The sequence below is a fragment of the Xenopus laevis genome, chromosome 6L (assembly GCF_017654675.1).
Source record: "Xenopus laevis strain J_2021 chromosome 6L, Xenopus_laevis_v10.1, whole genome shotgun sequence".
Lineage (NCBI taxonomy): Eukaryota > Metazoa > Chordata > Amphibia > Anura > Pipidae > Xenopus > Xenopus laevis.
In genome coordinates, this window is record NC_054381.1 from 138,098,958 (window position 1) to 139,132,080 (window position 1,033,123).

General features: G+C 39.0%; 10 protein-coding genes and 1 pseudogene across 21 annotated transcripts; 4 read left to right on the forward strand and 7 right to left on the reverse strand.

Annotated features, from left to right (window-relative positions):
• Positions 1 to 32,866: 32,866 nt before the first annotated feature.
• fbxo43.L (F-box protein 43 L homeolog) lies at positions 32,867 to 45,845 on the reverse strand. 3 transcript variants are annotated; one of them, XM_018266139.1, is made up of 5 exons: positions 45,816 to 45,845; positions 37,385 to 38,835; positions 36,318 to 36,420; positions 35,018 to 35,194; positions 32,867 to 33,550 (listed from the first exon to the last, which is right to left on the reverse strand). In XM_018266139.1, the coding sequence occupies exons 2-5, from the start codon at positions 38,809 to 38,811 to the stop codon at positions 33,302 to 33,304; spliced, it is 1,956 nt and encodes a 651-aa protein (XP_018121628.1). In that variant the 5' UTR covers positions 38,812 to 38,835; positions 45,816 to 45,845; the 3' UTR covers positions 32,867 to 33,301.
• A 4,123-nt stretch (positions 45,846 to 49,968) lies between these two features.
• On the forward strand, positions 49,969 to 52,602 carry polr2k.L (polymerase (RNA) II subunit K L homeolog). The gene is made up of 3 exons (NM_001091976.1): positions 49,969 to 50,183; positions 51,362 to 51,454; positions 52,419 to 52,602. Exons 1-3 carry the CDS (start codon positions 50,123 to 50,125, stop codon positions 52,439 to 52,441), a joined length of 177 nt encoding a protein of 58 aa, NP_001085445.1. The 5' UTR covers positions 49,969 to 50,122; the 3' UTR covers positions 52,442 to 52,602.
• A 6,399-nt stretch (positions 52,603 to 59,001) lies between these two features.
• Positions 59,002 to 111,299, forward strand: LOC108718593 (annotated as a pseudogene). Its single transcript, XR_005961730.1, has 19 exons — positions 59,002 to 59,023; positions 59,174 to 59,315; positions 64,916 to 65,075; positions 66,456 to 66,565; positions 67,223 to 67,287; positions 69,173 to 69,275; positions 71,313 to 71,418; positions 73,887 to 74,017; positions 76,374 to 76,480; positions 77,934 to 78,065; positions 86,888 to 87,265; positions 88,152 to 88,251; positions 93,793 to 93,945; positions 97,111 to 97,262; positions 97,763 to 97,904; positions 106,171 to 106,297; positions 106,686 to 106,870; positions 108,565 to 108,805; positions 110,394 to 111,299. The product of XR_005961730.1 is annotated as a sperm-associated antigen 1-like (transcript).
• An 8,524-nt stretch (positions 111,300 to 119,823) lies between these two features.
• rnf19a.L (ring finger protein 19A, RBR E3 ubiquitin protein ligase L homeolog) lies at positions 119,824 to 180,911 on the reverse strand. Its single transcript, XM_018268136.2, has 10 exons — positions 180,677 to 180,911; positions 137,740 to 138,517; positions 131,378 to 131,586; positions 129,308 to 129,452; positions 127,796 to 127,958; positions 126,836 to 126,950; positions 125,905 to 126,066; positions 123,812 to 124,025; positions 121,932 to 122,075; positions 119,824 to 121,678 (listed from the first exon to the last, which is right to left on the reverse strand). Exons 2-10 carry the CDS (start codon positions 138,324 to 138,326, stop codon positions 121,054 to 121,056), a joined length of 2,364 nt encoding a protein of 787 aa, XP_018123625.1. The 5' UTR covers positions 138,327 to 138,517; positions 180,677 to 180,911; the 3' UTR covers positions 119,824 to 121,053.
• Positions 180,912 to 233,352: 52,441 nt separating this feature from the next.
• ankrd46.L (ankyrin repeat domain 46 L homeolog) lies at positions 233,353 to 256,400 on the reverse strand. Its single transcript, XM_018268137.2, has 5 exons — positions 256,262 to 256,400; positions 251,640 to 251,707; positions 250,132 to 250,466; positions 246,250 to 246,483; positions 233,353 to 234,203 (listed from the first exon to the last, which is right to left on the reverse strand). The coding sequence occupies exons 3-5, from the start codon at positions 250,440 to 250,442 to the stop codon at positions 233,987 to 233,989; spliced, it is 762 nt and encodes a 253-aa protein (XP_018123626.1). The 5' UTR covers positions 250,443 to 250,466; positions 251,640 to 251,707; positions 256,262 to 256,400; the 3' UTR covers positions 233,353 to 233,986.
• A 5,674-nt stretch (positions 256,401 to 262,074) lies between these two features.
• On the reverse strand, positions 262,075 to 268,700 carry LOC108705775 (traf2 and NCK-interacting protein kinase-like). Its single transcript, XM_041566555.1, has 12 exons — positions 268,526 to 268,700; positions 267,286 to 267,321; positions 267,101 to 267,166; positions 266,757 to 266,813; positions 265,785 to 265,907; positions 265,423 to 265,533; positions 265,208 to 265,298; positions 264,706 to 264,821; positions 264,338 to 264,392; positions 263,766 to 263,844; positions 262,883 to 263,034; positions 262,075 to 262,358 (listed from the first exon to the last, which is right to left on the reverse strand). The coding sequence occupies exons 1-12, from the start codon at positions 268,583 to 268,585 to the stop codon at positions 262,345 to 262,347; spliced, it is 960 nt and encodes a 319-aa protein (XP_041422489.1). The 5' UTR covers positions 268,586 to 268,700; the 3' UTR covers positions 262,075 to 262,344.
• A 12,018-nt stretch (positions 268,701 to 280,718) lies between these two features.
• snx31.L (sorting nexin 31 L homeolog) lies at positions 280,719 to 306,902 on the reverse strand. 2 transcript variants are annotated; one of them, XM_018268138.2, is made up of 14 exons: positions 306,667 to 306,902; positions 303,452 to 303,526; positions 295,989 to 296,103; positions 294,362 to 294,426; positions 293,444 to 293,554; positions 290,052 to 290,142; positions 289,029 to 289,116; positions 288,551 to 288,620; positions 288,117 to 288,209; positions 287,294 to 287,497; positions 285,070 to 285,168; positions 283,759 to 283,836; positions 283,197 to 283,247; positions 280,719 to 281,250 (listed from the first exon to the last, which is right to left on the reverse strand). In XM_018268138.2, the coding sequence occupies exons 1-14, from the start codon at positions 306,724 to 306,726 to the stop codon at positions 281,164 to 281,166; spliced, it is 1,287 nt and encodes a 428-aa protein (XP_018123627.1). In that variant the 5' UTR covers positions 306,727 to 306,902; the 3' UTR covers positions 280,719 to 281,163. The 2 variants fall into 2 exon arrangements, with proteins under 2 accessions (XP_018123627.1, XP_018123628.1); XM_018268139.2 differs by having other exon boundaries at positions 285,070 to 285,171; positions 306,667 to 306,898.
• Positions 306,903 to 312,111: 5,209 nt separating this feature from the next.
• rgs22.L (regulator of G-protein signaling 22 L homeolog) lies at positions 312,112 to 366,487 on the forward strand. Of its 2 annotated transcripts, XM_018268140.2 has the most exons (27): positions 312,121 to 312,805; positions 314,005 to 314,033; positions 315,676 to 315,738; positions 317,252 to 317,464; positions 318,278 to 318,363; positions 321,780 to 321,945; positions 324,100 to 324,238; positions 324,649 to 325,285; positions 327,264 to 327,425; positions 327,909 to 328,089; positions 328,582 to 328,742; positions 330,388 to 330,493; positions 333,116 to 333,241; positions 334,443 to 334,544; positions 338,253 to 338,447; positions 340,284 to 340,376; positions 341,406 to 341,572; positions 345,605 to 345,767; positions 348,417 to 348,575; positions 350,524 to 350,592; positions 351,716 to 351,877; positions 352,432 to 352,611; positions 353,933 to 354,091; positions 357,498 to 357,659; positions 360,103 to 360,208; positions 360,306 to 360,444; positions 365,697 to 366,487. In XM_018268140.2, the coding sequence occupies exons 1-26, from the start codon at positions 312,781 to 312,783 to the stop codon at positions 360,407 to 360,409; spliced, it is 3,915 nt and encodes a 1,304-aa protein (XP_018123629.1). In that variant the 5' UTR covers positions 312,121 to 312,780; the 3' UTR covers positions 360,410 to 360,444; positions 365,697 to 366,487. The 2 variants fall into 2 exon arrangements, with proteins under 2 accessions (XP_018123630.1, XP_018123629.1); XM_018268141.2 differs by lacking the exons at positions 357,498 to 357,659; positions 360,103 to 360,208; positions 360,306 to 360,444; positions 365,697 to 366,487 and having other exon boundaries at positions 312,112 to 312,805; positions 352,523 to 352,611; positions 353,933 to 354,069.
• Positions 366,488 to 372,681: 6,194 nt separating this feature from the next.
• LOC108719345 lies at positions 372,682 to 378,680 on the forward strand. Its single transcript, XM_018268142.2, has 4 exons — positions 372,682 to 372,904; positions 376,202 to 376,332; positions 377,673 to 377,816; positions 378,561 to 378,680. The coding sequence occupies exons 1-3, from the start codon at positions 372,697 to 372,699 to the stop codon at positions 377,796 to 377,798; spliced, it is 465 nt and encodes a 154-aa protein (XP_018123631.1). The 5' UTR covers positions 372,682 to 372,696; the 3' UTR covers positions 377,799 to 377,816; positions 378,561 to 378,680.
• A 1,166-nt stretch (positions 378,681 to 379,846) lies between these two features.
• On the reverse strand, positions 379,847 to 970,913 carry vps13b.L (vacuolar protein sorting 13 homolog B L homeolog). Of its 6 annotated transcripts, none has more exons than XM_018268144.1 (62): positions 970,040 to 970,913; positions 968,703 to 968,885; positions 960,610 to 960,753; positions 921,148 to 921,268; positions 913,535 to 913,702; positions 910,936 to 911,117; positions 909,785 to 909,959; positions 902,779 to 903,044; positions 896,698 to 896,793; positions 895,265 to 895,387; positions 894,722 to 894,859; positions 892,925 to 893,012; positions 890,122 to 890,313; positions 889,384 to 889,553; positions 886,544 to 886,738; positions 884,618 to 884,742; positions 860,279 to 860,463; positions 818,144 to 818,278; positions 811,562 to 811,735; positions 733,669 to 733,778; positions 731,288 to 731,432; positions 713,228 to 713,355; positions 690,685 to 690,919; positions 667,597 to 667,817; positions 656,218 to 656,421; positions 635,450 to 635,621; positions 634,060 to 634,174; positions 628,211 to 628,352; positions 622,681 to 623,095; positions 620,119 to 620,230; positions 588,220 to 588,423; positions 574,698 to 574,824; positions 572,416 to 572,559; positions 539,184 to 539,871; positions 517,323 to 517,460; positions 502,989 to 503,390; positions 479,020 to 479,222; positions 478,336 to 478,546; positions 475,758 to 475,942; positions 457,804 to 458,000; positions 448,986 to 449,167; positions 446,982 to 447,331; positions 440,901 to 441,062; positions 429,889 to 430,044; positions 427,683 to 427,946; positions 425,451 to 425,534; positions 425,142 to 425,317; positions 422,463 to 422,633; positions 421,670 to 421,871; positions 419,170 to 419,358; positions 417,309 to 417,455; positions 415,450 to 415,739; positions 414,507 to 414,634; positions 412,390 to 412,589; positions 410,222 to 410,340; positions 405,779 to 406,605; positions 397,983 to 398,159; positions 394,584 to 394,754; positions 389,244 to 389,420; positions 383,846 to 383,948; positions 382,002 to 382,251; positions 379,847 to 380,866 (listed from the first exon to the last, which is right to left on the reverse strand). In XM_018268144.1, the coding sequence occupies exons 2-62, from the start codon at positions 968,847 to 968,849 to the stop codon at positions 380,618 to 380,620; spliced, it is 12,096 nt and encodes a 4,031-aa protein (XP_018123633.1). In that variant the 5' UTR covers positions 968,850 to 968,885; positions 970,040 to 970,913; the 3' UTR covers positions 379,847 to 380,617. The 6 variants fall into 6 exon arrangements, with proteins under 6 accessions (XP_018123633.1, XP_018123634.1, XP_018123635.1 ...); XM_018268145.1 differs by lacking the exon at positions 628,211 to 628,352 and adding an exon at positions 629,603 to 629,669; XM_018268146.2 differs by lacking the exons at positions 379,847 to 380,866; positions 382,002 to 382,251; positions 383,846 to 383,948; ... (24 more) ...; positions 517,323 to 517,460; positions 539,184 to 539,871 and adding an exon at positions 571,786 to 572,084.
• Positions 970,914 to 1,021,728: 50,815 nt separating this feature from the next.
• On the reverse strand, positions 1,021,729 to 1,031,393 carry osr2.L (odd-skipped related transciption factor 2 L homeolog). Of its 2 annotated transcripts, none has more exons than XM_018266740.2 (4): positions 1,031,087 to 1,031,393; positions 1,026,290 to 1,027,040; positions 1,024,393 to 1,024,492; positions 1,021,729 to 1,022,276 (listed from the first exon to the last, which is right to left on the reverse strand). In XM_018266740.2, the coding sequence occupies exons 2-4, from the start codon at positions 1,026,943 to 1,026,945 to the stop codon at positions 1,022,094 to 1,022,096; spliced, it is 939 nt and encodes a 312-aa protein (XP_018122229.1). In that variant the 5' UTR covers positions 1,026,946 to 1,027,040; positions 1,031,087 to 1,031,393; the 3' UTR covers positions 1,021,729 to 1,022,093.
• Positions 1,031,394 to 1,033,123: the final 1,730 nt, after the last annotated feature.

A 1,033,123-nucleotide genomic window follows, 5' to 3' on the forward strand; every position in this document is an offset into this window, starting at 1 on the left:
AAAATGTAAAAACAAATTGCTCATTGCCTAAGCTAAAGCTCATGTTGCTCCTGCATCAGAGTATTTTGTAACAATATTTACTGGTATTATTTCCAAGCCTTTGCAGAATCTAAGATATTTGCTGTGCTGCTTCTTATTGGCCAATATAATTAGGCGTTCCTGCTTACAGACTGTGCTTGTTTGTAGTGACCATTTACAGCAATGAAATGATTTGACCCCTGACAGAAGTGCAAGGGCACTGAGGGGTGCAAAAGTCTGGGCTTTTGTGAGACCGGACACCGGGCGGGTGGTGATGTCAGGGGGGCGGGGCAGGTGACATCAGGGGCGGAGTTGGTGACGACAGGGGCAGGAGCGGTGACAACCAGAGGCAAAATTATGACGAGGTGATCAATCTGAGTTCTCAGTTTTGACCCAGACAACGCCCCCGAAAACCAGACTGTCCAGGTCAATTGGGTAGGTTGCAAACCTAGTCCTATTGCACTCCTGATAGTTCCACCACTGGCACTCTATTTTGGAGACACTTCCACAGAAGGACATACCACTTCTTTGCTGTGCAATAATTCCTTTATTGAGCCAAATTTGCCACACAAAATGCATATCAATTTTTCAGGGGGTCTACACATCCTTTAGTCTATTTTGGAGCAGCGAGACCTGCAGAAATTTTATTACATGCCGGCAGTGATATAACTAGATGTTAATGGGCCCGACGTCAAATTCATTTTAGAACCCCCAACATATCCAGAGGTTGTCATGTTTTACCAATATGTTGAAATTTCTCATAGGATCTCATGGGGCCCCCTATGTCTCTTGTGCCCCCTGCAGCCGCAGGGTCTACTTCCTCTGCAGTTATGCCCCTGCATGCAGGGCAGGGTAAAAGTACAAAAAAAGCATCTGCAGCACACTGCCATTCGGGTCGCCACCTGTTTGCTTTTGACCCAAACAGTTTTGTTTTTCTTAGGGGTGTTTGGGTCACAACTTCCTTTTCGAGTTCCAGTCATGTGAAACCCCAACAATAATTTGGTCAATAACCACCTCTGATGTCAAAAACACATCCCCAAATGTAATAATCCCAGCCCCATATCTTACTTTTCAGCCCAATACCATCATCCTGCCCCCATATTCGGTTTTTGCTGAAGTCCAGGGTGGCAACCATACCTGCCCTGCACATGACCTCTAGCATTTCCATGATGCTGGGTAAGTGGTTAAAATTCTGTGCTGCTAACGTGCATATATATTTATATACTTTATATATACAGTCATTTAAAATCCTTTAACATTTTGGTGTTTAAGAACTGTTCTGCTTTAAGAAAACATTTGGTGCTGAAGGATGTTGATAATTTTGTTTTTGAAAAAAGCATTACATATGCCCAACAATGTTTTCATGGAAATGTATCCCCTGCCCCAGTGATTTATTAGCAACAACATGTAATCTCAGGCTCTTGGCAGATCGTCTTTTTCAAACAGCAGGTGACTAACATCAATCTTTAACTCAGTCTGGAGTTACACTTTGGCTTTTCTATACTCCAGTTCTGTGAGGATCTCAGTGTTACTAATGCATGACAGAGCAAAGAAATTCCAGTTTATGTGTACAGTGGTATCCTAAAAACAACCACGTTATTCTCTCAACAGGTCACGAAAGATCTTATGGATATTGCAGAAACAAAGAGTATAGTACAGTTATCCAGAATCCTCAAGACCTGGGGTTTTCCAGTTAAAGGAGTTTTTCATAATTTGGATCACCATACTTTGTCTACTAAAAATCATTCAAATATTAAATATACCCAATAGAATTGTTTTGCCTCCAATAACGATTAATTCGATCTTTGTTGGCATCAAGTACTGTTTTATTAATACAGAGAAAAAGAAAATAATTTTAAAATTAAATATTTGATTAAAATAGAGTCTATGGGAGATAGCCTGTTCTGGATAGTGGGTTTCCAGATAACAGATCCTAGTTATAGTCAGTCAGTGGTAGCACATATTAAAGAGGACCTGTCACCCAGACATAAAAAGCTATATAATAAAAGCCCTTTTCAAATTAAACATGAAATTCTTTTTTTTATTAAAGCTTTCATAGCTGTTGTAAACTCATTTAAAAATCTCAGCTGTCAATCAAATATTGTCTGCCCCTCCTCTATGCCTTAGGCAATTACTTTCACTTTCCATTCAGCACTTCCTAGATGTCACTGCTCTCCCCACATTCCCCCGTTCTTTTCACCATTTAATTCTGTAGCCATTCTGGTGCATGATTCTGAGGTGATGCAAAGCTTGTCTTAATAACAGTGTCCACAAAATGGCTCCTGCCTGTTTGTTATAATTATGAATTACTGATAGAAAAAAGATTCAAATATTTTAAACAGTGTAATTAAAGTTCATTTTGCTTGACTAACATGATAAATTAGGATTTGGAATAATTTTTTTGGGTGACGGGTCCCCTTTAATGTGTCAACCTAGCGTTAAAGGCCCTTACAGTGGTGCTCCAGGGGAATTTTCTCTATCCTGAGCCAACCTACTTGAGTCCTTATGGGGCAAATTCACTAATAGGCTCATTTTCTCCACACTCTGCAGCACTTCACCAGGCGCAAATTAGCTACCAGTACGCTAATTGGCTAAAATGCAAAGTTGCGTCTCAGCAGCCGAATTCTGGCGAAGTTTCACTAGTGTTAATTCGTCAGCATGAGCATTTCATAGCGAACTTTCTCTAACGTTTGTTTCTGCCTAGCAAAACGTTGTTAGTTTACTTACGCTTCGGTCAATTTGAATAGGGCGGGTTCATATTGCTCTTATATATGTCTTTATTAGAGATGTTGGTGCAAATGTGTGAAGTGGCCACTTACTTTTAAAAATGTTCAAAGAAGCAAAATAAAGGCAAAATAGATCTTCTAATGTCCTAGACATGAGCCCACGCTAAAACAAATGTGGCATGTCCCTCAAATGGTAAAAAAAAAAAAATTGTATTAATACTATTAATATTAAAATAAAATAAAAATGTTTAATAAATACAAAATTTAATTGTTATGCCTTTTCGGCATAAAGGATATGGTGTCACTGACATAAGATTGAGGAGGATGTAGCTTCATCTTGTCAGTTTGCCAGGTCTAAACTGGTGAAGGAAATTCTTGCGAAAGAGGTAGCATTCTGTAAAATTGTGAATTTGGGGAGTAACATATCAGGAGGTAGTCCTTATTCTTCCTGACTCTTGTTGAAGCATTCCTCTTAATTTAGGGCCCTCTCCTCTATTAAAGGAGACATTTTTTGTGAAAAACAGGAATGTGCCATATATATAGAAGGAATGTGCTTTAAAAAGTAATGCTTCAGGTTGATGTATTGCAACAGAAATTACCTTTACTAGATTATCTCCCTAAAATAGTATTTTCAAAGTACAGTCAGAACCATTCTGAGAACTGAATCCTGCCAAAATATAACTGATTCTTGGGACGACTCTCTCTCTAGACGGTAATTTTCCAAGTAGGATATAAACTGTACCTTTTATAGTCCATGATTAATAGATTAGATGAAAAGCATAGACACATGATCATCTAGTTGTCTCACTTGTAAGAGTGAGTTAAAATCTCCGAACTGATGGAAGACCATAAATCTAATTTGAAAGATACTTCTGAGAATACAGTGGCTAAAAACAGCCTTCAGCCGAACATGGGTCTTAAGTCTTCAGGCAAGTAAAGCAAATAACACATGCAATGGCCAGCAGGAGAACTAAGCCAAGAAATACTTTATATTTTATGCAGAACAGAATATGAGTCAGGGTCAATTAAAATTAATTTCTGTTAAAAAGTCTACCCCTCCTCTTACTGTGAGCCATTTTTAGTATATTTCAGTTTGGCACAGTGCTGGAGTCCCCAGCCCTCATTGGCTAACATGGGTACAATCGGGCTATGGTGCCCTGATCCATAGTAACCATTCAGAAATCAGCTGTGATTAATTTAAAGCAGTTAGAGAAATGAAAGCAAACTTCTGAATGAGAGCTATGGTTCGCTGCAGTGTTACAAATTTGCTTCTACTATGTCATTAGGTAACTGCACACATGCAAGCATTACTGTGCTTGCTCGAATATCTTAATAACTGTAGGGTGCATGTTTTAATTATAACTCATATGTGCACCTCAGGGCCTTGCTGCTATGAGGTGAATTAAGAAACTTGCCTTAGACGGCAGCAGCCTGTAAGTTACCAGGGACATCAAAAAAAGCAACTCGTAACTTCAAGGGCCAAAATTCCAACTTGAATTTTAGCTCTCCTAGTGCAGAGACTCTGCACTAAAAATGTAGCCCCTCTCCCCTTTTTAATACTTGGAAAGGTAAACTCCAAGTGCAAGGGTGGCAGCATTCGAAAGGCCACCTCAGGGAGCTGGAGATCCCAGAAATGCCCCTGGTGTCCCTTCATAAGATTAGTGATTGGCAGCACTTCAGGTTGCTATCTACTACAGTTTTCTCCAACTCATAAAACTGATCACACTATGGGGCCGATTCACTAACTTCGAGTGAAGGATTCGAAGTAAAAAAACTTCGAATTTCGAAGTGTTTTTTGGGCTACTTCGACCATCGAATGGGCTACTTCGACCTTCGACTTCGACTACGACTTCGAATCGAAGGATTCGAACTAAAAATCGTTTGACTATTCGACCATTCGATAGTCGAAGTACTGTCTCTTTAAGAAAAAACTTCGACCCCCTAGTTCGCCATCTAAAACCTACCGAACTCAATGTTAGCCTATGGGGAAGGTCCCCATAGGCTTGCCTAAATTTTTTTGGTCGAAGGATAATCCTTCGATTGTTGGATTAAAATCTTTCTAATCGTTCGTTTCGAAGTCAAAGGATTTTAATTCCCAGTCGAATATCGAGGGTTAATTAACCCTCGATATTCGACCCTTGGTGAATCGGCCCCTAAAAGTATGAGACTGGGACATTAGATTAAAAGATCCCATAAAGGAGAAGGAAAGGCTAAAACTAAGAAAGCTTTATCAGAAAGGTCTATATAAATATACCAGTAAATCCTCAAAGTAATGCTGCTCTGAGTCCTCTGTCAAAAGAAACACAGCATTTCTTTCCTTCTATTGTGTACACATGGGCTTCTGTATCAGACTTTCTGTTTTCAGCTTAAAGCTCCAGGGCTAGGGCTTGAGCATGCTCAGTTTGCTCCTCTCTCCCTTTCCCCCTCCCTTTTCCCCCTCCCTGCTGTAATCTGAGCCCATTGCTACGAGTGAGCAGGGAGAGACTCAGGCAGGAAGTGATGTCACACCAAGCAAATATGACAGCTGCTATCCTAAACAAACAGAGAGAGCTTCTACAGCTGTTTACACAGATTTGGTAAAGCATTCTGCAGAATAAATATAGTTTTATAGCTTGTACTATTGTGGTTAATCTATTGGCAATAATCTGCCTCGGTAGCTTTCCTTCTACTTTAAGGTAGGGACTGTAAAATTCTATAAATAAAAGATTATAAGACAAATAAAATAAATATATGGAGCTCTTGAGCAGACTGAGGACCATAACAATGGAGCCAAATCCATCCTATGGGCCTCCAGTTGGATAGATCTAACTTATAATATTGTTGCCCAACTCCCTTCACGATATTTTCATTGCTGACCAATGCTTTCTGGGGCTTTAGGCTGCATCTAAGTTGTGCTGTACGTAAAACTCTAACGCTAATATTCTTAGTTATAGTTTTTTGTACAACACTCCAAATAAATATTAATTTAAAATTTTATGTATGCTTCGGTGTGCTAGTCATTTATTGTAATACGTATGCAGTTCAATTCAGTCTACAGATCTGTTTACAAAAGAAGGTGTACTTCATTTCTTTTTCTCAAAAAGTTGTGTTTTTGACAGATGTTCTGAACAAAGAAGTAGGTATAAGTGTGCAACCGAGGGAGTGCCACTTTGGCAGGCATAAAATATGGGATAGAGGTCACGGTGGATATGTTGAAATTCAAGCCGGCAAGTAGAATGCTTTATGTGAATGCTCTAAGCATGACATCATCCCAAATACAACTTGCAAAATGTTCTGCATGGAACCGTCTAGAAAACAGAGGTTCATTAACAGTGAATCCAAGTTTAGTAAATTATATTTGTATCAGCAGTAGATTTTATATGGGGCTTTATTTGAATCCTCCATAAGTTTCATATACGATTATCCAACCTGCAGCATTTCCCGTGTTGAACTGTGGCACCTCAGGGATTGATAATGGGTTGCTATGGGTTATTACTATGAAAGAAAATTAGCACCTGTTTTGTAAATTCCCCTATGACTAATAAGGAAGCGCTTTAATGTTTACTGTCATTTTATTGAATGGATTACAGCATCACTGGCTACATGGCAGCTTGGATTGAGTAATGGTTGCTGTAGCAAACTAGGTCCAAATGGTACTGGCACATTCCTATATTGTACCACTAGTAAAGGAGGGGCAGCCAGTGTTATACTGTATGTGTTATAGTTTAGAAGACTTCAACATGGCTGAAAAGGAGGGTCTAGTTTTGTGAGGCACACTTGGTGCCTGGTGGTGGGATCCTCCTATAGGCAGGAGTCAGAATACAGCACAGGTACGGGATCTGTTATCCAGAAACCCATTATCCAGTCTGAATAACAGAAAGGCTATCTCCCATAGACTGTATTTTTTCCAAATAATCCACATTTAAATAAATAAAAAAATAAAAAAAATTTCCTTTTTCTCTGTAATAATAAAACTATAGCATGCGCTTGACCCCAACTAAGATATAATTAACCCTTATTGGAAGCAAAAGCAGCCTATTGGGTTTATTTAATGTTTACATAACTTTCTAGTAGACTTAAGGTATGAAGATCCAAATTATTGAAAGATCTGTTATCGAAAACCCCCAGGTCCTGAGCATTCTGGATAACAGGTCCCATACCTGTACTCCATCCTACTGAAGGATCTAACTGGGTAAGTAAGTGGGGGAATTAAAAATAAAACAGTATGGTTTTATTTATTAAAGATACTGTAGTGATTCCATCATTAATCAAGTATCCATGATCACATATTCACGCTAAAGGTGCCCATGTGTGGGGGCTCCTGACGGGTCGTCCCGATCTATATCAGGCCAAAAATTGGCCAGATATCGATCGGTCAAGTTTGATTTTTTTTTGTACGGTCCAAGATCGCATTGGCTAGTTGATGCAGTCAGGAAGTAGGCATATCGAGTTAAGATCTGCTCGTTTGGTGACCTTGCCAAACGAGTGGATCTTATAGTGTATGGCCATCTTAAGCCAGGGGTTCCCAAATTGATGCTGAGTTTAGGGGGCTATGGGTCCTATGGGTCATCAGCTCAGTATTTACTGGTAGATTACAATCTACCATTCTGGGCAACCCTGCCCTAAGCAAAGTTAAAATATAACAAAATATTATCTGTATTATAAAATATTTAGATTACAAATATATAAATTATTTATTAGGATAAATAACCCCTCTTGTTCCAGGTGTTATATTATATTTGTCAAAGAGTGAACAAGCAGCTCATTACAATTCATCTCACAGTTCGCTTTTAAAGGAGAAGGAAAGTCAATTTACACTTGGGGGTGCCAAATGTTAGGCAACCCCAAGTGATTGTATTGACTTAACTGAAACCCCTGGCCGGTGCTCCTATCAGCAGAAAACTCCGCTGGCCCAGGGTTATTCCAGTGAGCACCACGGAACGATCCTCTTCCAGCTTCTTCACTTCACTATACAGTAGTGTGTACAGTATGGCAAGTGGCTTTTTGTTGGATATCCAGAGATGAAGTTCAGCAACTGCTGGATGGCTTTAAAGGGATACTGTCATGGGAAGAAAAAAAAAATTCCAAAATGAATCAGTTAATTGTGCTGCTCCAGCAGAATTCTGCACTGAAATCCATTTCTCAAAAGAGCAAACAGATTTTTTCATATTCAATTTTGAAATCTGACATGGGGCTAGACATATTGTCAATTTCCCAGCTGCCCCAAGTCATGTGACTTGTGCTCTGATGAACTTCAATCACTCTTTACTGCTGTACTGCAAGTTGGAGTGATATAAACCCCTCCCTTCCCCCCCCCAGCAGCCAAACAAAAGAACAATGGGAAGGTAACCAGATAGCAGCTCCCTAACACAAGATAACAGCTGCCTGGTAGATCTAAGAACACCACTCAATAGTAAAAACCCATGTCCCACTGAGACACATTCAGTTACATTGAGAAGGAAAAACAGCAGCCCGCCAGAAAGCATTTCTCTCCTAAAGTGCAGGCACAAGTCACATGACCAGGGGCAGCTGGGAAATTGACAAAATGTCTAGCCCCTTTTGAGAAATGTATTTCAGTGCAGAATTCTGCTGGAGTAGCACTGTTAACTTGAAAAAAATATGACAGGATCCCTTTAAGTTTGGCAACATTAGGGCCAGACTGGGATTCATAATAGGCCCTTACAATTAAGTTCAGGGAGGCCCAAACAGCCTCCTACAAGCCCAATAAATATTTTTTTGACAGCGCCGAAGCCGTGCCGCCTCTCCTGAAGTCCCGAAAAGCCAAAGTGCTGAACAGCCGAAGTCCCAAATCAGCGAAAAAAAGCTGAGCTGAAGGAAGTCCCGAAGCGGCTAAAAGAGCCGAAGTCACGAAGCAAGCCAGAAATTGAAGTCCTGAAGCCACGAGTTCAGTTCTGAACACCAATGGGTTTTTTTGGCCTCTGGCCACCAATGTATTATTTTTAAAACTCTTTAGGCTCCTGCCACCAATGTTTTTTTTAAAAAATTCTCTGGGGCCCCAATTTTTTTTTAACTTGTAAGGGGGGGCCCTGGCAACAATGTTTTTTTAAAAAAACTTTTATGAGGGGCCCTGGTGCCACAGTTTTTTTAACTTATAAGGGGGCCCTCATCATCAATAGCTTTTTATAACTTGCGTGTTTGGGTGGGTTACCATTTTTAGCACTGATGTCTGTGTCGTCTTTTAACTGTGGTGTGGGCGGGATCTGGGGTGGGGCTTGGGGTCAGGGACAAAAATTTTGTTGTACGAGTCCTCATGATTTCTAATGGCAGCCCTGGTGATGGCATCTTACAGCAGCCGCTCTGCCATTTGCTCGAATCTATGGTTTGTCAGTCCATGCCTGGACGACGTAATGTATATAGTGAAAATAAGTGTGTTGGGACTATTTACTGTTACTATTACTATTACTATTTACTTGTTTAATCATTACTAAGCCATGCCCTGAGCTATAAACAAGGTGTGCATACCAGACTAAACATACACGTACGGCTGGTTCCAGGAAAGTCCAGTGTCAAACATAAGAACTCATTGAAAACAAAAGCATAGTACAACCTTATTACCATTCTACTGGACAAACAAGACAAGCCGGCTGATTGTTAAGGTGAACTGAGTTTAATTGCTCAGCTTTGGTTTTTAACGGTCCCTTGTGTGGATAGTGTTCTAGATGAACTACATCCCTGTGGCCATAGAGGAAGGATAAAACAGCAGCTCCATATGCACTGTGCTTTGTGACATTTAGAGTTTCATAATCCTGAGCCATTGTTTGCTTCCTTTCCAATGACTTTTGTGCCCCTTAGTATAAAAAAGTGCTGTGCAACAGAAAGTGCTGCTAGTTACACACTTCTTTAACAAATATCCAGCCCTTTTGATTCTTAACTCCCAATATCATTGCACTGGGGCAAACGTTTGTGAATGCTAGCCCTGTTTTTTAACCTTGGGTCCCCAGATGACGCTAGGCTATTTATCAACGTATAATCAATTGCAAAATTAAGTCCAAGGTCAGCGATAGAGCTTTAGAGCTGCTGTTAACCCCGTAAGAGCCAGCTGTAGTGACTGCAACTGGACATCACCCATGGCCAGGCAACACATACTTTGTATACATTTTTTTTATAGCTTTAACCCAGAAAAAGTCTGTCAATCCTGTAGATCCTGCAATCTATAGCAATTAAAGGGTTACACTGTATTTTTGTGTCCTATTTGGAGGGTGCACTCACAGCAGTGCAATAAACAGACTGTGTAACCGTCATGAACTCAGTGTCAAAAGACAAATCACATGAACACACATCGAGTCATTGCTGTGGCAGTTTACACACACACAAACACACAGTCATGCCATGTATTTGCACAGGTTATTGACATAGTACCACCATGTTTTGTTACCATAACAGAAAAATAGCTTTGCCCTGAATTCGACTTTTGCTCTCATGTTGTTTTCAATGGGGTTCTCTGTGTCCTGGCATGGTTCCTGTGTGGAACTCAGCCAACTGGTTAGAAAAGGATAACAACAGCTTAGTCATTTTCCCTTATTTCAACTGCACACAACAATCACTATGTGTGAAAACAGCAATAAACAATGAGGAAGGTAATAAGACCCCCGCAGCTTCCTCCATCACATCCTTCCTTCACAAGGAAAAAAACATACCCAGTCGGTCATAATATTGTCAGAAATGAGTCACAAATAAACTTGACAACGAGTAATAACTTATTTACAGAAAGTGACCTCTATTATTAAACAAATACCCTTGCTCAGATATATGGAGATACTGCAAATGGCAGTAGATCACAAAACAGGCTATGCAGGATTTCAGGCTCATAGACTTCCAGGCCACTACAGAGGAAGCAGACATGCAACAAGCCCTGGATGTATAGGGGCCCATGAGGCCCAAATAATGATCAATTTCAACATATATTGGTAAAATCTATGTTGGGGGCCTAAAAATTTGCTAGTTGTGCCACTGTTCCAGGCCTGCCAATAAACCCTTTTATGCATCATACTGACCCAACTTTCAGCTGATTTTTCCCTCTTTAAAATCAACAATAAAAATATTATTGTCTTGGCTGGCTTTAGAAATATAACTAAAGCTGGCCATAGACGTGCAGATAAATCCAGTAGCGTTCCTAGAGGGGGGCGGGCCCTGGTGCGTGATGCGCAGCCGGGCCCCGTCCCCCTCCGTACTGCCGGGGGGCCCTGAGGGGGCACCCCCTGCTCCCCCGGTAGTTCCGCCACTGGATAAATCCTTATGTCCGACAATCGATTGGCTTTACAATCTCCCAGCCTACTACTAACCATTCAGATTAAATAAAGTAGTAAAAAGAACAAATCAGACAATGTTCTGGCCATTAAAATCACAGACAGCTAGGGTTGCCACCTGGCTGGTATTTTACCGGCATGCAGGGCAGCCATCAGGGGGTGACAGGATGGAGAGTTGTAGGGTAAGGGGGGTCTGGCCACGCCACACTTACTTGATTAGTCAGGCCCCCCATCTTTCTGAAAGCTGCTAACTTCGGGAAGGCATGGACGTTTAAGGGGCCCTGGCCACCAATTTTCTCATAATGTGGGAGGGGGGGCCCTGGCCACCAATTTTGGCCGCCAGTTTTTTTCTCTGGTGTGGGGTCCTAGCCATCAATATTTTTTAATGGGGGGGCCCTGGCCACAAATGTTTTTTTATGGGGGGCCCTGACCACCAATATCTTTTTATTAACATGTGGGAACCATAGCCACCAATATTTTTTTTGTTTTTTTACTGTGTGGTGGGGGGCGGACCTGTGGGGTGGGGAGGGCGGACTTGTAGGTGGGGCTTGAGGTGGGTGCAGCCCAGGGGGCCCAGGAAATTTTGTCGTATGGGGCCCTGCAATTTCTGATGGCGGTCCTGCCGGCATGGCCGGTAAAAATGATGCTTGATGCCAATGTTATAAATAGGAAAAAATGGCAAGAATATAGGAAGGCCGGTATTTTTTTCCAGAAAAGGTGACAACTCTACAGACAGCAATTGTACAAAAGTTATGTCCGGCAAATAGTAGTGACAACCCCCCCTTTGATATCATCAGATAGGCAATACATGCAGAGATCTTATCGGTAGCCAATATAAATCTTTTAACCTGTTCAATCGACTGAGCGATTTACGATTTGGGTTTACACAGCTTGTTCTCACTTATGAATGGTCAAATAACTTTTATCTGATTTTTTTGGTTCATTGGCTAATCTGTTAGGTTTATGTGTGTGTGGAGGTGAAGGTCCGTGTAGTTCTGGTTCAGCCAGTGGTCCCATATACACAACAATAATGACATTGTCCTTCTACCATGGCCAAATGACTGGCAGAGTGAGCCAGCAATCACTCACTGACTTGTGGTTGCTCGCTGAACCCTGCCTTGGTTTCTTCACTCATTAAAAAACAATTGCTTCACGGTGCATATAGTTTAGCCTCTATTCAAAGCTATAGGCCATAGAAAAGTTGGATTTCCTGATGAACATTAGAGTCTAAGTCATAAAAATGAAAAATGAGTGGTAATAAAATTACGTTTCTTAGCTTCCATAGTTGCTAAACATGCCTTACCCCTAGGGTCAGAACCAGTGTCTGTCCCTGGAAATATCACAGGACTTTAAAATTGAATGCAGAGCAGTATTTTAAGGGTCATGTGAACAAACATCAGCTTCCACTGTGTCCCATATTTAATGGAAAACTGCAGTGTGTTTTAAGAACATATATTGGTATGGGATCCATTATCCAGAACCCTCCGAATTATGGGATAGGCATCTCTCATAGACTCCATTATAATAAAATAATAAACATTTTTAAACATAATTACCCTTTTCTCTGTAATAATAAAACAGTACTTTGTATCTTATCCCAACTAAGATATAATTAAACCTTATTGGAGGCAGAATAATCATTTTTGGTTTAATTAATGTTTAAATGATTTTTTATGTGGTAGGTTTGGTCCTTTACCATGAAGAACAAGTCTGCGGGTAGCTGTAGTTGGAAGAGATAACTGGAAATCATTCTTCTTGCTGACCTGCTTCAAATGTGTACATTATTTGTTATTTAGTATCCTCTTATGTATTTATGAGGGTGGAATCTACACCTAGGGCCTTATTTATCAAAATTCGGATTTGTGTAGTTTTAGAGGTAACTTTGATCTTGACTAAACTCACATTTAAAAAAAGCACAATTAAAAAAAAAGCACAAGTGCCCCCTTATTTATTAAAAAATCTGAATATAAAAAGTGTGAACAAATAAAAACAGAATGAATATGACAACGAAAACCTTGAAATTCTTGTCTTCTGAAGAATCTTTGTGAGATTACAAGCACAAAAAATTCTGTGAATTGAAAAAATTTGAATGTTACTAAATCAGCTCATAATGTTTCCCATGGCAGCCCAACAATAATGTAAGGGAAGGATTAGGGTAGTTAGCGAAGGGGTTAGTTTGCGGCTGGGCTAGTTTTATTAGGGCAGTGACACAATGTCAGATTCGGAGAGCAACAAATTTCCTCTTCTTCAGGGCGGCTAATCTCCCCGAACTGCCTTCCACTGCCATTTCCGCCGGCAAGAATGTAAATCGCTGGCGAGATGGCACTTGGAGCGCTTGTTTTCCAAAGTCGCCCAAAGTTTCCTTGTGAGGCAACTTCGGGCGATTCTCGGAAAATGAACCGATCCACGTGCCATCCCGGCAGCGATTTACATTCTAGCCAGTAGGAAGGAAGTTTGGGGAGATTAGTCGCCTCGAAGAGGTCAGTGGACCTGTAACACTAATGACTTTAACTCTAAGCAGTCACCTGGGCTGAATAATATACAAGGAACCTTTTCTGATCCTGAGCTACTTAATGACTTGTACTGCATAAGTCTGTGCTAGTCCCAGTGTTTCTCAGAAGCTCACTTTCATGAAGAGGAAAACACAACTCTACACAGTGTTCTCAATTATTAATTTATTAAACAATAACCTCACCTTCCAATCTGCTCATTATCATCTGCACAAAACAAATGACCGTGTTTCTATTTTATTCATTTGTGACTAGCAATTTCTTGGCTTCCTGTCGATAAGCATTTTATTCTTCTGAGAAGTGACGACAGTATGTTTGTCCCTGTTGGGCGAAATCCAAAATCTGCAAGCGGATCCGAGAGGTGTCACAGGTGCCAGCAGAAATATTCTAAGTACAAGTATTGCTAAAGGTGATTGACTAAATGGCATTGTTTAAAGGGATACTGTCATGGGAAAAAATAAATTCAAAATAAATCATTTAATAGTGCTGCTCCAGCAGAATTCTGCACTGAAATCCATTTCTCAAAAGAGCAAACAGATTTTTTTATATTCAATTTTGAAATCTGACATGGGGCTAGACATATTGTCAATTTCCCAGCTGCCCCAAGTCATGTGACTTGTGCTCTGATAAACTTCAATCACTGCTGTACTGCAAGTTGGAGTGATATCACCCGCCTCCCTTTTCCCCGCCAGCAGCCAAACAAAAGAACAATGGGAAGGTGACCAGATAACAGCTCCCTAACACAAGATAACAGCTGCCTGGTAGATCTAAGAACAACATTCAATAGTAAAAACCCATGTCCTACTGAGACAAATTCAGTTACATTGAGAAGGAAAAACAGCAGCCTGCCAGAAAGCATTTCTCTCCTAAAGTGCAGGCACAAATCACATGACCAGGGGCAGCTGGGAAATTGACAAAATGTCTAGCCCCATGTCAGATTTCAAAATTGAATATAAAAAAATCTGTTTGCTCTTTTGAGAAATGGATTTCAGTGCAGAATTCTACTGGAGCAGCACTATTAACTGATTCATTTTGAAAAAAATTTTTTTTCCCATGACCGTATCCCCTTAAGCAAGGCACTCCCTGACCCAGATTATTGCTGCATTAGGAATGCTGGAGAGTCAGAGTGTGGATTCCATTCATATAGGCTAACTGAAAACGAAACTTTCCTCTTTCTGGCTAAATCACAAATACAGAATGAGGATTCCAATAAGAAGGATTGCATTACTATTATTATTATAAAAACAGATATAATGTATATAATCTCAAGGCATGGTGTTACATTATGTTCCTGCTCCAAAAGCTGCATTTTATTCTCATCTGTTCACCAGTCAAGTGGTTAAAGGGAAAATATACCTACCTTTTTAACATAAGCTCATTCAGTTAGGCTTATGCAAAAAGTATACATTATAGGGATAATTTATGAAGATTGTGGTAAGCGCAAGAGCATCCCATAGTGCTCATTCAGGAATCACTTCTTCCCACAATCTGCCTGTGGTCTGCACCCTGCATCAGATTAAAAAAATCTGACATGAAGTGCAGCCTGCAGTGTCTGAGGCACAGCCGTGTCCTAGCAGTCTGCTATAGGGTCCATTTGCAGCCTTTGGCTCTGCTTCCTAACTGGTGCATTCTTTATAACAGGTTCCATTCCTGTATATTGTAAGTAATTTCATATTTATGGGCTAGGAAGCATAGACAATACCACTAATGATTTAGAGATGTCACAATGTCTTTACATTTCAAGGTAATTAACTACACAACAGCTATTTAAGATCTCTGTATTGGAATGTGTTTTTATGCAAAATAGTTCTTCAAAGAAGAATATCTGTTACATTCTGACATATCTGAGTCAAGTCTTTAGCATTCATTCTGAGTGATATTTAGTTAATGATATATCCACAGAATCCATATTTGCACTGAAACTAATACATGTGTCAGTCAGTGTGTAATACTGGAAAGAAACAATTTGCCCATAAACAAAAACATGAATACAATTTGGAATTCAATATGACCTGTAGCAACATTTCAGGGACACGGCTCTTGTATATTTCCCCCCAGCTCTGTGATTAAATGTTATATACATAAATACATGTACTTCCAAGGGGGTGTTTTCAGATTTATAGGCTGCCTTTGAAACCTTAGGGTTTGAATTGTGCTTTAACTCATCATGGTTTTTGGACTGAGCCATAAATATGTATAGATAAAATAAGAGAAAAGGGGGTGGCAGGGATTACAGGGGCTGTGAAATTTTGCATTTATATGTTTGCGCTGAGGAAGGAGTACTATATAGCTACAAATGTTAGTACAGGTATAGGATCCGTTAGAAACCTGTTATCCAGAAAGCTCCAAACCACGGAAAGGCCGGTTTCCACAGAGTCAATTTTATCCAAATAATCCAGACTTTTAAAAATGATTTCCTTTTTATCTGTATTAATAGAATGGTACCTTGCACTTTATCCAAACTAAGATATAATTAATCCTTATTGGAAGCAAAACCAGCCTATTGGGTTTATTTAATGTTTACATTATTTTCTACTGAATTTAATGTATGCAGATCCAAGTTACAGAAAGATCTGTTATCCAGAAAACCCCAGGTCCTGAACATTCTGGATAGGCCCATACCTGTATTTTAGTAAATGTGTTTTGATCCCCTGGATATTTGATGGAATATATGGATATATATGGATATGCATTGGGAGCTAACTTTCCCATGGTGTATGCTGTTGTCTCATGTTTGATGCCTGCTCCGACCTCAGGGCTGATTATTACCTGAACCTTAGTACTGACCTTGCCATTGCCTTCCTTGACCTCTGACCTTGATTGTTTGCTGCATGGTTTGACCTCTGGAATTAAAACCAATTCTTAATGTTTGCTGCCTGCTGTGACTTGATTGAATGCTGACCTGATTTATTTGCTTTCTGCCCTGATCATTGACTTGAATTCTGACACTGAGGATTTGCAGTTGAATCCTGCCCTCCTTAGCCTTAAAGCCTGAATACCAACCTTCCTTGTTTGCTCCCTGCTAGAATTTCCTTTCTAAAGCAACAATTTTAACATCCTGTGAACAGAGCTGCTCTAAAGTAGCTCTGGGTTACTTTAAATATATGCCTTAGTTAAAGGTACATGTAGGAAAGCCCACTCCCTGTAGTGGCCTCCAGTCTTTAAACTGACCTTACCTGCATGCAGTGGCTCCTCTCTTTACATACTGACCATAGCTATTTGCTGTCTGCCCTAACCATTATACTGCTCTTGTAAACTGCCTGCTTCGACCTTTCCTCTCAATATAGGCATTGCTTATTTGCTACCTGTTCTGACATTCATCCCCTATTCTAGCATTGTTTTTACTGGCTTTCTTGATAAATTCAGCAATCTTGTTGCTAGGGTCCAAATTACCCTATCCTAGACTGGAATATGAACAATAGAGACCCTGAATACAAAAGTGAGCCTTACAGAGCATTTGTTTTTAGATGACTAAACCCCCCATTTGAAAGCTCAAACAAGTCATAATAAGAAGAAGGCAAATAATTCAAATTAAAAAAAATTATAAATAAAGAAAAAATCAAGGCCAGTTGAAAAGTTGCTTAAAATTAGCCATTCTATAACATGTTAAAAGTTAACTTAAAGGTGACCCATCCCTTTAATGGTGTAAATTCCTGATCATTCGTCACATCAGTCCCTTTTCCTGGGGAATCTACTGTATATTATACGTTACCTACAGGCTAGTTTATCATTGGCTATATTAGGAGTATGGGTAGAATCCCGTATAGACACACAGACAAACATACACACAAACACACACACACAGTCAGAACTAGGGATGTCGCGGACTGTTGGCCCGCGAACTAATTCGCGCGAACATCGACCTTCGCGTCCGCCGAATGTTCGCGAACGTCGCGCGACGTTCGCCAATTTGGGTTCGCCTTAGCTGGTGCTTATTTTTGCCCTCTCACCCCAGACCAGCAGATAAATGGCAGCCAATCAGGAAGCTCTCCCTCCTGGACCACCCCCACACCCCCTGGACCACTCCCCTTCCATATATAAACTGAAGCCCTGCAGCGTTTTTTCATTCTGCCTGTGTGTGCTTGGAAGAGCTAGTGTAGGGAGAGAGCTGGTTAGTGATTTGAGGGACAGTTGATAGTAACTTTGCTGGCTAGTAATCTACTTGATACTGCTCTGTATTGTAGGGACAGAACTCTGCAGGGATTTGAGGGACAGTGAGTTTAGGTTAGTTAGCTGCTGTGGGCACTGCTTCTGATCTCATCTGCTGACTGCTGTAATAACCCAATAGTCCTTGTAAGGACTGCTTTTATTTTCTTTTTTGTTTTTTTACTTTGCTACTATAAGAGCCCAGTGCTATTAGTCTAGCTGTGTTGGGGAGTGGGACTGGTGTGCTGCTCCTCCTAGTAGTTCACCACTACCAGCACCAACCAGAGTCAAAATTGTTACAAAGTATCTTATTTGCACCTGTTAGCTGTTCTGAGCTCTCTGCCAAAAACTAATTAAGTTAGAAACTGTTTTTTTTCTGGCTGTTCAGTTCAGAGAAAAGAGGGACTGGTGTGCTGCTCCTCCTAGTAGTTCACCACTACCAGCACCAACCAGAGTCAAAATTGTTACAAAGTATCTTATTTGCACCTGTTAGCTGTTCTGAGCTCTCTGCCAAAAGCTAATTAAGTTAGAAACTGTTTTTTTTCTGGCTGTTCAGTTCAGAGAAAAGAGGGACTGGTGTGCTGCTCCTCCTAGTAGTTCACCACTACCAGCACCAACCAGAGTCAAAATTGTTACAAAGTATCTTATTTGCACCTGTTTGCTGTTCTGAGCTCTCTGCCAAAAGCCAATTAAGTTAGAAACTGTTTTTTTTCTGGCTGTTCAGTGCAGAGAAAAGAGGGACTTTCCAGTACAAAAGAGGGACAGGGGGTTGAGTGGTCAAAAGAGGGACAGTTGGGAGGTATGCAAGTGCCACCTAGCTGTGTGAGCTTTTTCACATTCTGTCTAAATAACAATAATAATTCCGTGTCCGTAAACATCACCTGAGTGATGTTTTTACAGCAGCAATAATATATTCCGTATCCACTACTGTATACGTTGCCCTTGCAGGCATTGTTTGCCCAGTCTTTAACCAAGTGCCACCTAGCTGTGTGAGCTTTTTCACATTCCGTGTCCAGAAACATCACCTGAGTGACGTAGTGTGATTTCTGCCCTTTACAGCACAAAACGCAGCGCTGTGTCAACAATGTATTTTTCAGATACATTTTTGCCCTTGATCCCCCTCTGGCATGCCACTGTCCAGGTCGTTGCACCCTTTAAACAACTTTAAAATCATTTTTCTGGCCAGAAATGTCTTTTCTAGCTTTTAAAATTCGCCTTCCCATTGAAGTCTATGGGGTTCGCGACGTTCGCGAACCGTTCGCATTTTTGGACGCATGTTCGCGAATATGTTCGCGAACATTTTTTCCGCCGTTCGCTACATCCCTAGTCAGAACATGCAAACTCCTTACAAAGCCCTTGTCAGACTTATATCTAGAGAATATTAATTGTGGCTGAGCATTTATGGGGTGCATTATTACTCAGAAGTGCCCAAATCTTGCAAAGACCTGGAAAGAAGCAACAGGAACAAGAATCTAGGTTTGCTTTTAGTCTTTACAGGGTGGTATCAGAAATACCTAGCATGTGTATTTCTCTGTGAGGTTTAGTGCTGCAAGAACATTTTTTGTTTTATCCCTTTAAACAGGAGCTTATATTTTTATAATATTTTCAAAGGTCTCTTTGGAACTGTGTGAATTATTCTACCCAGAAGCAAGGATATTTAATAAAGTGTGTCATACCCTTTGGTGTTCATGCAGGCTCAAGTTCTTTTTTACTGCTCGATGCAAACTTGTCAACAGGACTGCAGCCAACATTCCCACCCTGTTCCCGCTTCTGTTCTTTCACAGCTTCGATATTACTGGACTCACCCAAGTTTCAATAAAGGGCTCTAAAGCGGGTATCTTGCCAGTGGGTTGCCTGGACAAAAATGACTTTTAGAATTGTTGAATATTTGTAAATGTAGTTACCCTTCAATAAGCCTATAAATGAAGACTTGACCAGATAAATGCTATCAGGATTCTACAGTGGGAAGAGATCAATTAGTGGAGTTTTTGAATTGAGAAATAATACCAAAAAGTGTTCTGCATACTTCATGGAAACAAAGAACGTAAAAAGGGAGCAGAAAACAGAGTTGTTGCCTAGAAGCATGGGATTCACATTAATTTAAATATGTTGCTATCAGGGAATGGGATAATATCCCCCAAATAATCCCTAGGTTCCAAAGTCAGTAGCTGAAGAAACATACAGTTTGGTTTTCTGTTGACATCATAACAGGCCCACGGCAGCCATCAGGGGGGTACAGAGGGGGGGACTGTTGTCAGGGGCCTGCTCAGATTTTGACCCAAAGTAGTGGCCTGGCAGAGTAGCGCAAACTTGCGTAACATATGTGATTTGCGTAGAAACTTGTGTATTAAGGAATGACTGCAGAACAGTGTGACAAGGGCAGGCATGTGAGTAGGGTTTAAACTTGGGGCAAACATCACAGACCCCCAATGAATTGACTGGCTAATTAGCACATTAATTAATTCAGCTATTTACATGAACTACTTATTACAGAGTATTATGAAGTACAACCTTTTGTCCCAGCAAAACTTAATTCTTAGCTGATTTTTTTGTGTAGTGCAAGCAAAGGAATTGACCAAAAATATTTGTACACTGCACTTCTGTTTATGCTGTGAAAGAGCTTAACTTACACTTAGTAAAGCCCTAATTTAGGGGGACCCTGTCCCTGACTTGCACTATAGTGTTTGACCTACCCTAAGGTTCATGTTTCTCCTTACTGAGGACTGCTTCGTTAGGCCCTTCAGCACACTAACCTCCTGCTTTGAGTGAAGTCCAAAGATGAAGAACTAAGAAATTCCTTCTCTTTTATAGACTTGGGGTTACCCATAACACCGCTAGGCCAATAGGAACACAAACACATGCCTCCCAAAGGGCATTGGTTTAATTCGACACATTAGAGGAGATTAACTCTTTACACCCCCTAAACTTCTTTGCCTATATTTTTCCAGTCCAAAATCAAATAATTATCCCGTAAATCTATATTAAGTTAAAAATATTCCTTTATTAGAAAACCATTAAAAAAGATAGGCATACAGACCACATGGTATGATTTTGTAATAAAGGAATATTTTTAACTTAATATAGATTTACTGAACAATGATTTGATTTTGGACTTGTGTACCCTTTGAACTGGGGTTTTATCCCAGTAAATATTGGCCCTTTGGACAGGTCCTTAAAATGTTTGCATCCCATTGTAATTGATTTTTTTAATATTTTTCCAGTGTTCAGATATTATTGTTATTATTATATATTGCTATGCTATACCCTTTTGTTAGGCTTAAACTCACCTGGTTAGTTGTAAGACTAAATAGCAAAATTGATGCAAATTGCCAATAGCAGCACCACTTTAAATTAGTATCTTATAACAGGGGTGCCTAAACATATAGCAACAGCCAAAAATTGAGAGTTTTTCTCCAAAAAGTAATGACCAAAATATAATTAAAAGTTCAAACCATTTATTAGGACATACAGGTGAAGGCCTGAAGTGTTTCGTGCCTGTTGGGATACTTACTCATAGGCTGTGAGTAAGTACTCCGACAGCCACAAAACGTGTCAGGTCTTCGCCTGTATGTCCTAATAAATAGTTGTAAGACTGTTATAGGAGGACTTTGGGGATTTGAGATAAGGGGAATCATGGGAAATAAGAGCAGTAGTGATATGAGAAACAATTGTAACTTGCCAGTTAACAGAATCTAGGCAAGAATATCATGATACTTTAATCTCTCAATGAAATAAAAAAACAAAATGTCTCTATCCACCATAATGTCATGAAAGTGATATTAGCCCTGAATTATTAAAAAATTTTCTGAACTGCAAATTAACAGACGTCTGGGGCTCACTGAATCCTCCTTAGCAAGATTGCATATATAACTTCCCATCTGGTACATTTCTTAATTGCTGTTGTTTATCTGTGTAATTATAAAAATCAGAATAAACTAATTAATTTCCTGCTCCTTCCCAAATCCCTGGGTGTGTCTGTGCCTGCTTTCTGGGACCTGGGTGCTTTCTGTGATATCATTAGGCTTGAGAACAAGGTGAGGAAATGTTTGTTTACTGAGCCAGGCTGTTACTGGATCTTGGGTAACACATTTATTTTATTAAAGGGATTCTGCCATTATTTTTATGGTATAGTTTTAATTACTAAATTACACTGTGTACATTGCAAATAATGCAGTCTAACATTTAAAATTGTATTCTTGAACCAATACATTTATTTTCTAGTTGTAATATTGGTGTGAAGGTAGCCATCTCAGGTCATTTTTCCTGGTAATGTTCTTTTAGAAAGAGGCAGCACTTCACAATGAAACGGCTTTCAGATAAGCTATTGTTTCTCCTACTCAATGTAACTGGAGTTGCAACTTTGGTTAGCCAGACTTGGATTTTTACTATTGAGTGCTGTTCTCATAGATATATGCTGATTGGTGGGGCATGGGAGCATTTTTAGCAATACATGTGTCAAGCAGCTATTATCTGGTTACCTTCCCATTGTTCTTCTGGGGGTGGGATGAAGAGGTGGTGATATCACTCCAATTAGTAGCACAGGAGTAAAGAGTGGCTGAAGTTTATCAGAGTACAAATCACATGGCTGAGGACATCAGGGAAACTAACAACATTTCTAGCCCCATTTCAGATTTCAAAATTATATATTAAAAAAATCTGTTTGCTCTTTTGAAAAATGGATTTCAATGCAGGATTCTGCTGGAGAAAAGATATTAACTGATACTTTTTTGTAAAAAGCATGTTTTCCCATGACAGAATTCCTTGAACATCTGAAGGGAATTTGGGGATATGGTACTTTCTAGATCTTTGAAGGTATGCATAGTATTGCTTGACATTGGATCAGCACAACTTCTACCTCCCAGAAGCTGCATGTAGCTCCTCACATCCAGCAGCATCTTGTAATGGATCAGGACAACCAGCACCATTTTGCGCTACATTTGGCGACTTCTCTCAGCATATTGGCAATGTACCCAATCTGATTTAAGGGGTAATTTACCCCTGGGCAGAAGTGCAAGAGAGCTGAGGGGTGCAAAAGCACTTACTGTGTGATCATGTAGTCTCTAATTTTTCTGGGATACTAGGATCCAAATATAAGCCTACATTAGGGCCCTTTGTGGTCTTATTCCTCCACTATGTGTGATGTAGGGCTGCCTTAGACTAAGACACATGGGCTTTATTATTATTTTATTAACATGTATTTATATAGCTTTATGTGGCCCTCCAAGATAATATTGTGGTCCCTAGCATTCCTATGATCTCACTCATGTTAACGGCTGAGGTTGACAGCACAGCACTGATATATTATTATAGATCTACCCTATATATGAATATTGAATATATGAATGGGCATGCCTAGGCAATGGGTCTACCTATGGCGGATCCTTAGATTGGGCTATGACATCTCAGTTTTGCAGCGAGGAATGTAGGATTGCAGGAGCCCATTGAGTATGTGCAAAAATCTGAGCATGTGTATGTTGTTACCGACGTATAGTGAAAGTAGACCGGGATCATAATTACTTCTGCTACTGCTTCTGTTTTCTTTTAAATTTGTCTCATGTTGGTTGGTCTGGGACCCTTATTCTCTGTATCTAACCCTGCAGGGGAATATTGCAAATAATAAATTTAAAAGGGTTGTTCACCTTTAACTGAACTTTAAGTATGACGTCGAGAGTGATATTCTGAAACAATTTGCAATTGGTTTCCATTTTTTATTATTTGTGTTTTTTGAGTTATTTAGCTTTTTATCCAGCTGCTCTCCAGTTTGCAGTTTCAGCGATCTGGTTGCTAAGGTCCAAATGACTCTAGCAACCATGCATTGATTTGAACAAGAGACTGGAATATGAATTGAAGAGGGCCTGAATAGAAAGATGAGTAATAAAAAGTAGCAATAAAAATGTGAAAAAATAATAAATTAAAAATACATGTGTAGCCTAAAGCTGGCCATTGGCGCAAAGATTTGATCGTACGAATATTCGATTCGTACGTTTTTTTGGACCGTGTGTGGAGTGTCCCAACATTTTAGAAAATTTCTGTCGGCTAACGATTATATCCCTGCATGTATTGCTGATCTGACATTATCAGTGGGAAACTGTTACCAGCTTTTGTCGGACATAACTTTCATATGATTGCAGGGGGCAGAACAGTTTGATCTGTTCTTTTACTATTTATTTGATCTGAATGGTTAGTGGCAGGTTGGAAGATGGCACCGAACGATCGTTCGTCCGATGTAAAGGTAAATCTGCACGTCTATGGCCACCTTTAGAGAGCATTTGGTACTTTCTAGATCTTTGAAGGTATGCATAGTATTGCCTGACTTTGGATCAGCACAACTTCTACGCATAGAAATAGAAATAATTCATAAACTATCAAAAAAAAAGGAAGACCAGTTGAAAAGTTGCTTAGAATTAGCCATTCTATAACATACTAAATGTTAACTTAAAGGTCAACCACCCCTTTAATTCATGTGATAACAGTTGGAGCTAAAAGATGCGGTAATAAGAAAATAAATCAGTGCAAGAAGAGGTCACTATCTAATTATCATCCAAACTGGAACAAAATGAGATTCTGTTTCTTTGCACATAAGTAGGTTTAAAGGGGAAGGAAACCTAGTCGGCGCAATCCCCCCACCCCCCCTCCCGTTTGTTGCCCACCCTCCCTCCTCCCCCCTGGCCTACCCGTCCCGCTGGGCAAATGCCCCTAACTTGTTACTTACCCTTCTGCGCAGGTCCAGTCCAGGGAGTTCACAGACGACATCTTCTTCCACGCGATCTTCTTCCTGCTTTGAACAGCGCATGCGCAGTAGGATCATTTTGCCGGTACGGATCTACTGCACATGCGCGTGACTTTTGGTGCATGCGCAGTAGATCCGTACCGGCGAAATTATCCTACTGTGCAACAAAAGGGAGGGGGGGTGGGGGGTTTGTGCCGACTAGGTTTCCTTCCCCTTTAAGACTGAAAGGGAATGTTATGAGCGTGTCCCTTCATTTTGCCTGAGTAGTTAAAATCTTGCAGCAATGCTGGCACAGGCCCAAGAGTGACAGAAAAAGTCCCATTAAAGCAAGTGAAAGAGGAGGATCTGCCCGGAAGAGCTGATGATTTACTGCTCCATCCAGTGAGCAGGACAAGATTTGCATAGTGGCCGCACGTGTATTATGAACTCGTGTTTTGAGCGGTAACAGGACCCCTGTGCCTGGGGAACTCAGAGCCCTCTAAACGCCTACTAATAAGCAAGACTATACCCTGCTACGTAACAGTACTATACATAGGTTTTTCTATATATCTTCATTTAACTATGTGTGGAAGCTTCATTACTGCCTACTTTACCTATGTAAAATCTGCTTTGACCAAATTATCATGAATATGTAAGCTTGGCTTTACAGAAGGACAGAAGGGCAAGTATAATGTATTTACAAGTTCAGAGTGCAAGGCTTGCTAGACAGCACAGACCTGACATTATCTATGATAAAAAAAAATGTTTATCATGGATAATGGACATGTCTAAGGGCTCGTACTCATGGGCATTTCCTGTGCTCTAATGAGGTTAGATTTCCTGCGTTACTTCCACCGCAGGGGAGTGTAGAACAAAACACAGGCAGTTCTTCCTTGTGGGTCTGTACTCATACAAGAGCATCCAAGCGCCAAACTCAGGGGAAAACGCCTGTGAATATGAGCCCTAAGTCTAAGGCCACACAGGTGCTGAGATCAGCCTTTCGAAATATGAAGGCCGAAAATCAGCCTACTGTCCTGCCTGCACCCTAGGGTTGCCACTTGCCTGGTTTTTGACTGGACAGCCTGGTTTTTTGAAGGGCCGCCCGGGTCAAAACTGCCTGCCCTGTTTTCCAAATTAGGAAAACCGGGCAGGATTGTGGTGACTGGACTATCGGTGGTCGCATGTCATAGCCCAACCCGTGATGTCATGGCCCCACCCCATAGTGTCACCATCCTGCCCCTGTCGATCACGGCCCAGCCCCCTGCCCGGATTCCACAGGGCAAAGAGGTGACAACCCTACTGCACCCAGAAGTGTTGTGTTGGCTCATGTGCAGGCATACTCGCCTGATTTCAGTGCAAGAATGAAAACTCTTGCGTTTCTTAGCCAACATCCAGGGGCGATCCACCAATGAGGCGAGCTGAGGCCTCAGACAGCAGGTTTCCAGGGGTGGCAAAAAGCCGCTCCTGGTGCCTTTAAGAGCCGAATTTACGTTTTTTTAAATCGGAAATTCGTCTTTACTAGGGCGAGAGAGCGCAATTGCGCTCTCTGCACTAGCATTGCTGCTTCCCCACCTGGAAATGTAATCGGGCTGGGGGAGGGGCGGCATTACTGGAGCCACCTCAGACTACAATTACCACAGGATCGGCGCTGCCAACATCAGCTGTGTGCCAAAACCTGAGCTGACACAACACTTCTGGTACGGCAGGAGAGGAGGCTAATACCTGCGTACAGTGTCGGACTAACCCATCTAGATACCAGGAAAACTCCCGGTGGGCCCAGGTGTTAGTGGACCATCATGCTGCTAAATATTTGGCCAATTTCATGGCATTCCCTGTTTCTAATAGAACAAAGAGGCTAAATAGATGGAATGATAGATTATAGTATGTAAAGAAAAGAGACTAGGAGAAAAGAGGTTGAGTATAGTACTGAGAGTGGGTCCCTGGTTTAAGGTTTTTTGGTGGGCCTCTGGTGTCGCAGTGACACCCCTCCCCCCCCATCTGAAAGCCAGAAAAGCAAAAGAATGCAATTAATTTTAAAAAATTATACAAAATAAAAATGAAGACCGATTGAAAAGTTGCTTAGAATAAGCCATTTTATAACATACTAAAAGTTAGTCGATTCAGTGGCTCCCTGCACAGAAGAGTGCGGATTCCAGAGTAGGGACTGATTCTCTACCTACATTTATCCATGGGCTGAGAATCAGCTCATTGTGGCCGCAGCCTAAAATCCAATAAACTGTGCAATATAAAAGTGAAAGGGAATCAACTGGAGCAAGAGTGTGCAACGTGTGTGACTGATTATCTGCAGCAGCGAGTTCCCAGAACTGACCCTTGGGTGTTGAATGCAGGTCTGAAAACAACTGAGGAATGTTTTTCCCTACAGGAGGGAAACAAGATGTTCCAGGTGATAGGGTGCAGGTAGCGATCAAACAACCCTTCTCTGATCTCAGTGCACGTGCTAGCTCAGGACTTCATACAAAAGCAGTGTATTTGGGACAAATGTGTTTTTTTTAAGTAGCATAAGCATATCATCTCTGCTACAGTTAGTGCTGAACACATGCATGCACATTTCTTAGATACTTTTGCAGAAGGTTAAATTAAATACTCTACCGTATAACTTTAAAGGGATACTGTCATGGGAAAAATATTTTTTTCAGTTAATAGTGCTGCTCCAGCAGAATTCTGCACTGAAATCCATTTCTCAAAAGAGCTAACATATTTTTTTATATTTAATTTTGAAATCTGACATGGGGCTAGACATACTGTCAGTTTCCCAGCTGCCCCCGGTCATGTGACGTTCAGCGCCAGCATGCGAGCACTGAAGCACTGGGGAGCACAGGCGGCTGGGCGGCATGCCGCCCCCAAAAATGTGTCGCCCTAGACCTGGGCCTATGTGGCCTCGCCACAATCCGGGCCTGGTGACGTGCTCTGATAAACTTCAGTCACTCTTTACTGCTGTACTGCAAGTTGGAGTGATATCACCCCCTCCCTTTCCCCCCAGCAGCCTAACAATAGAACAATGGGAAGGTAACCAGATAGCAGCTCCCTAACACAACATAACAGCTGCCTGGTAGATATAAGAACAACACTCAATAGTAAAATCCAGTCCCACTGCGACCCATTCAGTTACATTGAGTAGGAGAAACAACAGCCTGTCAGAAAGCAGTTCCATCCTAAAGTGCTGGCTCTTTCTGAAAGCACATGACCAGGCAAAATGGCAACAATATTACAACTAAAAAAAATATAGTTGCTGGTTTAGGAATTACATTTTCTATTGTAGAGTGAATTATTTGCTGTGTAAATAGTGTAATTTAGAAATAAAAAGGACATCATAAAAATCATAATAAAATAACTTTAATGCCCCAAGCTGGATGATGGGCAGATCAGAAGTCGTAACCAACCCACTAATGAGAAGAGTAACTTGTTCTTCTTTCCTCCATATTACTGACAATTGTCTTATAAAGGCTTCTGATGAAAATGACCCTACCGTGTGTTAATGTGACTGGGATCTTAGATTGTAAGCTGATTTGAATGATGTATAATGTGTGTAAAGCACTGAGGAATTTGTCAGTGCTGTATAAACACAATATTTCCATAGATAGATATTAAAACTATTAATATTGTTACTTAGCTGAACTGAAAACAAAAAGGTTTGGTTTTGTTTCAACCGGTAAATTTTATTATACTTGTTTTTCCGGTTTTATAACCCACCTTCAAGAGAAGCTGTTTAAATACTACTCTGGTGACATCTACTGGTAACATTGTGCCCAGCAAGTGACTAGTGCAAGCAGTATTCCTCATCAAAAGTTTCAAACTCATTAGTAGTGTTAAAAAACGACTTATTTTAAAGGGGTGGTTCAACTTTAAGTTAACATTTAGTATGTTATGAAATGGCTAATTCTAAGTAACTGTTCAATTGGCCTTAATTTTTTATGGTTTTGAATTATTTGCCTTCTTCTTCCAACTCTTTCCAGCTTTCAAATGGGGGTCAGTGACCCCGTCAAGACAAAAATGCTCCATAAGGCTACAAATTTATTGTTATTGCATCTTTTTATTACTCATCTTTCTATTCAAGCCTTCTCCTATTTATCTAAAAACCCAAATGCTCTGTGAGGCTATAAATCTACTGTTATTGCTGCTTTTTATTACTCATGTTTTACTCAGGTCCTCCCCTATTCACATTCCAGTCTCTTAGGGCTCTTACACATGGGTGGTTTTACCTGCATTCCTCTGCGTTGCGCTTTCTTCCGTTCAGCCGCAGGGGAGCGCAAGCAGTGTTGGACTAGGTTGCCAGGGGCCCACCAGAAAACCTTAGGCTGAGGGTCCACTTTCCAAACTATTATACCTCCTCTCCTCACTCAACCTCTTTATTCTCCTAGTCTTTTATATTTACTTAGTATATAATTTTACTAAGTACTGGCAAGTAGTGATGCCATACTTCTTTAGTTCACTGTACTGGCACATCAGTACATCTATTGACACTTCCAGCCCTAAAGAAGTATGTGAGAGCGTCACTACATGCCAGTACGTGTCTATTGCTAACACCTTTAGCACACAGGCAACAGTATAGACCAAGTGGCAGATCATTTCACTAATGTGCCTTAATATTACTGCTATGGGATTCCTGATCACAATGTGCTGGGGGGCCTCATTATTATTAATTTCATGATGGAGGCTGAGGGCCGGTGTAAATTTGAAAAAGGGCCGCAATTGGCCCCCGGGCCACACTTTGGACATGCCTGATTTAGAGACTCCCTCACTAACCGCTGATGTTCAAAGCCAGATAGCAGACTGCTTAGTAGCTATCTCTTCCTGGATGAACCAACGCCACCTGAAGCTCAACTTGGCCAAGACTGAGCTCATGGTCTTTCAACCCAAACCGAGCCCTTCTCTTCCTTTCACCTTTAGTATTGATGGCATGACCATTGACCCAAATAACTCAGCACGCTGCTTGGGGGTTATCTTTGACCAGTCCCTCTCCTTCTCTAAACTTATTAATAATACTGCTAAAACCTGTTGTTTCTTTCTCTGTAATATGGCCAAGATACTCTCCTTTCTTTCACAAACAACAGCCAAAACACTAATCCATGCCCTTATCTTATCCTGTTTAGACTATTGCAATCTCCTCCTAAGCGGTCTTCCTGACTCCCATCTCTCTCCCCTCCAATCAATCTTAAACGCCGCTATCAGGATCCTTCTGCTCTCTCCTAAAAGGGAATCTGCTCAACCCCAACTAAAATCCTTAGCGTGGCTGCCTGTTAAGCAAAGAATAGCATATAAAACCCTTCTATTAACATTCAAAGCCCTTCACTCTTCTGCTCCTCACTACATTTCTTCTCTTGTCTCGCTATACGTTCCCGGTTGTCTTCTCCGCTCTTCTCAGAGCCACCTTCTCTTCACACCATCCACCTCTCGTCTCAAACCCTTCTATCTTGCTGCTCCTTCCCTCTGGAATTCCATACCTGAATTCCTCCTTAAGGAATCCTCTCTCAATATCTTCAAGAAAAAACGAAGAGTCTACCTTTTTGAGCATTAGCCTAGTCCTGTGCCTACTGACTATGCCTTACCTACATACATACATTTCTCACATTCCATTTGCGACATTTCTCTTTTTAGCCTGCTCTTTCCAGGTCAGCGGAAACCTAGTGAAAACCATTATAAAAAGGAGTCACAGTGTATGCAGACTCTATAATAGGGAGAGTATGCTGCTGTAGAATTGACTATCATTTATATATTCCACAAAGTGAAGACGTTTTCAATATATTCTGAAACTGGAAAGAAATTCTACAGGTTTCAGTTAAAATACTTTTAAAGGGATTGTTCACCACACTTTTTTCAATTCAGTTGTTTTCAGATTGTTTACCATAAATAAAGACCTTTTCCAATTGCTTTTTATTTTTTTTCCAGAATTGAAGTTTAAAGTTTAATGATCCTGTCTCTGATGTTTGAATCTTTCAGCTCAGTAATCCAGGTGCAGTCTGAACAGTTACAATTTGCTCCATTAGTTGATACATTTCTCAGCAGCATCTGTTGAACATTAGCAACTATTGTATCAAGGTGGTTCTTAAAGTTAACTTTTAGGGGCACATTTACTAAGGGTCGAATATCGAGGGTTAATTAACCCTCGATATTCGACCAGGAACTAAAATCGTCCGACTTCGAATATCGAAGTCGAACGATTTAGCGCTAATACTTCGATCGAACGATTATTCGTTCGATCGAACGATTAAATCCTTCGAATCGAACGATTCGAAGGATTTTAATTCATCGATCGAACGAATATCCTTCGATCCAAAAAACATAGGCAAGCCTATGGGGACCTTCCCCATAGGCTAACATTGAGTTCGGTAGCTTTTAGCTGCCGAACTAGGGGGTCGAAGTTTTCTTAAAGAGACAGTACTTCGATTATCGAATGATCGAATAGTCGAACGATTTTTAGTTCGAATCGTTCGATTCGAAGTCGAAGTCGTAGTCGAAGGTCGAACTAGCCCATTCGATGGTCGAAGTAGCCAAAAAAACACTTCGAAATTCGAAGTTTTTTTTATTCGAATCCTTCACTCGAGCTTTGTAAATGTGCCCCTTAGTATGTTATAGAATGGCCAATTCTAAGCAACTTTTCAACTGGTATTAATTTTTTCTTTTTTTTTTTAGTTTTTGAAATATTTGGTTTCTTCTGACTTTCCAGCTTTCACAAGGGGGTCACTGACCCCATCAAAAAAAAACCCCAAATGCTCTGTAAGGCTACAAATTATTGTTACTTATCTTTCTATTCACACCCTCTCCTACTCATATTCCAGTCTCTTATTCATATCAATGAATGGTTGCTAGGGTAATTTGGACCCTAGCAACCAGATTGCAGAAATTGCAAACTGGAGAGCTGTTCAATAAAAGGCTAAATAACTCAAAAACCACAGATTAAATTATCACTCTCTACATCATACTAAAAGTTAACTCAAAGGTGAACAACCCCTAAAAATAGCTTAAGATGTAATATGGTGAAGACTTTTCCTTTCAATAATAGTAGTTAAAATTATTTTGTAAATAGTAAGGGAAGTCAGTGTGGGGATTGGCTAGCTGGTGTGATGGGACAAGTAACTGTTAAAGGGGTGGTTCATCTTTAAGTTACCTATTCATATGTTATAGAATTGCCAGTTCTAAAGTAGCTTTTCAATTCATTATTTTTTTTTTTTTTTATAGTTTTTGAAATATTTCCCTTCTTCTGACTCTTTCAAATGGGGGTCACTGACCCCATCTAAAAAACAAATGTTCTGTAAGGCTACAAATGTATTGTTACTGCCAATCTTTTTTATTACTCACTATTCAGACCCTCTCATACTCCTATTCTAGTCTCTTATTCAAATCAATGCATGGTTGTTATGTTAATTTGGACCCTAGCAACCAGATTGCTGAAACCGTAGAGATGTTGAATAAAAACCTAAATAACTCAAAAACCACAAATGAAAACCAATTGCAAATTGTCTCAAAATATCACTATCTACATCATACTATAAGTTAACTAAAAGGTGAACAATCCCTTTAAAGACATACCAACCCACAACCCACGTAAAAAGCACATAGGACTGAGGACTGAGAGTAGTAATAGAGAAAAATGCATTGACCCCCACTAGTCTATTCCCACCTTTGCAGCACAGGCTTACCTAGATTTTTTAATGCAGGTGGTGTGGGGGTAGTGGATGAGGTGTTTACAATTAAAAACTGAAGGAAAAAATTTCCCCTTATTGGGTCATGTACAAAGTATTTTTACACAGGAGTTAACTCAAAAGTGAACAACTCCTTTAAAAGGGGTTGCTCACCTATAAATTAACCTTTTGGGGGATACGCTGGGTTTTTTATGGTCAAAACTCTCAAATTAGAGTGTGAATTATCCAGACTCGTTTCGAATTTTAATTCGACTCAGGGCACACAGGCAGATTCAGGGAGATTAGTCGCCCGGTGACAAATCTCCTCTTCTTTGAGGCGATTAATCTCCCTGAACTGTCTCCCTGAAATTAAATCACCGTTGGGGTGGCACTCAGTGATTTGTTTTCCAAAGTCGCCCGAAGTTTCCTCGGGAGGCAACTTCGGGCGAATTAGAAAAACTAATCAATCAGAGTGCCATCCTGCCGGCAATTCACATTTTAGCTGGCGGGTGGGCAGTTTGGGGCGATTAGTCACCCCTAAGAAGAGGAGATTTATCGCTGGGGCGACTAATCTCCCCAAATCTGCCTGTGTGCCCTGACCCTTAGGAACTCAAATTAGACTATTCGCAACCTAAAACCTGACGAATTCATGTACAAGTCTATACATAAGTATAAGCCTGACATTTGAGGGTTTTTTTCGGAGAAAAAACTTGAATCAAGTTTAGTCTAATTAGATTCGGGTTTTCGAGTTTGTAAAATTTGTGCGAGTTTTAGATATTTGATTAAATAACCCCCCCAATCAAATTTCGAGTATATTCGAATTTAAAGGAGTTTAAAAATAACTCAAAAAAAAAAACTCAAACACAAAAGATTTATTCTAAAATATTTTATTAAAAATGCAGCTAAATAGGTAGACGACATACTTCATCATGTTATAAAAGAAAAATCTAAAACAAGCAAGAGACATGGCAACATTGAACAAATGAATGTATATACACATAAAATCTGTGGGACATTTCAAACATCACAGCTCAGTCACAAATACACAAACATCAGGTGCAAGATACTGGCATTAAGTGCTATGGTTGCAAAGTGTACATTGCATTCCAAATTTTATTTTCACCCTAAATTGCACCAAAGTGTTTAAATATGCGAGTGTACTGCAATCTTTAAACAAACCACAGAATCTACATTTATAAAGCTTCGGATCATACACACCCCCAAAGCCCCACCCATAAACCCCTAAAAAATAAATATATATATATATATATATAAATAAAATGGGTATCTGGCAGGAAGACTAGCTTCAAAGTCTCTTCAAATTCCTTTTGCTTTGGGCACTTCCAGGAAGCGCCTCTTTTTTAGGGATCCTCTTTGCTGATCCAGTGCCGCATTCCTTTGAGCCATGGAAAGTGCACAGACAGAGGCTGCAGAAATCAAAGCCACAGTCTTTTCTGCTGCAAGTCCCTCTTTTCTTTAGTGCTTGATATTTTGCAGGGTACTGGCACCGTGGACATGGTTTTAAAGCTTCATCCGTAAACAGAGTTTTGGCAACCTGCAAGACACAGAAAGCAACATGTGTTTTAACAGTCAAAATGCAATTACAGATGTGTTTAGTATCAAGAGTTAAAATTGCAAAAACAAACAAAATTTGCAAGATTTAAAGGAAAAGTAACATTTTTATCCTTTGCCTATGTTTTTCACAGTTCCTCCATTGGATCATCAAATCAAGAGACAATTGTAGATCAGCGCCACAGGCTAAGGAAAAAAAACAAATAACAGAACCTAGTGCAATATTGTTGATATTTAGTGCAGTCGCCAAAGTGTAACAGCACTAATGCGTGTGTGTCTTGAACCATAGAAAGTCTATGCACAGATTTTGTGTGTGTGTTCTAAAGTGCTATGGTGATTTCTACAAAGTGCTATCTCCAAAATAATAAAAATATTAATTATAATTACGTGCAAGTAGTGCTTGCTTCAAAAGGTAAAGTTAATTAAAATAAGGTGCAATGGTGTTTTCTTCAATCAGTAAAACTCAGCATGTGACTTCTCCACTCTCTTGTGGGATTGGCAAATTACAAGATTCCGGATTTCAAAACAGCATATAAATATGAACTCCAGGGTATTCTGCACTAAATATTAACAATATTGCACTAGGTTCTGATATTTGTTTTTTTCCATAGCCTGCGGCGCTGATCTACAATTGTATCTTAATCTGTTAAATATCATCTACTCCAAAAGCTCTTTTCCTTCAGGTTTCAACGGAGAAGCTTCAGAAAGGTTTTTTTTTGCCTTCCTCCAGATGAGATTGGGCAGGTTATATATAGACACAAAAGATTGAATTTCAGCCTAATTTACTATGTTTCAATCTGGCATTTAAAACTTGTTCAAAGATTGTTAGGGAAAATATCCCCAATACTATAGGGCTAATTTACAGATTCTCAGGGCACAAGTGCTAAGGGGTGTAGTGCTCATTTAAAACACTTGTGCCCTGGGAAATGCTGCACTCTATATGGTGTTGCCAGTTAAAGGAAAACTACCCCCCGAACAATGTAGGTCTCTATTAAAAGATATTGCATAAAACAGCTCATAAAACCCTGCTTCATGTAAATAAACCATTTTCAGAATGATATATTTTTTTAGTAGTATGTGCCACTGGGTAATCCTAAATAGAAAATTGCCATTTTAAAAAATAAGGGCTGCCCCCTGGGATTGTAGGATTCACGGTGCACACAAACAAACCGTACATGTCAGGTCACATGAGCCAATTCTGTCTTTTGCTTCCACACTTCTTCTTCTTGAACCTTCACGCATTTCATATTTAAGTTAATAGGAGGCGGAAGGGTATGAATTTAGGTTCTTTTCAGGCAGCCGAGCATTATATATATGTTATTAGCCTTAGGGCAATGCCACATGGGCTCACTCCCAGAGTTTAGCTACCAGTGCAATTTCTAGCTTGGTCAGACCACCTGCTTCCACTCACTTCCTAAACATAAACCCAGAGTTGTAGTTTGCAACGAACCTTAAGATATTCTTGGTGTTTGCTTGCTGAATGGATGGATTTGTTATCTCCTGGAGTCAAGGAGGAGGTCGGTGTCCGAAATGCACTCCTAGCTTGAATCTGGACAGATCTTAGAGCTGATCGACTTAAAATATTTAGTCTGGTTGCAGAGTCTTCAAAGGATAGCTGCCGTCCTTGCTGAATACAAAAAAAACCAACAGTTTTATTTTTTGTTTTTTTACACTTTTAACAAAATAAAAAATGAAATGTCAGCAGCTGATTTCTATGGACCAATGTACCCTAGTAACCAAGCAGTGGTTTGATTGAGACAGTAATATAAATAGAAGAGGGCCTGAAAGAGTAAGATACTCTTAAATATAGAAGAAATGTTCCTAACAGATGCGTTTCGGTTGATCTATTGAAAATTTCTGCAAAAACCCTACTAGTCCTGCCCATCTGCTCCACTTCCTGCTGCCTCCTTTCCCAGGCTGTGCAGGGGAGCCAGTGGCAATCAGTACAATACACTGTAGGACAGGAACCAATCAGCAGGTAGGCTGAAGCCGGTCTTTTCTTTGAGCCACTGCAGGACTACTGTGCTTCTTGCCCACCTCTCATTTAAAACACGAACAGCGACTGTAGCAGATCTATAGGGAGCTCCAATCAATGAAGGAACAGCTTTCCGGACACTTTTTTTCAGAGAAAAAAACTTGAATCAAGTTTTTTACATTTCGATTCCAGTTTTCGGGTCGATTCTAATTATCAGCGTTTAAAAAAGTCTAGTTTTTTTTTTATTTCAAATTTATGGGAGTTTAGGAGAGTTTTTTTTGACCTTTGATAAATGTGTCTCTAAGGGTTGAATAGTAAATTTTAAATTTATTTTGGTTGCCAAATTTCACACATTCTAATTTTAATCCCTCCATTTGAATGTTAATATGTGAAATTTATCACACCTTGACCATGGAAACAGTTCTAATTCAAATATTCGCCACCTAAAACCCGCCGAATTTATGAACAAGTCAATGGCAGAGGTCCATTGACCAATTTGAATATGTTAAAAGCCTTCCTAACTGAGTATTTTTCAGAGGAAAAATAGTTTTGAGTTTAGTTCGCATTAGATTCGAATACGGAACTAATTTTCAGATTGTTCCCATTCAATCGAATTTTAGACGTTCAAATTTTTTCATAAATAACCTACCATTTAAGCTGTACATTTTAATTTATTAGAGTAAAAAAAAAAATTTCACATCAATTCGAAATTCAAATTGAAAGAAACAGAAAAATGAAAGGATGCACAGCCAAAACAGGTTATACATTTACTCACCTCAGCTTCAGTTTTCAGTTTTTTTATGTATGCTTTCCTTCTCTGATGTGCACTCTTATCTTGGAGAACAACATCACGCCAATCTCTGCTAACTCTACACATACTATAAAAGAGACAGTAGCAAATGGACTGGGTTAATAAAATAACTATTTCTGCTATAAAACACCCCCAAGTGTATGTGGTTGCTTCTGAAAATCTAATTCTTTCAAACCAAAATTCTATGCTGTATATTTTTGAAATTGGCAACTTGGGATAAGGAATTACTTTTTTTTTTTTTTTTTTTTTAAACTTTGAAAACAATGGAAGTACATCAATTTCCAAGGCTCTGTAAACTGACCCCTATGACATCAAGACAAATGGTGGGGATATATAGTTTTACAGATCAATGCATCATTTATACTACTACCACACATATTCAAAGCACAGGCATTGGATCTATTATGCGGAATGCCCGGCGTCTGGTGTTTTCCAGATAAAGGGATCTTTCCTTAATTTGGATCACAGACCTTAAGTCTGCTTAAAAAACAAACATTAAATAAACCCAATAGGATTGTTTTGCCACCAATGTGGATTTACGCAGTTTAGCTGCCATCAAATACAACGTACAGATATGGGACCTGTTATCCAAAATGCTCGGGATCTGGGGTTTTCCAGATTCCAATTTGGATCTTCATACCTTAAGTCTACTATAAAACCATGTAAACATTAAATAAACCCAATAGGCAGGTTTTGCTTCCAATAAGGATTAATTACAGTATATCAGTTGGGATCAAGTACAAAGGTACGGTTTTAGAATTACAGAGAAAAGGGAAATCATTTTTAAAAATTTGGATTATTTGGATAAAATGGGAGACGGGCATTCCGTAATTCGGAACTTTCTGGATAACTGGTTTGCGCATAACAGATGCCATACCTGTACTGTAATTCTTTGCTTAAAATAGGGTCTATGAGAGATGGCCTTCATGTAATTTTGTGTAAAAATCACTGCATGCCAAGGAGATCAGCATACCGGACTAGAAGATAAAAGACTTGCATTTCTTTGGATCCAAATCCATTTCTGTTCTTACCTGCAAATACTTGCAGCGTTCACGAGGTCCAAAATTGATGCAAGTATATGCTTTAAATTTCTGTTTTTCAGCTCAGCTAAAATATCAAATGTCTCCAAACCCATTTTCCTACCAATAAGTCTTGAAAGAGAATCCTCTGGTAATTCAAAACAACCCGAACTACCCAGGAGATCCTGCACGGTGGCCTGTTGGGGCCTTTTCCGTGTGCTTCTTAACAGCATTTCATGGAGAACACGGAGAGCAGGTTTTCCTGTTAAGTCATCGCTGCTTAAGAGAGAATGGACTCTGCTTTCATCTGAGCTGAATTCATTTTCTTCATCGACCGACGCTCTTGCAACCTTTAACTTATAAGCAGAACTTAGCACAGGAACCTCATTTCCTTCTTCCTCTACTTCGGACTGAGATCCACGCTCTCGAAGGGTGGATAGTCTCCTACACCGATCTAATTTGCGGAGGCGACTTTTATTGTTAACGGCTTTGGAGGTTTCTCTGGGTTTTTGAATTAGTTCTTGAAAAGAACCCTCGTGATCAGTGATGGAATCTTGTGACTTATCCAGGCTAAGAGAGTGAAATGCGCTGTCCTCAGTTACAGAGATATCAAAGTCACTGACATGGCCAACATCGGGAGTGCATAAATTAAATCTAAAATTTGCTGCAAGGTTACTAATAGGAGTCTGGAACTCTTCTTTGACAATAAAATTACAAGTTGGGGTTGTTGGTGCTCCGAATATCGTCTCTTCATACAGTATACTGTCATCAGTTGAACTAGCCAATGAATGCTGAACCGGAGATATATTTTCCACTTCTGGTAAAGGAATACTGTCACTTTTAGAATCATCCAAGGTGGAACTCCTCTGCTGAGCAAAAGATAGTCTCCATTTTTTGCAAGATGTTCCAGATTCAGACTCTGTCTTTAAAGTGCTGGTGGCTATTGGCTCATAGCTGCCGTCTCTTGGGGAATCTGCAAAGCTATTGGAAAGGCTTCCCTCATGACTTGGTATACGCCGAAGGGACTTTTCCCGGCCACAACTTTCTGCTGAACACACAGACACATCAAAATCTAAATTTCCTCCCGAGGTAGCTTTAGAAATGAGCAGCCTTCTGCGAAGTGAGAATTCCTTCTTCCCAACTCGAGGGGTTTCATAAAGTGGAGCAAGCTGCTTGGATTCCCTTGTGTCTGCTCCCCAAGAGAGTTCATATTTTATTGGAGACAGTATCAAGGTGGGATCTATATTTTCTGAATTTTCATACCCTTCTGTCACGGTTTCCAAGAAATTACCACTTTTATGAGAGTCTGGGCTGAATCCCTTTAGAGAGTCACTGTAGCCACTGTCCTGCGACACTGAAGTATCTTGGTGGTCAGCCTTCTTCTTTGCCCCAGCCGTCATTGAGTGATGGGCAGCAAAATTCTCTAAGAGATTTGCCATCTCTTGTTTCTTTCTTCTGTATGCCTATTAAAAGATACAGGATTTTACTATGTGGAGATGTTTTGTAATGGCAAATGGCAACATAAAGATAAGTATCATATGGCAAATTCTGAATACTGCAAATATAGCTACTTGGGATGCACCGAATCCAAGCTACAGTTCGGGATTAGGCTGAATCTTTGTGCCTGGCCAAACCAAATCTGAACCATAATTTGCATATGTAAATTAGTGTCGGGAAGGAAATCACATGACTTTTTGCATATGCAAATTAAGGTTTGGATTCGGTTCGGAATTTTGCCGAATCCCAAAAAGTTGGTTAGTATCTCTTAAAAGGAATTGTTCAGTATAAAAATTAAAACTGGTTAAATAGACTCTGCAAAATAAAAAATGTTTCTAATATAGTTAGTCAAAAATGTTATGTATAAAGGTTGGAGTGACTGGATGTCTAACATAATAGCCAGAACACTGCTTCCTGCTTTGCAGCTCTCGGTTTTCACCGATTGGTTACCAGGCAGTAACCAATCAGTGACTTGAGGGGGGCCATAACTGTTGCTTTTGAATCTGAGCTGAATGCTGAGGATCAATTGCAAATTCACTGAAAAATCGCTGACTAACTCAAGAGTTAGAGAGCTGCAAAGCAGTAAGTAGTGTTCTGGCTATTATGTTAGACATCCAGTCACTCCAGCCTTTCTACATTACATTTTTGGCTAACAAACTATATTAGAAACATTTTTTATTTTGCACAGCCCATTTACCCAGTTTTTCATTTTACACTGAACTGTTCCTTTAAAGCGGCTTTGAAAAGTTAAAGGAACAGTTCAGTATAAAAATAAAACCGGGTAAATAGATAGGCAAAATGATTTAATATAGTTATTCAGCCGAAAATGTAATGTATAAAGGTTGGAATGAATGACAAAATATACTTTTGTCTAACAGAACAGAACTTCCTGCTTTTCAGCTCTCGAACTCTGAGTTAGTCAACAACTTGAAGGGGGGCCACATGGGACATAACTGTTCAGTGATTCAGCATTCAGCTCTGATTCAAAAGCAACAGTTATGACCCATGTCTCTCCCCCCCCCTCAAGTCACTGATTGGTAACTATATTAGAATCATTTTTATTTTGCACAGCCTATTTACCCAGTTTTTATGTTTACACTGAACAGTTCCTTTAAAGGGGAAGGAAACCTAGTCTGCGCAAACCCCCCACCCCCCTCCCATTTGTTGCCCACCCTCCCTCCTCCCCCCTGGCCTACCCGTCCCGCTGGGCAAATGCCCCTAACTTGTTACTTACCCTTCTGCGCAGGTCCAGTCCAGGGAGTTCACCGACGACATCTTCTTCCACGCGATCTTCTTCCTGCTGTGAACGGCGCATGCGCAGTAGGATCATTTCGCCGGTACGATCTACTGCGCATGCGCGTGACTTTTGGCGCATGCGCAGTAGATCCGTACCGGCGAAATGATCCTACTGCGCATGCGCCAAAACGCCGTTCAAAGCAGGAAGAAGATCGCGTCGGTGAACTCCCTGGGAGGAGGGAGGGTGGGCAACAAACGGGAGGGGGGTGGGGGGTTTGCGCTGACTAGGTTTCCTTCCCCTTTAAGACATTTGGCTGAAAATGAAAACGACAAACAGTAGATACTATCATTCTCAAGCAGCCAGTAAATTATTTTTAGCCAAAGGATACTTCAATATAGTGAGGGTATGAAAGTAAAAACCCTCTCAAATCATGAGCTTTATTAGCAATAGAACAATTGATTTTAGAACACAATGCTTTATGGATTGGTACATGTATAAATGCATACATAAGCACAGCAAGGTTTGCCAAACAAGTGAATCTTTCACTTGTTTGGCAAACCTTGCTGTGCTTATGTATGCATTTATACATGTACCAATCCATAAAGCATTGTGTTCTAAAATCAATTGCATGATTTGGCCTGCCTGGTTGGAAAATTTGGCCTGCCAGGTTGGAAAATTGTCATAGACCTCCATTATGCTCGGACTGTCGGCTCCATGGCCAGATTAGTGGGTCTCCAACCATTTTTACCCGTGAGCCACATTGAAATGTAAAAAGTTGGGAAACAACACGAGTATGAAAATAGTTCCATGGGTTGCCAAATAAGGGCTGTGGTTGGCTATTTGGTAGCCCCATATGTGGACTGGCAGCCTACAGGAGACTGTTTGTCAGTACACCTGTTTTTTCTGCAACCAAAACTTGCCTACAAGTCAAGAATTAAACAATAAGCACCTGCTTTAAGGCCACTGGAAGCAACATGTTAATCATGTCACTGCTCTATAGCCATCTACTAGCAAACTTTTGGGACCCCCTGGTAATCTATTTAGCAGATTAGAATTCTTTGCGCACTGGGCACCTCAGTAGATTTTTTGCAGGGTGGCCCGAAGCCATCTCGTTACGCCCCTGACGAACACAAATACTCCGTATCTTCGGATACGAAACGCGTCAGGACGTTTGCTTTTACTCTTGGAATAAAAATCTATTTCTTACATACTTGGTGGTCGCAGGAGAGCGTCAATTTCCACACATCCACTTATATACAAGCCCTGACCACGTTGCCTCCTTCTTTCTAATCTAATAATATTGGCATCAAGCATCATTTTTACTGCCCAAGTAGTAACCCTAGCTCTACAGTATATATTGTGAATAAAGTACCCCCTATTGTAAAATATAAGTTACCGAGGAGTTCCATGACCATATAAAAAGCACGAGGCTAAAGGCCGAGTGTTTTTTTTTTATTTTTTTTTTTTTTTACAGGTCATGGAACTCAGAGGTAGCTTCTAATATCCTCATATTTTTCAACAGGGGTACTTTATTTATAATACACAAAAGCTATGAATATCTTGTAAATTATATCCTTATAAACCGTGAGTTCTGAAGTCATTTGACTCACTGAAATTTGTGTATTATAATAAAGTACCCCCAGTTGCAAAATACAAGGATATGTTTTCGGCCTCGTGTTTTTATATGGTCATGAAACTCCTCGGTAACTTATAATATCCTTATATTTTACAAGAGGGGGTAATGTATTCACTAAGCTCCAATTATAACCAATGACATCACTAAGCACTGTTTATAAGGATATAATTTACAGGATATTCATGGCTCTTGTGTATTAGATAGTGAATAAAGTACCCCCTCTTGTAAAATATAAGGATATTATAAGTTACCGAGGAGTTTCATGACCATATAAAAACACGAGGCCGAAGGCCGAGTGTTTTTATACAGGTCATGGAACTCCGAGGTAACTTATAATATCCTCATATTTTACAACTGGGGGTACTTTATTAATTATAATACACAAATTTTAGTGAGTCATGTGACAGAAATGACATCACTACTCACCGTTTATAACTGATGACATCACTACTCACCGTTTATAAGGATATAATTTACAAGATATTCATGGCTTTTGTGTATTATAATGCTATAACTTCTATTAAATAGACATCCTGCAAGGCTAGTAAGCACACATGTATATTGCAGACTACATTAGTTTCTGAACGGCCAAGCAGTATATATTTACAGTTCTAACAGTTTGAAACTTATTAAAGCCATGAAGCACTTGATAATTACATAAATGCAAATTAGGATTTCATGTGGTGGTGGGATACCATGAAAGCACTTTCCCTATAAAGACAGTCTCTGGATACTGTCAGCTACTAACTACATACAACTAAAATAAACATTATTATGGTGGAAATAAATGCCCCCAACCCAATTCCATTATCACCTTTAGTCCAAGGAAGAAGCCCCAGCAGCCCTGGTCAGTTGTGGAATCCATAGAAATGAAGCCAGTGAGAAAGGGTCATATATGAGTGTGTGAGGAGAATGTACCAAGTGTCAGTGGTGCCCGGGCACAGTCATGTCACAGCAAAACACCACACGTCATTAACATTTTATTAGTCAGGCAAGGGGAACAAGTGTGCCTTTCTATGGCAACTCCAATCTCAGGCCGGTCAGCTTCGCCATGGGAACTGTTGGCCCAAGGTACGCGTACCTCAAGCCAGCAATTCCCTCTCTAGAATTCAAATCGCCCGCCTTTGCCCAACCGTCACAGGAAAGCAAAGCGCGCTCACGAGGCAGACTAACACCAATGAGCGTGATAGGGATTGGAGGATGACACGCATGGTGGGCGGAATTAAGAAAACCTGTCGCCTCCGCACTCCTTGCGGAGACGTATTGGCCGTGCTCTCCTGGGCACATGACTTGAGAGGGCGGAGCTTGGGTTTCCATAACACGGAAGCTATGAAGCTTCTTACGAGTGTTGACATGGGGGGGGGTGGCAATAAGAAGCGTCTCTTGAGGATAGTAAAAAAAATACCATACCAGTACAATGCATAACACTTTCAGTACAGGGATTTACCCCATTTTTTGACCTGTTACTGATTTACCCCATTTTTTGACCTGTTACTGACTAAAGCTCTGCCTCCCACCAACTCTAAAAACCTATCACAAATGGCGGGCCGTAGATTGGACATTATGCAGAATGTAGATTGGACGCAAGGTTGCCAGGTCAAATTTTCCAATCCAGCCAAAGTCGGCTACAGAACCAGCCAAAAACTAGCCAAGAGGAACTTCAAAATAGTAGCCCAAAAACAGCACAATGTGTGCAGCGAAAAAAAGTAAAAAAATAAATGAATGTGTGAAAAATTTATCAAGTTTTCACTGCAAATTTTACAAGAAGCAAAATGGGACAGATTCGCCTGTCACCGGGTGTAACTACAGAAGGCAGCCCAGGAGATATAGGGGCCCCATAAAGCCTAATACATATACAATTTCAATAAATATTGGAAAAACAGGTCAACCAAAATTGTCTGAAATTGAGGAAAGCCACCGGAAAATGTGATAATAGGACAGGGGACTGGGGTACAGAGCCCAAAATCTGGTAACACCTGTCTTCTACAGACGTCAGTCCAATTGCATGCTGGGTATTTTAGTCTTCCATTAAATTTGGCAAATTATTAAACAAATACAACATTACACAACATGCATTGGGAGACGCAGGCTTTGCTCGTAGGGCAAGAAAAAAAAAAAAAAAACAACTTTGGCTGGCGTCCAAAGTGCAAACCAACCAAAGGCCCAAAAAGTAGCCCAAATCCCTACCTTGGCTCATTTGTACTTTGAAAACCCGCCTGGGCTTTAAATTAGTAACCCAATTTGGCTGGAAAACCACCATCCTGGCAACTCTGATTGGACATAGCAGAATTATGCACCCCCCCTCCCCATGGGTCGTCCCTATACCCCTTGTATTGGCAGCAGCACACCAGTGCCTGTCATTTTGGGGCAATTACCAGCAGTTCCATCATCAGAAACTTGTGTGGTAGGTAGGGTTTGCTAGGACAAAAAGGTTGGAACGTGCTGAATATGTATATTTTTTTAACTACAGTTACTATGATACATGAACTCGCCAATCATTTTACTGAAAAGCAGGACAGGGGTGTTATTGTAAACAGACCCCGCAGCTGCTGGGGAGCCCAGACCATAGGGGACACAGTGGGAATATGACTGATAAGCAGCTCAATATATGTTTATGGAATGGTAGCTAGGGTAATTCCGATCCTAGCAACCAGACTGCTGAAATGGCAAACTGGAGAGCTAATGAAAAAAAGCCAAATAATTAAAAAAACTAAAAAGATTAAAATGAATTGCAAATTGTTTCAGAATCTCTCTACATGCACACACTCATTAAACTAAAAAATTAATTTAAAAGGTAAACAACCTCTTAAAGAAAAAGGCAGCAACCCTACTTACATTTACATATTCAAACTGACGTTTATTAGTCTAGCGTGAGGCCTCCTGTATTTTCCAGCAACAATGTTTAATAAACTACATTCCATCCTACACAACGCGACTGTCAATTGTGAACCCCGCATGCCGACTCTTCATCAGACAGTCTTGTCGTGTGTAGTTTATACATGTGATTTTTGTATCCATCCCATTATATTTGGACGCATGCGACTACATCAGACTTGTCTTCTGCGTTTTATTGCGGCAACACTATCCGTTAAAAAAATTTTGTATATTCCATGGGAGATTTTGAGGGTTAGATTTTATCTGATCTTGCCACACAACACAAGATTTTTAGGACGCTAAAAAAATCTGATTATGCATAATAGAATCCATTTAAGAAGACCAAAAATATCAGCTGTACAAAAGAAGCTGCAGTTTATGGGACTTTGTCAGTTTGTCAAGGTTAGAAAACGAAGTCTTTACAGTCTCTCTCACATAGAGAGACTGTCTGTTCCATCACAGGAGTAAACAAAATGTAGTCTTTTCCATCAGATTGTACTCGCTGTGCCACAGGGAAACACTGAATGTATCAATTTGTGTTCCATGATTCCATCTGCGTTTGGCCTGTGACATGAAAATAAGGAACAGCACTCCTTTAAAACAAGACTACTGGGAAAATACTACACCATATTTGGCATATAGTTTTACCCACACCAACAGCATATTAGAGTAATTAACTTTTGCGACCACTAAGATCCATATCAGAATAAGACACATTTGTGCAAATGCAAGACATTAGTATGACGGCAATAGCTGTTCTAAATACACTTATTGTATGTATATACCCTTGCTTTTGTAAGTGAGAAATGTGGTAAGCGCATAAAGCATGGTTCACCTTCAGACCTTTCCAGTCTCACATTGAAATCACTGCTGATATAGCTGCTGAAATTCCAAACAGGAAAGCTTCTAAACAAAAAAGCTACATAATTTATATAGTATTGGCCTGCACGCGTTTTAGAACAATCCACAAAGCAACATTTCAGAATTATTTAAACAGTTGTTGGCAAGTATAAGGGCAATTGAAACTACACTTTCTGTTTAATGCATATACCCTGCTTTGAGCTTGAAACTAAACCAAGCTATTAGGTAGCAATTGCCAACAGCTGGGAGACAGTTAACTGCTAAACTATTTCAAAAGCCACCATTAAAATGTGTAATATAATTCTAACAAACAAATCCATAGAAATAGTGCTCTTCACCTGAATCTTCCCTGGAGGGTCACCTGGAGACTATCTCTTGCTCAGATTTAATGAAACTGAGCTAAAACAGAAAAACCAGCAAAACTCCCACTTTTTTTCAAATGCGTTCCAAGGTCATGTGATAAGTACCCATGGTGCTTCTCTTCAGCCATATCCATGATGCCTTTCTTCAGCCATTTCAATCATATAATGTGAAGACTGGAATTTGTGTTATTCCAAAAAAAAAAAAAACATTGTTATTGAACAACCATTCTATCAACTAGCAGTTTATATCCATGGCATGATTATCATTTCTATATCATTTGTAAACATTTTATTTGCCCTTTTAGAAACACATATGGAAAATGCAATGTGCAGGGCCATTATAGAATCCATGATGCCCCATTAACCCATCCCTTTTATTGAAACACTTGTAAGATTGTATTTTTAAAATGATACAGGACATCATATCACTATACAGTGTGCAGTGTTGCCACAGCTGCAATTTTTACAGGTGTCCTGTATTAAATATGAGGCAGGGTCACCTTAAAGTGGTAGTGCACAGTTAAATTACCTTTAATTAATTCATTTATAACCTTTTTATTTGTTATGGTTTTTGAATTATGTTTCTTTTTTTTATTTTGGCAGCTCTTCGGTTTGGAATTTTTGCCAATTATCTGCTTGCTAGGGTTCAATTTACCCTAGCAACCAGGCAGTGATTTAAATGTCAGACCAGTTGATACCAGTGTAGACAGTGCAACAGTGCAACTTTTAATGCATGAGATAGCGCAAGTCTGGTTTTGTTTACATATAGTGAAAATGTGAAATAGAATTAAAGGGGTGGTTAACCTCCAGGTTAACTATTAGTATGTTATAGAATAGCCTATTCTTAGTAACTTGTCGTTTGGTCTTAATTTTCTTATATTTTTTACCTTATTCTTCGGCCTTTTTCAGCTTTTAAATATTGATCCCTGGCATAGAAAAAGCCTATTGCTCTGTGAGCCTACACCTTAATTTTTCTTAATTTTTCTTACTTTTTCTTACTTATCTTTTTGTTCAGACCTTAACCTATTCGTCATACATGGTGTCAGAAGTTTCAGAGGGCATGCCAGCTGTATAAATAGTTAATACACCTTCAACTAGACATTCCTAGGCTAATGAAACTCAGCATGGCAGGGCCCAGCTCCCTGTGTGCCCAAGGCAAGGTGCCCCCCACATAGAGTTGCCACCCGGCCGGTATTTTATCGGCCTAGCCGATAAAACACCTGACAAGGCCGGGGCCGGTATTGCAAATTGCCGGTAATTTGAAATACTCTTTAAATAAAAGCACCTGGCCTGCCCCCAATTCTAAAATAACTTACCTTTTTTCCAGCGCTGTGCGATGTTGCTCCACCCTTTAGCGGCACACTGCATAGCTCCGCCCCTTTTAGCATCCCGCCGTGTACCCCCGCCCACTTTTGGTGCCCGCCCCCCACTGGCCGGTAAAATTTTTTAATAAAGGTGGCAACCCTTCCCCCACATGGGCACATGCATGTACATACCTCCCAACTGTCCCGTTTTGAGCGGGACTGTCCCGTTTTGAGCGGGACTGTCCCGTTTTGAGCGGGACTGTCCCGTTTTGAGCGGGACTGTCCCGTTTTGAGCGGGACAGTCCAAATGCTCAATCCCCAGTCCCACATTTGTACTGTAATGTCCCAAATTTCTATTTGATCTCCTGCACTGAACAGCCAGAAAAAGATGCAAAGTTTCTAACTTAATTAGCTTTTAGCAGAGAGCCCAGAATAGATAGTTAAATACTTCTGTAACAATTTTAGATATGGAGGTCTCTTCTTAAAAGGCAATTCACCATCATTAGCAAAACTGTAACACATAAAAACCACAGAAATGTGTTCAAACTTTCATAACCTGGCAAATTTTGTAAAATGGACATGGTAATTAAGGTGTGTGGCCACAAAATTGGGCGTGGTCAAAAAATGTCACCATGCTCCGAGCTGCAAATCTTTTTGTCCCTCTTTCTGTTTACAAAATATTGGAAGGTATGCATGTGCACACAAGATGTCCTCCAAGGCACGTGCCTCTTCTGCCTACCCCTAGTTCGGGCCCTGGAAGTTTTTCAGGAAGTAGAAATAGGAGAATTAGGTAGAAAACTTGGTACAATGGTTCATTTAAAGGTTTTGTCAAAAGAATGACAGGTTGACCAACAACAACATGAAGAGAGTTCTGTCAGCTGGAAATTATTTGTCACGGAGTCACCCTAAAGAAGTAATGAGCAGAACCAAAATTAGAATATTAATGGTGTAGCCCTAGTTTGATTTATAAAGTGTCACCTCTCTCTACAACAGATAGGGGTGTGTTTAGTGGTAGCCAAGATTGTGCAGTAACACCAGCACCCAGCTGTTTAAAGTGGTGGTTCACATTTCATTTAACTTTTAGTATGTTATAGAATGGCCAGTTATAAGCAACTTTTTAAATGGTCTTAATTATTTTTTTATTTTATAGTTTTTGAATTATTTGCCTTCTTCTTCTGGCTCTTTCCAGCTTTCAAACTGACCACCAGGGGCGTAACTATAGAGGAAGCAGACCCTGCGCCTGCAGGGGGGCCCAGGAGGTATAGGGGCCCCACGAGGCCCTAATTCATAATACAGTTTCAATAAATATTGGTAAAACAAGTCAACTACTAAAAATTTTGGGGGCCTGAAAAATAATTTGCTGTGGGGCCCAGTAATATCTAGTTAAGCCACTGCTGACCACATCTAAAAAATGCTCTGTAAGGCTACTTTTTATTACTCATCTATTTATTCAAGCCCTCTCCTAATTATATTCTAGTATCTTATTCAAATTAATGTATGGTTGCTAGGTTAATATATACATATGTCATTAGAGAGCAAAATTAACCAATTTTAAGATACTGGGACTTGTAGTTCTGCAGTGTATGGGATTTTGAAGTGTTTGTGACTTACTTAAAGGAACTGCTACATATTTATATATGTTAAGTTCTCCAATGGAAAGCTACTATTGGTTGCCTCCTCCTTCAAAGAATTCACCCAGATCCTCTGATCACTGTACATAATCCAACATTTATTTTTGTAATGATGAAGGAAATGTGACTTATTCATAAGTAGTACTCTTAATGTATTTACATTTATTCTTAAAGGATCAGTAACACTCACTTAAATATGATTTTTTTTTTTTTTGTTGGCACCTAGTTACCTCAACCCAATAATCCTGATTTTTATTGCCTCATGCTTAACTTCTTGACTGGGAATGTCTGCAGGTATGTACAATCTCCTGCATGCACAACCAACATTTTCAACCCTGGTTATGGTTAGGGTTGCCAATTTTTTGGGAAAAAAATATCAGCCTTCCTATATATTTATCATTTTTCCTTATTAATAACATTGGGATCAACCATCAATTTTTACTGGCCAGGCCGGTAAAATATCGGCCAGGTGGCAACCCTAGTTATGGTTAGGGTTGCCAATTGTACGGGAAAAAAATACCGGCCTTCCTATATATTTATCATTTTTCCTTATTAATAACATTGGGATTAACCATCATTTTTACTGGCCAGGCCGGTAAAATATCGGCCAGGTGGCAACCCTAGTTATGGTCCATAGGGTTGCCACCTGGCCGTTATTTTACCAGCCTGGCCGGTAAAAATGGTGGCTGATCCCAATGTTATTAATAGGGAAAAAAGATAAATATATAGGAAGGCCGTTTTTTTTTTCCGGAAAAGTTGGCAACCCTAGTTATGGATAATGCAGAAATCAGTCAGAATTTTCTGATCAAAAATCCATTTAAGCTTATTCGTCAGTATATAAGGTCACGCGAATTCAGTTATAAATCATGCCCATTTTTCATTGCAGTAATATACAAGGAAGTATCTCAGCTGATCCACAATAAACTGGCGATTTACAATTTCATAATGCATACTGCCTGCAATATAACTAAATAAATAACGCACTGAAATCACTTTAATAATGCAGCTGTGAATTATAAACTCTGTGACTATCTGCATGGTGAATAATAGGATACTAGCTCTCTGATTTAAGCACCTTGTAGTAAATGTTCAGAAGCATTTAGTTGCCCACACTAAAGATGGCTGTCGCACGTGCCTAGCGGAACGTCTCCAAACGTAGAGAGCGTTTTCTGATGCCGTAGGTATCGTGCGTCTGTCATGTTGGGTCCACGCTGAGTTGTGTGCAGTTCTGCGCCGATATATTCTAGGCCGAGTAATCGGTTGTATTGTATGAAGTGAAGTTACGGTAGCGAGACAGGGTGTAACAGCAAGAGTAAAATACATAAATTGATGTTATTTAGTGAAAACAATGGAAGGCCAAAAGGACGCACCTCCTCCTAAGCAGCAGCCGATGATCTACATTTGTGGAGGTAAGAAGTTTCTTAAAAGCGGGATTAGTTTTAGCGGAAGGCAGTAATGGGGTCCCTTGTGGAAATGATAAGATATATAATGTGAGTTACTTTATGTGTATACGTCAGGGACGTTCAACTTGAAGCACTGGCTCAGCTGTTCACAATAGCTGTTGAGTCACCGACAGATGAGGATGCTGGGAGTTGTACTTTGACAATGAACTCGTGTGCTGCATGTTGGACACACAGTTTTTCTTTTTAAGCCCATTGGTTGGGGCTCCAGCCTTCTTGCATGCATGTCCAGGGGCCCTCTCCTCTCTAACTGACACTTGCCCAAAGTACCTGATTGATTAAAGCAGTGATCCCCAACCAATAGCTCGTGAGCAACATGTTGCTCTCCGACCCCTTGGATGTTGCTCCCAGTGGCCTCAAAGCAGGTCATATTATTGAATTCCAGGCTTCGAGGCAGCATTTGGTTGTATAAAAACCAGGTGCACTGCTAAACAAAGCCTCAATGTAGGTTGACAATCCACATAGGGGCTACTAAATGGCCAATCACAGCACTTATTTGGCACCCCAAGAACATTTTTCATGCTTGTGTTGCTCCCCAACTCCTTTTACATCTGAATGTTGCTCACAGGTTCAAAAGGTTGGGGATCCCTGGATTAAAGGGTAACAAAGTCAAACAAACTGACAACCCTCTGTGAACACCTAAGGGCACGCGTGCCATATTTCATCAGTTTCCCAAAAGTCCCCTGTGCCGTACATGTGCACTTCTCTTGGTTTCACACATCTGTTTTCTGTATTTGGGACAGGTCACAAGGAATTTTTGGGAATTATGGAGTTAGTAACCACTATGCAGATTTTTAAGGAATCCAGCAATCCATTCATCAAACTAATTTATCACCAACATTTTTCAGTACGTTTTGAGCACAAAGTTTTCCTTAGGGAAAGATCCCATTGTTCGATTGAAATATTGAATACTGGTGCCCTGACTGATCCCTCTCATAATACCCAAATAGAATTTAAACGTCTTATTTTTTGTAATTGAAATGCTTCATAACAATTTATAGTCCTACTTCTTGCAGATATTGCTTTGTCTCTATACATGAATCTACGGGTATAGTAATCTAAGTCTTTATCAACACTGAACTTTTTAGGTTTTAAACTGCACATTATGTTCTCTCTCCTGTTTTCAGAATGCCACACGGAAAATGAAATAAAAGCAAGAGATCCAATCCGATGCAGAGAATGTGGTTACAGAATAATGTACAAGAAAAGAACAAAACGATGTATCCTTTTTCCGCATACTTGCATATGAAGTTCTTACTCCACACTGAATGTGTGTGACATGAAAGGATGGCCTACTAAATAGACTTGTGTTCAACTTATTTTCATTAAGACATATGTATTGATTTTGTTGCTACTTAGACTAAATGGTGCAGAATATAAACTTGAAATAAATTTTTCATCTAGTTTAAGACAATTATGGAAGAAGGAATAGGCAGTTAATGAAATTACTGTTCCTAGCTAAACCCTGTGTAGAACCAACTCCCCCTTATCTTTAAACATGAGATACTGTCTTTAGCTGGGGAAAGGGTTGACTTTGTAAGGGGTCTATGTAAACTCTTTTGATAACAGAGCAAGGCATAGTGGTATAGAAAAATAGAAGAAAAATGTTTTAGTGCTTTATAATAAAGAAAATGTGCATAAACAAAATGCCATTTTCAAGTAAATATTTTGACCTTAAAGTCTGCTCCGTGTGTCAACTGTTGTGCTTTCCATTTTGTAATATCATGAGTTTTTTTTCTCCACTGTGTTTTGCTGAATGGCCGCGGCAGAAAAAACACCCAATTTGCCATAACAATGCAGGCACTAGGGTAAGATTAAGCGGGTTATGTAAAAAATGGCACTGTTTGCACAGAAGCAGTAACCCATAGCAACCAATCAGCAGGTAGAATTTACTGGTCACCTGTTTAAAAGCAAAGTTCTTATTGGTTGATTTGGGTTACTGCTCCTGGGCAAACTTAGGGCCTTTTATTACATATTGGGGGTAAACGAGAGCTGAATATTTAAATGAAAATCAAAAAAGTACATATAAAGCGGAATTGACACTATAGAATGACAACTCCACTAAATTGTAGAGGTTGAATAATTCTATTTCACAAAAGCTTTGTTTTTGTACATGTGCTGTTTTCCATATCTGATTATGTATTTCTATCTGATTATATATTTCCTTAATTCTTACTATTTCAGTGGTTGTGTTTGATGCTCGCTGAACTGAATGAAATTTGGATACCTGTGGCTGACACCTGCTTTACATATATCAGATTTTGTTGATTCCAGACACTTTCTTTTGGAAAGCAAAGCAGTATATAGCATGTCTCAATTATAAAATGTAAATATTACATGTTTTGTAATAAAGATTTTTAGAATAGTATTTTTTTTTGTGAACATCATTTTTTGTCATCAGAATAATTTTGCAAGTCACAAATGTCATTTTCCAGCTTAAGCCCCCTCTGTCATGAAGCCCTTGACTATGATACCCCCCTCAAAATGGTGGCTCTCCCTACAGAATCAGCCAGCTAGGCCTGGCATCTGGAAATCTGGACAGATGAAGAAGAGGAGAGTTAGAATTTGTTTGGAATAGTATTTTTGCCAGGGTTGAAACATTTTTGTTCATAAACTTTTTGTAGTTATTTATTTTATAAAAGGCGTGACCTTTTTTAGGTGACCGTAATTCTCAACAATGAAAACTGTTACAAATCAACACCTCTCTGGGTTTATACACTGCTCTGAGCGTTTCAGTTCAACAAGAATAACACTGGATGGGATTTAATGTCCCACTGAATAATGATCCAATTCCACAAGACTAGGATTTATAACAATCACAACGAAACGTAAGAGATGGCAAGTGGACGTTCACTAGATGTACAGATTTCATCATCCTGCTGCCAGCGGACATCTGGAGGGTTCTCATCTGTCTATGCCAGATGCTATGTCAGTTGTCAAACTGTTTGGATGGGTGCGCACCATAGAGTGGTCCAGGGTGACTATTTCATATATGTACATGGGGCAGTACTGGTTCTTGTGTCTGACACTTACTTGGAAACATTTTCAATTATTTATGGGTTTTGCACAGAAACTATAAAGGCAATTGCAAGACCACCTCGCAGGATCCTTTCTCAGGTATTTATTTCATCCTGAGAAACTAGAGGATCATTCCTTCTGATCTTTTACATCAAACTTTAGATCTAACCATCACAAGCTATTTTGGCCATTGCAAATCCTGTCAATGTAGCTGTACTCAGTCTCTTGCTGTTCCCACAACTTGCTTGCCTTCCTGTGCCTACTGGTTTACTGCATATATTGCATCAGCAGCACCCTTTCCCCTTTGACAGTACATAGAATTGTCAAGCCAGTGTCACACTCAGCATTGTCTTTGCTGGTATAAAAGTCAGAAGAGAAAAGGCTTCTATGTGCTCTAGGCACAGGATCAGCCTGTCAGCATGCATATGGGGCGTATGACAGGCAGCTAATGTGATAACATAAGATGGGTTGAATCTGCCTTTTCTGTGTGTCGAATCTATGTTAGATAAGAATACAAAAGTGGCAATGGCTTTAGGATTTCCAACCCTGATACTGCACTGCTGACTCCATTGTTCACTCCACTACTTTGAATGGCAAAATAGAAAAGAAAAAGTGTTTTCAGCACCTCCTAACTGCTCATCACATGGAAATGAAATCCATAGACGAAGGGGTGTGCTGACAACTCCAAAATCAAAAAAATTCAATTCAACTCCAAGAGGAGTCAAATGTTGCACAATCCTTAAAGCACCCGAGTCCTTTAAGGATTGTGACATTTGACTCCTCTTAAAGTTCCTGTCTTGGGATATATATATATTTTTTTACTTTGGGTGGCACCTGTTTTTGATCCTTAAAAGGGCAAGTCAACTCAAAATAAAAATGTGCATAATAAAAGAAAACATAATTCTAAGCAACTTTCCAATATACATTTATTAAAGGGAACTCCGGCTTCCAAACAAAATTTGATAAAGAGGCCCACATAACACAGAAACCCCTAAAATACCCATCACAGTTACCTGTTTCTTCAAAAAGTATGAATCTATGCTAAAATCCAGCTGTTTAACAGTTCTTCTCTTTCTGCATCATTTGAAATCCTGCCAGGGAAGGAGTTAGTAAAACACAGATGTGACACAGCTTACAGACAGCATGCAGGAACTACATAACCCACAATGCATTGCACCGTGATGTTCTGTTCCTTATGGAAATCACGTGTGCAGGGAATTGTGGGGTTTGGAGGATGCAGGCTAAGGACAGATGGCTGTTGATACAAAGTAACAGTAGTCAGCCAGCTCAGTAAAGTAGTCAGACAGATCAGCAGGAGAGCAGGGAGCTAGGCTTAGGGACCTGTTCCAAACCATTAAAAATCATGAAAAGTGTGCATATTTTTTAATTGAAGAATATTGCAAAGTTTCTTGAAATTATGTTTACTTTAAAAAAAGCTTAAATTATATTTGTGTGGAGTTCCCCTTAAAAATGTTCAGAGCTTTTAAAGTTATTTGTAAAAAAAATTGCTATCAAAAGCAGCATTTGCTTATCTCCTGGTTGTTACATTTTAAACAATGTTGCAAAAGTCTTAGTTCCTCAGCAAAGACAGATCTGTTGCCTTACATTGTATCAGTCTGAGCTGTAACGGCAGAGAATAGAAAAGGACGCACTGCTTTAAACAGGAATACATATACAAATAACTTAAACCCATAGAACATTTGTAATGAATATATACTGCAGAAATGTTACAATTATGTTTCCTTTCATTAGGCAAAAAAAAATTTTTGGGGGGGTTTTAAAGATGCTCTGCCATTGTTTGTTAAATAAACCAAGCCAATAAATACCGAAAACTTGTTTCAATATGATACTAACGATGCTGTTTTACACAATAGGAACTTGCTTGGTGGGGAACTGTGGAGTTTGTGATAGGACATAGAACATAAAGAACTGGGTTCTATGGGTTACAACCCTGTAGTAGGAGCCATTGCCAACTGAAATGCTTGGTACTGGATCCACAATCCAATGCCATCTTCAGCTAGGGTTGCCACCTTTTCTGGAAAAAATACCGGACTTCCTATATTGTTATGGGTTTTCCCTATAAATAATATTGGCATCAAGCAACATTTTTACCAGTCAGGCCATAAAAAACAGACAGGTGGCAACACTATTCTCAGCTGAAGGTTTTCTGTCCAGCGCAAATAATACCCAAACATGTAGGATTATAGATGGTTGGTGGCACTGCTTTTGCAAAATACTTTGCTTGGTTTCAATGCAAGTCTGTGAAAATGAGTCCTCTGTGGTGCGGCTAGCCCTTGTATCCAATTTTATATTCAAGCTGACAAAAGGGTCCAATTTTCTTTTTACAGAGTTACCACCCTTCCATTATCCTTGGATATCTCCTTGGATATCGGTTGGTTTGTCAATCAGACATGCTGAACAATGTAATCTGCTGATGCATTGTATCTGCAACATCTTCTCTTCCTACGGCTCCGATTGCTTGGACTTTTGGCCTGAACAAAAAGAACACTATAAAGTCATTCATGTGCTGTATTGCTACTTGTGCAGTCAGGACAACTGTCTGTCATCATAGGACTCCAAGCTACAAAGTTAGCAAGGAGTCAGGGACCTCCACCGCCAGAGGGCCGTAATCATTAGCCCATTGTTTACCTGCCCCCCAACAAATGGGGCCCCAATGAAAAATAACATTCACCTTGGTAGTAAAATACCGGCCAGGTGGCAACCCTACTTGCTGGGTGGTAAAACTCCTGATCTTTTGCAACTCGCAAATGTAATTTTTCAGCTTAAGCCCCCTCTGTCATGGATAGGGTTGCCACCTGGGCAGTATTTCACCAGCCTGGCCTGTAAAAATTATGCTTGATGCCGATGTTATTAATAGTAAAAAAACAGCAAGAATATAGGAAGGCCGGTATTTATATACCAGAAAAGTGGCAACCCTAGTCATGGAGCTCCTGGCAATGGTACCCCCTCAAAATGGAGGCTCTCAGCCAGCTAGGCCTGACATTTGGAAATCTGGATAGAGGAAGCAGAGGACAACTAGAATTTGTGTGGAATAGTGCTGTTTGCCATCACTGAGGTTTAAAACATTTTTATTCGTATACTTTTTGTAATTATTTCTTTTAAACAATTGTGTGACCTTTTTTGGCTGACACAGTACGTAGCCCTAAACGAGGTCCAGGCTGTAACCAGCCTTCCCTTTTTAGTCACAGCTCCCAGCAGGCTTGTGTGAGACTTGAGTGATTACAAGTAGTAGAAAGCTGCCGGCATTTTCACAGCTCCTCTCACACATCCTTCTGCTAAAACCTGCAAAAGGCGCGAGTGCGTGACGTCACGGCGCAGGCGGGAGCCTCTCCTATTGGTTTGGACTGGAGGAAGATATTCCACCGTCTCCATGGTTACGCGAAACAGGTACTTCTGGTAGGTGAATCCAAAACATTTTTTAGACATAAAATAGAGCGTTTGTATGAGAGCAGCAGGTACGTGTCTCTTCTATTCCTCAGCCTGAGCGTCGGTGTCCTGTGTGTTGGACGCTTTTATTCTGCTCTAGCTTCCTATTTTAACATACGCTTGTCTGCATATTGCTAGCAGCACAGCACCCCCCCATCCCCCAGATGGATCTGCTCACCCTCCAGGAACTGATACATTTTACAGTTCAGCTGTAGGGAGATTCATTTGTTTGGGGCAAAGGGAAACCCCTAACACAATAGTTTTATTTTTTGCATAATGAAAGAAAATGTCATTCTAGACAACTTTCCAGTGTGTATTTATTGCACGTTTCTCTGCTTTTAAAGTTATTTGTAAATGTAAATGCAATAAAACTAGTGGTTCAGCTTTACGTTAGTCTTTTACAGAATGGCCCATTCTAAGCAACTTTTCAATTTGTCTTCATTATTATTATTTTGTATAGTTTATATATAGTTTTTTTATTAATATTTTTTTTTAATTATTCAGATTTTTTTCCAGCTTTCAAATAGGGGTCACTGACCCCATCTAAAAACAAATGCTCTGTAAGGCTTCATATTTATTGTTATTGCTATTTTTGATTACTCATCTTTCTATTCAGGCCTCTCCTATTCATATTCCAGACTCTTTGCATGGTTGCTAGGGTAATTATGGATCATAACAACCAGATTGCTAAGATTGCAAACTGGAGAGCCGCTGAATAAAAAGCTAAATAACTCAAAAAACACAAATAGTGAAAAATTAAAACCAATTGCAATTAGGCTCATAATATCACTCTCTACATCATACTAAAAGTTAACTCAAAGGTGAACAACCCCTTTTAAGAGTAATGTTGATTCATCCCTTTCTCTTCCTCTTCTATAGAGTGGCCAATTCTAAGCAACATTCCAATTGGTCTTCATTATTTATTTTTTATAGTTTTTTTTAATTTAATTACATTTTTTAAATTCATTTTTTATTTGCCTTCTTCTTCTGACCCTTTCCATTTGAAATGGGGGTCACTGACCCCATCAACAAAAACAAATGCTCTTTAAGGCTGCACATTTATTGTTATTCAGGCCCTCTCCTATTCATATTCCAGTTTCTTGTCCAAATTGGTGCATGGTTGCTAGGGTAATTTGGACCCTAGCAACCTGGCTGGTAAAACTGCAATCTAAAAAGCTGCTGAATAAAAAGCTAAATAACTCAAAAACGACAAATAAGAAAAAATAAAGCCAATTGCAATTAGTCTCATTATATCACTCTCTAGAATTAGATCATACTAAAAGTTAACTCAAAGGTGAACAACCCCTTTAAGAGTAATGTTGATTCATCGCTTTCTCTTCTCTGGTTCTGATGCTTGAATTAATTTAGCAGAAGTCACGTTTCCTCTAGCTGGCTTCTGTTCCCTTGGTTTAGGACCAAAACGGTAGAAAGTATAAACAGGCAGACGGTTGCTGCATTGAGTGGCAGTTACATACACAAATAAATGTTGTACATGCCAACTGTTGCCCTTAAGAGACATCAGAAAATAACCTTTTTTATTATCTATCATAACATTGTCTTTGAATGCTATTAGAATTTTGCCATAAAAGTATTTGCCTGGTGCTTTTACATTACCTTTCTTACTACGCTGTTTCTGTATGCGGGGGCTGCCTATTTTGTGCAGCAGTAGTCCATTAGCATTAGAAACTCTAACTGAGAGGTTAAGAAGGGACAGTCAGGTTGGCAAAACTGTCAGGTTTAGGAACTTCAAGTGACAATTACTACAAAAGCAAAACTATCAGCGAAAAACGATCAACATGACCTATAGGTGATTTTGATGTAGATTAATATTTTGAAATGAAAATTTTTAGTGTCAGTATCACTTTAAGGTGTGAAGATCCAAACTTTGGAAAGACCATTATCCAGAAAACCCCAGGACCCAAGCATTCTGGATAACAGGTCCCATACCGATACTATAGCATTTTAATGGGGTTAACATGCTTTTTTAAATTTTATTATTGCTTTCCTTCTACAACGCTTTTATTTTACTTCCATAACAATATGGATGATAAGGGATGAACTGAATCCACTATTTTTCGGATTTGGTTCAGCGAGGCACTTGGATTCAGCTAAATTTGACTGAAAACGGCCAAATCTTGGTTCAATCCGAAACTAAATCCTGGATTTGGTACATCCCTAGCTTGGATAGAAACAATCTATACTGAAAAAAGTTAATTTGTTCTTACAGGCTTGCCATCAAAGAACTGTATATCAGAGAAGTGTATATCTTGGGACCGGCGCCCCTTTGAATTGATTTAAGCATATTGCACTGATTTCTATGAACTGTAAGTCAAACCAAGAACTTGATCAACTGAAGCGGGTCAACATTGATCCATTATAGCCGTTGTACCACCACAGCAGCTAAACATATATGATAGTAAGCTTTTCTTTGTAAAATGACATTCATTTATGTTTATCAATATTTTATTTTCCAGCAATGAGTGCACAGGTAGTTTCCTCGGTATGGAACTATGGAATGACCAAAACCCACCAAATCCCCATTGACCACCTTGAGTACAGTTTTCTAGAGAACTGTTCAGATATCAAACATCTGGAAAAAATTTTGTGGCTTCTCAGGTAAGATGGTCGGTTATTTTCTATGTTAAAGCTTTACAGGTATGAGACCTGTTATCCAGAATGCTTGGGACCTGAGGTTTTCCGGATAACCGATCGTTCTTTAATTTGGATCTTCATACTTAAAGGGGTGGTTCATCTTCAAGTTAACATTTAGTATGTTATAGAATGGCTAATTCTAAGTAACTTTTCAGACGGTCTTTATTATTTATTTTTTATAGAATTGTCTTTTTCTTCTAAATCTTTCCAGCTTTTGAGTGTGGGTCACTGACCCATCTAAAAAACAAATGCTCTTCGAGGCTAAAAAATTATTGTTATTGCTATCATCTTTATACTCAGGCTCTGTCCTATTCATATTCCAGTCTTGTATTTAAATCCGTGCATGGTTGCTAGGGTAATTTGGACCCTAGCAACCAGTTTGCTGAAATTGCAAACTGAATAAAAAGCTAAATAACGTAAAAAAACACAAATAATAGAAAATGAAACCAATTTCAAATTGTCTCAGAATATCACTCTCTTCTCTGCATCATATTAATAGTTATTTTAAAGGCAAACAACCCCTCTAAGTCTACTAGAAAATCATGTAAACATTAAATAAACCCAATAGACTGGTTTTGCTTCCAATAAGGATTAATTATATCTTTGTTTGGCTCAAGTACAAGGCACTTTATATTATTATATTATTACAGAGAACAAGGAAATCATCAGAAACTTGAAAATTCCCAGCTGAATAAGAGCAAAGTTTACAAGCTTATAGCCCACACACAATGTTTCTCTCTAAGGGTAGAACTACATGGCCGACATAGCTGCGTTTCCGTCAGATCCGACGCTGGGCGACAAAATGCATGCGTCAAGACGGATGCGACAGGAACAAGGTAAGTAATATAAAGTCAGATGGTGTGGCAAAGGTGATCCGAGGCGACACGAATTTCGGATGCAGATGCAGCTTGCAGCATTTGCATCCGACAGTCGTGTCGCGTCGGATCAGCGTTGCGACACCATCCGACTTTATATTACTTACCGTGTTCCTGTCGCATCCGACTTGCCGCGTGCGTTTTGTCGCCCAGCGTCGGATTAGACGGAAACACAGCTAAGTCGGCCGTGCAGTTCTACCCTTATACATGCATACACAAATCTTTTTTTGCACAGCAAAATGTGGGAAGCACAAATTTTGTGTGGAAACACATCACATCTCTACAGGCATGGTTTTTAAAAGTGCAAACCTGGTTTCAAGTTGGATAAAAGGAGGGCTGCTCTGCACCCAGGAAGCAGTTGTGGCTTTTCATGTTCTTTAAAAAAAAAAAAAAAAAGTAGAGATGCGCTAAATCCACTATTTTGGATTCGGCTGAACCCCCTGAATCCTATGTGAAAGATTGTGAATCCTAATCCTTATTTGCATATGCAAATTAAGTAAAAGAAGGGAAACGGAACCGCACGCGTAGCAGGTGGAAAAACATGTCCTTACTTAATCGTTTTATGACGAAAAGTCATCTGATTTTTAAAGGGGTGGTTCACCTTTAAGGTAACTTTTAATATGTTATAGAACAGCCAATTCTAAGCTACTTTTCAATTGATTTTCATTATTTATTTTTTTATAGTTATTTGCTTTTTTCTTCTGACTCTTTGCAGCTTTCAAATGGGCGTCGCTGACCTCCTTCTAAAAAACAAATGCTCTGTAACGGACAGGTTAAAAGATTTCTGTCGGCTGTCGATAATATCTCTGCATGTATTGCCGATCGTACAATTTTCAATATGAGATTTTCACCAGCTTTTGTTGGACATAACTTTCGTACGATTGCTGTCAGGGGCAGAACATCAGCTCATCTGTTCTTTTACTACTTTATTTGATCGGAATAGTTAGTGGCAGGTCAGGAGATGGGAAGTCCGATTGTTCGAGGATTCTCTATCTATGGCCAGCTTAAGGCTACAAATTTATTTTTATTGTTACTTTTTTATTACTGATCCTTTTATTCAGGCCTCTCCTATTCATATTCCAGTCTCTTTTTCAAATCAATGCATGGTTGCTAGGGTAATTTGGACCCTAGTTACCAGATTGGTTAATATGCAATTTGAAGAGCTGCTGAATAAAAAGCTAAATAACTAAAAACCTTCAATAATAAAAAATGAAAACCAATTGCAAATTGTCTCAGAATATCACACTTTACATCATACTAAAAGTTATCTCAAAGGTGAAAATCCCCTTTAAGGATTTGAATTTGGTTCGGGCAGGCACGAGGATTCAAATTAATGCTGCTGAAAAAGGCAGAATACCGAGCCGAATCCTGGATTTGGGGCATCCCTAGAAAAAAGTGTAAAGTGAAGTATGCTGTTTAGATTGTTTAATATTTATTTATGTTTTTGATAATAGCATATATATTGCTGTGTAAAATATTGGCATTAGAATACAAGCGTTTCACACCTCTGGGTTGGTCATTGTGTATAACCCTGCTCAAAATTAATTTGTGGCACTTTTTAGATTCCTTGTGCAGAAGCAGGTTAGGTCTCCAAGGGTCTTTTTGCCAGAAACCGGACCTATATATTGCATTGTAAACGTGGAAGGCACAACTTTTAAAGGGGTGGTACACCTTTAAGTTAACTTTTAGTATGTTGTAGAATGACTAATTTTAAGCAACTTTTCAATTGGCCTTAATTTTTTTTTCTTTTTTTATAGATTTTGAATTATTTGCCTTCTTCTTCTGACTCTTTCCAGCTTTCAAATGGGGGTCACTGACCCATCTAAACAAAAATGCTCTTTAAGGCTGCAAATTGTTATTGTTACTTTTTATTACTCATCTATCTATTCAAGCCCTCTCCTATTCATATTCCAGTCTCTTATTCAAATCAGTGCATGGTTACTAGGGTAAGGTGGACCATAGCAACCAGATTTCTGAAATTGCAAACTGGAGAGCTGCTTTATAAAAAGCTAAGTAACTTATAAATTGCAAATGATAAATAAATGTAGACCAATTGCAAATAGTCTTAGAATATCTCTCTACATTTTAGGTAAAGTTAATTTAAAGGTGAACAACCCCTTTAGGCTAAGGGCACACTAGGCGATAGCGCGGCGATTTGACTCGCGGCGACTTTTCGCCGCGACTTTTAATCCGCAATCACTGGGGAAACTTTGGCGCTGGCGTCTATGGGGAATCGCGAGCGTAAAAACACATGCGGCGATCTTTTTTCTATTTTCGAGCGACAATAGAAAAAAGATCGCCGCGTGTGTTTTTACGCTCGCGATTCCCCATAGACGCCAGCGCAAAAGTTTCCACAGCGATTGCGGCTTAAAAGTCGCGGTGAAAAGTCGCCGCGAGTCAAATCGCCGCGCTATCGCCTAGTGTGGCCTTAGCCTTAAGAAGGACATGGTATTTCTACTTCCAGGTGCTTATTTTAGCTAATGGCTCTTAAGTTTTGAATGAGTGTATGCATCTATTAATGGAGCCATTGAAGCTCTCTTGAAGCAGTAATTCTGAAGTTGTGGTGTGCTACTTGGAATTAAATAAATATATAGGCATGATTAGCCTAAATTGTTCTGTTGGGACAGAGAGATGTAGAAAGAAAAACTTTTATGTTTTACTAGTCTCTCACTAGGTGTCACTAGGTCCCTGGTGAGGTCTCATCTGGAGTATGCAGTGCAGTGTTGGACTCCAGTCCTTAAGAGGGATATAAATGAGCTGGAGAGAGTGCAGAGACTAAGTGCAACTAAACTGGTTAGAGGGACGGAAGACTTAAATTATGAGGGTAGACTGTCAAGGTTGGGGTTGTTTTCTTTGGAAAAAAGGCGCTTGTGAGGGGACATGATTACACTTTACAAGTACATTAGAGGACATTATAGACAAATAGCAGGGGACCTTTTTACCCATAAAGTGGATCACCGTACCAGAGGCCACCCCTTTAGACTAGAGGAAAAGAACTTTCATTTGAAGCAACGTAGGGGGTTCTTCACAGTCAGGACAGTGAGGTTGTGGAATGCACTGCCGGGTGATGTTGTGATGCTGATTCAGTTAATGACTATAAGAATGGCTTGGATGATTTCTTGGACAGACATAATATCAAAGGCTATTGTGATACTAGTGATACTAGTAAGTATAGGTATGGGTATATAGAATTTAATTAAAAGTAGGGAGGGGTGTATGTATGGATGCTGGGTTTTCATTTGGAGGGGTTGAACTTGATGGACTTTGTCTTTTTCCAACCCAATTTAACTAGGTAACTATGTAACTGTTTTTTTTTTGTTTTTTTTTTATTCTCATTTCGATTTGTCCATTTTAGGAAAGCTAGCTATCATGTGCTTTTGGTTTATGTATCTCCCCTCTCATCCAAGAGAGTACAGGTGAAATATTTTTGACCACGCCCATTTTTTGTGCCCACACACCCTAATTACCATGTTCATTATACAAAATTTGGCAGGTTATGAAAGTTTGAACATATTTCTGTGTTTTTTTTCAGTTATTACAGATTTACTAATGAAGGTGAATTGCCCTTTAGGCTAAGGGCAGACGGGCAGATTCGGAGAGATTTAGTCGCCTGGTGACTAATTGCCTCTTCTGCGGGGCGACAATCTCCCCGAACTGCCTTCTTCCTGCCGTCCGTCTGCTTGAATGCAGTGCAATGTACTCGCAGTGCTTCGATTTCTGAAATCGCCCGAGGAAACTTCGGGCGATTACGGAAATCAAAGCTCCATGAGTGCATTGCGCTGGCGTTTTCTCATTCAAGCAGAATGAGAAAAGGCTCTGTAATTTTATAGTCGTTACTTTTTATTATTCATCTTCCTTTCCTCTCCTATTCATATTCCAGTCACTCATTTAAATCACTGTCTTGTTGCTAGTCATTTGTATCCTAGCAACAGATAGCTGCTGAAATGCTGGAGAGCTGATAAACAAAAAGCTACATCATTTAAAAAAAATATAGAAGATAGAAAGTGAAGACCAATTGCAAATTGTCAAAGAATATCAATCTCTACATCATACTAATGGGGTTATTTATTTATAAGTCAATGCCAAAAACTCAAAAAGTTACTACAAAATCTAAATTTTTTGTGAAAAAAAAAACTTGAATTTTTCGGGATTTATTATACTGAGAGGATGGAAAAAGTCAGAATCCGAAAATCCGGCATCTCAGACCTGCCGAGGTTGTATATAAGTCAATGGGAGAAGTCCCGAACATATTCTGATCTGCACTGGGTTTCATGCAATAATCAAAAGATTTTGTGGTTTTTGGGCAAAATTTAAAAAATTGGATTCTTTGGGCGGAAAAACCGGAAAAAAAATTCTAGCTTTTTCCTGAACTGGAATTTTTTTGGGAAAATTTATTGATAAATTAGAGAAAATAACCTGTGCAAAGTATATTTCAGAAAATAATGACATAAATTCGGATTTTGAAAAATAAACTCCTAAAAGTTAATTTAATGGTGAACAACCCCTTTAATCAATTGAAACATTTGCCATATTCAGTACCTGTGTCAATGTAAAAATGTATCTTGCTTCTTTGAGCAGCGTAACACTATTCTGTTATATGGGGTGCTAAGCAAACACCCATGCCAATTCTGACTCCTGACTCCAGTTTAAGTAAATATTGTACATATCAAGTCATAATTGTCTTAAAAGGTCTGGTGAAGAAAGAAATTACCCAGAGCTAACAGCGTTTTGCGAGGAGCGGCTTTGGAATTTAGCTCCGCAGAGTCGTGCTTTGCGGAAAGACAAACCCCCTGCCACTGCTGCTGACTTCTTATTAGAAGACTGAATGAATATTGATAACGATTTAAAGGTATTGTATGTTATTTAAAGGGATTATGTCAGTGGCGTAACTACCGGGGGAGCAGGGGGTGCGGGGCCGGCTGCACGACCCGCACCAGGGCCCGTCCCCACCTAGTTCCGTCACTGGATTATGCCAAGATTTTCATGATGTAATTGTTATTTCTAATTTACACAGTTTACACTGCAAACAATTCACTCTACAAAATAAAATGTAATTCCTAAAAATTTATTTTTTTAGTTGTAATATTGGTGTGTAGGTGCATCTCAGGCCATTTTGCCTGGTCATGTGCTTTCAGAAAGAGCCAGCACTTTAGGATGGAACTGCTTTCTGGCAGGCTGTTTCTCCTACTCAATGTAACTGAATGTGTCGCAGTGGGACCTGGATTTTACTATTGAGTGCTGTTCTTAGATCTACCAGGCAGCTGTTATCTTGTCTTAGGGAGCTGTTATCTGGTTATCTTCCTATTGTTCTGTTGTTTGGCTTCTGGTGGTGGAGAAGGGAGGGGGTGATATCACTCCACTTGCAGTACAGCAGTAAAGAGTGACTGAAGTTTATGAGCATAAGTCACATGACTGGGGCAGCTGGAAAACTGAAATATGTCTAGCCTTATGTCAGATTTCAAAATTAAATATAAAAAAACTGTTTGCTGTATATTGTGAGTGGGTCCCTAAGCTCAGTAAGTGACAGCAGCACAGAGCATGTGAAGTGAATCAGCAGAAAATAAGATGGGGAGCTACTGGGGCATCTTTGGAGGCACAAAACTTCCCTGCTAAATGGAAAACATAATTTACAACATTTATAGCCTATTTCTTTAGTTAGGCTTGAGTTCTCCATTAACCACTTTGTTGTCATATACACATAGGGGCTGACTTTTTTATAAAAAAAAATTGAATTACAGTTTACAAAACTTGAATGTTCGATATTTATTAAGCACAGGAAATATAAAAAACAAGAATGTAAATCTTTGGGTCTGATTTATCAACACATGAATTCTAATTTTCACTGCAGTTTGAATTATTTTGTGCTAAGACAAAACTTGAATGTTCAATATTTATAAAGTGCCACAATGGGAGTTGGGCTACACAAAATGTAAGCAACTTTTTGTCAATTTGCGATTTTGGAGTTTTTCTAGTTTACTTGAGAGTTTGTAGACCCATTGAAAATGATGAATACAGATTCACTGCATTCATGTTTTTTCTACAGCTTTTGTTGAATTTTTTTTTAAAATAAACAAACATTTGAGTTTTGTAAAATTTCAAATTTATTCAAATTTAAAAACCTCTAAAATTCACAAATTCTAAGTTTGATAAATAGGCCTCATAGATTTTGTAGCTTTAATACTATGTTTAACAGGCTTCTTTTATCTTATTGCTGTAGTTTTTTTTACAGGAATGGTTATGGATATAAAAATGAAAGAGCAAAATGAATCGGTTATTCAGCCTGACACAGAAAATCTTCCATCTGTACGGAGTTACTCTAGTCTACCCACTGACATAAAGGTAGGTAGAATGTGGGACCAAAGCTTTTTTATATTTTTCTGCTGTATAGGTTCTGTATCTTTTAATCTCAACCCACCATATTGCTTCTGGACTCATAATCATATAGGCATTTGCTCAATTGTTATGAGAAACTTTAACTTTCTGCTCCATTAAATCTTTTTTTCTGTGTAATACCAGATAGTCACAGAAGAGGTCATTTATTAATGTGAATAAGAACTGACCAATAATTATTTGATTTTTACAAATATAAAGGTAGAACTCAGTACAACAGTACTAGCCGTTGATGGAGAAATAAAAGGTAGACAACACATACAGTAATATTAAAACAGGTGTTTATTCTTCTCTAATAAACTGAAGGCGTTAAAAATGAAACCGTTACAAGATGCGGTGTTTGGGTAAAATTATCCATACGAAGATGCTTCAGATCTTTAGATGCTTTAGATATTACTATGGTTTTATTTCACTCTGCTGGCATGGTAAATAATTAAATGAACAGGCCACTGAAAACTATGTACATTGTCCACCCTGAATCCTGAGTTATAGTTGGACCCAATTACATCTCCGAAAATCTGAATGATATAAATAAGGGTCTTCAGTTCCAGCTAAAGGTGCATTTGATATATTTTAAACTTGTCATTATTTCTACTATCATTGCAGCAGAAAGAAAAAGAGAAAAAAGGCGTAAGTAAAAAAGTCCCACAAGACTATAGAGCCTGGGACAGGTAAGTGCAGAGATTGTGTCTTTATAATAACATAGCATGCTGATTAATATATTGTATAGGGCCTGTTTTGTTTTCTTAGGCCTTCTGCTGTTCTCACTCTATACCACTCCTCAAAAAAATGTATTCAGTTATTTGAACCTAAGTACCAACTTTATGCTGATGACACCCAACTCTACCCGGCTACTCCTGACCTCTCTCCTTCTGTCCTTTCCCAAGTTACAGACTGCTTATCTGCTTTCTCCTCCTGGATGTCACAGTGTGAAACTGAATCTCTCTAAAACAGAACTTACTTCCTTCAACATCTTCCCCTGTTCCTCAGGTTTCACTCACAGTCAATAACATCAACTTTCAATCAACCACACAGGTGCGCTGTCTAGGAATTATCTTAGATTCCCATCTGACTTTTACACCGTCCATCCAAGCACTTTTCAAACACTTTCATTTTCACAACATTGCCCAAATATGCCCTTACCTCAGCTCAACGAAAAGACTTATTCAGTGTCTCATAATTTCCAGCCTTGATTACTGCAATTTATTCCTTGCAGGCATTCTAGCACATCACCTTTCACATCTCCAATCTGATCTAAATGCTGCTGCTACTCTCCACACTGCTCTAAACGCACCCTTATGCATATCCCTTTACTGGCTCCCAATCTCCTCTAGACAAATTAAAGGCCCTTAATGAAGCTCCTTTTTATATTTTAGCTCCTCTCTGCTTCTGACCTTTGCCTCTCTTCTCCTCTCAACACTTCATCCCATTTCCCACTACAAGACTTCTCTCAGGCTGTCTCTGGAACCCTCTGGCTTTAGCTTTCAGACTCTCCCATTCCAACCTGATTAGGGAAGCATATTCAATGTATCTTGATTGATCTGATTTGTTTCTATATTCCCTATGTTTCAAATGTACACTAACATTGTAAGCTCTTTTGAGCAGGGCTCTCTAATCCTATTCTCACTCTGTAAATTGTTAAATTATTATAAGATCCTTGTGCCTTATAAATTAATGTAAAGTGCTGTGTAATTTGCTGGCGCTATGATGATGATGATTTTAATTTTTTTTACAAACAATTATAGGTTACAAACACAAATTCTGACACTTGGTTGCATGAGTTTTATAAGCAGCAAATACATTACGGGGCACATTTACCTTGTGTCGAATATCGAGGGTTAATTAACCCTCGATATTCGACCGTCAAAGTAAAATCCGTCGACTTCGAATATCGAAGTCAAAGGATTTTGAGCAATTCCTACGATCGAAGGAATAATCGTTCAATCAAACGATTAAATCCTTTGAATCGAACGATTCGAAGGATTTTAACCCATCGATCGAAGGATATTCCTTCGATCAGGAAATTGTTAGGAAGCCTATGGGGACCTTCCCCATAGGCTAACATTGGCCTCGGTAGGTTTTAGGTGGCGAACTAGGGGGTCGAAGAAATTTTTAAAGAGACAGTACTTTGACTATCGAATGGTCGAACGATTTTAGTTCGAATTTAGTTCGATTCGAAGTCAAAGGTCGAAGTAGCCCATTCGATGGTCGAAGTAGCCATATTCGACCATTCGAAATTCGAACTTTTTTCCTCTATTCCTTCACTCGAACTAAGTAAATGTAAATATATGATCATTTTACCTTTTCTCCATTTGTATTTGACTAATACAAATATAAAGAGCTATATTTATAGTTATTTTCTTCCGGCTGTGTGTTCCCTAGCACTTATAAAGGCATACAATGTTTACAGTTGCAGAGCAACTGATTAGCCAAACAGTGTCCTTGGTAAATGTAGGAATTGCTTATTGTAACCATTGTCAGATTTCGCAGTCCTCTAGCTGTTTTCGTCTTCTTTTTTCTTTTTCACATTACTTTTTCTTCCATTTTACGTTCTAGATTTGATGTGGAGAAAGAATTGTAGATGATGCTGAGAAGCAGGAACAATCAAAAACAATACATTCTAAAACATCAGCGATTAAGAAGGCAATAGATACAGCAAGTAGGTAGTAATAACTTTGTTTGTGATACGTCTGCAGAACTGTGTCATTCTCTCAGTGGTATATTAGGATAAACACACCTCCCAAATAAACTCTCCTTCCGTGCATTTTCACTGGTGCTCCCAGTCCAAACGGTGTCTGGAGTCGTTGTAGCAGTATTTCACAACAAAGAGAATAGGAACTTGGTGCAACATAACTTAGGAAAGTGCAAGGCTTATATCCACATTTATTGCAGAAAAAATACAGTGCACAAGGTTATGGGGTGAGACCCATCCTCAGGTGCACCTTTTAATCTCATTTCAACTTTGCCCAACTTTCAAGGATACAATTTATTGTTTTTTTACCAATAAATTGAGCCAAAAAAGAATTCATTGGATACCCAGATCATTGAACATGGCAATTGAGTCTAACTGAGATACAGCGACTAAGTTAGTTGAATCATTCAGTTACACCATAAAGCAATTATATGTGTGGGATATTTGCATGAAAGATATGACCTAGACCGGGGGTCCCCAAACTTTTTTACCCATAAGCCACATTCAGTTGTGAAAAGAGTTAGGAAGCAACACAAGCATGAATGTTCTTGGGTTGTACATAATAAGGGCTGTGATTGCCCATTTGGGAGCCTCTGTGTTGGCAGCTACAACAGGCTCTGTTTGTCAGTACAACTGTTTTATGCAACTAAAACTTGCCTTCAAGCCAAGAATTTAAAAATAAGCACCTGCTTTGAAACCACTGAAAGCAACATCCAAGGGGTTGGTAATGAGATGCTAAACAGACTGCTGTATCTTTATAATAATATATAATGTTTAGATTGTAAGCTTTATGGGACAGGGACCACCTTCCTACTGTGTCTCTTAATGCATGGCACTTAATCTCTGTTTATTTGTACTAATTTATTATGCTTGTCCTCCCTATATGTACTTTTTTATATTGTAACATCGCTGTGCATGCTGTGAGCAGTATATAAATAACTTTATAAAACACATAGCTATAAAGAACAGCTCATATGGATTGTAATCCTGCTGGCCAATGCATTTCTATATTAAATTTGTAGCTGTCATAGTCATAGTCATCTCTTCTGCATACAAGAAAGAAATGCATACATAATGAAATGAAATTGCAATGTCCCTTTCCCGCCCCAGACCACATACATGTTACACATACTCCCAAACAACATATACTGTGTTAAAGACCAAAACATATTTCAATATACACTTCAAGACAAGAATATATAAATAAATACAACGAAGAAAACAAGAAACCCCATTTACCAGCTCCCACACTCATTTCTTTTTTTGTGCAATTTATTTGTGCAATCACACCTTATCTAAAATCTACTACCAACCTTACTTTAAAGTGCAAATAATTGTGCCTGATTGTACCTAATATAAGGTACTATTTTTGTGCCTATATAACCACAATTCACATTATCTATTTTGATTACCATCACTATGTTGTGCAATAAAGTGCATACCTCCTCTCACAACCAATAATAAAGTGCACCTATTGTGCAAAACCCATAAGATGTGCAATCTGAGCAAACCCTTCCCTTACGATCCACCTTTAGCTTCAACTCCCATGTGCAAACCATATAAATATATCTAGTCTTTGAGGGACAGGATTAAAAACAAAAGCCTAAAACATTACATTTCTATAAAAAGACCAGATAGTTTAACAAAAAAGTAATTTAAAAGAGCAGTTGCTCATTTAAAAGTCTTACAGCTAAATCTGTTACAAAACCTGATTGAACGTGCACAAATGCTACTATATCTCCTTCAGTAGATCAAAAAACTTATAAAAGGTGTCTGAAGGATCATCCACTATACTGGATACCTCTTATTAAAAATCTCTTGAATTGAACTAAAAAACTCTCCAATAATTACACTTGCTGTCCTCACAATGTTTTTTGCAGCCTCTTCCGGTCACTAGTGCTACAGTTGCCATACCAAACCATGATAGAATTTGTCTCTCTGCCGTGAGCCCTGCTGTGACTCTTATCCTGTCTCTATGATGTTTGATAAAATGATATTTTACAGGTTTGAGCCCAAGTCAAAGAAGACTTATTGCAGATAATGAGAAGGAAAAGGGAAATGAAGCTTTCAGATCTGGGGACTACCAGGAAGCTATAACATATTATAGCAGGTAAGTAGGTCACTCCTGAAGAAGGGTTTTTATAAAGAATACATGAATAATGTTGGTTCAAGTTATATAACTTATATAAAGGTTCTATTCACAAACGAACGATTTCCAGTTTCTAAAGATCATTGTACTGCATTATATTTGGGACACATATTGGGTGTTCCACTTCTGCGTGAGTTCAACACCCTAATGCCCTGTCTTTGTTTAGGGGGCACATTGTGAGTAGTACAGATGGCTATTCCAAAGATGCTCTCTATTCAAGGGTATTGTCAGTAGAAACCAGTGTTTCTATTACATTTATCACATGTTGACACTTTAGAGGGGTTGTTCACCTTCCAAACACTTTTTTTCAATTAATTTGTTTTCAGATTGTTCCCCAGAAATAAAGACTTTCTCAATTACTTTCCATTACTTATTTTTTTATTGTTTTTCCAAAATCTAAGTTTAAAGTTGAATGTTCGTGTCTCTGGTGTTTCAGTCTGGCAGCTCAGTAATTCAGTTGCAGACTCTGAACTGTTACAATTTTGCAACATTTAGTTGATACATTTCTCAGCAGCATCTCTGGAGTATTAGCAACTATTGTATCAATTCTAACAGCTGCCTGTAATGAAACCCAGGGATTCTGCTCAGTCGGGACAAAGGAAAGAAATGTATCAACTAAATGTATCCGTTTAGAACAGTTTACACTTTACAGGGTCGGCGACCCCCTCCCAGAGCTGCTTGAGAAGGTGAAAAATTACACTTTACACTTTAATATTCGAAAAACGGTCACACATACAAAATAGAAAGTAATTGGAAAAAGTTGTTATTTCTGGTGATCTATCTGAAAACAGTTTGAAGGTGAACAACCCCTTTAAAATAGAATCCCTACTAAAGAACTTACAGTATAAAGTTTATACTCCACTGCACAATATCTAACAATAGATCACTTTGGTTTTCAAATCAGTCGTCTTGCCTTGGCATCCTCATGCCTGAACTCATGACATAAAGCATAAATTAACTTCGTTTTGACCATAAAGACATAGCAGGATGCTTGTACGGCAAAGGCTTGAAAACGATTCATTTATCAAACTTCAAATTGATCTCAATATTTTCTGCTACCAACTCCGATCAAATCCGCTCAGGTTTTTAATGCTTATTTATTATTACATTTACCAGAAAATTTGCTTTGCTGGAAAAAAAAATCAGATTTTCATGATTTTTCCGAATTTTTCATTCGATTTTCAAGTTTGTTCGGATTTTTCACCCGAAAACTCAGATTTTTGCCAGAAAACGGGGTATTGCACGGAACCCAGCGCACATCAAAAAATCATTGGGACTTCTCCCATTGACTTATATGCAACCTCAACAGGTCTGAGATGTTGGATTTTCTGATTCGGACTTTTCCATCCTCAGGGTTTAATAAATTCTGAAAAATTTGTGATTTTTTTTTTTTAAAGTCCAATCTTATAAAAAGAAAATCACACATTTTTGGTGATTTTTAGTAAATAACCCCCTAAGAACACAATGCACCTACTGAAGTAGGTACTGTTGGGGATCATCTTCTTCCTAGCATGCAGATGTCTTGTAAACCTTTTTTGTTTAAGGGGCAGCCAAATTATTGTATACTCCTAAATATGAGCTGAATACAGGAAAATGCCTGCTGCTATAATTTCCTGCAATTAAGCTGAACCGCCACAAGTAATGTAATTTACTTGCAGCAATTATGTCAACGAGTGGCAAGGCATTTTGGGGAAGATTTGTTGCCCAAATGATTAATGCGGGCGACAAATGTCCCCGTGTGTCTTTAAGAAGTTAGAGAGCAGTGTTCTGCATCGTCTATACTATACTGCTTACAATTCCAGCTGTGATATTGTCCATATAATAGAGAATTATCTTAGAATATAAAAATGAACTGTTTTATATAAATCAGCTACTCTTTGGGGCAGATTTACAAAATTCGAGTGAAGAATTCGAATGTAAAAAACTTCGAATTTCGAAGTATTTTTTGGGTACTTCGACCATCGAATTGGTTAAATTCGATCGAATTCGAACGATTCGAACGATTCGAAGTAAAAATCGTTCGACTATTCGACCATTCGATAATCGAAGTACTGTCTCTTTAAAAAATACTTCGACCACCTACTTCGGTAGATAAAACCTACCGAAGTCAATATTAGCCTATGGGGAAGGTCCCCATAGGCTTGCCTGTGATTTTTTGATCGAAGGATTTTCCTTCGATCGTTGGATTAAAATCCTTCGAATCGTTCGATTCGAAGGATTTAATCGTTCGATCGAACGAAAAATCCTTCGATCGATCGATCACAGGATTTGCGCAAAATCGTTCGACTTCGATATTCGAAGTCGAACGATTTTAGTTCCGAGTCGAATATCGAGGGTTAATTAACCCTCGATATTCGACTCTTGATGAATCGGCCCCTTAGTGTTTGTATTGGAACCTTTTAGACCCATTTGCCCTGTTTCTTTTTTAGGAGCCTTTCTGTCTTGCCCTCAGCTGCAGCATTTAACAACAGAGCACAAGCGGAGGTCAAGCTGAATAATTGGCGGAACGCACTGAATGACTGTGAGAGGGTGCTGGAGTTAGATCCTGGAAACACAAAAGGTAAGAAAAGGAAATATCTTGTTTAGCAGGATTAATGTGCACAGGCAATAGAGGAACAAGGTGGGAAACAAACTTAGAAGTTTCATTAATGGAGTGATTTACCTTTAAGTACATCATTATCATGTTTTAGAATAAGCAAATCTTAGCAACTTTTAACTGGTCTTAATTTTTTTTATAATTTTTGAATTGTTTGCCTTCGTTTTCTGACTTCCAGATTTCAAATGTGGTCACAGCCAGCAGCCAAAAAACTACTCTCTGAGACTCTCTGAGGCTACAGTTTTATTTTTATTGTTACTTTTTATTTTTTTTATTCAGTACTCTCCTCTTCATAAACCAGTCTTGTAGTCACACAACTAATGGTTACTAGAGTAATCTGGACCCTAGCAACCAGATAGCTGAACAAAAAGTTAAAGGGGCTGTTCACCTTTAAATTTAATTTTAGTGTGTGATATTCTAAGAAAATTTGCAGTTGGTTTTAATTTTTTGCAATTTCAGCTAGGATCCAAATGTAGCAACCATGCATTGGTTTGAATAAGAGATTGGAATATGAATATGAGAGGGCCTGAATAGAAAGACAAGTAATACAAAGTAGCAATAACAATACATTTTTAGCCTTAAAGAGCAATTGTTTCATAGATGGGGTCATTGACCCCCATTTGAAAGCTGGAAAGAGTCAGAAGAAGAAGGCAAGAAAACAGATGGAACTATGCAAAAGTGAGTCAGATAGGGACATATTTGGCTAAAATGCCTTTTTCTAGCCTAGATACCCCAGGAAAGGTGGTCTTGAAGGTCAATTAGATCATATTTGGATCCTGGTCATATGTTCAACCTCATATCGAAGCTTGAACCAAATGACTAGAGAGACCACTGGTCTAGTGCATGGCAGACAAGACATAAATATAAATTACCTTTGTGCTGTGCATTTGCTTTTCAACTGTCTATTAATTGATTACACTGAAGGCCAGATTTATTATTGAAAAATAGAATTTTGTATTTTTTTTATGGTCAAAACTGTCAAATTCAACTATGGAATTATCCAAATTCGATTAGAGTTTTTTAATAAATCAGAATTAGATTTTCGAGATTTGTCATACTCTGGCCCTTTAAGAATTCGAATTCGACTATTTACCACCTAAAACCGAATTCATGTATAAGTCAATGAGAGATGTGCAGTGACCAATTTATAGTTGTTTGTAGCCTTCCTGACATTCAAGTTTTTTTTGGAGAAAAAACTTGAATCGAGTTTGTTTGAATTCGAATCGAAGTAGATTCGAGTTTTCAAATCGGTAAAATTAGTCTGAGTTTTAGATATTCGATTTTTTTCTGAAATAGCCCCCCAGTTGAATTTTGAGTATATTAGATTTTAAGGGAGTTTAAAAAAAACCCACATGAATTTGAAATTCGACCCTTGATAAATGTGCCTCTGAGTATTTTTATGAAGTAAGAATAACTGCTTTAATTTTCATTAATGCTAAAAACTCTCCATTGATGTTCTATAATTGTTTTCAGTTTAGTAAACAAGGTCATTTTTCCAAAGGGAAAAAGAAAAGGACCCCAGAGAAACTAACTTAAATTTAAGGTCACACGTAGCCTTCTCCTCTACCCACCAATATAATGTATACAAATTGGGGATTAGTGAATCTTATTGCAACCTAACCGTGGTATCTATTGTTGTAGTTTATTTAATATATACTCAGAAAAATGTATTTCCTTTTATACAGTGTAGTGTAACTTCTATAAATTCATTAAATTAAACCCAGAGGGTTCTCTAATAATAAAGTGCAGTGCTAACAATAATCAAGTGAGAAACCAAAATTAATTATCAATTTATACAGCTACAATTTAATTGACACTTATTATACAAAAGTTCATCCCAATCAGTATAAGATCAAAATTCCTCCATATAAAGTGCAGTGCCATTAATACCCATATAAAAAAATTCCCCTCTTGAAAATCTATAAAAGGTAGTAGGAGAATGAATTAATCAATGTGACCAGCACCAATATAAGATACGATTAAAAACCACTTGCTCCAGTTCATGAAAATAGGTTAGAAAATGGAAAAGAAAGAGAGATGAAGTTGTCCCAAAATGTAACTGCTTATCTATCAAGGGACATCACAAAACAAAGGCAGGCAGGATAACCATGACTGTGGTCTCAAATTTTAAAAATTAAACCTGTGCTTGTTTACTATTGCTAACCCAAGTCAGACCTCAACAGAAACTAAGAGATACGATTATAAATAGGTAATCGGGAGTACTGATTTGTTCTGCTATCACAATTGTTTTCAGTTTATTGTAATATATGGAATGTTAAGGCATTCAAGGCTAAATACATTATGTTCCTTTATATACTAGCATTTTTACGAAGGGCCATAAGCCACAAGAACCTGTCCAATTACCATGCAGCAGCAACTGATTTGAGGAGAGTTTTACATCAGGAACCAGACAACCCAGTTGCTAAGGTAGGTTTCATTTTGCATCACGTATATTATAAACTGCATAAAAAGAACAAAATTGTATAAATTAAATGAATTTGATGTTGCAGGAATCAGTAAATAGGGGTCACATAATTACTTATGATGGCGCAAGTGCAGAAGAGCTAAGGCTTGCAAGAGCACGCCCCTTGGTACTCACAGAACACTTGCGCCCAAGGGGTTTCTGGGTTTTGTACTAAGTGCTGGATCACTACACTTGGAGCACTTTATAGAGGTACACAAACATGCCCATGAGCAGTGGCGTAACTAGATGTTACTGGGCCCCACAGCAAATTCATTTTATGGCCCCCAACATAACCACATGTTGCCCTTTTTACCAATATTTATTGAAATTGCTCATTAATTAGGGCCTCATGGGGCCCCTATACCTCCTGGGCCCCCCTGCAGCCGCAGGGTCTGCTTCCTCTGTAGTTACGCCCCTGCCCATGAGTTAGGGGATTCTGTCATGGGAAAGCATTTTTTTAGTGAGGCAACTTAAGGCGACTATAGAAAACGCATCACCGCGTGTGCATTAGCGCAGGCGACTTTTCATTCTAGCCTATGGGGAAAAACGCAGAGGCAGTTCAGGGAGATAGTCGCGCAAAAGACGAGGCGATTAGCCACCAGGCGTCAAAATTTCCCCGAATCTCCTCGTGTGGCCTTACCCTTAAATATGAGAACAGCACTCAATAGTAGAAATCCAAGTCCCACTGTGACTCATTTAGTTACATTGAGTTGGAGAAGCAGTAGCTTGCCTGAAAACAGTTCCATCATGAAGTGCTGGCTCTTTCTTAAAGCACAGGATAAGGCAAAATGACCTGAGATGGCACCTACACACTAATATTACTACTAAAAAAATACACTTGTTGGTTTTGGAATAAAATTTATATGATAAAGTGAATTGTTTGATTTGTAAACAGTGTAAGTTAGAAATAAAAACTACAACTTTAAAATCATGACAGAGTCCCTTTAAGGTCTTAGTTTAATGTACTATTGGTAACAACTTGATTCCTAAAATCTAATGTATGTTGGAACATTCCTTGACTGAATTGAGAAAGCTAGTTGGATGACTAGCAAAACGTCTTCAAGAGAAAAAAAATACAGCAAATCCATTTGATTTGATTTATTATTAAAGATGTTCCTAGATTATTCCTTTGCAGTCTTCGGGCATCAATATTATATTTGTGGCCTTCAAGTGTCCGATTTATCAAATTGTGAATTTTGAATTTACCACAGTAAGATTTCACCACTCTCTTATTATTTTTTATGGGATTTTTAGAGGTCTATTTATCAAATGGTGAACTCATTAATAATTATGTCTCTAAAAATCCTATAGAAATGAATCGAGAGCCATGGAATTTTACCATGGTGAGCTGTAATTTCACACAGATCTGTTTATTTCTTAGCACGGGATCTCAACTCTGGCCTTTATTCTTTACAGAAAGCTTTTGCTGAAGTTGACGAGTTGCTGCAGAAGGCAGAGGAAGAAATTCAGAGCAAGGAAGGAAAATTGTTATTGAGGACATAGAGGGGTCAGATGAAGAAAATGAGAGAACTTCCAAATCTGAGAAAGGTGGGTATTCTTCAAAATATACTGTATATAGTGATATAAAAGGCCCTTACAACAAAATTTTGAATACTTTTATTTGTAGATTAAAGGAAATGAAAACACAGATTCACTGGATTTGGTGCAGTTTGTTAGGCACACCCTGTGTTTAAAAGCTCTTACTCTACTTTGAGCAAATTCTCGTTTTCTCTAAAAAAAATGCACTGTCCTAGGATGCTATCTACTCATGTGTCCGTAAAGGGATCCCTGGGAAAATGAAAGAAAAGTGGCAGTCTGATGAAAAGGTGTTGGGAAATAGAAGAACTGTATAATGAACTATATTCTTTTCCCATTGTGTTTTATGAGTGTTTGCCATAGATTTAGGCATTTGTAATGAACCTGTTATGAACCTGTTATGATAATACATTTGATATATATCCAACATATCCCACTGTACTTTACATCAATTCCTACTGCAGAAACTAAAGTCCGAGATCTGAGCATAATTTGGGGTATTGGCAAACTATTTAGAACATTGCTATAGCTAGAAGTTTCTGGGCCCCACGGCTAAATTATTTCAGGGGCCCTGACCTGGGCTTATTCTCCAAGGGGCAGATTTATCAAAGTTTGAGTTTGAAGTGGACCTCTCACCCAGACACAAAAAGCTATATAATAAAAATCCTTTTCAAATTAATTAATTATTAAAGCATTCATAGCTGTTGTAAACTCATTTAAAATTTCAGCTGTCAATCAGATATTGCCTGCCCCTCCTCTATGCCTTAGGCATAGAGGTGGGGCAGACAATTACTTTCACTTTCCATTCAATACTTCCTAGATGTCACTGCTCTCCCCACAGTCCTCCGTTCTCTTTACCATTTAATTGTGTAGCCAGTGCATGGGGATGGACATCAGATCCCCCATTCTGGTGCACAAACAAGATTCTGAGATGATGTAAGGCTTGTCTTAATAACAGTGTCCACAAAATGGATCCTGCCTGCTTGCCACAGACCAAAGGAAACACAATTCAAATAATTTATACAGTGTAAGTAAAGTTCATTTTGATTGACTAATGTGATGAAATAGAATTTGGAATAATTTTTCCCCTTTAAAGCTCACCACTAAAAAAACTCGCCCACTTTCCATTCATTCCTATGGGATATTTAGAAGTGTATTTATCAATAGATGAAGGTAAAGGTGGCCATAAACTACAAGATTGTTGGGCGAGGTCGCCAAAAAGATCAAATAATATTTAGGCCTGAAGGACCTTACCTTAGATAGAGGCCTTTGATCCCATGTTATATAATACTTCCGTTAGCCTAAACATACTTGGCACATTGTTATCTAAAACCTTAGAAAAAGTCCAGGGCATATTTCCACAACAGTAATCTATTTTTATTCAGGTTAATGAACCAACATGTACAGCCATGTCTATATGAAGGCAGCTTGTTTAACAATAAATTAGAAATCTGTGAGTGGCAAAGATTTTTGCAAACATTTGTAACATGGATTTCCTACTAAAAGTTAATTTAAAGGTGAACAACCCCTTTTAATGGATTTTTTGTACCATATATATACATGAAAGCTTTTCACTCTGGCAGGCTAATTAGTGTTGGGATTAATGCCACGTGAGGATATAATAACATCCGTCTAACCCTGTATCTAGGATGCCATGCTCTGAAGCTGTTTGATTTCTGAGAAGCCCTTAATAGATACTTACCTGGCATTAGCAAGATGGCCAAAAAAAAATTTAAAGAAGCACATTAAAGCTACCTTTGCATTATTAGTTTGGGGTACATATATTTCATTGCCAATGAATACATGCACCATCACAGTGGGGCAACACAAAGCATATGTGTGTGTGATTTCCTGTAGGGACTCAAATGCCTGTGACTTCATGTTTAATTGAGTTTAACTGCTGCTGTTTGACTGGCCCTGTAACTAAATCAATGTTATAGAAAGTATAAGGGATGGGCGCATTTTTTCGCCTTCTTAAGCTGCGGAAATAACGCCATTAATGGTGTCACGCATCAAAAAATTTAATGGGCGTCTGAGACATTTCACAACGGTGAATTTTTGGTGAAACCAAACTGGTCAAATTCGCCCAAACCTGCCTGCACATTCAAGTATAAAATAAGTTATTGGCCCCAATACTGTATACGGTAATATCACATGGTACAGGTATAGGAGCTATTATCTGAAATGCTTGGGATCTGAGGGGTTTCAGAAATGGGATGTTTCTATCATTTGGATCACCGTTCCTTATTTCTTATGTCTAAATAACATTTAAAAGGATTGCTCACGTTTAATGGGTTGTTCACTTTAAATTAACTTTTAGTATGATGTAAAGAGTCATATTCTGAGACAATTTGCAATTGGTTTTCATTTTTTATTATTTGTGGTTTATGAGTTATTATTTTTATTCAGCAGCTCTCCAGTTTGCTATTTCAGCTGTCTGGTTGCTAGGGTACAAATTCCCCTAGCAACCATGCATCGATATGAATAAAAGACTGGAATATGAATAGGAGAGGCCTGAATAGAAAGATGAGTATTAAAAAGAAGTAATAAAAATACATGTGTAGACCAATTGAAATGTTGCTTACAATTAGTCATTCTATAACATACTAAAAGTAAACTTGAAGGTGAACCTCCTCTTTAAATTAACTTTTAGTATGATGTAGAGAGTGGTATTCTGAGATAATTTGCAATTGGTTTTCATTTTTTATTATTTGGCTTTTTATTCAGCAGCTCTCCGGTTTGGAATTTTAGCAGCTATCTGGTTGCTAGAGCTTAATTTTAGCTAGCAACCAGGCAGTTGTTTGAATTAGAGACTGGAATATGAATAGGCTAGTCCTGAATAGAAAGATGATTAATAAAAATTAGCAATAACAATACATTTGTAGCCTTAGGGTAAGGTCACACTGGGAGATTCAGGGAGTTGCCTCACGAGGAAACTTCAGACGACTTCCGAAAACGAAGTGCCGCGAGTGCCATGCCACAGGCGATTTTTCATTTTAGCAGGCAGAAGACAGGCGGAAGCAGTTTGGGTAGATTAGTCGCCCCAAAGAAGAGGCGATTAGTCACCGGGCGACTAAATCTCCCCGAATCTCCCAGTGTGACCTTACCCTTACTGAGCATTTGTTTTTTTAGATGCCACCCCATTTGAATGCTGGAAAGAGTCAAAAGAAGGCTGCAAAGAATTCAAAAACTATAAAAAAAAAAAAGGAATGCCAATTGAAAATTTGCTTAGAATTGTCCATTCTATAACATACTAAAAGTAAGCTTAAAAGTGAGCTACCCCTTTAAACCTTAAATGAACCCATGAGAATTGTTTTGCAACAATATGGGTTCATGTAGTTTAGTTGGGATCAAGTGTACTGTTTTATTATTACAAAGAAAAAATCTAATAATGTTTAATCATTGTAATTATTTCCTTATTATAGACTCTAAAGGAGGTGGACTTTCTGTAATTCTGAGCTCTCTGAATAACAGGTTTCCAGATAAGGGATCCCATACAGCATTACGTAGCCTGCCCAACTGTGTAACAGATGTGTAGACTTCTGATAAAGTGACGTATTAGTCACGAAACGCATCAAGCTGTATCTCCCTGTCCGCTTGTACATACAATTTTAGCATTGATCAATAAAGCTTATTTTTACTTTACATTTGGCTCCACTGCTGACGTTGATCTGGCTGCTATCCGCTGTACTAAGTGCCTATGATGACTGTAGACTTGGTATTGCCTATTTGCATATATTTAAAGTGCTTTTGGCTGTAGTGTGAGAAATTCATTGTATTCTCAAGTCATAGCCAATCTGTGTAGTGGCATAACTAGAAGTCTCTGAACCCCAAGACTAGCTCATTTTAGTGTTCCCTGTTGCATCCCTGGGCCCACAGGTGTCTAGTTCTGCTTCTGAGCTCACGTATGGCTGTTTTGTGGGATGTAACCCCCAAATTGTTATATTGTACAAATGTACACACACATAACATGTTGCATGTAAAGTAACATGTCCTGTGACTTTGCTAAATGTACCCTGTCAGCAGAAACACATAGGTATGCAAGAGAACATTTATAATTAAAGGGGATGTGCACCTTTAAATGAACTTTTAGTCTGACGTAGAGATTGATATTCCGACACAATCTGCGATTGGTTTTCATTTATTATTATTTGTGGTTTTTGAGTTATTTAGCTTTTTATTCAGCAGCTCTCCGGTTTGCAATGCATTACCCTAGCAACCATGCATTGATTTGAATAAGAGACTGGAATATGAATAGGAGAGGCCTGAATAGAAAGATAAGTAATAAAAAGAAGCAATAACAATACATTTGTAGCCTTACAGAGCATTTGTTTTTTTACATGGGAATAGTGAGCCCCATTTGAAAGCTGGAAAGAGTCAAATGAAGAAGGCAGTTTAACAAATAAAAATAAAGTGGTGGTTCACCTTTCAATTAACTTTTAGCATGTTACATTAGCATGGCTAATTAAGCTAAGCAACTTTTCAACTGGACTTCATAATTTTTTTTTTTTCTTCAAACTCTTTCCAGCTTTCAAACAGGGTTCACTGACCCTATCTAACAACAAATGCCCTGTAAAGCTACAAATGTATTGTTATTGCTACTTTTTATTATTCATCCTTTTATTCTGGTCCTCTCCCATTCATATTCTGGTATCTTGTTCAAATCAGGGCATGGTTGCTAGATTAATTTGGATCCTAGCAACCTGATTGTTTGAATAGCAATTTGGAGAGCTGTTGAATAAAAAGCTAAATAAGGTGAAAACCACAAATAATATAAAATGAAAACCAATTGCAAATTGTCTCAGAATACCACTCTCTACTTCATATTAAAAGTTAACTCAAAGGTGAACAAGCCCTTTAAGACCAATTGAAAAGTTGCTTAAAATTAGCCATTATATAACATACTAAAGGTGACCCCCCCCCCCCATTAAGTCATTCTGCATTAACAAAAAACTATTCCCTGGAGAATTTCTAATTCATTTGTGCAATTGTTTGAAATAGAAGTAGTGTATATACTGTATGTATATAGTGAATAAAGTACCCCCTCTTGTAAAATATAAGGATATTATAAGTTACCGAGGAGTTTCATGACCTATTTTGCAACTAGGGTACTTTATTTATTATAATAAACAAGTTTCAGTGAGTCATGTGACAGAAATTACATCAGAACTCACCGTTTATAACTGATGACATCAGAACTCACTGTTTATAAGGATATAATTTACAGGAAATTCATGGCTTTTGTGTATTATATATATATATATATATATATATATATATATATATATATATATATATATATATATATATATATATATATATATATATACGTTGGCCAGCATGGATGTAGTGAATTTATATACCTGCATTCCCCATGATTTAGGGGTGGAATCTGTACGCCGCTCGATTCTGCAAACTGAAGGATACTCCGGTCCTAATGTTGAGTTTGTTTTGCAGCTACTGCATATGTGTCTCACTATGAACTACTTTAGATTTGAGCACGATTATTATATGCAGGTGTCTGGTAGGGCAATGGGAGCGGACATGGCACCTGCATATGCAAATTTATTTATGCATCAATTCGAACTCAACAACATTATGCCACAGTTTGGAACAAGTCTATTATTTTTCAAACGCTTTATAGACAATATATTAATTGTCTGGAAGGGTAGTGAGGAGTCTTTCATGGCTATGGTGTCCTATCTAAACAATCTTGACGGTCCAGTGAAGTTCACAGCCACAACTAGTAGTAAAACTGTTCAATTTCTCGATGTGTAGATTACTCGTAACAGTACTAGGTTTGATTATTCATTATATCGAAAAACCACTGACCGTAATACGTTGTTACAATTTAAGAGCCAGCATCCAGAATCTATGAAATCTTCTTTTTCAGTTTTGCCGGGTTCTGCACAACAATTCTTCGGAGACAACTAGGGCAATGCAGCTTAAGGAGATGGAGGATAGGTTATTGGCGAGAGGGTATCCGAAAAGGGTGCTAACATGGGCTCTTTATATTGCTAAAAAGAGGGTATTAGGGGGTGACAAGAAGCATCGTCTCCATAATAGTCACAGTTTGGCGACATTTCAGGACAAATTAAAAAGGTGATACTTAAGAATTGGAATATTATACAGGCAGACAGTAGTCTGAAAACAGTATTGTCCACTCCCTCCACTATAGCCTATAAGAGAGGAGTTAGCCTTCGGAATCTTCTGGTGAAGAAAGATCCGATAGAGTGTTATCAAAAATCCCAGACTTGTTGGCTTACCAGTCAAAAAACGGGGTGCTTTAGATGTACCTCATGTACTTCATGTAGGTATATGAGTCCTAGTCAGAGTTTTACTCACCTGCATACGGGCAAAAGATTTGCTATTCGGTCACACATTACATGTACCACCACACATGTCATTTATTTAATTACCTGCCCATGTGGGCTTTCTTATGTCGGTAAAACCGACCTTACATTGTGCCTTAGGATGGATGCTCATCGTTCAGCTTTAAGTACAGCGTTTAGGGACAATCATACCACGAAACCGGTTGCCAAACATTTCTTAGAGATGGGTCACCATCTACCAACATTTTAAATACATTGGTATAGACCATATACCTCCCCCTAGAAGAGGGGGTGATAGGTCCAAAATGCTTCTCCGGAGAGAATGCTTTTGGATTAAAGGTGGCCATACACGGGCAGATAAAGCTGCCGATATCAGTCGTTTGGACCGATTTGACAGCTTATCTGCCCGTGTATGGGGGCTTCCGACGGGTCTTCCCGATCGATATCTGGCCATGATTTCGATCAGGAAGGTTGGATTTTTACCCAACCGACCCGTTGGAGCCCCTTGGCGCATCGTAATTCAAATTACCCTCGATATAGCCATGTAGTTAGTGGCATATCGGGGAAAGATCCGTTTGTTTGGCGATGTCGCCAAACGAGCGGATCTTTGAGTCTATGGCCACCTTAAGAAACCTAATACACTGGCACCCCACGCTCTCAATGAACAGTTGTCCCTGTCGTGCAAAGAGTTTGCACAGTAACCCATAGCAACTAAAAGAGATTTTTGGCCTTTAAACAGGTGACCAGTAAAAGCTGCCGGCTCACTGGTTGCTTTAGGTGATTAGAGCAAATTTTGCACCTTTTTTCCATAACCTCATTAAACTACATCCACTCTGCTTAGCAAACCTATTGTAATGGTGGAGTTTCAATACATAATTGTTTCCGGTAATGTCTGATTAACTAATGACATAATAATTATATGTTTGTAGTTCCTTCTATATGTGTATCCAATTATCTGTAAACCCGTTATCCAGAAAGCTCCGAATTACGAGAAGGCCATCTCCCACAGACTCCATTGTAATCAAACAGTTCACAATTTTAAAACTGATTTCCTTTTTCCATTAATAAGAATTAATCTTAAGTAATATGAAGACAGTACCTCGTACTTGAATCCAGCTAAGATATAATTAATCCTTATTGGAGTCAAAACAATCTTTAATTAATGTTTAAATGATTTTTTTAGTTGACATAAGGCATGGAGATCTAAATTATGGAAAGATCCCTTATCGGGAAAACCCCAGGTCCTGGGAATTCTGGATAACCGGTCCCATGCCTAAATATATTGTAATAATTTTTTGCACATTATTTAAATTCATATACAGGAATATTCGTTATCAGGGAACCCATTATCCAGAAAGCTCAGAATTATGGAATGACTGACATAGACTCCATTTTATCCAAATAATCCAAATCCTTTTTCTCTGTAGTAATAAAACAGTACCTTATACTGACTAACATATAATTAATCCTTATTGGAAGCAATACCAGCCTATTGGGTTGATATCATGTTTAAATGATTTTGTAGTAGAATTTAGGTATGAAGATCCAAATTACGGAAAGATCCATTATCCGGAAACCCCCAGGTCCCGAGCATTCTCTGTAACAGGTCCCATACCTGTATATATTGTAATCATTTTTTGCACATTATTTAAATTTATATACAGGAATAGGATCGTTATCTGGAAACCCATTATCCAGAAAGCTCCGAATTATGGAATGTCTCCCATAGACTGAATTTTATCCAAATAATCCAAATTTTTTAAAATGGTTTCCTTTTTCTCCGTAATCATAAAACAGTAACTTGTACTTGATCCCAACTAAGAAACAATTAATCCCAATTGGAAGCAATACCAGCCTATTGGGTTTATATCATGTTTACATGATTTTCTAGTAGACTTAAGGTATGAAGATCCAAATTACAGAAAGATCTGTTAAAAAAACCCAGGTCCCGAGCATTCTGGATAACAGTTCCCATGCCTGTACATGTATAATCCGTATTTCTGCATGTTGTTAATTCATTTTATCATTTCTGCCCCAGGATTTTTCTAATAAATGCAGCCATAAATGAGCGACACAATCAGAGAGGATAATAATCCTTTTGTGTTTGATAGCTAATTGCCTTTCTGAATGTGCTGTGAGCCACAATGTGACCCTGCTGCCCCCCCCCCCCATTAATAATCTTGCCATCTGTTGGTGACAGCTTTGGCACACTAAGAGTTAGCTCACAGAACGAGTATTGTAGTAGGAGCAGTGATTCTGTGCAGGAGCAGGGGCCACACATTACAGCCAGGTGGTAACACGCCTGCCCTTCAGGGGGATCTCAGCACTGTGAGGTGCTTGCCCTTCCAGCCTGGCTTTATTGTGTCCCTTTAACTGGTTTTTCTACCTAAATTTCCTTTCCAGATCTAAGAGCCATGAAAGCTGCTCCTGCGTCCCCCCTATTGTGTCTGTGTAATGGTTTGTTCTGCTGATGTAGTAACTAAGCCTGTAACTTCCTTGTAGAAGCCGGTGAGTCAGTGGGAGGAGAGGCAGTAGGGGAGCAGAGTGACATGGGGAATGCACACGATAAACCCTTTCCCAAGAAAAACGGCCCTGGGAGCGAGGAATGTCGGGCTCCTGGTCACACGCAGAATGGAGTGAAGAAAGACTGCGGCAATGGACAGCAGCCAAGGAATCCATGTGAAGAGAAGGACAGAATGAAGCCAACCCCTGGCACCGACAACACATGGAAGAGAAGCAGTAAGGAAGTGAAGCCATCATCAGAGCCCCTTCCCTCAGCTGCACGGCTAAAGTCAGAAGGCAACCAGCTGTTTAAGAACGGGCAGTTTGCTGAGGCTGCACTCAAGTATTCACAAGCCATTGAAAATGTTAAGAACACACGTAAGTACTTAATACCCATTTGCTGCTGCTGCTTCCCTGTTGTCATCCTAATGCACACAACTACACCACTGCCACTAAATGCAGTTGAACTGCAGGTATGGGATCCGTTATCTAGAAACTCGTTATCTGGAAAGTTCCGAATTATGGAAAGGCTGTCTCCCATAGACCCCATTATAATCAAATAATCCAAATCTTTAAAAAGGATTTCCTTTTTCTGTGTAATAATAAAACAGTAGCTAATACTTGATCCCAACTAAGATATAATTAATCCTTATTGGAACCAAAACCAGCCTTTTGGGTTCATTTAATGTTTAAAGGATTTTCTGGTAGACTTAAGGTAATGAGATCCAAATTATGGAAATATCTGTTACCCGGAAAACCCCAGGTCCCGAGCATTCTGGATAACGTTTCATATCTGTATTAGTAAAACTTATGTAAATAATATAGAAATAAATGACCGTGTGAGTTTTGTGTCGCATCCTACCCAATTTAAAACTCTGCCTCTTCAGCTGTTGTTATACTACAACTCCCAGCACCCCCCGGTAGGCTTCGGACTTTGTAGAGAACTAGAGAGCTGCTTTGTTATGAGATATTAACTGTCTGCTTTAAGTATCCCTCATTAAATTCACACTTTGCTTATTATATATAATAGAGAGAGAGAGAATGTGTGTGTGTATGTATACACTGCTGAGTGCAACTATTTTATATACATGTATATTTATATACATATAGGAGGTAGTAAACAGTCAGTACCAGTTCCGCTTGTGATTCCCCAAATGATCTGCCAGTGTTAGGCACGCTTTTCTTGTACTGTAAATACTGCAATGCCAGCACTCTGTGTTACTGCAATGCCTCAACGTTCTCTTGCCTTCTCACAACATTCCAGGATCAGAGAATGCGGAGGAACTGGCCATCTTGCATTCTAACAGAGCCGCTTGCCACTTGAAGGATGGCAATAGCAGGGAGTGTATTGAAGATTGCAACAGGTAAGTGGGAGGGGGGAGATTATTTATTGTTACACATTGGGCTTTGCATTATCTTATCTGACAGTGATGGGGTTAATATAACTGGAGAAGGAATTCAAGGGTCAGATATGATGCATGGGAATTATGAAAATCATGGGGCAATAATGGAGCCATTGTGCCTTGGGGTTGCAGTGTGTTAATCTCCCCACTACATTTCAAAGAATACTGAACAGTGACACATCCGTTAATATAACTGTTGAGTTGGCTTCTTGTGGTCCACCAGCTCCCTTCCTTTCCAGTCTTAAAGTGTGCATTTCACATTCCATATTTGCATTTAACCATATGCGTGAGAGCTGCCATATTGTTTTGTATGGTAACCTTTCATAACAAATAAACGGATTCACTGTGGTGTGTGTCTATACTGCTGGAACATTGTCCAAAATAAAATGTAAATTTCAAAAAGATCCTGATTTCATTAAAAAGTCATTCACAGTAGTCTAATCCCAAGCAGACCCCCAGTCCAAGGGACAAATAATTTAATTAATCAAGCAAAAAGGAAAACAAAGGCGGGATAGACTTAATGTTAGTTGAGAAAGGAGCCCAGATAAGGAGCATAGAGCCTATGAGTAAGTGCCCACCCTTAGCACGAAATGCGTTCGGTATGAATAAGTACTAATAAAGATTTTCTACTTCTAAATCATCTGGGCTCCTTTCTCAACTAACAGTAAGTCTATCCCGCCTTTGTTTTTTGTTTTAGCTTAACCCTTCAATACAACCTTATTCTGTGTCACTCCCATGGCAACTGTATGTCTATACAAATATGAAAAGATGGTTTATGCATTTTCTAATCAGACACTACTATACCTTAAAGGGGTTGTTCACCTTCCAACACTTTTTTTCAGTTCGTTTCAGATAACCAGTCCACCAGAAATGAAGATTTTTTTCCCAATTACTTTGTATTTTCTTATGAAGTGTAAGTCTAATTTTTCATCTTTCTAAAGCTGCTCTGGGAGGGGGTCGCCGACCCTCTAAACTGTTCTAAATTGATACATGTAGCTGAAAAATGTATCAACTAAATGTTGCAAATTTGTAACAGTTTAGAGTCTGCACCTGAATTACTGAACTGCCCGACTGAAACAGACACAGGAACATTAAACTTTAAACTTACATTTTGTAAAAAATAAGAAATGGAAAGCAATTGAAAAAAGTCTTTATTTTTGGTAACAATCTCAAAACAACTCAATTGAAAAAGTGTTTGGAAGGTGAACAACTCCTTTAATTACCATACATAATAAAAGGCACTAAGTTTGCCCAGGGGCAGTAACCCATAGCAACCTATAAGTTGTTTGCTTTCAAACAACTTTGCTCCTGGGCAAACTTAAAGGGGAAATAAACCTAGTCGGCGCAAACCCCCACACCCCTCCCATTTGTTGCCCACCCTCCCTCCTCCCCCCTGGCCTACCCGTCCCGCTGGGCAAATGCCCCTAACTTGTTACTTACCCTTCTGCGCAGGTCCAGTCCAGGGAGTTCACAGACGACATCTTCTTCCACGCAATCTTCTTCCTGCTTTGAACGGCACATGCGCAGTAGGATCATTTCGCCGGTACGATCTACTGCGCATGCGCGTGACTTTTGGCGCATGCGCAGTAGATCCGTACCGGCAAAATGATCCTACTGCGCATGCGCCAAAACGCCGTTCAAAGCAGGAAGAAGATCGCGTGGAAGAAGATGTCGTCGGTGAACTCCCTGGACTGGACCTGCGTAGAAGGGTAAGTAACAAGTTAGGGGCATTTGCCCAGCGGGACGGGTAGGCCAGGGGGGAGGAGGGAGGGTGGGCAACAAACGGGAGGGGGGGTGGGGGGTTTGCGCCGACTAGGTTTCCTTCCCCTTTATTGACTTGAAAGATATCCACTTTTTATACATCCACGTTTAAAAGGAACATATGGGGACCTTAGCTGTGTCATCAAAATTCTGCTGAACTAAAACAAAAAGGGTTTTATGCCCTTTAGGACATGATGGCGTGGCTCTGGTTGTAAATCTTTTCCATTCTCTAAGACCCTACAGACAACACACAAAAAGAGCACATGCCTTGTAATAAAACATATGTAAAGCACCATCCTGCTTCATGGAGGGCATTAAGTACACCCCCAACCAATCACCTTTTTTTGTGTTCATTGTTTTACATGGGACTGGCTGAACAAAGCAATGGTTTGAATTATCCAAATATAGGGATGGCACCTGTTATCCAGAATGCTCAAGACCTGGGGGTTTGCAGATAACGGATCTTTCCGTAATTTGTATCTTCATACCTTAAATGTACTAGAAAATCATGTAAACATAAAATAAACCCAATAGGCTGATTTTGCCTGCAATAAGGATTACTTATATCTTAGTTGGGGTCAAGTACAAGGTACTGTTTTACTATTACAGAGAAAAAGGAAATCATTTTTTTTAAAATTTGGATTTGGATCTGCAGTCTTGGCTGGAGGACCGCTAACTACTGCTGCTTTGTTTCAATAGTACATGTAGTCAGGACCAGCAGTGAGGAGAATAGCAGGTTAATGTCATAAACTGGCAGGGGCCAGAAAGTGTGGGGCATACACATACCTCCTAAGAGTAAGGGCACACCTGGAGATTGGGGGAGCTTTAGTCGCCTGACAACTAATCGCCTCATCTTTTGGGCGACTAATCTCCCCGAACTGCTTCCTCGTGCAGTTTCAACTTCGGGCGACTTCGGAATATGAAGCGCCACGAGTGCCATGCGGCAGGCGTTTTTTCATTGAAGCAGGCGGAAGACACGAGGAAGCAGTTCGGGGAGATTAGTCGCCCAAAAGAAAAGGTGATTAGTCGCCTGGCGAATAAATCTCCCCTAATCTCCAGGTGTGCCCTTACCCTAACTGTCCCGATTTTAACAGCCACAGTCCCGGGTTTGTTACTGAAATGTCTCGACTTTCTCTTTGATCTCCTGCACTGAACAACCAGAAAAAGATACAAAATTTCTAACTTAATTGGCTTTTGGCAGAATAGATAGATACTTTTGTAACAATTTAAGATAAGCAGTCTCTTGGGGAAACTGACTTGCAGCTTAAAGGGCAATTCACCTTCATTAGCATAACTGTAATAATACATAAAAACCACAGAAATGTGTTCAAACATTCATAACCTGCCAAATTTTGTAAAATGGACATGGTAATTGTGGGTGTGTGGTCACAAAAATGGGCGTGGTCAAAACATTTCCACCACAATCCACACAGGAAAACTTTTTCTCCCTCTTTCTATTTCAAAAATGTTGCATGTATACATTTGTTTTTTGTTTGCCAAAAGCATGCTAGTTCAAACTAGTCATTCTTGTATGATTTGTGTAATGCTGCGCATGTTCTTCCATAGGAGGGACATTTCCTGTGGAAATAATAAGTCTATGTTGTGACCAGCTGCACAAGCTATATCGCAACCTTTGGATCCTAAATGCTTTACAAGGCTAAAGGTTGGAATGCGGTTCGTTAGGTTTTAATGGGTGACTAGTAAGTCTCAAAAACCTGTTTCTTGCATTATAAAGTTAAGCTGGGAGTCTGTGCAGTTTGTCATGGTTACCTGGGAGTGTAAAACTGCCGTTTCCCTGTGAATGGTGACCAGCCCGCTGATTGGGACCAGAATGGGTTGTTTTAATGCGCGGCAATCATCCTTGCTGGCCTCACATTAGGTAGTGTACATAGTAAAGGTAATGGATCCGTTATCTGGAAACCCGTTATCCACAAAGCTCGAATTACAGAAAGGCCATCCCCCATAGACTGAATTTTATCCAAACAATCCAAATTTTTAAAAATGATTTCCTTTTTCTCTGTAATAATAAAACATTAGCTTGTACTTGATCCCAACTAAGATATAAATAATCCTTATTGGAAGCAAAATCAGCCTATTGGGTTTATTTAATGTTTACATGATTTTCTAGTAGACTTAAGGTTTCTTTATATAAATGCATTTACGTGTGTGTATTGCATTTCTCTATTGGTTAGTGGCTACTAGTGAATGTATCAAATAAACCCCAGTATATTTAGTTACACTAGCACAGTGAGTTCCTTAATGCATTACCTGATGCCTTGGCTGGAGGACATGCCAGGCATTTGTATAGTAGGGGCTCCATTGAATTCTACATACAGGTATAGGATTTAATTTTCCAGAAACCCGTTATCCAGAAAGCTCTGAATTACGGAAAGGCCATATCCCATTGGCTCCATTATAATCAAATAATATTTAAAAATGATTTCATTTTTCTCTGTAATAATTCAACCTTACCTTGTACTGATCCAAACTAAGATATGATCAATCCTTATTGGAGGCAAAACCTATTGGGTTTATTTAATGTTAACATGATTTTCTAGTAGACTTAAGGTATGAAGATCCATATTACGGAAATATCCGTTATCTGGAAAACTCCAGATTCAGGATAACCGGTCCCATACCTGTATATAATTTCCAGAGAGAGAGAATTTCTAGAGCGATAATCCCAAAAATAGTAGGGATGCACTGAATCCACTATTTGGGATTCTGCTGAATCCTTGGTGAAAGATTCGGCTGAACGCTGAACCGAATCCGTAGGAAAAAGTGGAGCAAATTATTCTTTTGTGACGAAAAGTCACGTGATTTCCCTACCGGCCCTAATTTACATATGCAAATTAGGATTCAGTTCGGCCAGGCACAAGGATTCGACCGAATCCTGCTGAAAAAGGCTGAATCCCGAACCGAATCCTGGATTCACTGCATCCCTAAAAACATGTATATTGGAAAGTCAGCCAGATACATGGAAAAATCTCAGCTGCACTGCCTTATTACTCATAGCAGGGGTTAGCACAGCCTTACTAAGAGCACTTTCTGTAAAGTTTTGTGAAGAACTGTAGTTTCAAGGGTGGTGGCCTGGACACTGACCTGTCCCAGCTGACTGACCGAGTTCTTACACATAGTCAAGGTGTGGCTGTTTTATTCTTTCCTTCCGGTGACTCACACTTACTGCTAATCCTGAAAGGTTTCGTGATCTCTGGTAATAGTCCTTGGGAAATCTTATCCCTTATTTTTATGGGTCAACGGATACCCAAGCAAGGTATAACAGTCGGCTACATTGACACCAATTAATGATGACACAAGACACATAAGAAATTGATACAAATAGGCCAGAGACTCTAGCTGTTGGAGCTTACTATATAAATAACTCTTTGTTAAAAAAAAAAAAAAAAAGGGAACAAGCTTATAGCGTAAGGTCCCTATGACATTTCAACAATGGTCAGTTTCATGGGGAACCAATTAATCATCCTGTATGTTTTTGCCATGTAGGAAGTAACAAAAGTGCCCAGAGCAAACCCACACAGACACAAGGAAACATACAACCTCCTTGCAGATAGGGCCCTGCCTAGACTCCATCCCGAGGCTGCAAGGAAGCTGCATTTATATGTACTAGTATGCAAGTAGCCCGTTTAAGCAGATTGCCTCATATTGTTATAAAAATCTCTGCTTTAACAGAAAAAGGAACAAACACATTGCTGTGATCTTTTTTGATTTTATTTCCTTAAGGGCATTGGAGCTGCAGCCATTCTCAGTGAAGCCACTTTTACGCCGGGCGATGGCCAACGAGTCCCTGGAGAGATACAGGCCAGCGTATGTGGATTATAAAACTGCCTTGCAAATTGACAGTTCCATCCAGGCGGCACATGATAGCATCAACAGGTAACCCCTTATTTTATTTATACGCCCAACTGCAGTATTTTCATTCAGTTTGTTCTGTGCCTTGGTCAAGATTATTAGCAGTGTCTTATCCCAGTCACTGTCTAGTTACATAGATACATAGTTAAATCGGGTTGGAAAGATCAAGTTCAACACCTCCAAATGAAAACCCAGCCTCCATACACACACCCTCCATGCGTTCACATAAATTCTATATACCCATATCTATACTAACTATAGAATTTAGTATCACAATAGCCTTTGATATTATGTCTGTCCAAAAAATCATCCAAGCCATTCTTATAGTCATTAACTGAATCAGCCATCACAACATCACCCGGCAGTGCATTCCACAACCTCACTGTCCTGACTGTGAAGAACCCCCTACGTTGCTTCTTTTCTTCTAGTCTAAAGGGGAGGCCTCTGGTACGGTGATCCTCTTAATGGGTAAAAGGGTCCCCTGCTATTTGTCTAGTTGCCAATTTTTTATTTGGATTTTTTTTATTTACCCCCTGGATGGCCTGTTAGAATTATTATTTAGGATTATTTCTTATATATATTATTTGAAAAGCATACATTTTGTGAACTGCCTCTTAATTAAGGAACAGTAGGTGCTTAAATGTCATAGAGTATTGCATTGACTCTTATCAGTCCATGCATGATTTGTGGAGGGTATTGTATCTCCCCGAACGCCTTCCCTAACTCTTGCGCTGGCTAAAATGAAAAATCGCTGGCGCTAAGCACACGTGGCGGTTCATTTTCGAAGTCGCTCGAAATTGCCTCATGAGGAAACTTCAGACGACTTCGGAAAACGAATCGCCGCGTGTGCTTAGCGCCGGCGATTTTTCATTTTAGCCAGCGCAAGAGTGAAGTAAGGCGTCCGGGGAGATTGGTCGCCGCAAAGACGAGGCGATTAGTTGCCAGGTGACTAAATCTCCCCGAAACGCCCAGTGTGACCTTACCCTAAGGCTTCTTGCCAATGCTTTTTACATTGTCACAAATTTGCCTATGATAAGGTTTCAATGATAACTCTGACATTAACATACAGTACTTAATGATAACATTCCAGACAGCATTGCACTTAGTATATACTACAGCAGAATTTTTCCATTTGTTTAAAATGTGTCTTTCGTCAGTTTCAGCCTGAATGAATCACAAAAACCATCTTGGTTCCCCTTTAAAGGAAAACATAGTCTGGCCTGTGTGGTATATACCAGGGATTTTTGCAGGACTTTTGCTTATGGTTCTATGACTCAAAAACAATAGACATCTAGGGGGTTATTTATCAAAGGTCGAATGTTAGAGTTTTTATTCCTCGAATGAACTCACAACTCAAATGGTTTCTTATTTAAGAAAAAAACTCCAATGGAAAAACTCGATTCGAACTTCGAGTTCGAGTTGTGAAACCCGAAAACACGAATTGATTGAGTTGTCTGTGAAAAAAAACCTCAAATCGATCAAATCATTTGAGTTTTCGGGCAAAGCCCTCTGAAAAAAAACTCGAAGATCATGAAGGCTATCATTTTCAAATGTGCCATTAACTCATACATAACCTCGACAGGTTTTAAATGGTGTATTTTCAGATTCAAGCTATTTCTAGGGTCGGGGTATAATAAATCTCAAACATTTGCATTTATTTTTAATCTGGAAGTCTGTACCTATATTTATCCTTAGCGGCATGGTCACAAGTCAGAGCATTCTGGTTTCTTGTTACCAAAGGTGTTGTTAGATTCTTTAGAAGCCCCAGGCACATAACCAGTTACCAGCCTGAACATGCACTCCCTGCAGATATGTACAGCATGCAATATACATTATAGACAAATATGGAATATTAGTTATATTGCATGACTCATCAGTTGGTTTTGCAGGAAGGAAGATGACTGATACTCACAAGATTACTAGGAATAACATGTTTCATTTGCAGCTGGAAAAAAAATCACTAAGCTTTTTATAATTGAAGTAATTATATATAAAACTGATTTTTAAATCATTATACTGGGCTTCTTAGTACAGGGTATCAGATTTGTTGTCCAAAATGCTTGGGACCTGGGATATTCTATATAAGAGATCTTTCTGTAATATGAAGCGCTACTGAAGCATGAAAATAGGAATATTTAGCCATCCCATACATGTACTCGCCTAAAGATTGCTATTGTTGATCGATTACCTTTAAATTCCTTTTAAAATATCTGGGATAAATAGCATGCATTCGTTTTTAAAAAAAAAACAAAAAACATTGCCTCAAAAAACTACTGTAATATATTCTAAAATGCTACATGTACAACATGTTCTGCACCTATACATAGCTGGGCACTTAGTCAATCATTATTAAAGGGGAACTATCACGAAAATGTAATATTGGCTTCATCATACTGAAATAATAAACTTTCTTAATACAATCTATTAAAAATTCTGTACCGTCTCTGAAATAATCAAGTTCATCTTCACTATTCCTCTGTTTCTCTTCATTTTGTCTTCATGCAGGAGTTAGGTGTCAGTTAGATCCAATATATCTATAGGGGGGGCTCCTTTTGCCTAGAAAATGTATTAGAGCTCACTCTATTAAAATCGCCATACATCATGTCTCTCTACATGCAGGATTTGTGCAAAAGGCAGTTATTTTGTTAGATTTTGTTTGTAGTGGAATCCGTTATGTGAGCTCTAATACATCTGGTAGGAAAGTAAGCCCCCTATAAGATATATATTGGATCTAACTGTCAATGATTATCTGACACCCAACTGCTGCATGAAGAATGAAGAGACACAGATGCTGAGAGAGGAATAGTGAACATAAACTTGATTATTTCAGAAATGATGCAGAATATTTAATTTATTGTATTTAGAAAGTTTATTATTTCAGTATGATGAAGCTTTATATTAAATTTTCATGATAGTTCCCCTTTAAGGTTTAAATCATCAAGGGAGGGATAAATAGGAGATCAAGGAAGATGATGCAGAGCCAACACTACATTTTTTTAATGATTTCCCTCATACCACATGTGTTGTCTAGTGAATCACATACAATGCATAAGCCTGCTAACATGTTAGAACAGGGGCGTTTGTGTGGGCTCCTTTTGGTTTATGAAAATAGTGCCAATGTTTTGTTTTGTTAAAATTTTATAATTTTCTTTATCGTTTTTACTAACACTTGTATGTGTCTTCTCATAGGATTACAAAAACGTTAATAGAGCAAGATGGGCCCAGCTGGAGAGAGAAACTGCCCCCGATTCCCACTGTACCAGTCTCTGTTCACTTACAACAACATGGAGGAGGGGACCCTGCTTACAGTAGCAGCCAGACCACGAATCCCGTGGAACATGGTACATATACACAGCGATCAGTGGATATGTACAGTGGTGCAGGCTAATGGTTTAAATGCTGTAACAAGTATCTCATTAGATTTATGATGTACTTTCCAAAGAAACTACTTGAGAACTAATGTCGTACTCACTAGCCCTTTGGGTGTGGATGCTGGGAGTTGCAGTTTACACAGCGGGAGAGCTGCATTTTATATGAAAGGGCATTTGCATATATAAATATATATATATAGATAAAGACTACTTGTTTGCCATTCTCACGTGTATAAACCCTGCCTCCGAATGAGTGGAAAAAATGTACATCATGTGGAGCGGAAATGTCATTCCTTGCCCTGAACGTTAGAATCTCTGCTTTTAAAACTAGAACCAATGCAATTATTTGAATAAAGTGGTATTTTGCTCTGTTTTAAATGCCGCACATGGGAATGTAAACTGTTTGAAATGGCGCTGTCTAGATCCGCCTCACACTACTCCGATTAGAATAAAAGTTCTGGCCTGTTTAGGTAAATCGCCCGAGGAGACGTTGCAGGCTCTGAAAACCGAAGGCAATGAGCATGTGAAGAAAGGACAGTACAGAGAGGCTGAGAAGAAGTATAGTGAATGCTTGAAGATAAATGCAGAAGAATGTACCTTGTACACAAATAGGTAATGTTACAGCCCAACCAAATACACTGTATTCCTGCTCTGTATTGCAGCGGATATTCCTGTTGCAGTTGCTTGGTGAAAGGTTCTTCTTAAAGAGCAAATCAACCCCAAAATAAAAAGTTGTTTAATAAAAGAAAATATAATTCTGAGCAACTTTCCAATAAAAAATGATTAAATATTTTCAGTGCTTTTTGTAAAAACAAGAAGAATAGAAAGGGACAAACACTGCTTTCTGTAGCAATACATATATTCAAAAGACCATAGAAAACATGTAATGCATGTATATTGCAAAGTTGCTTATAATTATGTCTTCTTTTATTAGGCAAAAATATTTTTTGGGGTTGACATTCCCTTTAATGGCAGGGCTAGAACTGACTCTTTGTCCAATCAGACTTTTCCCATATGCTGACAGACCCAGCATCCATAAAATATGTGGAATACTTTTAATTACCTAAGAGGTAGTGTTACTTCTGCTGTTAGGTAAACCACCTTCTCTGGGGAAAACATTCCTATATTTTGCTACTTCTGCTCTATTAATAACATTGGCATCAAGCACCATTTTTACCGTCCCAGCGACCAGTTGGTAACCCTATCCCTATATAATATATACATATATATTGTGGACAGCACTCCAAAATCCTGGTATATATATAAAATAAAAATATATCCTATTTTTAAGGGAGGTTTTAACATCCATTTATAAATCCTTAAAATGGATGATAAAACCTCCCTTAAAAATAGGCTTTATATTCCTTTAAGTAAGGGTTTTCTACCCTTTCTCTCTGGATACCCAGAATGTCTGACACTTAGATTTATGACCCAGTCATTTTATTGATAGTTTTCTGTAGTAAAAATAATTTCAGCATTATTTTGAAAGATTATTTTTATTAAGTTTATAGACATCACATAAAATATGAGAGAAGAAAAGAAAAAGAGATAGAAAAGAGGGTGGGCTTTCCCTTTATGCAATAAAATTGTAACTTTTGGTAAAGAGCGTGGTTAGGAGCTTCCAAAAGCTCTGTCATATGCCTGCGGTACCAGTTTGTGGTTCCATAAGCTATCTGTCACAGATCCCCGCGTTATATATGTCAATTTGTGGCTTGGAAGAATATCAGTAATAATTTTTATCCAGAATGCCAACGTAGAAGGTTCCAATGCTTTCCATGTGAGCAAAATGGTTTTTTTTTGCATAATGTAGAAGTTGCTGAAGAAACAGCCTGTCACAGGATGTAAGGGTAAGTCCTTCAAAATGTCCCAGAAGGCATAATGCTGGTTTTCAAATAGCTGGGAGTCCCAAAGAAACAAGCATGAATGCAAGAATTGCAGATAAGTATTGATGAATTTAAGGGCAATCCCAAAATATATGCATATAAGTACCATTATCAGCATTGCATTTAAAACACAAGTCTGGATACCCTTGGTATATTTGTGCCAGTGTGTGTGGAGTCAGATACACTCTATTTAGAAATTTGGTGTGTATGTAGTGGTCCTTCATCAAAGGATGGAAAATCTTGGGCCCATTTTTGACAGATATGTTTTATAGGATCGAAGCTATCTTGAAGAAGAATAGTGTAAAGCCAACTTAGGGGTTTGGAGAGTTCTGGCCTACGTAGGTACCCTTCTAGAGTTGATTGGGTAGTGCACAGGGCACCCTCCGGGAATTGAGCAGAGAATGCATGCCACAGTTGGAGGAATCTAAAAAGCATATCATTTTGTAGCCCATACTATTTCAGTTCTGCAAACTGCTTGAGCTCCCCTGCACTCACAAAGTAATTTCAGCATTATTAAAGGGGATTGTGGAGACCTATACTAAAAAACACAGGAAGGGGCCATATTTAACACATGGACAATTAAGGCCTCAAGGCAGATGTGGAGTTTTGCTAAAACAAAGTATTAAAGGAGCTGCACACACTCTATATAACATGCAAGCAAATCCTGAAGAAGGAAGGGTTCATCTTGCTCACCTACGCATTGACACACAGGTGGTCACAATAAACAGAGTAAGCTTCCCACCTGAATGTTATATAGAGTGTCTGTGCGGTTTCTTTAATATTTTGTGTTACAGTAAATTACATTTCCCTACGAGGAGTCTGCACCAGTGTTGCAGATTGTGTGGTTGCATATACTTGTTGGAATTTATTGTTCCATTTTGGAATACTGTAAGCCTGATTTAAAGATCCAACTCAGTAAGACTTTACAGTCACTTACATTTCATTTATTTTCCAAACTGGATTAATCTGTCCCATTGCAGAAAATAATTGTCAGAATCCTTTTTACGAAAATACAGATAAGTGGAGGGCACTCTCATTTAAAGCTATAAAAAAGCAAATATGTAATAGGAGGTGCAAAAAAACCTAGAGTCGCCCCTACAGAGCAACCAAATATAACATATCAGAAAATCAGGTCTGCACACTCACAAAAAGTCATTTGACTCAGGTGGTATAATAGAAAATGTTTTACTAATTAGAAGAACAATTTGACAGTAACATAATGTTTACAGAGACAAACACTCCACATGATCATAGTATACATACCACCCTTTGGTACAAAGAAGGCAAACAAGAAGCTACAAGAAGCGAATACACCTGCCAAAATGAGAACAGCCCCAACATTTCGGCAACAGCCTTTGTCAAGGGGATTCTCGCCGAAACGTTGGGGCTGTTCTCATTTTGGCAGGTGTATTCGCTTCTTGTAGCTTCTTGTTTGCCTTCTTTGTACCAAAGGGTGGTATGTATACTATGATCATGTGGAGAATCCTTTTTACCCCGAATGTGATATGCATCAGGGCATAGATTGAATGGAGACAAGTGATGCCAATTATGCCAGTTGGTTAAAAACGTTCTTGTCGTAAAAATGCTCCTGAAAAAAGTTTTGATAAATGGGGAAATGATTGAACTTCTGAATTCAATAATTCTACTTATGTTCTCATGAATTTAGTTAGAAAGGTGTCCTTTTAAGAACACCTCATATACACAATTCAGGTGCTCACCTGTTGCTTCTCAAAAAGCCCTAGGCTAAGGTCATCATCCATCCCTGCTAACCAAAGAAAGTGTGGCCCATCTTAGTCTGTCCCAAGGGAAAATGTGTGCTGCCTCCCCAGATAAGGAAACCTGCCACCACTTCACAGGAATCCAATGGGACATTGAATGCCAATTGCTGTCATAGGAGACAAGCAAAAATCCACATTAACAGAAGAGGAGAAGGGAAAGGGCCTTATGTTGAGAAATAGGGGAAAGAAGGGAAGGAAATGCCGGCGTAACAACAATGAGAGAGAGAAAGAACAGAGAATAAAGAAATAAGTGGTGGAGACAGAAAACCAACCAATAAAATTGGAAAATAAATCTTAGAATGAATAGAGACAGTATACTATAAGGTAAGATAGTATCCCCAATAAGGAAAACTTAACCTTGGTCAGTATAAATGATATATAAATATTTCGGCTGAAGCATGACTATACTGAGTAGTGTTTGTAAAGGAGAAAAAGATAGTAAAAGCCCCCGCACTCGCAATTAAATTAAATTAATTATCTAAATTATATTGTGAACCAATCAATTAATAGATATAAAGTGCTTGTGCTAATAAGGAAAACTTGCTTGGTTAATTAAAACCTTCTAATAAGTTTAATTAAATATTAAGCAATTAACAAACAACATGTTCAAAAAAGCATGGAGTTGCTTTTTCTGTATATTAAAAATAGCTGGTGCCAACTTGTTGATTTGTATACTGACTCTATAGACAATAGATTCAACATTTCGATAAGTTATAAAGTGCAAGTGCTAAATTAATTGCAGTCACCGACTGCGTGTGGTTTGAAATGAATAATTTATGCAAGTGCTAGTGCATTATATGATCAAAAGGTAATTCATTAACAATATTAGTTAAGAAAAAGGAACCAGGACCGTCATTCAAGGAAAATTAAGTAGGAAAAGGAAAATAGTGTAGAGGTGGAGAAGTCCCAAAGAAACTGCTGCCTATTATTTTCTAAGCCCTGGGACCCCACGCGGGGAGAAAGTAGTACACTGAGGACTGTGGTCTAGTATATTACATAACCTATCTCTTTAAGGGCTATTCCACACGGGGAGATAGCGACGCGTTTGCGGTCGCGGCGACAAAGCGCCGCGACAGTCGCCGCGACCGGCGCAGGCGACAGTTTTGTATGGGCGCCTATGTAAAAACGCCTGTGCTAACCACACGAGGCGATGCGCTTTTCAACAGTCGCCTGAAAATGCCTCGCCAGGCTTTTTCAGGCGACTGTTGAAAAGCGCATCGCCTCGTGTGGTTAGCACAGGCGTTTTTACATAGGCGCCCATACAAAACTGTCGCCTGCGCCGGTCGCGGCGACTGTCGCGGCGCTTTGTCGCCGCGACCGCAAACGCGTCGCTATCTCCCCGTGTGGACTAGCCCTAAAAGAGCTAAAATATCCTTAAAAACCACAAATCCACCAGTGCCATATAAAAAACAGAGAATAAAGGAAATTGAATGTGGTTCCCTGGACCAGGCTATGAGTATTCAAATTCAGTTAAAAAAGTTTTTTTAAAAATTTTTTTTTCAAATTGATCGAACTGGTATTAAGGTCTAAGCAAAAAATTAAATTAAATTTTTGTGAAGAGAGGCTCTGCCGACTCGTTTCGCTAATAAGCTTTGTCAATTATTAGCGAAACGCGTCGGCAGAGCCTCTCTTCACAATAATTTGGTTGATGCTTTTCTGAACGTGTTGTTTGTTAATTGCTTAATATTTAATTAAACTTATTAGAAGGTTTTAATTAACCAAGCAAGTTTTCCTTATTAGCACAAGCACTTTATATCTATTAATTGATTGGTTCACGATGTAATTTAGATAATTAATTGAATTTAATTTAATTGAGAGTGCGGGGGCTTTTACTATCTTTTTCTCCTTTACAAATAGTTGTTAACAGTAATTCACGCCTCTGATTCTCCACAAGGTAATATTTAAACTTAAAGGACTGCCTTCCTTCTCTGTATTTTTATACTGAGTAGGTGCTTCTCAGTGTTTAGACATTGCCAACTCATAGGCTAGCCTGAGATCACATTACTACAAGCACTGGCTACCAGGCAACTTCAAGTTACAAGGGCATCAGTACGTAAAGGGAACTTAAACTGACACATCAGTAAACTGACACATAAGTATTTGAGACTGGATTACTGGATTCAAATGGGACTCCCATGCTCAAAAGCAACAAAGATATAATCTATCAAATCACAATTAGGTTTCTCTTCTCAGTTGTTTAGTCACCAGCCATCACTCCCTTGTTGTGGAGCCCTATAAAATCATTAAAGGGATTCCGTCTTGATTTTTATGATGTATTTTTTATTTCTAAATTACACTGCAAATAATTCACTCTACAATATAAAAAATGTTTTATTCCTAACCCAACAAGTGTATTTTTTTTAGTTGCAATATTGGTGTGTAGGTGCATCTTAGGTAATTTTGCCTGGTCATGTGCTTTCAGAAAGAGCCAGCACTTTAGGATGGAAATGCTTTCTGGCAGGCTGTTGTTTCTCCTACTCAGTGTAACTGAGTGTGTCTCAGTGGGACCTGGATTTAACTATTGAGTGCTGTTCTTAGATCTACCAGGCAGCTGTTATCTTGTGTTAGGGAGCTGCTATCTGGTTACCTTCCAGTTCTATTGTTAGGCTGCTGGGGGGGGGGAAAGGGAAGGGGGTGGTATCACTCCAACTTGCAGTACAGCAGTAAAGAGTGATTGAAGTTTATCAGAGCACAGGTCACACTGGGGCAGCTGGGAAACTGACAATATGTCTAGCCCCATGTCAGATTTCAAAATTAAATATAAAAAATATCTGTTTGCTCTTTTGAGAAACAGATTTCAGTGTAGAATTCTGCTGGAGCAGCACTATTAACTGATGCGTTTTTCCCATGATAGTATCCCTTTAAGAACGATTAACAACCAGTCAGAATTAGTAGGTAAAAATCTGTATTTGGTTTTATATGTGTCAGACTGGCCCACCGGGATACCAGGAAAACTCCCGGTGGGCCCAGATTTCAATGGGCCCCCCTCTTTCTAAACATTTGGCCTTTTTCATGGCCTTTCCTTATTTCTAGACTAAATTAAAAAGAGAGGCCAAATAGATGTAATAATAGATTATAGTAAGTAAAGAAAAGAGAAAAGGAGCATAGAGGTTGAGTGAGGAGAGGAAGAAAAATAGTACCGTGGGCCCCTGATCTAAGGTTTTTTGGTGGGCCCCTGCTGTCCCAGTCCTACACTGGTCTTATGACTTTCAATCAGGTAAATGGGAGGCTGCTGGCTAATCAGTTAGTGGCAAGGACTTCACATTCTCACCATTCAGTTGTCATGTTTTGTACCTGCTGATATGTGAAGATTGTGAGATTTATCTGGCCTGTGTGAAAGCACAAGGCCAAGAACCTCAAACTGATATTACTATTAAACATTGAGTCATATTTAGCAAAATTTGCAAATCACACAGGTAAGGCGATTATCGATATGCAGGAGAGTCTCCAGTCTGTTCAGTGATCTGGCCACTTGCTTCCATTCTATTATCCAGCCTTACTCCGAGAGGCACATTTATCAAGGGTCGAAGTTCGAATTCATGTGAGTTTTTTTAAACTCCCTTAAATTCGAATATATTCGAAATTTATTCGACTGGAGGGGTTATTTAATTCAAAAAAATAGAATTTCTAAAGCTCGGACAAATTTTACTGACCTGAAAACTCAAATCAAATTAGATTAGAAATCGACCAAACTCGATTCGAGGTTTTTTTCTCCAAAAAAAACTCGAATGTCATCTCCATATGTCATAGACCATATTATCATAAAGGATCAGTGCTGCTATAGGCTGGTGTAATACAATGCACATATGATAGAGGTATAACGTTCTATATTATTTATCACCTTTGTTTAACCCCATCAAAGCAGCAAGTAGCATAATGAGCAGCAAGTAGGGAGTTGGTCCTTTTTTATAAAAAGTTTCAGTTTCTCAGAGTATGGAAAATGAAAGGCTGGAGAATGTTACTGTATTTAAAAACAAACTTATGGGGTACCTTTTGCCTGTGTTTTGCCAGCCATAAATTGTTTTGAGTTCTACTGTTGGTCCCAAAGGTAAATCAGTCCACTAAACAAACTGTACAGTTTAGCTTCAATGACACTGAAATGGGAACATTTAACATCAGTTAATAGTTCAGCTCCAGCAGAATTCTGCACTGAAATTGATTTCTCAAAAGACCAAACAGATTTTTTTTGTATTTAAAGGGGAAGTTACATCTAAAATAGAATAAGGCTGGAAATGCTGTATTTTGTATACTAAACATAAACACCACAAGCCTAATAAAACAAATAGTTTATGCTTTCAAATTTGACCACAGGGGGTCACCATCTTGTAACTTTGTTAAACATCTTTGCAAGACTAAGACTGTGCACATGCTCAGTGTGGTCTGGGCTGCTTAGGGATCATTATAAATTATCAAAATAGCAGAAGTCAAATAATTTCTGCCAGAAGCATGGCTGGGAAGAAAGGTGGGGGCTCCCCCTGCTGTTCATAAGTATGATTGTTAGGAACCGTCTGACAATTCCTATCCACAGCAGTAAATGAAGGGAGAATTTCACTGCATAAATTCAGGTTTCTTAAAACGGTACACATTTTTAAATTAAAGTATATTGGAGATAAGTTTCTTTTTCATTAAAGAAAGTAAAAATGGGATTTTATTTTTTTGCCTTTACATGCCCTTTAATTTTGAAATCTAACATGGGGCTAGACATATTGTCAGTTTCCCAGCTGCCCCAATCATGTGATTTGTGCTCTGATAAACTTCAGTCACTCTTTACTGCTGTACTGCAAGTTGGAGTGATATCACCCCCTCCCTTTCCCCTACCCCCCAGCAGCCTAACAACAGAACAATGGGAAGGTAACCAGATAGCAGCTCCCTGACACAAGATAACAGCTGCCTGGTAGATGTAAGAACAACACTCAATAGTAAAATCCAGGTCCCACTGAGACACATTCAGTTACATTGAGCAGGAGAAACAACAGCCTGCCAGAAAGCAGTTCCATCCTAAAGTGCTGGCTCTTTCTGAAAGCACATGACCAGGCAAAATGACCTGAGATGGAGCTTACACACCAATATTACAACAAAAAAAAAAAATTGCAGTGTAATTTAGAAATAAAAACTACACTATAAAAATCATGACATAAAACCTTTAATGCCAGATGGGAACAGTCGCATAGCGTGCAAATGTTGGGCTCCCAGGTGACATTACACTTTCCATTGAAGGGCCCTGTGTTACTTGAAACTGAGTGAGTACGACGAGGCCAGGAACGACTGTGAATGTGCTCTGCAGAGGGACGCTTTAAATATCAAAGCCTTGTACAGACGAGCACAGGCCTACAAAGGATTAGAGGTAAATCGGATGAATTAACTGTCAAAGCATTACTCCATTGCTTCCGAGTTCAGCACAAGCAGCATATTGTGTCTTTGGATTTGTACCAGGAAATGTTAGTGTAATGTCTGGGTGCAGCCTATAGTGGGGAAATCAATGGATTTGCTTAGTTTATTATTTATGTGTTTATAGAGCCAGCATGTTCCACAGTGCCATACAATAGCTCCCTCCATACAATAGATCCCAGGTCCTTTGTTAGTTGCCGCTTACAGACCAGTCACACAAGATTCCTTTTTTTCGTTATATTTTGGAAAAATCGCCTATTTACCAGTTCCCTGTATTAAGAATAATAATCCTTTGACTGTGTGTTACTCCATAAATAATATAATAATCAAATTTACTATTTAAGGATTATCAGTCGTGTGCTAATGATCTCCGAAAAGTCATCTCTGTGGATGCTAGTATTGCAGAAGCGAAGAAACTACTGGATGAAATTGCTCCCTTTCTTACTGCAGCTGATGGTCTTGTAAAGGGGCAGGAAAAACAAAGAAAGAAGATCCTAATAGAGGAGGTATGTTACTCCAGCAGTTGTAGGTAGAGTTTGGGGAAGCTCCGTAACATACCATTAATTTAATTAGTTTGGGCAGGAAGCACCTAGATTAACAGTGGGGATAATAATCTCTGGTAAGGGACTTTGGCAGTGGGATAGAGGATATAGTAGGGAGAGATGGTGTCTATAGTAACAGTGGGATAATAGTCTCTGGGAAGGGACTGTGTTCGAGGGATAGCAGGTATAGTAGGGAGAGATGGTGCCTATAGTAGCAGGATAGTAGTCTCTGGGAAGGGAGTGTGACTGTGGGATAGCAGGTATAGTAGGGAGTAGTGATGGGTGAATTTGCGGCGTTTCGCTTCGACGAAAAATTCGCGAATTTCGCGCGAAATTCGCGAAACGGCGCCGGCGTCTCGTTTTTGACGCCGGCACCCGTTTTTCCGACGCCGGCGCCCGTTTTTTTACGCCGGCGTCCGTTTTTTCCGAAAAATTTTTTTTGACGCCGGCGAATTTTTGCGGGCGTTTCGCGAATTTATTCGCCTGCCGCAAATCACTAGTAGGGAGAGATGGTGCCTATAGTAACAGTGGGATAATAGTCTCTGGGAAGGGACTGTGACTGTGGGATAGCAGGTATAGTAGGGAGAGATGGTGCCTATAGTAACAGTGGGATAATAGTCTCTGGGAAGGGAGTGTGACTGGGATAGCAGGTATAGTAGGGAGAGATTGGGCCTATAGTAACAGTGGGATAATAGTCTCTGGGAAGGGAGTGTGACTGTGGGATAGCAGGTATAGTAGGGAGAGATGGTGCCTATAGTAACAGTGGGATAATAGTCTCTGGGAAGGGAGTGTGACTGTGGGATAGCAGGTATAGTAGGGAGAGATGGTGCCTATAGTAACAGTGGGATAATAGTCTCTGGGAAGGGAGTGTGACTGTGGGATAGCAGGTATAGTAGGGAGAGATGGTGCCTATAGTAACAGTGGGGATAATAGTCTCTGGGAAAAGGGACTATGGGGAAAGCATATGTTAAGGGTCCCTATAGCAACAGAGATAATAATAGTCTTTAGTAACAGACTGAGTGTAAGTATAGCAGGGCAACAAAGCAACAATTTGGCCTACCTGTGGCACTAAAGTTGTTCTTAAAATACAACTCCCAGTGTCTGCCTAGGGTGTTCAGAGCTGTAGTGTAACATCTGCTGAATATCAGTAAGTTGCCAAACACTAAAAACCTGTTTTGTCCCAGGTCCCACCCTGTGCTCAGGGGTGTCAGCCAATAAGCACTTGAAACATCTGACCAAATCGAGACTGAATTAGCGACGTGCAGATTTTATGAGAGCTATTTAGTGCCGTGTGAAAGGGATGATGGGAGTAAAGAGAGATCATTTAGTAGAATGGTGGGGATTTGGGAGGGATCTGTCTGTGTCAGGGCTGAGTTAGCACTAATGTCTCTAAGCAAATAGGACGCACTGTGCTGAATAACAAGGTTATCCCGTGTTTGCCGTTGGCTTATTTCTTATTGGAGAAATGTAGTCACATTTGCACCAAGGAAACCGTATACTGTCTGATTCATGTACATGTTGTGCACAGCCCTATACAAGTGTCTTCTCTTCTAGTGTCGCTAATGAATCACATTACAGCGATCCACTGGATTTATCCACTGCTGTTAAATTCTCTCCATTCAGCCCCACAGTCCCATAATAATCTTGTGTACAGACATTGCACAGAGCTGTGAATAATTTAATCCAATGCCTATGAGTTTGGACAGCAGTTAAATGAGATCAAATCAAGGAAAGATGAGACTGCCTGTGCCGATCTCTTGTCTGTCACAGAACCAAAGGACCTGCCTGTGCTTATGAGCAACAAGTTAGAGGAAGACAGTCTCCTGCTGATTGTACGGTCAATGAAACGCTGTCTTCTTCCCACGGAACCCGATCTGGTGTATCAGCACCTTTCTCACCTGAGCAAAGCAGAAAGGTTTCAGGTATGTATCTGTGTATGAGCAATCACTTAAACATGTGTCACTGCTCCCGGCTCTTATTAAAGTTGATAGGTGAACTGTGAAGGACTTGCAACACTCATTGGTGAGCTTAACTTCTCCTCCTCCTCCTCGCTGCAAGGTAGGTCCGACTTGTCCTCACTCACATGAAAATCTGGCAATTGGTGACAGGTTGATAGGGAGCAATTTGACTGCCGATGAGCGGAGCAGCAGCAACATCTATTTGCTCAGCTTAACCATTACACTGCTCAACCCCAGCAGAACTTTTTATCAAAGTATATAGTGCCTGTGTAACCTGCATTGCATGAACTTTACAGCATACATGTCCCATGTTACTGACAATGTTTCACAGGGAAAATGGCCACGGGTGAAAGCTGCTATTTGTTTTAGGAAAATATGACGGTGCTGGCAAATGGAGAGGGTATATGCAGTACAAATGATGTGGCTTGGGTGGGGAAGATATGTCCAACTTATATACATGGTAGGAAAATGTAGGCTTTACATGTCCTTTAACCATCAAATTTCCTTACTACAAGGGTTGGACCAGCACTTCAGAGAACCTGATGTGTGGACTTACTGTCACAACTAGTAGAAGTAAAACAATCTGGCTAACAGGTCTATATACTCATTAGGGATGCACCGAATCCACTATTTTGGATTCGGCAGAATCCTTCACAAAAGATTCGGCCGGATATCGATATTGGCAAATTAGGATTTGGTTCAGCTGGGCAGAAGGATTCGGCCGAATCCTGCTGAAAAAGGCAGAATCCCGAACCAAATCCTGGATTCGGTGCATCCCTAATAATCATGGGAATTATACTACAAAGGACTTGTCCACTGGAGATTAACCAATATTCTGGCAACCTAGTCCAACCCATCTGGCTACCAATATAACTAAGGGACCCACAGTTTCAGAAGGGCCACAAGACGGATTTTCCCCCTTTAATATTTATGTCACCAGCTTCTGATTTATTAATCCAACCCTCAAGCATTAAGGTGAAATGAGTAAGGGCTCTTACTGACGAGCAGTTGAAGCTGCGCTCCCCTGCGTTCCGTTTTTCTGCGTTCAGCCTTGCAGGGGAGCGCAGGAATAGACGCATTTAGCTTTTTTCAATGGGGCTGTACTCACACAGGCGTGTGTAGGCGCCGAACGCAGGTTGAGACGCAACATGCTGCATTTTTCCTGCGTTCGGCGCCTACACGCGCCCCATTGAAAAAAACTGGATGCGTCTACTCCTGTGCTCCCCTGCGGCTGAACGCATAAAAACGGAACGCAGGGGAGCGCAGCTTCAACCGCTCGTCAGTAAGAGCCCTAAGGGGAGACAGACTTGCTGGCACCTGCTAGCCACTGGGCAATGTGGGGCCCACAGATTTGGAAAGTTGCAAATACCATATTTAAGATGGAGGCAGACTATTATTGACCAGTAATATGCCGTATTTCATTATTACTTATCCCCAGACATATAAGGGTTAATTCCACCTGCGTGGTACTTTCACAATAAGAAAGTATGTGAAGCTAATCTAGTTGAATGGTTCTACCTGCTAACGAATGCTTTGTGTCTCTGTCTTACAGATCGTGGTCATGCTATTGAGCAAGAGTGAAAAGGATGAATTTCGGGATCTCTTTGATTCCCTCGCACAGAACCAGAACGGGGAGACAGAGCGGGAGGCCGTCCTGAGCCTCGCAAGGGAATATGAACTTTAATTCTGTGTTCATGGAACACGCCGAATCTCTATGCACGGTTCCACTGCAATAGGAAAGGCTGAACTATATTCAATATGCAATATTCACGCACGAATGTTCTTTAATAGATCCCCTATGCAATTTCCATCCAGTGACAACACACTGTACTTGTCAGCAACATTATATACCAAACCTGAAAAGAGTAGCGCTCCATTGAATCCCAGAGAAGAAAGCAGGTAAGGGTTTAGCCTCAGTCGTTTATATTTCTGCAGCAGGGATTTCATTAGGGCAAGTAAATTGTCTTATTGACTGTACAGCTTTCTTCAGAGGCTCCTGAATACTTCAATCAATAGCTCTGAATGTTTCATTGCACATTTGCTCCCTTGTACAGTTGGGGGTGGGGAAACGCTGGCTTTGGCCAGACATGGGGCACCAACCTGCTCTCATTTGTTATAATATTTATTCTAATTCCGTCACTGGTTTCATTTAGACATAAAGGAATCACAGGTACTGAGCAAACGGGACAAGACACGGGTATTTGTTTCCTATGGGGGCCCCTGTGGGAGCACAGCCAGTAGCTTTTGCTTTCTTTTCCCACCATTCACTATCCCTGTACATAACCAGGGGAAGCCGCACCTACTGTGTGTACTTACTTATTATTAATTATTATTATTTATAGTATTACAGAGAATACATCCCTGCTGGTTTGTTAGTAGACATGATGCTGTAATATTCGCTGTATATATTTCTGCTTGACCAAATAATGATCTTTATATTTAAATACATATTTTATTTCTTAAATGAAAACTATATCCCCCGAACAATGTAGGTCTCTATAAAAAGATATTGCATAAAACAGATCAAATATAAAACCCTGCTTCATGTAAATAAACCATTTTCATAATAATATACTTTTTTGGTAGTATGTGCCATTGGGTAATCAGAAATAGAAAATTGCCACTTTTCAGTTCTGTCTTTTGCTTCAACACTTCTTCCTGTTACAGTTAGAGCTGCAGTATTTCTGGTCAGGTGATCTCTGAGGCAGCACACAGACCATCACAAAATGGTGGCTCAAGGCAAGAGATGTAAAAGGGCAATATTTACTTAAATATATATTCCAGTTTGGTAAGATTCTTTAATATGTCACTTAATATGATAATATTTATGTTGGAGGTAAAGTTTCCCTTTAAAGGAGAACTAAACCCTAAAAATGAATATTGCTAGACATGCCATATTTTATATACTGAATTTATTGCACCAGCCTAAAGTTTCAGCTTGTCAATAGCAGCAATGATCCAGGACTTCAAACTTGTCACAGGGGGTCACCATCTTGGAAAGTGTCTGTGACACTCACATGCTCAGTGGGCTCTGAGCAGCTGTTGAGAAGCTAAGCTTAGGGCTCGTCACTAATTATCCAGCAGAAAATGAGGTTGGTCTGTAATATAAGCTGATGATACAGGGCTGATTATTAAATTCTGATGCTAATTGCACTGGTTTCTGTGCTGCCATGTAGTAATTATCTGTATTAATTACTAATCAGCCTTATATTGTGACATATCTATTCTATGTGTACTGTATATTGTGAGTGTGTCCCTAAGCTCAGTAAGTGACAGCAGCACAGAGCATGTGCAGTGAATCAGCAGAAAAGAATATGGGGAGCTACTGGGGCATCTTTGGAGACACAGATCTTTACTGCTAAAGGGCTGTGGTTGCCTTGGGCTGGTACAGAAGCACAAAACCATTATGTACAACATGTCTAGCTACTTAGTTCTCCTTTAAGCACATAGGAGACACCTGTATCTCTGTTGCAACGTATTTATCACATTGACAGTGTTAAATATTTTTAGAACTAAGGCAAAACCCTGTGTGTGTTTTATGACTGGCTAATGTCTGACTGAGCCCAGAGGCAAGTATCCTTATCACTGTGTGTGCAACACCGGAAGCAATGTTGGCTTATATACGTGTTGCGCTTATATTAGTGGAGTAGAACGGTGTTCATGGGAACATTCACATAACTTGTCATGGTTTGGACATTTGGGGTTGGCTTTGGCTTTTGGCAGAGGACACTGCAGACAAACACACGCAGAGAAAGACATTTTTGTGGGTACAATGGTTTATCATAAGGTCACACAGTCACAAACCTGTAAATGCAACAAAAGCTGTGAAACTGGTCCCAGGGCGGGTTATTAGATCCACATTGTTACTGGATTTGCTGATAACGGAGCTGCTATTCTCATAGAACTAGGGAAAGCTGTCCATAGACGTGCCGTTTATTAGTAGGGATGCACCGAATCCCCTATTTTGGATTCGGCCGAACCCCCGAATCCTTCTTGAAAGATTCGGCTGAATACCGAACCGAATCCTAATTTGTATATGCAAATTAGGGGTGGGAAGGGGAAAATATTTTTTACTTCCTTGTTTTGTGACAAAAAGTCACGAGATTTCCCGCCCCTAATTTGCATACGCAAATTAGGATTCGGACCTGCCTGGCAGAAGGATTCGTCCGAATCCTGCTGAAAAAGGCAGAATCCTGGATTCGGTGCATCCCTAATATTAGGCTATTGGACAAACTAATGTCCATTCCAATCTTCCAACCTGCAACTAACCATTCAGATTAATATAAAGTTGTAAAGAGAAGAATCACACGATGCTCGGGCCATTGATTGACAGGCAGCGACTGTACGACAATTATGTCTGACAAATAGTAGTGACAGTCTCCCATTGATAGTCAGATAGGAAATACATGTAACAGACAAAACACTTGATTATATAGGGAATAATGGACCCCTACTGTAAAATATATGGCTGTTATAAGTCACCAATGTTATAAGTCACCATGACTAAATAAAGGTACAAGAGTGAAGGCCGTGTGCTTTTATATGGGACCTGTTATCCAGAATGCTCGGGACCTGGGGTTTTCCGGATAAGGGATCTTTATGTAATTCGGATCTTCATCGCTTATGTCTACTAGAAAATCATGTAAACATTCTATAAACTCAATAGGCTGGTTTTGCTTCCAGTAAGGATTAATTATATCTTAGTTGGGACCAAATACAAGCTACTGTTTTATTATTACAGAGTGAAAGGAAATTATTTTTAAACATTTGGAGAAAATGGAGTCTATGTGAGATGAGCCTTTTCGTAATTCAGAGCTTTCTGCATAATGGGTTTCTGGATAACGGATCCCATACACGAATATATTCTCCCAAATATTCTGCCCTTTGTGTATATAAAATCTAGGCTTTCCCCTATTGCTCCGTAGCAATATCCGTAACACACAGGGAACTAGAGAGAGCACAGCCTTCTGGTGAGGGAAAAAAGCATTGCCCTTAATTGCATTAATTACCTCCGCAATATGTAATGAGCTGCTTGTGTCTGTATCTCATGGGAGGCACTGATCTCTGTTTCTTGGAAATAGAACTGTGATTGGCCCTTCAGGATCTCCATTCAGCTGCATCAAGTCACACCATGTCCAGTAACAACAATCTGCCGTTGGGATAATGAGCGATACTCAATGTTTTAGAAAACTCTACAAAATGTGATGTCATTTTAGATGGTTGATCCTTTTATATAAATTTGACTTTCAATTGGACACAATGTGCTTTGCCTGATGCATGCAGTCATACAGCAGGGTACCCAAAAACTGCCGGTTATCAGAGGTGGTGTTAGAGCTGAGGGTACCCCATCATTGTAGGACCCTGAAAACTTTATTTAGTACAGTTCAGTAGTCACGACAGGCCCCGTATGTTCCACTTGTACAGATGAAATCAGGATTCTCCGCTAAACAGACCCCAGAAGGATTCATGTAAAACTGCTCAGAGCACTCACTCCTTTAAAGGAGAAAGCAAAGCTAAAAGTAAGCTTTATCAGAAAGGTCTATATAAATACACCAGTAAACCCTCAAAGTAATGCTGATCTGAGTCCCCTGTCAAAAGAAACAGCACATTTCTTACCTTCTATTCTGTACACATGGGCTTCTGTATCAAACTTACTGCCTTCAGCTTAAACCTACAGGGCTAGGGCTTGAGCATGCTCAGTTTGCTGCTCCCTCCCTGCTGTAATCTGAGCCCAGAGCTATGAGTGAGCAAGGAGAGAATCAGGCAGGAAGTGATGTCACACCAAGCTAATATGGCAGCTACTATCATAAACAATCAGAGAGAGCTTCTAGAGCTGTTCACTCAGGTATGGTAAAGCATTCTGCAGAATATAGTGTTCTAGCTTGCACTATTGTGGCTAATCTATTGGCAATAAACTGCTTCGATAGCTTTCCTCCTCCTTTAAAGGGGCTGTTCACCTTTCACTTTTAGCACAACATGGATATTATATGAGACAATTTGCAACTTGATTTAATTTTTTTTATGGTTTTAGTTATTTGGCTTTTTTTGTTCAGCCATTCCCCAGTTTCGAATTCCTGCAGCGATCTGGTTGCTAGGGTTGTTTGCCATAGCAACTAAGCAGTGGCTTGAATGAGAGACTGGAATATGAATAGTAGATGAGTTGTAAAATAAGGAATAAAAAGTAACAATAATGATAAAATTGTAAGCTCACAGAGCAACATGTTGCCGGGGTCAGTGACCTCCATTTGGCAGATAATGCAAAAATTACAAAAAAAAATAAAAAAAATAATGGAGAACTTGCAAAGTTGCCAGGAATAGCACATTCTCTAATTACTAAAAGTTAAAAGCTAAACAAACCAAGTACTTTTTTGCCATTTCCATTTTCTTTCTGTTCCCAAGATATTAACAACTGCCAATATAATGAATCTAAAAACAGAACCACCTGATGCTGATTTCTGCCACGTGATGGAAAATGAAGTCGATGAGAAAGATTTGTGATGTTTCTCTGAGAGGCGTCACCAACTTCATTTTCTAAGCAGAGCAACAGCACAAGAATGAAATGACCAGCAGGCGGTGCTCTGGGCTACGGTCAAGAACCCAATGTGCTCGGTAGTTAAAGGAACAGTAACACCAAAAAATTAAAGTGTTTTAAAGTAATGAAAATATAATGCAGTGTTGCCCTGCACTGGTAAAACTGATGTGTTTGCTGCCTTCAGAAACACTACTATTGTTCATATAAACAAACTGCTGTGTAGCAATGGCGGAAATTGAAAAAAGTCTATATGGCACAGGTTAAATAGTGGATAACAGATAACACCATTATGTTCTACAGAGCTTATCTGATGTGTAACCTGAGCCTTTTCTCCTTTGAATGGCTGCCCCCATTGCTACACAGCAGATTATATATAAAAACAATAGTAGTGTTTCTGAAGCAAACACATCAGTTTTACCAGTGCAGGGCAACACTGCATTATATTTTTATTACTTTAAAACACTTTCGTTTTTTGATGTTACTGTTCCTTTAACCAATTGCATGCTTGAAACGCAAAAATCAGCAATGTGACCAACAGGGTCACTCTGTTACTAGGGGCCTATTAATAATGCTGGGTACAAATTGGAGGAAAGCATCGCCAGTGATATTGCCCATAGCAACCAATCAGCAATTCAATTTCAACAGTCACCTACAAGTTTACGAACAAAAGAAAAGATCTGATTGGTTGCTGTGGACAACATCACCGGTGATGCTTTCCTCCAATGTTTACATGATAAATAGGCTCCTAGGAGAAAGGCAACTGGATTCAGTCATGGGCTAATAAAAGCTGCTGACAGACCGAGTTGGCAGCTTACGGACAGTGTGTGGGGCTTTCCGACGAAAGTCAGGCAGATGTTGATCGGGCAGGGTAAAAATCCCGTCAGATCGTGGACCGCATCTGTTCGTTTATGCCGTCCCGCAATCAGACCGCCCGTATTGCTTTAATTATGATCCAATCGTATGGCCCATGATCGGATCAACTAAATATCGCCAACCACAATGTGGGCACATCAGGGAGAGATCTGCAAAAGCAGCAGATGTCTATGTGTATGGCCACCTTAATTCATCTTGGGTAATTTACTCTTAGGAACCTTCCACTAACCCAGTACTTACCCTGGTGCAGCTCAATGATCCTCTCTAATTCTGTCTCCCCATGGAAGGGGGAAAGGTAGAATTGGGTTTGTACCCATTGATATCTATGAAGGAATAGGAAGCACAGTCTGACATTGAGCAAGAGCACCCTCTAGTGGCCACAGCTCTACAAATCTTTTTTTCCCCACATCTCCATAGAAGTCAGTGCAATGAGAGAGAACTCCTGACCTGCTGGGGACAAACCACCCCTCACTCGGGGGGGGGGGGGGGGGGGGAATAGTACAAGGAATATGAGCAAGAACTGAGCACATAAAGGATTCATTCTGAACGGTTTCCTGTTGTCATGCAGATTTTCTCATCTTGGGACAGCCATGCAATTGGCTAAGGCAAGAGAGTTAAAAGTGGAGCAATGGGAAGACATGAGTTGCTAAAATTTGCAGTATGAGTAAAGAGAGCATGGAGAGGAGAAGTAGAAAGATTATTACAGGGTTGCATGGGGATGAGACAAGTCGATAGGATGGTGGAATGTACGAGTGCAGAGGGTTGATAGGGAAGCTCTGGAGGCGGCATGAGTTACACCAGGTTATGGTTCTTTGGGAGATTGGGCACAATTGCATAATGGGTTAAATGGGAGGAAATAGAGAAGTAACAGTTCACAGATATCAGGTGGTTCTCTATCAGGTAGAGCAGTGCTGTCCAAATTCTATGGTACCGAGGGCCGGAATTTTTCCAATCTACATGGTGGAGGGCCGATAACGGAAGCCAGCGTTAGCCACTCCCTGTTTTTAGACCACACCCACTTTAAACCACACCCATGTTTCCTCAAGACCATGTCCACATTAACAGCACACCAAAAAACCAAATGGTTGGTGCTCACTGCAGGGATCAGGGCTGGAACTAGGGGTAGGCAGAGTAGGCGGCTGTCTAGGGCGCCATCATTGAGGGGCGCCCTTTTTTCAAGCATTTATTTAATAATTTGTTTCAGTAATTATGGTCACCCAGTTGGGTGGAATCCATCTCCTTCTCCCTCTTGCCGGCAAGTAATAGCTCCTTCTGTGCGGTGCACCACTATGTACGCATACGCGTCAATGATGTCACTGATGTGTTGGATGAGAGAGGCAGAGAGCTGGGGGGCTGCTTGGTGTGGCTCTTGCTGCTCTCAGCCCTGCACAGTTGCACTGAACTGAAGACTTTCTTTCTATTACTGTGAAAGTGTGAAGCTTCCTGCTGGCACAGCCAGGTACAGATTTGTGGCCCATATGTTTGCTGTTGCTGCTGGGCGCTGGCACAGGTATATAAATACTTGGGGGCAATATGATGTGATCAGATTTATTGTTGGCTGCTGCTGACACAGGTAAAGATTGGGGGCAATATAATGGCTGCAGGAGGGCTGTATGATGGATGGCTGCTGCGCTTGCTGGTATAGGTACAGGGAGCAGTAATATAAATGAAAAAGTGTTGTACATTTTCTTGCTCTCTTTATTTAAAAACCATCATGTAAGGAGTAAATGGTAATACAGGACGGAGGAACTGATTGAAGCTCTTGCCTAGGGTGCCAAACTACCTTGTGCCTGTCCTGGCAAAGATGTCACTCATATGTGAAAAAAAAAGTCATATTAAGACATACCCATAAATCCATAAGCCTCCTCCTCCCCTGTGTATAATACAGTATCCCCAGCATATGATTAAACACCTTAGGGGCCACTAACAATAATTTTCAATTGCTAACAAACCCCCAGAACAAATACCAAAGTATGACACACACAGGGAGGGAAGGCAGAACAGAGCAGGAGACAGGAATCAGGACCAGTCTAATATGTACTACATACAGTGACACATTAGCATTTTGTACTCAAGAATCACCTGCAAATCTTTTCTTTTCATTCTGGGGCTGTCAGGCCAATCTTATATCTGTGTTAGATTGGGGGTCTCAAAAAAGCTGATCATTTTTAGGGGCTGCCAGTTCCACTTCACTAGCGATACTGACTGGGGGTTTAAGTAGTACAGGTATGGAACCCGGTATCCGGAAACCCATTACTCCCATAGACCCCATTTTATCCAAATAATCCACATTTTTAAAAATTATTTCCTTTTTCTCTGTAGCTTGTACTTGATCCAACAAATCTACTCCTACTCTATGTGTCTTTAGGGGCAACTGCTGTGTAACTGGGCAAGTCCTTACTGATAGGGACACTGATCAATACAATAATGATGTGAGTATGTTGCAGAGTACAGCACAGCGCTGATGAAGTAAATGCCTGCCCAGTGTGGGTGATCAGACAAAGAGGCAAAGGTTGGGCACCAGGTCTGATTGATGGGAAAGCAGACAAATCTAAGGAGAGAAGAAGAACGGGAAGGGAAAGCAGACAAATCTAAGGAGAGAATATGGGAAGGGAAAGCAGACAATTCTGAGGAGAGAAGAACGGGAAGGGAAAGCAGACAAATCTGAGGAGAGAAGAACGGGAAGGGAAAGCAGACAAATCTGAGGAGAGAAGGGAAAGCAGACAAATCTAAGGAGAGAAGATGGGAAGGGAAAGCAGACAAATCTAAGGAGAGAAGAATGGAAAGGGAAGCCAGACAAATCTAAGGAGAGAAGGGAAAGCAGACAAATCTAAGGAGAGAAGGGAAAGCAGACAAATCTAAGGAGAGAAGAACGGGAAGGGAAGCCAGACAAATCTAAGGAGAGAAGGGAAAGCAGACAAATCTAAGGAGAGAAGACCGGGAAGGGAAAGCAGACAAACCTAAGGAGAGAAGAACGGGAAGGGAAAGCAGACAAATCTAAGGAGTGAAGAACGGGAATGGAAAGCAGACAAATCTAAGGAGAGAAGAACGGGAAGGGAAAGCAGACAAATCTAAGGAGAGAAGAACGGGAAGGGAAAGCAGACAAATCTAAGGAGTGAAGAACGGGAAGGGAAAGCAGACAAATCTAAGGAGAGAAGAACGGGAAGGGAAAGCAGACAAATCTAAGGAGTGAAGAACGGGAAGGGAAAGCAGACAAATCTAGGGAGAGAAAACCGGGAAGGGAAAGCAGACAAACCTAAGGAGAGAAGAACGGGAAGGGAAAGCAGACAAATCTAAGGAGAGAAGAACGGGAAGGGAAAGCAGACAAATCTAAGGAGTGAAGAACGGGAAGGGAAAGCAGACAAATCTAAGGAGAGAATATGGGAAGGGAAAGCAGACAAATCTAAGGAGAGAATATGGGAAGGGAAAGCAGACAAATCTAAGGAGAGAAGAACAGGAATGATATCTCTGCTGAAGGGCCTTACCTTGCTTCCACCACTCACATAATTTATTCCTCTAGCAGAAGGGCCTGGTCCAGAGGTAACTAGAACATAATGCAGCGACAGGGCAAACGAAGCACTTTTAGACATTTATTCGGGTATGCAGTATACACGCCTATTATTCAGCAAAATATTGCAAACAAATTTACAAATACGAGAACAAGCTCTGTCCAATAGGTCTGGCACTAGTGTTATAAGCGGTTAAACTGGTAAGAAGAATCACGGTTAGGCCTGTGGAACATGGCAATTGACTTTCAGTCACACTCCGGAACATTCAAGTAGCACCATCTTGGCAAGACTGAAGGAACAGGACAAGGCTGTTTCCATAGCGACAATGTTTGTTTTTTGCATTGTTAAAGGGGAAACCCACTGCAAAGTCGACCAGTCCTGGTGTTCCGACCCCATCCATATTAGCAGTTACTCGTGTAAGCGAAAAGCAAATGATTTCTTATCCGCCAACAAATCAGTGGACGGGCGATCTGCACTGTGCTTTGTATTACTATTGGAGAAGTCATTTGCGGGGGGGGGGGGGGGGGAGAAAGATGTCATTATATTATTATATTTCCTCTGAAGCCTGAGTGAGTCTTTGGTAGGCTGATACAGTTGTATTATCTATATTCTAGCACAGTCATTGATCTGCCCAGTGCCCCAGCCCTCAGGAGGACTTCAAGGAAAACCAGCAGTAAGAATAAACTCTCAAAGGACCAGGCACTTAAACCCCAGTCTTTGTTAAAGGCACCGATAATCAACAGAGGGTGGTCTTATCCCAAAGGTGACAGTTTGTCCTGCTAGAATGTTGTCGAGTGGATGTCACTCTGATGATACTGAACACAGTGAGCCCAAGTCATGCCGGAACTTGGTAAAACTTCTTTTTTCCCAGTTGCCCTTTCAGCAAGTTGTGCAAAATCAATGTAATCGCCCCAACCCTGCTCCTCCGTAGGGCTGTTTGCCTCCTGACGCGTTTCGTGTACGTTGCATAACCCTCTAGTAGCAATTGATTAAAAACATAACATTATACCATGGAATGAAGTTAAATCCAGCGTGAACGACTGAATTTAGAAGGAAAGCTCTCCGTGCATATGGACGAGTCATCAATAGAACTACGTCCTCCATACTAGGTGTTAGTTCCAGGTGCAGAATTTGGAATAAAGGGACCTTTCTGTCCTTCAATAAAACTGCATTGCAAGAAGCAGAACAGTGGGAGGTGCCTGATATAGTCCGATGCTCCGTTAGATGACTCTGCAGTCGAGTCGAAGCTTTGGGTGTGAGCAGGGCTAGTGGTGAGAAGTATTGCAGCAGTGAGAGCTCTAGATGTCCGTCTGGATTGCACTCTGCACTTGCGTTTCCCCGGTCTCGTCCTGTCTGTGTGATACATTGTGAGACGGGTTCTCTTCCGCTATATAACTCAGCGGGGAGACATCCGTAACCATTGCAGCTGGGTGAGGAGAGTTCTCCAGGCGGTCGTTCTCTACCTCAGGGAGGGGGCTGACGGTGGTGAAGCGAAAGTGGTAGTCGTTGGAGCCATGGCTACAAGATGTTTTCATGCTTTCCATGTCGGAGCAGCTGAATTCGGAGAAATGGCTGCAGTGGGAGTCAGCGACTGACGGGATACTGTCACTTAATGACGGCGAGTCAAACTCGCTGGAATTGGTGCTTTGCTTTTCCAGGAGCTGAGCGTCCATATCTTCTCTCGTCTCGTTTATCTTCTTGCTGCTCTTTTTCCTCACTTTCCCTTTACATTTTTTACCCGTCGCGGCTTCTTTGGACCATTTGCTTGTGCTGCTCTTGCTCTCGGTTAGACAAACTGCAGAGCCGCCGCCATTACTGTGACTTGCTGCACCGCCATCATCAACACTGCTGCTGCCGCTGTTGTGCCTGAATTTGATTGGCTTAGACTCAATGTCCACCTGCACCTCCATACTGGTGCTATCCCTGGGAAGAGAAAAAGCCAAGATTTAGCATGTGAAATAGTACGGAACTATCAGGAAGAATGGCTGCGGGAGATTCTGTACAGGAACAAGGCAGAGCTATAGAAGAAAAAGGGCTGCTGGGAGCAATAGCTGAAACGACCTAATTGGCTGTATGTAAAAGGTTTCTCTGAAGCAGTTGCAAAAGTACAACTCCCAGCATCCTCTACTGGCAGAGGCATAAGACAAATGAAAACAAAGCATCTGTATCTATTTACCTGTCCAGAGGCATGTAGGAATTCAGTATGGAGCCAGCCATTGCCTTGGTGCTGGCGTTATCACTCATTGTTCCTAAGCTGACTGTTCCAGATTCTCCGCTCAGACTGTATCTTTCCTTCTGCACATCTGCTTGTACTTCCAGCCTGTGAGGAAGGAGATGTTTAGGTGTGATGGACATGTCACTGAGTTATATGTGTTTCTATGGGGTGCTGGAGCTTTTCTAACACATCCCATCACTACAAAACAATCACATACCTGTTACATAAAGAGGAGTCAGACAGTGTAGGAGAGAAAGGGGACTAATCACTGGGATGAGAGTCTCCAGCACAAAGCAGAGCACTGGGCAATGACTGGTCACAGCACATCATTAGGCTGAGGCTACAGACTCCATAGCGGGTTATAAAGCCACTTACATAAAACCTTTGTACAGAAAATCCCTTCCCAGCTCTTGGTTAATCTTTGCCATTCTAGCTGTGTTTTAGGGTCAACCTTTTAATTTATTTCTAAATTACACTGTTTACACTGCAAATAATTCACTCTACAATATAAAATTTCATTCCTGAACCAGCAGGTGTATTTTTTTAGTTGTAATATTGGTGTGTAGGTGCATCTCAGGTTATTTTGTCTGGTCATGTGCTTTCAGAAAGAGCCAGTACTTTAGGATGGAACTGCTTTCTGGCAGGCTGTTGTTTCTCCTACTCAATGTAACTGAATGTGTATCAGTGGGACCTGGATTTTACTATTGAGTGTTGTTCTTAGATCTACCAGGCAGCTGTTATCTTGTGTTAAGCTGGCTATAGATTTTAAAATTTAAAAAGATCTTTCGTTATCGTGAGACCAAGATTATCTCGAAATGATCGTTTAAATGTACGATTTGTCCATCACCATTTCAGGCGATATTGCCAGCAAAACTGAGGGTAGCTGCCTGCTTGGCCTTGCAAACATAGATAGACTGCACTGGGGCCGATAAAAAGTTTTTAACCCGGCCGATCAATTTTCTGACATATGTCGGACGAAAAATCGTAAGATGTACGATCATTAGATTCCCCCTAACTTCACGATAATTTGATGGATTGCACTGAAATCGATCGTTCACCCATAAAAGAACTTTGCGTCTAAGGGGACATTTAGGGAGCTGCTATCTGGTTACCTTCCCATTGTTCTGTTGTTAGGCTGCTGGGGAGGGGGGTGATATCACTCCAACTTGCAGAACAGCAGTAAAGCGTGACTGAAGTTTATCAGAGTGCAAGTCACATGACTGGGGGCAACTGGGAAACTGACAATATGTCTAGCCCCATGTCGGATTTCAAAATTAAATCTAAAAAAATGTGTTTGCTCTTTTGAGAAATGGATTTCAGTGCAGAATTCTGCTGGAGCAGCACTATTAACCGATATGTTTTGAAGAAAAAATAAAATTCTCATGACAGTGTCCCTTTAACCCAGGAGTGCCCATAATTTACTAGTGGGAGGTCTACTTTTAGTTATGTTGTCCCATTATAATCGACATCCATGAAAGCAGTATTCTGTTCCATGGAAAATATTACTTTAATACTGACTTATGGGAAACTGTATATTGATATATTTAACAAGCAACAATTTCAGACAAGCTGTTTATTGACAGTGTCTTGAGATCTACTCATCACCAGCTAAAGGTCTACTGGTAGATCCCGATGTACCTTTTGGGCACCCCTGCTTTAACCTGTGCTATCCTGGGTGCCCCAGTGCTTGGGGACAATAGTCAAGATGTACAGGTGTTTGCCCATTGGTCAGTCATTGAACACAATTGGAATCCTTAGCTGTGGTGACATGGCAGCTTCATTATAAGCGGCTGGCTGTACATACGTTATACGGATTATACAGCGAAATTTCCGCTTCTTACCTATTGAAGCAATTCACCATAGCACTTCCGGACAGGCTTCCAGTGATGCTGGCTCCAGCCAGTGCCATGGTGCTGGCAGTTTCACTCAGATTATCCCGGATTGCTCCAATTCTATCCATGTGACTCCCACTGGCGCTCAAGCTGCCCGTCATCCCTCCTACACTTCCTTCTCCGATGCTGGGGTTGTTATGCGCTTCAGCAACTGACGTGGCATCTAAACAACACAGAGTAAAAGTGAGTAGGGGCAGATTTATCAAAGGTTGAAGTGAAAAATCTAATTGAAAAAGAAATCAAATTTCGAGCTAATGTATCATGTACCATCACTTAAAAAGTTTGACTTCGACCATTCACCATCTAAAACCTGCCGAATTGCTGTTTTAGCCTATGGGGGACCTCCTGGAGTCAATTGGTGGACTTTGAAAAATCAAAGGGCTTTTTTGGAAAAACCACGATTCGTATGCGCTATTAGTTCAATTCGTCCGATTTGAATTCGGATGAATTAGAACGAATACGGACTATTCACCTGCAAAAAAAACTTCGGTTGGTCTTTTTGAATTCGAATTTCGAAGTCTTTCAAATTCAAAATTCGACCCTTGATAAATTTGCCCCTTATTTACTGCTGACTTGCTGAACTACAATGCCCTGCTATTAACCAGATTCAGCACACAGGGATCAGTGTTGTGCCAAATGAGCTGACCATCAGAATGGATCACGTGTGTGTGGTCAATACCAGTGGAATACGGAGTAACCTGGTAGTAAAAAGCTACCCGTAGCTCGGTAGGGAAAGGGTTATGAGATTTTATTTCTCAGGCTGTACTGGGCAAGCCTGGGGTTTCACATCAGGAAATAACGAGAGGAAAATCTGCATTTGGCAGTGAGTATCGGCCTTGGAAGCTCGGAGCAATATGTCCTGTACATTCTGTTTCCAGACAAACGCGTAAACACACAGAGTGCAGGACAAGCTGTAATGGGTAACATTTCTATAGGGAATCTTGTATTTGTCTGAAACACAATGGCTGCCCATATCCCTCGACTGGCTCAGCAAATAGGACAGGACTGATCATTTAACCCTCAGGATAAAAAACTGATCCCACTGCAGCCTATGTGGACTGAATGGGGCCCTCGCTCCATTGGGATTGGATGTGTGACCGTTTCTATTAACCCAAACAGTTCAGACACAGACGTTAGTTCTGATGATACTGCAGCTTTCAGCATTTTTGGGGGTTAAATAGGATTTGTCACCGTGCCCAGAAAAGCTTTTGGCTTGTGCAGATATGAAATCATTTCCCTTTAGCTTGAACAGAAGGGTCTGAAGCATTTCTCTTTCCCTGAGCTTTATCTGATCACCCCAGACAGATCCCCCGCACTCATTATAAAGCACATGCCAGGAGTTGCCACTTTAAGGCTTCCAATTTTAGATCAATATTCCTAGAAAGCTGCTACTGTTGAACTACATCTCCCATCATCCTCTGCCAGCAGCTATTGCTCAACCAGAAGAAGCTACAACATTTTCCAGTACTGTTATTTATCTTCCAAAAAAGAAAAAAAGAAAAAAACCCTACTGTGATATCTGAATATACAGAATGCGCCTGTAACACAAAGGAAATTAAAGGGGTGGTTCAAACTTGAGTATGATGTAGCGAGTGATATTCTGAGACAATTTGCAACTGGTTTTTATTTTTTATGATTTGTGGTTTTTGTGTTATTTGGCTTTTTATTCAGCAGCTCTCCAGTTTGCAATTTCAGCAGTCTGGTCGCTAATATAAATAGGGGAGGGTCTGAATAGAAAGAGGAGTAATAAAAATGAGCAAAAACCATACATATGTAGCCTTACAGAGCATTTTAAATGGGGTCAGCGACACCTATTTGAAAGTTGGAAAGAGTCAGAATAAGAAGGCAAACAATTCAATAACTATAATAAATAAATAATGAAGACCAATAAAAAGTTGCTTGGAATTGGCCATTCTATAATATACTAAAAGTTAACTTAAAGGTGGACCACCCCTTTAATGCAATTCCTTCCCATGTTCATCAACGTACAACACTCCATGTTTTCCCATCAGCAATAAAATCTGACTGGCAGCCCCTCTCACCTGTAGCTGTATTTGTTCCACCAACATTGATATCATTCTCATCATCAAATTCAATCCGGACTCCTTTGCCGTTGCCAGCAGACACCCCGCAGCCGCCACTTCGGCAAAGAGATATGGGCACCACTCCATAGACATAGGCCAACATAATCGGAACGCCGATACCTTGGTAACAGCAAAAGTAGAGAGTATTATAACCAGATATTTGTTATGGGATGCCTACATTGTGACTTTACAGCAGCTGTGACTGGGTCTGGCCACATCCACATTTAGAACTATGCGAGTTAATGTCCATCACAGGGTCCCCAACCTTTTTTTTCTTTTCTTACCAGTGAGCCAAATTCAAATGTAAAAAAAAGTTACAAAGGCATGCAAAGAGTTCCTGGAGTGCCAAATATGGACTATGACTGGCTATTGGTAGCCAATATGTGGGCTGGCAGCCTATATAGGGTTGCCATCTTTTTAGAAAGTTTTTACTGGCCAGTGGTGGGGGCGGGAACAAAAGGGGCGGTCGTGATGCAAAAGGGTGCAGAGCCATGTACTGTGATGCAAAAGGGGTTGAGCCATGTTGCGCAATGGCCAGAAAAAAAGGTAAGTTTTGAGCGAATTTGGGGCCGGCCAGGGGCTTTATTTAAAGGGTATTACAAATTTTTCAGCAACTACATTGCTGGTAAATTTGTACTACCGGCCCTGGCAAGTGTTTTACCTGCTAGGCCGGTAAAATACCGGTCGGGTGGCAACCCTAAGCCAATGAGGTTCTGTTTGGCAGTGCACCTGGTTTTTATACAAAAAAAACTTGCCTCCAAGCCTGGAATTAAAAAAAAGCACCTGCTTTGAGGCCGCTGGGAGCAACATCCAAGGGGTTGGTGAGTGCCATGTTTCTCGGAGCCACTGGATGGGATGACTGATCTATGAGCATGGAGCTCACACTTACCGACAGTTACCGCTGCCACAACTGGCGACACAATGACAGACAAGGTGACACCACCAGCGATGGCCAGATTCCTCTTGTGCTTTGAAATGTCTTTGCCTTCATAACGATTGTGAATCTGTGTGATAAGGTATTTAATGCCATTAATATACACAGATGTTATAGTCAGGCTGGTTATTCATCCCACAACCAGAGTCCTTGCTAATGTTGGTGGAACCTTCCAGTCAATTGTCACCAACAACTGGAAACTAGGGCTTGAGAATGGCAGATCCCATTACCCAAGGAAGGGTGGGGGGGGGGCTATTCACTTTTAGAAAGAGGCTTGTGGGTAATTTACAGAATCACAGCAAGTTCACCGCACCTGTTTGTGCTTCACAGTTACAGGAAACAATAAGGTGAAGTTACATGAAGTAATAAACTGGACACATCAGTTATGAGCAATGACCGCTCCCAGAACTCCTTTACTTTTCTTGTTTAAAGGAACAGTAACACCAAAAAATTAAGTGTTTTAAATGAAAATATAATGTAGTGTTTCCTGCACTGGCACTTTTACAAACACAGGGGACACAGCACATAATAGATAAACTCTGTAGTATACAATGGGATTCTTCAGAACGTATCTGTTATCTACTGTGTATCCTGTGCTTGAATGGCTGCCCCCATGGCTACACAGCAGCTTGTTTATATAAACTATATAGTAGAGTTTCTGAAGCAAACACATCAGATATACCAGTGCAGGGAAAAAACTACATTATATTTTTATTCCTTTAAAACACTCATTTTTTGGTGTTACTGTTCCTTTACGCACTGGAACAGGAGTTTCTTAGCCACCCACATCCATTTCCCCATATGAGTCAAACGTTTGGCTTGTCAGATACACGGGAAACTGGCCTGTGTGCTAAGCAATAGCCCATTATGTGCCAGTGATAATTTGGGAAAATGCTAATCCTATGGGTGCCTTACCTTTCTCCCCACGTATACAGGGATGCCAATTATCATGGCAGGAATGGCAATTCCAGCTATCAGCGCTATGCCCACAGGTGCCCCCACCAGGGTTCCCAGTTGCCACAGGATCTTTTTCTTTCTGCTCCAGGGCTTCTTCCCCCAAAATGTGCATCCGGAAGGGCTGAGAAAGCACAAGACACTGAGAATCAATAACAAATCAAGAGAAGCAGCTACCCATGGACCCATGACTGTCACCCAACTGCTAGTCCAATCAGTGGGATCCATCAGAGCCCTAAAAGTATCAAAGCCAATTAGAGGAAGGGGATCAAATTGCAATATGACCAGTTACAGATTATTTGCAAAGATTAAAGGCCAAGGAGGGTGTTGGAACTAGACTAGACTCTACAGTCTGCGTGCTACACATCCTGTACAAACTGCTGGCTAAAGCTGGCCATGGTTGTAAAGATTTTTTAAAAGATCTTTTTGTTATCTTGAGACCAGGATTATCATAAAACGATCGTTTAAATGTACGATTTGTCCCATCAACTAAAAAGACCATTACAAGCGATATTGCCAGGAAAATGGAGAGGAGCTGCCTGCTTGGCCCTGCAAACATAGATAGATTGCACTGGGACCGATAATTTTTTTTTAACCTGGCCGATCAATTTTCTGACAGATGTCTGACGAAAAATTGTAAGATGTACTATCGTTCGAATCCCACTAACCGCACGATAATTTGACGGATTGTTCGGATTTCGCTAAAATCAATCGTTCACCAAAGTAAAGGGGGCCATACACAGGCCGATAAAAGCTGCCGACAGATCAAGTCGGCAACTTATTGGTCCGTGTATGGGGCCCTCCGACGGGCTTCCCCCATCGATATCTGGCCGAAAGTCAGCCAGATGTCAATCGGACGGGACTAAAAATCCAGTCGGATCGCGGCCGCATCTGTTTGTTGATGCGGTCCCGCGATACGGCCCCCCGTTACCCATCGTTAGGATTCAATCGTTGAGCCCTAGGGCCCACAATCGGATCAGCCAGATATTGCCCACCTCAAGGTGGGCGTATCGGGGAGAGATCCTCTTGCTTGGCGACATCGCCAAACGAGCGGATCTCTCTGTGTATGGCCACCTTAAATCTTTGTGTCTATGGGGACCTTTATTGCAGAATAACAGATCTTGCTTGGTTATTGCACACGACTGACTGATGTTTAGATTTCACCTTTATCCCCTTTTCCTGACTGAATTCAAGGAAAATGTAAATATAATGCAATCAGATTAGTTTTTCACAAATCTGAAAGCCGTCTGACAGAGTTGCTTTTGTGAATGAGCCGTAAAGAGGTGGCTTACATGAGTCAACGGACAGATTGTCCTCATACTTAATCCTGTTCACGAGGCAGGGGATTGTGGGCGAAACAGTCTCAGCCTACGCCGGTCACATGCACACGCTCCTGATTCCTGCCCCAAATCCGACTGGGAGCGGCTGATAAAAAGACAATGGTACAACACAAGTAACGTGGCTAATGCCTACCTGAGATAATGTAGGTCGGAGATTTCCTTCATGCAGAGCCAGCAGAACTCACAGCCGCACACTGCGCACGTCATGTGGTTACAGCTCCCGTCGTTCATCTTTATGATATAGGCGGCACAGCGAGGGCACGGCTTTATATCATCCGCTGGGCACAAACAACACAACAGTCAGTGTAAGCGGCAACACTATACATATAGGAACACATTGAATGGGTGTTGCTCTATGTATCATCATCAATATGGATTTGTTATTATTACTGCTCAGCTGGGTCTATAGAAAACCCTGCAGGCCAGAAAGATGGCTGCTGACAGCAATAAGTGGAAATACAAAGCTCCGGCTGGAGGAAGATGCTGCATTAATGTGCCAATCTCTCCTCTGTACAAGGTGAATGGGCTCTGTATCACTGAATCCTACTGCAGGGTCACATGTCAGCGGAAGGGCTTGAGGATGGCAGATCCCATTACCAAGTTTTGTTAGCACACTGGGCTCCTGGCCAGTATTCCTACAAAAATCCACACACTAAGGAAGTATCTCCATAGAGTCAGTTCTGATCTGCTGAAGGCAATGGGAAGCCATGTGCATAAGGAACTGACAAAGCAAAAGTCCCAGAGCTTGATAAAGTGGCCTCCTATAAATCACAGACATAAACTTGTATAAAGGGCAATTTATATGCAACACTGGGCCCTTCTACACCATGCAGCTGGCTCATTGAAGGTCTATAAGAAGATTCCCTTTGCCATATTTCATAGCAATTGTTGTGAAACTGTAACCAAACCCCCCTTGAGAGAGAGAGAGCTGCTTATGTTACTTTAAAGGAACAGTTCAGTGTAAAAATAAAAACTGGGTAATTATTTTGTATGGACAAAATAAAAAATGTTTCTAATATAGTTAGTTAGGCAAAAATGTAATGTATAAAGGCTGGAGTGACTGGATGTCTAACATAACAGCCAGAACACTACTTCCTGCTTTTCAGCTCTCTTGGTCTCCACTGATTGGTTACCAGGCAGTAACCAATCAGTGACTTGAGGGGGGGGCACATGGGCCATAACTGTTGCTTTTGAATCTGAGCTGAATGCTGAGGATCGATTGCAAACTCACTGAACAATTATATCCCATGTGGTCTCCCTTAAAGTCACTGACTAACTCAGAGTTAGAGAGCTGAAAAGCAGGAAGTAGTGTTCTGGCTATTATGTTAGACATCCAGTCACTCCAGCCTTTATACATTATATATTTGGCTAACTAACTATATTAGAAACATTTTATATTTTGCACAGCCTAGCCAGTTTTTATTTTCACAATGAACTATTCCTGTAAGAGAAAGCTTTATTATTGACCTGCGTGCAGAAGAAGCAGACACGGACACTTCTACTAAACAAGGTTATGGTTATACGGGTTCAAAATTTCCAAGAATGAGGAGAGCACTCATAGATAGCAATTTATGCTGTGATGTGTTTATTCAGGCTATTACACGACATGTTTCGGATCCATGTTGATCCTTTATCAACCACACTTGATAAAGGATCAACATGGATCCGAAACATGTCGTGTAATAGCCTGAATAAACACATCACATCATAAATTGCTATCTATGAGTGCTCTCCTCATTCTTGGAAATTTTGAAGTATATATCGGGATAGCGGTGTACCCGTGGAGGATTGGATGCATTCTATTATCAAGCTGAGGCAGTGCGGGGAACGTTCCTAGAAATACAGGTTATACAGGTTCCCTGGTGGGACATGCAAATAGGGCCTTATCCCATGAGAGGGACCTGATTAACTTCAGAGGCCGTATAGTCTACTAGTGAAGCAATGAAGTCAGAGCCCACATATGAATTATCAGTACAAACAGTTCTGGGCAGGATTCCTGGCTCCCCCTATATCCTAACAGGAACTCCCGATCTCTTACAAGAGCAGCTTCATTTCATTTGAGGAGAGAAACAATGAGGTGTTTGATTGTTGGGTATAATAAGCAGCAGGTGGACTCATTATAGTGTGTAAAGGCTCCACATGGAGTTCCCAACACAAGGAGCTGCTCCACTGCTGGAGGCACAGGGATTATCAGTAGCAATACCTGCAGCCCCAGATTCCTGGCTGTAACTGATAGAAGAAGAGCGGATGGTTCTCAGGCGCAAGCTCTGGGCTCGCTCTTGGCGTGCAGCATCGCATGTCTGGTTTGGATGCCAGATCTGTTTGCAGTGATAGCAGAACTCCGTCCCACACCCGTCTCGGCCGCAGGTTAACTTCGGACAACTGGCGCAACCAAAAGCAATCACTGCAAACCTGGAAAAGAGGAGGAGCCATTAGCATCCAGCACATGTAAGAACTTTCAATTAGCAGAATACATTCCCTGCATATGAAAACTTCCATACTGATTGCCCCTACACAGAGTGCATTCTCCAGCACACAGCAAAGTCATTGAGGCAATCAGCAGGGCAGCTTCCATCTACAAGTGAACACTACCGCTCAGTGCACACACTCCTATAGCCTCATACTTTATTTAAAGGAACAGTTCAGTATAAAAATAAAAACTGGGTAAATAGATAGACTGTGCAAAATAAAAAATGTTTCTAAAATAGTTAGTTAGCCAAAAATGTAATGCATAAAGGCTGGTGTGACTGGATGTCTAATATAATAGCTTTTCAGCTCTCTTGGTCTCCACTGATTGGTTACCAGGCAGTAACCAATCAGAGACTTGAGGGGGGCACATGGATCATATGTGTTGCTTTTGAATCTGAGCTGAATGCTGACGATCAATTGCAAACTCACTGAACAGTTATGTCCCATGTGGTCCCCCTTCAAATCACTGACTAACTCAGAGTTAGAGAGCTGAAAAGCAGGAAGTAGTGTTCTGGCTATTATGTTAGACATCCAATCACTCCAGCCTTTATACATTACATTTTTGGCTAACTAACTATATTAGAAACATTTTTTTTTATTTTGCACAGCCTATCTATTTACCCACTTTTTATTTTTACACTGAAGCTAAACCCTCTCACACAGGGCAGATTTACTGCTTCCTGATTGCACCGACTCTCTGATGTTTCCTCATGAAGTCAGACATGTGAAATTCCTTGGGACGCGCCGCACAGATTGTGCTGAAACTCTCTGAGCCGGATTTACGTGCGGGACAAGTCCAGAGCTAGGAGAGGGCATGGGCCTGGCCATTTAACTGTACCGCTCTCTACAGGCCACACGGTGGAGACAACTCACCTGCTTCCAGCACTAAATGTTGCCAGTGGCCAAAATCTGGGAAAGTTTTGCCCTTAACATGAAATTCTTGCGAAATTGAATATATTCCAAAATGAAGGGAAAATTGTGTTAGTGCCAGGAGCTAAAATATCATGGGTTTTCTGTAAATAGAAGATCATCCTCCATTCTTATTTAGCAACCAGTACTTACTCGAACAACCCCCATCTGTGCATGTTTTTACTTTAACCTGCTGTCATTTCTTAAAGGGGTTGTTCAACTTAAAATTAACTTTTAGTAGAATGTAGAGAGTGATATTATGAAACAATATGCAATTGATTTTAATTTTTTTTATTATTTCTGATTTTCTTTTGAGTTATTTAGCTTTTTATTCGGCAGCTCTCCAGTTTGCAGTTTTAGCAATCTGGTTGCTAGGGTCCAAATTACCCTAGCGACCATGCACTGATTTGCTTAAGAGACTGGAATATTAATAGGAGAGGACTGAATAGACAGACGAGTAAGAAAGTAGCAATAACAATTAATGCGTAGTGGTTTTTAGATGGGGTCAGTGACTCCTATTTGAAAGCTGAAAAGTCAGAAGGCGGCAAATAATTCAAAAACTATATATGAGAAAAAATAAAGGCCAATTGAAAAGCTGCTTGGAATTAGCCATTCTATAACATACTAAAAGTTAACTAAAAGGTAACTATCCCTGTCTTTATTCCAGCCCCACTGACATACAGCAGCTATTTCAGAGCAGACATCATGCTCAGTATACAGTGCTGACATCATACCTGACATCACCAGTAAAATGACATTTGAACATACAATTGTATATAGTGCTGGCATGAGGGGGAAGATAGAATTCGGGGCAAGTGCTGTGACAGGTGAACAGGGAAAATACAGCGGCCACAGAAAGGAAGCAGATGGCCACGCCGGAAATGCTGGGAGATTAACTGTAGCCAGTTGCTATGTAATGTTGCCAGAGGGAACAGGAATATGATTGTGTGCAAGGTCATCCACTTGCAGCCCCTTTCTACTAAGGAGCACATTGGGCCCAACTTTACATTAAACACTTGATACAGTATTAGAGACATCTCTGTCTTTGCATGCAACTGCCACCTCATACTGCACTGCCAGCCAACACACCAGGGGCCACACAGGCAGCTCCTCACGGCTATAAGAGTGGTGTGACACACGTGGCTATTCAACAAAATTAGTCGCCCATCGACAAATCTCTTCTTCGGGCGACTAATCTCCCTGAAATGCCTTCCTGACAGCTAGGATGTAAATTGCTGGCGGGGTGGCACTCGGATCGCTTTCCCCACGAGGAAACTTTGGGCGACTTCAGAAAACCGAAGTGCTCAGAGTGTCATCCCGCCGGCGAATCACATTCTAGCTGGTGGGAAGGCATTTCAGGGGAGATTATTCGCCCGAAGAAGAGATTTGTTGCTGGACGACAAATTCCCTCAAATAGCCACGCAACTGGCTGGAAAAAATCTAATGTCTGATTGGTTGCTATGGGTTACTGCCCAGGTGCAAATTTGCCCAGTGTTTATAAAAGACCCCAAGTGTATGTGTCCAAACTGTGACGCTGGCCTGGGGACAAAAGGTGGCCATAGACTTACAATAACAATCTTTCCAGGAAAAGATTTTTCCAAAAAAAGATCCCACATCTTTACACACGTGTAGAGCTGAATGATCAGATTTACAGATAGAAACAATAGAATTCTACTTGTATCTGACGATGTGGCCGATGCCTTTGGAAACGATCAATCAAAATTTTCCGCCTGGGCCAATCAACAAGCCGACCCATATCCAAGTCTTCTGCCGATATCGGTCGACTCATCTTCTTCCATACACGCAGCGAATATCGTACGAAAATTAATTTCACATGATAGTATCGGTGCATCTATTGCCACCTTAAGTCTTCCACAAGCCCATGTGACAGAGTGCTAGCCAATGGGTTTTATTTCATGCAAAGGGGTCGGTATTCTGAGCACTGCAATTTTGATATTTTTTTTTATTAGCAGTTTTTACACAACCTCTGCTGTTCTGTCTGGGAGGGGGTTGGACAGAATGGCAAACGTTTCATTTACTGAGATGGGAAGCGTCTCCTGACAGTTTCTGCTCAGTTTACACTACGGTCACACCAAGTTACGGTGAAATAAAATGGGCATATATTTGTCACCTTTTTTTTTCAAATTTGTATTGGATTATGGGAACAGAGACCAGGCCCGGACTGTGGGTTCTGGCAAATGCCAGAGGGAATGCTATAAGGTGCCATAGAAAGTCAGTATTTAGTGGGCTGGTGGGGGGCTGTTTGGGCCTCTATGTGGGCTGATTGGGCCTCGGTGTACCCGAAAATGCCAGGGCCTATTTTAATTCTCAGTCCGGACCTGACCGAGACCCTACTAGGGCAGATTTCCTATGAACAACAAGGAGCTACAAAAGAACTGTGTGAGCATATTCCAGTGAAGTCTCTGCAGGGACTTGCAGTTTAACGGACTAGCGTAGAAATTGAAACAAGACTCCCAGGAGGCGGCTGCCTGGCCAGATGCACTGCTTTAATAATAAACAGAGCATTTTGGGGGAACACTGGGGGCTTGTACAGGAATATCCCATGTTGGAATGTTAATAACAGTTGGAATAAAGCCCGAGCCTGTAGAACTCTGTGGTTTCAGGCTCAGGTGGAAGGAGTGGAAATGAGGTTATTTATTTGAGGATTCCTCCTGTTCCTAAATTCACTAGAGATGCTAAAGTGCAAGTATTTTTGTTGCAGGGGCTGTTACATTATAACAAATACAAACAGGAAAATAAGGTAACCATGGGGGGGGGCTTAAAAAAAAGCAGTAGGGAAAGACTTTACACTTCTTTTGGGATTGAAAGCATTTTGTACCATTTTACAAAATAATCTAAACGCAGAATCATTTACCATTGCTAGGTCCAGGGCTAAAATCTAAATGTAATATAAGCATCAGCATGTTAGATCAGTGAGATCTAAATACAATCAATTAAATATTCTGCATTGTTTCTGAAATAGTCAAGTTTACGTTCACTATTCCTCTCTCCTCTCTTCCTTTCCTAGCCGATGTATTAGAGGTCACTCAAATAACGGATTCCTGTACAAACAAAATGCACTGCCTTTTGCACAAATTCTGCATGTAGAGAGACAGGATTTTAATAGTGAGCTCTAACGCTGGCCATACTTGGAGAGATCCATGTTGCCAAACAAACAAATCTCTCCCCAGTATGCCCACATTGAGGTGGGCGATATCCGGTTGATCTGTGGGCCCTAGGGCTGAACGATCGGATTATAATGCTACCAATGCAGGCGATCGAATTGCGGGACTGCATCTACAAACAGATACGGCTGCGATCCAATGGAATTTTTAACCCTGCCCGATCAACATCTGGCCGACATTCGGCCAGATATCTATCGGGGAAGCCCGTTGGAGGGCCCCACAAACGGGCCAATAAGCTGCTGACAGTCTGTCGGCAGCTTTTATGTGTATGGCCACCTTAATACATCTTCTAGACAAAAGCAGCCCACCCTATAAGATATATATTGGATCTAACTGTCAATGATTATCTGACACCCAACTCCTGCATGAAGAGAGAATGAAGGGAAACAGATGCTGAGAGAGGAATAGTGACGATAAATTTGATTATTTCAGAAACAGTGTCGACTATTTGATTAAATTTAGGATACTTATTTCAGTATGCTGAATATTAAATATTCATTCTCACGATAGTTCCCCTTTAAAAGATTTTTACTATTGTGTCCTGCCCGTGTGCCACCTCTTCACTTACAAGTGCATTCTGTAGCCCATTTGCATGCAATTTATTAACCAGCCTTCACTAAATGCTGCAAACGTGGGCTCCATTATATCGCCCTACTTGCTACCAACTTGTTACATGCAGGGGGTATCTTCAAGCGCTGGACTATAGGAAAATGGTGTCAAGCACAGAAATCTGGGGGGCATATAAATGCTGTAGTGGGCCGTGGCACCTTCAGTTGGCCGACCATTTCACACTGGTCAGATTTTAAAGCGATGGCATCAGGAATGGTTGTCTTTTTCCCTGTACACGTGGGTAAACTAGCAAGTGATGTGTAATGTACAGAACTTCCCAGCAGATAAAGATAAAAAGAGAGGAACTGCCATGAAACTGCACTTCTCTGTTCTTATCGGAGCATCAGCACATTGACAAACGATTACAGGAACTTTTGTCAAACTTGGCTTTTAATTGCACTACTATTAAGGCTGATAATATTGCACAGGCCATTATCAGTTTTCCCTGTAAGCCTTCCACCCTATTGTGCTGCCTTCTGCCCTTTACCCCCCTAATAGGCATTTACAGGCAGGCTTCCTTCTATTCTGCATTCAGGTCATTGCACTCTATGGAGATAGGCTGTGTGTGTTTGTGTAGCAAAGAAAACATCACAGTTACGATGAGTAGGACTAAAAGGAGCCAAATAGTGGTGTGTATGTGTGTGTGTGTCTCACATACAAGTTTTGGGTGGCATCTTGCCGCTTGCAGTGCAAGTATTACATTTCTATAACAGCTGTTTGTTTTGCAGGGAAAGCATTACGTTTGATTTTCTCATTGAAGTTAATGGGCTGACTCAAATACAGTGATGTGCACTATGGCAAGCTCTGCCTCTTAATTACACAGAGTTATGGATCCGTCCATTAGCCATTCAGAAGAAACCATCGGGGGACCGTACCTTAAAGCAGGGAGGCACTGGCTTTATTTGTACTTCAATCCTCCTCCCGCCACCTACGCTTTATATTCCTGTTGTGTTTGTGGCCTTTTGGACTCAATGACTCATTTACTAACACTGTGCATGCTCCTCTATGTACAACCTCTAGGTACACGCCTTGAACCATATTACTGAATGAAGGGCAAGTGCAAAGCACAGGGCACAAGTTTACAAAGAAGCCCTCAAATTATTACCTGTCTTGAGGACATGCCCCCCCCTCCAGGGCTTTGTCTGCCTACTGAACCTACATCCACACCACCCACCTACACCTAACTTACTGCACTTTTGCCCCATATATAATGGAGTAGCTTAGGAGGGTTAGCTTTCCTATAGGCATTTATCAAACACTAATAATTGGTAGACATGTTCTCTATGGCATCTGCAGTCTATCAGGACCCCACATGAACTAAAACATATTTCCACTACCTTCCCTGCGTAGATAAGGATTAAAATGGACCTGCACCAAGGCTGGAGTCACTTACCCGCAGTCTGGAGCTGGACACCACCTGCAATCAGGATCTGCAACGAGCCACCTCCTGAGCATGAACTCCTCGTACTTCTCCATCAGCGCATCGTCATTAAGTATTAAGCGGATGTCGTGCGGGTTAAAGCGTTCGGAGCATTCCGGGCAACTGATGTTGACCCTGCTTTCCGAAATTTCTATCCGCAAGTACTGGCGCAAGCAGTCTGCACACGACCTGTGATGGCAGGTCATTATTTCAGGGAACTTGTCCTTTGAATGCCGTAAAAGGCACAGGGGACACTCCATAAAGTCTCCATTCTGCTTGCTTACACAGGCAACCACTCCATTGTCAGAAGAGTTCAATACAGCAGCAAATATGTTGTTTTTTTCCGTGCACATCTCTGAGTGAATGCTCTCTATGCTGGCAATCCCTTCCACTCCAACACTGAGATCCCTGGATTTGCGTTTTGGGTCCTTTTTCTTGCGGAATATAGATCCCCATGGCATCCGCCTTTTCTTTGGTGCCTTTTTCACGGGAGGAAGGCTGACTGAGGAAGTAGACGACTGTAGGTCCCGATCTGAACCCATCTGGCGATGCAAACTCATGTCTTCTAAGCCACTATGGTTTCATTCAGGTATGTGCATGGCACACATCATCATTAAAAGCTTTAACTATTGTTCAAAGTACAGTTTGAACTCACTTACAGGAGAGAAAAAATAAATAAATAAAATCCTACTTCCAAACTTCTTTCAGTCGGGGCAAAATATTTGCTGCAATTTGGTCCGTCAAAGTAAACCTGAAAGTAAAGAGAGAAATGAGTTAAGAATTTAGCCAGACAGTAAAACAATCTGTTAGGGTGGTGTTACCTCTATAAACCAACAGAGTTGCACAAACTTAAAGGAAAACTATACCCTCAATATGAATACTTAAGCAGCAGATAGTTTACATCATATTAAGTGACATCATATTAAGTGACATATTAAAGAATCTTACCAAACTGGAATATATATTTAAGTAAATATTGACGTTTTACATTTCTTGCCTTGAACCACCATTTTGTGATGGTCTGTGTGCTGCCTCAGAGATCACCTGACCAGAAATACTGCAGCTCTAACTGTAACAGGAAGAAGTGTTGAAGCAAAAGACAGAACTCTGTTAATTGGCTCATGTAACCTAACATGTTTGGTTTGTTTGTGTGCATTGTGAATCATACGATCCTAGGAGGCGGCCCTTATTTTTTTAAAATGACGATTTTCTATTTAGGATTACCCAATGGCACATACTACTAAAAAAGTATATTATAAAAATGGTTTATTTACATGAAGCAGGGTTCTACATATGAGCTGTTTTATGCAATATCTTTTTATAGAGACCTACATTCTTCGGGGGGTATAGTTTTCCTTTAAGCAAGTCCCTTTAGCCATGATACACAAACCGGTGGCAGTTGCACTTCTATACAAGCTGAAAGGGCCAGTTATTCTCTATACTACATATTCGGGGGGCAGATTATAATAAAAGGAGGTCCTCCAAAGGAGTCGGTGGAGCTTGTGAGCAGTCTGTTTGGGCCATAAAAATATCTTGTAGGGATAGAGCTGGCCTCCACCTAGACAGCCCTACTCTTTTAGGGTGCAGGTTATTGTAAGGCCTTATTTTGGTCTCCTTGCCTCTGAAGTTTGTACTTATTTTGGACTTTGGACGTCTATTGCAAGCAGTACAAATCAACATGCACATGTAGAGCCACACTAAGCTATATTATCACTATGGTTCATATTGTTCTTATTCGGCTATATGGTGGCCTTAAAGACACATATCAATCAAAGACACTACACTGCCAAACATAGCAGGGCTCTTTCACTGGTAGGGTTTATATCTGCAATCCAAAACTGCAAAATCATTGGATTGTGTGTAGATTATATTTCAGCACATTGCCATGTAGAAGAAACAAACAAGCCAGTAACAAAAGTGGCAAATCCACATATAGGTGTTTTTATAGTTCTAACTATGTAGGAGCAGGTTGTTGGTCCAGACAGGTGACCTACACTCAAGCAATAGTGTCAGACAGCATGGGTGGATCAGTGAGTGAATGAGCAACAGGTTCTGACTCACCAGTGGTATGGGATGAGGCCGTGGGAGTTGCTTGTTTAAGGAGGTATTTAGTTTGATAACAGACGGATAACCCTCAGAGTTATTAAAGGAGAAGCTACCGAGGCAGCTTATTGCTAACAGATTAGCACAATAGTGTAAACTACAACTAGGTATACACAATAGAAGGACATAAATGTTGTGAGGACTCAGAGCAGCATTACTTTAAGGGTTTACTGGTGTATTTATATAGACCTTTCTGATAAAGCTTACTTAGATTTAAAGGAAAACTATACCCCCCCCCCCCAAACAATGTAGGTCTCTATAAGAAGTTATTGCATAAAACAGCTCATATGTAAAAACCCTGCTTCATGTAAACAAACCATTTTTATAATAATATACTTTCTAGTAGTATGTGCCATTGGGTAATCATAAATAGAAAATTGCCATTTTAAAAAATAAGGGCCGCCCCCTGTGATCGAAGGATTCACAGTGCACAAAAACAAACCATACATTTTAGGTCACATGAGCCAATTAACAGACAGAGATCTGTCTTTTGCTTCCACACTTCTTCCTGTTACAGTTAGTGTTGTAGTATTTCTGGTCAGGTGATCTCTGAGGCAGCACACAGACCATCACAAAATGGTGGTTCAAGGCAAGAGATGTAAATGGGAAATATTTAACAGCACAATAAATAAAAAGAATTGTATAAGCACAGGGGGCAGTGATGCCAATGTAACTGTAGGCCAATAAACATCTCAAGGCTGTATAGACATAGCGTGGCCAAGGTTGAGAACATGGGGTACAGAATGCAAAGCAAGGTTTGTGGCTGCTGACAGACAAAATGTTCCCTGAGAAGATGTATTGAGCCTCAACATGGAATTTCTGCAGTTTGGCAAATAACAGAGCTTCAGCACAAGCAATATAAAATATAGGCTAATATCATTATAATACACAAAAGCCATGAATATCTTGTAAATTATATCCTTATAAACGGTGAGTACTGATGTCATCAGTTATAAACGGTGAGTAGTGATGTAATTTCTGTCACATGACTCACTAAAATTTGTGTATTATAATTAATAAAGTACCCCCAGTTGTAAAATATGAGGATATTAGAAGTTACCTCGGAGTTCCATGACCTGTATAAAAACACTCGGCCTTCGGCCTCGTGTTTTTATATGGTCATGAAACTCCTCGGTAACTTACAATATCCTTATATTTTACAACTGGGGGTACTTTATTCACTATATACACAGCAGCCTTATAATAATATGCCGAACTGCCCACAATTCAGCCACCGTGGAAATCCCAGATTCCATACGAACGACGAAGGTATTTTTTAGACCCTGACTGACAGGCACAACTCTCGCTAAAGCACAGGCTCCAAAGTTCAGGTATGAGTGAGGTGCATGTGCCCCCTGCTTTGGAGTTTCTGTTCCATTCTTCTTCCAATACACTGGGAGTACATGACAAGCAACCAGCATTTCCTCTTATGAAGGTGAATTTCTCAGCTGTACATAAGATCTCAGTAGGAGGAAGCGAGTTTTGGAAATTCCAGCAACTTTCAAAATGAAATGCGAGTGGCTTCCAGTAAGTGGTTAGGAAGTGGCCAGATTTCTGCAAACACTTTGAGGGCTGGAAACTGATGTTATGCACTAAACTGTGCCACGGAATCTCTCAGTCTGTATGCTCTGCACCGTCACAGGAATAACATACATTGCCTCAAAGTCGGAAATTGGCCCCATTACATGTATAAGCATGGTATACAGAAAAAGTAGCCAGGGTGGGGAGCATAAACAATGTACATCTGGGTTTTCACAAACGTTCGTCACTTCCTGAAGATGATGTAAAATCTCACAACAACATGGCGTCTAGCATGAGGAGAAACAAGCAGAGTATCAAGGGGGAGCTGGGGACCCTGGCGACCACTTGCAGCAAAATGCAGTTATTTTGTAAAGGACAACACAGTATCAGAAGCGCAGCACAAAGAACAACCTGCAGCCCATTGGATATCATGTGCACATCGTAATGAGCAAGAAAGCAAGCTGTGCCCCATATAGAAAGACAAGATATCCTATACTCTGTGTGTAACATCAATTTAAAGGGATCATGGGTCATGGGTCAAAATGCACCAGTTAGTAGAGCTGCTCCAGCAGACTTCTGCTCTGAAATCCGTTTCTCAAAGAGCAAACAGATTTTTTTTATATTTAATTTTAAAATCTTATTGTCAGTTTCCCAGCTGCCCCCAGTCATGTGACTTGTGTTCTAATAAACTTCAGTCACTCTTTACCACTGTACTGCAAGATGGAGTGATATCACCCCCTCCCTCTCCCCCCAGCAGCCTAACAGAACAATGGGAGGGTAACCAGATAGCAGCTCCCTAACACAAGATAACAGCTGCCTGGAAGATCTAAGAACAGCACTCAATAGTAAAATCCAGGTCCCACTGTGACACATTCAGTTACATTGAGTAGGAGAATCAACAGCCTGCCAGAAAGCAGTTCCATCCTAAAGTGCTGGCTCTTTCTGAAAGCACATGACAAGGCAAAATGACCTGAGATGGCGCCTACACACCAATATCACAACTAAAAAAAACACACTTGCTGGTTCAGGAATGAAATATTATATTGTACAGTGAATTACTTGCAGTGTAAACAGTGTAATTTAGAAATAAAAACTACATCATAAAATTCATGACAGAATCCCTTTAAGTCACTGCGGTCCCTAACTTTACCTTCTTATGACCATGAACACTGGAAAGTAGAATTTCTCTTACAGAACCAACGAGTGCCAGGCTCCTACTTCTGGAAACTGGACTATTGATATGCTATTGCCAGCCTACACCTATCAGGCCAAGCCTTTTTTCCTAGGAATAAAAGGCATCCGCATTTAAGCTTCCGCCCATAAAGCTAACCCTCTTTCCTAGGAACAAGCAGCACCCGCTGCAGCAATTATAGGCTGGCAAGAGAAAATGAAAGAGTGTCCGGTTGGCATTTCACAGAACTCATTCTCCACAAGATTCACTGGCACAGTTTCAGGAAGCTGGAGGCAGATACACGACAAATGTTTTAGTATGGAATCTGTATTTATGTAGGCGTCTTTCTATAGTGTACAACATTGCACAATATGTCAGTATTAATACAGGTCAATAACAATGCTATTTTGGAATAAAACCAGTTAGCAAAGTCAACCTTACCGGAATGCAGTCAGTCATTCTCCTTATTGCTAAACCTGAGCTCTCACCATGGTCTTCAATGGAAAGTACCTGGCTTATGGCAGACAATGCGATAGTCCACATTATTTATCAAACCTACTTCCTGAAAATCCTACAGCTCTAATGTGATAGGGACACATTCCGGTTTCCTATAAAAGTACATTAACCAATCTACAGATACTTTTGTCCCTTGTCGTTTCTCGGGTTCTCTCATGGGATTAGGTTCCAGTGATACTGACACAGGTGCAAGTAACATTGTAAAGCAAAGCTATGGGACTTGTCAGTGTGATCAGAAGAGCAAATTACTCGAAGAAACATCCTAGAGATTGCATATATATATATATATATATATATATATATATATATATATATATATATATATATATATATATATATATATATATATATATATATAACAGTGCACAGCAAGGACACACACTTCGACTAGGGCAACGTATACATGTATAACTTCCACATCCATTGGTTAATCATTAATCCTTATAAAAGTAAGCATGCCATAGCTATGGAGAGGTCAGAAGCTCTTGTAGATACAGTATGTGCTAAAATATTCCAGCCCAAGTGACCTTCAAGTGAGATATGCATCTGCCCTGAAAGGAATGTCTCAAAGTTATATATTAACAATACAGGACAATACAGCCAAAAACCAGACATCAATGAACCCACCTCGGGGGGGGGAAATGTCAACAAAGGCCTCAAAAGACAGTGTCCTTGTATTCCTACTTCTCTGTAGGAAATTGGTCCATAGTCCCAAAACAATAGGGATGCACCAAATCCAGGATTTGGTTCGGGATTCTGCCCAGCCAAATCCTAATTTGCATATGCAAATTAGGGGCAGGGATGAAAATCTGACTTTTTGTCACAAAACAAGGAAGTAAAAAATGTTTTTCCTATCCCACCCCTAATTTGCATATGCAAATTCGGATTCTGTATTCGCCCAAATCTTTCGAGAAGGATTCGGGGGTTCAGCCGAATCCAAAATAGTGGATTTGGTGCATCCCTACAAAACAACTGTTGCTCCACTATAAACCTCTTTGGACCAGTGTCATAATGCCTAAATGAGAAAACCATATGAAATAATCTCCTTGTGAGCATGAGCTCTTCTTTAAATGTTGTCCATTTTAGGTTTTAAATAAGCCCCTTTCCCACCTCCAGCTCAGCAGTTTCCTGGGACCCTCTGCTATAGCACCTCATCCCTATAAAGTGTACCCAAATGGTCTCAATGTGCTCATATAAAATCAGGGTGCAGACGTGGGTTTCAGGTAGTGTGAGTGTATAAGAGCAGACAGAATCCACAGAACATAAAATTCCATATGAGTCAGCTGATGGAACTGCTTTGACTCCAATCACTGCCTGCTGTTTGCCATGTAGCTATGGCTACCAGTGCTTTAGAAATCCCTCTAATCTATCGTTCCAGACATTTCAGTGGCCGACATACTGTATGGAATACAGTATTAAAGCAATACGGTTAAATAATAACCATGAGAGAGCAGGGCATCACCACAGCAGGGATGACTTATGTTTTATTATGCTTATCATATGGTTCAATCAAGGAATGGAGGCTAGAATATACTCCATATAAAAGAGGAGCCTGTATCCATTTACAGCAAAAGTGCCCATGCTTTACTAATACTTTTAGATGTGTTGTCCAATTATGATCTACATCTATAATATCACTGTTAATAATAATAATAATAATAATAATAATAATAATAATAATAATAATAAACCAGTACCTGCTTCTACTTGATACCGACGGATATAATTTATCCTTATTAGAGGCAAAACAATCCAACTGGGTTTATTTAATAGTTAAGTGCTTTTATTAGTAGGCTTAAGGTATGAAGGTACAAATTACAAAAAGATCCCTTATCTAGAAAACCCCAGGTCCCAAGAATCCTGGAGAACAGGTCCCATACTTCTATTACCAAGTACCAAAAGGATGAGGAAGACGTGGAAAGTGTAACTATGATTATTTTTTTTATAGCATTTATAAATTGGCAACATATTCTGCGGCACTGTACAATAAAAGGGTGTATCCATCAAACATATAAATACTAAACGATACCAAAGATACAGATGTCTCTGCTCTACAGAACTTACACTCTATCAATGTAAAGGTTGGGCACAATATTTTAGTAATGAATTGTTCACTTTCCTGGAATGACAGTGAGCCAAACTATAATATCTACTGGCAAATAATGACTAATCTCAGGATGTTACATAGGCCTTGTAGGAATAGTGCACTTCAATCCAATTAGCGAACATATGGAACAACCTACACATTCACTCATTTTGTTCCAATAGCATCTGCCTGTTAGTTCTGATGTGCAAATTAAAATAGAAATGCATAGATTCACATACAGGTATTGGACCGGTTATCCAGAATGCTCGGGACCTGGTCTTCTCTGGATAAGGGATCTTTCTGTAATTTGGATCGTCAAACCTTAAGTCTACTAGAAAATCATGTAAACACTAAATAAACCCAATAGGCTGGTTCTGCTTCCAATAAGGATTAATTATATCTTAGTTTGGATCAAATACAAGGTACTGTTTTATTATTACAGAGAAAAAGGAAATCATTTTTAAAAATTTAGATTATTTGGATAACATGGAGTATATGGGAGACGGCCTTTCCATAATTCTGAGCTTTCTGGATAACGGGTTTCCGGATAACAGATCCCATATCTGTAGCTACATAGTAAGTTAGTTTGAAAAAAAAAAAAAGTGTGTGTGTCCGTGTGTGTGTGTCCTGCCTAACTGTAACTATATGCATCACTTATGCAAGTGAACCCTGAAACCCTGATGTAAAGGAACACAAGTATGATGTCAAGCAAATGCTAGGTGCTTTTTTTTTTTTTTTTTCTTAAAAACAATTGCCACACATTCCAGCCTCACCCGGGAAACACAATGCACAAGATCACTGGAATTACCCCCGTCCTCTTAGTTTTCCTTTAGGTGGAAACTAAACCATATTATACAGTAATGATTAAAACAACTGTAAAGTATAGGTTACAGTCTATGCTCCCTGCCTTTTTAAGGAGGAATCCACTTTGGCCCCGTGCCCATGTGCATGGTTCATTGGATCTGATCAAAGGCAGAATTAAAGAACCAAAATCCCCCCCCCCCCAAGACAGTACTCAGACAGGCGTGCATTAGAGCACATCACTAGCAGCTTAATGGGGTTGTTCACCTTTTCGTTAACTTTTAGTATGATGTAGAGAGTGATATTCTGAGACAATCTGCAATTTGTTTTAATTTCTTGTTATTTGTGGTTTTCAGTTATTAGCTTTTGATTCAGCAGCTCTCAATTTCAGCAAACCCATTGCTAGGGTCCACATTATACTAGCAACCATGCACTGATTTGATTAAGAGACGGGAATATGAATAGGAGAGGTCTGAATAGAAAGAAGATTAATACAAAGTAGCAATAACAATACAATTGTAGGCTTACAGAGCATTCATTTTTTAAATTGGGTCAGTGACCCCCCCTTTGAAAGCTGAAAAGAGTCCGAAGAAAAAGGCAAACAATTAAAAAAACGAAATAATGAATTGGCTTTTCTAAAACGTACTAAAAGTTAACTCAAGGGTGAACCACCGTTAAGGTCGTAAATTGTGCATGAAAAATCCAGCACAGCTATGGGATGTATTATCTGGAGTGCCTGAAACATGAGAAAGGTAAATGGGTCCAACACAAAAATAGCACACTGGATATTAGATTTATTGAGAACAGATCCCATACCTGTATTGTGTACACTTCTTTTAAGGTTTAGTTCTCCTTCAAATTTAGTAGCTGTAACTCTCTTTATATAATACATGTATATATCTATAGGTTACTGCTGATGGTGGAAATGGTTCTAATTATTGCACGCCCCTATAATGATCCATGCCACTGACAATCAAGGAGTACTAAGAATAATGCAGGGTTACCATGACAGCAATGCTTAAAGGGGTTGTTCACATTCCAACACTTTTTTCAGTTCAGTTGTTTTCAGACAGTTCACCAGAAATAGAGACTTTTTTTAATTACTTTCTATTTCCAATTTGTGTCCATTTTTCTAAAATTGAAGTTTAGAAGTTCATTTTTTCACCTTCTTATGTCTTTCTAAAGCAGCTCTGGGGGGTCATTGACCCTGTAAACTGTTCTAAATTGACACATTTAGTTGATACATTTCTTATCTTTGTCCCTGCTGAGCAGAATCCCTGAGTTTCATTAAAGGAGAAGGCAAGTTACCGAAGCAGTTAAATTAGCCAATAGAGTAGCCACAATAGAGCAAGCTATAACACTATATTTATTCTGCAGAATGCTTTACCATATCTGAGTAAACAGCTCTAGAAGCTCTCTTTGTCCTGGATAGCAGCCGCCATATTAGTTATGTGTGACATCACTTCCTGCCGGAGTCTCTCCCTGCTCACTCATAGCTCTGGGCTCAGATTACAGCAGGGAGGGAGGGGGAGAGAGATGAGCAAACTGAGCATGCTCAAGCCCTAGCCCTGGAGGTTTATGCTGAAAACAGGAAGTCTGATACAGAAGCCCATGTGTACACAATAGAAGGGAAGAAATGTTGTTTCTTTTGACAGAGGACTCAGAGTAACATTACTTTGAGAGTTTACTGGTATATTTATAGAGGCCTTTCTGATAAAGCTTACTTAATCTTAGCCTTTCCGTCTCCTTTAAAGGCAGCTGTTGGAATCGATACAATAGTTACTAATATTATACAGCTGCCGCTGAGAAATGTATCAACTAATGTGGCAAATTGTAACAATTGTTACAATTAAATGGAACAGTTCAGAATCTGCGCCTGTATTACTAAACTGCTAGACTGAAATTCCAGGGACAGGAACATCAACCTTTAAAAAATGAAAAGTAATTGGAAAAAATCTCTTTCTGGTGAACAATCTGAAAACAACTGAACTGAAAAAGTGTTTGGAAAGTGAACAACCCCTTTAAGAAGGGCTGCAGGAGGCAGAATCCTGGATCAGGGCTTGGGCACCTCCATTGCCACCGAACAAGCAGTCCTTGTCCTCCTGCCCAAATAAGCGTTTGGCATCACACTTTATCCCCAGCACATGCAGCTTTTCCAGAGTATAATATATTAAACTGAAGAAATTGTGAATCTATCTCAGGAGTACGTGGCTCTCTCCCACTGGCACAGGCTCGTCAGTACAAACAATTCTATTTTCCACGTTGGCACCAGAGCTGGCTTATGATTATTTCTACCTAGCTCCCCGGCTTTGTTTGCATATCCGGAATGTAATAATAAGGAAAGCGCTGCACAGCCTGCAGCATTTTGCTCTAGTGAATGGCGGGTTTATTACTTTAATAGAGTTGGGAGCGAATGGGCCACATACAGATGAGAATGGATTGCTTGGGGCGCAGCAGTTGGTACAGAAAACCGTCAGTAAACAAAGGAGCTCAAAGGCCTTTTATTTTGTGAACAGGCCAAGTTTCACTGTTACTGGGAAAACAATAATCAAATATAACAGTAATCACCTGTGAAATATACCCTATAAACTATGCAAATGCTTGCTGATGTCACAGAGAGACAGATATAACCTGTAACAATCTACCTGACCACAAGCACACCCCCAATTTCTGATTGGCTGAACTCCACCTGCCCCGCTCACATAAATAAGGTCCAAAAACAAACTATACTTTTACTGAAAAAGAAGTACTACAAATGGTGAACTATACACAAAATGGGCAGATCATACATCTATTAAAGGGGTGGTTCACCTTTAAGCTAACTTTTAATATGCTGTAGAATGACTAATTCTAAGCAACTTTTCAGTTGGTCTTCATTATATATTTTATATTATATATTTTTTTATTATTATATTTTTTTATTATTATATTTATTTTTATTATATTTTATTGTATATATTTTATATTATATATTTTTATTATATATATTTTTATTATATATTTTCTATTTTCAATTGGTCTTCATTATATTGTCACACACAGACTTATGCAAATAAATATTATTTGATTCACCTGAAATAATGAAGCGCGGCTCTATGTGAAGATTATACAAAATATTTAAACCAGCACCTACACTTAAGAAATCCGGATCTGAAAAAAAAAAATATTATAGAACTCTTTTTGGGCTTGACAAGGGCACATATGTTGTCCCGAAACGTTGCCTTGAGTGATGCTCTGATCTTTTAATACACTTTTTTGCAATTGACGAGTGCTGCTTCTTCTTTACATATTCTATATATATATATATATATATATATATATATATATATATATATATATATATATATATATATATATTTTTTTTTTTTTTTTTTTTTTTTTTTTTTTTGCTCTCTAAGGCTATATATTTATTGTAATTGCTACTTTTTATTACTCATCTTTCTATTCAGGCCTCTCCTATTCACATTGCAGTCTTTTATTCAAATCAATGCATGGTTGCTAGGTTAATTTGCACCCTAGCAACCAGATGGCTGAAATGACAAAGTGGAGAGCCACTGAATAAAAGGCTAAATACCTCAAAAAACAAATAATAAAAAATGAAAACCAATTGCAAATTGTCTCAGAATATCACTCTCTACATCCTACTTAAAGTTAACACAAAGGTGAACAACCCTATTTCTGAACACTCACAAAGCAGAAGCATGACAATCTGGAAACTCTTATTCCCAAAAATTCCAAGGGGCGAGAGACCTGAGGCCTTGGTAAAAAATAAGGTTGAGAACCGTCTCTCAGGACAATGGTGTTTTTCCATGTAGGATTCTTTTCTTCCATGTACAGGAAAACAGCCCACTCTTTTGCTATTCTAGGCTGCAGCGTATAACGTATATGGAGTACACAGGCCCTTAATGGATATTTGTTTTCAAACAGTTCCTCCTCAGCTAGGATTTTCATAGTCCTCCAACATCCGTGGAAATCCCAGAGAACTGGGAGACTGTCTAAATGGCTGGTCAGTACACAGGAGAATGGACATGTCAGTAAGCAAGTGAAATACTGAGCAATAATAATAATAATAATAACAACAATAATAATAACAAGCACACTCAAGATACAGTAGATTGTACGACTCCAGTACAGAAATAATACAGATCCCGAAGCAGATGTTATAGGTCTCTGGCCCAGATTCAGACATAACCTGGAACTTCATGTTTCTCTGTTATTTATGGCACTATTTATAGTGGAAACACGAGACTGACATTTATTTAGGGAACATAGAAAGCGACATGGCATCTCAAAGAGTCACAAGGAATGTTTAGGCATAACAGAATATATAATTACAAAACACAGTTACCTCTATGAGATGTGGTAGTCACATATTGAAGAAGGCAGTAGTGTGCAGGAGAGCCAGCGTTCCCAAAATAGATGCTTTATGGCTGGGTATTTTAAGGCTCTTCAAGCTTGTACCTTTGATGTGAATGCAGCCTTCAGCAGATAGGGACAACTGCTTCCCAATGAAGGGAGCCATTCCCGGGAAATCGCTCACAGGCCAAATGTAAACAATCTGAGCGGCACATAAATAACTAGTGGCTCTGCAATGACTTTGGTCTGCTCTGCAGTCTGCCATACAAAAGTGTCGCCCTTTAGTGAAAAGAAAGCTGTAAATGAGGAACGAGGACTGTATAAATGAAGGGACAAGGGGGTTAAATCTACACTTATGTTTTTGATCAGTTAGTGTTAAACGATGTACTTTGCCTTTTTAAGGAGGGATAGATCTTGGCCCAGTGCCCGTGTGCTTCATGGGATCTGATGTAAGAGACTGTACATATGACTGGATGAGATAGATACTGGGGTGGGAACACAACCCTTCAGCATATAAACAGACTGGGACTTGTATTACCATGTATAATCTCACATTATACAGTGAAACCTCGATTTTAAGTAATCTCATTTTAAGTTTTATATTTTTTATTTTGTTCCCACCAATTTATAATGCATTTCCCTGATTTAAAGTAATGTTTTCCCAGATTCTACATCAAAATTGTGTCCTGATGTTCCCAAAAACAGTAGCTTGTACCCGACTAAGATATAATTAATCCTTATTGGAAGCAAAACCAGTCTATTGGGTTTATTTAATGTTTACATGATTTTCTAGTAGACTTAAAGGGGTGGTTCACCTTCAAACAACTAGTTGTTTTCAGATAGATCACCAGAAATAACGACTTTTTCAAATGACTTTCTATTTTCTATGCGTGACCGTTTTTCTAATATTGAAGTGCAAAGTGTCATTTTCACCTTCTGAAGCAGCTCTGGGAGTGGGGGTCGCCGACCCTGTAAACTGTTCTAAATGGATACATTTAGTTGATTTCTTATCTTTGTCCTTGCTGAGCAGAATCTCTGGGTTTGATTACAGGCAGCTGTTGGAATTGATACAATAGTTGTGAATACTCCAGAGATGCTGCTGAGAAATGTATCAACTCAATGTTGCAAAATTGTGACAGTTTAGAGTCTACACCTGAATTACTGAACTGCCAGACTGAAAACAGCAGAGACAGGGACATTCAAATTTAAACTTAGATTTTGGAAAAACAGTTAAAAATAAATAATGGAAAGTAATTGAGAAAAGTTTTTATTTCTGGGGAACAATGTAAAAACAACTGAATTGAAAAAAGTGTTTGAAAGGTCAACAACCCCTTTAAGGTATGAAGATCCAAATTATGGAAAGACAAGGGTTACTATGAACAGAGCAGAATAAGGAGTTACACGCTGTGCTGACATGACTACAGCAATACACTCATGGTACTAACCTCCCTGCCTAATGACAACGGATTACAGGTATGGGATCCGTTATCTAGAAACCTCTAAATTACAGAAAGTCTGTCTCCCATAGACTCCATTTTTTCCAAATTTTTAAAAATGATTTCCTTTTTCTCTGTAATAATAAAACAGTACCTTGTACTTGATCCCAACTAAGATATAATTAAGCCTTAAAGGAGGGAAAACCAGACTACTAGATATATTTAATGTTTAAATGCTCTTCTAGTAGACTTAAGGTATGAAGATCCAAATTATGGAAACATCTGTTATCCGGAAAAACCCCAAGTCCTGAGCATTCTAGATAATAGGTCCCACACCTGTACTATAATGTGCTTATGTACAAGAACATGGTCGGATGTGCTAGTTATTATAAGAAAATTCCCAGGTTCCCACTTCCTGATTGGGAAACTATAAACTAGATTTAGCAGGGTGTGACCCGTATAAAGAAGGAACGTCTCTCTACGATAACAGCTCCCGGTGTATCCTACACTGCCAGCTACTATTGACATATACACTGCTGAAACTTACACAATGCTCCCACATATCATTGGTCATATCAAAGTGGACTTTAGATGTGTGTGTGTGTGTTCATAGACAAGTTTTATTCATGGAGAAATATGTGAGAAAATGAAATACTACATATCACACCCACCATCTCAACTTGCCAAAAACTACACCCCCCATGATCCTCCGCCTTGGGCAAAAGGGCCCCGAGTGCTAAAATTCTATTTCATATGTATCTATAGGTTAGTTATTTATGTATGGCCTGAAGATCCTCCCATTCCTGTAGTTCCAATGCCGGCAGTCAGTAAAAGCGATTATTGGTGTGATGGCTCCCTGTTATTTTAAGAGCCAGGACATTCAGTTAAGCAAGCTATATCTTAGGACACATAATTGGAAACTTATGAAATATTCAAAAGGTTAAAAAACAAACCACCATGAGGTATAGGTCTTTACTGTACACAAACACATTCCCTCTTCTGAATGCAAAGAAGGCAAATAACAAACTATTTAAAAAAGAAAAAAATTAAGGCCAATTGAAAAGGTGCTTAGAATGGTAAATTCAAACCCCTTAAATGACATAACTAGGGAAACCCCCAGTCCTTTTATGTCATTGGAGTGAGAGTCTTAAAGGAGAAGTATTGCAGGATCCATTAAAGAAACATGTGGGGGCCAATGTATCATTCACAGCAGTCAGAGGGCTGTGAGTTTACTATACTCCTATTAGATGTTCCTGAGGGGCTCGCAACAATGGCTCTTCCTTTTCCTGTAGCTTCTAAACTCTGCATACCTTCCCTCTGACTCTGTGAAGACTCACCCCTCGCTGGCTTTAAGCACTGGAAATAGCAGCTGTGTTTTGGGAATCCACATAGTAAAGTAATAAACAAATCCGGCTAATTTTACAGAGAAAGTGTCACAAGCCTTATTAGGTCATGCACAGACTTCTGGTGTAGAACTATGCCCAAATTTTCTCTGCTACAGCTTAACAAATTTATGAACAGGACCCGTTAGACATGGAATAATATAAATATATATATATAAGTAAAGTAACTTAAAGGGCTTCTTGAAACTAACTTTTAGTATGATGTAGAGAATTATCTTCGGAGTCAATTTGCAAAAGGTTTTAATTTTTTATTATTTGTGGTTTTTGAGTTAGCAGCTCTCCAATTTGCAATTTAATCAGTCTGGTTGCTAGGGTCCAAATTAGCCTAGCAACCATGCACTGATTTGAATAAGACACTGGAATATGAAAAGGGGAAGGCTTGAATAGAAAGATGAGTAGCAATAACAATAACATCTGTAGCCTTACAGAGTATTTGTTTTTATATGGGGGTCAGTGAACCCCATTTGAAAGCTGGAAAAAGTCAGAAGAAGAAGAAGTCAAAGCATTCAAAAACTATATAAAACATATATATTCTCCGGGTTCCTGAGCCCTGAGGATAATGGTCAGGACCTGAGGTTTTCTGGACAATTGCTCTTTCTGTAATTTGGATCTTCATACCTTAAATCTACTAGAAAATCATGGAAACATGAAATAAACCCAATAGGATGGGTTTGATTTCAATAAGGATTAATTTATAACTTAGTTTGGATCAAGTACAAGCTACTGTTTTATTATTGCAGAGAAAAAATAAATCATTTAAAAAAAAAATATATATTGGATTATTTGGATAAAATGGAGTCTATGGGAGATGGCCTTTCCGTAATTCGGAGCTTTCCGGATAAAGGATTTCCGGATCCCATACATGTACTGCAAAAACATCTATGGGATGCAACAGTTGGAAGCTAAGCAGATACAAGTCCTTACGCACATGTGATTTATTTACCTTTATTTGTTGAAGAGCTGTTAAAACATAATTCCTTTGTCATCTATCTATGGATAGGCCATAGCAGAGCCAATGTCTCTATAGGAAACAACACAGGAGCAGACTTGTTTTACATCAGAGGGACTTGGCTAGAAACGCAACAGAGCAAAAAGAAAACTACGTACATGGGGAGAAAGATACCCCCCACCCTATATTGGGTGATGAAACTCTTCCAACACAACTATTGCTTCACTGGAATATTTCCATAAACATATTGGTAGTGCAGCTGTAAAGCATTATCTGATGGCCGAATGTTAAATATGCAGAACACAGAGACCTCTGTCCAAGGATGCCCAACCAGTACAGAGACTAAATATGATCACACAACCTCGCTGGCTACAAACAAGGACACACAGACAGACAGATTATCTCCTGGTGCCAGGGAATTGCTGCAAGACTGGTGCACATACGGCATCAAGCAACTGCTACTCAATAGGAAATCTCTTCCAGAGAACCAAGGGGCACATTTATCAAGGGTCGAATTGAAAACTTGAATTTTTGAGGTTTTTTTTATAGCCACAACTGTCAAATTCGAAAAGAGAGTTGTTAAAATTACATTTTTTTCTAAAAATTCAAATTCGTTTCCTCGAGATTTTTCTTACTCTGGCGTTTTAAGAACTCGAAAACCTGCCGAATTGCTGTTTACGTCAATGGGAGACGCTCAGGAATCAGTCTGGAGTTGTTTACGGCCTTTTGTGGAGAAAAAGCTCGAATAGAGTTTTTAAAACTTGAATCAAATTCGATTTTCGGGTCGATCCCGAATTTAGAAAATGTAATTTTTTTTATTTATTTTTTTTTAAATAAATTTCGAGTTCGTGGGAGTTTTAAAAATCTCCCATGAATTCTAAATTCAACCCTTGATAAATCTAACAACAAGAGTTACACACCTGGTTACACAACCTGGTTACCCAACTTACAGTTACCCGCTATTAGGAGGAAAAATGTGGCAAGAATGAACATGTAGTAAAATAAAAAAGGCATTTTATGTAAAGCAGTAAGAAAATGCAGCCTAAAGACCACAAGAGGTCATCTTTAGGGCCACCCCACAGCCGCCATATATTCAGCTTCTATCACTTTTCAGTTGGTTTCATATGGTTCACCAGAAATACTTTTTCCAATTACTTTCTATTTACTATAGGGATGCACGGAATCCAGGTTTCGGCCTTTTCCAGCAGGATTCGGATTCCGAATCTTAATTGCAAATTAGGGGCAGGGAGGGAAATCAAGTGACTTTTTGAAGTAAAATTTTTTTCCCTTCTCACCGCTAATTTGCATATGCAAATTAGGATTCAGTTCGGTATTCGGCCGAATATTTCGTGAAGGATTCTGGGATTCGGCCAATCCAAAATAGTGGATTCGGTGAATCCCCGTTTTTCGAATATTGAAGTGTAAAGTGTAAAGTGTAATTTTTCACCTTCTAAAGCAGCTCTGGGAGGAGAGGTCGCTGACTCTTTAACTGACCTAAAATGATACATTTAGTTGATACATTACTTATCTTTGTCCCTGCTGAGCAGAATCCCTGACTTTCATTTCAGGAAGCAGTTAAAATTGATACAATAATTGCTAATACTCCAGAGATGTTGCTGAGAAATGTATCCACTAAATGTTGCAAAATTGTAACCGTTTACAGTCTGCGCCTGAATTACTGAGCTGCCAGACTGAAATTCTACATTGTGGCAATGCAGAGCCCTTACATAGACTATAACACAGTACAGGTATGAGATCTGTTATCCAGAAACCCATTATCCAGAATTACTGGAAACCCATCTCCTATTGACTCAAATTTTTAAAAATGATTTTCTCTGTAATACTAAAACAGTACCTTGTACTTGATCCAAACCAAGATATAATATCCTTATTGGAGGCAATTCTGGATAATAGGTCCCATACCTGTACTTGTACGTGAAGTCACACTCCTGGCAACCCCAGAAAGGTAACTCTCAGAGCATATGGGCCAATTTTAAATAGCTTGTTTTGATTACTAACCTTTCCAAATGTTCTTTGAGCCTCTGAATTTCTTCCTACCAAAGCACAAGTTAAAGGAAAAGCCTGGAAGGGGTTTCTAGAACTGTAACAAAGAGCCACTTCTTATTTCATCTGCAGAGATTATGCAAAATTAGACAGCCACTGGCCTTCTGAGAATAGTCACCCAAAGTTTTATATGCACAAGTTTGTAAGCATGGGTCATTTATCCCTGCCAGTAAAAACAGCCATTTTAAGCAACAAGGCGTTTCTGCTGAAATGAGTTTAAAGACAAACAAATATAGCACAAAGTCCAGAAAAGTAGAGGCCTACCGAGCACTGGGAAAGCAAAAGCCTATAGCAAAAATGTATATATGTATATATATATATATATATATATATATATCACATAGTTTGAACTAGGCCAAGACAGAATAGGGTAAGGATAACACAACAGTGCACAAAAGTGAATATATATATATATATATATATATATATATATATATATATATATATATATATATATATATATATATATATATATATATATATATATATATCCCCTGTCACTGTTGCAAGGAAACAATGTCATTTTTCTTTTGCAGTGAATAGCATTTGGCTTGGCTGGAGATTATCTCTAGTCCCCAAGGCAATAATCAGAGATTAGAGGTACTAAAATCTATTGCTCAGGTTGCAGGAAACAAAAAAAACACACATTATTGACCAAACTTTAACCCACTGAGCCTGATGATTAAGTATTACTTTGAATCATAATTTGATAGAATACATTCATACAATTAAAACAGGTTTTTTATGGAAGTTCCAGAAAGTTTATGTAAGTATTGTTTTGCCAAAGGGGAATATCCTCCAATTATTTCATTTTATTGTTTTGCATCATGAAAGGAAATGTACAGTCATATGAAAAAGTTTGGGAGCCCCTATCAGCCTGCATAATAATTTACTCCATTTTCAACAAAAAAAGATAATGGTATGGCATGTCTTTCATTTCCCAGGAATATCTGTACTGGGGTGTTTTCTGAACAAAGATTTTTGGTGAAGCAGTATTCGGTTGTATGACATTAAATCAAATGTAAAAAAACTGGCTGTGCAAAAATGTGGGTACCCTTGTAATTTAGCTTATTTGAATTCATGTAACTGCTCAATACTGAATACTGGCAACACCAAATTGGTTGGATTAGCTCATTAAGCCTTGAACTTCATAGGCAGGTGTGTCCAATCATGAGAAAAGGTATTTAAGGTGGCCAATTGCAAGTTGTGCTTCTGTTTGACTCTCCTCTAAAGAATGACAGCATGGGATCCTCAAAGCAACTTTCAAAAGACCTGAAAACAAAGATTGTTCAGTATCATGGTTTAGGGCTACAAAAAGCTGTCTCAGAGGTTTAAACTGTCAGTTACAACTGTAAGGAATGGAATCAGGAAATGGAAGGCCACAGGCGGAGGATTGTGAGATGGTTACAGACAACCCAAAGTTCACCACCAAAGACCTGCAAGAACATCTTGCTGCAGATGGTGTATTTGTACATCGTTCTGCAATTCAGCTGAATTTGCACAGAGAACATCCGTATGGCAGGGTGATGAGAAAGAAGCCCTTTCTGCACTCACATAAACACAAACAGTCGCTTGTTGTATGCAAAAGCTCATTTCGACAAGCCACAGTCATTTTGGAACAAAGTGTTTGGACTGATGAGACAAAAATTTAGTTATTTGGTCATAACAAAAAGCGCTTTGCATGGCGGAAGAAGACGACCGCATTCCAAGAAAAACACCTGCTACCTACTGTCACATTTGGTGGCGGTTCCATCATGCTGTGGGGCTGTGTGGCTAGTTCAGGGACTGGGGCCCTTGTTAAAGTTGAGGGATCGATGAATTCAACTCGATATCAACAAATTCTTCAGGATAATGTTCAAGCACCAGTCACAAAGTTGTAGTTACACAGGGGTTGGATTTTCCAACAAGACAATGACCCCAAACACATTTGGAAATCTACAAAGACATTTATGCAGAGGGAGAAGTACAATATTCTGGAATGGCCACCACAGTCCCCCTGACTTGAATATCATGGAAAATCTATGGGATGATTTGAAGCAGGCTGTCCATGCTCAGCAGCCATCAAATTTAACTGAACTGGAGAGATTTTGTATGGATGAATGGTCAAAAATACCCAAATCCAGACACTCATCAAAGGCTTTAGGAGGCGTCTAGAGGCTGTTACATTTGCAAAAGGAGGCTCAACTAAGTATTGATGAAATATCTATGTTGGGGTTCCCAAATTTATGCACCTGTCTAATTTTGTTATGATGCATATTGCGTATTTTCTGTTAATCCAATAAACTTTATGTCACTGCTGAAATACTGATTTCATAAGGCATGTTATATATTAAAAGGAAATTGTTACTTTGAAAGCTCAGCCAATGATAAACAAAACTCCATTTTCATATGACTGTATATTGTATATTGGAAAGTTGCTCGGCATGACATTAAGACAGTGTGTTACCCAATGATTGCTCAGTGCTAGCTGTACTAGATGAATGAGAGTCTGGCCAACTGCCACTTGCTCTGCTGTAAGATAAACATTATTACTATGTGCCTGTAAGAACAGGGAAAGATGGCAGCTGGAAGAGTTTTGTTGCTGTAGATGCAATAATCCCCAACCAGTGGCTCGTGAGTAACAAGTTGCCCACCAACCACTTGTATGTTGCTTCCAGTGGCATCAAAGTAGTTGTTTATTTTTAAATTCCTGGCTTGGAGGCAAGTTTTATTTACAAACACACCACAGGGCAGATTTATTAAGGGTTGATTAGAGCTTTAATTTGAATTCTGAGATTTATCCTACTGGCCCTTAAGAACTCAAATTAGACTATTCGCCACCTAAAAGTTCATGTATAAGTCAATGGGAGAGGTCCAGGGACCAATTTGGACGTTAGTACCCTTTCTGACAGTCAGGTTTTTTTTCAGAGAAATTGATTAGAGTTTTCGAGTCGGTAAAATTCGTGCGAGTTTTAGATATTCGATATTTTCATTAAGTAACCCTCAATCGAATTTCCAGTATGTTCTAATTTGAAGGGGTCTGAAATTCGACCATTGATAAATGTGCCTCCATGGATACTGCCAAAGAGAGCCTCCTGTAGGCTGCCAGTCTATATAGGGGCTGCCAAATAGCCAATCACAGCCCTTATATGGCACCCCAGGAACTTTTTTCATGATTGTGTTGCTCCTCAACAGGAACTTTTTTCATGATTGTGTTGCTCCTCAAATCTTTTTACATTTGTATATGGCTCAAGGGTAATAGAAGATGGGGACCCCTAGTATAGACAAAAACATATCCCCATCTGAAGGGGGTTGGCATGGATATTTACTAGGGATGCACCGAATCCAGGATTCGGTTCGGGATTCGGCCAGGATTCGGCCTTTTTCAGCAGGATTCGGCCGAATCCTTCTGTCCGGCCGAACCGAATCCGAATCCTAATTTGCATATGCAAATTAGAGGTGGGGAGGGAAATCGCGTGACTTTTTGTCACAAAACAAGGAAGTAAAAAATATTTTCCCCTTTCAATCCCTAATTTGCATATGCAAATTAGGGTTCGGATTCGGTTCGGTATTCGGCCGAATCTTTCACGAAGGATTCGGGGGTTCGGCCGAATCCAAAATAGTGGATTCGGTGCATCCCTAATATTTACAGGTCAAAATAGAATGCCACAAACAGTATGCCTGGTCCCCTAACTATTAAAGGAGTCACTTCAGGGCATATAGTGATAAAACATCAAAGGATAAATTATACTATGTAACAACCTTAAAAATATTGTTGCATTACAACTCCCAGGGAAGGATCCAGTGCTGTGCTGGGAGTTTTCAATGAACAGTTGCAAGTTGGACATCCCTTGTTAAGCGCAGTCCTGCGCGGAACCATTTTCTAAGACCCGGACCCCAACCCGCATATTTACCCACTTTGATCCACTACCCGAGCTGGACCCGCAACTGCCTTATCCGCCGACCAGCATCAAACAGGAAGTGATGGTGCTGCAAACCGGACGTGACATTGTCAAAAGAGGGCGGGACAGAAACAAGCTTTGTAAAACTTTAAAAGGAGTAAAATATAAACAATATTACATAAGATAAGACATTTAGATGAGACACGCAACCAGAACCACGAGCAACATCTATACCCGCATCTGAAAATCCTCCCCTCATTCTGCAGGGTGTCCCATTTTTTGGGGGGATAACCCGCGAATACCGAACCCGCTGCAGAACTTGATTATCAGCCTCATATCGGGCACTAGCTTTCTTACAGTGCCCAGGCGCCTTACAGCTAAGGTTTCATCCTAGCAAACTAAAAACCTATAAATATGCACATTGAAAGGCATGAAAAGATTCCCAGTTACTACACAGTTGCCTAGAAACAGAGGTCTCCAGTTAAATGAAAAATATAGGCAGATTGTATAAGGCCCCTTTAAAGGCACGATCCACAAGACTATTTACAGCTGCACTGCTGAGTGACACTGCAAGAGATTTATAGCAAGGTAACTCCGGCAATCGGTATAAAGGCCTAACAAACTCAAACCATCCTGTCCCAAAATGAGACAAGAATGTCTTGGCTTGGCTTCCAGTCACATACCACAACTCTCTAAAGAAAGGGCCAGTGCAACCCAGGGCAACGTACTGGAAATATACTAGCCTCGTTGATATTGGGATGGTGCCAGACGCTTATTTGTATGGGGCTTGGGTTGTTGATATATAAAAATAAAAATGATCTTCGCACATTTAAAGGGCAAAATAGGCGGCAATTGCATAGCTAACCACACCCTGGAGGAAAATAACGAGAATGTATAAACATAACTGTATAAATACACTGAGGGAAGGGACGATTACTAAGAAAGCAGCTGACTGGAGGCTGACAGCAGTATTTTCATCCAACTCTGAGTCACATTGTGGGGTGGAACCAAAAGTGCAGTATTAACCCTTATATTAGTCACCGAGCCAAAAAAAAAAACCTATTGGTTTTTGACCCTAAAAACATGTGATCAGTCTATTAAAAATCTGCAAAACTGGGTGTTATGTATAGATACAGTCTACAGTGAATTTTAGAAATATTAAAAGGAGAACTATGTAACTAACTATGTAACTGCTGTACTTTTTTTCTTTAGTCATGCTGTGAATGCTTTCTCTCCAAAGGTATGGGATCCCCTTCCCTCCACAAGCGAAGTTTGAGTGACTTGCCTCAGAGAAATTGCTCCCAAAATGTAGGGATGTTCCTTAAAGGGATACGGTCATGGGAAAAAAAAATTTTTCTCAACATGAATCAGTTAATAGTGCTGCTCCAGCAGAATTCTGCACTGAAATCCATTTCTCAAAAGAGCAATCAGATTTTTTTATATACAATTTTGAAATCTGACATGGGGCTAGACATATTGTCAATTTCCCAGCTGCCCCAAGTTATGTGACTTGTGCTCTGATAAACTTCAATCACTCTTTACTGCTGTTGGAGTGATATCACCCCCCTACCTTCTCCCCCCAGAAGCCAAACAACAGAACAATGGTAAGGTAACCAGATAACAGCTCCCTAAAGCTAGCCATAGATGTTGAGATTTTTAAAAGATCAGATCCTGATCGTGAGACCACGGTCTTCTCGGAACAATCGTACGAATTTACCATCAACTAAAAAGACCAATTTGCCATGAAAACAAAGGGGAGCTGCCTGCTTGGCCCTGCAAACATAGATAGATTGCACTGGGACCGACAAAGATTTTTTGACCTGGTCGCTCAATTTCCTGACAGATGTCGGCCGAAAAATCGTAAGATGTACGATCGTTCGAATCCCACTAACCACACGATAATTTTGAAGGATCGGTCGGTCTTCCCTAAAATCAGTCGTTCGGCAAGAAGAATCGTCGCGTCTATGGGGAGCTTAACACACGATAACAGCTGCCTGGCAGATCTAAGAACAACACTCAATAGTAAAAACCCATGTCCCACGGAGACTCCTTCAGTTTCAATGAGAAGGAAAAAGAGCAGCCTGCCAGAAAGCATTTCTCTCCTAAAGTGCAGGCACAAGTCACATGACCAGGGGCAGCTGGGAAATTGACAAAATGTCTAGCCCCATGTCAGATTTCAAAATTGAATATAAAAAAATCTGTTTGCTCTTTTGAGAAATGGATTTCAGGGATCCCTTTAAGGGGGGACTTTGACAGTGGAAGGGGCAGCTCAGTCTGAAGAAAGGGTGAGAAATGGAAGAGAATGGGTTGTTTGCTCTCCTAGATACACCTGAAAAGCTAACTTAAAAGATCAGTTATGGTGAGATTTGGTGTGAATATGTATTTGATATTACTAAAACTATGGCTAAAGGATTGGTACACCAATACTACCCTTCATATGTACTTATTCAACAGAAGTGTCCTGTTGGACAAACAAGTGAAGCCTTTCTCAATGGCTGGACCTTCACGTGAGGCTTGAACTGATAAAGTTTAGCAATCACTCTTAAAAATCATGGGTCACTTCAAGAAAGTACAGCCAGAAGGGTTCCACTGATTGCACAGAATATAAATGCAATCAATGGAGCAAAGATCTCACATTTATTTAAGGAAGCTGCGGGCACACTGTCAGGCTAAAAAAGAAGAGTCATCTCACTGTTCTGTTGTTCTGTTTCAGGCCAGAAATACAGCACAGCTCTATTCAAGCACGTACTTTGTATTACCTCAATTGAGGTTTCTTTTTCTCATGTTGGTGGCTACGCCTTCACAAAACAACAAGACAATACATTTGGTTTATTGTATTAGAGGGGAGTTTCACCTTTAAGTTAACATTTTTATGTTATAGATTGGCTAGTTCTAAGCAACTTTTCAGCCAGCCTTTGTCTTTTCTTTTTTTTTTAGAGTTTTTGAATTATTTGCCTTCTTCTTCTTTTGACTTTTTCCAGTTTTCAAATGGGGGGTCGCTGACTATGTCTAAAAACAAATGCTCTGTAAGGCTATAAATGTATGGTTATCGCTACATGTTACTACTCATCTTTCTATTCAGGCCTCTCCTATTCACATTGCAGTCTCTTATTCATATCAATGCATGGTTGCTAAGGTAATTTGAGCCCTAGCAACCAGATTGCTGAATTTGCATACCAGACAGCTGCTGAATAAAAAGCTAAATAACTCAAAAAAACACAAATAATAAATAATGAAAACCAATTGCAAATTGTCTCAGAATATCACTCTCTACATCATACTAAAAGTTAATTCAAAGGTGAGCAACCCCTTTAAAGTGGACCTGTCACCCAGACACAAAAATCTGTATAATAAAAGTCCTTTTCAAATTAAACATGCAATCCAATTTCTATTTTTTATTAAAGCATTCATAGCTGCTGTAAGCTCATTTAAAAATCTCTGCTGTCAATCAAATATTGTCTGCCCCTCCTCTATGCCAATGGCATAGAAGCGGGGCAGACAATTACTTTCACTTTCCCATTCCCCACATTCCCCCGTTCTCTTAACCATTTAATTGTGTATCCCGGGCATGGGGGTGGACATCGGGTCCCCCATTCTGGTGCACAAACAATATTCTGAGATGACAAAAGGCTTGTCTTAATAACAGTGTGCACAAAATGGCTGCTGCCTGCTTGCTATAATTTTGAAATCCCAGACTGAAGGAAACAAGATTCAAATAATTTATATAGTGTAATTAAAGTTCATTTTACTTGACTAATGTGATAAAATAGGATTTTGAATAATTTCTTTGGGTGACGGGTCCCCTTTAATAAGTATGAAGCAAGATCTGTGCCCTTTTGAAACAAGTCTGTGGACACATCTCCTGACATGTATGTAGAACAGAAGTATTAATCCTGCTGAGAGTTACAGTTGAACAGCCAGCAGACTGGGTTAGTCGTTAGTGAGAGACTGAAGCTGTAGGAGATTATTAGAAGAGATGATTTATTGCATGTGAAGCAGAATGTGAGATGCAAATCTAGAAGTGAGGAACTTGCCTGCTGGTTACTGAGCTCCTCTCTCTTCCCCATCGTGTCATTATTAAACCAGTTATTGGCCCTTCCAGGGACTCTCAGGCATCGAGTAATAGAATACAGACAGTTGGTTTAAAGTGGCATCTCTAAAAAGCTCTTGTTAAGCGGGTGGATGAACGGGAGTGTAGAGAAAAGCAATCCTTTCATAAAGCACCCTTCTATCCCAATAGTACAAGGCACAACTGGAATACCTTGTTTTTTTTTTTTATACAAAATGTGGAGCATTAGTGTATGCCTGGCAGGGCCGGTTTTAGGCCTATTAGACCAATTGGGCCCAATAGGGCCCCGCTCCTCTGGGGGCCCCGCACCAGGGGGGAGCGGGGACAAGAATTCCTCTTTCCTTTCTATTTCTTCCTTTTTCTCTCTATCTTACCCTGTGTTCCCCTATTTCTTCCTTTTTCTCTCTATCTTACCCCATGTGCCCCTATTTCTTCCTTTTTCTCTCTCTCACCCCTTGTGCCCTATTTCTTCCCTTTTCTCTCTCTCTCTCTTACCCCGTATGCTCTTATTACTTCCTTTTTATCTCTCTCTCTTCCCCCGTGTGCCCTGATTTCTCTCTTTTTCTCTCTCCCTTACCCTGTATGCTCCTATTTCCTCTTCCTTTCTCTCGCTTACCCTGTGTGCCCTTATTTCCCTTCTCTCTCTCACTCTTGCCCTGTGTGCCCTTATTTTCTCCTTCTTTCTCCTGTCCCTGTGTGCCCCTATTTGCTCCCTCTTTCCTGTTCTTTTGGGTCCTATTTGCTCTCAATCTTTCGTGCACCATGTGCTCCTGTTTCCTCCCTCTCTCTCTCTCTTCCCCTGTGTACCCCTATATCCTATTTTTCCCTATTTTCTTATATACTTGGTGTGTCAGTAGTCAGCAACACCTTGTCTGGGGGCCCTGCCAAAATGATCCCAATTGGGCCTAGGGTTGCCACCTTTTCTGGAAAAAAAAATACTGGCCTTCCTCTACTGTATATTTTATCATTTTTCCCTATTAATAACATTGGGATCAACCATAATTTTTACCGGACAGGTAGCAACCCTAATCTGGCCCCACATTTGATAGGGCGGCCCTGATGGCTGGCATATAATAAGATGCAATCATAATAAGGGTGTCTGGGTTTCTAATACAATGGCTACAGTGCATATTAATGTAGCTGGATACATGGAGCAGACAACAGGAGACATAAGACATTTGGTTTGTCTGGTGAGTTATAATCAGTTTAACAGCCTGATTTCAGCTAATAAGAAAAAGGATGGTGTATTTTAACCTTTAATGAAACCCAAGTTATATCATCCAGAGTACAACACTGAGGGGGTTATTAATTGAAGCTCCAATTTTTCTGGTTGGGCTTTTAAAGGGGATTTTAGAGGAAACAAAAATACTCACATTTTTCAAGATTTATTATACCCCGAAGCTGCTTAAAGGGGTTGTTCACCTTTAAATAACTTTTAGTATGGTGTAGAGAGAGATATTCTGAGATAATTTGCAATTGGTTTTCATTTTTTATTAATATTTTTTGAAGTTATTTAGCTTTTTATTCAGCAGCTCTTCAATTTGAATCTTAGCCATTCTTGTAACTAGGGTCCAAATTATCCTAGCAACCATGCATTGATTTGAATAAGAGACTGGAATATGAATAGGAGAGGCCTGAATAGTAGGATCAGTAATAAAAATTAACAATAACAATACATTTGTAGCCTTACAAAGTATTTGTTTTTTTTTAGAAGAGATCAGCGACGCCCATTTGAAAGCTGCAGAGTCAGAAGAAAAAAAGGCAAATAACTATTAAACTATAAAAAAATCAATAATGAAAACCAATTGAAAAGTTGGTTAGAATTTGCTGTTTTATTAAATAATAAAAGTTACCTTAAAGGTGAACCAATCCAAAAATATTCCATCTCAAACCTGTCAAGGTCTTGTAGAAGTCAATTGCAGATTTCCCTTTTCCAATTTAAAGATATTATGGTCTGCGCTGGGTTTTGTACGATAATACAAACTATTCGGGGGGGGGGGGCGGAACAAGCAATTCAGGAGTCAAATCCGCACCATTTGAGTTTTCGCTCCATTTTATCGACAATTTTCCCCAAACAGTTTTTTCTAGTTATTTTATTAATACATAAGATAAAATTGTGGATGGGAGTTTGTTTTATTAAAATTAGGAGTCAAATTTGAATTTTAGTATAGAACCACCGATGCCTCCATTAAAATCAAGGAACATCCCTTTTGTGGAGTAGCAGCCTTGAGTTTAAGTTCTGCTTAACCAAAATCCTACAATTCTTCCCCTTTGAAAAAGATGATGGCATTTATAGAGGACACTTTGGCTACATGTATGGATTTATGGACTCCTTGAATTTTACATTACGCCTGTTCATCGTGCATCCAGCCAGTTCGATGAGCCGACCGATATCCAAGTTTTCTGCTGATATCAGTCGGCTCTTTTCCCATCATACACTCACCGAATATTATACGAAAATTTGTTTCGTAAGATGTTATCTGTGCATCTATGGCCAACCTTTAGGCTATAATCTGTACCTCTTTGGCCATCTTAAAGCTTTATTTCATTGTCCTGGACTCATGGGTCAGCCGAAATGAACACAGCAAGCTGGAAATCACTGGGCACCAACAAATGACCAGAATCAGTCTGTGTTACTTTGCCCTAAGGGTAAGGGGACACAGGCAGAATCGGGGAGATTAGTCGCCCCAGCAACAAATCTCTTCTTCGGGGCGACAATCTCCCCGACTGCCTTCCTGCCGCCTAGAATGAAAAGTCGCCAGTGGGATGGCACTCACACCGCTTCGTTGCCCGAAGTTGCCTCACGAGGAAACGAGTGCCATTCCTTTGGCAATTTTTCATTCTAGCCGGCTGGAAGGCAGGGGAAGGCAGTTCAGGGAGATTGTCGCCCCGAAGAAAAGGATATTTGTCGCCAGGGCGACTAATCTCTCCGAATCTGCCCGTGTGCCCTTACCCTAAAACTGCAGGTGGAACGTGTAATACATTCGAAGAAACTCTAGAGAGAGAAAGCACAGACAAAACATATATCCTGCTTGTAATCTTTCCATTAGTCAAACCCACAGGGAAAATAAACCTTGAAAGAAAATAATTCACATAAGGTTTGAAAGATTAGCTCTCCGGGACAGATGTTTCCAGTGATGTAAAAAATACTAGAATGTATATGAGCATTTAATGATTAAATATACAAATAACATTCTACTCCTTGGGCTTCTAACCCAATACTCTGAATACTTGTGGGGCTTACCGTATCTAAAAATGCATGTACTGTATTTAAATTTAACACCAAAAAAATAGTAACAGCTATGGACATAGAAAAGTGGATTTCTCAGTTGCTTCTTGCACTTATAGATGATACACGTGTGCCAAAATACAAATTCCTCTTACTACTGACCAGCCAACATTGTTCTAGAATTAATCTCCGTTTTTCAATAATGTGGCTAAAAGCTGATTAAGTTATTTAACATTCTGGCAAGTTTCAGAGGTGGAAAGTTCCAGTTTGCTCTCACCTACAGACGAGGCACAAGTGTGAGAAACGTGTAAGAACAGCACAAGGATGAAGAAAGTGAACACCCACTTACTGCACCCAGTATTTCTACACTTCCCAAGCAGGAGTAAGTATTGAGAAGCAATGATGCAGGCTGCACTGCCAGCTTTACAGACATGCACAGACAGAGCATTTTATTTTATCGAGTCTTTAACATGATTCATAGTTTCTCACAGTTTGCACATCCTTCTTTCTATTTAAAGCCAGAGCATGCAAAACCAAATGAATTTTATTTTAAACAGAATAAAACAAAACCAGTGAAGGAGAGAAAGAAAAAAAACTGTAATGCCTTTGACATCTCCAGTCCCTTATAAGCCCATGTACGTGACGCAGAAATTTGTAACATGAGCAAACCTTTTCACTCCCAATAGACCGGCAATGTCACAGTCAGCAACTGTTAATTACAATTCCCCCATTGCTAGCTCAAACCTTAACAAAAGGTGAACTTGACCTTTAAGCAAACAAGAAAGAATAGGAGTTACGGACAGTAAACAAGCAAGCAAGTTTTTAGATAAAAGTTGCATACGTAATATATTACAGGTATGAGACCTGTTATCCAGAATGCCAAGAACCTGGGGTTTTGTGAATAAGGGATCTTTCCGTATTTTGGATCTAATTATATCTTCGTTCAGATCAAGTACAAGGTATTGTTTTATTATTACTATAGATGCGCTCAATCCACTATTTGGGATGTGGCCGAATCCCTGAATCTTTCATGAAAGATTTGGCCGAATACTGAACCGAACCGGAATCCTAATTTGTAAATTAGTCAGAAAAAAAAAAAGTGGGGAACATTTTTACTTCCTTGTTTTGTGACAAAAAGTCGCATGCTTTTCCCATCCCGTCCTTAATTTCCATATGCAAATTATGATTCGGATTCGGTTCGGACACACACAAGGATTCGGCAGAATTCTGCTGAAAAAGGCTGAATGCTGGCTGCATCCCTAATTATTATATAGAAATAGGAAATCATTTTTAAAAATTTGGATTATTTGATTATAATGGAGTCAATGGGAGACAGCCTTTCCATAATCTGGAGCTTTCTGGATGATGGATCCCATACCTGTACCATCTATAGACTTCACTGACGCATGCTGCTACTAGCTATATTATTCTCACTGGTTTTACACCATGCACTGAACTCACTTTTGGATTTGGATGAATACGTAAAACCTTCAACAAGTTTAGCTGAAGCAGAACTCTTAATGTGCATTATTTTGGCTGCTAAAGTAATGTGACTTATCCTGTGCACAGTAAGCAAACCTGTTCTGTATCAGGAATGGGTTGCATGTAGCCTTCCATATGTTACTGCGCTATATACAGTAAGCATCATGCTTGATAAAGGGGGTAACCCCGAAACATTGAGAGAGAGAGAGAGAGAGAGAGAGCAAACTGAGCATGCTCAAGCCCTAGCCCTGGAAGTTTAAGCTGAAACAGGAAGTCTGATACAGAAGCCCATGTGTACACAATAGAAGGAAAGAAATGCTGTGTTTCTTTTGACAGAGGTATCAGAGCAGCATTACTTTGAGGGTTTACTGGTATATTTATATAGACATTTCGGATAAACATTACTTAGTTTTAACCTTTCCTTCTCCTTTAAGGAATATTCTTTGGGAAGCTTTTATTAAGCCTTCTGTGGCAAAAAAAAGGCAAGTGGCAAAGTCAGGATCAGGACACATATCTCTTATGACCCTATAAGCAGCTTTACTACCATCTGTTCAAAGCAGGGGAAACTCTGCAGCCATTAATGTCATCCAGATCTGTTACCTATTAGAGAGGAGCTAAATGCCGCTATCAAATTCCCTTTTTTCTAGGAGCTCTTGTGCAGGGATGGCAACTCAGGGGTTAATTTAAATCCGTTGTCTCCCATGTAGGATGCCCTAAGTCCCAGCATTGGGTTCTGGAAGACCTGGGTAGCACCCCTTCCCCAAGACTTTGATTTGGCAGTTGCTGGGAATAGGTTCAAGGAAAGATAAAATGTACTTCACTTAAAAAGTCATTGTTTCCCTTTAACTTTAAACCCTAATAAAATGCTGTCAATAGTAGTGACAACCAAAAATCCAACCCTCGGTCACGCCAACCTATGACACTGGTTTACATACATATTTTACATGCATTGCTGTTTTTTTTTTTATTCTCCCATACAGCAGCCATTTGTTATCAGTGAAACAATAGAATGCCTTTTTTATATTTAGAGAAAAGAAAGACAGCATTCTTGGTTACACTGCTTGTCTCCCACAGGCAGCACAGACTATAGGAGGAAACTGAACAAAGGACAGTGAATATCAGGGGTTGTTGCTAGGCTGAATGTTGATTTTGTGCCTTGTCCACCCCTGCTGATCTTTAAAGCTTCTTTCGCACAAAGAGAACAATCACAATCGGATAACTGCTCACACATCACTTCCAGTTATTATGGAAAGAATTACTCGATTCCCCTTTAAATTAACTTGTAAATCTAAATTAGTAGGTTCTATCCAGTGTGTATTGCGATATCCATATGACTAAACTTCTTTAGCAGAAGAACTTTGAGTATAAGGGATCTACAATGCTCAGCCAAAATAAAAATCCAAACGCTGGTGCTTCATCACCCGACACAAAATCTTCTCTCCCTCTGGAATGAAGCTAGGGTTGCCACCAGGCCGGTATTTTAACAGCCTAGCCAGTAAAACACCTGCCAAGGCCGGGGCCGGTATTACAAACAATGTAGTTGCCGGTAATTTGTAATACCCTTAAAAAAAAAGCTCTTGGCCCGCCCCCAAATTGCTCAGAAGAAACCTTTTCTTGTGGCCATCGCGTGATGTTGCTCTGCCCTCTTTCACGTCACTGTACGTGACTCTGCCGCCTTTTGCATCACGGACCACCCCTTTTGTTCCCGCCCCCCACCGGGGAGCGAAATTTTTCAGAAAAGGTAGCAACCCTAGATGAAGATCCCGACAATACTTGCTACTTCACATTCACTGGAATAGGCTTATGGAAAACTTATAACATGCAGCAAACCCGAAAATGTGAAAGGAGGCATATTTGGGTAGTTCTTCACCTGCGGGAGAGAAGATTTCCCAGTGGGAGATGAAGCGCTTCTTTATGTCAGGGCTCGTCGTGGTGTAAAGTCAAAAGTCAAATCTCAAATCAAGTATTTTTTTCAGATAAAACAAATATTGTAGCAATTTACTCAGAAACAAATAAGTAAATTGTGGTTTAGGCATGGTTAAATATTCTATGAATCCAATAATTATGGATTTGGTAATCACTACTTGCATAAACTTCTGTTTTCCATTTTCCCTCTGCTTACGTCAGTGCTGGAATGTTGTTCAGCGTAACATTTAGCCATGGAACTGTTAGGGGCTGCATTAAAGGAGAAGTAAAGGCTAAAACTAAGTAAGCTTTATATATAAATACAACAGTAAACCCTCAAAGTAATGCTGCTCCGAGTCCTCTGTCAAAAGAAACACAGCATTTCTTCTATTGTGTACTTATGGGTTTTTGTATCAGATTTCTTGTTTTCAACATAAACCTCCAGGGCTAGTGCTTGATCATGCTCAGTTTGCTCCTCTCCCCCTTCCTCCTCCCCTCCCTGCTGTAATCTGAGCCCAGAGCTATTAGTGAGAAGGTAGAGACTCAGACAGGAAGTGATGTCACGCCAAGCTAATATGGCAGTTGCTATTCTAAACAAACAGAGAGCCTCTAGAGCTGTTCACTCAGGTGTGGTAAAGCATTCTGCAAAATAAATACAGAATTCTAGCTTGCACTATTGTGGCTAATCTATTGGCAATAAACTGCTTCAGTAGCTTTCCTTCTCCTTTAAGCAAATGAAACCAACAGTATTAGGCAGCAAGCATGACTTTTTGGGTCGGACTTGCATTGAACATGACTAATAAATGTCCCCCAGTGTACACTTGCATAGATGGGTCAGGACCTGACACCTACAAATATCAGTTGTGAAATGCCAAAAAATACCTGCAAATATCAACTGTCAAATGCCAAAAATTATTTCTGAAAAGTAGCCAATACTTTTATGCAGCGCTCAAGTTATTATAAGGGTGAAGACACACATAGGTACTGGTAGCAGCTCCACAAAAATAGACAATAGCAATAACTGGCTTTTCTAAGACACTACAAGGCCCATTTATCAAAGTCCAAATGTATCTTATTATTTTCTGAAAACTACTTTGACCAAATCAGTATGGGTTCTTTCCCCTTATTTATCAATACATTTTCCAGAAAATTTCCTGAGGGAAAAAAACAACAAAATCTTGAAAAAAAAAATGAATCTCAGAATTGTTTTGTAATTTCCACCAGAAAACTCAGATTTTTTCCACACAATCTTTGGATTATTGCACGAAACCCATCGCAGATCAAGATTCTCCCACTGATTTATATACAACCTCAGCAGGTCTGAGATGCCAGATTTTCAGATTCTGACTTTTTCCATCTTCAGGGTATGATTAATCCTGAAAAAATCTAGGGGTTTTTTTTCCACAAAAAAATTCAGATTTTAAAGTAAAACACAAATATTTTGGGTATTTGGCATTCGGACTTTAATAAATAACCCCCTACATATGTTGTAGAAGAGGCAATTCTCGGTATTGTCTATGGCAGGGTATTTTGTAGCCACAAACAGTAGCTGCTACTAGTATCTGTGTGTGTCTTCACTCAGATCCGATCGTACAATTTTTGGACCGTGTGGAGAGTCCCGACATTTTTCGTCTGACGGAGATCGGTCGTTTGGTCAATCGGACAGGTTAGAAAATTTCAGTCAGCTGCCGATAATATCTCTGCGTGTATTGCCGATCGTACGATTTTCAGTGGGAGACTGTCACTAGCTTTTGTCGGACATAACTATCATACGATTATTGTCAGAGGTAGAACATCATCTGTTCTTTTACTACTTTATTTGATCGGAATGGTTAATGGCAGGTCGGGAGATGGGGGAAGTCCGATCGTTCGAAGATTCGTACGATCGGCGAACCAGCTTTAGAGACAAACAGCAACACTGCCAGGATTAACTAAACAAGAGAATTGACAAAATGAATACAAAGTACTCCAGTAATTCTATGTAATCGCAGACATCAGAGAGCAGGTACATAAGAATTACTGGTAGAAAAATGTGTAATATTGAAAGCAAAAGCAATTTATATTATAGGAAATGTCACAGCAGCATCAGATCAGCAGGGTAAACCCGTTTTCTTGGCCAGTGCAAATGCCAGACTAGTGGCTCATGGTAAAAGGCCCATGACTTTAGTGCACAGACATTATCTGAAAGCACCGCATGCATTTATTTCTTGCACTTCGCCAGATATAAAGGGAGCCGTTCATAAACGGTCAGTAACAGCAGTTCTCATCGCTATGCTCACAAATGAACAACAAGCCAATTCATCTTCACAAGCACTGGCCAGAACTACTTACGTTTACACATTTCTGCATAATGTTGCAGTATAGTTTCACTGCTTTTCTTCCAGCAGTTTGTTCATTGAAAGAGTTCCTCACTGTGATGCAAAATTGTGTCTCTTTACAAATTAAATTTTTATTTATATAGTGTTGCCTACCTCACATCACCTGGGTCTGAGCCAGGCAGCCAACTTTCTTACACAATTACAATAATAATAAAAATTAAAACCACAATCAGTGATGAACAAACCATGCTGCCAATGGGCAAGATGAATTCTGTTGGCAGGTTTTGCCCAGTTCCCACCGCTCTGTTTTGGGGGTCGGACTATTTGACTAAAGAGGCCCATATGGCTTTGGACCCTCTAGTTCCTCTGACACGAGTAGTTAAGTAGGGTACACAATAGTGATGCGTGGGTCGAGTTTCTTTTACCTGCACCCGAGCCGCCTGCATCCGCTGCCTCCCCTCTATTTATAGCCCCGTGCTAACCCGCCATGCCGATGATGTCACAAAAGGGGAGGGGCAAGCACACACCTATAAAAACAGAAGCAGGAAGCTGAGAGTGTAAGGTTGCAGGCGGGGAGAGCAGGCAGAAGAGCTCAACCTGAACCTGCCCCGCAAATGGGAATGCAGAGGTCGGCCCGAACCCGTGGGTTATCGGGCCGGCCCACACATCACTAGTAACAGATACAAGACTCAAACAGCAGCACTGAGTAGGGTAATGCCAACACCCAGTCTTGTGTTTGAAAACCAGCCCAAAAGCCAATAGCTAGAGTCGGTTTGCTCTAAGCAAGACTGTTTTAATAACAGGTATGGGATTGGTTATCTGGAAACCTGTTACCCAAAAATCTCTGAATTACAGGATGGCCACATCCAATAGACTCCATTTTATCCAAATAATTTTTTTAAATGTTTACTTTTTCTCTGTAATAATAAAAGTGTACTTAAAGAAAAAGTCCCAGTGTAAAAACCTAAAAAGGTTATTGTCTCACAGTTATACGTGGGGTCTGGGTGCTCATGCCCCAGACCTACAGCTCAAGGTGGAGGTCTCCAACCAAAAGAGAAAACGGTAGGCACTCACAGATCCCACAAACAGGCACGTAAAAGAACTGAGGACTTTATTTAGGCCACAAAGTAGATCAACATATAGCCTTACATATTTCGTGCCAATAGGCACTTAATAGGCTGTACCATGCCGTTTTCTCTTTTGGTTGAATAATAAAACAGTACCTTGTACTTGATCCCAACTAAGATATAATTAATCCTTATTGGAGGCAACCCAATCTATTGGCCTGAATATTTAAATGATTTTCTAGAAGACTTAAGGGTAAGGTCACACTGAGAGATTTGGGGAGATTTAGTCGCCTGGCGACTATTCGCCTCGTCTTTGCGGCGACCAATCTCCCCAAATGCCTTACCTCTGTCTTGCGCCGGCTAAAATGAAAAATCGCCTGCGGCATGGCACATGCGTTGCTTCGTATTCCCGAAGTCGCCTTGTGAGGAGGGTGTCCAAAAAGTAGATCGGGATCTACCAGTAAACTTTTAGCTGGTGATCAGTAGATCTGAAGACACTGTCAACAGCTTGTCTAAAGCTTCTTTATATTCAGATATTTATTCTGTTATGGTTACATAAGAAATAGTTGTTTTTTGAATATAGTAATTATAAATTCTCTTACAAATCAATATAATATTAAGTAATATTCTCCATGGAACAGAATGCTAACAGTGATATTATGGATGTAGATCATAATGGGACAATATCACTAAAAGTAGACCTCGCATTAGTAAAGTATGGGCACTCCTGACTTAAGGTATAAAGATACAAATTACAGAAAGATCAGTTATCCGGAAAACCCCAGGTTCTGAGCATTCTGGATAACAGGTCCATACCTGTATTAAGATAATGAAAAAGAATCACTTAAACAAGTGCTCCTTACAACACAATCAAAATCCCTCTCCCGATCTTCTGCATCCACTGAGCACTAAATCCCCTCAACTAATTTGCCAATCACAAAGGGACAGAACTATAGGTCATCAACATATCTGGCTAGTCAAGGCAGGTGGCCCAGTATGCAAAAACAGTCACCTAGGCTCTCCTGCCAAGCAGGATTAACGCCAAAGACAAGAACGAAATAAATGGCTGCACCCACAACATTTTTAATCCATGAGCCACACTAAAAAAGGTAAACCCTGTTTGAGAGTCACACATGCAAGAGAAAATCCCTTGGGAATACCAATAAGGACTGCTAGCCTGCAGGTGGCTCTGCTGGAGTAAACACGTGCCTTAAGCCTCCAAAACTTTAATTAAAGTCAGGAATTTCACTTACTATGAGGTCACTGAGAGCAACATCAATAGGAGTGGAAAGCCACTGGTTGGGGGGGGGGGGAATCACTGAACTACTAAAGACAAAAAAATATAGATAATGTGGCTTTAAGGTGGCTTGCAGAATGGATGTGGTCCCACAGCAAAACCATTTTAGATGTACCTTGTCAGTATTCTGCACAGTAGTTTTCCAACCCCTGTTGTTTTACAGCACATAATACTGATAAATATATGAAATATTAAAAAAAAAAAAAAAAAAACTGGCAGGATATAATTGGCTTTCTTCTTTTGTAGCGAGTGATCACATTTTCCAGCAGCTGTGACATTTCAGGAACCTAAAGGAACAACAAATATGTGGATACAGCCAGAAGCTCTCCAAAAACACAAAAGTTTGTTCTCAGAACATGGAAGTGACCTAAGGCATCCCCCTCCTGTTAAATCCATTGTACGAAGGGTAACAATATTTGTAAAGGAAACTGGAGACCGTTTGGGGTTTCATTTGAAAAAAAAGCAACAAATCACTTTGTATGCAAAACAATTAAGTCAACTGCAAGTCACTCCAGTAGGACTACTTGCTAAAAAACAGTTAAGGTCCCCATAGTTGCGGCGATTCTTCTTTGGCGAACAACCGTTTTCAGTGCAGTCCGACCAATCCGTCAAATTATCGTGCGGTTTGTGGGATTTGAACGATCGTACATCTTATGATTTTTCGGCCAACATCTGTCAGAAAATTGACCGGCCAGGTTTAAAAATCTTTATCGGTCCCAGTGCAATCTATGTTTGCAGGGCAGGCAGCTACTCCAGTTTTGCTGGCAATTTCGCCTGAAATGGTCTCTTTAGTTGATGGACACATCATACATTTAAACGATCATTTCGAGATAATCATGGTCTCACGATAACGATTGGATCTTTTAAAAATCTTTACATCTATGGCCAGCTTTAGTGTTTAAGATGAAAGGGAGAGGGGCTGGTTATTTTTAATTAGTTCTAGCTCATATATATATATATATATATATATATATATATATATATATATATATATATATATATATATATATATACACATACATACATACATACATACATACATACACACATACATCAGCAATGCACAGTGCTAAGAACAGCAATGCTCCATTTTACTTATAGGAGGATGGCAAAAAATTCAGAAGAAATTAGCCTAACTTAAAGGACCAGGAGCACAAACAAAGGGTAGCACTTTATATACAACCACATTCTTTTCAGTCCAGTCTGTAAATAAATAAACCGCCACTTGGAGCTGAAGGCCTATTTTGTATCAAAATGTTTATTCTCTGGGTGAGAAGACAACCAGGAATAACATCTGTTTATACAAGCATCAAGGAAACCAGAAGCAAAACAAAAAATGTAAAATGACCTATAGCTGGCTTGCAAGGGTACAGTACATTGCAACCTTCACAGCTCGGCAACTTCCCAGCAGTGGCTAAACACAGAGGTTGGCCAAGCGTAGTACCAGGTAAAGTACTTGCTCAATATATTTTAAAAAACTCTAAAGAACTGCCGCCGACAGTGAGTAGCAAGGAGGTTCCTGTAGTCACTTATGGGGATCTGTGACTCTGGAAAATGGCAAGAACCACAAATATGCAGATTGATTTTGGGCAAAATGACTCTGACTTAACATATTCACGATTATCCTTACTGTCCACAATAAGAATAAGCCCACAGTAGTTCCCCATTTTTGTCAATGGTACTTTTCCAGAGAAAAACCAAAGCAATAAATAGCCCTATGACACTGCATGGACAATTTATGATCTTTAACTTATAGTTTTCTTTAAGCAACTTGTTTTATTTCCATGTAGCCAGGAATCTGCATCAAACTAAAAAGTTAATTCAAAGGTGAAGAGCCCCTTTAAGGAGAAGGAAAGCTACTGAAAAAGTTTATTGCCAAAAGATTATCCACAATAGTGCAAGCTGGAACACTATATTTATTCTGCTATCTGTTTGTATAGGACAGCAGCTGCCATATTAGCTTGGTGTGACATCACATCCTGTCTGAGTCTCCCCCTGCTCACTTATAGCTCTGAGCTCAGATTAGAGTTTTGGATTCGGCCGAATCCACTATTTTGGATTCGGCCGAATCCACTATTTTGGATTCGGCCGAATCCACAAACCGATTCGGTTTCGGTGCATCCCTAGTTCTGACATAGCCTCTGAAGGGCTGTCCCCAGAAATGTAACATGTTGGCTAGTTGATTTATTTCATTGGCAAATAAGTAAGTGTCAGCCCAAATGAAGGGAACAATGGATTGTAGGCACATTCTACATACAGTCGACAATGCATTATACCATAGGTTGTAAGGGTTGGCATATACCAGCAAGCAAGACAAGTCTGACATTACAGAGTAACTGTACCATAATATTTCCCGTTCACCATTGTCCTAAGAATCTGTAACCTAAAATTTGTTAAACGATATGTTGAACCGTAGCAACATTTGCTCTTATACAGAAACCCAATCTGTTTGCTTTCATTTGTTTATATATAAGCAAAGTACAGACAAAGGAAACCAGGGAAGAATGCAGAAAAGGAATAAAATGCGTATGAACATTTGATTTTCTTTGGGTTATTTATATAAGGAAATATTTACTCCATTGAAACCAATCTGATAAATGTAACAGCTGACTAGTTGCTACAGGTTACAGTACCAAGGCAAACTGTCTGAGTTTCTGCCTAACCCTATCATTTAGTACTAGTCAATTAGCCCTGTCACAGCAGATAATATAAGGCTGATATCCTCTGCCTGGTTCTACCACTTCCTAAACCATTTAGGAATAGTATTTTGGTTTTCCAAAGTTATGGTAACAGTATTAATACTAGTCCCATTAAGGGTTGGTTAGGGGCCTGCGTATGATCCACTTGCCTCCATTCGTTTCTGTGCCTGAATTCATAGTCCTAGAAGAATTCATATTTGTTTAAGTAGCAGTTATACTCCCCATATTTTTCTACGCACATACTGGCACAGGTATTATGTACCAGTTAAGATGCCCACGAACGTTGATTTTTTTTTTTTTTTTTTTAATTTAGATGAGCCAGAGCACCCACAGTGAAACTGTGGTTATCCCTCCCTCAAATGCATATTAATCATAGTTTTTTACACAATTCTTTTACACAAAACTTTGGATTTTTATATCCGAGGTTTTTTGCCTTCCGCTGGATCAACTGGCAGTTAGACAGGTTAAAAAAAAAAAAAAAAAAAGTTAAAAGGTTGAACTTGATGGACGTGTGTCTTTTTTCAACCTAACTTACTATGTTATATGATGTGACGCTTTTCCTAGGAGTTTTTTTTTTTTTATCTCAGAAACAAGGGGATCTGAATAATAGTAATAATGCATATTATTTGTAAATTTCCAAAACACTAGTATGATTGTGCTGATAAGATCGGGAGACCTGTGCATAAGAAGGAAAGTGAAAGCCTTTTCACGACGCAGCTTCACAAGAAGTTATGATTGCTATCGTGTGTGTTCCTACGAGGTACAGGAAAATCAGATACAAAGAATTTTGCCAGGCTCTCTGAACTTTTTCCTGCACTGAAAACAATTTCCATATGGGGCTTTCTTGTAAGCAACTACATAACACCAAGCGCAAACACATTACCTAACCCACATATATAAATCCTGCAAAATCTCTGCCGCTGCTGATGATAAAAAAATCCAAGTAAAACACTAAACATCCCAATTACAGAGAACAAATCTATTTTTTTTACATAACTATAGGCCAATTGCTTTCGAAAGGTTTATTAACCTAGAAAGGTACAGACTCCTTCCAGCAGCAGATGCCTCACACTAGAACAACTACTTTGTACACACGTTTAGCTGTACTGGGTCTAGGCTCACAATCTGAAAACAAACAGTCCAAGATAATTACTGATAATAGATATGGCAACAGTTAACTTAGGGTTGTATTCTATTATGTAAGTGCTGTTTGTGTCAACAACAGCCCTATTATGTTATGGCACAGCCAGTATCATCCCAGACAATGCTAACACCACCTACAGCAAATGTATCCAAGCAGCTGTCTCACTACTGCCAGCTTGCTGTTGCCACTTCACCCTCTATATATTTGGAAGGGGATCATTGCCTGAGCTTACCGTCGATGAAAACGCTCACATTGGGTCTATACAAGCTCATTTTGATTGTACCAAAGCACAACTAGGGAATTTTACAAGTTTAAAAGCCCGACCTAGTGCAGGAGTGCCCATACTTTACTAATGAGAGTTTTAGTGATGATGTCTCATTATGATCTACATCTATACAAGCTAATTTTGATTGTACCAAAGCACAAATAGGGAATTTTACAAGTTTAAAAGCCCGACCTAGTGCAGGAGTGCCCATACTTTACTAACGAGAGGTCTACTTTTAGTGATGATGTCTCATTATGGTCTACATCCATAAAAGCATTCTGTTCCATGGAAAATATCTGAATGAAAAGCATGAAATCGGACAGTGATTTAGACAGTCTGTTTGGTGACAGTGTCTTGAGAACTACCGACCATAAGCTAAAGGTCTACTGGTAGAACCCAATCTACCTTTTGGGCACCCCTGCCCTAGTGGGTGTGAATGTGATAGGGATTTTAAGATTGTAAACTCCACTAAGGCAGGGACTGAGGTGAGTCACATATAAGTTGTATAGCTATAGAACTAAAGTATAGAGTAACCTCATACATATACAGCGCCGGCTGCATGATTTTCCGTTTTACAGGGACGATGCTTCCCGTAAAGGACAATGACCAAGGGTGCAGAATGGATTCTATTAATAGATAATCTAATCTGGGGCCCCAGAGACAAAGGGTAAATAAAACCATTGTACATCTTAATCAATGGGAAAGGGGTGAGAGGTGGCAGTGCCCTTGTGTCTGTAGGGTATATAGTACATATGTTCATCAGCTTTACTTCATCAACCCCTGCCAACTTGTGCCTGGTAGGACAGTGTGTGACCGTGGGAATGATGTCCAGGGAGTTTTGCCTTAATTTGCCACCCCATGTCCACAGACATCTGTATGAACCTTTCATTATTCAATAAAACCTATTCCAATGAAGTCCTCAAGTCCACCTTGTGGAGTTCTATCCCCCCTACAAACACACTCTCTCTGTTTTATGGACAGCACCCTCACCAACTTCAAAAATCAGTCTCCCAGAGGATGATGGGAGCTGTAGTTTAAAAACACATACTAGGAAAACTGGGGCACATTACCCTTGTCATTCCGTTTCCCTTGTCAGCGCCACTTCAACACACAAACCAGGAAGACAGATAGTATAATAAATCACCCACCTCCAGCACCGGACCCCAGGGCCGCCGTCACCACCGCCGCCGCCGTCTGAGCCATCAGAAAAGCGGAAGTGAAGGAGCCACGGAGAAGAAGGAGGGGAAGGGAGGGACGCGCGCACCCGATGACTGTAACAGTCGCTTCACTATGGAACGACGTCATGCGCGCTCAACAATTCCCTAGCGGACCGACCGCCGCAGAACGTGTGCGCGCCCTGCGTGATGTCACGCACGTAAGCGTTGTGTGACGTGTTTGCGCTGCTGGGCGTGCCTAGAACAGTTTTCATAGGGCTGGGATAGGCTAGGGTAACCAATGACAATCGTTATAGATTGAGTGAGCGAGCGAGAGAGAGAGAGCAAAGTACTCAGTTTAAAGTAATAAACGCCCAGTATAGTCGGTCAAGCTGGTTTTTAGGGGAGGACGGAGAGAGATTTAACGAGGGACGCGTAGATACAAATGATCATGTATTATATAAGCGTCTGTTAGGGACTTCCCGCATGTACAGGATGAGTCTTGGTTTAGAGACAGATTTCTGTTTCCTGGTTCTCTTCTGTTATTACAAACTCTAATGAAACAGCGCCCTCTGCTGACTAAAGGGGTTGTTTTCCTTTAAATTAACTCTTAGTGTGACGTAGAGCAGCAGGGGTGTCCAAACTTTTTGCAACGAGGGCCAGATTTGGTGAGGTGTGAATGTGTGGGAGCCTGACATTCTTTGATTCATTAGGTATGAAGATCCAATTTACAGAAAGATCCCTCATCTGGAAACCCCCTGTTACCGAGCATCCTTTATAGCAGGCTCCTGTATTCTCAATGCACTGTAGCACTTTGCAACCTTTTTGTAAATTAAGCAGGTTGATTGCACTAGAAACTCATTCTCTTGTCCCTCCTCTTTTTCCATTTTTTTTCTTTTTTCCCGTATCTTTTTTCAGTTTTTCCTCCTTTTCTGTTTTATTTCTTCTATTCTTCAGAAATAAATTTACACGCACTCCTGCAGCCGTGACAAGTTGAGGTAAAAAATTGTAGCTTTATTCCATCATGTTTAAAAGTAGCGTCCTAACGCGTTTCGTATCAAAGGATACGTAATCATAGGCACTAGTTTGCATACAGCCGTTACAAGTATTTAAACAAAATTAGAGGAAATGACGTCCATATTAACCTTACATCGGTGTTCTCAATGGACTCAAAAGTAAAAGCAATCAACTCTTAACAATCGGAACAGGAAAACTACAGAGTAACTTATTCTAATACAAAATGTCATTGTGTGAAGAAACACTTGAATATGTGTCATTTTTAGATCTACATCATTGTAAACTGTGCATCAATTTAAACTATACATCAATTAAGCAGATATACATATCTTGAAAATCCATTTTTTAGAAAAATCATTTACATGACACCAGATCAATTAAATACTAAAAAACGTAAAAACGTAAAACACGACTGAATACATTAGATTCTACAGATTACACTCGAATGCAGTTGCTATAAACCTTAAATGTATACGTTAATAATGATAATAAGCAAAAACGTCAAATGTCTCAGGCCTATATAAAAAATTACTTTTCTACAATGGATAATTCATATGGATAAGTGTCATCATACAGTTAATTAACATTTTTCGATAGTACCTGAGTGCTAAAAGACATAAATTCTACCGGATAGTTAGACTGAATTATAACCTTAGCCGTCTGGTCTGTATTCACAAGTATCAAGATTCTGATAAGAAACGGCAAAAATCAGAAATGAGTGGAGAGGCATATTTGAGTTTCAACAGATTTTATCATGTTACACATCCATTGTCAAACGTGACACGCAATATCAAACCGAAGGTTTAACCCTTTCGGTTGTCTAGTGTCCAATGTAAAAATCCAATATAAGGGTTAAACCTTCCGTTTGATATTGCGTGTCACGTTTGACAATGGATGTGTAACATGATAAAATCTGTTGAAACTCAAATATGCCTCTCCACTCATTTCTGATTTTTGCCGTTTCTTATCAGAATCTTGATACTTGTGAATACAGACCAGACGGCTAAGGTTATAATTCAGTCTAGCTATCCGGTAGAATTTATGTCTTTCAGCACTCAGGTACTATCGAAAAATGTTAATTAACTGTATGATGACACTTATCCATATGAATTATCCATTGTAGAAAAGTAATTTTTTATATAGGCCTGAGACATTTGACGTTTTTGCTTATTATCATTATTAACGTATACATTTAAGGTTTATAGCAACTGCATTCGAGTGTAATCTGTAGAATCTAATGTATTCAGTCGTGTTTTACGTTTTTACGTTTTTTAGTATTTAATTGATCTGGTGTCATGTAAATGATTTTTCTAAAAAATGGATTTTCAAGATATGTATATCTGCTTAATTGATGTATAGTTTAAATTGATGCACAGTTTACAATGATGTAGATCTAAAAATGACACATATTCAAGTGTTTCTTCACACGATGACATTTTGTATTAGAATAAGTTACTCTGTAGTTTTCCTGTTCCTATTGTTAAGAGTTGATTGCTTTTACTTTTGAGTCCATTGAGAACACCGATGTAAGGTTAATATGGACGTCATTTCCTCTAATTTTGTTTAAATACTTGTAACGGCTGTATGCAAACTAGTGCCTATGATTACGTATCCTTTGATACGAAACGCGTTAGGACGCTACTTTTAAACATGATGGAATAAAGCTACAATTTTTTACCTCAACTTGTCACGGCTGCAGGAGTGCGTGTAAATTTATTTCTGAAGATTGGTTTCGCCTAAGCTACGGGTTCGGGGCACGGCACCCGGGCCATATGACAAACGTGGTGAGTGACAAGCAACGCTGAATTTACCTTATTTGCAATAGAACGATTTCTTTCAAGTGAAGGGCTTGGGGTTTGGACACCCAGGCCATCCTGTTCCACTCGGTGAGAATTACCTAGTGGTCGCTAGCTGTTTTTGTTGATGTTTTTATTTATGAGCGTTATGCTCGATTTATTTGAAGTATATAAACATTCAACAATCTAATTAGCAAGCTTACAGATTACAGATATTTTGGTCCAATTAGAGATTGGAGCCAGCGATCCGTTTTTGTGCATGTATCATTTCTTCTATTTACTTGTTTAAAACTTTTAGGGGCAGATTTATCAAGGGTCGAAGTGAATTCGAGGGAATTTTCGAAGTAAAAAAATTCGAAATTCAAAGTCATTTTTTGGGTACTTCGACCATCGAATAGGATACTACGACTTCGAATTTTGAATTGGATTCGAAGTGAAATAGTTTGATTATTCGATAATCGAAGTACTGTCTCTTTAAAAAAAACTTTGACCTTTTGCCGAAGTGCTATGTTAGCCTATGGGGACCTTCTACAGCAATTTTCAGTCTTCACACATCGAAGTAAAATCGTTCGATCGTACACTAAAATCGCTCAAATCGTTCGATTCGAACTAATTAATCGTTCGATCGTACAATTTTACTTCGATCGTTCGATGGCCAAATTCGGTGAGAAATACTTAGACTTCTATATTCGAATTCGAAGTATTTTAATTCGATGGTCGAATTTCAAAGTATTTTTTTATTTCAAAATTCGACCCTTGATAAATCTGCCCCTTATTGTTTTCTCATTTAGGCTATATTTTATTTTCTTATTCCTTTCATTTCTATATTCTATTTTTCCGACCTGAGAATGATACTCGGTGAGACCAGGGGCGATCCTGCCCAATTTGCCGCCCGAGACGGCCTTCGTTTTTGCCGCCCCCTGCCTCCCCACGGCACTTACCTTCAGCGCCAGACAGGGTCAGGGGGGTCCACCTTGCTAGTGCAGAGAGCGCAATTGCATTCTCTACACTAGAAGAGCCGAATTTCAGGGTTGAAAAACGGAAATTCGGCTCTTAGTTACCAGGAGCGGCATTTTTGCTGAGGCAAGTGCCTCAACACGCCTTGTTGGCGGAGCGCCCCTGGTTTAGACCCAGTCTGATGGTCCATTCAGTATGGAGACCTCCAATTAATTTGATTAATTTTATTGATATGTTGAAGCATATTATATAAACATTTTACCTGGGGGATGAGTTGGTGAGAACTAGCGTCTAATCCAGTGATGTCACGTGTACACACTAACATGTGACACGGCAAGAAGCTAGACGGCACTGCTCATCAACCGACTCCTGGCTCAAACTGGCCAGTTGCGTGCCAATTTTTATCCCAGTCTGCACTTGAATGGGTGAGTCCTTGTTTAAGGCCGTGGGCCAGTCTAAAATTGAAAACGGGCTGCAATTGGCTGGATCTAACTGTCAATGAATATCTGGCACCAGCGCCGTTTCTGTATCCATTGCCGCCTGAGGCGGCTCCAGTAATGCCGCCCCCCCAGCCCGATTCACGCTAGTGCGGAGAGCGCAATTGCGCTCTCTCGCCCTAGTAAAGCCGAATTTCCGGTTCAAAAACCGGAAATTCGGCTCTTAAAGGCACCAGGAGCGGCTTTTTGCCGCCCCTGGAAACCTAGCTGGCGATGCCGCCTGAGGCGAGCGCCTCAGCTCGCCTCATTGGCGGATCGCCCCTGTCTGGCACCCAACTCCTGCATGAAAAGAGAATAAAGAGAAACAGATGCTGAGAGAGGAATAGTGAAGATAAACGTGATTATATTCAGAAATGGTGCAGAATATTTAATTGATTGTATTTAGAAAGTTTCTTATTTCAGTATACTGAAGCTAATATTTCATTTTACATTTTCACAATAGTTCCCCTTTAAATACAGAAGTAGCTTCCAACTTATGTCAAATAAAAGAAACATTTGTCCATCACAAGCCACCAGCGTAGCCTTAAAGGGGACTTGTCAACCAAAATTATATAATAAAAGTCCTTTTCAAATTAAACGTGAAACCCAAATACTTTTTGTTATTAAAACAACCATACCTGTTTTAAACTTGTTTAAAAGTTTCAGCTGTCAGTCATATATTGACTGCTCCTCTCCTATGCCTTAGGCGGGGCAGGTGATTACTTTCACTTTCCATTCTGCACTTCATAGATGTCACTGCCCTCCACACATTCCCCCTCCCTCCTCACCATCTAATTGTGTAATCAGTGCCTGGGCATCAGGTTCCCCCATCCTGGTACATAAACAAGATTTTGTCATGACGCTAAGCTTGCCTTAATAACATTAGCACCTGCCTGCTTGCTGTGATTGTGAATTACAACACAAGATTTAAATAATTTTTATAGTGTAAGTGAATTTTATTTTGCTTGACTAACATCATACAGTACGTTTTTCAATTATTTTTTAAGGTGACATGTCCCCTTTAATGCACTTTATTATCATTTATAAAAAGGTTTCTTGTATTCTGCAGCAAATGGATGTTTTAAAACTAACTCTGGTGCCTAATCTAACAATTTCCACAAGGGTTAGTAAAGACTATGAACAAAGACCATTATAACCCCGGTGCCCATCCCGAAGGAAATTTTTTATGGTGGGGCAACTGTTTTTATGGTCTCATAACTGTTTCTTGTGATGGCACTCTCTGTTATCCACCCTTCAAAAAATATTTGCAAATTACTTGTGCTGGTGCACAAGCTGGTTAAACAATTATCTACTGACAAATTCATCAGGGAGCATTTCCAAGCAGTAGTTGCCTGACCAATTGATGCATTGGAAGAGTCAGCACATGGTCAATGGAAATGTATTTTCCACCGTTTTGATACCCAACTTAGAGTTAGTAAAGGTGAGGGCAGTAAAGCACTCCAAGTACTAGTTAAATACACTGTTTTGGTTGGTCAATGTTTGCTCTAAATCATTTGGCAAGGTCAATAAACAATGAATCTTGGCCTGAGTTGGCCACCTAAGCATTGGCCCAAATAAGGATGATCACTGGTCCAGGGGCCAAGGATCAGTTCATACAGGTAGGGTTGGCCCCCTTACCGGCCGATGATGTGTAGATGGGGGAGTGGCCAAAAACAGGACACAAATGGGGTGGAGCTGCTACACCAACGGGCAAAGAAGATGGAGGATCATTTTGGAGGCAGGGTGAAAGCAGTAATGGTTACACACACAAGTAGTAACAATGCGATAATGACAGAGGTCACACTGTGTATTCTGTCTCCCACTTGACCGCTTCTCTCGCAATATGTCGGTCACTTGAAACCGGCTACAGCATCAATACAGAGGATCGCTGATCAAGTGCAAAGGATGTAGGCACGAAACGCGTTGGAGAACCACACACCCTACCGACATATCTATTTTTTAAGCGTTAAATAAAGCCGGATTGATATTACACTAGTTGTTCTCCTGGTTATGCTCTGATCAGCACTCTGCAGCGATCCTCTGTATTGAAAGCAGTAATGGGCAGAATTATAGGAGAAGTGGGAGCAGAACTAGGACTGACAATGGGTGGGCTGGAGGCTGAACAACTAGGGATTACTGATTTACCAGCAATTACATTGCTGGTAAATTTATAATACTGGCCCGGCCCTGGCTTGTATTTTACAGGCTAGGTCTGTGAAATACCAGCCAGGTGGCAACCCCCTATACCATTATGGAGACCTGTTCGATGAAGATCACATCAATTTTCGGAAAGGCAGATAAGTGAGCCCCATTCTTGTACCAATAAATTGCTGATTTACGCAGGCGGGATCGAGTTGGCAGCTTTTATTGGCCATCTTAAGTTGAATGCTGTGGTGTGCACACACTAACATTAAAGGAGAAGGAAAGTCATATTGCACTTGGAGGTGCTAAATGTTAGGCACCCCCAAGTGAATGTATTTACTTACGTGAAACCACGGGCACGTGCTCCTATCAGCAGAAAACTGCACTCTTTCTGCTTCTTCTTTCTTTAAATTTCCTGGGGCAGACGCATGCGCGGTAGAAAGAAATAGCCGACTTTTTAGTCCGGCTTGTCGTTCTACTGCACATGCGCAGCTGCACAAAGACAGAGGAAGACGACCGTGGTGCTCACTGGTATAACCCTGGGCCGGTGCAGTTTTCTGCTGATAGGAGCAGCAGCCTAGGGTAAGTCAATACAATCACTTGGAGGTGTCTAACATTTGGCACCCCCAAGTGCACAAAGACTTTCCTTCTCCTTTAAGGGCAGCACACACAGTAAATAGTGCCCTTTAAGCTATGAGGAAAAATGAGAGCTGGGACTTTACCAGGAGTAGCAAATAGTAACCTTAATAACTAAATTGCTGAATATTGCATTTTTCATTAAACAGTGCAGAGGGTACAAATGTGCCCCAGACCGTGACCCGTTCTGACACAAGATAGGTAACTATGGGGGGGTTAACAGACATCATAAGAAATACTTTTACTCAATTGCAATTACCCATTGAAAAAGCTTGTCAGGTGTGCAGTTGATTGGCATGCCTATGGGGGGAAGAGAGCCATACAGTTTTCACCTGACAGGGCCCCGTCTCACATAGCAGGTAAATGATAGGCTACACCTGCATGCCATTCCATTAGGAGGAAAACTGACCCACTGAGTTTGCATTCTTTAAGGAGAGTGCCAAGATTAATCACCATGGTAACGGGGACACAGAGAATGTAGTTAACCAGATATCTGGTTCAGATAATCCAGAAATAAATAGCTGCAACATTTAGCGCCCTCTTAGAAATAACCACCCCTCAAAAAAGCAGTAAAATGTACAGGATTTATTAGTATCCTTAGTGATGCTTTGTATCATATTAGCCAGAGTGTCATAAGAAAATGCCTATGCCTTTTCTTTTTTACTAAAAGTGGCATGATAATATAATATAAATTAAGACTAATAAAGCTGGGAACGCACAGACACATGTACTAGCAATGATATAAAATGAAAATACAATTGCTCTTCTCTTGTAGCAGCAGTTAGCTTTTATAGTATAGGTGCAATTACAATAAAGAGAGCAAGAACAAAGAGATCTTTGCTGTGATTTACTTAAAGGGATACTGTCATGGGAAATTTTTTTTAATGCATTAGTTAATAGAGCTGTCCCAGCAGAAGTCTGCACTGAAATCCATTTCTCAAAAGAGCAAACGGATTTTTTTTATATTTAATTTTGAAATCTGACATGAGGCTAGACATATTGTCAGTTTCCCAGCTGCCCCCAGTCATGTGACTTGTGCTCTGATAAATTTCAGTCACTCTTTACTGCTGTACTGCAAGTTGGAGTGATATCACCCCCCTCCCTTTCCCCCCACAGCAGCCTATCAACAGAACAATGAGAAGATAACGAGATAGCAGCTCCATAACACAAGATAACAGCTGCCTGGTAGATCTAACGGCACTCAGTAGTAAAATCCAGGTCCCACTGCGACACATTTATTTACATTGAGTAGGAGAAACAACAGCCTCAGTTCCATCCTAAAGTGCTGGCTCTCTCTGAAAGCACATGACCAGTCAAAATGACCTGAGATGCACCTACACACCAATATTACAACTAAAAAAAATACACTTGCTGGTTCAGGAATGAAATGTTATATTGTAGAGTGAATTATTTGCAGTGTAAACAGTGTTATTTAGAAATAAAAACGACATCATAAAAATCATGACAGAATCCCTTTAAAGTGACACTGACGCTAAAAACATTAATGTTTATTAAATTTCTTATGTAATTGTAACTTGAAATTTCTAAACCTGACTGTTTTACCAACCTTTACTGTCCATTCTTAACCTGTCAGTAAGGGGCACATTTACTTAGCTCGAGTGAAGGAATAGAATAAAAAAATTCTTCGAATTTCGAATGTTTTTTTTGGCTACTTCGACCATTAAATTGGCTACTTCGACTTTCGATTACTAAAAATCGTTCGATTATTCGACCATTCGATAGTCGAAGTACTGTCTCTTTAAAAAAAACTTCGACCACCTACTTCGCCACCTAAAACCTACCGAGCATCAATGGTAGCCTATGGGGAAGGTCCCGATAGGCTTTCTAACAAATTTCTGATCGAAGGAAAATCGTTCGATCGATGGATTAAAATCCTTCGAATTGTTCGATTCGAAGGATTTAATCGTTCGATCAAACGTTTTTTCCTACGATCATTTGAACGAACGAATAGCGGTAAATCCTTCGACTTCGATATTCAAAGTCGAAGGATTTTACTTAGACGGTCGAATATCGACGGTTAATTAACCCTCGATATTCGACCCTAAGTAAATGTGCCCCTTAGAGTTTTTAATGCTAACAGACTACTGCTGCACGAATATGGCAGCCCCCTCATAGAGGAACATGGGGGATCAGCTCAATCAATGTAAAAGCATTGGCCAAATATTTTTATGGCAAAATTATAAATAGCATGCAAAGACAATGTTATGATAGAGGTTAAAAAAGTTTTTATTTCTGGTGTCAGTATCTCCTTAAAGGGATTCTGTCATGATTTCTTTGGTGTCCTTTTTATTTCTAAGGTGTAGTTTCTATTTTTAAATTAAACAGTTTACAATACAAATAATTCACTCACCCATATAAAAGTGTATTTTTTAGCTGTAATGTTGATATGTAGGCAGCCATCTCAGGTTATTGAGACTGATCCTGCCTGTGCTTTCAGAAAGAGCCAGCACTTCACAGTGGAACTGCTTTCAGATAAGCGAATGTTTCTCCAATTCAATGTAACTGGAGGAGTCACAGCGGACATTGGGTTTTTACTATTGAGTGCTGTTCACATACAGTATATGCAATCACTTAGTTTGTTAGAACTGGGAAGAATGCATAGCCACTTCCTCCTAGTATATTATCCTGGTTTCTCTGAGTAAATAGAAGTAGTTTCCTAAATTATAGTTGAAAACCACACACCTAACACATGTAAACATGAATATGGATATTTAATTTACTCTGACCTGTTACCTGTTTTAGTGAATTTAGAAAACTGGAGTAGTAGCAGCAGGAGGAGCAATAGAAAGATATACAGAACTTTCTGGGGTCATAATATTTTAAAATATATTGAAAATTTCAAATAGTGGTGAAAGTATTTTTCCAAGGATTTTTAAACCAGTGTTTCTCATGGAAATTAATGTAACAATATTCGTAAGTAATAGTATAAACTCATTATCCATCCACAGTTGCTGATCCTGTGTTGCATTAAAGAAAAAGGGACAAGAATGTATCCAAGGTTAGTTCTCAACCTTTATTTCTGGAGCTATTCTCGTAACATGAGGAGATCCAATACAACCACGGAGATAAAATGAAATTAATATCACTAAGGAATTCCTGCCTATACAAGTATCAGTATCTAATTCTAGTGAAGGTATTCAAGGTTCATGATACCAAGAGAAAATATGCTTTTCTGCTTGGCATCTGGGTAGCATTTATTTAACCCTCCCCAATACCCCTTCCCTGTGACTTAGAGCATACGCTTTATAAGGCATGTGTTGTTTTGGTTTGTGATATTTTCTTTTACCTGTTTACAACAAGATTTGATGATATTCTGCCCAGAAATGATTCTTGCACCAGAATTCTCACATTTTAAGGCACGCATTCCAGTTTTAATAGAGTACTATTCCCTCAACATAATAGCTAGTAAAGAAACATCATCTCTGTTTGGCAAAAAAAAGGTGCAAGAAGTAATCACAGTGACACTAGGTGACACTGGGTTACATGGGGGTTACATGGAGGTTCAGTAACAACTGCTCTTAGTAACCAGTGGCATACCTTTCCAGCTTCATTCAAGGTTCCCCACCCAGAAAAGTGTTGGTTCTTGTAAAGTTACCAGCTCACTCAGTGATTATTATCGAGGATGATTATTATAAATTCAGTGTGATGGTCTACCACTGATATGTAGTAAATGCAATCAATGCAGGATGCAACCCTTTCTGTGGGAGCTCTTTAAAGCTTGACCTGCTGCATCTGTGGTTTTTCCAAGCAAACTCACTTTAATCTCTACGGGTTGTGGACTCATTGGGTGTAATATAAAAAGGCAAAAAGATGGACATTGCAATATGGGGGGCAGACCCTGCAAATGCTTGGGAACCCAGTGGGGTCCTCATTGATGAACAGATGGAGAATATGCCATTAGCCAATTTTGTTACACCACTGGGCACAAAGCAGCTCCAACTTTGTACAAATATATGCATTAAATATAGTTCCAAAATGTTGCACATAAAGCTATAAAACATTTATGAATTTACCTCACATTTACCTCCCTTCTCCTGCAACTTCTTGCTCCAGTGCTGTTGCATCAGTAATCAAATATCAAGATAATACATCTTCCTCTGGGCGTGATACATTCTTATAATACACCTCTAAACTTTGAATGCGTAGTAACCTAGAATGCGTTTTTTTATACTCAGATGGATGCAGGTTCTGCTGCAGCTACAATCAGGCCAATGTTAATTGACATTCATTGTATGAATACAGTATTTGCCTGAATGCTTCAGGTTGTGTTACCCCTGTAATGGGGCTCATTTACCATGCTTTTACCCAGTGCTGTTAGATAAAATCTATGCTTGCTCTTACCAGTTTACGCAAAACCTTACTGGAGCCTGAACCCTGAGTGGTGACCAACAATTCTTTGGAGGTGCCATATCAGAACAACTACATGCAGTGCACCTAGGTACTCCTGTAATTGCCCAATGCTTTAGCCAATGTAGGGAGGCTACACAAACACATACAGTATAGGCTCCCCCAATGCACACTCAAGCATGCGGGGTCTCACTGTTCCGGCAGGCTCCTCTGATCCTCTTTATGGCCTTGCCACAAATCCAGGCCTACCAGTAATGATTGGTGTTATATAAGTCAGGGAGTTCGTGCAGGTGTATTCCTTGGATCCCCACATAGTGGAGGCACAGCACAGTTTGGTACCTGGTTTACCAGTCTGTTTCAGTACCACTGCACAATATTCCTGGGGTTGCTTGAATGTCAGCAGGTAATCGCCCTTGTCTTACAAACAGGTCCACACTAGAATTTAAAATAGGCCCTGGCATTTAAAGTATACAGAGGCCCAAACAGACCCCAACAGATCTATTAAATATTGACTGTCTATATTAGGGGTCCTAAACCTTTTCCCCCCATGAGCCCCATTCAAATGTTGGAGAGCAACAAGTTCTTGGGGGGGGGTACCAAACAAGGGCTGTGGTTGGCTATTTGGTCGCCCCTATATGGACTGGCAGCCTACAGGAGTCTCTGTTTGGCAGCACACCTGTTTTCTATGCTTCCGAACCTCCCCCCAAGACTAGAATTCAAAAATAAACACCTGCTTTGAGGCCACTGGAAGAAACATCGAAGGGGTTGGTGAGTAACATGTTGATTAAGAGCCACTGGTTGGGACTCACTGGTCTATAACATCTTGCCAGTATCCCCAAATCTATTTCTACAATTCTGTTTTCCTGGAGAATGAAAGTTGAAGAATCAGACCCTGGATGTGTTGGGCAGGGATATGTTTATATACAGGTATAGAATCCGTTATCCAGAAAACCATTATCCAGAAATCTCCAAATTATGGAAAGGCCATCTCCCATAGAGTCCATTTTATCCAAATAATTAAACATTTTAAAAATGATTTGCTTTTTCTCTGTACAGTAGCTTGAACTTGATCCAAAATAAAATATAATTAATCCCAATTGGAGGCAAAAAGTCCTACTGAGTTTATTTAATGTTTAAATGATTTTTTTAGTAGACTACGGTGATCCAAATTATGGAAACACACTTTATCTAGAACCCCCCAGGTTCAAGCATTCTGGATAACAGGTCCCATACCTGTATAGGCACCTGAGGGACTGTGCCTACGGTGGGAGATTTTGGGGTGGCCCTTGGTTGTCTATATAACAAATGTTTTTTCAATGATCCCCCCCAGCTTCCACGGGACACTTACCAATGAAATCTGGTAGCAGAACTGAGGGGGTGAGGGGTACAGGGCCCATTTTTGTTATCCTGGAAGTGATGTCACACGCATAGTATGTGACATCATTACACACATTTGGGGGCACTGTAAAGGTCCAGTGCCTAGGGTGGCACTGAACCTAAAAGCATCCCTGCTGGAGGCACAGAATTTTAGAGAAATAGGTGAAATAGGTCATCTTCCCAGAGTTTTGGAAACCCTAAAGATTTTGCTTTGGGGCCCAGTCACCTCTACAGTATTTGTCATTACCCTGTTAAAGAAATAATAATGCTGGTAGAGCCTGTACTTCTACACTGTGACTTGCTGATCTATACTGATACTTGTCTTGGGAATTTCTTGAGTAGCTTTCATCCAAAGAGAGGCAATAAACCTTAGTATTTGCCTTCGGTAACGTACATCCTCAGTGTTGAATTCATACGTAATATTTCTCTATAATTAGTTTTCCTTTGAATCGAAGGTTGTGTAAGGCTATAAGAATAAATTGCAGGTGCCTAGAATAACTGGTTCTTAATTGCTGTCTAAGTAATAACAGTTGACTGAAAGCATCAGCATGCTAATTATCACTTATTTCATTATAAAGACCAGCAATATTTAGAAATGCTGTATTTTTTTCTAATGAAATCAAGCAGAAAAGGACAAATTACCTTAATTAACATGAATATGTGTGAGCAAAAAGAAAAGATCTCGATTCAGAGCCACGTATTTTCATGGTTGCTAGGTGAAGAGCCCATTAGATTAACGAATTGCAGTTTGTCTGCCTTGTGAGTCTCATACACCAACCTGCACTCCTCTGTCCTCACATTCATTTAATTTTCCTTGTGGTTCCCTCATTCCCCATTAGTGGAAATATATATTTTCTTTACATTAAGGTTATGTGACCCACCTTTCAGTGTAGAAACAGCACAGCTACTGAAATACAACTGTGTTTGTATATGCTTGCTTTATCTTTATTTAACAAAATAGCTTGAATTTGTTGTGCAATCGAAAATATATAATTTATTCAATTTAGTCGTTAAAGGGATACTGTCATGGGAAAACATGTTTTTTTCAAAAAACATCAGTTAATAGTGCTGATCCAGCAGACTTCTGCACTGAAATCCATTTTTCAAAAGAGCAAACAGATTTTTTTATATTCAATTTTGAAATCTGACATGGGGCTAGACATATTGTCATTTTCCCAGCTGCCCCAGTCATGTGACTTGTGCTCTGATAAACTTCAAGTTGGAGTGATATCACCCCCCTCCCCAGCAGCCTAACAAAAGAACAATGGGAAGGTAACCAGATAGCAGCTCTCTAACAAAAGATAACAGCTCCATGGAAGATCTAAGAACAACAATCAATAGAAAAAGCCAAGTCCCACTGAGACTCCTTCAGTTACATTAAGTAGGAGAAATAACAGCCTGACAGAAAGTAGTTCCATCCTAAAGTGCAGGCACAAGTCACATGACTGGGGGCAGCTGGGAAACTGACAATATGTCTAGCCCCATGTCAGATTTCAAAATTGAATATAAAAAAATCTGTTTGCTCTTTTGAGAATTGGATTTCAGTGCAGAAGTCTGCTAGAGCAGCACTATTAACTGATGTTTTGAAAAAAACATGTTTTCCCATGACAGTATCCCTTTAAGCCCTTTAGTGAGGTTGCATGACTGCCTCTAAAACTATGTATATCCCAATACACTTTCCACAATCTCGTAAATTAGCCACACACATTCTTACAGCAGCAAGATCTCTATTAGCAGCAAATTGGAAACAACCAAATATTCCAGGGCGTCCAGCGTTAATATCAAAGATAAACTGGATCAGAGCAATGGAATCCATACGGAACAGACTTCAAGATAGAAGCTATGAAGGGGAGTTGGAGCGGCATCCGTGAGCCCAGTACTTAGATGACTTGCAGACCAGAGGAACCATTTGCTGAATGTAAGATGTTCTATTATTTAATATAACTAGAACCTGATAATTTTCCATCTTTCCCCCATTTTCTTTCTTTTTCTCTCTCCGATTGTCCTACCCTATACCTAACCCCCCCCCAAAGAAACAATGCAGCACGGTGTGCAAAATCTGAAATATTAAGACAAGAGATGTCTCATTCTAGCATTTACGGATAGAAATGTTTGGATAATATGTTAGGCTTCTGACTAATGATACGATCAGATTACAGTTTTGTATGTTCTCTCTAGCAAGCTATTCCTTCGTTCCATATGTTGCAATATTCTTTTTTCTGGCAATTAAAATTGAATAAAAATTTCAATACAAAAAAATAAGAACTATGTTTATTCAGGCATGTTCTTGACTCTCTGCCAGGCAGACTATAAGTGGGAACTAATATGAATATCAATCTTTAATTTGCTGTGTGTAATGCTAAAAGAAACATATTTGTGATTGTTTAAAATTTGGATTATTTTACTTTATATGGAAGATGTTTGGCAGAGACTGCTAGATTCAAGATTATCAAGGGCAGAGATGAACATTTATTTTGATCTTGACAAAATAAAAGATTTTTCACTATTCATCAAATTTTATTGCATCTCCTGTACTTTTCAACAAAAGAATTCAAAGAAATCCTTCCATCCCTCCACTTACTTGATAATTTAGTTGTTGAGCATTCTCAAGCAACGGGAACCCTGCACAATGAAAAAAGTAATTTCTTGAGCATTGTTACACAAATCCAAGTAACAAAAGATACATACCTGAGAGTGATCATGAAAAAAGGCAAGAAGCTCCTAGAGATATTTCTGTCTGAGAGATCTGTCGAGATCAGCAAAACAAATAAAGAAGAATATGAAATATTTTGTGTGCCATACCTTCACACAAAAGGAAATTTATAATGGATAGAGGCAGCTGTGCAGGCCACTAGGGGGAGGGGGGCAGATTTAAAGTTAATTAGGGTGATCTTCCTTGAATCAATGCCTGAAGGTTTATAATAGTTAACGTCTGGGTGAGTACTGGCATGAACCCAGAAAGTCATAATTCTACAATATCAGCTCACATCTTTCAGCTATACTGCTTGATCATTGTTATATGTATGAGGCCCATTAATATCAGTAGGTCTACAACATTGTATATAATATATACTCATTTTAATTAATCTACTTTACCCACCCCCAGGGCACTCCTTGATACTGAAGGCTGTCCCTGCCCTAACATAATAAGGGTACTGTCTATGGCAGAACTGCGCCAATGAGGTCTGACTGTACTTTAAGAGAGTGTCCTGCATCGAGAATTTTTGAAATACCCAAAGTAGTTGGGTTTGGGAAGGAAAGTCCACAATTCTGTGACCATGTGGGCTGCCCACAGGTACCCTGCTTGGGTACCTAAGTAGACTGCAGGCTCTTCCCCCAACCTCTCAAGATAAATTTTTTCCACTGACCTGGCTGATCCACCTCCAGTGTGATGTCACTTCTGATCCATGGGGATGTCACTTCCAGTTCAGCTGGTCCCAGTTCGGTGACATCACTTTCAGTTCTGCTTGTACCAGGGCAGTGACGTCACTTCCAGTTCCGCCGGCCCCAGGTCAGTGACACCACTTCCAGTTCCGCTTGTCCCAGGTCAGAGACATCACTTCCAGTTTTGCTGGTCCCAGATCAGGTTAGAATCAAATACCTGGCAGGTCGGGTTATGGAACCCCCACCCCACAGAGACCCCCTCCCTTCTCCCCCCGGCCTAACTACCCCCTGGGGAAATGCCCCATACTTTATACTTACCACGTGGCGTAGATTTTGGACTCCGAGTTCCAAGCAGCCATCTTCCGGGTCTTCAGCAAGCTGAGTGGCTGACTGAGTCTGCAAAAACTGTGCATGCACCAAAACTCACGAAAATTGTTGAAGCGCCGAAAGAAGACGCGAAGACCCGGCTGCGTGGAACTCCGATGCCAAAACTCCAACAAATGAACACAATTATCCAAATAGTTAAACACCCTAACATTAAAGTGACAAATATCAGGACATTTAGTGCAGGCTGTTTCCATTACACTGTGATCACTTGAGTACGGCAGAACTTTAAGGGTAATAGCAGTCAGATGGCTTCTTGCAGTCGTTTCTACATTATGTTTTCTAATATAACTCTGCCAGCTTTAAGCATAACCCGAGCCATTTGGATGAAAAAGAGCACATTACTAAGAATAGCTCAAGTGCTTTCAAAGTCACCGAGAAAGTAACAAGAATGCGGCAACATCACATTCTCTTGTATTCATTGAGAGAATGAAGTCATTTGAAAAGCTATTATGGAAAAACTGCATTGTAGAATATTGAAGAGATCTACTTTAAAGGGCACTTTTGTATTTTTGAAACAGAATTCTTTTTTGTTATTATGTCATCTGTATACACTAGAGCAAGAATGAAAGATAACTGGTTCTACAGACAGGTGAGTCTTTCATGAAACTCATTCTATACCAATACATTTATGCAGGGAACTGGTCTTGCTGAGCCCACACAGTGAATTAAAATGGAATTTTGTGACATTGAATGGGAAGTGGACCTTTCTGCAGGCCAGGTCAGCACTGGCTGATAAGCGATGCTAACTTATCAATTTATGACAGATCATTCTAAAGGTTAAAGCTGAAAACCTTTGGTTATAATCAAAATAAACCTATAATGTAATAATATAATGGAATTATGTTAACCCTGCTATAAAATATATAGTGAATACTCCCTATTGTAAAATATAAGGATATTATAAGTTACAGAGGAGTTCCATGACCATATAAAAACACCCTTTTATACAGGTCATGGAACTCCGAGGTGACTTCTAATATCCTTATATTTTGCAACAGGGGGTACTTTATATTATACTACACCAGATTCAGCGAGTCATGTGACAGAAATGACATCACTAAGCTCCGATTATAAGTTACAGGATATTCACGGCTATTCCGTGAATAATGTACCTCTTATTGTAAAATATAGGGATATAATAAGTCACCAATGAGTTCTGTGACAATATAAAGCTTTTATACAGGTAATGGCACTCCAAAGTGACTTCTAACATCCTCATATTTTATCGACCCGCACCTGACCCACACCCACCTTCCCTCCTCCATTTATAGACCCACACCACCCTGCCAATGATGTCACAAAAGGGAAGGGGTGGGGCAGGTGCAAGTCTATAAAACAGGAAGCCCGGAAGTCGAAAACAGGCAGTCTAAGGTCGCGTGTGGTGAGTGCAGGCAGAAGCGCTCAACCCGAACCTGCCTGCGACCCTCAAAAGGAGCAGCATGGTCGGGCTGAACCCACCTGACAAGTGGGTATCGGGCCAGAGCTAATGATTGAACACTAATAATTGAAACCATTCCCAGTTACATGTGGAAATGTTCCCATACAGTGATAGAATGTATATTATGCTTTTCCATGCAGAGGTGCAGAATAAAATACTCCGCTTTCGAGCAAACAAAACATGTGTATTATATACATGACATTCTGCGTGGATTCAGTTGAAATATGTCAGAGTATTCCCTTCATTATGCACAAGCCATTAGTATTAGCAGTATTCCATTAAGTACTCAGCATTTTAGTGATGTCACTGTGGAGGGCAGAGTTGCTCGGCAACAATGAATAAAATCTGTAATCCCGTTATTATTTAGTATCCATTCCCACTTGCCAGCGGTGAGTCAGCATCCAGAATGTTAAATAAGACAATCACGTCACCTCTCCCGCTCAGGCCCAAAAAGGCACATTACCTCAGCCACTCAGACACCCTTCAATTTTCTTTCATTTTAGCAAGAGAAATATAGGCTTTAAGTTTCTTCTTAGGCTCCATTCATGTTCTGCATTTGAAAAATACCTACAATTTAAGACCTAAGAAAAGTGTATAATCGACTAACTTTCTCCCCTCACTTCAAAAGGCACATTTCTCACACAATAACAAATATAAAGAACTGCTTATTTATGACAAGTGTAAAGTGCAGTTTTCAGATGCAATTTGCCATGTTTTTTTCATATAATTCAGCATTTTTACCCTAGAATTCCAGTATCATTTTGGGAGCCTGCTACACAGTGTCTGTCACAACTTGTGGCACAAGGTGCTAATGTAGACACAATTTTGGGAAGTCGCTCATGCTTTTACTATCTGCATCCGCCGGATCCTTACCTTGTTTTCATGGAAGCAACCCGCTAAGGGAGCCATGGAATCACTGCCCAGTCTACACTCTCAAATCATCACCACTTTGGGGCAGATCAAATCCGAGTCTGTGAAAAAGTGAGCTTATTTCAGAAAAAAATTGGACAAAATGTTCCTGCATGCGTTATTTTTGCGGGAAAAAAAAAGTCGCGTGCTAGTGAGAATCTCATTTTTCCATTCATTTTCAATGAGGCTGAAAATCTCGAATGTTTTAATAAAGTGGGAAACTAAATAAATTAGGGATGCACCGAATCCAGGATTCAGTTCGGGATTCGGCCTTTTTCAGCAGGATTCGGATTCAGCCGAATCCTTCTGCCCAGCCAAACCGAATCGGGATCCTAATTTGCATATGCAAATTAGGTGCGGGGAGGGAAATTGCGTGACTTTTTGTCAAAAAACAAGGAAGTAAAAAATGTTTTCCCCTTCCCACCACTAATTTGCATATGCAAATTAGGGTTCGGTATTCGGCCGAATCTTTAGCAAAGGATTCGGGGGTTCGGCCGAATCCAAAATAGTGGATTTGGTGCATCCCTAAAATAAATAAATCAAGCTGTCAGAGAACATTAACCATTGACATCTATACAACCTCACCAGCCAAGTTTTTTCTGGCAACTTTTGGGGGTTTTATTCTTTAATAAATGGTGACTATTCGAGGTTACAAAGAATATTCTTAAGTATATTCGCACTGCATTTTTTTTCGAATCGTGAAAAATACTAAAACTCGATTGTTGATCAGTCGAGTTGGTGTGAATATACTCAAGAATATTCATTGAAAATTAATGGGACAATGAGATTTTCACTATCATCAGACTTCTTTTTCATGAAAAACGTGAGTGGAAATACTTTGTTGGTTTTTTTATTAAATAAGCTAGCGTTCAAGAAAAAAAGTCACACAAGTTTTGTCTTTTTTTTGTGTTTTTTTTCCTCGTCCACTTTTTTTCACAAACTTTTTTTTTCTTCTTCTCTTTGTTAATCTTTGGAAAGTAAGTGCCGTATCGGCGCATGAGCAGTTGAAGCAATCTTCTGGTTCCAGACAACTGCACATGCACCGAAATCGACAGAAACAGCCGAAGAGCTAAAGAAGACCTGAAGATTAGCGAAGAGAAGAAGATGGCGCCTGTGAGCTCCGCTGTGCTTACTCTGCAACGAGGGGTAATTACAGGATATGTGGGAATTAATGGAGTTCACCTGTGCGGGCGGGAACAGGGATGGTGGATTATGTAGGGTAGGGGGTAGTGGGTTTTATTATATGGGGGGTTGAATTCTCCTTTAAGGAAGGTGAGAACCTTTTCTCAGGAGGCAGTGAGTGGCCAGTGACAATGGGCAGCAAAACGCCTCCTCTTGTAACTTCAAGAGCCAAATTTCTGTTTTTTAACCCCGAAAATCAGCTCTGCAGAGAGCACTATAGCGCTCATTGCACTAGCGGAGTGGGAGAGGGGGCGGTATCATGGCTGTTGTCTCAGGCATTGGATCAGAATCACATTAGTCATAGCTACCAAATATAAAGAGGGACAAAAAGTTTTAGCAACATTTAGCATAGCAACATTTGTGACCATGCCCATTTTATGGCTCCCTTACTACCATGTCCATTTTACAAAATTTGGCAGGTTATGGAAAGTTTTGCTAATGAAGGGGAATTGCCCTTTAAGCTGCAAGTTAAAGTTTCCACAAGATATCTGCTTATCTTAAATAGTTACAATTGTTTCTTTGCTTATATTAAATTGTAACAAATGTATCTAAATGCACCTGCCACGTATTCTGGGCTCTCTGCCAAAATCCAATTGAGTTTTAGAAACTTTGTATCTTTTTCTGGCTGTTCAGTGCAGGGGATCAAAGAAAAAGGCAGGACATTTTAGTAACAATCTGGGACTGCGGGTTGAGCTGTCAAAATTCTAAGGAGGAGTAGAGGTTCCCCAACCATGGGTAACCTTGCTCATGAGCAAAGGAGCCTCACCAAAACTAAGGGGTGAGGGGTCTGAAGTGTAACACATGGAAGCATGGACATAATTGTGGTAGAGCAGACAAAAAGCCTTCCAGCAGAGGTATGGGGGGGGGGTGGATAATAAAAATTAAAGGCTCACAAAATGGTTGTAGAAATAATGATTGGACTTTACAAAAACATTATGTTTATTCCACAATAAACATAAGGCTTTTCATAAAGAGCCATCATTATTTTAACTGTGTTCCCTATGGGCTGCCTTATGCAGTGTCTAGGTACATGACACTAAATGGCACTCCAGCAGAATCAGAAATAGCCTCTTTGATGAGCAGCATATTTGGCAACCTGATAATGTAGATAATAATACAATAATCACTTTTCTTTGTTTTGCATACTTTTGTAGCTGTCATTACTCTAAAAAGAAGGGATATCTCTCCCAGAATGTTTTATGAGATATAGCAAATATGGAGAATAACAGGGTCTGTGTTCATCACTTGTGGAAACGGGAAAGGACTGTGAGTGAGCTTCTCTGATCAGGAAGTGAGTGGGTGCAGTTGCGAAAGCAGAGGAAAAAACCAAAAGACTTTTGGGGGAATGTAATAAAAGTTGCAAAGAGAAAAACAATTCGCACCAATAAGAATAAAAATCCTCATCTCGCAATGTAATATTGTTCATTAAACTGTTATGAACTGTTATGAACCTGTGTTCATAGCAACTGCGCTGATTTATGACTAGTGAGCGCAGCTCCCCAGCAACAGGCACCCGTGTCCCGTGTCTCGTCCTCTTCTCCCACCACATCGATGTCGGTCTTTTTGGGGAGCAGATGTAGGGCCCGCAGCCGCTAGAGATGTCGCGAACTGTTCGCCGGCGAACTTGTTCGCGCGAACATCGGGTGTTCGCGCTCGCCGGAAGTTCGCGAACGTCGCGCGACGTTCGCCATTTTGGGTTCGCCATTGTTGGCGCTTTTTTTGCCCTCTCACCCCAGACCAGCAGGTACATGGCAGCCAATCAGGAATTACTATTTTCAGCATTTATATGGCATATTTTTTATGGCAACTGTGCTTCAGTGGCTGCGTCCAAAAAAACTGGGCAAACAATGCCTACAAGGTCAACGTATGGCAGTTGTTTAAAGAGAACAGTAGATTACTAGCCAGCAAAGCTACCTAAGCTAAAATGTCCCTCAAATCCCTGCAGACTTCTGTCCCTCCAATACAGAGCAGTATCAAGCAGATTACTAGCCAGCAAACTTACTATCATCTGTCCCTGAAATCACTAACAGCTCTCCCCCTACACTATCTCTTCCAAGCACACACAGGCAGATTTTTCAGATACATTTTTGCCCTTGATCCCCCTCTGGCATGCCACTGTCCAGGTCGTTGCACCCTTTAAACAACTTTAAAATCATTTTTCTGGCCAGAAATGTCTTTTCTAGATGTTAAAGTTCGCCTTCCCATTGAAGTCTATGGGGTTCGCGAACCATTCGCGAACCGCTCGCATTTTTGCGCAAGTTCGCGAATATGTTCGCAAACTTTTTTTCCGACGTTCGCTACATCCCTAGCAGCCGCACAACATCAGCGTCAGCAGCAGCAGAGCAGAGTGGGAAGGTGAGGTGCACTCAGACACTGGCAGGCTCGGGGCACATCGGGAACCCCACTACAAACCCTGCTCCACCAGCCAACACTCGAGAGTGGAGCCTCAGCCTCCTTCACAGCTGTCACTAGAATAGCCAGGGAGGAGAAATCGAGCACTGCAGGATGGATGGTTGCCGTATCGCCTGTTTTGAAGAGGACAGGAAGTGAAGCTTCGGTAAGTTATTTCTAAATAAAGGCTTTGCAATTTACAAGTTTAATTTGTCAAGGTGTTTATTTTTTGTTGTATACTAACGAATAAAATGAAGGGCCTAAGCAGAAAGTGAAGCTTGAGGCTCCAAAACTGCTAATGTGCTTATGAACCAGAAACTGGTTTATTAGCAAAAAGCTCCCATATTTGGCTGCAAATTTTTTTGTTACACCCCTGCTATAAAGTCAGCCAGCTTGAAAGCCAGTTAAGGTGAAATTTAGAGTAAAAACATATTTAATGCCTTAGCTATCCTAGGAACTATGGCTATTACTGATACACCAATATTTTGCTGCAGTATATCTATAATCTTGTCATGACCTATTGGGGGCCCTGACCCAAGGTTTGATCTCTAAGGGTGGCTTAAAGGGATTCTGTCATGATTTTTATGGTGTGTTTTTTTTTTCTACATTACACCTTTAACACTGCAAAAAAATTCACTCTACCATAAAAAATCGTATTCCTGAACCAACAAGTGTGTTTTCTTAGTTGTAATATTGGTGTGTAGGCAGCCATCTCAGGTCATTTTGCCTGATCCTGTACTTTCAGAAAGAGCCAGCACTTCACAATGGAACTGCTTTCAGGTGAGCTATTGTTTCTCCTACCCAATGTTAAGGTGGCCATATACAGGCAGATTAAAGATGCCGATATTGGTCCTTTAGACCGATTCAGCAGCTTATCTGCCAGTGTGTGGGGGGCTCCCAATGGGTCCTCCCGATCGATATCAAGCCAAAAATTGGACAGATATCGATTGGTCAAGTTTGATTTTTTTCAGCGATCCAGGACCGCATTGGCTAGTTAATGTGGTCCTGCAACCCGTCAGCTCCCATTCGCGAACGTTCGGATTCACCTGATATCGCCCAACCGTTGGGTTATATCGGGTTATATCCGCTTGTTTGGCAACCTCGCCAAACGAGCGATCTAATAGTATATGGCTACCTTTACTGAAGGAGTGGGGACTTGGATTTTTGCTGCATATCTATCAGGGAGCTATTACCTTGTGGCAGGGAGCTGTTTAAGTTACATCCTCATTGTTCTGTTCATAAGTCCCATGACTGAGGGCTCCTGGGAAACTAACAACATGTCTAGCCCCATGTCAAATTTCAAAATGAAATATAAAAAATATTTGCTTTTTTAAAAAACGGATTTCAGTGCAGAAGTCTGCTGAAACAGCACTATTAACTGATGTGTTTTGGGAAATATTTTCCTGTGACAGAATCCCTTTAAAGTAAAAAAAACAAAAACCAACCACTGACCTTGTGGTATATATTTTATTAAGAATTTAAGAACAAAAATAATCATACCGTTTTTTCCAGCATCTGTTCTATTGCTTCGGCTTGGCGGCTAGCAATGCATTAATCTACCCTTGTAATGACCCGTTATAAAGCAATATATATCTTTACGTAAATAGTAAAAAGCAGAGAGCCAAGATAATGAATTTCCCCCGGCTATGGCAATTTGATGCCGAGACCCAAAATCACAATGTGGGGAGTTTATTGAATACATTATAATGCTGAATGCGTTATCTGTATCATAATGAGAAAGAAGCCTAGAAGCATTTGTCTAGAGACCATAAAGCTATTGCAGGCTCTTGATAGGAAGATTCTATACATTATTTTGCTGTCCAGTTGTGCGGATATTTATGCTGGGGATTTACTAATGCACAACTTGAATTAATGATGCTTTTTCTAGTGTCTCTGAATAACGAGATATGAAAGCTGTGCATTTGAATTTACGTTTGAAACAAATCTATTAAAGTTCCTTTGTGTCCGACCTCGACATGAGATTAGTGAAAGGTCTTATATTTATGTATATTTATATCTCACCGAGCGCTGGCACAAGGGTGCATCTAACAGCTGGTCAATGCCACAGCGTGGGTTAGACCTAGCACTGGCGATCTCTTTCTGTGTTTCGTGTACGAATTCTACCTATAGCTGCCATTCAGCCTTTAAAATGGGGAATGGTTTACAGGTGTATGATAATGGGCTGGGGATTACAAGCTCCCTGCTTTCTCACTAGAGCTTCTGAGTTAAGGCTAAGGGTAGGACTTCATGGTGCGCGTGGACCCGACACGTCACAATGTGACTAAATGCAGCCGACAGTCGGATGAATGTAGTTGTTTCCTGCGATTTCTCCTTCACTTCCGTTTTCTGTAAAACATCCGACACGTCGCATGCGTTTAGTCGCATTGCGGGGTGTCGGGTAGGACTTAGGGCAGGACTACACAGATGTTTTCGGGGTGATCCGACAAAACGCCAGTAACAGATCGCATGCAAGGGAAATAAGTTAAGAGATAGCAATGTCGGATGAAGTTGCAGCGTTGATCCGATACAACTGTCGGATGCAAATGCAGCGTGCAATGTCTGCATCCGACAGTCGCTTCACGTCTCAACGCTGCGACATTATCCGACAATTCATTCATCTACCTTATTTTGGTCACATGCAATTTGTCACAGTGCGACGGATAACCCTGAAAAAGACTGTGTAATCCTACCCTAAGTGCACTGTTGGTCGCACTACTCAGTCACACCGTTTGCTGGGGGAACTTTATTTTAAATGTACTACATACTTAACATATGAGGTACAATGAGGGACCTTGACGTGACATGTGAGCTTACGTATTTTGGCTAAAATGTGGTACTGACACCTCATTTTATGTAATAATTATTTTTAAAAGCAAATCGCGCGTTGACAATTTTTCTCTTTCGCTTTTTTTGTAATACAAAAAACTAAACTTTAGCCAAAAGGAAAAGGTGAACAATCCCTTTATAGTGCTTTATCTAGCTAAGGTCAGTAGTGCACTGTGTTTTGCCTTCACTGTCTATAAAATCACAAGGATCAATATGCCTGCTCAAGGGTCAGGGCACACAGGCAGATTTGTGGAGATTAGTCGCCCGGCGACAAAACTCGTCTTCTTCGTGGCGACTAAACTCCCCGAACTGCCTTCTTCTGCCTTCCACCGGCTATAATGAAAATCGCCGGTTGGAAAGCACTCAGAGCAATTCGTTTTCCGAAGTCGCCTAAAGTTTCCTCGTGAGGCAACTTCGGGCAACTTTGGAACCGAATCCCTCCGAGTGCCTTCCCGCTGGAGATTTTCATTACAGAATGGACATTCTTAAGGTGGCCATACACGGAGAGATCCGCTCGTTTGGCGATGTCGCCAAACGAGTGGATCTCTCCCCGATATGCCCACCTTGAGGTGGGCAATATCGGGCTGATCCGATCGTGGGCCCTAGGGCCCAATGATCGGATCCTAACAAATGTTAACGGGCAGTCGGATCGTGGGACCGCATCAATGAACAGATGCGGCCGCGATCCGATGGGATTTTTAGTCCCATCCAATCGAGAAGCTGTCGGGGGGCCCCATACACGGGCCAATAAGCTGCCGACTCGGTCTGTCTGCACCTTTAATCGGCCCGTGTATGGCCACCTTTAGGGACGGACTTTGTTCAGATTAATGTTGAAGAACGTCATTTAATTAATTCCTCTTTTGTTATCACCAGTTATCTGCACACTAACAAACAGCACCTTGTTTATAGCAGCACTAAACACAGTGTGCTCAGGCATGACTCAGACACAGTGGTCTTTTCAGCATGACAGGGGTATTATTATTATTCAGTATATAATAAAAAACATTTGTATAGTAAACCATCAGCCATTTGTTTAAGGAACAGTGAAATATGACTAAATCTGAGTCCCCACGGCCTTTGGTAGTTGTTGCGCAGGATGTTTGATTTGTAGATCAACAAGAAGGTGGTGGGCTACAGGTGTGCAGATCCCTGATGAATACACTGAAAACATCTAATAATTATTACACTGTTTAATATCAACTTTGTATTTTTATGTATGTTCTTCCACCCCTCAAGTGCCCCTGATGTTGGATCTCCCGGATTATGCGCTGACCCAGGTAAGGAATTAAAACACATACAGTGGGGTCGTTTCGTTTTAAAAAGTATGAAAATAAATTATAGCTAAATAGAGGATTTAAAGCAGAGTGTGTGTATCACTTTAACGCACATCCAATGAGCTGGTGTTTCAGTTCAGTTCTGTAAATTCCACGTATTCCACAAGGCCCTTGCTATAAGAAAAGCGATGCTTTCCAGACACAGGAGGAAAATGTCGAATTGTACTTTAATTAAATTTATTCAGATTTCAAGAAGAGAGAATTTCCTTAGCTAGCAGCAGATGTATTAAATAAAGGGCAAGACAGCATATAGCAAACAATGAGAGCAGAACCTAGCAACCAGACTTCAAACAACAAACAGTATAGTGATATTCCCATTGTGTGTAAGTTCGGAATGACCCGAGTGTTACACAACCCCAGACTGATTTATAATCACATTCATACTGGCGGAGGGATGCATTTTATATAAACCGCTGCAATATAAAAAATATAAAGAGCTTCCAAGTAGACGTTTAATAAGTAACCTGTGGACCTCTTGATGGTGAACTACAAGTATCAGACTCCTACTAAGGGCATTCAGTATATGGACCAGCCTTGTGTAGACAGGGAGGACAATCAGGTCTAATATCACACTATTGATGAACGCAAGGGCAAGTGTACACAATATACACAAGATTGTGTTTATATCGACCCTATTCAATTAAGCTACTTGCTTCCAAACATGCTGCTTACACTTTAAAGGAGTGGTTTTAGTATGCTATAGAATGGCCCATTCTAAGCAACTTTTTAACTGGTCTTGATTATTTATTAATTTTTTTATAGTTTTTTCATTATTTGTCTTATTCTTCTGACTCTTTCCAGCTTTCAAATGGGGGTCACTGACCCCATATAAAAAGTAAATGCTCTGTAAGGCTACACATGTATTGTTATTGGTACTTTTTACTACTCATTTTTCTATTCAGACCTCTCATATTCATACTCCTGTCTCTTGTTTAAATCAATGTATGGTTGCTAGGGTGATTTGGACCCTAGAAACCAGACTGTTAAAATTGCAAACTAAGGAGTGGCTGAACAAAAAGCTGAATAACTAATGAAAACACGAATAATAAAAAATGAAAACGATCGCAAATGGTCTCAGAATATCACTCTACATCATACTAAAAGTTAAATGAAAGGTCAACGACCCCTTTAACATTGCTGTGCTGAGGGGGTTAGTCATCATTACAGAAAACTGCAATGATGACTAAAGTGCATACTGATGGCATGGAACCCTGGAATGACTGTCAGGCTGAATGTAGCAGTAATCTTAAAGGAGAAACCCCTTTACCAAAAAAAGCCTACCCCCCATCCCACATAGACCCCCCTCCCTCCTCCCCGCCCCAGTCTAGCTGCCCACCAGGCAAATGCCCCTAACTTTTTACTTACCCCTCGGTGCAGATTTAGGGATAGCAGTTCACAGCATCTTCCGTATCTTTGTGTCTTCTTCCGGTGCTTCGCAATTTCTGTCCATTTCTATTTTTAGACTCCAAATAGATCTGACAAGTGTGCCAGAAGGTTGGGGCTTCCTCTGTTGATATACATCATGACTGATTGGAGGATACATGTGCCAGTCATGACCTGAGCATAAAATATTTTAAAGTCCACATGCTCTAGACACAATACAGAGCAGAAAGCACATCCTGCAAAAATCATAGCAACAAAACCCTAACTGCCCCATCTAGTGCCACCACTGCCAATGTTACTTTAAGTAAGAAATTAAGTTACATAGTTAAATTGGGTTGAAAAAAGACAAAGTCCATTAAGTTCAACCCCTCCAAATGAAAACCCAGCTTCCATACACACACCCCTCCCTACTTTCACATAAATTCTATATACCATACCTATACTAACTATAGAGCTTAGTATCACAATAGCCTTTGATATTCTGTCTGTCCAAGAAATCATCCAAGCCATTCTTAAAGGCATTAACTGAATCAGCATCACAACATCACCCGGCAGTGCATTCCACAACCTCACTGTCCTGACTGTGAAGAACCCCCTACGTTGCTTCAAATGAAAGTTCTTTTCTTCTAGTCTAAAGGGGAGGCCTCTGGTACGGTGATCCACTTTATGGGTAAAAAGGTCCCCTGCTATTTGTCTATAATGTCCTCTAATGTACTTGTAAAGTGTAATCATGTCATCTCGCAAGCACCTTTTTTCCAGAGAAAACAACATCAACCTTGACAGTCTATCCTCATAATTTAAGTCTTCCATCCCTCTAACCAGTTTAGTTGCACTTAGTCTCTGCACTCTCTCCAGCTCATTTATATCCCTCTTAAGGACTGGAGTCCAAAACTGCCCCCATACTCCCAGTTTCCCAACTTAGACAAATCACTCTGCAAAGTGGCAGCATCCTGCATGGAACATATTGTTCTGCACAATTTAGTATCATCTGCAAAAATAGAAACATTACATTCAATGCCCATCTCCAGGTCATTAATAAACAAGTTGAAAAGCAAAAGGACCTAGTACAGAGCCCTGCGGTACTCCACTAACAACACTGGTTCAAAAATGTTAGATTTACCACCACTCTTTGTAGTCTATCCTTTAGCCAGTTCTCTATACAGGTACAAATACTATGTTCCAGGCCAACATTCCTTAAATTTAACCAGTAACCTTTTGTGTGGCACTGTATTGAATGCTTTAGCAAAGTCTAAGTAAATCACATCCACTGTCATCCCAGAATACAGGTCCCTGCTCAACTTCTCATAAAAAGAAATTAAGTTAGAAGTTAGAAATTAAAAGTTAAATTGGCCAGACTAGATGACCATTCTCTTTTTGTGTAGCCAATAAATCCTAACATACTGTAGGTTTTCTGCTTCTTGTACTTGAGCTAGAAATACAACTAAGCATATAAAACAGGAATGTAACATTTTCCCTGGACTAGAATTCATTATTTGTTTGTAGCTAGATCTGGCAGCAGATATCTGGGAACTCCCCATTCCTCTAAACACTACCCTAGAACAGATGGATATAAATCAGAGCAGTAAACAAGAAATAGCCACTGATACCGAGCCTTGGATTTAGAACTAAGAGCCCCACGGGATTACTAAACAGATCCGGACAGGTTAGGTGAGTGGCCTTAGGCTTTTTATAGGCATGATTCATATATAAAGTCCAGAATTTTGGATCATCATCCTGTGGATATTCTGTTCTTTGGCTGGTGTCCCTGGGTAAGCAGATAAACCAGAGAACATTTCCAACAGCAGCTGTTTTTCCTTGAAATAATTGGCGCTGAATGGACTGAGGAAACACTTTTGCAGTGTTTGTTTCACACAACCAAGCTGAGAAACATCAACATCAGACAAAGGTTTAAATAGGTTAATTAAAATATACAAGGCCGTTTGTGCTAGACGTTCACACATTGCTAAATAACTAGGCCTTGACATTTTTTGATTCACCACCTAAATCTCCAGACTTTTCCTTTCTTTCTAAAATGGCATAAAAAGTGAATTACCTACCTTCAAACTGACCCTGATGTACAAGGGGGTAGCAGTGACACTAAGGAGTGAAGGAGAAGTGACGTTGGCAGATATGAACACAGGTTAGTGGGGAAAGCGGACCTTAATGTTATAAAGGTCACCCTCTGATGTCAGCAAGATAGAGGTTATAGTACATAAAAGCTAAAAATATCCTGCAAAAATGATAGCCTTATAAAGGGAGCATAGCGATGTCACTTAGATGATAAGAACCAATGCATTGCAGCCATTACTTTAAAACTGGCCTTACATGTGAGATGAGCAAGATTGGATCACATGTGGGTTACATGTAGACAAACACAAGAGGTCCTCTGCACTCAGTCCATTTTAATATATAATACACAAAAGCCATGAATATCTTGTCATCAGTTATATATGGGGAGTAGTGATGTCATTTTTGTCACATGACTCACTAAAACTTATGTATTATAATAAATAAAGTACGACTTGTTTGGAAAATATGATGTACGGAGGGGGCGGGGGGCCCGGCTGCGCGTCCCTACATTTCTGGATATTATAAATCAACGTCGGAGTTCCATGACCTGTATAAAAACACTCGGCCTTCGGCCTCGTACTTTTATATGGTCATGGAACTCCTCTGTGACTTATAATATCCAGAAATGTAGGGACGCGCAGCCGGGCCCCCCGCCCCCTCCGTACACCCGGAACTGGCCGGGAATATGCGGCACGCGGATTGCCGGGGGGCCCTGAGGGGGTGCGGGCTCTGGCCCGCTCGCACCCCCTGCACCCCCAGTAGTTCCGCCACTGATAATATCCTTATATTTTACAATAGAGGGTACTTTTAAGGACATTGAGACATTTTGTGCCTTAAATCTACAGCTTTTTGAAAAGTAAACATAATTTCAAACTACTTTACAATATATATCAATTAAAACATATGCAGACTTTTCATGATTTTTAATGGTTTGGAACAGTTCCCTAAATCTAACCCCCTGCTCTCATGCTCTCCTGCTGTTCTGTCTGACTACTTTGCTGAGCTGGCTGACAACTGCTACTTTGTAACAACAGCCATTTGTCCTTTGCCCGCATCCTCCAAACCCCACAATTCCCTGCACACGTGATTTCAATAAGGAACGGAACATCATAGTGCAATGCATTGTGGGTTATGTAGTTCCTGCATGTTGTCTGTAAGATGTGGAGTAGTTGTTACAATTTGTAACATCTGATGCAGACAGAGAAGATCTGTTAAACAGCTGGTTTTCAACATAGAAAATGGCATTTATTCATACTTTTTGAAGAAACAGGTAACTGTAATGGGTCTATTAGGTTTCTGTGTTATGTGGCCTCTTTATCAAATTTTAGTTTGGAGGCAGGAGTTTCCCTTTAGAGAAACAGACAAGAAGATTAGGGGAGATTTAGTCGCCCGCCTCCCAGCCGGCTATAATCTAAATCGCCTGTGGATGGCACTTGAAGTGCTTTGTTTTTTGAAGTCACCTGAAGTTGCCTCTAAATCTAAATCGCTGGCAGGGAGGCAATTCAGGAAGATTAGTCGCCCGAAGAAGAGGCGATTTGACGCTGGGTGACCAAATCTCCCCAAATCTTCTCGTCTGTCTCTGCCCTTAAGATGGCCAACTACGTAAAAGTCATCCCTGGTCTGGCCAGTCCTACACTCTCCACTTGCATCTGGGTTACATGAAATCCTGATGGGTAAGAACGTACTCCACAGGCTGAAGGGGATTTTCCATACTTCTCAACGGATATCTGACCAAGCCTTGAACAGATATGAGTGAGGAAGGGCCTGGTTCTGGTCCTATACAAGAGCACTTTTGCCATGAGGCAAGCTGAGAACCTTGCCTCAGATGCGGCAGTTCCCCACAAGTTTCCAGAGACGGTAACTTAAAGTGCCAAATTTCTAGTAAAATAAACTGGAGTGCAATTGTGCTCTTTGAGCTAGCGCTGGCTACAAATTTACTAATTTGAGTTTTTTCCATTCAGGTTTTTTCTCAAATCAAAAAGTTGTAAATTCATTTGAGGAATAAAAAAAACATCACAAACCTCTAAAACTCGACCCCCTATAAATCTGCCCCTACGTCTACAAAAAAATTATTTAAACATTATATAAACCCAATAGGCTGGTTTTGCTTCCAATAAGGATTAATTATATCTTAGTTGGGATGAAGTACAGAGAAAAAGGAAATCATTTTTAAAAATGTGGATTATTTGGATAAAATGGAGTCTGCAGAAGACAACCATCCTATAATCAAGAGCTTTGTTGATAATGAGATAACAATAACAGATCCCATACCTTTATATTTATAATAACAATACTATCCATTTTTAAGCAAAGTATACTGGAAAGTTGCTTAGAATTACATTTTCTTTCTGTCACGTACAGCTCCCTAAATTCAGAACAAGTGCTAAGCTCCCTGCTCAATCTTCTGCCTGTAGCAGCTGCCTTTGGCCTCGGGAGGAGACCTCAGCTACTCAGATGCCGCCAGGTCTTAACTTGAGAGGAGGAAAGTAGATGTTCTGAATGAGCAAAGGGGCACGTGCGTTTCCAAGGTTTTGAACGGAAGGCAACAGTTCAAGGAGAAGCCAAAAGTGTAGTCAGGTGGGCCGGGGTCAGTACCGGTGGAGTTCAAGCAGGGTCAATCAGGCCGGGTCGGTACAGGCAGCGTTCAAAGAGTAGTCAGGCCCCTTTAAATATTAGCATATTGTGGTAAATGAATGTGATGACATCACATGCACGGCATGTAAAACCCGGATATGCGCACTGTGTGTGCCCTAGGAATCAGCACCGGAGGAGGAAGCATGCAGGCAGTGTCCCCGACGGAGGCATGGAGGGCATCCCCTAGGAATCGGCACTGGAGGAGGAAGCATACGGCGGGCGTCCCCAAGACCTCCAGGGTAAGTTGTTACATTTTCACCAGGCAAAACTTTTTTTGAGAGGTTACATCCCCTTTAAAGAAGAAGAAAAATAATTTGCCACTTGGGGGAGCCAAATGTTAGGCACCCTCAAGTGATTGTATTTACTCACCTGACACCCCAGGCCTGGGGTTCTTTGGGCGAGCACTACGGAGTGATCATCTTCTTCACTTTTCAAATTTCCCGGGAAGAGGCATGCGCAGTAGAACAAAATAGTTGGCCTTTTGCGTTAAAGTTCAGCTTTTCTCGCTAATACACATGCGCAGCCACGAGAAGAAAGAAGAAGCCGGAAGACCATCGTTCCATGGTGCTCACTGGTATAACCCCAGACTGGTGCAGTTATCTGCTGATAGGAGCACCGGCCCAGGGTTTCAGGTAAGTAAATACAATCACTTGGGGTGCCTAACATTTGGCACCCCCAAGTGACTTAAGTGTAATGTCATTCTATGTGTGAGATGTGTTATATTAAAAGGGTTTAATGTCTAGCCCCAGCAGTTGCAGCAGTTAGCCAGGACCTTTAAAAAAATTATTTTACCCCCCCTAAACTTTGGGAATAAGATATTTTTCATAAATTTATACTAACACAGCTTATCAAACGGTACCCTGCGTAGTCCCCAATACCTCCTGCCCCCCCCAAACATTTGCAGGATCTTCTTCCACCTTCGTTAAGCCCCTGAAATTCAGACAGCCTTTTGAAGCCCTTACGAAAACCCATAGGTATGTGGTTCTGTTCAAAATGCACAGACATGCAGGTCTGAGCAATTCATATTTTGCTGATTATTAGGGAATTCTTAAATGGAAATAAGCCATTCCTTTACAGCTTCCAAAAATGAGCTGGGAGCCTTTAAGGCTCATGCAATTACAATTATTTAAAGTGTTTTTTCCCTTGTAAAAAAATTTGCCTCCCAGGCTGCTTTGGATCAGCTTGCAGGAGACTTTAACTTGGCTAGAGCTCAATCAAACTTACTATTTAATATAAGTTAATATTAAAATCTTTTTTTTTTTTTCTCAGTGCTTTCATACTTTACTCTCATCCAGCCAGGAGTGACTTATATCCCTAAGCAAAAGACAAAACTGTATGGAAATTCTATACTCCATTGCAATTAGCAGTAACTTCTCCCTATGATGCACTGCGTCATTGTGTTGGTTGTAGTTACCGGAACCTGTTGACACAGTGGCACATTCTTGCAAGAATTGCTTTGCCATGTATTAGGGCTCAGTCTTTCAAAATAACCAGCTCTCATGGAAATCCTGTTTCTCTGCTTGCAGGGTATTTGCCAGAGTCTGCTACTTTATAACATTTTGTTTGTGCTGGAGTTGGTTGAGTTAGTTTTAAAACATCTACTAGGAAAAGGAGCCCCTTTAAAAGACGTATTAGACCTTCCAGTTAATCAAGATCTGACCCCGACTTCTGCATGAAGAGTGAACGGTTGCTAAGAGTGAAATACCAAAGAATAACTTGATTAATTCTTAAATAGTACAGCCTTTTTAATTGATTATATTTAGAAGCGTATAGATGAAGCTTATATTGAATTTTCAGTTTCTTAATAGATCCCCCTTTAAGCCCAACAGAAATGCATGTGCCATATGGCTGATCCAATAATATTGGTGATTGCATAATTGGAGTAAATGATGCTGCCGAGGGAGTCTTAGGAAGGGATCCCCTCCAGTGCAGCATTTAAAATAGGGCCCTACCCTAAAGGTGGCCATACACAGAGAGATCCGATCGTTTGGCGATTTTGCCAAACGAGTGGATCTCTCCCCGATATGCCCCCATTGAGGTGGGCAATATTGGGCTGATCCGATCGTGGGCCCTAGGGTCCAACAATCAGATCATAATGCAGCCAATCACAGGACCGCATCAACGCACAGATGTGCAGATACAACGTGATTTTTAACATTACCCAATCAACATCTGCCCGACTCGATCTGTCTGCAGTTTTTATCGGCCCGTGTATGGCCAGCTTTAGGCTGACAGACATGGTGGATTCTTGAATATAGGTGGCAAAATACATACTCACATGTTTCAGAACCAAAATATGTCTTGTGTCTGCACCTGGGCCTGGGTATTTATCTACAGGCCAAGAATCAGCCAAGTCTGGCATTAGCCTAACTGACATGAAATAATATCACTAAATTAATTGTATCTGGGATTAAAATGAGTATGGGAAGGCAGCACCGTTATAATTGGTGGTACACCTTTATGTTAACTTTTTGTATGTTATAGAGTTGACAATTCTAAGCATCCTTTCAACTGGACATTTCTCTTTTTTTTTTTGTTTTAGTCTTCTTTTTCTTTTCTGACTCTTTCCAGCTTTCAAAATGGGGGCCACTGACTCCATCTAAAAACATATGCTCTGTAAGGCTACAAATGTATATTTGTATATATATATATGTATGTATGTATCTTTTTATTACTTATCTTTCTATCCAGGCTTTCTCCTATTCATATTCCAGACTCTTAAAGGAAAATTCAGCCCTTAACTAAAAAAAACCCTACCCTACGTAGACCCCCTCCCTCCTCCCCCCATCCCAGCCTAGCTGCCCCCCTGGGAAAATGCCCATAACTTTTTACTTATCCCTCTGTACAGATTGAGGAATCACAGTTCACGGCAGCCATCTTCCCGGTCTTTGAGTATTCTTCTGGCGATTCGGCAATTTCCACCTATTTCGGCGTATGTGCAGTTGTCGCAAACCAGGAAATTGCTCCAACTGGGCATTCGCAGCTTTGCCGGTCTCAGAATACTGAAGACCCGGAAGATGGCTGCCGTGATCCCTGAATCTGCACCAAGAGGTAAGTAAAAAGTTAGGGGCATTTCCTCGTGGGGGCAGCTAGGCTGGGGGGGGGGGAGGAGGGAGGGGGGTCTACGTAGGGTAGTGGGGTAAAATTTTAATTAGTTAAGGATTGAATTCTCCTTTAATCAGGTAATATGGACCATAGCAACCAGATTGCTGAGACTGCCAGCTGGAGCTCATGAATATAAAGCTAAAAAACTCAAAAAACACAATTAATTAAAAAACTGCAAATTGTCTCAGAATATCATACTAAAAGTTAATTTAAAGGTGAAAAATCCCTTTAACTTACAAGTTCTCATTGTAGAAACATTTACTGTATCATTTTACCTTTCATGTTTGTAGGATTCTAGAAGGGTTGTGCTTGATGGACTTACCCTTACTTACACAGACAGAGAATATTTCCTTTTTGCCACAAAGGCTGTAGAAATAAATACTCATGTCTACAGAAAAGCAGAACATCAAGAAATTGAGGAAAAGGAGGATAAATTCCTTGTCAAAGTAATGGAAAGATACCTGCATTAGTTAAGTCTGCAACCCCTAGAGCTGGTGTGTGGCCCATTAACGGCACTAAGCCATGAAGTTATATAACTACGTTTCAGTGCCAAAATAACTACAGAACAACAGAAGGTGTCATTTTTTGCTGCCTGTGATTCAGCTCTATTCATGGCTATCCATCAAACTATTCTAGGAACTGGGAATACAAGAGGCAATGCATGTGTATTACAGTTAGGCATTAAAGCACTTGCAGCAAAGATTTACATTTCTTGAATAATTTTCTGAAATAAATATGAAATTAAATGGCAATATCCATCAGTCAGTGACCCAGATAGCAATACTGCAGTTAAAATAATTTCCTGCATTGTACAGGAAGGGGTTTTGTCACATGAATGTACCTATACATGACAAAAAGATAACTTGCTGTTGTTGCTTTTGGTGGAGAATGCGAATGGTGATAAAATATCAATAAAATGTGGACTTGTGTGTCTTCTTGATTAGTAATGGGTATAAGACTCAATAAAATTTAAAAAGATAAGCATCCTTATTCAGTGCCATTTCTGGGAATGATTGGCTTCTCTTTAATATTGGGAGAGTGCCTAGCTAATGGCAAAGCGTAGTTAAGTTCCTGACCTGACAGTTGTTCTTAAAATAATGTAAATAAGGCAGAGTGTGAGATAAATTCCTAATAAAGACTTTGGAACTGAGCTACTAAAATAATGCCAACAGTTGAGTTATCTCAATATGGGGAGCATGAATCCAAAGAATACAACGAGATCCTCTGCATACAGACTCCGAAGTGGGTCATTAAACTCCATGTTTAAAATCTTCAAACCTTTATTAAACAATTGTTAAAATCACAAAAGAAGGATTGGGCAAGAAGAGAGCATGGCTTTTTGTGACCAATCACTTCATCAGAAGCCATCTGGGGGAGCAGTTGTCCCGTGCCTGGTGTATTTTAAGTTTAAAGGGGCCCAGCCATGCTGCACTTCCCGGATTAGCCAGGACCCCCTTGAGCTGGTACTGAAGCAGGACATCTCCAAAGTAGCAGCTGATTCCGCCAAAGCCACTAAAGGAAGCAAAGCTGCCAAAGGGATCCGAAGAAGCTGTTGTTGCGAAGGAGAATGAAGAAGACCACCGACTGAACTTTAAAGGTAAGTTCCACTAAACACCAATGGATTTTTTAAAGAAAATGTACAGGGGGGGGGCCTGACCACCAATGTTTTTTTAACTTGTAGGGGGACCCTGGACACCAATGTTTTTTTTTTTAAAATTTGTGTAGAGGACACTGGCCTGCTATGTTTTTTCTACTTGTGTAGGGCACACTGGCCACCAATGTTTTTTTGACCAAAGATTAAACCAAATGGATTTTATTTGTATATTAGAAATGCAGACAAATTCTTAAAGTAAGTGCAATTTAGGTTAGTGAAGGTACCTGCTTAAAGAGTCTACCTTGAAGGGGTGGCAAGCTTAAAGCAATAGTTCAGTGTGAAAATAAAAACTGGGTAAATAGATAGGCTGTGCAAAATAAAAAATGTTTCTAATATAGTTAGTTAGGAAAAAATGTAATGTATAAAGGCTGGAGTGAACAGACGTCTAATAAAACAGCCAGAATCCAACTTCCTGCTTTTCAGCTCTATAACTCTGAGTTAGTCAGCGACTTGAAGGGGGGCCACATGGTACATTTCTGTTCAGTGAGTTTGTAATTGACCCTCAGCATTCAGCTCAGATTCAAAAGCAACAGATATGACCCATGTGGCCCCCCCTCAAGTCTCTGATTGGTTACTGTCTGGTAACCAGGGTAACCAGTCTGTGTAAACCAAGAGAGCTGAAAAGCAGGAAGTAGTTTCTGACTGACTTGTTATACATAAAATCACTCCAGCCTACATTACATTTTTGGCTAACTAACTATACTAGAAACATTTTTTATTTTGCACAGCCTATCTATGTACCCAGTTTTTATTTTTACACTGAACAATTCCTTTAATAATCCTTTGGCCAAAAGTGTTTTTACTGTTTTAGTGTTCATGTCAATGTGGCCGGTGGGGTGGGTGGGGTCCACAACATTTTGTCTTGCTGGGCCCTGTGATTACTGACGGTGGCCCTGAGTTAACTACCAATACTTGTGTGGTATAGACTTCTAATATGCTTCTATCCACTACATTAATTCACAATCCCAAAATATAATAATAATTTTCAGATCAGATGTTATCAAGGAGCACAGTATCTTCGTTTGTAAATGACAGATTGATGATTGTTTGGGATCAAAGACAACATCATACAACTAGGCCAGCAGAGGTATAAAATATAATACAGGTAAGGGATCAGTTATCTGAAAAACCATTATCCAGAAAACTCCAATAAGCCAAACTTTTAAAAACTATCTCCTTTTTCTCTGTAATAATAAAACAGTACCCTGTACTGGATCCCAACTAAGATATAATTAATCCTTTTTGGAGGCAAAATCAGCCTATTGGGTTTATTCAATGTTTACATAATTTTTTAGTAGACATAGGTTATGAAGATCCAAATTACGGAAAGATCCATTATATAGAAAACCCCAGGTCTCGAGCATTCTGGATAACAGGTACCATACCTGTATAATGTAATGTTATTACTAGAATTACTACATACCAGAATAATAGAATTCTAGAATGGTGTAATTTTCGCCTTTACTGCCTCTGGGATATTTTGTTTCCAACAGCAAAATTAAAATAAAGAAGAAGCAGCAGGTCAACAAGAACATGTTCTGGCAGGATAGTCCCAGATTCTGTGTTCTTAAGAGAAAAATGGGTCACCCTTTAAAAACATTTTTGAGGGAATAAAAGCTGCATTGACTCTTTGTTTCTGCTAGACCAGAAGGCAAAATCACCATTATGCATCCAACCAACTCTCCAGCGATTTAGCTTCTATAGTAATTATTTCTACATTTTATCCATCATGTCATTTTAATGGCCTCCATCCCATTAGTTAACCTTCATATCTGCCATGCTTTAACTAGGATTGTTTTCCTGCTAAGAAAGCAATGTAACTGTGGCGTGGATATGCAAGCCATCAGGCAGAACAAATCTGCAATATATAAAGAGGAGGTTTATCTGAACATATAATTTATGTTTCTCACAAAATTGCTGACTAATTGCTCTTCTTAGAAAACAACTGCGGCACAGGTGTAGATGTCAGTTTTGACCAGAACACATATATGTTTTCCAAATGTTAGCCTGGCTTCCCTCTGGGTCCATTGGCTTCCTCCTGCAATCCAAAACCACATTAATTGGGCTCCAAAAATCAGCGTGACGGCTCAAGGGGCAAAGACCAAAACTGCAGTCTGAGCCACTATGAACATTATTATAGATTAAGCAGGATGCAAAATATACAACACAGTCTTGCTAACTGGACATGCAACAGTTCAACATCTCATTTCTAAACAAAGGGTGTTAATCAGTTTGTCCTCTCTTTGTTGCTATAAGGGCAGTGGCCGACGGTTTCCTCCAGAGGCAACTTCAGGCAACTAGAGATAAGTCGGGCATACCGCCAGCGATTTAAATTATTTGGAATTAGGGATGCATCGAATCCAGTTTTCGGTTCGGGATTCGGCCTTTTTCAGCAGGATTGGGATTCAGCTGAATCCTTCTGCCTGGCCGAACTAAATTTGCATATGCAAATTCGGGTGGGGAAGGAAATCACGTGACTTTTCGTTGCATAACAAGAAGATAAAACATGTTTCCCCTTCCCATCCCTAATTTGCGTATGCAAATTAGGATTCAGATGCGGTTCGGTATTCAACCGAATCTTTTGTGAAGGATTCCGGGGTTCGGCCGAATCCAAAATAGTGGATTCGGTGCATAGCTATTTGGAATGGAGAGACATTTCTCCGCATTGGCCACTGACCTAAGAGCTTCTACTCTTCTGAAAAGGCTTTCCACTAGATCAGGGGTAGGCAACCTGAGGCTCCGGAGCCTCATGCGGCTCTTCATCCCGCTTGCTGCGGCTCGGTCTTGCAGCTTTGCCTATCAGGTCGGCTATACAGCCCTCGCACCTGCTGGCGGCTGCTTGAGTGTGTGACCAGGGTAAGTTAACAGTTACCTTACCGCAGTCGTACACTCAGGAAGCTGCCAGCAGGTGCGAGGGCAGTATAGACATCCCAGACCGAGCCGCAGCAAGATGATTCATCATGGTCCTTATCGCAGTCACAAACTCTAACTCGCTATTCAGTGTTTAATGTATTTCAAAGTAGGCCTACACATACACACTGCACTTCTGTTTGTTGTATTCTGTTGTTGTAACAGTTAAAATTGAAAAAAGGTTAAAACTTTTAAAAGTTTATAATCTGTTTTATGTTTTGCGGGTCCAGACTATTTTCTTTAGTGGAAGAGGGGGCAAAATGGCTCTTTTGATAGTAAAGGTTGCTGACCCCTGCACTAGATGTTGGACATTTTTTTTTGTTTTCAAAAAGCTTTATTGTAAACTTTCAGCAATACAGAGCTTTATATATACATACATAGCTGAAGATGGTTACAACTCATATAAACATTTAATATTTTGTACATATTTCTATACAGAGATTGTTATCTTCTGCTAAAGTTATGTACTCGTGAAGAAAGATTGTAATGTTATATTAGACAATTTAAGTCGCTAATGGCTATATGAAAAGCTTCAGTATTGTGGAGAATGAGGCAAGGTAATAGTTGGGGGAAGAAAGGGTAAAGTAAAGAAAGCAGGTGGGTAAGTGCTGCGGGTGTTAGTGGACTTACTTTTCACTATTGTGTTGCTTTGTAGAAATCGGTTTGGTTGAAAAGAAACCATCGTATCCAATTTAGAAATCTGATCTAGGTTTGAAGTAGACATTTCCTCGAATCTGCATATTTCTGTAATTTTATTGTACCAGTCTTTAATAGTGGGAATATATGTAGTTTTCCAGTGTAGAAGTTTCGCTGCATTTAGTAGTTGTGGTTCTAGACCCAAGTTAAAGGTTGCTACCGGCTGAGGGTTATGGAATAGCAGTACTTGTAGTGGGTTTGCCGGTATGTCGACCCCCAGGATTTAGCTGGAAAGTAAGCTGGAAAAAGGTTTTATGAGGGTACACGTCCAGAATATATGGAGTAGGGTTCCTTTTTCTCTATTACAACGCCAACAAGTGCCGTTTGATGTTTTGTATATATGTTGTATCTTGGAGGGTATATAGTACCACCTTGTAATTAATTATCTTGTAATTAAGCTCTTGTATTCAATAGCATTTTGAGCTTTTGAGTAATTTGGATAGCATATTTCAATCTGGGTATCTTCTAACTGAATATTTAGGTCTCCGGACCATCTATTGATAAAAGATACTGCGGCTCATTTATACAGTTCACACAGCGCAAATTTTTTCACAAATGGATGTATTGCCCATGTTTTTTCATGAATGCTAATATATCGCACTGCTTTGCTCGTCTTTCCATTTTTTTGCGAATTCGCATTGTGAATTTTTTTTTCGCAAACGTCGCACAAATGAGATGGGAGTTTGCGCAAGCGCACCCAATGTGCGAGGTTGTTGTGCGCAAAAATATCGTTGCCAGTAACTTAAATTCGCACTTTGCAAAAAAAAGTTGTGGCGTAATTCAGTCGCAGAGTGTGCACATAAATATTTGCAATTTGCGAATTTTTGACATATTTAAAAAGCTCTTATAGACATTTACATTGTGAAAAAAAAATTCACAATTCTGTTGAACCACAGCTTTATAAATATAACCATGCACAGGGCCAATATATTCACTTTGCGAACCAATCTGCCTTGCGCAAAGTTTATAAATGACCCCCACTGACTCCCATTTGGTTGGTACTTGAAGTAATTTGTATAGGAGAGAAATTACATGTTTTGGCGGGTCTTGTAATGTGCAGGCAGTGAGGTGAGGTCACGCCCTAATGTTTGTGATCCTCCTAGGCTATGGAAATAGTGGGAAATCTGCGCAAATTTTAAGTGATCCATCTGTGTGAATGGTGATAAGTATTGTAGTTTTTCTTTGGATACAAGTGCTTTATTTTCCATTAAGCGAATAAGCTGAAAATTCCATTCTACCAACCATTCCTGTAAGCTGTCGGGCTGTAGTCCAGGGGGGGAAGGCCGGGTTATTAATTAAAGGTATGAGGGGCGACGGGTAGGAGGTAAGTGAGTATTTTGTGTCCGACATTTATCCCATATTGACATGGTGTTGGAGAGAAGAGGGTGGTCTGGATGTTTTAGTCTCCTATTTATGTGGTCTAACCAGGGTAAGTGCATGAGGTAAGAATATGCGGATTGATGTTCTCTCTCTATCCATAGTTTTATATTTGCATAGTGGGACCAGTCTATTATTCTCAGTAAGACTGATGCATAGTAGTACGCGTGGCAGTTAGGCAAGGCTACACTTCCCTGGCGTTTAGTTTTAATTAAAGTTTTTTTGGCCAAGTCTTGGTTTATTATCCTGCCAGATGAAATTTTGTATTATTTTTTGTAGTCGGTTCAGCTATTTGCAGTGGAATGTTGGACATTTTTTGTGGATTTTGCTTCTTCTCAAGTCACAAGAGCCTTAGTGAGGTTGGGCACTGCTATTGGGCCAGAACACCTGAACCCAGTCAGCTTTCCAATCCATCTCACTAGTATTCCATTGAGTTTAGTTCAGGGCTCTGTGTAGGCCAGCAATGTTCCTACTTTAACAAGCCAGAACTGATAGAGCTTCCTCAAACTATTGCCACAAAGGTGTCTTAGCCCACACCATGAAAACTGTCCTGCACCAGAGTCCAATAGTAGTAACCTTTATACAACTCCAGCTGGCACTTGAGACTCTATATGGTGATACTTTGGGCAGCTTGCCCATTTAAAACCACTTCTCCCAACAAACAGTTATTGTGCTTAAGATGCTTCCAGGTACATTTTGCAACTCTGTAGTGAGTGTTCTAGATATGGATGTGATTTTTTTATGCATGTATCCTATCACTTTATGATTGAACTGTTGGTGTTCCTAGATGTTTTCACTTCTCAATCTCTTTCTAGCAGGGCAGATATTTGACAAACTGTCAGTTTTTGTTGATGGTGATTACAAGTGCTAAAAGCCGAAACGTCGGGGCGATTCTCCTCTCAGGGCAGGTGTATCCGCTTTCTTTATCAAATTGCTGTTTGACCATATTTTGGGTGGTATGTATATTTGAATCTCTGTGTTTCTCTGGCATGTTTTGGCCTTGATCTATGTATGTGATTTACTTCTTTTTAAACATATGACTATTCAAATACCACTTGGTCTATTTATTTGGAGTGCAGGCCCATCTAGTTAATACAAATTCTGTGTCTGGCCTTGTATGGGGGCTTTTTTTGGGCTTAATTGCACCCATAAGTTAACTATATTATATGTATTGAATATTAGAGTGCCCTTCATCTGAGAATATTTTCTACATGTTGGACTGGTACGTAGCTCTGGCATAGTTGATTGATATCAGACTGTATAGTACTCCTTAGATACAACTGTTGGTTGTAATACAAGCTGGTTGCTTGGTGTCGGGTCTTATAATACTCCAAAGACACAACTGGAGTGGAGGGTACAAAGTCACTTGATGGCTGGAGGTTAGAGCCAGTGAATGTGTATAAACTCTCATTCTGCAGTTCTTCATGGCATTTTGCATGAGACATTTTATTGCCTACCCAATGCAACAAAAACCCCAGCGGCACGTGGGGTATCCGGAATTAACTTCCAAAATAGGTGAAAGCACCACTGGATTGAGAGAGTCTGAGATGCGAAAAATCCCATAATACAGTCTTGTGGTTATGCCTGGTCCCAACTCAGATGGTAGATGGTCTCCTTAAGAGGTGAAGACCGATGTAGATTGGACTGGTGCAAGTTATCAGTCGAGTATTCCATGGAGTGGTCCATGGTTTCTTGCATCGTATGACCGTTGTTCCCATGTAAGTGGTGTAAGGTGATGGGATCCAGTGTGATTAAAATAAAGGGACTTACAAGCAGAGATTGACAAGAACACACAACAGAAGCACGTCTGTTCACTCCGTCATATTGGACATGCCTCACCCTATTGATTAATATGTTTGATAAATTGTGAACAATAGTTGTTCACTATAGTTGTCCTGTACATGTTATTGTCCTATACAAAGGCAGACAGTTAAATGTCGTAAGGGTGTAAATCTTCTGAAACTTCCCATTCATAGCCAACGACTACCTTCCTGATTCCACATACAGGCTACTCACCAGACAAGCCAAGAGGACACAGAAAGAGATCATTAGGGCATGGATCATGTAACTCAGTGATCCACAACCAGTGGCTCGCAAGCAACACACTGCTCACCAAGACCTTTGATGAGTGGCCTCAAAGTAGGTGCTTATATCTGGATTCCTGACTTGGACATTTCTGGAACCATAAAGACCTTATGAACTGCCAAACAGACCCACCTGTATTCTATTCACACAGGGGCTACCAAATAACCAATTACAGCCCTTACTGGCACCTCTAGAAAATGTTTTCATGCTTGTATTGCTTTCTAACTTTTTTTTTTATAGTTAAATGTGGCTCATGGGTAAAAAAATAAATAAATAAAAAATACTAAGGGCCCCTGATGAAACTGCAAGGGAAAAATATCATATACTGTAAGTATCACAGGCACACTTGAAATCTTTTTGGAAAAAACACAACAGCAGCAATCAGCCCCAACACAATTTATTTCATGAGAGGCTTTTAAAGTCTCTACAAATCTACAGAGAGAGAGAACAATTCCTGTAGCTTGATTCATTGGCAGCTAATGTTCATGTCATTTAAGTGTGTAATTGTAAGGCACAGTTTGTGTGGGTGGTGTGGCTTGTAAGAGAGAGAGAGAGAGAGAGAGAGTGGGATGAGTGTGAGAGAGAGGGGAGAGGCGTACTTTTAGCAAAGGAAACCTGCGGGAGCTGACTGTACTACCTGTTCCCACCATTAGCCTGTAAATATCTGGAATATTAAACCATTTCTGCAGCAAGGCAATGCCTTGTCTGGGAACTATTTATCAAAACCTGCTGGCACTGCAAGATAATATTATTTAATGTTACTTTGATATGGAACCAAACCTTTCTTTTCTGTCTAGAATAAGTCTAGCCTGCAAATTCTATTCAGCTCTCTACATTATATCCCAGCAGGGCTTTTTTTAAGCACTGCGTCTGCTAATCTTTCTCAAATAATAGTAGCTTTTCTCCGATATATGCCATATAAACGGCTCTGCATTGTTTTAAAAGGAACGCTCGCCAGGAGCACTTTTACTTGCAAATACTTGATCAAGTTCTGATAAAGAGCCGGGGTGACCTGACAACACCAGCAACTTTGAAAAGATTGTAAAATGCAAAGCATTGCATGAAATGAAAGAAACAAGCTGGATGTGTTCTAAATAGGGATGCACCAAAACCATTATTTGGGATTTGGGATCCCCAAATCCTTTGTGAAAGATTCGGGCGAATACCGAACCAAATCCTAATGTGCATATGAAAATTAGAGGCGGGAAAGGAAAAAGTGGGGAAACATGTTTTACATCCTTGTTTTCTGATGAAAAGTCACAAGTTCCCTTTCCGTCACCTAATTTACATATGCAAATTAGTATTCGATTCGGCCAGGCACAAGGATTCAACCAATCTGATTCCTGCTGAAAAAGGCAGAATCCCGAACCGAATCCTGGATTCGGTGCATCCCTATTTCTAAACTCTGTTTCATGAAGAGCTGTGTTGCACACACATATAATTTGTTGCTATTATCTTACCCTTGATAGCTAGCGTTTAATTTTTCCAGTTCCAAACATTTTAGACTTTCTCTTGGGACACACACAGTTAGTAGGACAACCCTTCAGCGTGGCCATGCCAGTTCCATTACTCTAGCAATCAGGCATACTTTGACTGGAAGATGAACAGAAGCATGAAACAAGTCATTCAAATACAGGTATGGGATTATCCAGAAAGCTCAGAATTATAAAAAGGCTGTCTCCCATAGGCTACATTTTATCCAAATTTCCTTTTTCTCTGTAATAATAATTTAACAGTACATTGTACTTGATTCCAACTAATATATAATTAATCCTTATTGGAAGCAGAACAATCTTACTGGGTTTAATTAAAATTTAAAGGGTTGGTTCATCTTTAAGTTAACTTTTAGTATGTCATAGAATGGCTAATTCTGAGCAACTTTTCAGTTGGTATTCATTATTTATTTTTTTATAGTTATTTAATTATTTGCCCTCTTCTTCTGACTCTTTCGAGCTTTCAAAAGGGGGCCACTGACCCCATCTAAAGACAAATGCTTTTTCAAGCTACACATTTATTGCTACTTTTTATTACTCATCTTTCTATTCAGGTCCTCTCCTATTCCAGTCTCTTATTCAAACGAATGCACGGTTGCTAGGGTCATTTGGACCCTAGCAACCAGATTTCTAAAATGGCAAACTGGAGAGCTGCTGAATAAAAAGCTAAATAACTTAAGAACCACAGATAACAGATAATGAAAACTAATTGCAATTTGTCTCAGAATATCATTCTCTACATCATACTAAAAGTTAACGCAAAGGTGAACAACCCCTTTAAATGATTTTTTGTAGACTTCAGGTATGAAGATCCAAATTACGGGAGAGATCGGTTATCCAGAAAACATAACTATAGAGGAGGCAGATCTTGCAGGCGCAGGGGGGCCAGACTGTGGTGTCTACTTCCTTTATAGCTAATAAACCCCCCCCTCCTCCCCAGCCGCTCTTTTATCTGCGAGGAAGAGGGAAGCAAGTTGGGCGGGGCCAAGGCTGGGAGTAGGCGGGAAGAGGCAAGATGTGAGAGGGGTAGGAAGTGGGCCGGAGGATGGGGATCAGTGTGTGCCGGGCCCCTCTGAAGATATTTTTGCTGGGGGGTCTAGCGCACTGCCAGAAACTCCCAGGTCTGAAAGCTTGAAAGAGTCAAAAACTATATATATATATATATATATATATATATATATATATATATATATATATATATATATATATATATATATATATATATATATATATATATATATATATATATATATATATATATATATATATATATATATAAAAAAAAATATTGAAGACCAAATGAAAAGTTCATCCTCCAGAGAGAAAAAAGAGCTTGAGGTGTTTCGTCCTGGAACAAACCAGGGGTTTATTACAAGAATGTGTGTGTTTATGTATTTGTAGCACAGGCAAAATCCTTATTCTTAGAAGCTTGAAACCTCTGCTTTTCTAGGACCCTTTCTGTAGACTTGGCCTCTTTTTATAGAAGGAAAATAGCAGTTGCCCTGACTGTTTTAGGTTTGGGGGGTAATAATTCAAGCAATAAATCACACATTCAGTTTAATGCTTGAGTGTTAAAGTTGAAAAATTACCTTGTACATTTAATGTTGGAGAAGATCAACAATTTTTCTTCCGTTAAAGGAGAACTAAACCCTAAAAATTAATATGGCTACAATTGCCATATTTTATATACTGAACTTATTTCACCAGCCTAAAGTTTCAGCTTGTCAATAGCAGCAATGATCCAGGACTTCAAACTTGTCACAGGGGGTCACCATCTTGGAAAGTGTCTGTGACACTCACATACTCAGTGGGCTCTGAGCAGCTGTTGAGAAGCTAAGCTTAGGGGTCGTCACTAATTATCAAGCAAATGCAGCCTGATCATTGCACACAAATGAGAAAGATAGGGTAAAGGCATGGCAATAAAGGATATATTTTAAAGTCAGATATTTTACAGTTATTTAAAGAACATATTAGCATGAAGAATTATGAAGTTAGGATACATTTGTAATAAAACATAGCAAATTCAATAATAATTCAGCAATACACGTATTCTTAGATGAAAAGACCAAAGCTTTTGCTAAATACTTTTAGGGCCAGGGCACACGCTGCAATTTTCGGGAGATTAGTCACCCAGCAACAAATCGGTTCTTCTTCGGGCGACTAATCTCCCCGGACTGCCTTCCCCCCGGCTAGAATGTAAATCACCGGCGGGATGGCAGTCGGATCGCTTCGGCTTTCCAAAGTCGCCCGAAGAAGGCAGTTCAGGGAGATTAGTTGCCTGAAATAGCAGCGTGTGCCCTTAGCCTTACAAAGAATAAATGACAGTAGTAATTTTAGCAAAGAAATCAGCACTGGGATCCATTTACATTTAAGCAGTGATGATAAGGACTACCATGATTCCCTGCCTGTTCCTTCATGTGTACTGATGCATGGAAACATAGGAGCCAAGGTGCTGAATTGTCCCCAATTAATGATCTCCATTCTTTATTAGAAATACTAATGTTTGCCTCCAACATCGGATGATGTACATTGTTAGGAAAAAAATCAAAAGCAATTATTAAACACCAAACAACATAAAACGATCCATAACACAAACATACATGTGCTTCTTATAGAGCAGAGATGTCCAAATGTTGCAAAGTGAGGTTAAATATGCACAAAATAAGTTCATAGCACTCCATATCTGGGATATTGTCTTAAAGGGCATGTAGAGTCTAAAATAGAATAAGGCTAGAAACGCTGTATTTTGTATAGTAAATATAAATATGAACTGCACCAACAAATAATTTTCAAACAAATAATTTATTCTTTCAAAGTCACCATCTTGTAACTTTGTTAAACATCTTTGCAAGACTAAGACTGTGCACATGCTCAGTGTGGTCTGGGCTGCTTAGGAATCGTCATAAACAAAGCTGCTTTAATTCTTCATGGCTGGTAAGTAAGTTCATAAGTATGATTGTTTCCCTGCTCAGCAGTTAGGGAGGGTCTGACAATTCCTATCCACAGCAGTAAATGAAGGGAGAATTTCACTGCATACAGTCAGGTTTCTTATAGAAATGGTACACATTTTTATATTAAAATATATTGGAGATAGGTTTCTTTTTCATTAAAGAAAGTATAAATTTTATTTTTTTGCCTTTACATGCCCTTTAAAACGCCATAAAATTTAAATTTTCGTTCCCAAAATGATGAAAAAAAAACAACAACAACCAGATATATTACCAGTGGCAGTGGGGCAGTTATCATTCCAAGTATTGGATCTATTATCCACATTGCTTGCGAACTGGTGCTTTTGAGGTTAATGGATCTCCATGCAATAACATGTAAAAAATCAATATACCCTATAGGATTGTGTTGCCACCAATATGGATTCATGCAGCTTAGTTGCCATTACGTACAGGTATGGGACCTGTTATTCAGAATGCTCTGGACCTGGTGTTTTCCAGATAACTGATCTTTCCATAATTAAGGATTAATTATATCTTAGTTGGGATCAAGTACAAGGTATTGTTTTATTATTACAGAGAAAAGGGAAATCATTGTTAAAAATTGGAATTATATGGATAAAATGGAGTCTATGGGAGACGGCCTTTCTGTATTCCGGAGCTTCTTGGATAATGGGTTTTCAAATAACAGATCCTATACTATACTATACTACTATCCTATACTGTTTTATTATTACAGATAATTATTTGCTTAAAGGAATTGTTCAGAGTAAAAATAAAAACTGGTAAATAGATAGGCTGTGCAAAATAAAAAATGTATCTAATATAGTTAGTTAGCCAAAAATTTAATGTATAAAGGCTGGAGTGAGTGGATGTCTAACATAATAGCCAGAACACTACTTCCTGCTTTGCAGCTCTCTTAATTTTCACTGATTGGTTACCAGGCAGTAACCAATCAGAGACTTGTGGGAGGGCCACATGCGCCAGAACTGCTGCTTTTGAATCTGAGCTGAATGCTGAGGATCAATTGCAAACACACTGAACAGTTATATCCATGTGTAAAGTCACTGACTAACTCAGAGTTAGAGAGCTGAAAAGCAGGAAGAAGTGTTCTGGTTATTATGTTACACATCCAGTCACTCCAGCCTTTATACATTACATTTTTGGCTAACCAACTATATTAGAAACATTTTTTATTTTGCACAGCCTATCTATTTACCCACTTTTGATTTTCACACTGAACTGTTCATTTAATATGGAGTTGTTGGGAGATGGCCTTCTCATAATTCAGAATTTTCTGGATAACAGATGCCATACATTTACTTTTGTTTTGCTATTTTTATATAGGTGTGTGACTTAACATTATTTGCAATGATAAGTTCTCTAAGGTCTTTCTCCAGTTTGGAGCACCATACAGCAATCTATTACATAAAAGGAGGAAATAATAAATAGTTTATACACATTAATTTATGAATTATTTTTAGTAAAATGAACTCTATTGAAAATGGCTTTCCCATATTTTAGAAGCTTTCTGGATAATGAATTCTATACCCATATACCATTTCTGTGCTCATTAAAACTTAGTAATCAGAGATGCCAGCTTGATAGAATTCTTTGAAAGAGGACTTTCTTTCATATACATAAATTTAGTGATTAAATTTAGCCTCTTTTCAGTTTACAGATATGAATGTATTTTTTGGGAACAGTAAGGTGCTAATACAGCGCTGCAAAATATTTTGGCAGTATATAAATACATGTTAATAATAATAATTGCCCCGCTGACAATGTATTTGTTTGCATTTCTTATCAGTTTAGGGCACAGGGGAATATTTTAAGGCAAGATGGACTGATTTTGATGGAAGAGGGCTTCCCCGAAAAATGAACTACCTGTATTATTTACTAGCAATGTGCATGTGCTTAGCCTCATGCTGACATGGAGAAAAGATCATTTCAGTTTCAAGCTTCCTTCTATTTTTGTCTTGGCTTCTTGATGGTCAGGGTATAGGGAAGCCTTTAAATACATTGTTAAAGCCTCACATTGTATCCACACAAACAGAGGAGGACATAAAAATGATTATTTTGTTTTGAGTGTTTACATTTCCTTTACGTGAGTTATTAAAGGGGTTTTTCATGTTTACATTAACGTCTAGTATGATTTAGAGAGTGATAATCGGAGACAATTTGCAATTGTTTTTTCTTTTTTCTATTATTTGTGTTTTTTGAGTTATTTAGCTTTTTATTCAGCTGCTCTTCAGTTTGCTATTTCAGTCCAATTTCCCCTAGCAACCATGCATTGATTTGAATAAGGAACTAGAATATGAATAGGAGAGGGCCTGAATAGAAAGGGGAGTAATTAAAGGGATACTGCCATGGGAAAGAAAAAATTCAAAACACATCAGTTAATAGTGCTCCTCCAGCAGAATTCTGCACTGAAATCCATTTCTCAAAATAGCAAACAGATTTTTTTATATCTAATTTTGAAATCTGATATGGGACTAGAACTTTTCGTGGTTTCCCAGCTGCCCCCAGTCATGTGACTTGTGCTTTGATAAACTTAAGTCACTCTGTACTGCAAGTTGGAGTGATATCACCCCCTCTCTTTTCACCCCAGCAGCCTAACAACAGAACATTGTGAAGGTAACCAGATATCAGCTGCCTAACACAAGATAACAGCTGCCTGGTAGATCTAAGAACAGCACTCAATAGTAAAATCCAGGTCCCACTGAGACACATTCAGTTACATTGAGTAGGAGAAACAACATCCTGCCAGAAAGCAGTTCCATCCTAAAGTGCTGGCTCTTTCTGAAAGCACATGACCAGGCAAAATGACCTGAGATGGCGCCTACACACCAATATTACAACTAAAAAAAATACACTTGCTGGTTCAGGAATTACATTTTATATTGTGAGTTAATTGTTTGCAGTGTAAACAGTGTAATTTAGAAATAAAAACGACATCATAAAAATCATGACAGAATCCCTTTAAAAGTAGCAATAACTTTGTAGCCTTACAGAGCACTTGTTTTTAGATGTGGTCAGTGACCCCTATTGGTGAGCTGGAAAGAGTCCCAAAGTAAATGGCAAATAATTCAAAAACTATATAAAAAAAAAAATCAAAGCCAAGTTACCTAGAATTGGCCATTCTATAACATACTAAAAGTTAACATAAATGTGAACCACCACTTTAAAGGGGACCCGTCACCCAAAAAAATGATTCCAAATCCTATTTTATCATGTTAGTCAAGCAAAATTAGCTTTAATTATGCTATATAAATTATTTCATTCAGTCTGCAAATCCCTAATTATTGCAAGCAGGCAGGAGCCATTTTGTGGACACTGTTATTAAGACAAGTCTTGCATCATCTCAGAATCTTGTTTATGCACCAGAATGGGGGACCTGATGTCCATCCCCATGCACTGGTTACACAATGAAATGGTAAAGAGAACTGGGGGAATGTGGGGAGAGCAGTGACATCTAGGAAGTGCTGAATTTAAAGTTAAGTAATTTCTTGCCCCGCCTCTATGCCTAAGGCATAGAGGAGGGGCAGACAATATTTGATTGACAGCTGAGATTTTTAAACAAGTTTACAACAGCTATGAATGCTTTAATAAAAAAAAGAATTTGGATTTAATGTTTAATTGGGAAATCTCTTTAATTATACAGCTTTTTATGTCTGGGTGACAGGTTCACTTTAAAGTCCTCATTCATTACATTCACTGGCACCCCCATCTTTCGTTTAAAGGAGACCCCTAGTAAGAATATGCCAACTAAACTTTCTTTCATGACAAAAAGACTTATGAAGGACACAATATCAACCTACAGCATCATCTAACCCAGAAATAAGTCTGTACGCTCCATTCTCCACCTTATAAAAGGCATTAACTTTAATAGTTACATTATTTACATACTATGAATGGCAACCGATTGAATACTCTTCATAAGCAACCATACAATTGCTGGAAATGGTGTGACGACAAAAAAAAAAAAAAAAAAAAAAAAAAAAGAGTCCAACCTATAGATAAATATCCATGAACACACACGTAGAAATAAGCATTTGCTTCGGCATTGCATATCATAAAAATTAAGGATTCTCTACTCTTCATAGATGGCCGGATAATCAGTCTTACAAAGCACTTCGCACGGAATCACAAGGAAGGGATGTCCCACTACATCTTTGAAGATCACGAAGACACATTCCATCCAAGATGATTCTGATCGGAATGCACAGAGTTCCAAGACCGGGCCAACAAGTGGTCTGAGATATATATATTTATGCAGCACAGACGACTGCATTTAAGGAAGCTGGGGGCATGAAAGGTTTCTACATCTCTCTAATGCACTAGTTCTGGCTGATTTTCCACAAAGGGCAGCACACCGCTAACATAGTAGGCTATACCCAGAGAAAGAAGAGCAATGACCAGGAGGAGGAGGAGAACTCTCCAGAAACCCAGGTCCTCCACAAATTCCTGCCAAGTTGTGCGGAAGCTAGAGAGGACCCCTTCACCCTGCTGTAAGTTTGGATTCAGGAGAGAGTGGCTTTCCATTGCACTGGAAGAAAAAGAGACATATTAAAATACACACTGTAATAAAACCCTGTCTTACAGGTCAGATATCAATACAAGGCCCTCAAGGTAAAAATCAACTTAAAATGAACTTATTGCAGGCAATTGAATTTTAAGACTGGAGGTTGTTCCCTCAAGGTCTTGAACTCTGTTTGTTCTACTCCTCTCCATTATGGAATTAAACTGTAACCAAATTTGGGTCTTCATACCCTAGCAACCAAGTGTTTATTTGAATCACAATTAAAGGAAAACTATACCCCCAAAATGAACACTTAAAGGGGTTGTTCACCTTTTAGATAACTTTCAGTATGATGAAGAGAGTGATATTCGGAGATAATTTGCAATTTTTTTAGTTTTAGGTTTTTGAGTTATTTAGCTTTTTATTCAGCAGCTCTTCAAGCAATCTGGTAACTAGGGCCCAAATTACCCTAGCAACCATGCATTGATTGGAATAAGAGACTGGGATATGAATAGGAGAGAGTCTGAATAGAAGGATCAGTAATAAAAAGGAAAATAACTATGAAAACTATAATTGAAAAGTTGCTTAGAATTGGTCGTTCTATAACATAATAAAAGTTACCTTAAAAGTGAACCACCCCTTTAAGCAACAGATAGTTTACATCAAATTAAGTGGTATATTAAAGAATCTTACCAAACTGGAATATATATTTAAGCAAATATTGCCCTTTTACATCTCTTGTCTTGAACCACCATTTTGTAATGGTCTGTGTGTTGCTCAGAGATCACCTGACCAGAAATACTACAACTCTAACTGTAACAGGAAGAAGTGTGGAAGCAAAAGACAGAACTCTGTTAATTGGCTCATGTGACCTAACAAGTATGGTTTGTTGGTATGTTTGTGTGCACCGTGAATTGTACGATCCCAGGGGGTGGCCCTTATTTTTTAAAATGGCAATTTTCTATTTAGGATTACCCAATGGCACATACTACTAGAAAAGTATATTATTATGAAAATGGTTTATTTACATGAAGCAGGGTTTTACATATGAGTTGTTTTATGCAATATCTTTTTATAGAGACCTACATTGTTTGGGGAGGTATGGTTTTCCTTTAAAATCCATCCATCTTTTTTTTCATGAATCATTTCATGAGTTATTAAAGGGGTGGTTCGCTTTTAAGTTAACTTTTAGTATGTTATAAAATGGCAAATTCTAAGCAACTTTTCAATTGGTCTTCATTATTTATTTTGTATAGTTTTCGTTTTATTATTATCTTCTTCTGGCTCTTTCCAGCTTTCAAATGGGGGGGGGGGGCACTGACCCCATCTAAAAACAAATGCTCTGTAAGGTTACACATTTATTGTTACTTTTTATTACTCATCTTTCTCTACAGGCCCTGGCCTATTCATATTCCAGTCACTTATTAAGTGCATTATTGCTAGGGAAATTTGGACCCTAGCAACCAGATTGCTGAAATTGTATACTGGAGAGCTGCTGAATATAAAGCTAAATAACGCAAAAACCACAAATACTAAAAAATGAAAACCAATTGCAAATTGTCTCAGAATATCCCTCTGTACATCATCAGTTAACTCAAAGGTGAATCTATAAAAACCTCTAATACAAAACTTCTCCAAGTAAGAGCAGTTGAGGTCACATAGAATTCAATGGGAGCTGCGTTGATCCTATTGGACTTTTTTTTTAACCATTCCGAGGTTTCGGATTTTCTTTTCACTAGTAATTGTCTGAATCGTCTTGAATTTTCAGATGTTTTAGATATATTTCGAATGTTTTAGCGAATCTCTCAGTGTTTTTTCCCCTGTTCGTACTTTTTATCTTTTAATAAATGTTCATGGCCTTCGTGGTTTTAGAGAAATAAGTGTTTAATCGTGGTGCCGCTAAAATTCAACCTTTAATAAACGGGCCTTTAAGTGTTAATATTTCTGTGAACGTCCCATTTAGCCTTGAACAGAGCATCAGCAGCCATTCATTTGAAATACATGAGAAAGTGAATTTGCTAGAGAGAGAGAGATATATATCTATTTGTAAGCCATATTACATTTGTTCAGAATGAATTTGTGCCAAGAAATACTGTGCAAATCAGCAGTTAAATGCAATGTAATTAAACTGTTTATCTTGAATTATGTGCAAATAGCATGCCGGTGCTTGCCCCTGTCCCCATGGCAAAATTCAGGTTTCATACTTGTTTTTATTGAAGCCAAGAGTAATATTCATTGGGCTGAGCATAAGGACACAAAATCAGATTCTGAAGTCGTCTGAAGTTTCCTCGTGAGGCAACTACCGGCGACTTCGAAAAAGTGCTCCGAGTGCCATCCCACTGGCGATTTTACATTCTAGCCGACGAGAAGGCAGATCGGGGAGATTAGTCGCCCCAAAGATGAGGAGATTTGTCGCCGGGCCGAATCTGCCGAAAAGTGGTAACTTAGTTTATTTGAAAGTGAATTGACGGGAGCCTTTTGCAACCACGGGTGAAAATCAATGAAAAAACGTAATCAGTAATCACTAAAAACATGAACAGGTATCATCTTAGAGACCTTTAACTAAACATGCTGTGTCTAGTCTTTAAACCCAACAGGATATAATATTAATTATATCTTAGTTGGGATCAAGTACAAGGTACGGTCTTCTTATTACAGGGAAAAATAAAATAATTTGTTAAAATTTTTTTTATTATTTTATTAAAATGTAGTCTATGGGAGATGACCTTCCCAAAATGTGGAGCTTTCTGGAGTTTTTGCATAACATTATCCTATATACCTGTAACATACCTGTATCCTATATGTAAATAAACTTCCTCTAAAAGACATGTTTTTGAGCAATTCCACCTGTCATTTTTAGGCTGGCTCTAAAGGTGCCCATACATGGGCAGATTTTAAAGGACAGTAACAGAAAAAATAAAAGTGTTTAAAAGTAATGAAAATATCATGTAGTGTTGTTGCCCTGCACTGGTAAAACTGATGTGTTTGCTTCAGAAACACTACTATAGTTCATATAAACAAGCTGCTGTGTAGCAATGGCAGAAATTGAAAAAAGTCTATAAAGTACAGAATAAATAGTGGATAACAGATAACACCATTATGTTCTACAGAGCTTACCTGCTGTGTAACCTGAGCCTTTACTCCTTTGAATGGCTGCCCTCATTGCTACACAGCAGCTTATTTATATAAACTATAGTAGTGTTTCTGAAGCAAACCCATCAGTTTTACAGTGCAGGGCAACACTGCATTATATTTGTATTACTTTAAAACACTTTAATTTTTTGATGTTACTGTTCCTTTAAGCTGCATGTTCAAATCCTTTAGACAGATTTGACAGCTTATCGGTATGTATGGGACCCTCCAAACGGACCTCTCCGACTGATATCTGGTCAAAAATCAGGGAGATCGGGCATGTTTGATTTTCCCATTCAATCTGGGACCGCATTGGCTAGTTGATGCAGTCCTCATCCTGGCGGTGCCTACTCCAATCATTGTAATCCGATCGTTTGGCCCTAGGGCTTAATCGAATATCGCCTGCCTTTAGGGTAAGGACATACTGTGAGATTCGGGGAGATTTAGTTGCCCGGTGACTAATCTCCTACTAGCGGCGCTTCGTTTTCCGGAGTCGTCTCACTTTGGAAACCGATGCGCCGCGAGTGCCATGTCGCAGGTGGAAGACACGGGGAAGCAGTTTGGGGAGATTAGTCGCCCCAAAGTAGAGGCGATTAGTCGCTGGGCAACTAAATCTCCCCGAATCTCTAGGTGTGACAATACCCTAAGTGGACATATTGGGGAAAAGATCTGCTCTTTTTGCAACCTCTCCAAACGAGCAGATCTTATAGTGTATGGCCAACGTAAGACAAGCCTTTGCCAAATATTGTTTCGCTTTTTTTGCAGTACCACTTTTCACCAGTTCCATCACAGCTCTGGGTTTCCATTACTATTAATAGAACAGTGCCAACATTCTGATTTACACTGCATTTAAAACACCATTGTGTGAAACAATTTTTTTTTTTTTATAAACTGAAGTCATGAATCTAATTTTGATTAATTCTTATTCAATAAATGGGAAGAATTTCAGAAATTATTTTGCCCCCACAAAAAAATGAATCCCCTTTAAACGGGATGTAACACCATGAAATGTTTTTACTCTATTACCATATGCACAAAATATCCTCTCTTATACCAAAACTGAGAAACTCATTGAAATAGGAGATACGTGTATTTAATCATGCAGTGCTGATATATGAAGAACTGTTGAAAGGATGAGCTGAAGGCCCTGTAGGAGGGGAGTGGGATGTTGAGAAAATAAAATAAAGGAGCCTTGATGTAGCTTTCTCTACCAATGCGGCAGAAAAAAGCCTGTGGTTAAACCAAGGAAGCTCAGTAGCATTAAGTGACCTTTCACAGATGTGGTGTGCCAACCTCCTACGTGTGAAATACTTTATTCTCAAATCTAGGACCAAAACACACCACTCATTTTGAGACTTTTAATAAGAGCACAGGCCATAATCTGCCCTAGTAACCACTCTCTGATTGGTACACTGAAATTTGTTTTATTGACCTGCAAATAACAGCTATGTTCTTTGCCATCAAAATGTATCATAGCAAATTTAATGGATAACTAAAGTTCAGCAAAGCATTAGACATGTTAAATCTTGTGGCCTTGGCCTTGTACAGAAGCCAAAAAAACACAACCGAGAGTAGAGGGTTTGCCTAATCCTGCTGCAGGTGGGGAGCTTATCATCAGAGGACTCATGTACCTACTGACTCATACAGTAGGCAATTTCTATCCTAAACCTTGCAAGATCATTTGTTGCCATTAAAGGAGAAGGAAAGCAACCAAGGTAGTTTATTGCCAATAGATTAGCTGCAATAGTTAAAGCTATAACACTATATTAATTCAGTAGAATGTTTTACCATACCCGAGTAAAAAGCTCTAGAAGCTCTCTCTGTTTGTTTAGGATAGTAGCTGCCATATTAGCTTGTTGTAACATCACTTCCTGCCTGAGTTTCTTCCTGCTCGCTCATACTCTGGGCTCAGATTACAGCAGGGAGGGGGAGAAGAGCAAACTGAGCATGCTCAAACCTGTGTCCTGGAGGTTTAAGATGAAAACAGAAAGTCTGATACAGAAGCCCATGAGTACACAATAGAAGGAAAGAAATGTGGTGTTTCTTTTGACAGAGGACTCAGAGCAGCATTACTTTGAGGGTTTACTGGTATATTTATATAGACCTTTCTGATAAAGCTTACTTCGTTTTAACCTTTCAGGGGTGGTTCACCTTTAAGTCAACTTTCAGTATATTATAGAATGGTCAATCCTTTTCAATTGGTCTTCATTATTTTTGTTAAAGGCATGCTCCCCTTTATATTAACTTTTATGATGTAGAGAGTGACCTGAGACAAATTGCAATTGGTTTTTATTTTTTTTAAAAACATTTTAAGGGGTTGTTCACCTTTTAATTAACGCTTAGTATGATGTAGAGAGTGATATTCTGAGACAATTTGTAATTAGCGATGAGTACATTTATTCACCAGCCATGGATTTGTGGCGAAATTTCGAATTTGGCCTTGTGCAAATTTTCACTAAACTGCGCCAAAAATTAGATGCGGAAAATTCACAGTGAAAAAAAGCCCATGAGAAAAAAACGCCCACTGACTTTAATGCTTTAGGACAAAAAATTTGCCATTAGAAAAAACGCCCATTGACTAATACATTAGGACAAAAAAGTCGACATAGTAAAAAAACCCATGACTTTAATGCATTTGGAGCGTGAAAATTTGCGTGCGTAAAAACACCCACTGACTTCACCGTTCCACTGAGTTTTTCGCAGTTTCGCAAATTTTTCAGCAAAGCGAAACGGCACAGATTAGCTCATCGCTATCTGTAATTAGTTTTCATTTTTCTTATTTGTGGCTTTTGAGTTATTTAGCTTTTTATTCAGCAGCTCTCCAGTTTGCAATTTCAGCAATCTGATTAGTAGGGTCCAAATTAACGTAGCAACCATGCATTGGTTTGAATAAGAGACTGGAATATGAATAGGAGAGGTCTGATTAGAAAGATGAGTGATAAAAAGTAACAATAACAATACATTTGTTGCCTTACAAACCATTTTTTTTCCAGATGGGGTCAGTGACCTCCATTTGAAAGCTGGAAAGAGTCAGAAGTAAACGATAAATAATCAAAATACTATCAAAAATAAATAATGAAGACCAAATGAAAGGTTGCTTAGAAATGGTCATTCTATAACATACTAAAAATTAGGGATGCACCGAATCCAGGATTCGGTTCGGGATTCGGCCAGTATTTGGCCTTTCTTTCAGCAGGATTCGGCCGAATCCTTTGCTCGGCCGAACCGAATCCAAATCCTAATTTGCATACGCAAATTAGGGGCGGGAGGGAAATCGTGTGACCTTTTTTCACAAAACAAGGAAGTAAAATGTTTTTCTCCTTCCCACCACTAATTTTCATTTGCAAATTAGGATTCGGTTCGGTATTTGGCCGAATCTTTCGCAAAGGATTCGGGGGTTCGGCCGAATCCAAAATAGTGGATTCAGTGCATCCCTACTAAAAATTAACTTACAGGAGAACCACCCCTGCAGATTTGCATATTCTTCAATTGATCACTGTAACACTAATCTCTAATGAAGAGGTAGTGCCCACCCACAAGCTAATATGTAACCATGCTTGCACCGGCAAAGGTCACTTTCACTATGAATATCAAGCGAGACTCATTTTCGGTTTACTTATCAGAGAAACTGTTACTCTTGTAATTAGTACAAAGGCTAGCACGTTACCTTTGCACCCCACAACTTAATGCAGACGGGGAAAAGAAAGTGTCTCCCCTATAATCATTCAATGTGGCCTGCACTTCTCCACCACTACTCAAGTGTTTGTTTCTTTTTTATTATAGAAAATATAAAATGATAATATCAAAACAAGCTGCCAGTTGTTGTCTAGCCACAAGTTTCAGCGTGTTACTTTCACAATAGGACCTATAAATGCTGCAAGTGTTCAAAGCAGGAATCAAGAAGGTAAAGATAAAGAATTAATTGCTTCACTTGCAAAGACCAGTACCTTAATAATAGTAATACAATGCAGGTTGAGATTTGTGCTAGCTTAAAGCTTCAGTTACAGGGGGCATACACAAATGTGCCTAATTAATTCTTATTTACAGGGCCTACTTTGTATTTCAGGTATGGGACCTGTTATCCAGAATGCTCGAGGACCTGGGGTTTTCTGGATCTCTATACTTTTTGTCTACTTAAAAATCATTTAAACTAGAGTCCTGCAGCGGGTCGGGTACCCACAAAAAAAGCAGGCAACCCTGCGGAATGAGGGGAGGATTTTCAGGTGCAGGTATAGAAGTAGGTCGGGTTGCGGGTCTCATCTAAATTTCTTATGTTATCTACTATTGTCTCTATTTTACTCCTTTTAAAGTTTTACAAAACTTGTTTCTGTCCCCGCCCACTTTTGATGATGTTCCGGTTTGCAGCAACATCACTTCCTGTTTGATGGTGGTCGGCGGGTTGCGGGTCGGGTTGTAGATAAGGCAGTTGCGGGTCCGGTAGTGGATCAAAGTGGGTAAATATGCGGGTTGCAGGTTTGGGTCCTAGAAATTGGTTCCCTGCGGGATTCTAATTTAAACATTAAATAAACCCAATAGGCTGGTTTTGCTTTTAGTAAGGATTAATTATATCTTAGTCTGGATCAAGTGCAAGCTACTGTTTTATTATTATAGAGAAAAAGAAAATCATTTTAAAAAATGTGAATTTTCATTTTAATGGAGCCTATGGGACATAGACTTTAGTAATTCAGAGCTTTCTGGATAACGGGTTTCCAGATAACAGATCCTATAACTAAACCTGTTATTGTAGTACAAATGGCCTAGCTCAAACAAGTTGGTGGCTGAAACAGGACTTGTTACTTAAAGGAGAAGCAAACCCAAAAGTAAAAATAAAAACCTACATAGACCCCCTTCCTCCTCCCCCCAGCCTTAGGGTAGAACTATGTGGCGATTTCAATGATTTGAAACGCTGCACCAAAACTCAGGCATCAAGTCGGATGCAACGGAAAATAAGGTAAGAAATACAGCAGCATCTGCATCCGACAGTCGCGTCAACACTACTGTCGGATGAACGCTGCAACACCATCCGACATTGCTTACCTTATTCTCTGTCCCATCCGATTCGACACCTGCGCTTTGGTGCAGTGCGTTGGATTCGCCAAAACCACATTGAAATCGCCCGTGTAGTTCTACCCTAAGTGTTACCCCGGGCAAATGCCCCTAACTTTTTACTTACCCCTCGGTGCAGATTCAGGGATCGGAGTTCCATCTTCAGATGCTTCAGTAATCTTTGGAATGAGACCGGCGCTTCGGCAATTTTCATGAGTTTCGATGCATGCGCAGTTGTAATGAATCAGAAAATTGCTCCAACTGCGCGTGCAACGATACGCCGGTCTCAACCCGAAGAGAAGAAGATGTTGCCCGTGAACTCTGATGTCTTAATCTGCACTGAGGGGTAAGTAAAAAGTTAGGGGGGTAGGGGTTAGGGCAGGGGTGTAGGGATTTTTTAACTTTTGGGTTTACTTCTCCTTTAAGCAAATGTAAACAAGGCAATGGGGTTTAATATAATAATCATAGGTCCTTTAATTATTTAACAGTAATAAATTCAGTTATAAATGTAAGACTATAATATAGTGAATAAAGTACCCCCTCTTGTAAAATAGAAGGATATTATAAGTAACCGAGGAGTTTCATGACCATATAAAAACACGAGGCTGAAGGCCGAGTGTTTTTATACAGGTCATGGAACTACGAGGTAACTTCTAATATCCTCATATTTTACAACTGGGGGTACTTTATTTATTATAATACACAAGTTTCAGTGAGTCATGTGACAGAAATGACATCAGAACTCACCGTTTATAACTGATGACATCAGAACTCACCGTTTATAAGGATATAATTTACAGGATATTTGTGGCTTTTGTGTATTAAATACATATATATTTTTGTGATGCACTCACAAAATATGATTGGGCTGTTAAGGTGCAGTCCTGCATGTGCACCTAAAAAAACCCAGTGAATACTGAGCAAGAGAGGCTATTTTTAAAACTGCATTAAAAAAAAATAGTGGAGCAGCAAATGGGGTTTTTCTCCTTTGACTTAATTTTTAGTATGATGTAGAGAGTGATATTTGCAATTGGTTTTGATTTTTTTATCATTTGTGTTTTTTGCGTTATTTCGCTTTTTATTCAGCAGCTCTCCAGTTGACAATCAGGTTGCTAGGGTCTAAATTACCCTAGCATCCATGCACTGATTTGAATAAGAGGCCTGAATTCGAAAAGAAGAGGAGCAGAATAGATTTCCCTTTAAATGAAAGTAAAACATTGAGATAATCAACTTCAGTTTGGAATGCAATGTTATTACTCAAAACAGCCCCCCCGAAAAGACCACGTATAGAACACATATGTTATCATTTGTCTGTCTGCACAGTTTACACAATCATCTCTCCAGAAATATATGAATATGCTAAACAACATTCTGATGCTTCTTTAATGCCAGAAAGCATGTTTTCTGTTGCTCTATTTCATTGAACTATTTTATAGCTAGCGCCAGTGTGTAGCAAGAGTTGCATTCTAATTACCCCTGTAAATCCCTGCCGCAAATACTGGACTGGATGGCCCAATACTTGACAACCATATTACATTATACAGGTGTGGGACCTGTTATCCAGAATGCTCGGGACCTGGGGTGTTCCGGATAATGGATCCATAATTTGGGTCTTTAAGAAAAATCAGGTAAACATTAAATAAACCCAATAGACTGGTTTTGCCCCCAATAAGAATTATATCTTAGTTGGGATCAAGTACAAGGTACTGTTTTATTATTACAGAGAAAAAGGAAATCATTTTTAAAAATTTGGATAATTTGGAAATTTAGTCTATGGGACTAATTTGGAGCTTTCTGAATAACGGGTTTCCAGATAACGGATCCCATACCTGTATGTAAATACTGAGCGCACACTGACACACTGGGGTTTATATAGTAAAACTGGGCAATCTTGCCCCAGTGCTGTAATCCATAACAACTAATAAACTTTCATCAATCAACAGCAGGTAGACTAATGTCAGTTAAAGGAGAAGGAAAGCTACAGAGGCATTTTATTGCCAATAGATAAGTTGCTATAGTGCAAGCTATAACACTATATTTAGTCTGTAGAATATTTTACCATACCTGAGTAAAAAGCTCTAGAAGCTCTCTCTCTCTCTCTCTGTGTTTAAGATAGCAGCTGCAGTATTAGCTTGGTGTGACATCACTTCCTGCCTGAGTCTCTACCTGCTCTGGGCTCAGATTACAGCAGAGAAGGGGGGGGAAGAAGAAGAGCATACTGAGCATGCTCAAGCCCTAGCCCTGGAGGTTTAAGCTGAAAGAAGAAAGTCTGATACAGAAGCCCATGTGTACACAATAGAAGGACAGAAATGCTGTGTTTCTTTTGACAGAGGACTCAGAGCAGCATTACAGGGTTTACTGGTATATGTAGGTGGACGTTTCTGAAAAAGCTTACTTAGTTTTAACCTTTCCTTCTCCTTTAAGGGAAACGTAAACCCACAAAACAAAAGAATGTAAATTGCTAGGATTGATCTACTAAGAACTTTGAAGCAACAGCCCCACCTGCTGGTCATTTAGGCCAACTTTTTCCTATGAAAAAGAGAATCTTGTGAGGTTACTTAGAACTGACCAGAGAAACAGCAATTGACCCTTCTCTGCTTGCTTACGTCATTTCCTAAGCAGAGCATCATCACAAACTGTTCCTTTTCTCACAAAGTTCCTTTTCAGCTGACCGTAGCCAGTCAGGCACAATGACCAACAGGCGGCAACCTGGTTTCATAAACATTAGCTGTCAAAAAACTGGCAATATCTTGAAAAATAAAAATATTTAAAAAAAATTAATGCACATTTCAAGTGCTTAGAAATGTACTGCAAGCACATGTACATTAATTTGCTTTGAGGGTTTACATTTATTAAATTGTGACTGGTCGCTATGGGTTACTAATTTGCCCGGTTTTAGTTAATAAGTGACTCCCATTGGCTACAAACTGAGAACCAATGTAAATAGTGGTTTAGTGGTTAATTAGTGATTTGTCTCCCTCTAATGTTGCAACTTTCTTTACCCTCACCCTGTCAAAGTGGCTACATCAAGCTGAAATAAGGGAAGTTACTAGATATTGCATAAAAACATGGTCAAGTTCAGGCACAGTTAATCATGAGATACTGTTAAAGGAACAGTAACACCAAAAAATTAAAGTGTGTTAAAGTAATGAAAATATGATGTACTGTTGCCGTGCACTGGTAAAACTGATCTGTTTGCTTCAGAAACACTACTTTAGTTCATATAAACAAGCTGCTGTATAGCAGTGGTGGAAACTGAAAAAAGACTACATGGTACAGGTTAAACAGTGGATAACAGATAACACCATTATGTTCTTCAGAGCTTATCTGCTGTGTAACCTGAGCCTTTTCTCCTTTGAATGGCTGCCCCCATTGCTACACAGCAGCTTATTTATATAAACAATAGTAGTGTTTCTGAAGCAAACGCATGTTTTACCAGTGCAGGGCAACCCTGCATTATATTTTTATTACTTTAAAAGACTTTCATTTTTTGATGTTCCTGTTCCTTTAAGTGGAACATTATTAACGTGTATTATTATTCTCTATACTGTGTTTAGCTAACAGATGCAATACCATATGCTACATCTCTCACCTGCTTATTTCTGATCTTGCCCACTCCCACACCTTGTGTCTCACTTCCTTCCCCTTTAGATTGTAAGCTCTTTTGCACAGGGCCTTCCTCACCTTTTGTACCGGTACTGGTCGTTATGTATGTAACTCTGTATGTTCTATGTATGTAATTCATGTGATTTCTTTGTATAAACACATTTATTTTTACATTGTTGCGCAATATGTTGGCGCTCTAAAATACATGTTAATAATAAATAATAGATACTACATAAAAGCACAGTCAAGTTCAGGCACAGTTAGTGAGATACTAATAAGTGGAACATACCAATCTTCCTCAGAGGTTCCTTCCGACAGGGTGTTGTGTCCTTTTTCCATTAGGAGCTCAGAGCATTGGATATACCTTTCGCTTTCCGCCATCTGCAAGATCTCCAGCTTGGAGTGAGAGCCCCTATTGAAGCCTTTGACTTCCTGCTCCTCCAGGGACTCCAGCATGCGGATCACTTCTTTGTTCACTCCCCTGCGCTTGGCTAGGATGAGTGGTGTGGCGCCTTGGTGATTGCTGTGGGAATTCAAAAGAAAGGCATTATTAGCAGTTTGTTGTAAATTAAAGAAATTATTCAGTATTAAAAATAAAAACTGAGTAAATAGATGTGCAAAATAAAAGATGTTTCCAATATAGTTAGTTAGCCAAAATGATATGTATAAAGGCTGAAGTGACTGGATGTCTAACATAATAGCCAGAACACTACTTCCTGCTTTTCAGCTCTCTTGGTTTCCACTGATTGGTTACCAGGCAGTAACCAATCAGTGTCTTGAGGGGGGGCACATGGGTCACATCTTTTGAATCTGAGCTGAATGCTGTGGATCAATTGCAAACTCACTGAACAGTTATGTCCCATGTGGACCTCCTTCAAGTCACTGACTAACTCAGTTTTTATTTGAAGACTGAACTGTTCCTTTAAAATATACGATCATCAGGCACATTAGCAAATCATTGCAAGAAATCAGGGGATTTATGATGGTGGGAAACAGAATCGACAAACAAGCGGAGGGATGCACATCCTCCACTTCTGCAAATCTGAGGTATACTTTATTAGGGATGCACCAAATCCAGGTTTCGGTTCGGGATTTGGCCTTTTTTTTAGCAGGATTTGGATTCGGTCGAAACCCTGTGCCTGGCCAAACCGAATACGAATTCTAATTTGCATATGTAAATTAGGGGAGGGAAATCATGTGACTTTTCGTCACAAAAGAATTTTTTTCCACTTTTTCCTTTCCTGCCCCTAATTTGCATATGCAAATGAAAATTAGGGTTCGGTTCGCTATTCGGCCAATCCTTCACCAAAGATTCGGGGATTCAGCCGAGTCCCAAATAGTGGATTTGGTGCATCCCTACCCTTTATACAGCTTACTGTATAGTACCTTTATAGGTTTAATATTTATCTGAGCATTTGTCATCTCAGATGTGCATTAAACTGCATGTGAAAATTAAAAAAAAAAATGGATATTTCTGAAATTAAAGGAAAAAAAATAATTTGAGTATATTTAACTGTAACCACCAAACCATCAGTGCAACCTTCCCCACCGCAAGTCTCTAACTGCATCAACCCCTTCATGTGCTGCATCTAATCACCATCATGGAACCTAAGAAACCAAGTGACAAGGCCAAGGCTCAGGTACAAGGGGCCAGTTTACTTGTGAGAAGTGGAGGTGCTCTGGTTGTAGAGGTGGCAGGGGGTGTTGTGCACTATGGGAAATAGTTAGGAAATACACAGAGAGATGCAGTGGCGTAACTAGATACAGCAAATTATTTTTCAGGCCCCCAAAATGTTTAGAGGTTGACTTGTTTCTCCAATGTTTATTGAAATTGTATATGAATTAGGGCCTCATAGGGCCCCTATACCTCCAGGGTCTGCTTCCTCTATAGTTACGCCCCTGGAGAGATTTTGACCCACTACAACTTTGTTTTTCTTTTTTAAAGGGGGTGGTTCAACTTTGAGGTAACTTTTAGTATATAGAATGTCCAATTCCTAGCAACTTCGCAATTGGTCTTCATTATTTTTTTTTTGAGTTACTTAACTTTTTTTCTCACCCTTTCCAGCTTTCAAATGGGGGTCATTGACCCGTCTTAAAAACAAAAGCTCTGTATGGCTACACATTTATTGTTGTTGCTCCTTTTTATTACTCATCTTTCTATTCAGGCCTCTCCTATTCATATTCCAGTTCATTTATATCGGTGCATGGTTGCTAGAATAATTTGGACCCTAGCAACCAGATTGCTGAAATTGAAAACTGTTGAGCTGCTGAATACAAAGCTAAAATACTAAAAACAAATCACAAATAATAAAAAATTAAAACCAATTGCAAGTTGTCTCAGAATATCATTCTCTACATCATATTAAAAGTTAATTTAAACAACCCCTTTATTTTAGGATTGTGTTTATACTAATGAATGTGATCTGAAGTGTCCACAATAGTAACAAACGATTCAAACCAGCACATGTGGCCCAGATATGAGCAAAAAAAGATGAAAGATACAAATCTTATTTCATAAATCTAATTAGAACTTATAAAGCTTTAAAACTCTGTTCAACTCAAGGTCCTATAACAAGGCACAGTATCACCTGCAAACATATGAGAGGCTGCTTATTATGTTTGGGAGGAGAACTACAGGCTGAGAGCTCTGGATCAACTTACGGATATCGTAGGCTTTTTTCTGGCCTTGCAGAGACACATGCTCAGATTCGGGGAGATTAGTCGCCCAGCGACAAATCGCCTCTTCTTCGGGCCAACTAATCTCCCCAAACTGCTTCCTGCTGGCTAGAATGTAAATCGCCGGCGGGATGGCAATCGATGCGATTCGTTTTCCGAAGTCGCCCCACAAGGAAACTTGTACGACTTCGGAAAACAAAGCACTCCAAGTGCCATCCCGCCGGCGATTTAGATTCTAGTCAGTGGGAGATTAGTCGCCCCGAAGAAGAGGCGATTTATCGCCGGGCGACTAAATCTCCCCAAATCTGAGTGTGTGTCTCTGCCCTTAAACATGTATTTAATCCAATTAACTGTCTTTCCTGAGGGAGAGAGAAAATCTCCCCATAGGAAGAATACACCTATAGTTACAGAAGGACTTGCCTGTGCAGGCTCACTCATATAAACAGCTGTATCTGTGTTATTACTTTGTAGGCTTTGCTCTTGAGACACAATTCAAAAGCCCAATAAAAGCTAATTATTCACCTTTTACACGCACACGGAAAGTTTTAGTACAAAGGTCTGTCTGTCACAACCAGTGACAGGTGGACAGGGGTGCTTTGGCCATTGTTATTCTCTACTGGAGAACAGTGGTACAGGTATGGGACCTGTTATACAGAATGCTGGAGACCTGGGGTTTTCTGGATCAGAGGTCTTTCTGTAATTGGGATCTCTAAATTGACTGAAAAAGTAGACATTAAATAAACCCAATAGGATAAGGATTAATTATATCTTAGTTTGGATCAAATACAAGGTACTGCTTTATGATTACAGAGAAAAGGGAAATCATTTAAAAAAAAAAAAAAAATATTTGATTATAATGGAGTCTATGGGAGATCACCTTCCAATAATTTGGCGCGGTCTGGATAACAGGTACTTGAAAAGCCTGTATGCCATTAGCCTAAAGTGACCTGGCCACGAAGGGTGGCCACTTGTCCCAATACTTTGAAGACCTGAGAGCCTAGGCCGGGCAGAAGGATTCGGCCGAATCCGAATCCTGCTGAAAAAGGCCGAATCCCGAACTGAATCCTGGATTTGGTGCATCCCTAATTTAATTACATAAATATTGCTTATCTGGAAGACCCCATGTTCCAAGTATTCCAGAAAATAGATCCCATACCTGTACTATCAACTTGAAATACACCGAATCCAGGATTGGGTTTGGCCTTTATCAGCAGAATTCGGATTCGGCAAAATCCAAGTGCCTGGCTGAACTGAATTCGAAACCAAAAAAATCACATGACTTTTCATTACACGAACATGGAAATCAACATTTTTTAATCAAGTGCTGCTTGTGTGGTTCTTTCTTCTAATTTTACCCTAATTTACATATCTAAATTAGGGTTTGAATTAGGCCAAATATTCCACAAAGGATTCGGCCGAATTCTAAAATAGAGGATTCGGTGCCTCCCTGCTATAAACCAACACTGTCTTATCATTATATAGACTACTCACTCACCAAATATCTATTTTCAGTCCATTGGAAACGAGGAACTGAATCGTATCCACGTGGCCACACAGATGAAGGGCCGTGTTGCCCTGATAATCAGTTGCCAGCAGATCAGCACCAAACTTATGAAGCAGCTGACAGATATCCACATTCCCACGGGCGGCAGCCAAGTGAAGACCCGTGCGGCCACGGCTGTCACGTATGTTTGGGTCAAAGCCGCTCTCCAGCAGGCGCTTGGAGTAGTTGAAATCCCCATCAATGCATGCTTGCAACAGAGGGACGTTGGTCTGGGAGGAGTCGTTCACAAAAACATAGGACATGGCTGTACCTTTTAGAAGCTCTGCCTGTAATTGAAATAAAAAAAGAGTAAGCATTGGATCCAATTCTGAAGAATGTGTACAACTGCGCTACTATTTGGGTATCATATAACCCCCGACTGGTTAAAGGGGTGGTTCACCTTCAAGTTAACTTTTAGCATGTTACAGAATGGCCAATTCTAAGAAAATTTTCAATTGGTCTTCATTGTTTATTTTTTACAGTTTTCTTCTGGCTCTCTGCAGCTTTCAACAAATCAACAAATGCTCTGAAAAGCTACAAATATATTGTTACTGCTACTTTTTATTACTCATCTTTCTAGTCAGGCCTCTCCTGTTCATATTCTAGTCTCTCATTTAAATCAATGCATGGCTGCTAGTATTATTTGGACCCTAGCAACCAGATTGCTGAAATTGCAAACCGGAAAGCTGCTGAATAAAAAGTTAAATAACGTAAAAACCACAAATAATAAAAAATAAAAACCAATTGCAAATTGTCTTAGAATATCACTCTCTACATCATACTAAAAGTTCATTTAAAGGTGAACAACCCCTTGAATCTCCACCCAACTACTTGAGCATTGTTGTACCTACGGACATTATATTATCCAAGTGTATGTCCAGAATGTACATTTCAGGGAAGATTTATTAAGGTTCGAATAGTAAATTCAAATTTGAATTTTCAAGTTGTATTTTTGGTCAAAACTCGAGTTGGGAATCATCCAAACTCGAATTCGAGATTTTTCATACCTTGACCCTGGGAACAACTCAAATTCGATAGTACGCCACTTAAAACCTGCCGAGTTCATGTAGAAGTCAATGGCAGAGGTCCAGTGACCCATTTGAAGATGTTAACAGCCTTCCTAACATTTTTTTTTTTTTGGAGAAAAAACTCAATTTGAGTTTAGTCTAATTCAATTCAAGTTTTCGGTTCGGTAATATTCGTTCGAGTTTTAGACTTTTAAATTTGTTCTTAAATAAGATACTATTGGAGTTTTGAGGTCATACAAAGTAAAACAAACTCTATAACTTGTGCTTTGATAAATATGCCCCTTAATTTGCATACTGATTGGTCAAATTCCCCACCCTATCTCATTCTTGAACCATAGATCCCAACAACTTCTTGACAGGCTTGGGCTGCATAAAATATTTATTTTCAATTCTGTTCCACCAGAGCAAAAGCTAGGAATGTGATTCCCTTACCTGTGATGATAAAAACAGAGTTCTGCTTGGTCCTGAGCGGGTCGGTAAAGTAGAATCTGCTTGGACACCTGACAGGAAAAATAAAAGGTTACTCAGACATCACATAGATCAGTGTTTTGCCTCTATCATTATGTCTGTGGAACCCAGGGATACTTCAGCTGCAGATAACAACAAATCCCCACTTAGAATGCTGGCAGCTGTAGTTTTAATATTTGACAGAATAGTAAAATATAGTGATGGGCGAATATGTCCTATTGCGAATTCTGACGTCGGCGTTAGTCAATGGGGGTACGAATAATGTTGGCATGTGAAGGTTTTGACGAGAGTGACTTTTCCGACGCGCGCCCAAAATTTTTTTGCTGCCAGCGAATTTTCGCTGCAGTTTTGTGCATTTATTCGCTGGCTGTGATACGTGGAAATTTGCCTCGAATTCGCGCCTGCCAAATTTATATGCCCATCACTAGTAAAATATATTAAAAATGCTCTGAGAATGATCAAACGAAACCAATACAAAAGAATTTACTGTTGCCATTGCCTGATACATTCCTTCAGCACATGGGCCTATACTGGCTGATATACTGATATACTGGTTGATATACTGATATACTGGCATACTGGCTGATATACTGATATACGGATATACTAGCGGATATACTGATATACGGATATAGTGGCTGATATACTTATATACAGATATACTGGCTGATATACTGGCTGATATACGGATATACTGGCTGATATACTCCATGTTTGTTTCCTGAATGGCCAACCAGCAGCTGCACCCATGGGTGCATGTAATTCCCATAAAATTGGATGGCTGAAGAAATAATCCACCAATATCTTTTCTCCTTCTTCTAACACTGTGAATTCACCCCTTCATATTTTACCTTTATTTTGTTATGTTGAAAACCCTTTACTTGGGACCAAGGGGCCCTTTTTGCCAGCAATTTACTGTTTATTAGAACGTTTTGCCAATTTAACAGCAATTTTTGCCAATTTAACAGTTGTGCCCCCCTCAACTCACTGATTGGTTAATGCATACCTCCCAACAACTTGGAAACAGAAAGAGGGACAAAAAGATTTGTGAATTTTTTTTGACTACACCCATTTTATGGCCACACACCCTAATTACCATGTCAGTTTTACAAAATTTGGTAGGTTATGAAAGTTTGAACACATTTCTATGGTTTTTATATGTTATTACAGTTTTGCTAATGAAGGTGAATTCTCTTCAGCACTTCCTCTGGCATGTCAGGGAGATTAGAAGGTAGTCTGCTATACAATGTGCCCCCATACAGCAGCCCTGTGTCACTGAAGGAAAGGATTTCTGAGTAACAGCAGCTGAGATATAAAATACAATTGCACAATCTCCCTGTGCCTCTCAATTACCATTCCCATTTCCTCACACAACTGGGACCAGGCTGCTAATTGCTCCCCAATAACCCACAAGTGCCCCATACACAAAGAAAGTCCTCATACAAAAATAAACAACACTAAAGGTGGCCATACACGGGCCGATAAAAGCTGCCGACAGACTGTGTCGGCAGTTTATTGGCCCGTGTATGGGGGCCCCCGACGGGCTTCCCCGATCGAGATCTGGCCGAAAGTCGGCCAGATCTCGATCGGATGGGGTTAAAAATCCCGTCGGATCGCGGCCGCATCTGTTCGTTGATGCGGTACCGCGATCCGACCGCCCATTTGCGAGCGCTAGGATCCGATCGTTGGGCCCTAGGGCCCACGATCGGATCAGCCCGATATTGCCCACCTCAAGGTGGGCATATCGGAGGGAGATCCGCTCGTTTGGCGACATCGCCAAACGAGCGGATCTATCCGTGTATGGCCACCTTAAGCTAGTAAAGTGATATAATCCCAAATAGCTTCTGAGACAGGAGTCAGTAAAGCCTGTCAGGGAACAGCAGCAGCCACTCACCTGCACTCACAATCAAATGTATATACAACGTGCCCTTCCAACCAAACCTGATAGTGACAGTATTACTGATATGCTCCTCCTATCCAGCGAGACATGCGAGGACAGAGGCTGAGACGCTCCAAGCACCACCCACACGCCGCACCGGAAGAAGTGTAGAGAGAACTCGGCACAAGTCGGAAAGACCCAACTCACTCAGTGAAAAACGCTGCGCAGAAAAAACCCAGAAGTAGCAAGATGCCGCTGCCCGTGCAGCAACAACAAGAACAGCCGGCACGGGTCTGCGGGACATCTTCACCACTATCCGGGACAGTGGGACAAGCAGAGAAAATCTGGACTGTGCCGTGTAATGCGGGACAGTTGGGAGGTATGGGTTAATGCCTGGTCACCAATCAGTGGAAACCAAGAGAGCTGAAAAGCAGGAAGTAGTGTTCTGGCTATTATGTTAGACATCCAGTCACTCCAGCCTTTATACATTACATTTTTGACTAACTAACTATATTAGAAACATTTTTTATTCTGCACAGCCTATCTATTTACCCAGTTTTTATTTTCACACTGAACTGTTCCTTTAATGTATACTGCAGGGCATGCTTGTAGCTGTCAAGTCTTGACCCGATCTGCGCTAAACTTATATATACAATTAGTGTGTTCTAGATGAACTGCGACTCTCCCCAGTGATACGAACAAGTTCAACAGAATATACACTACAGGTATGGGACCTGGGCTACAGAATGCTCGGGTCCTGGGATTTTTTGGATATGGATCTTTCTGTAATTTGGATCTTCATTCCTTAAATCTACTAGGAATTCATAAAAACATTAAAAAAAAACCAATAGACTGGTTTTACTTCCATTAAGGATTAATTATATCTTAGATGGGATCAAGTACAAGGTACTGTTTTATTACTACAAAGAACAAGGAAATCATTTTTAAACATTTTGATTATTTGGATAAAATGGAGTCTATGGGAGATGGGCATTCAATAATTTGGAGCTTTCTGGATAACGGGTTTCCAGATAACGGATTCCATACTAGGGATGCACCAAATCCAGGATTCGTTACGGGATTCGGCCTTTTTCAGCAGGAGACGGCCGAATCCTTCTGCCCGGCAGAACCGAATCCTGATTTGCATATGCAAATTAGGGGTGGAGAGGTAAATTGCGTGACTTTTTGTCACAAAACAAGAAATTAAAAAATGTGTTCCCTTTTCTACTCCTAATTTGCATATGCAAATTAGGATTCAGAATTCGGACGAATAAGGATTCGGAGGTTCGGCCGAATCCAAAATAGTGGATTCGGTGCATACCTATTCCATATGTGTATATACAAACTCCAACAATGTGTCATTTACCAGAATGTGTCTTTATATCAGAACACCACAGATTTTTAAAGGAGACATATAGGATAAATGGGAAAAAAAACCAACTATTTTTGGTGTTGCTTTTACATGGTGCTAAAAATTAATATTTTCTCTAAAAATAACCTCTTTATTAGAGCTCCCTATAGATGTTCACTGGTTCCTGTCTGTGTTTCAAATGAGGGGTGGGTGTGTCCTAACTGTCCCTGCCAGAAGCACAGTAGGACGGAGACGGCCAATCAAAGCCCTGCAGTCACACAAGCACAGACAGGCTTCAGTTCCCTATCAGGTCCTGCTAGCTTCTGATTGGTTCCTGTCCTACAGTGCAGTGAGCTGAGTAACACCGGCTCCCCTGCACAGCCTGGGAATTCAGGTAATGGAATTGAAGAGAGGGATTATTAAGGTTTTTGCAGAAATATTCAATAAATCAGCCTGAAACACTACTTTTTTTAAGCACAATTCTTCTATATCTAAATGAGTATAATGCACTGGTACGTTCTTATTTTTTACACAAAATGTCTCCTTGAATAAAAAATTGCCAGTTTTATTTAAACATTTACATGATATTTTCAGGGTGAACAGTTCACAGTACATTATTCTGAAATCCGCTACACACCGCGATTACACCGGACGGCATTTCTCTTAAAATGATCAGGGGTGGATAAAAACAATTGCACGGCTTTTACAATGTGGCTTTGCAGCACAGAGAACTTAGCGGCACTAATTCCCATCTGGGGCGATGCTGGCGACTGTCTCAGGGAAGGAGGAGAGGGATAAGCCCAGCGATAAAGATAAAGGTACCTAACATGCGGCCAATCAGGGCTGGACTAACAGAAACTAACAGAACAATGGGAAAACCTTAGACTCACCGGTATTGCTGGACTACAAATCCCAGAATATGATAGACTTTATATAAAGTTGTGATGCAGTAATATCTGACTACCCATTGCCTCCTGCAAGGAGAATATATATATATATTATTCAAGGATGAAGAAGCTGTAAAGCTGATGAACTACAACTCCCAGTGTGCTCAGCTGTGAACATTAGATACATTAGATACTTCTGACTGACGTCTGGCCAGTCTCTGTGCTGTAAAGTGTATGGGATACAATACAAAGCAATAGAGGTGAGACAGGGATGTGCTCACTGGAGTGACACCGCTATACAATACAACTGAATGCAGCTCATAATAAGGCCCAGGCCCCAAGCTGCTGCGCGTCTCTCCTAGCGCCTCCCATGGTTCTCATACACGGCCCCGCCGCTCACTACAGTCCCAGGCGCGCCCAGGCCCCGCTCATCCGCACGGAAACGACGCAACAGACGCTATTCACCCACCTCCCAAGGTGCCAGACCCAGGATTTCCCGGGAACTTCACAGAAGACACGATCCAGCCAACACCACAACAAATATCATTTGTTATTCTCAATATCAGTCGCCATCTGCTGGCCAATCACAGGCAACGCTAGACGGTAAAGGCGCTACTGACCCCTACTGGCAGGATATGGAACTGCAGGCGTCATAGGAACTAAGCTAAGTTGAAAAAAAGACACATATCCATCAATTAAGTCTGTAAATAACCTGCCTAACTGCTAGTAGATCCATTGAAGCCTCTCCAATTTGCACGTAGGGATGGGGAATTCTTTCCTGACTCCAGGCTGGCAGTCGGACTAGCACACCTCCCAACATTTTAGAAACAGAAAGAGGGACAAAAATATATTTTGACCACGCCTGTTTTTGTGACCACACCCCCTAATTACCATGTCCATTTTACAAAACTTGGTAGGTTATGAAAGTTTAAACACATTTTTATATGTTATTACAGTTTTGCTAATGAAGGTGAATTGCCCTTTAAGCTGTGAGTCTTCCTTCTTATCTTATCTAAAACTGTAACAAAAGTATGTTAAGTATGTGTTCTGGGCTCACTGCCAAGAGCCGAAGTTAGAAATGTTGTATCTTTTTCTGGCTGTTCAGTGCAGGAAATCAAAGAGAAACTTAGGGAATATCAGTACAAATCCGAGACTACGGGTTGAGTTGTCAAAAGCAGGAATGTCCCGCTCAAAACGGGACAGTTGGGAGGTATGGGACTAGTCCCTGGAGCAACTTGTACTATCTTCCATAACGCTGTATTCCCTCACTTGCTAAAAAACCATCCAACCCCTTCTAAAAGGAGAAAAAAGCTTAATAAAAAAAAAACCCTAGCCCCCAACCCTACATAGATTCCCACCCCCCCCCCCAGCCTAGCTACCCCCGGGCAAATGCCCCTAACTCTTTACTTACCTCTTCGTGCAGATTCTGTTCAGCGGAGTTCACAGGCACCATCTTCTTCTCTTCGGTAATCTTTGGAATGAATACACTCACATACACAATCTATACTAATTGTAGATTTTTAGTATGACAACAATAAAATGCCATCCAAGCCACTCTTAAAGGCATTAACTGAATCAACTGTCAGTGCATTCCACAACCTCACTGACCAGACTGTGAAGAACCCCCTACGTTGCTGCAAATGAAAGTTTTAGTCTGAAGGGGAGGCCTCTGGTGCGGTGATCCCAGCGCCGGATTTCGTGGGCGGACGCCCCTAGGCCACACGGTCCTAGCGCCCACCCACATACCCCCCTCCCTGCGAGTGCGCATGCGTGCCTGCCAGGGCCGGAACTAGGGGTAGGCAAAAGAGGCACGTGCCTAGGGCGCAAAGCTCGGGGGCTCCAGGTACTTACCTTATGTGTAGCCTACCCCTAGTCCGGCAAGTGTTACCACATTGAAAAGTGGGTGCGCTCCTCTGTTACGCACGATTACGCACGTGCGTCCTCTGTTGCGCAACTTTGCGCACAGCTGCGGCGGGGACCAGCCAGCCGGGTTGCCTGGGGCAACTGAAAGACTTGGCCCGGCACTGGTGCCTGCACCGGAGAGCTGGGATATGGGGTGCCGTTTGTTCCAAATACATTCTGTATACAAAACTATCCCTAATACACAGAATTCATGTCTCTCATGGTATATAAGTATTTTTGACCATAAACAGATAAAAAATTTTTTACAAAAGACATTTCTATTAAAGAATGAGAACAAAATCTGGTTAGTGCACAAAAGGATGTCATTATATAACAAACTCCATTCTGTACAGTTTAACAAGCAACTTTTTCTCACAAATGTATAACCTCCATGTAACGGACACACTTATGTGCAGAGTTACTTACAGAATGTATTATGTAAAAAAAAGTGGACATAATATATAATAGTGTAACTAACTAGTGCATGTCAAGCTAGATTTGAATGACAAAATAGATATTTGTGACAGAAAGCAAGATTTTATAGTACAGGATTCATTCTTTCCACAAAATGAAAGTTTCACAAAACAGATAAAATATCCATTCTGTGAAGCAACAATGTCAGTCACATTCATGAACCAATAAGAACAAAGCTTATTGCCATATAACAAACAAGATGAGAAGTTGCCAGCTCTGCTCCACATGACTGCATCATCCCTAAGGCATAGTATGTGGCCTGCTATAGAGGTGCCTCTAATGTCCCCTGTGCTGCATAGTAATAAACATGAACAAACATTTCCTAAAAGGGCTGCTGTTAAACACTACAGGTTCATAATTGGAAGTTTTTACAAATGGCTCAGAAATATAATGCTGCACTTATAATGATTGTAGAGAAAGAAAAGTATGCAAAACATAAATATAATCATTTTAGGTGCTATGGCTATTTTTATTGTAGTAACCTGCTTGTGTGGCCATTTTGGTTAAGGGCATTTCTGCTGTTTTGCCATTGTCTTATGATTCATTCCTGTTCCTGTTCCCCTCTTCCTGTCTAAGCTGAGAGCAATAATGGGACAGGCCACACGTACCTGCCATGTTGTAATAAATGTAGCAGAAGCAGGGGTGGAACTACAGAGGAAGCAGACCCTGTGGCTACAGGGGGGCCTGGAGGTATAGGGGCCCATGAGGCCCTAATTCATATACAGTTTCAATAAATATTGGTAAAACAAGTCAACCATTTTGTTGGCCTGAAAAATGATTTGCTGTGGGGCCAAGTAATATCTAGTCCAGAAGTTACTGTGCTTGTCTGGCTGTTTTGCCTGAACTAACACAGCAGAATCATTTAATCCACTACCAGCCAGTTTATCACACATTATCTTGCAGCCTAACTAGGGTTGCCACCTGGTCGGTATTTTACTGGCCTAGCTGGTAAAACAACTGCCAGGGCCTGGGCCGGTATTACAAATTTACCGGCAATGTAGCTGCCGGTAATTTGTAATACCATTTACAAAATCCCTTGCCCGCCGATGAAAACTTACATTTTCGACGGCTTCGGCGGTGGCCCGACCCTTTTGTAAGAAAGGTGAGAAACTTGCCTCAGGCAGGATGGAATGGCCAAATACCAGGGGCGGCAAAAAGCCACCTCTGGTAAATTTAAGAGCCAAATTTCTGTTTTTTAACACAGACATTAGGCTCTGCTAGGTCAGGGGTTGGTGGCATCTCTGAAATGCCGCTGGCTGCCTCCCAGTGTGGGAAGTGAGACCCGGTATTTACAAGTAATTATGCCCCATAAAATCTTATTTGTATTTTTCCATGATAAATGATGCCATACTGTATGTTTCAGTCATTGTATTAAGAAGAGCTGCCACTTTACACATAAAAGAGTCATTGTATCAACACTTTGTTCATCTACCTATTTGTCATCTACCTATTTTGCCTGTATATCGGTGCAATCAACATGTGTTTCATTCATTCATTCATTGGGTACTTTCATAACATTTATTTGTCTGACTGATTCTTTAAAATTATACTGACAATAAAAAACTACACTTCACAATATTAATTAAAATAAAAGTCATGTTGCTTGTTTTTTTGCTGATAGGTCTGACAACCTTACTGTCCCTTCTCAATCTGTCAGTTAGAGTTGCTAATGCTAAAGGACCATTGCAGCACAAACATGGCAGCCCCCTCTTCAGGGTCCATTTGGTTACGCCCTTGCCTGAGCAGGCAGGAAGGGAGAAGTGGAACCTAGACAGGTCAGATCTAGTAAGGATAGTAAGTATGGAGTGCCAGAAAGTTAGGCTATTTAGCTGGGAAACCTGAGGCTCCGACAAGGAGTGTGAGTGGGATTAAGATATCGGGTACCAATTGCCCAGTGTAGGGACTAAGTGCAGTGTTGGACTGGGCTGGCAGGTCACCAGGAAAAAACTCCAGTGGGCTCCAGCCCTGGTGGGCCCTGCCAGCCCAGACCTGATCCTTGGAGGAAGCCAGAAGCAGCGTCTGTCTTCCTTTACCCCCAGCACGGCTGTACTAAAAAGATGGTAGGTGTGAGGGGGCGGTTGTAGCTCAGGGAGCGGAGCCAGAGGATGCTTTGTGCCTGAGTTGTGGGCCCGGAGGGATGGTTGTGGGAACCTTTGCCCACTAATCCAAAAACGACAAAGTATAAAGACTTAGGGATGTAGTGATTCCCCTGGGTTTTCAGAAAAGTCTGAAAGCTAGGTGTACCTTCATTGCTACTGTGTATGTTCTCTTCCCTGCAGGGACTAATACTGACCATTGGTGTTGTGAGTATATGCTTATCAACTGTTACTCTATGTTCCTGCTTGGTTATGTACACTCCTTTGTGGACTATCCTGTTCAAAAAATATGTTCTCTGGTTAAGTTGCAAAAACCACTGATGCCCAATTATTGTGCACTGCACCTAGTTACAGTTGTACTACACCCTGACTCCACACCATTGTGAGGTCTTAACTCCTGTGAATTGGGGTCTCATCCGGAGCAAAGTATTGGGGTAAAGCTCATAGTTAGAGAATGGTGACACTTAGGGGCCAATTCATTAACTTCGAGTGAAGGAATAGAAGAAAAAAAACTTTGAATTTCAAAGTGTTTTTTTGGTTACTTCGACCATCGAATGGTCTACGACTACGACTTCGAATCGAATGATTCCAACTAAAAATCATTCGACTATTCGACCATTCGATAGTCGAAGTACTGTCTCTTTAAGAAAAAACTTCGACCCCCTAGTTCGCCACCTAAAAGCTACCGAACCCAATGTTAGCCTATGGGGAAGGTCCCCATAGGCTTGCCTAACTTTTTTTGGTCGAAGGATAATCCTTCGATCATTGGATTAAAATCCTTCGAATCGTTCGATTCGAAGGATTTAATCGTTCGATCGAACGATTATTCCTTCGATCGTTCGATTGAAGTATTTGTGCAAAAAAAAGGATTTTCATTCCCCAGTCGAATATCGAGGCTTAATTAACCCTCGATATTCGACCCTTGATGCATCTGCCCCTTAATTTACTATAGTGTTACATGTGTATGCACTAATGTTAGAATTTTTTGGCTCAGTAAGTTACACCCACAGACAGGGCAGCCATCAGGGGGGGACAGGGGGGAGAGTTGTAGGGGGCCCCGAGGGTAAGGGGGACTCGGCCACACCACACTTACTTGATTAACTGGGCCCCCCCATATTTCTGAGAGCTGCTGACTTTGGGATGGCATGGACGTTTAAGGGGCCCTGGCCACCAATTTTCTCATAATGTAGGGGGCCCTGACCACCAATATCTTTTTATTTTTTATTAACATGCGGGAACCCTAGCCACCAATATTTTTTTTGTTTTTTTACTGTGTGGTGGGGGCAGACCTGTGGGGTAGGGAGGGCGGACCTGTAGGTGGGGCTTGCGGTGGGTGCAGCCCAGGGGGCCCAGGAAATTTTGTCATATGGGGCCCTGCGATTTCTGATGGCGGTCCTGCCCACAGAGCTATCATTCTTACAACATACATTATAAAACATTCGGGCTTATTTCCAAGCACAACCATGATATGAGCTTGCACAAAAATTGTTGCAGTTCTTGTGCTAATTGACAAAAATTAATTTACTATATAATTTACAGAAGGGTTACAAAACCTATAACTATCATCATAAGCTATTGAAAGTACAACATTTTCAAAGAGTATGAAACAAACACTAGCAGTTGCTTATATCCACAATAATATTCTCCTAATTGATTTTTTCCCAGTTGATATTTTCTAAAACCTTTCCCTCTCCTGTACACTTGCAACTCTTGAACAGTCCATTTTCTTACACTATATATTAATTATTCAAATGTCAAACATCAGCTTATTTTTATTAGTTTTATTAATATATAAAAATAAATATACATTTAAATAGATTTTTATAAAAATAAACATTTGGTAAAGTATACAAAGTAGATGGGCTGTGGCTCCTACATTGTGTTCCCAACCCTTTCCCTCCTTTCCCTTTTGGGAACATAATGAAGGAGCCACATTTCAGATCTTGCAAGGGTCGAATCCATTTTGGGATTTATATATTGTTCTTCCATTTCCTTCCTAAATCTTGACAAAGTCTTCTTAATGAGGTGTTGCAAGAGAATATTTTGCTTGAAAGTCTTATTTCTTTTTTGCTTTAAAGTCTTATTTCTTTGCTCCTAGGAGAAAATGTTTTGTTAGACAAGAAGATCTGTGTTTTATATCTTTGCACGATAGGGCACTGGGCACTGTAAAAATGGCCATAATGTGGTTCCTTAACTGGCTAGCTAAGTTAGTAATTGATAGAAACTTTCACGATTTAAAGCAGAAGTGGTTGGAGCTAAAGCCATTAGTGATTAAAAAATTCCCTAAAAGCATTAATACTTAGGGACAGATTTTGCATGCATGTGATGCAATTTCTTAATTTTTTGGATAGTGATCAAAATAGGAATCCTTAAATCAATAGAGCCTGGAATAACCACATAACAGGCCCGGAATGCGGGTTCTGACAAATGCCAGAAGGGCTGCTGTAAGTTGCCTATTTATTGGGCTGGTGGTGGGCTGTTTGGGCCTCTGTGTTTGCTGTTTGGGCTTCTGTGTACCTGAAATGTCCTGTCTATTTGGATTCCCAGTCCAGGCCTGCCACATAGGCATTAAAGATTTCCCAGTAATTGCTTTTTGATTGTAGAGTAATTTGCATTACCTTTCTTTATATGCTCTGCTATGCTATATTGCACCTCGTCTTCATCTCGATTATATGTGATGAATCGGTTTAATAGGAGTTCCTTTGCGAATGGTCTTTTGGCTGGATCCTTCTGAAGACATTTATAAATAAATCTCTGGAATTTATTACTCCTGGGGGGAAAGAAAAAGGGCAGAAGTGTTACTGATGATGTAATAAAACACAGAGCCAGAATTATTCAAAAAGGACACTGAAGTCTGTTGGGTAATAGGGAATTAAAATAGGAGATATGTTTCTTTTCATTGAATCATTTTGGCCATCAAAGTGTAAGCTCTTGAATTTATGAAAAGGGTGGTGACCCTAAAATAATACTAATAACTTGAACACAGCCCATCATCACAGCAATGGATAGAGTGGATACTGTAGTGACACTTACATTTGAGCTCATTGAACTTATCTCTTTCCCACTTTAACACCGTCCCCAGCTTTATGCTCCAGTGTCTCTTTCCCCATTCCCCACCCTCACTGCTTAAGGTGGCCATAGACGCACCAATAATATTGTACAAAAAAAGTTCTAGTACCCTAGTCGGCACGTGTATGGTGGGAAACGAGCCAACCGATATTGGCAGAAGACTTGGATATGGGTTGGCTTATCGATCGGGCTGGCTGGAAAATTTTGATCAGAAGCCTTTGAAGGTACCCCAATATCGCCCATTGTTAGTGCTGAATCATCAGATAAAGGTAGAATTTTATTGTTTCTACCTGTATATCTGACAATTCAACTCTACATGTGTGTATTGAAATGAACGATCTTTCTTGGAAAGATCTTTTCCAGGAAAGATTGTAATTGTAATGTCTATGGCCACCGTAAGTCCTATTTCTGTAAAAAAAAAAAAAGACTCACCATATATCCTCTTTTAGAGCTGGAGCTGGACCATTCATAATCCTTTCGGAAAGCTCAGCACCACGGAGTTTAATGTGTGCTGTAAGTGTAAGAGAACACAATATTATTATTGTTATTCTTACAAATGGCCAACATATTTTGCAGCATTGTACAGTAGAGGGTGACTACATCAAATATTCTGATGAGTTTCTATTATCAGAACCAATCGATGATTTATTTTAACTTTTTGAGATAATAATTTCCTTCTTTAAGGGTAAGGCCACACTGGTCATTTTGGGGAGATTTGGTTGCCTGGCGACTAATCGCCTCATCTTTGCAGCGACCAATCTCCCCAAACGCCTTCCCTCATTCTGCGCCGGCTAAAATAAAAAGACAGCGGTGCTAACCACACGCGGCGGTTCGTTTTCCGAAGTCGCCCGAAGGGTGGAAACTTTGGGCGAATTCGAAAAACGAATCGGCGCATGTTACATGTTTCATTGTTATAGAATAGATGATACCCCCTGACCTTCCTAAAAACACTCCTCTCATAAATTAACATAACCGCACGTAAAATATTATTTAAGATTACTTACGAGGATCGTATTCTGCCATTTCTATGGCTGTGATTCCTAAAGACCACACATCCACCTAGAAAATTAAAACAAAAATCATTGTTACAGAAGATAAAGATACTTCTACTGACTATCCCTCCTCATCCTGTCTCAGGGTCAATATGGGATGCTAAATGACTAATACATTAGAACCAAGCTACGTTGTATTACTATGAAACATTTCCAGTAGCCGACTTTTATGATTTTACATTTTCAAGAGTCTCTACTGGGAGAAAAAAGCTCTACAAATTACATTTGGCATGGATTTGTTATTCCTGCCTTAAGAGTGCATTTTGTTTAATCACTTTCATGAAAACTGAACTAAATGACAACTATTTCATTAATTATACCTTGTAGTTATAATGTACACTTCTTGTAAAACATGCATGGACTTCAGGTGCCATCCAACAGCGGGTTCCTGCATTACTTGTACTGATGGGCCCTATTGTGGCAAGGCCAAAATCAACTGAAATTGAAAGAAACAAGCATGAATTTACTTTGTACAATGCAGTAATAACATCTATGACAATGCAGAAAGGTGCTACAGTTATTACAAATGGAAATATATTTTTAAGCAGTATTTTCTTTTGTCTGGTGCTGACTATTGATTTGAACCAGGTGCAAAGAGAGTGTAAAGACAGAGACACATAAAACACTGAACATTCTTAATGACTGTATATTGGAACGTTGCTTACAATGATATTTTTGAATTATGCAAAGGTGCCATTTTTGGGTAGAGATCCCCTTTAAAGTTTTATGATGCCTAAGAAAAGCTAGGCATTGAGATGAGCAATAAATGTACCCTTCACTTTGTGGCACCCATTCTTCCTATAGATAATAAACGTCACTTACTTATCTTCACACGGGCCGTAGAAGTTAACATTATATTGGCGCCCTTGAGATCATGATGTATCACGTTCAGTTCCTGTAAGTAATCCAGGCCCTAGAAAGATGAATAAAGCAAACATGATGAACATGTATATATTTTTATATTCTAGAATTAATAGGATGCAAAGTCGGTGAGCAGAGATTATGAAAAGCAATGAAGGGGTTAATATCTGTCTTACCTGTAAAACTTTCTTGCATATGTATGAAATCCAGGTCTCTTCCAAGGATCTATTGGGCGTGCTCCTAATTAAGGCGTCTACGGAGCCACCAGCACACATTGTCATAGCAATCTAGAATAGAAATAAAATGTTTTTATTTATAGTGTATATAAATATAAATATTATAGTGTATATATATGTTGCCTAAAATCTATCTATCTGTCTGTGTGTCTGTGTAACATTCCTAGTAATCAGTAGCAGTAACGGGTCTGAAATAATCAGTGTTATATGTATTTGTATATGTATTTGCTTGAGATTTTCTCCTTCTTGGCATGTGCAATGCAAGACCATTGTGTGCTTTTATTTAAGAAGTATATCCTTACCCATAGCGCCTCTTCATTTGAAATGCTGGGCCGTAGATAATAGGCTCCATAAAAGGCAGGGAAGTTGTCGTGGCCAGAAACGCGTTCAAGTACGTATAGTTCAGCAAGGATCTCTTCATTGTCCTACATACAGAAATAATGATAATTAAATTAGTCTTGATAACTATTTAATCCTTGTTGTAAAACATAGAATTCATTACTTTGCTATCAGTGTACCACAGTGCCAACACCACAGATACTAACTTCCCAAACAAACTTGAAAGTAGGGATGACCTCACCGGATCAGAACTCGAGGAAACCAAACTCGGATAAAACCAGTTCATTTTATTAATCCATGTTAAGAATACAAAAGTGTAAGCGGGCAGGGGAACTAGCTTTACGCATTTCGTGACTGGAGTTACTTCATCAGAAGCTTCTGAATGCGTAAAGCTAGTAAAGGTTATCAGTTCTCTCAAGTCTCTCTGTGATGTGCTGTAATGGCGTCCACTCTCAATCATAGATACTAACGTCCCCTCTTTCTCTTCTTTGCCGATCCATGTGTTTACTTGCAATGTGTTGAACTGGGTTATGAATTTTTTGTTATGATTTGGTGGGATTTAAATCCCCTTCTGTTAGGGGTGGTCACTTTATAGTATTGTTACATAGAGATTAATGAATATAAGTCACACGATTGCCTTTTATAAGATGCAAATATTACAAGCGGTTGATATAGTTAGTTTTGCATTTATTAAATAATTAAACCTCCAGTGAATATTTCACCGAGCTGAGCAGAGCTTGGGGCATTTAAAGAAGTCCATTTCTAATCATTACAAATTCCAGTTTGAATTATGACTATACATTATATAAGGGGGCGACTTGCTAATCATGGTTTATAAAGTCTCTTTTTACTGGCAGTTGATTTGTTTGTGTAACACAACACTTTCTGCAATATTCTCATTATAATAAATTAAATAGTAAAAAAATATACATTACCCTAAGGTCTTTTATCACTTTTATGGCCACTTCTTTCTTTTCCTTAAAATGCCATGCCTGAAAGAAAACAGATTTGTGGTGAATTTTGACTTGAATTTGATACCTGGGTATAACGACATGGGTCTTTGCAGTCTCAGAAACAAAAAACAAACTCCAAAAGGAAATATGAATCCTGCTTAAAATGTGGCATATGTGGCAATTTAGTGATACATGACATATGTATGAATATTTATATACTAGATAGAATACTAATATATACAATATATAGAATTACATTGAGATGTTAAGGGCCACAAAAGGTAGGTCATTCCCACCCCTTACAATCTTAAAATCTCATATCTGACCTTATGGACTACTCCAAATCCTCCTGATCCAACACATTGTTCGAGGTCTATCCAGCCAGTTGGGTCCTAAAAAAAGTAAAATGCAAAATTTGAAAATAAGACAATATAATTCCAGGTGGTGGGGGGAGAATAGAGGGAGAAGGCTGAAAACAGGGATAATAATGTAAAGAAAGTTTTTTGCATACCGGGCATAGTTTGTCAAATCCATGTTCATTGCAGACCTGGTAAAGGAAAACATTATTTTAGATTAACTCAGTAAATAGACAAAAAGAATAAAGATTGCAAGCTTTTCTTTTTAGTTTGTTGCTCATTTAGTTTGTTCAGGTTGAGAGGCATCCCCATAAGATTCCTCACTGTGTTCCTTGTTAAGCAGTTTTTTAATTTATATTTAGTATAGCAAAGAGGCCTTGTGCCCAAACAGTGTGGACATAACTATTACAAACATTGTTTTTCTTATGTATATGGGTTATGGTTTGACCTAATAGAACTAATGTGTGTGAGACTTTTAGGGGGTTATTTACTAAAACTCGAATTTCTCATATTTGTATTAAACTAAGCTTGACTAAACTCCCATCCACAATTTTATCTTATTTATCAATAAAATAACTTGAAACAGTCAGGTCGGGTAAAAAATTGCAAACCCAAATTATTTGGATTTGAATCCTGAATTGCTTAATTTTTTCAGGTTATTGCCTGAAAACCCCAATTTTTTTGGTTTACCAGACAAAATCCAGAGCAGACCACGATACCTTCAAATTGTAAAAAGGACATCTCCCATTGACCTATACACAACAGTGACAGGTTTGAAATGGTGAGCGTTTTTTTCTCCTCTAAACATTAACATTTTTGCCCAAAAAAACTCAGGCAGAAAAAAAAAATCGAGTTTAGTAAATAACACCTTTAAACTTTGGGCAATGTATTCCAGAGCTGTAAAGAAAAAATGACCCATTTGTGGGGGTCCCCATGTAATGTGTGCAGCACGGTGTACTGATAAGCATTGATGGCTTCCCACTGGGCACTGCAGTTTATGTGGATACTCCAAAAACATATAGTTCTTAAAGGGGTATATTTATCAAAGAGTGAAGTTAAGAGTGAAATTCCGCCACTCTCCATTCATTTCTATGGGATTTTTATAGGCGTATTTATCAAAGGGTGAACTTTCACTTCACCCATTGATAAATACACCTTTCAAAATCCCATAGCAATGAATTGAGAGCTGTGGAACTTCACTCTTTGATAAATTTACCCCAAAGTGTTTTAGCATAACCTGGATTGGTGATTTAAACTGCAGTTTGGTTTTTAGGTTCCCAGACATTAGTGGGCCTAAATGAAGCCATAGTAAATAAACATTATGCTAAACATGTCCCAATAAATCAATCCGTTCAATGCACAAAATGTCTTAGTGTCCTTGATAGCAAATCATACCTCAAGTGATGGAAACAGATGATCACTACTGCTTTCTTCTTCCCCACTAGATATAAGCATGTCATCACTATTGTTTTCCTCTTCCTCTTGTTCTTCTAGAATTTCTTCTTCCTCTGAGGCATTACCCTGGCTGATCTCTGTGCCAGGCTCCTCAGGTTGCTCCTGGAAATGGCCAATATTTGTCTCAGGATTTTCCTGGCAATTGTCATGGGCAATGATTTCCTCAGGTTGTTTCTGTTTAAGAATAAAAACATACAATTAATTCATTTGTTGCTATACTAATATCTATTGCATATGGCAATGTGACACCGTATTGGAAAATAAAGTTAGTAATCTATTATGTGAATATCTTTTTTGTAGGGGTGGGCAAATTTGACCCAAAAATTCACCGTCAGTGAAAATTTGCCAAAATGCATAAAAGTCTAGGGCTTCAAAAATTTGCTCATCCCTACAATATCCCATGTAATGTGTGCAGCATGATGTTGTAGTAATAAGCATTGATGGCTTCCCTCTGGGCACTGCAGTTTATGTGGACACTTCAAAAATATATAGTTCTTAAAGTGTTTTACCATGAGCTGGACTGGTGATTTAAACTGCAGTTTGGTTTTTAGGTTCCCAGACATTAGTGGGCCTAAACAAAGCCATACTAAATAAACTTTATTTTAAACATGTCCCAATAAATCAATAAGTTCAATGCACAAAATGTCTTAATGTCCTTGATAGCAAATCATACCTCAAGTGATGGAAACAGATAATCAATAATGCTTTCTTCTTCATCACTACATATAACCATGTCATCACTATTGTTTTCTTTTTCTGCTTGTTCTTCTAGCTTTTCTTCTTCCTCTGAGGCATTGCCCTGGCTGATATCTGTGCCAGGCTCCTCAGGTTGCTCCTGGAAATGGCCAATATTTGTCTCAGGTTCCTCCTGGCAGATGTCATGAGCAATGATTTCCTCAAGTTGTTTCTGTTTAAGAATAAAAACATACAATTAATCCACTTGTTGCTTTACTAATATCTATTACATATGGCAATGTGACACAGTATTGAAAAATAAAGTTGGTAATGTGTTATGTGAATATCTTGAGGGATGGGCGAATTTGACCCATTTAACTTCACCAAAAATTCGCCGGCAGTGGAAATTGGCCAAAATATATTAAAGTCTATGGGCGTCAAAATTCGGTCATCCCTAGCATATGTTTTCCTCTCAAGCATCAATACTATGATTATCTGGTTGATGATGCTTAAGAGAGAGAGTGGATGACAAACATCATTTCAAATCAATTCTGATTTATAGAGAAGGTGCAAAAACATGCATTTATGACAAGGTAAATGTTTTTTATAATTCCCATTATTCAATTACACGGCAGTTGTCTGTGGCAATTTCTACATTCTGCTCTGGTTCCCCCAGGGTAAGAGAGAGATATAACAGGAGTTCTAACTCAAAGACAACTTTAATAAAAGTAAAATGTATTTTCCAAGTTTTCAATGTATTCCAGAGCTGCAAAGAAAAAAAATGACCCATTTGTGGGTTTCCCCATGTAATGTGTGCAGCATGGTGTTGTAGTGATAAGCATTGATGTCTTCCCTCTGGGCACTGCAGTTTATGTGGAGATTCCAAATATATATAGTTCTTAAAGTGTTTTAGCATGAGCTGGACTGGTGATTTAAACTGCAGTTTGGTTTTTAGGTTCCCAGACATTAGTGGGCCTAAACAAAGCCATACTAAATAAACATTACGCTAAACAAGTCCCAAAACATCAATCAGTTCAATGCACAAAATGTCTTAATGTCCTTGATAGCAAATCATACTTCAAGTGATGGAAACAGATGATCACTACTGCTTTCTTCTTCCCCACTAGATATAAGCATGTCATCACTATTGTTTTCCTCTTCCTCTTGTTCTTCTAGATTTTCTTCTTCCTCTGAGGCATTACTCTGGCTGATCTCTGTGCCAGGCTCCTCAGGTTGCTCCTGGAAAAGAGATAGAAGTTTATTGATCACATGATTGATTCTGTTAGGCAAATGTAAGATATTTAATTGAGCTCTACAAAGAATGAAGGCTTTACAAAGAAGGCTTTAAAATATATTTAGCAAAAAGCCATGTATTGTTGGGGAAGAGGCATGTTGTTGTTGTGTTTTTTTATTAGTTCCTTTAAAACTACTTACCTGATAGCTGTGAATGCTAATATAATAATAATTGTCCTCAGGTTCTTCCTGGCAGATGTCATGGACAATGATTTCATTAGGTTCTTCTTGGCAGCTGTTATGGCCAAAATATGTCTCAGGTTCTTCCTGGTAGATGTCATGGACAATGATTTCATTAGGTTCTTCTTGGCAGCTGTTATGTTCAAAATTTGTCTCAGGTACTTCCTGGCAATTGTCATGGACAATGATTTCATTAGGTTCTTCTTGGCAGCTGTTATGGCCAAAATTTGTCTCAGGTTCTTCCTGGCAATTGTCATGGAAAATGATTTCCTCAGGTTGTTTCTGATTAAGAATAAAAACATACAATTAATCCATTTATTGCTATTCTAATATCTATTGCATATGGCAATGTGACACAGTATTGGAAAGTAGAGTTGGTAATGTGTTATGAGAATATCTTGTTTGTAGGGGTGGGCAAATTTGATCCGTTTCTCTTTGGCAAAAATTTTGCTCGAGCGAAAAGTTGCCAAAATGCATTAAAGTCTATGGGCGTCAAAAATATGCTCATCCCTACCTACGATATGTTTTCCTCACACACATTGACAACTTTAATAAAAATAAAATGTATTTTCAAAGTTTTATGTTTTCCTACTTACCTCACTGATATTATTAACAGTGGTTTCTACTGGTTCCTTCGGTAGTTCCTGTTTTGTAAATAAAAAAAAGGTGGAAGAGATTATTGATCAAGATAAATAAAAGACACATTATACTATGAGATATCGTTTTGAGTATAAATGAATGCAGGGTTGGCATCTCTTTTCTCAGAAAAATGCAAGGGGTTACAGGACTGCCCCTTGCTGGAAAAGAAAAGGATAATTAGACATTAGCAATGAAATAGGTTCTTAGCAATCAGGCCATTGTTGGTATGTAAGTGGCAATGGTCAAATCTGTAGATCAAGTGAAATGTTAGATACATTTGTGTAGAGTTGGTGTCTAATGCTACTGATCCACAGATAATTATCCCAAATCTAATTAACAAACTTAACAAATGTGGCCCCTTGGGAGTAACATATGCGAGGCTATGCACCACAGTTCAAGAAGAGTGTTATATCTGCTAGAATTTTGGAGTGTTTTTAAGTTTTATTATATTTTACAACATTAAAATGTACTTTTAAAATTGTTACATTATCCTACATCTTTAACAAAACGTTTATGTATGACAAGTTTCTCTACTTACCAAAATGACTTCATTTTTATCTTTTTTAACCTGGCAAAAGAAAATAAGTTTGAATATTAGAGGCAATGAGGTGTAACTAAATGAATAGGCCCATTAGAAGTTAGAATTAGGAAACTTAGCAGTTCCCAACCTCTGAGACCATTTTCCTTATAAAGCAATACAGAAAACAAGGTATTATTTAATATTCGATATGCAGAAAGTGTACAAAATATAAGGCTATTATAAGCTGTTTCTTACAGTGAGTAATGAAAGGATTTGGTTTAGATCTACCCAAAACCAAAGATATATGAAATTTGTAATTAGAGATGCACCGAATCCACTATTTTGGATTTGGCCGAACCCCCATATTCTTTGTGAAAGATTCTGCTGAATACCGGACCAAACACAAATCCTAATTTGCACATATATATATATATATATATATATATATATACAGGGCCGCCATCAGGGGGGCACAGGGGGGACAAGTGTAACGGGCCCGGGGCTAAAGGGGGCCCGGCAGTGCTGCACTTTTCAAAAGAGCCGGGCCCCCCTTAAAGGAGAGTGATATTCCGAGGCCCCAGAGCACTCCCGTCTGGGCTGTCCCCAATGGCGCGCACTGCCTCCCTCAGCACTACACCCCGCCCCTTCCCACTCCACATCCAAGTCTATTGGCTAGGCCTATACCACAGCCGGCAGTCTCGCCCCTTCCCTCCTTCCTCCAGACCCGATTGTGAGATTGTAAAAAAAAAAAAGAAAACTTAGCCGGCGAGCTGCGTCGTCTGCGCATGCGCACCGGCGTGTGGCAGCAGCAAGGGAGTGTGCAGCACAGGTACAGCAAAAAGGGGGGCGGGGGCCCAAGTGGGTCCCTGGACAGCAGTCCCGGTGGGCCCCCGGGCCCCCCATGGTGGGAACAGTCCACATCTGGGTAGCATACAACTTTCATTAAGTTCATTATCATATGAGCAGTGCAAGGATAAGAGAGGGGTTGCAGGCTCAGTGGCACCAGTGTCTGTAGGTTCACACAGATTTTGGGTTTATCTTACAGTTCAAAGGAGGAGCACACTGTAGTTTCAGGTTTATCTTAAGGTGTTTGTGGGTTCCAGGGGGCGGGGCTTGCCAGGCAGTATGTGAGGTTTTGACAAATTTGGCCTTGGCTGGTTTGGATCAGGGGTGTGGCCAGGGGAGTGGGCGGGGTCTGGGGTGGGGCCCAGGAAAAAAATTTGTACAGGGCCCTGTGATTTCTAATGGCGGCCCTGTATATATATATATATATATATATATATATATATAAAATTAGGGGTGCGAATTGGAAAAAATGTTTACTTCCTTGTTTTGTAACAAAAAGTCATGCAATTTCCTTCCCCGCCCCTAATTTGCACATGCAATTTTGGATTCGGTTCGGCCGAGCAGAAGGACTTGGCCGAATCTGAATTCTGCTGAAAAAGGCAGAATCCTGCCTGAATCCCCAACTGAATCCTGGATTCAGTGCATCCCTATTTGTAATCATGAAAATTTTTCTATTAGATATGCAAAATTATCATAAAGTAAAGCTATATCCCACCATGCAGCTGTTATAGCTTCAACATGGGGGAACAAATTCACTAAATTGCTCAGAGTGTCGTAATTTGTTGGCTCCAGGCCCCCCCACAAATAAATCTTTGGAGAGGCCAGCGCACAGCTATACCTACCCAGAACTACCTGCCCACCCACTCGCCACCCCTGGCTGACATTTCCTGCCACCACTGATGTCCCCCACCCAACTGCTTGCCCTGCTCCCTGGCTGGAGGTAGGAGAGCGACTGGGGGATTTCTTCGGCCTTAAACAGCTGTAGAGAAAGAGGACCCCATGGTCAAGGCCCCCCTGTTCCTTGGGCCACCCATCACGACTACAGGGTCTGCTTCCTCTAGAGTTGTGCCAGTGAACTCAAATTTGAATCAGTTAACACAGGGTCCCCAACCTTTTTTGGCCTGGGGACCAAAAAAGAGCCAATTTTTTTCCAAGGACGGGGGGGGGGGGGTCGGGTGGGGGAGGGGGGTCAGGAGGGGTCGGAGGGAGTCAGGAGGGATTGAGGAATGGGTATGGAGGGGTCGGGGAGAGGGTCAGGGAAGGGGTTGGAGGAGTCGGGGACGGGTCAGCCTCCAATTTGGTCGATCAGTGTTAATTGTTTGGTGGCCCAGTTCAGGCCCGGTGGTTGGGAACCCCTGAGTTAACAGGAATATTACATTTATAGCACTTTCGTTTTCAAAGGTACATTTGATGAAATTTTAATTTTCATCACCTGCATTTTAGTTTGTCATTTACAGTTTACACAGTTTTTCCGTACAAACTAAAAATCTAGGATATGAGTATAAAAAACCCTTACTTTCTTAAAACATTTGAAAATACTGCATATGCATCTAAACATGATGGTTTTTGTTGTCGAAAATTCTTCCTTTAAATTTGTATGTCGAAAATTCTTTCTGTGAATTTGAATGTAGAAAAATCTTTCTGTGGATTTGTAAGTCGAAAATTCTTTTTGTTGATTTGTATGTTGAATATTCTTTCTGTGGAGAGAGAAAAATCATTGGTTACACACTATGTAATAATCCTATTAAGTGGTTATAAATAAGGTTGAACGATTTTTTTAACAGTTAACTGAAAATGAATGGCCAGTAACATTTAGAGTGACAATTAATGACTAGAAAAAACTATCAGCACTTTGAAGCACACTAATATCTTTTCAGATCCCCATAATTACTCCACTAGCAGATACTTAGGCCTACACAACAACTATATCCAGCTATATTGCTATATGTAGATGAAAATAGGGAATGTATAATATATGTACATATGTTTACCATTAGTACAGGGAATGCGACCATTATTGTCTGTAGGGCCAACCACTTCATCCCCTTCAAACTCAAATGGTTTGCAATTACCCCACTAACAGATACTAAGCCCTGCTCAGCAGCTATATGAATATGAATATTAATTTTTCTAACATTTTCCCCAGTTTATGATGATGAGCTCCACTCACCTCAGTTGCCTGATACAGAATGAGGCAGTTAGAACTTGTTTTCAAACATTAACTCTGTGTGCACTGTGACATCACAATGTATCATGTGTCCCATTATGACATCACACCTGCAAACTATGGTCAGGAAATTCAGGCTTAGCAGATAATCTGCTCTTTTAAAGACAGTTATAAATTAATATAAAGACTGTATTGAGATATGTCTTTTGTTGGCGGCGCTATGATATTACAATAACTCTATTGCATTGCTATATGTATGTTAAATGAAAATAAGGAATGTGCTAATATAATATATAGGCTATTAGTACAGGCAATGCCACCATTGTTGTTTGTTGGGCCAAGCAACCCTCCCCCCTGCATTTACCCACTAGCAGACACTAATAAGGCCTATCCAGCAGCTACCTTTATATTTATATTAATATTGTTATTTTAAAATTTTCCCCAGCGTATCATGAGCTCCACTCACCTCAGTCTCCTGATCAAGAATGAGACAGTCTGGGCTGGTTATGAACAGCTGTGATAATGTCCATTATGACATCACAATGATATGTCACATGACTAGCTGCTGATCAGAGAATACAAAAATGATCATAAAAACTGCACATAGTTCTACAATTATTTCAAAGAGATTATGGTTAAACTGTTGTTTGTTTATTTTTTCACCCTTTTATTTTTATGTAGACAGTGTAAATATATGAATGTATAATATATTGGTATAAAGTATGGAGGTATAATACATAAGTAGCATACAGGTATAGAGAATGGCCCAGATATTTGTACAGCATTTGAAATATAGCAATAATGATAATTGCACCATTACTGTACGTGCTCTATACTATATCATCAGAGGGGATTCATTCATTATTATGGGTATCAGTACAGGGAATGACATTACTGTATGTATAATATCAGACAGATTTACTAGAGATTGAACTAGGAATCCAGAAGGATTTAAAATATGGGATGCTGTAGGTGGGACATAGTTTACATTCACATGCTTAAATGGGTGTTAGAGATCCCATTATTTGGGGGATTGTCACAGTTTCAATAAATATTGGTAAAACAAGTCAACCTCTAAACATTTTGGGGGCCTGAAAAATAATTTGCTGCGGGTCCCAGTAATACCTAGTTATTCCACTGAGTCCAGAAGTTCCTGTGCTTGTCTGGCTGCTTTGCCTGAACTAACACAGCAGAATCATTTAATCCACTACCAGCCAGTTTATCAGGCCTAAAACCCCTTCAATTATGTCTGACAAACTCTCAGAGTCAGTTATATGTTTTGTATATGATTGTTAGGCTCCAATGTCTCCTCCTAGCTGTAATCTTGCACCAGTTAGCTTATAGCAGTCTCTTCATAATGCGCTTAGCTATAGTTCAACTACTACATAATAGGTTTAGCCAGAGATGTGGGACTGATCATGTGCACACATAATCTGTATAGTATTATGTGTAAGTTATATGAGCAGCCACTCCTGAGTACTGTGTGTAAACAAAAGGGGTCATTTAGGGGGGGCAAGTTTAGGGGATCATAATTTATTTATATAGAAGCAACAAGCTGCACAATCTTTTACATTAATTTATAACAAAAGGGCTCTAATGATGCCGTCCCCTTACCTGCCCAGTGCTTACCCCTATCACCAGGGCCGGAACTAGGGGTAAGAAGAAATTCACTGGCACACAGGAATATCAGCAGCAGGGCAAGCCCTTGCAATTTTATTAATGCAGTGTGCAACGTTTCGGGACTTGACAAAGGGGCGTGCCCCAAAACATTGCACATTGCATTAATAAAATTGCAAGGGCTTGCCCTGCTGCGGATATTCCTGTGTGCCAGTGAATTTCTTCTTACCTTGGATGTGAGGTGGCCGATTCCTCTATCACTGGGCACCAGGAGATACTATTTGACTGGGCTGATTATTTGGCAATCAGCGATTGTCATTTACTTCAGAATTCCTGATTTGGAAATCTGGAGTTTTTACCCGGGCAGCCCTTCCAAAAACTGGGATGTCCAGGTGAAATCCGGACAGGTAGCAGTACCACATCTCTGGCTAAACCTATTACGTAGTAGTTGAACTATAGCTAATTATTATTAGCATTATTAAGAGACTGCTATAAGATAACTGGTGCAAGATTACAGCTAGGAGGAGACATTGGAGCCTAACAATCATATACAAAACTTATAACTGACTCTGAGAGTTTGTCAGACATCATTAAAGGGATATTAGACCAATTATAATAATGGGTTAGGCTTAGGGTTCGCTGCACAAAATAAAATCCAGAGACTCTGCAGTTCACTCCCTTTGCCGGTATTAAAATCTGTTCTCCTTCAGATTAATCGCAATAAAATCTTTCTTTTGTAGGTAGCGCTGGTTTTCTTCCTACAAAAGAAAGATTTTATTAGGCTTAGGGTTGCCACCTTTTTTTAAAAAAAATTACCGGTCAGTGGTGGGGGCGGAAAATAAAGGGGCGGGATGTGACGCAAAAGGGGCGGAGCCGATGAGGGGGTGACATAAAAGGGGCGGAGACACTGGGGTAGCATCACAAAAGGGACGGGGCCACCGCCCAAGCCAACGAAAATGTAAGTTTTCATCGGCGGGCAAGGGATTTTGTCTATGGTATTACAAATTACCGGCAGCTACATTGCCGGTAAATTTGTAATACCGGCCCCGGCCCTGGCAGGTGTTTTACCAGCTAGGCCGGTATAATACGGGTTAGGCTGCAAGATGATGTGTTGCTGCAGCCATGTGGAGCAGAGCTGGCAACTTCTCATCTTGTTTGTTATATGGCAATAAGCTTTGTTCTTATTGGTTCATGAATGTGACTGACAGTGTTGCTTCACAGAATGGTTATTTTATCTATTTTGTAAAACTGAGCTTTCATTTTGTGGAAAGAATAAATCCTGTACTATAAAAATGTTGCTTTCTGTCACAAAAATCTATTTTGTAATTCAAATCTAGCTTGACATGCACGAGTTAGTTACACTATTATATAATATGTCTGTTTTTTTTTTTTACATAATTCATTCTGTAAGTAACTCTGCACATAAGTGTGTCCGTTACATGGAGGTTATACATTTGTGAGACAGATTGCTTGTTAAAATGTACTGAATGGAGTTTGTGATATAATGACATCCTTTTGTGCACTAACCAGATTTTGTTCTCATTCTTTAATAGAAATAAGTCTTGTATATTTTTTTTATCTGTACATGGTCTTAAAAATACTTATATACCATGAGAGATATTAATTCTGTGTATTAGGGATAGTTTTGTATACAGAATGTATTTGGGACAAATGGCACCCCATACTGGGAAGCTGTGCCTCGCCACAAATCCAGGCTTGGGTGATCTTTATGGGTAAAAAGGTTCCCTGCTATTTGTCTATAATGTCCTCTAATGTGCTTGACATCTAACATGGGGCTAGACATATTGTCCGTTTCCCATCTGCCCCCAGTCATGTGACTTGTTTTCTGATAAACTTCAGTCACTCTTTACTACAAGGTGGAGTAATATCACCCCCCCAGCCTAACATCAGAACAATGGGAAGGTAACCAGATAACAGCTCCCTAACACAAGATAACAGCTGCCTGGTAGATCTAAGAACAGCACTAAATAGTAAAATACAAGTCCCATTGAGACACATTCAGTTACATTGAGTAGGAGAAACAACAGCCTGTCAGAAAGCAGTTCCATCCTAAGTGCTGGCTCTTTCTGAAAGCACATGACTAGACAAAATGACCTGAGATGGCTGCCTACACACCAATATCACAAAAAAAATTTGCTGGTTCAGGAATTATATTCTGTATGGTAGAGTGAATTATTTGCAGCCTAAACAGTGTAATTTAGATATAAAAACAACATCATAAAAATCATGACAGAATCCCTTTAAGGACTGGAGTCCAAAACTGCACTGCATACTCCACATGAGGCCTCACCAGGGACCTATAAAGAGGCATTATTATGTTTTCATCCCTTGAGTTAATGCCCTTTTATATGTAAGACAGAACTGTATTTGCTTTAGTAGCCACAAAATGACACTGCCCAGAATCAGGGTAGGATTACAAGACCGACTTCGATGCATTTCTATCAGATCCGACGTTGGGCGACAGAACACACGCGTCAAGTCAGATGCGATAGAAACAAGGTTAGTAATATAAAGTTGGATGGTGTCGCAACAGTGATTCGAAGCGACACACGACTGTCGGATGTAGACACAGCATTTGCATCCGACAGTCGTGTCACGTCAGATCACTGTTGTGACACCATCCGACTTTATATTACTTACCTTGTTCCTGTTCCGAATTGATGCGCACATTATCTTGCCCAGCATCCGATCCAACGGAAACACATCGAATTCCGTGTAGTCCTACCCTACCCAACCTGTTATCTACAAAAACCCTTAGATCCTTCTCAATTAAAGAAACCCCCCAAAACACTGCCATTTAGTGTATAACTCACATTTATATTATTTTTGCCAAAGTACATAACCTTGTATTTATCAACATTGAACCTCATTTTCCAGTTTGCTGCCCAGTTTTCCCATTTAATCAAAGTGATAGCATCCTGCAGGGAACCTATAGTTCTGTACAATTTTGTATCATCAGCAAAAATAGAAACATTACATTCAATGCCCTCCTCCAGGTCATTAGAATAGAAAGAAGGACAAAGATACACAGCTGATTTTTTTGGCCATACCCACTTTGTAGACACACCCCTAAATACCTCATCCATTTAACCAAAACATAACCCAACTGTACCAGTATTACTACAGCATATTAACCCTAGACATACCAGTATAATTACTACAGAAAATTGGCATATTGACTCCAGACATGTCAATATAATTACTACAGCATATTAAAGGACCAGTAACAGCAAAAAATTTCTAAAAAAATGTTGAGAATGCTATGAAAAAAAGACACCAACACATATCAAACCTTAAAATCTCTAAGTCTTTATTAAGAAATAACTTACAGAAACTCTTCAGAAAAGGCAATCGGCGATCCATTGTGTGGTGCTCCATTTCTCCTTCCTGCCTTCCTTATAGGAGATAGCCAGGGAGGAGAAATCGATCGATGCACGATGGATAGTCGCCCTGTCGCCGTTTCTGTAGAGGAGCACAAGAGGAGTTTCAGTAAGTTATTTCTTAATAAAGACTTAGCGACTTTTAAGTTTAATATGTGTTGGCGTCTTTTTTTCGTAGCATACTAACCTTTTTTTTTTTAAGAAACGTTTTTCTGTTACTGGTCCTTTAACCCCAGACATGCCAGTATAATTTCATAAGAAAATGGATAATGAGCATATTAACCCCAGAACCAAAGACAAACGGGGCAATGTGGAATGTTTAAACAACAATTGGAGACAGCAGGGTGTGAATTGAAAATCTGTACTATCCCGCTAAAAACAGGACAGTTGGGAAGGTACGGATCTGTAATGAAAGGGCTGTTATTGGGCAGATAGTAGATCACAGGTAGGGTGAAGGTTGGCTAATTTGTGGTTCAGGTACTACAGAGCATTCTTTAAAGCTAATAATATCACTGCTAAGGGCAGGTAGCGAGTCAAGACTTGTTTGTTAAGTGTGGGTGTTGCTTAAACTAGTGTGTATGAATAAAGCACAATTTTTATAAATATATACCCAAGTGTGATTATTATGTTCTTGTAGGATCACTACAAATAAAACATAGCCACAGTTGGCCAGAGCTGGGAAACAAGGCTCAGGGTGCATATACTGTATATTATCATCCTCCTCCATTATTTATATAGTGCTGACATATGCTGCAGCACTTTAACAGAGATTATATAAATAACTTTCACATTTTATTACTTACAAAATACTTATTTTATTTCAGGCAGTTACAATAAACACTACATAGAAGGGAATTGACATATTTATAGCAAGGATTCTTAACCTATGGGTCAGGACCCAAAGAAGGGTCAATGTGATTTTTAGAGGGGGTCCCCAATAATGTTTTTTTCCTATAATACAAAAATGTAATCAATATAACATGAATAACTGGTTCTAAATGATTATTTAAAAGCCTATTCAGTGACAAAATATGGGTCCCCTGTGTAACAGGTCAAGAAACATGAACAATATACTTTTTTCTTCTTTTTAATTTTTTTTTTTTAAAGCAAAAAAGTACAAAAATATATTTGTAATTGTAACAATATGAAGTCATTACATAAGGAAATATAAGGTATGCAAGCATTCCATCAACCACTGGAGGGCAGAGGTGAGGCAGGAACCAAGTATGTTGCTGTAATATTACAGATTCAGATCAGAAATATCATCTATCAGACAATATTCTGCCTCGTCCTTTAATAGTGGCTGCTTTTTGGTATGCACTCCATTCTGCCAAAAAAGAACAATAAATTAAGTTATGTATAGCAGGATCTGCACAACATTCGCTAACATACATGCCATGTGGTTATGACTTGACAGATGTTCGTACAGGTATAGGATCTATTATTTAGAATGCTTTAGACATCGGGTTTTTCAGATAAGGGATCTTTCCTTAAAGGGAATGCCAACCCAAAAAATATTTTTTGCCTAATTAAAAAAGCAAAATTCCAAGCAATTTTGCAATACACATTTATTACAGATGTTCTATGATTTTTAAGTTATTTGTATATGTATTGCTATTGAAAGCAGTGTTTGTTTGTCCCTTTCTATTCTTTGCACGGATATCTAATACTGTTGATACAATGTAAGACAAGACATGTGGTTTACAGACCTGTCTTTGCTGGGGAACGAAGACTTTTGCAACATTGTTTAAAAAGTAACAACCAGGGGTTAAGCAAATTCAGCTTGCAGCAGTAACTGTTTTTACAAATAACTTTAAAAGCACTGAAAATTCACTGAAAAAATGTATAATGGAAAGTTGCTTAGAATTATGGGTTTTTTTTTTTTTATTAAGCAAACTTTTGTTTTGGGATTGACTTGCCCTTTAAAGGGGTGGTTCACCTTTAAGTTAACTTATAGAATGACCAAAGTTTTTTCTAATTATTTGCCTTCTTCTGACTCTTTCCAGCTTTCAAATGAGGGTGACTTGTCCCGTCTAAAAACAAATACTCTGTAAGGCTACACATTTATCGTTATTGCTACTTTTTTATTACTAATCTATCTATTCAGGCCTCTCCTATTCATATTCCAGTCTCTTATTCAATGCATGGTTGCTAGGGTAATTTGGACCCTAGCAACCAGGTTTGCATCTTCTATGGCTACACCACTGACAAGAATGATAATTAGGAGAGACTTTTTTTATTTTTATTGTTTCACGGATACTACATTCTTTCCCCATTGGGGATAAATTTACCCCTGGGACCCTATACTTCAATCAAACCCTATATGATAAAGCGACAATAAAGCTGCATGCTCTGGCATCTGTTGGTCGGTATTCACCCTAAGGAAATGCTCCAATGCCATTAACCTTTAACTCACCACCGGCCACACTCCTTTAGGGCCAGAAGAGGTTATAAACCCAAAAGTCTAATTTTGCTTAATGATAGAAAATATCATTCTAAACATTTCTAATGGTTTTAAAGTTCTTTGTAAATGCAATTGCTACTAAAAGCAGCATCTATCTGTCTCTTTCTATGCTCTGCACTGCTGGGTCTGACCTCTGAAACAACGTAGGACAAACAGGCAATGCTTTGAATTGCAAGAATAGTTACAAATAACTATAAAACGACTGAAAATATTTAAAGAATGTATTTTGGAACGTTGCTTCAAACTACATTCTTTTGTATTAGACAAAATACAGGTATGGGGTCCATTATCTGTAAACCCATTATCCAGAAAGTTCAGAAATTATGGATAGGCTGTCAGCCATAGACTCCATTTTATCCAAAATTTTAAAAATGACTTCCTCCTTCTCTGTAATAATAAAATAGTACCTTGTACTTGATCCAAACCACAGTATAATGAATCCTTATCCTTATTTAAGCTTTAAATGATTTTCTAGTAGACTTAAGGTATGAAGATCCAAATTAAGGAAAGATCCATTATCCGGAAAACCCCAGGTCCCAAGCATTCCGGATAACAGGTACCTGTATCTTTTAGGTTTACAGCAACATTAGAAGCTTCACTTCCCAAACGAAAAGAGTTTTGTTCAGACTGTAAAAGAGTTCACTATTTGAACAGAAGGCAGTTTACTATCAGCAACGGTCAATTTTACAGAGCTTGAACCATAGTCACAGGCACCCATTGTGATGGCTTAGGCAGTAGAGTATCTGGGAAACATGGAATTTGTGCAGACTTTGATCTGCCCCCATGTTCTACTGCCGGCAAAAGCTCACCTGCTCAGGCCTTATGTTGAACTTGTGTGTTGCTTGTGCTCTGTCTACCTGCTATAAGAGAACACATTATTAAATGCAATACCAAATAAACAAGGCTGCAGAATAAATATGGCACAAGCCATTAGCAGCGAGAGAATTGCGTAAAGTGAATATTGCTATAGCAAAGCAGATACAGGCAGCAACATGGATACAGTTGTATATGTCGTCCTATTAGGGTTGCTATGCCTGGCTCCAATGTTTCCCAACCCCTCTCTCTGCAACCCCAAACCCCGCCTACTTACTTAATACAAGGAGCAACAGTTCCTTCATTGGCCAGTCGCCCCTGTGAAACGTCGCAACCCTGTCTTCAGATTTTGCTGAATTTACTTCCAGTCTTACAGAATAAGGCAAAGTCGTGGAACCCCAAGGTTAACTTCTAACGGGAATTTCATATTTAATAAACTCTGAGTGAGTTCCTCCCAAATAACCCCTCATCTAAGATTAGAGGGTCCCAACCCTCCTAACACTGGCAACAAAGATGAATATGTATTATTTATCCCTAAGATTATTTAACATTGCTTACAATTTCCAGCTCTTCCTTGGGTCGGTGCTCAGGGCGCTCAGATAACATCTTTTTTAAGCAGCTGCTGAGTAGGAATGCCTACGAAAAACAAAATCAAGAAGGAAATCAAGGAAGGAAAAATAAGTCTTTAATGTATGGAAAACCGAATTATAAGAAAAACAGAAAGCAGGATGCTATAAGATGTACAAGAGATGCAGTGTCGGACTCTAATTCAGCTACTTATCAATAATCCACTCTCTGAACAAGTGATACAGACCCTATAGAAAGCTTTTGGTTTTGTGAAGATGATGATAGACTTGGCATGCTGTATTCTCAGATATCTTCTCTGTTCTTTATCTAGTAGTGGTGGCCTACACAGGGCTCATCCCATTATTTGTCTTGGAGACAGGGGCGGGGCAACCCAGCTCGAGGGAGGGGCCAGCAGGATCGAGGCGCAAGCGGCAAACCTGGGCACCAGAAAACCCAGATTAGGAGGCCCATTTATAAAAGTTTGAATCAATCTCAATATTTTCTGAAAATAACTCCAAATGTACACTGTTTTTTTCTCCTTATTAATAGATTTTCCCGAAAATTTCTTTTACAGGAAAAAACCTGAAAAAATTGATTAAAAATAATGAATTGTACAAATTATTTTGGATTTTCCACCCAAAAACTCAGATTTTTTCTTTGGGACTTCTCTCAGTGACTTTGGCAGGTCGAAGATGCAGGGATTTTCGGATTCTGACTTTTTTCATCCTCGTGATATAAAAAAAGTTGTGGCTTTTTTTTTCCCCACAAAAAATTCAGATATAGAAAAAAAGATTTTTTGGGTTTTTGGCATTCGTGGTTTAGTAAATAACCCCCTAGGGGTTGGCCGATGGCCTGTTCACAGACACCTGCCCAGCACCCCCTCAGCTTAGCTCAGGCTCCATGCATGGATCAATCTAGAGGACGTTGCTAGACAACATTTTTAAACTTTTCTTGACCAAGTCCAGGCCATAGTGAGCCAAATAAATGGCAATAAGCTGCTAACTCATTCAACAATAGCAGAGTTGGAATCCAATGTTTGCCCATGTATGATTGGCTAAAGCCTGGATAGAGGCAGGGGTGGCTCTCAGCTCTTACAGAGAGGAGGCATTACTGTATTATTACAGCAGTGCCTCCAGCCTGTCAGAGTGCAGTGAAGAGAACCCTACTCTCCCAAAATAATGAACACACAGCTACTCTTCTACATATGTAACCATATTCCAAAATAAGCTGCAAAAATTGTTTTAAATTTCTTTACCTATATAGTAAGAAATAAGAATGGGTTTAAATGTAATTGGAACCAACCTGTTCCGTATGTATGGTGATGCATTTCAATGAAGACCCCTGCTGGAACTTGAACTCTAAGTGCTGGTGATTGGGTGATACGACTTCTTGCTTCTTGGGCTGCTGCACAAATTGCATTTCATTAGAACACCAGCCGAAATCACTGACATTTGAACAAATGGGTGCACAAAGCAAATTAGATTTTGTTTTTTTTCTCCACACAAATTTAATTTTCTCTAAATTTGTGTTTTTTTCCTCTTTTATTTACAAAAAAATTGAGATTCATTAGATGAAGAAACACAAAAAAATCTCTAATACGAAACTTCTCTAACTAAAAGCAGTTGAGGCCCCATAACAGTCAATTCCAATATGCGAAGTATGAAAACAATGTGAACACACCTGCAATGGCATTAAGGAAGAAGGGACGCTGTATTTTCCACATCCCATAACCCCACCTCCCTCCCAATCTGTCACACATATTTCTGTTGTTTTGTAAAACTATGATGTCTCTTTCATAAAGTAAGGATAAAATCTTTACTGAACAACACCGATCTGCAAAAATGTCTCGAACATTCACATTATTTGTCCACACCGAGAAACACAGTGCATTGAATTAATCAAAGCAGCGACCAGCTTCCTTATACAGGTATGAGATCTGGTATCCGGTAACCAGTTATCCAGAATGATTCAAATACAGGGAATTAAGGGAAGGCTGTCTCCCATAGACTCCATTGTAACGAAATAATTCTAACTTTTAAAAATGGATTTCCTTTTTGCTCTGTAATAATAAAACAGCACCTGGTACTTGATCCTAAAGAAGATATAATTAATCCTTATTGGAGGCAAAAAAATCCTATTGGTTTATTTAATGTTAAATAATATTTTTAGTAGATTTAAAGGGGAACTATCGCAAAATGAAAGCTTCAGCATACTGAAATAAGAAACTTTCTAAATACAATCAATTAAATATTCTGTACTATTTCTGAAATAATCAAGTTTATCTTCACTATTCCTCTCTTCATGCAGGAGTTGGGTTTCAGATAATCATTGACATTTAGATCTAACATATCTTATAGGGGGGCTAATTTTTCCTAGAAGATGTATTAGCACTCACTCTATTAAAATCACCAGACATCATGTTTCTCTACATGCAGGATTTGTGCAAAAGGCAGTTTTGTTAGATTTTGTTTGTACTGGAATCAGTTATTTGAGTGAGCTCTAATACATCTGCTAGGAAAGGAAGCCCCCTATAAAATATATTGAATCTGTCAATGACTATCTGACACCCAACTCCTGCATGAAGAGAAAAAGATGCCGACAGAGGGATAGTGAATATAAACGTGATTATTTCAGAAACAATGCAGAATATTTAATTGATTGTATTTTCAAAGTTTCTTATTTCAGTATGATCAAGCTTTTATTAAATTTTCATTTTTGCGATAGTTCCCCTTTAAGGTATGGAAATCCAAATTACACAAAGACATTTTATATGGAAACCCCCAGGTCCCAAGAACCGCCCCAACCGGCAGTATTTTCTTATATAGAATCATTGCCTGTACCATATATGTTATTTATAGGTTTATAATGGAGAGCTGATAATGGAAGCAGCTAGAAATATTGCACAGTATGTTTTGGGCTTCTGTACCAGTCCAAGGCAACCACAGTCCTTTATCAGTAAAGATCTGTGTCTCCAAAGATGCCCCAGTAGCTCCCCATCTTCTCTTCTGCCGATTCAGTTTGAAATCCTGGATCATTGCTGCTATTGAGAAGCTGAAACTTTAGGCTGGTGCAATAACTTCAGTATGTAAAATATGGCATTTTCAGACATTCATTTTTAGGTTTTATTTCTCCTCTTTAAATCCCACCCACTTTAAACCACACTCATGCTGCCACAAGAACGCTTTGACCATGTTCACATTAATGGTGTTAGCACACCAAAAAATCAAATGATTGGTGCTTACTGCAGGGATATCACTCATAATTCATATGTGCTACAAGTTTATTAAGTCATATTAAGACATAGCCTTAAATCCATATGCCTCCTCCTCCCCTGTGGATAACACATGTGCTATATAGGTGTGAACAGGTGAACAATGTGGGTCTGAGTGTGAACAGTACAGGATTTTATGCAGTCACAGCAGGCAGACTTTCATGTGTGGGCCACACAAGGGGGGGCACCAGTTGGACTGCACTGCTCTAATGGATTAGTAAGACTGAATAGCTGTACAAATTGCTGATCACTTACGAGTAGGCGGACATTCCAGAAAATCAAATCCTTGATGTTTAATCTTAAATGTTCAGTATGACCAGAGTGGGAATGAAAGTGGCAACTCAATTCATTTTTTCCAACCCATATGGTGACTTCAGAATCACATTCTGGGTAGTCACTGACACAAGAGCCAATTTGTAGGTATCCGTAATATTCCACTGTCTTCATTAGCTCCAAAAACTGGAAAAATAAATCAGTCATAGTATCAGGCAAAACTACAGATCACATTATAAAGGCTGATTTCTATACGGTCCTCCCATAACGATGTACTTTAGCAAAGTGTAAGCTCATTTACATTGAAATGTAAGGTGCCATTTATTGCGGTCATTAAAAGATTTGAGCTTTCTTCCACATTAGGAGTATGGGAACAGCTTATACTATGTACAGAACAGCTGCATGCTTCATACTTGCAGTTATATGTATGAGTGGCAGTTGCCATACGGTTCACATTAAAGGTGAGCTAAACCCAACACATTTTTCATTTTAGCCCCAGTTCACAGGCCTATCCCTCGTGCCCATATAGCATCTCCCAAAGAGAATATGTTGGTAAATTTTGAGCAGGTCCATTCGGACTAAATGCCAGTCTAAATACATATGTTACTGGTCAGTAGCCACTGACAACCAAATGGAAGTGGCTTCTGGCTGCATCAAATTCAATTCACTAGCACACTTATGTCTAATCTTATAGAAGGTTTACATCTCCGGATGTACAACACTGGGCACAGTGCAGAGTATGGACGGCAAGTCCAGCTCCTAGAAAATTTATATTCCCTTGAATATGTATTCCATGAGTATTTACCTTTAATTTGTTTTCTTGTTTTAAACAGTGCTGGAGTTTTTGCTGCTGGTCCTCTGTTGGCCTGGTCCAGGCCATCTGAAATTCTTGCACAGCCTATTTATTAAGTTGTGGGGGGGAAGAGTTTAATGAGAGACACGAAAAAAGTGATATGTCTATATCATCTTTGCAAAGTGAAAAAGACTAAGAGGTTATAGGATTGAAACCCTAGTTACAAAGTTTAGTACTAGAAAGATCAGCTGGCACTGCTTTTAATAGTCAATATAAAAGAATCCCGAATTCATTAAACCTCTGACGAGCAAGAGGTAGTATAGCAAATATTAGTGGAATACTGTAATGTTAAAGGTTAGTATATTACCCTTCATCTCAAGGACTCAAAACAATTACATTCTACTCTTTTGCCTTACACAGAAACACCATACCTATAAGCATATTACCTGCAGGTATAGCAAATCAATAGCCTCAGAACTTCCCATTAACATTGCATCATTTGAGGGGTTCATATACCTGTTGGATAAATAAAATGAGAAAGTCAGGCAATGTAAAAGTAACCAACAGCAACCAACAAAGGTGCTAAAATGCAACGTAGTTATCCATAGAAAACAATCGGATTTCTGATATAATTTTTCAACAAATTGCTTATTGGTTGCTATGGGTAAATGTACCACTGCAATTTAGCACCCATTTCTGTACATGTATACAACAATAAAGTTTAAGTATACCCAACTGCACCTGATAAAGTGGCGGGCCAAACTGGCTAAAAAAATCTCTGCACATTTCCATCACTTTCTCAAAACTTTGGCATCTGCCTTCCTGCACTGAAAACTCTGGTTTGTAATACCCCAAATCCAGTTTGATGCTGAAAGCTAAAATTAGTCAAAGAGAGGACATTCATCTCCACTCTTATTTACTTACCACTTTCTGACTTCAATCTGGAACTGATCATCCTCTAGGTTCCATATTGTTAGAAAGGGAAGTTCAAACCCAGCAATTAGTTTCACCACTGCAGATAAAAACCAGATTCTGACTTCCAGAGTGTAAATATAATCATGGGAACAACAGTTACATTTAATTATATCTATGTTCATCACTAAATGTTTCCTTTTTTCCTTTAAGCCTATGTCACACCAGTCACTGGATCTGGTTATTGGTTACTGGATAAAAAAAATGGGTTCCATTGTTTTCTATGGTCACCATAGAAAACAATTAAGCCATAGAAATGTATGCTACATGTAGCTAACCAGCATCTTTTGTTTGATCTTTCTTTCAGTTTATGTTCTTTTCTTGCTTTTTCATTCTCATCGGATCTTCTGGTTACCTTTCTGCTCATTGTCTGCCATCGTTCTACTTTGTTTCCCTTCATCTTCTCTTTTCACCTACTTTACTACATCTCTCCTGTTTTTGCTGCTTTCTCCTTTTATCAATGAGATGATGTGGGTCAGCAAAAGCTAGTAAAGTGCCATAGTGATCAGGTGACACAGGCCCGGACTTTACTCAAAAAGGTGCACTCTTTCACTGTCAAAAAACAGACTTGATTCTAGAGTTCGGGGAGGTTCTCTCGGTGTCACAGCTATTGAATATGGTGGTAAACTAGAACTAAGATTCTTGCAGCACACTAAATAAATTTTTAGCAAAAAGGGGCAACGTTATCAAGCCTCATGTAGTGACTTCCAGTTTGTAATACAACGGCAAAAAGGACAAACCATTTCACGTGCCATAATAATAATGAAAACTCCTGTGACTACAACTAATACATAAGCTAAAATGCAGTGGAATTTAAGAGTGGATAAATATGTAATCTCCTTATGATTTGTGTATTTTTGTTGTCTTCCATTAAAAATATGAAATATATAAATATTTCAATATGAAGTAAAGTTACACATATATAGAGATATATAGATATAATACATCTTATAATATAGCAGTCCATGAACATACCTGTAAAAGGGCCCTTTGCTTCTTTGCGTGTAATAAATAAACTGAAATATTCTGCCAACTCTCTTGATACACCTAATCTGAACAACGCAGCCTAAGAAAAGACAAATGAAACCACATCTTAAATATCTGTACAGTTCTAGGCAACCAGTATATAATATTTTTCCATATTATGCCTTCAAAAGTCACAAAAACTAGTTACTTCTGCTGCTTAGCTTTTTTTGAAGATATATAGATAGATAGATATATATATATATATATATATATATATATATATATAGCAGGATTACATATATTTTCTATTATTTATATATATATATATATATATATATATATATATATATATATATATATATATATATATATATATATATATATATATATATATATATATATATATATATATATATATATATATATATATATATGTACAAACTGGAGTGGAGCGGTGTCCCTGTCGTGGACTTAGTCCATATCCTGGACAAAATATATATCAAAACAAAAAAGTCCAGACCCTATATTTTTTTTTTTTATTATTATGATGATAATACACACCTATGTACAGAGAAAATTATAAATTATATATCTCTTCCGAACAAGGGCTGTTAATGGGCCCCACACATGGTCCAATAAGTTGCCAACATGCATTGAAGGGACTAAGTTGGCTGTTTTTATTGTATTAAATCAGAAAACCCTATTTCAGTCATCTGCAAGTAGCAACTAAGCCTAAATGTATTGCATTGTAATGAGATGCACACAAAAATGTACTCAAGAGCTCTGGACGTAAACTAAAACAGAGAATTTGTCTTTATTTCCCTATTTGGGTGGGGGGAGTTATACGACACCTTTTGCAAATATCAAAAACCAGCTACACCTGATACTCATGCTTTGAAGAATGAAAAGCATCTTGTAGAAGTGTTTTGATCATGAAGTAGAGGCAGGTTTCGGGCATGAGGAGTTCAAGCACAGAGGCAGATGCAGTAGAAGAAAAAAAAAACCTTTACTAGGTTAGAGTGGAAGTGTTTAATAACTCAAACTCTTTGGGTCCACATATTAGAGCTCACACAGGGAAAGAATGACTCATGGTCAAGCAGCTTGATGGTGGGTACATATTTTTGGTGATCACTGTAGTGCCATGGCCTTGTGCAAGTCACTTACTCTCCCCATGATTTAGACTGAAAGCTCCATTGGGCAAGAAACAAACTTGAGTGCAAATAAGAAGTACAGTGCAGCACATATCTCATTGTTTCCCAAGGGATACCATTCCTAGATTCATTTATGTTTGTCAGGCCTTGCCACTTCTCTTTAGACACTTTTAACAAATAGTTTTTCTTCCAAAATTATTTATTGGAACATTTAAAGACCTAGATTCACATTGCAATTACCCAAGAAACAAGGTGGTATAAGATGTCCTAATCACTAATACACATCAGTGTATTTGTGAAGCAAACCGGATTCACTTATAATCCATTTATTCTACTTTTCAAATACAATGTCAATAATAGGAGAAAACATGTAACATTTATTTTAAGCATAACTTCAGCATAACAGAATCCCCTGACTCGAATACACTCCCTAATACACTTGGTTGGTCTGAAGTGGTCTGAAACTTCCATGGCTTTTTCTGTAGTGAACTTCTGAGTACCGTATATACTCGCGTATAAACCGAGTTTTTCAGCACTCAAAATGTGCTGAAAAAGTCTACCTCGGCTTATACGCGAGTCAGTACCTTATACGTGAGTGCCAAGCCCTCTCCCGCTGCCTTCTCCCGCTGCCTTCTCTCTGCGCACGCCCCTGGGAGTCGATGAAAAGGAAGACGTGCAGAAGCGTGACTTACGGCGGAAGTATGAATGCGCACTGTTTGCGCGATCACGTTGAGGAGCGGCGCGTCCTGGCATGTACCGGTATACGGTATGTAGGGAGTGTAGGAAGTGATATCTGGACCTGGTGTCGGCAGCAGCAGTAGCCTCCCACGTACACAGAGGAGGGACAGGCTGATCCGCCGCCTGCAGGTACCGGATTTTTTTTCTACGAGTGCAGCTAATTACGGTAGGCAGCAGCATGCAACGCCCACTCCCCTTACTTTCTTTCCTCCTTTGTACTCCGATAACATCTGTCCTTAATCCCCCCCCAGCCCTCATAAATTAGACTTCAGCCCTCACCTCTCGTACAATATATCTCTCCACCTTCCTCATTCATTAGCCTCGCTTTCAGAAATTTAAGTACAGCAAAGCATGCCCTCTCAAGTTCTGCGGAGTAGCAGAAGGCATCGATATTTATTGTACAAGAAGTGAGAGGTGCGGGCTGACGCCTGAGGGGGAAGGAAGGAGATATGTGAACTGTGTACGGAGGCCTTAGGAAGGATGAATGTGAAAGGAGACAGGAGGGGTGAGATATGAACTGTTAGGGTAAGTGCCATGCTGAGTTAGTGTTTCAGCTGGGGCCCTCATTGGCAATTCATAATTGGGGTTTGCAAGAAAATGTGTGGAAGGTTGAATTCCCCTTTAATGGAATTCCTTGCAGAACAGCAGTCATTTATGAGACTAAAGGGTAGTGGCAGAGGGGTTAATACCCTCTAGGACTGTGGCTGTGGGATAGCAGTGACAATTCTGAAGGGAGGGGTTAAAGGGCTGAGCAAGCAGGACAGAAGCAGGAAGAACAAATGAATGAAGCAGCTGAGCTGTTTGCTTTTCAGAGACCAGAGTAAGAGGTATGTAAAGAATGTAGTGAGCCATTTCATTAATTAGATTTTTGTTGTGACCAAATTTAGGAAAACTTACCAGTAGCTGCTGCATTTTTCAACCTAGGCTTATACGCGAGTCAATATGTTTTCCCAGTGTTTGTAGGCAAAATTAGGTACCTCGGCTTATACACGGGTCGGCTTATACACGAGTATATACGGTATCTTTATACAGAATAATCCTATTACCTTGCCCATACTCATTGTATATACCAACACAAGAAGAAGGTTGTTAAATTATAGTTGACACTGTACATAGTTCCAACTGTCCCTTAATTTCTAGGGACAGTGAACAAAAATAGCCCCAAAATTTAATACCCACTAATATCGCAGATGTAGATCAGTTTTCGTGAGGCAAAAGCAGTTCCCAGGGTCTGCTCCCACTTTTTGACCAATGGTTACTAAAAACAGATTATAGGACAACTTTGTAAGTATAACTATTAGCAGCAATGATATTAGCAACAATGAGAGATGCAAAATTGCTCTACAAATAAAAAAAGTTTAAAAAAACGTGTAAAACTTGCTATAGAGAAGGTCCACAACCTGACCCACCAACCTGCTTCTATACCCGCATCCAAAAGTCCTTCCTGCAACCAACAGGTTACCAGCTTTTTTTACATGCTATATAGATAAAGCTATGCATGTATGACAGTACCTCAAGCACTCTCTCAGCACTGTCTGAAGTCCGAACATCTAATTCAACTGCTGCTCCATTTGGCAAGTATACTCGTAGGATAATCTTTACTGTTGGCATATTAAATGTGCCCTGGAAGGAATGAAAAAAATAAAAAAAAAAAAAAAAAAAAAAAAAAATGAACAACGATATCTATTTTGCATTTTGTGTCTAAAAAATAAGTGGAGAGAGGTGTGAAGAGAAAAAGGCAAATAGAGGATTAAGATCAAGTGGCATGGCAAAGATCAGGAAAATGATTCATACAATAGGGCCCCTACTGGATGAAAGCCAAATATATCAGGAATCAAGAAATAAGGTAGGGGAGGAAGTATGGGAAACCCAAAGGGTATGAATACCAGACTGTTCTTCAGGTGGAAGCATTACAGTTAATATGTATGAAGAAGTGTCCAAGTGTGGCATTACCATACAACAAAAATCTTCATTTAAATTCACTTACAAGTTTACCTTTTGTTACAGAATGTTACAGAATGTCACATAATTAGTAACATTTTGGTTGTTATAGGTATTGTATTATTTGCCTTCCTCTTCTGCCTCTTTCCAACTTTTAAATGAGGCTGCCTAACCCCAGCAGCCAAAAAACGATTCCTCGGAAAGTTTATAACTTTATTGTATCTTACAGAGGGTCAGATCCTCCACTAAAAAAAAAAAAAAATAATCTTAAGAGTGACTTTGATCCCTATCTGGGAGAGGGAATTTCTTTACTATGGAGGAAGCAGACCCTCCGGTCCAGGACACCGTTCCCCTGTGACCACAGGATCTGCTTCCTCTATAGTTGTAGTTACGCCTCTGTTAACTTATGTTCCTATTCAGGCCCTGAATGAAGCTGCTTGCTTACCTTAGGGCTTCTGGGAACAGACAAATAAATGTACAGATACCTACCATTTGTAATTTCCTGAAATACTCCATGAAAATCTCACTGCTGGTAACAACTGGGTCTGAAACAACTACAAACAATAGAGTCAATTACACAAATGAAATAACTTTCCATTAAGTGTCTTATTTTTTATTTTATTAAATGCCTTCTTTAGAGAAATTACAAAATACATTGGGACTATTTAAAGACAATTCTCACTTTTTTCTACAAGAGACAAGACCAATTCATGATTATATTTTTATGTGTCATTAAAGGAAATGCCACAATGAGAGTATAGTTTTAGCAAATTGTCAGTATCATACTGTTATATTCACCTTGTATTCTATGTCCATTTAGGCTGCCTGGTGAAAGGGGCTAATTTTATTACCATAGCAATTTTTTGACAGAGATAAACATGCCTATACATTTTGTTGACTAATTAGGAAAATGTAACAACCGTTTGAATTGCAATGCATCTACCTAAAAGTCTTAAAATTATATTTTAAAACTATATTGAAATAAATTTGTATGTTGTCAGTATTCCTTTAATAGGAAAAAGCATATTTTTCTGCACTCGTCAATCACTTAATGCTGCATATGTACCATTAAAAGTTATTCGTTGACAGGCTAGGCAATAAGCCAATCTCTAGACTCAGCCTACCTGAAAAATTTATTTAAGTGGACAAGCAGAGTTGACATTCCTGGTTACCGACCTGTTGCTCCAGTTGAATTAATCCTAGATATGAAGATTAGCACATTCATTCTCTAATCACACATAAAAAATCCCTGGTAAATAAATGTTTCTCAGAAGGGCAAACAGAGGGCAGGGTTTTACTAAACAACTAAAAGCACAAGTACAACTTGTTGTTGAGCCGGCGGATAGAGGCAGATGGCACAGGTGGATTCAGGTGTGCCATCAACCTTAAGGTCAGAGCAAGAACCAAAAAATCTCTGGAAGAGACCTAAAAACATTTTTTTTTTTTTTTTTTTTTTAAATTAAAGCTAATAAAATGATAAATAAAAATCTTGTCAAAAGTACCCCTGTAAGACAATCATTCTTGTCTTACTACAGTGGTCAGAATAATGGCATCTTTCCTGCCCCAAACAGGTGCAAATGGGGCCGATTTTGGGGGGGGGGGGGGGGGATTGGATCACAAGAAATTCTACCATTTATCGAAGACTTTCTTTCAAACTGAAGATAGAAGCTTAAGGCCTATTGTTCCTTATATCACAGCATTTATTTGTTCCATGACATGGGAGCAGATCAAAATCAGTATTCGTACAAGACCAGAGGGGCTTATGGAATTTTAATAGCGATACACCAAATCCACTATTTGGGATTTGGACGAATCCCTGATGAAAGATTCAGCCGAATACCGAACCAAATGCAAATTAGGGACCGGAAGGGAACAAGTGGAAAAAAAACCCAACAATTTTTACTTCCTTGTTTTGTGACAAAAAGTTACGTGATCTCCCTTCTCACTCCTAATTTGCATATGCAAATTCAGATTTGTTTCAGCCAGGCACAAGGATTCAGCCAAATCGGAATCCTGCTGAAAAAGGCAGAATCCTGGCCGAACCACGAACCAAATCCTGAATTCGGTGCATCCCTACTTTTAAACACAAATTAAGATATTTGGTAGTTAAATTTACTTTGTTGTAGATACTGCTCCAGCTGCAGTCTTCTTTCATTAGCTATGGTCTTGGTCATAGCTAAATAATATTTTGGTGGGAATTTTGGCAGTCGATTTCCAAACACTCGATGAATCTGAAAGGAGAAAGAAACAGTAATGTAGGAGCAGACACAAGTAACTGCCGCATCCACCTTATGTTTAAAAGGGTAACGAAATTTGTTTTTTTCTCTCCAGTGTTGAAGTTATAGAAGCAATACTGTATATACGGATAACATCTAACAAATTGCAAGAGGAGCCCCCTTTTGCTGGGGTGCAAGATCAAATGCCCCCTTTGCCCTAATCTGAAACCAGCATCAAACACTTGTATGGGCTGAAAGGGATAGATTTGGCCCCCCCAGCCCCACCAAGTTTGCAGCCACTATGCAAGTTATTTGAATCTCCAATAGGGGGATAGGCAGTCTGGCAATGGACAGTAACCCAAAGAAATGTAAGCTGTTCTCCAGTTGGTCTTAACCCTATGTTTAATTAAATTTTTTTTGCATTTCTACTCTGACCTTGAATTTATAAAGTAGTCCATGACCCAAGTATTCCAACCGATTGCCTGGCTAGATTTTTTACCGTCTTCCTATTCAGTTCCTCTCATATTCATTAAAACCTGCGTCCCCCAGCAAGCAGTTAGCAGTTGAAATGCCATATTAGAGGAGATGCAAAAATACAAATCAAAAAAACATGAATAAAATCTTATCCCTTAATGGATCCACCTAAAAACTCAAATGAAAGGGTCACTATCCTATTGTGACAAGTTCACAGTTTTTAAGGCTCAGTCACCCTAGCAACCAGATACCTTAAATTCCAAATAGTATTGGTGTGGCAAAAATAAGTTAGAAAAAAAATTGTAAGAAAGACAACGAACTGGAAATATTAGAATGCGGTAGTCCATATCATACTGAAAATGAATAGGGTTTCCAACTGGCCAGAATTTTATCAGCCAGCAAAAAAGATGCTTGTTGCCTATGTTATTACAGGTATGGGACCAGTTATCTGGAAACCAGTTACCCAGAAAACCGAGAACAAATTACAGAAAAAGCTGTCTCCCATAGACTCAATTTTATTCAAATAATCCAAATTTTTAAATGATTAAATGATTTCCTTTTTCCCGGTAATAATAAAACAGTACCTTGTACTTGATCTGACCTAAGGTATAATTAATCTTTATTGGAAGCCAAATCAGCCTATTGGGTTTATTTAATGTTTACATGATTTTCTAGTAGACTTAAGGTATGAAGTTCCAAATTACAGAAAGATCAGTTATCTGGAAAACCCCAGGTCCCGAGCATTCTGGATAGCAGGTCCCATACCTGTAATAAAAAAAAGCTAAAAAAAATACCTTGAAAGGTATTTTTGTTCCAGAAAAGATGACAATTCTGTTAGAGTTTCCAAGTACAGATGGAAATGTCACAAAGCCAGGACCCACTCACAGTGTGGGAATTAAGTATATTTTAACTTTTAGTATGATGTAAAGAGTGATATCCTGAGACAGTTTGCAATTGGTCATTTTTTATTATTTAAGGTTTTTAAGTTATTTAGTTTTTTATTCAGCAGCTCTTCAATTAGAATTTTAAGCAAATGACCCTAGCAACCATGCATTAGTTTGAATAAGAGACTGGAATATGAATAGTAGAGGACCTTACTAGGAAAGCGGAGAAATAGAAAACCAACTGAAAAGTTGCTTAGGCCATTCCATAACATACTAAAAGTGAACTTAAAGGAACAGTAACACCAAAAAATGTAAGTGTTTTAAAGCAATGAAAATATCATGTAGTGTTGCCCTGCACTGGTAAATCTGATCTGTTTGCTTCAGAAACACTACTGTAGTTCATATAAACAAGCTGCTGTGGAGCAATGGCGGAAATTGAAAAACGGCTATATGGCACAGGTTAATGAATGGATAACAGATAACACTATTAGACAGACAGAGCTTATTTGCTATCTGCTGTGTAACCCGAGTCTTTTCTCCTTTGAATGGCTGCCCCCATGGCTACACAGCAGCTTATTTATATAAAATGTAGTGTTTCTGAAGCAAACACAGCAGTTTTACCAGTGCAGGGCAACACTGCATTATATTTTCATTACTTTAAAACACTTATTTTTTGACGTTACTGTTCCTTTAAAGGTGAACCAACCCTTTAAGCCTTGGAGTGCAAAACCATTTCCAGATGCATATCATGTGCCTTCTAAGGCAGGGGTTCCCAACTACAGGGCCGCGGACAGTATTGAACTGGGCCGCTGAACCTAGCCTGCATTTAACGCCAGTGCTCCCGAATTGGACGCGCAGTTGCGCTGGCCCCCCTGACCCCCTCCTCCCTCCTTTGCACCGGTCCCTGGCCCAAAAAAGGTTGGGGACCGCTGTTCTAAGGGGTTGAAGTGGAAAATGTCCATCCTTTGCATCACTAGCCCTATAGAGGTCAGTAGGAGAAGAAAAAAAAAAGTGTCATTTCTGGTCTTGTGGCCTTTTGTAAACTACTTTGCTGCTATTGCTGAACTTCTTTCCCACGCCAGCTATGGGTCACCAGGAACGTAAAAAATAGAACTTTCAAAAAAACCCAGTCATGCCTGGAATCAGAAAGCAACTTGCTATAAATGCACGAAAAAGCCAAAAACTGGAAGTAAACAATACATAAAAAAAATATATAAAACGGTTCTTTCCTCCAAACTTGATAGGCTGGTTAAACCAGAATGGGAACATACGCCTGCTTTGTTTTTTCATCTATGTTGTCCCAGCTTTCTTCCTCATGCCCTCAAAACACCTGATGTGTTACAGTTTAAAATAAAAAGTATATAAAAAAGTTTAAAATAAGTATATAAAAGTATAATAATATATAAGTATATTTAAACTTGATCTTGAGCAAGACATTCCACCCCACCTCCACACAAACAAATGTTTTATGGTTTATTGAAGGGTCTACAGGTGTGCAATTTAATATCAAGAATGCTGGGGACCTTAAGTTTTTCGGATATTGGTTGTTTTTGTAAATTGGATCATACCTAAAGTCTGCTAAAAACATTTTTAACAATAAATAAACATAATGATTGTTTTGCCACACTACGGATTCATGCAGATTAGTTAAGATCAAGTATAAGGTCCGGTTTTATTATTACAGAGAAAAAGGAAATCACACAAAAAAATAAAACTACTGTATTTGCTTTAAATGGGCTCCATGAGAGATGGCCTTCCTGAAATTCAGAGCTTTCTTGATAAGGGGTTTTCTGATAAATGATCCTGTACCTATAAAGGTACCTATCCAGAATGCCCCGAATTACGGAAAGGCTGTCTCCCATAGACTCCATTTTATACAAATAATCCAAAAATATGATTCCAACCAGCCTATTGGGTTTGTTTAATGTTTACATGATTTTCTAGTAGACTTAAGGTATGAAGTTCCAAATTACAGAAAACCCCAGGCCCCGAGCATTCTGGATAATAGGTCCCACAACTGTATTATAAACGGATATCAAAAATGGAATGTAATAACTTCAATGCTGAATTTAGTCCTCACATGGGGCAGAATTTGGCCCAAACACACACAACTGTGCATTTTTGGGCTGGAATCAGTCTACTGTGACTGTCAGACTATCAGTGACTATGGCAGATGGCAACAGATTTTCTCTGTTGGACTAACTGGCTTCCAAAGATGGACACCAATTCATCTTTCTAAACTTCCCTGGAATGACCCTTATATCTTTCCTGTATTTCAGGTCAAAGATAGTCTAACTTTGCCCTCCAGCAACTGGTGCAAAACCACAACATATCTCACATGCACTATTGCCCCAGCAGTATCAGTGTTGTTTGCCTTTCAGTTTTAACAAAAGAAGCTACAGTCTTGTTTAGGTTGTAAATACTTTTGTCACAAGTGAAGTGGAAAATACAGGGCATGTAGAAGTTTACAAATCACTGTCAAACCAAAAGGAAAGCAACTGCTAAAAATAAACATAATATACAAGAATTAGTACAGGCACATATATACTAGCTGTGAAGGTAAAATAAAAAAAATCCTAATTTATGAAAGGTTTGTAGTTACATGATTTACATGTTCAATAAAACATGTGGAGGCATTAGTCAATACAGGCGTGAATGGCATCCTTAGGTGTGGGGGGGGGGAGGAAGTGCAACTGTTAAAAGTATTCCCCGACTTGCCCAGTCCCTTTAAAGGAGAACTAAAGAAGTAGGTAGAAATATTGAACATTATGTTTTGTGCTTCTGTACCAGCCCAAGGCAATCACAGCCCTTAAGCAGTAAAGATCTGTGTCCCCAAAGATGCCACAGTAGCTCCCCATCTTCTTTTCTGCTGATTCACTGCACATGCTCTGTGCTGCTGTCACTTACTGAGCTTATGGCCCACTCACAATATACACTACACAGAATAGATATGTCACAATATAAGGCTGATAAGTAATTACTACATGGCAGCACAGAAACCAGTGCAATTAGCATCAGAATTTAATAATCATCCCTGTAGCATCAACTTATATTACAGACAAACCTCTTTTTCTGCTGGATAATTTGTGATGACCCCTAAGTTTAGTTCTCAACAGCTGCTCAGAGCCCACTGAGCATGTGAGTGTCACAGACACTTTCCAAGATGGTGACCCCTGTGAGAAGTTTGAAGTTCTGCTATTGTCAAGCTGAAACTTTAGGCTGGAGCAATAAGTGAATAAAATATGGCATTTTTAGCCGTATTAATTTTTAGGGTTTAGTTCTTTAAAACAGAAAAATTAACAGCAAAATTAGGTTTGCGTCCCTTTAGTAGAGGCCCTTTAGTACTTTATTATTCATTAGTAGATGCTGACTGACGTTGTGTTATCCACAATAGCTCCCAAATGACTCTCAATTAAGAAGGCTCTGCAACACAATTAGTGCATACTAATTAGTCCATTTAGTGGATACTCAGCAATCATGTTATTTTTGTCTAAGTGCGTAACCTTGCATTTATCAAAGCTGAACCACCCTTGTCAGTTTTCTGACAAATTTTCCAGTGTATTCAAACCATTCGGCAAAGTTGAAGCGTCCCACGTGGAGTTTTGCACATTTGTTTTGGCTCACTTAACAGTTTAATTTAATACATACAAAAGAACATATAGAATATAAATTGTTAACAGAATTGAATTAGGTCATTAGCCACAGAGTAAGTACCAGTCATAAAGTACCAAGACAACACTGTGGTTACTCCAGACAGACCCTACACATAGTTTCTAGACCCAACTCAGATTTGCATCTCCATTTCAGCCAGGAATAGGAAAGAATATGGCAACATATGCAAATATGCCCCAAGAGGCCTTCAGTCTGATTCCCCCAGCCAGGAGCAGCGCTAAAATTTGGGGAAAAGTACTTTAAAGGGATGGTTTACCTTCCAGCTAACTTTAAGTATGTTATAGAATGGCCAATTCTAAGCAAAATTTAAATTGACCATTATTTATTTACTTTTTTACAGTTTTTTTTAAATTATTTGCCTACTTCTATGGACTCTTTACAGCTTTCAAATGGGGGTCATTGACCCCCGTCTGTAAAGCTACAAATGTATCGATATTGCTACTTTTTATTACTAAGCTTTCTATTCAGGCCTCTCCTATTCATATTCCAGTCTCTTACTTAAATCAATGCATGGTTGCTAGTGTTATTTGGACCCTAGCAACCAGACTGCTGAAATGAAACTGGATAGCTGTATAAAAAGCTAAATAACTCAAAACCCACAAATAATAAAAAATGAAAGCCGATTGCAAATTTTCTCAGAATATCACTCTCTACATCATTCTAAAAGTTAATTTAATGCTGAATAACCCCTTTAAGGCTTCTGTTCAAGTCCTTCCCTCTGTAGTTCCATAGTTCATTAAGTGTCATCAATTTTGTATTGTCACATATTTTTCTCGTAACTCAGCATTGTGAGCAGATTCCATTTTTCATAATTTGATTAGAAGGTTCTGTTTGCTTATAGCTTGTTTCAGTCGCTCTGCCACACAATTAGTGCATACTAATTAGTCCATTTAGTGGATACTTAGCAATCATGTTATTTTTGTCTTAGTGCATAACTTTGCATTTATCAAAGCTGAACTACCCTTGTGCATTTTCTGACAAAATTTCCAGTATATTCAAACCGCTCTGCAAAGTCAAAGCATCCTACATGGAGCATAGAGTTTTGCACATTTGTTTTAGTTCAGTTAACAGTTTATTAATTTAATACATACAAAAAAACATATAGATTTATAGCTTGTTTCAGTTGCCCTTGTTTCTTTAAAATATGCAATATGTCAGAGAGAAATTAATTATATTGTCCCTTTCACCTTCAAAGGATAAGAAGCTCTATCCTTCCCTTTTTATTACTGCCTGCACGTGTTCTAAGGTATAATCTATAAGGAATATTTCCATATTCAGATATGCTTTAGTCCAACAATTCCCTTTACGATGCAAGATTGGATGCCAAACTACACCCCACCACACATGTTCCCTTTATTATATTAAAAAATAAAGGAGCCATACTACCCAAATCTAGTATATTGCCCAGGCATGCTAATCATTTGATGTTTAAAGGGGAACTATCGGGAAAATGCAAATGTTATATAAGCTTCATCATACTGAAATAAGAAACTTTCTAAATACAAATCGATTAAAAACTCTGCATTGTTTCTGAAATAATCAAGTTTATCTTCACTATCCCTCTCTCAGCATCTGTTTCTCTTCATTCGGTCTTCTTGCAGCAGTTGGGTGTCAGATATTCATTGACAGTTAGATCCAATATATCTTATGGGGGGGCTTCCTTTCCTAGCAGATGAATTAGGGTTCACTTTAATAACGGATTCCAGTACAAACAAAATAACTGCCTTTTGCACAAATTCTGCATGTAGAGAGACTGGATTTCTGGTGATTTAATAGAGTGAGCTCTAATACATCTTCTAGGCAAAAGGAGCCCCCCTATATTGGATCTAATGGTTAATTAATATCTGACACCCAACTCCTGCATGAAGAGAGAATGAAGAGAAACAGATGCTGAGAGAGGAATAGTGAAGATACATTTGATTATTTCAGAAACGGTACAGAATTTTTAATTGATTGTATTTACAAAGTTTCTTATTTCAGTGTGATGAAGCTTATATTAGGTTTTAATTTTCGCGATAGTTCCCCTTTAAGGACTTTCGGCATAATGCCGACTTTTAAAAGCCTGAAGCATTTATCATACGGTGAGCAGTTTTCTGTATGAAACAAAAATGCGTCAGTGGGGTGACTGCACTTATATATGTGTTTATACATACCAGACACTTTCATACAATACTTTGTGTGTCACTGTAGACTAACTCTAGTAATCAATATCTTGAGGGAGGTCTATGTTTGCTACACTTTTTTCAATCCAACACCATTTGCTTTACCTAATATATATCAGCACACAAGCCTTTCTACTGTTAAAAGATTGTATTTCAGGCACAAGCACATACCTGCTCATTCCATAGGTGCAGGTCTTTGTATCGTACTTTACACAGGAGGAAACCTTCCAGGTACACAGAATAGAGCTGCAATAAACACAAAACACAAGTTTATCTTTAGTTTAACAATATGAGAATCTATTTAATTGTATGAAAATTATCTGTTTGCATATATACATATAAGATGGGAGCTGCTATATTGCTTGCTCTGGCAGAGGGGGTATTGAGAACTCTCCATGGATCATAAAACACTGTCAAACACAGCCTTAGTAAAGCAGGAAAGAGTCAGAAGAAAAAGGCAAATAATTATAAAACTATAAAAAATAAACAATGAAAACCAATTGAAAAGTTGCTTAGAATTGACTTTTATATAACATACTAAACGTTAACTTAAAGGTAAACCACCCCTTTAAGTTATTCTTCACTCCTCCTCTCACTTCATGCAGGAGGTGGAGTCAGGTTTTGATTGATAGATGGGTCCTATACATCCTAAGAGGTGCACACTTTGCCTAGAAGATATATTAGAGCTCATTCTGTCAAAATAACTGACTTTGATGTTCTATACATGTAGGATTTGTGCTGGAGTCAGTTACTTTGTTAGATTTTGTTTGTGCTGGAGTTGGCTATTTCAGCTCTAAAACATCTGCTAGGAAAGGGACCCGCCAAAAAGACATATTAGTGCTATCTGTCGATAAAAATCAGACCCCGACTTCTGCATGATGCGAGACAGCCGGCTGAGACGGATAGTGAAGAGTAACTTGATTATTTTATAAATGGTACATAATTTAATTGATTATATTTTGAAATATGTTATTTCAGTGAGATGAATTCTTATATGCTTATAGTAAATGTTCATTTATCATGAATACTTATATGCTATTCTTGGTGCCACTGAATCACTTCCTTATACAGAAGCAGTCAAAGCCCTGAACTCAACCCATGGAGCCTGCCACCCCTAGACACAGGCCCTTTGTTGCCTCTTCAGAATACAGCCCTAATAAAAAAATGTGGAGTAGAATGTAGTCATTAAATGTAACAACAGACTTAAAGGGGTGGTTCACTATCAAGTTAACTTTTAGCATTTTACAGAATGACCAATTCTACGCAACTTTTCAATTGGTCATCATTATTTGTATTTTTATTTTTTACAGTTTTTGAATTGCCTTCTTCTTCTTCTTCTTCTTCTTCTGGTTCTCTGCAGCTTTCCCTGGCCCCATTTAATCAACAAATGCTCTGAAATGCTACAAATATATTGTTACTACTACTTTATATTACTCATCTTTCTAGTCAGGCCCTTTCCTATTCATATTCACATTTAAATCAATGAATGGCTGCTAGGATTATTTGGACCCTTGCAACCAGATAGCTGAAATTGCAAACTGGAGAGCTGCTAAATAAAAAGCTAAATAACGTAAAAACCACAAATAATGAAAATCAATTCATAATTGTCTCAGAATATCACTCTCTACACCATACTAAAAGTTAATTTAAAGGTGAACAACCCCTTTAAATGATCCTCAAATGGAAAGGTGCTTCTTTACAGACACAAGACAGCAATCACCTGTGTACATCCTAGGCCTGTGGTTAGCAGAGTTTTTTAGATTTTGGAAAGTGAAGTTTGCATAAGGTCCGACAGTGTTAAGACACTCCTCAATGAAGGTAATCACTAATCCCAGACACTGGGCTGTGTTTCCTATTGCCGAAAAGCAACATTCAAATATCAAAAGAGGTCTCAGAGAAATCGCATGGTCCCAGGGATACCAAATAAGTGCTGTGATTGGCTATTTGTAGCCCTATATGGACTAGCAGCCTATAGGAGGCTTTGGCAGTACACCTGTTTTTTATGCAACCAAAACATGCCTCCAAGCCTGAAATTCAAAAATAAGCACCTGCTTTGAGGTCGCTGGGAGCAACATCCAAGGGGTTGGTTAGCAACATGTTTTTCGGGAGCCACTGGTTGGGGATCACCATCAATGGGATGCCGAAACTCCTCTTTGCCTCCTGCTGTTTCTATCATGCTGATCCTATGACTGTATGGCTATAGGCAGCCTGAGCATACACACGTATCTGCCTTCCGCAAACTCACCAAACCTGCCTGATCCACAAAATGCCACATATCCACAGTATGAGGTGTCGGCTCCACTCCTTCTCCACATGCATCAATAAAAACCCAGTGGTATAACCACGGTAGAACCACCCATTTTACGTTTTTCAAGGGACCAGAATAAAAGCATGTAAAATCAGGTAAATGCATACTATATAAAGGTAGGACTAAAAAAACAATGTAAAGTGAGGGAAAACTTAAAATCAGGGCATGAGAAATTGAGGTTTCACTGTAGATCTTGGATCCCCAACCTTTTGAACCTGTGAGCAACATTCAGAGTTAAAAGGAGTTGGGGAGCAGCAAAAGCATGGGGTGCCAAATAAGTTCTGTGATTGGCCATTTGATAGCCCCTATGTGGATTATCAACCTACATTAAGGCTCTGTTTGGCAGTGCATCTGGTTTTTATACAACCAAAACTTGCCTCCAAGCCTGGAATTCAATAATAAGCCACTGCTTTGAGGCCACTGAGAGCAACATCCAAGGGGTTGGAGAGCAACATGTTGCTCACGAGCTACTGGTTGGGGATCACTGCTGTAGATGTTTCTGGGCCGACAGCAAATTAATTTTAGGGCCCCCAACATTTCTAGAGGTTGTCCTGTTTTACCGAATCCTATATGTAAATTAGGGGGGGTAGGAAGGGGAAAAAACATTTTTTACTTGCTTGTTTTTTGACAAAAAGTCACGCAATTTCCCTCCCTGTCCCTAATTTCCATATGCAAATTAGGATTCAGATTGGTTGGGCAGAAGGATTCTACCAAATCTGAATCCTACTGAAAAAGGCCGAATCCCGGATTCGGTGCATCCCTAATTTAAAACACTTATTAATTAGGGCCTCATGGGGCCCCCTATACCTGAGGGGCCCCCCTACAGAAGGGTCTGCTTCCTCTGTGGTTACACCCATAGACAATTTCCAATATAGGGGTAATATCCACTGACTGTGCTTCCAGCATGCAGGGAGCTGTGTTCTCAAGTGAATACACTCACAATTGTTACATAGTATACAATGGCCTGCGAACAACCCCAAATACAGAGCAGTGAGATATATCCAACTATAAATATTCATAGAGGCAGAACTATTGCCCCTCCCCCAGCATGATACAGACAATAATTAGATTTCTTTACCACAAAGCGGCACCCAAGGGTGTCCTGGAGCTCCTCAGTGACAGGGATGCAGACATGCATGGCTACAGCTCCGGCACAAGCTACACCACCTTCCTCTCACACACAAACAGCAGCAGCAGGTGTGTGAGGAAAAAACAAGAAACAGCTGTTGTCACACCCTATGACCACGCCCACAGGCAGGACTAACCAGTGATTGGGAAGAGGGCGGAGCTTAGATCTTGGAGCGCTAAAAGGGAACAATGTCAAAAACCCATAAGTCCATCCTGTCCAGTATCTACGGTAGGGAACAGGTGAATATTCAAAATGGGCGGGGAGAGAGCGGAGAACTTTTAAACAGGTTTGTTCCTACAGACACCTGTGTTGTGGGAGGGCTCACTCACTGAGGTGTAGTACCCGCGCTCCCTTCTTCTCTAGGCTTGAGAATGAAGTGGGCGGAGACACACCGCGGCTGTACCATTCTACAGCAGGCAAAGGGTGCGTTAGGGGTTGAGAAGGGGCGGTGACATAACTCACCTGTAACATTTAGCTGTAACGATGAGTGGAGATGGGGTGGAGACTCAGTGTCCTGTGCAATTTACCAGGGGCGGGCTCACGTGCACCGTTAGCTGAGAACGTATGAGAGCGGTGACTGGCATTCTTTGTTGTGACAAGCAGGTCTCTTTCTATATGCCTGAGGTCTAGTGAAAAGTGTATGGAAGAGTAGTACCCGAGTACCTGGAGCTGCCAGATTCCGACATCCGGGACCACACCCCCTAAATACCACATCCATTTTACAAAATTTGGCAGTTTATGGATAGTTTTGACACATTTCTGGGGATTTTAGGGTCAGGTTTTATGTGTTATTACAGTTTTGCTAATGAAGGTGAATTGCCCTTTAAGCTGCAAGTCACAGTTTCCCCAATAGACTTGTGCGGGCTGGCCCAATACTCGCGGGTCAGACGGGCCAACCTCTCTGCTCCTTTTGCGGGTCATGGCCTTAGACTGCTGGCTTATGACTTCCTTTTTTTATAGGCTCTTGCCTGCCACGCCTCTTTTGTGACATCATTGGCAGGGGGTCAGCACGGACAGGATGTGACTGGGTCGGTGGGACAGGGTTGCCACCTGGCCTGTAAAAATGATGGCTGATCCAAATGTTATTGCAGGAGAATTCAACCAGGCTATCTATCTACCCCCCCCCAGGGAAATGCCTCATACTTTGTACTTATCCCTCGGTGCACATTCGTCCAGCGGAGTTACACGCATCCATCTTCCGGCTCCTCTGTAAGCTGACTGGGAGATCATGGAACTCCGCTGGAAGAATCTGCACCGAGGGGTAAGTACAAAGTATAGGGCATTTCCCCGGGGGGGGGGTAGTTAGCCCTGGGGTGGGGGGTACGGGTTTTTTCCCCACAGGTTGAATTCTCCTTCTATAGGGAAAAAAGATAAATATAAAGGAAGGCTGGTATTTTCTTCCAGAGAAGGTGGCAACCCTAGCGGGACACCGGGAAAAATTTGGTGGGCCCTCGGCTCTTGTTGGCCCCCCCAGCCCAGATCTGCACCCAGATCTGCTTCTTAATGCCGCGACCTCCCTTTGTCGGTGGTCGCGGCAAAAAATCAAATGCACGTGCACTTGAACGCAGCGCAGCATGGCGGGGCGGGGGTGGGGGGGCCCTGGGGCAGTACCCCTGGTGGGCCCTGGGACCCACAGTCCAACCCTGAGCACGGGTCGAGAATTGAAGGGGGGGGGGAAGCTGTGTGGGTCAAGTTTTTCTTGACTTACACATCACTACTGCTTATCTTAAATAGTTACAATTCTATCCTTGTTTATCTTATATAGTTACAAATGCATCTATGTGCAGATGCCGAGTATTCTGGGCTCTCCAAAAGCCTCTTATTTAATTACATTTCAAAAACATTGTATCTTTTTCTGGCTGTTCAGTGCAGGAGATCAAAGAGATACATTTCAGTAACAATCCGGGACTGCGGATTGAGCTGTCGAAATTGGGACTGTTGGAAGGTATGACTGTTTGAATTTAATCCCATTCTTTGAAATCCATCTCCTCTGGGTATGACTATCATTATCTACTGTAATACAGTGAAATTTCTGTTACAACGCAGTCTCAGAGATTGTCATAGCCATAACGTACATACTTTGCCTCCCAGTGGTTGTTATCGGCAATAACTCTAGAAATAATTGGTTCTGTTTTTCTACTAATATTTGCAGTACAAGTATGGGACCAGTTCTGGCTTTTTCTGTCATTTGGATCTCCATTTATTAAGGCTATGAAACATTAATTGAATCCAATAGGAATGTTTTTTCTCCATTAAGGATTATACATATATATATATATGTATATATATATATATATATATATATATATATACACAGTACTGTTTTATTTTTACAGTAAAAAAGGAAATCATTTTTAAACATTTGAATTATTTGATTAAAATGGAGTCTATGGGAGATGACCTTCCTGTAATTTGGACCTTACTGGATAACGGGTGTCCGGATAATGAATCCCATACCTGTAATGTAATTTTTAGTGACTTTCCAATGAAATGATAAAAAAATAAATATTTTCAGTTTTCACGTTATTTGTAACTGTAATTGCAGCATCTCTCTGGCTATTCTCTTCACCTTTGGTTGTGACTTCTGAAACAATGTAGCAGAAGCCCGCTGGCAGAGAACTGGCTTCTGATACATGGACTCAAGAACCAGGAGTGAGTGCAGAGAACTGAAAGGATAAGCAGTCATGTTGCATGTGTAAAGCTAGCCATAAACAGGACAACATTGGCTTCCACCCTGTGTCAGCTCTGGCCTGTGGGTGGGGCCAAAATATATCTGATTGGGGCTTGATCAGATACCAGTTGGGAAGTTTGTTCAATAAGACCGTGGTAGATATGGTCCTCTCTCAGTTGAACTGTATGAGCACCAGTATGCACCAGTATGTGGTCCAATGATTGGCCACAATTAGATTGGCTAAAATCTGGGCCTTCATGATGCTGCCAATCAAGCAAATCTTTCTGTAAATGGACAGCAACATTCTGGTTCCAACCAGGTATTAATCTACTAAACTCTGACATTTACAGTTCTGATCAGTTGATTCAGAGCCTTTAAGATATACATAGGTTGGAACTGTGCTGTGGGGACTTTACATTGTGATTGCTGGTTTGTTTAGTGTGCTATAAGTCAGGCTGTATGGAATAACTTAAAGGGGTGGTTCACCTTTAAGTTAACTTTTGGTATGTTCTAGAATGACTCTAAGCAACTTTTCAATTGGTCTTCATTATTTATTTTTATAGTTTTTTATTATTTACCTTTTTCTTCTTTCCAGCTATTAAATGGGGGTCACTGACCCCTTCTAAAGCACATGGTCTGTAAGGCTACACACTTATTACTCATATTTCTATTCAGGTCCTCTCCTATTCATATCCCAGTCTCTTATTTAAATCAATCACTGGTTCCTAGGGTAATTCAGACCCTAGCAACCAGACTGGTGAAATTGCAAATGGGAGAGCTGCCAAATAAAAAGCGAAATAACGCATTGCATATTGTCTCAAAATATCACTCTCTACATCATACCAAACGTTAACTTAAAGGTGAACAACCCCTTTAAAGGGGTTGTTCGCCTTTAAACTAACTTTTAGTATGTTATAGAATGGCTAACAATTGTTCAAGTGGTCTTTCAAATGGGGGTCACTGACCCCAACTAAAAAACAAATTCTCTGTACAGCTACAAATGTATTGTTATTGCTACTTTTTATTATTCATCTTTCTATTCAGTCCCTCTCCTATTCATATTCGAGTCTCTCATTCAAAGCAATACATGGTTGCTGGGATAATTTGAAAACTGGAGAACTGTTGAATAAAAAGCAAAACAACTCAAACACCACAAATAAAAAATGAAAACCAGTTTTAAATTGTCTCAAAATATCACTCTCTACATCATACTAAAAGTTAATTTGAAGGTGAACAACCCTTTGAAGAGTATGGCAACCAGAGTGTGAGAGACCCCTGGTTCATTATGGTTTTAAAAAATGGGATTGATAGTTGTGGATGAGAAAGGGCAATTTTTGGTGACCGTTTCCCTGTGTGCCCTGTAGCAGCCAAAACATGAGGGTAAGTTACAAAGGCCCCTGCTAGAGCATTAAAGGAGAAGGAAAGGTAAAAACTAAGTAAGCCTTATCAGAAAGGTCCTTCTAAATATACCAGTAATCCCCCAAAGTAGTGCTGCTCTGAGTCCCCTGTCAAAAGAAACACTGCATTTCTTTCCTTCTATTGTGTACACATGGGCTTCTGTATCAGACTTCCTGCCTTCATCTTAAACCTCATTGCCCTGGGCAAGAGCATGCTCAGTTTGCTCCTCTTCCCCACCCCCTCCCTTTTCTACTGTAATCTGAGCCCAGAGCAGGGAGAGACTCAGGCAGGAAGTGATGTCACACCATGTTAATACTGCAGCTCCTATTCTAAACAAACAGAGAGTTTCTAGAGCTTTTTACTCAGGTATGGTAAAACATTCTACAGAATAAATATAGCATTCTAGCTTGCACTATTGCAGCTAATCTATTGGCACTAAAATGCCTCCGTAGCTTTCCTTCTCCTTTAAGGGTGCAAAACTGTGTCCCTTTAGTACCCATTCAATAAGCAGTTGTGTACATGACCTTGCTTCACACCTGGAAAAGGTAGCCCACCTGTGTGCCTCCCCCAGCTAGAAGTACCATATTCATAGGGGGAACTAGGATTTGGAATGCCCATTCTGTAGAGCACAAGTCCTGTGCCCCTGGTGCAAAGTGCAGGAAAGGGTGCAAACACAGGGGGTTAATAAAGTGAAACCCAGATTCACCGTGGAGTTCTGATTTGTTAGGCAACCCTCTAATGACTATCCTAGGACTCTTTTTATTTAAAAAAAATACCTGGTCCATTGTACTTTCCATTACAGCGTGGCACTACCATCTTTTTGATTTTCCTGAGGATCCCTTACTAGCGGGCAGCAGTCTGACTTCATGACCTTTTGCAAGTGCAGTATCATAACATTGAATAAAATGAGAGATTGATGGTTGCACAAAGCATCACTGGTAAAATCAAAGGCCAGAACAGTGCCAGCACTTTAAAGGAGAAGAAAAGCAATTTTACCTTGGGGGTGCCAAAAGTTAGGCACCCCAAAGGGATTGTATTTACTTACCTGGCACCCTGGGCCAGTGCCGGCAGAAAACTGCACTGACCCAGGGTTCTACCAGCGAGCACCAAAGAGCGATCATCTTCACTCTTCAAATTTCCCGGTGAAGACACATGTGCAGTAGAATGAAATAGCCGACTTTTTTGTTAAACTTTGGCTTTTTATTTTGCTGCATGTGTAGCCACTACATGTGTAGCCGCAAGAAGAAAGAAGAAGCAGGAAGAGGATCACTTTGTGGTGCTTGCTGGAAGCTGGAAGCTTACCCTGCTGATTGGAGTAAGTAAATACAATCACTTGGGTGTGCATAACTTTTGGCACCCCACAAGCACAAAAATACTTTCCTTCTCCTTTAATGGAAATACGGCTGGAAAGTGTATTTTCTGTAGAAGGGAAACATGAAACTAGGCACCCAGGTTAATGATTAGAGTCATAGGGGATGACTGGGTTGCCCCGAGTGAATTTGTTCTGCCAAGCATGTTTAGAGAACGACAGTATCTGTTTAGAGCAACAGTTAATGACAGTTTATGGTTGGAAGAATGCCAGTGCTTTCAGACTGATTTTAATTTTACCACTCCCCCTTTTCCTTTTTTCAGAATGAGCATAGAGCACAAGAATAGCATTTTAAATGAAGTGCCAGTATTGCTTCAAGGGAGAAGCATGCTAGATCTGTAGTAGTTTGCAGGATGGCTCTCAGGAAGGCAATGGGCGGGGAGGGGCAAGCTGCTGCCATTCATGAGACTGTGTGCAACTCCCTAGCAACCTTCCCTTACACACACTGGAATAGAGCAGGGAGTTCTCATGCAGCTATGTAGCCACTTCTCCCTACCCACCAGCCCTTCCCTGCCGTGATCTGCTGAGCTGCTCTACAATGCAACCTTGTCGGTCGTCAAACACCGTGTTGGAGTGAATAAATCTCAGCCAGGACACGTGATCATCCCCCCAACTTCCCACCACTATGAAGTGCAAAAGGCTGGCAACTGGTAAGAAAGGGCTTGCAATGCTAAGGTGGCAGAGATTGGGCAGGTGGGTTACTGCTGTTTGTAGCTAACTTTAGGGTTTTGGAGTTCTCCCTGGCTGGGATGGTGGCTGGGATAGTAGACATGACTGCTTTTATTGGTTGGGACCTGGGGGCAAATTCCTTGCTCTGTGCTTAGTTATTTATCACGTGGTCTGCAATTTTATTGCTATTATTGAACTACAGATCCCCCACCCGCTGACAAGAATATAATTTAACCACACCATAGCAAATTAGGAGAACAATGCAATGCATAAACAGCCATGGGACAGAAACCATAATGTGTCATCAACACCAATAAACTGTGAAAAAGTTGAACTGTTTGGCCCACTCCCTATCAGGGCCAAGAATACAGCGCTCCAAGCAGTGCAGGAAGCCTTGAGTACAAGTGCTAGAGAAATTGATACAGTTTTCCCTCGTGGTCCGACCTCTATATTATGCATAATACATTTCCCTGATTTTACATTTTCCTTGATTTTACACCATTTGTTTTTGACCCCTGAAAAACGTAAAATGGGGGTTCTACTGTGTTTAAATTATGGTTCCCATTTGTTGTTGGACTAGAACCTCTGAAGCAATAGCTAAAGGCCTTCAGGTTGGGCACATTAAAATATTTAACTGTCATTTGTACATTCAACTTCTCAACCCCAAGAGGGATCTCATATAGAGGTGTATTGTTATAACTCAACCCCTTTCCTGATGCTATGGAATACCGTGCCACTAGTACTTTCAACTTCTTTCCCCTTCAAATGGATGTCAGTGACCAATCCAAAGTGTAAATTAATGTTTTTTCTTCTGTGGCTGGATGATGCATGATAATGGGTATTAAGTGGTATTCTGTTTTCAGAAGGACCTGTGATTAACAAGGGGCAAGTTACCTGCAACATATTCCCACATAGTGATAATGAGAAATTATTGGACCCCCTTGCAGCCATACACTGAAATCTCAAATTAGTCAGTACCTCACTAAACCCCCTCTTGTTCTGCTGACCCTCATATTATAGCCCTCCTACCCCCAATAATGTATGGGCTTTTTGAGTTTTTACTGAGAATGTGAGAGGTATATTCTGTCCATCCCAGGATCAATGTTACAAATGAGTTACATTTATATAAAAGTTCAAGCAAAATGACTGCCTTTAATTTATCATTTCATTTTTGTTTCAGTGCCCCCTGATATAACAGAAGATGATTTTGTAAGTATTTTTGAAGAATGGCAAGTTGCTTTAAACAAACATACCTAGCAGTTGAGCAACATGTTGCTGTCCGACCCCTTGGATCAGTGATCCCCAACCAGTAGCTCGTGAGCAACATGTTGCTCTCCAACCCATTGGATGTTGCTCTCTGTGTCCTCAAAGCAGGTGCTTATCTTTGAATTCCTGGCTTTGAAGCAAGTATAAGCATAAAAAATAAGTATAGTGCCAAGTAGAGTCTCCTGTAGGCTGCCAGTCCACATAGAGGCTACCAAATGGCAAATCACAGCCCTTATTTATCACCACAAGAACTTTTTTCATGCTTGTGTTGCTCCCCAACTCTTTTTACATTTGAATGTGGCTCACGGGTAAAAAAGGTTGGGGACCCCTGCCTTGGATGTTGCTCCCAGTGGCCTCCAAGCAAGTGCTTCTTTTTGAATTCCTGGCTTAAAGGAAAGCTTTAGTTGCTTAAAAAACAGGTGTACTGCCAAACAGAACCTCCTGTTGGCTGCAAGTCCACATAGGAGCTACCAATACCCAATCATAGCCATTATTTGGAATCCCCAGGAACTTTTTGCATGCTTATGTTGCTCTCTAACATTATTTAACACTTGAATTTGGCTCACGGGTAAAAAAGGATGGTGACCCCTGTTTTAGAGGCATCACTCTTTGTTTTCTCTTCTCTCTCCTGACATCCAATAATATATATGTAATATATACACCAATGACGACAATCCAGGTGTAATACAATAGAGGGGTATGTGTCATTAGCGTATATGGAAATAATCCAAGTCATCTCATGTTTCTTTTGTTTATTCTTTGATAAGTCTACACCCAATGCAGTATAATTAATCTGTTACACCGGCACTGTTTAACACCAATGCACATCTCTTTTTGCTATATGCTGTTTTTTTTTGCCCGCCACTCTTTTCCGAGGTATAGCTGTTGGCCTTACTAGGAGGTCAAAACTAGGGTTTTTATAACGTAAAGAGGTAGTGATATCCTGAGACAATTTGCAATGGGTATTCATTTTTTATTATTTGTGATTTTTGAGTTATTTAGCTTTTTATTCAGTAGCTCTCCAGTTTGCAGTTTCAAGTCTGGTTGCTAGGGTCTAAATTACCCTAGCAACTATGCACTGATTTGATTGGAGACTGGAATATAAATAGAAGAGGACCTGAATAGAAAGATGAGTAATACAAAGTAGTAATAACAATACATGTGTAGCCTTACAGAGCATTTATTTTTATAGATGCAGTAAGTGATCCCTTCCAGAACCAGAAATATTTTTATAGAGGTTTTTGGCAAATGCTACAAGAAAAATGTATACATACCTTTTATTAACTATTTTATTTTGGCAATTACAACAGAACCATGAAGGAGAAGGGGTTCCATTAAGGGGTTCCATTAAAGAAAGCCTGAGTGTTCACGATGACCACCTGAGATAGCCTAGATGGGAAAGTGTTATCTAGCTACCCTGGAGATTTAAAGAAATATTTGCAGAATTACTTGCAGCTTTTTTATTATATATTTGACAACAAACATTGCACAGCTATTAGCATGAAGAAATGAAAGCATGCTACTTGTGCAGCACTTCCTCGCCTCCACTAACAATGCCACTCTTTTGTGTTATTTATTTACTTAGGAGGACTTCTTAGCAACAGATGACTTGCTTGTAGATTACTTCAATGAATTCCTGAGCCTGCCAGTAAGTATATACTATTTACTGTGCCTTCAGGAATTCCACCGGGGTTCTTTCTATCATTATGCTTTATTTATATAGTGCATTTAGGGTAAGGCCACACTGGGCGTTTTGGGGAGATTTGGTCGCCTGGCGACTAATGGCCTCGTCTTTGCTGCTTCCAATCTCCCCAAACGCCTTCCCTCACTCTGCACCGGCTACAATGAAAAAACACCAACGCTAATCGCACACAGCAATTCATTTTCCGAAGTCGCCCGAAGCTGCCAAATCTCCCAAAAACGCCCAATGTAGCCTTACCCTTACCCAGCACTTTACAGAGAATATTTATCATTCATGTCACGAGTTCTGCCCCAGTGGAGCTTGCACTCTAAGGTCCCTTTAACACAGGGGGGCCTTATATATCTATAAAGGCCCCCCCTTATAAATATATATATATATAAGTCCAAACTCTGGTGCACACATAACAAACGCTTCTGCCTAGGTGCTGGTTATAGTAAATCATAGATAGAGCAAAAAAACCGCACTCACAGGACTTTTAAAGTTGCAAAATCAAAAAATATTTATTTCAACGTTTCGGCTATTCACTTCCTGATGACGGCTTAAGTGAATAGCCGAAACATTGAAATAAATATAATTTTTTGATTTTGCACCTTTAAAAGTCCTGTGAGTGCGTTTTTTTTTTGCTCTCCTTTTGAATAAAAGGTTTTTTGTCTAATTAATAGTATTATTGTTTTGAACCAGCACACAGGCATTGAATTCTTTTGCCGTGTGCACCAGTAACAAATTGTCTGGTGTATATATATATATATATATATATATATATATATATATATATATATATATATATTATTATTTTCATTAAAAATTTTGGCCAAACTAGAATCTATGACTGGACCTCATTTATTATTAAAAAAATCACTATTTAATCTGGACAAACATGAAATAATTTATCGAAAATCCAAATCGTATCAGTTTTTTCCCGAATCGCTCCAATTTTTCGGATTTTCAGGTTAATTACAGTGCAGACCACAGAAACTTTTAAATAGGATAGGGACCTCTCCCATTGACTTATATACAACCACGTTTGGTCTAAGATGCCGTATTTTCGTATTCTGACTTTTTTCCATCTTCGGGATTTAATAAATCTAAAATACATTTTTTCCACTAAAAGTTCAGATTTTACAGTTAAAAAAAACTCAAAAAGTTCACGTTTATACACACACACACACACACACACACACACACACACACGTCAATTTTATCAGGAGCCGATAACGCTGCCTGTATTTTTTTTTTGGAGTGTTGGAGGAAGGCAGAGAACCCAGAGAAAACCCATGTAGACATGGGGAGAACATACAAACTCATTGTACTGTAGATATTGCCACGGATGGAATCATACCTTTTGTTCAAACGTTATTACCGTACACCCACAAACATCAGAGCCTTACAAATTTGCAGTAAAACATTTAACAGTGTATGCCATATTTAAAAGACTCATTAAATTGTATCTAACTTACAGACCTTTCCAGAAGCAATCAAGTTCAACAAAACTTTTGGCATCTTCGAAGTTGTAAATAATGTTCCGGAACACCTGAAACAGCAGATGAAACAAGCGTTACGGGACCTAGAATCTCCAAATCCCATTTATGATGCTTCCAGAAGAGTAACTGGTTTGAAACCTAGGGAACCCCCTTCTGCCGACTTAAACATTGATATCAATTACAGTATTATGGTACGGTTCAATTTTTAATAAAAAATATTCTTGATGATAACCCATTTTGGACTTTCACTTATATAACCCAATGTTACATAGGAGTCTACAGGATTATGTAGTAGAAATTAAATACAATACAGGATAGGATCTTTTATACAGTATAAGGTTTTCCAGATCAGGGATCTTTTAGTAATTTGGATCAAGATACCTTCAGTCTACTAAAAAATAATTTCAACGTGAACTTAACCCAGTAGGTTTGTTTTGTCACCAATAAGGTATAATTATATTATTGAGTTAGGATCAAGTAGAAGTACAAGATACTGTTTTATTACTACAGGGGAAATGAAATTATTTTTAAAAATGTGAATTGTATGATTAAAATGGAGTCTATGGGAGATGATTCTGAATAATCATCCCATACCTGTAGAAGCTACTGGTTGATTTTTACTGAAAAAAAGGAAATCACGTAACATTTTTGGAGATGGCTGTCCTGTAATTGGGAGGTTTCTGGATAATGGTTTTCCGGATAATGGATCATATGCCTGTACTAAAAATGTTGGACATTTGCGTAACATTTCTTAGTTTTATCAGCATAATTACCATTATGACATGCAGAACTAGAAAGGGCAACTAAGCTCACATTACAAGCTCAATAAGAATATTGATTAATAACAGTGTTATCTGATTCCGCTTTAGCAACAGTTTTTAGCCGCTTGATTGTTGTATTGTTGTTGGACTGTATATTAGTTGTGCACAGTATATTGATCCCCTGGAGCACAACTACATCCTATACCCTTTAAGATTGTTCAATAGGTTTGAATTTTCTTACAGTGCTTGAATCGTGAGCAAGGGGTTCAGTGGATCAAGAAAGAGAGACTCCCAGCTTTTCTAAAAAGCGATTGCTATTTTGAGTACAGGTAAAGTAAAAAAAAAAAAGACATTTGTATTGTTTTGTCTGGATGATACATGATGTTGATAGACAGAGACCTAAAACCTCATTTACGACTGCAGCACAAAAAGTGTTAAAAATTAAGTTTCCCAATGCAATTTGCCATTTTTTTCCTCATCAAGTTGCATCTGCCATAATGGGGCATGATGCTCCAGTGTGCACACTGGTGCTCATGTGCTTTTTCATGAATCAGGATTAAGCTGGCCATAGATGAAAGATACCATCATACAAAGCAACGGTTTGGACCGGGTGAGGAGTCTCCCAACATGTTTTGTACAATGGCAATCAGTTGTTCAGTCAATCTGACAGGTTAAAAATTTATATTGGCTACTGATAATATCTCTGACGATATCAACGCGAAACTGTCACTACTATTTGTCAGACATAACTTTTGTACGATTGCAGGCTGTCAATTAATTGCCTGTGTGTAAACTTAAGACACAAGCTGTGACTCCTTCATAACACGTAGACACTGGCACAACAAAGACTGCTATCCCTTCCTCTATCACTGCCAGAATGGTCACCAAATTTTCTGTTCCTGTATGCTTTTTTCACTTTTCAGTACCAACAACTTTCACAATTCAACTTAGGAAACGCTGCCACCTAGTGGTCAAACTAATTATACATTAACTATTTAACAATTCATATTTTGCCTCATACACGTGCATCAGGTGATTTGTTCTCTTTACTACTTTATATCAATCTGAATGGTTAGTTGCATGTCGGAAGATTGGCATGGACGATCGTTCATCCCACATAGGCTAATAATCTGCATCTCTATGGCTAGCTTTAGAGTGCAATTCGGTTGTGCACTGCTCATCAGGTGGGGCAGGTTGGGTGCTCTGTGCACCTTTTATGAATGTAAATTCAGCACAGATTTGGATCTGTATTGGCACACAACACTTGCAGTTAAAAATGATGCTTCTTTTTATAGAGCTTGTAAAAAGGAGCGACTGCCCATTGTCCTACATTTAGAAACACAGCAAGAGTGGGGTATAATAGATATAGTAGGACAAGTTGTCTACAGGAATGTATGGGAGTAATATAATAAAAGGTTTCCAAGTACTGGTTAAGTAGCCCAATGCAACTAATCAGCTTTGAGCCTTTTATATCATTACCTGGTATATGAGTTTTGTACAAGCTGCTCAGGCTCAAAAGCAATTGAATGGCTATAGGGCAGATGGTCCTAAAGGTATGTCATGTCAATAAAAATTCCCAGCAAAGCCTGTTTTACCCTGGGCCCCACCACTACTTACGACAGGAGACAGCTGCTAATATGTTACTAGCCAATGGATGTCTTTTATATAGCTATTTAAACCCACATAGGAAGAGATTTATTTAGTGATTTAGCTAGAAATAACCACTTCCCTGGTAGAAAAGAGGTTAGGAAAGAAACCATCTGACCAAGTACATGAATGTGCACACTTCCATACACTTAGAACCCAGACCTGTGTTTCAGATTAGTCAGTCATTTTCCTAAGTCACTTTTTCTGTTTTGTAGACCATGAAGCTTGGAGGCTGTAGGGCTTCGTTACAAACACAAGTTCAGTGTGCAATTTCTATGCAATTGGGCATGTTTCTTTACTCACATTGCAGCATTTCCTCCCACAATTTCAGTGTATTTGTGCCTATGGGGCACATTCACCAAGCTCGGGTGAATGATTAGAGGGAAAAATACTCGAATTTCGAGTAGTTTTTTGTGCTCCTCGAGTAGAATGATTTGAATAGATCGAGCGGAAAAAAAACGCTGCGACTATTCGCCCATTCGATAGTCGAAGTACTGTCTCTTTTAAAAATACTTCGACTGCCTACTTCGCCAGATTAAACCTACTGAATTGCTTTAAAAGCCTATGGGAAAGTTTTTGATCGAATAAAAAGGCATTCGATCGATCATTCGATAGAATGAAAATCCTTCGATCGAATATTCGATCGTGCGACTATAAGCTGGGCGAATATTCGCCCATTCGACTATTCTCCAGCGTGTAAATTTGCCCAAATTCGATTCTATTCCCCAAACAACTTTCGAGGGATTTAATTCGACCCTTGATACATCTGCCCCTATGTGTGCAGTTGCATTTTGTTTTGCATTTTCACCTGATATAGACACAATAGTGTTTAGAATTTGGAATTATGTTCCAATGCACTCAGCATTAAATATGCACATTCAAGGAACATGAATAGTACTTTTAGAGGGGTTGTTCACCCATAAATGAACTTTTACTATGATGTAGAGAGTCATATTCTGATACAATTTGTAATTGGTCTTCATTTTTTATTATTTGTGGTTTTTGAGTTATTTAGCTTTTTATTCAGCACCTTTCCAGATTGCAATTTCAGCACTGAGAGACTGGATATGAATAGGAGAAGCCCTGAATAGAACGATAAGTAATAAAAACAATAACAATACATTTGTAGCCTTACATCGCATTTGTTTTTAAAATGGGGTCAGTGAGCCCCACACTTGAAAACTGGAAAGAGTCAAAGGAAGAAGCCAAATAATTAAAAAACTAAAAAAAACAAAAATTAAGTCAAATGAAAAGTTGCTTAAAATAGGCCATTCTACATACATAAAGTTAACTTGAAGACGAACCACGCCTTTAATGAATGTAATCAATGCATACAATGATTGTGTCTATTCATGTTCATTCTGATATTTATGTTACTACTGACATCTTCTGCAAACCTGTGTGCATTCATGTACCCTCCCAGGCTTTCTCATTTGATGTGTGGGGAAACTACACTAATGGCATTTGGTGGCCATAAAACCTCTTCATTTTGACTTTGGTCTTTTGTATAACAACAGAAATGCTTCCATTACCCAAAGCACAAGGATCATTTTACATAGGGAGGCCAGAGTGTAAAGATGCACAACGTTGACTCCAGGCAAACACATGCTTTAGTCTTCACAAGACAGGAACCATAGTAACCGTAGTGGGATTTAGGCATTATAGGGAAGGGACATTCCTGTAGAGAGAATAGAGAGAATGTTGACCTCTAGGCTGACTATTGTTTATTTCCTTCTTTTTTTCTATACTATTGTCAAATATTTTTGTGCAGAAAGCAACAATTCAGCTTTACTGTAACTAAAGTACACCTTGCTCATGTCCGAGAGTTTTTTTAGATTTAATGAACATTTCATTAACACTGATAAACCTTTGCAGAACCTGAAACAGAACAAAGGTTAAGGAATGTACCATTTATGTACAGTACTCTAGTTGCTCTTTGGCCATTTTTGTTGCTACATTGCTGTGGAGTCTTTACTTGCAATAACTTTATAAAAAGACGTTTAGTAGATGTTGGCACTGCTGTTTTATTCCACCCTCAGAGCCAGCGACTGGCCATCACATATTTATGCTTGCAGTGTTGTGTTTTTTTTGTCTGCAGACTTGCCAAGCTTATGTCACAGGTAAGAGTGAGCAACTCTGGAGTGACAGTTCTTGCTGACCCAAAGTACCAGCCATGGGAACTCAGAAAAGAGAGTGCTGCTTTGACAAAAACTGAGAACACAGATCACACCATCATGCAAAAATTCTTTGTCACGCTTGGCCAGGTATATTTAACTCATGGGTTCTGAATATTTGTTACCCCAGAGCTCACATATATAACATAGTCAAAGCTCCGGTCTCATCAGTTTGAGATTTTACTACTCATATTGTATAATTAATTATATTGTATAATTAATGCTTCTGTTAAAGGATAAGTGACATCAGAAAAAGAAATAATACAAATATAATGCAGTGTTGCCCTGCACTGGAAAACTAGTGTGTATGCTTCAGAAACACTTCTATTGTTTATATAAATAAGATGATGTGTAGCAATGGGGGCAGCCATTCAAAGGAAAGAAGGCTCCGATTACACCGCAGATAGCAGAAAAGCTCTGTAGAACATAATGATGTTATCTGTTATCCACTACCTGTGCCATATAGCCCTTTTTCAATTTCCACCATAGCTACATAGCAGCTTGTTTATATGAACAATAGTAGTGTTTGTGAAGCAAACATAGCAGGTTGTTACAACCATACATGATATTTTCATTACTTTAAAACACTTTAATTTTTTGGTGTTACTGTTCCTTTAAGTCTGCAGATATTACTGTAATATAAATGTTTACTTTGCTGCACAGATAAGTGTGTAGCTAACAAATGAAAAGCAAAGTTTCAGGAGAACAAAACCTCTTTCTTCAAATTAGGTCTGCCCAAAGAGTCCTTATTCTTCTTTTTTAAAAAAAAATGATAAAAGGGTTTGTGGCCTCCATCTCTGGTTGCTTGAATTCCTATCCTTGGCCTCTTGGTAGCCATCAACAGGCACAGTTGCAGCCAGGACCATTTCGGCTTGATTGGTATATTATCCTGACTGGCGATCACTATCAGAGAGGCATTAAAGCTGCTAGAGTTGGTTGCTAGCAACCCCAACGTGTTTCTCTGCTTTTTATTAAGTGGTAGAGGGCAGCAGGCCATAGTGGGGTGACCGGCATAGTTTGGGGGGAAGGAAGCCTTTGCAGGGAACTGAAGTGGTAAAAAGGGGCTTTGTTTGCCCTTTCAAGAAGAGAAAATATTCTGGATATCTTTTGGTGAATACGGTTATAATATAATGATTTTGTAGCTATGGAGCACAACGCTTAGGTTTAGAACTAGAAATGGCTTACCGTTCCTTAATATCAGAGTAGCCACAAAATGCTATACCATGCTATCAAGTTCCAAATCACGTCACCTTGGATCTGGTGTTGCTTTTAACAGTCCTTCATTGCTATGTCCATGAAACCGATCTTACCAGTATTCAATGACAACCACAAAGATGGATAATTGCAGCCTCATTTATGAAGACTGCAACTGAAGAATCATTATGTTTACAAAACAAAATGTTGCTGATATATTAGTAATATGTATGCATGATACTTATGGGTTATTTGCCTCTGGCATAGCATGCTTGTATATAAAGGGCAAATGGCATAGGCTGTTGCATTTAACTATATATATATATATATATATATATATATATATATATATATATATATATATATATATATATATATATAAATATAAAATGGTTGCTGGTGTCCGCACTCTTTTCTTGTTAGAGCAGGGGTGCACGATCAATATTCTAGATAGTGGTGTGAAGGATCAGCACTCTCCCATTAGTTTAGTGAATGAAGTGTTGTTTTATTGAATACACAACATTAGATCCGACGTTTCGGTCCCACTTGGGGACCTTTTTCAAGGATGTCCTGAAACGTCGGATCTAATGTTGTGTATTCAATAAAACAACACTTCATTCACTAAACTAATGGGAGAGTGCTGATCCTTCACACCACTATATATATATATGTATATATATATATATATATATATATATATATATATATATTCGCACACTCGAGAAATAATGTGTCTATCTGGATACTTCAGAGAATTTTGTGGACCTTTTTCAGCAACTGTAATCTAGAAATATTTAAAGTTGCCAAAGTCAGGCAAAGGGCTATCTTGCACCTGGAGGTGTTCCCTAGCTTGCATGTCTGAATGATAAATGCAGGCAGGACTGTGTTTCGGGAAGTGCAGGTCTTTGAGCTGCATTTCAAAAATAACCCCTAGGCTTTTATGCTTCACGTATGTGCACTGTGTAGCAGACAAATAAAAGGTGTATTTTTGACCATTACTGCATCGTGTAGTTGTGCATGCTATAAAGAAACTGTAAATGTGCTTTTCAGGCTTCGTTTACTCAGACTAAGGAATGGTTTACAGTTGCAAAAGACAGTGTTCAGACCACAACAACTAGTTCATTAAATGGAACAGCAGACTATGGCCATGAAATTAGCAGTACTAAACTGAATTCACAAAGCAGTAAAGGTAAGTGGCAATAACAATATAATGTTACACTTGGAAGGCTGCAAAGGGGCCTGGACTGGGATCCAAAATGGGCCCTGGCATTTCAAGTACACAGAGGTCCAAACTGCCCCCAACCAGCCCACTTAATAGTGACTGTCTACGGTATCTTACAGCAGCCATAAAAACCCTGAGCAGTACATATGATTTGTAGCAATATACAAAAGCACAGGGAAAAGTACTCTGAGATTACTTGGTATAATACCCATACTAACTCCCAGAAATAAGCAAACATTAAGTAGACCAGATGCTTTTCTGCTTTTTTGCACTTTCAGTTAATGGTATCTCATGCACTTCATCTACATGTAAGCATCCATGTTGTTGTGTACCAGTTTTGATAAGTACACCCTTTTTTACTTTTCCCTGTTTTTCAGAATCAGAAAGTAGTCGTAATCAGCGAGTCCTTCTCAGACCCCTTTCTGAAACATATCACAATGGAAGTGAGATCGCTGATGATGAAGAGGATGAGTACGCTATATCTATCGTAGACACACCGTGTCCAACCCCTGCGAGAATTTATATTAATCAGATGTCAGATAACTACGAAGTACAGAACCAGAAAACAATTGACTCTCAAGGCCTGGTGTTTGCAAATACACCAGTCTTCTCCACAGTCGAAGATTTTGCTTGTTCCTTTGTTCAGCAGGTTATGAAATCCGCAGTTATAGAACTGACTGGGCAACAAGTCAAGCGAAGTAACCAGGACCTGGATATTCATGCTTTATCTACAGTAGTTATCAGTAGCTTACAGAGTTCCAATACTGCTTCAGTTACTTCCAAGAGCTCAGAAACGTCCATTGAAGAAGAGATCATCGTGTCAGAAGCGGACAGTGATGAACTTGACACCATAGACTCCTGCTGTGTCAGAGACGCTGACTATCAAATGAACAGCCGACGGGAGTTTGAAATGTTTAAATCATTTCTTAAAGGAACTTCAGGGGAGAAGTTATGGTGCCTCTGGATAGACATCGAAAGGCTTCAGGCCATAAAAGACCATAAACGGCAGCAGGGGTAATTCATTCTAGTAATTGATTCCAGTACCACCAAATATAGGACCATTTGTGTATTCTGTATGTGTGCAAATGTTTTCATTAATGCAGAAGCCCCGGTCTGTTGTGTTTAGTGGATCTGTAGACAATATATATTTATGAAATGCCTCAAAAGCCCTATAAGAAAATGACAAGCCAGCCCTCAGCAGCATCCCCCATCATGCTGCCTATCTTGTGTGTCATTCAGGCTTGCAAGTGCGGGGTGCTAAGGAGCCATCAGCTCTGTAATGTGCAACTGATCTTTATACCAGCACAAGGTGCAACAAGACCCAGACTCAAGTGCTTAGTGAAAGTGTAGTTTGCTCCTCTTAATGATATAGCACTCGCCCTGGGGGTCTTTGTAAATGACCCTTACTAAGTTTCTAGATATGGTGCTAAACTTTGCTCAAAAGTGCAAACTAAGTAACCCTTATTGAGCTCCATTACTATGGAGAAATGTGCATGAGCTTGAAGCTTAAGGGGTGCAAAAATTTAATTTCAACTGCCTCGAGCATGATTTAAAGGGGCAGTATACCCCCTTGTTCAATATGAGTTTAAGCTTGTGCTGAACATACCTTTCGACTATTGTTTTAATCACAAAAAATGCATGGTTTTTGGTATTTCTTGGACTAAACTGTATTGAGATGTTATATATTTATCGCAAAAATTATAAATAAATATAGTGGAGCACATCTTGGTCTGACCGAGACAGAGTAGCCATTCAGAGTCAAAATTGGGTTTATGATGTTGGTCACAGTCGCTAGAAGAGTACCCTGAATATCCAGGGAAGAAATAATTAAAGAATAAGTAAACCTTTAAAATAAGTTAATATAAAATTGATAATAAAGGATAATAAAGTAAACTTTTAAAATAAGTTAATATAAAAGTGATGGGGGTGCTATTCTAAGCACTTTTGTTATTTACATTCATTATTTTTTATTCCAAGATATTAAAGGATACATGTGCTGTTAATATGAATGAATTTTATTGCAACAGCGCCACCTGCAGGTCAGTTTCTCACCAGTCGGACCACCAAGTAGTCAATGAAGTTGTCAGGAGAGAGAAAGAGGCTGCTCTGATGTTTTTCTGCTTAGGGAAAAAATAGAAACCTCTCTCAAATCTTTCCTAAGCAGAAGAACATCAGAGCATCCTCTCTCTCTCACCTGACAACTTCCTTACCTACTTGGTGGTCAGACTGGTGGGAAACTGACCAGCAGGTGGCGCTGTTGGAACAAAATTCATTTATATTAACAGTACATGTATCCCTTAATATCTTGGAATAAAAAAAATAATAAATAATGAATGTAAATGACAAAAGTGCTTAGAATAGCACCCAATTTTACATTCACTTATTTTAAAGGTTTACTTATCCTTTAAAGGGATTGTTCACCTTTGAATTAACATTACGATGTAGAGAGAGTTGTAGTTGGTTTTCATTCTTCATCATTTGTGTTGTTATTTAGCTTATTATTCAGCAGCTCTCCAGTTTGCAGTTTCAGTAATTGGATTGCTTTGATCCAAATTACCTTAGCAACGAAGCATTGATCTGAATAAGAGACTGGAATATGAATATTAGAGGGCCGAACAGAAAGATGTGTAATTAAAAGTAGCAATAACAATACATTTGTAGCCTTACAGAGCATTTGCTTTTAGATTGGGTCAGTGTCTCCAATTTGAAAGCTGGAAAGAGTCAGAAGAAGAAGACAGATCATTCAAAAACTATACAAAAATAGAAAAGGAAGGCTAATAGAAATATTGCTTAGAAAGAGCCAATATCATACTTAAAGTTAACTTAAAGCTGAACCACCCCTTAAACAATATATTATAAATGAATGAAATAAATTGTGTATTTATGTGTATATTGTGAAAGCTGCTTTCCTATAGCTGTAGCCACTATTTAGCTAAAATATTTAGATGTTCCATCTAGGGTTCCATTTAACAATATTCTCTAATGTTTTTAGTCATCTCAGTAAGATGAAGAAGCGCTATCTGGTGACCAACGGGGACCTCTTTTTTACAAGAGAATTACTGTTTAAACTGGAACTTCTGAATACAAATCACTGGAATAAAAATCATTTGCAGAATGTCCAGAGTGAGGTGGTTAAACCATTGCTCCTATATTGGTAAGAAGTCACTTACTGATATTTCTACTGGATATAATAAGAGCACAATCTGTTTTCACAGTATGTCTTAGTCTGACAGTACATATATTTGAATTGCAGTGAATACAAAATGGCAGAAGTAAGAAATGTGTCTATTACAGTGTGCATATAACTTGAGTTATTATTGTTGGGATTAAGAGCACACTTACATACTTCCCCTACATATAAATTGGTATCCACTTTTCCAAAAATGCTTTGCTAACCTTATTATATACTTGCTCCAATTGTCAACCATTACTATATACCCCCTACATTACATTACTCAAAAAAGAAGTTAGTGCTCAGAATCCACAATTAAAAGCAAAGGAGTCTGACATGTTTGATTCTATTAGCTGATGTTTTGTCAAAGGCCTGTTTATCCAATCCATTTTGCTTTTTCAGTTCCTCCTTTTCTACAGTAATTTACTAGATGCCTCACCGAATTGCTTACTGTTCTATTAATAGGGGGCCTAGATTCTGTATGTCTGATTCTGCTTCAGCTCATAATGTTCACTCGGATCTGAAAGCCTGGTCTGATCGTCAGCTAAGACCAAAAAGAGATGCCGACCCTTTTGCAAAGACGCTAACGCTTTTACCATTGAGACCCAAGTCTTGTGCCCCAAGAATTAGTACATCAGTTCATCGTGTAAGTGCCTTATCTGTAACTCTTGGGTTGTTAATCCTACCCTCAGGATTTTATTCAATGGTGCAAATTAAAGACAGATAAGTGTTGATACGCTATGCTGTATTATGCTACATTCCTTTATGCTCTAGTTTTCCATGCCCCTCCATTCTCTATTTTGTCATATTCTTCCATGCTCTGCTTTGCTATGTTCCTCTATGTTTTGCTTTGTCAAGTTCCTTTTTCAAATTGCTCCATACTCTGCATTGTTTAGATCTTCCAAGCTCTAATGTCTTCATGCTTTGTTCTGTCTAGGTATTCCATACTCTCCTCTGCCATGTTTTTTTGCTGCATTCTTCTATTCTCAGTTGTCTCATATTCGTCCATGCTCGGCTCTGTTTTGTTCCTATGTGCTCACTTCTGTTATTTTCTGTACTCTGTTGTGTTTCTCTATACTATGCTCTGCCATATTACCTTTATTGTTCAATTGTGATGTAGGATTTACTGGCTTTTCAGGTATTTGAAGAAAGCCCACCGATAAGATCTTCAAAAAGGAGTAAGACATGTTCTCCAAGTCGGCAATCTGGTAGTTTGATTTCTGCAAAACTAAAACCAAAACAAACCAGCAGGAGTTTCCCTGGCAGTGCAGCATATAACTCTCCATCTAGCATGAAACGGTAACTAGAATAACATGGTTTTATAAAAAGAAACATTGACTGTACTTTCCATTTTACCATTATCTTAATTCTCTCCTCTCTTTCACCAGTCACACTAAACATATTTATATATACTGAATCATGAAGATAAGTACGAGTTATTGTCCTTATAGGGGAAAAAGTAAAGGGAAAGGATCTTCATACCTTAAGGGTAAGGTCACACTCTAAGATTCGGGAAGATTTAGTCGCCTGGCGACAAATTGCCTCTTCTTCAGGCGACTAATCTTCTCAAAAAGCCTTCCAGAAGGCTAGAATCTAAATCGCCGGAGGGATGGCTCTCTGAGCGCTTAATTTTCCAAAGTCATCCGAAGTTGCCTGACAAGGAAACTTTGGGCGACTTCAGAAAGCGAAGCCATCCAAGTGCCATCCTGTTGGCGATTTAGATTCTAGCCGGCGGGTAGGCTTTTGGGGGAGATTAGTCGCCCGAAGAAGAGGCGATTAGTCCCCAGGTGACTAAATCTCCCAGAATCTTCCTGTGTGTCTCTGCCCTAAGATCCATTATGCATTGGTAGTTTTATTACTTTTATAACTGTAATCTGATGGTGCAAGGTGTTGCTTCATGAGATCAAGTAGTGCACAGGAACCACAAGAACAAATGACTAGCATTAATTTTGTTTATACTGACAAAATGTAGGGGTAGTAAATACCTAAAGCACTTACAGTTTAGATACGTCAAAGAAGGAGTAGGTAGCACCATCCATTGATAGAGATTTAATGCCAAATTAGTGGTGTGCAAGGTCACATAGCATATATAGTTAAACAGAATGCACTTACAGTTTAGCCTTCATTTCACTTCCATGGTTCTTCAGATCAATTGTGGGAGAAGAAGGTAGTTAATCAAATCAGCTTTCCCAATTAAACCCATTTAGGGTTCAAGCCCATGGGCAGATTCGGGGAGATTTAGTCACCTGGCAACTAATCGCCTCTTCTTCAGGGCGACAATCTCCCTGAACTGCCTTCCACCTGCTAAAATGAAAAAACGCCTGCGGCAATGCCCTCGCGGCGATTTGATTTCTGAAGTCGGCCGAAGTTTCCTCGTGAGGCAACTTCGGGCAACTTCAGAAATCTAAGCTCCGCAAGTGCATTGCCGCAGGCATTTTTTCATTTTAGCAGGGGGAAGGCAGTTCGGGAGATTGTCGCCCCGAAGAAGAGGCGATTAAAGGTGACTAAATCTCCCCGAATCTGCCGTGTGCAGACTCCTCTTTATCTGTAAATCTGAAACGAAGCATCAATAGCCTAGAGCAAACTGGGCAATTTTTAAAATGCATGGAAACACCTCTTCTGCCTACCTCTTCTGTGGTGTTCAGTGGAAATGACCTGAAAGCATTTTCATCTGAAATTGCCTATAATCCAGCAGTGAAAGTGGTTTCTAGTGTTTCTTCCAAGGTCTTTTAGTTACACAGTGGAGGAAACACCTGAATATAGCCTAAAGATACTACATGGTTTAAAACACACTCACACATAGGTAATATTTGCAATTTAAATTGGTTTATGGGAACTCCCAGCTAATCCACATTAGCTATGCTGCTTGTATTATTAAATTTATATTTATTTGTGAATGCAAAACTCACCTCTACATCTTTCTCATTTGTTTTATTATTTGCAGGAAACATCAAAGAACAAACAGCTATCTGTCTACATCCCTAGGTTTGCCTAGAGAGAGTTTACATATAGGCTCAATGTTTGATCAAGATCTTCCCAAGGATGATTTGGTGAGTGCATTGGTTAAAGCTCTATAGGGAACGCTTTGAGATTGGTTAAAGGTAGCTAAATACATACAGCAGAAAAATCTGAATTATGTACCATACAGTACTGTGGCTAGAAATTGAGTTTGAAGCATCGTTGACTTTTTCTTTTTTTTTGTAGCAAGTAAATGTTGAGAGGAATTTGTTCATCTCACCTTAAAGTTACTCTACCTTATTGGGTAGAGAGAGTTCCCTTAGAGCACCAATGTGGGAGTCTGAACTATAGGGATGAGAAACATACTACTAACTGTAATTACTACCCTGCCTAACTGTAACATCTGAAACGTTCTTTGTTGTAAGTAAAATCTTTAACTAGTAGTGAGATCAGATCCCCCAGCTATAAATTCATTTAATGTGTTTTTAAGGACTGCTGCATTATTGAGAACTGTGAACATGTGCGTAAGCAAGGGAGCCTTCTCCAACAACATTACAGCGAGGGCCCATCTGAGAAAATAGTGTTAGATATATACTTTTTGCCCTATGCTAAAACTGGCTCTGCAGGCATAAGTACAATCAGCACTTAAAAAGTCAAAACCACTAACACAGTGATTTACACAAATATAATAAACGTAGAGTTTAATTCTTCACAAACCATGCTATTATTGGGCTAAAAAAACTTGTGTTATGTCTGTTTCCCACTATGTAGTCCAGGTATGGGTCCTGTTATCCAGAATGATCGAGAGCTGGGGTTTGGTTTTCAAGATAAGGGATCTTTCTGCGATTCAGATCTCCATACCTTAAGTCTACTTAAAAATAATTCAAAGATTAAATAAACCAAATAGGCTGGTTTTTCCTCCAATAAGGATTAATTGTATCATAGTTGGTATCAAGTACAAGGTACTGTATTATTATTACAGAAAAAAAGGAAATCATTTTTTAAAATTCTAGTTATTTCATTATGATGTAGTCTATGGGAGATGACCTTCCTGTAATTCAAAGCTTTCTGGATAACAGGTTTTCCATATGGGATCCCATACCTGTACTGGTAATTGGAATTGCCGTGTACAAAAACTCACAGTAAATATTGTTGAACCTGCGGGACTTGGGAAAGATTTTTAGGTGACAAGCCTGCTTACAATAAGTGTGTACCGACCCAGCATTCCTGGCGGATGAGTGAATTGTTCTCTTTCAAATTAGTAACTGGTTGGGGATTGAGTGTGAATAGTTCCAGGTTTTAAACCGCCTGCTTTAAATCCAGGCAGCTTAGAAGTGGATTATGTGGATCAGGGAAAGTGATGAGCGTCTAGTTGAGATCATAATAATAAAGTCAGGGTGGGAGTTCTCGCTTCGGTCAAGTAACCTGTTGCTGTGTGTGATTACAAGGGAACGCAGCAGTTTGTGCTACAAATCTGGGTATGTGCCACAGCGTTGTCCATCTGAGGGTTCATTCTGAGCACACAGCAGTACTAAACTCCCAGGCCTCACAGGAGCACTTCAAACCGCTGCAAGGAGACTCACTGCCAGCTCCGTGGATCTGTTTCCAAATCTGGAGCTCAGTCTTCTGTGAAATGAGAATGATTTATGCTTATGCAAGAATACATATTTTCTTTTTTTTTTAAAGAAAAAAACACATTAACACCCAGAAAAGCTTATTCATGGGATTAAGATTTCATACATTCTCATATTTTAATGGAAGTATCTGCTGTTCTGCACTGTGTCAGCTCGTTCCACATTTACGTAACAATTCTCACACGTACAGATTGCTTCTATTAAAGGGATTTAAGCCCCTTGGAAAAAAACATCTAAACTTGTAGAAAATACACTCAAGTACTTTTGAAATATATAGATATGTAACTTTCCAAAATCTCTTTCCCTGTGACCACCTTAGAACTGCAGACTTGATAAAGGGCCCAGCAGAGGCCCGAAACTTTGTCGCTTTGTTTTGTGAGCTGAATAAACACTGATCACAGAATCAATTGCATCAGCTGTGCCACAGGTCTCTTGTTTTGCTGGTGCCATTCTATTTTCATGCTGGGTTCTATTGCTCCCCATTGGATTATGGTGCTGGACTCTGTTGCTTATGTTGCTGACTTGACATTGACTTGTTTCTCACACTTAGATATATTATACTGTACCATGTTGTATCTCTATGGTACTCCATTATGAGTTGGAAGAAGCTCCCCCAATATCTAAAGCCCAGGACGACTAGAAAATTACCCAAATCAAATAATGTTCTTGTCTCAGAAATTAACCTTGGTAACCCAGCCCTGCATCTCACCTTGATTGATGCTGAAGCTGGGGCTGTTATAAGAACACAGGCCTTTAAACCTTCAATGGCTCCAAACTGTTTAAAAAGAGTTCAAAAGTGCCAGGTCTGGACTGGGAGTCAAAATAGGCCCTGGCATTCAGAGTACAGAGAGGCCCAATCAGCTCCCCACCAGCCCACTAAATAGTGGACTTTCTATTGCATCTTATGGCAGCCCCTCTGGCATTTGCCAGAAGTTCCAGAACCCACAGATTGTCAGTCCGGGCCTGAAAAGTGCTCCTGTAGCACATTTCACATGAAGCATTACAGTTCCTTTAAGAGATCAATGCTAATGTTTTAATCACTATTCTAATAATCAATTATCAAGTATGTTTTCTTTGCAGAGTGAGGATGGTAATATCATCAGTGTGCTAAGGGGCTCCAAAATGGCAGAAATGCTAAACGCCCTTAACCTGGACTCCCGAGCTGGCTATTTCTTTGCTACGTTCTGTGAGAAGTCAGGGAACAAGGTATGATTCTTACAATAGATAATAAACAATGTTACTTCTTTGTACATTATTAAGTAACATTTATTTTGATATCAATGCATTTAAAACCCAGATATATTTGTTTTACAAAAATGGAGCTCAGTGTGAGAGCTCGCCTACACACCCTTTCATTTGCCCTCTCATAATCTTTCCAAAAGTCACTTTTTCCCCAAATTCCCACCAATCTAGTTATCTCCACGGGAACAGAGTATTTCCCATTTTGCATGCATACTGGGCACTTTCATCAGGACTTAAGAGTGTTGGCCATGGGTAATACACATAAAACCAAACTGTTGGAATTTGTTTGGCACGTTTTAAAATGTATACACCCATATTTATGCGGTAATGTGTTCCAACTATGGAGGTGTTGTCACCGGTAGATGTGTTTTTCGGCAGGCGAAATATACCCACTGTGGTCTTTCTAACAGAAAGTTGCTATCTTATAGACTCAAATGAGAAGATTAAAGGGATACTATCATGGGGGGAAAAAAAATAAGTTGATAGTGCTGCTCCAGCAGAATTCTGAACTGAAATCCATTTCTCAAAAGATCAAACAGATTTTTTTTAAATTCAATTTTGAAATCTGACATGGGGCTAGACATATTGTCAATTTCCCAGCTGCCCCAAGTCATGTGACTTGTGCTCTGATAAACTTCAATCACTCTTTACTGCTGTACTGCAAGCTGGAGTGATATCACCCCCCTCCCTATCCCCCCCCAGCAGCCAAACAAAAGAACAATGGGAAGGTAACAGATAACAGCTCCCTAACACAAGATAACAGCTGCCTGTCAGATCTAAGAACAACACTCAATAGTAAAAACCCATGTCCTACTGAGACACATTCAGTAACGTTGAGAAGGAAAAACAGCAGCCTGCCAGAAACCATTTCTCTCCTAAAGTGCAGGCACAAGTCACATGACCAGGGGCAGCTGCGAAAATGACAAAATGTCTAGCCCCATGTCAGATTTCAAAATTGAATAAAGAAAAAATCTGCTTGCTCTTTTGAGAAATGGATTTCAGTGCAGATTTCTGCTGGAGTAGCACTATTAACTGATGTGTTTTGAAAAAAACGTTTTCCGATGACAGGATCCCTTTAAAATAGATAGTATCATCCAATAATATGCCCTTTTTTTAGTTTCCTGCCCTTAGTGACCGTTAGGACTTTTGCCTTGTTTTCTTGCAGTTGTGGGAGAATGGGATCTATTTCTGGTTTGATCTACAGTCATATCATCACAAGTTTTACCAGGAGACTCTTCAACCATTTCAGCTATGCAGACATTCCCAAGTAAGTGGAAAATCTAATGCTTGATGGTTCCAGGATTGTTGTGTACCGAGTTGGAACTCAAAGGACATGGCCGGAGTCTTGTCTGCACAACTCTGAAACAATAATAGCTAAAATTATTAACAAGTATAAATTGCCTAACTGCTGGGGTTTGATTTGTACTTGACTTCTACTTTCTGCGCTCAGTCCAAGATATTGTCCCCAACAGATGTGTGAAAGAAGCTTGTGGAAGTCTCAGGAATTAATGCAATGTGTGTTCTTCAGAGGTTTGGAACACTAGGTCGATCAAGCAATGAGCAACATTTTCCAATAGAAAACATTTATTTACCATTCCATATATTGCCCACTTGTTTTACAGAAATGGTTCAGCTAAATTGCTCTGGAACTGAAGAATTTACTTGCTTTGGGCAGTGTTCGCCTTACTGCCTGGCTCTGCTGCCACCTCTCTGATGTGTCTGCCACAAGGGGTTCACAGCTCCCCTTTGAGACTCTCCTTAATTTTGTCAATGGTCTATGAGATCTGTTACTTTCTGGTGTCCATCAAAATCAATCAAAATCAATATTAATGGCAGCAGAATCACTAAGATCAGTGTTCTCCAAAGAAATGTTCGGTAAATATATAGAGATCCCATTGAAGTCTATGACCAAGTGAAAATTCACTGAGAACTATGTAAGCATTTACTAGCATATACAATACATTTAGTAGACCAGTAGACTAGGGTTTGTCGACAGCTGGAAGTCTGCAGTCTGGGCATCCCTTATATTTGTAAAGGAAACACCTAACAATTGTTGTTCAACTTTCTAAGTCTATATTCATCTCCCAAAGGGTCCTGTAATGCTGAGGTCTCAGAGATAATGCCCATATACAATAGGCTAAAACCCAGTCCTGCAAATCAAGCTCGTAAGCTTGATATACATTCCTTGAGCAGTACATAGATGTGCCCATTTATAAGACAAATCAGCACAAAACCCTCTTCATGGACACATTTCTTTCTTTAAGATCAGTTTTAAGCCTCTGAATACAGGGGTGGTGTTTTGGTTGGAAGGCGAGCAAGTGTTAATCTGAATATTCAGCAGAGCGCCGGCGCGTTCAGTGATCCTTTCACAACGTCTGCGTTCACCTTTGGCACACCATGGTGTCAGTGACTGATTTCTGTGAGAAAGGCAATTAAAGCCCATCAGACATTGCAGGCATGTCACCAGCCCTTTGTCCAGGCACAAATCACAAGTCTGCGGAGATGCTTTCAAATCGCTGGGAATGTTTTGTGTTTCACCGAATGTTTTTAGCTGGATTTCAGAGGGACCTACAACATGGTTTATGTTATTCTGGCTATGGCCGTATGGAAACTGCATTTCATGTTTTGGAAAGTAGTTTAAGTCCAATGAGACCAGTTATGTAGTCAGGCAGGGTTGTCAGATCTGTGACCCTTTAGTGATTGCAGAAATACAATTCCCAAAATCCCAGACTTGCCACTGCAGTAGGATTTGTGTGCAGTTATTAAAACATGTTCTCAGAGAGACCTTGCTTAGTTTTATGCTAGCTGTGAGAAACCCTGTACACAGAATTGTTCAGGCACAATTATTTCCTTCCACACAGAGCGTGTGTTGTACTTGTAAAAATCTGTTTAGTAATGTTCTTTAAAAGGTTTATTCTATTCACACATATTCCTACCATTCTATCCACAGATTCATGCCTTTCTGATATTCTCACCTTTCACATTCTCATCATTTTATCCCAATCATATGTACTAATCTGCTCCACATTTTCAGACCAGTCTATTCCATACTTTCTCATTATTCTATCCACACATTCTCACTATTCTAGCACTCATGTTCTCATCATTTGATCCCACTCATTCTTACCATTTAATCCAACTCATAATTACCCTTCTGCTCCACAATTTCCACATTCTCTCACCATTCTATCCACAGATTCTCACCATTCTGATATTCTCAGCTTTCTATCACTCACATTCTTACCATTCTATGCCACCAATTTCTACCATTCTGCTTCACGTTTCACATATTCTCACCATTCTATTCCACTTATTGTTTCCATTCAATCCCATTCATTCTTACCAGTCTGCTCCTATTAGCTCAGCATTCTATTCCATACTTTCTCCCCATCCTATCCAATGCAATCTCACCATTATATCTTACATATTTTACTCCATACTGTTTCATACACTGTCACTATTCCATCTCAGACATTCTAACCATTCACCAGCATATTGCAACCTTTTGTAATCATTAATCTCATATGAGCTAAGCATTCTATCCTGTCTGCAATTATCATTTGCAAATCTAGTGACATTTACAAGGACTCATTGCTCCTGGTACCCTGATTAATAAACACAAGTGTCTGTGCATCCCTCTGATTCAAGGCAATGTGTGCTGTGGTGGCAGTTAAAGAGATAATTACATCCCAAGCAACAAGATAGTGTAGTAATTGTCCATAGCAACCATTTAGCAAATAGGTTTATTCTGTCTACTGCAGGCAGCTGGGTGAGTAAACTGAAGCAAAGTTGCCCAGTGTTAGTTAATAAGCTCCTGCATCACTAGATAACCATTCCCTGTTATGGTCACTCCCTTGTTTAGTAGGGTAATGCTGGAGGGGGGTCCTACCCCATATTTTATGAATAATTTTTTCTTATAAATGCGCGAAGAAAGTAGTTAATCCATCTGTCACCCAAACTGAGCAAACAGTAAAGTTTTCCTAAGGGGTGTTTTAAAAAGAAAGCAAGAGCATAATTACTGCTGAAGTTCATTAGAGTGTATTATTTATAGCCTTTCAGCAACAAATGTTTTCCAAGTAAAGTAGAGATTGCATTGTACCCTCGCTCACCGCTAGGGGTGTTGCAGCCATCTTTCATCCCTTTCTCTGAAATATATATATATATCAACGTTTTGATCCCCCACAGGGATCTTCGTCAGGAGCAAAAACAAACAAACGAAGATCCCTGTGGGGGATCGAAACGTTGAGGCTTAATAATAAAACATTTTTTGTTTTTTCACTAAAACCCTGTGAGTGCCGAAATCCTTTTTCACTGCTTATTTCCCATGCTGGCACCCAGGTATTAATTTTGTCTATGGAGTGCACCATTCCTTTGGTTATATATATATATATATATATATATATATATATATATACATATACTCAATGTATTTCAGAGAATGAGCTTTATCACACAACTAGAAATCTCCCTGAGCACAAACCATAAAACAGAACATTGTGTAATGTGCAAATGTGAGACTACTGTTGTGCAGAGAGCCAACATCTAGCAATTAGGAGCTAGTGGTTACTGGCCAGTCCAGCAGGGGGCATATAGATCTGGGATCTGTAATAATTCTATGGCTAGACACAAGCGGGAATATTAGGCACTGAATTGTATACCAGCTTTCACCCACTTGTCACTGGGAGGATCCAATGTCCTATATATATTTTTGTGTTGGGGGGGGGGACTTCCTGGGACTGCATTATATGAAGCAAAACTGTCTAGCAACATTAATATACATGAAACATCCTTCTAGAAAACACAGTGGCAATGACAATTTAAATGTACATGCGGTGGGCAGACCACTGGCACCATAATGATAAATGCAATGGCCACAGAGGGGAACCTAGCCATTATCTGCTGTTTATACGAAAATGTAATGCCCTATAAAACTGACAGGATGATTTCTTCTCTTAACTGTGCTTCTCTTCTTTAGTTTCTGTTTGGCACGTACCTTGCTCCTTCTGCTTCCATGGATATCGGAGCTGAGCAGACTATTAAAAAAGAGATTTACCAGAAACTTGATCCACCTTTTGAGGATTTATTTGACTCGGCTGAAGAATACGTCCTTACCCTCCTGCTCTTGGCCTGGAGTCAGATGACAGAGTCGGACAGACAGACCTACAGCAAGGTAACGCCAATCTACTCTTCTCAGGAATGGATGTCACCTGGGAGAGTAAAAATAGTGACCCAGATGTATGGAGATCACACTGGGATTTCTACTGATGCACAGTTCCAGTATATCTATGGAAAAAGAGATGCCATCATTATAGTTTTGTGAAATGAGACCTGCAAAAATATTTTGTGGGTCCAGGCAAGTTACTTGTGCCCCTGTAATACTTGCATTAGAATTTAAATGTAAGCATATTACTGAATGGTCAGATGACAGACCTGTAATTTTGGGGTAAATAAAAGACAGATTGCAGCTCTGAAGCTTTCACAACCTCAAGATAAATAATAAATTGCATTTGAATGTATCCCATGGAATGACAAAATCTGATTAGTCAACAGATGTATCCTTTCTTAAAGGGGAACTTTTGTGAAATATATGGCTTTTACTGGAATCAGTTATTTGAGTGAGCTCTAACTCATCTGCTAGGAAAGGGAGCCCCTCCTATAAGATATATTGGATCTAACTGTCAAAGAATATCTGACACCCAACTGCTGCATGAAGAGAGAGTGAAGAGAAACAGATGCTGGGCATAGTGAACATAAACTTGATTATTTCAGAAACAATGCAGAATTATTTTTAATTGATTGTATTTAGAACGTTTCTTACTTCAGTATGAGGAAGCTTATATTCAATGTTCATTTTTGAGATAGTTCCCCTATAAGGATGGTTAGGACAAGCCATGATTTTGACTTTTGATCGCTCAGAGTTCACACAACTCTCCAGTTTGGAATTTCAGGAGCTACAGTATCTGGTTGCTATGGTTCAATTTATGCTCGGAGCCAGGCAGCAGTTTGAACAAGAGATTGGAATATAAACAAGAGAGGGCCTGAAGAGATAAGTTATAAAAAGGAACAGTAACATTGTAATCTCACAGAGCAACTTTTTTTTTGGCTGCTGGGTTCAATGACCCACATTTGAAAGATTGAAAACAAAAAAAAACATAACCATAGCCATAAAGGCCAACTAAAAAGTTGCCAGCAGTAGAAGATTTTATAACATACTTTGACCCAAATTCACTAAGCGCCGAAGTGCCTAACGCTAGCGTCAATTCTCTAGCGTTGGGCATTATCGTTACTTCGCAAATTCACTAACGAACGCTGGCGTAAATTTGCTAGTGTTACTTCGCACCCTTACGCCTGGCGAATTTTCGCTACGGACGTAACTACGCAAATTCACTAACGCACGCAGTGTACTGAACGCTACCTTTTACGCTAGACTTCCTTCGCCACCTCAGACCAGGCGAAGCGCAATAGAGTAGATAGGGATTGCTTCAAAAAAAGTTCACATTTTTTCTAAGTCCCAAAAAATGCTGGCGTTTTTTTCTATATTATGGGTGATAGGCTGAAAAAGATCGAAATTTTTTTTGGGTCTCCCCTCCTTCCCCCCTACATTTCCTAACTCATGGCAACTTAACTATACAGTGGGCACATGTGTAGGGCAAAATAACAATTTTACTTGATGTTTTGAAGGTTTCCCAGGCATTTGTAGTGTATTCCCCATTGAAATTTGAATTTGGCGCCGTATGGAAATTAACCATCGCTAGCATAACTTCGCTTAGCGAATTAACGCTAGCGCAACTTCGCAACCTTACGCTACCCCTGTGCGCAACTATGGATTTTAGTGAATTTGCGGAGCGATGGCTAAACTACGCCTGGTGAAGTGTGGCGAAGTGCGGCGAAGTTGCGCCTGGCGCAGCTACGAATCTTAGTGAATTTGCCCCTAAATGTTAACTTAATAGTATACAACCTCTTTGAGTACAGTATTTTCTTGTTGACTTTTGTACCCTTTTATCAGGTGGAGCTGGTGGAGGAATTTCGCCAGCTGGAATCTGCACTCTACAGGAAGCTGCAAGTCCTGCAGCAGGAGAGGATGGCCAAGAAAAGTCAAGTACGAGTTGCAATCATTTCTAGTGCACTTGGTAATAATTGTTTAAGAGGATCCCTAGGTCACACAGCAGGGAGCAATGGTGTGAGTCAAACTCTTCCACAGGCTCCAAGAATTGCAAAAGTCAAAATCATTCCTGGATAATGGTGTCATGGTTCATCAGCAGTACATCACGCTGGTAATTCAGTTACTGGCTGGGGACAAGAGTTCTATGTCACAGAACAGGTTAAAGTTTCTGTAGGGAATATGCGAAAATCTACACACACACACACACACTTGCGAACAAACCAATATAGAGAACGTTGGTTCTCCATATTGCTTGGTTACTTAAAAAGTAGATTACAGGAAAATTATGCTATAGCAGACATGGTAAAAGTTGGGCCCCCATTGTTCCATAGCCAATGTAATGTGTCTATCCCAGAAATACATATAGTGCTTTCTTTTGGGCTTTCTGCACAGGGTCCCCCTATAATAGTGCCCTGTAGATTAGCCTGTTAAGGCAACTGTAGATCAAGATGGCAGCAGATAAAATAGATATCAGTCATGGCCAACCTGTGGCCCTTCAGTTAGTAAACTCCCAATTTTCTGGGGTGCTACGAGTTGTAATTAAACAATAGCTACAGGGCCATGGGTGGGGGATAATGTTTTTTGTCCCAGGCCCTAGCAATGAACTAACACAGGCCTGCCTGACCACTTCACTGCTTACTGACTTAAAATTCTACATCGGATCAGCATAGATATAATTGTTTCAGGGGCCCAAATATACACCATAAAATAAGCCCAAATGCTATAAATTAAATTATTTTGGACATTACTTCTTTGTTGCTGTTGTTTGGTCAACTATGTGACCTCTTTTGTATCATTTGTGGCCATACTGTGCCACTCCATCAATACCTAGCATCCTCCCGCGTATAGGCTATGTATAGCTCAACTCACATTCCTGTTAACGAGACTATATCATTAATATGAGTCGCATGAGTGTGTTTGTTCTACTGAGCAGTACATGTATACACCTGAATGTCCCTCTTGTAGGATCAGGCACGGAAATCCATTTTCCTGCCACCTCCTGACATTGCAAAAGAGCCCGACCTGTGGGAGCTGGTCCCTGAGGAATACAGGAATTATAACCTCACCACCTTAATTCGACACCGGATGGAGCTTGAGCATTTCCGAAATTTTTTGGAAGATCATTTTGCAAGGTATAAAGATCCTGTTTCTCTATAGTAAAGATGTTTGTTATTACAGGTTTTTGACAAGCAAGACTAGAATATGAGGCTTGATTTTCTCAGAGTCAAGTAATTGGAGTCAGCTGCGTATTAGGTGCTTATGGCTATTGCCTCATGTTTCGGCTACATTAGGTCCAGCCTTGGCACATATTAGTAAATTACCCCTAATGTGTCTTAATGATGTAATGAGGCTTTTCCTGGTGCTGAGAAACGCCAACCACAGGAAAGTCCTTTGGGTGTTTCTTACTCCAGATTTCAGGAACAGTGAGTTAAGAAGTAATGACACTGAAAACATATATATAGTATTTAATTACCATATCATTAAATCAGCCAGTGCTGCACCTTACACTTTAGCCACCTCTCTAGCACCGGAGGAACTATCTGAGCTTCCATGTCTGAGCAATGGACTCTTGTCAGCCAATGATTAAGCCCTTGTAAGAAAAGGCACAAGAGTTGTACCATATCTGTTAACTCACAGCAAATAGATATGGATTGTGTCAAGGAGACCAGTAAATGCTAATCGCGGATTGGATAACTGGTGCAAACTTTACTCCTTTTATAACATTACCCACTTGCTGCTTAGTGCCTATTTTACCAGTTAGACTCATGGAACCCATGTATTTTTGCAGTAGTGTTCCTCAGTGTGGCAGTGTAAATACATTTGTATACCTGCTGCTGTTTATTTCCATTCATTTTTATTAGAAAAACATTACCTAGATGCCACACTGGTACTGGTTATCCCTGCTGCCACATATGACCTTAGTACAGGTATGGGACCTGTTATCCAAAATACTTGGGACCAGAGGTTTCCCGGATAAGTGGTCTTTCCGTAATTTGGATCGCCATACCGTAAGTGAACTAACACATCATTTAAAGGTATTCTGTCATAGGAAAACATTTTTTTTCGAAACACATCCATTAATAGAACTCTTCCAGAAAAATTCTGCACTGAAAACAGTTCCCTGACATAAGCTCCCTGGTAGATATAACAATAGCACTCAATAGTAAACATACAAGTCCCACTGCTCCTTCAGTTACATTCAGTAGGAGAAACAATAGCTTATCTGAGGGAGAGGGGGGAGGAAGAAGGGGGTTATACATGGGGTGGGGGTTACGTTTTTTTTACAGGGTTTCCTTCTCCTTTAAACAGTAATTTTAACACAATACGATTGTTTTGCCTGCAGTAATAATTAATTATGTCTTAGTTAGGAATAAGTACACTGTACTATTTTGTTATTAACAGATCATTTAAAAAACTGAATTATTTGATTGAAATGGAGTCTATGGGAGATGGTCTTCCCATCATTTGGACCTTTCTGCATAACAGGTTTCCGGATAGTGGATCCTATATCTGTATTAGCATTGTGTTATGCCTTTTGTATGCACCTCCCCAAACCTTCCAGTTTTAGCCCAGAGTGGCCCACTAGAGTACCTTTTGTTATGTTTATACCAGAATGGCTCATCAAAAAAATTTTTATTCATATATTTTTTGGGGAAGGATACTGGGTGACCATTATTTCTCCTTCACCATGAGAATTTTGCATTCAGACTGGTAGAACTCTCTTGGTATCTGCCACACCCAGACTTTTTTGTAAGACTGACATCCATTAAGACTGTAAGCCTTACGGGGTAGGGTCCTCCATCCTTTTGTCTCCTTGGCACTGAGCACTTAATCTGTAGTATAATTATATTTTATATTTATGTGAATTGTATTTCTAATAATGCACTTATTGTTACTTATTATGGCAATGGCCCCTTGTTTGTTACTACTCATTTATTTGTTTTCCCCTTAAAGAGCACTGTACAAATAAAAATATACATACATATATACATTCATACATACACCTAGCAAACACACAATTTATCATTCCAGAGGACACATTTGCTCTAGTCCAGAGTCCCGCTTCAGAGCTAAAAATGTACCCAGATGCTTTTGACCATATGGTGTATTTAGATTAGGGATGCACCGAATGCACTATTTTGGTTTCGGCCGAACCCCTAAATCCTTCACGTAAATTCATCCGAATACCGAAACCGAATCCTAATTTGCATATGCAAATTAGGGTTGGGAAGGGAAAACCTTTTTTACTTCCGTGTTTTGTGACAAAAAGTCACACTATTTCCCTCCCCGTCCCTAATTTGCACATGCAAATTAGGATTCGGATTTGGTTCAGCCGGGCAGAAGGATTCGGCCGAATCTGAATCCTGCTGAAAAAGGCAGAATCCTGGCCCGAATCCCGAACCGAATCGAATCTTGGATTCAGTGCATCCCTAATTAAGATGAATTTGGAGAAGTATGCCAGGTTAACGATAATTTATATGTAGGATAGGATTGCTGGGACAAGACAGATGAGAGGAAACAGTTTTTTTTACAGTAAAAAGTTCTGCTATGAAGGAAAATACTGGGACATTAAAAATGCCAAACACCAGTCATTCTAGTGTAATGTGTGACTGGCGTGCAAGACTGGAAAAAAGATCATCGGATGCTTTACCCCTTTTGTCTTGGGCATTAATTGGTATCCATAAATATTTAAGGCATCTTGTTAACATTCAAAACATCCTTAGAAGCAGTTAGGAGGCTCAAAATAAAGGTGGCAACCTACAGTCTAGACCAGTGATCCCCAACCAGTGGCTCACGAGCAACATGTTGCTCTCCAACCCCTTGGATGTTGCTCCCAGTGGCCTCCAAGCAGGTGCTTATTTTTGAATTTCTTACTTAAAGGCAAGGATTAGTTACATAAAAAACATGTGTACTGCCAAACTGAGCCTCCTGTTGGCTGCAAGTCAACATAGAAGCTACCAATGCCCAATCACAGCCATTATTTGGAAGCCCCAGGAACTTTTTGCATGCTTATGTTGCTCTCCAACATTATTTTACACTTGAACGTGGCTCACAGGTTAAAAAGGTTGGGGACTCCTGGTCTAGACTAGAATAGCATTGCACAAAATTGTGCCCCTAGAGATGATAGTTGGTCCTCATTGGTTCACTCACATTTAATGCAATGACCACTCACGTGCAGCTCATTTGTTCCTAGCCAATGTTCTACTATAAAATACACACAGTGATTTCAGCCAAACACCAGCCACCGGAACTGTATCAGGGGTTTTCCTTCTTGCAATGCATGAAAGATGCAGTTCAATATTCAATAGCTCCCTACTTGCCCTAGAATTGCCTTTGTCAGAGAATTCTGTGATATTTGCAGCGGTTCCAGCATGTGTCATTTTCATAAATCACTCTTCCCTTTCTAACATGTGTTATGACATAAACCCTTTGATGCAAAAGTGCCCAATAAATTAGAATTATGAGACGCACTGATTGCTTTTAGACGTGAGTACAATTATATTGCTCAAGAAGCAGTAGTAAGCCTGCCAATTCTCCACTCTCCATTTTACCAAAAGTGATGCAGAATGGAAACAGCTGCCCTGTAGCAGGCTTCATCCCATAATAAAACCCCTGGAAGCATTTCACATTGGCAGTCTGTGCACTATTAATTATGCTCAATGTCACTGCAGCCTCCACTGAAAAACATCATTTAACTACAAGATGGCCAACCACAGTTTCCATTGTAGCCCATCTTTCCACTTTAGGGGGCTGCTCAAAATTATTCAACAACAATTTCATTTACATTTATTTGATATAAACATTAATGTAATTCAAGGGATATTTTACCAGTAAATTAACTTTTAGTATGCTGTAGGCAATTTTTTTTTTTTTTTTTTTTAGCTTTTTGCTTAGGAGCTCTACAGTTTGGCAGCTGGTTGCTAGAGTCTTATTTACCTTAGCAACCAGGCAGTGGTTTGAGTTGCAGACTGAAAGATGAAAAGAGGGGGCCTGAATATGAACATAGAAAGAGACATAATAAAAGTAACAATAACAATTAAATTGCCTAGCTGCCTCAAATAGCAATAGATTTTGGAAGAGCCATTCAAGTGTTTTACATACGGCCACTGCTTTGAATATCGAGATATCGCTACTTACGAATGATTTTTTGATATGATTTGCAGCATGGACCTCATGTGCTGGATAGACCTGGAGCAGCTAAGGAGAATGCCACACAAAGAAAAGGAAAAACGGCAGGAAAAATCCAAAGACATAAAAGACAAATATTTAAACAAGAAGTACTTTTTCGGTCCAAACAGTCCGGCCACCAGAGATCAGCAAGAACAGGTATTAATATCAGTGAGAAACTACTTGTAGTTTCAGCAGATCAAGGGGGTTATTAACTAAACTCTGAATGCAAAAATCCTGAAAAATTTGTGAATTTATTAAAACCAGAGGATGGAAAAGTCCAAATCAGAAAATTTGGCGTCTCAGACCTGTTGAGGTTGAATATACTGTAAGTCAATGGTTGAAGTCCCAATGATTTTTTAATGTGTGGTGGGTTTGGTGCAATACCCTGAAGTTTTCAGAGTTTTTGGTCAAAAAGCATAAGAAATCCGAAAAAATAGTGAAAATTTGATTTTTTCCCCGCAAAGCAGGATTTGATCGGAGTTTGTAGCAGAAAATGTTGAGATAAAATCGGCTTGTAGTTTCAGCAGATCAAGGTGGTTATTAACTAAACTCCGAATGCAAAAATCCTGAAAAATTCGTGAATTTATTAAAACCAGAGGATGGAAAAGTCCAAATCAGAAAATCTGACATCTCAGACCTGTTGAGGTTGAATATACTGTAAGTCAATGGTTGAAGTCCCAATGATTTTTTAACGTGTGGTGGGTTTGGTGCAATACCCTGAAGTTTTCAGAGTTTTTGGTCAAAAAGCATAAGAAATCCAAAAAAATAGTGAAAATTAGATTTTTTCCCCGCAAAGCAGGATTTGATCGGAGTTTGTAGCAGAAAATGTTGAGATAAAATCGGACTTTGATAAATAACCCCCTAAGTGTGCATTTATAAATACAGGTATGAGATCCATTATACACAAACCTGTTATCCAGAAAGCTCCAAATTACGGAATGGCTGTCTTCCATAGACTCCATTTTATCCAAATAATCAAAATTTTTAAAAATGATTTCCTTTTTCTCGGTAATAATAAAACAGTAGCTTGTACTTGATCCCAACTACAATATAATTAATCCTTATTGGAAGCAAAACCTGCCTATTGGTTTATTTAATGTTTACATGATTTTCTAGTAGACTTAAGGCATGAAGATCCAAATTACTGAAATATCCATTATTCGGAAATCCCCAGGTCCCGATCATTCTGGATAACAGGTCCCATGCCTGTACTACCCCACCTACTCTGGGCCCATATGGTACATATACTCCCTGTACGGTCCTCATAAACTCTGCCCTCTAACACCATATCCATGGCAGTATTGGGACAAATGTTTCCTCCATTATTAGCAGCATTGATCTACTGTAATATTTTGAGAAGAGAAATCTTAAACTGTAAGTATCCATGTAAATTGTACCCTGTGTGAAATACTTTCCAGAGTATCTTAATCACATATTATTATTTTGTATGGGGAAACGTTAATGCAGTACAAGTTGTAATGCAGACTTCTCCAATAGGGAACAATGGGACTATATCTAGTATACACATCCAGTTCATTTATGTGCACAGTGAGATTATTTACTAGTGATTTGCAATGCAAACTGAATGTCCATTTCATGACCATGCCTGATAACTGTGCCTGTGCACCCCAGAATACCGTAGGAGGTTGCTGAATCCATACACAAGCACCAAGCTGATCCCTTTCACTACTCTAGTGAACTGAAACTTGCTGAACTAGACAATCAATGCCGGATTTACATTGCATTGATTCGACATTCGTCGCCCCCCTCCATCTTGATTAGTGGGCATGCACAAATTTCCTTCATCAGGTCTGGAGCACTTAAAGGGATACTGTCATGGGAAAAAAAATTCAAAATGAATCAGTTAATAGTGCTGCTCCAGCAGAATTCTGCACTAAAATCCATTTCTCAAAAGAGCAAACAGATTTTTTTATATTCAATTTTGAAATCTGACATGGGGCTAGACACATTGTCAATTTCCCAGCTGCCCCAAGTCATGTGACTTGTGCTCTGATAAACATCAATCACTCTTTACTGCTCTACTGCAAGTTGGAGTGATATCACCCCCCTCCCTTTTCCCCCCAGCAGCCAAACAACAGAACAATGGGAAGGTAACCAGATAACAGCTCCCTAACACAAGATAACAGCTGCCTGGTAGATCTAAGAACAACACTCAATAGTAAAAACCCATGTCCCACTGAGACACATTCAGTTACATTGAGAAGGAAAAACAGCAGCCTGCCAGAAAGCATTTTTCGCCTAAAGTGCAGGCACAAGTCACATGACCAGGGGCAGCTGGGAAATTGACAAAATGTCTAGCCCCATGTCAGATTTTAAAATTGAATATAAAAAAATCTGTTTGCTCTTTTGAGAAATGGATTTCAGTGCAGAATTCTGCTGGAGTAGCACTATTAACTGATGCGTTTTGAAAAAAAACATGTTTTCCAATGACGGATCCCTTTAAGATTGGCCACACAGCAAAAGGGCAGCACTCCGTACTTTAGTAAAATTGCCTTTATTTCCACATGCAGGGCAACATATGCAGCTTTAAGATTGGCACCCGTGAAATTTAAAAAACTATCAAATCTCTGTGTTTCCCCAGTGTTTCAAACCAGGCCTTTGTGGCTTTCCCACAAATCCAAGCCTGTAGACAATCACCTTTCAAAAACAATTATCGTATAATCCCTGCTCTTTATATGCTCAGTTGCACACAAGTGTGTGACACAGCCCATGTCCTTTCTGGTACCACACTGCTTGTTACCGTCACTTCCATCTTGTTCACCATTTTTATTGCTGCATTTTCAGGTGATGAAACTTGCAGGAGGCTGGGGCAAGATTCTACGTGATCGACTCTCATCGGCAGTCCTGATAGAAGTACAGAAATACGTCAGAATGAGGATAGAGAAAAAGTGGCTGCCAATGTTTTTAGCAACAGAGGAGTACAGAGAGCGCCAGAAAGTACATGTAAGAACTGCCCTTGGTGTACTCTTGGCAATACCTGCAATTAATGTATCTACAGTGTAACCTCGATTTTAAATCCCCTGATTTAAAGTTTTCCTGCATTTTACATTTTTATTTGTGGTCCCACCAATTTATAAAGCATTTCAATGGGCGCATTTCCCTGATTTTAAGTAATGTTTTCATGGATTTTACATCAAAATGTTGTCTTCATGTTCCCAAAAATTGCATTTTTTCCTCTATGAATGTTAATATTTGTGAAATAAAGAAGTTTAAGATACCAGATGTATATTTTGCCATGGTTCTGCCTGTAAGTGGTGAATTCCAATTAGTCTGCCCCTTATACAGATCTGCACCAATCACTTATTGCTTTAGGTTGTGTATGTGACTGACAGAGAGGCCTTGCACATGCCCCTAGGGTTGCCACCTGGCCAGCATTTTACCGGCCTGACCGGTAAAAATGATGCTTAACCCCAATGTTATTAATATAGAGATTCTAAATATATAGGAAGGCCAATATTTTTTTGGCAACCCTACATGCCCCCCCATAGTGTAACATTATTCCTGCAATGCTTAACCCTTGTTATTAACACAGTAAATATTGTATCTCAAAGTAAAACGGACTCCTTTGCTTATATCCTTTCAGTACTTGAAGAAAAAGTTACTTTAACACATTTCCCTGATTTTACATTTGTCCCAGATTTTACATAATTTATTCCTGCTCCCCTGAAAAACGTAAAATAGGGGTTCTCCTGTATAACTATCTATACACACATATACCAGGGGAGAGAACCACTGCACCGCATGGGCAAAAGTATTCAGATAACCCTTCAAAAATTGCCCTTTTTTATGGCTAGCAGTTGGACACACCCCTAATACCATCATGTGCAATGCCTTATGTTGATGAGACTGGTGTAATGGTCTATGCCATTGGACCCTGGAGACGTGGAGATGGGTTCTCTAAAGTGGCAAAAGTGTGAGGTCTGTACAATCGGTTTGCTGAGATGGAAGCATATATACACGTAGAGGCAGATTTATCAAGAGTCGAATTTCGAATTCATGTGAGTTTTTATAAATCGATTGAATTCGAAATTCGATTGGGGGAAATTTACAAAAAAAACAACTAAATTGTTAAAACTCGGACGAATTTTACCGACCTGAAAACTCAAATCAAATTTGATTCAAGTTATACAAAACTCTATTTGATTTGAGTTTTTTCTTGAATGTCCGGAAACAAACATCTCCAAAATGATCTCTGGACCTCTCCCATTGACTTATACATGAATTCGGCAGGTTTTAGGTGTCGAATAGTCGAATTCGAATTCTTAATGGGACAGATTATGATAAATCTTGAAAATAGGGATGCACCGAATCCAGGATTCGGTTCGTGATTCGGCCTTTTTCAGCAGGATTCAGCTCAATCCTTCTGCCCGGCCGAACCGAATCCTAATTTGCATATGCAAATTAGGGGCAGGGAGGGAAATCACATAACTTTTTGTCACAAAACAAGGAAGTAAAAAATGTTTTCCACCCCTAATTTGCATATGCAATTTAGGATTCAGTTCGGTATTTGCCCGAATCTTTCATGAAGGATTCGGGGGTTCGGCCGAATCCAAAATAGTGTATTCGGTGCATCCCTACTTGAAAATCAAATTAGAATTTTTTAAAAAACTTGAATCGAGTTTGGATAATTCCCTAGTCGAATTTGACAACTTTGACCATAAAATATTTGTAATTCGACCCTTAATAAATCTGCCCCATAGAGCAGACTTTTGTGAAACATTTGTCATAACACTGCAGTGCACCCCCCTTCTGTTTTTATTGATGGGAGACAATCAGGGCTCAAACAACTTGAGTCAATGAATTTGCTGTGCGTTATTAATACTGTGCTAAAATGCATTGAATTTTGTTAAAGCTTTCCACCCATTAATCTTTATGTTTTACATATCCTAAGGGACAAATGAAAGATGTTGCGGAAGATGTTATATTTCAAACAAACAAAAAGAAAATGGGAGTTTGGAAGGTGAGTTTATATCGTTACTGAATCTAATCATTTCGCCATTTTCCCATATCAGTAATATGGAATCCAAAAATAATCAAATGTTTGTTACCAGGCATAATCTCAGGAGGTCAATTACATTAGCCCCATTATAACTATGTAATATCGTTATCGATATGCAGTACATTTTTCTTTTTTAGAACGCCGGGTTAAAAAGAAGCAGACATCCACAGTTGCGCCAGCCTTCAATTATATATCAGTGCAAGGGGGGAGGGGTGTCCGCCACATTTAAAGCAATTATCCTATATACAAAAGAGGACTTATCCCCCTATCCCGTTGCACTGTGGAAAATTAGACACAATGTATTACAGTAAAAAGCAATATTTATTAATAACCATGCTAGTGAAACAAATTAAAACATATTAAAACATATTTAAAAAAACCAACAGCGCTGCTGGAAACAAAAAAACGGGGAATACCCTGATGTTAATTAGTGATCACTATTTTTTATACTGGTTGAAAAACCTTGCGTAGGTAAAAAAATGTGGTTGGAGCAGTATAGATAGTTTGGTAAAGCGTATTAGATGTGAACTCCCGGCAGAAACCACATTAAGGGCATGTGTGCCAAAATGTCCCTTCTTCTCTGTATAAGAACTATATCCCAAGCAGGGTAGGGGCTGGCTCCCCTTGCAAGTCCCTCAGGGGAAGCCCCTTGAGCCGAGGTTAAATGCAGGGTAAGTAAGGAGTTAGCTGTAGCAAACGCTGTATCCAATGTAGTAGCCTAAAGGCTATATATGAAGAACCCCAGTTCAGTATGCCAGCAAAAGGTTTCCTATACTTGCCCTTGTGTGGATATCGTCCGTGGTGTGGAACGCTCACAAATATCCGTCAGATCATCCCCGGGATAAAAACTGCAGTTGGTTTTTTTAAATATGTTTTAATTTGTTTCACTAGCATGGTTATTAATAAATATTGCTTTTTACTGTAATACATTGTGTCTAATTTTCCACAGTGCAACGGGATAGGGGGATAAGTCCTCTTTTGTATATAGGATAATTACATTTTTCTTTTTTGCTGATCTTTTTCTAACTTATTTTTTAATAGCGTTTTTATTTCCTGCTGATCTTTTTGATGACTTTGCTTTCAGCATCTTGACAGCAAATGGATCTCGTCCTCCAAAGAGATCATTGCCTTTCGCAAGGCCTTAATGAACCCAGTAACCTCCAGTCAGTTTCAAAGGTTCATTTCACTCAAAGGAGACTTTCTGGAGAATGGACTGCTTTTTTGGATTGAAGTACAAAAATACAAGGTATGGAGCAAAAAGTAGCAATATAAATACCACAGGTAAGTACACGTTCTCGTGTTTAGGGCCATGATTGTTTAGTGTAAGGCCTATTACATATCAACTGCATTGTAGGTCTCCACTGTAGCCTGTAGGAATTTTAATTTGTGATTGTGATCTGTTGCATTTCAAGGTGCATTTCCTGCAGCTTAATGTGCTGTAAGCCTGGGGATGCATGCGGCAAGGCCATACTGCATTTAGGTGCATCAGTTGCAGGTAGCACGTTGGCTATGCGTCTACAATAGCCAGATCCAAAAATGTAAATACATGTTATTTATTTGCAGCTACAATAAAGCTGCAGTGAACACACAGGCCCACAACCTTGTGTATGTAGCCATAGGTTAGAGCCATAAACATAGATACTGTTTAGCCCATTATTTTATGCTACCCTTTAAACAAGCGGCATGCACAAAAGCACATGAAACGCCAATGCAGATGCCCAATTAATTAATGGAACGTTTCATCTTTTAGGTACCTGAAACTCTTTATTGAACAGGATACTATTTTTACATTTATTTCAGGATCTGTGCCACTCTCACTGTGATGATTACGCAATCCAGAGTAAAATCACTGCTATCATTAACTGCTTCATCAATTCCTCCATCCCACCAGCCTTGCAGATTGACATTCCCCAGGAGCAAGCAGAGAAAATCTTAGAACGCCGCCGAGATTTAGGCCCATACGTGTTTAGGGAGGCTCAGGTAATCTCTTCATGTGCTGTACCTATAAACTGATCTAGAGTTACTTAATAGTAGTGATGTTACATGTAGGATGCTAAAAAATTGTGGTAGGTTATTTTCCTATGAATGTATATACATCCAGTCTATTCCCCACCTTTAATTTATGTTGGGAAGTGATTATCATTCATGTGTTGAACCTTTAAATGGATACTAAGGGGCACATTTATTAAGTGAAAATACTTTGGTTTGTGCTACTGCCACATAACAAAAAGTATCTATGGTACCACTCAAAAAATAAATATTAGATAAGTGAAAATACAAAAATTTATAGTAGAAGAAATAATAGGGAGAAAACACTCACAGTTCACCTCAGTCCCAAGGTGCAAAAACCAAAAACACTGTATCCAAAGGGTGTGAGGGTCTCCAAAAATAAAGAGGCAAATATAAAAAGTAGAAAAATTTATTAGGACATGGAGACCTAACGCGTTTCGTGCCTATAGGGGCACTTACTCATGAGCCTATGAGTAAGTGCCCCTATAGGCACGAAACGCGTTAGGTCTCCATGTCCTAATAAATTTTTCTACTTTTTATATTTGCCTCTTTATTTTTGGAGACCCTCACACCCTTTGGATACAGTGTTTTTGCACATTTATTAAGCTCGAGTGAAGGATTAGAATAAAAAATTCGAAAATTGGCTACTTCGACCACGACTTTGAATCGAACGATTCGAACTAAAAATAGTTTGAATATTCGACCTTTCGATAGTCAAAGTACTGTCTCTTTAAAAAAAACTTTGACCACCTACTTCGCCACCTAAAACCCACCGAGCACCAATATTAGCCTATGCGGAAGGTCCCCATAGGCTTTCCTAGCTTTTTTTGATCGAAGGAAAATCGTTTGATCGATGGATTAAAATCCTTCGAATATTTCGATTCGAAGGATTTAATCGTTCGATTGAACGATTATTCCTTTGATCGAACAAATAGCGTTAAATCCTTCGACTTCGATATTCGAAGTCAAAGGATTTAACTTCGAGGGTCGAATATCGAGGGTTAATTAACTCTCGATATTCGACCATTAGTAAATGTGCCCCTAATTGTCAGATAAAAAAGAATATGTCAATAACCTTGGGAATTGCCCATTCTCTACAGGGCTGATTGAGGGATGTTTTAGGGGTACAACAATCCGGCCTCATGCTGTAAGAGAGTTATCTTCCTGTGACATTGGTCAATGTCATAGACACAATCTTCTCTCAGAATTAGAGCAACTTCCCCAGTGTTTCAGTTTACAGTGACATGAATGTTAGAATTAATGTATAATAAATCCATTTTTTTAACACTAGATGACCATCTTTAGCATCATGTTCAAATTCTGGCCCGAGTTTTGTGACTTCCGTAGAAATCTGGCGGATGAGAAGATTTTGCCTTTCCTGGATAGAAAGAAATTAAAGCAGACAGAGGCCGTGAAAACAAAAATGAGAGAAGAGGAGAGACTTGCGAAGGTAAGTCAACCTGTACCAGAGTAACAAGCTTTATCAAGTGCCTTTTTCCACTGTTCAGTTGTTAAAGGAACAGTTCAGTGTAAAAATAAAATGTAGTTAAATACACAGAGACAATATAGACACTGTGCAAAATAACAAATGTTTCAAATATAGTTACGGTAGTTAGCCAAAAATGTAACTCAGAGTTAGTCATTGATTTTAAGGTGGGTCACATGGGACATAACTTTTCAGTGAGTTTGCAATTGATCCTCGGCATTCTGCTCAGATTCAAAAGCAACAGTTATGACCCATGTGGCCCCCCCTCAAATCACTGATTGGTAACTGCCTGGTAACCAGTGAAAACCAAGAGAGCTGAAAAGCAGGAAGTAGTGTTCTGGCTATTATGTTGTAACTTTCAGCAGATTCGTTCAGTCACCTTCACCTGTGTAATCGTGCTCACTCTCCAGTCAGGCCACACCAGAAGACCCATAGACAATTTCAGCAAACAAGGGTATGGATGGAGCACATAAAACGCAGTCTCTGCCGCAAATAATTATTTATTGCAATAAATAATTATTTGCGGCAGAGACTGCGTTTTATGTACTCCATCCATACCCTTGTTTGCTGAAACTGGCTATTATGTTAGACATCCAGTCACTCCAGCCTTTATACATTACATACATACATATATATATATATATATATATACATATCCAAAAAGGGGTCCGCACTCTCAGGTCTTATAAATCACTTATATTTATTTGAAAAGGTTGGCTGACGTTTCGGCCTCCACCGAGGCCTTTCTCAAAGTACAGAAAGATGAAAAATGAACATGCTTAAATACAATCCGTGGCGCGAAAAAATCCCTAATTGGACTTGACTACTTAATTACATCATCGCTATGCGCCCAAAAATTAGCATACCCTAACGGATATTTGCTCATTCAGTACTACGTATATACACAACCAGTAAAACTAACCCACCCTCCCGGTTTATTATTGCACCTTATCATATGTTTTAGTAACTGCAAGCACCTATTTGTTATATTTTTTGTTTTATTATATTTTCCTGCTCTTGGGACGCCTGCTTTTAAGCTAGTTTTAAGCTAGTTTGAACATAGCCTAAGTTTCGATACTCAAATGCCTATTTATATTTATATAGTATTATAAACGTATGTGTACTCCTGCTAGACCTACAATCTTTACTCAAGTTTTTACTTTGTAACATTATTTATGACACCAGTATGGATTTTAAATAGCAATATGGTATCCTTGCCATGGAACAGTTACAAGTATGTTTTTAATGATCCTAACAGATTTTTTAACAGGAGGGTGGGTTAGTTTTACTGGTTGTGTATATACGTAGTACTGAATGAGCAAATATCCGTTAGGGTATGCTAATTTTTGGGCGCATAGCGATGATGTAATTAAGTAGTCAAGTCCAATTAGGGATTTTTTCGCGCCACGGATTGTATTTAAGCATGTTCATTTTTCATCTTTCTGTACTTTGAGAAAGGCCTCGGTGGAGGCCGAAACGTCAGCCAACCTTTTCAAATAAATATAAGTGATTTATAAGACCTGAGAGTGCGGACCCCTTTTTGGATATGTATTTATGCTGATTTTGGACACTGCACCCAGGCATACTTTAAACCCTTATCGAGAGTGCCGGTTTCTGTGCTGTTTATATATATATATATATATATAGTCAAATACAAGAGGTCCTCTGCACTCAACCCATTATCAATATATTTAAGACAGAGACATTTTGTGCATTCTTCTACTGAAAAACGCCTTACCCTTTAAACAAAACAGGGATTGTTTGTCCATATATTGCAATATTTATATACAGTATATACAGTATAGTATATGTACAGTATATATATATATATAACATAATAATAAAAAGAACATAATAATAAAAAGACACTTGTTTTACAAAGGGAAGTGCTGGCCCAGGAATGCTTTATTCCAGATTTTGATTGTATATATAGTTAATTTAAGGAATATTATTATTGCTGGTGTCTCCTAAATACATGTAAACTTATACCTCCAGCTCAGGGAGTCTGGGACCCCTGTATTTCAGCCCCAATGCATAACTATATGCCCTTTCTCCCACAGGAAGGGTAATATGCTTTTTTTTAAACTGGTGCCTAAGTGTAACCACAGGTTTAACACAATACATTGCAGAGCTGTTCACTAGTAACTGTAAACTGCAATATCAGGTGCAGGGCCGCCATCAGGGGGGGACAGGGGGGACAAGCGTACCGGGCCAGGGCATGAAGGGGGCCCGGCAGCGCTGCATTTTTTTAAGATCCGGGCCCCCCTTATGAGCGCCCGAGCCGTACGTCTTGCCTCTTGTGTTGCCGAATGCGGAAGTGCCGAAAAGCCGAAGGCGATGCGCCGAAAAGACCCGAAGTCACGGAAAAAGCCGAAGCGCCGAAAAGACCCGAAGTCACGAAAACAGCCGAAGTCCTGAAGCAGCGCAAAGACCCGAAGTCACGAAAACAGCCGAAATTGAAGTCCTGAAGCAGTGAAAAGACCCGAAGTCACGAAAGGAGGCGAAGTTGAAGTACTGAAGCCATGAGTTCAATTCTACTGAACACCAGTTTGTGTTTTGTTTTTTTTTTAATCCTCTGGCCACCAATGTATTATTTTAATATTCTATAGGCCCTTGCCACCAATCTTTTTTTTAAAACATTTTTTTTTGGGGTCCCTGCCGCCAATGTTTTTTTCTTCGAAAAAAAATAAATTTTTTTTTCAAATTTTTTTTTGGGGCCCCAATTTGTTTTTAACTTATAAGGGGGCCCCTGCCGCCAATGTTTGTTTTTTTTGTTTGTTTTTTTTTACATTTTTTTTTTGTTGGTGCCCCAAGTTTTTTTTAACTTATAAGGGGGGGGGCCCTGCCACCAATGTTTTTTTTTTTTAAATTTTAAAAAAAAAATTCTGGGGCCCCAATTTTTTATAAGGGGGCCCTGACCATCAATAGCTTTTTACAACTTGTGTGGGGGGGGGTTACTTTTTTAGCGCTGATGTCTGTGTGGTCTTTTAACTGCGATGTGGAGTGGGCGGGATATGGGGTGGAGCTTGGTCGTCAGTGTGGGCGGGGCCCAGGGGGCCCCAAAAATTTTGTTGTACGGGGCCCCGTGATTTCTAATGGCGGCCCTGATCAGGTGGCTCCTGGCAGAAACTGGGATCCTGATCTGAAAAGGTTGCTTATTGTTAACTTAGGGTAAGGTAAAGCATTTAGTAGAGGGACACACAGGTCCTCAGCATGATTACTCCTCTATATTCATCACAGGTAACAAATAGCATGATGATGAAGGTGATTCCCATCCATTTGCAAACATTTTTGCAAAAATGTTTTTTATAAAATGCTTCAAAACAAAAATAATAAATATGTTATTTTTAAATACTCTGCGTATTTACAGCAACAGCAAGAGGAGGCTAAGAGGAAAGGAACACTATCCGACTTATATGGTGATAACGAAAGCACTTACAGTGAGGACAGGTTATCTGGATACGGGGGGCATGCAAGAGATGGATTTGCACAGGATCGATATGGGGCAGATGGATTTGGACGAAGCAGAAATGTAAGTATAACTACTGGTGTCCACCTCAAACTGTATTTTGGTGTTGCAAAACCTGCTTTCCCCCAGCCCATGTTATATAAACTAGACATGAAATGTTATTGCTTTAAACTTTTTTAGAGATTCTTAGCCTATTTATCATCCATCCATCCATCTATCATCATATCTATCTATCTATCTATCTATCTATCTATCTATCTATCTATCTATCATCTATGTAAGCGCTATAGTAATTTGAGTGCACTGTTCTCTATCTATGAGCTCCACTCCCAATACTGTGCTCCGGGTGAGACCATAATTCTTAGAAAGTAAGCCCTCACAAACAGTGTGGAGGCAGGGTGTAGTGTAACTGTAACTTGATTTAGGGTGCAATAATTGGGGGCCAGTGGTTCTTCTAACTTAACCAATGAACATATATTAAACAAACAGCAACATCCACAATAGAGTGCACACACAGAGCAAGCACGATCCTACATCAACAGTGGATAGGCATATATTCACAGCACCTTTTGTCAGTATCAATCCCCACAGGGATGGGAACATGTACACAACAGCCACTCGGGGTACACCCAGATTTCAGCCTTTTCCCTTAGTGGAACCTGAGGGGAAATCACATCCCTAGGTCTGTACACTTAGTCCCTACTTCTGGGCATTTGTTACCCTGGATCATAATCCCACTCACATTCCTCAGCCTCAAGCTGCTCAGCTGAATAACCTGTCTATCTGTCACTTCTCGAGTGACCTCTAAAGGTGGGTAGCCTGTCCTTACTAGACCTGACCTGTCTAGGTTCCACTTGAGCTCTGCCTGCCTCACGCCAGAGCTAGCACAAGATGGACCCTGAGCACATGACTGCCCAGGACCTAATACTTTTGCACAATGCCATCTACTGGTCAGTGTGTGAACACCATAGGGGCATAGCTTTAAGCAGGAATATGAACAGGTCCCTCCTCCTAACTGTATTTTAGGACCCAGCTAAATTATACTGGGAGACTTAATTTACCAGTCCCCTACATATCTATCTATCTATCTATCTATCTATCTATCTATCTATCTATCTATCTATCTACCTATCTATCTATCTATCTATCTATCTATCTATCTATCTATCTATCATTTATCCATCCATCCGTCATCTATCTATCTATCTATCTATCTCTCATCCATCCATCTATCATCTACAGTATCTATCTCTCATCTATCTATTTCTCATCTATCATCTATCTATCAATCAATCAATCAATCTATCTATCTATCTACAGTATCTATCATATATCTACCTATATTTTACTTATGATATGGAAAAAAGGCTCAGTTTATGGGAAAGTCTGAAAGAATGAAGATTAGGGCAGGCTGGAAGGATTCATACATATATGCAGTGACTTTAATTAAATATTAGCACATAACCGCTTCAGGCATATGATGCAGAAAAAGGCTGTTAATGTGAGAACATAGAGTCTGGAAACTATTTTTTCATTAGCTTTGGTAGGATGTTTATAATTACTTAACGGAACCCATTGTAATGCAGACAGTCTTTCCAGAATCCTGGGATAAAGATGAAACAATTATGAAATGAAAACTCTATTATAGCAATAATTATGTCATCCTGGGTAATTATATTACACACAGTATTGCAGGGTGCAAGGCACAAGGTCACATTTACTCAGGGTCGCAATGTGGCTGGCGGGACACTGTGAAAAAACCCGGGGGCCCTAGCTCTTTTTGGCCCCGCTGGCCCAGACCTGCTCCTTGCACTCCCTCTCCTTACCTCCCTCCCTGTTCCTGGTCATGCTGACACTTAGGAAATGGTACACTCCAGAGCCCGGGGGGGGGCCTAGGGGATGGTGTGGGGGGTCCCTGAGGCTGCAGGCCCTGGGCCCCCCAGTCCAACGCTGCATTTACTGAACATACAACATAATTCGTATTTCAGGGTAAGGACTGTAGGTGCACATACGAAGGGTCCTTACCCCAAAACACTGTGCATGGGTTGCCTTTAATAAATGTGGCTCTTTGTTTTGCACCCTGCAATAAAATGTTTTCTGATTCCTTTGGACTACAGTATGGATTAAATATCTTCTTGGCCCTAGGGCAAAACGATAGGACCACAATGACAGGGATACAGGCCGTCGGGCATGAAACATATCAACCAATGCCGTCATATTACATGCCTTAAAGAAAGGGGTATTGAAAAGGGGAACTTTACTTTGAATCTTTGCTGTGTAAACATGGGGCAGACTTTATGATAGCAAGTTGTTTTAGCACATAATGGCTTCGGACAATAAATAAACATATTCATTTTACAACATATACTGACCATGTCTGCCAGATGCATCACTACAGTCTGCGCCATCTTTTCAGCTTGACATTATGGCACCTAAATTATAATAAAGTCTGTAATGTCATACAATATATCAGGTATTATATTATGCTGCATTCTGCCATTTGCAGGTGTCTTGGAGTTATTCTAAGTATGTGGAAGCTTTGGAGAAGGAGAGAATGCTTCTGAAACTTCAGGAAGATTTGGAAAAGAAGGCACGGGGTTCCATTCTATCTGGTAATAAGATTGTCTGTACTTAACATACCAGGTGGCTGTGAACAGAACACCAAGAGCTGCGCTGGATGTGACATTTTGCATTTTCTTTTCCCTTTAGATAATTCATCTCTTTACAGTGTAAGAACAGAAGCCTCAAAAAGGACGAACAGATCTTCAAACCAGGCTGCACCCACTGACAGGCCCTCATCTGCTTCATACTAGCAATATCAGCAGCACCATGCTCTCTATACAAAAAGGTACACAAATATTTGTATATTGCAAATACATGTAAGCAATAAAACACCAAGACATCACATGTATGTGTCACCCCTGAAAGCCCTGTTGGTTACTTTGCATTTAATACTGTTCTAAACTGTTTAAAAAAAAAAGTTTAGGAAGAACATTTGATGTTTTTGGATCTGTCCGCTACATTGGAGATTTGCCATCTGACACCACATGGCCCTATAAAGCATAGATTGATTAGACAACACATTCTTAATGAAATACATTGGGGCATATTTACTAAAGGGTGAAAGTGAAAATTTGGAATAATTTCACCAAAATGAATTTCACTCCCTTTGCACCCTAAACCAGCCCTCCTACGTGCCTGAAAGTTAGACTTAATCCATGAATTCTTGTGGTGGTAGGAAGGTAGGTAGGGCCGCTATCAGAAATCATGGGGCCCTGTAAAACAAAATTTTCTGGGCCCCCTAGTCCCTGCCCACCCCAGATCCCACCCACCCCAGACCACAGTTAAAAGGCCACACAGACAGCACTAAAAATGGTAACCCCCCCCCACACACACAAGTTATAAAAAGCCATTGGTGGTCAGGACCCCATTATAACTTAAAAAAAACATTGGTGCCTAGGGTCCCCCTATTAATTAAAAGTTTTAAAAAAATACATTGGTGGTCAGGGCCCCCCTGCAAGTTAAAAAAAAAAACATTGGTGGCCAGGGCCCCCCTATAAATTAAAAAAAAACAAAAAACACTGGTGCCAGGGCCCTCCATAAAAGTTTTTTTTTAAAAAAAACATTGGTGGCCATGGCACCCCCTTACAAGTTAAAAAGAAACATTGGTGGTCAGGGGCCCCATAGAAATTTTTTAAAAAACATTGGTGGCCAGGAGCCTATATAGTATTAAAACAATACATTGGTGCCCATCGGTTTAATAAAATATCAAAAAAACACACATTGGTGTTCAGTGGAACTTACTTTAGGCTCCTTTTGAGGCTTCGGGTCTTTTCACAGCTTCAGAACTTCAACTTTTGGTCTTCTCGCGGCTTTGGGTCTTTTCTTGGCTTCGGCTCTGTTCGCGGCTTGGGTCTTCGGCAGTTCGGATCTTCGGGGACTACAGCTCTTTGCATCTTTGGCTCTACGGGACTTCAGCTGTTCAGCGCTGTTAAGGGGGTCGAGCTAATTCTAAAAGTGCAGCACAGCCGGGCCCCCCTTAGTCTAAGCTCCGCTGATCAGAGGCATACATTGTTTTCCCTTAAAGCAGAGAATTCCATTTTAACTTAAACTCAATAAAGAGCAGTCAGATGGCCGTCATTTTAATTCACATAGTAAATGCCATGGAATACTGTGATCATTATCTGCCTCAAAAAAATGAATTCCACATGTGGTGGGCGCAGGGGAAAGGAATACCACGGTATGTACCCAGATACACCACAAGTAACAAGATGAGTAGTACTGGCTTCACAGGGAGCACAGACCATAAACACCCGTGAAACAGATTGGGAAACCAATCCCCCATTAGATTATCATTTCCAGCAAACGGTTACATCTCGTACTCGCCTTTTTCCAATTTATTTCTTTGCAGACTTAATATGAAATATTATATTTTAATAATACCCTTACAAAATTATTGTCATAGGATGTTCTTTTGGAGTTAGTAAATGACTTTCGAATATGGGGCCAAATGACCATGGGAAACTGGTTTCGGTGCAGCCCCAGAGAGAAATTTAGTTGCACATAAAGTTTACACAGTGTGTGACGATTGCCTTTGCCTGAAGCATTAAATGAAAACAGATCTTGTTGTGTTTTTCTCCTTGTTTGGGAGACTAGATTATATCTTATTTTATGACAGTGGGTGAGCAAATATGAAAAAAATGTCAGCTTTCCTATAAATAGGCTTTATTTGGGAGGTGCCAAGTTGCTTACCTTAAAGGGGAAGGAAACCTAGTCGGCGCAAACCCCCCACCCCCCTCCCGTTTGTTGCCCACCCTCCCTCCTCCCCCCTGGCCTACCCGTCCCGCTGGGCAAATGCCCCTAACTTGTTACTTACCCTTCTGCGCAGGTCCAGTCCAGGGAGTTCACAGACGACATCTTCTTCCACGCGATCTTCTTCCTGCTTTGAACGGCGTTTTGGCGCATGCGCAGTAGGATCATTTCGCCGGTACGGATCTACTGCGCATGCGCCAAAAGTCATGCGCATGCGCAGTAGATCGTACCGGCAAAATGATCCTACTGCGCATGCGCCAAAACGCCGTTCAAAGCAGGAAGAAGATCGCGTGGAAGAAGATGTCGTCTGTAGACTCCCTGGACTGGACCTGCGCAGAAGGGTAAGTAACAAGTTAGGGGCATTTGCCCAGCGGAACGGGTAGGCCAGGGGGGAGGAGGGAGGGTGGGCAACAAACGGGAGGGGGGGTTTGCGCTGACTAGGTTTCCTTCCCCTTTAAGAGATGCTCAGATCATAAGGTGTATGAGGATACCCCAGCTGAGACATATATACATTCATACAGAATGTGAGATGAGTGATACGTCTGTGCCCAATATACTTTACAATCTATTTGAGGTCATATAAACCGATCTATAAATTAAATAAGTCTATGCCGATATTACAGTTATTTCAATTAACAGTGGATTGGGAAACTTCTGTCCTTGTGATTAAACAGTCCCCGTATATGCGTTTAAAGAGGTGGTTCACACTTAAGTTAACATTTAGTATGTTAAAGAATGGCCTAGTATTAGCAACTTTTCAATTCGTCTTTGTTTTTTATGGTTTTTGAATCTTTTGCTTTCCTCATCTGATTCTTGCCATCTTGCAAATGGGGGGGGGGGCGCAGACACTCGCCTATTCATATTCCAGTCTCTCATTTAAACCACTGCCTGGTTGCTAGGGTAATTTGGACCACTGGAACCAGATTGCTAAAATGTCAAACTGTAGAGCTGCTGAACAAAAAGCTAAATCATTAAAAAAAAGCACAAATAATAAAAAATGCAAACCAATTGCAAATTGTCTCAGATTATCACTTCTTACAACATACTCAGGGGCCGATTCACTAACTTCGAGTGAAGGTTTCGAAGGTAAAAAACTGCGAATTTCGAAGTTTTTTTTGGGCTACTTCGACCATCGAATGGGCTACTTCGACCTTCGACTACAACTTTGAATCGAAGGATTCGAACTAAAAATCGTTCGACTATTCGATAGTCGAAGTACTGTCTCTTTAAAAAAAAACTTGACCCCCTAGTCCGCCATCTAAAAGCTACCGAAGTCAATGTTAGCCTATGGGGAAGGTCCCCATAGGCTTGCCTAACTTTTTTTGATCGAAGGATATTCCTTCGATCGTTGGATTTAAATCCTTTGAATCGTTCGATTCGAAGGATTTAATCGTTCGATCTAAGGAATAATCCTTCGATCGTACGATCGCAGTATTTGCGCTAAATCTATCTATCACTACTATTATTCTTCCTCTGCTCACTCAACCTCTATTCTCCTAGTCTCTTTTCTTTACATACTATAATCTATTTTCCATCTATTTAGCCTTTGTTCTCATATAAATAGTGAATGGCCATGAAATAGGCCAAATGTTTAGCAGTCTGAGGTCCACCAGGAGTTTTCCTGGTATCCCGTTGAGCCAGTCCGACACTGGTAGGAAGGTATTAAGTCATAAGATGTCTATGGAGATTCTCATTTATCCAGGTCATGATATACAGTATCTAGTAAAATTAAGTCAAAGGCAACTGGTCGTTTAGAGTTTTTCTTGAAAACGTTTCACTACTCATTTGAGTGGTTTCTTTAAGTTTGTACACCCTATAGACCCAACATCAAATCACATGAAGAGCAATGTGGTCTATGCTGTCCAGTGTAGTGAAGAGTGTTCTGATTTATACACTGGGGAGACAAAACAACTGCTTTGTAAGAGAATGGCCCAACATAGAAGGGCTCAGGACAAGACTTGGCCGTGTATCTACATCTCAAGGAAAAGGGACACTCCTTTGAGGACAACAATGTGCACATTTTGGATAGAGAGTATAGATGGTGTGAAAGAAGTGTTAAAGAGGTCATTTATACCAAAGTGGAAAAACCATCCCTGAACAGAGGAGGGGGCCTGCGACACCGCTTGTCATCAAGTACAATGCCACTTACCTTACCTTACCCCAGCGTCTTGACAACAATTCACACTTCCAGTCATGTACATTAACACCTGCCTCAATGAAATTCCTGGTACCATTGTGACTGGATCACACTTTCACACATCTGTGAGTTTCAGCCAACACCTTTATGATTATGTGTATTATGACAGAAATACACTATTACTTGATTAAGGCCCACTATACAGTATTTTTCTAACAATTTGAGCTTGTCTGATGGAAGTATTTATGAGCAAATGCAATGTTTTCCTTTTGCTTTGTTTTCTTTAGTTTTGTTTTGGCTTCATTCTTGCATCACATGCTATTGTTCTCTCCGTACTTGCCAAAACATTCTAATTCCAAATGCTCTACTCTAGTGTTATAATTCTCTTACAAAGGGGACCTTTACATCCCAGTTAGGGTTGCCACCTTTTCTGAAAGAAAATACCGGCCTTCCTAAATATTTATCTTTTTTCCCTATTAATAAGATTGGGATCAACCATAGTTTTTACCGGCCAGGCCAGTAAAATACCGGCCAGGTAGCAACTCTAATCCCGGATTATCTTTCCTTGCCTTTCTTTTTCTGCTAGAAGCAAAGTCACCAGTTTGACTATATTTGGTGGTTTTTAATATTGTCTATAGATTTTTTGAGCAATAAAATGAAGTGTTCATTTTTTATTTTCCAAATGTGCTCCTTCTTCATGTTTAACCCGCTAGTCTCTCCTTTTCTTGCGGCCATGTGTATATATATATATATGTTCCATCTAGTATTTATGTAGGTAACTGCACAGTCAGTGTAGACTTCCATGGATTTGTATCATGTGATCAGGTCTGTGAGGGACAATTACATTGTATGGCAAACTTGGTAAGACTGACAGTTCTCTTTCTATGTGCTGAGAGATACTGCACAGTAACATTGTAGTTTCAGTGATATTGAATGAGCTCATACTATTTGTCTTCATCTTAAAAATAAAGGACAACATTACAAAGCATATAAAAGATTTTGGTTTCACTGCCGGGTACTTGGACAACTTCTGGTGGGTTCAAGTTTATTCAAGAAGCCGTGACTGTGTGTGAATGTGTGTGTGTTTATGTTATACACTGTCAGCCATATCTATAGTACTTTTACTGTATTTCTCTGTGTGTTGTATTTAGGTGAATCGTGACACAACCTGACAGGGACCTGAAGAGCTTTGCTGTCCTGAAAGCAAGAAGCCATTTCAATAAACATCATACATCTGCTCTCACCTAAACCATTCCCATGAGCAACAAGTGTCATTATTTAAAATGGATTTCGTTATTAACTGGGTCTTCTGAGCTTATAAGGACAGTTTGGGTAGAAAGGTCAACCTTAGTGGGTTTCTTTTTTTATCTATGTGCAGCCACTAAGATAGAAAAGACCAGCACACAAAGGCAATGGGGCATTTTCACATAAATTTAACCTAAAAAGTACATGTTGTATTTTTTACACAATTTCCAATTTGGCGCCGAGTGCAGCCAGACCCCGGACTCAAGGGACTTTTAAATGATAACTTAAGAGACATGCTTAGGGCTCTTGGGCTTGTGTCCAGGGTCAAATTAAATGACCACTATTATCATAAAATCAAACTTTGCTCATTCCAAGGTTTTAGTGTAGGGTTTTATTATCCAGTAAAATGTGGCCATGGGTCAGAATTCTGCTGCAAGGCAGTGTATATAACCCTGAAATCTCCCTTGGACCGTACATGACCTATTCAGATTGGAATATGGACAATTTTTCAATTAAGGGTTTGCGTTCAGCCAAATCATCATTTTTTCACTTTAGATTTAGCCAAATGTCAGTATTGACTAGAACTGAATCTGAACCACCCTTAGGCCACATGGAAATTTGCTTTTTGGGTACAGGTATGGGATCTGTTATCCGGAAACTTGTTATCCAGAAATCTCTGAATTACAGAAAGGCTGTCTCCAATAGACTCAATTATAATCAAATGTTCAATTTTTTAAAATAAAAATGATTTCCTTTTTCTCTGTAATAATAAAACAATACCTTGTACTTGATCCAAACTAAGATATAATTAATCTTTATCAGAAGCAAAACCAGCCTATTGGGTTTATTTAATGTTTACATGATTTTCTAGTAGACTTGAGGTATAAAGATCCAAATTACAGAAAGACCCGTTATCTGGAAACCTCCAGGTCCCGAGCATTCTGCTTTTGGCCTGGCAAGTGCTTGTCAGTTGAGCACTAAGGAATATGCTATTGTACCACTTAGCCCTTGCCCTTGTGTGTGTGTGTATATATATATCTCTATCTCTATATTTATATCTATATATATATATATATATATATATATATATATATATATATATATACTGAAAAAATATAATTGCATTTCTATAGTTTTTTATCAAATATCGTCTTAAAATACCCATACCTGCTGTATTCCTATTGTATTTTCATTCATTAAGAAGTGCTCAGTTTTTATAATGCATGTATGTATATAACAGTGCAAAGCTAGGCCTGATGGATACTTTGATAGAACTTTTATGATTTTATGATAAGTGGACACATTCTTGTATTTCTGATATGGAGTGCATTAAACATAGCAATTTCTGAAGGCTGTAATTTGGCCACCAAGAAAACAGTGGGTGATTTATTGGCATTCCTTTAATATAAGGGCAGGACTACACGGCTAATTCCGCTGCGATCCGACGTGCTGCGCAAAATCGCAGGCCCGCAGCAAAATCACAGGCGCCACGTCAGATGCGACGGAAATAAGGTAAGTAATTCAATTGTCGCATCATGTCGCTGCATTGATGTGACGCGACTGTCGGATGTAGACGCTGCGTCTGCATCCGACAGTCGTGTCGCATCAACAATGCGACACGATCCGACACTGCCATTACTTACCTTGTTTCCGTCGCATCCGACGTGGCGCCTTCGATTTTGCGGATCGATAAGGAAACGGTCGTGTAGTCCTGCCCTATATATAGTGGCAGAAACTAACTGGCAGCTGGAACAGGCCAGTAGCCTATTTTCCCATATACTGTAGTTAGTTATAATGTAATGTATAAAGGCTGGAGTGACTGGATGTGTAACATAATAGCCAGAACACTACTTCCTGCTTTTCAGCTCTCTTGGTTTCCACTGATTGGTTACCAGGCAGCAACCAACCAGTGACTTGAGGGGGGGGGGCACATGGGTCATAACTGTTGCTTTTGAATTTGAGCTGAATGCTGAGGATCAATTGCAAACTCACTGAACAGTTATGTCCCATGTGGCCCCCTTTAAAGTCGCTGAATAACTCAAGAGTTAGAGAGCAGAAAGTAGTGTTCTGTTCTGTTAGATATCTGTTCTCTCCAGCCTTTATACATTACATTTTTTGGCTAATTAACTATATTAGGCACAAGCTAATAATACTTAGGCACTGTCTCCTGGTGGGATCCTGCAGTCTAATGGACAATACAGTAACTGTCACATGTCATGTATAATGCCTGCTGGAGACCTGCTATTCCTACTCTAACCTCAAGCATTCTGGGAAATTGGAGTGGGATAGCTGGCAAGTTACTGCTTAGTGTTCTTCTGTCAATGTGCCCCATGTGTTTAATGGGCCTAGATGTTCCAATTTTATTTGCATATCATTTTTACTACATTGTTATTTTAGTGATTCTTGATCTAACCCAATTCAGCAACTAATGAACTGGAACTCTCTAATAATCATAAATTACATTTACATTATAGTCCGCTTTTTATGTTTGCTTATATATTTACCCATTAACATCGTATCCCCTTTTGATGCTGAAATAGAACATATAAACTAAATTAAAATGAACCTCAACTGGGCCCAACTGGCCAACATCTCTGTTCTAGGGCACCACTCGTTTTTAACTGGGAGGCTGTTCTTGAAATAAGCAGTCCATTACTGCAATTAACCACAAAGAGTAATTACGCCAATATATAGCATTTCTTTCATAGAAACGTGCAAATGTTTCTCATTTCTGTCCCACAGTGAGTACTTTGCTGCGGGTCCCTTGTACATGAAGTGTAGTCATTAATAACCAGTTGGAGGCTGCGTGTAGCAATAATCTAATAGTTCTTAATGGGAAAACCAGGGCTTGTGTTTGTTTAGAACTGAGTATGTGGAGCCCGGCCAGATGTGCTGCCCCCGAGTTTAATAAAAACCTATTAGCCGGGCTCAGGAACACCATTTACTGACGGAACTGCTTGTCCTGAGCTGGTGCCCATTTAGAAACACTAAAACATATTTTATTAATTGATTAAAAACACTAAAGGAAAAGTATGGAGCTAAACAGAAATGCGCTGTTTCTACAGGAGAATTGCCCAGACATTAACAGCTACCATTCATAATAATAGGGTCCCTACAACTTATTTAGCCCTCTTACACGCACCACTCCCTTTGAGGCTGTTATTTACACCTTTGTTTCTCTTGGGGACCCATCTGCCATAAAGTCCCTGACTGGAGTCAGTACCCCCTGAACTCCTTTGATGGCTGCCATCATTTTGACCTCTTGTGATGTTGTGCTGCTTAAAAAATTAAGTTAGTGAGCAGAGACGAGTCACCTGATGTTTCTCTGGTCAGTTTTAAAGGTTCACCATTAAAATGGACCTGTCACCCAGACACAAAAATCTGTATAATAAAAGTCCTTTTCAAATTAAACATGAAATCCAATTTCTATTTTTTATTAAATAATTCATAGCGCTTATTTAAACACTCAGCTGTCAATCAAATATTGCCTGACCCTCCTCTATGCCTTAGGCATAGAGGCGGGGCAAGCAATTATTTTCACTTACCATTCAGCACTTCCTAGTTGTCGCTGCTCTCCACACATTCCCCTATTCTCTTCATCATTTAATTGTGTAACCAGTGCATGGGGATGGGCATCAGGTTCCCCATTCTGGTGCATAAACAAGATTCTGAGATGATACAAGGCTTTTCTTAATAACAGTGTCCACAAAATGGCTCCTGCCTGTTAGTTATAATTATGAATTCCCAGACTGAAGGAAACAAGATTCAAAAAATTTAAATAGTGTAATTAAAGTTCATTTTGCTTGACTAATGTGATAAAATAGGATTTTAAATATTTTTTTTGGGTGATGGGTCCCATTTAAGTTAACTTTAGTATGTTATAGAATGGATAATTCTAAGCAACTTTTCATCTGGCCTTCCATTTTTTCTTCTTTACACCTTTTTAATTATTTGCCGCCTACTTCTGACTTTTTCCATCTTTCAAATGGAGGGCACTGACCCCATCTAAAAAAAAAAAAAACGAATTCTGTGTAATGCTACAAATGTATTGTTATTGCTACTCCTCTTTCTATTCGGGCCTCTCCTAATAATACTAAAGTCTCTTATTCAAAGGCATGCAAGGTTGCTAGGGTAATTTTGGACCCTAGCAACCAAATTGCTGAAATTGCAAACTGGAGAGCTGATGAATAAAAGCTAAATAACTCAATTTGCACTTTTTTATTGTTTGTGGTTTACATAATACTAGAAGTTAATCTAAAGGTGAACAACCCCTTTAAACAAGGCAACATTTTCTTTTTCCGACATTCGTCCAACAGTAACAAATGAGCTGAAATGAACAGAGGTGGCAGTCTGTTAAAATACATTATATTAGAGTAAAAACTGCAAATATCTTCAGAACCAGAAAACATAATGTAACCTGTAGAAGTGTCTTGAAGAGCGCTCTGAGCAATTTCAACATTCATTTGTTTTGAGGGTTTATATTTCCTTTAAATAAATTAACTTATTCATGGGGGTTGATTGTCAACATTTTATCATATTACACAAAAGTTAGAGCGCTCACCTTTTACTCCATAGACCTTTTCAGGTGTCTGGTGCTAAACAGCATATAAGGCCCTCCGCGAAGAGCCAGCACATTTACAACAAAGTCCAAAATAGCTGTAGCACACAAATCCGTTTTAGTAAAGCAAAAAGTGACTTTTATTGGCTCATTGCAGACTTCAAAACATGGCAACGTTTTGGGCCACACAGGGCCCTTTCTCAAGCCTCTGTGTGTGCCCTGTGTGGCCCGAAACGTTAACATGTTTTGAAGTCTGCAATGAGCCAATAAAAGTCACTTTTTGCATTACTAAAACAGATTTGTGTGCTACAGCTATTTTGGACCATGTTATCATATTACACAGTAGCTGTCCTGTTATATGTCTACACAACCAATACACTCATGCTGAGATTTCCCCTGCTCTAACTGGCGGATTCCAGCTTTAGTCACCAATATGTATTGCATTACTGGCACACAGTATGGCTGTAGGTTTTTTAGCCTTTGGGAAGTTAGATCGGGAAAGCACAATAATAAGCCATTTCTATCTCAGCAACTATAGGAGAAATTAATAAAACCTATTTGCAATAATGAATTTCTAGGCATCTGCTACAGACTGGGTGTATGTTTATATCAATGGCAGTTCCCCTTTAGGACTTGCACTTGCATATGCCTTAGGACTACTTAGTGGTCAGACTGGTTGGAAACTGACCAGCAGGTGGTGCTGGTGTAACAAAATTCATTCATATTACCAGCACATGAATCCCTTAATATCTTGGAATAGAAATAAATAAACAATGAATGTAAACGATAAAAAGTGATTACTTAGAACAGCACCCTCATAAATTTTCCATTCACTTATTTTAAAGGTTCACTTCGGCCAATCACTGACGTCTTTGACGTCAGGGGGCGGGGCTATGTCGCAGTGATCTGTGATTGGTTGATCGCCATGTCAATCAAGGGAGTCCCGTCCGGTTTTCCTTATTTGGAAAACTGGGCAGGAAGTATTGACCCGGGCAGCCCCTCAAAATACTGGGCTGTCCGGATCAAAACCGAACAGGTGGACTCCTTTAGGCACAGACGCTACCTCACATAGGCAGATATGCACAAACAAGCGCAGGACTCTGAAGACCGGACTAGGCAGCAGTAAAAGGTACGTGCCTGGCGACCCCCAAGTTTTGCACCCTGGGCACATGCCTACTCTGCCAACCCCTAGTTCAGCGCTAGTGTTGCCACCCAGCCGGTATTTTACCGGCCTAGCCGGTAAAACACCTGCGAAGGCCGGGGCCGGTATTACAAATTTACCAGCAATGTAGCTGCCGGTAAATTTGTAATACCCTTAAAAAGACCCCTCGGCCTGCCCCCAATCCCTTGTAAAAACTTAGCTTTTGTGGCCGTCTTGAAGTGTCAGCGCCGTGGCCACGCCCCTTTTACGGCACTGCACCGCCCCCTTTGACGTCACATCCGCCCCTTTTTGTTCCCGCCCCCTACCAGGCCGGTAAAACAATTCGGAAAAGGTGGCAACACTACACGATAATTTCAAATTGAGATAGGTGCCTCTCCCTTTGATTTAAACGGGTCTGAGATGGCGGATTTTCGGACTTGGCTTTTTGCTACATCGGGGTATAATAAATCTCGAAAAATGGGTCATAGCACTAAACTGGATCTCTCCCACGCTATCATTAGCTCAGTATATTTGCAGTTAATTACATCCGACAGATGCATTACCTAACGACAATAATCCAGAATGTAAGAGACCCACATCACAATTTCAAAAGATTTTTTTTAAAAAATCACCTTCCTACCCATTGCAAATTGCCCTAAAATAATAAACAATCTCCAAACCCAAGCGAATCCCGTCCATTAGAAATACGTACAGAGAACCTCCGGGCTTTTTATGCTCTTTAACAATATGACAAATATGTTTTATCAATTAATGGAAAAATACTCTGATTACTGGAGATCATTTGTAGGTTCAACTTGTTCAGAGAGTTGTTATTGTGGTTTTCTTTCACTTCTTTTCTCAAGGCTTTACTTTTATTGTTTATTCTTTGTTTTGTTTTTGTTTGTTTTGTTTGTTGTTTTCTGTTAGATGTTTTGTGTAATCAAAAAAAATACTCATCCAACTACAACAACGTATTACAGAAAATGGGATTTATAATAAATAGAGATTTAAATAAAAAAAAAAAAGGTCAAGATTGTGCAAATATAAAAGGACTGAATTAAAGGGGAAGTTGAAAGGTCAGCTGATAAAAGAAACACTATTTCTGGTTTTATCTCAAGAAGATATTAATACTGGAGTTATGTGACTGATTACATCACATTACAAGCGGTATCTTACACGCTTCCGGTCACGTGCACGCAGCTGTCCAATGTCTCAACCCTCCTTTTTTTCCTCCTTCAGCTGTCACTTTACCTTCGTCCCAAGTCCTCAGTCGTTCAAGTGCATCCTTTCCCTACGCATGCGCACTGTCATATACTTTATCGCTCCGCCTCCCAACAACCCGGCGCAAGAATATCTTCCGGTGACGTGCTTCCTCTCTGGTCTCATTGGCAAAGGGCATTGCAACTTGGTGGGAGGTGAGTGGCGCTTGCCGGGGTGCTGGTGGGTCACGGCTGCTTATGGTCCAGCAGGGATGTCAGCTTTAGTCTGGGGGCACAGCTCGTGCGTCTGCGGGTCTCGTGTGCTAAATTGTCCTCAGGGTGAGGCGGCGGAAGACAGGGCGGCGGCATGTGTACGTGCATCTCGTAGCGCTAGGGAATGGAACCGGAAGGAGCGGGGCAGATAGCCGAGTCTAAGATCCCAGACAGTCCTAAGCGTCTATAATCAATAAGATATGTGTAATTGCTCTGTATTTCCCAGCATCCTCCGCTGTACTCTGTTTCTCAATGTCACCTTTACATGACTTCTTATGTAGTCCAGATGCGGGTGGGTGAGATGATGACTGAGCCGGGGCTATAGTCTGATACACTGACACCTCTTACTACTGATTCTAATCTCTCGTCTCTCCTGGGGTCATTGATCTGCCTACAATCTCCTGACACCCGCAGTGGTACATTCCATTCCATTCACCTGTGTGCCGGACTGTACCATGCTGTACAGGGTTGTCACGTCTAATCTTCAAAACCAGACCAAAGTCAACTACAAAACCAGCCCTAAACTAGCCAAGAGGCACTTCAAAAGTAGCCCCAAAATAGCACAATGTGTGCAGTGAAAAAAAAAGTCTAAAAAAACTAACAAAGGAATATTGTTTTCTTTATCTGTGTGGGATAAACTTACACTACACTTTACTGAAGTGAAATCGCATTAGTTTCAATGGCAGACGTGTGCGTTGCCAAGTTCTGAACATATGTTTGCATACAAAATCTGATGCGACGGCACTAAAAATGTATATTTTGATCCGCCTTTTCTATTTGGGCATGGTGTCCTTGATCATCCATATTGTCCTTTATGTGATCCTATAAATTGTAAGGGCCATTTCCATTGAAATAAGGCAGTGGCAGTGGCTCGCACATTGGCAATTCACAGAGACATGTAGAATACCTTGTTCTTGTACTAAAAGGAGAAGGAAAGCTACCAGGGCAGTTTATTGCCAATAGATTAGCCACAACAGTGCAAGCTAAAATGCCATTTTTATTCATTAGAATTCGTTTCCATACCGGAGTAAACAGCTCTAGACACTGTCTGTTTGTTTAGGATAGCAGCTGCCATATTAACTTGCTGTGACATCACTTCCTGCCTCTCCTTGCTCACTCATAGCTCTGGGTTCAGATTACAGGAGGGAGAGAGAGAGGAGCAAACTGAGCATGCCCAAGCCCTGGAGGTTTAAGATGAAAACAGAAGTCTGATACAGAAGCCCATGAGTACACAATAGAAGGAAATAAATGTGGTCTTTCTTTTGACAGAGGACTCAGAGCAGCATTACTTTGAGGGTTTACTGGTGTATTTATTTAGACCTTTCGGATAAACATTACTTAATTTTAGCCTTTCCTTCTCCTTTAAACAGGGGCCTCGCTACAGATCCATAGAATAAACACCTTTCTCCTATAAAACATCTTGCTGGTTGGATGGATACAAATTTTAAATGTAAAAACTGTCAGTTTATGAAATTAGTGGCCCTTTAAATTTTGTCAAGTATCAAATCACATTTTACTCCCTGAAGATTTTAATGCGCAGAATTGGTGTTCAAACAGCCTATTAGTAAGTGCCTCTTTGGCTTTTATGTGAATATAGATATAGATATAGATATAGAGATATATAGATAGATATAGATATATAGATAGATATAGATATATAGATAGATATAGATAGATATAGATAGATATAGATAGATATAGATAGATATATATAGATATATACATATATACATATATTTATTTTGTTTACTTTTGCTACTGCATTTTTTACCACCAGGTCTTGTACACACATTTGCACATTTGGGATTTTTGGTGTTCAAGCCTCGTCGGTCAAAAGGAAACTTCTGGCATCACCAATGCCGGTCTATTAGATATGCAAGTCCTCCATAGAAACCCTCTGCTACAACTGTAGGTAGTGAGAGATGCACGTTTCCCAGTGAGGATGTCTCTCTTAGTCCGTTTGCTCCAGCGGGGAGCATAGGGCCTCAACGACACTCCTCCAACGAACTTGGTTCACAGAGGTCTTCTTCAGCTGAGCCCATGCCTTCATTTCAGCCTCCATGCACCTCCTTCATGTCTGTCTTGGCCGGCCAACTTTTCTTTTCCCTTGTGGGTTCCACTCAAGGGCTTGCCTTGTGATGTTGTCAGAATTATTTCTGAGGGTGTGGCCTATCCAGCCCCACTTTCTTCTTCTGATTTCTCGGTCGATGGAGATCTGTTTTGATCTTTTCCATAGGCTGATGTTGGAAGTTTTCTCTGGCCATCTGATGTGCAGGATGTGTCGTAGGCAGCGGTTGATGAAGGTTTGGAGCTTACGTGTGGTTGTCATGGTCAGTCTCCAGGTTTCCGAACCATAAAGCAAGACTTTCACATTGGTGTTAAAAATATGAATTTTGGTTTGTTGTGAAAGGGCAGTGGAGTTCCAGATGGGACTGGTCACTGCTCCTGTATAAACTATAACAAACAAAGGAAAGTTGTGCTCACCACTATTTTTTAAAACCATTAGGCGGGGGTGCAATGAGGGTGTGACCACAAAATACATATAGTCAAATACAAGAGTCCTCTGCACTCAACCCATTATCAATATATTTAAGACAGCGACATTTTGTGCATACTGCTACTAAAAAATGCCTTACCCTTTAAACAAAACAGGGATTGTTTGTCCATATATTGCAATAGATTTAAGCAGCAAGTAAGTTGCAGGTAAAACCTAGTCCCTTTGTAAAATGTATAATGGAGCAATTGAATTCTTAATGAATCAGATGAAAATTGAGCGTAGGACTGGCCAGATATGGGATGACTTTGACGTAGTTGGCCAGCTTAAATATATTGCAATATATGGACAAACAATCCCTGTGTTGTTTAAAGGGTAAGGCATTTTTCAGTAGCAGTATGCACAAAATGTCTCTGTCTTAAATATATTGATAATGGGTTGAGTGCAGAGGACTCTTGTATTTGTCTATATGTATTTTGTGGTCACACCCTCATTGCACCCCCGCCTATTGGTTTTAAAAAATAGTGGTGAGCACAACTTTCCCTTGTTTGTTCCAGATGGGACTGTTGAATGCATGCTTGGCTTTGTTGATACGGCTCCTGTCTAGTGATCAGTTAAGAGTGTCTGACCCAGAGTTGGCATAATAGTGGCTGCTTGTGAGCAAGTTGCAATTGGTGCACTGGGGTGTTACGATGTCCTTATTACTGACCCTTCTAAACATTGTCTGTTTGTTTATGTGCTTGTAGGTGCAGAGAGAATCATCATGGTGGCTGGACTACTTGCTAAACCTCAGATGAGAGGCCTTCTTGGTAAACGTCTCCGCTTCCATATTATTGGGGCTTTCGTTGTCTCTCTGGGGGTTACTGCTATGTATAAGGTAATTATTAACGCTTACAATACACTTGTGTTATGTTCAGTAGTTTGTACTCTGCCCCTTTACTTGCCAGTTATACATTTTGTCTTTATTGTAGCCACGAAATGTTCATTCTTCCTATTGTAACAGCCCAACTCCATCCTGTAGGACACAATGATTTAGCCTTATTTGTAGGAAAGCCGTCATGGGTAACAACCATTGATAGCACATTTTATTGGCTTACTCAAGTGCCATATTTCTATTGGCTTACTCAAGTGCCATATGGGCAGCAGGGAGGGGCACACAAATTGGTTAAAGGGATGGTTCACCTTCAAATTAACTTTTAGAATGACGTAGGGAGTGATATTCTGACACAATTTGCAATTGGTTTTCATTTTGTATCATTTGTGGTTGTCGAATTATTTACCTTTTTTTATTCAGCAGCTCTCTGGGTTACAATTTCAGCAATCTGGCTGCTAGGGTTCAAATTTCCCTACTAGAAGTAGAGAACCTTTCGCACACCCTGGCCTTCGATCCTGAGCGCCTGGTGCACAGTGAAGGAGGGATCGGCACCCTCCAAATTCAACATAGAAACAAAAATTTCACTTGCACTCGAAGACTGATCAACGTAGGGATTTACCCTTACGCTTTATTGGCAGAAAGGTACAAAGTTTCAGGCATGCTTGACAAAGGTGACATCCCCCAAACGTTGTACCTTTCTGCCAATAAAGTGTAAGGGTAAATCCCTACGTTGATCAGTCTTCGAGTGCAAGTGAAATTTTTGTTTCTATGTTCAAATTTCCCTAGCAACCATGCACTGATTAGAATAAGACTGGAATTTGAATAGGAGAGGCCTGAATAGAAAGAGGAGTATTAAAAAAAATAATAATACACTTGAAACCTTACAGAGCATTTAGATAAAAGCTGAAGTCAGACGAAGGCAAATAATTCAGACATGATAAAGAAAAGCTGCTTAGACTTAGTCATTCTATAACATACTAAAAGTAACTTAAAGGTGAACCACCCCTTTAAGCGCCAAATCCAGAATTCAGCTGAATCCAAGTGCCTGGCCAAACTGAATCCTAAAAATCACGACTTTTCATAAACCAGGAAGTCAATTTTTTTTTTTTTTTGTAACCCTGCCTTGCCCTCATTTGCATATACAATAAGTTTATTATATTATGTACAAGTTCATGTGAAGTGCAGACTGGCATAAAGGCTATGGATTGCTTTCAACCTCATTTCACAAGGCTGCCTGTATTTGCTAGGTGGGCTTTATTCTTTCAGCAATATTCCAGTGCATTTAGAATTCAAGTTCTGTATAATTTGCCTCCTTGTATTCAATTACAAATTGCACTTTTCAGTTTGGCGTGGCAGAGCCAAGGAAGAGGGCGTACGCTGACTACTATAAGAACTTTGATGCAATGAAGGAGTACGAAGCCATGAGGGAAGCGGGCGTATTCCAAAGTGTGCAACCAAAAGGCCAATAGAGCGCTCCCTATTAACAGGTAATTGAGCTCAGGGCCCCACAATAAGGATTCAATGAGAATCAACCGGTTTATTTTCACTTGTGATGCACATAATGTATTGCAGCATGGGACTAAAGAACTGGAGCAGTGACTTGTGTAAGTGTCTCGCTACATAATACACAGCACTTTGTGCATCAATGCCAACCAAAGAACCAGATTTTTAACAGCTGTTGGTTTCCCAGAAGCAATTTGGGTTCATCTACAAAACAGCCTGTTACACCCACGAGTGTTGGACCTACCATGTCACTAGGATATAATGGCTCGGTAATGTGTACCATGTGGTTTATCACCCCCAGGCCATGTACTCACAGTGGGGCTCATTTATCAACACTGGGCAAATTAGCCAATGGGCAGTAACACATGGCAACCAATCAAATGGTTGCATTCATTGTTTTACTTGCAGTTAGCTAAATGAGCCCCAGTGTGCTCATGGATTTACAGTTCTGTGCTGGAGCACACGTAAATGCAGAGGTGGTCAGTGCACTTTCTGTTGTAAAACTGTTTAACAATAACTTGAATCTTTAAAATGAATCTGAAAGGAATCCTGGGCCCGTGTGAGAGTCCTTTAAAATACAAACCAATTCAATGAACATATGTAGGTGTCCCCTTGTTCACAGTAGATCAAATAACCCAGTTTTATTATGTATGTATGAATGCTCTGTGTCCCTAAACATCATCCGCTCTCTGTGCTCACACTTTATCTTTCTTCCCTTTCACTTACAGGAGGATGATGCAGAATTTGCTTCAGAATATTCCAAAATGGACTCTTTGCTGGACATACTGAATGCCTCTTATATTTTACTATTCTATGTAAATCTGTTTAAATATACAAATGAAAAATGACGGCGTGTTTTGTTTTACCCTTTCTCCCAGTATTGAATGGCAAAAGCTAGATGTAAGTATTCACTCACTGGAGAATAGACTGCTGAGAACAGAAGGAGTTGGCCTGGAAGTTGTGGGAGTCTTGTGATCCTGAACCAGTTGCTTAATAACTTGCTGTCCCAGTATACTTAGTGCACCGATCATGGTTGTGTCGAATGATGTAACAACCCTAGAAAGTGCTTTGCACTGGAAAAAAAGTGCTAAATAAAAAAGATTCAATGGTCTGAGCGTGAGTTTCTGCAGTAGGGTCTACAGTGCAACATTTAGGGATCAAAAAATGTGAGATTAGACCTATCCCACTTCATGATCCTTTTTATGGAAGTTTGAGAAGTGTATTTATCGAGGGGTAAAATTTAAAAATTCACTGTTTGAAAAAAAAATCTCAATCCCATAGGAAGTGGGCGAGTTCTAATCTCACTTGATCTTCCTCTGTAACCTCTCCCAGATCAAGTACATACATTTCAGTATAGGATCATGTTGTTCAGTAATACATGAAACAAAAGCCAACTCTCTGCTGTTCTTGTCAATCTATTCTCCAATGAGCGTTTCACAGTCCAGCAAATACTTTTCATGTGCACAACACTGCATTTGTGTGAGAAATAGGCACCTGAGCTCACACTCTGTGGCTTGTTCTGCCCCATGGTCAGAGTTCTATGGAGTGAGGGTTAACCAGATTATTTTTCCACCTAGGACTCCCCAATTTCTGGCTCTTTAATGTCTTAGATTAGGGATGTACCAAATCCACTATTTGGGATTCGGCCGAGTCCTTGGTGAAAGATTCGGCCGAATATTGAATCCGAATCCTAATTTGCATATGCAAATTAGGGGCAGTAAAGGAAAACGTGGAAAAAATCTTTTGTGATGAACAATCACGTGATTTCCCTTACTATCCATAATTTACATATATGCAAATTAGGATTCAGTTTGGCCAGGCACAAGGATTCGGCCAAATCCTAATCCTGCTGAATCCCGAACCGAATCCTAGATTCGGTGCATCCCTATCTCAGATACTTGTGAATGAGCTCCTGCAACAACATTGTATTTGTACATCTATAAAACATCACAACGGTGACGCTGAGAGCCTCTTATTCCTCCATTCAGGCAGAAAAAAAAAAAATAGGGCAAGATTTATAAATAGTCCATTTATTTTACACTACTGATTATTGGCATAAAATATTCACACACCTTCATACATATGCCCCCCTGCTGGAGCGACCGCACAAACTGAAGCCAAACTCATATGTTTGTTATAATAATACGAGGAAGTGTTCTTTGCAGGGAGCAGACAAACCTGTCCAATCAGATACCACCACACCCTTAAGTGTGAGCTTCATGTATATACCTCATGTATTTATTTCATGGGATGGAAATAAATATATACATATATTTAATGTATTTGTCATGGGATGGAAATGTATATTCCCATCCCAGGGTCCTATTGAGCCTATGTTTAGGTATCTGCCTATTGGTGCACGACTGTCTCCAGTTCTACCAACTGTCAGGCCACAGAACAAAGGGCTGAGAAACATTAATGTGACCTTCCAGCAGCACCAACTACACACTTTATCCCCTAATACTCTAAGGAAAAAAGGCTAATTTAGTTTAAATATATTCTTTATAAAAAAAATAACATTCATATTCCCTTTCAAAACCACAAGAAATGAGGATTTTGGAAATTGCACATTTCCACTATTTCCAACTCTTGGTCACCTGTGAAATAATTGGAGTTTGTGGCCCTGAACAGACAACCTTAAATGGCATTTTACTATTCTTGGCCCATCTAAATATAGAGATCCTTTGCTTCTTCTAAAAAATATATTCCCTGTCAGAGGTAACATCTATCAGACATATTTAACATGTGCTGTTTGTAAGCCGACAGTTTGGACATTGAATGGCAGTTAGTGAAATCCCCTCTGCAGAGCCTTGTCTTTAACCATTTTAAATTTACTTATAAACACCCTGGCAAAATGGGCATCAACCAGGAACTGGTACGTCTTGGTGTTGCTTGCAGGAGGTTCAGCCGCTACCACGTGGGATGCGAGGTGCAGGGAGGAGCTACTGGGGACCAAGTGCTGAGAACTCTTTGTCACGTAGTCCACCAATCGCTTGTACTGTTGTTCTGAGAGTCTCTCTCGGGGGCCATCAGACTGAAAAAGAAGGAAAACGTATGATGTATTACATAAAGCAATTGTACACTATCCCCAGCAAATGGTTTACACTAGGGATGCACCAAATCCACTATTTTAGATTCGAGCCCCCCAAATTCTTCACGAAAAATTCAGCAGAATACTGAACCAAACCCAAATTTGCATATGTAAATTAGGGATGGGAAGGGAAAACATTTTTTACTTCCTTGTTTTGTGACAAAAAGTCACGTGATTTCACTCCCCACCCTTAATTTGCATATGCAGGTTTGGCCGGGCAAAAGGATTCGGCCGAATCCTGCTGAAAAATGCAGAATCCTGGCCGAATCCCGAACCGAATCCTGGATTCATTGTATCCCTAGTTTAGACTCAGAACACCACTTATGCAGGATTCCAAATGGGGTGAGAGCCATTACTAGTAAAGCAGTAGCCCAAGTGTTAAGTTAAAAAGTAGGGATACACCGAATCCTGGATTTGGTTCGGGATTCGGCCTTTTTCAGCAGGATTCGGACGAACCCTAATTTCCATATGCAAATTAGGGGCGGGAGGGAAGTCACATGACTTTTTGTCACAAAACAAGGAAGTAAAATATGTTCTTTCCTTCCCACCCCTAATTTACATATGCAAATTAGGATTCGGTTCAGTATTCGGCCGAATCTTTCACGAAGGATTCGGGGGTTCGGCCGAATCCAAAATAGTGGATTCGGTGCATCCCTATTAAAAAGACTTTATAAGGACATACATAAGCCTAACGCGTTTCGTGCCTGAATGGGCACTTACTAATGAGCCTATGAGTAAGTGCCCATTGTGGCACGAAACGCGTTAAGACTTATGTATGTCCTTATAAAGTCTTTTTAACTTAACACTTGGGCTACTGCTTTACTAGTAAACAAGTTCTCGGTTCAGGCAGCCGTTTTCGATCCCTTATGGCTGCAGATTCAGGTGTCTGTGTTACACTTTAAGGTACAATATTCAGGAAAATAGATGAATCAAACAGCTCCAGGCAGTATTTTTAAACTGCAATGTGTTTTTATTAGCAGTGTAGGCACATTACAGGATCCACGATTCTTTTGTTTAAAGGACAGAGCCCCACACGATTACATATGTGTTTATTTATGGCTTCCAGACCACCACTTACCTCCACATCACTGGCCACTGGTTGTTGCTTCAGTTGCACCTTGAGGCAGTTTGTTATTTGCCGCTCCTCAACGCATTCAATCTCAGTGACAGGGAAAGCTTGCTGCTGGGTGTCCTCACTGATGCTCACCACAAACAGCACCTCTGATGTAAGCAGCAAGCACCCCGCATACTCTTGTCCAGAGCCGCTCACTATAACAACGTCAAGGGCCATGTGAACCTCAGGCCTTCCTAAGGACTGCAGCATTTTCCTGTGGAGCATTGCAAGGAACACATTAGTCCTGATAGCCACCACAGAAACCATTCTTATACAGGTATGGGATCCGTTATCCAGAAGGCTCCAAATTACAGGAAGGCTGTCTCCGTTTTATCCAAATAATTAAATTTTTAAAAATTATTTACTTTTTCTCTGTAATAATAAAACAGTTCAGAAAATGTATTTATTAGAACAAAAGAGGTTCTGGCCTATCGCGTTTTGTGCCTGTTGGGGAACTTACTCATAGGCTTACTCATAGAAATGAAACACGTTAGGCCAGAACCTCTTTTGTCCTAATAAATGGCTTTACATTTTTAATACTTTTTTTGTCTTTCATTTTCTTGGGAAAAATCCACCAAATACCTTTATTTTCCGAATTGCTACATACACTTATGGACTGGGATGAATGGGGGAATTCCCTGGCACTATTACTTTGAAAACAAATTGCCTTACACACAAGCTGAGTTGCTTTGGATTTTATTTTGAAATTAATTATGGGCTTAATATACACTGCTTATTAGTATTTCTCTGATAAATAATAAAACAGTAATTTGTACTTGATCCCAACTAAGATAGAATTAATCCTTATTGGAAACAAATAGGGATGCACTGAATCCAGGATTTGGTTTGGGATTCGGCCAGGATTTGTTTTTTTTTCATCAGAATTCGAATTTGGCCAAATCCTTCTGCCCAGGCAAACCGAATCCCAATCCTAATTTGCATATGCAAATTAGGGATGGGGCGGGAAATCTCGTGACTTTTTGTCACAAAACAAGGAAGTAAAAAATGTTTTCCTTTTCCCACCCCTACTTTGCATATGCAAATTCGGTTTCGGTTTGGTATTCAGCCGAATCTTTTATGAAGGATTTGGGGGTTAGGCCGAATTCAAAATAGTGCATCCCTAGAAGCAAAACCAGCCTATTGGGTTTATTTAATGTTTACATGATTTTCTAGTAGACTTAAGGTAAGAAGATCCAAATTACAGAAAGATCCGTTATCCATAAAACCCAAGGTCCCGAGCATTCTGGATAACTGGTCACATACCTGTATATTTTGTAATATTTTTTTTACACATTGTTTAAATTAATATACAGGTATAGGATCCATTATCTGGAAACCCATAATCTAGAAAGCTCCCAATTACGGAAAGACTGACTTCCATGGATTCTATTTTATCCAAATAATCCACATTTTTTTATCTTGTGCTTGATCCAAACTAAGATATAATAAATTGGACGCAAAACCAGCCTATTGGGTTTATTTAATGTTTACATGATTTTCTAGTAGACTTAAGGTATGAAGATCCAAATTACAGAAAGATGCATTATCCAGAAAACCCCAGGTCCCATACGTGTACCTTCCACTGTGTGTCCCAAACCTGTACTAGTTGAACTTGAATAATACACACAGCTGTCAGTAGGTGGTGTAGTTCCCCGTGTGGAGAGGTGGAGAGGAGTAGGTAGGTGTCCCTGAGTGAGGACATACAGACTGTATATAATACACTTCCCTTATGCTCCTCTGATAAAGGCATTTACCCAGTTACAGGGAACCAGTGGGATTGTGGGAAGAATACAGGAGGGGATCATTACCAGACATATTTCACGTGACTGTTGGGCAGCTGGTGAGTGGGTTGATCACTGGGCGGGAAACGTTGTTTGGGAAGTTGTGACAATCCGGCCCCATGTAAAATACCTGCGGGGGAACAGACAGGAACAAGTCAATTCAATTCTTCTGCACATTCTCCCACCTGCTGATTGTACGTATTGATTCCATTCACATGCACAGCAGCTAGCGGCCCTTCATATCAACACTAATATTGTTATTATAGATTCCCCGGTCACCTGACCCCTCCCCCTTTGCTGCACCCGAACAACAGAGGTTCCATTGTCAACACAAATACACGGCCTTAAAGGAACAATAACAGCAAAAAATGAAAGTGTTTTAAAGTAATAAAAATATCATGCAGTGCTGCTCTGCACTGGTAAAACTGATGTGTTTGCTTCAGAAACATATAGATCATATAAACAAGCTGCTGTGTATCAATGGTGGAAACTGAAAAAAGGCTATATGGCACAGGTTAAATAGTGGATAACAGATAACACCATTATGTTCTACAGAGCTTATCTGCTGTGTAACCTGAGCCTTTTCTCCTTTAAATGGCTGCCCCCATTGCTACACAGCAGCTTATTTATATAAACAGTAGTGTTCAAACACATCAGTTTTAGACCTCCCAACTGTCCCGTTTTTAGAGGGACAGTCCCTCTTTTGACAGCTCAACCCGCAGTCCTGTTTTTCTCTGCACTGAACAACCAGAAAAAGAAACAAAGTTTCTAACTTAATTGACTTTTGGCAGAGAGCCCAGCCGCAACAGAAGATTAGATACATTAGATACATTTCGAGTTAAGCAAATAAGTAATTGTAACAATATAAGATAACAGGTCCCTTGGGAAAAGTCAGACTCACAGCTCACGGAAATTTACCTTCATTAGCAAAACTGTAATAACTGAAAAAAACACAGAAATACGTTTTAAACTTTTAAAACTTGCAAAATTTTGTAAAATTAACATGGGGGTGTGGCCACAAAAGTGGGCGTGGTCAAAACAATTTGGCACGTTACACGCACATTACCCTCTTTTTATTTCCAAAATGTTGGGGAGTATGGTTTTACCAGTGCAGGGCAACACTGCATTATATTTGTATTACTCTACAACAATTTTAACTTTTGAGGCTACCGTTCCTTTAAAGGAGACACTGTCAAAAACATGTATTTGCTATGAAATTATACAGCTCTGGAAATAGAAGGAACACACATATCTATAAATGTTACATTTTATGTTTCTTTTAAAGGGGTTGGTGCGTTTTAGTAAGAGATAGAGAGTGACATTCTGACACAATTTGCAATTGGTTTTCATTTTTTAGTATTTGTGGTTTTTGAGTTATTTAGCTTTTTATTCAGCAGCTCTCCAGTTTGCAGTTTCAGCAATCTGGTTGCCAGGGTCCAAATTACCCTAGCAACCATGCACTGATTTGAATAAGAGACAGCAATGTGAATAGGAGTGGCCTGAATAGAAAGAGGAGTAATAAAAAGTACCAATAACAATAATTTATCAGTGACCCCCATTTGAAAGCTGGAAAGTGTCAGAAGAAAAAGGCAAATAATTTACAAAAAAATGAAGACCAATTTAAAAGTTGCTTAGAATTGGCCATTCTGTAACCTACTAAAAGTTAACTTAAAGGTGAACCACCCATTTAAGAAAATGTACCAGGGAGTTGTTCCACTTGCTGCTTTCCCAGTGTCTAGTGACTGCAGTAGTTATTTATCCCCTGGTGGCTGCCAGAGCTGCTGACTACTACTGACTAGTACTCCTTTGGTAGTGAAGGAATGCTGGGTAATGTCGTCCAACAACTGAGTGAAAGTCATAGCTGTACCCCCTGTTGTACAATGTAAGGATATTAGAAGCCACAGTGGAGTTCTATGAAACTTATCCAAACACCTGCAATCATGGAACTCCTGGGTGACTTTTAACATCCTTACATTTTGCAACAGGGGATGCATTTCATTTTTAAGACCCAGAGTATCCCGTTAAAAGGGGTTGTTCACCTTTAAATTAACTTTTAGTATGATATAGAGAGTGACATTCTGAGACAATTTGCAATTAGTTTTCATTTTTTATGATTTGTGGTTTTTGAGTTATTTAGCTTTTTATTCAGCAGCTCTCCAGTTTGCAGCTCTCCAGGCCTGACGGGTTTCGTGTCTACCAAGGACACTTACTCAATGAGCAAGTGTCCTTGGTAGACACGAAACACGTCAGGCCTTGTTTCTTAATTATGGAAAATAAAATGTAAGCCTTTTTAACCCTTTTACAATCTGACTCCGGCTTTATCACTTCGTGGGTCCATGCATTGATTCGAATAAGAGACTGAAATATGAATAGGAGAGGCCTGAATAGAAAGATGAGTAATAAAAAGTAGCAATAACAATAAATGTGTAGCCTTACAGAGCATTTGTTTTTACATGGGGTCAGTGACCCCCATTGAAAGCTGGAAAGAGTCAGAAGAACAAAGCAAATAATACAAAAACTATCACAAATGAATGAAGACCAATTGAAAAGTTGCTTAGAATCAGCCATTCTATCACATACTGAAAGATAACTTGAAGGTGAATGTGATGTCATCAGTTTCAAACGGTGAGTAGTGATGTCATTTCTGTCACATGACTCACTGAATCTGGTGTAGTAAACGTCACCTCGGAGTTCCATGACCTGTATAAAAGCACTCGGCCTTCAGTCTAGTGCTTTTATATGGTCATGAAACTCCTCTGTAACTTATAATACCCTTAGAATTTACACAAGGGGGTACTTTATTGACTATATATTCATGTATGTCACTTGCAAGCTCTGTTGTACTTGTGTAGCACTCACATCCCTGTACAGAACTTGCCCATAAACCCCACGCTGCACTGTAACCCCCCGTCTATCATCTGAGAGCAACATTTAAAGGCAATATCCACACAGTCCCAATAAAAGATATTCCAGACCCTGCAGGAACCCGAAGTGCTTCCCCGGCCTGCAGCGATAAAAATGAGCAATGTGTTATCGATATGTCATCTACCTATTTGCAAAGTGCAACCGAAAGAACTGGGGGTGATGTAACATATCTGGCAGCTCACGCCGAGCTCGTAGATAATTCTTTAGACGTTAAAAAGCAATGGCAGAGCACTTAACCCCCGGTGATCTTGCATTAGCTAAAAACCAAAAAATGAACGTTTGGAAGCCAACGTTAGCCTCAGCAATTAGTGGAAACCCAATACCCTTGAGAGCTCTCCCCTTCCCAAATGGTATCACACACATCGTTTACAATTGATCCGCGGAATATTCCAGCGCGCAGTTAACTTCCCTGCTCCATAATAAAATACTTCTAGAGATGCGTCATGGACAGTAAAAGTGCAAAAACAAACTGTTTGCCTGGATACAGTATTTATAGTAGAAATTACTTAATCCAGCTGTTAAACATTGATACATATTCGTTTATGAGCCCCCCGGAGACGTGAGCTTCATTGCACCGTGCAAAAGGCAAAGTATTTCAGCAGGCCTGGGAGAGCTGAAGATGATCCGCCGTGTGCGCTTGTAAAGCTTCTATAAATGAGGCTCGGTCATTAGAGCGAGAATTAGTGGTTTGTAAAACCTTCAGCGATGCCATAAATTCCTTCTTTCTTCTGCGATACCTGGGGCAGCCACCGGCACACAATGATCATGTGACCACCTTGGTGAAGGTGATTGATCCCCGCTCTGCGCTCGTGGGGTAACGTGAGAAGTTCAGGCAACTTTCAGTAGGACACTGGGATTCTTCATGGGTTTAAAGGAGAAATAAATCCTAAGAATGAAGATGGCCAAAAATGCCACATTTTATATAGTGAACTTATTGCAGCAGCCTAAAGTTTCAGCTTGTCAATAGCAGCTTAGGGGTCGTCACTAATTATCAAGCAGAAAATGAGGTTCCCCTGTAATATAAACTGATGCCACATGGCTGATTATTAAATTCTGATGCTAATTGCACTGGTTTCTGTGCTGCCATGTAGTAATTATGTGTATTAATTACTAATCAGCCTTATATTGTGACATTTCTATTCTATGTGTACTGTATATTGTGAGTGGGTCCCTAAGCTCAGTAAGTGACAGCAGCACAGAGCATGTGCAGTGAATCAGCAGAAAAGAAGATGGGGAGCTACTGGGGCATCTTTGGAGACACAGATCTTTACTGCTGAATGGCTGTGGTTGCTTTGGGCTGGTACAGAAGCACAGAATATAATGTACAACATTTCTAGCTACTTTTTTTAGTTAGGCTTTAGTTTTCCTTTAAAGAGATATGAACCCTACATTATCACTAATTAACATGACTTTCCTGGGGCCTAATTCCCAGCAGACAACATTGTTTCAAAAAGCAAAAACACTGCCTGTTGCTGTTAAGATTTATCTCATTCATTCCCTTAATTATTATTGTAATATATCAATTCACAAAGTGCATTTTCTGGCCAATGGAGCTCTTTGGTCCTACCTCCTACATCTTTAGCCCACAAAGGAATGGGCCAGGAAAGTGGCTGGGATGTCAGGCCTAATTTTGTTTCTGATCCCCAAACTTTCATACCCATGAGCTCTACTTAAAGGAGAAGGAAAGGTTAAAACTAAGTAAGCCTTATTAGAAAGGTCCATCTAAATATACCAGTAAACACCCAAAGTAGTACTGCTCTGAGTCCCCTGTCAAAAGAAACACTGCATTTCTTTCCTTCTATTGTGTACTCATGGGCTTCAGTATCAGACTTCCTGCCTTCAGCTTAAACCTCATTGCCCTGGGCAAGAGCATGCTCAGTTTGCTCCTCTTCCCCCCCTCCCTTCTCTACTGTAATCTGAGCCCAGAGCAGGGAGAGACTCAGGCAGGAAGTGATGTCACACCACATTAATACTGCAGCTGCTATCCTAAACAAACAGAGAGTTTCTAGAGCTTTTTACTCAGGTATGGTAAAACATTCTACAGAATAAGTATAGCATTCTAGCTTGCACTATTGCAGCTTTTCTATTGGCAATAAAATGCCTCTGTAGCTTTCCTTCTCCTTTAAAATGTAAAACAAAGTTGGGGAGCAACAGAAGCATGACAAATGTTTCTAGGGGGTGCCCAATAAGGGCTTTAACTGGTTACTTGGTAGCCCCTATGTGGACTAACAAATGACAGGAGGCTTGTTTGGCAGTACACATGGTCTTTATGCCTCCAAAGCTTGCTTCCAAGTCAGAAGTCTAAAAACGAGCACCTGCTTTGAGGCCACTGGGAGCAACATCCAAGGGGTTGGGGAACAACATGTTGATCGTGAACCACTGGTTGGGGAGCACTGCTTTAAATGTAGCCCTTTGCTTTAGAACTAGGGCTCTAGTTCCCCCATCTCCAGTATAAATGAGATACTCAGGCCCAGGCATTTGGGATCCATATAAGGCTTACCATATCCCGTCTGTGACACCAGCTCAGCGGCACCCCCGATTGGCTTGGTAAAGACTCCCACAATGCCTTTTCCCACTCCTGAGATGACGCCTTTGGCCTTGTTTCCTGCCGACCCTTGGGCCTCGGAGGTCCGCTGGAAGTTCTGCATGGGCTGATCCACAATGCCGGCTATTGCACCTGAAACAACAGCAACAAATCACACGTGTGACTTCAGATAAGGTCCAATAAAGGGAAACTATCGAATGGACAGCCCTCCCTCTGTTTCATGCATCTACCCATGATCCAAGTGTTATAAACTGCTACAGGCAAAGCCCCTCCTAGGGCAGCCTGACATCTAGGGCCCACTCTATGCACCATTACATACAGGTATGGGATCTGTTATCCAGAATGTTCGGAAGCTGGGGTTTTCCGGATAAGTGGTCTTTCTGTAATTTGGATCTCCATATATTGTCTACTAAAAAATCATTTTAACATTAATTAAAGCTAATAGGATTGTTTGGTCTCCAGTAAGGATTAATTATATCTTAGTACATTGTACTTGATCCAAACTGTTTTATTATTACAGAGAAAAAGGAAATCATTTTTAAAGAGTAAGTTGATTATATCGGAGCCAATGGAAGACGACCTTTCTAGGATAACGGCTTCTGGATAACGGCTTTCTAGATAACAGATCCCATACCTGTACTTCAATGTGCTAAATGGTATCATTATTATTCAGAGCTGATGACATTTTTCATCCAATGGGAGATTCCCTGGTCACCTGGCAGTCCAGTCCCACCCTGAGACTCCAGAATCCTACTCCTAGGAATATCTAAAGACAGCCATCATGTAATTAGACTGCTTGGAGCAAGTTACAGTGACTGCGCCTGGTTTCTAGTCTATGTGTGGAACTAAACAGATGCTGGGAACCGTCTTGCAGTGGTGGAATTAGCATTTTTCATCCTTCTGTAAGCCCCGGGGCCTGAATTAGAGAAGAGTAACCGCTTCCAGCCAATATGTGATCTTTTTCTAATTTTATTTTGGCTTTGCACTCTCGCCTTGTTTAAATACTAATACAGCTTGTGAAATCCGATCGCCTTGCGTTGGGTTCTGAAACACTTCATTGCTTTGTGGGGAATAAGAGAACCGTACGTTCATCCCGGGACCTCGGCCGTTCCATCTTGTTTTTATGATGTTGCTTTTTCATGTCTTCTACAGTTTCCCCCTTTAGATATCTGGGCTGGGGAGATTTAGAGGGGCTTTTGTACGGGGAGGTGACATTCAAAAAGCTGTCAGTGCCGCTCTCCTGCCTACTATCTCCAATAACAAGAACATAGTTCTCCTGGTGCATAATGCACACAGGCATCATTGGGGAATCTGCAGCTTTTATTTGTTTTGGAGTAAGTGCTTTGAAATATGCGGGACGCCATAAAGATGGCTGAAGCGGAGATTGTTCCCATGACCTCTTCTCTCTCGTCACTCAACGCGGCACCACTCAGATGGCTTTGCAGTCTCGGTCGGGGGGTTATTGTTCTGCATGCGCCTCCATACCGGAGCATTAATGAAAAAGATCTTGGAAATGAATCTACAGAAATGAACTGTATGAAACTGTATCCCTAGTAATGTAAGGGAGCACATACATTAAAGGGAAGTAAATCCCAGAAAAACAAATACAGGTACGGGATCTGTTATCTGGAAACCCTTTATCCAGAAAGCTCCAAATTACAGGAAGGTCGTCTCCCCATAGACTCCATAGTAATCAAATAATTCATATTTTTTACAATTATTTCCTTGTTCCCTGTAATAAGAAGTCAGTACCCTGTACATGAGCCAAACTAAGATATAATGAATACTTATTGGACACAAAATGAAAAAAAAATTGGCTTTAATTGACTTCTACAAGCTCAGACCCCACATATAAGCTTAGCCCCTCTTCCACTGGGGACCTTGTGGCTCCAATTGAATGAGCAAATGTACCAGAGATGAAGAAACTCTATGTATCTGCTCAGAGCCTTCTCCCTGGCAATGGAATGTCTATGGTGGCTCTTATGTTCCAAGTCTTACATTAACATTATACATACAGCTTGTCAGACTATGCACTTAAAGGAGAACTAAACCCTATAAATGAATATAGCTAAAAAGGTCATATTTTATATAATGAACTTATTGCACCAGCCTAAAGTTTCAGCTTGTCAATAGCAGCAATGATCCAGGACTTCAGACTTGTCACAGGGGGTCACCATCTTGGAAAGTGTCTGTGACAATCACATGCTCAGTGGGCTCTGAGCAGCTGTTGAGAAGCTAAGCTTAGGGGTCGCCACTAATTATCCAGCAGAAAATGAGGTTTGTCTGTAATATAAGCTGATGCTACAGGGCTGATTATTAAATTCTGATGCTAATTGCACTGGTTTCTGTGCTGCCATGTAGTAATTATCTGTATTAATTACTAATCAGCCTTTTATTGTGACATTTCTATTCTATGTGTACTGTATATTGTGAGTGGGTCCCTAAGCTCAGTAAGTGACAGCAGCACAGAGCTTGTGCAGTGAATCAGCAGAAAAGAAGATGGGGAGCTACTGGGGCATCTTTGGAGACACAGATCTTTACTGCTAAAGGACTGTGTTGCCTTGGGATGGTACAGAAGCCCCATAACAACATAATGTACAGCATTTCTAGCTACTTCTTTAGTTAAGTTGTAGTTCTTCTTTAAAACACAAGGTCCCTTAGGTCAGTTTTATCAGGATCTAATCAAGCAGCCTTGAAACAGGAGAACCTGGAGAAACCCGTGCAGACATGGGGATAACATACAAACTCCCAGCAGATACTGCTCTGAATGGAATCAGGCCTAGTAGCCTAATGCTGGGGGCAACAGCCCAAAACATAATGTACAACATTTCTAGCTACTTCTTTAGTTAGGCTTTAGTTTTTCTTTAAACCTCTCTGTTTCTGTCACAGATAGGACCACCTAATTATGTGCTAGTAAAAATGTCAGTGCACTGATGGGGGACACCAGTCCATAGTCTATCTTCAGCTTGCCACTCTCTAGCTGTGTTTGGACTGTACCATGTCCTGGGATATGTAGTTTATAACATTGAAATAATTCATTGAGCCTACCCACATGTATTGAGACAGCCTGAGTACAAGGTAGAAACAATCTTGTTGTAAGATCCCAGAAACTAAAATCCATAAAATTGACCTTATTAACCAATAAACATTCCCTCTGACTGAGCCTCATCCATTTCCATGAGAGCGAGGGAGTGCATGCTGGGATTTAAAGGGTAAAGCAAAGTTTCTCTATGTTCCTGCATAACAAAGTGCTCCTTTCCTGGCAGCCGGTGGGTACAAATAACTGGGTACTGGGCACACGTAGCCTCAGACTGTCAGTGAAAGACATGGGCCATGTAAATGTTTATGCCACGGTTCCCTGCAGAACAAACCAAAGAGAACTGATTAGCCGTCCCCTAGTACAGATAGGAGGGCTGCAGGGAAGCTTGTTTGTGTTTGAAAACCACTTGAGCGGAGAGCAAATGTCATGTAAACTCAGCCGAGGATCCTCATTTGGTAATGAGCTCCAGGGCAAAGTGACTCAGACTTGTGTGGTTAGAGCAGCTGCAGCTTTTAGTGGTGGACAAACATCCGAGCGCTTCTATGAAAATACCACAAAGGGGTCAGGGACCGACTTACCTAGAACAACCTGCACGGGGCCCGGCTGATGCTGAGCAGTGTTCTTTCCACCTTGGCGAGGCTCCAACACACAGTTAAATTAAAGACCTTTTAGCTAACACAGTAACTTGCACTGTTTAAGGCACTGCTCCTTCTGTAACCCTTTCTTAGTGACCCACATTGAGCCTGGAGAGTTGGCTTAGTATCAGATCAACAGCTAAACAGCAAGGGGATCCATTATGAGTCCCATAAAAGATTCACTGGTTTAGGGGCTGTTGGCCCCAACAGTAAGAAATTAGGCTTCCTATTTATTTCAGTATTATCTGTTTTTTATGTGGCATTGACATATTCTGCAGCTGGAACTTAAAGGAGAACTAAACCCTAAAAATGAATATGGCCAAAAATGCCATATTTTATACACTGAATTTTTTGAATCAGTGTAAAGTTTCAGCTTGTCAATAGCAGCAATGATCCAGGTCTTCAACCTTATCACAGGGGGTCACCATCTTGGAAAGTCTCTGTGACACTCACATGCTCAGTGGGCTCTGAGCAGCTGTTGAGAAGCTAAGCTTAGGGGTCGTCGCAAATTATCAAGCAGAAAATGAGGTTGGCCTCTAATAAAAGCTGATACTACAGGGCTGATTATTAAATTCTGATGCTAATTGCACTGGTTTCTGTGCTGCCATGTAGCAATTATCTGTATTAATTACTAATCAGCCTTATATTGTGACATTTCTATTCTATGTGTACTGTATATTGTGAGTGGGTCCCTAAGCTCAGTAAGTGACAACAGCACAGAGCATGTGCAGTGAATCAGCAGAAAAGAACATGGGGAGCTACTGGGGCATCTTTGGGGACACATATCTTTACTGCTAAAGGGCTCTGGTTGCCTTGGGCTGGTACAGAAGCCCAAAACATAATGTACAACATTTCTATTAGTTACGTTTTAGTTCTCATTTAAAACATAATGTTCTTTAGGTCAGTTTTATCAGGATCTAATCAAGCAGCCTCTAAGTTTTGGGTGGAAACAGGAAAACCTGGAGAAACCCGCGCAGACATGGGGAGAACATACAAACTCCTTGCAGATACTGCTCTGAATGCCTAATGCTGGGGGCAACAGTCCTAACCCTTGTACCACTGTGCTGTTCTATACGAGTTGCCCAGTATACTGTGGTGTATGCTGGATTTTCATTTGGAGGGGTTGAACTTGATGGATTTGTTAACTATGTAACTATGTAACTATGCATAGAGCCTGCTTGTAGGTCCGTATTGAAGGACACAATCCCCTTACTGTTCCTTGATTGGGGTTTCCTTTCCAGATTACCAGGATCATAAATATATTAAACCTGCATTCAGCCTGGCCCCAGAAGGGAACTACATTCTGGGACAAGTCCTGCTCATGTACACCCTGCTAACGGCAAAGGTTTGAAACCAGCACTTGTCTGAGGCCCATTGCTGAACCTTTCATTCTCCCTATCAACCTACCCAGCTTGATAAAGGGCCGTGATTAGGCCTGAAACGTTCCGAATCAGAAGCCATATGTTCAAATAAAGGCTTTTTAATGTAAATCTCCGCGTGAGTGGTGCTGTGTCATACACTGGATTCCTTTTAGTCTCCCAGCAATGATATCTGCTGGGGTTTGGCAAAATCTAAAGCTTTAGTGCCAAAAAGGAGTTTCCTTTAAACAAGTGAAATTACCGAGGAGGCTGAGGCCCAGACGGGACAGTCCCTGTTTCAGACCTTCCCCCAGGTTGTCAGGCAGTTGCCTCCTCCACTCTTCCTGACGGTTGTAATGTTCCTCGTCTAGAGACAGTCTGTCCATGTTCCTCGCCAGGCTGGTGGCCAGGTTAGTTAGGGATGTTAGTGTTCCTGCAGAGGAATGGAGAAATGTTAATGTGCCTGCAAATAACTGGGAACAAAATGGCCTAAATTGTAGTATTAATAAAATATAACACAATCTAAAGCTGGCCCACTAGGCCCCAGAACAAACCTTCTGCCAAGGTCTCCATTATCTCCTTGCTCAGGTCCTAGTCAATGCCATGTAGACAACAAGAGTTTAAATAAGGGGATACTGTAGTCTAACAGGCGGCATATCAACCAATCAGCTGATAGCCTTTCCTGCTCTGCAGTTTGAAGGCAAATATCTCATTGGTTGTTAGGACTGGGGCAAACTTTCTATTTGCTAACTGCTTGGCACATGGCCTGGTGAAAGGGGTGGTTCACCTTTAAGTTATCTTTTAGTATATTATAGAATGGCTAATTCTAAGCAACTTTTCAATTGGATTTCATTTCTTCTTTTTTATAGTTTCTGAATTATTTGTCGCCTTGTTCTGACTGTTTCTGGCTTTCAAATGGGAGTCACTGACCCAATCTAAAAAACAAATGCTCTTTAATGCTACACATGTATAGTTATTGTTACTTTTTATTACTCATGTTTCTATTCAGGGCCTCTCCTATTCATGTTCTAGTCGCTTATTCCAATCAGTGCATGGTTTCTAGGGTACTTTGGGCCATAGCAACCAGTCAGCTGAAATTGCAGGAGAGCTGCTGAATAAAAAGCTAAATAACTCAAAAACCCTAAATAATACCAATTGCAAATTGTCTCAGAATATCTCTCTCTACATCATAATAAAAGTATTTTAGTAGTTTTAAGGCCCTGGAACCTAGACTATCCCAGAGCCCCCCTGCTTAATTGGGGGTTATGGCCTTGGACCCTGGGGGTTTAGGCATTAATATTGGCTGCAGCACTATTACACCTTTGCAGTCTCAGACATGGCAAGGGAAGTGTTAACTGTTTGAGCACAATGTCTCAGAAATATCAATGTTATCCCTGTTAATATTATTATACCAATAAGAGAAACCATGGATCCTTTAGAGGCAATAATTGTCAAGTTTAGACATGATTTCTTTTTTTCTCTGTAATAATAACTTATTGGGTTTATTTAATGTTTCAATAATTTTTTTGTTGAGATAAAGCATGAAGATCCAAATTATGGAAAGATCCTTTATCCGGAAGACCCCAAGTTTTGAGCACTGTGGATAACAGGTCCTATACCTGTAATGTCATGAAGCCATCAGACAATGGCACTCTCTTTCCACTAGATGTCAGTGTTTGTGTAGAATTGCAGTTGCCGGTGGCTGGCTAATAGCGTGCAGCAATAGAGAATATTTGCACTGTTCCTGCATTCATCACAAGCAGAGAGCTGTACAGCCAGCATCATGTTACTCCTGAGGGGACACGGCCTTCAAAAGCACAATGTTTATTTTGAAGGCTTCCCACACAGGAGATGTATATATAGCTTTGTTAAGGGAGAAATATATTCTGAAAGTTTATTATATTCATGTGAGCTAAAAATACTACTTGTCCTATTAATTCAGCAGCACGCACTGTAAAATTCAGCAGGTCTTCCCCCAATGTGACCACACAAATGGAAGCCATGAACTGTAGCGCAGGCAGGGTCTCACTTGGATAAGATGGGACCCCTGGCAATACCGGATAAAGTTCCAATCATCCACTACCAACAACATTAGCAAATATGTGCTGAAATAGGGGTACACAGACTCTACCAGGGCCCCACTGGCTCCCATATTCATAGGTTCCTGATAGGCCTCTGCTGCAAGTCTCACCATTCTCAATCTGTCTGGGATGCTGGAGTTGTAGTTCAACAGCAGTAAGGCTGAAGGTTGGGCCTGCCAGGATTCTTGCCTTTATTTAGCACTGTAAGTGCAAGTCCATGTTATACACACTCAAAGCTGTAAAACTAGTAATCATCTACAACCTGCTTGGAAAATCTTGCTTAATAAAGTTGCTCTGAGTTTTGTAAAAATACTCCATTGCCTGTAGTTTTAGTTAACCTGGTGCCAAATACTTTTTGTTGGTCTTTGTGCATAAGGTTACTATGTAGGACACTGTCATTTCCAAGCAAATGCACAAAAGTGTTAAATGTCTCTGTCTTACTTTTATTACCAATTTCAAAACTGTTTTAAGTGATGAGTACATGTTATTACAGCCACTTATCTTCTGGGGGTGGGGTCCAAGTTAGAGTTTCTGCAGTGGTAGGTAGGACAATGTGGGCACTAGTATGTGGGATAGTAGCAGTGGTGTAACTATGGGGGCCCTGGCCCCACCCCACTAAATTGTTCACCAGGCTTCCCCGGCTTGCTTCCTCTGTAGTTATGCCACTGTATCACAGGTATAGTAGGGATGGTGCCTATAGTAACAGAGGGATAATAGACTCTTGCAAGGGACTGTGGCTGTGGGATATTAGGTATAGTAGGGAGAGATGGTGCCTATAGTAACAGTGGATAATAGTCTCTGGGAAGGGAGTGTGACTGTGGGATAGCAAGTATAGTAGGGAGCGATGGTGTCTATAGTAACAGTGGGATAATAGTCTCTGGGAAGGGAGTGTGACTGTGTGATAGCAGGTATAGTAGGGAGAGATGGTGCCTATAGTAACAGTAGGATAATAGTCTCTGGGAAGGGAGTGTGACTGTGGGATAGCAGGTATAGTAGGGAGAGATGGTGCCTATAGTAACAGTAGGATAATAGTCTCTGGGAAGGGAGTGTGACTGTGTGATAGCAGGTATAGTAGGGAGAGATGGTGCCTATAGTAACAGTGGATAATAGTCTCTGGGAAGGGAGTGTGACTGTGTGATAGCAGGTATAGTAGGGAGAGATGGTGCCTATAGTAACAGTAGGATAATAGTCTCTGGGAAGGGAGTGTGACTGTGGGATAGCAGGTATAGTAGGGAGAGATGGTGCCTATAGTAACAGTAGGATAATAGTCTCTGGGAAGGGAGTGTGACTGTGGGATAGCAGGTAGAGATGGTGTCTATAGTAACAGTGGGATAATAGTCTCTGGGGAGGGACATTGGCTGTAGGATAGCAGGTATAGTAGGGAGAAATGGTGCCTATAGTAACAGTGGATAATAGTCTCTGGGAAGGGAGTGGGACAGTGGGATAGCAGGTATAGTAGGGGTATAGCTGTGAGAGCAGGTATAGTTGCATTACATTCTTTTTACATGTACCTATGTTGTAATAGAAGAGCAAAAAAACCTTGTAATTTTTATCTAATGACATGTGACAGCTTTACATACCTTTGGAGATGTGTTTAACAAAGGAGGTTGTTCCTCTGGAGACTCCGCTTACGAACGCTCCTGGGCCCCTGGTGAGTCCCTCATATGGAAGCCTGAAGAAGTCAGCAATGCCGTTCCCAATACTTCTGACCAAGCTGGCTGGACTTCCAAGTATTTCCAAAGATCCAACAACCCAGCCTTGGAAGGAAACAGAATAGATCTCATTTAGTGCGTGACAAGAAACAGAAATCATATATTCCAGCTCGGCATCCATGTTGTCTGTGTACATGGGATAATGCAATGGAAAAGGTGAATAGGGAGATGTTTAACAAAGACACTCAAACACCGAGAACAGGGATAGACTGTGGCTTCTTAACTACAAAGTTCTGTGCTGAGCAGACCCAAGGCACCCAGTGTCTAGCCAGCAATACCATCCAGACATTGGAGAACTGTTCTACAAGTGCTGAACATAAAAGACCAGCATGAATGGTGCTTTTTTTAAAGCAAATTATTGGATGCCAATATGGCATTTCATCTGAGTGACCTGGGCTTCAGAATGGGTTTGCTTTTTGGACTCGTTGCTGGTAGGAATGTGGTGCCAGGGATTATGAGCTGTTGGCAGGGCCCCACTACAGACTTACTCATTGTAGCAATGTGTATAGTGAAGCCAGACTGCTTCTTTTTGCCCCTTCCAGGCAGACGGGCGTAAGCTGCGTCCTAGTTTGGGTCAGCAAAAGGGTTAAGTGCATCAGTGTGAGCTAATGGCATGAAGAACATGATAAATGCAGTGCATTTGTGTATGATTAGCTTTGCTTTCGGGCCAGACAAGTATTTATTTTTACATGAAAATTCCAAGCTGCACCAAGAAGCCGGGCTGAGTATGTCCTCACATAACATGGGCCTCAACAAAGGCAATTCCCCTGGTACCGTTTAATTGCTTCTGGATGCGGGCTTTACGTTTTTATTAGTGTTCTAAGCCTGAATGCGAGTGGCTGACAGCTCATCAGAGAATACTATCAGCGTGGAATAACAAACGCATCATATCTTCCTTCCTAAAATCCAAAATTCTGGTCTATAACATTCACCAGACCCCTGCACACACACATAAACTGCACTCGCTACCCAGACCATCATGCTTTCCACACTCGGGGGGTCACGACTCAATTCAAACCTTTCCCCTTTCAGTGTATTCATGGATTACGCTCAATTTATTGAGTCCACAAGAAAGACTCTTCCTTTAATCTGCACAAAAAAATTGTTTCATGAGAATCACATGACCCATAATATTCTTAGGCCAAAAACAGGTGGTGCTATAGACTGGCGATTTCTATACAATTTAGTGCAGGGCCCCCTACTAACATCAAAATTACCACCAGTTTCCAATTCAACCCATTTTCCAACAGTGATCCCCAACCAATGGCTCATGACAAAAAGTTGCTCACTAACCCCTTGGATGTTGATCCCAGTGGCCTCAAAGCAGGTGCTTATTTTTGAATTCCTGGCTTGGAGGCAAGTTTTAGTTGTATAAAATCCAGGTGTACTGCCAAACAAAACATGTGTAGGCTACCAGTTCATATAGGGGCTACAATATACAATCGCAGCCCTTATCTAGCACCCCAGGATCTTTTCATGCTTGTGTTGCTCCCCAACTCTTTTTACATTTGAATGTGGCTCACGGGTAAATAAGGTTGGGGCCCCCTAATCTAAAGCTTCCAAAAAACGGAAACAATCACTTTATACAAAAGAACAAGGTCCGCAAGGAATGGGTTTTCTGAGATGGGAAGGCACCAAGCCCAGACCTCCACCCGACGGACACCTGTTGGATAAATCGGAAGACGGATAGTGACCCCAGGCCTGACCCACAACATCACTGCCCAGCTCACCCATGCTCTTGTGGCTGAATGGAAGCAAATCCCACTAACATCTAGAACAGGAATCCTCAACCCTTTTTAGCTGTGAGGCACATTCAGATGTAAACACAAGTTGTGGAGCAACACAAGCATGAAAATGTTCCTGAGTGTTGCAAAATAAGGACTGTGATTGGCTATTTGGTAGCACCTATGTGGACTGGCAGCCTACAGGAGGCTGTGTTTGGCAGTACAGCTGGTTTTTATGCAATTAAGACTTTCCGCCTGGAATTCAATAATAAGCACCTGTTTTGAGCCAACTGTGAGCAACATCCAAGGGGTTGGAGAGCAACATGTTTCTCAAGAACCAATGGTTGGGATTCGTGTTCCAGAGGAAAGCCTACCCAGAAACAAGTTATAGAAGCAAATGGAAGAACAACTTCATATTAATTGCCTTGGTTTGGGGATCTTGGCCATTAAGTGTAGCATTTACTGGTCACCTGAAAGCAAACATTAGTGGCTTTGGGTTTCTAGACCAGGCAAACTTTATACAATTTATTATATTACCCAGTATGACTGATGTACCCTAATAGAACTGGCACGATAATACATATCTGATTTTTGTTTTTATATATATATTTTATTTTATTTTTTTGCAGTGGGGAAAGGAAATGAAGTTAAAAAGAAACCCCCATAATGAGAGAGGTCTTTAAGCCTGTACATGTGTTGTCATGTGGCTCTTTAATCATGTGGTTCATCTAAGAGACCAATTCATCAAACAGAGATTTTGTTTTTTAAACCTAACAACTGCCGAAAAGCTTTCTTCCCATCCTCGCTGCTTAATAAATCTACTGTGAGGCTTCAGGAATGGGAAGAGATCACAGAGGAGCAGTGCCGGGGCTTCACACGTGCCAGATACATGCCAGCACACTTCATTTTGATCATTCTTTTTATTGCTGGGGAACGTTCAAAAGAAATCACATCTTGTGGTTGAACACAACTTCATCAGCGGATGACAGAAAGACCTCACTTTAAATACGTTCTCTTCAAGCCCAGTGTTCAGTGGGCAAACGCAATCTAGTTTGTCGTCAAGTTGGGTCGACAAAGAGATGTCCAGGATTAGCTCTTGCTGAACTGCAAATCTCAGAAGTCCTGCATGGCCAATGACCTGTTGCTATGTAGAAATCAGGGCAGGCCTTTCTCTCAGCACACCTGTCAACATGTTGGAAATCAAAAGAGGGCCAATAAAATGTTTTTCTGACCACGCCCATTTTTGTGGCCACACTCTTTAATTACCATGTTCATTTTACAAAATTTGGCAGGTTATGAAAGTTTGAACATATTTCTGTGGTGTTTTTCAGTTATAATAGTTTTGCTAATGAAGGTGAATTGCCCTTTAAGCTGTGAATCTAACTTTTACCAAGGGACCTGTTATCTTATATTGTTACAATTGATTATTTGCTTATCTAGAAATTGTTACAAAAGTATCTTATCTGCTGCTGTGGATGTTCTGGGCTCTCTGCCAAAAGCCAATTAAGTTAAAAACTTTGGGGTTTTTTTTGGCTGTTCAGTGCAGAGAAAAACGGGGCTTTCCAGTACAAATGAGAGACTGCGGGTTGAGCTGTCAAAAGAGGGACTGTCCCTCTAAAAATGGGACAGTTGGGAGGTATGCTTTCAGGGTGGGAGGCACCCAAGCCTGCTCGCTTCGCTCTCTTGCACCTACCAACCCCTTCTGTCCTGCTTGCAAAACAACCACCAGTCCCAGGCCTTTGTGGCCTTCCCACAAATCCAGTCCTGACAAGAGTTCGAACCCTGGCAATGCAGGAAGATTGGCGGTTGCAGGGGGGAACATGACATAAATAAGGATGTCTAATACAGCCCTCCAGCTGTTTATTAAAGGGGTTGTTCACCTTTCAGTTAACTTTTAGTATAATGTAGAGAGTGATATTTTGAGGCAATTTGCAATTGGTTTTCATTTTTTATTATTTTTGTTTTTTGAGTTATTTAGCTTTTTATTCAGCGGCTCTCCACTTTGCAATTTCAGCCTTGTTGCTAGGGTCCAAATTACCCTAGCAACCATGCCTTCACGTGAATAAGAGACTGGAATATGAATAGGAGATGCCTGAATAGGAAGATAAATAATAAAAAAATAGTAATAACAATAGATGTGTAGCCTTACAGAGCATTTGTTTTTAGATGGGGTCAGAATGGTCTGAGAATATCACTTTCCACAATATACTAAAACGTCATTTAAAGGCAAACATAAGCGCTAACATAGCCCCAAGCTATACTGCTGCTGGAAGAACGATGGTTTTGTCAAGAAGTCTCATTCTTCATTGCCAAATTACTGCTCTATTTAATCTCCAGTTCAGTAAAACAGTAACAGCTTCCCTCCCAGGGCTGATTACTAGTTCCTGGTTAGTAGTGAGTAGAGGAGAATGGATGTTAAGATGTATATGAGTAACATAGTAAGTAAGGTTCAGGGGCGGAACTACGGGGGGAGCCAGGGCCCGCACCCCCTCAGGGCCCCCCCCCGGCAGTCCGCGCGTCGTGCATATCCCAGCCAGTTCCGGGTTTACGGAGGGGGGCGGGGGGCCCGGCCTGCGCGTCCTGCGCCAGGGCCCGCCCCCCTCTAGTTCCGTTTCTGGTAAGGTTGAAAAAAGACACATGTCCATCGAGTTCAACCTTTTTTTTCTTTTTATTAACTACCTATATTCCAGTTTATCCAGAGGAAGGCAAAAAACCCATCTGAAGCTAAAGACCAGACTCAGTGTCGGACTGGGACACCAGGGGCCCACCCAAAAACCTTAGACCAGGGGTCCACCAAAAAACTTCAAACTAGGGGTCCACTCTCAGTAGTATTTTCTTCCTCTCCTCACTCAACCTCTATTCTCCTAGTCTCTTTTCTTTACATACTATAATCTATTATTCCATCTATTAAGCCTTTTTTTCTCATAGAAATAAGGAATGACCACAAAATAGGCCAAATGTTTAGCAGCATAAGAGCCCACTGACACCTGGGCCCACCGGGAGTTTTCCTGGTATCCCTGTGGGCCAGTCCGACACTGACCAGACTAACCGGGTGAGGGTTGCGGGCCATGTGGGCATTTAACTTAATTGAAGGAATAAAATCTCAGAAGCATTCAGTGAGAAGATTTCCATCTCCACAGAAGGTTTGTCCATGCGTCGGCCAACGGTTACAGAGAGAGGAATGAATGTGCTACACGTGCGTTAGAATTCCATGTGAAATCAGCGCTTAGACAAGTCTGCTTCATTAGTGCACTGGCATGCACCCCCGTCTGCTTTGTCTCAGCTGCCGCAACATTTCTCCACCCCCCCAATGCTCAGGCTTTTCTATTGTGGTCTCTTGTTTTGAAGCTCCTTATGGAAGTCTCAGACGCAATGAGCTCAGCACCAGAACTATGTTAATGCGCCTCTGGTTTTATTTAAATCCCAAATTATTTATTTGTTAGAAATTGCTTCTTGTTCTTTCCTCTCCTTCCTTTCTACTCTGGCCCAACGCACACTTGTGAAACCTCATATATTTTACTGGCCGGGGGACCAACTTCCTGTCACAGATGTTCTAAAGGAAGATCAGAGGTCACAAGCTCAGGCTCAAACTCCAGGTCCATTGGTGAGGGCCCGGTTTCACATCATGGACCTCTGACAAACACACAGCTGCCTTCAACTATTTCCCTCATCTGAACAAAATAACAGAAGGTTCCTAGAAGGGAAAGGAAGTGGAATGTGCTACTAAGCAACTCAACACCCGGCCCCACTGAGGGCCAAGGAGAGAAAATGTTTATTTAATGTCCTTCTGGTCAGCGAGCAACATGTTTCTTGCAGGAAACTATATTTGTATATAGAGGAGAAACATTCAAACAGTCAACTTGGCTATGGTTCTCGCATTCAACACTTGTACTAAGTCTGCCAATGGGGCTGATATTTGTTTAAATTGAGAGAATTAAAATTGTTGGCCAAAATGACTTCAGAAAACAGAATGGTATGAGAGAGTAAGGTATTCGGGCACCTGATTGACTATAGATCTGTGACAATCACCTCCTTAGTTAATACACACAATATTGAGTTATTATTTCCAAAACAAGATCACTCTATTTATCAGTCTTACAGGGGGATCTAAACACAGAAAAGAATTTGATGTTAACTCACTTAGAGCGGTCCCCTGAGCACTTATATCATTTACATTAATTTTCTATTTTTAGCAGTTTCTGGGATATTAGCAGCTTTAGATCGTTTCAGAGGGCTAATACCAGCCTTTCAGCAGCTCTGAAGTCTGAGTGTCTGTGACCCAAATTGTCTGTGGTCTTACAGTGTGGATGCTGACTGTCAGAAAGAGCTGCTGAAAGCCTGGTATTTGTGGTCTAAAACTGCTAATATCTCAGAAACTACTGAAAGTAGAGCATTTATTCAAATTCCAAAAGTGCAATGAGTAAATTCATTACTCATCAATTCATTTTTTGGTTTAGATGTTTACATGACATTGACTAACATAACAAAAGCTGGTCAGACCAGCAGTATATTGTCCTATTTGCAACACAAACAGATGGAATTCTCAGTGGTAGCACTACCAGGGGCGCTGGGGGTGTGACAGCAAAATGTGCACCCAGACCTTTAGGGGGTTAGTTACATTACTGGGTATATCTGGGTTCCCACAACGCATTGTTCTCACCCACCCATAATGCACTGCCATATTAAAATGTAGTAATTAGAATAATAATAACTCATATACTGAGTTAATTTCTATCCATCTATCTCAGCATTATTAGATATCTCTACTGTACATACTTTTATTACAGATTTGCCCAAACCTCACTAGTAAGAAAATGCTCTATAAGGATTACAATTAATAACCTAAAGGTCAGACCTCCATCCCTGTCACTGGTAACCATATTACAAATAGTCCTTTTTTCTGAGCTGGAGGAGGCCTATTTGCAAGGAAGTCCTGCTTGGCAATCTCCATTTAAAGCAGTGATCCCCAACCAGTAGCTCGTGAGCAACATGTTGCTCTCCAACCCCTTGGATGTTGCTCTCAGTGGCCTCAAAGTAGGTGCTTATTTTTGAATTCCAGACTTGGAAGTGAGTTTTAATTGCATAAAAACAAGATGTACTGCCAGGTAGAGCCTCTTGTAGGTTGCCAGGCCACATAGGGGCTACCAATAGCCAATCACAGCCCTTATGTGGCACCCCAAGGGACTTTTTCATGCTTGCGTTGCTCCCCAACTCTTTTAACATTTGAATGTAGCTCACGGGTAAAAAAGGTTGGGGACCCCTGATTTAAAGCCTAGGAGTAGGGCGGCCAGTAAATCTGGTTCTGGACCAGTTTGTTGCGAATTACAAGTCCGATCTTATAACCCCACTTTGATCATTATTAGAAGCAGCTCTGTACATTGTTCTATTCTGCATATCTCTACAATGCTAACCAATTCTACAGGATTGTTTAGAACAATAAACATATATTTAGGGGGTTATTTATCAAGCTCCGTATACCCAAACCTCGAATAATTCGTAGTTTTCGGAGCAAAAAAAAACTCTATAAATTATTCGAGATTTATTAAAGTCCGATGGTCTAAAAACTCAATCTAAAACCCTGGCATCTAAAAGCTCTCAAGGTCCTGTATAAGTCAATGGGGAAGGTCCCAGTGTCTGCGCTGATGTCCATACTGATATCAAATGATTTCGGGGATTCAGAGCAAAAAACTCTGAAAACTCAGAAAAAAAACGAAGTTTTTGCGGAAAACTCTGAACAATTCGGAGTTTTCAGGGGAAAGCTCTGAAGTATTCTGAGTTTTGCTCGGCCCTACTGTATTTTTTCAGGCTTTTTTCTTCATGAATAAGGTCCATTCGGAAATTCGGAGTTGCTCAAAGTTATTATTAGAAATACTTAGATAAATTCGGATCTTGATAAATAACCCCCAGAGTGTCAGTGCCAACTCCATATCCCACACTCACCTGCTCGGAACAGGGCTCCCGCGGCATAATGCATAGCAAGGGCATGTACAAGCTGTCTGGCTGTGGTGAAGATAGGTCCACGTTCAAAGACTGAGAAAGACAATGGTGTGTGATCAGAGGCAATGTAGAGTTTGAGGGAGGCATGGATGCTGACCAGGAGGTTCACAGGTTGCACCGTTAGCTTCCGCAGCTTCACTGGATTAACCAGGGCTAAGGCATATAGCCTCACTTGTTCCGGTATGCTCTGGGTAACCTTTGGTCCTGAGAACTTTACTCCGCCATGCAGTATTTTACTGTCTGGGAGGTAGGTGTCAAAAAGCGTTTTAACATAGTAAACAAAAGTGTCTTCTAAGTAAAGTCGAGATGGTTTCATTTCAAAGCTAAGCTCATTCAGGTCGAACAGTTCATGTTCCACTGACAGAGTAACAAAGAATTTCATGAAAGAACTTTCCTTGAAGGCTTCTAATTCTTTGGTGGACATTTGGAAGCCATTTGACTTTGCCCATCTGCCACTATCACTTATCTCCTCTTGGCATACAAGAACTGGGAAATGGAAGTTGGATTTGTTGTACAACTGGTTGTCCACCTGTAGATCTCCACAGTACATCTCCAGGCTGTAGAATAAGGTGCTTCCACATGTTATATCCGCCTGAAGTTCCCGACATGGCTGCCTGAGATAGCTGCTAACTGGCGTCACGTTAAAGAAGACATTATCCAGAGTAAGACGCAGAAGCTCAGATGATGTTTTATCATTTGTGATGTCGTCAAATATTCCCAGGCTGAACTGAGTGATGAAGAATTTCACCATAACATTCTGACTCTGAGACCTGTGGATAATGAACACACAAAGAACATTTAGTTCCCACAATAAGTACAATGTATAGCACTGTTGCTCAAGTACTTGAGTAATACCTATTTTATACCAAATAATACTGTAACATTAATATTTTTATAGGATTTTATAATATTAGCATTTTTAATATATAACATTTCCCAGGATAAGCCTTTGCACCAGTCCATGGTTGCATATTGACACAGCACCTTCAAATTTCTTGTTAACATCTATTTTACAATCTTCTGTAGGATTTCATAGGTTGTAGTCAGCCCATGATTATGTGCCCCGAAGAGGCACGAAATGCGTAAGGCTTTTTGGCAGATAATAAATAATTTTAGCAGAGATACAGTTTTGTGCCAGCCCAATTCTGTCCAATGGCTGATCATGGAATTCTCCTCTAACTGAAGGTCTGGGGCATGAGCACCTGGACCCAACGCTTCTCAAATTATAAACACTTCCCCTTCCTTTCCCCCATAGGGAGCCACAGAGAGGAGACTATTTTTTTCTGAGCACTGGATGGCAGGTGGGCTCTAGTGATGTACTGCAGGGAACACTCCTCCTAGTGGTGCCTAGGAAATTTGTCTCGTTTGGCACCTTGAGGTGGGCAATATCGGGCTGATCCTAACGCATGGTAAAGGGGGGTCGGATCGCGGGACCGCATCAACAAACAGATGCGGCCACGATCCGACGGGATTTTTTGTCCCATCCGATCGAGATCTGGCCGACTTTCGGCCAGATCTTGATCGGGGAAGCCCGTCGGGGGGCCCCATACACGGGCCAATAAGCTGCCGACTTGGTCTGTCGGCAGCTTTTATCGGCCCGTGTATGGCCACCTTTAGTGAGGCACAGAGTTGGGTTCTGTATAAAGATTAGCAATAGTATGGCTAGTACTATGAGCAGCTTTAGCTAGACTGAGCACAGTTAGTGGGGCTGTTCTGAGTGTTTTTGTATCGCTAAACCACAAAATGTTAAGGATTATAGTAGACACTGCTAGGTCCTCATTGAAGCAGAAATGTACAAGGTGGGTTCTCTAGCCCATCCCCACTATCCACCCATACGCCTCCAAATTACCTCTTGATACTTAGGCTTCTAGTTTCTACTGTGGTGGGCCCTTGGGTCATTTTTGTCCTCTCGTTGAGTGATTGTTGTGACATTTCCCAATGACATTACATAGGTAAATGCTAATGACATAATCAGCCAGTCTGGTATTAATATCAGTCCCAATAAACCCAGTTTCATCTCTATAGAAGTTTGCTTAAAAAACCAAACCTCCAGGATCTTCAAAATTGATGTCAGAGCCCATACAATTCCCTATCTAATCTTTATTGGACAGCAACATTTACTGATCAAAAGGTAAATGTCATAATGTTGTTTGTTTGTGGAAATTGCTGGGAGTTTAGGAGCCTCGTTGCTGAAATATCATGCGAGTAGCAGAAAAGCTCTGTTTTCGCAAATGCACTCCAGTTGTTTTATGAGACTTTTCATACGGTCAGAGTTGGTCCTATAAAACTTCCATGAGTCACAGCTCACAATAAAAGGAGGACGCTGTTTCATTTGATACCCAAAGTATCTCTCTGGCTGCTTCCAGCCTAAAGTGATTCACTTTATGGAGCTCAAAGAGCTTGGCAGAGGGCGATGGTAATAACATTATTTATTTGATTTTTCAGGGTATTCCATACAAAAGAGACAGTTAAAAACACGGGCAGGAGTCGTTTAAGGATGCATGGAGTTAAAATGACAGGCTTTGGAAATGTGAAAGGTGGCAAAATGGGTCCGATGAAGTATCACAATAGCAAAAAATATGTTCTCAAACTTCACTCCTTAATCTGAATAATTTCAAAAGAAAACCCCCCACCATAATCATATTTTCATTTTCCACGGCCTGTTCTTGATCTAACCTGATAAAATCAGCAATTCCATCACAAATGATGATATAACTGGGAAAATGAAGCAACTATCTGTACATCTTCTGTTCACCAGCTGTTTAGAATGTCCCTCTGAGTACTGTAAGTTCTGCTAAGGAAAAGTGAATTCAAGCTCTTCCATCCTACTGTTCCCTTTTCATTTCTCATTGCAGAGCTTTTAAAGTACTGCCTTGCACTAAAGTGGTGTACCAAAGGCCTATCAGATATGGGGATAAGGCTGATGCCAGGGGAGCTGGCAAGGACCAAGCAAACCAGTACCACCAAATCTACCCCTGCATTAACTTATGGTGCAACCCTCAATACAATTAAGCCAGGAATGAAAGACCAAAAAGGCAAGAAAGAGCATTTAGAATCCTTTTAAATGCCCTCTCGGTAACTCTGTGCTACAGAAATATTGCATAAAGCTATTTGTCCTTTTCACCCAATGAAATGTTTCTGTAAGGCGACATTCTGTCCCATCTGAACACTGTGTTACTGCCAGGAACCCTGCACAACTGTAAGGTTGATAAGAACAGAAATCAGCCAACCAAACAAACAAAACAACATAACAAGTACAAGCTGGGGCCCATTCATAGATTTTGCATTTAGATTCTTTTTTTCTGTCTCAGTTTTCAATATGTCAGACAGCTTTCCCACAACTCTCATATTCTCCTGCATTAGGCGTATATTTAACATACTGCACAGTGTTATTAAACTCATATTAAAACCCACTGAATGGTTAATTAGCAATTAGTTAGATGCATACTGCATACAGATCTTTCACTCTAATCGGCTTGTCACCCAGATTTATACACTGGGCGGGGGGCAGATGTAGAGGTGGGGCAGATGTAGAGGTGGGGCAGACTGGGGCATAATAGGGCCTGGTAAAGGTGTTCCAGGGGTGTGGCCTGTTGAGGTGACAACTCTTCAGTAACTCTTCATTTGTTAAAGAACCCTGAAAGCTCCAGCCAGGGAATCCAATTTCCCAGCTGCCCCAAGTCATGTGACTTGTGCTCTGATAAACTTCAATCACTCTTTACTGCAGTACTGCAAGTTGGAGTGATATCACCCCCTCCCTTTCCCCCCCCCCAGCAGCCAAACAAAAGAACAATGGGAAGGTAACCAGATAGCAGCTCCCTAACACAAGATAACAGCTGCCTGGTAGATCTAAGAACAGCACTCAATAGTAAAAACCCATGTCCCACTAAGACACATTCAGTTACATTGAGAAGGAAAAACAGCAGCCTGCCAGAAAGCATTTCTCTCCTAAAGTGCAGGCACAAGTCACATGACCAGGGGCAGCTGGAAAATTGACAAAATGTCTAGCCCCATGTCAGATTTCAAAATTGAATATAAAAAAATCTGTTTGCTCTTTTGAGAAATGGATTTCAGTGCAGAATTCTGATGGAGCAGCACTATTAACTGATGTGTTTTGAAAAAATTTTTTTTTCCCATGACAGTATCCCTTTAAGGAAGATGGAAATTCTGCTGCTGGCAGGACTGAGAACAGTTGTTTGCAGGTTGTACATGGCTCTTGTAACTAGTAACAAATATCTAAAATCATGCAAATTAAAAAATATTTGTATTGAATCTTTTACCAATGATATTATCTGATCAAAGGTCCTGCTATGAGGCCGAGGGCTCTTGGAATACTGCCCATCTCTTAGCCCAAAAATCTTCCTCGAGCTATGAAGTGCTGCTTACCTGTTGAGGCTTGTAAGTACAGGTCCAGCCCTTCCTTCTGGCGCTAGGGTGATGATCACTGTCCCACAGTGCTGTACAATATCCACATAGACATAACCATACCCAGTCAAGAACACAACCTAAAAATATAATTGACACAATTTCCTTTACACATTTATAATAGCAGTAATGATTTAGCAGGTACATAAGTTTGACATGTATTAGGAAAACACACTCTCCCAAGAAGATAAAACTAATTAATCCCAGTGAAGTCCAGACGAGATCATTGCTTCTGAAATGTCAGAAACAATATCATTTTTTTCCCTACGCATTGGCCTTAAAAGAAGTAATATCCCCGGCAGCAAAAGTGAGGGAAATAAGTGGTTCTAATTCTGGAGAATGTATAGTTTTGACATGGCGGAGCTGATTTATGAGCAAATTCACAGTGCATAGTTTAAGAATGAGTATTGCGTTGAGATGAGTTGGTTGGAGATGAAGGCTATAGGAAATGTGCAGACATGACTTTCCAGATGCCCTTTGTTATTACTCATCTCAGAACAGCCAGAGAATGGATACCTTCTAATCGTTCATATTTAACTGCAATCAGCTACAAAAGAATGTTGGACATGAGTCCAGGTGTCTCCTCTTTAAAAGAACTATAACATAGGGAATACGTGCTAATTCCTCATTTATTGGCTTACTGTAAGTAAATCTCCAGCAAGGGATGGGACCAATGATATGGTATTACAAGTTTATACTTGCTGGTGAATTACCCATCCTTTTCTCCCCTTCCTAAACTGTTCTGCCACCCAACCCAGTCTTTTAAGACCATCCCCGGATCCATCCATTCTCCTGTGACATCACCCTGCACATAATTCCTGGCAGGCAAACAGGGCGTATTTAACCCCCCATCAGTTAGCAAAAATATATGAGAATGTGTCTGATCAATGTCCTAAATGCAGAGATGCTGTAGGCATGTATTCTGGTCTTGTCCAGCAATTCAAGATTTTGGAGGGAGATTCTTCAGTATATTAATGAGAAGCTTACCTTTCCAAATATTCGCTCCCCAGAACTCCGACTGCTGGGAATCACAGGGGCTCTACAAGTTCAGTCGTACTCAAGGCTGTGCTACTTGCAGTTGATATACTATGCTAATATGGTCATTCTAATGCACTGGAAATCTCTTGACCCACCTACCCTACGATTCTGGCAAAAACTAGTGAATGATTCCCTGCTGAGCCAGAAACTCATCTACCTAGCTAGGGACTGCCCAGAGGAATTCAACGATATACGGGTTACATGGTCTGATTTATAGAATAGCTAAGTGCGTTTAAGTCATATTCAAGGTCTGGTCTCAGTCCCTCACTGTATGTCTTTTTTTTCTCTTTCTATCCTTCCTTTCGTTTTCTTTCCTTCTTTTATCGTAAATGTATGTAATTCTTTCTTTAAAAGTTGAAAAATAAAATCTTTAAAAAAAATATATTAATCTAGCACCAGCATTTATGCAACAATAAAAATGCCATCATATTATATGTTATAGTACCTTTACAATTTGTTAAATTAGCTGCAATCCAAATAAACATGCATTGAAATTTAAGCGCAAGCGTTCCAGTCAATTATTAGAATGTAACCTTAAGACGCAAAGATCTGATCGTACGAATTGAGGATTTGTGCGATTTTCGGACCATGTGACAGAGTCCTGACATTTTTTTTCTGGCGGAGATCGGTCGTTTGGTCGATTGGACAGCTTAAAAGATTTCTGTCGGCTGCCGATAATATCTCTGCGTGTATTGCCGATCATACGATTTTCAGTGGGAGACTGTCACCAGCTTTGGTCGGACATAACTTTCGTACGATTGCTGTCAGGGGCAGAACATTGACTCATCTGTTCTTTTCTCATTTATTTGACCTGAATGGTTAGTGGCAGGTCGAGAGATGGAGAAGTCCGATCGTACAATGATTCCTACGATTGGATCTTTGCATCTATGGCCGGCTTTAGAGCAGAAGGCTGTCTGGGAGGTTGCTGGGGGCTGTAGATTTACAATATTTAGATAAGTGTGGTTGCATATGTTGGGTCTAGGGCCAAAAGTGTATTGCAATTAATAAAAGGATGAGTGACACTCATCTTTAGCAGAAACCGCAACGATTGGCCACCACTTTATTACAAGTAAAAGCATCTCAGTTCTTACCTGGGTCCCCTGATTATTGATGTCTATTAAATCGCTCCACTCTGTGGCAGTATCTTCATGGGACAGGACTTTCAGGTATATGCTAGGAAGCAAGTCTTTGGTCCTACATTCAGGAAAGCTGGAAACTTGATGGTAAAGTTCATGATGAAGCGAACACTCAGCAGGGATTTTTCGGCAATAAACCTCAAATTTTGGCATTTCTAAAATCACAAAATTATTAAGAGAACCTCAGTCAAGTTTTTGAATATATCATATGATCTATATTAATCAAGACTGCATTATTTGTGCCAGTTATCTGAGAAACATTTCATCCAAGAAATTGGATGTGGAATTCCAGTGGTTTGTATAGGATATGGCACATGGATCAATTTGAGTGGCACAAAAATCATTTAGCCACAGTGTCTGGATCTGCCCCCACTGACTTGCATGTGAATCATAATGACAAAATAAAACAATTTCCTTTGTACAGGTCCAATAGTGTCGTTTGTAGCTGTAATAAGAACCCATAAGGATACTGCCATGGATATGAATTGAACATGCACCATAATATAATGGAAGCCTAATCACAATCGATTTTTGATTTGAGCTATAAATGGGTATAATGAGTGTGTTTCCTCAACACAACATTGTATTCCCTCTGCAAACACTTTAACAATGATGCATGCCAGTAATGCATTACAAATTTCTGACTCATGCTGGAATCAGCCAATCAGAGCAGGAGAAATCTGTCAGTGACTCACAGCATGAGTGCGTTGGGCACAGCTGGAAAAAAAAGGTTAGGTTGAAGAATTCACAAGTCTTAAAATACAAAACAACAACAACAACAAGTATAAAGTGACTTGCCGTTTAAAGGCAAAATGTCTCTATTGTATAATGAATTACACCTCACAATTGAGATTAGGAAATTAAATTATAAACCTCACAACTGAGATTAGGAAATTAAATTATAAACACACACACATATATAGATATATTACTGGAGTAAGGGACATTCATCTCATCCCAATTCATGCTTTCAGGGATGAATACCAATCACTTGGTATAACACAAAAGGTTGCACGAGTACAGATCACTGTTAACTCAAAGGTGCCGGTAAATAAACAAACTCATTGCAAGGAGAGAAATAAACACGCAGTGATTGCTGAATAATATTGGCACTTGTATTTAGAGGACGTCTGGCAGATTTCTGACAAGGGAGCAGTTTGTTCTTGAAGACAAATACAGACAAGTTGGTCTGGGCAAGTCACTGATCTCCTCACCCAGACAAGAGGAAAATTGGAGGCGACTTGTCAAAATAAGCAACATAGCTGCAGAGGAACCTCTTGGGGACCACAGCTGCCAATCACATTTCCTCTTTTTGAAAACAAGGTGTGGAGCAGCAATGCAGCAAGCGAAGGCTTTGTGTCCCGTGTCGTTTATTATAATGTCACCAGCCTGGGTGGCATTTGCACTCTATGTATAAACAAGCCCACCCCTGCCCACAGTTCAATGGCAGAAATTCCAGCTACTGGAAAAAAGCTGCAGAAAAGCAGTTAGAAAACAGGAGCTGAGGGATCTATCAGTAGGAAATCAGTACAGTGAAATACAATCATTATTCTAATATTCATGTAGAAAAAAAGTCCTTGCCCCTGTGGAGTTTACAGTCTAATCTTTCTATTACAGTCACCCATACACAACTACACACACATTAGGGATGCACCAAAATGGTGGTGCACTTACTGAATTGTCCTGAAAAGATCTGTCCAAATAATTAAATCTGAACCCTCAAAATTGAGCAGTTTGTTTCCATCTTTCCAGTGCAAATTGAGTGAATATTACTTTGATTACTCAGAATCTGAAATTGAATCTTGGATTTGGTGCATGCTACAATTAACCTAAACATTTTTGAATTTGGTGGTGTGGTGGAGAACACAGAAAATAACCTACACAAACACAGGGAGAACTCTATGCCCTGCTCATAATGGTACCCAAAATCCCAGCCTCCACCGTTCTGCTCAGTATCTCCATAGACACGTTTTCTGACACCAGTTCAATTATAGGCTTGTCCAGCCCATGAATTGGTGGTTAAAACTAATTATAGGACAAACAATACAGCCCTGCAGCTAGTGGTATTGTACCTTTTATATTTTCTTTCAGAAGTAATGCAACTGTGCATCTGTTGCGAATAATAATTCTAGGACAAGGATCTTCTGTCAGGGTTAAAAATGTCACTCCAAGATGCTCCTGATAGGTCAGCACGATGGCCCTTGAAGGAGAAAATCATTATTACCAGCAGTGTAAAAGGTTACATGAACAAGAAGCAGCAGTCTGCATTTAATCTCATCAGTGGGTGTCAGTAAGAATAAGCACAGTAGTTGTAATAACACTACTAGCAGTTATACTGTTATCCCCAGTAACCGCAGGGACAGACAGAAAAACAGAATTGCTCCTTTTACTAAGGCAAATGTGGGTCTAATAGTTGCTATTTCAACATAATGAAACTGCAAGGGAGTGCTATAGGTAGAACATCAAGAATATTCTAAAAACATCGAAGAGGCCTTTCTCCTGGGCTGTTGGCATTAGTGTGGCTCCTAGGGTAATATATTTATATATCTCAGTACAAAAGGCACAATGATTGTCCAACACATGGTATATCTTTTCAGGATACAAGTCTGTGGCAATCCAGCTAGTTGCACTGCAACTAATAATAGCTGAAGTCTAGGGGATGGCGAGTTGGAGTTTAGATACAGCCGGGGGGAGACAGGTTTAACACCCTAATAAACCCCTTCTTAGATAGGGCTCTAGAAAATCCAGCAAAGTTGGGGTCCTCCACAAACAAGTAGAAGGGATTTTTCCAAGGGTCCTCTTTCTGTTTTGCTTTCATGCTTGACTTGTAGATAAAGGAAGGAGCTCTATAGTACTGTGGTCCTCTGAGTGGTCAGGTAGTGCACATACCAAGCTACAGAATGTATTCATTAAATTCTAAGTTAGCTGTGATACACGTAGAAGACATTAAGCTTATTTACTTTGTTTATCATTCTTTTCTTAAGAGTTAAAGGACAAGTAATAATATTGCCGTACTTGGTACACAGGCCACTTCCCCCACAATCTCCGACAGGCACAGCCACACTCTGCCTAGAGTACTCCTGGCGTATCACGGCCGGCAAGCTCCAGCACTGGGTATTACCCCCTCCCACACTGGGGCAAAGGCTCAGCAAAATGTACTTCTGAAGCGGTGAAGGTGAAGCTTCAGCTGTTGACTGGCTGACGTCCGATACAACATCCCAACAAGGAACGGTGTTGGGTTTCGCAATCTGATTTTCCCCAACAGGGTTGATGCTGAAAACAGCACTGTCTGGTACAGGCACATACTTTGGAAGAGAGAAAGGAAGAAAAGGACAAAAATGATAAGCTTGATTAAAAGAAACAGATGATTCAGTCCATCGAGCTTTGACTTATTATTATGAGCTGGACATATGAAGCCAAACACTGGATTGTTGAAGTACTGCCAGATTTCCAATACAGAACACAAAGATATCATTTTTCCTTAGGCTTTAAACATAGTTCACAGAAAGGTCTAGCTGTGCTGTGTTTGACTAGGGAACAGGTGAAACATAGTTACTTGTGTTTTATAAAGTGAGGTTACAACGTAAAGGACACTGATAACATTCTGGAAAACTGCAAGTTGGAAATGATATTGCTCAGAATCTACAGAGACCTCTGAATAATGGATGCAGATCCCCATGCTAACTAACTAAACATTCAACTTACAGTAAACTTAAATTATAAATGGATTTCTTATTAAGACCTTATTAAGACCAGTCACTGGTTTTTATGGGTTATTATATATATAGCTATATCTGATCTATAGCTTGGAGGCCATTCTGTTCAAGTATTGACTTACTTAGGGCTTACTCCATGGGGGCCTCTATATTCATGGGAAGCTTGGCAGCTACTATATCTGTATCTAGGCCCCTATTTCTTGGCATATACAACTTGGAACTACTAAAAGTTGCCATAAACAGGTCAGCTTACAACCTAAAATGAGTCCCAATGAGTCCCAGTATTGTCTGAATTAGTTTTGCATATTGCAGCAGCAGATTTTCATCTTGCACAGAACAACTTTAATCTGATTGCTAACTAGGGATGCATTCGAATCCATTATTTTAGGATTCAAACGAAATCCTTTGTGAAAGACTTGGCTGAATACTGAACCTAATCAAAACCCTAATTTGCATATCCTTGCTTGTGTGGCGAAAAGTCAGTTGATTTTTTGGATTCAGATTTGGCTCGGCCAGGCACTTGAATTCGGCCAAATATGAATCCTGCGGAAAGAGGTCAAATTTGGGTCTAATCCCTATCCACAGCCTGAATTCGGTGCATCCCTAGTTAAAATTGCTGATTTGTGGTGTTAAACAAGCCAAGACAATTGTGCCCGGAGGTCAAAATCATCCAGTCCATATTCAGCAATATGGGCACCTTTGTCTAGTGCAGGAGTGTAAGCATTTCTGGACCTTATAACGCTAACAGAGATATCCAGTGCATACGAGGAAAGTCATTAATTCTAGAAGAAATATTATTTTGATATTCCCATTCTCATATTAAGGAGATGTCACATCTTAATGTGGCCATAGACTAAAAGATCCGCTCGTTTGGCGACACCGCCAAACGAGCCGATCTTTCCCCGATATGCCACTAACGGGCATGGCAACATCGGGGGTAATCTGAAAGTTCGGCCCTATGGCCGAACAATAAGATTACGATGAGAGCGCAAAGGGCTCCAACGGGATCGGTCGGGACAAAATCAAACCTGTCCGATCAACCAAACGATCGATCTCGGCCGGACAAAAAATGTCGGGACTCCTCGATTCGTACGATAGTATATTTGTGTCTATGGCCAGCTTTACAGCCATACTAAACTAACAATGGAATTGCCTCACCTCTTCTTCTGAGCTTTGCTGAGTGCCAGATATCTGTGGGCTGTAAAAGACCTTCAGTGAGGTGTTGTTGATGATCGTTGTCTTGTCCTCGATCTGCAGTATCTGGATTCCATTTTGCACCATAGATGAAATACAAAACTGACACAGCTGCAAAAAGACACCATTATCAGCAAACAGTGCTTCACAACTTTTATGCTTTGTGGGAAGTTTCTGGGACCCTTAGACCACATTATATAATATATATTTAGAGAAAAAAAAGATGGAGGGAGGTGCACGATTATGTTATCTGAAAAGAAGCAACAAGACAGAACAAACATTGGAAAATTATAGTTAGCACCCCACCACCCAGTAGCTTCAAAATGGTTCCAAAAACCAAGAGAAGACATCTGTTGATGGGGAGGGAATACTGGATATTTGCTAATATATGGTATGCTTAAATTATTTTGCATTTTAGGCACAAAAGTCTGATACAAAGCCCAGGAGTTAACTTAATAGGTCATCAGCTTGTCCAATAAGAATTTTTTGTAGAGGTCAAATAATGGGCTGTTCTCCTAAGGAGATTTTAATCGCATACGAATATATTTAGGAGTTGGTGTTATTTCAGGTAGACTGTAATATTCCTGCTTATAATATGGTAAAGGCAGAAAACTGAGATGATGAATTAAAATCATTTATGACAATAAGATGGTTGCATTAGAACAGAACTAAGAACAGTAGACTAGGCTAAATGTTCTGTTCTATTGCTTAAATGAAAATGTTTCAGAATTATTGAGTTTGGCCCCACCCACTTGGTGGTCCAACATTTGATCTGGTCACCTCTTAATCTCTACAACAGTGATCCCCAACCAGTAGCTCGTGAGCAACATGTTGATCTCCAACCCCTTGGATGTTGCTCCCAGTGGCCTCAAAGCAGGAGCTTATTTTTAAATACCAGGCTTAGAGGCAAGTTTTGGTTGTATAAAAAACAGGTGCACTGCCAAACAGAGCCTGAATGTAGGTTGACAATCCACATAGGGGCTACCAAGTGGCCAAACACATCACTTATTTGGCACCCCAAGAACATTTTTTATGCTAGTGTTGCTCTCCAACTCTTATTACTTCTGAATGTTGCTCATGGGTTCAAAAGGTTGGGGATCCCTGCTCTACAAAGATGATAGTTGGGGAGTCTATTTAGGGCTATAACAGTCCAAAAATATTTCTTAGTCAAAGCTCTTAGTACCCAAAAAAGAGTTTGTGAATGTGTATCCCTTCCTTACACGTAGTATGTTTGTCAGTGGAACTAGAACATAAAACATGAGAGCACAGGTTTATGTTTCATTGTGTGTGAGAAACTTGCACTGTTTCCTTAGCTTTAATATATATTATTTTTATACTAACTATAATTATATTTAATTGAGTCTATAAAATCCAGGTCTCTTACAGTCCAAGCCCACAAGAGTGGTCTCTGGTGACTTCATTAAGATGTTATGCCTTGCCAGTGAGAAGAACTAGATAGCTCATTAATTTATATGATACTTTTTTTCTTTTTATCCTGGATACGTGAGCATTCTATAAGGTGGACTCTGCATACAGAATGTCATTAGTCCAACAATCACATCAGTTTCTGTTTAAGAAATAGAGGCACTTTCCACATTTAGCAGGAGTGTGTATGCCTTTAATGAGTTACTCAGTATTATCAAGTTTCTGTTGTATGAAGTAGTAGTGTAAGGCTTTTACTTGTCTAGCATGGAAGGAACTTTGTCGTTGAAGGACTCAATCCACCACTTTGAAGCAGCTTGCATACAATCACTGGACATGTTGAAAAGTCAGAAACAAAATACCAATTCTGGACATAGATATGATATTATACTGAGCTTCTCACCTTCTGATGCCCAGGGAAGGCTCCCAGTTTAATGTTAGCGTCAACAAATCCTTCCTCATCCAATGTCACCACCTCTCCATTATCGGCATCCTTCCATTTTGGGGATGTCATATCATGAACCAATCTAACAGCAACAGATTTGTGCACTGTGTTTGTGTTAGCCCAGTAGATGCCAATTTGGAAAGCCTCCTACAACATGAAGATAGTTGCTGTTAATCTTTGGTCATTTCAGACTTTTTTATTTGCTTAGCAGAAGGGGTCCTCCACCCAAAAACTACTTTTTGCATAGGGAGAGAAAATATAATTCTAAGTAGCATTCCTCTAAACTTTATGTAAACATTAGTAATGCTTTCAAAACCATTTGTAACTGTAATTTATTTACAGACTGGGAGGAGACCCAACACCTGGTCAGACCAAGAGAACAGAAAAGGATAAACAAATACTGCTTTCAATAGCAATTACATTTAGAATTTTCTTTAATAATGAAAATCATTTTTTTGGAGTAGCCATCCTCATTAATGCTAAAAACAAACACAGTTGGACAGTCCTCATAACGAAAAAGTATATTGGTTACTGATGTCCATTTGTCAGGATTAGAACTTCAGATGTTGGTGTAGTGCTGGGAGTTGTGTTTCCATGGCACAGTGGAAGGTACAGGTATGGGACCTGTTATCCAGAATGCTTGGGACATGGAATTTTCTGGATATTTACATATGGATCTTTCCATGATTTAGATCTTTATACCTTAAGTCTACTAGAAAATCATGTAAACATTAAACAAAACCAATAGCTTACAAAGATACAGTTGAAGCCTCAACATTACTATGTCCCATTCCCTCTCGAATAAAATATACAAAAGAAACATAAGAAGCTAAATATAAGCAGGTGTTTTCCAATGACCCAAATAAGGTGGTAGCTCCGCTCAAGGCACTAATGGCAGCTATAGGAGCCCGCAAACCAGTACAAGGACCAATGACGAAAAGTCAAAAACCACAAGAAGTGCGGTAAGGGCTTTGGCTTCCTTTACATAAACTGAAGCTTTTAAATAAACCCCATAAATTGGTACGGTTTCTTTTAATCAAAACACAAGTGGGTTCTTTCCAGCTACGAATTTATTTAAAGGATTATTTGTTCAGTGTTTTACTGTGTTTATGTGTTCCGTGACCTGCATTTTCATTTTATGGTCTCTGTAAAATGAACACATTTGGCCTGTGGTGGTTAGACTTGGGAGGGACGCATTGTGTCAAACAATAGTACAGTACATAGCATGACATGGTTTAGAACCATGAAACAGCTATTATCTGTAATGCTTCCATTGGCACATTAGTAGTCAGCACAACTTTACATTTTGTTCTCAAGAAACCTTGTGCTTAGGGATGTAATGCTTGATAATCCAGCACAGGCTAATGCACATGTGCAGATCATATTGCTCAATGGGTATGCTGTATAATCTATGACTTGCCTCTTTTAGTGCGCAAGCTGTTCCATATCTCAATATGGAAAATATTCCTTTAATTTAATATATTTGTGGGACTTTATACTACTCTTTCCCTGAGATCTTCAAAATACTGATCTGTGGCTTTCAATCAACCCTATGTGACATGGCCCCACTTAAGTTCACTGACAGATTCTCTAGAGTCAACCCATCATTATAATCAACAAATATTGGTGGCCAATAAAGCATTGCTTTTGTGAATCTGGCCACAAAGTCCCTGTGAGTTCCCACATAATCAAAAGGGGATTGAATTTTCAAGTTGTAAGTTGAAATTCATAGTCTATGCTTATGAACAAGTGCTGGGTAAGCATGAAATGTGTAAGGCCATAGAATGTGTGGTTGGATATATATATATATATATATATATATATATATATATATATATTTATATAAAAAAATATGTAGTAAATAAAGACTTTTGAGGACTTTCTCATAATACTTTGAGGTGCATTATCTTTTTCCTTGACTCCATACAAAGTAAATGAACTCACAGACTAAAGCTGGCCATAGATGCAAAGATCCGATTGTACTAATCAAGGATTCGTACGATTTTCGGACCGTGTGTGGAGAGTCCCGACATTTTTCGTCCGGTGGAGATAGGTCATTTGGACGATCGGACAGGTTAGAAAATTTCGGCTGCCGATAATATCTCTGCGTGTATTGCCGATCGTACGATCTTCAGCGGGAGACTGTCACTGTCAGCTTTGTCAGACAAAAACTTTCATACAATTGCTGTGGGGCAGAACGTCAGCTGATCTGTTCTTTACTGCTTTGTTTAATCTGAATGGTTAGTGGCAGGTCGGGAGATGAGGACGTATGATCATTCGTCCGATATTACAGGGAAATCTTTGCGTCTATGTCCAGTTTAAGAATACTCTTGAAACCGTGCCTTGTATATGCTGGAGGTGCCACCATATACAAGTACTGCATTGCAATCTTTGATGAGTAATACCACTTTTCCTATGTTTTAGTTTACCTACAGTATAATTATGTAATGATCTTTACCTGGAAATTTGGAGGAATGATGGTCTGCCCTGCAGGAATCTGGAGGACAATGTTCTCCCCTTCAAAAAGCCAAAGGTCCCATCTTGACTGATTGATAAGCAGAGCCCATGGAAGAAGTTCAACAAGCAGTGTCTTCAGGTGTGGCTTCCACAGAGAAAGTTTCACCCGCATTGGGCTGTCCCATTGTGCCAAGTGCTCCCCACTGCCAGTACAAAATACAGAGAGAGTTATTATGAGTGATGGAGAGAAAATGACTTACCGCATCCCCAAGGATATAGACAGCTGGAAATGAGAGAAAAGGGTTCATGCACCTGGAAACAACAACATCAGCTTTAATAACCATTAAGATTTTATTGGATATAAAAATAATTTTGTCTGAACATTTCCCCAAGCCAAACCACACGTCTCTCTAAGCATGTCTGTAAGCATTATAGAGGATACTAAAGGGAGTTTGGCATTTTAAAGTCTATGCTCTTATGCCTTAAATATGGACCTCGGTCACTAATTTTATGAACTAGTCAGACCTGGTATATAATAGGAATATTTAATTAATCTGAGAGTGTGGCACCTGTTGGTATCTATATTCCATCTACAATAATGTGAATATATTAAATGAAATGCACCGAATAACATATTTATCACTAGAACCATTGGCTCTCCAGCTGCTGCTGAACTATAATATGATGCTGAAAGCTGGGAAGACACAATCTGGATGATTCATACAGAAAGCTACAACAGTGTTATTCCTTTCTCCGCCATATTTTTTCTCTGCAGATTCTAGTGAAGAACGTACCTATCGGCATCCTTTTTATTGTAAGGCCACACAGGCTGAGGGCAGCTTTTGCCGCCATAAAACTCGGCAAGAATCTGTTGTGCAGAGTATCCATTTTGTGCTTTTGTAGCAATTTGTTTAATGAGAGACGTTGAAATAGGAACGGCACATTCTGAAGGTTCATCTTCCTCCCTGGAAGGACAGAGATGTTTATTCCGTCAGTGTCAGACAATGGCTGTTTGTGAACATTCTGATCAAGATACCAGATCTCTCTGTCCAAGTTTATTTATACAACTATTAAAATCCTCACAAATGCATTTAACATCAAGAACACATACAGGTTTATTGTAATTAACAAATAGAATAGGGTGTGTATGGCTATAAAGATTTCATAAAAATGCTCACCCAGAAAATGCTCAGCCAAGAACCCGTGGAAATTGCCTGACTTCCATGAAAGCTGAATATCGATAGACTTATGCCAGCATAATGGTTTGGCTTGTTTTGCCTATTTCCGCCACAAAAGCTACATGGCAGGTATATGCCCCAAATCGCTGTTTGTGTGAAAAATTATGAATTTTACATTTCATTAATGAAATATGAACGTATGGTTGGAGATCTGTTTTATAGTGGTTTTTTTTCATAGATGTAGCATCTGCTGGATGGAACACAGGGCCTAAAATATTGTCATTCATGACCAAGCTGGGTTTTTCTGTTTTTGTGGTGTTCTTATAATTATTATTATTGTGATTTATAAGGAGTGTGGCAGCAGAATTTTAGGGGGCGGCATGCTGCCCAACCACACCTATATTGGTTCAGAAGCACCGGAGATTCGAAGGAAATTCAAGAGTAATAGGGGTGCCTGCTATGTAAATCCGGCTCTGTATGTTGCGCTCCAAGTGGCCTCAAAGCAGGTGCTTATTTTTGAATTCTTGGCTTGGAGACAAGTTTTGGTTACATAAAAACCAGTTGTACTGCCAGTCCACATAGGGGCTACCAAATAGCAAATTATCACCCAGGAACTTATTTCATGCTTGTGTGCGCCCCAACTGTTTTTACAAATGAATGTAGCTCATGGGTAAAAAAGTTTGGGAACCCCTGCTTAAACCAATGGCTACCAAAAAGGAAAGTTGAGTCATGTTTGGTGATAGTTTAGTAACACACGCAGTGAGCAAAGAAGAACAGGAGATCAGTAGTTCTGCTCTTTTGTGCCTATTAGGAAACAGCCCTTGCAGTCTCTAATCAGCTGCATACCACACCCCTAGGAATAATTCTATACATAGCAGTATGAAGGTACAAATATATATAAGGTTCAACATAAGAACAGAACATATTTAATCAAAGAAGGATTCTCAGAATCGGAGCAAGAGTCTCAGAATCGGAGTGTAAACTCTTTGTAAGCTTCGAGTTAGGACGATACGGCTATGGAGGCCAGGCTACTGACAATATGAATATAAGTCTAGGAGGTCATAATCAATAAATAATAAGAAGACAGCTTTGACTCAGCTAGTTACACAGTATCAAGGATTCCAGGCATCTTCCTTTTTCTAAAATTAAAAGCATTCTCACCGAGGAGCAACACATAATTTAGTTATCCTAAAACTTCTCTATCTAAAATTTGGAACCAATGCAGTAACAGGTCAACTGTGAGTCCCATAACAATTATATTTCTGGGTTTCTCTGCCACTTTTCCATCTGTACAGCTTTATGGAATGCTAATGGTAACCAAAGCCTGCCGGCTGTTGGATCTGGTAATAACTATACCCCGGTGCCTTATAATATACACTGTGCAGGTGCCCATCTGACTTGTCTAGTCCCTGCTAATAGACTGCTATAGCAGCTAAGAAGATGAAGAATATTTCTGGGTTTTAAATTAGGGACCAGGATAACAAGGTCATAGTTTCAGTAATGTAAATAGTGATTCTATATTGTTATAATGTATACATATATAACCAACCTGAAACAAGATGTTAGTTTCTAATGAAATCAAACCGTGTGTTGTTTTTGGAGTTGAGTAAACCCATTCAATAAAAGTCTATAGGATCCTTTATCCTTTTGTCTGAGAAAATTATGGGAAATGATATGCCAATTTCTGGTATAAAATTCGAAATTGTACTTGGCTTTACTAAGTTAAGTGAGAACAAATTATATATAAATCTAGATTTTGCTAAATCTATAACGATGTGACTATGAAGATTTTCATTCATCCAGGTCATGGTATATCTAATATACGTAATTCTAAAACAACTGGACTTGCTGATATAACAATGTATTTCTGCTAGGGATGCACCAGATCCAGGATTCGGTTCAAGATTCAGCCTGTTTCAGCAGGATTCAAATTCGGCCGAATCCTTCTGCCAGGCCGAACCAAATCCGAATTTGCATATTCAAATTAGGCGCGGGGAGGGAAATTGCGTGATTTTTTGTCACAAAAACAAGGAAGTAAAAATTTTTTTCCCTTCCCACCCCTAATTTGCATATGCAAATTAGGATTCGGACTCGGTTCTCGGCCGCATCTATCGCAAAGGATTCGGGGGTTAGGCCAAATCCAAAATAGTGGATTTGGTGCATCCCTAATTTCTGCGATATTTATATAAGATCAACCAATTCAAAACACACCCCTTCCATATTGGTGGAGCCTGGAATATAATGCAAAAAAGGTTATCAAATAATATCAATAATGCAATAATACTCAAATTCTACCTTGCTTGAAAGGTGACATGATGGGTTAAGTCTGGCTCTGTGTTTTGCAATGATTTTTCCAGGCCCTTTCCTGGAATCAGTTGCGTCTCATTTAACCCAAGGCTTCTTTTCTCTACATGTATTATGATGGAGTCAGGAAGATGACTTCTCATGATAAAGAGTGGGCTGAACATGATCTACAAAAGACACAAGTACACAATGACATTACTTTCTGCTCTTTACAGCTGCCTTCTCTTGTAAATCATTACTTTCGGGGTCACGTCGACCCTCATCTGGTCCGGTATTTGTTAACAGTTAGAAGGTACTTGCCATTCGTTGTTGAACTTGAGAGCTGGGTTCCAGTGTAATAATGGTGCACCAAACATAAATGATGGAGTTGTTTGAGGATGGAACCTGTGGGGAGAATTATAGAACAGAAAAACTTTAATTCAATGTACTCGCTTGTAATTGCTTGGAATATTTCTAAAGAAACAGAGATCCCAAGAATACAAAATCATTTAAAATAAAAGCTAAGAATATGTATTTAGACAAACATTGAAAGTATTAACTGGATGTTTCCATTTAACATACCCAACTATTTACAGACCTACATCTGATAACCAATTAAAAATGTCCACCCATCATGCCCTTAATTAATGATAACTGAGGGGTCGCAAGTTGACACGGTGGGAGCGATTTTTTTCAATGTTTCTTTGACTTGAGTGTTTTTTTTTTTTTTTAAATATGAAGAAATGTGAGAATTTGGAGATATTTCGTATTACATTTAATACTACAGGGCAAGAGAAAAGAATACTAAGGAGACTGCTGAGGACATAACACAGAAATGCTACAAGAATGCTTTTTCCCCCACTTACAAATAGATCAGTATGCACAGAAAATATCAAATCACCCATTTGATTTCCAGAAAAAAAGACAAGCAGTTGGTACGTGCATTTGTCAAGTCGATAGCTAAATGCCCGTTCACCATGACCAATAAAGCTAAATGCAATGGATACTGCACAGACACTTCACTTCTCACTGACAGTCCTTAAGTATAAGTGAATATTTCTGACTCTAAATAATGCAAATAAAAAACCCAGAAAGGGGAGTGGGATTTATTTTGTCAGGCAAGTGTTCTTTTTCCGTGGACAGCAGGAAATCTATGTCTAACATATCAGCAGTGAAGTGAACAGATGTAACATGTCTACATCACACTATCAAAGAACAAGGGTTTTGCCAGCTTCGAAACAAGCCAAGAACACAGGGTGTGTAAATGAGCGCACAGTTCAACCATTTTCTCATACATAAGCGAAGTACGACTTCTCGGTAGCCTTGTCTTGTAACGTGATCAAGACATATCGCTGCTACAAACCACAATGATTTGACTTTTCTACACTGTAATACTCACTTTTTCAACCGCCACTTCCTGAGCACACTAAACATTTGGAATAAACCTTTGAACTTAAATGTCAGCACGAATCTCAGAGTATATAAATAACGCACATATAGTATTGCCCGACTACAGTGAATATTTACTCAGGGCTCACGAGACATTAAGAAAAATAAATGCAGGATGGCAATTTTAATCCCTTAGGCAGGGAACAAAAACCGCCATCAATTTGAGAGGAGATATTCTTTAACCGGTGCAATGCTAACAAGTTCTACGGAGTTGCAGCCAGGTGTGCAATTTTTTACTCCAATTTCTCAAAAATGTTTGAAAGCAGCACATAAAAGGAAAGAGACATCAAAATGGTCATAGCACAACTGTTCTGACCATATTTTTACACCTTCTCTAAGACATTGTTTACTCCTCACCTCCTCCAAAAGTCCACAATCCTAGAAAATAAGAATGGCTTGAATTGCCTTGAAGCAGAGGCATCTCAGCAACCCCTGGTAATGTGGTTATAACCAAGATAACTGGTAATGCAAGAATGGGGATGGAAAAAGGCCACAAGTACAGGGGAAGGCAACATATAGTTTAGCACACAGTGCCTTAATGATAATAGTATCACATTTTTATGTTAATAGACTGTGAAATAGTGAGGATTTTGCTTGATACCTGTGTCATGTGTGTGTCACTTTGCTCAAGTCTCCTAATATGCACCTACCGCTTTAGGTTTTTGAAGCCATACTCTACAGAGCTGGGGCCCCAAGTGCCTGAAGTTAAATTATTATGTTTTACATTAGGGATCCCCAACCTTATGAATCCATGAGCAACATTCAAAAGTAAAAGGAGTTGAGGAGCAACACAAGCATGAAAATTGTTCTTGGGCTGCCAAATAAGGGCTGTGATTGGCCATTTTGTATCCCCTATGTGGATTGTCAACCTACATTGAGGCTTTGTTTGGCAGTACACCTGGTTTTTATACAACTAAAACTTGACTCCAAGCCTGAAATTCAAAAATAAGCTCCTGCTTTGAGGCCACTGGGAGCAACATCCAAGAGGTTGGAGAGCAACATGTTGCTCACGAGCTACTGGTTGAGGATCACTGTTTTACATCATCAGACTACTTTTTCTTTTATCTTAGCTCAATGTTTTGTGTATCTGCATTCGGCCCATACCTGAATGATCATGCTTTGCTCAGTAAGTTCAGCTTCAAGACATACATCCCGGGACCAGGCTTCATCCCCTTTTGCCTTTACACAGAGCTCTGTAAGCTCACTGTTCTCCAGGACATAAGATGGCAGCTTCTGTTTGGCGCTCAAGCAGTCAACGTGCTCCCGGACCACAGCCTGGCCATCTTGGCCAATGTAATGCTGCACAACCTTTAGTTCAATGCTCTCTGACATGTAGCTACAGATGATCTGCCGGCCACAGATGGTGACCTAGAGGGCAACACATAACACAGTCATTTTATTTCTAAATAACATTTTAGAGCCATTCAAAGTTCATATCATAAGTAAGTGGAAACCAAATGCTGAGTGAAAATTACATTTTGTTTTATGAAGTACAGAATGATCCTACTTTTATTTGCTAAGACACTGGCAATGTGCAGTAATAAATAAAAACATATATACTGTATTGTATTTATAAGGACGAGCTTGACTCTAAATAAACTGCTAACAAGTAGTTGCTAGAGGAAGCTCCCCCTGAATGGACTAGATTTTATAATGTCCTGCATCCACAGTGGTCACGGATTATTATTAGAAAACAATAAAAAACATTTGCCTTGTACAATTATAGGCCAGTTCGATGTTGTGCCCAACATCCAGTGTCAGATTAAGGCTCCTAAGACCCACCAGAGAACTTGAGCTAACAAATAGATACATGTTTTCTGCATTTTATCGGCATGTGTGTGAAAATAAGGGCAGGTTGATGGGAATTAGGCCTTAACTCAATAGGAGATCTTCTGGTACACACAAAGGCCTATTCCACCCTACCACCATCTGTTTTAAAACAGACTGACATTTGAATAAATTGAGTTACCCTTGTTGTTTGAGCTAGCATTTCTTTAGTGGTTGTCTTGCTTGGGCCTGGGATGAGATGTAATATATATGGAGCTCATGAATAATCACAGTAAAGATCTATGTCCACCTATATGATACCTATATCTGTCTTGTTGAACCCACCCAGGCTCCCATACTGATCCTAAACAGCATGCTATAGAATGCCAATGCCTTTTTTTGGAACCATTACACCTTTTAAATAGTCTGTTTTATTAAGGCTTAGTCATTATGCCATGGGCTCTATGCTCTGCATCTTCTTTTTGACACCTTAAAGATGATATAAAGACATAAGTGCTAAAATGAATAAGTGCAATTGCCAAAAGCAACCAATCAGCAGTTCTGATTAGTCTACCACAAGCTAGAAATGAAACCAAAGCCTCAAGTGGTTGCTATTGGGAACTACACTTGTGCAAGTTATCCTCTGTATTAGTAAAGGAGTTCTCAGAACTGTGACTGTCATGAACCTTTAAAGGAGAACTAAACCCTAAAAATGAATAGGGCTAAAAATGCCATGTTTTATATACTGAACTTATTGCACCAGCCTAAAGTTTCAGCTTGTCAATAGCAGCAATGATCCAGGACTTCAAACTTGTCACAGGGGGTCACCAACTTGGAAAGTGTCTGTGACACTCACATGCTCAGTGGGCTCTGAGCAGCTGTTGAGAAGCTAAGCTTAGGGGTCGTCACTAATTATCAAGTAGAAAATTAGGTTGTCCTGTAATATAAGCTGATGCTACAGGGCTGATTATTAAATTCTGATGCTAATTACACTGGTTTCTGTGCTGCCATGTAGTAAGTATCCATTTTAATTACTAATCAGCCTTACATTGTGACATTTCTATTCTATGTGAACTGTATATTATGAGTTGGTCCCTAAGCTCAGTAAGTGACAGCAGCACAGAGCGTGTGCAGTGAATCAATAAAAAAAGAAGATGGGGAGCTACTGGGGCATCTTTGGAGACACAGATCTTTACTGCTAAAGAGCTTTGGTTGCCTGGGGCTGGTACAGAAGCACAAAACATAATGTACAACATTTCTAGCTACTTCTTTAGTTTAACTTTCATTGTCCTTTACGTTATACAAGCCTTGCTCAAGGTTTCACTTGTTCTCTCAAAGCCAAGGGGTATGGAAATATAAGCATGGCCTGTTTTATGACTTCTCAACATCTCTTTTTACTCAGAATGTTGGCATCTCTGTGTTTCAGATACTATTTAAGAACGATGGATCATAGAAACAGAAGGTGCTTCATGATATCGAGTCTAAAATCCACAAACCGTCAGAAAGTTTTTTTGCATTTTGTTGCATATATTCAGCAAGTTACCTGTTTCTGAAATCCATTCAGCTGCTGGATCTTGATAATAAGAGAGGCTGTCCTTCCTTTGTATTGGATTGTTCTAATGAACGTCCCAGCATTGTCCACACTGAAAGCTTCTGACCAGCGCCAGTTTCCCCAGCCTTCGATACATATGTGCAGTAGCTGCAGACAGATAATTCATTCATAAGCATGCAAACGCATAAATATAATGATTTCTAGAATTGCGTACTTTTCAGTTTTTTCAGTCTTTCTTTCAGACAAAATGTTCTGTCATAAAACACAGCTGGTTTAGCTTCTTTGGGTACCAGTGAAACAAAACAATAGGCAATAACGCGTATGTTGTAGACATTAATGCCATGAAATGTTTCAAACAATGTGCCATTGCAGATAATGTGAATTGTGGTGGGTTTGGTACATGAGCATTTATTGTCTCAAAAGTTGGACCTCTGTGGTTTCAAGCAATATCTGGCTATATACGCATGACTATACACCACCAAATTAGTATTTTGCCAATTGGTTATGTTGAGAAGAAAAGAAAATGTACAGAAAAAGTTTTAACAAAGACATCCTGAGAGTACTACAAAAATGTAAAAAAAAATGTGATTATATAAAATGATAGAAAATAACAAATCTATGCCAAAATATATTTTTTTGGTTTATACAAGTATAAGCAATGGAAGCCACTCAGTCAGCCATAATTATTTCATTCCTCTGAGAATTCTGCCCTGCACCAGACGTGTGATATCCCTGTCATCGCTTGTGGAACAGATATAAACAAACAGGACTCACAGTCGAGTGGTGGGTGGTTTCTGTATCACTGGCCTGACAAGGGCTGAGCTGGCTTGAAGCTAACCCATTAGCAATACTAGATTTATTGCACTCTAGCAGGGCACTGAAATATTTATTGCACCGACAAGAAAAGTTCTTGATGGCTCTAATTTTTCAGTTGGGGAAGTCAAACAAGCTTAACTATTACATGTACATGCTAGTGATGTCAGTTACTGAGATTTAGTTCTATCACAAGAACTGAGATTTAAGTCTACGTAGCAGTTCCCTCTAACAACTATTACTGCAACATTTGCAGCTTTCTTCCATTTTTCCAAGCTGAGCAGCTTAATTTTTTTTTTTACTTGCAGTTGATCTTACTGCTGTAATAGTACAGCTATTGCTCTTCATGGCTTCAAATGAAAGCATATAGACCAGCATGGTGGTGCATTGGTTGGCACTGCTCTGCTCTTTCACCATCTAGGTTTAATTTTATTCACCCTAAATTTGATCATCTGTGCATTTGTAGAAGGGTTTGCAGATCAACCTTTTGTGCATAACACCAAACTGATCAACCAACCAGTGGATGCCCAGACTCAGCATGTAATTATTAGATGTAGTAAAACATAGACTACACTTTCTCTGAATGATCAGTACACTCTGGTCATCTAAGTTTGTATCAATATTGCACTTATATGTTTAGAAGTAAATAGGAACAAAATGCTCAACAACAGGAGACCATTCCTTGCGAATGTGCATTTTTTGTCCCATTCTATGGATGTGCCATTTCTGTGCCTTTTGGCTAGCGCCAGACAAGTTGAATCTCGGGCCGCGGAGAAATGCAGGCTGCGCATCCGTTCCACCACTGCTGCCCTACTGCCTCGGCACCCGGAAACCTTAACGCCGCTTAAGCGGAAATCTGACATTTCTGCCTACACCTGAGCAGAGGTAATGCTTCTGGGTGCAGGTGCATTGGGTAGAAGGGTAGCATCGGAGGAGCAGATAATTAACCTGCTTTTCTCCACAGGCCAAGATCCAACTAAACTGGCCCTAGTCTCACTTTTTGTACTGGAGGAGTAAGTAACTCAGATCATAAGGCTTGGTATACACCAAAACAAGGCATAAACCTCTCATATATTTAGAAGTCGCACATTTGTGGCCAAGCCTAGGGTCAAATATATCACATGTCCATTAGCTCTCTCTTCTATGGACCAAGCAACACATCCATGCAGAAGGCAAGCAGGCTGGCAGAAGAACCACTGGGAAGCTTGCTGTTTTTCATCTGACATACAGGCCTACGCAGTCAAGCTATTTGTGCTCCTAAAGACTTACAACGGGTCACAGGGAGGTTACCTACTGATAGTGAATGTCTGGCCAAGTATTATTGATTTGGACAAGGTGATATTTCACAAATCATTTCATAAAATCAACCACCAAACCCTATATAGTGGGCAAAATATATCAACACAATATCTAATATTTTTTTTTTGCCTGAAAGAAATGCTACCATAGTAGGAATTTAGGATTTTATACCACATCCAAAATAAAGGAAGGTACTGCTCATCTACTGAAAAAAAAATATTAGAAATTCCATTAGCTGGAATGTGAGAACAGAAGGAAAAAATAATACGATAATGACTAAATTACAATTGGAAGTTGTGCTGTGATGGACAGAATATGCATATAATATCCCAGAAAACTAAGATAAACACCATATAGTCAAATATAACTCATTGTTAGTTTCTGTTTAAGCCCAGGGCTAGACCCCACTCTATACAAACAATGTGCTCACTGATGGAGTCACAGAGGAATACTCTTGTCAGTCTGCATTTGGAAGACTGTACTTCATACTTGTTGGCACAGTAGCCTTCTCAGTCTATTACTAAGATTAATGCTCTTGTGACTCCATAGCTCACAAATGAAAGAAAAACAGTAGAAACCAAGAAGCTAAGTGGGAAAGACTACTCTGCACCATGTACTATTTCATACATTATATACCTAAAAAAATATATATCAAAAAACCTCAGCCTTATTTCTACAAATAGAAGGTGGCAGCCACTTTTAAAAATTACAGGATAATGGTAAATATTGTATATATGTTTTTCCATAAATTATCATTCCAGTGCCAGATGGGAGAGAAATGAAAGGGTGTCAGTCACATGCTAAAATATGTATGTAAGGACTAGAAAACCCAATGATACAATCACCAGGACTGTCTGGTTAGTTGAGCATGTGACCCTTCAGAGGCACAGGGTACAACACACACATTTAAAAAATATCAGCTGAAACCTTCTTAAAAAAAGAGATATATTATACCACCTAAAGCTATGGCACATGGGCAGTTTCTGTGTCATAGTCTAGAAGACAGAGGTGCCCACAATGTGGGACTGACCTCCCTTCAGTGGGGTTCCAAAGAGTTGAAAAGGGGAAAAACTGAACTAGCACTAATTTAATTTTTGATACTCAAATGTTTTTTGCAAGTACAATCATCTAGTCATACAGGTTTACCAATGGGGATGTTGCTTACTTATTTAATTTTTAATACTCAAATGGTTTTTGCAAGTACATTTAACCAACTTCTGTCATAGGGGTAGATTTACTAAAGGGCAAAGTGGCCGTTGCTAGTGAAATTACACCAGAAATCCAATCCGCAGGGACATTGCCAATTTAGGTGGAGAGGACAATTTGCTAGCGAAATAGACCGTCACTAGCGTAGTTTTGCGCCCTATCAGAAGTTGATGAACCCTAAAGACCCAACACTAAAGCACATGAAGAGCAATGTGGTCTATGCTGTCTAGTGTAGTGAAGATTGCTTTGATCTATACATTGGGGAGACAAAACAACCGCATTGTAAGAGAATGGCCTAACATAGAAGGGCTAACTTCTCAGGACAAGACTCAACAGTCTATCTAGATCTCAATGAAAAGGGACACTCCTTTGAGGACAGCAATGTGCACATTTTGGATAGAGAGGAAAGATGGTTTGAAAGAGGCCATTTATGCCAAAGTGGAAAAACCATCCCTGAACAGAGAAGGGGGCCTGCAACACCGCCATAAACATACAATACCGCTTTGACATCTTTACCCCCGCAAACTCACAACAATTCACACTTCCAGTCATGTACATTGAAAGATTAACACTTGCCTCAATGAAAATCCTGGTACCCTTGTGACTGGACCACACTTTCACACATCTGTGAGTTTCAGCCGACATCTTACTGAAGTTCAATGGAACCATTGTGATTGGATGTTTGTGACTGTGACCGGGGAATTCTCTACCACTTGAACTGAAGAAGCCACTTGGATGAGTGGAGAAACATTTTCAAGGAAAAACTGTAAATGTCCACTTGCCTTTGATTTAATCCTACTAGACAGGTGACTATTTTTATCTAATTAGTTTTTTTTGCAGGTAACTGTTCAAATCTAATTGCTGATTCCTATGGGCAACTATGCTATTGGCACCTCTATGTGTACCGTGATGGAGCATGTATCTTCTGGATGATATAGAGTAATGCCGGTTTTCAAAAAAGTAAGAGTCCTGTGATGGGACAGCTATCTTTTGGATTAAAAAGAATAATGCAGCTCCTCAAGAAAATAAAAGTACTGTGATGGGGAAGCTATCGTATAGATTAGTCATCCCTAACCAGTAGCTCACGAGCAACATGTTGCTCACCAACCCCTTGAAAGTTGCTCTCAGTGGTCACAAAGCAAGGGGTTATTTTTGAATTCCAGACTTGGAACCAGGTGCACTGCCAAATGGAGCTTTCTGTATGCTGCCAGTCCACATAGGGGCTACTTAACAGCCAATCACAACCTTTACTTTGGCATCCCCAGGGATCATGTTTGTGTCATGATTGTGTTGCTCCCCAACTCTTTTTACATTTGAATGGGGCTCACAGGTAAAAAAGGTTGGTGAGCCCTGCTCAAGATTAAAGGGATACTGTCATGGGAAAACATTTTTTTTTTAAATGAATCAGTTAATAGTGTTGCTCCAGCAGAATTCTGCACTGAAATCCATTTCCCAAAAGAGCAAACAGATTTTATTATATTCAGTTTTGAAATCTGACATGGGGCTAGACATTTTGTCAATTTCCCAGCTGCCCCAATTCATGTGACTTGTGCTCTGATAAACTTCAATCACTCTTTACTGCTGTACTGCAAGTTGGAGTGATATCACCCCCTCCCTTTTTCCCCCCAGCAGCCAAACAAAAGAACAATGGGAAGGTAACCAGATAGCAGCTCCCTAACACAAGATAACAGCTGCCTGGTAGATCTAAGAACAGCACTCAATAGTAAAAACCCATGTCCCACTGAGACACATTCAGTTGAGAAGGAAAAACAGCAGCCTGCCAGAAAGCATTTCTCTCCTAAAGTGCAGGCACAAGTCACATGATCAGGGGCAGCTGGGAAATTGACAAAATGTCTAGCCCCATGTCAGATTTCAAAATTGAATATAAAAAAATCTGTTAGCCCTTTTGAGAAATGGATTTCAGTGCAGAATTCTGCTGGAGCAGCACTATTAACTGATTCATTTTGAAAAAATGTGTTCTTCCCATGACAGTATCCCTTTAAAGAGAGTAACCATGTAGGTCCTCAAGGAAATGACAGCAATGAAATGGGACAAAATGAGAGGAATTATTATGGGTACAACATTTCAGCAGCTTTTCCCAAAGAGACAGCCTATGCTTTGTAAGCAATGTGCTACAAACATGTAGGTTTTGTGCTGTTATAATACTGAATGGCTATTCTATTCAAGTTTACTATTCCTCCAAGCAAATCAGCTGTGTAAACCATTCGCTGTAAGTTCCTTGCATTTACTCCCAAAAAACGCCACTGGAAATTCCATATTCCATATACTTATTTTAATTAATGCAAAGTAAATATTGAGGTTAATTGATTCAAATGTAAAAGAAACTCAATATCCTTTAAACTATTTTCATTGAGGTGGACTATGTTACAATACTAAGAAAACATTTTGTAAAGGTTAAACAAAGTATTCTATGGCAAGCCATTGCTTCATCCTGCTTAACGTAACAGAAACCTGAACCAGTTTGGGGAAACCAGAAAGGTTTGCTTTCCCAGTAACATAATGTGGTCTTCAAAAACTCGTCCTGTCTTATTCTATCCCCACATGTAAGTCAAATATGAACCAATGCCTGGGGGAAGTCCTAGTTTCCAAAAGAATGGATTATTCACATTTATCTGACAATCTGCTCATAGAGTTCTTAAAATCCATTAACTTGGCAAGTAGGGAATTATCATGAGAAATGAAATAATTTCATAACTATGAGATCACCCGACATTCCACAAATCTGACACTTGCAAGGCTGTGCGCTGTTTTGACTTACAGGTAATCCCACTTCATTAATTCATTTAACATGGAAATTAGTTCTGAAAAACGTATGTAAGGGAAACCACAAGTACTCTGCATGTACGAGGGCAATTCTCAATGTATAGCAGATCGGCGATAATCTGCAGTTCCTTCAACACTCCACCAACATTTTTTAAGATCAGTGTCATATCCCAAAATTCCTATCAGATATCCAAACTGTGTCTGGCACATATCAGAGGCAAACCGTTACAGTAGATAAATGCTCAGATTTTTACATGGACACTGACCACAAATGTACGAGGAAGACTGTGTTTTTTAAGACAATTGTAATTTTTTTCATATTCTTTGTGGTTTTAGAATTTTCTTGAAGGGGCAAATTCACCGTTAAAGGGGACCCGTCACCCAAAAAAAATTATTCAAAATCCTATTTTATCACATTAGTCAAGCAAACTGAACTTTAATTAAACTATATAAATTATTTGAATCTTGTTTCCTTCAGTCTGGGAATTCAAAATGACAGCAAGCAGACAGCAGCCATTTTCTGGACACTGTTTTTAAGGAAAGCTTTGTATCATCTCAGAATCTCGTTTGTGCACCAGAATCGGGGACCCGCTGTACATTTCCATGCCCTGGCTAAACAATTAAATGGTAAAGAGAATGGGGGGAATATGTGGAGAGCAGCGACATCTAGGAAGTGCTGAATGGAAAGTGAAAGTAATTGCCTGCCCCGCCTCTATGCCCAGGGCATAGAGGAAGGCAGACAATATTTGATTGACAGCTGAGATGTTTAAATGAGTTTACAACAGCTATGAATGCTTTAATAAAAAATAGAAATTGGATTTCATGTTTAATTTGAAAAGGACTTTTATTATACAAATTTTTGTGTCTGGGTGACAGGTCCACTTTAAGTTAAAGGGATTCGTAATTAGCCTATGGAAGGATCGTGCCACCCCCAGCCCAGCGTCGCTGAAACGGTTCAGAAGATCATTCGATTCAGTAATCGTTAGATTGAAATACTGTAAACATAACAATGCATTCTGATGACAATAATGAATAAATATATTTATAGTCCTCCCAAAAAGCAGCCGCACTCACAGGACTTATCCAAAATATAAATGCTTTTATTTAGAAACTAACGTTTCGGCTGTGACCCAGCCTTTGTCAAACTTTGGGAGGACTACATGTTGATACATCGTGGCATGCACCCAGGCATGGTTAATCCACGTATCGTGAGTGCTGTGAGTTTGGGGAAGTATATATATTTATATATGGAGACAGTGCTTTAAAGCTGTCTCCTCCGTAATATGAAATCTGACCCCTTGTGCTATGGCCATTGTTTGTTAGAAACGTTTTGACTTTGTTTCGGTCTTTTGTCACTTACATTAAAGCGCATTATTCTTTCACAGAACGATAGACATTTCACCCTTACATATGGAAAACTGCCTGAACTGCAAGAATTATGATATATAGGTATGGGATCCGTTATCCGGAAACCCGTTATCCAGAAAGCTCAGAATTACAGAATGGCCATATCCCATAGACTCCATTTTATGCAAATAATCCAAACTTTAAAAAATGATTTCCTTTTTCTCTGTAATAATAAAACATTGCCTTGTACTTGATCCCAACTAAGATATAATGAATCCTTATTCTTTTTCGGTCTACATCATCTTTAAATTATTTAAATGATAGATTTATAGGCACCTATAAATAAGTGCCCCAGTAGGTACGAAACGCGTTAGGCGGTTATCTGTATGTCCTAATAAATTATTTGAACTTTTAAACATAATTTTTGGTGTTTACTTTCGGAGAAAACTCACAACTTTTTGCTGTTCTGTTTACGCTCTTCCCAAATATCACTTCTATTTTGACACTGTATGGCACAAGCCTGAGGTTAGACTGAGATTATGTATTCATAAGCAGATTGGTATTTTTTACTGCAACCCCACCAAAAGTATTCTTGTTGTTTGCTCTATATGTATTCCAGGCTATTGCACTGCCCTAAAAAAGGATGTTTTGCAGATGTGAATTAGAGCACAATAAAATCTAGAAAAGGCCTGTATAATAATAACTAGTATAAATGGAAGTGAAAACTGCAGAAAGGAAACAACCATCCTGGCAAATCAACAGTTTCCCCCTTGCCTGTTGGGCAGAAGGACGCATAAACCTCACTTCTTTGATGGTGCTTGCAAGCTTATGAGGGTCTTGTAAAATTTCGGTAAAAGTCCCAATTTTGTATTAAATGCTTACACACACAAGGCATTTTCCTTGCTGCTTTTCACGCGTATGGGAATAATTCTAGTGCAATTAAGTAGTTGAGGGCAGAGGCGATTTAGGTTTCGTGTTTAACTCTTAACCTCATTTGGTACCTTGCTTGGGAAGTATAGGCTGCTGGATTGAGCAATATCCTGTTCTTCGTAAATCTGTTCCCGTTAAAAGTTTTTATATAAACAGGTTACCTAACTTCAAACGCAGACTCATATTACTAATACATATTGTGTTTACTTTGTCCAAAACGAAAACTCATGAACAGATATTATAAGGGATAATGTATCCCCCCCCCACTGGTAAATATAAGGATATTAGAAGACCCCTCAAGATTTCCGTGGCCTGTTTAAAGCCTTTTATGGTCATGTAAATTCTTGGTGACTACAAATATCCGTCAGATTTACAATAAGGCATAAATTATCCCATATGAGATATAAAAAAATGAAAGCTGATATGTTTTTTGGTGCAAAAACAATACTAAATAGTGCATTGTATTACAGGTATTGGACCTATTATCCAGAATGTTTGGGACCTGGGGTTTTCCGGATAATGGATCTTTATGTAATTTAGATCTTCATACCTTGTACACTAGAAAATCATATAAACATTAAATAAACCCAATAGGCTGGTTTTGCTTCCAATAAGGATTAATTATCTTAGTTTGGATCAAGTACAAGCTACTGTTTTATTATTACAGAGAAAAAGAAAATAATAATTTTTAATAAATTTGGATGATTTGGATAAAATGGAGACTATGGAAGACGGTCTTTCCATAATTCGGAGCTTTCTGGATAACAGGTTTCCGGATAACGGATCCCATACCTGTAGTGACATTTGAATACTCAAATGCTTTTTTGGTGTTACCCTTCTTGTCTTTAGGTGCAGGTACGTGGATAAAAAATAAGATCATAATTGGGGCTCACACTTCACTGAGCAGAACTTTTGTTCTACAAAATCAGTGCCAGAGCCTTTACCCCTTTACCTATTTTCCATAGATCATTATTATAAAAAGAATGTCAAAGCCATATGTATTACTGTCTATTCTGCTTTATGACCAGGCATATGCAAACCCCAGCAAGCCACATGTAATCACAGCGGCTGCAAATACAGCGCAGATAACTCCACTTTGTGCACCAACATTGTAATTGAAAAGTATTTTCCCAGGGTTAGTGAGCAATATGTATTTTTGGCCCAAGGATTTTCTAAACTCCAAAACGAAGGGACCCATTTAATAACAATCGAATTTCGATTTTTCCACGAATCGGTAAAAATTTGTGGTTTTCCTATTTTTTTTAAAAAAACTCTAAAAATTCTAAGTTTATTAACTGTAAAAACCACAAAAACCACTAATACAAAACGTCGCCAGGTAAATGTTGTCAAGGTCTTAAAGAAGTCAGTGGAAGCTGCGCCGATCCTGTAGAGGTATTTGGATTTTTGTTCGCTAGGAATTGTCCGAATTTTTAGAGGTATCTGTAGTTTTTAGTGCATCGCTCAGGGTAATTTTTCAGTTTGTACTTTTTGAATTTGGATCTTTTAATAAATGTCATGACGTTCATGGCTTTAGAGAAAGTGAGTTTAGTTGTGGTTTCAAAAACCCCTAAAAGCGGTAAAATCTGACCTTTGATAAACAGACCTCCAGGATATGATTCTTGTCCCAATGATTGTCATCACAGAAATGATAGTAGTTTGACTGGCATATATATATATATATATATATAGATTTTATGATGATGCAGGACTCACAGTGTTTAGATGGATGATGTGACTTGCAGAGCACACAGGGCTAGTTAACTGATATACCAGATCATGCAAAGATACAGGTATTAAAACACAAAAAACCTACATGCTAGGGCAGAGACACAAGCTCAGATTCGGGGAGATTAGTCGCCTGACGACAAATTTCCTCTTCTTCTGGGCCACTAATCTCCCCGAAGTGGCTCCCCTGCCTTCCCACTTGCTAAAATGTAAATCACCGATGGGATGGCACTCTGGGTGATTCGTTTTCAGAAGTTGCCCGAAGTTTCCTCGTGAGGCAACTTCAGGCGACTTCGGAAAACGAAGTGCTCCGAGTGCCCTCCCGTCGGCGATTTACGTTCAAATCGGAAGGCAGGGGAGGCAGTTTGGGGAGATTAGTCATCCCGAAGAAGAGAAGATTTGTCACCGGGTGACTAATCTCCCCGAATCTGACCGTGTGTCTCTGCCCTTAATATGAAAATATTATAATAGATTATACCTTTAGAAAAACTATCCTAAGCACCATAGACATTTCGGCAACCTTATCTAATCAGCATTCAAGCACAGATAACATTAATTAGAGGTCAAGTTTAGACAGTGTATTTTATCCAAATGAGAAAATATCAACAAAACCAGTCCTAATCAGAATGTGACTGTTTCCTGAACATCTAATCAACATATTCAGGCTTTTTCTAATAACCATTCCTAACTGGCAACCTAATCTAATGAGAATGGCAGTACAGACATACAATCCTGATGAGAGCGTGTGAGTTTGCAAGACTCAAAAGTGTTTTGTTCTCAGAAGAAGAAATGATCATGGGAAAAATAAAAAAAAAAGCATTTTTACTTTGACATGATATTCAAAAAGTATATGAGAAAATATAATCGTATTGGTGACTTGGAGTTGTTTGTGTTCGTACCTGTGGGGACTTGTGTGAACGCCAGCAATACTGGTGACTGTGGAGACTGGCCAGCACTATATTCTCATCAGTATCCACTTGGCCAAACCGCAGTGTCTCTTGTGTGTCATTGCAGACAACAAAATGACTGTAGATCAGCTCTTCTGCCTCAGGGCTTTGATTCTGAAATAGAAAAGAACAGACTGTTTTCAGACAAACTATTAAAGTGTCTTGAATTCTGAACTTCCCATGGCCAGGCACTGGTAAACACCAGTCATTTATGCAGCAAAAACCAAAAGATTCATCAACTTTCAACACTTTTTCCGAATTACTGAGATGCTATATTTACAGAACCTCAAAGCAAACTTTGCCCTGACGTCAGGACAAGGGGTGGATATTTCTGGTGAAAAAAGCTAAATATGACCATTTATCTACCCACCACCTAACATCCACACCCTGAAATTCCTCCCTAATTTGATTAAAAGCAAAGAATGGCTAAATTATCTGTGTTACCTGTGCTGTGCTGCATATTCCGTAAGCTGGAGACAGATACATCAAAAATGAGTAGATCTTTTCCCAATGTGGCCACTCAAATTCAACACCCTATTGCTTGTGCGAAATACTGGATTATATAGTAGGCCCATGCAGACCAGTGAGATAAGGATTGAATTCACAGTCAGATACGACCTTTACCCGGTGGGGTTTAAGATTTCAATCAGGGAGGACAAACTCTTGGCCTTGTACAAAAGTGGCCAGGCCAGTAACCAATATCAGTCCATATAAGGCCAGCTTAAGTTTACATAGAGAAACTATTTCTTATCATAAAGGCATATTTTCTATTATGATTGTTATATGTTGCCAAGCTCTACCAGCTAATTAAAGGGGTTGTTCCCCTTTAAATTAACTTTAAGGGGCTGATTCACTATGGGTCGAATATCGAGGGTTAATTAACCCTCGATATTCGACTAGGAATTGAAATCCTTCGACTTCGAATATCGAAGTCGAAGGATTTAGCGCAAATTCTGCGATCGTACGATCGAAGGATTATTCCTTCGATCGAACGATTAAATCCTTCGAATCGAACGATTCGAAGGATTTGAATCCAACGATCGAAGGAATATCCTTCGATCAAAAAAACTTAGGCAAGCCTATGGGGACCTTCCCCATAGGCTAACATTGACTTCGGTAGCTTTTATCTGCCGAACTAGGGGGTCGAAGTTTTTTTTAAAGAGACAGTACTTCGACTATCGAATGGTCGAATATTTGAACGATTTTTACTTCGAATCCTTCGATTCGAAGTCGTAGTCGAAGGTCGAACTAGCCCATTCGATGGTCGAAGTAGCCCAAAATACACTTCGAAATTCGAAGTTTTTTTACTTCGAATCCTTCACTCGAATTTAGTGAATCGGCCCCTAAGTATGATGTAGAGAGTGACGTTCTATGACAATTTGCAATTGGTTTTCATTTTTTTTATTAATTGCGGTTTTTGAGCTAGTTAGCTTTTTATTCAGCAACTCTACAGTTAGCAGTTTTAAAAATCTGGTTGATACGGTCCAAATTACCCTAGCAACCATGCATTGATTTGAATGAGAGACTGGAATATGAATAGGTAAGGGCATAGAATGAAAGATGAGTAATAAAAGGAAGAAACAACAATACTTTGTAGCCTTATAGAGCATTTTAGAGTCAATATTTGAAATCTGGAAAGAGTCAGAAGAAGAATGCAAATGATTTAAAAATTATAAAAAAAAGAAAAATGAAGAAAAGTTGCTTAGAATTAGCTAGGGATGCACCAAATCCAGGATTCAGATCGGGATTCATCCTTTTTCAGCAGGATTCGGATTCGGTGTAATGCTTCTGCCCGGCCAAACCAAATCCTAATCTGCATATTCAAATTATGGGCGGGGAGGGAAATCGCATGACTTTATGTCACAAAACAAGGAAGTAAAAAAATGTTTTCCCCTTCCCACCCCTAATTTGATGTCCTGCAACATCTGGGCTTGGGGCAATCATTATTGCAGTTGAAAGATATTATATTGAAAGCTTGTAGCACGAGTTCTGTGGAAAGAAACCCCATTTTACATCCCGATTTTAAGTTTTCCCTCATTTCACATTGCTGTTTTGTGGTCCCACCTATATATTATGCATAATACATTTCCTTGATTTTACATTTTCCTGGATTTTACACCATTTTTTTCTGGTCCCCTGAAAAACTCAAAATGGGGGTTCTACTGTAGTGTTAAAACAGCTTTAGCAGGGGAGAGAATGTTGTGTTACAACCACATCTTACTAGCAGACTAAGTCAACAATTGACGACTAATACCAGGCACCAAGACGGATACAAGTGCTCCGTTAAATTATTCTTATGAATGTGTTACCAGAGTAGCAACTAAGTTGGCATGAGCTGACTTTTGAAGAGGCCCCCTTATTGGCCCTTTGAACTGTGGTCTTATTGTCCACCAGAAGTCTGCAGGTCAGACTTACATACATTCACTACTTACAACCTTGGTAAAACTCTACTGCTGCCCGGTCCTTTATGTTTCATAAATATCGTTTTGTTACATCTCAGACATAATGAAAACTTTAAGGAACTCTTTGACAGGTACAAGCCGTTTGTTCTCCCTTAAGTCAAATAAGTTCTGTGTCCCACAGGTCTATATTTAGGTGGTAGAGGCTACTTCAGAGGTAACATTAGTTCCTGTGTTTATAAACTAGCCATCTGTAGGCCCCCACTGCTCTTCACACAGTAAGCAAAGGCTATTATGCATTCACCACTTTCTGAATATGGTGGAAAGTAACCTTGACATTAGGGGAAACGAGAAAATTACCGAAACAATTACAAAAATATGTTCTCCCGGGGCTCTTGTTAACATTGCCAAATCCCTTTATAAATCAGAACCAACTATTCTTAGAATGTACCTGTCAGCAAAATACAGCACGACATATGGCTCTGCTTAATCAAATATACAATCCCTTTTCTCATTTGGTCCAATTTGTAATATTCCTTCAAGGAACTTTTAACCAGTCACTCATTCACACGCCGAAATGGATTAAAATGTTCAAATATTTATATGCCACATTTTGTTTGTGTGTATAACACTGCCTGGCTTGTGTTTTTTTTCCACGGCCTGAAACTTGATATCGATGAAGGTCATTTTGCAGTAGTCGAGTTACTACGAACCTGTCTCACTTGCATAATATTGGTATACACTACATCAGTTACATTAAACGTGTCTTTGAAGTGCAAATAATGTTGTTGTAACCTTGTGGTTGTGACGTTTCAGCTTTATAATTACTTATGTTATTTAACTATGATATTACGTATATATATTTTATGCCATTTAATGTATAACATATATTATATGGATCTATGGATAATCAAAAGAGTTTGGTGACTTTAGAACATGTAAATAATGTAGGTGCTTTTATCCAAGTCTGGGGGTAGTTTCTGATGTAATAAAGAATTTTATTATATTCACAAATTCAATTCAGTATGTTATCTTTATACTGTACTGAGCTATCTATCTACAGTAAACAGAAATTTTTTTCTATCCTGTTTCTCTATAGGGTACCCATATTAAAATGATGCAATACTGTTTTCTAAATATTTTTTAGCTAGTTACGGTTTATATATAAATTTATGAAAATCTTCTGCTATATGGCTGCACATAACATAGGTCTACTCTTTGTACAGCACTGTAACCTTGATAAAGGCCTCTATACCCTATAGGCTGGTTTATAGGATTAATTATATCTTAGTTTGGATCAAGTACAAGCACTGTTTTATTATTAAAGAGTATAAGAAAATAATATTTAAAAATTTGGATAAAATGGAGACTATGGGAGACGTCTCTCTCTCTCTCTTCTGCTACACTGATGTATAATGGTCTCACCTGCACTCCTTTCTTGTAGTTCTTAGAAGTCCCTTTGTGCCTTTGGTTCTCTGGATTCCCAGATAGACATCACTATACACCAGCTTGTAGAAAATCAGGACCAGGAATTCCCAATGTATAATGATGTGCATCCAAGAAATAAAAGCATCACTAAAAATTCCAAGAAAGCAGTGCAGGTAAGACCATTACACATTAAAACACAATGAGGCTTAATTTGGGGTTAGTTATCCATGGATACCTTCTGCTACTGCTACATTGATGGATAATGGTCTTTTCTGCACTCCTTTCCTGAAGTTTCTAGTGGTTCCCTGGATATCTAGATCCATGATCCCCAACCAGTGTTACAATATTACTCACCAACCCCTTGGATGTTGCTCTCCGTGGCCTCAAAGCAGGTGCTTATTTTTGAATTTCTGGCTTGAGGCAAGTTTCGGTTGTAAAAAAACCAGATGATCTGCCAAACAGAGCCTCCTGTAGGCTGCCAGTTCACACAAGATCTACTAATAGCCAAGGCACTCCCAAGAACTTTTCACATGCTTATGTTGCTCCCCAACTTCTTTTACATTTTAATGTGGCTTGTAGTTTAAAAAGTTTGGAGATTCCTGGTCTAGATGGCCATCATTATAAACAAGCTTAAAGAAAATCAGGACATCATGGAGAGGATTGTCCCCCCCAAAACATGACATTCACTGCACAAGTCAGTCTGTGACTTAATAAAAGTGAAATTTACTTGAATTTTCATGTGAGTGCTGGCCCTGTTATTCTACAAGTTACTTCTACACTTAGCCTTATGGGACAAACTATTATACTGCAATTATTCTGATTCACTGTAGAGACAATTTAGAAATGTATTTAGAAGCAGTAATGCTCAGAAACACCTGCAGCCCTAATTGTAATTTTGGGAATTATGCTTTACATAACTGAGTCCCGAATGTTGACTATGATAAACAAATGAGGCTTGGGTGGTTGAGAACTGCTCCTCTACACAGTAACCTTTCCATCTGCATAAAACATATCTATTTACCTACCGATATCTAACAATCATAAATCATGTTTGTGGACTTTTGTGTAGTATATGAAGCATGAATGAATCACTTTGGCTTAGCGCATTCTTTATAAAATGATAAAAACACAGCATTCAGACCTGCAATTTTTTTTTTTATATTCTTCAAATTGATATTTGAACCAGCTGTAAGGATTTAGATCACACTAGCTCTTGTTTTATGAATGTCCTCCTGAAACAAGAAAACCATGGAATGCCCTTAAAAAAGAATGTTTGATATAAAACAGATGTTTTAACTTCTCTTGGGCCACTGCCGTAGTGCCATGTTAGGTTATTAATCCAAATGTTTCTTTTCTCTCTCTACAGGCACAGGAATAAAAATGACTTTGTTTTCATTAAGTTAATTCATGGGAGGAGCACCCTGCCAGCTCAGGGGAGATAAAGAAGATCACTATATTAGTTGAAGGTTTAGGGCTGGGAATCCTGGCTCCCAATGTTACACGCCCCATTAGTTACAAAAGATAAGTTACAGACAGATATAGCATTGGGGGACATTGTACAAGGCTTCGATTTAAGGTGACATAGAAAGCCTAATTTATGCATATTCCTATCCATCTTGTTTAAGCAAGCATTCCGTAAACCACAAGGAAGGGAAACAGGAGCAGTGATATCATTTAAAAACAGAGGCAAGAGCATCATCCCATTAAGCCTCCATCTGTCAACTTGGCAGAAGCCATCTTATATGCATCTCCTTCATTCACAATTTGTAAAAAAAAAATCAGCAATATGGTAAGATACAGTACTTTTAGGGTTGCTACCTGCCGGTTTTGGAAGGGCTGGTCAAAACTGGCTACCCGGTTTTCCAAATTAGGAAAACCGGGCAGGATTTCCTGAGAGTGACACCGCTCCGCCCACACCACATTGTGGCCCTGCCCCCACCACGTCATGTCCCCACCCCCACTGTGCCATGGTCCCGCCTCCCCAAGAGTTCATGGGGGGGAAAGGTGACAGCCCTAGTACTTATCCAAGATATGGTGGAACCATTTGCAAGAATTTGAACCAGTGACCTCTTATATATACCCTTCTGCTTTCAAGGAAAGCGGGAAATAAACTTTTTGTAGGAAACACACCCTCTCCTATACAAGCAGAGGACATATTCATTTTAGAACCCTTCTCAAAGCTTATTTTCCTTAAAATATTACATACCTGCTGCCAAGCCAGAAGTGCGGTGTTAATCGAATGAACAGAATATTGGCCAAAATTGACAAACATTGGATCCACCAAAACAGTGAAATCGAGAACTTTTTCCAGAGCACTGTCAGTAATTGCCATCTGTCCTTGCACGTGAAAGGGCTTTATTAGGCTCTTCATTGTAAGATTTCGGCACTCCAGAAATCTGCATTCTGCTTCGGTCGAGAACTGTATCTCTTTGCATACAGACACGTCGCTCCATTGCCGCATGTACACGTGAGGCTCTTTAAAAGAGATGCTCATGTACTCGAGTTCTCCAGGAGTTGTTTCATCAGATACAAATGGATGCAAGCACTTTGGAGGAACTAAAGGCCAAAAGGTGAAAATCAATATTTGGTTAGAAGAGAGCTAAAAGAAAACACAAAACAAATGGCAGGAAAATGTGTACTTAAATTCAGTCGACAAACAGACAATATAAATATTGAAGGACAACCTACGTGTGGAGTCCTATTTATTAAGGGTCACATTTAAGTGGTTTTGGAATGGCTTTTGAAACCATGACTAAACTCACTTTCTCTAAAACCATGACTGTCATGAAATTTATTAAAAGATCTGAATAAAAAAAGTACAAATGGAAAATAATGCCGAATGATCAGAGAAAAAAATACGAATGCCTCTAAAAATGAGAATTTTGTGGACTATTCCTAGCGGAAATTTGGCCTTTACAATATTGGATTTTTTAAACTTTTAAAAAAAAAAAAAAAAAAAAAAAAATAGGAAAATCACACATTTTTAGAGATTCGTGGAAAAAAATCGAAATTCGATTGTTGGTAAGTCAGCCCCATTGTGTTAGAAATGAACATAGTTAAAAGACTTTCTTTAGAACAAATTCTTTCTGTTACAAGATCTAGAAATGTTTTTTCAATACTTCCCTAATGACCACGTTGACTTTTTAAGGGGTACAGTGTCATAGGAAGCTTTGGGATGGATATTTAAAAAAACAAAGTCTAGAAAGGTTTCTGATACTGTTTGAAAGCACATTCTAAAAGCAATAAGTTGTATAAGGCAGTGACTAAGAATTCACAAGTCCTTTTTCTTCCCTTCAGTGATTTCAGTGGGAACAACTATGTCTAGCATTTAGTAGGATTGTTATGGGGGAGATTACAAGGTCTCCTTTATCATCCTTTTCCGCTATATCTCAATAGAAAATCTGAAAAAAAAGGGGCAAGAGCAAGCCGAGGAATTAGATTTGTAGAAAAGGTAGGGTGGAGTTACACTTATATGCTGTAATGTGCTCATTGCTAGATTTTGACTTGAACTACCTGTGTGGTATTTGTTAGTACTAAAGATAATGGTACTTGGTATTTTTGCTAAACAAAAATACCCATGTACTAGAAATATAAGGGGTCATTTGCTATTAAAGGGGTGATTCACCTTTACTAGAGACCAGAGGAAGCAGACCCTGTGGCTGCAGGGGGTATAGGGGCCCCATGAGGCAATTTCAAAAAATATTGGTAATACAGATCAGACTCTAACACAAACATTAACACAAAGATGAATTACCCATTTAAGGAGGCTGTGTGAAAAGTGTAAAAAAAAAAATGGGTACAACGTGCCCATTATATTTATCCTTTCTTGTGTTCTGGATATATAAAATTGGCACTGTATTTAACTTGCTGTGTGGCATGGGGTATTATTTGTGAAACTAGCACAACAATTATCCAGCAAAGTATTCTGGTCGGTATTTTTGGTTATTAAACAGTTTATGAAACTGGCCCTGGAATAGCATGAAGGAATTTGTATAGAACATTAGGCTCTTCACACATGTCTATGGACACCAGCGTACCCTTTCAAGGTTTTTCCCCATTTTCTATTGTCCCAGAGACAGATTTACACTGAGCATATAAACCGCCACAGAGAATAGAACAGTGAAATGTTGTTTTTGTTATATACAATGTATTTAAAGTGTACACAGAGGGATACAATTATTAGCATTATGTATCATAGACAATCATTTACCTGAGCCTAACTGATCCAGGTGATGGCACAAGTGCAGCTCCAGATTAACAAATTGAATGGACATGCCAAGTGAAGGAACCAACCAGGACGTAAAGCAAGAGTCAACCCTGGTACAGGCGGCTAAAGCTGTTGGCGTAACAAGCTGGTCGCCGGAGCTTTGTGAGCCAGATTCGCTTTCAGAGCTGAGGGAAATATAAAAGGAAATTATATTTTCTGAACAATGCCAAGATTGTAAAATGTTACAAGATAAGTGCAGATGGCCTTGTCCACTTGCCCAACATATTCTCGAAACTGCGGCCAACATCATTATATTTCATTTCACATCTGACCATTAGAAGATGCATAAATATTTATCTGGAAAAAGTGGCATTCAATTGTGTAATTATATCCGAACACTGTTATTCTTTCCTATTTATGATCTAAAATGGTCCCGTTAAAAAGCCAAAAAAGATAGGAGTAGAAAAATGTGCACAGCTGTAGCGAATTTGTTTAGTATGAGAGAGAGAGAGGAAAGAAGCGGTAAGTGTCCCAGAATAATATTATGTCTAAGGTACCAAAAGACTTGAAACTAAAGCCCTAAAATGCACAGCTGGGATTTGAGTCCCTGCTTGTTCCACAGGTGCAGTAAAATGGGCATTAAACCTGCTCACACAAGAGACTGGGCAAAGGCATTGGTTTGGTGGAAAGCAGCTAACCAAGATGTTCTTACATTTTCCATGTTCGCACTGTACTAATGACGTCCCTATGATTTCCAGCACAACAAGCAACAGGGGTGGAATTATTTCTCAGAATGCATCTGGAGATGGAAACTGCCACAGGGCAAAATAATTCTGCAAATATGGAGTCTTTCAATTGCTGATTTTACTACATTCTTATATAAGCTGGGGGTGCAAACTCTTTTGCTTCAAATGTCAGATGAAAAACAATCCAACCCAACATGAATATATAACGGAAGGTCAAAAAAAAAAGCTTTAAAAAGTTGTCATAAGTCATAATTGTTACTTGTTCTTTAGTTTTGTTGGTGCCAAGACACAGAAGCAAGGTGCGGAAAGTGCTCAATGGAACAATAATTTAGTGGGCACAAGCAGGAAACATTTTTTTGGGTGTCGCTAAAATTTAGAAATAAGACATTTCAAACATTTATTAAAGCACATTCACTGACGCAGTGAGCAAAATGCAATTTTGAGTACAATTGCCATGTTTTTGCCCACAATGCAGTGTTTTTCCCCGAATTCCGGTATTACAGTTGATGCGAACGGGCGATTCTCTTGACGCAATTGTGCTTCGCCTACCACAATTTCATTTGATTCGTTAAATTGGACCTAACTGCATGCACACTTCCTTACATATTGGCCAGAGCTGCTCTGAATATATTTGCCGTCATTTCCATTGTTCGCCATGCGAGTGATGTCTGTGCCCGATACTTTAGGCTTAAGTGTGCTGCACCTATTGATACAGGGTGTAAAGGGAACCCTGGAGCTACTGCCTGGTCAGCAGATGGCAGTAGCTCTAGGATTTCTCTGTGTCAATAGGTGCAGCATTGTCTGATTCAGAATAGATGCAGGAAGGACTGAGCGTCGCAGAGTGCAACTATACAGAAATGCAAGGAGTACCTTTAATGAAAGTGATTTTAGGCATAAGTCATTGCAGGGAAAAGTGCAAGTTGCCCACTGCGCTTGCAGCCATACATGAGACCTAATTCCGTAGGACAAGGCCCATCCAGTGACTCCAAAGAATATGCCAAAATATAAAAAGAATTGCACATTTTGAAATAAATTTAGGGAATATCTTAACAAAAAGAAAACCAGCTGATGGTGTCCAGGAGACCAAAACAATTGAAGGAGGGGCCCCGTGTCTTTCAATACATTAGGTTTTGATACATTTATATTTAGACTGGATCCAAATGCCGATCCAATAAAGCAATTTATCAATGCTAGCATTTATCTGTGGTGAAAATGATATTAAATACTATATATACTGTATATACTGTAAAACATAATGGTCACTTTTTTTGTGCAGACGCAGATTATCTAAACTGATTTGTACTGCTATATGAAAACATTCTAGAAATTAGAAAAAGATTAAATTCAATTATGGGGTTTTAGCTCCCTCTTGGCAGTTTCTAATTGCTCCAATCAAAATATAGTTTCATGTCTCACTGCTTCATCTTATAACATTCTGCCATTGAGTCTCTCTTTGTAGACACAACGTGGGGTAGTGCTTTAGCCAAGTAATTCATGATAGTTTGGGAACATTCTTCAATCAAGACCTAAGGGTAACAATTGGTCAGACGGTAATCTCACTTTGTGCCCGTGTACTGGGGGTGGTACATTCCTAGATGAATAGAAGCAGACTGAACATTAGTTGAAGAGATGCTCAGTACTTTTGTGGAGTAGACTATTTAGTAATAACAAACTAAAAGTTTAGCTTCTGATCTTAATGCACTGAGGTGGATCTTCACTTGCCGGGCAGATCTCTGTTTGCAGTCTGTCACAAATCCAGCCATCGTCCATGTCTAGGATTGCCACCTGGCTGGTATTTTACGGGCCTGGCTGGTAAAAATGATGGTCTCAATATAAAAAATACATTTCTGTAATTTAGGATTCTACATATATTCCATATCTGTCTTGTTAAATGCCAGCATGTACGTAGTCTTTATGCAGTACAGAGTCCAGCCAAGGTCTGGCAGTTGGGGACGTCTTGCATTTGACTTGCCTTGCTAGAGCTTTATTCACCATTTCCTCAGGCTAATCTTGATCCCAGGACTCAAACGGATGATTTTGTAAGCAGAAAATACTTCACAATAATCCCTTTGCTTGATAAGCCACTAAGCCTGTACAAACAAATGCCACAATTTAAATCCCATTTAACTGACATAAAAGTGTTACTCCGTTTGGGAATGCTGTTTATATTCACACACTTACACCCTAAAATGCTGGAATTACTCTGCCGCGAAATATTTACTTACAGGCTTGCCTCAAATTAGCTGGGACGTGAAATATGTCTCCCTCTCACAAGTGTGTTTATAATGAGTAAGCTATAGCACCACGTTCCCTAATGCTGGGCTATTTACATGATAAATGAAGGCCTTAAACAATCACACAATTCATGGAAATGCCACCCCTGTGTTTACCTTAAACCTGTACAGCTTTTCCTATTATGGGGGGTCATCTGCTATGCAGGCCTTACTTAAAGGAACACTGTGTGGATGTGTAATTGGATCACAAAGTCTGCTAAAAATAATTTGTACATTAACCCAATTTGCCACCAATAGGGATTCACGCAGCTTAGTTAGGCTCAAGTACTAGCTACTGTTTTATATTACAGAGAAAAGCGAAATTATTTTTAAAAATTAGGATTCTTTTTGCTTAAAATTAAATCTATGGAAGATGATTTGGAGCTTTCTGGATCGCTCTTGTTTTGTACTCATCTACTATGAAGTTATTACTGACTCATTTTCAGTTTTATACATGCCTAAAATGCCATTGTCTCATTCCTTCTGGCCATAGCCTTCCTTATCACCTACCACTGTCATCCTATTGTGTTATGTCTCCATACAAAATGACAGTTGTGGTCTTTTGTCACTGCAAGTATGGGCAGTTGAGCGGAGCTTGTGCAAAGAGATACTAAGCACAACATTTCTCACTGCACATTTAAGCAAAATAACAAAGTCTTTTCTCTTCTACGTAAAAACCATTTATTGTTGAACAATGAAGGACTCGTATTTCTCAGCCTTATCTTTAAACTTCCCAGGCCTACAGTAAATAAGTCTGCACCTGCACTTAACCCGATCTTGATAGGCAGATGTGTTCATAAGTTGGATTGGGTTTCTAATCTTAACATTTTATTCCTAAAGGAAAAGTTTTGGAAAAGTCATGCAGCTAATGAAAGAGGATCGGTAGAAAGAGGTTGTGACTGTAAAAATCTGTCTGCTGGAATTACCTGCTGAAATATAACAAATCTGTGGAGCGTTTCTCCATTTATTTTCTGCTGTTTCCATCTGCTCTATATGTCTATAGCAGCTATACAGCTTGGCTGAGAATCTGAAGTATTTGTTGCTTCTTTGAGAATCAAAGTAAGCTAATTGTGTCCTTATATTAAATACAAAAATGAATTAGTACATGTGAAGGCACACCAGCAGCATGGAAAAGCCTGAAAGCCAAGGGTCCCATCCAATAAATTGAGTGGGCACCTCTAAAAGAAATCACATTTTAATGTTCTTCTCCAAATAACAAATATAAACATTATCCTCTCCAGCTATACTCCAGACCTCTTCTTTGCATTCCCAATAGTAATTGGCCTTAACACCTTTTTGCAGCTGCAGAGATAAGCTTGAGAATGTTCAGAGTTTACTGTGCCCCAAAGGTCTCAAATGCTTTCAACTCCTGTAGTTGCTTATGAGATACCTTTTTTGGACAGGTTTCTTAAGTCCAACTGTTTATTCACAAATTCACTACCTGTCCTCACTGGATGTGACGTTTTATATAACTCTGCCTTAAGCTCTGTTACATTGGACACTTCTTAATTATCATTATAACCAATGTCAATAGTTACAAATGATTTTGTAAAGAAGCATTACTATTGGAAGGCTGCAGATGGAGCTCCAAAGGTGAAGGAAACTTTTGTTTCAGCTACTCACATGCTGGTACATAATGTCCCATCCTAAGTCCCTGCCTTGCTGTTTCTATTAATACCAGAGCCATGCCACTAACCAACAGATATTATTCATCCTAAGGTTTGAAATGCTTCTTAATAAATTGATTGATTTTCTGATGCAACATCAGCCTCTAATATCAAGCATATTACTATTTGCTAGAGACATGTGAGTGACTGCTTGGGACCTCAATCTGCACTTGAACCTGCATTTTATCTACTCAGACACACTACCTGATCCAAGCCCCAACAGCTCTACCCACAATAGACCCTCAACCAAACCGAGCCTTGAAATAAAGACACAAAGTCATCATATAACCAAAACAGAAGACAGTTGAGTGACCTGCAGACATATAGTTTCTTACTGCAGGACTTTGTATGTTCATCATTGAGTATTGCTCTGGATAAAGCTAGCCAGGCACAAAGAATCTTCCACTATGCTCCACAGAAGTAGGAACCACAAAAAGTAAAGAGTAGGTTAAAAAAAACAACAATTATTTCAAGGTGGCCATACATTTAGAGTTCCGCTCGTTTGGCAACCTTGCCAAACTAGTGGATCTTTCTCCATATGCCTACCATGAGGTGGGCGATATCAGGCTGATCACAACGTTGAGCATACAGCCAGATCAAGGACAACACAATATGGTCCTCAATCCAACGGGATATTTAACCCTGCCCAATTGACATCTGTCTGACTTTTGGCCAGCTTTGGATGGGGAAGCCCGTCGGATGGCCCCATAAAAATGTCCAATAAGCTGCCGACTTAATCTGTTGGCAGTTTATATCTGCTTGTGGGGACCTTTATGTTATGGTGGATGGTAAGTGCGTTTGTATAATATTTTTGTGATCAGGCTGGAGCCAGTCAAATTCTACAAGCCTGAATTTTGCTTTGTGGTAAAACAAAGTAGAGGAACATAAAAACACAGATAAGGCCTGGAGATGTTTACGTGTCCGTGAGCACAATCTCTCACCAGTGTGTAACCCTGCTGAGGTTTTTTTCAACTGAAAAATTATCTTTTCTGGACTATTTCCATCACTTGTAATACACTAGTGCCCTTCTAATCTAAACATGTAATTGAACTGAATTTTCTTTAACAGTGAATTATGTTATCTAATATTGGATGTGTAAGACACTGCTCAGAAGGAAAATACAATTTTGTCTTATAAGTTCATAATTACACTATAAAATTTCTTTTTTTTGTCTTTCAGTTTTCCTGGGAGTCACTTTATGATTAATTTACATTTTAAAAGTGAGGAGGGAGGATTTGATTGATCCTGAAGTAGGAGCACACTCAATTTGGGGCCTAATGCAGTTAACTCATAGACATAAAGTTCAATTTGTCTGGTTGGGTTTCCAAAGAATTTGATCTTGTCTTTTGAGTAAAACTAGTAGTAGGTATAGCTGTGTTGTTCTCCATGTTCAGCCCTCATTGCAAAGGCCAGATCCTATTGGAAGCTGATGCACAGCCAATGGATATGGTTATCGGTATAAGACCCAATCACATATAGATCAAGAAGGCAAATTATTTGGGTCCATACAAAGGCCAGTTGCATTACTGCTTTAGTCAAAAGCCACTGAGCAGGAAGTGGACATCCATTCATATATTTTACTCACATAATCCTAGTAAATTCAGTTAATTTGCCACTTTGTTGCACACAACCTAACCCTAATAAATGTCATTGTCATTTTTTGCACAGTACAGGGTATATAAATAAAAATATAGAAAAATGTAGATTAGAGAGCACCTCCCATCAATTGGAGAAACAGTGGATGGTGTGCAGGGTCTGAATTGTGAATCATTAGTGAGAGAAGAAAAAGAACTAACCCTTGAAATTGCACCTCCCCATCCCATAATCCGACCACTCAGTGAACCATCTTAAAACTTTTTAAAAATGTTTTACTTAGTAGGTTAAAAAGGATAACAAGCCCAGGTAAAGTATTAAAATAAGGTAAGGAACAGGGAGACAGAGAGACTGGAGGTAGGTAGTTGGTATTTAAAGGCTTCAGAGTGGGTCTCAGACCCGCCTAATCAACTTATAGCTGGCTACTAGTGTCACCAAGGAGTAGACTGGAGGTAAGTAATGGGTATCTTACAGCTACAGAATGGGTCTCAGACCCGCCCGCATATTCACGTTAAGGAAGGATTTTCAGCCTTCAGCTATCTGAGATTTAAACACCTCATTGTTGGCAATCTTGACGTAAATACTAAAGGTATCTTAAAATATTTCACAGTGAAATATTATTTGTACTTTTACAAATTCTCTAGCCAGGGGGATCCATAATGAGCTGAGCTCTGGCTAGATGCCTTTTCTGGCTTGCCCTAAAACTGGCCCTGTTAAAAATTCTACATTTTGCTTAGGACTAGTAAACTTTTCATGCTTCCATTGGAATTCTGTCTGTAATTGTCCCACCCAGCAGCAGCTATCACATATTTCTAGAGTTTATTGTTTAAGTATTGTTTCTAAATGCATTACAGTTCACTTCAAATCATGACCCTAATTAAAACTGACACTTTTTAACTCATCCAATAGGTATTTGGTGGTGCTAATCATCACCAATCATTGCTGTTATTGACATTTACACATAAGGTTAAATCGAAGCGAATCTTACTCCATGTTAAATGATTTGTGGGAGAGAAAGAACAAATATGCTCTGTCTGTACTTGCTCCATGTATCATTCCCACAATATTCCCATAACCATGGAGCTATGCTGACCACAAAGGTAATTTCGTTGAGGACCAACATTCACAAGAATTAACCCTGTCTCAAACACTTAACATCTCACTGACAAACATACATTCCTTTACAATTAGCATCAAGAAATCAGTTGCAATTCCATCCAATTAATAGAAAGCAGATGTTTGATTCTGTTGTCAGATTTTTTGATCCATTCCCCCCCCCCAATTCCCATATCCCCCCTTATATTCATGGCTACTCCTGTTTGTGAAGCAGCAGAAAACCAGAGAAAGAGTAAAGTGAAAAACAGGCAGCGGATGATGTATGAACATGTTGCATTTCCCCCCCAAAGACTCTATGGAAGGACAGCAGCGTGACAAACCTCAGCAAAAAATAGAATTCTAAAAAAATTCCTTCCATCTCCATAGAGGGCTGAAAAACAAGAGTAGGGTCTCTAAATATCTGTTTTGGAAACAACGTGTCTACAAGACACCATCCAACTGGATCTCGCTCAGTTACTGAGGATATAAGTCAATTGGGATTTTTTTAAGTCATCCGTTAAAATGATCATATTTGTGTTCATTATTATTATACACTGTATTAACACAGGCTTCTGGTCAGTAGGCTTTTGCTGAGCACATTGGAAGAACTCAACAGCACAAACTATGCCTTGTGCTGCTGGCATGTGTAATGCAGTATACCTCTGTATAGAGAAGGATGGGATGATCCATTTGAAAGAGGCATGTTCCAAAGCACATGTTTATTTTATATGCAGGAAACCAAACCTGCTTCAGTGGCACTTGGCCACTTACGGTTTGTAAGAAAGGCCAATAGAAAGAAGAAGCAGTTAAACCACAAGTGCTGGCTTACTCCATTTCCTAACTGCTTCCAAAGTAAATATTTTTAATCTTTTAAAGCTGAGGCCTTACCTAAACATACACTGAGTTCATAATTTGCGATGCCCTTTAATGGACCAAAATATGCATGGCTTAGAAGTTATTCTGCAGCATGAGTCATTCATTGGAGAGATTAAAACAGTCTTAAAACATTTATACAGCAGAACCATTGAGAAGCAGATTTGCAGCCCCAAAGGAAGGAATTGCAAGTGATGAAAGAACGTACAGATGGAGAGCACGGTACTGCTAAGGTCAGCTCACAACGATACCGATTTTTGTCTTGGACTTCCATTGCCTTCAATGAATGATGCTTTGACATGGCAGGATCACAGGTGGTATTTCTTTGAAATACCCATTATTATATATGGGTAGGGCCAGACCTGCTACTTTCCCAAAGCAATAAATCACTGTTGAAAAGCTGCTTATAGCTAAGTGAATAACAACGGGGTATGGCACATGTTTCTGCTGGGGTTTTCGTAGTGGCGCTAGAATCTTGCAGGTTGGAGTAGGCTGAAAGCTATTAAAATAATGAAGAAAATCCAGGACCGTTCATCATGCAGCATGTACATGTATGTGATCTAACTGTGATTACCTTTGATCATCAATCCCATTTGCATTACTGTTCAAGACAATTCTCCAAAGGTCTGAGGTCACCAGTTCCTTTTGGTCACTCACGGCACTGATACTGGGAAGCTGGAGCTCACAGGCTTTGCTCTCAGATAGACTGAATTCTCGAAAGGCAACAAATGACCGCTGGAGTTCATCCCAGTACTCCAAGCTACAAGGGACCTATAAAAACAATGAAAACTACAGTTATTCCAGCTTTAAAATTTAATATGCAAGAAAATATGCAAGCATGCAAATCCTGCCTTAAAAGACCTTAGCAAAAGTCGAAATAAATAAACATGAAAAATACACAACCATACATAGAAATCATTACTGAGGGGTGAGTCAGAGAACTCGGTGACTCACAATGGAATACATATATAAAAAAGAAAGACTACAATGAGCTAAACAAGAAGCATAACAGATCCCATAGAATGTTCATGTGCTCTAGTTCTGTTTACAGGCTTTTTATAACAAGATCAACAAGTGTCAGTTTTTATTCCGTTAGCGAGCTTTATTCCAGTGTACAGGACAGGGAGAAAGAGGTGGGTATAATGTGTAAATACACAGCCCTGTCAAAACAGAAAAAGTAACATAGATATTAGGAAGGTCACACCACCAAAAAAAGACTTATACCCATCATCCCCCAATAATTCCAGTTTGGCACTCAAAAATTAATTATAAAATAATGTTCATTTGCATTTGTGTTTTTTTGTGTCTGCGAATTGTGTAATTTCCAGAGTTGAGAGGCTTGTAGAGCAGGAAACATTGTTAGTGTGCTTAGGTGCAATATGTAAAGAAAACCCTGGAAGAACGATCTCCTCATGGAAAGTGTTAATTCCAGGGCTCCCTTGTATCCATGGGGCCTGTACTTCAAACATTGCACTTTATTATGGAAAATACCAATTCATGGGCGTTTAGTGCAAGTATAGAGGAGCGTATATTGACAAAAGTTCCTTTGTGAATGCCATTTAGGTTTTTATAAATAAGACATTTAAACTTTATCAGTATGTATGATGTATCTGTTTAACTGCATTGAGATCTAATTGAAATCTATTGTTGTGATCAACCAAACCTAAATCTAAAATGTCTGACCTACTGCAATGTTCAAAGTCACATTGCCACAATAACATCAGCCTGTCCGCCAATAGAAATCACTGGACATCATATTTCCTAGTTAGCAGGGTGGGCAGTGAGTGGGCTTATAACTTGGGCCCCCCTGGGTCCCACAACTAAGAAGAATGGAACCCTAATTTAAAAAATAAAAATCACCTGTACCCAAATCTAGCTACTTCATGCTCTGTTACAACCAATTGCACCAATGACCCACCTAATCTGGCCTTTTTCCCATAGGGGCTGCCCTTTTTCAGTCTGAAAAACTGTTGCATCAGTCTGGTGGCCCTTGACATTACTTTTTATGTGAGTAACCTAAAAGTGCTCTACTAATCTCAGAACACAGCTGGAAGACACCCGAGCACAATAATGTGTAGTCCAGATGCCCAGCAGTACTGAGCTAGAGGCCTTCTATCCACTTGCCTTGACTACTATAAGAAGCCTACGGTGTTCAATTATTCTAAGATGGGCAGATTTAAAGATGCACATCATTGCCCTCCTGTATATTTAATTATTATATACAGTCAAGGTACATATTGAACTCACAGGAGTAGCACTGTGGTTTTGTAACCCCCATAATAGCACCAGGAGAAACAATGCAGTTGGCCAGTACCCAACATCCACACCAACAACAACAGCAATTCACCTGATTATTACTCATTTCCGATGCTTCCCCAAGAGCTGGGTCATTTATATGTCTACATAATTGACTGCATGTGATTGAATGACTCACTAAGTGAAACTATTCTTTACTGAAACAATACAACCCTTACAGTAATGCTAAGACAAATATAAAAACTCTATGGGGCAAAGTCACTAAAGGGTGTATTTTCGCCTATGAAGGCTTAACCACACTTCGCCAGATGCAAATTCGCTAACACAACCCTAATTCACTAAAATGTGTGGTTGTGTCTCTGTAGTCAAACGCTGGCGAAGTTTTGCTAGCGTTAATTTGTAAGTGCGAGCATTTCATAGTGAATTTTAGCTAACGTTTGTTTCTGCCTAGCGAAACTTTGTTAGTACACTTACGCTTAGGTCACTTTGTATAGGGCGGGTTCATATTGGTTGTATATATGTCTTGTTTAAAGATGTTGGTGCAAATGCTGAAGTGCCAACTTATTATTAAGAATGTTCAAGGAAGTTGAATAAAGGCAAAAGAGATCCTCTAAGGCCCTAGACATGAGCCCACCCTAAAAAAAAGTGGCATGCTAGTCAAAAGGTAGAAAATAGTACAACTTTTACGGACAATCCCGCTTCAAAATATGAAAAAACGCCAGATTTTAAAAACTTTTGTTACTTTTTGACATACAGGATATGATGTCACTGACATGAGATTGAGGAGGATGTAGCTTCATCTTATCAGTTCACCAGGTCTAAGGTGGTGAAGGAAACTTCCCACTTAGTGAATTTGTGGAGTAACAATTGTTCGTCTGAGCGAAAATGCACCTGGCGAAAGAGATCTCGATCTCTTGCGCTAGCGAATTGTCCTCTACGCCTGTTAGTAAATTGGCAATTTTGCTAGCGACGGCCACTTCGCCCTTTAGTAAATCTGCTATGTTTAATTTAACAAACACTAATGAGGCTATGAATTAACATAGTTAAGGTTTGCTTCTGCTCAGTAACCTGTATTCTAACTCTCTAATTTCTCGTAGACCATAGGTGCTAAAACATATTTTATGAGCCGTAGGTTGGGTGGAACCAAGCAAGGACTGAATCATGCATTAATATTATCTGAGAACTTTGCAAAATTTTTGTAAGAGGGTGTTAAAACTTGCGCTAATATGATCATGATCATTCCTCTTGGAGATGGTGATCCTAAGCAATCAATCAGATGTTTACTTCCATTACTGAAACTTTATTGGTCAGTATAAGCAATACACATGGGGCTTGAGTCCATTATGTCACCTCCTGAACCTTGTTGCATTGATTAATGCTGATTTTTAGTGAGTTCACTGCAGGCAATTACCATTTAGGTCAATAAAGGGAAAATTTTGAGAGTTTTGCTGCCTGTGCCGTATGCCATTGACCTACAGGTGAACTGATGAGTGATCAGGCTTGGACTGAGCCGAGGATGAATCTTCAGTGCACTGTAGTTAAGTACAATATCATCAACGGAACTCAGGCTTGGTCAAACATGGCTACCAAGCACCAAAAGATATTCACGTAACCTAAGGCATCAGTAATATTTAAGGGCAGATTCAGTTTGATGAGAAAACATACAGTATTTAATTTGTATTACATGATAACTCCATTGAAGACTAGTGGAACACCAGAATTAAATTAGGATATACATTTTCCTCACCTAACTGAATCTGGGCAAATGCTTATTTTCTGCCATGTCCCTTAATGCAGCAACATAAAAGAAATGAATATTGTATCCCAACATATGTTTTTATTACAGTCCAATAAAAATCCCAAGATAACTCACACTGCTTATAATAATAAAAAACATGTATTACTAGAAATACTACAGGAAGATATTTTCACCGCAGAGGTCAGAGTAGAAATTAACAAGACTTTTAAGCCGAGCTCCAGAACAACATGTGTAACAATGAAGCAACTGATAATTTCTTGAGCTCACTGTTCCGGATTCCTACCACCTGTTAGAAGATCACGGATGAATCTCATTAGAGGGACAGTAAGACTTCACAGCTGGGCCGTTGTGTAATGTTCTGCCTATTTCCCCAAGAGGTCCAACCTTTTTTATGTTATTGCTTTATTCATAACCTTCCTTCCATTGAGACATTTAAACTGCCTTCGACAAGGCCTCGTTCAGGGTGGGCTTCCCTTGGAGATAATATTGCTCTTGTTCCAGAAACAACTGCTCTACAACAAGATGCACACAGAAGACAGGAAGCGTGTGTGTCTCTGTTATCTTTTGTGCCTACAAGGCCACCTAAGTGAAGCGAGGCTGAACACAATATGATGTTGTATGAGGAACTGGCTGCTGGTTTCTGCTGGGATTGTAACCCAGGCTTCCTCAGGATGAATACATGGCTTGCTTACTGTTGCAATGTTTCTCGTTTCTGTTCTGAAGCCAGCCCCCTCAAAACCATAAACTCTTCCATGTATTCAAGCAATGAAAAATGTCCACAGATCTTGAAGAAATAAAGAACTTGGCAAACGCGGATGTAATTTGGTATGAACATTTTTCATGTAACACTGATCGCTATCAATGCTGCTGAAGGTAATTCAGAGCTGACAAAAGTCTCATGTCAAAAACTATTCCAATAACTGTTTTAAATACAAAGGAAAATTTAAATGACAAACAGATCTCTGGGGGGTGGAGGGGTGTGTTTCCTGTTTTAGTTTCTAATCAGTGATCTAAGGTGACCTTCTGTACCAGTCGACATTGCAAACCCAATGTGATTACAGGTCCTTTAACGGCATGCACCTGCCAAGCAAATATTTCAGTCTGTGCAGTGTAAAAAGTCTCATGGCACAGACTGACTGGCCTTCCAGCGCTTGGATTCCATGTCTGACTTCCTCCCAAGAAGGCAAAGATGATATCTTAAGCGTTACGGAAAAATGACCCCTGTTTGGCTCCCATGCAATCAGTTAGATCAGTCCATTAGACCTGTGATGAGTATCCAAAAAAGCTGGGAGCAGAACGCAGCAATTTCTACTACACGGTCACTAAATTACAGAGAACCAGTCTGTACAAATGGCATGTTCTTTTTTTCTGGAATCAGCTTAGCGTGGATTTTATTAAGATGTAGCATTGGGAAGAGGTGCTAACAGGCCATGGTTTTCAAGGCTAATTTCTAGGGAAGATCATACATAATGGCAAAGTCTTCTTGCAACTCATGTCATTTTAATTTCACCTAAATGTAAGTCATGAATGCACTTCCCATGTATAGGCTAACATACATGGGCAGAGGATTTACTAAAATTTGGGATGCATGGACTTCTTGCCAAGAAACTACTACTGATATGGATTCAACATAGGCCAACAAAAACTGAGGAACTATAAGATGATCACCTGGTGACACAACCCTTTTGTCACATACTCACATAACCGTGCAGCAATTGTGACCTATTCTTTTTCCTTTTCCCCTTTTAATTTATTTTGCTTTTGTTTATAATTTTTAACTGTATTAAAATCGCAAAATAAAAACTAAAAAAAATAAAAAATAGATTAGTCATGGCCAAGAGTTGTAAGAGTTAAGGGATCAATACACAAAAAACAAAACAAAACCCCAATTACTTATATACACTTTTGCTATCAGCTACTTTCTAAACACTTGTGTATATATGCGCAAAACTTAAAGTAGACCTCAAATATACAATCATGGCCACAAATATTGCTACCTTTGTCTATTTTTCAAATAATAAACACATTCTGCTGGGAAATTGTTGCAAATGACAATGCTACGGATTTCACATATATACTTTTTTTGCAGTGGAACTGGAGGAAGTTCTTAAACCTTATCTTATTTCTAACTCCTGAAATGCACCGGACAAAATTAGAGGCACCGATTAGAAATTCTAAGAAATATCTGGATTTTATGTTGCGTTTATCACACTGAACATGGGGAGAAAAAATAAAAGCAGGGAACTGTATGAGGAGATGAGACGTAAAAATCGTTGCAAGACAATTTCCAAAGAGCTTAATGTTCCTGTTGCCAACTTACACAATATTATGAAGCGGTTTGAGGTTCAGGCACAATAGCTTGATCACAATCTCCTTGACTTGAACGAAATAGAAAAACTGACCAAATGTTTAAATCGAGGTGAAGGAATCTCAATCATAGATACCACAGTATCATCTCCATACTAGCCAACTCAAAGAAAGGGATATACGGTAGGAGACCAAGGAAAATCCTACTGCTGACAAAGAAACATAACAAAACCTTACAGGGCTGTGCCAATAGATGATGTGGAACTCACATCTCTTATAGCAATAATAATTAAGTTTTCAAAGAAGAGACCACAATTCCTACAGTAAACCATGGAGGAGGATAACTGATGTTTTGAGGTTGCTTTGTTCTGTGTCTTTAGAGATATCTAAAGTTAATGCATGGCAACAGTAAGGGTTACATTTACTATGGGTCGAATATCGAGGGTTAATTAACTCTCGATATTCTACCATCGAAGTAAAATCCTTCGACTTCGAATATTGAAGTTGAAGGATTTTCCGCATTTCGTTCGAACGATCGAAGGAAAAATCGTTCGATTAACGATTTTCCTTCGATCAGAAATTACTTAGAAAGCTTATGGGGAAGGTCCCCATAGACTAACATTGGTGCTTGGTAGGTTTTAGCTGGCGAAGTAGGTGGTCGAAGTTTTTTTTAAAGAAAATTTTAATTAAGTGGATTAAGTGAATCGTTCGATTTGAAGTCGAAGTCATAGTCGATGGTCGAAGTAGCCAAAAAAAACTTCGAAATTCGAAGTATTTTTCATTCTAATCCTTCACTGGAGCTTAGTAAATGTGCCCCTAAGAGTTTCATAAATGTTTTTAGTGCTAACAGTGCGGCATGTACACTCAAACCGTATCTGTACTTGGTGCCATCTAAAAGCTTGTGGTAAACAAAGGGCTACTCTATGATTTTGGGGTAATTCCTGAAGAAGTAAGGTGCATGCTATGTTTTGTGGATTTTAATCAGCAGCATGTAATGAATATATAGGCATAAAAATTAATATGAGCGACCCCATTATGCCATACGTTGTCAGCATAAACCTTCCCAAAATAAATTTTGATTTATATATTGGTCTGGTGACTTCATGACCAAAAAGCATTCATGTTTGTTGAGGCTTTAATTCCCACTCTAAGCATAAATGCATGTTAAAATGGGGCAACTGATCCTGTTTAATATGCTGAGTTCTTTTTTTATTCCTCATTTATTCAATACTTTAACATGCGTATTAGTACTACAGACATTGGGGCTTCAGCTTCATGGGCTGTAGTGCCAGGAGGGGGAAAAAATATAAACATATCTATTTAAAATAAAATGTTTTGAAGAACTATAATCCTAGCCTATAAGTGAAACTTTTCCTTAACTCGAAGCCTGATAACCATTTTAGATTTCTTTTTTCATTAGGAAAGGCTCCATACATCTCCAAATAATAGAAGCCATAAACTCCCCTCCTTTGTTATACTGGAACCAGTTGAGAAACCACAAGCATTCAAGTACAGGAAATCATGATTTTATAACATTTTAATGTGATCTACTCTTGGGAACCAGCACTAACCGAACACTATTTGTGTTCAGGAAATATTTCACTGTATAGCTGCTGTGCATTGCAGCGTGGCGTACAGCTGTGCACGTTTCACCTGTGCCGCCCCCTGGTACTGAGTCTTAATGTTCTGCATCAATATTACCTTCCTGTACGGAAAGCTCACTAAGTACAAACATGGATCTTAGTCCGGGCTTTTATTTTCCCTAGGTATTATAATATGGTAATTCAAGAGCCCTGAGAAATACTTTTTAACCTTTTCAACGAAATATGTAACTATTTTCCTTTATTACAATCTCGCCCCCCCCCAGTTTCTTTTTTCATTTCTATGTGACCCGAGTTTATCAGTTTATCAGGCAAGTTATAAGCGTAGCGAAATGCAGGTGTGCAATATAAAATAGACAAGATTTCACAATTTATCTGTAAATCTCATTTGGAGAAATGTCTATAATCTTAGTAATAATATATTTGCAACAGAATTGCTAGGAATGTGCCAAGGATCAGACATGTGGTCTCACTTTCTGTACTGTGAGGCCATTGCAAGGTTTTATGGAGTGGGGGGGGGGGTAAATAAAAGCAGGAGGAAATGGTTAAAGATGGTCTTTAACCAGCAATCAAGGTTGACTGGATACCGAAAAGTCTTTAAATAGTATTGCCCAGTCTTCTTGTGAGGCACCTCCGCCGTAGGTGCAAATAAGTAATCCACCAAAAAATAGAACACAAGAAGATAGGCGCTGAGGCAGGATTAACTGCTAAATCATCAGTGTTTATTTGCCAACAAGTGTTGGCAAATAAACACTGATGATTTAGCAGTTAATCCTGCCTCAGCGCCTATCTTCTTGTGTTCTATTTTTTGATGGTCTTTAACCCTCTGAAAAGTCTCTAAGTGTCCCAGAAGCAGAAAAAGGTGGTGGCAGGGCAAGAAGGCAGGAAACACAGCTGAAACCTCAGCTACAATGATTTTTTTTTAAGAACAGATTTTCCAATTTTGTGCAACCTGTAGTCCTATTAGTAATGTTTTGTGGTTCAACAGTGGCTTGAAGAACCACACGTTTCACATCCTTGATTTATTTAGAATTACAGTAGAACCCCCATTTTACATCCAATAATTTTAAGTTTCCCCTCACTTTACATTGTTGTTTTTAGGGATGCATTGAATCCAGGATTCGGCCTTTTTTCAGCAGGATTCCTTCTGCCTGGCCGAACCAAATCCGAATCTTAATTTGCATATGCAAATTAGGGGCAGGGAAGGAAATCGCTTGACTTTTTGCCACAAAACAAGGAAGTAAAAAAAGTTTTCCACTTTCCATCCTTAATTTGCATATGCAAATTAGGATTCGGATTCAGTTCGGTATTTGGTCGAAATCTTTCGCAAAGGATTCAAGGGTTTGGCTGAATCCAAAATAGTGGATTCAGTGCATCCCTAGTTGTGGTCCCACCTATATATTATGCATCATAAATCATATTACATTCCTGGATTTTACACCATTTTTTTCTGGTGGACTGAAAAATATAAAATGGGGGGTTCAGCTGAATTCCTTCACAAGCTGGCCCCCCAATGAACCCCTATAAGATGCTGAGCCACAGTATCTTCGGCATATGAATGACAGTTTCAACCCAAAGGCAAACTGCAGGCAGCATTCTAACACCGATGTGTACAATTCAGCATTGCAAGATATTTCCTCCTCCTGTTGAGTAGCTAAAAGCTACCAGGCCCCCAATCCTTGGGAAACGTTATCTGTTTTGAACTCATACAGTGAAACTATTCATTAGTCTGAACCCCCACTGAGCACTTTATACAGCAGAACCATCTGTATTCCTGGGACATCAACCAGCTGTTGACTCTTTTGTGTTCCTCTATGCTGTAGATATTATTTGTCAACAGGAAAGCCATTAAACCACCATATGAAGTAGAAGGATTAATAAATAAACTGGTTATCAGCATGGGTAAAAAATAGGCCGATTATAATGCTGAACTCTGAAACGCTCCCTTCAATCTTACCTGTAGCCTCTGAGCGCCTTCTGATATCACCAATACTTAAGGTGTTCACCAAACATGACATGTGCTATGCTCTATAGGGAAAGTATAAGGGTGCAGCAGGATTAAGGAAAAAATGTCAGGAAGTCATAAAGTGTGTGACTGGGGGTGAAGTATAACGGACAGCAGCAATGCAGACCTGTACTGAAACTCTATGTATGATCCTCACAATATACTGAGCAAAGCTAAATTTCCTGAAAAAACAGCCAGCCACAACTCTTTATTGTCTCCCTTGGATGAGACACAATGTTCTGTATACAAATTCCATAATATATTGTTCTGAGCCTACTTGTTCGCAAACACAAGCCAGAGACTAAAGTACCTTTGTCTCCACAGCATTAAAAGATATTTTAATTAGTTACATACCTGTTACTGTGCCATTAAATTTGTTTTAATCCACTTAATTAATCGCTGAATTCTTTAAGGGAATCAGACAGCTGCGGCCAATTGTCCCCGTCTTTGAGACAATCTGATACTAGAACACCATGTCAACATCTTTTTGTTACGAGTCGGGGCCCACTACAGAACCTGATCTTGGCCCCCCCCCATCACAAATATTAGATTTAGTACTAAAATATAGCATGATGGTGGGAAAAAGGGCCACTGAAAGTTTTGCTGCTGTGGAATCCATGGGGAGATTCTGTGGTCTTTTGACAGGTCACTCCCACCATATGTTTTGTGATGCAATTGGATCATTTTGTTAAAATATTTTATTGGTAAGTCCATTGATATCACCTATTTACAATAAACATGAGACACTAGAGTCTAAACCTAATGGCCTGGAGGATTGTGCACACACACCTGGCTTACTAAAAACCTGTTTATAGTTTTACTATGAATACACCTCTTAAACCAACCTTCCCCAGACTGTATATTAACTGGGCAACAGATATCCCTTTCATGATGCCGGATGTCTGAGAGGATGTTTTGGAATCAGTGTATAATAGGACAAGATGGTGCAATTCCAATACCTTCATAGGACATATCTGACACCCCATAGAGTGCACAATATCACCTCCACTAATCAGGACTTGTGCCCTATATGTAACTACTCCCCGGGCCACTCTTATACACATGGTCTGGTCTTGCCCCAAGATACATGTATTCTGTAGAAAGGTTGTTTTGTTTTTTAAAAAACCCTCCCCACCCTCCGCCACGGATTTCCATAGGAAATCCGGTGACGGAGCTGAGGGGGTGAGGGGTAGGGGGTCCGAGGAAGACTGCGGAAGTGATGTCACACGCACAGGGCGCTGACGTCACTTCCACTGGATTTGTTGCGTGACCTCATAGCGTAGGTGCGTGACTTCAGCGCACTGGCATGTGACATTAGCGCACACAATGTAGGGTTTTGTTTAGGTCCGATGCCTAGGGCGGCATCGGACCTAAATACAGCCCTGCCAATAAGTCAAGAGCCCAACCCATAATTCTTAACCAAATTGAAATGATATCACCATCCCAGAAAGATAGGGCACTTAGCATTAGAAATTAATTGGAAATTAATGGAGACCCCCACCATGGAGCAATGAGTCACAATGGCAAATTATAATATTCCCCTCTATCCGTTAATGTACCAACAAAGAGGTTTCGCAACTAAGTTTGGAATAATTTAACAATTTATTAAGAATTATAGCTACACTTTTCCTTTATGGCACTCATGAACATAAATATGTATCTACAAAGGTCGGCACTACTACCAGTTGAAGCTGTTAAGTTACACTCGGAGGACCATTTATTTAAGATGGAATTTTAGTGGTTTTAGAGGTTTTTGAAACCACAAATAAACTCACGTTCTCTAAAACTACAACTAAACTTTCTTTCTCTAAAACCATGAATGTCATGACATTTATCAAAAATCTGAAAACAAAAAGTACAAACAGAAAATTACCCTGAACAATCTGAAAAAAATATATGAATATCTCTAAAACCTCTAACAATTAGAGATTTTTGGACAATTACTAGCAAAAAAAAATCCAAATTGATTAAAAATAGTCCAAAGGATCAGCGCATCTCCCACTGACTTTACCTGGCAAAGTTTTGTATTAGAGGTTTTTGTGGCTTTTACACTTAATAAATCTTGAAAAATAGGAAAACCGTGAATTTATAGAGATTAGTGAAAAAAAAAAATCGAAATTCTTTTATTAGGAAATGGGCCCCTCGATATATGCTTGCAAGTCTAGACAGCTTGGTTCTGAACTCTTTGCTTCATATGTATATTGAGATTGTCTACTTTGCTACTAACTGAATGTTTCAAATATTTTGTAACTGCATTTTTATGTATCTCAGAGCTAGAAAAAAATTAACTGTAAATAAAAAAAAAAAAGAAAGAAAAGAAAAAGACACGAGATGTTAAAATGGGTTCAGATAATGTCCTCTGGGTTGGTGTTTATTAGATTAAAATATTCTCTATTCTCATAACTAATCTAGAACAATCATTTGAAAAATGTAGTAAAGAAAACATTGGGATCAATGTGCTCCGCAGTCATCTATTAAAGGAGGACATGATAGTCCACATCTCAGAGTGTGGCTTCAATATTTGATATAGGTTCTGTCATAAGGCTCACTGTCAGGTAATGACCACATTGGATTGCGATAAGCAATAAGATCTTATTTCCAAGATGGAACAATCAGATCAAGTCAATTTGACACCACGTGTGATGTATTAATCATCAGTCGGTTTCTCAGTACTGTGTCTTGAATAATTCACTTCCCCATAACACTGCATCTCATCATGGCAGACACATAGCTACACTGGAAAACTCGATGATATTACAGTTCCGAACTGTGCAAAATGTTGAAAAATCCATGATATAATTAGTAATAAATATCCTAACGGTGAAAGGATGTCAGATACATATGGGATAAACTTTTCAGTTTTATCTCACAGATAACACCACTCTATTGTCCATTCCAAGATGACAAAATCACCTGAGTTTGGGATGATATCACTGATAAGTAAGACTGATAGGAAAGTAGTGAACATACAAAGTGTCATGTTTCACCAGTGTTTTGGGTGATGACACAGATAAGAGGAAAAGCAAAGTATTGCCTCAATAAATAAAAGAGAATACTTTAAGGGAGAAAACTACATATAAAATATGTAACTCCATCCTAGTACTCGGAAAATCCAAAACTAGAACTGTACTTTCAGAATTGAGTCATCTATAATCAAGCCATGATTGCCACATTTCTAGGAATTTGGCATGTATTTGTAAAGGTGGCCATAGAAGCACAGATAATATCGTACAAAACAAATTTTTGTACGATATTCAGTGTGTGTATGGTGGGAAACGAGCCGACCGATTTCGGCAGAAGACTTGGATATTGGTCGGCTCGTCAATCGGGCTGGATGGAAAACTTTGATCGAGTGCCTTTGAAGGAACATTGGTCGCTGTTAGTGCCAAATACAGGTAGAATTCTATTGTTTCAGCTCTACACGTGTGTATTGAAACAAACGATCTTTCTTGGAAAAATCTTTTCCGAGAAAGATCGTAATTGTTACGGCTATGGCCACCTTTAGAAAGCTAGTATGTTTTTTGTTCATTATGATCCAATCAAGTTTGTGCTTAAAGGCTCACTGTTCAAATATCTTACACAGCTGTTAGTACCCCAGTGTCCTCAAATATGTTGATCAATCCCATCTCTGTAGCTCTTCCAGGGCCCATAGAAAAGAATATGAATTCCCAGGGGTGTAACTAGAAGTTGCTGGGCTTCCCGTCCAAAATCAATCTTTAACAAGATGATCTTAATAGTTAAAAATTAGAAATTGCCCATTAGTCAGGACCACACCAGGTTCTGTATATCCGGGCACTCCAGCAGTAAATGGGTCTGTTGTTGCACCTGTGAGTTTGTACCTGTACTAAAAGTAAGTAAATAGGTACATATAAACTATCAATGAATATTAACATGAAATTGGTTGTTATTTTCAGTCAATTGTGAATACACAAATGGGTCCAGATTTAAACAAAAAGCAAGAGGCGGAGAAGGAAATGCAGAAGGGGGAGGGGGTGCAGAAGGATAGCAAGCATTCCTGAGTGGTGTTCAGATCCCATGAAGGTTTACAGAAAGGTACAACAGCAAATATAAATGGTTTTCTGTTTGTTGCAGAGGCAAAATGGTAACTTTCCAAAGCTGGGAATACACATCTGTGATGGATTTATGAAAACATAAGTACATGTTACCCTGCCAAGTGCCCTCTGCCTGAAGCACCATCTGCAGCACAGAGACGAATGCATTTCACTCATGTTAGCATCTCTGGCTTTTCCCTTTCAGCTCCAAGGATGAATAATGATGTAGACACCTGCCTATTCAAAAAGAAAACATTTCTATATACTGCACAATCAGAATGTAAATTGGAAATAAGTAACTCCTGTGGGGTCTGAAGATCACTGATGATACGCAGTTTTCCTTTCAAGGACGTTTTCTTTACTCCATATAATTAATATTACGCTCATGGCAGGATGCAATTTTGGTTTTAAAGGGAACAGGTAGGCAAACAGTATGAAAATTGTTATCACTAACTTAACATATACCCTAACACATTCCTCTGGAGGCTAAAGCTCCCCATAGACGCGACGATTCTTCTTGCCGAACGACCGATTTTAGTGAAGTCCGACCAATCCTTCGAAATTATCGTGCAGTTAGTGGGATTCGAACGATCGTACATCTTATGATTTTTTGGCCGACATCTGTCAGGAAACTGATCGGGCAGGTTAAAAAAAATTTGTCGGTGCAATCTATCTATGTTTGCAGAGCCAAGCGGGCAGCTTCCTGGCAAATTGATCTTTTTAGTTGATGGTCAATTCGTATGATCGTTCCGAGAAAATCGTGGTCTCACGATGAGGATCGGATCTTTTAAAAATCTCAACATCTATGGCCAGCTTAAGTCGGGTACAATCTGGCAGCTATTGACAAAAACAATGCCACCAAGCCAGTGGCCTTAGTGAAATGACAGTGGGAAGGAAGCAATGGGGAGCATCCACTGAGCCAGTAGGGACTTAGGCCATTACGAATGGGCTAGTATGGACTATAGGTGCCTGCGGAAATGCCTCTTGGCAAATATGTGATAACGCAATGGCACTAAGTTGTTGCTGAGCCAGTAAAGCGAAGTTGTGATCATCTTCTTTTGTCAGGGCTACAGTAAATAACTTATTGTTTTCTGGATTACGAATGCATTTCAGTGACTACCTGCAGAAGATATGCCATTGCAATGTCAATTATTTGCAATACAGGTTCAACCAAAAAACACATATGAAAAGCCTCAAGCATGGAACGGTTCATCCGATTCCAATTTCCACACAAATAACAATAGTTGAAGCAAAAACTCGAGTCGTAGCGCTCTCGCTTCCAGAAGGGCCATTTTTCAGACAAACACAGGAACATTCTCAGCTGTGCAAGCAAACACACATTGATTTGATGTTCCAGAGCATCACTGTGTTCCGAGGCTCTTCAGAAACTATTATGGATGAATGTTGGAACAAAAATCTAGCGTCGCTTAATGATTATGCAGCACCAAACACAACTCAACACCTTACATCTAATTTAAAAGGGACTTGTTTAGAAGAATGCAATGTGCATATTTTGGACCGAGAAGAAAAAAGATTCCTGAATAGAGGAGGGGCCTGTGACAAAACGCTTGTCATCCACATACAATGACACTTTGACATCCTTACCCTGACAGTTTCACAACAATTAACACTTCCAGTCATCTACATTGAAAAATGAGCATCTGACTCTATGAGGATCATGGTACCATTGTGACTAGACTACACTTTCACACATCTGTGAGTTTCAGCCAACACAAACCAAATAAGTTCCATGGAACCATTGTGACTGGATGTCTGTGACTAACCTTAACGGTTTAAATGCCAGGGAATTCCCTACCATGGAATGGAAGAAGTCGCTCGGATGAGTGGTGAAACGTTTTCCAGAAAACGTAGGGCTTTGTTTTAATTGTGGCTCCTTTTTTTATTGCTCTACATCAGGGGTCCCCAACCTTTTTCACCTGTGAGCAACATTTAGATGTAAGAAGAGTTGGGGAGCAACACAAGCATGAAAAATGTTCCTGGGTGGTGCCAATTGACTATTGGTAGCCCCTATATGGACTGGACTGGACATCTGGTTTTTATGCAACCAAAATTTGCCTCTAAACCTGGAATTCAAAAATAAACACCTGCTATGAGGAAACTGAGAGCAACATCCAAGGGGTTGGAGAGCAACATGTTGCTCATGAGCTACTGGTTGGGGATCACTGCTCTACATCATACCACAGGTATTCAATCACTAATGTGACAATCCAATATCCAGAAAGCTTCAAATTATCAAAATGTTTATATAATTTTTAGGTACGGTGATCCAAATGACAGAAAGATTCCTTATCCCTTACCCCAGGTTCCGAGCATTCTGAATAATAGATCTTATACCTGTGCTGTCATAAATAAATAAAGGCTCTGTTGCAGCACAATACCAACTATCAAAAGAATGTAGAAGTATAACAAAGTTCTGATCGTACAGGGGTAATATAAGCTTTATTCTATAAACGTATGAAGACTCATTCAGCACCCACAGCTTCCCTATGTAGCTCACTCCATCAATAGAACAACAGCTTGTGATCAAGAGCAGATGATGCTGTTCCATTAATGTATAGAAACGGTATTAGCAGACCCAAAAGACAGCAAATACATGTTCCCCTGAATAGTAAAATGTCCTGCCCAGGAGAGTCCTTAGTGCCGACATGCACTCTGGCGTAATTAGAAGCTCCTGGGCTCCAGAGCAAATTAATCGTAGGGGGCCCATAAACTTTAGGAATTATAGTTATCATAATAAACATATTTAAATGAGCTTAACAGTCCGGGCCTCTGCTGGGTCAACCAGCAATCCCATGAACTACTACATGTGAAAAAAAGCCTCTGGTTACTATATTTTAGAGAGAGAATGGCTTAAAGGAAAATGAACAGGAATGTAGGAACTGTCAAGCAGGAAGGTGAAATTTCATTGCATTTAACCTTAAAGCAATGCACTGATAAAATGGCCTGGCGCAATACTATATATATCTTCCCCATAAAACCAACATATCAAACCCTGCTATGATCAGGGATATAATGCAAGTAATCAGTGCTCTCAATACACTCTATGAATACAAAAAGCATGGATAAAATGGATTCTCAAATCTTTACCCCTAAAATACAAGACTGAAATCAAGTTAAAGTCTCTTGAGACTGAGAGGCGTTCCCGGATTCTAGAAAATTCCTTTAACGAGCCTTGATAGAAACACTCCTACAAGCCTTTGATCACTGGCTTATATCAAAAGCACAGATGAATTCTACCTATTTGCGCTAATGACTTGAATGAAAGGAGGTAAAATGAGTCCCACTGTAGAGGGCAGAGACCTTGGCAGAGTACTGACATGATCTCACTGTCTTGCATGCGCAATATAATGACATTATAGCATGTCTCTAATGGGGATTTCCTACTAACATATAATTCAAATCAGATTGATGCATTACTTAATCCATTCACCAGAAACCCAATCAGCTTCGCCTTCACAAAGAAATCACTGTATTTGCTGGAGAGCGATACAATATTTCCAAACGTTTCAACACATTTGTGCCATCACAGATAGACAGTGATAAAACCTATCACTTCTTAAAGGAATATAGACTTTACTTTGTAAAACGCCAATATGAATTCGTTCAAAGAGCGTCAATTCCCGCTTCTCATCCGGACCGAATAACTGCATAGTGATTTTTGTATTTACATAAGCTTTCCTCGTGCGAAACGCAACCAGCTTAGTTGACACTCAGCTGCTGCCCTTTTTGACCCTCTGTCCCTTTGCACAAATCTTTGGTGAAATTGTTACTAATTAAAGGAATGCCATTGCATGAAACCAAAATCCTATTATACCTCCTCTTCCTTTGTTAGGTCTGGCAGCAAGCTCCCATTTTAAAGCATAGAGGGCAGAATGTAACTTTATAAAGTGTATCTGTGAATTCAGTTGTACACATTTGCTTGTAATGTAAATTCCATAGTTCTTACTGGAGACTACCCCATAACTGCAAAGCAATTTGCAAATCCACAACAGATCAAAATAAGAAAACAATTTTCATACGATATTCGGTGCGTGTATGGTGGGAAAAGAGCTGACCGATATCTGCAGAAGACTTGGATATCGGTCGGCTCGTCGATCGGGCTGGACGGAAAATTTTGATTGGGTGTCTTTGAAAGCACCCAAACATCAGCCATTGTTAAGTGCTGAATTGTCAGATACAGGTAGAATTATATTGTTTCTATCTGTATATCTGACAATTCAGCTCTACACGTGTGCATTGAAATTAACAATTTTCCTTGGAAATATCTTGTCCAAGAAAGATCATAATTGTTACGTCTATGGCCACCTTAAGTCTCTGTGTGCACAGTTTTGGTATATAATAGACAAAGTTGAAAGCAAAAGCTTGGATACTTCTTGCCAAATTACACCACGTGCAGGGCAACTCAATGCATGCAATGGATTTAGGCGCCAGGCCCTTGAATATACATCTTGGTAAGGAACAACCAGTTGTAATCAAGTAAAAATTGGATGCCATCAGGATGCAGCTCAATTATATAAACACACTTACCTGAAGTACATCTCCAAGGTCAGCTGTGCTGATATCAGGATCTTCGGTTGTGTTAAAGGGAACTGGTGTTATTCTTACAAGCGTTAGTACCCTGGGTTCTGGATATCTCCAGAGCATCATCCCAGGGTTATCTTCTGTCTCATTATAAAAGACAACTTCATAGGCGTTTGGCACTCTCTGGGCATCTGTCAAATGAACGCAAAGATAAATGGATGTAAAGGAATGGAATAATGGAAAATGTAGTAATGAAGAGTACATGTTTCTATATATAGAAGAGAGGCTTAAGATAACTGATAGACATCACCCCAGTTTGCAAAGCTGCTTTGTGGGGGTTTGTTCATTTATTTGGGCAGAAAGTAGAGGGAAGTAAGATTTAATGGCTGCCTGCATGAGTGCCCTCCAGATGCTAAACATCAGCAGAAGGATATTTAAAAGGGATATTGTTATGGGAAACCATGTTTTTTTTCAAAATGCATCAGTTAATAGTGCTGCTCCAGCAGAATTCTGCACTGAAATCCATTTCTCAAAAGAGCAAACAGATTTTTTTATATTTAATTTTGAAATCTGACATAGGGTTAGACATATTGTTAATTTCCCAGCTGCCCCCAGTCATGTGACTTGTGCTCTGATAAACTTCAGTCACTTTTTACTGCTGTACTGCAAGTTGGAGTGATATCACCCCCCCCCAGCAGCCTAACAACAGAACAATGGAAAGGTAACCAGATAGCAGCTCCCTAACACAAGATAACATCTGCCTGGTAGATCTAAGAACAGCACGCAATAGTAAAATCCAGGTCCCAATGAGACACCTTCAGTTACATTGAGTAGGAGAAACAACAGCCTGTCAGAAAGCAGTTCCATCCTAAAGTGCTGGCTCTTTCTGAAAGCACAGGCTGCCTACACACCAATATTACAACTAAAAAAATACACTTGTTGGTTGTAGAGTGAATTATTTGCAGTGTAAATAATGTAATTTAGAAATAAAAACGACACCATAAAAATCACGACAGAATCCCTCTAACTTGTTCAAATGATATCTTCATTATGGAAAAGGAAGAGTGCAAGGCCAGAATTCAGTTCCTGGTGGTTCTGTCCTCTCACAGAATATTAAGAACAGAGATATTGTGAGGTTTTACTTAAAAAATGTGTTAATGCTCCCCAAATGTTCTTCAACATGTCAACAGATATCATGGATTAGAGTAATGATCTATGTTTGCAGAACAATGCTGCGCTTATGAGAGTTGGGATTTGGAAAACATGACTGGGAAAAAGATATCATGTAATTAAAAATATTTGGCATTTTCAGATGCAAAATAAATAACGTGTCAGATAGCAAAGGCATTTTAAAGTGAACCCAACATATTCCTGAGATGGGAATCACACTATAGCCTAAGTGCTCCTTTTTCTGATAGGCTGGAACACTGTTTACACTACTTTATTATCCTTTATCCAATCCCTGCCAGTCTGGGTAGAGAGGGAAGTTACAGAGCAGTTTTGAGACCATAAGCCAGTGGCCATCACTCAAAGGCAACCCTGGGGGTAATAGGAAGGATGGCAGGCCTTACAATCAAAGTGAATAAATGGCTGTGCTTTACACTACACTGCAAAATTTCTATTTTACATAAGAAAGTCTCATAAACATACTTTAAATCTGACATTGTGCTTGGGAAAATTGACTGCGGCACCTTCTTTCAGGGTGTGGTTTTGCTGATGGCACATGGTCTTACATGACTGGGGCAGAGTTCGGGTGGCCATACATGGGCCAAACAGATGGATACCATACAACAAGCCAACCACATGTAGAATTCTTAATGAATCAGATGAAAGTTGAGTGTAGGACTGGTCATACCAGGGATGACTTTGACATAGTTGGCCAGCTTAAATATATTGCAATATATGGACAAACAATCACTGTTTTGTTTAAAGGGTAAGGCATTTTTAGTAGCTTATGGCACAAAATGTTGATATATTGATAATGGTTGAGTGCAGAGGACCTCTTGTATTTACTATGCTGTATTACTAGTTAAAAAGGGTTTCAGTAGTCTTTTAGATAAAAAGATGTAAATCTGTAAATTTCAGATGCACTGTCTAATCAAAATAATCTGTATAATGGAGTTGTAGAAAACATTTAAACTGATCCCCTTTAGGCTTTATTGCCTTTCATGGTGCATTAATGATGAATCTTTAAGGCTGTTACTGGCATCACACAAACAACAGAACAAAAACATTGGTAAATCAGAAAGACAATGGGGTATTGGGGAATTCAAATTATACCAGTTTTAATTCAATGTATAGGATGTAAAACTTTTCATAATATAATATGGTTACGTACAAGAGGCAAGAAAGGCATTTAGCAGTAAGACAAACAAGTAGCTTAAAGAGAATAGTGGTGGTGCAGAGGAATGTGGGAAACTAAACTGGAGAGAAGTAATATTTGGTGAAAATAGCTTGAGGTCATTTGAAAACATAAAGCAATAGTGCAACCCCTCATATTCCAAAAGTTTTATTTTCCTATAGGGGGTATAATATCCTCAACATTTACTAATGACATACACTTTGAAAGGTCAGTTAATCTTACCTGTGTCCTGTATATACTGAAAAAAGCCAGTCCTTAAGTCATCAGAACTGTGTTCTGTCTTTGAGGTCTGAGGTCTACCAACAGCAGAGGAGACGGAAGGCAAAGGGGGATTATTACTCATGGTGCTACATCTGGAATCCTTCTTCAGGTATTCATGAAAAAGCTCATTCAATAGAGTTAAACAGTTCAGGTTCTCTTGACCCCAGAAAACCTAGAAATGGGGGAAATAATTAGGAATACAAAAGGTATAAAAGACTGCTGTAGAGACAGTCAAATCTGGGCCGTAGCCAAAAAGCACTTATTCATGTTGATTATCTATTTTATTTGGCAATATCTCATTTATAGTTCATGAGAAATGTTAAAAACATAAGAATTATTAGATCCTCTGAGCAATCTTCATAATATAGGGAAGTTATTGTTAAAACCAGCGCAACTGAGCGGCGCCACATAGAAACAATATCATTTTTAAAGGCAGCAAAACAGAAATAATGAACAAATATGCAGAAAATAAAACAATCTTTTCACTGCAGGATACATGGAAAAGAAAGAAAGAAAGAAAGAAAGAAAGAAAGAAAGAAAGAAAGAAAGAAAGAAAGAAAGAAAGAAAGAAAGAAAGAAAGAAAGAAAGAAAGAAAGAAAGAAAGAAAGAAAGAATTGCTTCTTCATGCCCTTTGATACACTCACCTGCATTACACCACCTCTTACATCGATTAATATCTTAGGGATAGTATGAGGGGAGCCAGGGTTTCCACTGTGCTTGCACCAATTGGCTTCCAGATTAACTGAGCCAGAAACTGGACCAATAAAATTGCGATTTCTGTCATTTAGGCTTGTTTGGATAACAAAGTCATTCATGTCCAGATGCAATAAAGCACTTGTGATTGTTTCTGTAAGAAAAATATGACAAATTATGAATTTCTCAATTCAACCATCTCTGAATAATATTCAGTGTTCATGGCATGAGCTCTAGCTAGAAGCCACTGCTGTACAGAGAATGGTGCGGCTGTACCATGATGGGGATGTTATGTGCTATGATGGGAGATCACAGTAAATAAAATACAAAATTTTGAGCTATATTATCCTCTAAGGAAAAGAAAAGCATCTCAAGCTCCATCTGAAAAAAATACTTCTTCCTAAAGATGTCAGTACATAGTCCGACCCATGAGGTAGTCTTACCAGTTGGCCCATGGATACTGTAAGAGAGAGCTTTACATATGTATGGCCATCTTTCCATAGCTCTATGCATTCTAGTCAAGAACTTGAACAGCAGGAGGTAAAGAAGAGCTGCAAATGTGGCTCTTTTTCACTTTTTTGGCCAACCAATGGACATTTTCCATCAAGACAGTTAATCCTTGATCCACCAAGATTGTAGAATTATTATTGTGAACAGCCCCCAACTGAGCATATATGTCCAGATGGTAAGCCAGAATGGTCAAAACTAATCATGTATGGCCAGCGTAACGACAACATGGGAAACAGACCAGTCCCTGGATCAACTTGTATTGAATGTATTTCTAACAGTACACTTACCCCTATTCTGAAAGGAGAATTCTGACATTAAAAAGCACAGACTAAAGTGCTAAAGCACTGAGGGGTGCAACGTGACCTCCCCTTAGTGCTTATTTACCCAGCACTTACAACACTTACTCTGTGTTTAATGGATTGCGATGAATTAAAACATTGATGTAATGATGGGTGGAGTGCAGGAATGAATTTAAAGGAAAGGACTCTTCAATCACAATAAGTAACAAATTCTCAAAAGTCACAATCAGGGGCTGACAACCGTCAGAAAATCAGTGCACAAAAAAAAAATAAAGGAATAGAAAGAAACCCCGTCTATGACAATTACTTGGTGTCTGGTGATAGATTCACGTTTCGCTTGATAAAGCTGTTAAGCGAAACGCGCGTTGGCGAGCTGCTTAATTTCTCTGGTTTTTAACAAACTTTTATCTTTGGGTTATTTAATTGGGCTGGGTTCATCCACTGTTGCTACGGTCGACTTTCTATCTACGCAATCGTCTTTCCATTCCAAGGGGCCAGTGATTTGTGGCTTTTCAGGTTTAACTTAGTCTCCAACAAGATCAGGGCAAGTTAATTTACAAGGCCACAGTCCTGGTTACCCTGTCCTGCCTCCTCTTTGTGGTGTCCCAGTCTTAGAAATTAATAGGCAGTTAGACCTTTAGCCAATCCTTGGTCATAATCAATTAGATTTAAACTTTTCTCATTAACTTATCTTTTTAGGAATAGATAATTGTATGCCTGGCACTTTACCGAATTGTTTTTTTTTAAAAAAAACATCAATTTATTATTAAGCACGTGTGTATAAACTTTGGGCACTTCCTAATGAATTTTGGTATTTTTTAACTTAATTTATTCGAGTCCAATCATGAATTGTCAATGAACTGGTTGTTATCATTAACTGGGCAGCAGTCATTGGGTATATGCACTAATTTGCACTTTATATTTATTTATTTATTAATTGATTGGAATTAATTGATTCAGTAAGTGATTGGTTTTCATATATTATCGTTGATGAACTAAAAGAATAGGCACGCACTGCACTTTAATTTAAGTCAATCACCTATCTTATTGGTAGGGGTTGAATCTATCACCAGACACCAAGTAATTGTCATAGACGGGGTTTCTTTCTATTCCTTTGCAGGTTCATGGTGCAAAATGTGCAGCAGGGTTGTGCCCTTTTTTTTTTTGACTTTGCACCCTGTGCTACACTTTGCAAATGAGCCCCCTTTCTTCTAATCTCAAGGGAAGTCCTTATTTGGGAAACCCTATTAGTGAGTAGTTTATAACCCTTATAATATTTAAAGTTATCATACACCTACAACATAACTTGGCCAACTAAAATTCTGCCTTCATTTAGTTGCTTTTGGTCTTCAGCTCTATAATGTCTTTGACCCCCTCCAATACCATACTGCAGTTATGTACAATATCCCTTTCATTTATTGAGACTATATTAGCTGTGATGTGTATAACTGTCACGCATCAAATACGAGGTGATGTGAAGTTTTAAGACCAACTGATAAGCAGCAGATGGCGTCAAATCAAAATGATATTGGAAGCAGATACCAATGGCACAAGGCAGTGCTACAGAAATGTTACCATTAACCGGTTGCTTTACTTTTTTTGGATGTTCTTATGATTCCCCTGATCCTCGCTGAACTTTAAAGCATCATATATTGAATTGCATGGAGCTCTACAAAATCTGCCTGCTCGCTCACCATATGAAACTAGATAGCTAGGAATAATAGAGAGAGAGAAAATGGCCTGAGGGCCACATACAGCATGCAGATGTTTCCAGTTTCTGAAGCTAAGCTAGAAAATCGAATCAAGGCAATAGATATGAAGACTGTATCCCCTTCCACCTGCGCTAATCACAAAGATGCAAAAGCTACAAATAACCAATTCACCTTTGTGTTTCTTAGGCTGGCAACAAACAGAAGTGGGTTTTTTGGGGCAATGTGGTTGATTTTCAACTGCTTTGCATGTTCATCTGGGCACAGTTGAGGACCCAAAATTATTAGTTTCCAGATCAACCTCTGGTAAGATCCTACCAAAGTCAAACAATGAACTGATAAGGTGCATGTAGGGTACCATAAGCCAACCTAGACTTCACATGCCAGCATTTCCCCTACATGTAAGCAGTGTGCACCATACACGATATACAGTATAAGATCACCATCTACATGGACAATATGTAAATGGTATCATCTCTCCAATGCAAACCTCATACCATCCCTTCCTACCTTTCCTTCGTTGTCCAGATACTGCTAGACTAGTGGTTAGGGTTCCCCTTGAAGGTCCCAGCTTTGGTCAGGCCCCATTTAGCTCATGAAATGAGTAGAGATATAGGAATAGATAAGTGTAGCAGTCTTTCAGTCATATTTTCATGAATATCTAGGACAGCATATGTCTATGCACTTAACTGACCTTCAATCTGGGCTTTTGGGTGTATCTATTAGGACAGTTTCCCAATTCTCATCTTCTCTTCAGGCTTAGCCCCCTTCCGCTCCCCAATGTATAGGAACCACTGTGCTTGACTGAAGCTGCTGTTGTAGTCCACAAGTCACATGATTGTACAGTTACAAAAAAAAAAGCTATTTTTTAAATAATGTATTTGTATTTCATTTCTCTTTTTCTATCTCTTACTTACTGCTGTCCAAGCCTACTGGAAATCCCTGCATGCAATGTGTGCTATATAATAAATAACAATACTTTTCTGGCTCCTATTTTATTACACATTTTAATGCTCATAGTTACTTTCTAGGGGTGGAATGTACTCTTCATTGCTGGAAACCATCCACGGCACGGTCAGTTTTAAAACGGGTGATTTATTCATTAAGCCATTTAATATTTATGGTCACACCTGCATCTGGACAATGAGTAAAACAGTGCTGAGCACAAAGGTGCATGTATCATATGAAGCTATTTATCCAATGCACTACTATACATGTACTCATGGGAACGTTAGCACAATGCAAAGTCAGTGCTACTTTTACTAAATAAGAATAACTGCAGTGCAAAGTGTCCTTAGGATATGACTTGCGCCTGGGGCAGGGGACCCCCAGTCCGACCCTGATTATAACATGCAATAACTGTTGCAAAGTTTGTGTTGAAAGTCAACAACTTTCTCTGTTTGGAACAAAATCAAAGAAAAACAATGACAAGAAAAGACAGGGTACAAAGATGTATAGGTGCAGATATTGGTTAGGAATTGGAAATACATTTTTGAATTTCTTTTCTATCTTTAGGATGTAAATTGTCTATGTATACAGACCAACTATCTATAACATTGTGCTCATCTTTAGAGTGTCATATCAAAATTCAAATGCCTCTTGGAGAGCTAGGGACCTTAAATATGAAAGTATATCATTCAAGATAGGAGGTTCATTTTTGATCCAATAAAGATCAATGGACTTATGAGCCGCTGCTAACACTAAAAATACAAAATCCATTTTTTTAACCTGCTTTGTCTTGGGATTAACATTTGTTTCAAGATTTTCATGAAAGTCTAGCAGTGCTTATTGTGGGGATCTTCCTTTCTCAATGATCTAGTCACCTGACTAGAAGGGATATCAGCAGGAATTCTCAGCCTGGACAGACCAGCTGCAGGCCAATAGGATCACGGTATGATCTGGCCCAACTGCCCCCCTGAAATGATATACATGTCTAAACAGTTGGGCAGTAGGGTAAAAATCAACCAAATGAGAGGAAGGTACAATTGATCGAGTAAATATGGCCATGTTGGTTGTCTGAGACTGGGACAATGCATCGTGAAGTAATAATGTAATAAACTGAAATCTAGAAGTAAGTCAGTGCTGTATCTATACTATATTTTACAGATGGACTAGACACAGTTGCTGTAACTGTTAGTTACTATACGCTGAACATTTATGTGGTTACCGGTTGTATGTAACACATCAGAGCAAGATGTTCTGATATCTGCCACCAAAAGTGTGACTTTCCTTTCCCTTTGGCCAATAATAATTCTCCTGACATACAGGGTGTGGGGGTGACAGCATTTGAGCATACTAACTTCCCTCTTGTATATGTTTGCTGCATGTTTCGACAATGTGCTCTTGACTGAATATGCAATAACTGCTCCGACAGTGCATGGCCAACTACAGCAGGGAACAAACTTGGTATCTAGCGAGTACTGAAGGCTTAATGTTGATAGGAAAATAAGTTGTTATAGGAGAAAATCCCTAGGGGGTACAAAATGCAATTAGATGCTGCTTACTTCCCTATAAACAATACAGAACTGACAACATTACAATGCCATTTGGTCCCCGGGATCATTTAACCTTTCGAAAATGGGAGGAATGTACAAACAATAGAAATGAATACAAATCTTCTGAGCAGCCAAGCTCACCATATCCAAACATTGGCTATATCCAGAAATCCCAGTGTGCCAATTAAAGAACGTAAAGACTTAACAAACTGGAAAAAAAACCTGGATATTTATAAATGAATTCATCATAATATCCTTCTATACCCAGGCCCTTTGGCTTGATAATCTTGTTAAAACAAGCTTCTGTTTCATATAAGAAATGGGGCTTAAAGGTCCAGTCTATACCCTTGTTCACCACGAGTTCAACATGAGTGCAATGAATAGAATATACTTTTTGTCTATTGTTTTAAACAGGAAGTGAATTAATAAGTGAATTATAGTTTTTGTTATTTCTTGAGCTAAAAGGGGAAAATAAGAAGTTAAAGCTACTCCATATTTCTTACTGGTTCTTTTAGGGTAGATTATTAGATTACTAGAAGACAGATAACCCCTCAGCAAAATGGACTCCTGCTTATCTGTAAACCAAAACAAAGGGGTGAAGAGAGGGGGGTTGATTACGCAGAGCTCATTACGTCTAGTTATACCAACTCAGCTAATTACAGGGGAGTTAGTAAGTGTGAAAGCACAACAACCCTCCTTTATTGCTGTAAAAATTAAAAAAAAAAATACAAAAGAAAATATTGATTTGTAAGACTGGCAGTATCATTGTTCCAGTGCCCAGCAGGTATTTTACATATACAAGTATACCTATGAATCCTCCACTTCTCGACTTGTGTATGTGGAACTATTAAAAATGTGATTGTTCTCAGTTTCTGAAGTTTCAGGACAATACCAAATAAGAGAAATCTTGTAACATGACAGAACAAAAACAGAGAACAAAATGATACATATAGCAAGAGAGCCAGCCAATGTCTGTGCTGAGAGGCAGTAATTCTTAAAGACTTTTAATAAGTCAAGAACTCCCATACTAAATGAGATAAGCAGCATTTTAAGGCCAGCTGGATATTATATACAGGAGACTCTGTTTACAGCCGAACAAAACCTGATATAATGAGTATTTGGTGAGGATTTGTGGTGCTTGATACACAAGAGCAGTTATATTAGGCGTAAAAGCATTGTTTGGCACACGCTTGCCTCTTCTCTAACTATATTCTCTCTCACGAGGGCAACATTATTTAAAAGCAATAAATGAACTCTCTCGAAATAGAGACAACTCACAAATTGCATTTTTTAATAAAATATGTCATTGGATGCCAAATCTATGAGGCACAGTGCTTAGAACAGCAAATTAACCCCTCTGCTAAAATGTATTCTGTCATTTATTGAGATTGTTAAGCAGCATATTTAGTCATGACATGAACTTGTTCTAGATAATCTTTTGCTCCTATTGTAGGTCCCCTTGGCTCTGTTGGCCATGATACTCAAGTACTTACTTCACTGCAAAGGAGCAAGGTCTTTATGCATGAAGCTGAATAAAGCCCAGAAAGTATTACAAAGCCAGCCTGGGTTGATCATTTGCTCAAGGACTTGCAAGAGGTGAAAGGCAGATAGTTGAGAAACACCAAGTTCCTTCTCCTTCTTCCTTCTCCTTGGTGGCACCCTGCTATACATTCTGTAATTTTGCAATTACTGTAATCACTAGCACTCAATAAATACCTAACTTAAAATGTCCAACCAACAAAAAGCATGCCATGGAGTATTAGTCCACATCTCAAAGCCCACTAATATCTAATGGAGGATCTCTCGTGGCCAAGGACTTTGCCAAAAGGTGACCATAGATGCACCGATAATATAGTACCAAATGAATTTTCGTACGATATTCGGTGAGTGTATGGTGGAAGATAAGCCGACCGATATTGGCAGAAGACTTGGATATCGGACAGCTCATCGTTCGGCTGGCTGGAAAATTTTGATCAGGCTCTTTTGAAGGCACTCGGACATCGGCCATTGTTAGTGCCAAATCGTCAGATACAGGTAGAATTCCATTGTTTCTACCTGTATGGCCACCTTAAGAGTTCCTAAATGTTGTCTCACAACATGTTGGGGCTCTTATCTCAAGGGGTGCACCTACAGGAGAGGCAGACAACTGCTTGAAGTAGAAAGTACACGTGCTCCCAATTTGTGAAAGTAAAATTCTGGTTAAAATTTAGGGTAAAAACCCTAATATCTGAATGGACCAGAAAAGAGGTAGAATGGGTCAACACTGTGGTGCAGGGCTCTATTTTCCCAGAAAGTACAATGGTCCCCTTCACTCCTGCTCTGTTCTTATTAAGTCCTTTTCCAAAAATCCTAAACGGGCTGTGCAACAGGGCAAACTGTTAAACTTGACAAACGTCTCTCTTTTACAGCTTCATCTACTAAACGAAAGGGGTCGAGAGCAGTGTTTCCCAAATTGCGGGGCTAAACTGAATACCAACCAACAGTAGAAGATTGAATTTTAATAACCATGGTTTGATATAATTGCGACCTTGCTGGAGGGCCTGACCAATTGTTGGACTATAAATGGGGGGAGCTGAACACCTCTGATATTGAGTTATCTTACAAACATACTGTAGACTCACCAGTGGGACTCCAGTGAGTTTAGCCATTAATGCAGTTCCCAGCTGATGCTGATTTGCCATGTACCAAAGAAGGAATATTGTATAACAATCATTATTTTATTGAACTGACTCTGAAACGCTGCCATGTGTTCTTCCAGTTTGTGTTACTTTGCATTTTGTTGTTTTGGGGGCCCCTGAAGTTAAATGTTTGCTGTAATAGTAATAGCTGTTCGTTTTCTTGGGCAGAGACTCTTGCAAGTGCATCCAATCTCAGTTCAATTCCTTGGGGAGAGCACAGCGCAATTTATTTATAAAAATAACAGTTTATAAACTACTAACCCCAAGTAAAATAATCTCTCTCAGCTGTTCTTTCCTTCCTTCTGTTTTCTTTGGATTTGCCACCTAGCAGAGACACTGACTACAAATCCTGACACCAACTCTGAAGCATTGAGTTATCAGCAGGGAAAGTTGCTGGACACACTAAGTACATAATGAAAAGGAAGTTACACCTTGGGAATGATTGAGGAGTATAGTGGCAGGCAATATGTGTTAGCTACAATGCTAACACATTGGGAATTCTGAGGGCCCAGAAAGCTCTACTTAGGCCACTGACCCATAGAAAACACTTGGAACTTAACCCTCACCATAATAATTGTATGTTTTGACTGAACACACAGTATACTGTTTTTTAAACATTTTGCATTGAAAGCACAGGCCAGATATTTTTTTTTTTTTGCTGTCCAAACAGAGTTCGATGTCAGTGCAGGTCATCAATGAACCAGGAAAGAATTCAGAAATGCTAATCTGTTTACAGTGAGATTATCTATTTTACCAATAAATAATGCAAAGCTTAGTTTAAATATCACAACTACTCTTCTAGTTCAATATAAGTGACCTTAGGCATTAGTTATACCTCCCAACTGTCCCGTTTTTGACAGCTTAACCCCCAGTCCCATATTGTTACTGAAATGTCCCGACTTGACTCCTGCACTGAACAGCCAGAAAAACATAGAAAGTTTCTAAAACTTAAGAGAGCCCAGAATATGTGGTAGGTGCACTTAGATACATTTGTAACAATTTAAGATAAGCAAAGAAGCAATTGTAACAATTTAAGATAAGCAGGTCTCTTGGGGAAACTGAAACTTGCAGCTTAAAGGGCATTTCACCTTCATTAGCAAAACTGCAATAACACAGAAATGTGTTCAAACTTCCATAAAATGAACACGGTAAGTAACAAAGGCAAATCTTTTTATCCCTTTTTCAATTTCCAAAATGTTGGGAGGTATGCATTAGTGCTGTAAACATAAAGAGAGTCAGGTAAAGGTTAAATCAAGACTGATAACAAATCGGATTAGCCTATCTATCATAAAATGCTCAAATACAAATATTACAGGGGTCATTTAAAAAAGGTACCTGCAAGTGTGGGGTGCCCTAAAATGGACATAACGGGGAGCACATATTGATGTAATTCATTAAGGAACTTGTGTCCAAACACAACCATAAGGTAGCCGGAGTGTTCCTACCACTTCTTTTAATGAACAATCCAGGCCCATTCCCTGCAGAATACTGTGGCAACGTTTGTGGCAAAGGGTGGAGGTATGCAATGGGTGGGGGGTTCACAACAGGTGGTGAGCCCTGAGGCGGCAGGCCTGGTGGAACCTACACACCCCAGTCTGAGACTGAACCCAGCTTGTAAGGGGATGCTGGGAGTTGTAGTTTTGCAACAGCAGGGAAACTATGGGCTAGCTTATCAGTAGCAGGCCAGAAAGTGGTTAGAATCTAACAGTAGGGATCTGACCAGGATTAATGGTGGTACTCAGCCCTAGGATTAGGTGGTGTCTTGTTTCATGGATTTTAGGCCATCTGTTCTTCCCTCCTACATTCAGCTTTTACTAAACTATAAACGCACGTCCACCTCGGGGACCATAGAAAGGAATTAGAATTCTCCTGCTTTTCATTATCACAAGATTCAGTAACTCACTTCATTGTCAGGATAATCCCCTTCAGCCCTCTTTTTGCACTTGCAGGGAATGCCAAAATGAGAACTGAAATCCCAGATGTTAGAAAGCTGATGAGGTCCCCGCCTCTCCTGGAGAGCCCACGTTAGGCTGCTTTGGTCGGGGTGTCATTTCTGACAGAACCCTGATGCCCACACCCAATATTCATTAGGTTTGTGTTAGTAATTTGTTTAGCTGTTCACATACTACACTTCCACCTTAATCCCTCTTGGCCATTTACATTACTTAACTTGTCCTCTGGCTTTTTCGACAGAGATTTCATTTCCTATTGTTCAAGGGCTGGAGTTTACATTTCTTTGTAAAAGTTAAACAGCCCTTTGGGGTATTTTAAATTGCCTAGTTTCTTCTGCTTATTATTGTAAGTAGTCATTTTTAATTTAACGTTTTATTTCCCAAAGGTTTGCATGCACCTTTCTTCATTCTGGAGACTGGACAATCACTGATAGGATTAGTTTGCCTTAAATGGAAAGCAATGACTGGGTGGGGGGGGGACTTGCTTTTAGCTTTATAGTTAAAACATGGGAATGGTTTCAAACAACGATGCCGGACGGTAATATGACCACCGCAAAAATTATGGTAAATATATCATTGCAGGTTTTGGGAGTCCAGAGATCACCCCCAATCTGCCCAGAAAAATACAAAGGATCTACATTCACATGGTGCAGTATATCAGTTCCTTTTGCTGCACTCAACACTCTATCTGCTATTTTTTCCAATGAGAGAAGAAAATAAATGTCCAAATGTGTTTTTCTTGCATGGGATATACATTGGAGAGAAAGAATTTTGACAGGTAATAGTGCACAGTGCAGTTTAGAAGCAGCACTGAGCTCTATCACTTCACAGAACTGAATAGTGTTCGACTGCACTGCAGGAAGGAAGGAGGGTGCAGGGGTTGAACCCGGGTACATAACAGGTCTGGGCCCCACTTCCCTGTGCCCCCCTCTCTGCAGTTGCCTCTGTGTCACAACCTGGGCTTGATTCCGAGGTTCTTTATTCTTTTTCTTCCCATTTTGTATGAGGTTTCACAGACGTTCCAGTTTAATCCCAGAGTCCAAAATGCATTCTGTTACGGTAATTGGTTACTAAAGTTAATATTCTGGTTACACCCAGTATGTGTCCTACCAATTGCTGCATGCACAGATTGGGAAGGAGGAAGGTACTCCCAAGATCTGCCAGAGGGCTGGGGGACCTCAGATGTATATTTATACAGAATACACATTCCTGATTGTAAGCTCCACTGGGACTGTCGTTGATTTATAATATGGCATATTACACAGAGCTGTCAGTTGTTTTTATCTCCCATTTATTTTGATCTCACTATAGGCACTGCACCCAGGACAGACTGAAAACCCATGCCATCATGTTTGGTGAAAACCTGGCATAACCTACACCTGTATAAATAAATACAATTGCAAGCCTATCTGCAACAATCTGCTGTTCTAAAAATGCTCAGTTTCAGGGCTTTGTTCCTAGCTCTAGGGTGCCATGCTGTTTATCTGGAATACAGTTTTTCAAACTATCAGACTTGTCCCACCTGGGGCAGCTCTGTTACATCACTGCAAAATCAAAGAAGTACTCAGCTACTTGTGTATTAGTTTTATGCTGATTGTTTTTGGAGTGTGAGGGGAGAACTAGAGCAACCCCATGAAGACACAGGGAGACCATACATTGTGCTCTGGCAGGAACCAAACACAGGACCAGCATTGCAAGGCAGCAATACTATGCAAAATAACCCCATGATCAACTTGGGTGAAATCTGGCTGAACATTTAGTTGCTGACCTAAATATCCCTAAAAGTATTCCAGAAAGACCAGTATTTCGATCTTGCGATGTGGTGAACAGGGGCCCTTAAGAATGAGCCTTAAACGCCAGAATCATGAAACCCACTGGGATTTTACCCAAGTTGACAGTGGGATTTTTTATGTGTATGTTCAGTGGCCAGCTGCTTGTCAATGGTCTATGGATGTCAGACTGGGGATCAGGCAGGTTTTAAAATGTATTTAGCTGATGCAGCATGTCAGCTAGAACCTGCTGCACCACCAGATAAGGAAATGAAGAGAAGAAGTGCTCCGCTCCACCTTCGTCCTTCCGCTTTACCATCGTCCTTACTGAAAACATCAAGACCCGTATTATACTCACCATCTGTTGGGCCCATAGCCTGGTTGATGGAAGGAATACCATATTAGCAAGTACATGGCCACCTAAACAACTTGCTGTCATATTTAACTAACATGTTTTGAGTTTTGACAACCAGTGATCGGATCCCAAGCCCTAAACTAGAAACCTTTGCACCATAGTAACAGTACCCAGCTAAAGAATGTAAGTGCCCAGGCCTCATCTGCTGATCAATGTAAGTACCCAGGCCTCATCTGCTTATCACTGTAAATACCTAGGCTTCATCTGCTGATCACTGTAAATACCCAGGCCTCATCTGCTGATCAATGTAAGTACCCAGGCCTCATCTGCTGATCACTGTAAATACCCAGGCCTCACCTGCTGATCAAAGTAAGTACCCAGGCCTCATCTGCTGATCACTGTAAATACCTAGGCTTCATCTGCTGATCACTGTAAATACCCAGGCCTCATCTGCTGATCAATGTAAGTACCCAGGCCTCATCTGCTGATCACTGTAAATACCCAGGCCTCATCTGCTGATCACTGTAAATACCTAGGCTTCATCTGCTGATCAATGTAAGTACACAGGCCTCATCTGCTGATCAATGTAAGTACCCAGGCCTCATCTGCTGATCACTGTAAATACCTAGGCTTCATCTGCTGATCAATGTAAGTACCCAGGCCTCATCTGCTGATCACTGTAAATACCCAGGCCTCATCTGCTGATCAAAGTAAGTACCTCATCTGCTAATCAAAATAAAGTTGCAGTCTATAATTGCTGGGTACGACTCGTAGGATTGGTTAAGATAGAACGTGCATGACTATTAGCAGCCAGCTAGACTTATGAAGACAAGATACAGTAGTGAGCAGGCAAGTGTCTATGGGAGGAGATACAACATCTGCAGAACATTTGCTTTCTTCTTCTTCAGGACCCAGAAGGCAAATAAAATACAGCCGACGGATTTAGAGGACGTTGTCTCCTGTACGTGTGGGTCTTCTTGTGAACAAAAAATGAGGGGATGTCAGGATAATCATTACTCCCTTCCCTTGCCTTATTACTTGCCCTGTTGGCTTTCTGTTCTAATGATTGATTGTGCAAAGGATAAACTTGTAACATGGCCAAAACAGTTAGATAAATGCAGAAGCACGGATCAGCGTGTACATACAGTGCAGTAAATCCTCACTCTTATGCTCTGATTTAAAGGTTACTTCAAAGATTAAAATAAAGACCGGTATAGTGAACTTCAAATGGAAACCAAATGCTAACGTGCTGTGTTAAAACATATGATGGCTTTGGCCATGTGAAGAATAGATACTATGATATTGCGTGAGTCTCAGCAGTTATTCTAATTGACAGCACTTTGTGCACACTAAATAATGGTCATACTATGATACTACAGGTTGCTGCCTAGTTTTTAACTTCACAAATGAGTTCTCACAGGTGCTGGCATTTTGCTCAGTAATGGCGGATACAGTGGCACTATTTCTATCTGCAAGACAAGATAATGCAACAATTAAAGGGCAACTAAAGTCTAAAATAGAATAATGTTAGAAATGCTGTATTATGTATACTAAATATAAACATGAACTTACTGCACCAGCAGCCTAATAAGACAAATGATTTATGCTTTCAAAATTGGCGCAGGGGGCTGTCATCTTGTAACTTTGTTAGACATTTCTGCAATATCAAGACTCGCACATGCTCAGCGTGGTCTGGGCTTCAGTTGGGAGGTTAAGCTTAGGGATCGTCATAAATTATCAAAACAGCACAAGTCAAATAATATCTGCCATAGAAGCCAATACAGCAAGACTGATTAATAATCAGAATATAAAGACTGCACTGCGTCTCTGGATACAAATCTCTACAGGGAATCCAACAATGCTGCTCGAGTTCTGGGAAGTAAGGTGGGGGGGCTCCCCCTGCCATTTGAAAGTATGATCATTTACCTGCACAGCAGTTGGGGACCATCTGACAATTCCTATCCACAGCAGTAAAAGAAGGGGGAATTGCACTGCATACAGTCAGGTTTATGATAAAAACTGTAGATATCTTTTAATTAATGTATATTGGAGATAGATTTCTTTTTCATTAAAGAAAGTAAAAATGGGATTTTATATTTTTGCCTTTACATGCCCTTTAAACAACCTCCCCAGTCTCACCCTAACTAGTCTTCATGCTATAACCCCCATTCAGTGCTTTAAAACCCTGGGGGTAGTCCCACAATCTGCCATATGCCATTGAAGAGTTCAGTGGAGGCCCTGAACCCCCTGGAGCTGAAAATTTAAATCTACTGAAGTGGTTCACCAACTAAAGCAAATAAAGTTCTGTCTTGCATAAAAAAGGGCATTAACTCATGAAAACATAATTATGCCTCTTTATAGGTCCCTGGTGAGGCCTCATCTGGAGTATGCAGTGCAGTTTTGGACTCCAGTCCTTAAGAGGGATATAAATGAGCTGGAGAGAGTGCAGAGACTAAGTGCAACTAAATTGGTTAGAGGGACGGAAGACTTAAATTATGAGGGTAGACTGTCAAGGTTGGGGTTGTTTTCTCTGGAAAAAAGGCGCTTGCGAGGGGACATGATTACACTTTACAAGTACATTAGAGGACATTATAGACAAATAGCAGGGGACCTTTTTACCCATAAAGAGGATCACCGTACCAGAGGCCACCCCTTTAGACTAGAAGAAAAGAACTTTCATTTGAAGCAACGTAGGGGGTTCTACACAGTCAGGACATCTGAAAAACAAAACACTGGTGACAACACCAAACGAGCGGATCTCCCTGTATATGGCCAGCTTAACACTGACATAATTTAAACATCAGATTTGAAGCGTTCATGGGAAGTTATGATGTTGTAATCAGTATTGCTTTCATACAAGCAGTAGATCAAGGTAAAACTGTACTTTATAGAATTTGTTCACTGCACCTCAAGTTGTTATGGGGGCGCTCGATGTACTACTTACCAAGGTAGCCCTTTGACAGGCCCTAGATAAGTTTTGGAAAAATTCTCTCCAAATACAAATGAAATATATGTAGAATAAACGTTGCTTGGCTTTAGACAAATAACATATTAGCTGTCTGCTGTTCCTTAATGAAAGTCTTTGGAAAGAACAGCTCAACCCCGTTTACAACATAACGTCCCATAAAATGTGTAAGGAAGAAGAAAGGTTTCTGTTAAAGTGAAGGGATTAGGGTATTGTCTGAGTCTCTGGTGGCTCCTTTGTAGTGCTCTCTCTGTGCCTGTGATAGTTGTGGGCAGCATTATTAAGCGTGTTTATAAAAGTCAGCACATCAGACATGATCAAAGGGGACGCTGGTGAGAACGAACAGAAACCCCGGTGCATTTTGCCGTCTCACTGGGGAATTATGCAGATTCAAGTAAACAAGTGTGAATTGTTGAGGTTTTTATAAAGCGAAGAAATGCTACTATCATTGTATCTGAAGTAATCCTATGTAATAACATCTGTATAGCAGATGGCCTTAGGAAAAAGAAAGAGGGGGGTAAAAAACTCCAATGCCCCTTCTTCTCCCTCTCACTTATTTTAAATGTATTTGAGATGACAAATTTTGTCACTGTGGGTCCAGCAAATCATCGGGAAAATGCAGCTGCTGCAGATGGCGGCTCTGTTATGCGACTGTAAAATCAAAGCTATTCGTGTATTAGTTTCATGCTATAAAAATTGATATAATCCAGTGTGCGGATAGGATCTCTACTCAAGAAATTAACAGAATCCTCGCAAACATATCTTAGACAGAACATAGCTTTCATCTTAGGGAATGTACACACACACACAGTGCTATTCTGACCCAAGGTTGTGCTGTTCATACTGTGGATCCTGCTGCAGCAAATCTCAGTAACTGGGTCAAACATGGCGGAAGGAAAACAATGTAGCTCTATAGTTTGCTCCAGCGAACAGTTTGGATCATGCATTTACTGGGCAGAAAGAAACATCTGATTGGTTGATACTGGTTGCTAGACCTGGAGTAAATCCAATACCTGTTACTACATTGAAAATGTTATGATCTGCCCAAAATTAAACACCACTCGTCAGCTCAAGAATTCATGCCCTGATAGATACTGTACATTTAATATCTCGATTTAACATTAACTTAGAATCCGTATATAAGGCAATGCATACAATGGTATGATCCTCTCACTATAGTCACTGAGATAAGTTCAGGTTGATGAGAACCTTTGATAAATTGGCCATACACCTTAAAGCTGCCCACAGCATAGTGCAGAGATATCCTTATTGTCATCGTTCATTGCAATCTCCCAACCTTCCACTAACCATTCAGATTAAATAAAATACTAAAAAGAAGAAATCAGACGATGTTCTGGCTACTACGTCACAGACAGCAATCATATGAAGGTTATGTCCAACATATACTAGTGACAGTCACCCATTGGTATCGTCAGATAGGCAATACATGCAGAGATATTATCATTAGCCGATACAAATCTTCTGTCTGATTGACCGAATGACCGATCGGCATGGTACGAAAAATGTCTGAATGATCCACACATGGTCTGAAACGAAACGAAGATTCTTCTGTGGCCAGGATAAAAACTGCTAGGTCTCCAAACAACTTTATCTTAACCTGATATGGCCACCCATCTTATGGTCATCATAATGTGGACCATGAGGCACCTGCCATGAGGCAACAGGCAGGGGTGAGCAGTTACCAGGGGCTGCAAAAAATGTCTTTCAATATATAAATTCTGCTTTCCTAGTGCATGAGTACAATAGTGTTCCCTGCACTAGTTATGCAGCCCCACACTTGACCTGCTTGGATGCCAAAGAGTTAAAGGAGAAACAAACCCTTAATAAAAAAATCCTACCCCCCTACCATAGATAGACCACCCTCCCCCCAGCCTAGCTGCCTCCCCCCCGGGGAAATGCGCCATAATCTTTACTTACCCCTCGGTGCAGATTCTGTCCAGCGGAGTTCATGGGCGCCATCTTCAGTGGATTCCGTAATCTTTGGAATGAGGCCGACAATTCGGCAATTTTTGTGATTTTCAGCGCATGCAGAGTTGTCGCTAAACAGAGAATTGCTCCAACTGCTCATGCGCCCATTTACCAATCTCATTCCGAAGAGAAGAAGATGACGCCCGTGAACTCCGCTGGACAGAATCTGCACCGAGGGGTAAGTAAAGACCCCTGAAAACAGAGAAAAGAGTTCCCAAAAGAAAGGAACCACCAAAGAGAGTCATGAACGTCGCACCATCCAATTTAGTACATCAAGAACATCATTTGTGAAGTGACGAGAATACCACTAAACATTGCTGTCCATTGTTGTGAACATTCATTATAATAAATAACATGTGTATCATGGAAAATACCTTTGTTTGTGGTTTGTTCAATCACTTGTGTGTTTGAAATTCATATTTGTGAGAAATTCATTAAATATATATATATAAGTTAAGAGAAAGTTGATTGGTATATAAAGTGCTCTAGTGCCAAAGAGAGTCACATATGTGATAGACAGTTCATGATCCACTGATATCCAAATGCTGAGTAGACTTTTACTTAAAACTTAACATTCAATAACTTTGTTAAAAAAAAAGGAGGGATAATTCATTAAGTTAATAACAATTAAAAAATACTTGATGTATAACGATCAGGTGTATGATATTTCGGATGCTCAGTCTGCAACACTGCTATAGAACACTGACCCCACCGTGATCTTACATCCACCTATCAGCCCTCTTAAAAAAAAAAAAAAAAAAATGTATATGTGTACAAAGGAAAGTGGTCGGAGGTTTGCAGAGTGGTGGCATCAAGCAAAAACTTTGGTGGCAACAAAATATGCAGTTTAGTAGTAAATATGATCAGACATACGTGCAATGCAGTCGTTTAGTCTAAAGATTTGGCATATAAGGCTAAAAATGAGCCAAAACAAGCCGAGTCTGATGTGCCATTAATTATTCCTGCCACTGCGTTCTCTCAGAGGCACCTATATCAGTGAGGCCTAAGCTAGTGCGTAGAAAGCAACACCAAACAAGGTCTGTATGGCCAATATCAAAAGCATGTGGAGTGTTTCCACCAAGTTTTTCAAAAGTAAATCGACCACCATTCAAGGCTAACCACCACCCATGCGACCAATTCCTTCCCCCACTTGCATACTCAAGTTTCAAAAAAATCAGCCGGAGCTCTACGCCTGATGCGCGTTTCGCCACGAGAGCTTTCTCAAAGGCCAAATTTGCCCAGTGTTGATAAATGACCCCCACTATGTTTGCCGGAGAGCAGTAACCTATAGCAACCAACCTTTTTAAAGCAAACATCTTATTGGTTAATATCAGTTACTGCTTCTTAGTGCCTTTTATTACATATGGGGGTTAGACCTTTAGACTTAGGAGAGTACTATATGAGATATGCAATGCCACTTACTTACCCAGAACCAATATCTCAGCAACATGGCACTTAAAGGGATGATTCACCTTTAAGTTAGCTTTTAGTTTGTTATAGCATGTCCTATTCCTAGCAACTTTGCAGTTGGTTCTAATTTTTTATACTTTTTGAATTATTTGCCTTCTTCTTCCTACTCTTTCCAGATTTCAAATGGGGATCACCGACTCCGACAGACAAAAAACCCCCCATGGCTCTGTTAAGCTACAATTATAATGTTATTGTTATTTTTTAGTACTTGTGTTTCTATCCAGTCTCACGCATATTCATTTTCCAGACTCTTATTCAAACAACTGCTTAGTTGTTAGGGTACATTTCATCCTAGCAACCAGATAGCTGCTGAAAGACCAAAATGGAGAGCTGCTGCACAAAAAGCCACAAATAGAAATTTTTTTTCGTCAGCCATGGATTTGTGGAAAAATTCAGCATTTCTTCATCTGCAAATTTTTTCACAAAACTGAGTTGACTTTAATGCATTTGGACAAAAAAGTCGCCTTAAGAAAAAATAAGGATGCACCGAATCCACTATTTGGGATTCGGCCGAATCCCTGAATCCTTGGTGAAAGATTCGGCTGAATACCGAACCAAATCCTATTTTGCATATGCAAATTAGGGGCAGGAAAGAAAAAAGTGTAAAAAATTCTTCTTTTGTGCCGAAAAGGCATGTGATTTCGATACCCGTCCCTAATTTACATATGCAAATTAGGTGCATCCCTAGAAAAAACGCCCATTAACTTTAATGCATTTGGACAAAAAAGTCGCCATAAGAAAAAACTCCAATTGACGTTAAAGCATTTGGATGGCGTGCACGAAACAATTTTTGACGCCCATTAACTTCAATTAGTTTCGCAAATGTTTTGGGGAAGCGAAACATGACAGATTCACTCATCACTAGCCGAAAAAATTAAGAAATGAAGATCAACAGCACATTGTCTTAGAATACCATTAATGTAAAGGCAAAGAACCACTTTAAGCTGTGAAACCTGGAACTTCTGTTAAGAACATAAGAATCTAACATCCCTAGGTACAGACAGGGGCAGATTTATCAAGGGTATAATAGTAAATTCGAATTTTCGAGTGTCATAATTCACACATTCAAATTTAAATTCCCATTCTAATGTAAATTCTATTGTGAGATTTATCACAACTTGACCACGAAAACAGTCCTAATTTAAATATTCGCCAATAAAAACCTGCTGAGTTCATGTACAAGTCAATGGCAGAGGCCCGTTGAGCCATTTGGAGATGTTAATAGCCTTCCTGACATTCAAGTTTTTTTTTCGGGAGAAAAACTCGATTCGTCCGAATCAAATACGATTTTAATTTTTCGTTCGAAACCATTCGATCGAATATTACACATTCAATTTGTTTCTTAAATAACCTCCCAGTTGAACTGTGAGTATATTCGAATTTAAAAAAAATTCACATGAATTCGAAATTTGTATTGCTGATACAAAAACTTCCTAAACAAGTAGGTGAAAATATTTGCAGATCCTCAAGTCGCTGTGATCACACAGAAAAAAATCTTGGAATATTAAAAAGCCAATTAGAGCCATAAGGCACACAAAAAGGAAAAAGCAAATAATCCCTTGATCCACTTAAGATTCCCTTGAAAGTCCAGACATCCCCCCACCTATAAAACAACAACACTAAAACCTCATCGTATTTCATGGGGAAAAAAGCTGTATTTCTAGGCTTGTATACAGACAGCATAGCAAAGTGACATTTATTAGAACTGAATAATGTCAATTCAGCCAAACTGAAGCCAAACTGTGCAGATTAAAACATGATATTGTGTTGTTTTGCTGCTTTCAACTACTGACTGCACTGAAACATAATGAATTGCTGATGTAGAAGGAAGACAGTATAATGCTGTTTGTATCATATATATATCTATATATATATATATCCTTTACCCTCTCACACTCAGGTTATATGGACAGGTATAAACTACATGATCCTCTCTCAAACCTACAGAGAGTGCAAATATTACGTTTCAGTTATTAGGACAGGAGGCAGTGATTCGGATTCATTTATAAACACGTTTATTATCAAGGGACAGGCACGTTCTATCTTTTTCACGAGAAGAGATCCCACCACGAAAGGAGCCTGAAGGTCCCCCACTATTTGTCTATAATGTCCTCTAATGTACTTGTAGTGTGAGTGTAATCATGTCCCCTCACAAGTGTTTTTTTTTCCAGAGGAAAAAAAACCCAACCTTGACAGTCTCCCCTTTATAATTTAAGTCTTCTATCCCCTTAACCAGTCTAGTTGCACTTAGTCTCTGCACTCTCTCCAACTCATTTATATCCCTCTTAGGGCAGAGACACACGCTGCTATTTTGGGAGATTAGTTTTTCGGGTGATAATCTCCCCGAACTGCCAGCGGAATGGCACTCTGAATGATTCGTTTTCCCGAAGTCGCCCAAAGTTGCCTCACTTGGAAACTTTGGGCGACTTCGGAAAGCTGAAGCCATTAGTGCCATCCCGCGGCGATTTACATTGTACAAGTGATTTGTCGCTGGGCGACTAATCTACCGAAATAGCAGCGTGTGTCTTTGCCCTTAAGGACTGGAGCCCAAAACTGCACTGCATACTCCAGATGAGGCCTCACCAGGGACCTATAAAGAGGCATAATTATGTTTTCATCCCTTGAGTTAATGCCCTTTTTTATTAGGCAGAACTTTATTTGCTGTAGTAGCCACAGAAGGACCCTGCCTGGAATTAAATATATGAAAAGATAGCCGATACCTGTTTTTACTGCAAACCGGGTTATCCAAAATTTTATTCCATGGTGCTCTCAACACTTTACATTAATCAACTGCCTGGAATTACACAACTTGTTATCTACAAAAATCCCCAGATCCTTCCCAGGCTTCTGGCCGTGCACCGGGTCCTCCTTAAAGGAATTCTGCCATGGGAAAACATGTTTTTTTCCAAAATGAATCAATTAATAGTGCTGCTCCAGCAGAGTTCTGCACTGAAATCCATTTCTCAAAAGAGCAAACAGATTTTTTTTTATAATTAATTTTGCAATCTGACATGGGGCGAGACCTATTGCCAGTTTCCCATGAACCCCTAGTCATGTGTCTTTTGCTCTGATAAACTTCAGCCATCCTTTAGTGCTGCATTGCAAATTTGATTGGTATCACCCCCTCCCTTTCCCCCAGAAGCCTAACAACAGAACAATGGGAAGGTAACCAGATAGCAGCTAACTAACACAAGATAACAGCTGCTGGGTAGATCTAAGAAGAGCACTTAGTAGTAAAATCCAGGTCCCACTGTGACACATTCAGTTACATTGAGTAGGAGAAACAACAGCCTGCCAGAAAGCAGTTCCATCCTAAAGTGCTGGCTCTTTCTGAAAGCACATGACCAGACAAAATGACCTGAGATGCACCTACACACCAATATTACAACTAAAAAAAAACATACTTGCTGGTTCAGGAATGAAATTTTATACTCTAGAGTGAATTATTTGCAGTATAAACAATGTAATTAAGAAATAAAAACGACAGAATCCCTTTAACACAATAGTGGGGAGGTACATCGTTGTCACAAGTGGAGAACATGAGAACAGTTGTTTTTTACCTGGTACAAACACTTAGCATAAAGATTGGGAATGAATGTGATATTTATACTGAGAGTAATCCCAAACTGATCATAAACTGATACGCAGCTTGTTTCAGTGCTTCGAGCAATGGTCAGGCAAAGCGTGGGAATCACTACAGAACTTCTCTGAACAGCCTTTATGGCTAAATCAAGAATTCCGGCATAAAGCTCTCAAAAAAAAAAAAGAACCTTTCATGTTACATTTTGCTTAGAAAGCATTTACAAAAATGCACTGAATAGTGTAGAGCTCTGCCAGATTATTTGAAGCAAAAAATAAAATAAATCACCTAGGTTTGGCCTGTAATGTGTGTTTCTCAGTTCCAAAACATTTCCTGTATCTGTTATGTTGCCATGCGGAGTTTAATTCATATTCTCTTTCTTTTTTACAAGGTATACTTTCCACTTTCAAAGGTCATCATTTTATATAATCTTTTAGGCAGTGCTGGTGTTGCCAAACTGGTCAGGAAAAAAAAAAAGATCTTAAAGATGCCTTTTCTTCTTTGTGTTCACAGAGGCTGTTCTGTTTGGATATTGTGCGTGCCTGTGTCTGTCAGCCAATGCCTGGCTTTTGCACAAGGGCTATGGCATTCCATCAAATAGAGCATTTGCGCCAAACAGTTTCTCTAACAGCTTCATTGGAACCACTCTAGGCTAGCGCAAAGCTCTAAATACCCCAAATGTTTTAACAGTCCTCCCGCACTGGAATGTAATAGCAATCAGAAATATAACTTTTCAACAAGTACAGCGCTGTTCATTCATGAACTATTTTTACTCTAGTTAGAGGTACAATAAGATTATTGCAATTTATTTGGCCTTTCACCATTCTTACTTGTTGCATACAAGGAAAGTCAGAAAGATTGAGGTGCCAGTCCCCCTCCATTGGGAACCCAAGTAGTTAAACTGGTGCACCTCTTATTTAAAATCCTCACTGGTCCTGGTAGTTCACTGAGTGGTGGCGCTAGGTGTCCTGCTAGACCAATGGTTCTTTGCTGTGGTTCAACACTCCGCATGGGTATAGGATCCATTATCCGGAATCCCGTTATCCAGAAAGCTCTGAATTACAAAAGGCCATCTCCCATAGACTCCAAATATCCAAATAATCCACATTTTTAAAATTGCCTTCCTTTTTCTCTGTAATAATAAAACAGTACCTTGTACTTGATCCCAACTAAGATATAATTAATCCTTAAAGGAAGCTAAACCAGCCTATTGGGTTTATTTAATGTTTACAAGATTTTCTAGTAGTCTTACGGTACGAAGATCCAAATTATGGAAAGATACGTTATCCGGAAAACACAAGATCCCAAGCATTCTGGATAACAGGTCCAATACCTGTGCATTACTTCTAACAGTGTATACACAGTTCTGCTCCCTGCGTAGCTCACGAAACCACATATGCACCGAGTTCGGGCAGAGACACACGGTCAGATTCGTGGAGATTAGTCGCCTGGTGACAAACCTCCTCCTCTTGTTCGGCGACTAATCTCCCCGAACTGCCTTCCCCCCGGCTAGAATGTAAATCACCGGCGGGGTGGCACTTGGATCGTTCCGTTTTCCGAAGTTGCCTGAAGTTTTCTTGTGAGGCAACTTTGGACGACTTCGGAAAACAAAGCGCTCCGAGTGCCATTCCGCTGGCAATTTATATTCTACTGGCTGGATGGCAGTTCGGGATAGATTAGTTGCCCCCAAACAGAGGAGATTTGTCTCCGGGGGGCTAAACTCCCCGAATCTGACCTTGTATCTTTGCCCTTATAGCCCCTGAAACATCAGGCAAGTTTCCACCACACCTTTAAAGCAAACTACCTGGAACATTGAGGGGCACTGGGCAAAGTATACAATTTGGACCCTGAGATGCCTTATAAATAACACCCCATCTTTCTGGACTTTCCTTGTCCCTTAATAATAGTATAAAAAGTATAAGTTTTTAAGAAACAGACAGAACTAAATAAGATACAACTCTTTGTCAAGAAAGAAGAATTTAGAATTTGCTGGACTGATCTACTTTGATCCTCTTTGCACTTAGCAATTGAAGCCCTTAGTATTCCTGTAAATGCCTTCAAGCGAATCTGTTTTTGTATTTTACTACCAGAAACAACTTCGCCACCAGGCATCTAAAGAACATTAAAGATAAATACATTTTAAACCTACCAGTCGTTTTATGACCCGCTTGGACACGAAGGGAACCTTGAAGATCAGAGAAGGATGTTAGGACACAGGGACATTTTGTGTGTGGTATTGTCTCCAAATTAACCACTACTTGGCTTGTCTTGAAGGAGACCTTCTGAAGGCATGACACTGATTTCCAAGTGTCTTCTTGAAGGGAAGTCTTTTTCAAACTCTCCTTGTTTACAGAAGCACCTGATTCTTTTCTAGAGGTAGGTTTCAAGGCCTCTTCCTTAGTTACTGTTTGGCTGGAGATTTCATGGGACTCGGCTGAACTTCCATTGCAACTCGGCATGAAGATCTTCTTGGCAAAAAGGTTAACTTGATCAAATTTCACAAAGCTCAGGTTTGCTTTCAGAGGCCTTGAAATATCGATGTTGACTTCAGCTGTGGAGAAAAGGCAAACAGTAAATACAAGTAGTCTGCTCTGTATTTTATATGATGCACCAAATGTGAGAAGGACATCTACACCATTCAAACAGGAGTCAAAAGAGTAAACATGATTGAGAAGAAGCAACTCTTGCATAAGTTGAAATCTGACTATTTTAGGCCAAACTCCAGATCAGTCCTTCCATGTCGAGTCTTGTCAGTCCTCCACATGAAACCTCCCCCCACTTCCAGTAAGCACCACTCCTGCAATTTGGGATTCCTGCCTAAATCTAAACTATTGAAGGGTTTTCTCACATGGCTGTTGTGTATACATGGACTTAAACATTTTATATACAGGGTATATATGACGTAACACTACATAGACATACTATAGGGCCATTAAAAGGGTTGGTTCACCTACAGGTTAACTTTTAGTATGTTATAAAATGGCCAATTCTAGGCACCTTTTCAACTGGTCATCATTTTGTGGTCATTTGGACCATAGCAACCAAATTGAAATTGAAATTTGAAATTGAAATTGTAAACTGGAGAGCTGCTGAATAAAAAGCTAAATAACTCAAAAAACACAAATAATAATAAATGAAAACCAACTGCAAATTGTCTCAGAATATCACGTTCTACATCATACTAAAAATTTATGCAACTGTGAACAACCCATTTAATAGGCATTGAAATTCCCTATATAAATAGAAACTTTTTTTTTGTTGAAAAGCTGAAGTGAGAGGATATTGGCACGATCTGGCCACCCATGTGCTGAGCCGGAATCGAGGTGATACAATTGTAAGCCAATGATCAGATGATGCATTTGTTTAACTTTGTTACATAAATCACATCCCTTGTGCCTTATTACTGCAAATTAAAAAAAAAAAGTATACTCTCAACATCACACTAGTATTCTTTTAGCTGGGGGAGAAGGTGGGGTATTTTATCTACAAACTATTCAGAAAAATATCTGGGTTTTCTTCAGTTATGCTCCAAAGCAGTGATGCCTCTGGGTTGAAGACCTTCTAATATGCTGACTTGTGTAGCACTAGGTGTTGTACAAAGCTAAAACATAAGGCTTCAATGTTTATAGGTTTCTAATGATTTGGGCATAAGCAAAATGTCATGGCTGCTCTGTCAGCGGCACAAAGAAGAAACCAAAGGTGTGAGAGAATAAAGAGAAACTATCAATGGGCTGAACTGTTCTATAGTAACTGACCCTCATGTAATTAGAAAAATCTGCACTCAAGTCAGATCCCCTTCTCACATGTCAGGACTCATTAAATCATAAAAAACACATATTGACCAGCAACATGCCATGCTTAACATAACTCCCAAACTGGAATGAAATGGCCAGATTCCTGCATTTAAACATGAAGTCACGCCAAGCCACCTACAGCTTAATTTGTCAGCCAGATGGGGGACTGCTCATGAAGATTTTGTACCTGACTTATGTATTATCATCAGTTCTATTGCTGTACGGTGTCCACAGAACAGATGGAAAACAGTGGCTATGCTTGTCCACTGTCACGTTCATAGAAATCGGAAATTCACCTCTTTTTGTGGTGTTTTAGTTTGTTAGATGAAAAGGAAATCACTAAACGAGCTAGTATTGGCCCATATGCCCAATACAGGTATGGGACCTGTTATCCAGAATGCTCAGGACCTGGAGTTTTTCAGATAAGGGGTCTTTCCATAATTTGGATCTCCATACTATAAGGGGGTTATTTATCAAGCTACCAATATCCGAACATCGAATAATTCGGAGTTTTCGGAGGAAAAAAAACCTACGAATTTTTCAAGATTTATTAAAGTCCGATGGTCTCCGAAACCCAGGCATCTAAAAGCTCTCTAGGTCTTGTATAGCGATATCCGATGAGAAAGCTCCAAAGTTTGCCGACCCTATTTTTTTCGGGCTTTTTTCTTCATAAATAAGGTCCATTCGGGCAATCGGAGTTGCTCGGATTTCTAACTTAGAAATACGGAGATAAATTCGGACCTTGATAAATAACCCCCTAAGTCTACTAAAAAATTATTTAAACATTATATAAACCCGATAGGATTGTTTTGACTCCAATAAGGATTAATTATATCTTAGTTTGGATCAAGTACAAGCTACTGTTTTATTATTATAGAGAAAAGGGAAATCATTTTTTAAAAATGTCGATTATTTGATTATAATGGAGTCTATGGGAGACGGCCTTTCTATAATTCGGAGCTTTCTGTATAACGGGTTTACAGATAATGGATGCTGTACCTGTATTCATCTTATTTGAAATGTAATTACACAATTGCAATTACAAAGAACTCAATTTGCATAATGGAAAAGCTATTCTAAAGCAGACAATCAATGGGACGACTGGGCCACCCAAGTGCTGGAACAAGTTCGGCCAATTTAATTGGCCAATTATTATGTTTTTCTGCAGAGACCTATAGGGAGAGGATTTTCAGCCAGACCCCCCCTTTGGGCCAATAAGCAGCCAATTTGATCTGGAGGGGGCAATTTGGTAGCTTTCATGCCAGCTTCAACTTTCCAACATACATGCAATTGCAATTGAATTCTGATACAAAGTAGTGAAAAACAGTTCTCCTCCAGGCCTGTCAATCAGCTGGTATCTTTTTCAAGAGTCAGAACCAGCAGTGCCCAGAACAGATCGGGAGAGTCAGATCCTGTTTTAAAGGGGTGATTCACCTTTAAGTTAACTTTTAGTAAGTTAAAGAACAGCCAATTCTAAGTAAATGTTTTTGTTATAGTTTTTTTAATTATTTGCCTTTTCCTTCTGACTCTTTTCAACTTTCAAATGGGGGTCACTGACCCCCATCTAAAAAACAAATGCTCTGTAAAGCTACACATTTATAGTTATTGCTACTTTATATCATTTGTTTTTCTTTTCAGGTGCTCTCCTATTCATATGCCAATCTCTTATTCATATGTTGCTAGGATAATTTGGACCCTAGCTACAAGATTGCAAACTGGAGAGCTGCTGAATAAAAACGGAATAACTCAAAAACCACAAATAATAAAAAATGAAAACCAACTGCAAATTGTCTCAGAATATCACTCTCTACGTCATAATAAAAGTTAACTTAAAGGTGAACAACCCCTTTAAATAGTAATTATACATTTAAATAAAAGCTGTTTTGGAGCTCACATAGATCACGTAGTAACCTGCTAATAAGCCATGGTGTGTTACCCATTTGAAGAACAAATGGTTTCTTCCATCTCTCTCTGCGGCTGCTGCCCTCCCTGAAGCTGAGACCTGCAATAGGTTGGCCGCATCAGGAACAGGTGGCCCTGCTTTCAATTAAAGAGGGGGCTAACATGCCAGTGTGAGGCCTGGATTAGTTCACCTTCTCACAGGGAATTTGCCTCGGTTGGGAATGGATTTATTATGGCTTCACACATGGAACGAAGCTCATGTCAGCTGAGGGCAGTGACACATCATATGATTCAAATTAACCTGCTGTGGACTGCGAGGCTCGAGATTGTGTATTAAAATGACGACATTTTTAAAACAGCTTGATGGAAAGCAGGAACCCCTTAAGTGCAATGGTTCCAATTTGTTCCAACTAATCTATCACCTGCTGGATATATTATTATACAAGGGTTTCTGGTAGCTGTGAGCACTCCAGCCTCTCATACACAGCTAAGCACGCTAATGGCTGTAATTGGGCCTTTTTTAAAAGGCAAGCAAAATATTTTCATGGGAGAAGAAATTTGAAGGCGGCATTTATTTTTTGAGGTAATGAATGGAAAAGCAACAGCTCTGAGCCTTCTGCAGTCTGTAAAATATGTCCCTTCTCTAAACTGGCCCCATCCACTGACAAAGGGAATGTCATTCTCCGCTCCTAGGAGCACACACTCCAACATTTGTCTTGTAAGCTTTAAAGAACTCGGCCAGCAAAACTGTATTCATATTCACACTCTGAATTCTCTATTTTTTTATTACTTTCCCCTTTTGTTTAAAGTACAAACATCATATGCTAATGTGCTTAAAAAAATTAACTGTTTATATTTTAAATGAATAAAGCAAAGTTCCAAGTGCAGAATAAAAAAAGAAAGGGGATCTTTATCCAAAAAATGAATTGCTGTAAACTTACTCTGAGTGCTCCTCAGAATGAAATTTATACTCTGGCTTTGGAAGCTAACTAATGAGCAAAAGCCTGTTATTAGTCTAAAACTGCTTATATTTCAGAAATAACTAAAAATAGAAAACAAGTGTAACTTGCAAGAATTGCTTGGAGGAGCATTACATGGTAGCTGTAGTGATAGAACTATATATAGATAAATAGATAGATAGATAGATAGATAGATGATAGATAGAACGAGATAGATAGATGATAGATAGATAGATAGATAGATAGATAGATAGATAGATAGATAGATAGATAGATAGATAGATAGATAGATAGATTGTCGATAGATAGATAGATGAAAGATAGATGATAGATAGATATTAGATGATAGATAGAACGATAGATAGATAGATAGATAGATAGATAGATAGATAGATAGATAGACAGACAGATAGAAGGATAGATGATAGTGTAACTTGCAAGAATTGCTTGGAGGAGCATTACATGGTAGCTGTAGTGATAGAACTATAGATAGATAAATAGATAGATAGATAGATAGATAGATAGATAGATAGAACGAGATAGATGATAATTGATAGATAGATGAAAGATAGATGATAGATAGATAGATATTAGATGATAGATAGAACGATAGATAGATAGATAGATAGATAGATAGATAGATAGATAGATAGATAGATAGATGATAGATGAATGATAGATAGATAGATAGATAGATAGATAGATAGATAGAACGATAGATGGATAGATAATAGATAGAACGATAGATAGATGGATAGAAAGAGATAGATGACAGATAGAACAATAGATAGATAGAAGGATAGATGATAGATAGATAGATAGATAGATAGATAGATAGATGATAGATGAATGATAGATAGATAGATAGAACGATAGATGGATAGATAATAGATAGAACGATAGATAGATGGATAGAAAGAGATAGATGACAGATAGAACAATAGATAGATAGAAGGATAGATGATAGATAGATAGATAGATAGATGATAGATTAATAGAACGATAGATAGACGGATAGATATCCCAGCTGCAAAGCCAGGTATTATCCAGGTTATCGCCACAACTATACTAATGTTTCAAAAAGGGGAAGCATGAGCACAAAAAGTCTAAGAACGGCTACATACAGATTTAGGCAACACCTCCAACTTCAAAAGTTACACCCAGACAGCTAAACCATGAAACTGGTGAAACATGGTTTCTTGCTTAAAGGGGTTGTTCACCTTTAAATTAATTTTTAGTATAATGTAGAGTGTGATATTCTAACCACAATTTACAATTGGCTTTCATTTTTTATTTTTTGTGGATGAGCTTTTTATTCAGCAGCTCTCCAGTTTGCAATATCAACAGTCTAGTTGCTAGGGTCCAAATTACCCTAGTACTCATGTATTTATTTAAAAGAGACTGGAATATGAATTCACAGAGGGACTGAATTGAAAGATGAGTAATACAAAATGACAATAATGACAATAAAATTACATTTGTAGCCTTACAGAGCATTGTTTTTAGATGGGGTCAGTGACACCCATTTAAAAGCTGTAAAGAAGAGTTGCTTAGACAGAGCCATTCTATAAGATATTTAGAGGTCCATTTAACAAAGGTCGAATTTCGAATTCGAATATACTCACAATTCGACTGGGAGGTTATTTATAAAAAAATTAAAGAAATTTGATCAGATGGTTCCAACCCAAAAATTCTAATCAGATAGTTAAATGTGATTTGCGATGTAGTTACTTATTGATCCAAGTAAATGACCCGGTGGATAAGAACTTTACTAGTGCCACCATGAGCTACAAATGAGGTTGCAAACACTGAGCAGATATGCTGAATGTGCTATAAAGTTAGATTATGGTGCCTGGGCCATTCCATAATATGATTCAGGAAAGCTGGGATATAATAAGCATAAGTTATGGGGGCAGTCTAACCTTTGACTCAAGAGAAGAGACCTTTCCCTCAGAGCCAGGAGATGGCAGGACATGGAGGGGAACATCTGGCCCCTGCCTGATTATTTAAGGGGGGGGAAAAAAAAGACATAAAACACGATACAATTTAAAGTCTATTTTAAAGTTATGGAAAACCTCCTCTTTATTTTTCTTACATTTTACAACAGACTCTTTCATATAAAAGGAATTTATTTTTCGGTATTAGTTTTCCTTTTAAGGGAAAAACAGACACTTACATAATGGGCACGTTTGCCGAGAGCCTTTGAACTGACAGTCTGGGCAAATGCAGAATACGATACTAAATTAGTCTCCTAAGTACATTCTTCATTATAGTTTTATAGTCATTTACGGAATTTTTTTTATTTCTGGTGACTGAGCGCTTTTGTTCATAATTTGGATCAGAAGGGTGTGGGAGAATTTGCTTCTAAAAGCACCTCCATGCCAATTAAGAAAGCTCTGTGTTTTTCAGCCGAGACCTGTGTAATGTTAATGGATGGATTTCTGTTCCCTGATGCTGCCCGGCTCACAGCTGCAGAACATGTACAGCGTGAAACATGGGAACGTAAAAGCATTCCTTTACAACGTTACCCCAAAAATATTCTGCTTTAGGCTAGGGCTGGGTTTACATGTTCTGTATAGGGGCATGTTTAGAAACAGGGAAAAGAATCTTCCAAACATCTACTGACTGCTATATTATTAGGGAATTTGGGGGACTTTTTTTTTTTTAAAATACAGGTATGGGACTTGTTATCCGCAATGCTCTGGACCTGGGATTTTCCGGATAATTTATTATTCATACCCCTAGTTTTAATAATTTAAACATTAAATAAACCCAATAGGCTGGATTTGTCTGCTATAATGCTTACTTATGTCTCAGTCTTTCAGTACAAGCTCCTGTTTTATTGTTACAGGAAATCAGTTGGATCAAATGGAGTCTATGGGAGACGGCCTTTCCGTAATTCTTTCTGGAAAATGGGTTTTCAGATAATGGATCTCATACCGGTATACCCCCCCATGTTAGTGATGTGTGGCTCCTGCACAAAATCACTGCCGGCTTCTGGCCCCTAAATTTATAAACTCGCGCCGTCCCACCCCTTTCATGACATCACTGCGGGGCAGAAGCGGATCTATAAATGGGGGGTAATGTCGGGCAATGCCTAGGGGCGGGTTGGTAGGGGAGGGTCAGGTGAGGGAATTTTGAGAATTTCTCGACCCACACGCCACTACCCCAGGTATTTAAATGTTGAATGCAAGGATTATAAGAACTACATTTTGTTTTTTAATGTGCACTTATTTCTAGATTGTTACTCATCTCTTTATTAAATGATTAAATTTTAAATTGCAAGGGTTAACAATCTAAATCTGTTTTCCCTAGTGATACCACCAGACTAGGGTTGTTTAGATATTGGCTGACCCTGGTTGGAAAAGCCAGCATTATTTGACTGACCTCACTGTATGCACCCCCCATATAGACATTCTGGCTAAAATATAATAGGGAGCCTGAATTGAGAAAACATCTGCATTAGTGGCCAGCTTTAGGCTAGTTACAACCAAAAACGAAGGGTAGGACTAAGCAATAAAATAGCACATCAGTAAAAAACAAAGAGAATTTTAAATGCAAATAAAAAAAGTTTTTTGGTTTAAGAGTTGGACCAAGAAGTTAGAAGGGTCTCTGAGCCTGGGGGCCCATGAAAGAGTGCCATGGTGTTCTCTGCCTTGAGTCAGGTATAACTGGGAAAGATTTTATTCAAACTATCAGCTTATAAATAAATATAGCAGGACAGCACTTAGTTATAGGTTGTTATACGACAGGACTAATTCACTAGTATCCATGCTCTACCTTTAGTGCTGAACTGATGTGTCAGAAACAAAAGGGCTGTATGTTCCCCAGTTCAGTCACAGTTTGGTGCATTTTCATGCCACAAAATGATATGGCCACTTTTCCACACAGCCTTTTCCATGTGCGCAATTCAGAGCTTACGGCGGAAGTGTGCAAAGGCGCCGCTGTTACGATACAAGATCATGTAAATAATTGTGTGGGAGAAACTGAGGGCTGCAAACACATAAGGGATCCATAAACCCAGGGCTCAGATCCAAAATCTTGATTTTTTTTTTTTTTTTTTTTGCTAAGTTTAACTTAAGGTTCAGCTCTGTAACCCAAATGCTTGTTTTCAGGAGATCGCTACAAAGCAAATAGGTTTTGCACTCAGAAGCTGGATTGATGCGATCAAGTAATATTTTAATTATTTGGCCTTGTGGCTGCAATACAGGGAAAAGGATTTTACCAAGCTCTGTGCCTGAAGCTGTATAGGGAATCCCTCACCCATAAAGTCTGCAGCTGAAGGTTTAATGCCTGGGACACAGAGCTATCAGATGATGACTGATGTATCTAATATTACCCCTCTAATGGGAGCATTAGACTTCCTACATTGCTACATTGTCATTTTCCCCTAACATGTGGTTGGCTAGAATTAATCTATAATCATGCCTAGGGTGGCCACCCTATTTTGCAAAAAAAAACGGCCTTCCTATATATTTAGATTTTTTCCCTATTAATAACATTGGGATCATGCATCATTTTTACCGGTCAGGCCAGTAAAATACCAGACAGGTGGCAACCCTAATCATACATACAATCGAATGCTGTGTGGCCTGAAAATGCAGTGGGACTCATATTGTCAGATCCAACATTCTAAGTACATATCTGCACCTATTTTTTATTATGTTGTTAAAACAACCATTCTAGCTGAAAGACATGAAGACCTGGAGCACCAGTGCTTGGAAAGTACAAGTGGGGTCAGCAATTGGGAAAAAAAGCGGCGGCAGGGATATCAATGACCCCTAGGTGGCACTGTTGCTTTAAATAAAATTTATCCCAGTCCACATCAACTTCATACAGAAAATGTTGTGCCCCCTTCAAATATATATATATGTCATATACTTATGATATATCTTTGGCAACATAGTTGAACGATGTGATAAGGAAGTATGTTGTGATAGCAAATGTAACATAATTAAACAGAGTTGCAAAGTATCGTCTTTTTAACAAAAGAAGAGATACACTTGTTAGATAGAAGAAATGAATAACAGATGTAATTAAAGTAAGTTAAATGCATTTTTTAGACAGTGTGTTTTTAATGTGAAAGATGTAAATGGCTGTTGCGTTTCTATGATGATGACAATACGTCAGTTCCAATTTGTATATTTTTCCCGCCAATTCCCTTTAATTTAAGGCATTCTTACAACTAATTAGACACTTTGAGAAAGGCTGAAACGTTAGTCTCGCATTTAAACAATAAAACTTCTTATAATTCTTTAAGACCTGTGAGTGCGGATCTCTTTTAGTGGATTTATATATATATATACATTTTTTGTTAAGGAAACGATATGCAAACAATGGCCATTGTTTTCTCCTAGCCACTGCTATTTGCAGGGGGGGGTTTAAGTCATATTTAAAAAAAGAAATTGCTTCCACTCTTTAAAAACAATTGGCAGCAGCTTTAACCACAGTCTCCCAACTTAAATCCTACATAGAATGTCACATTGCTGCAAAGTGTGGGGGGAGAAAACAAGGAATGTAACCTGCTCAAAACTCCATTCAGGTATTTTGTCATTTAAGGGCAGGATAAAGCCTGGCTGATTTTGTGTACACTCAGGTTTCCCAAAGCAAATGCAATGTATTATTACCCCCCAGTTGCGTTTGCAAGGGCTAGAAATATCCTGGTTATTATCGATCCAAGATTTCCTACTATCATTCTCAGCAACAGCTGCATCTACGTGTATGCTGGCAATGGACTCCGTCGGGAAAGATCCTGTTCAACCAAAACTCACAGAATCTGCCACGTCTACTGTACTCCAATCTGTAGAAGCCATCAGTCCTTGATACCGGCTTTAACCCCCAAATAACCACCCTGGGATTTGTCTCTTTTTTTGAGACATATGACCTTTAGAGAGAATTCTCATTGTTCATTAATAAATCTCAGTGCTGGGTCAGTATTAACAACTGCAATTGTCCAGAAGCAAATCATTTGAATGACTTGGGCTGCTGTAACTATGAACACTTCCCTGCAACTGGCATGGCACACAATTATGGGGATGCCTGGGGCTGTTCATAATAATAAAGGATTTGAAACCTTTCCCATAAAGTCACGTTAACTCAATACAATGTGACTGCACTGAAATGTCATGTTCTTGAATTCTCGTGTTTATAAAATAAATGGTATATAATAATGTGCAATGCTATGTCTAACACTCACCTTTCCTTTATCTTCTATTTCCCCAGCACATTACACTTCAGACTTAACATGCATGAAATGTTTCAGGTGCTGCAAAATATTTGCTGCTTAAATACAGGTATGGCACTTATTTCGGTTAAGGGGTTTTCCATAATTTAGAGCACCATTCCTTAACACTGATAAAAACGATTAAGTATAGAGAATACAAAAATAGATTTGTCTGCCACCAACATGGATTTGTGCACCTTCATTTCCATTTAGCGCAAAAAAAACTGTTTTATTATTATGGAGGAAAAAGGATCAGTCAACATTTTTGCTGAAAGAGTAAAATAGGACTTTCTGTATGACGGAGCTTTCTGGATAACAAATTTCCAGATCCCATAGCTGTACCCTGATAAAAAAAAATAATGGCTCATATTAAAATGAATTCTGATTTGAGAATTAATAACTCCAAAAGAAAGGAATGTGACACATTTTCATGTGCTGAAAGGCAACAGTTTCCCTAATGCCGAACTGAAATAAAAAAGGAATAAAAAGCGGCTTCTCTCATGAGATCGGAGTTTACTTTTATGCCAACGGTCTCTCCTTTATTTTTATAGAAAAGAATACTTTGTTACCATTTCCTAAAACACGGAAGTAAATAAAACAAAGAACATTAAACGCCTACTAAAGTCTAAATGTATTCCTGATATTCTCATATTTGCCAGTCTTTCTATGAAATTCCTGGTTGATCAAATTTAACCTCAGTGCTTAGAGGGTCTTGTTATACACACGGTTCTGTATTTATCGGAGGTTGGGATAGTAGGTTTCCTTTGTCACAGGGCTTTGCTAGGTTTTAGCAGAATAAAATCTATTTATTTATCATGCTCTGAAATCTCTTACTGCAATGGGGCAAGAATAGAAACATATAGACTTACTGAAATTAAACATAACTAGCATTTCCTTTTGCTTTATAGCATTGTGCTAACTTTGTGCTGCAGATATGGCTTCTATTGCAAGTATGGGATCTCTGATGCGGGAATCCAATATCCAGAAAGCACTGAATTACGGGAAGGTCATCTGCCATAGAAGTTATTTTAATCATATAAAAACAATATTTATTTAAAATAACATTTTCAAAAATATTTTAAATATTGTTCTCTGTAATAATAAAACAGTACCTTGTACTTGACGGTAACTAAGCCTCATGAATCCATATTGAAGGTAAAACAATCCTATTGGGTTTATTTAATGTTTAATTTTTTTTTTTAGCAGTCTTAAGGTTTGAAGATCCAAATTACAGAAGGACCCTTTAACTGGAAAAGTCCAGGTCCTAAGTAGGGATGCATCGATCCCCTATTTTAGGATTCGGCCGAATCCCGAATTCTTTGTGAAGGATTCGGCTGAATCCCAAACTGAATCCGAACCATAATTTGCATATGTAAATTAGAGAAACTAAGGGGGATAGAAAATCGTATGCGCAGCGCATGGCTAGAAACATTTTGACTTCCTTGTTAGAGTAATGAAAAGTCATGTGGGTTTTTTTGGATTCGGATTGGCCAGGCAGTTCATTCGGCCAAATCCTGCTGAAAAAGGCAGAATCGTGGCTGAATCCTGAAATGAATCCTGGATTCAGGGAAACCCTAGTCCCCAGCATACTGGATAATAGATCCCATACCTTTATCTGGAAATCCATCATCCATAAAGCTCTAAAATGTATATAATAATGTCCTATTTAAGCACACAATTCTTCATTTTGCACTGATTTGATTTTGTTTATTAAAAACAGTACCTTGTACTTTATGGGAACTGAGCTGCATAAATAAAAAAAAATCTTTTTTAAAGTTTAAATATATTTCAGGAGCCTGGTATTCCCAACTACAAAACACCAGGTCCCAATTCTACTGCATAACTGATCTCATATCTGTATTAAAAATCATTTGATTAAGGGGTTTTTCTATTAACTAATGAATCAGCCTTCCCATGGGTAATATGCGGTTTTAGAGCTGTGGGCTGGCAAACAACAAGTTAAAGGGGAACCCCACCCAAAAACGTTTTCGCATAGTGAAAGAAAATGTAATTCTAAGCAACTTTCCAATAATCATTAATTACACATTTGCATTGGTTTCAATTCAGTCACTGAATTCAGTTAATTCAGTAGCAAAATGTGTCTGAAAGCCTGGCCATTTCTATTCTCTGCACTCCTGTAACAATGTAGCAGAAGCCAACCGATTAACAGACTTGGAGGAGAACAGATTTTTGTTCCATTGCTCCATGAGTAAGACCCAAAGAATACAAAGCGATTAACGATGATGTCTTTCAATAGCAAATGTATTTACAAATAAACCTAAAACCAATAAAAATGTGTGACTGAATGTATATTGGAAACTTGCTTAGAATTACATTTTCTTTCACTATGCAAAAACAATTTTGGGGTGGATATGCCCTGTAAGCACTGGTGGGGGTTGATGCTTTACAAATAGCCTACAATGTTATTTTTTATGTTAAATAAATGTTGAAAGGTTAAAAAGTTAGTTATTTTGAATCCAAAAAAACCCAATATATATGAATCATTTTTGCTGGAAACCCAATATACAGAAAGCTCTAAATTACAGGAAGGCCAAACCCCATACAGACCATTGTAATCAAATAGTATACCGAATAGTATACCGAATACACTATTTTGGATTCGGCCAAACCCCCGAATCCTTCATGAAAGATTCAGCCTAATACCGAACCGAATCCTAATTTGCATATAGGAAGGGGAAAACATTTTTTGCTTCCTTGTTTTGTGGCAAAAAGTCACAAGATTTCTCTCCCACCCCAATTTGCATATGCAAATTAGGATTCGGCCGAATCCTGATGAAAAAGGCTGAATCCTGGCCAAATCCTGATCCGAATCCTGGATTCGGTGCATCGTGTGTGTGCGTGTATTTTTTTATGATTTCCTTTTCTCTGTAATAATAAAACAGCACTTTGTACTTAATGGTTACTAAGCTGTATGAATCCATATTGGCAGCAAACACAATCCCATTGGGTTTATTTAAAAGGTGGTTCACCTATAAGTTAACTTTTAATATGTTATAACATGGATAAGTCAAAGCACCTTTTCTTCATTTTTTTTGTTTTTATGGTTTTAATTATTTGCCCTCTTCTTCTTACTCTTTCCAGCTTTCAAAGGGGGGGTCACTGACCCCATTTAAAAAAAACAAAAGCTCTGTAAGGCTACACATTTATTGTTATTGCTACTTTTTATCACTCATCTTTCTATTCAGGCCTCTCCTATTCATATTCCAGTCTCTTGTTCAAATCATTGCATGGTTGCTAGGGTCGTTTGGACCCTAACAACCAGATTGCTGTAATTGCAAACTGGAGAGCTGCTGAATAAAAAACTAAAAAAACACATATAATAAAAAATGAAAACCAATTGCAAATTGTCTCAGAATATCACTCTTTACATCATACTAAAATATAATCTAAAAGCAACCACTTTAATGATTTTTAGCAGATCTAAGATATGGAGATCCAAATTATGGAAAGATCTTTTATCCGGAAACCCCCAGGTCCTAAGCACTTTAGAAAATATCCTATATCGAAAAGTGGGACATGTTGCACATAAATCCCATAGACCTTTAGAGGCCAATCCATGTTTTATGTGCCCAGTGAGCTCATACCTGGTCCATTAAGAAAATCTCTAATTTGCAAGGTTACGAATGGTGGAGGGATTCCAGTTTTGCAGTTCCGTTCTCCTGCTACTGTCTGTAGCCAGATTGTGGTGTAATCAAGAACTTCTGGCAGTGTCTTCCCAGCATCTGCAATGACAAAAAAAAGCATAAGAATGTAATGTATCACACATTAATATCTGGAAATAGAGGTAGGAATAAATCATAAATTAGACATCGTTAGCTGCTGGCGTCCATCAAATACATTATTGTACGAAGGATCCCTAAGGTGAAAGAAAATACACAACTTCACACTTCTTGTTAGTTAAGAATACAATGTTAATGCGGCTTTCTGACAATGCTTTTTATTGCATTTGGTACTGAATGGATTTTATTTACTGCTGGAAAGATCTGGCCTTTTCTGTTCGTCAGATCCTTAAAATGTAGAAGAGAAAAGATTTGAGGCTCAGCAACTATCAGGGCCGCCATTAGAAATCACGGGGCCCCGTACAACAAAATTTTTGGGGCCCCCTGGGCCCCGCCCACACTGACGACCAAGCTCCGCCCCATATCCCGCCCACATCGCAGTTAAAAGACCACACAGACATCAGCGCTAAAAAAGTAACCCCCCCCCACACAAGTTGTAAAAAGCTATTGATGGTCAGGGCCCCCTTATAAAAAAATTGGGGCCCCAAAAAAAAAAAAATTAAAATTTTTTTTTTTTTAAAAACATTGGTGGCAGGGGCCCCCTGTTAAAAAAAACTTGGGGCCCCAACAAAAAAAATGTAAAAAAAACTAAAAAATAAACAAACATTGGTGGCAGGGGCCCCCTTCTAAGTTAAAAACAAATTGGGGCCCCAAAAAAAAATTTGAAAAAAAATTAATTTTTTTTTGAAAAAAAAAAAAAAACATTGGCGGCAGGGGCCCCCTTATAAGTTAAAAACAAATTGGGGCCCCAAAAAAAAAATTTGGAGAAAAAAAAATTTTTTTGAAAAAAAAAAAAAATGGTGGCAGGGGCCCCCTTACAAGTTAAAAACAAATTGGGGCCCCAAAAAAAATTTAAAAAAAAAATAATTTTTTTTGAAAAAAAAAAAAACTGGTGGCAGGGGCCCCCTTACAAGTTAAAAAAATTTGGGGCCACCAAAAAGAAAATTTATTTTTTTTAAAAAAAAAAAAACCCAAAAAAAAACAATGGTGGCAAGGGGCCCCTTACGAGTTAAAAAAAAAATTGGGGCCCCAAAAACAAAAGTTTTAAAAAAAAGATTGGTGGCAGGGGCCTATAGAATATTAAAATAATACATTGGTGGCCAGGGGATTAAAAAAAAAAAACCACAAACTGGTGTTCAGTAGAATTGAACTCATGGCCTCCTTTCGTGACTTCGGGTCTTTTCACCGCTTCAGGACTTCGGCTGTTTTCGTGACTTCGGGTCTTTGCGCTGCTTCAGGACTTCGGCTTCGGCTGTTTTCGTGACTTCGGGTCTTTTCGGCGCTTCGTGACTTCGGGACTTCGGCTTTTTCCGTGACTTCGGGTCTTTTCGTCGCATCGGCTTCGGCTTTTCGGCACTTCCGCATTCGGCACTGAAGAGGCAAGACGTACGGCTCGGGCGCTCGTAAGGGGGGCCCGGATCTTCAAAAAAATGCAGCGCTGCCGGGCCCCCCTTCATGCCCGGGCCCGGTACGCTTGTCCCCCCTGTCCCCCCCTGATGGCGGCCCTGGCAACTATACTGAGCGGTACCAGGGGCAAAGCTACATTATAACAAAATGTTTGTGTGTAATGTACTTGATTTTATCCATATGTAATAAAAGCCACTAGGTTTGCCCAGTGCAGTAACCCAAACATATTTGCTTGACCATTAAATGCTACATGCTGATTGGCTGCTACAGGTGATTAGTCCTGTAGCAAACTTTGCACCTTTTATTGCATTTATTGGTGCTACAGACAGCTTCCATTTTTCTGCTTTGGGGGGTGGATTTATAAGCCCATTAGAACAAAAAAAAAATTAAAGCCAGTTTATTGTTCAAATAAAAGAAAAGGCAGAACATCATTTCAATACAAATCATGTTGAATTTATTTACTATATGAACTTTTATGGTTATGATTTAATTTTGATCTTTCTGTGCAGGGTTAGTATAACGAGGGATACTGAACTCTGTATAATGTGTCCTTTATATTCTGTCCATACCTCTGGTTTACAGATAAGGAGGCTTTAATAAATGGTTCAACTCCTTCCTTAACTGCCCTGAACTTAGATTTAAGTTTATGACACTATAGGGTTTATGTATTATCAGGTGCAAAGTTTGCTATACGTCTTATCACCTATAGCAACCAATCAGCGGGTAGCCTTTCCGGGCCACCTGTTTAAAACCAAACATCCTATTGGTTGCTATGGGTTACTGCTCCAGGGCAAAGTTTGTGGCTATGATTACATATGGGGGTCCTGGCCTTATTTATCAAAATTCGGATTTCTGTAGTTTTAGAAGTTTTCTTCAACCTCGACTAAAGTTTTAAGTTAACCTTTAAGTTAACTTTTAGTATGCTATAGAATGACCAATTCTAAGCAACTTTTCAACTGGCCCTCATTTTTATTTTTTTTTAACTATTTGCCTTCTTCTTCTGACGCTTTCCAACTTTCAAATGGGGGTCGCTGAACCCATTTAAAACAAGTTTTTGTAAGGCTACAAATTTACTGGTATTGCTCATTTTTATTACCTAGATAGGTCCTCCCCTATTCATATTCTCGTCCTTTATTCAAATCAATGCATGGTTGCTAGGGTAAATAAGGTAAAATTGGATGATAGTAAATTGTCTCAGAATTAGTGATGAGTGAATTTATTCGCCAGACGCAAATTCGCGCGATTCGCCGCCCACGAAAATTCACCCGAAAAAATTCAAAAACGGGACACCGGCGCCGCTTCATGAATTTTTCGCCGTTTCACGAAATTCGCAGATTTTCCAGCAAAGCAAAACGGCACAAATTCGCCCATCACTACTCAGAATATCACTCTCTACAGTACATCATACTAAAAACTAATTCAAATTCACCCCTTTAAACTTACATTTTAAAAAAGCAGGAATGTCAAATTATTTATTACATTTATTTTCAATTTTATTTGAATTAATTAAAAATCCAAATATAAAGGGCGGCTGAATAAAAAATGCATCGTAGAATTTTTTTTCATGCTATAACAAGGCAAAAAAAATCCCTCTAAAGGATTTTACAGTTTGATAAAGACTCCCATTGACTTCTACATGACCGTGCCAGCTTTTAGATGGTAACGTTTTGTATTAGAGTTTTTCATGCTTGTTACACTTAAAAGATATTGTGTTTTACTATTATTTTAATATACAATTTTTAGCAAACAAATTAATTCAGGGAAACAAAAAAAAAAATAAGCCCTTATTTTTTAAAAATGGAAACAACAGGAAGAATGAAGTTCAAACACAAGTCCTCTTTGAGACTCATCTTGAATATAACGGTTATATTGGCCCTTTAAGGTGCCTCAGATCTTATGTACAAATATTAAGACTGGCTGAACTGAAATGACTAATGCAGACTTTCAGAATTTACATGATTCGCTTCCAAACACCGCCACAGACTCACACCCTGTCTATATTTATATCCTTTCTTCCTTTATTATGGATGTGGCAATTGTATTTTAATGTGCAGACATTGCTTCTAGTTTGTTTTCTTTCTTTGTGTGCCTTTTGACATACAGTTAAGCAATGTATATGTGTTAGCACTATTAAATGACTTCAGCCTGCCATGCATTCCACCTCCAAATCACTTCTACCCTACAGACGACCATACACAGGCCGGTCAGGTACACTCGGTGGCCAAATAGACAGACAGTCATTATGGCCTTTCTATTGAGTAAACAGCACAAACATTTGGCAAAACGGGAATTGCAAAAAAGACTGTGGCTCCTCTTCACTTTTCCTCTGTTGATGAACCATACACTGGCCTACACTGTACATCAGGATATTACATTTTTGCACAATAAATTTGCATGATTCACAAACCAACCAATATCCATAGTACATGTTTACTCATCAGGAATGGAGAGCCACCATACTTAACCAATAACCGTGTGTGTGTACAGCCAGCTTGACTTATAGGTTGGCTCTACTGGAACTAGTGGAAAGAGATTTAAGCCAAATGTCTAAAGAAAACACCGCTTCTCCCAGCCCCATCCCATTAAAAACCTCTCTAGTAGTGATGGGCGAATTTATTCGCCAGGCTTGAATTCATGCCGAATTTTCACTGCCAAATATATTTGCGAAATCGCAGCTTAAATTCGCAGGTGTCAAAGTTTTTTTGACGCCAGCGACAATTCTGACAATTGATTTAAATGCATCAGCATCGGAATTGTTGCCGGGTTCAATTAAGATGCCCAATTTTGATTTGCCCAGCACTGCTCTCTAGCAAATTGCTACATTAGCTTCTGATTAGTCTGATAGTTAGGACAATAGTACACTTAGCAATTTAGGATGAAAACGTTAGAAACTAAAGAGAAGGTGCCCAAGTGCCTGGATTCACCCCCAATGACATTTGCGGAGGAGACCTCTTGTCTCTTCTTCTGTCACACGGAAGAGCTGGTGCAGGTCTTGTATAGATGTATGTGAAGGCAAATAAACTAATACATACAGTAGAACCCCTAATTCTAAGTTTTTCCTCATTTTACATTGTTGTTTTCTGGTCCCACCTATATATTATGCATAATACATTTCCCTGATTTTACATTTTCCTGCATTTTACACATTTTTTTCTGGTCCCCTGAAAAACATAAAATGGGGGTTCTAATGTATATTGTATATAGCATATCTCCCAACACTAGAAAGAGGGGCATAGTTAAACACTATTGGTAAAATTTTAGTTCATGCCCACCCTTTAGCCACACCCCCAAATACAATTACCATAAAAAACTTACAACAAATAGCCAGACCTGTCAGTAAAATGATTGCAGATATGGCCATTGTGCACTCCATTCACCCCTGACATGCCAGTAAGATCACTGGATAAATAGACAGATTTAAAGCAATACCTTACCTACATTTGTACAAGCAGAATACCACAACCGTGTTCTTTTTTTCCCCACACTGCCAGCACTGGGCCAAGCCCTAGGCAGCTAGTATATACCACAGGGATCCCCAACCTTTTGAACCCGTGAGCAACATTCAGAAGTAAAAGTAGTTGGGGAGCAACACTAGCATGAAAAATGTTCTTGGGGTGCCACATAAGTTCTGTGATTGCCCATTTGGTAGCCCCTATGTGGATTGTCAACCTACATTAAGGCTCTTTTGGCAATGTTTTTTATACAACCAAAACTTGCCTCCAAGCCTGGAATTCAAAAATAAGCTCCTGCTTTGAGGCCACTGGGAGCAACATCCAAGGGGTTGGAGAGCAACATGTTGCTCAAGAGCTACTGGTTGTGGACCACTGAATAACATATAACTAGTATATATCCTGCACCTTTGTAGAATTTCCTTCAACGTTGTTAAGAGTTCACTTGTATCAGATTAGCAAAATATCAGACATAAAAATATTGAAAGTCAAATTTATTCTGAAGCAGCACCTTAGTGCAAAGATCTCAGTAGGAGAAGCTCAGGAGGAACGCCTGAATGCAATACTATTGGCCACAACACATGTGTTATTTTGCATCCAGTACTCTACTTTACGAGGGTAAATATTTACAACACTTGACTTAATAGTGTTTGTTGCTTTAGTTGATGTATAAAAATGCATCTCGCGCACGCCCTTAGCCAACACAAGTGATGTTTGGAAGACTGCAATACATGATAAGCAGATGTCGTTATATCCACATTGTAATGGAAACCCTAGAAGGAGACAAACAATGATATAATTTCAATGCTAATGTCTTCTCAATCATCTCAGCTGCTTCTGACAGTGCCTGGTGGAGGTTATTCTACTGATCAACAATGATTTTATAAGGTAGGATGACCCTATCATGTTTTAAGTGCTTACACTTCAACATGAACATGGTTTTTAATATTTCCACTTATAAATCACAGGGTGGTTTCGCTATATCAGATAGACAAGAGTGCACCTATGTAGCACCTACAACTGCACCCACCATAGTCCTAACCCACCAGAGAATTCATATTCCCCCTGGGATAGTAGGATTCACAGTGCACACAAACATTTCAACAAACTACACATGTTAGGTCACATGAGCAAATTAAAAAACAGAGTTCTGTCTTTTGCTTACACACTTCTTCCTGTTACAGTTAGGGGCAGATTTATCAAGGGTCGAAGTGAATTCGAGGGAATTTTTGAAGTAAAAAAATTCGAATTTTTTTGGATGCTTCGACAATCGAATAGGATACTACAACTTCGACTTCGAATTCGATTTGAAGTAAAATAGTTTGAATATTCGATCATTCGATAAACAAAGTACTGTCTCTTTAAAAAGAAGTGCCGAAGTGCTATGGGGACCTTCTAGAGCAGTTTTCTAAGTTTTTTGAAGTCGAAGAAATATCATTCGATTGATCAATGAAATCCTTCGAATCGTTCGATTCGAAGGATTTAATCGCTCGATCGAATGATTTTTCTTCGACCGCAAATGGCCAAATTCGATGGAAAAAAAACTTTGACTTTGATATTCGAATTCGAAGTAATTCAAATGGTCGAATTTCGAAGTATTTTCAACTTTGAAATTCGACCTTGATAAATCTGCCCCTTAGAGTTGTAGTATTTCTGGTCAGGTGATCTCTGAGACAGCACACAGACCATCATGAAATGGTGGTTCAAGGTAAGAGATGTAAAAGAGCAATATTTACTTAAATATATATTCCAGTTTGGTAAGATTCTTTGATATGCCACTTAATTTGATATAAACTATCTGTTGCTCAAGTGTTCATTTTGGGGGGTATAGTTTTCTTTTAATACTTGGCTCTAAGACAGTGATCTCCAACCAGAGCCTCGTGTTGCTCACCAATCCCTTGGATGTTGCTCTCAGTGGCCTCAAAGCAGGTGCTAATTTTTGAATTCCAGGCAGTAGCGTAACTAGCCGGGCACCCCTGCAAAAAAATCTTCAGAGGGGCCTGGCTCACTCCGGGACACATCCCGCCTCTGCCCTACCCATTCCCCGCCCTCTGAAGCAGACGTCACAGTCCGGGCCCCTGTGTTCACTGGGCCCCCCTGCGACTGCTAGGTCTGCTTCCTCTATAGTTATGCCACTGATTCCAGGTGTAGAGGCAAATCTTGGTACCATAAAAAACAGGTGTAATGCCCAATAGAACCTACTGTAGAGAGCCCTTATTTGGCACCCCCAGGAACTTTTTGCATGCTTGTGTTGCTCCCCAACTGTTTTTACATTTGACTGTGTTTCATGGGTAGAAAAGGTTTGGGACCTCTGCTCTACGGTAACCCCCCTTTTCCCCCCACTGGCAGGATAGTCCCTTAAGAAATGCCTGGGGGCTTGGTTGGGCAGAACTAAAATTTCCAGTGTTGAAAAATGTGGTCATATCTACCCTTGCTCTCATGCAATTCCCCCCGTTTGTGTATGGGGTCGTTTCTAAAGGCGTAGCCTGTTTATGCCGGGAAATGTGTAACTCTCCTTTGCTATTTAGTAAAATTAACCTGAGGTTGCAAAAATCCCATTACTCTATGAGAAAGCCTCTTGGATGTTTGTGGTTGCTGTTCTCTCGCCATCACTCAATCCAGTTTGTCCCACCAATCCAACACATGCCAAGTTCCCTCTTAGTCTAAGTGGGAAGAAACTTCAAAGGAGCAGCCGTGTTTGCAAGGGTAAATTGAATGCCGCTGAATCCAGTCCAAAATCTGGAAGCACCTTGCATTAGAAAATGATTTGAAGGGAACCATGACTTATAAAGTCCTTGAACTGAAAGCAGAAACCGAATTACCAGGCCTGCACATAAATATTTAAAATACGTGGATAAATCTGCCAATGGCTCTTTCTTACTCCATTTATTTGTACAGGAGTATCATTAAATTCATTATTTATAACGTCTATTCCAAACTGCTTGACTCAAAGGCAATGTCTTCCTTCTGGAGACAATTAATTATGTCCTTTAAATCCCTTAATATTCCCAAAAAGCTCCGCTGAGAATCTCTGCGCCGGTTACTATTCTAATTTGGATACGCAGAGTTGTAAACAATGTGGCAAATATTTATATTTCTCTAAATCTGGAAAATAAAGACCTGCAAGTCAGTAACTCTTTAAACTAGAGAGGGAATTCGCATGAATATATAAATAACCTTTATTTAAGCCTAATTGTTGCCTTGAAACAGTTCCCATGTGTTTTCCTTCTTCTTTTTTTTTTTGATAAACTATGATAGTTTTTTTTAGCCGGTCAGATTTAAAATAAAACCCACGCATTTATATATTGTTAATGGATTTTTTTTTGTTGTTGTTATATCATTAAACCATTGTGGCAATATATCATGCAGCCCTTTATGTATACAGATATGGGACCTGATATCCAGAATGCTTGGGACCTGGGGGTTTTCCAGATAATACATTTATATGTAACTTTGATTTTCATATCTTAAGTCTATTAGAAAATCATGTAAATCTTAATTAAACCCAATAGGCAGGTTTTGCTTCCAATAGTTTATTATATACATTATATCTTATATCTCTTATCTTAGATCTTATCTTATATGAAGATATCTTATATGAATCATATTCTTATATGAATACTGTTTTATTATTACAGAGAAAAAAGGATTAATTATATCTTACTTTGGATCAGTCTGTTTTATTATTACAGAGAAAAAGGAGAATACTTTAAAAAAATATATATTTGATTAAAATTTAGTTTATGGGAAATGGCTTTCTTGTAATTCAGAGCTTTCTGGATAACAGGTTTCCAGATAATGGACCCATATCTGTAATTTAGAGCTTTAATTAGTAAAATGGTAGTGTGTAAAGGCTATTGTGGCTTAAACCTCTTGCCAAGAAATGTATTTGGCCCTTTATTTTAAAACGTACGCACTATGCGTGCATTTTGTTTCCATTTTGGTTATTTATGGACCTTGAGAAGGACATATATTTATACTGATATTAATTGTTGGATTCCTATTGCAATCTGTAACTACGTTACACCCTGTTTTTACACTGAACATATGGCAGGGCAGTATCATTATCATATATATGAACTGGGCATGGAAACCCCTTCTGGAATTTTAGTATCTTTAACCTTATCATGTGAGAATAGAAACCTCTTGGGAATTCTTCCAGGCAAAAAAACGCAACTAATTTGCTGTGGCTTTATGAGTCTATCTATCTCTCTATCTCTCTATCTATCTCTCTCGCTCTCTATATCTATCTATCTATCTATCTATCTATCTATCTATCTATCTATCTATCTATCTCTCTCTCTAGCTCTCTATCTATCTATCTATCTATCTATCTATCTCTATCTTTCTATCTCTATCTATCTATCTATCTCGCTCTCTATATCTATCTATCTATCTATCTATCTATCTATCTATCTATCTATCTCGCTCTCTATATCTATCTATCTATCTATCTATCTATCTATCTATCTCGCTCTCTATATCTATCTATCTCGCTCTCTATATCTATCTATCTTTCTATCTATATCTATCTATCTCGCTCTCTATATTTATCTCGCTCTCTATATCTATCAATCTATCTATCATCTATCTATCTATCTCTCTCGCTCTCTATATCTATCTATCTATCTTCATATCTATCTATCTATCTCTCGCTCTTTATATCTATCTATCTATCTATCCATCTATCTCTCGCTCTCTATATCTATCTATCTATCTATCTCGCTCTCTATATCTATCAATCTATCTATCATCTATCTATCTATCTCTCTCGCTCTCTATATCTATCTATCTATCTATCTTCATATCTATCTATCATCTATCTATCTATCTATCTATCTATCTATCTATCTCTCGCTCTTTATATCTATCTATCTATCTATCTATCTATCTCTCGCTCTCTATATCTATCTATCTATCTATCTATCTTTCTATCTATCTCTATCTTTCTATCTATATCTATCTATCTATCTATCTATCTCGCTCTCTATATCTATCTATCTATCTATCTATCTATCTATCTTTATATCTATCTATCAATCTATCTATCTATCTATCTATCTATCTATCTATCTATCTATCTATCTATCTATCTCGCTCTCTCTATCTATCTATCTATCTATCTATCTATCTATCTATCTCTATCTTTCTATCTATATCCATCTCTCTCTCTCTCTCTCTCTCTCTCTCTCTCTCTCTCTCTCTCTCTCTCTCTCTCTATGAAAGATTTTCTTTGTGTAACCACATCCATCCATGTATAATAAAGCATACATACTCCATGGGTGTGTACAAATTCACACGTCAACACACCTCACACACATTTCTATAAAATATATGGAAGGATAAATATCCACTTAATGAAATCTCTTCCCAGGCACATTAGTAAATCATTTTCAAATTCCAGACCGGCCATTCCCTAAGCCGCTTCACTTACAGATAAAGAAATACTTAGCACTTTTGGCTTTACATTAGATGTTTAAACATTAAGTCAGAATGTGCCCTGAACCTGATTAATTAGCACAGGGTTTTAATTCACTATTCTCTTTAAAAAGCAACATTATGTCATGCTAATATAATCTGCTCAGAACCAACATACTGTTATATATATGTATATATATATATACATACAAATGCCTATACAGTTATGGGATCTGTTATCCTGAAACCCATTTTCCATTTTATCCTAATAATCCAAATTTTTAAAAATGGCTTCCTTTCCTTTATCTCCATAATAATAAAACAGCACCTTGTACTTGATCCAGACTAAGATATAATTCATCCCCAGCATTCTAGATAACAGGTCCCATGAATAAATAAATATAAATATATATTGTTTTTTTTTACCAGTCATGTTGTCTTTTCTCAACTATACAAACGTATAAAGACAACAAGAAAAAGTCAACCATTGACACTGAGAAAATTTGAAAATAACCCCTCTCAGGTTTCACTGTGAACATTCTGGGGGGTCCTGACCTACAGTTTGAGAAATGCCGAACTAGAGAAGAATAATACAACAATAATACAATTATTATGATGTATTCCAGGCCTGACTTACTAGTTACACAGCAGACATGTCACCCCAATTGTACAGTCATTTTGCCTAAGGAGTTCCACTGCATACCACATAAACAGGCCCCATGCTGAGTCTAAAGCAAGCGATTGCTGTGAGAGTAATGGCATCAAACTAATCTAACAAGGCAATGGAAAGTCAGTATGAATTTCAATGTTTCAGTGGGTAGAAATAAACCCCCCAAAAGGTGCAAAACCATGATTAAAAAAAGCACAGGGTTGCTGGGATTTTGGAAAAACACTGTATTGTAGATTTTAAAAAAATAATGATTTTCAGTATAGCACATTTAAATCGACCCTCAGTATTGGTATGTGTCAGGGCCGAAGGCTCCGGTTGGGATATACGGACAAGGAGGAAGTAGCAGGCACCAAACACAGTTTGAGGTATCAAAGGGGTTAAGAAGTTCAGCGTAGTCAAGTCCATGCAAGGGTCAGTTCAGGCAGCAAGAATTCAATAGTCAGGCTGAAGTCAGGATCAGGAATCATTAGTAATTAGTAAATTAGTAATTAGTAAATAGTGCACCCAGGAACAAACAAGGTAGAACCTATAACCGGGCAAAGTGTAGGAGTCTATTTAAAGGGGATTTTCACGACAAAATGGGCAGGCTGACGTCACGTGTCACGTACCGACGCTGGGCATTGACGCCGCACGCTCATGCGTCAAAACGTCACGACGTGATGCGTCCGCCATCTTGCCTGCAGCGGCCGTAGGGGAAAGGAGCGCCATCGGACGGGATGTTCACTATTTTATACGGGTATTTTTTTTGTAACACCTTTGTCATCCGTCATATTGTTTTCCAATAAACCTGCACTTACAGAAGATAATGCATAGTAAAGTCCATCAAGCAATCATGCACATTCCTTATCACTATGGCCACAGGAGACACCATTTCATTGGCATGTACAGGGTTAAGTGAGACAATCTTGGTAGAGAACTTGCCCTGTACATTCTCCTGAACTGCTATTGGTTATATACGGTTATATTAATGGGATTCTGTCATGATTTTTATGGTATTGTTATTACTAAATTACCCTGTTTACATTGCAAGTAATGCATTCTAACATTTTTACTTTTTATTCTTGAACCAATAAGTGTATTTTTTTTTGTTGTAATATTGGTGTGTAGGCGCCATCTCAGGTCATTTTGCCTGGTCATGTGATTTCAGAAAGAGCCAGCATTGCACATTGGAACTGCTTTCTGACAGGCTATTGTTTCTCCTACTCAATGTAACTGAAGGAGTTGCAACTTGGGTTAGCCAGACTTGGATTTTTTCTAATGAGTGCTCTTCTCATATCTACCACTAGGCAATGTAGGTGTTGTGGAGCTGTTCTGGTTGCCTTCCCATTGTTCTGCTGATGGGCTGATGGGGGGAACAGACAGGGGTTATATCACTGCAGCTTGCAGTGCAGCAGTAAAGAGTGTCTGAAGATTATCAAAGCACAAGTCACATGATTCAGGCTACCTGGGAATCTAACACATCTTGCCCAATGTCAGATTTCAAAATGAAATATAAAAAAAATCTGTTTGCTCTTTTGAAAAACAAATTTCAGTGCAGGATTATGTTGGAGGAATGCTATTAACTCGTGCATTTTGTACAAAAACAAGTTTCCCCATGACATATTCCTTTTAAACCTTGCTAAAGTACTTGCTAAAGTATATTTCTTGCATAGTAGGGATGTACAATTCTCATTTTCATGCATGACTGGAGCTCGAGGGTCATAGGACTCCAATGAGTGAATTAAGGCTATGCCATTAAAGGAGAACTAAACTATAAAAATTAATAGGGCTACAAATGCCATGTTTTATATACTGAACTTATTGCACCAGCCTATAGTTTCAGCTTGTCAATAGCAGCAATGATCCAGGACTTCAAACTTGTCACAGGGGGTCACCATCTTGGAAAGTGTCTGTGACACTCACATGCTCAGTGGGCTCTGAGCAGCTGTTGAGAAGCTAAGCTTAGGGGTCGTCACAAGTTATCACAAAATGAGGTTGGCCTGTAATATAAGCTGATGCTACAGGGCTGATTATTCAATTCTCATGCTAGTAGCACTGGTTTCTGTGCTGCCATGTAGTAATTATTCATATTAATTACTAATCAGCCTTATATTGTGACATTTCTATTCTATGTGTACTGTATATTGTGAGTGGGTCCCTAAGCTCAGTAAGTGACAGCAGCACAGAGCATGTGCAGTGAATCAGCAGAAAAGAAGATGGGGAGCTACTGGGGCATCTTTGGAGACATAGATCTTTGCTGCTAAAGGGCTGTGGTTGCCTGGGACTGGTACAGAAGCCTAAAACATACTGTACAACATTTCTAGCTACTTCTTTAGTTTAACTTTCCTTGTCCTTTAAGTGCAGAACCCCCCCCCCCCCCGACATGGAAACATGAGCCAGCTCTGTGGATTCTGGGTACCTAGCATGATACAGTGTTTCTATTTGATAATCCCTAGGACCCACACCAAGAAGAGGAAAGGGCAAACAATGGTTGGATGTAAGAAAGAGTAAGTTTTGCCTTCATTGGCAAGAATCAAGCCCTTTTACCAAAGCTGGCAATGTCAATAATTATGAACATGTATGTGCTGCATTTACAATATAATCACATCAAATTCATTAATATATGATTTAACTTCAAACCATCTTTAAGAGCAATTTATGCCTCTGGCAGGTGGGTAGATACTGGGAAATGTAATTCACAATAAAAGGTTTCTAAATCGCCATAGTGAACCTAATTTGATAGTATTCCATGATATCTTTTGCATAGTATTTTTAAGGTGGCTATCAATTTTGTGGTTTAGACTATATTTTATTCCTGAGTTGAGCCTGATGGTGGGACTTCTTCAACTGTGACACCACAAGGCACTCAATTGCTTTTTTATGTGAGGGTGGGAAGAATTCTTAAATAATGTTTCAAGGGAGCTCTAGGGTGAATGCCCTACCTTTGTTTAGAGCTAAATACAAATATTTAAATGAAACATTAAGGGAGGGGAATGAGGCCATACCAAACTTTCACTCCCCCTATAGATGGAACGCAAGAACCCAGTGCAAATATCAGTTTGATACAATTCATAATCAGGAAGACTAGGGATGTATTTCAAACAGAATTATCTCTGTGCAGCCGATAGACCCAAGTGAGAATGTGCTTAGTGGGCTATTACTCAGCTGACAGTGTGGGAAGGGTCGCTAGGCCTCCTCCTATCCTGGGCTTGCTAAGCACCGTCTCTGCTCTGGGATTCTGTTTGACCTCCAAGCTGCTTTCGTGCAGACACAGCAGACAAGGTTTTCCAAATGAAAGGGTAAAAGGAACCAGAAATAATTAAGATAACACACGGACTCTGGTATATTTCAAACTATGAGACATGTGAAGGCTTCTAAAGAACCTTAGGAAGTGTATTGAGTATGTACATGATGTGGGTATGGCTGAATCTCTCCCAGCAGTCGGCCTGTGTGTTTGCTTGTAGCACCAAGGGCACGAGGTGTCAGGGCCAATTGGGCTGCGGAATGGAGTGACACATCTCATTTATACTGAGGTTCCCCATACACCTGTGGTGACAGCCTGTGTGATTCATTAAGTCAGGGATGTCTGACATGATTAATGTGAAAGGACCATTGAGGCCCAAAATCATATTGCTCTGCAGGAGAGACTAATCGGGTCTGCAGTAGGCTGGGGCAACTGTATTTTAATGTAAAATCTCATCAAAGGGCAAACACCAAATACTTGATATAAATGTATAGGTCACATCTGTCTGTATAGCAACTGCAAATCTATATATTGACCAACAGCAAAAGTTTCTCCTCCGTCATATTTCAGATGGATGAAAAATGATCCTGAAGTGTCAGGGGACCCAAGGGTGGAGATATTACAGAGGCAGGGTAGGCCGTGACATCACAGGGCCAGGGGTGGGTAGATTGGGGGCAGGGATTAGCAAGATCAGGGGAGGGAGCTGTAGGTGGTGGGAGCAGGGATATTGTGTAAAAGATCAGATCAGGTAGGGGGATTGGAGAAAGGGTAAGTACGAATGGCAAGTAAAAATATGTAATCCTGCCTGGCTCTAGCTGGTGATTTACCTGCAGGTTGGTGAGATACTACCTGGGTGGCATCCCTTGCCCATGCCCAGGAAAATCTTATCAAACCATTCTTATTCTAGCACAGACCTATTTAACACCTACATTAATCTAATCCCTGTCAGAGGACCCAAGGATGTCACGTTTACTGATGGACTCGAATAAGCCCAGTCCAACACTGGAGAGAATTTACTTGGGGAAAATGCATACTGTGTTCCATCCTCTACTACTATGTAACTATTTAAATGTGTATTCTAAATGGCTTTTATTTTACCCACTAAACACAGTGGGGCTCAATTATAAACACTGGGTAAATTGACATTATATTTAAATGCACACATTTCAGACGTTGGTGTTAGTGACTGCTCTAATGAATAAACACAACGATGCAGATAAAGAAGGTTCTCTATATATAAAAATAACATAACAGCTTATATACATTAAATGATACCCCTGCCTGGGCATGACACCAGCTATACAACAACTACACATAAAAGCACAGAAATTGTCCAGCTGTCTCATCTGTCAAAATGGATATGTTGAGGAACTCAAGAATGCTTCTTTGGGCGCATGTGCACCAGGAAACGTCAGCCACAAAAGTGGATGCGCAATTGTAAACCACTTCTGAGGCTCACTCCTGACCTCCATAAAAGCAAAAACAACAAAAGGAGTTTATGAACAGAACTCGGCTCCGTAGGAGTCACTTTATTATGAGTTCATATGAAGTTCTGTGTGCAGAATGTGGCATAACTCACAAGCTCTTACCCACAGCCAAGATGCTCTGCCAAAACAAGCTGCCGGGCTCTGTGATTAAAGGTAAAATATCAAAAAAATGTACAAGTTTGCAAAAAAGACACACACACATCAAAGCGTGCATTTTTTTCCCCTCTGGTGGACAATAACAAGCATCGTTATAATGTTGAAGCCTGCTGTGATCAATGGCTCTGCCATACCTTGCCCGGATTTTGTTTCTCCTTTCATTTCGTGATGGAAGCTCTCAGATGAGACATCTATCAAGGCATCGGATCAGATTTTGTAACTTTGTAAAACGGCTGATAATAGTTGTGAAGTGAAATCTAAACTGCGGAGACAAACCGCATGCAAGGAAATCCTTAGCATGACTTTCCTATATAAGAAGTAGTGTGCCTGTCAGTGCATTGAGGCTGATATTATTCTAAACCCAAGTTTTCTACCCCTCTATTCACTTTATCATTCTCTCACATCTAATCTTACTATGTAACACTTTCCCAACATGTTTGAGGATTGGATGAGGAATTCTTCTAATCAATAAGTTAGCAGTAACAACACATAAGTACTTCGTGACCACAGCTCTTCCTATAACAGATCTTGCTGTGCTCCTTTATTCAATGTTTGCACATTTTTAAAGACCATATCAAATCGTTATTGTGTTGACAACTTCATAAATGCCATCAAGATGGTGTTTGCATTATGTCCCTAGTGTTGCCAGTGTTCATACCAGGCTGCAAATCTTGATTCAGAGCATAAGGCTGGTTTGACATGAAGCCTCGGCTGTAACTGAAGCAAACCCATGACCATTTGGGCCTGACATAATGAAGTCACCATATCATACAAGTGGGGCAGTGAGTTTATTCATAGGGGTGGGGGAAGGAATAAAGGTGCTTGATGTTTCATCTCTGAAACTGAAAAATGTCCACCTGCCACACTGATACAGGTATGAGACCTGTTATCCAGCATGCTTGGGACCTGGGGTTTTCAGGATAATGTACCTTTCCGTAATTTGGCCTTTTTTCTTTTGAATTTTTGATGTATATTTTCCCTGATAAGACTGTGGTTCGAAATGGGTTGGGCCAGCTGTTGTATGATGTAATTTTGGCTTATAATAAATTTTGACTTTTTTTTATGTAATAGAATGTGCAATCTTCTTTTTCATTTTGAACTATTTTCGTTTTTTTGGGGGAGTTTAAATGGGCAGCCTCAACTGAATTGGCCACCTCTTCATTTTCTACTTGGGTGTGGAAAAAATCATGTAAACATTAAATAAACCCAATAGGCTGGTTTTGCTTCCAATAAGGATTAATTTTATCTTCGTTTGGATTAAGTACAAGGTACTGTTTTATTATTACAGAGAAAAAGGGAATCGTTTTTTAAAAATTTGAATTATTTGGATAAAATGGAGTCTAGGGGAGACAGCCTTCAAAGCTTTCTGGATGATGGGTTAACGGATCCTATACCTGTAGTAGAACAAATATTCAATCAAGGACAGGTGAGCTCTCATAATTGTAATTTTACAATAAATTGCTGTATCAAGCCCAAATCTGACCAAAAGCAACTGGTGAAATCAATCCACTTAACAGTAGCACAAATATACTTACTGCACTAATTGCAATTAACAATTAGTAACACCTTCAGTAAGAGTAATTACCTTCAGTAATACATATAATAGCCTTAAAGAACAGCTGCACAAATGACCTGCAGACTGAAGTCTTCTACGTCATAACTTAGTTGCTGTAGGTAAATTCAACATCTGTCTCATGAACAGGAAATACTAATCTGTTTCACTAATGGGAAATAGAGGGGTGGATTTATCAAAGGTCTGTTGCAGTTTCCCAGAAGGGAAAAAAAATGTAGGTAAAAGATGGGCAGAAACGTTTTCCCCCCGATAAGCAGATAAGTATTAGTATTGTTTGCAATAAGTCCTTTTGAGGCTAGAAGACCAAGAAAATCTGCATTTCCAGATGTTATTTTCTTGCATGACTTGCTCTGACAAACTCACTTTCTGCATACATAACTGGCCTACAAATCTGGTTTGCCTGCATGAAACAGTAGCCATGTTTGTTTAGAGTCATTCTTCCATTGCCATCTTTCTTTCGAGCTGGCCCACCATCCCTCTTGGATGGGGGTCCCCAAACTTTTTTTACCTGTGAGCCACATTCAGATGAAAAAAAGAGTTTGAGAGCAATGAACGCATACATGTTCCTGGGTGGTGCAAAATAAGGGCTCTGGCTATGTGGACTGGCAGTCTACAGGAGACTCTGGCAGTCCATCTGTTTTTATCCAACCAAAACTTGCCTCCAAGCCTGGAATTCAAAAATAAGCACCTGCTTTGAGGCCACTAGGAGCAACATCTCATGAGCCACTGGTTGGGGATCACTGCTCTTGGACAACCCATTTTAAGCTGTCTGAATCAAGGCGAAAACTCTAATTTCTTGGTATTTTGTGTGTTTTGCAGTTGGCTCTTCGTTGCAATGAAATGCCACTACATTCACAGAGTTTTCCCTAAATATTTCCCATTTTAAAACCAAAGCCTTAATAAATACAAACCATTTGTTCTCTACTACAAATCTTCATTAACAGAGTGAGAGACACAATAACCAAAGCTCACACATGTTTACATCTGGCACTTAGTGCCAATTTGTATTACATCTTATGCAGTTTCCTTGCTTGCGGGCTCCAGTAGCAATTGCTCTGGATCAAGTCCCTGGATGGAACTCAGGATTCCTCTACTTAGGGCTATAGTGAGAGCAGGGAGCTGCCCGTCTGCATCTGGCACACTTATGTCTCTTAGAAATATTACCTCCCATTTCATTGCCATCTTGTGGTTTCTTCTATTAACACCCAATCCACTTCCTCCTCTACTCATGGAGGTCTATGGATCACCCAGAAAGAATACAAGGCCACAATACCAAATTGCTCTAGGCCTTAAACAAAACAATGGCAGAGAAAAGCCATAGATTTCACGGTAAAACATAATGAAAGTACCTGGGTACCAGTGCTGTGTAATGAAATATACCAAGTTATTACAGTATGTATCCAGCCTCACCGTTGCTTGTTCTTTAGGTCTGTGAAAATTCCTGTTGAGTGCCACGGTAGAGGTATGGGATCCATTATCTGGAAACTCGTTATCCCGAAAGCTCAGACTAACAGATGGCTGTCTCCTTTTTATCCAGATTATCAAATTTTTAAAAAATGATTCCCTGTTTCTCTGTACTAATACCCCAGGTCCCGAGGATGCTGGGTAACAGGTCCCATACGGAATGCTCTGGGGTTTTCTGAATAACAGATCTTGCTGTAATTTGGAATGTTTTACTTTAAGGGCAGAGACACACGATGCAATTCGGGGAGATTAATCGCCCGGCAACAAATCTCATCTTCTTCGAGGCGACGAATCTCCCAGAACTGCCTCCCCTGCCGACTAGACTGAAAATTGCGACGGGATGGCAGCTGGATCTCTTCGTTTTCTGAAGTCGCCCGAAGTTACCTCGTGAGGCAATTTTGGGCGACTTTGGAAAACGAAGCACTCCGAGTGCAATCACATGACTTGGGGCAGCTGAGAAATTGACAAAATGTCTAGCCCCATGTCAGATTTCAAAATTGAATATAAAAAAATCTGTTTGCTTTTTTGAGAAATGTATTGCAGCGCAAAATTCTGCTGGAGCAGCACTATTAACTGATTCATTTTGAAAAAAATGTTTTTTCCCATGACAGTATCCCTTTAAATAAACCCAATAGGTTTTGCATCCAATAAGGATTATCTTAGTTGGAAACAAGAAATAGGTTCTGTTTTATTATTGCAGAGAATTTTTAAAAATTTTGATCATATGAATAAAATGAAGTCTATGGGAGGGCCATCCTGTTATTTGGATAACGGGTTTCCTGATAACGGATCCCATGAGGTCAAATGATGGCACTCAACAGGAATTTTCACAGACCTTTAGAACAAGCAAAGGTGAGGTTAGTTGTATAATACACATACAATAACATTTAAGAGCACATAGTCAGGTCCCACACGCAGAAATATGGCACATGTGTTAGCTGTCAGGCACGGATAAGTTGTCTTGCCTTTACTATCCTGGGAATTTAGCTACATGCTTAAATTATAGGGCAAAGGCTACTTTTTGCTCACAGTGTGATGAACAAAATACCTCAATCTTTCAAATCGAATGGTAAGTTGAAACAGTCACTACGGCAAATACAAATGATCAAAGATGGATTCAAGGTGTCGCTGTGGGTGGGGGCAGCGGTTACATTCCATAGCTGCTTAACAATGTATAAACATGCAGATGAATATGGATAAGGCTGGATGAGAGCATTCAAATCGTTATACAGCTCAGCCTTAGAGATAGGAATGGTGAGTCAAGTCAAGACATCTTCATCTCTCTCTCTCTATATATATATATAGTTTCTGCATTTTCTAAATGTTTACACTGTCCCTGCTTATGCACTCTTGGATAATATGTTAACCCTAATATTTAAAAGCAAGCTTATAGCATAATATGGACCCTAATTGTCTGTTTGTGTTGAATGTGTCTTATTCAGGGGGTCGGCTTTTCATACTCTTACTTCTCAGCTCCTCTGTAGAAAAAGCTTTTGCAAGCCATCGGTATTCAGGGAGAAGGCTTGTTTGAAGAAAATGATAGCACAGGGAAGGCTCATTGGTAAGATCATATTTGAAGGAAAAGGGGTGTTAGAGAGAAAGAGGTGGGGACAAAACCATAAGCGGAAGAGTATTTCCTTTTGAATTGCCGTTGATGATATACTATACAAGTATGGGACCTGTTATCCAGAATGCTCGGGACCTGGGGTTTTCCATATAGTGGACCTTTCCGTAATATGGATCTTCATACCTTAAGTAGGATGGTTTTACTTCCAATAAGGATGAATTATATATTAGTATGGATCAAGTAGAAGTTACAGGTATGGGATCCGTTATCCGGAAACCCGTTATAAATAAAGCTCCGAATTATGGAATGGCTGTCTCCCATTTTAGCCAAATCATCCAAATTTTAAAAAATGATTTTCTTTTTCTCTGCAATAATAAAACAGAAGCTTGTACTTAATCCAAACTAAAATATAATTAATCCTTATTGAATTCAGAACCAGCCTATTGGATTTATTTAATGTTTACATGATTTTCTAGTAGACGTAAGGTATGAAGACCCAAATTACGGAAAGATCTGTTATCCGGAAATCCCCAGGTCCCGAGCATTCTGGATAACAGGCCCCATACCTGTACTGTTTTATTACCACATTGAAAAAGGAAATGATTTTTAAAGATTTGGATTATTTGGATGGAGTCTATGGGAGATGGCCTTTTCATAATTCGGAGCTTTCTGGGTAACAGGTTTACGGATAACGGATTCCATATCTGTATATGATACATGTTACTGGGTACTCTGCTGTCTTGTGTTCTATTTAAATGCAGGCACAGGATTCATGATGATGGGTTCTCAAGGGATATAGGGCAGGTTTTTAAAAAATACATAAAAATATAAAATAAAAAAATATAAAATGTATAAAATACAATAAAATTTCAAGAAAAAGGTCTCCACAAAGTAAAAATATTACTCACCACATAGGGGAAGTGGCCCAGGTGCACTGCCCTGAGCCCTCAGCATAGGGAGTGGATAACCGAAAATAAATACAGAGCAGGCACTCAAATGAAGACAAATCTTCCACCAAATAATTGAAACAAAGTGAAAAGATTTATTGTGTCCTCCGTCTTACGCGTTTCGTGTTATGAATACTGAATCATAGGCCTATGATTAAGTGTTCATAACACGAAATGCGTAAGGCGGAGGATACAATAAATCTTTTCACTTTGTTTCATCTATTTGATGGAAGATTTGCCTTCAGGTTTTTATAATAATGGAACTCTACACTGAATCACTGATCGTTATTTGGGCCCACTCTTACCTGAACATTTGTATTCTGGATCTGCTCCTTTGAGAAGTGCATCAAACATAGAGATTTCCAATTTCTGTTTTCGGTGATGACAGCTGATGAGCAAAGAGGGCTGGGCCAGGACCAGGTGTAAGAATGGATTCAGCTGCATGTCTCCTGTTCCCCTTCGCCCAGGCTGACGCACTATTGTGATTCCCAAAGCCTGCCGAGCAGAAGACCTTGTTGTACTATGCAGCCGCTCAAGAGAAACAAGTCCAGGTTTTGTGAGGACCGAGGAAGTGTTGTCAGCAAACAGGTCCTCAGCAGTAAGCGTGGAAATACCTGTGACCTCAGGTTTCTCCACAACTCCATCCGTCTCTGAGTTTGTTAGGTTTAATGAGCTTTTCCCAACTTTCTCGCCATCATTTGCGATGCTTTTCTGTTTGGGCAAGTCAGTACATGAGTAGCTCATTAAGGAAATTCGACTGGCTGTAATAAATATGTCAAAGGGAATGAAGTTCAGATTCTTTACTATAGATGACTGCTTGGATGGTCGGACGATCCTGTGATGACTTGCCCCACTTTGCTGCTCAACCTGAACTATTCGTATTTTCACGCTGTCACTACCAATACCGCTGTCTTGGGCGCCGCTGTAACGTGATGAAGTGTCAACCGTGCGGCCATCCAAGGAATCCAGTTTCTGATGCTCTTGCTTTGAGACCTTTAAATGATAAAAAATGATATATTATTTCAAGAAAGGCTTATATTGTCACAGTGACGTAATATTATACAATGCCATATTCCTAGCAACTTTGCAATTGGTTTTCATTCTTTATTTTTTTTTATAGTTTTTGAATAATTTGCCCTCCTCTTCTGCCTCATTTAAGCTTTGCCCCAGCAGCCAAAAACTTTTGCTCTGCAAGGGTATAATTTTATTGTTATTGTTACTTTTTATTTCTTATCCTTCTATGCAGGCCCACTCCTATTCATATTACAGGGATGAGGCCTGGGTTTTTATGGGTAACGGATTTTTCTGTAATTTTGATCTTCATCCCAAAAGTCTACTAGAAAATCCTTTAAACATGAAATAAACTGAATAGGCTGGTCTTGCTTCTGATAAGGATTAATTATATCTTAGTTTGGATCTAGCACAGGTATGGGATCTGTTATCCAGAAACCCATTATACAGAAAGCTCCGAATTACGGAAAGACTCCCATAGACTCAACTTTATCCAAATAATACAATTTTTAAAAAAATGATTTCCTTTTTCTCTGTAATAATAAAATAGTAGCTTGTACTTAATCCAAACTAAGATATAATTAATCCTTATTGGAAGCAAAACCAGCCCATTGGATTTATTTAATTTTTATATGATATTCTAGTAGACTTATGAAGATACTAATTACGGAAAGATCGGTTATCCAGAAAACACCAGGTCTTGAGCATTCTGGATAACAGGTCCCATACCTGTACAAGGTACTGTTTTATTATTACAGAGAAAAAGGAAATAATTTTTAAAAATTGGATAAAACACCACGGCGGTCTGATGGTGGGCCCCGCAGTTCGACCCTGCTTATGTTAGATACAAATGAGCCTTTAAAGCTGGTCTCTCGTAGGCCTAAGGCAAATAAAATGAGTTCGGCACTATAGGCAATTCTGCAGTAAAAGTGATTCTACAACTAATTTGAATGTTGTGGTTGAGCCCATCAGTTAATAGTGCTGCTCCAGCAGAATTCTGCACTGAAATCCATTTCTCAAAAGAGAAAACAGATTTTTTTATATTCAATTTTGAAATCTGACATGGGGCTAGACATATTGTCAATTTCCCAGCTGCCCCAAGTCATGTGACTTGTGCTCTGATAAACTTCAATCACTCTTTACTGCTGTGCTGCAAGTTAGAGTGATATCACCTCCTCCCTTTTCCCCCCCAGCAGCCAAACAAAAGAACAATGGGAAGGTAACCAGATAGCAGCTCCCTAACACAAGATAACAGCTGCCTGGTAGATCTAAGAACAACACTCAATAGTAAAAACCCATGTCCCACTGAGACACATTCAGTTACATTGAGAAGGAAAAACAGCAGCCTGCCAGAAAGCATTTCTCTCCTACAGTGCAGGCACAAGTCACATGACTGGGGGCAGCTGGGAAATTGACAAAATGTCTAGCCCCATGTCAGATTTCAAAATTGAATATAAAAAAATCTGTTGGCTCTTTTGGGAAATGGATTTCAGTGCAGAATTCTTCTGGAGTAGCACTATTAACTGATGCATTTTGGAAAAAAAAACATGTTTTCCGATGACAGGAGCCCTTTAAGTATGGACCAAATGGCGGTGTAAACATTGCCAGCCAGGTTTGGACTGGGATTCAAAATAGGCCCTGGCATTTCAAGTACACAGAGGCCCAAACAGGCCAATAAGTGGTGACAGCGGCCCCTCTGGCATTTGCCAGAACCGGGTCTGTTGCCAACACTGAAAGTTGGTGAATTGGATTTGGTGGATGGCAGAAGAATACTATGCCTAAATACACAATGCAGAATGCTGATGGAAGAGGAATAAGTCTGGAGCTGTTATCATGGTTTGGGCTGGGGCACCTAAAGTTCTTGAAATTTTGTTCTTCTTTCTTTATTTTAAGTTTGGAGAAGGCCCTTTCCTATTTCACAGTTATGCTCCTTTACGCAAAGCAAGATCCACACACAATTGGTTTAAGATGTTGGGTTGGCAGGCAGGTGCACAGACACTTTTGGCTACAGAGTTAACATTGGGTTTATATTGATTTTATTCAGCTACAATTGTTTTGTAATATCCATTGTCATAGGTTATTCTGCCCTGTGACCCTGCATATTTGTGCCTGAATGCATTGATTAGAAATCTCAACAGACTGCCAGTTATCATTACCATCTGCTTTCCAAAGCTCTTGTGAAATTATATTTCTATTAAATAATTCTGACAAAGTATTGTGGATTTTCTCTGCAAGAAAAGTCACAAAGTAATTGTTTTCTTAATACATAACTGCATTTTAAGTAAAAATAAGGGTCCACTAGACACTAGATCCCTGTGCTCAAGCAATGCATTTTTCACTTGCAACTAGTGTCTCTGCAGAGAGCAAAGGCTGGTGTATCTTCCACAATTTTATTTTTTGATATACATACAAATACTGTATACAGTAACAGGGGGAGGCACATTTATCAAAGGTCGAACTTCGAATTCAGGTGAGTTTTTAAAAACTCCAAGAAATTCAAAATTTGACCAATCAAAATTTATTTAAAAAATCGAGTTGAATGAATGAAATTGACCCGAAAACTTGAATCAAATTAGATTTGAATTTAAAGAAACTTGAATGCCAGGAAGACTGCAACTCCAGATTGATCCCTGGACCTTTGGCTGGTTTTAGGTGGCGAATTTGAGTTCTGAAAGGGCCCGAGTAGGATAAATCTCAAAACTCTAATTAAATTTTTTTTTAAAACTTGAATCAAATTTCAAAAACTCCATAGTGGAATTTCACAGTTTAACCCATAATTTTTTTTCGAAAAATCTAATTTTCAATTCGACCCTTGACAAATCTGCCCCCTAATGTATATTAGGGGCATTTAGCACTGAAAAGAGTTTGCCAGCACCAATGAATACAAAAATAAACACCTGCCTAGAGGGTCCTTACCTTTTTACATAAAGGCCTTACTTACCAGGTTTACTATAACGAAAAACTAAAATGCTTTGCTAGAAAAGGCCCCTGCAAAGGTACCAACCCAACCACTCCATCCATGGCCTTGCTCCCCGATACTAGCGTAATTAAAACAAGCAGTGGGGTTCAAGTGCACATTTCCAGTGCCAAGGATGTATCCAGACATGGCGGCCATCAAGCCCAACTGTGCTACTTTTTTTTCTGCTCAGGTAAGTGGGAGCAGGGGCATGGTGTGGATAATGCATATAGGTAGGGGGTTCTGCAGTGATCCTATAAAACATACTCATACAGTATCAGCAACACCCAAAATTCATGGAAAAAATCCAAAAGAACATTATTTATATAACAATGACCTTGGCCAACCTTATGGTCACGGACACCTTCGTTTCCCTCGTGGTAAATAAAGTACCAAATGTGGCAGGTGAATGTTTGTAAGGAGCCCGGGACTTACCACTTCAACAACTCAAGCCCTAGGCCTAGGAGAAAGTGAATGCAAATTAAATGAATCACATACTTAGGGTATATTTGGCCTTTAAATAGTCCCAATAAAGGCACAGAAAATAACACCAGGGCCACATTTACAAAGAAAACAATACTGACCCCAAACCTGAGCTGTATTCACTTGGGACCCATGTGATATATAGGCTCGCTGGCGCTTGTTAACTATTATAAAGGTACTGTTTATCACTGGGTAGCGTAAGTAGATCACCACTCATATTCCCTCTACAACCCATTTAAAGAGAACAATAAAAGTTTTCTTTAATTAGCTACCGGTGGGCATTAACATGATCATGATTAAACCATAAAAACCAACTGTACATTACTCCTGTACCCTTAGCCAGATGGTTTCAATTACCCCATTTGAAAATGTACTTTGAGTCTCTTTTAAAAGTTCGACCTTCTCCTTTCAGGGAATTAAATGCATATTACTGTAGTGAAGAAGATAGGATTTCAGACCTCCAGGCATATATTAAACACACTGGCAGCACATTAGACAAAATGCTTTACTTATTAGATACTTCCTATTCTAAACAGTGTCATCAAAGGCTAAAAACAAAATCCATATAAAAGCTGTGCAATGCTTCCACACAGAACCTGTGCCAAAACCTCTCCACTTTCCAGCTAATGAGGAAAGGATGTGTACTCTTAACATACGAATGGAAGATTTTCCAAGCATTCACTTTAGGAAACAAGCCTATAGGTTCCATATGGAATATGTTAAATTAAACTGTATTGGCAGAGATGTTTTTGGGGTGGCTGCAAAGAAGGTTGACCGTCCTGGGCCCTGTATGTACTAAAGACACCCTGAGCTGAAGCTTTAGGTAAGATGATTAGGGGAAAGTGGGGAAAGTAGAGCAAGATGATGACACCTATACCCTATACTTGCGTTGGGGCATCTGCTGCCCAGCATCAATCAATGGCTGAATATATAGCTGCCATCATAATTATAATTAATACTGTAAAAAACTGTAAAAATGTTAAGCTACAGAGAGACAAGAGGGACTTGATCAAGTCCAATTTTGGTGGGGAAGTCCTAATTCATGGGCCTGAATAGGGGCCAATTTATTAGACAGTGGGTTGGGTTTAGGAAGGACTTAGGCATAAGTGGGCAATGCTGGAAAGCTGCAGGTATGGCCTTATGTCAACGTTGAATGTTGCAAGGTATGTAATCAATACTGCACAGAATCCAGAATTTGGCCTTATCTAAGAGCTTTCTTCAGAATTTGGATTCAGCTGATACCCGAGTGCCTGGCAAAACCAAATACAATGTATGATCCCTTAAAGGCACTGCGACTTAGAAAGCCCAGGAAAGCTGAAAATGTTACTTTAACAGGTGACACTCAAGTTTCAATTCTCTCAAATTTGAAAATGCAAATTATGGTTCAGGTTCAGTATCTGGCCAAATTCTTGGCAGAGGATTCAGTATTTTGTCAAATCCAAAAACGATGGAATGGGTGCGTCCATAGCAAACAGAATAGCAGGGTTGCAATTACAGGTATGGAATCTGATACCTGGAAACCTGTTATCCAGAAAGTTCAGAATTACAGGAAGGTCACCTCCCATACACTTCATTTTAATTAAAAATGTATACAAATTTCACTGTAATAATAAAGCAGTAGCTTGTATTTGACCCAAAATGTGATATAATTTATCCTTATTGGATACAGAACAATCCTTTACTTTAGTTAAAGTTTGAATGATTCCTTAGTACACTAAGGGACAGATTTATTAAGGTTCGAGTTGTTTTTTCCCACGAAAACACAGGTTTTTTTTGTCAAAGCTCACTTTTTTTTTTTCTTTTTTTTTAAAAACTCAAATTATTCGAGTTTTTTTTTTTAAAACAAACTTGAATATTCGAGATTTATTATACCCGACCCTGGAAATAGCTAGAATCCAAAAATACACCATCTAAAGCCTGTCGAAGTCATGGAGAAATCAATGGCAGAGCCTGGGTCCCTTGAACTAATTGAAGATGTTAATAGCCTGTTTGATGTTCGCGTTTTTTTCTGAGGGTTTTGCTTGAAAACTCAAATGATTCGAGTGTTTTGAGTTTTATTTTCAAGTTTTCAGGTTGCGGGACTCGAACTTGCATAATGGGGTTTTTGCCATTTGAGTTTTTTCTTAACTAAGATCCCATTAGACTTTTGAGTTTAGTCGAGGTAAAAACACTCGACCTTTGATAAGTAACCCCCTTAAAGTACAGAAAGATCCTTTATACAGAAAACCCCAGGTCCTGAGCATTCTGGATAATGGGCTCCATACCTGTATTAACAGACAGGGCTAATACAATATACCACACTATATAATGTTATTTAGTCAGGGTCGGATTTAGTGGAGGGAAGACAATAGTCCAGGACCCCAGAATACATAGTGGGGATGGAATACAGGAGCACAGTATAACAAAGGGCATATTGTGTAGCAATTACTCGATATTTTCAGCATACATTGCAACGCATGCCACTGACAGTGGAGGAAGTTTTCTAGAAGTTTATCACATAATTGCAAGGCTTTCTTTCATGTTCCAAGTAAATGTGCAGTAGGTGATGAGGGCTCTGGTAGCAGAATAGAAACCCTGAGTCACTTCACTCTTTAAACTGAACACCAAAGAAGCACAAGAACAATTAGGCTAAAGTGGCCATGGTGTGCACTCGTGTAGGCCGAACGGAAAATAGGAACAAATGTGGGAGAGAGTCTATGGGGATTCTGTGTCAGCAGCCCCGCGCCCTTTCCCTTGTTATGATTCAGGGCTTGTTCTGAACAGAGGAAAAATACTGTAACATAACTTGCTGGGGAAACGTTGCCTTTGTGGTATTTGTATTCCAAAATATCTGCAACCTGCGAGCTGTTATAGCAACACGATGGTCTCCAATGAGTGTAGAATTAAAAGCCATCTTTGCTGCCTGCACCTGAGGAATGGAAATGGTTAACAAGGCTGAGTTCTCTAACATGCAAAACCATTTCAATGTATGTATAAACAGGGCGGCCATAGGGTTCCCACCGGGCCAGAAAAATACTCATGGAAGTAATGATATAGGAAGCAGGTGCTGTGACTGCCTGGGGGGCTCAGGAGGTATAAGGGGCTCAGTGGGGAAATCGACAAGCTATGTTAATGTATGTTTATAAAACATGTCTTATTTCCAAATTTAAGGGGGGCAAAATAATCATTGGCATTTTAATACAGATATGTTAATTTGCTTGTTTGTTAATTTGTTTTATAAACAATATGCATTTTTAGTTAAATTGGGAATACAATTGATATATTTTTTTTTATTGCTTATCATTATATTCAGGCCCTCTCCTATTTATTTTCCAGTCTCTCTCTGGTTGCTAGGGTAACTTGGACACTAGCAACCCTAAAGGTGCTGAAATCACAAACTGGAGAGCTGTAGAACAAATAGCTATAAAATACAAAATGAGCACTACCTGCAAATTGTCTCAGGTTATTCCTGCTCTTGAATATATAAGTACAAGGATGAGTGATGATATTGGGAAGACAGCCAATAGGTGCAATAGGATGATACAGTAAATGGTTTATCTACTTGCTTTAAAGATGTTAACTCTACACCAGTGATCCCTAACCTTTTTTTACCCGAGAGCCACATTCAAATTTAAAAAAGTTTGAGAGCAACACTCAAGCATGCAAAAAGTTGTGGCCACTTGGGATTGCCAAATAAGGGCTGTGATTGACTATTGGTTGCCTCTATGTGGACTGGCAGCCTACAGGAGACTCTGTTTGTCACTACCTTTGGTTTTTATACAACCAAAACTTGCCTCCAAGCCTGGAATTCAAAAATAAGCATCTGCTTTGAGGCCAGTGAGAGCAACATCCAAGGGGTTGGTGAGCAACATGTTACTTATAAGCAACTACTTGAGGATCACTGATGTAGAGCAAGAACTATTGTCTACCCAGTATGCAGTAGGCTCATTGTCTACTAGAAGAGCCAACTTCAACTGCTGGTAGACAGCATTTACAAAGGGAATCCAGGAAAGTGAAAAACACAACAGCATTTAGATTCTAAAACATACTCAAGTGTTCCCAAATGTGTTGGCCGGCATAAAAAATGCTAGAAGTATTCATTCATAGCAACTGGAGGACTGCGAGCTTGACATTCTTGATCTTTGTTTTAAGCGCTTAAACAGAAGACACAGAAGCATAAAAAGACCCATCTGAGAAAATACACAGTGCAACAGATGATACATGGCAGAAATGTGTTTTCCTGTGACTCAACACTAACCTTGGAATCTCTAGCTACTTTCATTTATAAAAAAAAAAAGACTATCTTCTTACAGACACTCCTTATGCACCGCTGCCAATATACACAAAGATGTTACAACTACAATTATTAATTATGAGAGGAGATTGAAAAACAACACTAAATCAAGTGCGCCGCGCGGGACTCACAAGAGAAATTGTTCCTGTTTGTTCTTCCGTTACAAGGCTGTGATTCATATACAGTGATACATTTATAGGTGTCCATGCAAATGGGTTGTGGCTCTGTCCAGTTAGGGATAGAAAGTTAATAAGAATACACTACTACTTTCCCAAGCCATTTTTTCCTTAAGGGTTTGCTGTTGAAGGATGAGGAGTGTCAGGGAATAAGACTTGGCTTACAGCCTTGCCAATCAGAAGGGACAAAATATTTAGTTTTATATTATATATATATATATATATATATATATATATATATATATATATATATATATATATATATATTATTATTATTAGCCTTAATTTATTTTGATCCAGCATACTTTGCATTGCTTTAAACAGATAATAATCCATGAACACACTATAATCAATTTTATCAGGAGACAATTAAACTGTTTGTATATTTTTGGAGGGCGAGGAAACAGAGTTACTGGAGAAAGAATAATAAGAACTTCTTGCAGATAGTGGCCTGGTTGAAACTGAACATAGGATCCCTGGGCTACAATGCAACATTTAGTTGCAACTTATTAAACAGTAAATGCAAGTGACCATTCCATAAATTGCTTGTGATATGGCTTGATGGCCACAAGAGGTCATTGATTTACATTAGAGTGTAAAGATAAGTAAAGATAAGTTTATATATGTACAAAAGAGCCAGTATGGACAGGGTCGGACTGGGCCGGCAGGACACCAGGAAAAAACCTGGGGAAAAAAAAATTGAAAAGTCACCAGACCCACTCTCCACTCCGCTCCCTGACCTACCTTCCTGGACCCCGATCGCCTCCCATCTTGAAGGAAAAAGGTAGGCGCATGTCAGGGGGTCATTGGAGGGGAGTTGAGGGCTTGAGGCCCATTGGGCCACAGAACCCCAGTCCAACTAGGGTTGCCATCTGGCCGGTAAAAATGATGGTTGATCCCAATGTTATTAATTGGGAAAAAAGATGAATATATAGGAAGGCCGGTACAAGTCCAACCCTGGGTACGGCTGCTTCAATTCATATGAATAAACACAAACATGCCATGGAAAAGAATAAAGTAGCTTGAACAGTCTCCAAAAAAAGATGGATAAACAACTCCTCCAGATCAAGTTAGTAGATTATTGCCTGTTTATGGGGCCCTCGAGAGGTAACTGCAAGATATGAATTCGGTAGGTCAGCTGAGAATCACTTTGCCATAGTGATTATTATTATTATGATTTGGCCCACTGTTTGGTGACCAAACTGTGTAAAAATAGCAGCGACATAAGAAAACGGATGTAAATTGAGATGAATCACGAGTGCTTCATTACTTAGTGGCGGATTTATTAAGGTTCGAGTTGTTCCACAAAAAAATTTGAGATTTTGTGGATATTTAGGAATAAAAAATTGTTTTTTCGGGTTAAAAGAACTCGGTTTATTTTTTGAAAATAACAACTTTTTAAATATTTATTATACCCAGACACTGGAAATAGCTTGAATCTGTAAAAAAAACCATCTAAAACCTGTTGAGGCCATGTAGGAGTCCATGGCAGAGGTCCCTTTAACTATTTGGAGACGTTAATAGCCTTTATGATATTTGAGTTTTTCTGGAGGGTTTTGCCCGAAAACTTGAACAATTCGAGCGATTGCACTTTTTTTTTTTTTCGCTGGAATTAATTCGAGTTTTTAGGTTGTTAACCCTGAACTCAAGGAATCGAGTTTTTTCCATTCAAGTTTTTTTTAAATTAGAAAACATTTGAGTTGCGGGTTCATTTGAGTTCAATCAAGGTATAAAATACTCTAAAATTCGACCTTTGATAAATAACCCCCTTAGTGTAGGTAGGTTTTTTTTTTACACACCTGCTTTTTGAGGTTTCCTTGTCCTTTAAAGTGATACTGACTCCCAGGCCTGGACTGGGATTTAAACCAGGCCCTGGCATTTTAAGTATATAGAGCCCACTAAATAGTAACTGTCTATGGTATCTTACTGCTGCCCCTCTGGCATTTGCCAGAACTCAGAAATTGCCAGACCAAAACGGCTGACTCCTCCCATATGGAACAATAAATAGCAACCAACTCCCTGTGCTTTATAAGTAATAGGGTCTTTATTTTTTGGCGGCTGTATCTCCAAAAACGAGAACAATTTTGTATATACGATCCAGGATCTGGCACTTCTGCATCGGTAAGGAAATTGAATCTGTGTCAGTGTTACTTAAAATCTGTGCAAAATAACAACTTATGAATTCTCGATGGCTGATCAAGTTAACACCGAGAATGGATCCCCACCCTTAATTCGCTAATAGAAGATGACAGAGGTTAAGTATATGGGCTCATTAACACAAGCAATTTTCTTGATCCGATTTCATGGGACTGAAAATCAGACCTAATGAGTTGAGACTGGATGTATAAAACCAAATCTTCATTTTTTCCCCAAATATTATTTTTGCCGGTCTAAACTGCAACTCGTGTTTGATTTACCAAAGAAGATGCAAATAAGAGTCAGCACTGGTCTAAACTCTTTCAGGGTTTCCCACAGCCCTTTATTCATTTATCAGTTGACTCCAACCACTTGCCAATGTGTTCTAGAACCCAATGATCAAGACCGGGGGAAATTTCAGGCACTTCGATGCTTTGTTTTTAAAGGACAGGGGAAGTCTAAAATAGAATAAGGTTAGAAATGCTGTATTTTGAATACTAAACATAAGCATGAACTCGCCACACTTAATTCTTCGAAAAGCGGCTTTTATTCAGCTTGCATAAGTGATAACAGGCAGTGGGTAAGTGGTGCGAACTAACGCGTTTCGTGCCCTCTCTTATTGGCACTTCATCAGAGTTCTGGAACTCTGATGAAGTGCCAATAAGAGAGGGCACGAAACGCGTTAGTTCGCACCACTTACCCACTGCCTGTTATCACTTATGCAAGCTGAATAAAAGCCGCTTTTCGAAGAATTAAGTGTGGCGAGTCTTGATGGGGACGGGCCAGCGCTGAACAGCGATACACAGATTTTGCCTTGTAAATACCGGCTTGGAGTTGCCGGAGTATCGCGAGAGCTGCGGCCGAGACGCCACAAGGAAGGGTGAGCTCCGTTCATTACATTCACAACCCGTGTTTCTCCTATAAGCATGAACTGACTGCAACACAAGCCTAATCAAACAAATAATTTATGCTTTCAAAGTTGGCTACAGGGGGCTGTCATCTTGTAACTTTGTTATACATTTTTGCAAGACTAAGACTGTGCACATGCTCAGTGTGGTCTGGGCTGCTTAGGGATCGTCATAAACAAAGCTGCTTGAGTTCTGCATGGCTGGGAAGTAAGGCGGGGGCTCCCCCTGCTGTTCATAAGTATGATTGTTTCACTGCAGAGCAGTTAGGGACCATCTGACAATTCCTATCCACAGCAGTAAATGAAGGGAGAATTTCACTGCATACAGTCAGGTTTCTTATAAAAACGGTACACATTTTTTAATTAAAGTATATTGTATATTTCATTAAAGAAAGTAAAAATGGGATTTTATTTTTTTGCCTTTCCTTGTCCTTTAACAGAGGAAACAGGTAAAAACTATTAGATTTTGGCCCAATATGTCAATTTCAAAGATATAAATATATATAGTGAATAAAGTACCCCCTCTTGTAAAATATAAGGATATTATAAGTTACCGAGGAGTTTCATGACCATATAAAAACACGAGGCCGAAGGCCGAGTGTTTTTATACAGGTCATGGAACTCCGAGGTAACTTATAATATCCTCATATTTTACAACTGGGGGTACTTTATTAATTATAATACACAAATTTCAATGAGTCATGTGACAGAAATGACATCAGAACTCACCGTTTATAACTGATGACATCAGAACTCACCGTTTATAAGGATATAATTTACAGGATATTCATGGCTTTTGTGTATTATATACACATACTTACAGACACACACACTGCATTAGCCATTCACTGGCTGAGGGATATTATCACATCTCATTTGTACATATTTGTTAAATGTTCATACCAAGTGGAAAATGGATTTAGTCATCAATTGCAAAGAGTTTTTGTTTTTAATGAAATTCCAGATGCAGCCAGAAGCAGTATTCATAGATAAGGAGCATGAAATGAACACACCATCAGCTCCTACTCCCCCCCCCCAACGTCTAAACGGAGAGAACAGGGAGGGAATTGCTTTGATTCAGAGCTGATCTCCTCCTTAAAAGAAAAGCAGCCGCATTCTATTTCCAGAAAGGAAGGAATATCTATTTATCTGCTGGGGAGGATCATTTACTTACAGGGGCTTAGTTGAGCCTGGGACTTTTCAGAGATGCTTTAGTACTTAATGTGACCGTGCCTTTAAAAAAAAACCATTAAGGAACAAGTGTTTGTTTTTAAGTACCACAGAGTTTTATATATGGCTCTATGTGCAGAATTAACTGGGGGTGAGCGAGTCTTTGGCCCATCTACCCAACCCCCATAAAGCCATTTCATAACAAACAGACGTTTCTTTAAAACCCTGGGCACCAGCGAGTGACACATTCAAAGAATCTTTGTTTTTTAAAAAAACATTGACACTGATTCTACCTGTATGGAGTTCTGCTACCCTGCGACCCTGAGAGCAGGTTTCCACGGGTTAATGTTTATATTTTGGTTAAACTCATGAACAAGCTGCCTGTGTTGCGTATAGGCCAGAGTTTTGCTGACAGTTCAAGTCAATATTAATCAGTTCAATACTAATTGACTGTGAGAGGTCCATGCTGGTTGACATATTACTTAAGACATGAAACACAGTACTAAGGGTTATCAGTCAAACTTCAAGTGCCATGCCATTACCTTGTGCTCTATGTTTGGCTTTCTGTCTCCCTGGGGAAAGGCAATATATTGGAACTGCAGTCTAAACAGTAGTACAGGTATGGGACCTGTTATCCAGACTGATTGGGGCCTGGGGTTTTCCGGATAAAGGATCTTTCTGTAATTTGGATTTAAGTCTACTAAAAACATTGAAACATTAAAGGGATACTGTAATGGGAAAACATTTTTTTTCAAAATGAATCAGTTAATAGTGCTGCTCCAGCAGAATTCTGCACTGAAATCCATTTCTCAAAAGAGAAAACAGTTTTTTTATATTCAATTTTGAAATCTGACATGGGGCTAGACATTTTGTCAATTTCCCAGCTGCCCCAATTCATGTGACTTGTGCTCTGATAAACTTCAATCACTCTTTACTGCTGTACTGCAAGTTGGAGTGATATCACCCCCTCCCTTTTCCCCCCCAGCAGCCAAACAAAAGAACATTGGGAAGGTAACCAGATAACAGCTCCCTAACACAAGATAACAGCTGCCTGGTAGATCTAAGAACAACACTCAATAGTAAAAACCCATGTCCCACTGAGACACATTCAGTTACATTGAGAAGGAAAAACAGCAGCCTGCCAGAAAGCATTTCTCTCCTAAAGTGCAGGCACATGTCACATGACTTGGGGCAGCTGGGAAATTGACAATATGTCTAGTCCCATGTCAGATTTAAAAATTGAATATAAAAAAAATCTGTTTGCTCTTTTGAGAAATGGATTCAGTGCAGAATTCTGCTGGAGCAGCACTATTAACTGATTCATTTTGAAAAAAAATTTTTTTCCCATGACAGTATCCCTTTAAGTAAATAGACAGATTTTTCCTCCAATAAGGATTAATTATATCTGTGTTTGGATCAAGAACAAGCTACTGTTTTATTATTACAGAGAATAAAGAAATCTTTTCAAAAAATGTGAAATATTTGATTAAAATGGAGTCTATGGGAGATGACCATCCTGTAATTTGGAGCTTTCTGGATAACGGGTTTAACCCAAACGTGTACCAATGTGCGTTTACCTAAACACAATGGCTACACAGTAAATGCACCTTTCACTATAAGATCTAATCTTCTATCAGTCTGCTCTTCACTGCTTGACCCAATAGGTCAGTGGTATCCAGTCAGAGTGGTTGGCCTGTTAGAAACACAAAGCATAGGCCCCTCCTCTTCAGTGCCTTTGCCCATGTGCAGAGCAACCAAGTCCTCCATTATAAAGATAAAAGAAGCCCCAAATGTGGAGGGACTGCAGCTTGTAGTCATGGAAAGACTATTTAATGGGAATATAGCATTTTAGAGCTTGGGAGAAAGTGGGTAAAAAATGGGGTGGTTTGCAAAGAAGCAAACCACTATAACTATAGTACATTAATTATCAGTATAGACATCAGGCACTGGAAGTTCTGGCTAACAAACTAACTTGGAACACAATTTATGGTAGTGTTATTTGGTGGCACATGGTCACTGATAATGATTTTTTATTATAATGGTTGTTTAATATGCAGCTGACCTCGTCTATAACAAGTCTGTAGCTAGGTTAGTACAGGTATGAGACCTGTTATCCAGAATGCTTGGGGACTGGGGTTTTCCGGATAAACGATCTTTCCTTAATTTGGATCTTCCTACTTCAAGTCTACTAAAAAATCATGTAAACATTAAATAAACCCAATAGGCTGGTTTTGCCTACAATAAGGATTCATTATATCTTAGTTGGGATCAAGTACAAGCTACTGTTTTATTATTACAGAGAAAAAGGAAATCAATTAAAAAAAATATGGATTATTTGGATAAAATGGAGTCTGAGGGAGACGGCCTTTCCGTAATTCGGCGCTTTTTGGCTATCATTGGAATTACCATCTAAATAAACAAGACATTGATCGGCTTTGCCTTAAAGTTGAGGGCAAACTGAATATACAGTGACCGTATTGTGGGCCGAGAATCCATATGTGCTTGTGCATATCTATAGTGGGTAGTGGGTGTGCAGTATTTGTGTTTATGCCCAATGTAAGGAGGCTTTTAACTGAGATTAGGTTCTTGCTGTTCCCAAATCTTGGCAAGGGTATTGGTGCAGCTGTCAAACATGGTTTGCTTATGACTCCCAAAAATTTGGAAATTTGTGTTCTCACTACCCACTCCGAAAGTGAAGAAGTAGCAAGTTGCGCTGTCGAGACTATTCATTTCAAACGGTCTAGCCCAAAGTGAATGGCGGAGGACTAATTCGGTCGATCACAAATTGATTGGAGTTCAGATAGCAGATGAGGCTTTAGTCAGTGTTTTCCATGTAAGGTTATATCTTACAAGCATCAGAATTAACTGAGTAAACACTAGCGCTTTAGTACAGAGAGGCCCAAACCACCAGCGCAATCAGAGCAAACTATCCTTTTACTGTAACAGTAGCTATAACACACATTAAAAAGCATGTTTGTTTATAGACCTGGCAGGAAGCCCACAGACCACAGAGGAAAAACAGTTCTACATATATTTTGGAATCCTTAAAATGAAGTGTCCCCACTCCGAGAGTTTTTCTCTCTGCAGAGATGGTTAATGCACCGACAGCAGATCTAGTCCTGTTTAACAGACAGATAAGCCAGACTACAGGAAACTATAAACCATAAATAGACCCTGCATCAGACAAGGCAATAGATAACAGAATAGCCGAGGATTTTTATCCTTTCAATTAGACTTGGGGGGGGGGGGACTCATTTACGAAGCAAATACAGAAAGTTCAGTCCCAGTTCAATTATATCATATGAGTCTTGGGCTTTGTGACTTCAATGTACTGCAGGTAATAAAGATAAAATAATCTACAAAATCTAATGCAATGTGATATGTTTAAGGGGATGTTAAAAAATGAAGTTGAACTTTTAGGTTAATATTATTATCCTTTACTTTTTAAGATATTCTGTAGCACAGGTACTAGACATCAATCCCTGTCCAGTGGAGTTTACAGTCTATGTCCCTATACATATTCATACACTAGGGTCAGTTTTATCAGGAGCCATTTAACGTGTCTGCATGTTTTTAGTGTGTTAGAGTCAGGGGCGGACTCGGCCCCATCGGCCCAGACCCGCTCCCTGCCCTTGTTCCCAAGATCTCTATCTCCGGCTCCGGTCATGTGAAATCACGGGGGAGAGATTGGCATTCCGAAGGTGGCTGCGGTCAGGGCCAGAGGGGGATTTGCAGAAGGGTTCGGGACTCGGGGGGGCCCTGAGCCCTCCAGTCTGACACTGGTTAGAGGACCCAGAGGACCCAAACAAGCACCAGGAGGACATACAAACAGCTTGCTCAGGTTGGCATTGAACTCAGGAACCTAGCGTTGCAAAGAGGCAAAACTTACAGCTGCCCAACATCACAGAGCTACCCAGATTCAATGGCACGGTGTTTAGGTTGCCCCTACTTGTGGCTGCTACTTTGCTACATTGTTTCCAATTCAGCTAAATTGGCAGCATTGCAGGCTACCCCACCAGAATTTGAAAATACACCAACATGTGTAATCCAAAGTTAGTTTCACGTGCCATCAGTGTTGGACTGGAGTGTCCAGGGACCATACCCCAGTCAAGAGCTCCTCTGAGCCATCGGACCACCACTGTGTACCTATAACTTTCTCCTTGCAGCCTCAATAGGGGTGGGGAGAGCATCTACACCCACAGTTACACAGGAAATGATCGGGATCAGCGGGGCCCTCCAGGTTTTTTTCCTTTTTCCTGGCTGACCCACAGCCTTCTGAAAGCAGTATTTGCCTGGCTGATTCCATTCTCTGCCACTCTGGTTCTAACTTTAAAACAATGTAGTAGAAACCATCTGATTAACAGACGTGGAGAACAGACTCCTGCTACATTGTTTCAAGAGTCAGAACTGGAGAACCAAGAGATAAACAAACACTGCTTCCATTTAAATAATCAGCCCTGTAGCAAAATCTTAATTACAGGCCAACCTCATTTTATTCTTGAAAATGTGTGATGACCCATAAGATTAGCTTCTCAACAGCTGCTCAGAGCCCGCTGAGCATGTGAGTGTCACAGACACTTTCCAAGATGGTGACCCCCTGTGACAAGTTTGAAGTCCTGGATCATTGCTGCTATTGACAAGCTGAAACTTTAGGCTGGTGCAATAAATTCAGTATATAAAATATGGCATTTTTAACCATATTCACTTTTAGGGTTTAGTTCTCCTTTAAGTTGTCTGTCTCGTGGGTCAGAGGTGTCTTAATTTTTCCTTGAAAAGTTATATGTTTAAACAATGGTGGACCAGTAAATCTATAGTGCACAAAGATAGCAAAAGAGCAAAAATAATAAGGGTTATTTATGTAACTTTGCAACTACCTTCCATTGACAAGGACAGGTCTGTTTTACCTCCCCTGACACTCAGGAGTTTTTCTCTATTGCAAGGTGCAGAACACAGCCAGACTGGAAAAAGAATGGAGCATACAGACATTGACCTTACAGGAGGTAACCTTGTATTTCTCCCACTACTTGTCATGTTCTTAACCATCACTACACATTGCAGAATATGTTGAATTGATTGGGGCTCATCCCAGAAAGGATCTAGCACTTAAAAAAAAAAAAGAAAAATTTCTTGGACCAAAATGTCTATCACGTTTGCATTTCAATCTTTATTCACTGTTACAAAAAATTATATTTCTTCGTAAGTTGTTTTACCTTTACAATAAACTAACCAAGACATCAGGGCTGGCAGGTCACAATCCCTTCTGACATCTTGTTAGGGGGTTATAAAACAAAAGGAGGGTTACGGGAGTAAATAAAGGTGACTATAGAACAGGGATCCCCAACCTTTTGAAGTCATGAGCAATATTTAGAAGTAAAAGGAGTTGGGGAGTAACACTAGCATGAAAAATGTTCTTTGGGTGCCAAATAAGTGCTGTGATTGGCCATTTGGTAGCACCTATATGGTTTGTCAACCTACATTGAAACTCTGTTTGGCAGTACATCTGTTATTATACAACCAAAACTTGTCTCCAAGCCAAAAAATTAAAAAATAAGCACCTGCTTTGAGGCCACTGGGAGCAACATCCAAGGGGCTGGAGAGCAACATGTTGCTCACATGCTACTGGTTGGGGATCCAGACCAATCTGGAAGTTTATCTGCCTATGTATGAGCCATCAGGCAGGTTTGTCTGACCCATATCTGGCCAAAAAATCCAGGCAGGTTTGATTTTCCCATCGGATTGAGGCCCGCATCTGCTAGTTGATGTGGTCTTTGGTCTGACTGCTGACATATCAGCAAACATGATCCAATCATTGACCCAAGGGCCCAAGATTGGATCATCCTGATATTTCTCACCTTAAGGTGGGCTTATTGGCAACATATCCTCTGGTTAGGGGACCTCGCCAAATGAGCAGATCTTATAATGTACGGCAATTTTGGCAAGATTAAAACAAGCGTACCAAGTCACTAACACCAGAAAGAAAAGAAAATTAGTATTCGCCTCTTAGATATTCCATAGGCAAGGGTTACTAGGCAAGCAATCATTGTACAAATGAAATCCATCAGCACAACTTTTTTTTACATTTTTAGCTAGAACCTTAAACCTAATTTCTCTATATGTCTGAAAGCCGATTAGTTCAACACACACAAGGCTAACTTAAATATCATGTCTGCTAAACACAAACATTTATAAAACTGAATACACCTAGCTGTTCATTCAATTATCTGGGTACTTAACCTTAAGACCTTTGTTACATAGATATTCATTAATCACATGTCCCGCTGGCAAATTAATGCACTTCTGAGTATTTTAGAATCACCATCAAAGGGACTCTTTTATGTTTGCCGTGAAAAAGAGTTGCGTTAAACACTGTACCACATGATGTCTGCCAACTGGACTTAAGCCAAGGGGCAAATTACTGCACATTTATGAATTTCTTAGATCAAAAGAAATCTTAGTCATGCTTTGCCTCTGCTGAGAATACACCTTTGACAACAAAGAATGTGCAAATTTGTGCTTGAAGAATAATATAACAATGGTTTATAAAAGCCATAGGAGACGTCCAGGAACACACTTTTTCTCCCTGGCACATTCTTTAGGTCAATAAGTTCCACATACAGAGGTAAGACACATTTCCAGATTGTGGATTCATTAACAGAATTTATTCATAAATGGGATTAACAGCTGGGACTGTTACGGCTTTTCACTTTTGATCGTCTGATTAAACTCTTTAAACTATAAACAAGAAAACTAAGCATTTCCCACTTTCCGATGGGTGAATTTATATGGACAAGCTGCCCACAGTGAGTGCTATGAGCAAACAATAAATTTCCCTAGGCGGACACCATGAATTTCACGAGGCAGGATTTTTTGGGGGCGAACTACCAATCTACAGTAATACAGCACAGCAGTGGAGGTGTTCAGTTTAAGTGTGTTGACTCTTTGTTCCCACAGACCCCCTGTGGTATAGTCCTGCAGCGGGTCGGGTACCTGCGGATTACCGGCAACAAGTGCAGGTAGAGGTTTCGGGAGCTGGCACAGACGCGGGTCGGCGATTCTCCGAGTTTGGGGGTTGCGGGTCGGGTCGCGGGTCTTCTCAATAGCGAGTTTTACTCCTTTTTTTCTGATTACGCCTACTTCCAATGATGTGACTTCCGGTTTACGATGATTGCACTTACTACTTTACTCCTTTTTTTTTTTTGATCATGCCAACTTCTAATGATGTCACTTTCAGTTTACAATGACAGCACTTCCTGTTTCTTGATGGTCAGCGGGTCGTGGATCGGGTTGCAGATATGGTACTTGCAGGTCTGGTCATGGATCCAATCGGGTAAGTATGTGGGTTGCGGGTCCGGGATGCGGGCCACGGGTCGGGATTAACAAATTGGTTCCGCACAGGACTCTACCCGGTGGCCACAGGAGAAAAAGCAAAGTAATATTCTGTGGCACATATTAAGACAGGAGGAGGGCAGAATTGGCATTATGTTAATTATTCAATAGTGTAGTAGAAATAAATAGCAGAAATGTAAGCTGTATCAGGGCTTTGAAATCTAAGGCAGTGGTTTTTGGACTTTTTTCATTTCAAGCCCTCTTTAAAGGTCCAGACTTTGGTCAGGGCCCTTCATAGCTCATAATAATGTTACAGATATTTGGTGACACTGGTAAATCAGCCATTCAAGTCATAGTTCCAATAATATCTAGAAGAGTGAAGTTTTAACCCCAAATTTCACCCTTTCTGACCTTCAAGCTTGGCTTTCAGGTGTGTTTAGTAGAGCAAATCTCCCCCAAACTGGCCTTCAGAATGGGCCCCCTATCCACCCAGAGCTCCATGCTCCACAGTTGGGGAACCACCAGTCTAAAGGTAAAACTACATGGGAAATGTTTTTGGTACCCCAGCACTGATATATAATTAGATGATGAACTAATTCTAACAAATATTGAAATCTGATCTGAAAACTACATGTAATATTTTCCATCTGACAAAAAAGAATTGTTGTAAGGAAATGCTACATAATACATTATCCATACATTTAGTCTTACAGACTATTGTTACTTGCTGAAATACAGTAACTATCAGATGCAGGTGCTAGGGATGCACCGAATCAGGAATGAAACTAGGGGTAGGCAGAAGAGGCACCTGACTAGGGTGCAACAATAGGGGGGAGCTGTGCAGGTACCTCTTCTGCTTACCCCCAGTTCGTAGTCGTTTCCTTGTGCTGGTCTACCCTCCCCTCTGCCGCTTCCCCTCTCCACTCCGGCCTTCTCCTCTCTTCTCTGGCCCTCCCCTCTGCCGCTTCCCCCTCTCCTCTCAGGCACAAAATTAAAAATGTCTACCGACTATTTACCAGATAGCATTTACTGGTCATCTGTTTGTTAGAAACAATTTGATTGGTTCATGTTTGCCCTGGGCAAAATTAAGTGCTGGAGATATGCAAATAGTGAACGAACAGTGCAGCTATAGTATGCATGGGTTGGGTAATATATCTAACCAGGCTCTATTTGGTATCCCATGGCAGTTCAGCCCAGATCCTTCCAAACCCATTCGGGGTTGATGGGCATGATTAATTCTCTATACATGTAATTCTCTATACATAAATCACAGATCGATACATTCAGCTAGTTATGATATTCATACAGGACTTTGTTGGCCAACCTGAAGTTATGTAAACTGAGCTATTTAATTACACTACCCAGTCTCCCATTATGGAGAAAGTCTGAAATTTGATACCAAATAATTACTATAAATGGCAGCTACATTTCAGATATAATGTGAACACTAGGATAATTGACTTTTGCCTGAAAACTTTTGATTTTGTCCCTCCAATTGCTGCTAATGCATTTTGCTTTGCAATAGAAAAACACCCTATTAAAAAAAAAACTAAACTGAGTGTCCTTCTATTTCCCCTTTTTACCCAAAACAGAAAAGAAAACATATATTCTGTCCTGGAAAATACCTATGAAACTCTCCTGCAGTGAAAGGGATGAACTCCTGTAAGGGGGACTGGGAACTGCAACCTCAGATGTCTTCATCCTTAAATAGATCAATCACAGCCGTAACTGACAGCAAACCAAATAAATCTTAGGTTTCCATTTCCCTACTAAGCACAAAATGTTAAATGAACATTGCGGGATTATCAAAACAAAAAGTCTCTTGCAATTTACAGTTGGGATAAAATTTCCACAGCTATTTTTATCTCCTCCTGTCTGAAATATTTTTATTTATATATAGATTTCTTTTGGTAGTTATCATAACCACCCAGCAACGTGCTGACAGGCTGTCATTTCCAAAATGGCTTTGAAAGACAGAAAGAAAAAAATGTAAACATTGTGCAAATGAGGGGAAATAAAATGCGTAGTGGGTGGAAGGATCTGTTCAAAGGACAGGGCATGGCATTCCTCGCATCCGGACCTGTCTTGGCAGGTCAGTGTAAATTTGTGCCTTGGGAACGGAGAACTGGGAAAGAAGATCTGGGGCATGGATGGTTCCACCAATCCCTATATTCCCTTTATTGCTTAGTAGCTTCCTTAAATTGCAACCACCTTATCTCACAAATCTTCTTTATGCCACTGACCTTGACCTCCATGGCCACTAAGTACATCTTTACTCACATATTTTAATGACTGATGTCTGAATAACACCAGAGAAGACTTATTAAAAATCTGAAAAGTTTATATTTTTCCAGGTGCAAGTATTGGACCTGTTATCCAGAATGCTATATCTTGGTTGTGATCAAGTACAAGGTACTGTTTTATTACTACATAGAAACAGGATTTTGAGAATGTTGTATTATTTAAATAAAATGAAGTCTATGGGAGACGGCCTTGGAATTTTCTGCACAACGGGGGTTTTGGCGTGACCTTACTATTGTTGGTGACAAGCCAAAGGTGAGTTTTCTAAGGACATACATTTTTAAAGTTTACATTCTCTGATATTTTTTTCCCATAGATTTTATTAATTAAAAAATTTGCCAAAGAAAAATAACAATGAAGCCTTTAAAGGTTTAGTACACAATAGTAAAATATTTGTACTAAAAAATATGTGCAAGCTGATAACACCTGCAAAAAGTTATTAAACTGCAAAAAAATGAAACCTGCAGGAATTACGGTGTTTGTAACCACATTGAAGCAGGAAAAAAATCTTCTCTTTAGGGCAGAGACAGACGAGAAGATTCGGGGAGATTTAGTCCCCTGCAGACAAATCGTCTCTTCTTCAGGCGACTAATCTCCCGAACTGCCTCTCTGCCGGCTAGAATGTAAATCACTGGCGGGATGGCACTCGGAGTGCTTTGTTTTCTGAAGTCGCCCAAAGTTGCCTCATGAGGAAACTTCGGGCAACTACGGAAAACGAAGAGATCCGAGTGCCATCCCGCAGGCGATTTACATTCTAGCCGGCAGGGAAGCAGTTTGGGGAGATTAGAAGAAGAGGCGATTTGTTGCTGGGTGACTAATCTCCCTGGATCTTCTCGTCTGTATCTGCCCTTAGGAAATCTGATCCACTGGATCTCTGGCAAAGCAGTATGATGGCAAATGTTTCTAACACAGCATTATTATTATTAACATGTATTTATATGGCACCAACATATTGCGTAGCACTGTAAAGTAAATGTGATTATACAACTAAATCACATGAAATTATATACGTAGAACATATGGAGTTACATACATCACAATCAATACTGGTACAAAAGGTGAGAAAGGCCCTGTGCAGATAGAGCTTACACTCTAAAGGGACGGGAGTAATACACAAGGTGTGGGAGTGGGCAAGATCAAATTAAGTGGGTGAGAAATGTGGTACTGTATGTGGTGTTACATTTGGTAGCTAAGCAGAGTGAGGGTAGGCTTCTCGAAAGAAGTGCGTTTTAAGAGATTTCTTGAAAGCAGAAAGATTTGGAGAAAGAGTTCCAGAGGAGGAGAGCATCCCTTGCAAAGTCTTGAATGCGACCATGTGGGAAGGAGGAGAGAAGAGTTGAGTAGCAGGTCAGTAGAGGAGCGTAGTAAGCGGTTGGGTGAGTACATAGAGATGAGTTCAGAGATGTAGGGTGGGGCAGAGTTATGAAGTGCTTTGAATGTCAGGGTCATTAATTTGAATTTAGTTCTGAGAGGTAGTGGAAGCCAGTGCAGGGATTGACAGAATGGCGAGACAGAGGAGGAGCGGTTGCTGAGGTGTATGAGACTCGCAGCAGTGTTCATTATGGACTGGAGAGGTGACAGTCTCTGGAAGGGAAGGCCAATTAAAAGAGAGTTACAGTAGTCTAGACGTGATATGACGAGAGAGTGAATAAGAATTTTAGCAGCATCTTGGGTGATAAATGATCGTATTTTGGATATGTTCCTTAGGTGGAAGTGACATGATTTAATAAGTGACTGGATATGAGGAGTGAATGACAGGGCAGAATCTAGGATTCTGGGGAGAGGAGGTGATAGTGGAATTGTTAGCTATGAGGGATACTTCTGGGATGTTACTGGTGTTAGTTGGAGGAAAGAGAACAATTTCATTTTTAGAGAGGTTTAGAAATTACATTTGATTCTGAGGAAGACTTTGAAATTATGAATGTGGATCTCTACTGAATAGTTTAGGTCTGCGTCTATCTTTATTATAATGAAGTTTTCATGAGAGCAATCATGTATTCCCATCGTTGAAATGGAAAGATTCTCTTTCTGTTATTTTTTTATCTATCCTGTAATATGTAGTATTTTACGAAATCATTAGGAAGCCGATTTAAATGTCTTAAAAGAACCTGTTGTTTTTTTTTTTTAAATGCACACAAACGGAACGTATGTTGTGATCTAAACATAAAATATTAAACTCTGTGCCTATAAATGTTATAAAATAGGCAAACATTTTGATCCATGACAAGATCTAAAGGAAAACGGAATATTCTGCGATTTTGGTAAAATTTGGTAAAATATAGAACAATAAAGTCTCAGTGCAACTAATATAAGTTTTACAGAAATCCATGCTGGTATTTATTAACCCCTTAACTGCACTACACATCGATAAGGAATCATATGTACTGACATAAAAAAAACAAGAGCTGGCAGGTAAGATAAAGGGTTTCCGATAATCCTCAACGTAGCTCAATACAAATAATACTATTATTCAGATTCAACCATTTGATTGGGATAGATGCAGACATTTATTTCTGCTCCTCTTGCCACTTCAATGGTTAAACCAAATAGCAGAATTGACTTTTGGGTGTTTCAGATTGGCAAGTGTTTAAAATGCTAACAAATTTCATTCTGTTACAGGAAAATCATAAAGCCTTTTATTAAACATTTTTTTTTTTATTTCATACAAAACTTTGAATTGTAAAAAAAAAAAAAAGATTAACTGACCAAAAACATATGTGTTATGTAAAACCAACAAAACAATTTAACTTCTTTTGGCCAAGATCCCTGAATCAAAAGATCAAACTTTAGGAGCTTTAGCATGAAACAGACACAGTGTGGGAGGTGCCTCGAAATTCAGAAAATGAGGGTTTTCTAAAACAAATGCTGGATATTGCCAACAATGCACAGATCCAGTCAGACTTTCTCAAAAGCGTCTTCCAAAATAACATAAGTAGTAGGGTAGTTTGCATTAAAATTAATTTGTAGTACGATAGACATTTTAATCAGTTCTCAACTGGTCTTCATTTTTGTACTTTTTGAATTACTTCCAGGTTGAAAGTTAAAAAAAAAAGTAAAAAAAAATATGGTTGCTAATTTCACTGATCCTGGCAACAAGTAAAAATAAAAGATATCTCGGCAGTTGTATGATAAGAAAATTAAGCTATATCATAATAATAAAGTGGTACATATTTTAAATTTAATTTTTCATTTTTTTGCGTGACAATTCCCACAAATCTCTCTTTCCCAGCACAAGTTTCCCAAGGTGCCTACTGAGTGAAATTTTCATGAAGAAGATAAGATTTACGTGTTTAACCTGCGTTTAGGGATTTTTTTTATACACCAAATTAGACATAGGTATCACCATATTAGACCTGGAAAAATTTGTTTGGTGGGAAAAAAAACCAATACTATTCAGTACAAAATGATTTAGAAAATAAGCAAAAATATTTAATTTTTTTTTAAATTGCCTCTGGAGAAAAAATGCTCAAAAAACGTTTCCTGAATGCAATAAAAGATTCGACCTCTGGGAAAAACACCATTTGGTATGAAAATCAAGCAGTGGAAAAATGCAGCTTTTGACAAATCTGCCCCAAAGTGAATAAAACATATACAATTTTTATATATCTATATATACATATACAGTATATATATATATATATATATATATATATATATATATATATATATATATATATATATATATATATATATATATATATATATATATTGCATCTATATTTTGTAGCTTATAGGACAGGTAAGTTCATGTGCCTAGAAGAGCAGTTAATACAAGACACACCATTGATAATATTACATGTGATTGGTGTTGCACACAACCATGCACATTTTTTATCTTGGCTAAATTCTACAAAAATAAAAAAAGTTCAGTAATTTGGTAGAAAAATCATCCATGTAGGTAAGGCTTCCCACGCTTGTCTCAACCCCCAGCAATGCATTTAGAGTATACATCATGAAAGTAGCCCAATGCTTATCCAGGTCATTCAAATACTGAGCTAATGAGTTGGTTAGCTCCCCCTCTAGATTGCTCTGAAACATGCTGATAAAGTCACCTCATGCTCAAAGGGCTAATATGCTGACCGACAAGTTAAATTCTGAAACTTAAAAGAGGCAAGAAGAAAAAGAAACACTTCAATAAAGGCTTCGGATGACCTCTGGGTTACAAGTTTTGTGTCTGTTCTTAGTCACTTGGTGACCTCTCAAACGTTAGGATCAGTTGCACTGTGTATATTTGTCTGCTGTGAACTTGACAGAGACCACCAAGACTCTATACTTGCCCTGGTAATTTAAGCCGAAGCCAGGATGGGAATAAAAGAAGGACACGGTTGTACTTGTATGGAATAACCATCTACTAGAATATTACACTATAAACCAAAGACAGAAGAAACTCTCTAAGGGTGCATTGTGAGTTGGTGATTTATGAGAATTCATATGTTTGGATTTTTACCGCCAACTGTGCATTTTAAAAAATCTACATACTGAGTGAGTATTGACAGAGTACTTATGAACTTGGCCGGTGGGACACCGGGAAAAAAGAACGATGTTCCCCGCCAATCCAGACCAGATCCCTGCCTGCCCTCCGCCATCGCTCCCCCAATCACACTAAAAGGAGCTGGCAGTGACTGAGCAGGTGTGCAGTGGGGACCCAAGGGATGGGAGCTACGGTGGGCCTTGCACCCCAGTCCGACCCTGGGCACTATACATTACATGCTGGTTCTCTAGTTGTTGAATATCAGTACAGGGTGCAAACCAAGTGGCCATCTCCAGGACATCGAGTACTTGAGATGACGTGCTGGGATTTTTTTTCTTAAATTGCCAGTATCCCTTTAAAGCAATGAGCCACCATTATTCTTACATAGTTTGCATTATCCTACAGTGAATTATATACAAGGAAGCTCAAATTTAAGGATATAAAAGTCACTGTGAAAATCCATGATCATATAAAGGCCCAAGGATGAAAGTCAAGTGTCACGGGATTCCAAGGTGACCTCTTAAATCCTCAAATTTTAGTGGGCGTATTTTGTTTTTTAAATACCAAGCCTCTATGAGTTGTGACACAAATTATATTACTAAGCAGTGTTTATAATATAGATTTTACAAGACACTCATGGCCCATGTATTATAAACATGATAATCTCATACATATACATATGGAGCAATTGAGTTTGCGAAGGGAATAAAAATTAAATGTAAGGTCATGTCTCACCAGACTGCCTTTAAACTGTTGCCCCCTTTACTCGGTCAGAGTTGTCGTTCATTGAATATTCCTAATTTATAAAATGATGCGTCTTTACTGACAAGTGCCACCTATTCTCTGCTGGCTAGATTAACTCCTAGAATGCTGGAGTAAACTCTTTAATTTGTAGGTCCTTACAACAGACAGATGGTTTTATAAATAATTTTATGTTTTAAATGTGCAGTTGTTGGTTTCACTTTTTGGGAAGCCATTTAAATAATCATGTTAGGAGCCTTCTCAAGTGAAGAGTCTTTACCATCAATCTGATATTCTTTATTTGGTCATAACATTGTGCAGACCAATGAGCACATACTTTATGTTCATTATTAGCATGAAATGAAATCCTTATATGGAGAGCAAAGCCTGCAAAAAAATGATTCCAGAAGTATTCCAGCGTATTTTATGACTTGAAGGGATTAACTCATATTGTCAAGGAGCCTCTTTTATCAGTGAAGGGAATACCAAAACATTGAATTTACACAAGTCAATCATAACATTAATAGTTTACTATAACATACTTATGGAATATAAATATTTAGCCTGTTGTATGAAGAAATAAGGTTAATCCAAATCTATATTGTGTGGCATGGTTGACATGGAACAAAAGATGAAAAGCTCACACTGCAGCAGATACCGTTACTGAGATTTAGTTGCATTACAAATCACAATCATTTAATTTTACAGAGTTGGTTCTATGTTAGGGAGGAAAGGGTATTTGCTTTAGGCCCACATAATGGCTTGGGTGCCTTAGTAGTGGGGATTGTAGATAGAAAGTATTGGATGTTACATGTTAAATATGCCTGGTATTATGGCTGTCCAACCTGCAACTCCAGCCTTTCCCCAATAGCTAAAGGCTAATGTTCCCAACAGAAGAACTACAATGGCAACTCCTTTATGATGAAGACAGAAGTAACATGGATGTCTATATAGATAGCAATAAGCAGAGAGTTCTGATGTTCTGCTCAAAGCAGCAGTAACCTTTAGGGTAATTGAACATTTTAACATTTTGTTGCATGGATGTAGTTCCATAGACAAGGACAAGTAGGACCGTCATTAGAAATCGCGGGCCTCATACAACACACATTTTCGGGGCCCCGTCCACCCTGGCCCCCAAGCCATCACAGTAAAAAGACCACACAGACATCAGCACTAAAAAAGGTAACCCCCCCCCACACACACAAGTTATAAAAAGCTATTGGGGACCACCTTTTCTGGAAAAATATACCGGCCTTCCTATATATTTATCCTTTTTCCCTATTAATAACATTGGGATCAACCATCATTTTTACCAGCCAGGCCGGTAAAATATCGGCCAGGTGGCAACCCTAGGCCAGGGCCCCCCTATAAGTTTAAAAAAATATATATTAGCGCCAGGGCCCCATAAAAGTTTTTTTAAAACAACATTGATGCCAGGGCCCCCCATACAAGTTAAAAAAAAATTGAGCCCCAAAGAACATTTTTTAAAAAAAAACATTGGCACCAGGGCCCCCTTACAAGTAAAAAAAGAAATTGGGGCCACAAAGAATATTTCTTTAAAAAACATTAACACCAGGGCCCACCCCTACAAGTTAAAAAAAAATTGGGGCCCCAAAGAATATTTTTTTTAAAAGACATTGGTGGCAGGGGCCTATAGAGAATTAAAATAATACATTGGTGGACATGGGATTAAAAAAATAAAAGAACACACATTGGTGTTCAGAGAAATTGAACTCGTGGCTTCAGGACTTCAAATTCGCCTCTATTTGTGACTTTGGGTCTTTTCGCCGCTTCAGGGCTTCAATTTCGGCTGTTTTCATCACTTCGGGTATTTTCGCTGATTCAGGACTTCAATTTCGGCTGTTTCTGTGACTTTGGGTCTTTTCTGCACTTCAGGCCTTCAATTTCGGCTGTTTCGGTGACTTCTGGTCTTTTTGGCGCTTCAGAGCTTCAATTTCGGCTGTTTTCATGACTTTGGGTATTTTCGCCGCTTCAGGACTTCAGTTTCGGCTGTTTCGGTGACTTCGGGTCTTTTCACCACTTCAGGACTTAAATTTCAGCTGTTTCCGTAACATTCGGCACTTTGGAAGGAGGCGGCATGGCTTTGGCGCTGCCAAGGGGGGCCCGGCTCTTTCTCTTCAGGCCTGGGCCTGGTACACTTGCACCCCCTGTGCCCCCCTGATTGCGGTGCTTATTTCCAGTGTGGGCCATTTTTAAAGTCCTATACTATTTGGCAGTGTCTTATTGCTTTCAGAATAGGCCCACAGTGTTCTCTGGTAGGCCTAATGTGCCCCAGTCCAACACCAATCACTTTCAAATTTGGCAAATTTGTTGTTGATCATTTTAATTATTGCCATCACACTTCCTATCCAGAATGCTCAGGGTTTTCCGGATAATGTAAACATTAAATGAACCCAATAGGCTGGTTTTGCTTCCAATAAGGATTTATTATATCTTAGTTGGGATCAAGTACAAGGTACTGTTTTATTATTACAGAGAACAAGGAAACAAGACAGCCTTTCCATAATTTGGATCTTTCTGGATAACAGGTTTCTGGATAACAGATCCCATACCTGTATAATGGTTGCTATGGGTTATTGTTCCTGGGCAAACCTACTGCCTTTTATTCCATGACCCCCAGAGTCAGTCTGGGCCTTAAATGGCCACAGTGCAGTCCTATGTAGAGAGGTAGAAAATACAAATAACGTCACGTTTATAAAATTAATTTTGGGTCCTGGGTTCTACCGAATCAACTTGGACTTTAAATACGTTGGTTCTTTAATAACTCCATTCCGTGGAATTAACCAAGGTGATATTTCCAAGGAAAACACACTGAGTGAATGTGCAAAATGAAATGCAATATTACAGGCAAAGTCATTTATTTGTGCATTCTCCTGACTGTAGCAACATTCTCCCTGTATTGTAAATAGTAAACGAAAATATTCTGTAAATATAATTCTCTGGAAAGCAAACAAACGGCACGGGAAGATAATGGCGCCATTGTTAAAGCTAAATCGAGTTTAACCATTATTTCATGAAATAATTGCAATAAGCCGTTTCCTGCTAAGAAATATGCTGGCTAGATGTATATACGTGTTTACATGAAATGTTTATAAAAACGGACTACAATTTAGATTACAATATGTTAAATAGTGCCATGCTTTTCATACAGGAGTATAAACCGTTCTGTGATTAATGGCGGTAATGACAAGGTGAAACGACTCAAGCTGAGCGTAGAAAATAATGTCTGCGTCTTTAAGGCCTTGCTTACACAAAGGAATCCTATTTTTCTTCACATATGATTTATTTTAGCCTGTAGAATCTGGGGAACAAAGGATGCAAGAGGAACATTCTTATATTTGAACAATGGGGCTTTCTATTATGGGATGAGAACATTTAATTTATGGGCTCCATGAACAGACACAAGCTGACATACTGACATACAAAGCATAAAATGGAGACTTCCTGCAAACCACAAGGATTCCTGCGTGTTCTTTAAGGACACAGCTATAAAGACATACAAACGTTTCCCTTGTTGGAGGATGCAGAGTCACGGAACAGATTTTATTTTGGTTCCGCAGCTCAAAGTTAGCTTTTTCTACAAAAGGAAAGGGCCAGGCTAGCTGGGTGAGGTGAGTCCAGAGAGGCTGGTATTTCTGTTACTGTTACAAACAAGGGAAAGTTGTGCTCACCACTAATTTTTAAAAACATTAAGTGGGGCTGCAATGAGGCTGTGACCACAACTGATAATGGGTTGAGTGCAGAGGACCTCTTGTATTTGTCTATTTCTATTACTATGACATTTCTCTTATCGTCTGTACCCTAGCAGGAGATGACCAAATTCATACAGATACAAGGTTAAATGGTAAATATACAGCTTTTCGTGCAGCCCTAACTTTAATCAATCTGATAAATTGACCCTGCAATAGGGGCTTATAGGTAGCCAACTCTGGAGGCATCAAGTGTACCAGGACACCATAAGATCAGTTGACATGGCCAAGGTTACAAAGTGACTATGCCATCAAATCAATGTCCAAGGCAAAGCAATGAATCTCTAAGCCAACTGTAGGGTTGGCTCACCTTGGGGGAGAGGAGCAGTGGCAGGTGGGCTCAGCCTGATGGCCAGTTACAGTGAGATTGGGAAAGAACGGCTATTTGACTTCCTAGATATACTAGAAAGGTTAATTAGGGTGAAATCTGGAATAAAAAACTATTTGTTGTTCTTGATAGTCTATTAAGTATGGATGATATCTGTTACATTGCTAAGATCTACATAGGGTCCTGACCAAAACTTGGACCTGCAAGGTGGACTTGAACTGAAAAAGTATAAGAATAACTGCTCTAGGTCAACATCTTGTCTTGCACTATAGTTCGGAACACTGCCCATACAAAGCTGTGTACCCCATTGTTATTTCAGTCATTACATGTACTCCTTTCTTTGCTATCTATTGATAACATATAGTTCTGTCTCAAGTCTGTTTTTACTACCAGGCCAGCCCAGTAACTGTAGGATGTTGAGGTTGCTGCAGAACTGCAAATATAGTGTCAATGAACTCAACCTCTGGTCTTTATTCCTTCAGTGTGGGATTCCAAATGTTGGGGCTCTAGATAGAGTTAGTCAGAAGCAGTAAGGGTGAGGTTTGGGATAAATTCCATTTGGTACTCTGAGAAAAGTTCCATAAATGATATCCAATTATTTTCAACAGATGAACTTGAGCACTGCAGGAATACAGGCACCCAAATCCATGCTTTCAGCTGTTAGTATGATGCAGGGAGGAAGAGTTTAACAAGAGCTGGAGGGCTGAAGGTTTGATATCCCTTTGAACAACTAGTACAACTTCTTTGTATTTCTAGTGACTTATTTTCCTCAAGGGTCACCTACGATGCTTGGGCCTAGGACAAATGTACTTTCTGCTCTACCTTAAAACCATCCATGGCTTTAGGAAAGGTAATGGGAACTATATTCAGCAGCCCATTCTACATTGGTAAAAGCATCCAACTTGTGCTTTGGATAAAATGAATTCTTCCCACATTTCCATATTATCTTCAAAACCCTTACAATTTAGCTTGCTTTGTTGAATAAAACTAGTGTAAATTCCAAGTCTCAGAGCCAGAGGCGTAGTGTTCAAACCAATCACTTCCTTTCACAGCAGAACAGTAGGATGTAGATAGCCAATCATAGCTCCAACTGCCAGGTCCATCAAATGTTTGGGTTTTTGGCAATGTGCTGAGAAAAATTGTCTCTCTTGCACAGTCTGGAGAAGTGGAATAGTTGGAGCTTGATGGCAGCACAAAGTGTCACATCTATATGCACATTTCTTCTGATTCAGAGGTGTATAATACAATAGCAAAAACTCATTCTTAATACTAAATGTACTCCTTTTAAATAAGGCTGCATAACCCAGTACAGAGTGTTCCACTGAACATTTATACAAAATTAAATTATACTCATAAATAGGATATAGTTTCCACTTAAGGATGTTGGGGACAGAAATAATCTCCAATACATAAGTGCCAATATGTTCTGGCCACTTGAGGGAACACATGGGGGTTTGATAGGTTTTATATTATAGAAGCGATGCTTACCTCGACTGCCAGGCCTGTTTGTTCAAATCCAAGCAAGTTCTCTTGCACCAGCTGCTGCAGGAGTTGTACTTGAGCCACACTCAGGAAGAAATCCAAGCTTGTGGTCACATTCACTTCCAAGGAATGGCCACACACTAGAATGTCCTGGAGGGAAAATATAGATCTTGTGTCATTTTGGTTTAATCTTGCTTTGGGGACTAAACAAATCTCAGGAAACATCCATGTTAACATACTTTAAACCAAGAACACCTGAAATATCTGTCCAAGGGTGCCAAAGCTGTCAAACAGAGGTTATTTTTATTTGCAATCAATACTTATGTTCCATTCTAGAACAAGGCTGGCTGGGAAGAATGCATCCACTCAATATGCCCACGCCGTTCCAGCACTTAAATACAAAGTGCAGTCTTACCAAGGGGCTTGTAGAACATGGAGATTTGCAGTTCATTTTGTTTCCATCTGCTTGGAGAATTAAAGGGATTCTGTCATGATTTTTATGATGTAGTTTTTATTTCTAAATTACGCTATTATAGATTATTCATTTTACAATATAAAATTTAATTCCTGAACCAGCAAGTGTATTTTTTTAGTTGTAATATTGGTGTGTAGGCGCCATCTCAGGTCATTTTGCCTGGTCATGTGCTTTCAGAAAGAGCCAGCACTTTAGGATGGAACTGCTTTCTGGCAGGCTGTTGTTTCTCCTACTCAATGTAACTGAATGTGTAGCAGTGGGACCTGGATTTCACTATTGAGTGCTGTTCTTAGATCTACCAGGCAGCTGTTATCTTGTGTTAGGGAGCTGCTGTCTGGTTACTTTCTCATTATTCTGTTGTAAGGCTGCTGGGAAAGAGGGGTGAGATCACTCCAACTTGCAGTACAGCAGTAAAGAGTTACTGAAGATTATCAGAGCACAAGTCACATGACTGGGGGCAGCTTGGAAATATGTCTAGCCCCATGTCAGATTTCAAAATTAAATATAAAAAAATCTGTTTGCGCTTTTGAGAAAGGATTTCAGTGCAGAATTCTGCTGGAGCAGCTCTATTAACTGATGCGTTTTGAAAAAAACATTTTTTTCCCATGACAGTATCCCTTTAATGGACAATGCCCCAAAGATACTATTAAGAGAAAGCAACTAAAACAATTTGACCTCAATGAAATGAAGCTAAAATAACTCATACCCACATCTTTAACATAAAAAGATTTGCCATGTAACCGGCAGTAAGGCATGGACTATGAGGCCTCAATCAAAGCAGCATAAAAACTTCTACAATTACCGTTGGCATAAGATTATCAGAAACACATGAATTTCATTTACACATAAAGATATAACCCTCTTCCTTTCAAGTTATGTCTAACGCTAGCCATACATGACCAAATGCGTTTGGGCAATAGGCAGATTTTTACCATTATGTCAGATCTACGCTGATCAAACCGGAACAACCGAATATGGCCATCTTTAAATGAGGACAGTTCCAATCCAAAGAGGGTGCCAATTGTTAGGGAACCTCCAAGGATTGTAATGACTTAACAAATACCCTGGGCTAATCGCTCGCTGGCTAGTGCCCTGGGCTGCGGCAGTTTTCTGCTAACAGGAACATCAGCCTGGGGTATCAGGTAAATCATTACAATCCTTGGGGGGTGCCCTAACATTTAGCACCTCCCTTGGATTGGAACTTTCATTCTCCTTTAAGTGCCGCCATATCACACAGTATGCATCCACTTGATTCCCAGGGTTATCAGTCAGATATGTTTAAAAGGGATCTAATTCCAAAATGACAGTTAAAATAAAAATTAGGGATGCACCAAATCCACTATTTTGGATTCAGCCGAACCCCCGAATGCTTTGCTAAAGATTCCGCCGAATACCAAACCGAATTCGAACCCTAATTGCATATGCCAATTAGGGGTGGGAAGGGGAACATTTTTTTACTTTGCATATGCAAATTAGGATTCGGATTCAGTTTGGCTGGGCAGAAGGATTCGGTCGAATACGAATCCTGCTGAAAAAGTCTGAATCCTAGCCGATCCCGAACGAATCCTGGATTCAGTGCATCCCTAGTATAAAGAGCTTGAATATAATTTACTGTATATCTATCTGCTCTCAGTTATGAGTAGTCTAATGATTTGTTAATCTACAACATCCAGTCTATATCGTGTAGATGGACGGCAGACAGAAAAAGAGGCCACAGGTAGGACAGCAGCTTTGCATGAATAAACCTTAAACTGATATGAAGTTGGGATAGAAATGAGTCAGTCTGTGAGTTATGGATCAGTTCAGTACCCACCTCAGTCTGCAAGTTCTCAGGTGAAACCATTTTAGTAAAGATTATTGCTGGTGCTGCCGTTATTCTCACTGTACAGTCCGTCAGTATTGGACTTAATATTGCTCTTCGTTCTTGATGTCGCCTGATGCTGAGGAACACAAGAAAAACGCATGCAATAAATTGTAAATCCAAATTCTTGATTATAGACATAGACTGGTTCATGGGTGGGTTAAAAAAAACAAAATGACCCAGAGACGGTCAATATAACCAGAGGGAAGCTTCTCACTTCCATTTAGTTTTGTTTTTTGTTTTTTTTTTTTAAATCAATGTAACCCCTTGTTTAGTCATTCATCAATTCCTGCTCCTGAGGAGCTTACAGTCTATTCTCCCTACCATTTGCATGTAGAAAGATACAAAGCAGTGTCAATGTAAGAACTGATGCTGCCAGATTGAAGGGGTCATGGAGATCCACATAAAACAGCATGGGACTCATTCTTTGGAACCCACCTATACTTTGAGTATGACAGAACTAGTGAAGGCAAAAGCACCCACATATAGAGGCTATTTTATAACTAGAGTTTCACTATTTGTTTAATGCATAGCTAACATTAAATGGTAATAAAAGCAACATAACAGAAGACCTTGGAGTAAATATCAGTTCAATAACATCTTGAAAAGAAGTTTCAGGTCAGAGACACGCGCTGCTTTGTTTTCTGAAGTTGCCTCACGAGGAAACTTTGGGCGACTTCGGAAAGCCGAAGCGATCCCAGTGCCATCCCGCCAGCGATTCTAGCTGGCGGGAAGGCAGTTCTGGGAGATTAATCGTCCAAAGAAGAAGCGATTTGTCACTGGGCGACTAATCTCCCGAAATAGCAGCATGGGTCTCTGCCCTTAAAGGGTTTGTTTACCTTTAAATTAACCCTTAGTATGAGGTAAGAAATTATTTTATGAGACAATTTACAACTGGTTTTTCATTTTTTTTTTTATATATATTTTTAAGTTATTTCACTTTTTATTCAGCAGCTCTCCAGTTGGCAATTTCAGCAAGCTGGTTGTTAGGGTCCAAATAACCCTAGCAACCATGCATTGATTTGAATAAGGGACTGGAATATGAAAAGGAGAGGGACTGAATAGAAAGATGAGTAATAAAAAGTAGCAATAACAATAAATGTGTAGCCTTATAGAGAATTTGTTTTTAGATGGGGTCAGTGACCCCCATCTAAAAGCTGGAAGGAGTTATAAAAAAGGCAGTAATTAAAAAAAAAACTACAACCAAAAAAGTAAAGGCCGTTTGAAAAGTTTCTTAGAATTAGCCATTCTGTAACATGCTAAAAGTTAACTTAAAGGTGAACTTCCACTTTAAAAAGGTGATTCGCCTAAGTTAATCAGACTGCTAAGTTTGCAAATTGAAGAGCTGCTGAATAAAACGCAAAATAATTCAAAAACCACAAATAATAAATAAAGAAAACCAGTTGCAAATTGTCTCAGAATATCCCTCTCTACATCATACTAAAAGTTAACTCAAAGGTGAGCCTTTTACCTGGAAAGGAGAGGGTTATGCCTTCCCCCCACACACAAAAAATGTCCTGACAACAATACAAATTTAAGGCAATTTAGATAAAAACGAATTGATATTGATATAATATTAATAAAAAATATGGTTTCTGGGTGAAGAAATAAGGGAAAATAAGTCCATTTAGTTAGATCCTTCATTAAATGAAATTTACACTTAAATTTTTTCAATCTGGACAATCTCATGAGTTTGTTAATTCACATTTGAAATAGGAAACTCGAAAAACATCGCAGGTATAATAAAACAAACAATAATTGAATTATCATGTAGTGCTTGCCAGTAATGGAAATACTTATTAACAAAGGGTTCAGTCATTAACAGTAGGAAGTTTTGGAAAGATATGTAATATGTCCCATAAAGAGATGCTCACCCACTAGGTTTTCAGCAGTAGCATAACTAGAAGCTACTGGATCTCAGAGCTAAATCATTTACTGGCCACCCCCTAAACTTTAAGGATAAGACATTTATCATAGACCTACTGTATATTGAAGCTGAATATCATTCTACGTGACCTTCAAGCTGGGCTATCAGCCAATAGGAACTATCTCTCCAAATCTTACTTTAAAAGGGGGGTTCAACTTAAAGTTACCTTTAGTACGTTATATACTAATACTGAGGGGCACATTTACTAAGCTCGAGTGAAGGATTCAAGTAAAAAAAACTTCAAATTTCGAAGTTTTTTTTTGGGTACTTCGACCATCGAATAGGCTACTTCGACCGTCAATTCAAAGTAAAAATCGTTCGACTATTCGATAGACGAAGTACTGTCTCTTTAAAAAAAAAAAACTTTGAGGGTTAATTAACCCTTGATATTCGACCCTTCGTAAATGTGCCCCTGAATGTCATATATATACATACTGTATATATATATATATATATATATATATATATATATATATATATATATATCCAGACGAGTATCCGCACTCCAAGGTAAATCTTAAATAGAAGCAGGGGTGGCACGGTAAATCTTATATACACCAATGTGTACCAGCACTCCCTTTTATGTAAAACAAATAATCTTTTATATATATATATATATATATATATATATATATATATATATATATATTTATATATATATATATATCTATATATATATATATATATATATATATATATATAACATATATAACGTTGGATAATGATGCAACAATAAAAGATTATTTGTTTTACATAAAAGGGAGTGCTGGTCTGAAAAACATTGGTATATATGTATGTATATATATATATATATATATACACACACACACACACATACTATAGCAACTTTGTAATTCATATTCTTTATATTTTTCATAGCTTTTTTTTTAATAATTTGCCCTCTTCTACATCTTTCCTGCTTTCAAATAGGCCCCAACAGACCCCAACAGTCAAAAAACTATTGCTTTGTGAGCAGTTACTTTTTATATTTCTTATATTTTTATTCAGTCCATCACCTATCAATATTTCAATCTCTCATGCAGACCACTGTTCAGCAACTCTCCAGTTTGCAGTTACCTGATCCGAGCTACCAGGTAACTGCTAACTGGAGAGTTGCTGAACAGAAAGTTCATACCTCCCAACGGCCTCAGTCATAAGGTGGCCAAACACTTTTAGAAGCGCTCATTTGGCAAGGTGGCCAAACGGATCTTAACCCGATATGCCCACTAACAGCAGGGCGACATCGGATGAATCTGAACGTTTGGCCCTGGGGCTGAACAACCGGATTACAATGCTGCGAATGGGCGCCGATGCGGTCCTGGATCGCAGAAAAAGATCAAACTTGACAGATCGATATCTGCCTGATTTTTGGCCTGATTTTGATCGGGAGGACCAGTTGGGAGCCCACACACATCGGCACATAAGATGCCGAATCGATCTAGAGGACTGATATCGGCAGCTTTAATCTGCCCGTGTATGGCCACCTTAACTCATAGCCTCCCATAGTCCTCCTATTATCCTATTACAAGAAGGCACAATTGAGAATAGGCAGGACAACTCCCTAGGTTTTCCCTTGGCCTAAGGGTAGGACCAAACCATTTTACACCCCGCCAATGAATCACTTATCCCTATCTCCCATAACATAACCTCCCTCACATGCATTTAATGATGGGAAAATGACTCACAAACACAAGGGGACTAATTGTCAAGTAATGTGCACCATTTGTTTTTCTTAACAAACTGTTATTTTTCAAGCATCATTACACACAACAAACGCAGACATCCAAATGTACTACATACCACTTAGCTTAGCAATTCCTAAAACACAAATTACTTCTCTATGTCAAATTCTCTTTGTGTTGGTACTGTATCTGAATCTCCCTTATGTGCCACCTACACACACTGAAGATGTAGGTCAATCACATCTGGATTCCAGCAGGTTGTCCATCCCCGCAGGCAGGGCCGGGCCAAGGTATTTTGGCACCCTAGACAAGGGCTTCAATCAGTGCCCCCCATCCGGTCCTGCATTAACATTTCCACCTTAACATTCATATTGCCCCCTGTACCTGTGCCAGCAGCCATTGTGTTGCCTCATGTACCTGTGCCAACACCTATCATATTGCTCCCATTTGTACCTGTGCCAATGGCAGTCAATACCTTAGATTGCTCCCAATGTGTACCTGTGCCAGCATAAGCCAAAACATTCATCATATTGTTATCCCCAATCTGTACCTTTGCCAGCGGCAACCAAAAAATTCATCATATTGCCCCTAATTTGTACCTGTGCCAGCAGGAGCCAAAAATCCCTCATACTGCCCTAAACATCTGTGTACCTGTGCCATCAGCCACCGTATTGCCCCATGTACCTGAGCCAGCAGCAGCCAATCCCTCATATTGCCCCCAATCTGTACCTGTGCCAGCAGCAGCCAAAATATCCATAAAAATGCCCCCAAATATGTACTTGTGCCAGCAGCAGGCAAAAAATTATCAAATTGTCCCCAAATATGCACCTGTGCCAGCAGTGGACGAAAATCCATCATATTGCCCCATATAATCTGTTTACCTGTGCAAGCAGCAGCCAAGATATTGCCCACAGATATGTACCTCTGCCAGCAGCTGCCAAGAGGGAGGTGGGGAGTGTTTCTGCCCGCAGTACAAATCACGGGCAAGAACAGGCAGTTTATCAAATATAAAAACTATTAAAGGTCAAGCAAACCAAAAGATCCCACTTAAAAGTGTGCCCCCCCCCATGATGGAACCTTAGGCAGGGGCCTACTCTGCCTACCCCTAGTTCCGGCCATGCCCGCAGGTAAAGGTGGGTTTACCTTAGGAAATAAACTAGGCAGAAGAGGCAGCAGTCTAGGGTGTAATGTGGAGTTGCAATTAAAAAACGACTGCATAATACTTATCTCTTCCACCGACCCTGGCATACTCTATGTTCTTAAAAAGTTGAGCAGGAGTAGTCCACAGGACTGGGGTGGAAAAGGGGGTGTTGTGGTAGTGGGCAGAAAGGGGTGCTGTTGTGTTGAGCAAGCGCCTGGCAAAAGTGGGCACAAGAGGTACTTGCCTTGGGCACCGGTACCTCTTGGCCCAGCTCTGGAATGAGACATAGAAAATCAGGACCTGAATAGATGGATAATTAAAGGAGAAGGAAAGCTACCAAAGTTTATTGCCAATAGATTAGCCACAATAGTGCAAGCTATAACACTATATTTATTCTGCAGAATGCTTTACCATACCTGAGTAAACAGTACTAGAAGCTCTCTCTGTTTAATTAGGATAGCAGCTGCCATATTAGCTTGGTGTGACATCACTTCCTGTCTGAGTCTCTCCCTGCTCACTCATAGTTCTGGGCTCCAATTACAGCAGGGAGGGGGGAGTGAGGAGCAAACTGGCATGCTCAAGCCCTAGCCCTGGAGGTTTATGCTGAATACAGAAGCCCATGTGTACACAATAGAAGGAAAGAAATGCAGTGTTTTTTTGACAGAGGACTCAGAGCAGCATTACTTTGAGGGTTTACTGGTATATTTATATAGATCTTTCTGATAAAGCTTAATTAATTTTAGCCTTTCATTCTCCTGTAATATAAAATAAAAAAAATGTTTGTTTAGCATTAATCAGTCAGGGATCTCGGCATGTAGACAGCTAATCTTGACAGACAGCTCTAAACTTTGGCTGGAGGGAGAGGAATGCACAAATATGTTGTAGTTCAAAAACCATTAAAGATGAAGACCAGTTGCAGAATATTACTTCCTCCACCATGTTAGAGTTTAATGTTACAGTGAACTGTCCCTTTACTGGAGAACTGAAAACCCAAGAAGCCAATTTAGAAATGCTTCACTTTAAGCTTCTGTATGTACCAAGCCAAAGCCACCATAGACTTTTAGCAAAGTTTCCCCAGTTGCTTCCCGTATTCATTGCTCTGGATATAGGATTCCACTCTCAACCTGATGGCTTGGAATGCCTGGTGCAAGATTAAAACAAATTGAAATCCTTTCCGTTTCAGCAGAGAAGTGTATTTCACAGCATATTACAATGACATTGGGTTTGCACATCACTTTCTCCATGGCTGTTCCTCAGCAGGAGGTCGAATAGTTCCTACAGGAAAGGAGGTGAGCAGAGAGCAGATAGACATGTGCATTCAATGGGAACATGTTGTGCTGCCATATAATGGGCACAATATAGCAACATTTGCCCACCAGCTAATGCAATAGGAATAGAACTCCGGGCATATGGTTTCAACTGTATTTATCATATTTTTAGATGGGGAAATGTATAAAGAGCAGAGACTGGAAACCATTCAACGTCTTCTACCCATAACACAGAATACCACGGTCCCAGCTGTTGCTGAGGAGAAGTTGGAGAACAGCCGAAAAACTGGAGTTAACGGAGAGGGTGTGGAAGAAAATGAACAGGGAGCTGTCGTTGCTTGTTCCTTTATAGGGATCTGAAGTATAACATGGTCATTTGCAAGAGCCCATTGCTGTTCTGCGCTGACGGCGGCCATCTGTTAGATATATTGTCACACTCCCAGGCCAAATAGCTGTTTTTTTATTTTCTAACAACTGCAATTGGCAAGGGAAGAACAATCCATGCTAGTGACTGCTCATCCTCATGTCAGAGGAGAGATCACTGTCTGGTCACTTTCAGTAATAATTTACTGCCTGACCATTGCTGAATCCCTACACACAAGGCACATTCCAAGCAAAGCACAAGGTTTAGTGCTTAGTGAATAAAACACAAACGCATATTTATGAACCTTCCTTTAATCCCATAATAAATGCTATTGGATTTTGAGTTTACTGGCCAGTTATTACCCATTGAGAGCTCAATTTTTTCTTGATTTTTATTTCTAAATTACACTTACTGCAAATAATTCACTCTACAATATAAATTTAATTTCTAAACCAGCAAGTGTATTTTTTAGTTGTAATATTGGTGTATAGGCACCATCTCAGGTGCTTAAAGAAAGAGCCAGCACTTTAGGATGGAACTGCTTTCTGATAGGCTGTTATTTCTCCTACTCAATGTAACTGAATGTGTCGCAGTGGGACCTGGATTTTAATATTGAGTGCTGTTCTTAGATCTACCAGGCAGCTGTTATCTTGTGTTAGGGAGCTGCTATCTGGTTACTTTCCCATTGTTCTGTTGTTAGGCTGCTGGAGTGGGAAAGGGAGGGGGTGATATCACTCCAACTTGCAGTACAGCAGTAAAGAGTGACTGAAGTTTATCAGAGCACAAGTCACATGACTGGGGGCAGCTGGGAAACTGACAATATGTCTAGCTCCAATGTAAATTTCAAATGTTCTGTAAAAAGCAGCAAGGGCAAAACTGGGAATACAGCCATGCCAAGCAATATGTAGCACCTACATAAGGACACTTGAGGCTAAACTGGAATAAAAGAAATACCAGACAAATTAACAAGAGGGTGGACGAGCCCTGGGTTGGACCAGAGCATTGGGGGCCTGCTGGGGCTGCAAAGTGAAGGGCACTCCTAGTGTTCTCCAGGTGCCCCTCCCGACCTCCAAACCTGCAGCACGCGCATGTGCGAAAGAGGCGGCACCACACGAAAGATGCGTCACTGGCACAGCAACAGCTGAATGGCGGTTCGGGGGAGCAGGTCTGGTCCCATAAGGGCCAGGGCCCACTGGGTTTTTTCCCGGTGTCCCGAGGGCCCAGTCTGGTTGATTGGCAAGGTCACCAAACACGGGGATCTTTCCCCAATATGGTCACCTTGAGCAACATTGGGCCAATCTGATCATTTGGCCATCATAATAAAGGATGCCTAGAGAAGACTGCATCAATGAGCTGATGTGGTCCTCACCCTGGTAGGAAAATCAAACCTTCCTGAATATGGGCTCCCAAACAATGGCTAATAAGCTGCTGACTCAGTCTGGATGGCCCACCAACTTCCCAATAAAATTCAACAGCGTGTTTTTGTTGCAGGGAACACAACCCATGATTCCACTGCTTTACCATTATCAATGAGCACCTGCTGCATGGCTCATGTGCATTCCCCAGACTGTTTTCTCAGCAGTCAATAAACATGTACAGTGAAACCTCCATTTTACATCCCCTAATTTTAAGTTTTTATTTTACATTGTTTTGTGGTCCCACCTATTTATTATGCATTATACTTTTCACTGATTTTACACCATTTTTCTGGTCTGGGGGTTCTACTGCATGTAGCTCAGGTGTTCTTATTGAACAAGAGATCTCAAGACCTTGGCTCCCTTTTTAATGAATGCCCCTGTAAAAAAATCCTACTGGAACGTGGGGCAGTGTGAAAGTGGGTTTCCACTCCATGAGGTAGCCCGATACTGTGACATGAAGAAATAGGCTGGCTGACTCAGGCAGTGGAGGGGCCATTGAATCTGGGGTTGGCCTGTGCTGAATGCTTTTTATTTCTTCTGACAGCCTATTCTGTTCCATCTCTTCTCTCTGTTTCAGTGCAAATATGTCTGGCTTGTGGCTAAACCTTACTCAGTGCCCCCCGGAGGGTTACTAAAGCACTGGTGCAGGGGGCACAATTCCTAATGTGGAACATGCAAGGGACATAACTGGAAGCACAGTAGTTAAAGAAGGGAGAGAAAGAGAAAAACCTGGCTGTGTCACCACTGAAAAAAACATGTATTTTACATTTTATTCTATGAGCCACTTAACAAATAACATGTAAAATGTTAGAGGAGCAAGATTAATAGGTATTTGAAAGTAATAGACGTGGCATTTGTTTATTAAAACAGGATCCTCAAACACGGCTTAGTCTCAGGGTCCATGTTTAGCAATATCACACGTCACAGCGATGTTTGCAAATGAGCCCCAACTTCCCTACATGTATAATAAATATGAATGAGGAAGAGGCCAGATAGCAAAGCATCACGTCATTTCACAGGTCCTAAAATTAAAGGGGAGGATCATCTTTAGAGCAGAGACACGCGCTCAGATTCGGGGAGATTTAGTCGCCCCGGCGATAAATCACCTGTTCTTTGGGGCGACTAATCTCCTCGAACTGGCTAGAATGTAAATCACCGGTGGGATGGCAATTTGTGCGCTTGTTTTTTTTCGGAAATTGCCCAAAGATGCATCACGAGGGAACTTTGGGCAACTTCAGAAAACAAAGCACTCCGAGTGCCATCCCACCAGCCATTAGTCACCCCAAAGAAGAGTCAATTTATCGCCGGCGACTAAATCTCCTCAAATCTGAGCGTGTGTCTCTGCCCTTAAGTTAACTTTAAGTAAATTATCGAATGACCAATTCAAAGCAACTATTCAATTGGTCTTCATTATTTATTTTTTGTTAATTATTTGTCTTCTTCTTGTGACTCTTTCCAGCTTTCAAATGGGGGTCATGGACATCTAAAAAACAAATGCTCTGTAAGGCTACACATTTAGAGGAACATTTATCAAAGTTTTTAAAAACTCCCCTAAACTCTCATAAATTCGAAATTCGCCCGGAAACTCGAATCTAATTCAAATCGAATTCAAAAACTCGATTCGGGTTTTTTCTCCGAAAAAAACCTCAAATGTCAGGACAAACAACTCAAAATTGATCCCTGGACCTCTTCCATTGACTTAAATTGCAATTCGGCAGGTTTTAGGTGGCGAATCCTCCAATTTGAGTTCTTAAAGGGCCAGAGAATGATAAATCTTGAAAAAAACTCGAATTTATTTTAATAACTCCTTTGTCGAATGGGGCAGTTTTGACCATAAAAAAATTTGAATTTCGAATTTGAATTTTCAATTCGACCCTTGATAAATCTGTCCCTTATTGTTATTGCTACTTTTTTATTACTCGTCTTTATATTCAGGCCCTCTCCTATTCATATTCCAGTCTCAAAGGAAACAATTTAGACCCTGGCAACCAGATGGCTGAAATTGCAAACTGGAGAGCTGCTGAATAAAAAGTTAAATAACTCAAAAACCACAAATAATAAAAAATGAAAACCATTTGAAAATTGTCTCAGAATATCACTCTTTACATCATTCTCAGAGTTAATTCAAAGTTAAACAACCCCTTTAAGAACGCTTTTTTTGTTGTTGCTGGAAGTAGCTTTCAGAGGCTGATAGGAGCTGCAGTTCATCCGTCGTGGATCTGCAAGATCTCATAATCCGATGCATAATAATTATGTACAGTGTGTCGTGCCCCAAATGGTTATTGCCGTAAATATGTAAGTGATTATAGTAATATGCAGCACCAGCGTGTGCAACAGGCGCATGCAATCTGTAAATTGCTCAGCAGGGATGCTGGGAGTTGCAGTCAGACAACATCTGGCGAGAGACAGGCCGGCCATTGAGGGCTGTGGTAGCAGCAGGTTTATATAATGACTCTTGCACAGAGCAATTTGCAGTAAGTGGGGGAAACAGAGGATCACATTACCCAGTCTGGCGTGCATCAGTCTATGGAGGGCAGATACAGTGTAAGCCTAAATAACTGAGGGAGCTTCAAGGCGATAACATTGTGATGGAGGACCCATGAGGAGGAGGATGATGATGATGAAGGCCTAGCTATTAACAATTTGTCTGGCTTTCCAGCTTAGCATGTCCGTGTAAACATTCATGCACACATGATCAAGCAACTCGGCCAAACACACTCCCAGATGACTTTGTTCTCTATCGAATGTTTTCCCTTTTTCAGATAACACTTGAAAGCAGAAGCCTGTTTGGTATATTTAATCTGTCGTCCTATAACGGCCGCCCCAGATTCATCTAACGGTGGGCGCAAGATAAGTAGGAGCTCCACTTGCCGTCTCTTGTTTAATGGTGAGCCCGTAGTAAAGAAGCCCACCTGTGGTTTGTTTTGCTAAAAAGTGTAAGTTATAGATTGCAGCCCAGAAAGCCTCTCATTGTGGGGAAGATAATGTATTCTGGAATGTTTTACATTATTCGATCATTTTCAGCGGGCACTTGGAATAAACATAACGGGCCCGATGTATACACAAGGCATGAGTCAAGGCTGCAATGTAAACCTTTGCTTTGTGCTAATGTTCTTCCAGATAATCTCGCTCTATTGATTGGAACATTTGTTAGCGCTAAAACAAATAATCAGCAGCCCATTACATGTGGGTGTTAATAGTCACATCTAGGCCATTTTAAACAAACGATATTACTTTCCACTCTTAAAACCTGAGTCGAATAACACAACAATTGTATTTGGAAGGTTCCGTTCGGCTTACACGATGGAAATTTCAATTGCCCTAATATTCAGATTGGCTGGCGAGGATGTGTTATTAACGTTTATTATGCCAAGAGAGCATTTTGCTAGTCAGGTAGTATAATTTGGCTTTTGTGCTGCCGGGGCTCGTAGCAGCGATTCCAGACCTCCGACGCGGGCACATAATATTCTGCCACAATCTGCAGAGACGGAGCGGCCTATCGTTGACATGGGACATGCAGGAACACTCACAGTTACTTGTATAAAGCAGCATTTGAATTCCAGCTGAAGTCTCATTTACTGTAGGAATGCCACTGGGTGAATTTGTCATTAATTGCTATCAATCCGCTACAACTAATTACATCAGGAAGGGAGAAACAGAACTGCGGTTGTGCAGTAAAATGATACCAGATGCTTCAAATTGAGTGTCGCTATCACAACGGAGCTATGCCAAATTGCATTCTGTTTAGCACAAAGCAAAATGCCACTTAAAGGAGAAATAAAGTTTAACTAAAGAAGTAGCTAGAAATGTTGTACATTATGTTTTGTGCTTCTGTACCAGCCCAAGACAACCACAGCCCTTTAGCAGTAAAGATCTGTGTCTCCAAAGATGCCCCAGTAGCTCCCCATCTTATTTTCTGCTGATTCACTGCACATGCTCTGTGCTGCTGTCAGTTTTCGGAGCTTAGGGACCCACTCACAATATACAGTACACATAGAATAGAAATGTCACAATATAAGGCTGATCAGTAATTAATATGGATAATTACTACATGGCAGCACAGAAACCAGTGCAACTAGCATCAGAATTTAATAATCAGCCCTGTAGCATCAGCTTATATTACAGACCAGCCTCATTTTCTGCTGGATAATTAGTGACGACCCCTAAGCTTAGCTTCTCAACAGCTGCTCAGAGCCCACTGAGCATGTGAGTGTCACAGACACTTTCCAAGATGGTGACCCCCTGTGACAAGTTTGAAGTCCAGGATCATTGCTGCTATTGACAAGCTGAAACTTTAGGCTGTTGCAATAAGCTTAGTATATAAAATATGGCATTTTTAACCATTCATTTTTAGGGTTTAGTCATCCTTTAAGTCCTCAAATATCAGAGCTATAGTTTAAAGTTATTTTGGGCCTAACACCATGTCAGTTTGACACAATCGTATCCAGGCTTCATGGCGGGGTCTGGTTAATAATATCCATAATAATGTTTTTATGGCAGAAATTTTGAAAAACAAAATTCTCAGGGTACCAAAGCTCTTGTAGTTCCATTCTATAGTCACCTATCTTTTAGTGGTCGGGCCACTAGTCACATATTACATCTACATGCTTGCATTGTTAGTTAGCAGTTAACTTAGATGCATGCAGCATGGCTGCACAAAAATCAGTCACTGCCATGGTGTTAGGCCCAACAGTTCAGTATAAAAATAAAACTGTGTAAACAGATAGGCTGTGCAAAATAAAAAATGTTTATAGTAAGTTAGCCAAAAATGTAATGTATAAAGGCTGGAGTGACTGGATGTCTACTGTAACATAACAGAACACTACTTCCTGCTTTTCACCTCAATATCTAAGGTTAGTCAGTGACTTGAAGGGGGCCACATGGGACATAACTGTTCAGTGAGTTTGTAATTTATCCTCAGCATTCAGCTCAGATTCAAAAGCAACAGTTATGACCCATGTGTCCCCCCTCTAGTCGCTGATTGGTTACTGCCTGGTAACCAATCAGTGGAAATCAAAAGAGATGCAAAGCATTATGTTACACATCCAGTCACTCCAGCCTTTATACATTACATTTTTGGCTAACTAACTATATTAGTATATTTTGCACCGCCTATCTATTTACGCAGTTTTTAATTTTACACTGAACAATTCCTTTAAAGTCTACTAAAAAAACATGTAAACATTAAATAAACCCAATAGGCTGGTTTTGCCTCCAATAAGGATTAATTATACCCTAGTTTGGATTACAGAGAAAAAGGAAATCATTTTTAAAAATTTGGATTATTTGGATAAAATGGAGTCTATGGGAGACAGCCTTTTCGAAGCATTCTGAATAACGGGTTTACGGATAACGGATCCTATACCTGTATATGATACATGTTACTGGGTACCAGTGCCGGGCCAAGTCAGCCGGGCGCCCTAGGTAACCCAGCCAACTACGTCGCCCCCCGCCGAGTATGCGTGAGTGTGCATGCGTGGAAGAGCGCAAGCCCTGAGGACGTGTGAACAAGGTGCTGTTTTATTATTACAGAGAAAAAGGAAATTGTTTATAAAAATGTGGATATTTTGGATAAAATGGAGTCTATGGGAGACAGCCTTTGCCTGCACTAAATATTAACTTAAAGGTGATCAGAGTTTCAGCGGAAGTCTATATACTGAGAACAAAGTCTTACTTGCTAGCCATGTTCCACTCCAAAGCCGGATTCTGAGTGCCTCTGTCCCCCTCGCTCAGTAGTCCTCCATTGTTACTCTCCTTCTCTGGTTTCAGCTGATCCCACTGTGCAGTGCCAATGTTTATAGACTGAAGGTCTACCTGGTACTGCCGGTCTTCCACTTCTGATCCAGGATCTCTAAGAATTCCTATGTTCAAAGCACGCCTGGAGTAAAGAAAGAGATAAAGCTTAAAAAAACATTCAGGCTGTATGTGTGGTGGAAAACAACAGCAAATCATGTGTATCTTTATTTTCATAATTTCATGTTATATAGTGGTTACTGACTGAATATAGAATATTTTGGGCCCAATGAGTCCTGGTACTATACAACGCATACAAACTGTCAGCAGACCGATCAATTTACAGTTGGTTTTACAGATGATAAACTGTCAAGAACAAAGTGGCAGAAGCCCGTTCTCCTCCCCATTTTTTGGAGGGAGAGAGTGACCCACTTTTTGGCTGCCTATTATAATGAAAGGTGATTCTCAACTACGTGAGCTGAAAACAAGACATGTGATACAGGACAGAGAAAACAGCTATCAATACTCTGCACATTTCCCATGGCTAACCCCAAAAGAACAGTGCCTGAACAACAGATGGTATTGTGGGTATTTTAAACTCTCCGAGCTCATTTGGAGGCAATTTATATATTTCTAACAAGCCCAAAGTTCCATTAAGGCAGTAAAACTGTCATACCCCATAGAAACATCTTGTGTTTAGAAGTACTTATAAAAGACTTGTAAAAGTATTGTTAGTCTGTAAGGAATAAAACGCCCAGCCTTAAATTTGAAAGTTATTTTTATTGCTTTATTATTACAAATTACTTCACAAGGGAACATCTCATCCCAAATAATGTAAATAAAAAAACTCAGCTATGTAGTCTCTGTACTGGGCACAATCACCCAGGCAGGCAGTAACAGGACCCCTGAGGGCTGGACACACTGGGACTTCTTCAAGAGTCCTGCCAGCCCAGTCTGACCCTGGCAACATTGTTGCAATGGTCAGAATGGGTTGGCAGGACTCTGGAAGTAGTCCTGGTGTGTCCAGGCCCTCATGAGTCCTGTTACTGCCTGCCTGGGTGATTGTGCCTAGTGGGTGATGGAGGTGTGGATTGCTTTGCACCTGATGGTTTCCCTTGGGATAATATTTAATGAAGGTTACTTTATCACAGTGATCCCCAACCAGTAGCTTGTGAGCAACATGTTGCTCCCTAACCCCTTGGATGTTGCTCCCAGTGGCCTCAATGCAGGTGCTTATTTTTAATTCCAGGCAAGTTTTGGTTGCATAAAAACCCGGTGTAATGCCATAGAGGCTACAAATAATTAATCACAACCCTTATTTGGCATACGCTTGTGTTGCTCCCCAACTGGTTTTACATCTAAATGTTGCTCACGGGTGGAAAAGGTTGGGGACCCCTGCTTTATCAGGTAAGTATGAGTTTAATGTTAAAGTGAATCAGTAAATGCAGCACAAGATGATCGAGTAGAGTTCAAACAATCCAAAGATTACAAAATGAAGCATGTTGAACTTGAAGAGGGTAAGTAAACTCACACCTGATTTATTGTCATCATGGCAAAATATGCTGCTGATCCACTACTCCAAGGCAAAGTTCTACATAAATGTGTGGAGTATCCATATGGATTTTATACTCAGATTTTAGGTTATATTGTTCTCACACCTCTGGGTCTCACCACCCTTCCATCTAAGTACCATAAAATATACAGTAATGCCTAATATTATTATTATTTTTTTAAATTCCTGTAGGTTTATGTGACATCAGAATATGGCAATTGTGGATGCAATCTACTACAGTGTTTACTATATATTATTCAGCTGAATCCAGAAATGATGGATTTGTATATCCCTAGTCATGTAACACAGGTTAAATCATTAAGCATTCGGTATAAGGCTATATCTTGCAGCTTATTCATTGTTCTGTATCAGAAGGAGATATTTTATCTCATATACACACACACATCCATTTTTCACAATCTTGTACTTGGATGTTATCCTCAATGCAGCATTTCTCTGAATGATTAGGCACCATAACCTACAGGTTACACAGGCTTGGTCAAGATTTAATATAGATTTGCTTATCCAGGCTCAATGCCAAATAACATTTATTTGAAGAAGGAAATATATTTTCGATCGCAAATTCCCAGTTTGGTGGGACTCCCTAGAGGCAGAAAAGAAGCAGGAATTTGATGGAAATTATTTGACTTTTTCTCTGATAGTTGCAGCTGTACTCTAGAGCCTCACATGGGCACTTAACCTACACTATATGCAATTAATGGCCTGTATCTAAATATTACTAGGCACATTTAAAGCTTAATTCTCTCTTTTACGGCTTCTCCCCAGAGGCCTCCGTGATGTCATTTATTTCCCTTACCATGGCTGTTTTATAGATTCACATGCGTTCACTTATATTGCAGAGAAATGAGTGACATCAGGTCGTACTTGAACGTACTTATTTGCTTTTGGCTAATCCAAATAAATGTTAATGTATATCTCTGGAAATATTATCCAAAACAAAATGATTTAATGACATTTTGGGCAAAGAAATTCTACTTTATTGAATAATTTGAATTGCGCTCATTCCACGGCATGATGGGAAATAATTATTTACACTCATTATACAATAAAATAGCACTTCTCTAATAAGACTGGAACAGAATGCAATTTATTTTGTCCTTCCTTCATTTTAACCCAGTGTTTCCCAAATTTCAAGGGTCTTTGGCAAATCTGATGAGGCCCTGGTGGACTGTTTCCACCAAAAACATCAGTCACTGTTACTTTGGTTTTTTTTTTTGTTTGTTTTTTTACAAGGGATTCCATTATCCTCCCATCAAAATTATAAGAGGGTCCAGAAAAATTTCTGCCAGCCCAGTTGTTTTCACTACAACAGACATTGTAAGTTAAATTGCTATTAAAGGAGAATGAAAGGTTTCATCTAAGTAAGCTTTATCAGAAAGGTCTATATAAGTACACCAGGGGAGATTAGTCGTCCATCGACAAATTTTCTCTTGTTCAGGCCACGAATCTCCCCGAAATGCCTTCCCGTCGGCAAGAATACAAATCACCGGCCGGATGGCATACGAATTGCTTTGGATTTCCGAAGTTGCCGGAAGTTTCCTCATGAGGCAACTTCAGAAATGTATGCTATCCCACCGGCGATTTGTATTCTTGTCGGCAGGAAGGCATTATATTTTGGGGAGTCGCCCGAAGTATGGGAGATTTGTCTCTGGGCGACTAATCTCCCCCAAATCTTTATGTGTGCTACAACAGTTAAAGTGAGAGCTGGGAAGATATGGAATTTCTCCCTGGATCAGTTGTACAGGCTTTAAATTAGATAGCTTTAAAGGAACAGCAACATCAAAAAATTGAAAATGCTTTAAAATAATAAAAATATAATGCAGTGTTACCCTGCACTGATAAAACTGGTGTGTTTGCTTCAGAAACACTACTATTGTTTATATAAATAAGCTGCTCTGTAGCAATGAGGGCAGCCATTTAAAGAATATAAAAAAGGCTCAGGTTACACAGCAGATAAGCTCTGAAGAATATAATGGTGTTATCTGTTATCCACTATTTAACCTGTGCCATATAGGCTTTTTTTCAATCTCCGCCATTGCTACACAAGCAACTTGTTTATATGAACTATAGTAGTGTTTCTGAAGCAAACACATCACTTTTACGAGTGCAGGGCAACAGTACATGATATTTTCATAACTTTAAAACACTTTCATTTTCGGAGAGGCTTCAGATAGGGTTTTTGCCTTCCTCTGGATCAACTGGCAGTTAGGCAGGTTATATATAGACATAAAAGGTTGAACTTGATGGACATGTCTTTTTTCAACCAAACTTACTATGTTACTGTGAGTATGGAGGTCTTGTTGGTGTACAGTATTGATTGAATTTGCTGCATTTGCCATTTTAATCTGATCACAATTTTTATTTGCATGTGCAAAGGGGGTGTAACACTTTATTTGTTGTGAGAACCAATAACTGACATACACAAGAGCATCCCTGTCCAACAGGAGCATTAACATCTGGATAAACCTACTTTGATCCCGAACAAAGATCTACTGGACATTCAGTGCTTATAGATGAAGAGCTCAAGCCGTCTAGACAATCATATTTTTTTTCTCTTCTGGCAATCTTCCCTGTTATTGCAAAAGCTGCAGCTTAACAACTATCTGTGATACTGACAAAGCTCCAAAACTCTTAAAAATAGTTTGAATACTATTTTAAAAGTAGACAGATATAAATCATTTCAAACCCCAGATATATTTAAAGTAAAGAGCACATGCACAGATGAAATATCTATGGCAGACTTGTTTTCTTCATGTCTTGATAAACTAATAGGGCAGACCACCCTGCCTCCTTGAGATATTTCTGAAGCAACATTGCCTTTTAATTGATAACAGAAATTGCTGCAAGTTACCCTCAGATACACCTCTCGCCAGACGTAGCACAACAAATCCTTAAATACACTATTCTTAGTTTTATCAGGAGCCAGTGAACCTGCCTGTATGTTTTGGAATTTAGGAAGAAACCCACGCAAATAGAATACAGTGCTGGCAGGAACTGAACCTAGAATCACAGGACTGAAAGGCAGCAGTGCTAACCACTGAATTGCATTCAACTATATACTTTTCGTTGGAAATGTTTATTTCTCGGTGGGTGAAACCCATTCTCTGGGCTCACCTGGCCAACTTGTCATCAGGCATGACTTTACAGACTAGATTGCTCCAACGAGAAGCAAGCGTACCATATGTTGAATTGTGCATGTAGACAGCAATAAGGAAAGTCTTGAGTCAATAAAAGGCAAGGTCTTTGGATGTTATTGCTAAAAAGGTATCAGCTTACTGCACCAGAACAAACTTAAGTAGCATTGAGTTCTCTCCAAAGACATCCACAAGAAGCTCTGCTCCAGACACTGAGATTAAAGGGCTAATTTAAGATTCCATAGTGTAGAATGCAATTTTGGGTGCACGTTGCCATGTTTTTTATGCACACTGCAATGTTCTTTTACTATAATTCCATAATTGTAGCTACAAGGTGGAGATGTGCCTGGAGCAATTGTGGACAGTGTTAAAAAGAGCACAATTTTTTTGTGTGCTTCGACTTAAATCAGACACAATTGCCTTGAAAGTTTTTGGAGTCCGAATGTCTGAGTTTTAAGATACCATGATGCAGCATTTTCACCCCAGTTCCATAGTAATTACAGCTGCAAGGTACAAATGTGCCATGCTCCAACAATGTGTACCATTAATATAAACTACACAGTTGGAATGAGGTCCCTGTCTGAAAGAAATTACAATCTATGAGGAAGGGGAGATAGTCAGCAACAAGAGGCGTGGGGGACAAATAAATCTTAAATCTCCTTACATCCAGGGTCGGACACGGCCGGTGGGACAATGGGTAAAAACCCAGTAGGCCCGGGCCAGACCCACTTCCCCCGATCAGCCGGCCCCCAAAAGAAAGCAATGATGCGTGGCGCTGAGCGTGCGTCCGCGCATGTGCCCTAAAAGTTTGGAACCTGGTGGCCCCCAATGCTCCAGTCCGACCCTGCTTACACATCCATTACACTACTTAAAGGGGAGCACCACCTCAAAACTGTGTGTCTTGGACTTATGGAAGTTGTTGTGAAGACAATAAAGGCTGTGAAGTCTTGTTGGGGACACCGGAGACTTGTGAAGTGCAGATGGTACATTGAGAGGCTATAATTAGGGGCTGAGGGCAGTAAGCTGAGGAAGCAGTGTTGTTGTGTACTCATGAAAACATTGAGAGGCAGTTGGATCTATTGGGGATACTGCAAGCTGTGGTGTGCTGCCAAGGACACTGGGAGTCTGTGGTGCATCTTTGGCTCCTTTTTGCCCTAACCTTGATGCAACATTTTAGGAACACTTACGCTAGGAGGCTGTGTCGTACTAAAGACATATATAGACATATGTATAGCTGTATCCTTACTAATCCAATATGATGTAGCATTTTATTTGTTTGTCCCGATGCTTGAATTCATTGTTAGCAGACTTTAAGGTCATTTAAACGTGTGGTTCCTAGTGCTTTTCCTCTGTTGTTGCTGACCATAAACAAAATCTGCATGGTGCAAAAACATCACAGTCAATAAGTCTCCCGCAACTTCTATCCCATAGGATTAAAGGCACATGTATCTCACTTATGGATCCTTATTTTCTGTCAATCTTAATATAACTTAAAAATCACTTCTTGTTTCCTTCAAACTTACAGACAAATTCTCAATAACACAACATGTGACCTACATCTCCTATCTTCTCACCAAGTATTCTCATTTGATCCTCAAATGACCCCAGTCTCTCTTGTCCACTTATTAAATCTTCACATTTACAAGATTTCTCCCAGGCTGCTCCCTCTCTAAGGAATGCATTACCAAGCGGGGTCGGTCACTCCTGCTGCCTTCAAACTCTCAAATTCTCCCTCAAAATGCATTTTTTTCATTAAAGCCTCTAACCAAACGCGTTCTTAAAACTAAACCTGGCATCTGCTTGGATACATATGCCAGGACTTAAAAGTGTTGCTCAAATCTGTTCAATATTATAACACTGAATAACAACGTGTATGTAAAAAGGCGACGTGATAAAAGGAAATGATCTTCCAAATAAAATGTTTTCTGCTTATGTTTGAAAACCACTAAGTACTGCAGTAAAAATGGGGATACTTAGGCTTTTAGGCAATCGTTATCTTACTGACAAGGGAAGTCTCTCTCCTTCAGTCAGATCGGACCAGGGCCTTCCCCAATGACTTCTAAAGGAACTTCAAATAAGCAAAAACAATGCCTAAAATAAGGGGAAACTGCAATACCGTATATACTCGAGTATAAGCTGAGTTTTTCAGCCCCCAAAATATGCTAAAAAACTCCACCTCGGCTTATACTCGGGTCAAGCGCAAAAACGGTCGCCGGCGCCTAAGAATAGTCGCCGGCGTCCAAGAATAGTCTCCAAGAATATTCGCCGGCGTCCAAGAATAGTCTCCAAGAATAGTCGCCAATGGGAGCAGAAACCCTCAATTTTTTGATTGAAACTTACCAGAAGCTGCTGCATTTCTCACCCTAGGCTTATACTCGAGTCAATAAGCTTTCCCAGTTTTTGGAGGTAAAATTAGGTACCTCGGCTTATACTCGGGACGGCTTATACTCGAGTATATATGGTATCTTATCCTGTCGCCAAACTGATACCAGCAAGTGGTCAATGCCAGAGTCTGAGGGAATCCTGGTTGAGGAAGGATCAGTGGTGCCCTCACCTAGGGGGGAAAAACATTGTCAACAGCAAGTGACAAGAGGAAATCTGGGTGTTTTTATTTCAACATATTTGAAATACAACACCTCTAGTTGGGATAACAACATTCTTTTTAAATGTTAGGCAACATCCAGGGACAACTCGCAACATTTTTCATACACAAAAATCACTGGTGAATATAGAAGAATTTCCAAATTATCACAAATGCTCCAATTGGTGTAAAGCTGGCCTTAAATTGAAAGACCAGTTTGTTTGCCGTTTCCTTGATATGCCCACCTTGAGGTTCACAATGGCAGCGATAGAGGCCATTGGAGTGAGGAATGCACCAACAAGCTGAAGTGGTGATTGCTAGATTTTTAAACAGTCTAGTCAATATCTGCCCGATTCTCAGCTAGATATTGGTTGGGTGGACCCATTGGAATGCCCCATACATGAGGAGATAAACTGTCAACTCGACTAAATGTGCGGAACCACCAGCTAAAATCTGCCCCTGTATGGCTAACTTTAGTCTGCTGATAATGAAACTGTGTGGCTTCTGATGCATTAAACATTTGTGACCGTGGTTATAACAGTTGGGATTCATGTACATAAATAAAATCCAAAAATTTGAAGTTTTTATGGTTTCTTGATACGGTCCATAAACTCAGGGATTTAATCCAAGTTTTGCATTCACTCATCTTGGAAACTGAAATCAATTTTCAGCATCACTGAGTGACACAAAGGTGTTTGGAGTTTAGAGAGGCGGTAGTGCCTGAGCTTTGACAATTTGTATTTATGAAAAGGAAGAGAGATTTCAAAAATAACCATTTTCAGCACACTTGGCTTTGCGGACTGTAACATAGGATTGAAAATATGAATCCAGTTATAGATGACTCCAGAGGAGCAATAAAGGGCGTTTCTTCGGAGCTGTTTCCTCTTATGTATTGTAAAGGGCCAGTGCTGCATAAACCTGTATACACCTTTGTTCAATAAAAACACAATAAATAGGACAGGTGTGGAATAAAGGAATGAAACACATCCCCTGTGATCACCCAATGCTCAGACCTTACAACAATTTGCATACTAAAAAAAAATACTGAAAATGTCATTGTAAGCAAGGTTCCAAGATACAATCAGTCTACATGTTAGTTAATTTTACAGTTATTTGTAAATGTGATTGCTATTGAAAGCACTCTTTGCCCTGAACAAATGCTGATTGTCCCCCTTTAGGGCAGAGACACACAGGGGAGATTAAGTCGCCCGACGACTAATTGCATTTTCTTCAGACGCAAACTACCTTCCAGCCAGCTAGAATGTACATCGCTTGCGGGATGGCACTTGGGAGTGCTTTGTTTTCTATTTTTTTTGTTTGTTTCTGAAGTTGCCCGACATTTCCACGTAAGGCAAGTTCGGGTGTTTCGGAAAACGAAGTGCTCCGAGTGCCATTCCGCCGGCCATTTAGATTCTAGCTTTTCTTTTTGGGGAGATTAGTAGTCCGAAGAAGAGGCGATTTGTTGCTGGGTGACTCCCCGAAATCTTCAGACTCTTGGATTATTGGAGTCAGCCCTGAACAAATGCTGATTTCAAAAGCTATATTATAGTCCAGACAGTAAAGTGCCTTTTATTTTGCCTAATTCACTATTTTCACTTATTTACACAACCAGCAGCACAGGGCAGCCCCAAAAGGCCTCCTTAATACATATTGCTGCCAACCGACTTCTACACCTTTAACGTGCACAGCATTGCTCACAAAATCGCTTCCTACACTCGAGCATCTGGGTTTGGGCAAATTTATGTACTGAGAAATGATGAGGTCAAGCAGGGAAATATTGCAAGTTTAGCTCTTGTCCCAGCTGGAATATTCTGTTTTCTCTTCTTTTACATGTTTCAAATTGAAGGTGTTTCTTGAAAACAGAAGCATTCAGGAGTCCAAGGAATGCCTTCTTTTCTGGCCTCAGCCACATGGGCCTCTTTTGCTTTTAATTCTCTTCAATGCGTGCCAGCACAAAACTGCCTAATCTGTCTCTATTTTGAAGGACTGATGATCAAAATTTATTTTACAAAAATCAGAAAATACACATATAACATAGGTGAGGCGAGGCTACATGTGCACCAACACCTATAAATGTCAGACTAGTTATTGTCTAAAAGAGACAAAGATCAAAGGTACATACTGGGATAATATTAGGGGGAGACAGATCTGAAGCTGTTGGGGCCCGGGGTGGGGGTGCAGTGAGGACTGATATGCACTTTCAATACAATTGAGAACAAAGTAGGTTTGGGAGCAGGGTTAAACGGATTTTGTGGTTGGAAGCATTAACTTCTACTAATGTCACCGAGAACGGGATGCGACTGTTAAAGGGATACAGTCTTCAAAACATCAGTTAATAGTGCTGATCCAGCAGAATTCTGCACTGAAATCCGTTTCTCAAAAGAGCAAACACATTTTTTTAAATTTAATTTTGAAATCTGATTTGGGGACATATTGTCAGCTTCCCAGCTGCCCCCAGTCATGTGACTTGTGCTCTGATAAACTTCAGTCAATCTTTACTGCAAGTTGTAGTAATATCACCCAGAACAACGGGAAAATAACCAGATAGCAGCTCCCTAAATAAAAAATACATCAAAAAATCATAGCAGAATCCCTTTAGAGCAGAGACACACGGGAAGATTCGAGGAGATTTAGTGGCCCGGCGACTAATCGCCTTTTCTTCAGACGCCTTAGCACCCAGAACTGCCTTCCCGCCAGCTAGAATGTAAATCGCTGGTGGGATGGCACTTGGAGTGCTTTGTTTTCTGTTTTTTTTGTTTATGAGGTCGTCCAAAGTTTTCTCATAAAGCAACTTCGGAAAACGAAGTGCTCCGAGTGCTTTCCTGCCGGCCATTTAGATTCTAGCTGGCTGGAAGGCTTTTTTGGGGCGATTAGTAGTCCGAAGAAGAGGCGATTTGTTGCTGGGTGACTAATCTCCCCGAAATCTTAGCGTGTGCCCTTACCCTTAATGTCCTCTAAGTGACATAGGAAGCATAACACACATTAATGGCTCTACCTTTATCCTGTGATAGCTACAAAACCCCAATCTTATTCATAAATGAATATTAATGAGCTGTGTTGCTATTATTCTATATGATTGTAAAATCCCCAACATATTAAATATAGCGCTACAGTTATTACAATACACACACACACACACACAAACATGGGTTTCATTTTCTGGAAATCCATTATCCAGAAAGCTCTGAATTATAGAAACCCATCTCCAATAGATTCAGTTTAAATCAAACAATTCCCATATTTAAAAATGATTTCCTTTTTCTCTGTAATAAGTATGTGAGTTTGTTTTGTACCTCAAATAAACTGACATCCCGAATGATTGCTTATTTATGAAAAAAATTGATTGTAAAAAAACTTGATTGAATGCAATCGGGGTAAAAAACAGGAATTTTATAGGCTTAAAAACTCATCAAGTTTTCGAAAGCAAACCAGCATAAAATACAGAAAATCATGAAGGCAAAAAATATCTTTAAATAGTTAAAGGGACTTCTGCCAGTGACTTCTAAATGACCTCGACAAGTTTTAGCTGGAGTATTTTCGGACTTGGGCTTTTAGCAGCTTCTGAGCATAATAAATCTAAAAATATTTAAGTTTTTTTTCCCCAAAAAAATCAAGTTTTTATTTTCCCAAAAAATTCAAGTATTTTAGTGAAACTACCATCGAAAAACTTTATTTTTTTGGAGAAAGCTTACTTGACCTTTAATAAATAACCCCCTAAGTATGGTGATCGAAATTATGAAAAGATGCCTTATCCAAAAAGCCCCAAGTCCAGAGCATAACAAGTATGGGATAGTACCATAATTATATAGCAGACTGGTACAGGAGCTAAAGTTGCTTCTGAGCTTTAGATGAAACCCAATATCACAGCAGATCAACAACCAAAGAAAACACACAGTACAGTTGCCAACTCATCATGTAATTATAGTATTACCTGGACCACATCTACTCTACTCGTTCAGTGTTTTATATATCATCTCCCATAACCCTTCTATTGCTTTACAATATATTAATTTACTATATACTATTAAACCATGAGGACCACATAGTTTCCTCCTCTGCGCAACAACTGAATGAACTGACTTTATATAATCCTAAGGGGCCTATTTACTAACATTCATATTTCTATTTTTTTTCTAAAAATTCGTGTTTTTTTTTTTGTTTGTTTTTTAAAAAAGTCTCATACTCTAAAAACCACAAAAATCTCTAAAACAAAACTTTAGCAAGTAAAAGCAGTCAAGGTCTTATAGAAGTTAGAGGGAGCTGGGCTGATCCTTTTAGAAGTTTTTGGATTTTTTCTGTTAGCAATTCTGCAAAAAAAACCAACAACACATTTTTAGAGGTTTTGTATTTTTTAGCTCATCTTTTAGAGTGTTTCCATCCACAATTTTTTTATTTGGACCTTTTAATAACCTTCTTTTTATACTATCTATCTATCTATCTATCTTTTATCATCTATCTATCTATCTATCTGTCTTTTATCATCAATCTATCTGTCTGTCTGCATGTAATATCCATCCATCCATCTACCTCTGTCTGTCTATCTATCAATCGATCGATCTGTCTGGATCTCTATCTATCTATCTATCTATCTATCTATCTATCTATCTATCTATCTATCTATCTATCTATCTATCATGTATCTATTTATATCTATCAATCTATCTATCTATTTATATCTATCAATTGATCTATTTATATCTATCAATCTCTCTCTCTCTCTATCTATCATCTGTCTGTCTGCATGTAATATCCATTCATCCATCTACCTCTGTCTGTCTATCTATCAATCGATCGATCTGTCTGGATCTCTATCTATCTATCTATCTATCTATCTATCTATCTATCTATCTATCTATCTATCTATCTATCTATCTATCTATCTATCTATCTATCTATCATGTATCTATTTATATCTATCAATCTATCTATTTATATCTATCAATTTATCAAAATATCAATTTATATCTATCTATCTATCAGCAATACAGTAAATGTACCCAGCAATACACAATACACAGAGAACCGAGAATCTATCATCTATTTATTTATATCTATCTATGTATCATGTATCTATTTATATCTATCAATCTATCTATTTATATCTATCTATTTATCTCTCTCTCTCTCTCTCTCTCTATATATATATCTATATCTATCTACCGTCTATCTATCTATCTATCTATCTATCTATCTATCTATCTATCTATCTATCTATCTATCTATCAGCAATACAGTAAACGTACCCAGCAAATGACTATTCCTTGCTCTGTGTAGTTGTAACGGGACACTGCATGCACTGCTGACTAACTTGTTTTCGGAGATCAGGGCATGAGTAATTTAAGATACATAAATGAAGAAACAATATAAAACGCTCTGACACGCGGCTAAGTATAAAAATGAAATAGCTACATTTTACATTGCACTCAAAAAACTTTTTTTTTTTTTGCAGGTTCCAGAGAAAATCCCTAATGATTAGGAAACACGTACAGTACAAATCCATCTTTTATGTGATGTAGTGTAAATCCCCAATTTAAAAATATTTTAAAATGGAAAAAATAGCATTTAGGAAAAGGGAATATGAAACATTTGTGTCAATGACTTCACCAGAGCCGCGTGTTCTTTGCCCAAAGAAAAGGCTCCTCGGAAAAGAATAATTTATTGTCGACAGAAGGAGCTTGTAATGATCATTATCACGGCAGGTTTTCAAACATGTAATTCACATCAAGCAGCGTTGCCTATTCACTGCTAAAATGATAAATGTATTGTTACTGAGCACCCAACTGAGGATTCTACAGATTCTCCAAATATAGATCCCCTAGCTTGGAAAGATATAGCATTATAAGTTACGTTAATTACAAGTTGGCATATCTTTCTCTCCTTTGCTACTCTCTGGACTGACTGGGGCTCATTTACAAACACTGGGCAAATTTGCCCCTGGGCAGTATCCCATAGCAACCAATCAGTGATTAGCTTTTTCAGCCAGCTGCAGATTGAAAACTGAAAGAAAACATCTAATTGGTTTCCATGGGTTACTGCCCAGGTGCAAATTTGCCCAATTTTAAAAAAAATGATCCCCACTGTTAACACAATACAAAAGAAAGCAGCTCCCCCTAAGGGCAGGACTCCACAAACGATTCCGGTGCGATCTGACGCGCTGCGGAAAAATGCAGGCGTCACGTCAGATGCGACGAAAATAAGGTAAGTAATGCTATTGTCGGATCGCGTCGCATTGTTGAACGCGACACGGCTGTCGGATGCAGACGCAGCGTGCAGCATCTGCATCCGACAGTCGTGTCGCGCCAACGCCGCTGCTATCCGACAATAGAATTACTAATTTTAGTTAAAAAAAAAAAACAACTTTGGTGGTTCCCCTTCAAGTTTTTTTAAACTCCAGTTAATTCAAATATATGCGAATAATTATTTATAAAAAAAAATTGAATAGCTCAAACTCGGACGAATTTTACTGACTCGAAAACTCAAATCGAATTTGACCAAACTCGATTCTGTTTTTTTCTCCCCCAAAAAAATAGAATGTCAGGAAGGCTACAAACATCTCCAAATTGGTCACCTCTCCCAATGACTTATACATGAATTTGGAAGGTTTTAGGTGGTGAATAGTCAAATTCAAATTCTTGAACCTCAAAATCGAAAGCCCCTTAAATCTGAAAAATCGAAGTCGAATTTGTTTTTTAAAAAAAAATATATAAAATTTAATTTGGATAATTCCCTAGTTGAATTTGACAGTTTTGACCATCAAAAAATGCAAATTCAAATTTTTAAATCAACCCTCAATAAATCTGCCCCTTAGTATGTTAGTGAATGGCCAATTCTAAGCAACTTTTCAATTGGTCTTCATAATTTATTTTTTATAGTTTTTTTTTTAAGTATTTAAGTATATTTTCTTTAAGTTTTTGTTATAACAATAGGAATTGTCCTGGCATAAGAGGTATTCTTATTGTAACATTAAACAAAGTGAACATAATTTCAATAGAGTAGACATCTTGATCATATGAAGATTTAGAATCCAAAGTCTGTTTCACAGTCAACAGCATAGTTACAGGTTTCTTAGAGAAGATAAAGAATGTTTGAGAGTAAGAGCAGCTGGCATACACACCTTGTGGGAAATCCCAATTTATTAACGTGAAAACATGAAAGAAACTTAAACAAACCAATAACTAAATCAACAGACTACAGGTGCTCATTTTTACTAACCCTAGACATAGTTATTTTTTATGGTTTTTGAATTATTTACCTTCTTCCTCTGGCTTTTTCCAGCTTTCAAATGGGGGTCACTGACCCAATCTAAAAAACAAATGCTCTGTAAGGCAACACATGCATTGTTATTGTTACTTTTTATTACTGATCTTTCTATTCAGGTCTCTCCTATTCACATTACAGTCTCTTATTCAAATCAATGCATGGTTGCTAGGGTAATTTGGAGCACAGCAACCAGACTGATGAAGTTGCTCACTGAAAAGCTGCTGAATAAAAAGATAAATCACTCAAAAACCACAAATAATAAAAAATAAAAACCAATTGCAAATTATCTCAGAATATCTCTCTTTACATCGTACTAAAAGTTAACTCCGATGGGAACAACCCTTTTAAAGTCTATGGGTTATATTTATCAAAAAGTGAAGTTAGAGATCGCCACAGTCCTCTAGAGTGAAATTCTATGGGATTTTTAAAAGAGTATTTATCAGTGGGTGAAAGTGAAAGTTCATCCTTTGATAAATACGCCCAAAATCCCATAAAAATGAATGGAGAGCGGAGGAATTTCACTGTGGCGATCTCTAACTTAAATATACCCCTATGTACAGGGGCGCTGCACCAATGAGGTGAGTTGAGAAACTCGCCTCAGGCTGCAGTGTCCCACTGGTTATCACTGGTTTCCGCTCCTTGTAACTTTGAGAGAAGAATTTCCAGTTTTCAAACCGTAAATTTTGGCTCTTCTAGAGCAGAGAGTGCAATTGCTCTATGCTAGCGACTTGGACATCCATGATCTCCCTGGACCCCCTTTGGCTCCAAAAAAGGTGAGCACGGAGGTGTGTGGAAGCTGAAGTCGCGTCAGGGGCTAGAATCACCCCTGTTGATGTATCAATAATCAAATTAACTTTGGGTATTGATACATACAGCCATAAAAACTAATAGTAGCACACCAATCAAATCATTGTGGCCCAACCTGAGTCCTCCATCTCTATGCTAACATATATATTTCAACTTTGCAGCATGTCCTACTGACAAATGGGAAATCAATTTAATTTGCACTGTAAACACTTTATTATAACTTTCAAAGTCCCTTCTCCACTTTGGAACCGCCAACTGCTTTCCATCAAGATGAAATGCATACTTATCATAGAGGAATCTATTGTTTTCCATGAGGATATTTCTGTTTACAGGCACTGGGATGCTCCTATTGATAGTGGTGCAGGAGGAGAACCGTTGCCTGACTAATGTGGAATCAAGCAGGAGCTGGGGCTAATTGGCAAGACTGTGGGTCTCTCTAGGCTCAGTGCCAAACACAAAAGATTAAGACCAGAGGATGAAGGATTTGGAAGCAGAAAAGGAATGAGTCAACGTCCACTTGGGAAGCAGAGCAGTGGTAAAAAATCAAAGGGGGGAGAAAAAAAAAAGAGACAGAAGAACTGGCAGAGCTGCAGAAACCTGCAGATCATTCCCATTAAAGACATATGCAGAATATATCTTCAGGGCTATCTGGTAACGTACAGATGATGTGAGTATCAGCAGGTGAGAAGGCTTTGGGTGAGTGAAGCTCTTTCAGATAAAAGCACTGACGGTGCATCTGTTCCAACTGCCATGCCAGCTACCCTTGTACCTCATTTAAATTCTTTCTCAGCAGGCTTGCGGCGAGGCTTTGGAAGACAAGAGACATTTAATATTTTTGCATTACAACAGACTGAATGTCGATGATGAACAAAAAACGGAACTGAAACTAATTGGCAACCCACATGCTTAGAGTCTAATGGACGATGTGGACAAAGGCTATTCCCGGCTAGGTACTTGATCCCAACTAAGGTATAATTAATCCTTATTGGATTGGGTTTATATCATATTTAAATTAAGAAATCTGAAGAACCCAGGTCCCAAGAATTCTGGATAACAGGTCCCATATCTGAGGCCAATGGGAAGGACTTTGAGTAGCTGTACAAGCATTGTACCTGTTTTGGCAACCAAGAATCTACTAGGGGCAGTTCGCAGGAGTTAAGGTGGCCATTTTTCCAAGAAAGATCGTTCATTTAAATACACACGTGTAGAGCTGAATTGTCAGATATACAGGTAGAAAAGATAAACCTCTACCTGTATCCGACGATTCAGCACTAACAATTGGCCAATGTTTGGGAGCTTTCAAAGGCACCCGATCAAAATTTTCCGTCCAGCCCGATCGACAAGCCGACCGATATCCAAGTTTTCTGCCAATATTGGTTGGCTTGTTTTCCACTGAACACGCACCGAAAAATTACGAAGTACGAAAATTTGTTTCCTACGATATTTGTGCGTCTATGGCCACCTTTAGATAATAAAAATGCATACTGATGACCCCAAAAGCCCTACAATGTGGAAGTACAGGAACAGGTATAGGAACAGTTACCCAAAATGCTCCGGATCTGGTGTTTTCTGGATAAGGGATCTTTCTGTAATTTGGATCTCCATAGCTTAAGTGTACTAAACCAAATGTTAACATTAAAAAAAAAACAATACATTTTTTGCCACCAATATTGATTTGTGCAGTTTAGTTACCATCGAGTTTAAGGTAATGTTTAATTATTAGAGAAAAAAAGGAAATAATTTTCAAAAATGTGTAATTCTTTAATTAAAATGTAGTTTAAGGGCGATGGATGGCCATCCCATAATAATAATTTGGAGTTTTCTGGATAACAGGTTTCCAGACAACAAGCAGAGAGCCATACAAATCCTTTTCAGGGACCCCATACAACCCATGGGCCACTATATGGTCAGCACTGAATTATATTCAACTAACTGACTTCCTACAGCTGACCAATCAAAGCTAATTTCTGATTAGTTGGCTAAGCATGTAATTCAGTTCTCCTAATATTGGGTCCATACTGCAGCCAGTGCGGTCATGTTGATTGGATTATGTTCTGGAGCACAGGAGCTTATTTAAAACCCTGGGCAAATTCATAATGTATGAAAATGTCTATTTTCCAGTTATTAGTATTTCTAGGGAAAAAATGTTTTATACTCCACAATCATTTATAGTTGACAAAACAGTAACAAGTAACCACCTTGTATTATTAAAACAGTTTATGGATCATATTAAAATTCCATCCTAGCGATATGTTGTTAAAAATCGCCTGCTTTTATGGAGCTTCAACTGGATTTTGGCAAATACTCCGATTCATTATATAAGGCAGAATATTGCCATATGTTTTTTTTTTCTTTAAAAAATGGAATTAAAATCTTGATAATGTTTCACCGCTTTTAAAATTGATCACTGTAGCTCATGATTTACTGCTCTGCCAAGAGCCTCGTGTTCCAGATGGTGAATGATGAAGAATTTGGCAGCAGGCATTTCGACTGGGCGAATCCAGAACCTTTTCCTAAATTAATTCCTTCAGGAGTTAGCCGTCAGATTTCTGCAGTATGGGATATGGAAGGGAATGTCACAAGTGTGTGAATCCATCTGCTGTATGCTTGGTGCGTGTGTCTGGATCTCACCGAGAGCACAAGGACTGGACTACTGCAGAGTTTCAGGATCAAACGTTTATTAAAAGGATGAATTTATAAGAATGGGGATTCTGGAATCATTCTATCTCACTACAGAGCTCAGCCAATGCCGATGTGGGACATAAAAGAGAAAATAAATAATGTCAGCAGAAATGTTGATCATCCCTTTTAAGAAAGGGTCAAAATGATTTGATATTTGGGAAGTTCAGATTTATTAAGGTGTTTATGGAATTCCCAAGCCAACTACATGACTACATGGGAAGATTTTAAGGAAGGTTTGGGGAGCCCTCTCCAAACAAACCAACATCAATTAATGTGTTCTGGGAACATTAAATATGAAAATGACAATGTATTTATCTTGTCATGCGTTCTGGTGTATTATACAGGCATGGGGTTCATTATCCAGAAAGCTCCAAATAATGGAAAGGCCATTTCCCACAGATTCTATTTTATCCAAATAATCCAAATTTTTTAAAATGATTTTCTTTCTCTCGGTAATAATAAAACAGTACAGGTATGGGACCTGTTATACAGAATGCATGGGACCTAGGATTTTCCGGATAACGGATCTTTCCATAATTTGGATATTCATACCTTAAATCTTCTAGAACATCATGTAAACATTAAATTAAATAAAACCAAAAGGCTGGTTTTGCTTTCAGTAAGGAGTAATTATATTGAAGTTTGGATCAAGTACAAGCTACTGTTTTATTATTAGAAAGAAAAAGGGAATCATTTTTTAAAATCTGGATTATTTGATTATAATGGAGTCTATGGGAGACAGCCTTTCCATAATTCGGAGCTTTCTGGATAACGGTTTTCTGGATAACGGATCCCATACCTGTACCTTGTACTTGATCCAAACTAAGATATAATTAAATAGAAAGCAAAATCACCCTATTGGGTTTCTTTAATGTTTACATGATTTTCTAGTAGACATAAGGCATGATTAAGGAAAGATCCATTATCTGGAAAACCCTAGGTCCAGAGCATTCTGGATAGCAGGCTACAGGGGGGCTTGAGGTTATACATGGAACTGATCATAGGATAAAATGCAGGAATTTGTGTAGAAAATGTCACACAGAAATCGCCCTCCCACCTACAGCCCAACTACACCGTTTAGTACTACAGTCCAGAAGTGTTTGAGATAAATTGGAGATGAGGGGTGGCCTTGGTAAATTCTAGCTGTGACAAAACACATGCACAAACATGGCAGTTCCTTATTACAAATGTATTGCAAATATGCAGAAAAAATGCATATGACAACCGACACCCATATACTCTTCTTTGTGTATTGGGAATTGGGTATTCTATCTTTTCCATGTTCCTCGGTAAGGATTTTTGTTTTGTTTTAAAATCTCTTTACATTTTTGAGCTTCTGCACAATTTTATGATTATCGCTGAATAATGATGAATGCCAAAAATTCCAGGTTCGGAAAAACTGAACATTTGGGACTGCATCATTTCTGGCATAATTTTCGGGGGAAAATACAAATTTGCAAACATTTGAGACTGCATCAAAATCTACCCCAAATTGTTTTCATGTGAAAATTCACTGGTGTCGTAACATTGTTTGCACTTTACGTGGGAACAGTGCTATGGGGTTAGAAGAGCCAATTCGGGTTCATAGCCCACAGGAGTTTTTAATTGATGATCAACTTTTCTCATGAATCTTATCTGGATAAGGTGGATCTCTGCAGGTATCACAGCGGCTGAATAAAGCCACAGTGTATCTTTTTGCAGCCCAAAAGGCCTCCTTTGCACACAGTAACTGTAATCCTTTTGGCTCCTAACAGTGTAGAACACTGGCATCATTTGCCCCACAGCAAATTAATTTTAGGGCCTCCAACATATCCAGTGGTTGTCTTTTTTTACCAATATCTGTTTAATTTGCTCATCAATTAGAGCCCCTATACCCCTTTCTTCCTCTGTAGATATGCCCCTGGTAAAGAACTACAAGAGGTAAGAGTGCTCCCAGTACGCCCATTACATTAGGGTCATTTTCAAACTGTGACATGTTAAACTTTCTTAAGGCTCTTACCAATCTTCCTGCAAATTCATCGTCACACGAGAGGAATGACAACCTTCTCAGAAACACTTGGTACATTAATTATTTGGCAGAAAAGAGCAAAGGGCAAAACATGTAAGGAAACAGAATATAATAACATTGCTGGAATTCTTGATATCTCTTGTTTTATGGCAGAGATATTCCAACACACAACTCACTTGGCAGTCGGAGGGCTCTAATGTTGGCTTGACGAATGGGTTGAAATACATTTGGCTCGCTGCTTCTTCCAAAAAATGAAGCTGATGATCAAAAAAAGGTATAAATGTTCCTTTTATTGTTACCAAGTGCTATTAACCCATTCAGTATAAAGACAGGAGCCAAGAACGGCCAGGAACGTTAGACTCCTACTGGACTTCTCAATCCCGGGCCGCTGAATCCACTGGGGGTTATACGGGTAAAGTTGGAGATAAACTTTTGAACATCTCCTGAACATTGGCATCTAAAAGCATCCATCCTGTATAATTATTGTGCTACAGTGATAAAGTGCCTTTTGCAAGAGTGGGAAAACTGTATTCATGATTTCAGTGTTCATTGAGTTTACAGACGTTTTCATAAAATAAAGAGTAAAGCTATATATAAGCTATATATAATGCTCGGGAACTAGTGTTTTCCGGATGTTGGATCTTTACGAAATTCGTATCTTCATACAAAATCATCAAGTCTACTAGAAAATTATGTAAACATTAAATAAACCCAATAAGCTGGTTTTGCTTCCAATAAGGATGGATTAATTATATCTTAGTTTACTATTTTTTTTAATTATTTGCATAAAATAGACTCTATAAGAGATGACCTTTCCATAATTCTGAGGTTTCTGGATAATGGGTTTCGAGATAACGGATCCCATACCTGTAGATGTATATATATATATATATATATATATATATATATATATATATATATATTATATATATATATATATATATAAATAAATAAAAGTGCTGGTGGTGTCCGCACACAATTCTTTATGAGGTGCACGATCAATATGGTAAATACAGAATGATGAAGGCTCAGCACACTCATTGAATCTTGTGTCATTCGCAAGATTCAACTAGTGTGCTGATCCTTCATCATTATATAGTGAATAAAGTACCCCCTCTTATAAAATATAAGGATATTATTAGTTACCGAGGAGTTTCATGACCATATAAAAGTACGAGGCCGAAGGCCGAGTGTTTTTATACAGGTCATGGAACTCTGAGGTAACTTCTAATATCCTCATATTTTACAACTGGGGGTACTTTATTTATTATAATACACAAATTTTAGTGAGTCATGTGACAGAAATGACATCACTACTCACCGTTTATAACTGATGACATCACTACTCACCGTTTATAAGGATATAATTTACAGGATATTCATGGCTTTTGTGTATTTTTGTATATATATATATGTCCAAGCAAAATGAGTGCAAACTGGGACACTGGGAATTTTTCCACAGGTTTTATTTTTATTTTATAATTTTATTAAGTTAATTAAAAAAACAGGCCAGAGTTTTGGCCCTCCCCTAGGACCTTTAGCAAGACCAGGAATGTTTTTATAAACATTATATATATATATATATATATATATATATATATATATATAGGGTCAATCAATATAGGTTTTAACATATATGTAATTGAGACTATTTTTTATATTTCATTTTGTACAAGAGCTATTATATTTTGATATATTTATTATCTCTTTTGGTCACAAGGGTGACTCACAGCCAATTATATGATTTGTACCTTGCAATAATTGGTCACTTGTTAATACTGCATCACCTAAGAACTCCCCTAACTTAAAAAGCAAATAAAAAAAGCAAAAAAAAGGATTGCCTCTGTAAGGACCAAATAGACCTTGAATGTAAGACTGACTTTTTCCATTTACTATTTCCTGGTTATATAAATACACCAGTAAAAAAAGTAAGTGTATTGAATGAAAAAAATGAAATAAGCAGCAGTAGGTTGATTACAGGAGGTTTTTGAGAGATCACAGAGCTGCATAATTCTGCCGTGCTATTACATATAATATCATTTCCAAGGCCAAAACTGGTTCTGGAGTGTGTACAAGCTGTATTAGGAGCTGTTCCAGGTAAAAACACTATTACCTAATGATACTGTTTCTTTTCCAGGATTTAATCTGCATTTCCATCTTTGGTTTGAATTATAAAGCTATATAGCAGTTGATCAGTGCAGGGAAACAAAGGCTACAGCTAAGAACCTCAGTAACAACATTGTCTGCATGCATGTTAACCATGATATCATGTTGACTAAATCGGTCTATACTATCTACACAGGTTTGCCAACCTCGTGTCTTAAGACCAAATTCAGTTTATTTTTGTAACATTATATATTTTTTTATTGCTTCCAACTGTCTGCGTTTCAAAGAGTGGCTAGGATGGTTGCAAAACTGAACATGACCTAGAAAGACAGACAGAGAGTGAAATAGAAGCCTGGAGTCAAACATAGCTCTCCAATGTTTTTGACTCTTCTAGCACATTTACCAGTGCTAAGTTAAATTTGAATCAGGTGGCAGGACTCTTACATGAAAGTGGCGGTTGGAAATGTATCACCTGAATCAAGGTCCTCACCTACCCATGGCAATGTACCACCTGAATCAAGGTCTTCACTTACCCATGGAAATGTACCACCTGACTCAAGGTCCTCGCCTACCGATGGCAATGTGCCACCTGAATCAAGGTCCTCACCCACCCTTGGTAATGTGCCTCCAGAGGCAAGGTCCTCACCTACCCTTGGCAATGTACCACCTGAATCAAGGTCCTCATCTACCCTTGGTAATCTGCCTCCTGAGGCAAGGTCCTCACCTACCCTTGGCAATGTGCCACCTGAATCAAGGTCTTCATCTACCCATGTCAATGCACCAACTGAATCAAGATTCTCACCTACCCTTAGCAATGTACCACCTGAATCAATGTCCTCGCCTACCCTTGGCAAAGTACCACACCTGAATCAAGGTCCTCATCTACCCTTGGTAATATGCCTCCTGAGTCAAGGTTCTCACTTACCCTTGGTAATGTGCCTCCTGAGGCAAGGTCCTCATCTACCCATGGTAATGTACCACCTGAATCAATGTCCTCACCTACCCTTGGCAATGTACCACCTGAATCAAGGTCCTTATCTACCCTTGGTAATATGCCCCCTGAGGCAAGGTCCTCACCTTACGACACTGCAGAAGTTCCCCTGGCTTGACTTTACCCAGGTGATCCTTAGAAATATGCTTGAATTGATTCACCAATACACATTGCTATATTTTATGTTTACAATTTGGACCATGTAAGGACATTATAAAATATAGGACTGGACTTCAAACTTGGTAATGGATACAAATTGGGCTTAATTACAGGAGCCATAAAGTTGGGGATAAAGTTATAAGCCTAAAGAAAGGAAAAGTACCAAAATTTGTTGGTCATCGCTACATATTAGATCCTGATCTATATCTATCTATCTATCTATCTATCTATATATATATCTCTATCTATCTATCTATCTATATATATATCTCTATCTATCTATCTATCTATATATATATCTCTATCTATCTATCTATCTATCTATCTATCTATCTATCTATATATATATCTCTATCTATCTATCTATATATATATCTCTATCTATCTATCTATCTATCTATCTATATATATATCTCTATCTATCTATCTATCTATCTATATATATATCTCTATCTATCTATCTATCTATCTATCTATCTATCTATCTATCTATCTATCTATCTATCTATCTATCTATCTATCTATCTATCTATCTATCTATATATATATCTCTATCTATCTATCTATCTATCTATCTATATATCTCTATCTATCTATCTATATATATATCTTTATCTATCTCTCTCTCTCTCTCTCTCTCTCTCTCTCTCTCTCTCTCTATATATATATATATATATATAAAGCATATTATGTGTTATATTCAAGGCAAGTCCCTTTGCAGACAGCTAAAGAACTACAACAGAGGAAGCAAACTACAAAAGGATTTATGGAAATTTGAGTAATGGACAGTGGTTTGCAATCTTTACCTTAATAAGAAAATAATGTAAACAGTTCACAGAAATCCAAAATTAAATACGGAGTGAATGTCAGTTTATAATCAGTGACAAGTGAAGAAAGGGATCTATTAATAATCATTTCAGATGTTTGAGAAGTAAGCAAGTAAAGGGAAAGAGAAATAATATGGTAGGCTGTGTATGAAGAGGTACTGGTAACAGAGGGAGGTTATATTGCCACGTTACAGCTCACTAATGAGCTATAATGTTAATATGAGCCATAACGAGATCTTGAATATTGCCTTTAGTTTATAGGGCCAGTCGACAGAAAAATATGAATAAAACAGGAACAGAGCAGATGAAGGCAACCAGAATGATTTGTGATTTAAATAACCATAATAACCTTAACATGCACAGAGCTAAGAGGAGAGAAGGGACATGCTGAAACATTCGGATGTATCAAGGGAAGCATTGCTGTCAGAAAAACATGGCTAGAACTAGGGGACACGACATGAAGTTGGAGGGAGGAAACCTGAGTTTAACATAAGGAAATACTTCTTTACTATTACTTCTTTGCTAATGCTTGCCTCATAATTCTCTTAAGCAAAATTCCTTACTTGCTTCACTGAACAACTGCTATTGCCATTTTATTGCTACATCTGGCTCTACAGTATTGTTATTGGCTGCCTATGCCTAAGTTTTATACATATTCTCCCATAACGGCTATACTGAATATAGATGCAGAGTGAGGGGACATGATGGGCTGGACTTGTTTGAAAGCTTAAACACTCTTATCACATATAAGAACGATATAAGCATGGCATGTTCTCAGAGGATCACCCCCACACATTTGTGTATTCCAGACTACCAATTAATTTGCCAAAAAATCTTTTATCCAGTGCCCAAATGGAGCATGTGCTGTACATTTTCCAAAGGTTGGCAGCAACACCAAGTTTCAGCCCTTCAACTGCCCATATACCAGAGCTAAAACATGCCCCTATCAAATAGGCGTTACATCTATTTACCCATAATTGGTAATACAAAGCAGAATGATCAAGCCTAGTTCAGAAAGGACCAAATATCCTTCTTTATCAATAGAAAGGGGAACGCATAGTTTCTGGATATCTATATACAAGGAGGTGATTCAACACAGAACAATCCCAGTCTCCCATAGGTTGCATATTATACTGACGCTCACATATTCTCAGATATACTATTGTATACAACACTATACCCAAAGCAATATGAGTTTCGCATGTTCAACAAAAAAATAGGCATTTCAGATAGTAGACCAGGGCATCTCGTGGAACAATAAAGATGGGAATCCATGGCCTATACACCTGATTAAACTTGCTGTTTCTTTCTCCTGGTGAAGGAATCTTCACGGTGGAGTAACTATAGAGGAAGAAGACCTAGCAGTCAAAAGGGGGCCTGGACTGTGGGGTTTGCTTCCTCTATAGCTTATAAAAAACACTCCTACCCAGCCACTATCTTAGCTGCGGCAAGGAAGGGGGCGCAAGTTGGAAAGGAGTGGGCTAATTCGGGTGGGGAGTGGGTGCAGCGGAGGCGGGACAGAGGCTAGAGGGAAGTGTGCGAGGGTATGGGGATTGGAGTGTGCCGGGCCCCGATTTTTTTGTAGGGGGGCCCGGCACACTCTAGTTACTCACTCTAGTAACTCTAGTTAAGCTACTGAATAATTAAATATAGTAATGTAGTAAAAAAAAGCCAAAGTATACTCAGGTCTAGCTACCCATAGCAACCAGCTACTGACAAGCTACAAACAACTGACCAGTGAATGCTACTTACTGATTGGTTATTATGGTTTGCTAAACCAGTAGCAATTTTTTTTACTTTTATTGTATCCACCAGGCCCAGTCCTGTTCCCTGTGCTTATCTTCTTGGCACACGTCACGGCAAATATAAGCAGAGTGTGTGCACGCATGTGCAGCGAGGGGGTGGCGGCTCAACGGGGGAACCCAGCGGCAGGGGCACTGGAGGGGGGCCCCCAGTCAAACCCTGATTGTGTAATCCTTTTAGTGTGGTTTATCTTTAAATTACAGAGTAAGATATATGCCCCTTAGGGCAGAGAGACACGTGGAGATTCGGGGAGAGTAGTCGCTCATGAGGAAACTTGGAGCAACTTTGGAAAACGAAGTGCTCTGAGTGTTGTCCCGCTGGCGATTTTGATTCTAGCCATCGGGAAGGCAATTCAGGGAGATTAGTCACCTGAAGAAGAGGAGATTTGTCGCAGAGCGGCTGAATCTTCCCCAATCTCCACGTGTGTCTCAGACCTTAAGCTCTTCTTGTTTGTGTTACTGTATATACTTCCAACAACCCCTCTGATAAAAACACATAGTACAGTCTGTTTCACACATTATACAGGTATTGGACCAGTTATCAAGAATGCTCTGGACCTGGGGTTTTCTGGATAAGGGGTCTTTCCATAATTTGGATCACCAAACGTTGACTGTTATAAAAAAATCATTTCAACATTAAATAGACACAATAGGATTTGTTTGCTTCCAGTAGGGATTAATTATGTCTTAGTTTGGATCAAGCACAAGCAACTATTTTATTATTACAGAGAAAAAGGAAAATCACTCTTAAAAAACAGAATCATTTGATTAAAGTGGGGTCTATCGGAGATGACGTTCCCATAATTTGGAGCCTTCTGGATGTGTTCTATACAAGGAGCAGTATTTATCAGCTACAAGCATCACAATTGGAAATAAAATGCACAGTTATTTGTCGGCAACAGGGTTAAAAACACTACATTACCTTCGCTCCCATCTAAAATGGATTAAGAAATTAATGACAATAAATTCATCCAACGAGCGGGTATTAGATTTTATCTGCTATCCATTTTATTTTTTCCTTTTTCATTGCTTCCCGGCCCATACGGAATCCATTTAATGCAAACTGTTTTCTCAGCATTTCTGCACTAGGCATCACAGACATACAGGCACGGATATCTTTCTGCTAATAATTACAAAACTGGCAACTCGTTTTACTGTTTTACAAAGAATGAAGGTTGTTTTTGCCTGTAGTGCTTATTTCTTACCAGGCAGGTGTGCCGCAATAATTCCTAATTTTTGGAACAATCAGAATCTCCTTCTGGTGATTTATGGCTGGGAATAGGGTTAGGAGGCAATAGAAAGGAACGTGAGAAAGAGGAAAATCAAAAACAGAAGTCTACGAGGCCAAGTAATATGAAGGATGAATAAAAGCTATAGACAGAAATGCCTTGTGGTAGTGTTCTGTATGCAGGAGATGGCTTGGGTATGATTTATATTTAAGGATCTAAGACAATAGTGTCTTATCTGATTCTCCTCCTTCCATTCTGAACAAAACCTTCCAGCATTTACGGCCAACCAAATATATTGCAATGTACAGGGTCGGACTGCAGCTTTGGGGGCCCATCAAAGCCGTGACACTGCCCTACTGTCACTGGGTCCCCCCTACTGACTTCCAAACTCACCCCCACATCGCAGTGCACATGTGGGCACAGAGTCACATCTTCTTTTCTTTAGGGGACGGCTATCAGGGAGGTCTGAGTCAGGGCCCACTGGATTTTTTCCCCAGTGTTTTCTGCTGGCCCAATCCAACCCTGGAAATATATAAGTAACATTATCTCCACCATTGTCTCAATGACTACTTCTTCTCCTAACATGTGCTCATACTGCTTGCAAAGCACTATAATGGGTTGGGTTACAAGCAATGACTTTTTTTTGGATGGAAAGCTCCAATGAGCAGGGCTTTCCTCCTGTATCAACCAGTAATTTGTATTGTAATGTTTACCCCCTTCTATTGTACAGTGCTGCAGAATATGTTGGTGCTTTATAAATACTTGTTAATGATAATATTCCACCATAAGTTCAAACAGTCACCCATTTGCACAGACCAGTCTTAGCCTAGGCCGCAAACTAGACAAGAACTAGCAAAAGATTCAGTGTAAATAGTGATATGTATAAAATAGTGTGTTGGATGACGTTCAACAACCCATCTTTTGAAAGTTGGCTACAAAATTTAAGCTTTCAGCTAATATTTTGAGGTTGAAAAAAAGATCAATACTAATGTCATTTTTTGAGTTTATATAGTGATACAAAGTGTTCTGTTTCCCAACCAACCCCATTCTTGTATATATTTATTGGTTGTAGAATGATCTCTCTCATGGAACCTAATTCTTCATCCAGGAACTGATGTCTTATTTGAATACTTTTAGTGCACGGGGCTATTTTTATTTAAAGCTTGGTAATGCTAACAGTACTGAGCTACATGTTCCTAAAACTAATGTGAGCCTTTTTCTGCAAGGTATCTGAATTGTTTAAGAAAGAGGCCAGAGGATAGTGGTATATATTGGAGGATCCAACTTATACGGCACATGACTGGTTGCCATTGTAAGTGAAACAAATGCCTTATTTAATGTAGGGCAAAAATTATATTCCTGACCCCAGGATCATAAGGAAGGGGGAAAAAGAATAGTATAGCATAAAAGTTCCCAGTACATGCTTGAATTTCAGTGTGTAATTATTTATGTATATTTAAGCATCTGAGTCACGTTATGTGACCTGGATACTTTATATAGGACCTATTCCATCTAAATAAAATATTAAAACAAGATGAGATTAAATTGAACCTCTATGTGCCACCTGCAGGTGCAAAGACTCATGGTATTTGTTAGAAGAGAAAGCAGTAAGGTGGCAGCAGGCATTAATCTTATTTTCCTGAATGCCAGACGGCCCGGAAATCTGTGTGCTGGGAGAAAAACATGCAAGGAAAGCACAAGAACCGCGGGGCATTTGTGGGAAAAAAATGGACTCCATTTTCTATTAGTCGTTCAACAAAGATTCTCTGTGTTTATGCAATAGATTCTGTTCTTGCCAAAGGCACTGCTGCAGGGTCCAGGTCCTAATCAAATGTTTGCATACATAAGCAATTTTCATCTATGACTTAATAATATTAATCACGGAAGTAATTAGTCACTGCATATTCAGCCCATCTCATGCACGGTGCTGATATTTACTTTACATTGCTTTATCTAAATACCTGCTCAATAGGAGATCAGCTAGATATGTTGGCTTATTTGTTGTTATTCAGTTTTCTTCCCCGGTGTGGTCCCTAAAGACCAAAACCTAATTGTTTCTTAAATGAGATGTTTAGCTGCCATCAACTTTGGCTTGCAGGTCATCCAACACATTTATGGTCCTTAAGGAGGAGGGCTCTTCCTGCCATCTGGGTTGAGTTTGTTTTCATTTACGTTCCATTAACTGAGCCAACTTAGGCTACCTGTGTTAGGCAATTTAAACTGATTCCATGATAATTTGGTAATCAATACAAAATGTCAACGTTTTAAGGTTGGCGTAACCACCTTCAGCTACTAAGCAGCATACTAACAAAACAATGTCAAGTAAGAGTGGTGTCAATATAAGAAATCAAATACTTTCTTTGATATTAAAGTTCACACAATATATTAAAATGTAAATAACACTAATAAATACTAGTCTGTATTCGCTCACCCCCGCCAAAAGTATAGTTTATGGATTGGGTGCTGTCTCATGAAAAATGTTGTACATGTATGGGACCTGTTATCCAGAATGCTCAGGACCTGAGGTTTTTCAGTAATTTGGATCTTCATACCTTAAGTCTACTAGAAAATCATGCATCATTAAATATAACCCAATAGGCTGGTTTTGCTTCCAATAAGGATTAATTATATCTTATTTGCAATCAAATACAAGCTAATGTTTTATTATTATAGAGAAAAAGGAAATAATTTTTAAAAATTTGGATATAATGGAGTCTATGGGAGATGGCTTTTCTATCATTCGGAACTGTCTGGAGAACGGGTTTCCGAATAATGGGTCCCATATGTGTACTTCATTATGGACAATTCTGCACACACATACTAATTCTATTCCTACTAGAGGTTACAAACTGATACAACATTTAGATATTAGCTTGATTAGTGATAGACTTTATCATGGTCTCAAGCCAAGAGACAAATCTGGTACATCTCCCAGGCCTGGACTTTGTCACTGTAAAACCAATGGCTGGAGAGCCCTAACCAGTCTTTCTCTTTGAAGTCAGGATAAAACCATTAAAATGTTACCTTTTGATCAATATCTCATCAGCTTGGTCTTTGAACCTCGTAACGTACTGTAACCGAGTTGGCTTAGCACGGCATTGCAGGTCTCACCGGCAGCAGAAACTTCCAGTAAAATAGCCATCAAATTATTTTATACCGACACATGATACAGGAAGTGATACGATTGTCATAGAGGAGACCGGCAATCATTTACTGCTAAAGAAGTATTACATTTTTATAACATCTGTTGAAGTTCAGTAGGAAAGGTTCTGCAACAAGACGGTTCCACATCTGAGAAACAGACAAGGTCTGCTCCTCAGGAACAATTGCTTACACAGTTACCAGGCCGAGGTTCCCGTCACTTCTCTCACTCAGTACCATTTGTGTGCGTGTGCTTTCAAGTCTGGCAACAGCGCCAATTCCATTTAATGTCATGTACTCTTTTATTGTGATCTTGATTACTTCTATTTACCAGCCTCACTGCCCTTATGATCAATGTGGTTTTAATCACAATGTGACATAAACCAGACCCCGAAATTTCACAGAAAATCAGTAAACTGATTTTTTTTCCCTAAGAGCTTTGATTTTTTTTTCACAGCTTTGATCCAAGTAGCGTCAACAGAGCTGTGTTTCAGATGCTTAGATTTAAGTAGAACTAGGCACTTTTCATTTTTCATACAATAAAGCCAAAGAAATACACAATAACCATAACAAGGTGTCCTTGTCCACCAGCTCGTTTGAAGTATGAATCGATAGGAAGTAACACAATCTGTCCCCATACTTTCTTGCACAGAGATGGAAATATTAAACGTCAGTTATCTAAGCAAATCTCTTCCATTTGTGGATTTGGCCAACGCAACCAACCAATTGTCTCATCCTTACCCAAAGAAGTTAAAGGATTTAGAAAATAAATATATGAAGTTTAGAAACAACACAGAGGGAAAACCATGAGGTCCAAAATGAGTTGTTCAACTATAATTTCAACTCATATGGAAATTACTATATAAATATTAGCATGAATTAAGTTTTTTACCCCCAAAATGCTGTACAGTAAAAAAAACTGCAAATACCGTAAATTCTATCTTGCATTTGTTTGTGAGATGAGTTCTGTGGCTTTGTTCAAATAGACTGAGCAAACTGTGGTGGGGCTTGAAGTCCCAACAACACCATATTTAATTTTACGAATGTCCAAATAGTGAAGCAGACCTTTAACTCCCATAATCCTCTGGCACATACCAGCATATAAACTTTTGACATGGGGTCTTAACCAACCTTCTCAGGGTGACACTATCCAGAGTAATATTCTCCAAGTTCCCTACTGATTTACAAGTGTGGGATTTCTAAGATATTGGCATTTAATAAAGGTTTGGCATGGAAACAGAACCTACATGTTTCACTGGTGGTCACACGAGATGATATTTTTAATAATGTTATTTAATTCGTCCCATAACGAAAGAAATAAGCAGCAGATTAGGAGAAATTTTTTTGAAGGGAACACCTAACTTCAGGAGTTAACAGCTTGAAAATCTCATGGTTTGAAAGTCAACAGGTATGCTACGCCAGATGGCTCAGGATTATGGGAGTCATATTATAGTTTGAGGGCTGTGTTTGGACCTCCGTGATTTTAACAATGAGGCTACAAGAAAGAATATTAAAAGAAAGATGGAACATGTTAGCTTACTGATAAATATCTTTTCTTAGGACGCTTCTGCTTAGAGGGTTGTCAGCCTGCGGCGCCATTGAGACAGAGCCAATCTTCACAACCAAGGTATCTTCATTTATGATCTGGTTTCCTGAAGGAATACGAAAGGAAATTAGAAACAAGTATTTTTCAAAGTAGTGGGAAGAAAAGTAAAGTATACTATATTATTAGATTTGGTGTCCATCTGAAGTACAAATATTCTCCTTCAATCAAAGAAACAATATATTGGATGAATTGGTATATGTTTGCAACTCGGACACATGCACCTTTATGTCTCACCGCTACTTGTAAACAAAGCACTCTGTCTGCCATCTTATTCCAAAACCAAGGGTATTAATATGAAGTTGGTTGTTCTGGGTCTCAGCCTCTACTTTATTTAACCCTCCAGCAAGTTTTAGGCAGGTGGCATTCTTCTGCCACTTGCCAAATCCAGACTCCATGAAGCTGTCAAATTGGGAAGCATTTATATTGGCAGAACTCCGCAGGTAAATGTTCAGCCTTTGTGCCAGATGAATAGTTCTTGTGCCAGCTTTGCTTCGAGTGATAATTTGGAACTAGTGGTTAGTGTTCCAATCAGGGTATGAGATTTTTAAAACGGTGTCCAGATACTTTAGGCCACAAACGGGGTCATGTAATAAAAGCCATAACACTTGCCAATGTCTAGTAACCAGAGAAATGAGAGAAAGCTTGATTTAAACAGCAACCAGTAAAGATCGCCTTTTGGTTGCTAAGGGTTACTAGACCTGCCAACTATATCGCATAAAGATAATTTTGGGCAAACAGTTTCATTTGTTTTAAGGTATAAAGAGAATAGCTGAGGAAAACATATGATCAAAGTAAAAGGGGTTTGAGGTCAGCAATTATAATCACTGGGGGTGACCAATAAAGTTAACCCCCCTGATAATTAACCCTCTACTTGTCCTTTAAAAAAAAATAATAATAATAAGTGAAATGGATACGGTTAAGCACAGCTGTCACTTTGTTCTGCAGGATATAACGTAGGGAAAAAGAGTTGTCAGAAATCATTGATGCTGTTCTCTTCAAACATAAGCTTTTGTCTTACAGGGATAAGTAAGGGAATGTTTTTTGGTTGCATTTAAAGTATTTGCAGACAGCGATGAATCATTGTGAAATATTTCCGACTGGGGCAATTTAGTGGATCTATTTGAATATCCTCAAGGTTGAAAAGAATTGCTAACAGATACTTTGAGATGAACAGTAGCCTGCAGTATATTTTCACTGTAGCTATAGCAGTACTACAGGTCTTAGCATAAAATAGTGCTACAATATAGATTTCCATGCAGGACCCTTAAGGTGACCATACACTTAAAGATCCGCCAATCGAGCGGATCTTTTCCCCGATATACAACTAACAGCAGGGCTATATCGGGGGCAATCTGAACATTCGGCCCTATGGCCGAACGATCGGATTACGACGAGCGCAATGGGCTCTGACGGGTCGACCAGGAGAAAAATCTAACCTTCCCGATCGATATCGTGTCCAGATATCGATCGGAAAGATCCATTGGAAGCCATACACGGGCAGATTAGCTGTCAAATTGGTCTAAACGACCGATATCGGCAGCATTATCTGCTCGTGTATGGCCACCTTTAGACTTATTATAATGCATACAAAGCAATGGTATAACAGTCACCCTTCTATAGTGAAAAAAATGATGAATGTCCTACAATGGCCAAGTGAAAGCCCTGATTTCAGTCTAATTAGAATTTCTTGAACTAAGTAAGGCGAATAAGTATTATGTGATTAACCTGAACAAGCTGGAGTTCATTTGCCTGGAATATGGGCCCAAAATGACTCCTGAACAATGACAATGTAATAAAAAGTGCAAGATATGCTTCCAGTCTAGTAGCAACCAATCAGTAGGTAGCATTTTCTAGTTAGCTGCTTAAAACCAAAAATCTGATTGGTTGCTAAGGGTTACTGGACTAAGGCAAATGCTTCCGTTTATTACACTACCCTATTACAGCTGATATTGCTGCAAAAGCTTGCACTATAAAATATAACAGCATGATATGCAAATAGAATATTTCAGGGGGTTTGTTTGAAAATATTTTATAACATAAAACAATGTCCCATTAGGATAAATTTAAAAGATCTGCTTATTTATGGCAAAAAGGAGACTTCCTATATTGTAGGCTTTACCTTACAATATAGGATATGCTGGAAGAATTCTTGATATTCCACCTCTAGCCCAGCTAATAAAAGCACATTAGACTGCATCAGACCATCATTCTGTTGCTGTTTCCCAAGGGGACTCTTACTGAGGAAAGAAAGGGAGGTCATATATGAACAGCTATCTATATATCACCTAGGATTAAAAAATGTGCCTGCTAAATCGTATTTATTAATGCAAGAGCAAAGAGGGCTCATCAGCTGGGTGATTGGAGGGCTTAGTGGTGACTTATTCGATATGTTTGTGCAAAATTAATTATCTGTCCCAAGGTTCAAGATGGTTGATCTTATTTCCCCGCTTTGATTCATAAAAAAGTTATGAAACTACCAAAAAATCTTAAACATACCTCCAGAAATGAGTTGTCTTTCCTCAGCTTTAGGAAAGAAGACTCTGATGACCCCTGTATTGATGTAGATTAAAGGCAAGTTCCGAGAGGTAAGAGCATGAGATCGCATAGGTTGCCCAGGTGTCTTCCGCTTTTCCTTCTGTTTGGGAGGACATCTAACCTCAAAAATACTGGATATTGCATTGAGCAATGGGAAGAAGAGGACAATGTCAAAGGCCTGTGATGAAACAAGGATCTCGTGAAGGAAGTGAGGAGATGCATCTGCTGGGCCTTCAGAAAATTTCTGAAAGCTCCGAGGACTCCGTTCACTCCTGGAGGTCAACTTATGGCGGACATTTCTGGTGACAGCTTTGGTGTAAGTGAGAGACAGAAATCCATGCTGCTGGTGAGAGCTCTCTAACAGCTTGGCTGTTGTCTGTATCGAAAGCAAATAACAATTTAGCCTTAAGTCTACAAGATAAAAATCTAAATTAGGTTAAGTAATTCTAAAGGTTCCTAAGTAAATTGCCATGAAATGCAAAAGACACATTTTGGGATGCTTCTGCACCAATTACTTATACACTATGCCATTAAAATTAGTTTTATATAGTTTCTAAGGGCCCAGTCCTTCTTAATATATCTTTAATTAAGTTAGGGTAGAGGTTGCCATAGTCATTTCTGATCTTAGTTCAAGGGACTCCTCAGGGTTTGTTTGATTCATGCAACTTCTGTTGCAGAAAATATCAAGGTAGCAAAGCAGGGTCGGGGATAACAGTGCAGGAGTGAGGAATAGTCAGTGGGGCTCATTTATCAACACTGGGCAAATTTGCCCATGGGCAGTTACCTATAGCAACCAATCAGTGATTAGCTTTTTAAAGCCAGCAGTAAGTAGAACAATGAATGCAGCAATCTGATTGGTTGCCATGGGTTACTGCCCATGGGCAAATTTGCCCAGTGTTTATAAATGAGCCCTAGTGACTTATACACTCATATTTACAATTTACTAGGTGTGGTATATACTTTAAATGGGATGGGATACCATCTAGTAGCAGTAATACTACTACTACTACTACTACTACTACTACTACTAATAATAATAATAATAATATACTAATAAAAAAAAGGTATGTTAACATTTACAGTTCCCCTAAGCCTTGTGAGAGTGTAAACTACAGAAACAGCCAAAGAAAAGTGACTGTAAGCATCTGGGCTACAGCATAATTTTCAGTGCATGCAATAGGAAGCATCATCATACAGTGTCGGACTTGGACACCAGGGGCCCACCCAAAAGCCTTAGATTAGGGGCCCACCAAAATACCTTAGACCAGGGGGCCACTCTCAGTACTATTATTCTTTCTCTCCTCACTTAACCTCTATTCTCCTAGTCTCTTTTCTTTACATACTATAATCTATTATTCCATCTATTTAGCCTCTTTGTTCTCATAGAAATAGGGAATGGCCATGAAATAGGCCAAATGTTTAGCAGCACAAGGGCCCACAGACACCTGGGCCCACCGGGAGTTTTCTGGGTATCCCTTTGGGCCAGTCCAACACGGTCATCATAGAACTGAAAAAGGAAAGGCATGGGGACATGACATTGGTGGACAAATGAGCAGATTAAAAAGTCATTTACAGTTCAGAATGTTGGAATGTATGGTAAATGGTACCTTCCTAACACTTCTTTTTATCTGTGACATTCTGCTTCTCACAGAACTTAGTTTAAAATTCTGGATATCTTCACAATAATGCAATGTGTAATGTACAGTGTGTATTCCCTGCAGAGTGGCTTACATGCTGGTATAATTGTATGTTGAAATGCTTGTGGCAGGGGCAAAACAACAGAGGAAGCAGACCCTGTGGCTGTTGAGCAATTTCAACATATATTGGTAAAACAGGGCAACCTCTGGATATGTTGGGGGCCCTAAAATGAATTTGCTGTGGGGCCAAGTAACATCTAGTTATGCCACTAGCTTGGGGCATTGGTCATGAAATGCTGGTTTTATTATAAGAAACTGGGTGCACAGTGTCATTAAATGCCATATATTGTAAATATATAATTTATTGATTTTACCTATGTAATAAGTGCAATAGTGGCTATGTTGGCATATGTCAACTACAAGAGGTCCTCTGCACTCAACCCATTATCAATATATTTAAGACAGAGACATTTTGTGCATACTGCTACTAAAAAATGCCTTACCCTTTAAACAACACAGGGATTGTTTGTCCATATATTGCAATATATTTAAGCTGGCCAACTACGTCAAAGTCATCCCATATCTGGCCAGTCCTACGCTCAATTTTCATCTGATTCATTAAGAATTCAATTGCTTAATTATACATTTTACAAAGGGAGTAAGTTTTACCTGCAACTTACTAGCTGCTTTCAAAGTAAAACTCCCAAACTTGGCTGCCCTTTTATTAGACACCAGTGGGATCACCCGACTATAGCTGGGAGGGGTGGGAGCTACAACATGGAGCTGGTCACTGCTCCTGTATAACTATAACAAACAAGGAAAAGTTGTGCTCACCACTAAAACTAATGGTTTTAAAAAATTGTGGTGAGCTAAACTTTTCCTTGTTTGTTATGTTGGCATATGTGTCATTTAGGGTTGCCACCTGTTCCAGAAAAAAATACCGGCCTTCTTATATATTTATCTTTTTTCCCGATTAATAACATTGGGATCAAGCATCATTTTAATCGGCCGGGCCGGTACAATACCGGCCAGGTGGCAACCCTAGTGTCATTGGGCAGGTCACATGTCACTGGGGCTTCATTTTTTAACATGCCTGTATCAAGATATTATTAGTTATATATCCTTAGCTAATATCAGTAAATAGGGAGGTTGGCACTTAGTCGAGGGTTGGAATTTATAAAATGCAGAAGCTTCCCAAAATCAAACTGTTGCATCTCACTTTACATTACCCAGTAATTAAAAATCTATAAATGCATATATCATCTATAATGTGCTGCTAAGCAGGAACATTCATATTAACCACAATTAACTAAAACAGGCAAAGCTGAAATGCTGAACTGAGAGGTTACAAGTGGATGGCATGAAACAATAAAGTTGTGATGATAAAACGGGTGGCGGTGGTGTGTCTGTCTGTCCATAGTGCTCCACTGGGGCAGGGAATGAAGAATCATCTCTGTAAAGCACTGAACTACATACAGACAATATTTAAAGGAGAATAATAACGTTTTTGTGGGTTTCATTGTAACAATACAACATATTATCCAGAATGCTCAAGGACATAGGGTTTTCTGGATAAGGGATCTTTCCATCATCTGGATCACCATACTTTAAGTCTACTAAAAATTTATTTAAACATTATATAAACCCAATAGGCTGGTTTTCCTTCCAATAAGGATTAATTATATCTTAGTTGGGATCAAGTACAAGCTACTGTTTTATTATTACAGACGAAAAGCAAATGATTTTTAAAAATGTTAAATTATTTGCTTAATGCGGGGTCAACGGGAGACGGCCTTTCCATAATTCGAAGTTTTCTGGATAATGGGTTCCGGTTAATGAATCCCATACCTATACTATCACAGAAAGTAGAAGTAACATGTTTTTTGTGTTATTGTCCTTTTGAAAAAGGAGAATCCCTATTTTTGGCAATTACTAACACAGGAGGAGGGATCATTGCTTTCATGGTTCTGTTCCCAGCACTACATTAAACAGAACAATACAGTTACCACAGACCCGAGTATGAGCCTTCATCCTCCCCAGTATTTAGGCTGACGTGCTTCAGTACAGAACTTGATTCCAGTCTGGCAAGGTCATTGGACACATTTCATGCATCAACCATTCAAAGGTTTTAGTTAAATGGGTCCCATCTGAATATTCCCTCTTTACAGCACTAGTGTATACATTGCATTGAAATGAACGTTATTCAGATAAAACATTCACGTACGAGGGAATGGCACCATACTGGTGAATGTATATTATTTGATTTCATTCATGCCTGAAATAACTTCTTTTAACAATATCCCTTATACTCACAGGGGCGTATTCGTTTCTTTGAATTGCATTAAACATACATACAAGTAAAATTAATAAATAGAGCAAAGACAATAATAGAAAGATGCTGAAAGAGCCAATTCCACCAGAGAACATGATCTAGGAGCCGGCGTCGGCCATAACTAAGCACTTATCCTCATGGTTAGAAAATATGGGAAACAATAATGATCTGTGATTGGGATTTTATTTATACTGTGCACAGAGCAAATCACACAGGAGTCTCTAGAAACATGACAAGATCCTTCATTCACTGATTAAACATCAAATACGCTATATTTCATAGTACACGTATGGGACCTGTTATCCAGAATTCTTGGGAATCGGGGTTTTCCAAATAAGGGATCTTTCCGTAATTAGGATCTCATTACCTTAAAACACAAGTAACATCAAAAAAAAAAAAATTAAAGAAATGTGTTAGTATACCATAAACAAAAAACACCAAGACTAATTAAACTTTAAAATCGCTCAGCCTTTATGAAGAAATAACTTACCGGAACTCCGCTTGCGCTTCTCTTCAGAAAAGGCGATCCGGCAATCCATTGTGTGGCGCTCGATTTCTCCTCCCTGCCTTTCCTATAGGAGATAGCCAGGGAGGAGAAACCGTGGCCGCACAATGGATCAGCTGAAGCTGAAGCAAGCGGAGTTTCGGTAAATTATAAATAAAGGCGATTTTAAAGTTTAATTAGCCTTGGTGGTTTTTTTACGTGGTATACTAATGAATTTTTTTTAAACATCTTTTGAGGTTACTGGTTCTTTAAGTCTACTCAAAAATCATTTAAATATTAAATAAACCCAATAGGCTGGTTTTGCTTATAATAAGGATTAATTATATCTTAGTTGGGAGCAAGTGCTGTTTTATTATTACAGAGAAAAAGGAAATTATTTTTTTTTAAATTAATTATTTGGATAAAATGGAGTCTATGGGAGACAGCCTTCCCATATTTTGGAGCTTTATAAATAACGGGTTTCCAGATAATGGATCATATAGCTGTTTCTTTCCCTGTTAAAGGGGCCTAAACCCAAATAATGAATTGATGTAAACTTTCTCGGAGCTCTTTTGAAATGTACATTTATATTCTGTTTTAGTTGTTTTCTGAAACATTAGCAGTTTTAAGACTAAAATGATTACGTGCCGTCTGATTAGTCAGTTAACAATAGGGGCCTAACCCTCTGACCCTGAAAAAGCTGTTGATTTATAAAACATAGCGATCACACATGATTGCAATGTTATAATGGAGGTCAGAGGAGAGTTCTAACCAAGAGATGTGCAAGTGCAGTATCAATAGAAATATTTATTATTTAGTGTGGAAACGGGGCAAATCCCCATTATTAAACAAGGTGAGGGGGTCTGGTATCTTTCCAATAGAAGTGTTGTGCTTTTACCACTAGACAGAAGCCTGTGATAAAGCCACCAATGTTGCACCATAAAGTTTTTACAGAATAGAAGGACCTTTACGCAATAGCTGAAGGATCTAACATGCTTACGGAGACTCCATAATCAAAGTTATGAAATGATTTCTTACAGAAGGAAAGAATCCAGAGAAATTACTGAAGGGGTCCTGCTTGCTGACGGGTCGAACCAATGTGGTGCGTCTGTTTAGCTTGTCAGTACATGATAGGAAGACACCTCCATATTGCCCAAGACACCAACAGTCTTCAGAAAAGCTTTAAGCGTTTGATAGAATAAAGAGATAGAGAAAAATAAACATTGCAGTAATTGCACAATAAACACTGATGATTAGCCAACACTTGCTGGGCTGCAGTACTCTGTAATCTCGGTGCTGAAACAAACGAATGCAACATGATGGACTAATCAGAGGGGTTGTGGGAATGATGTAAAGGTAAGGGCACACCTGGAGATTCGGGGAGATTTAGTCGCCCGGTGACTAATCGCCTATTCTTTGGGGCAACTCATCTCCCCAAACTGCTTCCCTTTGTCTTCTGTCGGCTTTAATGAAAAAACGCTGCCCGGAGTTTACTCGTGAGTAAACTCGAAAATCGAAGCGCCGCGAGTGCATTGGTGCAGGCGTTTTACATTAAAGCCGGCGGAAGACATGAGGAAGCAGTTCGGGGAGATTATTCGCCCCAAAGAAGAGGCGATTAGTCGCCGGGCAACTAAATCTCCCCAAATCTGCAGGTGTGCCCTTACCCTAAATGAGAAAAACCTTCATACCTGTTAAGGCATTGCCTTCAGCATCCCTTGTATAAGTAGAATGTTCCCATCTTTAATCATTACTAATATAATGCTAAAACTAGCTCAGGTAATAAACCAGAAGAATGTTATATTACTACAGTGGACAACGTCCAAGGTTCCATCAGAGAACTCCATATTGAGAGCCCTCTATCACTATATTAAGATGTAAACAGGGCTATAGGTGTCATACAGACCTATGGTGGAAATAAGAAAGGGCTGATGGCTGATTTTGGAATTGTCCTTGACCCACCAGGAGGTCCTATGGAACTCTGGAATCCTGTCTGACCATGTCGAATAGAATTACTTCAACCAATGGAGTTTTTGAATAGGCTACTCTGCTGCCATTAGTTGAAAGAACATAAATGTTTCTTCCAACCAAGAGAACCCCAGGGATGAAATGAATGATAATAATATTTATTTAGCAATCCAGCAAGTGGCTAACACCATTCAGAAAAGTTGGAATCACAGGAAGAGATGATTCTATAGATTTAGCATGAAGTCAAGATTAAAATGATGACAGGAAAATGCATGTCAACTTGGGACCAATGTGTACATGTAAACTGTCTACATAAGCTGTAGGCTGCGAGAAGATATAATAAATTCAAGTATCGCCTCTGCTGACATCATTTTGGTGTGACCATCATTAGTTATGAAGGATAAGGGATCACTTAGGTCAGATTGCAGAAGAGGGCTTTGATTCAATCGGTTGCAATGGCCTCACCACATTTTTCTCCTTGCACTGTAGCAATATCCCTTGAAAATCGCCTGAGTGCCAGCCATCACCTGGCCTGGAAAAAAACAGTGTTACCCTTATCTGACGTGTACAGCACATAGGAATTGAGACTATCTAGATACCACTCTAGAAATAAAGGGCCGATGCTCCACTCTCCATTGTACGTTTTCCAGCAGTATCACATGTTCTCTGCTGAAGAATACAGGATTTAATCGTCTCTGCTGATTGAATACATACTGCAGACCCAACAACCCACAGGGAATTAGGAACACATTAACAGGAAGGATGAACATACATTGTTTACTAAATTACTTACATATTGAACATCCACATAATAGGAAACAGAGACAATACAATCGTTTAATTAGCAAGTGGTTAATCTTTCTGCTGGGCACAAAGCAAATTGGTGATATTCAAACACAGTGGTCTAGTTCAGTATCTAGAACCCCGGAATTAAACCCCATTGTCGACCATTAAAGAGACTGTTATTCATTCTTAAAGGAGAACTAAACCCTAAAAATGAATAGGGCTAAAAATGCCATATTTTATATGCTGAACTTATTGCACCAGCCTAAAGTTTCAGCTTGTCAATAGCAGCAATGATCCAGGACTTCAAACTTGTCACAGGGGGTCACCATCTTGGAAAGTGTCTGTGACACTCACATGCTCAGTGGGCTCTGAGCAGCTGTTGAGAAGCTGAGCTTAGGGCTCGTCACTAATTATCCAGCAGAAAATGAGGTTGGTCTGTAATATAAACTGATGCTACAGGGCTGATTATTAAATTCTGATGCTAATTGCACTGGTTTCTGTGCTGCCATGTAGTAATTATCTGTATTAATTACTAATCAGCCTTATACTGTGACATTTCTATTCTATGTGTACTGTATATTGTGAGTGGGCCCTAAGCTCAGTAAGTGACAGCAGTACAGAGCATGTGCAGTGAATCAGCAGAAAAGAAGATGGGGAGCTACTGGGGCATCTTTGGAGACACAGATCTTCCCTGCTAAAAAGCTTTGATTGCCCGGGGCTGGTACAGAAGCCCAAAACATAATGTACAGCATTTCTAGCTACTTCTTTAGTTTAACTTTCCTTGTCCTTTAAAGGAACAGTAATATAAAAAAATGTATGTTTTTAAGTAATGCAAATATAATGCAGTGTTGCCGTGCACTGGTAAAACTGCTGTGTTTGCTTCAGAAACACTACTATTGTTTATATAAATAAGGTGCCGTGTAGCAATGGGGGCAGCCCATTTTTTATATGAACTATAGTAGTGTTTCTGAAGCAAACAGATCATTGCAGGGTAATAGTACATTATATGTTATTTACTTTAAAAGACTTTAATTTTGGTGTTACTGTTCCTTTAAAGGAATTTAAAAAAAAATTCCATTACACACACTAGGCATAATTTCTAGAACATATAGTTATAATTATCTGTTTATAATGCCCTATTATCATGTGGAAATGCACAATATCAGAAGGCTTAGTTTTAGGGGCACATTTACAAAGCTCGAGTGAAGGATTCGAATTAAAAAAACTTCGAATTTCGAAGTGTTTTTTGGGCTACTTCGACCATCGAATGGGCTACTTTGACCTTCGACTACTACTTCGACTTTCGAATCGAACGATTCGAACTAAAAATCGTTCGACTATTCGACCATTCGATAGTCGAAGTACTGTCTCTTTAAGAAAAACTTTGACCCCCTACTTCGGCAGCTAAAAGCTACCGAAGTCAATGTTAGCCTATGGGGAAGGTCCCCATAGGCTTGCCTGAGATTTTTTGATCGAAGGATATTCCTTCGATCGTTGTATTAAAATCCTTTGAATCGTTCGATTCGAAGGATTTAATCGTTCGATCGAACGAATAATCCTTCGATCATTCGATCGCAGGATTTGCGCTAAATCGTTCGACTTCGATATTCGAAGTCGAACGATTTTAGTTCCTAGTCGAATATCGAGGGTTAATTAACCCTCGATATTCGACCCTTCATACATCTGCCCCTTAATGTTGATTTCAAGATACATTTAATTTCTAATCACTCTTTCATTGGCTGAACATGGGGATACTTTCTTGACAATTGTGTATATTACTTGCCCTTTAAAACCCAAAATGAGCATACTGGCAAATGCTGATTTATTCAGGCGAGTATTCTCTAAAAAGTACTATGTTATAATAACTGTATCATGACAGTCCGGGTCATAACTTGGCTGGGCCACAATGATAAAGCCAAATAAGCTGATGCTACATAAGAGTGTATGTCTGAAAGCCCCAGATGGAGACAGAATGCAGGAGAGCATTCCAGCAATTATTTCATGCTTTCACAGAAAAGTGATACTTGCACGTTTCATATTTTAAGTCTTCTGTAAATCACACATATGGCCACAGAAATGGCAAGTTTTATTATTGGACTGAAGCTGATGTTCAACAATGAATATAGTTTTGCGATGATGTTATCAGGAACCTAGACTGTAATTTATAAAGAAAAAAGCCTGCGCCATATCCAATCCATATCCCACTATTCCTTATAATTCACTAGCTGTGATCTAACAAATACAACCTGGTTATAGCAAGACTATGGAACAACTGCTGTATATATGGAACAATTACATGTAAATACAAAGAGGCACTTCCCATGGCGTTAATGGGGTTGTTCACCTTTAAATTAACTTTTAGGGTTAGGGCACACCTGGAGATTCAGGGAGATTTAGTCGCACGGCGACTAATAACCTCTACTTTGGGGAGTCGAATCTCCCCAAACTGCTTCCCCGTGTCTTCCGTCTGCTTCAATGAAAAAACGCCTGCGCCAATGCACTCGCAGCACTTCGATTTCCTTGTTAGGAAACTTCGGGCGACTTCGGAAAACGAAGCAGACGGAAGACACGGGGAAGCAGTTCGGGGGGAGATTAGTCGCCCCAAAGAAAAGGCGATTAGTCGCTGGGCGACTAAATCTCCCCGAATCTCCAGGTGTGCCCTTACCCTTAGTATGATGTAGAGAGTGATATTCTGAGACAATTTTCAATTTGGTTTTAATTTTTCATAATTTATGCTTTTTGAGTTATTCAGCAGCTCTCCAGGTTGCAATTTCAACAATCAGGTTGCTAGGGTCCAAATGACCCCAGCAACTATGCACTGATATACATCATATACTGGAATATGAATAGGAGAGGCCTTAATAGAAAAAAGGAGTCATCAAAAGTAGCAACAATAATACATGTGTAGCCTTACAGAGCATTTGTTTTTTTACATAGGGTCAGTGACCCCCGTTTGAAAACTAGAAAGAGTCTGAAGAAGGCATATAGTTAAAAAACAATGAAAAAGAAAAAATGAAGGCCAATTGAAAAGTTGCTTAGAATTAGCCATTATATCACTTTTAAGTTAACTCATAGAATAGCCATTTCTAAAGAACTTTTCAATAGGGATGCACCGAATCCAGGATTCGGTTTGGGATTCGGCCAGGATTCAGCCTATTTCAGCAGGATTCGGATTCAGTCGAATCCTTCTGCCTGGCCAAACCAAATTTGCATATGCAAATTAGGGGCAGGGAGGGAAATTGAGTGACTTTTTGTCACAAAACGAAGTAAAAAATGTTTTCCTCTTCCCACCCCTAATTTACATATGCAAATTAGGATTCGATTCGGTTCGGTTGAATTTTTCGCAAAGGATTCAGGGGTTCGGCAGAATCCAAAATAGTGGATTCGGTGCATCCCTACTTTTCAATCGGTCTGCATTATTATTTTTTTATAGTCTATGAATTATTTTCCTTCTTCTCATTCTTTTCAGTTTTCAAATGGGGGTCAGTGACCCCATCTAAAAAACGAATGCTTTGCAAGGCTACAAATGTATTGTTATTGCTGCTTTTTATTTTTTCTTATTACCCATCTTTTTAGTCAGGCCCTTTCCTAATCATATTCCAGTCTCTTATTCAAATATGTTAATGGTTGCTAGGGTAAATTGAACAGTAGCAACCAGATTGATGAGACTGCAAACTAGCAAGCTGCTGAATAAAAAGCTAAATAAGTACAAAACCACAAGTAATAAAATATGCAAACCAATTGCAAATTGTCTCAGAATATTACTCTTTCATAGGTTGCATATGCATAAGCAGACATCTGATACAGACTGTGGGGGTACAGGAATTCTGCTGACCCCTATATATATATATATATATATATATCATTAAAGTGGTACAAACAAAAATGCGCAGGTTCTTTAAATTCTAAGCATCAAACATTTACATTTGTCTCCTTGGAAGAATTGAGGCTCTGGGAGTTCTGCACTAATTTATACTAATCAGGGGGTAATTCTTGACAATAGCGGAGACCTTTAACGCGAACATTGGGCAAAATGTATAAAGCACAAGTCAATGGTATTCCATTGACAAGATTTTTCCTATATACCGTACAAAGGAATCTATGAGGTTGGCAGTGATTCTCTCCAAGCAAATTACCTGCTTCTGTAGTGATCAATGTTAAAGCTCTCAATTTTGCACTTCACTTTTGTGTACACATCCTGGACATCCACGGATGCATTAAGGTCTTCAAGTTCACTGACCACACATATCTCTGCAAGGTTAGATAAGCAAGAGTGAGTCTTATGGGGGAATGTAATAAAAGTCGGTAACGGAAAAACTATTCCAAATGCGAAAAGTTATGCCTTTTCGCAAATTTAATATAGCTTTTGCAAACCCAAAAACTGTTTAATGACCACTTCCGACAGTGGAAGACCATTTGCGAATTTTATAGTTTGCGCCAATGCGCAGTGAATGTAATAAAACTTCTTACTGAAAAAGTCGTCATGTTTGTTCCAAAAGATTACGACACCTTCAAGCACTTCTTAAGAGTGCACAATTAAAATTCCAAATGCGCAATTAAAATTCGCAATGCAATAACAGTTTAAGGAACAATATTACATTGCAAGTTGTGCATTATTATTCCTATTGGTGCGAATTGTTTTTCTCTTTGCGACTTTAATTACATTCCCCCAAAAGAAAAAAAAGACAAAAAGTCATACGAATGAACAGATACAAACATGAGGTGTTTCATGTCGCCCGGCAACAAATCGCCTCTTCTTCGGGCAACTAATTTTCCCGAACTGCCTTCCCGCTGGCTAGAATCCAAATCGTCGGTGGGAAGACACTCAGAGCGCTTTGTTTTCTGAAGTCGCCAGAAGTCGCTTCATGAGGAAACTGCGGGCAACTTCAGAAAATGAAGTGATCCGAGTGCCATCCCGCCAGCGATTTAGATTCTAGCCATCGGGAAGGCAGTGCGGGGAGATTAGTTGCCCGAAGAAGAGGCGATTTGTCGCCAGGCGACTAAATCTCCCCAAGTGCCTCTGCCCTTAATTATAACAGTAAGAAATATGGGAGATAAAGACAGAACTTTATCCATTAATTGGATCATGTGACCCAACATGTACCCTTGGTTTGTTTGTGTGCACCGTGAGTTGTATGATCCCAGCTGGCGGTACTTAAAATGGCAATTTTCTATTTAGGATTAGCCAATGGTACATACTATTAAAATAGTATATTTGTATGAAAATGGTTTATTTAGATGAAGCAGGGTTTAACATAGGAGCTGTTTTTATGCTATATCATTTTTATAGAGACCTACATTGTATAGTAAGTATAGTAAGTTCTTCATTTACCACTGTAGATCCTCTATCAGTCAACATGAGCACAGGATATTTTGCAAAAGCTGCCCCCACCTGGCCTAGAAAATTGGGCACTGTGTTCAAACCAGCCAAACTGCCCAAAAAGTTCTGGTTATACTGTATATGGCCAACTAAAAGATTTGCTCCTCTAAAAGCTTCTATATTGGATTTAAGAGAAAGATGCATACTTCCGCCTTTAATTCCAGGATCCAAGGCAAACAGCTTCATGGTAATTTTGGGCAGCATCCATTGCATCCATAGACTGACCCGGCCACTGGATACTCCAATATTGCTGGTTGTTTGCTCCAGGGTCACAGAGTCGGAGAAAGGTGAATCCTCAGCAGCCTGTAGGGAATCTCCCTGGATAAAGAAAATACAGAAGAACGGTCACAAAAAGCAAAAAATTGCAATTGGTGTGTCATTTCTAGGCCTTTTAGCTGGTCAGAGACAATGGCTTTCAAGGTAGGGCTAAAACTGAGCCACTAACACCTTAATACAGGGGTCCCCAACCTTTTTTTTTACCCATGAGCCACATTTAAATGTAAAAATAGTTGGGGAGCAAAGCAAGCACGAAAAAAGGGCTGTGATTGACTATTTGGTAGCCCCTAGGTGGACTTGCAGCCTACAGGAGGTTCAGTTTGGCTGATGTCCACCTGTCAGTACCAACAACAGGCACATTTTGGCCTTTTAAATTTCCAGGCACAAATCTGCCTCACGTGTGAGCTCTTGGGCAGAAGTCATTGTAGTCAATAAGAAATGAAGATGAAAGTAAAACTACATGAGGATATATACTGTATACATAGTAGATACATACAGCGTGTTACAAAAATAAATAAATAACCGGCGACATGGTTTTCCTACGAACATTGGTGATTTACTGACTAATAACTAAAAAGCAGATCTAATTAGTGTTAGTGGGAGCTGTGGGGAGACGTAACAGACAGGGATGGACACGCAAGCAATAACTGGACACAGTTTTCATCAGCTTTGCCGTGGAAACAAACAGAATCTGAGACAATAGATTGCAGGCAGAACCAATTATGCTTTCATCAAGTCTCTTAGGTATGTTAAAAAGCTTGAGAGAAATCCAAATTTGAGTGGTTGAACCTAAATCAAACACACATCAAGGGAGTAGAATGAGGTTTATGTGACATCGGTAACCTCTACTGTACTGAGTCATAACTGTTTACTGTATTAGCGTGACATGAGATAGCAGCATTCAGCCTGCATGATATTTCATTATAGGGTAGGATTTAAGCCACCTCTAGAACTTTTTGCCATCTTTGCTAACCAAGCACATGGGCTGCAAACATGTAATACAGGTATGGGACCTATTATTCAGAATGCTTGAGACCTGGGATTTTACAGATAAGGGGTGTTTCCGTAATTTGGATCTCTTTTGAAGCTTTTTTTGCTTGTTATTAAAGGAAAAGGAAAGTCGTTTAGCACCAAATGTTAGGCACTAGGGATGCACCGAATACAGGACATGGTTCGGGATTCAACCAGGATTCGGCCTTTTTCAGCAGGATTCGGATTCGGCTGAATCCTTCTGCCCAGCCGAACCGAATCCTAATTTGCATATGCAAATTAGGGGCGAGGAGGGAAATCACATTACTTTTTGTTACAAAACATGGAAGTAAAAATGTTTTCCCCTTTCTACCCCTAATTTGTATATGCAAATTAGGATTCGGTTGGGTATTCAGCCAAATCTTTCCGATGGATTCAGTCAAATCCAAAATAGTAGATTCAGTGCATCCCCCCGCCCCCCTTGCTGCGCCGCACCGTGCCGTGCCGTGTGCTCCCTTCCTTGTGTTCCACGGCTACGCGCATGCATGCGCAGACGGTGGGGTGCTGGCGCGCATGCGCAGACGGTGCTCCAGTCCGACCCTGTCCCTATTAGGCACCCCCAAATTAATGTATTTACTTATCTGAAACCCCGGGCAGTGCTCATATCAGCAGAAAACTGCACAGGCCCTGGGTTTTCCAACAAGTACCACGGAGCGATCCTCTTCTGGCTTCTTCGCTCTTCAAATCTCCTGGGGCAGACACATGCGTTTGGCTTTTCACTCGAATGCGCATGCGCAGCTGCGAGAAGAAAGAAGATGTCAGAAGAGGACGCTCCATGGTGCAGTTTTCTGCTGATAGGAGCACCGGCCCGGGGTTTTAGATAAGTAAAAACATTCACTTGGAGGTGCCCAACATTTGGCACCTCAAGTGCCAAACGACTTTCCTTCTCCTTTAAAAAAGCAAAAAAAATTATGGCACAAAATTTAGAATCAATTGCAAAATGGGAATAAAATTACTGAGATTTTACTTCATAAAAACAGGAAATTCTGACTGAGGAAATGGAATGACAATCAATACATGATAAGAAGTGTTGACTTTCTGATTCTGCTTTAAAACAAAGTTAATGAAGCAAAAAGTAAAGGCCACCAGGCGGTGTGATTGGGAGGAGTGGTATTCAGGAAGAGGTGATCTCAAAAAATCCATGAGAACAGATTTTAGTTCAGGAGAAAAGGCCCAATATTGCGTCTATAATTGCCACTTAGGCACGACTGAAGCTCAGTCACACGGTTTAATTGCTGATCGGTTCGTCCCTATTGGGGCTCAGTAGTGTAGTACAGTTTTTTTACTCCAATGAGATATAGAATTTGAGTATTAATGCTGCACTGCTCTGTGAGGTAGTACTTTCCATTCACAGGCGTATAAAGCTCTGAATTACAGAAAGGCCTTCTCCCGTTTTAATCATAATTCAAAATACCCAAATAATGTTTCCTTTTCCTCTCTAATAATAAAACAGTACCTTGTACCTGATCACAACTCAGATATAATAAATTATCATTGGAGGAAAAATATTTCTATTGAATTTAATTAACGTTTAAATGATTTTTTATTGGATTTAAGATTTTGTCTCTTCCCAGACAAATAAATTTAAATGAAACAAACTAGCATCTAGAAAACACTTGACTAAAATTATTTGTTTCTCACAAGTGGCAAAAAGCCTATTATTTCATCTTTTACAAAGCAGGTTCCACTGTTTTTAGGGCTGCCTTTAGTACCCGGCTTTTGAATCGAGACACAATCCTGATGTCACAATGAAAATCTATTATTTGATGGTGATGTAATAGTGAACTTGGCAGAAGGAGAAGTAAGATACAGATGGTATTATTTGCAAAATAAAAACCTTAAATGAGGAGATGGATGGGCCCAGGTCAAGGAGGTGAACTATATATATGCAGAGGGGGTAGCACTCCAACTTGGTTTAATAGAGGCATGCAGAAACGTTTACTACTAGAAACCTCAATCATCCAATGGGATGTAAACCCAAAAATAAAAAGTTGCTTAATGAAAGAAAATATAATACTAAGCAACCTTTCAATATATATGTATTAAATATGAAATATTACAGTTGAAACGAGTCCTTTACTGTCTTGTCTTTCTTTTTTATATGGGGCTATCAGTTTCAAAAGTTAGAACCAGCATATATATATATATATATATATATATATATATATATATATATATATATATATATTATATATATATATATATATATATATATATATATATATATATATATACACATACACAGTGAATAAAGTACCCCTTTTGTAAAATATAAGGATATTATAAGTTACCGAGGAGTTTCATGACCATTTTTATACAGGTCATGGAACTCCGAGGTAACTTCTAATATCCTCATATTTTGCAACTGGGGGTACTTTATTTATTATAATACACAAGTTTCAGTGAGTCATGTGACAGAAATGACATCAGAACTCACCGTTTATAACTGATGACATCAGAACTCACCGTTTATAAGGATATAATTTACAAGATATTCATGGCTTTTGTGTATTTTTTATATATATATATATATATATATATTATATATATATTGACCAACAGATGACCCATACTTCTCAGGGATGTCAGTGCAAAATTCTGACAAACCAGATATGTTTTCTGTGTAGTTGTTAAAAGGCCCATTAGTTGGGAATCACAGGGTTATATATACAACAGGGTTAACAACATACCATAAAGGGCATTCTTTGTAATTACACATAATTCAAGTGGAAATATTAGGAGCCATGTAGCCGTATAGAGGTATTTACTTATCCCTGGCCACAAGAGTTTATGGAGCACATACAATTCCACTTAAAACAAGTGCCCTGAGCAGACACCTGGGGTATAAAAATATCGCTCGATATTTACCACTCTTTCATCTTAATTATCACGGTCTAAACTGTCTATATTGTGCAGACACTTGGGGTGTAAAGAATACCACTCGCTATTTACCGTTCAGCATCATTAGCCAGTTTGTGATGTATGACTATTTGTAGCCATTCCACTTTCCACTCTATTATTCAAGCGGGCTCCGTGGGTGGTCCCGCTCCAACTACGCATCAGGTTGGTAAGTGTTGTATACTTCTACAGCAATTACAATGTTAAAAATTAGAATAAACATACTTAAGCTCCCTGTTGGAAAAAGTTCACTGCCAAGATGAAAACGTGAGGGGCATTAACCCCTCCGCTGCTGGAAAGGTCAGCAAATGAAAGTGTGTGTATTCTTTGTGTAAGCCCCCATGTCAGGCACAAAGCAGTGCACATCCTGTAAAGCCAAACTTCATAAGCAACTGTATACTAGAAGAGTGGGCTCATGTGTCTTGTGTTTACTCTGCCTGTAAACACAGATATGTGATATAATCCATAATTCCTTTGTACAGGCACATTAATTATCCTTTCTACTACACCCGGGAACCTACCGAGGAATAAATGAGCTTTCAGGCCACAATATGAAACAAGCCCCTAGTCAGTGGGTGAGATAAGATCATTGTTGCATGGAAGATGTTTTGTAAAAGAAGCAAATGCAAATAAAAACCTATGTCTTATCGATTCAGTCAGGCTCAGCAATTGATATTTTTTGGGCGTTTTGTTTGCCTTGAACAGAGGCGTCCAACTTTTTGGGCCAATGATTTTATACATTGGCTATATTACATTAAAATTGTTATGTTAGGGATGCACCGAATGCACTATTTTGGATTCCGCCGAACCCCCAAAAGATTGGGCTGAATACTGAACCGGATCCTAATTTGCATATGCAAATTAGGGGTGGGAAGAGGGAAACGTTTTTTACTTTCTTGTTTTGTGACAAAAAGTCCCCACCGCTAATTTGCATATGCAAATTAGGATTCCGATTCAGTTCGGCCGTGCAGAAGGATTTGGCCGAATCTGAATCCTGCTGAAAAAGGGCGAATCCTGGCCACAATCCTGGATTCGGTGCATCCCTAGTTATGGTATAAAGAAGTTGTTTATGGAAGCCACAGGCAGGCAGGGGGGGCGAAAAATATGGCTTAAAGGGGCCCATCTGTTCCTTCCTCTGGTCAGTCTGGGTAAAGAGGAATAATACATCTTCTAGGCAAAATGAGCCCCCTATAAGATATATTGGATCTATCTGTCAATGCATATCTGACACCCAACTCCTGCATGAAGAGAAACAAATGCTGAGAGAAGGATAGTGAACATAAACTTGCATCATTTTTAATTGGTTTTATTTAGAAATCTTCTTATTTCAGTATGCTGAAGCTTATGTTAAATGTTAATTTTCGCGATAGTTCCCCATTAAATACAGCCTTCATTCTAATTTACTAAGGTAACGAATCTTGCTGCCTGTATAGAACAATGCACAGAATCTTATACCTCTGCCCTGAGACCCTGCCACTCCCTGCAGCTGCACTTGGGCTAAATCAAACATATGAGGTATCGCTTGATTCCGCCCAGTGAAACACCTCCCTGGTTTTTCCTTTCTCCCCATACATTATATGAAGAAAAGGTAGGTTGGGATACTCCCTGGGGAACACTATTTCAAACTAAATATGTTTCAAAGTTCCTGGACCCCAGTGCACCTGCAAAAACAGCAATTTCACCCTTGATCAGGTATTTAACTGTAACACATGGAGAGGCACATTTATCAAAGGTCGAATACCGAATTCATGTGTTTTTTTAAACTCTACAAAATTCAAATATACTCGAAATTCTACTGCGGGGTTATTTATATAAAAAAAAAAAAATTGAATATCTAAAGCTCGCACTAATTTTACCGACTCTAATAAAACTTGACTCAAATTTGACTAATCTCGATTTGAGTTTTTCCTCTTAAATAAACTTGAATGTCAGGAAGGCTACTAACATGTCCAAATTGGCCCCTGGACTTCTCCCATTGACTTATACATGAACTCGACAGGTTTTAGGTGGCGAATAGTCGAATTAGAGTTCTTAAAGGACCAGAGGGTCATGTTTACGAACATTGGAGATAAATATCTGGAGGGATTTCTGGAATTGTTGTTCATAGCAACCAATCAGATCTTTGCTTTTGTTTTCTAACTTATAGGTGGCTGTTTCAATCTAATTGCTAATTGTTTGCCATGGGCAATATCTCCAGAAATCTCTCCAGATATTTATCTCCAATGTTAGTAAACATGCCCCAGAGTATCATAAATCTCGAAATTTGGATAATTCACAATTCAAATTTGAGAGTGTTGACCATAAAAAAAAAAAATGTGAAAATTCTAATTCCAAATTTCAATACGACCCTTAATAAATCTGGGATGCTGAGAGTAGCAGTTTAATAAGAGGGCTGCAGGCTGGCTCCCTTGATATAATACTAAAAATGTTTTTTTTTATGCAGTCTAGAATTTTAACAAGATATTTCAATGTGAGGTTTACCTAGTAGCAGTCCTGAGAATCTCTCGTGCTTGATCTATTTTTACATATTGATTGTTCTTCAGATTATCATGCTCCTATCCCATCATCCCATGCTTAGGTTCCAGTCTCTAGTGACGTGCAGGCACAGTACAATTTTCCCACACCTTCGCACGCTAAGTCACAAAATAAGCAGTTTAAATCTTTCGCCAATGCTCTGCAAATTGGCCCAAATACTTTGGTTTATTTTCCTAGCAGAATTTATCTTTGTTCATCAAGAAGGAAAAAAAAAACACATGAGGTCTTCATCCTTGGCCCTGCTCAAGGCCCCCAGATGATCACAGTTGTCGGCCACACTGGTGCTATGGCTTATCAAAATAACTCCGGCTTCTTGTTCAATCACTGGCTTTCCCCGAGGACTAAACACTTCGACCACTGTTTTGTGCCTGTGTAAACAGTAACAAGTGGTGCGTCTTGCCTTTGCTTTAGCTGCCCTAATTTGAAATTTGGATGTGGGGGGGGTGTTTAACTCTTTGCAGGCCACACACACACGTGCACCACCCAGAATGGAGTGCAGGAAGTAATGGGGTCCTGACTGTTCAGTGGTGCACAAACAGGAGTTCAGTGCTCACCATAAACTTGTCAGCGTGAAAAGAATTACTTGCAGCTTAAAATATAAATCATCTAGGGATATTGTAAGCAAATGCCTTTTTTCCCCCTCCAATTCAATGTAAACAAGTGGTCGGATATCTTCTCCGCCTCTCTCCATCGAAAAAATCATCTAAAGTTCACTACACTTGAAAGAAGACTTTGAAAAATAAGCAGGCGGCCTCCTCCTCCTCCCCAGAACAGACTCGGCTTTCTATGCAGAATGTGCAGAGTTCAATAAATTCATAAATAAGGGCAAGGGGAAACTATTTTTGTTTGACAGTGATCAAGGTTTTAAAAGCAAATGGGAAAAACGCATAAACAATATAGTGGGGGGGGAAAAGAGCAAAGTTAAACGTAGCCCAAGGCTCGCTGAACATACAAACAGCTAAATGAGAGGTTGCTCCATGGTGAATTTCAATGTCTCCATACGGCAAATCTGAAAAGAGAACACAGCCATGGGGGGTGTTGAATACGAAGAAAAATCTAGACTATGTAATTAACGCTATAAGTACCGAGAAAAAAGTAAGAATCTGTATATTTGTATTTATACAGAGCTACTTGTACACACAACTCTTTAAAGCAGAACCGACGCCTTTCACGTTTCTCCAGGAAAAATTATATATGATGATTATGTTTGACGACACAGTTACATTTGGAATTTGTACCGCCTAAATACTCTATCATTTTGTATGTATTTAAATCATTAATATAAGCCCTTTTGCTGTTTTTTTCTTTGCCCTGCTAAAATGTATTATCCATCACTTTGCTCTTTAAGGGAACAGTAACATCAAAAAATGTAAGTGTTATAAAGTAATAAAATATAATGTAGGTTTGCCTTGCACTGGTAAAACTGATGTGTTTGATTCAGAAACACTACTATAGTTCATATAAATGAGTGGGTGTGTAGCAATGGGGGCAGCCATTTAAAGGAGAAAAGGCTCAGGTTACACAGCAGATAAACTCTGTAGAACATAAGGGTGGTGACACACGCAAGATTTCGGGGGAGATTATTCGCCCAGGGACAAATGTCCTCTTCTTCGGGCGACTAATCTCCCTGAAAGGCCTTCCCATTGGCTAGAATGTAAATCGCCGGCGGGATGGCACTCGGAGCTCTTCGTTTTCCGAAGTCGCCCAAAATCTTCTCGTGAGGCAACTTCAGGCGACTTAGAAAAACTATTTAACCTGTGCCATACAGCCTTTTTTCAATTTCCGCCATCGCGTGTTTATATGAACTATAGTAGTGTTTCTGAAGCAAACACATCAATTTTACCAGTGCAGGGCAACACTGCATTATATTTTAATTACTTTACAACACATTTTTTGGTGTTACTGTTCCTGTAATGTACACACAAGCATGAACAGCACAGAGGCAGGACCTGAACCCTGAATGGTAACTGTGGCTATTTGCATCCTGGATGCAGAAGATTAGGAATGTGCCTAATTCTAAGCATTCAGCCAAACTAAATAGAAACCCTGTGACTTTGAATTATTGGACAATTGAATGTGAAAAATGTTTTGAGGTTTTTTTCTTTCTGAAATCGGAATACGCAAATTAGGATTTGGTATGCAAAAAATTGTTTGGTGGAGCATTTGACATTTATCGGAATCCAAAAATGATGGATTTGCTGCATCCCAAGATCAGATAAAAGAACAAAGTTGTGCTATGTTGTATGAGGCTGTATAGGTCCTGCATCTAGAGCAGCTAGAAACCCTCTTGCTTGCTGGCTGGTTATGTTAGCAAATGGGCCCTACACATGGCTGTTGCAATGTTCTAAAGCCTGTTAGTTTCTGAGATAAGTCAGAGCTCATTAAACTGTGGCTTCTCATTGGCGATTTGTTTTGATCATACTCGGAAGAACCAGGAGTAAACCGCGACTTTACTTAAACGTTCAGATTTTGCCCTGTTTAGTGCAAAAGATAATAAAAACCATCGATGTTTCCTAATTAAAACAAAATGCAAAAACTATTTAAAAAAAAAAAAAAAGTGTCTCGCTAACACATATTCGGTAAACATGTTGAAAAAGGGGGGTACGCAATAAGCTTGCCTTTAATGCACTCGCTGGGGACTCGCAGGCAGGAAATAATGAACGTTTCTAAAAGTTCTGTTGTGAGGAAATCGAGAGATTATGGCAAATGCATGGAAAGGTCTATAGAGAAGTATGGGATTTTCAGTGCTGAGCTTTCAATGTATCTGCTGAGAAGAGAAATAAATCACAACACACAATACAAATAAACAATGTTTATGAAATCACCTCTTTCCAGTCAATTACTGCCCCACTCTCCTAAGCTAATCAGCAGGGTCATTAAGTGCATGTCATGCGTAGCCTGCGGCCATGTGATCTTGCCATGTGATCTCGTCATGTGATCTAATGGAAGCGCTCATGATAATGGAGGAGGGGCGTGCTCAAGGCAAACAATCCTGCATAAAAAGATACTAACAGATATTGTACATGATTTATGGCTACTGATAATTTGCCTTGCCTGTTCTTACTTTTGTTTTGAAGCATTTTCTACAGACAAATAAATACCAATGACATCAGTGTTATAGGAAGATTATCTGCATCATTATCAGCACTTAAATGAGAAATACTTCATATTAAAGAGGCAATACACAATGTATTCCCTTCTCCTGCACGACGTGTAATTTGATTAAACGGACATGAGCACTGAATAAAGAAACCCCACCATTCCCTAAACTGCAGCCTTGGTTAGGCATTGAGATAAGAAGCAGCTCATTACACAGATGGAATACCTGGGGACTGGTGTTTGTTTTACTACCTTCTCCTCACCAAACAGTAACTAGGCAGAACCAGAAATTTGGAAATCGAAGCTGGTTTAAATTTCAAATCCTATCCATTGACTTAAGGTTGGAAAAAATAAGGTTATATATATATATATATAAAAGAGTACCCATCTTTCTAACATTTTAGCAGCAAACTAAGGTTTTAAAACATAACTAAGCACTATAGTGTTCTAATGAAGTATGGGAAACTTCCAATCATCATCATGTTGTGGCCCATCTACTGCTAAAAGCTGCAGGGGGAATCTGGGTTTTGTTGTTCTAAAGGCAAAAAAGGGGGGTTGTGGGAGCACACCAAGGCTAAGTAAAAATATAGTACAATGGAAGTGCTACTGATCTGGACAAATTAACTAAAAACATAGAGAAAAAGAAGGGGGATTCTTCTTCTTTTCTCTATTTGTATTGTAGTTCTAAAACAGTTGGATGGCTATAGGTTGAACTGCGTATCTTGTTGGCGCTATATAAATAAATGATGCTGACATGTTATATATTTTGTGCCTCTTCCAAATGGGGGCCAAAGTCTACCTGAATCCCAGACCTCCTAAAAAGTGGTGATTAGTGAAAAATGGGCAGAGTTTAGATAAATAGGAGAGAGTGGCTGGGTGTACTTGGGTGTGTTCTTGGTAGATTTTAAACCTGAAATGTGGCGAGGTATGCAACTGAACAGTACACTCGGTTCATGACCAAAAGAGCAGTTGCACTGGTATCTATGGAGAAGAGGCAGCCTTAAGGGTAAGGCCAGACAAGGAGATTCGGGGAGGTTTTGTCGCCTGGCGTCTAATCACCACATCTTTTGCGCGACTATCTCCCCGAACTGCCTCGGTGTTTTTTCCCCATAGGCTACAGCGCAAAATCACCTGCGCTAATGCACGCGCAGCGATGCGTTTTCAATAGTCGCCCAAAGTTGCCTCAGGCCACATCTGTTCGTTGATGCGGTCCAAAGATCCGACCCCCATTCCCATTCGTTAGGATCTGATCGTTGGGCCTTAGGGCTCTCGATCGGATCAGCCCGATATCGGAGAAAGAGCCGCTCGTTTGGCGACATCGCCAAACGAGCGGATCTCTCCATGTATGGCCACCTTTACATGTGTTTGTGCGAGCACAGCCCCCTTCAAAATAATTTAGTGCGTCTACTCCTGCACTCCCCTGCGGCTGAACGGAAGAAAGCGCAACGAAGGGGAGTGCAGGTAAAACCGCCTGTGTGTAAGAGCCCTTAATGGGATCCTGTCATCGGAAAACATGTTTTTTTCAAAACACATCAGTTAATATTGCTACTTCAGCAGAATTCTGCACTGAAATCCATTTCTCAAAAGAGCAAACAGATTTTTTCATATTCAATTTTGAAATCTGACATGGGGCTAGACATTTTGTCTATTTCCCAGTTGCCCCTCGTCATGGGAAAAAAAATTCCCATGACAGTATCCCTTTAAAGTAACTCTGTCATTCTTGGGTATAAATAAGGAGATAAGGAATGTCAGGTGTGTGCAATCCTGTGCCATCATACTTTATTAGTCGTTTAAAAGTTTGCACAAAGTCTAGTAACCAGTATCAAACAAAGAACAGGTCAGGAGCAAATATCCAGTTGGTTAGTACGTGATCCTAGACATAGTGCAAACGGAGATACTTTTAGCACAATACTATTAGTACAACATATGGAACGTTCAATAGCAGTGATAATGCAGAGTTTGTGTAATGTGCTGTAATTGTGCATCACCCACAATGCTAGGAAAGACTGGGAGTGATTTGGAAAGGTGCAGAATCAACCAACACATACTGCCTGACCCTTATCTGCTTTATTTGTGCCAAGTAAATCCTGTAATTACTTTATTCCATAGATTACAGGCTTTGTGCTCACCATTGGCATAGGTTTCCTAATGAGATTCCCGCCATCCAGTGGACATTTGCATATAACAACGGTGCCCTTCAATGTAATCAGCTACATATACACTGCCAAATATCAATGCAGACAATGAGATGGGCTGTATACACGGCAAAGAGTGTATAAATAAGACAATGCAAGGAATACATCAACGTCTAACAGGATCTGAGTGCAACATTCAGAAGTCTTGCCACAGTTCTACATTCACAACTCATAAACAGCTTTTATCTTCTCTCTAATAAACAAAAGGAATTTTCCATGCTTGTACAGAGAGGGCAGAGTGTTTTTTACTGCCATAAAATAACTGCTGATAAAAGGTTTTTTTTTTAGAGAGTTTGGCAAGATAAAGGGGAGATTGTCTGGCTGGAGCTGTAGGAGAAGGAATCCAAAAAAGCAATATTTCCTGGCTCCTCCAGCACCGTGCAATAGAATATGCTTATAGTCACAGTGGGTCACAGGCTTTGGGGGGGGGGAAATACACCAAAGTTGCCTTTACCATTAACTCAGAGGGATGGCTACAGGGGTAGTTCACCTTAAAGGAGAACTAAAGCTTAACTAAAGAAAAAGGTAGAAATGTTGTATATTATGTTTTGTGCTTCTGTACCAGCCCAAGGAAACCACAGTCCTTTAGCAGTAAAGATCTGTGTCTCCAAAGATGCCCCAGTAGTTCCCCATCTTCTTTTCTACTGATTCACTGCACATGCTCTGTGCTGCTGTCACTTACTGAGCTTAGGGACCCACTCACAATATACAGTACACATAGAATAGAAATGTCACAGTATAAGGCTGACTAGTAATTAATACAGATAATTACTACATGGCAGCACAGAAGCCAGTGCAATTAGCATCAGAATTTAATAATCAGCCCTGTAGCATCAGCTTATATTACAGACCAACTTCACTATCTGCTGGATAATTAGTGACGACCCCTAAGCTTAGCTTCTCAACAGCTGCTCAGAGCCCACTGAGCATGTGAGTGTCACAGACACTTTCCAAGATGGTGACCCCCTGTGAGAAGTTTGAAGTCCTGGATCATTGCTGCTATTAACAAGCTGAAACTTTAGGCTGGTGCAATAAGGTCATTATATAAAATATGGCGTTTTTAGCCACTCATTTTTAGGCTTTAGTTCTCCTTTAAAAGTAAACCTACTGCCCTCTAGCTGGTTTTGACGACAGTTTCTGTATGCAGGGAGTTGTCCTTCACAGCAGCTAATGGGCAGGGGGTAAATTCCCTGCTTTAAAAGGAACATACAAATGTCTGTTTAGCATGCCATTAATTATGCTGCCACAGAAATGGGTAACAGTAATTCTTTACATGTAGCCTACATGTGACATTGAAATACCTCCCCTGTGATGCTGTCCGGTTTCTCTCCATTCTGCGGGGAATCACGTGGGCCACATAAGGAAGCAGATAACGGATTGTCTTGGCATTTTCACTTTTTAAATAGCCCCATCCTAATGCAATGCAGGTTTTCAGTAGAAATTGCTAATTATTTATGTGGTAACCCTTCTGAATGTTCAGAGAGCGGCAAGGCCATGCCACATTCCGTTCTCCCCTTATTAACGTAATATAAGCAAAGTCCTGATGTGGGCATCGCTGGATAGAAATGATCCAAACATTTGACAAGCGCTGTAAGGGCCAAAGAATGATTCCAAACATATGCAGAACAAGCAAGAAACAGAGACATCGGATTCAAAGGAAATCCTGCTCCCTCGGTATACAGGCCCTTTGCTGAATACAGTGCATTTCCCCAGCGCATGTACAATGCAAACATCATGGTTCCCTATATACGGAAAGGAACGATCAGAAGCAGAGAGCACAGGCTCATATTGAGCATATTGGAATCAGGTCTTTCAGAAAGCTACATAGAGCAGATACAATCTCCTGTACTACACGCATGCTGGGGTTAATTTATAAAGACTGGGCAAATTTGCACCTGGGCAACCAATCAAATGTCTGCTTTCATTGTTCCATCTGCAGCTGTCTGAAAAGAAGCCAGTCACTGACTGGTTGCTATGGATTACTGGCTGCCCATGGGTATGGAATTAGCAAAAAGGTGGCAAATCTAACTGGTTTAGCGGCTTACTAAACACTGTTGCACTGCACTACCAACATTTACTCAGCTGTTGCTGGACTGCAAATCCCAGAATAATATAAGATTTTATGACGGTTAAGGCATGCTGGGAGTTGCAGTCATGCAAGATCAGGGTTGCATTCTTAAAGGAAACTATACCCCCCAAACAATGTAGATCTCTATAAAAAAAAGATATTGCATAAAACAGCTCATATGTAAAACCCTGATTCATGTAAATAAACCATTTTCATAATAATATACTTTGCTAATAGTATGTGCCATTGAGTAATCATAAATAGAAAATTGCCATTTTAAAAAATAAGGGCCGCCCCCTGTGATCGTAGGATTCACTGTGCACACAAACAAACCAAACAAACTTTACTTGTTAGGTCACATGAGCCAATTAGGGTTGCCACCTTTTAATAAAAGGTGTAGGGGGCGGAAACAAAGGGGCGGGTCGCGACTTCAAAGGGGCGGACCGTGACATCAAAAGGTGCGGAGCCACGGTGTGTGATTGGCTGGGGAGGATCATGCCATCAAGGGGGCGGAGCCTCTGCGCTGCGATTGACAAGAAGCCGGCAAAAAAGGTGAGTTTGGGGGCAGGGCACGGGCTCTTGTTAGGTGTATTACAAATTTACCGGCAGCTACATTGCCGGGAAATTTGTAATACCGGCCACGGCCTTGGCAGGTGTTTTACTGGCTAGGCCGGTAAAATACTGGTCGGGTGGCAACCCTAGAGCCAATTAAAAGACAGAGTTCTTTCTTTTGCTTCCACACTTCTTCCTGTTACAGTTAGAGCTGCAGTATTTCTGGTCAGGTGATCTCTGAGGCAGCACACAGACCATCACAAAATGGTGGTTCAAGGCAAGAGACGTAAAAGGGCAAGATTTACTTATATATATATATATATATATATACACCAGTTTGGTAAGATTCTTTAATATGCCACTTAATTTAATATAAACTATCTGTTGCTTAAATATTCATTTTGGGGCTATAGTTTTCTTTTAAACAATATTGCACAATATAACTTCTCAAAGGGATACTGTCGCATGAAAACCATTTTTTTTTCAAAACGCATCAGTTAATAGTGCTGCTCCAGCAGAATTCTGCACTGAAATCTATCAGCATCTATATCAGCATCCTATCAACAGAACAATGGGCAGATAACCAGATAGCAGCTACCCGACACCTCTGCTGAAGGATTTGTTTGCATTGCTAAAAAGATATGAGAAAAACCCTGCTTTTTTCCTGCTTGGGTGCTATTCTCACATCTACCAGTAGGTGGGGCAGTGTTTAGCACTATAAAGACAACCTAGGGTCATGGTATACAATGGGAAGGAGAGAAACAATAGCTTTTTTAAAGCAGTTCCATTCTGAAGGGCTGGCTCCTTCTCAAGGCTCAGAATCAACCTGAGATGTTCTGCCTCAACACTACAGATAAAATATACATTTGTCGTTCAAGAATAAAATTTGTGAATTTTTTACAATGTCAACAGTGTAATTTAGAAACAAAAACGTAAACCATAAAAATCACGACAGAATCCTTTTAAACCTTCCCCCAACTCTCCACATTACGTTAAGATGCAAAAATTCCTCCAATGAGAATCCCAGCTGATCTTTGTAAATCTGTGAATGAGCCCCTAAGTTCAGTAGCCCCGAGCACGTGCATCCATTGCCTATGGCTGGTATGGAAGTCCAAAACATATGTGGCATATCTAAACTGTTCTAGTGTTAAGCTACAGTTCTCCTTTAAAATCCAATTTGTGCTGCTGCTACAAGATTCTATAAAGGAATGCAGAATTTCATAGTGACAATGAAAAGCATCCATTGTTTATTTGTAATGCTGTACAACCTTTGGAACTATGGGGCAAATTCACTAACCTGCGGAGTTACGCCAGCGATGGCTTCGCCGCACTTCGCCTGGCGAATTTTTGGCAGTGATCTGCAAATTCACAAAAATGCAAAGTTGCACTCAGCAAAGCGAAAGATAGCGAAGTTGCACTATTGAAAATTTGCCAGGCAAAGTGAAGTTGCGCTAGCGAAGGGGAATTTGCATACGGCGGGAACTTAAAGTTTGAATGGACGTATATGTTACAGCAAATACATAAAACTACACCAGCCCAGGGAACCTTAATAAATGCAAATAGAGATGTTTTATTGCCCTACACATGTGCCCAGAGTATAGTTTATGTGCCAGATGTTATGAAAAGTAGGGGGGAAGCAGGGTACGCAAAAAAAAATTTTTTTTGTCCTTTTGCAGCCTATCACTCATGAAAATGGAAAAGACGCCAGCGTTTTTGGGGACTTAGAAAATATTTGACTTTTTTTTTTAAGTCCATCTACTCTATTGCACTTCGCCAGGTCTAAGCTGGCGAAGGCAAGTCTGGCGTAAGAGGTAACGTTCAGTAAAATCAACTTCTTAGTGAATTTGCATAGTAACAATCTTTAGCCCTAGCGAAAATACGCCTGGCGTTAGAGTGCAAAGTTGCGCTAGAGTCTTCGCTAGCATATTTTGGCCAGCGCCCATTAGTAAATGGGTAAATTAGTAAATTTTCGCCAGCGTTCACTACTTCGCACCTTAGTGAATTTCCCCCTATATGTTCCAATACAGCTGCCATTGTGATGGTATCGACCCCAACGTTGACGATCTCATTGCACGTTCATTAAGAAGGGAAAATGCAGGAGCAGCTTGCACAATTTGGAAGGACTGACCAATTAGAAATTCCAACGGTTCCATATACAGTTCTTGCTCACGTTCAGGGTAATCAAAAAAGAAAAAAAATGAAAGAAAATGTTTTTAATCTAGTATGCAACATCAATTTTCCACTGCCTGGGAACAAACATGTGGCTTTCTTATTGACAATCTGGTAGAAATGTGTTCACCTCGCTTACAAAAATGATTGTTTTTACATTTGCTTTCTACTATCATGGTGTTGGATTAAATTGCACCAGCTCGTTTTTCAATTGCCAAAAGCAATTTCCCAAACACACTGCCCCACCCAAACCGCGCTCCTCTGCCAGGTTGTTAGAGTGCAGCAGCCAAATAAAGTAGCCCTGGGCAGGGAATGCCTCTCCCATGTGATGGAAGCTAATGAAAGCTATACATGGGTGTAGGGGCCCACGCAGGAAATGTGATAGCACCGTACCTGGACTAACATGCTGCACCTGACTGGATTTGCTCCACTTGCAAATTAGATTGCTTTATTTCCCAAGTTGCCTAATGCACGGGGGCCCACTGGGAGGAAATAATTAAAATAAATGAGACTATTACGGTGAGTTCAGCTTTTCCTTAATGTAACTGCTGAATGTGATCAGTGCATGAGGATTGCTGCAAACCATACAAATAAACTCTACGCTTTCAGTTTGATCCCAAGTATAAGATTACACAGACTGAAGTTCACGTATATTGCAAGCTCTCTAAAAACAAGGAAAGGGCCGGGTGCACTGCTTTCCATTTATGTCCATCTTGTTCCTTTTAACATTCACAGAAGTAGGTTGTGTTTGACTTTTGACCATACACTTGTGCCCACAATTGCATTCATGGCAAGGCGTAACTACAGAGGAAGCAGAGGGGGCCCAGGATTGTAGGGGGGCCAGTGAGGTCCTAAATAATTAGCAATATTAACTTATTTTGGTAGAAAAGGGTCAACTTATCGATATTTTGGGGTTCTAAATTGAATTTGCTGTGGGGCCCAGTGACATATAGTCAGGGGCGATCCTGGTGATTTTGCCGCCCCCACCACTCCCCATGGCACTTACCTCTTCAGCGTCGGAGGGGGTCGGGTGAGGTCCATGTCATGCTGGAGGGGTATGGGGCAGTCCACGTTGCGCTCTCTGCATTAGAAGAGCCGAATTTCCAGGTTGAAAAGCGGAAGTTCGGCTCTTAGTTACCATTTTTGCTGCCCCTGGCAACCAGGGGGGTGCTGCCACCTGAGACGAGTGCCTCAACTCGCCTGATTGGTGGAGTGCCCCTACATATAGTTACTCCACTGCATTCGTGCCAAGAAATGCACAGCTATGTCCCCAAGGCAGCATTACCAAGAAAGGTGGTCTGAACCACACAGGAGATCACCAGTGGCACCAAATGGGAGGCCAATTAGTATAAGCTGGAGTCTAACTAGAATACTTTTGAAATGGATATTACATGATGATAAGCGAGCAAAATCTTTCACCTAGTTTCGCGAATATGATGCCCATAGACGCTAAGGGGTAAAAAAAATTGTTGTGCATCAAAAAAAATTGTTGCTCATAGACCAATGCATTTCGAAGATTTTCTGCCATTTTGCGAAACAGGTCAGATTCCCCCATCACTAAGTCAGAGACAAAACTTACACCATAATATTGGCCACTAGCCCAAGACAATATATATATTCCTTTATGGTTACATCATATATGTTGCAAACCTGCAATTCATAGACAGCGGATCAGCACAACGGGGAGATCTGGTTGAGTTTCTAACGGGGAAAAATCCAATTTTTATAGTGGAATTTTTTTAGCAATTTATTATAACCCAAAGCTTCTAAAGATATCCCTTTTACAATTTGAAGATAGATTGATCTGCACTGGTTTCGTACAATAATCTGAAAAATTCTGTTTTTTCGGGCGATAACTTAATAAAGTTCAAATCCTAAAAAGTTGCATGATTCAATTTTGAGTTTTTTCCTGCATCGACTTTTTCGAGCTGATTATTTGATATATTAGTTAAATTCGTGGATGGAAGTTAGGTCAACTATATTATATCATTGAAAGATTCAGAGAATCCTGAGTACGGTAACCTCTGTACACAAAGGACAAAGCTGGAAAGTTTTGAAACCAAAATCAGATGGGTATAATCTTCAGGAGGAGACTTGTTATCAGGTCAGCATCTGTTATTGGGGTGCTTAATGCACATGGCATAAGGAGCTGGCACATCTGGGAAGGCACCATTAATGCTGATGATGCAGGTTTTAGAGCAACATATAGTGCCATCCAGAAGACTTCTTTTTCAGTGAAGACCTTGTTTATATCAGTAAAACAATGCCCAATCACATTCTGCACATATAACAATAGCACGACTCCATAGTAAAAGGGTCCGGGTGCTAAACTGGCCTGTCTGCAGTTCAACCTGTCACCCACTGAAGACATTTGGCTCATTATAAAAAGAAGGAGACCCCGAGCTGTTAAGCATCTGAAATCCTACATCAGGCAAGAACGAGGCAACATTTCACTTTTAAAACTACAGCAATTGGTTTCCACAGTTCCTAAAACAGTTACAGAACATTATTAAAAGAAGAAGGGATGTTACACAGTGAGAAACATGCCCCTAATCCAACCTTTTTGAAATGTTAGCAAAACATTAGATATTTTTCAGAAAACAATAACATTTCTCAGTATCATTTATTTGAAATTTAATGAAAGTTGAATTTGCTTGGCAAACAAAAGAACAAAGAATTTGGGATAAATTAATTTGGTGACAGGCCCCCTTTAAATGATTTGCAAATCACCCCATTCTCTTTTTATTTACATTTTACACGGTATCTCAATTTTGTTCTGAAACCAGGTTGTTAAATGACATCAATGTGTTGTGCTCAGTGATGTCATAAGTCATAATCTGTGCTCGTTGATGTCAATTGTGTCACATGACTCAATATCACTTGTACATTATACAAATTAGAACTCTAACCTCCCCTTCTGAACATGGTACATGGTTGAGAAGGGACATGAAGACCTGAGCCCAACCCAACACACACCTGCCCCTTTAGCTGATGATGTTAGAAGGGGACAGGTTGCAGAAACACTATGGGGTATATTTATCAAAGAGTGAAGTTAATAGTGAAGTTCCGCCACTAGAATGAAATTCCGCCACTTCCCATTAATTTCTATGGGGTTTTTAAAGGCATATTTATCAAAGGGTGAAATTTCACTTTCACCCATTGATAAATACGCCTTTCAAAATCCCATAGAAATGAATGGAGAGCTGCGGAATTTCACTCTAGTGGCGGAACTTCACTCTTTGACAAATTTACCCCTATGCTACCGACTATGAGGCTAGCTTTCTGGAGCCCATCTTACAAATTAAAAAGTATGTGTGCTGTGGGTGGTCAATGACAGCTCACACTCGACCCTGACCCAAAGTGAAGGCCCATTTTTTAGGCATAACCCATGGGCTTCAGGCTGGACCTCACATCACTAATATTGTTATATAAAAGAACTAAGACTTTGGTTTTAATGTTATATATATATATATATATATATATATTTTAGATACATTATCATTTTATCTTTAGAATATTGTAACACTAAGCAATCTTTAAGTTACCTTTTGCCTTCAGGATATCCATCTATGGATATCAAAATGCATTAATCCCTCAGTTCCATAAAGATATCCCACCCATACTGTACTGTTATTTAAAAGAAGCATACAATACAAAACTACTAATGGGATTCACATGCAGAATCTAAGGACAGAATGTTTTATTAATGAGCTCTTATCACTGAGTGTGGGAGAACATCTGTCTCTGATAGAGATACACAGTGGTTTTGGAATTTAGCCTATCCCATGTCTCCTGGGATACTCTACCATCAACCTACCACGCTTTTCTGTAATGTTCTCCTCCTGTGCTTTCCTGCGCTTGAGTCACATGTTACATATGATTTTTTAACCAATTGTTGGCTCGTTATCTATACTCTTGTTTGCCATCATATCTAAGATCACCGTGGCTCTTTAAATAATAAGGAGTTAATGTACATTTAATGTATTTCGGATGGTGGCACAATCTCTTACTGATGGATCATTTACATGTACTGGCGAATTTAATGCTCATGTTTTATGTGCTGATAATGCAGTGATTTTTCAGAAACACTTACCTCAGTAGTGGTCCCAATGTCAGCAGATGGGCTACATGTGCTGGTATCTGGAGGGGCTGTACCTATGCTGCTTCTAATGGGGGAACTGGGAGTTGGACCGGCTGAAGAGTCACAGTACATTGAAGACTGATGCAGGATGCCTCTCCTTTGTATTTTCTCCCACACTTTGCTCATGATGTCCGTTAACTGGTACAATAACTCTACCTGTTAAGAGGAAATAGTATTTAGATTATAGGTCTGTTATACATGCAATAAACCTTCTAGATACTTATTCTTCTTGTTCTGGTTACCTCTTGGAATAAGCTGCATACTGTATTGGGGATATATAAATGAAAAGAGGATTGTCTTTCTATACTGAACAATAAGCCATATACCTAAAATATGGTGGAGTGGAACAGGGCATGTTTTTTTTTCTGGCTGTAAAACTGTCTCTCTCTAAATGGAAAAAGATACAGTACAGGGTGGAAAACACTATTGAGAGCACAAGGGGGAACACAGTGAAACAGGACAAAATTATCCAACTTGTAAGAAAGAATGCATTTTACAATGACATAAAGCTGGAATTAGAAGAAGGGATAATGACTTGAATAGGGTTACTAATGCAACACAATGTAAGAAGCTGCATTATGCATTATTCGACATGCTGAAGTGGATAATATGGGCAGGACGAAGAAGTTGTCACAGGTTGGACGGAAAAGTGCATGAGCAGAACAAGGGGAGGTTCTGAGCAATATTACTTAGCAGACAGTAGTTTACTCCTCTAGTATCTGCTAGGCTCCATTTTGAACTGCATGTATATTGCTGGAGTGGTTCATATTATAATCTTTTTTATAATCTTTTGACCTATCCGGATGTTCACTGTTGACAAGATCCTCACAGTTTTGAAATAAACTTCTCAAGAGCTTAAAGGTGCCATTCTGATTGAGTCAGCTGTCTGCTGACATTACTGAGGTTGCAAGTTATTGCTATCCCAAGACAACTTGATAAGTTAAAGAGATCACACTTTCAATGCTTAGAAAGGGAGGCAGAACATGGACTTGATATTAGTGTAGAACTACACCTGGCCGTAAGCCTGGCATTAGCAATGAGAAATTAGTTAAATTGCAGCCCCCTTTTTTTGCTCGATGGAAGAGCTAATGAAATCTCTTCTTAAAACAGTAGCATGGATGGAAAATGGGACATGACCTTGACATAACACTGTCTCTTTCTAGTAAGATCCTTCACTACTCTTCAGCCACAGGATTCAGGGCCCCTTGAAATAAAAATGGGGTGGTTGCAGGGCAATATTTAGTGTCAGGAGGTTTCAGAGCAACAGGCTGTCCAAAAGTGCAGAGAGGAAGAAATAAATTGCCGAGCTGTGGGTTGACATCTTGTCCGACTGTTGTCATTTTGTCCAAATATACCTACAAGGCACAACTCTTCCTACCTTCAACTGATGCTCAGAGGAGTTTCCCTCTGGGTGACTGGGAGGAAAGGAACCATGCAAATAGCTAGAAGGTAAATATTCAAAGGAAGATAACACTGCTAGAAGCTAAGAAGGAAATCTGCAGAAGATGAATATCTAAATTTACATATAGGGGCAGATTTATTAATGGTCGAATTGAAAATTCAAATTATTGAATTTTTTATGGTCAAAACTGTCAAATTTGATGAGGGAATTATCCAAACTCCATTCGAGTTTTTTTTTTAAATTTCGAATTTGATTTTCGAGATTTATCATACTCTGGCCCTTTTAGAATTCGAATTAGACTATTCACCACCTAAAACGTGCCGAATTACTGTTTAAGTCAAAGAGAGAGGTCCAGGGATCAATTTGGCGATGTTTGCAGGAGTAAAAACTCGACTCGAGTTTGGTCGATTGAAATCGAATTTGATTTGAGTTTTTGGGTCGTTTAAATGAGTTTGAGTTTTAATAATTCGATTTTATTAATACATTTCGGCAAGTCGAATTTTAAATTTGTTCGAATTAAAGGGAGTTTAAAATAAACTCACATGAATTCAAAATTCGACCCTTGATAAACGTGCCTCCCCATGTTCAGTGAAGGGAATTAAGTTGCTGCTATTAATACAATGAAAAATCAAAGAGAAATACAGTAAAGCAGTAATTCATTGATATCCTTGTGACTGTTTAACACTAGAAAATTGATGGTGCCAAAGAAATTACATTTTTACTCATAAGCTTGAGAAAGGAGAGTTACGTAATGGCCTGGGGGCGGAACAAGTTTATTGCTCTACTGGCTTTCAATAATACTTTCACATAATAAATAGAACAGTGAAAGGATTCTTTAAGGCTAATTGAATTTCAAGGACCCGATGACAGTGGAGCGTTGTTTAAAGAAATCTGTTAACTAAGTACATTAATTTAAGACCACGGCTAATGATCACTGGTTGCTTCTGAAGATGGGCTGATGGGACAAAATAAATAGAGCAATTAAATTTGAGTGCCTGGAATCAGGCAGCGCCTTTAGATTAAGTCAAAAGCCATGGACCGCTTGGTTTAGTGGCCCACAGGGAGTTGACATTTCAATATTCGCAGAACATAATGTTTAACTTGCACAGTGTTTGACTCATTTCTAAGATATTTACACAAGCTTTCGTAAATAAGCATTAATCACGGAATTTGTGTGACAACACATTGCCATGCACTGTATCAAACATGGCTGGGTACAAAAATGCAAACACAATCTATAAGCAGAGCACAGCTGGATACCATATTCCAGGGCTTTTACCGATATTTATAAGAAGTCAGTGCCTGGAGACTTATGAAGACTGTAAAGCGGACTTCTTATGTGGGCAGAGAAAAACGCTGCGCCCGATCTGCTATTGATGTAAAACAGCAATTGATTTGTGTGTGATGAAAGGTCTGAGCACTCAGTCCTCATTGAGCATCCAGCAAGAAGGTCTTTTGGTTGTATGATAAGCTGCGTATATACATGTACAGCAAGTTGCACGCCCATTAGATATCTATAACAGTATCCGCAGAAGAAGTAGCCATCGATAATCTGTTATGTTATGTAGCTCATTCGGAAATGCTGCAGTAACAATTTGTGTTTTTATTTAGAAATAGTTCAGGATTTATTTTCCATACGTTTTAGGATACACTTTTTTTTTTTTTTTTTTTAAAAATATATATATCTTCAATAAAAGCACAGAAACACATTGTGAATAGAACAAAAATATTAGCATTTGGCCGATAAAATCTCACAGTGTTTTCCTTTGTTTAGATGCATTGCAGAATCCTTAGAAACTAGGAATGCACCAAATCCAGGATTTGGTTTGGGATTCGGCCACGATTCAGCCTTTTTCATCACGATTCAGCAGAATCCAAGCTGAACCAAATCCGAATCTAAAAAATCCCATCACTTTTCATCACACAAACAAGGAAGCCAAAAAAAATGTCCCCACATGCACAGCACGCAGTTCTCTTTCCCCCTCATACTTGATCCGTATTGAAGGCAAAACAATCCTATTGGGTTTATTTAATGTTCAAATGATTTTTAGTAGACAAAGTATTGAGAACCAAATTACAAATTATCCTAAAAAGCCCAGGTCCCGAGCATTTTGGAAAACAAATAAATAGGAGCCAATTACTTGCAGTATTTTTCTGGTTTTAGCTTTGACAATGTTTAGAAATAATTTAGATTGTAGGTTATACATTGTGTGAAACTGTCTTTTTCGGAGGAAAACTCTATTTGAAGTTTTTAAAATACAAATTTGATTCGAGTTTTTGGGTCTGTAACATTCGTTCGAATTTTAGACAAGATTATTCATAAATAAGCTACCATTTGAGTTGTGAGTACATTCGAGTTTATAATAAAAATTCACATGAACTCTAAAATTCAAACTTTAATAGATAACCCCCTTAAAATTTCAGGCAAATTCATTTAATCATTTCTTACTAACATCAGTCAATAGACTGTGTATTTAGGAGCTGAATCTGTGACATATATTTATTTTGATGCCATAATTAAAAAATAACGAAAATCAAAGTTTGGGGAAACTCTTGTAATGTATTTTAATTAAATCATTAAATTGTTTCTGATACTACAAAACTGCTAGCGTTCAACTTGTTTCAGGTGCTACAAAAGAAAACTACTGAACGGCAGTGTAACACATTGAAACGTAAGCACTGTAGGCAAGTTTCAATACATACAAGGCTTTGATACTTATTATACACCAAGAAAACTGCAAACATTTAAAGGACTGGAGACAAGTGCAAGTAAGAACGATACTGTCATCTTAAAATGACAAACTTCTGAAATGGAACAAAGCCACACTGTAAGCTGGCAGCGAACACAAGGTAACAATCATAATTTAAATTGTGCCCCAATACAATTACACCCCGACAGCGATGAATGGATGAAATTTCAGCCCAAACAATCAAACCATTTACTGATGAAGAGGAGCTGAGCCGTTTGAGTTGCAGATATTTCTTAGACACGTTATGTTAAAAGCGCACACAAAAGGTTTCAATTTATGGTACAATTGCCTTGACACAGGCATCTAGAATTGCTAATTACCCTTCAATAAACCTAACAGTTCACAGCTTGAGTTGAAAATAAAGGCCTTATAGCAGCCGTGCCTACTGCTGATGGAGGAGCAGATTTATTTTTCTTTACAGTGACTGCTGTCCATTACCCTGAGAAGTCTTGGAGAAAGCTAATGGCAGGATTCTGTGGAAATGGACTGTTTGAGGATTGCCGCATAAATTCCTAAAAATAGCTGTGCAATTATAGTCATTCTCAAATTAGTGTAAGGTCTTGCTTGTTCTTTGCTTTGGCAACGCTTCTGACACTGCAAAGTGGCACAGTATTAGTTGCAGTAACTTTCCTAGAGAACCTGATCTTTTCAGTGATGGGCAGAACAGAATGTTAGGTCCAACAAAGTCATGGAAGTGTATTATTACTTGGTCTTCATTTGCAAAAGCACAAAAACATGAAGAAGAAAAAAAGAGAAATGAATAAAGACAGTCATTCTTTTCCAGGTGGGAAAATCACGTTTTCCTAAATATTCTTAACCTGTACAATACATAAGAAGAAAGAAACGATATTGCCAGGGGTTTAAGCCAGGACAATTATATTAGGAAGTCAATAATTAAATCCCAAGATATTCATTCAAACGATACGGTAAAAAAAAATACTACCGGTACATTAAAGCAACAGTATGAATCCTATTTATCAATACTCTTTTTAGTGGTTTTAGTGTTTTTTTGCTAAAATCACATTCGCCTTGTAATTTATTAAAAGATTTTTGGACAATAACTAGTGAAAAAAATCCAAAAACCTCAGTCTGAATGACTAAAAAAAAGTCCAACAAGATCAGAACAGCTCCCATTGATTTTTACATGACCTAAACTGCTTTTACTTGCCGAAATTTTGTATGAGAAAAAAATTTAATTAGTGAAAAAAATAGAAACTAGAATGTTAGTAAATAGACCCCGTTGTATATGTATGATTGGGTGCTGATGCAGTTGGCTGCAATGCACTAATCCAGAGGCAGAATTACCAAGGTACATGGGAAACTGCATGATGGAGGTGCCAAATCTACCTTTAGCTGTTACAAATTCTTTCATGATGGACAAATGTCAAGGGATTTTTAAGAAAGTATTAAGTATTTTTAATGAAGCTTATTGTCTAGTATATGGGGCCCTCTAACGTACTTCTGTGATTGATATCTGGCTACTAATCGGCCAGACGTCACTCAGGCAGGCATAAAATTCCAGTTGGATCGAGGCCTGCATTGTTTCATTGATGCGGTCCTCGATCCCACCACCTCCATTCTTGGCCTTGTTCCCTAGGGCCCTCGATCAGATCAGCCTATCGCCCAGTCAAGGTGGGCATATTAGTGCAAGATCCTCTCATTTGGAAACCTCTCCAAAGGAGCGGATTCAATGTCAGACTGGCCCACCGGGATACCAGGAAAATTCCCGGTGGGCTCAGGCATCAGTGGGCCTCTTGCATCTAAACATTTGGTCTATTTCAAGGTCATTCCCTATTTCTTTACTGGAACAAAGAGGTTTAATAATGGAAGAATAGAGTAGTATGTAGAGAAAAGAGACTAGAAGAACAAAGAGGTTGATTGAATAGGTATAATAGTTTTGAAAGTGGACCCTCAGCCTAAGGTTTTCTGGTGGGCCCCTTGCACCCCAGTCCGACACTGAGTGGATCTGCCCATGTACAGCCACCTTTAGTGACCCCCTCTGACCTGATCAGATAACAGATGTTCAGAATGATTAGCTCATGTACAGACAACTGCTGGCTAATATGGATGAAAACTGGTGGGTATCTTGTTCCATGTACAGCCAGCTTCACTTCATTAGTCTTTTCTTCTGGTTTGTGCATTTCAAAACAAAATCTCAGATTTCTTATCTTCCAAAGGGTCAACACTAACATCTCCAGAGTGGGGAAAATACAAATAAAGAGTAGCAGATAGTCAATACTATAAACCACCAGGTCATCACACTCATGTGGGAAGCTGAATGGGACACTATGAACTTGCCTTAAACGTTATTTCCCATGTTGGGCCAGATACAATACAATGAGAAAAATGTTTCACAAGGCTTCAAATGAATCAAATGAAAACTCTGTCTATGGGAGATGATTCTTATATACCATGCAAATGTTTTATATGCATTTCTATTACCATAGAGGCCCATGAAATCTGTATTTTAATGAGCCTTTGTGACATCTATAATGTGAAAGTAGACGTGATAAATATATTTTATTACAGTTTTACACTGTTGGGGTTCTCTCTATTGCTTTACTGGTGGTCACTCCTGGCCTGAATGCTAATAACATCAAACAAGCATTACATAATGTAATACTAGATGGTTTGTATTTTAACCAGTGATAATTTAGGCCAAGGCCACACTCTGTTTGGGGCAAATGCCCTTCCAGAACAGAACCTGCCCAAGTAGCAAGAGGCCAACAGCAGCCATGTACATCACACATACTAGGATGTCCTTCACAATGAGAAAAGACTGTTTATCCTTCAGCTGTCAGAGATAAAACAGTCATCTATTTAAAAAGGTCAAGTTACATCCCTCTGTGAATTTACAACTATCAGATACCGTTTATATAAATGAATTTTCCATATTTGAGACGTAACCATCTGGTTCAAAAAAAAAAAACTGATCTCTGCTTTTAAGAAAAAAACACTTCATATTTGTGCACATTTTATTTCCCGAAATGTTAAGTTGTTTTATATCCCACTGGGGCTATTCAAGAGCACATCTTTCCTCCAAATGAGATATAAAATAGATTGTACAGAGTCACAGGGCCTTTCCAGCTGCAGAGGATTTGAAAGCAGGCCAAATACACATTAGAACCAACCACATATCCATATACACTAACCATCTGAACTTTGGTGTTTACAAATGAGGCTTTAACCTTTGTGCTGCCAGAGAAACATAGAACCTACTGGGTTATGCATTAACATGGGCAGAGTCTAGGTCTGGTTCAGTATCCTATAGCAACCAATCAGCTCTTAGCTTTTATCAGTCTAGTACATGTAGAATTATGACAACAAGCATCGGATTGGTGGCTATGTGTTACTAAGCATAGGTAGCTTTACAACTACTACTATGATTAATCTTACTTTATGTAGATACCGTATATACTCGCGTATAAGCCGAGTTTTTCAGCACCCAAAATGTGCTGAAAAACTCAAACTCGGCTTATACGCGGGTCATACCTCTGCTCTTCCCTCTGTCCTTCCCTCTGTCACCTCTGCCCCAGCCGGACTGCCTGTGACTGCCTGTGTCGCCGCCCGGAGCAGGTCCAGGAGCTCCGGGCGGCGCGTCCTTCCCTGCCGGCGTTCGCTTTCAAAATGGCGGCGCCCATGGCCGCCACGTGGGTAGCGGCGCCGGCCGCTACCCACGTGGCGGCCATGGGCGCCGCCATTTTGAAAGCGAACGCCGGCAGGGAAGGACGCGCCGCCCGGAGCTCCTGGACCTGCTCCGGGCGGCGACACAGGCAGTCACAGGCAGTCCGGCTGGGGCAGAGGTGACAGAGGGAAGGACAGAGGGAAGAGCAGAGGTGACAGAGGGAAGGACAGAGGGAAGAGCAGAGGTGACAGAGGGAAGGACAGAGGGAAGAGCAGCCAGGGTGGGGAGAGCGACAGATGGGGGGGGAAGTGGCAGAGGGAAGCAAACATGAAATAGGGGTGGCAGAGGGAAGCAAACATGAAATCCGGTCGGCGACACAGTCAGTCACAGACAGTAACAGGTACCTGCCCAGTGTCCCCCAATTGTTGCGGCTGGGTCACATTCACATTTTGAAATCTGACATGGGGCCCCTAGGCTTATACACGAGTCAATACATTTTTCCAGTTTTCTTAGGTAAATTAGGTACCTCGGCTTATACACGGGTCGGCTTATACACGAGTATATACGGTACATTAATATAATTTCCTCTTCTGTTTCCAATAAAAACTTTATGAACAGATTGTACACAAGGATATTGTTTCTCAAACTCTCTGCTTGATGATTTAGAAAGTCCATTACTAAGTGCATCATTTAAAATACATACATTATTGGCGCAAAGACCAGTAAGATTTATTTTATGATCTTACTCATATTTCTCCATACTGATTTCTCTCTGGAATCCTCTTTCTGTAGTAGTTCCCACAAAGTCGAACTGACAGAGCTGAAGGGTTGCTAAGGTGGGACCCTCAAAAAACTTTTGAAAAAAATGTTTCTACCATTATAATTTTTTTAGCAGCTGTAGAAATCAATGCCAGTCAGCGGCATCACAAGTAAATAAGGTCTTGAGCTGTATTTAAAAGGGCAATGATTCACAGGAGGAGGGGGTCATTCTTCCACTGTATAGAACATTGGTAAGGCCCCATCTAGAATATGCCGTATAGTTTTGGTCTCCATCACTCAAACAGGACATTATTGAATTAGAGAGGGTACAGAGAAGGGCAACTAAGCTGGTGAAAGGTATTGAAAATCTTAGCTATGAGGAAAGACTGGCCAAATTGGGGATGTTCACGCTGGAGAAGAGGCGCTTAAGGGGTAATGTGATAACTATGTATAAATATATAAGGGGATCATATAATAATCTCTCTAATGCTTTATTTACCAGTAGGTCTTTTCAGCTGACACAAGGTCACCCATTATGATTAGAAGAAAAGAGGTTCTGCCTAAATATTCAAATGGGTTTTTTACAGTGAGAGCTGTGAAGATGTGATTCAGGCTGATACATTAGATAGATTTAAGAAGTTGTTGGATTGTGTTTGGCAAGTGAGGGGCCGAGTTTTTCAGCATCCAAAATGTGCTGAAAAAGTCTACCTCGGCTTATACTCGGGTCAGCGGTACCCGACCCGAGTAACAGAGATTGCAGTCACTTTTAATCATTCCTATACCAACAGTACACTTGGGGAGAGACTGCAATATCCCACAATGCCCTCTGTTGGTTATATGAAAGAATAACAGTGCCCCCTCTGTTGGTTATATGAAAGAATAACAGTGACTGCAATATCACACAGCACCCTCTGTTGGTTATATGAAAGAATAACAGTGACTGCAATATCACACAGCACCCTCTGTTGGTTATATGAAAGAATAACAGTCACTGCAATATCACACAGCGCCATCTGTTGGTTGTATGAATGAATAACACTGCGCCCTCTGTTGGTTATATGAAAGATTAACAGTGACTGCAATATCACACAGCGCCATCTGTTGGTTGCATGAAAGAATAACAGTGCACCCTCTGTTAGTTATATTAAAGAATAACAGTGACTGCAATATCACACAGCGCTCTCTGTTGGTTATATGAAAGAATAACAGTGCGCCCTCTGTTGGTTATATGCAAGAATAACAGTGACTGCAATATCACACAGCGCCATCTGTTGGTAATATGGAAGAATAACAGTGCGCCCTCTGTTGGTTATATGAAAGATTAAGTGACTGCAATATCACACAGCGCCATCTGTTGGTTGCATGAAAGAATAACAGTTCGCCCTCTGTTGGTTATATGAAAGAATAACAGTGACTGCAATATCACACAGCACCCTCTGTTGGTTATATGAAAGATTAACAGTGATGGCAATATCAAACAGCACCCTCTGCACATGGTAGTGGGACAGTGGGACAATGCACACAGTAATCCGTTTGGCAATTCTCTGTCACCATCAACTTTGCAAAGAAGTCCGGTTGATCGCTGGGGGGTCGCTTTGGCAGAATGTGCGCTGCTGGGAGACAGGGCTGTAGTTGTGTCTAGGCTTATACTAGAGTCAATAAGTTTTCCCAGTTTTCGTAGGTAAAATTAGGTACCTCGGCTTATACTCGGGTCGGCTTATACTCGAGTATATACGGTAGCTCATAGTTGATCCAAGGACTAGTCCGATTGCCATTTTGGTCTGGCAGGAATTTTTCCCGTCTGCAAAAGAGGCTTCAAATGTTTTTTTTTCCTTCTGGATCAACTAGCAGTCAGGCAGGTTATATAGACTTATAAGGTCGAACTGAGGATGGATGTCTGTCATTTTTTCAACCTAACTTACTATGTTAAAAGGTTCAGCTGCATGGGGTGACAAAGTTCTCCAAGCATAATGCCGTCTGCCCTATTTAGGAGCAATCTACGTGAGTGCTTGTCTGCATGTTTGTACTAGGGGCAGGCAAGGAAGTCAAGACACTTTTGACATTATTCATGACATTAATGGGAAGTTCAGGGAATTTGGCAAAATTGCGGCACCCATATGCTGGCGCTGTACATCCTGAAATGACTTTTTCCCAGTGACTATTGAATGTCACCGCTGCATAAATGCTACAATATTATCTATTTATGGTATGGTGTTGCTGCTGCAGCTATCTTACCAAAAACAAGTGAAATAAATACAAAGGAGACAAAGACCAGAGTGCCTTTCCTATGTTCATGCGCTGATGTACTCCAGACAAACATAATAGTGTCTTCCAATCAGAACTTCATGTTGCGTGAAAGAACATGAGGGTGAGAACCCGACTGGAATTTTTATTGTCATATAACACACGCATCCGCAAGATAGCACAGCCATGAGTAAGATTCAAACCGTGCACATCTGCTACTTATTTCACCCCATCAAATAAAAGATGCACCTTTTGCTGTTACCAAAGGATTCTGAAGCCCGTTCAGGTTACAAAACCTAAGGAAAGACATCAAATCTCATCTGACTCAAACACACAGGCCCCCTGGCCCTGGTCTACTTCTGTGCTGAACAAAAGGGTTAACATATACAGCTGTATCTACTGGTTAGATTCAATCAAACATAGTTACACAATCAGTCTGAAATACACATGGGGAACTGTAAAATGTACTGCACTTCATGCCAGGTAGCACATCTGTAAATGAAATAAAAGCCAATTATTTCAGTGCAGTTTGTACAAATGAATGGACTGACCTGGGGATTTGAGCATTTTATTTCTAATGGTTCCAGGTCGACGTGAAGGCAGACCACAAATGAATGACCTGCGTCGGCTCCCGAGCCAGCCAAACTGTGAGACGTGACGGCAAGAGTGGAGGTACAGCCCATGGGCTCCACTAGGTTAAGTATCAGCTGATGTTCCAGGAGGGTATATACACTGAAATTGTGCAGGTTAATGGTCCATGGGAAAGCGACACCTAATTGGGGCAGGAAAAAAAACGTTGGTTAAAAAAACACAAAAAAACGACATTTAAACAGATTAAGGATCATCTATGAATAGCTGCTGAGTGAGGGGATGGACAACTGGCAGCTCTGCAGATGTTAAGCTGGCCATAGACACAGAGATCCGATCGTACGAATCGAGGATTCGTATGATATTCGGATCGTGTGTGGAGAGTCCCGACATTTTTCGTCCGGTGGAGTTTGGTCGTTTGGTCGATCGGACAGGTTAGAAAATTTCTGTCGGCTGCGGGTAATATCTCTGCATGTATTGCCGATCGTACGATTTTCAGAGGGAGACTGTCACCTGCTTTAACTATTGTACGATTGCTGCCAGGGGCATCGGCTGATCTGTTCTTACAACTTTATATTTGATCTGAATGGTAAGACTTTGATCTTTATGGTTAGTGGGGAAAGTCCGATCATACATTGATTCGTACGATCTGATCTCTGCGTCTATGGTCAGCTTTAAACTGCAAATCCCAGAAAATAGGTTTGTCAACCCCCCCCCCCCCTTGGCATAGGCCCCATTTAGGGTCAGAGAACACAGGCGGATTCGAGGAGATAAGTCGTCCGACAAATCTCGTTTTCTTAATCTCCCTGAACTGCCTCCCCTGTCTTCCATCTGGCTAGAATATAAATCGCCAGCGGGATGACACTCGGGTGACTTCGTAAAATGAATCACATTTTAGCCGGCAGGAAGGCAGTTCGGGGAGAGTAGTCCCCCAAAGAAGAGGAGATTTGTTGCCGGGTGACTAATCTCCCCGAATCTGGCTGTGTGCCCCGACCCTTACGCCCATTTAAATCCAGCTAAGCAAATCTATGCAACATAATATCAAAGGTACCATCTAACGGGATATCTGCTTTTTTACTCTCTGCCAATGTAAAATACAGCAGTTGGTACATTATTCTTCCAAACAGAAAACATTTACAAGCTCCCAGAGAAACCCACCTTGTTTTAATCGCCTACAGAAAGGAGGGGGAAGCGGGGTTCCCTTAAAATCTTATGCATTATTTCTCTGAACAATAATGATGATGTCAACAAGAAATGAACTCGTTTTCTCTCTTATCCCCAGCAATACAACTAGACATATCTAGAAGTCTAGAGACCCTAATACCCATTAAGATCAGAAAAAAATATATTAAGAGAAGAATTAGTGAATAAGAGAAAAAAAATAATAATTATAAACAGTTTCATCAGAATAAAAAAAAATATCTATATTTATATATGTAGAAATATATTTATTAGAACAACAGATTGAGTGGGAAGTAGGCATGGATTTGCTTTGACCTAGCTAGCACTGTGCCTGATATTGGTCAATATACTGTACATACTCTGCTATTGCCCCAGGCCCATCTTCAAATCAGGACATTTTATGGAAAATATAGTGAAAAAAAACACTGTTGCAAAAGAAATTCCAAATGAATCTTGAAGCAGGAGTCATTTGTGTTATCTGTAAAAAATATAATTAAAGACAGTACAATTGTGGAAAGAACTGTTGAGGTACCAAGTGTGTATTTCCCTTCAATATTTTTTCATGTATTACAGGGGTTGTTCACCTTCAAATTAACTTTTAGTATGATATAGAGAGTGACATTCTGAGACAATTTGCATTTGTTTTTCATGTTTTATCATTTGTGGCTTTTGAGTTATTTGGCTTTTTATTCAGCAGCTCTCCAGTTTGCAATTTCCACAATTTGGTTGCTAGGGTCCAAATTACCCTAGCAGTCATGCACTAATTTTATTAAGAGACTGGAAGGGAAGGAGCTGAATAGAAAGATGAGTAATAAAAAGTAGCAATAACAGAAATATGTAGCCTTACATATGTTTGATGGGGTCTTTGATCCCCATTTGAAAGCTGGAAAGAGTCAGAAGAAGGCAAATTATTCAAAAACTATAAAACAGAAAAAAATGAAGGCCAGTTGAAAAGTTGCTTAGAATGAGCCATTCTACTACATACTAAAAGTTAATTTAGGGGCAGATTTACCAAGGGCCGAATTTCGAAGTGGAAAATACTTCGAAATTCGACCATCGAATAGAATCCTCCGACTTTTGAATTTGAAGGATTCTATTCATCGTACGATGGTATTCCGATCGAACTTGGAATCGTACGATTCTAACGATTTTATCGTACGATTTTCCTTCGCGTCAAAAATTGCTCTGGAATTAGGCTAACATAGCACTTCGGCAGGTTTAAGTTGGCGAAGTATTGAAGTCAAAGTGTTTTTAAAGAGACAGTACTTCGATAATCGAATGGTCGAGTAGTCAAACGATTTTTACTTCGTATCGAAGTAAATTCGAAGTCATAGTAGCCTATTCGATGGTCAAAGTATTCAAAAAATTACTTTGAAATTCAAACTTTTTGTACTTCGAAAATTCACTCGAACCTTAGTATATCTGCCCCTTAATGTAGAGATGCACTGAAACCAGGATTCGGTTTGGGATTCGGCCTTTTCCAGCAGGATTCGGCCGAATCCTTCTGCATGGCCGAACTGGATTAGCATATGCAAGTTAGGGGCAGGGAGGGAAATCTCGTGACTTTTTGTGACAAAACAAGGAAATAAAAAATGTTTTCCCCTTCCCACCCTTAATTTGCATATGCAAATTAGGATTAGGTTCGATTTTCGACCGAATATTTCGCGAAGGATTCGGGGGTTTGGCCAAATCCAAAATAGTGGATTCAGTGCATCCCTAATTTAAAGGTGAACTACCCCTTTCATGCTAACCGAAAACCTCAAAATCTCAAATAATTTTCTCAAGCATTTTGTTATCGAGAAAACCGAAGTGCAATTGAAGAAACTTGATTAACAAATATGTGAGAAACACCAGACATTTTTGAGAGTGATATTCAGTAAGATAATTCAATTTTAATTTTTTTTTCAAATTTGGATAAATCTGCCCCTTAGTAAAAAAAAACACCGAAGAGCAGATACCTAATAAAATGCTAAATATCATATATTATCAATAGAAGACTGTAATTGTTACTAATTCTGATTCTATCTTTACAAACAAAGTCAGACTCGGAACAGGAAAGTATATTTACAATGCGCTAGACGAAAGGGCAAGCAAAGCATTAGATGCATTAAAGGTCCAGTATAAAGCAAGAGCTTTTGTATCGAAGGCGGAATAAGTTGCCTAATTAAATCATGATGGTGCTGCAGAGAAATTAGCGTACCTAACTAAACCAAGCCCAAAGTTCACAGAATCTTGTCAAAGCGCAATGATCAATCCTGACATGCCGTATTAGAAATTTGCATATCAAATGTTGGCTTTGTGTATGTTTCTAATCCACAGGAGCTCTAACCACTAAACTTCAATGTCTGCAACATCAAACACCGGCCATGTCACTACTAATCCAATTTCCCAGACTTTGGGGGGGAAAAACAAAACAAATGTTTGTGAATATAAGGAGCTTCAAATTAGAATGCAACTGTTTATTGGAAAGCATATTTTCTTTTGGAAGACGTCTTGCAAGCTGCAAATGTTCTTACTAATGCTTGTAAATATGGCCACAGATAAGAGCTATTTGGACAATTGTTTCTATTATACTATAAATAGAACAGGTATGGGATCTGTTATCTGGAAACCCACTATCCAGAAAGTTCCTAATTACGGAAAGACCATCTCTTATAGACTCCATTTTATCCAAATAATCCAAATTTGTTAAGAACGATTGCCTTTTCTCTGTAATAATAAAACTGTACCTTGTACTTGATCCCAACTAAGATATAATTAATCCTTATTGGAAGCAAAACCAGCCTATTGGGTTAATTTAATTTTTACATGATTTTCTAGCAGACTTAAGGTATAAAGATCCAAATTACGGAAAGATCCATTATCCGGAAAACCCCAGGCACCAAGCATTCTGGATAACATGTCCTATACCTTTACAGAATTGTACTCCCTCACGAAGAAACTTCGGGCAACTTCGGAAAGCCAAAGCGACTGGACTGCGATCCCACCGGCGATTTACAGTCGGGGAGATTAGTCGTCCGAAGAAGAAGCGATTTGTTGCTGGGCGACTTATCTCCCGAAATAGCAGTGTTTATTTTTACTCTAAATAGGGATGCACCGAATCCAGGATTCGGTTCGGGATTCGGCCAGGATTCGCCCTTTTTCAGCAGGATTCGTCCGAATCCAAATCCTAATTTACATATGCAAATTAGGGGCAGGGAGGGAAATTGCGTGACTTTTTGTCACAAAACAAGGAAGTAAAAAATGTTTCCCCCTTCAAACCCCTAATTTGCATATGCATATTAGGGTCCGGATTCGGTTCGGTATTCGGCCAAATCTTTCATCAAGGATTCAGGGGTTCGGCCGAATCCGAAATAGTGGATTCGGTGCATCCCTAACTCTAAATCAACTTTTAGTATGTTTACTTTAAGTATAGAATGGCCAATTCTAAGCAATCTTTCAATTGGTCTTAATTTTTTCTTTTCTTTTTTTTATATTTTTTGAATTATTTGCCTTTTTCCTCTGACTCTTTCCTGATTTCAAATGGGGGTCACTGATACCATCTAAAAAAACAAATGTTCTATAAGAGTACAAATTTGTTGTTATTTGTACTTTTTATTACTCTTCTTTCAATTCAGGCCTCTCCTATCAATATTGTCTCTTATACAAATCAGTGCATGGTTGCTAATGTAATTTGGACCCTAGCAACTAGATTAATGAAATGGCAAAGTGGAGAGCTGCTGAATAAAAAGCTAAATAACCCAAAAGCCACAAATAATAAAAAATGAAAACCAATTGCAAATTGTCTCAGAATATCACACTCTACATCCTACTAAAAGTTAATTTAAAGGCAAACAACCCCTTTAATTTGACTGATTAAAAGTATACAACATTTTTAAAAACAAATTGCATTGAATTTAATTGATGCTGTTCTTATCCCAGCTCACCTTCTATTCGTCATCTTCAGAATGGAACTACATTTGTGCACTGCATTTTTGGGATTGACAGACAGGATTGTGAGAGCTAACAGCAGCTAGCAGGCAGTGAACCAGATCAAGTCCCGAACCCCCTTGAAAGCCACTTTTGCTCAGTATAATGCTCCGAATTGAAACTCCAGAGAATTTCACATGTAAGCGTGCATACTTCCCAAGCAACTGATTAACGAATTGCATATAGAATGATTATTGTCTTTAGTCTGAGCATTAGCTTAGATAAACAGATACATATGGTGGGTGTCTGTACAAACAAAAAATGGTTTTGATGGAACTACTAAATATGACATCAAGGCAAAGCTAAAATACATAAATCATTATCAAACATAAAAGGGATTCACAGGATCGCGTAACTAAGCCCAAGTCATCGGAGGATTTAACGTACTCTGGGTTAATTTTATTGGCCTTACGCATGGATGGCATTAGCTGGAGCATGCGAGGCACGGGGAAGGTAAGAAGTCAGGGCCCTGTGTATTTATAGATGACTTTTTTGCACAAAGTTAACCTAGCACGTGTGGCCTGTTGTTAGATATTCTGACATACAATATATTTCTACCATATGTTGTATTTGTATAATCCTTCTAGGGCATTTTGTCTTCATGAGTGGTGCTTTAAACCTGCATTAAAAACATGGCATTTTTTCCTTTCTAAATGGGCATTGTATCTAATGAAAATAAGCTTGCCAAGCCTCTGCCAGTCTGTTTTTATTTTCCTTCTACAATTGTTCTTAGCACACGTTGGCCTTACTATGCTTCAGTAGGAGTAGGAGTAGTAGTATTTCCCACTGACCTTCCTGCTAGCGGGGCATCGACTATTTTTCTTCTTTAGAATATAATCAAGTGTCTCATTTTCCTGTTTATAGAATATTTGCACACAAATAGCTTTAGCTCTGAAAAAGTACAATAAATGCAACATTATCTATGGCCCAGTGAACAGAATTGCCACAAAACCAGTACAGAACACAGGGAAAGTGCTATCAGAGTAGAAGCCTTGCATGCTTGGGGCATATCCTATAATATTGCACTTGGAGGATTATTTACTAAAATCCGAATTTATCTCATTATTTAAATAAAAAACCACGACCAAACCTCCATACCCAATTTTACATCATTTATTATCAACAAAAAAAAAATCAATAAAATTGAGTGAAAACCCGAATCTTACTCAGTTTTCAGGGTTTTTTCCACGAGTCGCTCAATTTTTTCGGGCTTTTTACTGAAAAGCCCACATTTTCAGGATAATTCCAGCACAGACCACAGAAACTTCCAAATAGGATAGGGACCACTACCAATGACCGATACACAACCTTGGCAGGTCTGAGATGGCAGATATAGTGTTTGAATTATCTGTAGTGATGGGTGAATTTATTAAGCAGGCGCTAATTCACTGCGAATTCCACTGATTCTCCGCCGGTGAATAAATTTACGGAACTGCAGCGAAAATTCGGCCCATCACTAATTATTTGCCTCTATAAGGCTACAAATTTACTGTTATTGCTACTTTTTATTACTCATATTTATGTTCAGGTTATCTTCTATTCATATTCCAGTCTCCTATTCAAATCAGTGCTTGGTTGCTTGGGTAATTTGGACCCTGGAAACCCCAATGCTGAAATTGCAACTGTAGCGCTGCTAAATAAAAAGCTAAATAAGCTGTAAATAATGTTCCGACTTTATGCAGTGCCATTGTTACCCATGGTTAGCTAGTAAATGATTATTACTCCAAGGTAATAACTAAAGATTTGCCAGTCACATGGAGGCACAGCTTAAGGTGGTCATACACGGAGAGATACGCTCGTTTCCCGATGTCGCTAAACGAGCAGATCTCTCTCCAATATGCCCACCTTGAGGTGGGCAATATCTGGCTGATCCGATCGTGGGCCCTAGGGCCCAACGATCGGATCCCAACGAACGGGAACGGGTGGTCAGATTGCGGGACCGCATCAATGAATAGATGCGGCCGCGATCCGACGGGATTTTTAGTCCCGGCCAGATCTCGATCGGGGAAGCCCGTCGGGGGCCCCATACACGGCCAATAAGCTGACAGACCTGGTCTGTCAGCAGCTTTTATCGGCCCGTGTATGGCCACCTTTACACTGATATCGCTGAAACCAATGAGAAATTATTTCCCGTACTGACCCGGTTGGGTAAGTTATAAATTTAGTAATCAAAGGGTTAATGAAAAAAAAGCAGAAGATGGAAAAAATGAATTGTGGTATATCTACATCTGATAAAAATTCACTAAATTCATTACTGCAGCAGCGGTCTCTTTGGACTAAGATTATAGGCATTGGTAAACTGGCTTATTAACCAATGGAGACAACATATTTTTGGAAAAGCAAAACATATTGAAGGGTTTTAAGAAAGAAGAATAGCTTCCCCCCCCTAATATAAAAAGGAGCATATCCCATCATAAATGTGCTTTTGATTTGCAGAGAAAGAGAAGCAAAATGCTTGTAGGGAGTGGAATGTAAATTGCTTGCAATCACTGTCATGCATGGAGCAAAACAATGTAAGATGGGGTTTTTCGTATTAGCATATGCTGCGGTGAACAAATATGCATCTGCCTACTAACTCACAACAGTAACTAAAGGCGTGACGCCACTGCTAAATATGGTTACTTACTGTAGAAAAGCAGATTTCCTCCAAGTGATAATATACTATTTATAAGTAGTGTAACTTTATTGTATTGAGTCAGACCTTATTACACACTGCCGATTCAAAAACGGTCCAGTTCTACCGGCACACATGAAATATGCCAAACCTGAGGCAAACAATATCCAACTAAAGTCTCTATAAACAAAAAGATTTAGAGAAAGGACATGCCTAAAAATTCCCCGCATAAATATGTGAATGCAACTAAGTGATGTCTTCTTTCTGGACATGCGAAGTGAGTTATCATGGCTATAAAAGGTTGTATTTAGGAGCACGCTCCCTTTTGACTGCTTTGTGGATTATAATTAAAAAGGAAGGTTCTGGGAGAAGGCCCGTTGTCTTGAAACAATGGCTGCCAAAACTAGAAACTGAGCCTGTAACAAATTTAGAGAAACTGGGGGAGGAATAAAACCATAGAAAGCAATTAAAACTATAAATGCACTTTTAAATATTTTTCTAAAACCAACACAGTGGGAGAATAAAAAAACAATATATAAAAGAATCAATGAAAGAATAACGTTAATTAAAACTATACACTTCCTTGTTTGAATGTAACACCATATAGTAAAGTACAGGTAATCCATTATCCAGAAACCTGTTAACAAGTAAGCTCTGAATCACAGGAAGACCATCTCCCATGGCCTCAATTTTAATTCAATAACTCGAATTTTCAATCAAAAAATTATTTCCTTTTTTTCTGTAATAACCAAACACTAGCTTGTACTTGATCCCAATTAAGACATAATTAAAAGGGATGCACCGAATCCACTATTTTGGATTCGGCCGAACCCCCGAATCCTTTGCAAAAGATTTGGCTGAATACCGAACCGAATCCGAATTTGCATATGCAAATTAGGGGTGGGAAAGGGAAAACTGTTTTTACTTCCTTGTTTTGTGACAAAAAGTCACGCAACTTCCCTCGCCACTGCTAATTTGCATATGCAAATTAGGATTCTGATTCGGTTCGGCCAGTTAGAAGGATTCGGCCGAATCCTGCAGAAAAAGGCCGGATCCAGGCCGAATCCCGAACCGAATCCGGAATTCGGTGCATCCCTAATAATTAATCCTTATTAGAAGCAAAACAATCCTTTTGGGTTAATTTACGTTTACACTATTTTCTAGAAGACTTAAGGTATGAAAATCAAAATTACGGAAAGATACCTTATCCGGAAAACGCCAGGCTCAGGTCTCACTCCTATACTTACAATACTCTAAACTTGCGACGTGAGCCAATATGCTGGTTGCTCTTGCACCGAATAATAGGCGTAATGTTATGCGGAAAGAAATTCTTATATCAAAGAGCAAGTTTGTGTGTGTGTGTTTACTTCGATTAAAGCTGGAGCTTCTAGAATTTGTGGTTTCGTGTGCAGGTGGGGATTAAATGAATCAATGATGTCCAAACTGCAATCCGCCATTTGTTTTGAACTATAACTCTCAACATTCAGGATGTATCTACAATATATTTAACAAATGTTACACAATATAATATGCCCTTTGTACTGCAGGTATAGGATCTACTGTATTATCCAGACAGCTTCCCTGAGTATTTACAGAAAGGGGGTCTTTCCATAATTTGGATCTTATGCTTAAAAAAAATAATTTAAACATTAAATAAGCTTAGGATTGTTTTGAATAAAATAAGGATTACTTATATCTTAGTTTGGATCAAGTACAAGGTATTGTTTTATTATTACAGAGAAAAATCTACAGGTATTATCCAGAATGCATGGGACCTGGAGTTTTCCCAGATAAGGGATCTTTCCATAATTTAGATGAAATAAACCCAGTAGGATTGTTTTGCCTCCAATATGGGTCCATGCTGGACAGTTACGATCAATTACAAGGTACTGTTTTATTATTACAGTGAAAAAAATAGATACTTTTTTGCTTAAAAAGCACTCTATGAGCTTTCTGGATAATGGATCCCATATCTTTATTATCTACAAAGGCACCCTATGATGCTGGGACCTCTCTACTGTTTTGCAAAACTGCCCCCCCCGACCCCTTTCTCTCGATTTACCTATAATTAAGTTTATTCTGACCAACACATGTACGTTTTTATGAACAGTTTTATAAAAGAACCCACATAAATATTTCAGGGGACCTGGAAAAAATGGTATAAAATCCTGGGAAATTGTAATATGTGTTGTATATTGATAGGACCACAAAACAGAATTGGAAATTACAGGAAAACTTGAAATTAGGGGATGTAAAAATTTTCACTGTATCCAATGTTCCAATGTGTAGAGTAAAACTCATGCTACAGCCCTAGTTTGTATACGTAAAAGGAAAACTGTAAATATATGAAATGAACCTCATGACAGACATCCATATGTACGCATAGCAAGAATAAAAATCACCTTGAATGATTTAAAACTTGTCCCATAATTGTCTCAATAAGGGAGAGTTCCGGCATGAGAGAACGGCGTCAGCTACATTAAAGAATTGAAAATATCAGGATTATGTGAACATTTGGTTGGCATTATTCCCAGTGCATAAACCGCTATAAAAATAAACTTTTTATAAAAGGATTTATCCTATGGTAACAAGGGGAAGTTTCTTCCTTTATACAGAAGATCAAGTTCACTGATTGAGAATCAGATGAAATGATTAGCTACTATTTTCCTATCGGCCACTCATCTTGCGGAACTCTTTCAGTGCCTCAAGACTTAACTAGAAAGACAGTGCGGCCTTGTTACAATCATGTTTCAAAGAGAAACAGGCCCGAGTCCTGACTTCTGGGTGTGAAAAGAAACAAATTTTCTCATATGTGATTTTAATACTTAAGGTTGCTTTGAAGTTTCTGGTAAAAAGAATAAAGGGACACAAAGAATTCGGAGCACTTTATACAGGATGTGAAGATATGATGGGTAATTGGAAACATAATAATGTCACCTGGAAGTTGAATGGTCACAGGCAACGTAGATTTCCCCCCATTTTAAAACATGTGTGCCGGGGAAACCTAGAATGTTGGCGAAAGCTAAAACAGTATTTATGTGGTCATAAAAAATACAGGGACCCCTAAACCAGCTGTACCACAGGCAGGCGTTTATGCATTATGGGCAGACCCATGCATTGTACAAAACATTTTATTTTGCATTTCTCATCCCTGTTTCTGCTGGCGATTGGGCTCTCTTAACTGAACTGGAACATGGATGGAACCAAAAATGATCCTTTCTCCTGCTTAGGCATGTTTGGATGTCAAGACAGAAGATAGAATACATACACATCCAGATGTGCTTCTTGGATGACTTGATGGGGCAAATTCCCTTTTGCCAGCAACGGCTTCGCAGCAATCGCAACACTTCGGCAGGCGAAAATTCGCCAGGACAACGCTAATTCCCTAAAATGTAGGGGCAGATTCACTAAGGGTCGAATTTCGAAGTTAAAAATACTTCGAAATTCGACCCTCGAATTGAAATCCTTCGACTTCGAATATCGAAGTCGAAGGATTTAGCGCTAATCCTGCGATCGAACGATTTTAATCCAACGATCGAAGGAAAATCCTTCGATCAAAAAAAGGTTAGCAAACCTATGGGGACCTTCCCCATAGGCTAACATTGACTTCGGTAGCTTTTATCTGCCGAAGTAGGGGGTCGAAGTTTTTTTTAAAGGGAAAGTACTTCGACTATCGAATGGTCGAATAGTCGAACGATTTTTACTTCGATTCGTTCGATTTCGTTCGAATTCGAACGAATTTAACCAATTCGATGGTCGAAGTACCCAAAAAATACTTCGAAATTCGAATTTTTTTCATTCGAATCCTTCACTCGAAGTTAGTGAATCTGCCCCGTAATGTTGCGTCCAGGGCGACGAACACTGGTGAAGTTGCGGTAGCGTTACTAGTTGGCTTATTTGCATACTCGGGAAGTGAAAGTTGAATGGACGTGTATGTTGCAGCAAGTACTTTATATTACACAAGCCCAGGGAACTTTAATAAAATAGAGTTGTTATAATGCCCTACACATGAGCCCAGTGTATAGTTTATGTGCAATATGTTAGGAAATGTAGGGGGAACCCGGTTACCCAAAAAAACTTTTACGGTCTTTTGCAGCCCATCATGCAGAAGAAAGGAAAAGACGCAAGACTTTTTTTTTCAACAAAAAATTGAGGAAGTCCTATCCAGTCCATTGCACTTCGCCTGGTCTGAGCTGGCGAAGGCAAGTCTGGCGAATGAGGCAATGTTCAGTAAAATTCGCATCTTGATGAATTTGCGGAGTTACGTCTATTCGCCAGATCGAAAATTCGCCTGCCATTGTGCGAAGCAACGCTTGCATCTATCTCCTTTGCTAGCTAAGTGACGCCTACGACTGTTATGGAATCGGCATAGTTACGAAATGACTTCACACTGGCAAATTTTCGCTAGCGTTAGTCACTTCGCCCTTTAGGGAATCTGCCCCTATAATCCTTGTACAAAATAAAAAAAATTGGATTAAGGGACAAAAGATTAAAAACTGACCATCCAACATACCACATGGAAGGTGACCTGGCCAAACAGGGTCTTTATGTGTACAGCCAGATTTAGTTTTCCTTGCCCCCCACTTTAGGTCTAAGTGGCCTACAAACTTTATTAAATGTAAGGGCTATGGAACAGAGGGGTTATATTCCTTGCCTACTTAAAAGCATGAATCTCCACCTAGCCAATTCCAGTGTATGCTGATTTAAACTAATAGGCCTTAAAATATTAAAATCATGTACCATTGCAGTCAATTAGAAATGAGCATACAGGCAAAACTGGTGTTTGCGATTATACAAAGTTTATTAAGATTATTTTTATTGTAGCCTAATTCAAAATATGGCTAAAAATTCCTGTGTTTCAGATCCTGACCTTACTGTACCAGCCCAGACAATCAGCAGCCCCATAAATCTAATCATTCAGGCCTTCAAAGTTGTTTACAGCAGCTCCCAATCTATATTCTGATCTCATTGGGAGATGTTTTGTGTACCAGTGGCACCGTACTTGATCAGTGCGCTCAGGGGTGCTGTTGTGAAGCTAAACTTAGAGGTTGTGGGAAATCATTAAAATATCAGCAGAAAGTAAGATTATATCCGCCATAGAAGCTAATGCTACAGGTCTGTTTATTAGTCAGTTCTGATGCAAAATGAACTAGGTTCTATGCAGCCATGTAATATGACCAATACGCCTCATTACTTTATTGAATATACTATATACTTTTCATTCCTAAACTCAGGTTACCAACAGTAGCTAGGATTGTGTATCATCAGAATGAAGATGTGAAACTACTGGGGGCATCTTCAGAGGCGCAGATCTTCACTGCTTAAGGGATGAGTAACGCAAAACAAAGTATAACTTTCAGTCTTATTCTTAGTGAGCTTTAGAACACCTTTAAATGTTTATACATAAAATGGTATGCCTACTGGATGCCTTTTGTAAGCAACTAGAGCTATTACAGTAATTTAGAGAATGAGCAAACCTTCTTCTACTTTAAATGTATGACCCTCCTTTCCTTGAATTTGATGTATAGTGAAAAATATCTGACTCTACAGATTTCACAGATTTCTCTTTATTTTATGGATCTCATATAACCAAGCTCTGACTCTATTTTGCATATTGTGTCATGTCTCGTTCATCAACAAGTTTTCTAGAACCAGATATGTTCTTCCAGAAAAGGCCACACCAGAAACCTGAGTGGAGTTCACAATGAAATATGAGAACTGATGAAAAATGAGGTGTTAATTTAGGTTATTTAATCCAATCCCTAAAACTGAATTTTTTAGATCTTTTAAGGAGTAATCATGATATACTGTATCCGGAATTATATCTCTCTTCTCTGAAGTCATCTGCGCTAGAATCATATGTCACAGTTAAACTGGTTTGTGATCTTGACCTTTTTTGGGATTACTTAATTCCTTGTGCACAATCCTTCAAATTCAATTTATCGCATCTGGAATCTGGAAAATTTTAAGCTTCTTTAAATTATCCCATGCATTTTCTTCCTTTCTAACCATCCCTAGCTACTTTTCAAAAGCCAAGTGGTTTCCTATTGTTTTGCACACTTGGAGTAGGTTTTTTATTGTCTCAACAGATTCACAATGCTCTTCTGTGATTCTGTGTATGTGTTGTATCCAGTATTCTGCTTACAAAGTGAATATTTTGAAAGCTTTGGACACCCTAGGCAATAATCATATTAACGTAATAATGCTCTTTATATTAATTTCTTATTATTATTATGATTTAATACAGAAATTACAGAATTTACATTAATTACAAATTAGGTAACTTGCATTATATTGCTGAGTAGGCTAGCATAATAAATAGTGTTTACTGTCAGAACATTTGCGTACACAACCTCATGGAACTAAGAGAAGTAAACAGAGAAAAATAATTGGTAGAGAAGCTGGTTTAGGGAAGAGGTTGGGGAAAATTGGGGTTCAGGAGGGCATTTAAATGGTAGAAGAGTCTGTAATTGCTGTAATACACTATTTCCTTGAACAAAGCTACTGAGTTGGAGAAATCAGTGTCTCAAGACCAGGCCAACATGCACTGCCAAGCAATGAATGTAACAGGGAGAGAGGATATGTAGGAAAATGTACTGCCAGATGCACAATTTATAAATCCTTTGATTGTGGTATGGTAGGGTAGTTTTAAGGCAGGGAAGACATTTATTTTCTAACACTCCAGGAGCCGTCAAGTAATTTTTCAACTGCAAGTGCCACCTAGGGCTGGGATCCGTATTTCAACAATGTCTAGAAGGTCAGAGGTTGGACATTCATTTTTATGTCTCAGATTGAGGCCCGAGTGTTCCCACAACACCTGGGACCTGGGATTCTTAAGTCCAGCCCAATATGAACAATTGTACAAACGTCTTTGTCCATATGATTTCCCGAAGAGTCACATTTTGGACAGCAAATTCCATAGAATAGAATTAAACTGGTTCTACAATGGGTAATGAAAATTGTGGTGTTTTTAGCAAGACTCACCATCACAATCAACCGGAAAACATGAAACTATGCATTTTCAGGCACTGGCTGTTTATATATGTCATAAGCTCTTGAGTTCCCAGTAACTGTACCTGTGACCCTTTTCCAGCTGCAGCTGATTTAAAATACCCATTATTTAATTTAAAGGTGAGGTGATGGAAGTTAAAAGTTCAGAAACATCTGGAAGACCACATGTTGAACATTCTGACTCGGGGCAGACTTTGAAGGGAGGGCATTTATGTATATACAGCAATGATCAAGGCTGTGGAGCATACTGGTATACCTTTATTAACATTTATACATGCTTAGATTACTATAGGGCAGACTGAGGAAGCATCTTCTACATAAGACTGTGTTTTTTTATTATATAAGGGCATGCACCCCCTCCGATGAGCTATTCATCTGCCCACTTGATGCACCTCATGGATGAAACAATGAAGGCCCAACGAAATAAAGATCCTTGGAGTAACATATAGGAATTCAACTGTGATCTCCATTGTTTCATGGCTTAGTAACCATCCTGCTTCTTGGCTTACAAAATGCATTCTTCCAATCGAGTGACAGCTCTATATGACAAAACATATGTTACTTCCGGAACAATGCAAGTACATGGCTTTAATTAACTGTACAAAGTTTATTTCCATTCCAGCCTTTGATGAAACCAAACTTCCCATCCCATCCAAATTTTTATTAATTCCATTTATTCAAGATTCCATCTTCTTTCACTTCTTTTAATTCAGATCAGAATCCAGTAGCATGACATTTACTTAAATTAAAGCATTGCAGGCTTTTCCTGTGCTGGAAAAATATATGTTGTTCCACATACTTGACTTTTGCATAAAAACCCCGAAGAATCTAAGTCCTAAATGATTCATTTATTGACTTTGAGTAGTATTCCATTTTTTTTATTTTTTAATGAAATCAGTCCTTTGTATGTATAAAGCATTCACTTTGTGGTACAGTGTACATTTCCATGACATGTGGAAGTCTTAAAAAATCTATTTTGTCCGTTTACAAAATGGAGCTACTTGTTTGTGATGCATTGCTATCTGTTTGTTTAGGAATAAACAAACATTTGATTAATGTCAGCGGTGTCTTATGGTAGAGTGGTTTAAATGCATGGATATGGCCAGTCTCTAAATTTATGAAAGACTTATTTCATAAGAGGAAAATCCTAAACTGGATTTGAGGAAATACAAACCCAAGTGTTACTATGTTTAATGGTTTATTAAGCACAGAAACGATTAGTAATTAATTTAAAGCATTAAAAACTAATAATCTGCGACAGTTTGTGTTCTCTCTTGTGAGGGGAGCTTTCATTCAGCCTGAAAAACATGAATTGATGTGTTGACAAACTTGTCAACCCTCACACAAAGTAACATTTTTGTAATTCGGTTTCACTAGTTCTCTAACCAGGGTGAGTTGCTCCATTTCATTCTTCAGCATGAAATTCTGAAGGCCAAAAAATGGGTGGATTGACTGTGATCTGTTGTTTTGCAGGAAATTGTGGCATATTGAATACCCTGATACCTGAGTGTCAGGGGCCTATCGGCTCCTAGCGGAGAGTCCAGACCAAGAAGGAAGTCCAAGTTTGCGGTATCCTACAGGGGTCAGGCGTAAGCGTAGTCAAGTTCAGGCAAGAGTTCAAATAGGCAGGCAGCAAGAATCAGAATCAGGATCTAGCAGAGGGTCAGGAATACAGGAAACCGGAATTTAGGAATTTAGGAAACACAGGAACACAATTCAGCAATTCCTATAATCGGACATTGAACACAAGCCCTCATCGTACTTTTATTTTGAATTTTGGCGCCAGACATAACATAATGACGTCACGCATCTGCGTCCCTACACTGGCGCCGCTATCCACGTGGCGATTATGGGTGCCTTCATCTTAGACACTGCAAAGAAGAGGAGCGGATCGTCATTGGGTGCTTCTGACACTGAGATGCTTACAGTCTTGAGACAAACTGAAACCTCTGACATTAGACCTCAGCTGGAAAGTCAGGATACCTTGGAAGTCCAGCTTGAAAATTAGGGTGCTATCTACCCTTAATTAAAATTGTATTTCTATTTCTGTAGCTAAGGAGACAGAAGAGATGGTGCCCAATGAAGGAAATTAAAAAGATACTGTTATGCAGTGAATTCTACAAAGGCTTTGAGCAGACTGCGGGTCATAAAAATCCTTTGGAGCGCCACATCCAGCCCACCAGCCTCAAGTTGGACGGCTCTGCTCAAAGAAGGCCTATGTAAAGCAGTAATACCAAGTTATTCCTTTAGCCAGTTCTTTAAGAATTGTTTAAAGCTTTGGGGTATCTGTTTCATCTGAAAGGTTTAGGATATTAAAGAAATACTGACACCAGAAATTAAACTCTTTTTTTTACATCTGCCAAAAAATTTGCATTTGAAAGCAGATTATAACTTTGCCATAAAGTATTTGCACAATGCTTTAACATTACCTGTCTGGTGCCCCATGTTCCTGTATGAGGGGACTGCCATATTTGTGCAGCAGGAGTCCGTTAGCATTAGAAAATGTAACTGACAGGCTGAGATGGGATGGCAAAACAGTCAGGTTTAGAAACTTCAACTAACAATTACAAACCTCTCAGCAAAAAATGATCAACATGACCTTTAGGTAACTTTTAATGCAAATTCATATTTTAAAAAGTAGTTTTTTAGTGTCAGTATCACTTTAATATTGCTGTGCATGGCCGCCTTTAGGGGGGCACAGGGGGTAAAACTGTGCCAGGCCCGGGCCTGAAGGGGGGGATCGACTGTGCTGCAAAATTAAATTTGGAGGGCTCCTCCAAACTGCCAAAGTCCCAAAAAAAGGCGAAGACTGGACACGCCAAAAACTGGAAGCGTTGAAGGCCGGAAGCGCCAAAGACCAGGAGCACAGAAGCCCGGAAGCTGTGAGCTGAGCAGAAGCTGCGAAAAGACCAAAAGTTGAACTCCTGAAGCTGCGAAAAGTCCCAAAGCTGTGAAAAAAACCAAAGCCACAAAAGGACCAGAATCTGAGGACCCGAAGCCATGAAAAGACACGAAGCCATGAAAGGAGCTGAAAAAGCTTAAGAAGAACCAAAGGTATATTCCACTGAACACCAATATTTTTTTTCTAATTTTATTAAACCCCTGGCCACCAATGCTGTTATTGTTGTTATTAAAAACTTTTATGGGGGACCTTGCCAGCCAATGTTTTTTTCCAAAAAACTTTTATGGGAGGCCCTGACCACCGCTGATGTCTGTATGGACTTTTTACTGCAGTGTGGGTGGGATCTGGGGTGGGGCTTGGGGCCCAGGCTGGGGTGGGGGTGGGGAAAATGTTGCTGTACGGGCCCCATGATTTCTAATGGCGGCCCTGTTGTTGTGCCACTGGGCCCTTTGCAAGTCTTTAGGTTGAGACTATGGTTATTTAAATTAAGTACTCGCAAGTTGACACAGAAAGTAGATATACAAATTATAGTCCTCAAGTTTAATAAAGAAAATAGGTATTTTTTATATTGTCTGGATAATCTCCTGGAGTGTACGCTATAGCGGGTCACTTCTTTTACAGCTGGAGATTGTAGAAAGGCTTGTACAGCGTACCACTTTGGCTCTGAGGGCTCAAGTAATTATCAAGTCTGCACCATTATCCAGCCTGCACCATCTGTGTTTTTATTCTAATTTATTCATTTTATCCTGATGTAAGGTCATTGCATTTCAGATACATTTATTTAAGAATGTGGTTCAGAAGACAGAGGTAATACCCATATAGTATAAAATAAGCAGTATGCTCAATATTCACATTTTGTACTAATTTTGTGTCAGTCCAGATAGCACTTACTACCACAAGGCCCCCTGTGTTGCTACAAGGTCAAACACCACAGATGTCAAGCCTGTATATTATAATGACTTTAAGGATGTTATGATTCTGTCTTCCAAATACAGGAACAAACTAAAAACCAAAATTTTCTCAAAATGGTGATATTATAACTGGTCTACTGACATTATACTACAGTGGTAGTCCTGTGTACTTGGCACAGATCAGCAAGACAATGGTAAAGCGAGAGTACATTTAGGGCAGAGACAGACAAGAAGATTCAGGGAGCTTTAGTGGCCCAGTGACAAATCGTCTCTTCGTCGGGCGACTAATCACCCGAACTGCCTCCCTGCCGGCTAGAATCTTAATTGCCAGCAGGGATGGCACTCGGAGTAAGGAAACTTCAGACAGCTTTGGAAAACAAAGCGATCCGAGTGACATCCAGCCGACGATTTAGATTCTAGCCGGCTGGGAGGCAGTTCGGGGAGATTAGTCGCCTGAAGAAGCGATTTGTCGCCGGGTGACTAATCACCCCGAATCTTCCTGTCTGTCTATGCCCTAAGGGTCAGGGCACACATTCAGATTCCTCTTCTTTGGGGTGACTAATCTCCCGAATCTGCCAGTGTGCCCTGACCCTAAAAGTAACAAAGTACCAAGCAAGAACAAATTTCACAGCAGCTCACTAATCCACATATCTTTCTATACTTGAAAATTTCTAGCAGTACTGAAGGTATTTTTTTTCCTGCTGTTCGGTATCAGTTTTCCAGCTCTGCTTATGACCAAGGCCTAAGTTACTCACACAGGTTCATCAATCACAACATTCTTCACAGTATTCTTTTCCCATTGCAAAACTTACCTGCCAACTTTTTGTGCTTGTCTTCTAAACAATGCAGGAGTTTAAATACCAGTCTACTAGAATCTGTAGCGTAACGAGATGTTACTTAACAGTTGTTTTAAGGCCTTTGACCCTTTAAACCTGGTGGAGAATAATCTGTTTTGCAGACTTGCCTCTCGCAGGGCCGATGTACTGGTGGGCTTTGCAGCAGCACGTGGGCCTGATGTACTTACTGTTATGCCCCTGACGTCTTGATTATGATTTATATCAACATTACTGATATTTTTATCGTTATATTCAGTCAAATCTTGATTTTACTTTCCTGCATTTTTCATTTTAAAGAATATTACACCCTTTTTGCATTTTAATGGTAGTTTTTCCTTGTTATACAACAGAATTGTGTCCTGGTTCTACTAAAAGTGCATGTGTATCCTCAGTGTTATTTTCAGTGATACGAAGTGGTTTAACCCTTTCCCTGCCAAGCACGTAGGTTCTACGTTCTTGCAGGAAAATGCTCTGACTGCCAAGCACGTAGTACCTACGTGCTGCGCAGTCAAGGGCTCCCTAGCTGCACTGGCGGCCTTTGCCGCCGTGCAGGCGGGTCTGACGTCTCCTCAACCCCTTAGGCAACGAACCAAGGGGGCACCCACCTCGGTCCTGCGACGCGATCGTTGCAGGAACCGACTTCAATACTTACATATCGCAGCAACGTCGCAGACCTTGTGGGACCCGATCCAGCCCCGCCCACTCACTTCCTGTGAGCGAGCCTGGGCCCTCCAACGCTGCCATGGACTCCCCACCCACAGAAACGGTAAGTGCCGTTTCTAAATTGATTTACACACATTTACACATATTTATATGTACACACACACACTTTACATGTAACTAAAGGTAGGTGTTTTTTTTAATTTTCTTTTTGCTTTTCTGGATTTTTTGTCTTTGGCACATATTTACACACTTACATACACATATAGACAGATTAACACACTTTTTAGAGCTGTACACACATGCATACACAAGCACACATATAATTATTTTTTTCTTCATTTTCTTCAGTTTTCCTCGTTATTCCGCTAAAAACTGTTGATTTCACAGCATGACTAATGGATCAAACATTCTGACCGGTAACCAAGCTGTCGAATCAGTTATTTTCTTATTTCATTGATTTGCCTAATTGTTTTTGATTTTTCTGATTTTATGCTTGCATTGTTGTTTGCATTGTTGTTTTTTCTAGCGTCGTTTGCACTTTGATCATTTGGAGTACAAACAAATTTTTAGCAATTTGGGATTCCTCAGAATGTGTACATTACAAAAATATATGGTTTTGGAGGGGTCATTCTGCTGTTAGAGGGTCTTGGGCACACAATATTCAGTCCAGGGTCTATTTTCACAGAAGGTGAATCAACAGCGGAGAAAATTCATATGCACTATTTTTATTTGGGGTCCGCAGATGCCAGATGCTTTGGTATATCTATGCATATTGAGCATCAAACTGTTCAGTAGACCCCTGGCATCAATATTTAGGGTGTTTTACAATTGTATGTACAAAATTAGGTGAGATAAATGCGGCCAATTGCAATATTTTTAGGCAATTTTCAGAAATGTCATAAAAACCTCTGCCTTCATCAGAATGTGCACTTTCCAAAAATATCTGGTTTTCTGGGGAGAACATACATTTTTGAACTTTTGCCCCTTGAAAAATGCTGTAAATGTGCTGATTTTGCAGTATCTGGAATTCCAGAACTGATAACTCCTATGGGGTGTCTTCGTTCTGGGGCCCCTATACTCCACCTACTTAGGTGTACCTATGCATATTTGGCATCAAACTGGTCAGTGGACCCTGGTCTTTCCGATTTAGGCTGTTTTATCTTGGTATGTATAGATATGTAGGAGATACAATGCTTCAGATTTGGAGTATTGAGGTAATTTTCAGAAATGTCATAAAATTTGCCAAATTTAGGAAAGCTTTGTGGCTTGTTACTTAAGATGTGCTTATCCATTTTAGATTCGCGGGAATGTGTACTTTCCAAAAATATATGGTTTTCTGGGGTAAACATAAATTTTTTTACCTTTGCCCATTGCAAAATGCTGTAAATGTGCTGATTTTGCAGTATCTAGAATTACAGAACTGTCTTCATTCTGGAGCCCCTATACGCCAAATACTTAGGTGCACCTAAGCATATTGTGCATCAAACTGTTCAGCAGAACCCAGGCTTTCATGTTTAGGGGGTTTTATCCTGGTATATAATGATATGTTGGAGATACGATGCTGTAGACTGGACACTTTGAGGTCATTTTTCAAAAATGTAACACATTTTTATAAAAACTGCTAATTTTAGGAAAGAATTGCAACTTGGTAGTTTTGAGTACAAATACATATTTACCCATTTTGAACTCGTTAGAATCTGTTCTTTCCAATAATATGTAGTTTTGTAGGGTAAACCTACTGTTAGTGGAATGTTTGGCCTTGAAATCAGATGTATGCAGTTTTGTGGAGCGGTGCTTTGGAAATTTGGTAGTTTGCTGCTTCTAGTTTCTAGTGATCTATAGAAGTAAGAAATCTCCATAAAACGATATATATTTGGTATTGGCGCGTTCGGGAGACACAGAACTTTCCAAATCTGCTGTGTTCTCATGCATAAAATAAATTATATTTCTGATATTTGCGTTTGTATAATGCAAAACTGTTTTTTTTTTTTTTTTTTTTTTTTTTTTATACACAAGCCCATTTCTTTTTACAGGAGTGGAATTGCAATATTCTAGCATATTTTGAAAGCTTAGGTTGTCCTGAAAAAAACCAATATCTTTTCCTGGGTAAACTAAAAGACCCCCCCAGGAAAGGCCCATAAAGTGAAAGAGCACAAAATGTTCAAAAATGGTCTGGCAATAAAAGTACAAATTGGCTGGCAGTGTAGGGGTTAAAATACTAACCACATACATATTTTGGCATAGATTCTTCTGCAAATATTGAATCTCATTTAGTTTGCAACTCGTATGGTATCCACAAATCACTTTAAGTGTTATGGCAGTTGTGTATCTATCCACCAGGATTATTTGGATAAATTGGAGTCTATAGGAGCCAGCCGTTCTGTAATTTGGAGATTTCTGGATAATGGTTTCCGGATAATGGATCCAATACCAAAGAAAACTTATTTTCTTTGAATACTTGAAGCTCCAGTTACTTTTATATGTTTTCCTGAGCTTACATTTTCATGGATTTTGCACCATTTTCTTCTGGTCTCCTGAAAAATGTAACATGGGGGTTCTACTGTTTTTTTAGATTGCAAGCTCTTTTTGGGCAGGGCCTCCTGTTTCAGCTATTGGTTGCTATATTTGTAAATCTGTATGTTTTATGTATGCACCCATTGATTGTACGATGCTGGAGAATATGTTGGTGCTTTATACATATGTTTCCATAACAATAATAATAATAATAACCTGTATTTATTTTAATACAGGTACAGGACCAGTTATCCAGAATAATGTGGTTTTCTGGATAAGGGATCTTTCTGTAATTTGGATCTCCATACCTCAAGTGAAAAATCATTTAAACATTAAATAAACCCAATAGGATTGTTGGCTCTTTTCTATTTTATCTATGCACAGGATAACGTTATGTGCTATTTTCTCACAGTGCAAAAATCGTAATAAAAATAGAAGATGAAACTTGCCTTCTTCCACTATAGGTCTTGGCACAACAAACGGAATCTCTTGAATTGGCTCCATGTATTTATGTCCGGCGCTCATGATCTTGATATGTGGGAAGCAGACAACAAGCGTTCCCGGCATACAGGCCTGGCCATGATACCAACTTCTCACTGTCCCAGGGATATCGCCGGAGACAATTGTGCTTGGGGATGGGAGACTATCACTGGGGAAAAACACACAGCATGTCTGGAGTTCCACCTGAGAGAGAAAATGTGAAACTGTTAAGCATTTTCCACAAGAAAAAAAAGTCTACAGAAATACAATAGAACCAGGCACAGCATATTAAGCATAAGCCTTGGGACACAACAATACAAAGTAATAATTATCACGTGGATGGACAACTTACATTTAGGTTACCTTTGCTTCAAATATTTAAAAAAATAAATAAATTGTGAAAGTCCCATTTAGTTATTCCAGGTAAATAACTATAAATAAATACTGCAATGTTAATCCCTGGAGACCTTCAGCCACATCAACGTTGCATCGATTTTCTTTGCTGAATCAAACTTTCGTCCCCATACACCGAATAAAATAGGCAAAAACATCAATGTCTATGTTCTTCAGCGTTCTTTAACTCTGAGCAACTGCATATAGAATACATGATCCAAAAGCAATGAAGGGCTAACGGCTGACTGTGGGGCATAATTGCGGAAGGGTGAAATCAGTAACATAAGTAGATGTTACTGGGCCCCACGGCAAATGTATTTTAGGGTCCCCAACATACCCAGAGGTTGCCGTGTTTTACCAACATGTTGAAAGTGCTTTTTATTTGGGGCCCCTATAACACATGCCCCCCCCTGCAGTCACAGGGTCTGCTTGCTCTGTAGTTCAACATACCTAAAGGTTGCCAAGTTTTACCAACATATGTTGAAAGTGCTTTTTATTTGGGGCTCATGGGGCCCCCTATAACTCTTGGCCCCACCTGCAGTTGCAGGGTCTGCTTCCTCTGTAGTTCAACATACCCAGAGGTTGTCATGTTTTACCAACAAATGTTGAAAGTGCTTTTTATTTGGGGCTCATTGGGCCCCCTATAACACCTGGGCTCGCAGGGTCTGCTTCCCCTGTACTTACGCTGCAGGGTGAAAGTGAAAATCGGAGTAATTTCATCAAAAATGTAGATTCCCCTCAACATCACCAATTAACTAAAAGGAGAATACAATAACTAGTAAAAATTCTATTTGCATTGGCGTAAATTCACAACTCTTCTCCAAATGAGACTTCTCCAGTGAATTTTCTCCAATTTGCTAAGAGCATGAGAACACATTTTTGCCAACAGAAATTTCTCCAGGTTCAGGCTGGCAAACTACCATTTTAAAGATAGAGCAGCCACTTTTGACTCTCTTTATCTACATCACCCTCTCGAAGCTAATTCTCCATAATTTATTTTGTCATGGTGAAAATATACTGGTGAATAGCAGAATTGGTGGAGTCAATGACATAAATGTAAATGATTCCAGTATTGCTGCATTCTTATGAGTCAATGGGGGTCATTTATCAACACTGGGCAAATTTGCCCATGGGCAGTAACCCATGGCAGCCAATCAAATTGCTGCAATCATTGTTCTACTTGCAGCTGGCTTCAAAAAGCTAATCACTGATTGGTTGCTGTAGGTAACTGCCCATAGGCAAATTTGCCCAGTGTTGATAAATGAGCCCCATAAGTTTCCAGTTACTTGACTGTTGTAACCCAAGAGAGACTGCAATCATATCTGGAGAATGGAATGCTGCATTTCCAAGGGTGAATAAGAGACAATGACAAGAGTTTACTGTATGCCACTGCAGTAAAGGAATGGTGATAATTTAGCAGAATGTATTACTGGCCAAAGTGACACAATATTACTACTATCCACTTCTGAGAAGCAGCAGATTCTTGGAAAGGGCTCAAAGCCTGCAAATAAAATAATGTCGTTAATACTTCCCCATTTCATGTTTAAAAGTGTTGAATAACATAAGAAATGCATTTGACATTTGTGCGCAGTACAGCAGGTCCAGAAGAAACAGCCATATGCTCGGCATATAATGAGACAATCTATTCACCTTTCCACATCTCATTCCAAGGAAATATGATTGAGTCTGATTCCGTGCTGGCACAACAGGTGAGAAAATCAAACTTTTTGCAGTTCATTAAGCTTTATGTTGAGGGAATCCCAGCTGTCCAGCCGCGGCACACACCTAGCAGAGGATAGCACGCTGCAAATATCTGGCGATTAACACTTATAGCACGGGTGAATTATTGATTCTGACATTCATGTGGCACAGTCTCCATACATAATCTAATACTGGAGACAGTAAAATAAATGTAAATGTTCATGTGCAACACCAGGGGAAAGAGTTTTTCACATCACTGTATCAATGTTATTGTAAATCCTGCCTGGTTTTTCAGTGCTTTAGGGATCATTTATTGAAGGCTAATTTGAGCCCAGTTACCTCACTTGGAGTTAAGAATCCTGCTCTCTGGAAAAAGTGGATTGAAGCACCAATATCTCGGATTTGCTACAGCAGCAGTTTTAGGCTTTGTGGCCCAACATTTGATTAGGTCTACCCCATAATAGGATTAAAGATATATAGAAACATTAAATTAACAGTCACTCTGCTACTGTTCAATGGACACCCAAGACGTAATCGTATCTTAATTTGGGCTTAAATAGGGGCACTGCATTGTCTGCACTGGGTCCACTGTCTTGGGAGCAAGCAGAAGATAAGTAAACACTGCTCTAAAAGTTGAAGAAACAAAACTAGATTTCAATCAAGAGTGTGCCAGGGATTCGCAACCAAGTTTAGAAGGCTTCAACTAAAGCAAGCCGTTGCATTTTGGTATCTTTAGCCCACAATTAAAACAGTTTTGTAATATTTATAATAGAAATGTTGCCATGAATAGAATCTAGTTGTGGTTCTTATGAAACATCCCTATTGGGACATGCATCTTGCCTACTACTGCAATAGCCAAAATGAACATGTTCTGTAGATGGTGCTCACTCTTAAATAGGACTATTCACATCTCTGCGACCCATTGTCCTGTGTAGTCAGCAACATCTAGGGTTGCCACCTTTCCATATGGTGGAGACGGGGCAGGGCCGTGACATCAATGGGTTGGAGTGGTTATGATGACAGGGGGCGGGGCTATTCCTTATTTGGAAAACCGGGCAGGAAGTTTTGACCCGAGCAGCCCTTGAAAATACCGGGCTGTCCGGGTCAAAACCGGACAGGTAGCACCCTAGCAACATCAGCAGTTGCCATTTCAATTCCAGAGTTCCCTAGGTTGTTGTCAGTTCTCTTCTACCATATTCCTCCTCTTCCAATCCTAAAATCCCCACCAGCTACACACAATTAGGCAAGAGGGATATTGGTTGAGGTATGGGACCTATTATGAAAAAATGCTTGGGACCTGGGTTTTTCCGGATAATGGATCTTTCTGTAATTTGGATCTTCAAAATCATGTAAACATTAAATTAACCCAATAGGCTGGTTTTGCCTCCAATAAGGATTAATTATATCTTAGTTTGGATAAAGAACAAGATACTGTTTAATTATTACAGAGAAAAAGGGGATCATTTTTAAAATTTGCATTATTTGGATAAAATGGAGTCTATGGAAGACAGTCTTCCTTTAATTTAGATATTGGGTTTCTGGATAACAGATCCCATACCTGTACCTTCTGACATCACTACATGCATGGACCAATCAATACTCAAAGGGAAAAGACCGTTGTTTGCTGCTACTTCCCATAAATTAGATTAAAGGAATTCTGTCATCGGAAAACATGTTTTTTTCAAAACGCATCAGTTAATAGTGCTACTCCAGCAGAATTCTGCACTGAAATCCATTTCTCAAAAGAGCAAACAGATTTTTTTATATTCAATTTTGAAATCTGGCATGGGGCTAGACATTTTGTCAATTTCCCAGCTGCCCCTGGTCATGTGACTTGTGCCTGCACTTTATGAGAGAAATGCTTTCTGGCAGGCTGCTGTTTTTCCTCCTCAATGTAACTGAATGTGTCTCAGTGGGACATGGGTTTTTACTATTGAGTGTTGTTCTTAGATCTACCAGGCAGCTGTTATCTGGTTACCTTCCCATTGTTCTTTTGTTTGGCTGCTGGGAGGGGGAAGGGAGGGGGGTGATATCACTCCAACTTGCAGTACAGCAGTAAAGAGTGATTGAAGTTTATCAGAGCACAAGTCACATGACTTGGGGCAGCTGGGAAATTGACAAAATGTCTAGCCCTATGTCAGATTTCAAAATTGAATATAAATGAATCTGTTTGCTCTTTTGAAAAATGGATTTCAGTTCAGAATTCTTCTGGAGCAGCACTATTAACTGATGTGTTTTGAAAAAAACATGTTTTTCCATGACAGTATCCCTTTAACAATAACACCTTGAAAGATTTGTACATAAATACATCATAAAATAATTCTGCAGTGTAGTGTAAAAGTACATTACACATGGAATGGATGTTTTATATTTATTACTCACAAATGGATATTTTCTTATTAAGGGGTTACTTTCACTATTAAACTGTGTAAATAATACAGTGAAAAGAGGAGTCATGTACTAAAGAATCTCTCTCCAATAATCCACATCAGCCCCATTCCACAGAACATTATAATGATCCCATAGACTGGCTTACAGTAAATGCTCTACTGTTCAATAAACCTCTTTCTGATAATTGTACAAAGACGAGCACCAATCCAGCGAGGCTAATAAGCCCCCTATGGAAGGGCCATCGCCATGGAATGCCTCATTATAAATAATTTGAAAACCTGACAAACACAGGCTAAATGTGCATTCTCGATTAAACAATTCTGTGCATTTTTGCTTAGACAACCTGACAGGAATTCATTGCAGGAAAATACTGGAATTTTGGAAAAATAAATATATTGTTTCACAAAAGTCTCTGTTTGTATCTGGTGTTAGTGCTATTTGAGTCATGCGTTTAAGTTAATTACGCCTTTGATAAGTAGTTTATTGATCCAAGGTTGCAGAGCGTCTTTTATTTATCCTGGACCAGAAGCAGTTACGTATTGTTCCAGATGTAACGCATTGAGATTCCCAAAATGCACCAAGAATTAGTCACTTTATTCATTCTTAAAAGATTGGTTATTCTTCAGTTTCAAACAATTTGTGGTTCATTAAAGGGACACTATGCCCTTTTATTATTACAGGTTATGCTCAATTTATTTTTGCTTTAAGGGGCAGTTATTTGTAACTGATACTTGTGAAAAACATTTTTTTGTGTGTGGTGGGACGAAAGTCCTTTTCATTGCAGTATTTTGCTTATGTGCCCTGTCAGAGCTTTTGTATATAAAACTTATGCCCGTCCAGTCTCAGAGCCATTGCCTTCATTACAGCCTAAAAACACGTGGGCTCAAGATCCTTAAGGGAAAAAATTAATGTACTGCTTAATTTAGGGTAGGTTAAACAACATCTGAATTTGACTTTCAACTGCGATTACAAGTTTTTACAAAAATTGCAAATTTGAATTTTCGACAGTCAAGATTTTCATGATTTTTTTAAGTGCAAAAAAAAAACCAAAAACTGGGAATTAGGGATGTACCGAATCCAGGGCAGGCTGAACCAAATCCAAATTTGCATATGCAAATTAGGTGTGGGGAGGAACATTGTGTGGCTTTTTGTCACAAAACAAGTACAAAATGTTATCCCCTTCCCACCCTTAATTTGCATATGCAAATTAGGATTCAGATTTGGTTCAGTATTTAGCCGAAACTTTCGCAAAGGATTTGGGGGTTCGGTCAAATCCAAAATAGTGGATTCGGTGCATCCCTACTGGGAAGATTCGGCATCTAAAAGCTGGCGAGTTCATATAGAAGTCAATGGGAGAAGTTGAAGATGTAAAAGTCAACTTTTTAGTTGAAAATTTTGAGAATCAATTTTTTTAGTAAACATTTCTGAAAATCTATTTTTTAGTTGAAAACTTTGAGATCCATAGAAATTTGGCATAATCATTGAAAATAATGGGTACAAAGTGATTTCACTTGGTTACAAGTTTATTTTTCAAATCTTTTACACTAATATGTTTTTTTTTTAATTATCAAGCACACATTTAAGCTTGGCGAGTTTTGTTTTTTTTTTGGGGGGGGTTTTCAGAAAAAAACTTGAAATAACTGTAATTCTGTTTTTGATAAATCTGCCTCCCTGGCTTATTGAGTTTTAAAAAATGCTACAGAATCTCCCAAATTGTACATTATCATTAACTGTATAAAATAATAAATTGCATTTTTTTTATATTACTTTCCCCTTCCAATAGACAGAAAAACTTGACAAGCTCTTGTGAGCAGGGCTCTCTAAGTTTTCTTTATTCATTATATTCAAGTCTGCTCCAAACAACTGGTACAACTGTTCTTTCCATCTTCATTGGGAAAGCTAATGCACCCAATCACAAGCAAGGAAAACTCTGCAGGCATCTATAATGTAGTATTATACAGACAGTGCTGACTATGTAATAGTCACCAGCTTGGGGGGAAAGGTGCAATGAAATAATTCATTTCTGATAGATTAGCAAAGAATGGAGGGGGTGCATGATATGGATACCTGGGAAAATGATCAGCCTTGAGCAATGGAATATTTATTAAACAATGGAATTTATTCTTCCATCCATGACGCACAAAGCAAAATCAGTTACCAATGTGTATTATCAGTAAGAAGGAATTCATGAGGTTCGGTGGGAATCGCATATGGCATTTCACACTTTGGACTCTATATAAACTTTCGAATATATGAAAATTGAGGCTTTTTGGCAGACAGCTAGACTTATTTTCTTAAGACTTTTACATGTATTTGTATGTACGGCTCCACAGTTGAAGCATTACACCCATTATTATCTCCAAACTATCAATAGTCAGTAATTATGAAACTGCAATGCATGTGCATAAACTGCCCCCTAAAGAGAGCACAATATCCTCCAGCACAAATGTGGCCTAGTAGACTCTCTCACACACGCTCAGTGTCAGATTGGATCTTCTACATCCCACCACAGAACCCAACATAACATTGAGGGACTATGGCATGCAGCTGGCCCAGCCAAGGACAATTTTCGGCAACCCTTTCTTACAAAGTCCCCAAGAGATTGCCTGGTACTCTCGGCAGTCGACCCTTAGGTTGACTGAGGTATAAGATTTTCCTTAACAATTAATAATCACACTGATTGGATTTGGTCCCACTTTTCACTGCATCTGGTCGCATTGGGGTCTGCTTTACAGTTTGGGAGCCACTGCACTACTATCCGTAGATTAGGTAAACTCATCATAGCAATCATAACTAAAAAGCCCAAATGCACCAATAAATATTATGAATAGCCTGTCAACATGTTTTAGCAAACATTTATAGATAACTAAGTTGGATATAAACGCTACTTGTGAAAAAGGGTGCATTGTTCCCTCAAAGGAACTTTTAACATTTAATGCATTTTATTTTTATCACAGAGGAAAACAGTAAAGATTACTCTGTGGCATATCTTTTTACTATGCTCTGATTTTCTAAAACAAATTTATTGTTTTTGCTACTTTTTATTACTCATCTTTCCATTCGGCAAACTGGGGAACTGAGGAATAAAAAGCGAAATAGTTGAAAAATCACAAATAATACAAAATGAAAACCAATTACAAAGTGTTTCAGAATATCACGTTCTACATCAGTAATCCCCAACCAGTGGCTCATGAGCAACATGTTGCTCCCCAACCCCTTGGATATTGTTCCCAGTGGCCTCAAAGCAGGTGCTTGTTTTTAAATTCCTGGCCTGGGTGCTAGGTTTGGGTGCATAAGAACCAGGTGTACTGCCAAACAGAACCTCCTGTAGGCTGCCAGTACCCATAGGGGCTACCAAATAGCCAATCACAGCACTTATTTGACACCCAGTGACTTTTTTCATACTTGTTTTGCTCCCCAACTCTTTTTATATTGGAATGTGGCTCATGGGTAAAAAAGTTTGGGAACCTCTGCTCTACATCATACTAAAAGTTAACTCAAAGGTGAAAAACTCCTTTAATGACTTTCAAAATGCCGCCTGGTTGCTAGAATTATAGATTATTTGAGCAAGGCCCTCTTTACCTCTTGTATCAGTTATATTTTTGTATCCAGTCTGTAAGTTCAATATATACACTCATTGATTGTACAGCTTTGTTGAATGTGCTAATACTATAAATACGTTAACAAATAATTAGGTAAATCCAAGCTAATTCTGGGAAACGAGTCTTTCATTGAAGTGAAAGAAATTAACTGAAGTTAGAATACTGTCTCCATCATATTAAAAAGTTTTTAAGGTGAACACTCTCTATATATCAATTAAAGTACAGTGAGGAGGCCTTCACAAGGGGAACAGTATTAAAAGATGACAAAATAGAACATTATTAGTAAGCTGTTATTAGACATGTAGCCCACATGAGTGCAAACTCATCATTAACTTGTCAGAAGATGTGGCATTATGGGTTATAGGAAATGCCTCGGAAAGTTCCCATTCCTGGCAATTTTACCAGTGTTGGCCGCTAAAATATAAGCAAGTTTGAAGCAGAAGAACAGTAAACATACCATTCAACCAATACTTCCTTTATTTGGCGAGTAAAATCACTTGAGGGTTTTTTCACTACAAAATAAATCTTCTGTCATTTTCTGACGGAGATAAAGCTGATTTCATAAGGTCACGGGAAGTGGTAAACTAAGAACTATGAACAGTCTTACAGAGTTAGGGCACTTATGCCAAACTAGATTACACGTGGGGGCAGATTTACCTAGGGTCGAATATCGAGGGTTGATTAACTATTCGACTGCCGAATTGAAATCCTTCGACTTCGAATAGCGAAGTCGAAAGATTTAGCGCTATTCCTGCAATCCAAGGAATAGTCGTTCGATCGAACAATTAAATCTTTCGATTTGAACGATTTGAAGGATTTTAATCCATCGATCAAAGGATTTTCCTTCGATCAGAAAATTGTTAGGAAGCCTATGGGGACCTTTCCCATAGGCTAACATTGGCCTCGGTAGGTTTTAGGTGGCGAACTAGGGGGTCAAAGTTTTTTTTAAAGAGACAGTACTTCGACTATCGAATGGTCGAATATTCAAACGATTTTTACTTCGAAACGTTCGATTCGAAGTCGTAGTCGAAGGTCGACGTAGCCTATTCGATGGTCGAAGTAGCCATATTCGACCATTAGAAATTCAAAGTATTTTTTCTTCTAATCCTTCACTCGAGCTAAGTAAATGGGCCCCCAAATGTTTAAGGTAGCAAAAAGTGCTAACCAGAGTCAGTAACAAGTGCATGGGTATTTGACTACGACATGATCAAGTAAAAAGACATTTTGCAGTATATTAGTGTAAGCAGTAGACAGAAAATATATTTCTTATAATTGTCAGTCCTACAAAAAGTTGTTTCCTACTATGTCCTTGGCTTTAGCGCCTGATACCAGTGCCAGCACTTAAAAAACAAGTACAACTATGGGACCTGTTATCCAGAATGCTTGGGGCCTGGGGTTTTCTCCGGATAACAGATTTTTCCATAATTTGGATCTACTAAAAATAATTTAAACATTAAAAAAAAACAATAGGCTAGTTTTGCCTCCAATAAGGATTAATTATATCTTAGTTGGGATCAAGTAAAAGCTACTGTTTTATTATAACACAGAAAAAGGAAATCACTTTTACAAATATGGATTTTTTTGATAAAATGTTGTCTATGGGAGATGGCCTTTCCGTAATTCGGAGCTTTGCGGATAACGGGTTTTTAGACAACCGATCCCATGCACGTATATGAAACATGAACCTGCAAATAATACAAGCATGTAATTCACCTTGTAATTCTGACCAGTACAAATGTGCTCAAACACTGTTATTTCATACATACATATGATTTGATAAGATTTAATTAATTTCCCCTAAAATTCATTTTAGACCCTGTAAAAATGTGAAACATTCAGTTAGCACAATAAAATGTTATAGTTATGATACTGGAAGGTCAATTTTCTAGCAATTTTTTTTCAATGATTACCTTTTTGTCTATAATAATGAGACAGTACCTTGTACTTGATGGTAACTAAATTATATAAACCAATGTTGGTGGCTATACAATTACATTTTTTTTGTATATTTATGTCATGGTTATCCAAATTATGGAGAGGATGATAGATAACCCCTGGTCTTAAGCATAACCGACCCCATGCCTGTACAGGGGTTTATTAACCTACCACCCCTACTTAGACAAATGTAAAAACGTGATTTCAACATAACTTGAATAGCCCAGAAAAACAACGCCAAGAAAAAACATTACAATATAATAAATGAGCTTAACTCTGGGTTCCCGTGTAGCTCTGGGGTCTGCTCTCTACGCAGTTATTTGAACATTGTGCTGGGAAGTGCCACATATACAGGTATGGGACCTATTATCCAGAAAGCTCTGGACCTGGGGTTTCCCGAATAAGGGTCTTTCTGTAATATGGATCTCCATACCTTCAGTCTGCTAAAAAAAAATGTATACATTAAACTCAATAGGATTTTGCCTCCAATAAGGCTTAATTCTATTTTAGTTTGGATCCAGAATAAGGAACTGTTTTCTCATTGCAGTGAAAAAGGAAATCCTTTTTACAATTTTGAATTATTTGATTAAAATGAAGTCTATGGGAGATGCTCTCTGGATAACGGGTTTTCAGATAACAGATCCCATGCCTGTAATAAGAAGCATGTGGAAAAACTAAAAAATGGCATATGACACACTAAGGAGAATGCAATAATCGGGTTGTGGTTGCTAGAAAGACATTTAAGCTTAATTGGTGCTACAGCAAAATATGTTTGAATGCTTTCCTCAAACAAACATAGGATGTACATCACATGGCCTTCATGTGAATATTTCCCTACTGTAACTGTCCCCATTCATCTCTTTGGTGTGATTTCACCATTAGGTGCCTGAGTTGGGAATGGTAGTCGAACAGCAGCTGGAAGACCACAGCTTGGACACTCCTCCTGTAAAATGTGGTATCAATTAGCATGATACACAAACAGATTTGTCACTAACACCTTTTTTGTGATAGAACTACATTCTCTCCAGTTGTTTGAGATGTTTACTCTAATATGTGTCGGACAAATTTGGAATAGACCACCCAGGCTCCTAACTGTAAGTATTACATTTAAGGCAACACCAAAAGTGTGTATTTTCTTTTTATATAAAAAGTGGCTAATCTGTCTCATTTTGGTGGGTATTTATGATAATTGTTAACAATGTGCTTTTCACCACAACAAGAAAAATCAAAATTCTCACATCAAGAAAAGGGAACGGACAGAAGCAGCGAGAGGACGAAAGAAAGAAACTATTTCGAGCAACTTTCTAAACAAATCAAAACTACCTGTCAAAAACTTGTTTTAAATGGGAAATCTGGAGTGATTTATGCAGTTGGATGTAAACCTGCAACAGTAAATTGTGCATAAATGTAAGGATCTGACACACCAAGGGAAAGAAAGTGAAGTAATCTGCTAGCGAAGAAAAAAAAAAAAAGTCCTCGAGCTGAGGGTCAGATCCTGTTCATGGAAACCATCTGGTTGGGACCCTCTGAGCCACACCAAACACAAATGATCTTAAAAAAAATATCCTATTCATTAATGCATCACAGCTGCAGTAAGCGTTACTTCATCTTTCCATGGCAACGGCGTTTCTGTTTCAGAGATCAAGTTACGGTTTTGGTAGCAACGTGTTCTCTGGCCAATACTGAACACATTTATGTGTTAAAGAGAGGGAATTATTGCAAATTCTTGAAATAGAATCACCTCCTATTTTAATTCCTGTTATGTCAAGTGCTACGGGCGAAAACGATCAATTTCTAATGATGAAAAAAAGTCAATTGTATGAATAGGGTTGTCAACATGGTTTCGCTGGATTAATATGTTGAACGTCATCGCTACATTCTGCACAAACAATAAATAAAGACATTGGCTTGTTGCTCTGGAGAGTTGGGTTAACGTTATGCTCTGGAACATAGAATGTTAGGTAGAGATCTGTTGGAACGTACTGAACGGCTTGTGGTTTTTGGTCTAGTTGGCTCAATGAGCAAGCAAAAACACCTGCTCTGTGGGAAAAGAGCTTTCTTGAGTATCGCAAGATTCAGTTACGATCAAGTTCTGCATTCTTTCCATTAGGTAACTGGTTACAGCAGGATATTTCGTTTGTTTAATTCGCTTACCATTGAAAAGGTGATACATCATGAAAATGAAACTGTCTTAGTGTGGCAGGTTCATCAAAATAATAAGACCCTAGGGGAAGGGAGAGTTCCCAAGTATAGTGCACACTGTTAAAAAATCTAGAAAATCTAGGCTGAAGGTCCTTTGGATAGTATTGGTATCCTCAGAACTTCCTTGTCAAGGGACTGCAGTAAATACTGCTTACCAGATAATTCTGATAATTCTGTGTCTCCTTTCTGTACTCCAGCTCAGAGTTGCACGGCCTCCTCAGTTTCCCGCATAGCAAGGAGGCTGGGCACTACAGGCCTCTATTTCAAGATGCTTCCTCAGAAAGAACTAGTATTTATAACTTGATGTTTCATAGGTTGTTATCAAAACCTTGGGCTCCTTAGCCTATGGAAAATATACATACAACATTTCCCCAACTCAATCTAGAACCTCAATTGTTACTCATTCTAGCAATGCCCGGAATTATGAACCTAAGACAAGTAGCACACACGAGTGCAAAACCACCATTAACTTATCAGAAGATGCAGAAAAAAGCTGGGCATTATGGGTTATAGGAAATACCCCAGAAAGTTCCCATTCCTGGCAATTTTACCAGTGTTGGCCGCTAAGATATAAGAAAGTTTGAAGCAGAAGAACAGTAAACATACCATTCAACCAATACTTCCTTTATTTGGTGAGTGAAATCACTTGAGTTTTTTTCACTACAAAATCAATCTTCTGTCATCAGATAAAGCTGATTACATAAGGTCATGGGAAGCAGTAAACTAATAACTGTGAACAGTCTTACATAGTTAGGGCACTTATGCCAAACTAGATTACACAAAAAGTAGCAAAAAGTGCTCACCGGAGTTTCGCTAAATCATTCTAGAACCTCAATTGTTACTCATTCCAGCAATGTCCTGAATTATGAACCTTTAAAGATGATAAAATAACTCAGAAACAAAACTGCGTATAACTTGCTGCCTCATGCCTGCGTTTCTTTGGATTGTTTCATTTACTGTAGGCATTATTAATCAAAAAGCCTCCAACAACTGGTCCATAAATTTAACACAAACACAACAAGGAAGATGAACCTCTTTTACAGTCTTTTAGTTAAATCTACACTGTAAAACCGAGTTAACCTGATTCAACCGATAATTGATCCAAGGACCACAGTATGAAAATAGTGTGGTTTTGGTGTCAATAGCTGAAGCAAAAAATGTGCAATTGGAATAAATTATGATTTGATTTCTACTGAAACATTTTAGTCATCCATGTTTTTTTTTTTTACCTATAATTAGGTTTGGAGGCAACACTCATTTGTAGCTCAACTACCGAACTTGTACTTTTATCTTTACTATAAAAAGAAAGAAAGTCAAAGATAAATTAAAGCCCCATTAACATAATAAAAACCATTCATTGTCCCTTGGTCATTACTCTGATTGTATAAGCCCGCTACTACCACAAGACCATGAATGTATAGAACTGTGCCTTTAAACTTGGCCACTGTCGATGGGTTGGTAAATCCCCATAAAGTCACAATTTAACAGCATGGGTGCACATGCATTGGGCATTTAAGTTTATGCAATATGAAGAACTCATACAAGAAGAAGGCTGATGAATAACATGTAAAAACCATTATATGTAGAGATGCACATGACCATCTTTAGGCTTTGATATTTATGGCTGTTGTATATAAGGACATATAGCAGTGCATTACATGAGTTTTATTTCCCCTTTACACTTTACCTGTATACAATTCCCTGTGCATACAAATGCTAGAGAACTATATGTCTCACTTAAGAGGGAAAAAAACTGTTAAATGACTAACTCTGTATTCCATGGCAACCTAAAGCAAATGGTTGTAGATATTCCTTGGTTTCACTCCACTTGGTGTTTGAAACATTAATGAACCAAAACATCCTGTTTTGAGACAGAGAGTTATTTCAAAGCACTGCTGTTGCCCATTTGGCAGCTGTGAAGAGGTGAGCAACATATTTTACAGTGTATTTATTTCTCCGACAGTGGTATCCAGGAGCGCAAGCCAGGGGCATGACTACAACTGTATAAGCACCTGCCGGCAAAGATCTGCTGAATATACAAAATATGCCCACTTCATATGTAGTTTGTACAGGACCAGTCTGAAGAGCTATGAAATGTGTTGGCTGGTAAAATGCTATTAAATCCATGGAGGAATATAATTTGCCATGCAATCTTAGTACTGTTGGTCACTAAAATATTAGCAACCATGAATCAGATGTACTATAAACATACTGCTATACCAACGCTTTCCTGGGACTATTTTATACTGGGGCTTGTCATACAGCGCTTCTGGAATCTGCAGCCCAAGATGAAAATAAAGTCACTCTAAAGGAAAGAGCCTGTGTGAAGCATATGTCGATAAAGGTCTTTATTGAAGAGAGTGAAGAACTACAGTTTAAAAAAATGTACATGAACAGATGCCAAAATGGCTTTATTTTATATCATTCTAGAATTGCTATTCTAAAATTACTATTCTTTGGAGCTTCCCATATTTAGACACAGTTAAGCTATCTTTTGAGTGTCAGTGGCATTGCACGTGCTACATGTGCTGATTTTATATATCTTCAATGATAAAAGGTTGCAGTGGATTTGGGCTGGTGCTGAAGCTCAAATTTACTTACCTCCGAAGTTGCGCCAGCGTTGACTTCGCCGCACTTCGTCAGGGTGCCGCTAATTCACTAAAATCCGAAATTGCGCCCAGGGAGGCGAAAGATAGCTAACTTGCACTACCATTAATTAGTCAAGCAAAGTTGCGCTAGCGATGCCTAATTTGCATACGGCGCCAAGTTAAAGTACAATGAACGTATATGTAGCAGCAAATACATTACACTGCACAAGCTTGGGAAATCTTCATAAAATAAACTAGAGTTGTTATTTTGACCTACCCATGTGCTCACTGTATAGTTTAGGTGCCATATGTTAGAAAATATAGGGGGGAAGGAGGGTACCCCCAAAAAATGTACGATCTTTTTCAGCCTATCACCCTTAAAAAAGTAAAAGACGCCAGCGTTTTTTGGGACTTTAGCTTTTTTTAGCTTAGTTGAAGCAAGCCCTATCTACTCTATTGCACTTCACCTGGTCTGAGGTGTCGAAGGCAAGTCTGGCGCAAGAGGTAACGTTCAGTAAAATCCGCAAGTTAGTGAATTAGTGTAGTTACGTCCCTTCACCATAGCGCAACTTGCCTGGCGTAAGTGTGCGAAGTAGCGCTAGAGTAGGCCCACTTAGTTAGCGAAGTTACGCCAGCACACGTTAGTAAATCGGCGAAGTAATGAAATGACATCACACTGGCGAATTTGCGCTAGCGTTAGCTGCTTTTCGCTTTAGTGAATTTGCCCCAAGGTGTAGCATTTCTAGCCTTTTATTTTTGAGCCTAGGTTCTACTTTAAATGTCTGTTAATGATCAAAGCAGCAGTTTTGTTCTACCTAAAAGTGCCAGTCATCTACAAATTTAAACCTCAGTCTCTGCCCCAGAAGAGCATACAATCTAAAGTCCCTATCACATTCACATACAAGGGACAATAAACCAGCCTGTAAGTGTGAAGTACAAGCCTTGAGTGTGGGAGGAAGACAGAGGTCCCAGAGGATACCCAAACAGGCAAATAGAAACTCCTTGCAGTTAATGCCCTAGGTGGAATTGAACCCACCACTATAAGGCAGCAGTGCTAATCATTGAGCCACAGAGATGTCTTATATTGGCCTGGTAATGTCACCTAGGTAGTGGGCCAAACAGTCTGATTGGCCCAATGATCATTATTCATGAGGGAGTATTGTATTTCTGAAGAGGAGCATGGAGACATCCTCTTTGAAGAGGACCTGACAAAAGATACCAACTTCACCAGGAGTCATTTGGCAGGTAATATCAGCCCATGTGTGGCCAGATGTTCATAGCCAATGCCCTAGAAGTCAACTTCTATGTTATGTACTAAGAGGCAATTCCTACTCAAGTTGTGTGATAATCAAAAAGGGCTTTTTGAAAGGATGCATTTGCTTTAATTTTTACGCTTGAGAAGTATTTAGAAAAGCTCAATTTGCTAGTAAATGGCTAAAGGGCTTTGGGTGAAGTACGGCTGTCTTTTCCCTTAGCCCAGTGAAAGGAATCAAATAATTATAATAATAATATTTTTTCATGAGAATTTAGAAAATGGTGCCCAACAAACAATAATACCATCCAAAGATATGTGGGGAGGATTACAAAGTAGTGTATGCTTTAATCTTCTATGTGTTTAGCATTTGATCATTTTGGGTGGTTTACTTGTTGCTGTACTCTTGCAGCATGCCTGCATTAGCCATACGGACATACTGTGTCCTTGCCAAGAATTTCATGAAGAGCTTCCTTAAAGGTATATGCATAATTATCACATTTGAAATGTTTTTATAATCAATCAAAAAATGTTTTTTTTTTTTTTTTAAATATTGTGTAGTCAAAGAAAAGGCATGTTATAAAGGACTTTTTCTTGTATTTAAATATTTCTATTCCATTTGGTAGGCATGTCTAATAAGGCTGGGCAGCTTTCCAGTGTTACTAAAATACTTTGCCTTTATTTCAATTGCTCCACAAATTAACCATGTTTAGGGCTCAAATGCCTGCATCATTGAAAGCAATGGATATGGAGGCACAAGCAATTGAGGTATTAATGTTATGTTTTAAAGACAGGCAGAAACCCAGCCATGAAGCATGAAATAAACGCTGCTTTATGAGAGGAAGGTGGACTTAACTTATTTTTTTGTCAAGAACTACTCTTTATTAGACATTTTTTTTCTGACAAAATACTGTGTTTTGATAATGGTGCCAATCTATACATTTTAGGATACACAACCCTTTAAAGGGGTGTGGGGTATTTTCTAGTAAAGTTTTATTTGCACCACGCCACTCACTTGCCTCGCACCACCATCCTTGTGGTTAAAGTGGTTTTACAGCATGTTGAGCTTTCTGCAGCATTAGTCCTACCAGTTGACTCCATGGTGTTTGGGTTGCCACCTTTTAAGAGAAGATTACCTGCCAGGATTTTCTAGGGGGTGGTCAGTGTATATGAAAATATGTAATGGGAACCTTGATTCACTGTGATGCGAATTTGTTAAACACCCACCAGTAAATTCTATCACCAAGTTTTTTCCTTGGGCCATTGCACTTTTTTTTTTAAATATAGTTTTTAAGTCATTGGTAATATCAAGCCATATTTTGGAGTTTGGTCAAAGTACCATGCACTTCAAAAGTTAAGTAGATTAATGGCAATGCGCCATTTAGAAAAAAAATACAAACCAAGGGGAATATTGGAGCAGAACCATTTTGTTTACTTTTCCCATCATCGCTAAAGCATACTTAGAATAGAAGCTACTCCCATTCCAAAAGGTTTTTCTGAGCAAGTATTAAATGATTTCTTTAGAGAAGTTTTATTACAAGTTTTGTTCAATAAAACCTTAGGGGATAGGTAATTTCCCCCATAAATCTATTAATAAATATTACCGGATTAAATCTTTTCAGTGAGAGCAGCCATGATTGTTCTGAAAGCTGCCAATCATACAAATATCCTATACACCTAAATTGTATTACAATGGTGAAGAATAAGTCCATGGATATCTTGGGCAAAGCGTGAAAACCATGCTAAATTCCTTCAGTTCGACAGCCCTGAGATGCTAATTTTAGGCAACATTTAGAGGAAAATAAAGCGAATTTCCTGTGAAATGCCATTAAGGGGGCTGTCTAAGGAACTATCTGTATGTAATTGCTGACTGAACTCTGAATAAAAAAAAATTATTTAAGAGAGAGAGAACTTTCATGATGGCATGAATGCCATGTAATGTATTCCATTGATATTTAGTTAACTATGTAGAACTCCAGATCATACATGTGCTAGAACATGTACAGTATTTATATCAGAACTCTGCCAGAATATGTTTTACTGATCTGAAAACTATGTTCATCCAATTTTCCATACTCACTTAAAGGCACAAATTATTGATGTCTATATTTCTGTCTGGTTCAGAAAAAAAATTGTGAAAAAAAAGCTGCTCCAGACGCACCTGGATCCTTTTAGATCCGGGTTGGCATCTGAGTGTATGCAATTATGAATTGTCCAAAGGAAAGTCTTTTAATCCTAGCCTTCGCAAACTAAAATTTCACTCACCCCTATTAATTTTATCTGAGAAAATGCTTAGAAGAAACATAAAACGAGGCCAGCGGATGGCACAACATAAGGCTAACAAAGGGCAGCTGACTGCCTAGATTTGGCCGCTATAATAAGATTTATAATGACAGATTTGTTTTTGAGTTACACACCAAGGGTTCAAAAGCAGTAAAACAGTTAAGGGAAACACGGAATGTCTGTAAAATAGATAGATGACAATAGCATGGAAGACAACAGGTCCAGATTGGCTTTCTGTAGCTTCTGGTAAAAGCCAGAGTAGCTGCTGTAAGATGCCATAACAGTCACTATATTGGGCCTGTTGTGTACTGCAAATAACAGGGCCTATTTTGAATCTCAGTCTCTGTATTCACGGTGTATTCAATAAGATGATGATAAGATATATTACAATTCATCTGAATGGCTCATTAGTTGGGGCAATAAGAAGGCAATAAGCGATAGGAAGGTCCCTATTTGATTCCAACGTTGACTCTTAAATGCAAGGATACCAATACAAAGTATAGAAGAGAGTACCCAAGATGGGATGGGAGCTCCAACAGTCTCTGTATTCACGGTGTATTCAATAAGATGATGATAAGATATATTACAATTCATCTGAATGGCTCATTAGTTGGGGCAATAAGAAGGCAATAAGCGATAGGAAGGTCCCTATTTGATTCCAGCGTTGACTCTTAAATGCAAGGATACCAATACAAAGTATAGAAGAGAGTACCCAAGATGGGATGGGAGCTCCAACATCAAAAACATAATATTAAATTGGAAATAGTTAACTTTGCTCTTGCTGGTCCTACCTGTTGAAACACCCTCTAGTCAACTGCCCTTGACAGCCAAAAAAAAACATACATTTGAAAGCCCTTAATAATATTATGGGGCCCATTTACTTCGACCATCGAATGGGCTACTTCGACCGATTCGAACTAAAAATCATTCGACCATTCGATAGTCAAAGTACTGTCTCTTTAAAAAATTCTTCGACCCCCTAGTTCGCCACCTAAAACCTACCGAGGCCAAGGTCCCCATAGGCTTCCTAACAATTTCCTGATCGAAGGAAGAACGGACGATCGAAGGAATAGCGCAAAATCCATTGACTTCGATGTCGAAGGATTTTACTTCGACGGTCGAATATCGAGGGTTAATTAACCCTTAGATATTCGACCCTAGGTAAATGTGCCCCTATGTCTATTATGAATATGATAGCGCAAAATCCATTGACTTCGATGTCGAAGGATTTTAATTCGACGGTCGAATATCGAGGGTTAATTAACCCTTAGATATTTGACCCTAGGTAAATGTGCCCCTATGTGTATTATGAATATGATTTTGTGAGTGCAGAAGCCAAGTGAATCCAGTGTCATAAGACTAGATAGTAAGCCATTTAAATATCTGGAGTGGCACAGCTAATTCTAAAATAATCCCAAATGGAAGATTGTGTTGTGGCATTAGGGTTAACAGTATTCACCGAAGCATGAAAAAAACTATTCCATATGCCCAGTAGAGTTTTCATTTCAATTTGATGACTCCTGGCACTGTACGAGTGAGTCATTTCATACCCCATCTCAAGGAATCATACAATAGCAAGCACTCGTTGGCCTGCGGTTTACTGAAAGCATTACTTGTGGGAGTAAATGGCAAGATTCCAAGTTTAGAATTCCAAAAAAACTCTCGTGCCCGTAATTCTTGTTGGTCTGAGATCACGGAATTAAAGTTAGTTATGAAAAATCACCTTTTTTTTCGGCATTGAATAACCATAAAACAGGTTGTGCTGATTAAGACAAAAGATGAGTCTGTTTAAATCAAATGAACAAGATGGTGTATTCTAATTAAACTTTCATCATGTTTTCGCTCTATCAAAACATGAATCCTGCACAGGAGCCAAGTTTCGAGTGAATATCAGTTTAGTTTAGCAGGCGGCTCTGCTAAGTTGCGGGCAAGAAATAGATGCATAATATTTCCCCTGAATAGAGCCTTTAATGTCTAGCTGTAACATAGGAGCTTTATAGAATTTTCACAGTGGCTTAAAAAAACACTTTTAACTTTAAAGTCGATTTCAAATTGCAATTTCATCATGAAACCCAAATTTAGTTCCAAACCAAAATTAGCACTGTGGCATCAGAGTGGAATCTTTACAGAAGGGCATCTCAAAGCCCACAAAGATGTGTGAACATGTTCAAGCATAAGTACAAGAAGCAGTGATTGCAAGGCCAAGTGTGCCATAGACCGCAGATAGCACATATCCTTGGTCTCCCCCATTTAAAAACGAGAATTTTCTTTACCAAGTGGGGATATCTAAAAACAATATATGGTACTTATGGGTTACTCCTAAGTAAAAACATGGTCAAGTACTCCCTAAGAACTATGAAAGATTTGGCGAATTTGGGGAAGTATTGAAGTCGAAGTTTTTTTAAAGAGACTATCTTCGATTATCGAATGGTCAAATATTCGAACTATTTTTACTTCAAATCAAATTCATAGTAAATTCGAAGTATCCTATTCGATGGTCGAACTATCCAAAAAATTACTTCGAATTTTGAATTTTTTTACTTCGAAAATTCCCTCGAATTCACTTAGACCCTTGATAAATCTGCCCCTTAAACATGCCCTACCTAGTTTAATAGTTTAAGTTAAATATCTCATGTGTTAACACATCGGTACCAAACCCTTTATCTCAATGAACTATTTTCATTTTGGTTTTACATGTGTCTATGAAATGTAGATGAAGGCACTCAGCAGAAAATACTCAGCATACTCTCGTCTTTGTTAATGACCTTCTAGAAAGGCATGAACTGCCCATCTTCCACCATAATGTTACAATAAATATGGCAGGAATGAATGATTTGAGGCAGCCATACAAGTAATAGTAATGTGGTTAATAGTACAAATATGCAAGTTAAACAACCTTGCTGACATAAGTGTTTTTCCTTAAAACTTGAAAAAAAATCGGGATATTGACAAAATGCCGATGTCAAAATCAGAGCTGAGCAAAAAATTGTAAATATCTTTTGAAGGTTAAGAAATGATACCCCATATATATTGGCCAGAAGGAGTAATACAATTCATAGATTTGTAGCGATAATTGAAATATTTTAAAACTTTGAAATGATTAAAGGGATTATTTACTAGAATCCAAATTTATCTCATATTTTATTAAAAAACACCACAACCAAACTCCCATGCCCGATTTTGACTTATTTATTAATGAAAAAACTCAATTTGATCAGATAGTGGAAAAATTCAAAATCGAGCAAAAACCAGAAACACTCAAATTTTTCGGGTTTTTTCCTGAATCGCTCTAATATTTCGAGTTTTTGCCTGAAACCCAGGAAAAGTTGGAGTTTTGGGTTAAACTCAGTGCAGACCACGAAAACGTCAAATTAAGATAGGTGCCTCTCCCATCGACTTATACATCGACTTATACAGAAGCTCGACAGGTCTGAGATGGCAGATTTTCAGATTCCGTCTTTTTGCAGCATCGGGTATAATAAATCTTTTTTTCCCTCTAAAAATCCAAGTTTTCTAGTGGATTTTTCAAGATTTTAACATCCAGATTTTAATAAATAACCCCCTCAAATGTTTTCATGTTGTGTTTTTTGATTGAATATGGTGATGGTATTCAATTATTTGCATAATTTGTCAATTAATCAATTAATTTACTCAACAAAACTCTATTTCTATGAATAGAAACTGCAGATCCTGACAAATATTAAAGTCTCTGTTCTTCCTGCAAGGCAGCGATCTGCAAGAATTAAAGGGGTATTCTGAAACATACTGTATATCCATGTTTTTCAACAGCATAATTTTAAAGCAAAGTAATGTGATGATGCTAGCTAAAAAAATTAACTAAATAATTAAAGGTTCAATATTATTCATTGCATTACATAGTTGTAATGATGCTGTTGCATGATTCAAGATCTAAGTGCTTAGTATTTGAAGAACAGGGGCAAGGGCGTTATTAAAATTGTGAGATTTGCCAAAGTAATCGCCATTCTTGGACACTGTTATTATACTTTGAAAATCTACATATTGGTAAATATGGTTCTAAATGTCATTGTAAGCATGTGACATCAGAAGTCCGTAACTGAATGACAGAACGTATAAAAGAAATGAAAAGAATGACACTTAGTCGTACAGTTATCTTGTTTATAAACCACTTTTTGTTCTACCTTACCTGCAGTGTAAGTCGCTTTACTGCATTCCACACAGTGCCAATAATTTCTTTCATTCGCTCCTCAGAAGATATTTTTGCTTCTCTAGATGTAGGCAATACTTTTGCAGGCACAGACAAAGGGCGGGATTCTACAGCAATGAAAGATACGAGTTAGAAAAAATAGATAAATGGAATTACTGGGATGCAAATATAATTCAAAGCACATACTATGCCCAAGCATGCCATGCTATTTTATCATTTGCCTTATACTTATTATTTACCTATGCTGTAGACTTGCTTGCTGTAGATCTTTTCAATAGCATTTTGCATGATAATAAGATAATAAGTTATATCTTAACACGGCTTTAAGCGAATTAAACCAAATTCATAAAATATCTACTGTTCATTCACCACAATCCCATTCACACACTCCAGCGATCTTTACCAGTGCTTAGAGGGAAATGTATAAATAAATTCACAGGTATGGAAACAGCCAAAACTAAAATCCCTCAGATGCATCCCCCTTAAGACTCTTTCTAGAAAGCCCAAAGCGTTAAACGGTGCATTTCTTATATACAGTATCAATATTGGAAGGATGGATAGACAGAAAATAATCTTCTGACTTTAAACGGGTCCTGCCTAATAACAATGGTGGTCAAAATGCCTGTGCAATAAGCATCATTTTTGTGCCCATGGGGTATTCATAGCAACAGCAGAACTTGTACCTACATCCCAGATACCCTATATTTTTAACATATACAGCTGTACCAAGACTCACAAGTTGGAAATCCATGATAATCCATAATAAATAAATAATTTAAAACCTACCTAAACAGCTCCACATCCTCAAAAAGGTTATTACTAAAAACTGTGTTAATATTAAAGCACATCGGCACCTTTTACATCTGATACTGTTGTAACAGACACACAGATAGAATTCCCACATCGAAGGCGCTCATACATGGGCCGATAAAAGCTGCCGACAGACCGAGTAGGAAGCTTATTGGGCGTGTTTGGGGCCATCCATTGGGCTTCTCTGATCGATATCTGGCCGAAAGTCGGGCAGATGACGATCGGGCAGGGTAGAAAATCCCGTTGGATTGCATCTGTGCATTGATGCGGTCCCGCGATCTGACCAGCCTTGTTGCCAGCATTATGATCTGATTGTTGGACCTAAGGGCCCACGATCGGATCAGCATGTAATCGCCCACCTCATTGACAAACAAACGGATCTCCCTGTGTATGGCCACCTTTAGGGGGTTATTTACTGAAACTCAAATTTATCGCATATTTTTATTAAACCAAGCTCGACCAAACTCCCATCCACGATTTTATCTTATTTCTCAATAAAATAACTTGAAAAGGTCAAGTCTGGAAAGATCTGGATAAAATTGAGCAAAAACCTGAATCTTTTTTGGGTTATCGGCCGAAAACCCAGAATTTTTCTTATTACTGGACAAACCCCAGTGCAGACCATGATATCTTCAAACTATAAAAGGGACATCTCCCATTGATTTATATATGGGGAAGTACCCCAACCAGAAAAAATCATGGTTTAGTAAATATCCCCCTAAATGTTAAAGACAGGTCATTTTGTCTAGTTTTGTCTAGGAACACCAAGCATTCCATTACCATACATATAATTTTGCTCTTGAAAGAAGGGGGCCCATATGATTATAGTTTCTCATAACTTTTGTTATTAATCATTGCTCGGCCAGTCACCAAACACTCAAACATATTTTCTTCATCTTTAGACTTCAGATGAAAAAATTCATTAATTAAATATTTTTAGATATAGGTGTACTTTAAACATTATGCTTGAGAAACATGTTTTTTGTCAAAACCCATAGTTTTACAGGGTGGTCCAGTTCATAATAATAATATAACATGCTAACCAAAATGCGTCGACCCCTAAGAAACAAGTATAAAATATGATCTATGGGAATTAGGGAATTGCCCTGTGTGTCAACGTCTTGAATTCTAAAACTCTCTACCAAAGTTTTTCTATTTAAAAGGCAAGTGCTACAGACAAACCTATAACTGAAGACCCACACACAAACTGTCATGCTCTGGAAACAGATCATTTTCAGTGTTTCAAAATCGAGTATAGAAATTTCAGCACTTACTTCCACATATATTGGATTATCAATATTAAAACTTCCATACCTAATTCAAAAAATCCCCTGACAATCATATTTTGCCTTCCACTCCCCATGACTCTTTCACTTTCATTCCTACACTTCCTAGATGGCACTGACCTCCTTACTGTCTATAATTATAAGTAGCTTATTCATGGGCACATGCACTCCTCTATTTTTGGAGGATACCATAGATTTTGGCATCATACAAAGCCTGCCTTCCTCATGATGGGAACCGTCTGTATACTTTAATTGTGGATGAAGGAAAAATGATTATAAGTTAATTTTGCTCAACATGATGGCATAGAATTTGGCATTATTTCTTAGGATGACTGGTCCCCTTTATATATGAAATAAAGTCTTCATTTTTATTTCTGCTCCGGTGTTTTTTTTTTCATTATTATTATGAGAATCCCCTCCAGCTATGAGATTGGGACTTAAGCATCTGGATCACACTTCACTGGTGAGTTTTCCTGTTTAAATCTTCCATATTTTCTGCAATCCTAAGGTCCTTGTAATACTCTGGAGTCCTGGACATAAGCAGGCGAGTATTGGCATCTATCTCAAAAACGAGTATTGGCATCTATCCCTGCATAAGAATGTTGATTGTTGGTGTTTAGTTGAAAGCCGAACGTGGAGGGATTGAGGCTGGTGCACTCAGCTCATTCAAAAATGACTTGTGGGTTGAATCTTGGGAGGTATCTTATATATGTAGTCAATCAGAGCTGACTTTATATTCCTTTTCTTTTCTACTTGCTCATATAACCAAGATCCTATCCTCTAGATCTCATGAGTGCTTTGACCACCATGGAGTTATTTACTGGTTTCTACTGCACGGTAGCAGTGAGCAATTGAGACTGTGAACAATACACCAGCTGGCTGCTGTATCACATGCTGAATATGCATAATGTCCGTAGTGTAACACATTAACTGCGCCCAAGCAGGCTGGGAGCTAATTATTAGTTCCTACTCAAAACAAAGCAGGTTTCTGAGCTGAACGACATTCCCATGGAATGTTTTGTTAAAAGCAAATGAAATCATATTACACATGATCAAAGGCTTAACATAATCAACCTATTTTAACATGAAACAGCAATTACCACTAGGCTAGCGGGAGCAAATACGCAATGCTAATGCTCCAGAGAGTAGCGTTTGATCCGTATTATTAAAACAGTGACTAAATATTGCTGACAATTTAGTAGGCTGGATACATTCCTGGGCTGCTTCAAAACCCCTTTTTCTAGAGTAAGGAAAATTTGGTGTATTTGATTTTTTTTCCTTTGCTAATGAACAGTAATCCAGCGATGTCACAAATAATTTGACAGATCAGTCAGAAAAACATTACATGGCTCAGTAGGCAGATTTATCTGTGAACCTACATTTGAAGATCTAGAAACATTAAAGGCCATGTGCATTACTTTACAGATGTGCACATTTGTAGAATTTTTAAACCCTTCTTTAATTATATCATTTTAACTGTTCTCCAGTTTTTGACCAGCTCCTAAAGTGTGAAACTGAGTAATTGTTTGTAGTAAAAAAGAGTAGCACTGTGAATAAAGTATAAATCATGACTAAGTTTTAACATTATTACTAAGTGAACAATGGCACACAGAATATTAGAACCAGTGGCGTAACAAGAATCTTCAGAGGGGCCCAGCGCACTACTTCATCTGATCCCCATCCTCCTGCCTCCGCCCACTCTCCACCCAGACTCCGCCAAGACTCCACCCTGTGTCTCTGCTTCCCCACCGCAGGTAAGAGAGAGACTGGGGAGGGGGTTCTTGTTAACTATAGAGAAAGCAGCTTTCTCTATAGTTTGCCACCGATTAGAACCCTTGAATGCACCTCAATGCACTCCCCTAACATGCCTACTAGGGCTATAGTAGCATTTTACTACAGTCTTAACAGTAACAACTGCAACTGGTGGAACATTAACTATCCTGGAAATGTATTCATTTTTTGCAACAAAATTTTCCCACCAAGAAAAAGTTGCAGTAAAAGTAATCCATAAGATATTTAAGTTTAAATCTGTAAGCTAATGCCATACTGGAAAGCTGCCTCTTACCTTAATATGTTGCAAGGTGCTATACACCAAGACACTTATTGAAGATGCTTCTAGACTAGAAGGGATCTTCAAGATGACAATAGCACAAGGAATAAAGTGGTGGGAGTCTTTGAGTTCTCCATAATCACTATCAGACCTACTTAAAGGAACAGTACCATTAAAAAATTAAATTGTTTTAAAGTAATGCAAGTATAATGCAGTGTTAACCTGCACTGGTAACTGATTTGTTTGCTTCAGAAACACTACTATAGTTTATATAAATAAGCTGCTGTGTAGCCATGGGGGCAGCCATTCAAAGGAGAAAAGGCTCAAATTACACAGCAGATAACAGATAAACTCTGTAGAACATGTTTTCTATTATCCACAATTTATCCTGTGTCATACACCATTGCTATTCAGCAACTTGTTTATATAAACTATAGTAGTGTTTCTGTAGCAAACAGATTAGTTTTACCAGTGCAAGGAAACACTACATGATATTTTCATTATTTTAAAACACTTTCATTTTTTGGTGTTACTCTTCCTTTAATAGTTTATCATATGGAAAATAAAATCACCTTTGGATCCCCTGAGAAATTACTACCAATAACCCAAGATCTTACACGCTAGTCTGTCTCATAAGCCTTAATAGCAATTCTTAAGGGTACAACGTTGGGTTTGGAAGGCAACATTATACACCCAAGAATGTTTCCCTATGCAGAATAAAAGGTAGAAACCTATCAAGTTCGTGCATGGGAAAGGGTGACAGGCAATTTATGATATTTTGACTTTCATGGTTTACCACAAGAGAACCAAAATGGTCAAAACATCAAGTGTGTCATCGCCCTAAACTTCATCAATACAAACATTCCAAATGACTACACATATTACAAGATTGTAAAATAAACTGGGCTCAATTTCACTTGTTTATGGGAGATTTTCAATTAACAGTTACTGGTAGACTGATAAATATTCCTAAAAATAACTTGTTTCAATCCAGTGCCAGACGGCTTGACTCACTGTCTCTAGCATCATTGGCCATACCATCATGAAAGAGTCGATTTTTAGGCGATTTTCTCTTTTAATGACCCACGCTCTAGAATTAATAACACATTAATATATGTAAGAATAGGGTGCGACCTCAAACTATTACTATGTAGATTACAGGAGATGATTGGCACATGATACGTCATATGTGTGACGGTTGTACTTTCAATGATAGAGAAAAATGAAGTCATATGAGATAGTAAATAAAAGTGACATCACAGAAAGAAAACAGATTTACTCCTAAAAGATGGAGTTTCTATGTAAAGACCCTTTGTATTGAGCAAAAATGATGTAATTTCTATCCAGAAATGCCTTATGCACATAGACTCCCATATCTATCTAGCAGCTTACTGTGTAGCCAAGGAGACAGGCACACAAACACAAGGTAATACATTCCTAGTGTAAAATATATATGCGTGTATTTTTTTTTCTCATAGCAGCCACTGGTCCTGTAGGTATAGTTTGATGCAGGTGCGTTTCCTTGCTTCTGTTTTTATTAATATCTGCACAGCAATAAATTACGTGTTGCAGCTGGAAATTACAGAGCACTGCTAAAGCAGATCTCATCATTAAGCATGAGTAATCTTTCCATATAAATGAAAATAGAGTGAAAATGTAAAATGTATGCCTATGGAAGATTTTCCTTTTGCTACAATTACACGGCTGTGCGTTCTGGATAGCTTTCACAAACATTTCAGTCATCATCACCCATAATGTCCTGTAAGGTCAGTAACGGATCACTGCAAACAAGCAATAAATTTTTATTGTGGACGATGCAGCCCCTGTATTTGGGGGAGCAGATCATAGCTATGTTATGGCAGGCTTATTTTTAAACGCCCATTATACCAATTAATGGCGAGTGCTATTGGTTTAAATTAAGTTATATTTAATACATGTTCAGAAAGACAACTTTAAGGGATCCTGTCATGATTGTTATGGTGTCGTTTTTATTTTTAGTTACATAGTTTACACTGCAATTAATTGACTCTACAATAAAAAATGTCATTCCTGTATTTTTTTTAAATTTGTAATATTGGTGTGTAGGCAGCCATTTCAGGTCATTTGCCTGGTCATGTGCTTTCAGAAAGAGCCAGCCAGGATAGAACTGCTTTCTGAAAGGCTGTTGATTCTCCTACTCAATGTAACTGAATGTGTCACAGCAGGACCTGGATTTTACTATTGAGTGTTGTTCTTAGATCTACCAGGAAGCTGTTATCTGGTGTTAGGGAGCTGTTATCTGGTTACCTTCCCATTGTTCTGTTGTTAGGCTGCTGGGGGGCAAGGGGGGGAGCGATATCACTCCAACTTGCAGTACAGCAGTAAATAGTGACTGAAGTTTATCAGAGCACAAGTCACATGGCTGGGGGCAGCTGGAAAACTGACATTATGTCAAGCCCATTATATCATATTTCAAAATTAAATATAAAAAAATCTGTTTGCTCTTTTGAGAAATGGATTTTCTGCTAGAGCAGCATTATTAACTGATGCATTTTGGAAAAAACATGTTTTCCCATGACAGTATCCCTTTAATAGGGCTCTTGCATGTCTTGCAACCTCTAGTAATAATAGCAGAAAAAGAGCTTCCTTATAAATAATGGGCAGTAGGCAAAAAGCTGGTGCAAAGTGCCCATTGTCGAACTTTGCAGATGGCCTCGATTCTTGCACCCAAAAGGCACTGCAGTGCTGCATCCTGAAGGAGCATGGGTTGGACATCACAAAAATTTTTTTTCTAGAAGACACCATACTGTAACTTGTGCAAGATAAAGAGTTCATGGAGATACAAAATGCTGGGGGCTCTTTATATAATGCCAGTACAGGGCTCCTCTGTGGCCAACAGTGCTACAAACTTCAACTTTCGGCATATTTTTTTCATGTGGTGCAAGTTGCAGAGATATAGCTTGCTTCAAAAACGTTACTTGCGATTGAGAGCCCAATCTTTCCAAGATTGTGGTGTTTTCCAAGCAAAGGGCTAACTTTACGACTCACCTGTTTACCAGATATGATTGAAATAGTTTATTGATATAACAGCTCAGCCAACAGCTCAGCAACCCATGTCTGCTCTTGTGAGCAGAACCTGTAACTCCACCTCAAATTCAGAAACTCTTGTTTAACAATGATAATTTTATAATTCAAAATAAATAATTCCTTGCATTGATAAAAATTTCATCATACACCCCCTTACAATAATGAACAATCTTATTTTTATATATCACAAATGGAAAAGTTATACTTGCTATACCATGTTCATGTTAATTTATACCTACTTTAACCCTTCTTGCTGTATGGCTACGGCATAACTTTCATATGTCCTGTCCTTCCCCTATGTTTTCTGTGTTTGAAGATGTTTTTGAAAATGGTATCCAAATGATAAATATAATATTTTAAATCATTATTAATGCAGAACATTTCTGTTGTGATTATTAAATGGGAACTGTGGCTTCCAAACCAAAATTTGATAAAGAGGCCACATAACACAGAAACCCCTAATATACCCATCACAGTTACCTGTTTTTTCAAAAGGTATGAATAAATGCCATTTTCTATGCTGAAATCTTAACAGTTCTTCTCTTTCTCCATCATTTGAAATCCTGGCAGGGAAGGAGAGACTAAAGACTGATCTTACAAGACTTACAGACAGCATACAGGAACTACATAACCCCCAATGCATTGCACTGTGATGTTCTGTTCCTTATTGAAATCATGTGTACAGGGAATTGTGGGGTTTGGAGGATGCAGGCTGAGGACAGCTGGCTGCTGATACAAAGTAACAGTAGTCAGCCAGCTCAGCAAAGTAGTCAGAGAGATCAGTAGGAGAGCAGAGGGCTAAGCTTAGGGAACTGTTCTAAACCATTAAATATCACGAAAAGTCTGCATATTTTTTAATTGATGTATAATGCAAAGTTGCTTGAAACAATGTTTAGTTTTCAAAAAGCTTAAGTTATGTTTGTGTGGAGTTCCCCTTTAAGAAAGTGCTTCAACATATTACATTATAAAGCAACAAATGAGAAAATTGCTATACATTAGAAATGGGTATACCCATTGGCAAAAAAACGTTGTATTGTTTGATGATTTTTTTGAAAATAATTTTATTTTGAAGTTTGTAAGTTTTGGAACCATAGAATAAATGCTAGTTTCATCACAAATGATAGGTATGAAGCATGATTTGCAGGTAGAACAGTGAAGACATTTTTCAAGAGAGAAATCGAGTTCCAAACACGATTTATTCATCAAATATATATGTAAACAATTGTCGATGTCTGGAGAAATTCAAATAAGGGTAAAAGTCTGCTAGTATAATAGAACAACACCCCTATATATGACACAATGTCTACCACAGCAAATATAATTCAGTGCGCTAATAATTGGCATTTGCAGCAGAAAAAGAGGATGAGGAGGAGTCAAAACCACTGTCTACTAAAAAAATTATAGCTGAAAGATTTTCTGCTGGTTTTTGAAAAATAAATTACAATTAGAAATATTGAACAGTCCAACATCCTAGCTTCAGGTTGTAGGCACAATATGCAGCCTACCCATAAAACACAGGTTTTAGTCTGAAAAGTAATAATGTCAATGTGGAAGGGGTTATTTCCAAAAATCGGAATTCATGTCATTATTTAATTAAAAAGACATGACCAAATTCCCAGACCCGATTTTACCTTATTTATTATTTAAAAAGTTTGATTTAATCAGTCCGCGTAAAAACCGGATAAAATCGAGCAAAAACCTGAATGTTACAATTTTTTCTGGGGTTTTTCCGAAAAACCCTAATTTTTCAGATGTTTGCCTAAAATGGTCGGATTTTTTGGCTAATTCTAGCTCAGACCACAGAAACGTCCAAATAGTATGGGGACCTCTGCCACTGACTTATACACAACCTGAGCAGGTCTTAGATGACGGATTTTCGGAGTCAGGCTTTTTGGCAGCATAGGGCTTTAATAAATCTAGAAAAATGTAAGTTGGTTTTTTTTTTAAAAAAAAAAAAAACTGAAAATTTTGAGTTTTGCCCCAAAAAGCTTAAAAGTTAAGATTATGACCCATCACAACTAAACAGAGATGCTGGCATTAATTCTATTTGCCTCTCCTTCCTTTCCAAACTGTCATCATGATTGTAATTTATCTGATTTCTAAAGGTGAGCGGAGCTTTCTTTTTTACATTCTTTAGATGGTGGAGCCCATTATAACACCACGCTGAAAGGCTTAGCACAACTGACTCTTTATCTCCATGCGTGGCTGATTGACCTAAGTCAGATTTCCCTACTGATTTCGCTCATTTTAATGAGTGGTCAGGCATTACACAGCAGGCATTAATAAAGGATAACTATCCAGGTCACTGATCGTTAATCTGTGATGTGATAATGAGAAATATTTTAAATAGGCCAAATAGTTCTCAGCAAAGCAAATGTGGAGCCCAAGAAAAAAAAACTAGATTAGTAAAATAGAGACACTGCAATGTTAACCAAGCAGAATAAAAAAGGTTCATACAGAGAATTAGGTCATCAATTTTTTTTGCATGTTTTTCTATATTTTTCCTACAGTGAATAAATTAAGGAATAGAGGAAGATCAACAAATACCGACTCTTGGAAATGGTTGAAGCAGATCACAAAAATGATTCACTAAATAAAAGCACATTGGTTTTTATTATATGGCCACTTATTATTGAAAGCATCCCCTCAGTAGTTGCCAACGGCACAAATCTTCAGGAAGAATATTTTTTCTGCACTGACATTTAGCCAAGATATAGGACTGGGTAAGAAAAACTTATTTAAACGTATTTAAAGGAGAACTAACCCCCCCCCCGTAAGTCCCCACTGTCCCCCCTCCCTGCTTCCCCCTGCACAGTTTGACCCCAGAAATCTGTCCCCTCTTGTGCGGTCACCAGTGTCAGACTGGGATGTCAGGGGCCCACCAGAAAACCTTAGACTGTGGGCCCACTTTCCAAACTCCTATTCCTCCTCTCCACACTCTACCTCTTTATTCTCCTAGTCTTTTATATGTACTTTCTATATTCTTCCAATTATTAAGTATTTTTCTCCATAACAAAATAGGGAATGACCATGAAATAAGCTAAATGGTTAAAAGCAAGAGGCCCACTGACCTGACCTGGGCCCACCGGGAGTTTTCCTGGTATCCCGGTGGGCCAGTCCAACACTGGAGGTCACTATTTCAAGAGGGGACAGAATTCTGGGGTAAGACTGTCCCGGGGAGGCAGGGAGGGGGCCAGTGGGGACTTAACATTGCAGGGGGGTTTAGTTCTACTTTAAGGCTCACATTTAAAAGATGAATGTCAAGAATTGCAATTATTTAAGATCAGGGCTGTCCAGCTGGAGGATCATGGGCTGGAGGTGGCCCTCCAAAGGGTTTTTATGGATAGACAACTTTTTTTCTGATTTTGGTTCTGTACATTACCACAATGAATTTTAAATGAAACAACTTAAAACTCACTGTGATAATTTATATAGGTTATTGAGTCCAACAATAACAACCAACTGTTACTTAAAATATCAACGAGATTCTTATTTTCAAAACTTACGGACATTATTGAAGGAAATTAGCCATGAAAATATTTTGCATTTGCCCACCACCAGTTCTGCTGATTTACTTTTCAGTAATAAGCACAACAGACCTCCAAAAGCCTCAACATCCCATAACTCCCCAGTTGACTGAACCCTGGTAAGTACAAAGTGCATTATGGTTAAATCCTACAAGATAATGAGTGGGTTGGGGTAGCCACAGAGTAGTACTTATTCGTATGGAAGCTGCACATGCAATTGTTTAAACACTCCTAGTGTGCTATGAGATGATGCCAGGTCATTCTCTTTTAATGAGTAAGAGACCTTGACTGGGGTTATCAAAACCAAGCCCAGCTTTAACACAGCTTTGAGATTTTCCTCACAATATCTCATTTAATTCGTCACATTTATAGCTGTAAACAGATCCCAAGATGCACAAATTGGTGTGTGTTATTTTTGGTTACCATGTATTGCACTAAATAAAATACACCCAAATGCTTCATAAAAATCAGACTGTAATTCCATCTAAGAGTTCCGGTGACATTATTAAACCGCTCGCGTTTTTGCTTTTGTGGTTTATGATATCACCAGAGCCCCCCAACTGGAATTTATAGCCTTATTATAGGGAGAAGGGTATAAATTATTTTTCTGTGTGATACTAACAATGAGTGAACTGTGCTCTGCATGAAAAACACTGTAAAATTTCCAGATTCGCAGGGTGCATATTCATTTCAGATGCGTTCATTCCGAGGGACTCACACCTCTGCTTTGTGTAAGCGCAGAGAAGTGGCTTTTGCCCAATACTAAAAATAACTGTTAAATCATAACATTTCACTTGCAACCAGTAATCCAAAGAAAACAATGTCAATTGTGAATCTTGGAGAAGAGGAATAGAGAAGGGCGGATTTGGAGCTAGAAGTAATTCCATCGAGCTGTCATTAACAATGAACGTGCACACAAATGTATGACTTTATTCGTTGTTCAATTAGGGATCTGTGGCGAGTAAGCCTATAGGATTTCCGTTTTTTTGACAGGATTTACTCCAATACCTACAAAAACTCGACTGAGGTCTAAAAGGCTTACGTTAGTAATATAAATAAAATGTATATACAGCATGGTGTGGAGGAGGAAAGGCATTAGAAAGACATTTATTCAGCTAAAACACTTATTAGGAAATTAAAATTTCATCAGTGCAAGATTATATGAGACGCCCACCCCTATAATAACTAAAGCATGAGTATTCAATTATATGTGGCGTTTACAGAGAGCGGCATTGCTGGGCTTTTAGACCAAAGGCCCATTCTCTGGGTGTTATGAATGCATGTTTCTCATGCTAAAGAGGATGGCTGCCTTTTAGATGACAATGCCATTGCACAGTATTTATGAACATATTTTTAGAGCACCAACATATTTCGCAGTATCCAGACATGTTGTTGGTAGAGCCAAGTAGTTCTGGTGTTAGAGCCAAGGCTATATATCTTGCTCCAGTTCCATGCCTGCCCACTAGCCAATCAATCCTCACATCACTCTCTGGATCTCTGGTTTGTATGGTCCTCCTGGTTCTCACTCCTCTGGTGCTACTTTCCAGATAAATATAGCACTGCCTGAGTCCTGAAGCGGGTCGGGTACCCGCGGGTTACCCACAAAAACCTGTGGTTTCCAGGTGCCGGTATAGACACGGGACAGTGGTTCTGCAGGTCACGGGTCGGCCACGGAGCTTCTCAATAGCGATTTTTACTCCTTTTTTCTGAGCACGCCTACTTCTGATGATGTCAGAGTTTACGACAGCACTTCCTGATTCTTGATGGGCAGCGGGTCGCAGGTCCAGTTTGTGGATAAGGTACTTGCGGGTCAGGTAGCAGGTCCAAGCAGGTAAGAATGCGGGTTGCGGGTCCGGGATGCAGACTGCAGGTTGTGGGTACGGGTTCCAAAAAATGGACCCGCACAGAACTCTAGCCTGTGTTAGTAAGAGCTGTCCTGGTGAGGGAAGGGTGCCCCCCCCACCATTCCTGGCATGTCATCTAGATGCACAAGTAGGGAGCAGCAGAGCATGCTCTATGTAGGCTATGGCAAACTGTATGGATGGGGGCCATTTTTGGTTAAATTAGGACAAATTTTGATGTAAAATCTGGGAAAAACATTACTTAAAATCAGGGCAATGCATTATAAATTGGTGGGATCACAAATAAAAAATGTAAAATGCGGGAAAACTTAAAACCAGAGTACTTAATAGTTGCACTGTATATATAATATACTGTTAGTACTGTTGCACTAGTAAAAGCTGTGTGCTTGCTTCAGAAAGGCTACTATAGTACAGGTATGAGACCTGTTATCCAGAATGCTCAGGACCTGGGGTTTTCCGGATAAAGTATCTTTCCGTTATCTGGATCTTCATACTGTAAGTCTATTAGAAAATCATGAAACATTAAATAAACCCAATAGGCTGGTTTTGCCTTCAATAAGGATTAATTGGATCCTATACATGTATATATAAATAAGTTGCTGTGTAGCCATGGGGGCCAGCCATTCAAGGTGTAAAAAAGGAGAAAAGGCACAGATACATAGAACATAATAGATAAGCCCTGTCCAATAAAATGCTGTTTTATCTGTTATCTACTATGCAACCTGTGTCTTTCCCCCATTTTGTCCAGCTTGAATGGCTTCCCCCATGGCTACACAGCAGCTTATTTATATAAACTAAAGTAGTGTTTCTGAAGCAAACACACCAGTTTTACCAGTGCAGGGCAACAGAAAATTATATTTTAATAACTTTAATAAACTTTCATTTTTTGGTGCTAAAGTTCCTTTAAGGGAGCACTTATTTCAGATTACCCTTAGGGTAATGTCGCAAAAGGTGTTTTTGTTGTTGGCGTATAATGCCATGCCTGTAAGTGCATACAACACATCAACATTTAGTCTGCCAGCGAATACAGCAGATAGGATATTGACAGTCAATCAAATACCAATATAGTTCCCCATGCAAGTAGTAATTGTTACTAATTTAAACCTGCAAACAAGCCCACAGTACTGTAAAATGATATATCATTACAATATATGAGCTGGGAACATTATGAAAAATAATTATATGTTATATATATTATTCCTCTGAATTTAGCTTAATCCTGTTTAAAGGAGATCTAAAACTTAACTAAAGAAGTAGGTAGAAATGTTGTACATTATGTTTTGTGCTTCTGTACCAGCCCAAGGCAACCACAGCCCTTTAGCAGTAAAGATCTGTGTCTCCAAAGATGCCCTAGTAGCTCCCCATCTTCTTTTCTGCTGATTCACTGCACATGCTCTGTGCTGCTGTCACTTACTGAGCTTAGGGACCCACTCACAATATACAGTACACATAGAATAGATATGTCACAATATAAGGCTGATTAGTAATTAATACAGATAATTACTACATGGCAGCACAGAAACCAGTTCAATTAGCATCAGAATTTAATAATCAGCCCTATAGCATCAGCTTATATTATAGATCAATCTCATTTTCTGCTGGATAATTAGTGACGAGCCCTAAGCTTAGCTTCTCAACAGCTGCTCAGAGCCCACTGAGCATGTGAGTGTCACAGATGATGACCCCCTGTGACAAGCCGATGTTCTGGATCATTGCTGCTATTGTGAAGCGGAAACTTTAGGCTGCTGCAATAAGTTCAGTTTATAAAATATGGCATTTTTAGCTATATTCATTTTTAAGGTTTAGTTCTCCTTTAAGTGGTAACCATTTCACAGTTGTATTTCAAATTGTTCCACTGCCTCATTCTCATTTGTTAGGGAAAAGCTATGGTCAATGTGATGGTACTATACTATTATGTGTAAATGTCCGAATGAAAGATAAACTTGCCTGGGGGCACACAGAGTGTTCCAAGGAAGAACCATGATTCTGTAAGGTCAGCTTCAGAACAAGCAATTTCTGGGAAGATCACTGAATTCTCAGGGTCTGTAGGCGGCCACTATTTAAATGCTTCTGGGAAGATCCCATCAGGCCAGGCTGCTTAAACTCATTCAGAATCACTTTGTAACTAATTTTAATATTGTTTTAAAAAAAATTATTTTTGGCTCAAAAGAAAGTTCTAGCGTGTCAGGTTAAATGGAAAGATTTTATTCATTAGCAAATATTTCACGGTTTTATTTTAAATGATGATGATGATGATAAAGGCTGCACATGAAACACAAAATGCCAGTGCATGGAGTAGACAGGCATAATCAGTGCACAAAATACAGATATAAAAGGGTTTGGTTGAGATGAGAGGGTATTTGCGAAGCTTCCAGCTTGCTTATGTTGATCGCATTACTCATATGTAATGAAATAAAAGTACATGTGAATCAATGCCAAAGGTTACATCATTAGAGACATCCAGCAGAGAGGCAAAGTATCTATCATAAAATCATTAAAGGCCATGAATAATGGCGCATTGCTCCCCAGGGAGAGGAAACCTATAACTCTCACATTCTGCAGAACTAAAGTTCACAGCAACTTCTACTCAGGGCTGGATTTACATAGCGGGTGCCCCTAGGCCTGCTGTCGTTTCGTGCCCCTGTCCCCTCCCCTTTATTCACTCAAATTTTAAGAGCAATGGGGATTGGCACATGGGAAGTTTAAAAAAAACTATTGAATCTACTGTGCATCCCCAGTATCTCTGATCCAATGTGGGTGTGGTTTGGCAGCATTCCGCCCCCTGAAATCCTGGCACCCTAGGCCCAGTCCTTGGTGCCCTTTCCACAAATCCGGGTCTGCTTCTACTGATCACTATGGGTGGAGGGACTGTCAGATAGAAGAGCTTCTACTGTTTTTGTCTTCTCTATCATACTCACTTGGTTTCTTTGGGATCTGCCACTCTCCCGCCCTACTGGGAAAAAGCTTAAAGGAGAAGGAAAGGCATTTTTACTTGGGATTGCCAAATGTTAGGCTCCCCCAAGTGATTGTATCTACTTACCTCACACTCTGGGCCAGTACAACTATCAGGAGAAAACTGCACCGGCCCAGGGTTATTCTAGCAAGTGCCACAAAGTGATAGTCTTCTGGCTTCTACTTTCTTAAAATTTCAGGGGGCTGTCACATGCACAGTAGACCGAAATAGTTGGCTTTTTCTTTACAATTCGGTCTTTTGCTCTACTGCGAATACGCAGCCACAAGATGTAAGAAGAAGCAGGAAGCCGATCGATCCGTGGTGATCGATGGAATAACCCAGGGCCACAAGAAAAAACTCCCATTGCATTTGGAGCGGGAAAAATTGTTGCGTGTGTAAAAAAAAATTTGACACCCATTTACTTCAATGCGTTTAGCAAATTTTTCGCAATTTTGGGATATGCTTCGGAAATTTTCCGCCATTTCGTGATTTGTTTTGGAAATTTTTCGGCAAAGCGAAACAGGACAGATTTCCTCATTACTAGTAATGTCACTCGTATTGTGTTTTGATGGGGGCAATGGAAAAGGAAGTCTCTAATATAACAGAAAAAACCCTGTTGAAAACACTTGCCCTATTAGAGAAAGCCTTGCATGGCACACCTGCCCAATTCCTATAGAGTAACATGGAACACATTAAAGTAAAAGGAAAAGCTGAGCCTTCTCCTAAAGTAGAGAAAGTGATAGAAATAGAATTGGGCTGAAATTCTGACAAAAAGGCAATGTAGAAAAAGATATTCCTCAATGAGATGCAGCTGAAAATATTTCAAACTATTCATTAGCATTTAGGGATAACAATATACAATAGTGGATATTTCCCTTTTTTTTCCTGCAATTTCACTTTTCCAAATAATTTCCAAGGATATTTTGCTTTGGGGCAAGTTTTCTATGGAAGAATTATGCAGAAAAAGAGACCCTCGATTTTGAGTACCCTGATTTTAAGTTTTTCCGCATTTTACATTTTTTATTTGTTGTCCCGCCAATTTATAATCCATTTCAATGGGTGCATTTCCCTGATTTTAAATAATGTTTTCCTGGATTTTACATCAAAATGGTGTCCTGATGTTCCCAAAAACTGTTTTTTTTCCTCTATGAATGACAGCGAAATAAAGAGGTTTACAATACTAACCAGATGTATATTTTGCCATGGTTCTGCCTGTAAATGGTCAATTCCAATTAGTCTGCCCCTTATACAGATCTGCACCAATCACTTATTGCTTTAGGTTGTGTATATGACAGTGTTGCACATTGTGTAACATTAACACTGCATGTTTAATCCTTGTTATTAACACAGTAAATATTGTATCTCAAAGTAAAATGGACTCCTGTGCTTATATCCTTTCAGTACTTGAAGAAAAATTTACATTAACACATTTTCCCGGATTTTACATTTTCCCGGATTTTACATAATTTTTTCCTGGTCCCCTGAAAAACATAAAATGGGGGTTCTACTATATATATATATATATATATATATATATATATATATATATATATATATATATATATATATATATATATATATATATATATATATATATATATATATATATATATATATATATATATCTGAAGGAGGCTCACACTCACAGGTCTTACAAAGAAATAACGGTGTTTATTAGTCAAAAATAAGAACTAAGAAGTAAGTTCTTATTTTAGACTAATATACAACTTATTTCTTTGTAAGACCTGTGAGTGCGAGCCTCCTTCTGGTATATACTTATCTTTTTGGCCATTATTTGCACCCCGGCAACTTACACCTCTACACGAGTTGTGCCTGTATCCAGACAGCCTTGGGAATAAGACATTTTTCATAAACAAATATTGAAACTGCTTATCCTAGACTTCCAGTTCCCATTGGCAGTCACAGGGTCTGCTTCTTCTATAGTCACACTGAGAAGTGATTTTTGCCCTAAAAGCACTGAAATTCTTCTGTGAGAGTCAGAATGTCAATATATGTTTGCATAAAATATCAGCATGATGTTATTATCAATATCAGATATTACAGCCGAAAATCCTCTATAGCTTTTCAATTTCCTGCCAAAGTGAAGCCTCACTTAAACCTCTGAACGATGAATAAACTAGATTTCTTTCATGGGCAAGTCCTTAGCATAACTTTGGCATTGCTGAAAAATTATGTTCTTGCGTTATTAAATGTTGGCCCCGGCTGAGCACACAATGTAAAACAGAGGATAAATCTATGTACTACTTTACAACGAAATGAGCAAGAAAAAAAAAAAGAAGCTTGGATAATAAACAGAACCTGAGCAGTAGAAATAATAAAAACGGACGGCTTTTAATTAGGAGTACATTAAATAGCTAACAGAGGGACTATTTGTGGAAAGCCCAGAGGTACAAAGCCCTGTTTGTACAGCTGATCCACGCAAAGCCTCTGACATGGGTTTCTTTAGTTAAAGGAGTGCACATACCTGTTACAGTTTTTGTTTTGACAGGACTGCTGGCATAATCAGAGGGCTGATTGGACGGCTGCTTTACTAAAGGCGCGCTGCCAATTGACACCTCGTCCTCTTTCTTCCTTGACAGTGGCACAGCAAGAGGAGCAGATCCCAGGGGCTGTGGAAGCAATAAAAAAAAAGAAAATAAGTGCAAGTAGGCAGGTGAGTGGTTTGAATGGCAGCAGAAAAACACTTTTCTGAATCCCTAAGCTTTAGTTCCATGCAGGTGGCATATGACTTATAGTTAATGGTTTCCTTAAATCATTGCACAGACATGAATGATGGAGGTAAGAGCTCAGTGTTACCATGAAATAAGAGGTAACGGGTGGGGATTTATACACATTTAACACAAATAAGCCAATTTTCCTTCCGGTAAAATGATAGATTTATATGAGTGTTCCTTCAAGTGCAATGATAGGTTCCTTCCTGTGCAATGATAGGTTTATATGAGTGTTCCTTCCTGTGCAATGATAGGTTCCTTCCTGTGCAATGATAGGTACCTTCCTATGATATGATAGGTTTATATGAGCAGGGCTGGAGATATCAAAGAGGAGTCCTGGCTTGATGGACTGCAAAACCCAGCAAGAGCTACAGGGCTGCTGTTTGCACAGTACATTCTATGTGCTTTACTGTATGTGTTTTTACCCTGTGATGGTTGGGGCCATGATAATTAACCATTCTACCCTACCCTAAAGCTAGATCTGTCAATTGTATATTTGAGTTTCTCACATCAATTACCAAAACAATTATAATCGTATGGAATGGGAGTATGGGCTTAACAAACGTAACCATAGCTATACCATGCCAAATATCTCGCAACATTTTTCTAAAAATATGTAAAGAGGAATGAGACCTATGTGTGTTAATATCGGCAAAGTAAAGACAATGGGAAAACATAATCCATTGTGGACATGAAGTGCTACTTGAACTCATGTCCTCTCTCTTTCTCTCCCTTTCTCTCACCCTTACATGCTTATTTTCCAAGTAGCAACATTAAGGTTTGGCAAATTCCTTTAAAATTACATTAGAACATTATTGCCCAATTCTCAGGACCAGATTTACTGGACAATGATTACTTAATGTTGATGAATCAAACACATTCTTGAGCCAAGTTATCTCAACCATTACGTGTATGAAATGAAAAACGTAGAGCAGTTAACTTGGCAAAACCATTAAGTCTCTTCTCGAGACTACTGTCGACAGCATTACCACAAAGCAAAATGTGTTTCACTGAACTGAGAAACTATGAACAGTTTAGTGAGACTTATCCATATATTGTTTTTCAAGGTGCCATTTATATTTTTTAATTTCTGTATAATCCTGGCACAATGGACATAACTCCACAATGAAATTAGCTCTAGAATATTAGAAATGTTAAATCTATATGTGAGTGAAGCCTCGTAATGTTGTAGCTAATTATTTTGTTGCTCTAAAGCTAAATATACATTTCGTTTTGTGCAAATTACCAATTTATTATGTCGCTATCAGGATTTATATTAATGATTAATTTGGGGGGTGGCCCCATTAGTGGTTATGTACATGCACACCATTCCTTTTGCAATAAAATAATCTGAGTAATTCTGCATTCTTAATGAATAATGGAGTACTTAAAGACAGATGATATACATATATATATACGGTAATATATATATATATATATATATATATATATATATATATATATATATATATATATATATATATATATATATATATATTTAATTGTAAGATGGGTGGCACTCCGCTTTTCAGCTGTACCCAGTTGCATGGTGAAGGTTTAGTATAATTTCAAAAACAACCAGCAACACCAGGTTATTTTAAGTAGTGAAAAAATATATTTAGTAAAGCATATATAGCCAAAGTAACGTTTCTGTCCCTGCTGGGATATCTTTCAAGGGGATAGATAGATAGATAGATAGATAGATAGATAGACTAATCTATCTATCTATACCGCCATGTAGTAATTCTCTGTATTAATTACTATTCAACCTTATATTGTGACATTTCTATTCTATTCTATCAAGTAAAACCAACATGAGTGGTAAATGATTTTGGCGACGAACAACTACATGCATAAAGAAATAGCTGCTTAAATGCAGGTAGTAAAAGCCAACCTTCTGTAAAATATTGGATAATCATGGCCTTTTAATCATAAACTGTAATATGGGACTATTTTGGTTACAAGATAAGGTATGAACAAGAGATGAAAAGTTAAAAAAGTTAAAATGCACTTGGTGCTTTATATAATGATTATTTATTATACTGTAAAATTTTGCATGTCACAAGGCCCTACATCCGGTGCACAGCAATTATGAGAACCCCCATTTATCAAGCAGCAATAGAACAATACTAACCTGCTGGGATTGCCTGTTGCTCCGTTTCTGTGGATAGTAAGTGAGCCATGTGTACAGTACGGGGTCCACACTGACTGCTAGACCTTGAATACTCGCCAGAAGAACAGCACCTACAGCAAGATAAAGAACGGACAGTATTAGATTCATTATGTTGACAGGATAGTCCCAACATGTTACCCAGTGCTTTATTTAGATCATTCATATAAGTTGACCTTACAATACACTGTCCCTAACACATACTGTACACACAGACAAACATTCACAATATCTCTATTAACAATTTCATCAGGAGCCAATTAAACTGCTTGTAGTCTATTAGCATGTGGGAAACCAAAGTACCTAGAGGAAACCCAGTCATGAGATGAACATACTCACCATGCCTTACTAGCGTTACAATTGAAGCCAGAACAAATGCTAACAAATGCCCCAATGTGCTGCCCCAAGAAAAAATATCTCATCAACAGTAAAAGTATGTCAGAAATGTAACAGAACCAACAGAAAACCTCTTTATTAAAGAATTGCAAGTATTCTGGTTCTGGAGCCGCTGTCCTGCTACACTTCCGCAGCTTAGGAGCAGATGGAGAGTTGCAGATGTAATTATTTCATTCTCTGTAGTTTACAAACCATTGCCCACATACTGTAATAGCTGATCATAGACAAAACCTTAAAACCACACACAGGTTCCTTCTTCACACAAAGCCCCAAGGAGTAAATATTAAGGCAAAGCTAAACTGTTCATTGTTTAAGCAGGAGACCATTGTTTTGCCATAGTTCGTCCTACTCACAGTCACTCACGGTTTTAATATAGGCAATAATTAAAACAAAGCACTACTGCATGGGGCCTGAAAACTCCTTCCATTGAAAGACATAAGGCTAAAAAGGCAACTGACTGCAGCATTTGCTTATTTCAGAACAATTATTAAAGATAATATTTATTCTAACCAAAAGTGGTCAGTTGCCACTTCATTGCCCCAGGAAATACTCCTGGGCTAGGATTAATAAATCAAGCTACTGAAATATATGTCTGTTTGTGTTTATGGGAACAAGGCAGGGAGAAAACAAGCTGAGGAAGATACATAGTTCCAGGTGCAACATTACTCTAGTGGCTCCAGAAAAGGGTATACCGATGTATAAAATGCTGAGATGTAGTCTATACAGGGAGCATTGAACAAAGGATGACCTGAAAAAGGTAAGAATGTGGCCTCTGTGTTTAGTACCCCCACATTCCTTGGAAGCCATCTGCATGGGACTATTGCTGTTAACACTATGTCTGTGACATTAAAAGAAATTTACTCTTAGTGGCCTATTTATTAAACCCAAAACAAGTCAACTTTGTACAAATAGAGTAGGCAGCACATTAACGGTCAACAATTCATTTCTTATTGTAATCTATTTAGGGCAGAATTTCTGATGATTCTGAGAATTTCTGATTTTTTTTTATATACATGGGCTGGTAAAATATCTCCCCCCCCCCACACCCCCATGGATCCCTACAAACTTTGCCTTTACCAAAGTGAGAGAAACCATTTTTGAACAGGACAATGGGTTGGCCCATTTATTAAAATTCTCATTTTAGTGGTTTTAGAGGTTTTTGAAACCATGAATAAAGTCATTTTCTCCAAAACCCCAAATGCCAAGTAATTTATTAAAAAATACAGAACGAAAAAAAAAACTCAATAATGCACTAAAGTAGACAAAAACCTTGAAAACCTCTATTAATATGAGTTACTAGCAGAACAAAAAAATCAGAAAACCTATAAAAGTCTGAATGGCTAAAAAGGTCTGATAGGATCAGCACAGCTCCCATTGACTTCTATAGGACTTTGACTGCTTTCACTTGCTGAAATTTTATATTAGACTTTTTCATGGCTTTTACACCTCTTAAATCCCAATTTTTTCCGCATTTTAGAGAAATTTTAGAAAGCACAAATTTTTAGAGAAAAAAATAGAAATGTGAATGTTATTAAATAGGCCCTTTAACATTATCACAATTATCAGAATGCTATACAAGTAACTGGATTTCAATAATTTGCAAATGCTCTTGCCAAAATTTCCTGGTTCAAGTATGTAGTCTATAAATGGCCTATACTCTTCACTTAATATTTCAATTCATTGTTTTGTGTTAACAAATGTGAGCATTGGGTTTGTAGTAGTGATATACAACATTACACTTCTACAAACAGGTTGAAAGAGGTTTATTTACTTGCGATCGGGCAAAGTTGTTTTGGCTCATCAGTTCCCTATGTTACAGAAAACCATAAATGTTCAATCTAACAAGTATCAGATTCTGCTTAAAAGCATTATGAACAAACACACTGCACTTGTCCTGAAGTCCTGAAGAGTATTAAGACCAAAATTTCACTTTTCCCAGGCATATTCAATACTCACACTTTCCAGAAGAAGTCTAAGAATAGTAGTGCGTGTGAAATTTCCACACAACGCTCAACAGGTGACCATATGAAACCACAAAGGGCAAGAAAAGCCATCACTATAAGATGAGATATACAAGGCTTTTACTAATCATTGCCAATGCAAATATTTTCATTTGATAAATCTTGATTAAGCTCTGGACTTTATCTGGGATTGGCTTCCTAAGAAATATTAATCTTCAGTAAATTCATGCAAGCTGGGGCGAATGCACGGGGATTTAGCCGATAATGATTTCCATATTTGGAAGATGACAATACCAGGTCTTCAAAAATTCATTCCATGCCAAAATTCCGAAAACACGAAGCATTTGCACACACAAATTAAACCCTAAGGCTTCCATAAATGTTGTGTGTATATACATATATATTATATACATGGACACATATATAAGTATGGGGAGTAGTACAGCTAAAGTAGGGAAAATGTTCCTGGCTCTGGTAATCACATTATAAATCATGATTCTTTTTCTATCCTTACCTCCTGAAACAGCTTAATGTTAAGATCTGTCAGAATAGACTTTAGTGATAAAGAGGTCCATCGCTAACCAGAAGGCAAGGGGCCCCATCATATATAAAGTGTTGTACACACAATTCCCAAATCCCCGTACTTAGGCTATTTTCCCCACACTGGTACTGAGGCTGTATTGTATGCATAGCCAAAAGGTAATTTTCAGATCGGTGGTAGAACTTCACATACACCTATTGCTTCCAACAGCTAAACTCTAGGGGCCTTAAAGGTAAACTATACCCCCAAACAATGTAGGTCTCTATAAAAAGATATTGCATAACACAGCTCATTTGTAAAACCCTGCTTCATGTATATAAACCATTTTCATAATAATATACTTTTCTAGCAGTATGTGCCATTGGGTAATCATAAATAGGAAATTGTCATTTTAAAAAATAAGGGCCACCCCCTGGGATCGTATGATTCACTGTGCACACAAACACACTTAACAAACTATACATGTTAGGTCACATGAGCCAATTAACAGACAGAGTTGTGTCTTTTGCTTCAACACTTCTTCCTGTTACAGTTAGAGTTGTAGTATTTCTGGTCAGGTGATCTCTGAGACAGCACAGAGACCATCACGAAATGGTGGTTCAAGGCAAGAGATGTAAAAGGGCAATATTTACTTAAATATATATTTCAGTTTGGTAAGATTCTTTAATATGCCACTTAATTTTATATAAACTATCTGTTGCTTAAGTATTCATTTTGGGGTATAGTTTTCCTTTAAAGGAGAAGGAAAGTCGTCTTGCACTTGGGGGTGCCAAATGTTAGGCACCCCCAAGTGAAAGTATTTACTTACCTGAAACCTGGACTGGTGCTCCTATCAGTAGAAAACTGCACCGGCCCAGGGTTATTCCAGCGAGCACCACGGATCGGCTTCTTCCCGGGGCAGACGCACGCACAGTAGAACAAAATAGTCGACTTCTTAGTTAAAGTTACGCTTGCGCAGCTGCTCGAAGAAAGAGGAAGATGGAAGAGGATCGCTCCGTGGTGCTCAGTGGAAGAACCCCGGGCCAGTGCAGTTTTCACCGGCCTGGGGGTTTCAGGTAAATAACTGCAATCACTTGGGGTTGCCTAACATTTGGCACCCCCAAGTGCAAGACGACTTTCCTTCATCTTTAAAATATCCAGGGCCTCAGGTATTTTCTCTTTAACAATGTATAAAAACAATCATTCACACATTTAATAGTGAAAGCACCTACTGGATCAGGGTGTATATACAGACCCTGCGGCTGTAGGGGGGCCCGAGAGGTATAGGGGCTCCACAAAGCCCTAATTCATATACAGTTTCAATAAATATTGGAAAAACAAGTCAACCGCTAAACATTTTGGGGGCCTGAAAAATAATTTGCTATCGGGCCCAGTAATATCTATTTACTGCACTGTTCTGGACTCATTAATAGTTAACTATATGTAGTTTTCAATAAAATATTATTTTATTGGGAAATTTAGCTCCACACAAAATTTCAAGCAACTTGCCAGTTCTAATTGAAACCACCAATGTTTAAGTAAGTGTTGCCAAACTTTTCCAAGTGGTGGGCCAGATATATTTTAGATAACATGTTTGTCAGCCAGAGTTTACTAAAATGATAACATGATTGATAAATAAAAATATTTGGAGATGATGAACTAACTGGGCGCCATAAATATAATTAGGAGGTCAACATCTAGTCCATGAGCCTTGAGATGTATAACCCTGACAGCAGAGAAGGGAGGGGGGAGAGGAGCAAACTGAGCATGCTCACGCCCGGGGCAAGGAGGTTTATCCTGAAGACAGGAAGTCTGATATAGAAGCCCATGTGTACACAATAGAAGGAAAGAAATGTGGTGTTTCTTTTGACAGAGGACTCAGAGCAGCATTAGTTTGAGGGTTTACTGGTATATTAAGGGCTATTCCACACGGGGAGATAGCGACGCGTTTGCGGTCGCGGCGACACGAGGCGATGCGCTTTTCAACAGTCGCCTGAAAATGCCTCGCCAGGCTATTTCAGGCGACTGTTGAAAAGCGCATCGCCTCGTGTGGTTAGCACAGGCGTTTTTACATAGGCGTCCATACAAAACTGTCGCCTGCGCCGGTCGCGGCGACTGTCGCGGCGCTTTGTCGCCGCGACCACAAACGCGTCGCTATCTCCCCGTGTGGACTAGCCCTTAGGTGGACCTTTCTGATAAGGCTTACTTAGTTTTAACCTTTCCTTCTCCTTTAAGCAACAGATAGTTTATATCAAAGTAAGTGGCCTATTAAAAAATCTTACCAAACTAGTATATATATTTATGTTAATATTGTCCATTAACATTTCTTGCCTTGGACCACCATTTTGTGATGGTCTCTGCACTTCCTCAGAGATCACCTGACCAGAAATACTGCAGTTCTAACTGTAACAGGAAGAAGTGTGGAAGCAAAAGACAGAACGCTCTCTGTTAATTGGCTCATATGACCTCATGTATGGTTAGTTTGTGTGCACCGTGAATCCTAGGATTCCAGGGGGTGGCCCTTCATTTTTAAAATGGCAATTTCCTATTTATGATTACCCAATGGCACTACATTTACATGAAGCAGGGTTTTACATATGAAATATTTTATACAATATATTTTTATAGAAACCTAAATTGTTCGGGAGAATAGTTTCCCTTTAAGTACTCAAGTAGTAGACAGGTGTTTCGTGAGACAGGTGGTTTGTGAGACCTGATATAAAATAATATGCATGTGTTTGTAGTTAGCTCTACTGGTAGGGTACACCCCACTTTGAGAGATCATGCACCACTAGAGAAACTGCTGCCAGCGTCGGGACAAGCAGACGGGTGTCCTAGGCAACCTGGCCGGCCACCACGCTCATAAATACATGCTTCTTTCTGGTCCTGACAGCAGCTTTTTCCTGAGTTGCATGATGCAGCCCAAACATCCCATGCATCTTAAAGAATTATAGTAAAATATATATGACAAGCAGTTTATCAGTAAGAAAAAAACAAATAACCAGATACATTTTGGGATACCAAAATCATTATATTGATAATATTGCTAATGTTTATTTTCTTTTTTAATTCTATCTGCTAAGCCTTTCAACACTGCAGCTTCCTCGGGAAATTTGGAAAGTCTAAACTACGTAGACAATTTATTTACATGCAGGACCGGAAGTATACATGATAATCACTTTATTTACTTGATGCCAAAACAAAAACAATACAGCAAGAGTATAAATCCAATCAGGGGTGCTTCGCCAATGAGGCAAATTGAGGCTGTCGCCTCAGACAGCAGCGCCCCACTAGGTACCAGGGGCAGCAAAAATGCTGCTCCTGGTACTTTAAGAGCGAATTTACGGGGGAGGGGGGCTCAGACGGCGGAGGGGCCAGGATCGCCCCTGAATCCAATACACGAAAATGCAATTGAAGATCTAAAAAAAATCGTTGAAACCTTTTAACAAGCATTAAGGAAGGTTAAAATGCTTCATTTTTCCAACTGGTTACATGTCAACTTGCACTTTGTGTTGGCATGGTACGCAGCTCATGATAAGAATCTGGGCAGTTCTATCACTTTAGTTTCTTGGCTACAAGACTGATCTCTTCTAGACTTGCCAATGCCGTCACAGCACTAAAAGATTTCCATAGCATGAAGTCCTCGTAGATTGCCATGTAAAGCATATCAAAACCGTTCTCTTTGACGTTCTAGCCCAGGTGCCAGCACATTTGCACAAAGGCTGTTAGATGAACACAGTGAAGGCGATTCAAAGCAAAAAATTTGGCATCAGTTGCATTTTCTTGACTAAGCCGGTACAATATGAACTTCTGGGTTCATTTACAATCGCTAGGCGCAAAAATAGTTGCAGAATTATGGTAATTATAATGCCATACACAATCACACTTGTGGGGCAAATTTATACTATTGATTAACAAGGCACAAGAAAACTCTTGTTCAAGCCCTATAATAACACCTGCCCTGGCCAAGCAATATTTTCATGTTGCACCTACTGTATAAGCGCTCAATGTTCCACCTAGTGAATTAAACTCAACTAAAGAGCATGTAAGTATATGTCCATGTCCTGGCTGTGTGACAACCACTGTTAGGGGCAGATTTATTAAAGGTTGAGTTCTTTTTGCCACGACAATTTTGAGTTTTCAAGTAAAAACTCAAATTTTCAGATTAAAAAACAAAATTTTTCAAAATGTATTATCCCCAATAGCTGAAATCTGAAAATCCACCATCTAAAACCTGTTGAGGTCATGTAGAAGTCAATGGCAGAGGTCCTTCAAAACATCGGTGGTTTTCCCTGAAAAAATCAATCAATTCGAGTGATTGAAGTTTTTTTATCGCTGAAAACTCGATCAATTCCAGTTTTTCACCTTGACTACACTGATTCGAGTTTTTCAGATTAGCGCTTTGTTGTTTTTGTTTGAGGTCTAAAAAAAAGCTCACAAAGCTCTAAAATTCAACCTTTGCTAAATAACCCCCTTAATCTCTGTGCCTCCTTATCTGGGAATATGTTTGCAATTAAACGCAGCAGGTCGAATCACACTGTGGGACTGTTAGGACACGCCCACCCTCATTTGAAACACAGACAAGGGCCATAGTAGATCTATGGGGAGCTCCAATAAAGGGCCCATTTTTCAATATAAATATTAAGTTTTAGCCCACATAAATTATTCATTAGCCCAAAAAAAAAATGTATTATTTCTTACAAGATTAGAGAGGTATTTTGTTATGCTACATGTCTCCTTTAAGCCTTAGTATAGAGCTGGTATTGGATACGTAATAATAAGCCCGTAATCAATTCTATCTTGGCAGAACTATAATTAAAATCCTATATTTAAAATCCTCATGGCTGTGCAATCACTTTCAGTTTCATAAGGGTTTATAAGGTATCTGTTTGTCATTCCTAAACATACACAGCAAAGAAAAATAAAACCAAAATATACGGATACTTAACAAGCCGCCAAAACATAAACTGTCCTCTGTCGGCTGTAAGAACAATGCACAAGAGCAACGACCCAGGTGAGCAAACACAGTCATCCAATGAAAGCTCATTTTAAAAAAGATTTGTATTTCTAGTATTTTGCTTCCCTTTTTTATAGAAGTAAGCAGGTAGCAAGACTAAACATCACACCTACATGTTCAATGTGCTGCATCATTAATTTGGCAAGCAATAACCTAGTGACTTCGAGGTGTTTGGGAGACTGTAACAGAGACACAGGTGTTGTAGCACTGAAAGCCCGATTACAAGAGGGAATGAACAAACCGCCAATGTGTAAGGAGCAGTCTGTGTTAGCAGTAACTATGGGCACTGTTTAATTAACCCAAATATACATTAACACAGACAGGCTGCCAAAGTACACAACAAATGTGCTAAAACGCTTTGATTTCATTCGGAAATAGGTACAGAAGGTCTGCAAGTAGGTGGGGGCTGAATACAAGACATGGACGTGCGTTGCTTTGCTGGTGTCTCCACTTTCACAAGGTCAGGGGTAAGCCCAATAGAAAGGGGAATATTTATTAACATTGGAGACAAATTATTCAGACTAGATCTTTGCCTTTGTTTTATAACTTGTAGGCAACTGTTTGTCGAATTGCTGATTGGTTGCTTTGTCTCCAATGTTAATAAATACATGCCAAAGTGTTGTCCCAGTGCTTGAGAAAGCCCTAGTGTGGCGAAACGCGTTGCAGTACCCAGGTGGGATCACTCCTTAGGTTGGACTTTTATTTTACTTCAAACAATGAAAAAATCGTGAAAATCTGTACCTTGCCGGTACTTTATGATCCGCTAGTTCGTGAAGATCGTGAAGATCGTGAAATTGCTGAAGCAGTGCAAAATCGCAAAAAAGATCCGGAGGTTGTGTTCCGCTGTGAAACACACGCACTATAACGGACTGAGTGCCATCTTGGATCTTCGTGAAAAGGACATCTGCGGAGTGGTGAAATCGTAAAACAGGCTTGAGACTGCTGAGAGTTCAAACCCGGCTGTGCCCTCGAGGAAAACCCGGAACAGAGAATCTGATGAGATCAATCCAATTATTTTTGGGGGGCTCTTATGGCTGGAAAGGAGGAGGGACTAGGGGACGCCCCCAATACATCTCCTAGGAAATTGACTTTCTATCTATAGCCATCCATCTATCTGCCTGTTAATTCACTAAGAAAAGCACCCTGCTTTATTCACTGCTTCACCATATGGGAAAATTTTGATCCATATCCCCATTTTGAAATAATTTTTCCATCTTACTGAACTACAACTCACAGCTTTTTTTGTTAATATACAAGCATACACTACAACCAAAGAACATTTACTATGCATATTTTTTTAGAGGAAAATTGATTACCCACCTGGATTTATTTCTATGCATATTTATTAATAATTTATTCATTGTGCTTCCTGGCAGGCTAGTGTTAAAACACTGATAATGTGTGAATGTAACCACTTTGAGGCATAACTTTATCAACAACGCTACACTATATTTTATCTTGTTTTTTTTCTCAATTTTCCTTTTTTTTTTTGATGTACGATCGGTAGCACTTTTGGAACATTTGAATTTTATTAGAGGTTGGAGAGGCCCTTTGCCGCTACTGAACTGGAGCGCACATTCGGTTTGGGACTTTAATTATACTTTATATTTTTGATCTTCTGTATTTAGAACTGCCTGAAGTTATCCATTTAAATTTTAGGGTCTCGGGTTAGAATTGAACTAGAAAATTCCAATGTAGACACCATTTTACCAGTATTAAAAGTATTTTAAAGAAAAGAACCAAAGTTAAAGGGCACCATATACAAAAGAGACGTTAGAGAACTAATAAAATGAAAGGACCACACTGCGTTGAATTGGAGAATAGCTGCGGCCAGTCAAAACACCCCTGTCTACTGTGACAGGTGGACATTGGTCTCAGGCCTAGGGCATTAAAGCTGAAGGGCTCTAGGACCTGGCAGCCTAGGGGCACCAAATAAGGAAATCTGGGCCTGATCGGTGTAAAAACTATTGCTTGAGCATTTGTTGCCAAGGTCCATCTATTGCCCACTTCAGTGTGTGTAGCTTTTAAGACAGAAAGGAAAAGGATTAAACTGTTTCCGATAATGAAAAAGGAGAGAAACATGGTAAAAAATGTCTCGTGCACAAGATTCGGTGAGAAAAACTGAGACAAATTTTCCAATATTCTCTGTTTAACTCATGAAAATAAAAAGGTCATGTTCTCAGATTAAAATACTGAATACAAATATTGTAGACTGAATAGTAATGATACCTTGTGCATAGATGATATTCTGGAATCAAATGAATATACAGGTATGAGACCTGTTATCCAGAATGTTTGGGACCTGGGGTTTTCTGCATAACGGATCTTTCCGTAATTTGGATCTTCATAACTTAAATCTTCTAGAAATTCATGTAAACATTAAAAAAAACAATAGGCTTGTTTTGCTTCCAATAAGGATTTGTTATATCTTAGTTTGGATAAAGTACAACAAATCATTAAAAAATGATTATTTGGATGAAATGGAGTCTTTCAGTAATTCAGAGCTTTCTGGTTAACCGGTTTCCGGATAACGGATCCCATTCCTGTATAGCTGATTTCAAAAGAGAATTGATGTGGAAGTCCTTCTCGTCTAATGCAAAATATAAAAGATAAGAAATGTGCAAAGTAAGTGAATCCAGGTAAATATTTCTATAAAAATGATTTTCGTATTGACAGCAACTTGGCAAACATTTTGCTATTCAGCTCTTTTAGCCAGAGACAAATACTCTCTCTGTTGCTGACAAGCTGCAAATCTGCCAAGTCCATTACTTCAACATAAGGGTTGAGGTATTTAATTGAAGGGAGAAGAGTGGAAAAGAGGGGGCAGGGAGTAGGGGACTTGAAGTTCATTTGAACCATATATCTCTGTATTTTAATTTTTTAGGGGACTTGAAGCTCATTGGAACCCTATATCTCTGTATTTTTATTTTTGTAGGGGACTTGAAGCTCATTGGAACCCTATAGCTCTGTATTTTTATAGAAGACTTGAAGCTCATTGGAACCCTATATCTCTATTTTTATTTTTGTTGGGGACTTGAAGCTCATTGGAACCCTATATCTCTGTATTTTTATTTTTGTAGAAGACTTGAAGCTCATTGGAACCCTATATCTTTGTATTTTTATTTTTTTGGGGACTTGAAGCTCATTGAAACCCTATATCTCTGTATTTTTATTTTTGTAGAAGACTTGAAGCTCATTGGAACCCTATATCTTTGTATTTTTATTTTTTTGGGGACTTGAAGCTCATTGAAACCCTATATCTCTGTATTTTTATTTTTGTAGAAGACTTGAAGCTCATTGGAACCCTATATCTCTGTATTTTTATTTTTGTAGAAGACTTGAAGCTCATTGGAACCCTATATCTCTGTATTTTTATTTTTGTAGGGGACTTGAAGCTCATTGGAACCCTATCTCTGTATTTTTATTTTAGCATTACGAGAATGGTGAAGTTGAACTGTACCTTGCTGAATTTCTCCTGCAAATTTACTAAATTAAATCAACATCATCAAACTAAATTATACTGGTATCAACATTAAATTGACTGTATTGTTAAACAGAATACACAAATTACATAGAGTGCTGCACATATTTGGTTTAAATTGTCTGTATAGGATACAGTAAGATGATTTCCATCACCTAAATAGTATAAAGGAAGTATTGTAATGGGTAACGTTCTTCCTTTGCAAAGTCCAGCTCAAAGGAAAAGGAAAGGTAAAAAGCGCGTGTGGGGTGCTACGTTTTTAAGCAGTCTTTGGTAACGGATAAGCTGTTTCTACTTCAATGTCCACTGTACACAATATTGTCAAGAAGTCTATTGTACTGTATCAATCTTCCAGTATGGGACATGCTATCCAAAATGCTTGGGACCGGAGATTTTCTGGATAAGGGATCTTTCCATAATTTGAATCTCCAAACCTTCAGTTAATTTAATAAACCCAGTAGGCTGTTTTTTTATTTTATTGTCCTTTTAAAGGGATTGTTAATTATTTTGAGTTAATTATTAGTATGATGGTTATGATGGTTTTTGAGTTATTTAGCTTTTTATTAAACAGCTCTCCAGTAGCAATAACAACACATTTGTAGCTTTTACAGATCATTTGTTTTAGATGGGGTCAGTGACCCTGAAGACCAATTGAAAAGTTGCTTAGAATTGGCCATTCTATAAGTTATTAAAAGTTAACTGAAAGGTTTACCACCCCTTTAAGCTGTACCTATAGTATATGTGAGTTTTACAATTGGAAATTACCTCTTTTCACTGATGGGCATTATGTGATAGATTTATCTGGTAAGAAAAGACTGGATGGGACATGATCATATATCTGGTTGTTTTGTTTCATGCTCTATATTAATTATATATACATTAAAACCAAGTCCAAAATGTAAGCAGATTCTGTATTCTGTAGAGACTTTGGGAATATTTGGAAAGTCACACTGTTGCAAAGGCCCCAGATAACAATAAAACCAGCCTTTTTAGTGTTTTTATTAACCTTTTATATAAACCATAATACCTTGAGTATTTTCTCCGTGACTTTTTAAAGCAACACCACTTTAATGTTGTCCCTTTGATTTGTTTGTTTTTAATTCCTAACAGGACTATGCTCCAAATAATGTCCAATTGCCGCTATGACAATTGCCTAAAAGTTATTTTTAGACCCCGATAAATATGGCTTTTAATTTATACTACGTATACACTTTTTTGATGTGCTCAATGAAGGAAAAACCTACGGCACCTAAATTAAAAGTAGCAGTGAAAATGCGTGATTATGTACAGCAGCAAGAAATAGCTATCATTATTTAACGCTCAGCACAGTGTACAGGGATGGGATGGCATTATATGTTAACCGTTATCCAGAAAGCTCCGAATTAACAGGAAGGCAATCTCCCATAGATTTCATTTTATCCAAATAATACACATTTTTCAAAATTATTTCCTTTTTCTCTGTAATGATAAAACAGTACCTTGTACTTGATCCCAACTAATATATAATTAATCATTGTTGGAAGCAAAACCAGCCTATTGGGTTATTACATGATTTTCTAGTAGACTTCAGGCATGAAAATCCAAATCACAGAAAGATCTGTCATCCGGAAAACCCCAGGTACAGAGCATTCTGGATATGTAATGTGCATGAGTACATGCATTGCATGTCCCCGTACTTTTTGCAAATACCATAGCTCTGTAGCTGTAAAATAAAAACTGCTTTATAATCTCTAATTTTGAGTTAAATCATCTTTAACTACATATAATGATCATCTAGAAGGACATGTTGTTAGGGAAAAGAATGCCCGTTGTGCATGATTTGCCAGAGGTTGCATTTTCCATCCACTAGGAATCCACTTCTCAATACTTTGGGGAACACACTTTTGATTGTGACCTCGATTGTGCTGTCATCTCTACAAGGTTTCAAGACTATGTAATTATTGAGACTACCAGCACACATTCGAAAGTGTAGGCCCTGCTTTAACAGAGAACTAAAGATTAACTAGAAATTTCTAGTAGCTAGAAATGTTGTACATGATGTTTTGGGCTTCTGTACCAGCCCAAGGCAACCACAGCCTTTAGCAGTAAAGATCTGTGTCACCAAAGATGCCCCAGTAGCTCCCCATCTTCTTTTCTGCTGATTCACTGCACATGCTCTGTGCTGCTGTCACTTACTGAGCTTAGGGACCCACTCACAATATACAGTACACATAGAAATGTCACAATATAAAGCTGATTTGTAATTAATACAAATAATTACTACATGGCAACTCAGAAACCAGAGCAACTAGCATGGAAATGTAATAATCAGCCCTGTAGCATCAGCTTAATTTACAGACAAATACTCGTTTTCTGCTGGATAATTCGTGACGACCCCTAAGCTTAGCTTCTCAACAGCTGCTCAGAGCCCACTGAGCATGTGAGTGTCACAGACACTTTCCAAGATGGTGACCCCCTGTGACAGGTTTGAAGTCCTGGATCATTGCTGCTATTGACAAGCTGAAACTTTAGGCTGGTGCAGCAAGTTCAGTATATAAAATATGGCATTTTTAGCCATATTGATTTTTAGGCTTTAATTCTCCCTTAAAACCAAAGGTTATCTAAGAAGAGCCACACAAGGCCTAATAAAAGGACAGACAAAACACATACTTTAACACCAACTGCCATATGGATGATGAAACCTAGGAAGAAATGCGTGTGTTCTCCTTGAATTTGTGTAGACAGAATGTGCTAATAATTTTCTGAAGTAAAATGAGATCAAGGCTACTCGAGGATCACATAAATCATGAAGAAAGAGGCAAGCAGAATTAGACAACTGCGGTGCTCAAGGTTCCCCATTCCAGCCATTAAACATGACAGAATGGCCTTGGCTATTTATCTGCGGCACAGACGTTCCCCGAGAACACGCTTGTGTGTAGTTATAAAGCACTGTCAACATTGAAAGTGTGCGGATTTCCTGCCTCACAGGCCCCGCCGTTCATCCTTTAGGTTTGTACTGAGTACTGGCTACAGATGCAGTAACATTTACCTTGGACTCATAACAGACACTCACATTTATAAGACATAAAGATGCACTTCTTGCCACTCAGGAACAACAAGCGCACGTGTGCCTGAATAATTTACATTAATGTAGAACCGCAAGTCTTTTACTTCTACATTTTCTTCTGAGCTCTGCAAAGAAACATTTACAACCCAATTAAAAAAACACCTTCATACTCAAGAGATGGAAGCCAGTGCAGATGAGGAATGTGTTGGCAATCAGAGTTCAAAGATTTTATGTTCTCTCCCTAAAATTATATTTACTTTCCTGTTGTGAGAACAGTTAAGAATGCACCACTGCAGTCATCATTGCAGAAATGGTTAGAGGAACGCTGGACCCACCATCGCATATCGATAACAGAGAGGTAGATTATATTAATGGTGGTTGTTCTTAAAAAGAACAAAAGCTCCTTTGGAAGAAGGACCACAACAAACATTTGTATCTGTCCTGTATCTGCAGCCTGGTCACGTTTATTTGACTAAGGAGGAGGGTGGCATATTTGGGGTGTAGACTGATAATGCGATATATATTGTTCTCATACTTAGAGGCACATTTACCAATGGTCAAATTTCGAATTCATGTGAGTTTTTTTAAGCTCCCCTAAACTCGAAATCGGACTCCTCTAAATTCAATAATAACATTGAATTTTTTAAACTCGAACAAATTTAAACAACCAAAAACTCGAATCAAATTCGATAGAATTATGAAAACTCAATTCGAGTTTTTTTTTCTCCAAAAGGCTACAAACATTTTTCTCCAAAAGGCTACAAACATCACCAAATTGATCCCTGGACCTCTCCCATTGACCTATACAGTAATTCGGCAGGTTGTGGGTGGCAAAAAATTGAAATTGAGTTCTTAAAGGGCCAGAGTATGATAAATCTTGAAATTAGAATTGGATAATTCACAATTCGAATTTGAGAGTTTTGACCAAAAAAACTTTTTGAAAAATCAAATTCTAATTTTCACTTTGACTCTTAATAAATCTGCCTCTTAATGTTTTGGAAAGTCCAATTCCCCTATAACTCTTTATTATTATGTATGTAAAATGGTTTAGGGTTTAGAAAAATGAGAAAAATGGTCCCATGTGTGAAAACACAGCTTGACAATACGAGAGAGCCTTTCTCTTAAATTATTAGAACAAAAGCTAGCTGGAAGAGTTATTGCTAAAAAAAAAAGGCAATGGGTTTATTTTTTTTGTAAGGTTTTCTTTATTGCTTTTTTCAAATCAGTTAAAGAAACAGAGGTAGAGAGAAAGAAGTAGAGAAAAAGAGAGTCAATGTTCAGGAGAGTCCCAAAGGCAGAGTTAATGTAGAAGTGAAGTGAGGAGATGGGCCCCTTTGGGTGTCACTTGGCATGGCTTGGGGTGACGATCATAGAGTTTGGTTATTGGTGAGGCAAGGAAAAATGTCCCTAGCTTTGAGATATACTAGTCAGTGCAGTATTAGTTAGTCACAGTTCAATGGGTACTGGGCACTGAGGCTATTTTCCAGATCAATTGTTCAGCCAACTGCACTGTATTCTATGACTGGATAACCAAAACAACATTTATAAACAAAAAGACACTCTGAACAAAGTGATGTCTCAGTTTACAGGGCTACTACTAATTGTAATCTTCATTTCATGTTTATATTACAAAGCTTATAAGGGGTGACTGTATAAGCATGTTTAATTTGTATTTGCACCCCCAGCAAGCTCTGTTTGTCATACTAGTCTTACCAAAGCAGCCATTGCCATAGACTGGTAGGAGGAAAAAAAACTTCCTTATTTATTTGAGGAAAGACTGGAGAAGAGTCGCGTAAGGGGTGATAATGATAACTATGTATAAATATATAAGGGGATCATATAATAATCTCTCTAATGCTTTATTTACCAGTAGGTCTTTCCAGCTGACACAAGGTCACTCATTCTGATTAGAAGAAAAGAGGTTCTGCCTAAATATTGGGAAGGGGTTTTTTTTACAGTGAGAGCTGTGAAGATGTGGAATTGTCTCCCTGAATCAGTTGTACAGGCTGATACATTAGATAGCTTTAAGAAGGGGTTGGATGGTGTTTAGCAAGTGAGGGAATACAGGGTTATGGGAGATAGCTCATAGTACAAGTTGATCCAGGGACTGGTCCCATTGCCATTTTGGAATCAGGAAGAATTTTTTCCCCCTCTGAGGCAAATTGGAGAGGCTTCAGATGTGTTTGTTTGCTTTCCTCTAGATCAAGTGTCAGTTAGGCACGTTTAAAAAAAGTTTAAAGGTTGAACTTGATGGACGTGTGTCTTTTTTCAACCTAACTTAATATGTTACTATGTTTCCCAAACATTGTCCCCAAACAAAAAAAAGCATCATGACTTACCTCAGTGGGGTCAAGACTGGATGAATAGGGCAGAAAACTGAACATTCCACTGCACTGAATGGCACAGAGAGCTCCCTAGGTTTTCTACCTACTTTTATAAATGTATGCCAGCATAGGTAAAGTTACTAAGAGAGTGGGACGGAAAGGATTGGATGGAATAGGCAGAAACTATAATTTAAAAATTAAGAGAGGAAAGGTGAAGAGAAATGAAAGATGGGTAATGTCTACTAAAAATGGGGATTCCATAAAAGGTGCCAATACGTTGAAGTGTCTACAGAAATAAATTCTAAGGATTGGAGAGGGGAAGAGTGAGAATGCATAGGAATAACCAGAAGAAGAAAACACTGGAGACATTTGCATAAAGCACATAGATATGGAAGCATTGTGTAAAGAACATGTGAAATATAAGATGGACTGGCATCACTCCATAACCTACAACTTGTAGAAGAGCTAGGCATGAACTAAACCTGGGTTATGCGTTTACAAGAACTTGAAATAAACCACTGTCTCATCAGAATAAGAACTGCCATAGTCACCCTATACCTGCTAGCACATGATTATGAAGACATAGTTTTGGAGGTAAAATGGGTGACAGGAACCCCAAGAGGTAAAAAGCAGCAATGTCATTAAAGATGTGTAGCAGAGGTTAGTGCATGAATTCCACAGTTGGGATCCACAATTTAGATCACAACACTACAGTAGGGTATGTGATAAGGGCACAGATCAGTTTCACAGACCAACATTCTACACTACAAACGACTGCACATTTGATTAAAAAAATGGCTGCAAGTTCAGTTACACAGAATATGTGAGTGTCGTAATAAGGACTATGAAATAAACAAATACAATATTCAGTACCTCAAGCATATCTTGTTTCTACACATTTTTATGGTATCTCACTTCATACAATTCTAATGAGAGTCTGCCCAAGCCGAATACCTCAGAAATGCAGGAAATCACAGCAAATGTTCATCCCAAGCATTCAAACAACACGGACTTGCTCACTGCCCCTAGGCTACAATGGAAGTTCTTAAATATACAAGGTTGGGAAAAGGAAAAAAAACACAAAAAAAGGACAGAAAGAGAAAGTTTAAGTGAAAACAGCTTCTAATTCTGTATTGGATTCTCCAGGAATTTTTTTTAAAAGCAAACAGAAATCACTGTAAACTTTTTCGATCTTTTTTGGCATATCCGTCTATGTTTGTTCTTTAAAACACTACTCAAAAACCTGTAACAGAAAGGGACGAGGCAACATGGAAACTCTCTAAATATAGTATTACCTTACAAATTTCATTCCCATTCAAAATAAGAAACCATGAAGGTAAGGTCACCTCTATCGGTGAAATGATTTTATATCACATCACTGCTTCTCCCAACAAAACGGCAGTGCAATCAAAGAGTGTCACTTTTATTAGGCACACTAATTTGTCATTTGCTAGGCTGTTGGCCACAGCATTGCATGTGCTGAAAATGCTCTTCGAAGCAAGTACCAATAAACTGTGTGTGTGTATGGGAACAATCGAAGGCCAATGGACAAGACAAAACAGTTTAAAGGAGGAGAAGGAAAGCTACGGAGGCATTTTATTGCCAATAGATTAGCTGCAATAGTGCAAGCTAGAATGCTATATTTATTCTGTAGAATGTTTTACCATACCTGAGTAAAAAGCTCTAGAAACTCTCTGTTTGTTTAGGATAGCAGCTGCAGTATTAACATGGTGTGACATCACTTCCTACCTGAGTCTCTCCCTGCTCTGGGCTCAGATTACAGTAGAGAAGGGAGGGGGGGAAGAGGAGCAAACTGAGCATGCTCAAGCCCAGGGCAATGATGTTTAAGCTGAAGGCAGGAAGTCTGATGCAGAAGCCCATGTGTACACAATAGAAGGAAAGAAATACAGTGTTTCTTTTAACAAGGGACTCAGAGCAGCACTACTTTGGGAGTTTACTGGTATATTTTGATGGACCTTTCTGATAAAGCTTACTTAGTTTTAACCTTTCCTTCTCCTTTAAAACTTTTGAACATTTTTTTTGCACATGGTGAGGACATCAAATGCACAGGTATGAGGGTATAAGGAACTAAGTAACATCATTACTAGAGTGTCAACAAATTATCCACTTGTCTCATACACTTAGGGTGGCGGCAGATGCCGCACAGCGACAACCACAACTGGAGTAGAAACAAATGTTGTAATAATGTATAATATATATATATAAATATAATGTATAATATAGCGTTTTAGCCCACTAAAGGTTCTAGAAATGTGAAAATACGGAGCTACTGTACGTCAGGAGTGATGTAAGCTCCGGTTGCCTTTTAAACCATGTTGGCTAAATGTGTCGGGTTCGGGGCTAAAGCGCCTAAACCACAGTATATAATTGGTGAGTGTCTAAATGTAAAATGTGTTGAAGTCTTTAAAAGGACTGTTTAAATGTCTAAAAAGACGCAAATGTAAAAACAGAAGTTCAAGCATAGAAGCACCCAAAGTAATAAATTACTGCCCAGCGGCAAATTGGCTCTTCTTCGGGCGACTAATCTCCCTTAAATGCCTTCCTGCCGGCTAGAATGTAAATTGTCGGGGGGATTGCACTCGGATTGCTTTGTTTTTCCGAAGTCGCCTCACGAGGAAACCTCTAGCCCACAAAAGCATCATGCTTGGAAACAGATGGTTGATAAAAGTGGCCAAGAGCAGCTGATACAACATTCACATACAAAGGCAGGTTAGAGCAAAGACCAATCATAATTCTGGATAAGGAATATCAGAACTTAGAACTTGATGGTCCATGGACACTCCACTAATCTTTTTAAAATCTGAAGGTACATAGTTGGGCTTATTAGATTGGCCCGTTGTTCCTTTTCAGATTGGTTTAATCATCTGATGTATATCTCTGGTTCTTCGTAGGACGTGAGTTGGATTGGGAATTGCGGCTATACCCCATATCATGGCTGTAGAATAGATTCATCTAGAACAGTCAGATGGAGATGTCCAAAAGTGTGACTTAGGACTTATCTGACAACTGTAGTAGGGTGGGTGTTGAAATTCTTTCCTATTAAGCTCCAACAAATGTTGACAGTTTTAATTTGCAATCAGTGGCTCTTAGGTTGTTAGGAACAGCCCACATTGACTGAGCTTTGAGATTTCCCTGTCATTATACCTCTAGAGCCATAAGTTGCCAGGCCCAAAACATATTCCATTAATGATAGGACAGGAACTGGAATTGAAAAATTGCAAAAACTAATAAAGTAGAAAAGCAACATCCTTTATAGAAGCAAAGAATAAAGGATTAAAGAAGAAAAAGAAACACGTGTAAGAGAGCAAACCTAGAGCTATGTCCAGACAAACACAATGTTTTATATAAACTCTTAGCGGCCAATCTACAATTACTTTTCGCCTCGAGCAATCATCAAGGAAACCTACTGTGAGTTTCACTCACGCTGGGCTCCAGCCTGAAAAAACTCAGCAATTTCCAGAATCTTCCTCAAACTACCAAAAACTTCAGCACCTAAAAGCTGCTCAGCATGAGTATGGAAAGTCATGGCAGGTTTCCTTGATGAAGCAATCATAAATGGGACATCAAAAGATCAATGTATCGAACTCACAGACCTTTAATAATCAAATATTTATTGAGACAGCCATGTAAATGGATAAATAGATTCCTCCTACTCCTCAGCCCTACTTGATATATCTGCAGCTAGACAGGACTATACATAGAAAGACAACTCCCAATTACATGAAAATGAAATCAGCCATTTCTCTACCCTGAAGTTCAAGTTCAGCAACTTACAACTACAACAAGTGATTCCCATGTGCATCACTCCAGGTACATCTGTACTTTGTTATTGATCCTTATGGAATCATATTAAAGCATCTAAAAAATATTTTGCTGAGTGTGTGTGTGTGTGTGTGTGTGTGTGTGTGTAGCTGATTCTATTATTTGAAGCCCAAAATGGGTTAGAATGATATTCCTACTTAATGCTGGAAAGTCAGAGTTGCTCAGCTAACACAATACAGTAAAAAATGCTTTCTATTTAAATGATGTCCTTTTTGGACAGACTGTTTGCATCTTAGACAGATCTGCTCTTTAAGTATCACAACATAAAATGTTCTGGCTGCAGTCCGTGTAACGTTTGTGATCTAAAACCCTGTAGTTCTTGGCCGCCTGTTGAGCTATTACTGTTGCTCCAGTATAATGGCTATATTGCAGTTTTCATGTTTATAACAAGTCAGATTACAAAAGACAGGTTATTATTAGAGATATAGGTATATGACGTGAATAAGAGCACAAAAATATAATGTGTCAGGGCTGTGGCTAATCCTGAACATTCTTTCTGTGGACCATTACATTTAGCCATACAGCCACCATTGTGCATCTGGTTTTTATCTGCGTATGCTTTTGACTGATATGCCAAAGCTGGAAAAATCTATTTGTAATACTGTAAAAGCAACACAAATATGTTTTTGGGAATTTTCCAGGGCTCTCATCGCTGTCAGTAGCTTCAGTGACAAAGAAGCAAGTATGGAGTAGATAAGGAACTCACAGTTCCAATAATTCCTCCTTTTGCTTCTAGAGAATGCAAATACCTTAAAGGGGACCTGTCACCCTAAGAAATAATTTCAAATTCTTTTCTATCATGTTAGTGGGCAAAATAAACTTTACTTACACTGTATTTATTATTTAAATTTTGTTTCCTTCTGTCTTGGAATTATACAATCACAGCAAGCAGGCAGCAGCCATTTTGTGGACACGGTTATTAAGAGAAATTTTGTATCACCCCAAAATCTTGTGTATGCACCAGAATGGGGGACCTGATGTCCATGTGCAGTGCCCTACACAATTATAGAGCCTGAGGAGGAAAGGGGGAATGTAAGGAGTGAAGTGACATGTAGGAAGTGCTGAATGGAAAGTGAAAGTAATTGACTGCCCCTCCTCTATGCCATGGGCATAGAGGCGGGGCAGGTAATATTTGATTGACAGTTTAGATATTTAAACACCTTTATGGATGTTTTAATGAAAACAATTTTGGGGTTTCATATTTAATTTGCAAAGGACTTTCATTATGCAGCTTTTTATGTGTAGGTGACAGGTCCACTTTAAACACCAAGTTTAATGGGGTTATTAGTCAAAACGTTTCTCAATCTCCTAGCCAAAGTTCGAGTGAAAGAAATATGGCAGGGATGTTCTCACATTTTTCAGTTCTCAGATTTTTATCATAGGTTGCTTGAATTATCTTGATGCCGGGAATACCCCCCCCCCCCCCCCAAAAAAAAAATTATTCTTAAGGTATAGGTTTAGGACTTGTACATTGTACTTGGGAAAGCAAATGGAAACATTTTAAAAGGGTGGAACAATGCTCTAATTTTCATTCAAACTAATAAGGATGTATGCATACCTCCCAACATTTTGGAAATAGAAAGAGGGACAAAAAGATTTGCAGCGTGGAGCGCATAGAACATTTTTTGACCACACACATTTTGTGGCCTCACCACCTAATTCCAATGTTAATTTTACAAAATTTGGCAGGTTATGAAATTTTGAACACATTTCTGTGGTTTTTATATGTTATTACAGGTTTGCTAATGAAGATTAATTGCCCTTTAAGGTGCAAATCAGTTTCCCCAAGAGACCTGTTTATCTTAAAATGTTATTAAAGTATCTGTGTATCTATTCTGGGCTCTCTGCCAAAAGCCAATTAAGTTAGAAACTTTGTATCTTTTTCTGGCTGTTCAGTGCAGGAGATCAAAGAGAAAGTCGGGACATTTCAGTAGCAAACCCGGGACTGCCGGTTGAGCTGTCAAAATCGGAAATGTCCCGCAAAAAACGGAGTGTGTGTGTGTAGGGTTCTTCTTTCACACACGCTGTTTTTAGCCTACATACATCCTGCTATAATGAAACTGTAATTCCCAGAATCCCAGTTCTTTTAGTGATAGCAGGAGGTTCATAAAGAATTTCATATGTATGGAGGCAAAAGGTAGGCTAAATTGAAATAACGATCTCATATCAAACCATTGAATGGATACAGTTATCCCATAATTAATTAGTATTATAATGTTTGATGTTAGATTGAATGACACTTAGTTATTTACTATCACACTATAGGTTCAGACGGACGTTTCGGCTGGTATGCCAGCCTTTATCAAAAGTATTTTTTTGATAAACGCTGGTTTACCAGACGAGCAGTAAGTTATCTGCCAACGATAAAATCAGATTGATTATTTATAAGTCCTTTGAGTCCGACTTCTTACAGTTATTTCAATACAACTTAATGTGGACTGCACTAGAGTCCTGCACGGGTCCGTTTTTTGGAACCCATATCCGACCGGTACCCGCAAACTTCAATCCGCAACCCGCATTCTTACCTGCTTGGACCCGCTACCCGAACCGCAAGTACCTTATCCGCAACCTGGACCCGCGACCTGCTGACCAACAAGAATCAGGAAGTGCTGTCATTGTAAACTGGAAGTGACAACATCGGAAGTAGGCGTGATCAGAAAAAAAGTAGTAAAACAGGAAGTGCTGTCATTGTAAAGCGGAAGTGACATCATCAGAAGTAGGCGTGATCAGAAAAAATGAGTAAAAATGGATATTGAGAAGACCTGCGGCCCAACCTGCGACCCGCAGAACTGTCGAACCGCGTCTAAACCCGCACCCGGAACCTCTACCCGCAACCCACAGGGTACAACAGGTTTTTGTGGGTAACCCACGGGTACCTGACCCGCTGCAGGACTCTAGACTGCACCAAAAGATCTATAATGTAACGAAATACTCCATTTCTGTGTGTGTGTATCATATATGGACTTTAGACACTTTGAAACACTTGTACACACACCATAGTATATCACAGACAGACAAAGTTCAATTAATAAAAGGAAAGGGGGCTGTAGAAATCAAGAAAGAAATTCATTGTGATAAACAGCCTTTTAGTTAAGAACCAGTAAACCCCCGATTCTCTAAAGAATCGTTAATGAAAGAATGGTAACAACAGTGAGGCAGCAAAATGCGATGGGTGCTGATTCACTCGGCATCCCCAGGCAGCAACTGGCGACGCTAATTTGTGGGGATGTAGAGTGAATCTGTGCCTATTGCTTGTTATTACCTATCTGCTATTAGAATTCTTAAATTTTGAGTTTATTGGTAGTAAAGTGTTACTGAAAAATTTCTTTATAAACAACATTTTTTGTGAAAATGTTCTCCTGTCCTTGAATGAGTTCTCCCTGGTGAGCTGTACTTAAAATCTTGACTTTAACATCAGATGAACGCTGCACTCTTGAAAATGCAACATAAAGTTGACCATGACCAAACACAGGCTCAGATAGGTAAATGCCGACTTTATCCAATGTTTGTCCTTGTGATTTGTTGATTGTCATGGCAAATGCAGCCTTAATGGGGAATTGTCGTCGTTTAAGTTTAAAAGGTAATTCCTGGTCAGAACTGGTAAGGTCAATTCTGGGAATCAAAACAGTATCACCGCTATGGGATCCTGTAAGCACTTCTGCCTTGATAACATTTTGTCTCATGCTCTTCACAACCAACCGTGTACCGTTACATAAACCTTGCTTAGTGTTAGGGTAGGGGCACACGGCGCGATTTCGCCGCGATTCTGCGCTGGGCGAGTTGTCGCTGCGTTTTTTAAGCCGAAATAGCTTTGCTAACTTTGGCGCTGGCGTCAATGCAAATCGCGGCGAAATCGCTGCGCTAATTCACACGCGGCGATTCTTTTTCTACTGTCGCCCGGAAACGCTCAGCGAGGCAACTTCGGACGACAATAGAAAACGAATCGCCGCGTGTGAATTAGCGCAGCGATTTCGCCGCGATTTGCATTGACGCCAGCGCCAAAGTTAGCAAAGCTATTTCGGCTTAAAAAACGCAGCGACAACTCGCTTAGCGCAGAATCGCGGCGAAATCGCGCCGTGTGCCCCTACCCTTAAGGTTTCTTAACAGCATGACTATTGTTCCTACTTTGAGTATAAGATTGTGTTGTGGTAATCCAGCATTGTTGATAGTGTTTAAATATTCTAATGGGAAGTTAAGTTTCTCACTTTCGTCTTCAGAATCAATACAGTCAGTACTCAGAAAGACACAGCTTTGTCCAGGAAGTAATGCAATCACTTGGTTGTTTATCATGTCAACATCAATATTTTTTGGAGATAATATAGCCCGTTTTGCTAAAAATGGCCACCCACGCAGGTACGCAACCGGTTCCCCTCCTAGAGTGACGCTAGCGCCGCCATTAGACAAACTTGCAAAGGAGTAGCAAGATGGCCGACGCTTATACAGACTTTAGTGGGCGGATTTGGCAGTGGGCGGATGACAAAGTCGCAGAGGAGTAGCAAGATGGCCGACGCTTATACAGACTTTCGTGCAGGTACGCAACCGGTTCCCCTCCTAGAGTGACGCTAGCGCCGCCATTAGACAAACTTGCAAAGGAGTAGCAAGATGGCCGATGCTTATACAGACTTTAGTGGGCGGATGACAAACTCGCAGAGGAGTAGCAAGATGGCCGACGCTTATACAGACTTTAGTGGGCGGATTTGGCAGTGGGCGGATGACAAAGTCGCAGAGGAGTAGCAAGATGGCCGACGCTTATACAGACTTTCGTGCAGGTACGCAACCGGTTCCCCTAGTGTGACGGTGAGCGCATCTGCCTCCCTAGATCCTAACCTTCCAGCGGTCGCCGCCTGAGTGAGCAGGAAAGAAGAGGCGGCGGGAGGCAGAAGGAGACGGTGAGCGCATCTGCCTCCCTAGATCCTAACCTTCCAGCGCATCTGCCTCCCCGATCCTAACCTGTTCTGATCCTAACCTTCCAGCACATCTGCTAATCGAAGGCCGCATCTATGTCTTTCGGCTGAAGTTGCGCGCGCATCTCATAGATCCTAACCGAAGTTGCGTGCGCATCTGCCTCCCCTCCACTCGGGACATAGATAGGCCTTCGGTTAGTATATAGGATGACTATGCAATCCTCCCCTGCTTTCTGCACTTAAGCCCTACCCTCTTCCTACAAAGTCCTCAGGAATATTAAAAGAATTACGCAAAGGAAGTACTTAGAATTCGGAAAAGATCTCATTTTGCCTAAGAAAAACGCAGCAAAATAGTCTTTCCCCATATGCATGTGAGTTTATAGGAACACAGGCTGATGTGGTCACAGTAAAGCTGGGCTTTATTAATGGGCTATTATTGGATTTCCTTGCACATACATGAGCCTTGTTAAAGGTAATCTTTTGAATCTAAGTATTCCAAAAATGGGAATGCTGTGCCGGTCCTGGGAACCACAAGCAATTTCTAGAAAAACATAAGTCATGTCATTCTCTTCTGGAAGCCAAGACGTTAGAAAGTTCATTTGAACTGAACCAGCTAGCAGGATAGAGAGAAATTCCTTAATAAAAAGATTTCCCTCTTTGTTTTAAATATGCACTTTTGTGCTGAAAAACAGAATTTAGAACTTTGGCAAAAACACTGTTTAAAAACCACTGTACAATAGTGTCAAATTATTCCTTGGAACACGAATGGAAATGGACATGTGCTAAATAAAGGACACAATTATAGGGAATTCAGATCAGTGTATAATATAAAATATTGTGTTTAAAGGTATAAAATCCATTATCTGGAACCTAATAGACAGAGCTCTGAAATACTACAGCAACATTTTCCATAACGTCCTATTTAAACAAATAATTTTTCTTTTTCTGTAAAGAGACAAAACCTTGCACTTGATAATAACAATACTTTAATAATTATAATTTAACTATATTTTTATTAGCCTTAAGGTAGTCGTTGCCATATTTATTAGCAGTATGCATTCTGTTGTTATTGTTACCTGTGCTGAATTCCCATTTTTAAAGGAGAACTAAAGATTAACTAAAGAAGTAGCTAGAAATATTTTACATTATGTTTTGTGCTTCTGTACCAGCCCAAGGCAACCACAGCCCTTTAGCAGTAAAGATCTGTGTCTCCAAAGATGCCCCAGTAGCTCCCCATCTTCTTTTCTGCTGATTCACTGCACATGCTCTGTGCTGCTGTCACTTACTGAGTTTAGGGACCCACTCACAATATAAAGTACACATAGAATAGAAATGTCACAATATAAGGCTGATTAGTAATTAATACAGATAATTACTACATGACAGCACAGAAACCAGTGCAATTAGCATCAGAATTTAATAATCAGCCCTGTAGCATCATCTTATATTACAGACAAACCTCCTTTTCTGCTGGATAATTAGTGACGAGCCCTAAGCTTAGCTTCTCAACAGCTGCTCAGAGCCCACTGAGCATGTGAGTGTCACAGACACTTTCCAAGATGGTGACCCCCTGTGACAAGTTTGAAGTCCTGGATCATTGCTGCTATTGACAAGCTGGAACTTTAGGCTGGTGCAATAAATTCACTATATAAAATATGGCATTTTTAGCCATATTCATTTTTAGGGTTTAAGATAAAAACTATTCATTTTTTAACAGCTTACTTTAAATAATAATTATATGTCTATAAATAAATGTATATACAATACGCATATGTATAGCCAAACTGGGTATAGTTAGAAAGGTTTGGGACTTGTTGGCCCAATTTTATTGTTTAACTACAACTCCCAGCACCACCCAAAAGCATTTCAGCAGTTGGTAAGTTACTAGTAGAGGCAGTACAACATCTATGTAAGAAAATAATAATGACTGTTCTGAGACACTGTGCCTCTTGAGAGTATCATCCAGTCTGTTGCATAAGTCTGAAGCCTTACGATAGGATTACACGGACGTTTTCGGCACGATCCGACGCGCTGTGTCAAAATGCATGAGACAAATTGAATGCGACGGAAGTAAGGTAAGAGATAGAAATACTGTCGCATGCAGACGCTGCACGCCGTTACTGCATCCGACAGTCGCGCCGGATCACCGATGCGATGCAACTTCATCCGACATTTCTATCTCTTACCTTATTTCCGTATCATGTGATTTGTCGCATGCATTTTGACGCTGCGCGCCTGATCGTGCCGAAAACGTCCGTGTAGTCCTACCCTTAGGGTCTGGCCACACAGGCAGATTCGGGGAGATTAGTCGCCATGCAACAAATCTCCTCTTCTTCACGGCGATAAATCTCCTCTTCTTCGTGGCGACTAATCTCCCGGATCTGCCTTCTGCTGGCTAAAATGTAAATCGCCTGGGGGCAGGCACATGGAACACTTTGTTTTCTGAAGTCGCCCGAAGTTTCCTAGTGAGGCAATTATGGGAGGTTTCGGAAAACAAAGTGTTCCGTGTGCCTGCCTTCAGGTGATTTACAATTTAGCCGGTGGAAGGCAGATCGGGGAGATTAGTCGCCACGAAGAAGAGGAGATTTATCGCCTGGCTAGACCCTTAGTACTTTTTTTGGCTTGCTGGGATTTGTTGTTCTATACTGTACAGAAGTCTGATATCCTGTTGTAATCACTGAGCGCTATCAGCTTACCGTGATGCGGATGCTAACATTTGTTTTCTATTAAGTGTATTTCACAATTCACTAACATGCATGTATCCATACAACTAAAATAAATCATTATAAATTATCTGGAGAAAACCCATCAAGAGCCGCAAGGCCTGAAACAGCTTGAAATAAAGCAGCATGTTAGGATTTTATCTCATTTTCTGAAGCTGGTGATCAGTCAGAAGCAGGGTGGCGCATCGGCTGGTGTTCCCCATTAGGGGGCAGCAACGTGCAGCATACTACAAAGCAAAGGGCTCCTCCATGTGCCTTAATTAACTTGTTCGCATGAACCACTCTCAAAACAATCAATGAAATTCTAAAGATATACAGCCTTATGCTAAAAGGAAATAACACAAAAGATTAAGGTTATTGCATGTCAAACAAACTCCCCTTTAAAATGTTACCACAGGAGCATTTGCAAAGACCACCCAGTGCTTGACAGCTTCTTAAAACATGAAATATTCTCCCTAATTTACACTGGTTCAGCAGGGCTTGTGACTGCCCCATTTTGTTTTGGTTAAGTCAGGCAATGGTGCTGGGGATTGTGGCTCATTCTCAAGCAGGAGCTGTGCTAGCCAGACACGGGTGCCAGAAAGGGGCAGAGATAAAAATTATCTTATGATAGAATTTATACAAGGATTGCTTGAATGGGCTCCAAACTACAAAAGGTATAACATTGCTAGAGGTGTCTGTTCCATTCAGGCAGCATCCTGGCATATGAAAGAAGTCTTGTTTCAGCTCTTTATAGGACTTATTCTCTTCAAATGTAATTGCTATTGAAAGCAGTATCTGTTTGCCCTTTGCTATCCCCTCCCCTGGTGGCATTTACTTTTGAAACAATGTGGCAGCTGGAGGCAGTGGTGTAACGAAGGGTGCCGGACCCCCCCATAAATATATCTTTGGAGGGGCCTGGCGTAATTTGCCAACTTTAACAAGAACCCATACGCCCACCACCAGCTCACATCCACAGCTCCCCACCAGTTTTAAAGGGACACTGTCATGGGAAAATTTTTTTTTCAAAATGCATCAGTTTATGGTGCTGCTCCAGCAGAATTCTGTGCTGAAATCCGTTTCTCAAAAGAGCAAACTGATTTTTTTTTTTATATTTTATTTTGAAATATGACATGGGGCTAGATATATTGTCAGTTTCCTTGCTGCCACCAGTCATGTGGCTTGTGCTCTGATAAACTTCAGTCACTCTTTACTGCTGTACTGCAAGTTGGAGTGATATCAACCCCCTCCCTTTCCCCACCAGCAGCTAAACAACAGAACAATGGGAAGGTAACCAGATAGCAGCTCCCTACAACAAGATAACAGCTGCCTGGTAGATCTAAGAACAGCACAATAGTAAAATCCATGTCCCACTGAGACACATTCAGCTACATTGAGTAGGAGAAACAACAGCCTACAAAAAAGCAGTTCCATCCTAAAGTGTTGGCTCTTTTTAAAAGCACATGACCAGGCAAAATGCGTATATACCTCCCAACATTTTGGAAATAAAAAGAGGGACCAAAAAGTTGTCGCTTGTAGTGTGGCGACATTTTTTTTTTTTGAATGCGCCCGTTTTTGTGGCCACACCCCTTAATTGCAATGTTCATTTTACAAAATTTCGCAGGTTATGAAAGTTTGAACATTTTCTGTGTTTTTTTTCCAGTTATTACAGTTTTGCAAATGCAGGGGAATTGTCCTTTAAGCTGTGCATCTAAATTCTCCCAAGAGACCTGTTATCTTATATTGTTACTTATCTCAAAATTGTTACAAAAGTATCTTATATGCAGCTGTGGCTGTTCTGGGCTCTCTGCCAAAAGCCAATTAAATTAGAAACGTTGTTCCATTTTCTGGCTGTTCAGTGCATAGAAAAACACGACTTACCAGTACAAACGAGGGACTAGAGTTGAGCTGTCAAAAGAGGGACTCTCCCTCTAAAAACGGGACAGTTGGGAGGTAAGAAAATGACCTGAGATGGTGCCTACATACAAATATTACAACTTGAAAAAAATACACTTGCTGGTTGAGGAATTACATTTTATATTGTAGTGTAAATTATTTGCAGTGTAAACAGTGTAGAAATAAGAAAAAAGACATCAGAAAAAGCATGACAGAATCCCTTTAAGGTAGGAGAGTGGCTGTGGAGGGGGGATTATTGCTATACTGTAGAGAAAGCAGACCCTGTGGTCCAGGCCCCTCCACCTGTGGGGTCTGCTTTACATTTACATCCAGTGAGTACTGGGGTGTAATAGGCCCACCAAGGCTGCCAACTGGAGGGCCCAACTTCTCCAGGTGCAATACTGATGCCCTCCTTACCCTTTGTCAATTTTCAAATATTGACAAAAGCTTTCAGTTATATACAGTAAAGCCAACCGGTTCCTTCAAAGTCAGCACTTGTCCCCTCTAAATTGCTTTACCCTGGTGCACGTCCAACAGTTTCCACCTCCAACTTGTTACACCAAATTTTGTATCTTAGACAGCACCATTCACCGATTTCTTTTCTTTAAAACGCATATATTGAGACATGGCCGATTATTTGGGTCAGAGCCCATGTCTCAATAAAGCCATTTTAAAGAAAAGAAATCGGTGAATTGTGCGGTCTGTGATACAAAATTTGATATACAGTAAAGCCCACTTTTTTACATTTTTCAAGGGACCAGAAAATGATGTAAATGTGGGAAAATGTAAAATGAGGGAAATGTATTATATATTGGTGGGACCACAACAATCTTTTTAAATATGGGAAACCTGAAAATGAGGGTATGTAAAATTGAGATTTCACTGTTTGTTGCTTCAAGCTAAGGTTACTTTGGCCTTGTGCTTGGGATCAATGTCATATAGAAGTTCAAGCCAAGCCTTGATATTTAACTGAAACCCGAGGAATAGAACCCTCACCGATGTTACCTCGGCCTTACTTTACTCTAAGGATGGTGTCCTTACAGGTGTGGTTGGTGACTGATTTGTGCCACATGTTTTGTTTTGATCTTGGGCCAATCAAAACCTGTCCTAGTCTCTCTCAAATGACTACTAGGGTTTCCACCTGTCGATTAAACATAATGCTTACAGTCAATGTTATTATTAGGTATTTTGGTATTTATTTTTTCTCCGAAAAAAACTCAGAATGTCAGGAAGGCTACAAACAACTCCAGATTGGTCACTGGACCTCTCCCATTGACATACATCAATTCGGCAGGTTTTAGGTGGTGAATAGTGAAATTCGAATTTTTAAGGGGCCAGAGTATGAGAAATCTCAAAAATCAAATTAGAATTTTTTTAAAAATTCAATATCGAGTTTGTCTAATTCCCTAGCTGAAATGGACCATAAAAAAAATTCTGAAAATTTGAATTAGAATTTTCAATTCGAACCTTAACAAATCTGCCCAATAGTGTGTAGGCTCTGTACCAGGACAGACAGGGCTTAAAGGAGACATAGGATAAATGAAAAAAAAAACTAATTTTGTAGGCAACTAAGAGTAATATATGGTGTTGCTTTTACATGGTGCTAAAAATTAATATTATCTTTAAAAATAGCCCCTTTATTGGAGCTCCCTATAGATCAGGGAACCCCAACCTTTTGAACCCTTGAGCAACACTGAGAAGTTAAAGAATTTGGGGAGCAACACAAGCATGAAAAATGTTCTTGGTGAGCCAAATAAAGGCTGTGATTGGCTTTTGGTAGCCTTATGTGGATTGTCAACATACATTGATGCTCTGTTTGATAGTACACCTGTTTTTTATACAACCAAAACTTGCCTCCAAGCCTGGAATTCAAAAATAGGCACCTGCTTTGAGGCCACTGGGAGCAAAATCCAAGGGGTTGGAGAGCAACATGTTGCTCAGGAGCTACTGGTTGGGGATCACTGCTATAGATGTTCCCTGGTCTGTTTTTCAAATGAGGGGTGGGCGTGTCCTAACGGTCCCTGCCAGAAGCACAGTAGAAGGGGGACAACCAATCACAGCCCTGCAGTCACACAGAGATGCTTCAGTTCCCTATCAGGTCCTGCTAGCTGCTGATTGGTTCCTGTCCTACAGACGCAGTGAGCTGAGTAACACCAGCTCCCTTGCACAGCCTGGGAATTCAGGGAGCAGGAAGTGGAAGAGAAGAGAGGGATTATTAGGGTTTTTGCAGAAATATTCAATAAATCAGCCTGAAACACTACTTTTTAAAGCAAAATTCTTCTTCTAGTAGAGCCGCAAACTCCTAATAATCTTTATTTTTAATATGTAAGCATCTCACCTTATAATACAATACTCCAGTCACATGCCCCTTTCTGTGTCCAAAACGTAGTATGTGTGCCACGATGCATAAAACCAGTAGTACGGCACAAGTATAAAGATTCCATTTTACTGACACAATCTGGCATGGTAACGACAGCTCTCTAAGGCAGGAGGCACAAGCATTCACTAAGTTTACACGCAAGCTACCAATGCCAGTGACCAAATTCCAATAGAGTGAACGTTTAGAACCAGAGCAGAAACATGTGGGGGGATTATAAAAAGCAGCAATCAGGTGCTCTCCTGTGACTTGGCATAATTAGCCCAAGATAAATGTTTTTGGTCCAGATGAAGTATTTTGGCATCTTCCGTTGAAAAACGTTATTTTAAATTCATGAGGACATGAATGCATCATTCTGCACCGAATTTAAAAAAGCCCTACAAAAATAGCCTTTACTCTGGTCTGGTATTTTAGCTTTTCACACATATTAATCAAATGCCCAATGAAATGGGTTGGTAATATAAGGCCCTATTATAAATATGTCCACATGGAAATGCGTTTTGATTTTGTCTATATGTTAATGCTACAATGTGTAACAGCTAGGAATAAGCAAATGCATTAGTTTGCAGGGGTGTATTTACGTCTGTGGAAGTAATAACAGAACTTACTGGTTAACAGGTTTCCGGATAATGGATCCCATATCCGTTTACATATGTATGTGTATATATATGTGTATATATATATATATATATATACATACATATATATATATACACACACATATTTATATATATATATACACATATATATATATATACACATATATACATATATATACATATATACACATATATATATATATATACACATATATATATATATATACACATATATATATATACACATATATATATATATATATATATATATATATATATATATATATAGTCATTTTTTACTGCATTTTTAGTAGCAGTATGCACAAAATGTCGCTGTCTTAAATATATTGATAATAGGGTTGAGTGCAGACGACTCTTGTATTTGACTATATGTATTTTGTGGTCACAGCCTCATTGCACCCCCGCCTAATGGTTTTAAAAAATAGTGGTGAGCACAACTTTCCCTTGTTAGTTATATATATATATAAATTAGTGTGGAAGCCGGCACAGCACGTCAATAAGTCAAAGTTGCCTGGGTGCAATAAGCCCCATATATATATATAAACCTGCGCTACACTGCGGATTGAAGTTCCAGGTGCGAGTATAGATGCGGGTCGGCGGTTCTGCGGGTTTGCGGGCCGCGGGTCTTATCAATAGCGATTTTTACTCCTTTTTTCTGATCACGCCTACTTCCGATGATGTCACCTCCATTTTACAATGACAGCACTTCCTGATTCTTGATGGTCAGTGGGTCGTGGGTCCCGGTTGTGGATAAGGTACTTGCGGGTCGGGTAGCAGGTCCAAGCGGGTAAGAATGCAGGTTGCGGATTGCACGTTGCAGGGATGGGTCAGATACGGGTCCCAAAAAATGGACCGAACAGGACCCATACAGTATATTTTAAAGGACCGGTTACCAAATTTTTTAAAAAAGAAATTTGTTAGAATACATAAAAAAAACCACCAAGACAAATGAAACTTTCAAATCGCATAGTCTTCATTAAGAAATAACTTACCTAAACTCCGCTTGCGCTCGTCTCCGAAAAGGCGACACGGCAACGATCCACCGTGCTGCGCACGATTTCTCCTCCCTGGCTACCTCCCAGGGAGGAGAAATAGAGCGCAGTGTGATGGATCACCCGATCGCTTCCTGAAGAGGAGCGCAAGTGGAGTTACGTTAAGTTATTTCTTAATAAAGACATTGCTATCTGAAAGTTTAATTTGTCTGTGGGTTTTTTTTCTTCAATGTATTTTAACGAATTTTTTTTTTGATGTTACTGGTCCTTTAAGTCAGTCATTAAGTTCAGGTAACTGACACAGTCATCAAAAAAGATGAGGATTAACTGTGGGCATTTTCAAAGGCATGGATCTTTACTGTGCAAGGACTGTGCTGTCTTTGGGCTGGTACATAAATCTCAAAATCAAATGTCAAGCAATTCTAGACTAATTCTTTTTTTAGCTTTAGTTCTCCTTTAATATTGGTGTTTCAAGCATCCAAGAAAAAAAAGTAGAGGAAAAAAAAAAAAGTTATGCTGCCATAAATAAATATGCCTGAAGAACTTCTATCAAATAAAGCACAATAATAGATTAAAACAAGGCATATGAAAAGCAGAAAGCTGAACACAGGATAACTTGGGGAAAAATTGGCATCAGTTTGTGGGTTTAGAGCTTGAGTTCCAGAGCTCGGTTCTTAAAAGCTGTTTCCAATTCAGGACAAAGCACTAAAGCATCACACCCTGGGAATCTGCAAACAGTTTGTGCAAGGACTTATTGCAGTAAATTCAAGGTGTATATCCCATAAAATGTGCAAAGTCAGCATAATGGAAGTATGGAAGTGGATATGAAAGATGTCGGTTATATAAAGGAAAAAAAAATCAGCAGTCATTTTGATTCACACAGTGCTATAGGTGAAGGCATTATGAAGGCTTAGCTGACGCAGTGATCGAAACGCCATGTTTTGCCCCACAATGCATGCATACAGTCACTTGCACATGATGTGGATGGAAATTATATAGCGCAGTTCTGCGGAACAGGTTGGCGCTTTATAAAATATGTTTTTATTAATAATAATAACAACAATAATACTAAGCAATCATGCTGCTGATACACACTACAACCCAAAAAAGCATTAGTTTGCAGGGGTGTATTTACAATAAATAGAAAAAAACGCTTACAAAATAAACCCCCCCCCAACACTTATGTAAATATCGAACCCCTAAGTTCTACTGCCAATTTTTAACCATATCATTTTGCGATATATATATATATATCTCTCCTTTCTACAAATATTCAAATTTCTATTGTTTTAAACAAATCAAATAATTTTTCCAAAAAAGCGTGTTTTTTTTTTTCAATGTCTCCAAAAAAACCACGTAAAACTGTAATACAAAAAGTTGCCAAGTAAAAGCAGTCGAGGTCCTACAGAAGTCAGTGGGAGCTTGTGATGATACTATTGAACCTTTATTTAGCCATTCAGAGTTTTAGAGGTTTTCAGATTTTTTTCGCAAGGAATTGTTAAAGGGATACTGTCATGGGAAAACATGTTTTTTTTTCCAAAACGCATCAGTTAATAGTGCTACTCCAGCAGAATTCTGCACTGAAATCCATTTCTCAAAAGAGCAAGCAGATTTTTTTATATTCAATTTTGAATTCTGACATGGGGCTAGACATTTTGTCAATTTCCCAGCTGCCCCCAGTCGTGCTGTTCTTAGATCTACCAGGCAGCTGTTATCTTGTGCTAGGGAGCTGCTATCTGGTTACCTTCCCATTGTTCTTTTGTTTGGCTGCTGGGGGAAAAAAGGGAGGGGGGTGATATCACTCCAACTTGCAGTACAACAGTAAAGAATTTAAAGGTTATCAGAGCACAAGTCACATGACTTGGGGCATCTGGGAAATTGACAATATGTCTAGCCCCATGTCAGATTTCAAAATTGAATATAAAAAAAATCTGTTTTCTCTTTTGAGAAATGGATTTCAGTGCAGAATTCTACTGGAGCAGCACTATTAACTGATTCATTTTGAAAAAAATATTTTTTTCCCATGACAGTATCCCTTTTTAAAAAATTTTTTTAGAGCATTATTGAGATTTTTTTTCCCGTTCCTGCTCTTTATATTAAGATTTTTTTTTAATAAATGACAAGGCATTCGTGACTTTGGAGAAATAGAGTTTAATCTTAGTTTTAAGAAAAAGCTCTAAAACCACTACAATGAGAATGTTGATAAATGGGCCTCTAAGGGCCCGCAACTTCATCCCTGCTGTTGTTGTATTTGAACAAAGCTAGAGGGCTGAAAGCTGGATATGTCATATATATATGACATATATATATATATATATATATATTCATATCTATCTCTATATCTCTATATCTATATTTTTCCCCAACATCAAGATTGGGGCACCTTGCTTCCTTGTACTATTAGGGTGCTTCTTTTCTCTAACTGCAGCCTTAGTTGGTCGCATCCCCAAACAAAAATGCCCCCCTCCTCCTGCTCTGCAAATGGCTCTGGTTTCAGGAGACTTCTCAGCTCTTGCAACATCAGCATAGGATTCCACATTTAACTTTAATTAAGCAGCAGTGTGATTAACTGGTACTTCTGTTTTTGGAAACCAGGGGATCTATTCAAGAGGCAGATCTAGCTTGGTGCACCCTGTCCAAATGTTACTCGGAGAGGTGGTGAGTTGTTAATTACTGTATGCTCCTGGTTACCTCAGCGGAATAAACTCATACAAGGAAAACAACATGTCAAAATGTGTCCTGCAGACCTGGCACTCGCAGAAAGGCTCACATTAAAATAAGGCTATAAAATGAAAACAGTTATGCTCCCAGCCTGGATTTCAAGAACTTTCTGGAACATCCAGTTCTACAGAAGTCTATCTCTGTACTTTATATCTTGCTGCAACGGAAACCAATTAATAGGTAGTGTGCACTTGTGTTCTTTTTATGCATTAATCTGATTGGTTTCTGCCATTTACTAGGGGGGTTATTTACTAAACTAACAATGCAAAAATCCAGATTTTTTTTTTTAATAAAACCGGACTTTCAAATCACAAATTTTTCGGAATTTATTAAACCCCGAGCATGGAAAAGTCAGAATCAGAAAATCCGGCATCTCAGACCTGTCTAGGTTGCATATAAGAAACAAGGTTGCATATAAGGTTCCAAGGTTGCATATAAGTCAATGGGAGAAGTCCCAATGATTTTTTTGATGCGAGCTGGGTTTTGTGCAATAGCACAAAGTTTTCGAGCAAAAAGCATAACAAATCCGAGTTTGCGGGTCAAAAATCAGAAAAAATCATGAAAATCTGATTTTTTTTTCCCGCAAAGCAAATTTTCTGGAAAATTTACATAAATAAATAAGCATAAAAAACCCAAATGGATTTGATCAGAGTTTGTAGAAGAAATAGTTGAGATAAAATCGGACTTTGATAAATAACCCCCAAGGCTAGGTCTACAGCAAACCTTCTGCTTTCGCAGGATTTAATAGCAATGGACCTCAGGTCGCCATATAGTTACGTCTACAGCAGCTGGATTTATAAAAGTATACATACATGCCCTATGTACAGATGCTCCATGATACAGAGAAGCCATGTTTGTTGCCAAAAATGAATGCAACAATTTGATTGGTTTAAATGGGTTGTTCACTTTTAAATTAACTTTTAGTATGATGTAGAGAGTGATATTCATTTTATTTTTTATTATTTGTGGTTTTAGCTTTTTATTCAGCAGCTCTCAAGTTTGCAATTTCAGCAATTTGCTTGCTAGGGTTCAAATTCCCCTAGCAACCATGCATAACTGTGAATAAGAGACTGAAATATGAATAGGAGGAGGCCTGGATGAAAAGATGAGTAATAAAAAGCAGCAATAACAATAAATTGGTAGCCTTACAGAGCATTTGTTTTTCAATCATTTAAAAACTATAAAAAAATGAAAAAAATGAAGACCAATTGAAAAGTTGCTTAGAATTAGCCGTTCTATAGCAGATTAAAAGTTAAAGTAAAGGTGAACCACCCCTTTAATGAGGAACTAAACGTGTCCTTATATTTAAGGGATGGTTTACCATTAAATTAACTTTTAGTACAGGTATGGGACCTGTTATCCTGATTGCTTGGGACCTGGGGTTTTTCGGATTTGGACCTTCTTACCTTAAGTCTACTAGAAATTCATGTAAACATTAAATAAAGCCTATAGGCTGGTTTTGCTACCAATAAGGATTATAATAATTATTTGGATCAAGTACAAGGAACTGTTTCATTATTACAGAGAAAAGGGAAATAATTTTTGGGTTATTTGTTTTAAATTATAAATAATTACAATTATAATTGTAATTCAGTGCTTTCTGGATAAGGCGTTTCCGGATAAGGGATCCCATACCCTTTTTCACTTCTTCCTTTCTATATTTGATGGTTTTTTTTTTAATGAACAGCTGCTCTCTTCTGACTCTTTCAAGCTTTCAAACGGGGTAGTCACTGACCTTGGCAAGCAAAAAAAAAAAACTATTGCTCTACAGTTTTATTATTGTTATTACTTTTTATTACTTATTTTTCAGATCCTCTCCTATTCAAATTCCAGTTTCTCATTTAAACCACTGCCTGGCTGCGAGGGTAATTTGGGCCCTAGCAACCAGATAGCTGCTAAAATTTCAAACTGGAAAGCTACTAACCAAAATAGTAAATATTTTTAAAAAACAAGACCAATTGCAAATTTTCTCTATATCATATTAAAAGTCATTTCTCTATATCATATTAAAAGTCATTTTGAAGGTAACTATTCTTTAAAGCAGAGAAATAAGGAGTTTCTCAGTGTAGTATCGTGGGAACGGGTTAGCCACAGTCTTTATAACTGTAACTATTAGTAAAAGGAATAAACAGAAGCCAATACAGTAATAGACAGAAGCCAGCAACATAACTGCACACTGGAATCAGACAGCAGAGATAGTTTAGGACTAGGATCTCATATACCTTCCTCAGGATTAGGAACTGGTATATATTATACTTTCCTCAGGATTAGGACTAGGATCTCCTGTACGTTCCTCAATATTAGGACTAGTATTTATTGTATGTTCTTTAAGATTAGGATCTACTGTACGTTCATCAAGATTAGAACAAGGATCCAGAGTATGTTCCTCAAGACTTCTCAAGATATGCAGTCTGCATGTCTGCTGTATAAATGTAATCATGAGTTTTGATTATTTTCTATTATTTCTATTATTTGAATCTTATACAGAAATAGTTTGCAATAAAAGCAAAACAATTCTTCAGTAACAGTTTTATACTGATACAAAGATCCTTGTTCTTTTGGCAAATATCTGTAATTTCAACTTTTTACATTGGGGGCTAAGGATTCATAAATACAAAAAAACCCACTAAAATCCTCAGAGACTCACTAAAAATGATGAAACTTTACACTACACATATTCATCAGATCACCACCTACAAATGGTGCAAAGTTAAATATTAAGTATTTTCAGTTAAGGAACAGAACCTAGATATTCATTTTGAATTGATTTCGCTGATATTTGAACACATTAATAGAGTTATTTATCAAAGGTCGAATTTATGTGAATTTTTTCTTTACTCTAATTAATTAGAATATACGCACAACTCGAATGGGAGGTTATTTATGAAAAAAATTCTTCCTGGTCAGGGGTATGATTATTTTGGTGATGGTGATTATTGTACAGGGAGATTATGTAGGTGGGGATGTTCCTTAACAGCTTACTCTCACTAACTCTGAAGGGCCTGGGAGATAGAAGTGTGAACTAAACTAAAACATTCATGAGCAATCAATAATATCAGCAATATTTTTTTTTAAAAAGTATAACAACAAACAAAAAATAAATAAAAAGATTTTCAACACAAGCCCAGAAAGATGCAGGTAGGTAACAGTGGATGTTGGTGTCTATAACCTCTAATACCAGGTCAAACATTTTTTGCACCCATTTTTACACTGGTACTAACAAACAGCCACCAACAGAGAAAAACACATCCTTAAGCTGGTCATAGACGCAAAGATTTGATCGTACGAATCTTCGATTAGTTCGATTTTCAGGCCGTGTGTGGAGTGTACCCAAGATTTTTTGTGCCTTGGCGATCGGTCGTTCAGACGATCAGACAGGTTAGAAAATTTCTGTCGGCTACTGATAATATACCGATAATATCTCTGCATGTATTGTCGATCTGTATGTAGAAACACGGAGCACCACAGGAATGAAGTCAGAAGTATTAATAAAAATACCTATGGTTCTCTAATTGTTCCTATCATGATGTGCCGATTTTAATCGATCAATACATTTTTGGATTTTTATTAATACTTTTGACTTCATTCCTGTGGTGCTCCGTGTTTCTACATACAAGTTCGACTATGGAGTTTTGTCCGGGGTACTTTTTCAAAACGTGATTCACACAGAGGAGAAGTCACACATCGTGGTGCTCCCAGGTAACTAATTTCTTGGACTGTATTTTCGATCTGACCATATCAGTGGGAGACTGTCACCAGTTTTTATAGGACCTATCTTTCATACGATTGCTGTCAGCGGCAGAACATCTTCTGATCTGTTCTTTTACTGCTTTATTTGATCTGGATGGTTTGTGGCAGGTCTGGAGATGGCACCGAACGATCGTTCGTCTGATGTGAAGGTAAATCTGCACAACTATGGCCACCTTTAGCCAGTACACACAGCAAAGGATTCAAACTACAATAGTAAGGAAGACATCAAGAATGACATTTATAGATAATCTGTTCTGCACTTTATACCATAAGAACAATGGGTGGTTTCTAGACTGAAATGGGTTAATGAGTTTGGAGTTGCTGTTTCACAGCCACTTAGGATGAAGGGCCCATTGTGGTCGTTAAGATAGGAAACAGATGAGAGGCTAAAGGCTGCACTGAAGACATGAGAGATAACAGAAAGATGTGGGCCAGCAGCAGAAGATGTCCACTTCAGGGTCAAGAATTTAACAATAAACAGATCCTCCACTATAAAACCACTTTTGATGGCATTTTTCTTTCAGTGCAGAGCTCTCTCTCACCCCATCCTAAACTCGCTAAGAACAAACACAAATAAACACTTCAAACATAACACATGCCACAGTGTGACCCATTAGACATTAGAGGAGGCAGTGAAGCCAACAGACTCCAATCTCTGCAGGGGTTCATGCGTTGACTTTCCCTGCTCAAGCCCAAGACAAGCTTCCCTGTCCATTCCTGTGATAAAGCAACATCTCATTTGCTGTTTATCTTAGAGGACATTTGCAAGCCCCCATTCCTTTTGGTTTCTAGGAAAAGCTGTAAGAGCTACTGGTTAAGATGGCAATAAAGAGGGGCCAATCGTTATTTGCTTTTGCATCAGATCGCACTCCAGGCAGAACAGAAAGAAATGAACAAAGTATTTCAAAGCAAGCTGATAAGAAAGGTGTTAACAATGGAATTTGCTATCACAAGGCAATTTTTTTTCTTGCCAAGAGACAAGAGTGTAAATTAAGTGGGGAAATCACAGGATCTGCTACTGACAGCATTAAAGCTCTGAGAGTCTGCTTTGCCTCAACAGTCTAAATAGGAGCGAGGAATCCTGATTGTTCTTATCATTCCAATAAACCACTGAGAGGAATGGGAAAAAGCTCTCAAGTGAGGGCTCAGAAGCACAAAATTTACTACTTGCCATGGTTTATAAATTAGCTACTTATCAGCAACCATTAAGTCAATTCTTCATATCAGGCTTTTTCTCACTCTGGCACTTTTTTTTTACTAGACCTTGCCAAATTTATATTAGCTGATAATCACTGCTAATAAATATTAGCTGCAGAGCATCTTTCTGACGTTTTTTTCTGCTGTTCGTTAGTATGTTAACTCTCTGAGCAATGTGCTAATAAATTACCCAAAGTACTGTATAGTGCTCAAGTATGAGACTAACACATGAAGAGAAAATGGTAGAATTCTTATTTTAAAAAAAAATAAAAATCTAATATATAATTCATTAAATTAAACAGTCAAGACCAGTAGCCTTGAAGTTACTGCACTACACTGTAACATCTTTTTAGACCCTCCAAATTTGGGGTGAAAAGATGTGTTCTGCAAAATAAGAATAAAACAGTCCCCAGTCAGGTCCCCACACTATATTCATGGGTGCCCTAACAGCCATCAAATTGCCCCTAATGCGCCTTTTTTGCTGCAAGGGCTAAATAACTACAGTACTAGGCATAACACATCCTTTAACTACATTATTATTTGAAACCATTTTTCTGTCTATTTTTCCTCTGATAAGAAAAAAACAGTTCAATATGTTACAAAAATGCAACTGGTTTAATGTCTGGTTACTAAAGTTCTCTTTTATTGTTGGGGTCCTTGTAAATACAGGTATAGGATCTACTATCAGGAATGCTTGTGAACTTGGGTTTTCAGGATATAAACCCAATTGGATGGTTTTGCTATGTATGCAGCTTAGTTACCATCAAGCTTCTGTTTTATTATTACAGAGAAAAAAGAAATAGTTTCATAAAATTAGAATTGTTTCAAATGAACTCTGAGAAATGGACTCCCCGTATTTCAGAGCTTTCTGGGTAACAAGCTTTCCAGTACTGTACAGACTAAGAGATGCATAATGGTGTATATGTAGGGTTTACTGAATACATTTTCTTACTATATCACCAGATGAGTTTTAAAGTTTAAAGACAAATATACAGTGAAACCTCAATTTTACAATTTACTGATGTTGAGTTTTCCCGGATTTTTACACCATTTCCCAGTCCCCTGAAAACATTATTTGGAGGCTCTACTGTATTCTCTTTAACGGTAGATATTACTTAGATTAGGGGGCTAATTTATGATCATTCTATCCACAATTCCTGGAAAAAAAATACCGGCCTTTCTATATATTTATATTTTTTCCCTATTAATAACATTGGGATCAGCCATCATTTTTACTGGCCAGGCCAGTAAAATACCGGCCAGGTGGTAACCCTAAATTCATGTAAAACAAAGTTCATGAGTTCTTTAAATTACTTGCACTTTCAGGCATCAAATACTTGTTAGCCCCCAAATGTTTTTGTTTTCTTTTTCTAATAAAAATCTCTTTTTTCAAAACGTCCAACCACAGGAACAAACATCTTGTGTGAAAAAAAAATGCAAGTGAGTTAAAGCTCTCATTCCTAACTTCGTTTTACCCAAACCCGAGGCTCAAATGATCACAAATCAGCCCCGAAGGGCAGAGGGGAATAGTTTATAGAGCCTTTTCTATGCACCACTATATACTATATATACTATATATATCTATGGGCACTAACAAAATTGTTTAAAATCCTTATAAGGCAGAATATTTACAATTTACTGAGCAACAATCTTTTAACCAATTCCTGCATATGCGGTTTCAAAATCCATATCTGTGTGTAATTTAATGCCCCTGTAATGTGCACGTAGAATAAGCCACTGAGAGACAATGTGTCTGCATAGTTATTTCACTGAAGTAATAGGAGCAATAATATAACAATGAATCTGGGACTTTCTCATGTTATCTCTTGTGCGTTGGGCATAAAAATATCTGTCTACAAGAACATTAAGAAGGCCCTTACACACACACACACATGCTTTATATCAAGAAGCCTCTAAAACAGATAACTGTATTGGTATGTAATGGTATTTATCCAATGTTTATGCTAAACGGAATATATTAAAAATAAGGAAGAACAATATTCTCATGGTACAAGGGGCTTAAATCCATAAACAGGAGCACAAATGAAGTTGAAAGTAATAACTGAAATAATAAACAGAACAAGGATTTCAGACATGTTCATCCTATATGACATTATGCTGTAACATGTTTTGGGACTACTTTTTCAATTTACAATGAATTACTTTGTTACTATTAAAAATTGAAAATTAAGCATAGTTTATTCTATTTTGTCACCATCTGAAGTCAGTGCATAGGGAAAGGATCATTAATATATCATTAATTCCTACCTCCCTTATAGAAATAGCACAAACAATGGTGTATATAGCCTTAGCCTGATTTAAAAAGACTATGGGGTATATTTATCAGGCCAGTCCGGCCTGGTTTCCAGGTCCAGACAGAGCAGCAGCAGAGGAGCTGATCCGTATGGTGTGGCCCTAGCCTTAGCCTGATTTAAAAAGACAATGGGGTATATTTATCAAAGAGTGAAGTTAGAGATCACCACAGTCCACTAGAGTGAAATTCCGCCTCTCTCTCTATTCAATTCTATGGGATTTTTAAAGGCATATTTATCAAAGGGTGAACATTCACTTTCACCCATTGATACAGTAAATACTCCTTTAAAAATCCCATAGAAATGAATGGAGAGAGACGGTTTTTCATGCTAGCAGACTGTGGCGATCTCTAACTTCACTCTTTGACAAATATACCCCATAGTCTTTTTAAATCAGGCTAAGGCTAGGGCCACACCATATGGATTAGCTCCTCTGCTGCTGCTCTGCCTGGACCTGGAAACAATAACGCCACTCAGATGCAGGCAGACGCTGCAGAATGCGGCGCGGAAATACAAGATTTTGCATTTCGCTATGAAAGTTGCCGTTTCTACCTGCACAGAAGTAAGGCTAGGGCCGCACCATAATGATCTCAGCCAGCATGCTGCTGCTATGCCTTCACCCGAAAACATTAACTGCACTCAGGTGCAGGCAGATGCTGTAGAATGCGGCATGGAAATACAAGATTTTGCATTTCGCTGCTGCTTTTACCTGCACCTGAGCAGAGGGAAGGCTAGGGCCACATCATAAGGATCTCGGACAGCGGAGAAACACAGGCAGAGAATCCACTACTCAATGACAAAATTGATCTTCTTCAAATACTCGCAAAATTTCAGTTTTCATTATAACGCTCCAGCTGTGTTGAATTTTAATTGCCAAGGCGGGCTGGGAATTTTAGTTCATCAACAGCTGGAGGGCCTCCACTGGAATGTCCAGTAGAACATCCATGGTCTTTATTAGCTCTCAGCTTTAACACCCTCAGATTTAACAGTATGAGGGCTTCTTTTGTCTCGCTGGTAGAAGGACTAGTGTTACAGAGCTGGTTTGGCTAGGGAATTGATAACCTGATAGGACAGCACACACGCTGACTGTGCCAACTGCTGGTCATTCAATGCTTGACTGTTTGTTTTTGTTGCTGTTTCTGTGACCCCTGTCAGATTTCACTGCAGGAGCTGGGGCCGAGTCAGGAATCCTGCTTCTGCCAGAACACAAACAAACTTTTTTAAAAACCAACATTGAAATAACTAATTGGGGCTTCATTCTCTTGTTTTCCTTAAATCATTTCATGCATAAAGACTCCTGGGCTCCACATGAAACCCCAGGGGGGCTTTAATTAAATCCAAAGTAATAAAACAATTAGCACATATTTCACCTTCATCTGAACTTCAATTATTTCTTACCAGATAAGGTAAAGAAAGAAACTGATAGAAGAATGGACAGCTCTGTCTTTTACCTGGAAACATATATTTTAGAGATAAGCTAGATGGATAGATAGATGATAGGTCGATAGATAGATAGATAGATAGATAGATAGATAGATAGATAGATAGATAGATAGATAGATAGATAGATAGACTAATCTATCTATCATACTATCTATCTATACTGCCATGTAGTAATTCTCTGTATTTATTACTAATGAGCCTTATATTGTGACATTTCTATTCTATGAGTACTGTATATTGTGAGTGGGTCCCTAAGCTCAGTAAGTGACAGCAGCACTGAGCGTGTGCAGTGAATCAGCAGAAAAGAAGATGGGGAGCTACTGGGGCATCTTTGGAGACACAGATCTTTACTGCTAAAGGGCTGTGGTTGCCTTGGGCTGGTACAGAAGCACAAAACATAATGTACAACATTTCTAGCTACTTCTTTAGTTAAGCTTTAGTTCTCCTTTAAAGTTAACTTTCAGTATGTTATAGAATGCCCAATTCTATTGAAGTTTTCAATTGTTCTTCATTATTTATTCGGTTTTTAATTATTTGCCTTTTTCTTCTGACTCTAGCTTTCAAATGGTCGCTGACTCCATCTGAAAAACAAATGCTAGGCTACAAATGTATTATTAGTGCTAATTTCTATTACTTATTATTCTATTCAGGGGGTTTCCTCTTCATATGCATATTCCAGTCTCTCATTCAAACCAATGCATGGTTGCTAGGGTAATTTGGACCTTAGCAACCAAATTGCCGCAATTGCAAATTTGAGAGCTGCTGAATAAAAAGCTAAATAACTCAGATAATAAAAAATGAAAACCAATTGGTCTCAGAATATCCCACTCTACGTTCTACTAAAAGTTAATGCAAAGGTGAACAACCCCTTAATAATAACAACAACTTGTTGTAGCTGACATAGTAACAGACATATACAAGGGGCAAAAGTAGCAGATTTTATTATTTAGCGTACCCACATTTCAAAAGGAAACCTTTTGGTACACAGTGTTCTGAATTCAATGAATATATAGTACTTATTAAACAACCAGCAATGTTGCAGAGCTTAACTGTCCCTCGTCGTTGCTAAAAGAACATCAGTGACATCATCGTCTGTATAAGGATGACAAAAATGATCAGCAGATTTGCCGAAATCATGTGAAAAGCTCAGTCACAGCCGTAGGTGGCAGCATTCCCTTATTCTGGAGCCAAAAACCCCATGGCTATGTAAAGTCATTAACTTGACACAGCACTTAGGAGAATTCTGGTGGCAAACATTTTAAAAAATATTTACATACCCCCCTGAGTGTCCTGTTTACTTCTTTATTCAGACACTTGCATTTCCTAACACTTCCAAGCCCAGGTTAAAGCAACAGTACACAGACAATTGCTGAGTTTTACAGACTCCCTACAGTTTGTATCTTTTGCTAGAGCTACTGTCAGCACATGACTCGTCCCTCTCACAGCCTCACTCCTTTTTTTTATTACTGCTCTTCGTTAACATTCCACTGCCAGGGTCAGATTTATGAGGAAGAGCTGCAGAATCTGGAAGCTAAGGAGTATTCTGTAATCCTCAAAGGTAAGCTGTATGTTTGAACAAAAGTATTTCGTCTAAAATAAGAAAAACAAAGCAAAGAAGTACAAATAATGACCTTACACCCCTTGTTAAACTGATGACTTCGGTTGCCATGAAACTAATAATCGAACATTATACTGATAGGGGTTTAAGCATAATTATTGTATTTTCATGCAACATATAAAAAGAAGATATTCCCATGAGATGCTGCCTGCTCATATTATTGTTTCGTTCAGCTAAGCAAGCATGCTACAAATTTTAATGAGGCCTGGGATGAATTTTAGAGGGTTATTTATCAAAGGTCGAGTTGTATTCTACCTGACAAATTTGACTGGGTTACCACCTATAATCTATGATGATAAATGCAGGTCTGGGACCTGTTATCCAGAATGATGGGGGCTTGGTGTTTTCCGGATAATGGATCTTTCAGTAATTTGGATCTTCATACCTTAAGTCTACTAGAGAATCCTGTAAACATTAAATAAACCCAATAAGATGGTTTTGCTTCCAATGAGGATTAATTATATCTTAGTTGGGATCAAGTACAAAGTACAGTATTAATATAACAGAGAAAGGGGAAAACATTTTAAAAAATTTGGATTATTTGGATAAAAAGGAGACTATGGGAGACTGTTTTTCCGTAATTCAGAGCTTTCTGGATAACGGGTTACCTGAACCCCGTAGCTGGAAATAGCTTGAATCCGAAAAATACACCATCTAAAAGCTGTCTAGGTCATGTAGAAGACAATGCCAGAGGTCCCTTAAACCATTTGAAGACGTTTGTTGCATTCAAGAAGAATGACATTAATGTTTTTTTTAGCCAAAAACGTAATCAATTCTAGTACTTGAGTTTTTCACCCCGACTACACTGATTCGAGTTTTTTCATAAATTAGAAACCATTGGAGTTCATTCATGGTCTAAATAAAGCTCACAAACTTCTAAAATTCGACCTTTGATAAATAACCCCCTTAATCTGTTGTCAAGGTCAGGAATTGAATGAAAGCTCCCACACATTCAACTTAATGCAAAGAGACTCTGCAACCTATGCCAACCAATTTCAGTAAACCATTATATACAGCACGTTATATACAGCACATTGTATGCAGCATGTTAGATACAGCAAAAAGCGCAGCGTACCTAGGAATAAATATTTTCTAGCAAGGACCACAAAGTTGCTTAGGGCACTGCAAGCTTTACTAAATACTTAATCTAGTTTGTGGGGGTCATTTATCAACACTGGGCAATGTTCCCATGGCAACCAATCAAATTGTTCTACCTGCAGCTGGCTTTAAAAAGCCAATCACCTATTGGTTGCTTTGGGTAACTCCCCATGAGCAAATTAGCCCAGTGTTGATAAATAAGCCCCTCTATCTTTCTGTTTGTACCAAACTAAAAGGGGCACATTTACTAAGGGTCGAATTTCAAAGTGAATTGCAATAGTTTGACATTCAAAGTTTCTTTTGATCGAATATGGCTATATTCGATCGAAGTAAAATCGTTTGATCGATCGATTAAATCCTTCGATTCGAACGATTTAATCAATCAAACAATTTTTTTAAAAAAAACTTCGACTTCTAAAAATGTAGCCAAATGTTGGCAATAGCTTCTAGGAGGTCCCCATAGGCTAACATAGCAATTTGGCAGGTTTAAGGTGGCAAAGTGTCCAAGTCGAAGCTTTTTAAAGAGACAGTACTTCGATTTTCGAATGTTCAAAGTTTTTTCAATACGAATCGAAGTCGAATTTGGCCTATTTCGATGGTCGAAGTACCAAAAGTTTTTGAATTCGAAAAGTCACTTCGAATTCACTTCGACCCTTAGTAAATGTGCCCCAAAGTGTACCAGGGGAGGAATTATCTCTGAAGTCAAAAACAATGAAGTCAGAATTAAAGACTCCTTTCATCCATTAAATTGTGCAGATTGCATGCCATGTGTATACACATTTATTTGCTATGTGTCCCTTTTATCTTATCATTCTTGAAGTAAATGTCTTTCTCTTTAAAAAAAAATATCTATGCATTCTTGGAAAACTAAAATTAAAGGGAAGGAAAAATTCTAAAAAAAATAAACCACAATTTGAAGTTTTACTGAGAATGTTTAATTCAGTATTCCTGCACCTGCATTGCCCATAAGCTGCTTTGTCTATTTTCCAACTGGATTTTTTCAACATAAAATGAAATAAAATAAATAAAATGAAATTGCGTCTTGAAAATGGCCAGATGGCATGGTGAGTGACTGGCCATTCTGTGGGCATGCATATGTGCGTTTGAAAGCCAGAACTCTACCAGCAGAGGTCTAAGCAGTGACTTCCATGCTAGGTCTATTGCGACACATAAAGAACATAAGTATTCTGATATTCCCACAGCAAATGTTATGCCTACTCTAATATTCTTCAGCTATATGGCTTGATCATTCAAGCTGGTGTATCAAGCTGACCAGCTCTGTGACATGTTGCAGCTTGTTTGTCTTTTAATCTGTCTCTTGGTATATGTGTAGCAATGACAATATTACAGGGCCCAATTTAAATCTCTCTAATCTAATAAAAGTAGTGCAAAGTACCATTTGAAAGCCAAGGAGCCCAAAGGCATCTATTTTTAAAGCTTCGGCGTGCTGAAAAGAACAAATACCAATATGTCACCGAAAACGGTGCTAAATATTTATGTTCACTTCACGGCTCAATTGTAGTCTGTGAGCTGCATCTAATACTTTAAGTGCAGGGTGTGACCTCTGTCTGGTATGTTTTAATTTGATAAACTGGTATCTATGAGCACAACAGTGGATGTTACTTGGCAGACGTTAAGACCAGCCATTGACTTGTATGACCTTGCTCATTGCAGTACTCCTCAGACCACATACTAGGAAGCATTCAGACACTGATCTTCCCAAAAAGGACTGTAAAGCTGGCCATAGATGTAAAGTTTTTTAAAAGATCTTTTCGTTATCATTAGACCAAGCTTATCTTGAAACGATTTGTCCATCAACTAAAAAGACCATTTCAAGCGATATTGTCTAGTTGAAGACAGGAAAACAGAGGGTAGCTGCCTGCTTGGCCCTGAAAACAGTTGCCCAGCGACAAATCTTCTCTACTGCGGACGAATAATTTTCCCAAAATGCCTGTGAGAATACGAATCGCCAGCTGGATGGCATATGCATCACATCGTAAAGCACAGCACACACTCCTCCACTCCGTAGGTGCACGTTCCAATAGTGGCCACAATCCACTTGTATAAAATAAAAAGCCTTTATTGTTGCATGGCTATGACCAAAGATACTGTATCTTTTGGTCGTACTGTATCTTTGGTCGTACTGTATCTTTGTTCGTAGCCATGCAACAATAAAGACAGTTGTGCTGTCCATCATCGAGATTTTGCTATACACATCACATCGAAAATCTAAAGTCACCCAAAGTTTCTTTGGGAGGCAATTTCGGGCGACTTCTGAAAATGAAGCACTATGTTTGCCATTCAGCCGCCAATTCGCATTCTTGCAGGCGGGAAGGCATTTTTGGGGAGATTAGTCGCTCGCAGTAGAGAAGATTTGTCGATGGGCGACTAATCTCCCCTTCTGCCACCACCCTAAACACACATGGACAGCAGTACAGTGAATACTCTAAAATGTAGTTTTATCCAAACGATCTCCACCTGTGTAGCTCACTTTCCTACTCAGGCCACACCAGCCAGGCCAAATTTGTACTCATGCAACAGTTGTAGGATAGGAAGGAGCATAACAATCCGCAGACTTGGCTGCAAAATTCCTTTATTATCACAACATGTTTCGGATCATCATGGATCCTTTTTCACTTGAAAAAGGATCCATGATGATCTGAAACATGTTGTGATAATAAAGGAATTTTGCAGCCAAGTCTGCGGATTGTTATGCTCCTTCCTATCCTACAACTGTTGCAACAGTGAATACTCTACTCTAGAGTCCTGCGCGGGTCCATTTTTTGGGACCCGAACCCGACCCGTACCGCAACCTGCATTCTTACCCGCTTGGACCCGCTACCCGACCCTACCCGCAAGTACCTTATCCACAACCCGGACCCGCGACCCACTGACCATCAAGAATCTCAGGAAGTGCTGTCATTGTAAACCGGAAGTGATGTCATCGGAAGTAGCCGTGACCAGAAGAAAGGAGTGAATATCGATATTGAGAAGACCTGCGGCCCGACCCGCAACCCCGCAGAACCGCCAACCCACGGGTATACCCGCACCTGGAACTTCTAAAAGCAACCAGCAGGGTACCGCAGGCTTTTGCGGGTAACCCGCGGGTACCCGACCCGCTGCAGGACTCTACTTTACTCATCACCCCTTCCGAAAATCGAAGTCGAAGGATTTTTAGCGTATTCGAACGATCGAATAGAAATCGTACGATCGAACGATTAAATAGTTCGAATCGAACGATTCGAATGATTCGAACGATTTTTAGCGATCGATCGAAGGATTTCTATTCGATCAAAAAAAAACTTAGAAAAGTGCTGTGGAAGGTCCCCATAGGCTAACATTGCTCTTCGGTAGCAAAAGTATGAAGTCGAAGTTTTTTTTAAAGAGACAGTATTTTGAAGTCGAAGGTCGTAGTAGCCTATTCGATGGGCTAAGTACGGTACCCAAAAAATTACTTCGAAACGTGAACTTTTTTAACTTCGAAAATTCACTTGAGCTCAGTAATTCTGCCCCTAAATGTTTACAAGATTTTCAAATTGACTTAAGGTATGAAGATCCAAATTATGGAAAGTTCCGTTATTTGGAATCCCCCAGGTCCCGAGCATTCTGGATAACAGGTCCCATATACCTGTACTTCACTTTACAGTTATGTTTTTCTTATGTTTTTCCTAAATGTAACATTATCCTTTCTCTTAGCATTTACAAGGTAGTTTTACTATAATAGCATTACCATGATAAAATTAAAGCCACAAGAAGGATTCCAAAGATTTCAATCGTGACCTTAAAGACAAGTGATCTCTATACATAGGGAAGCAGTTTTACAATCAAAACAAGAATAACTTCAATACAAGTAATCTTGCTCGAGAAAAGAAGCAGAAGATTGATATTTGTATTTACACATGGGGCTGGAGAGCAAAAATATCAGTCTGTCAACATAATATTTCCCCCTCGTGTTTTTGTGTTTAATTAATACAAAAATGCCTTTAGCCAACACAAGCAAATTATATAATAAAACATGTGAGCAGTGAAAGACGATATGAAAATACCTGTGATTAAAGAAGTGCTTCTGAAATAGGAGAACATGGTTCAAGTGCCAGTATCAGCGCTACATAACCTCAAGAAAGCCAAAAATTACACTGTAAGTACTTCAGGGGTTTCAGTGAAATAGAAAGGCTTACAGTTGAACATTAACAGTAACCAAAGCAATTTATGTTCAACCACAAAGGAGAACTTGTTAGAAAGGAAACTCTCCAAGGCTTTTCTTGCTGTTTCTCGCTTTCTTTATCTTATTTGGAAATGAGAACTGCAGGTAAAAAGTGGGGTTTTTTATCCGCTGCACTGGCTTGTTTTCACATGAAACTCTTATTATTTATTATTGCTTGTAAAACATGGCTCACAACAGGGTGACACATGCCAATACACTTCAGTGCATCTCAATAGATATGATTAGAAGGGGACGATAGATCAACATGAGACAGAAGCACTTTACAGGTACTCAGAACTCTATATTAGGGATGCACCAAATCCACTTTTTTGGATTCGGCCGAACCCCCGAATCCCTCGCGAAAGATTCAGCCGAATACCGAACCGAATCCGAACCCTAATTTGTATATGCAAATTAGGGGTGGGAAGGGAAACACATTTTCTACTTCCTTGTTTTCTGACAAAAATTCACACAATTTCCTTCCCGCCCCTAATTTGCATATGCAAATTAGGGTTCGGATTCGGTTGCATATGCAAATTAGGAATCGGATTCGGTTCGGCCAGGCAGAAGGATTCGGCCGAATCCGAATCCTGCTGAAAAAGGCCGAATCCTGGCCGAATCCTGGATTCGGTGCATCCCTACTCTATATACAGCTATACGATCCAGTATCCAGAAACTCGTTAACCAGAAAGCTCAGAAACCCATAAGGGTTAGTTCACACGAGGAGATTCGGGGAGATTTTGTCGCCTGGCGACTAATCGCCTCGTCCTCTGAGCTTCCGAACTGCCTCAGCGTGTTTTCCCATAGGCTATAATGAAAAGTCGCCTGCGCTAAAGCACATGCGGTGATGCGTTTTCCATAGTCGCAACTTCGGGCGACTGTAGAAAACGTATCGCCGCAAATCTCCTCGTGTGGCCTTACCCTAAAGGTCATCTCCCACAGATTCCATTTTTAGAAAATAATTCTGATTTTTAAAAATCTCTGTAATAATAAAACAGTACCGTGTACTTGATCCCAACTAAGATATAAGTATTCCTTATTGGAGGCAATAACTTGCTTTATTAAATGTTCATTTTTTAGTAGACTTAAAAAGTAAAAGGTTCCTGCCCTGTAGAGCTTGCAGTCTATTAAGTCTTGACAAACTAGACAATTCTATGCTTTCTACTATTAACTAGAAGTTAGCGTTGTTAACGTTGGGGTCTGTTGGACAGGCAGGTGTCCAGATACTCCTGGCAATATAGTACAGGTATGGGATCCATTATCCAGCAACCCATTATCCAGAAAGCTTTGAATTATAAGAAAGCCATCTCCCACAGATTCTATGTAATTATAAAACAGTACCGTGTACTTGATTCCAACAAAGATATAATTATTCCTTATTGGGGACAAAAACGAATTAAATGTTAATTTATTTTTTAGTAGACTTAAAAAGTAAGGAGATCCAAATTACATAAAGACCCCCTTATCTTGAAAAGCCCAGGTCCCGAGCACTCTGGATAACTGATCCCACACGTGTACTGTCTTGCTAAATTATAGTTTGAGCGACAAGTGAATTAGTATTAGATTATACAAATGAGTATTATTATAATGCCCATAATAATTCATAATTGTTGTATAATTATAACCACTAAAATAACTACCACAGACATAATGGTTTTTTTTGCATTTTTATTTCACCATAATCCTAAACAATAAAATTCAGCAAATGTTTGCTTTAGATGCAGAAATGTTGCCTGGCACAAATACAGATGGTAAAGGGTTTAATGGTGCAGTTGCACTGCACTTTCCTTCACTAAACAGTGTTCTAGTATGAGCCTGAGATTTAGGGAGCTAACTGAAAACCCAGAAAGATAGATTATAATAATATCAGCCCTGGTACACTGAGAAAGGAGAAGAAAGAATGTCTCACAGTGGGAAATAGAAAACAGAGAATTATTAGTGTTGGCAGAGGTGAAATGAGGAGTGAATTGCTTATGGACAAAGTATGAGAGTATGGCTCATGGGGAAATAAGGAGAGTATGGCACATGGAAAGATGGAGAATGTAGGAGAGACTGGAATATTGAGAATAAGAAAGAGGAGAAGATGGCACAAGGTGCTATACCTGTCTGCCAAACCAAGCAACCATTCACCCAAATAATAAAGTATAATAACTGTAACATACCCTGGTAGGTGCCTTCTTTACAAAACTGTTGGTGAGGGGCTGCAAGTAGTGTGTCTATGGGTAAACACTACAGGGTATATTTATCAAAGAGTGAAGTTAATAGTGAAGTTCCACCACTAGAGTGAAATTCCGCCACTCTCCATTCATTTCTATGGGATTTTTATAGGCGTATTTATCAAAGGGTGAACTTTCACTTTCACCCATTGATAAATACGCCTTTCAAAATCCCATAGAAATGAATTGAGAGCTGCGGAATTTCACTCTAGTGGCGGAACATCACTTTTTGATAAATTTACCCCTACATGTGTCATTTCTTCATCCTCAACATATAATTCATTACAATTAAGTAGTGGCATGATAATTCAGTCTTTATGGTTGTCCTGGTTAAGTCATGAAAAACCAAGGAACAGATTTACTAACAATCTTTTAAGAAAAATCTTGCTAAGCAAACAAAATTCAACAATTTTTGCTAGGGATGCACCAAACCCTCCAATTCAAATCCTCTTATTAGACTGAATCCTACTTCACAGATTCGGCTGAATACCAAATCCATTTTCTCAGACACTCCAGAAAATGCTGATGCACATGCGTCACATTTTTGGCCGTATATAGGGTTCAGGTTCGATTGAGCCAGGCTCTTGGATTTGCCTGAATCCTGCTAAAAAAGTTTTGGCAAAATCCAGAAGCAAATCTGGGATTTGGTGCATTAATAATTTTAAGCAAGACAAATGTGATTTCTGCATTCACAGTTTTTGGTGTCAGCTTTTTCCTGCAAGCATTTCCATATGAATCCATTATGAGACTTTATGATATGCAAGTTAAGATGCATGGACTTTTGCATAGGCTTACTGATTTTTTTTCTAAATAAAAGTTAAAATTAAGTCCATGGGTTACAATAGTTTTATCTACTGCAAATCTACCAATAAAATCTGTTGAAATAATCAATGGTGAAATTGGAAAAAATGAAAAGGGAAAAAAACTCAAGATTAGCGACAGCAGATCGACAAGGTGCTGGAGATTGGTGAGTGGGTTCGGATATTGAGAATCTTTTGAGGGACATAATTGATATAGTTTTGATATGACTGCAATCCGTTCATTTTCCTCAGTGTGTGGGGAGTGGCGGGGCCCTGGTATTTTTAGCTACGGCACTGTTTTCTATTATGTATATCTAGTTTCAAGGCCGGAAACATTACGTAACATAAAACTTCAGTGTAATCGGAACAGAAAAAACAATGTTTTGGGGTTTTTTTTGTATTCTGGAAACAAAGTACATTTCGTTTCACATCTATGTGGGCGATAAAGAAAACACAGACATTTTTATGTTTAACACAAAGGCAAAATTCATTATTTTCAAACTGCGCTGCCTTTATTAGGACCTTTTCCTAGGTCATAGTGTTCCACAATCAGTCCATAATGATTTTATCCTTCATTTTTATGGCAATGGAGGGACAAAGGGACACACAGGGTGATCTATTTACGATGAATTCTACTGGAAGCGTCTCCAGTAAAGTGTGCTAATACTGCTGGCCTCTCACAGATACGATCTCTGCAATAAATTACTACAATGGCAAAACAATGCTATCTGGATCTGAATTCCGTTCCTATTGAGTTTTGCCCACCAACATAGTTAACAACATAATTTTACCTGTCTCATATGGAAATGGTTTAAACCATGCTAGATGACAGCTGAGCTGATTTAGCAAAACAAACCATATAATTGTTTATTTTATTATGTTTCACTGTCTTCCAACTTAATCGCACTGGATTTCACTTTGACCCAAAGAACAGAAAAATAGGAATGAAAAATCATAAATACTAAAGGGAAAATATGCAGAAAATGTTTAGATGGAAATAGGCACCATCTAAACATCGACAACTTTGACTGAATCTTTCTGTACATTGCCTCGGGACGGTAGAATAAATGGTCATTTAAAAATGAAACAATTAGAGACCTACTCTTTGGATCTGTTACTCTTTATGGATTTGGATGTATATGTATGGGACTCGTTATCCAGAATGCTCAGGACCTGGGGCTTTCTGAATAACAGATCTTTCTGGAATTTGGATCTTCAAACCTCAAGTCTACTAGAAAATCAGGATATTTTGCACACAATAAGGATGAATTATATCTTAGTTTGGATCAAGTACAAGGTGCTGTTTTATTATTACAGAGAAAAAGGAAATAATTTTTACAAATCTGAATTATTTAGATAAAATGGAGTCTATGGGCTATGGCCTTTCTCTAATTCAGCGCTTTCTGGATTTCCGGATAACAGATGCCATTACCTTTAGTCAAAATTCACCTATCACAATACAGAAGTTATGAGCCTAAACTCCTTTATGGATGAAGTGCAATGATGATGGGCACATGCTTAACAAAGATGAGGGGCGCTGGGCAGCAGGGGCGGGCCAAGCTGACCAGGCACCCTAGGCAACCTGTTGCAACAACAAAAAGTTTTTAAAGATCTTATTTTCCGCACACTGTAGATTACTTCAGAAGTAATCTACAGTGTGCGGAAAATAAGATCTTTAAAAACTTTTTGTTGTTGCAACTAATTATATCTATCTTACGCACAGCCGTACATGGCTTTGTAAGCTTCTAAAATTTTAAATAGTAGTGTGTGCAGCCGACATATATACAACCCTAGGCAACCTGGCTGGCAACCTCGCTCCCCTCTGTGCATATGCGCAAACGTGCTCATTTTTGTCACATGCAGAAGTTAGGACTAGCAGAAAAGAGACATCCCAGGAACCACGCAAACCAAGACTAGGGATGGGCAGTGGGCCCTTAAACAGACACCTGCCCAGCACCACCTCATTGTTGAACCCTAGGCAGATGCCTTTTCTGACTAACCCTAGATCCGCCCCTGCTGGGCAGGTGCCTGTTCAAGATTCTCCTGCCTACCGCAAGTCCGGATTCGCTCCTCTCTGCAGCTGTCGCCTACCCCCTCCGTTGCTCGCCCCTCTGTCCGTCCCACCCTCCCTCAACTACCTCTTCCTCCCCTGCCCCAAACTGCCACTCTGCTTCCCCTACATTGCCCCTATATTATGGTGCGCACACATACAGGGGGGCGGGGTAGGCTGAACGGGTTGCCTAGGGCACCCGGTCGGCTTGGACTGGTCCTGTTCTTTACTAGCCCACTACACAGCCCTTTAGCAGTCAGGTTATGAGATTCTGAAGACGGCCTTAGAAGCACCCCATCTCTTCTAAAGATCAACAGTACATTCACTGGGCTACTGTCAGTGGCTCAAGCTTAGGGGCAAACTCATAATATGATATGTATGTCTCAATAGAAGAATTTTTAGATTCACATAACTTAAATTCTGCATCAGAATTTCATAATAAACCTACAGCATCAGCCGCTAACCTTGATGATAACAGGCAACCCTTAGGTTAGCTACTCAACAGCAGCCCTGGACACACTGAGCATGTGCAGTGTCACCAACAGTAAAAAGATGGCCTTACAAGATTCAAAATGGCAAGCTCCAGTTGAAAGTTTTGATGGCCTGGAATAATCATTACTGTTATAGTATATGGTACAGTGTAGAAAAAACCTTTTAGACCTTAATTCTCCATTAAGAAATGAATATTTCTTTTGCATATGCTTTTCCACCAAGCTCCCTAGTTCAGGCTGCACAAGTTACTTCAACCAACCACCACAAAGGCTTCCGACTGTGTATATAATCCTATTACTATAAATTGGGTATGATACTATCAGCCTTCACCAGCATAGGAATTTCCCTCTATGAGCAGAACAAATGCTTTAATAAGTTCATTAACAGATGGTAACGTGACTGGAAGTCAAATTCCAGTTTTACCAAAGTCTGTTTTTAAGAAATGTTTTATTATATTGAAGAGCCAGTATTTGACATTCTTACCTACTTAAAATAATAAAAGAAATCTAACGTTTGCCATAATACACTATGACATCAAAATAATGAATTTCAGATTTTCATCTTTATATAGTCCACTTTGATTCCGCTCAAGTATGTTAAGTTTGCAGTCTACAAGGACCGAATTTTAATTACAAATTTCTTTAATTCAGTTTAATAATTACAGTCTAGCTGACAGATTTCACAGACCTCACACGGCTTTCAAAGAGTAATTTGAAACTTGAAAATTTAACTGGTGTAAGAAATGAAGTCAATGAATCGGCAATTAATAACAGACCCGCTTTGATGGCTTCTCGGCAACTCACCACACCATAAATCTGATGCAACTTCTGGAGTTAACATAGGTACCCTCTGACATGGGAAATTCTGGTACAAGGCTGATCCTCTGCCAATAAACCAATCAGACAATTTAACTAATAATCCTCCCCCACACTAATGTTTAGCCACATGCACCCAACCAAAGAGTGGGTCATTTGTTCTGCTAATGGCACTGAAGGGAACACATAAAAAATTCACTTTGTTAAAGTAGAGTAACACTGCGTGACTTTGTAATGAAATGTAGGTTTTAGGATTGAAATCCTATTTAGTAGGAAAACAATTAACTTAACATTATTTATACTTGGAGGTACATTTATCAAAGGTCGAATTTCAAATTCATATGAGTTTTTTTAAAACTCCCCTAAACTCCCATAAATTCGAAATTTGACCAATCGAAATTTATTAATGAAGTAGAATTTTTACAACTCGGATGGATTGAATCGACCCGAAAATTCGAAATTGAATTTAAAAAAACTCGAATGTCAGGAAGGCTGCAATCAACTCCAAATTGATCCCTGGACCTCTCCCATTGACTTAAAGGAAAACTATACCCCCAAAATTAACACTTAAGCAACAGATAGTTCATATCATATTAAGTGGCATATTAAAGAATCTTACCAAACTGGAATATATATTTAAGTAAATCTTGCCCTTTTACATCTCTTGCCTTGAACCACCATTTCGTGATGGTCTATGTATTGCCTCAGAGATCACCTGACCAGAAATACTACAACTCTAACTGTAACAGGAAGAAGTGTGGAAGCAAAAGACACAACTCTGTCTGTTAATTGGCTCATGTGACCTAACATGTATGGTTTGTTGGTATGTTTGAGAGTACAGTGAATCCTACGATCCCAGGGGGCGGCCCTTATTTTTTAAAATGGCCATTTTCTATTTATGATTACCCAATGGCACATACTACTAGAAAAGTATATTATTATGAAAATGGTTTATTTACATGAAGCTGGGTTATACATATGAGCTGTTTTATGCAATATATTTTTATAGAGACCTACATTGTTTGGGGGGTATAGTTTTCCTTTAAAAGAGAACTTTACCCTAAAAATGAATATGGCTAAAAATGCCATATTTTATATACTGAACTTATTGCACCAGCCTAAAGTTTCAGCTTGTCAATAGCAGCAATGATCCTGGACTTCAAACTTGTCACAGGGAGTCACCATCTTGGAAAGTGTCTGTGACACTCACATGCTCAGTGGGCTCTGGGCAGCTGTTGAGAAGCTAAGCTTAGGGGTCGTCACTAATTATCCAGCAGAAAATGAGGTTGGCCTGTAATATAAGATGATGCTACAGGGCTGATTATTAAATTTGCATGCCAATTGCATTGGTTCCTGTGCTGCCATGTAGTAATTATCTGTATTAATTAGTAATCAGCCTTATACTGTGACATTTCTATTCTATGTGTACTGTATATTGTGAGTGGGCCCCTAAGCTCAGTAAGTGACAGCAGCACAGAGAATGTGCAGTAAATCAGCAGAAAATGGGGAGCTACAGGGGCATCTAGGGTTGCCACCTGTCCGGTTTTGACCCGGACAGCCCGGTATTTTGAAGGGCTGCCCGGGTCAAAACTTCCTGCCCGGTTTTCCAAATAAGAAAAACCGGGCAAGATTCCCTTGATTGACACGGCGATTGGGCAATCGCCACGTCATAGCCCCACCCCCATCCTAGGGGCATCTTTACAGACAAAAATCTTCCCTGCTAAAGGACTGTGGTTGCCTTGGGTTGGTAAAGAAGTCAAAACATGTACAACACTTCTAGCCTACTTCTTTAGTAAAGCTTTAGTTCTCCTTTAATAACAGGGTCCACAAAATGGCCCTTGCCTGTATACTGTGATTGTGAATCCCAAGACTGAATGGAACACAATTTAAATAATTTAAATAGTGTACCTAACATGATAGAAAAAGTTTTGGAATTATTTTCTTATGGTGTCAGGTCCCCTTGAAATGCAGCAATAGCCATCGGCTTGTATTATAATCCTCCTATAGCCCCGTGAGCAAGTATACACCCTCGGCAAGTGGTACTTTAGCAGACGGGGAAGTGTAGCACAAAGAGCACAGATGTTTCTTGTTGCATCCCAGCCATACTTGATTTATTTGAGCTCACCCACATTTTATCCTGAACTTGAAAGTCACTAGAAACAAGCAAACAGGAAGTAAACATTGAACGATGCTTTGCATAATAAGAACAATCCTCTAACATGTTACTCTCATTATAGAAAGTGCATGCAAACAGGCTAAGCCTGAAGTGTGTGATATTTTCAACATTTTCTAGATGGCCAGGCATTTGTCATCCTGATCTAGAAACGTGAAAATCTATTGGAGTATGCAGCAAGACAATTAAAGCCTATCATACTGGTTGGTGAGCTGCTAAATTATATATAAGAAGGCAATTTGGTTCTTCAAAACTTAAATCTACTAGAAAATCATAAAAACATTAAATAAACCCAATAGGATTATTTGGATAAAATGGAGTCTAGGGGCAAATTCACTAAGCGCCGAAGCGCCGAACGCTAGCGCTACTTCGCTAGCGTTTGGCATTTTCGTTACTGCGCAAATTCACTAACGAACGCTGGCGTAGTTTCGCTAGTGGTACTTCGCACCCTTACGCCTGGCGAAGTTTCGCTAGCGACGTAACTACGCAAATTCACTAACGCGCACAGTGTACTGATCTGAGGTGGCTAGACTTCCTTCGCCACCTCAGACCTGGCGAAGCACAATAGAGTAGATAGGGATTGCTTCAAAAAAAGTCAAAATTTTTTCTAAGTCCCAAAAAACGCTGGCGTGTTTTCTACATTATGGGTGATAGGCTGAAAAAGATCAAAAAATTTCTTGGGGCTCCCCTCCTTCCCCCCTACATTTCCTGACTCATGGCAACTTACCTAGACAGTGGGCACATGTGTAGGGCAAAATAAAAATTTTATTTGATGTTTTGAAGCTTTTCTAGCCATTTGTAGTGCTGATACGTATTCCTCCATTGAAATTTGAATTTGGCGCCGTATGCAAATTAGCCTTCACTAGCGTAACTTCGCTTTACTTAGCGAAGCAACGCTAGCGCAACCTTACGCTACCCCTGAGCACAACTTCGGATTTTAGTGAATTTGCGAAGCGCTGGCGAAACCACGCCTGGCGAAGTGTGGCGAAGTGCGGCGAAGTTATGCCTGGCGCAACTACGAATCTTAGTGAATTTGCCCCTGTGGGAGAAGGCCTTTCTGAAATTCAGAGCTTTTTGGATTCCTGGGTTACCAGTTAACGGATCCCATATCTGTATAATGCATTTATAATGCAAATAACTGTGCTCTATAATACATTCAATGAAAGGCATCAACATTTTGTAAAAAGTTATACAACCTCTTAGCTACCAGTTATTATTCTTACTGTGCCAGAACTGCAACACATTTTTTTTTTGTTTTTAAATTAAGAATATGTCGAAGAAGGAAAATGAAACCAATGTTTGTGCCCATTAGATGAAAAGACAAATGATGCCGTCAATAGAAAGCAGAACTGAGACTAGAGGTGGATGTTACAAATAAAGAAATGTGATATTAGCATTAAGAGTTGATATGTTTATACACCTATCATCTTCATTATAATATTTCCCTACATTTACTTTTAGTTCATCATTCTCTGATTTGTTTACATGGCACAAACATCAATATTACAAAAAGATTCTGGCTAATAAGTCCCATACCTGTATATGCATCATTCATTTATCTATTTATTTTTTTTAAAGATCTGCATTCCTTGGTTCAGGTCATTTACATTTCCAGATCTCCTTGTGCTATTGCCAAGTACTGCACAGTTTATATTAGAGATGCACCGAATCCAGGATTCAATTCAGGATTTTGCCAGGATTTGGGCTTTTTCAGCAGGATTCGGGCCAAATCCTTGTGCCTGGCCGAACCGATTCTGAATCCTAATTTGCATATGTAAATTATGGGTGGGGAGGGAAACCACGTAACAAAAGAAGAGTTTATTTTCACTTTTTCCTTTCCTGCCCCTAATTTGCATATGCAAATTAGGATTCCGATTTGGTTCGGTATTTGGCCAAATCTTTCACAAAATATTCGGGGATTCGGCCGAATCCCAAATTGTGGATTTGGTGATCCCTAGTTTATATATGACTGATGCTTTCTCCAAACATGAGAACCTCCATTAAACATTGAGAAATATTTGGCACTGCCTCTATGTAGTGCAATATTACAGCTTCCACTCAGTCCTATAAATCTAAAGTGAAAAAAAGCCTTAACTCAGCCAAAGCTATACTAGATTACTAGAATGGGTTTAATTTCTATGTTAGCTTAAAGGGATACTGTCATGGGAAAAAAAAAATTCCAAAATGAATCAGTTAATAATGCTGCTCCAGCAGAATTCTGCACTGAAATCCATTTCTCAAAAGAGCAAACAGATTTTTATATATTCAATTTTGAAATCTGACATGGAGCCAGACATATTGTCAATTTCCCAGATGCCCCAAATCATGTGACTTGTGCTCTGATAAACTTCAATCACTCTTTACAGCTGTACTGCAAGTTGGAGTGATATCACCCCCCTCCCTTCCCCCCCCAGCAGCCAAACAAAAGAACAATGGGAAGGTAACCAGATAGCAGCTCCCTAACACAAGATAACAGCTGCCTGGTAGATCTAAGAACAACACTCAATAGAAAAAACCCATGTCCCACTGGGACACATTCAGTTACATTGAGAAGGAAAAACAGCAGCCTGCCAGAAAGCATTCCTCTCCTAAAGTGCAGGCACAAGTCACATGACCAGGGGCAGCTGGGAAATTAACAAAATGTCTAGCCCCATGTCAGATTTCAAAATTGAATATAAAAAAATCTGTTTGCTCTTTTGAGAAATGGATTTCAGTGCAGAATTCTGCTGGAGCAGCACTATTAACGGATTCACTTTTTTCCCATGACAGTATCCCTTTAATTAGAAAAAACCCTGGTGTCAGTCTAATACAAAGGCGGACAATGAGCAGAAAGTAATCACACTGTATTTATCAAAGGAAACACTCCATTTGTTTTCGATGAAATTCCTTTCCACACGTGTTGTTTATTGCTTTGGCTATGTTCTTGTTTTGCAGCGAGCAGGTTTTTTTTTTAAGAAAAATATCCTCTCAAATTTTTTGTGAAAGGCTTAGAGCAGGTTGCAAATTACACCAGCCTTATTAGACAAAATTCCCCTGAACTTAGTCAGAGGAAATTATTTCGCAAAGGAAATTATTCTGAATTACACAGGCAGCTTTTTTGAATTATTTCTACCAAAATTCTTTGAGTGGATTTGCAGCACTTTATCGTTTCCCAAGATTGAAACTGAAGCGACTTAAAGGGCGGCTTAGGAGCCTAATGGTGTGAATTAGGCTTGTGCAATGCATGCTTTTCAATACGTGATAAATATGAAATGCAGTGCCAGCTAAGGAGATGCTGCTTCGCAAAATCAAAAGGATACACTTAGTGGGGTTTATACGTACCAAATATACCAGAAAGAAAATGATTTCAATTATAATTTATTTTAATCTGACCATGAATGCCAAGATTTGTTAGGGCATTTTTTGATAATTCAACTAAACCGCTTGACTGTCTCGTTTAGGGGTCCATTTAGAAGCTATTGAGCCGACAGTCTGTCCATTCCAAAAAACTTACTCTGCCTGTGAACCTTCATGGTGGGTAAACACTGGCAGTTTGTTCAATGTATTTGACAGTTTGAAGAGTCAGCGAGTGGATGATCACCAGTCAATAAGTTGGGATATATTTTAAAGGAGAACTAAAACCTAGAAATGTATATGGCAAGAAATGCGCTATTTTAAATACTGAACTTATTAAATCAGCCTAAAGGCTCAGAATCTCTACAGTAGCACTAGTAATCAGGTCTTCAAAGTTGGCACAGGAATTTACCATCTTGAATTTTGTTAGGAGTGTCTGTGACATGCACATGCTCAGTGTGCCTTGAGCAGTTGTTGAGAATATAAGCTTAGGAGTCGTCGCAAATCATGAAGCAGAAAATTGTGTGTGCCGGTCATATAAGAGGATGCTACAGGGTTGATTATTAAATGTGCTGGTTTCTTAGCTGCCAGCCTCAGCCTTATATTGTGACATTAATATTCTGCATATTCTGCATATTTTGAGTCTGTTCCTAAACTCAGTAAGTGACAGCAGCACAGAGCATGTGCAGTGAATCAGCAGAAAAGAAGATGGGGAGCTAATGGGGCATCTTTGGAGACACAGATCTTTACTGCTCTTTAGGGTTGTGGTTGCCTTGGGCTGATACAGAAGCCTAAAACATAATGTACAACATTTCTGCCCTACATCTCTAGTAAAGTTTAAGTTCTCCTTTAACTAGCATTTAGGAGGTTATTCATAAAAGGTCGAATTTTATACATCTCAAATGAATTTACAACTCTAATGGTTTCTAATTTAAAAAAAAACTTGAATGGGAAAACCTTGAATCAGTGAGTTCAGGGTTCAAATGGTTCAAGGGACCTCTGCCATTGACTGCTGCATGACCTCAATAGGCTTTAGATGGTGTATTTTCGGATTCTAGCTATTTCCAGGGTCTATGCAGAAAATGTGAATTTTGACCAAAAAAAATTAACTGAAAACGTAACGATCCATATTTAATAAACTCTTAGAGTTTCTGGCAAAGTTCAGTGCCACTCCATGGCCAAAGTGGGTTTTAGGGAACAGATCCATTTTTGTAGCAGGCCTTAGATGTTTCAGTAAATACATACTGCAATCCACCAGCTGTTGGCTGACTGCAATATCTCATCTGCAGCTGAAGGCTGAGGTTGGATATGTATTTCTTTTCTTCCATCAGTTAAGGAACCATTATCGTGCACTGCTTGGGGCCCCTCTTCCTAAACTTTCGGCCTTGGGAATATGTTATTCTGTTCTAAGGAGGGCTATTTCCAACAATAATATTTTTGACCGTGAGAATGAGAAGCTGCTAATTTTAGGTACAGAAGGAAAGGAAGACGTTGATATCAAAACAACAAAGTGTTAGATTGAAAGGCCACATTCTTTATAAGAATTCGAGTTTCTTGTCTTTGGTTCAGAACAGCTACATGTTTATATAAGGATATACATTTCCTGTATGCTTGTATTCCAAATCTGCAGAGAACAGAGCAGTTACATTTAAATAATTAGAAAATCAACTATAGCCACAAAAATGTGTTGCTTGGAAATGTGGTAATGCCACATTCTGTATTCTTCAAGTTCTTAAAAAAACTGGAAGAATACCGGTTAAGAGATCTGTTATCCGGAAACCCATTATCCAGAATGCTCTGGTTTTCCAGATAAAAGATCTTTCCATAACTTGGATCACCATACCTTGATGGGATACTGTCATGGAAAATATTTTTTACAAAACGCATCAGTTAATAGTGCTGCTCCACTGAAATCTGTTCTCAAAAGAGCAAATATTTTTTATATTTAATTTTGAAATCCGACATGTCCTGGACATATTGTCAGCTTCCCAGATGCCCCAGTCATGTGACTTCTGCTCTGATAAACTTCAGTCACTCTTTACTGCTGTACTGCAAGTTGGAGAGATATCACCCCCTCCCTTTTCCCCCAGCAGCCAAACAACAGAACAATGGGATGGTAACCAGATAGCAGCTCCCTACACAAAATAAAAGCTCCTTGGTAGATATAAGAACAACACTTAATAGTAAAATACAGGTCCCACTGAGACACATTCAGTTACATTGAGTAGGAGAAACAACAGCCTGCCAGAAAGCAGTTCCATCCTTAGTACTGGCTCTTTCTGAAAGCACATGACCAGGCAAAATGACCTGAGATGGCGCCTACACACCAATATTACAACTTATAAAAAATATGCTTGCTGATTCAGCAATGGAATTTTATATAGTAGAATGAATTATTTGCAGTGTAAACAGTGTAATTTAGAAATTAAAACATCATAAAAATCATGACAGAATCCCTTTAAGTCTACTAGAAAATATAGAAATATTAAATAAAATAGTAAATAAACCCAATAGGCTGGTTTTGCTCCCAGTAAGAATTATATCTTAGTTGGGATCAAGTACAAGGTACTGTTTTATTATTACAGAGAAAAAGGAATCATTTTTAAATATTTAATTATTTTGATGAAATGGAGTCTATGGGAGACAGCCTTCTGTGTAACGGGTAACAAATCCCATACCTGTAATGGATTAATGCTCAATTTAAACATCAGAAGAATGAAACCGACAAATTAAAAAAGTACATTTTTTAATGCTAGTATTGGATTAAATATTTCACTAAATGGCTTAGAGTGTTTTCCATTATTTGTTTCTATATTATTTTCGATTCTACTTCACAAAAAAGCTACTGAGCTATTAGAGCCACTCTCCTGAAAAAAAATCTACTTGGTCAAATGATTCTTTGCTTTTTGAAACCTTACAATCATCAGCGAGGTAGGGAGAGCATCTTGCCATTAAAGGAGAAGGAAAGGTCTTTTAACTTGGGGTGCCAAAAGTTAGGCACCCCCAAGTGACCACATGTACTTACCTGAAAGCCTGGGCCTGTGCTCCATTCAGCAGAAAACTGCACCAGCCTGAGGTTATTCCAGTGAGCACCATGGAGAGATAGGCTTCTGGTTTCTTCCTTTTTCTCGCGGCTGTGCATGCTCAGTAGCGCAAAAAGCCGAGCTTTAATGAAAAAGTTGGCTACTTTGTTCTATTGCGCATGTGTCTGTTTTAATAAAGAAGAAGCCGGAAGCCGATTGCTCCATGGTGCTCACTGGAAGAATCCCTGGACCTGTGCAGTTTTCTGCTGATAGGAGCACCAGCCCTGGGTTTCAGGTAAGTACATGTGATCACTTGGGGGTGTCAAACTTTTGGCACCCCAAGTTAGAAGACCTTTCCTTCTCCTTTAACCAAGGCCGGGTCAAGCCGACAGGGCACCCTATGCACTCTGGTCGGCTACCCCCACATGTGCATATGTACGAGTGTGCATGAGCCATAAAAGAAGAGAAGAAAGGGATGGGAGAGCAAGTAGGGGAGGGGAAGGAAAGGGCAGGGGAGGGAGAGAGGGAGGTAGGGGTGAGTGACAGAGGGAGGGGAGAGTGTTAGAGTGGAGAGGAAGCGAGAGTAGGGCGGAAAAAACAGCAGGGGAGCGAACCCAGACTAGGGGTAGGTAGAAGACCTTTGAACAGGTATCTGCCCAGCACCCCACATCATTGTGCCCTAGGCAGGTGCCTCTTCTGCCTACCCCTAGTTCCCACCTTGCCTTTAACAAATGAATCCTTTAGGTTATTCATTACTGTATTGGGGCAGGAATTAAGCTGAACTGAATTCTGTTCTGGATGTCAGAATAAATGTCGATTTTCAGCAATGGCTTAAATAAGCAATTCTTTCCATACTCCGTACAGGCTCTAACTGCACGCATTGCAAATCCATTACTGTTACAATTTCTCATGGTATCCGCATATCAAGGGCAGCGGAACAGAATCCAGTTGTTTAAGTTGCCACCTATAGGATTCTCTGTTAGTTTAGTGAAAGGAGTAATAGTGCAGAACTAGCAAAAACAACCTTTCAAAAGAAAGAAATGATAAAGCTAGACATGTAAAGTCATGGGCTACTCACATAATAAATCAAAGCTTTTGATTTCATCTACTTTCTATGGGAGTGCTTTATTTTCTCAGCAGTTACAGTGTGTCAGAAATGATCACTGCTGTACTGGGCAATCAGTTCTCAGATAGTTGCACTAAGTGGAATGATCAAACACTGTAATCTCTAAACATAATGCTTACACTGGTCTGGAATAATTCAAGGCAAGAAATAATTTATGTATATAGCACTGAGATATTCTGCAGCACAGCACAGAAACTGCACATCATTCACATCAGTCTATACCCCAGTGGAGTTTACAATCTAAAAAGCTTACAATCTAAGGTCCCTATCACATTCACTAACCACTGCAAAAAAAAAAAAAAAAAAAATGCTAACCAGTTGTTCACCTTTTAAATAACATTTAGTATGTAGTAAAGAGTGATAGTCTGAGACAATTTGCAATAGGTTGAAATTTGTTTTTTTTGTATTTAGCTTTTTATTCAGCAGCTCTTCAGTTTGCAATTTCAGAAATCTGGTTGCTAAGGCCCAAATTACCCTAGCAGCCAAGCACTGATTTTAAAATGTCCTGGAACCCCCCAGCCCTAGTTCATTAATATACACTATCTTGAAATGGGAATATAATAACATTAAAATGCCTAAGGGAGGTGATCAGGACAGCTATGAGAAGACAACCTCAGGCAGAGGAAGTTTGGGCCAGACAAAAATGTCTGTGTCACTTTAAAGGGATACTGTCGTGGGAAAACATGTTTTTTTCAAAACGCATCAGTTAATAGTTCTGCTTCAGCAGAATTCTGCAAAGAAATCCATTTTTCAAAAGAGCAAAGATTTTTTTTATATTCAATTTTAAAATCTGACATGGGGCTAGACATATTGTCAATTTCCCAGCTGCCCCCAGTCATGTGACTTGTGCCTAACAAAAGAACAATGGGAAAGTAACCAGATAACATCACCCTAAAACAAGATAACAGCTCCCTGGTAGATCTAAGAACAACACTCAATAGTAAAAGCTTCACTGAGACTGATTCAGTTCCATTAAGTAGGAGAAATAACAGCCTGCCAGAAAGTAGTTTCATCCTACAGTGCAGGCACAAGTCACATGACTGGGGGCAGCTGGGAAATTGACAATATGTCTAGCTCCAAGTCAAATCTGTTTGCTCTATTGAGAATTTGATTTCAGTGCAGGAGTCGGCTGTGTAGCACTATTATCTGATGCATTTTGAAAAAAACATGTTTTCCCATGACAGTATCCCTTTAAGGAAATGCACTGATTTGAATAAGAGACTGGAATATGAATAGGAGAGGGACCAAATAGAAAGATGAATAATAATGAAGTAGCAATAACAATACATTTGTAGCCTTAAAGGGATTTTGTTTTTCAGATGGGGAGTGACCCCCCCCCGGGAGTGACCCCCGCCCCCCCGTATGAAAGTCAGAAGAAGTCAAACAACTCAAAAACTATAAAAAATAACTAATGAAGACAAACTAAAAAGTTGCTTAGAACTGGCCTTTTTATAACATACAATAAGTTAACGTAAAGGTGAACCATCCATATAAAGTCATGGTAATCTGTTTATTGACATTGGCTGGAAGAAAGCAATGTAGGTATAACAAATCTTGGATATGTAGGTACAGTTATAACAACTGCTGAAAAATCAATTCAAAGCACAGTGGTGAAATCTCATCCACAGAGTGGTCTTAAAATTGGACGCAATTTTTGGCAGCATGAGTGGATGCCAGACAAAGTAAGAGGTTCACATGTGATTGGGTTGGACATATGGATGGGCAGTAGTGATATGAGACCTCAGCATACTATTAGCGGGTTGCAGGCAGTTTCGGTTTGAGCTCTTCTGCCTGCTCTCCCCACCCGCGACCTTACACTGTCGGCTTCCTGTTTTATAGGTGTTCACTCGGTCTATAGATAGAGGGGAGGAGGCAGGTGCAGATTGGTTCGGGTCGAGTGCGGGTTAAGTTTTCTAGGCCCCACGCATCACTAATTGGCAGGTTGCATTGCACCAATCGCTCAGCATATACATTGACCAATAAAGTACAAGGCTCACTATGTAGACTGGTTATCCATTCTGTAGTTTACGTTAGTCGTTTTCAGCCTTATCACAGAATAAACACACAAATATGGGACAAATATTTAATATTAATGAATAGGTAATTTCTGTTAAATCCAATAGTCTATAATTGACTGCCAGCAATTATTTACTGTTACCATGTGACTATTAAAGGACCAGTAACATCAAGTTTCATAGTATACCATGAAAAAAAAACACTAAGACAAATTAAATGTTTAAATCACACAGCCTTTATTAAGAAATAACTTACTGAAAACTCAGCTTCAGAAAAGGCGACACAGTGACGATCCATTGTGCAGCCCCTCGATTTCTCCTCCCTGGCTATCTCATATAAGGAAGGCAGGGAGGAGAAATGGAGCGCCGCATGATGGATCGCCAGATTGCATTTTCTGAAGAGGAGCGCAAGCACAGTTTTGGTAAGTTATTTCTTAATAAAGGCTGTGCGATTTAAACATTTAATTTATTTTGGTGGTTTTTTTTCGTGGTATACGAACGAATTTTTAAAAAAGATTTTTTGATGTTACTGGTCCTTTAAGCTCAACAGTTTTAGGCCCAGACAAATTCTCTTTTCCCAGGGTTTCAAAGTTCCCATGCGTGTTGCTAATAACATATCATAAATGAGTAATTCAAGGAGGGACCGGTAGTCTCTTTTATTAACCTGAAATAGAATTTCCATTCACTGTTGTGCCGAGTCATCTCTCCTCGAGGCTGAGCTGGGCTTTGCTAGTAACGCAGCAAACAGAAAAGGCTGATTAACTTTCATACTTGTTGTCATACTAAATGAGAATGAAGTGAGTTCTTCTTAATGATTAACTCGGCAACTAATCACACGAGAAACTGATGGAATCTGATGAGCAGCAAGCAGCAAATAAATAGCAGAGAATGCACACTGGATACTGCATTGTCATTAGAGCCCACAGCTTGTTCTGGGATCCACAATGCAATCATAAAGGGGACACTAACCCTGGGTCAATGGAAAATGGAAAGGTATCTTGAATATGTCTCGCTGTACATACTTTCTCTGCTAGTGTTTCACAGGCCAGGGAAAGAGCTTTAGTTAATCTGAATGACCTCTCTAAGTATACACAGAGCAATACTAAATTAGGCAAAATGGAGCTGAAAAGGTTGGGGCAACAGAAATAAGAACAGGACTATATGTATACTCTGCCCTGTCATAGAGCCCTGCACTTATAATAGAGGATAAGCAAACACCTGTTCTATTTCTCTGCAGAGCCAACCAACTATTGGTCTGACTATTGCTACATGGGACAGCAGAGGGTAACTAAGAAGTAAAGGAGCAACAGACGGACCTTCCTCCAGTATATGCCCTTGCAATACAGGTATGGGAACTGTTATCCAGAATGCTCAGGACCTATGGTTTTCCGGATAACAGATCTTTCTATAATTTGAAAAAAAACATTATATAAACATTAAATAAACCCAATAGGATTAATTATATCTTAGTTTGGATAAAGGACAAGGTACTGTTTTATTATTACATGGTTTTATTATTACAGAGAAAAAGGAAATCATTTTTAAAAATTTGTATTATTTGGATAAAATGGAGTCTATGGGAGACGACTTTTCCGTAATTAGGGGCTTTCTGGATAGCGGGTTTCCGGATAACGGATCCCATACCGGTACACAATACTTAGTCCTATACCTAAAGTGCCATTTTAAAGGGGTGATTTACCTTTTAGTTAGCAACTTTTCAATTGAGCTTCATTATTTATTTTTTTATAGTATTTAAATTATTAGCTGCCTTTTTCTAACTCTTCCCAGCTTTCCAATGGGTGTCACTGACCCCGTCTAAAAAACAAATCCTCTGTAAGGCTACAAAAATATTGTTATTGCTACTTTTTATTACTCCTCTTTCTATTCAGGCCCGCTCCTATCCATATTTCAGATTGCTGAAATTGCAAATTGGAGAGCTGCTATACAGAATTGTCCCAGAATATCACTCAAAATAAAAGTTAACTCAAAGTTGCACAACCTCTTTAACGACAGCCCATTATATTCTTGGAACTCTCTAACGTATCAGTAGAAGTTCTGATACAACCTGCTTGCAAACATGATAACGAATGTTCTGGGACAATAATGGCAGTCTGTAAGAAATTAGTCAAAAGATATTACACCACATTGACAGATACATATGTTAGTTAGATAGATTTATAGATGATGACAGATAGATAGATAGATAGATAGATCATATGCTACATCTCTCACCTGCTTGTTTCTATCTTGCCCACTACCACACCTCGTATCTCATTCCCCTTCCCTTTAGATTGTAAGCTCTTTTGTACAGGCCTTCCTCACCTTTTGCACCAGTACTGGTCGTTATGTATGTAACTCTGTATGATCTATGTATGTAATTCATGCAATTTCTTTGTATAAACACATTTATTGTACAGGGCTGCTCAATATGTTGGTGCTCTAATAATAGATGTTAATAATAATAATAATAGATAATAAACCCAAAGCGAATCATCAAGAAAGGTTTTGGCACCATTACTTCCATATGTGACAAGAGGCACAAAGTTTGCCAAGGTACAGCAACACATAGCAACCAATGAGCAGGTTGTATTTACTTGTCACTTGTTTAAAAGCAAAAACCTTATTGGAGGGTTTATATAACTCCATAAAAGTAGTAGGTCACTGGTGCTAAGTGATATGAAAGCGAAACGTTCGGATCAGCCCAAATTTGCCCAGCTCAACGTGGGCCTATTGGGATAAACTTTAGAGAAGGGACAGCAAATAATGCAAGATCTAGTTTACATAGCTTCAAGAACACATTAGTCAACGAACATTTCTGGTTAAATTATATTTGAATGTGATCTCCATTAGGAAAATATATATATATATATATATATTTTTTTTTTTTTTTTTAAAAACAACAAAAAACTTTACGATACTTTTATCCATTGATAAGGGCTGTCCTTTTTGAGGCACACAGCTACAGATGTGACTTTCCAAATAGTTTTATAGGATAGGCCTCAGTCTGCTCAAGAGCTACACATGAACCCTTTGCATGGAATCAAAATTTTAAGATTCAGATTCATGAGGACGTTGATAATAATCACTCCAATGCCTTGAAACTGTTGCCATCTATACATGTAGGGATGCACCGAATCCACTATTTGGGATTTGGCCGAATCCCTGAATTCTTCGTGAAAGATTTGGCCAAATACTGATCCGAATCCTAATTTGCATATAACGGGAAGGGGAAAAGTGGGGAAAAATTTTTTACTTCCTTGTTTTGTAAGAAAAAATAAACTGATTTCCCTTCCCCTCCCTAAATTTGCCTATGCAAATCTAATCCCGAACAGACTCCTGGATTCAGTGCATCCCTAGCATTTAACCATATTATACCCTATCCTCTTTTTTTTTTGCTGTTCTATACATGTAGGGATGCACTGAATCCACTATTTGGGATTTGGCCGAATCACCAAATTATTCATGAAAGATTTGGCCAAATACTGATCCGAATCCTAATTTTCATATAACGGGAAGGGAAAAAGTGGGAAAAAAATGTTTTACTTCCTTGTTTTGTGACAAAAAAGTAAAGTAATTTCCCTTCCCGTCCCTAATTTGCCTATGCAAATTAGGATTCGGTTCGGCCAGGCACAAGGATTCGGCCGAACCCAAATCCTGCTGAAAAAGGCCAAATCCTGGCCGAATCCTGAACCGACTCCTGGATTTTGTGCATCCCTAGTATTTAACTATATTATACCCTATTCTGTTTTTTGCTATTATATATGTAATTTGCAACTTCCATACAGTGCAAATGCTGACAGGGCATTATGAATATACAATTATACTTTTCACATTTTGAGCAATTGTCACTGAAATAAATGTTTCCCAGAACATTACGGAGCTTATCCAAAAAACATGTCCTCAGTTCAACACTATTTTTTTTTTTTACTGGAATACATAACACCAAACTACCGTTACTTTAAAAAAGTAAAATAATGAGAATAACCCAGCTTTTAAAGTAATTAAGTGTATAAGGACTTTAAACTATGCAATTGCAAACTGAAAAAAAAAATGGGAATATATAAAGAATGGGACAATCTTGGCAACTGCTATAATCCTTTTCAAATTGCTCTTATTAAGATTAAAGATCACTTTGTTTCTTTATTCCCACAACTGCCTGGGTATGGTAAAGAAATCAACCCGCTGCTTTTATATGTAACATCTTTAACATTTGGTCTGTTTTCTGTGCTTGTGATTAAATGTAACATTTTGAAATCCCAAAGTTCTGAGAAAGGCATAAATCCTCCTCTCGCAGCTGCTGTTTGACTTGAAAAACACATGCATTTTCTTTTCAAGCATCTACCATCAAATGCTCCCAGTGGAATTGAACTGGAGAACACCTGCATCTCTTCATTTCGTTCCAATAACCCAGTTTTAACTTTTTAAAATTACAAAAATAGATGCTATATTCAGCTGTATGTTCCCTCTGCCCTTAATTCCCGTGAACAAAAATGCTAGCGGCATGAAATCATTCGGGCAAGGTCTGTCATCGAAAGGATAAGATTTTTTTTGCACCAGAAGCCCAGTGGGAACATGAGTGAAAACTGGCAACACGTACTGATAGAGGACATAGTCAGCTCCTCGGAGACCGAAAAGGAAATGTAACGAGATCATTGGAGATCATTTTTACGTGTTACATACACATAGTGCACTTAATTGCACTAATTTATCTGCCACATTATTACTGCTGTAAAGGGAAAGGCCAACATAAACCTTGACATTGTTTCTAAAATTGTCATCATATTTGTATTGGCATAACCTACCATTCTCTCACTCTCTCCAGGAAAATTAAGATATTTAATAGACATTTCATTAAACAAATAACTGCTGCAGAACTACAGGTCCCAGACTCCCTCTTAAAGCAGAACTAAAATGAATATGGTTAAAATGCCATATTTTACATACTGAACTTCTCAATAGCAGCAACGATCCAGGACTTCATACTTGTCACAGGGGGTCACCATCTTGGAACATCTGTGACACTCACATGTTCAGTGGGCTCTGAGCAACTGTTGAGAAGCTAAGCTTAGGGGTCGTCACAATTTATCAAGCAGAAAATTAGGTTTGTCTGTAATATAAGCTGATGTTACAAGGTTGATTATTAAATGCTGGTGCTAATTGCACTGGTTTATGAGCTGCCATCAGGAGAAAACTGCACTGGCCCCGGATTCTTCCAGCGAGCACCACGGAGAGATCCACTTCCGGCTTCTTCTTTCATTTCACGGCTGTGCATGTGCATTAGAGGGAAAAGCCGAACTTTAGTGAACAAGTTGGCTACTTCATTCTACTGCGCATGCATCTGCCCCTGGAAATTTGAAGATAGAAGAAGCCAGAAGACTATCATTCCGTGGTGCTCACTGGAATAAACCCAGGCCAGTGCAGTTTTCTCCTGATAGGTTCACCGGCCCGGGGTGTCAGGTAGGTAAATGCGATCACTTGCGGGTGACTCATTTTTGGCACCCCCAGGTAAAAGGGACTTTCCTTCACCTTTAAATTGAAATAATGCAAGGAAGTGTACAATCACAATAACTTGACATGCAGTGGCTGGCAAAATAAATATAACTAATCTTATTCAAAAGACTACTTGTATATAGTGAATAAAGTAAACCCTATTCTAAAATATAAGGCAATTATAATTTACCAAGGAGTTCCATGTCCATATAAAAGCACAGGGCCGAAGGCAGAGTGTTTTAATACAACTCCTTATATTGCAACGAAGTGTGTTTTAGTTATTATAATACACAAGTTTCAGTGAGTCATGTGACAGAAATTACAACACTAAGCTCCAGTTATACCCAATGACATCACTAAGCACCGTTTATAAGGATATAATTTACAGGATATTCATGGCTCTTGCATATTATATAGAGATTACTGAAATCAAATACTCTGGCACATTGAGAAGTCTTTTTTTTTATAAAATTAGATAATGTCTTGTTTATTCACAAAATGATCATGTTGATTTAACAGTATGTTCAAGGACAAGGAAAGTGAAATTCACAAGGTGCTGTATATTTGTAAAGCACAGGCTAGTACAGAAAACAAAGAGGATCAGGATATGAAGTTCTATGTCATATTATTTACTAACTTAACTCATCGCCAGGATCTCATTTGCGCCTTGTTTGACATTCAAATTGGCACTGGAATAGACTATAAAATTGAGTTTGAAATACCTCTGTGAAAGCACTGCAAATGACATAGCAACGTATGGAAAATTAAAAGGAGAAGGAAATAAAAATACATAAAGTTTGGATTATTAAAGGTGATGGATGTGACCAGAAAATCTAGGACTAATGGGGTCCACTTTAAGGGTACAACTACATGAGTGTCTTCAACGTGATTCAAAACGCAGGCGTCAAGTTGGATGCAATGGAAAATAAGGTAAGAAATACAGATGTCGGATGATGCGACACGACTGTCGGATGCAAACGCTGCACGCCACATCTGCATCTGACATGCGTGTCGCGTCGGATGAACGCTACAACACCATCCGACATTGCTATAGCTTAGCTTATTTTCCATTGCATCTGACTTGACACCTGCTTTTGGCCTACTGCGTCAGATCCGCCAGAATCGCGTTGAAGGCGCTCAAGTAGTTGTACCCACATGCAAATGAGCAAAATAGCTGGGGGGCATGCAGCCTGGGGGAGCCAGAGCCTGGTAAAGGGGGGTCAGGTGGTGAAGCAAGAGCCGGATGGTAGGGAGGATGATGAGCAGGCAGGCAGGGTGTCAGGCCAAGTAATATTGCTTTGGATGCCAATACAACTTGAAATAGCTCTGACTAGGACAATTAACACCTTCATAGAAGCTAGAATTAAAAATTACGAGCAAAAAGAGAAAAATATTTTTACATTTTCCTTAATCAAGTCATTAGACTAATCCAAGACAAATCAAAAAACGAAGGTACAGCAGCCCCTTAATACTGAAGCAATTATGCATTCTGAGAAAAACATCAGGAAATTATTACTTTCGTTCTAATAATTTGATTCGTCATTTCTAAGATTGGAAACGAGTGCAATAAGTAAGCGTATGTGACAAAAAAAGAAAGGCAGATTCAATGATCAGGATTCTGCAGCAACACTGTTGTCACATAAAAGAATGTTTTAATAAGAAAGGGCAAGACGCCAGGGTGTTACACTAGCCAATAGGCCACATTTATATTGGCCTAAAACATGAAAAAGCCTGGCTTGTTCCTATTGTGGAGGAAGCAATGTCGTAGTAATGTAATGTGCTCCGTATGTGAAACAGATACAGTTTGTCACTTGGCACATTTTCTATTAAACTCTCCCAAGAGAGCAGCCTTGAATACAAGGATGTAACATGATAGCAACATAATAGAATTTTTACACTTACCAGAGCTGTGGCAGTAGTCCATCTGCTCAGGAACCTGGATTGTAAAGGCTATCAGATCTGGACCAAGAAGTGATTCTGGCTTTCTGCTCTCTCTAAGCCACATGCTCCTGTGGAGGTCTCTTGTATCAGACGGGCCCTGAATCAAAGGGATCAGTTTTTCTTTTCCCCCTTCACCTTTTAGGAAAGAAAAGAAAAAAACATTGCAGAAACATTGCAATTAAACAGAACCAATACTCAAACATATGGCTGCATTTTTAAAAAAAAACTATCAATGGTAGATGGTTTTGTTTGATTTTGGGATGTGGACCACTACGAATAAACTTAAATAATTTTTGCCATTTCAAATGAAAAACAAGAAGGTTTTTATTACATCCTTTAAACATACTAATAACAATCAGTTATCAGATGCACAATAAGGAAGATAAAAGTGTTCCACCAGAGAGATTTAAGCCAATGACACGCGGTAACATTTGTCGCCCAGGGTTAAATCTGCACTACCAGAAATTCTCATTCTCACAGCAATTAAAACAAAACCCTCAATACAATTATGGCAACACAAGTTACTATACACAATGTGATTACAGTGGGTATTGGCATTACAAGACAAAGAATCCAAAGGATCCTTATTTTATGATATTTGGGACAAATGCCTGAACAAGCTAGAAGGCAAAAAAACAACACAAGCTTTTGGCTCCCTTCAGGTATAACAAATGGTGGTCAGAAGCTTATCTTCTGAAAGAACTCCCCACACAATTAACAGATCAAGGGTAAAGTAACTGGCTTGCCTCCTCCTTCAACCCAAATGAGGAAAAATACCAAGACATAAACAAGTGTTGGCTTCTTCCTCTCCAACTTTCTCCTTCCCCTTTTCTCTCTCCTCCCCTCTGTTTAACTTATTTCATCTTAAAATGTTTTTGCTTTCATGATGATGATGATGATGACATGATGTTATTTATATTGCCTTAATTACCCTTATAGTTAAGATATCAGGCAAATCTCTCTGTTTTACCTAGTAATAACCAGTCAACAGTTTATTTCTGCTTCTTCTGGAAAATTAACAAGACTTTACTGCAGGAAAAACTTCCCTGAGAGATGGTGGTGTAGTACTCGATAGATTGTACTGCAGGTTGGTGAACCTTTCAGTGAAAATGATTACCGTTCCAGGGTGTAAGGAAAGTAATTATATTCACTGTAGTGATGTGCCAGTCGGCCCGATACCCGTGCGACCTTTGGGCAGACCTCGCACCCCCTTTCACTTCCATTTTTATAGACGCGCGCAAAAAGGAACAAAAGGAACCCAGAAGTCAGGCGCGGGCTGAGGGAGGGCGGGATTAGTCAAATTTTACCTGACCCGCACATCACCAATTTACTGGGAGGGGAGTGCCTAACCCATAATGGGACCCACTAGTGAATTTGAAGAGCACCGTTCAAGGGTGTAAGGGAAGTAAATATATTCACTAAGGGAGGTGGGGCGTCTAACACATAATGGCACCCACTAGTGAAGTTTAAAGACCCAATAATATCTGCTTGAAAAAAAACTGATTTTATTCATGGATAAATCTAGATATCCTTCGAATTTTAGAGTTTTAAATACCTCGAACAAACTCACAACTCGAATGGTTATATGAAAGAAAAAACTCAAATGGAAAACACTTGAATCATCAAGTTCGGGGTTAACATCCCGAAAGCTTGAACTGATCGAATTGAATCACTCGAATTGATCGGATTTTCAGGGCAAACCCCTCCAAAGAAAACTTGAACATCATGAAGGCGATTAACATCTTCAAATGGTTCAAGGGACCTCTGCCATTGACTCCTACATGACCTCAACAGGTTTTAGATGGTGTATTGTCAGATTAAAACTATTTCCAGGGTTGGGGTACAATAGAGCTCGAAAGATTTGAGTTTTTTTTACTTGAAAATTAGATTTTTGACCAAAAAAATAAACTCAAGAACTCGATCCTTAATAAATAACTCCCTTAAACTCATTAAAATAAAAACGTGCGTTAGCCTGTAATTCTCACACAAAACTGAGTAGCGAACTTTAGCTGTTTACCATCGCTGGAATCTTACGACTGGATTGAAGTAGAATAAATACTGTATACTCCTTTATGCAACTAGACAAAGCGGCTACATATTGTTTAAATACCCAATACAATACATAATACAAACTGATGTTTGCAACTCTACTCTATCTTAATAGTATACAATGTTGTTTGGTGTAAATAATATAGTTATACATAGCAAATCCATGGTTATATCACATATTTAAGTTTAAAACTCACTTCAAAACACATTCATTGCAAATACACAAGAACTTTCCAAAATATTTCTTTGTAAAGAAGGAGATCTGGTTTTCTCCCTCTTTGTTTAAATTTAGTTAAAAATAGATTTTCTGCCAAATAAATATCCCAAACGCCTGTTATTATCTGGAACTGAATCCCGCTAACAAAAAATACTGCACACACAAAAAAAACTATCCATAGAGCTCAGATTATGTTTATATGGTCTTTCAAGTCTGACAATGCGTGATTCAATTTCATACTGAATTAAAATAGGAAGTTTTTACAATGGTCATAAAAACCTTGGATTGGTCACAGAGTTCCCAGATAATATCCCAGTACTATTGTGTGCGCAAGCTAAAATCGGTCATGGTCTTTATCAGACTGGCATTCTGCCAAAGTGCTTTATTGCCTATGAAAACAAATCAGCAACCAGTTACCAAACTAATCATATTATATGTGTATTCGATGAAATGACCATTGATTTATTAATTAGGTGCAGAAGTAGATTATTCTCTGTTATCAGCCAGCAACTACTGTTCAATAAGCTGTAAAATATGTCTCCAAATGTACCAAGACATTGTGTGAAACAGGTTGGGCAGCTCAGAGTGACTCCGCATAAGGCAGAATTCGAGATCAAAAGTAAAAATATTTATATACAAGATTTAAAATAATTTCTTATTCTTTTATCCCATATATGTGGTACATACTTAATTTAGGTTCTTAGTGTGTATAATTAAATTGATATATATCCTAATTATTTAAGGCACACAGGGGCCAACAGAACATTTCTTCTCTATCTACACATTTATGTTAAGTGGGAGTGCCCATACTGTATGCCTTAGATCAGTGATCCCCAAACAGTTGCTCTTGAACAACATGTTGCTCAACAACTCCTTTGATGTTGCTCTCAGTGGCCTCAAAGCAGGTGATTATTTTTATATTCCATACTTGAAGGAAAGTTTAATTGCATAAAAACGATATGTAGTAGAGCCTGCCGTAGGCTGCTAGTCCACCAAATAGCCAATCACAGTCAACATGTTGCTTGTCAACCCCTTTGATGTTGCTTCCAATGACCTCAAACCAAATGGTGACTTTTGGTTTGAGGTCCTGGCATGGAGGCAAGACTTAGATGGCAAAGACACAAATTTAGTGCCATACACAGGCTGCTGCAGTATGGCAGTATGAAACAATCAATCATAACTCCCAGGGAAAACGTATCACAGTTATATGGCTCCCCAAGACCTTCTTCATTTTTATGTTACATAGTTAGTTAAATCGGGTTGAAAAAAGACAAAGTCCATCAAGTTCAACCCCTCCAAATGAAAACCCAGCCTCCATACTTTCACATAAATTATATATAACCTATCTATACTAACTATAGAGTTTAGTATCACAATAGCCTTTGATATTATGTCTGTCCAAGAAATAATCCAAGCCATTCTTATAGTCATTAACTGAATCAGCCATCACAACATCACTCGGCAGTGCATTCCACAACCTCACTGTCCTGACTGTGAAGAACCATCTACGTTGCTTCAAATGAAAGTTCTTTTCTTCTAGTCTTAATGGTACGGTTATCCTCTTTATGGGTAAAAAGGTCCCCTGCTATTTGTCTATAATGTCCTCTAATGTACTTGTAAAGTGTAATCATGTCCCCTCGCAAGTGTCTTTTTTCCAGAGAAAACAACCCCAACCTTGACAGTCTCCCCTCATAATATAAGTCTTCCATCCCACTAACCAGTTTAGTGGCACTTAGTCTCTGCACTCTCTCCAGCTCATTTATATCCCTCTGGACTGGAGTCCAAAACTGCACTGCATACTCCAGATGAGGCCTCACCAGGGACCTATAAAGAGGCATAATTATGTTTTCATCCCTTGAGTTAATGCCCTTTTTTAATGCAAGACAGAACTTTATTTGCTTTAGTAGCCACAGAATGACACTGCCCAGAATTAGACAACTTGTTCTCTACAAAAACTCCAAGATCCTTCTCATTTAAGGAAACTCCCAACACACTGCCACTTAGGGGCAAATTCACTAAAGCACGAAGCGGCTAACGCTAGCGCAAATTCGACAGCATGACTTAATTTCGTTACTTTGCCGATTTACTAATGGGTGCTGGCGTAAATTCGCTAGCGAAGTGGACCTACTGTAGTGCTACTTCGTAGCCTTACACTGGGCAAAGTTGTGCTCTGGCGAAGGGACGTAACTACGCTAATTCACTAACTTGTGCATTGTACTGAACGTTACCTCTTGCGCCTGACTTTACTTCGCCAGGTCAGACCAGGCGAAGTACAATAGAGTAGATAGGGATTGCGTCAAAAAAAGTTGAAATTTTTTCTAAGTCCCAAAAAACGCTGGCTTCTTTTACTTTTTTTAAGGGTGATAGGCTGAAAAATAGCATAATTTGTTTGGGGGTACCCTCCTTCCCCCCTACATCTCCTAAAATATGGCACATAAACTATACAGTGGGCACATGTGTAGGGCAATAGAACACCTTTATTTTATTTCTGAAAGGTTTCCTGGGCTTGTGTAGTGTAATGTAGTTGCTGCAGCATATACGGCCATTATATTTTAACTTCACGCCGTATGCAAATTAGGCATCGCTAGTGTAACTTTGCTTTGCCTGACAAAGTAATGGTACCGTAACTTCGCTACCGTTCGCCTCCCTGAGCGCAACTTTGCATTTTTTTTTTTTTAAAAGATTTTATTTTCAAGCTTGATACATCCACGAGAAAAAACTGTATTAAACAGTTCAAGTTTAGCAACTTCGCATTTTAGTGAATTTGCATAGCGCTGGCAAAAATACGCATGGTGAAGTGCGGCAAAGCTGTCGCAACTTCGGATGAATTTGCCCCTTAGTGTAAAACTTGCATTTATATTATTTTTGCCAAAGTGCATAACCTTGCATTTATCAACATTGAACCTCATTTTCCAGTTTGATGCCCAGTTTTCCAGTTTAGACAAATCACTCTGCAAAGTGGCAACATCCTGCATGGAACCTATAGTTCTGCACAATTTAGTATCATCTGCAAAAATAGAAACAGTACTTTCAATGCCCACCTCCAGGTCATTAATAAACAAGTTGAAAAGCAAAGGACCTAGTACAGAGCCCTGCGGTACTCCACTAACAACACTGGTCCAATTAGAAAATGTTCCATTTACCACCACTCTTTGTAGTCTATCTTTTAGCCAGTTCTCTATCCAGGTACAAATACTATGTTCCAGGCCAACATTCCATAATTTAACCAGTAACCTTCTGTGTGGCACTGTATCAAATGCTTTAGCAAAGTCTCAGTAAATCACATCCACTGCCATCCCAGAATCGAGGTCCCTGCTCACCTTCTCACAAAAAGAAATTAAGTTAGTCTGGCAAGGTCTATTACGCATAAAACCATGCTGGCACAAACTCACAGTGTTGTTATTTGCTCTGGAGTCCAGTATCTTATCCTTTATTGTGTTTTATGATTACAAAAAGTCAGGGACTTCTGCTTAGATTATGAATAACTCATAGACTGAAGAACTTTTTAACATTTAACATTAGGAGGCTGTCAACTCCTGTTTGTTGAAAATAACTATAAAGAAGAAAATGTTAAAGTTCTGAAAAATCGTGACAGCTTTTATAACATTCTACTGAATTCACCCAATTTTTAAAGGAACACCATAAATATTTTGATGGCAGCAATCCAGTCTTCTCATGAATAAAAAAAATACCACCATATGAATGATCTTCAAAGCAGAGAAAGCCTTCCATACGTATCATACCTAGGGCACATATCATAACCATTTTTTAATAAAAGCAGAATAAAGAAGTGGATATCAAGGGCTCATAGGGTATTTTGTTCACCACAATCCTTCCTAGGGAATTATCTGTGTGATCAGTGTGTGCATTTCCTCTAAGAATTTGTTGTAAAATGCAGGCAATATCAAGAATTCCAGATAAAAATATTTTAGATGGATTTAAAACTATACAATTAATAAGGAATACAAATTATAATTATATATCACTAAACAGTCAAATAATATCCTGTTCATAACAGAACACACTTCTCAGATATAAACACTACTATACTATGTTTACAAACTAAATACAGCTATATGTATATATACAATTAACAAAATGTGCCAAATTATGATCTATATGTATTATACTGGCATTAGAAAATAATACTGAAAAAAATCTCTTTGCAATTCATAGGAACAATGAATAAATTCTTGTTTCAGTAACTCTCCTTGTAAAACGTAAGGCCAATTCTCCTATACAGGCAATAAAGTTTTACATGGTCCAGCTGCACATACCTGGGGCTTTGGCACAAATTTTTATTGATCCCACGGTCCCGGAGACACATTTGACCAACGATGTGCTGCAGAATTTCAGCTCAATGTTCTGGATAGAACCCTCAAGAGTTGGCAGAGGATTCTTAGATTTCACACCTAATAAAAGAAAAACTGCAAATGTACTAGCCTGCTGAATTATAATATACTTTTACATTCATTTACTCGGACATTTGAAAAAAAAATCACTTTGGTTCTTTAATTAACAATAGCATATGGCCCAAACAAATCATGTTCTTCATGTATTAACTCCAAACCCTCTATCAAGTATTAGCACTGTTTCCCCTTCTATGGAAATGTAGTATCATACGGGTACTGGAACTGAAATACATTTTAAAAGCAAAAGACTTAAATGGTTCCTGCTAGCTTTATTGATTCGAATAATAATATCTGTCCCCTGCTTGGCTAACAGAAAAAAGCTTTGCCTCAAGGAACATATCAAAAAAGCATTCTGTATGGGAGGGCCATCTAGATGGACTAATTTTTAAATGACCCATAATGTATTGTGTGAATATGATAGGGACGCGTGAATGATGTATAATCTGTATAAAGCGATGCATAAATGTACCCATGCCACATAGATAAAAGATAATCATAAATAAAAAAAACATCCTGCTTCGTGATTAGTGAACACAGAGGTGAAACCAAGACAGAGTCCAATCCTTTACTATATGCAACGAGTTTGTATATTCTCCCTGTGTCTGTATAGGCTTCCTCGGAGTACACAGTTTTTCCTTCCACCGTCCAAAAACATATAGGCAGGTTAAAGGGCTACTGTCATGGGAAAATGTGTTTTTTATAAATAGGCAATCCAGCAGGTTTCTGCACTGAAATCCGTTTTTCAAAAGAGTAAACTGATTTTTTTATATTCAATTTTGAAATCTGACATGGGGCTAGACATATTGTCAGTTTCCCAGGTGTCCCAAGTCATGTGACTTGTGCTCTGATAAACTACATTTACTTTTTAATGCTGCACTGGAAATTGGAGTAATATTACCCTACTACCTTCCCAATCAGCAGAACAATGGGAAGGCAACCAGATAACAGCTCCCTGGTAGATTTAAGAACAGCACTCAATATTAAAAATCCATGTCCCACTGCAACTCTTTCAGTTACATTTAGTAGGAAAAACAATAGCCTGTTCAATCCTAAAGTGCTGGCTCTTTCTGAAAGCATATGACCAGGCAAAATTACCTGAGATGGCACCTACACACCAATATTACTACTAAAAAAAACTATAGTTGTTGGTTCAGGAATTACATTTTAAATGGTAGAGTGAATTATTTGCAGTGCAAAGACGATAAAATTCATGACATAATCCCTTTAAGTGGTTTCTGATAAAATTAGCACTACTGTGTTTGAAAAATTCACATTGATCGAAATTTGACCTTTGAGAAAGGGGCCTCCCCATGACACTGCCTAGAGTTGCGCAGTTTGTTATAAATAAAATTCCTAAATGTTTCTTAATTGAGGACGCCGCCAACACATTTCTATGTAATATATAACTATCATTTATGTTCTTTTTCCCATGTGTATAACCTTGCATTTATCATCGCTAAACCACATTTGCCCATTTGCTGCTCGATTCTCCAGTTTACAATACACTCTCATTTGTCCAGATGAAGCAGTAAGAAAGAGAATTTACTTGTTGCCCCAAAATGTTCGTTAATATAGAATTTGGCATTTATTTATTTTGTGAGTGTGTGCTTTGCGAGAATAAATGCCCATTACGGCAGAATGTCATATCTAAGATTACAGAGAAAACTTTACAGATGATCGGTAAAAGTCTGAAAGCAGAATACTGTACTAGGTTCATTTCAACCTTCATTACTATTTAAAAGTACCAAAAATGGTTTTTGTCTCCTTAGCGGATCAAATCTGTAAAAGTGGAGCAATGTCTGTGGAAACCGATCATTTCACCAGCAGCTTTATATTTCTTTAAAACCTCATATAACAAGCACCTGCTTAAAAGTGAGTAATGGGGTTTTATATTTATCGCACTTAGGAAAAGCGTATGTAACCTATTCCACCTTTCTCCCCAGTGGAATATATTTCAGATTATATTGCGCAGCACATTACCGGCATGTATAAAGAGTCTCCTATCCGCAATTTGGACAGAAGACAGCAATATGAATGGGTGCCTTACACCCCTCCCACTGTGAACATAGGATTCACAAACCCAAACCAACAACAGCAAATTATACGGTGAGCTTATGTTCAGGGAAGATGATAAAGATATGCAGAACACAAACATACACATGTTCACAGCTGTTAAACAAAATATTAGTAAAATCCAACAGTTTCATGGTTTACTAATTAAAGGCTTGTTAACCACCAAACAAACATATGTGGTGTGTGAACATAAACTTAAAATATTCTACACAAATGTGTACATTTTATTAGAGACCAACAATCAAAACATGTTTTATTTTCATACACTCCTCTGTTCATGTATCCACAACCTTTTTGTGCATCAGATTGCAGTCCCAATGACCACTTAATACAGTCCATTAAAAGAATGAAAGGACTCGGCATAAATGCAGTCGTGCAAACTCCAACACTGCAGCACACACAACACTTCAGGAGAATATTCCCTTCATCAATTGCACCATTGCACCATTTTTTAACGTTCAAAGCGTTGGTTTCCCAAATAATGAACTACAAATAATTACTTTTTCATTTACTTTATACTTTTTATTCTCTAAGATGTTTCTAAAATTATGTTTTTAAACTGAATTTGCTTTGATTCTGTCATCTTTCTCCAGCAATAAACTGCCACAGTTTTATACAGTAATTGCTCTTGTTTGTCTTAATCTTGGCTTAAAGGGGTGGGTCACCTTTAAGTTAACTTTTAGTACGTTATAGAATGGAAAATTGTAAGCAACTTTTCCATGAACCTTTTTTTTTTTAATTATTTGCCTTTTTCTTCTGACACTTTTCAGGTCTCACTGACTCCATCTTAAAAACAAATGCTCTGTAAGGCTACAAATGTATTGTTATTGCTAAATTTTATAACTCGCCTTTCTATTCATATTTCAGTCTCTTATTTAAATCAATGAGTGGTTGCTAGGATTATTTGGATCCTAGCAACCAGATTGTTAAAACTGCAAACTGGAGAGCTGCGGAATAGAAAGCGAAATAACTCAAAAAGCACAAATAATAGAACATGAAAGCCAATTGCAAATTGTCTCAGAATATCCCTCTCTACACCAGTGATCCCCAACCAGTAGCTCATGAGTAACATGTTGCTCTCCAACCCCTTGGATGTTGCTCCCAGTGGCCTCAAAGCAGGTGATTATTTTTGAATTTTCAGGCTTGGAGGCAAGTTTTGGTTGTGTAAAAACCAGGTGCACTGCCAAACAGAGTCTCAATGTAGGTTGACAATCCACATAGGGGCTACTAAATGACCAATCACAGCACTTATTTGGCACCCCAGGAACATTTTTTCATGCTAGTGTTGCTCCCCGAATCATTTTACTTCTGAATGTTGCTCACGGCTTTAAAAGGGGATCCCTGCTCTACACCATAGTAAACGTTAATTTAAAGGTGAACAACCACTTTAAAGGGACGTTCAACCAAAAGTGTCATGTTTTTTTTCTTTCATTACTAAAGAAAATACAATTTTAACAAATTCAAAATTAATAAAATGTGTTAATGATTTTAAAATTATTTGTAAATGAAATGTAAGTGGTAAGCAGTTTGTGTCTGTTCTTAGCTATTCTCCAACCAATATTTTGATTCCCACAATGCATTGCACATTTCTGTTAATCACAGAACATGCATTACTGCATATTGCCTAGGTTGTTGACATGGAAATATGAGAGCATGGAAGAAACAAAAAATCACAATTTCAAAAGTTATTATTTGTGGCATTCCATTGGGTAATAATATATTTTGAGAAAGCGAGCAGTCGTTTTAAGCAGTTTTCTAAACCAAACTAATTCTTTATGACTGTCCAACTGCCCAACAAAGCACTCTGCACATACTACATGCCGAGTGGATTGCCAGATAACTGACTTTGCCACATTACTTATGAAAAACATTGGTAAGATGTAAGTGTTGACATTAATACTATTTTTAAAGGTGGCACTGTGGGCAATTCTGGAACATATTTTTCATGGAGAGAACCATTTGTTTAAAACAATCTCTAAAGCAGTTGAAGTTAGTAAAAACCGCGATTGCATTAAGGCATAAGATGTTTCAAGGAGAAAAAATAGTTCACATTTCTAATAACAAAATGTCTGAATTTATTCTGAAATAGTGGAAAATGTGTACCACCCAAAGAGAGATCAAAGTGATATCACTGCCATAGTTATGTCTAAAGGAAATTTCAATTCACTGCTTTTAATATGTTTCCAATAAGTTATTTTAGGTTATTCCATTGGGGTTCAGATATTCTATCTCATTAAAAAATTGCTAGGATATTACAGAGCCTGTGCATAATCCTTTTTACGGCCACAAGAAGAAGCCCTTTCTTTCATCTTTAAATGCCAATCTTTTTCTAACATTTGGTATTAGACTGGCCCTTGACTTTTTTTATGAAATTTTATATCCCATCTGTTCATTTTCCCGTTTCTTGACATATTGCTTTTCACCCATAGCAATCTGATAAACAGTGACTATTTCTTTATTTTTCCCCTCATAAAAATGTAACTTAAAAAATGTAATCTCTACATCTATTTTTATCAATGGTGAATGTTTATTATCAGACTCAAAATGAATAATAACACACTCTGCTAAGGAGAACTTCCAACAGTGCTTCATACACCTTCCATTTTATGTTTTGCGTGGATTTAAATGAGACATAAAGCCTGTTATAAAGTAGAGGGTCCCTGCACAGGCCACCCTCCCTAATTGCTCCATCAGACTCTTGAAATGTGCCCCAGTCTCCTGTACCTTTTCCCATAATACAGAGTTGTGCAGCAGTTTTAGCTGCCACATTATATGCTGTCAACTCCGGGGGGAACATTAAGGTGGCCATAGATGTAACAATTGCGATATTTCCTGGAAAAGATCTTTCCAAGAAAGATCATTCATTTCAATACTCACATGTAGAGCTGAAATGTCAGATATACAGGTAGAAACAATAGAATTCTACCCGTATCTGACCATTTGGCACTAACAGTGGTCGATGTTCAAAATTTTCCGGTTAGCCCGATCGACAACACGTCTTCTGCCATATCAGTTGGCTCGTTTCCCACCATACACGCATAGAATATCGCACGAAAATGTGTTTTGTACAATATTATCAGTGCATCTATGGCCACCATAAGTTGTGGTTGGAAGGAGGGAAAGGGGGCCTTGTAGGGGCACTATTTCAGATGTGGTAGGGGAGTTTCCTGGTCCTTTAGCTATCCATTTGTTAGTTCTCAACCAACACACTTGTGCCGTAAGTCACTGACAGATTTACTTGCCCTTGGATAACTTCATCGTGAACTACCAATTTGCCATGCACTACTGACAAACAACATGGTTTCACTGCTGGCAATAGGAAAAGGTTATGAAAGTACAATTTATAATGCCAGTTTATAATGCATTTTCAATAGGTGCTTTTCCCTGATTTTACACCAAAGTTTTGTCCTGACGTTCCCAAAAATGGCTTTTTGCCTTCTGTGAATATCATTAGTAGTGAAATTAAGAGGTTTAAAATACTAACTAGATGCATATTTTGCCACGGTTCTGGCTGTATACAGTCGATTCCAATTAGTTTGCACCTCATACAGTCCTGCACTAATCCCTTATTGCTTTAGGTTGTGCATGTAGCCGTCAGAGAGGCCTTGCACATGCTCCCATAGTATAACATTAATGCTGCAATGCTTAACCCTTTTCTTTAATACAGTTATTCAAAGTAAAACTGATTCAAGTCAGTCAGGTCTGAGTACTTAAAGAATAATTTGCTTTTATACATTTTTATAAATTTTCCTGGATTTTACGCTACTTTTTCCTGGTCTCCTGAAAAACATAAAATGGGGGTTCACCTGTATAAAAAAACTATTAAGAAAAACAGACTGTAAAGAAGAATTAATAAGCATCCTCTACAGCACATATAACATATTTCAGTGACATTTATTTCTCCTTTAAGTAACAAGTGCAAGGCAGTATTTTTCTAAAACAAGAATGGTAATAGCAGACTTAAAAGAACAGCAAAGAGTATAACATTTCATGCCATTTTATTAGCTCTGGCATATGGCCTAATTAAGAAGCCTATAAACTACCTATTTGTCTCTTAAAACCATCATAAGGCTAGTCAGGTGGCTAAAAACCTGTGCATGTTGAAAGGTAATATGTTTTCTACACTCTGTTTCCCAATATTTTCAGTTTCCCAAAGAGAAAATAATGTAAAACAAGAAAACATGGACACAGTTGAAATAGGTTTAAAGGGGACCTGTCATCTAGATCAAACATTAACACATATATACCCATTTTAGGTACTTGATATCTCAGTTGTCAATTATATATTGCCTGCCCCACCTCTATGCCTTAGGCATAGGGGCGGGGCAGGCAATTACTTTCACTTTACATTCAGCACTTCCTAGATGTCAACGCACATACCCCTCCTACCTCACCATCTAATTGTATAGCCAGTGCACGGCAATAGGCATCAAACAAGATTTTGGCATGATGCAAAGCTTGCCTTAATAACAGTGTGCACAAAATGGTGCCTGCCTACTTGCTGTGATTGTGAATTGCAAGACTGAAGGATACAAGATTTAAATAACTTATATAGTGTAAGTTATATTTATTGTGCTTGACAAGCACAAAAGAAAGGTATTTTGAATTATTTCTTAGGGTGTCAGGTGCCCTTTAATTGCCACTTGGAGTTCTGTGCAAATATCTATAGTTATATAATATATACTTTCTTGTTCATTTGAAGCAACATAGGCGGTTCTTCACAGTAAGGACAGCGAGGCTGTGGAATTCCTTGCTGGTTGAAAGTTGCTGCTAGGTATGTGTATTATCACTATATGGGTAGAATTCACAAACCAAAGCATTACATTTTAATATGGTCACTCAGCCACAAGGCTCTAAAATATCAGGCTTTCCTGAAAGTAAGCTAAAGTATATGGAAAAGATGGCAAGATGAAGTTTATGGAAAAATAACGAACGGGCATATGAGAAGATTTGCACAGTTTCTGTCACTACTGTTAAGGCGTTATAATTCAAGGGCAGGTCAAACAAAAATAATTTGTTTTTCGTTTTTGTAGTGCTGAACATTCCACGTGTTTTTTTTTCCCTTTAAATGTTTACTATAACACCTTTTTTAAGCCAAATCAACATGTTTTCTTGTCAGTGTGGCTTCTGTAGTGGAAACACAACAAAAATAATATGACTAAAAGCAATGTTATGATTTATTGACAACTGATATAACGCCTCTATTCAAAGTCAACGCTCTGTTATCCATTCCTGGCTTCATGTATATGTGCACTGTCCACTTTTTTTTATACATTAGATTAATGACCCTAGGAATTATTTGCAAACGGAAAAATCCCTTTTGACTGGGTCTTTCAGGGCCTGCACTCTGTTTGAAACACACATTGCCTGTCTTTTGTCTGACAGCCACCAAGCTGCACAAATAATTTTCTGCCTGTTCTCCTGCTCGCAGCTGTGCCTGCTGAAACAGGGATTCTGTAGTCTGACTTGAGCAAACGATTGTGGGATTGATGACATGTGCTGATGATGAACGAAGCAATTGCAAGAAATTACTGGCTATTTATTGAAAGACATCTGTTGCTGACCTTAGAAGTAGAGGTTCTCCATCACATGCTTGCAACCTGCAGGCGGCACGGCTGTTTGAAGTAATAGCCCACTTTACTGAAGTATGGACATGGCACTAAATAACTAGCCCAGCTTAGGGAGAGAAATTCCTCGCAGGGGCTTTTTACAATATTGCATCTGTACTAGAGCATAATTCACAGATTTTTTTGACTGCATCAACCAGTATAAAAGAAGACCTTGAAAAACGATTCCAAGTCAGTTTACTATCTGCTATTTGCTCACTGGGAGGTCATGGGAGAAGTTTCCCACAGTGATGATACTCCCTATTCTGTTAAACATTAAAAGTCCAACTATAAGATACAGTTACTTTAAAAAACACAGCTCTGATGCCTTTGGTACTTTCTCAAGGAAGCTGGGGGCTAGGTCTTAACTCTGAGACCATTACTCATTAACTTTTTCTTCGTAGCTCTATAAAAGGATGGCAGTGTTTACATAACGAGATGGATGAAGTTTGCTCATGACAATGGACTCAATCAATATCTAAACAAAATGAAAGGATTTGCAACCCTTTTGGGGTACAGGTTGTCTAATCTTTAAATACTGGCACAATGGTGTAGGGGGTCACTTATCACTTTGGGTGGTCTCTTGTGCTAATGGGTTATAAGTCGTATTTACAGAACTGTGTACATTGAGTTGCTCTTCAACCAGAAAGTGTGCTGAACAAAAAAAGAGGATCTGAAGTATATGAAGATGAGTAAACATTCCTGATAATGAATTCTGTCTCTGGGGTCGTGCATAGGAAGTCAATAACTTCCAGGACAACAACTTTCTTTTAGATGATTGTAAAGAGACAACAACGGTTTCCCTAGATAAAGCCTGGCCCTTAGAACACGTTTGCCATTGTCCATGAATACCTTCATATGCCAAAGTTACTTTCAGCACAAAATAAGAAGAATTTAACTGCAAATCAGCTATTTCAAAGTGTTCTTTGTGAATGTTTATTTTATGCAGAGAGCAATTTATGAAGCGTTAAGTACAGATATATATATATATATATATGTATATATATATATATATATATATACATACATACATACATACATACATACATATAACCTCTGTAAGGTGAGCAGTGTGCTTTACTTACTAGCTGAAGCCTGTATGAAGTCATAGACTAGTGTCAGCAAGGTTTTATGTCATCTTTCTACATAGGTTGCGAGTCTTAGAGCGGGGGTCCCCAACCTTTATTACCCTTGAGCCATATTCAAAAGTAAAAGAGTTGGGGAGCAACAAATGCATGAAAAAAAGTCACTGGGGATGCCAAATAAGGGCTTTGTTTGGATATTTGGTAGCCCCTATGTGGACTGGCAGCCTACAGATGCACTTTTTGGTAATACCCCTAGTTTTTATGCAGCCAAACTTGCCTCTAAGTGTGGAATTCAAAAATAAGCACCTGCTTTGAGGCCACTGAGAGCAACATCCAAGGGGTTGGTGAGCAACATGTAGCCACTGGTTAGGGATCACTTAGAGAATATGGAGAAGAAAAGTAGGATCCACAGATACAAGGCATAAGGAGATGGATGGCCATACTGGATGTTGTTTAGGTGTGCCAATGTAGGAACATTTGATTTGGATTCTTTCGAACACCCGAGTCCTTTGTGAAAGATTCGGCTGAATACCAAACTGAATCCTAATTTGCATATGCAAATTAGGGGTGGGAAGGGGGAAACATTTTTTACTTCCTTGTTTTGTGACAAAAAGGTCACGCAATTTCCCTCCCCGCCCCTAATTTGCATATGCAAATTAAGATTCGGATTCGGTTTGGCTGGGCAGAAGGATTCAGCCTAATCCTGCTGAAAAAGGCAGAATCCTGACCAAATCCCGAACCGAATCCTGGATTCAGTGAATCTCTAGATCAGAGTAAGGACTAATTGGACTCAGTTTAAGTGTAGATCACAGTATCTCCATGACAGGGTTTTATTTTAGTGAAAAGTTTCCAAAATCTTTATTGTAAGACATGCGGTGAGATTAAATTCACATTGTTGTTTTAGGGACAACAACTGGAACCAAATACGGGCCAAAGCTATATAGACTTTTTACAAACCTGAAATCTACACTACTGCATGCCATGAATGGGCTAATCCACTCCAGAGCACCATATTGACACTCTAATGGCCGGGGTTAGCCATATATACATCATGCAAGTTTGAAATTCCCATTAGATGACATGACAAAGAAAAACAAAACATAAAAAAAAGACGTGTGACCAGTAAATGGGATGGTGATTCAATTGATATATGTTGTAAATACATTTTAACCATTATAACTAGTTGGAAATATTAACGCAAAGGAATGCAAGTAAAATGATACCCTTAACATTACATCTCTGTATAAAAATATTTTATATTTAAAACACTTATTCAAGTCTTTTTATGATTTTTTTTCTAATATAAAGTGCCATTTGGACTTTTCCAAAATGAAACGCTGCCATGTCAAAGACTAGCTCTGACTCATAGGAGCCAGAGTAATTGCACACAAACCAAGACCACCCAAACATACAAGGGGTACATTAGCCAACAAAGAAGGCATATCAATATTTTTGATACACATATGCCAGTTTAATAAGACTCATGATAGTTGACATATTAGGATATGAAGTATGTGAAACTTCCTTTCAGAACATATAGTTCTACTTTAAGTTTACAAACAATCACTGTATCACAGGTAGCGTAGTAGAACTGTATATCATGAGAAAATTTATGTCATTATTCCATACAGCCTGTGAACAATTTGCTAATAGAGTAAATATTGACAATATTAAACTTAATAACCAAAAATTCTGGTGTACAGTAATAATATATTTTGTCAAACTCAACTATTCTCAAAGCCAAAGATATAGTATTTTCCATTCTACAACTAGGAAATAAATAAAATCTAACTTCATGCAGTTAAATTTTTTATTGATAACCACTGGAAATATATTGCTGTATTTTTATATCTACAATGGTCTTCCAGTATTTATTTAAAGGAGGTTTAAGAACTTTTTTTTCCAGCTAACGGTTGGGGACGGAGAGGGGGAGTGTGCCTGCCAACAAACGAAAATCAGTTTATAACATGGCCCATAAATCTTCATATACTTTGAAAGGGAGCTTCTGCATGCACATTAGTGAACAGTCCTATTTATGCCTTTAAAGAAATAAGTTCACCTCTCCTTTATCCATTTTAGCAACACATGACTTGGAACAATTCTGCAGCATTTCATGCAGTTTAAAATAATAAACGTAGTATTATAAATTACAATAGCATAGACTGTTGCAAAGTCTTCATTTCAGATATAAGGATTTCATTGAGCCATGACTGGAAATTAAAAGACACCTGGAACCATTATTTGCCAGTATTGAACCATTTTCTTTTGGGAGTGAATCAACTCAAGGTTGATAACCATCGTTGCCTGCTTGACATATACAACTCTAGGCTGATGAGGATGGAATATGTTGCAATTGTACGAGTGTTCTGTATTGCTCCTCTGTTTATTGATCCTACTTCTCTTTCCCTTCAGTTAAAGGGCTGGGGATATTATGGAAGGGTAGAGTGGAAGGTCTTCTATGAATGTGTTATGTTTTACTATGTGAAGAGAGATGGTACAACCTTTAGACATAATGCCAGTGTAATATAGGTTATAAAATACATGCAGAATGTTTTTGAACTATATATTACACTGTACCAAAAATATAGGGCTCATGTGAAACAGACCAACATTCTGATCTAGTAATTAAAAGCACTGACTGTTGAGCAAACAATCAATCCTAGCACCATGACTTTGATGGTGATTGTCATTTGACTTAATTTTCAGCTTATATAGCATATATATATATATATATATATATATATATATATATATATATATATATATATATATATATATATATATAATGTTTTTTGAGGTTTTTTTTTTTATTAACTCCCTGGGATATATATATGTTTAAATAGCTAAAAATATCTCAGAATCTGTTATTTTATTCTGCAAATAAAACACTGAGCATGGAATATGACAGATTTTTATAATTCATTTCAGCAATTTTCCAGTTTCTGAAAGCTGAAGAATTTTTCTACTGTCAATTTTCATTTAAAAAGAGTTAAGTCGTGAGAACATTCTTGAGTACCACTTCATAACTCTGACACCAAATATGTATAAAAAGATTAGGCTTTATTTGGTATAAAATCAGTTGGCAGTGCTACATCTGTGTAATGCAACATAAATACTCCAGCTGGCATCTCAAATGGACTTCAAACCAGAGACTTCCTTATTTGCTGCAGTGCCAGGGTAATTCTGTATATTCCACATAGTGTGGCTAATTTGTCAGGAGGTTGCAGGTGTGCAGTGCACATAAACACACAGCTGTGGTCATACAGTCGTTCTATCAAACACATAAAGGGAGACCTCAGCAGCTGGATTAGTCATCCTTGCAACAGGTCCAGGGAGAACAATATGGGTTAGTATTTTTGGAGAAGCATGGACGTTAAATTTATGATTGTGACACCCTTACCAAATAACTATTGCATTGTGTCATGTTCTCCTATTTTGTATAATGTGTACATATTGAACTTTATGTTTAAATAGCCAGTGAAGCCATTTTATAATACTTGCATATCAAGACAATCATTAGAACTTCACTATTCTACTTTAAATTATGCTCAATGATATCCAAAACTGTTTATGCTATTCATTTTGGTTTAAAGAGCAGAAAAGTCAGTGATTGATATTAAGACTACTTAAAGGAGAACTAAACCCCCATTAAGCAAAAACCCTCATCCCATTGGCCCCCCTGCCTGTAAGAATTCTCCCTTGGCATTAACGATAGCATATTCATGCAGAATAGCGCAGCAGAGCTCATGAGCGCCATCTTCAGTATCTTCGGATTCCTTCGCCAATCTTCAGAGTTTCCGGCACATGCGCAGTAGGCACGAATACCAGACTGACCCCAACAGTGCATGCGTGAGAAAGCTCAGTGTCACACTTACTTTTGCGGGTAATGCAAAGATACTGAAGATGAAGCCCATGAGCTCCGCTGTGCTACTCCAATGCCAATGTTAATGCCAGGGACACTTTTTTCAAGTAAGGTAATATGGAGGGAGAAAGCAGGGAGGGGGGACAATGGAGGGAACGGAATGGGGTTTTTTGCTTGACGGGGTTTTGTTCTCCTTCAATAATTGTATATTGAAGAGTATGTTTTTTGGGCATCTGTTTTCAAATCAAGAAAGCAGCTGACCTCCTCCGTGGTCAAGCTAGAACTTTTTACATATTAAACCATCCAGCAAGTTGAAGATGGATGGACCACAGTGTCGTGAGAAAAATTGGTGTGATTATGGATTCACCTTTAAGTGTTATCCGGAATTCACAAAGTTTCAAGACCCCAGACCACAAGTTATCCATATTCCAATTGTAATAACAATAAACACATATACCCATAACACATATTGTACCCACTGAACATTTTTCACTATCAATTTCCTACTTTAGCACATAACACCAGTAACTCCAAAAAACAGTACATGTTTAGGGAATAGAGATTCTGAAAAAAAAGTTAGATTTTTACCATTCAGCTCCAAACTACAAAGCCACAAATCTTTGCTATAGTTAGCCATTTCTACAACATTTCAGAAAATCAATTCAAAAGTTTCATTTACAAGTATTCAGAAGGGGTTTTTTACAGTGAGAGCTGTGAAGATGTGGAATTCTCTCCCTGAATCAGTTGTACAGGCTGATACATTAGATAGATTTAAAAAGGGGTTGGATGGCTTTTTAGCAAGTGAGGGAATACAGAGTTATGGAAGATAGCTCATAGTACAAGTTAAAGGAGAAGGAAAGCTACGGAGGCATTTTATTGCCAATAGATTAGCTGCAATAGTGCAAGCTAGAATGCTATATTTATTCTGTAGAATGTTTTACCATACCTGAGTAAAAAGCTCTTGAAACTCTCTTGTTTGTTTAGAATAGGAGCTGCAGTATTAATGTGGGGTGACATCACTTCCTGCCTGAGTCTCTCCCTGCTCTGGGCTCAGATTACAGTAGAGAAGGGAGGGGGAGGGGGAAGAGGAGCAAACTGAGCATGCTCTTGCCCAGGGCAATGAGGTTTAAGATGAAGGAAGGAAGTCTGATACAGAAGCCCATGTGTACACAATAGAAGGAAAGAAATGCTGTGTTTCTTTTGACAGGGGACTCAGAGCAGCACTACTTTGGGGGTTGACTGGTATATTTAGATGGACCTTTCTGATAAGACTTACTTAGTTTTAACCTTTCCTTCTCCTTTAATCCAGGGACTAGTCCGATTAGTCCTTTTATTCACTACATGGTACTCCGAGGTTACTTCTAATATCCTCATATTTTTCAACAAGGGGTACTTTATTTATTATAATACAAAAGTTTTAGTGAGTCATGTGACATAAATTACATGACTGCTCACCGTTTATGATGACATCACTGGTCACCATTTATAAGGATATAATTTACAAGATATATATGGCTTTGTGTATTATAAATATATAATACACAAAAGCCATGAACATCTTGTAAATTATATCCTTATAAACGGTGAGTTCTGATGTCATCAGTTATAAACAGTGAGTTCTGATGTCATTTCTGTCACATGACTCACTGAAATTTGTGTATTATAATAAATAAAGTACCCCCAGTTGCAAAATATGAGGACGGTGCTTAGTGATGTCATTTCTGTCACGTGACTGCTGAGTATTATATTTAAGTACCCCTTGTTGTAAAATATGAGGGTATTATAAGTCACTGAGGAAAACCATGATCTTTAAATGGTCATGGAACTGCTCGGTGACTTATAATACCCTTATATTTTCCAAATGGGGGTAAAATGGGGTACTTAAGTCACAATATATATACATACATACAAACCCTCCAGCCACCCCTGACACCTTTGAATGATTGTGATCTTAAAACATAATTACTGGAGGTTCTCTGGCCAAAAATATTTAAACTCCCAGACAGTTCACATAGCAGCCATGCTGAAAACAAACCCTTTTTCTCTTGGGTTTAATCCCTGTGGTGTACTTTTAAATAATTACTTGTAGAAGGATACAAATGGGTTCTACGATTTGCTTGCTGTTTTTTTTTGTTTTGCCACTTGTTTCTGTTCAGTAGTCCTCCTCCTGTAATAATGTAAAAAGAGGCTCCCATTTTAGTCTTACTCAACACCTGCTTGCTATGGACAGACACTTGATAGTGTGAATTGTGAGGCAGGGCTGGTAAACATACAAGGTGCAACCGCACACTATAGTGCATTCCAAGAGAACATCTGTATAATGCTAGCTGCCTCCTAATGCCTCTGTTTTATTCTTTATGTAACTACATTCTTCTCTAAACCCCATCTTAGGCACATTTGCACGTTTGCTGACATTTTTGCTTTCGAATCGGAAACACAATACAGACCGCAACTTCTTCTGAAAAAGTTTGAGACAAAACCAAGTAACAGCTGTTTTCTCTTTTCATCTGCTGATTAACATGCTCTTTGAAGTAAAGTCCCATATATGTATATATTAAATATTTGCTGTGCTCAGGCAACTTATGCCAATGTGACCTTATAAAGATGGAAAGTATGTAGTCAGCATGTAAAAATATGCATTGGGCTATGTTAGTGTTGGTAAAAACAAATTCTGAATGACACTTGGTAGTAATTGACAAAAAGTCTTCTTCCAAGTCTTAACTATGGGCACGTGAATAACTATGGTAGCTTCCTTTGCCCCCAACCTTGCTGTTCATTATTTCTGTTAACCAGGTCCTTTCTCTTAAAATTGTTCATTCACAAAAGTGGGTTTTTAATTAAATATTCATATGAGAAAAATTAAAACATTTTTTAATGGAACAAAACAGTTGGTCCTGTAGTTTAACCAGGAACCCTAAAAATAATTTGAGTACTAAGTCAATAAGCGACCTCACCTATAGAAAAATCCCTTTTCAACGAGGGGGTTGCTAGAGAATGCCAAAGATATACTATTTTCAAATGATGTTTTTTTTTTACTTCCTTCTACTTCATTTAATTTCAAATAGGTTTTAACAACTTCATGACTTCTAAGAACCGCTATGATGTAATAGCTCGGATACTTAATACATGAATCAATGTATAGTAGCACCAAGGAGACCATGTGGAGGAATTACGTTATTTAAACAGTGTCCGTGCCAAAAAGCCTTGCAATGCGTCACTGGAAAATTTTAACTAAAAACAAAATGTTTCTGAATTTCAATACACTAGAAAAATAGAGAAATGCTTTATGGTTTTCAGTTCAAAGAAAACTTGCAAATTGATTTATTAATGTTAAAAATTAGAATAGGAAAGAAAATTAATTATTCTTCTCTTTATAAAATAGCCTAAGCAGCAGAACAACTGGAACCCAGTGGGCTCTATTGCAAACCATATTTCTGTGTGCTGCCCCAAACCTCTTGTAACCCAAAGTCATAACTGTTTTTTTTTGTAAGCCACTTTACCCCTTAACCCACAATTTGCAATAAAGGGCAGAGATATAATTAATACATTATAAACAAATACAATGCTTATATCTTAGCCCCGTGAGATTTTAATACATGTTGGATATGAAAAGTGAAACTCCATGGGATACCAAATCTCCTCTGATGAATAGTCCAATGACACCAAGCACATCAGGAGTGAAGAGCTCAATGACCATGGAGCAGCAAAGTACCACTGTCCTTTTGGTATGGTTGATATTTTGAATTTTGGATAAATGTTGTGTGCACCAAATTTAGGTTTCATGTGTGAAACTTCCTACCATTTGTATTTTTATGTTGTTTAAAGAGATCCTATCATCGGAAAACATGTTTTTTTCAAAACGCATCAGTTAATAGTGCTACTCCAGCAGAATTCTGCACTGAAATCCATTTCTCAAAAGAGCAAACAGATTTTTTTATATTAAATTTTGAAATCTGACATGGGGCTAGACATTTTGTCAATTTCCCAGCTGCCCCTGGTCATGTGACTTGTGCCTGCACTTTAGGAGAGAAATGCTTTCTGGCAGGCTGCTGTTTTTCCTTCTCAATGTAACTGAATGTGAGACATGGGTTTTTACTATTGAGTGTTGTTCTTAGATCTACCAGGCAGCTGTTATCTTGTGTTAGGGAGCTGTTATCTGGTTACCTTCCCATTGTTCTTTTGTTTGGCTGCTGGGGGGAAAAAGGGAGGGGGTGATATCACTCCAACTTGCAGTACAGCAGTAAAGAGTGATTGAAGTTTATCAGAACACAAGTCACATGACTTGGAGCAGCTGGGAAATTGACAACATGTCTAGCCCAATGTCAGATTTCAAAATTGAATATAAAAAAAAATCTGTTTGCTCTTTTGAGAAATGGATTTCAGTGCAGAATTCTGCTGTAGCAGCACTATTAACTGCTTCATTTTGAAAAAAAAAATTTTTTTCCCATGACCGTATCCCTTTAATCAGGTGGCTTACTCCTAAACATAATTGATCGGTGTCCCATTTAATGAAAGAAAAGCGGAAAAGGATATGGTTACAGTGGGTTTCTTCTGTACTGAAATTTTAGAAATAGACATTGTTGTGGTGACACAGGTAGGGAGAGAAGTGAAGCAGGTTAAGGATATAGTGTAGGAAATGAGGTTTAGTAGAGAATTGAATTGGTCTAATTGTATTGTTGGTTATAAGCTCTGTTCCAAGGATAGGAAGTATCTCATACAGGTAAAGGTATGGGACCTGTTATCCAGAATACTCGTGACCTGGGGTTTTCCGGATAATGGATTTGGATCTCCATATGATAAGTCTACTGGAAAATCATGTAAACATTAAATAAACCCAATAGGCTGGTTTTGCTTCCAATAAGGATTAATCATATATTAGTTGGGATCAAGTACAGGGTACTGTTTTATTAAAGGAAAACTATACCCCCAAACAATGTAGGTCTCTATAAAAAGATATTGCATAAAACAGCTCATATGTAAAACCCTGCTTCATGTAAATAAACCATTTTCATAATAATATACTTTTCTAGTAGTATGTGCCATTGGGTAATCATAAATAGAAAATTGCCATTTTAAAAAATAAGGGCCGCCCCCTGGGATCGTAGGATTCACTGTACTCACAAACATACCAACAAACCATACATGTTAGGTCACATGAGCCAATTAACAGACAGAGTTGTGTCGTTTGCTTCCACACTTCTTCCTGTTGCAGTTAGAGTTGAAGTATTTCTGGTCAGGTGATCTCTGAGGCAGCACACAGACCATCACGAAATGGTGGCTCAAGGCAAGAGATGTAAAAGGGCAAGATTTACTTAAATATATATTCCAGTTTGGTGAGATTCTTTAATATGCCACTTAATATGATATGAACTATCTGTTGCTTAAGTGTTCATTTTGGGGGTATAGTTTTCCTTTAATACAAATACAATTTGGATTATTTGGATAGAATAGAGTCTATGGAAGAAGGACTCTGAGCTTTCTGGATAATGGATTTCTGGATAACACATCCCATACCTGTATAGGTTGCGATACTTGCCCGACAGTGCTAGTGTTTGCCAAACATAGTTAATTTTCCCCTTCTGATTTGAAGTAGGTTCCCAGACAACCATGTTAGTCAAAACACGACATTCGATGTAAGCTTTAATGTTTAGGGAGTTACTAAACTGATGCCAATGTTGCCCTTGATGTCACAAAAACAATCCATTTACACACGAAAACGTTGTTTTTCATGGACTTTATGTGCTATTTTTAATAGGGACTTCAGAAACTTAACATCTATCCTGTCCTAAAAATGGTGCGTTAGACAAATGATTCCAACTTTGCATCTCTATTACAAATAAGTGAGCGTGTTTAGCACATGCAGTGTATTTAAGACATATCCTTAATTTCTTCTACAGGACATACTTGCACTTAAGCTATTCCCTGAAGTGTTCATTTTAGTGCTAGGAAAGTGTAAATACAATACGGCTTAATTTACCCCAACTTTATTTCATAAACCACCCCTTCCAAAAAAAATCCCTGTTAAAAACAACACAGAGGGAAATTTGTGGTAAGACCAGAGTGTGCCAAGACAGCTGAGGCAACATTATCAATCTCGAAAAGGGCTGCAGAGCACCAAAGGCGTCACTTGAAAACAAAATGTCTTTTCTAACTCAAATATGAGGCACTTTATATATGGGAATGTAACAAAACACTGAGATCGTTGGTTACAGCTAACAGACTCCCCTAATCTGTACCATTTCCCTGTTAGGAAAAAAAATGAGCTTTATAAATATGACTTCATAATAAATACAGTTTTTCCATCCTGCAGTCATTAAATCAAGAATGAAAAACTTTTTTTTTTTTTTTTTTACTTGATAATATCAACAAGTTCACAGCATGCTAGATTTATCATTAAAAGGAGAAATCCATGAGATTTCTATTCCAGGACTATAGTTAATTCTTCTTTTCATGACACATTTGGCCAATGAAAGCAGACAAAAACAGTAGTACTTTGAAGCGATGGCCAATAAATGCCGCTGTGGTTTACCGAGAGAGAGATGCACAATATATTAGACCACAGTTAATGAAATTAAATCATTTCTTCTGTTCCTGCAATGTGTCCTATATTACTTGCTTGGAAACCATACAACTGTTTATAATTTCCGAGATGTTCTTTTATTTCGGTAGGAAACACTATCGCTTGCATCTACTTGTCGTAATTAACTCAATACATGGTAAACACAGAGGAAGGGGTTATGGAGTGTAACCCTTGCAGAGAAGTCTTGTTTGGCCTGGGACAAGCCAAATATCTTATGGACTAAATACCAGGCCCGGACTGGCAATCTGTGGGTTCTGGCAAATGCCAGAGGGGCTCCTATAAGGTGCCATAGAAAGTCAATATTTAGTGGGCTGGTAGAGGCTGGGTGGGCCTCTTGTGGGCTGATTGGGCCTCTGTGTACCTGAAGTGCCAGGGCCTATTTTAATTCTCAGTCCGGACCTGCTAATTACCCTTCTGAGGTGTTTGTTTTAACAGTTAATAACTGCTTGTCTGCATTCATCAGGGTTTATATTATTTGTGATAGAAAGATAAATGTGACAATTCTTGGTGCATTATCATCAAAGATGAAAGTGGTGTAACTAGATGTTAGTAGGCCCCACAGCAAAATAATTTTAAAGCCCCCAACATAACCAGAGGTTGTCCTTTTTTTACCTATATATGTTGAAATCGCTCATTATTTGGGCCTCGTGGGGCCCCCAATACCTCCTGGCACCCCCTGCAGCCGCAGGGTCTGCTTCCTCTGTAGTTACGCCCCTGTACATGGCTACCCACACAAATTTTTTTATATCCTTACAGAGAAAACCCCCACTTTGGCAGAACATTGTTGATCATGAAAATATTAGAATTTAATCCTAAACCCTTCTTATGTTTGCAAACACATAAGACAGGACAAGACTGAGAGTAAAGCAAACACCAGCACTCTAGAATGTGCATTATATATCACTATTGCAAATGGTAGCACTTGTTTCCAAGAGATAGTATTGAGATAGTCAGGTGGCTCTCAGAGCTTCCAATTCAGATTTTAGTATGGGTTCATAACTTTGACTAATTGTAGAAAGAAAGAACTTACACTCGCACACCCTGGCCGTCCAGACAAACACGAATCCCAGGTGCTCGGCGATAGAGGAACTTGGCAACCTCAGAAGTAACGTAGAAACAGAACACACCGGCACGACATGGGTACTGCTAGTAGGTATAACCATGCTCGTTTATTGCGGATGCAACGTTTCGGGGCGTGACCCCTTTCTCAAGCACTTCCCTACTATTTGTGCCTGCACCCAGGCCAACACAGTGATCCTGGGTGCAGACACAGGAGGGTGTGGATGCCAGCTGATTTTTGATCTGTATATACACGCATGCTAAGAATCAGCCCCATGTGACTGTGGCTTTAGACTTTAGACCCTATGGGGCAGGAACCACCTTACCATACCTCCCAACTGTCCCGTTTTTTGCGGTACAGTCACAATTTTGACAGCTCAACCCGCAATCCTGGATGTTACTGAAATGTGCCGACTTTCTTTTTGATCTCCTGCACCGAACACCATAAAAAGATACAAAGTTTCTGAGACTTAATTGGCTTTTGGCAGGTGCACTTTGATACTTTTAAGATAAACAAAGAATTGTAACAATTTAAGATAAGCAGATTTCTTGGGGTAACTGTGACTTGCAGCTTAAATGGCAATTCACCTTCATTAGCAAAACTGTAATAACACAGAAAAACCACATAAATGTGTTCAAATTTTCATAACCTGCCAAATTTTTCTATAATAAACATGGTAATTAGGGAGTGTGGACACAAAATGGGCGTGGTTAAACATTTCACCCTATTTGTCCATCTTTCTATTTTTAAAATGTTAGGAGGCATGCCTTACTCTTGTCTGTTTAGAACTCAGCACTTCATCCAAAAGGTTTTTTTATTTTTTTTTATATTTTGTATTGCCCCTTGTTTGTTCTATGACTGTATTGTTTTAGGGGCAGATTTATCAAGGGTCGAATTTAGAAGGTAAAAATACTTCGAAATTCTACCTTCGAATTGGAATACTTAGACTTCGAATATCGAAGTCGAAGTTTTTTTACATCGAATTCGGCCATTTGCGGTCGAAGTAAAATCGTTCAATTGAATGATGAAATCTTTCGAATCGACCGATTGGAAGGATTTCATCCATCGATTGAACGATTTTTCTTCAACTTCAAAAAACTTAGAAAAATGCTCTAGAAGGTCCCCATAGGCTAACACAGCACTTCGGCAGGTTTAATTTGGTGAAGTATTGAAAACAACGGTTTTTTAAAGAGACAATACTTCAATTATCGAATGGTCAAATATTCTAACTACTTTACTTCGAATCGAATTCGAAGTCGAAATAGCCTATTTGATGGTCGAAGTATCCAAAAAATTACTTCGAATTTTGAATTTTTTACTTCGAAAATTCCCTCGAATCCACTTAGACCCTTGATAAATCTGCCCCTTAGAGTACAGTACAGCATACACAAATAAAATAAATAACGTTAAACATACATAAGCTAAATGCACAAGAGTTCACTGCAGTTATATAGAAACTATAGTAGGCTGCCGAGTTATTTTCACTCTTCGTTAATAATGGAATTTTGATAACCACAAAGTTTTATTTCACCTCTCATTGATAAAAATGTCTCTGACTCAAGTTCCAGTTCTAAAGGTCATATCTAAGTCTGAAAGCTCACTAAGTGACAAGCTTGTGTCAGCATTGCAGGCATAATTGCCCCCTGAATATCATCACCTATCCTATATCTCGTATTGTGTTACATAATAAATATATTCATTTGCGTCATAAAACCATTGCTATCACTCAAATAGCAAAGTAAATGTGTGGAAAGGCACGCACTCCTGCGACCCCCAAGTTTGTAAAAATTAGATCCTTATTCTGAGTGCGTGCATTTCCACACATCTACTTTGCTATTCACCCCAAGTTACGGGTTCGGGGCACTGCACCCAGGCCACCCCCTATCATCGGTGAGTGCAAGCATTTCCATATTGATTGTGATATATATGCTTTGGATCATATGGTTTATTACATCTCACCCAAAGAGAAGGACTTGGGGCATTGCACCCAAGTCACTTTAATCACCGGGTGAGTTCTCTTGGCCATTTGGCTCATAATTGCCATATAAGTGAAATTTAATTCACTTGGAAAGAGCCGCAAGAGGTTTTTCATTTCAATCCCTCAAATACACATATTACCTCAATAAGCAATAACATTAAGTTACCTTAAAGGAGAACTAAAGCTTAACTGAAGACGTAGGCTAGAAATGTTGTACATTATGTTTTCGGCTTCTGTAAACTGATGTTATTCCAATATTTAAAAAGGGATTACGATCTCAGCCTGGCAATTATAGGCCAGTAAGCTTGACATCTGTGGTGGGCAAATTATTTGAAGGCTTGTTAAGGGATCACATTCAAAATTTTGTCCTAATGAATGGCATTATGAGCAACAATCAGCATGGCTTTATGAAGGATAGGTCATGTCAGACGAATTTGATTGCATTTTATGATGTGGTAAGTAAGATTCTGGATAGTGGGGGGGCAGTAGATGTGATCTATTTGGATTTTGCCAAAGCGTTTGATACTGTGCCCCACAAACGACTGCTTTCTAAACTAAGGTCTGTTGGGCTTAATGAAGTAGTTTGCACGTGGATAGGAAACTGGCTACAGGATCGGGTACAGAGGGTGTTTGTTAATGGGACATTCTCTACTTGGAGTAAGGTTCTTAGTGGGGTCCCCCAGGGCTCAGTATTGGGTCCACTTTTATTTAACTTGTTCATTAATGACTTAGGGGAGGGTGTTGTAAGTAATGTATCAGTGTTTGCAGATGACACAAAATTATCCAGCCCAATTAATTCCATCCAGGATGTGGCATCCTTGCAACATGATCTTGACAAACTGGCAATCTGGGCAGCTAAGTGGCAAATGTGATTCAATGTTGATAAATGTAAAGTTATGCACCTGGGATGTAAGAATATCCACTTATACCCTTAATGGGACTGCACTAGGCAAATCCATTATGGAAAAGGACCTTGGAGTCCTTGTAGATGATAAACTTGGCTGTAGCAAGCAATGCCAGTCAGCAGCATCAAGGGCAAATAAGGTCTTGAGCTGTATTAAAAGGGGCATAGAGTCAAGGGAGGAGGGGGTCATTCTTCCACTGTATAGAGCACTTGTAAGGCCCCATCTAGAATATGCCGTACAGTTTTGGTCTCCATCACTCAAACAGGACATTATTGTATTATAGAGGGTACAGAGAAGGGCAACTAAGCTGGTAAAAGGTATTGAAAATCTTAGCTATGAGGAAAGACTGGCCAAATTGGAGATGTTCACGCTGGAGAAGAGGCGCTTAAGGGGTGATATGATGACTATGTATAAATATATAAGGGGATCATATAATAATCTCTCTAATGCTTTATTTACCAGTAGGTCCTTCCAGCTGACACGAGGTCACCCATTCCGATTAGAAGAAAAGAGGTTCCACCTAAATATTCGGAAGGGGTTTTACAGTGAGAGCTGTGAAGATGTGGAATTCTCTCCCTGAATCAGTTGTACAGGCTGATACATTAGATAGCTTTAAGAAGGGGTTGGATGGCTTTTTAGCAAGTAAGGTTATACAGGGTTATGGGAGATAGCTCATAGTCCAAGTTGATCCAGGGACTAGTCCGATTGCCATTTTGGAATCGGGAAGGAATTTTTCCCCCTCTAAGGCAAATTGGAGAGGCTTCAGATGGGTTTTTTGCCTTCCTCTGGATCAACTGGCAGATAGGTAGTTAATAAAAAAAAAAAAAGGTTGAACTCGATGGACATGTGTCTTTTTTCAACCTTACTTACTATGTTACTATGTTACTATGTTACTATGTTACTATGTTACTATGTACAAGCCCAAGGAAACCACATTCCTTTAGCAGTAAAGATATGTCTCCAAAGATGCCCCAGTAGCTCCCCATCTTCTTTTCTGCTGATTCACTGCACATGCTCTGTGCTGCTGTCACTTACTGAGCTTAGGGACCCACTCATAATATACAGTACACGTAGAATAGAAATGTCACAATATATGGCTGATTAGTAATTAATACAGATAATTACAGCTGCTCAGAGCCCACTGAGCATGTGAGTGTCACAGACACTTTCCAAGATGGTGACCCCCTGTGACAAGTCTGAAGTCCTCGATCATTGCTGCTATTGACAAGCTGAAACTTTAGGCTGGTGCAATAAGTGCAATTTTTAGCCATATTCATTTTTAGGGTTTACTTCTCCTTTAAAGGGACCTCACAATGACTTCTCTGACCAGGACTCACTTTATAAGCCACTGAAGTCTTGTTGTGAGTCATTTATCCTCCATGCACACTGGCAGCTACCCAGAACTGCTGAGGAGAACCATTCAAAATTGTACCTCCACAAAACAAATACTAATAAAAAAAAACAACACAACTCCATTAGTACCCCATGCCCCTGTAGAACCTTATTTGGGGAGTGGAAGGAGGACTTGTGTCACCTTATGCTTTTATATGGTCACAGAGCTTTGGTGACTACGAACATTTTAAAGATATGGTGGTTCACCTTTAAGTTAACTTTTAGTACCGTATATACTCGAGTATAAGCCGAGTTTTTCAGCCACCAAAATATGCTGAAAAACTCTATCTCGGCTTATACTCGGGTCAAGCGCAAAAACGGTCGCCGGCGTCCAAGAATAGTCGCCGGCGTCCAAGAATAGTCTCCAAGAATATTCGCCGGCATCCAAGAATGGTCACTGGCATCCAAAAACGAGACGCCGGCACCTCCAATGGGAGCAGAAACCCTCAATTTTTTGATTGAAACTTACCAGAAGCTGCTGCATTTCTCACCCTCGGCTTATACTCGAGTCAATAAGCTTTCCCAGTTTTTTGAGGTAAAATTAGGTACCTCGGCTTATACTCGGGACGGCTTATACTCGAGTATATACGGTATGTGGACGATTCTAAGAAACTTTTTTTTATAGTTTTGTAAGTATTTGCCTTTTTGTTCTGACTTTTTCCAGCTTTCAAGTGGGGGGGGGTCACTGACCCCATCTAAAAAGAAATGCTCTGTAAAGCTATACATGCATTAATATTGCTATTTTCTTTTACTCATCTTTCTATTCGGTCCACTCCTATTCATATTTCAGTATCGTATTCATATCAATGCATGATTGCTCGGGTAATTTGGACCCTAGCAACCAGAATGCTCAAACTACAAACTGGAGAGCCGCAAAAGAACTCAAAAACCATAAATAACAAAAAATTAAAACCAGTTGCAAATTGTCTCAGAATATCACTCTACTAAAGGTTAATTCAAAGGTGAACAACCCCTTTAATAAATGTACATACATAACTAAACAATAATACCTGGCTAACGTATACTTGCTCCAGGCCCTGCCAGCTCAAAAGACAGCCCTGCTAGAAGAGGGATACTAATCTTTCAGCTCTGAGCATTTGGCAGAGAAAAGGTTAAGAGCAGAACTGTTTCCTTATGTTTATAGAAGTATTTTTTACACTCTAAAAGAGCACATTCACATTCAGTTTCTGGCTTTGATTCAGCAGAACCCCATCTGCATACTGCATTGCTTACAGGCACATCTCAGTCATGCAATAGCTATGTCACAGCTCATATATCAAATAAAAATCACATTCAAGGCCACACAACTTTATGTACCCAAAGTCTTCCATTCTATTTAAAGTAATCCTGAGAGAGCTCCTATTGCACCTCGCTGCTAAAACTCACATTTTGCTGGAAAACGGAGTTCTGCAACTTAAATATCAAACAGTTCCCCCCCAATGTAGAGCAGTGGAATCTGAAAGACAACTCTATTAAAGCAGTAAGCTCTGGAAGACTCATTACTTTTGGAAACAGGTGCACGAGTACAAAACCGTATCTTTTGTGCACCCAACAAATCCCGAAAGGGCAAATTGAGAACGGGGAAAGCACTAAATCACTAGAAAACATGAATGGATATGAACTCCAGTCAAGTCCCAAATACATTTTCCTCAGCACCCTGGTTGAAAATACACAGGATGAGTTTCTTATATTGTCAAGAATTCACTTGGAAACTGGAGAATCAGTCATTTGAGGAATCTTTTATTCCAGTAGCATTTATGGCCTTTCCATGACAATGCTTAATAGAATGTTTTACTTTTAATTTATTACAGCTTTGTAAGGAAAGTGGGAAAATATTTGGGTGGAAAAGCTTTTTCGCTAAATGAATTTTATAAGTATTTTTTTTGGGGGGGGGGGACTTTGGGGTAAATTTACTAAGCATCGAAAATTCACCAGGGGAAAAATTGTTTAGACATTTACTAAAATGCGAAGTTGTGCCCAGAACGAATTTTCTCTCGTATTACTTCGGCAATGTGAGCAAATCCTAGAGCAACTTCGTTAGAGGTCTTCACTCGGGCTAATTCGCATACGGCGGGAAATTTAAAGTTGAATGGACGTATATGTTGCAGCAAATACATTGCATTAGACAAGTCCAGAGAACCTTAATAAAGACAATAGTGTTGTTATAATGCCCTACACATGAGCCCAGTGTATAGTTTATGTTCCATATGTTAGATAATGTATGGGGGAAACCGGTTACCCAAAAAAATTTTTAAGGACTTTTGCAGGCTATCACTCTGAAATAAGGAAATGACACCAGTGTTTTTTGAACTTAAAAACTTTTTCCACTAAAAAATATGGTGTAAGTAACAGAAGCTTGAGGTCTGAGCTGGCGAAGGCAAGTCTGGCGAAAGAGGTAACGTTCAGTAAAATCCGCATCTTAGTGAATTTGCAGAGTAACGGCCATTCGCCAGAGCGAAAATTCGTCTTGCGATTGAGTGCAAATGAGCGCTAGCGTCTGTCTCTTTTGCTAGCGAAGTTATGACTGCACGCATTAATAAATTGGCAAAGTGCCTAAAAACGGTTACGCTGGCGAATTGTCGCCAGCGTTAGTCATTTCGCCCTTTAGTAAATCTGCCCCTTTGTCTTTTCAGCAACTAACACTTGAAGGGGATGTACCGTTAATTTCAGAGTAAATCCAAGCAACCTTCTTCATAAATTGAACTTTGGGTAACTGTTTTATTATCACTCTATGAGGGGCAGTAAGGTAGCCCAGGACTGAATACTTATATAATCAGCATACAGGTATGGGATCCGTTATCTAGAAACCCGTTATCAAGAAAGCTCTGAATTATGGAAATGCCATCTCCCACAGACTCCATTTTGTCCAAATATCCAAATTTGATCAAAACGAAGATATAATCCTATAAAACGAAGATATAATCCTTATTGGAAGCAAAACCAGCCTGTTGGGTTTATTTAATGTTTAAATCATTTTCTAGTAGACTTAGTATAAAGATCCAAATTACAGAAAGATCTGATAACCAGAAAACCCCAGGGACAGCGCATTCTGGATAACAGGTCCAATACCTATACTTATTTACTATAGGGCAGTGCCACCAGATAGAGTACTGCACCATATCATGTGCCAGCAGAATACCCAAAATGTGGCCAGGTTAAGGGTGAAAAAGCTCTGATTTAACAGCCATACAATAGGTTCGTAGGCACCTTGCAAATAGAATTGGGGTGGTGTGTGGGCCACATGTATAACCTAAAAAAAAGGGAAACCCCAGCACAATGAATTTACATTATAGTCCTTTGACTCAGCATCTATCTTTCAGGTATGCATTGCTGTCCCTGACAACCTACTCAGGCGCTCTAATGGGACAGCCCTTAGGAATTAATATCATCCAGGTATTTTATTGCATGGAAAATAGATTTTTTTTTTTTTAAATATGTCTTATATGTTCTAAGGTGAAGTTCCCCTTTAATGTTTTTTTTTCCTGACAAAAAAAAAACCCCATGAAAGCAGAACAAGCACTTCCAGATTACACATATCATGGTAAATGAGACGAGTAGGGCAAAAAAAAAAAGCTCAGGCAATTTCAATGGCCATATGTTAGTGCACTACACCTAATAATAATCACACACACCGAACAGGCATGGAAATGCTGAACACAAGCCTGTGGCAGAAATATTTCTCCTTCTGCTAAGCATTTTTATTATTACAAACTCTCAATAAAAACCGCTTCCAAAATAAGGGGGAAGAAAGTAATTATTAAAAGAAAAAAGTTTCCTTCCTCTTGCCAAACATGTTTCTTGGCTCAAATAACCAGGAATAAGGAATATCAAAGGGCTGTGCGGTAGTTTAGTCTATTAAAAACAAGCATGCCTACCAAAAATGGCAAATCTATACATTAAAGGGCCTTCAGAAGAATGTCATACCTGAGAAGTTCCCACAAATTACATGGACACTTCTCAGGGGCATTCTAAAACAATTCCGAACAAATATTAAAGCTCCCACACATATTACCATAGGAAGCATAAGGTAAAAGAATTGCAAGCAGGATACAGTTTCCATGCATGTTCTGGGGGGTGACCAGAATGTATATTCAGTCTAAAGATTTCAATGAGAAAAGTTAGTTTACCTTAAAAGTAACTTATAGTACGAAGTAGGTGCTGCCTTCCCAAGCACCGGCAACATTTACCCCATCAGATAAATGGGAATCAGATATGCAAGGGCATAGTTTCAGTTAACCTTGAGAGGAGCATGGTAGCTAAAAAAAACTACATGCACCCTGGGCCTAAAGGTTGGTGCCCCATGGAGATGACTTCTGGGAGATTCAGAGTAACTACCCCAGCTCCTGAGTCTGATAAATAATAGGGATGCAATAAACGTTCGTCACAAAAAAAATTTACAAAATACCAAACCAAATCATTACACTAAGCTCAAATTTGAGATGAAAAAAAAATTGCCTCACCTGAGAAAACAAAAATTGGCAAATTCACCTGTCCAGAGTTTAAGGGGGTTATCTATTAAAGTCTGAAAGTCAAAAAATTCTAGTTTTTTTAACTATAAAATCGGAATTTTTCGTGGAGAAAAAACACGCAAATTTTTCGGGATTTATCATACCCCGAGGATGGAAAAGGTCTGAATACAAATATCCGGCATCTCAGACTTACTGAGGTTGTATTTAAGTCAATGGGAGAGGTCCCTATCCTATTTGGAAGTTTCTGTGGTCTGCGCTGGAATAAGCCTGAAAATCAAACTATTTCTGACTTTTTGGGCAAAAATATCAAAAAAAAAAAAAAAAAAAAAAATCGGGCTTTTCAGGAAAAAGCCAGAAAAAAATCAAGCAATTCAGGAAAAAAACTCAAAGATCGTACGATTCGGATTTTCACTCAATTTTTTGTTCGTCCCTGATCCGATTAAATTGTGCTATTTTAATAATAAATAAGGTCCAATCAAGGATTCTAGTTTGGTAGGGCTTTTTTTATTCAAATAGTAAGGACATTTCGGATTTTGATAAATAAGGGCCTTAAAGTCACATAACTTTTTAGTGTTGCACTGAACCACACTGAAACCGTAAAGATTCTGTTGAAGCATTACAGGGGTCATTTATGAGTACAAAGTGCAATTTTGGGCACAAATCAGCATGTTACCTACAATGCACCATTTTTTCTACAATGTAATTACAGCTTTGAGGTAGCAATGCACCCAATGGAAGATAGTCCTTCGGACAACAATATTCGGCAGAATTAATAAAATTCTGATATGAACAATGTTCACAAGAAACACATTCAGACAGTGATACAAACTAACAAGGATGGCACTAAGGGGGTTATTTACTAAACTCCGAATAGCTGAAATCCGAAAAATTTGTGATTTTTTTGTGTTATAATAGGCTTTTAAAAAAAAAAAAATTTAAGAATTTATTAAACTCCAAGGGCTAAAAAGCCTGAATATAAAAACACGGCATCTCAAACCTGTCAAGGTTGCATAAAAGTCAATGGGAACAGTCCCATTGATTTTTGGTTGTGTCGGGGGTTTCGGGCAATTTCACAATGTTTTCTGAGCTTTCTGGTGTTTTCCGAGTTTTTTTCCGAGTTTTCGGGGAAAATTCACAAAATAATCGTGAAAATCGTAGCTTTTCCTGCAAAGGTAATTTTCAGGAAAATTTAATAATAAATAAGCGTAAAAAACCCGAGCGGCTTAGATCGGAGTTTGTAGCAGCCGATATTGAGATGAATTCAGACCTTGATAAATAACCCCGCTAAGTAATGCATATATTTTCCTGTGCTATTTTTAAGGACCCAGGGTACAAAATTAAATTAAAATGGCCTTTATTATTAATAAATATTTATATTGTAAATATTATTAAAGCACATTTTTTAAATCATGCATGGTAATTTACTGAACTTTACAATATTTTGTTGGCCCAAGTCATTTGTATGTGTTATCTAAATTTCCATTTAAACTCAACACGACCATACTGTATGGGCCTTGATTGTGTCATATGTGTGTTCAAATATCAGAGGGGCATGTGCTTCCATCATGCATCCCAGTAAGTTAATTTACTTCCTAAACGTCAATATCATCATTACCGTTGCCACCTTTTCACATTCTTGCACAAAAGAGTATCACATCTTCCCTTTCTTAGAGTCACTGAGATGTCTACCTATTTGCGATCCAGTTAACCTCAAATATTGGCCAACTGGGTCTGACCAGCATGTTTATATATGACCCGGTGCATGATAGGATGTTAAAGGATTAATTAAATCAGAAACCATGAACTTTTTTTTGCAAGCACCTGCATTCAATATACTTTGCATTTACTCAAGGGTTTCCTTAATTTTGGTAGTTACCTGTACGTGTGAATATAAACAGTGGTAATGAAATCTCTTGGGCTAGCTGGCATAATAAAGCACTCGTTACTCACTGTTTGGGTTTCTGATGTCACTTGAACCCTTTGCAGTAATTAACAGATTGTAATTCACAGTTACCTCATCAATTCTGTGTATAAACAGAACTGGCAGAGAAGGCCAAGCAAACTCAAGGGTTAAAAGTGTATTTAACGTTTTCTTCAAGGGCCCTTTCTAGAGCAACTCAACAGCTGTATTAAGAATTAATCAGTAAAGCATTTCCACTGGAAAGATTTGTAATGAAAGGAAGCCAAACTCGTATATCTTTTATAATGAGGCATAGGGAGCGCAATACAACTGGTTTCAGGCTCCATTCTTTATTCAGCTCATTATTATTGTTACTATAAATAAAAATGCATAACTACTGCACCTACATCTGTACCGGACCAGTGAACCTCTAACGATAATGTGCCGGCAAAGAGCAGAGATTTAACGAATGGAAGTTCAATTTAAGGAGAACACTGTTTAGGAGAACTGTACTGCTAAAATAACAACAAAAATGTCAATTAGCTTCATCCATAGAGAGACATAAGCACATGCAAATGCAATGAAATGAAATGAACCAGACTGATAGTAGTATTATATAGTGGCTGACATTATGGATGACAGCTAACACAAATTTAAGGGATTTATGTTATTTGTACTATTTTGGGTCACCTGTAATACTGAACAAGTGCGATTGTTGTTGTTGTTGGATTTTTCTTATTACTTATGGCTGTTTTAGCAACCCTAACTCCATACCAGGCCCCTTTTAATCAGTTCCTAGAACCTTAAACAAGGACAGGGAATAATATTGATCTGATTTGGGAATCGCATAGAAATTGAATGGGCAAGACTGAACATTTTACTGGCTGAAGACCACCGTGGACTGTTAGTTCTCTATATATGAAGAGTGTTGGCTCAATGCTGGCTCAATATGGGCGACCACATTGGATCTGCTCATTTGGTGACCCAAAAAGAATTACCGGGCAGATTCTTTGCATTTGCTTGTGGAACACTGAGCCCTGCTAGCGATAAGTAAAGCAGGAGCCCTGCAGCACTTTGAGAGGTCCATTTATCAAAGGTTGAATTTTTAATTCATGTGAGTTTTTTAAAATGTGAATATACTCACAATTCAACTGGGAGAAAAATTTGAATGCCTAATATTCAATCGAATGGTTTTGATCCGATAATTTGAATCATATTTGATTCATATTTATTCATACGAAGCAAATTTTTCAAATTTTAATTGTCAGGAAGGCTATTGATATCTCCAAATGGCTCACAGGACCTCTGCCATTGACTTGTACATGAATTTGGCAGGTTTTAGGTTGAATATTTGAATTAGGAATGCTTCCATTGTCAAGGTGTGATAAATCTCACATTCAAATTTACATTTGAATAGGGGGATTACATTTCAAATGTTGGAATTTTTAAACTCGATAATTTAAATTCGAATTGACTATTTGACCCTTGATAAATCTGCCCCTAGTATCTGGTTTAAGATGGCCATAGACGCAAAGATTAGAGATTTGTACGATTTTAAGATCATGTGTGGAGTGTCCTGACATCTGTCTTGCCATGCGATTGGTCTTTCAGTTGACAGGTTAGAAAATTTCTGTTGGCTGCCGATAATCTCTCGCGTGTATTGCCGATCTCACGGTCTTCAGTGGGAGACTGTCACTAGCTTTTGTCGGGCATAACTTTCGTACGATTGCTGTAGGGGCAGAACATCTGCTGATCTATTCTTTTACTTTTTATTTGATCTGAATGGTTAGTGGCAGGTCGGGAGATGGAGAAGTCCAATCGTTCGAGGATTTGAACGATCGGATGTTTGCATTTATGGCCAGCTTAAGGTGGCATCCCACCAGAGTGCTGTAATTATCAGTAAGTATACAGAGAAATCATGGAAACTATTTATACTTGATCAGTAAACCTGGCATTAAATAAGAGAAAGACAGGTCATACATTGAGATTTGTCAATATATATCATCTAAAAGATTGTCAACATAAACCATCTAAAAGAACTCAGCACATTCAATATTACGTTTCAGACTCTTATCTATCTAACTTGGAACTAAAAGGCCAACTACAAGCAGCCATTTTAACCTTCCTCTCTTTATGTTGCCAGTATCCATGTCCATCTAATTTAGTGAATAGGAGACACATATCTTGGAATAATTTCATATCTACTATATGAAGCAAAAAGAAAATCCTTAGAAACCACATGGTCTAATACTTTGCTAAGTAGATTTTTAGTACCTGACTAAGCCACACACACTTTTAATTGGCAGTTACAAACAGGTGGTCCCTCAAGGGCAAGTTTGTGCCCCACTACTTCATACTTACAAACAACAGAAGGCAGCTGTGCTCCTCCAGGATATTAAAATGGTTAAAAACGGCAAATGTTGACATGTTTGCTTGCAACAGATCTAGCCCTGGACTCATTTAGTTAAGTATGTGTTTGGCAAAAGGGAATTAAACCACCACTACAGTAGTTCTTTCTAGAATGGGATGTCTCAAGGGATGAAACGCCTCCATGCAAAATACAATATAGCATATATGTGTGTCCATATAATGGAGGCTGCTCTAATTAAGATTTTATGATCCATACAACCTTTGCACTCTCCCTCATTTTGCTCATTCGCACAGGCTATATTGAACATTCAGTACCACCATGTATGGTTTCTAAAATTCCATTAGAATTTCATTGTGATTGCTCACAGTGCACAAGATTTATTCAGTGTGTCTTTTATGCACTGCATTTTATGGTCCATGTTTATTTGATTATGGCTTCACAAGAACACTCGCACACCCTACAGTGCCTTTTTACTGTGTTAATTTATTATGAGGATTACATCTAATTGTTTAGACCAGGGGTGTCCAAACTTTTGGCTTGCCGGGCCACATTGGAAAAAGAAAAATTGTCTGGGGCCACACATAAAATACACTTTTAATTGTAAAAGTAAAGGAAATAAACAGAAAAGAACTACAATGCCAGTTGGATAACCAGATAGAGCTATACAATGGAATATGGGACACCTGGATAATAAATAGACGTATTATTATATTATTATTACTAACTGGGCAATGGGCAGAGACCCCCCTCCTCCTATTTCCTCGGGAACCAAGAGTTTCAAACTGGGCCGCATTCATATGCATTCTGGGCCGCATGTGGCCCTCGGGCCGCAGTTTGGACACCCCTGGTTTAGACCAACACAGGCCTTTAAGGTTTAAAATTCTAAGAGCATAAAACAAAAAGCATTAGCTCATAAAGTAATTTGTTTTGTACCAAAAAGAGAGGTGTTGGTAACACGACACTTGTCTGTTTAATTTGTCTATGTAGAGTCCTTCATCTAATTATACACAGACCTTGCAATGACTAATTGGTATAGGAAAAAACTGGACGAGAGCTCCCTGGTTAAAAGCTAAACTGCCATATTTTATATACTGGATTTATTGCACCAGCCTAAAGTTTCAGTTTGTCAATAGCAGCAATGATCCAGGACTTCAAACTTGTCACAGGGGGTCACCATCTTGGAAAGTGTCTGCGACACTCACATGCTCAGTGGGCTCTGCTTAGCTCTGAGAAACGAACAAGTTAGGGACCGCCGTGGTATGGTGGCTTATCAATTTTATTATCATAACTTTGTATGTATATTCTTTTTTTAGACGGGGGATTATTGTACTTAAATATGTTTTTATATGGTCTTAAGAGTGCACCCACAACCCTCCTTTTTTGTACCATAGTACTCTTGGCATGCAATTGGTAAAGATGTGTGTCCCAGGCCTTACCAACAAGGTAGTACAGTGCCCCATGGTTTCTAATAGCACCCAGACTACATAGGCCAGCTATATATGTTTTACATGGTGCACATGGCTGTTTAGAATACCAAATATAAGTGTAACTGAAGCGTCTATGAGCCTTCGGTTTTATAATGAATACTGCACAAATAAAAAAAAAAAATTCAAAAAAACATGTTAATAAATGATACCATTGCCATTTCAATTCAGTGAACAAAAGAAAAAATGTTGGTGACGAGACAAAGAAAAACTAACAAATAACAACAAAGAAGTGAATAAAGGGAGTTCTTTTGGCTTTAAAGGGGCAATATACACCAGTCTGCAAAATTAGTCCAATAAACTGAGCTGAACATTAGCAATTCATTTTGCCAGTTATTTTAATCAATTTTATTTAATTTAATTTAGGAAGCATAAGAAGAAATTGGCAAAAGAGGTTAAGCATTAATAAATGCAAGGTTATCTAAGGGTAAAAATAAATAATGCACACCAAATGGTAGTATGTTGGAGGCCACATTCATAGGAAATGATTAGAGGATTTTTGTAGATAACAGACAATGCAACAATAGGCAGAAGCTATAAAACTGAATGAAGTACTCCCTTGAACAAACAAGGGCATTGAGGGATAAAAATATAATTTTGTCTACATCTAGATTACTGGTAAGTAGCCCATAAAAACTTAGGTACTTCGATTTGAAGTTTCTTTTAATTTCGACCTTCGATCTCCCAAACTCCCCCAATTGCCATCATACAGGTTGTAGGAGGTCCCCCATAGGCTAAAACAGCACTTCGGCAGCTTTTAGGTGGCGAATGGTTGAAATCGAAGTTTTAAAGAGACAGTACTTTGAAAAATTTCGACGTTTTTTCAAATTCGAATCGAAGTATGACTATTCCCTAGTCGAAGTACACAAAAAATAGCTTGAAATTCGAAGTTTTTCACTTCGAAACTTCACCACGAACTTTGGTAAATCTGCCCCCTATGTGTAGAGGTGTGCAACTAAACTGGTTAACAGAATGGAGCAATTAAACTACAAGGAAACATTATCAAGGATGGTCTTTGGAGACAAAGTGCTTGCAAGGGGACATGATTGCTCTTTACAAGTACAGGAATGGGATCCATTATCCAGAAAGCTAAATTACAGAAAGCCTGTCTCCCATAGACTCCATTTTATCCAAATCTACATTTTTAAAAATGATTCCCTTTTTCTCTGTAATAATAAAACAGTACTTTGTATTTGATTCAAACTAAGATATAATTAATCCTTACTGGAAGCAAAACCAGTCTATTCGGTTTCTTTAATGTTTACACGATTTTCTAGCACACTTAAAGGAGAAGGAAAGGCTTTGTGCACTTGGGGGTGCCAAATGCTAGGCACCCCCAAGTGCCTTGTATTGACTTACCTGAATACCGGGCTGGTGCTCAACTGCACCAGCCTGGGGTTACTCCAGTGAGCACCATGGAGCGATCCACTTCAGTCTTCTTCTTTCTTCAAATTTCCCGGTGCAAACGCGTGCGCAGTTGAGTGAAATAGCCAACTTTTTAGTTGAAGTTCGGCTTTTCGTTATACTGCACATTTGCAGCCACGCGAAGACAGAGGAAGACGGAAGAAGAACGCTCTGTGGTGCTCACTGTTATAACAACCGGCCCGGTGATAGGAGCACCAGATCGAGGTTTCAGGTAAGTCAATACAATCACTTGGGGGTGTCTAACATTTAGCACCCCCAAGTGCACCGAGCCTTTCCTTCTCCTTTAAAGTATAAAGATCCAAATCACTGAAAGATCCATTATCTGGAAAAAGACAGGTCATTCTGGATAACAGGTCCCATACCTGTACATTTAAGGCCATTACAAGGCTGCAGTGCTAAGTCCGCCGCCATTGTTCCACCAGATACTATCTTCTTGGTTCCCCAGAACAACTGTGAATGTACAAAGATATTTTATCAGATCCTGCTTACGATACCCGTAATTTTTAATGATGAACTATGTTGCTACACAGTCTGTTAATTTTCAGGAGTAAGAATCCATGCCTCCAGCTTGCCTTTAAATGAACGCAAACCAGTGATAGTTTTGGCAAATTTCTGAGTGTTAAAACCAAGCAGCACAGCTGGCATATTACACAGCAAAGAAAACGTTTATGTCATACCCACTCAATGATTCTATTTGTTTGTCATTCTGAAAACACAAACATGTGGGAAGAACATAGCTATTCCAAATTCGCTTTCGCCAACCCCCCCCCCCCAAAACCCCCTTTTTTTCTTAAGTGGTTAAAGAACTATGCAGTGACTCCAGCCTGTTTTATAAGCACACCTGGGAGGAATATGGAATCTTGTTACTTTCCTCATTTTTACCCTGATGTGGTTTGGACCAGATGTTTAAATCTTACACTACGTACATTTTCTTCTCTTCTTCCAAGGCAAAAGCAAAATAAGGGGAATATTTGACTTCACTCCACAAGAGACCTATTTAATAGTTTGGCGGTTATGTAAGTAAAGGTAGCTTGGCTAACCCAATGTTGACGACATACAGAACGACATGATCCTAATGAGTTGGAAAATATGGGCTCTCATGAGGATCAACCAGATGCTACTGCGCTGAGAAAAGCTACTGTATTATTGAATTTCATTTTTATGAGGTAAAATTTATTATTCAACCATTAAGGTATCCCACATGAAATCTTACATAAAATAGTTTTACAGTTGCTCTCTGGAAAGTAGATTTCGTTTTAGCTTTAAGACACCATTTGCAGGAGGGATTCAATTCCCATGACAACTGTGCTGTGCATGAAATGAGAGGCCTGCAAGTCGTTTTGCCGGCCAAAGTACCTGATTAATGGTGCTGGGCTGTCAACAAAATAACAATCTGCCCAATGGGGGTAGAGATTGTACACAGGCCACAGCTCACAGATCACGTGAAGTTTTGCATATTTTATGTGGGCTTCCACATCACTTTGCTCTTCAACGCTTTAACTCATTCAGCACTAGCAAATATTAAATTACCTGCCGTTACATGAATTTCAATATATTTTATATAGTGAATAAAGTATCCCCTATTGTAAAATATAAGGATATTATAAGTTACCGAGGAGTTTCATGACCATATAAAAACACAAGGCCGAAGGCCGAGTGTTTTTATACAGGTCATGGAACTCCGAGGTAACTTCTAATATCCTCATATTTTGCAACTGGGGGTACTTTATTTATTATAATACACAAATTTAAGTGAGTCATGTGACAGAAATGACATCAGAACTCACCGTTTATAACTGATGACATCAGAACTCACCGTTTATAAAGATATAATTTACAAGATATTCATGGCTTTTGTGTATTATATAGCAATATCACAGGGACAAATATCACAATGACAAAACGGCATTGCAAGCAAAAGTTGTAGAAAAAAAGGACGCAAGTAATGCAAAGCTCCCCTGCCAAGGCAGATTTGAGAGGTTTTTTGTCACCTGAAAGTCTGGTAACTAAAATTTTCTATCATTTGTGCTTTTTGAGTTACAGGTGTGGGATCCTATACCTGGAAACCCGTATTACGGAAAGGCCGTCTCCCATAGATTCCATTTTATACAAATAATCCAAATTCTTGAAAATTATTTTCTTTTTCTTTGTAATAATAAAACAGTAACTTGTACTTGATCCAAACTAAGATATAATTAATCCTTATTGGACTCAAAATCAGCCTATTGTTTTTTTTAAAGGGATACTGTCATGGAAAAACATTTTTTTTCCAAAACACATCAGTTAATAGTGCTGCTCCAGCAGAATTCTGCACTGAAATCCATTTCTCAAAAGAGCAAACAGATTTTTTTTATATTCAGTTTTGAAATCTGACACGGGGCTAGACATTTTGTCCGTTTCCCATCTGCCCCAGTCATGTGACTTGTGCCTGCACTTTAGGATGGAATTACTTTCTGGCAGGCTGTTATTTCTCCTACTTAATGTAACTGAATCAGTCTCAGTGGGACTTGGCTTTTACTATCGAGTGCTGTTCTTAGATCTACCAGGGAGCTGTTATCTTGTGTTAGGGAGCTGCTATCTCGTTACCTTCCCATTGCTCTGTTGTTAGGCTGCTGGGGGGGGGGCAAGGGAGGGAGTGATATCACTCCAACTTGCAGTACAGCAGTAAAGAGTGATTGAAGTTTATCAGAGCACAAATCACATGACTTGAGGCAGCTGGGAAGCTGACAATATGTCTAGCCCCATGTCAGATTTCAAAATTGAATATAACAAAATCTGTTTGCTCTTTTGAAAAATGGATTTCAGTGCAGAATTCTGCTGGAGCAGCACTATTAACTGATGCGTTTTGGAAAAAAAAACATGTTTTCCCATGACAGTATCCCTTTAAGGTACGTAGAGCCAAAATATGGAAGGATCCATTGTCCAGAAAACCCCAGGCCCCAAGCATTCTGCATAAATGATCCAATACCTGTATTTAGATTTTTATTCAGTAGCTCTCCAGTTTGCATTTTTAGCAATCTGGTTGCTAGGCTGCAAATTGCCCTAGCAACAATGTATTGATTTAAGAGACAGGAATATAAATATGATTAGCAATAATAAGAGCTGGAGTCAAAAGATGGCAACTAATGCAGATCAATTGCTTCGAATTAGCCATTCTATAGCATACTAAAAGTTAACTTAAAGGTGAACCACCCCTTTAAATGCTAGGAAGAAATCACCTTCTCTGCTCTCTCCATTTTATTTTTGGGCTGAAAAGGGCAAGTACCATCAGTATCACAAACTTCCATTCAAGTGAAATATCCTGACAAAGAGCATGTCTACGTTGCCATTAATCTGACTGCTCTAGCTTGTGTGCTATTGTGATACTGGAGCAAGGCAAACTTCCTCCTTAAATGCTTTCTTAAATAAAATCCCAAAAAAATATTTACACACTAGGAATGCTAAATTGTTCTTATCCACAAATGGGAAAGTTGTGCAATCCCCTTTAATATGTGGGCTGACCAATGACTGCATTGGCCAAACTGCTTATCCGTCTCTCTACATGTGTTGCCAAGCTTTAGTACTGAGACTACTCATGTTAGATAGCTGGTGGGAAAAAAAGATGTTTTGAGTGAAAAAAAGTGATTTAACAACACAGAACTAGTGTAAATATAACTTAATCATCCCTCTTATTCATAGAAAATGTGTGTGCCATTATGAATGCAAAGGGTGGAATAAAATGGTTGTTTATTTCCAGGGTAGGAAAAATTAATCTTTGGGACAGAATGATGGGAACCTGAATTTGCAGCTGCAATAACAACGAATGCAGTAATTTCCATAGAAAGGTTTACCATACATTACAAACCTGTCTCCTTTCAAAGCCAGTTAATTTCATTTTTAGTACCTTAGTGTGTTAGAAATAAAACATGGTAATAACTAGAGCTTTCCTGCACGCTGGGGTGCCATACACAAATGAAGCCTATATATGTAAAGTACTTATAGCACCCATTTTCTAGGATAAAAAAAGGTTGTGATTGATAGCAAAATGGCTCTCAGAATTATTATCTTGCATCACTGACATTATACCACTAGTCAAATAAATTAAGTTTGCCCTTTTAGATCGTATTTGCTCACATGTACTGTAACCCCAGCATTAGTTTTTGTCTGAGTTTTTATCCTTACAAAAGTGTTGGCTATAAGGTGCCAACTGTGGCACTTTGAATTGATTGATTTGTTTGTTTGTGAGATGTAAGAAGAGACTGTTACCAGACTTCAGCACCGAAGTGAAGGACAGAGTCTAAAACTGCATAGCAGTGATCTACAATAATTAGATTAGTGCACCTTAAAGCACTAGGGAGATCTTTTCAGCTTTGGACATTCTGATCTTGATGTAAAGGATTTCACACTGTGTAACATTTTAATCTGCCATTCTGCATGAAACTCCCTCAGTTAGCCATCAGTATTATCAATCTTTCAGACTTAAAGAGTCCTCCCTACAATGTGTGTAGTATGTAAATACAGCAATAATAATCTTTGTCCAGTGAAATTCAATGAAACATTTTTAAAGGGGATAAAAAAATATTTCAAATTTTATTTTATCAAGTTAGTCAAGCAAAATGAACTTTAATTACACTGTATAAATTATTTGAATCTGGTTTCCATCAGTCTGGGAATTCATAATTATAGCAAGCAGGCAGGAGCCATTTTGTGGACACTGTTATTAAGACAAGCCTTGTATCATCTCAGAATCTTGTTTGTGCACCAGAATGGGGGACCTGATGCACATCCCAATGCACTGGCTACACAATTAAATCGTAAAAGACCTGGAGGAATGTGAGAAGAGCAGTGACATCTCGGAAGTGCTGAATGAAAGTAAAAGAAATTGCCTGCCCCACTCTTATGCCTAAGGCATAGAAGAGGGGCAGGCAATATTTGATTGACAGCTGAGATTTTTAAATGAGTTTACAACAGCTATGAATGCTTTAATAAAAAAAGAATTTGGATTTCATGTTTAATTTGAAAAGGACTTTTCTTATACAGCTTATGTCTGGGTGACAGGTCCACTTTAATGGCAGTGTTAACATTTGAGGTGGTTGTCCCTGATAACTTAAAGAGGAACTATCGAGAAAATAAAAATTTAAGATTCCTTGTACTGAAATAAGAACCTTTCTAAATAAAATCAATTAAAAAGTTATGCATTGTTTCTGAAATAATCAAGTTTTTATTCACTATTCCTCTCTCGGCATCTGTTTCTCTTGATTCTGTCTTCATGCAGCAGTTGGGTGTCAGATGAATGATCCAATATATCTTATAGGGTGCTCCCTTTCCTAGCAGATGTATTAGAGCTCACATAACGGATTCCAGTACAAACAAAATCTAACAAAATAACTCCCTTTTGCACAAATTCTGCATGTAGAGAGACGTGATGTCTGGTAATTTTGATAGAGTGAGCTCTAGTACATCTTCTAGGCAAAAGGAGCCCTCTATAAGATATAGTGGATTCATCTGACACCCAACTCCTGAATTAATTAAATTAATTATTAATATTAATAGTTCCCCTTGAACAAAAAATAAACCCTATATCACGGAACTTTTGCCACCCCTACATAGGGCTATTGCACACAAGGTGAGATCAACCCCAGTGAGCCTCCCTTTGATACTAGACATGTTATGCTTTAGATTCCAAATGCAGGGTTAAACCTGAAAACAGGATAATTGATATGATTACTAGAACACATCCAATAATAGTGAAGCAGAAAATTTAGATCTAAGGCTAGATGGCATTATAGCAACACATTTCACAATTAGTTTAAATAATGCAATATCCTTACCTGCTGTAGGGAAGATCTCATGCAACAGAGCCTCAGTAAGCGCTGAAGAGCCACTAGTTTTGGAACTGTAAGACCAGCTATCACATATAACCTGCAGCAACAGGGTCTGAGCCCTTGTGGCCTGAATGGTCAAGTTTGGAAGTTCAAATATATATTCCATCACTGGAACCTGAGCTCTGTTCGTCCTGGGAAAAGATACACTTTAAATATTATTGAAACAGCAATGAAAATATTAATATATTCATAAGGGGATTGAATGGATAGCAAAGAGAACATAGGGGAGAACAAAAATTGTGGCTATATCGCAAGAGGGGTAATTCAACGTCTGCAGATGTCCAGCTATAGTGGGCCTACAACTGCCAGTATCCTAATACAAACTGCAATGCCTGCTATAGAACTAACAAGAACTGCTGTACTTAGAAGAAGACAGCAATTTCTGGTTACCTGAAATTTCTTAGTATTGAGGCTCAGCAACTGCTGAAAAGTCACAGGCTGGGTATGTGTAAGTGATCTAGGCCTGCGCTGATTTATTCATGAATAAAAATGCAGTTAAAAAATGCTATGAGTAGTAGTCCTGCTTTACCTTGAAGGCTGAAGCCCTAATATGGAGTATTATTGGTGTTGGTTTAACAAAAATACATACATTAACACATAAGGGCTTGCTGAACATATCCAAAAGTGTGAACATGATCCCCATGTGATTAATAAAGAACATGCAGTTAATTAAAAACTATAAATACATATGAAACTCCCAAAATATTTTCTTTCTGTGGATTTTAATAACCTCCGAGGAAATAAAGTAGTTAGCAAGTACTCTATTTTTGTTTATGTAACTAGAGAATTGCAGTAAGAAGTCGTATCATATGTGCCGCAAATGTTTTCCATTAAAGATTCATTAATTGGATCTAATGAGATGAAAAGAAACCAAACAGCTCAGATTTGTTACACTAAATCTAGGGGTTAAACGTACACACAATACTGGGCTAGGGTCATTTAATTGCCAACCTGCACCTGTAGGTACTGATTGATACCAGTTAATTACACCTTAATGTTTTACAGCAAGAAGTATACAACTCTCCAGATGCACACAACAGAAACCGTACACCGTGGCGTCCAAGTTCTCACACACTTGCTTGGCCTAAAGCTTCTTTCCACTGAAACGTAACTGGGAGAACTCCATACGCTTTAACAATGTTGATAAAAAAAGGGCAATTTAATAAAGTTCTTTTATGCCAAAATGTGGACGCTGAATGAAAATTAGGTTACTTGTTCTTTAACAAGAACACAAATAAATGTACATATAAGTTAAAGGTGGAGCATTGAAACAAAAGATGTGTCTCGGTACAAAAAGAAAACTGTTGGAGGCCTAATTTTCTCAAACTTGTTAAAATTAGATTATGATTTTATTTTTACCCAAGGTTCCTGCTTGTTTTGACATGATAGCAATACAAAATGCAACAAAGATACGAGTAGCAGGACCACAATTCCTCAAAGAATGAAGCACCACCAAATTAAGCAGAAAACCTATTCTTGTAAGAAAACAACTTATTTTATAATTGTTACATTGAAATTAAGGCTGAAAAACAACATATCCATCAAGCGGTTATTCAAATAAATGCTATGTAACCTATAGCAGCTCTAGAGGTAGACAATTCCCTTCTGAAGCAGTCTACAATTGCTTCAGAATGGAGGAGAATGCCTTCATGACTCCAAAAGGGCAACTGAATGGGGTGCGTGGCACCCACTGGGGAGTCCACTGCAAGGGCCCACCATCCCCAACTCCACTCCCGCAAATTGCCCCTACCTCCTCTATCGCATACCTCCTCCAGAAAACTCATCAAGTATGACCATGAACAGCAGAACTCTTATCTTTTTTCACTTTCAAAAAATGCATCCAACTCATACTTGTGTCTGCCAAACAACTACATTAGGGACAGAATTTTATAACTTCATGGCTCTCACTCTTAAGGAACCTCCTTATGACTATATCAAAGGCATGTCCTCATGCCCTGTGGAAAGATCTAGTGATAAAATTGGCACCAGATAGTTTATTGCATGGCCCCCTCATATTTATAAATAGCACCTCTTCTTCAGTGTAAACAACTCCAACTTGGCCAGCCTTTTTTTATTACCAAGACATTCCATAGACTTTATTAGTTTAGTAGTGCTATTTGGAACGCACTCTCTTTCAAAACTGTTGTTTTGAGTGCATTCAAATAAAACAGTCTCCCTCTCCTCTCTTTACGGGACTCTATACCAAATTCTACAAATTCAGATATAATGATACCTAATTTAGTTTTGTACAATTTTTGGACTGTGTGTGTTCTCCAAATAATTGTCCCGACAATTTTCATGCCATGGCTGAACCGTCATTTACTCGATCAGACATGTTAGAAAATTTCAGTCGGTGAAAGATAATACCTTTGCATGTATTGCCTATCTGACAATATCCATGGGTGACATAACTGTTGTACGATTCAGTCTCTCCGTTACAGTCCAGAACATCTCCTGATATTTTATTTTACCTACTTTTCCTACTTTAATCATACAATTGAAATCTGAATGATTAGTTTTAGATTGTTGCATTAAAATGAACATCCGATCTGATCGTTTTTGTACAACAAATAAAAATCTGAACGTGTATGGCCATTTTAGGATTATTCACGGGTAATCCTAGGTGTGTCTTAATCCCATTTCAGGGGGAAATAGCTTTCATATTTCTATATCCCAAGAGCATAACCTTACATTTTTTGAAACTGAATCTGAATGTATTCATGTTTTCAGACTGAGTTTATAGATTTTTTTCTCCATTAGTCCCAAAGGCAGGGTTAACACGGAGATGCTGCTTTCTTTGTAGGTAGGATAATGTCATCACCAATCAGTTGACATAAAGCCCTAGACCAACCTCTAGCCCCCATAGTGTATTAGAAAACCATAAAAGAGAAACACAATGTTTCAAAAACATAATAACAAGACAATATAGGGGAGGGAAGAAATCATGCTCCTCTTCTGGTAACTATAAATTCAGTCTTTCCCTCACATCCCAATAAGTAGCACTAGAGGGTAGATTGTGGTGCAAGAGAAAATTGGAGGGTCACATGGAATAATGCATAATAAGCACAACCAGGTAAAACATTCTAAAACCTGATCATGATACTTATCTGCAAAACTGGTCCAAAGGCACTCCAGTGCTTCTGTGCAGAAGGATGACAAAATCCTTCATAAATGAAATTAATAAATAATAAATATTAATAAAAAAATGTATTTCACACCCATAGAAACATGTTTGCACCTGTCTGATACACCAGCTGCATGGCCCAGCATGATATTGAACATGATATTTGACATTTGGAAAGGTTTAACACTCTGAAGATATATTGATGAAGTCACTTTGTCCTATTTTTTGCCTTTTTTATAAAGGAGTGGTCAGCTAAGAAATCACATCAAAAGGTTTTTAAAGGCTGCAGTATTTTGTGGAAAAGCCATCCAGTAGTAAATACAATGAAGAAGCAATTATCTGTACTATAGTTGAAAAAATATATGTATATATTCTGTTGGGTACATTTTAAACGCCTGGAAGTAAAAGACCATCCATTGACTTCAGAGACCTCTCAGTTTCCACCACATTTGACCAAAACATTTAGGAGTGTGCCTTCACTCATTCCATTACAAACTACAGTTGGGATGGAACAATCAAGGTGTAGAAAACTTGCGTGTGCAGCCTGTAGAAACAATCTCATCTATAACAAGATAAGTGGCTCTACAGAGGTTAGTAATATGGCACCTCAACTTGTGGTTTTAAATGTAAAAGTGAACATAATGGAATATTCTACACAGCTCATTCACTAAATATAGGAAAATAGATAGGAGACAAGCCCTGGTGATAAAATATATCCAGCGTTTGTTTTAAACTTCTGCCTAATAAGCAAAACTTGGGAGAAGGAATATTTGCTTTTCCCCTTACGATCTAAAAAGTACAACATTTTTTTTTTAATAGTTTTAATTATATCTATACTGCCTTTCTATCACAAGTTGGGACCCCATAACATTCCTTTGAAGAACCTTGCATAACCCCCTTCTTGTGTTAGGGAGCTGTTATCTGGTTACCTTCCCATTGTTCTTTTGTTTGGCTGCTGGGGGGAAAAAGGGAGGGGGTGATATCACTCTAGCTTGCAGTGCAGCAGTAAAGAGTGATTGAAGTTTATCAGAGCACAAGTCACATGACTTGGGGCAGCTGGGAAATTGACAATATGTCTAGCCCCATGTCAGATTTCAAAATCGAATATAAAAAAAATCTGTTTGCTCTTTTGAGAAATGGATTTCAGTGCAGAATTCTGCTGGAGCAGCACTATTAACTGATTCATTTTGAAAAAAATGTTTTTTCCCATGACAGTATCCCGGACAATACAATAGGAAAATGTAAGTGCCATGCTCTGTGAGCTACATATATACATATATTTTTGTCTGGTGCTTGGCTAAGAATCCATAACATACCAGCTTTACAGAACAGGTTAAAAAAACCCAGCTCCAGCAATATCCTGTAGGGAAAAATAAATTCAAATGTAGCAGGCAGAAAGGCATCTCATTAGTAGAAAAAAACTTGGCTGAAATCCAGGATAATGGACAGCAGAAAACCTTATGGTCTAACTGCAGGGACCTAAATAATGAACCAAAAAATTATGAAGTTTTAATAAAGAAAATTACAAGTATTCTGAAGGCAAAAACATTTTCATTAGAATGCTAATGGAAATGTTAATTTTAGAAGCCTAACTGCATATTTTAGACAAAAACTCACCTTATGTATTCACTCAACCTAACTACAGAGTGAGATTTCAAGTAAAAATGTATATGTTTTAAAATGTATTGAGAGCTTATTGCAGAGTGCTATTCCCTACCTGAATACAATCATCACAGTCTCCTATTTTTCATATTCCAATTGATTGAAACACCACTGGCTTTAGGGTGACATAAGGTGTCCATATCCACCAAAATAAAAATACAAAAAAATTTAAAAAGCAAGGTACAATATCTGTAATCCAGAATGCTTGGGACCTGGGGTTATCCAGATACGAGATTTTGTAATCTGTAATTTTAATCACCATACCTTAAACAAAAATAAACCCAACAGGATTGTTTTTTTTCACCAATAGTGATTCACCCAGCGCAATTACCATCAAGTACAGGTATGGGACCTGTTATTCAGAATGCTCTGGACCTGGGGCTTTCTGGATAACGTAATTTGGATCTTTATACCTCTATCTTACTAGTAAATCCTGTATATTTTAAATAAATCCAATAGGGTGGTTTTGCTTCCAAGAATGATTAATTATATCTCAGTTTGGATCAAATACAAGTTACTGTTTTATTATTACAGAGAAAAAGGAAATCATTTTTAAAAAATTGGATTATTTGGATAAAATGGAGTCTGTGAGATACAGCCATCCCGTAATTTGAGCTTTCTGGATAACAGGTTTCTGAATAACCATCCCATACCTGTGCATGGTACTGTTTTATTATTACAGAGAAAAAATGAAACAATTTGGAGCTCTCTGGATAACATGTTTTTGAATAAGGGATCCTGTAGTCATTTTTTAGAGCTGAATGTAATCAAGTGCTATCTACACCCTTCCTACAAATTTTATCGGAATCTTTACAAATATTATTGAAACAGCAGTTTACAAATCGTGGTTGATCATACATAATATAAATCAATTTCTCGACGGTGCAGCTAAATAAACTGCTTGGACATTTGCAGCATCATTTCAAACGAAGATTTTCACGTAAGCCTCTTAAGTCAGTTTAAAAATAACACCAAATAAAAAGCCCTAGAACTGAGGCCAGCTGGAAAAATATGGTCATTAGCTGATTTCTGACACTTTCAGTTTTGTCTCATTAAAATCTCAGCTTCTCTCGCACATGGATGAAATATTTATATACCAGCATTAGCGATTTTATGCATCTTTTTGGGGTATGTAGCTGAAATAATGCTGCCAGAGTGGTGACTGCAATAAAACCAATACTCTTAAAACTTTTTATATAGCAATAGCTCAGGCCTGGGTTAGGTTCACGTAGTCCCAGGGCAAGTCATGCTCAGTGGCGGTAATTACTGTAAATGACTGTAAATGCCTACAGACAAAAAATATCCTATATCCTAATATGTATGATACAGTATATGAAAAAATGTTGCAGGCTGCTTATAGTTGGTGGATTGACTGTATGTAACAATGTACTATAATTGGTCACACATCTGTAATACAGTCATACACATACCATAACATTTTTATGTGGATATGCTTATGCTGCTGTAATTGAAAGGTGAAATTAATTATTATTATTATTATTATTAATTTGTCAGAAGACAACAAGAGGCCCTAGGTAACAGGGATTCACCGAATCCAGGATTTGGTGCGGGATTCGGCCTTTTTCAGCAGGATTCGGCTGAATCCTTCTGCCTGGCTGAACTGAATCCTAATTTGCATATACAAATTAGGGTCGGGGAGGGAAATCGCGTGACTTTTTGTCACAAAACAAGGAAGTAAAACATTTTTCAACTTCCCACCCCTAACAAATGCAAATTAGGATTCAGGTTCGGTATTCGAAGGATACCAAAATAGTGGATTCGGTGCATCCCTACTAGGTAATGCATTACTTTTTTTTTTTATATAATAAAATAAAGAAGGTCACTCCTACTGGTATACGAGGCATACCTGCAAAGTGGCAGATGGTCTACAGGTACCCAGCTTGCTTATGGAGGCCAGCTGCAGGTCTATCCCTCTCTCTCTATCGCCAGTCTAGCTAGTTTGTTCCCTTTACCTGAGCCGTCTCCAGAGTGACATCACTTCCAGTTCATGGTGATGTCACTTCCAGTCATGTGGGTCCATGGGTCGGGTGGTGTGTAAACCCTTGCAAGTGTGGGTAGCGGGTCTAGGTAGGGGGTCTAGTAGTGGTAGCGGGTGCGGGTCAGCTTGTCAGTGAATGGGGTAGGGTTGGGCACGGGTCTGTCCAACTGGACCCATGCAGGACTCTACTGCAGACAACTGCCCTACAAATTCTATACAGGGACTTACCAGCGTTTTGTAAAGAGGAATAATAAGCCTTTCCTCATGTTATACCCCTTTTAAAACAGGACAATAGCTTTCTGCTGTCAACTGGCATTGCTTCCTACAGCTGGGTTTATCATTCCCAAGTATCTCCATATCTTTCTTCATTAAGGATACACCTACTTTCAGGTCCGGACTGAGAATTGAGAACTGAAAATAGGCCCTGGAATTTCAGGTACACAGAGGCCCAATCAGCCCACATAGAGGCCCAAACAGCCCCCGCCAGCCCACTAAATAACGACTTTCTATGGGACCTTATAGCAGCCCCTCTGGCATTTGCCAGAACCCCTACTTTAATGACCAATAAAAAAGTGTGCACAGGAGATGAATTTTGGCACAAAAATGTAAAACTGTGCATTAATGTGCGGAAACCTGCACTGACAGGAGATTCAGAGTGCTTTGGTAAGTTTACACCAGAGGAGAAAAAGTTATGTGTGCCATTATCCGTAGGGTGTAGGTGGCTTTAATGTTTCTAAATACCAGATGCCACATAGTTGCCCAGATTGTCTTTTTTAGTAGCTTGAGGCACAAAATGTCCTTAATATATTGATAATGGGTTTTGTGCAGAGGACCTTTTGTCTGTTTGTCCAGATGCCCCCTGCACCATAAAAGGAAAAGTTTAAACCTAAATAAAAAATGTAAGCTTCAATGTCCATTTTAAATTGAAAGCAAACTCTACTAAAGAATGAAATATCAGAATATGGAACAATCAAGCAATATTCATGCGTAATAAAAACCACCACAAAACCCACATTAAACATTTCTGATGCAAAGAACGTGTTTTTTTTGATATTTCTGTAGCATGTTCTGTTACTGAAGGATGCCTAGCATAATTTTTCCACTGTTTAATTAGGCTTCAGAAAGATCTCCAGATGTGAGTTTCATACAACCCAAGAGGGCATCCAACAAGATTTAACACATCCAAAATCCGCTAAGTGTATGAATATATAATAAACGAAAGATCCTATCACAGGGTTTCCATTGTCACATTAGCTCAGCTGTATATTGTAATACAGTAACTTACCACCCTGTTTAGCAAATTAAAGTAAAACAGGCTTTATGCAGCTATATTCTATTTAACACGGCTGTTAAAACAATACTTGCTGTTTAAACTGGTATCAAGCACAGAGAACCAAGCTCACGGGTTCCGTATGCCAAGTAAAATACTAAATAAATTGCATGTCTTGAGATTTTCTAAATTATATTTATTGCCAAAGGAAAAATGGCAACAATGTCTCTTAAATTTGGAAGATATCCAGTCTGCAGCAGGGATGCTTCTTCTTGTACACTTAGGGGCAAATTTATCAAGGGTCGAATTTCGAAGTGAAAAAACTTCGAAATTCGACCATTGAATAGGTGTAGTACGATAGTCAAAGTTTTCTTCCACTAAATTGAAATCATACGATCGTCCGATGAAATCCTTCGATTCGTACGATTTTACAAAAAAAAACTTAAAAAAAACGTAACCAACAGCTCATATAGGTTATAGGGGGTTCCCCCATAGGCTAAACAGCAATTCTGCAGGTTTAAGATGGCGAAGTGTCGAAGTTTTTAAAAGAGACAGTACTTCGATTTTCGAATGGTCAAATTTGTGAAGTATTTGCAATTCAAATTGAATTTTGGCCTATTCGATAGTCAAAGTACCCAAAAATTACTTCGAAATTATACGTTTTTGAATTTGAAATTCCACTTCGACCCTTAGCAAATGGGCCCTTAGTCAACCAACAATGGGTTTTAAGATACAAAGCTTGTCAAGATGTATTGGAGATGTGTTGGATATAAATTGCACACCATTACTTTTGTAAATGGAAAATAAAATACTGGCAAATTTTGAAAACATTAAAATACTATTTCAAAAAACTATCATCAGACACTACCTGTGTACCAATGTGAAATTAGCAAGAAGAACCTTGCATATACTGGCCATGAATAGAGTTGACCTTGACTAGACATCATCATCTAAATTTGGTATGCAAATCCAGGATTAGGGTTCAGCAGAACCACACACAGACACTTAAATCCATGTCACTTTAAAGATCTGATGGTTATAAGCAGATACATGAATCCTCACAAATTTAGAATCATCCAGAAACACTAGTTTACTACGGAAACAGACTGTTTTCCTCTAGTTAATTAGAATTATAGTCCACACAGCAGTGCCATAATACTGTTTTTATTTAATTTAAATTTTATATTCAGTTTAAGTTTGATGCAGCTCTTTCTTGAGGGGTAACTATTTGGCTTGTAGAAATGTGATTGTGAAGTTCCTCTCAGCAGGATTGAGATGATGATGCCCAATAAGTCCATGAAAGACAGTACACCAACTTGCTGTTATTTCAAAAAATAGTTTTTGAATAGCTTAGAAGTGTGCTTTGGACTATTGTTCTGCTGCATGGTGACATTTGCATCAAATACTGGAGACTAGTTTCATTTAGGAAAGACATCAGGAGATGCACCTATAGGTAGACTAAAGTTGATACATGTTCTTAGCATTTGTTCTGTTCCAATTTATCTCATAACATTCTCCCCAACACGGGGGAAAAAGTTGAAGGATTCAGGAACTTAGAACAGTCCTTGGAAGTATCTATGGCCAGAGATACACTCCAGTTAACTAAAGCAAAATCATCTGGATTTACCAATAAAAAGAAAAACAATAAGTTGCAGCATCACCTCTTATGGCTCGTAACCAGAGACTGATTTTAATCCTCTCTCAAATGATGATGTGCAAGTAAGAATGTCGAAGAGTAGCAAGCTGCCGAAAACATCCTTGTCTGGCCCATTTTACAGACTGACACACAGCGGGAGCTTCATGTGACCTTTACACTGGCAGCTGGAAAGACTTTAGAATGATGACTAAATAATACTGGTGCTTGCATATAAACCAAAATAAAAGTAGGCATTCATTTCTCAATCATATGTGCAGAACATCCAGTAAAGTTTACAGAGTTTTTAATTTACTAGAAATAATATTATGGGCAAATTACCTTTACAAGCACAAAGCCAGAAGATCTGAGAGACGATAAAGAAATACATTTTAAGAGGATGTTGATAATACTTTAGCAGTATCCCAGGTGGGATATCTCGCAGCAGACACATAAACTTCCTTATCTAAGCAGATAAAGTAACAGCCAAGACCTCAGTTGGCCTTGTTTCCTTTCCTTGGGGACAGAATGCTAGCCTTAAACCTTTATCAAATTTATCAGAAATTCCCACTGATAGATTTCATCCAAGGTCATGAACTGGTTTAAAGTTGCAAACCTTCCTACAACCTGGAAGTCCTTTTCCACCTTTCACTGCATGTTGCTTGAACCTGCTAATTTTAAGCAAAGGGGTATCTGAGAAATTTCGCATACTAGACTGTTAATACCAGGCTTTCTCACTAAAAATAAAAAAATAATGTAAATAAAGTGCCCAGAGAATCACTCAAAGTTTTTGTTTCTACATAATTCTAAACAACTTTCCAATATTACATTTATATTATAAATTTGCAATAATTTTAAAGTTATTCCTGACAGTAACTCCAGTGAAAAGTAGTAAAGGTATGGGACCTGTTTTCCAGAATTCTTGGGACCTTGGGTTTTCCAGATTCGGGGCCTTTGCTTCATTTACTTGATTTACATCTACTAAAAAAATATATTTAAACATTATATATCCCAAATATCATTGTATTTCTTCCAGTAAGGATTAAAGTAGATCTGTCATCGAGACACAAAAAGCCGTATAATAAAAGTCCTTTTCAAATTAAACATGAAATCCAAATTCTTTTTTTAGTAAAGCATTCGTAGATGTTGTAAACTCATTTAAAGAGGAACTATCGTGAAAATGAAAACTTTATCAAAAAGGAAATCATTATTAAAAATCTGAATTATTTGATTAAAATTGAGTCTATGGGGTAGATTTATCAAAGAGTGAAGTTAGAGATCTCCACAGTCCGCAGAATGAAATACCGCCTCTCTCCATTCATTTCTATGGGATTTTTAAAGGCGTATTTATCAAAGGGCGTAACGATAAATACGCCTTTATCAAAGGGCGTTACGATAAATACGCCTTTAAAAATCCCATAGAAATGAATGGAGAGAGGCGGTATTTCATTCTGCGGACTGTGGAGATCTCTAACTTCACTCTTTGATAAATCTACCCCATAGACTCAATTTTAATCAAATAATTCAGATTTTTAATAATGATTTCCTTTTTGATAAAGTTTTCATTTTCACGATAGTTCCTCTTTAAATGAGTTTACAACATCTACGAATGCTTTACTAAAAAAAGAATTTGGATTTCATGTTTAATTTGAAAAGGACTTTTATTATACGGCTTTTTGTGTCTCGATGACAGATCTACTTTTTAGTAAAGCATTCGTAGATGTTGTAAACTCATTTAAAGAGGAACTATCGTGAAAATGAAAACTTTATCAAAAAGGAAATCATTATTAAAAATCTGAATTATTTGATTAAAATTGAGTCTATGGGGTAGATTTATCAAAGAGTGAAGTTAGAGATCTCCACAGTCCGCAGAATGAAATACCGCCTCTCTCCATTCATTTCTATGGGATTTTTAAAGGCGTATTTATCAAAGGGTGATAGTGAAAGTTCACCATTTGATAAATACGCCTTTAAAAATCCCATAGAAATGAACGGAAAAAAAGGTATTTCACTCTGCAAACTGTGGAGATCTCTAACTTCACTCTTTGATAAATCTACCCCTATGGGAGATGGCCTTCCGTACTTTGAAGAGAAGTAACCGGATCCGCACACACACAATTTTTAGCAGTCTGGGAATATCCCCTTTTATTGTGCCACCAACAAGATCAACGTTTTCGGGGGTTTAACCCACACTTCATCATTGTGTGTGTGTGGATCCGGTTACTTCTCTTCACTGTTGCTAAGGGACCTTGCCCGGTCTACGGAAGTCCAGCACCACCATAGGCAGGGAGAGTGAATTACAGGTGTGCGGAGGTTACAATAAATTAATCTTCCGTAATTTGAAGCATTCTGGAAAACAGGCATCCGGATAACCTGTATTTGTCTATCCCTTTCTATTATCTGCAGTACTAGCTAGAAAACAATGTCTTATTACCTAGCTCTGAACAACAGAGGAAGATATGGTGAGAATTGGAGTCTAGGCTGGAGCAGATTGTACATAATGTGGCCTGAGGCTGTGATGCAAGGAAATCCTGTACTTTACACCTACCCTGAGAAGTCAATAATTGCCGGGCTCCCTTTGCATGTAATGAATAAAAGCATAGCTACATGTGACAACTGAATCTTGTTACAATGGCACTATGGACCCCAAATGTTCAAGAAAACATACATCAATGGCATCACAACTTGCTCTTGATTTATGAAGCGAGATGCAAATGGAAAAGGCAATATCGCAAGCAAGCCTTATTATGCTGGTTAAGAACATTGTGCGGTAAGAAAGATACACGGAAAAGTGGATATTTTGCAATTGGGACACAGCTGCAGTTAAAAGAAATGAGAGCTCGGGATTGACAAGTTTTAAAACAGTTTGCAGAAAAAAAGGGTTTAAACAGTTAAAGTCAAGTCATGAAATAAATATCTAGGAAAATATCGGTGGCTAGAAACTGAGCCTTACATGATAAACTATTTACATACATATGTTATCTGTTCTATAACATAATATAAATCAGGAGAAGGACATTTCCATGTCATCAAGTCTTACAAGGCCAAGTGAATTATAAACATTATGCTTTGATTTATCATTTAGATAATCACTTCGACGGCATTGGTCCTACAGCTGTTTAAATATTTTAACTTGAGATTAGCATTATGTACGGCTCTCAGAGGATCCCCATAGTGACCACTAAGAACAACTCACCATTGCTTTCATGCAGATGAAAATTAGAAACTATTTCCAACAAGCACATTGCTCTCCTTATTTCCTGCTGAATAAAGATACAGGTATGGAACCGGTTATCCAGAAGGCACGGGACCTGGATCTTCATACCTTAAGTCTACTAAGGTCATGTAAACATTAAATAAACCTAATAGGCTGGTTTTGCTTCCAATAAGGGTTAATTATATCTTAGTTGGGATCAAGTACAAGTTACAGCTTTATGATTACAGAGAAAAAGGAAATCATTTTTAAAAATTTGTATAATTTGGATAAAAAGGAGTCTATGGTAGACGGCCTTTCCGTAGTTTGGAGATTTCTGGATAATGGGTTTCCGGATAACGATCATATACCTGTACCATGTGAAAAAGGGCCGAATGTGCATCCCCATGTGTATAATACACTAAAGAAAAGGAAAATCAACTAATATATAGGCCCAGTTTTGCACCAGTACTTTAACCCATAGCATCCTGTTGGTAACAGTGTACAGATAAACCCCTGCTGACAAAACAGTCACAACAAAGTGGGAAAGGTAGAGGGCAATCTCATTATAAACTCTGCAAAGGCCCACGTAGCTTCAATGTACCTGTTTGCCCTATTCAAGAACAAGAAAAAAACTTTTTTTTTTTTTTTTGTGATTTAAACAATAGACAAAATTATGTTCAGCACAAACCCTATTTATTGCACTCACGTTGAACAAGGAGGTGTACTTCCCCTTTAATATAAATTGCACCTTACATTCAATCAATAATGATTATTTGCACCATGAAATGTGTTAAAGATATACCACCACCTCACAAATAGCTTATAGCACAGGCAAATGATGGAAAGCCTTATTCCTTGTAAAACGACATATTTTTCACATCTCAAATTCTTATTTTAAATGAGATGTGCGATGAATTTCAAGCGGGTAAGATGTATAAGACATATAAGGATTAAGGAGAAGAACCTCTGTGCTTTTATTGTTAATGGGCCCATACAGTGTAAAAATCATGCATAGGAGACTGCGCATTAGTTCCCAACTGTTGGATTAATCTCCCGAAGAAAGATCATTCTTTTTCATATTGCGCTGCTACAGGAAATTCTTAAAGCTGCAGAAAAAGTTGGCACGAAATGGATTAGAAGACTGTGAAAAGGGGATCAGAAATAAACTGCAGACATTATTCAGGTCTAGTTGAAGACAGACGGATACATCAAAGTATGAGCTGTAAGACTGCTTGAAATCGGCTACAGATTTACCAATTTAGTGAAAAGGCAGTACTTTATTTCTCTTCACCTGTTTTCCTGTCAAACTTTTTTCATCAGTTCATTTCACACAGCTTATCTTTTGTCTGTTCGCTACAGTTCAAAGGTAGGAATAATCACGAACCATGCAAAAGCACATTGACTTCAAGTCAATGTTCAAGAGTTAACCCTCACAAGAAGCAACACCTCAGCCTCCACTGCATTTATATGCAATATACCATTAGGATTAACACTGTTTAATACATAACATACCCAATTTGTTTCAAATGTACCCATAACCCTTTAGATTGTAAACTCTTGTGAGTAGGCCCCTCTGATCCTATTTTTCACTGTAACCCTTGTTTGTTACATTATTATAAGACCTCAGTTCATTATAAATTATTGTCAAGTGCTGTGTACCTTGTTGATGCTATATAAAGAAATGATGATTATATATATATATATATATATATATATATATATATATATATATATATATATATATATATATATATATATATATATATATATATATATATATATATATAGATTAGGGATGCACCGAATCCACTATTTGAATCCTTGGTGAAAGATTCGGCCGAATACCAAACCAAATCCGAATTTGCATATGCAAATTAGGGCCAGGAAAGGAAAAAGTGGGTGTACATGTCAACACATTACATACTGGACATGCAAGGCTGTCTGATCTAGTTCCAAATGAGCAGTTTCCCACATTCCATGAACTACAAAAGTGGCTTCCCAGTCAACAAATCCAACTCTATGGGTACATCCAGCTGAGACACGCCTCTCAGGCATTGTTCCACACACTTGCCCCAACAACGTCCATGGCCAATATTGAGAACACTCTCTATCACCCCTCCCCTGACTACTAGACTACTGTCTAGAATATACCAGAACATCAAGTTAATGGTCAAACCCCCCCCCCTTTGATAGAGCCAACCTCCTATGGACTCTTGGTTAAGGCCATTCCTGACTTAACCAACAGCAGTGAGCAGAGGCAATAGAAACAGCCTACAGCTTCCTAATCTCGATAAGGGACAGACTGATACAATATAAGGTTCTCCACCAAGTAAACTGAAAAAAATTGGGAAAAGACAAGACGATCTGTGCCCCCGATGTGCCAGTTTTATCCATATGATCTGGTTCTGCCCCCCGGTGAAGTTATTCTGGACCAAAGTAATGGAGACCCTAGCAACTGAACTGGGTGCACCACAGCTAGTCGACCCGGTGGTGTGCCTACTGGGAGTGATTGATGATCTAATACCAACCAACGTGGCCAGAACTCTGTTACGCTCCCTTGTGTTCTACGCCAAAAAAACAGTCATTATGCACTGGATGGGGAATACACCTCCTACTATACCCTTCTGGAGATGTCTGATGAACGGAGCTCTTCCTTTAATTAAATTGACGTATGAAACAAGAGGGGCACCAGACAAATACGACAAAGTGTGGGGGGTCAGGTGCGACCCAGACTCCATGGAACACACAGGTGAAACCCAGACTCCATGGAACACACAGGTGCGACCCAGACTCCATGGAACACACATGACCTACATCCCTTGGTTTTATATCCTTATTTCCTCATAGGCACAAATAACTGCTGCTAACAACAACAGCTATAGACATGACGCTGTATCTGCTCCAACATAAATTACAGCTATTATAACCACACAACTGAGATATGTATATTCATTTTTGTTTTGGATTGTTTGTTTTGTGTTGTTACAACAATAAAATTTACCTAAAACAAAAAAAAATATATACCGATTACATACAAATATCGACAGATACTGGAGGCATAAAAGGCCCTGATTAATAATGCTTGCTAAAAGTAAAGGGTGGTTTGAGGCACATGTTGCAGGGATGGGTAAGATAATCAGTCAGCAAAGTGAGAGCTGTGACAATGAGCTTTGCACTTTCATGTTGTACGACATACATCAAATTCGAATTGTGAATTATCCAAACTCGTTTTGAATTTTAATTCAAAAACGAATTTAGAGATTTATCCAACGCTGGCCCTTTAAATATTCAAATTCGACTATTCGCCACCTAAAACCAGCCGAGTTCATGTATAAGTCAATGGAACCAATTTGGACATGTAGCCTTCCTGACATTCAAGTTTGTTTCGAACTGAGTTTTGTCGAATTCGATATGAGTTTTAAAGTCGGTAAAATTTGTGTGAGTTTTAGATAAGATTTTTTTATTTAATAACCCCCAATTGAATTTTGAGTTTATTCGAAATTATTAGAGTTAAGAAAAACCTCACATAAATTCAAAATTCAACCTTTGATAAATGTGCCTTCCTGCATATAATGAAGGAATACTAGGTTAGATTAAAATAAGCTAGGAAAGGATGGGTGTCAGATATTAATTGAGTTAGATCCAATATATCTTATGGAGGGGCTTCCTTTCCTAGCAGATGAATTAGAGCTCACTCAAATAACGGATTCCAGTACAAAAAAAATTCTAACAATAAACAGATTTTTGCACAAATTCTGCATGTAGAGAGACATGATTTTGATAGAGTGATACATCTTCTAGGCAAAAGGAGCCCCCTGTAAAGGTGGCCATACACGGAGAGATCTGCTCATTTGGCGATGTCGAGCGGATCTCTCCCCGATATGCCCACCTTGAGGTGGGCAATATCGGGCTGATCCGATCATGTGCCCTAGGCCCCAACGATCGGATCCTAACGAATAGTAATGGTCGGTCAGATTGCAGGACCACATCAATGAATAGATGCGGCCGCGAACCGACGGGATTTTTCATCCCGATCGGTGAAGCCCGTTGGGGGGGCCCCATACACGGCCAATAAACTGCCGACACGGCCTGTCGGCAGCTTTTATCGGATTGTGTATGGCCACCTTAAGACATATTGGATCTAACTTTCAATTAATATCCAACTGCTGCATGAAGAGAGAATGAAGAGAAACAGATGTTGAGAGAGGAATAGTGAAGATAAACTTGATTATTTCAGAAATGGTACAGAATTTCTAATTGATTATATCTAGAAAACTTCTTATTTCAGTATGCTGAAGCTTTTATTAAATATTCCTTTTCGCAATAGTTCCCCTTTAGGGTAGGGATATACTGGGCGATTTGGGGAGATTTAGTCGCCTGGCGACTAATCGCCGCGACTTTCCACGACCAATCTTCCCCGAATGCCTCCCCTCGCTCTGCGCCTGGCTAAAATGAAAAATCGCCTGCGCTAATCACACGCGGCGATTCGTTTTCCGAAGTCGCCCGAAGTCTCCTCGTGAGGCAACTTCGGGCGATTTCGGAAAACGAATCGCCGCGTGTGATTAGCGCAGGCGATTTTTCATTTTAGCCAGGCGCAGAGCGAGGGGAGGCATTCGGGGAGAAAAGTCGCGGCGATTAGTCGCCAGGCGACTAAATCTCCCCAAATCGCCCAGTGTGTCCCAGCCCTTAACATGAACATCAGTGGCATTCTATGCAGTGAGCAAAGTGATAGGAATACTATCTTTATGACAATGCAAAATGCTGAACAAAGTGTATTTAAGAATTCTGTTGGTAGCAGGGAGCTCCTGGAACACTCCAAACAAAGATATAGGGATAAGCAGAAGCAAAGAGCAGATAATGACCAATTGGCTGAGCCTAATCTGCCCGCTTTACATACTTGCTCTAATACTGCACTCCCCACTTGATCTTTCGCTTTGATCTCTTCCTAAGGACTGGAAAAGAAATCAGGTGCTAGTGAGGAAAGGCCAGACCCTCTCGCATGCCTAAGGAGGAAGGCTACGCCACATAGTGAGTTAGGTGGAGGCAATTACAGGTAACTTATCTCTTCAGTGTCAAGGATGCTCATATGCATGCAAAGGAACGGGCATCATCCATCTTGGGAGATAAGGTTTAATGAAAGCTTTTGTACAGTGTGACCCTTTAAGCAAACAAGGAAGTGACAGTAGATAAGCTTAGCAAATGTGCGAGACTTTCAGCGTGGAATTGCAATCTAGTGAAAGCAAACAGCAATGGGACACCTTCTCTGTAACATTTAACATGTACATAACAAAACAAACAAGTACATTAGCTTTTTACCCTGTCCGCTGTCAAAAAGCCAGTCATTTACACACAGAATGTGCCATGGCCCTCTCAGCAAAACGTTTATAACAAAGGGAAAAAACAAACATTATTATATCTAAAAACTATTCTTGCATACACAAATATTGGATCCCTTATCCGGAAACCTGTTATCCAGAAAGCTCCAAATTACTGCAAGTCCATTTCAAGCAAAGTTGATTTTTTAAATGATTTCCTTTTTACCCGTTAACCAGAAAGCTCCAAATTACGGAAAGGCTGCCTTCCATAGACTTCATTTAATCCGAATAATCCAAATGATTAAAAATTATTTCCTTTTTCTCTGTAATAATAAAACAGTAGCTTGTACCAAGGTACAATTAATCCTTATTGGCAGAAACGGAACTAGAGGGGGGGCGGGTCCTGGCGCAGGATGCGCAGCCGGGCCCCCCGCCCCCCTCTGTACACCCGGAACTGGCCGGGAATATGCGCCGCAAAGCGGCGCGCGGACTGCCGGGGGGCCCTGAGGGGGTGCGGGCCCTGGCCCGCTCGCACCCCCTGCTCCCCCGGTAGTTCCGCCCCTGCTTATTGGAGGCAAAACCAGCCTATTGGGTTTATTTAATGTTTACATGATTTTCTAGTAGACTAGGGCTAAGAAGCACATGCTTAGATTCAGGGAGTTTAGTCGCCCGGCGACAAATCACCTCTTCTTCGCACAACTACTTTTCCCCAAAAGCCTTCCCACCTGCTAGAATCTAAATTGCCGGTAGGATGGCACTCTGAGAGCTTCGTTTTCCAAAGTCGCCCGAAGTTTCAGAAAACAATGTGCTCAGAGTGCCACTCTGCCGGTGATTTCGCTTCTAGCCGACGGGAAGGCTATTTGGGGAGATAAGTCACCCGAAGAAGAGCCGATTTGTCCCCAGGTGACTAAATCTCCCTGAATCTTAGCGTGTGCCCTTACCCTTGAGGTATGAAGATCCTTCCTTTCCTTTTTCCTCTGTTATAATAAAACAGTACATTGTACTTGGCTAGATTAATCCATATTGGTGGCAAAATAATCCTATTGGGTTTATTTAATGTTTACATTTTATTTTTAGCAGGAGAGGTTCAACTTTATGTGGCGTAACAATGCATCGCCAGGAGTGCCCTGCAAAAAAAAAACAAAAACTTCGGAGTGGCCCAGCAACTATAGAAAATCCAGTACCCTACAGCTCGACTTGTCTTCTGAATGCAGTGAGTATTTCTTCACTGAATACAAAATATTGTGTTCAAAATTTCTGCATCCGAGAGGAGACAATGCTTACAGGTGCAGGCAGAGCAGAGTAGCGGGCAGCAGATTCTCGGCCTGCCGAGAAATGCAGTCCAAGATTAGCAATTGTCTGGCCCTAGCCTTAGGTATGGTGATCCAAATTACAAGAAAAAAACTCTTATCTGGAAAACCCCTTGTCTCAAGCATTCTGGATAATAGAGTGTATTGGAGATTCTGAATCCAGAATAAACAGCTTAAGCTGCATTGGAAATAATACATCAATAGGAAGCAGTTTAAATCACAAGGAAATAATATCCTTAACGAAAAATCAATAATAATGTGCCATTAAAAGCGATCATCTCCCATGTGCCAAATAAATGTCTACGCTTGTACCACTGCCCACTGTGAGAACAAATCCAGGCAATTTTATGAATCATGGCTGACAAGCAGGTATTTCACAAAGCCAATTACAAAATTCAGTTCTGAAGGGGAAACAAAACTGTAGAATTTAAGACCATTGCGGGTCAAGTCATATCAAGAAAAGAAAAAAACATCCAAGGTAATCAAATTTCAGGTTTATTTTATTTCCATTGTAAAAAAAAAAAAAAAAGTGAGAAATCGAAGAGTCAGCAAAGCCTAATGATGCAAGTCTTGACTTGGGGAGTTTGTGCAGGACACTCACGCACAATCGAATGGTCCTCTGCTGATTTATGTCAGAAATAAAGTTAGGATTTTCACTGCTAACTCAAAACATACCACCTGAGGGATTCCATAACAGTTCATAAAATGCCTTTGTTTTTTTCTTTTCTTTTTTTTCTTTTTGAGAAAAAAAAAAGTCTAAGCTCCGGCATCTTGTGTGTTGCTGCGTTCCCCCCTCAAAGAAACAGAAGACCATATGTAGCATCACATGTGTATACTGTTAGTGGAGGGCGGAATGTAAAATCCGAAACTGCAAATAAAGCAGGTGGTATAATTTGGAGAAGTGACTCAGAGTTTAATGACATTACCAGGTTATTTTAGCAGACTAATTCTCACTCACTGCATGACTTCAATGAGGCTCGCTGTACTCACGCTGACTTCGATTTAGTTCAAGTGCCATTTGATGTATTTCATCTGGAGTTTTATTCACTTCAAACTACACTTCATTTAAGTAGGCTGCCGGTCCACTCATTTATTTTTCTACTTTATTGCCCAAGTGTTGCTATTGTTGCATTTACATAACGGATCAGTGTGGCACACTGTTTGGATTTACAGTTGAGGTGTAGGTATCGCTAATGCACCCCTAAACACTGGACCCAACATAATAAAGCAATGTGGTCTTTACATGCTGCATTTTCTGCCTTTATATATATACGGGTCCCCTGTGGCTGCTTCATGTTTGGATATTATTTATTAAACAGCAAAGGTTCTTAAAACTCTCTCAACATAGCTCTCTGGGTTATGTTTGGAACTAGCACACAAGTGTTGAAGTGTTGCAGGAGAACATAAACATGGAACTATCAAGTCTGAGAGATTCACAGTTCAAATTATCTTTATCAAACAAAACAAACTCTGAAAAAAGGTCAATATTATATCAGAGGTTTATTTATGAGGTTACAATGTTAAAGAGATACAGACACCAGAATTTTTTTTACATCTATCATAACTAGGGTTGCCACCTGTCTGGTTTTTACCTGAACAGCCCTGTTTTCAGGGCTGTCTGAGTGAAAACTGCCTGTCCAGATTTCCAAATTAGGAAATCCGGACAGTGCTTTAAAGTGAATGGAGCAGAAATCAGCCAATTTTATGTTTTTACATAAAATGTGTAGACCTGCCGTATTTGGAGTTGGCTACATATGACACAATCAGGGGGCCTATTCTATATATTATACGGTTACCAGGAAAATGTTGGGACTGGCATTGATAAAACTAACCCTAGTATGTGTGTGTAGCGTAGATTGTAAGTTCCAACGGGGCAAGGACTCTACGATGTTGGGAAATATGTTGGTGCTATACTGTATAAAGAACAACAATAATAATATGAGCAGGCACTGCTATATTGCTTGCCTCAACAGGCGCATTCTCCACAGATGCTAATAAAATAAACTCTAGCCTTGGTCTGACAAAATATTCTGATGAATTTTACAGAATATTATGAGGCAAATTCAATTTTCGCCTGCAATTTTCTCACCACTCGGCCAAGCGCAAATTCATTACCACTACGCTAATTCACTAAAATGCAAAGTTGTGTCTCACCAGCTAAACGATGGGGAAGTTTCTCTAGCGTTAATTCTTCAGCGAGACCATTTCATAGCAAACTTTCGCTAACTTTTGTTTCTACCTAGCGAAACATCTTTAGTACACTTTCGCTGAGGTCAATTTGAATAGGGGGGTTATATATAGGTCATAAATATGTCTTTATTAGAGATGTTGGTGCAAATGCTTGAAGTGGCCACTTATTATTAAAAATGTCCAAGGAAGCAAAATAAAGACAAAAGAGATCCTCTAATGACTTAGACATGAGCCCAACCTAAAATAAATTTGGCATGCCCCTCAAATGGTAAAAAATATATATATATATATATATTTTTTTAATAGTTACAACTTTTAAAGACAATCCAACTTTAAATATGAAAATACGCCAGCGTTTTTTTAACATTTTAATAACTTTTTGGAATACAGGTTATGATGTCACTGAAATAAAATTGTGGAGGATGAAGCTTCATGTTATCAGTTTGCCAGGTCTAAGCTGGTGAAGGAAACTGGCGAAAGTGAATTTGCGAACTATCGTTTGCCTGAGTGAAAATTCGCCTGCCGATAGGGTGCGAAACTACACTAGTGACTGTCTCTTTCACTATCAAATAGTCCTCTATTCTTGTTAATAAATTGGCAATGTCCCTGCGGATGGTAATTCTGGCGAATTTTCGCTAGTGAAGACCACTTCACCCTTTAGTAAATCTGCCCCATGTTGGTACAGCAGCAAACTGGTTGTTAAATGACATGAAGATATGTCTAAAATGCCCCAACACTATAAGCCAGCGATTGACGTTGGGAGCAATCACCTAAATGATATCATCACTTCAATAATAACCATCATGTGCCATCTGCCTCAGAATTAGGCCTTGCACATCCAGCCAGTATTTTATTTTTATTTTTTTGGAGAAAGGTAGCAGTTTCTTGTTATTCTGTAGAAAAAACAAACTTTCTCACTCACCCCCAAAGACAACGTTTTAAACAAAGGTGTGTGTTTTCTGACTGGGACCTCCTGGTACTATTTTACTTAAGCTAAGTGTCATTATTTAAATTGAAATGGTAAACTAAAAGGTTCACTTTACATTACACTATTAGAGCATTTGGGATCAGCAGGGAGTCGCGCTTGTTAAAATACAGTAAATTCACTAAGTCAGCGTTGAATACAATACAAAGAGATACACATCAAGGTCCCCAAAAACAAGTAAATTAATTGAGTTATAGAATCGCACAATGCATACCTGAATCTGAAGGTCAAATACACATAATGACTTCACTGAATGACCAGACTACTGGTTGAAATCACACCTATTTGTAAATTCCAGTAAATGGTTTTAATTTCTTTAAACACCTTGTCACCTTCATACATGCTAAAAAGACCCTATGCATGGGCAAAACACATGCCAACAAAAAATGAAAGTGTTTGGTTAATACAAAATCTAATTATAGGTTTTCCAGTAAAAATTGTTTGCCACCCCCCCCCCCAAAAATGTCACCCTCCATGTCCCTTATTGATAAATACATACGACAGTGTGCATGTTAGTACAGATCGCATAGTGCTTAAGGTGGCCATAAATGCAAAGATCCGCTCATTTGCCGAGCGGATCTTTCCCCGATATGCCGTCGATGAGAATGGCTATATCGGGGGTAATCTGGCTGAACGATCCGAATACAATGCGCAATGGGCTCCGGCGGGATCGGTCGGGTCAAAATCAAACCTGTCCGATCGACCAAACGACCGATATCCGCCAGGCGAAAGATGTTGGCACTCTCCACACATGATCCGAAAATCGTACGAATCCTCGATTCGTACGATAGTATCTGTGCGTCTATGGCCAGCTTCTATATCTTGTTTACAAGAACAGCTACCCTAAGCACATCTTATTTCATTTCCATCCTAATACTTAAGATTCTGATTTTCAGTTTTCCTTCCTATTAGGTTAAGCAAAAGCGGTGGTCTATTATCACAGCAAATTTTATGGCACCCAAAGTTTATATCACGATTTTATATATCCCCAGTGAAAAATAAAAGCCCCTAATCAGGAAATAATTACAGAACGAAGGATATATATTCCCGGTGCTTAGCAATTAAGTAGGCAATTCTATTTATTTTATTTTTTTATGCATCTGGTTTTCACAGGAAAAAAGGCCCAGTTCCATTATATCCAGACTTTATAAAAATCCTTTATTTATAAATATCCAATATAATCCATAGTTCTTTAAAGAGATTATAAAACATTTACATCAGAGATTACAATGAAAAGTTGATATCTCATATAAACACTATGGGCAATTTGTATTAGGTTAAAACAGCCCAGACTCCAGTAGTGGGAAACAAAAGTTTTTTCCCCAAAAATTGTCCCCTACTCCCACGCTCCGATGTTTAGTGACACATACACATAATGAGTGATTCTCCAGAGGACGGGCTCTATTAGCCTGCAACTCTGGTGGAGAAAATTATTTTTGAGAGATAGGTGCCCTTAAACCACTCCATCTCCATACTTCCCCAATTTCTTATTCAAGCAATGGTGTTTATACTGGGTTCTGAAACACTAGGAAGACCCTACCTTGTTCCTTACTGAGCTGCAAAAACGACCCAATACATGGTAGAATCCATATTAGACTTACCAAAATTGAGGGAGCCTAAGAAGTTTGCCGTAAAGTGCTGTGCTGAAGGAGGGGATCACTGGCACATGGAAAGAATAAAGCCCTTTGCTGTCTAAAGATTTCAGTCCGGCTTGAAAGCCAAAAACCTGAAAAACACAGAAATTGAAGCACAAGATCCATAAATCACATAGTAATACGACTTCAAACATTTGCAAACTGAAAAAATTTGGGGGCTTAGCAACATTCAATTGCATTAATACAGATAAGTCCTACATTTAAAAAGGAGAGTGAAAGAGAAGACAAAAAAACACAACTTATCAACATGGGGTTAAAATGTTTCCCTACTGACCCCAACATGAAAATTAGATTTCACCCTGGGTCAATAATTTCTCTTATTTTACGCGACTACTCTACTTTAGATTCCCATTAAAAATATAAGGCAGATGAAATTAGATAGCAAAGGCATGCAGATACATTAATTGTTGGGCGGAAGTTCAATAATACGTCTGTTAAACTGCCCATATATGCACAAAGGAAAAGACTGTCACTGCTGCAATGGGCACATTTTCTTTAGAAAGCAAGAAACAAAAATGTAATCTGAAAAATTTCTTTAGAAAGCAAGAAACAAAAATGTAATCTGAAAAATTTAATTACAGCCTTCATTAAGGCTAAGGGCAGACGGGCAAATTGGGGAATATTTAGTCGATTGGTGACTAATCACCTCTTTTGCGAGTTGACAAACTCCCCGAACTGCCTTGTTCCTGCCTTCCACCTGCTTGAATGAGAAAACGACAGCGCAATGCACTCGCAGCGCTTCGATTTCCGAAATCGCCCTAAGTTTCCAAGCAACTTCGGGCGATTTAGGAAATCGAAGCGCCACAAATGCATTGCAATGGCGTTTTCTCATTCAAGCAGGTGGATGGCAGGACCAAGGCAGTTCGGGGAGATTGTTGCCCAGCGGAAGAGGCAATTAGTTGCCAGGCGACTACATCTCCCCGAATCTGCCCGTCTGCCCTTAGCCTAAGCTGCGTATGTCAGATTGCTGCTACAAAGAAACTGGATCAGGGCGAATGGGTTTTAAAAAAAATTTACATGTAAGCTTTGGTCTGTGCCAGTATACTGAGCAAGAAGTGGATGACATACACACGTTTCTTGTAACTCTTTCTTGTAATTATGTTTGTAGTTACTAGTTACATTTGTAAGTGGTTTAAAAGGTCGACAGATGCTAAAATATGCTAATTTTGAGTCCACTGCAAAACAGGGAGGAGCTACAATAACTGAGAAATTCCACATAACCACCAAAAAATAAATAAAATCAAAAAAAGGTACAAGTGGTCCTCCATGCATGGCATTGTTACTATTTAAATCCAAAAAGACTTTTCTGACAACATATGATCACTTCAGATCTACAAACCAGTTGTAGTCCTGTGGTAAATAATTTCCTATAGATTTGCATAGCGTTAAAATGTCCCCAATGATTGCTTTTTTTGTATCAATTCTATCATGTTTTATAGCTCAAAAGAACCCATTCTGATAAACTGGCAAAACTCTTTTCTAAATGTGCCAGTTTGTTAAAACATGTTCCTAATCATCAGGAAAACTTTAACAAGCGGGATTGTTGTGCTAGAAATCTATCAGGGATTTCACATGAATTCTTATTAGAAAGAAACTAAATAGAAACTAAAAAGTCTAGCTTTTTGCAAAGCACCAACTTCTTGTATAAGTGTCAGTGTGTTTGCTATATAGGCACAGTTATATATATATATATATATATATATATATATATATATATATATATATATATATATATATATATATATATATATATATATATATATATATTTGTATATAATACACAGGAGCCATGTAAATTATATCCTTATAAATGGTGCTTAGTGATGTCATCAGGCATTTTATCCACTATATAAAACAATAAATCTTCATTACCTTCAGATAGCAATGTGCATAGCAGTGGTGCAGTAGGTTATCAGATGGCTGGCTTAGGCTGCTCACAGTTTGTACAAGTTGTTCCGCATACATTGGCACCGAATGTTCAAAATTAATTTTGTCAGCGAGTATTTTGATGGCAGGCAGGGGCCGTATTGGCTGAAAACTCGAGTTAAATGTGCCAGGGTTGGCATGCTGAAAAGAAAGAGAAATAAAGATAATTTACTTTAGGTTTCATTCTGACTGGGTAACACATCTGCCTTAATACAAGTCTTTTATTAACAATGACAACTGCATTTTAAAATGTTAAGTGCAACCTGCGAATACCACGTTGCCAAATAAAATCGATGTGAGAATAACAGTTTATATTCCTTGGCTGAACTGCTTCAGTAAAAAAAAAAAACGGTATTTATATATGACAGCAGGTAAGGCAACCCAATTGTGTATAATTAAAGGGCATGTAACACACTCAGAACTATCATAGGAAAAGCTAAATGCTCCTGCTGGGGTGAACAATGGCTACATTTGATATGCTCTGTATCTGGAACAGACTAAGGCCAATGTATACTGGCATATTTACATATTTGCATGCAAATGAGTGTTGTGTGCATGTGACTTTAAGACGAATGCCCAGTCACAAGCAGCAGCAATCAGCTATGTACATGCAACCAACTGCTCATCTGTCTATGGAACTTCATGGGGGCTCCGCACATCAGCCTGACGCAGGCCCGGACTGGCAATCTGTGGGTTCTGGCAAATGCCAGAGGGGCTGCTATAAGGTGCCATAGAAAGTCAGTATTTAGTGGACTGGTAGGGGCTGTTTGGGCTCTATGTGGGCTGATTGACCCTCTGTATACGTGAAATGCCAGGGCCTATTTTAATTCTCAGTCCAGACCTGGCCTGAAGCAACTAGGGTACCTTGCAATTGGAGTGCAGGATATGTCAGCTAATAACTCTGATGGAGATGGTCACATTCTTGCATTAAAGGGTTGTTCACCTTTAGTATGAAGTAAAGAGTGACATTCTGAGACAATTTGCAATTGGTTTTTATTTTTTAATATTTGTGTTTTTTTAGCTATTTTGCTTTTTATTCACTCTGGGCAGCGTAACAAGAAGTATATTGGTATTGGCCCATAGCGGAGTTAAGTGAAGGAATTTAAAATTAATTATGATTCCTCTGAATGTTAAATACTTCCCTTATCATGACCGATTAGATAAACTTTTTTTTGTTGGCCAAACTTCAATTTATGACTGTTAAATGTATAAAATCCCAGATTAAGCTTGCAGGAATTTACCTTTATAGCTGTGCCCACAAATCAACTAATGGTTTTTCTTCTAGAGATAATTTGTTCTGCTTGCAAAAGATCAAAAGGAGAAGGGAGCAAAGAAGTTGTGGATTTGAGAATGGGAAAAATGTAATTAACCAGTTAATTGTCTGTCAGTGCAGTTTCAGAAGCAACCTCTGTAACGAACATGCTTTTTTATAACTAAATGCAATATATTTGCTAATCATGGTGTGCTAATAAAATTGAGGTTATATAAAGATATTTCGAGAGACTGTAATTTCTATTACTCCTGCCTGTTATTTACCCAGGGGGTCTGTAAGATCTTTGGCAAAAGGATTGCTTCTTAGGTTTTGTTAATTATTTTAATTGCCTTGGAAATGTTTTGTACACTCTATTCATATAATAAAATGTTTACAAGATTGACACCAATTGTCTACTTTTCTTATCAATGAAAACAAAGCAAAAGGCATTGCAAGATCAAACATATTCTGTGCAAGATTCAGTATTTCTATTATTTATACCACTATGGTATGAAAGGCCTAAATTATATGGACTTTCAGGAATTTCGGTAGATGACAGCATCAGCGGGTGGGATACCAATTCAGTTACGTGAAGTACAGGAATGAGACCTATTATCCAGAACGCTTGGGACCTGGGTCTTTCCGTATAACTGATCCTTCTGTAATTTAAACCTCCATACTTTAAGTCTGCAAAAAATAATTTATACATTGAATAAACTAGGGAAGTACCGAATTCACTATTTGGGATTCGGTCAATTCCCTGAATCCTTCGTGAAAGATTCGTCCGAATACTAAATTGAATCCAAATTCTAATTTGCATACTTCCTTGTTTTTTAGGGATGCACCAAATCCAGGATTCGGTTCGGTATTCAGCCAGGATTCGGCCTTTTTCAGCAGGATTCAGAATTGGCCGAATCCTCCTGTCCAGCCGAAGCGAATCCTAATTTGCATATTCAAATTGGGGGCAGGGAGGGAAATCGCGTTACTTTTTGTCACAAAACAAGGAAGTAAGAAATGTTTTCCCCTTCCCACCCCTGATTTGCATATGCAAATTAGAATTCAGATTCGGTTCGGTATTCTGCCAAATCTTTCGTGGAGGATCCCTATTATTTTGTGATAAAAGGTTACATGATTTCCCTTGTAAGCAGGAAATCATTATTTGCATATGCAAATAAGTATTCAGATTTGGTTCAGTCAGGCATGAGGATTCCGCCAAATCTGAATCCTGCTGAAAAAGGCTGAATCCTGGCCGAATCACAGACTAAATCCTGGATTTGGTGCATCCCTAGAATAAACCAAATATGATTTTTTTTTCCCACCAATAAAGATTAATTATATCTTAGTTGGGATCAAGCACATGGTACTATTTTATTATTACAGAGATAAAGGAAATATGTTTTTAAATTTAGATTTATTTGATTACAATGGCGTCTATGTGAGATGTTCTTCTCGTAATTCAGAGCTTTCTGGATAATGTGTTTCTGGATAATGGATCTTATATCTGTACCTGTTTAATAAATTAACATATGCATACCTTCTGCCCCATTATTACAGGGATCAAATGCCCAAGGAGGTTAAATTCCGCCATGGTGATGGTGATGGTGCACTTCAGTAACGTTACACAAGTAAGTCGGGTAGGAATATATTCTTCCAAAGATGCCACATCCTCAGGGCTCGGCAAAGATTTGCTTTCCTCCACAGTAGCTGGGGAATCAATTGCAACATTGAGGTACAATATTATATATATATATATATATATATATATATATATATATATATATATATATATATATATATATATATATATATATATATATATATATATATATATATATATATATATATATATATATATACAAAAAACAAAAAAAGAGCTGTTCGCACACCAATAGAAAGAACTGTACCAGGTGCTGCCACAATGTCGAATATTTAACAGTCCAGAGATAGTTAGCAGCGCACACTGGATTTTTTAAAAAATTAATTTATTTATTAAATTTTAAAAGAGCATAATACATGCATCCGGATGCATGTATTATGCTCTTTTAAAATTTAATAAATAAATTAATTTTTTAAAAAATCCAGTGTGCGCTGCTAACTATCTCTGGACTGTTATATATATATATATATATATATATATATATATATAAATCCAAGTTAGTATTTCACAGCCTAGCAAGTGATAGCAATTGGGACACAGGAAAAAAAAGCTTTAATATATAACAGACACACCTAAGATATACACCTTGAAATAAAATTTAAATAAAAGCCATACCAGATGAGGGGCTGCAGTATGCTTCATACTCATGATCTAAAGAACAAGCCACCATTTTCACGATTCTGTGCACAGAGCTACTGTCAAGTCGAAGGTCGATAGGGCCAACAACAAGGCGTTTAGTGGACATCTCCTGGACAAAGCCCTGTTCCTCAGGTTTTCCAGAGGGGAAATCTTGCGGACTTAAAGGACCTGAAAGTAAACAATTCAAATTAATTTAAAGGCATATTTTACTTCATATTTCTTTTTGTATTTATAAATCACAAAACTTGGCTCAAAATGAATTGGAGATTTCTAAAGATGTGGTCGGTAAACATTTTCCTTTGCTAGCAAATTCACTGTGAAAATTTTTTGACGCATCTACACCGTAGTTATGTGTGTACACCAGCATAATGTCGAAATTAACACAATTACAGAAACCAACTGGAAGGGAGGTAGTGTGCAAAATTGTATATGCTACAGCAGGTTCTTACGCTTTCCATTTTTACATGGTGAATGGTGATGTTAAAAGGGCCCTGAAAATGTATTTACTTTTAGTATAACTCTGCGGGACAAATCCTTTACATTGTAAATCCTTGTCATTGTAAAAAAGTGACAGAAGAAAGATAAAACAGTTTGCAAAAGAATTCTATAAAAAAAAATATATAAAAGGTCAAATAAGCAAATCATTATCCCCTACACATAATATTTACAGGACCTACTTTGCAAATATGAACACATACAAGAAAGGTACTCCAGTAAAAAAACTGCACTTTATCTTGCAGAACTCTGTGGACACCAGTCCTTATGCGTTTCAGGTGCTCTGCCCTTAATCATATGCTTGGAACTAAGATTTGCAAAGATGTTTTTTTAACACACTGATTCTTGGTTGTTTACTACTTTTTACAATTAAAGGGATTGTTCACTTTTGATTTAACTTTTAGTATGATGTAGAGAGTGATATTCTGAGACAATTTGCAATTGGTTTTCATTTTTTATTATTTAAAGTTTTTGAGTTATTTAGCTTTTTATTCCGCAGGTCTCTTCAATTTGCATTAGCTAGGGTCCCTGGTAACCCTGGTAGCTAGGGTCCAAATTTCTCCAGCAACCATGCATTGATTTGAATAAGAAACTGAAACATGATTCGGAGAGGACCTTACTAGAAAGATGAGCAATAGAAAGTAGCAGTAATAATAAGTGTGTAGCCTTTACAGAGCATTTGCTTATAGATGGGGTCAGCAACGCCCATCTAAAAGCTGGAGTCAGAAGAAAAAGTCAAAAACTATAAAAAATAAATAATGAAAACCAATGGAAAAGTTGCTTAGAATTGGCCATTCTATTTAGGGATGCACCGAATCCAGGATTCGGTCTTTTTCAGCAGGGTTCAGCCGAATCCTTCTGCCCGGCCGAACCGAATCTGAATCCTAATTTGCATATGTAAAGTAGGGGAGGAGAGGGAAATCACATGACTTTTTGTCACAAAACAAGGAAGTAAAAAATGTTTCCCCGTCCCACCCCTAATTTGCATATGCAAATTAGGGTTCGGATTCGGTTCAGTATTTGGTTGAACTTTTGCAAAGATTTCGGGGGTTCGGCCGAATCCAAAAAAGTGGTTTCGGTGCATCCCTAATTCTATTACATACTAAACGTTTACTTAAAGGTGAAACACCCCTTTAACTAAAGAAGTAATCTGGAAGGGGTGCCTAAACTTTTGCAGACCAATAGATGATAGATAGTTAGATTAATCGATAGATAGGTTGATCGATAGATGATATATAGATTGATGATAGGTCTATTTATAAAGCATGCTTTTAATAAAATTATAGTCTAATTTATAGAAGTGAATGGAGCTCTTGGGATGACATGGGGACCTTACAAGATTCTTGGAGGGCCACAACAATCTATTGGGCCTCTGTTTGGACAGCCAGTTGCCTTTCCATGTACACTATACTACACTCAGGGGGTTATTTACTAAACCTCAAATTTATCTGGTCCAGCTTTTCAATTTCATATTTTTCGTGGAAAAAAAAAACATTTTTCGAGATTTATTATACCCCGATGCTGCAAAAAGCCTGAATAGGACAATCTGCCATCTCAGACCTGTCGAAGTCCTGTATAAGTCAATGGGAGCAGCACCTATCCCACTTTGAAGATATCATGATTTGCGCTGGGTTTAGCCCAATAATACGCAACATTTGGGGTTTTGAAAAGTCAGAAAAAAAATCGGGACAATTCAGGTTTTCCTGATCTGATTAATTTGAGTTTTTTATCTAATAAATAAGGTCATATCGGGCATGGGAGTTTGGTCATAGTTTTTTTTTTTTTAAATAAAATAATGAGATGAATTCAAGTTTAGTAAATAACCCCCTTATAGTATAGTTCAAGAGTTTTGTCATTATGCCATAAATGTCTCAATAGCTGGAGGGGTAGGTCAGTGAAAGAGTTGCAACAAATAATTTGTATCATGATGACAGAGTGAATTAGGATGGTGCTCTAAGCATGTTTGTCAAGAAAAGCTCATGCAAAGCAAGACGTATGGTAGTTCTCATATGAATGAATGCAAATATACATAAAAGGATTTTTTTGTGCACATGGTAAAGCCAAAAAATCATGTATTACCAGATATTTTTCATTTAAAAAACAGGTGCCATTTTCTGGGAAAGAGACCATACATTTTAAAAAAAAAAAACAAAGGAGAACAAGCCTCTAAATAGGCAAACATGAGGTAAAATTAAGGACATGCTGTCAAGGACCAGGTGGCACTAAAGGAAGTCTTTGTTTCTGTTATTCAAGGGAGGACAAACATACAGAAATAAGCTTGTACCTTTGCCACTGGTGCTCTCCATTGTATACAAGTAATCCATGTAGAAAGCTCCAAACCTCTGCATTCCAGCTATCTCTGTGTATGTCTCCTATTAACAAAGGAAAGCAAATACAAAACTAGTTCAAGAAAAGGAAAATCTTAAGATTACAACAGTATAGACAAAGTATCAGACATGTGCATGTTTGGGTTTGAGTGTCAACACACAGAAACGGCTTATCTTTACAAAAGAACAGAGGTTATCTAAAGACCTCACCCTTCAAGATAGGTAATGAAACTTCTATTGCAACCTACACAAAGGACATCCATATGTCTGCTGACACTGTGACCACAAAAAAACGACAACAGCAGCTAGTTAATGAGTATCTTTAATTGGCTGTCTTTCTTTCCTTGACCCTCTTGACATGACCATAAAATATATTTGTTGATTTTTTTTATTGTTATTTTTGGGGGTGGAAGAGGGTCTATTTTTAGCTGCAAGTATGCATGCATTATTCAAAAAAGCCTACAGGTTTTAATAATCCCAGGTGCAATTTTGTGGCCCATGGCATACACAAGAAGTCTTCACAATAGGGCATAAGTCTTCACAAATGATAATGGGCACCAAATGGAGTTATCACAGGAATTTTGAAACACACACAATTAAATCTGTCTGTATAAAAAATGCAGAAGGAGAAAAGCTGAACATCAACCCTGTCTGCCATTAGCCTTATTATTAACTTGTGTCTGGGATCATTAGGACAGTGCCATATGGATTCTCCACAGGCTGAGAATGGGGTTGTCAACTTTTCTGGAAAAAAATACCGGCCTTCCTATATATATTTTTTTTTTCCCTATCAATAACATTGGGCTCAACCAATCAGCTGCTCTGCTTGCACCTGGAAACATTGCCTCTGCTCGGGTGCTGGCAGATTTCTCTGTTTCTCCTCAGGCCAAGACCTGCATCCATGTGGCACTAGCCTTAGGTTCCTGTTCATAGCAATTTGGCAAGATGGTGGGTATCAGTTAAAAAACAAGCTACAAACAAGTAACTTTTAAAAAGCAAACTAGAGGGGATTATATTATAATCACTGGGCAGACATTAAACTGTTTTTTTCCAACATAATAATGCCATATTTCAGTAAAATATACAAGAAAACTGTTGGCGCCAAAATCCACCATGTGTGCCTGCACCCAGACCGACAAACTGGTTACAGGAGCAAGCAAGGTAAGAGGATAATTGCCGTGTAGAGGCTAATTGCTGTGTAGGGATTCTTGTCCTGCATTTTTCAGCAGGCTGAGTTTCACCCCTGTGTGACATACATTTTACCGGATTATGTAATAAAAGGTATTAAGTTTGCTCAGGTGCAGTAACCCATAACAACCAATCACCATGTAACATTTACTGGGCATCTGTTTAAACCAAACATCTTTGCATGATTGCTATGGGTTACTGCTCATGGGCAAACTTAGTGTATTTTATTAGATATAGAGGTTTGAGGGATAGCACAGAAGTACATTTTTGCCATTTGCTCACCATGTTTTTATCTTCCAACCCCCCCACAAAAAGAAAACATAAAAATTATCCTATGTTGTGTACATTGAGGATTGTATGAAAGCTTGTGACACTCGGTACATACAGACAATGGATTGTGATTTTGGGCATTTTTTAGCACTGCAGCAAAATAAACTAAAGCAGGGTATACCTCATTTGTCTAATTCTCACCCCAAATTGGCCAGGTTTTGCTACTAGTGTGAAGAACTGTCAGATCTAAACAACTGTAGCAGGCCTAATGAGAAAAACTAGAAGACAATACTAACCTTGTGGTGAGTTGAATCCAAAATAAATTCTGCTCGTATCCCATTATTTTCTGGGCTTCTATAGTCAAACAGTGAGTTGGTAAGGTAAGTATTTCCTTTGTTGCTCAGATTCTCCCCACATGTGAAAAAAGTGGCTTCCTACAACATTGAGAAAACATTTCTTTAAGTTATTTCACTTATACAGCATTTCTATGGCTGACAATCTATTAACAAAAACAGACTTGTCGTTAACATGCAGAATAAACAAATGCAATGTTGACTAAATTAGCATTTTTGATTATATTCTTAGGCAAGGATTCCCTTTAATAATGATAATGAGCTACATAGGTATAATAAAAGAAATCTAAACATCTGAAATCTGAATATGCAGCACAATAAACTAGGATACGAGTGCAGACAACATTTTATTATATCTTTATATACAGTTTTGTCATACTGATGTTTGGCTTTATTTGGATGATAGAAGTGAAACTCAGTCACATTTTTTCTTTAACCAAAAACACTACACCTTTCCACGTTAATTTATTTTAAGACAGAACTTACCTCATCGGATCTGTTGGAAATATCTTCAAAGTCTTTGATTCCCATTATTCCTTTTAGACAAATGGCTCGGCTTCCCACAAACCCAACTTGGCAATCAAAGAATGGCTCTCCTTTCATAAGTACCTACATGGCAATTTAATAGCATGTTACATCAAAGTTATATCAGATTGGAGGTAATTGATAGAAATGGCCCTACTAAAGGTGGTGTTGTTTTGTGAGATACTAAATGCATGCAGCACATGTAGAATAAAGGTTTTTATCCATTTAGGAGAAATCTGGGCACACTACCTCTATTCAAGTGCAACTATCGATAGAAGTAACTTACAACTCAATGGTTTCTAATTTAAGAAAAAAGCTTGAATCAATGAGTTCCGGGTTAACAAAACAAAAACTCGAATTGATTGAGTTTTCCGCGGAAAAAAAACCTCAAATCACTCGAGTTTTCGAGCGAAACCCACAGAAAAAACCTCGAACATCATGAAGGTTATTAACATCTTCAAATGGTTCAAGGGGCTTCTGCGATTGACTTCTACATGACCTCGATAGGTTTAAGATGGTGCATTTTTGGATTTGAGCTATTTTCAGGGTCATGGTATAATAAATCAAAAATCTTGAAAAATGGTAAAGGTTTTTTTTTTTTTTTATTTGACCAAAAAGGAACCTCAAACAGGGCCAGAACTAGGGCTAGGCAGAAGAAGCACGTGTATAGGACACAAAAGCTTGGGGAGCCAAACATGTATGTTCCCTGGTGCCTCCCCCTAGTCCGGCAGTGTTTCTTTGCTGGAATGGTACAAGCGAGTGGATCATCCTCGTATGATCATTTAAGCATGGCAGCACACTCTCGTTTGCATGTAGCCACATGCAGAGGGGGCGACTCAGTCGGCCGTGTTGCCTGGGGCGTCTGGCCCTGCCTCGAAAACTCGAATTTTTTGTGGCAAACCTTACTTGACCTCCGATTAATAACTCCATAAAAGTTAACTGTAACAGAACTTTAAGTGGTGACAGATTATGATGAGACAGCTGAAAATGGATCCAAGTCTGAACATCCCTGCCTTAGTATATAGATTAGAACAAACATATACCACCTCTGCTGAACAAATCAAGTTCCCTAGGAATTCAGGTTTCATTTAAAAAATGACTGGATCTGTGCATGTGGTTGCACTTGACAGAACGCAAAGCCCTTGCAGAAAATCATTTCTAGCCACATCCTAGGCCAGAAGGCTTTGTCAACTGCAATAGCTAAAGCTTCTTAATGTGCAAAAGTAATTTTATTCCAGACATTCACAGACTGCCAATCACTATGCTGCATGACCTAACACATCCATTATACTTTGGACTGCAGACATGAAGCTAACCAGTCTTATATGAAGAGTTATTTTTGAAGCTTATCCAATATCCTTAGCCACCAAACATAGGCATGAAGTGGAATTTACCTCAATAGTGGTGCCCTCTTGCTCCCATCGTATCACCTCTCTGGATTTGACTTTCTGTGGGCTGTAATAGCTGCTCTCAGTTTGCATTTCAGTCAACTACAAAACAATATAAGCACCTTCAGCATTAAAACGTGTCAATCTGTCAATGAAATACTGCATCAGTAAAAGAAAACGGAATTTCAGTATTGGCAACAGCACATTATCGGGCAGGAAACAGGTGCAGTTAAACAGCTGCAAAACATAATCCACACTTGTTGCCTTGGATACTGGAGTTAAATTTGTCATATGTAATCAAATGTTGGAGCAGCAGTAGATTCTATCATCGCACTGGTTCAATTTTCTTTCAACAAAAGTATTTATATATTGGTTGAAAGATAGAAGGATACCTTGGGACCACACTCGCAGAGTATTGTGGGTGTTAAGAGTCAAAGGTTAAATAATGGCTGACTCAGGATATGTTAAATCCCATGGGTACTTTTAGGTCCAAATATATTAAGAGATTTTCTTCATGATATTCACAACAAAGGAAAAAAAATGACTTTAATACAAACACCGATGTGGTTAATAAAAGAAACCTAATACAAGGACAAGGGGGATTCTAATGGTTTCAAGTGGTACAAAGGTACAGCATGTGAAAAAGAGAGAAGCCAGGATTTTACATTATTAGATATGTTAATATGCTCTTAACGTTCCCCCGTTGATGATCTCCAAGAGTGTCAGACTGGGACCCCAGGGCCCACCAAAAAAACCTTAGACCAGGGGCCCACTCTCAGTACTATTATTCTTCCTCTCCTCACTCAACCTCTATTCTCCTAGTCTCTTCTTTACATACTTTAATCTATTATTCCATCTATTTAGCCTTTTTGTTCTCAAATAGGGAATGGTCATGAAATAGTCCAAATGTTTAGCAGCATGAGGTCCCAAAGGTATCCCGGTGGGCCAGTCTGACATGTCTATGCAGTTTGGCCCAATATGGATCATTGCCATATGTAATTATTGGGCAAATATGTCACATTTGTTTCACCCAAAAATTTGCAAAATGCCAAAAATTGCCTAAATGTATTGAAGTCAATGGGTGTTTTTTTTGTGTAGTGACTTTTTCAGTGCATAATGCACTAGAGTCTATGGGAGATTTTTCGCAGTGAAATCTGGAGAAAAATTTCGCCCATCACCAGTAAACTACAAGTCAGAGAGCGACTAATTCAGACACATTTACAAATAATGGACAAATATGCCACTTCTGGTGTATCCCATTGAAAAGGCCTCTGATATAGTTATCGTATGAGCCTGCCTGCCTATTCATGCTTTACACAATCAGAATAACCTTGTCCCCTACTTACATACATTATACAGCATGCTCACACTTGGATTTTTAAAGGGGTTGTTCACCTTTAAATTACCTTTTAGCATAATGTAGAGAGTGATATTCTGTGACAATTTGCAATTGCTTTTCATTTTTTATTATTTGTTTTTTTTTAGTTATTTAGCTTTTTATTCAGCAGCTCTCCAGTTTGTTAATTCAGCAATCTGAATCTAGAAAGCATGCATTGATTTGAATAAGAGACTGGAATATCAATGGGAGAGGCCTGAATAGAAAGATAAGTAATAAAAAACAGCAACAACAATACATTTGTAACCTCACAGAGCATTTGTTTTTTAGATGGGGTCAGTGACCCCCATTTGAAAGCAGAAGAAAAAGGCAAATACCGTATATACTCGCGTATAAGTCGAGTTTTTCAGCACCCAAAACAAGCTGAAAAACGCTGCCTCGGCTTATACGCGGGTCAGTTACTGATGCGCTTCCGACCGGCAGCTTCTGACCTGCAGAACCCCTGCAGAACCCCGGAAGTATGCTTAAAGCGATTCTGACACGTTCCTATAAAAATCATAGGAACGTGTCAGTATGAAGAAAATGCTGCACATAAAATATTTCTGCAATATTATGCTGCACATACCGGTAAAATATTTCCTGCAAAGGCCCCCCCCCCCGCAAATCCGCCCCCAGCCCTGCGCACCTTTCTCAGCCGAATCGGTTCCTGCACTGACTGATCTTCCGGGTTGCTTCACTGACGCAGGAACGTGTCAGAATCGCTTTAAGCATACTTAAGCATACTTAAGGGAGCCGGCAGTGGAGTCCCTTACCTGTACCTCACCAACATGGAGATCTCTGTACAGGACCTGCAGGTGAGGAGGGGGAGGGGAGTCACGTGACTCTGAGAGCTGTCACTGAAGTGTTGTTTCAGTGAGCACAGCACACAGAAGTGAGACACAGAGAGTCTTTAGCTTTATTTCTCACCCTAGGCTTATACGCGAGTCAATACGTTTTCCCAGTTTTTGTAGGTAAAATTAGGTACCTCGGCTTATACACGGGTCGGCTTATACACGAGTATATACGGTAATTCAAAAACTATACAAAATAAAATATAAACAGCAATGGAAAAGATTAGAACTGGTCATTCTATAACATACTAAATGATTTCATTGTCATTGTTCATTCATAAGTGTTAATTAAACCTTTGCTGGGATCTAGTACAAGGTACTGTTTTACTATTACTATATTATATCTAGATAGATAGATAGATAGATAGATAGATAGATAGATAGATAGATAGATAGATAGATAGATACAGGTTAAATTTGAAAAGAGCTATTCAAAAGCAAATGTAATACATAAATGACCCCTAAAGGGGTGGTTCGCCTTTAAGTTAACTTTTAGTATGTTATAGAATGACAAATTCTAAGCAGCTTTTCAATTGGTCTTCATTATTTTTTTTTATAGTTTTATAGTATTTATAGTAATGCTCTGTAAGGCTACAAATGTATTGTTATTGCTACTTTTAATTTCTCGTCTTTCTATGCACGGTTGCTAGGGTAATTCAGACCCTAGCAACCAGATTGCTGAAATTGCAAACTGGAGATCTGCTGAATAACTAAAAAACCTCAAATAATAAAAAATAAAAGTCAATTGCAAATTGCCTCCGAATATCACTTTCTACATCATACTAAACATTAATTTAAAGGTGAACAACCCCATTAAGAAATAAAATCGATATATTTAAAAAAAAATAAAAAAATAACATTTTACAAGATGGGATATTGGCAGATGATGTAATAAAGAAGAGGAAGCAAATGAGAAGCAAACAAATGTACTTAGAATCATTTTAATTCTTCCTTCCTCTCAGCTGTTGGCAATTACAGTAAGGGAAAAACAATTAATTGATTAGAGGAATTTTCAGCATTACAAAAATACATTTGAAAAGTATCACACAAATGTTATTTTTAATATGGAACGTTTCATTCCCTTTTAACTGGAATGGTATCAACCATATGCTAATGCAGAAACATGACCTTTTTTTTTTTAATACCAAAATATGAACCACAAATTAATTCCATACATTCTTTGCATGAAACTGGAACAATGAATGCTAATGTTTTCTGTCTCGGCAGAACATGTGAATCTCATACAGAATATTTCACTACAGATGGAACTTCTCTTTGCTGCTGGATATTTGTTAGTTGTTGTCAGGTCATTCAAGGAGAGAAGGTGTTATAGAAAAAAAGTGCTGTGGGTCAGAACTGCATGCTAACTGCTATGGTTCTAGAATATTACAGATATACACTAACTCAAATGCCAGTTTTAGATAGAACACATGGTTTATGAATAGGTGAAGACTTTTTAAAGTGGTGGTGTAGAGTAGTAGTCATTACATAATAAAAAAAACCAAACAGATAAAAGTGGAACGTGCACATAATGATTATTATCATCCAGTACCTATGCACCGATTAACCTAAATCTGTTATGACATCATCTGCCACACTGATGGTAAAAGATGTGATAATAAACTGTTTACGTGGGTTTACACAGTGAATAAAATATGGCCCACCTATAAGATCAATATTTTAGCCAGTGCTTTAAAAACTCAAATTATTCTCTAAATTGAAGTTATAATCTACATCTGTCATAAGAAAACGTTTGGGAACCCCTCTTAATTCTTTTGAGTTGGCTGAGCTTTCAAAGTAGCAACTTCCTTTTAATATATAATATGCCTTATGGAAACAATAGTATTTCAGCAGTAACATAAAGTTTATTGAATTAACAGAAAATATGCAATATGCATCATAACAAAATTAGACAGGTACATAAATTTGGGCACCCCAACAGAGATATTACATCAATACTTAGTTGAGCCTCCTTTTGCAAATGTAAAAGCCTCTAGACGCCTCCTATACCCTTTGATGAGTGTCTGGATGTGGGTATTTTTTAACATTCGTCCATACAAAATCTCTCCAGTTCAGTTAAATTTGATTTCTGCCGAGCATGGACAACCTACTTCATATCATTCCATAGATTTTCCATGATATTCAAGTCGGGGGACTGTGAAGGCCATTCCAGAAATATTGTACTTCTCCCTCTGCATAAATGCCTTTGTAGATTTCCAAGTGTGTTTAGGGTCATTGTCTTGTTGGAATATCCAACCCCTGCGTAACTTCAACTTTGTGACTGATGCTTGAACATTATCCTGAAGAATTTGTTGATATTGGATTAAATTCATCTGACAATCGACTTTAACAAGGGCCCCAGTCACTGAACTAGCCACACAGCCTCACAGCCTGATGAAACCTCCTCCAAATTTGACAGTAGGTAGCAGGTGTTTTTCTTGGAATGCGGTGTTCTTCTTCCGCCATGCAAAGCGCTTTTTGTTACGACCAAATAACAAAATTTTTGTCTCATCAGTCCAAAGCACTTTGTTCCACAATGACTATGGCTTGTCTAAATGAGCTTTTGCATACAACAAGCGACTCTGTTTGGGGTGTGAGTGCAGGAAGCGCTTCTTTCTCATCACCCTGCGATACAGATGTTCTTTGTGCAAAGCGCTGAATTGTAGAACGATGTACAGATACACCATCTGCAGCAAGATGTTCTTGCAGGTCTTTGGAGTTGATCTTTGTGTTGTCTGTAACCATCTCACAATCCTCTGCATATGCCGCTCCTGTATTTTTCTTGGCATGCCAGACCTAGGTTTTACAGAAACTGTGCCTGTGGCCTTCAATTTCCTGATTACATTCCTTACAGTTGAAACCGACAGTTTAAACCTCTGAGAGTTTTTTTGTAGCCTTCCCCTAAACCATGAAACTGAACAATTTTTGTTTTCAGATCTTTAGAGAGTTGCTTTGAGGATCCCATGCTGTCACTCTTCAGAGGAGAGTCAAACAGAAGCACAACTTGCAATTGGCCACCTTAAATACCTTTTCTCATGATTGGACACACTTGTCTATGAAGTTCAAGGCTTAACAAGGTAATTCAACCAATTGGGTGTTGCCAGTAATCAGTATTTAGCAGTTACATGCATTTTAATTAGCAAAATTACAAGGGTACCCACATTTTTGCACAGCCAGTTTTTCACATTTGATTTAATTTCAAAAAAATTGAATACCGCTTCACTAAAAATCTTTAAACAATTATGTATAATCCCTGATACTGCTTTGAATTTCAGAGTAGTGTCCTCACCCACCTTTCTACCATAATAAAGGTCCCCTTTGTGAATGACGTTGCTAATTCCTACCAGGCATTGAACTAAAGCATACTATCTCATGGCCTCTGTCTCATTGTTGGCAAAAAGTACTTTCTCAGATTGACTGAAAAGTCCTTCACCTCCAAGACTATAGAGCTGGCTTGGGGTGGTGACAGACATTAGTAGTATGGAGTAGAATTAATTAAAAATAGCTTGATAAATGGGGGGGGATATCAGAACTGGTTAAAGAATATACTAAATTAATGGTAAGCTATAGGTACTAAGGAGAGTTCAATCTAAATCTATTGCTAAAAGTTATGCCTAACAAATTGACCATCTGAAGATACCATTTATATACAGCTAAAACTAAGAGGACGGAGGAGAAAGGGAAGCCCAGCTATCGTCATGCAAAGGAACTTGTTCCATCCTTCAGCCAATTTATCTTATGAACATTATTCATGCATTTATTAAAAAGAAAATCTCCGGTATCTAGTGACCTACTTAAAAATAAAAACTACAGGATTAGAAAGTAAAAAAAACACATTATAGGTAAAATCATAACATTTACCTTGAGAGTAATAGTAGCCTTGGTGCAATAGAACCCCATGGAGATGATTGGGTCTTTAGATATTTGGGATCTAGGACCTTGAAGCATAGCGTTATCTTCCAATCCCGTGTTTCCAAATTCTCCTTCTTCCTCATTTCCATAGCTTACAATAGCTGGCACAAAAGACCATGCCCATGATACCCAACCTTGCTGCTCATCGTCGTCTTGCATGGGATATACTTCTTGGGATGGGTACTGAATTCCTACACCTAGTTCCTCTTCACCTCCTAAAAACAAACATCAGAATGTCACAAAAAAAATAGAGCTCTTGCAAAATAAAATGTTACCAAAAGTCACCAAAAGTTTTTCCCAGGGTAGAACGCCTTTTTTCTGATGCCAGTAAATTAATTCAGTGACCTTTCCTGCTGTTCTTTCAAGAACAGGTACAGAGTGAGTGATCTCTATTTAATCATCTTGACATTTGTCGGTTTAGAAATGTTTGGTACTCAAAAAGCCTGTTCTGAATTCTCTGTAATTAAATATGTGGTTAAAATAATCTTATGATTCCTCTTTCTAGTTTTACAGTGATGAAAAGTTCATGATGAGGAACTAGTAATCATGTTCACAAGTATAGAAATGAATGTTCTTGAACACTGTGCATCTGTTCACAGGTCGCTAGAACACATTTGTACTTGCTTCACTCAAAAGCTGCATGCTGAAAACACTGATATATAACACTGAAGGCCAATGTGGACAGAAACAGAAGTTTCCCACAGGGACATAGCTTTGTTCACTGTTATAACAGGAAACATTTAAAAATCACATGGAAAAAAACATTTGTCGCAATGAGAAAGAAAATGCATAGACACGTATCACATTGAGAGATGGAGGAACTCTGCAAGGCCTCTAACTGGGATTCATTTCAATCTAAAACTGCGTGACCTGACCGGAGGGCATCAAGTTCAACTCCATGTTTCACTTGGAACAGCACTCAAACTCCTCAAAGAAACAGCCCAACTAAATGAAGTATTGCTGACTTGTAGCTCCCCAGCTGCTACTGATATACAATTCCCAGCATCCCTAGACAGCCACAGGACAGTTCGAGAACAGCTGAAAAGATCCAGATAGACTACTCTGAACTTGAATATTTTATGTACAAATAGAATGTTAATTATTAGCAATGAAATGTGTAATGCATGTCATTAAGAATGGCACAGATCTCATGGTTTTGGATTTCCATATTTACCTCCACGTAAGCTTGACTAAGCCACTTGTAAATAAAGTTTAAGCACTATAGAAAAGGTCCTTGCTAGGAGAAATTTAGACCTTTTTGCTAGGAACCATCATTCATGGAGCATGATGTGATAGATCAATTCAAAAAATTGAGTACCGGTACTACACTGTACAATTTCTTTATTATCATTAGCATTAAATTCCAAAGGACACCAAAATCTAAATTATTAAATGCTTAATAGAGAAAAACATTTGTATAGAGCATAATAGGAAATTTAGAAAATAGATTGTGGGCCATCGATCGTGGGCTATCGAGGTCGCCAAACAAGCGCATCTCTCCCCGATATGCCCACCTTAAAGGGATACTGTCATGGGAAAAAAATTTTTTTCAAAATTAATCAGTTAATAGTGCTGCTCCAGCAGAATTCTGCACTGAAATCTATTTCTCAAAAGAGCAAACAGATTTTTTTATATTCAATTTTGAAATCTGACATGGGGCTAGACATATTGTCATATTGTCAATTTCCCAGCTGCCCCCAGTCCTGTGACTTGTGCTCTGATAAACTTCAGTCACTCTTTACTGCTGTACTGCAAGTTGGAGTGATATCACCCCCCTCCCTTTTTCCCCCCAGCAGCCAAACAAAAAAACAATGGGAAGGTAACCAGATAACAGCTCCCTAACACAAGATAACAGCTGCCTGGTAAATCTAAGAACAACACTCAACACTCAAATGTCCCACTGAGACACATTCAGTTACATCGAGAAGGAAAAACAGCAGCCTGCCAGAAAGCATTTCAAAATTGAATATAAAAAAATCTGTTTGCTCTTTTGAGAAATGGATTCAGTGCAGAATTCTGCTGGAGCAGCACTATTAACTGATTCATTTTGAAAACATTTTTTTTCCCATGACAGTATCCCTTTAAATTTTTAAATAGGTCAGATCAACTGCGATCAGACATGATCAAAGGATGGTCTGTTAAGACTGACTGCCAACCTGCATATATAAATAAAATATTGCTCCATAATAACAGTTTATCTAGTATACAATTTTGCTCAAATCTACAAACAGCCTAGCCCCCAAAATGCCAAAATCCCATCCCCTATACCAAAAACCCTGCCTATTTTATGTAAAGTTTCACCCCTTTTAACCATCTGAGCTCTCTTCATTTACTTGGCCCCTGATTACAGCCCTACTAGACCCCCTGTATTGCTAAATAGCAGAGACATAATAGAAACAATCACAATTACAACAAAATGGGTTTATGCATGCAAATATATGAACCATTACAGCACTTTTTTATTCAAGCAACAGTATTCCTTTAATATACCCAATAGCAATAACCTAAATGACGGGGAATTCCCTACGGCTTCAGTTGAACTGAAGAAGCAACTCGGATGAATGATGAAACTATAAGGGGCAGATTAATTAAGGGTCGAAGTGAAAATTCTAATTTTTTTTTTGGTCAAAACTCAAGTTCAAATTGTGAACTATCCAAACTGAGTTCGAGTTTTGATTCGAATTTGAGATTTATCATACTCTGTTCTTTTAGGAGCTTGAATTTGACTATTCGCCAACTAAAACCTTCTGAATTACTGTATGAGTCAATGGGAGAGGTCCAAGGATCAATTTGGTGATGTTTGCAGCCTTCCTAACATTCGAGTTTTTTTTGTAAAAAAAAAAAAACTCAAATCAAGTTTATTTAATTCAAATCGAGTTTTTCTAATTCAAATCGAATTTGATTCAAGTTCTCGGGTAGATTCAATTCGTCTGAGCTGATAAAATTTGTTTTTATTAATACATTTCGATTGGTCGAATTTCGTAATTCGACCCTTGATAAATGTGCCTCTCAGTGTCAAGTTGCCTTTACTTAATTTTACTAGATACTGTATATCATGACCTGGATAAATGAGAATCTTCATAAACAAATCTAATAAATTAACCAACTAATGTTTAACTACTGCTTCAAACAGGGTACAATCCACAAAATTCTTCAATTCTGCAGTAGTGATGTCAGAAAATAAGTCTTACCCCCCACCCCCTTACATCAAAGTCATCTAATGTCTATGACCTCAGAACCCTTCTGTTGAGAGGTTGTCTCTGATTGTGGGTTTACAAAGAAACATTTCTGGAAAAGATTTGGAAACAATCAATTGACAACCAATAAAAATAAGCTTTTAATGTTTTCCTTTTTTCTGCGCTATAATCTACTGTGACTGTCTGCAACACAGCACTTTGAAGATTTCTTTTTTTTTTCTAAATCAATTAATGGGAAAATGGAGATGCAGATGGAGTGTTATCCAAAAGAATTGGGACAGCATTACTGGGACCCAGATGTTAAAGAGAATACATTATGTGGATGAATTACATTTTTAAGCAAAAATGCAAAGTGAGGATAGATGTGAAAATTGCCGGAAAAATATATCTCATGTAGGAGTTGAGCTTTATTTTCCCAAATATTATGAAAGCATAGCTTCATAAATGTACAGAATGCTACTTAACTAAAACATAATTTAACTGATGTGTTACTTCCCATAGCACAGGCATTTGTCATAGACTGCAATAAGAACAGCTGATCAACTGTAGTTTGGTGCAGTTAGAGACCATGTACAGAACAAGCTGTTTCTAAATCTAAATGTTCTGTTTCCTCAACCAGCCATGCCTAAATCATTTAGGGCAGTTTTATTAAGGTTTGAGTTGATTTTAAATGAAAATTCAAATTTTAGAGTTGTATTTTTAGGTCAAAACTCCTATTTTCGGGTTTAAAAAAAAATTGAATTGATCGCATTTTTTAAAAAAACTCAAATATTCGAGATTTATTATACCTCGACCCTGGAAATACCTTGAATACGAAAATACACCACCTAAAACCTGTCGAGGTTCTATAAAAGTCAATGGCAGAAGTCCCTGAAACCATTTGAAGAGGTTAACAGCTTGCGGAGGGTTTGAGCCGAAAACTTGAACTGAGAACTCGATTAGCTTGATTCAAGTTTTTATTCCTGCCAAGAAAATGCCTGTTTTTTTTTCAGAGCAGCCATCTCAACAATATTCCACACCACTAACCACTACCCACCACTGAGCCAAACCTCCGTACACCTCACTTGCAGATGGCAGTTTTAGAAGATGAATTAGGGGGCCTTTGAATGACCTCCCCTTACCGGACTTCCATTTCTACAGTCTACCCTAGTGCTTTTTAAGATCATCATCCGAATACAGTTTGGACCTTTCTGTAAAACTGAATAGCTGCCCTACTTTGGACTTTGCAAACAGCACATACCAATGACCATCTACAGGGCTAATTTTCCAAGCTGTAGCTGCACATAATCCTTGTGAATTGCACACAGTGCAGCTATTAAATCAGGGGTTCCCTGGAGGTACCATCATCTTTGAGGGTTCCCACAGTGGCCTGTGTCAACAGACGCCGTTTACTTGTACCTAAAGGATCTGTAGAAATGTAATTTTGATGGTGAACGCTGGAAAATGAGGACATCCCCACACCAGATTATTTCTGCGCAATTGTGCCCAATTCACATCAAAAAGCACACACAGTTGCTTAAGTCTTGAAGCATTGGCAGCAATTGTGTCAGGTACATTACCACCTTATGACTGCACTTCTGCTGGAAATATAGGTGAAACCATTGTATTGTGGGTAAAAAACCATGGTAACCAAAATTGCACTTTGTGCTCTGCACTTACACTGGTAAATGATGCTGTGTGTTACATTTATAGGAGAAGGATTTTTTTTTCACACTTGGGCTGCCAAATGTTAGGCGCCCCCAAGTGATCTCATTGACTTACCTGACACCCTGGGCCGGTGCACCTATCAGGAGAAAACTGCAGCGAGCACCACGGAGTAATCGTCTTCCTGCTTCTTCTTCTTTCTCATGGCTGCGCATGCACAATAGAGCGGAAAACTGAACTTTAACGAAAAAGCCCGCTATTTCATTCTACTGCGCATGCATCTGCCACTGGAAATTTTAAGAAACAAGAAGCAGGAAGAAGATCACTCCATGGTGCTTGCTGGAATAACCCCCAGACCAGGGCAGTACTAGCCCTGGGTGTAAATTTGATCACTAGGGGCCGCCTAACTTTTGACGCCCCCAAGTAAAAATTAATTTTTTCCTTTAATCCTTGATTAAAAGGTTTGGAATTAGTTGAAGTCCTAAAAAATATACAGAACATGAGAGGACAGTGAACAAAAGTAGTCATGTAGGTTCCCAAACAATTTATTTGAATTGCTTGTGTACATTTGTAGACTGGTGGGCTGCTTAATAAAGACTTCTCTGACAGACAAATAGGTAGCTGATGGATGAAGCTAGACAAGGTGAACAGTTTTGCAAACGAGTGTTACTTGAGTGTTGAGTAAAAGGAGTATGCATAGACTAGTAAGAGAAGAAAAACACACTTGCATGGGTGTCAGGATGAGTGTCTGCTCTGTTTGTAGTCAACCACCTGTGTAAAAGTAATCAAGTTCTTACACCATGTCAACATATTTGGACACAGTTTAAGATTTTAGTCTACAAGAAACTCTCTCAACACCCATGGCATCACAATCAGTTGTTCCCACTCACATTTCAACAGGGACAAAACCTACTAGATGGGAACATTTGTATTTGTTGTGATCAGGTGCCTGGTAGATAAAATCTAATCTGACAACCTGGTCCTCTTGTGTGTGTATCATATAGGTCACAGGTCACATCCATCAGCAATGAATATTTTACGGATCTTATAACCATTGTATATTTGGATCTATGAACCTGATGTTTCACTATCTAATAATTCACTAAGATTCAATATACAGACTTCCTTACTAAATTGCTTGCTTGGAAATTTTTCAGCAAGTCATCTTCAATATGGCCCATATAATGGTGTTCATGGGAAAGGCTTTTCTTGGTCTAATAATTTGTAAGTGGTTCTAAACAATATATCAGAGACCTTTTGGCACTGGCTGTCAAGTACCTGACTGCCAGTGCCATAGATTCTATTTTTCATTAAACTGCATTGCATCTCATTTTGCAAAAGATGTAGAGTTGTAGTATTCAAAGACGTGTGTGTGTGTGGGTGTGTGTGTGTGGGTGTGTGGGTGTTTATTAGAGATGTATATTAAAAAAAAACGAATTTACACTAGAAACCAGTTGGGAGGTCACAAAGGATGAATACTAATTAAAAAAACCTTACTGAAATAAAAGCAATAAAAATGTAAAATAACAATAAAAGATGATTTGTTTTTTTTTCCCGTGTTGCTGCTGAGGTCAACTGAAAATGGGGAAATTAGTAAAGCTTTTGAAATCCATAAAACATTTTGAAAAAACTATTTAATTGTAGAGAATACAATTAACTCTAACTTGCAGTACAGCAGTAAAGAGTGACTGGGGGCAGCCCCATGTCAGATTTCAAAATGTAAATATATAAAAAATCTTCTTTGCTCTTTTGAGAAACAGATTTCAGTTCAGAAGTCTGCAGGAACTGATGCATTTTGGGGAAAAAAAAATTTTCCCATGACAGTAACCCTTTAAGTGGTTTTCTTACCAGGTCTCGAGTTTAGTCCACAAGTCTTCAAGTGCACACTGTACTTGTGGCACTGTACTAACAAACATCAACATCAAGGTTTTGCTTTGTCTGTTAGATCACCATTCCAAAAATTCATATAGATAAAAAAGAAAAAAATTCACCCATGTGAAGTTTCCAACGTCAACTTTCCAGAAATAAAATCCCACCGGAAGTAACGTGTTACCAAGAATGTATCAAAATAACATACATTGATTCTTTAAAAGCACAAGTTAAAGTACACTTACCAGACATGTTTACAATTGAATCCTTAGTAAGGTTGAGTGGACTGTCAGGTTCTCCATCTTTTGTGTTTCCAATTTCCCCATAGTACAGGGCAATCCCCAGCTGCATTATACGTATAAACATAGGGAGCTGCTGATCAGTAAGGGAGAGCTTCAAGCTATCCACCATGGTATGAATCTGAGTGGTAAGATATCCACAGATGCAAATTAGAAAAAAAACACATCTCAACACTCTGTAAACATATGCATGATCACATGGCCAAATTGGTAATATGTAAACAGACTGTGATTATGGCCAAAAAAATTGAATTACATCCCATGTATAGTCAAACTCAAATGTAACACTCAACTGGATCAATGTGTAGCAAGGTTTAGGTAAGGAGCCAATCCAAGGACTAAAATTAATTATAGACAAGCCTGGCTATCAACTTGATCACTCAAAACCAAGTGGGCATCTCACTGGTCCATGTATTTGGGAGGAAATGTCTGATATCTGATCAGGGCTCTATCATATATAAGTTAGTAGGAAAAATTTGTCAGACAAGGAAAGCATCTCCAAGAGGCCAACCAACAAACCTGATTTGGCAAACCAGGGGTCCAAATTTAACTTGCTTGGCAAACTTTGGTTGTGAAGAAAATATTCTCAAAACAGTTTAAGCAACTGAAAATTTACTTTACTGTCAACGCTATTTTCGCAGACAACAACCTCGAACAGTGGCCGTACACAAGCAAATATCCAGCTAATTTGCAAGCCATTTGCACACAAAAAATGGAAAGCCCAGGCAATATTTAAGCATTCATGAAAAAAAAAAAAAAATCGGCAATACAACCATAGGCAAATAAATATGAACTGCACAAAATTTATAAATGATCCACTGTGTATCAATACCTTACAAAAATTGCAACGGCTCCTTTATTTTTCAATTATTCAAGCTTTCCTCTGTAGCGGGTTTGCTAGTTGTGATATATAATTAAAATATTCAGCTATAGTTCATAGGTATGGAAATACACTACATATTTTTTAAACAACCATTTCTTTAAATAATTTATACTTCCTTTTCTTGAATGGTGTTGGGGGAGTAAAATAATTACTTTATGTTACTGAAATGTTTGACAGTCATGCACTATATCACAAGAGACAGGTTTGAAGTTACCTTTATCACAGAGGGCATTTTAGAGTTAAGGCTGTCATATGTAAAGTGCAGGCGGGTTCGGAAAGAACATTTGTACAGCAGCGGGTCCTGGTAAAATTCAATCTTTCCGCTGGCATTCCTCTTGTCAAGGCAAACCGTACAATCCGAGAAATTAATGACTTTTCTTAGCACTAGTTCGGTTGCTGAAATACATCAATGTAAAACGAAACTGGGTGAACAATAACAGCAAATTCTGGCCAAATGATTCTCTAAAAATAAGAAATGATTGTTTATCAATAAGAAATAACTTTTTTAATAAGAAATAAACATTGCTTTAGATGAATGCTGTGGAAAAGGATTTGTGAGCAGCAATATACAAGTATTTTGCAGAGGCACTAGGAGATAAAACAGAATAAACTCTTTGCTTAAGATGATCTATTTTAAACAGATTAATTGTCCATTACTTGCTCATGGGTGGGATCCTGCTAAGAAAAATTGAAAGATCAAAATTGCACAAAAGGAAAACCTGGTTGGCTTATCGTGTTCAAAAGGGGAGGGAAAAAAGCTAACAGAGCCAAATCCAAATACTTTACACAAAAAATGTCTTTGATCCTGCTATGCAAACTAACAGAGTAAAATAATTTTATACATATAGTTATGTATGTCATGGGTCAAGATTACCAGCAGCCTTACAAACGTGCCCTTCCTCCCCCGAGAATCAGCAAAGATAATGAGATGTGTATAATGACCTCAAACTTTCCACTCACTGCTGTTCTTGTCCCTGGTGTAAATAAAAATTAAATACTTCTCCTTATCCCACAAGTGTTCTAAAAACCCAAAGAGATGTGATCAAATGAAAAATAAATGCATTCTTCTGTTGCACAGTCAATTACAAAAAAAACTGTAAAAAAATTCAAAATGATAACAAAAGCCCTAATTATTAGGTTCATGTTGAATCGAGGTGTGTGTTGATATAAAATGAGAATATACCCAGCAACACAAAGTGAATGTCAACCACAAAAGTAATTTTTGGCATGATAAAAGGAAACATCATTTTAAGCAACTTTGCAATATACATTCATTACAAATTAGCTATGGTTTTTAAGTTGTTTGTAAATGTATTGCTATTGAAAGCTTTGTTTGTCCCTTTCTATTCTCTGTAGGGTTGCCACCTGCCCGTTATTTTACCGTCCTGGACGGTAAAAATGCCGGTTGATCCCAATGTTATTAATAGGGAAAAAACAAATATATAGGAAGGCCGGTATTTTTTTTCCAGAAAAGGTGGCAACCCTAATTCTCTGACCTGATGGTTTAGGCTGTTGATACAATGTAAGACGAAGCAGCTGATTAACAGACCTGTCTTTGTCAGGGAACGAAGACTTTTTCAACATTGTTTAAAAAGTAACAAATAGGAGTTAAAAGAAAACTATACCCCCCCCCCCAAACAATGTAGGTATCTATAAAAAGATATTGCATAAAACAGCTCAAATCTAAAACCCTTATTCATGTAAATAAACCATTTTCATAATCAGGGGCGCTCCACCAATGAGGCGAGTTGAGACACTCGCCTCAGGCGGCAGCGCCCCCCTGGTTACCGCTCCTGGTAACTAAGAGCCGAATTTCCGGTTTTCAACCCGGAAATTCGGCTCTTCTAGTGCAGAGAGCGCAATTGCGCTCTCTGCACTAGCGTCGTGTAGCGCCCGACCCCCTCCTGTGCAGAAAATGTGAGCGCCGTGAGGAGGGGTCAGGGCGGCAACGGAAGGCCGCCTCAGGCGGCATAAAGGCGCGGATCGGCGCTGTTCATAATAATATACTTTTCTAGTAGTATGTGCCATTGAGTAATCATAAACAGAAAATTGCCATTTTAAAAAAGAAGGGCCGCCCCCCTGGGATCGTACGATTCACTGTGCACACAAACATACCAACAAACCATACTTGTTAGTTCACATGAGCCAATTTAACAGACAGATGAAGGTCTTTTGCTTCCACACTTCTTCCTGGTACAGTTATAGAGTTGTAGTATTTCTGGTCAGGTGATCTCTGAGGCAGCACACAGACAATCACGAAATGGTGGCTCAAGGCAAGAGATGTAAAAGGGCAAGATTTACTTAAATATATAGACCAATTTGCTAAGATAATATGCCACTTAATATGATGATCTGTTGCTTACTGGCAGAAAACTGCACCAGCCCAAAGTTATTCCAGAATCGATTGTCTTCCCGCTTCTTCTATCTTCTCATGGCTGTGCATGTAGAGCGAAAAGACGAACTATAACGAACTTTTTACTGCACATATGTCTGCCCCAGGAAACTTGAAGAAAGAAGAATCAGGAAGACGATCGCTCTGTGGTGATCGCTGGAATAACACCGGGCCGGTGTCGTTTTATCCTGATAGGTGCACCAGCTCAGGGTGGCAAGTAAGTAGATACAATTACTTGGGGGTGCCTAACTTTTGGCAGCCCCAAGTAAAAATGCCTTTCCTTCTCCTTTAATAAATGTATATTGGAAAGTTGCTTAAAATTAAAAAAAAAAATGAAATTTTTCTTTTATTAGCCAAATTTTTATTTTGGAGTTCACTTGCCCGTTAAGGTACTACTAAATAGTCATTACTATGCACTTACCAGAAATGTCCATGAATGCTCTGTCCCAGAACTCATCCACGGTGTAGCACTCAGCACAAGTAATATTGACCGAAAGAACTATATCATCTTCCACATACTTTAAGATAAGATTGTTGACCACTATGTTGACATTATTGACAACGCGTCTAATCAAGCTTTGTACATAGCCTGGGGGGGGGAAAAAAACAAACATTTTATTATTGCTTCATTCTCTTTATTTAGCTTCTGCCTTTTCCTTTATATTAAAATAATTCTTTTGGTGTAAAAATGGACCTAAGAAATGGGATCTTCTGCTAAATCTTAAGACTTATGGCAATAGGACTGATTCTCAGCCTGCGGATAAACGATAATCAGCTGATCCACTGGCCTATGCTGGCAACTACGTGCACTAAAAGATACTATGTAGGTTTGGTGCAGACACAAGGGTGCATTTTGGTGAAAAATGCATATTCACACATTAATCTGCAGGCCAAGAATCAGCCCCATTTGGCATTAGCCTGAGGGATCAGCAGAAGATCCCATCGCTTAGTTCTTTAATTGCGTTTCACGGCTAACAGCTCAAAATGAGCCGTCTTTCAATTGATACACATGAGCTGCGCTTCAGTTATAAGCCTGAGGGTCAAATGAGTGGCTCAATTTGATAAGTCAGATGGCCATACACACAAAGATCCACTCCTTTGGCAATTGACAAATGAGCGGGACTCCTCCTGATAAGTTCACCTTGAGGTGGGCGATATTGGGCCGATCTGATCGTTAGCCCTAGGGCGCAGCGATTGAATTTGAATGTTGGGAATGCAGTTGGTGGGCTCAAGGACCACATCAACAAATCAACACTGTCCTCGATCAGTAGAGATTTGTAAACCTTCCTGATGGAAATATGCCTGACAACTGCTCAATTGGTTAAATTGTGCAAAAATCTGCTCATTTGGTGACCTGGTGAAAGAAGCAGATCCTTGTGCCTACAAATGGTTTGATACACTGCAGCATTATTCTAAACAAGACAACAAGATTACCTGGACAAATCATTTATTTTCCCATATACCCAGATGTGAAAATAAATGTTAGATAGGCAGTTTGGTAAAGCAATTCTACATGGGATAGGGTTGCATTTACAGCCCTGCAAGTACGCAAAAAACAGATCTTTTGGGAAAACCCAGAATCCGTAAAAAAGTGTCCAGCCTGCATATCACTGCTTGCAAACAGTGCAAGTTTGACTTAATAACATTATAACAATCCCTGTCCAAAACATTAACTGTGATTTAGGAAGTGCTGTGTGTTTTATTTTCCAACTCTTTCCAATGTAGTTTCATTTTTAGCCCCGATGGATGACTATTGCACGGGGTGGGAAAGCAGGAAGAAAATTTATTAGCAAGACTGGTCCCTGCAGCTGGCTTTCTGTTTCCCTGTTCGGCTTGTAAATGTCTGCTACACTGCACGTCACTTCTACTGAGGGACATGAAGTTGACAAGGATATGATGCAGAGAGATTAAGGATGTTAAAAAAAAACACTATTTCTAATCTAAGTATTCCTTTACATCATTATAGGTATTGTTTTTATCTTTTATTTTATATTTTGAATGATTATTAATCATTACATCATTGCCTATCTCAATGGACCTTACAATCTAATTCACAAAAGTAATATAATGAAAAATTTCGGTCATCATATAAATTGAAAAAACTACAGTTAGTTTTTATCAGCGCGAAACAAAATATCTGTGACACCGAGAAGCACAATTTTATAAAAATGAAAAGTGAACGTGATAGCTGTGTTTATTTATGGAAAATCTCAAATCAGCTAACCATACACAAATCTTGAGATTTTTTTCAGCATTCAACACATAAAAACTAAAATGAAAGTGGCATAATTTTATTTTTTAGTTTCACATTTTTTACAATGATAAATGTCAATTAATTGAGGTAAAAAAAACTGGATAAAAAAAATAGCCGCAATTGTTTTTCTTTTGGTGCGAATTAATTATTATTGAAGGGGTTGTCCACCTTTAAAGGAACAGTTCACTGTAAAAATAAAAACTGGGTAAATAGGCTATGCAAAATAAAAAATGTTTCTAATAAAAAATGTAATGTAAATAGAGTGAATGGATATCGAACATATGTCTAACATATTAGCCAGAACACTACTTCCTGCTTTGTGCTCTCTTGGTTTCCATCCCTTTAATTGTTATGTCAGAATTCTCTTCTACTCACTGACAGAGTACCACATTATATTATATTTTTTGTCCCAATCTGTTAAATTCTGTAAACATATATTAAATGCACTTATAGAACGGTTGATTTTTTTAAGTGCTTTGTTAGAATAATGAAGAAAACATGTAATATGAGGAGAGCACACACTTTTGAATCTAACTGTATATTTTCAAATATGCTGAAGAACTGAAAAATCAGTTTTGTGCCCTAGGGTTACATTTGTTTATCCTGTAAGGGGGTTCCCCAGGTTAATAAGCTGCAAGTGATAACTCCGCTGTGCTTTACATTGAGATAGGAAATAGCAGCCCTAATAGCCAGGTTACCAATGACTTGCTTTCAAGGGAGTATTTAAAAACAATTTTTAAGTCTGGGTAATCTATGATGATAAATACAGGTATGGGACCTGTTATCCAGAATGCTTGGGACTTGGTGTTTTCCCGGATAATGGATCTTTCAGTTATTTGGATCTTCATACCTTAAGTCTACTAGAAAATCAAATAAACATTAAATAACCCCAATAGGCTGGTTTTGCTTACAATAAGGATTATATTTTACTTGTGATCAAGTACAATGTACCGTTTTATTATTACAGAGATAAAGGAAATCATTTTTAAAAAATATGGATAATTTGAATAAAATGGGGGTTGTGGGAGACTACCTTTCCATAATTTGGAGCTTTCTGGATAACGGGTGGTACTCTCCTAAACAGCTGAAATTCATGGCTCTGGACCCCTCTGTGAGTTAAAAATATAATCTATTTATTTATATTCTATATTACAGATTGGCTGTTTTCCATAGACTCCATTTAATCAAAATAATAGAAATTGTAAAAAATTATCTAATAATCTTAATAATAAGACAGTGCCTTGTACTTGATCCCAACTAAAATATAATGAATCCTTATTGGAAGCCAAACCAGCCTATTGGGTTTATTTAATGTTTACATGATTTTCTAGTAGACTTAAGGTGGCCATACACGGAGAGATCCCCTTGAGATGGGCAATATCGGGCTGAACCGATCGTGGGCCCTAGGGCCCAACGATCGGATCCTAACGAATGGGAGCGGGCGGTCGGATTGCGGGACCGCATCAACGAACAGATGCGGCCGCGATCCGACGGGATTTTTAGTCCCATCTGATCGAGATCTGGCCGACTTTCGGCCAGATCTCGATCGGGGAAGCCCGTTGGGGGCCCCATACACAATACCCAATACCCAATAAGCTGCCGACTTGGTCTGTCGGCAGCTTTTATCGGCCCGTGTATGGCCACCTTTAAAGGCAGATTTATCAAGGGTTAAATTTAGAGTTCATGGGAGTTTGTATAAACTCCCATAAACTCAAAATTCAACCAAAAAAATGACCAACCGAAATTTATCAAAAATTTGAACTTTGCAAACTCAGGTGAATGGGATCGACCCGTTAACTCGGATCAAATTAGATTGCAGTTTTTTATACGAAACAAAATCAATTTTCAGGAAGGCTGCAAACAACTCCAAATTGATTCCCGAACTTCCCTTATAGGCTAAAACAGCTAAAATTCGGCAGGTTTAAGGTAGCAAAGAGTCAAATTCGATTTTTAAAGGGCCAGTACATGACAAATTTTGTAGATCATATTCAATTTTTTTTAAAAACTCAAATCGAATTTTAACTATTCCCTAGTTTAATTCCACTCGAAAATTCTAATTCTAATTTTCACTTTGACCCTTGATAAATCTTTCCCTTAAGGTATGAAACCCCAAATCCTGAGCATTCTAGGTTAACATACCTGTATTGTAAATCTAAGATTGATATTTTCAAGCTAATCATAGCTGGAATAGTTAGCATTTGTTGAACATTTGTGTCTGTGATCACTTAAGTGCCTGTCATAATTTTAAGTGTAATTTATGCATACACTTATTTTGTGCTTAGAACATTATATTATCAGATGCTACAACTGACTAATAATATTAATGTGATAATATTTCAGTTTCAGGTGTACAAATGAACATAGATATGTCAGATAGTGAGTAGTCTCCATTCAAACCAAGCAGCCCCTTTCAAAGAAAAAAAAGACTGCCTAGTCTTACTATAGATCTCTGCCTCCCTGAGTATAATGATAGGGCTCAGATAAAAACGCACAGAGTTTTATCAGCTGTGTGCCATAACCCCAAAGGTAGACGACACCTAGGGGCACATTTACATAGGGTCGAATATCAAGGGTTAATTAAACCTCGATATTCGACTGTCGAAGTTAAATCCTTCGACTTTGAATATCGAAGCTGAAGGATTTAGCGCTATTCATTCGATCAAACGTTTAATCGTTTGATCGAAGGATTAAATTCTTCAAATCTAATGATTCGAAGGATTTTAATCCTTCGATTGAACGAAATTTTGTTAGAAAGCCTATGGGGACCTTCACCATAGGCTAACATTGAGGTTCGGTAGGTTTTAGGTGGCGAAGTAGGGGTTCAAAGTTTTTTTTTAAAGAGACAGTACTTCGACTATCGAATGGTCGAATAGTCGCACAATCTTTAGTTTGAATCGTTCTATTCAAAGTCGTAGTCGTAGTAGAAGGTTGAAGTAGCCAATTCGATGGTCGAAGTAGCCAAAAAAACATTCGAAGTTTTTTATATTCTATTCCTTCACTCAAGCTAAGTAAATGTGCACCCTAGCTATTGTTTTTGCAAGGACAGCTAATTTGTTTTGTAGGCAAGCTTATTCCCCCTCAAGTGAACATTTAAGTTTTGTTATACAGGTATATGTTATCCAGAATGCTTGGGACCTGGAGTTTCCAGAATAATGTATCTTTCTGTAATTTAGATCTTCATACCTTAAACCTACTAGAAAATCATTTAAACTTTAAGTAAACCCCATAGGCTAGTTTTGCTTCCAATAAGGACTAATTATATGTTAGTTTAGATCAAGTACAAACTACTGCTTTATTGTTACAGAAAAAAAAGGAAATCTTTTTTTAAAAATCTGGACTATTTAGATAAAATGAAGTCCATGGGAGACAGCCTTTCTGTAAATGGAGCTTTCTGGATAACGGGTTTCTGGAAATTACCTGTATCTGTATATTCTGTATGATAAATATTAAATTAAACTTACAGTACATAATTAAAAAGTTACAGTGTCACTTTAATGGGCTTCAGCAAACTTTAAAAAGAGCAAATCATATCATAATCGTCCCGTTACATTCCCATTATCCAAGCTGCGTCAAACTGGTAGAATGCTGTTTTTATTTAACAGTGTATGGTATAACTATATAAAGCACTACAGTTCACTGCAATATTGTACAAAAGACGGTCATCAATACATCAGCTGTGGATAACAGAACTTCCCTGAGGACCTATTTTGCACACATATCTCTACGATTCCATCATGGTCAAGCTGTTAGGGCAGAGCTGGAGCACAATAGACATCATCTGGAAGAGAAGGGAGGAGGAATATTTCCTCTGTGTAAGGAGGCATGATGGAATGTAGGAGGCCTAGTGTGAGAGCTGTCAGTAGGAAGACATCCCACTTATAGTTATCCAACCTTCTGTGACCCTTTCAGTAACGGAGTCTGCACTTTTGGCCTTTGTGTCAACCTGCCGAGGGTTTCCAAAAGCAATGAACAGGACCAAATGAAAAATGAGATGCTTGCAAAGGAAACAGACAGTTAAACGGTGAGAAACAAATGGAAATATCAGGGAAGGATTTGTCTAACTTAGCGCAGATTGTGACACAGATATCAAAGGACCTAAAGTCACAGTGGAAAGCCTGTTAACTAATCCATTATGGAAATGGATGTTATTTGTTTCCCATTTCGGCAAATAAACCCTGTCCATGACCAGCGTCAAATAGTGACTGTAAAATGTCTGCCACCTTGTGTCCTACTGTCCTATAGTCTAGAACCTATGTGGGCAAATGGCTGACTTCTATGTACTTAAAGGGGAACTATCGCAAAAATAAAAATTTAATAAAAGCTTCGGCGTACTGAAACTTTCCAAATACAATCAATTAAATTTTCTGCATCTGAAATACTAAAGTTTTATCTTCACTATCCCTCTCTCAGCATCTGTTTCTCTTCATTCTGTCTTCATGCAGCTGTTGGGTGTCAGATATTTATTTACAGTTAGATCCAATATATCTTATAGGGTCTTCCTTTCCTAGCAGATGAAGTAGAGCTCATTAAAATAACTGATTCCCATACAAACAAAATAACTGCCTTTTGCACAAATTCTGCATGTAGAGAGACATAATGTCTGGTGATTTTAATAGAGTGAGCTCTAATATATCTTCTAGGAAAGGAAGCCCCCTATAAGATATATTGGATCATTCATCTGACACCCAACTCCTGCATGAAGAGAGAATGAAGAGAAACAGATGCTGATAGAGGTATAGTGAAGATAAACTTGATTTTTCAGAAACAGCACATAATTTTTTTCAGAAACAGCACATAATTTTTAATTGATTATATTTAGAAAACCTCAGTATGCTGAAGCTTATATAATATTTTCGATTTCCCCTTTAAATTTCAAATGTATAGTGCAATGATCTAAAGACATTAAAACCATAATAAAATGTTTATCTGATTCGGCAAATAAGTTACAGGAAGATTATAGATCAACGCCAATTTATATTAAATGAACGCATGCAAATGGGCCATATGGCACAGGTACCTGTACCTGGTACAGGTGATGAAAGGAGCATGATTGTGTAGGTGATCAGTATAAACCACAGCTAGCTTATAACTCTTTATTCAGAGACTACATAACCCTTAGACCTAAGATATGTGCTAAAAATATTTAATTCTTGGTATTTCACTGCTGTTGTCCAGGGCAGTAATACAATACCTTCAGAATATGCCATGGCCTTTAATATATATATTACTGATTAATACAAAAGTCTGAAATAAATACAGACAAATCAGTATGCTGATGAAAGTTACAAAAATCTAAACTGAGCATCATGGTATATTCAACAAACCTCTCCAAAAACACCGGTACCATCATAGACTGTTTCTAGTCTTGCCCAATCTCACACCTTGTGTCTCATTCCCTTCCTCTTTTAGATTGTAAGCTCTTTTGCACAGGGCCTTCCTCACTTTTTGTACTGGTAATTATCTGTGTATGTTGTATGGATGTAATTCATGTGATTTCTTTGTATAAACACATTTATTTTAAAGCACTGCGCAATATGTTGGCTCCCTAAAAATACATGCTAATAATAATAATCTACTGTCTAACAAACAGGTGTTAAAATGCCTTGGAAAAAGGGTCTATGTTTTTATTTCTAATGGGTTTATTGTTCTAATGGTTTTATTGTTCCTAACACAGTTTCATAGAAAATATAATGCACATGCAAAAAGAGCTGGCAATTATGTTCATGAATAAATCACAACAGTCATTAGCCATAAAAAAAAACAAAAAAAAAAAAACAGACCTGGTGGCAAATCGGGGTCAGTAGGAGCTACCTGCTGGACCTTGCGAGGCTTAACTGGGGATTTGGCACTCTCGGTAGTGCTGCGATTTGTTGAACTGGAACCACAACTTTCAATGTCCTCCTGTGAAACAAACCGAAAACCATTAATAAAACAACAGAATTCTGAAAAATAGAGGGATTTTGGTGGTTTTAGAATCTATGAAAAAACTAATTTTCTCTAAGACCACGATTGTCAAGTAATTGATTAAAACAATCTAATATAAATAGCACAAACGAATAAAAATGTGGAATATGAAAACCTCGAAATCCTCGAATGTTTCTTGCAAACACACATATAAAAAAAAAACAACCAATCTAAAAGAAAGGCTTTACAATTCAACTCCCATTGATTTTGTTTTCTATTAGGGGCAGATATACCTAGGGTCAAATATTGAGGGTTAATTAACCCTCGATATTCGACTGCCGAATGTAAATCCTTCAACTTCGAAAATCGAAGTTGAAGGATTTAACACAAATAGATCGATCGAACAAAAGGATTTTAATCCACTGATCGAACGATTTTTCTTCGACCAAAAAATTGTTAGAAAGCCTATGGGGACCTTCCTAACATTGCACCTCGGTAGGTTTTAGGTGGCGAAGTAGGGGGTCGAAGTTTTTTTAAAAGAGACAGTACTTCGACTATCGAATGGTCAAATAGTCGAACGTTTTTTAGATCGAATCGTTCGATTCGAAGTCGAAGTCAAAGGTCGAAGTAGCCAATTCGATGGTCGAAGTGGCCAAAAAAATCATTCGAAATTCAAAGTTTTTTTTCTTCTATTTCTTCACTCGAGCTAAGTAAATGGGCCCCTTAGTGTTTTTAATATATTGCAAAATTTTGGTGGTTTATTGTAGTTAATATAATTCACAATTTTTAGTGCTAAATAATAAAGTTAGTAAAATCAGCCCAAATGTGTTTACGATCATGAGAGACTAAAACTAAAGAATAAAAAAAAAAAAAAAATCAAAAGGGGGTTGTCCATTTCATGATTTACTGTTGGGATTCATATTAATAGTGCGGGTTAAAAACACAATAAAACTGCCTCTACTCAATGGCAATATATTTTAACAGACTATAAGGTTTGGAGGTGGGAAATCCTCATCGTCTCCTCCATGACACTACTCTCTGATATTGCGTTTATAATGTGCATATGAAAATTACTCAGATTTATGTTTTCATTAATTCCAAATAAACTTCTCCTCTTAACTCAGATTTTTCTATATTTATTGTACCCCAACCCTAGAAATAGCTCAAATCCAAAAATACACCATCTAAAACCTGTTGAAGTCATGTAGGAGTCAATGGCAGAGGTCCCCTTGAACCATTCAAAGATGTTAATAGCCTTCATAACTTTCGAGTTATTTTCAGAGGGGTTTGCCCGAAAACGTGATCACTTTGATCGATTCGAGTTTTTTCCACTAAAAACTTTTTTATTATTACGTTTTTGGGTTCTTAACACTGAAGTCGCTGAATCACATTTTTCTATTCTAGCTTTTTCTTAAATTAGAATCCATTCAAGTCATGAGTTCATTAGGTATAAAACAAAAAACGTAAAAATTTCGACCTTTGATAAATAACCCCCATAGTGTAAAAAAAAGACCAGCAACACTGGGATCTCAATTTTCCTTGTGTATTACAGATGCATGTACACCGACGTGATGTTTCAGTCAAAGCCTTGGGAAAGGTCAGAAACATCACGTCAGTTGCATCTTGGATACATAGTGAAATCCCAGTGTTGCTGGTCTTTTCTTCGCTGTACAAAATATAATATGGGTGTAATATATTAGCAGGAATAGTGCACAGAAATAATTTCAAACTATGTAAAGGCCCTTCCTAAGTTACTGTATGAAATCATATTAACACACAGTGCAAACTCCTATGGGTAGGACTACCCAAGAGGACAAAACAGAAGTTGTTTTAATTATATAAAATTACAAATTCTTCACAAATAACAAGTATCAGTAAAAGAGACACACAGGCAGACACAAATAAACTCCCACTTACTATTTGGTTTGCTGATTAATAGCAATGAGGCTGCAATTCTCCAAACTGCATTAAAACAATTCTTTTTTTTGGCAGCAATGAACACCTATCCTACCTAGGTACTTATTCAAATGCCATAAGTACACAACAAATTGTTCAAGCAACTGCCAATTAAATTAGTGGTTCCAGGCATTTTGTCACCCACCTGCAGAGATATTTAAATCACAGACAGCAAAATGCTTCAAAATCACACCTTCACTGTCATTGCCCTAAACAGGTCTAGATAAAGGCTTTTGTAGCCACACCATTGCCATTGTCAACATATAACTCGCCATTCAATTTTACACACACAATAAATTAAAGAGCAAGTCAACCCAAAATAAAAATTTGCGAAATAAAAGAAAACATAATTCTAAACAGCCTTCCATTATTCATTTATTACAAATTTCCATTGTTTTTAAAGTTATTTGCAATAACAATTGCTACTGAAAGCAGAATTAGCTTAACACCTGTTTTTTTGCAAAAGTCTTATTTCCCCAGAAAAGACAGATCTGTTAATTAGCTGACTTGTATTACATTGTAACAAAAGTCTGAGCCATCAGGGCAGAGAATAGAAATGGACAAAACCTGCTTTTAATAGCAATACATATACAAATAACTTAAAAACCGCCGGCTGTAATGAAAAATTCCGTCGGTATGGCACTCACATTGCTTCCTTTTCCGAAGTCGCCTGAAGTTGCCTCACGAGGAAACTTTGTGCGACTTCGGAAAACAAAGCGTCACGAGTGCCATACAGCTGTCGATTTTTCATTATAGCCGGCGGGAAGGTAGGGGAAGGCAGAAGAGGCGATTTGTCGACCAGGCAACTAATTTTTCCGAATCTCTCGGTGTGCCCTTACCCTAAATACTGTAATGTACCTACTATTTTCCACTTGTATGGACCACCACCTATTCACCCTACTCTATTAAGTCCACCAAGTCCGCAATCATTTCTTCACAGGCTTTCATGTCTTTTTGTCACAAGACCAAGATGGTGGCTGCATAATGTGCTTTAAGCTGTTACAGAAATCTCACTTCTGCACTATTGGCACAATTTGTATAGATTTTAGGGATAGGGGCAAATAATGACATTTAGATCTTACATTGTCCTTTAATTGGGGCTTAAAAACCCACTATAAAGACTTATATAAAGATTGTTTGAGATAAGAACCTCGTTCAGGGGAGATTAGTCACCCAGCAACAAATCTCTTCTTCTTTGGGCGACTAATCTCCGCAAATGCCTTCCTGCCAGCAAGAATTTGAATTACCAGCGGGATGGCATACATAGCGCTTTGTTTTACAAAGTCGCCCGAAGTAGTAACTTCGGAAAAACGAAGTGCCATCCTGCCGGTGATTCACATTCTAGCCAGCGGGAAGGCATTTCTGAAGTCGCCCGAAGAAGAGGAGATTTGTCGCTGGGTGACTAATCTCCCCAGAATCTTACCGTGTGCCACCAGCTTCTTTCGAGAAGCCAACCCTCACTCTGCTTAACTACCGAATGCAACACCACATACAGTACCACATTTCTCACCCACTTAATTCGATCTTGCCCACTCACACACCTTGTGTATTACTCCCTTCCCTTTAGAGTGTAAGCTCTTTTGCATAGGGCCTTCCTCACCTTTTGTACCGGTATTGGTTGTGATGTATGTAACTCCATATGTTCTATGTATATAATTCATGTGATTTAGTTGTATATCACATTTACTTTACAGTGCTACGCAATATGTTGGCGCTATATAAATACATGTTAATAATAAAATAATAAAAACTCCACTGCAGATATGAAATAAGTAATATAAAAAAGATATATATGAGATCCAGTCAAGATAATAAGTTCTAAGCTCAGGGTTCCTGCAAACAGAACTGAAAAAGCCCTTATTATATTTATATATGGTGCCCTCTGGTATAGCAGCCACAGATATTATCATGCAGCCATCAGGAAACTCAACACTTTGAACAACATGGTCAAAGTTGCAGCCTTGACACTATGAAAACTGCTATGAAGTTTTGTGTTCTGGATTGGGAATACACAACATTAAGAAGCTAAATAAATGACCAAAACTATCATTTACAGGTCATGAGGTTAACGAATGATGGAAAAGCTCAGGCACTATGAAAATAAATCAGTGAAATCCAATCTTCCTTTATCTGGTCACTCCCAGCATTTGCTCACTAATGATCTCCAGTATGTCCCGTCTTCTGTCCTCTGTCAAATTAAAGATGCTCCATGAAGCAAGAAGTTTCCTGGACACCAAATACAACAAAAGGAGTATCCAAACAGATAAACAATGAGGAGTCACTGTCTGCAGGAGAGTTAAATGAAAACCTAACGGTGAGGGAGGACTGTTAGGAGTACAGGCTTGTGAGAAATAAAAAGGAGGGACACAAGGCTGTTGGGCTTATAGTGAATAGGCGCATTTAGAGGGTTCATTCCCAACTTTTGTAGAACCTGTGATTAGATTGGATTTAATTTGCACCACCACTATTGCACACAAATGCTTTTTTAAATGTATATATATTTACTCAAAGATCTTATCTTGGACAAAAAGATTAATTTAAGGCTGGTGTAAAAGCCAAAACATTGGTTTTGTATTATCTTTTTGACCAAACCAAGAGATGTAAGCGTGGCTTTCATTTAATACATGGGCATCTGTTATTATGTGGACTGCACCCACACACAGTGCATTCTTTCTGCATATATGTATGAACATAAGTTTAGAGCACTACTTGAAAATTCCATCAGACAAGGATTGAATCAGCGTGTTGATGTGGTCCTCCGCTTACGGCTCTAAAATCAATGGCCAAGGGACAAAACAATCAGATCAGACATATTTAGCCAAGCATGTATGCACACAAAGATACCCTGGTTTAGTGAACTGTGAAGCAGATCTTTTATTATATGCCCAACTTTATTTTGAATCTACCTGAGCTTTGACATGATTCCCGGAATTGCATTTAGAACCTTGCTTCCAGTCCGCAATTTAAAGGGAATCATTTATATAGAGTTTTTCTCCCATAGGACTCAAAGTACTTCACAGCAAGCAAAGCAGCCATTATAGGCGCACTGAGTAGCTGCGAACCAAGAAGATTAAGTGACTTGTACAATGGTCACAATGAGCTCCCATAGGGATTCGAACCACCATCTCTAGTATGAGAATCCTCCTATTTACTCATTATTTGCCTATTTTGGGACTGTTCTGTTATCTCCCAGCTAACCTGTGGGCAGTACTGTCATCGTCGCTTACCTACTGCTATGCTGAACCAAGACTTACCTAATAAATCAATGCACTCTATACAGACATTAAAGAAACAGTAAGTTCAAAAAATTAAAGTGTTTTAAAGTAAGTAAAATATCATGTAGTGTTCCCCTGCATTAGTACAATTGATGTGTTTGCTTTAGAAACATGACTGTAGTTTATATAAACAAAATGCTGTGTAGCCATGGGGGCAGCCATTCAAAGCACAGGTTACATAGCAGATAACAGATGCACTCTGTGGGATACCAGTGTACTGCATTATCTTTTATCTGCTAAGTTATCTGTGCCTTTTCTTCTTTTTTAGCTTGAATGGCTGCCCCCATGGCTACACAGCAGCCTATTACATAAACTATAGTAGTCTTTCCAAAGAAATCAAATAACTTTTACCAATGCAGGGCAAGTACATGATATTTGAATTACTTTAAAACGCTTTTATTATTTGGTGTTACCGTTCCTTTAAGCTCTCTGTTTTTGTCATTATTTTAACATACACTCACAGCATTACCCGGCACAAGGACATTTTCCTGCTCAATCACCTCCAGATACATTTAATATTCTTGAAGTGCAAAGTAAAGCATAAGCAGAACTAGGCACAATTAAGACAAATGTACCAGACACAAAATAAACATCAGGGCTTCCACGGTCTAATCTTAAATACCAATACAAATTTGGGACAAAACACATACATGCACATATCCAGTGTAAAACAGTACAGCCGATAGGCTATCAGTACAATATAATTATCTCAATACATCATTACATGTGATTCTTGGCTCTGCTTTTGACTCGCATGGTCTTAATCACTAACACACCTTTCATGTCCTTAGTTCAGTTCTGAATGAGAAAAACATTTTAGCAAGAACTCTCGCCCAGTCCCACTTGTACATTAACTGCCCCATATTACAGAATCTAATAAATAACAACTGAATATTATTTTGCTAAAGAAAAAATCATGATTTTGTTTTGAGATAAAGGTCTTCTTAGGTGTATCTGCATCAGTTCTTGATCCCTGATCAATCCCATGATGGAACAAAATGTAATTCTCAGCAGATTCCATTATACATTCAATATTTTAAATATCTGTACATATCACTGTGATTGAATGCAGTAATTGTTTCTGTTTCATTGTATGCTGGTTCATGTGGGTCAGTTCTCCTTTATATTTAATAACTAGCTGGCTTCTGTTTTAGAAGTAAAATCTAGAAGTGTAAGCAATAAAATGCAGATACTGATTTTAGTTGCAATTACATTTACAAGTAAGCACTGAAAAGGGTTCACGTACTGCAAAGTTGTTAAAATTACATTTTCTTTCATTATGAGAAAAAATTATTTTATTATGTTTGTAGATGCCCTTTAATTTTGCCATACATCTACTAGGGAAGTTCTTGATACGGAGAGGATGCTTATTGAGGGGAAAGAGGAGCTTAATTTCAAAAACTCCAAAAGCTTCTGTTGTTAGCAGGTAGCGATACCCTTTGCCTGATTAAGCTAGAAAAGTGGACAAGTAACTAGGGATCCTCCGAATCTACTATTTTAGGATTTGTCTGAATCCCAAATTTTTTGTTAAAGATAAGGACGAATACCAAACCGAATCCAAACCCTAACTTGCATATGTAAATTAAGGCGGAAAAGGGTGAAAGAGAACCGCTCGCACAGCAAATGGTTAAGAATTTTTTTTCTTCCTTGTGTGTGTGACAAAAAATCATGTGATTCGGATTCAGTACGGCCAGGCACTCGGATTCGGCCAAATCCCAATCCTGCTGAAAAAGGTAGAATCTTGGATGAATCCCGAATTTTGTATTTGGTTCATCCCTACAAGTAACTGCCATGGCCAACACTTGCCTACATGGCAGACAACATTGCGATAAACTGGCTTTCAATTGGCTACCTTTTGTCAGCATTTAATAGCCATTAATCAAATATAAAAAAGGGGGTTAGTGTATAATTAGCCTGTTGATCTATGCATTAATCATCTGTCTATGATGCTCAAGAATTCTTTGGGGCCATCAGACTGAATGCCTTCTCAGTGCAGTTGGAGCCAATTGGAAGTATTAGTTGGTGCCCAAGAGCAACATCAAGTTTATGCATCATATATACTGGTTTCTGATTGGTTCCTGCTGCACTAAAAACACAATGCAGCCAGAGACCATATGGAGAACTACTGCATCACAGGCAGCGCTGAAAGTGCCTGAGGCAGATGAGAGACATGGAGCCTATTTCTTTAAAATTATTTAAAAAAACTAAATTACTATAAATCTTACTTTGATGATTTGCATGCTCTTTAAATAACCTTGTGTACATATTCAAAAAAATTCAAATTTATTTATGGCCAAAACCATCCCTGCTGCCTACTTTTCATTTAAGGGAAAATATATTATCAGTCCTGGGACTTTTCAGCCCCAGAATGCTCCCTACAGCCGTTAAACAAAACACTGGGTGTTCCATCACTCTTAAATCACATCAACTATGGTCAAAAATGAAGAGATAAGTGTTCCTGGCAATAACTGTTCACACATGCCATAAACTAAGCAATTTGTTTTAACCCAGAAACAATTAAGAGACTGTCCCTGTGTTCTACTGTGAGATTTTGTCTCCAAGGAAAAAATAAAGCTATAAAATAACATATGAACCATTAGCCTCATTGAGCTGAGGCCACTGGAAGGTGCAATGATTATGGGCATTTCGTTGCCCAGGAGATTAATAGCTCCATCGCTGTGAGATAAGTGACAAGTGACTGCATCTGTGTTTGCAGTTCAAATAAACGGGAAACAATTTCAAACATTTTGTCTAAAATGTCTGTAAGGTCTATATGTGCTTATTTGTGTTTATTTGTCACTATAAAATGTAGATCCTCTTTTAAAGGAACAGTTCAGTATAAAAATAAAAACTGGGTAAATAGACAGGCTGTGCAAAATAAAAAATGTTTCTAATATAGTTAGCCAAAAATGTAATGTATAAAGTCTGTAGTGACCGGATGCCTAACATAATAGCCAGAAGACTACTTCCTGCTTTGCAGCTTTCTAACTCTTAGAGGCACATTTATCAAAGGTCAAATTTCAAATTCATTTGTTTTTTTTTTTAACTCTCTAATAAACTTGAATATATTCGAAATTCAATTGGGAGGTCATTTAATAAAAATTTTGAACATCTAAAATTTGAAAGAATTTTACAGAGTCGAAAACTTGAATCGAGTTAGGCTATGAACATCTTCGAATGGGCCGCTGGACCTCTCCCATTGACTTACACATGAACTCGGCAGGTGTAAGGTGGCGAATAGTCAAATTCAAATTATTCCCAGGTTATAGGTTTGATAAATCTCGAAATTCGAATTTGAATTAAAATTTGAATCAAGTTTGGATAATTGACAATAAATCTGCCCCTTAGTCAGCGACATGATGGGGGAGCACATGGGACATTACTGTTCAGGTACAAGAGGAGGGTTGTGGGTGCACTCCTAAGGCCACATGAACATATTTAATACAATAATCCCCTGACTAAAAAAAGGAAAACAGGGTTTTTTGTTACAAAGTTATGATCATAAAATTGATAAGCCGCCATACCACGTCAAGGTAAACCCCATACGGCTGTCCCTAACCGGTTTACCTGTGATCAAAATATAAAACCTTGGTTTCAATCTGTGGACTAGATCCTCTCCCGCCATCTGCAAATGCCGCTTTTAAAGGGGAGACTGCCCAGACCAACGCCCATTTTAAAAAAAAAAAAAAAAAAAAGTGATTGTGAAGAGATTATAATAAAGGCAAAGTAAAGTTGTATATAAGTGCACACTTGTGTGTGTATGTGTGTGAGTATAAGTATAAGTACAGGTGTGGGTATAGATGTAGAAGGAGATGAAAAAGGAAAAGCTAAATGAGTAGTGTAATAGGTGTAATGTGTGTGGGTCTGTGCAAATGTTACCTAGTGATAAGTGCAGGAAATATAAAGGGTGTCTCACAGGCGTTGGCCAAAGCCTCCCCAGCCGCTAGCATTTGTGGCTTTTAAGGGAGAGAAATTGCCCAAACCAAGGATTAATAAAAAACAACAAGGACATAGGGCCACCGTTAATTTAAAGGGGTGGGTATGAGGGTGCACTAACCACATGAAGCTCAGCCACAGCTTCCGGCTACATTTCAGGTACAAGAAGAGGGTTTTGGATGCACTCCTAAGGCCACATGAATTTGCAATTGACTTTAGCATGCAGGGCAGATTAAAAAACAAATGATTATGACCCATATGGCCTCCCTGGTGTCACTGATTGGTTACTGACTTGCCGCAAAGCAGGAAGTAGTGTTCTGGCTATTATGTTAGACATCTGGTCATTCCAGCCTTTATACATTACATTTTTGGCTAATTAACTACATTTTTTATTTTGCACAGTCTATCTATTTACCCAGTTTTTATTTTTACACTTAATTCCTTTAAGCACCTCACAGCAGCAGAGAAATAACACAAGTTATAGCATATAAAAGTTAGCTGTCCATAAATGCCTAAAGTTAGGCAAATTTCTGCTATGGACTCTTGGCCAACTTGGAATTGGCAACCTCTCCAAACAAGTTAATCCATTCATAAATAGCCAGATTAAGGCATTTACAGTAAATCCAGAAAGCTCCGAATTATGGGAAGGCCATCTCCCACAGACTCAATTTTAATCAAATAATTACATTTTTTAAAAATGAGTTCCTTTTTTCTATAATAATAAAACAGTAGATTTTTTTTGTAAACTAAATTATGGAAAGACCCATTATCCAGAAAACCCCAAGTCCCAAGCATTCTGGATACTGTAGTAAGCCACTTAAAAGCTAGTCACGAATCAGGTTATAAATGCTGTATGAATATTTCTTTCAAATAAATGTCAATTAATCTGAAAACTACTTAAAACGTCCCCCCACCTAAAAAAGCTTCTGTGCTTGCAGATTTCTGCATAATCTTAGCATTAAAACTGCCCTATTATTTTTCTTTGAAACTTATACTTGTCTCATAAGTAAAATATGATCATTATAGAGATGTGAAAAAGTTCCAAAAGATTTGCCAAAAGTAGCATAATTATGAAAATATTTAACACTGTGAACAACTGAAATCACACATACTGAATATAGATCAAGGTGATGTCATAAAAAATAGCAAAGCCAAAAGGCACTTAAAACTACTGCAATCCCATAAATCTGGCTCATGCTAGATGACAATAAACATGTAAAAAAATGAAAAATGAACACCAATTACATATTATACATTTCACAAAAAATCACTGTTGCAAGTGTCTCTAAAAGGCTCTACATGTTGAAGTCAGCCAACAAGGCTACTCTCTCTTAGAAGGTCTGCCTACTCGAGTCGACCTACATACTGATCCAATTGGTACAATTCCTAAAGAACTTGCTCTTTTATGACTTCAGAATTCAGGAAGACTAAAATCATGAAGACTAAGCCCAAAATTTAAAAATTAAGTTACTTAAATTGTGAAAATTACCAGGTTAATGGTCTCCCAAGTCATGTACTTAAACAATAAAGTACAATTTGTTTCTTCTAGATTCCCCCCAAACTTCAAAAAACATAGAAGAAAGTAAAGTAGTAGAGTCCTTACATTGTAAACTGCACTGTGGTAGGGACTGATAAGAATTATGTATAATCTCCAGAAAAGACAACCCTGATTGGGACTGATCAGATACATTTTGGCTCCTCCTGCCACATGTACAGTTTGGATAGAGAATATTAGAACTTCAGTTTGGGCAGAGCCTGCGACAAAAATAGGAGTTACTGTACTACAAAGTGAAATGATTTTAACAACAACAATAAATTAGTATTAAGGGCATCTTCTCTTTCAATTATGATTTTAACAACACTTATTTTTGGGAAAAATATATTTTTGTTCATCTACTGGACCATACAACATTTTCCCAACGTATGCATTGTGTCGCAAGCACTTGAATAAGATCTTTACCATCTGGTGTCACAAAGTATATGGGGATATCAGCATAAAAGACACTCAGAATACCATGCCACTCCTGATGAAGTCACTTTCAGTTTGCAGCAAAATGGTGGTCAGCAGGTCATGGAAGGTGTTTTGGATATGGAGTAGCTGAGCAGGTGGAAAACAATATTGTGTCATAAGACCTTAAATAGAGAACATTCTGGGCAATTTTATTTGCCATGTTTATCTTTAGAATAGTCACTATATAAAAATTTCACATTAGCACTGGCAGTCAAAACATCATTGGCCAACAACTGAACATATGGTGAAAGGGTTTTCATATACATGTTCCCTTCTGAAACAAGGTAGAGAATTAAAAAATGCATTTGAAATCCTTGTACCAACCAAAATTAATGGATGCACTGGAAACCAATATTAGAAAGATTATGACTGATTACATAGTTACATAGTTAAATTGGGTTGAAAATGGACTATCGAGTTCAATCCCTCTAAATGAAACCCATCACACATACATATACCCACTCACACTGACCCCTCCATACACTCACATAAACTATATATATTAATAATACATCTAGAACATCGGGCAAGTAATATAAATATATTAATTACCAGACGTTCTAGGTGGGTTATATGTCTTGAGTATCATAGAAATCTGCTTAGGCCAACTCTGGATGGGAAGTGTGTCAGCTAGGGAGACATTGACTCCACTATTTTAGTATTCTGCTGAATCCTTTGTGTGGGAATACCGAACCAAATCAGAACACTAATTTGCATATGTAAAAAAAAAAAATTCGACTTTGTTGTTTATTTGATGAAAATTCACATGATTTTTTGGATTTGGTTTATTAAGGCACTTGGATTTGGCCAGTTTCAAACCCTGCTGAAAAAGGCCAAATCTTGCCCGAATCCCGACCGATTCCTGGACTTGACCCCTTGTTTCAACAGTGCCACTGCCTTGTAAAACTCCTCATACCTTACATTTCAAGGACTAAAATACAATAATATTTAAAATATAGTAAATTATTGTTATTATACTAGGCTAATATGTATTAAATCAAAGTGAAACGCATCATCTAGTTTCTGCATTTGATCACAATTATTAAATGCAGCCAAAAATACATAACTCAAAAAACAGACTGATCAGATTTAGTTACAACTAAGATTAGTTATTCTCTATATAACATAATGGCATAAGAATAAGGGCTTTGCACTCCTAGGCATTTGAAATGTCAAGGCTTTAATATTTCCAATTATCATGTATGGGAAGAGGCATGAGTAGCCAGGGGCCTAGAAATGCACCCCAAAAGCTGGTAGAAGGAGGTATCTTCTTACTGCCAAGAATGTAAATGGGAGGCACTTGGGACCCTGACTGTTACCTAAAACCAAGACCTGGTGCTTTTTCAGAGAACAATCACAAGTCCCAAACTACTGTATTTGTCATGTATTCCCAACAATGTTACATTAATGGCAAATCTCAGCATTTCAATATCTAATATATCTACATTGGAATTATATTTTCCTCTCCATCGCTATACATTCCATCTACTGGCTCCTTCTGTACCATTCAGAGAGCATGGAAAGGCTTTCCATTATATTTGCATTATACTAGTCTTGTGGCCAAGATAATTCGTCCTGACACTACTGTGCATTATAAACAGAAACAATTGTCTAAGGCAATGATCCCCAACCAGTGGCTCGTGAGCAAAATGCTGCTCACCAACCCCTTGGATGTTGCTCCCATTGGCCTAAAAGCAGGTGCTTATATTTTATTTATGATTTGGAAGCAAATTTTGGTTGTGTGAAAAACAGGTGTACTGCCAAACCGGCCTCCTGTAGGCTGCCAGTCTACATAGGGGTTACCAAACATCCAATCACAGCCTATATTTGGCATCACCAGGAATGTTTTTCATGTATATTTTTTCTTGTGTTGCTCCCCAAATTCTTTTATATTTGAACTTGGCTTATGAGAAAAGAGTTGGGGACCCCTGGTCTAAGGCATAATGAGCAACCTGCAAATGAACAACCCCTACTTTGTGTTTTGGAATAACAAAATATATTTGACTGTTCTTGTTCCTCAAAAAAAACAAAATCTGAAAAAATGCATGAAAAAAACAGGGTGTTCATTTTATTTTAGCTGAAATCATTTATTCTAAAGATGCCAACTTCTCTCCTCATAAATGACCAGCTTCCTTGCCCACAAAAATTAAACAAGGTTTGCTTGCAAAACACCAAAACCTGAGGGTGGAAGGAGTACATTCCTGTCCTCTGCAGTCATGGACTTGGTAATAACCAAAACCCCATCTGCACCTGCAAACATAGTACACAGAACAGCGCGAACAACCAAGGAAAACATGGGGCAGCTTACATATAAAACCACACTGAGAGCTGAAAATAAATAACAACAAAGCTGGTCTCTTAGGCCCCAATACTTAGGTGTTACTGGGGGCCCCCATGCAAACCTGCAGTAGGATGCAGATGTAATAAGTAGCGCTGCCTGACATGTTTTTGGCATGGTTTGATTTAGACTAATGAGAATGAAGGATAAGCTGTGACTCTTGAACAGATTTTATGGCCAGATGTAAAAGATTGAGAGCAAAAGGAAAAAAGGCTTTTCCCTCAGTCTTTTTGCCACAACATATCGACCTTTCGTTTTCCCACATGTCCCTGCTGAACACTTAATAGTGCAGAGGCTTTTGGCGCTACTTCAACAGCGCAGAAAATAACTACTCGACTGTTTGTAAGTTGTGATAGCTTTTATTGGACCAATGTGAAAATTCTTTGTGGATGCAGTTATACATGAGCTCTCGGTCCAGTTTAAGCTAATTTCTAACAGCTACGAAGGATTGCGATGTTATTTTAACTAGGGAAGTTGTAATTGAGGGTTAGTGGCTCCAAAGTCCCTTTAGCAGATTAATTTGATGATGTGATTTCTAAATGGTCCAACTAGAAAGCATTACAACATGAAGCAATTTGCTCGGTTTTTATGGCAATAATACGGTCACAAAGGAAAAAGAAAATAAAATGCCTAAAATAAAATGCCTAAAGATATATGTATGTTAAATAAATAAGTAGATGGGATAAGAACAATTCCTCAGATTGCAATTTGTCCAAAAATGATGTAGGGAAATACTGATTAAAACAAACCTTGAATGAATTCAATGAATTTACAGGAGAGGGGTGCTTTGGGGAGCAGAGAGACATCCAATGTTTTTGTTAATTAATACAGCTTCTATTTCACATTATTTAGATATCAAACACAATGGAAACAGGCTCCAAAATAAAAAGCTGGCAACATGCTGGCCAATTTAGTAATGAAATTGGTCTGCTTTTACCAAAAACAATAGACCAACACAAAAAAAGAAGAATGCCCAGTGTTCTGATCCAAATCCAACTTAAAGGTGCACATACTGCTTTAAGATCCGACATAGTTTGGAGTAAATTTACATGGGTTTATTTCTAGTAAAAATAAAGATTTTCAGTGTAAGGACAATTAGCCTCTACTTAATAGAAACATTCCAACATGGAGCTATGAAGGCCAGTACTACAGTTATAGGAAAATATCAGTCATTCAGTCAGCATTTTAAGAAGACATAGGACAGCAACAGATATTCATTTCAAATCTCACCATAATTGGCCTGTAAGCTGGGCTTTCAGGTGTATCTAGGAAAATAATTGCCATTCTCCCCAAATTTTCATCCTAAATTAAGGTGACCAGATTTTTGGAAAGAAATCCGGGGACAGGGGAGAATGTCACCGGTAAATTTTTAGACCACGCCCACTTTGTAAAAAACACCCCCACTAACCACTCCCCATTTTATAAATACACCCTCGGTGAATATATAAATGAACATGGCATGTACAATACCCCAGAATTCATAGTAGGGTGGCAAAGAGGCAATTCCATGTACAATACCCCCAGAATTCATAGTAGGATGGCATAGAGGCAATTACATGTACAATACCCCCAGAATTCATAGTAGGATGGCAAAGAGGCAATTCCATGTACAATACCCCCAGAATTCACAGTAGGCTGGCATAGAGGCAATTCCATGTACAATACCCCCAGAATTCACAGTAGGCTGGCATAGAGGCAATTCCATGTACAATACCCCCAGAATTCACAGTAGGCTGGCATAGAGGCAATTCCATGTACAATACCCCCAGAATTCATACTAGACTGCGTAAAGGTAATTCCAGGTACAAAACCCCCAGAATTACAGGTAAGGGAAGGGTTAATGGTGGCACAATGGGAGAAACTAGGTGAAGCAGCTAAAACTTCGCAAGAGCATTGATGAGAGAATAGTGGGGAGGGAGTGAAACTGAGTGAGACAGACAGAGAAAAAAAACAGAAAATTATCAGCATTCTCAGCCTGCCACTGATCGTCTGGGAGGAGGGGGGAGAGGGGCAATCAGGAGCATACATACTGGAACATGATCCTGCAAAGTCCTCCAGACTGAGGTGCATAGGCGCTCCTTTCCTCTTCACAGTCTCCTCGTGGCTGTGCTGGTGATGTCATCAGCCTGCTGCCTGCTTGCTCTCTCCTGCTCCCCCTGCCTGCGTAAATATGCAATGCGGGCCGGATCGGCTGCTTCACGGGGATTTTTTTAAGATAGTGCTGCAGACAGGGTCGCTTCACGGGGCAATTTCAAACGGGGACCGAGGTCCTGAAACGGGGCCTGTCCCCGTGAAACGGGGACGGATGGTAAGCTTATCCTAAGTATCCTTCTGGTTGCTCCCTCCCTTCCATTGCTCAAACTCTGAACTCCTTAGCACATCGCCTGGAAGACTTGCTATTTTTAATTAATTCCTATCACTCAAATAAAAAAACCTGTGTCAACCTCAAAGCTGTTTCCATATACAGGTATAGGATCTGTTATCTGGAAACCCATTATCCAGAAGTCTCCGAATTAAGGGAAGGTCATCTCCCATAGACTCCACTGTAATGAAATAATTGAAAAGGAAAAAAAAATCTCAGTACCTTGAACTTGATCCCAATCCTATTTGGTTAGAAGACTAAAGGTGGCCATACACGGATAGATCCGCTCGTTTGGCGATGTCGCCAAACGAGCGGATCTCCCTCCGATATGCCCACCTTGAGGTGGGCAATATCGGGCTGATCCGATCGTGGGCCCTAGGGCCCAACGATCGGATCCTAGCGTTCGCCAAACGGGCGGTCGGATCGCGGGACCGCATCAACGAACAGATGCGGCCGCGATCCGACGGGATTTTTAATCCCATCCGATCGAGATCTGGCCGACTTTCGGCCAGATCTCGATCGGGGAAGCCCGTCGGGGGCCCCCATACACGGGCCAAAAAGCTGCCGACACGGTCTGTCGGCAGCTTTTATCGGCCCGTGTATGGCCACCTTTACGCTGGCCATAGATGTTGAGATTTTTAAAAGATCCAATCCTCATTGTGAGACCACGATTTTCTCGGAACGAACGTATGAATTGACCATCAACTAAAAAGACCAATTTGCCAGGAAAACAAAGGGGAGCTGCCTGCTTGGCCCTGCAGACATAGATAGATTGCACTGCGACCGACAACGATTTTTTGACCGCACGATAATTTCGAAGGATTGGTCGGACTTCCCGTTCGGCAAATAGTTGCGTCTATGGGGAGCTTTAGCATGGAGATCCTTATCCAGAAAGAGCATTCTGGATAATGTGTTGTGTGTGTGTTTAGAAAGTACCCGCACTCTTGTATTATTTTTTTTTTTTTTTAAACAGGAAATATGCCACCTAAGTTGGTTGTGTCAGGGGGTTATTTACTAAACCTCAAATGTATCTGGTCAGGCCTTTTGGGGCAAAAACATAAAAAAAAATTTTGTGGGAACAAAAATTCAAATTTTTCAAGATTTATTATACCCAGATGCTGTAAGAAGCCTGACATCCACCATCTCAGACATGTCGAGGTCCTGTGTAAGTCAGTGGGAGAGACACCACTCTCAATTTGAAGTTATCATGGTTTGCGCTGGGTTTAGACTGAAATCTGAAAAATTCTGGCTTTTCGGGCAAAACTTCAAGTGATTCGGGGGGGAAAGTCTGAAACAAATCGGACAATTCGGGTTTTCCCTCTATTTTATAAGGTTTTTACTGATTAAGGTTTTTGTTAATTAATAAATAAGGTCAATTCGGGCATAGGAGTTTGGTTGTGTTTTTTTTAATAAAATAATGAGATAAATTCGGAGTTTGGTAAATAACGCCCTAGCTGTCAGATAATGATGAACGTTGCAATTTAACCAAAACTACAATGTATACATTCCTGAATTAACTAATACAGTTATGAACAAGGTGAGCTGTAAAATGAAGGTTTCCTACATATAGGGGTATATGAATCTTAAACAATCTTTATGGTAGAATAAAAAGCGGGAAAAACAGACACGCGCTTCAGAAAAATACAATATGTTACAAGATATAAACCATGTCTACTCAAGTTTTTACTGGCGAAGAGCCTACCTTCTCAATTTTGGAATAAAAAGAAATGCATATGATTTCCATGCACCTCTGTTAAATGCTTCCCTCATATTGGACATTGATATAAACCTTTTCCTGCCAGACCAGGGTTCTGCAAGATGTTGCTTGCCCTCTTGACACAGAAGGAGTTAATGCGCTTCTCAGAAGAGTTACGGTCTGCTTGTTTGCCTCAGCGTACACATACACATAACACCCACACATCGTTTTCTATCCAACAATATTGTGTAAACATGTTTTATGAGTTTATTCTCTGACTGCATAGCCGCAGCATGAATGACTTCCAAGGGGCCTATTCTGCACATGGTAACACTTACCACTATAAGAAATGAGGGATTGATCGCGGCTACAGATTTGCATTTCAAAAGAAGGCCCAATGCAAATCTTTGATGACAAATTACCGATACATGAAATATGGGGACCAACGGTTCCTGTCAGAGCTGTGAACAGAAGTTAGGAAGTGACAGCAGAAATGATCAAAAGAACGGCTGAGCTTTGGTATATGGGAGGGGGCTAGATGGGGGAACACCTGCATTAAGCTTGAACTCCTCCGGGGCCACAAAGGTGTTTGGTTATTGTCGTCTAGCTCTGTAACACTAGTAGTATTACTTTGTTCTTGGTGTGGTTAGTAAGCTACTCAATGCGTGTATGGGTTCGCCCAAATGCTGGTGTTTTTGCAAACAAACAGTCTTCACACACCTAAACATATTCAGAATTAGAGTTACTACTATGCAGTAATGCACTCGTTTATTTTCAGGCCTGCAGAGCTAGCAATTTTTAGAAAATAATGATATATATATATATATATATATATATAGATTCAAGATGGACCAGCACTCCAAGTTTTTCAATCAAACAAGTGTTTATTTTAACATCACTCAAGTGTCCAACGTTTCGGCCCACATTAGGGCCTTTATCAAGGATGTGGGCCGAAACGTTGGACACTTGAGTGATGTTAAAATAAACACTTGTTTGATTGAAAAACTTGGAGTGCTGGTCCATCTTGAATCTACATACCCTGACTGACCAGGCACCCACCCATACCGAAAGGAAGGAGTGCAGGTACTTTATGAACATTTATATATATATATATATATATATATATATATATATATATATATATATATATATATATATATATATATATATATATATATATATATATATATATATATATATATATATATACACTGATTTCTCTCTTTGCCTTATATTCAAGGTAATTGTAAACACTTACATTGCTTTAACAAGCAGTACAATATAAACTAGCAACTTTATTATAATTACGATCATCATCCTTAATTGATATAGTGCCGCCAACTTATGCAGGAAGAGACTGCTCAAAATTCCTAACTAATGGGATGACTGTAATGTAGAAAATAACCAGGGATGCATCAAATCCATAATTCCAGAATACCAAATGCTCCTATAAAACCTTGTGCGCTAAGGAGGAAACAAATAGGTTTGCTTTTTGTTTTTTTATTCCTGCCCAGACTGTTTTTTTTCTGGGAGAACACTGCTTCATAAAACATTCAGCTAAATAAAACCAAATCTGAACTCTAATTTATTATAAAGTGCATATTTTTTTAACAAGTTGTCTAGAGCTTTCAAGTCTCAAGACTCTAAATTAGTTCACAAAAGTGTCAGTAAAATAAGTAACCCAGAAGTGGCGGTCAACAAATTTGTAAAATGACATACGAACAGAAAATTCACAAAGGCAGATGTTTCCGACTCGGGAGTGTCTCGTAAGTCCGACAGTTTTTTAAAATGACAAATATTTTTTCGTCTGAGGAACGGCATTTTAGAAAAATTGTCGAAATTACGGCAAATTCAAGAAAAAATGCGGCATCACGGCACAACTGTAATAAAAGTTGTTTACGCAAAGTGATTCCCTCTTTCAGAGTAGTAATAAACATTGGGTTGTAGTTAATCCCAACTAAGATATAATACATCGTTATTGGAGGCAAAACCAGCCTATTGGGTTTATTTAATGTTTATTTGATTTTCTAGTAGACTTAAAATATGAAGATCTAAAATATGGAAAGATCCGTTATCCACAAAGCCCAAGGTCCCACCCCAGTACTAATTAAAGCTTTGGTGTATAACCAATGGGTACAATCCCATGCCATACGATATCATTTAAAAATATTACCCAAATATAAATAACAATTGGCTCTTTCCAACACTTCTTTGTAACACTGTCTAGTAATTAGTGAGTGACATTGCTGAATAAAGGTTCGGACAGACGACATTGTACCGAACGTTTTCAAAAGAAAATTTGACCGTCATTTTCATTTTGGAGAGCCTAATGTGTCGGAAAAATTGTCTGCAAAAAAACGGAGTTTACAAGCAATTCATAAAAATGTCGGGAAAAGTGGAGACAAAAAAACCATGCCCACTTTTAACGACACAATTTCAAAAGTCTCCTACACATCGGAAAATTAGCGGGTAATTGCTCTGTGAATTTGTTAGCTGTTACTACGACACTTTCTACGACATTTAAAAGACATTTCTTTTCATTCCCGACACTGTGAATCCGCCGCTAAAGGTTCATGTTTGGTACGGCAGAAGACAAGATTTACTGAAATTCAAAAGCTGTAAAAAGCTGTAGGGTTTGCCAGAATTTTAAACCAAATCCTGGATTCAGGCTTTTACCTACAGGCTTCTAACTGTAGGCTTCAGCTTTACGTACATACTTTTTTCCTGCATCCAGTAGTTTATGGATGTTTCCGCTGCAGGCTGTTTCAGTTACATTTGATTCTTAGGTAATAATTTATATTTTCATAGCTCCAATAAAATGTGCGATTATTTGGAATAAAAATAGGGAAACGCTGCTCTTCCTTGTAACGAAAAATGTGTGAATGTCATTCATTTGGCACATAAAGGTACCAGTTATTACTCTTCATTATATCATCCTGGGCAAATGACAAATCTGGGGTGCTCCAAATAAAGAAATCAAAAGTTTTGACAGATATCAGTGTAAGTTTTGCTAAATGACTGAAAACACTTAGAATATCATTATTTATAGAATATGAAAGAGCCCAAGCAGATATCTCTGCAAAGTGCATTTATTTACACAACATGTTTTGGGTGTCAAGCCCTTATCAAGTGTGAATATCATTGTCTACACTAAAATTCAATACAAAGGTGAACGTCTTCTTTAAACAGTTTTAAAGGGAAACCCATGGGATTTGGGATCTTGTTCTTAATTTCACTTTCTCTTAAAGGTATTGCTCATCTTTAAATTTACTTTTAGTATAATGTAGAGAGTGATAGTCTGAGACAATGTGCAAACTATTCCATGTTTGGTCCTTGTGAAGTAGATGATTAGATTACAAGAACGCAAAAAAAACCCTGTATATTGAACTCCTGCTTACAAAATAGCAGCAACAAAAGGGGAAGGGGTGTTGTATACTGGGAATCTAATTATCTATCTCGCAAGGAGCAGACCTGGAGTAACTACTATTTCCCTGTTTGGCATGTTTATCTCACGATGTAGCAAAAAAAAAAAAAAAAAACAGAAAAAATTATGTTCAGCATAAGCCCTATTCATTTTTCATCTGCCCTTTTAATGCATATACATTGAAAGTTCAGTTTTACATACGTACATACAAATTATATAATGCATAGTACAATTTCCCTGGTTTTACATTCATCCAGATTTTACACATTTTTTTTTATACCCTGAAAAACTTAAAATGGGGGTTCTACTTTATATCAGGTAATGTAACAATAGCGTGCCATTGGTTTAATTACCTATACATTAGCATCCAATCAGCAGGTAGCATTTACTGGTCACCTGTTTAAAGCAAGGCTATAACTGGTTGCTATGGGTAACTGCAACTCGGTAAACTGTGTGCCTTTTATTTAGGGTTACACCGAATCAAGGCTTCAGTTCGGGATTCGGCCTTTTTCAGCAGGATTCAGCTGAATCCTTCTCCCTGGCCGAACCGAATCCACATATGCAAAGTAGGGGCAGGGAGGGAAATCGCGTGACCTTTTTGTTTCAAAACAAGGAAGTAAAAAATGTTTTCCCATTCCTACCTATAATTTGCATATGCAAATTAAGATTTGGATTCGGTTCGGTATTCGGCCGAATCTAAAATAGGGGATTCTGTGTATCTAAGGTTGCCACCTTTTCCAGAAAAAAAATACCGGCCTTCCTATATATTTACCATTTTTCCCTATCAATAACATTGGGATCAGCCATCATTTTTACCGGCCAGGCCAGCAAAATACCGGCCAGGTGGCATCCCTACTTTTATTAAATATGAGGGATAAGTGTCTAAATATATTAAGCCATGTTACCCACTGAAAACAATAAACAAAGTAAATGTCAGCATGTTCATTTTAATGTAATCTTGTTAAAGGCTTGTGAGGTTTTGAGACTAAGGTACAAGTTGCTATTTTCAGGTAACAGTTTCCAGTGAGTATAGATGTGCGAGTGCAGTAGCAGGGCTAAAATAAAGTTTTGTGGACATTAAACTGTGCACTTTCAGCACATGCAAAAGGAAAAGGTTACAAACAGGTCAGCTTGTTAAGGAAAACAAGATTTAAAAAGTAACTGGGGAAAATAGATACAAGTGTGGGAAAATGTGAAATATTTGGAAACATCTTCCAATCGTCCTCTATAATGCCAAATGCTGAAGCATAGGGAGCATTTAATGAGTAAGGCAAAAAGAATGCATTTTGTGTAAATTGAAGACATAGGGTAAAGTTTTTAGGAATACAGATGTGATTTCTGCAATTGCCTGAGTGAAGATACAAAGGGTAACTCCTATGTACATGAAGAATAGCATCGACAGCCTTTAGACTGCTGCTTCACTCACTCTGGTTAAGGCCACCCGAGTAATGTCACAAACATTGATTAAAGGGGCTGTTCACCCTTAAAGGAGAAGGAAACCCTAAAAATGAATAGGACTAAAAATGCCGTATTTTATATAGTGAACTTATTGCACGAGGCTAAAGTTTCAGCTTGTCAATAGCAGCAATGACCCAGTACTACACTTGTCACAGGGGGTCACTATCTTGGAAAGTTTCTGTGACACTCACATGCTCAGTGGGCTAAAGGGCTGTGATTAGCTTGGGCTGGTACATACAGCGCCGATTCTGGGGCTGCTGCCGCCTGAGGCAGCAGCCCAGATGCCACACCCCTCCTCTCCCGATCCGCGCTTAAAAATTAGCGTTGGAGCGGTTTTCAGGGGGCAGTATCGCTAGTGCATTGAGCGCAATAGCTGTTGTTTTCAGTTAGTTCACCAGAAATAAAGACTTTTTCCAGTAACGTAACTTGGTGGGGGCGGGCCCTGGAGCGAGCCGTGCAGACGGGCCCGCCCCCAACCTCGTGTGCACTATTTTTCTGTAACGCTGCAGCCGACTCCAGCCGGCGGCAGCGCGCACGATCTTCCGGGGGGGCCCTGCGTGGGTGCGGACCCTGGCCCATTTGCACCCCCTGCTCCCCCGGTAGTTACGCCCCTGACTTTTTCCCAATTACTTTCTAATTTGTAAAGTTTCAATTCTCTATTTTTTTTCTAAAGCAGCTCTGGGAAGGGGGTCATTGGCTCTGTAACAAACAAATGTACTGGAAGGCTACACATGTATTGTTATTGCTACTTGTTATTGCTCATATTTCTATTCAGGACCTCTCCTATTCATATCTCGTATTCAAATCTATGCATGGTTGCTAGGATAATTTGGCCCCTAGCAAAAATTGAAAAATGGATAGCTTCTGAATAAAAAGTGAAATAACTTAAAAACCACAAATAATTAAAATCAATTGCAAATTGTTTCAGAATATCACTAACTACGTCATACTTAAAGTTCACTTAAAGGTGAACAAGCCTTTAAATACAGACTGAAGTTACATGTCAACTCAATTAACATAGCATTCAAAGGAGAAGAACACCCAAAAACTACTCACTGCATAGTGGGGAATTTTTTTTTTTAATTCTAAGCAATTCTCCAATATACATGAAATAAGCATCTTCAGTGGTTTTTAAACTGATTGGTAAGTGTAATTGCTGTTGAAAGCAGTATATGTATGGCCGATTATATTCTCTGCACTTCTCTTTGTGACTCCTGAAACAATGTAGAAGAAGCCAAGTGATTAACAGATATGAAGAATACAATCCTACTACACAGTTTATTTCCAAAATGGTATTTTATAAAGGAAGATATATTATCCATATAGATCAGCAGGACGTTTCTACTGTTGAAAATAGCTGTGAATATAATAATAAAAGCATCAGAAAACAGAGAAAGGCTGAGCTGTCCATGAAGCATAATCATAATTAGGCTAAGTACACACAGGTGGTGGATCTGGCGGATGGCAAAGCAAGAAAATATAAACATCATTGACACTATCATTGATCACCATGGATGTGTACACACGTAAGCATGTGAACGCTGAACAAAAAACATAAAAAAGGAAAAACAGTGCGATTTATTTTCTTTGTGCCCAGATTTTTTCCTGTGTATAAATATCAATAAGATCAATGCTCCCTGTATACTCTAGCCCAGGGGTCCCCAAACTTTCTTACCTGTGAGCCATATTTAAATGTAAAAAGAGTTGGGGAGCAACACAAGCATAAAAAAGTACCTGGGGTTACCAAATAAGTGCTGTAGCTCCAAGGGTAGAACTAGGGAGGAACTCCACGGACGATTTAGTCACGAAATCGCCCAAGAAGTTCCTCCTCTACACTCCTCGAGTGTTTTTCATCAGATTTTGTGGATCAGATTTTATCTGATTCTCCATGCAACACCACCCAACAGCACAAACTTTTGTAGGATGCTACAAAATCTGATGCCCCTAGACTAGAATGTAAAGTCGGTTCAGATAAGTCAGATGGAGTCTTTAGTTCATGCGTTTACACCCGACAATCAATATATTTCAATGAGCATCCAATTTTTGTGTCAGTCCCAACGTAATTAACCTTTTCACTGCCAGCCAATTAGGCCAAGTTGGTACTTTTATTGCCAGACAATTTTTGAACATTTTGTGCTCTTTCACTTTAGGGGCCTTTCCTGGGGGGGGGGTTTAGTTTACCCAGGAAAACAAGATATTTTTTTTTAGGATATGAAAAATATATAAAATAAAATATGCTAGAATTTTGTTGTAATTCCACTCCTGTAAAAAGATATGGGCTTCTAAGTGTATAAAAAAAACAAATAGTTTTGCATGATACAAACGCAAATATCAGAAACATAATTTATTTTATGCATGAGAACACAGCAGATTTGGAAAGTGCTGTGTCTCCCGAACGTGCCAATACCAAATTTATATAGTTTTATGGAGATTTCTCACTTCTACATATCAAAAACTAGAAGCAGCAAACTACCATATTTCCAAAGTACCGCTCCACAAAACTGCATACATCTGATTTCATGGCCAAACATTATACTAACAGTAGGTTTACCCTTAAAACTAGACATTATTGGAAAGAACTTATTCTAACGAGTTCAAAATGGGTAAATATATATTTGTACTCAAAACTACCAAGTTGCAATTCTTTCCTAAAATTAGCAGTTTTTATAAAAATGTGTTACATTTTTGAAAAATGACCTCAAAGTGTCCAGTTTACAGCATTGTATCTCCAACATATCAATACATACCAGGATAAAACCCCCTAAACATGAAAGCCCGGGGTCCTCTGAACAGTTTGATACCCAATATGCATAGGTACACCTAAGTATGTGGCAGAATGATGACACCCCATACGAGTTATCAGTTCTGTAATTCCAGATACTGCAAAATCAGCACATTTACAGCATTTTTCAAGGGGCAAAAGTACAAAAATGTATGTTCACCCAAGAAAACCATATATTTTTGGAAAGAACACATTCTGACGAATCTAAAATGGGTATGCATGTCTTTCTACTCCAAAGTACCAAGCCGCAAAACTTTCCTAAATTTGGCAATTTTTATGACATTAACAAAAATCTCAATACTCCAACTCTGAAGCATCGTATCTCCTACATGTCAATACATACCAAGATAAAGCTCCCTAGATCTGAAAGTTCAGGGTCCGCAGAACATTTTGATGCCAAATATGCATAGGTACACCTAAGTATGTGGCGTACAGGGGCCCCAGAATGACGACACCCCATACTAGTTATCAGTTCTGTAATTCCAAATACTGCAAAATCAGCACATTTACAGCATTTTTCAAGGGGCAAAAGTACAAAAATGTATGTTCATCCCAGAAAACCATATATTTTTGGAAAGAACACATTCTGACAAATCTAAAATGAGTATGCATGTCTTTCTACTCCAAAGTACCAAGTCACAAAACTTCTTAAATTTGGCAATTTTTATGACATTTGCGAAATCCCCTCAATACTCCAACTCTGAAGCATCGTATCTCCTACATATCGATATATACCAAGATAAAACACAGTTTTTGGCCTAAGTATTTGGCATATAGGGGCCCCAGAACGAAGGAGTAATCAGTTCTGTAATTCCAAAAACTGCTAAGTCAGCACATTTCCAGCATTTTTCGAGGGGCAAAAGTACAAAAATGTATTTTCACCCCAGAAAACCATATATTTTTTTGAAAGTACACATTCTGACGAATCCAAAATAGGTAATTATGTCTTTGTACTTCAAGCTATCAAACTGCAAAGCTAAGCTAAAGGCAGCGGTTTTTATGACATTCTGAAAATCGCCTAAAAATATTGCAATTGGCCTCATTTATCTCACCCAATTTTTTCCATACAATTGTAAAACATCCTAAATATTGACACCAAGGGTCTACTGAATAGTTTGATGCCCAATTTGCATAGATATACCAAAGAAGCTGGTATGTGCGAGGCCCAAATAAAAATAGAGATGAATTTTCTCGGCTGCCGATTTGCTATCTGCGAACATAGACCCAGACTGCTTATTATATGCCACAAGACCCTCCTAAAAGCACAAAGACTCCACAAAAACATATATTTTTGGAAAGTACACATTCTGACGAATCCAAAATCAGTAATTATGTCTTTCTACTTCAAACTACCATACTGCAAAGCTACGCTAAAGGAAGCGATTTTTATGACATTTTTGAAAATGGCATAAAAACATTGCAACTGGCTGCATTTATCTCACCCAATTGCTTACATACAATTAAAAACCACCCTAAATATTGACGCCAAGGATCTACTGAACAATTTGATGCCCAATATGCATAGAATCTAATTTTTTTAGATTCAATTTTGAAATCTGACATGGGGCTAGACATATTGTCAATTTCCCAGCTGCCCCAAGTCATGTGACTTGTGCTCTGATAAACTTCAATCACTTTACTGCTGTACTCTAAGTTGGAGTGATATCACCACTCCCTCATCCTCCCCCAGCAGCCAAACAAAAGAACAATGGGAAGGTAACCAGATAACAGCTCCCTAACACAAGATAACAGCTGCCTGGTAGATCTAAGAACAACACTCAATAGTAAAAACCCATGTCCCACTGAGACACATTCAGTTACATTGAGAAGGAAAAACAGCAGCCTGCCAGAAAGCATTTCTCTCCTAAAGGAAACTGCCCTGACTCGACTAACTAATGACCTTTTAACCGCTAAAGCCAACAATCATTTCTCACTACTAATACTGCTTGACCTCTCAGCCGCATTTGACATTGTAGATCACCCTCTCCTCCTCCAGTCCCTCCAGTCGCTTGGCCTTCGTGACACAGCCCTGTCCTGGTTCTCTTCTTACATCACCAATCGTTCCTTCAGTGTCTCCTACAATGGAGTATCATCTTCTCCCCTACCTCTTTCTGTTGGAGTTCCTCAAGGCTCTGTCCTGGGACCATTACTATTCTCCCTCTATACTTCCTCCCTTGGCAAATTAATAAATTTGTATGGTTTCCTCTACCACCTCTATGCTGACGATACTCAAATCTATCTCTCATCTCCTGATCTCAACCCAGAACTCCTAACTCGCGTCTCCTCCTGCCTGTCCGCTATCTCTACCTGGATGTCGCAACGCTACCTTAAATTAAACCTCTCTAAAACTGAAATGGTTCTCTTTCCTCCAAGAAACACCAGTAGCATCCCCGAAGTATCCATCATAGTTAACAATTCCACTATCACCCCCTCTCCCCAGGCCCGGTGCCTTGGGGTTATTCTAGATTCTGCCCTGTCATTCACTCCTCATATCCAGTCACTTATTAAATCATGTCACTTCCACCTAAGGAACATATCCAAAATACGATCATTTATCACCCAAGACGCTGCCAAAATTCTTATTCACTCTCTCATCATATCGCGTCTAGACTACTGTAACTCTCTTTTAATTGGCCTCCCCCTCCAGAGACTGTCACCTCTCCAGTCCATAATGAACATTGCTGCGAGGCTCATACACCTCAGCAACCGCTCATCCTCTGCCTCGCCATTCTGTCAATCCCTGCACTGGCTTCCGTTACCTTTCAGAATCAAATTCAAATTAATGACACTGACTTTCAAAGCACTTCACAACTCTGCTCCACCCTACATCTCTGAACTCATCTCTATATACTCACCCACTCGCTTACTTCGCTCCTCTACTGACCTGCTACTCAACTCTTCTCTCATTACCTCCTCACATGCTCGCATTCAAGACTTTGGAAGGGCTGCACCCCTCCTCTGGAACGCTCTCCCACGATCTGTCCGACTTTCTCCCAACCTTTCTGCTTTCAAAAAATCTCTGAAAACGCACTTCTTTCGAGAAGCCTACCCTCACTCTGCTTAACTACCAAACGCAACACCACATACAACACCACATTTCTCACCCACTTACTTCGATCTTGCCCACTCCAACACCTTGTGTATTACTCCCTTCCCTTTAGACTGTATGTCTATGCATAGGGCCTTCCTCACCTCTTTGTACCTGTATTGATTGTGATGTTTGTTACTCCATATATTCTATGTATGTAATTCATGTGATGTAGTTGTATAATCACAGTTACTTTACAGTGCTACGCAATATGTTGGCGCTATATAAATACATGTTAATAATAATAATAAAGTGCATGCACAAGTCACATGACCTTGGGCAGCTGGGAAATTGACAAAATGTCTAGCCCCATGTCAGATTTCAAAATTGAATATAAAAAAAATCTGTTTGCTCTTTTGAGAAATGGATTTCAGTGCAGAATTCTGCTGGAGCAGCACTATTAACTGAAAAAAAAAAACGTTTTCCGATGACAGGATCCCTTTAAGCTTACACAAAGAACAGAATATCCTGTACTTATGTAGAAACTAAAATCTATACACATTACTGTATTTTATTTCAGACAGGCAAGGAACATGCCTATTTTTATAGGTTTTTCAGTTTTTTTTTTGTTTCTTCCCAATATTGCAATTTACTTACAATAAATAACCTTAAGGAGATCTCCAGTCCAAACTTTTCTTTTTTTAAACAATGAAATTAAATATAATCCTAAGCAACTTACCAATAGTAATTAAACATTTCAGTGGTTTTAAAAGTATTTGTAAATGTAGTTGCTATTGAAAGCAGTAGCTGGCTTTTAACATTCTCTGCACGTTTGATTCTGACTATTGAAACAATGAAGCAGAAGCCAGCTAATGAACGGACCTGTTACATTTGGGAAAAAAAATATCATAAATAAATAAATTTCAAATGCAATTCAATTCCCAAATAACTTTATTGGACACGTGTAGCTCGTGTGTTGTAGAGTTGCTGGTAATTACATTCTTTCATTATGCAAAAACAGTTTTTGGGTGGAGACTCCATTTAAAACCTAAAGCCTTGCTAACGTATCTAGAGTGTAAATGGAAAGCAATCAGGTTTTCCATGGATGAGGTCAGTAAAATGATTAAAGTCTTTCCACTTGCTCACCTGAATCATTACGGAGACCCATTCAGCTTATTTGGAAAGTTCCCTCGCTAGAGAGACCATGCTGCTTGTTTTGTGAACTTTTGAAACGGAGCACAATTTATGTAATAAATACATCTTTCTTTTATGCAGCAAATCTCCACACTTACTCAGTGCTCTTTGAATCTGCACATTCCAGTGTTGTAAAATGTATGGGTTACTAAGGAGCCCTGCATTAAACCCCCATCTTATTCCACATCAAAGTATACTATGGATCAAGCTAAAAGGGATATCCTCTTGTTAACTGCAAGAATCGCCATATGATTTTATTAACAACATGTGCTTACTGTGCTTTACGAAATTATTTTCGGGTTGGCTCTCTCCAAGAGACTGCTTTTATATGACGTTCTTCTACAGCCACACATTTCTGGTCTCAAGAATTTTCACGTTAGGGGTCTCAGAGGTAAGAAAAGTGAGCAGCAAAAATGATAGAATCTGCCTTTTTTTCATGTCAGATTCAAAAAGAAATTTAAAAAAAAAATCTAAAAGCAATAATCGTTAAGTGCCCTTCATAATGATAAATCAGTGTTAAACTGTTAAATCAGTTTGCTACTCGGAAAAGCCAAGAGAAGGGAAGCAAAACCAACTTATTTTTAAAACTGTAGAGTAGATTAAAGGAAAAGTAACATCAAAAAATTAAAGTGCTTTAAAGTAATAAAAATATAATGCAGTGTTTCCTTGCACTGGTAAAACTGCTGTGTTTGCTTCAGAAACACTACTATTGTTTATATAGTGCTGTGTAGCAATGGGGGCAGCCATTCAAAGGAGAAAAGGCTCAGGTTACACAGCAGATAAGCTCTGTAGAACAGATGTTATCTGTTATCCACTATTTAACCTGTGCCATTGATACACAGCTGTTTATTTATATAAACTATAGTAGTGATTCTTAAGCAAACAGATCAGTTTTACCAGTGCAGGGCAACACTACATGATATTTTCATTACTTTAAAACACCAATTTTTTGGTGTTACTTTTCCTTCAAAGGACAAGAAAAAGGCTTTCCCTCAAAGCTTCAGTATTTAATAGAGCCCCCCCCCCCCATGTCCCTGATCACTTTATTTTTTTGTTTTGTTTTTTTTTTAATAGCATCTATTGTTGTTATTATTGTGTGCAATACCGGGTTAAAGGGGTGGTTCACCTTTAAGGTAACTTGTATTATATCATAGAAGAAACAATTCTAAGCAACTTTTTAATTGGTTTTCATTATTTATCTTTTATAGTTATTTGTCTTTTTCTTCTGATTCTTTGCAGCTTTCAAATGGGCATCGCTGTCCCCTTCTAAAAAAAAACCCCAAATGCTCTGTAAGGCTACAAATGTATTGTTATTGCTACTTTTATTACTGATCCTTCTATTCAGACTCTCTCCTATTCATATTCCAGTCTCTTATTCAAATCAATGCATGGTTGCTAGGGTAATTTGGACCCTAGTTACCAGATTGCTTAAAATGCAAATTGAAGAGCTTTTGAATAAAAAAGCGAAATAACTCAAAAATCGCAAATAATAAAAAATGAAAAATTATCTCGAAATATCACTCTCTACATCATACTAAAAGTTATCTGAAAGGTGAACAACCCCATTAAAATGGAAACTACGAAACAGGTGCCATATTTCCTAGCATTGCGTCATAAAGATGGCTGCTGGAATTCTTCTGAGCATGTGACAACAGCTACCCAGCCTCACCATTGATTCTCAAGCTCTAAACTATATAGAAATATTATGGTCTGTCCGACTTTCTCCCAACCTTTCTGCTTTCAAGAAATCTCTTAAAACACACTTATTTAGAGAAGCCTACCCTCACTCTTAACTACCAAATGCAATACCACATACAGTACCACATCTCTCACCCACTTAATTTTGATCTTGCCCACTCCCACACCTTGTATATTATTCCCTTCCCTTTAGATTGTAAGCACTTTCCGCACAGGGCCTTCCTCACATTTTTTACCGGTATTGATTGTGATGTATGTAACTCAATATGTTCTATGTATGTAATTCATGTGATTTAGTTGTATAAACACATTTACTTTACAGTGCTACGCAATATGTTGGCGCTACATAAATATATGTTAACAAAATAAAATAATGGTGCAAAAGCATCAGTTAGGCAACAGCAAATCCCCTGCTAGTTCAATTGGATGTAATGTGCATGCTCTGCCTTCTCATCCAAGCCACTGATTCTATTCTCAGTCTCGGTCTGACTGCACATTATGGGAATTATTAATATTTGTGGTGTAGTATCTGAAAATAATACTTCTGGAATGTGAACAAACAATTGAACTTAATATGTTGCAAGAGGAGCATCTTTGTCCACTCTCAGAGGCAACAATCGGATCACACTGTAGGCCTATGAAGACCCATTGATGGGGGACTGCATCAACAAACCTCTCTTTGTCTGAAAGGATTTCTAACCTGTCAAACAAGGGTATATGACCAATTTACGGTCAGCTTTCTGCTGGTCATGCTCCATACAGGGCTTCAGACTACCAAGTTGATATGCTTTTATTAGCCTAGTTATAGCCAGTCTTTAAGGTGGCCATACCCACAACAATTACAATCTTTCCTGCGACAATTGGAAAGTTTTTTAGTTTTCATTAAGATCCCCATACATGAGCAAACACAAATTGGCAACAGATTACGTCAGCAGCCTAATGGGCATTGTATGGGGCCCTCCGAAGGGCTTCCCCAATGGATATCTGGACAAAAATCGTCAGATCGTGCAGGGTTAAAAACCCCATTGGATCGATGACCTCTTCGGTTTATTGATGCGATCCTCTATTCAACCGCCCATATGCTTAAAGTTTCGATCTGATCGTTGGGCCCTAGGGCCCACAATCGGATCAGCCCGATATCGCCCATCTCAAGTTGGGGAGAGGTTTGTTTGTTTGGTGATGTCACCAAACGAGCGGATCTCTACATGTATGGCCATCACAAATGTTAGGAGCTGAATCGTCACATACAAGTAGAAAAAATAGAATTCTACCTGCATCCGACGATAAGGCGGCAAACTCTAGGTGATGTTCAGGTGCCTTCAAAGGTGCCCGATCAAAGTTTTCCATCTTGGCCAATTGACGAGCCGACCAATATCCAAGTCTTTTGCACATATCGGTCGACTTGTCTCCTGCCATACCGGCACCAAATTATCATACAAAAAAGTATCTGTGTGTGTGTGTGTGTGTGTGTGTGTGTGTGTGGTCACACAAGTGTTGCATTGAACAATATTTTTTGGATAGAAATGTAAAAGAAAAAAAAAAAAGTAGTAATTAAGACAGAAACAAATCAAGTAAGCTGCAGAGAATTCAAATATGAGTTAGTTAGGTTCAATATCTAAATTATAGTCTAGTGTTTAACTGCAAAAAAAAATGTGATTAAAAGTTGTGAATCTTAGAAAGAGATAGAAATAAAAATGAAATTAATACATTTGGTGACTGAACTGGTATAGAAATTATAGGTAGGCTTCCAAGCGGAGAGTTGTTTACGCGGATCACCTGCCTTTCCATGTACAAAGCATATGCTTTAGTGAGCCCCACTAAGCTAAAGATTTTTTTTTCAATGTTTAATGTCTTTGAGAAGCCAAGCCACTTGATTTGCACTTACCTACAAGGATGGAGGAGGAAAATAAGCTTTCTCCATTACCTGAACCTGAATTACTATAGGTGCCAAGCTCCTGTCAAGAGCTATAAATACAACCATAAAGACAGAAACTTTATGTTGATTTCCCAGAAGACGTATAAAACAACTTCATCTCAGGAAAAAGTATTTTATCAGTTTTAGATTTTACAAAGCATTAAGACATATTTGGCACGGAATCTTACAACAGCCAGAATAGCGGAGAAATATTATCCAAACCAAACAAGCACCACTTCGTAAGCTCCCTTTATTTTCTAATTGCTCAAGTAACATAGTTTACTAGCCACTCAGGAATTATGTGAACCTTTCACTCCGCTAAATGTGTGATAATACCAACAAAAGTTGCACTATTTATGAGTGTGATTATCTTAAAAGAGCTTGAAATATGCTTTCATTCGTCTATGGGAATCCCGAATAAAACGTTCTGAGCGCACAACAATGTGTCTTGGAGAAAATGTGTGAAAACCGTTAGTTGAAGTGAAGCCAAACCGATTTGCGATATCTCCCACCACCATCCCATGGTAATGCTACACCGAGCTACAAACACTTGGATAAATGAGAACTAAGGCAATAAATCTTGGCACTCCTGTCGGTATTGGCCAAAAACAAAACATACGTTTCAAATCTCAGCATTTTGCGCAAAGCAATTTAAATTAACATTTAACCCATTTACACACAAGGCATTTAACAACCCCTGACAATGAGCATTTCATCTCTCTTGTTATGCAGGAAGCATGAGCTAATGCATTGCATGAAAGAGATGCGCAATAAATGAGGCAAAACTAAGGTCTTAATCAAAGGGTTCAATATTTTGCCATGTGCACATGATATTTCAGGCGGAAATGTGAAAACACAACATTTTGTGAGAAATGAAAAAAGTAAAAACACACACATGGGGGCAGATTTATCAAGGGTCCAATTGAAAATTAGAGTTCGAAATTAGAATTTTTGATTTTTTTTTTTATGGTCAAAACTGCCAAATTCGACTAGGGAGTTATTCTAATTCGATTCCAGTTTTCTACTTTCTGGCAGACTGTTGTTTCTCCTACTCAATATAACTGAATTTGTCACAGTGGAACCTGGATTTTAAATAAATGGAGTGCTGCTCTTATATCTACCAGGCAGCTGCTACCTTGTGTTAGGGAGATGCTATCTGGTTCCCTTCCCATTGTTCTGTTGTTTGGCTGCTGGGGGGGGGGGGTGATATCATTCCAACTTGCAGTACAGCAGTGAAGAGTGACTGAAGTTTATCAGAGCACAAGTCAAATGACTGAGGGCAGCTGGGAAACGACCACGTCTCAAAATTAAATATAAAAAAATATATTAAAAAATTAGTTTGCTCTTTTGAGAAACTGATTTCAGTGCAGAATTCTGTTGACTGGTGCGTTTTGAAAAAATATAAATTTCCCCATGACAGTATCCCTTTAAACATTTCCATACAAACTCTCGCAGATTTAAGGGAAATACATTTTTTTTGCTAAATCTACAATCATTTTTCAATAAATGGTCAGGAAAACTCAAGGGATAGCTTAAGCTTTCTAAAAATATCCTTTGTAAATATAGCAATACACACCATACACACCAGCCACTCATTGCTCATATTGCAATATATCCATAAACTGAATCTCTGCCCAGTTGAGCCACCAAAGTAGTAGATTAAACTGGGTTGATCCGATTGTTTGCCCCAAGCAAAATGGCAGATCACATTAGGGGTCTGTGTACACCCATCAAAAAAACCCTACCCCCTACCCAACATAAACCCCCTCCCTCCTCACTCCCAGCCTAGCTGCCACCCTGGGCAAATGCTCCTAATTTTTTCTTACCCCTCGGTACAGATTCAGGGATCGGAGTTCACGGTAGCCATTTTACGTGTCTTCTTCTTCGGCAATTTCTGTCCATTTCAGGGCATGCACAGTTGTCACAAAAACGGGAAATTGCTCCAACTGCGCATACGCCGCTCTGCCGGTCTCAATCTCAGATTACCGAAGCCCCGGAAGATGGCTGCAGTGAACTCCATTCCCTGAATCTGCACCAAGGGGTAAGTAAAAAGTTAAGGGCATTTTTGAGGGGTAGCAGCTAGGCTGCAGGGGTGGGGAGTAGGTTTTTTTTTTTTTTAAATGGACCCATCACCTGTCAATCAAATAGTATATGCCCCGCCTCTATGCCTGAGGCATAGAGGTGGGGCAGTCAATTACTTTCACTTTCAATTCAGCACTTCCTACATATCACTGCACTTCTCACATTGCCCCTTCCTTCCTCAGGCTCTATAATTATGTAGGGCACTGCACATGGGCATTATGTTCCCCATTCTGGTGCATATACAAGATTTTGGGGTGATACAAAATTTATCTTAACAACAGTGTCCACAAAATGGCTCCTTCCTGCTTGCTGTAATAGTGAATTCTAAGAATAAAGGAAACACAATTTAAATAATACATACAATGCAAGTAAAGTTTATTTTGCTCAGCTAACATGATAAAAAAGAATTTGGAATGATTTCTCAGGTCCCCTTTAATAAGGGGTTTGTTTCTCCTTTAAGAGCGGCTGGGTTGGCAGACAATATTGGTCCATGTATGTCCACCATAACATTGCATATCTGCAAGGCATGGAAGCAGATTAGTCAAGTGTAGGTGCGTTTTTCATGCACAAACATATTAGCACTGTAATTGACATCACCAGATTAGTCCAATAAAATGTGCTGTAAGTAAAGAGGTTATCTGTTATGCACAAAGCATAGAATAATTGACGATAGCCACTAGGATTATTTTCTTTTCTCTGTCAAAAGTAAATGACACTATGAAAAAGCACTGAATGACCAATGATTATATTAATCACATCTTTAGAACTCAGTAAACGTGCAGCATGTGGAAAAAGCAGTCACCTAATATATATGTTTAAGAGAGGCACAACTTATGTCATAGCTTGGCAAAAAACAGTTGTTGGCTCCCACATATACAGGCATCAATACAGTATATTCCATTTACATTCCAGCTACTTAAAACCATAACTGGCAGCAGTCCAGAGCTTGCTCTCCAGACCTGTATATTGCACTAAGCAATTTGTCCAAATGTCATTAAAGTCCCCTGCACAGATGTCATTTGAACTCTGCACTTACTATACTAAGAAACAAATATAAGAATTCACAATAAACACAGGAAATCTGTTAATTAGAGAAGAAAAACACATACATTTGCAACTTATGTATTGCAGATAGAGCACATATTCATATTGAACATGGTTGCAATATTATTGCCTGTACAGGTATGGGGCCTGTTATCCAGAATTCTCGGGACCCGAGGTTTTTCGGATAAAGGATCTTTCCGTAATTTGTATCTTCATACCTTAAGTCTGCTAAAAAACATTTAAACCTTAAAGGAATTATTCAGTATAATCATAAAAACTGGGTAAATGGATAGGCTGGAGTGACTGGATGTCTAACATAATAGCCAGAACACTACTTCTTGCTTTTCAGCTCTCTTGGTTTCCACTGATTGGTTACCAGGCAGTAATCAGTATCAGTGACTTGAGGGGGGCCACATAGGTCATAACTGTTGCCTTTGAATCTGAGCTGAATGCTGAGGATCAATTGCAAACTCACTGACTAACTCAGAGTTAGAGAGCTGAAAAGCAGGAAGTTGGATTCTGGCTATTATATTAGACATCCAGTCACTCCACAGAAAGAAATCATCAGCGCTCGGTCTAAGTCACACAGTGGTGTTGACCAGCTGCCATAGACACCATTGTCCCAGCGCTCGGTCTAACCCACATTCTGGAGTTGACCAGCTGCCGAAAATGATAAAAAGCCAATATTTGTACACAGAGAGAAAATTTGCCAGCTAGGGTTGCCACCTTGTCGGTATTTTACCGGCCTGGCCAATGTTATTAATCGGGAAAAAAGATAAATATATAGGAAGGCCGGTATTTTTTTCTGGAAAAGGTGGCAACCCTATTGCCAGCACTCGGTTTGCCTTTAAAAAAATAATTACAAGAAATGAGGTGTTAGTACCACACTTTGGCCAAAATATGTAAGCTCACGTACCATGTCAAGGCCCCTCATTGTACACGAGTCCTACACGGTTTGTGAGCATTATAAGTTTGTAGTGTATTTAAAATCAAGTCCCCCATCAACCAGCATGACTGAGTAGTAAGACCATTGTGCACTTACCCTTAGCTCATGAGCTCTAAAGGTACCTCGGCTTATACTCGGGTCGGCTTATACTCGAGTATATACAGTAGATAGGATGTGCAAAATAGAAAATGTTTCTAATATAGTTAGTTATCCAAAAATGTATAAGGACTGGAGTGACCCAACTTCCTGCTTTTCAGCTTTCTAACTCTGGCCCCCCTTTAAGTGAGTTTGCTATTAATCCTTAGCATGCAGCTCAGATTCAAAACAACAGTTATAACCCATATGCCCCCTGCCTAGTAACCAATCGGTGGAAACCAAGTGAGCTGCAAAGCAGGAAGTAGTGTTCTGGCTATTATGTTACACATCCAGTCACTCCAGCCTTTATACATTACATTTTTTGGCTAACTAACAATATTGAAACCATTTTTTAATTTTGCACAGCCTATCTATTTACCCATTTTTTTTATTACATTCAGAACAGTTCCTTTAAAAGCAGTCTTCACAAATATTGATACGATTATAATCTTTCTGTAACATTAAAATGAACAATTTCCTAGAACTGAGACTCCAAGTCTTGAATAAAATGATAATCCTCTTTCATAATTATAGGAATGTATTTATTTTCTTTGGTTAGCTACGATAGGTCTGGTGTACTTAGAAAAATTAAAGCAGTTCAAATCTTTACTAGAAGTTGTACAGGAAAAATTAGACCAAATTAGTTTCACAGGAAAAATTTGAATAAATGAGCTCCACAGAAGAAATTAGCTAAAATTAGTTGCACAGGAAAAAAAAAAAATAGACCCCACTTAGGGGGACAGCACATATGTGGCCTTCTAGTAGTTTGGGAACTACAACTGCTACCACAGCTTTCAGCTGCTAAAGAATGCATTGAGTAATTTGTAACAATTATGGGCTACTCTGTTTCTTCTGCTAGAAATGAATCATAAGTACCAACTACTCATACTTAAATTATACTTAACACGTGAATTCTTGCACGATTCTACCATGTGTTGCTTTAAACCTAGTTGGAGAGAGAACTTAGCACATGCTCATCACTGGGGGGGTCACTAACAAATGATTTTTGGATACAGTGCCGGGCCAAGCAGGCTGGCCGCCCTAGGCAACCCAGCCTGCAACGAGTTTGTGACGTTTTTTATACCTCGATTAAACTCACAACTCAAATGTTTCTAATTTATGAATGTAAAAAACTGGAATCAGTGTAGCCTGAGTGAAAAACGTGATCAATATTTGATTGCGTTTTAGGCGGGAAAAAAATGTGAATCGCTCGAACTGATGAGTTTTTGAGCTAAACCACCAAAAAAAAAAAACCCCCAAACATCATGAAGGCTACAAACATCTTGAAATGGTTCAAGGGAACTCTGCCATTGACTTCTACATGACCTCTACAGGTTTTAGATGGTTTATTTTCAGATTCAAGCTATTTCCAACTTTAGGTATAATAAATATAGAAAGCTTCAAGATTTTTTAAAAAACACAAATAATTTGAGGTGTTTTTTTAATCAGAAAATTCGAGTTTTGCCCGAAAAACACCCTCAAAAACTTGTAGCGTAAAAAACAACTCGACCTTTAATAATGACCCCCTATATTTTCTACAAAGACTATCTGAGCTAAGGTAAGCCATATGGCAGACTTTACTCATAAAATGCAAATATACAGAAAGTGAGTATACTAGGCAATCGAAGATAGACCAGCACATAAAGTATGGAGATGGGGGGAGGAAGAAAAAAAAACAGCTCCCATGCGTGTTGACATCACTAAGAAGATGGGGACATACCCAGGAACTGTTGCCACACACATAGGGGCCCATTCACTAAGCTCGAGTGAAGAAATAGAGGAAAAATAGTTCGAATTTCGAATGGTTTTTTTGACTACTTCGACCATCGGATTGGCTACTTCGACCTTCGATCGAACGAATTGCGCTAAATCCTTCGACTTCGATATTCGAAAAGATTTAACTTTGACAGTCGAATATCGAGGGTTAATTAACCCTCGATATTCGACCTTAACTAGATTTTCCCCATAGTCTATGTAGTGTCTATAAAGGTGCAATAAATTTAGGAATTTAATGTAAGATTTCTAGGCATAAGTATCAATGAATGGCAAATGTCTTACCTGTGCCCCGTCTTTGAGTTTCAAGATACACTCCATGGTGTTGATAGTTATCACAACAGATTCTGACCCAAGTTTCGTCCATGGTACATGAATTCTTAACTCGTGTATATGCCCACTGAGGAATGTGAATGGCAACTTCAGTTCCTAGGAAATAAATTAAAATTTTAATTTGTGTTTGACACTTACTGTATGTTGGAGCTCACATTTTTTAATTATGTAGCAAAATTTTGAGATATAGACATAAAACAGAAGATTTTATGCTCACTGCGGTAACACTTTAATGAGACTATAGTGTTTTCTATGGATCTGTATTGAATATATGTGCCACATGTGAAGGCATCAACCAAAAAATAGTTATGAGCCTGACGGAATGACAGCAGAAGTATTTTGCTTTTACTTAATACCAACCCCATTGAGGTGATAACAGATAAGTTCTGGAGAATCCCTTTATATACTATGGAGCTTAACTATTATCTGCTATGTATCCTGTGCCTTTTCTCCTTTTTCAGCTTTGAATGGCTGCCCCCATGGTTACACAGCAGCTTGTTTATATAAACTATGGTAGAGTTTCTGAAGCAAACACAACTGTTGTACCAGTGCAGCGCAACAGTATATTATATTTCATTGCTTTAAAACACTTTAATTTTTTGGCATTACTGTTCCTTTAACTATTGGCCCAAGAAGCTCAAAGGACAACTAGCAAAGGACAAAGGTATAAACATTTAGCCCCAGATATACATTACATTTTTTGCTCTTGTGCACAACTGCAAAGTAATCCTAACCAATTCTAAGGAGGAAGAGATAACTGAAGTCTGTAGACGATTGTTTAGTGCATCCCAAGCTAGACTATACTTACAAATACGATGGGCCACACAGATTTACAGGCATCTTGCCTCTAAAATTACCTTTAAATATGTTTCCTATGTTATCTGCTACTAAATAGTTCCTTTTCCTGTTTAAAAACATTCCATGATGAGCCCTACAAACAGGAGCCACATTCAAGTTTGAAGATTAAGTGGCCATGGAGAATCATTAAGGAACAGGTGAGGGAGTTTTTAATTCCGTGCAAATAAAGATAAACACAGAGACGCCACACATCATGGAATAACTAAATATAATGAAATATAAATAAGCACACTCGATATCCAGATAACCTTAAATACAATTAAGCTATTTTACATTATTTCCAGCTGTTTGTCACATTTAGAACATGTTTATCTAAAGACTAATGTCAAGGGCCAGTGGGAATGTGCCTTATTTTCTCGGCACAATATGGAGGTCATTATGTTCAAGTGCCCTATAAAATATATAAATAACTTCAGAGTTGTAGGCTCTAGAAATCTTCCCAAACGACAGTTCTATTTCCCATATTGCTCAGTATTTAAATTTCCCAACAATATGCACAACACAGACATTGCTGTTAAAGGTATCGGAGTGCTGATCTTACGGACGCTGATGGCTGCTCTGGTATTTTTATTATATGACAATTGAACCAACCAATAAGTTTACAACATCAGAAACTATGGGAACGTTAGTTTTAGTAAAAGTTTGACATTTTAATAAATGCTTTTTTTCCTGCACATGAACTTGTAGACAGATAAGGTGAAGCTGCTATATATATATATATATATATGTCACAGATAAAAAAAAAATTACAATATATTTTAGTTATTTGGTAAAACAGATAATTGGCAACTTTATCACCAACAAAATACTGCCTGCCTTTTGCTCCCTGGGTGTGCCATACTATGCCTTCCCTACTCTGCCTGCCTTATGCTCCCTGTTTGTGTAATACGCTGCCTGCCCTATGCTCCCCTATGGAAGCCAGTGTTGACCACCCAGAGTATGGCGCACACACAGGGAACATAGGGAAGGCAGAGTATGGCACACACAGGGAGCAAAGGGCAGGCAGAGTATGGCACACACATGTAGCATAGGGAAGGCAGAGGATGGCACACACAGGGAGCAAAGGGCAGGCAGAGTATGGCCCCACTATGCATGTCCTATGCTCCCAGTGTGTGCCATACTGTGCCTACCCTACTCTGCCTGCCTTATGCTCCCTGTTTGTGTCATACGCTGCCTGCCCTATGCTCCCTGTGTGTGCCATACACTGCCTGCCCTATGCTCCCTGTGTGTGCCATACTCTGCTTAACCTACTCTGCCTGTGTGTGCCATCCTCTGCCTTCCCTATGCTACCTGTGTGTGCCATACTCTGCCTGCCCTTTGCTCCCTGTGTGTGCCATCCTCTGCCTTCCCTATGCTACATGTGTGTGCCATACTCTGCCTGCCCTTTGCTCCCTGTGTGTGCCATACTCTGCCTTCCCTATGTTCCCTGTGTGTGCGCCATACTCTGGGTGGTCAACACTGGCTTCCATTATCGGCCCTCCCCCACGTAGGCCAGAAACATTCTGGTCCTCAGTACCATAGAAGTTGGACAACACTGATGTAGACATCAGTGCTGTGATTGGCCTTTACGTTTAGTGGGGTTTTTTTTTTAAATTACTTAGCTTTTTGTTCAGAAGCTCTCCAGTTTGGAATTTTAGCATCTAGTTGCTAAGGTACAGTTTTTTTAGTAACCAGTCTGTGGTTTAAATGAGAGACTGGAAGTTAAATAAAAGAGGGACCAAATATAACTACACCGAATAATAAGCAACAAAAACAATAAAACTGTAGCCTCACAGAACCATAGGTCAGTGATCTCCAGTGGTAAAAAAAAAAAAAGACAACTTATTTAAAAAAAAAATAATAAAAAAATGTAAATAAATTGCTAAGTTTAGATACTATATACTTTAGTAAGAAACTAAAGGTTATTTTAAGGGTGAAGTAACCCTTTTATGAAAAGTAAGTATGACTTTGGGATGAAATATGAAAACTTAGATTTTTTTTAAGGTTCACACATTTTAAAAATGACAAATCTAATGATTGGATATATTTCACAACAATGTTTGTTATTATGTACCTTTCCCATAATGTGTTTAGACTTTCTAACATTGGAACATGGCAAGTCTGATTCATTGGATTCCGCTTGATGGAAATATCATGAAAAGTATATGGCAGAATTGAGTGCAGTACAGAATAGTTTGTTGATGTATGTAGTTTGGTGCAGCTACAAGAATTCAAAACTCATGGAAAAAACAATCCTTTGAGAATCACTGTGGACTGTAAAGAAATTTGCTTTGGCTCCTATACAGCATAATCCTTATTAAAATTGTTATGTCTACTACCTTATCTAAAAAATTTAAAAAGTCCAAATCCCCCTTCACCCCTCTAAAATAATACAATCTGATATCTTACGCTGCTCCCAGTACATTTACTTCTGTACCAAAGCTCCAGCATTTTTCGGCTGTCATTCCCAAACAATCTGCTTACTCTCAGCAGGAGCTTACGCTCTCTTCTGGAACCTAAGTACAAAGTAGGGGCACCAGCATTTTACTGTCACAATGGCCGTATGGCCGTATGCTTCTAAACTTGCAAAAGAACAAACAAATGCCAATATGCAGACACTATGCATGTAACAGGTATGTTTTAAAGCACTGCTATGGCTGAACTTCAATACAATATCTAGTATAGGTCAATCTAAAAACAACTGGACTTGCTGAGTAATCAATGAAGACGTTTCACTACTCATCCGAGCAGCTTCTTCAGTTCAACTGACTGGTGTGGGAAGTTCTCGGCATATAAACTCTTCCACTAATCCATTTACAATGGCACATTGTAACTCTTCAAAGAGGTGACATCTGAAGAAACTCACAGAGGTGTTGATTCTGTGTAGTTGTGATAGGATTATCCAATGTCAAAAATAGCAGCACACTGTTAAGTTGCAAAAGTGCTCAAGTGCATAATTTATTTAGCCCACAGCATACAAAGGCAACGTTTCGAGCCAACCAGGCCCTTTATCAAGCATTGATAAAAGGCCTGGTTGGCTCAAAACGTTGCCTTTGTATGCTGTGGGCTAAATAAATTATGCACTTGAGCACTTTTGCAACTTAACAGTGTGCTGCTATTTTTGTCTATGGATTGATGTGACCCGAGGACAGGATTGGGCCTTTTAGTTCAGCACCTGGCACTTCAACTGTGTTTGTCTGAGAGGTGAGCGCTCCAATTTTTGTGACTGTCAGGATTATCCAATGTGTCATGCAACTCCTAGATACAGGTGTTACTTGCGAGAGTTGCATGAATGGATGTGTGAAGTGTTCTGAATCAGCCGGGGTACAGATGTTAGAACAGCATTGTATGTAGCAGACAGGTGGTGTCGAAGGCCCCCACCTCTGTTCAGAGATGGTCTCTCCACCTTGACATGAATCGCCTCTTTCACGCCTCGTTCAAACCAGCGGTCTTCTTTATCCAAGATTTGGACTTTGCTGTCTTCAAAGGAGTGTCCCTTGTCTTTTAAGTGTAGAAAGACAGCTGAGTTTTGCCCTGTAGAGTTCTCCCTCCTGTGCTGAGCCATTCGCTTGGAGAGCAGTTGTTTTGTCTCCCCGATGTATAGATCTGTGCACTCCTCGCTACACTGGACTCCGTATACCACATTGCTTTGTTTTTCTTTTGGTGTTTGATCCTTTGGGTGTACCAGTTTTTGTCTCAGTGTGTTGATAGGTTTGAAAAACACAGGGACATGGTGTTTGTTGAAAATCCTCCTGAGTTTCTCTGACACTCCAGCTACATATGGGATGACTATGTTTCGCCTACTATGTGTCTCCGGGCCGTTATTTCTATTGGTGTTCCTGTTGGGCTTGGTTGCTGCTGTTTTGACAAAGGCCCAGTCTGGGTAGCCACACGCTTTCAAAGCTCCTCTGAGATGTTTTTGCTCTTTGTCTTTGGACTCTGTATCAGTTGCCACACATTCCGCCCGGTGGTGCAGGGTTCGAATGAAACGTCTTCATTGATTACTCAGCAAGTCCAGTTGTTTTTAGATTGACCTATACTAGATATACTATGACCTGGATGAATGAAAATCTTCATAGTCATATTCAATACAATACTGTTAATGCTGGTAGAGGAATGGTGTAATCTAGCAGCTAAAGCACTTCACAGTGGAAGTAAAATAAACTAATTCATTGAATGTGAAACATTCATGTTGTTGAGCTGTATTTTAGACAGATATTTATTTGTACGTCTATGTGTTACTATGCATGCAGGAAAATTACAGCACAAGCGTCACAAAAGAAGGGACAGGTGTGAATGTACTTGTCTAAACAACTGCAGAAGATGTTGGCACAATATAAATTATTTGAATTTATAAGATAGAGGCACATAAATACCATAAAAACACATGAACTGAATACCTTACAGAACACTACCCTGGCACAGTACTGCTATCCAGCTCCTCCACTTTAAAGGAACAGCAACACTAAAAAAAATGTATGTTACTGTTCCTTTAAGCTGCCCATACATGCTCAGATGTGTTAAAGCAAAATCAAAAGCTGATTACTTAAACACTAGGTCAACTCATCATGTGTAGCATCTCAGGTGGACAGTTTCACTAGAGCATCCTGCACTATCATTGGATAACAGTCACTGTCCATACAAAAAAGAATTTATCTGCTAATGCAATTTTCTCAGTGGTTGAATGGTGCATTGAGAGATTAGTGAAAGGAGGCACAGTTCTTCATATTTACAGTTAATACTCAAGTTCTGCCAATACTGATCATTCAGGCTATTGGCCAGAACAAAGAGAACAGCCGTTCTGGTTATTTTCTTAACATCCATACATTCTGCAAATGAGTCAGATAACAGTAAGGTAAGCCAGTATATTGACAACTTCTACTATTTCACTACATATTTTGCCTACTCACCTGCACTGCATCATGAAATTTATCCACAAAAGAATCTACAAAAGAACCCATGCAAAAGTTCTCAAATGAGCTGAGCAATTTGGCTCACCATACAGTTTCAACAGTTGTTCAGAAAGTGGATCCTTAATTTAAAATTGGTTTTTTTTTTTAAATATTATTGAACTGTGATATTCCTACCTAACCCAACCCCTACCCTATTTTAAAATAGCAATTAATAAATAAAATACTCACAGCAATTTCCTCTGTATAAATATATATATACCACTGGATTAATTCAATGGACTATTGTTTCACATGAGCTTGAGGAAATGTTGTACTTAAAGATCCGATAAATCTATATTATGGAAAAAATATCTGGTGCACTTAGATATTATACATTGAGCAAATTAAACAAGACATTTAGGGCCTTCTAACCACCCCCACGGGCTTTTCATTCCTTACATTCCTTATCTTCTCTGCATTTCTTACAATATTTTTTTATAGCAGAAAGCAGACAGAGCACCAGATTACATTTTAATGGTTGACTAATGTCTTTATAGATTATTGTTCTATTCATCTTTAATTTTAAACGTTGTGTAGGTGCACAAGATACACTTTAAAGGAGAAGGAAAGGCTAAAATTAAGTAAGCTTAATCAGAAAGGCCTATTTAAATACACTAGTTAACCCTCAAATTAATGCTACTCTGAGTCCTCTATCAAAAGAAACACAGCATTTCTTTCCTTCTATTGTGTATACATTGGCTTCTGTATCAGACTTTCTTCTTTCAGCTGAAACCTCCAGGGCACGGGCTTGAGCATGCTCAGTTTGTTCCTCTCCCCCTCCCTCTCCCCATCCTGTTGTAATCTGAGCCCAGGGCTATGAGTGAGCAGGGAGAGACTCAGGCAGGAAGTGAGGTCACAACAAGCCAATATGGCAGCTGCTATCCTAGACAAACAGAGAGAGCTGTTTACTCAGGTATGGTTAAGCATTCTACAGAATAAATATAGTGTTATAGTTTGCACTATTGTGGCTAATCTATTGGTCATAAACTGCCTCCTTCTTCTTCAACCATAGTGAATGCCTAACGTATGTCCAGATTTGGCTAGTTTGTAGAATACTGGAGTTGGTATAAAAGTCCACATTTACCAGAAAAATGATGCATCAGCAGATGAGAAAATGAACAGGAGCTAGAGAACATAACAATGGAAAGTGGCCATGTATGTGTATAGCCTCTCTGGTATGCAGACCATTTGGTTGGATGTGATAGAGAATCAATTAGTGTATGGTCCCACTAGTGTATAGAGATACAATGTCTGATTGGATGCTCTAGTATTACTGTACTGGTGGATCAAGGTGTCCTGATAACCAGATTTCTACTTTGCACCTTTGCACCAACATATGAATACATGTACCTGCAAAACAACATGAGCAAATATATAGAAACTTGTAGGTAAAAGATTAATCATCTTAAAAACTAAAAAACTCTTGTCCAATAAAAGGCAGAAAAAGCAAAAAATAAAAAATAAGGCTTTGGGTTCATTTCTTATAAAAGGATTTAATATATTCAACAGAGCTTTTATATTTTATATGAGTCCATATATTTTAATATATGTTCGCTAGTTCACTAGCATCTAGTTAATTAGATGCTAGTGAACTAGTGAACATGTAATTAAATATATGGGCTTAGCTCTTAAGGTTTTGTACAAAGCATTGTATTCATCATCTTCCCTATTTTATATGAATAATGTAAATCTATGGTATAAAGTAAGGATGATAGACATAACCTGAGCAGGACTAAAGTACAAGTTCTTTTACACAGCTCATGGAACCCTGATGTGACTTCTGATATCCTCAAATTTTATAACAGAATGTAGGTTATTCTTTTATCATACACAAGATTCAGGGAGTCATTTGATACAAATGACATCACTAAAATTATAACTGATGACATCACTAAGCAACATTCATAAGCATATATATTTTACAGGATGTTCATGCCTCTTGTGCATTAAATAGATATAAAACCTATTTATTGACATATTTATTGATGTGTGTGTGGCAAGCCAACAAAAAGAAACTTTGAATTATTTTATTACAATTGTCAGTCATGTCTGAATAAATAAGCGTTATTTACACATATTTGATGTGGGACATGTTTTACTGTTATTAAATTCCCGTTATGGGGGGAATGTGTGATTTATTGCTGCTTGGGTCTCAGTGATATTATCCCACAAAACAAATTACTCTTTAAAGTTTTACATTTTGCAAGTATTCGAAATTCAGTCCACAAACCAATAGAAAGGATTAAGGTACCTTACCTGTTCAAGAACGTCTAGTTTCAATTCAAGTTTGCTAAGGACCACATCTCCACCCCAGAGCGATAGCTGCAGATCTGAAGGCTTCAAATTTTTTATATAGCGGTTCACATAACTCATTAAAATAGGAGTCACGTAAGACTCCAGCATCTTCGAAATATTCCAGTGTCCAATCTGTTACTAATTCTGTATTTCAAAGAATAAAAGAGACAGGAATTTAAAATGTGATAATAATAACTACTGGCGATACTTTCATTTGCTACAAAACATATACACGCCAAATAAATCTTTTGATTATCACCCTACTGTTTGAACTGCCTTTAACAACATTACCATTTAAGAATGAACTCTTGTGAACAACACAGGACCATACAGTAATGAGAACAGCATTTTTTTAAGCATACCTTTTAAAGATTATTGGTAACACAAAATATACAAGGGTAAACTACGCGTAGATACTGCTAGGATTGTGCTCAGTAATAAGCCAGATTCAATGATATTTTTTTTTTTTACTGAGCTGCATTTTGCAAATCATAGGGCATGCAAAAAAGAATGATGAAACGCTATGGGGTTATGTAATAAAAGGCACTAAGTTTGCCCAGCAGCAGTAATCTATAGTAACCAATCAGCAAGAAGTATATAGTGGGCACCTGTTTAAAAGCAAATATCTTATTGGTTGCTACTGGTTACTGCTCCTGGGCAAACTTAGTGCCTTATATTACACATGGGGTATAATCTTCAAACCCGGTTTTGATTAGTAAAATTTAGTTCAAGAACGTTATGAAGCATTTCATTGGCATGTTAATGACTAGGAGGATCTTCGGTCTAAAATAATAACTATTCGCAAAATCTGGGAGGCAGCAGAGAGCTGTCAGGAGCCAGACTACCTATCGCAAGGGTCTTGTTCAGTCTGGATTTAATAACAGAGTAAAATAATATCTCTTCTCTGTAATAGGATAAGAAGTTGCGGATATTATGAGGGTTGTCTATAAGTAATATGCAGGGGTGGCTGTGGAGCTTAGGGGTCCTTTAACATGAAGGAAGGCTGCAATTCCAAGCATTCCCTATCAGCCTAAACAATTCTGAAAATTCCCTGTAATGACAGAAGCCTTCTCTTCTCTACCCTAAACCACTGGACCCACCTATACAGAGCACAATAAATCAACTGCAGGCTACAAATTGCATACTGCACCTCTATTATAGCAGCACCTCCATTATAGCAGCACCTTCCTTACTCCTATACCTGCAACTTTATATTAACACGAATAGGGAACAGACTGTATATAAACAGATGACACAATCTGCCATACGCCCAAGCATTGGCTTGACTGGGAACTTACATAAAGGAGGCATAAAATCAACAGCAACCCGACGTATCTACAGCCAGTCAGTCAGCACAAGCGTGAGGCACTACACCCACTTCCGCATATGCTAGGCTGGCCGGATATGTCGTCACGTAAACAAGCACACACGGCCGGAACTCCGGAGATCCGGCTTGTGTCACAGGAATTGGTTGCGCGTTCAGTGAGAAGGAGTGTGTAGCTGCAGTCTCTGTTTCTGGGGACAGCGAGGGCGCCGGACAGGAATACTGCTCTATCGCGTCTCTTCCAGTTGCAGTTGAAGGCAGCGCAGGGTGGTTTAGCCACGCAAAGGAGCGGCCTGGATGTTGCTGGAGACTTCAGGAAGGCGAAGATTGGACTGTGATATATGAGTGGAATTGACAAGGGAACTAGTGTGATAACATGGGTAGCTACCCAGCCAACGTCAACTACAAAACCAGCCCAAAACTGGCCAAGGGGGACTTCAAAAGTAGCCCAAAAATAGCACAATGTGTACTGTCGAAAAAAAGGCATATTTTCCATGAATCAAAATGGGACAGATTACACCAGGGGTGTAACTACAGAGGGGGGCCCAGGAGGTATAGTGGCCCCATAAGGTCCTAATACATATACCATTTCAGTAAATATTGGTAAAACAAGTCAACATCTAGACATTTTGGTGGCCATCAGATTTATGGCCTGAAGTTGAGGAAAGTCACTGGAAAATGTGAGAATGCTTAAAGGAGAACTACAGCTTAACTAAAGAAGTAGCTAGAAATATTATACATTATGTATGTATGTACCAGCCCAAGGCAACCACAGCCCTTTAGCAGTAAAGATCTGTGTCTCCAAAGATGCCCCAGTAGCTCCTCGTCTTCTTTTCTGCTGATTCACTGCACATGCTCTGTACTGCTGTCACTTACAGAGCTTAGGGACCCACTCACAATATACAGTACTCATAGAATAGAAATGTCACAATATAAGGCTGATTAGTAATTAATACAGATAATTACTACATGGCAGCACAGAAACCAGTGCAATTAGCATCAGAATTTAATAATCAGCCCTGTAGCTTCAGCTTATATTACAGGGGAAGCTCCTTTTCTGCTGGATAATTAGTAACAACCCCTAAGCTTAGCTTCTCAACAGCTGCTCAGAGCCCACTGAGCATGTGAGTGTCACAGACACTTTCCAAGATGGTGACCCCCTGTGACAAGTTTGATCATTGCTGCTATTGACAAGCTGAAACTTTAGGCTGGTGCAATATGTTCAGTATATAAAATATAGTTATTTCTTCTTTAAAAGGGACAGGAGACTGGGGTACAGAGCCCAAAATCTGGTAACCCCCGACAACATAGTCCCATTGCATGCTGGGTATTGTAGTCTAACATTAAACTTGGCAGTCTGCAAATTGTTAAACAAAAACGACATTACCCAACATGCATTGAATGACACAGGCTTGGCACATTAGGGGGTTTCCAAAGTACAAACCAGCCAAAGGCCCAAAAAGTAGCCCAAATCCGTACCTTGGCTACTTTGTATTTTCAAAACCTACCTGGGCTTTAAATTAGTAGCCCAATTTGGCTGGAAAACTGCCAACCTGGCCACCCTGCTGCAGTGTGTAGTTCCCTGGGCAACTACCCCCCCCCCCAAGTTGTAGGGACTCCTGTGGGAAGGGACCATGGTATTCTGAGGGGAACTTAGAGATATTTGTGTGATGGGGGCTGTTCATCTGTGTTGCAGCTCTACAGGTGCTGTTAAACTTCATTTTGCAGCATAAGCTATTGGGAGATGTTATATCAAAGGGTTGCGCACCTTTCAGTTAACTTTTAGTGTGATGTAGAGAGTGACATTCTGAGACAATTTGCAATTGGTTTTCATTTATTATTATTTTTTAGCTTTTTATTCAGCAGGTAGCCAGATTGCTATTTCAGTAATATGGTTGCTAGGGTCCAAATTACCCTAGCAACCATGCATTGATTTAAATAAGAGACTGGGATATAAATAGGAGAGGACCTGAATAGAAAGATGAATAATAAAAAGTAACAATAACAATACATCTGTTACCTTACAGAGCTTTTGTTTTTTAAGTGGGACCAGTGACCCCCCCATTTGAAAGCTGGAAAGAGTCGGAAGAAAAAGGCAAAGTATTTCAAAATCTATTAACAATGACAACCAATTGAAAAGTTGCTTAGAATTGCCCATTCTGTAACACGCTAAAAGTTAACTTAAATGAAACACCCCTTTAACACAAACTAGGGTTTGCAGGTCAGTCATATATTATGTATTCACCATCTCAATGGGCTCCCTAGCTTTACCGTATTGTCTTTGACCTTCTCTAAAGTCCACTGAAACACCGGTTTTATTCACAATTAGAGATGTTCTAATATGCTGAAAGTGAAGAGGAGGTTTTGGATACATTCATGAATGTTTTGTGCACCAAGTAAACTTTTTTATGTGTGATACTGCCTATGGTTTTTATTAATATATGGGTATTAAACGTTCTCAGTTTTCACTGTTACTAATATAGCATGAAAACATCAGGCAGGAGTCATGTGTATAGAGAAGAGACTTTTTTTATTTTTGGGTCTTAATATATTGGGAAGTTTCTGTAAGTGCCCTACTCTGCAGTGTGGTTCACCCGGGACATTCACCAGGGAATGCCACGTTTGTTTTATTGGGGAAATTGCACTGTATGTTGAATAGCTGCTGGTGCCAGACATTGTCATATCAATATTGGCTTTAACGCTGCAGCAACATTTGCATTGCAAGGGCTCACCTGTTATACCCTTCCAAAGACTTGGCCCCAGTGATAAATAAGCTCATGCCAACCCAAAGACAGATCCATACTGGGGAGACTAATAACTTGTGGGTCCCTGGCCTAATTGAGAAGAAAGTACCGGTCCATACTTGAAGCAACTGAAAGGGTCTAAGGCGTCATTATTTGAGATTTTTGGGATTTAAGCTCCTCCCAGTTTGGGAATGTTTGATAGTAGGTCTAACCATGGCACTCTCCCAAAAGACTTTTGTTCCACAGCCAAAATGGAACCGAATTCTCAGGGGCCGACAAACTTCACATCAACAGATTCTTGGTTTGTGTAACCCCTTACCAGCAGTGCTCTCAAAGAGTTTGATTGGCAGGGAAGTTTATTTAAACCTTTTCAGCACCATAGGTCAGCCTGCCTTTAGTGTTCTCTAAATATGAGCTTTCCGTATTAGCAGTTTATTTGTCCTCGCATTAACCTTGTGGACACCAGAGAGCTCTTAATGGCCTAACAAGATGCATGATCATGACCGACTAATGCTTCAGAGCAGCTTCACAATTTGTAGAGTATTGAAAGAAAAGGTTGCTGTTTTCATGTGTCATTGATTTATTTGCGATCATTAAATTCACTTGCCCATTTCAGGCTCTCAGCTCTTTGGAAGATGCCCGCATCTTAGCCTGGGTGTACTGCAGAATGTCTTCTGTGGCATTTACAGACCCCCTGAGTTATGTCTTTATGCAGTTACCTTGGTGGCCAGTTTCGTTTGTTTTGAATTAGTTGATTAATACTCTTGTGTGGGCCTTTATTAGAGTAATTGTTTGCTGATCATCGCATGTATAGATTTAAAGTTCATGGTGCAAAGCTGAGCTAAAAAAATGTGGATTCAAGGTGAATTATTTCTTTGGTTGACCTTTGCTCCTCCCTCCTTTGGCTACCCACATCTGGGAGGAAATCCAGCCATATGTTTCCAGTTTATCCCAATAAATCTTTGTGCAGTAATAGTACGCCCACCATGCCTCGGGACATATCAAACTGGTGCTTCACACAGTAGTCAGGGTCCACACTCTGCATAATGCACTACTTTATTCTGTGACCAGAGCAGCATTTCAATACCCCACATTTTACACCCTCTGATTTAGCAACATACCGTAATTACCTTTAAAAAGAAGATTACATTACTTTCGCCACAGATGCTAAATTCATTTTTAAACATTAGACATAAAACTGTAAAAAAAAGTGGTTCACCTTTATGTTAATATGTAGCATGTTATAGAATTTCCTATTCTTGGCCTTTCAGTTTGTCTTATAGTTTTTGAGTCACTCCCCTCTTCTGCCTCTTTTCAGCTTTCAGTTGGTTGGAATGGACAACAGCAGCTAAAAAAAACGAATTATCTGTGATACAATTTTGTTATTATTACTTTTTATTACATATATCTTTATATAGTGCCAACATAGTCTGCAGTACTTTACAAAGAACATCTTTCCTTTTAGTCCCTATCCCAGTGGAGCTTACAATCTACGTTTATCATATTCACACAACCCACACTAGTACACATAGCTAAACAAACTGTAATTATCTTTAAATGGTCCATTGAAAACCCTTATAATGTTGTGCATTCTCATTTACCAAGGTACTAAAAATCGTTTGACTATTCGACCATTCGATAGTCGAAGTACTGTGTCTTTAAAAAAAACTTCGACCCCCTACTTCGTCACCTAAAACCTACCGAGCACCAATGTTAGCCTATGGGGAAGGTCCCCATAGGCTTTATAGCCAATTTGTGATCGAAGGAAAATCGTTCAATCGATGTATTAAAATCCTTTGATTGTTCGATCGAACAAATTGCACTAAATCCTTCAACTTCGATATTCGAAGTTGAAGGATTTAACTTCGAGGGTCGAATATCGACCCTCGATATTCGACCAATAATAAATGTGCCCCTAGGTCTAGGTATACAACATTTTTAGAAACATAACCCATAGCTGTAATTCAGGTATGGGAAATTTTATCCAGAATGCTCGGGACCTGGTGTTTTCTGGATAATGGATCTTTCTGTAATTTAGATCTTCATACCCTAAGAGGCAGATTTACTAAAGGGCGAATTGAATTACCATTTTCAGGGACTTCGCTGATTTACTAATGGGCACAGGCGTCAATTCGCTAGGGAAGGAGATAGACGCTAGTGGTGATTCACACTCTATTGCCAGGCGAATTTTCGCTTTGGCAAATGGACGTTACGAATGGACGACGGGTAACCGGGTTCCCCCCTACATGTTCTAACATATGGAACATAAACTATACACTGGGCTCATGTGTAGGGCATTATAACAACTCTGTTTTCTTAATTAAGGTTCCCTGGACTTGTGTAATGCAATGTATTTGCTGCTACGTCCATTCAACTTTAAATTTACCGCCATATGCAAATTAACCTTAGCGAAGACCTCTAACGAAGTTGCGCTAAATTTAACCCAAAGACTACTAGAAAATCATGTTAACATGAAATAAAACCAATTGTTTTGCTTCAAATAAGGATTAACTATATCTTAATTTGGATAAAGTTCAAGATTCTTTTTTATTATTACAAGAAAAAGTAAATCATTTTTTAAAATTTGTATTACTTGGATAAAATTGAGTCAATGTGAGGAGGCCTTTCCATAATTCGGAGCTTTCTAGATAACGGGTATCTGGATAACGGGTCCCATACCTGTAGCAGCTAATGATTTTTCTATCAGCTGTTTGTGGGAGCTGACTAATATTTTTGTTCAAATCTGACCATATCTTTTCTATCACCCCCCCCCCCCCGAAAAAAAATGCCTAAAGGTGTCTGATAACTTCTTAAATAGGAACAAAGTGTTTATATAAATGCATAAAAACAAGTTATAGCAACACAACAGATGTGAATAAAAGTTCATGGCCATGTAGACTCTCCCTAGGTTCTGGAAAAAAAATGAATGAAGTCCACAATCAGGCTTTTAGTTTTTACCATAAAGTGACTTGTTGACCCCAAAAATCTGCGACAACGTTTTCCTTCAAAAATACATGTACTTATGTGTGTGTCATATTTATTTTTCCGTTACGGTAAAATTTCTAGTCACAACTGTAACTATTTTTCCTATGAGCAAACTTATTTTTCCTTGTTTTCACAGACAAGCCTGGTCTGACTCTCATGTCACTGCTTGTCTGGGTCATTCATTAAACTGTAAAAATAAGTTCTTTACAAAAATCCACTTAGATACGCAATCAAAGGTCAAGCAACGCTCTTATTTTTTTTAGCAATCAATTAGAGTGCCCTAATTTAATTATGCAAAGATTTGTCAAGCTCTTTATCTGAAGTGCAGATCCCCAGGGGGAAAGAGAAAAAAGATAAAACTGCAGGAATGGCACATGATGTACTTCATTTGCATTTGGCACTACTACTTTAAAGAACTATAGGGTTGAACATCACACTGTTTATATATCTGTGGCACCTGGTGAAATTTCAGATGCTTTGAACTCTGGATTTTTAGTAGCTCAAGAACACTTTGGGTATTGCCCTCAAACAATTGCTATCCGTCAGTGTGGACTGGCACTCATTTAGGAGCTTTCCAAAGAAGCCAGTAGAAGAAGTTGAAAAGTTTTGAGTTCTTTGGTGCTACTTAAAATGTGCCAGAAATTGCCCCTAATTGTCCCTTATTTAGGCGCTTTCCAACGTAGCCAGAAGTTGAAAAGTTTTGAGTTCTTTGGTGCAACTTAAAATGTGCCAGAAATTGCTCCTATTTGACCCTAAGAGAAAAAAAATATTTTTAAGCCACTTTAAAAAAGACATCTATTAAATGTTTTCAGTGCTTTTAAATGTATTTGTAAAAACAATTGCTATTGAAAGCAGCATTCGCTCCTGGTTGTTACTTTTTAAACAATGTTGCGAAAGTCTTACTTCCCCCAACAAAGACAGGTGTGTATGTTGTTCACCTGAACACTTGTTTCGGTTTATTTGGTTTCAGAAATATAGGGGCAAATTCACTAAGATTCGTAGTTGCGCCAGCGTCCGATTCGCCGCACTTCGCCAGGCAAATTTTCTCCAGCGCTACGCAAATTCACTAAAATCTGAAGATGCGCTCAGGGGAAACGAAAGGTTGCGAAGTTGCACTAGTGTTAATTCGCCAGGCAAAGCGAAGTTACGCTAGCGATGCTTAATTTGCATACGTCGCCAAATTGAATTTACAATGGAAGTATAAGTAGCAGCACTACACAAGCCTGGGAAACCTTCAAAACCTCAAATAAAATTTTTATTTGCCCCCTACACATGTGCCCACTGTATAGTTAAGGTGCCATGAGTTAGGAAATGTAGGGGGGAAGGAGGGTAGCCCCAAAAAAAAATTCGATCTTTTTCAGCCTATCACCCATAAAAAAAAGAAAAAACGCCAGCGTTTTTTGGGACTTTGAAAAAATTTCAACTTTTTTTGAAGCACTTTGCCTGGTCTGAGGTGGCGAAGGAAGTCTAGCGTAAAAGGTAGCGTTCAGAACAATGCGCGCGTCAGTGAATTTGCGTAGTTACGTCCATTGCGCAGATTCGCCAGGCGTAAGGGTGCGAAGTAACACTAGCGAATTTACGCCAGTGTCCGTTAGTGAATCGGCGAATTAACGAAAATGTACTGCGCTTGCGAATTAGCGCTAGCGTTAGGCGCTTCGGACCTTTAGTGAATTTGCCCCAAAGACTTTTTACAATTACTTTCCATCCTGTATGTGTGACCATTTTTCTAATATTGAAGTGTAAAGTTTTATTTTTCACCTTCTAAAGCAGCTCTTGGAGGGGGGGGGTCGCGGATCCTGTAAACTGTTCTAAATTGATACATTTAGTTAATACATTTCTTATACTTGTCCCTGCTGAGCAGAATCCCTGGGTTTCATTACAGGCAAAATAGCAAAATTGATGCAAATTGCCAATAACAGCACAACTATAAATTGGTATCTAATAACAGGGGCAATGAAAGTAAGGGGAGAAAAATGTATACACACAATTTAACCCAGTCTATGGGTGCACAAACATGTAGCAACAGACAAAAATTGTGAGTTTTTCTCCAAAAAGTGATAACCACAATGCAATTAAAAGTTCAAAGCATTTTTTAGGACATACAGATTGGAGAAAAACTAAGTTTTTTTTGGTCTGCTGTTTCGTTACAGGCAGTTGTTATAGTTAATACAATAGTTACTAATACTCCAGAGATGCTGCTGAGAAATGTATCAACTAAGGGTTTAAGGTTTTTAAGATTTACATAGGGTCGAATATCAAGGGTTAATTAACCCTCGATATTCGACTGGCGAATGTAAATCCTTCGAAAAAAATGGATTTTAATCCATCAATCGAACGATTTTTCTTCGACCAAAAAATTGCCAGGAAGCCTATGGGAACCTTCCCCATAGGCTAACATTGCACCTCGGTAGGTTTTAGGTGGCGAAGTAGGGGGGCGAACTTTTTTTTAAAGAGACAGTACTTCGATTATCAATGGACGAATATTCGAATGATTTTTAGTTTGAATCGTTTGATTCGAAGTCATAGTTGAAGGTTGAAGTAGCCAAAAAAAACATTCGAAATTCGAAGTTTTTTATTTTTCTATTCCTTCACTCGAGCTAAGTAATTGGGCCCCTAAATGTTGCAAAATTGTAGCAGTTCAGCACCTGAATTACTGAACCGCCAGACAAACACCAGAGGCAGAGACATTCAACTTTAAACTTAAAAAACAGTAAAAAATTAAAGTAATTGATGTAATAAAAGTAATTGAAAAAAGTCTTTATTTATGGGGAACAATCTGAAAACAACTGAACTTAAAAAAGTGTTTGGAAGGTTTTCTTTTACTAGGCAGAATGTATTTTTTGGGCTGACATTCCCTTTAAGCTACATTCACCAGTGCTACTATATAAAAAACATGTTTTATTTGTTTTATTCTCTAGCTTGAAGCAAAATAAGGACTGGGATATGGATCAATTCTGCTTAGTCGGAAGAATTGTAGGGCATATCATCTACTAAAGTTTTAGGAATTGTTTTAGAAATTTTGACAACTAGCCTACTGTTTGAGGACTTGGGCATCGGTCCTTATAAATGGGCAGGTAGTAGATACTTCGTAGGGTTCACTGAACTGGGTAATCTTAGAGGGAAGGTCAACACATGTGAGAAGCTGAGAAAAAATATCTCTTACTGGAGAGAGGTTCTTCTAATGTGCTAAGGGGACAATCAGAGTCCAATATACTGCTCTGAATGTTGGGGCAAGTGATTTTAAAATGACATTCTTCTTCTTAACAACCTTTTACCCCTTTCTTGCTTTTCTGTCATGCTACAACTTTGAATGAAACCCACCCAGGTCTTTGACCCATTAAGAGTTGTTGTATATGGGGGGAACTTATGGCACTATGTATTGATGTTGAAGGGGAGCAACCCAAATATGTAAGATGTACCATATCTGATCTTTGTTAAAAGGCTATCATATAATCTGAATTTCCTTAACTACCTGCACGACATAGTAATGTTGTTCAAATTGTTTTTTCTTTTTACATACATATCCTGGACAGTCTTAGCGAAGTCATTGGGGACATACGTGTTGATAATGAAATGTGTTTATGTTTGGATTCTACATTGTAGCAAAGCAACATACCTGCAAAGTGAGTATATTGATGCCTGAATATAACCACAAGCCAAAAACTTCATGTTTTAACACTCCAATGCCATTTTTAACCATCATCATGTTTGTAAATGATTATCAGTTACTCCAGTATCCGGCAATGATTTAGTTTGACCAAGGCTAGAACCTACAATGTAACTAGGCACTTGGAGTGTCCAAAATTCTTCTGAACTGACATACCATACCAGCCTGTTTGAAAGCTGACACCCAGGCTGTTAGTTGGAAACATTCACGCAGACCAAAGCTTGAGAATTCCAGTCCACACATTCTTCTTTGGAGGCTAAGCAGGCTGTGTCTTTTCCAGAAGGCAAATTGCTTCTGTTGGATGAGTGCCTGCAGCCCAGAGATTACTGTCAAATGCAGGTCAGAAACTTCTGCATTACTTAACAGGCTACTTGGTATGCAGCGACTAATATTCAAATTGAACACATGGTCCAGAATGGTCTTCCATGCTGGTTATTTCTTTTGGGTCATCCATCATACTTTCATACAGCCTGACACAGAAAGGGAATGTACCACTATGCCTAACAAGGAAAATTTGCATAAAAAGTAGCATCTAAAATTGGATATGGCAGGTGATGATTAAATGCAAATGATAGTATTACGTAACAGCTTTTAAGATTATTACAATTTAAAACAGAGCTTTTATCCTTCTCTCCAAGTTAGTAAAAAAAATAAAAGTGGAGGAGTGAGCTCGCACAAGGTTACCGCTAAAGTACAGGCAGATGGCATCAAACAGAATGGGCTGTTTTTGTTTTGAGTTGATGTAGATTTTGGTTAATACTCTTCAAAGCACAATGGATACCGATCCAATTTTCCATAAAAACTGGTTTGCCAAGAAAATACTTGTTCTCCAGGGATGTTGACAGGTTCTCGTGGTTTAAAGGGGATCTGTCATGGGCTGATTGAATGTAAATATTAAATAATATTAATAAACATATTTAAGAATCTTACCCAACTGGAATATGTATTTAAGTAAATATTGCCCTTTTAAATTTTTTGCCTTGAACCACCATTTTGCAATGGTCTCTGTGCTGCCTCAGAGATCACCTGACCAGAAATACTACAACTCTAACTGTAACAGGACAAAGTGTGTAAGCAAAAGACAGAACTTTGTTTGTTAATTGGCTCATGTGACCTAACAAGTCTGTTTTGTTTGGTTTGTTTGTGTGCACCGTGAATCCTACGATCCCAGGGTGCTGCCCTTATTTTTTAAAATGACAGTTTTCTATTTCTGATTACCCAATGGCATATACTACTAAAAAAGTATATTATTATGGAAATGGTTTATTTACATGAAGCAGGGTTTTATATATGAGCTGTTTTATGCAATATCTTTTTTATAGAGACCTACATTGTTTGAGCGGTATAGTTTAATCTACAGAGCCTCAGACCATCTTTTGTATTGTTTGGTTACAGTTATCTGTACTGATCGGTTTGGCAGTTTAACGCTGCATTACAATGTATCAGCTATGAAATCAGTGACATAAATGACTTAAACTTAGTGGACACTGGATTTAGTAGCTGTGTATAGTCTTCAAATGACATAGTTCATTCGAGTTAAAAAAGACAATAGTTTATCAAGTTCAGCCCTTACAAAAGAATTCCAGTGCATACATATATACAGACCTGTCTATACACTTACATATATAAAATATATACACATACCTATGCTAAATTAACTATACATTTTAAAGGAATTGTTCAGTATAAAAATAAAAACTGTGTAAATAGATAGGCTGTGCAAAATATAGTTTAATATAGTTAGTTAGCCAAAAATGTAATGTATAAAGGCTGGAGTGACTGGATGTGTAACATAATAGCCAGAACACTACTTCCTGCTTTGTGGCTTTCTTGGTCTCTACTGATTGGTTACCAGGCAGCAACCAATCAGTGACTTGAGGGGGGGGGGCCACATGGGTTATATTTGCTTTTAAATCTACCGTGCAGACTAAGGTTCAGTTGCAAACTCACAGAACAGTTATGTCCCATGTGGCCCCCCTTAACTGACTAAGATTAGAGAGCTGAAAAGCAGGAAGTTCTGTTCTGTAAGACATCCAGTCACTCCAGCCTTGATACATTTTTGGCTAACTAACTATATTAGAAATATTTTTTTATTTTGTACATCCAATTTATTTACCCAGTTATTTTAACACTGAACTGTTCCTTTAAGATAACAATTGCCTTGTATATTATGCTTGTTCAAGAAGTCTTCCAAAGCATTCTTAAAGGCATTAATAGAATCAGCCATCACAATATCAACTGGCAGGGCATTCTACAACCTCATCACCCTTGCTGCAAAGAACCATTTTTGCTAGGGATGCACCGAATCTATGATTCAGTTCGGGAATCAGCCAAGATTCTGCCTTTTTCAGCAGGATTCAGCTGAATCCAAGTGCCTGGCGGAACCGAATCATAAACCAAAAAATCGCGAGTATTCATCACACAAACAAGGAAATTCAAAATATTTTAACCATGTGCGCATTGAATGGTCTTCTTTCCCCCTCTTTTCATTAATGTATAAATATGCAAATAAGGGTGTGGATTCGGTCCGGGATTCGGCCAAATCATTTCACAAAAGATTTCGGGATTCGGCCAAATTCTAAAATAGGGGATTTGGTGCATCCCAAATTTTTGCTGCTTCAACTAAAAGTTCAGTTCCTCAAGTCATATGGGTGGCCTCTCGTTCTTTGTTCACTTCTATGTCTAACGAGAAAGATCCCCCAATATCTGTGTATGATGCCTCTGTACTTGTAAAGAGAAATCATGTTCCTCATAGTGTACCATGGATCAATAAAGAGGCACAATTATGTTTTCATCCCTTGAGTTAATGTCCATGGTTCAAGGGCCCTTGTGCTGATGATAAACTGGAGCTCAAACACTCATTGCTGGGATCATTTGGTCATGTACATGAATGATGGAGCTGCATGTCAACTATGTTGGCCCTGTCTTTGTAAATTATCCTGGATGTCTGTCACTTTGTGTGTGCCAATATAAATGTATAAAAAAAGCAACTTTACATATAAATAAAAAAGTATGTTTAGTTGCACTCCCAAGGGTGAATTCTGAAGCATGGTAATAATCCTGTAATGGGATTTGTAAACCCGTTAACTAGAAATTGTATTTTTCCAGTGAAAAAACAATGCTTCAGTGTAACTGAGAAGCCTTTAACTTGTAAAAGCAGGAAAAGAAAAATACAAGTTTGGATACTATTATTCTAACCACAGAATAACTGTTTAACCTATGAAACTACAATCGTGTTCAGTTTTGTCTTTTTTCAGCATGTCATTAGCAGATGTCAGCAACACTGGCATGAAACTATTTCCCTGTTGTAAGGAATGTGGTGGTGCTGACTGATCAGTGGAAACCCCAAAAGGTCAAAATATCCTGCACACCACAAGGAAAATACAAGCATTTATAAATGGCAGGGTGCTGGGACACACAAGACTCTGAAAGAAGCTTGGGTACCCCTTGCAAATTCCATATTCAGTTAATTTTATAGGTGAAAATAGTGCACTACTCCTGCAGGAATCCGTCTGCTACATGGATGGGGCATGTGGAAAAAATGTGTCCACAATAGTTAGTCAGTGGTTAGTAACACCCCTTTGGCACAGATCACAGGTTATAAATGCCTTTTGTATCCAGCTAAGAGACTTTTAGTTCTTGATCCAGGGATTTTTTCCCACTTTTCCTTGCAGATCACTTCTAACTCTGAGATCTTCTTTGGTTGACTTGCATGTTTAACATGTACCCTCTTTGGCAGCTAGAATTTGCCAATTTGCTTAGAGGAATCCATTCTTTCTACATGTTCAATGTAGTATGGTATCCACCCCCAATTGTGACACCAGGGCTTGATTGAGTAACTCATGAAAACTCAGACTCAGATAAGTACTCAAAGAAAAACTTTGTTCATTTTTTGACATGATACTCTTAGGGGCAGATTTATCAATTGTCGAATTTTCGAAGTAAAAAAAAAAAGAGGGAATTTTCGAAGTAAAAAAATTCAAAATTCAAAGTAACTTTTTGGATACTTCGACCATCAAATAGGTTACTACGACTTTGATTCAAAGTAAAATATTTCAAATATTCGACCATTCGATAATCGATGTACTGTCTCTAGTGATGGGCGAATTTATTTAAATTCGCCGGCGTCCTAATTTTTTTTCAGAAAAAACGGATGCCGGCGCCAAAAACGGGCGCCGGCGTCAAAAACGAGACGCCGGCGCGATTTCGTGTGAAATTCGCAAATTTTTCAGCGAAGCGAAACGGCGCAAATTCGTCCATCACTAACTGTCTCTTTAAAAAAACTTTGAAATCAATACTTAGCCAAATTAAACCTGGCGAAGTGCTATGTTAGCCTATGGGGACCTAGAGCATTTTTCTAAGTTTTTGAGTCAAAGTAAAATCGCTGAAATCCTTCGATCGAACGATTTTACTTCGACCGCAGGATACCCAAATTTGCTGAAAAAAACTTTGACTTCAAATAATTTAATTCGATGGTCGAATTTCGAAGTATTTTTAACTTCGAGATTCGACCCTTGATAAATCTGCCCCCTAATCTGTTTTGTGCAGATCTCTTTCATCTGGTATGGTTGCAATGGATTGGAGGAAAGCAGATCTGATTCCAATATTTAAAAGGAGTCTCTACTGGGAAATTATAGGCTTGTTACATTGAAGATTCTATTCTGAAGAATGTCATTATAAGAAGATGTACTTGAAATGTTTCTGATGGCGCATGTCCAAAGTTGAACAGCAGCAGCAGTGTTACTATTGCTGGAGAAGTGGTTAAATAATGATAAGCCAGTATCATAATCATGCTGCACAGTTGTTACAAGTGATTTGTAGCTTTCTCCCTTGGTGTTACTATCTGTACTTTGGTAGAGAACTGTCTGAATTAATGTACAGGGAGTGGTGTTCAGTGGTTCAGTCTTGTTAGGTCTAGTGTTATGGCCACACGATTCTATGTTAAATTCACATTTATTCAGTGATTTGGAGGAGGACACTAAACTGTACAGGTATGGGACCTGTTATCCAGAATGCTCGGAACCTGGGGTTTTCTGGATAAGGGGGTCTTTCTGTAATTTGGATCTTTGTACCTTAAGTCTACTAGAAAATCATGAAAACATTAAACAAACCCAATAGGCTGGGTTTGTTCCAATAATTAATTATATCTTAGTTTGTAAGAACACGTACAAGCAGTGGCAGAACTACCGGGGGAAAAGGGGGTGCGAGCCGGCCAGGGCCCGCTCCCCCTCAGCGCGCCATATGGAGGCGGCTGGGGGCCCGGCTGCGCGTCACGCACCAAGGCCCGCCCCCTCTAGTTACGGTACCGCGTACAAGTTACTGTCTTATTACCACAGAGAAAATAATTTAAAACAAATTATAAAGGATTTGAAAGATTTCACTTAAAGGGATCCTTTCATCAGAAAACATGTTTTTTTTTCAAAACACATCAGTTAATAATGCTACTCAAGCAGAATTCTGCACTGAAATCCATTCTACAAGTGATAACCAATACCAGACATAAGGAGGGCTTGGTCAAAAATAAAAATTTTGAAAATCAGATTTTTTCACGATTTTTCCGTATTTTTTCCCGCAAACAAAATTTTCTGGAAAGTGTATTAATAAATAAGCCCAAAAACCCATCCGGATTTGCTCTGAGTTTTTTCCAGAAAATATTGAAATAAATTCGGACTTTGATAAATAACCCCCAAGGTGTTGGAATAGGCAAAATCAGGAGTAAAAAAGTGATATATGTGGCACTGAGTATTTTGTTTAGCAGTTGGTAGTAGCATATGTTGTATACTAAAGTAATGTTAGGCTAGACAATGTTGGCCATTAGTGATGGCGGATCTGATCCGTTTGGTTCGCCAAAAATTTATGAAACTGTGAAGTCTATGGGGTGTCAAGAAAATTTTGTAGCAACAATTTTTTTCATCCATTAGAGTCTATGGCCGTCATTTTTGCAGCAAAATAAAAATCTCATTCTCACACAAGCATGCTTCAAGGGTCTATACACAGGCGTTTCTTGCTGTGTTTCCATGCAGCGGATCTCTCCTGCATTTCACAGCTCCTGCTAATTTATCCTTATTTATACAATTCAGCTTAGAGGAAGTCACAGGACTTCACGGACTGCATCTGAACACTGAAGCCTAAGTAGGGTCCCCTCAGCCAAAATATTTAAAAGTTTTATATCAGAAGAAAAGAAGAAATGCTTTTTCAAGACTTACGGGATTATATAACAAAAGGCACTCATTTTGCCCAGGTGCAGTAACTCACTGGAAAAATAGTGACGGGCAGGCAGCAATCCACAACCTAAAAATATAGAATCCAGGAGTCCGTAATTTAAATAGTAAAAACTTTCTATTTTACGTTATGATTAAAATTAACAGCCTTATGCATTTTGTGTCACATAATTACACTTAGGGGCCGATTCACTAAGGGTCGAATTTCGAAGTTAAAAATACTTCGAAATTCGACCCTCGGATTGAAATCCTTCGACTTCGAATATCGAAGTCGAAGGATTTAGCGCTAATCCTGCGATCGATCGATCGAAGGATTTTCCGTTCGATCGAACGATTAAATCCTTCGAATCGAACGATTCGAAGGATTTTAATCCAACGATCGAAGGAAAATCCTTCGATCAAAAAATCACAGGCAAGCCTATGGGGACCTTCCCCATAGGCTAACATTGACTTCGGTAGCTTTTAGCTGCCGAAGTAGGGGGTCGAAGTTTTTTTTAAAGGGGAAGTACTTCGACTATCGAATGGTCGAATAGTCGAACGATTTTTCGTTCGATTCGTTCGATTTCGTTCGAATTCGAACGAATTTAACCAATTCGATGGTCGAAGTACCCAAAAAATACTTAGAAATTCGAAGTATTTTTCATTCGAATCCTTCACTCGAGCTTAGTGAATCAGCCCCTTAATCATAGACTATAATCATAGGCCTATGAGTAAGTATCCTTCTGTGACACGAAAACCGTAAGGCTGTTAATTTTAATCATAAGGAAAAATAAAAAGTTTATACTATTTAAGCTGCAGACTCCTAGATTCCACATTTTGAGGTTCCGGATTGCTGTCTGCCCGTCACTATTTTTGCCAGTGGTTTATTCTCTATTGATAAAGGTCTGGCCATCAGCATCCATTTGAAATGGTAAGCTTATAAACATGGTCCAGTGAATTAGAGCTCTTCAAATTCTTCTGGTGCAGTAACGCATAGCAACCAATCAGCAGGTAGCATTTACTGGTCAAACATCTTTTTAGTGGCTATGGGTAACTGCTCCTGGGCATTTTGCATTTTGTTACATTTGGGGAATAGTGCTCAATACTAAGGGACACATTTACTTAATTAACCCTCGATATTCGACTGTCGAAGTAAAATCCTTCGACTTCGAATATCGAAGTTTTTTTTAAAGAGACAGTACTTCGACTATCGAATGGTCGAATAGTCGAACGATTTTTAGTTCGAATCGTTCGATTCGAAGTCAAAGTCGTAGTCGAAGGTCGAAGTAGCCAATTCGATGGTCGAAGTAGCCAAAAAAATCATTCGAAGTTTTTTTTTATTCTATTCCTTCACTCGAACTAAGTAAATGTGCCTGTAAATGCATGGAATATGGGATTTTGACAGAATAAGAGAGAATTAAAAAAACTAGTAGCAACTCTGGGCATTATTGACATCCTATCAACAACAGAGAGGATTGCCAGACCACATTTTTTCCAGATGTCCACGTGTTTGTACATACATATCTGATTTCGTTGAGTTATTTATATTAATACTGGCTCTCCCTACTGCTACTTTTTTTAATTTACAACGCCCCATTAATTCCTAAGTAGAATGAAGGAGTTTAAGTTCTGCCCCTCAGGTCCCCTGTACTTAGCCTTTGGACCACTCTTATTGGACCAGTCCTCTCTGTGCCGGTCACCCTGTTTGTGGGTTGAACTGTACCTGTGTCGGTGGACGTCCCAAAGTGCATCATCTTCCCCTTTAACACGTGCATTATATAAATGTTTTTTTCCCCCTTTGCTAAAACAAAGTATCACTTCTATTTAACATCACTCTGTAAATTAAGCTGAGTCGTGGAATTTACCCCAAGAAAGAAAAGAAACATATAAATTTCTTATTACAACTGACTTTTGACGGCTGTACAAATAACAAGATTTAAAATTCAATTACAGGGCTTTGTTGCACACAACCATTCTGGAAAGATTTAGTTCCTCATACATTACACACACATTAAATAGTAAAGCAGGATTATTTAAGTAGACATAAAACTGTTCTTAGTGCTGGTGTTGATTTACAACTGCTTTTCAACATCAGAAAACAACTTGTTGTAACCTTGTTACCGGTGCCAATTTTTGCATGTGAAAATTACATTCTAGGTTATTAGATGTCACAGAGCTGCCCGTGTTGGCTCAGGAAACCTTGCAATATCCAGCAAAAGGTTTATATAAAATTCAGTGGCACATTTGAAATGGGCAGATGTCATTTATTAGATTTTCCAATTAATTTTCCAGCATCTTATATCCAGTGCCAGTTAGGTTTCTTAAATGCTGCCAGGAAGTGACTTTTAATCTAGGGGAGTCTATTCTGTGTATAATGTATCATTTCGACTGCACTTTTTTTTTGTGGTTTTGTAAAGGAAAACTAAACTTTTTTTTATTTCTGTTAAAGACAAGTGCATAAGTTAAAAAATGTTTCCCTATGCTTTAGAGTTGCTCAGTTTTATTTTAATATAAACTGTTTAAAAGTCCTTTTGTATACAGCGATATACATCCCAATAAAGTGTATGGACCGGTATGTTAAGTTGAGTAAAGAAAAGTCTATGTGAAAGTATGTTGTTCCATTGGGTAGAACACATTGGCAATGCTTAGGTAAACTCACTGTGATGTGATGTAAATAATGTACAGGTATGTGATCTGTTATCTAGAATGCTCAGGACCTGGGATTTTCCCGATAACAGATCTTTACGTAATTTGTATCTCCATACCGTAGAAAATCACGTGAACATTAAATAAACCCAATAGGCTGGTTTTGCCTCCAATAAGGATTTATTATATGTTAGTTTGGATCAAGTACAAGCTACTGTTTTATTATTACATAAATCATTTTTAAAAATTTGGATAAAATGTAGTCTATGGGAGACGGCCTTTCCATTACTCTGAGCTTTCTGGGTAACGGGTTTCCCGTTAATGGATCCCATACCTGTAAAATGTCTGTAAAGTGCTATTGAATATGATGGTACTATATAAATGAAGAATAATGATAATCTGGTGATTATCCCATGTAGGATGTTTCTCATAGTTCCCTTTGTTTATACCTATTTCCCCCCAACATACAGAAAAAAACAGGAGAGTGATTTACTTCTTCCTAGGTGGATATAAGTCCACAAACCCTAACCGGCTTGCAGTGCTGTCATTATTTATATAACCACACCCATCTCTGACATCATCAGAGGGAAATGGGGCAGATAAGTATGAGTATTTAAAAAAATGGCAGTGCCCATTTTGGTACAAGGTAACATTGTCGGCTGACAGCGGCGGTAAACCAGGGGGTCCCGTGGGTTTTGGGGGAAGCAATGATCCGGGGGAGATTTAAATGGAGAGGGGGCCTTGTGATTAGGAATTCACCAGTGCATAGCTAAATACTAGGTTGAACATTAGACAGGGGTGCTCCTACCATAAAGCAAGTTGAGAAACTTAAATCGGGCACCAGTATCCTGCAAACCAGAAATTCAGCTCTGGGTCCAAGCTGCAAAATTCATTTTATTGCTCCAGCTGAGCCAGTCCCATGACTGAGATGTCAATACTGATACTGTTGTCTATCCTCCAGAAATGCCCATAACCACCTCCTATTATCCAAAAAGCAAGTGCCATCATTAGTTTTGATGGGAACAAGGACCAAACAGTCTTTTTAAGTCCTTATTTTCCATATGAAACACCATCTTCTCCTGTTGGTAGGTGCTGAGACTGGTACTTTAAAGGCTCATATTGCAAAAATGTGCTACTGTTGCAGTTTTCACTAGAGGTCAAAGGACCACAATGCTCAATTTGCTCTATGACCCCTTTTATTTCCCTTCACCAGATGTTTAAAGTAAGCTTCCATTTCATAATCCAACTCTTTCTGCTCACCTGCCTGTGTGATTGCATGTTGTCCCTTCATGCAAGGAGAAGGATCAAATGCATTACATGCTCTCAAAGGGCCCTGTTAAATTTCATCGCAACCCCATGTGTCACTATACAGATAATACAGTAGACAGGTACTGAAGAGCACTCACAATGGTCATAATAAAAACTGCTAGTTGTTGGCTGCCTGTAAAGAAGACTCAAACTGTTGTGAACTCTGGTGGAAAATCCAGGCTTGTGTTGGGACATAGCTTCAATTGAGTCCTCTAAATGCCACCCTGTTGGCAGGAGTTAGAATTTTCATCATGACCTTAACTTGCCAGAACTCAACAGTGTGAAGCCCCACTTGAACCTAATAAACTGCTATAAAGGAAATTCTAAAAATACAAGCTAAGCTATTGCAGTTAGATTTAGGAAGTAAAAAACAGTTTGCAGGGTACCGAAGCACAGTATAAATCTTTTCTAGATGTAATAAGTGAATTGCTGATGTTGACATGTAGCCTGGAAAGCATCTCCATGGCTTAATGAAGTGGAAATTTGAAATGTTGGCCCTAAGTAAAAAAACAAGTTGTAAAATAAGTTGTGTAAGGACAAGCACATGTGAAAATGCACTTCTTGGCAAGTTTAGAAAAATCTTTGTACCATTCTGTTAGTCGAGCATGCGTGAGAAAAACATATTAAGGCTATGCCAACATTTCAGAAACCTAAACGTGTGTTTTTCGGTATAAGGAATGCAATGTCTCCAATGTTAAGGCACAAATTAAATAATAAGTACAGGTATGGGATGCCTTATTCAGAGACTGGTTATCCAGAAAGCTCCAAATAACAGGAAGGCCATATTCCATAGAGTTTATTTTAAAGGGATACTGTCATGGGAAAAATGTTTTTTTTTTCAAAATGAATCAGTTAATAGTGCTGCTCCAGCAGAATTCTGCACTGAAATCCATTTCTCAAAAGAGCAAACAGATTTTTTTATATTCAATTTTGAAATCTGACACGGGGCTAGACATATTGTCAGTTTCCCAGCTGCCCCAAGTCATGTGACCTGTGGTCTGATAAACTTCAATCACTCTTTACTGCTGTACTGCAAGTTGGAGTGATATCACCCCCTCCCTTTTCCCCCCCAGCAGCCAAACAAAAGAACAATGGGAAGGTAACCAGATAGCAGCTCCCTAACACAAGATAACAGCTGCCTGGTAGATCTAAGAACAACACTCAGAGAACACTGAGACACATTCAGTTACATTGAGAAGGAAAAACAGCAGCCTGCCAGAAAGCATTTCTCTCCTAAAGTGCAGGCACAAGTCACATGACCAGGGGCAGCTGGGAAATTGACAAAATGTCTAGCCCCATGTCAGATTTCAAAATTGAATATAAAAAAATCTGTTTTCTCTTTTGAGAAATGGATTTCAGTGCAGAATTCTGCTGGAGTAGCACTATTAACTGATGCGTTTTGAAAAAAACATGTTTTCTGATGACAGGATCCCTTAAAGCAAATCATTATAATTTTGTAAAAATGATTTTCTCTTTCTCTGTAATAGTTAAACAGTACCTTGTACTGAGAAACAAAAGAGAACCCCTAAAACAACAATACATTAAGACATTTGAGTGCAGTGAGTGTGGTCTCCATCTCTGAACTCTCAGTCTATATGGGTAAGGCAATGGTTTCCTAGTAATTGAGAAATTGCGGATTGAGATTTTAAAGCATAGGCATTTCCCAAATAGTGCTTTTAAGGTATCTTTTGATCAGAATCCTCTCACAGAATATTTGAAATACTCTCAGTAGATGGTACATGAATTCTTTCTATGTTGATCTTTAACCAAGTTGTAAGCCTTGAGTTACGAAGCCATGGGATTAATCTTGGTAACTTGACACATGAAAGTTTTTCTTCTGAATTCTCTTATAAGAAGGAGAGATGCTGGACCATCTACTTACTAGAAAAAGATAAATTACTTGGATTTGTAGGCCAAATGGACCTTATAAAATAAAGTTTCCTTTATGTTTCCACAGAAGCACCAAAATGCATAACCTTTATGGGTTTTAACCAGAACCTTCTCCAGAACCTTTCTTAATCATATCTACTAATTTAATCGGCCAATCGGATATAACAACCATTACAAACAATTGTAATTACAAACCTACCGAATTGCTTTAAAAGCCTATGGGAAAGTCCCATAGGATTTTTTTTTAAGTTTTTGATCGAATAAAAAGGCATTCGATCGATCATTCGATCAAATGAAAATCCTTCGATCGAGTATTCGATCGTGCGACTATTCGCCAGGCGAATATTCGCCCATTCGACTATTCACCAGCGCGTAAATTCGCCCAAATTCCCTATTCGATTCTATTCTCCAGCCGAATTACGAAGGATTTAACCCCTCAAAATTCGACCCTTGATACATCTGCCCCTTAGTCTTTTTATTCAAACTTAAGTTTGGACCATTAACTTTGGAACTAATTTGCTCACAAGGATCAGATTTTGGCCCGAAAAATGCACAAATGGGCCTGTATTCAAATAATGCTTTCAAAAACTTGTATCTATGAAATTTATTTTGCACAAAAAATGCATCTCAAAGTTTTAAACATTTTTTGATTTTCTAATAAATAAGCAAACATTTTAGTTTGCAAAGAAATGTAGTTTACTGAAGTAGTGAAAAAAACCTTCTAACCTTACACAAATTTGAATTTTGCCAAATAGGTTGGGTAATCAGTCAATAAAAGAAAATCACCCGGACTCAATTCAGAGTCAGACTGCAACAACAAGGGCCCTCCTGGCAGCCACCGGGAGCCTCCTCCCAACTGCCAATCTTATTCCACCTGCGCATGTGCGCCTGCTGTTGCGCCATCACACCTTGTGCTGGGGGAGGCTGATCAGGGGAACGGGTCTGGGCCGGTGGGGGCTCATAAGGGCCCGGATCCCACCGAGTTTTTACCTGTTGTGCCGCCAGCCAAGTCAGGGTCAGAAATGATGACATGGCGATCAGCGATTGGCTGATCACCATGCCATTAACTTCAATATCCCTAATAAAAGTATTCCTAATTTGAAAATCCAGACAGGCATTTTTCACCTGGAGAGCCCTTCCAAAAAACCTGGTGAAATCCAGACAGGTGGCAACCCTACCCGTCTTTGTTGCAAACATTATGCAAGTTGCAAAAGTTATGTTTAAAGTTACGTTAAAACGTATGCAATCACTGCAAAATTGCCCTAACTTGTCTAGGAACTTAACATAACTTATACATAGAAGCTTGTGTAATTTATGTATAAAGCAGAGGCAATGCAGTGAAGCAGGGGCAAATTTCAAATTGGCCCTGGCATTTCAAGTACACAGAGGCCCAACAAGCCCCCCACCAGCCCACTATATAGTGACTTTCTATGGCATCTTAAAGCAGCCCCTCTGGCATTTGCCAGAACCCACATATTGCCAATTTGGGCCTGTACATGCATTTAAAGCATTAATCCAATTGATTGAACCACAGACTGGCTTGTGAAGGAGTTCCACATTTTGGAATACGTCTGTTACAGTCTGTATTTATTGATAGTAGGGAATTGGCCTAAAACTGCAGTATAAGCAAACATTAACCATACCTACTCTAAGTGCTTGCGTGTGTAAACAGTAGTAAACGAATTCGCAAACCCTGACATTTTCTATTTTTCTGAATGATTTAGTTTATTGAAAAGCTGAAATGCTGCAAATATGAGCTTCAAAAAGCCTAGAATGACCAGATTACTTTTTGTTAGTATCAAACCCATTAACTGAATCCCAAACATTATTCAAGGGCACAGGCCCAACCAAGCAATACGAGACGTCGGAGTGTTTCTGAAAGTTCAATATCAATTTCAATGTAAATTCTGGAAATTATTAGTCTAGATGTGCATAAACAGATACCGTTACTTTAGTTTTGGCATGCGCGCCATTCACTTGAAATTTTACATCGATGTATGTTTTTGTTTATGAAGTTCAGCTTCTCTGATTTATTCACTCACATAGTTACTGAACAGTGTTTATAAGTGTATAGCATGACTCAACATCGCTGTTCTTACCAACATCTAATGTCAGAGCCAAAGATGAAGGGAAAGCCAAAAGTTGGGGGAACACAAACAAACAATGTAAGTAATAACAAATTAATCAAGCATAATGACTCGTTTTGCTTCATTGAAAATGTCGTATGATTCTGGCACATTCTCTTTCTTCTCATGTTAATCAAGACAAAAGCCACAGCAGTCACGAGATAATGTGTGAGTTCGATTTGTAGAAAATAGGGAACAGCCATTGTGGGCCGTGTTCCACAGATACTCAAACCAAGATGGGAAGGAACATTCAGTACAGTATGGGAACCACATTAGTCTTTCTCTGGTCTTGACACTGTTTTACATTCCTGAAGGGTTAGTAAACTGTATTGCTAAGTGTAAGAGCTCTGATTTCCCTACCCCCAAACAGGAACACTCAGGATAAATTACGAGCCTCTCCTAATCTAAAAAGTGTTATGCAACATGCACAGATATACTGTATATAAAAATTCCAAAGACCAAGACAGCAACTCATATGCTGCCAAATTGGAGACAACTACTGTACATTTCTATTGAAAGGACTAAAAGAGGTAAGAAGGAATGTTTACAGCTGCTTGCTGGAATATAATATTTTGTATGATGCAGCAGTGTCGGACTGGGACACCAGGGGCCCACCCAAAAACCTTAGACTAGGGGCCCACCATAAAAACATAGGGCCCACTCTCAGTACTATTATTCTTCTTCTCCTCACTCAACCTCTGTTCTCCTAGTCTCTATTCTTTACATACTATAATCTATTATTCCATCTATTTAGCCTCTTTGTTCTCAAAGAAATAGGGAATGGCCATGAAATAGGCCAAATGTCTAGCAGTATAAGGGCCCACAGACACCTTGGCCCACCGGGAGTTTTCCTGGTATCCCGGTGGGCCAGTCCGACACTGATGATAAATTCATGCTATTTGGTGGGTTTGCAAAGCAACTAGTGTTACGTTCATTGGGGGGAAACAATTGGGAGGGGATTAACTACAGAGAAAGCAGACTGCAGGGGGTATAGGGGGCCCCATGAGGCCCTAATTAATGAGAAAAATCAACATGTATTTGTAAAACAGGGCAACTTCTGCATATATTGTGGGCCCAGTAACATCTAGTTATGCCACTGGCAATTGGAGTACAGAGACCTGTGGGAAAAGAAGCACAGGGCTGGGAGCAAAGTGCAAAAAAATTTGTCTGACTCAGATTCATTGCATGGCTAAACAAACAGGGGTCCCTTTAACTTTTGGATCTATTTAGAGACAGCAAAGGCCTAGATTCAGCTGACTGTGCTTACAGTTAACATATGACAAATTAATCTGTTAATGAGTATTAAACATAATTGAGAGAAATGGGCAATTGTGTTGTTCCATAAAGTCACTTTTTTTAAAAAAAAAAAAAATGGTTCTAATTAATCAGAGAAGAAATGAAAATTTCTCATGTGTCACACCACCAAAGGGATTGTTGCACAAGTGTGTTAGTAAAAGAGAATTAAATATTTGCCTTGTGAGAGAAATTAGAAAGGGGGTAGCGGTTTGATCTTATGGAATTAAGAGCTATGTGTATAGACGTGTTTATGTGACCTGCAGTAAGTGACGCACGTTGTGTAGTCTGAAATGATGGTTGAGGCATCACGTCACAACTGCAATGTGCGACAGTAATGAAGAACAGACCAGTGCATGGGTTCCATTTGCTTACAAACTTTTATTAAAAGGGAAAATGTGCTTATTGAATCATTGAGTCACTTGCCAGTTCACTTATGGTGATATAAGGGATATACGCTTCAGAACTACAACCAGAAATGCAATTTAAACACAAATGGCAATGGTTTTAGCCAAAACTCAGGTTTTTACCCCATAGTTCCAGCCACTGGCATAACTAGATATTACTGGGCCCCACAGCAAATTATTTTTCAGGTCCCCAAAATGTCTAGAGTTTGACTTGCTTTACCAATATTTATTGAAACTCTATATGAATTAGGGCCTTATGGGGCCCCTATACCTCCTAGCCCTCCACTTGTGCACTAAAAACTTCCAGTCAATGATCCGACACGACACGTCTGATGCAGACACTGTTGCGTCGGATCAATGCTGCGACTTCATCTGACATTTCCATTACTTACCTTATTTCCGTCGCATGCAATCTGACACCAACGTTTTGTTGACTAAATGTCCATGTAGTCCTACCCTAAAAGTTTACACCACCTTCAAGCAGGTCTTAAAAGTCTGCAATGCGGAGTTAAGATTTGCAATGCAATAAAAGCCTAATGAAGAATATTAAATTGCAACATGCAAATTTTTATTCCTATTTGTGTGCCAATTTGTTCTCTTTGTGAATTTTATTACATTTCCCCCATTATGTTTTGGGCTTTCGTACCAGCCCAAGGCAGGCACAGCAGTAAAGATCTGTGTCTCCAAAGATGCCCCAGTAGCTCCCCATCTTCTTTTCTGCTGATTCACTGCACATGCTCTGTGCTGCTCTCACTTACTGAGCTTAGTCACATATATGTCACAATCTAAAGCTTGTTAGTAGATATTTCAGATTATTGGTACATGGCAGCTCAGAAACCAATGCAATTAACATCAGAATTCAATCATCAGCCTTGTAGCATCATCTTATATGACAGACCCTCATTTTCTGCTTAATGATTTGCAACGACCCCTAAGCTTAGCTTCTCAACAGCTGCTCAGAGCCCACTGAGCATGTGAGTGTCACTGACACTCATAAAGATTTGTATTATGGTATGTGCCGCCCTATGCACCAGAACTCAGCAGACTCCCTTTTGCAGAAGTGACGTTGTGCGTCACTTGCGCTATGTCTTTGTCACTTTCACTAACGAGCACAAGAAGTACGCTCTTACCCCCTCATCAAATTTAAAAAATGTTTTAATAAGAAAATCTCCCCAGCCGCTGGAGTCTTGTGGGCATATCTGGAGGCTAAGCTGGAGGGGGGGCTCCATCTTAGCCTCCAAATATGCCCACAAAACTCCAGTGACTGGGGAGATTTTTTTATTAAAACATTTTTTACATTTGTTATATAGGTACCTGAAGGCACTGGCTTTTAAAGCTGCCACCCTAGACACAGGCCTTTTGGTGCACTCCTAACAAAATCCAAGGTGAGACACTTCTGTGACCTTTTTGAAGGCCTGGGTTATTACTACTATAGAGATGCTGAACCCTTAGGCTGGTATAATAAGTTCAGTAACATAAAATATTTAATTTCTAGCCATATTCATTTTAGGGTTTAGTTCTCCTTTAACACATGACAGGCCCCAGCATTCTGCACTCATCTGATGCAATACATTTCAGTTACTAATATTTTATTCAGAATACATGCACAAAGCACAAGACAATCTGAACTCCTAGAGAAAAGCACCAGTATTCCGGCTCTTGACCATCAAGACCCTTGTTTGTTGTCTAACATTTGATCACGGCATCACTTACCACTTAACAAGTGCCTAATGTAGATTCAGCAACTCAGCCAAAATCAGAATTCACTGGTAGAAAAGGCTCTCCGACTCTGGGGACTTAACCAGTGATCCAAAACCTCTCCCATAGCCCTTCAATAGGACTGTGTATGAATGACTGTCGTTTCAGATTTGTGCCACTTGCTGTTCCTCGGGTGATGCATAAAAGTTGTTTTGGAGATGCTACCTGTACAGTTTCCCAAAAAATGTCCCAGCTGATAACCCATCTGCTGGCAGGGACCATAACATATTCATTGACATAAACAGACCAAGTACCCGTCAACAGACTAATGTATTATTAATATCTACAGGATCTGGGTTTCCATCAAAGCATATACTTGTTTCCTCACACTTCTTGTTTTCCAGGTGTCCCAAGTACTTAGCTTGTTTTTTTATATATGAAACGAAAAAGAAAAAAAATAACATTAAACCAAGGTTTCCATTTGGTCACACTAAAAATAGTGAAGGATTTATTCAGATTTCCTGCTCTGAACTTTTTTCTTTTTCGGCTTGATGCAGAAGTAAGCGCTCTCCATGTTCCCCTATTCTGACAGCACAATGTATGTTATGTTTGAAAGCATTTATAGATCCCAGAGCTGACATATAGAAATCCAGAATAATTGGTGGCCAGTGCAGCAAGACACTTTCAATTCATGCTTCTCGTGGGGTAAGATCAGCACTTGCATAGCTGTTTCCTGGCATTTTCAATCTTTACATAAGGGGAGTTCACATAATAAAATGTTTTACTTAACGGACATGACAGAATGTTACCAAAAATAAGCTCCTTCTATACAGCTAACAACCTGCTGAGTTTCCCTTTCCGTTTCTTGGGAACATTCTCCTGCTATGGAGACTTCATTCTGCTTTTACTGATTCTCATCAAGTAATGTGCTTCATTTACAGAAAATGCTATTTGAGCATAGTAACATATTGGGGCTGATTCATTAAGGGTCGAATATCGAGGGTTAATTAACCCTCGATATTCGATTAGGAATTGAAATCCTTCGACTGCGAATATCGAAGTTGAAGGATTTAGCGCAAATACTGCAATCGTACGATCGAAGGATTATTCCTTCGATCGAACGATTAAATCCTTTGAATCGAAGGATTTCAATCCAACGATCGAAGGAATATCCTTCGATCCAAAAAACTTAGGAAAGTAGGAAAGCCTATGGGGACCTTCCCCATAGGCTAACATTGACTTCGGTAGCTTTTAGCTGCCGAACTAGGGGGTCGAAGTTTTTTTTAAAGAGACAGTACTTCGACTATCGAATGGTCGAATAGTCGAACGATTTTTAGTTTGAATCCTTCGATTCGAAGTCGTAGTCGAAGGTCGAAGTAGCCCATTCGATGGTTGAAGTAGCCCAAAAAATACTTCGAAAATCGAACTTTTTATACTTCGAATCCTTCACTCGAATTTAGTGAATCGGCCCCATTGTGTATGTGTAGATTGTTAGCCCTTGTGGGCAGGTCCCTGCTTATACCTACGCATTACTCCTGTCTGTGTTGCTATACAGCGGCTCAGAGTATGTTGCCACTTTATAAATAATTGTAATAAAATGTATGGAAAACATAAACTGATTGCTTTAACTTTATTTGATATCTATTTACTAATACACATACAGGTATAGGATACATTATCCAGAAACCCATTGTCCAGAAAGCTCAGAATACCTCCCAACATTTTGGAAATAGAATGAGGGATAAAAAGATTTGCTGTGCGTTTTGTGGCGAACATTTTTGACCACACCCATTTTTGTGGCCACACCCCATAATTACCATGTTCATTTTACAAAATTTGGCAGGTTATGAAAATTTGAACATATTTCTGTTTTTGCAGTTTTGCTAATGAAGGTGAATTGCCCTTTAAGCTGCAAGTCACAGTTTCCCCAAGAGACCTGCTTGTCTTAAATTGTTACGCTAGTACATTGGAGTCCTTGTAGATGATAAACTTGACTGTAGCAAGTAAAGCCAGTCAGCAGCATCAAGGGCAAATAAATTCTTGAGCATAGATTTACAGGAGGAGGGGGTTATTCTTCCACTGTATAGAGCACTGGTAAGGCCCCATCTAGAATATGCCGAACAGTTTTGGTCTCCAGTGCTCAAACAGATCAATATTGTATTAGAGAGGGTACAGAGAAGGGCAACTAAGCAGGTATGAAAAATCTTAGCTATGAGGAAAGTTGGGGATGTTCACGCTGGAGAAGAGGTGCTTAAGGGGAGATATAATAACTATGTATAAATATATAAGGGGAGCATATAATAATCTCTCTAATACTTTATTTACCAGTAGGTCTTTCCAGCTGACACAAGGTCACCCATTCCGATTAGAAGAAAAGAGGTTCTGCCTAAATATTGGGAAGGGGTTTGTTACAGTGAGAGCTGTGAAGATGTGGAATTGTCTCCCTGAATCAGTGGTACAGGCTGATACATTAGATAGCTTTAAGAAGGGGTTGGATGGTGTTTAGCAAGTGAGGGAATACAGGGTTATGGGAGATAGCTCATAGTCCAAGTTGATCCAGGGACTAGTCCCATTGCCATTTTGGAGTCAGGAAGGAATTTTTCCCCCCTCTGAGGCAAATTGGAGAGGCTTCAAATGTTTTTTTTTTCCCATCCTCTGGATCAACTGGCAGTTAAGCAGGTTAAAATAAAGTTTGAACTTGATGAACGTGTGTCTTTTTTCAACCTAACTTACTATGTTACAATACTTTCTTTGCTTATCTTAAATTGTTACAAACGTATCAGGTGCACCTGCCACATATTCCGGGCTCTCTGCTAAAAGCCAATTAAGTTAGAAACATTGTATCTTTTTCTGGCTGTTCAGTGAAGGAGATCAAAGAGAAAGTTGGGATATTTCAGTAACAAACCCAGGACTGCAGGTTGAGCTGTCAAAATCTGGACTGTCCTGCGAAAAACAGGACAGTTGGGAGGTATACAGAATTATGGGAAGGCCATCTTCCATAGACTCCATTATTATCAAATAATTTATATTTTTAAAAATGATTTCCTTTCTCTCCGTAATAATAAAACAGTAGCTTGTACTTGATCCAAACTAAGATATAATGAATCCTTATTGGAAACAAAACCAGCCTATTGGGCTTATTTAATGTTTAAATAATTTTCTAGTAGACTTAAGGTATGAAGATCCAAATTACGGAAAGATCCATTATCCGGAAAACCCCAGGTCCCGAGAATTCTGGATAACAGGTACCACAGCTGTACTAGTAATTTCCAAACCTACACATGATGTGCCAAATCTATATTACTGCCCAACTGCTACACCTGCCCCAGGTTGAAATTATTCTAAATGTATCTATACATCATCCATAACCGATGTCTCTGGATATGGTCATCACGTGCAATTTTAAATGAGGAATGTCAAACTTAAATATGCTAAAACATGTTAAATGTAATGAAATCAAAATAAGGCCCAGTTTCCTCTGTGACCAATCATATTCTACTGATTCTTGTTCCTTTTGTTTGCAAAATCATTAAAGCAGAACCCGTGGCAGCTTCCATTTCCTACTCCATCCTTCATCTCATTGGGCCGTATGCATGAATGTTATTACAAGAAGGAAACCAATTATTTAGGGTTTTTTTTTTTTTCAAAAAACAGCTTTGATAGCATTTCTTTCATTGCTTATTTTTGTTTCTTATTAGTTTGTGTAAGCCCTGCGTCCCTCCTCTGATCTTCCTTGCCAAATACAGGGGTCCGTGTTTGTGATATGCACAATGCTATACAAATAGACCACTTAATCATCTGAAGCGTAGTATATATATATATATATATATATATATATATATATATATATACTTTTTTCCATTTGTTACCCTTGAGAAAGGTCACTGTTTGTGATTGAAATGTTTGGTTTCCAATAAAGTCTTTTTATCTATTTTTTAAGTCCTGTTGAGTGCTATACTTTGCAAACCAGTTATTCAGAAAGCTCTGAATCGCAGGTGACCATCTCCCATAGGCTCCATCGTAATCTAATAATTTAAAATTGCAAAGTGTATTTCATAGTAATAATGAAACAGTAACTTGTACTTGATCCAAACTAAGATATAATTAATCCTTATTGGAAGCAAAATCAGCCTGTTGGGTCTATTAAATGTTTAAAGGATTTTCTAGTAGACTTAAGGTATGAATTATGGAAAGATTCGTTATCTGGAAAAACACAGGTCTCGAACATTCTGTATAACAGGTCCAATACCTGTATATATACATATATATGTATCAGGCAGGACCATCTAAGTATAGCTATGCTGGAGCCTATATGCTTGCTAACACATGAAGATGGAATCATGAGCAGTCTGCTGAAGAGATGGAGAACATTTCTGTAGGTTATTTTTCATTTCTATAGTAACTAGTTCTTTAAAAAAAAAAAACTGTGTGAATTTGCCTATTGGTTTCATTAAGCAATAGCTACAGTTACTGTTATTTCTTGCTCTGAACTAGGAAAAAATAGAGATTAATTAAAGGAGCATTCTGGCCTCTGCTGAGGGCCTCATTGGTATAAGGGGCCTGTAATGAATACAGAGACAAATGGAATACAGTAACAAAAAGTGTGGGATATATAGAAGCAGGAGAGCTTATAAAACAAACTTTCATTTTTTGATGCTGGACACTTTACTTGCAGCCCTCCGTGTGCCCTATACTTTGCATATTGCACCTTATTCACCGAAGCAGAAGCAACTGACATTTTTTGGAGCATTGCACATGTATAGAGGAGCATGTAGTGATGCCTGAACCTTTGTGAATAGCATTTGCAAGGACACAGTTTTGCAGACATGTTATGCTTTACACTTGCTTTAGTAAATGAACCCTGTTGCATATTAAGTTTGTCGACTTTGCCTTTATATGGCCCTGAAATGCCTTTGTGACCTTTAATGTCCTCGCTTTATGAAATGGTGAACATTTTTTGGAGCATGGCATGTGTATAGAAGAGCGTGTAGTGATGCCTGTACCTTTGTGAATAGCATTTGGAAGGACACAGTTGTAGCCTGAAGGGTTTGCCTGCTGAGGCTGTGCGGTACAGATTGTGGCTGCAATAATAGAGGGGTATTCGTGGGGGGTGGGTGCGGTAGGGGGTGTTTGGGGCGGGGCACGAGGGGTTTGTGTCTGGGGGGCAGTTTCGGACTGGGATGCCATTGACCCACCAGAAAACCTTAGACCTTGGGGCCACTGGAAAACTGTAGACTGTGGGACCACTTTTCAAACTCTTTATTCTCTTAATCTTGAATTACTTACTTCTACTTCTACACTATATTCTTCCATTATTAAGCATTTTTTCCCCATAAAGACCATGAAATAGGCTAAATAGGCTAAACTGACACCTGGGCCCACCGGGAGTTTTCCTGGTATCCCGGTGGGCCAGTCTGACACTGCTGGGGGGCCCGGGGTGTGTTGGGTCCCCTGAGATAGCAGCCCTGGTGGGCCCAAGGCCCCCAGTCCGACGCTGGTTTTGCAGACATTTTTGTGCTTTGCACTTGCTTTACTAAATGAACCCTGTTGTGTATTATGTATCTACCCCATTACCTTCAAGTTCATCAACCAGGTTCCTGCTTTTATATTGCCATGAAATGCCTTTGTGACCTTTAATATTCTCGTTTGATGAAATGGTGAACATTTTCTGTTTATATAAAGTCAGCTGGGAGTGCATTACGCCTTGTAAATGTTATAAGACTATAACAATATTATTTACAGTGCACTGTATAACAGATGCCCTTAAGATACAATGCATTTCATAAAAGTCTGCTTTGTACAGTATAACCCAGCGCTGCTAGTGCCGAACCCTGTGCTCAAATATCTTCCTGTACTGCAACCATATATAAGCTCACCACACTGAAAAGAGACCCCAAAGTACCTTGTAGGAAACGAGCTCTGCCAGCGCTGCCTCAAGACAGACCTCAATAGGGCTATTTATAAAGGTCTGCAGAGCCCTGGCCAAACTTAGTAAATCTGGTGTCATTTTGTTTTTTTCTCTGCCACTTTCTAACTCGAAGCCTGACGGAAATACAGGACATTACATTCTAACCACAGACACCGTAGTGTATTTGCAATAGTTCACACTGGGTTGTACAGCCAGATGGTTTTGATGTAAAAAGAGTAATTGTTTTTAATGGGAAACAGTCTTTTTTTTTTTCATGATAAAATTAGTGCACATTCTTTGCACCTGGACACTTTGATGGATGACACAGAAAATCCGGCTAATGGTATCCCTTTCCAGTGAGTAAACCAGCTTGTGTATTTGCATTTGCTGTGAAAAATGACCTTCTCATGGGCTGAGCCTTACTAGGCCATGTCAGACAACAGGGCCACTTTAACAGGCTAAAGCCCTTGGGTTCCAGAGAGAGAGAGGCTAAATTATTCCTTGCAGGATGTCTCCTAATATTTTAAATGTTAAATAAGGCTTTCTTCATCTCAAACAGTGTGTACGGAATATCCACAGGCGATTTACCAGGGATCTGGGATATGAAATGAATTAAGATGCATGGGTAGGTCTTTTGCCCTGGGCCTTCAGCATTACAGGGGCCCATGGGGGGAGGCAATAAAAGGACACATATATATATCTATCTATCTATATATATATATATATATATATATATATATATATATATATATATATATATATATATATATATATATATATCATTAACTATACTTTAGTTACAGAGTTGATACAAATATACACGTCTATCAAGTTCAACCCTTTGTCCAAGTGTATCCAGTCTAACCTCTAGCTGATCTAGAGTAAAGTTAAAGCTGTCTCCAATCTGACAGTAGGAAAAAATTAATTTCATTGGATGGATCCCTGGGTTAGATTTGTACTAAAATTTGTCATACACTAAAAAATCTGCTTATTTGGTTATCCCCTGCTGCAATTAGGTGAGTTGAGAAACATTAGTAACATTAAGAGCCAAGTTGTTGGTTATCAAACCAGAAATTTGGCTCTTCCAGTGCAAAGAGAGCAATTGTGCTTTCTGCACAATATGGACCCTTTCCGGCACTATGGAAACCCTTGGACAAGGATTCACCAAATAGAGTTTGATGGTAGTATGATTTACCCATATCCCCATCCCCAACATGTATTCTCCCCCACATGTATACATTTGGTGGTGTGGGGGCAGTCAGGAGGGTAAGAGGTAGCCTGTGTCGGACTGGCCCACCGGGATACCAGGAAAACTCCCGGTGGGCCGAGGTGTCAGTTGGCCCTCCTGCTCCTAAACATTTTTCCTATTTCATGGCCATTCCCTATTGCTATGAGAATAAAGAGGATAAATAGATGGAATAATAGAGTATAGTATAAAAAAGAAAAGAGACTAGGAGAATAGAGGTTGAGTGAGAAGAGTAAGAAAATAATACTTAGAGTGGGCCCCTGGCCTAAAGGTTTTTGGTGGGCCCCTGGTCTAAGGGTTTTTGGTGGGCCCCTGGTGTCCCAGTCCGACACTGGAGGTAGCAGGGGAATGTAAGTCTTTATTGGACCCCCCTCTGCTACTGTTATAATTTTGCCACTGGACAGGATTTCCAGACCTGCACAATAGGTATCTTGTAAATACTGGATATTGGTGGGGCAGGCTGTTGTTTTAACCCCATGCATGTGCCATTAAGCAGCCCACAACAGCCAGATAGGCAGCTAATGTTGGACTGTGTGTACTTCCTCCCTTTATAAAATGACAATAAGAAACCTTATTTATTTTGATTTCAGGATGACCCTTTGTCCTCAAAAATTATCTCTTTATATATAGTATATACAGGGTTGCCATCAAGAATCCTGCGGCACCATATCCTTGCATGCCCATGTCCTCATCTGCCAACCCTGCCCCTCAAATCAGTCCAGCTCCACCTCTAATTTACCCAATCCTGACCCTTTAGCAGAAAGTCCTGCCCCTTTCATGGCAGTTCGGGAACCCCCGTTTGGACTGGTGACCTGACAGGGCTCATGCCTATCCCCCAACGTATATATACAGGTATGGGATCTGGTTTCCAGAATACTCGTGACCTGGGGTTTTCCAGATAACGGATCTTTCTGTAATTTGAATCTTCATATCCTGTCTTCTACAAAATCGTGTAAGAATTAAATAAACCCAATAGGCTGGTTTTTCTTCCAGTGAGATTAATTATATATTAGTTGGGATCATGTACAAATTACCGTGTTATTATTACAGAGTAAAAGGAAATAATTTTAAAGAATTTAGATTATTTATTTAAGATAAAATTGAGGCTATGGGAGATGGCCTTTCCTTAATGCAGGGCTTTCTGAATAACGGTTTCCAATATCAGATCCCATACCCATATCACACAATTGTTATACACATACACTCCAGCTGTTTATCAACTAAAACTCTATATCTCCAGGGAACTTCACTTAAGGTTATGCTGGTCCTTGGTAGGACAGTCACATGCCTGATGTTTTTCACTTCCAATACTGAACCAGATTTATTGCATTGCCATGGGCCCTGCTCTCTAACTTGGACCCCACTTGGACAGAATAATATTTATTATACAGTGCAAAGCTTCAGGACAGATTGCATCAGTGCCGGCTGTGAATTCTGCCAAACTCAAACATCAGAACTACAGTTTAATGTTTTTTATTTCTTTCACTTCACTCTCCTTATTTACTTATTTTATTATTTCCTTCCCTGTGCTTTTTGGCTAGTGAAATGGGTTCATATTGGGCAAATATCTGTAGAGTGTCAGAATACTAAATAGAAGACAGGCAAGGCTCTGAAAAGACTTCCTATTGTGCAATTAGAAGATGTTCACGCATTTTGCAGCACAGTCCATCATTAAGAGTTTTGGAGATAATAAACAAGAGGCATGAATATTCTGTAAATTTTTCCTTATAATCAGTGCTTAATGATGTCATTAGTTATAATTAGTGATGTAATTAGTGCCACATGACTCACTGACACTTGTGTGTTATACTAAATATTATTTGAAGTTCCATGACCTGTATAAAAGAAGTTGGCCTTCAACCTCATACCTTTATATGGTCATGGAACTCATCGGTGACTTTTAAATATCATTGTACATTAGGGTTACATTATGACTGTATAGCTGAAGCTCTTTTACATACGGTTTATAGCTACTAATAGACCCATTGGACATATGATTAATGACAAAGAGTTTAAGCTTGGAATTACATTTTCCTATGATGAAGAGGTTGGTGTAATGTATAAAGAGAAGAATAAGCCCTGTTTACAACTGGTAGCAATTACCTAATATTTTTATACAATGAGTTCAAGGCTTTTATTTTTATTCAGTGTGCAATTAGTATCAGAGCATTAATATAAATAAACCCAAACCATAAAATGACTCTGCTGTTGGCCTCTCGGCTCCTAATTCACTAGCTGGTTACATGCCAAGAAGCTGTAATGGGCTGTGCACAGGGACCCGCTGCTCACAGTATAAAATATAATATTAGGGCTAATATATCCCCTAAACAGGTAAATGTGCAGGGCCAGTCCTGGGAACATTATTCATTAATGTTGCTGCTTAATCCAAAGCAAAGATACATTGATGCCCCCAATCCCTAACTGCCATGCTCTCAAAAAATGGGTGTCAGTACTGCCCTCACTCTTGATTCACCTTTGGGTTAACTTTAAGTATGATGTACAGAGTGATATTCTCAAACAATTTGCATTTGGATTTCATGTTGTATTAATTTTGTTTTTTTAAATAATTGAGCTTTTTATTTGGCAGCTCTCCAGTTTGCAATTTCAGCAATCTGTACCCCTTTAATACACTCATACAAACAGCTTCACTAAACCAAACTTCCTAAATGAGTAAAATATGTAATACTTTGCTAAAGGGCCATCGTGCATCGAGGGTGGGTTTTTCAGCAAAGAGCTGGGTACTAGTGGTTTGGAAATACTGGGAAGTGGCTTCCTTCTTCTCAAGCATGCTGGATAAATTCCCACTTTAAAGGAAAGCAAACAGAAATTCTGCTCTTAAAGGGGACCTGCAGACATAAAATCTGTATAATAAACATGTCATGTTACTGGGCCCCACAGAAAATAAATTTTAGGGCCCACAACATGTCCAGATATTGTCCCGTTTTACCAATAAATGTTGAAATTGCTCATTATTTGGTCCTCATGGGGCCCCCTATGCCTCCTGGGGCCTCCTAAAGCCACAGATTCTGCTTCCTCTATAGTTGCACCCCTGCATGAAACCCACATTTATTTTAAATCAAAATATCTCTACCTGTTATAAAGTAATTTAAAAATTCCAGCTGATTATATGTTCTCTTCTTCTTCTAATTGATGCACTTGTGCCAGTGTGAGCTTTCGGGGGAAGTGGGGGTTGCAGGAGAAAGTTTTTCTGGTGGGGGGGGGGCGGCACGTGCTTGTTACACCACTGATCTTGGGTCTACTCATTAGTGTGCAAGGATGGAGTGTGCCTGGGAACCAAATGCAGCACTGGCAGACTAGAGTACAAAGAGTGGCACTTGTCACAGAACCTACACAGTGTCGGACTGGCCCTGTGGGACACCGGGAAAAAACCCGGTGGGCCCCGACCCTTAATGGGCCCCCACCAGGCCAGTCCCCTTTCCCAAACGGCAAAGGCGTTTTAGGCGCCGTGCAGCGCCATCTGCGCATGCGTGCGGCACCTATTGATTCAGCAGCGCCGATCAGCGCATTCACACAGGCGCATGCACGCTCGACGTGTCATAGTAGCGGGGCTAGGGGTTGGAGGGGGCCCTGGACATTAGTCCTGGTGGGCCCCGGGCCCCCCAGTCCGACCCTGAACCTACATAGGCAGTCTGTTGGTTCTGGCAAATACCAGAGGAGCTGCTGTAAGATGCCATAGACACTCACTATTTATTGGGCTGTTTGGGTCTCTGTGTACATAGAATGCCAGGGCCTCTTCTGAATCCCAGTTCGGACCTGAATAGGAGCATTGCGGGAACTCTGAAACTCAACAGTAGAGATTCACTATGTTTTAGCGGGAATTTAGCCATTCATTTTGGGAGTCTCTTTTGTGAGACAGGGGTGGGTTCTGGGTGACACGTGGTGGTCCACATTCAAATTTGGCACTTGGTAAGGCATTTTTATCACTACCACAAGTAACAATCAAAACACTTCATGTGCAATGACCCTTAAAGTACGTGGATAAGGTTACCTTGCTGGATCATTCATGGAGGATCCCACTGATAAAATGATAACCAAATGTATGGATAAAAAGGCTACCTATGTAGAATAAGCCATTTCTGTATCAATTACTAAACACTTATTAAAAAGTTTATTATGCCTTTAATGATGTCTTTAATGATAGGTTGAAGAGGAAGAAGTGTAAAACTCTAACACTTCTGCAAAGGAATAAAAATACAGAGTTGTGTATGTTACAAAATACGCTCTCGCATTACATATAGTTTCCATAAACAAGTCCTGTAGGTGCAGAACAGCATAGGGGGAATAGCCGGGGAACACACAGGTGTCAGCCCTCAACTAAACCACACGGAGTGCTAGACTCATTGTGATTCTGGAATTAATGAAATACCCAAAGGTGCATTTTGTGCCAGAATTGATGCACATTTTCCTTAATAACAATAAGAATTAGTATTAACATTAACAGTTCAGAAATGTTAGATTAATAAATGATCCCTTTAGTTTTTGTGATTTTATTTATAACTTGACTTCTTATGTATTACACTGCTTCCCTGATGTGTTTTATACCTTAAAGTCACCATTCACAGGCTGAACAGATGCGTTTGAGAAGCCACAAACAGTATGGCTTCCTTTCAGTCGTTCTGATCCATAGTACATGGCTAGCGCTCCTTTATATCAGAACAACATTTATAATAAAAGTCAATTCCCAGGTTTATTTAAATATTCACAAGATACTTTCAGGGTGAACAGTTAACAGTACTAACCAGACATTACTATGAATTCCCCTACACAGACCGATTATATGTGACAGCATTTCTAAGCCACTACATTCTATGTGCCGGAAATCCACACTGTAAAAGCTGGGATTGTGCAATTGTTTTTATCCTTTCCTGATAATTTTAAGAGAAATGCTGTCTCGTATAATCGGTTTGTGTAGTGGATTTTATTAATGAATAATACTGTTAACTGTTCCACCTGAAAATCAGGAGCCACATGAGGTACCATCAATGCTGACCCCCTCCACTTACCTTTCCTGCGCTGGAGGGAGTCCAAGGGGCGTACATCTCTAGTGCGGAGAAATTTGGCTCTTAAAGGTACCAGGACCGGCTTTTTTCCTCCCCATGTAACCTGAGGAGCGCTGCCTCCTAAAACAAGTTTTTCGACTTCATTGGCACTGCACCACTGCTGAAAATATCTTGTTAATATCTGAATAAACCTGGGAACTGACTTTTATTAAAAATCTATGGTGTTCTGATATAAAGAAGCTCTAAGCTGGTAAATGGCACATTGTATTGTTGTATGTGTCTATAGAATATATTGAACTCGTTAGTGTCACTGGGGAGAGTCACAGTTCATCTAGAACACACACACTGATTAATTGTACATATAAGTTTAGCACGGTTTGAGTAAAAACTTTTCATAGTATCGGTCAGGATTGGCAGGCAACCCGGATAATTTTGTATAATTATTGGTATGTGTATGGTAACTTACCTGTATGATTAGGACATGCTTTGTCAACTTTAACCCACCCACACACATAGATCTAATAGTAAATAAGATCTACTTTCTTTCTAAAATTAAAGGAGAAATCAACCTTTAACTAATAAAAACCCTATCCCCCTACCCTACGTAGACCCCCCTCCCTCCTCCCCCCAGCCTAGCTCCCCCCCAGGGAAATGCCCCTAACCGGGAAATTACTCCAACTGCGCATGTGTCGCTTCACCGCTATCAGACTCAGATTACAGAAGACCAGGAAGATGGCTGCCCTGAACTGCGATCTCTGAATCTTACGGGTAAGTAAAAAGTTAGGGCCATTTCCTCGGGGGGCAGCTAGGCTGGGGGGGAGGAGGCAGGGGGTCGGTGTGGGGTAGGGTGGTAGGGTTTTTTTAGTTAAAGGAGAAGGAAAGCTACAGAGGCATTTTATTGCCAATAGATTAGCTGCAATAGTGCAAGCGTGAATGCTATATTTATTCTGTAGAATGTTTTATCATAAATTGTTTAGGATAGCAGCTGCAGTATTAGCTTGGTGTGACATCACTTCCTGCATGAGTCTCTCCCTGCTTACTCATAGCTCTGGGCTCAGATTACAGCAGAGAAGGGGGGGAGGAGGAGCAAACTGAGCATGCTCACGCCGGGGCAAGGAGGTTTAAGCTGAAAACAGGAAGTCTGATACAGAAGCCCATGTGTACACAATAGAAGGAAAGAAATACTGTTTCTTTTGACAGAGGACTCTCTGCAGCAGCACTATTTTGAGGGTTTACTTGTATATTTAATTGGACCTTTCTGAAAAGGCTTACTTAGTTTTAACGTTTCCTTCTCCTTTAAGGGTTGAATTCTCCTTTAAACTACACCGTACATCCTAGAACTTAATTTCCTTATATCTGGATATGGTGCCTAAGGCAGTGGGACCTAAAAGAATTCTGATGTACCAGTTGATCAGTATGTCCTTGCATTCCAGTACTGCCCCAAAACAACTCCACCATACCCTTCTGGGCATTTCAAATTTATAGGTGGACAACCCTGATCTAAAGGTGGCCATAGACTCAAAGATCCTTTGAGATCTTTCCCCGATATGCCACTAACGGCATGGCTATATCTGGGGTAATTCGAACGTTTGGCCGTATGGCCGAACGATAGGATTACGATACGCCAAGGGGCCCGACGGGTCGGTCGGTTAAAAATCAAACCTTCCCGATCGATATCGTGGCCAGATATTGATCGGGAAGACCCGTCGGAAGCCCCCATACACGGGCAGATAAGCTGTCAAATCGGTCCAAACGACCGATATCGGCAGCTTTATCTGCCCGTGTATGGCCACCTTAAGGTGATTCTAGGTTTGGCTTATTCCATTTGTTCAGATTGTATAGGAAAGAAGCACACTTGGGGGTATATTTATCAAAGAGTTAATAGTGAAGTTCCGCCACTAGAGTGAAATTCCACCACTCTCCATTCATTTCTATGGGATTTTTATAGGCGTATTTATCAAAGGGTGAACTTTCACTTTCACCCATTGATAAATATGCCTTTCAAAATCCCATAGAAATGAATTGAGGGCTGCGGAATTTCACTCTAGTGGCGGAACTTCACTCTTTGATAAATTTACCCCCAGGTATTCTGGCAAATGCCCTTATCTCATTTTATTGCATTAATTTGAAGCACAAGGTTTCGGGGACCAACTACTTCCTCGGGTGCAACACATATAAGTGAACCCTTGCAAGGAATACAGATCTGGGACTGGAAGTGACCGAGGGGGGGGGCAGGCATGAGAAAAATCCCTTTTACTATAATTTGGCTGCTGTTCCACCAAGCATGTACAGCAGTCCTATCATATGGAAAATGATGTTCAGGCTTTGGTTTGACATTTAATGTAAAGGATAATGTATGGGAAATAATATATGTGAAACATAATAGTAAAATATGATTAAATTGACCATATGGGACACTATTAAAGAGCTGGCAATGTACTATGCATTTGTTCTAAGTGTCTGGTATAAAGGTCAGGTATGAGCACACGGAGAGACTTTGGGTAATCCAGCCCTGAGCCCAGAGCAAGCTAAAATTATCCCTCTCATACACCCCTACGTTGTATTAGTAATAACTAACTAATAATAACTGATGATAAATGAGTATTAACTAGTTTAGCAAGGCAAATAGCTGACTGTCCCATCTGCTGTGCAGTGAACTGTATTAAGAGCATTTATTCTAGAAACTGCCAAGGGGCCAGCGTTTGAGTGAGGGGGCCTCTGGCGATGTGGGAAACCTGGAGCCCCCAAACTTATTGGAAAGAACAACATAATATAGTAATGTCCAACCACAGGTGAGACAACTCTGGCACATGTATTAAATATATCTAACAATTAGAGCACAATTGAATATGCAGTTTTACAGTCTAAGTGCCGCTAAGTTGCTGCCCTCTCCTATATCTCTGCTTCAACCATTCTCATTAAAGGACCAGTAACACAAAAAAATGAAAGTTTTTTTAAAGTAATTTAAATATAATGTACCATTGCGCTGCACTGTTAAAACTGGTGTGTTTTTTTCAGAAACTCTGCAATAGTTTATATAAACAAGCTGCTTTGTGGCCATGGGGGCAGCCATTCAAAGCGGAAAAAGGAGAAAAGGCACCGGCTAGACCGCTGATAACAGATAAGCTCTGCTATACACAATGGGATTTTTTAGAACCTGCCTGTTAACCATTGTGTAGCCTGTCCTTGAATGGCTGAATCCATGGCTACATAGAAGCTTGTTCATATAAACTATAGTAGAGTTTCTGAAGCAAACACACCCGTTTTACCAGTACAGGGCAACATATATTATATTGTCATTCCTTAAAGACACTTTCAGTTTTTGGTGATGCTGTTCCTTTAAGAAAAATATAGGGCAAAAATGAACACATTCTTGGAAGGTGAACTAAAGGCTTCTGCTCCTCTGAGCACTTTTGCAATGAAAACATAGGGGTATATTTATTAAAAAGTGAAGTTAGAGATCGCCACAGTCCTCTAGAGTGAAATTCATTTCTATGGAATTTTTAAAAGAGTATTTATCAATGGGTGAAAGTGAAAGTTCAGCCTTTGATAAATATGCCTTTCAAAATCCCATAGAAATGAATGGAGAGTGGTGGAATTTCACTCTTGAGGACTGTGGCGATCTCTAACTTCACCTTTTGATAAATATACCCCAAAGTCTTTTGAACAAGCCATTTTGAGAAAAAGAGGCTTTATAGGCCTATCTAGCCAGCACAGGAGTTGTCTCAAGCTGTAGAATGAGGCATATGTTCCATCCCTGGGTACACAACTAGCTTGCACTTGAATTGTGTGCATACCAGGGGGTGTTCCTGGGTTAACCAACATACTGACCCTAATTACTCTAGAACCCATGCATTGATTTGAATGAGAGACTGGAATATGAATAGAAGAGGCCTGAATAGAAGGAGGGGTAAAAGAAACTAGCAATGACAATACATTAGTAGCCTTACAGAGTATTTGTTGTTTATATGGGGTCGGCGACCCCTATTTGAAATCTGGGAATAGCCAGAAGAAGAAGAAGGCACATTATTCAAAAACTAATTGAAAAAATTAAGGCCAATTGAAAAATTACTTAAAATTATCCATTCAATAACATATTAAAAGTTAATATAAAAGTGAACATACCTTTAATACCCTCCAACGTGAGTTTTATCATAGAATCCCTTTTATTATCCCGTCACACATAATGCAAGATGGTGTCTGCTACACCACCGCCAGCCAAGAGAGGGGCTAAAAAAATATTTTAAAAGTGAGCTGGACTTCCCTTTAACTTAATTAACTTAATGGTTATTATTAGAGCTATAAAAAAAACGACAATAAACTGACGAACGTATTAAATGTCTCTAAATATTGCTGGTTTGATTATTTCCCAGCAGGTTTTAAAATTTAAACATAGTAGAGCCAATTGTATTCAGAGATGCGCCGTGTGTACTCTGAATATCCACCCGAAAATGAGTTTAAGGTTGAGTTTTTGTCTTGTCAATACTATTCTTTGTTTGCCAGACTACATTAACGAGGTAGCAGAAATCAACTCATCCAGCCAAAAGTTGGGTTCCCACAATGCCTTGAACACTTTTACTATTGGCGTAACTACCAGGGGAGCAGGAGGTGCAATTGGGCCAGGGCCCGTCCCAAGTTCTTAGGTAAATGCGGCCGTAAATGTGGCCGTTTCCGGACGTACGGAGGGGGCGGGGCCCGGCTCCACATCCCGTGCCAGGGCCCGCCCCCTCTAGTTTCTGCTTTTATTCTCCCTGGTCTGTTACTCCTAGAACATGCAAGGCATTGTGGGAACTGGAGGCTTGGCTGGAGGAGAGTCGACTACAGTTACATGGCCTCATTTGTGAAGCTGAATGCAGTGAGCAATTAATCATATATTTCAGACTGCGTTTGACTGTGTGCATCCCCTCACCTTGCTTTGGAAACACTACTATAGTTTCTATAAAAAAGCTGCTTTGTAGCAATGGGGCAGCCATTCAACTATTAAAAAGGAGAAAATGCACAGGATACTCAACAGATAACAGATAAGCTCTGTAGAAAGCAATGCGATTCTTCAGAACTTATCTGTGATCCATTGTGTATCCTGTGCTTGAATGGCTGCCCCCATAGCTACACAGCAGCTTGTTTAAAAAAACTATAATAATTTTTCTGAGGCAAACACCCCAGTTTTACCAGTGCAGGGCAACAGTACATTATATTCTCATTCCAGGGGCACAACTGCACCATTTAGTGCTCTTGCACTATTTAGTGACCCCTACAATGGTATTAGCAGGAGCTGAAGATTTGTAACAGCCAGACACTGCTTTCAAATGTAATTTTATATACAAAGAACATCAAAACCATTGGCAATGCAAATTAGTGTAAAATTCGTGTACGGGAAAGTGGCTTACAATTACATTTTCCTTTATCCGGATTAAAGCAATTTTGGGTGGGGTCCCCCTTTACTATATTTAGGCTGATGGTGTACAATTTATATTAGCGCCAAAATCAGCCACTGCTGCTTCCTATTTGCTTTAGTGGGAAATACATGGCAATGATGGGAACTGGTGCATTTCATCCCAAAATTGAGCAGTTACCATCACTAGTGTCAAGCCTATTCCATACAGGTGAAATGTAGGTGAAGTGTCGGGCAGTGCTTTTTTGGTTGGTGGAAAATACACACAAGGTCCCATATGGCTTAGTGTGACAGCTGGGAATGACAGAGACTAAGCTTTCCTGCATGAGGGGAAGAGGGAGTCACTGGGAGATGCAGTTCAAATCACACAAACTAAATAAAAAAAAGTTATTTGAGAATCTTAAAAAGGGAAAAATATCTGGTTCTCAAATAAAAATGACTTGTAACTTATAACTGTCAGCAAACATACAAAAACAAACAGAGAGAGGTTCTACCTGACAGTTGCGCCTCCAGCCAAACCAATAAATGTCCTTGTTTTTTTTTTTTTTTTACTGTGTTGTTATTCTGAACCTCTGGACTCCATCTGCTAAAGGTTTTCATTTTTTTTCCTCTTTATTCATTGTGTTTTTTCAACAAATACATACATTGTATCTTCATATGCTTCTCTAAGGAGTAAGATCAAACATTAACTATATATCAAAAAAAACAAAAACACACACAAAAAAAGGATTGTATACTTCCCAGAGTAGTTACTACAGGTATAGGATCCCTTATCCGGAAACACGAGATCCAGAGTTATGGAATGTCTGTCTCCCATAGACTCCATTTTATCCAAATAATCCAAATTGTTAAAAATGATTTCCTTTTTCTCCGTAATAATAAAACAGTAGCTTGTACTTGATCCAAACTAAGATATAATTAATCCTTATTGGAAGCAAAACGAGGTTATTGGGTTTATTTAATGTTTACATGATTTTTTAGTAGACTTAAGGTATGAAGATGCCAATTACAGAAAGATCTGTTATCCGGAAAGCCCCAGGTCCTGAGCATTCTGGATAACAGATCCCATACCTGTAATTCTATTAACATAGATAATTTGCAAATGTCATCAATAAACTGTAAAATATATTCTTAATATATACAAGAACCATAAATATATGAATACAGGTACAGATCTATTATCTGGAAACCCGCTATCCAGAAAGTTCAGAACTAAAGAAAGTCCATCTCCCATAGACTCCATTTTATCCAAAAATGTAAAAATGATTTCCTTTTTCTCTGTAATAATAAAACATTAGCTTGTACTTGATCCCAACTGAGATATAATTAATCCTTATTGGAAGCAGAACCAGCCTATTGGGTTTATTTAATGTTTACATGAATTTCTAGTAGACTAAAGGCATGAAGACCCAAATTACGGAAAGATCCGTTATCCGGAAAACCCCAGGTCCCGAGCATTCTGGATAACAGGTCCCATACCTGTACTAAAGATAGTCCTAGAGAATGTAGGCTTTATGTTTTGATCTTAGATAGACAACGTTTATATGCTTCTTGTATTATTCTTTTCTCTCTCTGATCTCTTAGCACTGCTTTTTCAAATTCTAAGTTATTAGTTACTTCTTGTTGTATTTGGTGGATATTTGGAATCTACTTTTTTCCAGTTCCTAGCTATCAGGAGTTTGGTTTTCATTTTTTTAAAGGGTAAATGTACCTTTTTTTTCAAAATGGGAATGATCCACTAAGGAATGACTGCTCTGTGCACAGAAATAAGCTGTGTGGGGTCAATGGACAGGACAACCATTTAAGTTAACTATTAGTATGATGTAGAGAGTGATATTCTTAGACAATTTGTAATTGATTTTTATTTTTATTATTTGTGGGTTTTGAGTTATTTAGCTTTTTATTCAGCAGCTCTCCGGTCTGCAGCAAACTGGTTGCTGTAGTCCAAGTTACCCTAGCAACCATGCATTCATTTAAATAAGAGACTGGCATATAAATAGGAGAGGCCCTAATAGAAAGATGAATAATAAAAAGTAGCAACAACAATCCATGTGTAGTTTTACAGAGCATTTTTTTGATGGGGTCAGTGACCCCCATTCGAAAGCTGGAAAGAGTCAGAAGAAAAAAGGCAAATATGCTTTAAATAAATAATGAAGACCAACTGCAAAGTTGCTTGGAATTGGCCATCCTATAACATACTGAAAGTTAAACCTAAAAGTGAACCATACGATTCAATTTATAATTGTCCCACAATGAGTATTATGCGAGTAATTGGGAAAATTTGTGCTCACAGTTAACATTGCTTCTACCTTAGATTTATTTATGTTTGCCAATAAAAAAAATCATATCACATGAGTATAGTAAGCACTATTATCACTGGAGTTTAAAAGTCCTGGCACCTGCTTTGACTTGAGAATAAAAACATGTACAGTCTAATTAAAAAGGAACAAATTGTCACTTTTTAAATTATTTCTAAAAAAAAAATCACTTTATCTGACACCTTGTCAGTAACTAAAATGTTCATATTCATATATTTGTTGGTGAAGCAGTTGTTTGTTTTTTTTTTGCTGATCCAGATTCACTTGAGAGCAATATCTGCTCCTGGAACTGGAGAAAATAGGAATATTCTTATGTTCACTAAAGAATTCCAGTTTCTTGGTTGATTCCCTTTCTCTGTTTTCAGTGGTTCTAGAAATAATATTATCAGCCTGGAAATCACCAGCATGATAAATCGCTTACAATTAGCTGCTGAAGTGCAATGGTGTTTGTCTGGAAATAACTGGGGTTTATTATTATTATTATTATTATTATTATTATTAAGCATTTTGCAGCCACATTGTTATACAAAGCAATAAGCACTCTTTTAAACGCAGCAACTGTGTTCTTTCTTTTAGATTCTATTTCCCATAAATCAATGAACAAGAAGTCCTGAAAACAAAAGCGTTTTTTATTTTAAATAAAAAAAAACTGATTGTTTCCTCCATAAAGTCAAACAGAAATTGTTTGCCATACGAATAAGTTCGTCTTCAGACTCCTACTGAATTGTTTGTTCGTGTAATATAAAATAGATATCGTTGTATTCCAAGAACCAAGAACGAAATTCGTTTCTAGCTTCTGAATTAATTTAACAATATTATATGTCATTAAATCTCACGTTTTCACGCCTATTTCGTACGGCCGATTTGAGGCACGATTCATATATCATTCTATAGGTATTTATATGTATCAACAGCAGGGACGTTCTATTAAAGTTAATCAAATAACTTGTCATTTTTGCATCTGAATTATGCGTTTAATGTGCAATGTACCTGCTTGGCGTCGCACCAGCGCTATATATATATATATATATATGAGATTAAACAGCGCAAAGATACAGAAATGGTCTGAATTATGTGCAGGAATCCTTATTGCTAACACCACCAAAAATCTAAATCATATTCGGATTAAAGTTTAAGACAACTGGGAAAAAAATATAAAAGATAAAGGGTTAAACGATTGTTTTTTTTTTTGTTTTTTTTTTAAAAAACAGTGTCTCTAGGGTAAAACGACTCATTTTCGTTCATCTCAGTGACAGCAAAATAAGCAGCAGTTGCAATGTTTCCAAAGAAAATTCAAACACTGGTAATTAAATAATAGCTATAGTACATGACTATATTCGTTTGTGTAGAATACTAATATATTTACATCTGCATTTTATCATTTTTTCCTTATTGTGATTATACAAATTGGTTAAATCCACAATATTCACTATATATTTATTTTATTTTTTTAACACACACACACACACAGTGGGTGCACACTGAAAATTATATGGACTGCTTCCCATGGGAAAAAAATATATATATATATTAAAAAAAATAAAAAAAAAATAAAAAAAATATATATATATATATATAATACACAAAAGCCATGTGTATCTTGTAAATTATATCCTTATAAACGGTGAGTTCTGATGTCATCAGTTATAAACAGTGAGTTCTGATGTAATTTCTGTCACATGACTCACTGAAACTTGTGTATTATAATAAATAAAGTACCCCCAGTTGTAAAATATGAGGATATTAGAAGTTACCTTGGAGTTCCATGACCTGTATAAAAACACTCGGCCTTCGGCCTCGTGTTTTTATATGGTCATGAAACTCCTCGGTAACTTATAATAACCTTATATTTTACAAGAGGGGGTACTTTATTCACTATATATATATATATATATATATATATATATATATATATATATATATATATATATATATATATATAAAAGCGGAGGTATGGGATGACCAGTTTAAATATATTGCAATATATGAACAAAAAAAACCCTGTTTTGTTTAAAGGGTAAGGCATTTTTTAGTAGCAGTATGCACAAAATGTCTCAAATATATTGATAATGGGTTGAGTGCTGAGGACCTCTTGTATTTATATATATATATATATATATATATAAGGAATGGGTGATCTGCAGCTTTCAAACAGTGGGTGCACACTGAAAATTATATGGAGTGCTTCCCATGAAAAAAAAAAAATAATATATATATATATATATATATTTATATATATATATATATTATATATATATATATATATATATATATATATATATATATATATATATATATATATATATATATTGCAATAAATGGACAAACAATTCCTGTTTTGTCTGAAGGGTAAGGCATTTTTAAGTAGCTTAAGGTACACAATGTCTTAAATATATTGATAATGGGTTGAGTGCAGAGGACCTCTTGTATTTGTCTATATATATATATATATATATATATATATATATATATATATATATATATATATATATATATATATATATATAGAATGAATTTACTTGAACATAACACAAATGTTATATAGTGAATATAGTGAATTGAAGACTGTACGAAGAGGCTGTTCTAAAATACCATTTTGTATTTATTTATTTATGTAAATGTATGCATTTACTTTTGTTTATTTGTTGATCTTGCAAATTGCTCAAAGACGCCTCTCCCATGTAATGTGTTAGACACTGTATATATAATATTGTAGGTAAAGGAGCAAGAAACCGATACCTCTAAATATGGGATGGGAAAAGTTGTTTGTATCCCATTGTGACAGATTTCATTGTGACATCGCCTTTCTGTATCGATAGATTTTCTGGCGGATGTGTTTATATATATATATATGTGTGTTTGTTTCACTAATGACTCATTAAGTGCAATGTGGACATCTATGACGTCATGATTGGCGCCATTTTTGAATTGGGAAAGGCTTGATGTATTTAAATAATTGCTTACACACTTGTATTTTGTCTTTGATAAATGGCCCGAACTGTTGGATGCACAAGTTTGAAAAATAAATAATGATGGTTCACTAACTTTGGAGTGCAGGTCCTTCTAAACTGTGTATATATTTAATATATATATTTATATATATTCAATCAAAAATAGGGATTTGTTATTTGTAACTGTAATTGCAATTGAAAACATTATGTTCACTGAGTCTGACTCATGAAACAAAGTAGCAGAGGTCAGTTCTCCTCCAGGTCTGTTAATCAGCTTGGCTTCTGCTACATTGTCTCAGGAGTCTGGGACAGTAGTGCAAATAATAAAAATAGTCAGAGACAGAGAGGCACTGTAAACAATTGTATTAATGACTTTAACGCCATTTAACATTTGTAATAAATATATATATATTGTAATGTGGTTTAAAATTCTATTTATCTTTCCTTGTGCAAGAAACAAAGCTAAATAGCATTTTGGTAGAGATCCCCTTTAAAGCACTAAGTGCAGAAGTCCCAGGCATAAGCACAAATCCACTACAGGGCAGTTTATTTTAGAATCATCTATAATATGGATCAACATTTCTATGTGAGTGTTTTGGGTTTTTGTCAGACCCAGGGAAAGAACTTGCTGGGATCAAACAACGGGTCCCTGTGTTGTTATATAAAAGAATAAAATAGATTTATAGCAGCAGTGACAATGAGCCAATACATAATCCCTGGTGTGTGCTGTGATTCATTTGCCCTGGTGTTGGTTAGTTGCACAAGTTTTCTATGGCTCAGCATTTATTGCTCAGTCCTGTCTGTAATTAACTGACTGCTTTAGAGTTCACTCAGCTTTCCTATTCACAACTAGTGATTTCCCAATAAGCCTCCAATACTATGTCCTGGGCCCAATGAATTCCATTTATGCTCCTCACTGTGACATTTTGTACAGTGTACACTCCATGCCACTAGCACACTGCCTATGTATTCATACACACTGTTATACAAACACACACATACAGTTATACAAACACACACACACAGTCATACAAACACACACACACAGTCATACAAACACACACACAGTCAAACAAACACACACACACACACACACACACAGTCATACAAACACACAGTCTTACAAACACACACACACACACAGTCATACAAACACACACAGCTAGACAAACACACACATACACAGTCATACAAACACACACAGTTATACAAACACACGCACACAGTCATACAAACACACACAGTCATACAAACACACAAACAGTTATACAGACACACACCCACAGTCATATAAACACACACAGTTATACAAACACACACACACACACACACACAGTTATACAAATACACACACAGTCATACAAACACACACACACAGTCATATAAACACACACACAGTCATACAAACACACACACACAGTTATACAAATACACACACAGTCATACAAACACACACACACACAGTCATATAAACACACACACAGTTATACAAACACACACACACAGTCATACAAACACAAACACACACAAAGCTGCCACCAAAAGCCACTTTTCCCCCTAAACAGATATAACATATGGGGGCTTTTATATTATTATTACTATGTATTTATGTTGAACAATACTAGATTCTAGTTTTTGGGGCTCTGGTGCTGCTGGGACCCCTAGTTTTGCACATACGATGCCCTTTCTTGCTAAAGTGTCAGGTTGGATTCTGGTTACTTTACACATATGCCAGTGTTTCCCAAACCAGATGGTAAGCTCTGTGGGCAAGGGGCCCAGGATATAGTCTGCATTTTTGCCCTCTTGCAAATGAAATATTCACATAGGAACCAAATGGCAAGAAAGGAGAGATAAAGTGCAACATTGCAAAACAGATTTTCGTTTTTATTGTTTACAATATAGTATTAAGGCTGTATCCTTCCAACATCTGTACCATTGTGCACAATAATAATAATAATAAAAAAAGTATAGCGCTATTTACATAGCTCTAAAATGAGCCGTTATCTGTACAGAGCACAACATCAGCCTTCGCTCTGGAGCAGGCCGGCTTTTGTATTACACTACAAGTCCCAGCATCCCCTGCCAGCAGATGATGGGAGCTGTAGTTCTGCTGGGCCATCCTTGCAGAGGTTCAGTCCATTCTAACAAGTCCTTGTGCTTTAGCAGTGGTCCCCCACCCTAGTACTTGGGGAATGTGGGGGGGGGGGAGAAGGAGGTGGGGCCCATCTCTAGAAGTCCTGTCTGGGGCTGTGGGTCAGACTGTGTCTCCTCAAATCGCAATTTCTCCGGAAAACTTTTCCGCACTGCTCACAACTGTAGGGCTTGATGTCTGTATGGGTAAGAAGGTGAGTTTTCAGATTACTTCTCTGATTAAAGGTTCTTCCACATGTGGGGCATTTGTGGGGTGATTCCTGTTCAGATTTGAAGCAAGCAAAGGATTAATCCTTTACACCGTCTCTCCTGCGTTATTTAATGTGACTACAACACCAAACAGGGCAACAGTCTAAGCATCACTTAACAGGGAGCGCCCCCTAGCAGCCAAAAGATCCGAGGAAGCCTCAGTTTAGCTGATGGAAACGTCGTACAGGTCACTTTCAGATGAAGCTGCTTAGACTATAATAATCCAGGGCCTGTTTTATAGGGTAGAAAGGATCAGAGGGGGGAATAGAAGATATTCTCTTGTGTAACACTTGGGGATCAGGACATAAGGGGTGTGTAAACTGTACAGCTCCTCTTTATGCTGTAATCTGAATACCATATAGGGATGCAGGGATTTGCAATTGAACAATTGCCACAGGTTTGACACCACTTACTGATATAAATACATATATAATGTATATTTGGGGGCCACATACGTCTCAAACTCTGGCTCTGAACACCCATAACAGGGTATAGATTTGAATTCACGTATTCTTTTCTATAGGGAGAACCTGCGGATACAGATGTGGAATCTTCCCTATGGAAAGCCCTGATGCAGAAGAATTATGGGGGAGCATTTAATCACTAGAGGTAAGTGATTCATTTAATTTCATATTGTCTAAGTCCTGAAGTGCGTCCCATCTGTACAGTGGCAGTCCTTTATTAGCACTTTATTAGCACTAGGGGCCACATTAATAGTGAGGTGCAAAACAACCTGTATGGGAGCACTTGGCGCATTAATATCAATTAGAGGCACCGGGTTATTTATCAACACTGGGCAAATTTGCTTATGGGCAGTAACCCATGGCAACCAATCAGATTGCTGCATAAATTGCTCCACTTGCAGCTGGTTTCAAAAAGCTAATCACTGATTGGTTGCTATAGGTAACTGCCCACAGGCAAATTTGCCCAGTGTTGATAAATGAGCCCCTACAATATTTTCTTACTACACACATCTATAAAAGTTCTCGGTCTTTCCCCAACAGGATTTAGTCTTACTATACACACTGTCTCACACTTACGTACACCATTTTACTATCCTATATCTTGCCTTACTATACACACTAGTACTATACAATACTTACTATACACACTAGTACTATACAGTACTTATTATACACACTAGTAATATACAATACTTACAAAACACACTAGTACTATTCAATACTTACTATACACACTAGTACTATATAATACTTACTATACACACTAGTACTATACAATACTTACTATACACACTAGTACTATACAATACTTACTATACACACTGGTACTATACAATACTTACTATACACACTAGTACTATACAATATTACTATACACACTAGTACTATACAATACTTACTATACACACTAGTACTATACAATACTTACTATACACACTAGTACTATTCAATACTTACTATACACACTAGTACTATACAATACTTACTATACACACTAGTACTATACAATACTTACTATACACACTAGTACTATACAATACTTTATATACACACTAGTACTATACAATACTTACTATAGACACTAGTACTATATAATACTTACTATACACACTAGTACTATTCAATACTTACTATACACACTAGTACTATACAATACTTACTATACACACTAGTACTATACAATACTTTCTATACACACTAGTACTATACAATACTTACTATACACACTAGTACTATACAATACTTACTATACACACTAGTACTATACAATACTTACTATACACACTAGTACTATACAATACTTACTATACACACTAGTACTATACAATACTTACTATACACACTAGCCCTCAGTTACAGGCCCTTCTTCTGACACATCATCTCTTACCATACACACACATATATATAGATATATATATATAGGAGATAAGTCTGCAGGGTGGAACGGTTTTGGGTTCACGGCACCTAGTTGCACCCCCTGAAGTCAGTTCTGAATATGACCATCTGAAGTATTACAGCTGCAAAACATGTCCTTTGGGGGCTTCAGCCTATGACTGTTGTCCAACTACAACTCCCATCACCCCCAGTTACTGCTAGAGAGCATCAGGCCGAGGCCCCTTGGAAGAGAGATGGAAGTAGAAGAAGAAGGGGAAGTCCGTCTCACCTGCATGTGTAAGGTTTTATGCACGGCCAGAGTTCTGGACTGACAGAATCCTTTGCCACACTCCTGACATTTGAATGGTTTCTCTTTGGAATGAATGTATCTGCAAATCAATAACAAGGTTCAAACACTGTGAGCAAACACTGGGCCACATGAATCAGTCCATAATCCCTTATCACCCCCTTGCCTTGGACGACCCCCCTTCCCTGCCCCTTCTGTGGATGGTTAACCAGAATTGGCCAATTGAGAACAGATCAGTGATGCTGATGAAAAGCTTTGCAGGTCCTGTCTGGCCAATATATTCGACTGTAGGTGTGCGAGGCACAAACACTGAGCATTGTCTTACTCTAAACTATTAGTTTAATTACCTGCACAACAATGGCCTTGGGATCTTATCTACACAGCTCCTGTACATACAGGCTCCACATTCAGGGTGGGCACATACCAATCCCCAATCAGACATGGGCAGGAGCCACACTGTTAACCCCTGATGTGTGGCATAAACAGGAGCCATATTTAACCCCTAATGTTCCGCACTAACCAAAGCCACGCTAAACCCCAATGTGCTACACGAAGAAAAGTCATTATTTACACCCAATGTGCAGGAATATAAGTTACTCTTAACCCCTGGTGTGCCACGTGAACTGGAGCCATGTGTAACCCATTATTCGCCCAAGGAGCCATGTGCAGAGCAGGTTTTAGGATAGGGCAGAGAGGGGTGTTGTCTGGCTTCTCATTCTCAGAGGGGTCCCATGGGGGCACAAATGCAGATAAAAGTCTTTATGTTGTGTAATGATGTTCCAGTATTTTTTTTATCAGGGATGTCCAACCTGCAGCCCTCCAGATGTTGTTAAACTGCAACTCCTCAATACCCCATTCAAAAGCATAAAACTGCACAAATCCCTTAATAATGCGGTTATAACCCACCCCAGCCTTCATGGAGCAAGAACTTGTAGTTCAACAACAGTTGGAGGGCCACAGTATGGACACCCCATATTTATGTAATCGCCCCCTTATAGTGCCAAGCCCCCTCATCCAACTGCAACCGTGACCTCGCTTAACCCATGATGTGCCACAAAGGCCGTAAATTGTAAAACCGGCCTGTCCCAGGGTCATTGGGACGATAGATTTACCGTGCACTGTGGGTGGAAAGACTATAAAAACAAGCCACAATTTTATTTATAGCACTGGGGCAGCGGAATGATTTATTTTTATATGAGAGCAAAGGCTTTGCTGCTATGTACTAGGCAGGCAGGCTGGAAGGTGAATTTTCCAGGAGATTTAGGGCCTGCTGAGCAGGACTCTCCCTGTTACTAAAGTATATCCTATTTTCTGTTCCCTGAACCCACACTAATGACTGAAAATAATGTAACCATTTTATAGTGTTAGGAATGTGAGGGGTCTGTGTGTAGTTTAGAAACAAATACCCCCATAACTAAATGGTGCAGGCCATATGCTACTTTTCCCTATGATAGACTGAAAAATCCACTGGGATGAGGAGGGAAACCTTTTCAAGATTCCCCAGCTGACTACTAAACGCAGCCATAATGTACAATACAGTGCTCTAATTATTTCTATATTGCTGGATTTACATTTAAATTTTAAGATAAGGTCCTCAATAATGGGTGGGAGGTGGGACATACATTTGTATTCTCTTCATTGCCCCATGGCTGCCTTGGATTCAGTAATTAGTTTAGCCCTGATCTGACTTACATAATAGGATAGTGGTGCCCTGGTGTGTATCCAAATGAAGTCCAAATTAAATAAAGCCACCCCTTCCTAATGAACAGACAATAGCACATATGGGTAAACAAAGGAATGAGCCAATACCAATAAACACGTGGCTGTGCTGTAGTAAAGTAGCACAACATATGGCCGTATTGCATGCAGGCAGCCTTACCTGTGGTCTCTCAGGTGGTCCTGTCTTCTGAAAGCTTTGTGGCATATGTCACACGTGTATGGCCGCTCGTCTGTGTGTGTTCTCTCGTGGATGAGCAGGTTGTAGGATTTGGTAAAATGCCTTCCGCAGAACTTGCAGATAAACTCTTTTTTTGTCTTGGAGGGCAGCCTCCCCCTGGAAGGTTTTCGGTCAGGGGATAGCTTGCTAATCTCTGAGATAGGGCTCCCAAGCCCAGGGCTCAGCTTGGACAAGTCACCTATTTTAGGTGGGTCCTCCTGGGTGGCAGCAATGGCTAAATTGGCAAAGTCAAAGCGGGGCCTGTCCTTGTGCAAGGCTGGTATAACATGGGCGATGGTTCCTTGTTTGGGGTGAAAAAGATGGGTGGCAAAGGGTAAAGCTGGGAAAGAAAACCTGGCATCCATTAAGCCTTGGGCCGCTGCCATCTCTGTGATGGTGGACCTTGTGATGCCATGCAAGTTGGGGTATCCCAGAGTCCAATGGTTCATATGCATGGTCTGTACAGCGCTCAGTCCATAAAGTCCTTGCAGATGGTCAACTGCTGCCGGGAAGGTGTTCACCGCCTGGAGGAAGGAGTAGTTGGTGAGCTGCAGAGATGGGTGTAAAGGGATGGGGGCTGGAAGAGCTTTGCTGCCCATCTTCCCGAAGGGATGTAAGTCACAGCACCCAGCAGCACCTATATTTCTACTGACGCAGATCCACTGGCAACTCCCCACTCACGGGCAGCCAATCCCTGCGGAAAGGGAAAAAAGAGAGAGAAGGGCATTATTGGCATTATTATTGGACATCAGATGAATATTTTCCAAAGGACATTGGGTCTGTATTTGAAGGGCATGACCCAGCAAAGTCTGTGAGGGGCTCTAGATATTTATAGATTCCCCAGAATAAACGCCTGGGGGTAAAGGAATAAGCTCTTGGGGCTAATAATATATCTATACATGCAGTGTTGGGGGCGCTGGAAGTAACCGATCATTTTTTCCCTAAAATTAGTCTGGGAACTATATGTTTTATTTACCTGGGATATATTATTTTAACTGCGCCTGAGGGGAGCAACGGGTTAATTCCGGCCTTGAATTTAGGGGAGGGAATGCCATTGCCCAACAAGTCATTCATCAGCGACAGGATAGAAAAGCAACACTTTCCCGGCACTGCAGCAGGTTCTAAACAAATCCACTTTAGACCCAGATCCATTCCAGATGGTCAAATACTAGAAAAACCCACCCAGAAGGGCCCCTCGCTGATCTGCACATCGGGCAAACTGCTGCCATCCCTGGGGCGCTGACCCCGCCGCTAACTGAGCTGATTGCCCTAATGGATTTCCCGCAGACGCTTCTGTAACAGTGTGAGTTTCCCGCAATGATACAATGTAGCCGCCCCAGTGATACAAATAATTGTACAATGTTCTTATCTCACTGCGACACCATTTATCTACCCCAGTGATATAATATGCCCCTGCCAATGATACAATTCTCCTAGGCCAGTGATACAGTCTATCGACCCATCGCATACATGTGCCTAAAATAAATCTTCCCCCGGTAATATAATATATTTGCCCCTGTGATACTTCAACGTAACTCCCTCCCAATGACCCGAATTTACAGGAGTTCACAGCCTCCAAAACACAGAACTCCACGTTAACACTAGAAAATCCATGTAAAAGAGCTTGCACTTTAATCGCAATTAAATTGCAGCCCTGTCGCAGGTATTTATTACATCTCTAACCTTAACATGGGCACATAGGCTCGGCCATTGAGTTGTTTCACTGCTGTTTAGTCAATGGAGGAGACGGAACCCCAGGGGTTCTCATTATTATTCTATAAACCACATTCACTCTCCTATGTGACAGTTGTGAATTGAGGCCAGTGGATATTGGCATTTATAGTTCGCTGGCCCTGGGCACATTGGGTTTGGCAGCTGTAAAGACTGGTATAAATAAGTCGGTGAACACAGCAAGGAGATGCCCTTTGATTTACATTGATTTATGTCCTTATAATGTTTTTGTACTGGGTTCTGTATGGTGTCAGGGTGATTTTATACCCGAGGGTGGGGGTACGGGCACGAATTCTCCATATATAGATACAGAATATACACACTTGCACAATGTATAGGCTTCACACCACAACACACACACTAAACCCATTTATACACTACTGCACCACAACACATGCAATATAAGGCTGGACTACACTATTCAAATATATACTGAGTGCACTAACACCCCACAGCGCTCTAACACAATACACAGGCTGTACATCACACATATACAACACTAGTCTGGCATAATATCCAGCCTTTATATCTCATTCCAATATACTCACTTGCACAACACACAATACTAGCAATGTATACACAAAAAAAAAAACAATAGACAGGTTGTGTGTATATCAGTAGCACAATAACCTGTACACAACTACTACCCCCCAATACACATACACCACTAGGACTGTGTATCACTACTATAACACTAAGCCCTGACAACACAAAACTAACAGATTTTAACAGAACTTTTACCTTTATTCGTCTTATTTATGTAGGAATCAGTAATGGAAGAATAAAGTTAAAGTTTTGCCTACATTAATATATTAAAATATCAAAATAATGCTGCTAAAATCCCACGATTTCGAATTGCATTAGAGTCCAACTATCGCCAACAATTCTGTAATTATTATATTGCTAATTAATTATATTGTTATTTTTTTTTTTTTTTGTAGGTGTATTTGTTCTTTGTTTTATAATGTTGTTGTGTATTCCGATCGGGCAGATAGGAGAGATTTATAGCAAATTAAAAATATTTACAAATATCTCATCCCCAATAAATACAATATTAATTGGATACCCTGGCACTATAATTAAATAGTGGATGAAATATTAGGATTTTGGATTAAATATTGGATCAACAATTAAAAGTATTTCTCCGAAATCAGATACAATTAAAATATTTAGTCGGCTAATGTTATTGTACTAGTTTAATACACATAATAAATAATAATAAATAAGCACAGACAATTACTAAATCAATTATAGAAACTTAGTAAATCCATTTGCCTTTCTTTTATTTTAATAATTACCTGTGGCATAATTACTACCCTATCAGACCAAGGCAAAGCTTTTCCTTATTCTTATTTTAACATAATTTGCAAGAAATTCTTAATTTCTGCCCCTGTCCTTAGAAATGATTTCTAATGGTTTGTGATAGAGAAACAAGTAGAAAATGAAGATAATTAGGTTTGTTAGAACAGACAGGTGACTGGTGAAGGTGTGATGGGGCTGACAGTTGCGTCTGGCACCCAAACTGGCAAATGTATAAAAGTCTCCTTTGTATAAATATATGGCTGTGCAGAAGATGTTGTTTGCACTGTACAGGATCCCTAGATGAACAGCAGTCCCAAGTTAATTAAATTAAATTATCTTTATCGATATGTCTGCACAGTCCCATTCACTCTTGTATTTGCCACTACTCGCTCCTACTATAGACTGCTGCATTCAGACAATGAGTATTCAGTACAGACTGAGATCTAATCCATATTGTGCAGGAAAAACTTGTTATGGGATATTAGCACTTGTGCCCCCTCCGCTGAGAGCCGACCCTAAAGCACAGGCAGATGAGCGAGGAAATAATGAAGAAGTCGCGGCTACTCTCGTCTAGTTGCGTCGCATGCAGCGACAAGCACATCCCCTGCAACTAAATACTTGTCTGAAGAGAGATGGAATATCATCAGCCCACTGAGGCCGGGGTGGGAAAGGATTTCGGAATCGTTTCCTATTAAGAATCTGGGGTCCAGCAAAGCTCCTGTTATGTAAAGCGAAACCCGCACATGTAACAAAACAGAATTCCGACTGTGCGTCTCTTATATATTCAGCAGATTTACTCACTATATCAGGATTATTGTTACACCCTATGCCCTGTTCTTGATCACACGTGTGTATTCACTAACTCACACCCGCACGCAAACTTACCGGCACTTTTACCGCACACTCGTATATACTCGCCTAAACATGAACACACACTAATACACACACATGCACACACAGTAATACACACACTAACACACGCAGTAATACACACAGTAATACACATACTAACACACGCAGTAATACACACACTAACACACACACACTAACACGCACACTAATACACACACACTAACACACACACATGCACACACAGTAATACACACAACACTAATACACACACAGTAATACAAACACTAACACACAGACAGTAATCCACATAACACTAATACACACACAGTAATACACACACAGACAGTAATATACACACATGCACACACACTAATACACACACACACTAACACACAGTAATACATACAGTAATACACACACATGCACACACACACACTAATACATAAATTAATACACACACGAAGACACACACACATGCACACAGTAATATACACACTAATACACACTAATACACACACGAGACACACTAATACACACATGCACACCATGAAACACCAAAAGCACACACACCTATACTCTTCAGTAAATACCAGTTTGCTCTAACACACACACACTCACACACACAGGAACACACACTCCCTCTTACACACTCATACACAAGTTCAGATTCCACAGGTCACTCTGTGACACACAGGTACATTGCACATAACAAATACACACGCTGTTGTGCACTATAGACACACACTAATATACACATACACTAATACACACTAATACACACAGACAGACAGACAGTGAAAGTAAAGTCGCAGTAGAAGAGTTGCGATTATGAAGGAAGGATCTGGGGGAACCTACCACAGGGGTTTGATGACAGGAGACGTGTTTAATCCAAAATGTCCACAACTGACCCCCAATTTCTGTTCCTTTTCATTAGATCCAAGCAATGGGCCCACCATGGAGACTCAGCACAGCTTCCCTTGTCTTGGCCGGCCGGTACGATTCATGCTGTAGGGGTGAGTACTGGCTTCAGCTTTACTGGGTGTCAGTCCTGGGCGCTGCAGGGTTACAGCTCTGTCCCTTTGCCTCTCACTTTCCCTCTCTCTCTCCTGCTTCTTCCCTTACAAAGTTTAGTGCAACTCTGAGAGCAGCCTCTGAGATCCATCACATTTCAGCTCTCTGAGCCTTGCACTTTTAGCCACGCCTTCCACTGTGACGGCCCCTCCCACCGGTGGGAAGGTTTTTACAGTTGCAGCAGTCTATCCCCTCCCTCTGACTCGCCATAGCCACTCCCCTTTATCCTCTGCTCCCTCTTCTCTGCGCTGAATGTTTACTTGTGTTTGGCTAGCAACTGCATTTAAAGGGGAAATACTCCTTTCCACCCCGCTCTACCTAAAGTGCCCTTTTTCTTTCCAAAATCCACCTCCATAGTGTTTCTATTAATAAAAGCTCTGCACCAGGAATATTTCCTGGGCGAGGCTCTTTATAAATAAACGTAAAATATACTTCATTAAACCCTGGGAGGAGGGAAGACCTGGAGGAGATGGTTGTTTTATGAAACTGCAGTTTTTATTTCATAAACTTCATTTTTTTCCATAGATATGTAACAAGCCAAACAACTCTGCCTCTTTAATGAATGAGACTAATTATAGATTCATTGTTGCACTTTTTATTGTGTCTCCCAATATAAGCGATTAATTGCTGCACTTTCCCCTATGGATTATTTCTCACATATTATTTATAAGGAGGGGGCAGGGATTATTTAGAGACTACACTCCTGTATAATCCATCAATAATCAGCCTCTAACTGTCACAAATGAGTCGAAAAAGAGATACAACGGGTTAATGTCTTTCCCCAGATAATGCAATGAAATATCTCCTATTTTAACCACTGTAACCGCATCAAACTAAAAACATTTGTTTCCCCAGGATTAGTCAGCTTGTTTTTTTTATATCTATCTATGTCTTTAGCAGGTCAATTAATATATATATAGTCATCTATCTATTTATATATAAGTGTCAGAAAATTGTTTGTTCGCCTTTGTAAAAATAAGTAGGAAATTATAATTTACATGTAACTCATTTGTTCTTATTCACCAACACACGAAACAGCAAAACGCGGTCGCAAAATAAAAAACAGCCACGAAAACGCTTCACAGGCGAATATTTCGTATTTGTAAATAAGATATTTTTTTTTTTACAGCCTCGTAAATATATTCATAATTATGGGCTCGTGGATTGATCAAGGCTTTAGGAATGGAGGTTTCATAGGTCATATTTGTAAATGGAAAACCCACGAGCATTTGTCAAAAAAAAAAAAACTAACTAAAGATGTTAAAAAAAACCTCTGACACTTTTATCATGAAAAAAAGGTATTTTTTTCTATTTTAATCTCGCGAATTTTAATTATTCGCGTATTAATTTTAATAGTTTGAGTTCGTTTACCAGTAAAAGCTGCGGCGATGTCATTGGGTGTATTTGTGTAACTGTTATGTACAGAGACTACACAAAAAATACTAATTGGCTTTATTACAGACTGTGATTGAAGTAGGACACGCCTCTGATTTATACATGAGCTGCGAATCGGTGCGATTTAGATGGGCTGACAAATCCAAGTTAGATATTGAGTTGCTGCAGATCTACACCCAGAAATTCACTGATATTTGGGATTGATGACGATCCCAAGGCACCCGCTGTACAACAATATAGAGATTATTGCCAAATATTGTGTTAGATCGGTGCGATGAAAATCGCTTCCACATAGACCGGTGTAGAAATCACAGCTGCATATATTTCTTCACTAGAAACCGTAACAGCTATTTCTTTATTGGTCTGTGTAGATCGTTTTCCAGGAACTTTTTCCGCCCATTCATCTTGAGATATTTGCCTCTTGTA

Excerpts from the sequence above, each read along its gene's own strand:
- osr2.L (XM_018266740.2), bottom strand. The coding sequence starts at position 1,026,945 with ATGGGCAGCAAAGCTCTTCCAGCCCCCATCCCTTTACACCCATCTCTG. Across the intron at positions 1,024,493-1,026,289 it reads GACCACCTGAGAGACCACAG|ATACATTCATTCCAAAGAGA; the intron begins GTAAGGCTGCCT and ends ATTGATTTGCAG. Across the intron at positions 1,022,277-1,024,392 it reads ATAAAACCTTACACATGCAG|GAATCACCCCACAAATGCCC; the intron begins GTGAGACGGACT and ends AAATCTGAACAG.
- LOC108705775 (XM_041566555.1), bottom strand. The coding sequence starts at position 268,585 with ATGCTTATATCTAGTGGGGAAGAAGAAAGCAGTAGTGATCATCTGTTT. Across the intron at positions 267,322-268,525 it reads ATCTGTTTCCATCACTTGAG|GTCTGCAATGAACATGGATT; the intron begins GTATGATTTGCT and ends TTCCTTTACCAG. Across the intron at positions 267,167-267,285 it reads GATTTGACAAACTATGCCCG|GACCCAACTGGCTGGATAGA; the intron begins GTATGCAAAAAA and ends TACTTTTTTTAG.
- rnf19a.L (XM_018268136.2), bottom strand. The coding sequence starts at position 138,326 with ATGAGTTTGCATCGCCAGATGGGTTCAGATCGGGACCTACAGTCGTCT. Across the intron at positions 122,076-123,811 it reads ATGGTGAATTGCTTCAATAG|GCTGGAAGTACAAGCAGATG; the intron begins GTAAGAAGCGGA and ends CCTTCCTCACAG. Across the intron at positions 121,679-121,931 it reads TCCTACATGCCTCTGGACAG|GGATAGCACCAGTATGGAGG; the intron begins GTAAATAGATAC and ends TTCTCTTCCCAG.
- polr2k.L (NM_001091976.1), top strand. The coding sequence starts at position 50,123 with ATGGAAGGCCAAAAGGACGCACCTCCTCCTAAGCAGCAGCCGATGATC. Across the intron at positions 50,184-51,361 it reads GATGATCTACATTTGTGGAG|AATGCCACACGGAAAATGAA; the intron begins GTAAGAAGTTTC and ends TCCTGTTTTCAG. Across the intron at positions 51,455-52,418 it reads CAAGAAAAGAACAAAACGAT|TGGTTGTGTTTGATGCTCGC; the intron begins GTATCCTTTTTC and ends TTACTATTTCAG.
- vps13b.L (XM_018268144.1), bottom strand. The coding sequence starts at position 968,849 with ATGCTGGAGTCTTACGTGACTCCTATTTTAATGAGTTATGTGAACCGC. Across the intron at positions 475,943-478,335 it reads TCAGTATATACAGGACACAG|ATGCCCAGAGAGTGCCAAAC; the intron begins GTAAGATTAACT and ends TTCATTTGACAG. Across the intron at positions 422,634-425,141 it reads CATGTCACCTTTCAAGCAAG|GGAGGAAGATGAACCTTCAG; the intron begins GTAGAATTTGAG and ends CTGTCCTTCCAG.
- ankrd46.L (XM_018268137.2), bottom strand. The coding sequence starts at position 250,442 with ATGTCCTATGTTTTTGTGAACGACTCCTCCCAGACCAACGTCCCTCTG. Across the intron at positions 246,484-250,131 it reads GGACTGAAAATAGATATTTG|CAATCACCAAGGCGCCACAC; the intron begins GTGAGTGAGTAG and ends GAATTCCCACAG. Across the intron at positions 234,204-246,249 it reads GGAACCTCTGAGGAAGATTG|TGCAATGGAAAGCCACTCTC; the intron begins GTATGTTCCACT and ends TTTTTCTTCCAG.
- fbxo43.L (XM_018266138.2), bottom strand. The coding sequence starts at position 42,607 with ATGGATTCCACAACTGACCAGGGCTGCTGGGGCTTCTTCCTTGGACTA. Across the intron at positions 38,836-42,556 it reads GCTTCTTCCTTGGACTAAAG|GCATACAGAAGAAAGAAACA; the intron begins GTGATAATGGAA and ends ATCTTTTAATAG. Across the intron at positions 36,421-37,384 it reads AACGCTGCAAGTATTTGCAG|TATGTGTAGAGTTAGCAGAG; the intron begins GTAAGAACAGAA and ends TCTCTTTTATAG.
- LOC108719345 (XM_018268142.2), top strand. The coding sequence starts at position 372,697 with ATGTCTCAACCCTCCTTTTTTTCCTCCTTCAGCTGTCACTTTACCTTC. Across the intron at positions 372,905-376,201 it reads GCATTGCAACTTGGTGGGAG|GTGCAGAGAGAATCATCATG; the intron begins GTGAGTGGCGCT and ends ATGTGCTTGTAG. Across the intron at positions 376,333-377,672 it reads GGGTTACTGCTATGTATAAG|TTTGGCGTGGCAGAGCCAAG; the intron begins GTAATTATTAAC and ends TGCACTTTTCAG.
- rgs22.L (XM_018268140.2), top strand. The coding sequence starts at position 312,781 with ATGAAGTGCAAAAGGCTGGCAACTG. Across the intron at positions 312,806-314,004 it reads GTGCAAAAGGCTGGCAACTG|TGCCCCCTGATATAACAGAA; the intron begins GTAAGAAAGGGC and ends TTTTTGTTTCAG. Across the intron at positions 330,494-333,115 it reads ATCTTCCCAAGGATGATTTG|AGTGAGGATGGTAATATCAT; the intron begins GTGAGTGCATTG and ends TTTTCTTTGCAG.
- snx31.L (XM_018268139.2), bottom strand. The coding sequence starts at position 306,726 with ATGCATGTCTGCATCCCTGTCACTGAGGAGCTCCAGGACACCCTTGGG. Across the intron at positions 296,104-303,451 it reads TGCACCTATGGAATGAGCAG|ATTCATCGAGTGTTTGGAAA; the intron begins GTATGTGCTTGT and ends TTCTCCTTTCAG. Across the intron at positions 288,621-289,028 it reads CAGATTGAAGTCAGAAAGTG|GTATATGAACCCCTCAAATG; the intron begins GTAAGTAAATAA and ends TTTATCCAACAG.